General features: G+C 33.6%; 4 protein-coding genes, 3 long non-coding RNA genes and 2 other non-coding genes across 15 annotated transcripts; 4 read left to right on the forward strand and 5 right to left on the reverse strand.

Moving 5' to 3' along the window:
• Positions 1-700: 700 nt before the first annotated feature.
• Positions 701-169,714, reverse strand: ERR (estrogen-related receptor). 3 transcript variants are annotated; one of them, XM_035358146.2, is made up of 11 exons: positions 169,558-169,714; positions 116,933-116,982; positions 94,247-94,305; positions 46,419-46,640; positions 33,520-33,775; positions 32,668-32,784; positions 32,437-32,541; positions 30,066-30,227; positions 28,718-28,802; positions 22,557-22,750; positions 701-12,641 (listed from the first exon to the last, which is right to left on the reverse strand). In XM_035358146.2, exons 2-11 carry the CDS (start codon positions 116,952-116,954, stop codon positions 12,388-12,390), a joined length of 1,476 nt encoding a protein of 491 aa, XP_035214037.1. In that variant the 5' UTR covers positions 116,955-116,982; positions 169,558-169,714; the 3' UTR covers positions 701-12,387. The 3 variants fall into 3 exon arrangements, with proteins under 3 accessions (XP_035214037.1, XP_035214039.1, XP_035214038.1); XM_035358148.2 differs by lacking the exon at positions 94,247-94,305; XM_035358147.2 differs by lacking the exons at positions 94,247-94,305; positions 116,933-116,982; positions 169,558-169,714 and adding an exon at positions 54,443-54,763.
• Positions 169,715-170,948: 1,234 nt separating this feature from the next.
• Positions 170,949-239,612, forward strand: spas (spastin). Its single transcript, XM_035358151.2, has 16 exons — positions 170,949-171,350; positions 171,882-171,968; positions 190,980-191,063; positions 194,462-194,677; positions 195,276-195,430; positions 207,472-207,628; positions 215,378-215,442; positions 215,825-215,899; positions 216,005-216,076; positions 216,151-216,226; positions 218,747-218,838; positions 222,981-223,060; positions 224,682-224,804; positions 225,006-225,076; positions 232,102-232,142; positions 238,078-239,612. Exons 1-16 carry the CDS (start codon positions 170,978-170,980, stop codon positions 238,198-238,200), a joined length of 1,890 nt encoding a protein of 629 aa, XP_035214042.2. The 5' UTR covers positions 170,949-170,977; the 3' UTR covers positions 238,201-239,612.
• A 7,674-nt stretch (positions 239,613-247,286) lies between these two features.
• On the forward strand, positions 247,287-286,301 carry LOC118187863 (integrin-linked kinase-associated serine/threonine phosphatase 2C-like). 2 transcript variants are annotated; one of them, XM_085827484.1, is made up of 8 exons: positions 247,287-247,504; positions 247,635-247,805; positions 262,582-262,699; positions 262,919-263,025; positions 267,213-267,394; positions 272,679-272,800; positions 280,534-280,735; positions 283,869-286,301. In XM_085827484.1, exons 1-8 carry the CDS (start codon positions 247,474-247,476, stop codon positions 283,998-284,000), a joined length of 1,065 nt encoding a protein of 354 aa, XP_085683610.1. In that variant the 5' UTR covers positions 247,287-247,473; the 3' UTR covers positions 284,001-286,301. The 2 variants fall into 2 exon arrangements, with proteins under 2 accessions (XP_085683610.1, XP_035214036.1); XM_035358145.2 differs by having other exon boundaries at positions 247,288-247,504; positions 262,579-262,699.
• A 12,318-nt stretch (positions 286,302-298,619) lies between these two features.
• Positions 298,620-344,033, forward strand: LOC118187860 (uncharacterized). Of its 2 annotated transcripts, XR_015044361.1 has the most exons (6): positions 298,620-298,781; positions 301,647-301,742; positions 317,024-317,269; positions 324,245-324,304; positions 343,559-343,640; positions 343,764-344,033. It is a non-coding gene; the product is annotated as an uncharacterized LOC118187860 (long non-coding RNA). The 2 variants fall into 2 exon arrangements; XR_004758029.2 differs by lacking the exon at positions 343,559-343,640 and having other exon boundaries at positions 298,621-298,781.
• LOC118187859 (semaphorin-5B-like) lies at positions 329,709-647,318 on the reverse strand. 2 transcript variants are annotated; one of them, XM_085827486.1, is made up of 22 exons: positions 647,219-647,318; positions 642,533-642,624; positions 630,903-631,041; positions 522,567-522,660; positions 430,632-430,956; positions 375,548-375,647; positions 375,246-375,354; positions 372,829-372,927; positions 368,399-368,612; positions 365,726-365,814; positions 360,673-360,872; positions 357,489-357,624; positions 356,121-356,251; positions 350,897-351,098; positions 347,856-347,932; positions 347,490-347,626; positions 345,285-345,452; positions 340,527-340,700; positions 338,297-338,671; positions 337,861-338,040; positions 336,247-336,399; positions 329,709-331,691 (listed from the first exon to the last, which is right to left on the reverse strand). In XM_085827486.1, the coding sequence occupies exons 5-22, from the start codon at positions 430,759-430,761 to the stop codon at positions 331,372-331,374; spliced, it is 2,994 nt and encodes a 997-aa protein (XP_085683612.1). In that variant the 5' UTR covers positions 430,762-430,956; positions 522,567-522,660; positions 630,903-631,041; positions 642,533-642,624; positions 647,219-647,318; the 3' UTR covers positions 329,709-331,371. The 2 variants fall into 2 exon arrangements, with proteins under 2 accessions (XP_085683612.1, XP_085683611.1); XM_085827485.1 differs by lacking the exons at positions 630,903-631,041; positions 642,533-642,624; positions 647,219-647,318 and adding an exon at positions 535,503-535,699.
• On the forward strand, positions 462,883-514,524 carry LOC118190326 (uncharacterized). Of its 2 annotated transcripts, none has more exons than XR_004758416.2 (3): positions 462,883-463,590; positions 513,910-514,054; positions 514,168-514,524. It is a non-coding gene; the product is annotated as an uncharacterized LOC118190326 (long non-coding RNA). The 2 variants fall into 2 exon arrangements; XR_004758417.2 differs by lacking the exon at positions 462,883-463,590 and adding an exon at positions 466,985-467,041.
• TRNAR-CCU (transfer RNA arginine (anticodon CCU)) lies at positions 487,008-487,080 on the reverse strand. The gene has a single exon. It is a non-coding gene; the product is annotated as a tRNA-Arg (tRNA).
• On the reverse strand, positions 494,907-494,979 carry TRNAA-CGC (transfer RNA alanine (anticodon CGC)). The gene has a single exon. It is a non-coding gene; the product is annotated as a tRNA-Ala (tRNA).
• A 4,586-nt stretch (positions 647,319-651,904) lies between the features above and the next one.
• LOC118181354 (uncharacterized) lies at positions 651,905-927,441 on the reverse strand. Its single transcript, XR_015044362.1, has 6 exons — positions 927,260-927,441; positions 832,139-832,196; positions 780,790-780,904; positions 734,888-735,000; positions 709,425-709,550; positions 651,905-651,997 (listed from the first exon to the last, which is right to left on the reverse strand). It is a non-coding gene; the product is annotated as an uncharacterized LOC118181354 (long non-coding RNA).
• Positions 927,442-1,084,177: the final 156,736 nt, after the last annotated feature.

Below are 1,084,177 nucleotides of genomic sequence, written 5' to 3' on the forward strand. Positions count from 1 at the left end.
AATTTATGATTATGTCAAAAAGAGTTTCCGATTCTGAAGCTGCCAAAGGAAAAAGTGGCATTGCTGCAAAAAATGGATAAAGGCATAAAGAAAGTGACAGAGAGGTTAGGGAAAACGAAAAATTTCGATTGACAAGTTAGTTGGTATTCTCGGCACAGCAATTACAGGACTTGAACAGCGAAACTTTGTAACTGAACAAGAAATTATGACTGTTTTTAGAAGAAGAGAAAGTATTAGCACATAAAACGAAGCAACTTAAACAGCTTACATTAAAAGAAATGTTTAATAAAGTAAACAAATAAATATTACGCCTCTTTTTTTTTTTTTTTTTTTTTTGGGGTAAATTTTGATACCCTTTAGATCATAATTGCTCTTTATTTCATAAATTACAGTTTCATATTTTTATTTTTATAATTTCTGCATGCCATCTTACCAGATTTAAATTGATTATCTATAATCCGGAATCGCCAAAATCCCGACGAGTTTGGATTTAAGACCTTTGTACTGTATTGTGAAATTTAATGACTAAAAATACATGGAGGAGCTTGATACCAATAATTTGTTTTAGATGGTTCAATGAAAATAAATGAAAATATTTAATATACATGATATATATAGTTAAGGAAATTTATTGATTTTGTTATTGCTTGCATTTATGCTAAATGTGAACTTATATTTTACACACAATAATCAAGTCAGCTTCAAACCCACTGAACAGTTTATTGGCTGGCAATGAGTCAGTGGCACATGATACATTTTCCCTCACAAGGGAATGAACATGCTAAACTATATACAAATGCTAGCAACCTCTACCAGCTACAGCAAACATTGCTGCTTTTAAAGACAGCAAAATTATCATACAGCCCCTAAATAACTCGAAACATTACAGAAATGGTGTTTCTGCAATTCAGTACTAACAATAATAATAATAAAAAAACAGGTTTCTATACAATACTCTTTAAATAGGCAATAACTCTCAATCTTTAGGCTTAACATCTATAAGATAAAAGAAACTAATACTTCTTTGAAGGTCTTTGCAATAAAATTCTTGAATGTGACACATTTATGCAGACTCCCAATAAAAATTTCTATTTAAAACATTCTTGTTGAATCTGTTTTAAGTCTAAATGCAAAAAGAAAATACAGTTGCAAAAAAATTTGATACAAATAAATCTTAACCTTTTACCAAGGCAGCATTTCAAAATTCATAAACATGTAGAGTTGGTTCGATTTATTTTTGTAGTACAGTTAGCTAAGCCACCACTGAAAAAAATTAATTACTATTTCAAAAATTTATTACATAGAAAGGAATTTTTGCTTAATTACTCTCAATGTGATAAATTAAAATTATTTTATTGTTAAATTAAACTGCCATGTTTAAAAGGTTAAAACTACTTTTAAACGGCTTTACATATATCAAATATTTAATAGAGGAAGTTGTGGGGATAACTGACATATCTAGATTTATCAGTCTAGATAATTTGCATTACAAAATAAACTGTCACCTTTTTCACATCACAGAGTTTTATTGGACAAACTGATAACTGCGAAATATACAGTCTTCCAATTTGAAAGGTAAAAACTAGAATAACACAATGCTCAACATGTTTGTTTACAAAATAAATTTCTGGATGGCATGTTTGTACTCTTCAAATTCTATACACACACATACAATAAGAAAACACAAAATAAAACTGTGCTTGCTTCTTTATAGACATGAAATAGTTTTTCCCTGTATTTTTCAATTATTAATTTTTAAACAATAAAATGACAAATTTTACCAAAACAAAATTTTTTGGTTTTTCCTAGTTAAACTGAATACATCTCACATTTTGTTCAACAAGCACACTATATACTTTGTGTTTTATTTGCAATCTGAAAAACAATTTTTAAAAAAATCCATCATAACCTCACATCATACATATAGGAAGTCTTTCGTCTGTTTTATATTTCTAAGCTCTTATATTTTAAAATTTACACATAGTTTAATTTCATACATTTAACAGTTATCATAGAATTAACAAGAATAATAAAATAATATTTATTCAAATTATTTCAGAAGATTTAACATTTAGCATAGACCTTAAATTTAACTGAACATTAATTATACATTTCAAGATACAAGAGGGCCCTCCAATTTAAAGCAATGGTATTAAAAAAACAGCAGTCTTTTAACCTATAAATATAAACCAAATTATTTAAGTAAATGAAATTATTTTTAAAAAGGTTTTAAAATACATATGATGGTAATTTTCATATAAGAAAGAAATATATACATCTTTGTATCACTTATCTCTTTAAGGGAGCCCTGGAAATATTCTTTTTTTTATTTGCAAACATTTTATTTAACATGCCATCTATATGTCTTAAAATGTATACTGATTTAAGTTTTAATCTCTAATCACCAACATTAGTTGTAACAGAGTTAAACATTACTATACATCAACAAGCTAATGTCAACTAATACAATAGTCTTTTTCTACACATTTTCAGTTAAAGGATCTATTCAAACCTATACAGGCCTAGCAAAATGCATCATCTATATAACACGGAAGAAGTTTCTTTCCCTTTTAAACATGTAAGCTAGGCTGGGTTAATGCTAATTTCCTAAATAATGGTAGCACTGAATTCTTTTCTTTTATCTCATGCTAACATTTACTATTTCACACTGAAATCTATATCCAAGCTTTCTCTATGCATTTAATAAACTGGATCTTTTACACATGCATAACTTTCCTAAATTATTGCTTTATCTATGCACAACGTTTTAAATTTTGATCTCAATATTTAATGACATTTAGACAGAATTACAGTCTCATAAAACATTTAAATAAATTCTAACAATTACAACAAATGTATCTGTCAAATGACAGAAAGCTTTGGAAAATTTCACACTGCAAATTGTAACGACATTAAATACTACATATAAAATGATACATAAAAAATTTTGAAGATCCAGAAAGTGGAAGAAAGAGCAAATATTAATAGAAATAATTAAATTATTTTTTTAATACTGAACTTATCAGTACTGTAAATTTGTATGAATTCATTACAGAAATATAATTACAATCATCCAAAAAAACACAAAATTGCATAGTTATTAAGCACCATAATTATTAACTTCTAAAATTAGGTCAGTATAACAATTTGTGGCAATGTAAACCAAGAATACCTTTATTCACTAAATAATGCACAAGATATTTGAAGTAACATGACATCAAAAAAGCTTTTAAGAAAAGTAACTTTGCATGATTTCTAAATATTTATTTTTACTCAGTTACTAGTTATGCAGCTCAAGAAACAAATATTTTCTTATTCTAATTCTTTTTTTAAAAATAAAGTCACAATATTGTTAAACCTTCCACACTTGCATTTATGGATGGATTTCCAAATATGCATTTTATCTTAAGCTTTAGAACCTTAACAAACATCCTCATTATCTATTCACATTAAAAGCCAACTATAAACTACGGTATACTTAGGCCTTTTCAAATGTTGCTAGACCACCACAAAAAACAGTTGCAGGAATGCACTATTTAGAGGAAATATGTGAATCACTGGATTGTCTCAAAGTCTTATTAAAATTCACAATTTCTCTTTATATTTTAAGAAAATAACAAGTATTTCCATAAAACATAAGGAACAGTGAAATAATTTAATCATTAAAGAGCACAACATATTTCGTATTGCAAAAATACACAATTTTTCAAATTACTACATTTACCAGACAGATTCTGCAATTTGAATAGGACTTAAAATTTATTTTAAGTATAACAAAATACATTGCTAATTGCAAAAAAATTACTTAATTCAGTTAGCAGACCATTCTTATGATAATGAGATTTCAAAAGCCCATGATGCTAGAAAAATAATCGGTGGGTAAATTATCAGTTTCAATTTGCCCGTGCGTCACCTACAATAATGATTTCTATTTCAATAAAATGACACATATTACAAATGTAAAACAATACCATTAATGAGATGAAGTACTGAGAACTTTAAACCAAAATATAGCTTTAATTATATTCTCAAATGCATCAGACAAATTTAATTTTATAAAAAACTGTGCTTCAAAATATATGTGAAATGCAAAACGGAAACACATATTTTCAACCACTCCCTACAAGGATGACCTTAAGAATTCTCTTGAAAATTGAAGGGAAAAAAATTCCAATTACGACACAACGAATATAACAGCATAATATTTACATCCACCAAGAGGGGAGGGATTCACTGTTATACACCTGAGAAAACATAAATATCTTCATTCATCTACAATATTGTTTTACATTTTTCAATGACTACATTAAAAAAAAAAAAAACTTGCAGAACAAATACATCAGAATATTATTGCAGGAATCCTAGATTCTAGATATCTGACAACACAAAGTAAACATTGGTAATGAATTGATTTATCACAGCAACTATATAGACAGCATGTTTTATCTAAAGTGCCAAACGGACGGGACAACATTGTTCTAGGAATAAAATAATCATGATCTTTACTTGATGAAAGCACTGTCTATGCGAAAGACGTTCAAAAAAGATTTCAGGTACAAATCCAAAGATCTTGTAATCAAGAAGTAAAAAATTACATGAATGATTCAAGTGAAATGCAAGGTGATTTAACAATGCAGAAATTACTGTGTTCATTATTTTCCACCCATTTTAAATTTTGATTAAAAAATTCTCAGGTTATTCTTAAGACAAATAAATATACATACCAGCAATGAGTAGCAGAATTATACAAAAGCAGAAATTTATATAATCTTTGTACTATCATTGACCAAAACAGCAAAATTGAAACAAATATTTCACCTTTCTTAGTCCAGTAAATGTCTATATATCAGAATGAGTCAAAAAAATATACATACATACATACATATCAAACACAAGTGTTTATCTGTTAAGTTCTTAAAAAATTGTAATGAAGTATGAAAGAAACACATTATTGAGTATTAGTTTAAATTTCAGCTTTAAATATAGTACTCATCACATTCTATAAAATATAACTCAGTTTTGTGCTATATGCCCAATAACTGTGCTTCCTATGTTAGGCAGAGAAGTATCTGAATTCCTAGAAAATAATTTATTGAAAAGCTGTAGCATTTAAAATTAATTTTTGAAGATTAGATTATGATAGAACATTTGAACTGATAAATGATTCTTAGCTTGCAAAGTATTTAGCATTAAGTTTAAAATCCAGCACTTATGCATAAGGTAATGGCATACTAAAATGCATAAAAGCAAATTATCTTGTAGGGGGGTTAAAAGAATGAGGGACAGTTACATTTATATATTAAAAATATAACTGAATTTATTTATTAAGAAAAAACAAAATGAAATTTTGCTTTAAGTAAAAATATCTTTACGGCATTGTTTTGTCCCTTCTCCAACCAACATTTGTTATAACAATAACACTTGTTCCTGACTCACCTCTACCTAAAATGTGTAAAGCCTACTTATTACCAGTTACCTCCAGTTAGATGCATTACAGTAGTTCTTATGACAAGACAGACAATATGCTTTATTCTAACGAAATATTAAAAATTATAATTATCTTCAAAGAAATTAATAACAAAGGGCAAAGCATATAACTATTAATGTAGCAGTTATCATTTATAAACAAATAAAACTTACTTTTTAGAAGTGTAAATTCAGATACTTTTTTTAACCCTCCAAGTATTACGGGTTTGGCCCTGAAATTTCATAGTTCCCTAAAATATCACGAATAAACGGTATTTTCTTGATCATAATTCAAAAAGGATCTTTTCACTTTGTACCTTAATCCTCTCCTTCCAACTCGAAATCAAACAGATCAGAGTATAACAGAAATTTTCAAGCAAATCAAAGCCATTCTTTGATACAGAATTTTATGGCCATAACCCTTGGAGGGTTAAAAAAGCTTGAGGTTTTAAAATAGACTTGATAGATAATTCTATGCTCCTTCCACAAGAAATTATGTTACATATATATTAGAGAAAACCAGCAATATATTTAGAGGAAAAATTGGGGAATATTTTATTAACACTAATATAGACCAAAAAAATGCTAAACAATTAATGTGAATAAAATACAAATATTTTGAATTTTCAATAAATGACGGAAGGTTAAGAAAGAAAACAGGAAGTTAATCCTGAAAACAAAAATTTTAATTAGTTGACAATTCAATTCTTGTGTTCTTTTTTAAGGAGTAGCCAAGACAGTCTGCTGATAATTCTCTTATCTCCTCCTTGAGAAAGACAATTATCATCTCATATAAAATTGTGTTTTCGATATAATTTTCATTGTTTTCAGAATTAATTTTAAGTTTGTTTGCTTTGTTCATGTTTGGTTACCTTTCATTATTAGTTGATAAAAATTCAAAAAAGTTCTGCTACATATAACATGGCCCATGGAAAAGTAAGCCACCTTCAATACTATTGTGAGGTATTGAAGGATAAAGGAGGTTGTAACCCCTTGCTCTGTCTGCTGTCAGTCCGTCAGGCAACTTTGTGCTGCTAAATAAAGCAGTGTTCCAGTTTTATTTTCCTTTCCTTCATATCACCCTAGAAAGATGATGCCAACCTTGCCATATTAATACTGGAAAGAAGCTTTTCCCCCAATAAGCTACCCTGTATTTAATGATGTATTCAACTTTAACTGAATAAATGCAGAGTAGAATATGTTTTGCTTTTAAATCAATTCATTAGATATTGATATTCAAATAAACTATAATTTCATGTTAAAAATGCATTAAAAAGATTTTAAAATTAATCTGTTTATCTATCAAATGACCCAAGATAACAAAATAAGGGGAAAAATAATAAATAAACTGTAGATGAATGAACTTGATTATTTAAAATAGGCATTAAAGAAATAATCTGTATGAAGCTTGCATTACAAGTCCTTTTTAAAATCACTTTACATTTACTCCTGATTCACAATTTGCATTATTCATAATTGTTTGTACACTTCATTTCAGCAGGGCTTTATATTTTTTCAATTATAAACACTAAAAAAAAAAAACTTAAAACAATATGGCAGTCTTATCTCAAATTTGCTGCACTACATCAATGTGATTAAAAGAACCAGTGTTAATCATTCATAAGTTTCAAATGTGTTTAAATAATAATATAATAAATAAAAAACGGTTATTTTTGAAGTAATTTAGATCATTTATTTGGCAGAAAGAATGCAAAACTTAAAAAGTGCATTTTATTAGCATCATAATCACTTTTAATTTTTAATGAAATTTCCCTAGTTGCATGATGAGTATTAAAAATAAATGTAAGATATCACCATCTCCTGAAGAAGTGAGAATTAATTACTTGATAATTGTTTAAAAATAGCTTTAAGAGTAGTTTTTTTAGTCAAAGTAAAATGTTTAATAACATTAAAATATATACATGTATTAGTCTTATATTTAAATCAAACCTTGACCACAGTTGTCAAATAAGTAATTATTTGATAACCATAATCAAGGTCTTCAATTATAGACTCATAATATATTAAAACCAAAGTTAAAGATTTTTGCAAAAATGCATTCAATTTTCAGTTTTAAATGTGTGGAAAGTGAGCCTGCAGTTCTAGTTAAGATTTGGAGTAGAACACTTCCTTAACCTGAGGTATTAGTATTTTTCATAGGTGAGTGTAATGCTTTATGAAGTAGGAAGCAAAATAAGTAAAAATTGTGGTTTTAAGTAGCAGAAAATAAATTATGTATTCCTTACTTTATCTTTTATTTAAGATACTTTATACAGATTAAAGAAATGAAAAAGATTTAAATTGTTATTTTTGAATGTGGAAGAAATAAATTTTCAAACTTCATTTATTAAGTATATTTTAATAAGCATCCAAACAAAATGTAATTTTTACTCTTACTGTAAAACCGGTCCACTACCAATTTAACTAAATTGCCTGCCATTCTCCTGTTCATTACATGTTAATATTCATACTAAACTGCATTAAAAAAATGAACACTGCAGTTAAGGATAAACAGCTCAAAATTAAAAACTTGCTATAATCTCTCAATAGGAACTTTAATCAATCAACATAATGAATGTTAAATTGAATAAAATCTAATTATGTTTATTATATGATTAAGAAATTAAAAGAAAATTTATAATTAATTCACTATACATTTTCTTATTCATGGTGCACATCTAACATGAAAGAAAGCTTACTAGTCTTCATTTTTTCCATTACTGCAGCAAATGCGTTTTGCTTGCTCTACATTAATTAGTATAGAATTTGTGGCATGAGAAATAATTATTCTCATGTTGCAAATAGAGAAAGCAGTAACTAAACATTACTGATTTTCCCTAAATAAAATACTTTATATCTATACTAATATGGAAGTTCTATTTGCATATTAAATATTCTACCATTTAAAAAGCAATTTAGAGTTTATTTTAAGAATAATGTATCACATTAAGAAAATCAATTAAAATATTTAGCATTTTAAAGATATAGTTAAAATCATAGTATTTTAAAGAACTTTTAAATAATTCCAGGTTTCAGTTCATGCTTAAGAAACTTCTATAAAAATGGAAATAAATACGAAGTCCAAAGACAATATGTTCTATATTAGCGGTATGAAAAAATGGATAAATGAAAAAGAAAGGTTAGTTTCCTACTGAAACAATTCTACAGAAACATAAATGAGTTTAAAAGTTATATTACATTGCTAATCCAACAATTGTCAGGGCATAGAGCATCGACACACATCAGACCTCTCCGAAAAATAAAAATTAAAATAGGTAGTTGAAACACTTTTAGCACATTTAAAGATTACAACAAAAATATATGTCAAAGTACTACATTTATATCATTGGATTAATTAATTATAATTAATTCGATGAAATGTTTACAAGATAAGGCTTCTAAAATACAAACATGACTATATATGAAGACTTGCAATATTAAAACACAGAAGCACAGCATTTAGAATTTATGAAAGTTAAACAGCACCTGAGAAATATTACCCTTGATTGTTTCAACCAATACTTTAAAAGCAAAAATACTAAATTTGAACACTTTTTTTTTAGTCTTAAAGTATTGGAAAACTAACCCATTATAAAGCAGTAGCACAAATGAAATAATGGAACAACATTAGCTATTTTAAAAATGGACATAAATCACATATTATATATATTGCAAAGGAAAGCATTAAAAAAATTTAAGCAATTTTGTTCACTTAAAAAGTATTAACTAGATAATACAAACTGAACTATATCAATATTTTGTGGCATACTTCTGTATTGTTATGATAAAATTTTCAAAGAAAAGTAATTTAATCTATCAATAGGTGCATAAAAACTATTTTCTGAAATTTTGATGAAACAATAAGCATGATACTAAAGCATTGTAGTTTTAAACTTGAGCACATGCAATGATAAAAATTAAAATATGAAAAGTCTTTATATTTTAAGCTGCCAAACTAGCTGCCAAAATCGATAAAACTACACTGCAGGAACTTGAATAATTTTCACCCAATACTAAATTATTCCACAAAAATTAATAAATACTAACAATATATTCCAAACAGAGGTATTCAAGAATCAGCCATGAAAAAAATCTTCACATGAAATTTTAAGTGATGTAAAGCTTTCAAACTGAAAAACACTTTCCACAAATAAACCAACATTCAGTTTATTGCTTCTAGAAGGCATTAATGCATAGAATTCATTTTCAGTTAAAATGTTTTCATTAACGAATGGAATGAAATATATAATATATTCAATATGAAGTATAAACAAAATAATGAAATATTTTTACAAATTTTATACCATTTGTAATGTGTGTATTTATAGATTTCATACAATGTATCATTAAAAAAATATCTCAGAAATTTGCACAATTGTCAAATGGAGAAAAGTACAGGCATTCACAACTTTGCTCTTCTGTGAATAATAAAATTTCCACGATTTAAATTTCTCCAATGTCTTCATAGGTAAAAATTATATATACAGAAGCTGAGAAACCCAGATTTATAAAAATGAAACCTAGGTTTCCCTTTCGCTAATTATTTTTTGTTTTCATAACGGCAGCACCAAAGTTAACTTTGAAGACTGCTGTTTCTAAAATGATGGCAGTAACAATGAGACCACAATGAAACACTTTTAATGAGTAATGGCAGGACATATATGAACATGAAAAATGGTTTGCATCAAGGTTGATAAAAGTTTCATGAGGTCTGTGCATACTATACAAAGAAATGAATGCTTTATATTTTCTTAAATGGCTATGTTTAAATCTATACACTGAAATTTTAAATTACATACAGAATAAATCTAACACCACATAACTTATAAATTAACACAGTTTCTGCTCAAATTATGCATTAAAAATACAGATAACAAATTATCCACAATTAATAGCAAATCAATTAAATACTAAAAAATCAATGGAATAGATACAAGCTGTCAAGAGATGTTATAATTGGAAATATTACAATTATGAATGTGCTAATTTAATATGGGTGTAAATGAAGAGATGACTAAAATTTGTATACAAAACTGAAGTTTTGAGTTCAGTATAGCTGTCATACAATAAAAAAATCTGCAGATACATCCCCAACTATTCTTATATTCAATTGCATTTAACTAACAAAATATATGGTAACAGTTTTGAATATTGCATAAAGTATATAATTTTAAAACATAAGATTTTGAATCTTCTTAAACTCACCAAATGCTTTAGGACACAAGAGAAAAGTAAATCAGTTCTTCCCCAGCCCCCCCCCAAATGTAAATTATAATACAGTGTAGTCCTCATAACAATTAAATATATATTTTTTTTTAACAGAAAGCTATTTTACTTCCAGACATTTTGGAATGAAAAGGTATATATTTCACTACGAAAAGCATTCTGTGGATATTGAAGTTTTGTTCTTCAGAAGAAAATTTGATATAAACAAGTACATTAATGATACAAACGGCAAATTTATATCTCAAATGCACTGTAAGTAACTGACTTAAGACCTACAAACTCAGTCAGTTATAATTATTGCAATAAACTTAAAAAATTTCTGACATCATTTCAATTATAGATAAAAATTTAATTTTGATTCCTTATTATGTATGTCAATAAAATGATTTGAAAAACAACCTTAGTGATAATATTAACAGATTTAAAAACTTTCAAAATAACCTAATAACCTTTCCATCCATTTAATAAGCAAATATATGATGAATTAAAGTGTCATAAAAAATATGAAGCAAATCTGGATTTTTTTAATTGTGATCATATTTATGTCTCAGGCACGTATTATGGCATTTTATATTATGGCACTATAGCATTTCCTACAAAGTTTCCAGGCTACTCCAAATGTTAACAGTAAAATAAATATTTTACTTTCCTTTTCTTACATTGAAACATAATAAAATATAACCAGCATTATACTATGATAAGCAAGATGTTTTTGGCAATAAGGCTGAAATTTTTATTAATGGGGAAAGGCAGTTTTTTGAGTTCATTCTAGGATTTAAACAGGCATACTCTTACCTTGCCCATTAAAAAAGAGAGAGAGAGGGTGAAAAACAAGAGGATTTCATTTCCATTCAAAATGGCTACTAATGTCTATCTCATTTAGAACAATTTCACAAATATTTTGTTTAGAAATTTAACTATTTTCAAAGGGGCATTTAACTATTTTTGTGATAAGTGTTGGGGGGAAGAGCAAATCTTAGCATGAAATATCCTGTAGTTAATGAAGCAACAGCATCAACAATACCTATATAGATAGATGAAGAATAATTTCAGTTGTTGCATAGATGTGCAAATAAATTTTGCAAAATATCCTATGCCGTGTATAAACACATATATACCTTAACAATATATTAAATTTTCCTTTTTATATGATAGTCTACTAAGTAATAAATACTTCGAGGAAAAACTTATCTGTAAAAACTGGAGTACCTTATTTGTTATTTCTTTCTATGCACTTCTTTATAATTACTATTGCTTTAGAACTCTGAGTAGCACATTTGGATATTTGTTACTCTTTTTAGCTTATGAAATCTATTACTTTCCAGGTATACACAGCCAGTACAGCTGGCAAGTAACAAATTCTATATTTTTGTGATAGATTTGTACCAATTATAGTACAGTGACCAATTACAAAGAGGCAACATTTTGTGAATTTAAGGGCAACTAAGGCAAATGTACTACCTGTGAAAACAGACATAGAATGAACCCTACATATATTTTTGCCTCTAGTATTACAAAAACTATTATTTGGTTCTCTCTTATCAGCTAAAGTATTTATCCCATTGTTAAAAATGATGCAATTGTTTGATTGTTATGAGATTTGATCACATTCCAACACTTTGCAACTCAGTATCTTCATCCAGCAGACCTCCTTGTTGGTTGATCTTGGATTCCATGTGGTACATAATAAGCAAACTACCACAGAGGTACATTAGATTCTAACATTTCCACAAACAATTTGTTCATTGGAACCTTGCCCTCCTTGCGTACGTTGTTCCAAAAAAGGCGCACTTCAACATCAAGTTGCCGCAGAAGAGGCAGGCACAGAAGCAACTGGTTCAGATGTTGGACATAACTTGTAGTGCGAAAAATTGTAACACAGTCTGTAAGTCCAGTTAGTATAGTATCACGAAGTTTGTACACAGATTTTGAATCTTCAAGCTGAATATCTATAAAAAAAATTTTAAAAATTAGAACTGAATGAATAAAGTAAAAATAATATATTAAAAAAGAAGAAATAACATATAAATTCATAAACTGTGAAAATAACACAAGTGTTTGGTTAGTGCATATGAAACGTTAAGATTATACAACAAAAAATAAAATCTGTTTATCTTTTAGAAAACAAACCTGTAGTTTATAAAAAAAAAAAAAAAAAAATTTAACATTACTTCCGACGTCAGCATAAATCACAATTAAGAAAACATTCGAGTTTTCAGATTTCACAAAAGTGCTGATAATCTCTTCTTCATTACAAAAATATTTTCCCTTTGTGAAAGGACCCAGATGTTAACCGTTTGATGGTTCATTTTTTATTTATTTACATTTTTATTTATACACAAGGTCTTTATTATTTCTGTAACTGAACAGGCCTTTACTTATTTATGATAACTAAATATTGATATTTATTTTATTATGCATATGCTGAAAATATCAACAACACTTACCTGCCAGTAGGCTTCCACCAATAGGTAAAATGAAATAATGAATTAAACTACACACAACCTACTAATTCTTATTAAAGTTTTCTGTCAATTAAATGCAGAATCTGCAGAATGTCCAGAAGCTTTGTGTTTGTCTCACAATCCTGGAAATGTTTTCCTTCATATTATTGTTAAGATGCTTTTTTTTTAAGAAAAAACATGAATCGACATTTAATGCAAAATGCTGTATAATTATTTTAAATATGAAAATAAAAATATGAATTATGAAAACATGCATTTAATTGATTCAGTTTATTTATCCTCAGAAAGCTAATGCGGCACATAAATGACATATTATCACAGTATGGTCAACACTTAATTCATCGGCAAGTTTTTAAAAAAGATTTTGAAAACTTCATTGTCAATTTATACCTTATTGACACTCAATCCTGTTGTTCAGAAATAAAAATTAAGATGAGTATATAAATGAACAACATAGAATTTATACACACTCCACAAAGACCAGCTAATTAATTTATAATTTTAGTGTTTTAATAGTTCAGTGTTAATAATTACATATTCCTAATAAGTTAAACCATACAGATTTGAGATTTTCCTGAAGTAGATAAAATCCTATTAATAAAAAGGAAGGCCATCATAATAAAATTTTAAACACTTCACTGACATCTGAAACAGTTCTTAAATATGCATTACTAACCAAATGAATTATTATTCATTCTGTACAGTCAAAAGTCTTTAATCCGGACTTCGGCAATTCCGGATAATCAGTTTTTCCGGATTATAGATTATCAGTTTAAATCTGGTAAGATGGCATGCAGAAATTATACAATTCAAAATATGAAATCGTAATTTATGAAATAAAGAGCAATTGTGATCTAAAGGGTATCAAAATTTACCAAAAAAAAAAGGGGGGAGCTTAATTTTATTTGTTTACTTTTCTTTCAATGTGCGCATGCACAAAGCATACATTACGCATAGTCGAAATTAGAAAATTACAACCAGAAAACTATTTGATGTGTATTCGTGATGTTTATAATAACGAGGAAATTAATTTAAATTATATCGGAGTACATCGAGATGAAACACTACATTTAGTAAGGAATTATAAGCCGAATAAAATAAAAACATCTGCCCTGAAGATGAGGATAGTGCTGACAGTGCAACTTCCAGTTCATTGCGTGCCACGACGTCCGTCTGATGCAGTTAGTGGCACAGCTTTGTATAGAATTCTTAGGTTTGAAACCCAGTTATTTAAGGTTCCAGTAAGTCACTAAAGCATGTGAGGAGAGTTGTTTTGTATTATATTAAGTAGCACTAGCTGCAAGGAATAAGTTTTCTTTTTTATCAATTTTTACATTTGTGTGGTGTATCTTGTGACAACATTAACAATTATTGAAAGGTAGTAACTTGCTTTAAACATGTAGAGATAATTTAAGGTTAAGAAGTTAGTTTCAAATAATTAAATTAGGTAGTTAGATACCCTTAATCATTACAGATTTACACAGCCACTATTAAATTTATTTATTTTTTAAAAGTATTTGCCAAAAAAGCACTATTAAAAACATTTCATTGATTAAAAAACATGTAATAAATGGCATAAATTCTTAAACAATATTAGGATTACACATTAAAAACTACAAAACATTTATTTTGTAGCAACAACACACAACTAAATATTTTGCATCTTTTTAATCTGAAACCTTCCGAGATATTTTGGCTAATTTATATCAGTTTCCTTCTCTATAAGCATCTTTTCTAACAATTAGAAATTGGTTTCAATATGCAAAATAATGTTCCTACTAGTTCCTACTTTATCGCCTAGCCCGTCAATCTTTCGACAATGTACCTACGAGTTTTTACTTAATCAGGCAAAAGTTAAATAGTCCCAAACTCCTGACAGACGTGAAGCAAATTATCACTACGTCTGAAAGTAACTACAAAGTCAGATAAAACTTTAAATAAATATCTTTTTATTTAAACAGAACATAAAGGCACATTCTTACACTAACAAAATCAACTACAGCTCGTAGTGATGCAACTAAATTCAAACTAAAAATGTGGACTAGTAGTCAAAGACTACACAATTTAATTTTAATCTAAGCTGACTTGGTAACCCTATTGTTGTACAAATTCAAATGTCGGAAGCAATAACGCAAAGACAAATAATTACAAATAACCTCAGTTTCAATACTATCTCACTGATTTTCATTCTGGGAAGGAAATGGAAAGTAGAAATTATAGAAAAGGCTGAAATTATAAACAATTGGTTAAATTACATAATAATAACTGTACATATATTTGAAGCCTATTTTCTTTCTCTTTATGCATTTTCTTTCTTCAATGCATTAGCACTTCATTTTAAAATTTAATTAAATGATTTCTATTATTCTAAAAAAAATTCATGCATTTCAAATTTATAGGAGGAGTTGCTAATTTTGTTTTAATAAAAAATTTAGAACAGGCACTGGTAGCAGAATTTACGATGCACTGAGATTACATCAGGTGGGAAAATGCCTAGTATGATTCATGCACTGAAACATATAAGATGAATCTTATAAATTGTCAGCTTTCAATTTCTTTATTAATAGAAAAATTCCTTTCCATAGATGCCTCTTCCCGTAATAAGATTTGAAACATTTTTGATAATTTCCAGGCTTGTGTCTAATAAAATGAAAATAAGAGAAGATAAACAAGTTAAGAAAAATGTTATTTCTTAAAGATAATTTCAGTATATCACCATTACTTTTTAGAAATTTATGAATGTCCTAATGTTTTTTAAAAATATCATCAAAAAATTCCCAAGCATCTGAATAAAAATTTTCTACAGAAATTTATGTTAAAAATTTCCAAAATGTTGATAAGTCACCAAATCTGGAACCATTAGAATTCACAGCCTCAAAAGGAAAAATTGTTTAAGAGCTCTTCATTAGAAATAATGAAGTAATTCTGAAATGCTTATGTTTCATTTCTTGCCCAGAAACTGAAGTATCTCACCGTTTATGTTAGAAATAGGAACAAATTATAATCCATGAACCTATTCAATATTTGCCAAAATATTTCTCCAAAATGCTGATTCACACTCAAAATCGCAGTCACAAAAACAGGTAGAAATTTCAGATGATTAAAATTAAGGACCTTCTGCCTATTTTGGTCGAAATTAAGGACTTATAATCAAAAATAAACTAGACTTTTAAGGTACAAACTTTGCTACCAACTCCAACTTCTTGAAAGGAATTTTTCAGACAAATTTTGGACACATTTTTAAATCCCCTATGCAACAATGATGCATAATGTCAAATGCCCGTAGCTTTTCTATACTTCATCACAAGCGCAAAGACAAAACCTGGCATCTGGCTCACTCATCATACTGCAATAGAAACTTTACAATAAAAAAAGAAAGGATGTGAATATAACCTCAATTACCAATTACGACCAAATCACACATTATAATAGTAATGATAATTAAAATTGCATTAAGGACCCAAATTAATTACAGTATCAGAACCAATACCAATTCAAACATAATGATAAAAAATAATTTAAAATGCAATCTATTGGATTAAAATTTCTGCCATTAACAAATACTTTAAATTTTATACAAAAATACAAACACAGAGCTGCTGAAAAGAAAAAAAAAAAAAAAAAGAAAAGAAAAGAAAACTATGGGCAAAAATTTAGATTTTCAGATACCTTATGAAGTGCATAAATAAACAGGGATATTCAAAATGTACAGTATTTTTAAAGACCTTAATAAATTAATTTTTAAACAGTGACTTACTAGAATGAGTTAAAAAGGATGGAAAACTCAAACAGTCTCTAATGAATATGTATGGTATGGTGGCATCTCAATCGCTAAACAAAAAATGGCATCAAAGGAAGAGAAGGCTTTTTGTATCTTGCAGTATGCAAAATCGGATCTGTAATTTTGGTATAATGTACACTTCGTAGATGCTATGGAAAAGACAGTCTGACTTACAAAAGTGTTTGAAAGTGGTATCACCAATTTGAAGAAACAAGCTGTTGTTATAAAGGCAAGTGAATGGAAAATATAAGAGCAATGTTTCTAAGCATCCCAAAGAAATAAACTACTGAAGCAAGTTATGAACTGGAAATTCTGCAAGTAAAGGTGTGGCAATTTTGAGAAAATGACTGTAAATGAAACATTACAAATTGCAGATGATTCAAGCTTTACCTCCTAGAGACAAGAACCAACAAATGGAAGGCATGCAGGACAAATGTAACATGAGAATGACTCCTCCCACCTCATATTTAGTGATGAGGCAACATTCCATATCAGCAGGAAAGTTAATTGGCACAATTTGTGAATCTGGGAGACAAAAACCTTTCCAGTACCATGAAGCATGAGCCAGATTCGGCTAAAGTGAATATGTTTTGTGCAATTTTGGAGACCAAATTCTCCTAATCATTGGATTTGCCATGCCAGAAGAAACAAATAAGTGTTGCTTCTCCACACTCCTAGGTCACTAGACATTACCCCATATAACTTTTTCTTGTGTGTCTTTGTAAAAGACCAAATGTATGTGCCACCACTACCACACAACTTGGAGGACCTTCGAACATGAATAGGTAATGTTCTGAACTTAGTAAACACCAGACATGTGCAAGCAAGTGTGGGAAGAATGGGCTACCATCTGGATGCTGTCCGCGGAACTCGAGAAAATCATGTCAAACACTTATGTCATTATTTACTTTATTCTAGTATGTTAAAATATGGCACAGCATTTCAAATAACACTGAATTTTTAAGCACAAAACAAGATAGTTCTAAATTAACATTTATATTATAATATGCACAATTGGAAACTATTAAAGTGACTACTTATGCAACAATTTAGCAGTTTTTTTTTTTTTTTTTTTTTTTTTTTTTTTTTTTGTTAAAGGGAGGGGGATTTACACACAGAACAGATTAACAGAAATATTACCAGTTTTCCATGTATTATTTTATTTCCAATAATTTCAACATTTTATAGATTGATATATTTTGCATGAAAGAAATCAAATGACTGAGATGTTCATATCATAACAACCTTACAGCAAGTATCCCATCATAAGGCAAGTATTGAAAATACAGATTTACTGACCCAAGAAATAGTACTAAAAAATGTTTAACCGTAAAAGATATTTTGCTAAAAATGTAAAATTGACACAAAAACATTACAGTCCAACAGCAAAGAAAATGATCAAGTATTTATAGCAAACCAAATCATTTAAAGATTTAAGGTAATAAATATTTTGTGTACATTTTCTTTTCATTTCACAGAAATTATTCCAACTGATGACACTAAAGACTGTTGCATAAACCACAGACTATCATTAAAAAAATGAATGTCTACGTATAATATAGATTATTTTTGTTTCTGATACTTTCAAAAGCATCAGAACAATTAAGAAAATAAAACATCACCAAAAAATAATAAATAAATAAATAAATAAAACAGAGTCTGCCTAGTTACTATATACCTCCTTTCATGAAGACTTGCTCATCCTGATGTTAGCACAGTTGATAATTTTGAGGATACCATTTCAAAGACTATGCAACATTAGAATTCATTCTAACAACTTTGTCAAAACTAAAAATTTTTACATACCTTATTAAAAATAGAGATCTTAAAGAACATGAAAGCATTTTGAATTTATATAAATACTTCATATTTATAGAAAACAAATCCAAAAATTCTCTTAAAATATGATTAATGATTAGATTTGTAACAGGAACTATAAAAGAAATGCTTTTGTGTCAATTTATAATTTTGCATGAGCTCAGAACAAAATTTCTTCATTAAGCACTTTTAAAAATTTAAACATACATCTAGGTCATTAAATATTTCTGATAAGAAACTTATTTTTTCCTTACTATAAATGCACACTTATAATTTAGTTTCTGCCCAAAACTCTGAATTCATCACTATGTACACAATATGTACAAGCATGTAAAATAATAAACTTTGTAAATCTAAACTCTAATTTAATTGCAATAGTCACTTAACCCTTTCGTGACGAGTCTTTTTTAAACACTAGAATGCTAAAAACTAAGATGTTATATTTTTAGAAAATTTTTGAACACTGATTTAGAACCGGGACATATATGTCCCATCAGTCCTGACCGCTGGGACATATGTGTCCCAGTAGTCTTCAATGAGTAATTTTGTAAAGAAAACCAATGATTTTCTAGTCGTAAAAATTTAATTACGAATGGTATGGTTTGAAACAATCAATGCACAATGCGATATTACACATCGTGCACATTATTTTAGTGCACGATTCCTTCTTTTGTTATGCACATTTATGACACCGACGTTGTGTTTTTGCTGTTACTGGCAGATGGTCACCATCGAGTAAGCTTCATGATGTTTTGGATGGGTGTCCAGTTCCTCTACGGCGTTGATACTGTGCGTTGAGCTTTCCGAACACCATCAAGGCTTTTGCAAGAGGTACAATGAAATCAAGAAGTGGGATTTTTCGATGTTTGAGTTCGCAATCCATGAGTTGACCACTGCGCTCATCAATAGGCGAAAAAATACTTTTTTCCACCACTTGCAAGATTTTCGATCTAATTCATAGACATTTGCCATTTGATCTGCAAGGTCTACACCTCCCATGGTTTTGTTGTAGAATTCGATTGCCACAGGGCACTCAAATTCTTCTTTGCTTCCATCTTTCATGGTGCGGTTTACTTTTGTGTATTTAGCTCCGTGGCAATTACTTAGCATCATCACTTCCTTTGAATCAAGCCACCTTGCACACAATGTTCCATTTTTAGTTACGAGAAACTCAGCCTCACCCCTTTTGCTTAGTTTTGTTTCAAAATTAGGAACATCTTTGCGTGTCTTGATGCACGTACCAACAGCAGGAAATTTCAGGGTTTCCATCAGGTGCACGCTTGTAAAAAATCGGTCAAACGCAAGTATCACGTCTTTACCTCGGATTTGTCTCCGTTAGCTTTGATACTACCCATTCCCTGAGTGTGCCTTGAACTTCACCCGTTTCTTTTCCAGAATAAATGTTCATGTCATATACATATCCTGGTTTGAATCACATCGATGCCAAATTTTTATCACTCTTTTCACAGGTTTCATCAGCATATATTGTTTGAGGGATGAATGTCCCTTGAATTTCACCATTGATTCATCAATAGCTTGATATGAGCTTTCACTTAAGCACTGTTTGAAGGTTTGTTTCAGGCACGAAACAACCTCATCAATATAATATGTTTTACTTGCATTTTTTGGCGCACCAAAATATAGTTTTGACAGCAACGTTTTACATCTGTCTCTTGAAATAGCATTTTTTATTGCTACGTTTCCCAAAGAAGGATTAGATGACCAATAATGAGAGAATTTAATCACCCTATTGTAAGACATGACAAGCATGCATCCAAGGACAAACATAATTTCAGAGGGGTCTGTAGGGTGAATTGTTTGTCCTAACTTTTCGAGCCGTTTGTTTGTGCATTGAGAGATCCAAATCATAAGACTTTTTGGAAATATCTTAAGAAACACGTCCAATTCGGTAGCTGAACGATTTAAGTTGAATAACAAACTAGGCAATGACTCTGCTGGAATTGTCATTCGAGGTTGGAAAGTTGAATCTGCATAAAACCATAAGATTGGTTTGCAGCCTGAGGCATTAGCTGATGATATCTCATCAACTGATGAAAGTGATGCCGTATCAGTATTACTCAAAGCATCGCTGTTCTTTGTATTTTGGGAAATCGTATGATCGATATCCCTTTCACACTCGTCTGAATCGGATGAGTACTGCAAATTGTGTGTTGGATCTTGAAAATCAGGATCGTCTATTTAACCATCCAAATCAATATCTTCTAAAATTTTTTTGATTTCTTTATTAGTAAGTCCCCGGCGTCGAGTCATTTTAGATTGAATTAATATGTGCCTAAATTAAAAATAATAAGCAACTATTTCAAAAGTAACCGAAAAATATAATATCTAGAGAAATGATCACATAGGACTGTTGGGACAATGTGTTCTCACTATCCAAGATGAGAGGGACACATATGTCCCGATAATAAAAACGGAAGTAAAACTTTGCCACTTAGCAGTTTATTAGAGGTAATCCGCTTCGTGAGTAACTTATCTGGCCTTAGATTTATGGATAAATCAAAATTTAATCGAAAATAGGTGGTATTTTCCAAAACTAAACTATTTACGTTCGTAGAGTATGGAATGAGCTGCTACAACACTTCAAAAACACAGTAATTGCATCATGTACGGTAGTGCCATCTATGTTCTGTGAATGAAAATACCTTCAAAAATATTGGCAGGACTGGTGGGAAAGTCTCCCATTAGACAGAGAAGTGTTTCTATCTCAAAAGCATTTTTTGAAATTTGCTTGGGACGTATGTGTCCGTTAGGCACGAAAGGGTTAACTCTCAATTTTAATTTGGTTACTTTTCCTTTCTGACCTAAAAAAGCACCTGTTTATAATACACTTAAAATTGTTAACCCATGTCATATGATTCTTGCATTATGCTAATGAGCAGACATTTAAATGACATTTCAGCCAATATTTAAAATTAACCCAAAGCATAACTAATATAAATTATTCTGAACTGGGTTCATATGTTCTCTTTCTAGTTTCTCTCCTATCAATTTGATTACCACCTGCTACTCCTTTCTCCATAAAAATTAACTGCTTTACGATGTAGTAGAAAAGGTACTCATGTGATCATGCACATGCACATAGGCAGAATTCATTATAAGAATGTCCTGCTCAATAAAAAGTGTTAAATTGATCATGACTGTCAATACCGTTTATTTATAAATTCTGTGCTGTGTCAACAAGCTCTATATTGTTACATACATATACAGACTCTAAAATATAATAAACTTTCAATTTACACTAATCAAATTTTTGGACTTTTCTTAAGATCTTACACTTTTACTTTTTCTTTTGAAATGTAATGAAAAATTCATTACTTTATAAACCAGGATACACATAAAAATCAAAATTTTAAATTCTCAATTCTTGAATACTGGACGAGGGAAATAAAAAAAAGACAAGATGACAATCGTAAAATATAATTAAAATTTCAAATGTATGAGTAAAAATTTTAAACACACTTTGTAAAATTCCCTTATGTTACGTCACTATAAAAATAAAGAAAATTATAATATGGATTTGATTATTCTGCATGAAAATGAATAAAAGCTATATTTTATGATGACTGCATGACAATTTCTCTTCACTAAATATTAAAATTACAAAGAATTACATATTTATATATTTTATGGGGTCAAAAATGTATTTTTTACTTAATAAACTTTGTATTTTTCTAAATCTAAACAAGAGATGCATTATAACTAAAAGCAGCTAAATAAACAATGTGTTTAAAATACAAATAACATGGGGCAAAAATACACTGATGGCATTTCTTTCTTACCAGCATTAGTTAATAAAAGTGCTTTTAATGCTAGATATTCTTCTCTTGCTATATTTAATACATCCAACCTTTTGACTAGCCTAATACAACGAGAAAATATTTCCGACGCTTGACATTCTGCAGCTTGTTGTTCATCCATTGTAAAATCTGATGTAAAGATCAATTTTGGCGGTGAGCTAGCCGACTGATAAGATCTGAAAAGGAGAAAAAAAAAATTCTAACTTAGCAACCAACAGTAATGATTCCAATATTATCTTAACCAACAGTAATGATTCCAATATTTTTCATGCTATACACCCCAAGAAAATATCTGTAACCCTAATAAATTTGTAGTCTGACAACTGGCCTAAAATGTGACTGAAAGATGGTAGTCAGTCCTTTTGTACCCCAAGTAAGAATATCATGAACTATAGTACTATAATGCATAAATTCAAACCTTTTTATTCCACAAAAATAGTAAAAGTGCTGATGTATAGTTTATCAAGATGTAGTCAGTAATATCATATATTCATATTACATTGAACTGCATGATGTGAACAATGGCATTATTACCTTCCCCCAAGTTTTATCAAGCCTTTCAGTATCAAGAACCTGCATTTCGATCATTTTTCCAGTACAGTGGATCATTGACTGTGACAATACTTTACAAATTTATGTATCTTTCTAATATATAAAACAAGTAAGTCACAGAAACATAGTGACTGAGGATTCTTCATACAAAAGAATACATAAGAAATGGATTTTTTTTTAAAATCTAGTTGACATTCCACAATTTTTTTGTTCCAGAAGAGCACTTATATCGGATCATTTTCAAAATCAACAAAGTTTTATTCAAAGTCTATGCCTTAGTGTTGCCTTTTCATTTAGTTTTAACTGTTACACTAGCATGTTACTTTTCTAGTTAAATTCAACTATCAATCTGCACACAGTTACTACTTTTCTCCCCCCCAAAAAAACAATAATAATAATAATAATAATAAACTTCTCCAAAAATTATTAGTAAATAAAATTCCTCCTCCCACACCCAAGCATGGGGGGAAGGATGTTTTAAACAACATGAAATTATCACCTTTCTAATATTTTTTACATTTATTGACATAAATACCTAAAATAATACTTGGACAGGTCAGTTTTAATGACAGTAAAATATCAGTCCTATTTCACAAAGTTCTAAGAGATAGATTTATCTGATTTTTAAAAAAAATTATTAAATCTTAACACATATATTAGTAACATTGAATTTATAAACATTAACAATTTTTTTTTCAACAGTTTTAAACACTTTGCTTCTTTGCATTTTATATATGTACGTAAATCAAAATTCTAAATATGATTTGCAACAGTGCTCTTAAGTTTCCTCTTTGGTTATTTCCTTTTTCTGTTCTAAAAAAAGTAATTGCTTATAATAAACTGCTCTGAATTATGTGGTTCCAAAATTAATTCATGTTATATGATTCTTGCATAATGCTAATGATGAAGATACTTGCATAAGACTTCAGCCCATCTTTGAAATAAATTTTGGGAAGCAAAATTTAATATCAGCCAACAGGGACAAAGGTAAACTGAAATTAAATTAGATCAGTCTGAACTGGGTTTTCATCTTAGATGCATTGCATTCTCTTTCCTGCTTTGCTACTGCAATGCCTGCTGCTTCAGATATATTTCAAAAGTCTGAAAGGTACCAATGTAATTTTTCAAGAACAGTTGTGCCATTTAATCTGCCTTGTCTTAAAATATGTTTGATGACGAATATAAAGAAATATTAGACTGGCCATTATACTGCAACTGTTTTAGTCTTTGTTTTCTCTTCCAATTTATTACATATTTGGTATATATAAGTTAAAAAAATATGAAATGAGCTTCTAATTTTAATTGGCTACAATCTAACATTCTAATTTCATTTGGACATTTCTCAATTCTTCATTTCTCCTTTCCTTTCATTTCATCTTTAGTCTAATTTATTCAACAGATGGCAGTACTTGGCAAGCTAATTTTGTAATTATATCTTGTGTCACTGCACATGCAAAATCTGTGTGAACTGAAAGTGTTTTTTCGTGGAATCTAAGATGTATCATGAAACTACACGCAAAATGTGATCTGTAAAAAAAAAAAAAATTATTTTTGTAAAATGGTACTTTTTATTCCCTAATGCAATACAGAGAGTATGTACAGCATCTCAAATCTGATCTCGACTTCACTGTGGCAGCGATTACCATAGACGCTCTTCTTAAAAGGTTTTCTACTCTTCAAAGAAACATTTAAACTGCTCAAATACTGTCTTCCAAGTTACAACTGCATTTTTGTTTCTATTTTCAGCACTTTGCGGGTTTCGGATTAGTGTTACCCAATCTGAAACAGTACTTCAAATTGACTTTCAGCTCCACCTTGCACTGCATTAATAACACATACTAAACATTATTATATGAAATTGTCAAGAAATGTCAATTCATTTTGCAATGTTAGTTCAGATAGGGAAAACCTCTCACATATGACTGCAAGAATAGATCTTATCATTGAATTTTAAGGAGTGACTTATCCTACTTCCCAGTCATAGCTTGTATTTTATCTGGATCAAACAATGTTATTAAACATTTAAATTTATTTAACATCTATCAATAAACTAGGTTTTAAGCATTTTCTATAGCACTGCATATTAAGATGAAGAACACAGATTGAAGGCTTCTGATTTTGATGCTTCCTGACAGATTATAATAAGTTATTTCCTACCATTTTTACAAAAATCAATTTCTACCAACCCCTAATTTTTCTTAACAATCAATGAATACTGAATATGCTAAATTGGTTCCTCTTTATATAGATTCCATAATGGAAGCAAGTTGAATTAAATTTCTACAAATACATATTTACTAAAGAAATATTGATTATATTATATTGATTAGTAAGAATGTATCAAAAAAGAGGGAACTCATAAATAACTCAACATACAGGGTGTTTCATAGATCATACGACAAACTTGGAGGGGTGGTGCAGCGTACTAAAACATGCATTTTTTTATAGGAATGTAGAGTCTAAAGTGACGGGTTAAGGCAGTAACGCAAAAAATGACACGAGAGGAAAATGTGTTTATGTACAAAATCAACGCAAAGTGCTTCTTCGTAGCAATACAGTACTCACAATAAATGTTCAAAATTGCGACCACCAGCAGTAATACATGCCTGGTAATGTCACGGAAGGGACTGACGAACATTTTGAAAAATGGCAGGCATTTCGCGAACGCTTGCAGCCGCAATGGCTAGTCGTGCAAAGAGGTCCTCCAGTGAGTCAACGGGAGTCTCATAAATGATGCTCTTCAGATGGTCCAATAAAAAATAAATAAATAAAAAATAAAAAAATTCCAAGATGGATAAATATGGTGAAAGGAGTGGCCGTCAAACAGGTCCACCAAGGCCAATCCATCAGCCCGGAAACGTCCCATCCAAGTAATTATGAACCCACACGTGGTTATGGGCTGGTGCATCATTATGCTGGAACCACATGCGATCATGCGACAGCCGGAACATCCTGCAGCATTTCCGGTAGCACCTCTTGCAGAAACATATGATAACATAAGCCATTTGTACGTGCAGGTAAGAGGTATGGGCCTATGAGGTAGTCATCAACAATACCCATCCACACATTCATGGAGAAGTGGGTTTGGAATGCATGTGGACGTGTGCCATGCGGATAATGAGTTGCCCACAAGTGCATGTTGTGGCTATTGAAGATGCCATCCTGTGAAAAAGTTGCCTCGTCAGTGGAGCAATAGCACACCCGATGGGAAATCCGCCTGCGCTGCACACTGCTGCAAGAACCAATGACAGAAATGAACTCGAAGAGGGTAATTTGTCTCTTGTAAGGCTTGGACTCTACAAATGATATGGGTGCAAACCATTTTCATGCAATACTCTCCAAACGGTGGAATGACTCAGCTGCAGATGACGTGCAATAGCTCTTGTACTTGTCTGAGGTGATTCATGCACAATGTTCAAGATGGATTCTTCAATATGAGGTTGTCGTGTCTACTCCTAGTGTCAGAGGTGGCTTCAAATAACCCATTTTCACACAGAGACCGATTCAACCACTTGAACATTGTGTGTCTTCGGCATACGCCTGTTCAGAAACCTTCCTGGTACAACCGTAGCACTGCTCTGCCGTTCCCATTAGCAGCACCATACATGAGATGCATGTCAGCTTTTTCCCCGTGCGTAAACTCACCCATCACGCTCGACATCAGATTTGCGAATGATCCTCTGATGCAAGGGATCGTGGTTTCTCCGCCTCACTACCACCCTCTATCGCTGCATTGCCAGCCCAATCACAGCTGTAGTTCCTATTACTGTTAGTGATCCCTTTTTTGAACATTTTTTGCGAATACTGTATTGCTGCAAAGAAGCACTTTGCTTTGATTTTGTACATAAACACATTTTCCTCTCATGTCAGTTTTTTGCGTTTCTACCTTAAGCCATCACTTTAGACCCTATATTCCTATACAAAAATACATGTTTTAGTATGCTCCATAACCCAAGTTTGTCCCATGATCTATGAAACACCCTGTATATATATCTCAATATATACATATATTTTCGAACTCGGCGAATTTTAGATCATTCAATCAATATATATATATTTAACAAACATTCTCTATTTGTAAAAAGCAAATTAAAGTTAATAAATTTAAATGAAATTTAATGCAAACAAATAAATGATTAATTATTGTTGTGAACTAATCCATAATATCATTTAAATTCTGAGAGTATATGTAAATCAAGTGTAAGTATCAAAATCCATTAACCCCTTGGGTACATTTGACATCTGAGACACGTCATTCACTTTTCCCCCCTTGGAGCGGATGATGTGTCTAAGACGTCAAACCAAAAATTAAACTCTTGGGTACATTTGACGTCTGAGAGACGTCATTCACTTGTTTTCCCTAGGAACGAATGATGTGTCTAAAACGTAATTTGAGGTTAGGCACAATTCTGTTCATTTCATTGTAGCTTGTATCAGTCATAATAGAAGAGGCAATTACAGTATTTCGGTGAACATTATTTGCGATACACTACCCCATTATGTAAAAAACATGGAATATATTTTATGATAGTGATAGCGAAAGTGACTTTGAGAAATCTAAAGAAGAATTGTTTAGTGATCCTGAAATTGACAATTACAATGAAATGAAAAGCGAAGGTGATGAAGACGATATTGAACTAGAAAAATTATGACAATTGTAATATAAAACCAAGGTTTGGAAGACGCACAAGACGTCTATCAAGCAGTGACAGTGAATCTTCTTGGGAACCAGTATCAGAGGAATGGATTTGGGAAGAAGAAAATGTAGCAGATATAAAAAATTTTTCTGAAATATCTGGAATTAATCCTTTGAGCCTGCATATACTAGGTGGTAATCCTACGCCTTTAGATGTTTTGAAAGAAGTCTTGAATGAAGATTTTTGGGACACTACAGTAGAAGAGACGAATAGATATGCCAGACAAGTGATAGAAAAAGAAGGTTGTGTAACAAAACAAAACAAACAAAAAAAAAAAAAAAAAGCGATGGTTTCCTGTAAGTTCAGATGAAATGAAAGCTTATATTGCATTGTGCATCTTGATGTCGCAAATGAGGAAGCCAAAAATGCATATGTATTGGTCAGAAAGATATGCAATAAGTACTCCTATTTTTGCCAGCACTATACCACGGAATAGGTTTTTGATATTTCAAGCTTTCTACATTTTACAGACAATGAAAAGGAAAATAAAGATGACAGAATAAGAAAGATTAGAAATATAGTGGATTACCTAAATAATAAATTTTGTTACCTTTATACTCCTGATAGTGAAGTAGCTATTGACGAATCGCAACCAAAAATTATATCCGTTCCACATGCAAATATTTTCTCAAATAAATCCTACCCAAGGGGTTAATAAATAAAAAATTCATTATATATATATGATGAATGATTTAAAGTTTATTTATTCATAAAATTAATCAATTTCCTCTTTCAGAACACTAATATTTGGAACATACAGTGAATTTTTTATAGGAATATGAAGTTTTATAAAAATGAATAATAATCTGACTATCAAATACTTCTTAATTCATTTAATTTTTAACACATCCAGAAGTACATAAACCACAGAATTACCTAAAATAAAATACATACCTATATGCCAAGGACAGAGAAAGTATTTCTGCCCATGTTGTCTGTAGAAGCTTCATCTGGTCGTTTAGAGTAAGATCTGTAAACCCTATAATTAAAGCTTATTTTTAACATGCTGTTATTTTTTAGCTGTTACATGAAATTACACAACTTCAAGCAGTTCCCCTATAGGAAATTATTTATTAAACATAACTGCCAACTTTGAAATGTAAAAAACCAAGAGGTTTCTTGCGTGAAAACTGGGAATTTCAGGGAGCTTTTCAAGCTGTGTGGTGACACTATTCCAGAAGAACCTGAAATGACTTGACTTGTCAGTTCAGATTGCATGATTCAGGTTACTGAACTAATTATTATTCTGATTAGATATTCTAAAATTTATGTTCTTTGGCAAATTTCATTTTGTATTTTTTTTTTTTTAATACACTTTCACAGTAAGTAAAACCCAAGTAGGGAAGAAAAGTTTAATTTATCAAAATGCTTTTAAATATGATGAAAATAAAATTCATAATTAATGTGAGTACTATTTTGTGGATAAACAAAGTAATGCACTACTTATTGAAGTAAAACAAAATTATAAATATTTAACGATTAAATATTGGTTTAATCTTCAGAAAAGATTTTACAAATGTTTAGAGAATATTAAGACAATTCAGATCAAACAAAATTTTGATAAGAAAAATTAAGTTGCAAATAAGTAGGGCGAGTGGGGGGGGATGGAATTTGCCCAATATAACCTTTTCTCTTTTGATGGTTTTATACTGAAACCACCTACTATGGAAAATTGGGAGAGTTGGCAGCTATGTAATAATACCAAAAAAAATGTATTTGTTTCAGACATGCTGTTACAGAGACAAAAAGACCACAAAAATAGTCTTCATCACTTATCAAAATATCTACACATAGTTTAAAAAAAAAAAAAAAAAAAAAAAAACACTAATCTTTTTCAATCTATATTAAACAGCTTTTAACACTGTTTTCTACCTGTGATTTCTGTTTATTGGTGTAGTTTCTCCCATCTTCAACATTTTTATTATCTGAAGAATGACTGAATAAAACAAATTTTGAAGTCTACAAAACTTTCTAATAATGCATCCTCCAAAACTGGAAAGTGAACTCAATTGAAATTACATTTACAGAATACCTACATAGTTTTCTTTTAATATCTGTATTGCCATCAGTAAGAAAAAACCATCATAATCCTAGCAATTTTAGAAGTTCGCGTTACAGGTGATATTTAATGCAGCAATATTCTCAAAATGTATAATCAAAGCTAGATGCACTTACAGTATGCTTACCAATTCCCCCCGGGCAGATGAAAAAATAAAAGAGTTTACCAACACTTTTAACTTACCGGGTATCTGTTTTGCCCAGCCAATTGTTGCAACAAGCTCACGGTCAACTAAATCACTTAATGTGCTTATAGTTTTGAAATGGGACTCTGGAAGAGCTGGATTTGCTTGTGCTTGGAGTGGTTCTGGTTCACACATTACCAAAGCAGCAATTATTTTATTCTCTATAAATAAATAAATAAAACAAATAAACTTATGTTGAGAAAATCTTCAAATATACATAATTTTGTCACTTCTGAGAAAATTAAAAACTAAAAATTAAGTACATTTATAAATCATATAAAAATATGCGGATTAGTATTGCAATTTCAGGAAGAACTGCATTTATTTTTTAACAATATATTGGTTCAGGTCAAGCTAACTACTGCATTAATAAACTGCAATTAACAATTACTGCAAACTTATAAATGCAATTAATAAATTACTGCAGCATGATTAAAAATACATACATGTATATATTAAATTTAATTATTCAAAAATTTATGATAAACAACTCTTCATAATAATTAAAAGAATTTTTTATTCTGTAAGTGAGTAAATTGGTTATTTGTTCAAGATTCTAGTAATATTTAAAAAAAAAAAAATAAGAGATATTAATTTTCAATCACTTTATAACAGCCAGAAACATAATCACATTTAGCAAACAGCAATTTTTTCTGCAGAATACATTTCAGTGTTAGCTATCTGATGAAAAACTGAGCTGATTTACAATGTACTAGGATATACATATAAAATATGCCATATACTCTCATATATGACGGTAGCATTTACCTGAAAAAATTACCAAAATATATACAGGCAAGTTGGCATTTTAGATGGCAAGATGGCTTAGACTGCATTCATATTATCATTTGATATCAATAGAGATTTAATTAGAACACTCTATGGCACACTATTAAGGCATTTATCACAGAATGACTGATAATCACAAATAGCTAAGGACTCTTGTTATATAAACTTTTTCTCATATAAATACACCAAAATTTATTAAGTGCAAATACTTCATGTCATATAGAACAGACATAATTAATGAGACCCTACTTATACCAATATACAGCCTATTCTAATGTATTTTGTTGAAACTTGGTATATTTGTTACATGAAAAAAAGAAAACTGGAAAAAATAAATAAAATATAAAATAATAGTACAAATTTTGAATACTAGAAAAGGCTTTTCACACAACATTGAAAGTACATAAAGCAATTACGAACTCTTTAAAATACCTGTATCAATGCTATAAAATCAATTTTCTCCCTTGCCGTATGGAAGAAATGCCACACTTTACTGGTCAAATTGTTTTATCAGAAATGTAGTAATAATTTTATAAGAATATCAATGTCTGAAAAGCTTGCAAAAAGGGCTTTTGTAGAAGAATAGCTTGAAAAAGATTATTACAAAATTTGTCAAGAATGGACAGTTGGATGTTAGGACAAAGATAAAAACAAATTTCAAATGAAACTCTGCAAGAAGTTGGTCAACAAAGCATCTTGTTCATGAAATTGTTTGGCAAGTTTTGGAGAGGTGTCACATGATTGTTTCTATCCCTTAATATACAATATTTAAAAGGTTCTGTGATCCATTTTGGAGTGGTATTCATACATGAACTAGATGGTGCAAAAGCTGCAGTCTCAAGACCCGCATCAATGCACTGGTTTTGCTTACCAGTTTTCGGAAGAACTGCCATTGATGCACAGTTTTGGTTGTGGTCAGACAATGCGCATTTACCCAGCACAAAGCTATGAATATTTAGAACTGTTACATATGCAGTACTGTTAGTCTCCCTGTTGTGCATGAATAGCCTTTGCAATCCTGTTATGCGATTGTGTGATTTTACTGTCGACTTCTTGGAACCTTTATCTTTGAGGGAAGCACTTCTCAAAACCCTAAAAGAAGTAGCGTCACGAGTGCTCATTACTACAAACTTCTGCCTTATGAGAACAAAAATATATAGAAACAACTGTCTTCATGCTAAATTATACAACAACCATATTGGCTGACAAGGAACTGCTTCGTGTTCAATTTGGAGATGATTGAGTGATTTTAAGATGTTTTCTAAATGCATTCTGGAGGGAAAATTACAAAATCCAGATAAAACACATCATTTCATCAGAAGTTTCCAATTAGAGACAAAATAATCAGAAAAATAATAAAAATTTCTCTTCATAATAGCTTTTAAAGGTATTTTTGAACAGGATTGAAGAAAATTATTTCTAACTGTATATGAGGAAAATATTCGTTACACTAATTTTTAAAACTAAATAATATGTTTTGGAAGTCTACGTTGGAGAAAAAGGAAATCATCATGAAGGCATCTTTATTTTATATATAAAAGAAAACTTGATTTAAAATATGCAGTTTTATGGACTGCTTACCTTCTAATGAAGGTTTTTTACATGGTACTGGATGAACTTGGTAAGGACTTTCTTGACACCGTCTGTATTTTTGCCTACCGCCACGAACTCTGTCTAATCGGACACCTAGAAAATTAAAAGCAGCATATTTCACATTTATAAGAACAAAAATGCAATTAAAATTGATTTTGATTATTAAATTATTAGTTAATTTTCTAGCTTGACATTCAGATATCTTTAAAATAGATTTACCTTCTTTCAGCATGCCCATTTTTAAACATTTCTGAAACCTACAAGCCTGACATGCTTTCCTTCTTCGTTTATTGATTTCACAATCATTAGATGCAGGACATGTGTATTCAATGTTTCCTGAAAATTATGAAGCATCACTTACTAAGCATCATCCAATTTGTACTGTACTTAAACATAACTTATTATACCATATTTAATAATACATTTCTCCCCACTCGAACCCGCCCCAGCCTTTTTAGCATATGATTTGGAAGAAATTAATTTATGATAATGACTAAAGGTATGAACAGACAACAAAATAAACTGTCTACATAAAAAGAATAGCACTGAAAATAGTAACTGCAACTGATTAAAATATACATGCAAAAATAATTTGAATAGCTTTTTCTGACAATTCTTTCTCAAAGTAAGCAATTTTTTTAATATATTTTCATGTAAAGTAAAAAATTATTAAATGATAATTTTAACATATATGATAGCTTAAGTAATAATCTAAAATAGTACCAAAATTATGACATTAGGATGTAAATTCTTTTTGTGGTCCCCCCTACCAGTTAGGCTTTGTGGATGCCAAACCCTCTCATCCTGTGAAATTCCTTTTGACTCCTATTCGTACTGAGGGAATGCCTTAAATAAAGGTGTATCATCTCAAAAGGGTTAAAGGAAAAGAAGTGGAAGATTTTCTATAAATGAAGTTTGGAAGATAAGGCAGCTCAAATATTTTTAACAGTAATATTCCCTTCATCAACAAAATTCATATTGTAAATGCATTTCATTTACACAGTTTTATTTTTAGTATTAATGAAATACAAAATTTCACTGCATTAAGAAAAAGCAAAACAAAAACATTACCTTGAATGGTCCTTTTGAAAAATGCTTTACAGGCTTCACAAGAAGCAACACCATAGTGGTATCCAGAGGCAATATCACCACACACCAGGCACAAACGCTTTGGAGAGTCTCCAGATTTACCCTCTGAGTTTGAAACTACTACAGCACTAATACCATCTCCAGACATTGTACTAGAACAAAACATATCTTGATGATGGCTTTCTAAGCAACCAGGAGAAGATGGAGATTGATCACCCATTTTTCCAGAATACAGTTCCTATCAAATAAAATTTTTTATTGAACATTTTACACACTAAAGCATTATTTATATGTCATATTACGTAGCTAAATACATAACTAATAAAAATTTAAATTTTTGAAGATCCCCAACACAGCCATTAAATTGTATAAGGGTTGTTTTGTGCCAAATTTTACTATCATTTCAGACCAATGTGACCATTTTATCCATGGCACAAACCAGGAAGTCTGATAATTTTAAGGATCCCTTTATTAAAACTTTACAATATTTATTTATATTTTTGTCTTTGCCCCACCAACGATATACTAGTAATTTTTACAGATTTTCAGGAAAAAAGATTACTGCACGGTTAAGGGAAGCCTCTTAATGAAAATAAGCTCTCTTGAATTTAAAAAATGTATATTAAAAATCTTTGGATAAAAAAATTTGGAAGCAAGCTTAAAAAAATACTATAAAAGAAAGCGAAAACTTTTCACAGGTCTTAATTCAAAAATTTTTAAAGAAATCAGCGGAAAAAAAAAGGGGGGCCCAAATTTATTTGGATTAAATTTTACATAATAAAAGAAAAAAGCAAAGAAGTTAAATTAAAAAAGTGATGTTATTTAATATATTAATCAAATTCAATTAGCATTACTAATTAAGACACAATAACACGCCGAATAAATACTAATTCAGAAGTCAAACAACAAAAATCAGCGTATTTGCGGTTTTGCAGCTGAAGATGGTGGTTCGGTAAAACCATCGAAACTAGTCCAGTGAAAATTTTGTAAATGTAACGCTGATTTTTGTTGTTTGACTTCTGAATTAGCATTACTAAGTTTAAATTTTAAACATTGATTTTTTTTTTTAAAAAATGCTCGGATGATTGCCAGAGTAAACGAGAAAAACGTTTTACCCTGGCATAATTTGATTCATAGCATTGTTAACGGAAAACACTGTCCTGGTTTTTCAGAAAACGTCCAATTTTGTACCAAAATGTATACGTTAGAGGAATACTATACACAAATCTAACATGAACTTTGTCAATTAGCCAACAAAAACAAGAGATATAGAATTACCTCCCTTCTTTCATTTTTTAATTATTGGCTGCTTTCTAGGCCAGCATCCTAAAATAATCATTATAGGTTAGGTTTTTTTAATATGGTAAAATACATAAAGAATATCTGCCTGAGAAAGGATACCTTTGTGGAAGCTTTACTTTGGAAAACTGGCTTGTATCCATGTTATACATGTTATACATGGGGAAAACCTAAGGTGACCAGATTTTAACATTGGTAAAGTGGGACACCATTGACCGGGGGAGTGATTAAACATTTGGTCTACACAGAGCAACACAAATTTTCATAGAAAGAAAAATAGTATTGCAATATATTTTTAAAATTTCAACAAAAGTACAATTTACAAATAAATTAAAAGAAATTATGTACAGTATTATTTCATTCTTTGGCATATTTCTCGTTTGAGTGATTTTTGTTTAGTAGATTGCTGTTGTTGTTTGAAAGGTCATGACATTTTTCACAAGAATTTGTTAAATTATATTTCACACATAAAATGGCTTTCAAAGTCTCAACACTTAATTGTGAGACTTTGAAAGCCATTTTAAGCTATTGTTTGTTTAAGCCATTGTTTGAAAGCCATTGTTTTTTCTCTATTGCGATTTTCCCTGACGTCCAAGATTTAAGCTTTTAATTATCAATATATTTTTAATAATGATGTCTAATTAAAAAGATCATTTTCAGAAATATTACTATATGAGAAAATTTGAGTAATATGATCGAATAATTTTTGCACATTCCAACTAAGTTCTTGTTTTACTATATTCTGAACTTGTCATGCATTCTTCCTAAAAATAGGGATTTTTTTAAAAAGCTGTGGGACAAGTTGTTAAAAATCGGGACTGTCCCACCAAAAGCAGGATGTCTGGTCACCTTAGGAAAAACACAAAAATATACCTGCAGCCAGCTCGTTCATTTGATGTCAAGCCCAGGTCAAATGACCAGCATTCAGCAGCTTTAGAGCTTGGCTACAGATGAGCCAATATATATATAAACGATTTTATCGAGTCCAGCTAGTGTAACTTAATGGGTCCAGCTAACAAATTAATACTAACAATGAAGAACTTCGTCTGTTACTTTTGAATTGCTTAAATTGCTGATTAGTAGCAGAGAAATTAAATCTGAAAGAAAAATTAAGTACCTGATGTTTTGCTGAATGGTAACATACTGACATATGGAAGATAAAAAGATTTTATTTTGGAGAGTAGCAATATATTTCAATTAAATCAGCAAGTTTGTTAATTAAACTCGAAAAACAAATATCCTGCGCTTCACTGAGTGGCAAAATATTTCTTTTCAATCACTGAGTTTGTTAACTAAAAGTTTATTAATGTGTTCTGATGGAGGACTAAATGTGTTCAAAATTAGATATCTCTAGGTATCACTGTTTTTTCAAAATGTGAGGAACAAATATACATACAGATTCTTTATTACTTAATAGTACAGACTGCACATGAATGGAATCACACTTTGATTATGTATGACTGATGTATGCTTTGAGCAATTCAGGATGATTTATACACACTCTTTAAGGATTGAAAATAAAGGTGAGGAAACTTTGCCTCAGATGACAGTAAATTTTGTTCATGACAAAATATGAAAACAAAATAAATTTTTAAAACTTTAAAAAAACTCATTTTATACAATTAACTTACCTATATTCTGCATGCATTTACCTAAATGTCTGATATAAAAACGAAACAATTATAATTGATATTAGAGAACAAATGGGTAAAATTACACAGACTGTAATTAAATTACCATATCTCATTTATGACAAAAGAATTTTGAAAATTATAAAGTTCTGAATTAGAAACTGCATTAAGATTTTTTACATAACAGATCACTTATGTAAAGAATGCCATGTTAGAGTGAAGAGTCAAAGTAGAGAACAAAACTTTAAAGATCACGCACTGCTTTTCTGTAGTTTAGTGCAGACTTGTAATGTAGCATGCGATTTTGCCTAGCAAAGTTAAAGACAGTCTTTAGGAAACTTGCATAAACCCTTTATTAAATTTGTCTTTAATCTGCAGGCCTTTGATACTTTTATTTCTCAGTTTATTTATTCCAAGAAACACCAGTGCTGCATGTCATAATACTATTTATGTTAAATTTACTCTTCCTAAAGTCTCTTCTGGCTTCATTAAGATCAGCCAAATGAACTGCAGATAACATAAAATTTATCAAATGCTAAAAAATGTCATCCATTTTCAATAAATTAATCATTGGGTATCAAAATTGTTTAACATCAAGGTCATGGGACAAAATCCCATTGCTTAGTTAGCTATATTGAAAGATGTGAATATGTAAGATATTACTAAAATATACTCTGTCACAAAAAAATATATGCACCCCAGAAGGAAACGAACTACTATCATGAAACTTAACATGCTTGCAGTATATGAGGAGATAAACAAATGATTACAAATTCAGAACAAGAGATTGTTTTATTAAGAAGTTAAACAAATGATTATAAATTCAGAACAAAAAAAAACAAAAAATAGTTTAATTAAGAAGTTACAACATGAAAAGGTTACAAACCAGTAACTAGTATGGCCACCTCTGGTAGCTATACAAGCCGAAACATGGAGTAGCATCAAGTAGATCACCAATGACCCCCTGCTGAAGATCATGTCACAATCTTTGCAACTGGAAAGTTAATTTGCCAATATACCGGGATGACTACAGTTGCCTTCCGTACGACTGGCATTAAAATGTCATCCACGTAACTGCAAGCCATCACAAAGCCTTAAAGGACGACTAGAGGTGACTATGTGTGTGTCTCAACAAATTCCTCTCCACACTGTCACACCTTTTGTAATCGCCGTATGCCGTTCAAGAATTGCCAGCTCGAACTACTGGCCTGGCCGTTTCCACATGTGTATGGGTTGGTCATCAAGTATCGAGACTAAATTGTGATTCATCGCTAAAGATCACATGATCAAGCCTGAAATTAATACAGTGTGTTGATAGTGAATTAATAAAGTGTGATCAAACCTACTGGCAAAAGATAACTCTCTAAAGAATACCTATAAAATGAAGCATTCACTGAAGTTATTACGGAAAACAACACAAATATTATTGCAGAAAGGTCTGCTGCTCACAGCAAAATAGTCATGGCGGATTCAATCTAGATATGAAGAAATGAAAAAATGTCAAAAACTGATCCCTGGATTTGAGACCACAAAATTTACAACTCTTTTTCATGACTTGGCACAAAGCACAATAATTTTGTTAATGACTGCAAATTCAGGGCTTTAAAAGAATATGAAATCCTTCAAATAAATAAATTGGAATAAAATAAAATAAACTTCGCAAGAAAATATGCCATTATCAGGTCAAAGTGCTATGCAGAACTTCCTCAAGAATCAACCAGAATGTTCTAATGTTTTTTTTTTTTTTTTTTTCCCTTCTGAAATGGCTCACTACCAGAGTTGAGAAGCTGATACTATAAAATAACATACAAATATTTATAGTATCCATCGTGAGATTAAGCCCAAAGAACCTCCTTTAGTATATAATCGAGAGGGGGCTGCATCCCCAAAACTAATACTTTGCCTACGTAGAGTTACTAAAGAATTGTACATTACAAACTGTTATCAGCAAATCTCACATAAAATATGGAAAAACACAATCTGAAATACAAACACAAAATGACATAATATGGAACAATGGTTCTATTAGCTAAATGGCAATTTTAAGAGTCGTTGTGGTACTCTTTTCCATCATGACAATCCTCAGCCCTACATTTCAATGAATAAGACTATTTGAATATAGATTGGATGTTTTGTTCCCCCCTTCCCGGACTTTCCAGGATGTTTCGTATCCCCCCAACCTGTATTCACTAGACCCTGCTCCCTCGGTTTTTCATCTCTTCAAAATTCTCTTCAGAAATTGTGAATGGCTTGCAGTTTAGTTTTTTGGAGACTTAACGCAGCACCTTGATAACTTCTTTGTAAATAAACCTAATGACTTTTTTAAAAAAGAAATTTTCCAACTGCCAGAAAGATGGCAAAAGTCATACAACAAAATGGTGCGTATGCGATTCGATGAATTTATCTTTCATTTTGCATTTGTTATCAAAAACTCTCACAACATTTTCAATAATTCAATATTTACTTTTCCATTACAAGAACTACAAGCTGATTAAAACAATTACTAATTATATCTATTATTAACATATATTAACTTAATATATATAGCTATATATATAAAACAGTATCACAATTTTTTTTTTATTTTAAAACAAATTATCCTAATACCATTTCTGCACAAATGCTGCTGAAGATTAATGTATTATAGATAAAAAAGAGATGAAATTAATAGCTATAAAATACAAATTTTCCCTAAAATATATATAAAATTCAACCAATATTCATGAAATCAGTAGACATATAGAGAAAGGAAATACAAAAATATATATAGGCAGGGGAATACGATTGAAATCTGACTCAACACTATCAAGAGGAGATAGATCAGGTTCAATTGAACCCCTCTCCTCTTAGAAAATCACTGTGTTTCTGTTCATCCAGAATTAGCTGAAGAACTAAAATTTTAAATTATTTAATTTCAACAGTTCATCAGAAAATTTTGAATCAGTTTTTATGTGTTAAAATTATTTTAATAAATTGACATGTATTACTAAATACTACAGTATTTTAAATGCTTTAACCCCTTAACTGCCGCAGGCGTATATATACGCCTTGCTCAGCCGATGTGTTAACTGCCCCAGATGCGCCCAGATGCACAGCCGATGCGTAAACTTTGCAAATAATTTTAGGTGTAGCAGCGCAAAGCAAATGATAGCAGTTTGGAAGGACGTATATATACGCCTGGGGCAGTTAACGCATCGGCTGAGCAAGGCGTATATATACGCCCGCGGCAGTTAAGGGGTTAATTAATTTTCGCAGCTATAACCTGTTTTTGCTACCGATAGAGAGATTTCTGTCAACAGAAAGCTAGCCATGATAGCTAATGAAGTTCCAAGATTTTCTCCATGAGACACTATCAAACTTAATGAGTGAGTGAGAGATTATGGCGCAAAACCAAAGTTGATTATAGTGCGCCAAACGCGAGATAGGGTGAGTACAATTTATGAAATTAAAATACAATAAATAAAAACATGTATCAAATCCAGAGGATGAAGTCATATAAAAACAAGTTAAAACCACACATTTAAAATTCAAGACACAATCTTCAAAACAAATTACATTAGGTGATAAAAGCCAGTCTCTTTTAAATAATAAAATAAATTACAATTCACCTCCCTTTCGATTAAACGGTAGAGAGGTATGTCACAGCTATTAAAATACTTCTGACGAAGATTATTAAAATATGGACACTCAATTAAAATATGACGGACAGATAGACAAACATTACAATTTGAACAGACAGGCTCATTCTCTGCTTTTAAAAGGTAGCCATGTGTCACTCTTGTGTGACCAATTCTGAGGCGAGTCAAAAGAACTTCTTCTTTACGATTTCCAGCAAAATCCCAATGCTCAATTCTAGGCTTTACATGTCTTAACTTGTTTTGACGCTGAACATCCCAAAATTGCTGCCATTTTTTTTCATATCTTCTTTTTCACAACACAAGAGATGTCTCCAAAAGGGATGAGGCGACTGGACAGTTCAACAGCAGATTTGGCTGTGATATCTGCCAGCTCACTCCCTTTAATTCCCACATGACCGGGAACCCAGCAGTACAGGATTTCATATCCACGACTTGTTAGGTTTATATGTATCTTGAGAACATCCACTATGACTGGGTTTTGAGTGTTAGAAAAAGCTTCTAAAGATTTCAGTGCACTATAGGAGTCTGTATAAACTATAAACTTTTTGTGGCAGAGCCTAGAGATGTACAAAAGACAATAATATATTGCAGTTAATTCAGATGTTAAGACAGAGGAGGCATGGTGCAAGTGTCTGCCCTCCATGTGGTCTTCAATTACAAATGCCATCCCGACATGATCTTTTGACTTGGAACCATCTGTATAAACTGGAAGATAACTGCTATATTTGTGCCTGTGCTCAGCGAAGAGTTGTCTATAAATGATGTCATTGGTGCTTGGCTTGACGTGATGCTTGAAAACATCAAGAAGCTGAATCCGTGCATTTTCCCAAGGTGGGAATTCAAAATTCTGTACTGCTTGGGGGCGCATATCAGAGAGGGAAAGTTCCTCAATGATAGGGCGAACTCTTAAAGGAAAGTTAGGAACACAGGATGGACGTGTTTCAAATAAAGTGTTACACACATCATCAAGTAGGTACAGTTTATTGGGATGTTCAGGTTGTGATAGAATATTAAAATATTGCAATAGGGACAATTGCTCACGCCTCAGATAAAGTGATGGTTCATTAGAGTCAACATACAGGCTCTGGACAGGAGAAGTTCTGAAAGCTCCTGAACAAATCCGCAGAGCTTGATGGTGAACAGGATCGAGTTTTAACAAAACTGATGACCGAGCGGATCCGTAAACAACTGAGCCATAGTCCAGTCTAGAGCGAACAAGGGCTCTGTAAATGCGAAGCATGGAGCAACGCTCTGCACCCCAGGAGGTGTTCGCCAACACTTTTTAAATATTTAGTGTTTTTAGACACTTCTTTCTCAGGTTTAAAACATGAGGAAGGAAAGTCAATTTCTGGTCGAACATCACTCCTAAAAATTTTACCTCAGGCGCAACTGGAATAATTGTACCATTCAGATATAACTCAGGTTCAGGATGGAGACCTCGCTTCCTACAAAAGTGCACGCACACAGTTTTTTGTTTGAAAAAAGTAAATCCCTGTTTGTTTGACCATCCTTGGATCTTATTCAGAGCTATCTGCAACTGCCTCTCTACATATCTCATGTCTGCCCCTCGACAGCTAATCTGCAGATCATCAACATATAGAGATCCCAAGATGGTGGAAGGAAGTTCTTTTAATACTGAGTTTATTTTAAAACTAAACAGGGTTACACTAAGCACACAGCCTTGAGGCACACCCTCTTCCTGTTCAAAAACATCTGACAAAACAGAGCCAATTCGTACTTGAAAAGTTCTAGATTTCAGGAAATTCTGAATGAAAATTGGTAGGTTGCCGCGCAAGCCACTCTCGTGAAGATCGCGAAGTATACCGTATCTCCATGCCTTATCATAAGCTTTCTCTATATCGAAGAAAATTGAGACAAGGTGATTTTTTCTTACAAAAGCTTTTCGAATGGATGTCTCTAAGAGGAGCATGTTATCTACGGTTGTTCTCCCTTTTCGAAAACCGCTTTGATAAGGTGATATGATATTATATTTTTCCAAGAAGTAGACTAGGCGGCTGTTTACCATCTTTTCAAACAGTTTGCAGAGGCAACTCGTAAGGGCAATTGGCCGATAGTTGGAGGGATTCCTTGGATCTTTCCCTGGCTTAGCAATAGGAATGACAACAGCTCTCCTCCATGCACTGGGAAAGGTACGCTCCTTCCACACCCTATTGTAGAGTGAGAAGGGCATTCAGTGACTTATAGGACAGATGCTTTAGCATTTCGTAATTCACGCCATCAAGACCCGGAGAAGACCTATGTCTCTGCAATAAAGCTCTCTTTAATTCCACCATAGTAAATGCTCTATTGTAAAGCTCAGATTTGGAAGAGTTGAATGCGATGGGATTTATTTCAGAGTGCTGCTTCATAGAGAGAAATGCAGGTGTATAGTTTCTGCTGGAAGAAACACCAGCAAATGTCTCACCAATAGCATTCGCAATTTCTTCTATGGAGCTAATCACTCGGCAATCTTTTTCCAAAAAGGAAAGTGAGTGGTCTTTATATATTCCGCATGCTTTTCGAACTCTTTCCCAAACCCGCTTACTAGGCGTAGAGGTTGTTATTGAGGACACATATGAAATCAAGGAATCGCTCTGCCTTTTTACCTTTCGTGCATTTGCTTTGGCTCTTTTAAATGCTATGAGGTTTCGCAGAGTAGGATATCTACGAAAAATACCCCATGCTTTTTTCTGTTTTTTCAGTGCTTCATGACAGTCGCGATTCCACCATGGTTTCGAATATTTAAGTATTTTTCCTGATGTTCTAGGAATGGAAAGCATAGCTGCCTGAATAATAGTATTAGTAACAGCTTCCACAGCGTCATCGATATGCACATCTTCTACCATTTCCTCTGTGAGCTCTGCGGAGGAAGAGAAGAGTTCCCAGTCTGCCCTGTCCAGTATAAACCGAGGGACTCTCGACACGGGGTTTGCCCCTCTTCGTGCAAGAGACACAAAAATGGGATAATGATCGCTGTTGTACAGGTCATTTCCGACACTAAAGGTGCAAAAAGGCAACAGAGATGGTGAACAGATGGCAAGATCGAGAGCGTGGAATGTCCTTGAAGGCTCATGGAAGTACGTATCTTGCCCATTATTTAGGAGACAAAGGCTATGATCTTTGATCATCTGCTCAATTTGTCTTCCTCGGCAATTTGTATCTTTACTACCCCAGAGTGGACTATGGCCGTTAAAATCTCCTATTATGATGAAAGGCTCAGGCAGCTGCTCTAAAAGACCATTTAAATCTTGCTGATCAATATGCTCATTTGGAGGCAAATACAGAGAAACGGCTGTAACAACAATATCAAAATTTGTTTGAATAGCGACAACTTGGAGGGATGTTGTCAAAGAAAGCACATTTGAGGGATAATCCAGTGAGGTGAGGAGACCTACACCTCCACTGGCACGCTCACCTGCAATGTTATCTTTCCTGACGAAAGAAAACCTCCGAAGTTTTGCCTGTTGTTCTGGTTTTAGATTTGTTTCCTGTATTGCGAAGTACACAGGATGATAAGCATTAATTATGGCTTTGATGTCGAGCAAATTTCGGTGGAAACCGCGACAGTTCCATGACATGAGGGTGGCCATTATGAATGGTTTTTGTTTTTCCTGTGCTGTTCTTTTGTTTTTCGTGGAAGTAGATGCCTGGGAACTTCCAGACAATCTTCCACTTCCATAAAGTCTGAATCCGCAGATTCAGAAATCATCTCATCGAGAGAGCTATTGCTGCGACTTCTATTTTTATTTGATGTTTTTTGTGCGGCAATTTTGGGCTTACTTTGAATAACTGTTTCTTTTTTTTGTACTATATGTGTTGCATTTTCTTTTTTCTTATTGGATGTAGGCAGTTGGGTTTTATTTGGTAGGGTCTGTGTGCCTATTGATGTTTGGGTGGCAACTGTACGAGATGATTTAACAGCACTGGCGTATGATGTATTTGGTCGAAGCTGTGTGCTCTGAACTAGTCTTCTGGCTTCGGCGTAAGAGATGTTCCTTGTAACTTTTGTAGTCTGGATTTCTTTTTCCGATTTCCACTTCGGGCACAAGCGAGAAAATGCTGGGTGGTCACCCTTGCAATTTATACACAAAGGCGCAGCGGTACAATTATCGGAATCGTGGCCAATCTGTGAGCATCGGGCGCATGTGAGGCTGCCACGACAAGACGTCTTAGAATGGCCGAAACGCTGGCATTGGAAACATCGCACAGGGTTTGGAATATAAGGTCTTACAGGAATATTTAGATATCCGGCCTTAATATTCTTAGGCAGATCAGGCGTGTTGAAGGTAAGGATCACGTGTTTCGTGTCTATCAACTTACCTTCTTTACGCATCTTGATCCGCCTTGCACCGCAGACATTTTGGTCGGATAGCTCAGAAGCGATCTCTTCTTCAGAAACATACAGAAGGTCGAATTCTGAGATTACACCCCGACAATAGTTGAGTGACTTATGTGGTGTTACAGTGACATTCGCTTGCCCAAGTTTAGTTATCTGAAGTAAAGAAGCAGACTGGGTGGCTGAGGTTGTATCAATAAGCAAGTCTCCGGAGCGGAGATGCTTTATATTTCTCGGCTCACCAATACAGGACTGGATGTATTTGTTTATTATGAAAGGAGACATCTTATGCATTTCGCCAGAAGGACTAGAGATGACTAGGAAACGGGGACTATTGTTATGATTTTTTTCATTTGTATCTGTACGTAATTTTTTTGCAGTAGACTTTTCAGAACTAGGTTGAGTGAGTGGTTTAGCAGTAGACATTTCAGAAATAGGTTGAATGACTGGTTTAGCAGTAGATGTTTCAGAACTAGGTTGAGTGACTGGTTTAGCAGTAGAAGTTTCAGAACTAGGTTGAGTGACTGGTTTAGCAGTAGAAGTTTCAGAACTAGGTTGAGTTACAGGAGTGACTTGAGTGACAGGAGTTACCTCGAAATCTTTTATTAAGTAGATATGAGAAGCCATAGTGAAAGAATAAAGATTCGGGTCCGACGGCCCCGCCCACCACGGAGCCCAACAAGGGAACACAGATTCCTGTGTTAGGGCTAGCCGGACCTATACGCAAACTGAAGCCCCACAGTCGGCTTTCCCGAAAGCAGGTACTCCCGAGAGCTTGACCCCAAGCCACTGACACAAGGACTAGTGACCAGCCGATTGACACCCGTGAGGACGACTAAGGTGCCTCCCGTTTAGCTGAAGCAGAGGCCAAAGTAGTGTGTTGGGGACAGTACCTTGCCCCTCAACTACCAGGACCCTCCTTTCCAGCGACACGGGTCTCCACGCACGGCAAACATGTGGGCAGTTTTCTCGCCACTCGAGAACTAGAGACAAGGTCTGTTCCAGTCTCTCGTGACGAGCCCCAAACTCCGTAGAGAGAAACCACGAGGGAGAAGGGAAGGGAAAAAGTACCAGCCAAGAGGAGAGGAGACGGAAAAGAGAATAGATCACTGGGGCTCCAGGATCATGACACCCGTCTCACCAAGAAGATGATCCCCTGAAGGGCTAGGGTACCTCGGGATTGCCACACCCGTACTCACAAAAGTGAGCCCCTGAGGGATCAAACTTAATGAATTAATATGAATTCTATTACGCACCAATTACATTCACTGCATACTGTTACATCACACCAATATAATACCATGTGGTGAATGTATTAAAGACTATTGAATTTAGGTTAAGCTTTAAAGGGAAAAAAAAAAATTAGGCAACACAAAACACATTTAACAGAGATTTTTAGTCAAGATACTTCGAGGGCAAACAGGTACAGGTCCCTCTTCATCAGAAGCTAAGAAATCTAGGTTATTGCTTTGCCTAATTTTATGTTTTACTTCATCATGCTTCTCTTTTCCATTAATAAAGCCATATTTTATATGCTTCATCAGATTACATCTCTCATTCTCAATGTACTTTTGCTTAAGGAAAGCTTATGGAGAATGTTCATCACCATAAGAACTCCACTATAATACAGAGAAATGCATCTTTAAATTAAAAAATTCACTAACAGTATTCAGAATATTTATTCAAACCTATGCGGATGCACATAACTTTTAATGAATTAAAAAGAGACAGAAAGAACTTCTATTTCTCTTTAATTCATCATACAAAAACAGAATAAAAAGCTCAGAACATGTCACTACAGATGACAGAAATTACATAATCAAACAATATAAATAAAATTCAAGTTAAAGATTTTTATCCCCACCAGGAAGAACTTATTTTATATTTAACAAATGAGCTCACTCGTTCACTATTACTATTAATATCACTTGTCAAACTGTTTCAGTTAAAAGCTTATAAATGAGAGAAATAAATTACCAAAGTCATTTGTTCTGGAGACTGACACTGAGATTTAGAACTGTCAACAACTGGCCCCATTGTTCTATGACTGAAGTCTGTTTGGCTATTCGAGAGGCCCGAATTTGATGGTGAGTAAATATGAGGTGAAGAAGGACACAATGAACCGCTACTGACATCACTTGGATCTTCAGATTTTATTTGTGAAACTATCACACTGCTATGGCCTGCCATTAGACCGTACTGTAAAGGCAGAAAAACATTTGAATTTAATATATAGCCTTACATTATATAAGAAAAATAACAGCAAATACACAGAATTAAATATGCAATCATTTCATCCAAGAAATATGTTTAAGTACAAATACTATAACTGACAGAAAAGGCAATCAAAGATGCAATAATACACTACCCACACTAAAAATGCAAAAATGATTGGCCAGAAAGCGACGAAACTCGGCAAGCAGAGAGAGACAGCAACAATCAATAAGTGATTTCTATTTTGAAATGATATATATAATACAGAGCGAGAACAGTGTTGGCTCAGTAGGTTGTAGGACCAACTTGGACGGTGATACACGAAGTAACATGTCTAGGTACAGAGTAAATGAAACTATGGATGGTGTCCTGAGGAATGGCTCTCCATTCCCTGTCAACCATTTGTCACAGTTCGTCTGCAAATGGCATCCCAAACGTGTTCAACTGACAAGAGAACAGGACAGAATGGTGGACAGGGAAGCATCTGCACATCTTGCAGAACATGTTGGCTGGTGCAAGCAGTGTGTGGCCGTACTGCTGTTAATGGGCAATGGGCACTCCCTGAACGTAAGGGAGTGTCAACGGCTGCAGCATATCATCCATGAATCGTTGGGCAGTCATAGTGCCCTGAATACAAACTAGAGGTGACCCAGAATCTTATGCAATTGGACCCCAAACCATGATGCTGTGTCGTCACATGGTGGGGCATTCCACAATTGCTGCCGGATTGAGCCTGTCTCCTTATCGACATCACACTCATAGCGGCTACTACAGGTTCAACAGGTTCCTTCCCTTATATCTTCTTTAACATGCGTCAGAGAGCAGTGCATTTCACATCAATAGCATAACTCGGTGGTGTGCATCTACCTTGAAATTTGCATAATTTTTGGGCCACTCCTTCTTGAAGTTGCATTTTAAATGTCGGGTAACGTATTACATATATACAATTATAACAAACTACAAAAATGCACATGTTACTGTAAAATTTCATAGCATTGTCTTTTTCCATAAAATTATTTGATATTAAATGTTTTATTCTTTGCATGAAAAATGTACAAAGGTGTCCTGCTTTTTTACCAATTCACTGTTTTCATTAGCAAATCACACATTTGATACATAGCCCACTTTTCCAACATTTTGTCATATTTTGTAAATTTAAGCATTGGAGCTGCACTCTTTGGACTTACTGATGAAGAGCTGCATTTAGGCGCAACATATATGTATTAGATTTCAAAAATTACCTATTTTACTGTTTCTTTTCTTATTAATCATCTGACCTGCACTCTTTTTGGATTTATTGATGAACAGCTGTATTTAAACAACATTTATTAACTAGATTTTAACTCTTAACCTTATATTCTTTAATTAATAGTAAATGTAAGATAAAGTTATTTTCAATACAAGTTAATACACATTACATATAAAAAAATTTCATCGTCATACAAAAGCAGTCATGCTGCTCAGAGGTTAAAGGTAATGATTTTTTCGTGAACTATCTATGCATCCAAAATGTTTTATTTAATAAATATATTAACTAATATGTACAACGTGCTAGGAATGACACCTTTAATATTAAAATAAGAATGTAAAGTTCTGTCATAAAAATAACAACTGTAATTTTTAAATACCCATTTATTAACTTAAATCTTTAATCTTGTCATCACATATACATGATTTTGCAAGTAACATCAGTTGGCATCCTGCACACGGTGACTTATTTTTCAAGAATTTTACTGAACAAAATCTAACTTTTTTTTTATCAATATATTACTACATTCAGAAATGTAACCTATTTCCATTCAACTAATTTGTGTTGACAGCAGCTATATTTGGGGACAGGTTTCATTTGAAGTGAAGAGCTTTCTCTACTAAGATCTACAATCTCTACAATCTCTGTTACAATAAAAATTATAGGGGCCAATTCAACAGCTAATCTTTGCTGCATTCAGTTTTATCCATGACTACAGAAAGGAAAATAAAGAAAGTTGCATTCTTTAAAATAAATATAAATTTGTATTATAAGAATGAACTATTGAAATATTATAAAAAATATACCATTTTTAAGGAGTGGGAGTAGAAAGGTACATATTTATTACATGAATGGGTTAGTATTATCAGTATTCAATTTCACTTTTTAATATTATGTTTATGAATACAAAGTACACCCTGTAACCCCCCCCCAAGAAAAAAAAGACACTTTTGTATCTCCCATTCTACTGGGCTGATTGACAAATTTAACTTGTGTTTTTCATGTCTTAAAAGTGCAAATTAAGATACACATTAAATTTATACACAGCATTGTTTTAACACAGGTATTTGATACAAAATCAGACCTTTCCTGAAATGAAATGATGATTTTTTTTCCATATTTCGATTCTGCAATTCAAATTATGCCTAAGCGTTAAATTTTGTGCACTTATCACCAAGCATCTTTAGGTATTAAATTTATTATGCATTTAATGTCATGAAATACCTTTTGGCGAAAAATATTTTTGTTACCTGTTAGTAAATTCGACCACGGTTAAACATTTCTGAAGTTAGAAGACAGCATGTTTTATTTAAAATATTTTTGATGCACTGTTTCACATACTCAGAGGTACTGAATACATAAGTGATATAATGTAATATTTTAATGTACCAGCTATTTGTGTAACTACCTCTGCCTTAAATCTTAAGACTTTTTAATCTTTTGGTTGGAGGTTAAGCAAATTTTTAACAATTACTATTTTGTGAAGTAAATGAAAAAAGCATTCACAAAAATTTCACAACATTTTGCTATTTTTCTTGCAGTCATCTTGCAAATTTCGCCTTTAAATAAATAACTACTTATAAACTCCTTGTGCTGTAACAACACTGAGTAAAAAAAGCTCATTAATAAGCTTCTCTTCAAAAAGCACTGATGAAAAAAGCTTTTAGATTAGCTTCTATACTATAAATATTTATTGTAATGGGGGGAGAGAACATGAAAAAATAAAAGGAAGGAAAAACTAAATATATACAGAATTGACGAGAGATAACAGATATGCAGTTTTGAACCATCAGCTTCAATTTAATCTGTTAATTTTTACGCATGTTAATTTTTTAATTTAATTTTCAATTTAATCATATAAGACTTAGTTTTTTTCACATAAATATGTTCTTTAAACCAGCGGTCGCCAACCGGTGGTCCGTGAAAACTTTTTGATGGTCCACAGAAAAATTGGGACAATATTTATATTTTTTTGAAGATTCAATTTAAAAAATAACGAGTAACAAAACCTACTATGGAATATGGATTACACTTTTTTTAGCTACTACTTTTAGCAAAATTCTTTCTGAATTTTGCAACTTTTTAGCTACTTTTGCAGGTGTATGGTATATCTAGCGACATTAGAAAGTGAGAGTTGCATCCAGGGATATGCTGCTGTTATCAATAATAGCATAAAATGGAATTCTCTTTCCTTTTGAATTACAAACAAGCTACTGTAGTCTCTAATAACACAGTTTTTCTCTGTGTCAATAGGCAACTTGATGGATTTTTTTTAGAACCATCTTCATTCTTGTTTAGAACTGAATCACTGGAAGTTTGTCTAACTGTTGATCGATGGGTCCATTCCTGAGTAAGTGATGATTATTATGCTTACAATAATAAAAAATTGGTGGCATAACACTTTCAGTTTATTGCTTTGCATTTGCTGGTTTGCGGTTTGTTCTTGCTTTTCGTGAAGTTCCTTTTCAGTGATATGGAAATGCGAAGCTTTCTGTACAAGAAGGTAAGATTTTTGTACTTTTCATATAATTTTTCAATGTGAACGAAATATGTGTATCAATAGTGTTTTAACTGCTACTCATAATCAGAGGCGTAGCCTGAATTTCCATAAAGGGATGCAGCTGAAAGCCAGATGTTTCGAAAATTATATGAACAAATGAAAATTAGAATTACATTGTTTTTAAGGTCTGATTTAGGTTTTTTTTTTTTTTTTTTTTTTTTTCAAATTCATACTAGTGGTCCACCAAATATACAGTGGTGGCCAAAATCGTGGACACTTTTGGAAATTTTTTGAATTCTGTATACTTATAGAAAACGTTACGTTTCACAAAATGCAAACTTGTATATATCATTTTAAAGAGAATTTATTACTGAATTCAATACAAAATTCAATTATTTGCAATACAAAAAAAGTTTAACGATAATAGTTATCAATATACATTAGATAGTGATGATTGCAGTGAGTTATCAGTACTTAGTAGGGTACCCTTTATTTTTGATTACAGCTTCAAATCGACGCTTCACGAGCTGACAAGAGTTTCAAGCTCTTCTTTCATTATTACATGATGCCAGGAAACAATTATAGCCTCAATTAGTTCCCTTTTATTTGATGGGTGCCTCATTCGGACAAGTTTTCAAACAGTGCCACAAATTTTTGATAGGATTGACTTCTTTGTTTTTTATTGAATTTGTCTCCTGATATCGTAAACAAAACTTTCGGACTCCAGATGTAGTCACTGAACCACTCACCTGTCTTGCAATTTCAGCATAGGAAAGACCACTTTCTCGTAACACAATAATATTACATCTCTTTCTAGGTGTCCAATCTACTCTTTTATTTGATGTCATTGCTTCTTGACTAAATATTAAAAATTTTTACAAAAATTCCTACTTGCAATTGCAGTGTATAAGAAACAGGTCCTCCTTCTACAGAACAAAGCAAAATAATGAATTGTTTCAAGTGTAAACATGATGTCAGCTTCTACTGGCAGTTACTAACATTTGATTGGTTCTCAGAACAAGAACAGTGATTGGCCAGGAAAGCTAGACATTACAAAACACTTCATAACTGTGTTTTTTACTTATATTAAAGTACATATAACTTTTTGGTATTGCAAATAATTGAATTTTGTGTTTTGTATTGAATTCAGTAATAAATTCTCTTTAAAATGATATATACAAGTTTGCATTTTGCGAAATGTAACATTTTCTATAAGCATACAAAGTTCAAAAACATAAAAATTTCCAAAAGTGGCCACCACTGTAAAATTATATAAGTAGTGGTCTGTGAAGTTCTAAGGGTTGATGATAGCTGCTTTAAACAACATTTTCAGGTCTTTCTGTTCTTACTACTCAACATTTCAACCAAGCAGCCTTTCAAAGATGGATATAAAGCCATAAGGCTTTTTTTGTACATAATGCCATAAGCCTATAGTACAACAAAATTCACAAAACAAAATGGCAGAATTTTGGGAAGATAAGTAAGTCATGGAATCTTTGCAAGGAAATTAACTTCATGAACAATATTTGACAACAATTTTAAGATAAAAAGGACTTCTAACAAATACGGAGAGTTCAAATTGTCAGAAAACAATGCATAAAGTCATAAAAAATTCTAAGAATTAAATTTTTTTTATTTTTAGTAAATTTAAATTTATTAAAAATATTTTTTTTATTTTTATTTAAATATTTATCTGTATTTAATAAATTTTAATTTTTAGTTTAATATAATAAATGGCATTTGTCTACTTGAATGGTTTCTATTAAATTCTTATTAGTATTGGTGAATTTTCCCCCCTCTTAAAGTAGCAATGCATAACAAAAGTGTATTATTAAGTGGGCCATTTTCAAATTTTGCTTACATATGCCGCCCCAGAACAAAAGAAAGAAAATTCAAGATAAATTATGCTTCAAGTTTAATCTGAGCAACGCATTGCATAAAGATGACTATAAATATATTTCTGCAATTCAAAATATAAAAAAATCAATTGAAATTTTTTACATATAAATTTTAAAATGTGTGATCAAAGGCAAAAATATCTGTCCTTTTCAAGTTTCATGCTTTCAACCTCTTTGTTTTGTAACCTCATTTATTTTTTAAATAAAGAAGTTTAATTATTTTAAATATGAAGTATTAGTGTATTATATTCATTATAAAAATTAATTACAGAAGTATTTTTCTTTAACAAATCAATAGAAAATAATTTGTTTTCCACTTCATGTCCTTACCTTGAGATTATTTTACCCAAAATTAGTTCATAAATCTGTCTAAAAGGGGCAGTACACATTCAGTGACATAGATAAACTAGTCAACCTAAGTCTAACTACTTTGAATATGTAATGCCCTCCTTTAGGCAGATTTACAAACTATTTGGGGGTAATATAATCTCAAGGTAATAATGGACTTGACATGAAGCAGAAGACAAATTATTTTTATTGATTTGCTAAATTTTTATCTAAAAATTACCAATTCATTTTTTTGTTTGTTTTAAATTATAAAAATATATTTACAGTCATTTTATGCAATGCATTGCTCAAATTAAACTTTGACAGCATATGTAAGCAAAATTTGGAAACGAGCCAAATACATTGTTTACATGGAAAAATTTCAAACTGTTTGGAGGATATATGTTGGCATTTAAAATATTAAAATCTGTCCTATAAAATCATGAATCTTGTTGATCAAGGTGCTCTGTAAGAAAAATACCAGTATAGTGCTACCTCTAAAAAATTTGGAATCTTTTGCACCATTTAGTAAAAAAAGCAAGAATGAGTGAAAAAATGCATCATAGTATTCTGACTGAGTGCCATACTTTGCAACTTAAAAAATAATTTTAAAAAACATATTTTATGTACCAAAATGTTAAATCAAACCCATTCATTAACTAAGAACATATAACAATTTCTGAGTTCTGATTGCATAACATTGTTTTCTACTTTACCTAAAACTGAAAGTATTTATATTGGGGAAAGAGCAGAATCACCCACTGTTTGGCACGTTTTTAAGAATTGCACTAACTTGGTATTCATGTACACATCGACCTCTTTTCACTTAAAAAAAATTCCAGAATCCCAAAAACGGCATTGTGCACTCCTTTATCCATGTACACACCAACTTATTTTCATTTAAAAAGTCAAAGAAAATTGACAAAAATCCAACTCTTGTAAAAAGTGCTAAACAAATAGTGGCTGATTCTGCACTTTACCCTTTATATTTACAACAAAATGATAGTTACTAATTTAAAAAGAGAGATGGTATATAAATTACAGCAAATCATGCTATGAGCTAGTAGTTATGAAAAGCATGCAGTCAGCTTATTTAGTTATTAGAAAAGAGAATTTAATACAAATTACCAGTGTATTAAATCATTAGGCATCAACCATTTACCATTGATGCTTCTTGGGAAATAATAAATTTTAGTCTTTCTGAGATTTATATAATTATAAGATGTTCAACTTTTATTAACTGTCAACTGTTATACTAAAACAACATTTAAGATACTCAAGACTAACCCTCATTAAAGCTATAGGACAAATAATGCAGATTTACATAAAGAATCTGAATTTTTTATTAGTACGACAACAACTGTTTAAGGAATACCGTGAGTAAGACAAATTATTTTTATTGTCTGCCTGATATTTACGATGAAAATTTACAAACAAAAATCTTGATAAGTATATTCAACATAATATACGACAGCGTTTAGGCATTTTTAATCACCAAAAAGACATAAATTTAAAGATTAATGGCAGTATATCTTAATAAAAAGTACGAAATTTAAATACAGGCATGCAACAATATGTACAAACTTCGTTTTTAAAGAGTATAAACATAAAAATGAATAAAATGTAACGCGTTTCTGAAATAACTATAAAAATTCTTTTATCCTCCTGCACATAACACTATCGCTAATTTACTGTCTATTACTTGCAATCATGTTTCAAATCCACAAAATTTCAAAGCAATGTACATAAATACGAATTCAGAAAACATACATATCCTCATCAACATCAAAACTGTACACAAACAATAACTCACCATCGTAGAAAATGCCATAACAGGTATCGATATTTTTTAGACATCTTTAATAAGTCCAATCACTCGTATGCTGCCTATCGTATGACTGACACGGTTACGGATGAAAGTGAAATTCAGGAGGGAAAAGGCAATATCCCACGAGGCCGCAAGTAAAAGTGACAATAACAAAATCAAAAATGTAAAATTTACGAAGAACGGTGGGAAAATCAGAAGCATAAATAATGGGGGGCCCAATAAAAGGGCACGATAGCACGAGTGGCCTACATCGGCCTTCGATATCGCAGTCAGTAGAACAGGTGGCACTTTTCCAAGGCCCACAAGAACAAAAAAAAGTTCGGAAAATCTTACTCTTCATCCCAAACTTTACCGGACGGAAGAAATACAGGTTTATATTTTTGGCGGCTTTATCGCTATCCAGGCGATAAATTCTAACTCCACAGAAAGAGAAAAAGGGGTAGAAAATTTAGCGTTGAAATAAAATTACCTCGAGATCCCTAATAAATTAAAAATGGGAAAAAATACTTAATATTCCTGCCCCCTTTCCCAACGGATGAGTTCTTAAAATCATATCCTTAACGGATTAGCGAATAACTAAAACCAGGTTTTACACAGGACTTTTTAAGGTACCGAATTTAGAAGAATAGTATAATAAAGTTTAATCGAAGGCATCCGACGTGCAACTTTTAATCCATAAAGAGTATATATAAGTTTTTAAGATTTGAAAAAGTTCTAATTTTATTCAAGTTAATGTGTGACCTGATTCTAAAATGCAGGACTCTTCTAATTCTGGCATATTCTATGCAGAAAGTTCAAAATATAATGTATCCGTAAATATACACCAGGCAGCAATTATTTAAAATTCTCGTTCCAGCCGATTCTACATAATTTAATATTAAGTAAAACAAAGTACAAAAATCCGTTTCGTCTATATTTGTGACTTTTCCTGGGCTTGAATATAAAATTAACAAATATATGCGACAACTAATAAAATATTTTTTCCATATTCTTTTAAAATACCTGTAACAAAACTTCAAACCTGATTTTTATTACTCATGTACTACGAGGTGAAATAAAACGAGACTGGTACAAATGGTTTACATACTTGAATCGAAAAATACGCAGAAATTTAAGAATTAGAAAGCATTTAAAAAATTGATAGTTGAATAATTTGCAATTTATAATAATGCAAACAAAATAAAAACATATAAAATCACGACCCCCTCCCATTATATCGGTAAAGTCGGCACTTCATCTATAAAAGAACAATAAACAGCTCAAAATAAGAATCACATTTACAGTACAGACACTGCGATAGAGAGTAAGATTAATCTGATTACTAATCAATACTGCATATTAAAATCAATACTACCCATTAAACTCAATACTGCACATTAAAATCAATACTGCCCATTAAACCCAATACTGCACTTAAAATCAACACTGCACATCAAAATCAATACTGTGTAGGATCGACACGGCACCGATTCGATATATTACATTGACATCATAAAATACAAATTTTGGTATTGATGTGATAATGAGTATGAAGATTAATCCATGCTGCTTAAAGTTTACACCTGTATAGTATCAACATGGCATATACCGGCATGCAGTCGGACATTGCACAATGTAACTAAGGGATTGCATTTAACAACTCAATAATCAAAAGAAAAAGAATGCGATTAAATTATTTACTACGGTCTACACAAGGCAGACATTACATAGCACCGACATCGGCAGAGTCGAAACTGATTTTGTGCTATTTTCTCGTTCCTGTACCAGCATATAGGTTATCGGTTCTATGCACGGTCAGTCCTGCGCCGAATGTCCCAAAAAATAAATACTGAATGCAGCAGTCATCATTATTTTAAGCACTGCCGGATGACAAGGAAGGGGGGGGAAAAAAAAAAAAAAAAGAATAGTAGAAAGGCATTTTCTTTACAAATATTTGAACATAGCTTCTAAAATCGCCACTTACACTGACGGATTCTCAATATACTTGTGACTTCAGACAACCCCCATGATAAAATATCACATGGTCTGAGATACAAAGATTTGGACATTCAATCAAGCTGAAACGAAGGCTTTTATTCAAGATACTTATTAAAACTTCTTCAGAAGTTTGAGAATAAGAGATTTTTTACAAAAGAAATAATATGGAATGATGTTGTCCTGCATAAAATGGCAGACATACAACTGTAAAAACTCGGGACGGAAATCTTCCTGCCCCCCTATTAGAATTATGACCATACAAAATATCAAAACAAATATATAATTAGCATTTATTTAATTAAATTTAGATAGTTAAAATGGTTTGGAAAACAAAAGACCTTTAGATTAAAGAAAAAACAACTTACATTAGAGACAAAACATTATGATCACCTACTCAATAACACGTTGCGCGACCTCTGCCCTGCAAAACAACTGCAACTCGCCTTGGCATGGATTCCGCAAGTTCTTGGTAGATGGCTGAAGACAGGTTGTAACAAATGTCTAAGCAGTAGTCACACAAAATCGAGATATTCCAACACAATGGAGTTTCAGCCCTGAGCTGCCGCTCCATGACATCCCAAATGTGCTCTATCGGGTTAAGATTCGGCGAGTTAGGTGGTCAGAAAGTTTATTGAAATTCATCCTTATGCTCCTTAAACCACCCCAACACAGTTCGAGCCTTGTGGCATGGGGCGTTGTCCTGCTGGAAGATTCCATTTCCAGCTGGGAAGACAGACCAGATGTAATGGTACAACTGATCCGCAGTTACGTTCAGATAGTCCGCAGCTTTCATGGTCTGTTCTAACACACCTAAGGATCCCAGAGCCGCCTATGAGAACGTCCTCCAAAGCATAATACAGGCACCACCAGAGTGTGTATGACCTGCTGTATGGATAACAACTATTCGCCTAGAAGACTGCATATCATGACGAAACCATCGGCGTGATGAATGAGAAATTCGTAATTAATCAGACCAAGCAACGGCTTTCCAATTATCCATGGTCAGGTCTTCATGTTCCCGGGCCATGATCTCGCTTGGTAAACAAATGCACATGAGTGGGAGTCTGTTGCGCCGTTCCATATCCAACAATATCCGATGAACTGTGTGTTCCGAAACATTTGCAATTGGACCTGCACTGTATTGGGCTGCCAGCTGAGCCACTGCTTGCCGCCGATTTTGCTATACCAAGCAGGACAATTTCCAACGTCCTTTTTCTTTGATGACCGTGGATGTCCAACATATTGCGGTCTACTGCTGGCTTCAGCGTCATTTTTCCACTTTGCCTAAATACTAACACTAGCAGATCGTGGAAAACCTACCAGTCGTGCAGTTTTGGAGATACTCGTTCCGAGTTTTCTGGCCATTACAATCTGCCCTCAATTAGATTCGCTTAGATCAGCAGCCTTTACCCCACACTCGCAAAAGTAAATGCAAGAATGATTCCTTACCTTTTCTCACTATAGCCGTGTGTAGCTTGCAGATAGCAAGTTGTATACCGGCTGTCATGAATTAATAACTACACTGCAGGTATAGCAAATGCATAAGTATGTCCGGAGGACAGGATGCAAGGTGACAGAGGGCGTGATTACTTTGTCACGTGAGGCTGTAGCGACATCTGGTAGGCTGGAGTGATGCTCGTCCAAGTTTTAGGAACAGCGTGCATTTTTACAATTATTCAGTGCATAAACTCATCAAAGTGAATTTTTCTCACAATTGGGAAGACAATATACAAAAATAAAATAAATATTTACAAGTATGCAGGGAATCCGGCAGAAGCAGTCAAAGATATCTCTCAGTAGAAGTCTTCTGATTGGCTGTTGAGACGAGTATGCGAAAATCATGTAAAATTTAGGGGGGGGAATTGCAGAGACATAAAAAAAAAACATATTTTTCCAGTGAACCTAGAAGTTGGAATAAATAGAATGAAAGAAATGATTCTTTACCTTCTCCAGCAACAGTTAAATACTATTCCCACTTAATCAAGTGCCCTCCATATTTTTAAAATAAAAAAAAAAAAAAAAAAAATTAGTAAGTTACCATTTTTGATGACTTAAAAAATGTTTTTAACTTTCTTGTCAATATTAATAATAACAATAACTAAACTTTTGGGGGCGCGTCGAGCTGCTTGGACTTCTGTTCCCCATCGGAATTATATGCTTTTAGCTATCGCATTTTCAATGGGATTGATTGCCAACTCTTTAAGTCTTACTTGGCTCATTATTGACTCATTTAAAAAAAAAAAAACTTATACTTTGAAAAGCTTCCCTTGCAAAAAGCAACTGAAACACACACTGTTAAAAAAATTCATTCGAGCTAAATGCAAGATAGGAATTCTATGCAAGACAGGAGCTAAATGCAAGATAGTCAATGTCCAAAAAATACTTTTAACATATTCAATGCAGACAACTTTTAGCTTCATTCTTTTTTATATTCCTTATTTATATACTTAAGAATTTCGGGTTCTTCGGAGATCTCCTCTCGAACTGAGGCCATTGGTAGTCTGCACATGTATACGATAAAATCCGTTGCTTCTACGTCATGGAAAGTGCTGGGTGAAGGTCATGAAAGGTTAAGGTAATGATGATCACTCACAGCAGTACTTGAAAAGCAGAATCAAACGCGTTCTAATAGATATAATAGCAACTCTAAAATTTAAAAAGAACCGTTTAAGTATTTCTAAGCTAATAATATGCATCGTAAATTTAGGAAAAGTATTTTTAAAACGTTTAGTGAGTACTGGATCACCTTGTGTTTTGAAATGGCAAATAAATCAAATTCATGTTGTGCAGTAACAAATGCATTGGGAATTGTATTCGTTTGTAATTAGAGAATCTGAAGACTCAGATTCATGTAATTGTTAAATATTATTATAAGACTTTATTCTAAACGATAAACAAAAGACGAAATCCTTATTCTAAAAGACACGAGCGAATTTGAAATTTTACAGTAAGGGATATAAGAGAATGTCAGCAATGATGCTGTTCTTACTTAATGTGACATAATTGATGTTAATGGCAAATTAAAGATTAATGTGTTTTTCAGATTATAGCAAGAAATCTAATAATTAAATTACGATGAATATAAATTGGCGATTATGTCCATTTTTAAAACCATGAAAAAATTAATATTAATAAAAATTTAGAAAAATGTATTCCATAAAAATTCGCTCTACGAAAAGTAAGACTGGATTAATAAACTTATTCGACTTAATACTGCGACTTATATACTTATATACTGCTTTAATTTTAAATATAGCCACAATAACGTTTGTGAATATCAAAAATAACTTAATATATTACTTGATAATGGCAAGCAATATTTATAGTAGTGTGTGAGATAAATTTATTAATTTAGTATGCAAAGTTAAATATGGGTTACAAGGTATTTCTCCCGCTTTCTTAGCATGCCTTCGTGGTGCTGTGGTGGGCACGCTTGACGCGTATTCGAGAGGTCCGTGGTTCGAGTCCAGGCGAGGGCACTGTTAATTTTTCATCTCTCCTGCTTCGAAATAACCTAATGTCATGTAACACGGTCATTCCAAAGCCCCACTTTTTTAAATCGTTAACATAGAAAGGATAGAACTATAGAGTTACCAGAATCGCTCTGAAATATTTACGGTTTTCATACGAGTTGTAACTCAGTGTACCTCTTCGTTTTTGTTGGTTTGTGAAAACATTTCTCTGGCAACACTTCTAAATTGGAATCTTTCAGACTGCAAGGGATATATACAAACCATGGGTTATTACTAAATTGCCTGAGAGTGGTGTTGCAAAATACTATTTGAAGCTTAATACAAGAATTAAAAGCAAATTTTCAAATACGATAGCGATAGCTAGTTATAGATAGCAAAATAGCCTCATAAATGGTCGACTAATTATTGATAGATAAAATGGCGTTTTCAGGACTAATGACTAAAATCGTGTTTTGATTTGAAAATTTTAGGAACCATACGTAATGTGCGAGGCAAATATCAGTCTGGGTGATATGAACAAAACCGATGTTAAAGTAGCAACAGTGAGGAGACTAAGAGTACTAATTTTACATTTGCAGATAACATCATATACTATATACGTATCTATATGAACACTGCTAGCTGTTTTCCCGATAAGGAGATTTTTAATAAAGAATGTATAAAGTAATCCTTGAGGGGGGGCAATTGAAAAACGAAACTTTAAGAAATAAATAATTAAAATTACAGCTCAATTTACTGAATGCTGAAATGATTTATTAACAGCTTAAAATGAAGTTAAATATATAAACGAATGGTCTCCTTTCAAGTTATTAATAAGCAATGCTTATGCTAACGCTTTCATTGCGATGGCATAATGCCAAATTACATCATGTCAACATAACGGAAGAGTAGTACTTTCCCGGGTTTCGCTGACTTATCTTTCTCAATAACATTAATAAAAAATTTTCAGAGGGATCTCGTGATACTAAGTAAATAAATAAAAGCCTTTCTTTCTTTCTGGGAGAACCGATATTTCATTCAGAGTCTGATCGATAGTGAAGAGCAAATCATCCTTAACAGGGAAATGCCAGCAAGAGACGTTATAGTCTGGAATCTAAAAATGGCTCACATCTGAGTTCCAATAAACGTGGTATCAATAGTAATACGCCTATTGAGTTTCATTTAAAGTGCAGTAAAAAAAAAAAAAAAAAAAATTCAGGCAATAACCACAAGTGGCTGAAATATGGTATCACAAATCCCTGCAAAGGATGCTCGATTGTTAGTACAATAAGCCAAGAAATCCAGGAATCAGCAAAATTTTCCTCATTAGAAAAAAAATTCTTTACATTTGTTTCATCATTAAACATTATAATTTCCAATCATTTCATTCTTATATTGTTACGTTACTAAGCTTACTAACTTATTTAAACTAAGCAAGTCGTCTGCATCTAGTAGGTGCCATACAGTAGTTAAAGGACATCATATTACTTCAAAGATTAAAAGGGAAAACAATCACCGTATTCATCTTCAATCAAGCTTTTCCCTTTTTCTTTCTTCCTTAGGAGTTTCTGTTATTTCTTTTACAGTGTTTCATTTCTTTCAATTCAAACTAAAAATATCTTGTTGGCTATTTTACTTTAACTCTTGAATTTAGTCCTTAACTGTAACATTATCACAAGAATTCTATTCCTGATCATTTTATACACCGTATCGACCTTTTCCTTTTAAAATGCGTTTCTGAGACAGCGCCGTAACGATGAAAATTCTCATATGATATAACCCAGAAGAATTTTTAAATATTATCACTATCCCATAATATTAACTTTTTTTCAACAAAAATCCAATTTACTGAACTGCAAACTAATGCACTGGAACAGAAGCTAACACCTCTAAATTATCAGCAGAAATACTATGATAAAATATTTTCCATTTGGAAGTTCTTACCCCCCAAAATTACCCATCCTTGTTTATTCATGCGTGCCGGGTACAACATCAACATCGCCACTTTCTTCGACAAAGAATTTGGCGACTGTGGCGACGGAACACGATCCAAAACCTGAATTAAATAACAAAAATATCAAACAAAACATTTTTCAAGATACAGAGAAAGCGAGGGAACGTGACATAGCAACCCTGGAGGGGAAAGAAAGAAAGACTGAGAGAGATAGTATGAATGCCGCCACGCACTATTCAGCTTGTCCTTGAACTTGATTTGGTTGTTGGCTAGTTGATAGGCAGAGCGAAAGCACCTCGGCATCGGATCGCTTCGACTGCTTGGTTTTTAACTCCTAGGCTGATTACACGCCAGCAAAAAAAATAAAAGAAAAAAGATTTACGGACGCCTACTGTCAATGAACACTTTTGCGCAACTGATCGCGATCAAGAAATTCTAGAAAATATAGATACAAACTAGAAATGCAAGAACAGAATACTTACGTAGCGGCTGGTGGATTTTCTCCACATTACACAATATAACAGACCGCCTCCATGCATTTAGTTTATAATTTTTATAACTATGCTTTAGCTTCAGTTGTAATATCAATAACGCACAAAAATGTCATACATTAGGTTAATTATTAAATTAATTTACATACGGGGTTCAAGGAAAGTAGATTCATTACTCTGGCAGAAATTTCCACAATTAATGCAAAGAAAGGGGATTTTTTCCCTTCCCCCTTTTTTTGATTCGGTTAATTATCTTTTGAACTGCCTCCTCTGCATATCACAACCATCAGGTACGCTAATATTTAGAATTCAGAATGTCAGAATTTTGTTATTACCGTCATTAGCGACAAAACAAATACAGCTGTATATTTCATTTAGAATTTAAAACTATTAATCTCCATGCGCACATAATTTCAACAGGTCCTGATTATCACTTAATTCCGAACATTTCAGTGAGTCACAACTCATTCTATTATTCCTCATAACTTTTTAAGAAGAAAAGTGCGTGTTCCAGAAACAGAAAGGTTTTTTTAAAATAAATAATAAATCTGAAAAGTTTCAGATTTCAAATTACGTTCAAAGGGGCTTTTTTTAAAACATTTTGTGTGTTACCTTTATTTATTCATCATGTTTATTATTCATTTTGTGCATTACCTTCATCATGTTCTTCGCACTTAAACCATAAAATTCAGTTCAAGAGCAATATCGCAATTTAAATTGAGCATATCTTTAGAATTTCCGATACATAGTCTCACGCGCTGGAGATAAGAATGTTTTTTTTTCCCTCCCCAGTACAACGTTGCCATTGCTCGCTTTGAAATCCTCGAGTTTGTTAATCAAAAATTCGTTAAAGTTTTACAAAATATGAAATAGATAATATAACAAATTCCAAATTTGGGCTTCCAGATGCCCTTATTAGCAGTAGGATTACGTCATTGAAAATTTTGAATGGCTCTAGGTACCTCTGTTTTATCATAATGCGAGAAACATACATAGATTTATGCAGATTCTTCATTATTTAATTTCTTCAAATAGAGATATAAAAATTCTTCAAATAGAAATAGTCTTTACATAAGACAGGGAGATAATATTTGGTGGCAACAGTCTGAGAAGTGAAACGGACATTCAGAGTAATTCGACGCAAAATCGCAAAACGAAAACAATAAATAGTCCCTCAGGGATAAAACCCCTTTGGACTAAAAAATAAATAAATAAATGAATAAATTTAAAAAAAAAAAAAAAAAACCCAGGGTCTGCGGCGTCATTCTTTCCTTAATCGGACCCTAAATATCAATATATCAGACACACACACACTATTCATTTTACGTCCTCCCAACAGTTTTCGGGCTTCAGGAATATGTTGACCTATGCAAGATTCAAATTTGTTTTAATTTAGAAAGCTCGCAGAATCCTGTTTTTAATTGTTGCTGGCAAAAACTAAAAAGAAAACTTTCAGAATGTTGTTCCTCGTCCATTGTTTCGTTGCATTGGGGAATGGGTGTCTAAAAGTGCGGCCCAAACGCAAATTATGAAAGTATTTGAATTTACACATTTTTATTTAAAAAATATATGCTTGAATTTGATTCATATATAATCGATTCGTTGGCATTTATTTTAAAATAAAAATTTTAATAAAAACATCTTAGTATGTCCTGACGTATTAACTGCAAAGCGACATTCAACTGAAAGAAAAATTTGAAAATGTTTCTTTACTAGAGTTTTATAAAGATTACCTACCCCGCGATAAATATCCTAATTTTCACAATCATGCTTTATTAATGTCATCAGCTTTTGGCAGTACCAGTATTTGTGAACAATTATTTTTAAGAATGCAGCATATATATATATATATATATATATATATACGTAAAAAAGCAAATTTAAAGTTAATAATCTGCGTTAAATAGTATAAAAGAATTAATTTTCGAACTAATTTACAATATCACTTAAATTCAGATTGCATAAGTAAATCAAGTGCAAAACGAAAACGTGAAAATAAATTCACCAATTTAGCAAATTAAAATTAATCTAATTTTTTTTTTTTTTTTTTTTAAATGCATAAGTGAATGACTGGCCTAACTTAAATTGCCAGTTTGGCATCACCATTATATTACTTGAGTAAAAGACGAAACACCTTCGTATTTATTTATTAATTATTGTTCATTGAACGGGAGTTGGTTTGTTCCCATTGAAAAGTCAACTAATTTCCAATCAGCAATAATTGCTTGCTTTTAATTTGATTTCTTTTTCCATTGAAATTTTGTTATTCATGATTTACTTCAAGTCCCCGTAAAACATTTTTAACAATTTACATTCAAGTTACTTTAAAACAATTTTCGGAATTAACCATCCTACCTATGGGTTCACTCTTTTTAGATACTTCTACTAAAATTAATATTAGGAGATAATATAATCAATATTTTAGTAAATAAATTGTTATATATAAGATCACTGACAAATATCTTGAAAATGCATTAAGAATTGCAACCTCGTCTATTGAACCCGATAACGATTTGCTTGTTCAACAAAAGCAAATTCATCTATGTCATTAATTTGAATTTTTTTTTCCATCTTTATGAAATCTAAACTAAATTAAATGAAAATTTTACAAATTAATAATAAAAAGAAGTTCATTTATTTTAATAAAACAACATAGGCTAATTTTTATTTTAATTTGTTAAAAAATATTGTATGTGTGCCCCCCCCCACAATTTTCTTTGCGATGCGGCCCCGCAATTTCTTTCCTTTGCAACGCGGCCCTCAAACGGTCATAGTTTAGACACCCAGGCATTAGGGCATTTCGGAATTAATTGCCCGGCGGTTTTCACTATATTCAAAATTATTTCAATTCATTCTATGTCTATATTATTTTTCAAGTGGCAGTGAATAATGTAGTATCATTTGCAATATATTGCTTTTTAATATTTGAGATATTATTTCTCCAGAATTATTTTGGGTCTTTGTTAGACAAAAAAAAAAAAAAAAAAAAAAAAAAAATTGCGTTTTTACCTCTAAGTTTATTTGCAACGTTAGACAGTCATTTCCAATTCATTACTTTTTTAACACTGGGATTTTCTTTCATCAGAATTACTGGGTTATTACCATTTAGCTCAGTTTTTCAAATTATTTTTGCATGTTTAATACGGTATTTCAATACGATTTTATGTCATCGGAATTTTTCCTTAGAAGATTTTATAGCATCACGTATTTAGTTTTACTGTTTAATACAGTAATATAACTATACAAATATTAACATTACATTAAATATGCAAAATTATATTTATTTGAACATTATAAAAAAAAAGGGCACACTGCCCGTTTAAAAAAAAAAAAAAAATCTGAAATGTTTCAGATTTAAAATTACGTCCAAAGGGGCGTTTTTTAACATTTTGTGTGTTACCTTTCCTTATTAAATATCACGTTCCTCGCACTTAAACCATAAGATCCAGTGCAACAGCAATATCGAAAAATAGTTTTAAAACGAGCATATCTTTAGAATTTCCGATACAGAGACTCACGCGCTGGAGATAAAAATGTTTTTTCTGCACAACGTTGCCATTGCTCGCTTTGAAATCCTTGAGTTTGTTAATCAAAAATTCGTCAAAGTTTTAAAAAATAGGAAATCGATCATAAAACAAATTTCAAATTTCAAATTTGGTCTTCCACATGCTCATATTCGTTGGAGGATTACGTTATTCAAAATTCGATGACTCTATGTACCGTTATTTTATGACAATGTGAGAAATATACATACATTTACGCAGATTTTTCATTATTTAATTTCTTCAAATATAATGCAGGACTCTAACATTTTATGGCAACAGTTTGAAAAGTGAACCGACATTTATGAGTCCGACGCAAAATGCCAAAACGAAACTAATAGTCCTTCGGGATTCAAATCCCTTTGGACTAATAATTTCAACAATACAATTTTTTTTATCGTTTATAATATTTAAGAAGCGTGTTTCTGGACCTTAAAGATTGAGGATAGGAATACACTGCTTTTTAATATTTGAGATATTATTACCCAAAATAAAGGGAGAAGGTGATTTAAAATTTATAGATCCCCCCCCCCCCCACACACACAACACCAAAGGATACGTTTTCCTATTGGATCACAAATCATATGCAGTCTCGATTTGCTAAATTCGATTTTTTTCTGCAACACTTTTTTTTGGGGGGGGGGGGAGAGGCTGGACATGGGAACTATAATTACATATATAATAAAAAATAAATTGCAAAAATTTCATATCATAAACAATAAGCAACTAAAGAAGCATTAACATACAGCAGATTTAATGTATCCTGCATGGTTTATATACATGCATTATGAGGACCAACTTAATTTCGGAGAAGTGGAGGGAAGGGAGCCTTTTCTGTGAAGCATAATCCTTTTTTCTCAAAGCTTATTATTTTAAATAATTTATATGCTTAGCGGGTTACAAATAAGACCGCTCGGTTCGAAGCGATTTCGGTCACCTCCGAAGACGGTCCATTTACAGAAAATAATTACTGCCGATGAATGTTAAAAATCAATATTTTTTTATTCTCAAAAGTACACTGGAGTCTTAGACCACGAACGCCTCTCAGGATCTCTCTGCAGAACACGAGAATAAATTAAAGCTAGAAATTTTGCAGTTGGTATATTAGGCTAATTGACAGCTATTTTATTTACGACACTTAATAGTATAAAATAATAGTGATCATATAATGTTGTTAAAAGGACTTTTTAAAAAACTCAAAAAGCAAAATTTGAAAGGGTTCAAATTTAACCGGTCGCCTAAATGGGTTTGTTAAATTTGTTTTATGTTTCCGCCAAGTTCGCACTCAACCAGTCTGTTGCTGAACTTACTACTGCTAACCCATTTCTTTGTTTTTTAGCTTTATTATTAAGAACCATTTCCTTTGCACATATGCCATATACAATTCAAGAACGGAGCTGCAAAAATTTTAAAAGCAGCACAGCATGCTTTTAAAATTATTATTTATGTTTAGAATTCCCAATGCAGTGTCCAATGTTGGCATACAGAAGATGTTCGCATATTTTTTAGAAAATTTTGCTTTGCTATGAAAGAAATATCAGTTTATTTTAAATGCGACTATATTTTTGTAAGTATAAATTACTGGTTGCTACTTGGCATTTTTGTTTTCATGCAAATTGGCGCATTTTAAGAAGCAATGGATGGAAGGCTATGTTTGTGCTCTTTCCGAAGAATATTATTAGTATCTAGTTATCAAAAAACGCTATACAAAGCCCCGGGTTTTCGATATCTAAACTTACGATATGGAATATTGTCAACAGGAGAGGTAAAGTGGAAAATTAATTCCGAATACATATCCAAAGAAAACACGGAATGCTTCGAATGTTGCAAAGGTCAGAACTGTAATGTTAAAAGATAATCCGACAAGTCAATATCATTAAAATGTTCAGTGTCAACTGTAAACAAAGTGAGTAACGCTGATTTGAATCTTAAAAAATCTGATTTGTACACCACATGACTTTCTTGTATGGATAATTAAATTATACGCATTTTTTCTTGCATTTCGTTTAAACTTATTAGATTGAATTAAATTTACTTCGCCGACAGCGCATAAACCACAATAGAATAAATGCATTCTTTAAAATTCACTCTATTTGTTTACCATAGGCGACACTATGCCGCTAGGTTCACTTAACAGTATCATATTTCGTTCATATTATAACTCAGAATACACAAAATTTACATCATTTAAAGAATTATCTAATTGTTGCCACATGTTCTCTTCAAATACTATAATAAAGCTAGAACGATGTATAAAAGAAATTAAGGAAACAAAACGAAAAAGAAACAGTTTTTCACAGACGATTGAATACTTCTCATTCAATTCATTCAGTTCTGACTTGCCGACAAGGCAAAAATACATAAAAAGTCAAAATACCTGTATTAAAAATTACGAAGTAAATCTTAAACACTTATTTCCTCGAAAAAATTACAGAAAGGATTAAGCATGATTTAATTCGCGATAATAAATGAAGGCGTTATCTTTGTTGTTGGGAAGCTAAGTTTCTCTAGATTAGGGACAAATCCACTAGTCTGCTGTTTCAAATGTAAACAATCAATGGCCGCCATCAAAAAAATTATTAGGCTTAGAGGCACTTAAACAACTTTAAAATTGTTGATAATTCTAAAAATATTGCATACAGATTTATTAAAGGCATAAAAACCTTAACCGGAAGATAAGAACAACATAATTCAATCATTTTTAAAGCAAAAAATGTACAATTTACAAACATATAAGAGTAAAGAAACTGAGATCACTGAGCCGGGTAACAGATTGGATATATATATAAATATATTTATATACGTTTGGCGCGGCCGATTGCAACCAAAATACGAGGTGCACATCTACATGTTATAGCAGTCCTATATACAAAATTTCAACGTTCTGAGGCTACTCGTTTTTGAGGTATGCGAGATCGTACATCGAGCCGTACAGACGCCACGAAAAATTCTCTTCAGAATTCATTTTAGAGCAGTTTTATAATTTTTTTGGAGGGAAAGAGTATTTTATTCTGTCCTTACGTGCAGATATCACGCAAAAAACATCGTTAAATTATCATTCGATAGCGGTCAAAATGGATATTTTTGTTGAAATATTCTGAAACTTTTCGCGATTACAATACTTCCTTTTTACTTTGTACAAGGAAGTAAAAAGCGAAAAAATATAATGTGTGTCGTCTTTCTCCACGACAAATTGTCGAATGCAGAACACTCTGCAGATTTCTTCATGAAAAAGATGCGGATAAAAATGGAAAAATGTTGTCACAATAGATGAATCTTGGGTGTATTTAAATGACTGCAATAAAAACAGAACGATTTATTTTCATCAGAGTGGAGAAAAAAAATCTTAAAACATGGTTCAAAGAATCTAAAGAAAGATTTTCAAAGAGATTTATGATTGTTGCTGGTTTTTCATATAACTGCAAATTTAAAATAAAGAAAGTGAAAAAAAATGTTAAGATCAACTCTACATATTATTAGGAACATATTTTATACCAATTTTCAAATATGAAATACCTTCTCTTTACCCACAGTGCCTCAATAAGTAGTAGTGTGTCAAAACAGCAAGAAATTACGGTCTAGAAAGGTAGTGAAGAATATGAGTACCAAACAGAACATTTAAAATATAAAAATTTTAAGTAACATATTTCTTCAAATACAATGAAAACCGTCTAAAAAGCGTGCGAACCGCCTTTGTACATTTTAATATTTTTTCAATCTTTTCTCAATTCATCATATCAGTAAGCAGTTTTCTTAGTAAAATGGCTTTCAAAACTCTTTTTCGTCATTTTATTATTAACCCTTTGTGTGATAAATTTATTCATTAAATATCACGTTTTTCCACATACAATTCAATTCAATAGCAAAATCACAAAACTTTTAAAAACAGCATAATTTCCGAAGACAATCTCGCGTGCTGGATACAAAATTGTTCTATTCCGCACAGTGTTGCCACGGCTCGCTTTCAAATCGTCGAGTTTGTTAATCGAAAGTTCATTAAAGTTTTATAAAATATGAAATATAAAATTCGTGTTTCCAAGCTATGTTCTTGATTGTTGGCTTAGCTAAATATTAAGTTTTAGTGGACAAATATCACATGTTAATTAAAAATTAGTTCCTTTGATAAAAAAACCAAAATGGGAATAAACTTGTTGGTACGTTTTATTGGAAAACAACGTACTACCATTAATTTTACTTTCTTGTAAGAAGTAAGTGTACGAAAAATTCCGGTATCATATTTCAATAAAATATTCCTTCTGACCGCTATCGAATGCAATTTAACGATGTTTTTGCTTAACATGTGTACATAAGGACAGAATAAAGGATTCTTTTTCTTTTTAGAATATAACACGATTCTCATATAATATAACTTATAAAATCAAAAGGAAATAAAAGAAACAGACATTGTAACAAGAAAACTCATAATCCTAAAATAATACATCTAAATATACGCAGACTAAATATATTGCTTTTGAGCTAGTCTAGGCAACGAAAGTCTAATCGCGACAAGAGAGTTTGTAACAGGCAGGCAATAACAAACGCATAAAACCACCATATATAGCAGCAGGATATTTTTCATAAAATATGGATAAAAAAGAAAGCAACAGTAGTTTAATAGAAAAAAGTTATCAAACAGGTTTAAGTCATATTCTCGATTTCTGAGGATATGCTTGTCATCGACAACTATTACGACTTTACAGCTGACAATTTAACGCGCGATTTTTTTCTAATAATCAAATTTAAAAGGAAAAAAATTTCCATTGCCTTTTCTACTAACTGTAAATACAAATAGAAACATTATAGTGTAGCAATGTAATTTTTAAACGCGAGAAGACTATTTGATTTCTATTAATTGGAAAGGTGATATGCCTGATACGGTAGAAATAAGCAGCATTTTTAAGGCCTAAATGGCGCATGATTTTTTAAGCAAGATCTTTTCAATACCTTCGCACACTATATTTAATTTCAAGAACTCAAACAATTTTAAAAAAAAGTCTGAAGGTTTCAGATTTTAAATTACGTCCAAAATGGCGGGTTTTTTAAAATTATTATTATTATTATTATTAGCAATTTGTGTGTTACCTTTATTTATTAAATATCATGTTCTTCGCCCTTAAAACATAAAATTCAGTTCAAGAGCAATATCGCAAAGTAATTTTAAATTAAGCATATCTTTAGAATTTCCGATACATAGTCTCAAGCGCTGGAGATAAGATTTCCCCCCCCCTGTACAACGTTGCCATTGTTTGCTTTGAAATCCTTGAGTTTGTTAATCAAAAATTCGTTTTTACGAATTTTTGATTTAACAAACTCAAGGATATGAAATCGGTAATAAAACAAATTCCAAATTTGGGCTTCAAGATGTCTATATTCGCAGTACGATTACGTCATTCAAAATTGGACAGCTCTAGGTACCGCTGTTTTATCACAATGCGAGAAACATACATACATTTATGCAGATTCTTCATTATTTAATTTCTTCTAATAAAATGCAGGGTGATAACATTTGGTGGCAACAGTTTGAAAAGTGAAACGGAGATTCAGAGTGACTCGACGCAAAATCGCAAAACGAAAACAATAATCCCTCAAGAACAAAGCCTTTTAGGACTAATAATTGCAAATATGAGTTTAGAAGATTAATTAAACCTCTACACGGGGAGGGGAAAGATGATATGCAGAAAAGTGGATTACTACAGAGCAAGCGGTGAGAAAAATCCGCTTTAGAAGCAAAGAAAGTAATAAACGAAAATCGGCAAGCTCCCATTAAGTAAGTGCATAAAGCACCAAAAAAATTTATCCAGCATTTAACTAAAAGAAATTTTTTCCACATCTTATTCCTCTCGCAAAATTCGAAGCGTAATTTCAGCTGAAACTTTTTTTTCTCTTCGCATGACTTCAACAGCTTCGTGGCCCTGAACAGCAAGCATCTTCTTTTAGAGGCAACCTCCAATATTCCCACAGATTCTCCTTTTTCCCCCTCACCGTGAGAGAGGTGGAAAGTAGGTAAAAATAAATAAAAGGAAGCTGCAAAAAAGGGGGCGAACACGGTTATAGATGGAATGGGGTTGAATGCGGGGATGAAATCCGGTGCACCTATCCCATATGGTGGCATCTCTTCGAAAGAATAGCGTCTCAACTTTTTTTTCACGTTTAAAAAAAAACATTCAAGATGGAGGGCCTAAACTACTTTCTCAGAAGAGCTACGAAAACATTCTTAATATGGTAAACGAATAAACGGGTTAAAGTTGAATATAGCAGATAGTCATACAAATAACTAATATATACTGAATAAACATTTTATATTTTTGAAACTAGTGTTATAAACCAGATAGATTCTGGCAAAGTTAATAATACCATTACGTCAAATCAAGATTTCTATTTACGTGAAAGTCGTTTTGAAATGTTATACTGTAGATGCACAAATTTTCTTTTTAGTGTAGTACCTATCAATCTGTACTCAAGTTTTTAAGTACAGAAAATGATAGCTCAGTACCAACGCTGATTTATAGTACTGGCAAGCGACGAGTACCATTTTATGTTGCTTAGCAAAATGGCTTTTTTGGTAACGAAATACATGTGATGTAGAATCTTGGACAGTAATTCAAGGTTCAAAATTCTGGCTTTTGATTTTGGCCTGAAATTACTTTGTAGATATCTTTTGCCCAATAAATGTTAAAATTATTTAAAGAAGAAAAATAATCAAACAATAACAATAGAAATTGGAATATAATACGGAAGAATTCAGCCAGTCGTGGAAAAATTCAATACTCGCAAAATCTGTAAAAATATTCTAAGGCTCACAAAAAATAGGTAAAAACTTCCAATTCAAAAAAAAAAAAAAAAAAAAAAAAAAAAAAAAAAAAATCGCTACTCTCATAATAATAATAATAATAATAATAATAATAAATTAATTTCACTTTATAAAAATTAGAAAATATGCAGTGTCAATGCAAAACATGCATTGTAGAACTCTTATGACCAGTACGTCTAACTGCATCAGAATTGATAAGAACTAATTAATATTTAATTATTATTTCAACGAAGACGCGCACATGATAAAATGACGAAGATTACGTACACAATTAGTTACATCTAAGCTACGAAGTCTTATTCTTCTCTCGTCATTCCCACTGTATCTGTATCTTATGTATTCTCTACGCCATTGGTTTGACTCGTAGAGCTCTTTCTAGAACCAGTTTCTACGGCGAAGCCTGTTAGTTCTACTCTATGTCTCACAAGTTAATAACGTTTAAGAAAAGTATTACAGAAGAAAGGATAGACAGTAAAAGAACGTAAAATATAGAATTATATAAACAACAAAGCAATACTCATGCAATGAAACTGTATTCTCTCTAAAAAAACTCCTTTCGCTACTTTTGACATTATGCATTTGTTTGGGCAAAGACGCACATCTAATACGTCATCTGATACGTCAACACCAAATTAGGAGGACACTACCTGGCAGTGCAACGAATGCAAAGTACCACTGCATTTACCAACCTGTTTTGAAAAGTATCATACGCTTCAAAATTATTGATAATTTGCTATTTATTATAACCAGAGTTTATTTGTTTAAAAGTATTTTGTATTACTAACTGCCTTAAGTTATTTTAATACTAGCAGCTTCGCTGACAGCCTTCGTTTGGCTTTTAAATGTACCGGGAAAATGGCTGAAGGAAACACCAAACGTTAAATTTAAAAACTACGTAGAATTTTACTCTGCAGAACAACTTCATAAAAAAAAAATTTTTAAAAAAAGTTATTACGTATAACAAAATTACAATGAAATAAGCAATATCCCTTAATACAAATATTAATTATCCTAATAAATAAATTAACCAACTTCCCTCTGTAAAATCTTAAGAACTCAAATGGTATAAATGAGGTTAAGAACTTTGTTTCCTAAAAAAAGTCACTCAAAACCTTTCAGTATCTTAAAAACAGTGAAATGAGCAATAAATAACATAAAAGAATACAAAAAACAAAAAATTCTGAAAACCAAAGTATAATTGATATTTTATCTTATATTTTCTAAAGAAAAAAATTAAAATGAAATAAGCTTTATCCCTTAATACAAATCTCTTAATTCTCCTAATAAAAAAATTAACCAAATTTCGTTGAAAAAAAAAATTATGCAAATCTTTTCAATATCTTACAAACAGTGAAATAAGCAAAAAATAACATGAAAGAAACTCAAAAAATAAAAAATTCCGCGCACAATTTTACTCTGCAGAACAATTGTATAAAAAAAATCAATAAAAATGTAATATGTATATATATAAAAATGATAATGAAATATGCCAATCTCTTAAAAACAGTGACATAAGAAATACGATGGAAAATTGTTACCAAACCCATATTTCTAAAAGAATGAAACTATTCAAAACGATACGATTTCATCAAAAATCTATCAACAATAATAAGACAGGAAAATTGTTGCCAAAATCACATTTTTAAAGATGTGAGATGTGAGAAGTGTACTCGGAAGCTTCATTTAAGTAATTTTTTAAAAATACAAAATATTATCATTTTTCCAAAAATTTTTTGTACAAGCAGTCGCAAGGATGAAAGTTTAACGTGTCCAAAAATCAAAGAAAAATAAACTGTACATTCTTAAAAATAAATTTTTTTAGAAAAAAATTCCGTTGAAAAGGGGTTAAGCTTACTTTGTTAAATAAATTCGTATTGAATCGATTTAGTGAAACACAAAATTTATTTTAAGTTCGTAAAATAGCTAAGTGCCTACGTTTCATGACGAGGTGAAAATGGAGCGTGTAGAGTAAAATCTCGCTTTCCTATAACCCATTATGTCTCAAAATGACGCGATTTTGTCACAAAACATAAAAGAAAAAATATTCGAATTTCGAAAAAATCGCTTCGAGGTGCACTGGCTCTTGTCTATATGCACCTATTGTACCAAATTCGTAGCCGTGGGTCTATTAGCTTACGCGCAGCGCGAACGAAAGACACACACGTACAAACTCTTTCTTTTATTATATGTAGAAATTATGTAGAAGTATATATAATGAATAATACGAAATAAATTAATTCTTGCATAAAATCTACTGTTCTTACTTGCAGACAAAATTAAATATGCTCCAATTAAAAAAAATACAAATAAATGTGTACCCAAAGGGTTAAACAATTTGAAATTTACAATTATACCACGGTTTGCACTCAACTACCAACCAGCACCGATGGTTAAAAAGATCCAAACAAGAGACCAATCAATTCAATTATACATATTCATTATTTTTTTATGCAAAATTTTATTATGCTCACAGAAAAGAATTTCAATTTAATGTTACTATCTAGGACTCTGTAGTGCAACAGTAGGCCTGAAATAAAATATAACATAAAATAACATAATAAAAGTTTAAACCAGTTGTTGACCAGGCAGCAAAATCAACAGGCAAATCCTGGGCTAACATTCAAGGCATCTGGAAAAAGTTTTGTCGAAAATCCTGTAAAGAGGTCACGATTGCATGGCACATTATCTTAATAAAATTGGCATCTTTCCATGTAGTATATGCCTAATTTGCAATTCGGGCATCATGAATGCAGAGCATCTTATATGCCCAAAGCTAAATAAAGAGTCTCAGAAACGTGGTGAGATAAATAAACTATATTGGAATGCCACAGCTTTCACGAACTCCTTGTAAAGACTACATCTCTTATATTCTTTCCTTGTTGTTTAAATTTTAACTTTTTACTTTTGTTCCCATGTTCATTTATTCTGTTTCTTACTTTATAAATGTTTGTCCTTTTTACTTCTTTGTACGAAGTAAAAAGGAAGTACAAAAGGAAGTGAAGAATCACGAAAAATTTCGGGTATCATATTTCAACGAAAATACCGATTTTGACCGCTATCCAATGCAATTTAATGATGTTTTTGCGTGACATCCGCACGTAAGGACAGTGACAGTGATAGCGATAGTGATTTCTGGCGCAAAACCTTGAAGATTATATGCGTCGAATACAGGTGTGATATTTCAATATACAGATGAATTACAGGTACACATATTAAAAGAAATAAATTTAAAACAAGCTCACTGATAAAATCAACAGATAGAATAAAGTGATGGAGGCTGACATGTATAGTAAAATCCAAATGATTCAACTGTTAAAATAGGTAAAATTCATGAATGACAGTAGACATTAAAACTATTTCAAAATGAATGATAAAACGCAGTATCTCTTAGATAAAGGAATATATTACTATTAAAATCTTGCCCGATGAAATGTTGAAGAGTTACCTCAGAACTATTAAAATATTTCTCACGAAGTTTACTAAAATAAGAATGTGACACACGGATAATATAGAATTACATCTGCAACAAACAGGTTCTCTGTCTGTTTTTAAAAGGTAGTTATGTGTCCCTCGTAGCAAGTAAGGACAGAATAAAGGCCTCTTTTCCCCCAAAAAAAAATTATAAAACTGATTTAAAATTAACTCTGAAGAGAATTTTTCGTGGCGTCTGTGCGCACGTACGTACGTATCTCGCATAACTCAAAAACGAGTAGCCTCAAAAGTTGAAATTTTGTATGTAGGACTGCTATAACATGTCGATGTGCACATCGTATTTTGGTTGCAGTCGGCCGCACCAAAAGTATATAAATATACAGTCTGTTACTCGGTTCAATGAGCTGAATTTCTTTAGTCTTATGTCTTTGTAAGTTGTCGATTTTTTGCTTTAAAAATGATTGAATTATGTTGTTCTTATCTTCCGGTTAAGGTTTTTTATGCTTTTAAGTAAATTTGCATGCAATATTTGTGGAGTTATCCACAATTTAAAAGTTGTTTAAGTGCAGCTAAGCCTAATGAATTTTGCGATGGCGGACATGTTTGCTTACATTTGAAACTTGGCAAAATAGCGCATTTGTTGCCAATCTAGAGACACTAAGCTTCCCGACAACAAAGATAACGCCTTCTTTTATTATTGCGAATTAAATCATGTCTAATTCATTCTGGAATTTATTTGAGGAAATAAGTGCTTCAGATTTACTTCGTAATTTTTAATATGGATATTTTGAGTTTTTATGTATTTCTGCCTTGTCGGGAAGTGAGAACTGAATTAATTGGATGAGAAATACTGAAAAATTGTTTCTTTTGTGTTTTGTTTGCTTAATTTCTTTTTATACATCGTTCTAGATTTACTATAGTATTTGAATAGTACATGTGGCAACGATTGGATAATTCTTCAAAAGATATAAACTTATGTACATTTTGAGTTATAATACGGACGAAATTTAACGCTGTTAAGTGAACCTAGCGCCAGAGTGTCGCTATGGTAAACAAATAGAGTGAATTTTAAAGAGTGCATTTATTCTATTGTGGTTTATGCGCTATCGACGAAGCAGATTTAATTCAATCCAATAAGTTTAAATTAAATGCAAGGGAAAAAAAATGCGTGTGATTTAATATTCCGTGCAAGGAAGTCATGTGGTGTACACATCAGATTTTTTATTATTTATCATTGTTCTTGTGTGATACTTGCACTGTTTTATATGTTTGGATTGATCTTTCCAATACTGTAACAACAGTTTAATGAGACTCGTGTAGCTGCAATTTCTGGTACAGTTTTCTTATTTTAAATTTAACTGATGGCCAAAGTCTGGCTCTGAATTTAAGCATCTTCTGCATTTTGTTTTGGTACTTGAATAGGTGGCGTATACCGCTTCACAGTTGAGAAAATCAGCAATACTTATTTTGTTTTCAGAAACAAGAATTTAAATTTATCTTTTAAATTAGCCAAAACTCGGCAGATTTGGTTCTGAAGCGTAATTTTTAGTTCGCTGTGAGACGTAAAGTCTCAGTCCTCCGCTTCTTTCATACTAAACACATTCTGAACCAATTTTAAATCATCAGGTACACTGGCCTTTTCCATGTCTCGAAAGCGCGACTTAAGATATATATTAGATTTATATATAGCATCATTCTAACATAAGTATTTTGACACAAAATCGGACTTTTTCTGAAATGACATGCCAATTTTTTTTCCATATTTCGATTCTATGACTCATTATGCCTAAATATTAAATTTTGTAAAATTTGGTGCGAAATTTACGGAGAAACTCAAAAACTTATCTTGGCGTACTTTTTTTTTTTTTTTTTTTTTTTTTTTTTAAATTTTCGTTAAGACTTATTGACTTGGCGAACTTCTTAATTTATAGCAACCTATTTTGCTTTTCTTTTTTTCATTGTAAACGAGCGGGAAAAAAGCCATCGTTCATACTTTCAAATAATTTTAACAAAGTGCCGTATTATCGTTTGGCATTATTATATTATCACTCAAAAAAAAAAAAAAAAAAAAAAAAAAAAGCCAATTTTCAAAACGCTCCAATACGTAAATTCATGTATCTTAGAAAATTTTGAATTAAAAACATGATATTTAATAAATAAAAGTAACATACAAAACGTTAAAAAAACGCGTTTCAGCGTAATATAAAATCTGAAATATTATTCTTCCCCCCCCCTTCACATCAAGACGTTGTGACCTAGACCAGTTATTCTTGGATGGTCTGCATAAACCCATTCGGAGCATAAATTCAAACTCGGTTTTAGCTGCTTTGACTTTTTCAGCCGATAACATCTTAGCTTTAACGAAAATGGTAGGACCTCTGATTTCAATGGAATGTTCGATGTCATGATTTTTTTTTTTTTAGAAAAATACGTAAAATCGTTAATAATATTTTAAATGAATCATGAGCAGCCTTTAAAATTGGAATATTATTATTATGAAAACAAGAAGTTCCATTAATTGTTAATGTAGTGCCATTAATCAACTTGCGATTCATGGTAATCTGCCAAAAGGTTAAAATTTGCAAGAAAATCCAGACCTATTATCGGTTTGCGTATTTCCGCAATTACGAAGGGCCAATTGAACGATCGTCTGCGTCCAAGATAAGCTCGAGTAGTTCCTGGCCATATGTTTTGATTTTCGTGTCATTTGCAGCAAACGGCAAACAATCGTCTTAAAATTAAGACGATTCTTTTACCTGCAGGTAAAGAATATTTCTGCCTGGGTATCTATAAAAACTGAGTAGCCAATTCTTTGTCGCTGATGAAAATACGACTCAGCTCCACCAATTGTCCCTCTGTCGTCAATGAGAGATGGAGGCCTAGTTTCCCAAGCAATTTGTCAGTGACCCTGATGTGTACACTTAAAACACGGTTGTGTACACTTAAATGACTTGTCGCCAAGCTTTCTGTGATAGTAACAGATATCACTAGGCCTGTTACCACCGTACCTACAATCTCTTGATCTGGATCAGTCATGATAAGTGACGACTGCACCGTTGTCTGGACAAAGCAGAAACTTGTAAGCTAAGTTCACTAACCTGTTTCAATAACTCCCGTGTTTAGGGTTATGGACGAAATAGTGGCTGTTGGGGAGAGGAATAGGATTTAACACTAGAATAGCCGAATTTCAGACTAACCGAAAACCGCCATTGGGGGTCAATTTGACCCTCATAAGAAATGTAAGTAGAAACACAGTAAATGATTGAAATGATGCTGAAATGACCACATAAAAGAGTTTTTAGAGGTTTTTATTTATTTTTTATACTTTAGAATTTTTTTGTGCAATTAGTGCAAATTAGCACACAATACCCTTTCAATGTAAGATTACAAAAACAAAAACAAAATCTATGAAAAACAAACAAAAGATACAAATGCAAAAAGTGGGAAATAGAACATATGCAAAAAATTACAAAAAAACATAAATTGGGAATAAACACACAATGTTTTCCAAAGTTTGTTATACATCACCGCAGGTGATACAATATGAACGCTTGACAGTGACAGCAACACATTTACCACAAATTGGTTTCTGGCATCCCTCACAGCTGACAACAATCTTGTTTTGTCCCTTGCAACTTTGAAATACACATTTGTTTCGTTTAAGTGTCTGTTTTTGAGCAATCGGGGGGGGGCATCTGTTGCATAGTGCACCAACTCGTAGTTCTTCCACAAGTGCAAGAATAAATTCTCGACGGGAAATAGAGGTGCCCAAGGATTCTTTGAATATAATCCAAGCATTGAGTGCAGCAATGTCAAGGACATTGTAAAAACATGTACAGGCCATCTGCGACTTCCACTACTTGTACTATATTTCCTCAGCGTCTGATCTGCGACATCAACGCCACATTTTGTACTTTTGTAGTAAGTGACAGTGTTCGGTTTTTCTTTATGCTGTCGTCAACAAACACATTACTGTGCATCGTGCTCAGAATCACGACATTCTTTTTGCTCTTGCACCTATATATTGTGAGTGTTTTGTCTCCATTTTTCAGTGCAAATATGAATATCGTGCCGAAGAAGTGTCACGAGCAATAGGGGGTAATTCTCGCTTATTCAGACGCATCGTCCCGACAATTGAGGTTTTTTTTCGCAGAAAGTTCATCTTCAAGTTTCACAGAAGTAAAAAAAATTGTCAGTTGTGGCATTGAGTTCGGAGTTTAGATGTGGTTGCAGTAATTTGAGAACTACACTTTCCCCGAGTTGTAAATTAGTAGGTCGTTCTTCATCCTTGCCCAGATAAGGATAACCATTTAAAACATATTTGGATTTTACATCAATTGCTAGCCAGAATTTGATGCCAAACTTGTCCGGTTTATTCGCCATGTACTGGATAAATCTACATCTTAATTTACAAGGCAACAATTGTTCATCAACGGGACATCGAATCTGATATACCGCATTCTTTCACGGAACCGATTGCGTGACATTGTTTCTTTGAACACAGATGGTCCCCAATTCTTGTTCCACAAATCATCTGCACAAAGTTTTGAATGGCCTAGTGCTCCACGGGCATACAGAAGGGCAAAAAAGGCATCAAGTTCTTCCAGAGTAACATGCCAGTTACTATCATCTCTAAGTTGGCGTCGTACCTCAGCAACTGTACATGATTGAATCTGTTTCACCATTGATTCACTCACCATCAAACGCCACGCTGAAGCAGGATTTGTTCCTATATTACGACGAGCAAACGGAGTTGGTCCACTTGCAGAGGTTACAATATTTCGAGCTGTCGTGCGATCTAAAGTGGAAGCGGTGGTGCTAAGTTTCATAGGGGTCCAGAGAATACCGCTGGATGAGGTATACTTCTCATTACTGCTGCCAGCAACGTTGTTGCCTCGTCTTTGACCACGACCACATCCGTGTCCACGTGAGCCTCCGGCATAGGATCACTATCACTGCTTTCAGAGAGCGACGCATTCTGTAAGTTCACATCAACGTTAAAAATCTTCATCACTGCTGTCATCACCACTTATATCTGATTCTAACTGCTCAAGGAGGGCAAGGAATCTTGTGTGCTCAATCCTCTTCCTCTCGGCCTTGCAATGGAGAGAGAATATGCACCGTTCTGGATTTTATTTTTCTCCCGTGAGTCATCGCGATAAGAGCAGCGTGTTTCCCAATGCGCAGGAAACGAAAACGTGGCATCGGGAATTCGAAAACGGACATTCGCTTAAAAATATGTCGTTTTTCTTATGAGGGTCAAAATGACCCCAGTTGGCTGTTTTAGGTATATCTGCGATTTTTTATTTAAATAATTAACGTAGAAATATGAAAAATTGACATAGTATACTTGGAAACATTTTAGAAAAAGTAAAAAAATATCAGCTTCGAAGCTCGGCTGTATGTTAAAAAAAACGCGGATAATTGGAAAAAAAGGTCAAAATGACCCCAACGGCGCTTCTAGTGTTAATTCCCAAATCTTTTGGCCATCGTCGCCACTTTCGACAAATCTTAGCCACTAACAGATATAATGTGAGCATATTAACAGGTTACGTTGGAGCCACAATGTCTTTAGAAAGGTACCTGCTACTTTGTTAGCCTGTCAAATTACGCGCCTCACACAGCAGCTCACACAGCATTTTTTTTCTCCCCCCCCCACCTAATTTTAGTTATCTGAGTAATTTTCTGTTTTTCTTAGTGAATTTATATATATATATATATATATATATATATACTTATCACTTGTTTTTGATTAACTTTTGGCCTTTTCCGAACTTACCAAATAAGGTTCATAAAGACATTCATCATTCTACACATAGTTATTGCAGGTTAATTTTTTTTAAAATAAAAATAGAAACGTTCTTACACTGCGGCGGGGGGGGGGAGGGGGGGAGAGAGAGAGAGAGAGAAAGAAGACAGTTCTATATCTCTTTTACTGGGCCGATTGACGAAATTCAACTTTCGTTTCTCGCGTCTCGAAAGCGCGACTTAGGATATACAGTTAGCCACAAAAGCCTGCGTACAGACTAAATTTTAAATTTAAAAAAAACACTTAAAGCATAGAAAAATGTATTTTAATCATTGCATTTTTTCTTATATTAGCTAAAATTGTAAGCTTAAATAAATAAGTAAATAATGTCAGTGTACTTTTTACATTTTTACAAAAATATATTTTGTCAAAAAAACTCAGAAATTCCCTCCAATAAGTTTGCGTACACTTTAAAAAAAAAATATATATATATATATATAAGTTTTCTACATTACTTCAATACTTTATAGGATATCCTTTATTCTTCAAAACAGCTTGCAGACGTCTGGGCATTGACTGAACTAGTTTTCCAGTGTCATCCGATGTAAATTTCGCCCATTCTTCCTGCAATTTACTAATTAGCTCATTTCGCGACGTAATATTGTGTTTTCGAATTCGTTTCTTCCAATTTCCACAAATGTTCGATTGGATTGAGATTTGGTGACTTTGGTGGAGTACGCAACTGTCTTGGAGTGTGATAGAGGAGATATTCCTTCACAATGTTAGCTGTATGTTTCGGGTCGTTGTCTTGTCGGAAAATAAAGGTATTAGAAAGGTTTAAATTTCGGGCACTGTCTCGTAGATTTTTCTTCAGAATATCCAGATAAACATACCTATCCATGACTTTATCAATAATGTGAAAATTTCCAACTCCTTTCGACGACATACACCCCCATACCATAACACCGCCAGCTCCGTGTTTGACAGTTGGATTTAAATTTCTCAGATTCAGTTCTGTTCCTGGTTTTGTCCATACAACAGGGTGGCCATTAACTTTAAATATTGTAAATTTACTTTCATCTGACCAAATTACTTTGTTCCAGAAGTCCTGCGAAGAGTTTAAATATGTTTTGGCAAAAGCAATTCTTCTCTTTCTATTGTCTCGAAAATGTATGGCTTAGAACTAGGTTTGCGTCCATGATAATCGGCGTTTCGCAGCACTTTTCGTACAGTTTCAGGAGAAATTTCCTTGTTGCTAGTTTAAAAAAATGTCTTTTGCAATGCTTGCAGCAGAAAGTTCAGGATTTTGTTTAATTCCTAAAAGAATTTTTCTTTCTTCTCTCTGCGTTAGCTTCTTCGGTCTCCCACATCTTGGTTTTACAGCAGGACTACCAGTGTCAAGATAGTTTTGAATAACTCTTTGCACACTAGAAAATGGTTTTCCAATGGTTTTACCAATATAACGAAGAGTTTTACCTTCCTCTCAAAATTTGATAATTAGTTGTCACGTAACTAAAACTACCCTTTTCGCATCTTAAAATTGGATTTGATGTTACTTTCTTGATGTACGCAAACTTTATTGACTAACTGTACATTAGATTTATGTATAGCAGCTATTAGCGCTATTTATCTCTTACCTAATGTACCCACTTTATATATTATCTCCAACCTTTTTAAGTTTTAAAGTTCTTATACAAAAACTTTACTGTATTGAAGGTTAGCAGCCTCCTTACTTTTATATCTTGCTAGTTTAACTCATATTGAAATCACTAAATGTCATTCCACTAGATGACAAACTTGAAAATTTAACGCCATGCCTGCTACAGGTAAACCCAAAAAACAATTTCTATGAAAAACATTTAACTGTATTTACATGATTACATGCGGTACTTGACATATTAAATATATAGGACAGACTAAAAACAATCTTAACTTTCGAATCAATAACCATAGAGCTCAAATCAAAAAATTCAACGCACAAAAAAATAACATTAAAATAAGTACACCATCACAACTTAATACAGCAGAATTAGAACACTTTAAACACCATGACTTCAACTCTATTCAACTTCAGATACTAGATATAATACCCAATCACAAAACATGAATTTTTCAGGAATCTCTCTATATACTAAAACAACGTTCACTTTATCCATATGGACTTAACACTTATATACATAGTCATAGAGATACTTCTAAGAAGTCTATTTTCAGCCAATTTAAACTCTACAGCATCAAAACGCAGAGAGGAAAAAGAGGAAGCAAAATAAAAAATAATGCGAGATTTTTATCCACTTTGGATACACTTGCATTGAAAAAACAATTGAAATGTTTTTTTGACTCAGACTGTTTTCCCAAGAAACTTCTCAACTGGTTACACTCCTGTACTAATAAATTCCTTATCAAACTAAAAAAATTCATTCAAGAAAGCTACGACGACATACAAATCATTAAAGACATGATTCTTGATTTTAGTCTTTTCAGACTCTCTAATAGTCTCACTCAACGCAAAATTTATTTTAAAGTCAATTTTCTGCATCCGCAGTTTGACAATATTCATTTCTCAAGAATCATCAGAGATTGTAAAGACTACTTCCCCGCAGTTGACACTATACCAATGATAGCATTTAAATATCAAAGGACCTTAAGCAACTTGCTTACTAACCACCATGAAATAGATGAAACTGCAGAATGACATTGTAAGACACCAATTTACAGCAATTACGTAGATTCTCATCACCAGCACATAATTACTGGCAACCTGAATATCATACAAAACCATCAACTAAAAACACTAATGAGTTATGGTACAAAATTTAGACCAGTCAGAAACATGACTACAAATTACTGTTACAAGACTTTCGAAAACAACATCAACGAATTTATAGTTAAAGCAAGCTATCAACTGAATTTTCCCATAGATACCTTCTTAAAATGGAAAGCTAAAATTCTTCAACGCATATCCATTTAAAAGTACACTGAACTGGTCGCAACTTACATCTGATATTAGTAAATTAAAACAGCTTTTTACTATTACAAAAATAGATAAAGCAACTAATAACTTTAGCATTATATGAAAACAATTCTACACTGAGATTATTCATAAAGAACTTCTCAACGCAACTACTTATCAATCAGCCAACCTTACAGAAACATCTATAATAAACAGGATTAAAACTTTTCATAAGAAACTCAATATTACTTTCAATGCAAACTACAACAGATTTACTAATCTTTATGCGATTCCCAAATTCCATAAAACACCATTAAAATTTAGATTTATAGCTAATGGAACTAATAATTACAAGAAAAATATAGACTATTATTTTTCAATTCAACTTAATAAAATCTGTAAATTTATTTTCAATGATTGTAACACTAATCATAACTATTGCTGGATCATTCATAATAACACTCCTGTCATTAATACCACTCATACCATTAACATCCAAAACATTAACTGCTATGATTTTGAAAACTTATATACCTCACTTCCTCTAGAAGAAATCTATACCAGTCTACTTGATCTACCAAAACTTTTCCCTAATATACTCAATATCATGACTCTTGACAAATGGAAAACCTACCTAAAATGCACACTTTTTCATAACTACATCAAGTTTCAAAATCAACTTTTTAAACAAGTCAGAGGATTGCCAATGGGCTTACATTCCAGCACCTCGATCTGTAATATCTTTTTATTTGTCAAAGAATTTAACTTCCAAAAAAATCTACAACCACAAGAGTTAAATTACTACAAACACACCTACAGATTTATTGATGACCTTATTACAATTAATAATTTTGGTAAAATTGAAAACTCCGACATTTATCCGAATTGTCTTAAACTTAATAAAACTAATAATTCACAAAATAGCATAGACTTTCTAGATCTTCAAATCATTAACTACAAAAAAATTTTACTTTTTGACAAAACAAGAAACTTCAATTTCAATACTAACAAATTAATAAATTGGAACTCCAACATATCCAAAAAAGTAATTAACAATACTATAATTAATCAAATACAACAAATTAAAACTATATGCACAGATACAATAGATTTACAACGCGAAATTTTGATCCTTATCAAAATTCTCAAAAATAATCTAATTCCCTTTCAATTTATCAACCATTGCCTTAAAAGAGCAGGCATTAAATACTCACTCTAAATCATTTAACTGATAGGGATATGATAATTTATTCCTAAACCTGAGAAGGCGGTATAAGTTGGATGACTGTCAGTTGAAAGATTTGTATATAGTGTAATTACTCAATTGTATATATTGTAAAAAGCTAATTGTCTTCAGACATATATTGTTACTATACTGTTACTAAAAAAATGGGCCTATTTCCTGCCTTTAGACTGTCTACTAGCTCTTGGATAGCGAAAATGCCTTTTTCCTTTCTTAAATTCTTAATCATTGCGACACGACAATTAGCCAGAAATTAATTAATTTCCATTCACTAGTATTTTTAAAAAAATCTTAACAGACGGTCTCTCTCAGATAAGAACTCCACAAAATACATCCCTCAAGAATTCCAAGTCCCACCCACTACCATAAATTTCTTCACCCAAGTCTTGCCGACTGATATAATTCAAAGCCCCTACTGCCGCTAAGAATTTTCGGACACCCTACACTTCTGAGTCAGACACGAAGCGAACACACTGCCAACTCCCCCACTAGAAAGAATGTAAGTTACTTAATACCTTTCTGGCCTTTATATCTTCATGTACATTCACTGATCTTATTTATATTATTTTCTATTTTATTTTTATATTATTTTTATATTATTTTTATGTTCTCTTTGATTTGTTTTTGCAAAGTTTGCATTATTTATCTTTTTTATAATCTTCTATGTTTATTTCAACTTTACTTTGATTTCGATTTCATAATGACAATTTCCAATGTTTAATTTCTACAAATAATATAGTACTCAAATACATAAAGATGATAGTGTCGGGGACGATTACTCGAGTTTTACAAGATTTCTCTACAGTAATTGATTTTTACTCCAAATTGAATTGACTAAAATGCTTCATGAGAATCAGTTCTTTGAGTAACAACTATTCGCGGAAATATTTGGCCTGACTAGAATTGCCGGTTTGGCTTTAATTTATAACTCGAGTAAAGACGAAACACTTTCATATTTACGTATTTCTATCAATTATTGATCATTGAACGGGAGTTGGTTTGTTCCCCTTGAAAAGTCAACTAATTTCCGATCAATGACAATAATTACATGTTTTAATTTTTACTTTTACAATTGTAATATTATTCTTCGTGATGATTTAACTCCAGTCCCCGTTAAAACATTATTAACATTTTGCTTTCAAATTACTTCAAAACATCTTTCAAAATATAACTTACCAGTATGGATGCACACTTTTAAAATAATTCTACTTTAATTAAACTTAGGAGATAATATAATCAATTAATCAATACAGTTTAGGAAATAAATTATTGTTCTAATATAGGTATTTTAACACAAAAATCGGACTCTTCCTGAAATGGCATGCCATTTTTTTCCCATATTTCGATTTTACGATTCAAATTATGCCTAAATATTAAAATTTATAAAATTGGTTTTCGAAATTTACGGAGACATTTTTTCGGTTTGCGCCACGATTAATTTGCTTGGCGAACTTCTTAATCTATTTCGCTTTTCTTTTTTTCATTGTATACGAGTGGGAAAAAAAGTGATTCTTTCATATAATTTTAACAAAGTGCGTAAACCACATTTGTGTTATTATCGCTTATAACAAACGTCAAAAACGCGCCAATACATAAATTTACGTATATCTTAGGAAATTTTGAATAAAAATAATTTTTTTGCAGGTATGCTTACATTTACTTTAAGACGATGGTAAACATTTTATAGATTGTTCAAAATTTTTTCTAAAAATTTATAAAAATTATTTTAAAAATAAATCATAAAAAATGGGCGATTTTTTATATGGAATGAACCTAAATTTCGAAATATCAAAGGAAGAATCAAACAAGTTTAATAAAAAAAGAGATATTAATAAATATATACCAAATTCAATTAACACTGAGAAGCTAAACTTTTGAGAGCTAATTTTTCAAAAACTACTCGTGTGACTTTTACAAAACTTGGCACTTTGACATAATTTGAGTCGTAGAATCGAAACATGGAAAAACATTGGCATGTCATTTCAGAAAAAGTTCGGTTTTGTGTCAAAACACCTATATTAGAACAATGCTATATATAACTAATACATATCGTAAGTTGCACTTTCGAGACTTGAAAAACGCATGTTGAATTTCGCCAATCGGTCCAGTACAACGGGATGTATAGAACTGTCCCATCCCCCCCCTTTGCTTTGAGACCATGGAGGTAGGAAGTTCCTTTCTTACCTCCATGTTTGAGAGCCATGATCAGTCAATTCAGGTCTGAGAGAATGCGATTCAAAGAGTTAGTTAAATTTCCCTTTAGAGTTTACACTGAAAGTGTTATTGGTAATTTACGAAAGTTCTCATGTGATTTACTTAATATCCGCATTCTCTTTGTGGAATTTATTGCTATCTATTTTTGTTACGCACTGTATTTTTCCCCAATAAATTGTTTCTTCCGGCTCATCTGCAGTGATTATTTAAAGAAACAACGCAGTTTCTCGCATTTAACTGAATCTATTGGTATTTCCGGCTTAAGACCCTAATGACAACTGAAAAAATTAGTAAAGTATGACCCCCTTTCCCCGGAGGAAAAAATTCCTCTGGCATTTCCAAGCATATTTTTATCACTAAAATAATAATAATAATGCATTTTCGTTTGAGGGCTTTTTTCATTACATAACATCTTTCTTGTAAATGACTACATACTTGATATATACAAAATATACTTGTATTAAAAACTAACTAGAAGTTCACCTTTAAATAAGAAAACAAATAAAAGTTCATGTTTAAGTAAAACATGAAGATATAGCTTGAAAGATTGGATTCTGCATACAATGTCTAAGTTCTGATAATAAATGAAGAGGATCATTGAAAAATCTTCTCTCATACAACTAGAAGTGTTGAACCTTTCATGAAAGCTTAGGAAATAAACAGATAAGCCCCCCCCCAAAAAAAAATTGAGTACTAATAACCAAGGTTTAACTTTTGAAAGGAATTTCTTACATTAATTAACTTTGTTTTTTAGGATTATTAGTTCGATAAATTTATCAGTGATCACATACTTGAAAGAAAAATCACACACACGAAGGAAAAGGAGGACTTAACATTTAAAATTAAAAGCCTTAGAATCCTACAGAAGGCTGATAAAAAAGGTGAACAACGAAAAAAAAAAAATAATAATAAATCCAAGCTGGATTTCAGTGAGCTCCGGCCGAATTTAAGCCCTAAAAAAAAACCACCAGACACTAAGATTTTTAATAGACTTACCAGCAAAATGGTTTAAAATATTTTATATATTTTACACAGCAACAAATTTTATGCTTAAAAAAACAGAACACAAACAAAAAGTAATCACAAGAGCCGAGAAAATTCAAGGCCAAGGTCATTCCTATGTTGGCCTTCACCGTAAACACCAACAGCACCGGCGCACGGGCGATATGCAGTGTAGATAGGAGGGGGGAGGAGAGAGAACCAAGGACAAAAAGGGTTGCCATAGTAATTGATTGTAAAAATGGCCACAGGATAGTTTAATTCGTTATGTTTAATAAAGGGGTCGAATCGAAATAATAAGTTTGAATACAGGTTTTGAAGGATTTTAAAAAGGTCTAGGACCGTCAACTAGGATTCACCTCTAAAGGAAATCATCAAAAACAAATTGTACTAGTGACAAATTGTTTTTATAAACTGCATCAATTTTTTGCAGCATTTCATTCAATGAAAATCTACCACTCCTTGACACAGCAATTACCAAAAATTTCTCTCCGCAGTTTTCGCTTGTTTCAGAGTTTTATTGAAAACAAATAATATTAATGAATTTTTCCTCTCTAAAAAGAAAAAAATTCAGATTTTACTTTACGCCCAAAGGGGGCTCTTTGTTTAACATTTTGTGTGTTACCTGTATTTATTAAATATCATGTTCTTCGCACTTAAACCATAAAATTCAATTCAACCGCATCACAAAATATTTAGAAGAGCATATCTTCAGAATTTCCGATACACAGGCTCGTGAGCTGGAGATAATTTTTTTTATCGTACAGTGTTGCCATTGCTCTCTCTGAAATCGTTAAGTTTCTTAACCAAAAACTCATAAATGCTTTACAAAATATGATATAAGAGGCGTATTCGGAAACTAAGTACCGTTTTGGGAAGAAAAAAAAAAAAAAAAAAAGTAAAACAATTTTTTCGAATCCAATTTTATTTTTACATGAAAATACATGTCTTAAACTATTTTTCAACATAGTTTCCGCCAATGATCAAACACTTGTCATAGCGGGTGACCAGTTTTTGTATATCATCGTCAAAGAAACTTCCCGCCAGTTTCGATAACCACGACTCCACAGCATTTTTCGTGTCATCGTCAGATCCAAAGCGCTTGCCACCAAGCTCGCGCTTCATGTGCAGGAACAAATGACAGTCGGACGGCGCCAAGTCCGGGCTGTACGGCGGGTGATCGAACTGCTCCCAATGAAACTGTCGAATTAACGATTGAGTGACACCATCAGTATGGGGCAACATAATTCCTTTACTGAGCATTCCTCTTCGTTTGTTTTGAATGGCACGCCTTAGTTTTGTTAAAGTCTCACAAAATCGTGCCGCATTAATGGTTTCACGTCTGGGAAGAAATTCAGTAAGCAAAACGCCTTTCCTATCCCAGAAGACAGTGCACATGATTTTTTGTGATGACATTGTCACTTGAACTTTTTGTTTTTTCGGAGAATGAGTGTGTCTCTACTCCATCGATTGCTGTTTCGATTCTGGTGTGAAATGACACACCCAAGTTTCATCACCTGTCACAATTTGGTTTAAAACGTTTTCTCCTTCAACACTGTACCGCGTGAGAAATGTCAGGGCATTACCAAGTCGCTTTGTTTTGTGAACATCAGTGAGCATTTTTGGAACCCATCGGGAACACAGTTTGCGATAATTCAAGCGGTCAGACACAATTTCAAACAAAACATTACAAGAAATTTCTGGAAATGCCTCTGAAAGAGTTGTCATTGTGAATCGTCTGTTCTCATGAATTGCTTCATCAACTTTCCTTACCAAATCATCGGTGACAACAGAAGACCGACCTCTCCGAGCCTCGGCGTGGACATTAGTTCGACCTGCATTAAACATTCTTACCCACTTTCTCACCATTGCATCACTTATCGCGTATTCACCGTAAACTTCTGTCACTTGACGATAAATTTCGGCCCGTTTAACATTCCTCGCGTTCAAAAATTTAATCAGGGCACGAATCTCCCAGTCAGCGGGAAAACTAATTGTCTCAAACATTTTGAATGTGCACAGCAAACTGAAAACACAACATAGAGCAACCAAAATGGCGACAATTGAAAGTCAGTGAACAAGAAAGACTAGTGCGCATGCGCGGGACGCCTACCACAGCGCTAGAATGAAACGGTACTTAGTTTCCGAATACGCTACGTAAATAATAAAACAAATTCCAAATTCGGGCTTCCAGATGCCCATATTTGGGTGGAGACGTACGTTTTTCAAAATTTTATGGCTTTAGGTACCATTATTTTATCACAATGTGAGAAACATACATACATACATTTACGCAGATTCTTCATTATTTAATTTCTTTAAATATAATACGGGGCTCTAATATTTGGTGACAACAATTTAAAAAGTGATTGCCAAAACGAAATTAACAGCCCTTCTGGGCAAACTGCCCCTTTGGGCTAAAAATCTAGGAACTTATTGCACGTGAAAATATGAAACACGAAGTAATTTTAAATTCATTAATTATTTTCATTTGCCGACATATTGAAAATTAACTCTACATTTAAATCTATGCAAAACTTCTTTGTGAAACAAAATTATATAGTTCACGAAACAGTAAATGAGAAACAATCAAGAAAATCTGAAAAATTTCATTTTATTTAGGTATAACATTAGATATCTGTATTTTACAACTATTGACATGTTCCTAAAACGTACTCGCTGTACCTCCTGCTGTGATAGCTGCTTCGCTATTGATTAGAAGAATACAGACGTAACATGGAGCTTTCGACGTCATTTGTTTTGTCACGTGGTAAAGTTTTTCGAGCCCTTGTAATAAAAACCTTTTATGGCGTACAGCGGTTATGTTTTTAATCCTTTAAAAAAATCAGTTAAGAAGTCAGAGGCGATTTTATGTACAACTGAATTAATTCATATGTTAATATATATTTTTATTTTATGCAATACACACTTGAGAAATACCGGATCATTACAAAGGAAGGAAAATGGATTATTTGCTTGAGAGGGTTATTATATCCATATTCTATTTTGCTAATGGAATGTTGAAAAAACAATATTTAACATAGTTTATTAATGTTTTATCGCAATACAACTACATTTTTAAGAACAAGATTACAAAGCTTACAATCATCTAAATTTATCTCAGTTTTCACCCTGAAATGAAATAAAATGATGATGGACCCTGGAAAAATATTGTTAATGATGGACTAGATCAAAGGAGTGATATAGAGAAAGCACACGTGGGATTTCCTTTACTGAATAACATCTACCAGTCAATTTACAGCAAAATATATATGCCTACATTGCCTACTGTCCATTAAATTAAATATAACCTTTCAATCGATCTTAATATTATTCTTGTTTGTTGTCAGTTAATTCTATCAGTAACCTTTAGTATGCATAAGGTAGTAAAGAATATACTTTTTAGACACATAAACATTGCTTGGATTATCCTAAATTTTCATTTATAATTTAAAATACACAGTGTCATTTCCATTATCTATTTCTACTTCATTATCCTTTTTTTTTTTTTCTTTTTTTTTTTTCCCCCCCCCCTCCCTAAAGATGGGGATGATCTAGTGTGCCAAATTGCATTTTGAATATATTTTAAATTTACCATTAATATTTTGAACTACATTTGGCACCAATATTTATGCTTGCTCTCCCATTAAGAGAAACATAGAAATAAGTTTTTGTGTTTAAATATAAGTTATTAAATTAAAATTCCTATATTTAAATTAAAATTCCTGTGTTTAATTCCATCTTTAACAAGAGCCATAAAATATATGGAATTTACATTCTTACCACAGATGTGGTAAGTCATGAACTCATTGGCAACTTTGAAGAGCATTTGCAAACTAGTTGGTGAGTTAGGAGAGAGATGTTTTTTTGCATATCTTTAAATTTATTTCAACGATGCATCTACCACCACCTACTGTTTTACATTCTTCTTCTTCAATACAAGACATGCACAATTCTAGGCTTTTTTTTTCACTGTTGTTCTCCCTATAAATCTTTTTAATAAAAAAAAATCAGAAAATTGCAAAATTTTGGCACCAGAATCCTAAAATGAGAAAGGAAAGAGAGGCATGTGATGCCTTTTATGTTGTATGCATGCAGAAAGCTACGTCGCCAAAGATTTTACCAGAGACAACAGAAACTGCAGTATATGGTCCACCCCAATGCTGAAGTACTGAAATTCCCATAGAAGGGATCATAATCTGCAATCACACTGGTGAAAATATCTGGAGAAGTGATGTCTGGGAGAATGCTATGTGTATATTTGGGTTGCCACATAAATTATTTTTAGTGACATGTGTAGCCACACAAATTTTTCTTCGCAACATGGTTTAGACCATCAATACTTTTTCACAGCATTCTGGTGAGGTTCAGAAAATTAGAAAGTACCAAAATTCATCATTTTAGAATTATTTTGAGTAAGTTATACACTTTGTGAACTGTGATGAACAAAAATTAATAAGCTGTGCTTCCCTCAAAATCTGAAAAATCTCATTTTATTTAGGTATAACATTAGATATCTGTATTTTACAACTATTAACTGCCATGCTTTAAAGTATTTGATTAATTAACTAATTATTATTCCATTAATTCTTCAGCAAATATAAAATTGCTTGCACACTATGATAGAACACAGATGTTATACAATAATTTAAAATGTGAAATGTGAAATAAATTATAAATTTTATTATTTTGAAAAAATGCATCAGTTCTAATTCATTGCTGAGCTAAAACATCTAAATTATCTCACCTCAAATAGTTTGAAATGAATGTTCATAGTCCTGTAAGATTTACAAATCTGGATAATTTACGACAAATTATACAACACGTTCTATTTGGGGTTCTTACGTTTATACCTATAGAAACAGCCAGAATTAAACATTAAACAGACTACATAAACTGTACTAGAGAATAATATTAAATAAAAATAGTGTGCAAAAGATTTTTAAAAAAAAATGTAAATCAAAATTCTTACTTGAATTTGCAACGGGTCCTTAACTCTCCATTTTAATTTGGTTATTCCCTTTTTCCAACCTAAAAATAGTAACTGCTTATAATAAATTGCTCTAAATTGCGTCATTTCAAAATTAATCCATATTATATGATTTTTTCGTAATGTCAATGCCGAAGGAACTTTCATAGCGTTTCAACCAATAATAATTTCAAATCTGGGGCTCAAAGATTAAAATTAGCCAACAGGGACAAATCTGAACTGAGTTGAACTTTGAACATATCGCATACGCTTTCTTCTTCCTTGTCTAGCTAATGTTAAAGAACAAAGCACGTTTTAAGCTACAAATTAGCTATGTGTACATTAAAAATATTTTATCAAGAATAAAACTGTTGAATTTATTATGACTGCATTGAGTTCTTACAAGTGTCCATCGTTAACAACTATGGCACCAACATCTAAATTACTCTACACATATGCAGGGTGGCCATAAAAAAAATTTCCTGATATGTGAAGCACCAGTGGCCTATATGCTCAATCAATCCAAATGAAAATTTAGATATTTTTATATAACCATAAGCGCTCGAGATAGTGATCAATTAAAATAGTTTTAACACATTGACAGGAAAAAAATTTCAAAATTTTTGAATGGTAAACTTTTGTCTTTCTTATGAAAACTGATTAAAACCATAAATGGCGTTGGAACGATACATGCAGGGCTTAATTTCTAAAAGTAGAAGGGCCAGAGCCCTATGAAAGACCATCACGAATGAGGAACAAGAGTAAATAAATAAACAAAATTCTTACTTGAATTTTGTTCTTCAAAATTCTTACTTGAATTTGACTATTAAAATCATTAATAATTTAAAAATTAAATAGTTAATGAGTATCAAATTAATGAACAATTTAGTTGATATTAATAATTAATATTTGTTAATTATTATTTAATTAATTCAGAATTAATTTACTATTATTTGTTAAAATAATTAAAGATTAAAGTAATTAAAATTAAATAAAGTGTAAAGAGATTAATTAAAATTTAATAAGCAATTTTTTATATAATTTTATTGCTAAAAATAAAATTTTGTAGATCATATTTCTACTAAGATAATTGTTTCATTACATAAAAAAGCTCCGGTGCGCTCCAGTTAGAATTAGAATATGTCCCAAACACTAAGAAGTGCCGGAGACAGACTTCGGTGCAATTTAAGCTCTGGATACATGTATGAGGAAAACTGCCGAAGTATTGCAAAGGACTGATGACAACACAGACAAAAGTTGCACTGATGCACTTCACATTATTCACAAAACAAGGATTACATTTTAAGGAGTGCATATGGTTCAAAACTGTTTATCTCCACATCAACATCTAAAGAGTGAGCAGAACTAGGAAAAAACATAAGAGTAGGTAAGCATAGACTCCAACTTTCAGCAAACCTTGTCAGTAGTCAACGTGCGAACGACATTTTTACAACTTTGAAAATGTGCGCGTAGCGTATGTTGTAATTAACCATTCATTAATTTTAAATTAATAATTAATTGTAATCAATTTTATTACATTTAAAATCCATATACATATAAAACTAAATAATTAAAAATATACCTTGTAAATTATATGCACATTTAATTAGAAATTTTCTTTTAACTCCTCAAGCATTCACTAATAAAAAGTACTTCAAATCACTACTAATCATAGAAAAAATCAGAAGCTATATATCATATCTTTATTCTGGATATGATTTCTACAGGGAAATAAAATTTAAATAACCAAGAATGATACATATAAGTATTAAACAAAATACGCATAATTTATGAATGCAAAGATTTATATGTAGCATGCTTAGCAAGCTTAAGTTCTGATTTTGAGAATGTTTTTTTTATAACACAGTTCTTCATTTGCCTGCATATTTATTTTTTCAATCAAAACTGCTTCAAGAGTTTTAAGACCTAAATTTGGTCGAAATTCCGTCTGATTTTTTTTAACAATAGAAAAAATTCTTTCGCAAGCTGCATTTGAATGAGGTATTATTAAGACAGCAAGCATTACTGAAGGCAATACTTTGTATTTAATACACCCATTCATATTTTTTAATTTGGCAATTTCTCCCCATGCTATATCAATACGCAAATCTACAATTTCTTTCAAATCATCTACTTGATACATGGAAAATTCAATTTCTACTTGATTAAGACATTTTTCATCAATAATGGATGGAAAAGTATTCATCAAGTAAAGAACAGATGAAAATGAGACTTCAGTTCTCAAGTTGATGTCAGCAACTTCAGCATGTTTTAGAAATGGATCACTCAGTGGAAATTTATCAATTATATATGAACATGCAGTTACAAAAAAAGCTCGCACAGAATTGAAAAATGATTTCACTTCACTTTCATTCAACTTGGCATTTTTTAAATATAGTCTTGTTTCCGCACCAATCAGTAAATTTTCATTTTCTTTTTGTTTACTATACTTCTGAAATGGAATAGACGTTAGAGTAACATCTTCATTTTCTTTAGAAATTACTGATGGTTTTACGAATCTAACAAATAAATTCATTAAAAGTTCAAAAAGTTCTCTTCTCAATTTATGTATATAAGGAGCTTGTTGTTGCAAATTAATATTTACTGTTATAAACAAAGGCAAAGTATTTTTCAAAAACAACAAGTACAATTTGGTGGTCGGTGACTGTAAAATTTTTTTAATGTTTTGCAATCTCTTTCCTTCATTCTCACTGTTATCTGGTTTATCTCCAAAAAAATTTATCACAGCATCCCACTGTTCCAAAATCCTTGTTATAGATTCTAAAAGAGACAACCATCTCGTACTGCAATATTTCAAAATTTTATGAGATTTTGCATTCTGTCCCAAAATTTGTTGAGCAACTTTGAAGCTATGCTTCCGTTTCGAACTTTTCTCCAAGTAAAAATATATATCTATTATCAACATTTCAATTTCTGAGCCAATTAATTTTTCAGTAGCTTTTTTTGCAGCTATATGCAAGAGGTGGCACGGACAACCTCGGGTGATTATACTTGGTTGATGCATTTTGATAAATGATGCTACACCTTTAAACTTTCCAATCATATTACTAGCATTATCTGAAGAAAATGATAAGCAATTTTTCCATTCTAAACCTTTGTTTTTAAAGTTTTCATTTATACAATTAAAAATACCTTCTCCTGTATTATTCGTGCATTCTAAAATAGAAATCAATGAAGTAATTATCACTCCCTTTTCTTTACTGTAGTATGTTATAACCAATGGGTACAGTTTGTTATCATTGTTATCATTACTTCCATCAGTACTTAGAGAAAATGATGTACTGCACACTGATTTTATAATATCAGCAATATTTTCTGCAAGCGTTTTCACAATAGCAGCAGTTTTGGTATGACCGCAGCTAAATTTTTTTGCTATGGCAGAATCCGGAAACATTGCTTTGAAAAGCTCTTTGGAATGATCCGAAACAGAAAGCGGTAGATTATGTTCAAGTAAAAAATGAACAAAATAGCATTCGGCTTTTATAGGATCTGTTTCATCATCTTTTATTAAGAAATTTGTTATTTCTTTAGATTTTACGGTGCCAAGTTCTATATGCTTTTGAGAAAACACATGCCGTTTACAGTCATCTTTTCCGCCATGAGCAACTGAGAAGTCTTTGTTGCATACACTGCAGTGTGCGTGATTCACAGAAATTTCGGACGCTAATGCATGGAAATTCTGAAGAATATGAATCTTTAAACTTCTGCTTTGATAATTTTGGCTTCTTCGTTCGAGGCAGCATTATGATTAAAAATCTTTCACCTGATTCACAGTTCACAAGACACATGCTAAGCTCTCGCCGTAAACTACACAATGCAGCCGAATGCAGCCTAAACACGCATCAGCGAGGAACCTGGGAGACAGACAATTGGGTGGAACTATTGATAAGTCGTTCACGGTTGGAATTACTGATCTACGATTGGATAATTCTTCAAAACTAGGAACGCACTCAACACGTGATATATGATAACACGAGTATTCAGCCAATCATCGGATGAATTAGTTGGTTCCGTTTTGCGTACTGGTTCTCCTGCTCTTGTTTCTGTAAAATCCGTAGTTTTTTCCATACTTTTCGTAGCTCGTAGTTTTTCATGAATTTCTGTAGAAACTACGGAGAATCCGTAGTAGTTGGAGTCTATGGGTAAGTGAAACAGCTAGAGAGAGCCACATTGCTCGAGAAAGATAGGCATAGTAAAATTCACAAGTATCATAATTTCCCTCCCCTGCATTTTAAGATTTCTATAATTCTTTTGCGTTTTACATTTTTGTACACAAATCAACACTAAATCAGAAAATGAATAGGAAGCGATTAAAGATTAATAGGCTCCTTTGCAATGACGTCTAATTATAAACGTAGAAAATTACGTCTAATCATAAGTGTAGTAAAGTAATGGGAACTCGAAATATCCAAGGCAAAAATTATTTCTGTGGGTAAGATGTGATTATTAAGGCGAACAGACTGATAGCTATGCGCGGAGGCCTCTTTTCATAATAAGCAACAGTTCTGGAGAAAATATGATAGCAATCACATAGCAGAAGGAAATGAAAATGGCATCCATCATTGTGTTGCAACAGAATGACCATGCAATCCAATTTCAATCTGCATAAAATGAAAGAGTTACACTAGAAGATTTTGGAATGGCATTAATGAAGTTGTTGAACAGGCTCGGACCAAACAAACAGCCTCGTGGGACGCCACTCAGGATGAGAGGGGAGCCGAAATGATAGAATTAGCTTATACAAAGAAAGAACGATTAGTGAGATATGAGTTAATTATGTGAATAAGTTGTGCCGAAAGATCATGTCACATGAGCTTGATCATGATACCCATATGCCAAGTCTTATCAGATGCATAGGCGATGTCAATAAAAAGTGTGTTGGTAAGCATTTTGCTACAAAAGCCTTCATGAATGAACTCCATTGTCCTCAGAAGCTGGTGCACTGTCCAGTTTTTTTTTGGGGGGGGACCAAATTGCTTGTCAATAAAGACTTTTTGCCTCCAGAGAAAATTATTCAAGCGTTTAAGTAGCACAAATTCATATATCTTGGATAACAAAGATAGGAGGCTGATGGGTCTATATTTTATAGTTCACAAGGATAGACAGTAGAAGCACCATTTGGAAAGCACTGCTTGTGGAAAACCTTTATTAAGTAATGTGGGAAGACTGTTCTTTCAATCAAGGTGTTCGCACGTGCAAAGAAGATAATACTCACAGGGAAATATCGAGGTAAATTGATAAAGCTGCTTTACCTCAAAGCAGAAAATGCTGCATAAGTAGAGCGTGTTTATCGGCAAAATCATACGCTAAGGCCAGGTCCATGTTCTGTAAAAACTGCATGTGATCTAGTAAAAAGAAAAAAATTGGTTATACAAGTGTAACGCCACAATCCCGACGACCATGTATTTCTGTTGAAGTTGTTGTGGAAGAGCATAATACAATCACTGCAGGTGCACTGCATATTGCGTGAAGTGTTGCTCCGTAGTTTGGATGTACCCAAAACCAGAGTTCTCAAGCTTCTGTGCTCTATTCTGCAGATGTTTCTTTATTGACTCCAGAATGTCCATATGTTGCAACCTGGAGAAGAGCAACAGCATACCAACTTTGTGCTTTTCTCATCAGATATGATGAAGGCAACAGATGCTCGCTGCAGATATCATGGACGAATTAGGCACATTTCTCCTGGAGACTTAAATTATAAGAACTGAGTTAATTGGGCTGATGAAAATCCTCACGTTCTGGTAACAGCCCCTTTACGCAAAGCCAAAATAACTGTATAGTATTCATTTCAAGCATATTCATTCTCTGTCTGTACTTATTTGAAGAAGCCACTTCCACAGGTATGAAAACTTACTCCATCATTATTGTTCGGTATAAAACAATGCCACCGAATTACATAAATCCACTACTGCAGCAGAGAAATGTCGTTAATGACAATGGATGGATGCAAGATGGTGCTCCTCCACATGTCGCACATGTGTTCAGAAACAGCAATTTGACAGGGTTCGTACACATTTCTGCACACGGAAATTAAATACTTTTAAGGACTTTTAACGACCATTAATGAAAAAAATTAAGGACCTATGAGCAAATGGGAACTGAATAAATTCAATTGAAAATAGCTATGTCTGAATTTCACTTTTGTAATACCATCCTAAAAAGAAAGTAGATTCCTAAGTAGTATGCATTATTACTAAACATAAATTAATTAACATAATTGTTAATAAGTTTGAGAATAAAATAAACTTTATGCAATTTATCCAGTAGCACTAAATATTTTACACCTACAATACAGTACAAAGTCCGTAAACCAGACTCACCGGGACTTCGGCAATTCCAGATTATAGATCATCAATTTAAAATCTGGTAAGATGGCATGCAGAAATTATAAAATTAAAAATACGAAACCATAATTTATGAAATAAAGAGCAATTATGATCTAAAAGGTATCAAAATTTACAAAAAAAAAAAAAAGCTTTATTTATTTGTTTACTTTATTAAACATTTCTTTCAATGTAAGTTGTTTAAGTTGCTTCGTTTTTTGTGCTAATACTTTCTCTTCTATAAACAGTCTCTCTCTCTCTATATATATAAACAGTATTTTGCAGATAGAGTCGCTTTGCAGTTTCGTGGCCACCCGGCCGCCGCAATCCCACAACCTCACGCCAATGGATTGCTGCTTCTGCAGTTAGTTAGCTGAAATCTAGGGTATACACATCAAATTCACGAGATTTGTCAGAATTTAAAGATACCATAAAACGTGTAGTTATACAGATTCCTCCTGTGAAGTTATGCTTGTCATTGTTGTCAACAATCTCCTGCATGATTGTTATTTCTTTGGGAAGATGGGCACATGCAATTCCAATAAAAAAATTCCCTCACCTCTCTTGTGTTGTCACTGGTCCCTAACAATGCTCAACTCATTCCAAAGCCATTTATGGTTTTTCAGTGCGCTGATCAATTTAGGCAGGGAAAAAATGCGTGTTACCATTCAAAAATTTCAAAATTTTACCACTGTTTCCGTAATTGTGACAGCTCTGTTGCTTTACCTTCAAATAACAATATCTGGAATTTCATTTCAATTGGTAGATCGTATAGGCTGCCAAGATTTCATATATATTGAAAAAGGTTTTTCTTTTTTTCTTTTTTTTAATTACCCTTCCTATATATCCCTATATATAATATCACAAAGCTGAATACAACTTCTAAAGAGCTGCTCGTAAAACCATTCCCCTCTAATTTATTTCAAGAGAGTTTTGTTCGTTGAATCCAGCTGGTTGTGAATGGCCTGTGAACTGTGTCTCGGAAACAGATTGTGACCTGTGGGAAGTACTCATTATCTATGTTAACAACAGCTATACCAGCGGCTTTCTGCTGTTAACGTGAAAGCTAGTACTGGCTTGTACGTTGGGTCGCTATGCTGCTGACCATCCTTTCCTTATTTTATATTTTTTGTTGATAAACAATTACTTTATAATTTCACTAGCCGCTATGCAGCCAGCCTTCATCTATAGCCTTTTAAATGTACCAGAAAAATGCCTAAAGGGAGCACTAAACATTAAATTTTAAAACTGCACAGAATTTTACTCTGCTGAACAATTTTATCAAAAAAGAATCACTCACAAATTTCAATAAAAATGTATTGCATACAGTACAAAGTCCGAGATCCGAACTTGTAGGGATTTCAGCCATTCCAGATTTGGGATTTTTCCAGATATTAGATCATGAATTTAAATCTAGTATGGTGGCATGTAGAAATTATAAAACTAAAAATATGAAATCATGATTTATGAAATAATGAAGCATTTAGGATCTAAAGTGTAACAAAATTTACAAAGGAAAAAAAAAAAAAAAAAGCTTAATATTTATTTACTTTATCAGACCTTTTTTTTTTTCAATGTAAGTTACTTAAGTTGCTTTTTTGTGCTAATATTTTCTCTTTAATTCTGTAGATAGACAATTTCTCATTCAGTTACAAAGTTCCATTGTTCAAGCCCTGTAAATCCTCTGTCGAGAATTCCATACTACAGATTTCGCCGTCCGTTAATTCATTGATAATTCGGGCACTGTCATCGCAATGAAAAATTTCTGTTTATAGTATCTTCATTTATTACCACTTTTCTAGATTTCTTTAAAAAAATCCATTTATTGGAAAATTTAACCTTTAGTTTGCGATATCTGAGAAGCTTCACATTCACGGCTACCACGAATCAACATTTCATCAACCTCACCATAAAAAATACCAGCTGTCCATAAATTATATCAAGCATTTTTTTAAAGTATCTGGAGACACCTCCCATGATCTTGCGATGCTCCACATAGCAGATTTTAAACTAAAATATTTCAAAATCTCTTCATTGCTCAAGAATTTTAAGATGGATTTAAAAAATTCTACTTTATATTTGCATTTCCGCACGCGCACTATTCCGATATCCATAGGCTGAATGATTGACGTACAATTTGGAGGAAAGAATAATATGGATACATTATCTTTCACTAAAACCTTAAGAGAAGTATGAGCTGAACAGTTGTTTACAATCAGGACAATTTTTGCGTCATCAAGTAAACCAACCGAATTCTGCCGAGCCTCGGGTCTGAAATGATTTTCAAAAGAATCATTCATTAACAGTTGTGTCTTCCGTGTGCATATTTTACAAGTGCACATCAGCGTAGCCACTGAGGGAGGGGTTTTGAAAATGGACCAATGAGCTTCTATTGCTCTTGTGATGCTAAATCTTCAAGCCTGTGAGCGTATTAATCAAGCCTATGAGTGTTTACGTTTTAATTTGTATTTGTTCCGCAGTTATAAATGTATGGCGTAATAGCAGAAATTTCGTACTGCTTTCGTTTTATGAGTTTAATTAATCGCTGACATTTCACTTTTGCGATTTTTATCATGCATTACTATTTGGATTGATGTTCACAGTATATTATCGCTCGTTACATTGCGAAATTGACTCAAGCTACAATTAGCCTCAAATATTATGCATTAACTAACACCTGTGAATTAAGAGAATTCAAGTGTACAATTTTTTTTTAATTCTGCTGAGAAGGACTGGAAGTGTTACAATGAATCTAGTGTTTCTTATTTCAGTGCTTGCATTCTTTTTATTTTTAAAGTGTAAGATTCAGAGTAATATTGGCTAGGATCTGATTATATCCATTGTTAACATTAAAAGTTAACAGCATGAGTAAATTGAATATATTCATTGTGAATAAGATAAATTTGTTCAGCTTGATCAATATTTTTTAATTGTGTAGACAGTACATGTAAGAGTGAGCATTTATTAAACGTGAAATTTAACACACTAAATATATACGAATCCAAATTAGTAAAGTTCACTTTGAATAAAATTCAGCATTGGTTATTATAACATCTTTTTCATATAGACGGCAATAAAAATTACTGACTTCTATTTACATATATAATTGATATAAATATTTTCTCATATGCATAGTTTTATGTAAAGATATCATTTGGGCTCAGATGTTATCACATATTCTTTTCATCTTATTTACCACTTATTAAGTAATATTTCACATGGAAATTTTCCCGGAGTATCCAATATTTGTTTGTATTTATTTCAAATTCCTTCAACCAGGTAGTGAAATCTTTACAATTGCTTATATTTGATCCAATTTCACAATGAAAAGTTTCAGAAGAAATCAACGATGCTTTAATTAATTTTGTACAGAAAATTGCGTGGCAGAATATTTTCAACCATCTTGCTTAAATCTTAAAGCATGCGAAAGGTCATGTGACAGGACAGAAATATTACAGGATGCCCATTGGTCCATCCAAGAAACCACTCCCTCGGTGGCTACACAGATGTGCACTCGTGAAATATGCCGTCCATGTTCTTATATTTACATGATATATAATGGGAAAGTTTTTACTCCTTTAAATGCTCCAGATCGTGTGTTTTTTCGGATTACGAAAAGTGTACAATGGTACGCTCCTACCACATTTGAGCATGCTAAAATTGTTAGTCTTGCTTTGGAATGTTTGACATAAGAGTTGGAGCATTTTCTCTAGAGGTTGCCAAGGTATTTTGTGGTGCATATTATTAGCAAGGAACAGTTTCATCAGCGTTGTAAATTTGTTTGGAGATAACTTTAAATTATTAGCAGTGGGGATCTCTATCAAAGAGTATTTTGCTTCCCTTAAATAAAGCTAAGACTAAAATAAGCTAACACTGTAGCCTTTACATTTAAAACCATTTGAGGGAAAGAAAACTAGCACATAATGCTAACTCAGAACACACACATTCGTCGATACCCAGCGTACATATATACATACTAGGCTAACCCGCCAATCTTGACGTCATCGGACAATCAGCGGCAACCATGTTACCTTACTGCCGATTGACCTCCGATCAAAGTTTGCATACGGAAAACTAAAGTCAACATAAATAAGTTCAATGAATTAATCGGCAAATCGTTCAGCAGCTTCAGTATCAGTTGAAGCTTTTTTACCTGAAATTCTTATACCATGGCAATTTTTAAATTTGGCTAACCAACCTGACAAATATGCGCACTCAGTTTTTAAATTAATTTCTTAGTGAAATATTTTAGCTTGCGCCATTAGCATTTGACCTGTCAATGGCAGCCCTCACTGCGACCTGTCAGACTTTGTCATGATCTTCAATTTTAGCATAGCGAATAATTTTTTTATTATTCATTGCGAGTGGGGTGTCGGAATCGACAAAAAATTCAAAAAGTTCCTTTTTCTGTTTTCTTGTGTCATATACAGTTAACTTTCCAGTGCCATATTCTTCGTATAATTTTTTTAAGACGGATATACCTTTATCCATTCTTTGACGCAATTCCACTTTTTGTTTAATGGACACCAAAACATGCTTTCGCTTTGTAGATCCTGTTGCAGCTCCAAAATTAGAAACTCTTATCGACATGATCGAAAGTTTAATTTTCATCAAATTGTTGTAATTAAAAACAGCCTGCAAAAAATAATTAAGCTTGGTTCAAATCAAAAAGTTAAGGAACAGCACAATCAGCTATATTGGCTGAAATTCCTTGAAATCAGTTAAGTATAATTTTAGCCTAGCTTAATAGAATCTGCTATACATTATCGGCTATATATCATGAGATTGGGGACGAAACACAAGTTGTTCCGGTAAATTTTGTCTTGCTTTTATCGCATGCTGAGACAATTAAGCCTAATTGTATTACTTTAGTTATTTATTATACTTAGGTCTATTTATTGCACATGCTATTAAAGCTTTTTCGAATCCTGAATAAATAAATTCTCACATGTACTTAAGGTTTATCGAGGAGGGCATATCTTACTGCCTGATGCAATCTCGGCGGGACATAAATTCAGCTACCAAACGCCTCCCTAAGTTCTAAATTTTAATGCCCCTAAATTTTGGATACCAGTGCTTTTTTCTAAATTCTAAAAATACTTTCACCTTTTAATTTTGTTGCTCGGTGCTTCTCTAAATTCCAAAAATCTTGGCTTCCCTAAATTCTGCCGCCCGGTGCAGCCATACGAGCTCTGGCTCCGGTTCTGCGTTTATATGAAAAACAAATCAGTTATTCTTAATTCAAATAGCACTAAATGTAATCTTTTGGTCTATGACTATCATTAACAAAATCTATTTTTAACATATGAAAAGAAATTTTTATTAAATATTTCCTTGTCAGTATTTCTCAGTACATTTAACTTAAATCTGTAATCATTGCCAAGCGGAAGGTCAACATAATAGGTTATCATAATTTTTGTACTAATATAAAAAAATTTTTGGGGTATCGCTGCATGAGTCACTACTCAAAAGTTGTCATGTATTGATAAACATGCGGTGATGAAAGCAAAGTATAATAAATAATGATTCGCCAGGTTGGCTTCAGAGATATAAAATATTAGTAGGTGTAAAATCAACCATGTTTCTATCTAGAATGTTTCCATTTAAGATATATGCCAGGCAGATACACAGCTAACATAAGGCCTCCTACGTCTTCGGGTCACCATGTGTCCGCATACATTTGCATACTTTTCCTACTCCTCCGTACATCGTATGCAGCAACCCCAAACCCTCTTCTACTCTTCTAAATAAAGGCATTTAAGTATTCATGAATTCCAGACTAAAAGAAAGGATAGCAGTTGCTACAGGGCATTTTTCCACCAAGGTATTACAAGTAATCAAACTGTCACAGCCTTAGCAATTAACAACTTTCATTTGGAGAATTTAAAATACAGAAATACTGTTCCAGTGAGAAATAGCATTTATGTTTATTAATTCCCACTTAAACTGTCCACATTCATTCACCTTTCATTTCTCCCACAAAGTGTCGCAATATAATTTGTAATACTTATTATGCAGATCCACAGTAAATCTAATACCAAAACAAATTGCAAGGCAGCGCTCGAAATTTGGGGCCCCCGCAACTGTGGGTATTGCGAAGCTTCTAAATCAGCCAAGATCATTGTGACAAACACCACGAGTGAGATAAATAAAAACTTCTAAAAAACACAGATACTTTTTTCAAAGTTTTAGATAATCACTACTTAATTTTTTTATTATTCTTGCTTTAAAAGATGGTGAAGAGTTTGTTTCATAACCTAAAAAATTATTCTTTACAACCCATACATTTTTGAATGTTAAAGTCCCTTAAAAGAATATAATATTATGCACCATAATAAATTTAAGAAAATAATATTTTATAAGAAATACGGAGAAAAATGTACATAGATTTATGAAATGGAAAAATTTAAAATAACGTCACAGATTCCATTGCTAATAATTTTAAATGCTAAAGAATTCTTAAACTGTTTTGTTTTTTCTGTTTTGCGGGAAGTAAAGTATGTATTGTAACGACTAAAAATTTCGAGTATCATATTTCAATGAAAATATGTTTCTCCGTGATATCCGCATGTACGGACAAACTAAAGGACTCTTTTCCCAAAATGGATTGTAAAATGATTTCAGAAGAGACTTTTCGTGATGTCTGTTAATACTTATGTATATATCTAGCATAACTCAAAAACAAGTAGCCTCAGAAGCCTGCAATTTTGTATGTGGGCCAGCTATAGCATGTAAATGTGCACCTCTACTTTTTTGTTGCAATCGGCCGCAGCAAATATATATATATATATTCGCACTAAGTGAATTTAAGATCATACAACTATATATATACGCTCAATGAGCTCAGTTTTTTTATTTTTATATGTAGGTAAATTGTGCATTTCTTGCTTTAAAGGTGACTGAATTATGTTGCTCTTATGCTCCAGTTAAGGTTTTTATGCCTTTACTTAAACTGCATGCAGTAGCTGTAGAATTAAATCTGCATGCAGTAGTTGTACAATTATCAACAATTTAAAAGTTGTTCAAATACTACTAAGCCTAGCGAAGCTGCCATTTTGCTTGCATTTGAAACTCTTAGTAGAATAGAGAATTAAGTCAGTTTCTCCACCAACTTTAATGTCTTTCTGACAACTGGGACCAAAAGTAAACTTTCAGTTTTGTGTACCGAAAAATCTGTTTTTCTGCCTGCTGGCCGAATTGCTTGTTTTTTGCGTAGAAAATTTAATTTTAATTGTAAAAATTGTTTTAACTGTATTTTGTGCACATTTAACTGTATTTTCTGTATTTTATGTGTTTTACGTTTTTCTGTATTTTACAATTTTTATTGAAGTTGTTTTGAGTTTTATGTATTTTTGCCTTGCCAGGAAGTGAGAAGTAAAGTGATTGAATAAGAATTATATTTCTAATAAAATTCGAGGAAATAAAACTTAAACAGAATGCAGCAAAAACTGTACATAATTTAATAAGATGTACAAGGAAGTTGTGTGACACGAATCAAGATTCTTTCAGATTAATTAAATGAAATGAATGTAAATGCAAAATCAATTTATAAAAAATCTGATGTGGGCACCACATGACTTCCTTGTACGGCATATTAAATAATGTACATTTTTTGCTACATTTCATTTGAACTTATTTCACCAAATTTCTCTATGGATACATTTCTCATTCAATCAATTCAGTTCTCACTTCCTGGCAAGGAAAAAATGCATAAGCCCTCAAAATAGCTTCATTAAAAATTATAAAATACAGAAAAAACTAAAACACTAAATACAGTTTTAAAAGAAATGCTACAATTAAAATTTGAGTTTAAATTAGTTAAATTTAGGCAGAAAGAAAGATTTTTCTGTGCCCAAAACTTTTGGTCCCATTCCGCAAAAAGACACTGAAGTTGGTGCAGAAACTGATCTAATTCACTATGCTACAAAGTTTCGTATGTAAACAAGTGACGGCATCATTAGGTTTACTGCAACTTAAACAAGATTTAAATTGGTGATAATTATTATTAAGTATTGCATGCAGATTAACTAAAGACATAAAAACCTTAACCGGAGCATACGAACAATATACTGTAAAGGCCCTTATTTTCGCGAGCCCGTCGTAATCGCAAAAATTAAAGCCTCACGAAATCCCCCCCCCAACGTTCTCAACGTTACTCTACTTAGGTACTTTTGAAATTCTTCAACTTTCGGTTCTGTTCGTATAAAATTCGCGAAATTTTCATCTCGCGAAATCACCGATATATTCATTTTCGCGAAAATTACGACCCGCGAAAATAAGGGCCTTTACAGTAATTCAATCACTTTTTAAAGCAAAAAAAAAAAAAAAGGCACCATTTACCAACATAGAAGAATAAAAAAACTTTGCTCACCGATCTGAGTAACAGAGTAGATCATATATTTATATACTTATAATGCGGCCGAATGCAACCAGAAAGGAAGGTGCATATGTACATGTTATAATAGTCACATATACAAAATTTTAACGTTCTTGAGACTATTCGTTTTTTAAGTTATGCGAGATACATACGTACGTACAAATGTCAGGGTAAAAATGTATTCTGAATCCATTTTAAATCTATTTGACAAATCGTTTGAGCGAAAGAGTTCATTATTTTGTACGTACGTACAGATGTCACGCAAAAACATCGTTCAAATGGTATCGAGAGCGGTAAAAATGGATATTTTCGTTGAAATACGATGCCCGATATTTTTCGCGATTACAATTCTCCGTACAAGAAAGTAAAAAGGAGGAAAGAGAAAAAGCACTTATAAAATAGAAGAAGACTTCTATAGTACGCTTAATATCTTTGCAGCATGGAGTGAGTTTATACAAAGGCAAGAAATATAACGCGATGACTTCTTAACCTTGAAAGTATGTTTCGAAGAATTCGCCAAAAAGGAACTGATACGTTTTGCCCTTTTGCTTCATACAATATGTTTGTTTCAAAAATTACAGAAAATCGCCTAATTAATACTTTTGATCACTACTGCTTTAAAACGGCAAAATATTTGTTTTATAGTCTGTCCAAATTTAAAAACTCTGTAACTGACGCATTTGTAGGAGTTGAAACTTAAAAATAATAAACGACAGATACTCGACAAATTTGGCAAAGTTTCAGAAAATTCGAAAAAAAAAAAAAAAAATTAGAAATGACAACACAAATGTCATTCCAAAAAGAACTATTTCTGCTCAATCCCATGTTTTAAACAGTACAATTCTGAAATTTTTAGTTTGCGCTAAACGAAGATGTATACTAAAAATCGTTTTGTTGAAACGATAATAAATAAAATAAATAAATAAATAAAACTCGATCGAATTCTGAAAAATATCGCTTCACCACATTGCACTGTCATCCACAAACTCTTAAAGTGAGCAAAATTTGAGTTCGACAGCTTATGACGAATAAAAATCGATCCAAAACTTTAGGCCATAACGGCTTTTAATACCATGAGTGAGCTAAATAAAAGCTTCCCATTACGCAATGCGACGTCTGACGAATTCACTCGAGATCGAACCGCGCTGTAAAAATTGCTCTCTAAAATGAATTGGCTACTAAAATAAAAAGGCCAGGCATACCCCTTTGAGTGAGTAAAAAAGATTCGCACTGATTCCCTTCTTTTAATTCATTATTACGGCTCGAAATTAGCTTGGGCACGCAGCCAACAGCCTTCATTCATGAATTCGCGGAAGCGGTGGGAGAAAAACAGAGAAAGGAATAAGACCTCTTACTTTTTTTATTTTGATTATTCAACTCTTGCGTAAAACGCGAAAACAAAAGACATCAGCCAAACCAGTCAATTCTAGAGCAGAATCTTACATCAGCATGAAAACAAAAGACTGAAAGTCAAGGTAAATGCGAATTTTGCCATTTCCAAACTCTCTCCTTCAATTTGTAGCACATTTGATAGAAAAAACTAATTATTCTGGTCTTACATTCAAAAGATTTATTTTTTGAATATCAGCAAGACCTTATAGTTCAAAATTCACTTCATACATAAGCTTGTTGTTGTGACTTACCTCACTTGTCTCACAGTAACATAACATCAGAATAAGCCCGCGAAATTCACTGTGGGAAGGAACGCAAGATAAGCCTGTCGTTGGCAAGAGCTTTGAGTACCACACAGGTGACATTATGACTTTGCTCAGTTCCGCCCCCCCCCAGTTTTGATGCAGCACCCTGGGGGCACGCTCGCACTACCGAGACTACATTAACATTTACACCCATGACCTCTCCGGAATTCGAAACCGGGCCCTTCGGTACAGCAATCAGCGTCGCTAACCACAACAATCCCAGTTAGGCGAGACATTAAACTTTACATGCCAAAATTTGGCAAAATTCAATCTTGTACTAAAACTTGTTTTACAGAAAAATTCTTTGTTTATCGAAAGGCAAGTCTTTCCAAATGCGAGCAATATTTGTATGAAACCAATGTAAAGTCAGTAACAAGAAATTGCTCAATTAAAAATTTCATAGCGGCGCGACCAGCTTTTGTTCCCGGTATTTAAATGCTTAGAATCAAAGACAACACAAGGTAATTATCTAAAAAAGTATACATTTTGCTTACTATTTTTCATCTTAATGAAGAAGACCAGAAGCTGAATTTCTTGGCATCTTTGATGCCCATTCCTTTGCACCTTTACATATACGTATGGTGTCCGCCGATAACATCGCGGGCGAAAATGCGCTACAAAACATCGTGGGAGAAAACATCGCAAAGAGAAAACATCGCAGTTCTAAAACATCGTGGTACAAAAATCGTCGTCGAAAATAATGCGGTTCAAAAACTTCGCAGTTTAAAAACATCGTCGTCGAAAATATCGCGGTAAAAAATAAAGTATCGACAAATCATCGCAGGACGATAACATCGCAGACCTGCTTTTTTCAGGCTTTAATAATTGTAAATGGATATTCCCATAATGATTTGTGAGAGCGAGATGGAAAGAAAGATAATTTTTACTTTCATATTTTTTATTAACTAATAAATTTTTGCTGAAAAAGTAAGATGGAAACTTAAGAATAAACTGAAGCAGAACAAGAAATAATTTTCATTATAAGAGTATTAAATTGACAATAGTGAAGAAAATAATCTCATAAGTAGCAATTTTTTATAGATAAGGTCATGCAGTTACTATTTCTAAACATTTTTAGATTATACTTTTAATAAAAAGTTACCAGTAAAAACTTTATAAAAAAAAGAGTTAATAATGACCTTTGTTAGTTAACTATGTCCGTTTAAAATTCCATTAAATGCTATAAGTTTCCTATGCTTAAATTTCCTTCTTACTTTTTCAGCAAAAATTTATTAGTTAATAAAAAATATGAAAGCAAAAATTATCCTTCTTTCCATCTTGCGCTAACAAAGCATTATGGAAATATCCATTTACAATTATTAAAGCCTGAAAAAAGCATGTCTGCGATGTTATAGTCATGCGATACTTTATTTTTTACCACGATATTTTCGACGACGATGTTTTTAACGAATTTTTGAACCGCTTTATTTTGGACGACGATATTTTGTATCACGATGTTTTCTCTTTGCGATGTTTTCTCCCACGATGTTTTGTATCACGACGCTTTCGCCTTGCGTTGTTTTCTACGCGACGTTTTCGTGCGCAATGTTTTTGCCGCGATGTTTTCGGCTGTAACCTATACGTATACCGATTTTTATGTTATAAAGTCCTCAAGAGATATATGAATGCCCTTGCTTACAAAACATATTTAACCATATAAGAATTATAATAAAGCAAACATTAAATGAAATTCACATATAAAAAATACATTATGTATGCATATATGTTCAAGTAAAAAATATGAAACAATCAACTAACCTATAAGAAACGTTATTGTTTAAAATTAATTATTTTTTTAATTTACTTTAGTATGTTGAATTTCGATGCCATGTTTGCCAAAATAACACTGGTTTACTTAGGTGCTTATTATTATTGATGTTGCGTGCGTTCGTAATAAATTGAATGCACACAGGTCCGAAGATCGGTTAATAAAATTAATTTTATCTAAATAAACACTTCAAAGTTTTAGTACTTTTCACAAAGATAATCGTACAACTCTTCACAATATCACAGAGTACAATCAGTAGTTACATTTCAAACTACTATGAACGTTAAACACAACGCAATGCAGAGCGGAGTTAAAGAGAAAGCTATATCTCAGTGCTCCGAACTCACGCCAAGCTAACATCTAACAGCAACTACTACAACTGAGATCAGATGATCTCATCGGCCTTTTATAGTTTTCACCCCGCCGCGGAGATATTTCTAATACTTTCTCCTTTTCGAGATAACTGGAATGCAATAAGAGGGTTGAATTACAGTTACAGCTAATTATCAGCAAATTATTAATCAATTACATTTATTCAATTACAATACGTATTAAGGTGTTACAAGGACAGGACAGAATAAACCAAAATGTGCGCAAAATGGTCACCAAGTTTGGCGAATCTGGGCGATTTCTCGCCAAATTACCGAGATACCCATTTATTGAATGTTAAACATGTTTACCCCTGTATTCTTACTTTTCCGGCATAGCTTCTCTTTCTCGATTTCTCGTGTTACATTACACAGGAAAATACAACAACATATAATTGCACTAAAATCATCTATCTACAAAATTCGTAACATTATTATTTATTACTATGAAATCGAAATTTTTAACCAAAGAAGTACAATAAAATTTCTTTTAACTGGCAGCAACCAGACCTAGACGATTGGATACTTGAATATACATTTCTCAAACTTATTTTCTCATGTTTTGTGATCATCAACAGAAACTGCAGCATCCGAAATTTGCTAATTGTGTTTTCGATCTATCGATCACAATAAAATAAACAATGCTGAAAATCGTACAGATTATTTACGACTTACCACATGAAAGTTACAAATTTTCTAGTCTGATGGCATATAACTTCGAATGTCTTTCAGATTATAAGACTGCCGTCGTGGTTTTAAAAATTCGCTGCAAATGCAATGAAGATTCATAATGTTATGTGCTAATATTTCGCGGCAAATCTAATGAATGTCTGCAACCCTTCGCCAGCCTCCTTCAATGCACATAAGGAGACTTATCGTGTTTGTTCACTTTCACTGCATTAGGATACGTGGATGTTTGTCTCAAGCTCCAGAGAATTACCATTAAAAAATCGTCTACGTTTTGCTATAAATAAAAACTACAAATAATTTATTTTTTAAAATTTACACAGGTTAGTTAAATGCATTAAAATATACTACTGTTGCCAAATGCGGTAAGATAGCTTCCCCGCAAAGCGGGGTTAGGGTTGCCAGAAAGTGACAGAAAAAGACAGGGTTGCCACCATTTGGTGCGAAATCGCCCATTTGACGATACTCGGCGATAAAACTGGTGTATGACATAGGCGGAGAGAGAACATTCTAGAAAGACTTTTTTGCGGTTTTCTCGAGAATATTCTTGAAGGTAGGTAAAAACTACATATAGCCTATCTGTACGCGGGAGACAGAGAGTATGTTAGTTCAGAGACTAGCTCGACAGAGATCGATTAAGTCGGGAGCTGTACTTTAGTGCTTTGCCGTGAAGGTGTCTTCACCGTTATAGCGTGATAGTTATAGCGTTATACTGACGCATAAATTGTGTTTTTATTCTTCATCAAGTCTTGTCATCAATCACTCTAAATCTACGAACCCATAGAATACAACACTAATAATAATGTTCTTAGTCTTCCCATTTATAATCAGATCTAATTAAAAATAAAATTGTGAGAAGTTTACACAGAAATTTAATTTGATGTTATCATTTTATATATGTCATTTACACACTATTGTTCCATAAAATTGTGTTGAGATTTTAATGTAATGCTTTAATTTTTAATCACAAGACCAAAATATTAGTGACACCGAAAGAATAAGGCATTATAAGGCCGAAAGAATAGGGCTGTTTAAGACATTTCAAAAATTTTAGCCATATATAGTCAAACCCCGCTACAGCGAAATTATTTATAATGAACTTACGGATAGGAGCGAACTTTTTCGTCTCGACGAATTTCTTACACAATTAATGTGAATTTATATGGTTCCAGCGTATTTCCAAATGCATGAAAGTCGGATATAACGAATCACAAATACCTTCAGCCAAAAATTCTTCTTTTAGTCCAAATGGGCGGAGCTATTAGTTTCGAAACCGCATTTTGCATCGAATGACTTTAAATGTCCAAATCACTTTTCAAATTGTTGCCACCAAATATTATTGCCCTGTATTATATTCAAAGAAATTAAGTAATGAAGAATCTGCATGTATGTCTCTCGCACTGCGAAAAAACAACGGACCTGGACAAATTTTGAATAACATAGTCATTCATCGAACAAGGGCACCTGGAAACACGAATTTGGAATTTGTTTTATTGTCTACTTCATATTTTGCAAAACTTTATCTAAATTTTTATTTAAAAACTCAACAATTTCAATGTGAGCACTGGCAACTGTATGGAATAAAAACATTTTTATCTCCAGCGCGCGAAACTGTCTACCGAAAATTCTAAAAATATGCTGTTTTTAAATATTGTTGCGTTCTACGGGTTCGACGATTTGGAATAATAATTGATAACACTTGATGAAGAATCAAAACACAATTTATCGCCAGTAAGGACTATTACACATGACTGTTCCAAAGACACGTTTACACTCGTCGAATATATACGATAAACACGCTGAAACAGTCAGCAATACAGCCTTCATCAGCCATTTTGGGGTAAATAAAAACTTTCCGGAGCATTAAACCCGCGATAACATGATGCTAATGAGCGAAAATAAATTTACTGCAGAAGTGCATGAACAGGAACAAAGAGAAATATTTTCCGAGTACTAATAGTCACGATTCCCTCTTCATATATTTAAAGCACCAAATCTAAAAATGATCTCAAAGTCTAGGGCTATCTTTAACCTGAGAATATACATGAAGTTTTACGATGGGCATTTTCCTTCCCGAATTTGGTTACAACAATCCGAAACAAGCGAACAGTTTTGTAGAATGATAGAATTTACCATTTTTATTAAGCTAATGTATTCTGGTTATGTTGCGCCCCACTGTCCAGCTACAGTCTTGCATCTCAGCCGCAATATACACTGAAGTGACAAAAGTCATGGGATATCAATAATCAAATATACAGATGGCAGTAGTATCGCGTAGAAAATGTATAAATGCGAAGTGCTTTGGCACGGCTTTCATTTGTGTTCAAGTTATTCATGTGAAAAGGCTTTGACGTGATTATGGCCGCACGACGAGAATTAACAGACTTTGAACGCGGAATGGTAGTTGGAGCTAGACGCATGAGTCATTCCATTTCGGATATCGTTAGGGAATTCAACATTCCGAGATCCACAGTGTCAAGAGTGTGCCGAGAGTATCTAATTTCAGGCATAACATCCCACCATGGACAGCGCAGCGGCTGACCACCTGCACTTAACGACCGAGAGCAGCGACGTCTGCGTAGAGTTGTCAATGTTCAGAGACATGTCTTCCTTGGGCTATGCCAGCAGAAGACCGACTTGAGTGCCTTTACTGACAGCACGACATCGCCTGCAGCGACTCTCGTGGGCTCGTGAGCATATCGGTTGGTCCCTAAACGAATGGAAAACCGTGGCTTGGTCAGATGAGTCACGATTTCAGCTGGTAAGAGCTGATGGTAGGGTTCGAGTGTGGCGCAGACCCCACGAAGCCATGGACCCAAGTTGTCAACAAGGCACTGTTCAAGCTGGTGGTGGTTGAATAATGGTCTGGACTGTTTGTACATGGCATGGACTCGGTCCTCTGGTGCAACTGAACCGATCATTGACTGGAAATGGATACCTTTAGCTACTTGGAGATCACTTACAGCCATTCGTGGACTTCACGTACTCAAACAACGATGGAATTTTTATGGATGACAATGCGCCATGTCACCGGGCCACAATTGTTCGCGATTGGTTAAAAGAACATCCTGGACAATTCCAGCGAATGATCTGGCCACCTAGATCGCCCGACATGAATCCCATCGAACATTTATGGGGCATCATCGAGAGGTCAGTTCGTACCCAAAACCCTGCACCGTCAACACTTTCACAATTATGGACGTCTATAGAGGCAGCATGGCTCAATATTCCTGCAGGGGACTTCCAACGACTAGTTGAGTCCATGCCACGTCGAGTTGCTGCACTTCGCCGGGCAAAAGGAGGACCGACAAAATATTACGAGGTATCCCATGACTTTTGTCACTTCAGTGTAGATGAAACCGCGGATGCTGAATCAACAGATAATGGACGCAACAGTAAACTATTTTGAAATTTGTTACAAAATTCACTACCAAGAAATGACACTTACCAGTTTCAATTTTCCCTGTCATCAAGGCTTCAGTAAAGGCAAGGTATCAGCTACATAAAAAAAAAAGGAAAAAATTATTTATTTCTAAAATAAACTTACAGCAAGTAACAAACAATAAACTCATAAAAAAAACTTTTACGAATAAAAACTAAAATGCATTTTATGGCCTTTTAATATCGAAACTTGGCAAGAATGGATTTATTCTCTGCAGTTATCTCTTCTCGCAGCATGAAATTCAAAATATTACGACTCAAATGAAAAATTCGTTGGTTGAACTTACTGAAATATTTTACATTGATAAATTTAAACATTTTTCTTTATTTAGAAGACAAATCTACAGATGTTTTCGTCGGTATGAGAGGAAAAGAACTTTAATCTGAACACTTTATATTTAGGCAAAAGAGTTTACCATTAGTAGTAAGGCACGGTAACTGTATAACAGAAGTTACGTCACAGAAACGCGGCGTGGCCATCAACATCTTGGATCACATAAGAAACGGAAGTAACGTAGATGTATAGGAATGACGTAATATTTCCCAAAGTTTCGCTTTTATTTTGTGGCAAATTTTAAGTTTTATTTTTCTGGCAACGACCATTTTTAGCAATCAATTTTAATTAATTTTCCTTTATTGTTTTTCTTATTTAATATATATTTATTTAATCTAGCATTATTTTAATTGAGCATCTCATTATTTATATTTATTCAATTTTAATTGATTTCATTACTAATACATTATTAATAATACATTTTCCCTGAATTTCAAAAGACTAGGATTCGAACCTATGTTATCTCGCATGGGAGACACGCACTTAATTGCGAAGCCACACATATGTCTCTTTAGACTTGTCTTTTGACCCTGTCTAATAGCGAAAACAACTGTGACGCCTGGAGGATTGCGCATGCCCAAGCCGTTTCATGCCATTGGTGCATCCGCAACGGCGAACGAATCCATTCTGAAAGCGTAATCACCATCTTGCTTACAAATAGAAATACTTCACCCAATCACCGTGTTTGTTTTTGGAATTGTAATGAAATACATATTCTAAAGGCATTATCTTCAATAAAAATTGTAAAATACAGATAAACATAAAACAGCAAATATAGTTAAAAAAATTTTTTTTTACAATTAAAATTACAGTTTCTACGCAAAAATAAAAAGCAATTCGTCCAGCAGGCAGAATGACATATTTTTAGGTGCACGAAACTAAACGTTTGCTTTTTGTCCCATTCGGCACAAAGACGCTGAATTTGGGGCAGAAAGTGACTTAATTCACTATTCTACTAAGAGTTTAATACGTAAACAAATGGCGACTTCATTAGGCTTAGTTCTAGTTTTAAAAAAAACTTTTAATTCTACAATTACTGCATGGTGATTAACTAAAGGCGCAAAAACCTTCATTGGAACAACACATAATTCAATCACTTTTAATGCAAAAAATGAACTGTTTACCAACATGTAAGAATTAAAAAAATAAAAAAAACACCGAGTTTGTAGAGTCATTAGGTTGTTTTTTACGGCAGGAGTGATGAAAAGTAAGAAACGCCTTCGCTGGGAATCGAATTACGAACCTTTGGAATACACGCCAAGCGTGCTAACAACTACACGACGAAGGAATGCTAAGAAGGCGAGAGAAATACCTTACATGCTCAAGAGCCGAACAACAAAGTGGTTGTATATATGTAAATTTTTCGTGCGGCCGATTGCAACCAAAAAATGGAGGTGCATAGCTACATATTATAGCAGTCCCATACGCAAAATATCAACGTTCTACGGCTACTCGTTTTTGAGTTATGTGACATAAATACATACATACCTACGTACAGAAGTCAAGAGAAAAAAAATCTCTCGTGAATCCATTTAAAATTTATTTTACATTTCTTTTTGGCAGAAACAGTCCTTTATTCTGTCCGTACGTACAGATGTCCAGCAAAAACATTGTTCAAATGAATTCGAGAGTAGTCGAAATGGAGAAAATACGATACCCGAAATTTTTCGCGATTACAATATTTCCTTTACTTCGCACAAGGTAGTAAAAAGAACACCACTTCTGCCCAATATAAGCCGCAAATAAGACACATGTTTAATAATACTTCAGCGGTATCTCGAAAATATCATAGCACACACGTCTAACCTCGATTAAAATGTTACCAAAATTAAAACATGATGATTCGCAAACCAGAAGATAACAAAACACTAAAACTGTACATTGAAAAACTATTCATAAATTATGAACTGTAACATTACCATTTCCAGTCCTTGTTCCCCACATACCTCAAATTAGCTACAGTGGATAATGAAAACGCCTCATAATGGGGAAAATGTGAAACAAGAAGAGCAAAAGCATTTATTTTTTTATTTTCCAATAAGCTCCAAGCTGTTTCTGCCTGCCAACACTCAAGGCTGTGAATCCAGAATTAACATTTGTTTTCCTACCTGTCCAGGCGTGTTCCAAGAATCCATCTTTTTGAAGTAGCTTCTTGTAATTCAGACTTTTAACGAGATTCCTCTTTTTAGATCGCGAATGTATTATCAATGATGAAACTTTATTTTATTGATTTCACTAGAAGCAACGGAAGCACATTATATAAAATAATAATACATTGCACTTAATTAAATGCACTAAAAATAATTTTTTCACCTATGCAAAAATTTTCGATTGTATGTTATAACATTTTCGGCTATATGTTACAATAAAAATGTCGTGTGGACACCACATGACTTGCTTCTACGGCCTACACACATTTTGAGATGCATTTCATTTAAACTTATTTCCCGAATTTCATTAGAGATATATTCCTTAAGTCAATTAATTCATTAAAAATTGTAAAATACCGAAAAACATAAAACACAACGTACGGTTAGAAAAAACAATTCTTGCAATTAATATTACAGTTTCTACGCAAAAACAAGCAATTCGGCCATCAGGCAAGAAGGCAAATTTTTCGGTGCACAACTGAAAGTTTAGTTTTGGTCCCACTCGGCGAAAAGACACTGAAGGTATAGAAACTTAATTCACTATTCAGCTAACTTTCAAATATAAACAAATATGGCTGCTATGGTTTAAAATAAAATTCGGCTTAGACGCACTTAAAACAGCTTTTAAATAGTTGATATTTCTAGAAATATTGCATGCAGATTAACTAAAGGGACAAAAACCTTAACCCAAAGATAAGAACAACATAATTCAGTCACCTTTTAAAGCAAATAATCTGATGTATACACCACACGACTTCCTTGTACGGAATATTTAATTATAGGCATTTTTACCTATAGGCATTTCATTTAAATTTATTTAATCGAATTTCATTAGAGATATAGTATTTATTTCTCATTCAATTAATTCCATTCTCACTTCGCGACTAGGCAAAAATACGTGAAACCTCAAAATATCTTCAATAAAAATTGAAAGATATAGAAAAATATAAAAACCAATTACAGTTAAATCAAATTTAAGATTAAAAAAAAAAAAAACAATTAAAATTAGTTTCTACGCAAAAACAAGCAATTCGGACAGCAGGCAAGAAAGCAGATTTTATACTCGGGGAAAAAACATTGAAGACGTAGAAACTGACTGTTGTGGATGCTATACTGAGTCAATATATGGGATAATTTAATAACTTAAAATGATGATTTCAGAAAGGATTAAGCATAATTTAAGTCGCAATAATAAAAGAAGAGGCTACTTTGTTGTTGCGAAGTTTAAATTCTGTAGATTGGCAACAAATCCACTGTTCTGCTAAGTTTGAAATGTAAACAAATATGGTTGCAATGGTAAAAAAATTTAGGCTTAGCCACACTTAAACCACTTTTAAACTGTTGATAATTCTACACCTATAACATGCAGGTTTACTAAAGACACAAAAACCTTAACCGGAAGATAAGAATAACATAATTCAATCATTTTTAAAGCAAAAAAATGCACAATTTACAAACATATAAGAATAAAGAAACTGAGCTCACTAAGCCGAATAGCACAGTGGATATACTATATATACATATATTTATATACTTTTGGTCCGACAACAACTGAACTGTTTAGCACATTTACGAAGTTGTATAAGTGGCGTCAGTAGTCAAAAACGCCAGCGTCACCTACATATTTCATTAAAATCAATCTTTCTTTTCAAACATGCATTTCACAAGGTGTTTCCATATTTTTGTCCATCCACTGTATTTTCGTTGAAATACGGCAGCCGGAAATTTTCATGATTACAATACTTCATTTACTTTGTACAATGAAGTAAAACACACTCCTTTTTTTTATTTAATTATTTATAATTCACTCAATTGAAAAATGTTTTACATGATTGTATTAAAAAAAAAAATACATAATCTTCCGATTTTAGATTACTTCTACTAAAATCAAACAACATTTATAAAAGGAGGAGAATAAAGTAAATAAAAAAGAAAATGTTTGCTTTTTCTGTCTGAAAGAACGCTCAGCTTCATAATATTGTAATAAAAAATTTATATTTTATTGGGACTTAATATCTGTGAATAGAGGGCAGAGAACAAATAATAATTATTTGCATTTATATGTAACCATGTTAATCACATATAAAATGCGAAATTCTCATTAATTTACTTCAAAAGTTTCTTTCTACTGAAAACATGTCTTATTATTTTTGAAACGGTATAAATATTGATTTGCGACTCTCGAACATTCAAGAAATCTACTATGCCGTTCCTGTCGTCATGAAGTTCGGCCACCCCCTGCGTTATAGCAACTAATAAATCCTCGATACCCCTCAGCCTGAAAACGTGTAGCAACTGCCATGATGTTACGCAAATAATAAAACGGCATGAACAATATTTTTTGAATGAATCTGACAAACTGATGGTGGGAAAAAAAGAAGAAAGTATTTTTGTTTACTTCTTTGTTCATTACTTCATCTAAATTATCTCGCATTACTAATACAGATACACTATCCCCCAGTTAACATTACCCGAGTTCAGACACTCAATTATACGATCGGTATAAACACATTATGAACGGCCGGTGGCAAGGTGGCTAGCGCGTCATGCACCACAGGTCCGGTGTTCCGAACGCCGGGCGCGAAATGGCAAACCGCACATTGAGTTGATCAATGTTAACAAATTCCGCTTACTGCGCATGCTCAACGGTGTACCGTTGACATGGGAATTACTGGGAACTAAGGGAGGGGGCATAAGCAACCCTACAACAAGCCTGTTAGTCATGGATTTACTGTTTTACAATTGGAATACTAAGAAAATTTGTTTGTGCTTATTACATGTGCTTCTATTTCATTTCGGTTTATTTTTGTTCATAAACATGACATTTAATATCGGCTATTTGGAAATAGGGTCGGTTTGAATGCCTTTCATCTGTTGAGTCGGTCGATAAAATTAGTACGAAGTTCGCTTGGGGACTAAACACCGGGGGGGGGCCTGCGACAAGCTGAACACTTGCCCAGGGCATATGCTAACGCACCCCGGGGCCCACTAGGGCTATTGCGCCACTAGTTTAGTTTTTTTTTAAAACGTTTAAAAAAATTTTTAGATTTTTTTTTAAAACTAAGTTTAGTTTATATTATAGGAAAGACTTAATGTCCTAGCTACATTCAAACCAAAAAGATTTTGATCCTACATACCACGTGCATGCCAGCATCATTCTAGGATAGACCGTGACGTCCTAAATGATCTCTTAGTATTTTCAAGAAGGCAGGTTTCTTCTTCGAAGGATGAAAAAATTACTTAAAACCAAAAGAAGGTGAAAACAATACAGATTTTAACATTCAAGAAGGAGAAGTGTGATTCAGTGTCCAATATTTCTTTCATACAAGTGAACTTCTATCAGATAAATTAAGAAGTGCTGAAGCTATCAAACACAAAACAAGGGCTGAAGGAATGAATGATGACAATTACGATTAGAAAGAGCAAACTGATTTTCAAAAAGCCCCATGTTTTACAAGCAAGCTTGAAAATTTAGAAACATCAATCTTAAACCTGCTGACGTAACACTAAATTCCTTTCTATAAAGAATTAGAAAAGACTTTTTTTTTTCACTTGCTCTAAACAAGAGTATATTAATATTGAGAACTGTTTGAAGTTATACTCGGCATCTTGTAATATAAAGTACATATATTTAATTCATGAAGTGACAGCATAATATTTTTATTTAAAGCACAAGACAACAATCAAATTAATAAAAATTATGATTAGATTTTAACTAAACAAAATTTTACTATTATAATCCTCACTATGCGTGTGAGTGAAATATATTTCAGAATTGTAAGAATCTCTCAATGGTATCCCTTTACTTCCGTCTTTTCATAGTCGTATGAGTGAGAGGTCATTGTATATATCCGCACATTTATAAAAAATGTCTGACAAACACATCATTAGCACATAAATACCTGTTAATCAGAAGTGTAAATGAACTACTGGAGGTACAGAAGAAAACCAATTGTGCACATGATAAAAAATCTACAGCCACCGACCGCAAAGTGGGAATTCCGCAGAGCACGGGAAACGCACATCGAATCACAGCAAGGCACACGCCCAATAAGAACTGCGTTAGCAAACCCTTTGACGCGCGCGATATTATTTTTATAACTTTTTAAACTAAAAACTCTAGAAATTGAATATTATGATCCTAAAGACAAATAATATATGAATTAAAAAAATCTACTCTTGCCATTGTTTTGTGGGTGGTGGTCGCACTGTGAAACCACCGCGCGTCTAGGACTTTGAAACTTACCTAGGTAGTAGGAAAAAAAACTTACCTTTCTTCTTGCGCATTTCCAATAAATGACGAAATTTACGGATTTAAAACAAAATGCATGTAAGAATTGCATAATATATATATATTTTTTACATTATTTTACAAACTAAATCGTCAGAAAAAATTAAAAATAAACATTTATGTAATTTTTCTATAGCAGTGAAAGTATAAGTACCTACATAATAACGACGTTTGACAACATGGATTAAACAACTCAGTGCAATAAGGATTAAAAAAAAAACTCAGGGTTTTTTTTTTTTTTTTTTTTTTTTTTTTTTTTAAATTTCAAAGAACAAATATTTATTGTGACACTGTTCAAAGCATGTTTTGTCTTTTTGGTACATGTATAGACCCACACTGCACGTTTCGCACATGTATCTTCTATCTGCACGTTTCGCACATGTTTCTTCCTTGTGCTACAAAATGTACACTGATGGGATTTAAATTTCACTGGTATATATCCAGCGTTACTTGGTTTCTTTTCATCTGGCACATGAAATTTGTGGTTTTTTTTATGTTAATTGGAGCGGGGGCTTGGTCTTTTTGGCTTTGGTACGGATCATTCGTTTCCCATTCATATTTATTTTATTCGTATTGCGTCTCAAAATATTCAGAATATATTTTTAATTTAAATAAAACTTTAAGCGATTTCTATTTTTAATTACAGCAAAGTACATTTACATTAAATTTAAACCACAGGAAATAATTTGTAAAATCACAATACTAGCTTGGGGAGCAAGTGTGTTGAGGTCACAGAAAAGTCTCTGGAAAAGAGAGACCTTTTCACTGGGCAGGTGCATGTATTGTTTAGTAATAAAATAACTCAGTGATTTCAAAACCCCTTATCTATATCCGGCTAAAAATAAATATTCCTATTTGAGAAGCAAGCAAACGCCATTGTGAAGAGCAGTGGTTTCAAGGCGCGACCACCCAGCCTCTACAGCATTGTGACACAATGCTCTAGTGGAGCAGTGGTCGCGCCCTGAAACCACAAAGAAAATGCCATACATATAGAGTTTTTTTTATATATATGCAGTTTAATTATTGCTATTTTTTATTGTTTAGATAGAAATCATGATGTGTGATGAATAACTTTTGAAATTTAAAGTTGTTTATATTAATAAAGGAAAGTTATTTTGTCTCATTGAAAACGAATTTTAAAAGGCATCCGATTTGAAGTACTTAGACCTAAAACATGTATGATTCTGTAGTCATTTTGTGTTATTCAGAAGTAAAAGATCAGTAATCAATGGATTTTCACTCAAAAATTTCGGAAGAGGATAAAAAAATTCGAAAATTGGTGGTTTCAGGGCGCGACCACCGAGCGTCAAAGGGTTAGCAAATAAGACTGCCCGGAATATTTAGAGCGAATTCAACAGGAATTTCACATCAGCCTTAAAGGCACGATAAAGTCACAACAATAAACAACCAAACAAGGATGGAATCGATGACACAATCAATTTAGCTATCAAACCCGTTACAAGAACAGAATACATAAAAAGGATAGCTACTCGGACGAACTGAGAGATAATGGAAATTGCCAGAAAAATGGCAAATGCATTAGCATGGTGCCTGTTTCTTCTGAAATGCAATGTCACAACGGATTATTGGGGAAAAAGTCTGTATTCCAGCAGCCGTTGCAACATCAGGCAAATTCTCGGCAGCGACACTAACATTTACGCTGGTATCATATTTACGCCCTTAATTATTCTGTCAATATTACCAGTCAATGCTGTCACGTGTTTCAAGGACCATCTTTTTAGCAAGACAATGTCTGGCCGCACAAAGCAAACATCTACAAGGATTACACGTGAAATGTACAACTTTCTTCTAAACTGCTCTTTTTCTGATAGAACGGGAACGGAATACCTTCAGAATGGGTTGCAGATATTTCATGCAAAATGCATGAACTTGGGAATTAATTACAGAATATCCTGCGGGAAATTCTATAAGACAGTATTCTTTTGCCAAAAACAGGTGTACACCGCATTATTGCATAAAAGTTTTAAGCGCAGTATTGCTGAATAAAGAAAGAAAGGTTGATTGTTATTTAATTTCATTTTGTGGAGGGGCAGAAAGGCTTTCTCATTTCTTAATGTATTCCTTCAGTATAACTAGATGATTTTTTCACAAGTACGAAGTCTTTTTTTTTCTTAATTATAAAACCACAAAGAATGCGTGTATTGTTTTATTTATAATCGTTAAACTTTATTCAGCCTTGATGTTTTACCAAACTTACATTTTACAGACAATGCATTATTAAGAAGAAAAAAAAATATCAACTATAAGTTACCTATAGCAGTCGGTTTCGTATCATCTTCAGTTACTCACTTTTAGATTGGCAAACATATTTTTATTAAAGCTAACATTGCTTAGAAGTCTTAATAACACCAATTATTCAAATTCCAGTCAGTTTCTAATGTTTCATGTTCACCTTGAGCTATCGAACGCTAATACGTTCACATTACCTCAAATTACCTTTTTTATAAATCACTGATGAAAACACATTGGAATACAGTATTAAATGACAATGAATCTCTGAAAAGATTTTCGAGAGTCTATTCTTCCCCTTAATATAATAAATATGCGGGACAAATAATAAATTTTTGCAATATATTTAAAAATAGTTTAAAAAATATATTTCATTCCTGTGCCTAATTTTGTAAGAAAGGAAGTCTTTACACATTTATGCACTCATAAATTATTTGTAATCTAGCAAATTCTCATATTATAATAACTTCAAAAACGCATTCTTTTTCTTATCAGAGCTCACGACGTTAAAGACATTCTTCTTGTTTTTACTCCTAAAACCAAACTTGGGCTAGTTTTTACACCTGAGTGGAGGTAGAATTTAAGCTTAGGGAGCGCAAGCAACTTTACCCTTATCAATGGACCTAAGATTACAGAGGAGACATCATTGATATTGCCAAGAACGACAAAAGCCAATAAGTTCGCTGCCAAGACTCTGACACTAGCGAAAATAACTTGCGCTTCTTATCCATGGGTATGGAAGCTATTTTCGGACAAGTACACCTTCCGTATCTATAGCTTCTTCTTCGAAAGAACTTGCAAACCTTGGATGGAACTTTTTTTCCTCCTTTGTTCTTTTAATCCGAACTGATTTATCACTTCGAAAAATATACGGATGAAGGTTAAATATCATTGGAAGAAAAGCATCAGGTAACTTTTTGCCTGAAAATGAATGAAGATCGCGAAGTCCAATACAATTATATTTAATTAAAAATTAATTAAAAGGATAAAACTATTATAACGAAACAACACGATTATTTCCTTCTTGAACAAAACATCTACAATAAACATTTTCACTCCAGACCAAGTGGACCTCCTAGTATCTCAAAGAGCAAAGCATAATCTTTTTTTCTCCTTTGCAGAAATCAATGCTGAAACAAAGAATTAAATAAACAGCATATCTTGCATTTATTACTTACTAGCCACTACGCGGCCAGCCTTTGCCTGGCTTTTAAATGCACCGGAAAAATGCCTAAGTGGAACACCAAACATAAATTTAAAAACTGCACAGAATTATCGCCCACATTTTTCCGAATGGCAACAGTGCTCATATCAGCAACAATGGCAACAGGGATATATCAGCAGCAATGGCTGCGTGCCATCGATCTGATGCGATTTCATCAAAAAACATAAAATAAAAACTTAATCGAATTTTGAAAAAATCACTTCGAGGTGCACTGGCTCTTGTCTAGATGCACCTATGTACCAAATGTCATAGCCCTGGGTCTAGTAGCTTACGCACTAAACTTACAAACAAGAGACACAGACAGACTCTTCCTTTTAATATATGTAGAGATAACACTTGTATATCCGCTAATAAAACAACAAGGATAAAAACTAAACTGTTATCGGACACATACTTTTCACATGAAAGGCTATGAAATAAAATACTTTCTTGAATATAATATAAGAAAGCTGAAGACAGATTAACGGTAAGCATCATTCTTTTTACAAAGTTTTTTTTTTTTTTTTTTTTTTTTGTGTGTGTGTGTGTGTGTGTGTGTGTGTGTGTGTGAAATCACAAAGATTTTAGCTACGTCTTCGAGGAATTAACAGAAACACAACAGAATTCCTTTATCTGTTCAGTCTTTAAGCCAATGCCTTGAAAACAGTCCTTTCACATGCTTAAAAGTGTCAGCCGCATTGCTAAGTAAACAACTGCATTGTATCAATATTAACCTTGTAAGAAATTAAAGCCATTCTTCTCATGTGCTTCTGCACCGCAATGGTCAGTATATCAGTCCTGCATCTTGAAAAATCCAGGTTCGTTCCCGATGAGGGCATAATCCATTTCTTATGCTACTTCGAACTCCTAAACTTTTCTATACAGTTTCTACTAATGCTTAATTCCTCGTTCATTTTGTTTTCTAAAACACTACGGGAACACGTAAAAACGTGAAATAAATTAAGAACTTAATACATTATAATCAATGCAGATTAAATAATAAAACCCAGTCTCTATTAAATATTTAAATAAATTAAAATTGACCTCTTGTCTAATTAAATGGTCAACAGTCCCTCGTCAACCACAAATATACTTCCGAAGTAGTTCGTCAAAATCGGGGCAGTTTACCAAAATGCTACGCACCGATAAAACAACATTGTAATTTGAGAAAACAAATCCAATTTCAGTTTTTAAATGATAATTATGCGTAACTCGAGACAAGTGAATCAGGCACCTGGGCATCAGCCACATCCTGAGTAGAATGATGTTGGTGAAATTAGCTACAACTTTCCTTTATTGTAGTAGGTGTCCGGATGCAAAGTTACATCCGTGCAAATTAGCACGATAACCAATTAATGGTTGGTAGTGGCATTTCTTGTTTGAAAGTCGTAGCATTACATCAGAGCAAGAAAGTTGTGCGTCATCCAAGTCCGATCTGGCGACCAAACACGATGGCGACGACTAAGCTGGGTGAGAAGATTGTGTGGGCCTGACTTCTGGTCAGGATCAGCTCGGAGCCAATGGATAAGCTGGAAATAAAGTGCAACTTCTTGCAAATCAGTCAGTGGGCGGGACTCTCTCAGAACCATACACAATTTAGAAATAAAATGACAGAAACGCAAGATTGGAGGGGGAATACTGTAAAAAGAAATAATTAAAGTAGGAAAAAAATAATTAGTAACTAACTCGAAAGTGACCGTTTCTAAAGGGAGTATTAAAAAAAATTGCCTTTCATTACCACACTCTACATGTTAAATCAGTATCACATCTACAAGCTACCTTCAAAACCGCGTTGAAAAAAACATTTCCCACTACATATTCATGATTTTTCTCTAGGTGCTGTACTGAAATCTCTAAAAGGGGATGCGTCGACTGGATATCTACAACATACTTTGCTATGATGTCTGCTAACTCGTTACTTTTTATCATTACTACTGCTATTATTGCTCTTCTGCGATTTGTTGTGGGGAAAGCATACTGCTGGTCGCCAGCGCGACAGTAAAGCGTTACATTTACTGTCACCTTTATATTACACATGTACGACAGCAATTTTTAAGAGTAGTGGTAGAAAGTATAGGTAAAAATGTATTTGCAATTTCAATTTTGGAAACTAATACAGGATGGTCAGATTGCGATAGTATATTCAAATAATGGCGCATAATTTAATTTGAGTAATGGTTCATAACAATTAATACTCAGACTCAGGATAGAAGATATTCTAAACATTCCCGAACATAATCACACAGCCCGATGGTGAAAAGGTTTTACTTTCAATAATATTGTGCTCAGTTACAAATCAGTAAAATATTAGACCATTTAGAACGACAACGACATTAATGCCCTATAAACATGCACCATAGACCAAAGATCTGTGATTCATGAAGTATTAGCCAGGATTTTCAGAAGCTTCAAATTATAACAAATCTGAGAGGAATTTGAGTCTTAATCGAACATCGCTCCTATTCTTCTTCATGTATCTTACGTATCTTTCACATGAATATTCTGTTAGTCTTCTTATTCTATGTTCCTGCGTTACTACTTCTCAACTTGTTCCCACTTACCGGTGTCTCTTTAATTCGGCACATTTAGAAACTATCACTTTAAAATTTGTTATTTTTTGTCACCAAAAGATTCGCATTATTTCCCTTTACTTTTGTTATAACGTATCTTGTTTTCAGCAATTCCGGTCATCAGCTCAAACGTCTCCTTACCCGACGCACAAATCTTTTCCCACTTTAAATACCTAAATTAAAATTTTTAATGTCTCGGTTTTACATCTTAAGCAATCACATCGAAATTTTTCAGAATTTTTTTGGTATAATTAGAAGTTCAAACTTGCTCGATATGGGGTAGGGCTTTCAGCCCAGGCGTTCTACTGAGGTCGTCCTATTCTTCTGAACTTTCACTTCAGATTCAATAGGAATCGATGATTCGCAAAGATGCAGCTCATATTCAGAACGGGCTATTTTGCTTTTTAAAAAATGTATGGGAATGTCATCATCGTATCAAAAAAATACTAAAACCAACCAGTTTCTTTTTGCGAAGGCTTGACGAATTGAGATTTCCAAAACAAGAATGTTTATCTTAAGACAGAGTAAATGGCAGTAGACACGAATGTCAACTACCATCTTGTCTAGACAAAAATTGTAAAATCTCTTTATAAGCTGTGTCGTAATGCCTATTGAAGTAGTTCCGTAGATTAGAGCGGTTGTAGCTGACATTCTTGCTTTGGAAATCTCAATTCGTCAAGCCTTCGCAAAAAAAAAATGGTTGGTTTTACACGTTTTTCACACAGTTTGCAAACATAAATCGTTAAGCGTGATCGGCGGGTAATTTGACGGAATCTTTGACTTCTTTTCTGGCTTAGCAACTGGTATAAGGATAGCTTTCTGTCATGCACTGGTTAAGCGTGCTCTTTCTTCACTCTGAAGACAGGACAGTCAATGAGTGACAGGAAAATTGCCTTTTCACACGTATTTAATTATATCAGAACCTGTGCTAGACCTCTATGCCTGCAAGAGAGCTGCAAGCATGGTAAAAACGCCATTAACCCTTTGAAGGGCACCGGTATATAATATACACCGGTTGTTTGTCAATTTTTAACCTCCGAAAAAATGCTAATTTTTCTACACCAAAAGCTATAATCGTAAGTGTCTAGTATTTTCTTTCGATTCTAAATGGCAACATCACCCTATGAATGCTCAGTATTTTACAGTTATGAAATTAATATACGTCGTTCCAAGGTATCATGTTGGAAGATTGATAAATTCTATTGGAGGGAAAGAAAAAATTCAAAATCTGCAAATATATGACGTACACATGCTGAATCTTATATATTTACTTCATTTCAGTAAGAAGTGATAATTAACAGCAGATTATTTATACGATTTTAAAACCGGTCCCACACTGAGGGTACCACGCCAATAGATGGCAGCACCAGTCTTCTCCTTTTCTACTCTGTAACGTGACAGAATTTCTTTATTATTATAACAGTTTATGATGTAATAATATTTCATGATTAACTTATAAGTCGTTTAGGATTAAATATTATGTTCATGGAGGAATGGGGAGTTTTCTGACCCTGCGCTAGGACTGAATACAAGTAGATTATTTTCATTTATTCTTTGTGTACTCAGCTCAAGTTTCATTCGTCTGTGTTTAGCTAAAATTTTTATTTCAGCACTTATCTCTTTCCCAAGAGAAAGACTTAACGATTTCAAAATTGCCGTCTGGGGTCAAAACTTCACACAATTGTGGGGGTTAAACGTGGCATGCTAGCCCCCAAAAGACACCTGTTGCTTCCTGTTTTCCAAAATCCTAGAATGTAAGAAAATGAAAAGAGGTGATTGACAACCAATTTGTCTTTCGGGAGCCCAGGCCTTCTTCCCTTTGTGAAGTGTGATAAGATCACACAAAGGGAAAGCTCACTTAAAATGGAAATGTACTTAAGGTCCATCTCATAGTGTAATCACAAAAACTGCTGATTTGAAAGCATGCTTTTATTCTTTAGGGAAATTCTTTTTAATTCTTTGTTAATTTCAGATGAAAGACTAGAGAACACAAGAGAAATTTGCGCTCTGGTTGATACAAATAGGTTGTTTCGGAAATAAATTTTCACAGTTGGTGAAAGGAGGAAAAATATTTCTAAGCCCCGTTTTAGATGCAAACTAAAATTTATCCAAAAGTTGAAAAGGATCCCCTATGAAGCCAAAGGGGTTGAAAATCAGAATAAGAGCTTTGAGGTGTATCAAATAATAAAATTGTTTAACGGTGTTTGTTCCTGAACAAAAAGATATATTACAACCTATATTTACAAAAAATAAAAAAGGGACCCTTACGGTCCTCCGTGATGTAAAGTGTGTGTGCGTGGATGGGGGGGGGCAGTTCTTCGTATCATAGTATGAAGCATGGTTTTTTCCACATATTATCTAAAGCATAAAATACAACTTCAAAAATGCAACATACTTTCTTAGCTGAGTCGGTCGTAGTGCTTCATTTTTCAATTTTTTAAAATTTTCGGCTAAGTTACATCTGCTTGTAATATTATACTAGTTCAGTTACAGCATGATACGATTTACACATGCAGTTTTATATTTGCTAATTTTTTTTTATAAAATAATATTGAATTTAAATCAAGTTGAAGAGCTTTTTACCCATAAGTATGTTCAGCTGGGTTGCATCATCAAAGTGCATAAAAACATAAATTTTATTTTTAAAATTTTAAATTTCTGCCGAAATTTAAAATTTTGTCTTTAGACTTACATAACTATATTCAAGCACTCATCACTACAGACGCACATCAAAAGTACCCAAAATTAATTTAAAAAACAGATTAACAGTTGGCAACTACCTGGAAAAAAATGTCCTAGAGGGGCGCCGGTATAAAATATATACCGGCTCTCAAAATTCAGGATTTCGCTCTAGAATTTTTTTAAGTCTCAATTTTGTGTCCTTAGGGTCCATAAGTTATAGTTCATGCAAAATTTTACGACAGTTTAAATTATATTATATACCGCCCCTCAAAGGGTTAAGACATCGAGTTGAAAGAGTTGAACACAACAGCAACTTCCCCAGAACGTAGCTGACAGAAAAGAAATGGTGGCCAACTACTGCTACTAGAAACAGCAACAAAACTCTTTCTTTACTATTTTTTTTTTCGGGGGGGGGGTAATGATGTTTTCCCCGATTACATTTTCCTAAACGGGAAAGAGAGTGTTCTTTATACATGCCAGTGCTTTTCTTATGGCCCTATCACTTCTATGGACGCGCGCGCTTACCCGGGACAATTCCAAGAAACGAGATTCTAGCAGCACGGCTTTAAGGGTACTGTGCCCAAAGGTACTGTTGCCCTTATGTATATACAATGTTTTTCATCATGCATAATAATAAATCCATAAATTTCCAATGTTTCAATATGTAGCATTTACAATAAAAGTATAGTTTCTAATGTATTTATAATTAAAAAAGTATTTCATTAATAACATGAAAATAATAGAGAAATTTAATGAGTATTCTCATTATTACATAAGCTATGCTTTCCTTTTTTTATGCATCTTTTATGCTGTTTAAAATGTTTCACTGATTATGCAATTAACAATTTAAAAGATTAAAGGTAATTAGAAGAAAAGCCGCGCATATACAAACGGATTTTAAAAAATTATTCAACTTAAATTTAAGAAATAAAATTCTATTATATAACAGTGATAATACACGATCAGCAGGAAATACGTCATATTTGGCGAACTTTTGGCGATGAACAATTTGTAAACAAATCCGAACTGCAAGAACTTCGTAAAATACTGTCAACTATGAAATTTCTACGAATATATATTTAATGAATATATACACATTTAAAAAATGACTCAGGCAGTTGTATTACAACAAAACAGCAAGAATTAAATCAGCCTCTATTTCCACCGTCCATGATTTCACAATGAGAGCCATCGCCATATTGAATGTTACCCGTGATCCTTCAGAAGCAGAACTTTCGTCTGATTGGTTGAACGTTCGAGGAACACGTCTCCTCGAACGAGTTTTAAAATGTTATTTGTAGCCGGGACATGTCTCGGAAGCCTGCCGCTTAATATAAATCTTACTAGCGGGCAAGCCCGCCAGCTGAGCGGGCTGAAGCCCGCTTTTCATTGTTCAATGTTCATGAGTTCCCATTGTAATTTCGCCGGTATTCGAAAGTTGGACCGAACTACCAGTGTTTAGCGGTTTTGCGCGGGCTGCGCCCGCTTTCTTCGTATATGCATGGAGAAGATATTGCATAAACGATACACATGCGCAAAAGCAAGAAAACACCCATAGAGGCAGCCCGTTCGCCGGAATTAGAAAGTTTGACCAAACTATCAGTGTTCAGCGGTTTTGCGCGGGCTGCGCCCGCTTAATTCAGGTATGCATCCAAAAGATACTGCATACACGATACACATGCGAAGAATCACGAAAACACCCATGGAGCCAGCCCGCTCGCCGTGATTCGAAAGTTGGACCGAACTACCTGTGTTCAGCGGATTTGCGCGGGCTGCGCCTGCTTTATTCACATATGCATGGAGAAGATACTGCGTACTCGATACACATGCGTAAAATCCCGAAAACACCCATGCAGTCTGCCTATTCGACGGTTTTCGAAATTTGGATCGAACTACCAGTGTTCTGCGCTCGCCTTATTTACGTATGCTTCCACAGGATACTTCATAAACGTTAGAAATTCAGAAAATCTCGAAAGCATGCAGTCAGCCCACTTGCTCGAACGAGTTTTAAAATGTTGTTCGTAGCCGGGACATGTCTCAGAAGCCTGCCACTTAATATAAATCTTATTCATTATCTTATTAGATATTAACAACTTCTAAACCATCGCATCTCTCTATCTGTATGTATATATATGAATTATTAGATGTGTAGATATATGTATGTATAAATACAAAAATGAACATTGCCAAGGAGTTTATTTGAAATTACTTTTAATTCAGATAACGATTCTTTGCAAATTATTATGGGTATGTAATAATCAGTTGAAAAATAATTGATGAGTATTTGAGTACTAAAGAGTGTACACATATAAACTTTTGTCATAACAAGGTCTTTTTGGGGGGGGGCTCTGTTTGTTTGAATGGACAAAACAGTAATTATGAGCCATAAAGTTAGTCAAGGTCAGAAGGTGGTCACCAGGTCACAAATTTTCCAGTGAGCCAACAAATTTTCATTGCAATGCAGACAACAGAAAATACACATAAATAATGTCTGATAAATAGACTTATCCAGCACACGCTTTAAACTATTTTTAGTTTATACAGAATTTGGCTATTACTGATGTAATTGATTACTATAACCAGAAGTGTGTTTATCTGTTACTTGAAGTGCCAGAGTGGAGATCAAAGTGATTAACTTGATAGCAATCACCTTTCTATTATCTTCCATTACTAACAACGTTTAAAACGAAAAGCGTGTGAGCGATACAAAACAACACGAAGAAGCGAATGTCACTTGAAAGGAAACGTCACTTTCGCCAATCTGAGCGATAACTGATTCTTGTTTGGCTTTCAGCCTGTTTACCAAGTGAAAATGGTAACCCTATTTCACCAAAGGGCGTTTCTCAGAACTGTTGCTGCAAACGTTTTGTTCCGGCAACAAATATCGTATGTGATAAGGGTTTTATTCTTTCCTAGACACAGCTGCTTGGAGAACAAAATGTAATTGTTGACAAGCAGAATGTCCATGAATACCTCTGCCACTGTGTTAAAAAGAACTGCTCAGAAAAATTGCTCTTTGCCTGTTTAGTCAATCTATTGCTTCCTGATTACAAGCATGAATGTGTGTATTGCTTTTTCTTCAATATTCTTTTCTTCAATATACCATTTCCTTTCAATTCAAAGATCCTTAATGTATGATAAGGCGTAAGAAATTTGTATAATTCTTTGTGAACATAATGCATTTGACTCACGTGGGGAGTTTTGGAGATAGAAATCGTAAAAGACGGGATGCAGACATTGCAGTCGCGTGGGGCACAGAGTCACCCCATGCGTTGAAAATCAACAATCCTGACCGGAAATATTTCATGTTAATGAATCATCCTTCTAGTATCCACCTGTCTGACACTCCCCTTGGAATGTGTATTGTTATTTTTGCTTGTTTTTCTTTCACTTGACACTCCCCTTGGAATGTGTATTGTTATTTTTGCGTGTTTGAGAGAAGCAATCGTTTCTTGGAATCCATGAGGGAATGAGGTGACTCAGTCAACCCGTGTGACCGTTACTGCTTCGAAATTTTTCATTAGTAGCAGTTTAGCCAAAAAATGTCTATGTAAAGAAGAAAAGGCTCCATAGACGTAATGTAAACCAGTTTGTCTTCTACGCCGCTAGAAAGAGGGAAAATTTGCCAAGGGATTTGGAGACGGAACCTGTTGGCGAGAATTTCCCCCTATGTGATGTAGCGGACTTGGCCGAGATTTTTCTCCTCCGCCACATGTACAGGAAATTGAGGAACACGGGTTAAGATGAATAAGAAAATTAGGAAGTTTTACTTTCACTAGCTGTTGAATTTTTATTATCCATATCGCAGTTTGATGTCTGATTTTACATCCGTCATTAATGAGGGTAAAAAATAGAGTCACACAGCTTTAAACTCTTGACAAACGTGACAGTCGAACCTGTTCGACATCAGCTTCGAGCATTGGCGCTTTTTGGCGACAGATATCTCACGCATGCGCAGCAGTTTTCCTTAATAAATAATGGCTTACAAACGTAAATTGATCGAATATAAAAAAGAGATGGAACGTCTGAGAACTCTATTAGATGAAGTTGAGTCTTGTGAAGAAAGTCTGAGGCTATGAATTCTATTGCGGACAAAAACTCTGAAAACAATATCTCCCAAGTACAAGAATCGGATGTAGGAAAATTTAGTCAAACCGTTTTACTGCACTATATACCTGAAACATTACGCCACAATACACTGAATAGGTGAATTAGAAAAACTTTGACCGGTAAAAGTAAGAAATTCTGGCACTGAACAATCAGACGTTTGCCAATCTGATTTTAATAGCCGATGGAAAGTATGTTTTGGTTTCTGAAAATTTGGCTATGATAAGAGGCTAAGCTCATTAGCCACAGTTTAATAAGCGGTGGGTACCGTAGTATATACATTGTAAAGTTCCATTATGTTAATCTAACCAGGTATTATGATTTAGATATTTACTGTCACTTCTTTCCGTACCCTAATGCAAACTGAGTTTCAGAGTATTTAAGATGGGGTTTTCGGTTTATAAGACAGAGCGTTTTTCTGCCTCTTACCACATTATTAAGTTTTGTTACTCTGTTAAGATTATAATAATTCTTCGGCTTTGCGTTATAGCTGCTGAAATTTAAATTATTATGCCGTTGAGAAGTTTGGGCCAACTTCGCGTTAAATAGATTGTGTTGCCATTGGCTACTAGTCTTAGTTTAAATCTTGAAATTGACAGTTTCTTTCATCGCCGCTAGGTGGTGGTTGATTTGTGAGCACGAGTCGGGCATTTATGTCGACGTTCTGATGTAATAAAAGGATTTGTTTTCAAAACTTCTTAAGACTTAAAAATTCTTTTCAGACGCAGCAATAATTCTCTTTAAATTTATTAGGAGTTTGGGCTTAGTTTATGCTACCAAAGAATACCAAACTCTATAAAGAAAGAAATTCATAATGAAAAGTTTACACATTTCAAATTAAGATAATATATTAATTAAGTCGCGCAGGATGTTATAAAATTAATTAACTAAACAAGAGATACAGTCAAAAGTCATTAATCCGGACTCGTCGGGACTTCGGCGATTCCGGATTATAGATCATCAGTTTAAATCTGGTAAGATGGCATGCAGAAATTATAAAATTAAAAATATGAAACCGTAACTTATGAAATAAAGAACAATTATGATCTAAAGGGTATCAAAATAAAATTTAAAAAAAAAAAAAAAAAAAAAAAAAAAAGCTTAATATTTATTTGTTTACTTTATTAAACATTTCTTTCAACGAAAGCTGTTTAAGTTGCTTCGTTTTTTATGTGATAATACTTTCTCTTTAATTCTATAAACAGACATAATTTCTTCTTCAGTTACAAAGTTCCGCTGTTAAAGTCCTATAATTGCTGTGTCGAGAATACCGACTAATTTCTCAATCGAAATTTTTTCGTTTTCAATAACCTCTGTTGAAATACTACATTTAGTAAGGAATTATAAGCCAAAAAAAATAAAAACATCTGCCCTGAAGATAAGGATAGTGCTGACAGATTAACTTCCAATTCATTGCGTGCCGTGGGGTTTTCCCCCCCCCGGGCGACAGAGCAGCGTCAAATTGATAAACAGATTTCGGAATGGTTTGAGAAACGAAGCACATGCCTTTATCAATTTTTTGCAGCAATTCCACTTTTTGTTTAATGGACTTCTAAACATACTTTCGCTTTGTAGATCCTTTACATATATATCGGAAATTCTATTTGACATAATCGAAAGTTCAAGCTTACTTTTATAAAATTGCTCTAACAGTCTGCAAAAAATAATAAGCCGGATCCAATTCGAAGATTAAGAAACAACGCAATTTGCAACATTAACTGAATTAGATAATTTTAGCAATTTGCAACGCAATTTGCAACATTAACTGAATTAGATAATTTTAGCTTAGCTTATACCGTCCGTTATACATTAAACACGCAAGCGTAAACGTATTATGCGCGTGCGCACACGCATATTCGCAGCCGTAAAAGTCTTACGCACATGCGTCGCCATGCGTTCAACGCGACGCATGCGCAGAAAGTTTGTAACTTCGAGGTCCGGATTATAGATCATTCCGGATTATGGGTGTCCGAATTAACGACTTTTGACTGTAATAATTAAATCAAAATTATATCATGAAAGGTGAGTAACATTCAAACATGAAATGCATATATCAAAGCTGAAACAAAATGTTTAAACAAAAGGAGTTCAATAAAATTAATAGAATACAACTGATGTAAACTATTTAAAACTATTGGAAATTCGTTAGTCTTTTTCGAGGAGCACTGGAAGAATTTTCAACTAACCCAGATTTCTGAATTATCTAAATGATTATGAATTTTGAAAAAATTCAAAATAATGTTCAACAAAAGTGCCAATTAAGATTAATTTATAATTAAAATTATAATAATTAATTAATCTAAAAATAGTTATAAATAATCTAAAAATGAAACATTTTTTTAAAAATTTAAATAACCATTATATATATTATCTGCTCCGATGTTACTCAAATGAATAAACTGCTCATACTTTTTTAAAATTAATTTTTACTTTGTTCCACTTTAGAGCAATAGCTAACTATAATGTTTATTACTATAATTTTAAACAAATTCATCTTAATTGCCACTCTTTTAATTGCTTCAGAAATTCATAATCATCTAGATATAATTCAGGAACATTCTTCTGTTGAAAAATTCTTCAGTTGTCTCTTAAAAAAGGCCACAGAAATTTCAACAATATTATATATATTGTAAGGTACATTTTCATTTTAAAACAGTTATTTTTAATTTTGAAAGCCTTTCAATTCTCGTTTTCCATTTACAACTCCCAACCAGAATGAGTTTTTAAAATCACATTGAATGTAAATAAGATAGGAGTATTTAAGTACGGTTCAGCTTACTTCAGTAGGTCTTTAGTGGCGCGTGTTTGCCGTCAGGCTACTTCGCTATTAAACTATCAGCCGTATTGAACGTGCTTGTTGCTAATCACCGGTTAAGCTAAATTAAGTGCCAACCACATTAGGTAATTGTGTCTAGCTTCAGCTAAGTCAGTTTAGTTTAACATTAGATTAGCTTCTTATTTTTGAGTTGATTTGAAGCTCCAGTGGAAGCTTCCTTATGTGCCCGAAAACAGACCATCTTTGAATATTTCTTTGAGTCAATGAAGGGTATTTTAACACCACTCTAGACTTTGTTGTTATACACGTGAACCCAACGATAAGTCGCAACACAGTTCAGTAGGTTCCTCTACGTTCAGCACAGTCCGAGTAGTTAGGAACATTATATTGGCGCCCGAACTATCATCCAACCATGTCTTTGGAAAATTTACACTGGCCGCTTCTAGACTACAATTCCAAGAACAGAAACGTAAAACTCAAGAAGGTTAATTACCCTTTATTGCTCACAATAAAGATATACAGACGGTCCCTTTCTCACAATGTACAACAAAGCCTCCACTTGGGCTAAAACTCAAAAACATAAGAAATAAGAACTTAACTAATGACTAACTAAAGAGATTTAACTGAAGCTAACACAATTTCTAACTATTTGGGCCCTAATATTAAATTAGCTAGTGAAGCTATCAAGGGCACGTAATACGCCCAAGCGTAGTGACAGCTTAAACAAACTTAGCCAAAAGGCAAACGCGTAGCAATCAGGAAATCTTATTTTCTCTCTCTCTTGAAGTAAGATAAACTTCCAACTTAAATACTCTTTACTACTCACTTGCATCCAAAGCGATTTTAAAAACTCATTCTGGTAAGGAATTATAAGCTGAAATTAAAAGAGATAGGAGAGTGTGACAAACTTAAAATAACTGCTATAAATTTAGGATAAACCTTACATCATAATCGTGCCAAGTAGTAGTCCCTACGATAGTCCGGCGGTCTTATGCAGAAAGAAAAACGGCCTTCCACCTTCAGATCCGAAATTGTGACGTCTCGCCATGGACTACATAAATTAAATAGCATCACAAAATACCCAGCAGTTTGGCTTAAGGGGAGCTCGGCTAAGTTTAAAAAAGTAATGGACATAGTTTAAAGATCCGTCATAGCCAAAAGTACTTTTATCTTTCTTGATATTATTAATATTATTATAACAAGTAAAATTATTGATGAACACGTAAAATGCTTAAAAGTTTTCTCATTATTAAATGAAGCTGGCCTCAAGGTGAATGCCTCAAAATGCAAATTCGCGGCTACGGAACTTAACCATGGCAATAAAATTTCGAAAAGAGGGATAGAACGAGATAATTTTAAAATCTTAGCAATCAAGAGTTATCCGCCTCCCGACTCCTATGAAAAAATTAGCATTTGTTTTGGGCATGTGGTCCTAGTATCGTTCCTTTGTAAAAGATTTTGCTAAGATAGTTGAAGCTTTACTGGTTCTGAAAAGGAAGAACACCAGGTTCCCGTGAACTGCAGGGGCGGGCACTGCGTTTGAATAGCTGAAGCATGCATTGATCAATGCTCAAATACTCAAGTTCCAAGAAGGCGGCCAAAATTTAGAAATTGCTGTGGATACCTCTGACTACCCAGCTGGCGCCCTCTTTTCGCAAAATGGGCAGTCAGTTGCCTATTTTAGTACAACAATGAATTCAACCCAGCGAAATTACACCATGACTGAAAGGCAAACTCTCGCCTTTCTGTTATTATCAGTGCAGAAATTCGTGTCTACTTCGGAAGCACTCCAGTTATAGTTTATTCAGACCACGCTCACATTGGTCAGTCGTATTCCGGAAAAAATCTTTCACGGCGACTTATACGTTGAACTTTTAAATTACAGGAATACAATCTCATAACTGAACACACGCCAGAAAAGGAAAACGTCATGGTGGATGCCCTATCAAGAATTAAGATTGATGAAGAAGGGCATATTATTAAATGTATCACGTTAAACCTCGAAAATAATCGAGTTCCGTAACACTATAGTTAAAGAACTGAAAGCGGACTCCAAATTCAAAAATATATACTGTATATACCCACGTATAAGTCGACCCCTCCCCCCACTTCGACATAAAAAATTCGTAGAAAATAAAAAACTCGCGTATAAGTCGACCCCCCACTTCCGAAATCGATCGAGAAACTTCGAAAAATTTGTACTACATTTATTCAAAATCATCTGAGAAAAAAAATAAATATACGATAAAAAATACCTTGGTAAATAAATAAAATCAAAATCCTTTAACGTCCGATTCGTGGTCAGATTCGCCAAACATTTCATAGAACTGTTCTGTCGTCATTGGCTCGTCATCATACATATTTTCAGTCTCGAACTCTGTATTGTTACAATCACTACTACAGCCTCCGTCGTCATTTTCACTTTCAAAAACAGCATCATCTTTCATGCCGTCTAGTTCGTTGCTAATACAACATTCTTTAAATGGTTTTATAATCATTTCAGAGTGTATTTCGTTCCAAGCATCTTTAACCCACTGAGCAATTAATGTAATATCGGGTTTTTTAATTTAATTTTTTCATTAATAATTATTTCATAAATGAACAATAACTATTATAAAGACTTATACGTACGTAAAAACTATCTGCATTTATCTTTTCTTGGCGTGTTGGCTAAATTTTTTTATTGCTCGATATTGATCGGTTGTTCGGGGGCCGAAAATTCTTTGGTTTAATCGAAACTTACTCTAGTTAAAGTATGAAACTCTATGATTAGTTCATCACATAATTTAAGTCATGGAATTACTTCAAGTAAGTGACTTATTTGATAAGTCGTCCAATTTGAGGGCGGGAAGAAAACAACAGCATTATATAAAGAAATTTTTGAACTTCCGATTCTTTTAATTTTTTATTGCCCCGCATATAAGTCGACCCCCCCACTTTGAAGTCTTTTTTTTTTTTTTTTTTCCCCTCCCCCAAAAATATCTCGACTTATACGCGGGTATATACGGTATGCTTATTTGGAATATCCAGACAATTTTGAACATGTGGACATTATGGCAATAAGAAACAGGGCAGCGCGCTACAAAATCATTGATAAATTGTTATTTTACACAAAAATAACGAATGACAATTGGTGACACAGGCCAGTGATTCCAGAGAGTCTACATTTAAATACTCTACACGAGTTGCAGGATTCTCTTATTTCAGGCTACCTCGGTATCAGGAAAACAGTGCAAAGGGCCCGCAAAGAAGTTCATTTTCTGCAATATTACAGAAAGTCATGACAACACATATGACATGTCATGTCATGTTGCCAATTAATTAATGATGTTAATTATAACTCAGTCGGGTACTTAAATAGTATTAAAACTACTTTTCCGAATGAGTTAGCGGAGATCGATTTGTTGGGTCCATGTTCCCAAAGTAGACTAAATAAAAATTGACATCTTTTGACTACAGTAGATCAATTTTCAAATGGGTGGAAATAGTTCCCCTTAAAAATGCTTCCGCAAAAATCATGTCCGACTCATTTTTAAATAAATACATCTTAAAGTACGGGGCCCCATTAAAAGTAGTATCTGATAATGGTAAGCAATTCAATTATTTGAAAATCTCTGCACAAAACTTGGCATACACCATCTGAAAATGCTACCATATAGGCCGCAGTAGAATATTACAGAACGTGTAAACAAAAATACTGTTACAATTATTCGGGGATACGTAAAGAATTATCATGACCGTTGGGATAGCTGTATCAACGAATTTACTGTGGATGTGTAAGACGAATGTATGCCACAAGTTGCCCCCTGCCCTGTTGATGTGACTGCATGTGACAGGCAATTTCCACTATCAAACATTTTTCATCTCCTTTTAACTGTCCCCAAACCCGAAAGCCAGCCGAGCGATAAAGTCGCTGAACACTGGAAGTTTATCCTGGGGTTCGAATTCCGCAGAACGATCCGCAGCATGGGCATTTTCGTGGTTTTCTCTATGTGTAACGTATGTACCTGTTTCCCTTAGAATGTCCTCCACGTAGGTATCGCTCTCCTTAGGCAGATAGCCCCTGAGTGCTTTCCCATAATTCCATAAACTAAACCAAAGCCGTTTCACTTTTGCATTTTGCACCTCCCCATTTATCCTCATTTTTATCATTTCCTTCTGATGGGCTGTTTCACTGTCGACCTGCATTAGTATATTTCCAGTAATATTAAAATCTTCAGTAATCTATTCATATTCCTACGTTTAATTTTGATGTAAATTAAAGTTTTATTTCTATACTGCTGTTTATTCCATATATCGTTCCTCAATTTTTTTCATCCATTTGAATTTTATTACTCATATTTTACACGCATGTTGACTTTTCTGTGTCAGCGACACAAAATAACACTATTGGGCAGACCAGGCAAATCGAAGATCAGGGTCACAAGTTTCATATCGATTAGCTGACCTTATTTACACACTTTAATCCACCCGGCAGCCCAGACTATCCGATCTGAGACTTCGGAAAAAATTCCTTCCCAAAACAGAAAGACGATCGATTTACCTTAATTCTACCAGAATAATTCAGTGTTTTGTGCCCTAAAACACTAAATACCCCAAAGTTTATTTAAACTAAGGAAGGTTATTGGCAGACAAGCAGAGATGGTTTCAAATAATGTATTATCAGGAAGAAGCCGTTTCATACTTTTTGGTTCACCATCACATGACTTCGGTTCATCATCACTTGATATTAGCGTATTAGATATGGTAGCAATTTTTTAAAGTCATTTATTGAGATGGTTTTTACCAACAAAACAAGGTGCATATAGCATATACAGAGAGATAGAGACTGCTCACTGTCATTTGCACTTATTTTTAGTTTTCTAGATAAGTACATATCTCCAAAAATCGATTGTTGGTTTGAAAGAGCTATATCTGAAATAAAATTTCAGAATGGCACGGCGGCCGCATCCACTATTGAACAAATAAGAGACGTATATTTCTGCACCTGGACCAACCAGGTCTATAAGCTAAGTTCCACAATCAGTTTTCCCAAATGCAGGAACCTCTGAGCGTTTACTTACAAGCCACTGATACTAAGAACTACAGTAGTAATCAACACTAATGGGATGTAGTAAGGGTTTCTGTTTAAACTGAGCAGAGATCAAAGCAGTGTGTTGAGGATAGTATCTCACCCCTTAACGTATCAGATTCTTCTCTTCTAGCCTCACGGATCTCCGCGCATTGCAAACATGTGGACAGTTTTCTCTCCATGAGTAACCAGAACTAAAAAAGCTAAGAGCCACTCACAGCACACTCCAACATCCGAAAGGGAACCACAAGATGGGAGACGGAAAAACAATAGACAAGATGGCAGGAAAAGAAAAGATCATTGGAGTCCTGCGACTGTAATGCTCGTGCTTATCAATGAGCTGATAATACCATGAGGAGTTTTAAAACCAAGTATTTGCATATCGATGCTATTCCTAAAATTAGATTGGATTATTATTTGATTATGGAAAAGACATTGTCTGCCAAAGTAAAGCGGTGCCTTTGGAGTTCCTAAAGGTCAAAAATAAAAAACAAGAGAGAGACCAGATTGGTGGTTCTTGGGAATGAATTTTATGTATATTTCACATATGATTGTAGCAATATATATATATACTCCATACACAAGTCTTCAACGAGTTTAATGCCAGCACTGGCTGCATGGGTGTTTTTCGTAGTTTTCCCCATGTGTAACCAAAATCCTCCGAGGAAATGGCAATTAATGCTGCATATTTTTCACAATTGGCATGACTTTGTTTTAACGGGAATTCCAGAAAGTCAGATGCTACAACTTTGTTCTATTTCTGAATGTGGAGGAGCCCTACAGATACATGTTCAGCCATTTAGGTATATAGACATAGCCCTTAAAAATCATTCAACTAGTTCTCTTTATCAAATTGAAATTGAGCATGCTTGTTCATATCTTGAATTATATGACACAGGTTGTATTTATAGCTTTCTAGGGCAGGATTAGATATCCATACTCCAGCTCTAGAACAATGCAAATTTTGAAACTAGCTTTTTATTTGGAGAGATTTACTATCAAGCGAAATTACTGTTAGGAATTTTATACAGTGAATTTTAGAGAATTATATGTAAAATTGTAGCACCTATTATGTAATGCAACATGAGAGGCCTCAAGCGAGTGAAGCTTCGCCCGAAAAATAAAGTTACAAGGGCACGTCCATTTAACATTGAGGTAAATGGCTAAACGCCATGCTGGTGATGGTTATGACTAATTTTTGTCGCCCTCAAAAAATTTCTACAAACTTAGAGAGCATTCGGTCCAACCCTTGTATAACTGGTCCAGTCACTATGTAACCATATCCGGCAATATGTAAATGTAACTATGTTTGCTTTCCAGTGATTTCAAGAAATCAAAGGTACTGGAAACTTCTCGGCGGCCAGGGAAAAATTGTATAAGACCAAAGAAAGCATCAGTTCTCAATATTTATATTTCAGAGATTAGTTCAGAGTATTGAAAGATCTCCGATAAAGCTTCGCTCTTTAAATGTGCTTTGCACTATATTGTGTTTAACATTCTTAGTAGTTAGAAGCGATAACTACTATTTGTGCTCTATCGTAGTACGAAGAACTGTACCAGTACTTTTGTGAAGAGTTCTAGAGCTACAAAGCGTTTCTTTTGGGAAAATAAATTTTTATCAAACTATCATCGAGTCTGCATGCATTCATTTCACTGCGAACATGTACACACGTAACAATTTTTGGAGTCAAAAAGGGACTGAATGCCAGTGACAAGAGCGATCGTTCAACAATTAAGACAGCTGGAAACAGCCTTTGTTGCATTCCAAGAAAAGTTGGAAGGCTCCATCAAGTTCGTTAAAGAAGAAATGAAAATGGGATAAGAAATATACAAGGGGCTATAAAATTTGTTAGATTAAGAGATGAAAGATCTGACCACCACCAAATGAGAGCTGCTCACGTCCGGGTGCAAGCGGATCGACTGACTGCACTAGACGATTTAACTAGACTCATCAATGGCTTCAGCCAGAATATGACTGGCAACAGGAACTCCAGAACAACTCAGACCATGGAAGCCAAGGCCACTTCCCAGAAAACAGCTGGGAAAGAAATTAGTGGCCATCTCACGAAGCAGAGTTTGCCATTATTGAGAATTTACATTTTAAAGTGCTTCAGATTTCTGCAATGAGTGGCGACAATAACGGACTTTCATCATGGGATATATAAATGCAGTTACTTGCAATATGACAATCGGTATAAGAACCAATGCTACAGTCATCTGAAAAACTCAACGATTGGATGGTGAGCTCATCTGGATGGCGCATTGTGTTACCCTCCAGACTATGCCCGATGATAAAATTGACATTGGTGGAAATTTAAACAATATCATGTTTAGAAGTCTGGTCTAAAATCACATGACATATGTGGAAGATATTACAGACCCTTCAATACTCGAATTAGACTTTCTACGAAAATTTTTTTTTACATGGATTTAACTAATTACATCCAAATCTGAGGACAAAACCATGTTCGTAACGGTAGGGCATAATGGAATATCCTAAAAACTGTAACAGCCTGAAAGAAGTATTAACAGCTTCGGCAATCGTCGCCCTATCGAGGACCATCATTCTGTGCGAGTTGTCAACATAAGTGATCAGCGAAAGTCATTAGGGAATAAAAAAAAAAAAAAAAAAAAAAAAAAAAAGCCAGGAAGAAAGAAGTCCTGCAGAATGTATCATTCAAAAAGTCCCTCCCTCCACACCACTCCACTTCTGACGTGGGTCGAAACAGTTTCTTATTGCACAAAACTAATACAAAGAAGTATCCACCAACTAAGCAACATCCAAGACCTCTATTGATTGCTAAACAGGAAGAGGTTATAAGGTATTTTCTCCCTAATTTTAGCATGCCTTCATTACGTAACGGTAGCACACTCGGCACTTTTTCAACAGATCCAGGTTAGAGTTCTGAAGACGGCATTGTTCATTTTTCACACGTCCTGTTTCAAAATAGCCTAATGTCTCTACAAGTGACGCCCAAACTAAAAAGGTGGTGGACAATAATTCATCACCACTAGGATTTGGTGACTCGGGTCCCCCTAATTCCCAGTCTCCCTTTGAAAGGGGAAGTGAGGGTATTTTCTCCTTTCTTCCAGCATGTCTTCGTGGTGTAAAGGTAACACAATCGCGCATATTTAAGAGATCCAAGTTCGAGTCCCGGCGAAGGCACTGCACATTTTACATGTCTCCTGCTGCAGGAAAACCTAATGACTCTATAAGGTAAAAAAACTTCTAAAGGACATGCAAGAAAGTGATGCTATCGATCCTTCAGCAAGTCGTTTCTCCTCTTTCATTGTTGTCAGAAAGAAGGGTGGTTCAACTAGATTTCACGTTAACTAACGCCACTTAAACAATATTACGACAAAAGACGGCTACTCTCTTTCCAAAACTGACAATATTCTACATACTCTTTCTAGAATCAAGTATTTTCTATGCTTGATTTAAAGAGTGGATAATGGAATGTACACCTACACTCTGATGACCGAAGACGGCATTTATTACCAGAAAAGAACTTTGTCAGTTCCAAAGTAATGCCGTTAAGATTATTAGCCATGCTGAAAGGGCTTTCCTACGAAGCCTGTGTGATATACCTGAATGACATCATTATCATCGGAAGAGTTTTGAAGAGCATTTGGAAAATATTACGAAAGTGCTTCAGAAATTGGTTTGGTTTTGCTTATTTGATTATGTCAAAGCTCTCGACAGCAATTTGCCTAAGGCAAGGGACGTCTTGGTGGAGACGTTCTGAGAGAAACTGGCTTGTATACACGTTACACACAAGGAAAACCACGAAACAACTACGCAGTCTGCCCGCTCGCTGAAATTCGAATCCCGGAACAAACTATCAGCATTCCGTAACTTTACCACCCGACTGCTGGTGGACACTTCAAAAATTAAAGGATGCCAATTTAAAGTTAAGGCCTGCCAAATGTAAACTAGTGAGACAATGAATAACTTGCATGATACATGTCATCTCTACCGAAGGTGTGTGTAAGGATTAAAAAAATTGCAGGCATTTAAAGACTGGAGAAGCCCCGAAAATGTGAAGGCCCAGAAAACTTTCAAATGATATTTGAGAAGTTTTGAGAGGCTTCACACACACTATGAGAGATTTCTGAAGGACTTACCTGCCAGTGGAATACTCCCGCACAAACTGACAAAGAGTAAGCAAAAGTTGTTGCAGACAAAAGAATGCGAGGATGTATTTAACAAACAGAAGAAGGGTTAAACATCTGCGACAATCCTAACTTATCCTCAGCTACACAAACATTTCTTCTCACATGGATGCAAGCATTGATAGTAGTGATGTTTTGTCCCATAAAAGAAACGGTCAAGAATGTGCCGTAGCATACTAGAACATGTGTCTACACCAAACAGGGATTATTGTGTCAAAGAAAAATTTGCTCCCCATAGTTAAAGCCATAGAACATTTCCACCATTAACCTCTATGGTAAAAATTCCTGCTCGACCTGGTTGTTAAATGCCAAGAAATCATTGGCCTAGCTGTTAAGTATCACGAATCCTAAAGGCCAAATAACCAGATAGATACAAAGACCCCAGGAATATGACATCACTTATCCCTCACAGGAAAGGATTCATAACATGGAAACGCGAATGCCTTGTCTAGAAAACAGCCGATATTTTTCGAGGCTCGAAGCAAAATAACAGTTGCTTAACTCGCCCATACGACAAGTTACAAAATTCATAATAGAGTCATGAAGAACTCGGGAAAGACTATTTGGAAGCCAGAGACATTAAGATCATAACTAACTTCATTTAGTCTTCAAACAAGAAACCTGTTCGGCAGGAGACCGATATATAGTCTTAGAACAAAACAAAAGTAAGTTCTCTGGGGCTTATTGAATCAAAACTGTGTCTTGTACCGGAAATTCGAATCGGATGATGGTAAGGCATTCCGTTGCCAGTTGATACTTCAAAGATCCAGATGTTCTTAAAGAATTAGATAGCAGTCCAACAAAAGAGATTACAGAATAATGAAAACTCTGCAGAGATTTCAGAGTGCATCTACTAGAGTAATGCAAGTGCTGACGAGCAAAAGTGGCACCAATCTTCCAACTCCAGTGCAGGCCGGAAAGGACGACAAAACGCAGCTGAGGGAAGCAGCAACGTTACAATGCAAAAGCGAGTTTTGAATGCATCGTCTTTGACATCCTGGAACCTCTTCCACGAACTGTTGATGGCATCATCGTTGTCAATACATCCTCGTTTCATTAATTACTTTACAAAGCAGCCTGAACCCTATTCTATCTCTGACCAATAAGCTCTCACGGTTGCAACGGTGTTGATCAGCATTGAATTTTTAACTTGGATGGAGAGCCTCTTCAGTTACATTCTGATCAAGGAAGGTATTTTAACTCGGCTGTAATTAAAAAACTCTGTAAACTAATCGGCATAGAAAATCTCAAACCACACCTTTACATAAAGAGTCAGATGGCGTGATAATGAGGTTTTATCGAACCGTCCTTAACAAACTCTTGCTGATGGTTTTAAGTAACCAACAGAACTGGGACCAGAAGTTACCTATCGCAGTGCTTACAAGACTACAGGCTATTCCCCATACCATACGTCTTCGGTTGTGACCTTTGTCTGCCTTGTCATCTGCTGTTCGGTTGCTCTACAGATCCCCCTTCATCGGCTGTGGAGTACAATTCAGGATCTCCAAGCACGGTTTGAAGTGATGCACAATTTTGCATGAGAGTGAGTCAGCTTGGAGAAGGAAAAGATGAAGATTCGATATGACAGGACAGCCATAGGATATCGATTCAATGAAGATCACAAAGTGTGAATATGGAATTTGATTTGACAGAAAGAACTTTCGCCTAAACTATAGCCACCCTTGGATGGCACTAACACAATCTTAAACAGGCTGAACGACGTCGCAGTTTGTAAGTTATGAAATTCTAAGCCTATTCTGACGATTCTAACTTATTCATTATGACAGGCTACCCCTTACTATGGCCACACTACATAATACCCTTAGTGTAGATAATGTAAAAATATACTAAGAAAATGAACCTATGTGCATATAACATTTGTAAATGCATGTATTTAGTATTTGATTTGTTCTATGTAATTTATTGAAATTATTATTTTAGTTTTGTATTAATCTGCCTAGTTTTTATGGCTACCTGCTCAGTCATTGCACTGCTCGGGACATGCAATCCTTGGGAAGGGGACAATGTTACAAATTTTTCGTATATTAAGTAATTTAAGTGAAATTATATGTAAAACAGTAGTATCTCTTATATAACATAAATGTCCTCCAGACAATGAAGCTTCGCCAGAAAAAGAAACTTACAGAACCAAGTCCATTTAACATTGAGGCAACTGGTTATCTCGCAAATGCACCATGCTAATGAGGGTTTTGGCGACTTGTCACCAAATTTAGCCCGTTGACGACAATTTGGTGTGGCCCCTGTCTAACTATAACTGGTTCTATCATTATGTAACTGTAACAGTGTATGCCTTTCAGCAATATCCAGAAATCAAAGGTACTAGACATTTCTCGACGGCTGAGCTGAAACTATATAAAACTGAAGAGAGTATCAGTTCAGAGTTCGAAGTATTTAGAGATCGCCATATGAAATTCGCTCTTTAGATGCGCTTTGCATTGTGTTGTGTTTAACATTCTTAGTAGTTTGAATTGTTAACTATTGTTTGTGCTCTGTCATGGTAACAGCTGTATTTATGTGAAAAATTTTCAGAACTGTAAAGTGTCTCTTTTGGGAAAGTAAATCTTATCAAGCTATCATCGGTTCTGTGTGCATTCAATCTATTACGAACCCGTCCGCATGTAACACTTTTTTTATTACAATCAAGTCCTGTATTCTAATGATTCATTTAAAAAAGTGTTAACTGAAGCAGATGCAAAATGGGAAAAGTATGATCAACTGCAAACACTTTATGCAGATTATTATTCTATGTTGGAAAAATAACAAAATAAAGAAGAAAATGAAATTTAAAAAAAAAGAAAAGAAAAAGAAAGAAAACGGGGAAAAAATTATGAGATACACATTGCATTTGATTTGGGATGTGAATGTTCGCTTGGTTGTGAATCCAGCATGTACTACCAGTGTTCAATGATCTTGGTCACTCAGCCACCAATGAGCCCGCTTAAGAAGGAAAAAAAGTGTACAGATATTTATGAAGTTTAAAACAGTGCAAGAGGTAAATTTATTTGGATTTAAAAAATACACGATGATCATAAAATAACTTATCCAATGAACAGCAATCTTAGAAGCCTAGCTGGAAGGAGTTCATTGCAACTTCTGCAGAATAACTCAGGATGATATGCACTTGCAATATACACGAAAAAAAGGTATATTTTGAATCAAATTACAGATAACATAAGAATGCTTATAAAATTTCCAATACAAATACCTGGATTTCACAATGTTCTATGTGATGAAAAATGTATTAGAAATGGGAATGGTAAATATAAATTTAAAAACAAAACAGAGTTTGGCTTTAAACAGTAGGAAGTGGCAATTGCAGCAGATAAGGTGATAACATTGTAATTGGTGGTAAAACGTTTTGCTGAGCATGCATGCATTTCTTTGTTTCTTCTTCATCCAGAAATGTTTGCATCAATTATGTATTTAATGGAAAACAAGGTGAAACTTTAACAGAAGCAATATTATGAACTAGTGAAGAAAGACTGCATGCTGTAAAAGTATTCCACAAATTGTATCATATCAATAATTTGCATGGCAACTAAACAATAAGGACAGTTTCCATTGCTTTAAAAGACCAGTCCTCAATTTCTAGCAAAAGCTACTCCATAATATAGTGACTGCATGGATTGAAGACCACTGAATTCCATCTAGATCAATGATTTTCCAAAAATCACTACCCACAGGCAATATGTCGCCATTTGTAATAAAAAGTTGTAAAAGAATTTTTAAAGAGAATTATTTAACATCTTGTTCCCATCAAACTACACTCTTTTGCAAAAAAAAATCGAAGCACCAAGAAGAACTTTTGCGATTGCAACGAAATTTGGTATGCAAAAACCATCTTGATCGAACATGCAAATGATAAAAATTTCAAGGCAAATGAATAGGAACAATGACCATAGTGCGCAATTCGCAAAGTATAAAACCAGTAACAGAGGTGGAAAACTTATCTTTTTTTGTTACTGCCATTGTAATTCCGTAAAGAAGAAATTAAAGATGCCATTACGATGATATCGAAGATCTTACAGACAACTAAACAACTTCGAACGTGGTTGCATTGTAGGGTTACGTGAAGCTAGATGGTCATACCAAGCAATAGGCCGCCACCTGCAACATACAGACACTGCTGTGCAAAGATGTTGGCAGCAATGGTTGCTACAAGGAAATTGCCAACGAAATAAAGGCTCTGGAAGGCCAAGGATCACAAGTGCAACCCAAGATAGAATGACTGTTTGCCAGGCCCGAACCACCCCAACGGTATCATTGTCAACTATTCAACGAACTACAGTCACGTCTACACCTCCCGTGGTACTGTCCACCATCTCACGACGCTTGTCTGAGGTGGGGTTATGCTCGCAGAGGCCTTTAAGACATTTGCCTTCGACCCCACAACATCGGAGGAGTCGTCTGGAGTGATGTTGATGCCATCAGACTGGCATTGTATAGTGTTCAGCGATGAATCCCACCTCACTCTTGAAGCAGATGAACATCGTGTTCATGTCTGGGGAAGACGGGGCCTGCGGTCCCAATCAGCCTTTGTAAAACCCCTGGCCATAACCCCTGGTGTGATGGTGTGGGGTGCTATTTCTTATGACAGCAAGTCATCTTTAGTCATCCTCCATACATTTCAACGATATGTTGATACCATCCTGCGGCCGGTTGCATTACCATTCACAGCATGTCATCCTGGGGCCATTTTCCAACAAGATACTGCCAGGCCACATACCACTCGCGTATCTCTGGACCGTGCAGCTGATACTCTTCCTTGGCCAGCAAGGTCACCAGTCCTTTCACCAATCGAGTATGTCTGGAACATTGTAGGCCTCCAAATTCGGGCAACACAAAATATCGCAGATCTGGAACGACAACTGATTAATGTGCGGCAGAATGTGTCTCAGGATGACATTAGGAACCTCTATCATCCCTTGCCTCGACAAATTCAAGCATGGATTGCCGCCAGAGGTGGTTCGACAAACTACTAATTTGAACACTCAACGGGTGATTGTGAGCCATGAACAAGTACTATGACCTTGATTTTTTACTCATTTTATTATCGGTATAAGACCTATACACATATTCAATTTCATCAAAAACAACCACTTCCTTCATGGTGCTTCAATTTTTTTTTGCAAAAGAGTGTTTATGCTAAATTTATTTTTCCCCTTTTAGTTTATTAAAGATTTTATGAATTTTCTTTTTAAAAAAGCTTATTTTATGAAATATCTTTTGATTGTTTTAGTCTCAATGACATGTTACCAGTCAAATTATTCAATTGAAAAATCATTATTTAACAATAAATAATCATAATTTTACTTCTATTACATCAAATACTCAAAAAAACTCATCACTTGAGTTTTTTTTTTTTAGTCCAAACAAAATCCAAAGTTACATTAAAATCTCATATAAACTCATTCAAAAGCTTTTTCTGCTTTATCCAATACTGGAAACAACAAAACTCCCACAGTTTTAGTTTATTCATAAAATGAAGGTAAGTGCAAATGAAGGTATCATTTTAACATTTGATTTTAAAAGAATACGAATACAATTTGGAAAACATCGTGCACCACAATATACTGTCATCCACAAAGATTGTGTGTGCAAAATTTGAATTCAATAACTTATCAGGAAGGAGTTTAAAAATAGATGACAAACTTTTGACCACAGCGACAAACACTATGGGTCAGCTACATAAAAGTTTATAAAAATGAAATATATCGTACCCTTCTCCATTTCTGTTATAAGTTTGGGCTTGATTCATTTCTCACAAAATGCATTATGGAACAAAACATTACAGTTTTTGTCCCATTGCATCAATATTTAGTTTCTTTACTAACAGTACAGTTAATTTCACTTATGGTTAGTCCTAGAAGAGTTACAGTTTCTGCTAGATGGATTAAATAATTCAACAACTTAGTTTTTATTTTCTCTTAAGACTGAAATGTGAAGGGGTAAGGTAAGAGATGTCTACTTCTTTTCTGAATACATATAATGAAATAATAAGATGAACTGTTTACTATTAAATAAATAAAAAAGCTGTAGAATTTTGAAGTGGAAGATTTAGGGCAAACTATGTGAAGAAAAAGTGAAGAATTAGGGCTAATTCTAAAGTAACTGCCATTCGGTTACAGGAGTCAATAACATCTGGTAATAACTAAGGTTTTTAGGAAAGAATACCAATCTTAAAGACTTATTTTGTAAACCAACAGCCCAGTGAATATGAATATTAGCAGTTCAATTCAGGCTCAAACCCCGGCAACTACATGAGCACATGTTTTTTCAAGATGTGACATCAGCACGAACCATTTCCTCTTGTTTCCTCCAGTCCTCTATGCAGCCATTCTTTGCCTTAAGCAAACACCCCTATCCTCTGCCTTAATCAACCTAACCAAATCGAAATGTTATTAAATTTTTTCACGATTTAAATTTAACATTTAAAGTGAGACAAAAATGAGTAGCTTGTATTTTATATTATTTTTATTAGTTATTGTAGCTTAACATTGATATGAATGCTCAAATTATTATTATGCTAAAAATAATAGCATTTTGATACAAATTAATTAAAAATTTTTATGTATGTTATCTGCATCAAATTAATATTGCAAGAAAAAGAAATGGTAAATAATGTTTCACAATCAAAACCTGTAACTGTATCTGCACACAAAGCTGCAGTTTCAATAACGGTCTGTAGTAATTTTCCCCATGTTTAACATTAATATGGGCTCGTTAGACCCTTAAAATGTTTTCCATAATGTAATCCTATACCTTAACCAGTTAAAACCCTTGTAGGTTTGCTGTACTGAATTCACCAAAGGAGCAGTCATAATACAATAATTGTTCATTGAAGAAGTACAGAAGTGATAGGTTTTTTTATTCTCACAAACAAAATGGTGATGTGAAAAATTAAATAACTTTCAATTTCTGTTTTCTAATCAATGAAAAATTAATATAATTTAATTTAGAAAATTTAAAAGCAGCTTATAATTCAGAAACTCTTAAATATTCAAATGATATAAATGCTTCAAAAATTTAATCAGAAATGTCTCTAATTTTAATAACCAGTTGTTTTGGGGCACTAAGCTCCTTCATGTTTAATCTTTCAGAAATAATTTAAGAATACAGTTTATTTTAGTTCATTGCAATTTGGAAGTTGCATTAGTATTGCCAAGTTACTCTTTCTGGTAGTGACAGAAGCTTAACAAAACTTAGGAACATAAAAATTCATTAAAGGAAAGAAAGAGTAAACTATAAAAAAAGTCAAAATTAATGTAGCATTTTTTTTACATTAATTGCATTACCATTTATACCATTTCAGTGTTATTTGCTGATGCTCAGAAATGCATTTTGAATGCTTTTCAGCTAAAAGCTTTAAATCATTATTCGTATTATTTTTCTGAACATGCGATAAAATTATAAAAATTAGAATATCATGATTTTAAATAATTAATAAATATAATAAACCACAAATATAATTAATTTGATTCTATGTAGGGACATAGAGTTACCTCAGCTTCAGGTGTAGAAGTACTATCCAGGCATGGCTCAGCCATCGTGAAATCTTGGCGATTTGGAAATTTTTTAGGCGTGGTTACATTAACTATAACTGTGATATGTACTATATACTAAATTACTCTCTAAAAGTTGACACACATTTCTTATTTTTTATGCTGTCGAGGTTTCATTATATGGTCAGACATTTTTATGACAACTCTCTATAATCTGTTCACATTAAAAGGAAGTACGTTACTACTAAATTATTATTATTAGTAGAAGTATATTATGAGGACTTGCAAACTGAGTAAGTATATAAACTTTAGCTGGCCAACTGTCTTTCAAATCATTTTAAATTTTTGGGTTTTATGCTATGATTTTATCTCGTACTAACAACTGATTACGAAAAACTTTAATTAAACAGTGTTTGCCATATTTTTTACTTTTAGTTAATTTGTGGGTATTGCACTTTTTAAAGTAGTTAAAATATCATCCCTTGGTTTACAATTTTCTAAGAAAAAGACATGGCCTTAAATAACAACAAAACTGGGTAACATACAATTTATGCATGGATACCTAGGAAAAGTGTCAGAATTATATAATTGGATTTAATGATTGGGTTCCACAACCTGGTGTATTATATGTTACTGCTCAAAAAATAAGTAACAAACAAATTATAATGATTACAATCAAAATCTATTAAATGATATAAATCAAGTTTACAAAATAATGTTTTGTGGATAGACAAGATTATATACTGAAAAATACCAGCAAATAAATGAAAATTGCATATATTATGGCTATGATATTTTGACATCTTGTATTAAGAATGTTCCAACTGAATACTATCAGATAGCTTGCATGATATCCTCACACTAAAATGCATGCTTGACAATGGTAACTCATTCAGTTAAAATACCCTTTATCACTTGCTATGGCAGTGATGGCAATTCTTACAAAAGTATATTTTGAACTCTTAGTACCCACTGAAACTGTAGTTCTTATCTTAACTTTTCATATATAGTCTACTGCAATCAGATCTGGAACTCCTGGAAGACAAAACATATGCTATAGTTTCTACTAAAACAAGCCCTCAACACAGTAACTTTTTATGAGTATCCTATATAGAATAAATGTATAACCAACAGACTACAGAATTCTGTCAAAATATCTGAAACATATTACTGAACCACCAGCAAAAAATAAGAGTCAGTGCAGGCATCCTTTGCCATTTCCACACATACTAGCAAACTCCCTCAAATAATGCTCTTTTTATATCATTTGCCACTTACTAATTCTCTCCACATCAAAACTCTCTGTGAATCACTCTGGAGGTTAAAACTAAATTCATGTATAAAATGTACTCATCCTGGATCCATCTTAAATATTCATGGAACCAATTCAACCAGGCTCTGATATAAAATTGCAAACACACACACACACACACAAAAAGGGGGGAAGGGGGAGCATAAATAGCCAATCTTCTTACAAACAATCTATCCATGAAATCTGCACGAAATAATTTGCCAAAATATGGACCCCTTTGTATTATAGTCTGTTACTTTAAAATAGACACTTAAAGGTTGTAGTGATTTTTTACTTAGGATCATAAACATGAGCCATTATCATAACATGGAGTGCATGAGGGGATTTTAAAAAATTAGACGATTTCAGCTTTTTTTCACAATAGTCATTATTATGGTTTTGGGGAAAAACGGCCTTGAAATGCCTATTCTAAAGTAAAAAACTATAATAAAAAGTCCAAAGACATTTATGAGGTTGTTAACATTTTACGGTGTCTTAATCTTCGCCAAAGAAAGTGTTCGGTGCAGATGTGTTCCTATAGACTGTTTGATGAATAATAATGATCAGGTAAAGATGCTAAAATGAATTTAGAGCTCTCTGACAACTCTGAATGAGTTGAATGATTAGAATTGCACCAGCATGCAACATTTCTCTAACCTTCTAATGTATTTCTTTATTCAATTTTTTTTAATTAATGATTTTTAATTTTCTTATCTCACCTTTCTTTAAATCTCTTAGATTGTAATCTACAGAACAAATTAAAATTTTAAAACAGTTTTGTTTTGCCTTCTGGGTTACAGTTTTCAAGCAAATTTCATTCATACATTTGAAATAAGTGCCGAAAACACTAGATCAAACATGTATAACTTTAATTCCAAATAGCAGACCTGATACACCCTTCTTTAATTTGTTGCTTGCTACATTTACAATAATGTATTTTTTAAAAAAAAGTTATTTTTTATGGATGTCTTATTACATGCCAATTTATTAAGCTGAATGAGGGTTAATTATTGTTAGATTTTATGCAGAGTATAGGATTATTAATTTCATTGGTAATATCGAGAGCAATAATGTTCAACAAAATGTCCTGTTTATGTCAATTAAAGGTACAGAATTTTAATCCTACTTTCCGAGTTATCATTATAAAAAACTGGAAATGAATTTATTGTAAAATGAAATTAATTCAACATAGGATTTGAGTTAGGTTTCTTCCAGACTGGAAGAAGTTGAAAAAAAAAACAGAAGAAAAAGAAAGAAAATGGGAGAAATTGACAGTGAAAGAGCTGAGGGGCTGATGATTAATGTTTTCTTATTTCTCCAATAAACTCCTAAGTAATTAATTTTCTCCAAAAATCCAAGGAAAAATGAAGTACGATTCTTATTTATTTATTGATGTGCTATTTCAATAAACGTTTTCTCCTCTCAGTAATTTTGGAAAGACTAAGAAAATGAATATTACATTTCATGATTTTATATGCAAATTGATGTTTTAATGGATATTTAAATTTCTTTATTTTTTTATTTTTATTATATTAAAATTTTTTTTTTTATTTTGCTATTCAACTGAATTTTATTTGGTGTAAGTGCTAAGCACATGATACTGAATTAATGAATTTAACACACAAAATGTTTAATAGAAAGACAAAAAAAAGTTTTACAAGCCATCAAAGAAAGCTATACACTGATATGAAAAGATCACCAGCGACCGAGTGGTAAAATCGCTAACACTGGTAGTTTGGTCCGAGGTTCGAATCCCGCGAACGGGCTGGCTGCATGGGCGTTTTCGTGGTTTTCCCCATGTGTAACGTGTATACGAGCCAGTTTCCCTTAGAAAGTCCTTTCCCTTAGGCAGATAGCCTTAGAGGCTTTGCCATAATCATACACACACACATTGATATGAAAAACTGAGAAAAAACTGGAAAAAAATTGAAAAACATATGCCAACACTTAACATTTCATCGGGAATTCTATACACATGCTGCTATTAAATTTTTTATAATTTTGCTGTTAAATTACATACAGTTTAATAGCAAACAAAATTATGCTTAATAATAAAGCTAAAAAGACAAAAAAAGTGGGTTAACATGAGTGAGTGAAACAGCAGACTGGTAAACTACAAGCTCAAGAACAGCATAGGAAAACCTTAGCGAATCTTTCTGGGCGACCGTTACCATCTGAGCCCTTTCAGATTTTTCTTTTTAGTTATTCAATTTTGTTTTAATTCTTCCTTTTTTTTATACATCTCAAGAACAGCATAGGAAAACCTTAGCGAATCTTTCTGGGCGACTGTTACCATCTGAGCCCTTTCAGATTTTTCTTTTTAGTTATTCAATTTTGTTTTAATTCTTCCTTTTTTTATACATAAAATGGAAATATTTGAATTGATTAATTATATAAGAGATAGCCAGCCACATGCCAGATCCATGCCTAGGTTCCACCTGAGGCATATCTGCACAAATCCTATATTCAACAAAAGTAATTATTGTATATCATGTTACAACTTTTTTTAATCATCTTTTAATTGCAATTTTATGTTTAAAAAATGCATGGAATACTTCAAAATTTTTAAATGAAAAATTAGAAAATACCTTTCTGATAAATATAAAATAACACTCAAATAACAAAGAGTAATAGAATTAATATAAAAAATATTTCATTAATATTCAAGGCTCCTTTTGGGGGGGGATTTAACTTTCATTCCTTCTACAAAAATAAAATTAATAATTCCCCCCTCAAATTCTCTTAATTCATTTTTAGTTGAAAGGGTCAATTTGCCCGCAAGGACTATTAATTTCGTTTTGGCCTTTTGCATTGGATCACTATGGATGTCGATTCACTTTTCAAATTGTTACCACCAAATATTAGAGGCCTGTATTTTATTTAAAGAAATTAAATAATGAAGAATCTGCATAAATGTATGCATGTTTCTCGCACTGTGATAAAACAATGGTACCTTAAGTCATCAAATTTTGAATGATGTACATTTCAGTCCGAATATGGGAATCTTGAAGCCCAAATTCAGAATTTGTTTTACTATCTATTTCATATTTTGTAAAACTTTAATGAATATTTGAGTAACAAACTCAATGATTTCACAGTAAACAATGGCAACACTGTGCGGCGGAAAAATACTTTTATCTCCAGCGCGAGAGACTGTGTATCCGAAATCCTGAAGATATGCTCACTTTAAAATGATTTTGCGATATTGCTCTTGAATTGAATTTTATGGCATTATTTTTTAAAGAATATGATATTTGATAAATAAAGGCAACACACAAAATGTTAAAAAAAAAAAAAATCCCTTTGGGCATATTGTAAAATCTGAAAGTTTCAGATTTTTTTTTTTCCCCCCTCCCATTTCTTTTACCTAGGAAACATTATGAAAAATTTCAATTCTTATTTAAAGTTTTCTTCAGCTTCTTTCATCCTAACAATAGTAACTGGCAACATTTAAAATATTGTAAATGCAGTTTCCTAATTCAGATATGATTGAACTAAACTGTATTCTGAAATTAAAAGAGCTGATCTTAATTTAATTATAAGAATTATGCTAATTTTATTAATATTTAAATTTTAAGTTCCTTTCCTGTCGATTCTTAACTTCAACTTACTACTTTGATCAGAACATAGTTTTAGAATCATGTCTGAATACATAATGCGGAAGAGCGGTATTTAACCACGAAGTTCTTCGGTCTTAGTGAGAGAGCTACCAGGTATTCTGGATAGCACACGTCCGCTTTTTTAGGCTACTATCTCATAAGCTATTATTATGCTCGGCCATACTTTAGGCCCTTGATAACTTTGCAGTCTATTAACATTAAGAGGTCAACTCAGTTAGAATCTTGATAGCTTTGGCTATATCTCTTTAGTTTAATTCTTAGTCTCTTAAGTTCAAGGCCAAGTATTGACTTTTATTGTACACTTCAAAACGGAGTTCTGTTAAATCTTATTTGAATAATAAATAAAGGGTTATTCACTCTTCCATCTTGTTGTTTCCTGTCACACGAAATCAAGCGATTATTTGCTTATCAGTTCTTAAGATTCTTCATGTTCAGCAGTAACTCAGCATTACACTGCGAGGAATCCCACATTTTGGCGCCCGAAAAGTTTTCAATGGACCATGTCGTTAGTGTACGGGAAGTTTACATTGACCTCTCCGACCTTTCAGGTCCCTCAGACGTCCACGAATCCAATGGAAGGATTCGGATTTATCTTGGAAACAGTGTGTGCCTCTATGAAGCCAGCCACAATATTTGATGGCAAAGGTTCAGTGATGACCTTCCTGGACCAACTGGACCTGCATTTTACTTTATACCCAGTAAACACCATCACTGCAACAAACCTACGAGGTCAAGCTCTCTGCTGGTATAAAAGTAACTGGAAAATTTTTGTTGGGGGACACAGGTTCGGAATCATTGAGCTGGAAAAATTTCAATTCTGCGTTGCTAAAAGCATTTCCAGTTGTCAAAGACCGTGCGAAGTTAGAATCAGAATTGTATAGTAAATACTAAAGTAGTTTCGAGGAGCTGACAGAGTTCGTTCTAAGGAAAATCCAAATCTTCAACTTACTGTACAGGAAGAGGCCAGATAATGAACTTATCGAAGTGATTTTATCCCGTCTACTACTGTCAGCTCAAGATTTCTTTGAAGTCTGTAACCCGCAAACATTAGAAGATCTATTTCAGCTTGCGGTGAAGTTCCAAAGCTGAAGGAACTCGGAGAAAGCACAAACGAACCAGTTTGGCCAACACTCAAGGTTTACTCCTCAAAAGAAACCGCAAGCAGAATTATACAGCACAATGCGTATCGGCAGACAGGAAAAAGTGAGAAGTTCAAAGTGTCAGTGTAAAGAGGCGGCGGGGAACCAGAATTTAAATGCAAACCGGTGACCAAGAAGGGGCAACGGTCACCGAGTGGGAAAAAAATCCCTTCAGAAATACACTAATAGTGCAAAATATAGTCATGCCAGGGATACATATTCTTGTAAATAATGTACCAACCACTGCGTTCCTGGACACGGGTAATCAATGTTCATTTCTCTGAGAAGATTTTTTTTAAGAACCATTTTCATCATTATAGACTATTTAAAATCACAAGACAAAAAGTAATTACCGCCTAAGGAAAACAGTGCGTATGTTTGGGAAAAACCGCACTACATATACAAATCAAAAATTAAGTGTTAAAAGTTAACTTTTTAGTCGTGAAAAATTTACTCACATCCATAATATAAGGCGTCGATTTTTTACGTGCAGCCAGCACGAATCTTAATTTTGAGAATTCTACGTTTCAGGCGCACATGGACCCTGTGGAAGAAGAGGAAGGGACTCTGCCAGAAATGGGCTTAGACCACTTGAAGCCTGAAGGAAAAGAAAAGACTGAAAAGTTGATAAGAAAATTTAATTCTTTGTTTAATGAGAAACCTGGCTTCTGCCAAGTTAGTAAACCACGCTATTGATATAGGGAATGCCCCTCCAGTCCGGTCGAAACCATATTGATAGGATAGAGTCAAGGAACAGATTCTAGAACATCATATAAAAACAATGTTAAATAAAATCATTGTGCCAAGCACTAGTCCATAAGCAAGTCCAGTGGTCCTTTGCAGGAAGAAAAATGGGCTACTGCCCGAGCACCCGGACGCATATAGGTTTGCAGTTGATTATCACAAACTTAACAGTGTAACAAAATATCCCACGTATCCCCTACCAATAATTGATGAAATCAGGAAAATTCGTACAACTAGGTTTATGACAACCTTAGACTTAACGTCTGGTTATTTTCAAATCACCATAAAACCTGAAGATGTTGGAAAGACTGCGTTCGTTACAAAGTCTATGCCTTCTTAAGAATGCCGTTTGGGTTAAGCGGAGCACCAGCTACTTTTCAAAAAGGAATGGACATAGTGTTAAGGCCAATTTGGGGTAAAAGTACAATAATTTATCTTCATGACATATAACAGTCACCAGCGAAACATTGGACAAACGCGTGAAACATTTAGAAGAATTTTGCCTTACTTAAAAAGGCTGGTTTTTAAATAAATGCAAGAAAGTGCAAGTTCGAGGCTAAGGAATTGCGGTACCTTGGGTAAAAGATTTCGAATAAGGGCATAGAGACCGATAATTCAAAAATATTAGCGATTGAAAGTTATCCTCCTCCAAAAATGGCTAAGAAATTATCTTCATTTTGGGGCTTATGTTCCTATTAAAGATTTCGCTAAAATTGTGGAGCCTCTTCTAGTGCTGAAAAGAAAGAAAACTAGATTTTCTTGGACAGCCGAGGCGAAAACAGCTTTTGAACAACTAAAAAATGCCCTAATTAATGCCTCAGTCCTTAAATTCCCAGAAGGCAAACAAGATCTAGAGATCGCTGCAGATGCATCCTATTATGCAATTGGAGCTGTTCTTTCCCAAAGGGGGCAACCGATAGCTTTATTTTTTTCCCGAAAACTATGAATTCTACCCAAAGGAACTATTCAGCAACAAAATGCTCGCTGTTTTATTATCAGAAACGCTCGCTGTTTTATTAGCAGTTCAAAAATTTCATTTCTACTTCGGAAGTTCTCCAATAACAGTATACTCGGACCACACGGTAGTGGGTCACTTGTATTCAGGAAAACATTTATCGCCTCGCCTGATACGGTGGACATTAAAGTTGCAAGAATTCAATTTAATTATAAAACTCATGCCAGGAAAAGAGAATTTAGCTGCCGATGCCCTTTCAAGAATACAAATAGATGAGGAGGGAAATACAGTTAACTCGTAACTGGGGGGGTGTGGTCTCAGAAACCGCTTCAGGTGTTGTTCCTATAACCCATATTCTATATTTAGTCTGATTGAGTGGATTCTCCTGCTAGCTTCTCCTTTTGTGACCTTGATAATTCTCACATATTGGCTAACATTTTTTGCACCTGCTTCATTGTGAAATTCTATTCCATTGTCTGAGAACGGTATGTCAGACCGCACCTCCCTCTCAGTGTTACAATTTCTGTCCCAGGTGGAAACATGGCTCTGAAACTCGATCCGAGGAATATCATATAGCCTTCTAACTCGCGTTATGCAGAAGTGCTGTAAAGAATTCTTGATGAAGTGGGAAGTGAATTTAGCGATGATGATGAATGCCAAGATTTTGCAAATGAAACTTCGCATTCCACGACATTAGAATTTTCTGAATCTGACAACGAATGCAATGAACCAGAGACTGAATCCATTTTATCTATAAAATATTATTATAGGAGGAACCGCTTCAAGTGGTCATCTATTGAACCTCAACAAAATGTGAGAACTCCCGTGCATATTTTAGTTCTTCTTCCAGGATTAAGAGCATATGGAAAATTAGGTGAAAATATGGATCCTAAAGGCATTTGTGAAGTCCTTTTCACAAACGAAATATTAGAGAAAAAGAAAGAACCTAAAATGCCAGTTTGTTTGGTATGTACACAAAAATTACGTGACGAATGTGCACAAAAATATGCTGAGTAAGCTGATATCTTTTGCAAGAACACAATGGTATTACTGATAGTAAGATACTGTCATTTTTTTATGTTTCGTACAATATTTGTATTTTTCATCTGAATGTATCTATCACATGTTAAATTAATGGAAAATAATTATTACTTATAAAAAATAACAGTTATTCTGGTTTGTTTTGCATAATTTACATTTGCAAGTGGTTTCTCATAAAAAAAGTTCATGTTGCAAAAAAGATGTTCCTAGTGTTGATCGATTTCTTTGTAAAATAAAATTTTTCTTTCTTTTCAAAGATAAGTGAATGTATGGGTAAAATAAAATTTCAATATTTTGATTAGAACATTTTATTTAAACCATAACAAGATGCGGTCTCTGTGACCTCACGTCCCCGGTTATGTCCCATTATTTGACCTCCCCTGTTACGGGTTAAGTGTGCTATGCTCACTTCAAAAGTTATCAAGCCCCGTGACACAATAGTTGAGGAATTAAGAAGCGATCTGAATTCAAAGATATTTACATATATTTTGAAGACCCTGAAAAGTTTGAACATATAGCTTTAACAGCTATTCGCAATACGGCGCAGCATTGTGAAATAATCAAAAACTTTTATTCTATACCAAAGTAACAAATAATAATGAGGAATACCGACCAGTGATCCCAGCGAGTCTACATTTAAATATTTTAGAAGAATTGCACGATCTGCCGTCCGCTGGTCATTTCGGAATTCGAAAAACTGTACAGAACGCGAAGCGGTTTATTTTCCGCAGTTACAAAGAGTAGTTACGGCGTATGTTAAGTCGCGCCAGTTAATAAATGATGTTAATTACAGCCTGGCCGGATATTTAAAAAACCTAAAGACCGCTTTTCCAAATGAAATAGTTGGCATTGGACCCTACCCTAGGACAAAAATAAATAAAAACAGACGTAATCAATTGTTGACCATTTTTCAAAATGGGTAGAAATAGTTGCTCTTAAATGAGCATCAGCTAAAATTGTCGCAGATTCATTTTTAAATAGCTATATTTTAAAATACGTGGCCCCACTAAAAGTAATATCAGATAATGAAAAATAGTTTGTTAGCAGTATATTTAAAAATTTGTGCACAGGACTTGGCATATGCCATCTAAAAATGGTACCATATAGACCGCAATCGAATATTGTGGAACGCTTAAATAAGAATATTGTAAAAATCATCAGGGCATACGTTAAGAATTTTCATGACCGCTGGGACAGCTAAGTCAATGAATTAGGTTTTGCCTTGAGAACAGTAAAGCACAATACTATACAGAAGATCCCTGTTAGTTATTTTTAGAAAGAAAAATCTTAGTGCCTTTGGATAAGCTTTTCTTTGTACAGCAAAGACAAGAAGAATTCAAGTTAAAAGGCATATAGAGAGTTATCGAGGAAGCAATTAAGAACTCTGATGTAGCAAGATAAAAGCAAAAGTTGTATTACAATAGAAATAGAAGAGAAATGGAATATAAAGTGGGGCAGAAAGTACTCAAGTTGAAACACTCATTATGATCTGAACCCGAAAACGGGGTTGCGAAATTTGAGGCCAGGTTTGAAGGCCCGTATATAGTGGAGAGAATACGGGACGCAACGTTTCATTTAAAGGCCGAAAATGGCCAACAACTGGTCGCAAATACTGACCAGATAAAACTTTACATTAGCCCAAACCATTTTCAAATTTTGCAGGCTTTATTACAATATCCTGAAAGGGAGGAAAGAATTCTGCCAGCTCAAAAGTGCAGCTGGGGGTCCCCCAACACAAAAAAGAAAACAGACTGATCAATCACCGATTAAGTGGATCCAACCAGGTAAAGGTCCAGGCGCACAGAAATGGAGGAATGTAATGTCGATCGACCAACGAGCCAGAACCGAGGATTCAACAAAAACACCTGTACCGCCTGCTGAGGAGGTTTCAGCAAAATTGAATTTTCAACGATGTACAGAATCAAGAAGACGTAGACCGCGTTTTCCAGTGGCAACAACTAATAGGGAGGCCCAAGGAGGTCCAGAATTGAGGACGAGAAGAGATAAAAGACCAGCTGATACAGCCGTACCTGACCAAGAAGTTTGAAAGTCCAAGCACAAGTTCAAAGATCCTGAAGGACGAATGGCCCCACCAGAGCTTAAAAGGAAACTCCAGTTTCAATGTACTGCCATTGGTTTCCTTTAGTGCACTCTACTTTAAGCAATTAAGCAAGCAGAAAGGAAAAACCCCGTGGGGCAGTAAGCAAACGGGCGTCCTCATCGCCTGCCCTGAGTAATTAATTCAGTTTGAATTAGCAGACACCTTTGCACAAAATATTTTAATTACAATTTATATATTTAGAACAGCGGTCATTTTGTATGACCACTGGGCTTTCTAGTAGATATATATTGCATGATGCGCCGCCCAGTCAGTGTAGTGGTCAGGGAAGCTGACTGCGATGCCGAAGGGCCTGGGTTCGATTCCCGGAGAAGGCATTGTTGTAACTGTCCGTCCCCTTCATAGAAAAGGCAATGGTCGCCCACCTAATACGTGCCTCCATAATAAACAGACCGGCCTTGGACTCGGTTACATCTGTAATTGTTCACAATCTGCCATTGAAAAAAAAAATATATATTGCATGATGCATTACCGTTTTCCTTCCCATATGCACAGCAATCTGTTTTCGCTTAAAAATATCTGAGAATTGCATGAACTTGCACTGCACACTCCTAAATTACTAGATTAAAGTCACTGTTTAACAATGGAAACATCCCAATTTGACGTGCCTCATTAACTTCATTTTAGCAGAACTTCATTTTATCAGTCTAGCATTACGTTATAAACTCTAAGGGATGTCAATACACGAATTTAGCCGGTTTTGCTTTAAATAACAAATTTCATGCAAATCAATAAAATATTTTCCCTTCTGATTTTCATATGAAATCATTGGACTGTTTATAAATCAGAATTGTAAACACAGTGAGAGAATGAAGATAAAACCTCCAATTTACAAGTTTCTCAGAGATTTTGAAGACCATATAAAAATATTAATTATGAATCTGATAAATAAATTAAACCTTAACACAGAATAAATATTTTCATGTCACTGCATAAACAATCAGCCTTCTCAGATATAAAAACCTGTAAAGTTTCAACTGAATAATTACACAGTTATGCTAGTTTATGCAGCCTTTTAAAGTAGAAATAATGAACACCCATTGAATCTGAAACAAAAATTGTATTAAATGGCAATAAAAAAGGTAGGGGGAATATTAACATGCAAAATTCATTACCCTCACACTAAACATCAAACTACTGCCTTCAGCACTGTTCTTTAAAATTATTTACTGAAATTCTTACATATAAATCATAGAAAGTACACATGTACTCTACCTTGACACCAACAGGACTTAAAAATGTTAGGAAGTCCAGTACTCTTCTATTATCAAGACCAGATTAAAAAATGTATGTACATACGGATGCGTGTGTTTATGTAAGCATGCATATGTGCATGTGTATGTGTGTGTGCGTATACATACATATGTGCATTCATACATTCCAGTCCCAATAGTAGAAGAGAACTGAAAGTCCCTTCACAATCTAAGACATAACTACCACACAGTGCTGATCCTAGCCCCATGATCCCATGTGCAAATTAAAATTGGCTGTCCTTTTTTACAGAAACATAATGTACTTGATAATCATTCTGCTGCTCCTAAATTTCATCGCCCATGTGCTGTACACCATATTTCACCCTGCTATCACAATGTTGTAGAAAAATTACCAATCATAAATTAAACACCTTATATGATTTGAATGCATTTTTCTTAGATTATATGACACATTACAACTGATGTGACTTTTAAAAAAACTATTATTAAAATTTCCTTCTAAACTTATTTCAGCTGCAAATTTCTAGAAGTGGATTAATAAATACATTTTAATTATGCAAATATTGTTTGCAACCTCTTAATTTATATAAAATGGTATGAAAATTATCAGCCACAAATATGCAAAATGAATCTAACTTAATTATTAAAAAACATGCAAAAGGTATACTTGGTAAGAATTATACACCAGATTAATGTATTGTCAGATGTATTTAAAGTGGAAATACCAGATTAATATCTAATTTCCTGCATCAAATATTAGGATTAGTAAATGATGTTAAATGTTTTAAGAGAAAATTTCATATATAACATGAATTGGACAATGTACTAAATTTACACAACTTGCTGCACATCAGCGTACACAGCTTGAAATAATCAATATATAGTTATATTTCAAGTATTGTATCACAACCTATATATATTTAAATGTACAAATATACACATAAAAATGTACAGAAAAATAAACATGATAGCCATTTATACATAACACCGATAATATAAATTCCTTTCATAAATTTTTCACACCACATAAGCAGAAAAGCCTCAAAAATCACTTCTATGTATTTCCTTTTTATTTAATACTATACGTTTACTATACCAAATGTGATCGTACACGCGCTGAAAAGTACTATCATAAACATTCAGTACTTGTAAGACTATAATAACCAAATAATCTTACCATTTGGATTGTATAGTAGCAATAATATAAATATAACATTCATTTGTTGAATGCAATTATGTACTTATATAAAACTGCATAAAATTTTGCATAAGAAGAAAAAATGAACAGTTTAAAAAGAATTCATTTCTCCGGTACATTAAGAGCTCTCTTTTTACAGATAACAAACATTGCTAGTGCAAATAAAATAAGAATACATACAAAACGATTCACTTCGTTCTTGCCATGTGCAGTTCTTCAATCATAACTTCATATCCAAAATACGATAAAAGATAAATAAAGTAAATTATAATATTACCAAACAAACACACATTTGATGCTAGAACCACTGACCCACTTTCGCCCAACATTCAGCGGAGTATTGAAACACTTGTTGCCATTTTTAAGGAACAAAAGATATAGTTTCAGCAGAACGAATTTAGCTCGCCGTAAGAAATTCTAAAAACCATTGTAGTGCTACTTGTCGTAAATTTAGAGTAATGCAAACTGTACAAACTTTTCGTGACAATAATAACACAGACTGAAGATTGAAAATGTAGCCCAGATGAGATGCAATAAAAATTTATCAAAGATATAACCTATTTTACATCAGTTGGAACTAGTGAAATAGTTCAAATTGAAAATTTGCAAAATGTGAGATCACCGGCCGTGAAACGTTAGAAACTTTGATCACAAACAGTTCGAAGTAAATTCAAATGATGGTGAATGCAACAGAGCTTTCAGGATTTCATCCATGGGAAACTTGAATACGAGCTATTTGTCTTCAGAATGTTTTCCGTTCTTTTAAAAGTTTTCTGCCCCACCAGACTTTTAAATCTCTTTTTCCCACTAATAAAAATGAAATTTCTCACCTGCCTAAATTTACTCTGGGCACACCGCATTTCTTTGTTTCGTCATCTTAAGTGGTAACAGATACGAAACTCTGGACCGTTTTCCTGTCAGTAAGGAAAACTTCTTTATTTATATCACACTGATCATTATTTAAGTGATATTCCTATTTTTCATTTAAAAGTTGGTATAATTAAAGCATACAAAGGACATAAAGCTGCTGACATTCCTTCAATTTCTCCAATTTAAAAATAACCTCTCTTTGATTCCATTTTGTATGACAGCTCAGCATTATGATTCTTTACTCCCTATTGACCGAATGGATAAGGTGACTGAACGCCGGTACTCGAGAATGAAATACGACCTGTGTGTGTGTGTACTTTGATCATGGGTCAAATTTCAAAGAACGGGTTTCCGTTTTCTTATTTTTATCTTACCTGTAGAGTTCAGTATATAGCATTATATCCAAGCATGGTTGGCATGAATATGAGCAGGTGATCTTTTCCGATAAAAGCCGATTTCCAGTTTTTAACTCGTTCGTGGAGAATATATACAGACTCCTATATACACCATCTCCCCAATTCTTGCACATATTTTTCTGAAATAACTATGCCGTTTGTTTTAATCTGAAAATATCAAATACTTGAAAATTAATTTAAAAGAAAATATTCACAGGGCTTTTGAGAGACCTTTTTCACATATCCGTATCTAGCCATTAAGAAACCGAAACAAACATATTTCTTTAATATGTTATGGCAATTATATTTAAAAAGTTGAAAGTAATGGCGTACGTATGATTCCTGAAAGTGTAGGAAACAAATTAAATGTGCAAGAAAAAGCTTCACGTGAAAAGAAAACGTCGAAAAGAAATTACTATGTGAAAAGAACAATTTATTTTATTGTTTTTCCCTTTACTTTTTTGTTTGGGTCTTTTCAATTTTTGTTTTCCGAACTTTTTAAATTTTTCCATGGCCTGTGCACATCTGTGCAGCAAACTGTCACAACTACATGTAAATCGAATGTACGTAAATTGGAAGATGCTCAAGAAAATTTGAAAAACGAAAAAGAAATGAATATTGAAAATCCTTTTGCGGTGCAGCGTTATCATCATCTTCGAGCTTTCGATTTAATATCAAAGGCACTAATAATAGACGAAGAAAACAATGGTAGGTGTTTTTAAAAATTTCTGTTATTCATAGTCGTTAAAGAATTATGCACATTTCACTTTGGTATATTTTTAACATTCCTTTATCTAACCTCGACTGCAGTTATGAAGGCAAATTTATTTATTTATTTATTTATTTATTTTTTTTGTCATATTCTTTTATCTTTATTGTATAGTCGAGTAATACTGACAATGTTGTTAAAGATTACCATTATGAAAATTAACTTGCTACTTCTTTTAAGCAACAATATATGATGTTTTGGTGTCTCTTGAATTGGAAACTTCCTGAATTATTTTCAGTGTTCAAAATTTAGTCTCCACTGATGAATACTCAATCTAATTTCTAACCTAATTGGATCTAAATTTTTTTAATGGTTGTGTTGATAGATGATTTTTCCCCCCCTCTCCCCTCTTTTTTTTTTTTTTTTTTTTTTTTTTTTTTGCGTTAACGTCACTTCTTTTCACTTTGGTATATTTTTAACATTAGAAATTCCTTAAAGAATTGGCTCTTATTTTATAAATTTGTTTTCAGGTCGAAAGGAAAGGGCAATTGAATATTATCGGAAAGGCATAGATGAACTGAGGAAAGGCATTGCAGTGAATTGTAGTCGAGGAACTGGTAAATATATATCATCTGTACTCTTGAAAAATTTGCTGATTTGTTAAGCTAACAGAATATGGGTTGTTTCTTTAAATATTTTTATTTATATATTTATTTCTCTTTTCATTCTGTATTAAGAATTTCAGAAGAGTCACTATTCAGGGCTTAATTTCTAAAATTAGAAATGCTGAAGTCCAACAGCCGGTTTTCAGGAAACATGAATAAAAATAAAATACAATAATAAATTGATAATTAATGTTAACCTTTTTAATGATCATCAATGAGCTCAGCTCACATTCCTGTTACACATTGTAGCGGGCATAAATGAGCATCTCTTGAATTACAAATTTACAACTGACTCTGCTTATTTGAGGAAAAAAGAATTGCTTAATCTCGCAATCACTGGAAGGTTAAATTAAATGTAAAAGTTCAATTAATGACAAATAGTTTAATAAAATATCAGTTATTATCATAATTCAGGCTCCAGCGGGAATTAAATTTTATCCAAAAAACTAGAAAGTATTTGAGTTCGCCCCTGATGGGCTTCTGTAGAATTTTATCCCTAAATATACAATGCTATTAAACTATTCAAGCACATAAATCATACTTTGGTTGATCTTTGGATTATGGTAACTTAACGATTTTTTGGCGACCAACTCTGCTACAGCAACCCTTTATTTTTTTTTTTTTTTTTTTCCCGCCGCAATTTTATCTTCACGAAGTAAAGACATGTTTTTTTTCTTTTTATTTACTGAACACTTTTTCCAACAATCTACTAGCCAAATTATACTTATACTAGAAATTTTATCTAACAAAACTGCTTAATCATGTCAAATATTCACTGCAAAATTGGGAAAAAGTGCACAATCGCAAACTCCTTGCGCATTTTTCACAATAACACATATACATAAACCATGTACACGTCGACTTATTTTTACTTAAAAAAACATCCCAGAATTGCACAAAAACGGCATTGCGCACACTCTTCACTATAGCCATGTACACTGCTTTTTTCTCATAAATTAGAAAAATTTCATGAAAATGCATGACAATTTTCTGAATCTTTAAACCCGGTAAAAAGAACATATATGAAATTACCTTATCGCGAAAAAGTATATAACCTTTCCAAATATGAACATTTCCACATATAAAATAAATAAAATATCTAAAAACTTTTAACTCTTAATTATCTATTATATTATAAACGTCACCAACGAATTCATACCGCAAACATTACAAATACTTAGTGTAAAATATTTAAATTATTTCCATGCTCGTTTACTTCATCTAAAACGTATACCAAATTCCTACAAACATAAAATTCACAAAATAACTATCATTTAATTAAAATATCACTAAACCATGTACACGTCGACTTATTTTTACTTAAAAAAAATCATCCCAGGATTGCACAAAAATGGCATTGCGCACACTCTTCACTATATCCATGTACACTGCTTTTTTTCTCATAAATTAGAAAAATTTCACGAAAATGCATGACAATTTTCTGAATCTTTAAACCTGGTAAAAAGAACATATATGAAATTACCTTATCGCGGAAAAGTATATACCCTTTCCAAATATGAACATTTCCACGTATAAAATAAATAAAATATCCAAAAGCTTTTACCTCTAAATTATCTATTATATTATAAACATGACCAACGAATTCATACCGCAAAAATTACAAATACTTAGTGTCAAATATTTAAATTATTTCCATGCACGTTTACTTCAACTAAAACATATACCAAATTCCTACAAACATAAAATTCACAAAATAACTGTCATTTAATTAAAATATCACTAAACCATGTACACGTTGACTTATTTTTACTTAAAAAAACATCCCAGAATTGCACAAAAATGGCATTGCGCACACTCTTCACTATATCCATGTACACTGCTTTTTTCTCATAAATTAGAAAAATTTCACGAAAATGCATGAAAATACTCAATGTATACTACTCGGACATATTCCAAAATACTACAAACATATAACTCACAAAATCACGATCATTAAATTAAAATATAATTAAATTAAAAAACACTACTTAAAATATAAATAAGCACATACATTAAATTAATAAAAATTAGATTACAATCCTAGTTACTTTAAACTAAATCATTGCTAATAACAATTTTCAAATAATACCATTTTAATTTATTTACTCCTTACATTTAGAACAATCCATAAAAATAATATCCTCAAATGATTAAAAATACTAACTTACCTAATCTTCTTCAGAATCTTCATTACATCGCTGCAGTACTACTGCTAATTTCTAAATCCCAAATCCAGTAGTCAACTGGAAGTCTATTCACCAAGTAATAAGAAATTAATAAAATTTCACCTATACTCAAACTACTTTCAGCAAACCATGTACCCTTCCTTACACTCCTTTTCACAAAATGTCCATTTTCACCATATTTCTTGCACCACCATTTAAACTTGTAATATCCTTCCTTTCACACAATCTCAACTTATTATTATTATCAGATAAACACATTAAAAATTTAGAATTCACTTTACATAGCGCCATGCAATCCGAAAATTAATCAACACTATTTCACACAATACACAATGAAGCTTTTCCAAATTAACCCCCTTTTCCGATTAAAGAACTATAATTCGTCCATTAATGTCACGTTTCACACAATACAGAATATAGCTAAATATGAAATTTCCAGACTTCCCCCCTTTTCCGATTAAACAACTGTAATTCGTCCATTAATGTCACATGACATATCTCATGATCTCTCATTGCCCTTAAACAAAATAATGCGTAATCGGAACTGAGTGCTTCTCACATTATTACCAAAGTCCTAGGTAGTAACCTTTATCGCCTCCAAAATGTCGCCAAACTACCAGTTACCATATTCCAAAGATCAGCCCATACTTTTTTCAGTTCAGCAATGAAAAAAAAGTAAAATGATTAAAGCATTGTTAATGAATGATAGAAACAGTATGAGAATACACAGTATCATTTCTTTACCTTGATGAGACTATTGCAGAAAATTTTAACAGAAAGATGATGGTAGAGAATCTTCAGAAAAGTCAAACTCTCTCTGACCATGATCCTTTGCTGATATAATTATTGCAATTAAGCGGAACATGCAACAGGAAAAGTACCTGTGAATTTGAGAGTTGATCTATCAGCTGAAACACAACGCTAACCGGGTAGAGTAGACTTTCAGGTACGCCTTGTATTATGGCGAAGTTGTTGTTTTCATTTATGGTAGCCTGAGTAGTTGAATGTTATAAAAACCCTATTGTGACATAATCGGATGCATGATTCTGGGAAATTTTGATTCATGGGATGTTTTGTAAGCGTTTTTGTGTTGTGTGTAGGTTTGATTCTTTAGACGGTAAAATGGCCGAATATAGTAAGATTAATTTAAAGTTTCTGTACGATTCAGAGTGAAAGGGGAAAAGAGCTTTAATTGACTGGTGTGTAAGTAAATGAAGGTTTATTTAGTAGCCATTATAAGTGTCCTGTATGTAGGAAGGATATGCGTCTAGTCAGACATAAAAACCGTTTAGATGGATTTGAATGGGTTTGTAGGAAGAAAGGTTCAGATGGTCACTATGTGAAGCATTCAATCAGAAAGAGTACCTGGTTTGAAAAAAGTCATTTGAGTATGATTGATATTTTGATTTTTACGTGGCTCTGGGTGTACGAAGCAAACTCGAAAATCATGGTAAGTGAATATTTGCTTTTGGTAGTGCTTAAATGTATAACATGTTTTTCCTTTTTTATGTTATTTTATTGTTTGGTTTAAAATGTATTTTATTGAGATTATGTATTTTTTGTTTGCCTATATTGTAGAATTTGGTGCTCCTTTGACTGGTAAAAGTATAGTTTAGAGTATCCCTTGGCGATTTTTGGCGGTACATGGATACCGATTTTGTGCAATTCTTTGACTCGTTATTTTGGCTTTGTGTAGTGGCGATTTTCCCCGCAAAATCATTAGATCTGGTCCCGGACACTTAGCTGATGAGACACTTAACCGACAGGACATTTAGCCGACATGGACAGTTAGCAGACAGGACATTTGGTCGACAGTAAGTCTCGTTCTTCCCAATGCTTTCAGATTTCTAATACTTACATATTCCATTACTGCTTTGTTCAACTCATCATGCTGCATTCATTCCCGTATGAAGTCGTTTCACTCCTCCCACTAATGAAATTTCCTTTCCCTGTCAAGAAGTAGAGTAATTCACCCTACTCTTCGCCACACTGGATCTACCTCTTTTTTCTGAAATACTATTTACAGTTTAGATATCGTATACAGTCAAAAGTCGTTAATCCGGACTCGTCGGGACTTCGGCGATTCCGGATTATAGATCATCAGTTTAAATCTGGTAAGATGGCATGCAGAAATTATAAAATTAAAAATATGAAACCAGAATTTATGAAATAAAGAACAATTATGATCTAAAGGGTATCAAAATTTACAAAAAAAAAAAAAAAAAGCTTAATATTTATTTGTTTACTTTATTAAACATTTCTTTCAATGTAAGCTGTTTAAGTTGCTTCATTTTTTATGTGATAATACATTCTCTTTAATTCTATAAACAGGCATAATTTCTTGTTCAGTTACAAAGTTCCGCTGTTCAAATCTCATAATTGCTGTGTCGAGAATACCGACTAATTTGTGAATCGAAATTTTTTCGTTTTTAATAACCTCTGTCACTTTCTTCGCTATCGGAAGTGAATTATAATGATGAGGAATTTGATTTAAATCATATCAAAGGAGTACATCGAGACGTAATACTACATTTAGTAAGCAATTATAAGCCATGTAAAATAAAAACATCTGCGCTGAAGATAAGGATAGTGCTGACAGATCAACTTCCAATTCATTGCACACCGCGGCGTTAAAGATAAACAAACGTTAAAATTTAGATAAACAAAGGATATGCCTTTATCCATTTTTTGCAGCAATTTCACTTTTTGTTTAATAGACTTCGAAACATACTTTCGCTTTGTAGATCCTTTACATATTAGTATATATATATCAGAAATTTTATTTGACATAATCGAAAGTTCAAGCTTACTTTTATAAAATTGCTCTAACAGTCTGCAAAAAATAATAATTCGAAGATTAAGGAACAATGCAATCTGCAACATTAACTGAATTAGATAATTTTAGCTTAGCTTATACCGTTCGTTATACATTAAACGCACATTCTTACATATTTTGCGCACTCGCACACGCATATTCGCAGCCGTAAAGGTCTTACACGCACTCGTAATGCGCGACGCATGCACAGAAAGTTCGTAGCTTTGAGGTCCGGATTATCGGTGTCCGAATTAACGACTTTTGACTGTATTTATTAATCTGAGATATGGCTCCAGCCCAGGAATTTGTGCCTTATGGCTACCTAGCAAAAGTAGGTTTGGTTTATGTAATTACGGCAAAGTCGAAGGGTTATCTGCGTAAGGGGAGGTATATCTTCATGGAAAATTGGCGTGTATACACATTACACATGGGGAAAACTACAAAAACACCCATGCAGCCAGTCCATTCGCGGAATTAGAAATTTGGACCGAACTACCAGTGCTCAGCGATTTTACTACTTGGCCACTGCTGCGCCTAACAGAAATAGAGTGGCCGTTTTACTTAATATATAAACTGTCTCTTCCATTGAAAATTGCTCTTTTTCCAAATCTGAATACCTAAATAAAATTCACTATTATCATTATTACTATGTTTGTAGTGGTCCTTGTAAGTGCTTATAAGTCCTTATATTTGAAAATAAAATATAAAGGCCCTTATAGGTGCTTACTTTTTCTTTAAAGCCCTTATTTTTTTGTTTTTAGTGCTTATTTTTTGCTTTTAGTGCCTTTTTATTTATTTATTTATTTATTTTTTTGATGAGCATGCTATTTTTCCCCATATAAATCTGAAACTAAATAAACAACTTGTTTTCCTAATATGGAATGTCAGATGGTGAACCATACTCCCGGGGAAATAGCTTTTCCCCCTTTCTCTGCATTAACATAACCTTTGGTATGCATGAAGAGTGCAGACAGGTGCCCCTCGTTCTATTGGTCAAAGAATTGCGAAAGCAGTAGATTCAGCATTCTTTTCCTTCCACCCATATACTATACACATTTGAATCTCTATCAACATCTTAAAAATTTGCATTCTCGTTCTGCTTGATCAGTTCATATTCGTGTTTATTATGATTGTTATGCTTATATTATGAATGTTTATAATAACATAGTTGCAGTAACTGCTGAAGTATAGTAAACTTCCAACAATGATTGTGTTTTAACACAGTTTAGCTTTCTAAGGAATAATATTCGGAATGGCTTAAATAAAGGGAAAGTAATTGAATAGTCAAAATAATTTCTCTTTTTTCCCCCAATACATTATACAGTATGAAGATTGGGAGGAAATCTCGAATATTGAAACTGTTACAGTTCGCTGCAAAACAAGCAACGGACCTTTTTTTTTTTTTTTTTTTTGTCACTTTCCAATCTGGATTGAATAGGACTAAAAGTTCTGCAGTCTACCAACCCAAGCGAAGAATGATTCTATTCCGGAAATTTAACGCCATCTGTTGAAAATTAGAATGAAAAACACCCCAGTTATTTAGTTCTTTATTCTCCCAATACCGGCAGTTGTTGATTCCAATTGTGTAATATCACATAGTGAAGAATTACGGCGCACGTATTGTGCAATAACGTTTGCGATATTTTGCAGAGATAATTAATTTTAATGTTCAGTGCGAGATTTGTTTATGAACACTTAAAAGAGTTTTACTGTGCTTGCTAAGCAGAATATTTTTTAGTTCCGTTGGTTTATTTTTATATGATGCACATATTGAAATGTCAAAAGCATTTATTTAGCGGAAAAATCTAAAGAGTGGCTACGGTCTACCCCCGCCCTCCGCTCCTTCAAGTTAAGCTCGACTGTCCGAATATTCGCCAATTTCCAAGTATGCGGGTTAGTTAAGCTTTTACTGTTAAAGATGATTGCATGAAGCAAATTTCTGTCTTCTGATTTCAGAAATGTTCCTCTTTTTTTACTTAAATTACTTTGCTTGCAATATCTGTTAAGAAAAAACTGAAATTTAGAAAATGTTCAAAATTTAGATTTAAATTATTTAAATATCAATATGAGTGGAAAAATAAATTGTATTTATTATTAGGTTCCAAGCATATACAATAAATATGCCTTATTATTAATTATTTTCTCTAATTAATAGCCACACCTTGTATATTAATGTTTTTGAACTGAAATTTCATCATTAAATCTTGTAATATAGTTTAGTTTTTCATAGTTTTTTTTTTCCCCCTCTCACTGTAAACTAGTTCTGTAAATTGAACTATTATTTAAAATTAAAAACAAAAAAAAAGTAATTATTTTCCATGGTTGAGGTAATGCTTATTCTCTCTTAATAAGTACTTCATTTCTCATATTTTAAATTACAAGTCTAATTTTTGAGGTTATGCAGTTGTGTATGATGTAATTAGACAGGTGCTTATTTTTTTTTCTTAAAATGTGCTTGAAAAGTGCTTATAGATGCTTATTTTTTTAACTAAAATGTGGCTATGAACCCTGATTATTCTTGAATTGAAATATTGGCAATGGAATGTTTTAGCAACTCTATTTTAGTTAGTTTGTTAATATAAAATGATAAAAAAAGAGAATTTTCAAGATTATGGTGACTGAAAAGAGATGCTTAAAAATCATTGTCACCTCATCGTCAACAGGCAGTTCATTTTACCATTCTTAAGATAAAAATAAGCAACACTATTAAAATGTTAGAATTGGGCATACTCATTTGTACCTACCAACTTTGCCCCTTATGATACAACTTCAAAAGTTAATACTGAGAGAGCTGAATTATTGCATAATTTTTATTTAGGAAAGAAAAATGATTGCATATACTATATATATAAGGGAGAAAGATGGTTGTATACATATATATATATGTGTACACATAATAAAGTTTATATATTAAGTTCTGCGTACTAACACACTTCATTCTATGTTCTTCATAACCTCTTATTACAGAGGTGACGCTTCGTTCCGCCATTTTTAAGCAAAGAATAAGCAATTTGTCTTACGTTTGTGGGATTAAAAATAGTGGAATTAAATACACGATTCTGTAACATCATTTTTACTGACCATGCCTGTTGCTTAAAACGTTATTTAGAATGGTATAAGATTAGGGAAATAAATTGTAGTATAATACTATATAACGATAATTTAGAAGAAAAGTATTATTAAAAGTCTTTTTGTTTTTCAGCATTGAAGCAAAACCTAAATTTTCACTCTTCGTATTTCGAAAAAGGTGCTGACATCCAAATCCCCTGTCCAACTCTAGCTAGACTTTCTTTTACTTTAATCTCACCCGCTAAACAACCATCTTTTATTATTATTATAAACAAATACTTTATGAAATGTGTTACACATGTTAAAATGTCACATTTAGTATGAATATGCATAAATGCACATGTGGCTGGGTTAATCATTACACAATATATGCACGTGCTTGGGGAATCAAGGAAAGGAAGGGATCACCACAAAAATGCCCTTAGGTATTCAGTAAAACAGGTACCAACTTTTTTCCCACTACCATGCAGCTAAACCAAAACCGAGAAAGAGAAGGAATGAAAAAGGGAAAAAGTATTAAAAATGAAATGAAAATTTATGAATTTTAACAGATATTGAGAAAAGTTACATTTATAAGAAAAAACATTAATATACAAGGTGTGGCTATTAATTTTCAGGACTGCTTTAATAATACCAGAACAGATGATGTGAAAAACCTAACCTTTTAATATGTTTCGAAGTGATCCCCATCTTCCGTAACACACTTCTGTGCTCTGCTGTATAAGTTGTGGAAACAACATTTAAAGTCCTCTTTTGGGAGGCTCTTCAATGTCAACGTCACGTTCTTCTTGATGTCTTCAACATCCACAAAGCATGTTCCTTTGATCACAATTTTGATTTTGGGAATGTTCGATCATACTCTCCTGACTTGGTCCTCGCAGACTTCTTTTTGTTTCCTAAACTCAAAACTGTGATCAAAAGAACATGCTTTGTGGATGTTGAAGACATCAAGAAGAACGTGACGTCGACATTGAAGAGCCTTCCGAAAGAGGACTTTAAATGTTGTTTCCACAACTTATACAGCAGAGCACAGAAGTGTGTTACGGAAGATGGGGATCACTTTGAAACATATTAAAAGGTTATGTTTTTTACATCATCTGTTCTGGTTTTATTTGAGCAGTCCTGAAAATTAATAGCCACACCTTGTAACATATTGTTACGAAATGTCCAGGCGCGGTAAGGTAGCTTCCCCGCAAAGCAGTTTTAGGTTTGCCACATTTGGCAACAAAATTGGCGATATGGCATGGATGGATGGAGAACCTTCTGGAATGAATTCTTACCGGTTTAGCCCAGAAAGTTCATGAACACAAGCCGAGATTCTATATAAACTCTGCTGGTTCGCAGTCAGTTAGTGGGCCTCGTCTAGAAAGCAAGGTAGTGTATGTGCTTCGTCTAGCGAGTTGATAGTCAGTCATTGAGGGAGTGTCTCTCATCAAGTTAGTCCATGTGGAGACAATCGAGTTGACAGCCGGCCAACGAGTGCTGAGTGAGTGGTTGTCGAGTGCATCGAAGAGTCTCTTAGTGTATCGCGATTACTGCATCGTCAAGAGAGTGTGTTAAGCTTCGGGAACGACTGAACCGAAGAGTCAGGAGCTGTGCTCTGTGTGTCGTCGAGTGCATCGCGAGTTGTAGCGTGGAGAGTCTCGAGAGTATGTGGAATTCCGAGAACGACCGAGCAGAGTCAGGAGCTGTGCTTTGCAGTGAAGCTGTCTCCACCATTATAGCCTGATAGTGTGAAGGCTGTGTCGCTGATTGTTCCAGCGTTTTTATAGTAGATCTTCGACGACTGTAAAAGTTTTTTTGGAACTTCCTGATTAATATTGGTAAATAAAGTGTGTTTTGATACTTTATCAAGTGTCATCGTTATTCACTTCATATCTATGAACCCCGTACGAACATGAAGGAAGAAAATAACGCAACAACTGGTGTCAGAAAAAAACGTAACAATATTATATTGAAAATTATACATCACAACTTTCTAAACAGAGTACATAATATTATATACAAATAATGGAGAGAGGGAAGTTCTGTGTATATTTTTACAGAGTATTGAAATATGCATCATCCAATTTCGGTAAATAATACTCAAAATGCATCCGCGCAACCCAAGCATGATCCAAATTATTTAGTAGGTGTGGCTAAAACATAAGAGTAAAAGTTGTGTATCAGCAACGTTTTCTTTATAAGAAGAATGGAAAATGTAGTTTTTGAGGAAATTTATTCATTTCAGTGACGTAAATAAGGGTATGGAAGGAATGCCACCGCGTAGGGGCCCGAAGGCTCAAGGGGCCCTTGAATGTCCTGCTGAACTACATTTATATGTGGATACATATATATACATGAGGCAGATCGGGGGTCCTTGTAAGCAGATATAACAGCCGAATTCAGTGTTTCACTGAATAATAAAAAAAGGGGGGCTGTATTTTTTAGTTTTGATTAATCTCTGGAGGATAGCTTTTAAGTCATTAGCTATAACCAGGGCCAGACTGTTGTTCGGGTTTATTGTCATAACAATTTCTGGATTTGTTGAGGCAAGCATGTGACAATGGCTGCAAAAATTAAGATATAGGAAGTCAGGCCTCCTGACGTTCACTAGAAATCACAGAAATTTCAGGAAGTGACTTTATACTGCAGCCACAAGTCAAATTTTGTCGTATAAGAAAAGCGTCATTTGACCGAGGTAAAAATGACTACATCTTTGGGCATTATAGACATCATAATAGTTCTTGTTTTAAAACTTGGTTATGCAAATAATTTATTTACATATATCTCATGATAATGGTTCATTCCAGGGAAAAAATTATAAAAAAAGATAAAACTCTCAATAATTTTTTGTGTATATAAATTGAGGAAAAAATATCAAAGCTTCTTTACTTAATTATTTTTTAAACTTATAATGAGATCTTATTCGATATGACTCATAAGCTATTGATGTGTGAATATTTGAACTTTTTGCATTGCACAGAAGAAAAGATATATTATGAAGAATGGTAGTTATTGCAAAATTTACCTAAACTAGACTATCCTCAATTATAAGTCTTCCGTACTGGTCGTTGTAATAGAGCGACCATTATAACAAATGCCAACTGTGTTAACATTTTAACCTTTTCACAACGGCGCACCTTTGTTTAAGACGCTCATGCGGGACGGAAGAGAATCGAAGGCAGTCACTGTACAGGACGTAGGTTTTGCATCGCTAAGCCTAATTTTATAACAAAAATCAGAAAAACCAAAAGTTTCGCTTCTAGCATCGTAATTTTTGGTATAATTTTAGATTATTACTTGAGCTCTTATATATGTTAAAATTAGCCCTTAAAACATTTTTTTCTTTATTTTACATGAAAATTTACTTAAAAAATTGCTTATCTTTTAAAATAATTTTTCGGAAGCTCTATTCAAATTATTCCAAAATTTTAATTGATAAAATCCATCAATAAAGTTTAAAATTAATAAAAAGAATACAATAAAGACTATTTACAGTAAGAAGTAACAAATTTTAAAATGAAAATGAGTGTGGTAAATCTCGAAGCACAGAGAAGTATCACTTTGTAACTTGAAAAAATATCACTTTTTAACTCTTTAGAAAATGAATCAGTATTCTCATTTGCGTTAGTAAATGGTTCACTAACCATACAAGGATATTCTTCCTCTGATAAATAGCGCCTTCCTGCCATAATAGACTGGAGGTGAGGCTTTCATAAATGAAAAAAGAAGGAATGGAAATATATCTGAAGGCAATGCAAAACTTTAAAAAACTCCGCACAGTAACCCTAAAAGACCTATATAGTAGAATTTTTATATAGTAGAGGAAAAAATAGAATAAAAAAGGAATTGGATATAAATCAGATACGAGAATGTTTTCATTAGCACGCAGCGATTTAAAGAGCCCAACTCTGTTTACACTATCCCTCCGCCCCCCACCCTCGAACAGCTGATGAGTAAATATATCAAACTCAAGGTCAGGAACTTAAAACTGTGTTCATTTCAAAAGTAATGGACTCAGGATGCCATTTAGTGGCCTTCAGAAAAACGTTCCACCTTAAAATGCGTATATGCATCACCCGTCCTCTGAATGTGATCTTTACTGATGCGTGGATGGGACGCCCATCTGTAAGAGACGTTCTTAGGGAATGCGTATATGGGACGTCCGTCCTGAAAGGGTTAAGCATGTTTTTCTTAAAATCTAACTACTATATTCACTTTCTAAATTAGCAAAAATATAAAGGAGACAGACAACAATGAGCTATTTTACATAAAAAAAAAAAAAAAATGAATGTTTTCTTAAAAGCTGAAGAAACCCAGTGGAAGCTTTTCATATAATAATAATATAGGCCAAATAAGAATATTACCTAAAAGTTTCTTACAAAGCTTTTCTCTGATATTGTTGATAAATTTTTATCTTAAAAAGACCTTCAATTAGTTATGTTTTACGTATACGAACATCTAATCGGAGAGGAGCTGAGGTATCCCTGAATTGCTTACCTTCAGAAATCAGAAGAATCAAGTTGAATCACAACAAATTAACAATCTTCGAGGATGGTGTCCTAAATGAATACCAATCAGATGCGGTCAAGTCATAAATTACGAACGACCCTAAGTACGGATGATGCTAAAAAAGGGGAAGACTGAGCTCTTCGGAGTTGTGGGAAAATGTGGGGGTTGTTTACTCTTAACTTTTCTGCATTCCGTTTTATAGAGAGGAAAATAAGAAAACAAACTGAATTCTTTGAATGAATGCAATTTTTTCACAATGAAAGTGGATTATTGAATGATAAATTGTAAGGCAATTAACATCTTTTTTAAAAACATAGGAGCAAAAAGACACGTATTTGTTACATCAATGGATTTGTAGTGTAGTAGTGAGTTTTGCATTTCGAATGCTACGTTACATGTATAGGAAGTATCTCAGAAAGTAGTCTTCACGTCTAAGGACCGTTCACCAAATTATACGAGGGTTGGAACATTAATAGTGGCAACACAGCTGAAAAAACACTACACAACAAAACCAAAGAATATCGCGTATACCACACGTGAACTACATACCTACCTTACCTCTCAGCAAAAAGACTCGTCCTGCCTACTTCACGCGCATGCGGAGTGATGCGAAGAACGCGTCCTTGTATTAGCTCGCGATCTAAAATAAGTGTTGTCAGGATGTTTTCAAAACAAGAACGATGTTGGATAAAAATTGAATGTGCCAGAGGTCGTACAGCACGACAGTGTCATCAAGGGCTTCAAGAGGCTTGCGGGGAATCTGCATTGCCTTACAGAACCATAGCAAGATGGGTGAAAGCATTCAATGAAGGACGCCCAAACGTGGCAGACATGCTGCGGCCAGGTCGTCCGAGTGGCAGCGATGCAGACGTGCAAGCTGTTGCCGCACTAATGGACAGTGATCGCCGCCAAACGATTCGTCAGCTGGCCGAACAAACAGGATTAGCGCATACGACTGTGCTGCACATTCGGAAGGAACGCCTGTCCATGAGAAAAATTGCTTCACGATGGGTTCCACATCAATTGACGGAAATGCAGAAATGGCTACGATACGATGCTGCCCGAACCCACCTGGAGTGCTATGAGTGCAAAAGAGATGCTTTTTTACGCCATATCATTACGCTGGATGAGACTTGAAACCAATCGTACCAGCCAGAACTGAAATGCCAATCAAACGAATGACGTGATCACGGGTCACCACGACGTTCGAAATTTCATCAGAACCCCAGCAATGTGAAAATTATGGTGATTCTCATGTACGACTGTGATGGTGTCATCCTAATGCATACCGCTCCCCCACAACAGACTGTCACTGCGCAGTATTACTGCTCATTTTTGGAGCACAATCTCCGACCAGCTTTGAGAAAAAAACTGCGACACTTTCTGCAGAACAAACACTCCTCTCATTTTGCATGACAATGCTCGGCTGCATGCAGCGCAAGCTGTGACTGATTTGTTCAAGCGATGGGGCTGGGAAGTACTTTACCATCCACCATACTCCCCATATCTAAGCCTTTGTGACTATGACTTAATTCCTAAGATGAAGGAACCACTTCGTGGCACTCGCTTCCAAACTGTTCCTGAGATTCTTGCGGCAGACCGGTGCATTCAAACTATCAACAAAACAGGCGCTGCTACAGGTATTCTGCGACTTCCACATCGTTGGAAACGGGTTGTACACAATGCTGGCGACTATATTGAAGGACTGTAAAACATGGTGACATGAATCACTTTTGTATTCCTTGTAAATAAATAGTTGCCACTATTAAAGTTCCAACCCTCGTAAATACATTGCGGGTCGCTATTTTTTTATTAATTTTTTAACACAGCAAAACATTTAATTGTTTTTGATTCGGGACTTAAAAAATAATGCAAACTAGATTGCAGAAAATTCTTCAGAATGAAGTTAATCATACTGAAAAATATATTATTGATGTCATTTTTGGTTATATACGTATTAGTTAATATGGAATCCTTAAACTATCTATTTGTATATATGCATATATGGATGGAACAGAATATGTAACAAGGTATAAAACTACAAGAATTAAATTATAAAATGACTGAAAATTGATATAATAATTTTTTTATTATGCTGGTATTATTTTATATTTAGGTAATTATATTGTGTAGTATTTTGTTTCTATATATTTTGATATTATGGTCGGTTAATCAATATATTTTTGAAATATAAATCAAGAAGTAACTAGACATGATTCTGGTACTTAATTTGGAACGAACTTTGCAATTTAAAAGAGAATTCGTGCTTATTTGCAGTTCTCAATTTTCAAAACGTATCATCACAAGTTTAATTGGAGTGTTTAATTTTGTCCACATATTTAACCTCTTACTGGCATTTCCATTAACAAACTCCAAAAATCAGTCCTAGTATTAAACTTAAAAATTAAATTCATCAATATGAGTGATTTACAGTTTAATATAATACACATTGCTTTGGTTCACTATAAATGGTGTGTCCCTTATCAAATTGTTGCCGTCAAATACTATCGCCCTGTATTATTTTTAAAGAAATTAAATAATGAAAATTCTGCATGTATGAATGTATGTTTCTCATTAAAAAAAAAAAAAAAAAACGACGGTACCTAGAGCCATTAAATTTTGAAGAACCTAGTCCCTCACCCAAATATGTGCACCTGGAAGCCCAAATTTTAATTTTCAATTTGTTTTCGTATTTATTTCATATTTTGTAAAACTAATTAATTTGAAAGCGATCAGTGGCAATACTGTTCGAAACATTTTATCTCGGCGCATGAGAGTGCTGCCAGTCGATAAAAGTGTAAGATATTTATTTATCTTTCAATTTTAATTAACAAAGTTGTCTCTATGAAAGCAATGTGCTGCCGCTGCTAGAAGTAAAATTCTTTTATCTTCCTCACGTCGCTGTATTGCTATTCAGTAAAACCTAAGATATTTTCAGATTTAATCTGAAAAGTTACCGAATAATAACTAAGCAACAAGAGCTGTTCTTGAGAACATTTTTTGACTACTTTCTGATATGATTGATTTAAGTAAACATGTTAAAATAGAAGTATTCAATATTTTTATGAAATAATATTAGCTGACTCGTTAAAATCATTATGCACTTTTTCTTTTTTATGACAACTATATTATACAGCTTGCCATACAAGCGGCTAGTTTTTTAAAAAATAACATAGCAAATATAAATATGCTGTTTTTAGATATACTGTGATTTTGCTGTTGAACTGAGTTTTATATGGCGTAAGTTAGATGAATGTAATACTTAATAAATAAACTTAACACATAAAAACTTAAGTATGAAAAAAAATGTTAGCCATCTTACTAAGAAAACTGGATACTGATATAAAGAACTGGTAAAAGACTAAAAAGAATATAAAAACATATGCCAACATTTAACACTGCACCTAGAGTTCTAAATATATGCTGCTATACAGCTTTTAAAAATTTTGTGATTTTGGTGTTGAACTGTATGTGGCGTAAGTACGAAGAAAACGATGCTTAATAATAAAGCTAAAAAGAACAAAACAAAAAGAAAGAAAGAAAGGATTCGCAGGAATAAGTACAACAGCAGACTGGTAAACTGTGTGCTCAGCAAAAGCATAAACAACTTTAGCAAACCCTTTTGGTTCACTGTTAAAATCTAAAGCCTTTCAGTTTTTTTTTTGGGGGGGAATACTGTAAATTTTTTGCATAGGGGCCCAAGAGCTCTAGTTATGCCACTGCCTACTTGAAACATTGTGGTCAGTGTGACCCTACTTGGGACATTGTGGTCAGTGCAACACTACTTGGGACATTGTGATCAATATAACGCTACTTGGGACGAAGTAACACTCTGACACAAAAGTTAAAACAATTAATAATGTAATTCTAATTGCTCATACGCTAGCACCAAGTAATGTTAAAAATTAGAAAGATGTTAATTATTTATTTTTTTTATTTCATATAACATGAACATTAGTGTTGGAACAAGTACACTAAACTGAAAATCAACTCCAGTTGTCAAATATGAAGTTGAAAAATCATTTGTAAGTTAAAATTAAAACATGTAGGATCTTACAAATAGTAATATTTCAGACTCTATTTTCTTTCCTCAATTTAAGTCTTAAAAGTAACTTTACTGCTAATTTATTTCAGTATTTCCAAGTAAAGTGCAGTCAAAAATTAAAATAATTGTAATTTCTCTGTGCATTTTATCAAAAGTGTCTCTAAAATGAAAAATAGTCATAAAATATCTTTTATCATGCAATCATTTTCCTTACACTGATTAGATTTAAATTTTCAGTACTTGCATATTAATGTAGTCATCGTAGTAGGAATTGTAAAATTTTCAGAATGTGTTGAACTCTGTAAACATGTGCATAACAATTCTTCAATTTTAGCAAGCGACATTGCCACTTTTGTTTGTGTTTCTTTTGTTATATTTTAAGTTCCTATAGGTAAGTTATTGTATTTTTTGGTTTTAAACTCAATTCTAAAGGATCTACTATAGATATGTGGGGAGTGGAACATCCACATATTCACAGTGCTTGCAGTGGAAGAAATTACAGAATATAATTTGCAGGAATACATTATTTTGTAAAATTGCTACAGGAAATATGTGCTTTATTCTGCAATTACCACAAAATTTCCACCAATTTAAGAGGATTACAAAAACCATGGTTAGAGTAGAGAAAAGGGTACCTATCATATTATTGTGAATTTTTTTTTTCATTTATCATTTAGTTGGTGTCTCATTTATTGCTAAGTTGTTGTTTCATTTACGGTAGTCTGAGTAGTTGAATTTTATGGAATTGATTAGATTGTGACGCAATCAATTGCATGATTGTGGTAAATTCGCAAGGGTCTGTGGTGTATGTTGGATATTGCTTGTTTTGTGGTTTAGACGGTAAAATGGCTGAATGTGGTAAGATTAATTTGAAGTTTCTATGCGATTTGGAAAGAAATGGGAAAAGAGCATTACTTGTCTGGTGTGTAAATGAAGGTTTACTTAGTAGCCATTATTACATGTCCTGTTTGTAGGAAGGAAATGCGTATGGTCAAATGTCAGATGATAACGGCGCTACGGAGGATATTTTTGACTCTTATTTTGTCAATTTATGTGGCGATGCCAGTATACAGATTTTAATTCAGATAATTTTAGGAAGTTTTTGGATGCTGTTAAGGAATTTTGTGTGACGGACGACACATATATTTTTTGTTAGCTGCTCCTTTGACTTTTTAAAGGAATATAGTTTGATGTATACATGGACAAAGTCAAGGAAGTGTGCAATGCCTAGTTTGTTCAACTCTCTGATGTTTTTATAAGTGAAAATAGGTTGATGTGTACATGGATAAAGTCAAAGGAGTGCGCAATACCAATTCTGTGCAATTCTCTGGTGTTTTTTAAGTGAAAATAGGTCTGTGTGTACATGGATACCGAGTTTGTGCAATTCTTTGTCTTGTTATTTTGGCTTTGCGTAGCAATGATTTTTGGTGCAAAAATCGGTGCTACACAAGCCAAAATAACAAGTCAAAGAATTGCACAAACTCGGTATCCATGTGCCACCAAAAATTGCTAAGGGGTACCCGTGAATATATTTTTACCAAAAACCACCTGTAAGGCATGCTTTTGTTTTATACGAACAACTATTTCGGATAATTTTTCTGCCTGATTTACTGTTGAAAGAAAGACGCACAATTTGTTTTCCTTCCTTTTGAAAAAATGACAAGTTGTTCATTTTCAACCAATCAGCTCTCAGCTTCAAATGTTATCAACTTGCTTGTAATGAAGAACCAGTTTCCTCTTCTCATGTTAACCCAAAAGTGATGTGTGGCTGTTGTGAAAAAGCAGAAAAATTGCTTCAAACAGTTGTTCTTCCGAAACAAACAGATGTGTGATAGCAGCCTAAGTAGATTACTTGCATTCTTTATCATGTGTAAAAATATTACTAAACTACATTAAAATGGCTTTTTTAATATATCAAGTGCTGAAATTTGTATTAATCATAGATTTAATAATTTTCCAAATATTATCAAAATATCTTTAATAATGTTTTTGTTTGAACAGATTTTTATATTGAGGATAATTTTTATTTGAAGTTTAAAACTTCAGACATGCATTGATAAGTTATTGTGTTTCCACAAACAGTTATTTCATTTTCTCAGTTTCCTCTAAAGAGAAGTGCCAAAGTATTTTTAACTCCCCCCCCCCTTTTTTTTTTTTTTTTTTTTTTTAATTTTGTGATGAGAAGAACCTCTGTGTAACTTTTATTAAATTGTGTCTGCAGTTTCTATATTTTAATCTCTGTCACGTATTTTATAGGTGACACAGGAAATTTCGATACTTATTCTAAGAAATATAAGAATGGATGTTAATCTAAAAGTTTTTTTTTTTTTTTTTTTTAATATATATATATATAGGTCCAACATGGGAGAGATCTAGGCGCCTTCAAGAAAAAATGAAGACTAACTTGAACATGGCTAAAGATCGTCTTGAATATTTAGGTATTTGTATGATTTTTGGATTACGGAGTGTATTTGTACATTTTAAAAAAATTTTTGATAAAAAAATTTTAAAAAGCAAGTGTTTTGGAATAAAAATATCTGGAATAATGTTTTATTTAAAATGAGAAATATAATCTGACATTTTTATATTCATTCTTCTTTCAAAACATAAAATAAAACAAGCTTCTTTCAAAACAAGCTTGGAAATTGAAAGATGTGTTATTACACTTTCTGAAGAGAATTATTCCTATTCCAAAATTCAAAAATGTTGTGAAATGCATGGTGTTAAAATTTCTTGCTGCAAAATAAGCAACGTTATTAATCGGCAACGAAAAACCGTCGGTCATTACTTCTACATGGGAATGCTCGAAATACAATACCCAGTATACATATAAATAACAAAAAAGGTATTCATTGTTTCTGATATTCCTAAAGCTAAATGATTGGTAACAAGAAGATGCCAATACAGAAATCAGTAGTACAGTCTTTAAATACCTCTGTAGCAACAATATACAGGATATCTGTAGCCCACTAAAGTCCAATACCACTCGTTTAACTGCCATTTTATTGTGTGTATACCTTTTCATTGTATTCCTGCAAAGTTGTCTGATGTGTCACCTATAGACCAAAATGCCTTTGATCTGTTGAAAAGAACTCTTTATAAATGCAAATGCACCAGTATTGATAGACTATGGAAAGGAAAGGAAATAAGGAGTCCTGGAAAAGTTATGAAAAACCGTTCTATCATACAAATTCCAATACAGACTTATAATCCAGAAAAAAGGCTATTCGAACATTTTAAAAATTAAACAGTACTGAAATTGTTAGAAAAATATCTAAACACCCTCTGCATTTTAGTAGATAACTGAAAGTTTTATTGTAAATTTATGCAGACATATTTGCTAGAACTTGACTATTTTTAGTGGATATAAATTATATATATTTATAAATGATTAGATTATTTTATAGGGAGTGTGAAGCAAAATTTAGTTAGTAAAGATGTATTTTTGTGGAAATAAAAAAAAAAGAGGAATTTGTAATTTATAAATGCTAAACTAATTAAAAAATAAATTGAAATCATTGTTGATTTCACGGAAAGATCCCAACTTTTCAAGAGGAATTGGAATTTTTGTATACAGTTATTAACAATTCATAAGAAATAATTTCTAATATTCCTAAAACTAAATTGTTGGTAATTTTTTCTTTTTCACATTTTTGAACAAAATCCCTATTTCAGTTTTAAATTTGGTAATCAGTTTTTTAAAATATCTGAATTTAAACCTTAAATTATTTCAAAAATGGGGGAAAAAACTCCCCGACATGATGATAAACTAATTTCAAAATAAGAATAAAATGAAAAATAATAATAAGAAGAAATGAAATAAAAATTAAGAGTCAAATGAAATTAACTAAAAAAATATAACAATAAATGTCTTATTAACAATGGGTTTTTACATATAAATAGCCAGAATTAATTTTAAATTTTACCCTAACCAGAGGTCATTTTTCAAAATGGTGCACTCACAGCAATTTGCTTGATGCCACTAAGAGTTGCCATGAGTAAAGTGGAAAGATACTAAACTAAGGGAAGTAAACTTATTGCATTCTTTTAATGAAATAAGATTTAGAGTTGACACTGATGCAGATGTTAAGTTAGGTTGGAAAGGCACGCAAGGGAAATATTCATCCATGGTGAACTTTCTATGGGAAATTGGCTTATATTCATGTTACATATGAGGAAACCATGAAAACTAATCATCTGTGGCGAACTGGCCAAAGAAATCGGTTCTGGCAGGAAAAAATATGCCGGCCCTAAGACCCCATATGAAATGTTATTATACATATAAGTTATCATTATCATCATAAAAATAATTTTATAAAATAAAAAAAAAAAAAATCTGAAAGCTTTCAGATTTTATATTACGCCCAAAGGTTTTTTTTATATATAAACATTTTTGTGTGTTACCTTTATTACCCAGAAGGGCTATTAATTTCGTTTTGGTATTTTGCATTGATTCACTATAAACGGTGAATCACTTTTTAAATTGTTGCCACTATATATTAGAGCCCTGTATTATAGTTGAAGAAATTAATGAAGAATCTGCGTAAATGTATGTATGTTTCTCACATTGTAATAAAACAACGGTACCTAGAGCCATCAAACTTTGAATAATGTACTTCTCCACCCAAATATGGGCATCTGGAAAGCCAAATTTAGAATTTGTTTTATTATCTATTTCATATTTTGTGAAGCATTTATGAGTTTTTGATTAAAAAACTCAAAAATTTCAAAGCGAGCAATGGTAACACTGTACAGGAAAAAAAAGCATTTTTATCTCCTGCACATGAGACAGTATATTGGAAATTCTAAGGATTCTTGTGTTTGTGCAGTAATTGTCTTGGGAGAAAATTTTGGTTTTGAAAATCCAGTAATACATATCTGTGATTTTTAAGCAATGTTTTACAGAATCCTTCATTAGTTTTTATCTCTTTTCTCAAAGTTTCTGTGCACCTCCTTTGATTTTCCGTATATCAAATCTAAGTACCTAAAAAGTAATGTAAAAAAACTCAACTGCAATATTTTTTGTCATCAACTTACATTATTCACTGAAACAGTAAAATTCCCTAGAGGTGTTTTTTAATTACAGTTTATAATGCAATATTTTAAATTTCACATTTAAATTAGAACGTGATTGTACTGTATTTTCTTAAATCTGCATTACGACTGTCGACTATAGGCTGTACTCTACCCTGAGTCTACAGCTACTGCATCTCATGTGAGTTTGAGTGCGATAAGTAGTCCGCACATTCATGTCTCCGTCGTGCCCAGTGCTGTCTCGCCGAGTCATCTGCATCGATTCGATTGTTCGAGCTTCTTGATCAGCTCAAGATCGCTCCAGCCCACAGCCTCTAACCACCACTGCTAATCATACAGCATTCACTTGGGCTCAAAGCCAGGTCAGACTACCAGTAGTCAGTTATCTTAACCACTTGGCTGCTGGTAAACCCCTAATGCAGATATCAATATACTGTAGTAGTGTCAAGACTGATACAAATGACACTAATGTAGATATGAAACTGAAGGCTGTCATTGAGACATTATTATATTATGAGATTCTTGCTCCAAAGATAGAAATAATATAAATAATGAATATGTATTTTGATTAATTTTTTCCCACAGCTGTTCGTGGAGGAAATTGTGAATGATGAGCGTAATAAAATGATAATTCAGGGAATGATAGGTGTGGGAATAAGTATCATTTATATAGAATTTAATTAGAACCAGAAATGGCAAAATGATCATTTTAAGAATGGTAGATTCGAGGTTTCACTGTATTAATAATATAATATAGTATGTGTAATTTTCAACAAAATGCTGAAAATTTTTACATTTTTAGAGCGCATGGCAAGACTGCAAGATAATGAAACAAATGAAAATGGAGGACCAAATTTAACAGAAAATTCTGATTCTCCAAATCTTGACGTTTTGGAAGGAAACACATCTAGACGTCGAACATGGCAACGTCCTGCTCCTCTAAAATTGAATAGTTGTATTCAAGCGGATACTTTTGTTGATAAAAATCCAAGTCCAACTTCACCAGGTATAAATGAAAGTAAGTATAACTGTTCTTTTCAGTTTTGATTTCAGCAGGATATAAAAAAAATAATATCTTGCATAACTCTTTGCTGTATCGGAAATGATTCTTCATGTAAACCAAGATTTTTCTCTTTAGAATGAAAACTTATCAAAATTTCAATGAATTTTAAGTCACCAAAATAGTGAAAAATATTTTTTTTTAAATTAAAGTTTTTTTATGTGTAAGTTTATTTATAACTAGAAATTGAAACTTCTTTATTTCATATTCTTTATTTTATTTATTCATTTATTTATTTTGGGCCAATACAATGAATTTTGGAGCAAAAATTGTTTTAACTGTTTGAGATAATAATGTCTGAAAACATCTCAAATATGAAATCTGGCAAAGAAATATCTCTGCCTTTTGTTGGATGTGTGTGTATATATGTATTGATGATTATTGTGATCCTTTTGAAATAATTTTGTTTGTACATATAAGATTTTAAGTTTTATAAACCTTATAACAGCAGATTAATTGTTACTAAATAATAATATTGACTATTTTTGTTCTGTTGTTAAAATTTTTTTTTCCTCGTATTTTTATGTTGATTGTTACATAAAATTTTAAATATTAGGTGGGAAAAGAACAGTTCGTAAGATTGGTGTTCCTGTAAAAAGCCTAACTTTACATAGAAATCTGCCATCATCTCCTCGCAAGATTCCAAGTACGCCACCCAGAAAAAAGCCAACAACTCCTCCATCCGTCCGACGGCAGCTTCTTCAACCTTCCGTAAGAAATTTGTTTATTGCATGCTTTTCAGAATTCTGTATGAGAAGTATGAGTAAACCCTTTTTTATGTGGACTCTGTTAATCTGGACAATCCATCTCTCTCCTTGGACCATCATTTGTTTCATAAATTTCCAAAAACTATGGCAGTAAATTTCCATTCATGATTGTTATATTGTTAGCAGTTTCTTTGATAGTACACTGTAAAACTTTATGCTATACCTTATATTAGTCTTTCGTCATTCTCACATCAAGCAGCAAGTAAAATAAATTAGTTCAAAGTTTTACATTATGTCCCTGAATAATCCTGTCGTTAAAAGAAATGAAAATCTTAAAAAGTGCTTTCTCATCAGACAAACTTGAAAAGGGGACAATGTAAGAAATATTTCGAATATCCCAAACAAGGCATTCAAACTGAAAAAAAAAGTATTTGGCAAAAAATAAATGATCTGAAAATTTTGTTTCAAATTTGATACTAGTTTAGTGAGGGAAAAAAAAGGTGACTGCCTGCAGAATAGACTTTGGTGATATTAGACACAGATAGTTTGCTCTGAAATGGATATGCCATGAAAAAAGATTGAAATAATTCAGGCTGTGGCAGAAAGACCAGCAAGAAAAAGGGAGAGGATATTCATGATTTAAAGAGAATGTAGGTTGACTTTTTAGATTTAGGTCACACAGTACTACCAATAAAAAGATTCATGGTGAAGGTCTTGGTGGAAATTCAATACTTGTTCATCTTTTCAAGAAAGAAGTTGAATTTTAAATGAAGAATAGAAGGATATATTCAGCACAATCCTTTCTAGCATGTAGAGCTGGAGAGTATATTACATGCCACTTACTGAACTTACTGGTTTATAAACTCAGTTGCTTATTACCTTTAAATTTCCAGGAACCAAAACCTTTTTAGCACAATCCTTTCTAGCATGTAGAACTGGAGAGTATATTACATGTCACTTACTGAACTTACTGGTTTTTAAACTCAACTGCTTATTCCTTTAAATTTCCAGGAAAAAATAATTTTGGAAGAATTTTGTATCAACTGGTTGATGCCTTAGAGGATGGAAAGAGAGAAATGATATTGTTTGTCAGAAACTAGTTGGTAAAAAGAAAGTAGCAAATCATCATGTTGCTGATATCAGATAAAAATTTTTTAATCTGGATTTCTAAAGGACTATAAACCATAAGTAAAACAACATCTGATTAAGGTAAGGAATGAGGCACTGTGTTATTTAAGTGCAGTATGGAATCTAAACGTTAAGAAGACGCACATGGTTAGATTAGGTTAGTTTAATTGATTAAGGCAAAAGTCTCATACTCTAATTGCATTTGAATCACATGCACAATCAGTTCTTTTAGAACTGATTTTCTCTTAGCTCTACATACAGTACAAGGTCCGAAATCTGGACGTCCAATATCTGGAATGTTCTAAAGTCCGGACTTCAAAACCACCAGCAAAGTTTTTCTCGTAGGCTTTATGCATGTGCATTTGATTCCCCCCTCCGCATAATAAAACATCTGGAGAGTCCTGATTCTTAATTTCACTTAGACACTAAATAAAATACCTTGTTATTGAAGAAACAATCATTTTAGCATAAATTTGTACAATCAGTAATTTGGTTCCGCTGCTGCGTGTCTGCTTGACACACATCTCAAATCGAAACATTCCATGTAGATCTGATCTGACAACCTGGCGAATCATTATGATACTTTCTTTTCATCACCACACGTTTATCAAAACATGACAACTTGAGTAGTGACTCGTGTAGCGATGCCTAAACAATTTTTTATGTTAGTAATAGAATAATAAAGGAGTAAAGTAACCTTTTATGTTGACATTACTCTTGGCAATTACAGATTTAAGTTAAACGCGCTAAAAAATGTTGACGAGGAAAAATTTACCAAAAATTTCTTTCCATATGCTAAAATATTTTGTTGATGATAATTATAGACCCAAAGATTACATTTAGGGCTATTTAAATTAAGAATAACTGATTTGTTATTCACATAAACCCAGAACCAGCACCAGGGCTCGTATGGCCGCAGCGAGTTGCAGAACCCACAGAGACTCCATCAGGCGATTAGATATCTAGCGCCGGCTCTCAATAAGGCTTAAGTATATGAGGGAATTTATTCAGAACTCTGATAAGCCATAAGCATGTGCAAGAAATAGACGTATGTATAATAAATAACTAATACAATTCAGGCTTAATTGCGTCATTGCACGATAGAAGCAAGATAAAATTTGACGGAACAGCTTGTCATTAGTCTCCAAGCTCATGATGCGTAGCCAAATATGTATAGTGAAGGATAGCTAAATTTGATGATGATAGCCGCTAATTTTAAAGGTTTTTGGATATCGCAAAACAAAGGTGAAATTTTCCAATTAACGGATTTTGTAAAGAAATTGGAAGAAGCAGTAATAAATGAAGATGATATAAAAGAAGTTTTTCATTGTGATGACAATACTTCTCAGTTATGAATGGCAAAATCTGTAGTTTGGTTCTAGGTCCAGAAAATACCACTTCTGATAGTGAAGAAAGGGACAGAGAAGTTACTGAAAACGAGAAAATTTCGATTGACAAGTTAATCAGAATTCTTGAAACAGCAATTACAGGACTTCAACAATGTAACTAAACAAGAGATTATGTCTGTCTACAGAATTAAAGGGAAGATATTAGCACAAAAAAAGAAGCAATATAAAACAACTTACATTGAAAGAAATGTTTAATGAGGTAAACAAATAAATATTAAGCTTTTTTTGTAAATTTTGATGCTCTTTAAATCATAAATATTTTATAATTTCTAGATGCCATCTTACTGTATTTAAACTGATGTTCTATTACCAAATCCGGAATCGCCGAAGTCCCGACGAGACCGGATTTCAGACTTTGTACTGTATAATAAAAGAAAGAGTCTGCCTGTGTGTCTTTTGTTCATGCTGCACGTAAGCTAATAGACCCAGGGCTACGAGATTTGGTGCATATGTGCATCTAGACAAGAGCCGGTACACCTCAAAGCAATTTTTTTCAAAATTCGAATCAGATTGTTTTTTATTTTATCTTTTTTGATGAAACTGCATTATTTTGAATAGTTTTTCTTTTAGAAATGTGGTTTTGGCAACAGTTTTTCATTCAGTGTTTTGTATACTGGACTGCTGACTGTTCAAAATATGATATAAAATATTATTAATTGTACACATAACACGCACATCGCAATCTTCTTATTCTGACATGCATATCTCTTGCGAGGCGCAACAGAAAGAATTTCCTCTCCCTCCTCCTTTCTCTCCTTATTAGCTAATGGCAAAGAGGTTTGTATATTTTGAATTATGTCATCCACAAAGCAGCACAATTTTGATTTGTTATTGCTTTCTGATGATAGTTTCATTCTTTTAGAAATGTGGTTTTGGCAACAGTTTTCATTCATTGCTTTGGATACTGGATTGCTGTTTTCTCTTGAAAATATGTGATTTTATTCCTCATTTCATTGTAAATTTTTTTATATTATGTTTTAATTATATAAAAAGTTTTTAGGAAACAATGTTCTTAACATCCTTTATACCATTTGAATTCTTAAGATTTACAACGGGAAGTTGGTTTATTTATTAGGATAATTAATATTTGTGTTAAGGAATATCGGTTATTTCATTGTAATTTTTTTATGTAATACATTTTTATTTATTTTCTTATAAAGTGGTTCTGCAGAGTAAAATTCTGTGCAGTTTTTAAATTTAATGTTTGGTGTTCCCTTTAGGCATTTTTCTGGTACATTTAAAAGCCGGAGAAATGTCACATAGTGGCTAGTTACAAATAAAACATGTAATTTTATTTCGTACATGACAAAAGTATATAAATTCCCAATTATCTTTAAAATACATTCTTCTTCTGCCACTTTTCTTTTACTCTGTATTAAACACATAGCTTTAAAATCTTAATTATAATTTTATTTCCAACCTTAAATTGAACAAGATGAATTTTCAGTACTTACGTATTAACGCCACCGCAGCTGCAGATTTGGCAGATTTTAAGTGCAGTCAACCTACACCTAATTTTTTTCGACAAATCATAAATTAAAACACTTTATTTAAAATCAAAGTAGATTCAAAACAGTCTCTATTTTCTTTGACATGATGCTTTCGCCATATGAACTCTGCTAAATAAGATTCTAAATGGTGTCTCGCTGTCCCCCTATGTTTCCTGTACCTCCATTTAGCACTGCCCCACATTCTGTCAACTGTTTGCATATGAACTCCTGTATCAGGATCAATAAAATTGTATTTATGATTAATTTTGGCATGTAGAAATCCTTTTTCTATTCTACTTTTTTTGTAACCTTTCCAACTGTCAGAATAAATTGTGCTACCATCTGCAGTGTTTTCCATAATTTTATTAAGAAGGGTAGGGCCAGTTCTATTAGGAACAGTGACAACAAACGAATCTTTTGTTTCTCTACATATACCACCATACACCCACTGTTCGGGTAACCCTCAACCACAATTATTTTTACGCTTAGTAAAAAGACTTTCATCAATTTCTACAATGCAATCTGACCTTTTTGTTTGGTTTATTCTCCATATCCAAGACACATAATTCACGCATGGAATTGTTCCAATCTATAACAGTTTTATCCGATAAATCAAGTTGCTTTTCACAAAATTTAATCGACGTCAACTCCTCACATCAGCAGTATGTGAATTTCAAAGCTGAACAAAATGAAATTCTTCTTCCTTCAAACCAGATGTCTTTTCTAAGTCCCACTTGCTGATCACGCTGTCTTAAATTACATTTCCGAAACGTCTGTTTACCGAAATAAAGTTTCATATCAAGCGAACTGGTACATTTTCTGCCCCCCCCCTCTCTTCTTTTTTTTTTTTTTTTTTTTTTTTTTTTTTTGTAAAATAGTTTACTTGTGAAAAATAAAATTGTGTCTTCTTCTGTGTTTGGCAAATCCCAAAGACACATTTTCGTAGCACTAAAAAAAATGGCATCAAAAACCAGCAAACAACAAGGCAAAAAGGAATCTTAAAGATAACTGCGTGCAAACAAAAGGATTGCTCTTTATTGCCGCATCAGCGTAACGTCTGCTGCGGTGGCATTAATACGTAAGTACCGAATTTTCATATGAAATCAACCCTCAAACATTTTGCACGATTTAAAATGATCGATATTGATGCAATATAGGTCTAACGACAAGCAAAATAACTGGTTTTACAAGCCATATGTTAGCTTGTCAGCAGCAGTACGAATTATGTAGCTGTACATCCAGCAACTAATCAGAGTACCAAATCATTAAGGGGGGGGTGATTGACACACCAATGTATAAAAGTTCTGGCTGTTGGCTGGTGAATAAATTTATTGAATGTACTAATGTCTGAGCTTAGTCATGCAGCCTACCCTATAAGTGTACAAATGTTATCTATAATTTTTTCGTTTAACTGACACTGTAAATCTGTTCATTCTGTGTCTCTTTCATCTAACAACGATCATACATAAACACAATGTCTCTAAATGTTGTTTTTATTTAAATTTTGAATATTCATTTCCTGAGATGCAATATTTAATCCTTTTTTTTCCCTTAGCTTCATTTGTAGGACTGCTAGAGTAGAGCCTGTAAAAGGATGAGTTAAGTGGGGCATTTGCCTCAGGTGAACTGCTAAGAGGACTGCGAAATTAACTGTAAAATCTTAGAATACATTTAAACATAATTATGACCATTAACATTCAATTTTGAAACCTATGGAGAAGCACTGTTTTAAAATAGCACATTTAAAGGAGAAAAAAATGGCTCTAGAGTCTTCAACACTTGTGAACAGTTGCCTGCTTTTTCTTAATTGATTAAACAAACCAAATCAAAAATTTAATTAACTGTTAGCGAAATAATATATTGAAACAGAAAGTTCAGTATATTGTATTTTATGTAATTTTCAACTCATTATTACTTTATATTTGTACAAATTTCAAATTGATATGAGGCATTAAATGTTAAGTCATTACAATGTATTGAAACTAGTAACCTCTTCAAACAAATCAATTTAAAATTTCACATATGTTTTCATGGAATTTAACCCTGCAAAAGTGAAACATGTACAAATTTGCCAACTCTCCTGATTTAGGCGGGAGACTCCCGATTTTGGACCGCTCTCCCGCCAACCTGATTTACAATATATTTCTCCTGACTTTTTCTTATTCTTAAAATTTCTCATGATTTTTATGAATCTTGGCTTAATTCTTCTGTTATATGAACAACCGTCCCCCCCCCCAAAAAAAAGTGATTTTGGACATCTGAAAGCAATTGAATTTTCTGTAGATTATATCTAAACAAAACCTTGCAAATCAAATGAGAATTTCTGCTTTGTGAGTGAGAGCATACGTATCCATAAACGTCGTTCTCCAGTTCTCCAAAAGGCATCGAGCTCCACTGCGTATCATCTGGCATATATTAGCCAATGAGCACAAAGCAAGCAAAAGGCTGTTATTTGGATGTTCTCTCGTTATTTCGTTCATCTTGTCCTGACTTGTGTGAGTGCACGTGCCTTCGGGAAATAGTTTTAGAAATTATCATCTTTTGTTATGTCTGCGAGAAAGGTGAAATACTCGTGTACGTTTCAAAATTCGTACACTTGACAGTTGACTTTCCTTCCAGTATTTCCTTAAGGAAATGTAATAAATTTGCGATGTGTAGTTCAGAGTTACAGATTATGATGTGCACCTGTCACCTCTTAAATTTAGCAGCTGAAAAAGGAGCAGCTTCTTTACCAATAAATGTGGATGAACACATTGTTGATATTTATTATTATCTTGAAAGGAGTTCTAATAGGAAGGGAAAATTAAAACAGTTCTAATAGCTGCATAATACTGAAATGAGAAAATTTTTGAAATATGTGTACACGCTGGCTGTCTTTAAAGAAATGCTTATCTAGAAGCCTCGATCAATAGAACCCACTTCTTGCATTTTTTAAAGAAGTAAATGCTTCGAGAGTTAAGATAAAAGGCTCTGTTGAAAGTTATAAAATACCTAAAGTAAATGGAGATGTAGTTACTACTTCCATTGTTAAAAATAGGTTTGAGAAAATAAAGTAATTTCTGCACCATTCAGCAATTCAACTGGCAGATCTCAAAATAATACCGCAAAATATAAGCGTAAAGCTGATACAAATTTCTCTCAAAATAAAAAAAATTGCTCAACACACGAAACATTTTCCGATTGCGGTAAGTTTGTCTTGTGAAGAACAAATATTTAAGTTTTTTTCTTCGGACCTTAACAAAGCTTTTTTTTTTTTTTTTCCCCAATTCATTTTGCCATCTTTTGATGTTCTTAATACAGTTCTACAAAGCAGAATTCTATTAATTGATGTTTTTCAATCAACGATTTATGATCTGTTTAAAGACATTTTATCAAAGTTTGTAAAACCAGTCTGTGTTTTGTCTTGTAATTCTACAAATGATGTGATTTATGATGAAATAGAAAATCAGAAGAAAGATGAAGATTTGGTAATAGGAGCTGCAACTACAAAAGTACTGGAAGAACTTTCAGAAGAAGGCAAAAATAAGTTTTATCTTCATGTTAGAAGTTACTTCTGTCGAGTATGTGACTACATACTACATAAATTCAGTCAACGATGAAGTGATTTTGCATGCTAAAGTTGCTAATGTTTCTGCTTTAGCAAATGCATCTTTTTCTGATATAAGGTACTTTTTGAACAGATTTCCTGTGTTACTTCATTTAGTCATGAAAGGTGATGATATTGATGTTGCCACTGATAATATTGCAGTCGCAATTTTGCAGTTTACAATTAGAAAACTTGGATGAAGTTATACAATCAGCTAGGATTAACACCCAGTGAAGTTTAATTGGAAAACTGAAAGGTGCTTATGGAATTTCAAAATGTAGTGAACTGTCTAGAAATATATTGGCCATCTTGACAGTTCTCCATAGTAATGCGAAGTGTGAGAGGATTTTCAGTGTTGTTATGAAAACGAGGACTAAATTTAGATCTAATATTAGTGATGACACATTAGAAAAACTTTTATTAGCGAAAGCAAGCTTACGTGGCAATTTCTATGAACAAAATTATGAAGTTTCTTTCTTAACGAAAGCAAAATCTGCGAGTGTTCATAACATTTGTACGAAAACTGATTAAAGTGTCTTTTTTTTTTTTTTTCCTTAAACAATGCAAGTAATAAACATTTTTTTTTCTATGTAAGGTATTTTTGTGTTGCTTGCATTTAAGAATTGTAACTATTTAATGTTAATTCAATATTAAAAACTATATTTTTATCATTTAAAAAGTCTTTTTTAACATTAGGAAAAATCTCCTGATTTTTGAGTGTCATAGGTTGGCAAGTATGCATGTAAATAAAGCCTTGTATGAAAAATTTTAAATTATTTACATATTTAAAACTATAAAAACTGCCTGCTTGACAGAGGGATCGAATCTCGGTGAGTGGGTTGTCTCCATGGATGGTTTTTTCTTATGTGTTCATAGACATGCAATTTATGATTATTAATGCCTTGACATATTTTTTAGGTTATGTATTTAATTCAGACTTCCATTAGTTCAGACTATGATCCTCAATTATAGTCCAGGTTAATAAGTCTCTCTGCTAAAATATCCTGTGTGTATATATATATATATATTCAACTTGATTCATTTACTGATGTATAAATCTGCTTATATCGGCAAATTATGTAATTAATAAGCTTTAAACTATTAAATTTCTCTCACTTTTAACATAATGTATTTTTGCATAATCATTTATTTTTTCTGAATTTTATATTTTTGAAGGGTTTGATTTAATTAAGCCCTTCAATTAGACTTAAGCTTTAAATTCTACTTGGATGAATTAAATTGAATGCTTTACAAGAGATGGCAGGATAAAAATATATAAATATTTGTTATTCGCGTGGGTGTTTGTGCATAAAATCAAGATTACGTAAAATAAAATTCTCACTTTAATTTGAAACATCTTCTTTGTATTTTGATCTTTTCTTCTTTTTATCTTATAAATAGTAATGAGTTATAATAAGTTGCTCTAGACTGTACCATTTCAAAATTAATCCTTGTCATATGATTCACCTATAACTGCCATGGCTTATGTACCGACACATGATCGTAGTGTTTCAGCCAATAATAATATTAAAATGGGCAAATCAAACTTTTTACCAGCTATTCAAAATAAAATAAAAGTGAAAATTTGCAGACACCCATATTGCAATCCGTGTATTTCTTCTCTGCTTTTTCCATGCTGTTGAAATGTTATCCACTACTTCACTTACAACAAGATGTATAATTCTGTGAATGTGTGTTGAAAACTTGTTTCTGTACTGTGTATTTTTCTATAAATTTTGGCTTCAAAAAAAAAAAGATATCAAAATTTTGATATGGATTGATGTAGATGCATAATTAAGAAACTATTCATAAAGATGCTAGTAACAGAGATAGCTGGTTGAACACTCCTTTTATTCCTGATAAAACATATTTGATAAACAACGATAGACTGGGCCCAATGTTCAACAAATACATTTATATTTATTTTTCATTTTTGTAATATGCTTTTAAGAAAGGTAGCAGGTAATCACAAGCTAGCAGAACAGAGTACTGCAGTGGAAACATACAGATTATATTCCAGAGGTTAAGAGCAATAGCCTTTGGGTTTAACTTCATCCTGTTGGCTGATTATTAGATTTTTAATATACAAATTTTAATATTAGTATTGCTTGAAGCATTATTTAAGTACTTGCTGCATCACTAACCTTTTCATAACAGTCATGTAACATAGATAAATTTTGAAATGATTAGTAAAATTTATTATAAGCATGCTATTATATTATGGAAGGGAAAATAGGCAGATTAAATAGATAACCTCTAATCAAAGCTAGGATTTAAATTTGCAAATTCTTAATCGTACGTATTTCCATTCCTTTTATTAAAGTATGCTGAAGATATATAATTGTAGATGTGATTTTTATAATATTGAATCATTTGAAAAGTTTTAAGTTTTTTCAAATCAGAGCACATTTTCTTCTAATTATTTGTTACCGTTGATAAAGAAAAACTTCGATAGAAGTGGATGTTTAAATATGGTCTTTTCTGCTCATGTTGTATAACTCAAATGTATTAACCATGTATGGCTACATAATTTTTTGTTTCACTGCAGTACTATGACTGAAGAGCTATGACTTCATTTTTGTTATATTATTCTCTTTTATTTTAAAAAAGGGGAAAAAAAAATGTTAGTAAGACTGCTTGCAAAATTTATGGTATAAGTGGACAAAGTGCTGTTTCGAAGAGTCATTGCAGAGGTTAATTGAAAAGTTGAAGTATGGAAATTTTAGACTTGAAAATGATGCCTACTCTTGATAATCCTCCTCTGAAAACAAGGACATATTAAAAGAAGTTGTCACTGAAAGTCCATTTTATACAGTTGAAGAACTACTGGACAAATTAAATATTCCAAAAAGTATAGTGTATGATCATTTGAAGAAGATTGGGCATGTAAAATACTACAGTATGGGTATGTCATATTTTAATGAAGCAGAGTATACTTACTTAAGTCTCAGTGATTCTTTGCTGAAAAGAAATAAAATATCTTGTTCTTTGAAATGGCTCATTATGGAGATGAGAAGTGAATCCTGCGCAATTATGTTAAAGGAAAAGATGTGGTAAGCCAAAAGAACCTTCTACAACATCGAAGGGGGACTGCACCCAAAAAATGTAATATTTTATGTATAGGGGGGACTGCAAAGTAATTATACACCATGATATGTTGCCACCAGGTCAGACAATAAGTACAGAATCAACTGACAGTTTTAAAATGGGAATCAAAGCAAAACACCCAGAATTGGCCACTCATCAAGGTGTTGTCTTCCATCATGACAGTGCAGTTCCCCAAACTTTGATGAATATCAGTCAAAGATTTATTGAGTAGGATTGGATTTTTGTGTCACCCTGTATTTTTATCTCATCTTGATGGCTGGGATTTTTATCTCTTTAGGTCACTTCAAATTTTTTGAATGCCCTGAAGTTAAGTTGCTTGAAGACTGTTAAACATCACCTCAATAGCTTCTTTATAAATAAACCTGACTTTTCTAAGAGATGAATTCTTAAGAGATGGCAAAAATGTATAGAAAAATTGGTGCTTATGTATATTAGGTACTTTTCCGTTTCGCCTGCGCAAATCTCGCCAAGCAGACTTTGTTGGCGACAGTGTACACATAAAAAATTTTAACAAATGTTAGTTCTAAGATTTTTTATTTTGATATGGTTTGATTTTAATATGATTTAAAATTTTGCAAAAAGCCAATAAATTTGTAAAAAGACATTAATTTAAGAATTTAGTATGCTCTCATAATTCAACATCCTGATTCGCCGGTTCTTATCACGTTACCCCATTTGATTTCATCTCGCGTAAACTACGCTACAAAAATATAATTCTCTCAGTAATTATCTACATTAATTTCAAGTTAAATCTTAATATAGAATACAAGTTTAAATGCAAGAATTATTTCAATTCGTACGAATAGCTTACGCAGAAATTATGTAAAACCGCAGTGCTTTACTTCACTAGGGCATTCTCATTAGAATTTAATAATTTTACCCTTGACTTTGCCTTTTCTATATTTTTGCCTTCCGGTGAGCGGTGCGATTGCATCCTAATTGACTTAATTACTGCGAATGGTCTTAGGGCATAAAATGTAACTATTTTGTAAAAATTCTAGGTAATTGTATGCCAATATTGAAAGAAACAATCAATATGATAAGAAATGGCTGCGACTTGTTTTGAAAATGAAGCGTAAAAGATTACCAGTGAAGATATTCCGTTTGGCATCAGTTGTACCATTATTGGCGACTTTATCGTTTGCGCCGGCAAAACGGAAAAGTACCGTATATTATTTACTTATATTTTTTAACTGCATTATTTGTATTTATCTTAAAAAACACACACATACAACTTTCTGGATAACCCAGTATATTTATTTTAATCTGTTAGAGTATTATAATTATTTGTTCTAAATTCTTTTATCTTTGCTTTTGAATTTAGAGGAAAGATAATCAAGCAAGAAATGTGCTTCCTGTCCAATCAAGACTTCAAAAATTAAATAAAATTTTGAGCCTGAAAGGTGTGGATTCCAAACTAACTCAAGTAATCATGGATGAAATTGTGGATGGTGGGCCAGGTGTTACTTTTGATGATATTGGTATGTCCGCTTTGTGTGTGATACAAAAATATAAAATTCTGAATTTGAAGCCTGTCAAATTGTGTAAATTGGCAGCAACTATTATCATGTTTTATTATAAATCTGGAGACATTCCAAATACATCAAGGACTAGAACTTTTTTTAATCAGTTTTTTTCTTCTTGACCTCTTTTTCTTAATATGAATATCTGTTAAGTTCTCAAACTGAATAACTGTTCAGTATCCTATAAATAAAATACAGTCAAAAGTCGTTAATTCGGACACCCATAATCCGGAATGATCTATAATCCGGACCTCAAAGCTAAAAACTTTCTGCGCATGCGCCGCGTTGGCAAATGCGCACAGGCGTTTTACGCGTTCACGTAAGACCTTGACTACTGCGCATATGCGTGTGCAGACTACGTTTTCGCCTGCGCTTTTAATGTATAACGGACGGTATATTTTCAGACTGTAAGAGCAATTTTATAAAAGTAAACTTGAACTTTCGATTATGTCAAATAGAATTTCCGATGCTGGAACTTCCAAAGGATCTACAAAATGAAAGCATGTTTCGATGTCCAACAAACAAAAAGTGGAATTGCTGCAAAAAATGGATAAAGACATGAAGAATGTGACAGAGAGGTTATTGAAAACGAAAACATTTCGATTGACAAGTTAGTCGGTATTCTCGGCACAGCAATTAACGGGACTTGAACAGCGGAACTTTGTAACTGAACAAAAAATTATGTCTGTTTATAGAATTAAAGAGAAAGTATTATCACATAAAACGAAGCAACTTAAACAACTTACATTGAAAGAAATGTTTAATAAAGTAAACAAATAAATATTAAGCTTTTTTTTTTTTTTAATTTTATTTTGATACCCTTTAGATCATAATTGTTCTTTATTTCATAAATTATGGCGTCATATTTTTAATTTTAGAATTTCTGCATGCCATCTTACAAGATTTAAACTGATGATCTATAATCCGGAATCGCCGAAGTCCCGACGAGTCCGGATTAACGACTTTTGACTGTATATTAATGTGGTGTCAAAATATTAACATTCATTCCTCCTCTAGAGCAAATGTGGAGTTAAGATTATGATTAAGATATAATGTTTTGTAATGATAATAATATATCACTCCTTTTTGAAGAAAAAGTAACAAGGTAGATCAAGCAGTCAACCAATTTTATCTCTTCCCCCCCCCCAATATAAAATATTTTTTGTTCCAAACAGTTAACAGTTATATTTTACTTTTAAATAATAGATTGCATATGCAGGGATTCTTTTGGGTTAAACTTGCATTTATGATGCTATAGTGATTTCTAACAAAGCTTTTTGCTTATTTGTTCCTCTGATGTCAAAATTCAGAAAGCAATGTTTTAGTCAAATTACATGTTATAAGAACTGAGAGAAAAAATAGTTTCTTCCTGTGACTTATTTATCATTCAGTGCTTCTGATATCTTTTATATCTCTTTGCTGGTAAAGTTATTATGTGTAGGAATTAGAAATGAGGTAAACTTAATATTATTCAAATTTGTCCTTTTGTATTTTAAGAGTCCTGTTAGCATCATTGTGCTATAAATTGTAATGAATGACAAAATTTGTTATTATTTTCATTTATATTAGAGAAATGTATCACAACAAATTGCTTTAATTATAGCATTATAATTATAAATATTCAAGATTTCTAAGATGTCTTCATATAGAACTGGGAGGAATCTGAAAAACATATTCAAGTATTATCATTTACTAGTAGTTCCATCATAACATTTGGTTGCATAAATTGGTATAGAGTACAGTATCACAATATCTATAATTTTAAGCTGGCATCAAACAAAAAAATTGGTTTTGTACTACTTGCATAGGCCTAGCTATATATATATATATATAATTTATTTCCTAAACAGTATTGATTAATTGATTATATTATCTCCTAAGTTTAATTAAAGTAGAAGTATTTTAAAAGTGTGCATCCATACTGGTAAGTTATATTTTGAAAGATGTTTTGAAGTAATTTGAAAGCAAAATGTTAATAATGTTTTAACGGGGACTGGAGTTAAATCATCATGAAGAATAATATTACAATTGTAAAAGTAAAAATTAAAACATGTAATTATTGTCATTGATCGGAAATTGACTTTTCAAGGGGAACAAACCAACTCCCGTTCAATGATCAATAATTGATAGAAATACGTAAATATGAAAGTGTTTCGTCTTTACTCGAGTTATAAGTTAAAGCCAAACCGGCAATTCTAGTCAGGCCAAATATTTCCGCGAATAGTTGTTACTCAAAGAACTGATTCTCATGAAGCATTTTAGTCAATTCAATTTGGAGTGAAATATTTCCGCGAATAGTTGTTACTCAAAGAACTGATTCTCATGAAGCATTTTAGTCAATTCAATTTGGAGTGAAATATTTGGCCTGACTAGAATTGCCGGTTTGGCTTTAACTTATAACTCGAGTAAAGACGAAACACTTTCATATTTACGTATTTCTATCAATTATTGATCATTGAACGGGAGTTGGTTTGTTCCCCTTGAAAAGTCAACTAATTTCCGATCAATGACAATAATTACATGTTTTAATTTTTACTTTTACAATTGTAATATTATTCTTCGTGATGATTTAACTCCAGTCCCCGTTAAAACATTATTAACATTTTGCTTTCAAATTACTTCAAAACATCTTTCAAAATATAACTTACCAGTATGGATGCACACTTTTAAAATAATTCTACTTTAATTAAACTTAGGAGATAATATAATCAATATTGTTTAGGAAATAAATTATTATTAACTAACTTTGCAGCAATTGCGCAAGTAATAATAACTTGTATTCGCACTAAATGGATTTAAGTTCATACAACATTTGATATGCTAAATAGCAGCTATTAGCGCTATTTATCTCCTACCTAATGTACCCACTTTATATATTATCTCCAACCTTTTTAAGTTTTAAAGTTCTTATACAAAAACTTTACTGTATTGAAGGTTAGCAGCCTCCTTACTTTTATATCTTGCTAGTTTAACTCATATTGAAATCACTAAATGTCATTCCACTAGATGACAAACTTGAAAATTTAACGCCATGCCTGCTACAGGTAAACCCAAAAAACAATTTCTATGAAAAACATTTAACTGTATTTACATGATTACATGCGGTACTTGACATATTAAATATATAGGACAGACTAAAAACAATCTTAACTTTCGAATCAATAACCATAGAGCTCAAATCAAAAAATTCAACGCACAAAAAAATAACATTAAAATAAGTACACCATCACAACTTAATACAGCAGAATTAGAACACTTTAAACACCATGACTTCAACTCTATTCAACTTCAGATACTAGATATAATACCCAATCACAAAACACGAATTTTTCAGGAATCTCTCTATATACTAAAACAACGTTCACTTTATCCATATGGACTTAACACTTATATACATAGTCATAGAGATACTTCTAAGAAGTCTATTTTCAGCCAATTTAAACTCTACAGCATCAAAACGCAGAGAGGTAAAAGAGGAAGCAAAATAAAAAATAATGCGAGATTTTTATCCACTTTGGATACACTTGCATTGAAAAAACAATTGAAATGTTTTTTTGACTCAGACTGTTTTCCCAAGAAACTTCTCAACTGGTTACACTCCTGTACTAATAAATTCCTTATCAAACTAAAAAAATTCATTCAAGAAAGCTACGACGACATACAAATCATTAAAGACATGATTCTTGATTTTAGTCTTTTCAGACTCTCTAATAGTCTCACTCAACACAAAATTTATTTTAAAGTCAATTTTCTGCATCCGCAGTTTGGCAATATTCATTTCTCAAGAATCATCAGAGATTGTAAAGATTACTTCCCCGCAGTTGACACTATACCAATGATTGCATTTAAATATCAAAGGACCTTAAGCAACTTGCTTACTAACCACCATGAAATAGATGAAACTGCAGAATGACATTGTAAGACACCAATTTACAGCAATTACGTAGATTCTCATCACCAGCACATAATTACTGGCAACCTGAATATCATACAAAACCATCAACTAAAAACACTAATGAGTTATGGTACAAAATTTAGACCAATCAGAAACATGACTACAAATTACTGTTACAACAACATCAACGAATTTATAGTTAAAGCAAGCTATCAACTGAATTTTCCCATAGATACCTTCTTAAAATGGAAAGCTAAAATTCTTCAACGCATATCCACAGAAATCAGTCACCTCAAATTTAAAAGTACACTGAACTGGTCGCAACTTACATCTGATATTAGTAAATTAAAACAGCTTTTTACTATTACAAAAATAGATAAAGCAACTAATAACTTTAGCATTATATGAAAACAATTCTACACTGAGATTATTCATAAAGAACTTCTCAACGCAACTACTTATCAATCAGCCAACCTTACAGAAACATCTATAATAAACAGGATTAAAACTTTTCATAAGAAACTCAATATTACTTTCAATGCAAACTACAACAGATTTACTAATCTTTATGCGATTCCCAAATTCCATAAAACACCATTAAAATTTAGATTTATAGCTAATGGAACTAATAATTACAAGAAAAATATAGACTATTATTTTTCAATTCAACTTAATAAAATCTGTAAATTTATTTTCAATGATTGTAACACTAATCATAACTATTGCTGGATCATTCATAATAACACTCCTGTCATTAATACCATTCATACCATTAACATCCAAAACATTAACTGCTATGATTTTGAAAACTTATATACCTCACTTCCTCTAGAAGAAATCTATACCAGTCTACTTGATCTACCAAAACTTTTCCCTAATATACTCAATATCATGACTCTTGACAAATGGAAAACCTACCTAAAATGCACACTTTTTCATAACTACATCAAGTTTCAAAATCAACTTTTTAAACAAGTCAGAGGATTGCCAATGGGCTTACATTCCAGCACCTCGATCTGTAATATCTTTTTATTTGTCAAAGAATTTAACTTCCAAAAAAATCTACAACCACAAGAGTTAAATTACTACAAACACACCTACAGATTTATTGATGACCTTATTACAATTAATAATTTTGGTAAAATTGAAAACTCCGACATTTATCCGAATTGTCTTAAACTTAATAAAACTAATAATTCACAAAATAGCATAGACTTTTCTAGATCTTCAAATCATTAACTACAAAAAAATTTTACTTTTTGACAAAACAAGAAACTTCAATTTCAATACTAACAAATTAATAAATTGGAACTCCAACATATCCAAAAAAGTAATTAACAATACTATAATTAATCAAATACAACGAATTAAAACTATATGCACAGATACAATAGATTTACAACGCGAAATTTTGATCCTTATCAAAATTCTCAAAAATAATCTAATTCCCTTTCAATTTATCAACCATTGCCTTAAAAGAGCAGGCGTTAAATACTCACTCTAAATCATTTAACTGATAGGGATATGATAATTTATTCCTAAACCTGAGAAGGCGGTATAAGTTGGATGACTGTCAGTTGAAAGATTTGTATATAGTGTAATTACTCAATTGTATATATTGTAAAAAGCTAATTGTCTTCAGACATATACTGTTACTAAAAAAATGGGCCTATTTCCTGCCTTTAGACTGTCTACTAGCTCTTGGATAGCGAAAATGCCTTTTTCCTTTCTTAAATTCTTAATCATTGCGACACGACAATTAGCCAGAAATTAATTAATTTCCATTCACTAGTATTTTTAAAAAAATCTTAACAAACGGTCTCTCTCAGATAAGAACTCCACAAAATACATCCCTCAAGAATTCCAAGTCCCACCCACTACCATAAATTTCTTCACCCAAGTCTTACCGACTGATATAATTCAAAGCCCCTACTGCCACTAAGAATTTTCGGACACCCTACACTTCTGAGTCAGACACGAAGAGAACACACTGCCAACTCCCCCACTAGAAAGAATGTAAGTTACTTAATACCTTTCTGGCCTTTATATCTTCATGTACATTCACTGATCTTATTTATATTATTTTCTATTTTAATTTTATATTATTTTTATGTTCTCTTTGATTTGTTTTTGCAAAGTTTGCATTATTTTTTTATAATCTTCTATGTTTATTTCAACTTTACTTTGATTTCGATTTCATAATGACAATTTCCAATGTTTAATTTCTACAAATAATATAGTACTCAAATACATAAAGATGATAGTGTCGGGGACGATTACTCGAGTTTTACAAGATTTCTCTACAGTAATTGATTTTTACTCCAAATTGAATTGACTAAAATGCTTCATGAGAATCAGTTCTTTGAGTAACAACTATTCGCCGAAATATTTGGCCTGACTAGAATTGCCGGTTTGGCTTTAACTTATAACTCGAGTAAAGATGAAACACTTTCATATTTACGTATTTCTATCAATTATTGATCATTGAACGGGAGTTGGTTTGTTCCCCTTGAAAAGTCAACTAATTTCCGATCAATGACAATAATTACATGTTTTAATTTTTACTTTTACAATTGTAATATTATTCTTCGTGATGATTTAACTCCAGTCCCCGTTAAAACATTATTAACATTTTGCTTTCAAATTACTTCAAAACATCTTTCAAAATATAACTTACCAGTATGGATGCACACTTTTAAAATAATTCTACTTTAATTAAACTTAGGAGATAATATAATCAATATTGTTTAGGAAATAAATTATTATTAACTAACTTTGCAGCAATTGCGCAAGTAATAATAACTTGTATTCGCACTAAATGGATTTAAGTTCATACTACATTATATATATATATATTTTAAGTATTGTATTTACTCGAATATAGTTTTTGTTTTAAATTTGATAGGGTTTTACAATTAAGTATCTTGATAAATAAAATTGCAGAATGAGAGAAGGCTTTAATTATTGTACTGTATAAGTATGATTACATAAACCATGGTGTTAGGCCTAGTGCATGTGAATTGCATAACTACCACTAATTGTACTAGACTCTTCTTGCTGAGCTCTTAGACCGTTAGGTCTGTATCCACTGTATTGGTCATTAGCACACTTGAAAATTAATAGGTAACAATGTATTGCTGACTTTTTAAATTTTTCTCTTTTTAGTTTGGTAAAATTCCTTATTTAATTGGAGTGCATACCTTTCATTATAATCAAAACCATATATACAGACATTCACTTGCATTTTTACATATTAAAATTTATTCTAAAATATGAGTGAGGGTGATCTTGCTTTCAAGTAAAAATAGTACAAATCAGGAAGATCAAGAATATATACCTAAAAATGTAATTTGAGGATTCAGAATGTATTTTAGCAGTTGTTAATGTTCTACAGTGTTTTCTAATTTCTGTTTAGGATAAGCGTATTTTTGCTTCTCAGCCACTGTCATTTATTAAAATATTCTATGCTATATAGACTAACATGTGAAATATGTATATTTGCATTGTATTTGAAGTAAATTAGTATGTAAATTTGAACTTCTAAAACTAAACGTGTGAAATGTACAAGTTATGTGTGTATTATTTCATATAGCTAATGCTTAAGACACAATAACACGCCGAATAAATACTAATTCAGAAGTCAAACAACAAAAATCAGCGTTATAACGCTGGTTTTTGTTGTTTGACTTCTGAATTAGTATAGCTAATGCTGTTAATATTAGTGCATATTTAAAGGACTTATTATTATTTGGCAAAGATCTTGTAACTATAAAATTGTTGATTGCTTTTTTTTTTTTTATGTAATATTTTAGCTGGACAGGAAGTTGCGAAACAGGCTTTACATGAAATGGTTATCTTGCCTACTGTTCGTCCAGAGGTAATTTTTTTAATTAATAATTATTTTGGAGATGGATTTTTTTCTGAGTATGCAAGTTGTAAATTATATAATTATAAATAAAGAATACTATGGAAAATAATTATTTTATATTTAAAGAGTCTTACTCTGCTGTCCAGTTAAAATACTTTGTTAGACTAAAACATGCATTATTAATTAATTTTATTAAATGAATATTTTTTTAAGTGTGTTATTTATTTCTTTTAATTTCCTTTACGGCGTATATATCTTTAAGCTGGAATATCATTCTTTTTATAGCTTTTAATTTTTAGATCCTTAATTGTTTTCTTTTTATGCAATCTTAATATGACTTGTTTTCTTAATATGATTTATTGTTCAATTTGGAAATCTTTTTGTACCTTAGTTATTTACTGGTCTCAGAACACCACCTAAAGGCCTTTTGCTGTTTGGTCCTCCTGGGAATGGAAAAACCATGCTAGTAAGTAACATTTTATTTCTTCAATATGTATCAAAAATATGTTTCATTTTTCCAATATGAACAAGCTATTAATATGGAATTTTTGTGCATTAATTTTAATTGTAGGCAAAAGCTGTTGCTTGTGAATCAAATTCTACTTTTTTTAACATTAGCGCTGCCTCTTTAACTTCAAAATATGTAAGTAATTGTCTAATTTATACTGCTTTTGTTTTCATTTTGAACGTATATTTAAAATTTTGACAATTCCTTAGGTTGGAGAAGGGGAAAAACTTGTCCGTGCCTTGTTTGCTGTTGCCAGGGAGCTTCAACCAACAATTATATTCATAGGTAAATGAATTTATCTTGTTTTCTGAAAATATTCCCCTCTAATGGTTCTATTACCATCATAATGTGTGTTGAATAAGTTGAATACTTTTCAATGTTTAGATAGTATGTGAGGCTATGTGTAAGTAGTGAAACCTTGCTTAAATGAGTAAAAGATGATGCTCCAGAGGATTTTGATGGCTATAAAGATGCTTGTAGACAATATGGATATTAACAAAATTCTTTATAATTATTAGTTTAAAACTACTCAGATTGCAAAACATGACCCCTCCTGGGTTCATCATCAGTATCTTCTCATACATCACAAAAATCATTCATATCTATGTAAAGCATTAAATCATGTTAATGTTTTATCCCGTATGCTTCACATGTTTCAGTTATTTTCTTTTTACAGATAAACTGCATTGCTGTTCTTTGCTAAGCTTTCAAATCCATAAGAATAGATGTTCTAAAGGAAGTGATTTAATTGCATGGAAAACTGTCAACAATGTGATGAAATTTTAGGAAAAGCAAGTTGAAATGTTGTTGTAATAAATGCTGTCAATTATTGTTTAGCAAGTGTGCTTGAATTTATTGCAAAAAGTTATAAAACTTTGTAAGTGCAGTGTTATATAATATAGCATTGTTCTTGTGGTTTCTGACACAAAATTTGACATTTTCTGAAATGAATGCTGATTTTTCCTTCCTTCATGGGATGATTCTACACTTCAAATTGAGCCCAAACACCAAATTTTATAAAAATTGTGTGAGCACTTATTCTCATTTAAAGATCTATGCTAATATTTTAGCTGTGTGTGAAAAAGTTTGCACCTGAAGAAATTTACATCATCTGCTTCATTCTTCTTTTTGTTCTCTCTTTCTTTTCTTCCTTCCTCTTGTTTTCTTTATTATTATTAAATGAAAACCCATGTGCTAAACTCCATCAAACTTTGTTCTGCTTATTAATTACGTGTTTTAATCTTAGTATTTTTGTTGTTTTAAAAAGCACTGAATAAATCTGTACATCAAAAAATAATTTATGTATCAGAAAAAATTATTTTAAAATAAGTGAGAAGGATTATTATAATTTATCAAGCATTATCTTTAATGTAGTATTTAAAAGTTAATTGAATTAATAATGAACAGAATCTTTCTTTATGTATCATCTAAAATAGCACAGTATTATATATAACAAAAAACAGTGTAAAATGTATATTTCACAAAAGCCATTTCTTAGATGACCACCTTGTGGTCATCTAAGAAAATCTACAAGTGACCATCTTGTAGGAAATAATTAAATAGCAGTATTAAATATCATTGAGAATGATGTTTTTTAATCGTAAATACAGTTGAATGCATATACATAGCTTGATCGGTGGAAGGGTTAAATATGGTGGATGAAATTATGAAATTTATTTGATGATATGATTTGTACCAATAATTCAAAAACCACTGATGGGTATTCTGAATTGTTTTGCCCAACCAGGAGCTGAGTGGTTAAGACAGCTAAATGCTAAAAGTTGGATTTGGGTTCGATACCAGGTGAACAGGCTGGCTGCAGGGTTGGTTTTAGGTTTTTTTCCCCCATGTATAATGGAATCAAGTTAGTTTCCCTTATGCTAATAATTCTAATTCCCTTAAAAAGTCCTTATGAAGCATACTTCCCCTTAAGCAGATAATCCTTGTGTTCTTTGCCATATTCAAATAACCTAACCTAATTGTTTCATTAATTTTTGAAATTGGATCATTAAATTATATGGGTGTCACCTGCTTTACAAATGTTTCATTTACAACAGACTTACTTTAGCTATTTTGGATATGAAAAAAATCAGATTGTTATTGTTTTTTCTTAAAGGTAAAACTATATTTCGGCTTTTTCTTTATGCTGTGATTACATAAAAATAAGATGTTAGAAAATATAATTTAAAAGCAATTTTTCAGATTTTTAGCAGAAAAAGCTGAAGTGTGCAAGAGGAAAACATATATGCCAGTGTTGGTAATCAAGTATACTCTCATATTTCAAGACTTTCATATCAGTTTTGGTAGTTTTCCATGACAAATGTTGACTTGATATCAGGGCATATAGGCATAGGAACAAGAAAAGGGAGAAAGATATTTATTAGATGGCCTTAAATCTTTCTCACACTGTAACCTACACCTTGCATCTCCCACTACCAGATCTTAAACAATTTATTTTAACTTCTAGTCATTATTGTCACCAACATTGTTTTTCAGTAGAGTCAAATCTGAAGGAAATTACATTATGAGTATCATTTCTATTTAAATAGATTTTGTGTTTAGCATGTCACTTCCCCTTTTTTTTCCCTGTTATGTGTAGTATGTATGATGAAATTTATGTGCAGTTTATATGATTTGATCATGATTTTCTCCCTCTCATTTCTCCCATGTATATTTATGATAATGCTTAAGTCACTTTGGCTGATAGTTTCACAGGAAAACTGTACATTTATAAACAATAAAAACTTGTATTTAAACTGCTTGTTATTGTTTGTTTGATAACAATTTGTACCAAATTTTTTGCAGATGAAGTTGACTCCTTATTGAATGAAAGAAAAGAAAATGAACATGAAGCTAGTCGTAGATTAAAAACAGAATTTTTAGTGGAATTTGATGGAGTATGTTGGAATTCTTATAGAAATGATTTGAAGTTAATTTCAAAAAATGTTTTATGTTAAAGAGCAACATGTAAATTTTTTTTCCACCTGATGTGCTTTTCCCCCCTTATTTGTTAACTGCATCTTAAAGTTTGATTAAAAGTCTTATAAAATTGTTAATTTTTAATCTTTTGATATGTACAGGAAAACTAGTTAGCTGAAGCTGAAAGAAGCAGAAAGAAAAAATTAGATTAATTAAAAATTCAAGTTAATGAATCTTTTGACAAATTATACGTAAAAGGGGGACTTGATTCAATTTGATATGCATCTCTCTCTGTGTGTATATATATATGTTGAAGTGAATATATCACATTGCTTCATTTCATCCCCCACCAAGATTTGTTGTATTTCTTAAATGCTTCAGAAATTTTATCTAGTCTTATAAAATCACATAATTTCAATAAATACAGATGCTAAACGAATTCTAAATTTCTATCTTTTAGGGATATTCATGAAGAATTTCAGTATTATTTGGAAAAGCTTTTATTAAATATTTCCAAGTTAAAAAATTTGATATATCAAGGAAAACTAGCATACAGTTTTAACAGATTTCATCTGTGGAAAATATTAGGTTTTACTAGCATACAGAAATTCCAAATTCTTGATTTTCTACCTTATATGAGAAATTTCTGTTTTATTTCATAATACTTTTCGTGAATAAATTTATTTCGTATTTTTGCTATTACTCCAATAGTTGATAATAGCTGGTTGTAATGAATGTTTTTCCACCAAAAATGTTCTTCATAAAGGTAAGGGGGAAATATTAAAGCAGTACCTCTAGTGCAGGTAGTGATCACAACCCAAATCTATGATTTTCTACCAACATTTTGGTAGTTTTTCAAAACCTTCAGCCTTGAAACTTCTGGGCCGCAAGTCCAAAAACATATTAACCTCATTTCGAACATCCTATGCAGAATGGAAGATAGCACAGCAAGCTGCAGGTGTGAAAAAATGTAGAAGTCAAAAGGAGCGATGTCAGGGCTATATGGTGGGTGTAGCAAAAGATCCCGTTCAAGTCCGGCCGGTGAATCAGACATATGTGATCTTGCATTATCTTGATGGCACATTACTTTTTTGCCCCGTATCTCAGTTCGATGTTTTTCCTTGATAGCAGCATCATCAAGGAAACTGTCGAGGGTTTTACCTTTTCTGAATAATACCTTGGCAATCCCACCCGATACAAAGCATGATCTTTTTTATTAGTCAAATTGCACTTTGCGATAACAGGCGAGTTAAATCCAGGCACAGACCAACCATCTTTTGACCTGTGTTGTTGAACTAAATCCATTTTTCATCACAAGTGACAATCTGGTCCAGAATTTTGTCTTTGTGTTCCTATTCGAGCAGATTAGCACACACCTCGAACACATTTGTCCTTATTCGCTTGAGTCAGCACATACGGCATTCAGCGATTGAACTTGTACGTCAAGTTTATGCGATGGATAGTGCAACTGATGGACATGGCACTAACATCTAATTCTCTAGCAAGCTCTCGAGTGATTGCGTGCTGATCTTCCACAAGTTCTCATAGGTGAGCATCATCAGCATTAGTAGGCCAGCCAGAGCGCTCTGCTTCTTGAATGATATAGTCCTTGTTTTTGAATTATTGCCTAAGCCTTCACAATGTCATAGCACTTAAAGCTGTATACATAATTTGGTGACATTCTGTAGCTGACTTTTTGCAACAGAACTGGAATTAAATAATGGTTCTAATCTGGTAGCGTGGTAGTCCCCTTTCAAACACCTTATACTTAAGGATAATTTTTTACAAATTTCACACAGTGTTCTAAAGCAAGTCTCTTTCTTTCAAATGGCAAAATCGTTTGACAAACTATCATTAAGCATGCCAACACGCACTGTCTGAGCAGACAATAATAGCGGTGGCGGGAAACTTATAGATTTCTATCAGTTATTTAAGTGAAGTAACTTTTTGTAAAATCTCTGTAAGTCATATTGAAGATATTAGTTGTCTCAAGATATGAGAATTAATCACTAAATCTGAAATTATGCAATAAATATTACTAAATATGCTTTTATTGTGGGCATTTTTAAGCACACTGGCTCTTAACCCCTTCGCGCTGACTGTCACGTACACGTGCCAGCAACGAACACACTTATTTACCGGCCGACACGCAGGCGTGCCGGAGCATTGTTGCGTTCTCTACCTACTGTCACATATTTGTGCCAGTACCTTGGAACGTTTTTCAAACTATAATTTCTGCCACAAGATGGCACTGTATGTCCATATGGTTTCAGATACATGTACATTAGACCTTCTGCTCGAAATGAGAGAAGCATGACTCACATACACGTGTTTTTGATTATATAAACAAACAGGGAACTAAATGTTTCCGAATGGCGTGATTTATGACGTCTCTTTAAATCGCACTTTATTCGCACGTGGTAGTTGTTTATTGTAAGTAGAAGTTTTATATGCGCTAAAGCGTTGAGTATTTTCGTTTACAGTTCAGTTTTTAGAAAATAACTAGATCTTGTTAGACGTGAATTCTTTCTGTTTTTACCGTTTCAATGTCGAAGCGTCGAAAATGTTTAACAGAGCATGAAATAGCAGAAATGATGCAAAATATTTCAGATATTGATTCTGAAAGATTAACTGAAAGAGATTTTCCAATACTTTGTTCAGAAGAGACTGATAAGAAAATGAGACGACGATGCTTCGTTTGTTCACATTCCCGGAAAAATCCTCCAAAACGGCAAATGTGTTATTACGAGTTCAAGGAATGCAACGTAGGACTGTGTGTAGATCCCTGTTTTCAAATTTTTCATACGAAAAGAGAATTTTAAGTAATATATTTAGTTTTCAGATGTATAATGTTAAAAGTCATAAAATGTGAGTAATTAAAATAAAATGTGTAAAATATGCATTTAAACAAGAAATAAGGTAATTAAAGTATATATATAAAAATATCTATAAAGCATAACCGTTTAAATACTCTATAGAGCATTATTAAACAATGCGTTGATACTTCGGAAATTTCATGGATTTAGGCTTAGTTGCAAAAAAGCCCCCGGCTCTGGAGAGACGCTCGCGGAAGACACTGCCGGCCTCCGCGATAAGCGCACGTTTTCGCTACCCAGCTCGAAGGGGTTAATTAAATTAAGCATGAAGAAAATAATGCAAACATTCATGAAAGCAGTTATTTTTAATTAGAAATAAGCAATATATGAAATTAATTCTTCTCTTTTTTTTTTTTTTTTTTTTTTCTTAGCTGTTTATAGTATTAGCCCTCTGACTGCTCAATTTTTGGACCAAAAGCGCCTCAACCCCCCCCCCCATATTTTAAATCTATATATATTGGAGAATGGGAAAATGAAATTTTTCTTTCTAGAAAATACTTTTTATATAGATTTTTATCATGAAATATTAAAGTTGCCAGAAAAACCAATTTCAGATGTTATCACCAAAAAAAAAACTTTTTTTAATAAATTTCAGTCGAATTACAGTTAATTTATATTTATCTATTTATTGCATAATATAAAAAAGCAAATTGTATAAAATGTAAGAAAATATAAAGCACTGAGGAATTTGAAGGTGAATATAAAGCACTGAGAGTTCAAAACAGGATTCAAGGCAAAGTCCAGCTTCACAGTCTTTGTGCCAGATTCAATAAATCTAATTTAATTAAATAATCAAGATAATCGCTGAACATTTTCTAGCAGCCATTTCTGTAAGAAAAAAACGGCAAAAAGTGAAGTTTGAGCGGTAATACCCCGTGCCTTCAAATGCCGCAATTTAGTAAACAACTAATGATATCTGTTGGCCAAAACATCTAATACTGTATATAATTTATTTCAATGGTTAAACGGGGGAAAGCGGGATGCACTCCTTAATAAAAGAAGAAAAACACATGCCCGCAGGATGAGCAGCCAGAGGGTTAAAGACTTAATTATTGCTAAAATTTGGTCTCTTTCCCCTGATAATTTTTTATATGTTTAAAATTCATTAAAAAACTTTCAATTATTTATCATATTTTAAAAAATACCAGATATAATTAAATAATTAAAATTAATTATGGAATTTAAATGCATTATTTAAATAGTATTCGATCAACTCAACATTAAAAATGTTTTGCACCCTGTAGCTTCGTTCTGATGGAGATGAACGTGTTCTTGTAATGGGTGCCACAAACAGACCTCAAGAATTAGATGATGCTGCTCTTAGGTAATTATAATCTTGGAAAACAAGAATTTTCATTTGAGAATATCATATATATTTAAAATTAATATTTTTAATCCTATAATTTTAAATTTTCACATATACAGTTTTTAAAAAATGGATTTTTTAAAAATGAATTTCTTGTTTTTGCAAATTTCCTTTATGAATAAACATTAAAACAACATTCCTGTACAGAATATCAGGATTTTTTCCTCTTGTACCAAATATACATAATTTACTAAGTTTTTTCATCTGCATTCTATTTCAGCAGATGAATTTTTTAAATGAATTTTATTTGTTGCTTATTATTTAACAAATGGAAATGGCAACATGTTTTTAATCCAGAGGTTCCATAGTTCTAGGGGGGATGAGGTAAGCTAATGATTATAAGGGGTAAGTTCTGGGGGGGGGGATGATTTACCAATTAAGTAGTAGTTCAGTTTATAAATATAAAAAAATACATTTATTCAAGCTTTGGTATTTATGATTGTTTTCTACACTTTTTCTTGTTTGAGTTATGAAACACATTAAAAAAATAGTCTTAAGTCTAAATAAATGTATATGTGTTTTTGAGTTTGGGAAAGGAAGCGGGAGAATGATCATTTGGCTATGGTGAAAAGAGTGCATGGGGGAAAATAATTGAGAATCACTTTTTTTAAATGTTTACTTTAAATAACTTTTGTGCCCTGCCGACAGTATGGTGGTTAGGGGAGCTTGACTGCGATGCCAAAGGTCATCCGGGTTCGAATCCCAGAGAAGGCATGGATGTAAAACTGTCTGTCCCTTCATAGGAGGTAACGGTGGCCACGTATTAGATTCCTCCATAATAAAATGGTCACCACTTCTGGCCTTAGGAGTGGCCAATGCCGTTATAGGCAAGTGCCCAACATTTGTTAAAAAAAAACTTCTGTGCCCTTTTTCTCTTTTAGAAAGGTTATCTTTGTGTAACATATATTTTATTACTTCACTGGTATAATAAATTTAATATTTGGATTTATTCATTTATTTCAGTTTTCTATTTTTCTTGTGAGTTATGTGTATTTGTTTTAGTCTTTAGATTGTTTATTTTTGCACTGTTATTTTACTAAAATCATTTAAAAGCTCAAATAGAAAAACTTAAAGTAAAGCATCCTTCACTTTAATGATTTGGAGCACTATATTTGTTTATAGTATGAGACATGTTGAACTAATTAAAGAAAATATAAATTCATAAAAATGCAAGATCTCGGAAGAAACATTTCTTTCCTCAGCTTAATGCATGGTTTTGTACAATTTTTTGACAAGAGAATGCTCCTTGCCCTACATCCATCATTCTGAAAAATTATTTTATTACTAAAGGCTTCCACATACTAACTTGGCCTGGAAGTAATCCTGATATGAACTTCACTGAAAGTAAAATTTCAGAAATAAATTCAGTGAAGAAAAAATAAGAAAGATGAAGAAACTAATTCAACGAATTCCCATAATGTCATTGCTTTTTGTTTTTTCATGCCCAGAGTATGATCAAGAATCATTTCAATATCCCTTTCTACATTGAGTAACTTTCTTTTATTTTTAATAATTTTATATATTTTTAATTGTTTACTATTTGTAAAATATTCCTAATTTTTACGTTTTCACTTTATAGGAGATTTACAAAGCGTGTTTATGTAACTCTACCAAGTAAAGAAACTCGTATTAAATTGTTAGAAAAATTACTTGCTAAACAAGAAAATTCTTTATCTAAAAGTGATATCAAGAATCTTGCAAAGTAAGTAAAAAATTTCAAATACCGAAAATAAATTTTCTCTTAATGATTCTATTGGGGAAAGAGAATAATTCACTGTAATTTTAATGTTAATTTCTAACTAATTTTATTACTTTTAGAAGATTAAATGTTGATTAAAATTGGTATCTTGAATGTCCATTATATTATATTTTATTTCAGAATGATAATGCAGTTTCATTTCAGATTAACTGAAGGTTACTCTGGTAGTGATTTGACTGCTCTAGCAAAAGATGCAGCTCTGGGACCAATTAGAGGTTTGACTTTTTTTTTTTCTTCCTTTTGAAGTATATTTGTAATTTTTACTACTTATTTCTCTGTATTAAATTATAGAGAAATGTGCTGTTAAAAATAATTTGACTGAATTTTATTAATTGTGAAAATGAATTAATTGCATAAGTATTTTTTCCTTCTAATTCATTTTAAACAAGCCTGAAAATAATTTTTCATAAATTTAGTGATAGGGGTACATATATATATATTAATAAAAAGAGGGGCCATATTCTGAGTTCTAAAAGCATACAGCCTACAGGATGTAAATAAGTGATTAATTGTATTAAAGATTTTTCAGTAGTAATAAGGTAGATTTTTTTTTAATTATATTAAAGAGAATATCTGTCTTTCTTCCACCTTCCCTTAGCTGGAATTCTAAAAGGTCTACTTTTTTTTTTAAGTATTTTCTGTTTATTGTTTTTTAGTTAAGTGCAATACTTGTTCATATATTATTATAATTCAAATAATTTTTTTCATATCTTTTTAAATCGCAAAAATGTTTAGTTGTTCACAGTTTTCAATAATGTAAAACTGTAGGTCAATAATACAAAATTAGATATATGGGTGGACTGCAGGCTATGCATTCATAATTTTTTAAGACTGCATTTTTCCTTTTATGATCTTAAGGTTTTAGTTGCTTTGTGTATCTTTTGGTTTATTATAAGTAGCTGTTTCTCTGCTTTAAGTTGTATATTTAATGGGAGCTTTTTGTTTTTGCTCAAAATATTTAATTAAACTGTTCAACGTTTGGAGCATATTTAAATTCATCTCAAGCTCCAGATATTGATGCAGTAAAATTCTTCACTTTTTCATAATTATTTATTGCTTCTAATGGCCAAGTGGCTAAAACAAAGCGGTAAAAACACCAATCATTTGTTCTGTGTTCTATTGGTGGTTAATAGACTAAACAGGATGATTTTTCTCTTTGAAACTTAATTACAAACCAGTGCATGTGAGTGCTATCTGCGTAAGGGAAGGCATGTCTTCGTGGAGGACTTCTAAGAAAAAATGGCTTGTATTCATGTTATGTATGGGGAAAACCTACTATGCAGCCTGGGATTAAATTCCAAGTCAAGCTTCCACCATCCAGTGCCACTTGTCCACTGTCAGGACCTAATTATAATGGGAACAGTAGTGTAATCAGAAAGTGGCTGTCACAACTCTGATGACCAATGTTAAGAATGTTGCAAACAAATCTTTTATAACACCATCAGACATTCTACTCTGTATCAGATTGTGATTAATGAAAGTTTTATAAAAATAGCAATGAAACATTTAGATTTATCTTCTATTGTCTCTTCATTAGATGCTAAAATAAATAAGTTTTTCAGCCCATATGGTCATGCAGAATAACAGTTTTGAAAATGTATTTTTTAAATTAGAAAAGGGTCATTCAGGAATTAGCAGTCATTCAGGAATATTATGCAAAAATTCTGTGGAAATAACAAAACTACATATTATAGATATGCCTAGTTTAGAAATTATTGAAAGGTTTTCAGAAGCTGGTTATCATGTATCTTTAAAATTGAAATTTCTGCATTGTCATTTGATTTTATTCCGAATAGTGAGTCAGTGCATAAGTCCATTCCATTCTTCATTGGATTTCTAATTTTATCATGGTATAATTTTATTGGTATAAAATAAAATACACTGCAATACAATTCACAGTAACAAGACATTGATATCCTCCATCATAAATCAATAATCACTCGCTCATTCACTTAGTGATGTAATCACCGTGTTTGTCAGTAACAGGCTGTTAGCATTCAGGTAGGAGTTCAGTGCCTGTTCTATAAAACTGTTGTGGTTTCGAGTTGAAGAAATCTATTAGTGGTAGGAAAAGCTTCATCGTGAAGCTGTTGTCTCTGAACGTTGTTAGAGATAGACCAAAAAAGATGATAATCAGAAAGGGTGATAGATGTGTTGGAAGAGTTCATTTTTCTCTACTTGACACCCCATACTGATTAGCATTGAAAATGGCCCAAATGAGCTGTTAACGACATACAAGGTAATGTTTTCAATAATCAAACTCCAAACAGAAGAGAAACAATTGTATAATATAAAACATAGGCTTAACAATGCAGTGTTGCCAACACAAAGAACAACATGGACTTATGCATCAAGCCAGTAATATGGTAATCGTTAATGAAAAGTATGTTAGATGAAGTTAGGGGGGGGGAATATTAATTCTTTGACATCTCCTTTTTCCACATTTGAATATTTTTTGCTACAGATTGCTTTTGCAAAGAAATCCTTTAAAACTGTTGATAATTTCTAGTCATAGCTGATGCCAGTAAATATTAAATGCTGAGGAATGAACATTGAACTGTGTATGAATGAAATTCAAGTATTAAATCAAATGAAAACTATTAAATAAAACTGCACTAAATTGCAATTCCCAAATCTGCACTTGGCAAGGGTTTTCTGTAGTATTTAAACTATCATAAAAGTTAAGGGAGATAGGAGTAAAGGAAATGAAATGAGTAAATTTATTGAAATAAAACATGATACTGAGGATAGAAGGAATGTAGGTATTTTTATCATCATTCTTTGCATTCAGATCAAATAGCAGTTTATTTCTGCATCTGATCCGTTGACTTCATTTGACTCGATTTGATTGGTCTATTTCAGGGGTCGGCAACCTGCGGCTCTTTAGTTCCATACGCAAATACTATTTATTTTATCCAAAAAAAAAAAAACAGAGAACTGAAGAAGAGCATTGAGAATTCAATCGGGATTGGACGCAGTCGTTCGCTTTCATATGCAACTCAAATGGCCTTCCGACACGTCTCATTTGCCTCGAAAACTCGCACACAATAAGAAATCAAATTTTTAGAGACACTTCACTAAAAAACATACTCAGTTTGCTAGTAAATATCCAGCCGGCGAAGAACGAAAGAAAGCTGTCGACGAGCTCCCAAAAACAAAAACAGCAATCAAGTTCCATGTTAAGTAACTGGAAGCAATCTACAAGTAATGTTAATCTGGCAAGCTTCGTGGTATCATTAGAAATTGCAAAAAAAAAAGGCAAACCATTCACAGATGGTGAGTATGTCAGAGATTGCTTCATACGTGCATCTGAAGAACTGTTTTGTGATTTCAAAAACAAACCAGAAGTCTTGAAAAAAAATCAAAGATTTGCCACTATCCGCTAAAACATAGAATACCTAAAATGTCTTCAAATGTAACATATTTGCAGGTGGAAGATATTCAGCTTTCTTTTGCCTTATCACTTGCTATAGATGAGTCTTGCGACATAAAAGACACAGCACAAGTTGCCCTTTTTGTCAGGTATATGTCTTCACAAGATCCAAAAGAAGAACTTATGGGATTGCTACTGCTCTCGGAACAAAAGATATAGCGAATGCGTGCAAAAATGCCTAGAAGACAATAAGATCGATTTAAATAAAATCGTTTCAATAGCAACTGATGGAGCCAGAAGTATGACATAAAAAAAAAATAAAGGGGCAACAACAATTCTTCAGAGCAAAACAAACCATGAAAGTGTTACGTTTCACTGCATAATACACCAAGAAGTGCTTTGTGCCCAAACATTTCTGCCTGAAATAGTTGAGGTCATGAATTTGGTAATCAAGATTGTTAACAGCATCTTGTCAAAAGCACTGTACCATTGTCAGTTTAAAGAATTCTTAAACGGACTTCCTTCCGACCTCCTTCTTCACAATAAAGTGCGATGGCTTTCCAAATGAAAGTGTTGAAACATTCTGCTTTGTGTTTGAATGAAATAAATACATTCCTAAATGAAAAAGGCATTAATCACCCTGAATTAGAGAACGACAAATGGTTGCACAAATTTTACTTTATGGTGGATGTCATAGCGAAATTAAATGAGCTGAATCTAAAATTGCAAGGAAAGGGAAACCCAGCCTATGTTAAGAAGTATAGGTTTGTTTTGAAAAAAATAATTCCTTTTTGCAGAAGATATTCAGAGTGGTAAATTACTTCATTTTCAATGTCTAAAGCACTATCGCGATAAAACCAATGCACCCGTTGACACGAATTACTTCAGCACAGTTACAAAAAAAATAAAGATGAATTTTCTGACAGATTTGAGTAATTCAAAACCAACAAAACCACTCTAGCATTCATAGTAAACCCTCTCAATACAAATAGTAACGAAATCCACACTGAGTCATTTGGAATTGATACTGAATCTCTAGAAATGCAATTGATCGATTTAAAAAGTAAAGCTTTGTGGAGTGGAAAATTTACAGAGTTGAAAAGCAAGTTGGAAGAGTTGGAGGTCTAAAAATGAATGTACGTAATGCAACAAAAGTTGGCAGCTTTAAAAGAAATGCCGCCTTATATTTGACGCATGGAATAGTCTTCCAGATTGCTACAGTGAGGTGAAGAAGTTGGCATTTGGAGTGCTGACAATCTTCGGATCGACATATTCGTGCGAGCAAGTGTTCTCTTGCATGAATATAATTAAAAGTACAGTAAGAAGCCAACTAACAAATAAAAATTTAGAGCCGTGTTTGAAACTTAAAACAAGTTATGAGCCAAATTTTTCCAAAGTTTCTAAAACCATGCAAAGCCAACGCTGCCATTAAATTTGTTTGATCGATTGTTTTTTTTTTTTTTTTTTTTTTTTTTTTTTTTTTTTTTTTTTAAATTGAGAGTTAGATTTAAGTTAGAGTTGTAAGTAAATGTTTAACTGTTTTAATTTTTTACTTAAATAATAAGTAATTATCTAATAATGCCATATATATATATCAGCTAATTTGTTGTGAAAAACACTATTTATATATGAATAAATAGATATTTTTTCTTATGAATAGATATTTTTTTCTTATGAATAAATAGATTAGTTTTTGTTTATCAAAAAACTTTATTTATGGTATTATTGAGAAGAAAAAATTTGGTGACTCTTTAAAAACTTTGAAATTTTGTAAATTGTCATTTTTGACTCTTCAGACTCAAAAGGTTGCCGACCCCTGGTCTATTTGACTATATAAGTATAGCCCTTCCTGATAAGATCACATTTTGACATGGAGAAATTTCTTAATCACATGTTCAAGTTTTCCCATTTTGCTCATGCTTGGGAAATTTAAGCATTTGTTGTCTAATAGCAATAGCAGTTTTGCTAACCGTTAAATAAAATGTTGTATTAAGCATAATTTTTTGTTAATGTTGCATTTCAATTTCACTACAAAGTACCAAAGTCCATCTTATTTAAAGCTTCTATGTACTCTAACTGGAATTACGATCTCGCTCAAAAGTGAGATGTACCAGAACTATTGTCCAGCTCAATTTAAGCCCTGATTATAACAAGATTTTTTATACCTTAAAATAAGCACTAATAGTGCACTGAAATAACTGAATATATCCTTAGTCCATGCATTTATTATTGCAATAGTTAAAACTTGACCAGGACAAAAGAGACGTATGTTTCAATTTCAGTTGTTCTTCAAATTTCTTTTCAAAGATATTACATTTAATTTTAAAATTTAATACATCATATGTAATTTTGAAAACAAATAAACAGAAATAAGCTTTTGTAAACTAAATGTACAGTATGGTGTAAACCTTAAAGAAGGAAACTTACCTTTGTCTTACCTAAAAAAGCATATGAGTTGTAATAATTCAGTGCAAACACTTTTTGAGATGGTGATGTTTTAGATGACAAACACTTTTTGAGCTGCATGTAATAAAGCAAATTCATGCACTAAGCATAAGCATGAAATAATGAAGCAGCTAATAAGCATGAAATATGCTATCAGAAATATAGAAAAAGGGAGATGGAAAAGTCCTTTTTCCCTGTAATTTCATCTACCAGTGTTGTAACTTGATAACATGCAGTCTTTTAGGGGCAGAAAGAAGACATGTGCATGCAAGCCTTCTCGTTTTAAACTCCTGATTCTAAATAAAATCCATGATTCATTATAAAGCTTTATTTAAAATAATTGATAAGGATTTTTATGTATGGTTTAGTTAAAACTAATGACTCTTTTATAGGCATGAACTGCATGCCCTAAAAGCACGCTTCTCTTATTATGCATAATTTTAACTACTACTTTGTTATTATCAATAAAATCTTTCTAATTTTAAATTATTTATGAATAATATGTGTGGTTTCTCATGAACCAATCTGCCAGACTATTCTACCTTAAATTTCCAACATTTGTGGTTTCACTCTATCTGCGTATTCTTTTAAACAAAGTATTTTATCTGCTATTATTTAATAGATATCACTTGCTTCATTACAGATTAGGGTAATCATTCATAAGTTGCTGGAAACAAACAGCTTTTTTTATGAATATGCTTTCTTATTAATCCTTTTATCACAATTCTATTATTTAAGACCTTTGACTTTAATTTTTGTATTTGCTTTCTCCTCCTGCTTTTGCCGTAATGGGCTTCTCTGATTTTTGAGATTTTATGTATTTTTGCCTTGCTGCAAATTGAAGACAATTTATTGAATGAGAAATATATCTAATGAAATTCGAGGAAATAAGTTTAAATGAAATGCAGCAAAAAATGTGTATAATTTAATATTCCATACAAGGAAGTCTTGTGTCTATATCAAATTTTTTATAATAAAGTTACATAAATAAACAAAATTGAATATATTTATCTTTTTCTTTTATTAAAATTACATGCTGATTAAACCAACAATTAACTGTGTCTGTAGTTCATATATATTAATTAATAAAATATATGAAATGCTTTTATTAGTTTTACATGTTGTTGTTGCAATTTTCTTCCGTCTTTAACCAGTTATACAGTTATGTTATTAATTATTATTAGGTATCCAGTTTGATAAACAGAAACCTGTTTTCTGCTTGCAGAAAGCTTGCTATAGTCTGAAATGTATGCATTGCTAATTTATCTAGTTCTTATTTTAATGTTTTTATTCTATGTTGGATCTTTTTAATGAAACTTGACATTTTTTATAATATGATAATTTTAATTTTTAATATTTTAAATAACTATCAGATTTAATGCATATAATGAACAGTATAAATTAATTTGTATTTTTTTATAGAATTGAAACCTGAAGAAGTTAAATTAGTAGATCCCAGAGAGGTAACTTTCTTTCAATTTCTCTAGAGCATATGATCACTTAATAAGAAAACTAAAAGATAATTATAGCTTTCCTGTGGTGTGTTTATAACAAGCTGTTTTACTCAAAAAACTAACAGTTTAAATTTCTATTTATCAGAAGTTTCATATGTCTTTTTCTCTTATGTCCTTCTGTATGTATTAAGTTTACAAGAAAGTTTTGTTTAAACAAGAGGAAAATATGATTAAGTATCTGCTGTTTACAAAAATCACAGAAGTTGTTTTCTCTAAATTGAATCCTCACACTAATTCTGCTCTTACATTCTACATATGTGCATTTGGATGTATAGCTTTCCTAGCAGTACGCAAAAAGTGATGAACAGAAGAAAATTTTTCTTTTCATTAGCATGATTTCCATTTTTGATGCCAAAATATATTTACAAATGCTATTTTTAAAATCTGTTTTTAAATTGTGTGATATGTGATCAAATTGGCTATAAGGAGGATTAATAGTACATTTAAGTTTGAGCTTATCGAAGATTTGTGTAAAAAGTAATTCTTCTTATGTATTAACAACATGAACTCAAAATTAATTTTAAAAGAGAGTAGAATATACTCTGAAAAGTAAGTATTTAACTAAAACGAAAAATCTGCAGAATTCGAGGTCTGTGTATGCTATAAAAAAATAACTACACATGCACACAAAATGCCAAATCACTTTAGTAATCATATAAATTTTCTTTTTCAATCAAATTATATTATAAATATAATGTATTTTATTAAAATGTTTATTTACGTATACTTAAAAGAAAGCATTGTCATAGATTTGCCCTTCTAAATTTTCTGAAAATTGAAATTTTTTAAGTTTTTTTTAATCTGATTTGTTTACATTTTAGCACATATTACAAGCACTTGCAGATTATCAGGATTGTAGTATATTTAAGTTAGCTTCATGAAGTAACCCTGTTACAGATGTTGGACAAAAATATGGAAATACTGAAATAAAAATAGATTGATATCACTAATATGGTGTAGGAAAACCATTGGCATTCAAAACAGCTTGTAGTCTTCTTGGAATGGATAAATAGTGGTCTTGTATACTTTGCAATGGAATCTTGTACCATTCATCCTGTAAAACGTTAACAAGTTCAGTTAATGTTGATGGCAGTGGAAAGCACTCGTGCAAACTTCTCTCCAATTGAAAATTTTTACATTCTTTTAAATTTTTAGTTACATCACATGCATTTATTTTATTTATTTACATGTGAGTATATATTACAAGCAGTTACAAATTATCAGGATTGTGATATATTTAAGTTAGCTTCATAAATTAACCCTGTTACAGAGGTTGGACCAAACTATTTAAACGCTGAAAAAAAAAAAAAAAAAACAGATTGCTGTGACTATATGATGCAGGAAAATCATTGGCAACTTGTAGTTTTCCCTGACTAGATAAATAGAGATCTTGTATCCTTTGCAAGGGAATCTTGTACCATTCATACTGTAAAACGTTGACCAGTTCAGTTAACGATGATGGCGGTGGATAGCACTCATGCAGATTATTCTGTAAAATAGCCACAAAGGCTCAATAATATTGATATCTGGTGACTGTGCTGGCCATGGTAAATGTAAAAGTTTACCCTGCTGCTCGGAAAACTAGTCCTGGATGGTCTGAGCTGAGTGAAAAGGAGCTCTGTCATCATGGAATATGGATTCACCATTGGGAGCAAAATTTGTTCCATGGGATGGACGTGATCAGCCAGAATGGTCACATAATCCTTGGCTGGAATGTGACCTTGCATAATGAGGAGTCGCATGGAATACCAGTATCAGACAGCCTGGCTCAGTAAAAGTAGGCGGCCAGTGCAACTCTGATTAAAAGTCTAGTTATAACCACGTGCAGTGCTGATAAGCACCACGTGTTTCTGTGATTCCTATTTCCTTCTTTCTATGTATTTCTTTCTCCTGATGAGGAGGGACCTTTAGCTGCCCTCGAAATCGATTGAGTGTTTCATTATACCTACGCTAAATATAAGGTTGTTTTTTATGATTTTGACGAATCTTTCATGTTTCACTTTCGGCAGCAAACAGTCTCTGAGACAGCGTTCACCAGAGGTAAACTCTTCCATAAGTCGGAAACAGTGAGACGTGCAAGACTCATCCACACAAATGACAGCCTTCCATTAAAGGTTGTATTCCTCAGGCTTTATAATTTTTGGCGCCACTTTCTCCTTGTACAGGGATTTTGATCACTGATGAGTGGCTTTTGAATTGCATCTCACCCCAAAATATCCTGCTTATGAAACTCCCTTCGTATTGTTTTTGGTGCAGATAGGGTTTGTGAGTGTGGTATTCAATTCAGCAGTCACTTTTGCAGCTATAGTCTTCTTATTTTTCATCATAATCCTTTTTCAATTATCATCTGTCATGATCACTCAACACACATTTTTGTCCATTTTCAGCTATCTTTGTTATGGAAGCATATGAGTTCCAACAATCTGCCCTCATTCGAATTCATTTAGCTCTAACGTCTTGCACTCACAACTGCATCAAACATTGTCTCAATAACAAATGATGCAACATATTGAGGATCTTGTACACGTACCATTGAGTGAGCAAACACATCAGCAGCAACAGCAACTTTTACAAGAATAAACATTTCATTTCAGATAGATTTTAGATTACGAGGCATTTCCATATTTTTATCCAACTCCTGTACCTCACTTTTAAACATTTTTCTGGAAATAATAAGCAAAATAAAATCATTATGCAAGTGTAATTCCACATTTTCTGTTGTTATAATTATTTGTTTCATTTCTTCTTCAAATATATTCACTTATGTATGATATGTGATTTATGCCTTATATGTCTTTATGTTAAATATAAAGAGGAATTGTCAGTGTAATTAAATCAATTGAAACTCCACTGAAGATTTAAAAAATTTGTCACTTTCATTTTTATTGATATTTGTTTTCTAGATAAGCTCTGTAGTTTTTGTTGGCTATTGTTAGGAGTCTCAAATACTGTGGAAAATGAACTATCCCAAAAGGATGTTAGTTTAATTTTAAACCATTTATATATAAAATATCCATATGAATAATTTGCCTAAGAATTCTTCAAGCTAGAACTAATTTATGTTTTCCATGTATTGCTAGATCTTTTGTGCAATATAAATAGTTGAAATTTGATAGTTTATTAGATCTCTTAAAGGACATTATTTCATCATCATTTTTTATAACTTACATTCCATATTGGTTAATTAAAAAAAAAAAAAATTATAATTTGTTTTACCATTGAGAAGCAACAGCAGTTCAAAGTTTTTCCTTAATTAAAAAAATCTGATGTGTACACCACATGCCTTCCTTGTATTGGAATATTAAATTATACGCATTTTTTCTTGCATTTCATTTAAACTTATTGGATTGAATTAAATCTACTTCGCTGACAGCACATAAACCAGAATAGAATAAATGCATTCTTTAAAATTCACTCTAGTATTTGTTTACCATAGCGACACTCTGGCGCTAGATTCACTTAACAGTATTAATAATTATATAACAGTTAACTTATATAATAATTATATAACGGAAACTAAGTTAACTGTTATATAATCCAATAATTATATAACAGTTAACGTATATATTTCGTTCATATTATAACTCATAATGCACAAAATTTATATCATTTAAAGAATAGAATTATCTAATCGTTGCCACATGTTCTATTCAAATACTGTAATCAAGCTAGAATGATGTATAAAAGAAATTAATCAAACAAAACAAAAAAGAAACAGTTTTTCACAGACGATTGAGTATTTCTCATTTAATTAATTCAGTTCTCACTTCGCGAGAAGGCACAAATACATAAAAACTCAAAATATCTATAATAAAAATTACGAAGTAAATCTTAAACGCTTATTTCCTCGAAAAAATTCCAGAAAGGATTAAGCATGATTTAAATAATAAATGAAGGCATTATCTTTGTTGTTGCGAAGCTAAGTTTCTCTAGATTGACAACAAATCCACTAGTCTCCTGTTTCAAATGTAAACATCAATGGTCGCCATTAAAAATGGCTTAGCGACAATTAAACAATTTTAAAATTCTGATAATTCTAAAAATATTGCACACAGATTTACTAAACGCATAAAATCCTTAACCGGAAGATAAAGACAACATAATTCAATCATTTTTAAAGCAAAAAATGTACAATTTACCAACATATAAGAGTAAAGAAACTGAGATCACTGAGCCGGCTAACAGAGTGGATATATATATAAATATATTTATATATGTTTGGTGCGGCCAATTGCAACCAAAATACAAGGTGCACGTCTACATGTTATAGCAGTCCTATATACAAAATTTCAACGTTCTGAGGCTACTTGTTTTTAATTTATGCAAGGTACATACATACGTTTGTACAGAGGCCACGAAAAATTCTCTTCAGAATTCATTTTAAAGCAGTTTTATATATATATATATATATATATTTTTTTTTTTTTTTTTTTTTAAGGAAAAGAGTATTTTATTCTGTCCTTACATACAGATATCACACAAAAACATCGTTAAATTGCATTCGATAGCGGTCAAAATGGATATTTTCGTTGAAATATGCTGCCTGAAACTTTTCGTGATTACAATACTTCCTTTTTACTTCGTACAAGGAAGTAAAAAAGAAAGACTTTGCTCTTCCTTTTTTATTAAAAAAAATAGTACTTTTCTTGATATTAAATTATTTGAGTTGCCAGAATACATTGAATAGTGAATGAGAATATCCTCACATGTGCAAAATGTTTAAAATTCATTTTTGAGAAGCTGTTATTTTTTGCTAGAGTACATAGAATTAAAGATGTATTTGTTGATTATACTAATAAAGTAAATGTTTATAAAAATTAAATATACTATATGAATTCCATGTCTTTAGCATTATACGATTTTATTTTGAAAGATAAACTAACCACTTTAAAGTATATCAAAAGGCAACACATTTAAGAATTGGCTTTCTTAGACCACATGAATTATAAATTAAAAATCTTACACCTCATGGACTCGTCATATTCCATTTGATGGTTGGGCCCTCATAAGTTCTAATTATTTCCTGCCTATTCTCACATTTAATTTTCTGTCCTTCATTATTAAATGATAGTTTTGTGCATTATGATGAATCTGTCAGTAAAAATATTTTTTAATGTTAATGCTTTTATTTTATTTCTTCACATATATGAAAAGAATCTTTATACCATGTATGATTGCATAGCAGTCTGTTAACATTAATAAGACAGAGGTAAATCCTTGCTATCGAGTAGAATTGTGCAGTTTGAAAACATGTAGGTAATGGAATGTTTAAAAAAGATTAAATTAAAAAAAATTATTACATCAAATAATTTTCATAGCTACTTTAATTGAATCACTTGAATTAATATAATAATAATTCCATGACTTGAATTAATATTTATGTCATTAAATTTGTATTCTGCCACTGTTTTTTTTTAATTTATTAAAATTAGACAATCTTAATTAGATTATCTATCCTTTAATTGCTTATTATTATTTCAGAATATGTTTCATTTTATTATAGTACTGCTTGCAATATGTAATCCATCTGATAACTGACAGTTGTTTCTTCATTTATGTTGCTTGAGAAGAACATTAGTATGAAATAAAAAAATTCTCTGAATATCACTGAAGAATTTAATTCCAAAGCTAATGTTACTGTCATTTTTTTATGGTTTTGTTCATATGATGCTAGTTTGTTTATGCAGTAACAGTACAAGTTCATATATATTCTAATATTACAAACAGAAGCTTGTAATATTAGAATATATGTTTTCTAAAATATGCCTTTTTAACATGCAGTTATTATTATTATTATTATTATTTTCCATTTTGAAATGAGTTTAATTTGTGTAGCTATTTTTTATCCTAAAAGCAGATTATAATCTCATCTTTTGTTCTCTAGATGAGAAATGTGTCCATGTCAGATTTCACAGACTCACTCAAAAGAATTCGAAGAAGTGTTGCAACACAGTCACTTGTTTTCTATAACCAGTGGAATTCAGAGTTTGGAGATGTTACTATTTGATTGAAACTTTATTTAGTCATTAAATTTATGTTACAGAAAAATTTCTATGTAATAGAAAAGTCATATTTCAATTCTTCCTGATACTATATTTTGTATAAAAACTACTGCTGTCAAAATTTTAAGAAATAAGTTTGTTCTTTTATAATTATATGTATTTTGTTTTGTTTGCATTTTTAACATAATTTTTTTAGTGATTTAAATTTTTCGTTTTCTGCTGGCTCTGACCTAATACTTCTGAAACTTTAGTTTTCACTATATCTTGAAGATGTATTTTGCAAGAACTATCTGTATTTCATGCATATTAATTAACTGATATTTTGAGTATGTACAGTAGTCATTTTTCAAAATGTAATGCTCTTGAAAACAAAACAAAAAAAAAAAAAAAAAAAAAAAAAAAAAAAAAAAAAAAAAAAAAAATTGAAAATGAAACATGCTATTGTTGGATTCCCTTGCTAACGATACCTGTAACTGTAAGGATCTCATTTTACTGTATAGGATATTTTACCAAATGAGTGTTTCAAAAATAATTTCTGTAAAATTTTAACTTAAATTATATAATGTGTCTATTTAGTACTGAGGGAGTATATATTGAGAGTTAAAGCTTCCGTCCGATAAGCTCAAGTTGAACATTTCTTGTTTCCTATACTTAAACTTCAGAGTAAGACAACTGAAAGTACAATCTGACATATATGTTGTGCTTATTGTTTGCTGTCTTGAATTGTTTTTTTTAAGTGTATTGTACTGTGGTTTCTTCTTCTCCCTGTATTATTCTTTTTCTAATAAGTGCCATGATTTCTGCCAATTTTTATATCAATTTTCAAAGTGTTAATCTATTATATTGTGTTTATGTACTCCCTTAAAATATGTATATTTAGTAGAAATGTATTGCGCTAGAAAATTTTTTATACTTCATTTTGGCTACTGCAAGGAAATTAAAGGAACATAGCTTTTTTCATATATTTTTGTAAAATAAAAAAATACTTATATTATTACATATTCATGCTGATATGCTTCGAGTACTGTGCCTGTGCAATTAATATAGCATGCGATGTTGTCTATGTAGCAGTTTTTATATAGGTTATATTGTCTGAGGTTTTTACTCATTAAATTTAATGATTTGTTGCTATCCCCATGTTATGACCTGTTTGTTATTTTAGCTATAAAATAGATATAATTCATAATTTTTTCTAATTGATTTGTCTCAGTTATGTGTATGTAATTTAGTTTCCTCCTCTAGAGGTAAAAAATACTATTAAACAGTCTGCATAATATAGATTCACATTTTTTACTTCTAATTCCCTTCTAGACTACTTTTGTAATTATCACTTGTATAGCAAATAATGTGTAACGTGGATGTATCTTATCAAACGCTAAATAACTCTGTGATATTCAGAATAAAATTTTTAATTATTTGTATGCATTTGTTTCTTGAAATTAGGTTTCATAATTGGTGACAAAAAGAGAGTTAATGACAGAACTCGCAAATTTTAAGCATATTTTTATTTTAAACTAAATATATTTTGTCAGCTTAAAGCAGAGGAGCATCTGTGTTTGAAGTTGTAAGTTTACTAATTAAATGACATGCTATTTTTTTACTAGAGTTACATGACACTGAAGCGATATCAGATTTATATGGAAGATTATGTACTTAAGTATTATCCTAACCATCAAAGTAGAAGTTGCCAAGGATTCAAAATGTGGCAACAAGATTCATAATAGTCCTTCAGTGGCGCTATTTTCGTATTGCTGATTTTGTTGTATTCCAATTTCCCATAGTTTTTATAAACAAATTGTGATATTTTTTGCCTTGATTTTAATTTTAAAATTTGCACGCTTGGAATTTGCCCACAATGGAAGAAAAATTTCTGCGTAAATACAGAATTTAATGCAAAATTTCTGGTAGAAGAAATGCGTTTGGTAGATAGTCGGTATTACCGAGGTTTGTACGATGCCTAGTCTCTGCAGTTTCTCTGATTTAAGTGAAAATAGATTGCTGTCTACTTATTGCGCAGAACACCACAAAAGAAATGCAGAATGTTTTGGAGACGAATGTAAGCATTTTGTTTTTTAATGTATCACCTAATGTTTATTTAATAATATTTTTTTAATTGCTCAAGTATTTTTTCTTATGTCCATAATGTTTGCCAACTTAGAGTAAAGTTGGATAGTTTAGGAATCTTTTTAAAAAATCACAAAAACCACTGATTTGCACCCAATAAGTAACTTCTACATATTTATCTGCAAAAAATCATCAAATAGTGCCAAGATGTTAATATGTAAGTACTAAAAATTATATTTGGAAAGTTCTGTATTTTGCTGCATCATTTCTTTTCATCTACCCCTCAGATTCATTCTTGCAATAATATTTATTATTAGTAAATTCCGTTTTCTAAAATAATATTCAATACTGAATAATACATATTTTGCATTAAAATATTTGATGCATGCAGTAGCCCATTGAGGTTTGTGGCAAGGGGTTGTGTTAGTATCATGTTCAGTTCCAAATTTATGTATGATTTTTGACTTCTTTAAAACTTAACAATCATTCCCTGCTGTATTCACTCATGTGTGTTTTAATCTGTATCATATGTTGACTGCTTCACAGAAAGCTATTAAAAAACATTCTGAGAGAGAGAATTTGTAGAATTAGATTACCTGTTTACAAGATAAATTGTGTAGCATTAGTAGTGAGATACAGCTGGTTCTCAACAATGCATTAAGCATTTTACAAACTGGTGGTTAAAATTGAATTATAATATAGTACAAGTCTAAAATCCTGATAATCAATATTCAAAATGATATAATATCCAGACTACATGCATCTAAAAAAATCTACATGCATCATCATGTAGTCTGCATGTAATCCAGACTACATGATGATTACATGCATCATCTATCTATCTATTTTGATTGTTTTTCTGGGTAACACCTGTACATATGGAAAGGATAAAGGAATCTTTATTCCAATTATTATTTTTTCGTAATGTCTGTACATGCATATGTATCTTGCATAGCTCAAAAATGATTAATTATAGAATATTAAAATTTTGCATAAGCATTTGCTATAACATCTAATTGTCCACCACCCTTTTTATTGTGTGTAATAGAAGCAGAGATGTAAGAATGCTGAGATGTAGAAGCGTAGCAATGTTGTTTAGTGTAGATACTTGATCCATATTAAAGAATAACAAGTCGAACCGGATTAATTTCCTTTTTTAATTAAATTCATATTTGTGGCCACAATTCATTTGTCACTCCAATCGTGCCTATTTCTAGAAAATTTACATTTTTGATACTATGGCGATAGAAGCGAATATAGCAAAGCATCCACAGAGTACCAAAAGTTGAAGTGAAGCAGTAATTCAGATGAAGGAAGGAGGGAGTCAAAAGTTTTGGTTTACAATTTAGTGATTGGACAAAAGGGTATCTGCATTAAGTGTTACGTAGGATTGCATGATTAATTTGAATGAAGCAGTTTAGACTTAGTGCTATTTTTAAGACAAGATGAAGTCCCCAAATTAAATAAAAGATGTTATAGCCAATTAAGATTAGTTGTTTGCTTTTATATTTTTTATCTTGCACACATATATATCAGTAAAGACATAAAGTTATAAATTTAGAACCAGTTTTCACAAAAACCAAAAATTGAAACTCGTAAGTAATAAATTTCGAATAATCCTATGAATGCAAAAAAGAATTTAATAAATGTCAGAACCTAAACACTTCAAATAAGCAATATCCCAATTCAGAAAATTGATGAAATTTAAAGAAAAAAGAGCATAATAGAAGAGAAATTCAATCAACTTCAATGCCAATTAATCAGGAGGAAGAACATTGAAATCTCTCGCCCACAAAAGTCCTTACTTTTCTGAATCCAAAATTAGGTGACGGGGTACGGATACACCCAGATCCCTTACCCCGTCTTTATTTTTGCAATTGTTGGTCATAGACATATACTTCTAATTATAGAAGTGTTTTAAATGACGAAAATGTTGTTTTGGCAATTTCATATTTAAAAATAGTTTTGGACAAAAAACGAAATTTAACTTTTAATACCGTCTCCCAGCTCCTATATTTATATTTGAGAAAATTTTATTCTTATTATGAAAAAGTAAAAATATAAGAAGTTTTATTCCTTTATGACAAAAAATTGACCAAGATGTTTAATTTAAAAATTTGCTATTTTTAATGTCAACTTCAGCTTTCCTTGAGGAATCGGATTATTAAGTTAGAATAATTCGAGGAAATAAATTTTAATGAAGTGCAGCAGAAAATGTGCGTAATTTAATAGCCGTTCAAGATAGTAGTATCCATATCAGATTTTTTTCCCTCCATAATTAAGCATGTAAAGGATCCTGCTTCTTAATTTCACTTTGGCACTATATAAACACCTTCATGTTTAAGAAACAATCATATTAACTTAAATCTGTATAATCAATAATTTGGCATCTTTTGCCTTGTCATCTGAAATCGGAAACTTCTAACAAAGTTTGTCACTGATTTTGCACCTCCCGGCAAACTGGCAAATCTTTATTATTATTATTTACTTTCATCACCACATGAGTATCTAATGAAGGCAGCTTTTGAAATGATTCACGCAGCCAATGTGTATAACATATTTTATTTTCAAAAATGGTAGTAATTGAATACCAAACAGCCTGGTAACCTGTGTAGCTGATATTACACTTGACAACGACTACAGACTTCAGCTAGCTGCGCTGCAACATGATGAGCGATTTGATGAGGAGAAATTTCTTTCCATGTGCAAAAAATAGATTTTGTAAATGATATTCATTAACTTGTAGCATTTATCCTAAGTTTTTAATGATTATTTTTAAACTCCTTTTCTATTCATCCTGATTTCAGCTTACAATTTCCTACCAGAATGTGTTTTTAGAATCGTGTTAAATGGAAATGAGTAGGAGTAGCATTTAAGTTCCACTGACTTCGAGAGAGAGCATCAGAGTTTCTGACTAGTGTGTGTTTGCCTTTTGGCCACGTCTCTCTAAGCTGTTACTATGTTCGGCCGTTTTACAGGCCGTTGATAGCTTTGCTAGCTATCGATATTTAGGGGCCAACTAGTTAGATTTGTGGTAGCTTCGGCTACATCTTAGTTAAGCTTTGCGGTTTTGCAGCTGAAGATGCTGGTTCAGTAAAACCATCGAAACTAGTCCTGTGAAAATTTTGTAAATATAACGCTGATTTTTGTTGTTTGACTTCTGAATTAGGCTTTAGTCAAGTTCTTATTTCTTTCACTTTTGAGTTTAACCCCACGTGGAGGCTTTGCTGTACATCCTGAGAAAGGGGCCGACTGTTATTCTTTATTTTGAGCAAAGGATAATTAATCCTTCTTGTGCCTTACGTTTCTGTTATTGAACTTAAGCGATTATTCACTTAGCTGTTCACTAGGTTCCTCCACACTTAAGCTGTTAGATAAAAGGGTGGAACCCCACAATCTAAAAGATTACATTTAGTGTTGTCTGAACTAAGAATAACATCTGTTGTTCAGATAAGCCTTTAAGTATAAGTAGGAATATACCGGGTGACCCAAATGTCCGCTAACATTCGAAAATTCAATAATTCACTGAATAATGTGGGTAGAGATGTAAAAACTGGCACACATACTTGAAATGTTATGGTGTTTTATCGAAAGTAAAAAAAAAGGTGCTTAAAACGGCCAAGTGATGCCTCTTCGGTGAAATTTAATTAGTGAAATATGCAAGAGTTGTATTAATGTGGATATATCCAAAGTAGTTATCTTCAAGAAAATCACTGTTACTCTTAGCATGCATGAAACTACATTTCTCTGCACTAGGCGATCACTTATCTCTGGGGATCCTCGACTGTAAGCCAGTGGCGTAGGAAGCATAACTGGCGCCCGGGGCAAAATACCTTTTTGGTGCCCCCCTCCCCCCAAAAAAACCACTTACGGTAATAAAACGTATAGAATATATCCGTAATAAGAAAATAATGCAGAGAATAATAAAATGCTGAATCTGCCATAAACTGCTCTAAAATATATTAAGAATAGTCACTGCCTAACTACACTAGCATTGGATTCGGAAATGGATCTGTTTCGGCGGGAAAATCAGACATATGATGATCTAGAATTAGTTAAAAAAGTATTATTTATTTTACATATTTTTATAATTGTTTTTTTAAAAAGTAACAATTAAAAGTTTAATATATATTATAGATAAGTAGATATATTTATTAATAATAATACAATATTATAATACATTAATACAATTAATTACTATGTATACATTTTTCTTGCCTCGGATGAAGCAAATTTATCAATTACTTCATCAAAGTCGATCCTTTCACATTTTTCTATTTCCACACTTTTAAAAATGCTAGATGACTTGGGGGATCTTGTCCCATCGTTGATTATAAATATGTTAAAATTTATTCGTTCAGCAAATTTCATTTGATTCATTTCATTTCATTTGATAATGAAATAGTAAGGAGTATTTGAAGTGCGACTCTTAGGTTTGGAAAAGCATTTTATCCATACATCTGTAATGGAGTTTTAGGTCCCGTTTCTTTTCTACTGCGGAATAACATTTTGCAGTCACATTTACTACTCAAAACAATTAGGGGATATTGTGTGTTCGGTATGTAATAAGCATATAATCGACAACCTTTTTAACAAAAGGAAATAGAAGAGATTATGAAGGAAAATTATAACGGTTACAAAGTTGGGAATATGCAAATTTAGTCTGTGACATCGAAAACTATGCTTTTTAGATAAGGAGGAACCTGCAGCATTCCTTTTGTATAAGGAAATTAAAAACAGTTCACACGCGTTGAATGTTTTGTAGCAGTGAATATACGATGTCTCAACAAGATGAGTTGAATCGGTAGCCAGGAAGGCCATCAGTCTTTTGCGGAAGAGTCAAACGCAATCCATTGTAGTGGAAGCGTTAGGAGTTTCTCAAACTGTCATTTCCAGACTGTGAATTCGTTTCTGGAAACTGGATATATTTGAGAAATTCGGGACAAGGTCGTGTTATCGTTTAAAATAAAAAGCGGGAGCTATACGTTCATTTCGTTTAAAAAAATAAAAACATATCTCTTATAGAAATAAAGTGGTTAGAAAGAACGTTTTGTATGTGGAGATATTTGGTTGATGTATTGCAAAAATTTTATTACACATTTTACCAAACAAATCAGGAAAATAAATAACTATATTACAATAATTATTAATTTTAAATATATTTTCCAGAAATCGATCAAAATAAAAATTGAAATTTTCCAGAAATTCTTGTTTGGAGTCTATTTGGCGCCCCTTTACAAGCGGCGCCCGAGGCATCATATACCCCTTACCCTCCCCCTTCTCTACGCCACTGCTGTAAGCTTTCAAAGTCACCACACAAACACTTTAATAATCAGTTATTAAAGTGAAACTCAACCTCTTAATTGCCCGGTTGACAACAAATTACTCATATGCAACTCCTCCGTTCGTATCCGATGCTTTGTTACCTCAAGTTTGGGCATACATAATAATTAGTCTTCAGAGGACTAGAACCTCCGTTCATTCGAGGGATCGTTCAGGGACCGTACTGGTACTGTCTTCTTGTCTGCCTCTCAGCTGTGGGGTCGGAACACTGTTAGATTTGTGGCTGTTCTTGGGGGTTTGATTCCCTTCGATTCTCCCTGGCAGGACGACATTTTAGAGGAAACTCAGTCTTCGCTTGTTTCTGTGGTTGCCGATAGCAGTGCTGCCGTGGTCTGGTGGGGACAGCGAGGGCTGCGCCCGCTCGGTTGGTCTCAGGAGTGTATTTGCTGCTTCCTGAAAGGCCAAATTGCTAGTGCAAGAATTCATCTCTGGTACCCTGACGAACCAATCACAAACAGTTACAAACTGTGTCCTGAGAGAAATATCTCGCTTCCTATGGCATGTCAAAAATAATAATTTCACGAGGAACTAAGTATTACCCAGCTACTTGCATACTATCATTTTATGGCGCACAATTTTCATTTAAGCATCGGGAAAAATAACAGCATTATGCCAATATATAACTATAGTACTGCTGTCCAGAAAATGTAAAGAGACCTAAGGACATTCTTAATAATCTGTAGATTTCATATGTGACTTTTATAACTGTTTAACGTTTATCATTCTATAGTAATGAATTTTTCGGTCGCCTGTTCTTATCTCATTTACCTTATGTGCTCATACTTTGTGTTTCATGTTTTACCATCTTTAACAGTTCCTCATACATGTATGTTTTATACTTCCTTTGGCATAATGAAATGTCCCCCATATCCCTAAAGGAGCCAAGTTGGTGCCACCAAGGCTGTTCCGGATTAATATTCTTATAATGAATCTGCACGCATCTCTCGACCATTTGAACTCTTGCCATGCTAACGAATTATCATAGTAGTGAACTATTTTTGAAATTTAGTATTTTATACCTACATCACTAAGACTTGTGAATAATTATAAATTTTACAATAAGTTTCAATGGTTGGAGCCTTAGCTTAAATACTCTGGCGATTACACCCCTCAATCCCTGTGCGTTAGCTTTTTCTTTGCTTTAAAAAAAAAGAAAAAAAAAAAAAAGAGAAATCGTACTGAATGATGAGAAGTTAACAAGAATGATACTTGCTTGAAGATCATCAAAATATCTTCAGGATCAGTAAAGTAATCCTTACTTAGGATATTTTAGAAACCTTGCACTAGGACGTCTATTGGGATGGCACCTGGACATAATAATTTCGTTTGTATAACCATAATTAAGTGTTGACAGTGAGCTATTATTGACTATATGTTTATTTTTAAAGACTATTTTAACAGTCATTATCCTGAAAAAGGGAAAGGATTTGATACCAACTTTCGTGAATCTTATTATTCCTAATGAACCAACGAGTTCGAGTGATTTGGTTTAGCATTATATTTTGGCTTCTGTTGAGGAGATCGGTATTAAAAGGTCATGCAGGTACCCAAGCAGGTCTAAAGTAGGTAATTATTGGACATAATGACATATGTGGTATTATATATGAGTAATTAGTTTTTGTCGCTTGTGTACGAGGGAGCGAATGCAGATTGCGGGAAGAAAATAAGTCCAATGCCTTGGCGACTGTCAGCGAATGGATGCGAAATTTAGTATTTCAAAAGAAATTCTTTAATTGTTATATCTGTTGCCGGCTTTTCCGTATTATTATTTATTTATTAAGCAAGACTTAATAATTTTTTAATTGTTCGATATTTTATATCGAAAAGTACATATTTGTTACAAATTATCGAGAAGTAAATATTTGTTACAGATGGATTTATTTGAGGATCTGCCTGAGCCAGGTGCTGGTAGTACTTACATACATCTTATAATTTAAATTCGCAACATTTTAAGCTTTTGTGCTATGAAAAATAAATGAAATTATGAGTTCAGAGTTAAAAAAATCTTTTTTTTATTTTTTATTTTCTCCAGAAAGAAAGAAAGATTCAACTCTGCCTGAATCAAAAGTACAAGATTGGAATAATGTCAATATGGAATTTTTTTTGGATTTACCTTTGCCTTCCTCTACATCGAGTGAAGTTAGAGGAGTGAAAAGAAAACTGAATGAATCGGATCCTGATTCATCAGTTACTGATCACGCAGGTAAATTGAGATGAAAACTTCTTGACCAGATTTTCCAGTTTTGAATGATCTTTAAGTTAATAGATATTATGCTTTTTTTGGCAGATTTTTCAGTTTATTACACCGATTGTGTATGGAATATAACAGTTTTCATCTTCAGTATATTACACATATTTTTGCATTAGAATTTACGCTGCATCTGATGGTGAATCTTTTTTGATAAATTAGATGATCTCAGGGAATGTATGTCCTACAAAGGAACTGGTGGTCTCAGCCGCTGCTAGATTTTGTACTGCCCGATACAAACTCTACTACTTCAAAATTTTGCCACCCCAAAATTTTGCGGCCGCTGCGGCCCATTTGGTGGTGAGCTGTCAGCAATGTTTTCCAAATTTCTTAGCTTACCCACGTTTATTAAGCTGCGATTTATCGCGACTCACGTGTGTAAAACTATTAAGATTCTCAGAAAAAAACCCATCATTAAGTCATAATAAATATATATCACTGTTAACTATTAAAAAGTAATTATAAATTCGTTCATAATTGGTGGTAAATATATGTAATTATATGGTAAAAAAAAAGTACTTCAGAATTTTTCATTATGCATATTTTGGGAATCTCTGAAATATGGAAATATAAAATGTAATGATAACTGGATAAATGACTCAAAGATATGTTTTATGATATAATTTAAAAGCAGAGTTTCTGATCACAATAGTGAAAGCTTTCTGAATTAAAATCTGGAGTGTTATGTTTCTAATTTCTATGTGAGATGTTTCTTTTATATGGGGTGTGTTCAAAAATTGTACCCGTTCTTTAGCTGTAAAAGGAAGGGGTAAAAGTATAGTTTAGGGTACCCCTTGGCAAAATTTGGCAATTTTTGGCGGTACATGGATACCGATTTTGTGCAAATCTTTGATTCGTTATTTTGCCTTGCGAAGCAACAATTGCACAAACTTGGTATCCATGAACACATCGACTTATTTTCACTTTAAAAAAAATCCCCGAATTGCACAAAAATGGCATTGTGCACTCCTTTGACTTTATCAATGTACACATCGACCTATTTTCACAGGAAAAAAAAAAAAAAAAAAAAAAAATCCCCAAATTGCACAAACTTGCATTGTGCACTCCCTTTACTTTGTCCATGTACACATCGTTATATTTTCACTTAAAAAGTCAAAGGAGCACCAAATTCTACAATATAGGCAAACAAAAAAATGCATAATCTCAATAAAATACATTTTAAACCAAACAATAAAATAACGTAAAAAAGGAAAAACATGTTATATATTTAAGCACTACCAAAAGCAAATATTGGTTAATCTTTGGATTATGGTAACTTGGCTATTTTTTGGCGAAAACTTGGCGACCAACCCTGCTACAGCAACCTGCTAGTTTTTGTTTGGACGGCATTTTGTTTTCACGAAGTAAAGGCGTGGTTTTTTTTTTTACTCAACATTTTTTTCCAACAATCCTCTAGCCGAATTACACTTATGCTAGAACTTTTATGGAATAAAAGTGCTTAATCATGAAGAAGATTAGGTGCGAAATTGGGACAAAGTGCAGAATCGCCCACTGCTTGCCGCGTTTTTACGAATAGCACATACACGGTATCATCCATGTACACGTCGACCTATTTTCACTTAAAAAAACATCCCAGAATTGCACAAAAATGGCTTTGCGCACACTTTTAACTATATCCATGTACACTGCTAAAGTCCTAGCTAGTAACCTTTATCGCCTTACCAAAATGTCGCCAAACTACCTGTTACCATATTCCAAAGATTAGCCCAAATATTCACTTACCATGATTTTCGAGTTTGCTTCGTACTCCCAGAGCCACGTAAAAATCAAAATATCAATCATACTCAAATGACTTTTTTCAAACCAGGTACTCTTTCTGATCGAACACTTCACATAGTGACCATCTGAACCTTTCTTCCTACAAACCCATTCAAATCCATCTAAACGGTTTTTACGTTTGACTAAACACATATCCTTCTTACATACAGGACACTTATAATGGCTACTAAGTAAACCTTTATTTACACACCAGTTCTTTAGAAACTTCAAATTAATCTTACTACATTCGGCCATTCTACCGTCTAAAGAATCAAACCAACACACACCACAAAAACGCTTACAAAACATCCCATGATTCAAAATTTCCCAGAATCATGCACCCGATTATGTCACAATAGGGTTTCCATAACATTCAACAACTCAGGCTACCATAAATGAAACAACTTGGCGATAAATCAAACAACAATTTCGCCATAATACAAGGGGTACCTTAAAGTCTACTCTACCCTGTTTTTCATATTGCACACAAATTTTGAATTTTTGATATTAAAAAATATATTTCAGTTGGTAAAAATATATTTACCGGTTGGTTCCCTTTGGTGAAAATTGGCGATTTTTGGCGGTACATGAATACTGAGTTTGTGCAACTTTTTGACTTGTTATTTTGGCTTTGTTTTTTGCATCAAAAATTGCCACTATACAAAGCCAAAATAACAAGTCAGAGATTTGCACAAACACAGTATCCATGTACCCATCGACCCATTTTCACTTAAAAAAAAAATCAGAGAATTGCACAAACTTGCCATTGTGTACTCCATTGACTTTGTACATGTACACTTCAATCTAGTTTCACTTAAAAAGTCAAAGGAGCAGCCAGTTCTACACTAGAGCCAAACAAAAAATATATAATCTCTATAAACTACATTTTAAATTAAACAATGAAATAACATAAAAAAGGAAATTCATCTTTGCACTGCAGAAAGGAAATATCCACTTCCTTATTTACAAATTAACATGTCTTCATTCAAACAAAATTCCTTAACAGCATCCAAAAACTTCCTAAAATTATCTGAACTAGAATCTGTATACAGTCAAAAGTTTTTAATCCAGACGTCCATAATCCGGACCTCAAAGCTACAAACTTTCTGCGCATGTGTAAATGCATAATACGTTTACCCATGCGAATAATAACTTTACGCATGCACGTTTAATGTATAACGGATGGTATAAGCTAAGCTAAAATTATCTAATTATCTATTTCAGTTAATGTTACAGATTGCGTTGCACCATAATCTTCTAATTGGATCCGGCTTATTATTTTTTGCAGACTGTTAGATCAATTTTATAAAAAGTAAGCTTTGAACTTGTGATTATGCCAAAAAGAGTTTCCGATTCTGGAGCTGCCAAAGGATCTACAAAGCGAAAGCATGTTTCGATGTCCATTAAACAAAAAGTGGAATTCCTGCAAAATATGGATAAAGGCATAAAGAAAGTGACAGAGAGGTGATTTGTTTTTCTAATCATTCTGAAATCTGTTTATCAATTTCACGTTGATCTGCCAGGGGGGGATGTCACTGCACGCAATGAACTGGAAGTTGATCTGTCAGCACTATCCTCATCTTTAATACAGATGTGTTTTTTTTTTTTAATTTGGCTTATGATTCCTTACTAAATGTAGTATTTCATCTCGATGTACTCCGATATGATTTAAATCAATTTCCTCGTCATTATAAATATCACAAAAACACATCAGATAGTTTTCTGGTTGCAATTTTCTAATTTCGACTTTTTCGTAATGTATGCTTTATGCATGCGCGCATTTAAAGAAATGTTTAATGAAGTAAACAAATAAATATTAAGTTTTTTTTTTTTTTTTTTTTTTTTTAAATTTTGATACCTTTTAAATCATAATTACTCTTTATTTCATAAATTACGGTTTCATATTTTTAATTTTATAATTTCTGCATGCCATCTTACCAGATTTAAACTGATGATCTATAATCTGGAAAAACCGATAATCTGGAATCGCCGAAGTCCCGACGAGTCCGGATTAAAGACTTTTGACTGTACTGGCGTTGCCACATAAATTAACAAAAATAAGATTCAAAAGTATCCTCCACAGCATCGTTATCATTTGACATTCGACCATACGCATTTCCTTCCTATAAACAGGACACTTAATAATGGCTACTAAGTAAACCTTCATTTACACACCAGTCAATTAATGCTCTTTTCCCCTTTCTTTCCAAAACATACAGAAACTTCAAATTAATCTTACTTCATTCAGCCATTTTATCATCTAAACCTCAAAACAAGCAATGTACTTCCTAACCAACACATATCACAAGCCCTTACAAATCTTTTCCCATAATTCAAAATTTACCACAATCATGCAACCAATTATGTCATAGTAGGGTTTCCATAACATTCAGCTATTCAGGTTACCATAAATAAAAACTTGGCGATAAAGGAAACAACAACTTTGTGATAATACAAGGAGCACCCTTCAATCTACTCTAACCTTTCATTTAGTATCGTATAACCTTCTAAATTCTGCTATGGTTCCTCAAACAGAAATTGAAAAATCAACTGTTTCATTGATAGAATCAAATAGAAATTGTCCAATTGCTTGCTGGGCATTCTAACCACTTTACACCACAAGATCATGCATGACAGATGTTGTAATTCCTGTTATTCTTCTCCACATAAAGGCTGTCTGGAAGAGAGACATGAAATTCTGTGTGCAAGTCCATGTGGTGATAAGTTATTTCATTTTTAATTCAGTCATTATTGTAGAAGCTACTGGGCTTTCAGAGCAGGGAATAGAAGTTCAACTGAACTACAGTACAAAGTCTTTAATCCGTACTCGTTGGGATTCCGAATTATAAGATCATCAATTTAAGTCTGGTAAGATGGCATGCAGAAATTATAAAATTAAAAAGATGAAACTGTAATTTATGAAATAAAGAGCAATTATGATCTAAAGGGTATCAAAATTTACAAAAAAAAAAAAAAAAAAAAAGGCTTAATATTTATTTGTTTACTTTATTAAGCATTTCTTTCAACGTGCGCATGCATAAAGCATACATTATGCATAGTCGAAATTAGAAAATTGTAACCAGAAAACTATTTGATGTGTATTCGTGATATTTATAATGACGAGGAATTTGATTTAAATCATATCAAAGACAGAGTACATCGAGATGAAATACTACATTTAGTAAGGAATTATAAGCTGAATAAAATAAAGACATCTGGCCTGAAGATGAGGATAGTGCTGACAGATCAACTTGCAGTTCATTGCGTGCCATGACGTTACCCTCCCCCTGCAGAGCAGCGTGAAATTGATAAATAGATTTCAGAATGGTTAGAGAAACAAAGGATATGCCTTTATCCATTTTTTGCAGCAATTCTACTTTTTGTTTGATGGACATCGAAACATGCTTTCGCTTTGTAGATCCTTTGGCAGCTCCAGAATCGGAAACTCTTTTTGACATTATCGAAAGTTCAAGCTTACTTTTTATAAAATTGCTCTAACAGTCTGCAAAAATTAATAAGCCGGATCCAATTAGAAGATTAAGGAACAACACAATCTGTAGCATTAACTGAAATAGATAATTAGAGAATTTTAGCCTAGCTTATACCGTCCGATATACATTAAACACGCATGTGTAAACGTATTATACGAATTCATAAAGGCATATTTGCATACGTAAAGGTATTATGCACATGCGTAAACGCATAATGCGCAGAAAGTTTGTAGCTTTGAGGTCCGGATTATGGACGTCCGGATTAAAGACTTTGTACTGTATCACCATAATTTAAACTGTACATACTTAAGCCAATAATTTGAAGTGCTAATAACATATACAACAAGAACATATATAAAGAATGTGATAATTTCTTTCAACCATACATTTTTTTAAGGTAAGAGCTTGATTATCTGGAAAACTTGGGAAATGAAGCATGAAGATTCCAGATAGTTGATTGGATAAAAAATCGGGGCTGTGGAGTCGGAAAGGGTAGCTTTTTGGGTAAAAGGAGTTGGAGTTGCTAAAAGACACGTCAACTCCAACTCCAGTTTTTGTTGAACAGTTTGAAATGAAATTAAAAAGAATTGAAAAAAAATTAATGACAAACTTAGTTAATATTATTATTTATGGACTGTGTATACATTAATAAATAGTCATTTTCCATTTTATTGGCATGCTAGTAAATAAATGTAAGGGAGCAGGATGGATGTGATATTTGCCATTATTGATTTAACTGATTCATTTAGTTACTAATCTCATTGGTGAATTTAGATAAGCAGCAAGAACTCCCAAAATTGATTTCATTCTTAGGAAGCGAGCAGGAAAAGGAGCAACGCTATGGAGAAGTACATATTTGATGAAACAGTGGTTGTTAGAATTAAGAACTTTTTGAGAAGATGTAAATAACCCTAATATTTTACTAACAGAAAGAGTGTGGAATGATCTTGCAGAACTAGAAACCCTTCTTTCAACACCGTATATAGCCACAAAAAAGCTACAATCTGAAGAATTAACAGGAGACGAGAATGCTAGAAGATGTAGATAACCCTAATGTTTCCCTAACAGAAAGCCTGGAATGATCATGCAGAATTAGAAAGTCTTCTTTCTATACTGTATATAGCCACCAAAAGGCTACATTCTGAAGAATTAACAAGAGGCAAGACTGGAAGAACGGGCTGTTCTTTCTGAAATGGAGGGTTTATTGCAGAAGGAATCATTTTTTCAATAAAGAAAAGAGAAACTAGTTTGCTAGACAATAAGATCGGGCTGGGTTTAATATATGTAGATCCAAAATGCCGAATTTTGTTGCATGACAAACAAATTAAAAAGCCAAAGAAAGTCATCTATGATGAAATTATTCTCAGAACAAATGGAGTATTCAAATCAAAACAGTCAAACTGCGGATATTGCAACTGAGTCTCTGTCATCCTCCACTTGATCATCTTTCCAAATCATGAATTAGATTTTGAGAAATATTTGGATAATATTGAAAAGTCTAAGGCAAAGCGAATGAAAATAAAGAACCAAGAGCCTTTAGATATAAAAATGAAAAAATACAAATAAGAAATATACACGGCCTTTGAAGAAATAGATAAATATGATTGATCTTGCAAGACCCCCTCTTTTAGAACTTTTAAAAATCTATTCTGAAAACTTAAAGGAAGTAGCCCTAGCAGTAACATCTCTTCTTCCTACTCAAGTCAGTGTGGAAAGACTCTTCTTAGTTCTGAAGTTTATCAAACCGGATCTATGGTCCTCTAACAAAGATCTTGTCGAAGTTTTACTGTTTCTTAGAAATTACTAATGCCAGTTTTTCCATTTTGTAATAAATGCTAATTAATATAAAAAATTTGCTATGCGTCAATTTTTTCTGTGGCATCTATTACTTCTTTTACATTAAAAAAATAAGCTGTACCTATGTGTATATATTTTTACATATATATGAAGGAGTTGGAGTTGGTCATTTTTCCTACCAACTCCACAGCCCTGTAAAAAATGCAGTTTAGAAAATCCAAAGGAATGGAAGAAGAAATTTTCGGTCTGAAAACGTTACCTTATTTATTATCAGCTTGAATATCAAAAGCATACATTTAACAATGTGCAAGATTTTTTTGGGGAAAAATACATTTCAGGCATGAAGCTGATATATCTTTGTAGCCCGTTAAAATGCGAAAGTAAAGCAGCAGTACATTTCAGCATGTTATACAATGCAAGATTTGCAATAATTGCAGTGAAAGTCACCATCCTAATGTAATTTTTAATTCAAGTCAACTGATTACAATAAATTGACTATCTGTTTTAACAGTGCTTATATGATGTCTTTCTGCCCTTTTCCCTCGTAAGATTATCGTGAAAACTGCAGGATCTTCATATCCCACCTTACATAAATATAATGAGTTTAAAATATTTTTCTATCTAAGCAGCAAATGAATTGTTTAATATTAGTTGACATGTTAACATCTCTCTCTCTCTCTCTATATATATATATATGTATATAAATGTATGATCTAATACCTCTTGGACAGTGAAAATTCCTTTTTTCCTTTCTTAAATTCTTAATCATTGCGACACGACAATTAGCCAGAAATTAATTAATTTCCATTCACTAGTATTTTCAAAAAAATTTTAACAGAAAGTTTCACTCAAATAAGAACTCCACATAATACATCCCTCAAGAATTCCGAGTCCCACCCACTACCATAAATTACTTCACCCAAGTCTTACCGACTGATATTATTCAAAGCCCCCACTGCCACTAAGAATTTTCGGACACCCTACACTTATGAGTCAGACACGAAGAGAACACTTTGCCAACTCCCCACTAGAAAGAATGTAAGTTACTTAATACCTTTTCTGGCCTTTATATCTTCATGTACATTCACTGTTCTTATTATATTTTTTATATTATTTTTGATTTGTTTTTACAAAGTTTGCATTAATTATCTTATTTTGTAATCCTATATCTTTTTTGAACGGGAGTTGGTTTGTTCCCCTTGAAAAGTCAACTAATTTCAGATCAGTGACAATGATTACATGTTTTTAATTTAATTTTTCCTTTTACAATTGAAATTTTGTTCTTCATGATGATTTAATTCCAGTCCCCGTTAAAACATTATTAACATTTTACTTTCAAGTTACTTCAAAACATCTTTCAAAATATAACTTACCAATATGGATTCACTTTTTTAAAATAATTCTACTTTAATTAAACTTAGGAGATAATATAAACAATTAATCAATATTGTTTAGGAAATAAATTATTTATATATATAAATGTGTGTTTTCTTGTCTTTTATACAAATCTACAGTTTAATTCTGATCTTTATGAAACTTACTGCATTCAACCTTCAAAACAAGAGGAAGGTCACTATCTACATAAGATTTCTCAAAAACCAGCCCATGGAATCCACACTATTTATTTTTAATAAACTTTTGATTAAAAACTCGATGATTTAAAAGCTTTGCATTGCCACTCTGCAAAGCGCAAGATATATGTGTCCAAATTTAATCAGGAAACTTGGTGATATAAGAAATTGTGTTGCCACTTGGAAAATGCAATTATAATAATTTGTCTTGACTTTAATTAACAAACTTAGCTATTTAAGAGAAATGTATTGCCTCTGCCCAAGTTAAAATATTTTAGAGTATTATCTTTCAGCAAAGAGTAAAATACTTAATTTTTCACGCATTAACCTGCATGTTATTGCATCACATGCATTTTCTTTGCTTTTTGAAATTTACTTTATAATAGTTGTCACAAAGCATTACTTTTGCTGTGAAATCAATTATGCCAAAAATGAAAATCTGTTGTTCGATCTACACCTCAAGCACGAAAACAAGGTATCATGAGTTACAGAAACAAACGAGCAGCAGGAAGCAAGACTGGAAAACGTTTGAGTATACACTGCTCAAACTTGCTCATATGAAATAAACAAGCATGTATCAGTATGTACAACATACTGATACATGACACTAATTAAAGTGAGATATGCACTATAAAATTTTGAAGCTAGTACAGACAGTATTCAAATGTTCCTGGATGAAAGATAACAAATAGGAGATCTAAAAAATAATAAATTTCGTAAAAAAGGTAATGCAATTATCATTTCTTATAAAATGTTTATAGTATATATGGATGAATTCTTATTTGCATTAAATTGAACTAATTGCATTAAATTCACTTCTCAAAGTGTTAACAATTGAAAAAAAAAATTAAACATACATCAGATATATATATAGTAGGTTAAAATATCATTTATGTAGAAAACAGAAATTATCTCCAGTATGATAGAAAATTTTGTGATATTTTTATGGCATGAAGATGAAAAAATAACATGAAGCTGAGCATAAGAAGCTTGTTTATATACAAAAGCTGAGGGAGCGTTTCAAAAGTATTTTAAAGCTTTAAAATTTTATGTCATGATGGCTTTTGTTTAAGAAATTTTGTACTATGCATTTGTATTAAATCCGTATTACATGTAACTGATGGAAATACTATTCAGTTATATGTCTGGAATAATCATTTAAATACAATCGTAAAAAATTTGTTAAAAGGAAGAAAACTTTCCAGTATGGCATGCAACAAAATACCATTCTGTATTACTATTAGCAAACAGCGATACTTTTTAATAAAATACACTTTTTGTTATTAATGAGCTACGTTACAAATGTTGAATGTATAGCAGTATGCGAGAGCCATCTAGAGATGAATTTCGCAAAACCCACTGGAAATTGGGAACAGGAATCTCTTCCCGTCTGACAGGCCTTGAGTGTAAGTTGGCTTTGGTCATGTAACTAGATAATATTATGTACTCTCTTTTGAAAGTCGCGATGTGTAATTTTCAATATAATATGTTGTATTAATGCTTTTCTTATCAAATGTTACTTTTCTCAATGTCTGTTAAAAATGTATAAATTTTCATTTCATCTTTCATTAATTTTATTATTTTTTTTCTCTTTCTCGTTTTTGGTTTAGCTATATGGTAATGGGAAAATTTTTGGTGCCCATTTTCCTGAATGCATTTATAAAGTTCTAGCCTAAAAAGGGAATTTTCATTGGAAGAGACTGGTAAAACTGGTATTAAGTAAAATGGTTACTCTATTTCTGTTAGTCCCAGCAGCGGCCGAGCGGTAAAGTCACTGAACAGTTCGGTCCAAATTTCAAATCCCGCGAACGGATTGGCTGGATGGGTGTTTTCATGGTTATCCCCATATGTAACATGTGTACGAGCCAGTTTTCCTTAAAAAGTCCTAGACAAAGGTATCCCTTCCCTTAAGCAGATAGCCCTCTGGCTTTGCCATAAATACATAAACCAAACCTACTTCTGTTAGCTGGCCACGAGGTTTGAATTCCCATGCCGAAGCCCTATCCCAGATTAATAAATATGTAATAGCATTTTAGGGGAAAAAAGTAGCTCCAGTGTGGCAAGGAGTAGGGCAAATCACTCTACTTACTGACAGGGAAAGGAAATTGCACTAGTGGAGGAGTGAAACGACTTTATACAGGAATGAATGTAGTGTGATGTGTTGAGGAGAGTAGCAATGAAATGTAAAAGTATTAGAAATCTAAAAGCAATGGAAAAGCGAGACTCATTGTCGGCTTAATGTCCTGTCGGCTAAGTGTTCATGTCGGTTAAGTGTCCTGTCGGCTAAGTTACCTGTTGGCTAAGCGTCCGTTCGGTTAAGTGTCAGTTAAATGTCTTGTCGGCTAACTGGTGTCAGTTAAGTGTCCTGTCGGCTAAATGTCTGCAACCAGTGGTTCTTATCTGTTATAAAAAGCTCCTGTGTTTGTCTTAGATTAGTGAGCTGTAGTTTAACCCATTATGTCTGTTCTGTTTGTTCTGATCTGTTAGCATTAGATTTGTATTACAGAAACAACATGACAGTTCTTCCATATAAAATTTGTATCTAGCTATGTAAAATTATAGAGAATTTGTTGAAATATATTTACATACATTATAAACATTATAAAACTTTTATGTACGTTTTTAAGTGGTTAATTAATTTTTTTTTATTAAAAAAATTTTTTTTTAAAATCCACTAGACTAACAAATTGACTGACGCATTATTTTATGCTGAGACACTATTTTCACTATTTATGATTAACGAACAATTTTTAATGTTGGATATGAAATGGTACTGATTCTTTCTAGTAAATTCATGATTATTGAATTACCTTTAACTCTTGAGTTAATTTTAACCATCAGAAAAGTATCACTCATCCAGGAAATTATTATAATTTAGTTTGGTGACCTCTGATCTTCAAGAAGCTAATACCCATTACCTTTATTGCAGTCATTAGTTTATATAAAATTTTGCAAATTTTATATAAACTGCAATTGACTAAACATATTTTTTGTTTAAAAATTAAGATCATATTTCTGCTTGTATAAGATGCTTCCATGCATAAGATGCATCCTGATTGGAACCCCAAAATTGAAAAAAATCAAAGAATTATTTGATTGAAGGACTGGTTTTTATTAACTTGCTGGATTACAATTTAATAGGAAAAAAAATTACATAACTTTATTGAAAACAATATTTATTCAATATACAACTTGTCACTGTCAGAACTCCCATCTATTAGCTGGATTTCATCTGTGTACCCTCTAAAATACATAATAGCCTAAGATGCAGTTTCTCCAAATGCATTGTATCAATATTTGTCTTTATTGTAGACAGTCTTATCCTAACAGGATTCTTGTGTGATTTCTGATCTTTAGGTTAAAGGTAAGTTAGTATACATTCAGAGGAAAAGCTGTTTTTTAGGAACTAGAAACGATATTATTTGAAACTTTCACACCATTTTGTTCGTCAAGAACAGAGAAAAGTAATTAGGTACTTAAGTATTATCACAACAACCTTAGTAGAAATCACCAAAACTCCAGAATACACTAAAATCTCATAGCCATGCACCTAAAAATTATTCAAGCAACTATGCTCATGTTTAATATTGTTACCAATGTCGCCATTTTCTTATGGATTCATTTTGTTCTATTCCAAGTTCCAAGAGCTTTATTAGAAAAATTTTGATTATTTTTTCTGTTAAATACAATTTTAAAATTTGTGCTTGTATGATTTTCCTGTAATAGAAGAAGGAAAAGTAAAATTTCTGCAAGAATACATTATTTTGCCTCTGTTGAAAGAACAATGCTTCAAATTCTTTTTTAAAGCGATTGCGATGAAATTTCCTCCACAATAAGAAAAGAACACCCATTTGTAACTAGGTTTACTGGTTTTCTTTTGGAATAAATATATAGTTGAAACATAGAAAATGTATGTAAGATATTATTTTTCACAGTAAAAGTAATTGTTTTTTTTTATTCTGTAAAATTTGCCAAACTGTGTTAAGGTGGTTGCCATAATCCATAAGCACCAGGAATTGTGAATCTTAGTCGAATTCAGATGCCTCAGTGTTTTAAAGGAATGGGTGAGCGGAAGCCTTTCCATTCTAGGAGTTAACACACATGCCCCACATCCGTTATTTAACAGTCTTTTACTCTTGGTTGCATTTGGCACAAGGCCACCATTGACACTGGTAGCACAGTTGTATAAGACACACCCAGTTTCTAGACGCAAAATCTTTAAAAGAAAAAGTGCAACTTTTACACTGGGAAATACGATATATCTAAGGAGAAATGGCTAATCCATCGCCTTCTATAGCAGTGGTCTCCAAAATCGGATATGCATACTCCAGGGTATATGTCAAGTGATATTTGGTGGTACACCAAAGAAGTATACTCATGATAACTTGTGAATATATGGTCATATGTCAAGTGGGTGCAGGTTTCTCATTGGTTGCTGTGTCTGGTTTTAATAGCATCTTGAAGATCTCAGGATCATAATGGCATAAGCTTTAAAATACTTGTATGTAAAATATAATACATGAGATGCAGGCATTATATTATATGAGGGTACAATGTATGTATTTATTTTTGTCTTACGTTATCAAACAAATTTGGTAATACTACTTTGCTGTGTTCATTTATACATTAAATGCTGTGTTAGCATACAAATTGCTAGGAATTTTGTTGGCTTTGTTTTGCACTTAAAATATAGAAATAAATAATACTGTATCTTCTCCAATAGTGTGTTTATCTCTTTGGTCTCTTTGGTTGTTGCCTATGGTCATTAGTGCATTGTAATGCATTTAATTACTATTGAAATAATTTTTCTAAGTACCGTATATACCCGCGTATAAGTCGAGATATTTTGGACAAAAAAAAAAAAGTCTTCAAAGTGGGGGGTCGACTTATACGCGGGGCCATAAAATATTAAAAGAATCGGAAGTTCAAAAATTTCTTTATATAATGCAGTTGTTTTCTTCCCGCACTCAAATTGGACGACTTATCAAATAAGTCACTTACTTGAAGTAATTTCATGACTTAAATTATATGACGAACTAATCACAGAGTTTCATACTTTAACTAGAGTAAGTTTCGATAACCCCTAGATATCTGCCTCAATAAGCCCTTCAAAGTAAATGTAAGAAAATATTGGGCAGAGTGGATTAGTTCCTGTCGACAACCATTTTCAAAGGGAGGCAACATTAAAAAGCCCGATATTACATTAATTTCTCAGTGGGTTAAAGATGCTTGGAACGAAATACCCTCTGAAATGATTATAAAATCATTTTTAAAATGTTGTATTAGCAACGAACTAGACGGCACGGAAGATGATGCTGTCTTTGAAAGTGAAAATGACGACGAAGGCTCTAGTAGTGATTGTAACAATATGGAGTTCGAGACTGAAAATATGTATGATGACGAGCCAATGACGACAGAAGAGTTCTATGAAATGTTTTGCGAATCTGATCATGAATCGGACGTTGAAGGATTTTGATTTTGTTTATTTACCAAGGTATTTTTTATCGTATATTTACTTTTTTTTCTCAGATGATTTTGAATAAATGTAGTACATAAAAAAATTTTTTCGAAGTTTCTTGATCGATTTCGGAAGTGGGAAGGGGGTCGACTTATACGCGGGTTTCTTATTTTCTACGAATTTTTTATGTCGAAGTGGGGGGGGGTTGACTTATACGCGAGTATATACAGTATTTGCTTTCTACTGAGAAAGATGATGAACATTCAGAACATTTTACCAATCATTGGTGACTTTTAGGACTTAGCAGAGTGTGTTTGATACCGGTCACTGATAAACTTTGTGGCAGTTGATGTGTCGAGTGTCATTGATAAATTTTTGTAGTAGATCTGTCTGTATATAATTCTGGTATAATACATCTGTACTTAAAATATATTTTGCTATAAATGCACTAAATATTAAATCATCCAGAATTTGGTCATTATTACTAATTCTAAACCTCACCAACTTTTATTTGAATTAAAGCTGTGGCCAGTTTCCTTCAGTGATATTTTTAGAATAATTTCAGTGCATAGATTTTTTTTTTTTTTTTGGTAGTAAATGTGATTTAATTTTTTTTTATTCTTTTCTGTTAGAAGAACTGTATGATGTACAAGGGTATTATGCAGAAAAAAAAGGAGAACGTGAAGAAATGCAAGATTGTCATGTGGTGATAAATGACTTTCACAAGCATGTGCCTCAGCTTCATCCATCTGTGTAATGTATTTCATAAATAACTAGATTTTTTGTTTTGTTTTGTTTTGTTTCTTCTGAAATTTTGTATTCAGTTTTTAATGAGATTAAGGGATTTACTTTTAAGATTTGTATGCCACTTTTAATTTTAAATGGTAAACGTGTAGTAGTATTTATTTTATTTTTTTTGAAAAGCAGTATTTTATTGTGTTGAATTTATACTGGTATTAATTTTTTTTTCAGCTCTCGACTCTCATACTATGCAGTGTTTGATGGACATGGAGGAAGCAGAGCATCAAAATTTGCAGCTGATCAACTGCATGTAAATCTGGCTCTCAAATTTCCCAAGGGTATCCACAGTGTTCCAGTCTGAATTTTTTAACCATTTTGCTTCATTAAACTAAGGTCAGTTAATGCTAGTCAGTTGTGCAGAATTCTGACTTAGAGGGTGGGTCTCCCGTAGGAGAGAGATTTACGTTTCATCATCTACATTTGAATATAAATTTTGAGGTAACAAATAATTTAGGTATGCCCCTTAAAAATAGTTTTGTTTTCAGTTAACTGTACTATAGCAGTTTTTAGACTGTAATTGGATCCTCAGTTTGCTTTAAAAATTGCTTAAGAGTTTTATAAAAGCATTAGATTTCTAGACATCAAAATACAGAGCTTAATAAATTTTAAAATTCTCTAAGTTTATAATGAAAAAAGTACATATCCCATTTCAGGCCTGTCTTTTTTAATGATTTAGTCTTAAAATATTTCCAGGTAATAATTATTTAAAAAGTATTTGCAGAATTTCAGAGTAGTCTGTGTATGACTTTGTAGGATTCCTTGTCCCACAAAATTATTTAATTTGTTTTTATGTGATTATATAGGTCATCTACAGTGATACGGGGATATGTAAAAAATTAAATATCACACCATTGATAAAAATAAACCAGTTATGTTTGAATTTTTCAGTTTACAGAATTTTGAATACGTGAAAATCATGCTGTCTCAATAACTAAGGGGATCAACTAAAAACATTTCATACCCCACCTTGTACCTTATGTCCTAGTTAAAATAAACTGAAATGCCACAGCACACCACTATTTCATGAGAATGCTGGTGACCACCACTTCTTACAAATCAATACAAGTCAAGTACTTTTACAATCAAGTATTATTTCTCCATGTGAACCTTTTAAACCTGCATTTTAAAGCCTGAGGAGTACCTGTTAGCCAGTACCCACCAATACATTCTCAAAAATACCAACACTGATTCTAATTTCTGAAGCATTCAGTAAACCTAGAAGAAGGGCTGGTAAATAATTTTGGGTCTTCTTGCAAGTTGGGATTTGGTATCTTCTTGAAAATTGTATTTTTTATAGAAGGTTTCTATAGACCATCGAAGCTCTGTCTTCTCAAAATAACACAGACTTCTCCTTTAAGCTGAATGTAACTTTTTACCCATCTCTGAAAATAAATTTATCTCTTTTTTTTATGACATATAGTATTAAATTTACTATAGCATAATGGTTAGTATTCACTCAAGCAATAATGGTTTTAGAATTAATTCATTTGTGCAATAATTGTTTTTAGATTTTTATAAAAACTTTCTCCAATATATAATTTGTATGAATTTTTATTTTTAATTTTATTGCTTTCTAAAAAATATTTAAAAATTTGAAAAGTACCAGTGTGACTCAAGCAATCAAAATAAGTTAAACGTGATACATATTTAATAAATGGTGTCTTTGTCAAATTCTTTCATTTATATGCAAATTGTCTGAGAAAAAATGATGCAAAAGAATGACACACATAGGCGAAATCAGTGTGTTTATTGCATTGTGGTTTATACAGTACAAAGTCCATAATCCGGAATGATCTATAATACGGACCTCAAAGCTACAAACTTACGCATGTGCGTAAAGCATTTACAAATGCGCACTTCTGATAGAAAGTGACAGAGAAATTATTGACAACGAAAAAATTTCAATTGACAAGTTAGTCGGTATTCTCGACACAGCGATTACAGGACTTGAACAGTGGAACTTTGTAACTGAACAAGAAATTATGTCTGTTTATAGAATTAAAGAGAAAGTATTAGCACAAAAAACGAAGCAAGTTAAACAACTTACATTGAAAGAAATGTTTAATGAGGTAAACAAATAAATATTAAGCTTTTTTTTTTTTGTAAATTTTGATAGCCTTTAGATCATAATTGCTCTTTATTTCATAAATTACAGTTTCATATTTTTAATTGTATAATTTCTGCATGCCATCCTACCAAATTTAAATTGATGATCTATAATCCGGAAAAATCCCTAATCTGGAATTGCCGAAGTCCCGACGAGTCTGGATTATGGACTTTGTACTGTATAAACCACAATGCAATAAACACAGACAGAACTCAAAACATTTTAATCATTGGAAAAAATGACATGAAATGGACTTGAACCCATTTAGATTTCTTTTCATGGAATTTTAAGAGTGTATTGAACACCTGTGGCCGAAGTTGCAGATTCAGATTACGAAAGCAATAAGACTGGTCACACTAGTTGAATATCATCACAACAATAGCCGAAGTTACAAGTGGGGCTCACATAGTGGTATACTTTCTTTTCGCCATTAACAGAACAGCTGGTCTACTAGGATAAGGGCTTTTCAAGCTTATTGGATCCCATCGATGGAATTAATTAAAAGTAATAACACAATAAAATTGTGAATTATTTATTTAATGCACAATAAAACTATGAATTAAAATAAATTAATTAATAAAAATAAATAAAGAGCTTAGTGCTGTGTCCTCCGGGAACTGGCCATGCTGAACGAGAAACATTGAAAGAAGGACCAGAACGTGGAAAGAAGGTGCATGGTAGGGACTGTTGAAACTAACGGGAATACTTTTCATTATTATGGTACATATTAGGCATAGATGAAATCTGAACAAATACATCACAAATTATGAAATACATTAAATGAGTTCTGGATTAATCATAATATTAAATATAATTAAAAAAACAAAAAAAGAAAGAGCGCAAGACATTAAGTAAATTAATATATGTACAGAGCAGGCTGCTGATGCACAGTGTCCAAGGAAAGAATCCAGGCTATCAGGAATCTATCTATAAACTGCTATCCAGGCTGTCAGGAATGCTTTTAGCAATGGTAGTGCAGTCTCTTACGCAGCTGAACTCATATTTATTCTTAATTGTGTTCTTAAACCATGCTGGCATATTGATTGCAGCTGGTCTTTTTAAATGTGAATTTGCTGTGTGTGAGCAATCATACAGATAGTGATCTGAGTCACCAGTACTGCCACAAATACATTGGTTGCTGTTCCGTAGGCAAAATCTGTGTAGATAGGACATATATGGGCCATGCCCTGTCAGATATTGCATGAGGTGCGAAGAGCTGCTATTTAAATTCTGGTTTACTTTTGGATGAAAATTTTACAGTTTTCTGCATGTGGTACTCGTCGTCTCCCGGTAGTTTTGCCATCGTTTCATTAATTCACATTTAAGAGTGGTTTTTCAGATATGAGTGTGGAAGGGGCACAGTTATACTACTCACATGGAGTTCATTAACTGTGCCTTTTGCAATCACATCTGCTGCTTCATTTTCTTTAATCCCTATAAGGGCTGAAACCCACTGAAGCTTGGGCCTCAGACTTTCCGGAATTGAAATTAATAGTTTTTGTATGTCTGTGGCTATGGAATGTCTACTGCGGCCACCCTGGATGGCCTACGAGCTTGGCATTGAGACTGTGTAAATTACTTTATATCATCCATTGCTAGCAGTAAATTCCAGAACAGCTTTTGGGGCTGTAAATTTTGCCTGGCACATTGAGTTACTGGGATGAAGCTTCTTAGCCCAGGAATCGATTATGAGGTCACTATCCATTGTACACCAGGTACTGCCAGTCCCGAGCTCTCCTTTGGAGCCACCAGTATAGATGCCTGAGGATTGTATTGCACGTGGATGATTACAGCTTGCTTCTTATATCGAAGTCTGCAGGGTGGCAAGGAGAGTGGGCAACGTGATTCTCATAGTCTGAGAATACATAAGTCTTACTCCAAATAGTGGTGTCTTGTTTTAGTCTTATCACTCTCACCACAGCACTCTTGCTCTATACCATCAAGTGCAGGGGCGGAAGACTTGTCAATACATTTAATGCAGTCATAGAGGTGTGCTAAAACTTTTGGTGAATTTTTTTTTGGCTTAGTAAACTGCAATGCGTTAAACATACTTGAGTTTGGATGTATGTGTCATTCTTTTTCATCAATTCTTTCTTGGACATCCTGTGCAGTATACAGAAATGCAATATATGAATATAATATGTGAAATTTTTTACAGAGCTTATATAGTAAAGCTAGAGTAGAATATATGTACTTTTTAAAAAATTTTAAATGAAATTTATTCTATATTATTATATATGACCAAAGTATGATTTTGTATTTTAAATGCAGATGTTGAGTATTTTATATTATTGTTGCATAAGGTGAAAGCATATGGTATTGCAATGTATGTTTTTTTTTTTTATTTCTTCCATCTAGTTTCATTTCTTCAGATTGAAAAAGAGATAAAAAGAACTTTGATAGAAGTTTTTAAAAAAACAGATGAAGAATTTTTAAAGCATGCGACAAAAACAAAGCCATCCTGGAAAGATGGAACTACTGCAATTGTTGTTTTAGTTATTCAGAATATTTTATACATTGCTAATCTTGGAGACAGTAAAGTAAATAATTTAAAATTCATATTTCTATTTATGAAATTCTGTCTTTTATAAACTTAGATATTACTACATAGTAGTTGCCTTCTGAAATGGCTACAAGTGGCATCTTCTAGCAGGCTGTTAGTAATCAGCATTCATGAAGCAAATGATTCATATGATCAGCTGAAAAAAAATCACAGCAGCACTAATGTACCTTTTTTACTCTATTGCAATATTTTTTAAATTGTAGGTTGCCTCTTTAAAAATACCTGGTGATTCCCCCCTCTCCCCCCAAAAAAGGAAAAGTAAAAATTTAATAATTAAAAAGTGTGCCAGTAGCATGTCGTGATTCTAGTAGAAATCCACAGAAAAATAGATTATATATATTTGCAGAATAGTTAAATTTTTAACAGAGAGGTATTTTTCAAGTTAAGTTAGAAGTTTGTACAGAACAATACAGGGAAAAGTAGATGGGATGCCAGAATTTCATCATAGATCATACAGGTGTAGTTCCACGAGCCAATACAGTTAAAAATGCAAGATACATCCATAATAAAAAATTTACTTTTTTTTCCCTGTCAATCTCCCAGTGTATGCTGCTAGCTAACTGTTTTAGTTTAAAAAAAAATCACAGAATTGCAGAAACTTGGTATTCTGATACAACTTTGGCACTGCATACACTGTTTTTCTGTCCATGTATACAGCAGTCTGTTTTTGCATTAAAAAAACTCAGAGAATTCAGGGCTGTGGAGTCGGTAGGGAAAATGACCGACTCCAACTCCTGGAATTTTAATGACACCGACTCTGACTCCCTCATATATATATATATGTAAAAATATACGCATGGGTTACAGCTTATTTTTTTAATATAAAAGAAGTAATAGAGGCTACAGAAAAAAAAAAAAAAATGATGGCATAGCAAATTATTTATATTAATTAGCATTTATTATGAAATAGAAAAACTGGCATTAGTTATTTCTAATAAACAGTATAGCTTCGGCAAGATCTTCTATGTTGGAGGCCCTTAGATCCGATTGATAAACTTCAGAGCTAAGAAGAGTCTTTCGACACCAACTTAAGTAGAAGGAAGAGCTGTTACTGTTAGGGCTACTTCTTTTAACTTTTCAGGATAGAGTTTTATAAGTTCTAAAAGAGGTGTCTTGCAAGCACAATCATATTTCTCTATTTCTTCAAAAGCTGTGTCGAAACCTTGTTTGTGTTTTTTCATTTTTATATCTAAAGGCTCTTGGTTCTTTATTTTCATTCACTTTGTTTTAGCCTTTTCACTATTATCCAAAAATATTTCTCAAAATCCTAATTCATCACTAGAAGAGGATGATAGAGACTCAATTGTGTCTGCAATTTGACTGCCCCGATTCGAATTCTCCAATTGTTCTGAAAATAATTTCATTCTTAATTGAAAGTTCATAGATGACTTTCTTTGCCTTTTTAATGTGTTCGTCATCCAAGAAAATTCAGTGTTTCGGATCTGCGTATATTGAATATATTGAACCCAGCAAGATCTCATCGTCTAGCAAACTAGTTTCTCTTTTCTTTATTGAAGAAATTATTCTTTCTGCAATAAACCCTCCATTTCAGAAAGAACAAACATCCCATTCTTCCATTCTCGCCTCCTGTCAATTCTTCAGATTGCAGCTTTTTTGTGGCTATATACGATGTAGAAAGAGGAGTTTCCAATTCTGCAAGATCATTCCACAGTCTTTCTGTTAGGGAAACATTAGGATTATCTACTTCTGCTAAAAAAGTTCTTTAATTCTAAAAACTCTATCATCAAATATGTACTTCCTTATTGCATTGCTTGATCAATAATTGCTCCTTTTCCTGCTCACTTCCTAAGAATGGCGTCAATTTTAGGAGTTATTGCTGCTTACCTAAATTTACCTGTGAGATTTGTAACTAAATGAATCAGTTTAATTGCTAATGCAAATATCACATCCATCCTTATATTTATTTATGAATATGTTAATAAAATAGAAAATAGCTATTTATTAATGTATACAGTTTGTAAATAAAAATAATAACTTAACTTGTCATTAATTTTTTTTCAATTTATTTTAATTTAATTTCAAACTCAAACTGTCCAACAAAAACTTTAGTCGGAGTCAACCTGTTTTTAGCGACTCCAGCTCCGACTCCTTTTACCCCAAAATCTGCCCGACTCTGATTACGACTCCACAGCCCTGAGAGAATTGCACAAATTGTGCATTGCATATGCTGCTGTTTTGTCATGTACCCATCAATCTGCTTTTGCTTAAACAATCATAAAAAGAATTGCAAACATTTTTATCTGTAAAATTCGCTCATTTATGATGTACAACTTCTCAGAACACGAATTTTTGCATTCTTTACTGTTTGGCCAAAATGCCATATATCTGAAGAGATGCAAGGCTTTGTTTTTTCATGAGCTGGCAAACTCCACAGTCCTATCATGATTTCTTTATGATAGGTCTGTGATATCATGATTTGCAAAAAGTTTCAGGTATCATATTTCAATAGAAATAATGGTTTTGAAAGTTTCCCAAGCCATTTGGACATTTTTTTTTGCATTATATCTGTATGTATGGACAGAATAAAGGATTCTCTTTTTCCAAAATGGATTAAAAAATATATATGTATTTCACATAACTGAAAAACAATTAGTCGTAAAGCATTGTAATTTTGTGAATGGGATTGCTGTAGCATCTAGTTGTGTACCACCCTTTTTTATTTATATCGATAGTACCAAACATATATATATATATATATAAAATTTTACAAAAATTGCATTGTTTATTGTGTTTCTCATGTTTATTATAATTACTTCGAGTTTTATTTCATAAATATAGCAAAGATTAACTTCTGTTTATTATATTTATAAAAATAATTTGAATTAACATGCATGAAAGCGAGGGTGTTGAGAACACTTTATTTAAGTATATAATAAAATATTATTACTACTTAATTTGGCTATATTAACTCGAGATTTTTAAAAATCCATTAACTTAACAAAAATGCTACATTCAAAGTGAATTCTTTATAGTACTCTACTTAATATGGCTATAATATCTCTAAATTTCTAAAAAATCCATTACTTAACGGAAATACTTAATCTTAATTCATCTCTTTAATCTCACTAATTGAATTAAAACACTACAATTTTGGCCTAATCTAAAATTACCAGTTTGGCATCATCAATCTTACTTGAGTAAAAGATGAAAAACCTTCGCATTTATTAATTATTGTTTATTGAATGGGGGTGGTTTGTTCCTCTTGAAAAGTCAACCAATTTCCGATCAATAAGGATAATTACTTGGTTTATAAATTTTCATATTAAAAGTTTACATTTCTGTTTTTCATGTTTTAAATTCAAGTTCCTTTAAAAATATTATTTTCAGGATTAAATTTCATACTTCTGGGTTGCTTCATTTAGATACATTCTACTAAATTTATATTAGGAGATAATATAATCAATATTACTTTAGTAAATATATATATAATTAAAATTTTTTTTATTAAAATTTATTAGTTTTTTTCTCCGCGATAAGTTAGACTTCTTTAGTATTGTTTGTTGTTTTTACATGATGTAACTATTCTACTCAAGAACTAGTGTCAAATGTACTTTTTAGCAATAGCTTTTAAACATTGCTCTTTGCAAATACAGTCAAAAGTCGGTAATTCGGACCTCACAGCTACAAGCTTTCTGCGCATGCGCGTAAGACCTTTACGGCTGCAAATATGAGTGTGCGTGTGCGCAAAAAACATTTACGAATGCGCGTTTAATGTATAACGGATGGTATAAGCTAAGCTAAAATTATCTAATTCAGTTAATGTTGCAGATTGCGTTGTTCCTTAATCTTCGAATTGGATTCGGCTTATTATTTTTTGCAGACTGTTAGAACAGTTTTATAAAAGTAAACTTGAACTTTCGATTATGTCAAATAGAATTTCTGATATATATTTACTAATATGTAAAGGATCTACAAAGCGAAAGTATGTTTTGAAGTCCATTAAACAAAAAGTGGAATTGCTGCAAAAAATGGATAAAGGCATATCCTTTGTTTATCTGAACTTTAACGTTTGTTTATCTAAACTTTGTTTATCTTTAACGCCGCGGCGCGCAATGAATTGGAAGTTGATCTGTCAGCACTATCCTTATCTTCAGGGCATTTGTTTTTATTTTATTTGGCTTATAATTTCTGACTAAATGTAGTATTTCATCTCGATGCACTCCGTCTTTGATATGATTTAAATCAAATTTCTCATCATTATAATTAGCTTCCGATAACGAAGAAAGTGACAGAGGTTATTGAAAACGAAAAAATTTCGATTGACAAATTAGTCGGTATTCTCGACACAGCAATTATAGGACTTGAACAGCGGAACTTTGTAACTGAAGAAGAAATTATGTCTGTTTATAGAATTAAAGAGAATGTATTATCACATAAAACGAAGCAACTTAAACAACTTACATTGAAAGAAATGTTTAATAAAGTAAACAAATAAATATTAAGCTTTTTTTTTTTTTTTTTTTTGTAAATTTTGATACTCTCTAGATCATAATTGTTCTTTATTTCATAAATTACAGTTTCATATTTTTAATTTTATAATTTCTGCATGCCATCTTACCAGATTTAAACTGATGATCTATAATCCGGAATCGCCGAAGTCCCGATCGTCCCCGTTTAAAACTTTGAGGTCCGGATTATGGGTGTCCGAATTAACGACTTTTGACTGTAGTTAAATCTTTGAGCAGCATGACCACTTTATTATTTAAAATATTTTGTCACTTTATTTTCTTTATTGATCTAAATATCATCCTATGATTGCCAGGTTATAAAAAAATAAATAATCATAGATGTCAAGTTAATGAATGCTTAACAACCTTTAACATGTTAGTTACAACTAAGCTTAACATCTTAATTAACAGCTTTTCATGAGTAGCATAGAAAGCCATGTTGTTCAGAGGTATTAAAAGAGTCTAAAGTTTATTTAAGCAACAAGTTTTTAAACTTTTTTAAAATTTAAACAAGTTTTTTAACTCTTTTTTTGTACCTTTTTGAAAACATTATGTAATTGTGAAAAATCTTCATTTGGTAGGAATATGGGCAGTGAGGTATTGCTGATTAAAAAATATAAAAATCAAAGGAACAAAAGAGTATTGATCATTATTTACACATTTTACACCATGTAAAAATATCAAATGCATGGCTAGCAGATTACAAATATTTCAATGTAATCACACGCGTCATATTCTTGATAATGAACATACAATAATTATTTAATAAAATGTGCTCTGTTTGTTTTACAGGCTATACTGTGTAGATATAACAAAGATGCTGAGAAATATGTTGCAGTTCCATTAAGCATTGATCATTCCCCAACTGATTATAAAGAAAGAATGCGGATACAGAAGGCAGGAGGCTGTGTACGGTATGATAATAAAATTGTGTGTTTTTATAAAAAGTCGTGAAACTTCAAATTTTTCACTTAGTTTTTTTCCTGAATTTGTGTTATAATGATATGTTTTAAAGAACGGGTGCAAATTTAAAACAATTTATAAAACTCGCAAAATCAACACACAGATTTGAACCTAACAAAATTGAAATTGAATTTTTAAATAGCATGAGAAATCAACACACAGACTTGAACCTAACAAAATTGAAATTAAATTTTTAAATAGCATGAGGAATACACACAGACTTAAACTGAACAAAATTGAAATTAAATTTTTAATTAGTGTGAGGAATTTTTGACTAAAGCATTAAAATGAGCAATTTAAATTCAAAAGCAAACTATGGCTTTAACTTATCCCCTCCCCCCTTTTTTTCAAGTGATTTTATGAGAAACATTTGCTACAGTGCTGCAGTTCAATGGTCTGAAATAAAGAATAATATTAAAAATGAATGGAATTCTGATATTTTTTATTGTTCAGTATCTTTTTAATATCAACTCAAAAGGAAATTATTATTCCTGGTCTTGGTATATTGTTTAGAAATAAAATATCTGTGTAATTATATAGTTTGGGTGATAGTAGAATTTAAATTTTAAACATTTGAATTGTTTAATTATGAAAAATATAAATTTTTCTTCTCACTTATATGATCTTATAAAATTCTTAAGCAGTCAAATTATGTTATGAAAATTTCATCAAACGTAAGTTATAAATACAAAATATGAGACCTGGACTTGGGACTTTGGCTATTATGAATATCAGTATTTTCTGGAACTTAGATCACCAGTTTAAATCTAATAAGAGGACATAGATATTATAAAATTAAAAATAAGAATAGTTATGAAATAATGAAACTAAGAGATCATAAAGGAATCAAAATTTAATTTAAAAAAAAAGAACCCAATATTTATGTATTTTTTGGGCTAATACTTTCTCTTGAATTTTGTAGCTAGACTTAATTTCTTGTTCAGTTACAAAGTTTCATTGTTCAAGTCCTATAATTGCCGTGTTGAGAAATCCCATAAATTAAATCTCCCAGCAACCTCTGTCACTTTCTACACTATGGGTAGCAATATTTTTTGGATCTAAAATCATATTGCAGAGTTTGCCATCTGTTTGTTGATTGATGATTAGAACATTGTCATTGGGAAAAAAATTACTATTATAATATCTTTATTTATAACCACTTCTTCACAAATCCCATTAATTGGAAAATTTCACTTTTTGTTGTAATACACAAACACCTTCAAATTTGTGGTTATCAACATAAAGCTCAACTAGCTTCATTATACATTATTCACAATATATCATGAGATTGGCAACTAGAGATGTTTGTTCTGCTAAATTTTGTCTTGGTTCTATCATGAACTAAAGAAGTTATACCTGAATTATATTAGTTTAGTTACTATGATACTTATGTCTATTTCTTACGTATGCTACATAACTTGTCTGAGTTCTGAATAAGTAAATTCCAACATATACATAAGGTTTCTCTGAATACCAAATCAATTATTTTTAATTCAAATAGCATGAAGTTTAATCTTTTGGCCTATGAAAATCATTTACAAAATTTATTTTTTGCATGTAGACAAAATTAATGTTAAATTTCTCCTCATCAATACACTCAACACTTCACAGTCCATTTGGCTAAAGTCAAATATTTGCAGAGCATAATGTCAATATAAAAGATTACCATGCTGTCTGGTATTCAGTTACTAGTAAATAAATTTTTTTTTTTTAGGCATAGCTGCTTGAGTCATTTTTCAGGTTGGTATGAGCTGATAGTCACATGATGATGAAAGCAACAAATAATGAATTATTTGCCAGTTTGGCATCAGGGATATAAGTCATTCAGTCAGTACAAAATCAGCAATGAGTTTTGGTTTGAGTTGTATGCCAAGCAAAATAGGTGGTTATGGATCCAAATTAATGATCATACAGATTTATGCTAAAAAATGATTATGTTTCTTCAACACAGAAAAATTTTATTTAATGCCAAAGTGAAATTTAAAAAAATCCCTCAGCATGCTTTATTACGAGAAAATGCCTACTGTGCATGCATTAAGCATATGATAAAATGAGATGATACTCTTGGGATCTCTCTGTTTTTGAAAAAAAAAAGGGGGAAGAGCTAATGGTTCTAAAGTCCAGTATTAGACATCTGGGTTTCAGACTGGTATGTATTGGTTAGAATGTATGTATTGCTCAAATATCACTTTTATCATGTGCCTTCTTAATTTGAAAAGGCTTCCAAGAATGTTTTTTTTTTTTTTTTTTTTTTTTTTTTTTTTTTAGGGTTGTCTGTACAAAATTGAAATTTTAAATTAAATTATTCTCACTTCTTAGCTTTTAATATACAATTCTGTAATTATTGTAAGTCAATATAATGTATTGGACAGCTGCTTGGTTTTTTTGTAAAGTTCATTGCTTGGAATACTATTTAAGTCTCTAGTCATGGTTTATCTGAATCTTTTTAGTGCTATTAAACAAGCAATGTTTTAGGTAAAACTTCACAGTGGGAAAGGGAAAATAGTCTGGAAGTTCCAAATCTGGTGAATAAGGAGAATTACTGAGAATTATGCCGCTTTTCTTTGTCACAAACTGTTTGATGGGAATGGCATGGAGTGACAACCCATTATTGTACAGCAGAAAGTAGTTATTTGATTGAGACATTTTAAAATGTGATGTGCTGGATTCTTCTCAGAAGTCTGTCCATTACATTTCATAAAATATGGAGTTCATATCTGTTTCTCAGAAACAATTTTTTGGGGGAGTAATTATACCTTTCCAATTAAGAAAATCACCTACATGATCTAACAACTATTTTTCTTCCCGCTAGATCTAATGTAGCCTCTTTTTCGGTATCTATTCCCACACTGCTAACACACAACTTGAATCCTTGTCTAGGGCTTTGTTCAGCCACAGCAGACAAAATTTTTAATTTTTATGTTTTAATCTTAACTTTTGATATCTTGACTTAAGACTTAATTTAACTAAAATCTTATTTATTTTTCATTCAGCTGACTGAATGTTAAAGTCAACTGTACTTAAAAACTTAGCACAATACTTACCTGGCTTTACATCTTATTTTAAAATTTATTTATAATTGAAATTTTGTTCCAAATCCATTTTTTTAAAAAAAATTCTTAATCTTAAGTGTTTTAAAGTCCCGTTAATTTACTTTACCTCTTCCAGTGCTTTATCTGCAGAATAACAAACTGACAATTCTCCGCTTACTATTCTTCCTTTCTTCTTTCAATTAGGTCAATGACTCTTCTCCCTTCCCCTAGACACCAATCAAGGCTGTCAGCGAATTTGCACTGATTGTGCATCACCTTACCTTTACGGAAGACCAGCTTTGTTTGCTCTTCACTCCTGCCTGTGGCAACACGTGCATGTTGCTAACTCCACTTTTTATTTCGGCTCATGTTCCTGATCAAGAGAGATTAATTGCTCCTTTCATGACGTAAACTGCAGATTGTCACCACTCTTTCCCTAGGGACCTCTCAGCTAGCTTCTTTCTTAAGCCATAATGGTGTTCTGACCTTTAGTGAATGCTTACTCTTATTTAATTCATTTTAATTGCAATTAATTTGCAAAGGTGCTCCTTAATCAAAACACCTTGGTACAACATAGTCTTTACTTGAGATTTCTGAAACTGAAGTTTTTGATGCCATTGTGAGTATTTTTCAATCCAAGCAGACAGTTCCTGTTTTTTACACAATCATAGGCAGAACAAAAAGCAGACTAAATCATGTCCAGTCATTGTACTGTTTGTTTGAAAGAAGCTGAGATTAATTTCTGTAATCGTGATACATAGAAATTTAGTCTTTATGTTCTACAGTATAAAGGACAAAATAAGCTATAATTTTTTTTTCCCAAGATTTTCCATAATAGTGTTTTAACTGATTTTAAGTTCACCAGATATTATTTGAACACATGAGGTGATGATTTTTCTACATTCTTTCCCATTTGATACTGCAAAGACCAACCACTCCCATTTTTACATCCATCATGAAACTGTCCATACCCGTAAAAAATATTGAAATATGTTAATGCTTGAGCCCTGTATAGTTTGAAGAATATTTCAGATGTCTCTGTTATTGTTTCTTTTTCTTTATAGAAAAACTTTGTTATTCTTGCTCATCTTCCAAATACATGACAGTAGATGTTCACTGAATCAGAGCAAATGATTAACTGTATTGAAGATTCTGTCCATAAGGACATGATATGTTTAAAGGGGGGGAAGGAAAGAAGGAAAATGAAAATTGTGATGCCTTAGTAATAAATGCTTTCAGTTATCATTTGGCAGTTTAGCTGAAATTTGTTAAAAAGATTAAAATTTTGTAGTTGGTTGTCGTAAAAGTCATGATGCATTTGGTTGAAGTTTTACAACATGTATTTTATGACACAAAGAATGCATTTCTGTCAATGATATATTGCCATTTTGCTCAATAATCTTGCACCATCTTTCAGCAAACTGGAGAACATGTATTTCATGACACAAAGAATACCTTTCAATTATTATTGCCCATTTTGCTCAATAACATTGTGCCATCTTTCAGAAAGCTGTGAAATTCCTCGTTCATAGGAGGAAAAACTGAAGAAGGTCCTGATTTACAGCCTTATCGAAATTAAATATTATATCATATTAAGAGAGCAAAACAAGTGGAAGTCTAATTGTGCAAGGTCAGGCAAATATGGTGGGTGTGGCAACGCATCTCATCCAGACTCCAAACGTTTTTGATAGGGAATCAAACTTGTATGTGGTTTTGCATTGTCATGATGGAACCCAACTCTTTTATGATTAATGATTTCTGGCCATTTCTGGATGGTGGCTTCAGTTGCCGACATTACACTTTGGAATTGTTTGTTCGGTTCCTAGGTAGAAGTTTAAAAAAAACACGACACCTTTAAAATCCCACCACACTGAGAGCATAATCTTTCTCTGATGAATGTCTGTTTTCGATGTCCTCTGAAGCAGATACCCCTTTGAGAGCAGAAACGTTTGCACACCATATGGTTGTACATGATCTATTCCTCATCACCAGTTACTAGTTGCTTCAAAAAAAGGATGACTTTTCTGATGTTTAATAAGCATGTCGCATATGTGTATCGGTACCATCATATGAATTTCTGAGTTCATGAGGAATCCACACATCATTTCCTTATGTATTCCAGTTTCTTCAGATGATTGTAAACAGTTGAATGATAGATATTCAATGATACTGCAATCTCTCGTGTTGTGTAACAATAGCTCCACTCTGTTAATGCTTTTAGTTGGTCGTCATCAGCCTCACTTGGCCTTCCTGATTGAGAGATGTTGTTGAGATCAAAATCACCAGCTCAGAATTTTGTTAACCAACATTGGCACTGATGTTCACGTAGAGCATTGTTGCTGTAAACTTTAAGCAATTTTCCACAGACTTGTCGCATGTTCTTCGAAAAAATTTCGATTGACAAATTAGTCGGTATTCTCGACACAGCAATTATAGGACTTGAACAGCGGAACTTTGTAACTGAACAAGAAATTATGTCTGTTTAAAGAATTAAAGAAAATGTATTATAACATAAAAAATGAAGCAACTTAAACAACTTACATTGAAAGAAATGTTTAATAAAGTAAACAAATAAATATTAAGCTTTTTTTTTTTTTTTTTTTTTTTTTTGTAAATTTTGATACCCTTTAGATCATAATTGTTCTTTATTTCATAAATTATGGTTTCATATTTTTAATTTTATAATTTCTGCATGCCATCTTACCAGATTTAAACTGATGATCTATAATCCGGAATCGCCGAAGTCCCGACGAGTCCGGATTAACGACTTTTGACTGTATTTTATATTTATTTAGCAGCATACATAAGCAAAACATATGTGCATTAAATTTCATGATGGTATGTCATCATACTGCTAGAATTCGTTTCAGGAATATGACAAAGAAAACTGCCTGGAATTTGAAAGTACAGTAGAAGTCCAGTAATTCGCAAAGCTTGGGACCAGAGGTTGTGCAGTTTTTAGGATTTTGTGGATTTCAAGACAGAAAAGATAAATTATAATATTTGGACTAAAAGTGCAAAATAAATAAGATTTAATTATTAGATACATATAATTAAATTATTATATACATTATTACAATAATTTATTATATTATTACATATATAAATTGATTATATTATATTATTCATTGTATTATATGTACAAGACAACATCGGCGTTTGCTGATTTCGCCTCATGCAAAGATTTCGGATTTCGGTGTTAGAATCACTGTTGCTGTAAAATTTCAACAGCTTTTCTTTATTTTTCTGTATATCATACACAGTACGTGTCACAATTCCATACGATTCTGCTATAAACCGAGGAGTTAGCACCGGCCTCCATCTTTTGCAGAATTTCCACTTTTTGCATTACCGTCAATGCAACGTGTTTACGTTTTTCAACGTTGCAAGCAGTAAAATCACGAGTATGTTTCTTATCTGTCATTGTATTAAAAATCGCTGAAATTTAAAATGTTCTTAATTTATCCACAAAATATCCGCATAAAAAATGGCAACACTAAACAATCTCATGAAATAACAAAGCTCAGAAAATACATAAACGTGAATCATGAGCTTGAAAGAAGAGTTGAGTGAATCGTCTGCTTTTTTACCTTGATGCAGATATAAGGGCAAAAAAAAGTTTTATCATGATGTCAATAATTTGGTATTTCTGTTATGATGCATTATTATTTGGTAATCATGACGTCATTATTCGTTAAGCATTTTTCTTCGAAGTTTCATACTCCATGTTACGGTTTCCAGAACCTAAAAACTGAATGTTTATATTTTGAGAGGCAATGCGGATTTCAGTTTGACCGATTTTTGGTATTTGACTGTATTATTAACTAATAATAAATAAATTTAGAAGGAAGAAGCCACATTAAAATAAAGTTAATTACTTAAAGATTAAAAACTGAATTACAATAATCAATGATATTTTGATGAATATAATTATAGTAAATGTTTAGCCTGATGACTGATTACTATTTTTTATTTTACTCCAAAATGAGTAATGATGAGCGGAAGGGACGAGCATTTATTAAAAAAAAAGTTTTTAAAAGATTTTGTGGTAAAATCCTAATATATGGCACGGCCTTAGCCCGATTTTGAAAATTGTCATCAACGCCAAAATGATCCGTTTACTGCGCATCGTAATGTCACCAAATCCTATGTGTACGGTATACTAGGATTAAACCAATTTTGTTTTATACAAGAATAGGAAGATATTTTCTTTCGTTCAACATGCACTGCACATGTGCATCTCTCGATTCTCGAGGTTACTGGAAATTTGCTTTGCTTTTCTAAAGCAAATTGGAGCTGTGAAAATTTATGCCAGCTACTCAAATGATGCTCACGCAATACATAATTTGTCAAGAAAGTGACCGCTTCCAACTTTGGCATAAAAATCACTTTCTGGGGGGGGGGAGGATTGCCATATGACATTTCCTGACTCTCCCAGATTTTGACTGAAATATTTAAATTTCCTGACTTTTTTTCTCAGTTTTTAAATTTCCTGATTTTTATGTGGTTTTCAGGTTTTCCAGGTAATGTGGCAACCCCGTTTAAATGCATTCTTTTTCTGATAACAGTATTATTTTTTGCAGTTTATTTATTACTGTATGAATGGTATTATATTGAAACAAAAACTGAGAAAACTTATGGAAATATTTTAGTGATGGTAGAGTAATGGGCATTATAGAAGTTTCAAGATCTATCGGTGATGGACAATACAAAGCACTGGGAATAACATCTGTTCCTGACATCAAGAGATGTCAGCTTTCTGATAATGATGCTTTTATTCTTTTGGCTTGTGATGGATTGTGGAAAGTATTTACTTCAGAACAAGTCTTAGAAATAGTACTTAGTTCCAAAAAGGTAAATAAATTTCTTTTTTATGCTGTGGTTAACTAAGCTTTAGAAAATGTATTTTGTTAAATACTAAACTTATTTTTAAAAAAGTGTTTCATGTATAAGTAATTTATTCTAAAAATGTTCTAAAAATGTGTTTGATATGAAAATAGTTTATTCTGAAATTGTTTGCTTCAACTAAGTATTTTAAGTGTGAAATATTTTTATTATTTGGTTGTAATGAAAGTTTTCCACCAAAAAAGTTAATAAGGTTAGAAAAAAAAAATGAAAGCAGTAGCTTGCAGGGCAGGTAGTAATCACCACTCAAATCTGTGATTTTCTGCTAATGTTTTAGTAGTTTTTCAAAGTCTTTGGCCCAGAAACGAGGTGGTCGTGAATACAAAAACAGATCAACCTCAATTTTGAATGTCATGTGCAGAATGGAAAATAGCACCATCAAGATGTAGCTGCAGGTGTGAAAAAGGGTAAAAGTCCGAAGGAGCGATGTTAGGGGGATATGTTAACGATGATATGATGGGGTGTGGCAAAAGATCCCATTTGAGTCCAGCCAATGAATGCAGACACATGCGTTCGCCTTTTTGCACCGGAACTCACTTCGACGTTTTTCTTTGATAGCAGCATCAACATGGACTAGTATCTCGCTGTACCTCTTGCTGTCAAGGGTTTTACCTTTCTCCAGATGCTCCTTGGGGATAATACCTCAGCAATCCCACTAGATACAAAGCATGATCTTTTTGTTAGTCAATTTGTGCTTTGCGATGCTGCCAATAGACTGACTAGGCACAGACCAACCCCCTTTCCGGGCTATGTTGTTGAAGTAAATCTATTTTTCATCACATGTCAGGATTGGGTCCAGAATTTTGTCCTTGCGTTGATATTCAAGCAGATTAGCACAGGCCCGAACACGTCTGTAACTTATCTTCTCGAATCAGCTCCTGCGGCACCCAGCAACTGAACTTGTACATCAAATTTATGCGATGGAGAGCGTGACTAATGGACATGGCCCTAGCATCTAACTCCTTAGCAAACTCTCGAATGGTTGCATACTTTAAAAAAAATTGTATTTTAAAACAAGTGAAATATATTAAACATTTTTTTTTTTTAAATTCCGTATAATTCTAAGCTGCTTGTTTTTATGTCAGAATATTGTAAGAATGATATTATAATAATTAGTGTACTATTATAAATTTATTTTGTAAAATAGGCTGTTTTTTCTACATTTGATATTTATTTTTGAAAATAGTACTTTATTTTTAAAATGGTTTACATGCACATTTCCTACATGTATTTATTTCATTTGTTTCACAGTGAGTGAGATAAAATAAATATTATTATGTTTCTAGTTATTTCATTGTACTTTTACTAAGTGCGTAAAATTATTGTTATTCGTGTCTGGTCTGATAGCTAGTTCTTCATATTGGTCAGGAAAATTCAGTTGAATTTCAAGGTGAACCTTGATTTTATGTTTGATAATGAAGAAATTATGACAGTTCCAGGTAAATAATAAACATCTAATTGCGTGTGTGTAAGCCTTCATTTCCGCAATTTTTATTTACCAGTTCATCAAATATTGGTGGTATTTTTTGAACAAGTGAATTTATGGAATCTTTTGACATTGATTAGTCAGAACATTGTAATTATAATTGACATTGATTAGTCAAAACATTGTTATTATGATTGACATTGATTAGTCAGAACATTATAATTATGATTGACATGGATTAGTGAAAATATAGTAATTTTGGCACTGATAAGTCAAAGCACTGTAATTATGACTAGGTATGTTAATAAGTTACACAAGAAAACAGTAGAATGTTTTTTTTATCAGTTACATGTATATTTTAAGCAAGAAGACATAGGTAAAGAACAAGTGCATTGTTTATGGATTTCGTTAGTTTCTGTTATGTTATTCATTTGAATCAATAATTTATTATTATTATTAAGTTTTAAAGCTTTTGATTTTTAAGAATAAAAAATAATAAAGTATTTGGGCAGTTGCATAATCAAGCTAAAGCAGTGTTACCCAAACTGTTTCAATTGGCACATACTTACAGGTTACTTACTCTTACAGGTTTAGTATTTTGTCATGGTGCCCTAGTTGTGTTCAACAAAGTGTTGTACAATGTTTGTGCTTTACAACCTGCTTACTACATAGTGTCATAGCAAATCACGACACTTTATTAAATACGAATGTATATTGATACTAATGACTGGGCACAGAAATGAAAACAACTACAATCTGAGGCTCATACAGGTATATATTGAACTGATAAACAAGAATATTATATTATTATTATTCAAGAAAAATAGGAAAAAATCAATGGGACGGGCTAGCTTGCTGACCTCTATAAAGGTTTTCAAAGCATAGTATATGATTTAACACTGCCACTCTCATTTCTTGCTTCATGTTAATCTTTAAATGATATTTGCTGTTTATTACAGCTACAGCTAAAAATCCGGTTTCACATAAATATGATGTTGCAAAAGGAATAAGAATCTTTAAAGCTTTTAGACTTAGAGTTCGATATTCATTTTTTATGATTATTCAAAACTCCACCAAATCAGAAAAAATGAATTTTGTTTTAAGGCTATTGTCACAATAGAGTTCAATGGAGCCGGAGCATGGAAAGGATTTTGGATCCACGAATATATCTCGATATTTTGCAATGTCGCCTTTGTCGGCTTATATGCTACCGACAATGAGCGCTCGCAAAAACTCCTGTCGATGCGACGGGAAGGTCGAATGCGGGCTTCTGGACATCTCTTGGCTAGCAAAGTGATTTATACAGCGTACTCGATTTTAAATTTCTGAAAAGTGTAAACAAAGATTCTTTGAAACATTCCTAAAAAAATAAACAGTATTCCTGAAAAAGTAACATGTAAAGTATTCCCTAAAAGAGTAAACAGGTATTCGAGGCCCCCCCCCTTTTTACTCTTCACAGCACCCCAGGGCACTACGGCGCACACTTTAGGAACCCCTGAGCTAAAATATTATGGTTCTGAAGTGCGACAATTAACTGGAATCAATTGCATTTTAAAATATTCTACAACATTTTCAGATGGATTCATAGGTGTTATTCTATTTTTAATGCATCTTCTTAAGGTATTAACTTTCATATTAATTAAGCTTTCTTTTTAGGAATGTACTGATGGAGACCAAGAAGAAATTTGTTATGAAACAGCATGTAATAAACTTGTTAATGAAGCAGTACGCAAACATAGTGGAGATAATGTCACTGTAGTTATTCTTTCAATTAGAAAGCATCATTAAAATATATTTTACATTTGTTCTGCATAATTTTTACAAGATGTTTCTTCTTTCATTTTCAAAACGATAATAACTCTTATATGATTATGATGCAGTTTTGAAGACTTTAAGTTTCCTTCCTATGTAAAAAAACCAATGCTGCCATCTTCTCCTCTTTTCTTTCTTTCTTTTCTTGCCGTCTTGTCCTTCTTCCTTTCTTTCTTTCTTTCCTTTCCTCTTTTTTTTTTTTTTTTTTTAAATCTAGGCTGAGTAGTTAGTCAACAGACCATCATTTCATGTAGTGATATGTATATTACTATTCCTTTGTATGTGTATATAAAAACTCATCATTTAGAAATTGTGAAATTTCATGTATAAAATTATGATCTCAAGCAGTTTCTAGAAATTTTGACATTTTAAGACATTAATATCAAACCTTATAACTTACTACATTAAAAATGTATTTTAACAATTGTTTTCAATTTTTTATTTATCTTTAAGTTTTCTTGATAATTATGAGGCTTCTTGGTAAGATAAACTAGTATATTAAGCATTGCAACACTAGAGTAAGGGATATATATTATAAATACAGTAGCATCTGTAGTTTTATGCATGCTCATTTATGAATGATTAAGTTTTTTTAATTATTTAGTCTAGTTTATTTTTTTCTACATGTCTTTAATATGAAGTTAGAAATCATGTTATTTAAGTCAAAAGTCATCAGTATGTTTTTGAAAGAATTTTTAGAAATTGTAAATAGAAACTTTTGTTCTAACTTAATAATATTTTAAATATTTATTCAGCTTCATTAAAATTGTTTTCAGAGATAGAAGCACGTTATTTGATTTCAAAGTGTTTCTTTTTTTAATGAATTTGTTTAAAAGCTGCTAAAAACTTTTGTAATAAGTTTTTTTTTTTAATTTCATGGCTTTCAGTGTTTGCGGATGAAAATAATAAAAAAAAGGTGTTTAAAATAGTCTGATTCTAATTTTAAACATTTCGTGCTTCATATCAAACTAATTGAAATTAATTATGTACTATTAATTTCAAAGTCTCAGTATTGTAGTCTTCAGTTTCAAATCAAAAATGGCTGTTTTTAAATGTTATGTTCATTTAATGAAGAAAGTTAACTCCAAACAAACAATTAATAGCATGTATATGTAATTTTTACTAAAATCACATTATGGAAGAAAATGTTATATTTTCTTTCATAAAAGATTGCATAGTTGTTTTTTGTATTGAAAATGAAATTGGGATTAGTGTATAAGGAATACTCTTAGCAGAGTCTTCTCTAGAATTTTTTTACCACCACACTATCAAAACATTTATCATCCATATGATTTCGCAGGTATTTCCATTGCATAAAATATAAGATCTGAAATTTATCTTTCAGTGTGATCTTGTGAAGAGTCAGATTTCAGAGTGCTGCCATTTGTCCAAGTTATTTATGTTTCAGACTTCATCAGGCTATAATTGCTTAAGGAACTTAAAAAGATTAATGCCTTTTTTAAAAATAAATTTTTTTTTATATTATTTTTTGTAATTAAATGGATATAATTTTGCTCATGTACATAACTTGAATTGTCATAAATAACAGAAAACATTTAATACTTTTTACACATAAAAAAATAAGAGGAGGTTCAGTTATGGAAGGAGATGATGAATACTACTGTATTTATGCACGTATTTCCACCCTAACGTTTTTTAGCACATGGTCCTTTTGAAATGAGATGGCCATGTCATTACTGTGTAACTATAAAAAAAGAAAAGAATTTTTACTGTACTTTTCTTGCTAAACCGTTGGAGGAGGGGGGGTCACCAGAGTGTTGTTACACAAATGTGCAAAATAAAATGATGAAATATATTTAGTTTGGTGTAGTTAATTTTTGACAGTTACAGTCCATTGTTTATAGTAAATGGCTGAACCATTTTGAATAATTCTGTAGAGCCTGGAAGAAATTGGCAAATACATTAACAACTTGTAGAATGAACAATTTTGCTGTCACTTTCAGTTTGAGCAAAATATGGATTTACATTTATGATTTTTACTGCTCAATGCTGAAAGAAAGGGGTGAGTTATACTTGAAATATTATGTATTATTAACTGGTACATTGAGAAAATTCTGAACTAAATTTGTGTGATTATTTGTAATTATTGATACGTGTAGCAAAAAATGGGTACAAAAATGAAAGATGTTCTCTCTTAAAAGAAAACTCAAAGAACTATTTTATCAGAACTGCAGACCTGTGTGTCCAGACACATTTCAAATTCTTGATTTGTATATGTACACTGATTAAAATAAATAAAAGGATGACAGTTCTGTATATTCTTCTGATTGACATAATTCAGCTTTTGTTTTTCATGTGTTAAAAGTGTGACTTACAATATGTATTTGATTTAAATGTAGCATTGTTCTGAAATACATATTTTGATACAAAATCAGGTTTTTTTCTCAAATGATATGTTAATTTTTTTCATGTATTGACTTTTTCCGTATTCAATACAAACACCAAAATGCCATGAAAAATCTGAGCAGCAGTTTTTTTCCATTAGCAGTCCAATTTTAACTCCATAATGTTATTTGAATTTCACATATATTTAATAATATGGACTGCTTAACTTCTTCATTTATAATTCGAAATTTTGGTCCAATCCAAAATTAATTCATACATTTTTTATCTGATTTATATCAAAAATTTACAGTAATTATTATAAATTTTTTTAATCATGGCTTATGAAATTTTTACCCTCATCCTAAAGTATTTCTAAGCATTTGAGTAAAGAATTAGTTTGGGAATTTTTATATTAATGTGCTTTAAAATTTTATATTTTTGTTGTTAAGTGATAATAATGCCAAATCTGGTATACACACTTTGTTACAATCTTCAGTGCATTGCAATAATTTTCCTTATTCTTACTTTTATTAATAATGCCTAGTAAATATTTATTAATAATACATAAAAAGCTTTTTTTTAATATGTGAAGAATATTAATTAAAAGTTGAAAGATTATTTTCCGTTTATAGGAGTACATTTTTACTTTCGCTATCCAGTTCGTTTGCCTGGGTTGGAATCTGAAACAAGCTACTAGTATTCAGCAGTCAGCTCAGCCATTAATAGAACTGCTTAAATTCGGAGCCAGGTTACTAGTCTTTAATTTACTATTTGATTTGCAAATATTTAGACTACTATTATATTCTCAGCTCAAAAAGTAGATTTTTGTTAACATGTTGGTTTTTAAACTATCAAGCCATATTGCAAATGAGCATTCGGTTACATTTGCTATTATTCTATTCACTTGTCATTCTTTTATTCTAAAGACGGTGTAATTATCTCCATGTGTTATTCTTCTTAGGAAGATTAAACACATATTAAATTAAGTGACTTATCTTGAAAGCTGAGAAGGTTTATCTTACAAGCTTAGGCGTCAGTGTAGTTTTAAATGCTTGGCTGAGTAGCTGACTTAAACAGCTGAGAATTAAATTGACAATGTTATTCTGTCGGAAACTGTTCTATTACACGTTAATGCATCTTGCCACGGATCAATAACTCCTTTGCAGAGCCACTCTGTTCTGAAAATAACTATGTGTACTTAGTCATCCCGCATGTTCTCCAAATTTGTCTCCGTGCGATTAATTTCTCTTCCTAAAAACTAAAGTTCCCTTTTTAGGGAGAGTTTCTTTTCTGACATGGAAGAGGTGGGATGATTAGGACATTCTACTCTTAGAGCAGTGTTAAATCAGACAAGCCGAAAAAGATTCTACGGGTCGTTTTTTTTTTAATTACTTGTCACATTTGTATTAAGTTGCATCAATATAAACTCTGACACCTTTTTATTTTTTTAATACATTCTGGTTACTTAATTGCAATACTGTGAAGTATGCACTAAAATTGTGATTACTTAAACTTCAGTCAGAGGAAATTTGTGACGAAATGATTTCGTAACTAGAAATTCGAAGGTAGATCAAAGTGAATATCATAACATGTTTCTTGAAACTGATATGGATTCAAAGTCGAATTTTTATTTTTATTTTTGTATTTTTTTAGAAGTGAGTTCCTTCAGTTTTGGCCTATTAATTGCATTTGGATTGATTCTTCATTTTTTTCCTTAAAAGAGAAAATCTTATGCGTGCTATACTTATATCGCAGCCCATAGTTTCAAACTAAATATTTAAACAATATAAACTAAGTATTTAAACAATATAAACAATATAATAAGTTTAAGATTTTCACATTTTTTTTCATATCTCATCTTTTAATAAAAGTGTATGAAATATAAATATTATATTAACTTTTTTGCAAAGAATGTTTCAAATAACTAGTTTTCCCTTATATTATTACCGATAATTTAAAACAATATCCTCCTTAATATGTCATTTACTGATCTTAAAAATTGTTAGACTTATTAGAGTTATAATATTTGCACCCGATATTAATAGCAGATCACTAGGTGTGGCAGACTAAATGCTGAATTCTGTTGACCAAAAATGTTGGGAGATGCTTTATTCCTCTATCATTTGGTAAGCATGTTTAACTAAATTACATTACATTCGTTACATTTTTCCCTCAAAATATAACGAATTTTTCGTTAAATTTTCTTTAAACTTAATTTGCAGTTAAAATGTCTAGAAAATGAAAAGTAGTTTCTCTGAAATATAGAATTAAAGTTTTAAAATAATTTAATAAAAACACAAAATTATGGAAATTCAACTGTCAAAAACTCAGTGAGTCAATACTGAAAACAAATGTTTCTGAAAGAAGGAAATTAAAAGAAAATAACAGTTTGTGGAAAACCGCTTCAAAGAAGTTGCATGTTTAAGGCAAAATATATGAAGGTTCAAATCATATTTTGTTGAGTTTTCACTAATTGTAGAGTCTAAAATATTCTAGTTAAGAGGCCTATACTAGAGGGAAAAAACACAAGAAATAACATTGCAGAGGGCAACTTTTTTTCCACTGAAGGGCAGATGCATAGCTAAGGAGGACACCTGTCCCCAGGCACAGCATCCAGGAGGTGCCAAATTGATGTTAAGAAATTTTAGAATGAAATATTTTCAGTTCTTGGCAAGGAGGAGGGCACGAAATCTTCAATTATCCCCAGGTGCTGAAGGGCTGTATAAATTAAAATTACATTGTAGAATGTTATATCATATCATAAGTTTAGAATCCAAAGATGTCTTAGCCTACTTGATTGAAGATTCAGGACTTTATCCAAAGAAGTGTATGAATGATCGGCTAAAAATGTTTTCAGTTCCACCAAAGAGGAATTTCAATACATGATGGAACAGGAAATTTGCCGTCTTTCAAAAAGTTCATGGGCCAATCCTCTCCATCTAGTTCGGAAACGAAATGGTAAGTGGTGATTATCACCGGTTAAATGCAGCTACAATTCCTGATTGTTACACAGTCCTGCACATTCAAGACTGTATGCAAGTTTTAGAGTGATAAGCTATTTTTACAACCCTTGATCTTGAGCGGGCGTATCATCAAGTGCCCATTAACCCAGCTAAAACTGTGGTTATTACGCCTTTTGGACTATTTGAGTTTCCGGTCATGACTTTCGGCTTATGCAGTGCTGCTCAAACGTTCCAACCCTTCAGGTGTTAGTCAATGAATCAGGTGTTAATTGGCCTCAACTTTCATGTACCTTATTTTGATGACGTCTTAATCGCCTCCTCTTCAGAGCAAGAACACTTATCACATTTGAGAACAGTTTTTGAACGTTTTCAAAGGTACAGTGTCAGTCTTAATCCTTCCAAATGCGTTTTTTGCCAACCAAGAGTATCCTTTCTTGGTCATGAAATTTCCACCGATGGCGTTCGACCCCTTCCAGAGTCACCGCTATCCACGATATGCCCGAAACATCTACATTGAAGGACTTTAGAAGATTTCTTGCTATGCTCAATTTTTATCGACGCTTCTGACCTCATGCAGCAACCATACAAACACCTCTAAAATCGTTTTTGGTTGGAAGCAAGAAAAACGATAAACGTGTTATAACCTGGACCACAGAATCTCGTGAAGCGTTCCCAAAATGCAAAAATGATTTAATTTTGGCAACAAATTTTCAGTATCCTTCCGCATCTAAACTATTATCACTCTATGTTTATAAGGTATTTCTCCTGCTTTCCTAGCATGGCGTAGTGGTTCTGCACGCTGGGCCAGTACTCCAGAGGTCCGTGGTTCGATTCCTGACAAAGGCAGTTGCTAATTTTCAATCTCTCTTGTTTCCAAATATCCTCATGTCTCTACAGTGGTGCCCGAACTAAAAGGGGTGTTGGGTGAAGAGTCTCCACACCCAGGATTTGGCGATTGGGTCCCCTTAAAACCCCAATCGCCCTTTAAAAGGGGGAGTATATAAGGTATTTCTCCCGCTTTCGTAGCCTGTCTTCGTGGTGTAGTGGTTCTGCACGCTGGGCCGGTCCCCAGTTCGATTCCCGGTGAAGGCGTTGCATATTTTTCATATGTTCTGCTTCCAAAAATTAACCTAAAGTCTCTACACGTTGATGCATCAACAACAGGTACAGGAGCAGTTTTACAACAGGAAGATCCAAGAATTATGGAGATATATATTTCTAAAAAACCCTCACCAGCACAAACCAGATACAGCACTTACGATTGCGAATTATTAGGAATTTATGAAGCTGTCAAATACTTTTGACATATGCTAGAGGGATGCGTTTTCATGATCTTCACAGATCACAACCTATGCTTTTCAACAGGATAAAACTTCTCCTCGTCAAATGAGACACCTAGACTTCATAGGGCGCAGGATATTGTTGCAGACACCTTGTCTCGTGTTGAAGAACTAGCCATTCCTTCGCCAATAAAGTTTGCTGCCCTTGCGGAGGAACAAGCCCGGGATTCAGAACTACAAACCTTCTTGAAAAGAAAATCTTCCACCAATCTCAACTTGCAGCCTATGCAGCTGTCACCTGGAAAATCACTTTATTGTCATGTTCAGGATTCAAGATTTCGACCTTATGTTCCCTCCGGATTTCGCCATGCCATTTTTAGTCAGTTACATCGTCTGTCACATCCTGGCATCAAGGCTTCGAGGAAACTGATACAGCAACATTTCGTATGGCCTAGCATGCAAAAGGACATAGCCAACTGGACATGTTCGTGCTTGGAGTGCCAAAGATCTAAAATTGTCAGACACACCACCAGCCAACTTAAAAATTTTAATTTGCCCTCATCTCGCTTCAGTCACGTGCACCTCGACTTGGTCAGGCACTTATATTTATTATTAATAATATAATACATGAATACAATTAATTACTATGTATGCATTTTTCTTACCTTGGATGAAGCAAATTTATTATTTACTTCATCAAAGTCGACTCTTTCAAAATTTTCTCTTACCACACTTAAAAATGCTAGATGACTTGGATCTTGTCTCATCGTTGATTGTAAATATGTGAAAATTTATTTTAATTTGATGAACGAACGTTCATAGTTAGCATTTGATAATGAAATAGTAAGTAGTATTTGAAGTGCGACTCTTAGGTTTGGAAAAATATTTTCTCTATAGATCTGTAGTGGAGTTTTAGGTTCCGTTTCTTTTCTATTGCGGAGTAACGTCATGCATTCACAATTCACTGCTGAAAACAATTAGGGGATATTGTGGGTTCGGTATGAAATAACCATATAATCGACAATCTTTTTGAACAAAAGGAAATGGAAGAGATTATAACGTTTACAAAGATGGGAACATGCAAATTTTTTCTGTGACGTCGAAAAGTATGGGTTTTAGATAAGGAGTAAGTAGCGACCTGCGGTATTCCTTTTATAATAGATTAAAAACAATTGACATGTGTTGAATGCTTCGTAGCAGTGAATATACGATGTCTCAACAAGATGACTTAGTTGAATCGGTAGCCAAGAAGGCCATCAGTTGTTTACAGGAGAGTCAAACGCAATCCATTGTAACGGAAGCGTTAGGATTTTCCCAAAGTGTCATTTCCGGATTTTGGAAACTGGATATGTTTAAGAAATTCGAGACAAGGTCGTGTTATCGTTTTAAAATAAAAGTGGGAGATATATGCGCATTTCGTTTAAAAAAATAAAAATATATCTGCTTTGGAGAAATAAAGTGTTCAGGAAGAACGTTTTGGTTGATGTTCTGCAAACATTTTATTACACATTTTACCAGACAAATCAAGAAAATAAATAATTAATTATATTACAATAGTTATTAATTTTAAATATATTTTCCAGAAATCGATCAAAACTGAAATTTTCTGGAAACTTGTTTGGAGACCATTTGGCGCACCTCTATGAGCGGCGCCCGGGCATCATGCACCCCCTTGCCTCCCCCTCGCTACGCCACTGTGTATGACTCTGTAGTCATTTTGTGTTATTTAGAGGTAAAAGATCAGTAATCAATTGATTTTCACTAAAAAATTTCGGAAGGAAGAGGACAAAAAAATTCGAAAATTGGTGGTTTCAGGGTGCGACCACCACACGTCAAAGGGTTAAAGTCCATAATGTGAATGATTAAATGCAAATTTTTGAAGAACTAAACCACACAACTCGTATAGTTAAAATAAGTTCTTTGAAAAGAAAAGTCTAAAAATAGCAACTGTCATTAAAAATTATGGTACTATTCCCGTTTTGAGGACCGTAAAAACTCGCCGAACTATTGTTGATGCCAGTGCTGCCAAAAATATTTGCGGCAACCCTAACGCAAGAAAGAAGTATAATAGTAAATAACTATCTGAAGATAATTGTTTTAATTTATATGAAAGGTTAGTTTCATATAATGCTTTTTTATTATTATAATTTATATAAAAAAGGCTAAACATAACTGAATGGAAGCATAATAGTAAATAACTATTTCAGGGGCGGGCTTTCATTATTATATTATAATTTATATAAAAAAATCTAAACATAATTGAATGGATTTCTGCATCGCTATTTCGCTGCCGAGTTATCGCTAAAGCATAATTTCATCTCGTTTGTTCAAACATAATTTTCTGTAATGAATGATGCCTTTTCTTTGAAAAAAATTATATTGCAGACTTTTCGTCATGAGCCCCAAATTGTTAAATCCATAGGATATCAAAAAAGGATTTAAAAATTAAACTAGTATTTCAATGGCGTCTTAAGAAATATAGAACTATCTAAACTTACGTAATTTGAAATCAGCGCGTTTGCTAGATTTGGCGCTTTTGCGCATACATTTTCGCTGCACTTTTTTACGGTCCTCAAAACGGAATAGTACCAAAATTATAATATAAAATAAAAATATTTCCAAGAAGCACATTTCCGAAAATTCAGAATGAAAGGCAAGGAGAAAGAGAAACATAGACTGAAAAGTTTGCCAAGTGAATTACTCTTGGTGGGAGTTGAAAAAGTGCGCCAAATTATATTTAGAAATTTTTCAGTCTTCTCCCTAAATATTACAAAATTTGGTTTTTAGGCATCATTTTGAGTCTTAGAATCGAAATATGCAAACATAAATCGTCAAGCCATTTAAGAAAAAGTTCGATTTTGTTTCAAAATATATCGTATGTTAGAATAACGCTATATAAATATAGTACATATCCTTAGTTGCTCTTCCAAGACATGAAAAACTCAAGTTGAATTTCATCGATCGGTCGAGTAAGACAGGAGGTATGGAACCAACTTATTTTTTCTTGAGCAGTTGATACGATGATCATATTGTTGCCGGAGCAGATGATATGCTAGAATCCTTAAAAATTTCAAGTGAAGTAAAGGAACTTATGCGGTACTAGGCTGAATTTATGCGAAGGACTGAAAACGGAAAGTGTTCACATTTATTTATTTATTTTAAGCTCTTGTTATATTGTATCAAATGATCCAGCAGCAGATTGAAGTCTTTCATTCAAAATCATGTCGAACAGATTCAAAAGTTGACTAATCCAGATTTCTGGTTTTATTATAAAACCAAAGACAATTTTGTCACGAAGTTAGAGTCGTTCTCTGATGGAGCAGTTTCAAATGGTGGACTTGGGCAGAATTTTGGATAGAGCCACCTCTTTCCTACAAGTGTTTACAGTCTGAAAGCAAAAGTTCTATTGACATGAATGATTTTCTGAGGGAATTAGGCTTATTAACCCGAACTGTAATGTTTTAGAAGAATTCTTGAACATATAAAATCATTAATATCCTTTTATTTTTAGGTTTATTTATAATTGCAGAGATAGATCTGAGATAATAGGACCTTTTAAAATAAAAGAGGGAAGAGCAGCTGAAGAAAGGTTTAGCAAACAAGAGCAAAGGAGCCAATCTTGTACAAAGGGGCTAAACAAGTAACTTAAAAATTTGCATACCTTTGCTAATCATAAAGGAATAAATTTTGCTGGTGACCGTCTTGGACAGGCGTCTTTACCATTTTCTCTGAAATATCCTGTGATCCTGCCTGTGCTTAGTAAACTTTATTTTTATAATGTATATTAACTACGTATTGGCCTTCAAGGATTACTAAATGCACTACGTTTAAAATTTGTCCATAAAGTGGAGCGATTTTGGGTGAAAAACTGCGCACCTCTGCGTGACTTCCTTTAAGTGAAAATCAATTTTGTCTTAATATTATGGGTAATTTAGCGTATGAGAGAGTTAATAGATTGCGCCCATTCAGTCTTTAGGTTTGGATTTATGCTGTCTATTTTAGATATTATTATTAGATATTATGATTATTTTAGATAGCTTACAAGAATCAGAGAAAGGGTTGTGCTTGTTGGCTTTGGTGCTTTCGCCATTTTTACCTTTCAGAAATACTATTGTTTTCCGTAAATTAAGAATGGGCTTTCGAACAACTTGTTACAAAAATTTCCCTTCTGGTGCACAGGAGAGAAGTCTGATTTTCAAGATTTTATCTATCACATTAAAAATTTGGTTTGGAAAAATATTTTCTCTATAGATCTGTAGTGGAGTTTTAGGTTCCGTTTCTTTTCTATTGCGGAGTAACGTCATGCAGTCACAATTCACTGCTGAAAACAATTAGGGGATATTGTGGGTTCGGTATGAAATAACCATATAATCGACAATCTTTTTGAACAAAAGGAAATGGAAGAGATTATAACGTTTACAAAGATGGGAACATGCAAATTTTTTCTGTGACGTCGAAAAGTATGGGTTTTAGATAAGGAGTAAGTAGCGACCTGCGGTATTCCTTTTATAATAGATTAAAAACAATTGACATGTGTTGAATGCTTCGTAGCAGTGAATATACGATGTCTCAACAAGATGACTTAGTTGAATCGGTAGCCAAGAAGGCCATCAGTTGTTTACAGGAGAGTCAAACGCAATCCATTGTAACGGAAGCGTTAGGATTTTCCCAAAGTGTCATTTCCGGATTTTGGAAACTGGATATGTTTAAGAAATTCGAGACAAGGTCGTGTTATCGTTTTAAAATAAAAGTGGGAGATATATGCGCATTTCGTTTAAAAAAATAAAAATATATCTGCTTTGGAGAAATAAAGTGTTCAGGAAGAACGTTTTGGTTGATGTTCTGCAAACATTTTATTACACATTTTACCAGACAAATCAAGAAAATAAATAATTAATTATATTACAATAGTTATTAATTTTAAATATATTTTCCAGAAATCGATCAAAACTGAAATTTTCTGGAAACTTGTTTGGAGACCATTTGGCGCACCTCTATGAGCGGCGCCCGGGCATCATGCACCCCCTTGCCTCCCCCTCGCTACGCCACTGTGTATGACTCTGTAGTCATTTTGTGTTATTTAGAGGTAAAAGATCAGTAATCAATTGATTTTCACTAAAAAATTTCGGAAGGAAGAGGACAAAAAAATTCGAAAATTGGTGGTTTCAGGGTGCGACCACCACACGTCAAAGGGTTAAAGTCCATAATGTGAATGATTAAATGCAAATTTTTGAAGAACTAAACCACACAACTCGTATAGTTAAAATAAGTTCTTTGAAAAGAAAAGTCTAAAAATAGCAACTGTCATTAAAAATTATGGTACTATTCCCGTTTTGAGGACCGTAAAAACTCGCCGAACTATTGTTGATGCCAGTGCTGCCAAAAATATTTGCGGCAACCCTAACGCAAGAAAGAAGTATAATAGTAAATAACTATCTGAAGATAATTGTTTTAATTTATATGAAAGGTTAGTTTCATATAATGCTTTTTTATTATTATAATTTATATAAAAAAGGCTAAACATAACTGAATGGAAGCATAATAGTAAATAACTATTTCAGGGGCGGGCTTTCATTATTATATTATAATTTATATAAAAAAATCTAAACATAATTGAATGGATTTCTGCATCGCTATTTCGCTGCCGAGTTATCGCTAAAGCATAATTTCATCTCGTTTGTTCAAACATAATTTTCTGTAATGAATGATGCCTTTTCTTTGAAAAAAATTATATTGCAGACTTTTCGTCATGAGCCCCAAATTGTTAAATCCATAGGATATCAAAAAAGGATTTAAAAATTAAACTAGTATTTCAATGGCGTCTTAAGAAATATAGAACTATCTAAACTTACGTAATTTGAAATCAGCGCGTTTGCTAGATTTGGCGCTTTTGCGCATACATTTTCGCTGCACTTTTTTACGGTCCTCAAAACGGAATAGTACCAAAATTATAATATAAAATAAAAATATTTCCAAGAAGCACATTTCCGAAAATTCAGAATGAAAGGCAAGGAGAAAGAGAAACATAGACTGAAAAGTTTGCCAAGTGAATTACTCTTGGTGGGAGTTGAAAAAGTGCGCCAAATTATATTTAGAAATTTTTCAGTCTTCTCCCTAAATATTACAAAATTTGGTTTTTAGGCATCATTTTGAGTCTTAGAATCGAAATATGCAAACATAAATCGTCAAGCCATTTAAGAAAAAGTTCGATTTTGTTTCAAAATATATCGTATGTTAGAATAACGCTATATAAATATAGTACATATCCTTAGTTGCTCTTCCAAGACATGAAAAACTCAAGTTGAATTTCATCGATCGGTCGAGTAAGACAGGAGGTATGGAACCAACTTATTTTTTCTTGAGCAGTTGATACGATGATCATATTGTTGCCGGAGCAGATGATATGCTAGAATCCTTAAAAATTTCAAGTGAAGTAAAGGAACTTATGCGGTACTAGGCTGAATTTATGCGAAGGACTGAAAACGGAAAGTGTTCACATTTATTTATTTATTTTAAGCTCTTGTTATATTGTATCAAATGATCCAGCAGCAGATTGAAGTCTTTCATTCAAAATCATGTCGAACAGATTCAAAAGTTGACTAATCCAGATTTCTGGTTTTATTATAAAACCAAAGACAATTTTGTCACGAAGTTAGAGTCGTTCTCTGATGGAGCAGTTTCAAATGGTGGACTTGGGCAGAATTTTGGATAGAGCCACCTCTTTCCTACAAGTGTTTACAGTCTGAAAGCAAAAGTTCTATTGACATGAATGATTTTCTGAGGGAATTAGGCTTATTAACCCGAACCGTAATGTTTTAGAAGAATTCTTGAACATATAAAATCATTAATATCCTTTTATTTTTAGGTTTATTTATAATTGCAGAGATAGATCTGAGATAATAGGACCTTTTAAAATAAAAGAGGGAAGAGCAGCTGAAGAAAGGTTTAGCAAACAAGAGCAAAGGAGCCAATCTTGTACAAAGGGGCTAAACAAGTAACTTAAAAATTTGCATACCTTTGCTAATCATAAAGGAATAAATTTTGCTGGTGACCGTCTTGGACAGGCGTCTTTACCATTTTCTCTGAAATATCCTGTGATCCTGCCTGTGCTTAGTAAACTTTATTTTTATAATGTATATTAACTGCGTATTGGCCTTCAAGGATTACTAAATGCACTACGTTTAAAATTTGTCCATAAAGTGGAGCGATTTTGGGTGAAAAACTGCGCACCTCTGCGTGACTTCCTTTAAGTGAAAATCAATTTTGTCTTAATATTATGGGTAATTTAGCGTATGAGAGAGTTAATAGATTGCGCCCATTCAGTCTTTAGGTTTGGATTTATGCTGTCTATTTTAGATATTATTATTAGATATTATGATTATTTTAGATAGCTTACAAGAATCAGAGAAAGGGTTGTGCTTGTTGGCTTTGGTGCTTTCGCCATTTTTACCTTTCAGAAATACTATTGTTTTCCGTAAATTAAGAATGGGCTTTCGAACAACTTGTTACAAAAATTTCCCTTCTGGTGCACAGGAGAGAAGTCTGATTTTCAAGATTTTATCTATCACATTTTTCTCTTTTTCTTCTCATGATAAAACTCTTTTTCGCCCTGGCCATATCCGAATCCATAGTCCACTAATTTCTCAGTGTCTGCCATTTTTAATTTCGCAAATCCCCTTTCGAAGAACAACAACAACAAAAGTTAATCGAGAAGCATAATTAACTTTTCTGTCAATAAATAATTCAGCCGGGGTCTTCTAGTAATATCATGTTTAGCTGCCTAATAAACGAGAGTTGAAGTTATGTACTTTTGGAGGTATCAAAATTATGTAGTCTTGTAGCTCTTACTCAGAAAAATTTATAGATATCGATATATGTTTTCTATAAACGAAAACTGGAGATGAGGAATAAAGAGGTATGTCTCTAACTTCGTTTATTTGTGTATTATTTTTCGCAATATGATAGATAATATCCTGAAAGATAAATGTGACACTTCAACTATAACTACAAGACATGTTATCTTGAAAGTAAACATTGCATGTGGACATTGCTTGTAATTTCCTGTATTATTGTGGGAGAGTTTCTTTCTGACGTTTCAGTGTGATATAGTCTTTTAGATACACTTTGTGCAAAAGAAGGATTGTCTGAAATTGAAGTTGTATTTCAAGGTACTTGCTTCTTTTCTTGTTAAAGACTAGAGTCTAGTTATAAAACTGTTGAATTATTTCAACAGTCGATAACTTTCCTAGTTATAGACTGTTGAAATAATCACTGTAGAGAGTATTTTCTGATATATAGAATTTCTGTTCCTGCTTGTATATTTATTTATTTAAAGAATGTAAAGCTAGTGAATGGCGGAATTGTATCAAACTAAGTTGTGGAATATTGCGTTGATTTCAGTCATTATTCTCGTTATATGTATTTATGTATGTTGTGTGCGTACATGTAATGCACTTTGTACAGGGCGGGCGCTTGGTTTTCTGTCGCCGGATGCAGTATTTGTGTGTCCTAAATTCTGCTGCCCAGTGCCTGTTCTGAGTTCTAAAAATTCTGCCTCCCCGTGCAGCTGCACTTGTGTGGTGCCTGCCTTGGCATTAACAGGCATCATTTAGCTTATATAGGGAAGAGTATATTTTTCTTTAGATTTTTATAATTTCAAGTGATAAGCTTCTCATTCGGTGGAAAAATCAGCATATTTTAAAATATTTTACTAAGAAAATTTGGCTACTGATAATAAATTTTCTACTTTACTGCAAGTATTACTTAAATGTAATTTCTTATTAATTATCTTGTTGTTTTATGTTTTTATTGAATAAATTAATATGTATTAACTTCTTTGGAAATGCAGTTTTAAGTAGAGGTTAGGAGAAATTGCAATTTTATATATGGTGTCAGTTGTTTAATTCTATGAGATGCCTAAATTTCCATAGATCACCTTCTTTCCTTATTTAAAATGAAACAAATGAGAGATATAGCAATGGAAAATTAAGTTTTATGGGTAGGTAGGCTCAAATATTGGTAAAATTTGCATATTCAGCTACCATGTATATTAAAGATCAAAATTCCAGCTGCAGTCATGCAGTTCAAATTCGAGCTGAGCTGAGCAAAGCAGAGTAGATTGGCTGATAGTAGTACTAGAAAGGCCGAGTCCTTCCTATGAGCTTGGTCTAGTTAGCCCAGTAGCTGAGGCAGTTCTACAAAAGAGCCGAGGTCAAGTATGGAATAGCTGAGTGAATTCTGCAAGAGTGTAGCCGAAAAGTTGTTTCTAAAACTAAAACAGAAAACAAATAATAGAAACAAAAAAAAATCAAATTTTTAATTGTAATTACTAAAATAGAACTATATCTTTAGATCAACAGCATTGTGAAACGCGAGCAAGCGAGTATCATGATGATAATAGTAGTACATTTTTGCCAGAACTTATTAACTAAATTGTATATTATTATCCCCCCTTTTTTTTTCCAACATAATTTTAAAATGGCTTTATCCCAGAAAATTCAAGCAAACTTCATGAACACTCTTTTAGGACAATCAAGAATGGCCTAAGGCAGCAGTTCTCAACCTTTTGACTAATGCATACTATCTAAGCAAAAATTGAAAAATGTAGTACCACCACTACATTTTACAATGTTTAGTTTTCAGTTTCTCAATATTAATATTAAAAACAATATTTTTGCCATTTGCACAACCTATTGGCTATTTATATTAAATATGCACACATAGAAATATTAGATTAAAAACTTGTTGCCATTTTGATTATCAAAAATTGAGTTATAATACTTTAATTCTAAAATTTAGTATGAAATGTAGGCCTGTTTAAGAGAGATCAATTTCTGTATGTTTGTTCTTATTTCACTTAGTTTTAACTGTAAATTAGGATCCACTTTTAATTTTGTTCTGTATTTATTTTTCAAATATAACATGGAAGAAAATCCTTGTTCACACAAATAGGTTGTGCAAAAAAGGCAATAAAAACTTAGTAAATTTATTTGAAATGCTTTAAATTCTTTTTTTTTTTTTTTTTTCAGTTCAGGAAAAAATAAACAAGTGTGTTATTTTTGAAATTTTCAATTAGAATTTCAGTTCGATCACAGGAAATTACTGTCAATTGTTGTTTTTCTTCATGAAATTTTTGAATTTAATAGTTAAAAATACTTTGTTTCTTTGCATATCATCTACTTTTCTTTTGCATACCACCGATTGAGAATCACTGGCCTAAGTTAACATTGAGTATCTGAGGAAGCGAAGGATTGCATCAAGAGATATCTAACCTTACCTAAGATGTTACTTCGTTAAGATGCTATGTTAAGTTTCCACAATCAAGTTGGTTTTCAGCAATAAAACTGCAATATTTTTCAATAAAATTATAGATTAGAGATCAGATATTTGTGTGGTAAGGCAAGAGGAGTTGAAGCATATAGATTAAGTTATCTTTAGAGATATTTCATATAATTCTGAGGAAAAGGAATATGTGTTTATTATTTATTGGCAAAAACTAAATTTTTTAAGACTGATATCCTTATCATTTTCATATTTGTTCTATGGGTATTTTTTAGGATTAAAGCATAGACAAATGTCCAAACTGTAATTTGGTATTTGAATCTAATCTTATCCTCCCCAGATTCAACTTAATGACTTTAAAGAGATATTGAGTTAAAACTAAATATTAATTTTGTTCAACTTAATTCAGCTCATAAAATGAAATGATAATTTAACTGTTATGGTATATAAGTAGTGTACTAGAAAAATGTTTTTGGAAAAAGGGATTGGTGTTTAATACAAAGGCTCTGGAATTTTTCTTGAAAGCCTGTATATATCATTACTTGTATATACTTGAAAATATCATTTTTCTTGGGTTATATTTAGTTTGTAGTATTGTTTAAAGTATGCTCTTTTTATATTAAACTTATTTGAATTTTCCTATGTAATGTATTTGTATTTTCATGTTATTTATTTTAGAGGTTTTACATTATGAAACATTGCATGGAATTGTATTTGACAAATAAAATTTTAATTCATAATCAAATTTCCAGGATTCCGTAATCTAAGAAAATGAATGATGGAAGAGAAGTGGATATCTTACAATATTAAAGATGATTTGTCTTATCCATTGTTTAGCTGACATATATGTAAGTTTAATATTGTGTATTTTTTGAGTTACAAAAGTTGAGAATTTTCTTTTTATCAAACTTTTTTTTATCAAGTAAATAATATCTTTAAGCTTTAAATGAAAATTACATCATTTTATCAGTATGTGGCATATTGCTATGAAGTTATGAAAAGAAAATTCCTTTTAATTGGATATATTTTAAAATTTCTTAAGTTTAATTGGATATTTTTTTAAATTTCTTAATAAGTTTAATTACTTAATAAGTAATACTACAGAAGTGTAATTTAATTGCTTAATAAGTTGCATAGTTGTTTTTGCTTACCAATAAATTAAATCACCTGATAATTTTGCTTTCTAAAAGTTTACAAAACAAAATATAAAATTTCAAAGAGGTGTGAGGATACTGAAAATGTACACTGCTTGCTTTAGGTTACATTATTTGAATGTGATAAAGCTTACAAGGGCTATATGCCTAAGGGAAGAGATGCCTTCATAGAGCACTTTCTAAGGGAAACTGGCTACATTCATGTTACACAATGAAAAAATGTTACATTTTACAACACAAAAGCCAATTATACAGGCAGCTCATTTGTGTGGGCTTAAACTATCAGCAGTAAGCAGTCTTAAACACTCAGCCATTGGTGAGGCCACTAGGCTGTGAAAGGTGAAACTTTTTCAGATACCAGTACGTTAAGTGTGGAAGATATAAAGAATGTAGCTGAAAGGCAGAACATGAAGGTTTGTGTGAGGGTTTATTATTAATATGCATTATAAAATCTGGAACTACTCTGTTGGCGAGAAACTTTACGCTGCCATATTACTATCTAAATTTTTTGTCTACATTTTGAACTTTTAGCCTAAAATGTCTCAAAAAACGTGGTTTTCGCACATGCAAAAACTACGTTTTGAACACACAATTTAGCTAAAAATCCAAAACAAAAAATTTAGATAGCAAAAACGTAAAGTTTCTAACCAGAAATATTTGACAAGAATCCATGTACACGGTGACATGTTTTAACTTAAAAAAACATCTACGAATTGCACAATGTAGGCAACGAACGAATCTACAAACTACGCACACCTCGCTTTAATAAATTAACATAACAACAATAAATTTCAAAGAATACCATGTACACAGCATCCTGTTTAAACTTAAAAAAAATTCTACGAATTGCACAATTTAGGCAAGGAAGGAATCTACGATCTACGCAATCATCGCTTTAATAAAATAACATAACAACAATAAATTTCAAATAATACCATGTACACAGCGTTCTGTTTCAACTTTAAAAAGCACCTACGAATTGTACAGTCTAGACACTAAACAACAAAATAAACTAAAATGAATTTCAAACAATTTAAAAAAACAACAATAATGACAGAAATTCATAATAAAGAACCAATGAACATAACATTCTACAAAATAAGAACAAGGATAAAATAAAATGCACTTACCATGAATTAATGCGTTTTCGAATAGCAGAAATATAAATTTCATACCGCCTTTAACATGCCGCCACGTAATCACTATCGTATTTACATGACAGCCAGACACACTATCCAGAAAATTTATACTATGGTTCACAAATAAATAAAATCACAAATCCCTACTTCTATCATGCACTGCCATTAAAAATAATCTCCCAGACCCTCTTTCCACACTTCCAAATACCCACTACCCCTCAACAGGATAGCCACAATCATATTTCCTTTTGCCGAACTTCAATTCAACAATTACCATTTTATCTTTCCCTCCCATCTTCTCAGACACAGAGGCGAACCAACGAGCTCCAGCGAAAGATTTTTCAACGTCAACAGGTTTGCGATAGAACATGCAATCACGACAAAAATCAACGCAGAACACATATCGCCACATTTGGTGAAATTAGGGCGTATATTAGAGTTGTACCTAAAATCTTGTTTGGAAAAAAGAGTAAAATGTAATTCTAATATTGAAGAATTAAAAGGCACATGCAGTTAAAATGAAGTTAAAAATGAAATAAACATTCTAGGTATAAATGCTAAAACCACATTTAAAATTAGTCAAGTGTGAGCTTTTGTAGTCCTTCTATGGCCTGCCTGCCTGCTTCATCAGGTGGAGCTGGAATGAGTAGATTGATTAAGTTCCCCTTCCTTCATTGTTTTTTGCAGCATTGTTGTACGTTTGAGAATTGATATTAACTATGGTGATCTGAAAGAAATGTTTCTAGGTCAAAATATATTTCAGGGTACACCGTGGTAATTTTTTTGGCTCCGTTCCTGTTTACTTCCAACGCCCTCCCCAGTAAAATGGCATCCAAAAAATAATGCAATGAAACATAATTAAAACAAAAATATATAATCTCAATAAACTTCATTTTAAATTAAAGAGTGAAATAGCATAAAAAAGGAAATACATATTGTCTCATCTACACACTACATGAAAAGGAAATATCAATTTAAGTAGAAATTTCTCTGTCTTCGGTCTGTGGCACACAAAATTCCTTAACAGCATCCAAAAACTTTGTAAAATTATCTGAACTAGAATCTATATACTGTCGTTGCCACATAAATTCATGAAAATAAGAATAAAAAATATCCTCCATAGTGTCGGACAAACCCATTCAAAGCCATCTGAATGATCTTTATGTTTGACCGTATTTTCTTCATACAAATAGGACATTTAAGCCTCATTCACAAGAGCAGATTCGACCGGTAGTGAAAACCGGTTCTTCCAACGTGTCCCGTTCACATGGGACAAGCATTAACTGCCTCGCCGAATTGGAAGTAGAACTTGGTTGAATGTTCCTTACCTCTCGGGAGCAGGGCAAATGGGGAGATTTCCCATACTATACTGCGCGGTTCACTTAATTTTAGTTATTGCTCGCTGGACTGTCAGCGAAACAATCGCGCAGATAGATGTCTTAGATATTAGATAGAACTGTACAAGATACGGAAATTATAGACAAATGCAGACAAGGTTATCTGATGCTAGGTATTCCAGAAATATCGCTCAAATTAAATCTAAAGTTAAGACAAGTGCATATTGGCTTCAACGCGACAAGGAACTCGATACCTTTTGAATGATTTTTTTAAAAAAAATTTAAGCATTTTCATCTACTTTTTATGAATATTATTAAATGGTTTTGTGTGACAAAATAATTTTAAGCTGAAAAAAAGTTTTTGCTAGTAATTTTTTTAATTTAAATTTTTGAAGAAAAATTTTGCAATTAAAATGTTTTTCTTCTCCTACAGTTTTCAATGTCTCCCCCCAGGTTTTTTTTGTTGTATTTATTAGAGTGTTTTTAATAACTTCAAGGAATGATTTTGCAGTTAATGAATTAGTTTCTGAGAAAAAATAAAAATACACTTTTATCTAAAATCTTTAAAACAAATATGATCTCAGTCACATTTTCATTTCAAATAATTTTTCCTTTCAGTATTTTGCAAAACCCATCCTTGTTTCTATAAAGTATATAATTTTAAATAAGCAGTAAAATGAATAAAAAATTTAGTCCATACCTGTATAAGTTTTAGGACGGACTTTAAGTAAAAGGATTTGGTTGATCTTTGGATTATGGTAACTTGGCGATTTTATGGCGAAAATTTGGCGACCAACTCTGCTACAGCAACCCTCTATTTTTTTTCCCCGCCGCCATTTTGTCTTCACGAAGTCAAGACGTGTTTCTTTTCTGTTTATTTACTGAACACTTTTTCCAACAATCTACTAGCCAAATTACACTTATACTAGAAATTTTATCTAACAAAACTGCTTAATCATGACAAATATTCACTGCAAAATTGGGAAAAAGTGCACAATCGCAAACTCCTTGCGCGTTTTTCACAATAACACGTACACATAAACCATGTAAACGTCGACTTATTTTTACTTAAAAATACATCCCAGAATTGCACAAAAATGGCATTGCGCACACTCTTCACTATATCCATGTACACTGCTTTTTTCTCATAAATTAGAAAAATTTCACGAAAATGCATGACAATTTTCTGAATCTTTAAACCCGGTAAAAAGAACATATATGAAATTACCTTATCGCAAAAAAGTATATACCCTTTCCAAATATGAACATTTCCACGTATAAAATAAATAAAATATCCAAAAACCTTTACCTCTAAATTATCTATTATATTATAAACGTCACCAACGAATTCATACTGCAAACATTACAAATACTTAGTGTCAAATATTTAAATTATTTCCATGCACGTTTATTTCAACTAAAATGTATACCAAATTCCTACAAACATAAAATTCACAAAATACCTATCATTTAATTAAAATATCACTAAACCATGTACACGTCGACTTATTTTTACTTAAAAAAACATCCCAGAATTGCACAAAAATGGCATTGCGCACACTCCTCACTATATCCATGTACACTGCTTTTTTCTCATAAATTAGAAAAATTTCACGAAAATGCATGAAAATACTCAACGTATACTACTCAAACATATTCCAAAATACTACAAACATGTAACTCACAAAATCACGATCATTAAATTAAAATATAATTAAATTAAAAAACACTACTTAAAATATAAATAAGCACATACATTAAATTAATAAAAATTAGATTACAATCCTAATTACTTTAAACTAAATCATTGCTAATAACAATTTTCGGTACTTTTCCGTTTCGCCAGCACAAACGATAAAGTCGCCAATAATGGTACAACTGATGCCAAACGGCATATCTTCGCTGGTAACCTTTTACGCTTCATTTTCAAAACAAGTTACAAACACTTTTCTTATTAGATTGATTGTTTATTTCAATACTGGCATATAATCACATAGAATGTTTACAAGATAGTTAAATTTTATGCACTAAGACCATTCGCGGTTATTAAGTCAATTAGAATGCAATCACACTGCTCACTCGAAAGCGAAAATATAAAAAAGGCAAAATCAAGGGTTCAATTCACCAATTCTAATGAGAATGCACTAGCGAAGTGAAGCACTGCGGTTTTACATAATTTCTGAGTAAGCTATTCGTACGAATTGAAATACTCGCATTTCAACTTGTATTCCAAATTAAGATTTCACATGAAATTACTGAGAGAATTTGATTTTTGGAGCGTAGTTTACGTGAGATGAGATCACTTCGGGTTACGTGACACGAACCGGCGAACCAGGATGTTGAACCATGAAAGCATAGCAAATTCTTAAATTAATGTCTTTTTACAAATTTATTGTCTTCATTTATCGGCTTTTTACAAAATTTTAAACCATATTAAAATGTTTATGCCTTCAAAATAAAAAATTCTTAGAACTAACATATTTTATGTGTATACTGTATGCTGTCGCCAACAAAGTCTGCTTGGCGAGATTTGCGCCGGCGAAACGGAAAAGTACCCAATTTTCAAATAATACCATTTTAATTTATTTACTCCTTACATTTAGAACAATGCATAAAAATAATATCCTCAAATGATTAAAAATACTAACTTACCTAATCTTCTTCAGAATCTTCATTACGTCGCTGCAGTACTACTGCTAATTTCTAAATCCTAAATCCAGTAGTCAACTGGAAGTCTATTCACCAAGTAATAAGAAATTAATAAAATTTCACCTATACTCAAACTACTTTCAGCAAACCACATACCCTTCCTTACACTCCTTTTCACAAAATGTCCATTTTCACTATATTTCTTGCACCGCCATTTAAACTTGTAATATCCTTCCTTTCACACAATCTCATTATTATAATCAGATAAATGCATTAAAAATTTACAATTCACTTTACATAGCGCCATGCAATCCAAAAATTAATCAACACTATTTCACATAACACACAATGAAGCTTTTCCAAATTAACCCCTTTTTCCGATTAAAGAACTGTAATTCATCCATTAATGTCACGTTTCACACAACACAGAATATAGCTAAATATGAAATTTCCAGACTTCCCCCCTTTTCCGATTAAACAACTGTAATTCGTCCATTAATGTCACATGACATATCTCATGATCTCTCATTTCCCTTAAACAAAATAATGCATAATCGGAACTGAGTGCTTCTCACATTATTACCAAAGTCCTAGGTAGTAACCTTTATCGCCTCCAAAATGTCGCCAAACTACCAGTTACCATATTCCAAAGATCAGCCTAATAGACTGTCTAAATAGACATTTAATCATTTCAAATCTTTAAAATTTTATTACTGAATTTCAATAGACACATATGTATATAAATCAAACCTAGTGCTATTTATTCAATTGGTAAATATAAACATAAATTACAAACCTTTTTTTAAAACCTTATGTGGCCAGAAAAATTGCAAAAACTCATAAAACGCAAGCAGAATTTTTCTTTACCTGTTTTTGTTTTGTAAAACACGTTCAAAACAATTTTGATACATTAATTAATTATAATATTGTTGCGTGCGTACGGGTTTGTAATAGATTGATAATAGTTCGTGAATGATTGTCATTGCACTCATATCCGATGATAGCTTAATTAAATTTATTTTATCAACATAAACACTTCAAAGTTCTGGAATTTTTGCACAGAAATACTCGTACAAGTGTTTAGAATATCACTAAGTATAATCAGTAGTTATGCTTCAATCTAATAAGAATGTTAAACACAACGGAATGCAAAGCGCATCTTAAGAGAAAGTTAACTCAGAAATATCTCCAATCTCATGCTGAACTAACAACTTGCAACAATAACAACTTATATAGCATAAATAATGCCATAAAAATAGTGTGGTATGATGAGATTATTACTTTGAAACCGATGTTTCGAATTGATGCCAAGAAGAACCAATATTTTCCATTCTGCTTCATTGCATATCTTTAAAAAAAATCGTCCAATTAATTTCCTTTATCCTTTTTTTTTTAAATGCAAAAAATTTGTTTTATAAGCTGTGAAAATGTCGGAAGTTTGTAACCGATATATTTTTAGATATGAAATTTTAAAATTAATGGGCGTCAAAAAGTCTAAAAATATGAATGATTTTAAAAAATTCTCCCAAAATATTTTTTAAAAAAATTACGCTAAAAATTTCAGTTAATTTTTTTTCTCAACAGTACGTTATGGTGCAAACTATAATATTCTGAGATTCTCAGTTTATTTGTTAATATTTGCAAAAAGTCTTTTCAACTTTAAATTTGAAAAAAATCTAATCCTCTAAAAATCAAAAGCGTGACACCACATCCACAAGCAGTGTATGTACAAAGTTTGAGTTCTATATCTTATCGGGAAGCAGTTTAAAATTCTATGACCATCTATTAACCATAGCGACAAGCACCAAGATAACAGCTTATAAAATATAATAATAATAATTAAAAAGCATATATTATTCAGGAACCGTTACGAAAGTTCAGGTACCAGTTGCGAAAGTACAGATTACAAAATTAACAACAATAAACAACGTTAAAAATGTGTAAACAATATTAGAAATCTGCCAGTTCAGAGACGTGATTGTTCACAGAGGCTTAGGTGTAAAGGGGAAGACAGAGGGTGGTCTTCTGAATGGGTCCTAAAGACGAAACTCTTTCATGTCTCCCTTTTTCTCCTCTTGCTAACGGCAGCTGTGTGAAGGAGTGTTGCATGTGAACGGGGCAACTGCTGCTAAGTAAACCTTCTTTTAACACCAGTCAATTAATGCTTTTTTTTTTCCCGCTTTCATTCATTCCCGCATCTTATCACATACAGCCATTTTAAGGTGTAAGCAACGTACTTCCTAACCAAATTCCAACACATAAATGAGGCCTTACAAATATTTTCCCATCAGTCGAATTCACCGCAATCACATGATAATGGGTTTTATATAAAATTTAGCTACTCAGGTTACCTTAAATGAAACAACAACTTGACAATAATCCAAGGGACACCCTAAAATATAGACTAACCGGCTTCTATTGCAGCATGGTCTAGTGCTGATTTCTATGATCTTATAACTGCTTTTATGGTGGTGTTTACTGATGGTTTTTGCCTTTGTCGTAGTCAATTATTTAATTTGGTTGCTTCAAGAGTATTTAACCAAAGATATGCTATACAGTCAAAAGTCGTTAATTCGGACACCCATAATCCGGAATGATCTATAATCCGTAAATCAAAGCTACAAACTTTCTGCGCATGCATCGCGTTCACGCATGCGCACAGGTGTTTACGAGAGCGCGTAAGACCTTTACGGCTGCTAATATGTTTGTGCGCATGCACGTTTAATGTGTAACGGAGGTATAAGCTGAGCTAAAATTATCTAGTTCAGTTAATGTTGCAGATTGCGTTGTTCCTTAATCTTCGAATTGGATCCGGCTTATTATTTTTTGAAGACTGTTAGAGCAATTTCATAAAAGTAAGCTTGAACTTTCGATTATGTCAAATAGAATTTCCGATATATATTTACTAATATGTAATTTGTATCTACAAAGCGAAAGTATGTTTTGAAATCTGAAATCTGTTTATCAATTTCACGCCGCGGATTGAAAGTTGATCTGTCAGCACTATCCTTATCTTCAGGGCAGATGTTTTTATTTTATTTGGCTTATAATTCCTTACTAAGTGTAGTATTTCATCTCGATGTACTCCTTCTTTGATATGATTTAAATCAAGTTCCTCGTCATTATAATTCGCTTCCGATAGTGAAGAAAGTGACCCAGAGGTTATTGAAAACGAAAACATTTCGATTGACAAGTAAGTCGGTATTCTCGGCACAGCAATTACGGGACTTGAACAGCGGAACTTTGTAACTGAACAAGAAATTATGTCTGTTTATAGAATTAAAGAGAAAGTATTATCACAGAAAACGAAGCAACTTAAACAACTTACATTGAAAGAAATGTTTAATAATGTAAAATAAATATTAAGGTTTTTTTTTGTAAATTTTGATACCCTTTAGATCATAATTGTTCTTTATTTCATAAATTACGGTTTCATATTTTTAATTTTATAATTTCTGCATGCCATCTTACCAGATTTAAATTGATGATCTATAATCTGGAAAAATCGATAATCCGGAATCGCCGAAGTCCCGACGAGCCCGGATTAACGACTTTTGACTGTATTAATCAATGTACTGTTTGATAGAGAGTTTTTAAATATCTTTTTATGTTTGGCAGTTCTTGCTGATATGGTGATATTAAAATTTTTTGTTGAGGGGCTGGGGTTATGCAGGTTCATAACAGAATCAGAATGGAACTGATGTACGAGTTAATAGGATAATAGAGGAATGTTCCTGTGAATATTTGCAATTTCATTCTTATAATTTTACTTTTTCAGATATGAATCCAGAAGCTTGTCTGTTGATTTTCTTGTTAAGTTTTTCAAAAAATCAGGAATTTATGTAGTGTTTGTTGCAATCTGTAGAATGTATTTATATTTATTTATGCAAAGTTTGGGTGTAGAGCAAAAACCTTTAGCTCATCTTTAACTAATGTGCTGATGGCTAATTAAAACCATTAGCTTTAAATAAATAAACAAATGAAAAATCTGAAAAGCTTTCAGATTTTATATTACGTCTGAAGGGATGTTTTTTAGCGTTTTGTGTATTATCTGTACTTATTAAATATCATGTTCTTTGCAATTAATGTTTTTATGCGAGATGAGATCACTTGGAGTCACGTGATACAAACCGGCGAATCAGGATGTTGAACATGAAAGCATAGTAAATTTTTAAATTGTCTTTTTACACATTTATTGGCTTTTTACAAAATTTTAAACGATATTAAAATGTTTATGCCTTAAATAAAAAATTCTTAGAACTAACATTTGTTAACATTTTTTATGTGTATGCTGTATGTTGTCGTGAATAAAGTCTGCATGGCGATATTTGTGTCAGCGTAAAGGAAAAGTACCTTTTTTTCTTAAGATAAGAAAGCCTGGACAGGAATAAGCAAGTGGCGCCATCTGTTGATGAAACCAGAACTAAAACATAATTTCTTTAAAGGCTGAAGGCAAAGACAGATTGGAATTAGGATCCTTAACTAGAACAGAAAGACTTTTTTGAATGTGAAATGCCTCTAGAAAATCCAAAGAGTTTTAGGAGATTATAAAAATTTTGTTGTCATTCCCTTCTTTCCATCAATTAGCTATGAAGTTGCATATATTTTGCAGAAATTTAACTTTTGGGTTGTGTATTCTCCCATCAATAAAATTCCGAGTTCCATCCAAGGACCCCATTCCGGATATGAATTCCTGGGGTATTTATAGGATTCCTTGCCAGTGTGGTTTAATTTACATTGGCCAAACTAAGAGAGCCTTAAAATTTCGCGTCAATTAACATGAGGCATATGTTAGAAAAAAGGAAACACAGAAATCTTCTGTTGCTCAGCATTATTGGTCTGAAAATCACATTTTCAATTTTTCTGCTACCAAAATCATTAAAAAAAATCTTCCATTGGATAATTGAATTTTCTAGAGGCATTTCACATTCAAAAAAATCTTTCTGTTCTAGTTAACGATCCTAATTCCAATCCGTCTTTGCCTTCGGCCTTTAAAGAAATTATATTTTAGTTCTGGTTTCATCAACAGATGGCACCACTTGCTTATTCCTGTCCAGGCTTTCTTATCTTATCTAGTCATTATTTCCTATCTTGTTCATTTGCAGTTTTGCAGCTGAGGATGGTGGTTCGGTAAAAACCATCAAAACTAGTCCTGCGAAAATTTTGAAAATATAACGCTGATTTTAGTTGTTTGACTTCTGAATTAGTCTCTTGTATTCCTGAACTTTTTCGCTGAATTTGCATTTACCTATGATAGTTCAGTTACCCATTTTATCTGGCTTGCATACTCTGAGATAGTTTTCATATATGAATTTTCTCATTTTCTGGATGTTATATTTATCCATAGAAGGCTTAGTTTTCTGATTCTCCAATAATGCCTAAGCCATTTTATTTCTAATGGTGGTGTATGAAAATCTGTGATATTCTTCATTACTATTTCCATGCTGGCAGTAACTTGCTTGCCATTATTATCTATTTCTGAAAATATTTGGGCCCCTTGGAAAAAATTCTGGCTCTATTCATATATGCACCCTCAGGTTGCCAAATGCTGCGATATGTGTTGTGTGGTGGTTTTTGGTGCGATTGAGTGTTCTGCGATGGTTTTGGGGGCGATGTTGGTTTCTATGGCAACCCTTTTTACATGGAAACTTGGATTGGTTTCAGTTGCTAGTTGGTTCTTGGTTCTGCGGTGTGTGGTTTTAAATTATGTTGAAAGAGGTGATAGTCACGTTCCTGGTACAATTATTTTTTTGGATGGCTGGAAATTCTACAAGTATTTAGGAGAAGATTGTTTTGAACATTTATTTGTGAATAGTGAGTCTGGCTGTCATATAAATATGCTAGAGATTATGTGGCGGCATGTTAAAGCTACATTGCCTACTTATATTCAGAAATATATTTTTGAGTTTTATTTGGTGGTTTATATATTTTTCCATCGTTGTTCTGAAACGGGAAAAGATGCTTCTAACAAATTTATGGTGAAATTGTTTTAGTGATATTTGAAATTGGTATATCTGCTGTTCGAAGAAGCATTCATTCATGTTAAGTGCATTTTATTTTATTCTTGTTCTTATTTTGTAGGATGTTATGTTCGTTATTTTTTTAGTATGAATTTCTGTTGTTATTGTTGTTTTATTTTAATTGTTTGAAATTTATTTTAATTTATTTTGTTGATTAGTGTGTAATGCCTAGATTGTGCAATTCGTAGATTTTTTTTTAAAGTTTAAACAGAATGCTGTGTACATGATATTCTTGAAATTTATTGTTGTTATGAACTTTATTTATTGTTGAAATTTATTGTTGTTGTTAATTTATTAAAGAGAGGTGTGCTTATAGTTCATAGATTCCTTCGCTGGCTAGATTGTGCATTTTGTAGATTTTTTTAAAGTTTAAGCAGAACAACTGTGTACATAGTATTCTTTGAAATTTATTGTTGTTATGTTAATTTATTTAAATCAGGTGTGCGTAGTTCGTAGATTCCTCTGCTAAAGCATATCGCTGTGTACATGGATTCTCGTCAAATATTTTTGTTTGTGTTTCTGATTTTTAGCTTAAATTGTGTGTTCAAAACGTAGTTTTTGCAGACGTTTTAGGCTTAAAGTTCGAAATATAGACAAAAAATGTGGGTAGTTATATGGTGATGTAGAGTTTCTCATGAAAATGTGTAAGACTTTCACTATGTAAATCTCAGTTACTGTAGAAAGTGACAAATCTTAAGAATTAGACAGCGAATAATCGCTTAAGTTCGTGTGACAAGAAACAACAAGATATAAGGGTAACTAACCCTTTATTATTTCAATAAGATTTAACAAAACTCCGCCTTGGAGTGTACAACCAAAGCCAACACTTGGGCTTGAACTTAACAGACTAAGAATTAAACTAAAACTAAGATTAACTAAAGAAATATAGCCGAAGCTATCAAGTTTCTAATGCAGTTGGCCCCTAAAACACCAGATGACTGCGAAGCTATCAAGGGCCTGAGTACGGCCAAGCGTAATAACAGCTTTCAGAGAGAGTGTGGCCAAAAGGCAGACGCGCGTAAATCAGATTCTCTCTCTCTCTAAAACCAAAAAACTTCGTGATTAAATACCGCTCTTCCTCATTATGTATTCAGACGTGATTCTAAAACTACGTTTTGGCTGGAAGTAGTAAGTTGAAGTTAAGAATTTGACAAGAAAGGAATTTTAACTTAAAATTTAACTGTTAATAAAATTAACATAATCCTTACAAAAGTTTGGCGAGAAATTTGTCGCCAACCGAGGGCATATATGAGAGTAGTTTCAAAATTCTTAATTCTCATTGAAATTTCAGTCTTGGAAAGATTAACTTCTGTGTTGAAATCTAAATTTTTTCAGGAAATCTTATTATGCATTTTTCTGGCTATGATATTCGTTTTTTTTTTTTTTTTTTTTTTTTTTTAAACGTCTTTCTCTTTGTTTCTTTGTTATCATAGTAATCATTATTTTTTTTTAAGATTCTGTCAAAAACAAAAAATGGAGTAGGGGAGGTAGGAGCTAGTTTTAACAGGAAAAGTAGTAACATGCACAGTTCACAGTTGTTTTTTAAATTTTTAATGATAAGTTTCACTAAACATAATGACTGGCCATATTATTTAAGCACTGACAGTGCCCCACTGAAATGGATAATAAGAGGTTGTGTGCATGTGCTCTCTGTCTTACCTAGTTGAGGGGGGAAAATATTTCATAAATTTTGAATTAAGGTAAGTTAACTGACCTTTTTACATGTTTATTTTGTCTGTGAATAAAGTTTTAAAATGCTTTAGTTTTTTTACTAGTTGTAATATTTTTTTTTTGTAAATCAACAAAAATGTCCAAACTACCATATGCAATGCACAACACTTTGTGTGGTAGGAAGGAACCTGTCATATATGAAATTTTACATGGACTAAGTATAATTCAGTTGAGATTAAAACTCAGCAAGATTAGAGCAGATTTTTTCCATGCTCATAATATTCCTTCACAACAACCATGCTTGTATCAATCATTCAGTCAAGCACCATTGCCATTTTCATATACATTCTTTTTGTTGTATTCCAAATAGCAGCAGTTTCTTTTTTAGACAATGATATTGTTTGCCTTGAGGTTAATTTTAAAGTATGGTCTTATGGAGTTTGTCAGCAATATAAGAAACTGTAGAAAAATTTCTGCAAGAATGCAGAATTTTGCTGCAAAATATTTTAAAGGGAACTTCCAGGAACTGCATTTGGTAGGTGGCTTTCGGAGTTTTATGTGGTGATATGAGTCTCTGCTATTTTTTCTAGCAAAAACAGATCACTGTGTACTTGGAGAGAGAAATAGCACAAAATATTTGGGGGCAATTGTGATTGTTTTATTTTTAAATTTTTATCATAATTTTCATTTTAAATTGCTAAAACATGCTTTCTTTTCACATGCTAATAATGTTTGGGGAATTGTGATAAATATTGATAGTTTTTAATCTTTTTTTATTTAAAAAAAAGTTTCAAAAACCACCAACTTACACCCAATAAGTAATTTTTATCTTTTTATCTGTAAAAAATAAGATTGTGCCAAAGTGGTTGCACTAATACCTACATACTAAATTCAGTTTCAGAACTTGTCTTAATTTCACAGATATGAAAGCACATCTCATAGCACATGCACAAAAATACATACATATTACCAAAAAACGTAGAGTAAAAATATATTTACTGGTACCCCTTGGCGATACATGGACACCGAGTTTGTGAAATTCTTTGCCTTATTATTTTGACTATGTGTAGCATTGCCACTACACAAAGCTAAAATAACAAGCCAAAGAATTGCACAAACTCGGTATTCATGTACACATCAACCTATTTTCACTTAAAAAAAAAAATCGGAGAATTGCACAAACTTGGCATTGCGCACTCTCTTGACTTTGTCCATGTACACACCGATGTATATTCACTTGAAAAGTCAAAGGAGCAGCCAACAAAAATATGTAATCTCAATAAACTACATTTTAAGTCAAACAATGAAATAACATAAAAAAGGAAATTCATCTTAGCACTACATAAAGGAAATATCCACTTACCTTATTTACAAATTTCCCTGTCTTCAGTCAAACAAAATTCCTTAACAGCATCCAAAAACTTCCTAAAATTATCTGAACTAGAATCTGTATACTGGCGTCGCCACATGAATTCACAAAAACAAGAGTAAAATGTACCTGTTGTAGTGCATTTCCTTTATACAAACAGGACACTTATAATGACAACTAAGTAAACCTTTATTTACACACCAGGTCAGTTAATGCTTTTTTCCCTTTTTGCTCGAAATCGTACAGAAACTTCAAATTAATGTTACAACATCCAGCCATTTTACCATGTAAACCACAAAATAACATACCAAAATCTGTTCCATCATTCAAATTCACTGCAATCACACAACCAATTATGTCAAAATAGGGTTTCCATAGCATTCAACTACTCAGGTTACCATAAATGAAACAACAACTTGGCAATAAATGAAACAAGAACTTAGCAATAATCCAAGTGGCACCCTTTAATCTACTCTGACCAAGTATAGAAATGAGGCAAGCTATATAGAAAATGAAAATATATAAATTAGCAATATAATGTTGCTGCATATGAATAAAATGTAGATATATAATAATATAATTAAATTCAAAATCTTGTTTCTTCTGGCCATTTTTTTCCCATAGTTTTCTCCACTTTGTAAGAAACAAACCAAGCCCATTGACTGACTGTATTTGCATGTAAATTATGTTTTCCTCCTAAAAACATTTTTGTAGATCTAACAATTGTAATTTTTCAGAAATATGTATTTTTACATACATCACTATTCTTACTTAAGAGATTTCTTTTTAGAAGGCCAAAATACCCGTGATGGCACGGCTTCGATATGAAGTTTCGTCAAAGATTGGCTTGGTTGCTATTATTTTTGTACCTCTTCTTGTCTCTCCTGGTCGTTTATTATTGTTTTGAACTCAGCGATCAATATAGTGCTTTGGCCCTGGAACATTCAAAGCTGCATCATTCATCATTCGATGAACAAAGTAATGTTTCTTGGATAGTAAAAATGTGGACACACTTACCTGATGTGCCATTCTTCCTGTGGGTTTTTATTTTTGCTATTCCTTATCTGCAAATATTTTTCTGTTTGTATATATGTACAAAGCCAAATCCTAAAGATATGATTTCATTTATACCTTTCATATTTAATTCTAAAAGACCTCTAGATATGCAATATGTAACATTTGTGCAAAGTTTATAGGCTTTTGCATACAGGTCTGCTGAATTGTAGTACCATCTGGTTTCATATTTTATAAATATTATTTTTATTCTCAGGAATGTATTATTCATGCATTTTGTAAATGAAATGGGAGCTAATATATATGTATCCATATATAAATGCCGTTATTTTCATATTTTCTTTAGCTTATCGAGTATTTTAAAATCAGATTTTAATTATACGTAATCTATCAAAATGTTATAAATATTTGTTGCAAATTGTCTAGCACATCCACCATTAAAATTCCATTTTGAAAAATTCGAAATGAATATACTTATGTTCTTGTCCATCCATACCTATTGATAGTGTGAAAAAATTATGAATTCTCAAAATTTTCTGCCTTATTATATATTTTATAATAGATAAATGGCTAATTTTCTCTTCATTTAAATCTAATAATTTTTTGAAAATGAAGATTTTTAGAAAATTGAATAATCATAATTGGTATTATGACATAGGTCATAAAAATGGGAATTTAAAAAAAAATGTTTGCTATGTCAATTTGCATCTAGCGGTTTTTCATGGTTCACCAAATAAATTTGTTCTTATTTTGTTAGTTGAGGCTAGAAATATGAGAATTTTAAAAAATTATATGTATTGTGCATATGTAACTGTTGCCTAGCTTTCTTTAGATCTGTGGCTGTATTACAGAAACAGTAAGATTCACTGAATGATAAATTATGAAATAACTTTTGTCACCTATGCAAAATTAATTTTTTTGTATCTGTGATATTGATACACACATATATAGTAGTGACGTTTTTTAAAAAAGATTACATGCATATACAGTTAACTCCTTCTAATATGATGACCTACGATTTCATGTAATTTTGGTCTTTTTTAGTAAATTAAACCAAATCTAAAAATAGTGATTAAACCAAGTCTAAAAGTAGCGATAATTTTTAGAGCTGGTTGACATGAAGTTCACTGTATGTATGCAATTTTTTTTAACTTGATGCATTTATATATACATAAAAGTTATGTTTAAACATGTTATATACAAATTATGCTGCTACATTTTGTGCTTGTAGTGTGAAATACTGATTTTTATTAGTAATTTACATTTTGAATTGTATTCATTATGCCTGTACTTGAACTATTCATAAACTTTTTTATTTGTGGAGCTATTTTAGAATTAAGTTCTATGATGGAGTTCCATAGGCCCACTCTGTGTCTTAGTTCTTAATGTCTAAAAGTAGTATTATCAGAAGGAAAAGACGATAGATATTAGTAATATAAAGACATATCTAAACAATTGCATAATATCTGTCATTCAAATGATTTCAAAAACTTAGAAATTTACCATACTATTTAATTTTATTCTCAACTAGCATCAGTTCCCATAGTATTTTCAAAATTTGCCATACAAATTTTATTTTGAATTTCAACAAATGAAATGTTTGTTGGCAAGAGTAAAAAAAAATGCCTAGAGTAAACACAGTTTCTTCAATTTAATCATTAAGTCCAACTCAATTAATTACATATTCTTTCATTATTTGTTATGCAAAATTTTTGGTCATTCATAACAGAAAACAATTTTAATTTAATTTTATTACAGTACACTGTAATAGGCTTGTATTAAGACATAACATAAAATAATGTAAAAATGTTTAATGAGATATATGTGGTTGCAATTTTTGGCACAGTTTTCTTATTTCAGTCGATGATAATTGCTGGTGAATGTCTGGTTCTACATTTAAATGCTTCTGCATTTTGTTTTAGTACATAGTGGAAAATCTTGCTTACAGAGAAATGTAACTCAGAGAGGCAGCAATACTAATTTTGCATTCTCAAACAAGAATTCATCTTGTAAATGCAACCAAAACACTGGGTTGACTTTGATTCACAATTTTTAGTACTCTGAGAGATGTTAGATCTGTAATGATGCGATAGTTTGCTGAGATTAAACTGGGTAGTTTTTGGTTCATGCTGACCTCATTCAGAACCCATTTAAAAAGTCATCAAATATTTTGTCTTCAGCTGTTGGAAAATAACACTCAAACAAGTCTTTCAAAGCTTTGAGAATGTGTAAATATATTTTTAAAACCTTTTTCTTGAATTTTGATGTTATTTTCATTCAACAGACTTTCTGTAATGGGATGCAGTTGATGTCATCTTTACCATGCACTACAGTCAGCACATAAGTTTCTTCCTAAAAGAAGATACTTGGACATTTGCATTGAGATCAATTTTTTTATCATTCTGCTGAAAATATTGGCCAAATAATGCCATTTACATGCCCAGGTTTCATCATTTTAAACTGTTACCATTAGAGAGCTATGTCCATCAAAAATGCTGCTTGCTACTTCTGCATGCAGTTTTACCAAGACTTTACTTCAGTGTGTAACAGGAGGGTCTCATGGTGGCTTTTTATATCTTCACACATTGGTTTGAAAAGTCTGCTTTTAAGAAGACAAGATTTTATATAGTTTATTACTTTTATAGCATCATTTAACACAAGCATAAGCTCAGAAAGTATCTTTTTCAAGGCTAGTGCATGTCTGTGAAGAATGCAATGACTGCTGTTACATTTTTTAATTTAATTTTAGCAATGGCTCCAGTACTGTGAGCATTGTGACCCATCATCATCATCATCAATACATGTAAATGCAGAGTTTTCGTATGATATTTCATTTGTTGAGAAAAATTTATCCAAAAGATTAAATATCCCACCTCCTGATAGTAGTTGCAAAGTAATCTGCAAAGAAGCTACTGTTATAGAGTAAAGTAACAAATACCATTAAAACTACTAACTCAGCAATTCCAGTCAATTAATCCATTAGCAAGCCAAATTTTCGTACATCTGATGGGACTGATAAGTGTTTCTTTCACATCATTAGCCATATTGCTAAATTGTTGAACAAAGGTGTTATCTGACAACCATCAGTGGAATATGGTACAAATTAACTAGCCATATTATGAATGTATATTCTGAATTTATCAATGTTAATTTTGTAACTGCTTAATACAAATATTACAAATTACCTACATATTTTACATCAAATTAACATATAATTTTAGGGTAAGGGGGAAAAAGATCTTGTTATATTTCTACCAAAATCGTGCCTAGGTTTATCCATGATTGATCAAAATTTTTCTCTAAATAGCTCTTGAGTGATTTTTTTTTTAAACCATCACCTTGGGCTTGTTAATTTTTTATGAGAAATATGGCAACAAGCTTGCAGGCATTTGAAAAATGTGCTCATCTGTATAACACTAATATTCCAAATTTTGAGCTTTCAAACTTTATACCTTTGTTTATTATTCTTTGTCAGTAGAATTAAACTCTTAGTTTTGTGTCACAAATATATTGTTGTATAGATAAAGTATCAGTGATCGAGTTACATACTTGCTCAATCTCTGACTTAAATTGATGAGTCATGATTTAAAATACTGCTATGCAGATGTTTTATTTCTGTACTTACTCTGTTTTTTCTTTCCAAAGAAATTTCTTATGATTCTTTAAATGAACTTTGTTATTAACAGTCCCTTGAACCAAATTATTTTAGAATTACTGCTTTGAGAGTCGTAAACTAAATGAAGGAGCACAATAGATATGTAGATATAGCTAAGTCAATAGCTTTAGATCCATGTTTGTAAAAATTATGACTTAAAGAGACATCCGAATCCCCACTTTATCTTTGGAAATTATTTCAATTCTTTTTTGGATAAGTGAAATTACAACACTTTCCTGCACAATAATGAAACACTCATCATCATGATGAAAGATTTTAAATGCCTTTTTTCTGCTGCACTATATGAATTTTTGTTTCATTATTATTTAAGGCATGTGTTCATAAGCTAGACAAAAAGATAAAAAGTAACTTTTATCCCTCAAAAAAAACTTACTAATCTCTGTTCTATAAAAAAATAATATTTGAGAGTGAATGCCGTGTTAGTTTAAAACTGTAATATTCTACTAAGTTTTACAAAATTTTCTTTCATTTAAATAAACTGATTAGAAATAAAATTATGATCCAAAAATAATTCAAGTAAATTTTGAGTTTATTTTTTGTATAAATATATTAATGTGGGTGAAGTATATGTAGAAATATCTGAAATAGAGTTGGTAAAAATTTTTGATCTTTATACTCTTTTGTATCAAACTTTTGTTTTAAAATATGACATATAATCTAAGATGTTTAGTCAAGTCAGTTAAATTTTAATATTGTTTGTCATTTCTCTAAAGTTTAAGTCAAAATATTATGTTTGTAATGTGTATGACTATTATAACATACAGGGGTTGGACAAAAATATGGAAACACCTTTAAAAAAACATGTTTCTTTGCTTAATGTGGTGTAGGAAACCCGTTGGCATCCAAAACAGCTTGCAGTCTTCTCGGAATGGATAAATACAGTTCCTGTATGTTTGCCAAGGGAATATTATACCATTCTTCCTGCAAAACGGTGGCAAGTTCAGATAACGATGTTGGCGGTGGATAACGAGAACGCACTTTCCGTTCCAATGTAGACCACAAAGGTTCGATAATATTCAGGTCTGGTGACTGTGGTGGCCAGGGGAGATGGGGCAACTCATCCTCGTGCTCAGAAAACCAGTCCTGGACAATGTGAGCTGTGTGAACAGGGGCTTTGTCGTCTTGGAAGACACCATCACCATCGGGGAACAAAGTTTGTACCATGGGATGAACTTGATCGGCCAAAATGTTCACATAAGTCTTGGCAGTCATGTGCCCTGACACAGTTATCATGGGGCTAGCAGAGAACCACGATATGGCTGCCCAAACCATAACAGAACCCCTGCCATGTTTCACTCTTGGCAGCAAGCAGTCTGTATTATAGGCTTGAGATGGCGTTCTCCAGACGTAAACTCGGCCAGAAGTGGGAAACAATGTGAAAGAAGACTCGTCAGACCATATTACCCGCTTTCACTGCTCTATAGTCCAGGCTTTATGACTTAAACACCACCTTTTCCTGTTACGGGCATTAGCATCACTGATGAGTGGTTTCTCAATTGCAGCATGGCCAGCAATTCCCTGTTTATGAAGCTCCCTTCTAATTGTTTTGGTACAAACAGGGTTCGATAACACAACATTCATTTCAGCAGTAACTTTTGCAGCTGTGGTCTTCGTATTTTTCGTCACAATTGCCGTTAATGATCGTCTGTCATGATCACTCGGGACACACTTTCGTCCGCGCTGTGATTTAGCAGATGATGTTTTTCCGCTTTTCAAATATGCGGAGTAAATCTTCGATACAGGACCTCTTGAAACACTAAACACCTCGGCTACCTTGCTTACAGAAGCACCTACCATATGTGCTCCAACAATTTGCCCACGTTCGAAGTCTGTTAACTCCTACATAATGCAATGACAACCTCACATAACAGTACTCTGACAACAACTGAACTGTTTAGCACATTTTCGAAGTTGTATAGGTGGCGTCAGTAGTCAAAAATACCAGCGCCACCTACATATTTCATTAAAATCAATCTTTCTTTTCAAACATGCATTTCACAAGGTGTTTCCATATTTTTGTCCATCCACTGTATATCTACAATAGTAAGAATATAAATGAGATTGAATGGTGGTCAAATAATCAAAAATGTAGAATAAAATGAAACTATTAAGAATAGTTTTAAAATCTAAACAAACATAAACTGCACATCAAAATCGATAATGTAATTTTGTCATTATATGCTGCAAACAGAAAAATTACAAATAAGAGTTAAAATAGGAAATTAGCTCTTCTATGATACATAGAATACTTTAAAAAAACTGTATGATAGAATTATATTCTCAGAAATATTAGCTACTTTCAGAGGTTATTAGTTTGAAGTTTCTCTCTATCTGGAATTCTGTATAATGTGATTTAATTCAAAATATGCATTGAAATTTCATGCATGTATTTTTTTATACTGAACAATGACTAAAAAGTATATAAAGTTATTTAACTATCTACCTTAAATGATGTATATAATTTTATGCATTTTGATTTAAGTTGAAAAACCCTGCCAAAGAGTATAATGTTATAAAGCATACTGCTCTAGTCAATTTTGCAAAATGTATATAGGTTTTATGTATGGAAAGAAGTTTTGTATTCAAGATCTGGGGAAATTTCACCAAGAATAAATATACTTTTTTTTTTATCTAAAACTCATTTTTCAATGTATTATTGTGTTGTTTAGTTATGAATAATTGTCCATGCAGGCTAAGTTGATAGCAAAAAATAATGCAAATGAAATTTGACCAAAATATCATATAATGAAATTTGTTCTTAAAGTATTGCACTAATGGGAAAAAAAGTTTTTAATAATTTTATAATATTTAATAAGCAGGTTTTACATGTTTATCAACTTCAGTTCATCATACATAAATTCTTTGTATTTTCACATTGTTTTACAGATTTCATGATGGCTAAACAATATTTATACTTTTTAAGATTCCATTATTTGTAGAATTATGATTTGTCAAGGAAATGCTAAAAATTCGGTAATGTGCTTTGAATATGCAAGTCAATATTAATGTATTGCATACAAAGTTAAAAATATAGTAATGAGTTTCTTTAGCGAGATAAGTTAAATAATAATGTTATATAGTCTGTTTTATGTGTAAAGAGGGTACTTACTAACTATGTACATAAGATTTTTGTGATTATCATACACACGGATATCATATGCATATATCCATGTGTATCATAAAATGAGATATCTCCCCCCCCCAAAAAAAAAAATTCTCCATAGAGGCATTCTTCTTCCCAAGCAGATAGCTCAGCCTACTTTGCTATAATTAACTATTAAAAAATGTTAGCTAAAAATTTAATTTGTGTGTCTGTTCTAGTATCCTGAATTGCAAAAAAATTACTGCTGAGTGCTTAACCTCCAAAGTTGTAAAGTGAAGGTAACTATTATTTTGCTATTTTTTTTTGGTGTAATTATCAATAATTGTGAAAAGGACCTTAATTATTTAATTATCAAATGAAAATGATGGTTTGAATTTATATGAATATAAAATATTTTGATGAAAAGTTATAAAATTTCACTTCATATTCATTTGGTTAATAACTTATGAGGGGAAAAAAACCTAATTTCATAATTAATTATTTTCTAAGAATCCTATTGAAATTACTGAATTATTTCTTGGAAACTGAGCAGAGATAAAATTTCAAAGCTAGCAATTTTCCTGCTTATCTACTGATGGATGTAAAATTCATCTTTTGCACTGCATTGCCACAGATGTAATGCACAAATCTATTGGCATTAACTTGCACAAAATCAGCTATCTTTTGCTACAATTAAATTTCAGAATGAAATTATTATTGACCAGTGGTTTGTAACCTTGTGAGAATTTTTGGTTACAGCCAAAAACATCATGGAGGAAACGATGCAAGGCGAAAACGTTGTGCTACAAAACATCGTGGGAGAAAAGAAAAGAGAAAACATTGTGTTACAAAATATTGTCGAAACTAAAGTGGTTAAAAAACTTCACAGTTTAAAAATATCATGGTAAAAAATAAATTTAAACAAATTTAAATTCAGTACCTACAAATTATAGCATGACATCATCATCGCACACATGCATTTTTTAAATCCTATATTGGTATATTATGTAACTGACTTTCATCATAACTAACAAATCAACATCCAAAAATTTATTGCACGCTATACATGAACTGGTAACGACACTTTAAGAAAAAACCAAAACAAAACAAAATATAATTATCACTAAAACCATATCAAATTTACAAATGTGAATGAAAATAATTTGATGAATAAGCGAGCAATTTTTATAGAGGTAACTTCAGGCAGTTATTTATCTGCCTTTCTCTAAGCATTTTTAGACTGTATTTTGCATTAAAAAATTGTCGTAAAACTTTAGAAAAGATGTATTAACCGCTTGCCTGATTATGTCGGGTTCGTATATATTGCTTTTAATTATTATCCTGAGAAAACTTGGGCGAAGCAGAATTTGTTAGTACAATTTGTTTTATCACGGTTTTACTCGGCCTGGAGGAAATTAAAGGAAATATTCAGCTTTGATTAGCAGTTTGCCAAGTATTGTTGGTTGCATGTTTTTTTTTGACAGGACTGGTTATGTGTTTCTCTGTTGTAAAGTATACATCGGCTTGGGGATTAGTAATGTATAAAGAATGATACTTGCGTTGAAAAAAGTAAAATAATGGCAAGGATACAAGATAGCGAAAGCGATGATTTTTCAGATAGTGATTATAAGAAAAGGTGGGAAAAACTTTGTTTTTAAAAATCAAATTCAATGAGACAGTGTACTGTGTGCTCCCGTAAAAGAGATTCCAGCGGTAAGCCAGTAAAAAGAGACCAGATACCAGTGTACAGAATTTCAAGTATCACTTTATGTTCTCCCTTGTTTAAAAAAACTCTCATACAAAGACTAATATTGAACTTTTTTTCATTTGCCTAAGATAACTCGAGATAGTAAACTAATATTAAAACTAAATGCTTTTTACACATTCAAAAAAATTAAAAATTCAACTTAAAATTTTGATTTGTTTCATTTTGTTGTATGTAATAATAAAATTAAAAAAGTGATGATTTTTTGCATTTTTTTTTTTAAAAATTTGTAAGCGAAGCAGTTAATAACCTTTGTTAATTAACTACGGATATTTAAAATTCTATGAATTTCTATAAGTTTCATCAATTTTCTACTCATTTTCAATTCTAATTTTTTTAGCAAAAATTTATTAGTTCATTCCAAAGTATGAAATATAGAAGTAAAAGAATCGCTCTTTCCTTCTTGCATTCCCAAATCATTATGCGAACATGCATTTACAACTTTAAAATCCTGAAAACGCATGTGTGCTATGTTATTGTCATGCGATGATTTGTAGGTTCTTTAATTTTTAGGATGATATTTTCGACGATGTTTTTAAACTGCAAAGTTTTTGCAAAGTCTATTTTCGAGCATAATATTTTGTACCACGATGTTTTGTATCATGACATTTTCTTCTTGAGTTGTTTTCTCCGTGATATAATAAATTTTAAAATAAAGAATTAATAGTTGCAAGTTCTGAAGTTCTCTACTAAATAAGGGTGAAACTTGAAAAGGTTTAAAAAATTTAAGTTTTTTCCAAAAATATTAATACAGTCAAAAGTCGTTAATCCGGACTCGTCGGGACTTCGGCGATTCCGGATTATAGATCATCAGTTTAAATCTCAAAAGATGGCATGCAGAAATTACAAAATTAAAAATGTGAAACCGTAATTTATGAAATAAAGAACAAATATGATCTAAAGGGTATCAAAATTTACAAAAAGAAAAAGCTTAATATTTATTTGTTTACTTTATTAAACATTTCTTTCAATGTAAGTTGCTTCGTTTCATGTGATAATACTTTCTCTTTAATTCTATTAAACAGACATAATTTCTTGTTTAGTTACAAAGTTCCGCTGTTCAAGTCCTATAATTGCTGTGTCGAGAATACCGACTAATTTGTCAATCGAAATGTTTTTGTTTTCAATAACCTCTGGGTCATTTTCTTCACTATCGGAAGCGAATTATAATGACGAGGAATTTGATTTAAATCATATCAAAGACGAGATGAAATACTACACTTAGTAATGAATTATAAGCCAAATAAAAACATCTGCCCTGAAGATAAGGATAGTGCTGACAGATCAACTTCCAATCTGCGGTGTGAAATTGATAAAAATTTCGGATTTCAAAACATACTTTCGCTTCTTTGTAGATACAAATTACATATTAGTAAATATATATCGGAAATTCTATTTGACATAATAGAAAGTTCAAGCTTACTTTTATGAAATTGCTCCAACAGTCTGCAAAAAATAATAAGCCGGATCCAATTCGAAGATTAAGGAACAATGCTATCTGCAACATTAACTGAATTAGATAATTTTAGCTTTTAATTTACCGTCCGTTACACATTAAACACGCATGCGCACAAACATATTAGCAGCCGTAAAGGTCTTACGCGCACTCGTAAATGCCTGTGCGCATGCGTGAACGCAACGCATGCTCAGAAAGTTTGTAGCTTTGAGGTCCGGATTATGGGTGTCCGAATTAACGACTTTTGACTGTATGTATTTAATGCTTTCATTCATTTTGTTCAAAACTTATAGAAATTACTACATGCAGACATATGAAAGGGAAGGAAATTCTTAACTAAATTTCTTAAACTAACTAATAAGGTTAAAATGTACATTTCTGTACATTTTAAACGTATTTCTCCCCCTCCCTGGCAAAGATTGGTGTGATGCAATTCATGTAATATGTTAAACTGATAATATATCATTTTGTGCTTTATAGAGGTACTAATAAGAATGATGGTTACTACAGCTAAAAATAAATTAAATGTACTATTATTATTTGCATAGAAATTATACACATAGGGTATAAATAAATTCTTTGCTTTTTTTAAAAAAAGCACTGGAGATTAAAGTAAAATATCAAATTTAAGAGACTAGTAGTTTTATAAATATCTTGGGGTGATTGGGTTGCAGAATTCTAGATTTTGTTTCTGTGATTAATTGTTCTGCTTTGGAGATGGCAAACATTATTAGGAATTCTGTAAAGGTCATTAAAGAGGAGTTTAAATGTTTGTTGAAAGAGAGGCATATTGGGAATGTGTAGATTAACTCGTGGAGTTATGACAAGATGGTGGTTACTACAGCTAAAAATGAATTAAATGCAAAATTATACACATAGGGTATAATAAATTCTTTGCTTTAAAAAAAGAAAAAACTCATGTTATCTTTAAACCCATGTTCGTCTCATCTGTCTTCAGTGTTTAACAAATACACTGGTGTGCAAAAGTTAAGCAACAATGTAAATTTTTATCAGATAGCCATTAAATTGCAAAAAGGGTTCTTGCAATCAGTACAATGAGCACACAATTCAGCAGAAAGGCCAAATGTCAGAAACAAAATGTCACAGGAGATGTAAATGTATGCAAAACGCATGTGGTAGGCGCACTCAACTCAAGACTACAATAAAATGATGGAGATGCAATTAAAGACATTCGCTGCAAGTACAGCGAGTTCTTTCCTGAAATATGGCTAGAAGAAATCACTTGGATGACTTCACACGTAGAAGAATTATCAGAAAGCTGGAGGAGGGGTGCAGCGTAACTAGAGTGTAGCTGTATCGTTTCTCGCACTTGAAAAGCCTTTCAAACCATTGGTACAGCTGTTAGAAATGGTGGTGGCCACTCCAGGAAAGCAACTGCAGTGGATGACCGATATATCCTCCAGCAGGCGAAAAGAGCCCGAAACCAGTCGCAAGCGCCATAGCTCAGCAACTGTGTCCAGACGTTTGACAAAGGTGGCCTTATTCGCCCGTCGTCCTAAAAGCTGGCCATCGGCGCCAAGGTGCCAGGAGCACAAAAAAACTAGACAATCAGTAGAGTCATGTCCTTTTTATGGATGAGAGTGCCACAAGTGATTCTCAACACCAGTTGATTTGGATAAAGGTCGGGACACTGTTTCATTACGGAAAAAGACCGTTACGGTGGTCTTGGAGTTCTCGTCTGGGGAGGTAATATGCTGAACGGGTGGACAGAGCTCAATGTTTTCGACAGAGGTTCTGTAACCGGAGATCGCTATTGTTAGGAAATGGTTCTTTCCCATGTGCGTCTGTTTCGAGGTGCCTTTGGAACTTTTATGGATGTCAATGCATGGCCGCACCAGATTTCTGCTCTTCAGAAGCTACTGGAAAGTGAAGATATTGCTCGAATGGACTGGCCAGCGTACTCCCCTGATTTAAACTCCATACAACATGTGTGGGATATTTCGGGAAGACGCCTTGCGGCACAATTACATCCTCCGGGGAACACCCAACAGCTGAAACAGATGGGAAAAACTCTCTTACCTCAAGTTCTGTTGGACAATCTGGTGCTGAGTATGGAGAGATGGTGCGAAGCAACCATTGCAGTAACGGCATATATTCCATACTGAGGAACATCTGCTTGTTGTTCTTACTCTTGTACAGACAATCATGTGTAACGATACATATAAGTTCAATAACGCTTTTTTTTTTTTTGTTTGATTCTATACTTTATGCATTATATTCATTTTTGCACAACTTTTCGTCATTGTTTAAGTACAAAATGCTGTCTCATTTCTGAATTTCATATCATTCAGATGATTTCTCGTGGAGTTAATGGCAAAAATATTACTGTTAAGTTTTGCACAGCAGTGTAATTTTCAATTTTTTGTCAAGGGACACAGGGAAGAAAAATGTACAATTTATGTATACATTTCTGGTTGAATATTAAAAGAAACAGAAAAAATATAACTACTGAAAAATCCTATTACATTTCATGAAAGTTCCATTTTATTCAAAATACTGTACACAATTTACAAATAGATACTTATCCCTGAACATTCTTTCATTAGTGTTATTTACAATATCTTTCATATACACCAGTTCACTAACTTGAACAAAAAAGCACATTTGCACAAAATAGGTTCTTTTAAAATGGAATTTTACTTTCAAAAACTGACTGATTTATAATAACATTTGTTTTTCATTTACTTTTAAAATTATTTCATTTGGTATTAAGATTTTCTGAGGAAATAAAAAAAACGGAATAATCTAGAAAGTAACATGTTTGCAGAATTAACATTTTTCAGAAAAAAATTTACCTTTATACATCTGTTATGAACATAAAATTACATATAGTAACTACAAATATTCTTGCAGCCACTTAAACATGTAAATTTGTATAAATTCTCCTTTTAATGATTTTCTTGATCATTAAAAATATACAACTTAAGCAAAAACATTTAATTTTAATTTGCTTGAGATTTTAAAAATATTATCATGTTTCTTTCTAATAATTAAAACAAGCATGCACAATATTTACATGTTTCAAAAAATGTGTGCAATGAAACTACTGTAAACTAATTCTAAAATGTAGCAGTTACAAAAATAATCTTTTCTGTAAAAATAGTACATTCAAGCATTCTTAAAGTTATGAAAAAATTATCTCCAAATAAAAATATTTGATGTATAAAATATAAGTCCATAATTTCAGTGTTTTCACTGTTCTAATAAATTACATGAGGCTTTTAGAATTATGTTTGAAGGAATACAATACAAATTCTGCATACTACTTCCAAGTCTATCATTTTTTTTCACATAGCTGATTAAAATTAACTAAAGAGAAATTTTACTACAAGGGGGAAATCATTTGAATTACAGATTAACTTAAATTATAATGCAAATATTTTTCCTAGTCCTAAAATTAAACAGCTGGAATTTAACACCTTTTACTCTATTTCACTTTTAGCAACTTTAAACTTCAGAAAACTAGGAAGTGAGAAGCACTTATCTATATTGTAAGTCAATGCTACATTTTTATAATGTGAATGTTAAATTTCCACTTTTAACTTGATATTCTAGGTATGAGTTAAATACAGTAATTTTTCTGTACTTTTAATATATACATCTTTATGTGTTCTCAACCACACAACATACAAGAATAATTTAACTTCTGTAGAAAAACTATTTTTTCATGGTTAAATAGTTTCCATCATCTCATATAAAAAATAAATTTATGTATGTGACTCCTTATATTTAGTACTATTATTATATTCAACTTGCATCCCAGCAATATGAAAAAACATACATTACATATATATAATTTTACTACGTAGAATATGCGTCAGTTGGCACTTTCTTTAGCTAAAATAAACCTTGTATCCAATGTACAATTTACAGTTCAGTTAACTTGGAGGTTTAAGGAACTAAGAGTCTGACAAGCTCAATTATAAAATCTATACAATATTAAAACAACAGCATAGATGAATTTTCTATGGCACATTGAAATCCTGAACAATACTATGTAACTTTCGATCACACTTATAAAAAAGTCATTTTTACATTGTCTTTTGTTTACTTTCACAGCATTTGAAGGTAGTGAACTGAAATGTCCAGTACTGAAGTAAAATGAAATGATAATATGTGATTATTTAAAAATTATCAGACTGTAGCTGTGCCCTCAAATTACCGTTCCTTTTGATGGTCGCTTCACGGAGTGGAATTTTTTGAGGTGATACTTTGCTCGAAAAGTTGTTTTTCCACTCACTTTCATCAACATATGTATTAGGTTTGACTGGAATTAATTGTGTGGCTACAGGCGAATGCCTCTGGATATTATTCTTTTTCATGTAGTAATATGTTGCGAGTGCTGCAACAGTTGCACCTATGATAATACCAGCAATAATTGCTCCAACAACATGCACTGCACGAATACCATCTTCAACAGAATGAGTACTTTCTGAAGCTACACCTGCAAAGAAAAATAAACCGATCTTTAATTTCTTGCATGAATATACAACTTTAGATGGTTATGAGTTATATAATCCCATGGAACAAAAATTTCTGTTCAGAAACAAAGCAGTTATTTTTCAAATTACAAAATGTAACTTTTATCACAAATATCCGATTTTTATTAAAAGTATATGAAAGGAAAGTCATTTTTAAGTATTCCCTTTTTTCATGCTATTATAATGGTTTATGCTAACACTGCATTTTTGTAACAGTCATTAATTTATAAAAATTCATTGTGCATGTGATAATATCTGTGTAATTTGGTGCAGTAAAACAACTAAAATTAGCAGATTTCAAAAATTTATTCAACATAGCCCGAGATTTTTTCAACTTAACATTGAATTGTATTTTATCAATTATAAACTTCCAAGCAAATATTTGTTTTCTATTAAAAGTAGCAGAAAAACAATATCAGCAGGAAATGAGTTAATACACTACATATTATTTAAATGATTATTTAAAATAATCATTACTTTATATCATCAGATCTTCAGATGCAATTTAATTTGCTAAATAAAATTCATTCTTTTATCAAACAACACAAATATAAAGAATAGCAGTCCAGATAAATGAATTTAATTTGCTAAGTTGGTGGTGGACTCCTCGTAAAAGGTACCTTCAGTGTTGCTACTTCTCTAACTTGAATTTTCTTGGAGGGGGAGACGAGAATCAAATTTTATTGAAAATGCATTTCTCTGTTTGCAAAATGAATTTTCTTAAATATACCGGAAATCTTGAAAGGTTTGTTTATATTGCAATTTTTAGCACAAAACAATGCTTGAAATGAAGTGCATGCAGTTATGTTAGGCCAGAAAAAAATAATAAAATCAGAGTGTAATTTCTGATAAAAGCTGGTAGCTAGAAAAAATAACAGTATTTATACTGTTACATTTGAAATTAAAAAACACAATCTTGGAAACTCAAGTAGCAGTCTAAATTTCTTTCAGCAATCACAAAGTTTAAATGAAATCTACAGTAGTAAGAAGTAGATGCAAAATATATTTACACATGCTTTACTTTTTAAAAAGTTGGCAACTCTTATCACAACTCTCTACTATACAAACTTTAGATGTTATATGATCCAATGTCCAGACCATTATTATTTTTTTAATGAAATCTAGGAATGGAGAATATAATACTTCATAAAAAAGATGTGATTTTTCTTTGAACTGAAATTTCTGCATGTCACTTTCAAACACCAGTTGGTAGGGAATTGCATTGACAAAACATTGACCGATGCTGGTCGTGATCATACTTTTGGCCTTTGAATAGTTGTGGAAGACTTCAGCATTTTCCTCTCTCACTTAAACAATAAATGAAGACAACTTTGTTTGGCATGGGATGCTGCTTATATTGGTTTTCTTTTGCTGACATAGCAGCATGGAAGAGAGAAAGATTCCAAAGAACTTAGTTCAGTTAATATAGCAAATTGTGCTCTTCCTTAATTTTTTAATTTGATCCAGCATATTATTTTCTGTAAGCTATTATTATTACAGCTATCTTGTCATTATTAAATTTTGAACTATGTTGAAAACAGTTTCTAATTTTATAACTGCAGTATATAACTAATACAGTCAAAAGTCTTTAATCCGGACTCGTCGGGACATCGGCGATTCCGGATTATCGATTTTTCCTGATTATAGGTCATCAGTTTAAATCTGGTAAGATGGCATGCAGAAATTATAAAATTAAAAATATGAAACCGTAACTTATGAAATAAAGAGCAATTATGATCTAAAGGGTATCAAATTTTACAAAAAAAAAAAAAAGCTTAATATTTATTTGTTTACTTTATTAAATATTTCTTTCAACGCGCGCATGCGTAAAGCATATATTACGCATAGTCGAAATTAGAAAATTGCAACCAGAAAACTATTTGATGTGTATTCCTGATATTTATAATGACGAGGAATTTGATTTAAATCATATCAAAGACGGAGTACATCGAGATGAAATATTACATTTAGTAAGGAATTATAAGCCAAATAAAATAAAAACATCTGCCCTGAAGATAAGGATAGTGCTGACAGATCAACTTCCAATTCATTGCGTGCCGCGATGCCCCCCACCTCTCTGTCACTTTCTTCATGCCTTTATCCATTTTTTGCAGCAATTCCACTTTTTGTTTAATGGACATCGAAACGTGCTTTCACTTTGTAGATCCTTTACATATTACTAAATATATATCAGAAATTCTATTCAGAAAGTTCAAGCTTACTTTTATAAAATTGCTCTAAAAATCTGCAAAAAATAATAACCCTGATAAAAATGCAATCTGCAACATTAACTGACATAATTAGATAATTTTAGCTTACTTACACCGTCCGTTATACATTAAACGCGCATGCGTAAAGGTATTTACACGCATTCCATTGCCGCATGCACAGAAAGTTTGTAGATTAACGACTTTTGACTGTATATCTAAAATGTCAAAGCAAGTACCTATGTCAGTTACACAAAAAAGTGAAATTGTTGGGGGAAAAAATGATAAAAGCATATCCATCTCAAAGTTATGCAGAGAATATGACATTAGAGGTCATCAACATGTGACATAAGAAAGATTTTTAAAAAAATAATTTTTTGTAGTTAAGTGTTAAAATGGTAATCGTGATAAAGTGATGATTAACGTTGCAGCAAGGATGCATCATAGGTGGGTTTCGTGTTAATAGTTCAAGTCAGAATATTTCACGAGGAAATGGAATTAAAATATCTAACATATTTGACCAAATATGGTTAACCAAATTTATATAAGTTGGTTAACCAAATTTAAAAATCGCTGTGATAAAAGTTAAAAATTTCAGATGAAAAAGCGCAGCTGATACAGAAGCATCTGATCTATTTGCAAATGAAAACTCAATACTAATGTGAAGTTACCTTCAGAACAGTTTTACAATGCTGACAAAACTAGTCTTTTTTGGCAATATGTGTTCCCAAACACCTTGGTGACACTGTGCAGGAAATGCCGCAACTGATGTCAAAGCTTCCAAAGTGAGATTAATGACTTTGACATATGCAAATACCACAAATGTATGTTCAGCTTTGATCATTTAATGGAGTAAAGATTTCTAATTCAAATAAAACGGCACAGATGACCCAAACATTAATGGATGATTTATTTGGAAATCATTCTATACCCACTCCACAACATTTGAAATCAGCCAGTAGCAGATTATTCAAGCCAAAATATTCTGAAGGATGCTGAAATTGTCCTGATTATTCAAGCCAAAATATTCTGAAGGATGCTGAATGTGCATGTGTGCTGAAATGCAAGTATGAAGTACTCTTTTTAAAAGTTTATGCTAAATTTTCTAAACATTGGAAAGACTATTAACAATTTTTTGAAATATTTTAGCATACAATTTGCTGTGTGGAGCATTGCAAGTTCATGAGAGGATGCATTTGCAGGTAGTTTAAAAATACTTCGTATAATAATTGCCAACTGCCATATTTCATCGATGATGGTGCTGAAGATAGGTGCGATTTTCAATTGAAGATTTTTAGATATCAAAAGTAAAATTTTCCAATTGATAGAATTTGAAGAAATATGAGGAAGTGATATTAAATGAAAATGATACTACAGAAGTTTTCGATTGGAATGATAATGTTCCAACTATTTAATCAACTGACAGGCAGCAAAATCTGCAGTATGGTTTTGAATCCAAAAATATTAGTACCATTAGTGAAGTTTAGTGGGAATTCGCAATGTAGCAGTTACAGGATTTGAACAATGGAGCTTTAATAACTGAATAAGAAATTATGTCTATCTAAGATGTATTTAATAAAACAAATATTAAGCCTTTTTTTTTTTTTTTTAAATTGTGATTCAACTTCAGAAAATAAATGCTTCATTATTTCATAAACAACTTTCATATTTTAATACCACAATTTCTAAATGTCATCTTATTAAATTACTATATCTTATAGATACTGTTAGACCAGTAGCTTTCAACCTTCCATTCCTAGATCATTCACCCCTATCTTTTCCAAAACTCCATCTGTGGTTATTTTGATTTAGATTGTTTTTAACAGGTTTTTATAAATTAAATAACAGAAAATTATAGAAAATGTTGATAAATACCAAAACTTGAATAAAAGTAGTTTTCATATTGATAATCTAAAATTAAATGCTTAACAGTTAAATAAAAGGCTGATTGCATTCCCTCCTGAAAGTACGAAATTTGGGAATTCCCCCGGTTGAGAACCCCTGTACTAGACTAATGATCTAAAATCCAGAATCACTGAAGTTCAAATGATTCTGCATCTCTGTATGTAACTATTATTAATTACTCTAATACAGTACACATTTCCTAAGAAAAGGCCAACAAAAACATGCTTATATAACTAAAATAATTAAAATACAACTATATCTTCATATCTGCTTCAATATTTAACTATTTTTTATGATAAAAGATTTGAGATTTCCATTTTTATTCAGGATAAATGTTCAAATATGTATCTCAACAGAGTTAATTTTCATACATTTAAATAAATAAAACATAATTATTAAATCTTACTTAGCTGACTAGGTATACACATCCTAATCTCTTTTGTTGATCCAACACAATAATTGTTAGGTGTGTGTGAAAATTTGCATTTGCGTCTTCTTTGTTGTTCATGATTTTCATCACAAAGGGACCATACTGACCACTCTTCCCACCCTTGGACATCTAAAACAGTTTTTTTAAATTTGAAGTAGAAATTAAGTATTAAGAAAAGTACAAATTACATGATTCTAAACAGTTACAAATAACTTCTTTTAAATATGATTATATGTATTTTGTAACAATTATAACTTCCTCTTAATAAATTTCTATTTTAGTTTAGTAGCTGTAGTGCTTCAGTCAAAGAAATGGTTATAATGAACTTACAAACACAGATAATTTAGCTTATAGAGTAGAATTTATAGTATTAATTTCATGTGAATTTACTGCAAAATTATTCAAATGCATTGCTTGCATAATACTTTTTTCTGAACTTGCATTTTTAAATTTTAAGCACATGCATACATTTATACATGTCAAGGGTAAATATTTACTCCAAGCTATGTATCATAAAAACTACCCAATGAACAACTCAATATTTAAATAGTCACTTGAATTTTTTATGAATGTGTACACCTGTATGAATCTTATTATTGCATTTTTTCCCCCTGTGGCTTCTTTTGCAATTATTTTATTGTCTAAAAATTTATATACATGACCATCCCCACATTTTTCAATTAACTCCTCTGGATGACGTGATTAAGTTTAAATGGTGTTTAACTACTGCTGAAGAAGGTAAGGAATCATTCTTGCACTTACTTATATAAGTAATGCAAAGGATGCTAATCTAAGCGAATTTGATAAAGGGCAGATTGTAATGGCTCGAAGACTCAGAATGAGTATCTCCGAAACTGCATGACTGGGAGGTTGTTCAGAATCTGACATTGTTAGTATTTATGCAGAGTAGATAAATGATGGTGGAATCAGCAGGAAACAGCAAGGTTTGGATGCCCACACATTATCAAAGAAAAGGGACATCGGAAACTGACAGTTGTTCAGGGACAGCCCAATACAGTCCAATTGCAAATGTTTTGGAACACACAGTTCAGCAGACACTGTTGGATATGAGACTGTGCAGCAGATGTCCCACTCATGTACTTCTGTTGACCAAACCTCACTGTAAACTATGCATACAGTGGGCCTCAGGAACATCAAGACATGGATAAGTGGAAGACCATTGCCTAGCCTGATGAATCACAATTTCTCATTCATTACATTGATAATCGTGTAAGGATATTCCATCTTCTTTATGAACAGTTGCTCCTCCCTGTACAGCAGGTCATACAGAGCTGCTGGTGACAGTATTATACTTTGGGAGATGTTTTCATGAGCGGCTCTGGGACCCTAAAAACCTTCTTCAGAATCAATAAGGCCTCCAGTGCTGCCGGTATGACAGATTCTACTGTATGTGCAAGTCAGTGTGAATGGAAAATCATTTAAAAAGTGCTTATCTGCACTGATCTGTTCTTGAAGACTACTCATTAAAATTCATTAAGCCCTTTTTAATGTTTTTTTTTTTTTTTTTCCTCTTCCATTTTAAGTTACAGAACGAACACTATGTAATTTTTGTTTTCAGAGAGTTCTTACCTTCACAATTTTCAATGTTGCATGGTCTTTCTAACCGTGCAGGACCAATGCACCGTGAACCATCTGTGGGATTGGGGTCATCGCATGTTCTTTCCCGATATTGGACTCCACCACCACAAGTAGCACTACATTCAGACCAGGTTGACCAAACTGACCAGTCACCCTCAATATTCAAGAAAGCTTTTGTGATAAGAGTAAAAATTATAAAACGTAATATTTAATTTGAAATATGTAATGAAAATGTTCAGTTTTACAAAATATTTAAACATTTTGAATTTAAATACTTTCAGATTTAAAATACATCTAAAATCTTTTATGAAACTTTTACAGATGTATTTATTGAAATTATTCAGTATTTATGAAATAATTTTCACCAACACGTAAACTGCAAAATGTCAATTCCTGTGTAATAAGCTCTATCAATAACTGGACTAACCTGAATCTAAACATGCTTTGCTGCCTTCGAGACAAAATCTTTCTTCCTTCTTCACATGAGCAATTCTGAGCATCGACTCATCAGGAACATTAGCACGGCATGAAAATCTGAAACGTTGTTCAAAAAAGCCATCTTTTGTTTTATTGGCTCGGAGATACGGTGTCCAAGGAGTGGATTTCCTCACCTCTGGGCATGCATGTAAATTACAAAATTTAAAGTCTTGGTTACAACCCAAACATTCTCGGCCTCCATGTTGAGGAGGCGGGCTGTTACAACGTCGCCGTCGAATCTGTATTCCACCAGCACAAGGTGCACTGCATTCCTCCCATGTGCTCCATTCTGACCAATGTCCATCAATTGGTGAAACAGTTGCCACTTTATAAGAAACAAATGATTTACTTAATTGTTAAAATATCAATTAATGAAAAAATCTAACAACATTTTAACTAATTATAGATCACATTTTATTTTAGTTGCAATTTAAATGCTTATACAAAGGCTTTAAGATCTGCATACATTATGTAATAAATTAAATCAAACTTCTGGATTCAAGGCTAATGAAAGTGCAGCAAAATGTATTGCTGAAGTTTATTCTGAAGTTCACCATATCTGATCTCTGTAAGATGCATAAAATATTTCAACAATAAATATTCAAAGATGTATGGATTATTAATATGAAAAATAAACTTATTTAAGTTAAGTGGCTCTTTTAAAATTTAAACAGTTTACACGAATAAATATTTTGTCTGTTATTGTATATAGTACTCATAAATTTGATTTATGCATCTCTCATAGTAATTATCAATTCATTGTTTGATAGAACTCAGCATACTTGTAGTATTGAATTAATTTGCATATTTGTCATTGATGGATTATTTTGTCACCCTGAACAAACATATACAGTCAAAAGTCGTCAATCTGGACTCGTCGGGACTTCGGCGATTCCGGATTATCGATTTTTCCGGATTATAGATCATCAGTTTAAATCTGGTAAGATGGCATGCAGAAATTACAAAATTAAAAATATGAAACCGTAATTCATGAAATAAAGAACAATTATGATCTAAAGGGTATCAAAATTTACAAAAAAAAACCTTAATATTTATTTTACATTATTGAACATTTCTTTCAATGTAAGTTGCTTCGTTTCTTGTGATAATACTTTCTCTTTAATTCTATTAAACAGACATAATTTTTTGTTCAGTTACAAAGTTCCGCTGTTCAAGTCCTATAATTGCTGTGTTGAGAATACCGACTAATTTGTCAATCGAAATGTTTTCGTTTTCAATAACCTCTGGGTCACTTTCTTCACTATGGGAAGCGAATTATAATGACGAGGAACTTGATTTAAATCATATCAAAGACGGAGTGCATCGAGATGAAATACTACACTTAGTAAGGAATTATAAGCCAAATAAAATAAAAACATCTGCCCTGAAGATAAGGATAGTGCTGACAAATCAACTTCCAATCCGCAGCGTGAAATTGATAAACAGATTTCGGATTTCAAAACATACTTTCGCTTTGTAGTAAATATATATCGGAAATTCTATTTGACAAAATCGAAAGTTCAAGCTTACTTTTATAAAATTGCTCTAACAGTCTGCAAAAAATAATAAGCCGGATCCAATTCGAAGATTAAGGAACAACGCAATCTGCAACATTAACTGAATTAGATAACTTTAGCTTAGCGTATAACTCCGTTACACATTAAATGCGCATGCGCACAAACATATTTGTAGCTGTAAGGGTCTTATGCACTCTCGTAAACGCCTGTGCGCATGCGTGAACGCGACGCATGCGCAGAAAGTTTGTAGCTTTGAGGTCTGGATTATAGATCATTCCGGATTATGGGTGTCCGAATTAACGACTTTTGACTGTATTGATTTAGAAACTGATCCACCAAATAGATAAGTATGCAACATACATAAAAAAAAGTAACAATAATATTATTTATTAGAAAGCAGAACAGAATTTATTTCAGATGATAGATTTAAAAGTTTCAGTAGCAAACACATTGACACAATAATTAAGGTCAAATATTTTATGCATCAAAATATTTTTACAAATATGCAGCATTCACTTGAGTTAAATGTGCAAATCATAAAATTTTGCATGCAGAAGAAACAATGTCTGATAAAAAATACTTGGAAAAAAAAAATTTTCATTAAAAAGTTGTCCATATCAAAATGAGTTAACTAATAAGTCATATAACTTTTTTAATGCTTACCAGGACAAGGAGGATTGTAAGTACAGTAGATCTCTTCACGTTCATGACCAATACATATTTTCCCTCCATAAGCTGGCGCCGGATTTCCACAAGTCCGTCTACGAGTTTTTATGGCTAAACCACAAGACTGAGAACATGATGACCATGAAGACCATTCGGTCCACTGCCCATTTCCTTTTAAGCAAATGTAAATAAATGTAGTTTCATTGTTCAAAATATATTATGATAATAAAATATTGTTAACATGAATAAAATTACAACAATTAAAATTATCATCAAAAAATTATATTCACTATTATTTGAAACATAAATATCAACATATTCCACACCCTTTGAATTAAGGAACAAAAAAGTATTGGCATTAAACATAGATATATATACATGGATAATATAAAGATAAATAATAATTCAAAGAGTGCTTTAAAATGTAGATTATTGTCTTGGAAATAGTTCATATAAGAATGTTTTTTTTAATGTAAAATTCTTGTTTTTGAAAGCATGACTTATTGCATGAACCATTAGATTATTCACCATGGGAAAGCACTCAAGGGATATATAACCCTTGAGTGCTTTAGTTTAGTGCCTGCTTTAGTGTCATGCTAAGAAAAAGAACTTAATTTGAAAGGTAAGTTAATAATGCACTAATTTGTTTTCATTATTTTCTGTAATATAAACCTTGTGCTAGCTCTCTAACTTCTAAGTTCCTGTTTTATATTTGTACGTGCATTTTACACTGCATATATATATATAGAGTGAATCTGAACATGGTGACAAAACTTTATGGGGTCAAATAATGCATCTATACAAGCAATATTTGTCATACAAGATGTGTTCGAAAAGTTCGGTAATTAGTCTCATAATTAATAAACTGCGCCGGTTAGGATTTTGCACTCACGTAGATGCAGTGAGAGAAATGTCATCTAGAGCCATCTAACGGCCATTTTACGACAGATAAGAGGAAGCGCACACTATGAGCAGTTTAACACAGTCAGTGTGAGAAAGATTGTCAGTGTGACATGGAGCAACACATAAAGTTTGGCTTCAAGTTAGGCAAAACGGCGACGGAGACACGTGACATGTTAGTGAAAGTTTACGGTCAAGAAGCAGCGAGTAAAAAGTGTGTTTATGAGTGCTTTAAATGCTTTACAGACGGAAACCAGGTTCCAGTTTTGGATCACCGTCCATATTCTTCAGATCTGGCTCCTGTGGACTTCTTCCTGTTTCCCCGCCTCAAAAGATTTCTGAAAGGCCAACACTTTTCCGACATTACCGAGATCCACCAACGTGTGACAACGGTGCTTCGAGCCATACCGAAAGAAGCGTTTGCAGACAGTTTCCAACAATTTGTACACCCGGATGTCAAAAGTGTATTGTTGCTAATGGCGAGTACTTTGAAGGCCAGTAAAGCTATTTTGCTTGTTTCTCGTTTCCTTTTTTTTATGGTAAAATTCACCGAACTTTTCGAACACACCTTGTATAAAGTCTGGGTGGAATGCAAACGGCAAACTGCTAGGTGGCATCGTAAATGGTATAAAAATTGTTTGTCCTCGTACCCAATGGCATTTTCTACTGTAGACTGCCGAGACGATGGCTGGTTATATGAACTGCGAAATTTTCAGGCCAATGGATTAGTTGATGTGGTCCCATAGCTTGGCCACCAAGATCACTGGATCTCTCCTGTTCGGACTTTTTCCTGTGGGGCCATATGAAAAGTCTAATCTACCAAATGCCCCATTAAAATGAATATGGATCTAGTCATCAGGTTATGCCTGGTGTCTTCGCAAATATGTGCCAGTCCCTATCGTGCATGTGTGAAGCCAACATTACAGCTGGAGTAAAGTCTTTTGAGCAATTTCTCTAAACATGTATATCAATTACATTCCTGTTCACAAAATGTTTTCTGAAGTATCTCCTCTCACTCTTGTGCTATTTGTTTAAATGTTTCATGGGAAACCTACTTCTCATCGTTTGCATTCCAACCATACATTCGATGATGAATATTGCTCCTATAGCTGCATTCTATCATCCCATAAAGTTTTGTCCCCTTGTTCAGATTTACCCTGTATAAAATATGCATGCATGTATGTATGTATGTATCCTTACACACACAAAGTAAATAGGAAAATTCCATTTACTCTTAATTAACTAATAATCAAAGTCAGCTATGTTTATGAAATGTGATGGCTAGCTAGAGCAGAAGAACTGTACCCCAGAAAATGAGACAGGGTGCAGAGATTAACACTAAGTATTCAGTATTTAGCAATCCTATCTTAAAAATTGTAAGAGATATGGAGAAAAGTCAGTCCCAACGTTGTACAGTAACTAATAGTTTAGTATAAAAAGATATATTGCACATCAGGTAAATAAATTTAAACCTCTACAGCCTCAAATTGCTCAAAGGAATATGCAATTTTTATCACAACATTCGAGTAATAAAGACAGATATAAGTACAAAAGTATAATTTAATGGATAAACAAAATGTAGTTTGTCAATTCTGCCTGGAGAAAATATCTTTGCATGCACATTACAATACACTTGGCTTACATATGTAACTTTTATGTAAGCCCCAAGGAAAACAAGATTCTTTTGAGGAAAATCTGATGATTGTGAGACCATTTAACATAGATGATGATCTGTTCTCCAAATGCAGCTGTCAAAGAAGTGTTGCACTGGACCGGAATGCTATGCTGCCATGTTAGAACCATAAGGAACAGAATAATGCCATCTGAAAATGCAGGTTAAATTTTCTTACAAAAGCTGGGGGTATCTCTGCCCAGTTAATAAATCTCCTTCAAACATAGATCCATATAAGCAATTCATCCAAATGTTAACTGCATTAGCACACTTGATACTATCTGAAAATTTGACCCCATGAAAGAATGTCCAACCAATAATGATTATTGTTTCAGTTTAGGAACCTGCCATATTGGAATACCACTTAATTTGTCCACAGAATATTAAAATGTGCATCAATCTGAACTTTGTTCATGGCCAAATTCCACCATTGAAATTCTTGTTTATTGTCTTGCAGCAAAATTTCTTTCTGTGGCATGGCTTGGCAAAGATGGCACTATGCTCATATAGAACATCCATGTCATAAGCCACATGTCTGGGTAATATCTCTTTGTAAAACTGCTTATAACTAAAGCCTTTTACGAATTGTTTGTGTTCCATAGAACAAAATTTATCAATACTTTTAAAATGCTAATTATTAAAATTATATTATTTTTTTGTAGGTGAGCTGACATACATGCTAAAATATCTTCTCTTCATATACACCTGCACTCCCAAATGCGGACAACTTATAGTACTTCATGCTTTTCCCAGTCTGAAATTTTTAGTGATGCTCTTCTCTAAGACAAGAATGCAGCCTGAATGGCATTTTGCTGGTATTTACCATATAGAAACACCATCTCTCAATATTGCTTATAAATTAATTCACCATTTTTACATAAAATATATAAATCTAATTATCTGATAACAATAAATTTTTTTTTATATTTTTATTTCTTATTCAAAGCGTGATTTCCCATTTTTTACACCATATTTGAATGTAGTCTTTTTTATTTGAGATGGTTGCATCTGTGTATGTTAAAAAAAGCAAAATTCCTATTCCATTTAAAAATTTGCACTCGATGTAAACAAAATATTGCACATGAGTTTTGGATCTTTTAGGTTGTACTAGAGATTTTATTGTTCTTGAATACACGCTGTCTTTTTATCAGTAAACAATGCACTGAAAATTAGTTGACTTTTTTCTAAGCATTTCTCAAATTTTTAGGATCACTAAGTTTTGAAATTTGCTGCAACTTTTCTTATTTTACAGTTACACAGCCCTTTTACTATAGCTAAATATTACCAGTAGCTGGTTTTATACACCAGTTATTTAGAGATGAATTGAATAGCCTAATTACCCAATTCATACAAGATGTAAATTTACTAATATAAGTTAAAAAAAAAACTATTTAATATCATATATAACTAACTATATTATAAACTATTCTCACATAGGCTTTTTTAAGTTTTCTTTAAAAAAATCCAGTTATTTTGTGGGGGAATAAATTTGACTATCATAATTAATAGATTTTATTTTATTGGACATTTTCCTGTATAAAACTCTTTTTTAACTAATTACAATTTTGTTACTTTAATTTAAATATTTTTATTTCAAAAATCTTAATATTATAACTCTGAAGGGGACTATCTGTTTGAAACTTTAAAAGGTGAAATGTTTTAGATTAATAACGATCTTAAGACTCAAGAATTTTTAAAATCAGTCAGTTTATTAGTCAAAACTAGTATTTTTTTAAATCTTTGTAAAACTGCTTATAACTAAAGCCTTTTACGAATTGTTTGTGTTCCATAGAACAAAATTTATCAATACTTTTAAAATGCTAATTATTAAAATTATATTATGCTAAGTACTAAAATTATGCATTATGTACTAAATGAAGCATGCACACCATTAACTCCCCCCCCCCCCAGTTTAAGAGGCTAAAATCTTCTGAATCTGGAAACTTAACTTTTGATTAGTCATTCAGTTTTGAAAAAAGTTGCTATCAGAAATATGTACTGCATCTACACTATCAGATCCACTCTTCAATTTAATTATATATTAATAAATTTTGTTTTTTAATAAAATAACATACTCAAGAGACTTCATATCAAATATATGATCTTTTTTGCTTGCTCGAAAGAACTGTGATCTACATATTCTATAATTGTCAAATTATGAATGATATTTAATTGGTACTTACTTGAACAGTTAGCAACATTAACCATACTTCCTTCACAATCTTTACCATCATTTGCAGGAGGTGGGTTGTTGCAAGCTCTAGTCTGACACAGACATCTGTCACCTGATATTTCATTTCCAACTTGAGAACATTCAAACCAAGGACTCCATGAGCTCCATCCCCCATCAACTAAAATATTTAATAAAGACTTTTATAAAAAAATTAATACTCAAACATATCAAACAAAATCAACAAAGTCCTTGATAACACCATTTTTATTCATTCTGAAAAATGTGAATAAAACACTGCATTAAACATCCTTTTTGGCATGGTACTATTTAAAATTATTAAAACTTGCCCCCCCCCATTTATATTATTAGATTATATTCTTGTTCAGTAGCATATATATTATTCTCGAACATATGGGTAGAAAATTGTTAACAAATTAAGGTGTAATTAAAGAAGTTTGTCCAATATAATTTCAAATATGCAAGTAAATGTTCCACATCTTAGAAAAATACATCAGCAACAGTGTTATAACAAATATTTACTTCATAATTAAAAGGAATCTAAAAAAGAAGAAATGTTAAAAATTAAAAAAAAAAAAAAAAAAAACTATATGGTTTAAGCTTAAATTTTTTTCAGAATTAAGAACAAAAAAATAGCCTTTTGCTCTGTATTTTCTAGGCAGAAATGCAAGAGCATTAAAAAATGTCTTTTGCTAGAAATTAGGAAACGTTTCATGCATTTCTTTCTGTTATGTATGAAGGCAAAGAAATCTGAGAACTTTTCACACATTTTTTCCCTCGTAATGTATGAAAGTAATCTCGTCTCTTCAAAAAGAATTATAATTTTCTTCTTATTTAATTAATTTATCTATTTCAAGACTTCCTTCTAATGATACTTTTATGAAAAGGATGTTAACCCATTAAGGCAACAAAATCAATTAAGAAGCTGCATATCTAGCAAATTTTATGTGAAAAGGGCTCTGTTAGCATTTTTCAGATTTATCTCATGGTTTCACTGTATTTTTGCAATTCTTAAATTTCTATTATAAATTGCTTACTTCTAGACATTTCTAAAGAAAAGCTTAGACATTTCTGTAATAATTGTGGTATGCAATCTACTGCTTTTAGTTAGTTATTTTTCAGATTGTGGCACTAAAATTGGTTGTTGTTTTAATCATTCCTTTTTTGTATCACTTTATTGCACATTCAAATTTAAAAATAGCATTTCAGTTGTACCATCTAAAAAATAACTAAAAGCAGTAGATACATGAATACCGAAATTTCTTTTCACTAGATTATTGTAGTTTTAGTACATACGTTTTATAGCATTTATTTAAAACATATTTTATCATTTAAAATCTAAATAGCTGAGAGTGACACATCTGCATATCTAATCTCAGAAATACATATTTATCTGCAAATGGAGTTTTTGCTTTTTTTTGGTTTCATGTTATATGAATTGAAAAAAAAAATAGTATCTAGATAACTACAGCTGATACCACTAATTTGCTATTAATTAATACTATATTTGATACAGAATATATGACTTCTGATAAGCGAAGGGAGATAAACTTATGGAAGTAAATGACCATTCTGCATCCTTAACTTTAGACAAAAAATACCAAAATACCTAATACATTTAGGAATCTTGAATATTCAGAATAAATAATTACAAATGAGTGTTTTTATAGAGTAATAAAATATGCAGTAGCAAAAAGGTATGAGTATATTTTAAAAGATAATTTAAATTGATAAGATTATTTTATGTATTTGATCCAATGTCATATTTAGGATTATATTTATAATTTATTACTTTAGTTTCATTAAAAATATAGTTTTGCTGTTAAATATTTTATAGTAAGAAGATTTTGCAAAATTTGGATGGCATTTTCTGGTGAAGTGAATGAGGTTTCCTATCCAAAATATCAAAGGATTGCAAAAATTTGTATAATTACTTTTTTTATATATTTTTAGCAAAAAATTTAATTGATTTATTCTTTTTGTTCTTATATCAATAACTCATCTTCTAAATTACTAAAAGATTAGGAATTTATCTTCAAGAATTATAAATCACTCAAATAATATTTGCATAAAAAGGCAGTGGCAAACTGGAAGTTCCTTCATAACATAGTAATCATTAATAACAGCATACTATTCATCTGCAATTTTAAAACATTACGTTACGATAAATAAAAAAGAAAAGTTTTCATTTCCGTACTTGGCAATTTTGCTTTTGAGCAAGAAGTTTCCTCTTGGAGCCAAAATGTTCTGAGTGGGTTTCTGCCAGGTGCTGTTGTACAAGCCATTTGATTATCATTCCAACCACAATAAGGGTCCATTGCATTTAAACATTCACTGCAAAATGCATTTAAAAAATAATACTAAAGAAAAAAATTCACTACATCATGATAAAATATGATAATTAAGAAGAAGATACAACAGAGAGATGTAGACTAGAAAATAGCCAAGGTGTTTTTATCATTGTTTATTTGCAGTATTTGATGTGAAAAAACAATTATTCAAAACTTTTTTTATTTTATAATATAAGCATTAAAAACGAGATAAATGAGAACAAATTCTGCACCTTTTTGTGTGAAATCGGTTGCACCTGTGGACGGGGATCCTAAGAACTGATTCTTCTGTTCCAATATACAATGAATTCTGCAAGAAAGCTATATCATATTAAAAGGAAAATGAAATGCATATAAATGAATCTCAGATCAGATGTGCATATTTATAACTAGCTGCGACTTTATTCCCCTTTTTCCCCCAAAAAAGTGACTTATAATAGTGATTTTTTTCCTTTTTGTAATCGCAGTACATCTATTTTGCATTACACAATAAATAGAACTAATTCATAATTCTAATACTTGCATAGCAGTAAAGAGATAAAGAACTTGAGATGTTCACAAAAAAAGAAAAGGTTATTTTTAAAGAAAGCTTAGTTCTAAAAATATGTTAATCAATTTTAAAAATTAATAATTAACATGATTAATTATTTGGGGGGGGGGCTAAACTTAAAAAAATAAATGAGCAAGAATTACTAGTAGTAATAGTAGTAATAATATGCTAACATTCTGTATAGGTTGAAATAAGATCATAACTGTTCTTCAAAAATTGTAAAAAAAAATCCACTTTAAAATACAAGAAATGTTCAAATTGAAATAATATTCGACTTTTTGAAGCACATAAAATATAAGCACATAAATTCATGATTTATGAACTATAGTGATTGCCTAAAGGATTAATTTCATATTCCTTTTATGTAAACTCCAGCTAATTTCATAAAACAAAATTATTATTAACTTTGTAAGGTTTATCCCAAGTTTATAACAGTTATTTTTTAAAGCTCCTTTTCTATCTCTCCTAATTTCAGCTTACAAATACTTACCAGAATCAGTTTTTAGAATCGCGTTTAATGCAAATGTAGAGCAGTATTTAAGTCGAAGTTCCACTGAATTCGAGAGAGAGAATCAGAGTTTTTGACTAGCGCATGTTTGCCTTTTGGCCCCATCTCTAAGCTGTTACTACACTTGGCCGTACTACATGCCCTTGTTGATAGCTTTGCTAGATAATTCGATATTTAGGGGCAACTAGTTTAGAATTGTGTTAGCTTCAGCTAAATATCTTTAGTTAGTCATTAGTTAAGTTCTTATTTCTTATATTTTAAACCCAAGTGGAGGCTTTGTTGTATGCTCTGAGAAAGGGACCACCTGTGCACCATTAGTTTGAGCAATAAAGGGTTATTAAGCTTTCTTGAGTTTTATGTTTCTGCTTCTGGACTCAAGCGATTATTCACTTAGTAATTAGTTCACTGGGTTTCTCCACAGTTAATAGATAAAAGGTAGGAACACTACAACTTAACATATTAAACATATATGTCAAAACTATACAAAATATATGCATAATTCAAGGGTCCTTTCAATCAAAACAAGCTTTTAATACTCCAACAGAACGACTATATTAATTGATTTTATAATTTTTCCCATAGTTGTTATTCAGGAATAGCTCACAATTTACCATTTCATATCTGCCAACTTTTACGAATTTTTCGTAATTTTTACGAAAATGCGTTTGTCTTTACGATCGTAATCCATTTTTTATGATTTTTTTCCTTTTTCGAGTGTTTTTAGTGATTTTTGGTCGAAATTTTAGAATTTTTCGCCAATTGCATCGTGTTTTACCGCCAACTACCGACTACTTCGAATCCAGTAACCTGCGGTTTCTCCCAACTCGCCACTTAACCAGCCAATCCAATGCGCTGAACTTGTTTCTCCCACTCTTCTTTGTGGGCACCAGATTATTTTTTTCGCGTTCGCTTCAGCAGCAAGGGAATTACTCAGCTCGGACTGAGCGAGCGTGAATTGTCGGATTCTGTTTTTTTTTTTTTTTTTTTTTGCTTGCACGTGCTACGAATTTTCTTAATACGTCGTTGTTACGAAATGAGTTCAAAAAATCCATATTCTCAATAGTTTCGGCCTGCCTACAAAGCCAAATTTCCAACAACTAAAGAATCCTTCAAAGGAAATAACTATGCATTGTTGCAACGTGTGCGCCTTCATAACAAGTCACGGTGGAAGAATCAACATTGTGAAGCATGTTAAGTCTAAAAATCATGAAGTTAATGCTTCGGCTTCGACAACGTCAAAGAAAGTGGATGATTTTTTTTTCAAATTCGGCTACGCATTCGGATGCCGATGTCATTTTGGCAGAGTGTTTGTTTACTGCATTCCTCATCGAACACAACGTGCCGCTAAGCGCTGCCGATCATGCCGGTCAACTTTTCAGATGGATGTTTCATCTTTTGACAAATTGAAAATTCATCTTTTGAAAAGATTCGTTTTTTTGTTGATAAATTTCCATTTTTGTTAACAATTAAAGAAAATGAATGTCATAATGATGCTTTAGATGAACTACAGAACCAATTTTCTGCTGCACAGTTTGAAGACTTTGCCAGTTCTGGAGAAGATAAACTTGATGTCCTCGTTGGTGCCTTAAAAAGAATAAAAAAGAGTTCATGGAACACCAAAATATGATAGACTAGCAAGAGTTTTTATGTGCTATTCTCGTAATTCCACACAGTAATGCTGAGTGCGAGAGAGTCTTCAGTGTTGTAAAGAAAAACAAAACTATGTTTCGTTCTTCAATTTCACCAAAAACTCTAGAAAACATTTTAATTGCTAAATGTTATGAGGAAACTAATTGTTATGACAGGAATTTTCCAAAGAATTTTTGGCTAAAGCCAAAAAATGCACTCTAAATTCATTGCAATAATTTTTTTGTGTAACATTATGTTCTTGTTTTATGTTTCCTAATAAATTTTTTAGTTACTACTTAACTGAGATTTACTAATGTAAGTATAATTTTCTTTTTTCTATTTGTATAAATTGTTATTTTTTCAATATCAAAGCATGATATTAATTCTTCGTGTTCTTCTGAATTTTGGAGAAATCTTCTGAATTTTTATTTTTAGAGGTTGGCAGGTATGCCATTTTCTCCATTGCCAATATTCAGGTACAATTTATCATTTTATTTCTGAAGATGATGAAACATTAAATTGTACTAAGAGATATGATACACAAAATGCTAAACTTCAAATCTGAGTATTACTGTGTAAAGCCTTACCGTATCTTTCAGAAGTTTCAGAACTTTTAGTCTATCCTTACTGCCTTCAGTAAAAATATTTATTTTCTCAATTAGACATGTTTCTTTTGTGTCTGGAATGACAACAAGCTTCTGAATGACTCCTTCCACAGATGCAATAAACATAACATGCACATTACCCGAAGCTTTAGTCTGCACAATATCAACAATAATGTGGCTGTACCTAATGAAAACAAATATTAAGATTACTAATTATAATACTATCATCCCCCAAAATAACACATACAGCTAATAATGTGATTTCAAAACAAGAGAAATAATGAGAAAGAAAGTATTCCTTGCTAATGTTGCACATGATTAATGCTGAAAAATTAATTACACATATGTAGCAAAATGTTACTTTAAATTCATTTATCTTGAAGAATAAAAAATGAAACCCCATGGAATGTTTCAAGGTCAAGCGAAGGCAATTTGAAAATATGCTCCACAAATGTGAGAGTCAGCCAGTTATTTTACAATCAACATTAAGAGTATCTAAGAGTTTGATTGTACTCATGATGCTGCAGTACCAGCATTCATATTTTCACAATTTTGTGGTAAATATTTAATTTTTATCCAGCAATTAAATTTTTGGTACTTTGTTTCGCCGGCACAAATCTCGCCAAGCAGACTTTGTTGGTGACAACATACAGTATACACATAAAATTGTTAAAAAATGTTAGTTCTAAGAATGTTTTATTTTTAAGGCATAAACATTTTAATATGGTTTAAAATTTTGTAAAAGGCCAATAAATAAAGACAATAAATTTGTAAAAAGACATTAATTTAAGAATTTACTATGCTATCGTGGTTCAATATCCTGATTCGCCGGTTCGGATCACGCGACCCCAAGTGATCTCATCTCACGTAAACTACACTACAAAAATATATAATTTTCTCAGTAATTATCTACATTGATTTCAAGTTAAATCTTAATTTGGAATACAAGTTTAAATGCAAGAATTATTTCAATTCCTACGAATAGCTTACTCCGAAATTATGTAAAACCGTGGTGCTTTACTTTGCTAGTGTATTCTCATTAGATTTGATGAATTTAACCCTTGATTTTGCCTTTTCTATACAGGGTTATTCAAAAAGAAAGAGCAGATTTCAATCATTTACTGTATATACCCACGTATAAGTCGACCCCCCCCCACTTCGACATAAAAAATTCATAGAAAATAAGAAACCCGCGTATAAGTCGACACCCCAGTTCCGAAATCGATCGAGAAACTTCGGAAAAAATTTTTAAGTACTATATTTATTCAAAATCATCTGAGAAAAAAAGTAAATATACGATAAAAATACCTTAGTAAATAAACAAAATCAAAATCCTTCAACGTCCGATTCATGGTCAGATTCGCCAAACATTTCATAGAACTCTTCTGTCGTCATTGGCTCGTCATCATACATATTTTCAGTCTCAAACTCTGTATTGTTACAATCACTACTAGAGCCTTCGTCGTCATTTTCACTTTCAAAAACAGCATCATCTTCCGTGCCGTCTAGTTCGTTGCTAATACAACATTTTTTAAATGATTTTATAATCATTTCAGAGTTCCAAGCATCTTTAACCCACCGAGCAATTAATGTAATATCAGGCTTTTTTTTGTTCGGGGGCTGAAAATTCTTTGGTTTAATCGAAACTTTCTCTAGTTAAAGTATGAAACTCTGTGATTAGTTCGTCACATAATTTAAGTCATGAAATTACTTCAAGTGACTTATTTGATAAGTCGTCCAATTTGAGTGCCGGAAGAAAACAACTGCATTATATAAAGAAATTTTTGAACTTCCGATTCTTTTAATTTTTTATGGCCCCGCATATAAGTCGACCCCCCACTTTGAAGTCTTTTGTTTTGTCCAAAATATCTCGACTTATACGCAGGTATATACGGTATTTCTTCCAAACTACAAAAGATAGAAACACGATTCTAACGTTAATGGATAGAGAAAAGTTTATAATGATGGTATGCATTCAATATGAGCACCATGTGTTACATGACAAATGTCAAAACGGTGGCTCATTTCTTGCCACACACGAATGAGGCATAAAATTTAATTATCTTTGTAAATATTCTATGTAATTGTATGTCAGTATTGAAAGAAACTATGAATCTGGTAAGAAATGGCTGCGACTTCTTTTGAAAACGAGGCGCAAAATGTTACCAGCGAAGATATTCCGTTTGGCATCAGTTGTAACATTATTGGTGACTTTATCGTATGCGCCGCAAAACGGAAAAGTACCAATTTTTTTTTTTTTTTTAATTTTGTTATGCATTTTAATTTATACATATTTTTGCATTTAATTTTATAAATGTCAAACTGATTCTGGGTGATGAAAGCTCATATTATTAAATCATTCCTTAATGTTTAAATAAACAAAATAAAAATTGTATTAATTACACTAATGTTAAAAATATAAGCAACACATGCTAAAAGAAAAGATATAAAAATAGGAATTAAAACATACAATTTATATATGATATAGAGGATGCATTGTGAATGCAAATAGACAACCAAAATTAGCATAAAAATGCAACCCCACAATCACAGCACAACCTTATAAAAGGGTATGATGGACCTATGCATCAGTCTGCAAGCAGCGATATTTTTGTGTAATCCGAGATAGCCAAGAACGGAAGACACTATACTATGAAACACGTTGGAGGGCTGTCGGAATGTTGCAAGCTGCGGCAAGACAATACGCTGTTCTAAGAGAACTGAAAATGCACCATAATGCCACACCAATCTCTTGGATCAATTTAACGCATATCCATTAAATAGTTTTTGTTTTATTCCATGTTTTGCTTTTGTTGTTTATTTTTTGAGCTGGAGTGCACTTAACATTGCTACGTTTTCATGCACTTTTTAAAGTCAGTTATATATTTTGTTTTATAATCTGATGCTTGTTTTTATTTTGGTTACACAAGCACAACCCCCTGAAATTGCATAAATCACAGAATTTTTTTTTTTTCCCAGTGTTTAAAAAGTAAAATAAAAATTTAAAAAAAAAAAAAAAAGAGAGAGAAGAGGGGCTATAAAATAAATACATTATAACTGATTAAATACATTATAACTGATTATAAAATAAATACAAGTTTGCTTTTGCCTTACCAAAGTTTTTGTGAGAAATGATAAACTAAGGAGAATTTTTTACAGTCAAAAGTCGTTAATTCCGACACCCATAATCCGGAATGATCTATAATTTGGACCTCAAAGCTACAAACTTTCTGCGCATGCGTCGCGTCGACGCTTGCGCGCAAGACCTTTACCGCTGCGAATTTGCGTGTGCGCGTGCGCAAAATACGTTTACGAATGCGCGTTTAATGTATAACGGACGGGATAAGCTAAGCTAAAATTATCTAATTATCTATTTCAGTTAATGTTGCAGATTGCGTTGTTCCTTATCTTCGAATTGGATCCAGATTATTATTTTTTGCAGACTGTTAGAGCAATTTATAAAAGTAAGCTTGAACTTTCGATTATGTCAAATAGAATTTCCGTTATTTATTTACTAATATGTAAAGGATATACAAAGCGAAAGTATCTTTCGGAGTCCATTAAACAAAAAGTGGAATTGCTACAAAAAATGGATAAAGGCATATCCTTTGCTTATTTAAACTTTAACGTTTGTTTATCTAAACGTTAATGTTTGTTTATGTAAACTTTGTTTATTTTTAACGAGGCAGCGGCCTGCAATGAATTGGAAGTTGATCTGTCAGCACTATCCTTATCTTCAGGGCAGATGTTTTTGATAAATGAATATTTCAAAACATATAGTAATTTAGTAAGGCTTATAATTCCTTACTAAATGTAGTATTTCATCTCGATGTACTCCGTCTTTGATATGATTTAAATCAAATGCCTCGTCATTGTAATTCACTTCGGATAGGAAAGAAAGTGACAGAGGTTATTGAAAACGAAAAAATTTCGATTGACAAATAAGTCGGTATTCTCGACACAGCAATTATAGGACTTGAACAGCGGAACTTTTTAACTGAACAAGAAATTATGTCTGTTTATGGAATTAAAGAGAATGTATTATTACATAAAAAACGAAGCAACTTAAACAACTTACATTGAAAGAAATGTTTAATAAAGTAAACAAATAAATATTAAGCTTTTTTTTTGTAAATTTTGATACCCTTTAGATCATAATTGTTCTTTATTTCGTAAATTACGGTTTCATATTTTTAATTTTATAATTTCTGCATGCCATTTTACCAGATTTAAACTGATGATGTATAATCCGGAAAAATCGATAATCCGGAATTGCCGAAGTCCCGACAAGTCTGTATTAATGACTTTTGACTGTATTTGCTCAAAAATCCACCAATAATGATAAGAAATCATATTTCTGAAAGAATTTCAAAATGAGAGCAGTGTATAATGAGTAAAATTCTTTCAGTTTACTTCAGAGAATCTGAAAAATAATTTTAAATAGCAATCACTGCAGTTTCGGAATGATGCAACTTCTAATAACTAGTTTTTGAGATCAAACCTTAATTATTGCCTCTCATTAACAAAGTGCAGGGTTCAGACCTTGGTCATCAGAGTAGCCTAAAATTGTTTTACAGTTTAAACGATGGAAACTAGAAACCTAAATATTGTACATTTGAAGCTTCCTCAAACTACTCACAAAGAGAATTTAAATAATCTTTTAATATTACAATATTTTCTCCTTCAAAAATTAACAAATAAAATTTAGTTAATTACATATGCTAAAATACACAAGAGACTACCAGCTTAAAAAAGATATCTCTGTGAAAGTGGCTCATATTTATGTTACAAGATGGGAAAATATCTGGTAAGCCTTATTTGTATCCAGAATCAACTCCATGCTTAAGAAAGCTGCTTAGAATGCTGTTTTGTTTTGGGAGGGGGAAGAGTGCAACAGCTACCTTGTTCTTACAAGTGATAATTAATAAAAGTATATTTCACCATAAATTACCAATGTATTTAATTAATATGGGGTGCGAAATGCATTCATCACATTGGATGGCAAAAATGCTAGAGATGGGCTTTTTTACACCTATTGAATTTAAAACGATGTAGCGTCACAAAAGTCTAAATTAAAAATAGATATCGTTAAAAGGATACTAAAATTCTTTTAAGAATGTTAGTGTTATAAATTATATTATGCCTACCAGGCTAATTTAATTTTAAATTCAGGTTATAGGTAGAAATATTGTTACTTAGTTCTTACCTTTCATTCTCAGCTTTCAGAATTGGATATGGCGTCATAGGTTGAACAGCTTCATTCATCAACTGATATTTTTCTGAATCTAAAAAGTGTTCTGGATCTAAAAGGTGTTCTGGATTTCCAGGGCTTTCACACTAAGAAAAAAAAAAGATCAATCACAAGGAAACTATTAATGAACCAAATAATTGCCATTGCAAGAAAAACTAATGGCTAAAGCTCCAAAAGAGAAAAGGATTTTTTCCCTATATACAGAAAAACTATAAAGAGCAATTTGCTACAATTATCAACGATATATGTGACAAGACTATGCAATGAAATATGACCAAGACTGCTCAAAATTCATAATATATTATGTTTCATAAAAATAATGTGCAGAAAACAAAATCATGCGACCAAATACTTTACGATTGCCAAAAATATATACTGCCCCATATTAACTTTATATGCTAAAGCATTCTGACACCTTATCATTAACAGAAGGTTTATAATATTTTATCTAAAAAAATTTCTTTTTTTAATATTTGGAAAATGCAGTGCCCTTTAAGTGTTTTTATGATGACTATGTAACATTCAATGTAACAAATTTCAGCCTCATCTTTAAGACATTTCATACTGAGATTTAAACAATCTAACCAACAATAATTTTTTTAATGCAATTCCAGTGTACACTAGCAGTGGCAAAACTTATACGTTACAGAAAAAAAAAAAAAAAAAAAAAAAAAAAAAAAAAAAAAAAAAAACTGCAAACTGCACATATATAATTTGCAGTTCATAAAAAGAGATCAGCTTTTAGAATTTGAAGTATTTAATTGATACTTATTACACAAAATTTGTATATTCTGTTTTTCATATGTGTCATAATATACCTTATGCACGAAGAAGGATGTTTGAAAGTTCTTTTAAGCAATTTCATTATTGTGACAATCACAATTTTTAAATTGTGAATTCTGAAAACTCCTAATTTCTAAAATTTTAAATTCCGATTTCTAAAGCTAACATTTCCACGATAGTTTAATTATAAATACTACCTTGTTAATATAGTGAAAATTGCTAATCATTTCTTTATATATATATATAATAATGGAACTTCTAATTAAAGGTTTCCTTTAATTCAGGATTACTTTAAGTTGAAAAGCTGTTATACTCTGATTCATCTGTGCAATTCACTTAGTCAATAAATTTCACTAATTTATATATTCCCTTTAAATATAAGCTTGGCTGAAGATAATTCTCAAAAATTAAAAAAGGGATTATTTTGTTTGGGGGGGGGGGAGCCCAACCAAATAATTAAAATTTTTTATTGAAAATCAATATAACGATACAAAATAAGGAGAAAATCCATAATACATTAATTTTATTCTAAAACCTTACCTGAAAATATTTTCTGGGAGATGTTTGTCTTTCCCATGCAGATTTTGGATTACTTTGGAATTTGAAAGCACCAGTAAATGAATTATGAATGGATGACATATTAAAGGCACACACTGCAGTTCCATAAATACTGTTCCTATATTAAGAAAAAAAAAATATGGAAAAGCCTACTTTAAAATTGTATTAATGGAATTATAAGATTATGCTTGAAGTAATTTTGAATAAAATATTAGATACATACAAATAATAAGGTCTTTCTTTTTATTAAACCATAGTTTACATTTAACTTCTGTTTTTCTACTTACTTGATAATTTGCTGACCATTTATTGCCAGTCATTAATGAAAGATTGAAAAGAATAAAGATTTCATTTTTTTATTTATCTTTCTTATTTTCATTTCTTTATTTATCACTACACATGGGAAATCCTAAAGATCTAGAAATAAGGGAAATTCCCCATTTTTAAAAATACAGGGAAATCCCATAATGAATGGGTGTTGCGAGCAACTGGGCATAATAACTGTTGAGCAACTGTTGATGCACTTGTAAAATGTAATTTGATTGAGAGTTTATTTTTTATTTTTGAGTTTTCACTTACTGATAAACTATTGGTTCTTATAACATCACATTACACATACTCTTTATAAGATTAGAAGTAAAAAAACACATCTTGGGGTCCATAATGTAAATTATAAGATACAAAAAAGATAAACATTTATTTTTAGGGTAGTATAATTAAGGTGACCCTATTCAGACCCCTGCAGAACTTGTTCTGCCTATTGGATTTCGATGAAACTTGGTATATACTATGGGAAAAAGATTTCTGCAATAAAAAATAGTTCAAATTTTGACCACCAGATGGCAATTTTCAAAAATTCCTTATGCAAATTATTCAAACCTATAAACAGACTTACAGCCAGAGCCAGAAAATCATTCTGTGTGCCTTTGTCATTGTTAATCATGTTGTTTAATATCATGTTATAATTAATAATCATGTTAATGCCTTTGTCCTTGTTGAATTTTTAAAATTATTATTATCATAGCCCTTACAGAAGAAAGATCGAGCTTTACTGGTAAAACTGTTTTATCCGAATGGTAGCAATAGCTTACCTGCATTGTGCGAATATCATCATTTAAAGGGATTGCGAAAAGGCGAGAATAATGTAATATCCAGAGCTTTTCTGGATGCCTGGCCTGCTCATTCACCCAATTTAAATCCCTGCGATTTTTGGTTGTGAAGATTCCTAAAAGATCGTGTTTATGGCGGAGGAATTCGGACTTTGCCAGAGTTGTAAGCCAGCATTACACGCCATTTTTCTGAAATCCCTCGAGAGTTACTTCACACTACAAATGAACACGCTATAATGCATTTTGAACACATAATTGATGCCAATGGAGCACAAATTGAGCACATTATGTAATCGAATAAATTTTAATGATTCTGACAGATTTTTTATCCTCCTTTGGGTGGCACAATTCCCCCTGGTGGTCAAAATTTGAACTATTTGTATGCAGAAATCATTTCCCAATGGTCCAGATAACATATATACCACATTTCATCAAATTTCAATAAGTAGAACAAGTTCTAAAGGGGTCAATTTAATTATAACCACCCTGTACACACACACAAAAGAATGAAAACTGCAGCTACAGTCTTTTGCATACGCCTTCAAACTGAAATACTTATTCTATCACGTTATCTGCAGTTTGCTTGGTGAATATTAAAGTTTGCTTGGTGAATGTTCTGGTGTCCCATTGGGAACTTATATGCAGAACTGCTTATGTGAAGTGCCTCAGTGACATTAAATTAATGAGCCAGACACTTTGTACTATGTGCAATAATCCTGATATTTGAATAGATAGACAGATAGATATCCCCTTTATTTATTAAGTACCATGTGATCCATGATAAAAATTCCAATGAAATTTACTTTGCAGAATGTTACTCTGAGAAAGCAAAATGGTGATTCCAATGAAAATTAACTTCTCAAAACATTCCTATGGTAAAGCAAAACGGCAACTCCATCTGAGCAAGACAAGTCTTGTCCTGATACCAGAAAACTTCACAGATAACAGATTATTTTTCGCTTTTGCTTAAAAATACATATCAGTATATAGCATTCAACTAATAACTAAATTATTAGATCTTGAAAAAAGATGAAAAAGAATCAAGATCTTTTTTAACTTTTATTTCAGGAAGTTTGTTCTTGCAAACATCTTGCTACTTTGTGGCTTATTGGTAACTTATTTCAGTACTTATTTTATCATTTATCCTTGTTGAATTTTTAAAATTATTATTATTATTGTCATAGCTCCTATTCAAAGGAAAAGTTATACAACTGTTTTTAATCTTCTGGCAGTGATGAAAGTATAATGTAATTTAAAAATTCAGTTTCAGCTAGAAAATTTCCACTTGACGAGAGATGCATTTGGTGATGAAACAAGAAGAATTGGAGTAAATGTCTAATAAGAGATTTTGTTAGACTGGTATCATAGTTTGGCTTCTTTTAGAAGATAAGTTAGAGAAATGAACAATAAAGCAAAGAGAAAAGGGACTATCAGTGTCAACAGTTATAGTTCGCTTTCAAACAAAAATAATTGCTCAACAAATAGGCATTAAAAATTTTATTGAAGGATGAAACTTTGTTGATTGGTGGATCAGTTCATGTATACTTTTCCATGAGTTCAGCATGATCTTTACATGTAGTTTGCAAGGGTTTTTGTCTCTGTTAGATGAAACAATCACTATGAGCACAAATCCATTTTAAAATTTAGGGTAGCTTATCTTCTGAATGCATTGAGGAAGGGGAAAATTATGTGAGTATTTTTTTAATTTTCAGACCTTGGGGGAGGATAATATGATACTTCATCTGAACTGTTTAAAATTGTTTTAAATAACTGAAAAAGAAGGTTTCATTAGATGTTCTGTCATACATATCAAAAATAATTTAGAATACAAGTGTTCTAAACATGTTATTGCTTTGAGGTTCATTGCAACACTGCCAGTATTAAAAGCCAAGTTCAGAAAAAAACATATGCTATTGTAAACAACATGCTATATTTGTCTATATTGGCTGAAGAATAACTCAACAGTCTAAGAATAATTGATTAAGAATCAATTTCAGAAAAAATGTAATGCAGTTAAATACTGCAAATAATCTTAAAAAAAATTATTTAATACTTACACGGGTGTCGTAAAAGTTGCATAAAATATTTCCTCCCTCTCAATGTAATATGCACTTTGAATTTCATTGTAGTAAAATGGATAGTTGCCTGGAATGGAACAATTCAGCCGTGCTTTAAGGAATGTAGTAAACTTTCCTTTCAAATTAAATTTTCCACCTTCATCATTTTTGCAAATGCGGGCTATTCTAGAATAAATTACCTGAAAAGAAAGTTCAGTAAGTGTATATCACATCCACAGAAATCTTTGTTCAGCTTTTATAACAGTTGTCAAAGACACATAGTTCTGATTTAAAAAATGATAGTTATGTTTTGGCATTTTTAAGTTTTTAAAAAAGTGCTGGTGTAGTTTTTTTCATTAGAGGTTTTTAACTTTCTGCCAATCTTGGAATCTGACTGGAAGTTGGGCTTGACATAACCTGCTCCTCATAGTAAGATCAGAATTAACCCTTTGCACTCGAGAGGTGATTCTTGGTCACCACATGATTTGATGCCATAACTCGAGAGATGACTCTCAATCACTACTCGGTTTAAGACAGTAATTTGAGCAGTAACAATGTTTATTTAAGTTTGGTTTGGGCAATATCGTTCAATGAGTGTACTCAACAATACATGTGTATAAATAACTGCCAATCTTTAATCTTAAATATGTTTTTTAGATTTATTGTTAAATATATGTCTTTAACATTAGTTCAAACTCAACAGTCCAACTGGAATATTATATTCAAAGTTATAGAGCCCGGTGAGTAGTTTGTAGAAGAGACAGAAAATTCAAAAGGATAATGTACACAGAATATGAAGAAATATCGTAATGAGAACCATCTGCATCTGACAAAAGAGCAACAAGTAACTTCAAACATAAAAGAACCTTTAGATTTCCATGAACTTGCTTAAAATTAATTGTGAGAAATTCACCAAATATGTGAAAACTCGAGCTACTGGTTCGCCCGAGCAAAAAAACCCCTCGAGTACAAAGAGTTGACAATGTTTTATCAAGTAAATAATAATTTAATGGTTGAAATAAATAAATAAACTTTTGTTTACTTATTTAATTCCCCTCTAAAAACCTCTTAAAAATATCTATATCAGTAAAGAATTTCGAACTTCAATTTGGGGAAGAAAGAATATTCAAAATTGTAACTACATCTCCGTCCTGCTTAATTAGTATGTTCGATAACTATACCAAACCTATTAATAAAATAATTTATTTAATTCTTCTTACCCTTTTTATTTTATTTTATTTATAATTAACAGATCACACTGAGAATAGCTGGTAAAACTCAAGTTTTCAAAAAGGCCAAATGCTATTAATAATTTCCCTTGCATATCACACTCTTTGCCATACATATCAAAGGTGTATTTCTTTTTAAATATTACAACTTGAATCAAATTATTTAGTGCACAACTTTTCAAATATTAGCATTTGGAGCAATTAATAAAGAAGCGGATGCAGATTTATTTATTTATTTTGCAGAAAATGTTACTCAGTTAAATTTTAAAACAGACATATTACTGTGGAATGTAATTTTTTGTAAGCACTTTTAATTAACCAATGTAGTGTACATTGTTAGGATTTATAAGCAAGATTACTACTGGTATTATTAACATGATATATATAAGAAGAATGCTACTTTGAAGAATCATTTTGAACTCAGAACTACAGTGAGAATACTTAATGAAGTTTTGGTTTCTATATGAAAAGGAATACTGTAGTGTCTCTATTTTCCCTCTCATGTTTAAAAAAATGTGCTTAGCTCCCTCTGGAGGCTCAGAATTAAATTGGATGAGTTGATCTATGATTCAGTAAATTTTTGGAAAGAATCAAAGAAAACAGAAGCACATCTACCAGTCTTCAACCCAGGACTGGATTAGCCATTAAACAACATAATGCACATGCTGCACACGCATCGGAGAGGGTCACCATAAAAGTCGTTGGATATTCAGGAAAGAGGGACCAAAAAATTCTTATTATCAATTTTACCATTAAATTCCTATTACAGTCAAAAGTCGTTAATCCGGAATGATCTATAATCCGGACCTCAAAGCTACAAACTTTCTGCGCATGTGTCCCATTGACGCATGCGCGTAAGACCCTTACGGCTGTGAATATGCATGTGCGCATGTGCATAATACGTTTATGCTTGCGCGTTTAATGTATAACGGACAGTATAAGCTAAGCTAAAATTATCTAATTCAGTTAATGTTGCAGATTGCTTTGTTCCTGAATCTTCGAATTGGATCTGGCTTATTATTTTTTGCAGACTGTTAGAGCAATTTTATAAAAGTAAGCTTGAATTTTCGATTATGTCAAATAGAATTTCTGATATATGTTTACTAATATGTAAAGGATCTACAAAGCGAAAGTATGTTTAGAAGTCCATTAAACAAAAAGTGGAATTGCTGCAAAAAATGGATAAAGGCATATCCTTCGTTTTTCAAACCATTCCGAAATCTGTGTATCAATTTCATGCTGCTCTGTGGCCCGGGGGGGGGGGGGGGAACGCCGCGCAATGAATTGGAAGTTAATCTGTCAGCACTATCCTTATCTTCAGGGCAGATGTTTTTGATAAATGATTATTTCAAAACATATAGTAATTTAGTAAGGCTTATAATTCCTTACTAAATGTAGTATTTCATCTCGATGTACTCTGTCTTTGATATGATTTAAATCAAATTCCTCATGATTATAATTCGCTTCCGATAAAGAAGAAAGTGATACAGAGATTATTGAAAACAAAAGAATTTCGAATGACAAATTAGTCGGTATTCTCGACACAGCAATTATAGAACTTTAACAGCGGAACTTTGTAACTGAAGAAGAAATTATGTCTGCTTATAGAATTAAAGAAAGTATTATCACATAAAATGAAGCAACTTAAACAACTTACATTGAAAGAAATGTTTAATAAAGTAAAATAAATATTAAGCTTTTTTTTGTAAATTTTGATACTCTTTAGATCATAATTGCTCTTTATTTCATAAATTACGGTTTCATATTTTTAATTTTATAATTTCTGCATGCCATCTTACCAGATTTAAACTGATGACCTATAATCCGGAAAAATCTATAATCCGGAATTGCCGAAGTCCCGACAACTCCGGATTAACAACTTTTGACTATATTAATTTTACCATGGAATATGTGCTGTAGCTAAAACAAAATCAAAAAACAGAAGAATGAAGAAAAAATTGGTATAAACATATGTAAGGACACCAAAACCTTTTAAGTGCTTGGGGCCTCTTAATTTCTTAATATGGCCCAACTTTTACCTTTAGGAGACAGGCATATTTTGAATTTTCATGCATATAAAATTTGGTATGTCAAAATGAATTTAATAGCTGTGCAACAGGAAATACATTCTTTCTACAAAGTATTCAAACTAAGAAGAAACAGGATAAATGATTATTTCAAAACATATAGAGAAATTAATTTGTTTTATTTGATTACAGTAAATGAAAAACAACGAAAACACCCATGCAGCCAGCCTGTTCGGTTGGAACCAAACTCAAGTCAAACTACCAATGTTTGGCAATGTTACCACTCGGTCACTGGTGGGCTAATGTGCAATGGAAAAAAAAATAATAAATAATTTTAAAATATAAAGAAAAAGTTCTTTTAATTTAAGATGGAGGAAAACAGTTTTTTTCCCCTCCCCTTTGCGATTATAATTGATTTTTATCAGGGATTTACCTTTAGATTTATTTTTATAGCACAAATTTTTCAATAAATTGACTTACCTACCAGCTTCTCAAATTCTATGCAATGAATATTATATGATGAATTTATTCACAATATCATATTGTACATGCAACTGATTACGCACAGCATTCAATTGCGCCTGTGACAAACCACTAATACTGAATTATTTTATTCCTCTCCAACTGAAAATTCTGATTTAACTTTTAAAATATGTTTTATTTAATGTGATAATAATTCGTTTCCTTGACACAAGCATCTAGACATGAGGTGGAATAATTTTATATTTGATAACGAAAATATCGGAATATTTTTACAAATTTTGTATCGTGTAATATGAATAGTTTGAAGAAAAGTGAAGATTTGCCAAAAAAATAAGATTACATGGCAAGTTTATAAATATTAAGGTTCATGGTTATCTCATTAAATTGGCTAGATATCGCCAAACTGGTGATTAATTTTTGCTGCCAAATTTAGGGAGAAATTGCCTGATGACATTTTGGTCCAGTCCCTGCATTAACTGTATCAGACCCTCCCTCATATGCAACTTTAACCATATATGCCATCGAGCAATTTCGAGGTACTGGAAATTCTTAGTCGACTGGGGAGGGGGCTATAAAAGGCCGGAGACAGCATCAGTTTTCAGTTTAAGAGTTGCCTTCGGAGCACTGAGAGATCTCTGTGCGAGCTTCACTCTTTAGATGCACTTTGCATTGGATTGTGTTTAACATTCTTAATAGTTTGATGTGGTAACTACTGACTGTGCTCTGTCATAGGTAGAAGAGCTATATGAATATTTTTGTGGAAAATTCCAAAACAATAAAGTGTTTCTCTTGGGAAAATAAATTTTATTAAGCTATCATCGGTTCTGCGTAAATTCAACGCATTACGAACTCATACACACATAAGAGTATGCTTTCAGGTCAGGGAACAATTTATTTTATGACTCCCAATAGAATTTAATCTTTGATTTTTTTTTTCTTTACATGAGCAATGCATAAAATTATTAAGATATATGACAATGTTCATCAAGTTGCAACATTCGTTATGTTTTGCATTTTATTTGTAACCTTGAACAATAACATTAGACCCTTACCATTAGATGGCAAGCTTACGAAAATTCTCCAGTTAGTGATTTTACGAGACAGATCGCTTTAGCATGCTTTGCCACAATCAAATAAAACAAACTAAATTAGTAATTTTATCACCAAATAACAATAATAAATTTAAATACTACTTTTATCACAGAAAGCCTCAGTAGAAATATCATAGGCTTCCCATTTTCTTTTTCTTTCTTTTTTCCTCACATCACAAAAGTAAATAAAAATTAGTTCACTGAAATTTTTTAAATCATTTACCTTTCCACAGTTTATGTACTCTACTGCAGCTTCTCTGAAGAAAAAGTAAGTAAAGTTTCCAATTTCATAGGAAGCCACAAAATTTGCATCTAAAATTAAAAAATTCACTATGTTAAGTTCCTCTGTAAAATTTAATTAAATTTTTATGACGGTTTTAACATACAATTAAAGTTTTTAGGCTCTAAACTTAAAAAATCAAGTTACAAAACAATATATGAATCATTTATACAGATTACAAATGCAAAAATAATTATCTTATTCATTGCCATTTTTAAATTCACTGTTTCTCGTTTTAATTTTTCATATGCAAAGCATATTTTACCAAATCCAAGTAAAACATTCAAATAAATGGGTACAACAAATATAATGGTGCATCAAAGGGAAATTAAAGTCTTAATGGACTCAAAAATCACAGTGAAAGTTAAAAAGGACATATACAGGATGAATCTGAACAAGTGGGCAAAACTTTAGGGAGGCGATAGAAGGAAGCTATAAAAGTAAAATTTGCCATATAATGTATGGTCGGAATGCAAACCGCTAACTGCTATTGTAAATGGTACAAAAAGGGTCAGTCCTCGCACCCCCCCGGGGGTTTACTCAGGCGAACGCCTGGAAAGTACTGGTTAGGATCTGTACCTAGGCAGTCTCAACCACGGGGGTATATAATTTGACTTCACAGGACTAGAGCCCGAGTATTGTACTCAGGGTGATTCAGGCTTGGCAGGGACTGGTACTGTTGTGTCTGTTCCTCTGGCTGTGGTGGAGCTATATCGGAGATCGTCGACTGAGTCCCCGGGGGGGGGGTGACCCCATTCAGTTCTCATGGCGTGGATTGACAGAGTGGACAGAGCATCTTATAACAAAGTGGTTTTGACGATGGAGTGGTGCCCGGAGGCAAGGTGACAGAGTTTTAAATTTGCAACGATTAAGTTCTGCCCAACGCTTTGTAAAAGCCGGGGGGACTGCGGGAGTTGCCCCCACGAGGACGAGACCCTATGGACGACAAGGATATTCCAAACTCTGTATGGGTCCTCTAGAATATGGACCTGGGTCAGAGGTCCTTCGACTGGTGTGTCAGTCCTCGTACCTAACGACATTTTCTGCCATGGATTGCAGAGACTATGGCTGGTTATATAAACCACAAAATATCCAAGGTGATAGATTGGTTAAGGTGGTCCCATTCCTTGGCCACCAAGATCACCAGATCTCTCATGTCTGGACTTTTCCTTTTTCATGTTTCTGTCATGTTTGGACTTTTCATATGGCCCCACTTATATGAAAAACCTAATCTATGAGTTCCCCATTGAAACCGATAATGAATCTAGCCGCCAGGAACGGTGATTCTCGGGAAGTGCCTGGCGTATTCGCAAATGTGTGTCAGTGTCTGTCCCGCAGGTGTCATGCCTGCATTACAGTAGGTGGAATGCCTTTTGACCAATTTCTTTGAGAATGTATATCAATTACATTCCTATTAAAAAAAAAGTTTTCTGAAATATCTCTTGTCAATCTTGTGTTAATTCTTTAAATGTGACAGTGGAAAACTACCTTTTTCACCGCTTGCGTTCCAACCATACATTCTATGACGAATATTCCTCATATAGCTGCCTTCTATCATTCCTTTAAAGTTTTGCCCACTTGTTTAGATTCACCCTGTATAAACAGCTAGAAAAAGAATACTTTTATACATTCACTTCTAACTATATGTATATCTTGAAATGAAGATGTAACAAAACAAACTTTACTTCATTTTCATTCCTTCCTTATGAAAACCTTAGGCATCCGACTAGAAAAATATCACAAAATTTCAATTCTGTTTTCCTCTGTGTTATAAAGATGGAAGAGAAATACTACATTCAAATAGGAGATTTAAATTATCTTAAAAGTTCCTTTAATTTTATCAGAAATTGCAGAACTTGTATTTCCATCTAGAGATTAAAGAGGATTCACACAATCTTTGCTAATTAACTACAGACATTGATGAAACTAATTATGTCTGAATTTGCCAGGAATTTTATATACTTAAAAAATGATTGGAAGACTGAAAATTCGAGTTAAAAAAGATTTATCCTCCCAAAATTAATAAAATCCTAAAATAACATTAAACTTAAAAAAGAGCTTATACCAATACAGAAGTTGTGGAGATATTATATTATAAAAAAAAATAAGATAACTTTTTGAAACATAAAGTGATGTTACAATCCCCATATGTCATGTAGCAAATTAATTTGAAGATTTTACTTTCTATACGAATACAAAAAGAAACAAAGGAAAATTAGAAATTTTTTCTTTCTCTCCATCATCCTTTTTCTCATACACAGAGAAAGATTAAGCAAATATGATATGAGAATGTGGTAATCAAGTTAAATACTGAGAAAACTTATTTTTAATGAAACTTGGAGGATTTGAATGCCATTATTGTATCTTCCCCTCTGAATTCAATTTAACCAAATCCAACTGTGATATTTTTTATTGCACTTATTATTTGTGTTCAGGGACAGATTTATAAAAAATTCAAAACAGTAAGTCTGAAATTAATTAACTGTATTATTTTAATGCAAAATTGTATACTGATTAATCTCCTTCTGAACAGCTTTACTCGCAAATTGCTTTTGATTTAGCATTTCATTTTATGCCTTTTGCTTTCATTAACAAAGCTAAAAAACAAATGCTTACCACTTAACCACTTTGGATCAAACTGGACTGTTCTTAAAAATGGCTGTTTTCCCATTATTTTGTAAATTACAGGATCTCGACCAGAGAAGTCTATAGTTGAGGCAATATAATAGTCACCCTGAGATGTCATAAGAGCTGTATTATTTGCATAAGGACTATATGGGCACTTCGCAGTGCCATCAACCCAATCTTTAATAGATTTCAATGAGTTAATCTGAAATAAGAGGAGGAGGAAAAAAATTAAATTATGTTTAATTTAGAAAATATAAGTAAAAAAAATTTAGGTTAAAATAACATGCCAAATAATGATTATTGTAGAAATCAAACAAGGAAAATCAGTGTTATACAGTCAAAAGTCATTAATCCGGACTCGTCGGGACTTCGGCGATTCCGGATTATAGATCATCAGTTTAAATCTGGTAAGATGGCATGCAGAAATTACAAAATTAAAAATATCAAACCGTTATTTATGAAATAAAGAACAATTATGATCTAAAGGGTATCAAAATTTACAAAAAGAAAAAGCTTAGTATTTATTTGTTTACTTTATTAAACATTTCTTTCAATGTAAGTTGCTTCGTTTCATGTGATAATACTTTCTCTTTAATTCTATTAAACAGACATAATTTCTTGTTTAGTTACAAAGTTCCGCTGTTCAAGTCCTATAATTGCTGTGTCGAGAATACCGACTAATTTTTTCATTTTCAATAACCTCTGTCACTTTCTTCACTATCGGAAGCGAATTATAATGACGAGGAACTTGTTTTAAATCATATCAAAGACGGAGCACATCGAGATGAAATACTACATTTGGTAAGGAATTATAAGCCAAATAAAATAAAAACATCTGCCCTGAAGATAAGGATAGTGCTGACAGATCAACTTCCAATTCATTACGCGCCGCAGCGTCCCCCCCCCCCCGCCGAGCAGCGTGAAATTGATAAACAGATTTCAGATTTTGAAACATACTTTACATATTAACAAATATATATCGGAAATTCTATTTGATATAATCGAAAGTTTAAGCTTACTTTCATAAAATTGCTCTAACAGTCTGCAAAAAATAATAAGCCGGATCCAATTCGAAGATTAAGGAACAACGCAATCTGCAACATTAACTGAATTAGATAATTTTAGCTTAGCTTACATCGTCCGTTATACATTAAATGCGCATGCGTAAATGTTTTATGAGCATGCGCACAAGCATATTCACAGCCGTAAAGGTCTTACGCGTGCACGTAAACAGCTATGCGCATGCGTCAACACGACGCATGCGCAGAAAGTTTGTAGCTTTGAGGTTCGGATTACAGATCATTCCGGATTATGGGTGTCCGAATTAATGACTTTTGACTGTATAATTAATCTCCCCCCCTAAAAAATATACTCTAAAAGCTATTTTCCAACACCAACCCGAGATTCCCATAAGCCACTTTCAAACACCTGCTGATTAGGAAACCACACATGGCTAATGACAATACATTGACTGGTGTTAACCAGGACCACACATTTATAGCCGTTGCATGGTTGTGGCTTTCTATCTGATATAAACAAAATAAGTTAAGCTCCAGGACATACTCATTTTGAGTGAATAATGCTCACACTGGCTTTCTTTTGTTGACACAGCAGTGAGGAGGGATTAAGTGAACTAGATTCCACAGAACCTACTTACATTGAAAGAAATGTTTAATAAAGTAAACAAATAAATATTAAGCTTTTTCTTTTTGTAAATTTTGATACCCTTTAGATCATAATTGTTCTTTATTTCATAAATTACGGTTTCATATTTTTAATTTTGTAATTTTTGCATGCCATCTTACCAGATTTAAACTGATGATCTATAATCCGGAATCACCGAAGTCCCGACGAGGCCGCAGCCCACCAGCGGCCGAGTGGTAAAAATCGCTGAACACTGGTAGTTCGGTCCGAGGTTTGAATCCCGTGAATGGGCTGGCCGCATGGGCGTTTTCGTGGTTTTTCCCATGTGTAACGTGTATACAAGCCAGTTTCCCTTAGAAAGTCCTCCACGAAGGCATCTCTCCCCTTAGGCAGATAGCCCTAGTGTGCTTTGCCATATTCTCAATACACCACCACCCGACGAGTCCGGATTAACGACTTTTGACTGTATATATTAAAATAGCATTTGCATACTATCTAATTTAAGGGATATAGCATATATCACCATTGCTAACTCTGGTACAGTCATTTGTATTTGACCTTTCCCGCAATTCTTTACAAATTATACATTTTGCAATGGTCTCTCACAAGAAGTCACCAACTGATGAAATTTCACTATGATCATGACCATAACTGTATGAATACTTGCAGGGCTGCCGCGTGAGTATTAGGCGTCCTTGTTCAAATTGAAATTTTCCGCCTCTCCTAGGGGTTCTGTTGCACTCTTATAAAGTGCTGCAAATTATATGTGAAATAATGAACTATTATCCATTGAACAACTTGTAGACTTAATTCCCATTGAACACCTAGTAACTAGTAGATTTAATTCCCACTGAACGCCATTAAACACCTGGGATACTCAAGGAAAAGATTCTGTCATTCAACACCAGTGCCCTTAACTGATTTATGGGAAATCATAAAACTTGTTTTGTAAGTAATATTTCTACTACAGTTTTGCAGACTTGTTAAATCCTTGCCTCATCATGTGACAGCCATTATCAAGATCAAAGAAACAGCAATGGATTATTAATCAGATTCCTTAATTCAGTGACATTTCAATATGTTTACTTTGGTATAAACAGTAAGTTAATCTGATGAAATTTCCCATTTCTGTTCTGGTATTACAGTCAAAAGTTAGAGTTATAATATTAAGATTTTTGAAATAAAAATATTTAAATGTTTGAAATAAAAGTAACAAAATTGTAATTAATAATAAAGAGTTTTATACAGGAAAATGTCCAATAAAATCAAACCTATTAATTATGATAGTCAAATTTATTCCTCCACTTCCCCCCCAAATAACTGGACTTTTTAAAAAGAAAACTTAAACCTGTGTGAGGATAGTTTATAATATAGTTATATATGATATTGAATAGTTTTTTTAACTTATATTAGTAAATTTACATCTTGCATGAACTGGGTAATTAGGCTATTCAATTCATCTCTAAATGATTGGTGTATAAAACCAGCTACTGGTAATATTTAGCTATAGTAAAAGAGCTGTGTGACTGTAAAATGAGAAAAGTTGCAGCAAATTTCAAAACTTAGTCATCCTAAAATTTTGAGAAATGCTTAAAAAAGTCAAATTTCAGTGCATTATTGACTGATAAAAAGACAGTGTGTATTCAAGAACAATAAAGTCTCTAGTACAACCTAAAAGATTCAAAATTAATGTGCAATACAGTCAAAAGTCTTTAATCTGGACTCGTCGGGACTTCGGCGATTCCGGATTATAGATCATCAATTTAAATCTGGTAAGATGGCATGCAGAAATTATAAAATTAAAAATATGAAACCATAATTTATGAAATAAAGAGCAATTATGATCTAAAGGGTGTCAAAATTTACAATAGAAAAAGCTTAATATTTATTTGTTTACTTTATTAAACATTTCTTTCAACACGCGCATGCGTAAAGCGTACATTACGCATAGTCGAAATTAGAAAATTGCAAACAGAAAAAACTATTTGATTTGTATTCGTGATATTTATAATGAAGAGGAATTTGATTTAAATCATATCAAAGACGGAGTACATCGAGATGAAATACTACATTTAGTAAGGAATTATAAGCCAAATAAAATAAAAACATCTGCCCTGAAGATTAGGATAGTGCTGACAGATCAACTTCCAATTCATTGCGCATGGTTAGAGAAACAAAGGATATGCCTTTATCCATTTTTTGCAGCAATTCTACTTTCTGTTTAATGGACTTCGAAACATACTTTCACTTTGTAGATTCTTTACATATTAGTAAATATATATCAGAAATTCTATTTGACAAAATCGAAAGTTCAAGCTTACTTTTATAAAATTGCTCTAACAATTGCAAAAAATAATAAGCCGGATCCAATTAGAAGATTAAGGAACAATGCAATCTGCAACATTAACTGAATTAGATAATTTTAGCTTAGCTTAAACCGTCCATTACACATTAAACGCACATGCGTAAAGGTATTACGCGTATTGCGCAGAAAGTTTGTAGCTTTGAGGTTCAGGTTATAGATCAGTCCGGATAATATGAATGTAATTTGACTGTATCTACATTTTAAAAATTTTTTAGATTTTGCCATTCAGGTATTAAAAAAAAAAAAAAAAAAAAAAAATGGGAAGAGCAGATTCAAACGATTTTAAAAGAACTAAATTGATATAACTTTTAAATACATGCATTACATGTTCTCAACATAAAAGTGATAATATTTATTTGATAAGTGATAATATTTAATTGAAAAATGCAAATCAAACATAACGACATACCTCTCTCCAGGAACATTCTGGGAAGAAAGCATTTGTACCACAAGAAAACAGTTTTCCATCAAAGCTCAGTAACACTTTAATGTAATTCCTACAGTCTTCCTAAAAATAATGGGAATTTGATAATCATTTATATTATTATTGTATTATAAAAAATAATTTATATTTATGCCATTAATAAAACATTCAAGATGTGCTAACCAATATAAATAGTATTAACCAAAATAATTTGTGGAAATTATATAGGGAAGGTTATAAGGTTATTCTCCCACTTTCCTAGTGTGCCTTTGTGGTGTAGTGGTTCTGCACGCTGGGCCAGTATTCCAGAGATCCATGGTTCGATTCCCTGAGAAGGCGGTTGCTATTTTTCATCCTTCCTGCTTCCAAAAATATACCTAATGTCTCTACAAGGTTACATAGTGCTACAAAATACTGATAAACTGCTATTCACATATTAACAAAGATATAGCAGAAGCCATCTTTCTAAGATAATTTTTTGTTAATACTTTTTTTACTGGATATAATGCACTTTTCTCAACATGTATTGATTAAATATGTGTAATAATTTTGACGCGTAGTCACGATGGCTGAGTGGACAGACGAACAGATGACGTGGACACGAATGAATATTCAAGAAGTCCCAATCTTTATTCCACACATATTAAACCATCTTAGTAGATATTTATCCAATCATAATGAAATACAGTAAATCTTATGTACACTGATTTTACAATTAATGATGTAGGCATTTGCGCCGTGAGTTTGGCAGAATGGAATGACATAGGTTATTGTGCCAAGAGTATTTATACCAAGTCTGATGTAATTCTGATAAGCTATGATTGGTTAATTTGAGGTTGCTATATATAACATAGAACAATCTCGAATTTGGGAGAACAGATGAATTTAGGTGGAGAGCACTAAATCTAGAATCGTTAATTTTGAGGTCGCCAATTATTTTTAAAGCAGCCATCATATTTTGTTATATTTTACACACACACATTCTGACATAAATGAAGTCTCCGTAATTCAACTTTATAAAAGCGAATTATCAGGATTTCAAGGCTATAGGTAATAGTAAGTAAAATGAAAGAATTTATTGGGGAGGAGAGACAAATAAAAATAATGTATTTTCTTATCTTTTTTTCTTCAAATGTCAGTATAAATGTGTACATCATTAGAAAAGAAAGAGTTGTCTTTTCAGTTGCTTATTGGTTTTAGACATTTTAGTCACTTTTCCAAAATGCAGCATTTTTTTTCTCCAAAATGGAATGTGGATTTTTAGACAGGTAGGTAACATCGCTTTGTATACTATATCCAGTTGCTATTTCCGACTTAGATTGATCACACTGTGTTTTTATTTTTTCTTTAAACAGATAAGAGGGCTCTCTACCTGAAGATGGAAGTGTCTCTATGAAACACATATTAGTACTAAATGAACTGTATTCATGAGAGAATAATGTAAAATTTTCTTTGTAAAGATTAATTACATAAAAAATACCTAAGGTGATGTAAAAATGTGTGGATAGTTCATATTGTTACGAAATGTACAGGCGTGGTAAGATAGCTTCACTGCAAATCAAGTTTTAGGGTTGCTATAAAATGGCAAGTAAAGACAGGGTTGCCACATTTGGCGAGAAATCATTCATTTGGCGACATGCCATGGACAGATAGAAAACCTTCTGGAACGAATTCGTACCGGTTTAGCCCAGAATGTTCTTAAACACAAGCCAAAAACTATATAAACCCTGCTGCTACGCGAAGAGAGAGTCCGAGATAGTTAATCTCGAGTTAGTCACTCTGTGTGGAGTCGATCGAATTGGCAGCCGGACAGCGAGTGCCGAGTGCAACGAAGAGTCTCTTAGTGTACTGCGGTTAGTGCATCGTCGAGAGAGTGTGTTAAGCTCCGGGAACGACTGAACCGAAGAGTCGGCAGCTGTGCTCTGTGTGTCGAGTGCATCGCGAGTTGTACTGTGGAGAGTCTCGAGAGTACGTGGAGTTCCGAGAACGACTGAGCAGAGTCGGGAGCTGTACTCTGGTGCTTTCCAGTGAAGCTGTCTCCACCGTTATAACTTGATAACCTGAAGGCTGTGTCGCTGATTGTTCCAGCGAGTTTATAGTACATATTCGACGACTGTAAAACGAGGTGTCCTGATTAATACCGGCCAATAAAGTGTGTTTTGATATTCCATAAAGTAGTGTTGTCTTTATTCAATCCAAATCTACAAATCCCGTACGAACGTGAAGGAAGAAAATAATATTTTAAGTGGTTTAAAAGCATTTCCATTAAAAATTTGCTTATACAAGTTAATATTCTAATGGAATAGTATAGCAGAACTTGCAATGACTGAGAATAGAATAACTTTATCGTGGTTAATATTTTTAATACACAAATAGCTTAAAATATTTAACACTCTACATACTTCACTTTTTCCTTTCAGGTAGCAAGTTTGAACTTTTTCCTCATCAGCGGGCCAGTGAGCTTCTTCAAGTTTTTTTAAACCTTCCAGACTTAGTCGAAATAAATAATCCCTAGAATATTTCAAAACATGCAGCTCAGAATGGATATGGGTATTACAAAAAACACTACAAAGTCAAAAAAATTTCATGGATAACATTTCATGACAAAATTCAGAGGAATGTAGCCTATAAAATTGGGATCTTTCATTAAGTAAATTAATTAATTAAGTATTCACTTATAACATAAATTATACTATAATATTACCTTGAACCTACAATTAGCTGATATCTATGAATGTCAAAAAGTAATTGACCATAAGACTTTACATTCCCTTGACTAAAAACGTCTATAGATGCTCTCAGGTCTGAAAAGATAACATAAATTAAAGAAAATGAAAATGCACATATAACATCATTTATCACTAGTTTATGTTTTCAAGATTTAACAGATTAGGTTAAATCACTTTTGTATCTTTTTCTTTACTAAACTGCTATCTTTCTGTTTTCAAAAAAATAAATAAATAAAGAGAGAGAGAGAGATACGAGACAATATAGGTTTTTCATGTTCATATTTCTTTAATTAAAAACCAGAATTCTATATGCAGTACTAAGGAGAATTGACAGAACTTTGTTTGCATGTTGTAAAATGCTATCAATACAGCAGAATACCTTTTGGAATATATAATAAAGAGGAATTTCTAACTGCAGCATAAATGTATATTGCTACCTCTGAGTTTAATTGTAAGAGTAAGGAAAATCAATATCATAGTAATACTATTTGAGAAATATGCATTTGAAAGACACTTTTCAAAAGAATTGAGGGAAAAAAAAAACTGGAAAAATTATAAGAGCATTTAAACAGCCAGACTTCTCGTAATCGAACCTTGGATAAAATTAACAGTATTCCATTGCTTTTAATTTTGATTTAAGCATTTTCTTTATGCTTTTAGTACCCATCAACCTCTATCTCTTGGTTTTACCATCTTTATTAACAATTAGTAACAATAACTGCCTTTTCCCAACTCAGCCTAGATACTTTTTTAATCCCAAAATCAGGTCAAAACTGAAATGTGTCATTCCCATCTCATACTTTTCATTTCCATTTCTTTGGCAGAGAAAGATGAGTTTATGTCCCTTTACCTATAGTTTCAACCAGGGCTGTGGAGTCAGTAGGGAAAATGAATGACTCCTGGAATTTTAAAGACTCTGACTCACTCATATACAGTCAAAAGTCGTTAATTCGGACACCCATAATCCGGAATGATCTATAATCCGGACCTCAAAGCTAAAATCTTTCTGCGCATGCGCCGCGTTGACGCATGCGCATAGGCGTTTTACGCGTGCGCGCAAGACATTTACGACTGCGCATATGTGTCTGCGCAAGCGCAGAATACGTTTTAATGTAAAACGGACGGTATAAGCTAAAATTATCTAATTATCTATTTCAGTTAATGTTGATGATTGCGTTGTTCCTTAATCTTCGAACTGGATCCGGCTTATTATTTTTTGCAGACTGTAAGAGCAATTTTATAAAAGTAAGCTTGAACTTTCGATGACGTCAAACAGAATTTCCGATGCTGGAGCTCCCAAAGGATCTAGAAAACGAAAGTATGCTTCGATGTCCATCAAACAAAAAACGAATTGCTATAAAAAATGGATAAAGGCATATCCTTTGTTTATCTAACCGTTCCGACATCTGTTTATCAATTTCACGCTGCTCTGCGCGGGGGGAGAGACGTCGCGGCGCGCTATGAACTGGAAGTTGATCTGTCAGCACTATCGTTATCTTTAGGGCAGATGTTTTTATTTTATTCGGCTTATAATTCCTTATTAAATGTAGTATTTAATCTCGATGTACTCCGTCTTTGATATGATTTAAATCAAATTTCTCGTCATTATAAATATCACGAATACAAATCAAATAGTTTTCTGGTTGCAATTTTCTAATTCCGGCTATGCGTAGGGTATGCTTTACGCATGCGCGCGTTTAAAAGAAATGTTTAATAAAGTAAACAAATAAATATTAAGCTTCTTTTTTTGTACATTTTGATACCCTTTAGATCATAATTGCTCATTATTTTATAAATTACGGTTTCATATTTTTAATTTTATAATTAATATAATTTCTGCATGCCATCTTACCAGATTTAAACTTATGATCTATAATCCGGAAAAATCGATAATTCGGAATCGTTGAAGTCCCGACGAGTCCGGATTAAAGACTGTATATATATATGTGTGTGACTGTATATATATATGTGTGTGTGTGTAAACATACTGAATTATCTAAAATTCACTGAGTACAAAAATAAGTTTTTCTTATAAAACTAAATACTATATGTAAACATATACACATGGGTCACAGCTTATTTTTTTAATATAAAAGAAGTAATAGATGCTACAGGTAAAAAAAAAAAAAAAAAAAAAAAAAATTGATGGCATAGCAAATTATTTATATTAATTAACATTTATTATGAAATGGGAAAACTGGCATTAGTTATTTCTAAGAAACAGTATAGCTTCGGCAAGATCTTTGTTGGAGGACCATAGATCCGATTTGATAAACTTCAGACCTGAGAAGAGTCTTTTCACACTAACTTGAGTAGGAGGAAGAGCTGTTACTGTTAGGGCTACTTCTTTTAACTTTTCAGGATAGATTTTTATAAGTTCTAAAAGAGGTGTCTTGTAAGCACAATCATATTTCTCTATTTCTTCAAAGGCCATGTAGAAAACTTGTTTGTATTTTTTCATTTTTATATTGAAAGGCTCTTGGTTCTTTATTTTCATTCGCTTTGCCTTAGCCTTTTCAATATTATCCAAAAATATTTCTCAAAATCTAATTCATCACTGGAAGAGGATGGTTGAGACTTAACTGCAATGTCTGCAGTTTGACTGTCCTGATTTGAATTCTCCAATTGTTCTGAGAATAATTTCATCCTTAATGAAAGTTTATAGATGGCTTTCTTTGCCTTTTTAATTTGTTCATCATCCAAGAAAATTCGGTGCTTCGGATCTACATATATTGAACCCGGCAAGATCTCATTGTCTAGCATACTAGTTTCTCTTTTCTTTACTGAAGAAAAGATTCCTTCTGCAATAAACCCTCCATTTCCGAAAGAACAAACATCCCATTCTTCCATTCTCGCCTCCTGTCAATTCTTCAGATTGCAGCTTTTTTGTTGCTATGTATGGTGTAGAAAGAAGAGTTTCCAATTCTGCAAGATAATTCCACAGTCTTTCTGTTAGGGAAACATTAGGATTATCTACTTTTTCTAAAAAAGTTTTAAATTCTGAAAACTTTATCATCAAATATGTACTTCCTTATTGCATTGCTTGATCAATAATTGCTCCTTTTCCTGCTCACTTCCTAAGAATGGCATCAATTTTAGGAGTTATTGCTGCTTACCTAAATTTACCAGTGATATTTGTAACTAAATGAATCAGTTTAATCACTAATGGCAACTATCAGATCCATCCTCCTCCCTTATATTTATTAATATGTCAATAAAACAGAAAATAACTATTTATTAATGTATACAGTTCATAAATAAAAATAACTCAGGTTGTCATTAATTTTTTTTAATTCATTTTAATTTCATATCAAATTCAAACTGTCCAACAAAAACTGGAGTTGGAGTCAGAGTCGACCTATTTTTAGCAACTCCACTCCGACTCCCTTTAACCCAAAATCTGCTGATTCCAACTCCACAGCCCTGGTTTTAACAATCACAAAATTTATATATCTTCATATCTTATAGACAAACTTTAATAAAAGCTTTCGCTCCCTACCATTTTATTTGCTTATTGCAAAATATTGTACTCATTACCGCAGGAATTCTTTAAAAGTCTTCGACAAAAATGATGGAATATATTGAAACCTAAAGCCCCAATTTAAGAACTGTTTGAAACGTGTTGAGATTTATATACACGTTCAATTTTTACAATTAAGATTAGCGTTTCTGAGCAGAAACAAGCAATTCAGCCAGCAGGAAAGAAGACAAAATTTTCTCAAATGTAAACAAATATGGCTGCTATAGTAAGAAAAATTAATCTTAACCGCTTTTAAACTGTTGATAACTCTACAAATATTGCATGCAGATTAACAAATTCTACAAATATTGCATGCAGATTAACGAAAGGCATAAAACCTTAACCGGAAGATAAGAACAACATAATTCAATCATTTTTACAGGAAAAAATGCACAATTTACCACCATATAAGAATAGAAAAACAGCTCACGAAGCCGAGTAACACAGCGAGTATATGTATATATACATTTATTTACTTTAGGTGCGGCTGATTGTCACCAAAAAGGGAGGTATACAACTACATCCTATATCCGTCCTATATAATACAAAATTTGAACGTTCCGAGGCTACTCGTTTTTCAGTTATGCGAAATACATACATACACACGTGCAGACGCCACAAAAAAAATCTATTCTGAATCCATTTTAAATCAGTTTTATAATTTTTGGGGGGGGGGAAACAGTCCTTTATTCTGTCCATATATACAGATATCATGCAAAAACATCGTTAAATTGCATTCGATAGCGGTCAAAATGGATATTTTCGTTGAAATATGGTACCTTGAATTTTTCGTGATTACTATACTTCGTACAAGGAAGTAAAAATTGTATTAATATTTTTCACAATCATCTGCATAGAAATGCTCTTCGTGTAATCTCATAACACCAGGAACATTTTTCGGTACTATTCTGTTTTGAGGGCCGCAAGAAAATTGCATCGAAAATGTATGTGCAAAAGCGCCAAATCTAGCAAAAGCGCCCATTTACAGCGCGCCAAATCTAGCGTACGCGTTGATTTCAAACTGCGTAAGTTTATATAGTTCTATATTTCTTAAGACGCCATTGAAATACTAGTTTAATTTTTAAATCCTTTTTTGATTTTAAATCCTCTTTTGATATCCTATGGATTTAACAATTTGGGAATTGCCCATGACGAAAAGTCGGCAATAGAAGTTTGGGTAAAATGCAGAATCACCCACTGCTTGACGCGTATTTAAGAACTGCACATACTTGGTATCCATGTGCACATCAACCTATTTTCACTTTTAAAAAAAAATCCTAGAATTGCACAAAAATGGTACTGCGCACACCCTTGACTTTATCTATGTACACATCGACCTATTTTCACTTAAAAAGTAAAAATTGACAAAAAATCCAATTGTTTTTACCCTTGTAAAAAGCGACAAACACATAAGTGAGCGATTCTGCACTTTACCGAGAATATTTTCAAAGAAAACGCATCATTCATTATAGAAAATTACGTTTGAACAACCAAAGAGATGAAATTATGCTTTAGCGATAAGTCGGTAGCGAAATAGCGATGCTTTACTCTTATGCTTCCATTCAGTCATGTTTAGCCTTTTTCATATAAATTATAATAATAAAAAAGTATTATATGAAATTAACCTTACCTAATTGACGTCCAATTAAAACGTCAATCTTATATAGTTATTTACTATTATACTTCCTTTCTTGGCGCAATTATTAGGGTTGTCGCAATTCTTTTTGGCAGCATTGGCATCAACGATAATTTGGTGATTTTTTACGGCCCTCGAAACCGAATAGTACCCGATAAGGATTTGTAAAACTTTACCTTTGGCATATTTAGAAATAACTGCTTGAAATGATTCTTAGATTGCAACTCAATTAATTCAAGCTGCAAATCTGACTTCACTGCTTCACAATTTACGTTGAAAGGCATGGTAAAAATATCCAATTCTGTATGAATAGCACTGAAATCTTGAAATCTGCGTTCGAACTCAAAATGCAGTTTTTTCAAGCCACGTTCATAATTCTTAAGCTTCTCTTCATTTACTGAGGGTACTGAATTTAACCTCGGGAAATGAGACAAGTCATTCTTAGCTAGCTGCCCAGCAAAAAGATTTAGTTGAAAAGCTTTGAGATGGGCCCAGATATCGTCAATAAACTTATTTTTGCTTAGCATCTTGACATACAAGTTGCTCATATGACAAAGAAGATCTGTGAAAAATACGAAGTCCGAAAGCCATTGTGTATCTTCTAACATTTGGCACTCCGCAGAACACCGTTTCTCATGGAAGAACGACACAATGTCGTCTTTAGATGCCAAACTCGCTCGAAAACACATCCTGCACTAAGCCACTTACGTGTAATACAGTACATCAGAGTATTCAGATTGCACGGACTGAAGAAAATCTCGAAATTGCCTTCGAGTAAGCCCACGAGATCGAATAGTATTTACAAGCTTCTCGACTGCATCAAGCACGGGTTTCATATTCAATGCAGATTTACCCAGAGCATCTTGATGTATAACACAATGTAGAAAAACAACCTTGTTCCCGGAATAGTTTGATTAGAGTCCAAGAAATCCAGATTTGTTTTTCCTGTCATATTTGGTGCTCCATCGGTCGTAATATTAAATATATTTGTAATAGGCACTTTCAATATTAACACTTTACGGATCGCTAGCGGTTCAACAGCATACGCACGTCCGACCGGCCGCAGATTCTTCATGTTCTAGATAACTGTCAGGACAATCTGATAAATCGTCTAAATAAAACTCTCTAGTACCATTTTTTCCGCTCATCGTGAACGGTAATTTTTTTAGTCCAAAAGGATTTGAATCCCGAAGGACTATTAGTTTCGTTTTGGCATTTTGCGTCGGACTCATAAATGTCGGTTCACTTTTCAAACTGTTGCCACAAAATGTTAGAGTCCTGCATTATATTTGAAGAAATTAAATAATGAAAAATCTGCATAAATGTATGTATATTTCTCGTATTGCGATAAAACAACGGTACATAGAGTCATCGAATTTTGAATAACGTAATCCTCCAACGAATATGAGCATGTGGAAGACCAAATTTGAAATTTGAAATTTGTTTTAGGATCGATTTCCTATTTTTTAAAACTTTGACGAATTTTTGATTAACAAACTCAAGGATTTCAAAGCGAGCAATGGCAACGTTGTGCAGAAAAAACATTTTTATCTCCGGCGCGTGAGTCTCTGTATCGGAAATTCTAAAGATATGCTCGTTTTAAAACTATTTTGCGATAGTGCTGTTGCACTGGATCTTATGGTTTAAGTGCGAGGAACATGATATTTAATAAAGAAAGGTAACACACAAAATGTTAAAAAACGCCCCTTTGGACGTAATTTAAAATCTGAAACATTTAAGATTTTTTTTTTTATTTTTTTATTTTTTTTTTAAAATGGTGTGAAAATGTGGGAGGTTACGAAGCAACGCACTTAACGCAAGTGAGCAAAGTACCTCAATACTAATAATAAAATGCAGATGATATAGCAAATGGCAATTGTTTATCGCCATGGCTACCGATTGATAGGCTATTTTTAGATAGCCCTGAAAAAAAGCGATTAATAGGCTATCGGTCGATAGTCGTTGGCGAAAAAGAGCCGACTAATAGGCTATCGGTCGGCAGGCGTTGCCTAAAAAAAGCCGATTAATAGGCGATCGGTCGGCAGGCGTTGCCTAAAAAAAAGCCGATTAATAAGGCTATCGGTCGGCAGGCGTTGCCTAAAAAAAGCCGATTAATAGGCGATCGGTCGGCAGGCGTTGCCTAAAAAAAGCTGATTAATAGGCTATCGGTCGGTAGGCGTTGGCGATAAAAAGTCGATTAATAGGCTACCGGTCGGTAATGCGTTAAAAGCCCTTCTTGAAATTCATGAAACATATCACATCCCGTTGTAGTTCCCTTTAAAGAACGCATGCACACCAGTTCCTCGGTAATTTCAAAGCTATCATCAACACCTCTTATAAATAATACTAATTGAGCAGTATCATTTATATCAGTCTATGGATGAAATTTAAACTGGCCAATCTTTGACTCTAATTGTGATGTCAAATTTTTATCGCTGTTTTCGATTCTAGTAGTCCACCGTTTTTCGAGATAGGCTTACAGTCACAAAATTATTTTTCTTGTCTCGACATAAAACATCACAAACTTGGAGCACGCATTGTTTAACGAGCTCCCCATCACTGAGACCTTTATTATTTTTAGCAATATTCTATGCTACAATGTAACTTGCACGTGAAGCTGCTTCTTGGATACCGTTTACATTCTTGAAAAAATTTTGTCAGCTTGATAATTTTTTACAAAGACTTTCTGCATTTTGATTTCTTTCATTATCGGACATTGCTTCGTAAATGGAATTCTTATTCTTAGATGTGAACTGCCGGGAAATGTTATATACTTTGAAGACTACTACAGCTTCACTGCAGATGAGACACACCGGTTTATCTTTTAAAACTGTAAAAAAATATGGTACTTTTCCGTTTTGCCGGCGCAAACGATAAAGTCGCCAATAATGGTAGGCCAAACGGAATATCTTCGCTGGTAACCTTTTGCGCTTCATTTTCAAAACAAGTCGCACCCTTTTCTTATTAGATTGATTGTTTCTTTCAATACTGGCATACAATTACATAGAATGCTTACAAGATAGATAAATTAAGTCAATTGGAATACAATCACACCGCTCACCTGAAGGCGAAAATATAGAAAAGGCAAAATTAAGGGTTAAATTTATCAATTCTAACGAGAATGCACTGAAGTTTTACATAATTTGTGAGTAAGCTATTCGAAGGAATTACATAATTCTCGCATTTAAACTTGTATTACAGTTCCAAATTAATATTTAACTTGAAATTAATGTAGATAATGGTACTATTCCGTTTTGAGGACCGTAAGAAATGGCAGCGAAAATGTATGCGCAAAAGCGCCAAATCTAGCAAACGCGCCCATTCAACAGCGCGTCAAATCTAGCGTACACGCTGATTTCAGATTGCGTAAGTTTATATAGTTCTATATTTCTTAAGACGCCATTGAAATACTAGTTTAATTTTTAAATCCTTTTTTTGATTTTAAATCCCTTTTTAATATCCTATGGATTTAACAATTTTGGAATTGCCCATGACGAAAAGTCGGCAATAGAATTTTGGGTAAAGTGCAGAATCCCCCATTGTTTGACGCGTTTTTAAGAATTGCACATACTCGGTATCCTTGTGCACATCGACCTATTTTAACTTTAAAAAAAAAAATCCCAGAATTGCACAAAAATGGCACTGCGCACACCCTTGGCTTTATCTATGTAATTTTATTCACTTAAAAATCCACCTATTTTCACTTAAAAAGTAAAAATTGACAAAAAATCCAATTGTTTTTACCCTTGTAAAAAGCGGCAAACACATAAATGAGCGATTCTGCACTTTACCGAGAATATTTTCAAAGAAAACGCATCATTCATTATAGAAAATTACGTTTGAACAACCAAAGAGATGAAATTATGCTTTAGCGATAAGTCGGTAGCGAAATAGCGATGCTTTACTCTTATGCTTCCATTCAGTCATGTTTAGCCTTTTTCATATAAATTATAATAATAAAAAAGTATTATATGAAATTAACCTTACCTAATTGACGTCCAATTAAAACGTCAATCTTATATAGTTATTTACTATTATACTTCCTTTCTTGGCGCAATTATTAGGGTTGTCGCAATTCTTTTTGGCAGCATTGGCATCAACGATAATTTGGTGATTTTTTACGGCCCTCGAAACCGAATAGTACCCGATAAGGATTTGTAAAACTTTACCTTTGGCATATTTAGAAATAACTGCTTGAAATGATTCTTAGATTGCAACTCAATTAATTCAAGCTGCAAATCTGACTTCACTGCTTCACAATTTACGTTGAAAGGCATGGTAAAAATATCCAATTCTGTATGAATAGCACTGAAATCTTGAAATCTGCGTTCGAACTCAAAATGCAGTTTTTTCAAGCCACGTTCATAATTCTTAAGCTTCTCTTCATTTACTGAGGGTACTGAATTTAACCTCGGGAAATGAGACAAGTCATTCTTAGCTAGCTGCCCAGCAAAAAGATTTAGTTGAAAAGCTTTGAGATGGGCCCAGATATCGTCAATAAACTTATTTTTGCTTAGCATCTTGACATACAAGTTGCTCATATGACAAAGAAGATCTGTGAAAAATACGAAGTCCGAAAGCCATTGTGTATCTTCTAACATTTGGCACTCCGCAGAACACCGTTTCTCATGGAAGAACGACACAATGTCGTCTTTAGATGCCAAACTCGCTCGAAAACACATCCTGCACTAAGCCACTTACGTGTAATACAGTACATCAGAGTATTCAGATTGCACGGACTGAAGAAAATCTCGAAATTGCCTTCGAGTAAGCCCACGAGATCGAATAGTATTTACAAGCTTCTCGACTGCATCAAGCACGGGTTTCATATTCAATGCAGATTTACCCAGAGCATCTTGATGTATAACACAATGTAGAAAAACAACCTTGTTCCCGGAATAGTTTGATTAGAGTCCAAGAAATCCAGATTTGTTTTTCCTGTCATATTTGGTGCTCCATCGGTCGTAATATTAAATATATTTGTAATAGGCACTTTCAATGTTAACACTTTACGGATCGCTAGCGGTTCAACAGCATACGCACGTCCGACCGGCCGCAGATTCTTCATGTTCTAGATAACTGTCAGGACAATCTGATAAATCGTCTAAATAAAACTCTCTAGTACCATTTTTTCCGCTCATCGTGAACGGTAATTTTTTTAGTCCAAAGGGATTTGAATCCCGAAGGACTATTAGTTTCGTTTTGGCATTTTGCGTCGGACTCATAAATGTCGGTTCACTTTTCAAACTGTTGCCACAAAATGTTAGAGTCCTGCATTATATTTGAAGAAATTAAATAATGAAAAATCTGCATAAATGTATGTATATTTCTCGTATTGCGATAAAACAACGGTACATAGAGTCATCGAATTTTGAATAACGTAATCCTCCAACGAATATGAGCATGTGGAAGACCAAATTTGAAATTTGAAATTTGTTTTAGGATCGATTTCCTATTTTTTAAAACTTTGACGAATTTTTGATTAACAAACTCAAGGATTTCAAAGCGAGCAATGGCAACGTTGTGCAGAAAAAACATTTTTATCTCCGGCGCGTGAGTCTCTGTATCGGAAATTCTAAAGATATGCTCGTTTTAAAACTATTTTGCGATAGTGCTGTTGCACTGGATCTTATGGTTTAAGTGCGAGGAACATGATATTTAATAAAGAAAGGTAACACACAAAATGTTAAAAAACGCCCCTTTGGACGTAATTTAAAATCTGAAACATTTAAGATTTTTTTTTTTTAAATTTTTTTTTAAAATGGTGTGAAAATGTGGGAGGTTACGAAGCAACGCACTTAACGCAAGTGAGCAAAGTACCTCAATACTAATAATAAAATGCAGATGATATAGCAAATGGCAATTGTTTATCGCCATGGCTACCGATTGATAGGCTATTTTTAGATAGCCCTGAAAAAAAGCGATTAATAGGCTATCGGTCGATAGTCGTTGGCGAAAAAGAGCCGACTAATAGGCTATCGGTCGGCAGGCGTTGCCTAAAAAAAGCCGATTAATAGGCGATCGGTCGGCAGGCGTTGCCTAAAAAAAAGCCGATTAATAAGGCTATCGGTCGGCAGGCGTTGCCTAAAAAAAGCCGATTAATAGGCGATCGGTCGGCAGGCGTTGCCTAAAAAAAGCTGATTAATAGGCTATCGGTCGGTAGGCGTTGGCGATAAAAAGTCGATTAATAGGCTACCGGTCGGTAATGCGTTAAAAGCCCTTCTTGAAATTCATGAAACATATCACATCCCGTTGTAGTTCCCTTTAAAGAACGCATGCACACCAGTTCCTCGGTAATTTCAAAGCTATCATCAACACCTCTTATAAATAATACTAATTGAGCAGTATCATTTATATCAGTCTATGGATGAAATTTAAACTGGCCAATCTGACTCTAATTGTGATGTCAAATTTTTATCGCTGTTTTCGATTCTTGTAGTCCACCGTTTTTCGAGATAGGCTTACAGTCACAAAATTATTTTTCTTGTCTCGACATAAAACATCACAAACTTGGAGCACGCATTGTTGATTTTAAATCCTCTTTTCATATCCTATGGATTTAACAATTTGGGAATTGCCCATGACGAAAAGTCGGCAATAGCAGTTTGGGTAAAATGCAGAATCACCCACTGCTTGACGCGTATTTAAGAACTGCACATACTTGGTATCCATGTGCACATCAACCTATTTTCACTTTTAAAAAAAATCCTAGAATTGCAGAAAAATGGTACTGCGCACACCCTTGACTTTATCTATGTACACATCGACCTATCTTCACTTAAAAAGTAAAAATTGACAAAAAATCCAATTGTTTTTACCCTTGTAAAAAGCGACAAACACATAAGTGAGCGATTCTGCACTTTACCGAGAATATTTTCAAAGAAAACGCATCATTCATTATAGAAAATTACGTTTGAACAACCAAAGAGATGAAATTATGCTTTAGCGATAAGTCGGTAGCGAAATAGCGATGCTTTACTCTTATGCTTCCATTCAGTCATGTTTAGCCTTTTTCATATAAATTATAATAATAAAAAAGTATTATATGAAATTAACCTTACCTAATTGACGTCCAATTAAAACGTCAATCTTATATAGTTATTTACTATTATACTTCCTTTCTTGGCGCAATTATTAGGGTTGTCGCAATTCTTTTTGGCAGCATTGGCATCAACGATAATTTGGTGATTTTTTACGGCCCTCGAAACCGAATAGTACCCGATAAGGATTTGTAAAACTTTACCTTTGGCATATTTAGAAATAACTGCTTGAAATGATTCTTAGATTGCAACTCAATTAATTCAAGCTGCAAATCTGACTTCACTGCTTCACAATTTACGTTGAAAGGCATGGTAAAAATATCCAATTCTGTATGAATAGCACTGAAATCTTGAAATCTGCGTTCGAACTCAAAATGCAGTTTTTTCAAGCCACGTTCATAATTCTTAAGCTTCTCTTCATTTACTGAGGGTACTGAATTTAACCTCGGGAAATGAGACAAGTCATTCTTAGCTAGCTGCCCAGCAAAAAGATTTAGTTGAAAAGCTTTGAGATGGGCCCAGATATCGTCAATAAACTTATTTTTGCTTAGCATCTTGACATACAAGTTGCTCATATGACAAAGAAGATCTGTGAAAAATACGAAGTCCGAAAGCCATTGTGTATCTTCTAACATTTGGCACTCCGCAGAACACCGTTTCTCATGGAAGAACGACACAATGTCGTCTTTAGATGCCAAACTCGCTCGAAAACACATCCTGCACTAAGCCACTTACGTGTAATACAGTACATCAGAGTATTCAGATTGCACGGACTGAAGAAAATCTCGAAATTGCCTTCGAGTAAGCCCACGAGATCGAATAGTATTTACAAGCTTCTCGACTGCATCAAGCACGGGTTTCATATTCAATGCAGATTTACCCAGAGCATCTTGATGTATAACACAATGTAGAAAAACAACCTTGTTCCCGGAATAGTTTGATTAGAGTCCAAGAAATCCAGATTTGTTTTTCCTGTCATATTTGGTGCTCCATCGGTCGTAATATTAAATATATTTGTAATAGGCACTTTCAATGTTAACACTTTACGGATCGCTAGCGGTTCAACAGCATACGCACGTCCGACCGGCCGCAGATTCTTCATGTTCTAGATAACTGTCAGGACAATCTGATAAATCGTCTAAATAAAACTCTCTAGTACCATTTTTTCCGCTCATCGTGAACGGTAATTTTTTTAGTCCAAAGGGATTTGAATCCCGAAGGACTATTAGTTTCGTTTTGGCATTTTGCGTCGGACTCATAAATGTCGGTTCACTTTTCAAACTGTTGCCACAAAATGTTAGAGTCCTGCATTATATTTGAAGAAATTAAATAATGAAAAATCTGCATAAATGTATGTATATTTCTCGTATTGCGATAAAACAACGGTACATAGAGTCATCGAATTTTGAATAACGTAATCCTCCAACGAATATGAGCATGTGGAAGACCAAATTTGAAATTTGAAATTTGTTTTAGGATCGATTTCCTATTTTTTAAAACTTTGACGAATTTTTGATTAACAAACTCAAGGATTTCAAAGCGAGCAATGGCAACGTTGTGCAGAAAAAACATTTTTATCTCCGGCGCGTGAGTCTCTGTATCGGAAATTCTAAAGATATGCTCGTTTTAAAACTATTTTGCGATAGTGCTGTTGCACTGGATCTTATGGTTTAAGTGCGAGGAACATGATATTTAATAAAGAAAGGTAACACACAAAATGTTAAAAAACGCCCCTTTGGACGTAATTTAAAATCTGAAACATTTAAGATTTTTTTTTTTTAAATTTTTTTTTAAAATGGTGTGAAAATGTGGGAGGTTACGAAGCAACGCACTTAACGCAAGTGAGCAAAGTACCTCAATACTAATAATAAAATGCAGATGATATAGCAAATGGCAATTGTTTATCGCCATGGCTACCGATTGATAGGCTATTTTTAGATAGCCCTGAAAAAAAGCGATTAATAGGCTATCGGTCGATAGTCGTTGGCGAAAAAGAGCCGACTAATAGGCTATCGGTCGGCAGGCGTTGCCTAAAAAAAGCCGATTAATAGGCGATCGGTCGGCAGGCGTTGCCTAAAAAAAAGCCGATTAATAAGGCTATCGGTCGGCAGGCGTTGCCTAAAAAAAGCCGATTAATAGGCGATCGGTCGGCAGGCGTTGCCTAAAAAAAGCTGATTAATAGGCTATCGGTCGGTAGGCGTTGGCGATAAAAAGTCGATTAATAGGCTACCGGTCGGTAATGCGTTAAAAGCCCTTCTTGAAATTCATGAAACATATCACATCCCGTTGTAGTTCCCTTTAAAGAACGCATGCACACCAGTTCCTCGGTAATTTCAAAGCTATCATCAACACCTCTTATAAATAATACTAATTGAGCAGTATCATTTATATCAGTCTATGGATGAAATTTAAACTGGCCAATCTGACTCTAATTGTGATGTCAAATTTTTATCGCTGTTTTCGATTCTTGTAGTCCACCGTTTTTCGAGATAGGCTTACAGTCACAAAATTATTTTTCTTGTCTCGACATAAAACATCACAAACTTGGAGCACGCATTGTTGATTTTAAATCCTCTTTTCATATCCTATGGATTTAACAATTTGGGAATTGCCCATGACGAAAAGTCGGCAATAGAAGTTTGGGTAAAATGCAGAATCACCCACTGCTTGACGCGTATTTAAGAACTGCACATACTTGGTATCCATGTGCACATCAACCTATTTTCACTTTTAAAAAAAATCCTAGAATTGCAGAAAAATGGTACTGCGCACACCCTTGACTTTATCTATGTACACATCGACCTATCTTCACTTAAAAAGTAAAAATTGACAAAAAATCCAATTGTTTTTACCCTTGTAAAAAGCGACAAACACATAAGTGAGCGATTCTGCACTTTACCGAGAATATTTTCAAAGAAAACGCATCATTCATTATAGAAAATTACGTTTGAACAACCAAAGAGATGAAATTATGCTTTAGCGATAAGTCGGTAGCGAAATAGCGATGCTTTACTCTTATGCTTCCATTCAGTCATGTTTAGCCTTTTTCATATAAATTATAATAATAAAAAAGTATTATATGAAATTAACCTTACCTAATTGACGTCCAATTAAAACGTCAATCTTATATAGTTATTTACTATTATACTTCCTTTCTTGGCGCAATTATTAGGGTTGTCGCAATTCTTTTTGGCAGCATTGGCATCAACGATAATTTGGTGATTTTTTACGGCCCTCGAAACCGAATAGTACCCGATAAGGATTTGTAAAACTTTACCTTTGGCATATTTAGAAATAACTGCTTGAAATGATTCTTAGATTGCAACTCAATTAATTCAAGCTGCAAATCTGACTTCACTGCTTCACAATTTACGTTGAAAGGCATGGTAAAAATATCCAATTCTGTATGAATAGCACTGAAATCTTGAAATCTGCGTTCGAACTCAAAATGCAGTTTTTTCAAGCCACGTTCATAATTCTTAAGCTTCTCTTCATTTACTGAGGGTACTGAATTTAACCTCGGGAAATGAGACAAGTCATTCTTAGCTAGCTGCCCAGCAAAAAGATTTAGTTGAAAAGCTTTGAGATGGGCCCAGATATCGTCAATAAACTTATTTTTGCTTAGCATCTTGACATACAAGTTGCTCATATGACAAAGAAGATCTGTGAAAAATACGAAGTCCGAAAGCCATTGTGTATCTTCTAACATTTGGCACTCCGCAGAACACCGTTTCTCATGGAAGAACGACACAATGTCGTCTTTAGATGCCAAACTCGCTCGAAAACACATCCTGCACTAAGCCACTTACGTGTAATACAGTACATCAGAGTATTCAGATTGCACGGACTGAAGAAAATCTCGAAATTGCCTTCGAGTAAGCCCACGAGATCGAATAGTATTTACAAGCTTCTCGACTGCATCAAGCACGGGTTTCATATTCAATGCAGATTTACCCAGAGCATCTTGATGTATAACACAATGTAGAAAAACAACCTTGTTCCCGGAATAGTTTGATTAGAGTCCAAGAAATCCAGATTTGTTTTTCCTGTCATATTTGGTGCTCCATCGGTCGTAATATTAAATATATTTGTAATAGGCACTTTCAATGTTAACACTTTACGGATCGCTAGCGGTTCAACAGCATACGCACGTCCGACCGGCCGCAGATTCTTCATGTTCTAGATAACTGTCAGGACAATCTGATAAATCGTCTAAATAAAACTCTCTAGTACCATTTTTTTCGCTCATCGTGAACGGTAATTTTTTTAGTCCAAAGGGATTTGAATCCCGAAGGACTATTAGTTTCGTTTTGGCATTTTGCGTCGGACTCATAAATGTCGGTTCACTTTTCAAACTGTTGCCACAAAATGTTAGAGTCCTGCATTATATTTGAAGAAATTAAATAATGAAAAATCTGCATAAATGTATGTATATTTCTCGTATTGCGATAAAACAACGGTACATAGAGTCATCGAATTTTGAATAACGTAATCCTCCAACGAATATGAGCATGTGGAAGACCAAATTTGAAATTTGAAATTTGTTTTAGGATCGATTTCCTATTTTTTAAAACTTTGACGAATTTTTGATTAACAAACTCAAGGATTTCAAAGCGAGCAATGGCAACGTTGTGCAGAAAAAACATTTTTATCTCCGGCGCGTGAGTCTCTGTATCGGAAATTCTAAAGATATGCTCGTTTTAAAACTATTTTGCGATAGTGCTGTTGCACTGGATCTTATGGTTTAAGTGCGAGGAACATGATATTTAATAAAGAAAGGTAACACACAAAATGTTAAAAAACGCCCCTTTGGACGTAATTTAAAATCTGAAACATTTAAGATTTTTTTTTTTTTAATTTTTTTTTAAAATGGTGTGAAAATGTGGGAGGTTACGAAGCAACGCACTTAACGCAAGTGAGCAAAGTACCTCAATACTAATAATAAAATGCAGATGATATAGCAAATGGCAATTGTTTATCGCCATGGCTACCGATTGATAGGCTATTTTTAGATAGCCCTGAAAAAAAGCGATTAATAGGCTATCGGTCGATAGTCGTTGGCGAAAAAGAGCCGACTAATAGGCTATCGGTCGGCAGGCGTTGCTTAAAAAAAGCCGATTAATAGGCGATCGGTCGGCAGGCGTTGCCTAAAAAAAGCCGATTAATAGGCTATCGGTCGGTAGGCGTTGGCGATAAAAAGTCGATTAATAGGCTACCGGTCGGTAATGCGTTAAAAACCCTTCTTGAAATTCATGAAACATATCACATCCCGTTGTAGTTCCCTTTAAAGAACGCATGCACACCAGTTCCTCGGTAATTTCAAAGCTATCATCAACACCTCTTATAAATAATACTAATTGAGCAGTATCATTTATATCAGTCTATGGATGAAATTTAAACTGGCCAATCTTTGACTCTAATTGTGATGTCAAATTTTTATCGCTGTTTTCGATTCTAGTAGTCCACCGTTTTTCGAGATAGGCTTACAGTCACAAAATTATTTTTCTTGTCTCGACATAAAACATCACAAACTTGGAGCACGCATTGTTTAACGAGCTCCCCATCACTGAGACCTTTATTATTTTTAGCAATATTCTATGCTACAATGTAACTTGCACGTGAAGCTGCTTCTTGGATACCGTTTACATTCTTGAAAAAATTTTGTCAGCTTGATAATTTTTTACAAAGACTTTCTGCATTTTGATTTCTTTCATTATCGGACATTGCTTCGTAAATGGAATTCTTATGCTTAGATGTGAACTGCCGGGAAATGTTATATACTTTGAAGACTACTACAGCTTCACTGCAGATGAGACACACCGGTTTATCTTTTAAAACTGTAAAAAAATATGGTACTTTTCCGTTTTGCCGGCGCAAACGATAAAGTCGCCAATAATGGTAGACCAAACGGAATATCTTCGCTGGTAACCTTTTGCGCTTCATTTTCAAAACAAGTCGCACCCTTTTCTTATTAGATTGATTGTTTCTTTCAATATTGGCATACAATTACATAGAATGCTTACAAGATAGATAAATTAAGTCAATTGGAATACAATCACACCGCTCACCTGAAGGCGAAAATATAGAAAAGGCAAAATTAAGGGTTAAATTTATCAATTCTAACGAGAATGCACTGAAGTTTTACATAATTTGTGAGTAAGCTATTCGAAGGAATTACATAATTCTCGCATTTAAACTTGTATTACAGTTCCAAATTAATATTTAACTTGAAATTAATGTAGATAATGGTACTATTCCGTTTTGAGGACCGTAAGAAATGGCAGCGAAAATGTATGCGCAAAAGCGCCAAATCTAGCAAACGCGCCCATTCAACAGCGCGTCAAATCTAGCGTACACGCTGATTTCAGATTGCGTAAGTTTATATAGTTCTATATTTCTTAAGACGCCATTGAAATACTAGTTTAATTTTTAAATCCTTTTTTTGATTTTAAATCCCTTTTTAATATCCTATGGATTTAACAATTTTGGAATTGCCCATGACGAAAAGTCGGCAATAGAATTTTGGGTAAAGTGCAGAATCCCCCATTGTTTGACGCGTTTTTAAGAATTGCACATACTCGGTATCCTTGTGCACATCGACCTATTTTAACTTTAAAAAAAAAAATCCCAGAATTGCACAAAAATGGCACTGCGCACACCCTTGGCTTTATCTATGTAATTTTATTCACTTAAAAATCCACCTATTTTCACTTAAAAAGTAAAAATTGACAAAAAATCCAATTGTTTTTACCCTTGTAAAAAGCGGCAAACACATAAATGAGCGATTCTGCACTTTACCGAGAATATTTTCAAAGAAAACGCATCATTCATTATAGAAAATTACGTTTGAACAACCAAAGAGATGAAATTATGCTTTAGCGATAAGTCGGTAGCGAAATAGCGATGCTTTACTCTTATGCTTCCATTCAGTCATGTTTAGCCTTTTTCATATAAATTATAATAATAAAAAAGTATTATATGAAATTAACCTTACCTAATTGACGTCCAATTAAAACGTCAATCTTATATAGTTATTTACTATTATACTTCCTTTCTTGGCGCAATTATTAGGGTTGTCGCAATTCTTTTTGGCAGCATTGGCATCAACGATAATTTGGTGATTTTTTACGGCCCTCGAAACCGAATAGTACCCGATAAGGATTTGTAAAACTTTACCTTTGGCATATTTAGAAATAACTGCTTGAAATGATTCTTAGATTGCAACTCAATTAATTCAAGCTGCAAATCTGACTTCACTGCTTCACAATTTACGTTGAAAGGCATGGTAAAAATATCCAATTCTGTATGAATAGCACTGAAATCTTGAAATCTGCGTTCGAACTCAAAATGCAGTTTTTTCAAGCCACGTTCATAATTCTTAAGCTTCTCTTCATTTACTGAGGGTACTGAATTTAACCTCGGGAAATGAGACAAGTCATTCTTAGCTAGCTGCCCAGCAAAAAGATTTAGTTGAAAAGCTTTGAGATGGGCCCAGATATCGTCAATAAACTTATTTCTGCTTAGCATCTTGACATACAAGTTGCTCATATGACAAAGAAGATCTGTGAAAAATACGAAGTCCGAAAGCCATTGTGTATCTTCTAACATTTGGCACTCCGCAGAACACCGTTTCTCATGGAAGAACGACACAATGTCGTCTTTAGATGCCAAACTCGCTCGAAAACACATCCTGCACTAAGCCACTTACGTGTAATACAGTACATCAGAGTATTCAGATTGCACGGACTGAAGAAAATCTCGAAATTGCCTTCGAGTAAGCCCACGAGATCGAATAGTATTTACAAGCTTCTCGACTGCATCAAGCACGGGTTTCATATTCAATGCAGATTTACCCAGAGCATCTTGATGTATAACACAATGTAGAAAAACAACCTTGTTCCCGGAATAGTTTGATTAGAGTCCAAGAAATCCAGATTTGTTTTTCCTGTCATATTTGGTGCTCCATCGGTCGTAATATTAAATATATTTGTAATAGGCACTTTCAATGTTAACACTTTACGGATCGCTAGCGGTTCAACAGCATACGCACGTCCGACCGGCCGCAGATTCTTCATGTTCTAGATAACTGTCAGGACAATCTGATAAATCGTCTAAATAAAACTCTCTAGTACCATTTTTTCCGCTCATCGTGAACGGTAATTTTTTTAGTCCAAAGGGATTTGAATCCCGAAGGACTATTAGTTTCGTTTTGGCATTTTGCGTCGGACTCATAAATGTCGGTTCACTTTTCAAACTGTTGCCACAAAATGTTAGAGTCCTGCATTATATTTGAAGAAATTAAATAATGAAAAATCTGCATAAATGTATGTATATTTCTCGTATTGCGATAAAACAACGGTACATAGAGTCATCGAATTTTGAATAACGTAATCCTCCAACGAATATGAGCATGTGGAAGACCAAATTTGAAATTTGAAATTTGTTTTAGGATCGATTTCCTATTTTTTAAAACTTTGACGAATTTTTGATTAACAAACTCAAGGATTTCAAAGCGAGCAATGGCAACGTTGTGCAGAAAAAACATTTTTATCTCCGGCGCGTGAGTCTCTGTATCGGAAATTCTAAAGATATGCTCGTTTTAAAACTATTTTGCGATAGTGCTGTTGCACTGGATCTTATGGTTTAAGTGCGAGGAACATGATATTTAATAAAGAAAGGTAACACACAAAATGTTAAAAAACGCCCCTTTGGACGTAATTTAAAATCTGAAACATTTAAGATTTTTTTTTTTTTAATTTTTTTTTAAAATGGTGTGAAAATGTGGGAGGTTACGAAGCAACGCACTTAACGCAAGTGAGCAAAGTACCTCAATACTAATAATAAAATGCAGATGATATAGCAAATGGCAATTGTTTATCGCCATGGCTACCGATTGATAGGCTATTTTTAGATAGCCCTGAAAGAAAGCGATTAATAGGCTATCGGTCGATAGTCGTTGGCGAAAAAGAGCCGACTAATAGGCTATCGGTCGGCAGGCGTTGCCTAAAAAAAAGCCGATTAATAGGCGATCGGTCGGCAGGCGTTGGCGATAAAAAGTCGATTAATAGGCTACCGGTCGGTAATGCGTTAAAAGCCCTTCTTGAAATTCATGAAACATATCACATCCCGTTGTAGTTCCCTTTAAAGAACGCATGCACACCAGTTCCTCGGTAATTTCAAAGCTATCATCAACACCTCTTATAAATAATACTAATTGAGCAGTATCATTTATATCAGTCTATGGATGAAATTTAAACTGGCCAATCTTTGACTCTAATTGTGATGTCAAATTTTTATCGCTGTTTTCGATTCTAGTAGTCCACCGTTTTTCGAGATAGGCTTACAGTCACAAAATTATTTTTCTTGTCTCGACATAAAACATCACAAACTTGGAGCACGCATTGTTTAACGAGCTCCCCATCACTGAGACCTTTATTATTTTTAGCAATATTCTATGCTACAATGTAACTTGCACGTGAAGCTGCTTCTTGGATACCGTTTACATTCTTGAAAAAATTTTGTCAGCTTGATAATTTTTTACAAAGACTTTCTGCATTTTGATTTCTTTCATTATCGGACATTGCTTCGTAAATGGAATTCTTATGCTTAGATGTGAACTGCCGGGAAATGTTATATACTTTGAAGACTACTACAGCTTCACTGCAGATGAGACACACCGGTTTATCTTTTAAAACTGTAAAAAAATATGGTACTTTTCCGTTTTGCCGGCGCAAACGATAAAGTCGCCAATAATGGTAGACCAAACGGAATATCTTCGCTGGTAACCTTTTGCGCTTCATTTTCAAAACAAGTCGCACCCTTTTCTTATTAGATTGATTGTTTCTTTCAATACTGGCATACAATTACATAGAATGCTTACAAGATAGATAAATTAAGTCAATTGGAATACAATCACACCGCTCACCTGAAGGCGAAAATATAGAAAAGGCAAAATTAAGGGTTAAATTTATCAATTCTAACGAGAATGCACTGAAGTTTTACATAATTTGTGAGTAAGCTATTCGAAGGAATTACATAATTCTCGCATTTAAACTTGTATTACAGTTCCAAATTAATATTTAACTTGAAATTAATGTAGATAATGGTACTATTCCGTTTTGAGGACCGTAAGAAATGGCAGCGAAAATGTATGCGCAAAAGCGCCAAATCTAGCAAACGCGCCCATTCAACAGCGCGTCAAATCTAGCGTACACGCTGATTTCAGATTGCGTAAGTTTATATAGTTCTATATTTCTTAAGACGCCATTGAAATACTAGTTTAATTTTTAAATCCTTTTTTTGATTTTAAATCCCTTTTTAATATCCTATGGATTTAACAATTTTGGAATTGCCCATGACGAAAAGTCGGCAATAGAATTTTGGGTAAAGTGCAGAATCCCCCATTGTTTGACGCGTTTTTAAGAATTGCACATACTCGGTATCCTTGTGCACATCGACCTATTTTAACTTTAAAAAAAAAAATCCCAGAATTGCACAAAAATGGCACTGCGCACACCCTTGGCTTTATCTATGTAATTTTATTCACTTAAAAATCCACCTATTTTCACTTAAAAAGTAAAAATTGACAAAAAATCCAATTGTTTTTACCCTTGTAAAAAGCGGCAAACACATAAATGAGCGATTCTGCACTTTACCGAGAATATTTTCAAAGAAAACGCATCATTCATTATAGAAAATTACGTTTGAACAACCAAAGAGATGAAATTATGCTTTAGCGATAAGTCGGTAGCGAAATAGCGATGCTTTACTCTTATGCTTCCATTCAGTCATGTTTAGCCTTTTTCATATAAATTATAATAATAAAAAAGTATTATATGAAATTAACCTTACCTAATTGACGTCCAATTAAAACGTCAATCTTATATAGTTATTTACTATTATACTTCCTTTCTTGGCGCAATTATTAGGGTTGTCGCAATTCTTTTTGGCAGCATTGGCATCAACGATAATTTGGTGATTTTTTACGGCCCTCGAAACCGAATAGTACCCGATAAGGATTTGTAAAACTTTACCTTTGGCATATTTAGAAATAACTGCTTGAAATGATTCTTAGATTGCAACTCAATTAATTCAAGCTGCAAATCTGACTTCACTGCTTCACAATTTACGTTGAAAGGCATGGTAAAAATATCCAATTCTGTATGAATAGCACTGAAATCTTGAAATCTGCGTTCGAACTCAAAATGCAGTTTTTTCAAGCCACGTTCATAATTCTTAAGCTTCTCTTCATTTACTGAGGGTACTGAATTTAACCTCGGGAAATGAGACAAGTCGTTCTTAGCTAGCTGCCCAGCAAAAAGATTTAGTTGAAAAGCTTTGAGATGGGCCCAGATATCGTCAATAAACTTATTTTTACTTAGCATCTTGACATACAAGTTGCTCATATGACAAAGAAGATCTGTGAAAAATACGAAGTCCGAAAGCCATTGTGTATCTTCTAACATTTGGCACTCCGCAGAACACCGTTTCTCATGGAAGAACGACACAATGTCGTCTTTAGATGCCAAACTCGCTCGAAAACACATCCTGCACTAAGCCACTTACGTGTAATACAGTACATCAGAGTATTCAGATTGCACGGACTGAAGAAAATCTCGAAATTGCCTTCGAGTAAGCCCACGAGATCGAATAGTATTTACAAGCTTCTCGACTGCATCAAGCACGGGTTTCATATTCAATGCAGATTTACCCAGAGCATCTTGATGTATAACACAATGTAGAAAAACAACCTTGTTCCCGGAATAGTTTGATTAGAGTCCAAGAAATCCAGATTTGTTTTTCCTGTCATATTTGGTGCTCCATCGGTCGTAATATTAAATATATTTGTAATAGGCACTTTCAATGTTAACACTTTACGGATCGCTAGCGGTTCAACAGCATACGCACGTCCGACCGGCCGCAGATTCTTCATGTTCTAGATAACTGTCAGGACAATCTGATAAATCGTCTAAATAAAACTCTCTAGTACCATTTTTTCCGCTCATCGTGAACGGTAATTTTTTTAGTCCAAAGGGATTTGAATCCCGAAGGACTATTAGTTTCGTTTTGGCATTTTGCGTCGGACTCATAAATGTCGGTTCACTTTTCAAACTGTTGCCACAAAATGTTAGAGTCCTGCATTATATTTGAAGAAATTAAATAATGAAAAATCTGCATAAATGTATGTATATTTCTCGTATTGCGATAAAACAACGGTACATAGAGTCATCGAATTTTGAATAACGTAATCCTCCAACGAATATGAGCATGTGGAAGACCAAATTTGAAATTTGAAATTTGTTTTAGGATCGATTTCCTATTTTTTAAAACTTTGACGAATTTTTGATTAACAAACTCAAGGATTTCAAAGCGAGCAATGGCAACGTTGTGCAGAAAAAACATTTTTATCTCCGGCGCGTGAGTCTCTGTATCGGAAATTCTAAAGATATGCTCGTTTTAAAACTATTTTGCGATAGTGCTGTTGCACTGGATCTTATGGTTTAAGTGCGAGGAACATGATATTTAATAAAGAAAGGTAACACACAAAATGTTAAAAAACGCCCCTTTGGACGTAATTTAAAATCTGAAACATTTAAGATTTTTTTTTTTTTAATTTTTTTTTAAAATGGTGTGAAAATGTGGGAGGTTACGAAGCAACGCACTTAACGCAAGTGAGCAAAGTACCTCAATACTAATAATAAAATGCAGATGATATAGCAAATGGCAATTGTTTATCGCCATGGCTACCGATTGATAGGCTATTTTTAGATAGCCCTGAAAAAAAGCGATTAATAGGCTATCGGTCGATAGTCGTTGGCGAAAAAGAGCCGATTAATAGGCGATCGGTCGGCAGGCGTTGCCTAAAAAAAAGCCGATTAATAAGGCTATCGGTCGGCAGGCGTTGCCTAAAAAAAGCCGATTAATAGGCGATCGGTCGGCAGGCGTTGCCTAAAAAAAAGCCGATTAATAAGGCTATCGGTCGGCAGGCGTTGCCTAAAAAAAGCCGATTAATAGGCGATCGGTCGGCAGGCGTTGCCTAAAAAAAGCTGATTAATAGGCTATCGGTCGGTAGGCGTTGGCGATAAAAAGTCGATTAATAGGCTACCGGTCGGTAATGCGTTAAAAGCCCTTCTTGAAATTCATGAAACATATCACATCCCGTTGTAGTTCCCTTTAAAGAACGCATGCACACCAGTTCATTGGTAATTTCAAAGCTATCATCAACACCTCTTATAAATAATACTAATTGAGCAGTATCATTTATATCAGTCTATGGATGAAATTTAAACTGGCCAATCTGACTCTAATTGTGATGTCAAATTTTTATCGCTGTTTTCGATTCTTGTAGTCCACCGTTTTTCGAGATAGGCTTACAGTCACAAAATTATTTTTCTTGTCTCGACATAAAACATCACAAACTTGGAGCACGCATTGTTGATTTTAAATCCTCTTTTCATATCCTATGGATTTAACAATTTGGGAATTGCCCATGACGAAAAGTCGGCAATAGAAGTTTGGGTAAAATGCAGAATCACCCACTGCTTGACGCGTATTTAAGAACTGCACATACTTGGTATCCATGTGCACATCAACCTATTTTCACTTTTAAAAAAAATCCTAGAATTGCAGAAAAATGGTACTGCGCACACCCTTGACTTTATCTATGTACACATCGACCTATCTTCACTTAAAAAGTAAAAATTGACAAAAAATCCAATTGTTTTTACCCTTGTAAAAAGCGACAAACACATAAGTGAGCGATTCTGCACTTTACCGAGAATATTTTCAAAGAAAACGCATCATTCATTATAGAAAATTACGTTTGAACAACCAAAGAGATGAAATTATGCTTTAGCGATAAGTCGGTAGCGAAATAGCGATGCTTTACTCTTATGCTTCCATTCAGTCATGTTTAGCCTTTTTCATATAAATTATAATAATAAAAAAGTATTATATGAAATTAACCTTACCTAATTGACGTCCAATTAAAACGTCAATCTTATATAGTTATTTACTATTATACTTCCTTTCTTGGCGCAATTATTAGGGTTGTCGCAATTCTTTTTGGCAGCATTGGCATCAACGATAATTTGGTGATTTTTTACGGCCCTCGAAACCGAATAGTACCCGATAAGGATTTGTAAAACTTTACCTTTGGCATATTTAGAAATAACTGCTTGAAATGATTCTTAGATTGCAACTCAATTAATTCAAGCTGCAAATCTGACTTCACTGCTTCACAATTTACGTTGAAAGGCATGGTAAAAATATCCAATTCTGTATGAATAGCACTGAAATCTTGAAATCTGCGTTCGAACTCAAAATGCAGTTTTTTCAAGCCACGTTCATAATTCTTAAGCTTCTCTTCATTTACTGAGGGTACTGAATTTAACCTCGGGAAATGAGACAAGTCGTTCTTAGCTAGCTGCCCAGCAAAAAGATTTAGTTGAAAAGCTTTGAGATGGGCCCAGATATCGTCAATAAACTTATTTTTGCTTAGCATCTTGACATACAAGTTGCTCATATGACAAAGAAGATCTGTGAAAAATACGAAGTCCGAAAGCCATTGTGTATCTTCTAACATTTGGCACTCCGCAGAACACCGTTTCTCATGGAAGAACGACACAATGTCGTCTTTAGATGCCAAACTCGCTCGAAAACACATCCTGCACTAAGCCACTTACGTGTAATACAGTACATCAGAGTATTCAGATTGCACGGACTGAAGAAAATCTCGAAATTGCCTTCGAGTAAGCCCACGAGATCGAATAGTATTTACAAGCTTCTCGACTGCATCAAGCACGGGTTTCATATTCAATGCAGATTTACCCAGAGCATCTTGATGTATAACACAATGTAGAAAAACAACCTTGTTCCCGGAATAGTTTGATTAGAGTCCAAGAAATCCAGATTTGTTTTTCCTGTCATATTTGGTGCTCCATCGGTCGTAATATTAAATATATTTGTAATAGGCACTTTCAATGTTAACACTTTACGGATCGCTAGCGGTTCAACAGCATACGCACGTCCGACCGGCCGCAGATTCTTCATGTTCTAGATAACTGTCAGGACAATCTGATAAATCGTCTAAATAAAACTCTCTAGTACCATTTTTTTCGCTCATCGTGAACGGTAATTTTTTTAGTCCAAAGGGATTTGAATCCCGAAGGACTATTAGTTTCGTTTTGGCATTTTGCGTCGGACTCATAAATGTCGGTTCACTTTTCAAACTGTTGCCACAAAATGTTAGAGTCCTGCATTATATTTGAAGAAATTAAATAATGAAAAATCTGCATAAATGTATGTATATTTCTCGTATTGCGATAAAACAACGGTACATAGAGTCATCGAATTTTGAATAACGTAATCCTCCAACGAATATGAGCATGTGGAAGACCAAATTTGAAATTTGAAATTTGTTTTAGGATCGATTTCCTATTTTTTAAAACTTTGACGAATTTTTGATTAACAAACTCAAGGATTTCAAAGCGAGCAATGGCAACGTTGTGCAGAAAAAACATTTTTATCTCCGGCGCGTGAGTCTCTGTATCGGAAATTCTAAAGATATGCTCGTTTTAAAACTATTTTGCGATAGTGCTGTTGCACTGGATCTTATGGTTTAAGTGCGAGGAACATGATATTTAATAAAGAAAGGTAACACACAAAATGTTAAAAAACGCCCCTTTGGACGTAATTTAAAATCTGAAACATTTAAGATTTTTTTTTTTTTAATTTTTTTTTAAAATGGTGTGAAAATGTGGGAGGTTACGAAGCAACGCACTTAACGCAAGTGAGCAAAGTACCTCAATACTAATAATAAAATGCAGATGATATAGCAAATGGCAATTGTTTATCGCCATGGCTACCGATTGATAGGCTATTTTTAGATAGCCCTGAAAAAAAGCGATTAATAGGCTATCGGTCGATAGTCGTTGGCGAAAAAGAGCCGACTAATAGGCTATCGGTCGGCAGGCGTTGCCTAAAAAAAGCCGATTAATAGGCGATCGGTCGGCAGGCGTTGCCTAAAAAAAAGCCGATTAATAAGGCTATCGGTCGGCAGGCGTTGCCTAAAAAAAGCCGATTAATAGGCGATCGGTCGGCAGGCGTTGCCTAAAAAAAGCTGATTAATAGGCTATCGGTCGGTAGGCGTTGGCGATAAAAAGTCGATTAATAGGCTACCGGTCGGTAATGCGTTAAAAGCCCTTCTTGAAATTCATGAAACATATCACATCCCGTTGTAGTTCCCTTTAAAGAACGCATGCACACCAGTTCATTGGTAATTTCAAAGCTATCATCAACACCTCTTATAAATAATACTAATTGAGCAGTATCATTTATATCAGTCTATGGATGAAATTTAAACTGGCCAATCTTTGACTCTAATTGTGATGTCAAATTTTTATCGCTGTTTTCGATTCTAGTAGTCCACCGTTTTTCGAGATAGGCTTACAGTCACAAAATTATTTTTCTTGTCTCGACATAAAACATCACAAACTTGGAGCACGCATTGTTTAACGAGCTCCCCATCACTGAGACCTTTATTATTTTTAGCAATATTCTATGCTACAATGTAACTTGCACGTGAAGCTGCTTCTTGGATACCGTTTACATTCTTGAAAAAATTTTGTCAGCTTGATAATTTTTTACAAAGACTTTCTGCATTTTGATTTCTTTCATTATCGGACATTGCTTCGTAAATGGAATTCTTATGCTTAGATGTGAACTGCCGGGAAATGTTATATACTTTGAAGACTACTACAGCTTCACTGCAGATGAGACACACCGGTTTATCTTTTAAAACTGTAAAAAAATATGGTACTTTTCCGTTTTGCCGGCGCAAACGATAAAGTCGCCAATAATGGTAGGCCAAACGGAATATCTTCGCTGGTAACCTTTTGCGCTTCATTTTCAAAACAAGTCGCACCCTTTTCTTATTAGATTGATTGTTTCTTTCAATACTGGCATACAATTACATAGAATGCTTACAAGATAGATAAATTAAGTCAATTGGAATACAATCACACCGCTCACCTGAAGGCGAAAATATAGAAAAGGCAAAATTAAGGGTTAAATTTATCAATTCTAACGAGAATGCACTGAAGTTTTACATAATTTGTGAGTAAGCTATTCGAAGGAATTACATAATTCTCGCATTTAAACTTGTATTACAGTTCCAAATTAATATTTAACTTGAAATTAATGTAGATAATGGTACTATTCCGTTTTGAGGACCGTAAGAAATGGCAGCGAAAATGTATGCGCAAAAGCGCCAAATCTAGCAAACGCGCCCATTCAACAGCGCGTCAAATCTAGCGTACACGCTGATTTCAGATTGCGTAAGTTTATATAGTTCTATATTTCTTAAGACGCCATTGAAATACTAGTTTAATTTTTAAATCCTTTTTTTGATTTTAAATCCCTTTTTAATATCCTATGGATTTAACAATTTTGGAATTGCCCATGACGAAAAGTCGGCAATAGAATTTTGGGTAAAGTGCAGAATCCCCCATTGTTTGACGCGTTTTTAAGAATTGCACATACTCGGTATCCTTGTGCACATCGACCTATTTTAACTTTAAAAAAAAAAATCCCAGAATTGCACAAAAATGGCACTGCGCACACCCTTGGCTTTATCTATGTAATTTTATTCACTTAAAAATCCACCTATTTTCACTTAAAAAGTAAAAATTGACAAAAAATCCAATTGTTTTTACCCTTGTAAAAAGCGGCAAACACATAAATGAGCGATTCTGCACTTTACCGAGAATATTTTCAAAGAAAACGCATCATTCATTATAGAAAATTACGTTTGAACAACCAAAGAGATGAAATTATGCTTTAGCGATAAGTCGGTAGCGAAATAGCGATGCTTTACTCTTATGCTTCCATTCAGTCATGTTTAGCCTTTTTCATATAAATTATAATAATAAAAAAGTATTATATGAAATTAACCTTACCTAATTGACGTCCAATTAAAACGTCAATCTTATATAGTTATTTACTATTATACTTCCTTTCTTGGCGCAATTATTAGGGTTGTCGCAATTCTTTTTGGCAGCATTGGCATCAACGATAATTTGGTGATTTTTTACGGCCCTCGAAACCGAATAGTACCCGATAAGGATTTGTAAAACTTTACCTTTGGCATATTTAGAAATAACTGCTTGAAATGATTCTTAGATTGCAACTCAATTAATTCAAGCTGCAAATCTGACTTCACTGCTTCACAATTTACGTTGAAAGGCATGGTAAAAATATCCAATTCTGTATGAATAGCACTGAAATCTTGAAATCTGCGTTCGAACTCAAAATGCAGTTTTTTCAAGCCACGTTCATAATTCTTAAGCTTCTCTTCATTTACTGAGGGTACTGAATTTAACCTCGGGAAATGAGACAAGTCATTCTTAGCTAGCTGCCCAGCAAAAAGATTTAGTTGAAAAGCTTTGAGATGGGCCCAGATATCGTCAATAAACTTATTTTTGCTTAGCATCTTGACATACAAGTTGCTCATATGACAAAGAAGATCTGTGAAAAATACGAAGTCCGAAAGCCATTGTGTATCTTCTAACATTTGGCACTCCGCAGAACACCGTTTCTCATGGAAGAACGACACAATGTCGTCTTTAGATGCCAAACTCGCTCGAAAACACATCCTGCACTAAGCCACTTACGTGTAATACAGTACATCAGAGTATTCAGATTGCACGGACTGAAGAAAATCTCGAAATTGCCTTCGAGTAAGCCCACGAGATCGAATAGTATTTACAAGCTTCTCGACTGCATCAAGCACGGGTTTCATATTCAATGCAGATTTACCCAGAGCATCTTGATGTATAACACAATGTAGAAAAACAACCTTGTTCCCGGAATAGTTTGATTAGAGTCCAAGAAATCCAGATTTGTTTTTCCTGTCATATTTGGTGCTCCATCGGTCGTAATATTAAATATATTTGTAATAGGCACTTTCAATGTTAACACTTTACGGATCGCTAGCGGTTCAACAGCATACGCACGTCCGACCGGCCGCAGATTCTTCATGTTCTAGATAACTGTCAGGACAATCTGATAAATCGTCTAAATAAAACTCTCTAGTACCATTTTTTTCGCTCATCGTGAACGGTAATTTTTTTAGTCCAAAGGGATTTGAATCCCGAAGGACTATTAGTTTCGTTTTGGCATTTTGCGTCGGACTCATAAATGTCGGTTCACTTTTCAAACTGTTGCCACAAAATGTTAGAGTCCTGCATTATATTTGAAGAAATTAAATAATGAAAAATCTGCATAAATGTATGTATATTTCTCGTATTGCGATAAAACAACGGTACATAGAGTCATCGAATTTTGAATAACGTAATCCTCCAACGAATATGAGCATGTGGAAGACCAAATTTGAAATTTGAAATTTGTTTTAGGATCGATTTCCTATTTTTTAAAACTTTGACGAATTTTTGATTAACAAACTCAAGGATTTCAAAGCGAGCAATGGCAACGTTGTGCAGAAAAAACATTTTTATCTCCGGCGCGTGAGTCTCTGTATCGGAAATTCTAAAGATATGCTCGTTTTAAAACTATTTTGCGATAGTGCTGTTGCACTGGATCTTATGGTTTAAGTGCGAGGAACATGATATTTAATAAAGAAAGGTAACACACAAAATGTTAAAAAACGCCCCTTTGGACGTAATTTAAAATCTGAAACATTTAAGATTTTTTTTTTTTTAATTTTTTTTTAAAATGGTGTGAAAATGTGGGAGGTTACGAAGCAACGCACTTAACGCAAGTGAGCAAAGTACCTCAATACTAATAATAAAATGCAGATGATATAGCAAATGGCAATTGTTTATCGCCATGGCTACCGATTGATAGGCTATTTTTAGATAGCCCTGAAAAAAAGCGATTAATAGGCTATCGGTCGATAGTCGTTGGCGAAAAAGAGCCGACTAATAGGCTATCGGTCGGCAGGCGTTGCCTAAAAAAAGCCGATTAATAGGCGATCGGTCGGCAGGCGTTGCCTAAAAAAAAGCCGATTAATAAGGCTATCGGTCGGCAGGCGTTGCCTAAAAAAAGCCGATTAATAGGCGATCGGTCGGCAGGCGTTGCCTAAAAAAAGCTGATTAATAGGCTATCGGTCGGTAGGCGTTGGCGATAAAAAGTCGATTAATAGGCTACCGGTCGGTAATGCGTTAAAAGCCCTTCTTGAAATTCATGAAACATATCACATCCCGTTGTAGTTCCCTTTAAAGAACGCATGCACACCAGTTCCTCGGTAATTTCAAAGCTATCATCAACACCTCTTATAAATAATACTAATTGAGCAGTATCATTTATATCAGTCTATGGATGAAATTTAAACTGGCCAATCTGACTCTAATTGTGATGTCAAATTTTTATCGCTGTTTTCGATTCTTGTAGTCCACCGTTTTTCGAGATAGGCTTACAGTCACAAAATTATTTTTCTTGTCTCGACATAAAACATCACAAACTTGGAGCACGCATTGTTGATTTTAAATCCTCTTTTCATATCCTATGGATTTAACAATTTGGGAATTGCCCATGACGAAAAGTCGGCAATAGCAGTTTGGGTAAAATGCAGAATCACCCACTGCTTGACGCGTATTTAAGAACTGCACATACTTGGTATCCATGTGCACATCAACCTATTTTCACTTTTAAAAAAAATCCTAGAATTGCAGAAAAATGGTACTGCGCACACCCTTGACTTTATCTATGTACACATCGACCTATCTTCACTTAAAAAGTAAAAATTGACAAAAAATCCAATTGTTTTTACCCTTGTAAAAAGCGACAAACACATAAGTGAGCGATTCTGCACTTTACCGAGAATATTTTCAAAGAAAACGCATCATTCATTATAGAAAATTACGTTTGAACAACCAAAGAGATGAAATTATGCTTTAGCGATAAGTCGGTAGCGAAATAGCGATGCTTTACTCTTATGCTTCCATTCAGTCATGTTTAGCCTTTTTCATATAAATTATAATAATAAAAAAGTATTATATGAAATTAACCTTACCTAATTGACGTCCAATTAAAACGTCAATCTTATATAGTTATTTACTATTATACTTCCTTTCTTGGCGCAATTATTAGGGTTGTCGCAATTCTTTTTGGCAGCATTGGCATCAACGATAATTTGGTGATTTTTTACGGCCCTCGAAACCGAATAGTACCCGATAAGGATTTGTAAAACTTTACCTTTGGCATATTTAGAAATAACTGCTTGAAATGATTCTTAGATTGCAACTCAATTAATTCAAGCTGCAAATCTGACTTCACTGCTTCACAATTTACGTTGAAAGGCATGGTAAAAATATCCAATTCTGTATGAATAGCACTGAAATCTTGAAATCTGCGTTCGAACTCAAAATGCAGTTTTTTCAAGCCACGTTCATAATTCTTAAGCTTCTCTTCATTTACTGAGGGTACTGAATTTAACCTCGGGAAATGAGACAAGTCATTCTTAGCTAGCTGCCCAGCAAAAAGATTTAGTTGAAAAGCTTTGAGATGGGCCCAGATATCGTCAATAAACTTATTTTTGCTTAGCATCTTGACATACAAGTTGCTCATATGACAAAGAAGATCTGTGAAAAATACGAAGTCCGAAAGCCATTGTGTATCTTCTAACATTTGGCACTCCGCAGAACACCGTTTCTCATGGAAGAACGACACAATGTCGTCTTTAGATGCCAAACTCGCTCGAAAACACATCCTGCACTAAGCCACTTACGTGTAATACAGTACATCAGAGTATTCAGATTGCACGGACTGAAGAAAATCTCGAAATTGCCTTCGAGTAAGCCCACGAGATCGAATAGTATTTACAAGCTTCTCGACTGCATCAAGCACGGGTTTCATATTCAATGCAGATTTACCCAGAGCATCTTGATGTATAACACAATGTAGAAAAACAACCTTGTTCCCGGAATAGTTTGATTAGAGTCCAAGAAATCCAGATTTGTTTTTCCTGTCATATTTGGTGCTCCATCGGTCGTAATATTAAATATATTTGTAATAGGCACTTTCAATGTTAACACTTTACGGATCGCTAGCGGTTCAACAGCATACGCACGTCCGACCGGCCGCAGATTCTTCATGTTCTAGATAACTGTCAGGACAATCTGATAAATCGTCTAAATAAAACTCTCTAGTACCATTTTTTTCGCTCATCGTGAACGGTAATTTTTTTAGTCCAAAGGGATTTGAATCCCGAAGGACTATTAGTTTCGTTTTGGCATTTTGCGTCGGACTCATAAATGTCGGTTCACTTTTCAAACTGTTGCCACAAAATGTTAGAGTCCTGCATTATATTTGAAGAAATTAAATAATGAAAAATCTGCATAAATGTATGTATATTTCTCGTATTGCGATAAAACAACGGTACATAGAGTCATCGAATTTTGAATAACGTAATCCTCCAACGAATATGAGCATGTGGAAGACCAAATTTGAAATTTGAAATTTGTTTTAGGATCGATTTCCTATTTTTTAAAACTTTGACGAATTTTTGATTAACAAACTCAAGGATTTCAAAGCGAGCAATGGCAACGTTGTGCAGAAAAAACATTTTTATCTCCGGCGCGTGAGTCTCTGTATCGGAAATTCTAAAGATATGCTCGTTTTAAAACTATTTTGCGATAGTGCTGTTGCACTGGATCTTATGGTTTAAGTGCGAGGAACATGATATTTAATAAAGAAAGGTAACACACAAAATGTTAAAAAACGCCCCTTTGGACGTAATTTAAAATCTGAAACATTTAAGATTTTTTTTTTTTTAATTTTTTTTTAAAATGGTGTGAAAATGTGGGAGGTTACGAAGCAACGCACTTAACGCAAGTGAGCAAAGTACCTCAATACTAATAATAAAATGCAGATGATATAGCAAATGGCAATTGTTTATCGCCATGGCTACCGATTGATAGGCTATTTTTAGATAGCCCTGAAAAAAAGCGATTAATAGGCTATCGGTCGATAGTCGTTGGCGAAAAAGAGCCGACTAATAGGCTATCGGTCGGCAGGCGTTGCCTAAAAAAAGCCGATTAATAGGCGATCGGTCGGCAGGCGTTGCCTAAAAAAAGCCGATTAATAGGCTATCGGTCGGTAGGCGTTGGCGATAAAAAGTCGATTAATAGGCTACCGGTCGGTAATGCGTTAAAAACCCTTCTTGAAATTCATGAAACATATCACATCCCGTTGTAGTTCCCTTTAAAGAACGCATGCACACCAGTTCCTCGGTAATTTCAAAGCTATCATCAACACCTCTTATAAATAATACTAATTGAGCAGTATCATTTATATCAGTCTATGGATGAAATTTAAACTGGCCAATCTTTGACTCTAATTGTGATGTCAAATTTTTATCGCTGTTTTCGATTCTAGTAGTCCACCGTTTTTCGAGATAGGCTTACAGTCACAAAATTATTTTTCTTGTCTCGACATAAAACATCACAAACTTGGAGCACGCATTGTTTAACGAGCTCCCCATCACTGAGACCTTTATTATTTTTAGCAATATTCTATGCTACAATGTAACTTGCACGTGAAGCTGCTTCTTGGATACCGTTTACATTCTTGAAAAAATTTTGTCAGCTTGATAATTTTTTACAAAGACTTTCTGCATTTTGATTTCTTTCATTATCGGACATTGCTTCGTAAATGGAATTCTTATGCTTAGATGTGAACTGCCGGGAAATGTTATATACTTTGAAGACTACTACAGCTTCACTGCAGATGAGACACACCGGTTTATCTTTTAAAACTGTAAAAAAATATGGTACTTTTCCGTTTTGCCGGCGCAAACGATAAAGTCGCCAATAATGGTAGACCAAACGGAATATCTTCGCTGGTAACCTTTTGCGCTTCATTTTCAAAACAAGTCGCACCCTTTTCTTATTAGATTGATTGTTTCTTTCAATATTGGCATACAATTACATAGAATGCTTACAAGATAGATAAATTAAGTCAATTGGAATACAATCACACCGCTCACCTGAAGGCGAAAATATAGAAAAGGCAAAATTAAGGGTTAAATTTATCAATTCTAACGAGAATGCACTGAAGTTTTACATAATTTGTGAGTAAGCTATTCGAAGGAATTACATAATTCTCGCATTTAAACTTGTATTACAGTTCCAAATTAATATTTAACTTGAAATTAATGTAGATAATGGTACTATTCCGTTTTGAGGACCGTAAGAAATGGCAGCGAAAATGTATGCGCAAAAGCGCCAAATCTAGCAAACGCGCCCATTCAACAGCGCGTCAAATCTAGCGTACACGCTGATTTCAGATTGCGTAAGTTTATATAGTTCTATATTTCTTAAGACGCCATTGAAATACTAGTTTAATTTTTAAATCCTTTTTTTGATTTTAAATCCCTTTTTAATATCCTATGGATTTAACAATTTTGGAATTGCCCATGACGAAAAGTCGGCAATAGAATTTTGGGTAAAGTGCAGAATCCCCCATTGTTTGACGCGTTTTTAAGAATTGCACATACTCGGTATCCTTGTGCACATCGACCTATTTTAACTTTAAAAAAAAAAATCCAAGAATTGCACAAAAATGGCACTGCGCACACCCTTGGCTTTATCTATGTAATTTTATTCACTTAAAAATCCACCTATTTTCACTTAAAAAGTAAAAATTGACAAAAAATCCAATTGTTTTTACCCTTGTAAAAAGCGGCAAACACATAAATGAGCGATTCTGCACTTTACCGAGAATATTTTCAAAGAAAACGCATCATTCATTATAGAAAATTACGTTTGAACAACCAAAGAGATGAAATTATGCTTTAGCGATAAGTCGGTAGCGAAATAGCGATGCTTTACTCTTATGCTTCCATTCAGTCATGTTTAGCCTTTTTCATATAAATTATAATAATAAAAAAGTATTATATGAAATTAACCTTACCTAATTGACGTCCAATTAAAACGTCAATCTTATATAGTTATTTACTATTATACTTCCTTTCTTGGCGCAATTATTAGGGTTGTCGCAATTCTTTTTGGCAGCATTGGCATCAACGATAATTTGGTGATTTTTTACGGCCCTCGAAACCGAATAGTACCCGATAAGGATTTGTAAAACTTTACCTTTGGCATATTTAGAAATAACTGCTTGAAATGATTCTTAGATTGCAACTCAATTAATTCAAGCTGCAAATCTGACTTCACTGCTTCACAATTTACGTTGAAAGGCATGGTAAAAATATCCAATTCTGTATGAATAGCACTGAAATCTTGAAATCTGCGTTCGAACTCAAAATGCAGTTTTTTCAAGCCACGTTCATAATTCTTAAGCTTCTCTTCATTTACTGAGGGTACTGAATTTAACCTCGGGAAATGAGACAAGTCATTCTTAGCTAGCTGCCCAGCAAAAAGATTTAGTTGAAAAGCTTTGAGATGGGCCCAGATATCGTCAATAAACTTATTTCTGCTTAGCATCTTGACATACAAGTTGCTCATATGACAAAGAAGATCTGTGAAAAATACGAAGTCCGAAAGCCATTGTGTATCTTCTAACATTTGGCACTCCGCAGAACACCGTTTCTCATGGAAGAACGACACAATGTCGTCTTTAGATGCCAAACTCGCTCGAAAACACATCCTGCACTAAGCCACTTACGTGTAATACAGTACATCAGAGTATTCAGATTGCACGGACTGAAGAAAATCTCGAAATTGCCTTCGAGTAAGCCCACGAGATCGAATAGTATTTACAAGCTTCTCGACTGCATCAAGCACGGGTTTCATATTCAATGCAGATTTACCCAGAGCATCTTGATGTATAACACAATGTAGAAAAACAACCTTGTTCCCGGAATAGTTTGATTAGAGTCCAAGAAATCCAGATTTGTTTTTCCTGTCATATTTGGTGCTCCATCGGTCGTAATATTAAATATATTTGTAATAGGCACTTTCAATGTTAACACTTTACGGATCGCTAGCGGTTCAACAGCATACGCACGTCCGACCGGCCGCAGATTCTTCATGTTCTAGATAACTGTCAGGACAATCTGATAAATCGTCTAAATAAAACTCTCTAGTACCATTTTTTCCGCTCATCGTGAACGGTAATTTTTTTAGTCCAAAGGGATTTGAATCCCGAAGGACTATTAGTTTCGTTTTGGCATTTTGCGTCGGACTCATAAATGTCGGTTCACTTTTCAAACTGTTGCCACAAAATGTTAGAGTCCTGCATTATATTTGAAGAAATTAAATAATGAAAAATCTGCATAAATGTATGTATATTTCTCGTATTGCGATAAAACAACGGTACATAGAGTCATCGAATTTTGAATAACGTAATCCTCCAACGAATATGAGCATGTGGAAGACCAAATTTGAAATTTGAAATTTGTTTTAGGATCGATTTCCTATTTTTTAAAACTTTGACGAATTTTTGATTAACAAACTCAAGGATTTCAAAGCGAGCAATGGCAACGTTGTGCAGAAAAAACATTTTTATCTCCGGCGCGTGAGTCTCTGTATCGGAAATTCTAAAGATATGCTCGTTTTAAAACTATTTTGCGATAGTGCTGTTGCACTGGATCTTATGGTTTAAGTGCGAGGAACATGATATTTAATAAAGAAAGGTAACACACAAAATGTTAAAAAACGCCCCTTTGGACGTAATTTAAAATCTGAAACATTTAAGATTTTTTTTTTTTAAATTTTTTTTTAAAATGGTGTGAAAATGTGGGAGGTTACGAAGCAACGCACTTAACGCAAGTGAGCAAAGTACCTCAATACTAATAATAAAATGCAGATGATATAGCAAATGGCAATTGTTTATCGCCATGGCTACCGATTGATAGGCTATTTTTAGATAGCCCTGAAAGAAAGCGATTAATAGGCTATCGGTCGATAGTCGTTGGCGAAAAAGAGCCGACTAATAGGCTATCGGTCGGCAGGCGTTGCCTAAAAAAAAGCCGATTAATAGGCGATCGGTCGGCAGGCGTTGCCTAAAAAAAGCTGATTAATAGGCTATCGGTCGGTAGGCGTTGGCGATAAAAAGTCGATTAATAGGCTACCGGTCGGTAATGCGTTAAAAGCCCTTCTTGAAATTCATGAAACATATCACATCCCGTTGTAGTTCCCTTTAAAGAACGCATGCACACCAGTTCCTCGGTAATTTCAAAGCTATCATCAACACCTCTTATAAATAATACTAATTGAGCAGTATCATTTATATCAGTCTATGGATGAAATTTAAACTGGCCAATCTTTGACTCTAATTGTGATGTCAAATTTTTATCGCTGTTTTCGATTCTAGTAGTCCACCGTTTTTCGAGATAGGCTTACAGTCACAAAATTATTTTTCTTGTCTCGACATAAAACATCACAAACTTGGAGCACGCATTGTTTAACGAGCTCCCCATCACTGAGACCTTTATTATTTTTAGCAATATTCTATGCTACAATGTAACTTGCACGTGAAGCTGCTTCTTGGATACCGTTTACATTCTTGAAAAAATTTTGTCAGCTTGATAATTTTTTACAAAGACTTTCTGCATTTTGATTTCTTTCATTATCGGACATTGCTTCGTAAATGGAATTCTTATGCTTAGATGTGAACTGCCGGGAAATGTTATATACTTTGAAGACTACTACAGCTTCACTGCAGATGAGACACACCGGTTTATCTTTTAAAACTGTAAAAAAATATGGTACTTTTCCGTTTTGCCGGCGCAAACGATAAAGTCGCCAATAATGGTAGACCAAACGGAATATCTTCGCTGGTAACCTTTTGCGCTTCATTTTCAAAACAAGTCGCACCCTTTTCTTATTAGATTGATTGTTTCTTTCAATACTGGCATACAATTACATAGAATGCTTACAAGATAGATAAATTAAGTCAATTGGAATACAATCACACCGCTCACCTGAAGGCGAAAATATAGAAAAGGCAAAATTAAGGGTTAAATTTATCAATTCTAACGAGAATGCACTGAAGTTTTACATAATTTGTGAGTAAGCTATTCGAAGGAATTACATAATTCTCGCATTTAAACTTGTATTACAGTTCCAAATTAATATTTAACTTGAAATTAATGTAGATAATGGTACTATTCCGTTTTGAGGACCGTAAGAAATGGCAGCGAAAATGTATGCGCAAAAGCGCCAAATCTAGCAAACGCGCCCATTCAACAGCGCGTCAAATCTAGCGTACACGCTGATTTCAGATTGCGTAAGTTTATATAGTTCTATATTTCTTAAGACGCCATTGAAATACTAGTTTAATTTTTAAATCCTTTTTTTGATTTTAAATCCCTTTTTAATATCCTATGGATTTAACAATTTTGGAATTGCCCATGACGAAAAGTCGGCAATAGAATTTTGGGTAAAGTGCAGAATCCCCCATTGTTTGACGCGTTTTTAAGAATTGCACATACTCGGTATCCTTGTGCACATCGACCTATTTTAACTTTAAAAAAAAAAATCCCAGAATTGCACAAAAATGGCACTGCGCACACCCTTGGCTTTATCTATGTAATTTTATTCACTTAAAAATCCACCTATTTTCACTTAAAAAGTAAAAATTGACAAAAAATCCAATTGTTTTTACCCTTGTAAAAAGCGGCAAACACATAAATGAGCGATTCTGCACTTTACCGAGAATATTTTCAAAGAAAACGCATCATTCATTATAGAAAATTACGTTTGAACAACCAAAGAGATGAAATTATGCTTTAGCGATAAGTCGGTAGCGAAATAGCGATGCTTTACTCTTATGCTTCCATTCAGTCATGTTTAGCCTTTTTCATATAAATTATAATAATAAAAAAGTATTATATGAAATTAACCTTACCTAATTGACGTCCAATTAAAACGTCAATCTTATATAGTTATTTACTATTATACTTCCTTTCTTGGCGCAATTATTAGGGTTGTCGCAATTCTTTTTGGCAGCATTGGCATCAACGATAATTTGGTGATTTTTTACGGCCCTCGAAACCGAATAGTACCCGATAAGGATTTGTAAAACTTTACCTTTGGCATATTTAGAAATAACTGCTTGAAATGATTCTTAGATTGCAACTCAATTAATTCAAGCTGCAAATCTGACTTCACTGCTTCACAATTTACGTTGAAAGGCATGGTAAAAATATCCAATTCTGTATGAATAGCACTGAAATCTTGAAATCTGCGTTCGAACTCAAAATGCAGTTTTTTCAAGCCACGTTCATAATTCTTAAGCTTCTCTTCATTTACTGAGGGTACTGAATTTAACCTCGGGAAATGAGACAAGTCGTTCTTAGCTAGCTGCCCAGCAAAAAGATTTAGTTGAAAAGCTTTGAGATGGGCCCAGATATCGTCAATAAACTTATTTTTACTTAGCATCTTGACATACAAGTTGCTCATATGACAAAGAAGATCTGTGAAAAATACGAAGTCCGAAAGCCATTGTGTATCTTCTAACATTTGGCACTCCGCAGAACACCGTTTCTCATGGAAGAACGACACAATGTCGTCTTTAGATGCCAAACTCGCTCGAAAACACATCCTGCACTAAGCCACTTACGTGTAATACAGTACATCAGAGTATTCAGATTGCACGGACTGAAGAAAATCTCGAAATTGCCTTCGAGTAAGCCCACGAGATCGAATAGTATTTACAAGCTTCTCGACTGCATCAAGCACGGGTTTCATATTCAATGCAGATTTACCCAGAGCATCTTGATGTATAACACAATGTAGAAAAACAACCTTGTTCCCGGAATAGTTTGATTAGAGTCCAAGAAATCCAGATTTGTTTTTCCTGTCATATTTGGTGCTCCATCGGTCGTAATATTAAATATATTTGTAATAGGCACTTTCAATGTTAACACTTTACGGATCGCTAGCGGTTCAACAGCATACGCACGTCCGACCGGCCGCAGATTCTTCATGTTCTAGATAACTGTCAGGACAATCTGATAAATCGTCTAAATAAAACTCTCTAGTACCATTTTTTCCGCTCATCGTGAACGGTAATTTTTTTAGTCCAAAGGGATTTGAATCCCGAAGGACTATTAGTTTCGTTTTGGCATTTTGCGTCGGACTCATAAATGTCGGTTCACTTTTCAAACTGTTGCCACAAAATGTTAGAGTCCTGCATTATATTTGAAGAAATTAAATAATGAAAAATCTGCATAAATGTATGTATATTTCTCGTATTGCGATAAAACAACGGTACATAGAGTCATCGAATTTTGAATAACGTAATCCTCCAACGAATATGAGCATGTGGAAGACCAAATTTGAAATTTGAAATTTGTTTTAGGATCGATTTCCTATTTTTTAAAACTTTGACGAATTTTTGATTAACAAACTCAAGGATTTCAAAGCGAGCAATGGCAACGTTGTGCAGAAAAAACATTTTTATCTCCGGCGCGTGAGTCTCTGTATCGGAAATTCTAAAGATATGCTCGTTTTAAAACTATTTTGCGATAGTGCTGTTGCACTGGATCTTATGGTTTAAGTGCGAGGAACATGATATTTAATAAAGAAAGGTAACACACAAAATGTTAAAAAACGCCCCTTTGGACGTAATTTAAAATCTGAAACATTTAAGATTTTTTTTTTTTAAATTTTTTTTTAAAATGGTGTGAAAATGTGGGAGGTTACGAAGCAACGCACTTAACGCAAGTGAGCAAAGTACCTCAATACTAATAATAAAATGCAGATGATATAGCAAATGGCAATTGTTTATCGCCATGGCTACCGATTGATAGGCTATTTTTAGATAGCCCTGAAAAAAAGCGATTAATAGGCTATCGGTCGATAGTCGTTGGCGAAAAAGAGCCGATTAATAGGCGATCGGTCGGCAGGCGTTGCCTAAAAAAAAGCCGATTAATAAGGCTATCGGTCGGCAGGCGTTGCCTAAAAAAAGCCGATTAATAGGCGATCGGTCGGCAGGCGTTGCCTAAAAAAAGCTGATTAATAGGCTATCGGTCGGTAGGCGTTGGCGATAAAAAGTCGATTAATAGGCTACCGGTCGGTAATGCGTTAAAAGCCCTTCTTGAAATTCATGAAACATATCACATCCCGTTGTAGTTCCCTTTAAAGAACGCATGCACACCAGTTCATTGGTAATTTCAAAGCTATCATCAACACCTCTTATAAATAATACTAATTGAGCAGTATCATTTATATCAGTCTATGGATGAAATTTAAACTGGCCAATCTGACTCTAATTGTGATGTCAAATTTTTATCGCTGTTTTCGATTCTTGTAGTCCACCGTTTTTCGAGATAGGCTTACAGTCACAAAATTATTTTTCTTGTCTCGACATAAAACATCACAAACTTGGAGCACGCATTGTTGATTTTAAATCCTCTTTTCATATCCTATGGATTTAACAATTTGGGAATTGCCCATGACGAAAAGTCGGCAATAGAAGTTTGGGTAAAATGCAGAATCACCCACTGCTTGACGCGTATTTAAGAACTGCACATACTTGGTATCCATGTGCACATCAACCTATTTTCACTTTTAAAAAAAATCCTAGAATTGCAGAAAAATGGTACTGCGCACACCCTTGACTTTATCTATGTACACATCGACCTATCTTCACTTAAAAAGTAAAAATTGACAAAAAATCCAATTGTTTTTACCCTTGTAAAAAGCGACAAACACATAAGTGAGCGATTCTGCACTTTACCGAGAATATTTTCAAAGAAAACGCATCATTCATTATAGAAAATTACGTTTGAACAACCAAAGAGATGAAATTATGCTTTAGCGATAAGTCGGTAGCGAAATAGCGATGCTTTACTCTTATGCTTCCATTCAGTCATGTTTAGCCTTTTTCATATAAATTATAATAATAAAAAAGTATTATATGAAATTAACCTTACCTAATTGACGTCCAATTAAAACGTCAATCTTATATAGTTATTTACTATTATACTTCCTTTCTTGGCGCAATTATTAGGGTTGTCGCAATTCTTTTTGGCAGCATTGGCATCAACGATAATTTGGTGATTTTTTACGGCCCTCGAAACCGAATAGTACCCGATAAGGATTTGTAAAACTTTACCTTTGGCATATTTAGAAATAACTGCTTGAAATGATTCTTAGATTGCAACTCAATTAATTCAAGCTGCAAATCTGACTTCACTGCTTCACAATTTACGTTGAAAGGCATGGTAAAAATATCCAATTCTGTATGAATAGCACTGAAATCTTGAAATCTGCGTTCGAACTCAAAATGCAGTTTTTTCAAGCCACGTTCATAATTCTTAAGCTTCTCTTCATTTACTGAGGGTACTGAATTTAACCTCGGGAAATGAGACAAGTCGTTCTTAGCTAGCTGCCCAGCAAAAAGATTTAGTTGAAAAGCTTTGAGATGGGCCCAGATATCGTCAATAAACTTATTTTTGCTTAGCATCTTGACATACAAGTTGCTCATATGACAAAGAAGATCTGTGAAAAATACGAAGTCCGAAAGCCATTGTGTATCTTCTAACATTTGGCACTCCGCAGAACACCGTTTCTCATGGAAGAACGACACAATGTCGTCTTTAGATGCCAAACTCGCTCGAAAACACATCCTGCACTAAGCCACTTACGTGTAATACAGTACATCAGAGTATTCAGATTGCACGGACTGAAGAAAATCTCGAAATTGCCTTCGAGTAAGCCCACGAGATCGAATAGTATTTACAAGCTTCTCGACTGCATCAAGCACGGGTTTCATATTCAATGCAGATTTACCCAGAGCATCTTGATGTATAACACAATGTAGAAAAACAACCTTGTTCCCGGAATAGTTTGATTAGAGTCCAAGAAATCCAGATTTGTTTTTCCTGTCATATTTGGTGCTCCATCGGTCGTAATATTAAATATATTTGTAATAGGCACTTTCAATGTTAACACTTTACGGATCGCTAGCGGTTCAACAGCATACGCACGTCCGACCGGCCGCAGATTCTTCATGTTCTAGATAACTGTCAGGACAATCTGATAAATCGTCTAAATAAAACTCTCTAGTACCATTTTTTTCGCTCATCGTGAACGGTAATTTTTTTAGTCCAAAGGGATTTGAATCCCGAAGGACTATTAGTTTCGTTTTGGCATTTTGCGTCGGACTCATAAATGTCGGTTCACTTTTCAAACTGTTGCCACAAAATGTTAGAGTCCTGCATTATATTTGAAGAAATTAAATAATGAAAAATCTGCATAAATGTATGTATATTTCTCGTATTGCGATAAAACAACGGTACATAGAGTCATCGAATTTTGAATAACGTAATCCTCCAACGAATATGAGCATGTGGAAGACCAAATTTGAAATTTGAAATTTGTTTTAGGATCGATTTCCTATTTTTTAAAACTTTGACGAATTTTTGATTAACAAACTCAAGGATTTCAAAGCGAGCAATGGCAACGTTGTGCAGAAAAAACATTTTTATCTCCGGCGCGTGAGTCTCTGTATCGGAAATTCTAAAGATATGCTCGTTTTAAAACTATTTTGCGATAGTGCTGTTGCACTGGATCTTATGGTTTAAGTGCGAGGAACATGATATTTAATAAAGAAAGGTAACACACAAAATGTTAAAAAACGCCCCTTTGGACGTAATTTAAAATCTGAAACATTTAAGATTTTTTTTTTTTTAATTTTTTTTTAAAATGGTGTGAAAATGTGGGAGGTTACGAAGCAACGCACTTAACGCAAGTGAGCAAAGTACCTCAATACTAATAATAAAATGCAGATGATATAGCAAATGGCAATTGTTTATCGCCATGGCTACCGATTGATAGGCTATTTTTAGATAGCCCTGAAAAAAAGCGATTAATAGGCTATCGGTCGATAGTCGTTGGCGAAAAAGAGCCGACTAATAGGCTATCGGTCGGCAGGCGTTGCCTAAAAAAAGCCGATTAATAGGCGATCGGTCGGCAGGCGTTGCCTAAAAAAAAGCCGATTAATAAGGCTATCGGTCGGCAGGCGTTGCCTAAAAAAAGCCGATTAATAGGCGATCGGTCGGCAGGCGTTGCCTAAAAAAAGCTGATTAATAGGCTATCGGTCGGTAGGCGTTGGCGATAAAAAGTCGATTAATAGGCTACCGGTCGGTAATGCGTTAAAAGCCCTTCTTGAAATTCATGAAACATATCACATCCCGTTGTAGTTCCCTTTAAAGAACGCATGCACACCAGTTCATTGGTAATTTCAAAGCTATCATCAACACCTCTTATAAATAATACTAATTGAGCAGTATCATTTATATCAGTCTATGGATGAAATTTAAACTGGCCAATCTTTGACTCTAATTGTGATGTCAAATTTTTATCGCTGTTTTCGATTCTAGTAGTCCACCGTTTTTCGAGATAGGCTTACAGTCACAAAATTATTTTTCTTGTCTCGACATAAAACATCACAAACTTGGAGCACGCATTGTTTAACGAGCTCCCCATCACTGAGACCTTTATTATTTTTAGCAATATTCTATGCTACAATGTAACTTGCACGTGAAGCTGCTTCTTGGATACCGTTTACATTCTTGAAAAAATTTTGTCAGCTTGATAATTTTTTACAAAGACTTTCTGCATTTTGATTTCTTTCATTATCGGACATTGCTTCGTAAATGGAATTCTTATGCTTAGATGTGAACTGCCGGGAAATGTTATATACTTTGAAGACTACTACAGCTTCACTGCAGATGAGACACACCGGTTTATCTTTTAAAACTGTAAAAAAATATGGTACTTTTCCGTTTTGCCGGCGCAAACGATAAAGTCGCCAATAATGGTAGGCCAAACGGAATATCTTCGCTGGTAACCTTTTGCGCTTCATTTTCAAAACAAGTCGCACCCTTTTCTTATTAGATTGATTGTTTCTTTCAATACTGGCATACAATTACATAGAATGCTTACAAGATAGATAAATTAAGTCAATTGGAATACAATCACACCGCTCACCTGAAGGCGAAAATATAGAAAAGGCAAAATTAAGGGTTAAATTTATCAATTCTAACGAGAATGCACTGAAGTTTTACATAATTTGTGAGTAAGCTATTCGAAGGAATTACATAATTCTCGCATTTAAACTTGTATTACAGTTCCAAATTAATATTTAACTTGAAATTAATGTAGATAATGGTACTATTCCGTTTTGAGGACCGTAAGAAATGGCAGCGAAAATGTATGCGCAAAAGCGCCAAATCTAGCAAACGCGCCCATTCAACAGCGCGTCAAATCTAGCGTACACGCTGATTTCAGATTGCGTAAGTTTATATAGTTCTATATTTCTTAAGACGCCATTGAAATACTAGTTTAATTTTTAAATCCTTTTTTTGATTTTAAATCCCTTTTTAATATCCTATGGATTTAACAATTTTGGAATTGCCCATGACGAAAAGTCGGCAATAGAATTTTGGGTAAAGTGCAGAATCCCCCATTGTTTGACGCGTTTTTAAGAATTACACATACTCGGTATCCTTGTGCACATCGACCTATTTTAACTTTAAAAAAAAAAAAAATCCCAGAATTGCACAAAAATGGCACTGCGCACACCCTTGGCTTTATCTATGTAATTTTATTCACTTAAAAATCCACCTATTTTCACTTAAAAAGTAAAAGAAAATTGGCAAAAATTAAATTGTTTTTACCCTTGTAAAAAGCGGCAAACAAATACGTGAGCGATTCTGCACTTTACCGAGAATATTTTCAAAGAAAAGGCATCATTCATTATAGAAAATTACGTTTGAACAAACAACGAGATGAAATTATGCTTTAGCGATAAGTCGGTAGCGAAATAGCGATGCAGGCATCCATTCAGTTATGTTTAGCAATTTTTATATAAATTATAATAATGATCTGAAATAGTTATTTACTCTTATGCTTCCATTCAGTCATGTTTAGTATTTTTCATATAAATTATAATAATAAAAAAGTATTATACGAAATTAACCTTTCATCTAAATTAAAACATCAATCTTAGATAGTTATTTACTATTATACTTCCTTTCTTTCCGCAATTATGTTTGGCAGCATTGGCATCAACAATAGTTTGGCGATTTTTTACGGCCCTCGAAACCGAATAGTACCTAGATAATTACTGAGAGAATTAGATTTTTGTAGAATAGTTTACGTGTGATGAGATAACTTGGGGTCACGTGATATGAACCGGCGAATCAGGATGTTAAACCATGAAAGTATAGTAAATTCTTAAATTTATGTCTTTTTACAAATTTATTGCCTTTATTTATTGGCTTTTTATAAAATTTTAAACCAAATTAAAATATTTATACCTTTAAAATAAAAAATTCTTAGAACTAACATTTGTTAAAATTTTTTTGTGTGTATACTGTATGCTGTCGCCAACAAAGTCTGCTTGGCGAGATTTGCGCCGGCGAAACGGAAAAGTACCAAAAATATTTCCACGTCCATTCATCATTAAAAGCACGGCACTCTAAATCAACTTTACGTTTATTAGTAGCCATTTGGGGGTTGAAATATTTTACGAATAACCCAAACAAGCACTAGCTACGCTATCTTTTAATAATTTCACCACTATTCACAATGATGGTATATGTTTGCAATCTTTTCTAGGCAATCAATAACATTAGAACTCGCGCCAAAAGAAGAAGCCGCTGGCTGGAGCTAAAATGCGACATGCGAGGTCTAATTCACCTATACTGGATTCCCATATGTCTGTTCCCCGAGAAAGAGATAACAGTTGTTGGCGCCAATCTACAGCTATAACTAACAAAGAAGTTTCGCTTTTAACACTTTACCGTTTGAAAGCTGTGTGTGTTGCTATTTCCGTCGATTTATGTTTTGTAGAACAAAAATAGAGAAAGTAAAAAAATCATCAGTCCTTTGAAAAAAGAATATTTAAACAAAGTAGAAAAGGAGATGGATATATAAATACATATTTCTTTTAATTTGCCTCGGACCAGCAAATTAAAATTCTATCCGGTGGGCCGTAGTTGGCTCATCCCTGGTATATGGCGTAAGTACGAAACCTCCCCCCCCCGAAAAAAAAGAGGAGGGTTTGCAGGAGTGTAAGAGCGAGAGCCTTAAAAAACTTAAAAACCGGTACTTTTCCGTTTTGCCGGCGCAAACGATAAAGTCGCCAATAATGGTTTAACTGATGCCAGACGGAATATCTTTGCTGGTAACCTTTTACGCCTCAGTTTCAAAACAAGTTGAAGCCATTTCTTATCAGATTGTTTCTTTTAATACTGGCATACAATAATATAGAATTTTCACACGATATTTAAATTTTATCCCCTAAGACAATTCACGGTAATTAAGTCAATTAGAATACAATTAAACCGCTCATCCGAAGGCGAAATCAAGTGTTAGATTCATCAATTCTAATGAGAATGCACTAGCGAAGTAAAGCACTGCTGTTTTACATAATTTCTGAGTAAGCTATTCGTACGAATTGAAATAATTCTTGCATTTAAACTTGTATTCCAAATTAAGATTTAACTTGAAATTAATGTAGATAATTACTGAGCGAATTAGATTTTAGTAGCGTAGTTTACGTGAGATGAGATTACTTGGGGTCACGTGATACGAACCGGCGAATCAGGATTTTGAACCATGAAATCATAGTAAATTCTTAATGTCTTTTTACAAATTTATTGTCTTTATTTATTGGCTTTTTACAAAATTTTAAACCATATTAAAATGTTTATGCCTTCAAAATTAAAAAAAAAAATTCTTAGAATTAACATCTTTATGTGTATACTGTATGTTGTCGCCAACAAAGTCTGCTTGGCGAGATTTGCGCCGGTGAAACGGAAAAGTACCTAAAAACCTTTTTGCACGACGGTTAACTCTGAGGCTAATCTTTGGAATATGGTAACAGGTAGTTTGGCGACATTTTGGTAAGGCGATAAAGGTTACTAGCTAGGACTTTAGCAATAATCTGAGAAGTACACAGTTCGAATCACAGATTATTTTGTCTCAGAGAAATGAGAGAACATGAGACATGTCATGTGACATTTTTCGGAAAATTCCGATCATGATTTTAGCTAATAAGCACTTAAAAACAATTTCGCTGCTGAAGTGCAGAATCGCCCACTTATTTGTTTAGCGCTTTTTACAAGAGTAAGAAGAATTGGATTTTTGTCAATTTTCTTTGACTCTTTAAGTGAAAATAGGTCGATGTGTACATGAATAAAGTTAAGAGTGTGCACAATGCCATTTTTGTGCAATTCTGGGATTTTTTTTTAAGTGAAAATAGGTCGACGTGTACATAGATAACGTGTATGTGCAATTCTTAAAAACGCGGCAAGCAATGGACGATTTTGCACTTTCTCCCAATTTCGCACTTAATCTTCGTCATGATTAAGCACTTTTGTTCCATAAAAGTTCTAGTATAAGCGTAATTCGGCTAGCAGATTGTTGGAAAAAATGTTGAGTAAAAAAAAAAAACCGCCTTTACTTCGTGAAAACAAAATGGCGGCCAGAAAAAAAACTTGCTGGTTGTTGTAGCAGGGTTGGTCGCCAAATTTTCGCCAAGTTACCATAATCCGAAGATTCACCAAATCTGAAACCTTTCAGATTTTTTTTTTAAAGTTTATTATAATATTATTTGTTTATCCCTGAAATATGTATCGTAAAATTTTTAATATCTGAAGAAGGTTCACCAAAATTTTGATCGTGATCTACCAATAGGTGACTAGAGGGGTTTCCGTAGCTGAAGTAAAAATATTTTCTTTTTTGCCAGTATTAAAAAACCTAGCATAATAAATACATGATCACATATTATATTAAAGTTATAATTTACGACTCATAAGGTGAACAACGTTGTAGAAATAAACTGCCTTAAAACTGAAACTACATACTCCGCTGCATGCGGAATTATCTAGATCTAGAAAATGAAATGGAAAAATATTCAATTTAGCTGCGTCATAGAAAATGCATTAGAATCTGAAGTAGCTTGTCTTTACGATTACCGCTTAAACTGAGGAAGTTTGCACTTTTGCCTCAATAACAAGTCACGTTTTTCACATTTTTAAAGCATTCATCATTATCATTGAACGTGTTTAATTCTTAGCAAATGAATTAAATAAGCATCGTATAATCCGAAATTATTTCGTGAAGTCGTCAAAATGCTTCAAATTTCTGGAGATCTATCAAATAAATTCAAATTTTAGAACTTTTTTATTGAATGCAGTAATAATCATATACATACATAATAATACGATATAAAATACTGTTATTTACGCTTTTTTTAGCTCGAAAGGCTGTTAATTTCGTTTTGGCATTTTGCGTTGAAAACTATATATGTCCTTTCACTTTTCAGACTGTTGCCACCAAATATTACAGACCTGTATTATATTTAAAGTAATTAAATAATGAAGAATCTACATAAATGTATATATGTTTCTCGCACTGTGATAAAACGACGGTACCTAGAGCCGTCCAATTTTGAATAATGCACTTTTCCACCCGAATATGGGCATCTGGAAGCCAAATTTGGAATTTGTTTTATTATCTATTTCATATTTTGTAAAAGTTAACGAATTATTGATTAAAAAACTCAAGCAAGCATTGGCAACGGTGTACCAAAAAAAAAAAAAAATAAATAAATAAATAAATAAATAAATTATCTCCAGCGCGCGAGAGTGTGTATCGGAAATTCTAAAGATATGCTCATTTTAAAATTATTTTGCGATATTGCTGTTGAACTGAATTTTATGGTTTAAGTGCGAAGAACATGGTATTTAATAAAGAAAGATAACACACAAAACGGTAAACGGTGGACGTAATTTAAAATCTGAAACCTTTCACATATATATATATATATATATATATATTTTTCCTTTCTTCGACAGCGCATCAAAGCGGGAGGGGGGGGAGAAATCCATCAATGGGAGGTCCAGTTGTCACCCTTTGGTGCAGGAAAGAATTTTTAGGTGAAACGTAAGGCGAAGAAACACATACATGATGACTATGTGCCAAGATAAATGATGCCCATGCTTTTATCCGTCAAGATAAAGGCATGGGCGATGATGAAGCCCATTAGATGAAGGTTGCATTCTTCGTGATAGTAGCTGAACTTCAAAAAGGTGCCAGTACTTTTGTGTTGGCCACCTTGTGTCACCGAACAACGGCCAATTTTCAAAACGGTTCCCGCATCTTTTTGAACAGACAAGCTGTATTTGCCCTTGCGGGAATTACAGAATCCAGTTCTTTTCAAAAATCCTTCTATGGTTATTGTTATTCTGTTACAGACCAAACTTGAACAACAGTGAAAAAGACAGAATAAGTACTATTTTTAATTAAATTTGTAATGAATATGGTTTGGTTTGGTTTGGTTTATTAGATTACGGCAAAGCACTCGAGGGCTATCTGCCTTAAGGGGAGGGATGCCTTCGTGGAGGACTTTCTAATAGAAACTGGCTCGTATACACGTTACACATGGGGAAAACCACGAAAACACCCATGCAGCCAGCCCGTTCGCGGGATTCGAACCTCGGACCGAACTACCAGTGTTCAGCGACGTTACCGCTCGGCCGCTGGTGGGCCTTGTAATGAATATGAGTTTGTGAAGAGCAAAACAGAATAAACATAGCACACAACTTTTTACTTTACACTTATTTTTTACTAAATATGTTAAAAACTGGGAATTTGAATAATTGAACCATTGGTACCATTCGGTTTCGAGAGCCGGAAAAAATCGCCAAACTATTATCGATGCCAATGCTGCCAAAAATAATTGCGGTAACCCTAATAATTGCGGCAAGAAAGGAAGTATAATAGTAAATAACTATTTAAGATTGATTTTTTAATTTAGATGAAAGGTTAATTTCATATAATACTTTTTTATTATTATAATTTATATGAAAAAGGCTAAACATGACTGAATGGAAGCATAAGAGTAAATAACTATTTCAGATCATTATTGTAATTTATATAAAAATTGCTAAACATAACTAATGGATGCCTGCAACACTATTTCGCTACCGACTTATCGCTAAAGCATAATTTCATCTCGTTGTTCAAACGTAATTTTCTATAATGAATGATGCCTTTTCTTTGAAAATATTCTCAGTAAAGTGCACAATCGCTCACTTATTTGTTTGCCGCTTTTTACAACAGTAAAAACAATTGGATTTTTGTCAATTTTCTTTTACTTTTTCAGTGAAAATAGGTCGATGTGTACATAGATAAAGTCACGGTGTGCGCAGTGCCATTTTTGTGCAATTCTAGGATTTTTTTTTAAAGTGAAAATAGGTCGACGTGCACATGATACCGAGTATGTGCTGTTCTTAAAAACGTGTCAAGCAGTGGGTGATTCTGCACTTTACCCAAAATTCTATTGCCGAGTTTTCATCATGGGTAATTCCCAAACTGTTAAATCCATAGGATATCAAAAAAGGATTTAAAAATTACACTAGTATTTCAATGGCGTCTTAAGAAATATAGAACTATATAAACTTACGCAATCTGAAATCAGCGCGTTTGCTAGATTTGGCGCGCTGTTAAATGGGCGCGTTTGCTAGATTTGGCGCTTTGGCGCGTACATTTTCACTATAATTATTTTACGGCCCTCGAAACCGAATAGTATCGAACAGAGTAAATACTTATAGCAATTAAATGAATTTCTTGGTGACATTTTTAAAAATAGGGTACATAAAAACTCATTAAATAAACTATTAACAATGCTAAGTAATTAATTGGTAAAATCCTAGTATACGGTGCAGCCTTGGCGCGATTTTGAAAATTATCGCCAACACCAAACATGATTTAAAGAACGTCTGTATGTATACTATACACTATGTACTATAGTGTATATACATTGTATATACTATGTATAACTATATATATTCTTCGAATGAGCCGTTTACTACTCATCGTATATGTCCAGTTTTTACTGCTCATCACCAAAGTCGCCAAAAGTAGCCAAATCCCGTGCGCACCGGAGTGTACAGTATACTAGGATTAAACCAATTAATTTATCATCAGGTGAACAAAAATTTCAGTAATAAAAATTTTATGTCCTTCATGGATAGGGGAAGTCTTCTTTGGCAGCATGAAAGTGATTAAGGGCCCACCAAGGGCCGAGCGGTAAAGACGCTGAACACTGATAGTTCTTTCCGACGTGCTAATCCCGCCAACGGCATGGGTATTTTCATGTTTTTCCCCATCTTTAACATGCATACGAACCAGTTTCCCTTAGAAAGTCCTCTACGAAGGCATCCCTCCCCTTCGGCAGATCGCCCTCGAGGCTTTGACATAATTACATAATCCAAACCATGAAAGTGATTAATTAGTTATATTATGTGCAAGGATAGGTTGATTAATAATGGCATGGCAAGCGAAGAATACATCGAACTGTTCTAAGTGATTACCTTTAGTTTTCCATTTAGTTTCGTACAGGTAATAAATCAAGCAAATTTTTTAAATGATAATAATAATAGCTTTTAGTGAAAAATTCATTTAAAATTTACCATTCGTTGAACATTTATATTAAGACTTTCGTATATTCTAGCTTGCAAGGAAAACATTTAAATTAGATAATATGAATTTGAAGAGATATCTATGCAGTATTTCCCCCGTAACAGATTCGAAAACAAACTGTCATGGTTCCAAACATGCTGAATGTCAAAACACGTGCAGTACGCAAGAAAAGATATTTCCTTCTATTCTTCAGAAATCCAAATATGCCCGCCACTTAAATTACATAGAATGCATGAATTATATAGAACACATTTTGAGGGCATAACAACATACAAATTTATTGATGAAATTAAGTAATAAGAACAGAAACGGCGGTCATTTCAAAAAGAAATGGTGGGTTTTACTGAAATGCTTGCATGGAATTATCGTGACTGTACAACACTGACATTTTCTCCAAAGAAAAAGTACTAGGGAAAAAGAATGTGAAAAACTTACCATCTCTAGTGAATACTTTGAAATCGCCGAAACTCGAGGCCATGCACATGAAGAAAAACCAAGCGCTACAGCAAATTCTCGAGAAATATCTCATCGCCGGCGAGTGTTGCTTCATGGTGGACTGAATCATTCAGTCGGCAATTCCTGGTGAATGCAGTATCACCTGCTGAACCACTGGAGTCTGTATCCTTTCATGCACCTCCACTCCGCTGTGGGACTCGGTTGTCCGATGGCCATGCTGTTCTGGCAACCGATAGCTTGAGGGAAAATAAGACAACTCTCACTACTATGGTATTTATCTACCAGGCAACCAAGTAGAATCTTCCTGTGGAAGAAGAGAAAGCAAGCTTAGAAAAGAATACAACGGAAGTCCATTTAAGATTACTCAGCATTGTAAACCAAACAACAGCATTAAAAAGGACATGATAAGAAAGCTTCACTTCTGCATGAAACTGCTCGTACATAATATACCAAGCGCTTGCATTTCTGAATCATCTAAGACCAACTTACAAGCCACATGTAGAATACTAATAAATACAAATGAAATATGGCTACTGAGATTATTTTAAATTTATTTTTAATTCGTTGAATAAAAAACAGTTGTCATCGCACACATTTGAAATTTTTAAAGTAATATGAGAATTATTTATTAGCCCAAAAGGCGTTAAGTTCAGAAGGGCTATTAATTTCAAAATGGCATTTTGCGGCGATTCACTTTTCGAACTGTTGCCACCCATTATTATCATCATGTGTTATATTTAATGAAACTAAATAATTAGTGAATGTTTCTCGCATTGTGAAGAAACAACGGTACCTAGATCCGTCAAATTTTTAATAACGTAGTCCTGCAACCGAACATGAGCACTTGAAAGCCCGAATTTTAAATTTCGAATTTGTTTTATTAGCCATTTCAAATTATGTAAAACTTTAACGAATTTTTGGATTAACAAACTCCACGATTTCAAAGCGAGCAATGGCAACGCTAAACGAGAAAGAAATATATATATATATATATATATATATATATCCGCACCAGACTGTATTTCGGAAATTCTAAAGATATGCAATATTGCTGTTGAATTGAATTCTATGGTTTAAGTGCGAAGAACATATTTAATAAATAAAGGTAATATCCAAAACGTTAAAAAAAATACGCTCTTTTGGGCGTAATATAAAATCTGAGGGCTTTCAGAATTTTTTTTCTCTTAATCACGTAATTCTTTCTTTTCTACTTTTGAGCTAAGTGATCTGTGCTATATTCGAAGCTTTTATAACCTTATGTACTGAATAATTCTTTCCGTACAAAGCATGGACCATTTTCGAATTACTGTAGAATAAAATAAGATCAATTTCAATAGTTCCCTCGTTTCAATCGACCAATATTTTTTCGCATAATCTGCTGTCAGTTATTGATATTGTTGTAATTTAGTTTGATTTGATCACGTGATTTTCTATTCACAGCAATTCAATGTTTTCTTTGAACTAAAGAAAAATTTCATTCATGGATATCTTCTGTTATAAAACAGCATGCGGCAAACAATTTCCTCTAAAAGCCATACAAGCGTGCACTTGATACTGCCACCATAAAACAAAATTTGGCCCTCAGCTCCTTTCGATTATGGTAAAAATTTAATAAAGATAAAAAATTTACATTTTAGGGCAGTTATTTGAATAAACAGACAATGAAAATAAAACACTTATAGACTTTTTATTGACAATGCCTGCATCGAAAATAATAAGAACATTATCATAAGACATAAGAGCAACACATTTAACTGAATAATAATCAACAGTAAAAACGTTTGGGCATATATTTTTCTGTAGAAAATGGCTTGGCGCCTCTTATCTTATAACGGAAAAGATCTTATTGCATTATCAGAGAAGAAGATGGCTAAATGAATTTTTTTTTATCCTCCATGATATCCATATAGCAGAATGAGTTGAATGTAAGGTTTTACGGCAAGAATAAACTTTGCCAAAAGGCGTTATAACTGAACATTTTCGTATAACAGATTTGTGACAATAACTTTATACAGGGTGTCCCAAAAACATTGGCCTTGGCTTTCATTCCTTAATATGATAGTAGACATAGGTACTTTTCCGTTTCGCCGGCGCAAATCTCGCCAAGCAGACTTTATTGGCGACAACACACATTATACACACACACACACAAAAAAAAAAAAAAAAAAAAAAAAAAAAAAAAAAAAATCTGAAATGTTTCAGATTTTAAATTACGTCCAAAGGGGCGTTTTTTAACATTTTGTGTGTTACCTTTCTTTATTAAATATCATGTTCCTCGCACTGAAACCATAAGATCCAGTGCAACAGCAATATCGCAAAATAGTTTTAAAACGAGCATATCTTTAGAATTTCCGATACAGAGACTCACGCGCTGGAGATAAAAATGTTTTTTCTGCACAACGTTGCCATTGCTCGCTTTGAAATCCTTGAGTTTGTTAATCAAAAATTCGTCAAAGTTTTAAAAAATAGGAAATCGATCATAAAACAAATTTCAAATTTCAAATTTGGTCTTCCACATGCTCATATTCGTTGGAGGATTACGTTATTCAAAATTCGATGACTCTATGTACCGTTGTTTTATCACAATACGAGAAATATACATACATTTATGCAGATTTTTCATTATTTAATTTCTTCAAATATAATGCAGGACTCTAACATTTTGTGGCAACAGTTTGAAAAGTGAACCGACATTTATGAGTCCGACGCAAAATGCCAAAACGAAACTAATAGTCCTTCGGGATTCAAATCCCTTTGGACTAAAAATATTTTAAAAAAATGTTAGTCCTAAGAATTCTTTTTTTGAAGGCATAAGCATTTTAATATCGCTTAAAATTTTATAAAAAGCCAATAAATAAAAACAATAAATTTATAAAAAGACATTAATTTAAGAATTTACTATGCTTTCATGGTTCAACATCCTGTTTTGCGGGTTCTTATCACGTGACCGCAAGCGATCTCATCTCACGTAAACTACTCTACAAAAATATAATGCTCTCAGTAATTATCTACATTAATTTCAAGCTAAATCTTAATTTGGAACACAAGTTTAAATGCAAGAAATACTTCAATTCGTACGAATAGCTTACTCAGAAATTACGTAAAACTGCAGTGCTTTACTTCGCTAATGCATTCTCATTAGAATTGATGAATTTAACCCTTGATTTTACCTTTTCTATATTTTCGGCTTCGGGTAAGCGCTGTGATTGCATCCTAATTGATTTAATTGCCGAAAGTGGCCTTAGACATAAAACTGAACTATCTGAATGAGGCGTAAAAGGTTACCAGCGAGAATATTCCGTTTGGCATCGGTTGTACCATTATTGGCGACTTTATCGCTTTCGTCGGCAAAACGGAAAAGTACCTAGACATATAATATAGATTACAAAGTTACGTAAAAGAAGGTACAGAATTTTATGAAATCAGTTAAAATTTTCAGGAAATTAAAGTTAAAGAAATACAAAATTTACATTTTTTATGGCTCCCATACAGAAAACTTCCCAGTGGGCAAAATGGACCCCATACGTCAAAAATGTCATGTACCAAATTTCAGCATTTTATCATAAAAATTCGCAGAGATGTGTTTAAACAAAGTTGGTGAGAGACTGATCATAAATTAAAATGTAAATGCTTACAACCAGATTGTAGGTGATGGGATGCAGAAGTGCATCATAAGCTAAAGTGACCACGTTTTCATTGAGAGAGAGCGGGACAAATGGAATGAAATGAGAATTGTAATTTAGTTATGAAAGCAGATAAATAATTCAAAAAAATATATTTTATTGTATACATTCATATACTTGTCTATAAATATACAAAAATATATTTATTATTAACTTATAAGGTATTTCTCTCACTTCCCTAGCGTGCCTTCGTGGTGTAACGGTAGCACGCTGGGCCGGTATTCCAGACGTCCGTGGTTCGATTCCCGGCGAAGGCGTTTGCTATTTTTCATCTTTTCTGCCTCTAAAAAAATCCTAATTACTCTACAAGTGGCGCCCGAACTAAAAGGGTTGTGGATGATGATTCTCCGCACCCAGGATTTGGCGACTAGGTCCCCTAAAACCCTAGGTCCCCTAGTCGCCCTTTAAAAAAGGGAGTATATAAGGTATTTCTTCCACTTTCCTAGCGTGCCTTCGTGGTGTAACGGTAGCACGCTGGGCCGGTATTCCAGAGGTCCGTGGTTCGATTCCCGGCGAAGGCGGTTGCATATTTTTCATCTTTTCTGCTTCCAATTAACCTAATGACTCTACAAACTATTGGTAACTATACAAACATTTGTAAAAATCAATAATCAGAATATTATGTTTTTTAATTAATTTAAAATTTTATTTAAAAAATTAAGATTTTCTTTCACAGTCCTATTTTTATCCGAGTGAATACTTTGCAATAGATTCGTATCTTTTATCAAAATGTCGTGAAATTTCTCACATGAATTGGTCAAATTATAATTTACGCTTAATGCAGATTTTAAAGTTTTAATGTTGCACTAAAGTTTTTTCAATTGTCCATACTTTATTGATACTAGGAAAAACACGTTCTGTTGTGCATTTACTCCTGGAAGGGAAAATGCGTTCTACAATTTTCAAAATATTTTCATAGGTAATATTATTCTGTTTAAAATGAAGGAATAACTCGGTCCATTTTTTTTTTTTTTTTTTTTTTTTTTTTGTCTGTTTTCACATTTGCAGACAACCAACATTTAATTTTTTCATCAGTAACGTATTTTTTTACCAATGACATCTCATCAAAAAAATCATTTTCGCAAATATTATTTTTCGGAAAATGGTTACTAATATATTAAAAAGATTTTTCCACGTATTCCCATAAAAATCTCCTTTTTTAATGTCACCGAATGAAAATTTTTAATATCCTCGAATTGAACAGTCCGTTCTTCAAGATATTCCAAGCAATTATTATAAAAATTTCTGACTGCTTTCAGAAAATCAGGTCGTTTTATTGCACCTTGTTCTTACAACCTAGTGATGTTCTTTCGAATAACTTCGAACATATTCGTTATCAATTCTTTCTCGCAATTTTGTTTTTAAATTATTGATTTCATTTGACACTTCCGTAATTGAAATTTTGTCCCCCTTCAATAATTTTCACAACATTTTGAAATAATGTAGCTTGGCTGTGGATGAATTGAAGCCGAATTTGTGATGTGTCATTTTCAAAAAAGAGCTGCAATACTCTTGGACATTTTATCTTGTGATAAAAAGTATGATTTTAATGGTTCGTATATTTTAAAAACATTTTCTACAGCTGGTTAAAGAGTTAGCTATCGTGCTTTGCTGTAACCGATAATTTTTTTATATTCGATTTTTGCGCTTTCACAAAAATCCTTTAAACTTTCAACACGCATAATATTGTTACGAATTTGGTATTTAAAAAGCTAATGTTAGTTCAATTATAAATTAAATGTTTTTATTTCTCGCGCAGTGCAGCGCGTGACGAATATTAAAAGAAAGCTAAGCCGGAAAATTGAAAATACAAGAGCGCGTGCATTAAATAAATAAATATCTCTTTTTGATTTCGAGAAAGTACTAGAAAATTCTAGCGCGTGATTTTAAAATCTTATAAAAGGAGGAAAACATCTCAGTTCGTGGTAGTTGCTTAGTTTGTTGTTGTTTAGAAAACTGCTCTTGTTGATTGTAGCGAATTCGCGGCTTAGCTTTCTTTAGCTGTTTTGAATTAAGTTCTATTGAACGTTTGAGTAGTTAGAAGATAACTAATGTGATATATTGTGGTACTGCACGATTATTTGGGGACATTTAATCATATTTGTTGTGATAATAATAAATTTTCTTCATGTTTCATCGGACTTGTGCTTTCATTTCGTAACGAACCCGTACGCACACAACAATATATATATATAAAAATGGGAATAAATTTTTGAAATAATATTTTCAACATCGACTGGAAGTAAGTCCAGATGCTGTTTGAATTGTGTAGAATGTGCGCTGCACAACCTACTCCAATAATTTTGGTTCAAATGTTTGTTAAGTTTCGTAAAAACTACGTTTCCACAGTAGGCAATAATTTTATTGTTCAAATTATTCTTTTTTAAAATAATACTTATTGAATCAAAAATTATTTATGAAGTTTCACCCGGCAACGAAACAAAATCTAATATTCTAATTTTAATTCCTGTTTCTGGATCAAAAAGGTCTAACAATTGTGGGAAATAATTTTCAATCTTTGTGGTTGGAAGCATCATAATATGTGCATTTAATCTAATTCTTTCTACAATTGTCAAAACGAATATGGTGGAAAAACATAACAAATAATTGCTTCGGTTTTTATCTTTGCACATGCAAATTTTTTGTCGTACAATGTTTTGATCATTTGCGACGTACAATCAGTTGATTTGAAACTTTGATTGTGGTTTATGGCGTGGAAAGCAAATAGCACTTCAGCTAATGCTAGCTGTTCCTCCGTTGACAATATATATTCCTTGACGAGACGTAACGACAATGATCGAACGTTTTTTATTTCTTTATATTCACTATAATAATTAATAAATAATACGTAATATATTTATATTTTTACAACATTTAAAATAAGAAATGCAGATGTTTTCTAAAAAGCAGGACATTTTTAAAAATTGGCGGAATGCGGGACAGTCCTCCAAAAAGCGGGACGTGTGGTCACTTTACAAGCATATAAAATATGGCTTTAATTTTATTTACAAATTTACAAAACTATTCAAACTCATATCCAGGCATAGAAAAGTAGTTTAAGCCAGCATTTAGGCCTTGCACATGACCTTATTAATGTATGGGCCACATTTTGCTGATTAAGAACTTTTCTGCACGGAAGCCATAGAAAAATGTAAATTTTGTATCTCTTTAAATTAAATTCCTTAAAAATTTTAATTGGTTTCATAAAATTCTGTTCTTTTTTTTTTTTTAAGTAACTCTGTAATTTATATTACATATCTAAGATCATGCTTATAAAAGCTGAGGTCAATGATTTTTGGAACAGCGCGTATATTTCCCGATAATAGCTTGTAGTCATTATTTTATATACACTCTAACAACAGAAAGATATGCAGAATACTTAATTATAATTAACAGCGGTGGATATATTGATCATAAAGCCTTAAAAAGAATCTGAAGAAAGCTTTCATAGTATTGTAAAATTTAAAATACTTTTCACTGCCTGCAGAGCCCTTTGTCTTGATTTAAAAAGCACCAAATGAACGGGAGATATTTTACTGTTGCTTAAGATGGGCGGGCGCAGTTTTGAAAACAATGCATTTCGCGAAGGACTTTTCAAGGGATTGGATTGGATTATTTAACTATGGCAAAGCACACGAGGGCTATCTGCCTAAAGGGAGGGATGTCTTCATGGAGAACTTTCTAAGGGAAACTGGCTCGTATACACGTTACACATGCGGAAAACCACGAAAACGGACTTTTCAAGAGAAACTAGTAGCTTATATTCCTTAACAGAAGTGAGACTGTTTAAGAAAATGAGGAAACTTCCGCCAATATCTGAAAAAACTTGGAACTGCATATAAATTTTTCAGTAACGAAATTTATAAAAGCAAGATGTAAGGGTAATTCAGAAGTCAAAAATAAAATGTGAAAATTTTGTAAATATAACGCTGATTTTTGTTGCTTGACTTCTGAATTAGTATTTATTCGGCGTGTTATTGTGTCTTAAAGATGTAAGGGTGATTACCAATTAAAATTAATATGTGAATACAGCAAGTACTAATCAGAGGAATCTACGCCAATTACAACATATTATAATTAATTGATATAATTTTTTAAGCATATTTTTATATTAACTGAGTTTACTGGTGTAAGGATGCTTTCTATATCAATTGCGATTCTAACCCTACCCATAATATATGTTTAACAGAATAAAATCCGTAAAATATTTAGTTAAAACGCTTCATTTATTTCATTTTTTTATTATTATTATGAGATTATTACAAAATTTGATTATACACACGCGCCTACGTGAACATTTCTAATGGTTTGGTTTGTTTGATTATGGCAAAAACATGCACTGGCTATCTGCATAAGACGAGGGATGCGCTCGTAGACGAATTTTTAAGGGAAACGGGGTCAGAACTACGTTACCCATGACGAAACCAGCAAAAACGCTCACGCTATCAACCAGACCGCTAAGATTTGAAAGTGGAGTCAAACTACCAGTGTACAGCGACTTCACCGTTCAGTCACTGATGAGCCAATTTCTAATGCGCAAGGCTGGTCCTAGATTATCTGGAATGCGCATTTGCTGGTAGACTAAAACAACAATGTTTCTATCAAGATTACCAGATGCGGAATATATCTGCTGACTTCCTCGCAAGGTTCTAATTATCACGATTTTGAAAATGATATGCCTTTATTAAAGCTTTATATCGCAGATACAAGAATACTTAGTACTGCTAATAAATAAGTAACTTCTTTTGATACCTTAGTATAGGAAGAAAAACCGAATAGAATGCTAATTTCGGGGCGATAGGTTAGGTTCGGTCGTTTGAATATGGCAAAGCATACGGACGCTATCTGCCTAAGAGGAAGGATGCCTTCGTGGAGGACTTTCTTAGAGTAATTGGCTCATATTTACGTAACACATGTGGAAAACCATGAAAACCAACGGACCTATCCAGCGGTCGAGTAGGCCCACCAGCGGCCGAGCGGTAAAGTCTCTGAACACTGGTAGTTCGGTCCGAGGTTCGAATCCCGCGAACGGGCTGGCTGCATGGGCGTTTTCGTGGTTTTCCCAATGTGTAACGTGTATACGAGCCAATTTTCCTTAGAAAGTTCTCCACCAAGGCATCCTTCCCCTTACGCAGATAGCCCTAGTGTGCTTTGCCATAATTAAATACACCAAATACACCAGCGGCCGAGCGGTAAGATCGCGCTGAACACTGGTAGTCCGGTCCGGAATTCAAATACCGTTGAATGGGCTGTTTGCATGAGAATTTTCGTGGTTTTCTCCATGTGTTACGTGGATAGGAGCCAGTTTCCCTTAAAATGCCTGTAAAATCATTCGATTATTTTGAAGCAGAGACGGGAAAAGTGTGCAATACCCTCGCAGGGATTCTACTCTGGAACTCTCGAATATGCGCAGAGTGTGCTACCGTTACACCACAAAGGGATGCTGGAAGGAAGGTTTGGTTTGGTTTATTTAATTACGGCAAAGCATACTAGGGCTATCTGCCTAAGGGGAGGGATGCCTTCGTGGAGGACTTTCTAAGGGAAACTGGCACGTTACACATGGAGAAAAACACGAAAACGCCCATGCAGCCATCCCGTTCGCGGGATTCGAAACTCGGACCGAACTACCAGTGTTCGGCGACTTTACCGCTCGGCCGCTAGTGGGCCCAGCTGGAAGAAAGGAAAAAATACATTATATACTCCCTATTTTAAAGGCCGACTGGGGATGAGGGGACCCAATAGCCAAATCCTGGTGGTGATGAATTATCGTCCACCACCCTTTTAGTTCGGGCACTACTGTAGAGACATTAGAATGTTTTGAAAAGGAAGACGTGAAAAATGCGCAATGCCTTGGCTGGGACTCGAAACCTGGATTTCGAATACGCGTTGAGTATGCTTCCAATTACACCACGAAGGCACGAGGAAAGAGAAAACAACCTGTGTACCTCCCCTTTTAAATGACAAATGGGGATTAGGGGACCCAGTAGCCCGGTGGTGACGGTTCACCACCTTTTTATAGTTCGGGCGCCATTGTAGATTCAATATGTTATTCTGAAGCAAGACATGTGAAAAATGTGCAATGACTTTGCTAGGACTCGAGTTGGATATCTCGAATATGAACCGAGTGTGCGACCGTTACACAAGCCAAATCAAACAAATCCCATTTTAACATAACATAATTTCGTACATAATCACTCCGTAAATGAACTTTTTGTACGTATTTTTTTTATTTTAGAGAACATTATAAAGAAAAGAAATGCATACATAATATTTAACTCAAATTCTTAATTTCGATATGACAAAATTCTGAATACATTACGAAATCGATTTACTCGCAAACATTTAAGTAATATACAAAACTGGATTAATCCGTTATAAGCAATGTAGTAAGGGCTATATTCCCAAGCAGATGGCAGAAATTGCCTCGCACTTATATTACAAGCGAAACCCGATACAGCAGTGCATTCAGATGCTGTAACTACAACCCAGGACGAATTAATATTCTTTGGTTCGTCCAATGCTTCCTTGCAATGGTTCGTCACATGCTAGCTACTTATAGACCCAATTAAGATACAAAGTTTTACTCGTTAAATTCAATGTTATTTACATTTAACACCACTTCAAAGCTTTAAAGATTTCCTTCATCTTTATATCTCTTTATTTTAATACTAAAATTTACTTATAAATTATCAACAAAGCTGTTGCATAATATATTGTTACGAATTTTGTATCTAAATAGCTAATTTTAGCAGCATAATTAGAATAAAAATTGTTGTATATCCCCGTGCAACGCAGCGCGAGATAAGTTTTGCAATCTATTACGAACCCGTATGTAAGGAAAAATTATTACGAGCTCCATGAAATATGACGTCACTCTTGAAAACGAAAATTAATTCTTAAAGCTTTTAATGATTATTTTGTTTTTGTGGCAACGTTCTCTGTATTCCATGAATTTTGTTTTGAGTTGTAGCTTTCGTTCTTTTGGTTTCAATTGTAAACATTACTAAATTTGAATTTAAATGAAAGATTTGGAATATTCTTTTTCGAGTTTATCATATGCCTCAGTTCCGCAGATGCAGGAAATATTTGTAATTAAAGTCTACTATATTACTTCCTTCTTTTTGGGGGGGAGGGGGAATCCCCTACCGCAGGCAACAATATTGTTTCTAGTACTTGGGTAGTATAGTTTATGATGTCTACGTTCATAAAGCCTTAAGCCTAATTACGAAATTTGTGCTGCATTATAAAAAAGATCGTGCTTTCGCGTCTGATTTAACGTTCTTTCAGCTACAAATCAGTCGTCTGCCTCCCTCCATTCGAAACAACAGGAAGTCACGTACCCAAGAAAGCTTCCCTTGGGACAATTGCAAAACTGCTGCTTACCCGGTAAATTCGAAGTTTTTAATTAGAAGGGTGCGGTCTCTCTCCTGCAGGATGTAAACAAGAAGCTTTACAGTCTTGGCAACATTAATGTCCGTATCATTCTTTGAAAATCTCTTTCACTTCTGTACACAACGTAAATATATTCGGGGAATTAGCAATTAACCAAAATAAAATCTGTGGTACTTATTTCACTTGTTTATACTGAATTTGGGATTTAAATAGTAATGAAGCAGAGAAACGGAAAAATAATCGTATCTAATACCTAGGAAGAACTACTGAGATTTTGTTTTGCAGTCTATAAAAGTGTCTAACTTCGCTTAAGAAATCATTCTACGAAATCTTGGTTATCTTGCTTGCCAAATGAGTAAGAAAAGATTATATTTCTATTCGTTAAAAATAGAAAAGGTAACACTACGAAAAAAAAAAAAAAAAAAAAAAAAATCTGAAATGTTTCAGATTTAAAATTACGTCCAAAGGGGCGTTTCGTCAAAGTTTTAAAAAATAGGAAATCGATCATAAAACAAATTTCAAATTTCAAATTTGGTCTTCCACATGCTCATATTCGTTGGAGGATTACGTTATTCAAAATTCGATGACTCTATGTACCGTTGTTTTATCACAATACGAGAAATATACATACATTTATGCAGATTTTTCATTATTTAATTTCTTCAAATATAATGCAGGACTCTAACATTTTGTGGCAACAGTTTGAAAAGTGAACCGACATTTATGAGACGGACGCAAAATGCCAAAACGAAACTAATAGTCCTTCGGGATTCAAATCCCTTTGGACTAAAAAGATGTAAACTGCATCACTTCCTTGTACGGAATATTAAATTAGACGCATTTTTTCCTGCCTTTCATTTAAACTTATTGAACTGATTAAAATCTATTTCGTCGATAGCGCATAAACCACAATATAATAAAGGCGCTTTTTTAAAATTCACTATATTTATTTATCATAGCGACAAACTGGCGCTAGGTTCACTTAAAAGCGCTAAATCTCATTCATTTTATAATTCAGAATGCACAAAAAATTATATCATCTGAAGAATTATCTAATTGTTGCCATATGTTCTACTTAAATACTATAATAAATCTAAAACGAAGTATATAAGAAATTGAACGAACAAAAAATAAACAGATTTTCACAGACGATTCAGCGCTGCTTACCTAATGCGCATGCGCTACTCGTAAACATTCTGCTCTGTCCGAAACAGACTGGCGACAGTATTTTCTGCCCATATGAAATATTTATTACCTTGAATTTCATTAGAGATGTACTTCTAATTCAATTAATTCAGTTCTCACTTCGCGGCAAGGCAAAAATAATAAAAACACAAAATATCTTCCTTACAGATTTACAGATAAGAAAAACATAAAACACCAAATACAGTTAAAAAATTTAAAAACCAATTAATTTTTTTTTTAAATTACAATTTCTACGCAAAAACAAGCAATTCGGCCAGCGAGCAAGAAGACAGATTTTTCGGTGCACAAAACTGAACGTTTACTTTTGGTCTGAGTCGGCAAAAAGACACTGAAGGCGTAGAAACAGATTTAATTTATTGTGGACGTCTATGTTCAGTCAATATATGGGTTAATTTAATAACTTAAATGATAATTTCAGAATGGATTAAGCATAATTTTATAAAGTATTTCTCCCGCCTTCTTAGCATGCCTTCGTCAGCACGCTCGACGTGGACGCACGACGACGACTTTGGATAGTCAATATGTTTTCATGTGTAATTAATGATGACTCTAAGCATACAGTCTTAAATACACGGCTCTGGATGTTATACAACACGCCAAAGTTCATGAAATTTCTTTTTCAGGCACCCGACCTCAGTCCCATTAACAGTTTATGGGAAACTCATGATAAAAATGTTAGATCTAGGCATATTTCTAATAAAAATGACTTCACTGCTCTTAAACAAGAATGGTAGTCCATATCTAGCTAAGTAACAGCAAATTTGATTGAATCAATGCCAAAGAGACTCGAAGCCATTATTCACGCTAAAGCATATCGTACAAGGTATTAATTACTTCCTTGCACGAAGTAAAAGTATTGTAATCGCGAAAATTTTCAGGCATCATATTTCAACGAAAATATCCATTTTGACCGCTATCGAATGCAATTTAATGATGTTTTCGCGTGACATCTGTACGTAAGGACAGAATAAAGGACTCTTTTTCCCCAAAAATAATTGGAAAACTAATTTTAAATGAATTCTGAAGAGAATTTTTCGTAGCGTCTGTGCGTACGTATGTATGTATCTCGCATAACTCAAAAACGAGTAGACTCAGAACATTGCAATTTTGCATATAGGACTGCTCTAACATGTAGATGTGCACCTCGTATTTTGGTTGCAATCGGCCGCACAAAACGTATATAAATATATTTATAAATATATCCACTCTGTTACCCGGCTCAGTAATTTCAGTTTCTTTACTCTTATATGTTTGTAAATTGTACATTTTTTGCTTTAAAAACGATTGAATTATGTTGTTTTTATCTTCCGGTTTATGCCTTTAGTTAATCTGTAGTCAATATTTTTAGAATTATCGACAATTTAAAAGTTGTTTAAATGCCGCTAAGCCTAATAATTTTGCCATGGCGACCATCGCTTGTTTACATTTGAAGCAGCAGAATAGTAGATTTGTTGCCAATCTAGAGAAAGTAAGCTTCTCAATAACAAAGATAACGCCTTCTTTTATAATTGTGAATTAAAGCATGCTTAATCCATTCTGGAATTTATTCGAGGAAATAAGTATTTAAGATTTACTATGTATTTTTGCCTTGTCGCGAAGTGAGATCTGAATTAATTGAATGAGAAATACTGAATCGTCTGTGAAAACTGTTTCTTTTTTGTTTTGTTTGCTTAATTTCTTTTATACTTTATTCTAGCTTTATTATAGTATTTGAATAGAGCATGTGGCAACGATTAGATAATCCTTTAAATGATATAAATTTTGTGCATTCTGAGTAAAAAAATGGATAATGTAATGCTGTTAAGTGAACCTAGGCCAAAGTATTGCTATGGTAAACAAATATAACGAATTTTGAAGAGTACAATTCTATTGTGGTTTATGCGCTATCGACGAAGTAGATTTAATTCACTCCAATAAAGTTTAAATGAAATGCAAGGAAAAATTAATATAATTTAATTTTCCGTTCAAGGAAGTCATGTGGTGTACACATCAGATTTTTTAAAATATATTTATGAAAATATTTAACATTATGTATAATGTACGAATACTTTTTACACCACAAGTTGATGGACTGTTTTTGTTTTGTAAATGTCTTATTTATACATGTATTTATTTTCATGTAAATTTCGCATGGAAATATTAGAATATATTTCTTTATACATATTTAATTACTTACTGCGGCATTTTAGTTTATAGTTTTTATCAACGAGGACTTTTCAAATCATTACCCTTACTGCACGAATAATTTTCCATCCTCGCTGTATTTTTTACTACCGCAGTTTAGAAGCAACAATTTCAAGAACTGCTTTATTGTTTCAGGTTAGCTTTGTTGAATAAAGATGGTAAACACCACCGTCTTACATGAGACGGTGGTGTTTAGCTTACTTGTTTATTACACTGGAAGGAAGAAAATCTATTATTTTAAATATGTTTACATTATACGTATTTGTTAATACATAATGTTAAGACTTTTCCCAAAGAAAAAGTAGTTACAATGGAATATAACGAAATCCGTCACAACGGAATATATCGTATATTCCGGCACTTTCAATGCAAAAAATAAGATCGAAATTTACACGTGCGCGTTATATACGTCGGGTGTAAAAACCATAGCATAAAAGAGAAAATTAGATTTCTATATATACCTAAATGTTGTTTATTTAAAAAAATTAAATACTTTATGAACTTAAAAATGTTCGTTATCGAATAACATTAAAGTTCGTCATCTTCGTCTTCGGTTACATCTTCAGGCACATCATCGAATACTGTTTCATCTTCACTATCATTGTTACTCTAATCCCTAAAAAATCATCATCATCATCATCCGTTCCATCTTTCATTAACACCAAACAACCTCGCTGCAGAACGGTTTCCATTTTCTTTCGCAAAATGAAATGGCTTTGTATTTGAAACTAGTACCGTTTTTTTACTTCCTTGTACGAAGTAAAAAGGAAGTATTGTAATCGCGAAAAGTTTAAGGCAGCATATTTCAACGAAAATATCCATTTTGACTGCTATCGAATGCAATTTAACGATGTTTTTGCGCGATATCTGTACGTAAGGACAGAATAAAACACTCTTTTCCTTCAAAAAAATTATAAAACTGCTTTAAAATGAATTCTTAAAAGAATTTTTCGTGGCGTCTGTACGAACGTATGTACGTACGTGCGTGCGTACGTACGTATCTCGCATAACTCAAAAATGAGTAGCCTCAGAACATTGAAATTTTGTATATAGGACTACTATAACATGTAGATGTGCACCTAGTATTTTGGTTGCAATCGGCCGCACCAAACGTATATAAATATATTTACATATATATCCACTCTGTTACCCGGCTCAGTGATCTCAGTTTCTTTACTCTTATATGTTGGTAAATTGTACATTTTTTGCTTTAAAAATGATTGAATTATGTAGTTTTTATCTTCCGGTTAAGGATTTTATGCCTTTAGTAAATCTGTGTGCAATATTTTTAGAATTATCAGCAATTTTAAAGTTGTTTAATTGCCACTAAGCCTTTATTTAATGGCGGCCATTGATGTTTACATTTGAAACAGGAGACTAGTGGATTTGTTGCCAATCTAGAGAAACTTAGCTTCCCAACAACAAAGATAGCGCATTCATTTATTATTGCCAATTAAATCATGCTTAATTCTTTCTGGAATTTTTTTCGAGGAAACTAGTGTTTGAGATTTACTTCGTAATTTTTAATATAGATATTTTGAGTTTTTATGTATTTTTGCCTTGTCGCGAAGTGAGAACTGAATTAATTGAATGAGAAATACTCAATCGTCTGTGAAAAACTGTTTCCTTTTTGTTTTATTTGCTTAATTTCTTTTATACATCATTCTAGCTTTATTATAGTATTTGAATAGAACAAGTGGCAACGATTAGATAATTTTATTCTTTAAATGATATACATTTTGTGCATTATGAGTTATAATATGAACGAAATATATACGTTAACTGTTATATAATTATTGGATTATATTATTAATACTGTTAAGTGAATCTAGCGCCAGAATGTCGCTATGGTAAACAAATACTAGAGTGAATTTTAAAGAATGCATTTATTCTATTGTGGTTTATGCGTTATCGGCGAAGTAGATTTAATTCAATCCGATAAGTTTAAATGAAATGCAAGAAGAAATGCGTATAATTTAATATTCCGTACAAGGAAGTCATGTGGTGTACACATCAGATTTTTTTCTTTCCGCGGAAACCACATTTATTACTAAAAGGAACACTATATCATCTGTATTTCAACTAAAGCAAATGCAATTTACTAAAGTCTTCGATTTTCACTTCAAAATCACGACTCCAAATGACTACAGAAAGGGAAAACATCTAACTCCTAATTCCACGAATTAATTCAGATTGAAAGTGCATTCTTACTCCAAATTATAAACCCCTCCTCTTTTCTCGATACCCTACAACAGCCTTCTTTTGGACTTTGCATTGAATACAATCCACACTCTTTGCAGAAATATTTACTCCCTCAAGCATTTAGCTCACACGCATATCGTTCTCCTTATCGCTTGTCAATTCGGTATGCCATTGTACAAAAGGCTAAGACAAATCTTCGAATAAGTGACCTCAAAAGATGACAGCATCGCATATGTATCTTTTAAGTTTCTTCCTAAAGAACTGGGTGCGCGTTATGTGGCGAATATATATATATATATATTTTTTTTTTTTTTTTTTTTTTATGTAGCTCGAAATTAGAGATGCGCTTTACACGCCGGAGAATACGGTAAAGAGTTGCTAAGAAGTCGACCTTGGGAACAGCAAACCTGAACATATGCATTCCTTTATGAAATAAATGTTATTAATATATTAGAAAAAGTTTTTTTAAGCCCAAAGGGATCTTAATTTCCTTTTGGCATTTCGCGTTGATTCACTATAAACGGCGAACCACTTTTTAAATTGTTGCCACCAAATATCAGAGCCCTGTATTATAGTTAAAGAAATTAAAATAATAATAAAAATCTCAAAGGTTTCAGATTTTTAAATTACTTCCAAAGGCGCGTTTTTTTAACGTTTTATGTGTTGCCTTTATTTATTAAATATCATGTTCTGCGTACTCAGAACATAAAATTCGGTTCAACAGCAATACCGAAAAATAATTTTAAAATGAACCTATCTTTAGAATTTCAGATACTGAGTCTCAAGCGCTGGAGATAATTTTTTTTTTCGTAGTGTTGCCATGGCTCGCTTTGAAATTGTTTAGTTTTTTAATCAAAAATTCCTTCAAGTGTTACAAAATATGAAATTAATAATAAAACAAATTTCAAATTCAAATTAGGGCTTCCACATGCCCATATTCTATGGAAGATTACGTTATTCAAATTTGGATGGCTCTATGTACCGTTGTTTTATCACAACGCAGACAGGGCGATAATATTTGGTAGCCCAACAATTTGAAAAGTAATTCGCCGTTTATAGTTTTCAACGCAAAATGCTAAAACGAAATTAAGAGTCCTTCAGGGCAAATTGACCCTTTGACTAATAATGAAGAATCTGCACAAATGTATGTAGTATGTTTCTAGCATTGGGATAAATGAACGGTACATAGAGGCATTGAATTTTGAATAACGAAATCCTTCTGCGACTTAGGGCATGTGGAAGACCAAATTTGAAATTTGGAATGTATTTTATTATCGATTTTATATTTTGTAAAGCATGTATGAGTTTTTGATTAAGAAACTCAACGATTTCAAAGCGAGCAATAGCAAAACTGTACGAAGTGGGGGGGGGGAATTTCCAGCGCGCAAGACTGTGTATCAGAAATTCTACAAATATGCTCAGTTTAAAATTATTTTGCGATACTGCTCTTGAACTGAATTTTATGGTTTAAGTGCGAAAGCGAAGAACATGATATGTATTTAATAAATAAAGGTAACACACACACAAACGTTAAAAAAAAACGCCCGCCCCCCTGAACGTAATATAAAATGTGAAAGCTTTCAGACTTTTTTTACTTCTTTGTACGCAGAAAAAAGGAAGTATTGTAAACGGGAAAAGTTTCAGGCAGCATATTTCAACGAAAATATCCATTTTGACCGCAATCGAATGCAATTTAACGATGTATTTCCCTAATATCTGTACGTAAGGACAGAATAAAACACTCTTTTCCTCCAAATAAATTATAAAACTGCTTTAAAATAAATTCTGAAGAGAATTTTTCGTGGCGTCTGTACGAACGTATGTACGTACGTACGTACGTATCTCGCATAACTCAAAAACGAGTAGCCTCAGAGCGTTGAAATTTTGTATATAGGACTACTATAACATGTTAGATGTGTAACTCGTATTTTGATTGCAATCGGCCGCGCCAAACGTATATAAATATATTTATATATATATATCCCTCTGTTACCCGGCTCAGTGATCTCAGTTTTTTTACTCTTATATGCTTGTAAATTGTACATTTTTTGCTTTAAAAATGATTGAATTATGTTGTTCTTATCTTCCAGTTACGGTTTTTATGCCTTTAATAAATCTGTATGCAATATTTTTAGAATTAGCAACAATTTTAAAACTCGCAACAATAAAGATAACGCCTTCATTTATTATTGCGAATTAAATCATGCTTAATCCTTTGTGGAATTTTTTCGAGAAAATAAGTGTTTAAGATTTACTTCGTAATTTTTAATACCTTGTCGCGAAGTGACAAATGAATTAATTGAATGAGAAATACTCAATCGTCTGTGAAAAACTATTGCTTTTTTGTTTTGTTTGCTTAATTTCTTTTATACATCGTTCTAGCTTTATTATAGTATTTGAATAGAACATGTGGCAACGATTAGATAATACTTTAAAGGAAATAAAGTTTGTGCATTCTGAGTTATAATATGAACGAAATATAATACTGTTAAGTGAACTTAGCACCAGAGTGTCGCTATGGTAAACAAATAAAGTGAATTTTAAAGAATGCATTTATTCTATTGTGGTTTATGCGCCATCGGCGAAGTAGGTTTAATTCAATCTAATAAGTTTAAACGAAATGCGAGAAAAAAATGAGTATAATTTAATATTCCGTAAAAGGAAGTCATGTGGTGTACACATCAGATTTTTTTTTTTTTTTTTTTTTTAATATTTACTGAAGAGTTACTTCTTGTGTTTGACAGGACATTTTGAAATAAAATCTCTGGCATAAAATTAGGCTACCTTTATCTTAGTGCAGGAAGTGAAGTCCGATATTTGCATTTGTGAGTGTGTACATGAGAGGGCCACCCAAACCCGGCAGCAGACGAGAAGACTGAGCGAAGGGAGGAGAGAGTAACCGGTTTGATTTGATATTTCAATTCCCAGTAGAAAAGCGGGTCAAAGGATCGAACTGGGAGTGGGTATCACATATATTTTGCCCAACCCTACTCGGCTGAATTGCTCCTCGAATTATAAAATTTCCTTAAGAAAAGAGCTATTAGAAAGCTTTCTTAAATTTTTACTTATACATCTCTTTTATTAATTCTGTCATTCGCTGACGACCTTATTTAGGATACATGAGCATGGGTAAAACCTGAAAAAGACTTTCTTCCGTTAATTCCATAAAAAGACTTTCTTCCGTTAATTATTATTAGATGTTACGCACTGCATCAGTAGTATGCGCTGATTCAAAAGAGAAACTGCTTTTTTTGCACATCTAAAGCGAATGAAGATTCTAATGTAAAAAATAGTTCGCTAAAACTTTTATTCGATAACTGTTTTGCATTTACCTCTTGTTCCTGTGCGTTTTGATTAGGAATGCTTTGCAACAAAAAATTCAGTTTCGTTTTTAAGAAGATTGTAGTAAAGATACTTACTATTTATCTTCAATAAACATTAAAATCTGACAATTAACAATGATTTTTGCTTACATTTCGAATGTTCGTTATATTTCGGTTAAAACAAACGTATAAACAAAAACAAATGTAGCTATCAAATAAATTCACTAATGTTCAGTGAATGCTCGTTATATTTCGGTTAAAACAAATATATAAACAAAAACATACGCAGCTATCAAATAAATTCACTGATTTTATTGCAATTAAAATATCATTACATCTTAAACGGATGTAACTACCATTTGTAGCCCAAATGAGCAATTTGAACAGAAAGGCTATTAAATTTTGCCATTTTGCGTTGGTTCACTATAGACGGCGTTTCACTTTTCAAATTGCTGCCACCAAATATTAGAGCCCTGCTTTATATTTAAAGAAATTGAACAATCAAGAACCCGTATGAACGTATGTATGTTTCTGCACTGTAAAAAAATAGCTATAAGACATCAAATTTTGAATAACGTTTGAAAACGAATATCGGCATCTGGAAGCCCAAATTTGGAATTTGTTTTATTATCTATTTCATATTTTGTAAAACAAGACCGAATTTTTGGCTAACAAATTCAACGATTTCAAAGCGAGCAATGGCAACACTGTAAGGGGAAAAAAACTATTTTTATCGCCAGCGCGCAAGACTCTGTATCGGAAACTCTTAAAGATATGTTCATTTTAAAATTATTTTGCAATATTGCTATTGAACCGAATTTTATGTTTTGAGTACCCCAGAACACGATATTTAACCAATAAAGGTAACACACAAAACGTTAAAAAAACGCCCCTTTGGACGTAATTTAAAATCCGAAATCTTTCAGATTTTTTAATTATTATTATTATTATTATTTGCTTCCTTTCTTTATTTTTAATTAAGGAAATAAATACAAAATTCGTGTTCCACGAGGCTTACAAATGCAAGTAAATAGCTCATAATACAAAGAGATACAATTCAACAATAAAACATGCAATATCATTGGTAGCAGATATTTTCATTACGACATCAAAGAACTCTACTTCGTAGTTAAGAAATAACACAAAATGGTTTCTGGTAACTATTCCCTAGAAGTAGGCAGAAATCAATCCATTTCTTCCCATTTGTAGAAGAGTGTTTTAAACAAGGATTACATAACAGAAACATGCTGGGAAGGGAGATGAAAAATTTAAACAAAAGGTTATGTGGGAGAGGCAAAAAAAATAGGTTAAAAAAACAATGGAACTGTTAATTCCTCCGAGGATAGGCTTTTCTTTGGCAGTGACGGTAGAATGAAAGATGACCAGCCAGCATAGAAATTTATAATCATTAATTGTAAACACACAGCGAATAACAATCAGATATAAGTGTCTAAGCTTACGAAAATACAGAAATTAGACCTACTTGCGAAATTTAATGTTTTTTCGACTGATTATTAAGTGCTTGAAGCAGTAAGAGATAACCACTAAAAGTCTCAATATCTTTCAAATTATTTTAATAAAATAAATGTATAAGGGATTATCAGAAGTGTCTTTGTAGCTTCATTAACTTTATCTTCCTAAGGTGTGGTTGGTTGTTCTTATATTCCCATAAAAGGTTTTATTCCTTTAGTTAATCTACATGCAATAGTTTAAAAGTTGTTTAAGTGCTACTGAGGGTAAATTATCTGCAATTTGTTTACATTTTAAACTCTTTAGTAGAACAGTGAATTAAGTCCGTTGGTGCACCAACGTCATTGTCTTTTCCCCCAACGGGACCGAATTCAAATGTGTGCACCGAAAACTTTGCTTCTCGCCCATTGGCCGAATTGCTTGTTTTTGCGTAGAAACTTTAATTTAACTTTTTTTTAAAACTGTATTTGGCGTTTAGGTTTGCGGTCTTACAATTTTTAATGAAAAAGTTCTCCTGGTAAGCTTCCATATTGGATAACCGCGCACTTTTGCATCTCCTCTTTTTACCGCTGAGACGCTGTTTCTCTGCTCCCTTCCTATTGCAGCCGTATCAAAAATGTAAATGTTCTCAAATAGGCACGGTTAGAGTCACAAGTAAATTGTAAGCTGCAGATGTAAATTGAAAGAAATATGAATATTTAATCCGCCTCGACTGCCAAGTTTGCTGTTCATTACGAATTCTACGTTCTATGTCATTAACATTGCTACGTCTCTTACATTATGCAAGATATAATAAAATACAATGCCTATGTTAAAAAATAATTGGCAACCTCAAAATGGACTATTCTAAATTTTGGGTTCTACCCCTAAGTTCAGCTTTTCTCCCAAATTCGAGATCTTTCCAAATTACATAACGCTGCTTGCGAAGAGAACTAAAACCTAAAATTAACCAATCGCAGCTTAGCTATACATATGCACCTGCCTAGTATAAATACCGCTTCGGCAGCAATTACGTCACTTCTTCTTAACTTCTCCTGCCGTGCAAAACCTCTGCGCCGCTACGCACAATTGTTCCTTATCCTGTATACATAAAAATTATTGTTGCTAACTATATTCTAGAATTATCTTGTCTGCAAAAAAGTGATGTGATATGCATTATCGAGAAATAAAATTATGTTTCAAAACGGCGATTTCTGTAAGTTTTTGGTTTATGCATCCGTCTTTCTGACTACGCAATAAAGCCTAACCAATCCGTTGCAACCTTCTTTCTTCAAGTCAAAATATCATATATATATATATGTAATAATAAAATTCCATAGTCAAGAATACACTTAAAATTCTAACTGTATGTTCTTTTCATTTTTAATGGCGACGTTCTCTTATTTGAAAGTACGTGGAATTAAATCCACAGCCCCGTAGTCAAGTTGTTTTCCCGCCTTTTCTACACGTACAGTTATAGAATGTTATAGAAATATTTAAAGCGAACTGGATTGGCTGACGAGGTTGACATCATTTCTTGGAAGCTCCGCCTTTCCAGAGGCTATAAAAGGACTCGCAAAAGAATATCGGGGGCTTTTTCTTAAATGTCACGATGCAGTAAACTTCATACAAAAAGTTATTAGTAATTCTTTTTTATCTACTCCGGAAATATGATTTTGTAACTGCTATTTCTCCTGACCAATAATAAATGGATCCTGTTTTATAAACTTATCGTCTGATAATTTAAGCTACGATTACATTTATGATTCTTCATAAATCTATTTATTCCGGAAAAAAGCTGGTACATCACACACACACATATATGCATTCCAGAAGGGCAAATGTCAACTCAGTCATCAGATCATTGAGCTCAGAAACAAAATCATTGCTGCCCAAAGATCCTGCATCTTACAATGGATACCGGCTCATGTACATATTTTTGGTAATGAGAAGGCCGATGAGCTTGCGAAGGCATCCCGTGATTCTCCTCAGCCATCCAACTGCCTAACCCTCGTTGATGCCAATGCAGTTGCCAGCCAAAGACTAATCGGTCAAGTTAAGGGAAACTCCATTCCGGAATTGAACTGTGACAGAGCCATATCGACTATCATAACCAGACTTAAGACAAATCACTCAAAAGGGATGAGGATTTCTGCAGACGGACAGCGTAGTTACACCAACATTTGTCCTCATTGTCCAGATGACATCCCACTGTCTCGCCATCACATCTTCAGCTGCCCAACAATTCAGGCCAGACTGTTTAACATCGGCATCGAAGACCCAGTGGACCTACTTTATACTGATACAGCTGCCGAGACTGCAAAAGCTGTCTTTGACAGCTTCGAAGCTATATAATTGCACTTTGTCATAGACACGACATCATCATCATCATATATATTATACGGGAAGTTTTAAAGATACAAGAAACATTATTGTAATTTACATCCAATTGAATATATTTTATTATTACATATGCGTACCTCAAAAATTAAGCTTATTGGGCCTTCACTCATCTCAGCCCGTTCACCTCTAAAACGATTTAAAATGTCCAGTAGGTATAATATACATCAATCTCTACGAGAAATTAACTCATTCGCAACATACTTCTAAAACGGCGCTTCTTCTTTGAATTTCAGCTAACAGAGACAAAGAAACGAGTCGTTATTATTTGATGTCTAATGAGGGGTTACCTCGCGTTAAAAAAAGTGTTCAGCCATCTATTACATTAGATTACTCTGGAAGGGTGCGGCTGAATGTGGCTCTAGTGAGTGAGAAAATGGGCGTTCTTTTTATCTTCACCTTAAACTGAGACTCTTCATTATTAATGCTTTTTCATTTCGAAGGAAATATGGAAACATCTGAGATAATTCCGTTGTTTGAAAAATGACCATTTTACACGTGGATGGTAATGTATGGTTCAACTATTTTTTAGACGTGCACCATTAGTTGAAACAAAAGCTCGACACTCTTTAGAACTATGATTACGCAGAATTCTAAAATCAGGAACAGATTACTCAGTTTTACTAGGGAACTGGGAAGTCGTTATTTAACAATGTTTCTCCATTTACGCGGATAAGGAAATATGACTTAAATTGCTACAACACCACTTTGCAGTAGTGTTACAATCTAAGAGGAACCTAACATATATGATGGTGAGCAGAGTTAGTTACACCAACATTTGTCCTCATTGCCCAGATGACATCCCACTGTCTCGCCATCACATCTTCAGCTGCCCAACAATCCAGGCCAGACTGTTTAACATCGGCATTGAAACAGTGGACCTACTTTATACTGATAGAGCTGCCGAGGTTGCAAAAGCTGTCTTTGACAGTTTCGAAGCTATATAATTGCACTTTGTCATAGACACGACATCATCATCAGCATCAGCAGCAGAGTTAAAGATATTAATAGGATAAAATAATTAATTATCATAAAATAGGAATTTGTCAGAACTAATAAATTCCTTTGAGTCAATCAATCTTTGCATTAATTAATTTAAAAATAATGTTAAAAACTAAAATTCTAACCTCATATATACAAACATACAACCTACGCGAAACGCATAACCAAAAACCTCCAAAACTGAGGCTGCCAGTCTGTATGGGTATAGCAGTTCGAACGTAATGAGGCAGACATGTCTTCTAGAACCGTTTCCATTGTCCAACTGGCAAGTTAATTAAGATTTAAAGAATTTTCTGCACGATTTAATAATTGGAGCTTGTCAGAGCAAAGAAGACAAATTCAAAAAGTCAAGGGAAATTTTCACGCAAAACATTTCAAGGCTGTATCGTAACTACGAGAACTCCGGCGTGGCTTCGAACTTACAACAACAATGTAGTTCTAAAAGAACTATAGACGAACACGACCAACATCGACTGATAAAAACTGTTTTACGCAAAAAGCATCCAACAGTGGCTCAGATAAATTGGACGTAAATGCTGGAACTTCAATAAACATCAACAGGAAGGCTATTGTGATAAGGTCACATAGACGTGTCTTTAGCTATGTTCTTTGTCTGTATGTTATGGACATATAGTTTGCCCAGGATGACAGATTTCCGAATGCAATGGTACCTCTTTCACACCACAGGAGAAATATCCTGTTACAATGAGGTAGCTTTGTTAATTATTTCGGGTGCAGCCTCCAAGGTCACTCCAAGAAATAAAGAGAAAAAGAAGGCTTTTTCATCAGGGTCAGATTGTGGACACTTTTGTTATGTACGAGTGAAGGAACCCCCCTTCCCGGCCGGAGTTCAGCGCAGGTAACGACACCGTGAATTCGGAAGGTTTTGAGCAGCGAGAAAGGAAAGTGGAGCTATGGGCATATTGGCCCGCTAAAACTATAACTCCTCGTGTATAATGTTAATAGCGACAGCGCATTTTCCCGTTTAACAAATTTCTGAAATTACGGTACTGAATGTATTCAAGTCCCACATCGTCATGAACCGCAACTGTTAATGTTTTTATTCTATCAAAAGTCCTGTTAGTGTTAGAGCATTTCAACCCTGTATCACAACCGAGATTTTGTGTAGCGGTTCCGGCTGCTACACCACAATATGTTCCCACCATGTTACGATTTAGCAGCTGACACCCACTTCGAGTGCACATGATGAATACATGATACAGAGCTATGTGCCATGCATGCGATCAGAACACATCTCACTATACATTTGACAACTGCAAGAACACCCTGCTCCTATTAAATCGCATTTTCGTCTGTTTCAGACTGACAGGGTGAAGGAAAATCACGTCATGGGATCTCATATGTCAACGGAGGAATGTACGAGCTGATGGTAGTGCATTGTTGATAGAGGATCAGTTAGCCAGCCTCAGTGGGGTTGCTGGTAAATTAACGATCTTCCTGACATATAAATGATTTGTCTACATCTCTTCTGACAAGTTACATTTGTTCATAATCTGGGTTCCTTTTGATGTATTTCGCCTCTTGGCATTGCTGTATCAACTCCGCCATTTGAAGAGAAAAGTGACTGCGCATGCCCCTACAGAGGGCGCAGAGTGCTGGGAGTGCATGCGATATATATATATATATATGCATGCCAAAACAATTGACAGAGGAGCAGAAGATTCATAGCATGTCTGTTTCCAAGCAACACTTTATACGGTACCATGAAATGGGGAACCGATTCCTTTCAAGGATCATTGCCGCTGATGAAACATGGTGATCCAGTCACCAAAAGCACCAAGGGTGTCAAATGGGAAACGATTCCTTTCAAGGATCATTGCCGCTGATGAAACATGGTGATCCAGTCACCAAAAGCACCAAGGGTATCAAATGGGGAACGATTCCTTTCAAGGATCATTGCCGCTGATGAAACATGGTGATCCAGTCACCAAAAGCACCAAGGGTATCCATCGTCTCGTTGACCGCTGGGATACCTGTTTCAACCTACAGAGTGACTTTGTCTAGCCTATGCGTTACGTATACTAATTTTGCGTTACGTTTGTATACTAATTTACATTAATACTATATTAAACCATTTCTCAAATCGACTGTAGTGCCACTTTCCTTTGAACGACCCTTATATCACCACGAATCTATAGACGTTAAATTATTACGATCAGAGAAACTCGTACGAGTTGGGTCTTGCCATAATCACTTAAGTTACTAAATCTGAATATTAAAGACCACACTTATGATATGATACGGGTTGAGCAACATGGAAATACAGCAGGTATACAATACAACAGTGGATCTTCGTGGGGGTAGGATAGTATCATTGCCTCCAGAATACTTCTGCATGCTCGTGAGATTCATGTCCCCTCGTTTTTCTACTGTTCTACGTTGTCTTCTGCGTCCGATCTGCTTCTACCCTCCTGAGATCTGAAGTGCCAGAACTACTAATATATCTGTTCTAATAATGTATTAGACAAAGATGCCAGTTATTTTCAAATATTTTTAATGACGAATGGGAGAAAGGATTTGCTAGTAACACGATAAATCTGCACAATAATAGAATGTTCGAAGGGATGAACTAATTAAAAAGGAAGTTAAGGGATTTTTTAATAATTGCAGTTATGTTAAGTTAAGAAAAGGGAGTTAAGGGGTTTTTAAGAATACAGTATCGCTTCTTTATTTGGCCTCGTTGTAACATACCTTATTTTTGAACTTCCCTCCCCCCCTTTCTCGCGAATCGAATTTCTCTATGCAATTATAGTAAAACATACTACGTAGGGATCACACGTTACGTCGTCCAGAAAGTAAAGTTGAAAACTGCTTCGTGGTCTTCATAAAGTTAACTATTCATAGCCAGATTCTTCGAGTCTCCTGTTAAAGTTAAAAGATCATTCCTTGATATTTTTCAGTGGTAAAGTTAAATAATCTCTTCCTAATTCCTTTGGAAAGTTGAATAGTCGGTCCCTGATATCAGAATTCTATGTAATCACAATTTTAAAAGCTGTCAAGCTTATGTTTTAACTAACTTTTTTATCTTCGGATTTTGTCACTTCGCACATACTTCTTTAACATATTCATTTGAAAAAAAAAAAAAAAAAAAAAACTGAAAGGTTTGATTTTAAATTACGTCCAAAAAAAAATTTTTTTTACATTTTGTCTGTTACCTTCATTTATAGCAACAGGGTCAATATATTTCAAATAGGGGCGAACCAAGGGTTGCTTCATTGTTATTTTGTGACTGTGATGATGATGGAAGATGATGATGATGATGATGATGGAAAAGAGTTTATCATTCAAGGAGATAGATGATGGGAATGGATCAGGGATGAGGGGAAAAGAGTTTATCATTCAAGACACCCCTACGTAAAATGGGTCAAGTCTTGTTTCTACGTTAACAGACAGCTGCAGACTAACCGGCGAGAGCTTTTCTTATGATAGATAGACTGTACAAGACCACTCCAGGGCTCTCTAAAATCTGAGGTCCTAGGAGACCGTAGATCGCACCGATAAATTGAGAGTCTGCTATACAAATGTAAATATGATTTATTACAACATTTTTCTTAAACAAAGAACTTGATGGTATTGTACAAATCCTGTTTACGAATTAGTTCGGAATTATTAAAGTAAGAAATTCTACACTGAAACAGAAAAACTAAAAAGGACGTAGTTACGTAAAAATTCGACTCTGTCACACAATAAAATCCGAGCGTAGCTATCACGAAGAGAATTAAAGGAAAGTGATAGCTGCGTATAAAAGACATCAATATGCAAAACATGTCCTGAATACCAGAAGTAACCCACGTGCAATGTTGTGACCTTGCAGTTCAAAGAATTATTGATCAGAAGGAAGACACCGGATGCAGAAAGCCGAAGTCGTCCCACAGGCAGGCCGAGAATGAGCTTGCTTGGCGTTATCAAAAAGATACCACTCCTCACAGTGGGTAACATAATCTAATTTTACTGGGTTCGAGGTGGCAAAGTACATAATAGTCATGCTCATTTATTCCCTCCTCCCCCCGCGCGGTCTACATATATTTAGCAAGAATCTGATTAACTAACATGTCTAGGATCCAAGAAGATCGAGAACACTTATCAGATTACCTTCTCAAATTGGATTTGCATTATATACGGCTTCACTTATAACGTATTAGAGCAAGCTTTCAAATAGCCTGAGCACATTTGCTGCTGCCACTTCTTTGGAGTAAATTATGAGAGTTCTGAAATTTTATATACTCGGTGATACGTAAATGAAAGGATTACGAGAAAAATGAATCTAAAAAATCTGAAAGCTAGCTTTCAGATTTTATATTACGTCCTTAAGAGAGAAAGGCTTAAGAGGCTTTTTTTTTTTTTTTTTTTTTTTTTTTACGTTTTATGTGTTACCTTTACTTATTAAATATCATGTTCTTTGCACTTAAACCATAAAATTCAGTTCAAGAGCAATATAGCAAAATAATTTTAAAATCAGCATATCTATAGAATTTCCGATACACTGGAGATAAAAATGTTTTTTTTTTCTGTACAACGTTGCCACTATTCGCTTTGAAATCCTTGAGGTTGTTAATAAAAAATTCTTAAATGTTTGACAAAACATGAAATAGCTAATAACACAAATTCCATATTCGGTCTTCCAGATGCCCATAGTCGAATGGAGGACTACGTTATTCAAAACTCGATGTCTCTAGTTATCGTTGTTTTTTCACAACGCGAGAAACATTAAAAAAAAAAAATCATGCAGATTCTTCATTATTTAATTTCTTCAACTATAATGCAGGGCTCTAACATTTTGTGGCAACAGTTTGAAAAGTGAACCGACATTTATAGTGAACTGACGCTAAATGCCAAAGCGAAATTAATAGCCCTTCTGGGCATATTGCCCCTTTAATCTAAAAATGATGTGTTTAAGGGACACTGAGAAAAATAAACACTCTTTTATCGTACAAAACAGAATTTTTAAAAATGCAAATTAATATATTGTTTATGAAGTTATTAAAATTTAAAAAATATCCCAATCCGTAATCATTATTTAAAAATGTAGCAAGGATCATTTGCTGTTTGAAACGGGAAGTCCTTCTACGAAAGTTTTCAAAGTGGAATTCACTCGCGTTTATATAGGGAAAAATCACACATCTCAAGCTGAAACTGAAAAGCTGTTATAAATAATATATGCTTTAAAATTAATTCCTTTTTATTAAATAAGGAAGTTAAAGTAGGAACTGCTAACACTATACAACAAGTCATTTGGAGAGAAAAACGACGTGAATGAATATTTCATTTCACTTTTCATGTTCTCATCTGGACCAAACTCCGGAACATTGTGAGTAGCACAGTGAGCATTTTCCTCAGAGAATTTTAGATTCTCAGAAAACATATGAAGACCACCATAATTAATTCCATACGCTTGTTGAGTCTAGTGAATCCTCTATCTTTACGCAGGAAGGTAACTGGACACTTAGTAGTTCAGGGTGATCTAGCCGCCGCCCAATAGTGGTTAGTGATTCTGACTGTCATACCCGGAGAAGGCATGGATGTTTGTAAATGTATAGTGTCTGTGTGGCATGGGGGCATTCTAAATATGCGGCGAGCCAAAAGTTCTCTCGAGAGGTTGTGGGTAGGGGAAGACGGGTGGGAGACCCTCGGACCCATTGCCCACCCGGGTTTTTCTCCATCATAATTGGAGGCGAAACTCACCTATGACTCAGTCTTGACTGTCACCTATGGTGCTCAAGACTTTTGATAATGTCTGTGTGTGTGTGTATTTAATTACGGCAAAGCACACTAGGGCTATCTGCCTAAGAGGAGGGATGCCTTCGTGGAGGACTTTCTAAGGGAAACTGGCTCGTATACACGTTACACATGGAGAAAACCACGAAAACACCCATGCAGCCTGCCCGCTTGCGGGATTCGAACCTCGGACCGAACTACCAGTGTTCAGCGACTTTACCGCTCGGCCGCTGGTGGGCCTTTTGACAATGGTTGACGCAATCTTGCAATCCTTGCCACAATGATGGGCTTGTTCTGAGTTTGCTATCAGACAAATGAGATAAGGTCACAACATAACAACAATAGCGGCGCTCTAACGCAGCACAACAAATTTGATGTAAATACAATATTGCATCTTTATACAGAACTGAAAAAACTATTATTTACCTGTACTTCACTGAATTTTGCACATAATAATACTGAAAGTTTTTCATACAAAACACTTTTTTTTAGTCCAAAGCAGCAATTTGCCCAGAAGGACAATTAATTTCGTTTTGGCATTTTGCGTTGATTCACTACAAGCGCTGGTTCACATTTCAAATTGTTGCCAGCAAATATTATCGCCCTGTATTATATTTAAAGAAATTAAATAATGAAGAACCTGCATAAATGTGTGTATGTTTTTTGCACTGTGATAAAATAAACACTATGCTCTAAACACTGTTAAACACTAATAAAATAAACACTATGCTCTAAATACATTATGGTACCTAGAGCCATACAATTTTGAACAACGTACTCCTCCTGCAAATATGAGCATCTGGAACCCCAAATTTGAAATTTGTTTCATTATCTATATCATATTTTGTACAACTTTAACGAATTTTTGATTAACAAACTCAAGGATTTTAAAGCGAGTAGTGGTGACGTTGTTGTACAGAAAAAAAAAAAAAAAAATATCTCCAGCGCGCGAGACTGTGTATCGGAAATTCTATAAATATGCTGATTTTAAAATTATTTTGCTACATTGCTCTTGAACTGAATTTTATGGTTTAACTGCGAAGAACATGATATTTAATAAGTAAAGGTAATATAGAAAATGTGAGATAAAACGACCCTTTCAAAGTAATTTAAAACCTGAAACATTTCAGATTTTTTAAAATTTGTATATATATATATGATGTACCAGCTTTTATCCGGAATAAATAGAATGCTGAAGAATCATAAATGTAGTCGTAGCTTAAATTATCAGACGATAAGTTTATAAAACAGGATCCATTTATTATTGGCTAGAAGAAATAGCAGTTAAAAAATCATATTTCCGGAGTAGATAAAAAAGAATTACTAATAACTTTTTGTATGAAGTTTACTGCATCGTGACATTTAAGAAAAAGTTCCGATATTCTTTTGCGAGTCCTTTTATAGCCTCTGGAAAGGCGGAGCTTCGAAGAAATGACGTCAGCCAATCCAGTTCGCTTTAAATATTTCCAGAACATTCTATAACTGTACGTGTAGAAAAGGCGAGAAAAACAACTTGACTACGGGGCTGTGCATTTAATTCACGTACTTTCAAATAAGAGAACGTCGCCATTAAAAAAGAAAAGAACATACAGTTAGAATTTTAAGTGTATTCTTACTATGGAATTTTATTATTACATATATATATATATATGTAAGATAAAATTATATGAATCAGAATAACTAAAAACATTAATTCTTCCTCTTTATTCTAAAATCGTAATAACTTCTCTGCATTGCGTCATTTCTAGATCACTCTATGGCCCGCGCAACTCTGATGACGTAATAATTAAGAACTGAAACTGACCTTGTAAACCAAAACTTTTCTCTTCACGTACTTCCATCTTTCATAACTACGCACTTGAGCTTTTGCTCTGTACTCTGCTAAGATGTAATTTCGCTGGCTTGCTTTCTATCCCAACAATATCAAATATCTAAATCTGCTGTGGAAAGGCACGACTAGAGTGCCAAGTGATTGTGGTCACAAAAATAAATTGGAAATAAAAATGGAATTAAAACTGCTTCGACTGCCAAGTTCTTTAAATACTACGCAATCAAAATTCTTCTTCAATATGGATCTAATCACGCATCTACACTGCTCCGTCCTTTTCCTTTGCTCTTATTATGACATATATATGTGTGTGTGTGTGTAATAATAAAATTTAAAACACCTTTTCACTCCCAGTGCTGAAACTACTGTTGTAAAATTCTGTATCTTATTTTGAGGAACTCTGAAAATGGAAGTAAATGTTTCTGACAAATATTTAAGGAAATGAAAGCCGCTTCTACTATTTCTTTTAACAGTGTTTATGTTTGAAAAACAAGATTGCAAGATATAAACGACTCCAGATATTGAAGCAGGAAGTAAGTACCTTCTATAATACATTCCGTGGTTCAGAGAGAATACGTTTGCATTGTATAATGAAATACTTCTCTTTTACCTCACAACCCTTCAACAAAAGACGACCGCTAGTGACCTTGAGAAAAGTGAAATTCGCCCCTCTTGCAAACATGCAACCTGGGAAGTAGCAATTTATTCTTTGCTAATTCGCGTTTATGCACTGATGCATCGTTATTTGAAATAGCGCTGTGGTGGATGCGACTTCGGTGGTTAATAGTTTTCTTAAAAATACTGCGATTTTTTCAAATTTTGCGAAATTTTCGATCTAGTTATAGGAATTTCTGTAGAAGAAATACGTAACACACAACTTTGGAATTTTTTTAAAGTTAATATAATTTCAGAATTTTTGTATGTTAAAATTTATAAATTCAAAAATTTCAGAAATATTTTTTTGCTCTACGGGATTTTAAATATTTATTTTTTAATAAATTCGAAATTTAAAATTTCGAAATTTTTTTTTAATGTTTTCAGGTGGCTAAAGAATATTACATCAGTGTTCCTTTTTTTTTTTTTTTTTTGTAGTATTTACTATAAGACTTACTTAACTGAATTGTTACATAAGAATAAATAGAATTTAATTAAAAAAATAGAAATTTAATTAAATAATTCTTTGCGCCATTGCTGCAAGAAAGGAAATTTAAATTTTAACAAACACGTAAAAGTAAAAAAGCAAAATTAATGCCAAAATTAAAGCAAAAATAATTTTTAAAAAAAATATATTTAAAAAAATGTGCAAACATATAAAAGATTTAATTCTTGAACTAATCTACAATATCATTTAAATTCAGAAGTATAAGCAAATCAAGTGCAAAAACAATCCATGAAAATAAATTCAATAATTTAGCAAATTAAAATTAATTCAAACAATTTTTTTAAAAATGCATAAGTGAATGACTGTTGAGCAGGCAGGACAGACTTATCAAGGGGAAGTTGCCTCCAAACCTAATTCTCCAATCATTCAATTCGTGTTTCGTCATTCATGTAGGCAAGGGTAAAAGTCAAAACCAAAAGTAAAAAGCGAAGAATGTCCAAAAAGAAATACCAATAAAGTGGTACCCTTATAAATTAGCATTTAAGAATTAAAGTTCTAAAAAGAAAAAATTTAAAGAATTCTTTTGAAAAACAAGCAAGTAAAGTCAAGTTTTAAATTAAACTTTAAAAAAAAAAAAAAATTAAAAAAAAATTTTTTTATATAAAAAATAATTTAGAAACCATTGTATTTTAGCATCCCTTGTCTACAGAAACCTCCCCGACACGAATATTCATACCAATAAAAAGAAACTAAAAAAGAACTAGACATAATCCATATTAAACCAAAAGAAACAAAAAGAACTAATTCACAATTTTTTTTTTTTTTTTTTTTTTTTCAAATGACTACAAAACTTATTTTTTTCTTTTAGAATTCATGATTAAAATCTTTAGACATTACGTTCAAATCTTTCATCGAATAATTTCCAGTAAAACGTTTGGATTTCAACTGAATACTGAAATAAAATTTTATATAAGCTTCTCAATTTCTTTTAATAGTGAAAAGTTTCACTCAAGTGAAATATATCGCTAAAATAAAATTCTTCTAAAAATTTTAAACGGAGATTAAAGCCAACAGACCCTTTCGATGCCTAGTAGTTGAAATGCAGAGAAATCGCGCTAACAGTGTGACACTGAACAAAGAAACTGGCAAAAGAAGTTAAATAGCTATCTTTCACGTTCAAAAATAGTACTGCATTATTTAGATTATCGCAAAGTAACTGAGAGTTACCTGCTAATCTCATGAATCACGTAGGAATACATGAATACTTCTGCACTTTATCACTAACTAGCGGAAGTACCCGATGCCAGTTAAGTTAGATTGAAAGTAATGTATCTAAAGCCAGAGAGAACGATCCCGCTACAATCCTTCTCTAATAACGATGCAAAAAAATGAGATTCAAAATCATACACTCTGTTGTGATATGAAACCCACATAAAAATGTCGATAGAAAAATAAGCTAATTTCTCTCTCATTATATCAGCAACAATGGTACGCAGTTTTTAATGATTTTCGTCTTCCTAATCAAATGGTCGTAAAAGCTCAAGTTCCATCCAATATTTCATCTATATTTAATTTTTGTCGATTAAAATGTGGCAAAAAATTGATCATAACTGATCAGAAAACAATAATGCGAAAAAACAAACAGGCATTCTTCTTTATATATATCTAAATATAGATAGATTTTGCAAAACTCACAAATTCTTGATTAACAAACTCTACGGTTAGAAAGCGAGCAGTAGCAACGCTTTTTGAAATACAGCATTTTTATCTCCAACGCGCGAGACTGTTGCCACTCGGAAAAATGAGTGCAAAAATTATTGTTTTCAGAGTTTTTAATTAATACCTCGGTGGAATAAAGTCGTACCAAGATGGAATGGTAGAAATGGCTTCCCACGAATTTTTGGAATCGGGAATAATGTATTCAATATTTGGCAATGCTATTTTTATTTCATTGCAAAAGTTATAAATTTTTGATTTACAAACTCTACAATTTGAAAGTGAGCAATGGCAACACTTCTCGAAATAAAGCAGATTTTTATCTCCAGCGTGCAAGACTGATGCCACTCGGAAAAATGAGAGCGAAAATTAGCGTTTTCAGAGTTTTTAATTAATATCTCTAATTTTAACTATTTTTTTTGGAAAAAAGTAAGCAGTGGCAACACTTCTCGAAACAAAGCAGATTTTTATCTCCAGCGTGCAAGACTGTTGCCACTCGGAAAAATTAGGGTGAAAATTAGCGTTTTTAGAATTTTTAATTAATATATCTAATTTTAATATTTTTTTTTTTTTTTTTTTTTTTTTGTGGTGACGTCAAAAGATTAGGAGAAGAAAAAAGTGGACGTCGACCATTCCCAGTTTCTCAGAACACAGAAAAGAATTGTAGAAAGTTTGGTGACGATAGCTATAGTAGTGATTGAATTAATCGCGAACACACAGATATTCTTTTTATATATAGATTTTACCAAAGTCACACAGTATTCAATTATAATTATAAACGTAATTTGCGAGTACTATGCAATATGTATTTCTATCAAGTCCATATCTGTCCATTAAACAAAAGCAGTCTGGGAAGACAGAAGAAAAGAGAAGGCGAGTTCACTCGTATTATCTAGAACAGGTTGACATCCCACAAGGTTACACAGGGTGGTGGCATACCTTACGACGGTACAGTAGGAAGAAAATTCTCTAAATCATCAGCCACTTATGGTTGAAACAGCTGCGCCGAAATTGCCTTCAAAATATTACGTAGTAGCCAGGTTTTAGAATGTTTTGCTAGTAAACTGAGTTCCACTGTTCAAACATAAATATAGTGACTTCCAAATTATCGAAGTTTCCCAAATGTCATGCTGGTAAAGAACAGTGCGAACTAGTTGCATAAATAAGTTAGTATTAATTCCTGTTACATTATTATATTCTTATATTGATTAATATATGTGTTCTTTTATTAGCCCAAACGGGCGGTAAGCAGAGAAGGGCTGTTAGTTTCAAAACGGCATTTTGTGACGTTTCACTATAAACGGCGAATCATCTTTTTAAACCGTTGCCAGCAAATATTATCGCCTTGTATTATATTTAAAGAAATTAAATAATTAAGAATCTGCATGAATGTATGTATGTTTCTCGCACTGTGAGAAAACAACGGTACCTAGTTACCGTCGTTTTATCACATTTATGCAAGTTTTTCATTACTTAATTTCTTTAAATATAATGCAGGGCTCTAATATTTGGTGGCAACAAATTGAAAAGTGAACCGACATTTATAGTAAATCAACGCGAAGTAACAAAACGACATTAATAGCCCTTCTGCGCTAATGCACTTTGGGCTAATAAATACTTTCACAGAATTTAATTAGAGAAAAATGTAAAAATTTGTCTATGAACTATGAATAATGTCTGCAACACTAGAGTTCATTTGTAAACTGTTCATAACATTTCTAGAAATTATTTGACCGCCGCGGCCTCTAATCTAAACACTCGGCGGGCAATCCTCCTTCCCTGGAAAAGAACATGCAAATATAAAATTTAAAAGTAGGCAGAAAAGCAACTTAGCTTGCTGCAGATGTTCTCAGGGATTCCCTCCACCCTCCCTCTTCCTGGAACAGGGGGAAAAGAATTCTGTGAGAATTTCTTTGCTTTTGAAAAAGAGGAACCTTGATCATCCTCATAATCAGGAGTTATTCAAATTCTGCCACAAACTAAGCTTGCTTTTTTTTGCCTAATTTTAAATGGCTGAATCAAATGGAAAACAAGCTCTTTGGCGACTTAATCCCTTACTTGGCGACATTTCCCGAATTAGCAGTTTTTATAATTTGTTTAGTTTATTAGTCCAAAGGGACTTTTCCCTGAAGGACTATTGTTTTCGTTTTGCGATTTTGCGTTGAATCACTCTAAATGTCCGTTTCACTTTTCAAACTGTTGCCACCCAATGTTAGAGTCCTGCATTATACGAGGGCTATCCAGAAAGTAGATTACGTTTTGGAATAAAAAAATAAACAAAGTATAGGAAACAAATTTTATTATATACAGATGAAAGCCACACTCAAATACTACTTTTCTACATAGTCACCATACAAATTAAGGCATTTATCGTAGCGATGTACGAGCTTGGAAATTCCTTCGTCGAAAAATTCGGCCGCCTGCGCCTTCAACCACTTCGTTACCTCTTCTTGCAGCTGTGCGTCGTCATCAAAACGCTGCATAGCCAGCCACTTCTTCATTGCTGGGAATAGGTGGAAGTCGCTCGGTGCCAGGTCGGGACTGTACGGCGGATGAGGAAACAACTCCCACTTAAAAGATTCAAGAACTTTACGAGTGACATTTGCCGTGTGGGGCCGGGCGTTGTCGTGAATCAACAAGATCTTAGAGCTCAACATTCCTCTGCGCTTGTTTTGAATTGCTCTTCTGAGTTTTTGGAGAGTATGGCAATACCTTTGAGAGTTTATTGTAGTGCCTCTTTCCAGGAAGTCCACCAAAATTACACCTTTTCTGTCCCAAAAAACAGTCGCCATCATCTTCCTTGCCGACATTGTTTGCATGCATTTCTTGGGTTTTTGGGGAGAACTTGTGTGCCCCCACTGCATTGATTGCAATTTCGTTTCACAGTTCACATGTTTCACCCATGTTTCGTCACCAGTAACGATGCGATCGAGTAAAGAGTCACCATCCTTATGGTAAGCGTCCAAAAAGTTCAACGCTGCAGCCATTCGCTGATTTTTGTGGTCCTCTGTCAAGATTTTTGGAATCCATCTTGCACAAAACTTGTGGTAACCAAGCTTTTCGCTGATGATTTCGTGCAACAAACTTCGTGAAATTTGTGGAAAACTCAAAGAAAGTTCCGTTATTGTGAAATTTCGATTTTCACGGACTTTAGCATCGACTTTTTCGAGAAGTTCGGCGGTCACTATGCTGGGTCTCCCACTTCGATCTTCGTCGTGAACATTGGTTCGGCCATTTTGAAATCTTATGACCCACTGACGCACTCCACCTTCAGTGATAATGTTGTCCCCATACACTTCACGAAGCTGCCGATAGATTTCTATCGGTTTACAGTTTTTTGCAGTCAGAAACCTTATTACTGAGCGCACCTCGCAGGATTTTCAATTAACGCAGACATTTCAAACCGTCACAGTATCTGAACGGAGCACAGCACGAACCTCTCACTAGCACGGCTAGATGCAGACTGAGCTGCGCAACGCTCTGACCCCAAGATGGCCGCGCTAGCCCCGCCCCTAGCGGACACAGACGGAAACGTAATCTACTTCCTGGATGGCCCTCGTATTTGAAGAAATTAAATAATGAAGAATCTGCATAAATGTAGGTATATTTCTCGCATTGTGATAAAACAACGGTACCTAGAGCCATCGAATTTTCAATGACGTCATCCTCCTACGAATATGGGCATGTGGAAGACCAAATTTCAAATTTGGAATTTGTTTTATTATCGATTTCCTATTTTGTAAAACTTTAACTAATTTTTGATTAATAAACTCAAGGATTTCAAAGCGAGCATTGGCAACACTCTGCCGGAAGGGGGGACCTTTTTATCTCCAGCGCGCGGAACTGTGTATCGGAAATTCTAAAGATAGGCTCATTTTAAAATTATTTTGCGACATTGCTATTGAACTGAATTTTATGGTTTAAGTGCAAAGAACATGATATTTAACAAATAAAGGTAACACACAAAACGTTAAAAAAAGTCCCTTTGGACGTAATTTAAAATCTGAAATCTTTCAGTAGTGATTTTTTTTTTTTTTTTTTTTTTTGTTTCTCTTACTTGGCGATTTTACTTCAGTTAAAAATAATAACAACCGAGTTGTTGATTCCAGTTTCCATGTTTTCCTATACAAACGTGACGGACTTCAGCAGTTTCGATAACGATATCCGAATGATTACATTAACCACGATCACATCAAGCGGCGTCTACTATATAATAGTAGATTAAATAAACAAGAAACGTTGGCAAGCAATCTAAATTGGGGCAACGCAGCAAAAAACCGTCTGCCTACATAAGAAGTGCTTTGGAAGTTTGGTTTGCTTAATTACAGCAAAGCACACGAGGGCTACATGCCTAAAGAGAAGGGTGCCTTCATGGAGGACTTTCCGAAGGAAACTGGATCGTACGCATGTTAAAGACGGGGCAAACTCAAAAAGAGCTCATGCAGCTAGTTCGTCCGCCGAGATTTGAATCGGATCGAGCTACCAGTGTTCAGGTACTTCCGCTCGGCTGCTTATGAGCCTACAGTACCTTTGAGAACTTCTATGTAAAAGTGAATTCCGTTTGTGCTGCAGATGGACATTGCAGTTGAGATTTAAAAGCAGGAAGTAACAGCTCCATCCAGTGGCCGAGACTGCTGAATTTTTAGAGTTCCATCCTAAGCGAACGGGCTGACTACGTAATTGATTGGCTTTCGTGATTTCCTTCATGTGTAACATGAACACCAGCCAGTTTCCTTTAGAAATTCCTCCGCGAAGGCATGAACCAGTAAAAACTTTGGAGATAGCCCACGTATGTTTTGAATATTACAAAAACTTACTTTAACCGAACCGATGCGATTGATTATTTTACACTAAAGAAACTACCAATGGTATGGTTTGGTTTATTTGATAATGGCAAAACCTCGAGAGCGCTAAAGGGGGAATGCCTTCGTGGAGGACTTTTAAAGGGAAACTGGCTCGTATACATGTTACACATAGGGAAAAACCACGAAAGCGCCCGGCTGGACTACCAGGGTCCAGCGACTTTACCGCTCGGCCGCTAAACTATCAATGATAGACTTGTGTACCAAAAAGTAGCAAGAATTTTTTAAAGAGTTGGCTACTGATAATATGAATAAATTATCATGCTAAATTACGCGTGTATCTCTCCTTTAACGTACTATGTCGGAAATTGGCTCGCATATAATTCATTATACATGGAAAAACATTCATGCTCGTATAATTTCACCGCTGGTGAAACAGGCTACGGATAATGAAAAAAAAAAAAAAAAAAAGAAAAAAAAAGAAAAAAGAAACAGTGGGATTATACACACTGAAACACACAGGTTTGGGGTACAGTTTCACTTTACAAATACCATTTGGCTTGCACGAGACTCAAATTTCTTTAAAAAATACAGAAATCCATCGGAATTTGGGAAATACATATTTCAGATTTTCTACAGCACAATGATACGAATGTGTTATGTATTATAACGTTTTAATCTGGCGTTAATTAGTTAATGAATATGGAAATGCCGGTAGAAAGTGAATAATCATAAACGCGATGATGACCTTCACGGAAAAAGACAGCACCTTCCCCCCCCCCAAATAAAAGAAAAAGTCTAAAATGCGAATACTATTTATTGACCTTGTCTGTAATTCAAACTGCTAGCAGGCAAATGGTTAATAATGGTGTAGCTACCACAGCTTTGCGTGATTCTTTCTATAAAGAATCGGGTTCCGATGATGTTTTCCTGTACATTACGTGGTTACGAAAGAGAAGAACATATTACCCCTCCCATGGAAAGGAGAAAAAATAAAAATAACTAAATAAAAAAGTGAAATGCAACGATACCTATAATTGGATCCAGTTCTTGATGCGATAGTTTTTTCACACCGTGGTAAGACAAGCGGTTAAACAGAGAATTCTTAATCGTTGATCTCCTATTGAGAAACAGCTAATGTATATTTCAACTACCCCATCTTTTTTGAAGGGGGGTGGTGCTCACTGAGTCTCATTAATGAGAAAAATCATCGCATTACCCATCCACTCCAGCTTTAATTTAAAAAATAATCTGTGTTATCATAGAGAGTATTTGCGACATCAAAATGCAAGGATAAGCAATCATTTATTTACCTGCAAGGTAAACATACTTTCCCCGTCGTGGCAGAAAATTTTAGCTATGTCTTTTAATGCAGCAGCGCCCATATAAGTTGATTGGTTAGCTAGTGTAAAGCCTACAAAGGCCACATGTTTCAGCCAGGATGTCTTTGAAGAATGCTTTTTAATGATTTTCGTCTTTCTAATCAAATGGTCGTAAAAGCTCAAGTTTTGTCCAGTATTTTTCCTATATTCAATTTTAATCGATTAAATGTGGCAAAAAATTGATCCGAAATCAATAACGCGAACAAACAAACACACAAACAGGGATTCCTCTTTGTAAGTAGCACAAAATCTGTATATATATATATAAACTTTTCATTAACAAACGCTACGATTTGAAAAACGAGCAGTAGCAACACTTTTCGAAATAAAACATTTTTATCTCCAACGCGCGAGACCGTTGCCACTCGGAAAAATGAGTGGGAAAAATAGTGTTTTCAAAGTTTTTAATTAATATCTCGGCTGATTGAAGCCGTACGAAGATGGGAACAGTCGAAATGGTTTACCACGAATTTTTGGAATCGGGAATAATTTATTTAATGCTTGGCAATGGTATTTTTATTTCATTGTAAAAGTTATAAATTTTTCATTTACAAACTCTACAATTTGAAATCGAGCAGTGGCAACACTTCTCGAAACAAAGCAGAATTTTATCTCCAGCGTGTGAGACTGTTGCCACTCGGAAAAATGAGGGTGAAAATTAACGTTTTAAAAGTTTTTAATTAATATCTCTGATTTTAGCTATTTTTTTTTCCCAGCACGACGGAATTTAAGCTCGGGGGGGGGGGATCGATATTACATGTTCGCCTGGAATCAAACCCTGATCGAAAGACTAGCGTTCAGCGATTTTACCGCTTGGACGCTATCACTAGTCGAACCTAACATTTAAATTAGTAATGAAATGAGTTCTGAAATTTTTATTTCAGCATAGTAATAAAAAATAAATATTTTTAGTTACAGAAGCAAGTGCTTTATTCTGAAGGTAAATATTGTTTCCGCAAGTCATTGCACCAGTGTTAGTTTTTATGATAAATCTAAAAAAATTAAACCCAATTTCCAGGTAAATAATTTTAGTACTTATTTTCTTGCTAACCAGGAAAAAGTCAAAGCACTAAATGAGCCTTTGACACCAACCAAACAGAACGGGGGGGGGGAGAACCAGATTTCTGGAATTTGGCTTTGATTTGGCAACCCTGGAAGCTTTCGAATTAACCGACGAACGCTCCAATTGCTGAATTATCACATCCGCCGATTTCCCCCTGATAATATCATCTAATTTCAGCGATTAGGGTGGTCTTTCATATTTGTATGATAAATAACTCCAAATCTTCAAATTACCTGAATTTAGTATTCGTATCAGATAGCGGATAAATTATCCCATCTTCTCCCCCCACCCGCTGATTAAAAAAATAATAATTCATAATATTTCTTTTATCAAATATGTTGCGAAATTCCAGATGCATGGGACATTGTGGTCAAATCCATTAACCCGAAGTTTAGAAAAGGAATAATCTGAGACACAGTACCATAATTGTCATCATAATTGCGGGCTCATCATGCTTTGATGATGATAATACAGCCCATAATATGACCCAAAGGATTTTGTATCCGAAAAACCAGCTTATCCTTTAGACCAAATTGAGATCTTTAGATCCAGTTTCAGAATTTCAGGAGCTGTTCAAGTTTTAAAGTTTCAGGAGCTGTTCAAGTTCAAGTTTACTGCATCTGGCCATTTCACGTTTAGCTTTAAATGTAAATGAAAAATCAGAAAGTTTTATATATATATATGTAATAATAAAATTCCATATTCAAGTAATTTGTAATAATATAATTCTAATAATAATTTCATAATACACTTAAAATTCTAACTGTATGTTCTTTTCATTTTTAATGGCGACGTTCTCTTATTTGAAAGTACGTGGAATTAAATCCACAACCCCGTAGTCAAGTTGTTTTTCCCGCCTTTTCTACACGTACAGTTATAGAATGTTCTGGAAGTATTTTAAAGCGAACTGGATTGGCTGACGAAGCTGACGTCATTTCTCGGAAGCTCCGCCTTTCCAGAGGCTATAAAAGAACTCGCAAAAGGAATTTCGGGGCTTTTTCTTAAATGTCACGATGCAGTAAACTTCATACAAAAGGTTATTAGTAATTCTTTTTATTTACTCCGAATATCTGATTTTTGTAACTGCTATTTCTTCTGAATAATAACATATGGATCCTGTTTTTTAAACTTATCGTCTGATTATTTAAGCTACGACTAAAACTGATATATCACAAGGAGTCTAAAGCTGATACATCACACACACACACACACACACATATATATATATGAGACACATCGATACTGAAAGAGATGTGCTGCAGCGTATGTTGCCTACTAATACGTAATCTAGCACTCGATTTGCCAAAATACTTTTCCCTATATTTCATTTCATAAATATATATTTTTCACAGTTTAAAAGAAGACAACGTAATTTCAAATCCGTGGATTACTTAATTTTAAAGCAAACTGGCGGGCTGCGGCCAAAGCATAATTTATAAGTTCTATGTGCACTTGAAAATAAAATATATAAAAACATTCCAATATGAATGAAATCAGTTCACTCTTTCCAAGCAACAGCCAGTTCGTAAATAACGTTTTTGTTGCCAAACCAGGAAACAAAAACTTACGAACTTCTGGTATGACGTCATGATTTAAATTTAACGTAATAATATAACAACTTTTTCTGGATATCAATAAAAGAATTAACGTGGCAACACTATATCGTGTCAATTATCCTAACCTGAAACAAAAAAGTTGCCAACAGCAGCTAGTTAATTTAAAATTAAAGAAAAATTTTCGACAAAGTGACGTCACATGCAATCGCGTGCTTTCTTCAACATCAGAATATGACCTCATATAATAAAAATACGTTTAATGTTTGAGAATGCTATTTGTTTCATATTTTGTAAAACCTGCAAATTTTTTATTAACAAGGATTTGAAAGGCAGCGGTGGCAACACTTTTCGAAATAAAGCGTTTTTATCTCGCGCGAGACTGTTGCCACTCAAAAAAAAAATGAGTGCCGATGACAACTTGATAACATTTATTTCACAAAAATAAATACTTTACAATTCAAGAACTTTCCACAAAAATACTCGTACACCTCTTCATAGTATCTTAAAGTACTCTCAATAATGACACTTCAAACTACTAAGAACGTTAAACACAACACAATGCAAAGGACTTCTAAAAGGCGAAGCTCTCTCACGGATATCTCAGTACTCCAAATTTAGCTCTAAACTAACAGCTAGTGAGAAACTGATGCTCTTCTTCCCGATCTTTGAAGTTTACCCGGCTGCCGCGGAATTGTCCACATTACTGGACGGTATATGAGGCCACGGTTACAGCTACATTTAACGTCAATTACAGTTATTCAGTTACTATACCCATTACATTTAGACAGGGATCGGATTAAAATGTCACCAAATGGTTCTAAAGTTTGGTGACTTTTGTCGATAAAAATCAGTCGGCGAACTATCGCCAGCTTGGCGATATCTCGCCAATTTGGCGAGATAACCATTTACTCAATGCTCTGTATTCTTACTCTTCTGGCAAAACTTGCTTCTTTAGATTTTCATGTTACATCATAAAAAAAACCACTACAATTTTACTAAAATTATGTACGCATGTAACAAAATTCTTAACAGTATTTACTTCAAAGACAGATTATGAATATTATAATGTTGTATTTTTTAAAATTTGTTGTAAGGTATAGAAATAAGCAATATCTATGTTATTTATTTATTTTTCATTTGCAGAGCTTCGTGTGAAAGAAAAAAAAAAAAAAAAAAAAAAAAAGCCTTTCTTGAAGAATCATAATAATCATTCAGACCCTTGATAGCAGAAATTTAAGAAAAGAACTTGTTTATTTAAAAAAATATATACGACTCAATATTTATATTCCACATTATTAAATTCAAAATACCACGATTTATATTTTCGATATGTCGCATTCTTTTTTTCGTTCCTCTCGCGTAAACTTACTGCCCGCAGGCACACTTTCTTTTTTCAAATATTACAGATATGAACATGTACTAAATAACGCGCGCTTAGCGCCAATTTATCTGTGGCTGCATACGTCCACAATAAAGGTGGTGTGGTGTATTTAATTATGGCAAAGCACACGAGGGCTATCTGCCTAAGGGGAGGGATGCCTTCGTGGAGGACTTTCTAATAGAAACTGGCTCGTATACACGTTACACATGGGGAAAACCACGAAAACTCCCATTCAGCCAGCCCGTTCGCGGGATTCGAACCTCAGACCGAACTACCAGTGTTCAGCGACTTTACCGCTCGGCCGCTGGTGTTATGTGTAACAATAAAGGAATAGCTGAACTGGTTGTGATTGCAAGTAGCAAGTATCTCCGCTTTTAACATTTAAATCATTTCATATATATATAGTATATAAAAGAAAAAATAAATTTTTTTAAAAATCTCTAATAAAAGAAAGAGTCTGTGTGTCTTTCGTTCGCGCTGCGCGTAAGCTAACAGACCTAGGGCTACGGAATTTGGTATATAGGGTATATAGGTGCTTTTAGATAAGAGCCAGTGCACCTCGAAGCGAATTTTTCAAAATTCGAATAACATTTTTTTTAAAACTATAATATCTTTTCTATTTTATCGCATCATTCTGAATAGTTTCATTCCTTTAGAAATGTGGTTTTGGGCAACTGCTTTTTATTCAATTGTTGTGTACTGGACTGCTGACTGTTGAAAATCAGCACTGTTGCCACTCGGAAAAATAAGGGAGATAATTCTGTGCAGTGTTTAAATTTAATGTTTCTCTTGGATACTGGACGTTTGTTGAGAAAAGGCAGCGGGAAGTTAGTTAATTTATTTATTAGGATAATTAATACTTGTATTAAGGGATATTGCTTATTTCATTGTAATTTTGTTATATGTAATAAATTTTTTAAAAATTTTTATTCTGCGCAGTTTTTAAATTTAACGTTACGTATTCCTTTCAGGAATTTTTCCGGTACATTTAAAAGCCAGACGAAGGTTGGCAGCGTAGCTGCTAGTTTCTAATAAATTGTGGTATTTTTAATTAAAGACAAATTTGCCAAATTTATTGCAAAGTTGAAAATTTTATTTAATGAAGATTTCGTTGACAAAAATTCAGAACTACAGAAATATAATTATTGATTACTATTCCATCTAGTTTTTATTTCTATTCCCTCCCCCGATTTTTTTATTAAATTACACAGTTAATTTCTTTTTATTTTTCAATTTACAATATTTTGTTTTATGTGATTTTTAATTTAGTGTGATTAATTCTACAAATCGATTAATTCAAATTTTCATTAAAAATATCCAAGATAGGTTAATGTAATTCGAAAGAAATTCGGTGAATTTTCTTTTTATATGAAAACTTAAATTCTATTTAAAAAAAACTTAGTTATTTCAGCTCGCAGCTTTAACTCTGCGAAAGACTACACATTCCTTTTTAGGCCAAAGTGTGTTAGCCCAGAAGGGCTATCAGTTTCGCTTTGGCATTTTGTGACGTTTCAATTTTCAAATTGCTGCCACCAAATATTGTCGCCTCGTATTATATTTAAAGAAATTAAATAATGAAGAATCAGCATAAAATCTGTATGTTTATCGTATTTTGATAAAACCACGTTACTTCTAGAGCCATGCAATTTTAAATAACGAAATTCTCCACTCGAACATGGGCATCTGGAAGCCAAAATTTGGAATATGTTTTATTATCTATTTCATATTTTGTAAAGCATTTATGAGTGATTAAAAAACTCAAGATTTCAAAATGAGCAATGGCAGCACTGTACGAAAGGGGGGGACATTTTTAGCTCCAGCGCGCGAGACTGTAACGGAAATGCTAAAGATATGCTCTTTTTAAATTATTTTGTTACACCGCTGTTAAATTGAATTTTGTGGTTTAAATGCGAAGAACATGATACTTAATAAATAAAGGTAACACACAAAAAGTTTTTATTTATTTATTTTATTTTGTCTTTTTAGCTTCATTAAGCATCATTTTCTTCGCACTTACGTATAAAATTCAACAGCAGCAAAATTACAAAAATTTTATAAGCACTATAGCAGTATACGTATTAGAATAATTCATATTGCTGAAAACTTTTATAGCTCTGATGCATTAGACTCGTTTACTAAAGAAATATTATATCATCACAAAAAGAAACAGACAATGACTTTGAAAATTTCAATTGAAATTTCAAATCTTAGCTTAGCAGATTGAAAGGTTTGGTCACAGACGTCCCACGCATTTTCAAGTTTGTATTTTACTGGACTTGAAAAACCGGCAATCAAAAGCCGAAAGTATGTGGGAATCTCACGTCACCATCAGATATAAAGTGATGTTTATAAGAATTTGGATGTGGAATTTAATATTGTTTTTTTTTTTTTTTTTTTCTTTCAGAAAATGCATAACAGGAAAACAGATTTCATCATAAAGGCTGTAATTTGAATAATGTGCTAACAGCGATAAATAAAATTTCATGGCAACGCACTTCTTTCAGAGTGACCAAAAAGTGACAAACACTTATCCCAAAACATCAAACGCGATGATCGCACTTGATCGTTTTTTTCGATAAAAGCGTTGAAGTGTTGAAATGTAAATGGAAAGTGGAGGAAGAGTGTATATGCATAGATACTGTTCCATAAACATTAGACATTTTCTTAAGAAAATATCTTCATGGAGAAATCAAGAAAAATTTTTTGGCAGAGAGAATTAACAGTATTATTTATTAAACCGATGATTAAAAAATCTGATCTGTAACACCACATGACTTCCTTGTACGGAATATTAAATTACACGCATTTTTTCCTACACTTTATTTAAACATATTGAATTGAATTAAATCTACTTCGTCGATAGCGCATAAACCACAATAGAATAAATGCACTCTTTAAAATTCACAATATTTATTTACCATAGCGACACTCTGGTGCAAGGTTCACTTAACAGTGTTACAGCTCATTCATTTTATAACTCAGAATGCACAAAAATGATATCATCTGAAGAATTATTTAATCATTGCCACATGTTCTATTCAAATACTATAATAAATCTAAAACGATGTATAAAATAAATAAGACAAATAAAGAAACTTTTTTTTAACAGACGATTCAGTGCCGTTTACTTAATGCGCATGCGCTACTCGTAATCATTCTGCTCTGTCCGACAGAGACTGGAGACAATATTTGCACCTAATAGGAAACACATATTTCCTCCAATTTCATTAGAGATACATTTTTTATTCAATTAATTCACTTCACAATTCGTGGCAAGGCAAAAATACACAAAATTCAAAATATCTCCATTAAAAATTGAAAGATATAGAAAAACATAAAACACCAAATACAGTTAAAACAATTTAAAAAACAATTTTTACAATCAAGATTAGAGTTTCTGAGCAGAAACAAGCAATTCGGCCAGCAGACAAGAAGACAAATTTTTCCCAAATGTAAACAAACATGGCTGCTATAGTAAGAAAAATTAGGCTTAGCCAACTTTTAAATTGTTGATAATTCTACAACTATTGCACGAAGATTAACAAGAGGCATAAAAACCTTAACTGGAAGATAAGAACAACATAATTCGATCATTTTTAAAGCAAAAAATAAGCAAATTAACAACATATAAGAATAAAAAAAAAAAATTGAACTCGCGAAGCCGAGTGGATATTTACATATATATATGCATTTATTTACTTTTGGTGCGGCCGATTCCCACCAAAAGGGGAGATGCACAACTACATCCTATAGCTGTCCTATATACAAAATTTCAACGTTCTGAGGCTACTCGTTTTTGAGTTACGCGAGATACATACATTCATACTCACTTACGTACAATCACCTGGGGGGGGAACTCTTCTGAAGCCATTTTAAATCAGTTTTATAATTAGTTTGGGGGAAAAGAGTCCTTTATTCTGTCCTTGCGTACAGATGTCACGCAGAAACATCGTTAAATTGTACTCTATAGCCGTCGAAATGGATATTTTTGTTGAAATAGGATACCCGGAATTTTTCGTGATTACAATACCTCCTTTACTGCGTAGAAGGAAGTAAATAGAGTAGTATAATACAGTGACAGAAATAATTACCTGAGTAATTAAATAATGAAGAATCTATTTCTGTAGATGTGTTTGCTCCTCACATTCTGGAAAAAACTGGGAAATCTTAATCTACCAAATTTTGAGCACACACAGACGTCCAAGTTGAAACATGTAGACCTCGAAGCTCGAATTTTGATTTTCAAATTTGTTTTTAGTTTACATTATATTTTGCGCGAACTTAATGAAATTTTGATTAACAAACTCAGCGTCTGAAAAGCAATGTGTTGCCACTCAGCTTAACGACATTCGACATCCAATTTTTGGAAAATAGTATAAATAATTATATTATTGGTATCATGTAACAGAATACAACTAAAAATAATAGATATGATGATGAAAAACATATTATCAAAGCATAATTTTTGGTTTTTCTTACATTTTGGGCTAAAAATATGTTAAATTTCAAGATTACTAGAAATGTTCCATAAAAATACCTGTCAACCGAAACAAGCAAGCCCTATTTAGCCATGAAACGCTATTTTGTGTCGAATCAGTAAAAGCGCTGAATCACTTTTCAAATCGTTGCCACCAAATAATATCGCCCTGTATTATATTTAAAGAAATTAAATAATAAAGAATCTGCATGAATGAATGTATTTATGTTTCTCGCATTGCGATAAAACAGCGATGCTAAAGCCATCAATCTTTGAATAACGCAGTCCTCCACCCGAATATGGACCCCTGGAAGTGCGAATTTGGAATTTTTTTTATTATCTATTTTGATAAATATTAAAGAATTTTTTTATTAACAAACTCAACGATTTGAAAGGGAGCAGTGGCAACACTGCACGGGTAAGGAAAAAAAAAAAAAAAAAAAAAAAAAAACCACATACACACACATTTTTTATCTCCAGTGCGCGAGACTGTCTATTGGAAATTCTAAAGGTATGCTTTTTATAACTATTATATGATATTGCTGTGGAAATGATTTTTTTTTTTTTTTTTTTTTTTTAAACCCGAAGGGGTGTTAAGCCCAGATGCTCTCAAAACCTCAAAACGTGTACATATGTGTAAATGAAAAAAAGTTCCTTTCGGCGTAATATAAAATCTGAAAGCTTTCAGATTTCTTTTCATTGGTTTTCATTATTTTACTTTTATATTTGTCACTTACGTCTATTAAGGTGTAAGAAATTAAATGGAGTTACAATATGAGAGATAAAGATAAATGCCTATTATTAACTATACTTTGTTTGAGTACATGCATTAACAATTTTTTCATTTGACAATTTCATTGACAGATTTAGCTTTTCATTTTACAGAATTATATCTGAAAAACATTTTATATACGTACATAAAGCTAACATTTTAGTCCCTTTAATTGACATTATTTCACAGAATATTTGTGGAAAGTTTCATAAAATTAGTATTGTTAGTTAAAGTTTTTTTGTAACAAAAAAGTTAAAAAAAATAAAGTTTTTAAAAAACTAAGTTGTAATACAAACACAAATAAAAGGAAAAGAAAATATTGCCAAGTATGAAAATTAAATTGCAAAACTAATCTCGTTCTTAAACAGAAAAGTCCGGTTCATGACGTAGAATAAGAATAGCTATAATTCTGCTCAAATCGACCGGAGAGATAAAATAAAAGTAGTTCTCGGAAGCTTAATGTATAACTTTCAAAATAAAGTAATAAAAATTTTTTTCTTTTTTGCAAAATTTTATCAAAATTGAAGATTAGAAGGTAGTTGGATAACTTAAGAAAATTTATCTTTCAAATATAAATAGAAAACTAAGCGATTTAAAAGAAATGTGTTGCCACTCAGCCAAAGCGTAAAATATTTATCGTTCATGTTTAACTGACAAACTCAGCGATTTAAAAGAAATGCATTGCCATTACCCGAAATAATATATTCTTATCTATCATGGGCCAATGTGCAATCTTTCGGCAAAACGTAAAATATTTAATTTGCCTAATCGATTAACAAACTAACGATTTAAAAGCAATAATCTCAGTTCTTCATCTCTATTATTAATAGTTACTGTAAGCTGTTACTATTAATAGTTATACTAGCTGACTGGATTAAGATCCGTGAAAACATACTAGCTGCACTGGATTAATATCATTATATATATATTCTTTTTTTTTTTATATAATAGCTATTTCATGTTATATCCACCCAAGCGGCTAACAATTAAACATAAACAACAATGAAAACACAAAATCTGATGTGTACACCACGACTTCCTTGTACGGAATGTTATACGCATTTTCTTCTTGCATTTCATTTAAACTTATTGGATTGAATTAAATCTACTTCGCCGACAGCGCATAAACCACAATAGAATAAATGCATTTTTTAAAATTCACTTTAGTATTTGTTTACCATAGCGACACTCTGGCGCTAGATTCCCTTAACAGTATTATATTTTCATATATATTATAACTCATAGAGCACAAAATTTATATCATTTAAAGAATAGAATTATCTAATCGTTGCCACATGTTCTATTCAAATACTATAATAAAGCTAGAATGATGTATAAAAGAAATTAAGCAAACAAAACAGAAAAGTAGCAGTTTTTCACAGACGATTGAGTATTTCTCATTCAATTAATTCAGTTTTCACTTCGCGAGAAGGCAAAAATACATCAAAACTCAAAATATCTGTATTAAAAATTACGAAGTAAATCTTAAACGCTTTTTTCCTCGAAAAAATTCCAGAAAAGATTAAGCATGATTTAAATAATAAATGAAGGCGTTATCTTTGTTGTTGGGAAGCTAAGTTTCTCTAGATTGGCAACAAATCCACTAGTCTGTTTCAAATGTAAACATCAATGGCCGCCATTAAATAAAGGCTTACTGGCAATTAAACAACTTTAAAATTGATGATAATTCTAAAAATATTGCAGACAGATTTACTAAAGGCATAAAAACCTTAACCGGAAGATAAAAACAACATAACTCAATCATTTTTAAAGCAAAAAATGTACCATTTACAAACATATACGAGTAAAGAAACTGAGATCACTGAGCCGGGTAACAGAGTGGATATATATATAAATATATTTACATACGTTTGGTGCTGCCGATTGCAACCAAAATACGAGGTGCACATCTATTATAGCAGTCCTATGTACAAAATTTCAACGTTCTGAGGCTACTCGTTTTTGACTTATGCGAGATACGTATGTACGTACGCACATACGTTCATACGTACATACGCTCGTACAGACGCCACGAAAAATTTTCTTCAGAATTAATTTTAAAGCAGTTTTATAATTTTTTTGAAGGAAAAGAGTATTTTATTCTCTCCTTACGTACAGATATCACGCAAAAACATCGTTAAATTGCATTCGATTGCGGTCAAAATGGATATTTTCGTTGAAATATGCTGCCTGAAACTTTTCGCGATTACAATACTTCCTTTTTACTTCGTACAAGAAAGTAAAAAACTATCCAATTTGATACGTCATAAAATATTCTGAATAAAATTTCATGTCTTGAGATATTTTCGGCAAGATGCCCAGATCATTAATCATGAGCCATTCTTTTCACTTAAATGCGCCCTCATATAATGTTACATATTCCGAAGATTTTATCCCGTGCTTTAAAAGACAGTGGTATATATTCCATGAAAAGTGTAATACAAATGACGATTAATTAAAAACAAAAATTCTGAAAGTTTCAGATTTTAAATTAGGTTTAAAAGGGCTTTTTTTTAAACATTTTGTGTGCTACTTTTATTCATTAAATATCATGTTCTTCGCACTTAAACCATTAAATTCTGTTCAAGAACAAATACCGTAAAATTATTTTTAAATGAGCATATCTTTAGAATTTCTGACACGTTTCGCGCGCTGGAGATAAAAATGTTTTTCTGTACATCGTTGCCATTGTTCGCTTTGAATCCTTCAGTTTATTAATCAGAAATTCGTTGTTAAGTTGTTATAAAATATGAAATCCAACGTCGTTTTATCCCAATGCGAGAAACATACACACATACATTTATGCAGATTCTTCATTATTGAATTCCTTTAAGTATAACACAGGGCGATAATATTTGCTGGCAACAATTTGAAATGTGAAACAGCGCTTGTAGTGAATCAACGCGAAATGCCAAAAGGAAATTAATTGTCCTTCTGGGCAAATTGCTGCTTTGGACTAAAAAAAAAGTGTTTTGCATGAAAAAACTTTCAGTATTATTATGTGCAAAATTCAGTGAGGTACGGGTAAATAATAGTTTTCTCAGTTCTGTATAAAGATGCAATGTTGTATTTACATCAAATTTGTTGTGCTGCGTTAGAGCGCCGCTATTGTTGTTATGTTGTGACCTTATCTCATTTGTCTGATAGCAAACTCAGAATAAGCCCATCATTGTGGCAAGGATTGCAAGATTGCGTTAGCCATTGTCAAAAGGCCCACCAGCGGCCGAGCGGTAAAGTCGCTGAACACTGGTAGTTCGGTCCGAGGTTCGAATCCCGCAAACGGGCTGGCTGCATGGGTGTTTTCGTGGTTTTCTCCATGTCTAACGTGTATACGAGCCAGTTTCCCTTAGAAAGTCCTCCACGAAGGCATCCCTCCTCTTAGGCAGATAGCCGTAGTGTGCTTTGCCGTAATTAAATACACACACACCCACATTGTCAAAAGTCTTGAGCACCATAGATGACAGTCAAGACTGAGTCATAGGTGAGTTTCGCCCCCAATTATGATGGAGAAAAACCCGGGGGGGCGATGGGTCCGAGGGTCTCCCACCCGTCTTTCCCTACCTTCAACCTCTTGAGAGAACTTTTGGCTCGCCGCATATTTAAAATGCCCCCATGCCACACAGACACTATACATTTACTATACAATACTTGGTGGCGATAATTTCAAAAGTGAGACGGACATTTGAAGTTTTCGACGCAAAATGCCAAAGCGAAGTTAATAACCGTTCTGGGATAACGATCTTCGAGCTAAAATTCCATGGAACTTTTACATGCATTTTTCTGAAAACAACGTTTGCAGATTTTGGAGTAAAGCTATAGGGTATTTCTCCCACTTCCCTAGCGAGCCATCGTGGTGTAGTGGTTCTGCACACTGGGCCGGTATTCCAGAGGTCCGTGGTTCGATTCCCGGCGAAGGCGGTTGCTAATTTTTCATCTCTTTGGCTTCCAAAAAATCCTAATGTCTCTACAAAGCTAATAATATCGTTCTGTTTTTTCGTACATAAGTCTAAATACAATTCCAAATAAAGCTTTAACGAATTTATTGACAGATAATTCTTTTATATATATTCAGGTTCACCAGTGGTCAAGCTATAAGACCGCTATCCACTGGTAGTTCGATCCAGGTTCAAGTCTAGACGAGCTGGCTGCATGGGTTTTTTCATGGCTTTTCCGATATGTGTAACATACATATGAGCCACTTTCTTTTACTCGAGAAAAGCCCACCAGCGGCCGAGCGGTAAAGTCGCTGAACAATGGTAGTTCGGTCCGAGGTTCGAATCCCGCGAACGGGCTGGCTGCATGGGTGTTTTCGTGGTTTTCCCCATGTGTAACGTGTATACGAGCCAGTTTCCCTTAGAAAGTCCTCCACGAAAGGCATCCCTCCTCTTTGGCAGATAGCCCTAGTGTGCTTTGCCATAATTAAATACACCAACACCACCACTTTTACTCAAGAAGGCATCCTTCTCCTTAGGTAGACAACCCTAGATATATTTTTATCATATTTATAGATATATTTTTATCATATTTATAGATATATTTTATAGATATATTTTTATCATATTACCATATTTATATTTATTGTATTTTGATACAACCCAAATAATCTAAGCAATTTTAAATTTATTCTTTTTCTAAATAGCTATTAACCAATAAATTTTTATATTTCCTACAGGTTTTGCGGAGGAGGGGAATCAATTTAACACTGCACAGAGATAAGGGTAAAATTGAAAAACCAAGATATATTGGGTTTCGGGCGAAAACGAAAAAGCTCCGATTTCGCCTCGCTTTTAATTAACAAACGTTTTCATTTTAGCAGTCGCTAGAGACACATTTCTTGTGGCTCATTTCCCGCTAGAGTTCTATGATTACCCTGACCTCACGACCGAGATCTTTTTACCTCTCTACTATAAAAAACTGATATGTGAAAGAGCAAAAAAAATGGTGCAGTTCCCAGCAGCTAAGCACTGCTACAAAATTATAAATATCTACTCGTGCTTTTTTTTAGCTCAGCAGTTAATCACTTACATGTCAAGTACTGAAACATTATTCGCTTTTTTTTTTTTTTTTTTTTTTTTTTATATTTACCACTAATTCTTTAACGCTTTCTATAATTTAGACACCTTGGTTCGGCTGAGTTTGGTTTGACTTGTCCGATTGGATTGTCTTGCTCCTTTTGGTACTTCTCTTCTTCCCCTTTTCTCCGTTTTCTCATCTGAGATGTTCTCCACGTCCGGATTTTCTTTATGTCAAGTGCCCTTGGGCTTTAATTATGGAACCGGCAACATTGCTCTTCGCAATAGCTCGGTATAAAGCTCAATAGCTCGGTCAAGTCTAAGTGAGTTTGGTTTATTTTAGTACGGCAAAGCACTCGAGGGCTATTTGGCTAAGGGAAGGAATACCTCCGTGGAGGGGCTTTCTGAGAGAAACTGGCTCGTATACACGTTACACATGAGGATAACCACGAAAACGGCCAGCCCGTTCGTGGAATTCGAACTTCGGACCGAACGACCAGTGTTCAATGGCTATACCGCTCGTGGGCTAGACACCTTAGACATGAATTTTTCTTGAATGCACATATGAACTATAAAAGGAACAGGTTTGAGAAACAATTCGTGTAGTTAATCACTGGATTGAATATTTCATTACCTTGTGGAGACATTAGGTATTTTTTGAAGGCAGGAGAGATGAAAAATGAGCAATGCCTTCGCCGGGACTCGAACCACGTACCTCTCGAATAGGCGTCGAGCGTGCTGACCACTACACCACAAAGGCAGAGAAATACCTTATATACTCCCCTTTTTAAAGGGCGACTGGGGTTTAGGGAATTTTAATTGTCAAATCCTGGTGGTGGAGAATCATCATCCATCACCCTTTTTAGTTCGGGCGCCACTGTAAACACATTAGGTTATTTCGAAGCCGGAGAGATGAAAAATGAGGAAGGACCTCTCGAATACGTATCGAGCGTGCTGACCACTACACCGCGAAGGCATGCTAAGAAGGCGGGAGAAATACCTTATAACCTAAGGTTTTGCTTATTCCATTATGGTAACGCACTCGAGGGCTAATTGCCTAATGGGATGGATGCCTTTTGTGGAGGACTTTCAAAGAGAAACTGGCTGGTATACACGTTACACATGGGGAAAACCACGAAAACGCCCATGTAGCCAGCAGATTCGCGAGATTCGAACCTCGGACTGAACTACCAGTGTTCAGCGGCTTTACCACTCGGCCGCTGGTGGGCTAGACACTTTAGAGAGGAATTTTCTTGAGTGCACAAATGAACTTTAAAATGAACTGGTTTGAGCAACAATTCGTTTAGTTAGTAACTCGAGTGACTATGTCATTACCTAAGGTTTGGTTTATTCCATTGTGGTAAAGCACTCGAGGGCTATTTGCCGAAGGCGAGGGCTACTTTTGTGGAGGAATTTTTAAGAAAAACTAGATCGTATACATATCACACATGGGCAAAACCACGAAAACGCCCATGAAGTCATGTCACCCCGTTCGCGGGTATCTCCCAAGGCTGCGAGCGTTTCCTAAGACTTTCATACTCCTGGAGGCCTTTCAGAATCAGCTCCTCTGGCGACACGCTTTATATGTTACAAGTTAATGATGCTTAAGAAATATATTAAATGCGTAGGATAGGTCATCTAACAGATATTTTACATTATTCCTGAGAGTATATTAAAGTCCTTACGATAAATTCGATTTCTGCCAGTTGATCATCAATTCAAACACATATTCGCTCATGCATGTTCCTTGAAATTTTTTATTATTTTTTATGCAAGAAATTACAATTAATTTTATTATTATGCAACTAAACTGCACTGTGGACCTAAATATAGACAAAATATTAAAAAGAAAGGGGGGAATGTAAAAATATTTTCCACCAAGATAACGCACCTGAGCACACAGCTCAAAAAACCATTGCTAAAATAACTGAATTGAAGTATGAATTGTTGCAACATCCAGCCTATTCGCCAGATTTAGCTCCCTCCGACTTCTGGCTTTTCCCACACCTCAAACAATATCGCCGTAGAAAACGATTTTCTTCAAACGAAGAGGTAATAGCTGCCGTGGAGGGATATTTTGCAGAGCTGCCGTAAAACCACTACATTCAAGGGATCCATAAATTAGAAGACCGTTGGAATAAGTGTATTGAAGTTGAGGGAAACTACGTTGAAAAATAAAGTCATTTTTACAAATAATAATTGGTTTCTTCATTTCCGTTCCGCGAACTTATTAAATAACCTGGTATTCCGTAATCATAACTATTCAGCCCATTAGTAGAAACAATTAAAAAGAACCTTCAATTTCATTGAGATGTCTAACTAAAACTTCTTTAAAGAACGTGACTACAGTGTCTCACAAAAGTGATGGGACACTTGTGTTTTACAAAAGGAAACTGTAGTAAAATAAATTTAAAAAACGTGTAAAAATGATTTGTGGGTGTGTTTCATACTTAAATTTAGTAACAATTATTACATAACATACATTTTCTCAAAATATTAAAATATTAATTTAATAAAAATACAATTGTTTAGAATGGAGCAAAAAATGGCTCACATAAGTGATGGGACACTTCCTTTTCCATCAAATATTTATCCAAAAATTTTACTTTTTAAAAGGTTTTAATATTTTGTTGGATTTCCTTTTACTTTTAAAACATGATTTAATCTTCTTGGGATGGATTCGACTAATTTTTTTTTTTTTTTTTTTTTTTTGATTTCTGGAGCGATTTTATCCCATTCTTCTCGAAGCACCGATTTTAATTGTTCTTATGAAGGGTGTGTTTGCGAATTCTTGATTCCAATTCTTGCCAAATATTCTCTATGGGATTTAAGTCTGGAGATTGTGGTGATGTTTTTATTATTTCAGGACAGTTATACAGCAATCAAAGTCTAACGTTCAAAGCAGTGTTCTTGCGGTCATTGTCCTGGTAGAATTCAAAATCGTTATGAAGGTTCAATTTTTGTGCTGAAGATTTCAAATTTTGATTTAAAATGTCAATATACTTGTACTGATCCATTACACTGTCAATAAAAACAAGATTGCCAACTCCAGCGGACCACATACACCCCCATACCATAACTCCTCCTCCACCATGTTTTACTGTTGGCACCAAATTCTGTTTGCGAAATTCTTCCCTGGATTTTCTCCACACCAAGATTCTACCGTCAGAACTAAATATATTAAATTTACTCTCATCACCAAATATAACTTCATTCCAGTAATCAGAATTCTTATTTATGTTGGATTTTGCGAAAACCAGTGTGAGTTTTCTATTCTTTTGACTTAAGAAGAATTTTTCCTGGTTGCTCTACCGTGATATCCAGCAGATCGAATTACTCTTCTAGTAGTCTCAGGATTAACAATTACTCCTTATAATGCTTGTAAAGCAGCAGCAACCGTAGGAGCACTCAATCTTGGATTTTTTTTTTTTTTTTTAATATTTCGAACGATAATTCGCTTTATTCCATTGGATAGTTTTGATGGTCGGCCAGGTCTTCTTTTATCCTGAATCCTATGATTCTTTTTATATCGTTTACTGATATCGAAAACTGTTGAATGACTCAAGTTAACTGTTTCAGCAGTTTTTCTTATAGATTTTCCACGTTCAATATACAAATTAATAACTTATTTTCGAACTTCAGGCAAAGTTTCTTTTCGTTTAGCATTCATGGCTGCACAGAGCTAAAAAACGCAAAAATTCCAAAACAAGCTAGAGAGAAATACTGCAGATGATTTTATAAATTATTGCCAATTGCTTTTGAGTAAAAATAAAAACCCCCAAAAATATTTTTATTGTAGTACGTAGTAGTATCTAATGGTGTCCCATCACTTATGTGAGCCATTTTTTGCTCCATTCTAAACAATTGTATTTTTATTAAATTAATATTTTAATATTTTGAGAAAATGTATGTTATGTAATAATTGTTACTAAATTTAAGTATGAAACACACTCACAAAAAATTTTTACATGTTTTTGTAATTTATTTTACTACAGTTTCCTTTTGTAAAGCACAAGTGTCCCATCACTTTTGTGAGATACTGTACGACTAAATTCACAATACCAGAGCATGATATTCATTTTACACTATAATTTTACAATTTACTGAAAGAAAATGAAGAAAATAACTCTTCCGGTAACTCTCCTGCGTTTTAAAACAGCTTCACGCAAATTTCGTTTCGTCACCTGAAATATATCTCATCCTAAACATAAAGTTAATATTAGTAGAAAGAATTTCTTGTCGAATGTGCCCTTGCTATGCATATTTTACTTTACAGGAGAATAAGGGCATATTTAATATTGATAGAACGTAACACTAATGGTACATTATGTTTGGTGGTATAGTTTTCACACAAAAGATCTAAATGAAGGAAAATGGCGAATCTTTTTCTCCACTAAATTGGTGCATAATGGTACATATATTTTTTATTCTTATGAGATACAAAATTCTAAAAGTTTGAAAATTAGATTATTAAATTACGGCCAAACATTTGAAGACTTTCAAAATGGCGCTTCTGAATTTATCAAGAATGCATTTAAAGAATATATTTTACAGTTGTAGTGAATCGATGCCATTACAAATAAATCACATTTGCTGAATTCTGAATTCGAAAAGTCAAAGAATACTACTGTAGTTGCTTGCTAAGTTCTTTTATAATAATTTAAAAGGCAAAAAGCAAAAGCAAGAATACATTTTTTTCCATATATAATATTTTTATTATTTTTTGTAGCCCTCACTAACTCCTTACTGATTTCATGCATGACAACACTTCGAAAACTAAACTGAAACTATACGTGAAGTGAAAGTAGTAGTTATTATCTAGTAGAAGTAGTTGTAGTTATTATGACCAATAATAATTGTTGTCTACATCATTGCGTGTTCAAATCACGTCCGGGTCACCAAGAATGTACTTGCTTGCTAAGTTCTTTTATAATAATTTAAAAGGCAAAAAGCAACAGCAAGAATAAATTTTTTCCATATATAACATTTTTATTATTCTTTGTAGCCCTCACTAACTCCTTACTGATTTCATGCATGACAACACTTCGAAAACTAAACTGAAACTATAGGTGAAGTAAAAGTAGTAGTTATTATCTAGTAGAAGTAGTTGTAGTTATTATGACCAATAATAATTGTTGCCTACACTACTCAGAACGCAAGTTAATTTCATGACCGCCCTCCACTCCGCAAAAAAACTCATTTTATTTTGGAACAAGAGGGGAGGTGGCGTGAAAAAAAGAGAAACCCTACTTAATCCAATTAAAAATCTACATAAGGAATATCCCACCTTACAAAATTTCATTATCTGCTGCCAGGAATGTTTGGAAATAGCGGTAAGCATCGACGGTGTACCGTTTTCGAAGAATCTAATTTGTAAGAATCACCCAGGCAAGAACCAGAGGAAACAAGACGAAGAGAAACATAAAAAGGCGGTAGACAAGCGCGTATTTTAATTAGAGAGTTGCCTACATCGAGAAGTAGGAATTACGCTGCATTTTTAAACACACGTCGCCAGAGGTCGCTTGGAGGTCAATAACTTCTCAAAACGTGCTTCGCTGCGTTCATGGGCGTTTTACAGTTACGCATAATCGCACCACAAAAAATTCATGACCAAATTTAAGAGAGATATTAATTTATAAGACAAACGGCAAAAATCAGCGGCATATTTGCCAATTCACAGCAGAAAATTAACGCTGATTTTTGTTGTTTATTGACTTCTAAATTAATATTTGTTCGGCGTGTTATTTTTATCTAAATTCAGCGAGATATTTTCGAAGTATGAAATATTCGATTCAGATTGGTGGTTTAAACAAAATTCGATCTCTAAATAGGAAAACGGAAATATGAAAACATGAGGGTAGCCGAAACTTGCGATGTACGTAAATCAGAAGCATGATTATGTTAATAATTATCCCAGGAAGAATTCGTTTTGAAAATTGTTTACATTTTTCCTTTTTCGTTTTCGGAGAGTTCAACCCCTACTCTGAATGAAAAGAAAAATAATAATAATAATAATAATAATTTTTTGAAATCGTCCTTATATTTCGGAAATGCGTATCTAAGGGGGAGACGGATTCAATGGAATATGGCAAAATGTGCAAGGTTAAGGGGAGAAAAGCTTTTTTTTGTACAAGGCTCAAGAAAATTGGCTCACATTCACGTCGACAGGTTATCACATATCGCGACGAACCCCGCTAGACGAGACTTTTCAGAAAAACGAGATTCTGGTAGCTCTGGTTTAAACGGGAGGATTCATGGAAAAAACAGCTCCGCTGAAGCGAAGTCCCGCCTGACTACCGAAACGATGTCCCGGCTACGCGGGATATTTTGAAACTTTGCCGAAAATGTTTCGGCTGCAGCTCTATCCTGGGTAGAGATCAACCAATCAGACGAAAGTTCTGCTTATGAAGGATCACGTGACCCCAATCTGAGCGATAATCGATTTCTGTTTAGCGTTCAAGTCTGTTTAGTAAGTAAAAATGGTAGTAGCTACGTAGGTTTCGTGGAAATGTCCCTTTCGATGTCCCGTCCCGCGTAGAGGAAACATATGTATAGGGCCGTGTGAGCGGGTGCTTTGTTCTGATGCAACAGTCTTTTTCCCTAATTTTTTCATAAAGTCTTTTCAGTACTTCAGTGTAGTAGTATTATAAACGGAGTTCTTCAGCTGATAACAGCTAAATTCTCACGGGTTACCTGCCATTCTTTAATATATCTTAATATATTTTTAAAAATTCTTCATAACACCTTTTCGTACAAATATTAGTAGAATTATATAATCAAAGGAAAACACTAGTAACAAAGTATTTCTTAAAAAATTTTTATGTAGTATTCAAGTATTTTCTAGATATGAAATTATATTTTTAAGTATATATTTGTTTTTTAAAAAATTGTGAATTAGTTCTTTTTGTTTCTTATTGGTTTATATGGATTATGTCTAGTTCTTTTTTAGTTTCTTTTTATTGATATGCATATTCGTGTCGGGGAGGTTTCTGTAGACAAGGGTTTCTAAAATACTTGGTTTCTAGATTATTTTTTATAAAAAAAATTAAAAATTTAATTTTTTAAAAAAATGTAATTTAATCCTTGACTTTACTTGCTTGTTTCTCAAAAGACTTCATTAGTATTTTCCTTTTAGAACTTTAATTCTTAAATGCTAATTTCTAAGGGTACCACTTTATTGGTATTTCTTTCTAGACATTCTTCATTTTTTACTTTTGGTTTTGATTTTACCCTTGCCTGCATGAATGACGAAACACGAATTGAATGATTGGAGAGTTAGGTTTGGAGGCAACTTCCCCTTGATAAATCTGTCTCTTGCCTGCTCAACAGTCATTCACTTATGCATTTTTAAAAAAATTGTTTGAATTAATTTTAATTTGCTAAATTAGTGAATTTATTTTCATGGATTGGTTTTGCACTTGATTTGCTTATGCTTCTGAATTTAAATGATATTGTAGATTAGTTCGAGAATTAAATCTTTTATATGTTTGCACATTTTAAAAATTTTTTTAAAATTTATTTTGGCTTTAAAATTCCCTTTATATATATATATAATTTTGGCTTTAAATTTACTTTTTTACTTTTATACGTATTTGTTTAAATTTAAATTTAGTGGCGGTATCTTTTCAGTTAAAACAACTGAAATTTATATGAATAATTTTGAATAATTTATTGCCTGTAAACGGTATTTTTATCAAATAATAAGAATAAAAACTGAGCAATTTATACCAAAAGGAGATGAATTAGCGTCTTTAACAAATAGCGACGATTTCTGCTAATGTGTCCTGCACAAAAATATCTCTACATAAAAATGTGGAGATTTTCGAGATACCATTCTTCTCTTCCCAGTAGATAATTTTGAAAGAGATTTCCGTGAAGAGATTATTTTCACGCTTATTTCAGTTTGCCTTTGCAGTTCAATTAGACTCACGCTGCAGTGACTTAAAAGCTTTTTCCAGATGTCTTAAAGAACTTTAACCTTTCACTTAGCATAAAAATGAGGGACAATCGAAGTGGGACAAAGTTAATGAGCTGTATCCTTTCGTTCTGATACTCAGAAAGAACTCTGCCCTGATATTAAAAGTGCTCCCAGATGTGTTAGTTAGTCAGCGGATTTTGATTTCCAACTGTGATATCGCCAGAACATGACTGCCGAATATCCTTGTATAGATTTAATAACTTTTTTCCGCTATTTTAATGAAAATTGAAAAGGAAGAGGAAAATACCTTATTTAAGAAATATTTGGATTTTATAAATTGTCTCAAGTTTCCAAAATTTTCCATTTTTTAACATTTAAGGAATTTTTTCTGGGTGTGATTCATATTAGTAATTAGACGAGTTTTTTAGCAAATTCGTCAAAAACTGAGGCAAGAAATCATTATAAACTGTGGTAAAAAAAAGCACAACTTTTAATAAAAAGCGCAATCAAATGCGATCAGACACAAACCTATAGCTGAAACTATAATATTGAAAGGCAGGATAAAATTCCACAGATCTATTACATTTCAGGCTGTTATATTGTACAGACATTAGGAATTATTTTTATTTTTTTTGGGGGGGGGAGGTGGAGACGTGAAAAACGAGCAAGGCCCTCGCCAGGACTCGAACCTCGGACCTCTCGAATGCGAGCCAAGTGTGCTGACCATTACACCACGAAGGCAGGTCTAAAGGAGGGAGAAAATACCTTATATACTTCCCTTTTAAAAAGCGAGTGAAGATTAGGGGACCCAGTCGCCAAATCCTGGTGGTGGAGAATCACCATCCACCACTTCTGTTTAGTTCGGACGCCACTGCAGTCATTAGGATTTTCGATGCTAAGAGACATGAAAAAGGAGCAATGCCCTGGCCGGAACTCTCGAATACGCGCCGAGCGTGCTGACCATTACACCAAGAAGTCATGCTAAGAAAGCGGGAGAAATATCTTATAATGTAGTTGTCGACTTCAAATTTCTTAACCGCCGGTACATAGTGCGATGACAGTGAAGCAAATTTGCGGTCAAAGGATACGCACAAAGGGGCTTTTTTTTTTTTTTTTTTTTTTCATTTACACATACATACAGGGTTTAAATGCATTTGGGGTAATGTCCCTTTGGGCTAAAAATATTTGAAAACTGCACATCTATAGAAATTCCTATAGGAGTCTCATGCGCTGGAGATAAAAATGTTCGATTCCGTACAGTGTTGCTTCTTGCTTTCAACTCGTCGAGTTTTTAAATCAAAAATTCGTTTTGAAATACACAATAATATTATCAAAATTCAAAATTCGGGCTTCCAGATGCCCATATGAGGGTGGAGAAATACGTTATTCAAAGCTGGATGGCTGTAGAGTCCTGTTCTTTTATCACAATGCGAGAAACATACATAGATTCCTGCAGATTCTTTTTCGTTTAATTTCTTTAAATATAATAAAGGGCGATAATATCTGGCGGCAACACTCTGGAAAGTGCTTCAACTCATTTAAGTGATTCAACACAAAATGCCATTTCGAGATCCCTTCTGGGATAACGCTCCTTTGGGCTACAAAAAATTATTCTTACACTCCTTCCCCCTCCCAGATATAATAACCATTAATGCGATGTTTTCTTGCAATACAAATTTTTCGTAGAATTACAATTTAGAAGTACAGTCAAAAGTCTTTATTCCGGACGTCCATAATCCGGAATGATCTATAATCCGGACCTCAAAGCTACAAACTTTCGGTGCATGCGTAAACGCAATTGCGCAAAGGTATTATGCGCATATACGTTTACGCATGGGCGTTTAATGTATAACGGAAGGTATAAGCTAAGCTAAAATTATCTAATTATCTATTTCAGTTAATGTTGCAGATTGCGTTGTTCCTTAATCTTCTAATTGGATCCGGCTTATTATTTTTTGCAGACTGTTAGAGCAATTTTATAAAACTAAGCTTGAACTTTCGATTATGTCAAAAAGAATTTCCGATTCTGGAGCTGCCAAAGGATCTACAAAGCGAAAGCATGTTTCGATGTCCATCAAAAAAGTGGAATTGCTGCAAAAAATGGATAAAGGCATATCCTTTGTTTCTCTAACCATTCCGAATCTGTTTATCAATTTCATGCTGCTCTCGGGGGGGGGGGGAACGTCGCGGCGACGCAATGAACTGGAAGTTGATCTGTCAGCACTATCCTTATCTTCAAGGCAGATGTTTTTATTTTATTCGGCTTATAATTCCTTACTAAATGTAGTATTTCATCTCGATGTACTCCGTCTTTGATATGATTTAAATCAAATTCCTCGTCATTATAAATATCACGAATACACATAAAATATAGCTTTCTGTTTGCAATTTTTTAATTTCGACTATGCGTAATGTATGCTTTAGGCATGTGCGCGTTGAAAGAAATGGTTAATAAAGTAAACAAATAAAAATTAAACTTTTTTTTGTAAATTTTGATACCCTTTAGATCATAATTGCTCTTTATTTCATAAATTACGGTTTCATATTTTTAATTTTAGAATTTCTGCATGCCATCTTACCAGATTTAACCTGATGATCTATAATCCGGAAAAACCGATAATCCGGAATCGCCGAAGTCCCGACGAGTCCGGATTAAGGACTTTTGACTGTATTACATTTCTTACATTTTCAGAAGCAACAACAAGAAAAACCGCATTAAGTGTATATACTGCAATTATTCTGTCTACGTGGACATTTATTGATTTTCATTGCTTACAATGCAGCAGGAAAAAGCTACCCATAATAAAATAAGCTTTCGTTTCATCTAATTACCCTCCATGACAGTCTCATTCTTTTAGAAAATTTCCTTTTAATGGATGAAATTTTAGAAAATAAAAGTCGTCTGCCAATCTGACAAACTAAGCATTCGAGCATACACTTTTTTAAATTCCTACTATTAGCTAACGCTCTCTCTATAGCTTGTTCAAATTTTCAATCGTTAATGAAATACTTTTTATTCATGCACTCAAGTTCAAGTACATTTTTTTAAACTTGTATAAATATATCCACTAAACAAGTAGGTTTAATTCAATATGTTAATATGTTAAAACAATGTTTTTTCACATATTAAAATCAATTCCTACTTATTTATTCTCGTTTATCGGAACTAAAGATATGCTGTTTTTTACTTCCTTGTACGAAGTAAAAAGGAAGTATTGTAATCGCGAAAAGCTTCAAGCAGCATATTTCAACGAAAATATCCACTTTCACTGCTTTCGAATGCAATTTAGCGATGTTTTTGCGTGATATCTGTACGTCAGGACAGAATAAAAGACTCCAACTGCTTTAAAATGAATTCTGAAGAGAATTTTTCGTGGCGTCTGTACGAACGTACGTACGCATCTCGCATAACTCAAAAACGAGTAGCCTCAGAACGTTGAAATTTTGTATATAAGACTGCTATAACATGTAGATGTGCACCTCGTATTTTGGATTCAATCGGCCGCGCCAAACGTATATAAATATATTTATAAATATATCCACTCTGTTACCCGGCTCAGTGATCTCAGTTTCTTTACTCTTATATGTTTGTAAATTGTACATTTTTTGCTTTAAAAATGATTGAATCATGTTGTTCTTACCCTCCGGTTAAGGTTTTTATGCCTTTAGGAAATCTACAAGCAATATTTGTGGAATTATCAACAATTTAAAAGCTGTTTAAGTGCGGTTAAGCCTAATGTTTAAAAAACATGGCGGAAATATTTGCTTACATTTGAAACAGCAGAATAGTAGATTTGTTGCCAATCTAGAGAAACTAAGCTTCGCAACAACAAAGATAACGCCTTCATTTATTATTTAAATCATGTTTAATACTTTCTGGAATTTTTTCGAGGAAATAAGCGTTTAAGATTTACTTCGTAATTTTTAATACAGATATTTTGAGTTTTTATGTATTTTTGCCTTGTCGCGAAGTGAAAACTGAATTAATTGAGTGAGAAATACTCAATCGTCTGTGAAAAACTGCTACTTTTTTGTTTTGTTTGCTTAATTTCTTTTATACATAGTTCTAGCTTTATTATAGTATTTGAATAGAACATGTTGCAACGATTACATAATTCTTTAAATGATATAAATTTTGTGCATTCTGAGTTATAATATGAACGAAATAAATTACTGTTAAGTAAACCTAGCGCCAGTGTCGCTATGGTAAACAAAGTGAATTTTAAAGAATGCATTTATTCTACTGTGGTTTATGCACTGCCGGTGAAGTAGGTTCAATTCAATCTCATAAGTTTAAATGAAATGCAAGAAAAAATGCGTATAATTTAATATTCCGTACAAGGAAGTCATGTGGTGTAAACATCAGATTTTTTTAAAATATAAATACAAATACAAATAACAATCATTTATTAGGAATGCTCACGTGCTGATAAAATTAATTTTATAACAACTTATAAATAATAGTACATGACTGTGATCAATGGGATTGCAATATTTAACAAAAATAAGTGGCAACAGTAACACAGAGTTCTAAAGTTTTTTAAAGTGTATGGAATTAAAGAATTGTAGTTTTATAGCGTTGGATGAAGCGGATGTAATGTCCCATTATGTAGCAATTTAAGAATTGGACTGCTCAAAACTCACTGGAAAGTGCAATAACGAAAAAAGAGTAATAATAATAACGCAATAATGAAGCATTATAAGAGATGGATAGAATGAGAAATTATAGGCAACCATCAGCTTCATAAATCAGAAACGAAAAAGTGTTAATGAAAAGTAACTAAAATAAAATTTTTCTTTATTAACCTTAGCAGGAATTGACTTTAAAAAATTTCTTTTTATATTACTTGTTTTTTAAGAAGATCGTATAGCGCACATAAAAGATTGAAAACTCGGTAATACATAGCGTGGCTATTTGAAAACAAGTTTGGTTGATCTTTGGATTATGGTAACTTGGCGATTATTTGGCGAAAATTTGGCGACCAACTCTGCTACAGCAACCCTCTATTTTTTTTTTTTTTCGCCGCCATTTTGTCTTCACGAAGTAAAGACATGTTTCTTTTCTTTTTATTTACTCAACACTTTTTCCAACAATCTACTAGCCAAATTACACTTATGCTAGAAATGTTATGTAACAAAACTGCTTAATCATGACAAATATTAACTGCAAAATTGGGAAAAAGTGCAGAATCGCAAACACCTTGCGCGTTTTTCAGAATAGCACATACACATAAACCATTTACACGTCGACTTATTTTTACTTAAAAAAACATCCCAGAATTGCACAAAAATGGCATTGCACACACTCTAAACTTTATCCATCTACACTGCTATTTTCTCATAAATTACAAAAATTTGCACGAAAATGCAGGAAAATGTTGTGAATCTTTAAAGCCGGTAAAAAGCACATATATGAAATTACCTGATCTATTATATTATAAACGTCACCAACCAATTTATACCGCAAACATTAAAAATGGTTACAAATACTTAGTGTCAAATATTTAAATTATTTCCATGCACGTTTACTTCAACTGAAACGTATAGCAAATTGCTACAAACATAAAATTCACAAAATAACTATCATTTAATTAAAATATAATTAAATTAAAAAACACAACTTAAAATATAAATAAGCACATACATTAAATTAATAAAAATTAGCTTACAATCCTAATTACATTAAACTAAATCATTAATAACAATTTTCCAATAATACCATATTACTTTATTTACTCCTTACATTTAGAACAATGCATAAAAATAATATCCTCAAATAATTAAAAATACTAACTTACCTAATCTTCTACAGAATCTTGAGTGCATGGCGGATCACAAAATGTCCATTTTCACCAGATTTCTTGCACCGCTATTCAAACTTATCTGTAATATACTTCCTTTCACACAATCTCATTTCATTCCCACATGTTGGACATTCATACTTATCCGCAATTAAACCTACACTCATACACCATTCAACCAATTCTTTTGAATTATCAGATAAACGCATTAAAAATTTAGAATTGACTTCAGATAGCGCCATGCAATCCAAAAATTAATCAACACTATTTCACACAACACACAATGAAACTTAATACAAAATAATATAGTACTACAGATATTTTTCCAAATTTTTTTACCCCCTTTTCCGATTAAAGAACTGTAATTCGTCCATTAATGTCACATGACATACCTCATGATCTCTCATTTCCCTCACACAAAATAATGCGTAATCGGAACTGAGTACTTCTCACATTATTACCAAAGTCCTAGGTAGTAACCTTTATCGCCTCCAAAATGTCGCCAAAATACCTGTTACCATATTCCAAAGATCAGACACAAGTTTTTATATGACAAGAAAAATGCTATTACCTACCAATTAAGGAAACTGAAAAACGAAAGTTATCAGAAACGCCAACTTAAAAGATCATTTCCTCGTGTAACAATTAGAGAGTGAAATAAAACTTGGATACCTTGCCATGTCACTTCGACTAATATCCATTTCACATTAACATTCCGATATGATTCTGAAATGAAACAGCGAAGTGCTGAATAGAAATTAGCCAATTCTCCGAAAGCCAGATATCTGTTGTCTGGGAGATGATTCATTGTCCTCTGTAAGAGCGAAAGAACTGTATGTGAACAACGTATTTATGCCCAATGAACAAGGCACTTGTCATGCATTTTAATTGATATTCTGAAATTCCTACGTCACAGAATAACATCGTGTAGGGCCAAAGTACTGATAATCATGCAGATGATTTCATCTTCACAATAATGCCTCGTCATAAGGCTCGTTATAACAAATTTGCATTTTATTACATTAGGTTTATTCACCGGAGTTCCTTCTGGCTGTTTCACAGAATCCTCATCACCGCATTTTAATGGGTTAAATCTGATGATTTACACACTATTCAGTAAAGCTCTGACGGAAGTTTAAAGCAGTTTTTCTTTTAATTACTTGCCAGCAATTATTCTTCGCCCTTCCTGGTACTGCAAAGAAGAACTGATTTTATATATTTGTAATAATAAAATTCCATAGTCAAGAACACACTTAAAATTCTAACTGTATGTTCTTTTCATTTTTAATGGCGACGGTCTCTTATTTGAAAGTACGTGGAATTAAATTCACAGCCCCGTAGTCAAGTTGTTTTTCCCGCCTTTTCTACACGAACAGTTTTAGAATGTTCTGGAGATATTTTAAGCGAACTGGAATGGCTGACGAGGCTGACGTCATTTCTTGGAAGCTCCGCCTTTCCAGAGGCTATAAAAGGACTCGCAAAAGGAATATCGGGGCTTTTTCTTAAATGTCATGATGCAGTAAACTTCATACAAAAAGTTATTAGTAATTCTTTTAATTTACTCCGGATATCTGATTTTTGTAACTGCTATTTCTTCTGAATAATAATAAATGGATCCTGTTTTTTAAACTTATCGTCTGATTATTTAAGCTACGACTACATTTATGATTCTTCACCATTCTATTTATGCCGGACAAAAACTGGTACATCACATATATGTAAATAGTTTTGGTGAAATCGCATGCGAAATTGTAGTATTTTTCTGTAAAATGTAACACGGGAAATCTAAAGAAGCAAAGCTTTGCCGGAAAACTAAGAATGTAAGGGCGAATCTATCTGAGTAAATGGTTATCTCGCCAAATTTCCGAGATATCGCCAAGATGGCGATGATTTTGGCGACAAATTTGGCAAGAAGTCGCTAAAAGTCACCAAACTTTAAAGCCCTTTTCCCTCACCGGGGTAACAGGTACGGGTACGCCGGGGTAACTGTACGATACCCATTACAGTTATACAGGAACCAGTACAACTGTAATGGGTATTGTAATTAAATAAAAGTAATCGATCACTATATGCAACTGTAACCATACCCAGCGTTTGATGTAACTTTCCCCGTCTATATCTTCCAGTAATTTCGAGAAATGGAATTTACCAGAGATTTTTCAGCGGCCGACTGAAAAATTATATAAGAACTATATAAGAACGATATAAGAACCATATAAGAATTATATAAAAACTGTATAAAAACTATATAAAAACTGTATAAAAACTATATAACTGTATAAAAACTATACAAGAACTGTATAAAAACTATATAAGAACTGTATAAGAACCATATAAGAGCCATATAAAAACTATATAAAAACTGTATAAGAGCTATATAAAAACTGTATAAGAACTATATAAAACTGTATAAAAACTGTACAAGAACCATATAAGAACTACATAAAAACTGTATAAAACTGTATAATCACCATATAAGAATTGTATAAACTATAAAAGACGGGAGAGAGTATTTGCTCTTAGTTCAGAGCTGAATTCGGAGTATTGAGATATTCGAGAGAGCTTCGCCTTTTAGATCCGCTTTGCACTGCGTTGTGTTTAACGTTCTTAGCAGTTTGAAGCGTAACTCTTGCTGTACTGTGCGATACTGTGAAGAGCTGCACGGAAATTTTTGGTGGAAAGTTCAGGAACCGTGAAGTATTTCATTTGGTGAAATAAATTTTATCAAGCTCTCATCGTTTCTGTGTGCATTCAATCTGTTACGAACCCGTACGAAAGTAACAATGTTATTATTAAAAAGATTTTGAAAGGAAGTTATTTTGAAATAATAAAGGCTGGTAATTACGACAATAATTTATATTTAGCGTAAAACTCGTTTTCAATTTGCACTTTCAATTGTAAAATTAAACTCAGCATGTTTAGATAGCACGAATTAGAATTGCAGTTGGAACTATAATTGTACTCTTGTGAAGATTATCTTCACTTGAAAAAAATAAATATATATTAAAAAAAGATCTGAAGGGTTTCAGATTTTAAATTACGTCCAAAGAGCCTTTTAGCCTTTTTTTTTTTTTTTTTTTTTTTTTTTTAAACATTCTGTGTGTTACCTTTATTTATTAAACATCACGTTCTTCGCACTTAAACCATAAAATTCAGTTCAAGAGCAATATCGCAAAATAGTTTTAAATTGAGCCTATCTTTAGAATTTCCGATACGGAGTCTCGCGCACTGGCGTTAAAAATGTTTTTTCTGTACAACGTTGCCACGGTTCGCTTTGAAATCCTTGAGTTTTTTAACCAAAAATTCATTAAAGCTTTACAAAATATGAAATCCTTAATAAAGCAAATTCCAAATATCAAATTTGGGCTTCCACGTGCTCATATTCGCAGTAGGATTACGTCATTCAAAGTTGGATAGCTCTAGGTACCGTTGCTTTATATCACAATGCGAGAAACATACATACATTTATGCAGATTCTTCATTATTTAATTTCTTTAAATATAATACAGGGCGATAATATTTGGTGGCCAACAGATTAAAAAGTGATTTGCCGTTTATAATGAATCAACGCAAAATGTCAAGACGAAATTAATAGCCCTTCTGGGCAAATTGCTTCTTGGGGCTAATAAATAAATAAACTTTTCTGGTGACGGAGGTTCTAAAGCGTATATGACAATTTCAGAGGTCACTCGTTTGGGGTCACTGGTTCAACTCGCCCCCCCCCCAGTTAGTTACCTTCCTACCTCCATGAGTTAATGTCGCCTCGTCCCCCAATGTATCGAGCACGGCGCCACTAATTCCCTGCGTTAAACTGTTCATTCACAGACAGTCACTGATAAGTGGTTCTATGGAAAACAATGCAGTTTTATTGAATTGCATTTTCGGAACACTTTACCAGATGAGAACTGGGAAGAGAGGGCCTCGGGATAACAACGTTTTATTCTGCTATTCTTCGTACCCTCAGTTCAAGCCTTTGACGCTTCTCAAGTAGAGAGAGTTCTCTCGTACGAGTCGCTTTTGCTTTCATAAGAATAACGCGACAAACTTTGTGCCAGGTGCTATCCAAGAGGACTTTTCACTAGACGTACTTGAGTACTTTCCCGATTCTAAAGTCCTCTTTGTTCGGTATTTTTTTTTTTTTTCCTTTCGAGAAGAAAATCTGTAGAATAAACGCAGTGGTGAGCAGACAATAAGCATCACTGGAAAAAGCTTCTGTTGAACAACGGTTGAAATGCCACTCCGGTTTCTAGTTCTTTGTCCCATTAGTCACAGACGAAAAAAATACTAATATAACGCTGTTAACCGGAAATTTTAAGAGAATGTAACGAAAATCGGAAATGAAATGCACTCATCCCCATTACGGACGTAAGTAACGTAAAAAAAAAAAAAAAAAAAAAAAAAAAAATATTTCTTAACCTTAATTGAGATATATATACTTCTTGATTTTATAACAAAAGCGATGGTAAGCTGACGATCCGTTTTGGGCTGAAACAAAGCATTCCAGTGAAAAAGTAAATTTATATATTATATATATATATTGTTTACTTCTTTCAATGAAATTAAGTTTTTAGTCCAAAGGGATTTGAATCCCGAAGGACTATTAGTTTCGTTTTGGCATTTTGCGTCGGACTCATAAATGTCGGTTCACTTTTCAAACTGTTGCCACAAAATGTTAGAGTCCTGCATTATATTTGAAGAAATTAAATAATGAAAAATCTGCATAAATGTATGTATATTTCTCGTATTGTGATAAAACAACGGTACATAGAGTCATCGAATTTTGAATAACGTAATCCTCCAACGAATATGAGCATGTGGAAGACCAAATTTGAAATTTGAAATTTGTTTTACGATCGATTTCCTATTTTTTAAAACTTTGACGAATTTTTGATTAACAAACTCAAGGATTTCAAAGCGAGTACGTTGTGCAGAAAAAACATTTTATCTCCAGCGCGTGAGTCTCTGTATCGGAAATTCTAAAGATATGCTCGTTTTAAAACTATTTTGTATTTTGCGATATTGCTGTTGCACTGGATCTTATGGTTTAAGTGCGAGGAACATGATATTTAATAAAGAAAGGTAACACACAAAATGTTAAAAAACGCCCCTTTGGACGTAATTTAAAATATGAAACATTTCAGATTTTTTTTTTTTTTTTTTTTTTAGCTCAAAGGTCGTTAGCACAGAAGTGCTATTAATTTCGTTTTGCCATTTTGCGTCGAAAACTTTAAATGCCTGTTCAAAGTGTTGCCACCAAATATTATCGTCCTATGTTATATTTAAAGAAATTAAATAATGAAGAATCTTCATGAATGTATGCATGTTTCTCGCACTGTGATAAAACAACGGTACCTAGAGCCATCCAATTTTGAATAACCTAATTCTCCTCTGAACAGAGGCACCGGGAAACCATACTTTGGAATTTGAAATTTGTTTAATTATTGATTTCATATTTTGTAACACTTCAAAGAATTGTTGGTTAACAAACTCGACGATTTTAAAGCGAGCAATGGTAAAACTGTACGAGAGGAGAAAAAAAAAAAAAAAAAAAACATTTTTATCTCCAGCGCGCGAGACTGTATCGGGAATTCTAATGATATACTCTTTTTTTAAATTATTTTGCGATATTGTTGCTGAATTGAATTTTTATGTTTTAAGTGCAAAGAACATTTAGCAAATAAAACTAACACACATAAGATTAAAAAATGTCCCTTTGGGCGTACAGTAAAATGTGAAAGCTTTAAGATTTTTTTTTCTTTTTTTTTCAAGAATATTGAAATAAAATCAAACAGTAAAACAATAATGACATGACATAGCCTGTCGCGAAAATTTTCTGAAATGCGATAAATAAATACCAACACAATTACTATGTTCAAGTTCTGTCAGTGCTTTAAAGTTTTGCTAAGTTCGGGAAAAACTCATCCTAGAGAAATATGAAAGCAACTCAAGTACACTCATGGTCCATAAATTTAGACAATTCGGAGTCACGCGGAAATCGAACTCTAAAATAAAAATATCACCTGTAAAATCACTACACATATCTTCAAAAATCATATACAAATTTCAGGAAGTAACCAGATGACACCGATGGTACGTCACAATGACGAGAGTGTAAGAGAGTGATATATAAGGAATACAGGCAAAGAAGTAAAATTGTTCGCAGGCGCTTTATAAGCATTTTAGTGCAATAACCAAATAGTCATGACACAAAGTACGCATTTGGATGATTTTTTACGTGGTAGAATTTATCGGCCGTCTGGAATGTGGGCGTACCCAACTGGAAGTATCCGATGAACTTGGAATTGCCCAGAGTGTCAGGCTTTGGCAACGATTCCAAGATGATGGTAATGTGAGTAGACGTTACAGCGCAGGTCGCCCCAGAGTTGCAACGCCAAATGAGGACCAGTAGTTGGAAAGTTACTGCCAAAAGAAACAGGCGGAGCACAGCCTCAGACCTATCTCGTCAGCTCACTTCAGCCACTGGTACGTAAATTTCAAGGCAGACAGTGTACAGACGCTTAGGGCAGATTGGTCTGTATGCTCGTAGACCTGTCAGATGCGTTCCACTTACTGCAACTCACTGTCGCCTGCGGTTAGCCTGGAGTAGAGAACATGCATTGTGGACACCGCAACAGTGGGCTTGTGTGATGCTTTCCGACGAGTCCAGGTTTAGCTTGCAGTCTGATTCTCGCCGGACTTTCATATAGAGAGCTCCAGGTACCCGTTACCACCAAGAAAACACCATTGAACGACAATGTTACGGTGGTGCAGGAGTGCTCGTTTGGTGTGGAATTATTCTGGGTTCCAGAACTGACCTGCATGTTCAAATTGGAACCATGACAAGCCAAATCTATCGGGACGTCATTCTGGAACAACATGTACGTTTGTTTCGGGGCGCCATGGGCGCACTATTTGTGTTTATGGATGACAACGCCCGTCCTCACCGTGCAAACATCGTAAGCGAATGCCTTCAATCGGAGGATATCACCCGTATGGACTCGCCAGCATTCTCACCGGACTTGAATCCAGTAGAGCACGTGTGGGACATGCTTGGCCGACGAGTTGCAGTTCGTCAACCTCCTCCTACATGTCTACCGGAACTTCGGAGAGCATTGCTTTTTGAGTGGTGTAATATCCCCCAAGATCAGATCGATAATTTTATACTCAGCATGCCTAGGCTTTGTACGGACTGTATTGCATCGTCTGGGAGACATACAATGTATTAACAATTATACCAACCATGTAATATTGTTTTTTTTGTAAATGTTTTTTTTTTTTTTTTAAATTTGCTCCAGGGAGAAATAATCGCTATTTTTTTTAATAATATCAAACATATAGCATCTTTTTTTGCTATTTACCTTTTGTTTAATAAATAAGCTTTACAAATAAGTCAAATTTGTTTTGCTTCTAACACTTCCTTTGCCTGATTTTGCATTATCCTTAATTTATGGACATGAGTGTAGATTCGTCAAAATTACTCGTATTAACGAACAACTAGCAACGCTTGTTTTGTCAACGCTTGTTTGTTTTTTAAGACATTTTAATCTTACTTTTGACAGTTTTTTTATGCTTCTCGCGCGACCGACAGAGATTCTCTTAGCAGTATCCTTATGAAAAATGGCAAACTAAAATAAACTAAACTAAAATAACTAAATGAATAACTAAAATAAATAACCAAATAATAATACTATAAAATAAATAACTAAAATAAAACAATTAAAATAAAAATTAAAAAATCTGAACGCTTTCACATTTTATATTAACTCTTTCGCATCGAAGTCGCCTGTAACGCCCGTTCATTCAGGCAACGGCAAACCGCCCCAACGCCTCTTTTATTTCCTACCTAGTTCTTTCCCCTCCACGTTAGTGTATGGCTCATTGGTTTCGCGAGTTGTTAAAAGACATGTCAATCATTCTTTTGAAGCAAATAAAGGAGAAATACGGAAAGCTATTGACTTAATAGGTGTAATCCGGCCCTAAGGTGAGACTGCACACAATGGATGAAACCGCAGGGGGAAAGGAAAACTATTCCAAGACAAATTCGTAAATACAGGCGTTTTCGATGTTTGTTGAAAACAGATTTGGTCGTCTCTCGATGCGAAAGAGTTAAATAATAAAATAAATAGATAATAAAACAGATTCCAAATTCCGGCTTCCAGATGGCCATGTTCAGTTGAAGGACTACGCCGCTCAAAATTTGATAGCTCTAGGTACGTTGTTTTATCACAATGCGAGAAACATTCATCCATTCATGCAGATTCTTCATTATTTAGTTTCTTTAAATATAATACATGACGATAATATTTGGTGGCAACAGTTTGAAAAACAAACCAACGCAAAATGCACTTTCGAGACTACCACTTTGTGCTAAAAAAATTGAAAGCTTTCAGATTATATATTACGCCCAAAGGGGCTTTTTTTAATGTTTTGCGTGTTACCTTTATGTATTAAATTTCATGCTCTTGGCACTTAAGCCTCATAAAATTTAATTCAACAGCAATATTACAAAATATTTAAAAACAGCCTACCTTTAGTATTTCCGATACACAGTCTCGCGCTCTGCAGATTTTTTTTTTTTTTTTTTCGTTTAATGTTGCCAATTACTCGCTTTGAAATCGTTGAGTTTGATTTCCGTTAAAGTTTTTACAAAATTTGAAAGAGATGATAAAACAAATTCGAAATTCAATATTCGGGCTTCTAAGTGATCTTGTTCGGGTGGAGGACTACGTTATTCAAAATTTATTGGCTCTAGGTACCCCTTTTGTTTCCCCACGATGTGAGGAACATTCATGCATATTCTTCATTATTTAGTTTCTTTAAATTATTAGAAGGCGAAAATATTTGGTGGCAACAGTTTGAAAAATGAAACGACGCAAAATGCCGTTTTGAGACTAATAGCCCGTAGGGTTAAACGCCCTTTTGGGCTAAAAGTAAAACACAGCAAAAGAAAATAATTATTTGAAAAGAATTATGAAAGCAGCCGGATATCTAATTGGCAAGGATAAATCTTCACGGGTCGTCGTTGCGTACAGAAACTAATTTTGCAAAGACGCTTTCGTTTTGTGAAAAGCAATTGCAATTATTTATTAACAGTTTTCGCCGCTAGAAACATTCAAAAGAAAAATTATGATTTTTTTTTAAAAAAAAAACTAATTTCCCAGATCGTAGCGGATTGACAACAGTTCATAGAATGCAAACCTCCTCTCAAAGTATCCAATCGCATGACAACTCTTTCACAATGCGTAACAAGGATGACGACAATGCTGATAACAATGACTTGCTAAGGGCCGGATTGGCTATTTAATCATGACAAGTAACAGAAGGGCAATTTGTCCAAGCTTTCATCCTACTTTTGGTTGACAGCTCTCCAGGCCGATTTACTAGAAACAATGAAAGACATGAGTTATGCAGCTATTACCAATCAAGAGATACCAATTGCCGCAGCTGCTGAGAGTGCGTAAAGCTGCGAAAAGTTTAGAAATCATCGCGGTTCTGCTCTCGACGACTGAATGTACTGACCTCAAAGGGGTTTCGTTGCTTTTCCTGTTACCTATAGTAACTTCGGGTAAATTTTCTTTCAAAAAGTCCTCCATCAAGACTTCTCCTCATGCAAATAGCTCTAATGTGCATTGACATGATAAATCAATCCAATCAGAGACCCTCAAAACTTATTCGAAATAAAAAAACAATCCACATATTGCACAGACTTAACATATCAAATGGATTTCACCTTTTAAGTAGGAAGGCGGATTAAATGTGATCGATAAAATAGGTATTTTAGTTCAGTGAACTTCTTAAGTAAACTTCAGAAGAATTGGTAATGCAGTTCAGAATGACATTCTACGCTAGCAGCATGTAATAACTTGAACAAAATACAACTGAAAAATACTTATTAATTTCAAATGCTACGAATTCGTTGCTTTATAGCGTACTACAATTATTACTTCCTTGTACGAAGTAAAAGAAGTATTTTAATCGAAAAAAAAAAATCAAATCTGAAAGCTTTCAGATTTTATATTACGCCCAAAGGGCCGATTTTTTAACTTTTTGTGTGCTATCTTTATTTATTAAATATCATGTTCTTCGCTCTTAAACCATAAAATTCAATTTAACAGCAATATCGCAAAATAATTTTAAAATGAGCATATCTTTACAATTTCCGATACACAAGTTTCGCCCGTTGGAGTTTTTTTTTTTTTTTTTTTTTTTTCCCGTACAGTATTGCCATTGCTCGCTTTGAAATCCTTGAGTTTGTTAATCAAAAATTCGTTAAAGTGTTACAAAATATGAAACCGATAATAAAACAGATTTCAAATTCCAAATTTGGGCTTCCCGGATGCCAATATTCGGTGGAAGATTACGTTACTCAAAATTTGACGACTCAAGATACCATTGTTTTACCACAATGAGAGAAACGTATATACATTTTTGCAGATTCTTCATTATTTAATTTCTTTAAATATAACACAGGGCTCTAATATTTGGTGGCAACAATTTGAAAAGTGAACCAACATTTATAGTGAACCAACGCAAAATGCCCAAACGAAATGAATAGCCTTTCTGGGTTAACGCCGTTTGGGCTAAAAATTTCAGGTATCGTGATTCAACCGCTCTCGATTCCATTTGAACTATGTTTTTGAGTTACATCTATACGTGTGGACAGAATAAAGGACTCTTTTTCGCAAAACTTGTGAAATGGATTCAGAAGAGATTTTTTCGTGACATCTGTACGTACGTATGTATGTACCTCGCATAACTCAAAAACGAGTAATCTCAGGATGTTGACATTTTGTATATCGGACTGCTACACCATGTGGATGTGCACCACCATTTTTGGTTGCAATCAAAGTAGAGTACCAAAGAACTCATTCTGAATTAAGCATTTTCGCTAACACAAATTTTGAGTGAAAAGCAATTTATGTAGTAAAATTGATAAAACACTTGAGTAATTGCCCCCTGACACCCTCGTTTTTATGCATGTTAATTCAAAACCGTTTGTATTAAAAATTCAACATTGATAATCTTAAGTGGAATAATGAAATAGAACTCAAAGTAATTGAAATAAACATTAGAAAATTAAGAAACATAATGATATCTTTTCAAAAACAAATCAAATAATAAAAATGGAAATATTAATATATATATATAATAAGAAAAAAGTGAATGTATATTAAGATATAAAAGGCCAGAAAAAGTATTAATTAACTTCGTTCTTTCTAGTGGGATGTGGGCAAAGTGTTTTAATATCATCAACATTTCTTTAGTAAATAAATTATTATTACCTTACTTTGCAGCTATTGCACAAGTATTAGAATAAATTGTTTTCGAAGTAAGTGAATTTTAAGATTTTATATATATGTGATGTACCAGCTTTTGTCAGGAATAAATAGATTGTTGAAGAATCATAAATGTAGTAGTAGCTTAAATTATCAGACGATAAGTTTAAAAAACATGATCCATTTATTATTGGTCAGGAGAAAGAGCAGTTACAAAATCAGATATCCGGAGTAAATAAAAAAGAACTACTAATAACATTTTGTATGAAGTTTACTGCAGCGTGACATTTAAGAAGAAACCGCCGATATTCCTTTGCGAGTCCTTTTATAGCCTCTGGAAAGGCGGAGCTTCCAAGAAATGACGTCAGCCTCGTCAGGCATTTCAGTTTGCTTTAAATATTTCCAGAACATTCTATAACTGTACGTGTAGAAAAGGCGGGAAAAACAACTTGACGACGGGGCTGTGGATTTAATTCCACGTACTTTCAAATAAGAGAACGTCGCCATTAAAAAATGAAAAGAACATACAGTTAGAATTTTAAGTGTATTATGAAATTATTATTAGAATTATATTATTACAAATTACTTGATTATGGAATTTATTATTACAAATATATATATATATATGTTACCCGGCTCGGTGAACTAAGTTTTTTATTCATATATGTTGATAAATTGTGCATTTTTTGCTTTAAAAGTGATAAGTTATATTGTTCCTATGTTACGGTTAAGTTTTTTATGCCTTTAACTTATCTGCATGCAATAGTTGTAGAATTGTCAGCAATTTAACAGTTGTTTAAGTTCCACTAAGCCCAACGACGTCGCCATTTGTTTACATTTGAAACTTAGTAGCATAATTAATTAAGTCTTCTGTACAAACACCAGTGTCTTTTCGCCGAGTGGAGCCAAAAGTGTTGTGCACCGAAAAATCTGTCTTTCTGCCTAATAATAAATTAGCCAACAATATTTTTCATTATTGACAGGGCAAACACTAGATTTGCTACTAATATTAAAAGCACTTTTCAAAAGAACACAGCCATATCGCTCACGCTGCATATGTTATGCTGATTTATAATAAATAACTTGGTTTTCTTTAGCTACTTCTGCTTACTGAAAATCTTATAGCGTGATAAAAGGAGGGGGGAGATTATTTATTGTTCTTTATCTTGGATTTTAGGCTGAACTGGGTGATAAGCATCAATAAAATTATTCGGATTTCAGTATCGCTAAGAAATACGGTGTCTTATGGAGGAGGAGGCGTCCAAATGTCGGAAAAGGAAAACTATAAAACTAGGAATTTTATCATTACATGGGGTTGCAATTTTTCGCTTCTTTTTACTACTATGTAAGACCAATCTTCACACGTGCCAAAATATGGTTTATCCTTGAATCCAACCCGGGATTCGAAGAAAACAGTTATAATTTCTAATATAAATTTAACCTAATATAAATTTCTAATGGTCTACCTAATATAAATTTCAGCTTATTTTTGATCATGGTTGGTGACTTTTAGTTATGAGCAAATATATGGGATAGTAATCCTAAAACTAATAAAGTCTCATTCTAATTATTTCCGATAAAAAATAAAACATAAAATAAAAATTTGCAATCTAAAGACATCAGCTAACAGTCCACCCCTTACCATGAACCATGAACCCCTTACCATGAATTTTTGAATGGCTAATGCCATTCAAAAATTAAAGAAAAAAAAATTCAAAACACAAAATTAGCAAAGCAATAATTTTGTGTTTGTCGCAGATTTAGTGAAGATCTTCATCGATTTCGAGGGCAAACAAGTAAGGTTTCTCTTCATCAGGAACAAGTCTGCAGTCTTACAGATTATATTACTTTATAATTTATTTTGTCGTGTTTCTCTTCTGTTTTCAATTAAAAAACCACATTAGAAGCACAAAAAAATATAAAACATACAAAAATTTTATACGTTTTATTAATTATTTACAATAAAGCTGGAAATGTTCCTAAACTAAATTATAAAATAAATACATTTTAATCAACATCGTTTAGATATACAGTACAAAGTCCGTAATCCGGACTCGTCGGGACTTCGGCGATTCCGGATTAGGGTTTTTTCCGCATTATAGATCATCAGTTTAAATCTGGTAAGATGGTATGCAGAAATGATACAATTAAAAATATGAAACCGTAATTTATGAAATAAAGAGCAATTATGATCTAAAGGGTATGAAAATTTACAAAAAGAGGCTTAATAGTTATTTGTTTACTTTATTAAACATTTCTTTCAATGTCAATTGTTTAAGTTGCTTCATTTCTTGTGCTAATACTTTCTCTCTAATTCTCTCTTCTATAAGCAGTCTCTCTCTATAAACAGTATCTCTTTTCTTTACGCGAATGCGTATCGAACGCGGGCATTAAACGCGCATGCGTAAACGTACTGTGTGCATGCGTAATCGTAAAATGCGTTTACGCATGCGCATAAAGTTTGTAGCTTTGAGGTCCGGATTATAGATCATTCCGGATTATGGACGTCCGGATTAAAGACTTTGTACTGTACTATATTTATTCGCGTATTCTCCCGTTGCTTATTTTTAACTTATTACGTGCTCCGCCCTTAGGCACTACACGGAAAAGGAGGAATGCCCCATGGAGGTATTTTAAAGGGAAACTGGCTAGCATTCACGTGGGCCGAACTACCAGTGTTTAGCGGGTTCGACCGCTGGTGGTGCCCCTTCCTTTTTGGCACAATTTTCTGAAAAATATGTAAGTAATTATCCTAATTTCTACTTCCTCATTCAAAGTATGCTCTCCTAAACTGTAAAATGAATTTGTTCATGCAATCGCTGTTTTCGTCTAATTAATTAATTGTCTCGCAGAATTCTGATGCCTGAGCTCTGATTGAAAACACAATAACAGTGGAGAAGCTCATCAAGGAAACATATCTGATGTTCTTGATAGATCTGGGTATCATTCACTGCATGTAGGAAAACAGACTGAAGGTGACGAAGACGATGACAGCAGTCGCGATGACGACAACTTTCAAGTAGTAGCAGTCAACACAGAAAACATTTCCAGCATAATCAGGTTAGCAGTGGATTAGCAGTACACAACAATATGATTGGTCGAGATACAGGGAAAGAAATGAAGATATCGTATTAGATAGTGTAATATTAACATTACTATATATTCTTATTCGAATATAGGTCTGTAGTAAATAAATAATTATTGTGAAAGTTAGCGGTAGTTTATTCAGGAATACTTTTCGTTTGATTTGTTTTTACTGTAACCGCCTACTTCGGAAATTATTCTCATAATTTACCCCTCCCGATTTTCGTACGATAAAATGAACAAATAAATAAATTGAAAGGTTTCAGATTTTAATGGTCGCCGAAAAGGGTTTGTTTAGGTTTTTTATGCTCTCACTCAACTCGTAGTCTACCCATTCTGCTCTTATACCCAACTACTGCTAGCCTATTTCTTTTTGCCTTTTTGACTTCATTATTAAGCATAATCACAAAAATTTTTAAAATAGCATAGCACTATACGTTTAGATTTCAAAGCTAGCAATGGCAACGCTGTACACTAAAAATATTTTATCTCCAGCGCGCAAGACTGCGTATCGGAAATTCTAAAGATATGCTTATTTAAAAATTATTTTGCGATATTGCTCTTGAACTAATTTTATGGTTTGAGTGCGAAGAACATGATATTTAATAAATAAATGTAACACACAAAATATTAAAAAAAAAAAAAAAAAAAAAAAAAAAAAAAAAAAAAAACGCCCCTTTAGACTTAATTTAAAATCCGAAACCTTTCAGATTTTTTTTTTTTTTTAATTCCTCTTCAGTCTTTCCTGTGTTCAACATTTTCTTACTAAGATGGCTTTACAACCCCCCCCCTTTATTTTTTTCCCTTTCATTATCATCGTTTTGCGTGTTTACTATTACTGTTTAAATATCACTTTGTTGGCTCTTACACCATATAAAACTCGATTCAACAACAGAGTCACAAAATATTTAAAAACACTTCAAGAATTTCCGACAGAAACTCTCGTGCGCTGGAGATAAAAATGTTTTATTCCGTAGAGTGTTGCCACTGCTCGCTTTGAAATCTGAGTTTCTTAATCAAAAATTCGTTAAAGTTTTTTCAAAATATTAAATACATAATAAAACAAATTCGAAATTCAAATTCGGGGTTCTAGGCGGCCATGTTCAAATACAAGACTACATTATTGAAAATTCGATGGCTCTAGGTTCCGTTGTTTTTCACAGTGCGAGAAACATACATACATCTCCGCAGATTCTTCATTATTTAATTTCTTTAAATATAATACAGGGCGATAATATTTGGTGGCAACAATTTCAAAAGTGATACGCCGTTTATAGAGATTCAACACAAAATGCTGTTTCGAGACTGGATCTCTGCATATGTGGCGAAAGGGGTGACCCTTATCATTACATTTTTGACTGTAATCTAACAGACGGCAAACATCTGATTAAGCCTAACAACAAACTTATACCATTTAAGAAATACGCAATAAAGAACAGACGCCTTAGGACAAAAATCAGAGACATTCTTATACATATCCAAAGACTCGGACTGGATATTTGTTATAGCTAATGCTTATTCATCTCCATATGTTACTAAAATATATTTGTCTATTTTTTTTTATTATTATTATTATTTTAATGTTCCAACAATTGCATTTTCCTACTCAATGCTGATGGACGGGATCTCCAAAGACTTGTTTATTACACCTTCCGCCTTAGAACAAGACATTTGTTCATACATTTAGACTTTTGGAAGCATCAGTTGTTGAACTTTTCAAGGAGAGTCTTTTCTCAGTATGATTTGTGTACACTATTAATACCAGAAGTCAATTATCTCAGAAAGTCCTCTCAAATGGTTGATGGTAAAAAAAGGAGGGGCGGGAGAACCTCGGACCCCCCTCCCCGGGTGTTCTGCCTCAAAATTGGGGTGGAAAGTTTAACAGTTAGCTGGGTTCAGCAATACCTCAATTACCTGTGGTACTACGGAGGTGCTGGCCTAGCTTCTACCTGTACCTGTTCCGGACTAACGTCCCTTTTGGGCTAATAAAAGAACTTGGATTGGGGGGGAGGAGAATTCAACATCAGATACAGAAAAGTATCTAAATTTACGCATTCTCATTCATATCTAGACAATGCTTGACTGAATTTACACAACCATAAATGAACTGCGAGTTGTATTATGAAAATAAAATTTACAGATCACTGAATGCAATATTTTCGAAGCGGTGAGGCCCGGGGGGGGGAATCGAAAAATTCTCTAGAGTTAGAATCTAAGTCTTTTGCTATGACAGACATTTGTATTTGTGACAAATATCACGGAGGTTATGAAACATCAATCACCAATCACGACGATGAAGCTGATTTGTAGTTACCGTTTGATAATACCATTCCATCCAAACGGAGCAGAAAAGTGGAGGCCTGGAATGCCCCCGAAGGGAGAGGGAACGTTTTCTACAGGGGCAACTTTGATAAATAGTTCGGGTGTGTCTGGCAATTCGCTAGTTATCTCCATTTCAGAAGCACGTAGCACAGACAGGGAAAGAGCCCCTTTTCGAACGGATGAAAATGGATGGAGAGAGGCCCCCGTCGTAGTAAACAAACTGGAGGTGGACTGCCAGTTTTCATCTAGATTTTTTCGCAAATGACAGGGTGAAAAATTAAGTATCCAACAGCAAATATAAATTTCACTGTCACTTAAACCTTTGTTTACATCACTATATTCTGACGGGTAACACAAAAACTGGAATTCATATCTATTTCTTTGAAGATACAGCATCTCTTATTCTTTGGCAACACAAACTAACGAGCTCTAGACAGACTGTAGACAGGAATTATCCTCGGGTCTTAGAATACAGACAATGTCAGAAGAAGGGTGTAAAATGACCTTTATTCAATCACAACGAGATTCACAGACGACCCCCCTTTGCTTTACATAATCCAACACTTCTGGCTTAACTTAAAATAGTAATGTTTAAAATTATTTATTTAAAATAAAACGTAATTAAAATAGGCTAATGGCTCATAGGATAATGGCAGGAAGGCTCTGGCTCGTAGAAGTCGGCGGCACAAGCCAAATGGCTAGAAGCACTCAACGCCACAGAATCAAATCGTTCGTACACCAAAGTAACAACGTGGCCTTAAGGGGGCTCATAAACCTTAAACCCCTCATGATCTTCGAATATGTGACTGTTGCCAGAATTGGGATATATTATTTATTTTAAAAGCAATTACTTCCAATCTTTTACAGCTGACTACATAATATAGCTGCTTTGGGAACTAGTAACCATAAATTTTCTGTTGCCACAAATATTTTTGTAATTTAGTCCGCTTTGTGACGAAATATTTCGCCATGTTTCCACCTTGCGCGTATGATATTTTAAAAATGGCTGATGGTACATACTTGAAATGGGATGGAATTCTTTATATGGGCACTATTTTCTAACTGAACCAAAGATCTGATAAATATTTTAATATTGACAAATTTTATGGACGAAAACATTACAAATTTTTTTTAATAAAATATATTTTATAAACTCAACTCCAAATAAAATAAAAATTTAACATGAAATTTTTAGAATTTTAGATTCACAGTAGTTTCCAAATGTTATAAAAGCTATATATTAAATATGGAATTAAATTATGCAGCAGAATATTTTAAACTGTGCGCGCAAGATGGAAACATGACGAAAAATGTTGTCACAAAGCGGATTAAATTATAAAAATATTTGCGGCAACACAAACTTTCTGATGACTATTTCAGAAAGCAGCTATATTATGTAGTCAGCTGTAAAAAGTTGGAAGTAATTGCTTTTAAAATAAATAAGTTATCCCAATTCTTGCAACAGTCACCTATTCGAAGATCTTATGGGTTTTAAAGTGTATGAGTCCCCTTAAAGAAGACTTAATACTCTATAAAATCAACTTCGGAAACCTTCGTTTAAATAGGACTTCCTTTTCCCCTTAATTGGAATATAAGCGCGCTAGCTGATCTACATTCTGGTAGGAAAGCGTATATGAAAAGAAGAGCGGCAGAAAAGTTGCTTTAACTAAAAATTAACAGTTAGTCAAAAGAAACAAATAAATCCTCACAAAGATATTGCGCAAAAATCCGAATTTTTGTTAAAATTTATTTTGAAAGACCACCGAATTCTTTTCTGCTGGACAACATAGATTTTCTTACGTTCGGTTTATGTCACTTTTAGTTATAGTTTTGAAATCTGATGACAGTTCCTTAGCCACAGTTTTGAAATCTCAGTATCACTTAATTATGTCGAATACTATCGTAAGTATGTTGCAGCTATAGAAATTGGATATTAATTACTACTGTTCTTCGGGACATAGATAGTTTTTCGGTAGATAAATTTTATTTATTAGTTATACTTGTGTAATCTTTTTTAAACCACATCAGTTAACGCAATTCTATAAAATTAAAATAAATAAATGTAAGTTTAATAAGTTGAAGATAAATTAATGGGTTGAAGAAAAATCATACTTTTTAATTTCTCACAAAAATCACTTATTTCACATACGCTTAAATCTCGACATAAATTCGAATACAATAAAAAAAAAAATTCAGTATGCTCATGAGTACTGCGCAAGATTACTTCTTCACTTCACTTTAAACTAGTTAGTAACTAGTATTCATTTTTTGGAAGAGCCACGTAAATTTATAAAATAGTCAGTTTTAATTAATAAAAAAAAAAAAAAAAATCTGATGTGTACACCACATGACTTCCTTGTACGGAATATTAAATTATACGCATTTTTTCTTGCATTTCATTTAAACTTATTGAACTGAATTAAATCTACTTCGCCGACAGCGCATAAACCAAAAAACCACAAAAGAATAAATGCATTCTTTAAAATTCACTCTATTTGTTTACCATAGGGCCACTCCGCTAGGTCCACTTAACAGTATTATATTTCGTTCATATTATAATTCAGAATGCACAAAATTTATATCATTTAAAGAATTACCTAATCGTTGCCACATGTTCTATTCAAATACTATAATAAAGCTCGAACGATGTATAAAAGAAATTAAGCAAACAAAACGAAAAAGAAACAGTTTTCACAGACGACTGAGTACTTCTCATTCAATTAATTCAGTTCTCACTTCGCGACAAGACAAAAATACATAAAAACTCAAAATATCTGTATTAAAAATTACGAAGTAAATCTTAAACACTTATTTCCTCGAAAAAATTCCAGAAAGGATTAAGCATGATTTAATTCGCAATAATAAATGAAGGCGTTACCTTTGTTGTTGTGAAGCTAAGTTTTTCTAGATTGGCAACAAATCCACTATTCTGCTGTTTCAAATGTAAACAAGCAATGGCCGCTCTCAAAAACATTATTAGGCTTAGCGGCACTTAAACAACTTTAAAATTGTTGATAATTCTAAAAATATTGCAGACAGATTTACTAAAGGCATAAAAACCTTAACCGGAAGATAAGAACAACATAATTCAATCATTTTTAAAGCAAAAATTGTACAATTTACAAACATATAAGAGTAAAGAAACTGAGATCACTGAGCCGGGTAACAGAGTGGATATATATATAAATATATTTATATACGTTTGGTGCGGCCGATTGCAACCTAAATACGAGGTGCACATCTACATGTTATACCAGTCCTATATACAAAATTTCAACGTTCTGAGGCTACTCGTTTTTGAGTTATGCGAGATACGTACGTACATACATTCGTACAGACGCCACGAAAAATTCTCTTTAGAATTCATTTTAAAGCAGTTTTATAATTTTTTTTGGAAGAAAAAGAGTCTTTTATTCTGTTCTTACGTACAGATATCACGCAAAAACATCGTTAAATTTCATTCGATAGCGTTCAAAATGGATATTTTCGTTGAAATACGCTGCCTGAAACTTTTCGCGATTACAATACTTCCTTTTCACTTTGTACAAGGAAGTAAAAACACTGAAACTTTCAGATTTTATATTACGCCCAAAGAGGCATTTTTTTAAACGTTTTGTGTGTTACCTTTTTTTATTCAATATCATGTTCTTTGCACTTCAGATAAAATTCAGTTCAACAGCAATATCGCAAAATAAGTTTAAAATGAGCATATCTTTAGAATTTCCGATACACAGCTCGCGCGCTGAAGATAATATTTTCTTTTTCCCCGTTCAGTGTTGCCATTGCTAGCTTTGAAAACTCATAAATGCTTTAGAAAATATGAAATAGATAATAAAAGAAATTCCAAATTGGGGCTTCCAGATGCCCATATTCGCTGGAGAATTACATCATTCAAAATTGTATGGCTGTAGGTACAGTTGTTTAATCATAATGCGAGACACATACATACATTTATGCAGATTCTTCATTGTTGAATTTCTTTAAATATTATACAGGGCGATAATCTTTGATGGCAACAATTTCAAAAGCGATTCGCCGTTTATAGCGAATCAACGCAAAATGCGAAAACAAAATTACTGAGCTAACAACTTCTTTGAGCTAAAAAAACGTACAGGTACTTATTTTTAACTACGTCTTCCGCTATTAAAGTCCTCTGTAGAATTTGGCGGTACGGGAAAAGTGGAGCTAATCTCAAAATGTCGTTCGAAACTCGGATGGAACTTTACACTTCTCGGTTTTGTACACGGTAGGCTTCCGCGCTTTACATTGGACAACATTCTCACTGACGAGATGGCTTAGTGTCCCGCAGATTTGATTAAACGGCGAGAAAACCCTTCCGCTGCTGATGGACTGCGTAAACCAACTTGCATCTCTTCGCAAACCGTCGCCAAATGGACGGCAATCCAAAGAAATAGACACCTCTGGTATTACCTTAAATTACCACAGGTAATTTAAGTAATGCCGAATATAGCTAACCGTTAAGCTCCCCCTCCCCCCAATTTTTAGAAGGCAAGGGGGGCGGTTCGGCAAACTTCCACCCCTCTTTCCCTACCACCAGCTTCTCGAAATGTCTTTCAATTCGCCGCGTGTTATGACTGTTCCCTTGCCGCACAGACAATATACGCTTACGAACATCGCTACATTTTCCGAGATTCGAACCCGAGCAGTCAGCGTCACCACTATACCTGCTGGAGGCAATCATAAATTCAGTATATAATTTGCCATAAGAAGTAATGGTTTATTGTATTTTCAATTACCTGTATGTTAATAGTTACATGAAATAGATTCACGTCAGTGGCACCGTTGACACTGTTACAATTGAACTGTACTTTTTATTTATTTATTTATTTATTTAATGATAGCTTGTCTTGCAAAGAAAGTTGCCAATGAAATTTTTTCAACTTCTAATTTTGTAAGGATCGTAAGTTTTACTAACGTTTATTTTATTTTAAATCTTTGCTATCACTTCTTATTTTCTACTTCCGGCCAGAATTAAAAGCTTTAACTTATTTATGCAAATTTGTCTTGCTAACGCCAAGTACTTAAGTTGTGGCTTTTTGCCAAGCAAGAGAGAGGAAGGAGTTATTAGAAGCAGGCCGCTGGCCATAGTAGTTTTACTCGGTTGCTGGTTGCCTTCGAGGCCAGAGGTTTAATCTTCTTGTTAATTTTAAAGGTATCGTAGTTTTAGCAGCTCTCTGTACTACATACGGATTTTTGTTAAATAACGTCCAATCTTGATGTTAGGCACTTGTATATTAATCCAAAGTTAGTTTTAGTTAGAGTTTTTAGTTAGTATTTTTATATTCTTACGTTCAGACCACAAATGGTTGGTCTCTGTATTCCGAAGTTCCGGAAATCGCTGTAAAGATAGAAAAATAAAGGGTTTCGTACACCCTTCCTGTGTGTATTGTCTACTTCACAATTTATTGAACATAGCTTTAGTAAGCTCCCTGTTCCGAGTCAGGACAGTTCATGTTTCCAAAGCAAGTAAAGAGGAACACAAGTCCTGATAATTTTAGACAACTTTACAGCACACATACAAATTAGAAGTAGTAGTTTGATGTCTTAATAAATAATATAATATAGTAATAGTATAATGTTTTAATAATTAGAAGAAATGGTATAATGTCTTAATTGTAGAAACAATATAATGCCTTAAGCGTTTATTGATAAGGATTTTATTTATGTATTTTTATTCTGAAATTAAAGATGATGTTTAAGCCTAATTACGTCATCTTCTGCGGTTAAAATTAAAAGATGTTGACGATCTGCTGAATAAGAAAACAAAAAAATTAGAATATCACCCCTTCTTTTTCGAGTATTATATAGAAAGCAAATCTCTTACCTTCACCACTTTCTTTCTGTTGCGTCTTCCTTTCGTTAGTTTCGTTAATTGACTTAGTTAGTTCATTCTGGTAATCCTTCTCTTATTGAACATCCTGAAAAGAAATACTTAATTTTAAAAACACTTACTACTCAATTAAAGGTATTATAAAATATGTTCCAAGATATTTGCCTACAAAAGAGTCCGTAAATATTATTGCAAGAGAAAGCTGAGCAAAGGCCAATCAAGTAATTAAACACAGAGCCAACCAAGACATTCAGTGGTATATCTTCTTTCCTTTACGGCCAAAAGGCCCGAGACAACTTTTCATTCAAAGGACCACAACCGCACGAAACGGGCGAGATTGTTGTTTTTTTCTCCTCCTACTAAGGTATGCAGTAGCATGTGCAGTTTCCCCAGATGCGTTGTATCAGTTTATTCCAGTCAACTTGTCCTGAAAAGCTAATGGAAGCTTCTTTGTTAGGAAGTAGAAAGGATGTCATTTGAAATATTCACACCTCTTTGGACATTAATGGGCGGGGAGGGGAGGAAACGAACAGGATGGGTAATGGACGGGGACGAGCGTTTCGGTATTTTAAGCGTACAGGTTAGCGAAGGCTTCGGGTTTATAAGGATTAAAATGGTATTGAAAATGGAAACCTTCCTCTTCACAAGGAATAAAAAATTTTCTCATATTTTCTGAAATTCATCAAATTTTCTTTTTTTTTTTTTTTTTTTTTCTTCTGATATTACTATTGCGAGAAAAGTTGAGGAGGCCAATCAAGTAATTACAAACAGAATACATCTTCTTTCCATTAAAATACTATTGAAATTCGAGAAAATTTTTCTGATATTTTCTGAAATAGTTCTGTTTTTTTCTGAAATTTCTATGGCAAGTGAAAGCCAATAAGGCTAATCAAGTAATTAAACCAATCGTCAACCAAAAGTATCTTCTTCCCATTAAAATATTACTGAAACTGGAAGCCTACTCTTTCAAAAGAAAATAAAATGTTTCTCGTATTTTATTTCCAGTTCCCGAGGCCATAAAACAATACATAACCAACAGAACTAATTAGCTTACAAAATAATACATTTTAAAGGCAACAAAAGCTATATTCAATAATAGCCGCTAGGAGGCCAACCTTCGTCTGGCTTTTAAATGTACCGTAAAAATGCCTAAAGGAAATAACAAATATTAAATTTAAAACCTGCACAGAATTTGACTCTGTAGAAGAACTTTATAAAAAAAAATTTCAATAAAAATATATCACATATAAAAAAAAATTACAATCAAATAAGCAATATCCCTTAAATACAAATAGTAATTATCCTAAGAAATAAATTAACCAACTTCCCGTTGCAAAAAAAAAAAAAAAAAAAAAAAAAAATCATGCTAAACTGTTGAGTATCTTAAAAACAGTTGAAATAAGCAATACATATTTTATCTCATATTCTCTGATCGTGCACGGTTCATAAACAGATGAACAATTTAACCGTTTTGCATCGTCTGCTGGGAAAGCAGTTGCCAGTTCATTACATTAAAATGATATAATGCTGTAGAGTGTAGAACTATTATTTACGCGTTATAATTAGATTTAAAATGATAATTCTCGTATTATGTATACCATACACACAGTCACAAATGCCTACATACACCCAATAAATAGTGGTTTACAATACACTAAGTTTAAACGGTTACGTAGATTATTGTAACCGTCATGTTATTCGTATGAAAAAAATTTCCCAAAAAATAACGGCTTAAAGAAGGAAATTACGAAAGTTATGTGCAAATTTTATAATATGCTTGTAGGCCCAGTATTTTTTACATCATTGCACGAAGTAAAAGAAATACTGTAACCGCGAACAATTTCGGATCGAATTCATTTGAATAATGTTTTTGCTTGACAACTTTACATATGGATAGCATAAAGGATTCTTTTTTTCGAAACAGATTGTAAAATGGATTTCAAATGGGTTTAGATGAAACAAAAAAAAAAAAAAAAATTTTTTTTTTTCGTGACGTCTGTACGTACGTTCGTATGTAGATATCTCGTGTAACTCAAATAGTAGTTTCAGAACGTTGAGACTGCTGTAGCATGTAGTTATGAGCCTCATTTTTTGGTTGCAAGCAGTCGCACCAAACATATATATTTGTAATAATAAAATTCCATAGTCAACAATACACTTAAAATTCTAACTGTATGTTCTTTTCAATTTTAATGGCGACGTTCTCTGATTTGAAAGTACGTGGAATTAAATCCACAGCCCCGTAGTCAAGTTGTTTTTCCCGCCTTTTGTACATGTACAGTTATAGAATGTTCTGGAGATATTTAAAGCGAACTGGATTGGCTGACGAAGCTGACGTCATTTCTTTGAAGCTCCGCCTTTCCAGAGGCTATAAAAGGACTCGCAAAAGGAATATCGGAGCTTTTTCTTAAATGTCACGATGCAGTAAACTTCATACAAAAAGTTATTAGTAATTCTTTTTATTTACTCCGTATATCTGATTTTTGTAACTGCTATTTTCTACTGAATAATAATAAATGGATCCTGTTTTTTTTTTTTTTTTTTTTTTTTTTTTTTTTAAACTTATCGTCTGATGATTTAAGCTACGACTAAAGCTGGTACATCACATATCTATATATATACTCTGTTAACTGGCTTGGCGAGCTCAGTTATTTTTATTCTTATATGCTGGTAAATTGTGCATTTATTGCTTTAAAAGTGACTGAATTATACTTTTCTTATATTCTGGTTAAGATTTTTATGCCTTTAGTTAATCTGTTTGTAATAGTTGTCGAATTATCAACTATTCAAGTGTAACAGTCAAAGTTCAAGTGGTGTTAGGCCTAACGAGGGTGCCATTTGTTTGTATTTGAATTTCTCAGTAGAATAGTGAATGAAATCAGTTGGTGCATCAAATTAAGCGTCTTTTTGCCCACTGGGACCGAAAGTTAATTCTCAATTTTGTGCTCCGTTAATTTTATCTTTCTCTCTGCTGGCTGAATTGTTTGTTTCTGCGTAGAAACTTTAATTATTTAAAAAAAAAAAAAAAATTTAGATGTTTTTAACTGCATTTGGCGTTGTAGGATTTTCTATATTTTACAAATTTTAATGAAGATGTTTTGAGTTTTTTTTATGTATTTTTGCTACGCCGCGAAGAATGAAATTCGAGGAAATAAGTTTAAATGAAGTGCAGCAAAAAAATGTGGATAATTTAATAGGCTGTACAAGGAAGTCATGTGATGCCCATATCAGATATTTTACCTTTAATTTCTCATTTTGTACACGATTAGTATAAAATTTAATATTTACTTAACTATTATTTTTAATTAATTTTAAGGTTTTTGCTATTTCGTTCAGCTCTAAGATAGAAATGTAATAAAAGTACTTGGTTTAAATTAACTATTTAATTATTCTTTCAAAATGTCTGAAAACTTGTTCTGCTCTAATACATTTTTTGAGTCACTGTGTATATAGCTTTGTTGGAAATGTGCATGTAATATGTGTTTTACTTATAGAGCTGTCAGTAATTCTGTAATGTAACATTTGTTAGCTGAAGCAAAATGAATGCTTAATATCTCAGAAAATAAAATTTTAATTAGATGAATAGGAATAGCATTTATTACGCGTTTGCATTACAGACTGCAAAAAAGTAAGTCATTGAAGTCAATGGGTCAATTATAACCCGCCGAAAAAAATAATTATAACCATTTCTAATATAACCATTTTTAGGTATAAGGAAATAATTATAATCATTCATATAACAAATAATTATAACCATTTTATAACCATTTCTAGGTGTAGTGAAATAATTATAACCATTAATATAACAAATAATTCTAACCATTTTATAATCATTTCCAGGTGTAATGAAATAATTATAACCATTAATATAACAAATAATTCTAACCATTTTATAACCATTTCTAGGTGTAATGAAATAATTATAACCCTTAATATAACAAATAATTATAACCATTTCTAGGTGTAATGAAAACCCATTAATTCTAGTGTTAATCACCGTTACCATGTAGGGCTTTCGTTTCAAGAACTCCATCCAGGGACTAATTAAGACAGTCTGGGGCCCTAGGCAAAATGTTTTGCAGACGCCCCTAACGTCTAATTTTCTTGTTTTTATGAAAGCAAAATTGGTCTGAGAAATAACAGGATAGTGCTGCGGTCTAGGTCCAGGCCTAACTTCTGAAATTCTCACTGTAAATGACTGCTTCCACCTTGATAACCTGGTCCGCATACATTCTTGGTCTTTCCATTTTAACTGACAATATCCCTACATGGGACCCATCACTAGCAAGTTAAATCATTATAACGTAACAATGCAGTTAATTAGATGTAATTACACATCTAACCAGAATAGACAACATAAAATCCCTTATTTAACGGAAATTTAATAGTTAGATGAAATTTTAGAATCTGCTGTCTGCCATTTTTGCTAGGCAGAGGTAATTTTAAAACTTATATTAGTCAAAAAGCAATCAACATATAAAAATATGCCCACAATGCACATAATTTAGACTTAGCTAAATGATTACAAACAAAATTAAGATCATCAAACTTCGCATGAGGTGAAGAACAATATTACCACTTCAGAGCTGTGTAGGCAGACGCAAACAAACCCAGCGATGGTTCTACGGGGTGGCGTCCATTTCGCCTGGAGGTAAAAAGCCAAGGACGTGCAATAACCTTGGACTTTCGACAAGCAGGAGTTGGTAAACAGTAAAATGGAATTATGCCTAGATGGAATTAGCGAGCCAGTGAATAAATAGCTGCATTCCATTTAATTCTCCTTTTTCTTCTCCCACACGGGTGATAAATTATGATGATTTCGAAATACTGCGCCAGAATGAAATAACCATGATAGAAATTTTATTTCAATTAGAAAGGCATATCGAAATCTGTAATAAAACAGTTCTTTTTGCTCCGGGTAAGTTGACATTAATCAAAATGAAAAATGGTTTTAAAAAACCAAAAAAAATTCAGATGTTAGTTAATTTATTTCAGCAGAGAAATCTTGAATTATCCGACGGGGATTCATTTTTCTAAAGCCAAGGGCGTGCAATGAAGACGTGCAATTAGTTCATTTAGTGCAAATTGGAACACAGACGATTACTCGGCAGTATATTCTAAGTTCGTAAGAAATTAATAGCATCACCTTCATTGTTTGGCAGATCCTACATATCCATGTCCGCGCCCTTTAAACTGCGGTTTATAGACTGTTGCAATGCCCATCAACGGCCGAGCGGTAATTCGGTGCGAGATTCGAATGCCGCTGCTGGTTGCATAGGCGTTTTCCTGGTTTTCTCCCATGTGTAACGTGTAGGTTTTCCTTGCCGGTTTTCCTTAGAAAGTCCTCCACGAAGGCATCCCTTCCCTTAGATAGATATCCCTCGAGGCTTTGCCGTAATCACGTAAACAAAAACCATACGGGTTGCAATAGTAATTAGTTTGTGTCATTGTGCCAAAGTTGGCAAGTATTCGCTCTTTTTGTTTATTTTTTTATAAATTTTGGCTGTTCCTCCGTTAACATGCAAGTACTTTTTAAATTATAATTAAATTATAACAAAACTTTAAACTATACTTGTATTGTAATAAAAACTGGATCTCTTTTATGCTAGAATAATACGCGCCTAACTGTTTTCTACAGTTGGAAAACTGCCCCAGCGTTTACCTAGTGACCAACATGAAATTAAATATGTTTCCCCTTCACTTACAACAGTATATTTTTGCTTTCTAAATAAGTATTGTCCACAAAAAGTTTTTTAAAGTCTGTCACTATTTTTTCCCCCCTGTTTTCCTTCCCTTATCATTTAATACAAGTTCACATAGTAATTCAAAAGATAAATCATGATGAAGTAGTTCGTTACGTTTATTGGTAACACTTGGACACTCTGTTAGCATAGCATATGAACAGCATCTGCTGTTGTGAGTCCACATTGACATTTACAAGTTGCCTCTTTCAGTTTGAACCTATTAATATTGATAGGATTAGGTGGATAGGATTACTCTATGATTAGTTGGAATTTGATTGAGAAAGAAATCGCAAAAATGTTTCTTTTCTGAGACTTTGGGAAGAATTTTGAAGGCATGTCTTCCTGTTTCTTCTTCTTGCCATCTCTTTTGCCATAAGGCGATAGCTTTCATTTTAGCTGTTCTTGAGAGGAAGGTTAGAACACTCTATTTTATTCGACGAGTAGATAGATTCCTTTCTTGGCCTTTTCATCAGCTTTTTCTCTTCCTTGGGATCCTTGATGGCCTCCTATCCAGTGGAATTTGGCTTTGGTAATTGATAGCATTTTTTAATTTCAATAATATATCTATTATAGATGTCATATTTTTCAATCGACTTGAGAACAGCTTGACTGTCAGAGAAGATATTAGCTGATTGTTTACATGTCTTGAGCCACGTCAAAGCTGATTTCAGAGCTTGTGTTTCGACTTGATAAACCGAACAGTTTTTGTAAAGCTGAAACATAAATTGTTCTTTAAATTCTCCGTTCCAATAGGTGCAGAATCCGGCTCCTGTGCCATCGTTATTCTTAGAACCATCAGCATAAACCTCCAAACCATGAAATGTTGGTGGTTTATCATCGCAGTGAAATATTCTGATTTGTGCCACGTGAGTATGCCACTTATGAACTTGAAAGTCAATTTCGTCCCGTGAAATATAGATATCATCAAATATAAAGTCTGACCAACCTCTTTTGGTACGTTGAATGGCACATTCGAGGTCTAGTTTGATGTTCAAAGGTAGTAATCCCGCTATGGCTTGGAAGGTCGAAGTCGGAGATGTTTTGTAACTTTTAGTCATAGCCAAAAGAGCCGTTCGTTGAATGGTATTTGCTTTATTCGGCGTCTCGACCGTTGGAGAATGCCACCAAGCATAAACTGCTGTCCAATAACTAACTTAACAGATAGGTTTCTTAGGTTTAAAAATAATTTACAGCAGATATAGGTATAAGTGAACGGGGCATCAGAATTTCGCCACTGGTCGTACAAGTACGGTTCCACGGCCTGCCCATGTTCAACCCAACTTTAACCCCTTCGAGCCGGGTAGCGAAAACGCGCGCTTATCGCTGAGGCTGGCAGTGTCTTACGCGAGCGTCTCTCCAGAGGCTTTTTTGCTACTAAGACTAAATCCATGAAATTTCCGAAGTATCAACGCATTGTTTAATAATGCTCTATAGAGTATTTAAACGGCTTATGCTTTATAAATATTTTTATATATATACTTTAATTACCTTATTTCTTGTTTAAATGCATATTTTACACATTTTATTTTAATTACTCACCATTTTATGAATTTTAACATTATACATCTGAAAACTAAATATATTACTTAAAATTCTCTTTTCGTGTGAAAAATTTGAAAACGGGGATCTACACACAGTCCTACGTTACATTCCTTGCACTCGTAATAACTCATTTGCCGTTTTGGAGGATTTTTCCGGGAATGTGAACAAACGAAGCATCGTCGTCTCATTTTCTTATCAGTCTCTTCTGAACAAAGTTTTGGAAAATGTCTTTCAGTTAATCTTTCAGAATCAATATCAGAATATCAGAATCAATATCTGAAATATTTTGCATCATTTCTGCTATTTCATGCTCTGTTAAACATTTTCGACGCTTCGACATTGCAACGGTAAAAACAAAGAATTCACGTCTAACAAGATCTAATTATTTTCTAAAAACTGAACTGCAAACCGAAATACCCAACGCTTTAAAGCAAATAAAACTTCTCTACTTACAGTAAACAACTACCACGTGCGAATAAAGTGCTATTTAAAGAGACGTCATAAATCACGCCATTCGGAAACATTTATTTCCCCGTTTGTTTATATAATCAAAAACACGTGTATGTGAGTCATGCTTCTCTCATTTCGAGTAGAAGGTCTAATGTACATGTATCTGAAACCATATGGACATACAGTGTCATCTTGTGGCAGAAATTATAGTTTGAAAAACGTTCCAAAGTACTGGCACAAATACGTGACAGTCGGTAGAGAATGGAACAATCCTTTGGCACGCCTGCGTGTCGGCCGGTAGGTAAGTGCGTTCGTTGCTGGCACGTATACGTGACAGTCGGCGCGAAGGGGTTAATGCACAGCACCTGGGGGAACAGTCCAAGAGTCTTACACCTCTCTTCCCCTACCACCAACCACTCGAAAGTACTTTTGGTTCGCCAATATTTAAGTGCACTCATGCCTCGCTGATATTATACACTAAAAAAAAAATAAACCTGTGCCATCTCCGGGATTCGAAACCGTACCCATGGCAGCTATCGTTGCTAACTGTACCGATCAGAGCAGGGGGGGGAAACAGTCGAAATGATGTGATGAAGGAAGCACGTTTTTTCGTTGGAAGAATTTAGTTAGTGCATGTATCTTTTTACACTAAACTGTTTCGCATGTGTTGTCCTACAACGGAAAAGATCTCGCAAAAGATCTGAGACCTTAATTCCGAGAATGCTAGGTTCATATATACGTAATTAATTTGGTTTATTCATGGATTACGATTAAGCCGTCAGGCTATCTGCCTATAGGGAAGACTGGCTTCGTGGGGAGTTTTTTAGAGGAAATTAACTCGTATTTTATGTTTAATCTTTGGATTATGGTAACTTAGCGATTTTTTGGCGAAAATTTGGCAACCGACCCTGCTACAGCAACCTGCTAGTTTATGATTAGGTGCGAATCATGACGAAGATTAGGTGCGAAATTGGGAGAAAGTGCAGAATCGCCCACTGCTTGCCGCATTTTTAAGAATTGCACATACACGGTATCCATGTACACGTCGACCTATTTTCACTTAAAAAAACGGTTGATCTTTGAATTATGGTAACTTGGCGATTTTTTGGCGAAAATTTGGCGACCAACTCTGCTACAGCAACCCTCTATTTTTTTCCCACCGCAGTTTTGTCTTTACGAAGTAAAGACATGTTTCTTTTCTTTTTATTTACTCAACACTTTTTCCAACAATCTACTAGCCGAATTACACTTATGCTAGAAATTTTATGTAACAAAACTGCTTAATCTTTTCCCAATTTTGCAGAACATAGAATGAAACTAATGCTGTACAGCAGATATTTTTACAAATTTACCCCCTTTTCCGATTAAAGAACAGTGATTCGTCCATTAATGTCACATTACATATCTCATGATCTCTCATTTCCCTCACACAAAATAATGCGTAATCGGAACTGAGTACTTCTCACATTATTCCCAAAGTCCTAGGTAGAACCTTTATCGCCTCCAAAATGTCGCCATACTACCTGTTACCATATTCCAAAGATCAGCCCAAAAAAACATCCCATAATTGCACAAAAATGGCATTGCGCACACTCTTGACTTTATCCATGTACACTACTAAAGTCCTACCTAGTAACCTTTATCGCCTTACCAAAATGTCGCCAAACTACCTGTTACCATATTCCAAAGATTAGCCTATTTTATATTAGACATGAAGAAAAACGCCACAACTGATCTGAAAAGTTTTCGAATAGAATAATGGAAAAGAAGGAGAGAAATTATATATTGAATTCTAATTATATCTGCTATTTGTGATATAATTTTGAAATATCACACAGAACTGAAAGCAAACGAAAGTTGTCCAAAATAGTACATTGAAGACAAAGACCTATGCAAGACAAGAAATTTTGTAACATTAAAAAAAGAAATTGCACCTAAAAATTGGCAACGTTTTAGTGCTTTATCTAAATTCTAAATCATTACATTAATTTTGTTTATTATCTAAATTCTAAATCATTACATTAATTTTGTTTATTATCTAAATTCTAAATCATTACATTAATTTTGTTTATTATCTAAATTCTAAATCATTACATTAATTTTGTTTATGTCCTGATACTTTATTATTTTTTAACATCAAGACGTGTTATTATTATAACGAGCAATTATTTTTGTAATGAGCTGTTTTGATGTTAAAACGTTTGATTATTTCTTAGTTCAGTTTAAATATAATTTTTGTATTACTTTTAAACGTGTAGTTCACGACATATTTAGTTTTCAATAAATGACAGAAAGGAAAAAATGACAGAAAGTTTCTCGTACCTTAATACTTCTCCGACTATCTATATAAGAACTGTAAAAATAAATATCGCATTGGTTCGAAGAAAGTACGATCTATCGAATTCGGCAACCGGAGATTTCAAATTCCGCAACACCACTCTTCGCCTCTATAATCCTGTAAGTAAACTCGCACCACGGGGTCCAAGCCTCGAGTAAATTCTGCACCCAAAGTTTTCGAGTGGTTTTTATATTATTCTCGTTCAATTTCTTTTTTCTTTTATTTATTTATTTTTCCACATGTAGTATACGTTACCTTTCTCACGGTCAACGATCTTTTTCTAAGAAACTTTTTAACTAAGACTTGTGTTAGACCTCCAAATGCTATTGGTGTGGTATATTTAATTATGGTAAAGCACTCGAGGACTATTTGGTGACTTTTTAAGGCAAACTGGCTCGTATACACGTTATACATGGGTCAAAGCGCATGCAGCCAGCCCATTCACCGGAATTCGACCCTCGAACCGAACTACCAGTGTTTATAGCGATTTTACAGCTTGGCCGCTGGTCGGCCTCCAGTTGCTGAAAAGTGGTTATTTAATTCGTAATTTACCACCTTAATTTTATGCAAGAGGAAATTATTATCCATGCTTTGATTTATACGCGAAAGCAAAAGCACCAGCCTTATGAACTTTTTGTTGGAAGTATTCGAACTTATGGATTGAATGTGTAACGATCTTTTACGTCCACAGATTTATGAAAGTTGTAACGTTATTCAATAAAAATTTATTATTTATACGAAACACATGCAAGTCAGCCACAAAAATACGATCAGTCAAAAATCAACAATAGATCTGCGTTAATTTTTATGGAAAAAAAAAAAAAAAAAAACATCCATTTCGAAGAATCATAGCAAATCCAAGGTTGATTTTCCCTTAATTTTACGAATTCATTGTTTTTAAACTTCTTAGAATTCCGCGAGGAAAGTGAAAAACATATTCTATAATGTTCTGTCAATATGTAACAGACGTTGTGTTAAAAATTGCAGAGTAAAATGGTAAAGGGTGTTCGACATACCACATTCTGTGCATTTTCAAAACAAATTTTCATAATAACAAAGGCTAATGCACAGTACTAAATGCTAAACTTTCACTTAAAATAACAAAATACGGATAAGTTTATCCTTCAAAAGGTATGAGCGATCGCCCCCCCCGTCCCCCGGTTCGAAAGCGAATTTCCTATTAATCACGAATGTCGCCAAACGTTAGAAACTTCCCTCTAGGCTGTTACTCTGGTGGAATGTTTTCCCCCTTCGGGAGGGACAAAGTATCTTCGAAGTGCAACATATTTTCCGATACACAGCGAGGCGGTTTTTGTGAGCACCTGTTGATGCTTTCGCAGTTTTTTGCCAGTTTCCAATTAACATTTTAGGGAACAGTACCAACTTTTCAAAAATATGCACAGAAGCACACAATTTTCTTGTAAATACTTTCAAATATTCGTACATGCCCGAAATAAAATGCCAAAAATACAATATAAAAATCTTTAAAGCGATTTGGGTACCTCGACCGAAATACGCTGACAATAATGAAATCAGTCTAAAATCAACTCTGGAACTGTGTTAAGATTTTTGTGGAAAACTATTTCGGAAGCATTTTCGCTTCAAATACTCCAAATCCAACGTTGATTTCTGTTGTCTCGATACCAAAATAAAAATCCATGTTAATTGAATAACAAACTTTATTTCAATATTTTGAATTTTCCTTAAAAAGTTCCATGAATTCAGTTCAATTAATTGCTTCGTATACTTTGAATTATTTCAAATGTTTATTCCAGTTTAGTCTGCCCCACTAGCGGGTGAGCGGTAAAATCGCTGAACACTGGTAATTCGGTCGAAACTGCATGGGCGTTTTCACCATATGTAACATGTATACGAGCCAGTTTCCCTTAGAAAGTCATCCACGAAAGTATCCCTTCCCTTAGATAACTTTGAGTGCTCTCCCGTAAACAAATAAACCAATTTAGAGTGTCTTCAGCAATTCAAAAACGATGGCGATATTTAAATGACGCACAGCTTAATGTTATTAATATTATGTGCATAGATATTCACAAAAGGGATTAATATTTCTTTTAGAAATTAAAGTATACTCAATATTTTCACTGAAAATGGTGAAGTTGCCACGATATGCATACCCTCCAGGTTACCTCCCATTTTTTGAGATTTTAATATCTGTGAAGGCAGTTAATCTGCACACTATTTAATATTTATACTTTAACAACGTATTTATATGCAAAATACAGAAATTTAAACAAGCATTTAAATGTTAGGAAAACATTTAATGCAAGAGGGAAAGAACTTGTTTTCTCTCGAGGTTTTTTACATTATTTATCGCGGCAAAATTTTCAAAAATAGGATTACAATCAGCAGGTTGTATTCTATACACAACTAATAATTCGATTGGCTGTCACAAAATAAAACTGAAGCGATAAATAAAATGCTTACGAATACAGCTTTTTCGGATGGACATGATATTTAATAAATAAAGGTAACATATAAAACGTTAAAAAAAAAAAAAAAAAAAAAAAAAAAAAAAAAAAAAAAAAAAGCCGCTTTGGGCGTAATATAAAATCTGAAAGCTTCCCGATTTTTATTTATTTTAAATATTTTTTCTAATTTTATTTCTTCTTATTTATAGAAATTGGAATTTATTCTTCCTTTAATATCGTTCCTTCATCTTTCTCAAAAATGAATCATCAGTTCAAAAACGACATAATAAAATGGATTTAAAATAACAACAACACACGTTCTCTTTTCCAACAAGCGCTAACTTCGCAGACGAAGTTGGAAAAGAAGGCGCTGAACGAGATCGTCGCTTCCGAAGACGTGATAGCAGGAGAAAATAATAGAATTTCTCACCTGTTACTTTGAGCTTGAGTTTATTCCAGTACTCGTCACATAACTATTCCACGGGAATGAAGATAATAACCCCACGATAAAAGACACATGTTCCGATCATTGACATTAAATAACGAAGAAATGCACACCGTTTCAACTAGTGTAAACACACGCACTAAATATCCGCTCAGGTCAATCTTCGCAACGATTACAACGGCCTTCGAAAAGTTGTCCGGGGCCGAAATCTCGGAATATCGCCAAGAACGCCAAACGGAATTTTTCCGCGTCTTCCCCAAACTCTCTCTTGTTTTTCTCGCTTACATTTAACGCGTTGAAGTAGCCGCGCATGGTAAAAAAAACTTTCGACTGTATGTGTTCTTACTTACGAATAATGTTTTTAAGTTTTGCCAACTAACTGAGCTGAGTGAGAATTTTTATACTGTGTATTAATAAGAACGTGAGCTGCCTAACAAATGCAAGTTAATTTTAAAATATCTGATGGGTACACCACATGACTTCTTTGTACGGAATATTAAATTATACGCACTTTTTTCCTGCATTTCGCTTAAACTTATTTCCTCGAATTTCATTAGAGATATATTTCTCATTCAATTAATTGAGTTCTCACTTCGCAACAAGGCAAAAATACATGAAACCTCAAAATATTTTTATTAAAAATTGAATAATATAGAAAAATATAAATCATAAATGCAGTTAAAACAATTTAAAGAACAATTTCTACAATTAAAATTAGAGTTTCTACGCAAAAACAAGCCATTCGGCCAGCGGGCTAGAAGGCAGATATTTCGGTGCACAAAACTGAAAGTTTGCTTTTGTTCTCACTCAGCAAAATGACACTGAAGGCGAAGAAAACGACTTAATTTGTTGTGAACGCCATGCTGATGCAATATATGGGATAATTTAATAACTTAAATGATATTTCCAGAATGGATAAGCATGATTTAATTCCCAATAATATAACAAGGACGTTAATTTGTTGTTGCAAAGCTTAGTTTCTCTAGATTGGCAACAAATCCATTATTCTGCTAAGTTTCAAATGTAAACAAATACGACTGCTATTGCAAAAACATTAGGCTTAGCCGCACTTAAAGAACTTTTAAATTGTTGTAATTTCACAACTATTGCGTAGAAGTTAACTAAAGGCATAAAAACTTTAACCGGAAGATAAGAACAACATAATTCAATCATTTTTTAAAGCAAAAAATGCACAATTTACTAACACATAGGTGCACAGGTACATGCTATAGCAGTCCTATATACAAAATTTCAAAGTTCTGAGGCTACTCGTTTAAAATCTCTTCTGAATCCATTTTAAATTAGGTTTTATAGTTCGTTTTGGGAAAAAGAGGCCTTTATTCTGTCCTTACGTACAGATGTCTCGCAAAAACATCGGTATATTGTATTCGATAGCGGTCAAAATGGATATTTTCGTTAAAATATTGTATTCGGAATTTTTCATGACTATAATATTTCCTTTATTTCGTATAGGGAAGTAAAAACAGCTGTAATTAAAAAGAAGGGGGGCTATGAAAGGTTTTTTATTTTAACGGTTGCCCCAAAAGGGTTCACTTCTGCTAACCTGCACTCAACCTTTTTTTTTCCTTTTTAGCTTTATTATTAAACATCATTTTCTTCGCACTTACGTCAGATACAACTCAACAACAAAACTACAAAACTTTTAAAATAGAATAGCAGCATATGTTTAGAATTCTTTATGTGTTGGCATAGATTTTAATAAATTTTTCCAGTCTTTTCTCAGTTCATGTTATCAATAGTTAGTTTCTTAGTAAAATGGCTAAAATTTTTTTTTGTCTTTTTATTATTAACTTCCTATGTGACTACTTTATTTATTAAATATCACGTTCTTCGCAATTATGTCACATAAAATTCGGTTCAATAGCGAAATCACAAAATTTCAATAACAGAATATTTTCAGAATTCCCGATAGACAGTCTCGCGCGCTGGAGATAAAAATATTTTATTCTGTACAAATTCTTTGTGCATCTGGCTTTACGTGGTTTTCGTTGTTTTGTCCAGTCGTTGCTTAAGAAAAATCCGCAAAATGAGATAAACTCCGGCTCTTCGTCATGAAGTTAAATCGCAGTACCTGTAAAAAATTCTACCAGTCATGTAACATTTAGTAATTAATAAGACTGTTAGAATTGCACCACTTTTGCAGGGAAGAACAAAATGTGATCAAGATGTTTTATCTTCCCAAACATGGCTTGCCATTAATAATTTACTCACCTTCCTGTTATTAATTCCCTGTACGAAGTAAAAAGGAAGTATTGTAATCGCGAAAAGTTACAGACAGCATATTTCAACGAAAATATCCATTTTGACCGCTATCGAATGCAATTTAACGATGTTTTTGCGTGATATCTGTACGTAAGGACAGAATAAAAGACTCGTTTCCTCCAAAAAAATTATAAAACTGCTTTAAAATGAATTCTAAAGAGAATTTTTCGTGGCGTCTGTACGAAAGTATGTACGTACGTACGTACGTATCTCGCATAAATCAAAAACGAGTAGCCTCAGAAAGTTGAAATTTTGTATATAGGACTGCTATAACATGTAGATGTGCACCTCGTATTTTGGTTGCAATCCGCCTCACCAAACGTATATAAATACATTTATATATATATCAATTATATATATATACAGAGTGAATATATATATATATATATATCCACTCTGTTACCCGACTCAGTGATCTCAGTGATTTTTACTCTTATATGTTTGTAAATTGTATATTTTTTGCTTTAAAAATGATTGAATTATGTTGTTTTTATCTTCCGGTTAAGGTTTTTATGCCTTTAGTAAATCTCTATGCAATATTTTTAGAATTATCAACAATTTTAAAGTTCTTTAAGTGGCGCTAAGCGTTTTTTTTTTTATGGCGGCCATTGATTGTTTACATTTGAAACAGCAGACTAGTGGATTTGTTGCCAATCTAGAGAAACTTACCTTCGCAACAACAAAGATAACGCCTTCATTTATTATTGCCAGTTAAATCATCTTCAGTAAGATATTCGATAGTCCTGGTGTACTTTGCCACAATCAACAAAATAAACAAACAAAAATAACCAAGGCGTTCTCATCTCAGGAAGATAGTCTTTGAGTGTTTTGCCACAATATCGACAATCCACTCGACAAAGATAAGCTTAGGACACCATCACGGAATGGAAATTAAAAGCAAAATAATTTTTGGAATATAAACTTTTCATTCTGAGCTGAGAATCTAGTTAAGTTCAATCCCATATTTGTAACGAACTTCAAAGTTTTACGAACTTTTTCCTGACTATCGATTAGTACTCGAAATTAATTTTTATAAATTTTAATGTAAAGGGAAAAAAAAAAAAAAAAACAGTTTTTAACCTGCTTAAAGATGCTGATGAAATTTCAACAGCACACACGCATTCCTTACCTAATTTGTGTAATAATAGTTTAATGGTTTATTAAAGCACGCGAGAGCGTTCTGGTCCGGGAAACATGGCTCTTGATTTGTGCCGCCCAGATGGTATAGTGGTTAGGGAAGCCTACTGCAGTACCGAAAGGCCCAGGTTCGAATCCCGAAAAAGGCATGGATGTTTGTAAATGTATAGTGTCTGTGCGGCATGGAGGTACTGTAAATACGTGGCGAGCCGTAAGTCCTCTCGAGAGGTTGGTGGTAGAAGAAGAGGGGGGGTTGGAGTTCACCGGACCCGACCCCCAGAGCGCTATCCATCAGAATCGTGGGAAGTGAGGTTAGATTAGGTTATTTAATACGGGAAAGCCTCGACGTCTATCTGCCTAAGGGGAGGGATGCCTTCATGGAGGACTTTCTAAGAGAAACTGGCTCGTATACACGTTATTGAGACCAGAGGTGCTCTCCATCAAAATTTGGGGGGGGGGAATAACTGAGCAAAGTCGAACTGTCATCTGTATGGTGGTCAAGGCTGTTGTCAACGACAGGCACAATCTTCCTGTCCTTTGCCACGATGAAGTTGGTGGGCTTGTTCTGATGTTATTATCAGATAAGTGAGTTCAGTCGAAAAAACAACAACAAAAACACTCACATAAATTAAGAAAGAAAAGTAATTCAGAAGTCAAACAACAAAAATCAGCGTTATATTTACAAAATTTTCACAGGACTAGTTTCGATCGTTTTACCGAACCACCATCTTCAGCTGCAAAACCGCAAATGAACAAGATAGGAAATAATGATTAGATAAGATAAGAAAGGCCTGGACAAGAATAAGCAAGTGGCGCCATCTGTTGGTGTAACCAGAACTAAAACATAATTTCTTTAAAGGCCAAAGGCAAATTTGGATTGGAATTAGGATCGTTAACTAGAACAGAAAGATTTTTATGAATGTGAAATGCCTCTAGAAAATCCAGTTCTCCAATGGAAGATGTTTTTTGAATAATTTTGGCAGCAGAAAAATTGAAAGTGTGGTTTTCGGTCCAACAATGTTGAGCAATAGAAGACTTCTGTGTTTCCTTTTTTCTAACATATGCCTCATGTTCCTTGACGCGAAATTTTAAGGCTCTCTTAGTTTGGCCAATGTAAATTAAACCACACTGGCAAGGAATCCTATAAATACCCCAGGAATTCATATCCGGAATGGGGTCCTTGAGTATGGAACTCGGAATTTTATTGATGGGAAAATAAACAACGCGAGAGTTAAATTTCTGCAAAATATGTGCAACTTTATAGCTAATTGATGGAAAGAAGGGAATGACAACAGAATTTTTATAATCTCCTAAAACAAGAGTGTGTCTTTTAGTGTGTTGAGATGAGAATTTTTTAACTGCTTGATTAATAATGTTGGGTGGAAAGCCCCTGTAAGAAAAGTAAATTGTGCATTCAGAAAGCAGGCAAAGATTTTTTTTAAATATTCTGAAACTTTTTGTATAAGCGCAATCTTTGCAATTTTCTTTTCTTTAACGCAATCTTTTCGAGCATTAAACGTCATAATACTTTTCTCGCTGATTTTAAATCTGAATGTAGTTACTAAATTTTATTATCTAGTATTGTTTCTGAGAAACCGAATTTTTATTCTTTGCAAGGAATATCGTCATACTGCAAGTGTGATGCATTGTAAACTTAATAAATATAATTCTTTGGAATAAAGTTCTAGCGCATTTTTTCAGTACTCTTCGATGTATATATTTTTTTACACTTCAGAAATATTTTTTGGGGGTTTAAACATTAGATATAAGATTAAGATTTTGGGGTTCTGCTTTTCTTTATTACTCATAAAAAAAAAAAAAAAAAAAAAGTCGAGATTAGAATCTGGAAAATGAATTTTAAGCGACTTGTTGCCTGCGAATGATGTATGTTTTAACAAATCTCCACTAATTAGTTCTCTAATTTTCTGCTTTTAATTATCACTAGGCTTTTAAAAGACCTTTGTGGTTTCCTTTCCAAGTAGTTCAAAACTGAATATCGGTCATTACTTTAGAGGATCAACATTTTAGTTCCCTTAGAAAGTCCTCCACGAAGCCATCTCTCACTTTAGGCAACTAGCCCTCGAAGCTTTGCAGTAACCACATAAAGCAAACCATACACAACTATACTTCTTGAAAACATGCTAGATTCAAGAACTATGTTTTTAATTTCTGGAGTCAACCTTTAAAAAAATAGATAAAAAAAGGTCTGAAAGCTTTCAGATTTTACATTATGCCCAAAGGAGAGCTTTTTTTTTTTTTTGTGGGTTACCTTTGTTTATTAAATATCATGCTCTTCGCACTAACCAATAAAATTTACTTCAACAGCAATGTCGTAAAATAATTTTAAAAAGAGTATATCTTTAGAATTTTCGATACACAGTCTCGCGCGCTGGAGATTAATTTTTTTTTTTCCCGATATAGCGTTGCCATTGCTCGCTTTGAAACCGTTGAGTCTGTTAATCGAAAATTCGTTAAAAATATGAAATAGATAATGAAAATATGAAATAGATAATGAAAGAAATTCCAAATTTGGGTTTCCAGATGCCCATATTCGGCAGGAAACGTATGTTATTCAAAATTGGATGGCTCTAGATACCGTCGTTTTATCACAATGCAAGAAACATACATACATTTATGCAGATTGTTCATTATTTAATTCCTTTAAATATAATACAGGTCTGTAATATTTGGTGGCAACAGTTTGGAAAGAGAACCGACATTTATAGTTTTCAACAGAAAATGCCAAAACGAAATTAATAGCCCATTGGCCTAATATTTTCTTTCTAATATGATTTTTCTTTTTAAATTTTTACCACACCGATCTGTCCAATGAGTAGAGCTCTTACTTTCAGATCTCCAAAGACATGCCATAAATGCTTCTAGCAATTTAGGCAGCATAAGAAAATAATACTCACAGCCAATCGCTTCCATTATAAATCAATAATCTCCTTACAAACTTCTTTTGGGAAAAGATGTTAAGCTTTCGTTCTTCAAGAAATACACTCATGTCCATAAATTAAGGATAATGTAAAATCAGGCAAAGGAAGAGTTAGAAGCAAAACAAATTTGACTTATTTGTAAAGCTTATTTATTAAACAAAAGGTAAAGAGCAAAACAAGATGCTATATGTTTGATATTATAAAAAAAAAAAAAAAAAAAAATAGCGATTTTTTCTCCCTGGAGCAAATTACAAAAAAAACCTATTTACAAAAAAACAGTATTACATGGTTGGTATGATTGTTAATACATTGTATGTCTCCCAGACTATGCAATACAGTCCGTGGTGAGAAAGCTGGCCAGTCCATACCTCCGATTGAAGGCATTCGCTTACGATGTTTGTACGGTGAGGACGGGCGTTGTCATCCATAAACACAAATTGTGCCCCCACGGCGCCCCGAAACAAACGTACATGTGGTTCCAGAATGACGTCCCGATAGATTTGGCTTGTCGTGGTTCCAATTTGAACATGCAGGTCAGTTCTGGAACCCAGAATAATTCCACCCCAAAAGAGCACTCCTGCACCACCGTAACGGTGTCGTTCAATGATGTTTTCTTGGTGGTAACGGGTACCTGGACTCTCCATATGAATGTCCGGCGAGAATCAGACTGCAAGCTAAACCTGGACTCGTCGGAAAACATCACTGTTGCGGTGTCCACAATGCATGCTTTCTACTCCAGGCTAACCGCAGGCGACAGTGAGCTGCAGTAAGTGGAACGCATCTGACAGGTCTACGAGCATATAGACCAATCTGCCCCAAGCGTCTGTACGCGGTCTGCCTTGAAATTGTCGTACCAGTGGCTGAAGAGAGCTGACGAGACAGGTCTGAGGCTGTGCTCCGCCTGTTTCTTTTGGCAGTAACTGCCAAATACCGGTCCTCATTCGGCGTTGTAACTCTGGGGCGACCTGTGCTGTAACGTCTACTCACATTACCATCATCTTGGAATCCTTGCCAAAGCCTGGAGATGACACTCTGGGCAGTTCCAAGTTCGTCTGATACTTCCGGTTGGGTACGCCCACATTTGAGAAGGCCGATAATTCTACCACGTAAAAAATCATCCAAATGCGTCCTTTGTGTCATAACTATTCGGTTATTGCACTGAAATGCTTATAAAGCGCCTGCGAACAATTTTACTTGTTTGCCTGTATTCCTTATATATCACTCTCTTACACTCTCGTCATTGTGACGTACCATCGGTGTCATCTGGTTACTTCCTGAAATTTGCATATGATTCTTGAAGATGTGTGTAGTGATTTTACAGGTGACATATTTATTTTAGAGTTCGATTTCTGCGTGACTCCGAATTAGCCTTAATTTATGGACATGAGTGTATTATGGTTCCACGTCCATGCAGCATACAGTCATTTCTGAATAAATAAGCACTTCTGAATAAATTTTGTTATCTCTGAAGAAAAATGCACAGTTATGCCTTCTCCACTAGAAAATTCCAACTCTTTAATCTTTACAACTATTCCAGCTTCTAATGAATTAATGTCGCTAGCAATATCGTTAAAGACTTGAAACAGAGCTCACAGTCTACCACTCTGCTCTTGCACTCACTCCTGCTAACCCCCCACCCCTTTTTTTTTTGTTTTTTGTTTTTTAATTTTTATTATGCATCGTTTTTTTCGCACTAACGTCTCCATACATACAGATCAACAACAAAATCATAAAATTAAAAAATTTTTCCCTCTTCTCCTGTTATAAGGTATTTCTTCCGCCTTCTTAAAATGCCTTGGTGGTGTAATGGTCAGCACACTCGGCGCGTATTAGAGAGGTCCGTGGTTCGCGTTCCTGCGAGGGCACTGTTCATTTCTTCCCAAGGTAGAGGTGGAACGGCTCATCTCAGCGATAAACCTCACGCGATATATACCTACCTCATGCGATATATAACAGGCCACGGCCCCTTTCCGACGTACTTTGCAGAAAGAGGTCTAACAACAACTAATATGTGTGTGTGTGACAACTTGGGCTCACCAGACCACTCATCAAATTCCCAACCACCAATGTTCTGCCTTTCAAACGCCTGCTCGTAAAACATCGAGGCACGCGGCAAAAGCTTAAAAGCATAATGGACAAGCTAGAAAAAATGGGCATAGGCCTCTGCAGGCCGGAATAGGGCACATGCAATAAACATAATTGGCATAACGATTCTCAAAGCTTACTAAAGTAGCTAGGACAGCAATGGTATGTGTATCCGTAGTATGGAAATGTAACTGTTTTTAGTTATCCACGAGCCGACGTGCCGTTAAAGGCTATTAGCACAGTAATGGACAGTGCACATATAATACTGTAGATGCAACGTGGCATGTATTGAGCACACATCTGTTAAGCGTCTTACAACTGTGAAGTCTCTTCTAGATGGTTGCAGGGCCAGGGTAATTACCCGAGTAGTCATAGAAAGCCGTCCGGGTGCCTTGTCCTGCTGTCACCTGTCACCTGTTCATTTCTTCAGTTTTCTCCTTCAAAAATAACCTAATGTCTTTACACAATAAGAAATGAGCAAAACTCAAATTTGATGAAAGAAATGCTATACAATATCATCTGTTAAAAGAGGTAAAAAATTGAAAAGGCAAGGCAATAGTTAAACGAAAAGTAAAAAAATTGCAGCTGTATATAAGTCTGGGGCTAGGCATTTAGCCGTCTAGTGCAGTCTCTGCGGGGCCAAAATTTCAATAATTTTGCAGCTTGTAAATTCTGTTGCCCGTTGCCTCTTTATGTTCTAAATATTTTGCCACCCCTAAATTTAGCAACTAGACGCTTCTCTAATTTCTAAAGTTTTGCTACCTCTGATGTCTGCCGGTCCGCTACGGCCGCTCTAGTTGCACAGGATATGACGCCGACTCTCTGTTAACTTTTAATAAGAAAATCACTAAAAGTCAAATTGCATTTTGTTGCATAGCTACAAAACAAGTAAGACAGCTTTGTCTGACTCAATTAAAGAGGAAGGTAGTCAGCAATTCAGGAGAACGCTTTCAGAAAATAAGGCATGCATAATTATAGAGTCATAAGGTTATTTTAAAGCAGGATCACGTGAAAAATGTGCAACGCCCTCGAACCTGGGTTTCTCAAAATGGGTGTCGAGTGTGCTACCCTTTCACCCCGAAAGCATGCAGAAAGAAGGGAGAAAATACCTTATATACTTCCCCATTTTAAGGAGCGACTGGGGATTAGGGGACACATTCGCCAAATCCTGGTGGTAAAGAATCAGCATTCACCACCTTACCCTGTAATATTTGGAGTCATTAGGTTATTTGGAGGCAGAAGTAGATGAAAAATGCGCAGTGCCCTCATCGAACTCCAACCTGGCCCTCTCGAACTGCGCGCTGAATGTGCTACCGTTACACCACGAAGGCATGCAGAAAGGAGGGAGAAAATGCATTATTTAATTAAGAACAATTGTTATAAATGCATCAGAATTATTGAGATTTTCTCAAAATTTCTTGCAACCGAAATAATTGCCATATCATATGTACGAAGACGCGCAAGGTGAGCTGCGCAAATCTTTCTTTAACAATAATAACCTAAAAAAAAAAAAAAAAAAAAAAAAAAAATCTGAAATTTTTCAGATTTTAAATTACGTCTAAAGGGGCGTTTTTTTTAACGTTTTGAGTGTTACCTTTATTTATTAAATATCATGTTCCTCGCACTTAAACCATAAGATCCAGTGCAACAGCAATATCGCAAAATAGTTTTAAAACGAGCCTATCTTTAGAATTTCCGATACAGAGACTTACGCGCTGGAGATAAAAATGTTTTTTCTGCACAACGTTGCCATTGCTCGCTTTGAAATCCTTGAGTTTGTTAATCAAAAATTCGTCAAAGTTTTAAAAAATAGGAAATCGATCATAAAACAAATTTCAAATTTCAAATTGGGTCTTCCACATGCTCATATTCGTTGGAGGATTACGTTATTCAAAATTCGATGACTCTATGTACCGTTGTTTTATCACAATACGAGAAATATACATACATTTATGCAGATTTTTCATTATTTAATTTCTTCAAATATAATGCAGGACTCTAACATTTTGTGGCAACAGTTTGAAAAGTGAACCGACATTTATGAGTCCGACGCAAAATGCCAAAACGAAACTAATAGTCCTTCGGGATTCAAATCCCTTTGGACTAAAAAAAAAAAAAAAAAAAAAAAAAAAAAAAAAAAAAAATAAAATTAGCCTTAAAGACAACGTAACCTTTGGTATTTAAGGTAACAGTATATTCAGTAACATACTGTTACTGAAGCAGTTTAAAGTTTTATTTGTCTTTATACAGGAACATCCTAGTGTAGCAAAAATGTATTTGACTAATATGCGCCGCTTTAAGTTAAGGATTTTAAGTATCTTAATTCTAAAAATGTTCAAATGTTTGAAATATTACATTCCCCCCCTTTTTTTTCCTAGGATTTGTCCACTTTTAAAAATTAGAATAGCAACATGCTTGATAAAATACAATAATAAGCAAAAAATACTTTTTACTTCCTTCTAACGAAGTAAAGGGAGTACTGTATTCACGAAAAATTATTGCCTTTCACATTTGAACGAAAATATCCATTTTGACCGCTATCGAATACAATTTAACGATGTTTTTGCGTCACATCTGTACGTAAGGACAGAATAAAGGACTCTTTTTCCCAGAACGAACGCGGCTTATTGAGCTCAGTTTTTTTTTTCCCCCTTAAATGCTAGTAAACTGTGCATTTTTTTGCTTTAAAAATGATTGAATTATGTTGGTCTTATCAGAATAGGGGACTCTTTTTCCCTCAAGAAATTATAAAACTGATTTAAAATGAATTCTGAAGAGAGTTTTTTTACTGACGTCTGTACGTACGTAGTTACGTATGCATGTATTTATGTATATAACTCAAAAACGAGTAACCTCAGAACGTTGAAATATTGTATATAGGACTGCTATAACATGTTGATGTGCACCTCCCATTTTGGTTGCCATCGGCCTCACCAAAGGTGATTTTTTAATTATTCTAATTAGAAATTATTTTGTTTTCTCCTTGCTTTGGGGAAGGGCCAGAATTTTCGGGTGAACTATTATAATTAAAATACATCGAAATGGTTCATCAACTGATTCTGGATACAGAAATGCAAGGATTTTTGTAGAAGAGAGAATTCAATTCATTTCAGTGTCCCCCCTCCTCGATGAAGTAAGATAGAAGTTGATTGAATTCCTGTTCTGTTTTTGTTTATTTTTCTTGAAATTTCATTATTTTTTTCAAATGGGATTTTAAAGTGTTTAAAGTGTTTTGGTTTTAACATTTTAAAATTCTTTGTTGCATTTATTTGAAATTTATTAATTATGAATTTCAATTTTTGGTCTTTGTGAAATATTAGTTCTAAATTTCTTACTTTAATATATAATAATAATTAATTTAATATATATATATCCACTCTGTTACTCGGCTCAGTGAGCTCAGTTTCTTTACTCTTATATGTTGGTAAATTGTGCCCTTTTTTGCTTTAAAATTGATTGAATTATGTTGTTTTTATCTTCCGATTAAGGTTTTTATGCCTTTAGTTCACCTGCATGCAACAATTGTGGAATTATCAACGATTTAAAAGTTTTTTAAGTGCGGCTAGGCCTACTTTTTTTTAGCATAGGAGCCATATTTGTTTACATTTGAAACTTAGCAGAATAGTGAATGAAGTCTTTCTGCACTTTCAGTGTTTTTTTGTCCAGAGGGACCAGAAGGAAGCTTTCAATTTCGTGCACTGAAAAATGTGCCTTCTTGCCTGCTGGCTGAATTGCTTGTTTTTGCGTAGGAACTGTAATTTTAATCGTAAAATAATTTTTTTAATTGTTTTAACTGTATTTTATGTTTTACTATATTTTTCAATTTTTGATAAGGATATTTTGAAGCTCTGTGTATTTTTGCCTTGCGGCTAAGTAAGAATTGAATTAATTGAACGATAAATATATTTCTAATGAAATTCGAGAAAATAAGTTTAAATGAAATGGTAAAAAAAAAATAATAATAATAATAATAAGCGCGTATAATTTAATATTCCGTACAAGAAAATCATGTGGTGTGCACATCACTTTTTTTTTTTTTTTTTTTTGATAAAAACCAATTCTAATACACTGGCTTAGTTCTGCAAACATTTGTTGTTTCTGCTTACCTGTTTACCTGCAGACATTTTCTTTTTGGCGAAATCCAGTTAATGCATTGGCGACCGTGTCTTGGCGTCATGCAACCCTCAAACCGGATCGCCTCGGGCACCTCACAAACAAGGGGTGGAGAAAACGATAAGAAAAACACAGCTTCTCTTCAACCTCCCCCCCCCTTTGATACCTGTAGCTCCTCTGCACAAAGCGGGAGATTTTCTTTTTGTCCATTTTCTTTCTATTTTTTCCCCTCTTCTTCTATTTTATTTTTCTTTTCTTTTTAATGTATTTTAGCCACACACGATTCCGTTTCAAAAAAGAGACAGTTTAATATACAAAGCCATCCAGAAGGAATGATCCTATTTCTGGGGATTGACATATAAATACGTTCCAGAAAGTAAAAGGTTTCAGACAGGTCATTTAGATTAATCTTCAAAACTAGATTCTATTTATATCCATTTCGGAGGATAGCAGCAAGTTCTAGTGCCCTATTTTTCCCTAGCTGTAATTTTGTGAACATGAATGTTAATAAGATGTACTATTTATTATGAACAGTCCATTCAAAATTCATTAGATTCCATGGAAGGAAATCTTCATTAGAATACCTCCCCCCTTTTTACTTCCTTGTACGAAGTAAAAAGGAAGTATTGTAATCGCGAAACGTTTCAGGCAGCATATTTCAACGAAAATATCCATTTTGACCGCTATCGAATGCAATTTAACGATGTTTTTGCGTGATATCTGTACGTAAGGACAAAACAAAAGACTCGTTTCCTCCAAAAAAATTATAAAACTGCTTTAAAATGAATTCTGAAGAGAATGTTTCGTGGCGTCTGTACGAACGTATGTACGTTACATTAAAATTTACTTCGTAATTTTTAATATAGATATTTTGAGTTTTTATATATTTTTGCCTTCTCGCGAAGTGAGAACTGAATTAATTGAATGAGAAATACTCAATCGTCTGTGAAAAACTGTTTCTTTTTTTTTGTTTTGTTTGCTTAATTTCTTTTATACATCGTTCTAGCTTTATTATAGTATTTGAATAGAACATGTGGGAACGGTTAGAAAATTCTATTCTTTAAATGATATAAATTTTGTGCATTATGAATTATAATATGAACGAAATATAATACTGTTAAGTGAATCTAGCACCAGAGTGTCGCTATGGTAAACAAATACTAGAGTGAATTTTAAAGAATGCATTTATTCTATTGTGGTTTATGCGCTGTCGGCGAAGTAGATTTAATTCAATCCAATAAGTTTAAATGAAATGCAAGAAAAAATGCGTATAATTTAATATTCCGCACAAGGAAGTCGTGTGGTGTACACATCAGATTTTTTTAAAGATTAAAGCAGTGAAATATTGATGGTGATATAACGATGATGGTGTGATATATATATTGATGGTGCAGTGGTTAATATAAGTATATTACTTAGTACAATGTCAGATGGCTTCAAAAATAAAAGAAAATGAATACACGAATGCCTAAAAATCCATAATAAATTGCATATATGCAAATAACTCTAAATTATATATATAACTTAATTAATTAAATCGTAGATTATTAATGACTAGGCATATAATTTTAGAGGCACACTTCTGTATTTTTAGCCCAGGGGGCGTTAGCCCAAAAGAGCTATTAATTTCGTTTTGCATTTTCACTGCAACTGAATCACTTTTGAAATTGTTGCCACCATATATCGGAGCCCTGCATTATATTTAAAGAAATTAAATAATGAAGAATATGCATCAATGTATGTCTGTATATTTCTCGCATTGTGAAAAAACAACGGGGGCCTAGAGACATCCAGTTTTGAATAACATTGTCTTCCACTCGAATATGGACATATGGAAGCCCAAATTTAGAATCTTGAATTTGTTTTATTATCTAGTTCATATTTTGTAAAATTTTAACGAATTTTTGATTAACAAACTCTGCGATTTCAAAGCGTTCCATTGAGAGGTCTTTACTTTTCTTACTGGTATTATGTTGGTAGCGTAGGAACGCAACCACTTTACAATGTCTAACGGTATTTTCTAGGTCCACCAGCGGCTGAGCGGTAAAGAACCTGAACACTGGTAGTTCGGTCCGAGGTTCGAATTCCGCGAAAGGGCTGGCTGCATGGGCGTTTTCGTGGTTTTCCCCATGTGTGACGTGTATACGAGTCAGTTTCCCTTAGAAAGTCCTCCACGAAAGCATCCCTCCCTTTAGGCAGATAGCCCTCGTGTGCTTTGTCGAATGACGTTGAATGTCGGTATCACTTTTCAAATACCGTTTTGAATCCTCCGTGAAAAAAACTCCTCTTTGGGCGTAAGAAAAAATGTTCGGTATTCAGTTTTTTTTTTTTTTTTTTAGCTACAAATGTAGTTTACTTTCTCAATGCTTGAGGAACATTGCTTTTTAGCTTTCAGTCTATATTTTAGCAATTTGCAAAGAATAACACCTTCCGGCGTTTATGTAAATACAAATTCTGTATCACTTAAGATTGCGAAGAAAAACCTTTTTGCGCGTTTATATAAAATATCAGTTTCGTTAGCATCTGATTCTTAAATCAACCAATTTACTTGTACTTAGAGGTTAATCCTAATATCCATTTTGTGGATGATAATACCCATTTTTATCCAGCCAAAATCGCTAAATGCCGGCAATTCTTGTATGGAGGGGCCGCCATATTCCTCTGATTCATTCCATCAAAAAATCTTTGGAATGCCCTCGGGCGTGGTGTTTCTGCACATTTACCTCTTCCAGCCATCCTCAGATACGTTCGAAAACTGCTCTCATAGAGAAATGGCCATTCCTGTCATCTGTGATGGTTGATCACCTTGTTGAAAGCATGGGCAATCGCTATAAAAGTTTGCGTGAAGCTCCGAGGTAATCATTTACTTTATTAATGTAAATTTTGTTTCTTTGTTTTTTTTGCTAATAATCCAATAATTTAGTAATAATCCAAATGTGATGTCATCAAATAATTTACGAAAATTAAATATTACTAGCGGGCAAACCCACCAGATAAGCGAGCTGCAGCCAAAGCAAAATTTCTAAGTTCTGTGTAGTAACTCTGAAAAGCAAATGTATAAAAATATTTCAGTATGGATGAAATCAATTCCTTCTTTTCAAACAACAACCAATTCGTAAATAGTTTTTTTATTGCCAAACCAGGAAACAAAAACTTTTGACACTTCAGCCTAATACGTATGGCGTCATGATTTAAATTTAATGCAATATAACAACATTTTCTGCATATCAATAAAAGAATTCAACGTGCCATCAATATGTCGTGTCAATTATACTAACCTGAAACAAAAAAGCCGCCCTTTTGGGTGAAATACAATATCTGAAAAGCCTTCAGACTTTTTTTTTCTTTCTTTCTTTCTTTTTCTTTTTTTTTTTAAATTTTATTGTCATGTGCTTAATTTTTGGAAGCTAGAGTACTATGCAATATTAACAAAAAAAAAAAAAAAAAAAAAAAAATTGAATGTTTCAGATTTTAAATTACGTCCAAAGCCGTTGCTTTTTCACAGTGCGAGAAACATACAGACATTTATTCAGATTCTTCATTACACACAGCGATAATGCGTGGCGGCAACAATTTGAAAAGTGATTCAGACTTTAAAAGTTTTCGATGCAAAATGCCAAAACGAAATTAATAGCTCTTCTGGGCTAACGCCCTTTGGCCAAATTAAATGAATAAATTTATCTATATGTATATTTACTAAACCTTCAATAAAAAAAAACTTACTGTGCATTCATGTTAAACTAACTTACTGAGAAACCGGTAGACGGTAAGGAAATTTTACTACCTACAAAATGGGCATAAGTTATAAAAAGGTTGACTAGGCCTGGTTTTAGACGAATCACGAAGAAACAGGCACGAGCTGCAGCACGATACGAAGAAATCTGAGAAAAAACACAGAATGAAAAATAAATAAATAAATAAATAAAATAAAATAAAAAATAAAAAATCTGAAAGTTTTCAGATTTTAAATAACGTCCAAAGGGGCGTTTTTTTAACGTTTTGCGTGTTACCTTTATTTATTAAATATCATGTTCTTGGCACTTAAACCATAAAATTTAGTTCAATAGCAATGTCGCAAAGTAATTTTAAAATGAGCACATCTTTAGAATTTCCGATGCACAGTCCGACGCGCTGGAGATAAAAAGGTTCCCCCCTTCTGTAGAGTGTTGCCATTGCTCGCTTTTAAATCCTTGAGTTTGTTACTCAAAAATTCGTTAATGTTTTACAAAATATGAAATCGATACTAAAACAAATTCCAAATTTCAAATTTGGGATTTCAGGTGCTCATATTCGCAGTAGGATTACGTGATTCAAATTATGGCTCGCTATCTAGAGCCATAATATTAAATATGGCTCTAGATAGCGTTGTTTTATCACAATGCGAGAAATATACATACATTTATGCAGATTTTTCATTATTTAATTTCTTCAAATATAATGCGGGACTCTAACATTTTGTGGCAACAGTTTGAAAAATGAACCGACATTTATAGGAGTCCGAAGCAGAATGCCAAAACGAAAGTAATAGTCCTTCGGACTCAGATCCCTTTGGACTAAAAAACTGGTCTACTCAATTGTATCATTCTTAAAAGACACACGTCCAAAAATCGAGATTTAAAAATAAATCGGCTTCGCATTACCGAAAGAAGTTTTGCTAGTTGTACATCACCAGTTATGATGCGTTCTAGAATATTTTAGATACATGGTTCTTATTCCTGAAGAAACATTGTGCTGTTTGTTTGGATCGGTCATAAGTAAATCTTCAAGATTTCAAAATTTTTCGAATAGCTAGGTATTTTATTATAGCAAAGCAATGGAAAGCTGTCCTGGGAAGGGTACTTTCATGGAGAAAGTTCTAAGGGGGGGGGAACCGTATTTTCTCAGAATAACTTGATGCGGAGTAATAAATCGGATTTTAAAGTATGTAAAGTAGCAGCACATGTCTCTGGAAACTTTTTAATGTATTTGACAGCCAGGGAGACGTTGTTATTAGATACTACGTAGTAAATTAATAGCTAAACTTGCATTTTCTAAATATTATTGCTTTCATTTAGGTAGGCAGAAACTGTTCGCACATTTTTTAGACGATTTATTGCTTCGTTATAAAAAAAATCTGATGTGAACACCACATGACTTCCTTGTACGGAATATTAAATTATACGCATTTTTTCTTGCATTTCGTTTAACTTATTAGATTGAATTAAACCTACTTCGCCTTGAGCGCATAAACCACAATAGAATCAATGCATTCTTTAAAATTCACTTTGTTTACCATAGCGACACTCTGGTGCTAGGTTTACTTAACAGTATTATATTTCGTTCATATTATAACTCAGAATGCGCAAAATTTATATCATTTAAAGAATTATCTAATCGTTGCCACATGTTCTATTCAAATACTATAACAAAACTAGAACGATGTATAAAAGAAATTAAGCAAACAAAACGAAAAAGAAACAGCTTTTCACAGACGACTGAGATTTCTCATTCAATTAATTCAGTTTTCATCTCGCGACAAGGCAAAAATACATAAAAACTCAAAATATATGTATTAAAAATTACGAAGTAAATCTTAAATACTTATTTCCTCGAAAAAATTCCAGAAAGGATTAAGCATGATTTAATTCGCAATAATAAAGGAAGGCGTTATTTTTGTGTTGCGAAGCTTAGTCTCTCTAGATTGGCAACAAATCTACAATTCTGCTGTTTCAAATGTAAACAAATATGTCCGCCATGTTATTTAAAATTAACCGCACTTAAACAGCTTTTAAATTGTTGATAATTGTACAAATATTGCTTCCAGAATTACGAAAGGCATAAAAACTTTAACCGGAAGATAAAAACAACATAATTCAATCATTTTTAAAGCAAAAAATGTACAATTTACAAACATATAAGAGTAAAGAAACTGAGATCACTGAGCCGGGTAACAAAGTTGATATATTTATAAATATATTTATATACGTTTGGCGCGGCCGATTGAAACCAAAATACGAGGTGCACATCTACATGTTATAGCAGTCTTATATACAAAATTTCAACGCTCTGAGGCTACTCGTTTTTGAGTTATGCGAGATGCGTACGTACGTTCGTACAGACGCCACGAAAAATTCTCTTCAGAATTCATTTTAAAGCAGTTTTTTAGTTTTTTTGGAGGAAACGAGTCTTTTATTCTGTCCTTACGTACAGATATCACGCAAAAACATCGTTAAATTGCATTCGAAAGCGGTCAAAGTGGATATTTTCGTTGAAATATGCTGAGCAGTGGATGAAAGGCTGCGTTTGTGCTGTTTCCGAAGAAAGTTAATCGCATCTATTTATTAAAAAACAATGTGAAGGCTTTGGTTTTCCAGTATCTGAAGCTACGATAGGTAATAAATACTATCTACAAGAAATGAAAAAAAGCTTCACAGTTTGGCTTCAAGTGGAAACTTTATTCCAAATACATATCCTTTTAAAAAATGGTATGTTTCGAATATTGAAATCGTAAGATCTTTAACGCTAAAAGAAAATCCGCCAAATCAAAGGACAGTTGCAAAATGATTAAAATGCTCAGTGTCAATTGCAAACAAAGTGAATAATGCTGATTTGAATCTTAAAAAAGCGGGAAAACATAATATGCGTCGTTTTTCTCCACGATATATCGCCGGACGCAGAACGAGCTGCAGAATTCTTTATGGGAAACATTGATCCGGACGAAAATGGAAAAATGTTGTCACAATAAACGAATCTCGGGTGTGCTTAAATTACTGCAATAAAAAGAATTGCATTTATTATCCTCAAAGAGGAGAAAAAAATCGTAAAATATGGTTCAAAGAACCTAAAAGTGTTTTTCAAAGGGATTTGTGATTGTTGCTTGTTTTTCATACAACGCAAATTTTAAATAAAGAGAGTGGAAGAAAATGTTCAGATCAACTCCACATACTATCAAGAACATACTTTATACCCATCTTTCAAATACGAAATACCTTGTCTTTAACCACAGTGACTGATGAATCAGTAGAAATGCATGAAGACAAAGCAAGCAGACGTAAGTCAAAATCCACTGTTAATTTTCTGGAAAAAATGGAACAAGAAACAGGTATCAAGGCCATACCTTTCATTCATATCCATACTAAATCTTCTGATATATCGCCCGCGGATTTTTGCGCTTTTATACTTTTAGAAAGCGGATTTTCCGAATGTTGACTTTACAACCGTCCTTGGACTTTGGAAAGTTGTTCAAGAGGAATTGTATAAGTACCCTCTTTCGATACAATAAAAGGCTTTGTTGTCTTGGGAAAATTACAGTGTGAAAAGATAGCGAAGAATAAGGGTTATCAAACAGAACATTTAAAACACAAAAATTTTAGGTAAAATTGTAGAGACATTAGGATTTTTTGGAAGCAGGAGATATGAAAAATAAGCAACGCCTTTCCCGGAATTCAAACCACGGACCTTTCCAATTCGGGTCGAGCGTGCTGACCACTACACCCCGAAGGCATGCCAAGAAGGCGGGAGAAATACCTTATATACTCCCCATTTTAAAGGCCGCCTCGAGTTTTAAGGAACTCAGTCGTCAAATTCTGGGGGTGGAGAATCATCATCCACCACCCTTTTAGTTCGGGCGCCACTATAGAGATATTAGGTTATTTTTTGAAAGCAAGAGAGATGAAAAATGAGCAACGATTTCGCCGGGCCTCTGGGAACTCTTTCGACCCACTGGCCTCTGGGATACGCGCCGAGCGTGCTGACCACTACACTACGAAGGCATGCTGAGAACGCGAGAGAAATACCTTATATACTCTCCCTTTTAAAAAGCGACTGGAGATTAGAGGACACGGTCGCTAAATCCTGGTGATGTAGAATCATCATCCACCACCTTTTTTCATTTCGGGCGCCACTGTAAAGTCATTAGGTTTCGAAGCAGGAGACATGAAAAATGAGCATCACTCTCGCTGGGACTCGAACCACTGACCTCTCGAATTCGCGTCGAGCGTGCTGACCACGAAGGCGAGAGAAATACTTTATAAAATATTTCTTTCAACTAAAATGAAAATCGTCTAAAAATGTGCGAACATACCCGTGATTGTTTTAACTGTTTTTATTTAAAAGGTTATTTCAATACAAGTATACGTGAATTTCTTTTCGAAATGTGTTCTTTTCAATCCGAGGAGACTTTCACGAACGCGTCATTTATTACAGGTTTATTAGAATCATTCCTATTGGAATAGCATAATTACATCCTTTATTTTTCGAAAAATAAAAATTGCTAGAAAAGCAAGGAACGAACATTTTAACTTTGCATAAATTAATATCTTCTACGCAATTTAAAATTTGAAAATAGTTATATTTTAAAACATAAAGCTACAAAAATGGGTAAACATCCAGCGAGTAAATTTTAAAACCCTAAAATTCTTTCAAAAATATCACTACTTATTTATGAAACAAGCGACAACGTTAAAATATGTCTGAGGTGAACACAAAGATAGAATAGCGTTTCGAATCAGATACTCACGAATGTAAGCAATTTAACCTCACTTTCTGTTTGGTAGTGCTCAGAGTTACTTGGCTGGATCATTCTTAAAATAAATACATGCAAATATCGAAATTCAAGGAGGAACTGTTTATGACGAAATTCTATTTACGATGAAACACATTACAAAGATTTCAAAATCCTTTCTGCACAAGTTTTTCGTTTCATAAATATTTGCTTAAGAACAGAAAAACTAAATTCGTGTTTAAAGCTAAATTTCAAAACCAAGCTATTAATTTTTCTCTTCTATGAGAAAACATTCTTGCAAAATGAATTCATTTGCCATTTTGATTTGTTGGGGAGAGGAAGAATGTACGAGAATGTTTAAAATAATGTTTAAAAGACCAAAAAGTAAATTCTTTGGCAGCATAAATTTGAATTGAAGGGAAATATTTTTGGGGCATTGGAAGTGTTCATATTCTTGAGTTTTACTATTTTAAAACAAATATATCAGGTTTTTCTTTTCAGTTAAATAAAACATCGGTAAAGTATTAAAATCTATAATTTCGCACAGTCTTTTTTTTTTTTTTAGTCCAAAGGGATTTCAGTCCCGAAGAACTATTGCTTTCGTTTTGGCATTTTGCGTCGGACTCATAAACGTCGGTTCACTTTTCAAACTGTTGTCACAAAATGTTAGAGTCCTGCATTATATTTGAAGAAATTAAATAATGAAAAATCTGCATAAATGATTGTCTATTTCTCGCATTGTGATAAAACAATGGTACATAGAGCCATCGAATTTTGAATGACGAAATCCTACTGCGAATATGGGCATCTGAAATCCCAAATTTGGAATTTGTTTTATTATAGATTTTATATTTTGTAAAACTTTAACGAATTTTTGATTTACAAACTCAATGCTTTAAAAGCGAGAAATGGCAACGTTATATAGAAAAAAAAAATACTTTTATCTCCAGCTCGCGAGACTGTGTATATCGGAAATTCTAAAGATATGCTTAATTTAACATTATTTTGCGATATTGCTCTTGAACTGAATTTTATGGTTTAAGTGCAAAGAACATGATATTTAATAAATAAAGGTAACACTCAAAACGTTAAAAAAACGCCCCTTTGGACGTAATTTAAAATCTGAAAAATTTCAGATTTTTTTTTTTTTTTTTACGCCAGAATGTTTAAACTAAAGCGTTCATAGGCACGTCATCCAATCCAGTTTTACAACACACAATTTATAGTTTGATAGTTCGTTTATTATTAATTTATAAATTATTAATCGTACTGATAATTTACAAAACTGAATTATTTACAAAATACCACCAAAATTTTCAAACACTTTTTTGTTAAGTAATATAAAATTCTCTATTTGCGTAGATGAATTTACTTTTAAAGCTATTTCCAAGCCAAAGAAAACTCGTCATATTTTTAAACTATGTGGTTGCCAGAAAACTTTACGAAAAAGATATTTATTTGTATTGAATTAGCAATTAAAGTTATGAACAGAAACATCAAATAACAATCAGAATTATTCTCTGCATGTAATTCCAATTTTCCTGTTTTTTGTTTTCAGTCTTTTCTCAGTTCATCATACCAATGTTCAGTTATCTTACTATGATGGCGTCAAGAAACATTTTTAATGCCTTTTTATTTAATGTTTTGGGTGCATACTTTAAATATCTGGTTCATGGCACTTATGCCACATAAACTTTGATTCAAAATCACAAAATATTTGAAAACAACATATCTTTAGAATTTCCGATTGAGAGATAATTTTTTTTTTCGTACAGTGTTGCCACTGCTCGTTTTGAAAACGTAGAGTGTATTAATCAAAATTACGTTCAAATTTTCCAAAATTTGAAATATATAATAAAACAAATTCGAATCTGAAAATGTGGGCTTCCAGATCCCCATATTCGGGTGGAGGACTACCTTATTCAAAATTTGATGGCTCTAGGTACCGTTGTTTTTTTCACAATGCGAGAAACATGCATACATTGATGCAGATTCTTCATTATTTAATTTCTTTACATATACAACAGGCGATAACATTTGGTGTCAACAATCTGAAAAGTGATACGTCGTTTATAGTGATTCAACGCAAAATGCCGTTTCGTGAGTAATATCCCATTGGGGACTCACGCCAATTTTGGGTTAATAATTCTGAATACTTCTGGTTAGAGATCGTTGGGTGACAATTTAATTTCCAAGTTCGCTTATGTCTTGGTTAAGTTTTATGCCTTTCCTAATTCCGAATAACGAAGTCTAGCAGTCAACCTCTAGAATTATCCAGCAGAAATCTGGCAATCGTATGGTGTATATAGCGTAGACTCCCCCCCCCACACACACACACACTTTTGTCACGGATCGCCAGAGATCCATGACAGTCTTCGGCTCTTGACACACACTACGGGGCGGCGGCCTCTTGACACACGACTCAGTCTTGACGTCCCTCCCAAATTGCAGTTATTTACTCAATGTCATGATTTCGAGTGAATGAAAAAGACTGTCTCAACGACCTTTCGCCTTCTGAAAAGTTCGGGAGAAGGACTTTCTGACAACCTCTTCACGGAAGGCGTGATTCATGTTAAGTTTCAGGGCAAATAAGTAAATAAAAGCAGCTTCGAGGATAAAATTTTATTTGATTTTCTATCTTAGTTTTAAAAAGTTTTTAGCCCAGAAGGCATATTAAATTCGTTTTGGCATTTTGCGTCGGTTCACTATAAATGTCGGTACACTTTTCAAATTGTTGCCACCAAATATTAGAGCCCTGTATCATATTTAAAGAAATTCAATAATGAAGAAGCTGCATGAATTTATCTATGTTTCTTGCACTGTGATAAAACAACGGTAACTAGAGACATCCAATTTTGAATAACGTAGTCCTCCATTCGAATGGGCATCTGGATACCCAAATTTAGAATTTGTTTTATTATTTATTTAATATTTTGTTAAACAAAAAATAATTTTTGATTAACAAACTCAACGATTTCAAAGCGAGCAATGACAACACTGTAATGCATAAAAACATGTCTGTTTCTCGCATTGTGATAAAACAACACCTAGAGACATCAAATTTTGAATAACGTAGTTCTCTATTCGAATACAGGCATCTGGAAACCCAAATTTGAAATTTGGAATTTGTTTTATTATCTATTTCATGTCAGACGCTAAAGAATTTTTCATTAACAAACTCAACTATTTCAAAGCGGGAAATGGCAACGCTCTACGGGGGAGGGGGAATTAAAAAAAAAAAAGGATTTGCATCTCCAGCAAGCGAGACTGTGTATCGGAAATTCTAAAGATATGCTCTTTTAAATATTTTGTGATATTGCTGTTAAATTGAACTTTATGGCTTAAGTGCGAAGAACATGATATTTAATAAATAAAGGTAACACAGTGAATGTTAAAAAACTTACTTTTGGGCGTAATATAAAATCTGAAACCTTTCAGACTTTTTTTTTTTTTTTAAATAATAGTTTTTATTCCTTTTTATTTTTATTAAAAAGTATATATATGATTTCGAGTGGAAACAATGCTCATTTACTTTTAACGTTTTGTAAAATAACTGATTTGGCGGATGGCGATTGTTAAGTGTTGTGCCTGATATTCATTAAAAATGACATAGAAAAACCGAAATCGTTACTGGAAGAAGGAAATAGAGGGTTAGATTACAAGATAAAAAACAATGACTTTTCATATTAATTTTTTTCTTTCATTAAAGAAAATCTCATTATTGCTCAAGGTTAGCTATTCTAACTAACACATGCCATTCAAACACCTGCTAAACTCATAGCAGAAAGACGCAATTAGACAAAATTGCATTGTTTGTGTTTCAGAAGGTATAAAACTGGTACTTCTATAAATGCGAAACTCTAATTTACTGTCATTACGTCTAAATTTGTAAGGCATTTCTCCCGCCTTCCTAGCGTGCCTTCGCGGTGTAGTAGTTCTGCACGGTGGGCCGGTATTCCAGAGGTCCGTGGTTCGATCCCCGGCGAAGGCGTTTGCTCCTTTTTCATCCCTTCTGCTTCCAAAAATATATAATTTCTCTACAAATTACTAGATGGGAATTACTCACTGCAATTCAATATTCACTGTATAGTAGAAATTAATTTCCAAATACATTTAAGAAGTTGACTTGTTATGTAAAAATCAAATAAAAGCAGTAAATCAAATCTACGAGACAAGTTTCCAAATTGTGGAGGGGGAGAAATCTGAAAGGTTTCAGATTTTAAATTACGTCCAAAGGGGTGTTTTTTTAACACTTTGTGTGTTACCTTTATTTATTAAATATCATGTTATTCGCCATAAAATTCAGTTCGCCTAAACTATAAAATTCAGTTCAAGTGCAATATCACAAAATACTTTTAAACTGAGCATATTTTTAGAGTTTCTGATATAAATAGTCTCAAGCTCTGGAGATAAAACTGTTTTTTTTTCTGTAGAACGTTGCCACTGCGCGCTTTGAAATCCGTGAGTTTGTTAATAAACAATTCCTTAAAGTTTTACAAAACATGAAATCGATAGTAAAACATATTCCAAATTTCAAATTTGGGCTTCCGATGCCTATATTCGCAGTAGGATTACGTCATTCAAAATTGAATAGCTCCAGGTACCGTTGTTTTATCACAATGCGAGAAACATACATACATTGATGCAGATTCTTCATTATTTAATTTCTTCAAATATAATACAGGGCGATAGTATTCGGTGGCAGCAGTTTGAAAAGAAAAACGGATATTCAGAGTGATTCGACGCAAAATCGCAAAACGAAAACAATAGTTCCTCACGAACAAAGCCCCTTTAGACTAAAAAATAAAAAATAAATAACTAAAAGTATTGAGATTTTATATTACGCCCAAAGGGGTGTTTTATTTATTTATTTACACATACATGCAGGTTTCGAGAGCATCTGGGCTAACGCTCGTTTAGGATAAAAATTAAAAAAAAAAAAAAAAAAAAAAAAAAAAGTTGAGTTTCTTAATTAAAATTTCATTAAAGTTTAATAAATATGAAATAGGTAATAAAAAAAATTCGAAATTCAAGATTCGGAATTACAGTTGCCCATATTCGGAAGCAGGGCTACGTCATTCAAAATTTGATGGCTCTAGGTACCGTTGTTTTTTCACAATGTGAAAATCATGCACAAATTCATGCAGATTCTTCATTATTTAATTTCTTTAAATATAAATATGAAAGTTCGTAATTTTGGTGACAACCTAAAAGTGATAATTTTTGTGATGCCAACATATCTCATACTTTTCTTTTAGATATGTTTTTAATAGCCAATGAGTTGAAAATTTTTCTATCCCCACATTTCCATTCAAGTAAAGCAACAACATTACCCATCATTAGTTACTTTATAGCCTTTCCGGTAACTTTACTGCATCCTGAATTAGTCCCAGTGTAACTTCACATCCTTTCTTCGGGAGTGTATGCAAGTCTTCTATTTTATACGCTTAATAAATTATTAAATCACATTTCGTACTACAGATGAAATAGATTCTACATTGCTCATAACTCTTTAAGTAAATCAACTTCAGTAGCTTGCAATAGCTTCAGCCTGGAACATGGTTATGTTCGTTCTTACTTGAAATGGTGATGACATAAGTGCATGCTAAGTACATACATTCTTTGTCAGAAAAGTTCCAGGATAATAGTCGTAAAAAGTAGAAAATTTCATTTACCAAGTGATAATCCTAGCTGCTATCAAAGTAGTCCCATTGGCTATCTATACGCAACTGCCAACGTTTCTGGAGGTCTTGGAAGCAAGCGGGAAAATCTTCAACTGCGATGCTTGCAAGCTCATTTTTCACAGCCCGTTAGATGTCTGCAGTAATCTTGATGAAGCTAACCCTTCAGTCATCATTTCACTCACGGAAACAAGAAAAAATCACAATAATCTTTGACACAAATGTGAGATCACCCCTGGCTCTATCCGATAGTTTAGCAGAAAAGTTTCGTCTTTCCTCTTTCTGTTCATCTGTAAGTTAGTGAGAGACGATTCTTGCATCAAGTTTCCGTTTCCCTAAATCTTCGTAAAATCTTATGACACACATCGCGATTCAAATTCAGTTCTTCTGCTATCATACGCAAAGTTAACGACGGTCTTCTTGCAGTAACTGCCTCAACGCGCTCCACGTTTGAATCGGTAGGTGCTTTATAGACGGGCGACTAGCTCCTGGGATCGTCTTGCACTGAATCTCTGCCTTCGCGAAACCTTTTATGCCACTCGAAAACACGACTTCTTGAAGTGCATCATGTCCCCCTTTTCACGAGGCGTTTTCTCGAGCTTAAGGCAGAACTTAATGTTCACTCTTTGCTCACAATCAGCATCCGTTGTGTCACCTTAACGAATTCGACAACCATCCGAACAGTGTGTTGCCAAGCCCAGCGATGCCACTTAGTAAGTTTGCGTGAAAACGCGACTAAGGTCATGTCAAGCAAGAATACATACCAGGTAACAATAAAAACAACATTTGCTCCTTTTTAGTACTTGCAAACTCAGAAATAAGAAAAAAATTGTCCTGGAACTTTTCTGACAAGGAATGTATTTCAAATAATCTAAAATTTTTTCCCTGTCCTACATGTCAGACATATGCAGGAGAACCTTTCTTGAAGAATCCCCATCAATATGACAGTTCCTAACACCTCGCACCTTCGAAACAGCAGTGGACTTCCATTTCCCGTGGATGTCGCTATGAAACAGTGGAATGCATGCAATGATAAGAGTTGGTCTGGTCTGTTTGATTATGGCAAAGCCCATTATTTAATATAAATTATTACTAAATAAGCTAATGATATATTATTATTAATATATATATTATTATTATTATTAATATATATATATATATATATAATGTTACGAGATGTATAGGCGCGGTGAGATAGCTTCCCCGCAAAGCAGTTTTAGGGTTGCCATAAAATACCGATAAGGGTAGGGTTTCCATATTTGGCGATAAATCGCCCATTTGGCTACAAAATTGGCGATACGCCATGGACAGATGGAGAACCTTCAGGAACGAATTCTTACCGGTTTAGAACAGAATGTTCTCGAACACAAGCCGAAAGCTATATAAACCCTGCTGGTCCGCAGTCAGTCAGTGTGAGTCAGTATCGAGTTGATGTCTCGTCTAGCGAGTCAATCCCTGCGGAGTCGATCCCGAGTTGACAGCCGGGTGTGTCGTCAAGTTCACCGAAGGAGTCTCTTAGTGTATCGCGGTTAGTGCATCGTCGAGGGAGAGTGTTGAGCTCCGGGAACGACTGAACCGATGAGTCGGGAACCGTGCTCTGTGTGTCGTTGAGTGCATCGCGAGTTGTAGCGTGGAGAGTCTCGAGAGTACGTACAGTTCGGAGAACGACCAAGCAGAGTCGGGAGCTGTACTCTGGTGTTTTTCAGTGAAGCTGTTTTCACCGTGATAGCCTGATAAGCTGAAGACTGTCGCTGATCGTGTCAGCGTGTTTATAGTAGTTCATCGACGACTGTAAAACGTGTTTTGGAGCTGTCCTGACAATACTGGCTAATAAAGTGTGTTTTGAAACTTCATCAAGTAGTGGCGTCATTATTCACTTCAAATCCATACCAGCGTGAAGGAAGAAAATAACGTAACAACTGGTATCAGAAAAGGAAAAACGTAACAATAGTATTATTAATATTAATATATTATTATAATAATTAATATATCATTATTATTCAAAACGTAGTTATGCAGTTACTTCACTCGATTACCTTTGTACGATGTTTGCTATAGATAAGTGCCTCAAGCTTCAATACTTTTATTTTTCTAAGGCACTACATCCACTTACTAAGAACAATAAACATCTCAGAAGAGATTTTCATTGCCGTGTTAAATAAATGAAGCGTAATTATTTATTTTATATAGAGGAAAGTGATTTTCTCTTCTTTCTCCACTTCCCCCCTCCCGATAAGAAAGAAAGCGCGTCTTAATGTGCTTAATGATTGATGAGGAAAAATTCTTTCTGACTTATCTCACTTGCCTGATAATAACATTAGATTCCCACCACGACATTTATCGCGGCTTAGAGGTAAGGGTTAAGCCTATCGTTGGCTTAGGCCTTGAGTAACGTAGAGATGCTAAGATTACGAATTGGCTGACACCGTCATAATTTTGAAGAAGAATCTCCCAGGGATGGTTTCAAGGTCTCCCACCTAAATTCCCCTTCCACTAACTTCTCGAAAAAAGTATAGCGATTCGTGGGCCCTCATGCTTCAAAGAAATTATGCATTTACAAACATCCATTCCTTTTTTGAGAATTGAACCTGAGATTAAGGTTATGGGGGTCGATTGTGCTATCATCATGCTGACAAGCAGCGAGAAAAAATATAGAATTCTTCAATAGAAACTAAGCTACAATATTTAAATTAGTTATAAAATTTAGTTTTTACTTCCTTGTACGAAGTAAAAAGGAAGTATTGTAATCGCGAAAAGCTTCAGGCAACATATTTCAACGAAAATATCCATTTTGACCGCTATCGAATGCAATTTAACGATGTTTTTGCGTGATATCTGTACGTAAGGACAGAATAAAAGATTCTTTTCCTCAAAAAATTATAAAATTGCTTTAAGATGAATTCTGAAGAGAATTTTTCGTGGCGTCTGTACGAACGTATGTACGTACATGCCTACGTACGTATCTCGCATAACTCAAAAACGAGTACCCTCAGAACGTTGAAATTTTGTATATAGGACTGCTATAACATGTAGATGTGCACCTCGTATTTTGGTTGCAATCGGCCGCACCAAACCTATATAAATATATTTATATATATATCCACTTTGTTACCCGGCTCAGTGATCTCAGTTTCTTTACATTTATTCTATTGTGGTTATCTTTACTCTTACATGTTTGTAAATTGTACATTTTTTGCTTTAAAAATGATTCAATTATGTTGTTTTTATCTCCCGGTTAAGGCTTTTATGCCTTTCGTAATTCTGGAAGCAATATTTGTACAATTATCAACAATTTAAAAGCTGTTTAAGTGCGGTTAAGTTTTAAATAACATGGCGGACATATTTGTTTACATTTGAAACAGCAGAATTGTAGATTTGTTGCCAATCTAGAGAGACTAAGCTTCGCAACACAAAAATAACGCCTTCATTTATTATTGCGAAAAATCATGCTTAATCCTTTCTGGAATTTTTTCGAGGAAATAAATGTTTAAGATTTACTTCGTAATTTTTAATGCAGATATTTTGAGTTTTTATGTATTTTTGCCTTGTCGCGAAGTGAGAACTGAATTAATTGAATGATCGTCTGTGAAAAAGTGTTTCTTTTCTGTATTGTGTGCTTAATTTCTTTCATACGTCCTTTTAGCTTTAGTATAGTATTTGAATAGAACATTTGGCAACGATAATTCTTCAAATGATATAAATTTTGTGCATTCAGAGTGTCCTTATAGTAAACAAATATAGTGAAATTTAAAGAGTGCATTTATTCTATTGTGGTTTATGCGCTGTCGACGAAGTAGATTTAATTCAATCCAATCAATTTAAATGAAATTTAAGAAAAAAATGCGTATAATTTAATATTCCGTACAAGGAAGTCATGTGGTGTACACATCAGATTTTTTTTTTACAGAAATCGGGTGAAATTTTGAGAGCTAATTTTTTAAAAACTACTCTTGCGATATTAACAACACTTCCCCTGTTTGGCATAATGTAAGTCGTAGAATCGAAATATGGAAAAAAATTGGCATGCCATTTAAAAAAAATGTCCGATATTGTGTCAAAATATATTCTAAGTTGCGCTTTCGAGACATGAAAAAAGAAAGTTGAATTTCGTCAATCAGCCCAGTAGAACGGGAGATAGAGAACTGTCTTTTTTTTTCGCAGTGTACATATGTTTATATACTTATTTATGCCGTGCATAAAATTTATCTTTTGTCACAGTACTTGTCTACTCTGGCCACAATAACACGCATCTTCGATTCATTGAACTGCAGTTTTCCTACGATCTTGTGTTTACAATATTTTTGCTGCCACTAGCTTCCAACTAATCTGACCATACTGTGGTCTCGATCCTCACTTTTCTGCCTGAATCACTTTTCGATAAAATGATGTTTTCGCTAACTATTATTGCTATGCATTATTTTTTTAAAAAATAATATAGTGAATATAAAGAAATATATAGCAACATTCTTGGAATTCTGAAGATATGCTGTTTTTAAATATTTTGGGATTTTGCTGTTGAATTTCATGTGGTATTAGTGCAAAAAAAAAGTTATTTTTAATAAATAAAGTTAAAAAGATAAAAATTTAATAATAAAAAGACAAAAAAATTCGTGTAAGTCATCTTACTAGGAAAACATTTACATTATAAACTGAGAAAAGACAAAAATTTTTTTTTAAAAAAGTCAGCAATTAACACTGTATCGGGAATTATAAAAATAAGCTACGCTTAAACATTTTATGATTTTACTTTAGAATTTTATTTGGCGTAAGTGTGAAAAAGCGATATTTAATAATAAATCACAAAAAACTTGTGTTAGCAGAAGTGAATCGACGAACAGATTGATAAACTGCTAGCCCAACAAGAGCACTAAGAAACCCTTTGGTGTGATGTTAAAATCTTAAATCCTTTCAGACTTTTTCCCCCCCTCCCTTTCTTCTTTCCTTTCTTTATTTCATTTCATTTTATTTTACTTTTAATTTGTAATATGTTCGTTTTCAGCGTTAACTGTATATGAGGTATGTTTTCTTTAAAAAATTCGCCTAGCTCACTTTGACGAACACAAACGGCTCAAATTAAGCATTAATTAAGCAAAATTAAAACAAATTTTCGGGCGAATTATCACAATAAGTTTAACAGAATTTGTAGAGACATTAGGTATATTTTGGAGGCAGGAAAGATGAAAAATGAGCAACCACTTTAGCCGGGAATCGAACCACGGACTTCTGGAATACCGGCCCAGCGTACAGAACCACTACACCACGAAGGCACTCTAGAAAGCGGGAAAAATACCTTATATACTCCCTTTCTTAAAGATCGACTGGTGATTTTAGGGAACCCAATCGCGAAATCCTGGGTGTGGACAGTCATCATCCACAACTCTTTTTGTTCAGGCGCCACTGTAGAGACATTAGGAATTAATTATAAGCATTTTTTCTTGCATTTCATTTAAACTTATTGGATTGAATGAAATCTACTTCGCCGACAGCGCATAAACCACAATAGAATAAACGCATTCTTTAAAATTCACTCTAGTATTTGTTTACCATACGACGCTCTGGCGCTAGATTCACTTAACAGTATTAATAATTATATAACAGTTAACTTATATAATAATTATATAACGGAAAATAAGTTAACTGTTATATAATCCAATAATTATATAACAGTTAACGTATATATTTCGTTCATATTATAACTCATAATGCACAAAATTTATATCATTTAAAGAATAGAATTCTCTAATCGTTGTCACATGTTCTATTCAAATATTATAATAAAGCTAGAATGCTGTATATAAGAAATTAAGCAAACAAAACAAAAAAGAATCAGTTTTTCACAGACGACTGAGTACTTCTCATTCAATTAATTCAGTTCTCACTTCGCGAGAAGGCAAAAATACATAAAAACTCAAAATATCTATATTAAAAATTACGAAGTAAATCTGAAACACTTATTTCCTCGAAAAAATTCCAGAAAGACTTAAGCATGATTTAATTGGCAATAATAAATGAATGCGTTATCTTTGTTGTTGCGAAGCTAAGTTTCTCTAGATTGGCAACAAATCTAGTAGTCTCCTGTTTCAAATGTAAACATCAATGGCCGCCATTAAAAACAGGCTTAGCGGCAATTAAACAACTTTAAAATTGCTGATAATTCTAAAAATATTGCACACAGATTTACTAAAGGCATAAAATCCTTAACCGGAAGATAAAAACAACATAATTCAATTATTTTTAAAGCAAAAAATGTACAATTTACAAACATATAAGAGTAAAGATACTGAGATCACTGAGCCGGGTAACAGAGTGGATATATATATAAATATATTTATATACGTTTGGTGCGGCCGATCGCAACCAAAATACGAGGTGCACCTCTACATGTTATAGCAGTCCTATATACAAATTTCAACGTTCTGAGGCTACTCGTTTTTGAGTTATGCGAGATACGTACGTACGTACATACGTTCGTACAGACGCCACGAAAAATTCTCTTCAGAATTAATTTTAAAGCAGTTTTATAATTTTTTTGAGGAAAAGAGTATTTTATTCTGTTCTTACGTACAGATACCACGCAAAAACATCGTTAAATTGCATTCGATAGCTGTCAAAATGGATATTTTCGTTGAAATATGCTGCCTGAAACTTTTCGCGATTACAATACTTCCTTTTTACTTCGTACAAGGAAGTAATTAGGAACGCCTTCGCCGGGAATCGAACCACGGAGCTCTGGAATACCGGCGCAACGTGCAGACCATTACACCACGAAGGCACACTAAGAAAGCGGGGGAAATACCTTATAAATTAATCAGAGAAAACAAAATTCCCAGTGGGGAAAAAATTCACAGCAAGAAATTTTCTTTTCCTTAGATGATAGCAGTGATTTACGTTAAAACAAGAGATTCGGTATCAGATAAGTAACATACAGCGTTAGATACATGCTTTATTAATTAGAATAATTACATTTCAACATATTTTAATTTATATTAGATAGATATATTACTAAAAATAAATAATTGTTATAATAATAAATAATAATAAAATTTTAAAATAAAATCTTCTTTTTAGTCCAAAGGGGCTTTATCCCTGAAGGACTATTGTTTTCGTTTTGCGATATTGCGTTGCTTCACTATAAATGTCCGTTTAACTTTTCAAACTGTTGCCACCTAATGTTAGAGTCCTGCATTAAGTTTGAAGAAATTAAATAATAAAAAATCTCCATAAATGTATGTATATTTCTCGCATTATGATGAAACAACGGTATCTAGAGCCATCGAATTTTGAATGACGTAATCCTACTGTGAACATGGGCATGTGGAAGCCCAAATTTGGAATTTGGAATTTGTTTTATGATCGATTTCATATTTTGTATAACTTTAAGGAATTTTTGATTAATAAGCTCAAGGATTTCAAAGCGAGCCATGGCAACGTTGTACAGAAAAAACAATTTTATCTCCAACGCGCGAGATTGTGTATCAGAAATTCTAAAGATATGCTTAAATTTGAAACTATTTTGCGATATTGCTGTTGAACTGAATTTTATGGTTTAAGTGCGAAGAACGTGATATTTAATAAATAAAGGTAAGAGACAAAAATGTTCAAAAAAACACCCCTATAGTTTTTATATAACTTTTTATTTTAGATAATTATTTTATTATCTTTATTTAACTGTTCCTTAAATAGTTGATTATTAAGAATTGACCAATTAATTCGATTCAAAATATAAATTTAAAATGTTACGTTTTGCGAAATGGCAACATTCTGAGAAGAAGAGATTGTTTACGAGGCATGTGGAAGATAAACAGCTTATGTTTCACTAACAGCAAACACTCGCTAAGGGAAGTGGATGATGTATCTGTGATAGTGTAATGTTGTCGTTGCTGCTGATGCCCACTTCTCTCACGTCGAAGCCCACGAAATTCTTCGTGACAAAGAGCGCAAGATTTACGCTTGACGTTGGCAACAGCGTTGAGCACCTTCGAAGGGACAGTTCGATTTAGCTCAGTTTCGCCCCCCCCCCACTTTTGATGGACGGATGCGAGAGTCTCCCACTTCTCTTCATTTTAATTTCATTTTAATTGGTTGATTTTTAAGATTTTTTAAAAAATGTGTCAGTCAATGAAGTCTGAAAATATCAAACATCTTCCGATGATTGGCAGAAGCAGGCATAACGTCCTCAAATATTCGTGAAAGTATGGTTGCCAATCTATGTGATGTTGTGTCACCAGGTTTAGGTAAAAGGGGGGTTGCCGTATGTAAACAGGGAAAAATGGCAAGCAAATTTTAAAAAAAAATTTTACATTTTATTGTTAACGCTTTGTGTGTTAAATTTATTAATTAAATAGCATGTTCTTGGCACTTACGCTAGATAAAATTTAGTTGAATAGCAAACCCACAAAATATTTAAAAACAGCATACCTTTAGAACTTCTGATATACAGTCTCGCACGCTGGAGATAGCAATGTTTTAATCCGCCCAATGTTGCCGCTGTATAGTAATATAAATTTACACTGGATCAAGGCCCATATTAGATAAACTGGTAATGAAAGTCCGGGGACACTGGTAAAGAAAGCTGCTCAAGGCTTAGGTAAGAAAGATACTGAAAAATTTGAAAAGATTTGTAAAAAAATTGTATTCGAAAAGAAAGTTGTTAAATATTACGAAAAAGGAGACATTATATGGAATGGAAAGAAAATTGGGAATCGTCTGGGAAAAAAATCTGATGTGTACACCACATGACTTCCTTGTACGGAATATTAAATTATACGCATTTTTTTCTTGCATTTTATTTAAACTTATTAGACTGAATTAAACCTACTTCGCCGACAGTGCATAAACCACAATAGAATCAATGCATTCTTTAAAATTCACTTTGTTTACCATAGCGACACTCTGGCGCTAGGTTTACTTAACAGTATTATATTTCGTTCATATTATAACTCAGAATGCACAAAATGTATATCATTTAAAGAATTATCTAATCTTTGCCACATGTTCTATTCAAATACTATAATAAAGCTAGAACTATGTATAAAAGAAATTAAGCAAACAAAATAAAAAAGAAACAGTTTTTCACAGACGATTCAGTATTTCTCATTCAATTAATTCAGTTCTCACTTCGCGAGAAGGCAAAAATACATTAAAACTCAAAATAACTATATTAAAAATTACGAAGTAAATTTCAAACGCTTATTTCCTCGAAAAATTCCAGAAAGAATTAAGCATGATTTAATCGGCAATAATAAATGAATGCGTTATCTTTGTTTTTGCGAAGCTAAGTTTCTCTAGATTGGCAACAAATTCACTAGTCTCCTGTTTCAAGTGTAAACATCAATGGCTGCCATTAAAACAGGCTTAGCGGCAATTAAACAACTTTAAAATTGCTGATAATTCTAAAAATATTGCACACAGATTTACTAAAGGCATATAATCTTTAACCGGAAGATAAAAACAATATAATTCAATCATTTTTAAAGAAAAAAATGTACAATTTACAAACATATAAGAGTAAAGAAACTGAGATCACTGAGCCGGGTAATAGAGTGGATATATATATATATATATATATATATATATTTATATACGTTTGGTGCGGCCGATTGCAACCAAAATACAAGGTGCACATCTACATGTTATAGCAGTCCTACATACAAAATTTCAACGCTCTGAGGCTACTCGTCTTTGAGTTATGCGAGATACGTACGTACGCACGAATGTACGTACATACGTACGTACATATGTTCGTACAGACGCCACGAAAACTTCTCTTCAGAATTAATTTTAAAGCAGTTTTATAATTTTTTTTTAAGGAAAAGAGTATTTTATTCTGTCCTTACGTACAGATATCACGCAAAAACATCGTTAAATTGCATTCGATAGCGGTCAAAATGGATATTTTCGTTGAAATATGTTGCCTGAAACTTTTCTCGATTACAATACTTCCTTTTTACTTCGTACAAGGAAGTAAAATAATTGTTATATCAGATTTTTGAAAAATCGATAAAAGGAAAAATATATTTAGTAGTAGAGATATGAACCAAATTATTACTGGTGGCGGACTATTCCCAAAATATTTTAAGACATTTGGTCTTCAAGAAAATGAAAACTGTCAATTTTGTAAAGTAAAAGGTAATAATTGCCACTCCCTTGAATCTTGTGGTTTGACTAGAGGCATAGTTCAGAGACACCAGTTTGATATAAATGCGGATTTTGAAAATTACGAGAAATTTAAACAAGTAGCTGAAGAAAATATGATGAGAATTAATCAGATTAGAGAAGCGATAAGGATTTTGATTTGATGAAACATGGATGGCTGGCTGTTCTCCGTTATTGTTCGATGGGTTGGCTCCTGTTACGGCCTGATGGTTTAACTTGTTTCGGCCCGGAGGGGGGCGGGGATTTCACCCCTTGCAACAGCAACAACAACCTTATATACTCGCCCTTTTAAAGCGAGACTAGGGATTAGGGGACCCAGTCACTAAGCCAAGATGGTAGAGAATTATCATCCACAACTTTTTAGTTTGGGTGCTACTGTAGACACATTAGGTTATTTTTGAAGCAGTAGACATGGAGAATGAGCAATGCCCTAGCCGGGACTCGAACCTGGACCTCTTAACTCTTTCGCATCGAAGTCGCCCGTAACGCCCGTTTATTCAGGCAACGGCAAACCGCCCCAATGCCTCGTTTATTTTCCACCTAGTGCTTTCCCTCTCCACGTTAGTGTATGGCTCATTGGTTTCGCGAGTTGTTAAGAGACATATCAATCATTCTTTTGAAGCAACTAAAGGAGAAATACGAAAAGCTGTTGACGTTCGCAGGTGCAATCCGGCCCTAAGATGAAACTGCACACAATGGATGAAACCGCTGAAAAACCCCCAAGAGAGAAGCAGTCATTTCACTTAAGTAGGTTGTTGTTAATGCTGTAGCTATGTACTAGGCAGGGGAAAGGAAAACCATTCCAAGACAAATTCGTAAACACGTAAACAATTTCGATGTTTGATGAAAACAGATCTGGTCGTGTCTCGATGCGAAAGAGTTAAATACGCGCCGTGTGTGCTGACCATTACACCACAAAGACATGCAGAAAAGATGGAGAAAATACTTTATAAATTGAATAAATAATTTTAGACATTTATCTTGTACAACCCGTATCTTATGCAAGCATGTTAGGCCTAACATATAATAAGGGTATTAATTTAGAAGTTAAACAACAAAAATTAGCGTTATATTTTCACATTCAACCATCATCCTCAGCTGCAAAAGCTGAGGATGATGGTTCGGTAAAACCATCGAAACTGGTCCTGTAAAAATTTGAAAATATAACGCTGATTTTTGTTGCTTGACTTCTAAATTAGTAGTTGTTAGGCGTGTTATTGTGTCTTAATTACATACTAAGGGCTCTAAGGTCTGTCCTTAACGTCGCTAAGCGCTTTAACTTTTGGATGTGTCTTTGGAAAAATTACTATTTTACCCACTTGTTGGACATGATGGATACATTTCTAGTCACACGCTTTGAAGAAACGTAGGCCATAGTTTCGAAATACGAAGTTTTAGAAGATTGATAAATTAAAAAAATTTTCATTGAGTGTCAACTTTCATTCTAACTTTTGTTCTAATTCGTTGTGACTGTTGAGATTAACTGCCTTGTCTTTCTTGCGAAGCAAACATTAGATCCATTAACAAATAAAGATTAAATTTCGAGAAAGCGTTGAGAAATCCGTAGAGGTCGCCCTTTGTTTCGGTATATTTGAATCCGAATCTCTCACATATGTTTGCCTTTTGATAAGATAGACGGTTCGCGTTTATTTGGAAAGCAATCATTCCGAAGACCTTCGAACTCGAATCTTATCTTCTTATAATAACATGAAGTTTATGATGTTTGATAATATGACTGTCAAACTTTCGAATTATCCAATGGTAAAACAGCATGAAAGTGAAAATAAATACTAGAATTTAACATTCATTAGGATAGAACACATCAGTAGAAAAAGTTTGAATACATTTCGCAAACGGATAGTGTTAACGTGACGTGAAAATACCCACAAAATATAAATTTTTCTACACTATGCACAAGCTTCGCATAAGACAGCGGGAGGGCAGTACGTTAAGTTTTATTTAGTTATTTTAAAGTAATAATTCAAGTGATTATCAATAACATTAATATCTTCAAGACACCTTCGACTCATAAGATTCAATTATTAGCGAATTCATTCTAATGTATATTTCAGTTTTATGACAGTTACAGGAGTTGGACAAAAATATGGAAACACCTTTAAAAAACATGTTTATTTGCTTAATATGGTGTAGGAAACCCGTTGGCATCCAAAACAGCTTGCAGTCTTCTCGGAATGGATAAATACAGTTCCTGTATGTTTGCCAAGGGAATATTATACCATTCTTCCTGCAAAACGGTGGCAAGTTCAGATAACGATGTTGGCGGTGGATAACGAGAACGCACTTTCCGTTCCAACGTAGACCACAAAGGTTCGATAATATTCAGGTCTGGTGACTGTGGTGGCCAGGGGAGATGGGACAACTCATCCTCGTGCTCAGAAAACCAGTCCTGGACAATGTGAGCTGTGCGAACAGGGGCTTTGCCGTCTTGGAAGACACCATCACCATCGGGGAACAAAGTTTATACCATGGGATGAACTTGATCGGCCAAAATGTTCACATAAGTCTTGACAGTCATGTGCCCTGACACAGTTATCATCGGGCTAGCAGAGAACCACGATATGGCTGCCAAAACCATAACAGAACCTCCGCCATGTTTCACTCTTGGCAACAAGCAGTCTGTATTATAGGCTTGAGATGGCGTTCTCCAGACGTAAACTCGGCCAGAAGTGGGAAACAATGTGAAAGAAGACTCGTCAGACCATATTACTCGCTTCCACTGCTCTATAGTCCAGGCTTTATGACTTAAACACCACCTTTTCCTGTTACGGGCATTAGCATCACTGATGAGTGGCTTCTCAATTGCAGCACGGCCAGCAATTCTCTGTTTATGAAGCTCCCTTCTAATTGTTTTGGTACTCACAGGGTTCGGTAACACAACATTCATTTCAGCAGTAACTTTTGCAGCTGTGGTCTTCTTATTTTTCGTCACAATTGACCTTAATGATCGTCTGTCACGATCACTCAGGACACACTTTCGTCCGCGCTGTGATTTAGCAGATGATGTTTAAATATGCGGAATAAATCTTCGATACAGTACCTCTTGAAAGACTAAACACCTCGGCTACCTTGCTTACGGAAGCACCTACCATACGTGCTCCAACAATTTGCCCACGTTCGAAATCTGTTAACTCTGACATAATGCAATGACAACCTCACATAACAGTACTCCGACAACAACTGAACTGTTTAGCACATTTACGAAGTTGTATAGGTGGCGTCAGTAGTCAAAAACGCCAGCGCCACCTACATATTTCATTAAAATCAATCTTTCTTTTCAAACATGCATTTCACAAGGTGTTTCCATATTTTTGTCCATCCACTGTATTTTAATTTCAAAGTCCCTTTCCTATCAATTTTTGTTTTCAATTATAACTCCCTACCAGAATGAGTTTTTAGAATCGCGTTGAATGTAAATGAGTTAGAAGTATTTAAGGAAGGTTCAACTACAGTAGAGAGTGCTAGCAATCCTTAGTAGCGTGTGCTTGCCTTCAGGCTAAGTCTTTCTTGAATCTCGGCCGTATTATGATATTCGCCGGCTAGTTTAATTTAAGGGCCAACTACGTTAGACACTTGTGTTTAGCTTCGGTTAAGTCTCCTTTAGTTAGCTATAGTTTAGTTTCTTATTTCTTATAAGGTGCTCAAGGCTGTTGCCAACGGCAGGCGTATTCTAGCGCTCCTTGCCGCAAGGTATTTCCTGAGCTTGGGCTGACTACGTCAGACGCAACAACAACAACAGTTCGGTCCGGGGTTTGAATCCTACGAACGGGCTGGCTGCATGGCCGTTTTCGTGGTTTTCCCCATGTGTAACGGGTACACGAGCCAGTTTTCCTTAGAAAGCCCTCCACGAAGGCATCCATCTCTTTTGGAAGTAGGACCAGTACCCAGACAGACTCGACTTTTGCGGTCAAATTAACAGTTTTCACAGTGACTAGAACCATCGTTTATTTGATGGCAGGTTCCACCTCGGCGGGGACCATATGGTACTGTCTTGTCTGCCCCTTGGTTCTTAGGACGTGACATGGTCTGATATCGAAGATTGTCCTTGGAGGTTTGTATTCCCTTAATTAGCACTGGGGGAAGGTCGGTCCATAACTACCTTCTCTTTAATTTTAGCTACCGTCCATCGCAGACTTTTGTGTACTTTAACTCAAACTGTGCAAAGATTGGACAAAAACTGTCCACCCGAGCTGACCGGAGAGGCTATGCCTCCTTGGATGACCTGTAGGGGCTGGGGCGTAAGACTGTGCACAAGGCATGTGGAAGATAAACAGCTTATGTTTCGCTAATAGCAATACTCACTAAGGCGAATGGATGCCGTATCTGTCGTAGCATAATGTAAAGTAGTGGATGATGTTAATTTAGAAGACAAACAGCACAAATCAGCGTTAGATTTGGAAATTTTCACAGGACTAGTTTCGATGGTTTTACCGAACCATCAACACCAGCTCTCAAAATGCAAATGAAAGAGGTAAGATAAGATAAGAGTAGCTTGACAGGAGTTAAACTACTGGCGCCATCTATTGATGAAACAAGAAAACTAAATTTCCTTAAAGGCTAAAGGTAAAGATGGATTGGAAGTAGGGTCGTTAACTAGAACAGAAAGATTTTTTTGAATGTGAAATGCCTCTAGGAAATCCAGTTCTCCAAAAGAAGATGTTTTTTCAATAATTTTGGCAGCAGAAAAATTGAAACTGTGATTTTCGGACCAACAATGTTCGGCAACAGAAGACTTCTGTGTTTCCTTTTTTCTAATATATGCCTCATGTTCCTTGACGGGAAATTTTAAGGCTCCCTTAGTTTGGCCAATGTAAATTAAGCCACACTGGCAAGGAATTCTATAAATACCCCAGGAATTCATATCCGGAATGGGGTCCTTCAATATGGAACTCGGAATTTTATTCATATGAGAATAAACGACCCAAAAGTTAAATTTCTGTAAAATACGTGCAATTTTATAGCTAATTGATGGAAAGAAAGGAATGGCAAAAGAATTCATATAATCTCCTAAACCAAGAGGGTATCTTTTGGTGTATTGAGATGATAATTTTTTAACTGCTTGGTTAATAATGTTGGGTAAAAAGCCCCTGTCAATAGCTACTGCTTTTAAATAATTTAGTTCCTGATCAAGAGCCAGTTTGGAGGATCAAACTTAAAGTGCACGGAAAACAAGGGAATAAAATGAAACTAGCCTTTTTTTAGTCGAATCACGTGATTTGAAGTGTGGTGGAAGGCAAGCCGATGGAGATTTAATCGATGGTTCGGTTGATGATGATTGAAACCTAGACAGGATGATGGTTCGAGTTAAACCATCGAAACTAGACCTGCGAAAATTTGCAAAAATAACGCTGATTTTTGTTGTTTGACTTCTAAACTAATATTTGTTCGGCGTATTATTTTACTTTACTAAATGGATACGTGATCTTCAAATAGCCTCAAGTTGTTCATTAATCTGAACATACCTACAATTAAACACTTTATAAATTTACTTTTATAAATTACTTGACATTTGGATGGGCCCTTCCTTACTCGCGGGAAGATTGCTCTCATTTTTCAGCCTCTCTATTGCCTGCTTGGAAAATAAATAAATAAATAAATAAATAAATAAAAATTAAAATCTGAAAGGTTTCAGATTTTAAATTACGTCCAAAAAGGTGTTTTTTTAACATATTGTGTGTTACCTTTATTTATTAAATATCATGTTCTTCGCACTTAAATCACAAAATTCAGTTCAATAGCAATATCGCAAAATAATTTTAAAATGAGCAGATCTTTAGAATTTCCGATACAGAGTCTCGCGCACTACTGAAGATAAAAAATGCTCTCTTTTCCGTAGTTGCCATTGCTCGCTTTGAAATCGTTTAGTTTGTTAATCAAAAATTCGTTGAAGTGTTACAAAACATGAAACCGATAATAAAACAAATTTCAAATTCAAATTAGGGCTTCCACATGCCCATATTCTATGGGAGATTACGTTATTTACACTCATGTCTATAAATTAAGGATAATGCAAAATCAAGCAAAGGAAGAGTTAGAAGCAAAACAAATTTGACTTATTTGTAAAGCTTATTTATTAAGCAAAAGGTAAAGAGCAAAAAACGATGCTATATGTTTGATATTATTTAAAAAATTAGCGATTTTTTCTCCCTACAAAAAAAAAAAAAAAAAAAAAAAAAAAAAAAAAAAATTACAAAAAACCAATATTACATGGTTGGTATAATTGTTAATACATAGTATGTCTCCCAGACGATGCAATACAGTCCTTACAACGCCTAGGCATGCTAAATATCAAATTATCGATCTGATCTTGGGGGATATTACACCACTCAAAAAGCAATGCTCTCCGAAGTTCCGGTAGACATGTAGAGGAGGTTGACGAGCTGCAACTCGTCGGCCAAGCATGTCCCACACGTGCTCTACTGGATTCAAGTCCGGTGAGAATGCTCGCGAGCCCATACGGGTGATATCCTCCGATTGAAGGCATTCGCTTACGATGTTTGCACGGTGAGGACGGGCGTTGTCATCGATAGCCGCAAATTGTGCGCCCATGGCACCCCGAAACAAACGTACATGTTGTTCCAGACTGACGTCCCGATAGATTTGGCTTGTCATGGTTCCAATTTGAACATGCAGGTCACTTCTAGAACCCAGAATAATTTCACCCCAAACCAGCACTCCTGCACCACCGTAACGGTGTCGTTCAGTGATGTTTTCTTGGTGGTAACGGGTACCGGGAGCTCTCCATATGAAAGTCCGGCGAGAATCAGACTGCAAGCTAAACCTGGGCTCGTCGGAAAACATCACACAAGCCCACTGTTGTGGTGTCTACAATGCATGCTCTCTACCCCAGGCTAACCGCAGGCGACAGTGAGTTGCAGTAAGTGGAACGCATCCGACAGGTCTACGAGCATATAGACCAATCTGCCCTAAGCGTCTGTACACGGTCTGCCTTGAAATTGCCGTACCAGTGGCTGAAGAGAGCTGACGAGACAGGTCTGAGGCTGTGCTCCGCCTGTTTCTTTTGCAGTAACTGCCAAATACCGGTCCTCATTCGGCGTTATAACTCTGGGGAGACCTGTGCTGTAACGTCTACTGACATTAGCATTATATTGGAATCGTTGCCAAAGCCTGGAGATGACACTCTGGGCAATTCCAAGTTCGTCTGATACTTCCAGTTTGGGTACGCCCACATTCCAGACGGCCGATAATTCTACCACGTAAAAAATCATCCAAATGCGTCCTTTGTGTCATAACTGTTCGGTTATTGCACTGAAATGCTCATAAAGCGTCTGTGAACAATTTTCCTTCTTTGCCTGTATTCCTTATATTACGCTCTCGTCATTGTGACGTACCATCGGTGTCACCTGGTTACTTCCTGAAACTTGCATATGATTCTTGGAGATGTGTGTAGTGATTTTACAGGAGATATATTTATTTTAGAGTTCGATTTCCGCGTGACTCCCAATTATCCTTAATTTATGGACATGAGTGTAAATTTGGATGGCGCTAGGTACCGTTGTTTTATCACACTGCGAGAAACATACATACATTCATGCAAATTCTTCATTATTTATTTTCTTTAAATATAATATAGGGCTCTAATATTTGATGGCAACAATTTGAAAAGTGAAACAACACTTATCGTGAATCGACGCAAAATGCCAAAAAGAAATCAGTAGTCCTTCTGGGCAAATTGTCCCTTTGGACTAAAAAAAAAAAAAAAAAAAAAAAAACCCTCAAAATAGGTAATACTTGATAAATCTTGATAATGTAATCTATTAATTCAAGCACTTTATTTCATAAAATGAGTGAATTAATGGTTTGCATTTTTATTTTTTCAACCATATTAATCATCAGAATTAGAGAAAATGTGTTTCTCTTTTCTAAACTACTACTATGAAATTTTATGTTTTAAAAAATGCCTGAAACCCTTCGTATCAATTACATGGTAAAATGTTCTAAGGAATGATGACCAGGATTTTCAAATTCAAATCAATGTAATCCACTTTAAAATCAAAAATTCTTTTTATTAAATGAAAGTCTTTTATTAAATTGAAAGTCTTTTATTAAATGGGCTTGATATTTGTCTTGAGATTTAGTAAATCTAAACTGCATTTTCTTTACAATTTTAGTACACAAATCAGGTATTTTGAAATATGATATAAAGATGGATTACTGGAAGAATTCGGGTTCATGGTGGGATTAAAATGAAAGGGTTGTTGTTTCGTTGCTTTCAAACTCATTCAGATCTTTTGGCAGCCAATATTATGTTCAAACAGTTGGAGGAAATTCAATTTGAAGACTTACTAACGAAACAGGAGCATCCACTTGTAATTGTTCAAGGTTAGTTTGGATTATTTTTCAAATTTTAATTAACATCTAGGAAGAGAAATTTGTGGATTTTGCAACAAAAATAATAAGATTTTTGAAGTAAAATTTTTCAATTTAACAAAAAGAAAACCAATTTTAGTAAGAATGTACATATATGGTAAAGAATATCACGCCTGCTGGAGAAGCTGAACCGTAGTGTTACGAATTTAGTATTTAGAAAGGTAATTTTAGTAAAATTATAATTAAAACTGTTACATTTTTCTGTGTAATGCAGTGCGAGACAAATTTAAAAAAAAAAAAAGTTATGCGGGAAAAGTTAGAATACAGGTGCACGTGCATTTAACTTTGAGTAAATGGGTATCTCGGTAATTTGCATCGAAATTAAATGAATGTAATTGACCACTATGTTAGCTGTAACTGTAATTACATCCTATTATTGCTTTCTAGTAATTTCGAGAAGCAGAAAGTACTAGAAATATCTCGGCGATCGGTTGAAAACTATTTAAGGACGAAGAGATTGCTCTCTGTTGTTTAGTTAGCTGCTGCTGTGATTGTTGCGAGTTCAGCGGGAGATGGGATTAGCTTTCTCTTTAGATGCGTTTTGCATTGCTTTGTGTTTAACGTTCTTAGTAGTTTTTAGTGTAACTAACGATTATACTGTGAATACTTGTACGAATATTTCTGTGAAAAATTCCAGAGTTCTGAAATATTTCTTTTGATAAATATAACTTTTTATTAACCTATTATCTACTATTTTTGTGCATTCAATCTATTACGAACCCATACGCAAGCAACAATTTTCTTCCCAAGCTGTCGAAGAAACGTTAAAAAATTAGGCAGAAAAAAACTTACTTTGGCCAAGATATTACATAAAACTCTACCGATTTCAAGGGCGATTAGACATAGGTGCCCCTTCATGTGTAGAAAAATTTTTTTGCAAAACTTTTGGAAATACATTGGTTGCAATCACTTCTTGGATTGTCAGCAGTATGCTCCAACACTTTTTTTTTTATTGAGTTTATCTTTCAGCGTAGTATATACTCACAGGAAAAATCGTTTTTATCAGTGTCTAGCCAGGCAAACTGGGAATTCAACAAAGAGAGAAAACAGTCTTTAGTGGAAAATTAATTTTCGCCTTGATAAACAAAAGCAGGTAGGAATACAACGCTATCTTAGCGAAAAAAACACATTTTGAAATGTGAGGCAGAAAATGCACTGGGTCGTCGTTGTGTCTAACGACTTCAGCGACTTATAAATTTCGACGAAAATTGGAACTCTGGGTGGATTTGTACTGATATGTTTGAAGAGTTTGACACCCAATGGCCTTAACAGTTATTCAACAACAATTAGTACTATTCTATTAGAATATCCTCATATATATTATACAGACCCAAAATACTCACATATATATCCAATGCCGATGCCTGGGCAGTCTTCACGTATTACAGCAGCCAACCCAATTACCCGATCTTCCATTCAATAAAAGCATTTCGTATGGCCATGCGATGACAAATGTAACACCAACAAAATGCATTACAGAATTTAAAACAATCGGAAATATTTCCTTGTAAAATATGGCATAGCATAACAAAACACAGAACTCTGTCGTTGGCTCTGAAGTCAAAACCATCTTGCATGGTGCACGAAGGTAATTAAAATATAACAATTGTGTTATTAAAAACATCTGAAAGCTTTTAGATTTTATATTACACCCAAGGGGCGTTTTTTTTTTGCATCTACACACTCATAAACGTTTCGAGGGCACTTGGGCTAACGCCCCTTTGGGCACAAAAATTTTGAAAACTGCATGTCTTTAGTATTCCTTATAGAAAGTCTCCCTCTCTGGGGATGAAAATGTTTTATGCTGTACACTGCTCGCTTTGAAATCTTTGAGTTACAACACGTTACAACAACGTTACAACAACGTTACAACACAATAATTTCATCCCAACAATGCGAAAAATCTCACAGCAATAGTAACAACAATTTCTAAGAATAAAATTCAAACTATAGAAGAACTTCCATCAAGATCAGATGAGTTGGAAGTGTAAACAGCTACCAGTTGAGGAGCTTTAAGTGATAAAGTTGTCCTCTCCTCCCATGATGGTGTCTGCTGCCAGTGGTCTGAGGCTTCTATCTTCGAAGAGAATTTCGTAATTAAAGCGGACCGAATTACTAGCGCTCAGCGAATTTATTACTCGGCCGCTAGTGGGCTCGCACGAAGGAAAGGAACACTACCAAAAATTTTAGATGTTTTTTCTTAGCATTCATTCATTAAAATGCAACTCATTCAACTTTTCTTTTAAAAATTATTCATCACTAATATATTAATCGTTTTGAAACAAAAAAAAAAGTTATATCAGACGAATACATGTTTTTTTTTTAAATAATTTTATGAATTTGTTAAATATATTTTAACTAAAAATTAGAAATTTTTAGCCCATACGGCGGTAGCCCAGAAGGGCTATTAATTTCGTTTTGGCATTTTGTGGCGTTTCACTTTTCAAATTGTTGCCACCGAATATTATTGTCCTGAATTATATTTAAAGAAATTAAATAATGAAGAATCTGTATAAATGCATGTATATGTTTCTCGCAATGTGACGAAACAACGGTACGTAGAGACATCAAATTTTCAATAACATAGTTCTCTACTCGATTATTTGCAACAATTTGGAATTTGTTTTATTATCTATTTCATATTTTGTAAAACTTTAACAATTTTCGATGAATAAATTCAACGATTTCGAAGCGAACAATGACAATACAATACGGGAGGGGGATATCTCCAGTGCGCAAGACTGGGTATTGGAAATTCCAAAAATATGCTTTTTACTTCCTTGTACGAAATAAAAAGGAAGTACTGTAATCACGAAAAGTTTCAGGCAGCATATTTCAACGAAAATATCCATTTTGACCGCTATCGAATGCAATTTAACGATGTTTTTCCGTTACATCTGTATGTAAAGACAGAATAAAAGACTTGTTTCCTCCAAAAAAATTATAAAAGTGCTTTTAAATTAATTCTGAAGAGAATTTTTCGTGGCGTCTGTACGAACGTATGTACGTACGCGCGTACGTATCTCGCATTACTCAAAAACGAGTAGCCTCAAGAACGTTGAAATTTTGTATATAGGACTGCTATAACATGTAGATGTGCACCTCGTATTTTGTTTGCGATCGGTCGCACCCAAACGTATATAAATATATTTATATATATATCCACTCTGTTACCCGGCTCAGTGATCTCAGTTTCTTTACTCATATATGTTTGTAAATTGTACTTATTTTCCTTAATTGAAATAATTGAATTATGTTGTTTTCATCTTCCGGTTAAGGTTTTTATGCCTTTAGTAAATCTGTATGCATTATTTTTAGAATTATCAACATTTTTAAAGTTGTTTAAGTGCCGCTAAACCTTTTTTTTTGATGGCGGCCATTGATTGTTTACATTTGAAATAGCAGACTAGTGAATTTGTTGCCAATCTAGAGAAACTTAGCTTTGCAACAACAAAGATAACGCCTTCATTTATTATTGCCAATTAAATCATGCTTAATCCTTTCTGGAATTTTTTCGAGGAAATAAGTGTTTAAGATTTACTTCGTAATTTTTAATATAGATATTTTGAGTTTTTATGTATTTTTGCCTTCTCGCGAAGTGAAAACTGAATTAATTGAATGAGAAATACTCAATCGTCTGTGAAAAACTGTTTCTTTTCTGTTTTGCTTGCTTAATTTCTTTTATACATCATTCTAGCTTCATTATAGTATTTGAATAGAACATGTGGCAACGATTAGATAATGCTATTCATTAAATGATATAAATTTTGTACATTCTGAGTTATAATATGAACGAAATATAATACTACTAATTGAATCTAGCGCCCCAGAGTGTCGTAAACAAATACTAGAGTGAATTTTAAAGAATGCATTTATTCTATTGTGGTTTATGAGCTGCCGGCAAAGTACATTTAATTCAAACCAATAAGTTTAAATGAAATGCAAGAAAAAATGAGTATAATTTAATATTCCGTACAAGGAAGTCATGTGGTGTACACATCAGATTTTTTAAAATTATTCTGTGATATTGCTCTTGGATTGAGTTTTATGGTTTGAGTGCTAAGAACATGAAATTTAATAAAGAAAGGTAACACACAAAACGTTAAAGAAACAGCATTTGGGGCGTAATGTAAAATCTGAAAGCTTTGAGATTTTTTTTTCTTCTTAAATTAGTAATTATGCGAATGACTTAATTTTAAATTTCTGGAGTAAGCTCTATTACCACTGTTAACACAAGCACACGAATGCCTAAATGAAGTAATTTCCTTCATCTCCTTTTGCAGGATGTGGACTTACCACTCATCTGAGTGTTAGGTGTTCTCTAGTGAATCAGAGGTATTAAGCTGCATGAATGTTTTCTAATCTTATCGAAATCTGACAGTCCTTGATGGGCCTCTTAAGCTGCCTGTGAACAAAACGGAGGTGCGCAGAAGTGTCAAGAGCAGTGATGCATGACGTTGCCACGCGTGTGGAGAGGAAGCGACCAAACGATCTGTTGTTTAAGTGATTATTTACGCTGTATTCTTTTTCTTGCCGACACAAATTACGTTATCGTAAACAATGTGGTTTGAGTGCTCTAATTCTTTCTTTTTTCATTGTATTAATGTAAATACTTTTATTGGCTTTTTAATCACACTTCTCTCCATTCTACTATGTGGTTATTTGCTTCGCAGGGTGGGCAATAGGGTTAAATTTCTGTATTCAGAATTTACGTTTTAATTTGCATTTGTTTCGCAGTTATAAATATATGGCGTAATAGTAGAAATCTTGTAGTGCTTTCGTTTTCTGACTTTAATTAATCGCTGAAATTTCACTTTCGCGATTTTTATGGCGCATTAATATCTGGATTGATGTGCACGGCATATTATGCGGATTAAGAGACTTGTGTATATTCGTGTGTAAGAGACTTGTGTGGATTAAGAGACTTGTGTATGTGGAGAGAGACTAAGTGTATATTTTTTATAATTGGCCTGAGAATGACTGAAAGTGTTACAATGAATCTAGTGTTTTCTTATTTCATTGCTTGCATTCTTTTGATTTTTAAAGTGTAAGATTCAGAACACGTATGATCTGATTATATCCATTGTTAACATTAAAATTTATTAAGACACAATAACACGCCGAATAAATACTAATTCAGAAGTCAAACAACAAAAATCAGCGTTATACCTACAAAATTTTCACAGGACTAGTTTCGATGGTTTTACCGAACCATCATCTTCAGCTGCAAAACCGCAAATGAACAAGATAGGAAATAATGATTAGATAAGATAAGAAAGCCTGAACAAGAATAAGCAAGTGGCGCCATCTGTTGGCGAAACCAGAACTAAAACATAAATTCTCTAAAAGCCGAAGGCAAATTTGGATTGGAATTAGGATCGTTAACTAGAACAGAAAGATTTTTATGAATGTGAAATGCCTCTAGAAAATCCAGTTCTCCAATGGAAGATGTTTTTTGAATAATTTTGGCAGCAGAAAAATTGAAAGTGTGATTTTCGGACCAGCAATGTTGAGCAACAGAAGACTTCTGTGTTTCCTTTTTTCTAACATATGCCTCATGTTCTTTGACGCGAAATTTTAAGGCTCTCTTAGTTTGGCCAATGTAAATTAAACCACACTGGCAAGGAATCCTATAAATACCCCAGGAATTCATATCCGGAATGGGGTCCTTGAGTATAGAAGTTGGAATTTTATTGATGGGAGAATAAACAACCCGAAAGTTAAATTTCTGCAAAATATGTGCAACTTTATAGCTAATTGATGGAAAGAAGGGAATGACAACAGAATTTTTATAATCTCCTAAAATAAGAGTGTGGCTTTTAGTGTGTTCAGATGAGAATTTTTTAACTGCTTGATTAATAATGTTGGGTGAAAAGCCCCTTTCAATAGCTATTGCTTTTAAATAATTTAGTTCTTCATCAAGGGCTAGTTTGGAGGAGCAAACTTGAAGAGCACGGAAAACATAGGAATAAAATGATGCTAACTTTTGTTTAGTCGGATGACATGATTTAAAGTGTGGTGGAAGGCAAACCGATGAAGGTTTACGGTAAACTGTAGTACTGAAGTTGGATGTGTTACGTGTGACCAGAATGTCGAGAAACGGAAGAGAATTGCAAGTCTCAAGTTCAAAAGTGAACTGAATAGCAGGATCAATAGAATTCATTGTTGAAAGAACTTTATTTAAATCATCTTTATTACCTTCAAACAGGGTAAAAGTATCGTCTACGTAGCGGAACCATGCCGGGAAGTTTAAAGTTTCAAACAATTTTGATTCATAATAATGCATGTAGATATCAGCCAGGATGGGACTGAGGGGGCTTCCCATGGCTAATCCCTCAGTTTGCTTGTAATATTTATTTTGGAAAACAAAATGTGTTTGTTTCAAACAGAGTTGAGTGAGAGAAATTAGCTCCTCAATTTCGATGCAAGAGAAATGAAATTCGCGAAGTCTGGTTTCTAGACATCTTAATGCACCCTCCACTGGGACATTGGTGAATAATGATTTTACATCAAAAGAAACCATGAGTAAATTACTAGGAGAAATGTTTTTAACCTTTTTTACAAACTCTATTGAATTTTTTATGGTGTAAATGTTACTGTCTAATAGAGTGGAAAATCTAGAAACGAAATATTTAGCTAAAGGATACGAGGCAGTACCTAAATTTGATACAATAGGGCGGAAAGGAATACCACTTTTATGAATTTTGGGAAGAGCATATAATCTGGCACAATTCGCAACAGATGGGATAAGCGAATGTTTTAAGTTGCTTGAAATGATTTGCGAAGATTTGATCGTAGTTTTTATTTTGGATAAGTCCGAAGGTGAAGGATCTTTAGGGTTCGGATTATATGGTCCTTCGTTTAAGAGTTTATATCCTTCACTTTCGGACTTATCCAAAATAAAAACTGCGATCAAATCTTCGCAAATCATTTCAAGCAACTTAAAACATTCGCTTATCCCATCTGTTGCGAATTGTGCCAGATTATATGCTCTTCCCAAAATTCATAAAAGTGGTATTCCTTTCCGCCCTATTGTATCAAATTTAGGTACTGCCTCGTATCCTTTAGCTAAATATTTCGTTTCTAGATTTTCCACTCTATTAGACAGTAACATTTACACCATAAAAAATTCAATAGAGTTTGTAAAAAAGGTTAAAAACATTTCTCCTAGTAATTTACTCATGGTTTCTTTTGATGTAAAATCATTATTCACCAATGTCCCAGTGGAGGGTGCATTAAGATGTCTAGAAACCAGACTTCGCGAATTTCATTTCTCTTGCATCGAAATTGAGGAGCTAATTTCTCTCACTCAACTCTGTTTGAAACAAACACATTTTGTTTTCCAAAATAAATATTACAAGCAAACTGAGGGATTAGCCATGGGAAGCCCCCTCAGTCCCATCCTGGCTGATATCTACATGCATTATTATGAATCAAAATTGTTTGAAACTTTAAACTTCCCGGCATGGTTCCGCTACGTAGACGATACTTTTACCCTGTTTGAAGGTAATAAAGATGATTTAAATAAAGTTCTTTCAACAATGAATTCTATTGATCCTGCTATTCAGTTCACTTTTGAACTTGAGACTTGCAATTCTCTTCCGTTTCTCGACATTCTGGTCACACTTCAGTACTACAGTTTACCGTAAACCTTCATCGGTTTGCCTTCCACCACACTTTAAATCATGTCATCCGACTAAACAAAAGTTAGCTTCATTTTATTCCTATGTTTTCCGTGCTCTTCAAGTTTGCTCCTCCAAACTAGCCCTTGATGAAGAACTAAATTATTTAAAAGCAATAGCTATTGACAGGGGCTTTTCACCCAACATTATTAATCAAGCAGTTAAAAAATTCTCATCTGAACACACTAAAAGCCACACTCTTATTTTAGGAGATTATAAAAATTCTGTTGTCATTCCCTTCTTTCCATCAATTAGCTATAAAGTTGCACATATTTTGCAGAAATTTAACTTTCGGGTTGTTTATTCTCCCATCAATAAAATTCCAACTTCTATACTCAAGGACCCCATTCCGGATATGAATTCCTGGGGTATTTATAGGATCCCTTGCCAGTGTGGTTTAATTTACATTGGCCAAACTAAGAGAGCCTTAAAATTTCGCGTCAAAGAACATGAGGCATATGTTAGAAAAAAGGAAACACAGAAGTCTTCTGTTGCTCAACATTGCTGGTCCGAAAATCACACTTTCAATTTTTCTGCTGCCAAAATTATTCAAAAAACATCTTCCATTGGAGAACTGGATTTTCTAGAGGCATTTCACATTCATAAAAATCTTTCTGTTCTAGTTAAAGATCCTAATTCCAATCCAAATTTGCCTTCGGCTTTTAGAGAAATTATGTTTTAGTTCTGGTTTCGCCAACAGATGGCGCCACTTGCTTATTCTTGTTCAGGCTTTCTTATCTTATCTAATCATTATTTCCTATCTTGTTCATTTGCGGTTTTGCAGCTGAAGATGATGGTTCGGTAAAACCATCGAAACTAGTCCTGTGAAAATTTTGTAGGTATAACGCTGATTTTTGTTGTTTGACTTCTGAATTAGTATTAAAATTTATATATGAATAAATTGAATATACTCGTTGTGTATACGATAAATTTACTCTGTTTGATGAGTATTTCTTGTGTAGACAGTACATTTAAGAGTGAGCACTTATTAAATGTGATATTTAACGCACTAAATATGTACGAATGCAAATAAGTAAAGTTCACTTTGAATAAAATTCTGTATTGATTATTATTATAGAACATCTTTTTAATATAGACTGCAATAAAAAGTGCTGAGTTGTATTTACATATATAATTCGTGTCAATATTTTTCTCATATGGACAGTTTTATGTAAAGATTGGATTTGGGCTCAGATGTTTATCACATATTTTTTTTCTTCATCTTATTAAGTAATATTTCACATCGATATTTTTTTGCCAAGTATCCAACATGTGTTTGTATTTATTTCAACCAGGTAGTGAAAGCTTCCTAATTTCCTATATTTGATGTAACATTGATGAAAAATAAAGTCCTAATTTTGCAAAGTTTATCTTTCTTGAATAGTAACTGCAAAGGAATAGTAATTTTTTTTTTTTTTTTTTTTTTTTTTTTTTTTTTTTTTAGTCCAAAGGGATTTGAATCCCGAAGGACTATTAGTTTCGTTTTGGCATTTTGCGTCGGACTCATAAATGTCGGTTCACTTTTCAAACTGTTGCCACAAAATGTTAGAGTCCTGCATTATATTTGAAGAAATTAAATAATGAAAAATCTGCATAAATGTATGTATATTTCTCGTATTGTATCAGAAGCAATCGACGATGCTTTAATTATTTTGTACAGAAAATTACTTGGCGGCATGTTTTTAACCATCTTGCTTAAATTTTAAAGCACGCGAAAGGTCATGTGACGTGACAGACATATTACTCGATGCTCATTGGTCCATCCTAGAAGCCACTCCCTCGGTGGCTACACAGATGCGCACTTGTGAAATATGCCCTCGGGCGACGTACCCAAGTGCCCCTCAGCCCTCTTGCCCCATCAGCAGATTACTCTAGAGGACTTTTGGCTCGCTGTGTATCTCTATCATACTGCAAAGAGAGTATATACTTACACGCATCTAAATTTCCTCATATTAGGCAACCGATAACGGGATTCGAACCCGACCGACAATTAGGCAACCGATAACGGGCTTAACATTTGTTCAAGGGAGCTAAATAGACTAGAATCTATGTCTCAAAGTAGTAATCAAGTCACAATAAACATATTCCCTTGCACAAGCCTCAGTTACCATCTAAAAGAACAATGGGAGCTGTGACTAGGTTTCCCACTTCTCCCGGAATTGAGCCCTGAAAATTAAAATTTCCCGGCTCCCGGAAGGAATTTAAAATAATTATTACTCTTCCGGAATATCACGTTTCTCGAAAATAACGACAGAATGTGCACGGACGAAATGGTTGAGAGCATCGAAAATCACACGACCGCGCACAGCACCCAAAGAAAGACTTTGATTCTATAATTGACCGAGCTATTGCGAAGAGCAATGTTGCCGGTTCCAGAATTAAAGCCCAAGGGCACTTGACATAAAGAAATCCGGACGTGAAGAAAATCTCAGATGAGAAAACGGAGAAAAGGGGAAGAAGAGAAGTACCAAAAGTAGCAAGACAATCCAATCAGACAAGTTCGCAAAACGTGACAAGCGATCATAGCTTTCAAGGAGGACCCAAGACAATGCAAATCAATGACAACAATACGAGAAGATACACTACAGCAATAGTTCCAATGACAAATTCAAATACAATTAAACAACCTCAATCAGCAGTGCTAAATACAACACAATACAAAACAACTATACAACACAATTTAAATACTACTATTCAACGCAATACACTACAGAAACTCAACAACAACCTAAGCAACCTATTTACAACACCACTATATCATCACAATGCGAAAAATCTCACAGCATTAGTTTTATCAATCTCCAAGAATAAGCTTTGTTGAAGAATTTTTCATTAGATCTTCTGATGCAATCTGGAATCGTCTCAAGTTTTAAGTCTCTGTGTAAAAGTTTATTGCTTGGATCTTGGATCATATCTTTACTGCTGGCTTTAGCTACTAGGAGCTCTTACCAGCATATTATCATTTTACCATAGGCCATAAAGTTAAAAATTTAAGAGGTGTATTTAAAATACACCGCGCCCGAAGGCGAGATCAATAAATGAGAGAACTCATAAAATAAGTTTTGCTAAATTGCATATCATGGCATAGCATGGGTGATTATATACGTAAATGGTGGCGAGAAGAGAAATGAAAGTCTAAGCTTCTGCGTGAGTCAAGAAGAGCAGGAACACGTGATCAGCGTCCGGCATTTAGATTGGTCGAGGAGTCAGAGTTCAAAAAATGAAGTTTTTGTAGTTTTTGGCAATAAATAAAGTTCGAACATAGTAAAAGCAACATCTAGTTGTGAATTTAAGGGTCCTATGTCTTTTGAAACACTTGAAAATCTACTAAACTTGCGATATAATCATTAAATGAATAGGAAACTGTAAAAGGCGAAAATGAGGTCATGTAGCTCACTAGGGCTAATGAGTGAGAGTAAGCACTTGGTGTTACCACGAACTTTGATTTTAAAACATACGATACGAAATAGTAAAAATAAAAAGTAAAAATCTTGGTTAAATAAGTAGTAAAACGAAGAATACATCGATGAAAAATAAAGTCCTAATTTTGCAAAGTTCATCTTTCTTGAATAGTAACTGCAAAGGAATAGTATTTTTTTTTTTTTTTTTTTAGTCCAAAGGGATTTGAATCCCGAAGGACTATTAGTTTCGTTTTGGCATTTTGCGTCGGACTCATAAATGTCGGTTCACTTTTCAAACTGTTGCCACAATATGTTAGAGTCCTGCATTATATTTGAAGAAATTAAATAATGAAAAATCTGCATAAATGTATGTATATTTCTCGTATTGTGATAAAACAACGGTACATAGAGTCATCGAATTTTGAATAACGTAATCCTCCAACGAATATGAGCATGTGGAAGACCAAATTTGAAATTTGAAATTTGTTTTATGATCGATTTCCTATTTTTTAAAACTTTGACGAATTTTTGATTAACAAACTCAAGGATTTCAAAGCGAGCAATGGCAACGTTGTGCAGAAAAAACATTTTTATCTCCAGCGCGTGAGTCTCTGTATCCGAAATTCTAAAGATATGCTCGTTTTAAAACTATTTTGCGATATTGCTGTTGCACTGGATCTTATGGTTTAAGTGCGAGGAACATGATATTTAATAAAGAAAGGTAACACACAAAATGTTAAAAAACGCCCCTTTGGACGTAATTTAAAATCTGAAACATTTCAGTTTTTTTTTTTTTCGTTTATGCCAATACATATTCTTTACAGAAGCGATGTTCGGTGAGCGGTGAGTAAGCCCTTACTTAAGTCGCGGTTTCATGCCGGCGTGTCGCGCGCACGTGCCGCCCTCATCTCCCCTCATCCTCTCATTTTCAATCCATTCTTTCAGTTATTCTGCAATGAGCAAGCCATCTACTAACAAGTGCGTATTTTGAAATTATTTAAATGCTTTCATAATAATGTCCAGTGAAAAAAAAAAAATGTTCGACGTTGTTTCAAGACAAGTGGTTAACTGAATTTGATTAGCTTATGAAGAGAGACTACTTTAACGAAGAATGTAAAGCATGTTGGAAAACGGTCAATATTAAGTACGAGGTCAATATTAAGTAACTTTTTCACAATAAAATTCTATTAAAAAATCGCTTATTAAATTTTAGTTTTATCTCTCTACTTTTTATTTTAATTGTTTAATTACCTTAATCTTAAATTATTTAATTAAATAAAAATGAAATAATTTTGATTTAATTAATTAATAATTATTAATTAAATAATAATTGATACATGTTAAATAAGTAATCATAAATTAGCTTGATAATTTTTAATTATTAATTATTTTAATAGTCATTTCATTTATTTATTTACTTTTGTTCCTCTTTACTGACGGTCTTCCGTAAGGCTCCGGCACTTGTTAATTTTAGAAATTAAGCCCTGCTTGGAATAGTACATTACACGTATAATCAAGTTTTAAACTCAGACGGAGATCGTCTGAGCTGCTTCTTAGCATCTAAGTGGAATTGTACTTCCAGCCGATACCCCAGATAAGACGAGGTTCGATACTTTTATTTACCTATTTGAAATTAATTTAATAATTTATAAGATTTCTCTTTATATTTTTCTTAATTTAAATTAATTAATTGTAATCTTATTATAAATTTATTATTTATTTATATTAATTTTTAGCTATTTTATTTATTTATTTTTTTTCCTTTCCTTCCTCAGAATTTAACATAGGGCTCCAGCACTTCTAATTTTAGAAATTAAGCCCTGACACCAGTCGTTAAATATTGAATAGGGATTCTTCGCAATCGGTTTCGAACTTTTTCGTGAAGAAATCTTCTGAAGAACGAGGCAATATTTCAGCAACTGAAATTACTTCAGTCTATCATAGGATTAAGCACCATCCCCATTTTAATAGCGAGAATTACACAAATTGTTATAGCACCCTACTTCCAGATTCTTCTTTGTCAAAAACGATTTCTTGTGGTAGAGCAAAATGTACAAGTATTTTCGAGAGCGTGCTTGCTCCTGCAGCTCAAAAAATACTTTTAAACGAGATTAAGAAGGCAGAGATTTTTTTTTCAAATTCGACTGAAAAGAAACTTTTTTTTTCTTCCCCCGGAAACTTTTTTTCTCTCTCGGATTTTGACAGCAATGCTAGCTTGTGACTTCTACTACCAGTTATTTGACTTTGCTAGCTTTCGTACAGTACATTTCAATTATGTAGACCCCAGATACTCGAAACTTCCCAACTTCTTTTATTTCTTGTCTTACAATTTATTCTGTTCAACTTCTTGCCTTGCAACCTCTTCTTTTACTATCCCAATTTCTTGTTTTATTAGCCCAAAATGGGACGTTAGTCCCGAATGGGTTATTAGTTTCGAAACGGCATTTTGCGTCAAATCACCAAAAGGTTTTAAGTACTTCCCTGCATGATATTTAATAAAAATTGAGTAATGAAAAGCTTCACGAATATATGCGTCTGTGAGAAAAAAAAAATCTGATGTGTACATCACATGACTTCCTTGTACGGAATATTAAATTATACGCATCTGTTTCTTGCATTTCTTTTAAACTTATTGGATTTAATTAAATCTACTTCGCCGACAGCGCATAAACAACAATAGAATAAATGCCTTCTTTAAAATTCACTTTGTTTACCATAGCGACACTCTGGCGCTAGGTTTACTTAACAGTATTATATTTCGTTGATATTATAACTCTGAATGTACAAAATTTATATCATTTAAAGAATTATCTAATCGTTGCCACACGTTCAAATCAAATACTATAATAAAGCTAGAACTATGTATAAAAGAAATTAAGCAAACAAAACAAAAAAGAAACAGTTTTTCACAGACGATTGAGTATTTCTCATTCAATCAAAAATTCAAGAAAGGATTAAGCATGATTTAATTGGCAATAATAAATGAATGCGTTATCTTTGCTGTTGCGAAGCTAAGTTTCTCTAGATTGGCAACAAATCCACTAGTCTCCTGTTTCAAATGAAAACATCAATGGCCGCCATCAAAATAGGCTTAGCGGCACTTAAACAACTTTTAAATTGTTGATAATTCTAAAAATATTGCATACAGATTTTCTAAAGGCATAAAACCCTTAACCGGAAGTTAAAAACAACATAATTCAATCATTTTTAAAGATAAAATGTACAATTTACAAACATATAAGAGTAAAGAAACTAAGTTCACTGGGCCGGGTAACAGAGTGGATATATTTATAAATATATTTATATACGTTTGGCGCTGCCGACTGAAACCAAAATACGAGTTGCACATCTACATGTTATAGTAGTCCTATATACAAAATTTCAACGTTCTGAGGCTACTCGTTTTTGAGTTATGCGAGAGATACGTACGTACGCACGTACGTACGCACGTTCGTACAGACGCCACGAAAAATTCTCTTCAGAATTCATTTTAAAGCAGTTTTATAATTTTTTTGGAGAAAAAGAGTCTTTTACTCTGTTCTTACGTACAGCTATCACGCAAAAACATCGTTAAAATGCATTCGAAAGTGGTCAAAGTGGATAATTTCGTTGAAATATGCTGCCTGAAGCTTTTCGCAATTACAATACTTCCTTTTTACTTCCTTGTCAATACGAATGGAAGTTCTTTTCTTGATGACAAGGCAAAATTTCACATGAAAAGATAAAAATATAGAATAGCAGCATGAATAAGTTATGAATATTTTGCAGGGGTTTTCTTTTTGCGGTCCCTAACAAAACTAATAACGCCTGTAAACTGTGATTCTTTTTTTTTTTTCCTTTCTTCTCCACATTGAAAATCTCAGTATCTTCAGAATCATGATTCAAAGAAAAGCTCATTCTAAACGTGCAACAGATTCCCTTTCCATATTTTTTAATTTTAGAAGCGTTGAAAGCATAGAAATATTAATGATAATATAGGCATCGAAGAGAAGACTGCGTTTAAAAGCGCTCAGAGTGAATCATCATGATATCGTTTTTCACTTGCACGTTAACTGTCCGTTTTTAAAACAGGGAGCAGTTATCTTGCCCTTATCGGTTGACAGCTCAGTGTTAAAGTCACTGAGGATGAATTGCCCTGTGACCATTCGGGTCAGCAGGGCAAATTGCAGTGACACATTCGAAAAAAATGAATTACTTTCATGTGCCCAAGATTCGTCATGAAAAAGATAACGTTACGTGATAGCGATAGTTTTTGAGCCTGGAATTTAAATAGGAGTTGCGTGCGGAAATGTTGTCGTCTCCCTTCACACTAAAATGAGTCATTTCATTTATTTTGGTATAATTTATTTCATATTAATTAAATTAGGCATTTATTTATTGACAGCGCATGACTTCCATGTATGGACTATTAAATTATACGCATTTTTTCCTGCAATTCATTTAAATTTAGTTCTTCGAATTTCATTAGAGATATACATCTCGTTCAATTAATTTAGTCCTCACTTCGCGGAAAGTCAAAAATACATAAAAACGCAAAATATTTTCAATAAAAATTGAAAGACATTGAAAAACATAAAACACCAGATATAGTTAAAACGATTAAAAAAAATTACAATTAAAATTAGAGTTTCTAAGCAAAAACCAGTAATTCGGCCAGCGGGCAATAAGGCAGTTTTTCCGCACACAAAACTGGAAGCTTACATTTGGTTCCACTAGGCAAAAATGCATTGAAGGTGCAGAAACTGACTAATTCACTATTTCGCTGTTTCAAATGCAAACAAATATGGCTTCTGTAGAAAAAAATTAGGCTTAACCGCACTTACACAGTCTTTAAACTGTTGATCATTTTACATTTATTGCATGCAGATTAACTAAAACCTTAACCGGAGCAGCATAATTCAATCATTTATAAAGCACAAAATGCACAATTTACCAACCAACATATAAGAATAAAAAAACTGAGCTCACGGAGCCAAGTAACAGAGTGGGTATATATGTATATACATATAAAATGCTGTATGATCTTAAATTCATTTAGTGCGAAAACAAGTTCAGCAGGAAAGGCGAAAGCAGATTAAATCTTCAGTTTTATTTTCAGCAACATGTTGCGGCTACACACAAGTCGGCACATTAAATGTGCCTGTTCCAAAAGGCTTACATTTTTGATAATTTTCTAGCAAGAAAGAAGAGCAGACAGACAGCATTGCAGCTAGGCCAAAGCATGGAAAGCAAGTGCGTAATGTTCAGGATGAAATCCTAAGTCAGACTGAGTTAGTTTTGGTTCTCAAAGCATTCTGATTGGATGGTTAATATTGCTGTAAAATTATTATTGGCTGTTCAGAGTTTTAGATCCGTTTACATCATTAGAATTACGTAAGAGTCATATGACATAGAATAGTCTCGAAATGACGAAGCGCAGAGAGGGGTCACTATTTTTAGAATAGAGAAGGGAAATTAATTTACGCTGCTAATTTAATCTTTTATATATTCTTTATTTTTCTTATATATATATATATATATATATACGGGTATAAAAAATTCTAGGGTATAAAAAAAGCCTATGAAAAATTTACTTTGAATTTTAGTCTCTTATTATGTTTATTTATGTATATATATATATATATATATATATACTTGTTTTGAGGCCGAAGGGAGGTGCACAAATACATGTTATAGCAGTCCAATATACAAAATTTCAACGTTCTGAGGATACTCGTTTTCGAGTTATGCCAGATACATACATACATACGTACTTACGTTCAGAAGTCACGAAAAAAATCGTTTCCGAAATTCATTTTAAACCCTTTTTGGGAAAAAGAGTTGTTTATTTATTCTGTCCTTACATAGAGAAGGCAGCCGAAAATATCGTTAAATCGCATTCGATAGCGGCCAAGATGAATATTTTCGTTGAAATATGATACCGAAAGTTTTCGCAATTACGATACTTTCTTTACTTCGTACAAGGAAGAAAAAATACCAAATTTCGAATCAAGTGTAAGAAATGGAATCGCAATAATTTGCATCTGAAATTTATTAGACTTCGAAAAATAACTCAGAAACAGACGCGTAAATATAATGTCTTCCCAGTGCACAAATATTTTAAATGTGTTTGAAGAACTGATTAGACATAAATGATTTAAATAATTTCTTCTCAAAGCTTCGTCATTTGCGATAAGGGAAAAATATATAACAGCATGTGAGCATGAAATTTAACGGAACAACTGCAGGTTGAAAAGTGAGGAGATTTGTGTCTGAATATTTCTGCAGCTGACTTTAATTCTTCAGCTTTCCTTTGGTTCCGTATCAACTTCAACCGGGATGGTGAAAACATGTCGTCGCTTATAAAATTCTTTTAGCGAAATAAAAATTAAAACTGTTTCAAAATAGCAATAATTAGTTAATTATTTATCGGCAAGAAAGTGTTGGTGTGTGTATTTAATTAAGGCAAAGCACGCTAGGGCTATCTGCCCTAGCCTATATATTAATATTAATAATAATATATCATTAGCTTATTTAGTAATAATTTATATTAAATAATGGGCTTTCCCATAATCAAACAGACCACACCAACCCTTATCATTGCATGCATTCCACTGTTTCATAGCGACATCCACGGGAAATGGAAGTCCACTGCTGTTTCGAAGGTGCGAGGTGTTAGGTGTGGTGTTGGTGTGGTGGTGTATTTAATTATGGCAAAGCACACTAAGGCTATCTGCCTAAGGGGAGGGATGCCTTCGTGGAGGACTTTCTAAGGGAAACTGGCTCGTATACACGTTACACATGGGGAAAACTATGAAAACGTCCATGCAGCCAGCCCGTTCGCGGGATTCGAACCTCGGACCGAACTACCAGTGTTCAGCGTCTTTACCGCTCGGCCGCTGGTGGGCTATCGGCAAGAAAGAGTATAACATTTACGTGCGTTTTAATACTAGAATCTGCTTAATATTTGAGTCTCAGAACTCAGTGGCGTAACAGCCCTAATGGCCTGCAGTGCTCGAAATCTGCTTTCTTGACCGTAGGCCTTGGGATACGTAAGCATATGCCCTGAACAAGCGTTTAGTCCCCAAGCGAATTTGGTACTCATTTTATGGACACAAATGATGGAAATCAAGGGATGAAAGGCTGAGTCGACTTTGCTCAGCCCGGGAATCGAACCGCGGACCTGTGGTGCTGCTGCGCGATGCGCTAGCCACTGCGCCACAGGGCCTAATATTTGAGTCTAACATAGAGAAAATTGTGACACTCAAAATGTATGCAACTTCTATGTTACAGTTAAAAGACGTCCAAATGTATATGCATCTTCTATACACAATCAAAAGACGTCCAAATGCATGGAACTTTTATATACAGTTAAAAGGCGTCCGAAGTGTATGCAACTTCCATATACAATTAAAAGACGTCCAAAATGTATTTAACTGCTGTATAGAAATAAAAGACATCCACTTCCATGCAACTTCTATATACAGTTGAAAAACATCTAAATATATGCAACTTCAACACAAGTAAAAGGCATCTAAATATTTGCAACTTCTATACGCACTTAAAAGACGTCCATATTTACGCAACTTCTGTATACACAATACGTACAATTAAAAGACGTCCAAATGTATGCAATTTCTATATACAATTAAAAGACGTCCAAATGTATGCAATTTCTATATACAATTAAAAGACGTCCGAATGCATACAACTTCTATATACAATTAAAAAGAGTCCAAAATGCATGCAACTTTTGTATGCAGTTAAAAGACGTCCAAAATGTATGCAACTTCTATATGCAATTAAAAGACGTTCGACATGTGTGCAACTTCCATATACAATTAAGAAGCATTCAAATGTATGCAACTTCTATATACATTTAAAAGACGTCGATAGCATGCTACTTTTATACAGAATTAAAAAGGGTCCAAAATCCATGCAACTTCTATACACAATTGAAAGACATCTAAATATATGCAACTTCCGTGTGCAATTAAAAGACGTCCAAATATGTACAACTACTACATACAATTAAAAGAAGTCCAAATGTGCGTAAATTCCACATTCAACTAAAAGACGTCCAAAATAGGTTCAACTTTTATATACAATTAAAAGACGTCGAAAATGTATGCAACTTCCGTATACAATTAAAAGACGTCCAAATGTGTACAACTACTACATACAATTAAAAGAAGTCCAAATGTGCGCAAATTCCATATACAACTAAAAGACGTCCAAAATAGATACAACTTCTATATACAATTAAAAGACGTCGAAAATGTATGCAACTTCCGTATACAATTAAAAGACGTCCAAATGTGTACAACTACTACATACAATTAAAAGAAGTCCAAATGTGCGCAAATTCCATATACAACTAAAAGACGTCCAAAATAGATACAACTTCTATATACAATTAAAAGACGTCGAAAATGTATGCAACTTCCGTATACAATTAAAAGACGTCCAAATGTGTACAACTACTACATACAATTAAAAGAAGTCCAAATGTGCGCAAATTCCATATACAACTAAAAGACGTCCAAAATAGATACAACTTCTATATACAATTAAAAGACGTCGAAAATGTATGCAACTTCCGTATACAATTAAAAGACGTCCAAATGTGTACAACTACTACATACAATTAAAAGAAGTCCAAATGTGCGCAAATTCCATATACAACTAAAAGACGTCCAAAATAGATACAACTTCTATATACAATTAAAAGACGTCGAAAATGTATGCAACTTCCGTATACAATTAAAAGACGTCCAAATGTGTACAACTACTACATACAATTAAAAGAAGTCCAAATGTGCGCAAATTCCATATACAACTAAAAGACGTCCAAAATAGATACAACTTCTATATACAATTAAAAGACGTCGAAAATGTATGCAACTTCCGTATACAATTAAAAGACGTCCAAATGTGTACAACTACTACATACAATTAAAAGAAGTCCAAATGTGCGCAAATTCCATATACAACTAAAAGACGTCCAAAATAGATACAACTTCTATATACAATTAAAAGACGTCGAAAATGTATGCAACTTCCGTATACAATTAAAAGACGTCCAAATGTGTACAACTACTACATACAATTAAAAGAAGTCCAAATGTGCGCAAATTCCATATACAACTAAAAGACGTCCAAAATAGATACAACTTCTATATACAATTAAAAGACGTCGAAAATGTATGCAACTTCCGTATACAATTAAAAGACGTCCAAATGTGTACAACTACTACATACAATTAAAAGAAGTCCAAATGTGCGCAAATTCCATATACAACTAAAAGACGTCCAAAATAGATACAACTTCTATATACAATTAAAAGACGTCGAAAATGTATGCAACTTCCGTATACAATTAAAAGACGTCCAAATGTGTACAACTACTACATACAATTAAAAGAAGTCCAAATGTGCGCAAATTCCATATACAACTAAAAGACGTCCAAAATAGATACAACTTCTATATACAATTAAAAGACGTCGAAAATGTATGCAACTTCCGTATACAATTAAAAGACGTCCAAATGTGTACAACTACTACATACAATTAAAAGAAGTCCAAATGTGCGCAAATTCCATATACAACTAAAAGACGTCCAAAATAGATACAACTTCTATATACAATTAAAAGACGTCGAAAATGTATGCAACTTCCGTATACAATTAAAAGACGTCCAAATGTGTACAACTACTACATACAATTAAAAGAAGTCCAAATGTGCGCAAATTCCATATACAACTAAAAGACGTCCAAAATAGATACAACTTCTATATACAATTAAAAGACGTCGAAAATGTATGCAACTTCCGTATACAATTAAAAGACGTCCAAATGTGTACAACTACTACATACAATTAAAAGAAGTCCAAATGTGCGCAAATTCCATATACAACTAAAAGACGTCCAAAATAGATACAACTTCTATATACAATTAAAAGACGTCGAAAATGTATGCAACTTCCGTATACAATTAAAAGACGTCCAAATGTGTACAACTACTACATACAATTAAAAGAAGTCCAAATGTGCGCAAATTCCATATACAACTAAAAGACGTCCAAAATAGATACAACTTCTATATACAATTAAAAGACGTCGAAAATGTATGCAACTTCCGTATACAATTAAAAGACGTCCAAATGTGTACAACTACTACATACAATTAAAAGAAGTCCAAATGTGCGCAAATTCCATATACAACTAAAAGACGTCCAAAATAGATACAACTTCTATATACAATTAAAAGACGTCGAAAATGTATGCAACTTCCGTATACAATTAAAAGACGTCCAAATGTGTACAACTACTACATACAATTAAAAGAAGTCCAAATGTGCGCAAATTCCATATACAACTAAAAGACGTCCAAAATAGATACAACTTCTATATACAATTAAAAGACGTCGAAAATGTATGCAACTTCCGTATACAATTAAAAGACGTCCAAATGTGTACAACTACTACATACAATTAAAAGAAGTCCAAATGTGCGCAAATTCCATATACAACTAAAAGACGTCCAAAATAGATACAACTTCTATATACAATTAAAAGACGTCGAAAATGTATGCAACTTCCGTATACAATTAAAAGACGTCCAAATGTGTACAACTACTACATACAATTAAAAGAAGTCCAAATGTGCGCAAATTCCATATACAACTAAAAGACGTCCAAAATAGATACAACTTCTATATACAATTAAAAGACGTCGAAAATGTATGCAACTTCCGTATACAATTAAAAGACGTCCAAATGTGTACAACTACTACATACAATTAAAAGAAGTCCAAATGTGCGCAAATTCCATATACAACTAAAAGACGTCCAAAATAGATACAACTTCTATATACAATTAAAAGACGTCCAAATGTGCTCAACTTCCATATACAGCTAAAAGACGTCCAAAATATATACAACTAAAAGATGTCGAAAATGTATGCAACTTCCGTATACAATTAAAAGACGTCCAGATGTGTACAGCTACTACATACAATTAAAAGAAGTCCAAATTGCATGCAACTTTTGTATACAATTAAAAGTTGTCCAAATGTATACAACTTCTAGATACAATTAACTTCGAAACTCGCGTCTCCTACAGACCAAGCTGCACTCATATTTCATTGTACAGCTGCGGCATTGTACAGCTGTATTTAACGGGCAACTGACTCCAAATCTTAACTGATTCGTAAAGCGAATTCCTCCCTTGCAGTCCTAAGCCTCCAGAGGGAGTTAGAGATAATTTTCTAACATGATGATTTCTTTGAACATGATGGCGATGATGACCATACAATACAACTATGCTTGCATTTCTGGCAGAATAAATTTGGGCATAAAACTGTAGCAGTTTCATATTATTAACGACATTTAAAAATTCCAAGATCTGTTAGAACGTAATTAATGCCTATGATACAGCTGACTAAAGTATGATATGAAGTACAGAAACGGTGTGAAGCAACATTCTATATTTATATCTTATCTTAACTGTCTCTTATAAGATTAAGTAGCTCTGTTGGGTATATAAAATGGGCATACGAACTTCGCAAAACATATGTCAAATTTTTCACGCTTCTTACAGGAGCTGTTTATCTGAATTTAAGTCGCAAAGATACGGAGCCGGAGAGCGTAAAGTAGTAACACATCCGTTTGTACAGTCGGCTGAGGGCAGTCAAATAGGTCACGCCATGTGAAACTGATTAACGACCATTCTATTACAACCCATTGTTTTCGAGCAGCTATGTTACGCAGATATCACGGAACTTTCCGTCTTCTTGTTCGAAGAAAGACTTTACCTTAAAGGTATTGTAGCATTCGGGTTCCAGTATGCAATGCAGATCGGAAAATATTACGTCTGATATTCTTCAGATTAAATCTGATGGGAGGGGGGGGGAAGAAGCTGGAGCTATTTTTTTGCGCTTAATTTATCTGCTTTACAAATTACAGGAAAAAAAAAACCAATTATTTCTCTACTGTGTAGCAACAGAAATACTAAAATCTCTAAAATGCTTCGAAAATTCATATGTTTCTGTAGCTGTATGAAATCAAAAACACGTAAATTTTACACCTATTTTTACAAAGGAAATATTGTAATCATGAAAAATTCCGGGTACCGTATTTCAACAAAAATATCTATTTTGACCGCTATCGAATGCAATTTAACGATGTTTTTGCCTGGCATCTGTACAAAGGACATAATAAAGGACTCCTTTTTCCCCAAACGAATTATAAAACGGATTTAAAATGAATTCAGAAGAGATTTTTTGGTGGCGTTTGTACTTACGTACGTACGTACGTATGAATATATCTTGCATAAATCGAAAACGAGTAGCTTCAGAACGTTGAAATTTTGCATATAGGACTACTATAACATGTAATTGTGCATCTCCCTTTTTGGTTGCAATCGGCAGTACTGACGGCATATTAATATATATATATATATATGATGTACCAGCTTTTGTCCGGAATAAATAAATTGGTGAAGAATCATAGATGTAGTCGTAGCTTAAATTATCAGACGATAAATTTAAAAAACAGGATCCATTTATTATTGGTTAGGAGGAATAGCAGTTACAAAAATTAAGATCTCCGGAGTAAATAAAAAGGAATTACTTGTATGAAGTTTACTGCATAGTGACATTTAAGAAAAGACCCCGATATTCCTTTGCAAGTCCTTTTATAGCCTCTGGAAAGGCGGAGCTTCCAAAAAATGACGTCAGCCTCGTCAGCCATTCCAGTTCGCTTTAAAATCTCCAGAACATTCTATAACTGTACGCGAATTGAAAGTACGTGGATTTGAAAGTACGTGGATTGAAATTGAAAGTACGTGGATTTAATTATCCACGTACTTTCAAATAAGAGACCGTCGCCATTAAAAATGAAAAGAACATACAGTTAGAATTTTAAGTGTATTTTTGACTATGGAATTTTATTATTACATATATATATATATATATGTAAAATATAAAAAAATATGATGGCTTTGCTTTTCGCGAACACGCAACCTTTAATTAACTTTCTGCAATTTAGAATCTTTCCCCTAGACCAGTACCTTCTAGAATTTGCTAGCCTATTACGTAACCGCTACTATAAACAACGAATGAGCGCCATTTTGCGTCAGAAGAAGCCCGTCTCTCCTCCTGTGCTATATATCTCGCTGCTGATTGATCTATTTTTTCTTTGTTAGAAATAGTAATGACGCATAAAGTTTAACTTTAGTCGTACTTGGTTTAAACTACTATTGAATATGTGATTTAGAGAATTTCCTATGAAGTAAAGCATGATCTGCGGTGAAAAATTGAATTAAAGCGATGGAATAAAGATGTACCATTAAAAGCTAAATCAACTTGCCTCGTCATTTAGATTAGCCTTACCACTCTGCAAAAACCATGCTTGAACTTTGATGCCGAAATATCACACACACATACACACACATATATATATGTGGGTTCTTTAGTTTCAAAATCAAAATTCATATTCAAACAAAACACATTTAATAAAACATTAATACATCTATAATATAGTTCATCTATTAATACAATATCTATAACATCGTTTATCTATTACCACGATATCTAAAACATCTTATATCTATTAACATGACAACTATAACGTCTTACATTTCCTCTCATAAAACAAAATGGCGAGAGTTCTATCAATTTCACTCGTGCAGTCAACAGCTAAAATTTAGACAGCGTGCGAGGAAAAATATTAAGCTATGGATTTAAAATCCCACATATATATAAATACCTTCTAGAAAAGATATCTAAGAAACTACCTGACAGGACAGCACCTTTAATTACATTTAAAGTATTTACATTTTTAACAAATAATTTAGTATAAACTGAATTAACTTCTTCAATACATTTTTATTTACGTCTTTATCGTCGTCGTTCTTTTACTTCATCTTGAGTCCAACTCATCTGATTGCCAACTCACAAAACGAAAAATAAAACATTAAAAGAATATAACGATGAGCAATCTGTACGCCATCTGGTATTCGACACTGGCACTATATATATATATATATATATGTACACGCTCTGTTACTCGACTCGGTGACCTCAGTTTTTTATCCTTATATGTTGGTAAATGGTGCATTTTTTGCTTTAAAAATGATTGAATTATGTTGTTCCTATCTTCCTGCTAAGGTTTTTTATGTCTTTATTTAATCTACATGCAATAATTATAGAATTATCAAACAATTTAAAAGTTGATTAAGTGCGGCTAAGCCTAATTTTTTTTTTGTACCATAGCAGCCATATTTGTTTACATTCTGCACCTTCAGTGTCCTTTTGCCGAGTGGGACCAAAAGGAAACTTTCAGTTTTGTGCACCGAAATATCTGCCTTCTTGCCAGTTGGCCGAATTGCTTGTTTTTGCGCAGAAACTGAAATTTTAATTGCAAAAAATCGTTTATTTAATTGTTTTAATCTTATTTGGTATTTTATGTTTTTCTATATCTTTCAATTTTTATTGAAAATATTTTCAGTTTTCATGTATCTTTGCATTGCCGCGAAGCGAGGATTGAATTAATTGAATGAGAAATATATCTCTAATGAAATTCGAGGAAATGAGTTTAAATTAAATGCAGGAAAAAATGCGTATCATTTAATATTCCGTGCAAGGAAGTCATGTGGTGTACACATCAGATTTTTTTTCAGTTAATAAAAAGTGATAAGTTACAATTGTGTGAAACATTCGACAAATCCGTTCCTTTGAAAGTTCGACTGTTAACTTTCTGGAGTAAGATTATGCCATATTATGGCATAACAGTCGCCATGTGGCATGAGCACCATCGCTAGTGGTGCCAAGTGGCATGAGTTCATCGATAAGCAAGGAGATCAGATATGCTATATTAGACAAAACTGTTACAAAGTCAACTTTATGCTAATAGTAATATTAACCCTTTGAGTAGCACGGGTTTTTGCATCTGTCATGAAAACTTGTATTTATGCAGCATTTATTATCTAAATTTATCTAATTACTTATTTTAGTCTCCGTTTCCATAAACTTACATTAATTAACATTACATTTACTTTATTAAAGAAAGTAAGAAAGCGAAATATTGTTACGGATTTGGTATTTAAATAGCCAATTTTAGTAGAATTATAAATTAAATTGTTTTACTCCCGTTCAGTGCAGCGCGTGAGGAATATTAAGAGAAAGCTAAGCCGGAAAATTAAAAATACAGGAGCACACGCGCATTTAATAAATAGATATCTCGTTATTGTGCCCTTTTGCTTTTCGGGAAAAATCAAGAAAATACCAGAGTATGCTCGTGCTGATTAAAAAGCTTATAAAAGCCAGAGAAAGAACATCTCAGCTCAGTTGTTTTATAAGTTTGTTTAGAAAACTGTTGTTGTTTACTGTAGCGAATTCGCCGTGAAATCGGATTAGCTTTCTTTATTTTGAATTAGTTCTGATGAACGTTTTTGGTAGTTTAAAAGATAACTACTATGAGATATTGCAATATTGTACGAATAGCTGAGGAAATTTAAAAAAATTAATCATTTATTGTGATAATAATGAATTTTATTCACTTTTCATCGGACTTGTGCATTCATTTTATTACGAACCCGTAGGCACGCAACAATATCTTAAGTTATAAGCTAATATGTAGCAGATAGCAAAAAATCTCATGATCGGATAAAGACGGTTATGCCACTCTCAGAGGGTTTTAAGAGAAAAGCAAATCGACGAATCATGACGCAAAACTTGATATTGCTACGAAATGTACATGCGCGGTGAGATAGCTTCCCCGCAAAGCAGTTTAGGGTTGCCATAAAATGGGCAAGAGAAAGCAGGGTTGCCACATTTGGCGAGAAATCGCCCATTTAACGACAAAATTGGCGATATGCCATGGACGGATGGAGAACCTTCTGGAACGAATTCTTACCGGTTTAGCCCAGAATGTTCTCAAACACAAGCCGAAAGCTATATAAACCCTGCTGGTCCGCAGTTAGTTAGTGTGTCTCAGAGAGTGTGCCTCGTCTAGCGAGCCGTGCGGAGCCGGATCGAGTTGACAGCCGGGCAGCGAGTGCCGAGTGGGTCGACGAGTGCACCGAAGGAGTCTGTTAGTGTATCGCGGTTAGTGTATCGTCGAGAGAGCACGTTGAGCTCCGGGAACGACTGAACCGAAGAGTCGGGAGCTGTGCTCGTGTGTCGTCGCGTGCATCGCGAGTGGTAGCGTGGAGAGTCTCGAGAGTACGTGAAGTTCCGAGAATGACCGAGCAGAGTCGGGAGCTGTTCTCCGGAAAGCAGAGTCGGGTACTTTGCAGGAAGCTGTCTCCACCATGATAGCCTGATAACCTGAAGGCTATGCCGCTGATTGTTCCAGCGTGTTTATAGTAGATCTTCGACGACTGTAAACGTGTTTTCGAGCTGTCCTGATTAATATTGATAAATAAAGTGTGTTTCGATACTTCATCCAGTGTCGTCGTTCTTCACTCCAAATCCATGCAAACCCCGTACGAACGTGAAGGAAGAAAATAACGTAACAGCTGGTGTCAGAAGAATTTTAAAAAACGCAACAATATGATTTCCAACTTCCGTAAAGTATATTAAATAAGGGTAATGCGTTACGTTTGACACAAAAGCTAGAAGACTTTTTACATTTTAATTTTATTATGTTAAAAACTTGGATTTGTGCAAAGTTTTGATGAGATAGTAACGCATTTCTTCCCCTCTAATAACAAGTGTAAATAATACTGTTGCGTGCGTACGGGTTTGTAGCAGATCGAATGCACAAGTTTAATAAAAATTTAATAAAATTTATTCTAATCAAAAGAAATACATCAGAACACTGGAATTTTTCTCAGAGAAATTCGTGCAAGTGTTCACAATATCACGCAGTATAATCAGTAATTAAACATCAAACTACTAAAAACTTTAAAATACAACGTAATGCAAGGCGTATCTAATAAGAAAGCTAATTCAGATGCCTCAGTTCACGAGGAACTAAACAGCTCTCAGCAACAGTAGCTAAGCAACTCAAACTGGACGCTTTTTCTTCGGCCTTAAATACAGAGGCTGTTCGCATATTTTTTAGACGATTTTGGTAAGCGGCAATAAAAAATCGTTTGCTACAAAAGAAGTAATTGGAATTGTACTATGCTTTTAAAAGTCAAAATTATCGACTGTGCCTTGAAAGTTTTGTTTTTATTGAAAATGGCGAATTTAACAAAGCAGTGGTTCGAAGGCTACATTTACTCTCTTTCCGAAGAGAAATATGCATATTCCGTTATCCAAAAACGATGTGAGAGTCATGGTTTTATGATATCTAAAGCGTCGATAGGTAATATCATCAACAAGAAAGGAAACAAACGTCAAATTGGACCCTCAAGTGGGACAAAAATTCCAAACAAGTATCCAACGAAAAAACGGACATCTTCGACTCTTGCAAAGGTACGTTGTTTAATGATAAAAGAAAATCCCTTTAGTCAAAGGACAGTTGCAAAATCATTAAAATGCTCGGTGTCCATTGTAAACAAAATGATTAAGCGTTGATTTAAATCTTAAGAAAGCGAAAAAACGCAATGTGCATCGTCTTCTTCCAAAGCATTTCGCTCGACGCAGGACATGCTGCAGAATTCTATATGAGAAACACTTAGCCAAAGAAAAATGGAAAACAATTGTCACAATAGATGAAGCGTGGGTGTATTTAAAGGATTGTAACAAAAACAAAAAAAAAAAAAAAAAAAAAAAAAAAAAAAAAAAAGAGCCATTTATTATCATAAAAGGGGAGAAAAAAATTTAAGTACATGGTTCAAAGAATCGAAAGAAAGTTTTTCTAAGGGATTCATGATTGTTGCTGGTTTTTCTTATAATGGCGAATTAAAAATAAAGAGAGTCCAAAAAAAATGTCAAGATTAACTCCAAATACTATGAGGAACATATTTTATCGCCAATTTGTCTGAATGAAATACCATCGCTTTACACACAGTGCCATCCATCTGTGAGACTCCATCAGGACAAAGCTGGCAGTCACACATCAAAATCCACTGTAAATTTCCTAAAAGAAATGGAACAAAAAACTGGTATCAAGGCCGTACCCTTCACTGATATCCCTACTGAATCTCCCGATGTGTCACCTATGGATTTTTGTGCTTTCGGACTTTTAAAAACTGCATTATCCATACGTTGTCCCAAAACCCTAACAGAACTCTGGAAAGCTGTTCGGGAGGAATGGAATAGAATACCTCTTCTACAACTTCAAAGGGCATTATTATCCTGGAAATTGCGGCGTCGAAAGCTAGTTCAAAATAAGGGATGTCAAATAGAACATTTAAAACACAAGAATTTTATGTTATTTAGTTTTGTGAATACAATATACATCATCTAAAAAATGTGCGAACAGCCTCTGTAGTTTTCAACCGGCCGCCGAGATATTTTTAGTACTTTCTGCTTCTCGAAATTACTGGAAACCAATAAGAAGATGGAATTACAGTTACAGCTAACATAGCGGTCATTTCTATTGATTCAATTTCAATACAAATTACCAATTACTGAATGTTAAATGCACGTGCCCCCTGTATTCTTACCTTTTCGGCATAACTTTCTCTTAAAATTTGTCTCGCGCTGCATTGCACGGGGAAATGCAACAATTTTAACTATAATTGTACTAAAATTACCTTTCTAAATACAAAATTCGTTAGCAATATAAAGTAATTTAAAATTGTTCATTGAATTAGGTCGATGATGGTCGACTAAGTCAACAAAACTCGAAATTCCTGAAAATTTAGGAGAAATCAAGTATGCATAAAAGGTAAATAAATCTTTTTCCATGATCGTAGCTTCGGCCGGTTTCGCCGAAGTTTTACCAATGTGAATGTTGCTGGGGCACTTAAGATAATGACGAATGTGGTATTTATTCTATTGCGTAAATGCTCTTTTGGAAAACGAAAGCCAGCTATCAGGGACAAAAGGAAACATTTTTCTGAAAAATATCAGCTCGTATTCATGTTAAACATGAGAAAAAGTTACGACAATTTCAGTGTGAAGAAATTCAGTCGTAAGAAGAAAATCTGTGATGAACTATTTATGTTCGTTGCCTTAGTTACTCGCCCAGCTGTGGACCGTAACAATCACTCAAACCTCGTTTGTTGAAAAAATTTGTTATTAGCAGTAAGCCAATGTCAAAGCAGCCTTGTGTATTAGTCGATGACATCAATTTCGTATTAAACTTTGAAGCAAAAATTTAACAAAACTTCTAATCTTCTACAGGTCATCATATTTTGTTGAAATTTTCACTAAAGTAACTCAGGAATATAAAATAATGTGCTTCAAAAGAAAAGCTTATGATGAAAAATGGCCGTGTTAGCGAGTCATTAAGCAAAAACAAATTCAACAGTCCCTATAGAAAAAATGCTATAAAATGCTGACTACGTTTATGACTAGATTGCCCATCAATCTTGAACAAAAAGATCAGTGCACAACCACTTCGTTCCAAATGATCTCCATCCATCATAACGGCAATCAGAGCTGCCGCTGGGTTTTCAGCGGCCGGGGAGCATATTTCACAACTGCACATCAGCGTAGCCACTGAGGGAGGGGTTTCGAAAAAGGACCAATGAGCTGCTATTGCTCTTGTGACGCTAAATCTTCGTGCATGTGAGCGTATGTTGTTTACGTTTTAATTTACATTTGTTTCCCAGTTATAAATATATGGCGTAATAGTAGTAGAAATTCGGTACTTTTCCGTTTTGCCGGCGCAAGCGATAAAGTCGCCAATAATGGTACAACTGATGCCAAACGGAATATTCTCGCTGGTAACCTTTTACGCATCATTTTCAAAACAAGTCGCAGCTTTTTCTTATCAGACTGGTTGTTTCTTACAATACTGGCATATAGAATACATAGAATTTTTATCAGTTAGTTCAGTTTATGTCTAAGGCCATTTTCGGTAATTAAGTCAATTGGGATGCAATCACAGCGCTTATCCGAAGCCGAAAATATAGAAAAGGTAAAGTCAAGGGTTAAATGAGAAGGTTCTAATGAGAATGCATTAGCGAAGTAAAGCATTGCAGTTTTACATAATTTCTGAGTAAGCTATTCGTACGAATTGAAATATTTCTTGCATTTAAACTTGTGTTCCAAATTAAGATTTAACTTGAAATGGATGTAGATAATTATTGAGAGCATTAGATTTTTGTAGAGTAGTTTACGTGAGATGAGATCGCTTGGGGTCACGTGATATGAACCGGCGAATCAGGATGTTGAACCATGAAAGTATAGTAAATTCTTAAATTAATGTCTTTTTACAAATTTATTGTCTTTATTTATTGGCTTTTTATAAAATTTTAAGCGATATTAAAATGTTTATGTCTTCTTTTTTTTAAAAGAATTCTTAGAACTAATATTTTTTAAATATTTTTTATGTGTATTACTGTATGTTGTCGCCAATAAAGTCTGCTTGGCGAGATTTGCGCCGGCGAAACGGAAAAGTACCAGAAAATCTCGTAGTGCTTTCGTTTTCTGAGTTTGATTAATCGCTGACATTTCACTTTTGCGATTTTTTCAAGCATTAATATTAGGATTGATGTTCCCGGAATATTATGCGGATTAAGAGAATTCAAGTGCATATATTTTTTTTAATTGAGCTGAGAATGACTGAAAGGGTTACAATGAATCTAGTGTTTTCTTATTTCAGTGCTTGCATTCTTTTGATTTTTTAAGTGTAAGATTCAGAACACATATGATCTGATTATATCCATTGCTAACATTAAAAATTATATGTAAATAAATTGAATATATTCGTTGTGAATAAGATAAATTCACGCTACACTCAAGAGTGAGCATTTATTAAATGTGAAATTCAACGCACTAAATGTATACGAATGCAAATTAGTAAAGTTCACGTTGAATAAAATTCTGCATTGGTTATTATTATAGAACATCTTTCTTATATAGACTGCAATAAAAAGTGCTGACTTCTATTTACATATATAATTGGTGTCAATATTTTTCTGATACGCATAGTTTTATGTAAAGATTGCATTTGGGCTCGGATGTTTATCACATATTTTTTTCTTCATCTTATTCACCAGTTATTAAGTAATATTTCCCATCGACATTTTTGCGAAGTATCCAACATGTGTTTGTATTTATTTTAACCCGGTTGTGAAATCTTCATAATTGCCTATATTTGATCTAACTTCGCAATGAAAAGTTTCCGAAGCAATTGACGATGCTTTAATTATCTTGTACAGAAAATTGCGTGGCAGAATATTTTCAACCATCTTGCTTAAATCTTTAAAGTGCGCGAAAGGTCATGTGACCTGACAAGAAATATTACTGGATGCTCACTGGTCCAGCCTAGAAGCCACTTCCTCGATGGCTACACAGATGTTCACTTGTGATATATGCGGCCGAGGACAACTGCAGATCTCACGCTTCTTTTGTTTGCCAAGCATGGAAAACATTTGATTCTAAAAATTCGTAACATCAGTTCAGCGCCCTCTGGAGGCTTTACCTGACGCCCCTGACGGCAATGGTAGCCACCATACCAGACTTATTCATGCACTATACCGACAGTTTACAAACAAAAAGAGGACCAGATTAGGTGAATCACAGAGGAATTTTAAATAAAGAAAAGACTTTGACTCTAATCCCACCAGCAGGAGACCAAGAGACCACTGTGTGAACAGCTGTGCCGCCAAGACTTTTAGCTTTATTGCTCACCCAGTGGGACCGCGTTTATTAAAATTTATACCTATGAAATTTGGATGTATACATTAAATCATTATACATAAAAATATACATCAAATAAAGTTATAAGAAATATTTTGATAAATATACATAAAAATTAATTAATTCTGATTTGAAAGTTCTGTAACAGCTAATGAGATGAAATATCTTGAAATACGAAATATACTGAAACATGAAATAACTTGAATCTTGCATTGACTTTATGCTCCTTTTAAATGTTCACAGTTTTCTATTAGATGCTTGATTAAGTTATGCAGTTTATTACGAAGGAAATTACTTTTAAGAAGTTGTTTCAACCAGATTTTGTGCTTTGACAGCTGTGAAGGGGCGAAAGTGGAGATCTTTGGAAATTGAGCATTCGAACATATAATTATTTATTGTTCCTGTTGAGCTACAGATGCAGTTTGCAGTATGATGGAAGTCAAAACGATGAAGATACGAAATAAAAGGTCCATGTGAGGTAAGGAAATAAGTTATTGCAGCATCATATCTTTATATATATAAGCGGCTAAAGTGTGTGTCGCCGATAGTTTATTGTTGCCACTCGGAAAACTGAACGCGGAAATTAACATTTCCGCAGTTTTTAATTGATATCTCGGCCGATTAAAGTCGTACGAAGATGAGAACGGTATCGATGGATTCGGAGAATTTTTTGGAAACCGAGGATACGCGTCTCGAATTTCAACTCGGCGCCGTTCCGTAGATATTCAAAAAAAATTTTGACACGTAGCCAAATCCCTCCAATAGGGAAAACCCAAGAAAGAAAGTGGAAAATGTAGGGAAAACGTAGGGGGAAATTAGTTTTTAATTAATATCTCGGTTAATTAATGTCCCAAGAAGAGGCGAATGGTCAAAACGGCGTGCCACGGACCTGCAGAATCCAACGGTGTGCTTCTTTAATCCCGGAAGCCAGCCGTTTCGGAGGAGATGATGTTACTTCACTCCATATATATATGCGGCTTAAGTGTCTGTTCGTTGCCGATAGTTTATTGGTTGCTTGCGTAACTGTACTAACCAATGGGGTGAAGCTGCTACTGCACAGGGTTGCCGTTTCAATTGAGATGTAAACAATTTCCTGTAAAACATGCCTTTGCTATGACCATCCATAAGTCTCAGGGCCAAACGCTTAAGCGTGTTGGCATTTTTTTTTACCTGAGCCTGCATTTGGACACGGTAAACTTTCTGTTGCCTGTTCAAGAGTTCGGGAAAAAACGGACATAAAATTAAAAATATTGGATGGTCCTCTGCAAGGCGAGCTTCAAAATGATGGAAAGATCTACACAAGAAATGTTGTGTACTAAGAGATCTTTGACATGTGAATTAAGATTTCATTATTTAAATCACCTTTATTTATTGAGCTAGCGGTGGCTCTTAAGAAATGTACCGCCAGTGGTTTCCTTCATTGCACTCTACTTAAAGCAATTAAGCAAGTAGAAGGGGGAAACCCCGCGGGGCAGTAAGCAAAGGGACGTCCTCGCCGCCTGCCCTGGGTAATTCAGTTTAAATTAACAGGCACCTTTGCACAATTGCCCAATTTTAATTATAATTTATAATATCTACCTTTGCACAATTTTAATTATAATTTATAAAATCTAGAACAGCGGTCATTTCGTATGACCGCCGGGCTTTCTAGTGTATACATATTGTAAACACTATGCTGCCTGTGACGGCGAGGTTTTAATTAAACAAAGGATAAGTGCATGTACTCCGCAAGCCCATCTGCATCGAAATGATAGCTAAACTCCGTTAACCAGCGTGGTGATAATTTCTTCATCAACGAGAGAGCCATAGCTTAGCCATTAGAGTCCAATTACCACCACACCAGCGATGTCTCCAAAAAAGAAAAGAGCAACGCGTCCCTCTTAAATCCACTTGTACCCGCTCGATAGACAGATTCCTTTAACCGGCTGGGCACGAGCTCTTACACAAAGAAAGAGCTGACGCATTCTTTTGAATGCCACTTACATGTAACCAAATTCCTTAAACCCAGTATATTTATTTGATGACAATTTTTCAAAGAAAGAAAGGACCAGTTCATTTCCTCTATGCTCTTTTGTCTTCTGCATGATAGCGAAACTCCATTAACCACTCATAGCAGTGATTTCTTAAACAAATAAAGAAAAAAAAAAAAATTCTGAAAGCCTTAAGATTTTATATTACGCCCAAAGGGGCGTTTTTGTACGTTTCGTGTGTTACCTTTATTTATGAAATATCATGTTTTTCGCACTTAAACCATAAAATCCAACTGAACTGCAATATCGCAAGATAATTTTAAAGGGAGCATATCTTTAGAATTGCCGATACACAGTCTCGCGCGCTGGAGATAAAAAAATGTTCTTTTTTTTTGCACAGTGTTGTCATTCCTCGCTTTGAAATCGTTGAGTTTGTTAATATAAAATTCTTTAATGTCTGACAAAATATAAAATAGACAATAAAACAAATCCAAAATTCCAAATTAGGGTTTCCAAATACCCATATTCAGTGGAGGATTTCGTTATTCAAAACTGGATGGCTCTAGGTACCGTCGTTTAATCACAATGCAAGAAACATACTGTTACGAATTTGGTATTTAAAAAGCTAATGTTAGTTGAATTATAAATTAAGTGGTTTTATTTCCCGCGCAGTGCAGCGCGTGAGGAATATTAAAGGAAAGCTAAGCCGGAAAATTGAAAATACAAGAGCGCGTGCATTTTTAACATTTAATAAATATCACTTTTTAATTTCGAGAAAGTTCCAGAAAGTTCTCGCGTGAGATTTAAAAATCTTATGAAAAGGAGGAAAACCTCTCAATTCAGTTAGTTACTTAGTTTGTTGTTGTTTTAAGAGTTTGTTTAGAAAACTGCTCTTGTTCATTGTAGCGAATTAGCTTTCTTTAGCTGTTTTGAATTAACTTCTGTTGAACGCTTGAGTAGTTAAAAGATAACTGCTGTGAGATATTGTAATACTGAAAGAATATCTGAGGGAATTTAAGCATTTTTATTGTGATAATAATATTTTGTCCATTTTTCATCGTACTTGTGCATTCATTTCGTAACGAACCCGTACGCACGCAACAATACATACATTTATGCAGATTCTTCATTACTTAATTTCTTTAACTATAATACAGGGCAATAATATTTGGTGGCAACAAAAGTGAAACGGCAGAAAATGCCAAAACGAACTGAATAGCCCTTCTTAGCTAACGCCCTATGGGCTAAAAAAAGGGGGGTGAAAGTACCAACATTCCCTCTAAACTAGGGATCACGCGGGAAAGGCCGTCGCAAAGGGCGATAATGCTTGCGTGACGAACTTTTTGCGGTGCCGCTATTGTTCTCAAAAGAAGCGATGAGGGGAGGGAAATTTTTCTCCGTCGTAGGTCTTTTTAAAAAATTTACAATTACAATTTAAAAAAAAAATTATAATTACGCTAAAAACGGAATTTCTTCCTAACGATCATTAACTGATTGGCATGTGTGCTATTTCTAAAAATTTAGAGGTGAAATTTACTTTCTGTAAGTATAGTATTTTTATCTCAACGATATTCATATTCAATTGTTTAATTTCTAATTTAAAGCTTCTAGAAATGATAGAACTATATTCTATATGCAAGTTGGATGCAGACGCTTTCTTTCTAGCATATCCAGAGTTCCCAACTTAGGTGGATCGCTGGTACAGTCATGCTATCGACTACATGCGCATAAACACTAAACAATACCTACGCACTCGTATTGATGATTTGGGTATGTTGCGTACAAAACCGAACAGAAAGAATGAAAAGATGCAAAAGGGATGAAAAGAACGTTACAGATAGACACAGAGCAGGGGTGAGCTGCTGATTTCGGTATTTTTTTTACTAAATTGGGGAGAAACATTAAAAAAGGGCCGAAAGAATAATAAAAAAAAAAAAATATCTGATGTGTACACCACATGACTTCCTTGTACGGAATATTAAATTATACGCATTTTTTCTTGCATTTTATTTAAACTTATTAGATTGAATTAAACCTACTTCGCCGACAGCGCATAAACCACAATAGAATAAATGGCATTCTTTAAAATTCGCTTTGTTTACCATAGCGACACTCTGGCGCTAGGTTTGTAAGGATCTTAAGTTTTACTAACGTTTATTTTATTTTAAATCTTTACTATCACTTCTTATTTTCTACTTCCGGCCAGAATTATAAGAATTATAAGCGTTAGGGTTTTTATGCAAAGTTTGTCTGGCGAACGCCAAGTATTTAAGTTGTGGCTTTTTTGCCAAGCGGGAGAGAGGAAGCAGTGAGTCGAAGCAGGCCGCTTACCTTAGAAGTTACGCAGTTGCTTGTTTGCCTTCCAGGCCAGAGGTTTTAATCCTCTTGATAAATTTTAAACGTATTGTAGTGTTCACAGTTCTCTGTACTACATACGCTTCCTGTTAATATAAGGCCAATCTTCCACGTTTATTATTCTAAAGTTAAATTAGAGTTTAGTTTTATTTTTATACTTTTACGTTTTGACCCCAAGTAGCGGGTCGGTGTATTCCGAAGTACGGAAGTCATTGTAAATAGAGAAAAATAAAGGGTTTTGTATACCCTTCTTGTGTATCCTGTTTACTTCCCACAGTTTTGAACATAGCTTTAGTAAGCTCTCTGTTCCGAGTCAGGTCCTTGCATGTTCCCGAAGAAGGTTAGAAGGAACATTGAACCTGATAGGTTTACTTAACACTATTATATTTCGTTCATATTATAACTCATAATGCACAAAACGTATATCATTTAATGAATAGAATTATCTAATCGTTGCCACATGTTCTATTTAAATACTATAATAAAGCTAGAACTATGTATAAAAGAAATTAAGCAAACAAAACAAACAGAAACAGTTTTTCACAGACGATTGAGTATTTCTCATTTAATTAATTCAGTTCTCACTTCGCGACGAGGCAAAAATACAATAAAACTCAAAATATCTGTATTAAAAATTATGAAGTAAATCTAAAACGCTTATTTCCTCGAAAAAGTTCAAGAAAGGATTAAGCATGATTTAATTGGCAATAATAAATGAATACGTTATCTTTGTTGTTGCGAAGCTAAGTTTCTCTAGATTGGCAACAAATCCAATAGTCTCCTGTTTCAAATGTAAACATCAATGGCCGCCATTAAAAACAGGCTTAGCCTCAATTAAACAACTTTAAAATTATTGATAATTCTAAAAATATTGCATACAGATTTACTAAAGGCATAAAACCCTTAACCGGAAGATAAAAACAACATAATTCAATCATTTTTAAAGCAAAAAATGTACAATTTACAAACACACTCAGTAAAGAAACTGAGATCACTGAGCCGGGTAACATAGTGGATATATTTATAAATATATTTATATACGTTTGGCGCTGTCGATTGAAACCAAAATACGAGGTGCACATCTACATGTTATATTAGTCTTATATACAAAATTTCAACGTTCTGAGGCTACTCGTTTTTGAGTTATGCGAGATACGTACGTACGTTCGTACAGAAGCCACGAAAAATTCTCTTCAGAATTCATTTTAAAGCAGTTTGTAGTTTTTCTGGAGGAAAAGAGTCTTTTATTCTGTCCTTACGTACAGATATCACGCAAAAACATCGTTAAATTGCATTCGAAAGCGGTCAAAGTGGATATTTTCGTTGAAATATGCTGCCTGAAGCTTTTAGCGATTACAATACTTCCTTTTTACTTCGTACAAGGAAGTAAAAAAAAAGGCTTAGAGTAGAGGTGAGCAAAAGTCTTTTAAAACCTCAAGATCAAACATTCGTTTTAAGCTGAACAGAGAAATTTATGACAATACACAAGTGTTTTTATTTTCAGAGTTCACAGCTGATGCTAGAACATTAACATGAAAATCGGGTCCTACAAAAAATTCTACTCGTAGCGATACGTGAAAATTAGATGCAATACACTGGAAGAATCATTCACATTGTAGAGACATTGGGTTAATTGGAAAAGCCGGAGAGATGAAAAGTTAGCAACCACCTTCGCCAGGAATCGAACCACAAACCTCTGGAATACCGGTACAGCGTGCAGAACTACTACATCACGAAGGCACGCTAGGAAGGCGGGAGAAATACCTTACATAATACCCCTTTTAAAGGGCGACTGGGGCTCTTAGGGGACAACATTGCTAAATCCTGGGTGGGGTGAAATCACCATCCACCACCCTTTTAGTTCGGGCGCCACTGTAGAGATATTAGGATGTTTTTGGAAGCAGGCAAGATGTAAAATTAGCAACGCCTTCGCCGGCAATCAAACCACGGACCTTTGAAATCCCGGCTCAGTGTGCTGATCACTACACCACGAAGGCACGCTAGGAAGGCTTGAGAAATACCTTATAATATATATATGCTTAAAAAGAAGGAAATGGATATAAACTAGCCAAAATGTCTGGGAAGGCTTCAAATTAAAATGACGGATAAATATTTTGTTGAGTGTTGTTGTTACAAAACATAAATGTTTTGTAGCTTTTAATGTGTAATTATCCTAATGTCGTTTAAGAATCAATGTCATAAATTACATGTATTTTAAACTGTGAAATTTTATTAGATTTTGATTTTGATAGGGCTTTTTTTAACAAATATTGTTAAAAAATTTAATTTAATAGTGGCCATGTAAATCCATAATGACTAAGGTTATTAACCTACCTAATTTAATTATTGATAACTAACTGTTTACCTTATAATATATAGACATTTATTCACTCGGCAAACCTTTTTTTCTTCAATTTTTTCCTCAGTTCATCATATTAATGTTCAGTTTTCTTTCTAATATGATTTTACAAAACTAAGTGTTTACCTTATTATCGTTAACGTTAATTAACGATAATAAGGTAAACAGTTTATCGTTAACGTTTTGTGTGTTTATTTTATTTATTAAATATCACGTTATTAGCGTTTACACCACATAAAACTCGATTCAACGGCAAAATCACCAAATATTTGAAAGCAACACATCTTCAGAATTTCCGATAGGCAGTTTCGCTTGCTGGAGATAAAAATATTTTAATCCACACAGTGTTGCCACTACTCGCTTTCAAATCGTTGAGTTTGTTAAAAATTCGTTAAAGATTTACAAAATAGGAATGCATACCGAACTCAAATTTAACAGCGTTTAAACATCATTGACCACTCTGATTAGTTGAGCAGGAACATTCAACACAAATGACTTCATGATTTCAACGAAAAAATCCGTTTTGGCCGCTATCGAATGCAATTTAACGATGTTTTTGCGTGATATCTGTACGTAAGAACAGAATAAAAGACTCGTTTCCTCCAAAAAAATTATAAAACTGCTTTAAAATTAATTCTGAAGAGAATTCTTCGTGGCATCTGTACGAAAGTATATACGTACGTGCGTACGTACGTATCTCGCATAACTCAAAAACGAGTAGCCTCAGAACGTTGAAATTTTGTATATAGGACTGCTATAACATGTAGATATGCACCTCGTATTTTGGTTGCGATCGGCCGCACCAAACGTATATAAATATATTTATAAATATATCCACTCTGTTACCCGGCTCAGTGATCTCAGTTTCTTTACTCTTATATGTTTGTAAATTGTACATTTTTTGCTTTAAAAATTATTGAATTATGTTGTTTTTATCTTCTGGGTAAGGTTTTTATACCTTTCGTAAATCTGTATGCAATATTTTTAGAATTATCAACAATTTTAAAGTTGTTTAAGTGCCGCTAAGTCTTTTTTTTTATGGCGGCTATTCATTGTTTACATTTGAAACAGCAGACTAGTGGATTTGTTGCCAATCTAGAGAAACTTAGCTTCGCAACAACAAAGATAACGCCTTCATTTATTATTGCCAATTAAATCATGCTTAATTCTTTCTGGAATTTTTTCCAGGAAATAAGTGTTTGAGATTTACTTCGTAATTTTTAATACAGATATTTTGAGTTTTTATGTATTTTTGCCTTTCGCGAAGTGAGGACTGAATTAATTGAATGAGAAGTTCTCAATCGTCTGTGAAAAACTGTTTCTTTTTTGTTTTGTTTGCTTAATTTCTTTTATACATCATTTTAGCTTTATTATAGTATTAGAATAGAACATGTGACAACGATTAGATAATCCTATTCTTTAAATGATATAAATTTTCCTCACGGACTGGAGGAAACGGCGTTCGCCTCCTTTCTTCTTGCTCAAAGCAAGATTGCTACAGAATATAAATTTTGTGCATTATGAGTTATAATATGAACGAAATATAATACTGTTAAGTGAATCTAGCGCCAGAGTGTCGCTATGGTAAACAAATACTAGAGTGAATTTTAAACAATGCATTTATTCTATTGTGGTTTATGCGCTGTCGGCGAAGTAGATTTAATTGAATCCAATAAGTTTAAATGAAATGCAAGAAAAAATGCGCATAATTTAATATTCCGTACAAGGATGTCATGTGGTGTACACATCAGATTTTTTGTTATAGTGGTGAGCACATCTAGGTAGCACCTGAAAGATCCCTTGCATGATACTCGTTAAACATATTCGATTTTACACCTTTTCTGCTCCGAACTCTTATTATATTCTACAAACCAAAACTTCCAACTCGGCAATAAAACAGCTCACGCAAGTACCACAACATTAACAATTTCTTTAGCTTTCATGTGTACTTTTCTTTTTATTTACAGTTGATTTACCTACTCTTAGAAGAAATAAATAAATAGCTTGGAAATAATGAAACGATAGCGAAAGACTTCCTTAAATGAATTTTAGCAAAATAATAATAATAAAAAAAAAAATCTGATGTGGACACGACGTGACTTCTTTGTATGGCCTATTAAATTATACACATTTTTTTCCTGCACTTCATTTAAACTTATTTCCTCAAATTTCATTAGACTTATATTTCTCATTCAATCAATTGAGTTCTCCCTTCGCGATATTACAAAAATATATAGAAACTGAAAACATCTTCAATAAAAATTGTAAAATACAGAAAAACATAAAACGCGAACTGCAGTCAAAAGCAGGTTAAAAAAAAAAAATTACAATTAAAATTAATTTTTCCAAGGGGGGGGAATTCGGCTAGCGGACAGGAAGACAATATTTTCAGTGCACAAAACTGAAAGTTAAATTTAGATTCTACTGTGCAAAAACACACTGAAGTTGGTGCACAAACTGACTTATTTCACTCTTCTACTAAGAGCGGCAAATGTAAAAATAAAAGGCGGCCTCGTTAGGCTTAGCGCCACTTTTAAATTGTTGGTAATTCCACAGCTGTTGAATGCAGATTAACTAAAGGCATAAAAACCTTAACTGGAACATAAGAACAATATAATTGAATCACTTTTAAATAAAAAATTGCACAATTTACCAATATATAAAAATAAAAATCTGAGCTCAAAAGAGTAGGAATGGCAAGGAGCACAGTCTCGTCGTCTTAAGAATTCAGAAAGTTCGCGTTTTTTTCAATTTTTGTTTCAAACAGGTTTTCAGTTTTTAGCTGTTTAAGGCTCAGATTAGATTTTATTATTTATAGAAATCTCTATGAAAAGTATTTCCTTTTCTTGATATTAAAAATTTAGTTTAGCATAATCGGGAACCACCTAATTTTTGAGTGTTGTTTAAATGACAGTTTGGTTTAAAGTATATTTGTTTTCCTCTTTATTTGTTTTGCTTTTGTATTCCGGATTTGCATAATATAGTTTTAGACCAATTTTGTTTTGAATGGTCAATTTGCATATGTAGTTTTATGGTTTTTTAATTAGTAGTCAGTTTGGTACATGTTATGTTTTATCCTTTACCCGAGTTTTTCGAAGGCATGCAGGGAAATTTCTGGTACATTTCAGATTCAATTTTTTGTTTTATATGAATTTTAGTGTCTGAAATGAAACTTTAATTGAATTTTTTTTTTACATTTTTTGACCTCAAACGAACCAGGAGAACAAAACACGTTTTCGAAACATATTAATCGACAATTATGAAGCTTTAATTCATGTTCCCCTGACGAGTTTTGAATTGGAGTTTCAGTAAAAGGAGATTAATTCTCATACTTTTATAATTTGTATATTTTCCCTTTCGCATTTTTATTTTTCGAGTTTTTTCTACTACGAATTCCTATTTTAATTTTGATTTGTTTAGATATTGTGTTTAACTTCTTACACAAGGTTGCAATTATTAATATTGTCGAGGAATTGTCTTGCTTTGATTCCAATTTAATATTGACTTTAGATGCTTAAAGCTTATTTTACTTCAATTCTGCAGCTATAACGCAGAACGCGTTAAAAAAATTATGTTTTTAATCTTTTGTATTGTTTCTTTTTGTAATTATATATGTTTGGTGCTATCGATCGCAACGAAAATGAGAGGGGAACAACTACATGCGATAGCAGTCCTATATAAAAAATTTCAACGTTCTACGGCTACTCCTTTAGTTATGGAAGATACATACGTATAGACATACATATAGACATACGTACAGACGTCACGGAAAAACTCTCTTTTGAATCCATTTTGCAATCCGTTTTCGAAAAAGAAACGTCCTTTATTCTGTCTGTACGTACAGATGTCACGCAAAAATATCGTTCAAATGGATTCGAGAGCGGACAAAATGGATATTTTCGTGGAAATATGATACGAGAAATTCTTCGCGATTGCAATACTTCCTCTACTTCGTACAAGGTATAATTTTAAACAGTTATAATTTTTTAATTGGAGAACGAACCAGTTGTTGACCGCATGTGCTAGACATTATTTTACTGTGATTTTAATATGTTTTGTAATGTTCAGAGAAGTTTAATTTGTTAGTCAAATTAACCTCTTAAAAAAAACTTTAAAAAATATTTTGGAATATAATTTAAGGTGTTAAAGTGATAAACTATGCATGTAGTTTATTTTAAACAAATTTTAGAGTTTTTATTGTATCGAAGAAAGTGAAAAACTACTGCAACCCAAACAAAATATATCTTAAAAAAATCAAGGAAGTGCAGAATTTAGATTACAACCCTGACATACATGTTCGGGCTTTTTGACTCAGATATTGGTCATGACCTGTCTGACTGTCGGTCCACGAGGTATTGTCCAAGCCAAAAAAGGTCAGTTTTAATTCTAGTGATAGAAAATTTGTCAAAGGTCATTTCTCTCTTCTGGAATATCCAGATTAATTCGTTTTCATAGCGGAAAATTACCCTCTGGCTTTTGGTAGAAACAAGTTTAATCAATCATGCTGTGAGAATGAAAGTAGAAGGGAACAAGATCATCATGCAGACAATTAGAAAATGTGTTCTTTACAGTATTTACTTTTTATAATAAGTTTTATAATAATATTTATGTATAATATGATATATATATATATATATATATAAACAAATTTAAATTTAAATTTTAACAAACACGTATAAAAGTGCATTTTTAAAAAAATTGTTTGGATTAATTTTAATTTGCTAAATCCGTGAATTTATTTTCATGGATTGGTTTTGCACTTGATTTGCTTATGCTTCTGAATTTAAATGATATTGTAGATTAGCTCGAGAATTAAATCCTTTATATGTTTGCACATTTTTTAAAAATTTTTTAAAAATTATTTTGGCATTAAATTTGCTTTTTTTAAATTTTGGCTTTAAATTTGCTTTTTTACTTTTTTATACGTGTTTGTTAAAATTTAAATTTGAATTTGTTTAAATTTAAATTTCATTCCTTGCAGCAATGGCGCAAAGAATTATTTAATTTTAATTAAATTTGTATTTAAATTAAATTTATTTAATTAAATTCAATTTATTCTTATGAAACAATATATATACTTTGTGCAAATATTGTAATTAAAATAAGTTTCACAAATAACACTTTCAGCATTTTTTCTGTAAAATAATGTAACACAATTTTATAATGGATTTATATTTTTGTTTTGCTGATATCAGTTGAGATTTGCTATATTGAATTCCCATTATCGAAGCATATTGTCTTTCGTTGCTGACAAAACAAGATGTGGAGAGTAATTTAAAAAAAAATAATTACAGTTTTGTTATATCTCTTGTTACTGGCTTTTATTTCTACTGATACGCTATCTTTTGATAAAGACACGTAGAAAAACGTCTGATGTGGATACCACATAACTTCCCTGTACGGTGTATTAAATTATGCACATTTTTTGCCGCATTTCATTTAAACTTACTTCTTCTAATTTTATTAGAGATATATTTCTCATTCAATTAATTCAGTTCTCATTTCGTGTCAAGCCCAAAATGCATAAAACTGAAAACATATTCATTAACAACATACACCAAATACAGTTAAACATACACCAAATACAGTTAAAATAATAATAACTATAATAAAACACCAAATACAGTTAAAACAGTTAAAAAACCATTTTTTATAATTAGCATTATTGTTTCTACGCAAAAACAAGCAATTCGGCCAGCGGGCAAGAAGGCAGATTTTTTAGTGCACGAAACTGAAGTTTACTGAAGTTTACCAAACTGAAGTTTTGGTCCCACTTGGCAAAAAGACACTGAAGTTGGCGCAGAAACTGACTCGATTCACTATTCTAGTAAGAGTTTCAAATGTAAACAAATGCCGGCTGCGTTAGGCTTAGCAGAAATTAAACAACTTTAAATTATTGATAATTCTACAATTTTTGCATGCAGATAACTGAAGGCATAAAATCATTAACCGGAACATAAGAACAATACATTTCAATCACTTTTAAAGCAAGAAATGGACAATAAAAGGGAAAAAAATTGAGCTCATCTAGCCGGATAACAGAATGGGTATGTGTGTAAATATGTAAGATAAAAAATATGTGAATCAAAATTATAATTTAAACTAACGGTAAAACATTAATTCTCCCTCTCTATTCTAAAAATCGCAATAACTTCTCTGGATTGCGTCATTTCTAGATCATTCTAGGGCCTGCGCAGCTCATGGACCTTATATGATCAAGGTCCATGGCGCAGCTCTGATGACGTAATAATTGGGAACTAAAACTAAAATTGTAAACCAAAATTTTTCTCTTGGCGTGCTTCCATCTTTCATAACTACGCACTTCAGCTTCTGTCTGTGCTGTGCTTGGACGCAATTTCGCTACGCTGCTTCCTATTGCAGTAATATCAATAATGTAAGTGTTCTTGAACAGGCACAACTAGGGTGCCAAGTGATCTGTGGCCACATAATGTCAGTTGGAAATAAAAATGAAATTAAAATAGCCTCGACTACCAAGTTTTATTTACGAAGTCAACACATTAGCTTACGACGCAATCAGAATACTTCGTCTTCAATATAGGATAACTACGCATCAACACTGCTGCGGCGTTTCCTTTCCTTGCTTTTATTATGTTATATATATTTATATATGTTTGGTGCGGACGATCGCAATCTAAAAGAGAGGTGCACAACTATATGTTATAGCAGTCCCATATACAAAATTTGAACGCTCTTAGGCTATTCGTTTTTGAGTTATGCGAAATACACACCTACGTACATACAGACATCACGAAAAAAAATCTCATTTGAATCCATTTTAAATCCATTTTTCGATCCGTTTTGGGAAAAAGAGTTATTCTGTCTGTCCGTACGTACAAATGCCACGCGAAAACATCGTTCAAATGCATTCGAGAGTGGTTAAAATGGATATTTTTCGTTGAAATATGGTACCAAAATGCTTCACGTTTCTAATACTTCCTTTACTTCGTACAAAGATTAACGTGTATATGAGTCAGTTTCCTTTAGAAAGTCCTCCACGAAGGCATCCCTCCCCTTAGGCAGATAGCCCTACTGTGCTTTGCCATAATTAAATAGACCAATCGTACAAAGAAGTTAAAGTCTTCTAATCATGCATTAAAAGTCATTTATAAAGGAGTGGTACTGTTATCTTTAAAAATCTTGTACATGGTGTACAAAAGTAAAATATATCGAAGGCAATGCATTATCATACGTACAAAAACAGACTCCATTTCAACAGGCGACTAAATCCGCGCCTCATTTTAGAGTACTTTTTGCTTGTGGACAATGCAGCATTATTTGTTAACATCAGAGTCCGAGCAGGTAAATTAATACGGTTTTAGATCAGAGTTTCTTAAACTGTGGGTCGCTGTTCCGAATGGGGTCGCAAACTGAAGTGTTGGGGCATTGAAAAACCATTTCACATACGTCAATTTAAATTAAATGAATGAGAAATTAACAAAATTACTTTAATAAAGAATTAAATTACTTTAATAAAGAGTATTAAAGAAATTAAATAGTGAAGAATCTGCATGAATGTATGTATGTTTCTTATACTGTGAGAAAACGATACCTAAAGCCGTCAAACTTTGAATAACTTAGTCCTCCACCCGAATATGGGCAACTGGAAGTATAAATTTTGAACTTCGAATTATATATTTCATATTTTACAAAATTTTAATGAATTTTTTAATAATGAGCTCAACAATTTCAAAGGAAGCAGTGGCAACATTGTATTATATTTAAAGAAATTAAGTAATGAGGAATCTAAATAAATGTGTGTATGTTTCTCGCGCTGTGAGCAAACAACGGTATTCTAGAGCCATCCAATTTTGAATAAAATAGTCCTCCATTCCAGTATGGCGATCTGGAAGCCCAAAATTTGGAATTTGTTTTCGATTTCATATTTTGATGAAGAAACTCCACGATTCCAAAGCAAGAAGTGGCAACAGTGTACGGAATAAAACATTTTTATATCCAAAGCGCAAGACTGTCTATAGGAAATTCTAAAGATATACTGTTTTTAAATACACTCATGTCCATAAATTAAGGCTAATTCGGAGTCACGCGGAAATCGAACTCTAAAATAAATATATCACCTGTAAAATCACTACACACATCTTCAAGAATCATATGCAAATTTCAGGAAGTAACCAGATGACACCGATGGTACGTCACAATGACGAGAGTGTAAGAGAGTGATATATAAGGAATACAGGCAAACAAGTCAAATTTTTCGCAGGCGCTTTATAAGCATTTCAGTGCAATAATGCAATAACCGAATAGTTATGACACAAAGGACGCATTTGGATGATTTTTTTACGTGGTAGAATTATCGGCCGTCTGGAATGTGGCCGTACCGAACTTGGAATTGCCCAGAGTGTCATCTCCAGGCTTTGGCAACGATTCCAAGATGATGTTAATGTGAGTAGACGTTACAGCACAGGTGGCCCCAGAGTTACAATGCCGAATGAGGACCGGTATTTGGCAGTTACTGCCAAAAGAAACAGGCGGAGCACACCCTCAGACCTGTCTCGTCAGCTCCCTTCAGCCACTGGTACGACAATTTCAAGGCAGACCGTGTACAGACGCTTAGGGCAGATTGGTCTATATGCTCGTAGACCTGTCAGATGCGTTCCACTTACTGCAACTCACTGTCGCCTGCGGTTAGCCTGTAGTAGAGGGCATGCATTGTGGACACCGCAACAGTGGGCTTGTGTGATGTTTTCCGACGACTCCAGGTTTAGCTTGCAGTCTGATTCTCGCCGGACTTTCATATGGAGAGCTCCAGGTACCCGTTAACACCAAGAAAACATCACTGAACGACACCGTTACGGTGGTGCAGGGGTGGAATTATTCTGAGTTCCACAACTGACCTACATGTTCAAATTGGAACCATGACAAGCCAAATCTATCGGGACGTCATTCTGTAACAACATGTACGTTTGTTTCGGGGCGCCATGGGCGCACAATTTGTGTTTATGGATGAGAACGCCCGTCCTCACCGTGCAAGCATCGTAAGCGAATGCCTTCAGTCGGAGGATATCACCCGTATGGACTGGCGAGCATTCTCACCGGACTTGAATCCAGTAGAGCACGTGGGGGATATGCTTGGCCGACGATTTGCAGCCCGTCAACCTCCTCCCACATGTCTACCGGAACTTCGGAGAGCATTGCTTTTTGAGTGGTGTAATATCCCCCAAGATCAGATCGATAATTTGATACTCGGCATGCCTAGGCGTTGTACGGACTGTATTGCATCGTCTGGGAGACATATCATATATTAGTATTAACAATCATACCAACCATGCAATATTCGTTTTTTGTAAATAGGTTTTTTTTTGTAATTTGCTCCGGAGAGAAAAAATCGCTAATTTTTTTTTAATAATATCAAACATAAAGCATCTTTTTTTGCTCTTTACCTTTTGTTTAATAAATAAGCTTTACAAATAAGTCAAATTTGTTTTGCTTCTAACTCTTCGTTTACCTGATTTTGCATTATCCTTAATTTATGGACATGAGTGTACTTTGGGCTCAAAGGTGAATTTGCCCAAATGCTCCCCAGAAACGTATATTCATATGCAAATGGGGGGGGGGAAACCGCCCTTTTAGGCGTGATATAAATTAGCGCAGAATGGCTATTAATTTCGTTTCGGCATTTTGCGGTGAAAATTTTAAATGCCGTTTCACTTTTCAAACTGTTGCCACCAAATATTACAGCCCTGTGTTATATTTCAAGAAATTAAATAATGAAGGATCTGCATAAATGTATGCATGCATTCTGGCATTGTGATAAAATGACGGAACCTAGAGCCATCAAATTTTGACGTACGATTTGTACGATTCGTACGTTTCCACCCGAATATGGGCATCTGGTAATCCAAATTTGGAATTTGTTTTATTGTTTTATTGTCTATTTCAAATTTTGTAAAACTTTAACGAATTTTTTATTAGCAGACTCGACGATTTGAAATACTATGCAATGGCAAACCTGTGCGGGGGAAAAAAAAAAAATTATCTCCAGCGCGCGAGACTGTGTATTGGAAATTCTGTTCATTTTAAAATTATTTTGCGATACTGATGTTGAACTGAATGTTATGGTTTAAGTGTGAAGAACAGGATATTTAATAAATAAAGGTTATCCACAAAACGTTGAGAAACTCCCCTTTGAGTGTAATGTAAAATCTGAAAGCTTTCAGACTTTTTTCTTTCTTTCTTATTATTATATTCTCACTTATTTATTTATTTTGCAAGGGCAAGAGATAAATTCATAATATGAACAGTTAACGACTTTTTAGTTTATGCCCATTTACTCGTTTTAAACTTGATATCCATAGTCTATCTTATCATAGGAATTAAAATGTTACAAAATAAAACAGAGTAACTTGCAAGATCGCCCCCCCCAATTAATGAAATGATTTCTCTCTACTCAATGATTTTATCTTACGAAACTGGGAGAAAGAAATGAAATCATTAATTTTTGATATAGAATAAACATCGACATGGAGAATAATAAATATGCTGATCGTGTATTGTGAATTATGGATGGAATTCTTGTGTACGCATAAAAAAAAAGTTCTTCAAGTTATGAAAGCTATAAAAAATTTACAAATTTACAGAATCATATAAAAACAGAAAGAAACTTACCTTTTCTACAATTCAATGAACGTCAAAAGGATCTGAGAATGTGACGAATGTAAAACGTAAAAAATTCTGTACGCCTAGAAATATATTTGTTGTAGAAGTTTTGAGTTTGAAAGGTCCCACACATGCTTATGAAGCATTCCTATAAAAAATGGGATTTAAGTAAAAAAAGTTTCAAGAAGACTTTAATGAAAAAAAATTAAATTCAGCAACAAAAATAAATATATATCGAAGATGCACTTTTCTGTGTCAACTTCATAATATTTTCCCTTTTCTACGAGTTGCAAAACCAGCTAAATTCTTAAAAAAACAAAACAAAACAAAAACAAAAACAAAAACAAAAAAAAAAAAAAAAAAAAAAAAAAAAAAAAAAAAAAAAACTGACAACATTCAAATTGTATATTAGCCCCAAAGGGGCGTTTTTCTTAACGTTTGCTATGTTATCTTCATTTATTAAATATCATATTCTTCGCATTTAAAACACATAAAATTCAATTCAACAGCAATACTCCAAAATAATTTAAAAACAGCATATTATCAGAATTTTTGATACACAGTCTCGCGCACTGGAGATGAAAATGGTTTTTCTTTCCGTACAGTGTTGCCATTGCTCACTTTCAAAATCGTTGAGTTTGTTATCCAAAATTTCGTTAAAGTTTTACAAAATTTCAAATAGATAGTAATACAAATTCAAAATTCGGGTTTGCAGGTGCACATGTTCGGGTGGAGGAATACGTTATTCAAACTTTGATGGGTCACAATGCAGGAAACCTACATACGTTCATGCAGATTCTTTATTATTTAATTTTTTTTAAATATAATACAGGACGATCATATTTGGTGGCAACAATTTAATTATACGCCATTTATAATGAACCGACGCAAAATGCCGTTTCGAGAGTAATAGACCTTCTGAGTTAACTCTAATTGGGCTAAAAATCACGAAACGGCAAAACTCATACAAGTTCTGTGAGGATCTTAAGTTTTACTAACGTTTATTTTATTTTAAAACTGTACTATCTTTTGTTATTTTCCCACTTCCGTACAGAATTAAATGCGAATTGTACTTGCTAACGCTCAAGTATTTAAGTTGTGGCTTTTTGCCAAGAGTTAGAGAGAGAGGGAAAATGAGCCTCCTTGCCACTGCATTCTGTACGAGTTTTCAATCAGTTGCTGCTTGCCTTAAAGGCCAGGGGTTTAATCCTCTTGATATTTAAAAACGTAAGGTAGTTTCGGCAGTCTGCGTACTACATACGTAACCTTTTAAAAAGGCCAGTCTTAGTGTTAGGCATTTGTAAACTACACTCATGTCCATAAATTAAGGATAATGCAAAATCTGGCAAAGGAAGAGTTAGAAGCAAAACAAATTTGACTTATTTGTAAAGCTTATTTATTAAACAAAAGGTAAAGAGCAGAAAAAGAAGCTATATGTTTGATATTATTAAAAAAATTAGCGATTTTTTTCTCCCTGGAGCAAATTACAAAAAAAAAAAAAAAAAAAAAAAAAAAAAAACCACTATTTACAAAAAACCAATATTACATGGTTGGTCTGATTGTTAATACATTGTATGTCTCCCAGACGATGCAATACAGTCCGTACAAAGCCTAGACATGCTGAGTATCAAATTATCGATCTGATCTTGGGGGATATTACACCACTCAAAACGCAATGCTCTCCGAAGTTCCGGTAGACATGTAGGAGGATGTTGACGGGCTGCAACTCGTCGGCCAAGCATGTCCCACACGTGCTCTACTGAATTCAAGTCCGGTGAGAATGCCGTCCAGTCCATACGGGTGATATCCTGCGATTGAAGGCATTCGCTTACGATGTTTGCACGGTGAGGACGGGCGTTGTCATCCATAAACACAAATTGTGCGCCCACGGCGCCCCGAAACAAACGTACATGTTGTTCCAGAATGACGTCCCGATAGATTTGGCTTGTCATGGTTCCAATTTGAACATGCAGGTCAGTTCTGGAACCCAGAATAATTCCATCCCAAACGAGCACTCCTGCACCGCCATAACGGTGTCGTTCAATGATGTTTTCTTGGTAGTAACGGGTACCTGGAGCTCTCCATATGAAAGTTCTGCGAGAATCAGACTGCAAGCTAAACCTGGAGTCGTCGGAAAACATCACACAAGCCCAGTGTTGCGGTGTCCACAATGGCTCTCAAGTCCAGGCTAACCGCAGGCAACAGTGAGTTGCAGTAAGTGGAACGCATCTGACAAGCATATAGACCAATCTTCCCTAAGCGTCTGTACAGGGTCTGCCTTGAAATTGTCGTACCAGTGGCTGAAGAGAGCTGACGAGACAGGTCTGAGGCTGGGCTCCGCCTGTTTCTTTTGGCAGTAACTGCAAAATACCGGTCTTTATTCGGCGTTGGAAGTCAGGGGCGATCTGTGCTGTAACGTCTACTCACATAACCATCATCTTGGAATCGTTGCCAAAGCCTGGAGATGACACTCTGGGCAATTCCGAGTGCGTCTGATACTTCCAGTTGGGTACGCCCACATTCCAGACGGCCGATAATTCTACCACGTAAAAAACCATCCAAATGCGTCCTTTGTGTCATAACTATTCGGTTATTGCACTGAAATCCTTATAAAGCGCCTGCGAACAATTTTACTTCTTTGCCTGTATTCCTTATGTATCACTCTCTTACACTCTCGTCATTGTGACGTACCAGTGTCAGGTTACTTCCTGAAATTTGCATATGATTCTTGAAGATGTGTGTAGTGATTTTACAGGTGATATATTTATTTTAGAGTTCGATTTCTGCGTGACTCCTAATTATCCTTAATTTATGGATATGAGTGTAATTCAAAGTTAGCTCCCTTATTTAGAATTTTAGTTAGCGGTTTTATATTCTTATGTTCAGACCACAAGTGTTTGGTCTCTGTATCTCGAAGTTCGGGAATACCTGTAATCTTATATAGAATAAAGTAAACCCTTCCTGCTTGTGTCGTCCATTCCACATATACTTGAACATAGCTTTAGTAAGCTCCTTGCTCCTATTCAGGACACATCATTTTCCCTAAACAAGTCAAAAGACATACTAGTCCTGACAAGTGGCGACCGAACTCAAAGGATGTTGGATGATGATTCTCCTCACCCAGGATTTGGTGAATGAGTCCCCTAAAAATCCCAGTCGCCTTTTATAAGGGGGATATAAGTATATAAGGTATTTCTCCCGCCTTCCTAGCGTGCCTTCGTGGTGTAGTGGTCAGCACACAGAGCCGGTATTTCAGAGGTCCGTGGTTCGATTCCCGGCGAAGGCGTTGCTAATTTTTCATTTTGTCTACTTCCAAAAAAATTACCTAATGTCTTTACAGTTCTACGTAGAGACTAAAACAATGTTTCATCAAATGCTGAAATGAATGTTTTGAGAAAATAACAGCAAACAAAGTTGTCGTGAAACAATCTGAAGACACAGAAATGTGCTATTAATATTATTATTATTATTTTCAAATTGTTATATTAGACCAATAATGAGAAATTTTTATATAAGTGCATCTTCGAAGAAGAACTGTTTATTTTGGGGACATTATGCATATAAAAAAATATTAACCAATAAAGGTACCAATAAAGGTAGTTACAGTGTAGAGACATTAGGCATTTTTGGGAAGCAGGACAGATGAAAAATGAGCAACGCCTTCTCTGGGACTCGAACCACGGGCCTCCCGACACGCGCCGAGTATGCTGACCACTACACTACGAAGGTGGGAGAAATACTTTATAGCCTTGAGATTTTATATTACGCCCAAAGGGACATTTCTTTAACGTTTTGTGTGCTACCTTATTGATTAAATACCGTGTTCTTCGCACTTAAACCATAAAACTCAATTCAGCAATATTGCAAAATCTTTAAAAGAGCATATTCTTTAGAATTTCCGATACACAGTCTCTCGCGCTGCAGATAAAATGTTTCCCCCCCCCGTACAGTGTAGCCATTGCTCGCTTTGAAATCCTTGAGTTTGTTACTCAAAAAATTCGTTAAAGTTTTACAAAATATGAAATCGATAATGAAACAAATTCCAAATTTGGGCGTCCACATGCCCATATTCACAGTAGGATTACGTCATTCAAAATTCGATGGCTCTGTGTACCGTTGTTTTATCAAAATGCGAGAAATAGACGTGCATTTTTGCAGATTTTTCATTATTTAATTTCTTCAAATATAATGCAGGACTGTAACATTTGGTGGCAACAGTTTGAAAAGTGAAACGGACATTTATAGTGATTCAACGCGAAATCACAAAACGAAAACAGTAGTCCTTCAGGGACGGGACAAAGCCCCTTAGGACTAAAAAAAAAAACCTACTCAATGGCGCAACAGTCCTAGTGGGCCACAACCTGAAGTGGCCCGAAATCTGCTTTATTGACCTTGGGCCCCGGAGTGTGTCAGCATAAGCCCTAAGCAAATGGTCAGCTTGTCCAGGACTCCCGGTGTTTAGTCCCCGAGCGAATTTGGTACTCATTTTATCGACCCACTCAAGGGATGTAAGGCTGAGTCAACCTTGCCCAGCCACAGGATCGAACCTCGGACCTGTGTTGTAGCTGCGCGACGCGCTAGCCGCTGCGCCACCAGGCCTGAACTTAGCCGAAGATGTACAAAATCTTCTAACATAGCCGTTAATTAAATTAACCGGCGAATATTAGCAGGCACTTACAATACAACCCAGCATAGTTAGCTTAAACAACGAAGTAACCCGAAGTCAAACACGAGTCACTAAGAACTCCTAAGCTCTTGTCCTGATACTTTGATACTTGGTCAGTATACTGGCCTGCAGCAGGGGATAGTCTTTCCTACTCTTGCGAGTCATTGAAAGAGTCCCATTAGGGCCTGACTTGTGATGCAACCGTAAGGAATATTCGCCAAAAGAGATAAAGTACCTGACCGGGAGAGAACAGGTTGAAGCGCTTTGCTTCAAAAATTGAAAACGAGACTACCAGCATCAACAACGACCAGTCTCCAGGTTGTCGATGCTGGTAGTCTCTCAGAATTCCCACATTTGCAAAGACACAATATCAAACTATATAGTAAAAGGACTCGGGAAGTCTGCTTTCTCATTGGTCATCCTGATTGTTCAGTGTATTACTCAGCAAATGAGCAGTGTAGAGCCTAAAAACTCTTATCTTCCACAAGAATTTCGTACTCCAGGATTTCTGCGAAATTTGCTGGGTTATTTCTTAAAGTTCGCTCATAAAATCTTCCATTAATCCGAGCGGTGAAATCTTTGATTGATTCTATTTTTAAATCCGAGTGCAGGCTTCTGTTCCCTTATGGCACCTATGATAATTCTAAGAACTTTATTTTGCAAAAACCTGAAGTTTTTGTAGTCTTTCTCGCTGGCAGTAGTCTAAGCGGGACATGCACACGTAATAATAGATGTGATATAAATTCTTCTTTTCAAATCACTTTTCCTCAGTGGGAAAAGTTTGCTTTTCTTTGGCTATGTGAGTGGACCAGGTGAATGACCTATTGAAAGTAATCATTAGATAACTGGGGCTGTCTTTTTCCTAAAGTAAGCGAAACTTCCTTTAAATACTTTTATGCCTCTTTTACATGTAACGCGATACTAAAACCTTATTCTGGTAGGGAGTTGTAGGTGGAAAACAAGAATTTAAAGGAAAGGGTTTCAAAATTAAAAATAACTATTAGAAAATTAAAATACATAGGTAAGTTGAAAAATAAGTTTCCCCTGTCGACTGTGGTCAGAGTTGCGTATGAAAGTAAAAAAAACAGAATGAGACATTAAAGATATGACATACCTTTATTTTATTATTCTCGTGCGAGTACGTTGAGACATTTGTCATATCGCTTGATAAGCTTCAAAAAGTTCTCCAAGAAAAATTTACGCTTTGCATATGGAAGAAGCGTTGAACGGCTATGGGCGAAAGGCGACACAGCAGGAAACCGCGCAAGTCACCGATTGGGTAGAGGTCGCTGCAAATCAAGCAGATGGCGCTGTTGCAGTGCCTGCGCAAAGCGGAGACCAGCCTCTCATTTGAGTCCCGGTAGGTATGGAGAGAAGGTGCGTTTTGAATTCGTGGTCAAAGGAGGAAGTGAGAGCGGTTATCCGCTATGAATGGGCACGTGGAGTATCAGGAACAGAAATTCATAACCGCCTCGTGGAAGTCTATGGGCTAGGCGTGATGTCGAAGCAAATGGTGCGGAGATGGTGTCGCACATTCAGTGATGGACGTCAGCAAGTGGAGAACATACCGAGAGCTGGACGGACACGCACGGCCATTACAGACGCAAATGTCAGGAAGGTGGATGACATGATTAGAGCGAACCGGCGTATCACCATCGATGAAGTAGCGGAAGAACTTGGAATCTCACATGAGCGAGCTCAAAACATCATCCACGACATTCTTCGGTACAGAAAAGTGTCAGCACGATGGGTGCCCCGACAACTGACCTCGACACACAAGGAACAACGCATGGGGGTCAGCCTGGAACATCTCGTGCGTTACCATGAAGATGGCAATGACTTTCTGTTTCGGATTGTGACGGCGGATGAAACGTGGGTCGACCATTTCACGCCAGAATCGAAGGCCACATCTATGGAGTGGAAACATCCGTCATCACCTGTCCGAAAGAAGTTCAAGACAACTCCCTCTGCAGGTAAAGTGCTCCTCACAGTTTTCTGGGACGCCCAAGGAGTTTTGTTGCTGGACTTTTTGGAGGTTGGAACCATCAATGCTACGCGCTACTGTGACACCCTGTCGAAATTGAAAGAGGCGATTCGGGAAAAGCGGCCTGGCCTTCTCACATCTGGCGTTCTGCTGTTGGATGACAATGCCAGACCACATTCGGCGACGGCAACGCAAAACCATATTGCAACTCTTGGTTGGGAGCGCCTACACCATCCGCCATACAGTCCTGATCTCGCACCAAGCGACTTCCATCTGTTTCCGGCTTTGAAGAAAAATCTCGGGGGGAAGGCGCTTTGGAAGCAATACTGAAGTGAAACAAGCCGTTCAACGCTTCTTCCATATGCAAAGCCCTGATTTTTTCCTGGAGGGCTTTTTGAAGCTTATCAAGCGATATGACAAATGTCTCAATGTACTTGGTACCTATGTGGAAAAATAAAGGTATGTCATATCTTTAATGTCTCATTCTATTTTTTGACTTTCATACACAACTCTGACCACAGTCGACAGGGGAAACTTATTTTTCAACTTACCCTCGTAATTGTTACAAAACCTTTAACATGTCTCAAAAGAAATCAAAAGATTTGGTATTATTTACAATCAAGAAAATGCGAAAAAAGGTCTATACTTGTAAATGTTTCATAGATTATGGATAAAACAACAAAATGATTTTAAAATAATGAACGCGGAAACTAAAAGAAGACACTAACCTATAAAGGAAAGCCATAAGTGCAAATACATACAATGAAAGATTAGCTGATATTACTAAATGTGTTAAGTGGCAAAAACAATTTTCTCGTTCTGCGGATTCATAGACTTATCACAATTGTGGTTTCTCTTCCTATTTGATCTGGGCAAGCAAAAGACGTTACCAGGGTTACAAAAGCAGATCTTGAAGCATACAGAAATACATATCAGTATATCATCTATAAAAAAAAAATAAAAAAATTCGAAAAAAAAAAAAAAAAAAAAAAAAAAAAAAAAGCCATTATTCTTTCAATTGTTCTTAAAGAGCAAAACAAACCGGTAAAAAAAAATCTGATGTGTACATCCCATGACTTCCTTGTACAAAATATTAAATTATACCCATTTTTTCTTGCATTTTAAGTTATTAGATTGAATTAATCCTACTTCGCCGACAGCGCATAAACCACAATAGAATAAATGCATTCTTTAAAATTCACTTTATTTACCATAGCGACACTCTGGCGCTAGGTTCACTTAACAGTATTATATTTCATTCATATTATAACTCAGAATGCACAAAACGTATATCACTTAAAGAATTATCTAATCGTTGCCAGATGTTCTATTCAAATACTATAATAAAGCTAGAACTATGTATAAAAGAAATTAAGCAAACAAAACAAAAAAGAAACAGTTTTTCACAGACGATTGAGTATTTCTCATTCAATTAATTCAGTTCTCACTTCGCGAGAAGGCAAAAATACATAAAAACTCAAAATATCTATATTAAAAATTACGAAGTAACTCTCAAACGCTTATTTCCTCGAAAAAATTCCAGAAAGAATTAAGCATGATTTAATCGGCAATAATAAATGAATGCGTTATCTTTGTTATTGCGAAGCTAAGTTTCTCTAGATTGGCAACAAATCCACTAGTCTCCTGTTTCAAATGTAAACACCATTAAAAACAGGCTTAGTGGCAATTAAACAACTTTAACATTGTTGATAATTCTAAAAATATTGCACACAGATTTACTGAAGGCATAAAATCCTTAACCGCAAGATAAAAACAACATAATTCAATCATTTTTAAAGCAAAAAATGTACAATTTACAAACATGTAAGAGTAAAGAAACGGAGATCACTGAGCCGGGTAATAGAGTGGATATATATATAAATATATACGTTTGGTGAGGCCGATTGTAACCAAAATACAACTTACATTAAGGTGCACATCTACATGTTATAGCAGTCCTATATACAAAATTTCAACGTTCTGAGGCTACTCGTTTTTGAGTTATGCGAGATACGTACGTACGCACGCACGTACATACGTTCGTACAGACGCCACGAAAAATTCTCTTCAGAATTCATTTTAAAGCAGTTTTATAATTTTTTTGAAGGAAAAGAGTCTTTTATTCTGTCCTTACGTACAGATATCACGCAAAAAGATCATTAAATTGCATTCGATAGCGGTCAAAATGGATATTTTCGTTTAAATATGCTGCCTGTAAGTTTTCGCGATTACAATACTTCCTTTTTACTTCGTACAATGAAGTAAAAAGGAATCTGAAAGCTCTTTCAGACTTTACATTACGTCCCAAGGGACGTTTTTTTAAAAAAATTTGTGCGTTACCTTTATGTATTAGATATCATTTTTAAATATTTATTAAATATCACGTTCTTTGTACTTAAACCATAAAATTCAGTTCAACAGCAATATCACAAAATAATTTTAAAATGAGCATATCCTTTAGAATTTAGAATACACAGTCTCACGCGCTAGAGATAAAAATGTTTTTTTTCTGCAGAACGTTGCCATTCCTCGCTTTGAAATGGTTGAGTTTCTTAGTAAAAAATTCTTTGATGTCTGACAAAATACGAAATAGATAATAAAACAAATCCCAAATTATAAATTAGGGCTTCCAGATGCCCATATTCGCTGGAGGATTACCTTATTTAAAATTTCAGGGCTCTAGGTACCGTTGTTTTATCATAACGCGAGAAACATTCATACATTTATGTAGATTCTCCATTAATTAATTTCTTTAAATATAATACAGGGCTGTAATATTTAGTGGCAACAGTTTGGAAAGTGAATAGACGCAAAATGCCAAAATGAAATTAATAGCTCTTGTGTGCTAACTAAAAATGTTGTCGACTTATATAAAAAAAAGGTACGAAGGCCTGCATTCATTATGTTCGCACATACTGTGTTTATTTATTTAACACGAAAAGTTTCGCCATTTATTCCTAGAAGAATGAAAACTTTGAGCAAGTTTCATGACTATGCAGTTCTTTCTGTTTTACGCTTCGTTTGACCTTTTTTGCGCGTATTTTCCAACTGGCTGGAATGAAATCGGACCTTCCTGTGGCGTGACAATATCAGGTGATGTGGTTCTGGATTCCTCGCGTCAGCCCTTTCCGCTGTAACTGATGTTTTTCGTTTGCCATTGCTAGTTTTAGTTTTCTGTGTTACGTCGCCTTCTCAAAAATGAACTTACGAGTCAGTTCAGTCGATATGTTCTGCATATTGGTGAATGATTTTTAATATCTACTAAAAAAACTTTATTTGCAAACTAGCGGAAGTACCCGATGCCAGTTAACTTAGATCGAAAGTAATGCACTTAACAACAGAAAGAACGCTACCGCTGTAATCCTTCTCTAATAACGATACAAAAAATACTATTTATAGTCATATATTTTTCAGTGTTATGCGATATGGAATCGACATAAAGAAATTTCGATCGAAAAATAAGCTAATTCTCTTTCATTATATCACCAACAATGGCACGCAGTTCCATGTTACAGAGGGCAATTCCCATCCGCATTTGGAGAGAGGAAGTCGTAGGTCATTTCGGCGGTTGCGATTTTATATGCATAAAAGTTAAAAAATCTGATATGTACACCATACGAATTCCTTGTATGGAATATTAAATTATACCCACTTTTGGCTGTATTTCGTTTAAACTAATTTCTTCGAATTTTATTAGAGATAGATTTATCATTCAATTAATTTAATTCTCACTCCGCGACAAGGAAACTCAAAATATGTCCATTAAAAACTGAAAGATATAGAAAGACTTAAAGCACCCAATACAATTAAAAGAACAATTTTTACAATTAAAATTCAGTTTCTAAGCAGCAACAAACATTTAGGTCAGCAGGCAACAAGGCAGATTTTTTGGTGCACAAAACTAAAAGTTTCCTTTTGGTCCCAAAAAGGCACTGAAGGTGCAGAAATACTTAATTCACTATTCTGCCAAGTTTCAAATGTAAACAAATATAGATGCTATACTAAAAAAAAATTAGGCTTAGTCGCACTTAAACAACTTTTAAATTGTTGATGATTCTACAACTATTGCATGCAGATTAACTAAAGGCATAAAAGCCTTAACCGGAATGTAAGAACAGCATAATTCAATCATTTTGAAAGCAGAAAATGCACAATTTACCTATATATAAGAATAAAAAAGAACTGAGTCCGTCGAGCCGAGTAACAGAGTGGGTATATAAATTAAATCAATGGCAATGATTACTTGCATTTAATTTAATTACTTGCTTTTAATTATTTCTTTTTACAATTGAAATTTTATTATTCATGACTTAATTCAAGTCCCCGTCAAACATTTTGAACAATTTACATTCAAATTACTTTAAAACATTTTTCGAAATTGAACTTACTAAGTATGGATTCACTCTTTTAATATAATTCTACTAAAATTAATCTTAGGAGATAATATAACCAATATTCTTTAGTAAATAAATTATTATTAACTTACTTTGCAGCAATTGCGCAAGTAGTAGAATAACTCGATTTCGCACTAAGTGAATTTAATATCATACAACATTATATATATATATATATAATTTTAGTTCGGCTGATTTTAGCCGAAGAGGGAGTTGCACAACTACATGTTATAGCAGTTCTACGTACAAAATTTCAACGTTCTGATGCTACTCGTTTTTGAGTTATGCGAGATACAAACATCAGTAAGTAAGTACGTACAGACGCCACGAAAAAAATCCATTTTGAATCCATTTTAAATCAGCTTTATAAATCGTTTGAGGAAAAGGAGTCCTTTATTCTATCCTTATGTACAGATGTCACGCAAAAACATCGTGAAATTCATTCGGATAGTCAAAATGGATATTTTCGTTGAATACCCGGAATTTTTCGTCATTACAGTACTGCCCTTACTTCGTACAAGGAAGTAAAAAGAATGCCAGTGATGATTAAATGCTTAAAATGCTTGTCTGTCATATAGAACATCTTGTTACTTGCCTGATTCACTGGAATATTTCACGGATTCAGAGTACTGGCATCAATTCCGGTTTTTTTGATGTGCTTAGTGAGGCAGCAAAATAAAAGCAAATCTAGAGGGGAAGAAAGAAGAAGAAAAACATTATCATAATACATTTGTACAATACGTTTAAATAAACCTTTTTCGTTTTGTATATGACAAAAGAAAATGGCTTTTTTTTATCACGTACTTTCCTGGCACGTAACAATTTACACCGAAGAAAAATCCTTTAAAAAACGAGCACCGCATTTCTTTTGAAGACAAAGATGACAAAACTTGGCGCCGAGAAACGTCGATGAATAAATGCACGTTTGATTGAGTAAAACAATGAGGACGACAGACAGGTTAAAATTAACTGAAGCTTTGCTTTCTGTTGTATTTCGCAACACCAATCTTTTGTTTTTCTTTTTACTCTTGTATTTTTTGTTTCGTCGTGAGCTGCGTAATCTGGAAATGGAGCTTCACGATTTTTTTACATAGGTGCATAATGAATAAGAAAGAATATATCAGAACTGTTAAAAATATAAGCTGAAAGCGTTTAAAAAAAAGCAATTATTAATTTAGAATACATTGTTAAAATATCTGATGTGTACACCACATGACTTGCTTGTACGAAATATTAAATTATACGCATTTGTTTCTCGCATCTCTTTTAAACTTATTGGATTTAATTAAATCTACTTCGCCGACAGCGCATAAACCACAATAGAACAAAGGCATTCTTTAAAATTCACTCTATTTGTTTAACATAGCGACACTCTGGCACTAGATTCACTTAACAGTATTATATTTCACTCATATTATAACTCAGAATGCACAAAATGTATATCATTTAAAGAATTATCTAATCGTTGCCACATGTTCTCTTCAAATACTATAATAAAGCTAGAACGATGTAAAAAAGAAATTAAGCAAACAAACAAACAAACAAACAAACAAACAAACAAACAAAAAAACAAAAAAAAAAGAAGAAGAAGAAGAAGAAAAAACAGTTTTTCACAGACGATTGAGTATTTCTCATTCAATTAATTCAGTTTTCACTTCGCGACAAGACAAAAATATATAAAAGCTCAAAATATCTGCATTAAAAAAAATTACTAATTATTAAAAATTAAATTACTAATTATTAAAAATTAAGTAAATCTTAAACACTTATTTCCTCGAAAAAATTCCAGAAAGGATTAAGCATGATTTAATTCGCAATAATAAATGAAGGCGTTATCTTTGTTGTTGCGAAGCTTAGTCTCTCCAGATTGGCAACAAATCTACAATTCTGCTGTTTCAAGATGTAAACAAATATGTCCGCCATGTTATTTAAAACTTAACCGCACTTAAACAGCTTTTAAATTGTTGATAATTGTACAAATATTGCTTCCAGAATTACGAAAGGCATAAAAACCTTAACCGGAAGATATGAACAACATAATTCAATCATTTTTAAAGCAAAAAATGTACAATTTACAAACATATAAGAGTAAAGAAACTGAGATCACTGTGCCGAGTAACAGAGTGAATATATATAAATATAAATATATTTATATACGTTTGGTGCGGCCGATTGCAACCAAAATACATGTTATAGCATCTACATGTTATAGCAGTCCTATATACAAAATTTCAACGTTCTGAGGCTACTCGTTTTTATGCGAGATATGTACGTACGTACGCACGTACGCACATAAGTTCGTACAGACGCCACGAAAAATTCTCTTCAGAATTCATTTTAAAGCAGTTTTATATTTTTTTTTGGAGGAAATTATAATTATAATAATAATTTTATAATTTTTTTGGAGTCTTTTATTCTGTCTTTACGTACAGATATCACGCAAAAAGATCATTAAATTGCATTCGATAGCGGTCAAAATGGATATTTTCGTTTAAATATGCTGCCTGTAAGTTTTCGCGATTACAATACTTCCTTTTTACTTCGTACAATGAAGTAAAAAGGAATCTGAAAGCTCTTTCAGACTTTACATTACGTCCCAAGGGACGTTTTTTTAAAAAAATTTGTGCGTTACCTTTATGTATTAGATATCATTTTTAAATATTTATTAAATATCACGTTCTTTGTACTTAAACCATAAAATTCAGTTCAACAGCAATATCACAAAATAATTTTAAAATGAGCATATCCTTTAGAATTTAGAATACACAGTCTCACGCGCTAGAGATAAAAATGTTTTTTTTCTGCAGAACGTTGCCATTCCTCGCTTTGAAATGGTTGAGTTTCTTAGTAAAAAATTCTTTGATGTCTGACAAAATACGAAATAGATAATAAAACAAATCCCAAATTATAAATTAGGGCTTCCAGATGCCCATATTCGCTGGAGGATTACCTTATTTAAAATTTCAGGGCTCTAGGTACCGTTGTTTTATCATAACGCGAGAAACATTCATACATTTATGTAGATTCTCCATTAATTAATTTCTTTAAATATAATACAGGGCTGTAATATTTAGTGGCAACAGTTTGGAAAGTGAATAGACGCAAAATGCCAAAATGAAATTAATAGCTCTTGTGTGCTAACTAAAAATGTTGTCGACTTATATAAAAAAAAGGTACGAAGGCCTGCATTCATTATGTTCGCACATACTGTGTTTATTTATTTAACACGAAAAGTTTCGCCATTTATTCCTAGAAGAATGAAAACTTTGAGCAAGTTTCATGACTATGCAGTTCTTTCTGTTTTACGCTTCGTTTGACCTTTTTTGCGCGTATTTTCCAACTGGCTGGAATGAAATCGGACCTTCCTGTGGCGTGACAATATCAGGTGATGTGGTTCTGGATTCCTCGCGTCAGCCCTTTCCGCTGTAACTGATGTTTTTCGTTTGCCATTGCTAGTTTTAGTTTTCTGTGTTACGTCGCCTTCTCAAAAATGAACTTACGAGTCAGTTCAGTCGATATGTTCTGCATATTGGTGAATGATTTTTAATATCTACTAAAAAAACTTTATTTGCAAACTAGCGGAAGTACCCGATGCCAGTTAACTTAGATCGAAAGTAATGCACTTAACAACAGAAAGAACGCTACCGCTGTAATCCTTCTCTAATAACGATACAAAAAATACTATTTATAGTCATATATTTTTCAGTGTTATGCGATATGGAATCGACATAAAGAAATTTCGATCGAAAAATAAGCTAATTCTCTTTCATTATATCACCAACAATGGCACGCAGTTCCATGTTACAGAGGGCAATTCCCATCCGCATTTGGAGAGAGGAAGTCGTAGGTCATTTCGGCGGTTGCGATTTTATATGCATAAAAGTTAAAAAATCTGATATGTACACCATACGAATTCCTTGTATGGAATATTAAATTATACCCACTTTTGGCTGTATTTCGTTTAAACTAATTTCTTCGAATTTTATTAGAGATAGATTTATCATTCAATTAATTTAATTCTCACTCCGCGACAAGGAAACTCAAAATATGTCCATTAAAAACTGAAAGATATAGAAAGACTTAAAGCACCCAATACAATTAAAAGAACAATTTTTACAATTAAAATTCAGTTTCTAAGCAGCAACAAACATTTAGGTCAGCAGGCAACAAGGCAGATTTTTTGGTGCACAAAACTAAAAGTTTCCTTTTGGTCCCAAAAAGGCACTGAAGGTGCAGAAATACTTAATTCACTATTCTGCCAAGTTTCAAATGTAAACAAATATAGATGCTATACTAAAAAAAAATTAGGCTTAGTCGCACTTAAACAACTTTTAAATTGTTGATGATTCTACAACTATTGCATGCAGATTAACTAAAGGCATAAAAGCCTTAACCGGAATGTAAGAACAGCATAATTCAATCATTTTGAAAGCAGAAAATGCACAATTTACCTATATATAAGAATAAAAAAGAACTGAGTCCGTCGAGCCGAGTAACAGAGTGGGTATATAAATTAAATCAATGGCAATGATTACTTGCATTTAATTTAATTACTTGCTTTTAATTATTTCTTTTTACAATTGAAATTTTATTATTCATGACTTAATTCAAGTCCCCGTCAAACATTTTGAACAATTTACATTCAAATTACTTTAAAACATTTTTCGAAATTGAACTTACTAAGTATGGATTCACTCTTTTAATATAATTCTACTAAAATTAATCTTAGGAGATAATATAACCAATATTCTTTAGTAAATAAATTATTATTAACTTACTTTGCAGCAATTGCGCAAGTAGTAGAATAACTCGATTTCGCACTAAGTGAATTTAATATCATACAACATTATATATATATATATATAATTTTAGTTCGGCTGATTTTAGCCGAAGAGGGAGTTGCACAACTACATGTTATAGCAGTTCTACGTACAAAATTTCAACGTTCTGATGCTACTCGTTTTTGAGTTATGCGAGATACAAACATCAGTAAGTAAGTACGTACAGACGCCACGAAAAAAATCCATTTTGAATCCATTTTAAATCAGCTTTATAAATCGTTTGAGGAAAAGGAGTCCTTTATTCTATCCTTATGTACAGATGTCACGCAAAAACATCGTGAAATTCATTCGGATAGTCAAAATGGATATTTTCGTTGAATACCCGGAATTTTTCGTCATTACAGTACTGCCCTTACTTCGTACAAGGAAGTAAAAAGAATGCCAGTGATGATTAAATGCTTAAAATGCTTGTCTGTCATATAGAACATCTTGTTACTTGCCTGATTCACTGGAATATTTCACGGATTCAGAGTACTGGCATCAATTCCGGTTTTTTTGATGTGCTTAGTGAGGCAGCAAAATAAAAGCAAATCTAGAGGGGAAGAAAGAAGAAGAAAAACATTATCATAATACATTTGTACAATACGTTTAAATAAACCTTTTTCGTTTTGTATATGACAAAAGAAAATGGCTTTTTTTTATCACGTACTTTCCTGGCACGTAACAATTTACACCGAAGAAAAATCCTTTAAAAAACGAGCACCGCATTTCTTTTGAAGACAAAGATGACAAAACTTGGCGCCGAGAAACGTCGATGAATAAATGCACGTTTGATTGAGTAAAACAATGAGGACGACAGACAGGTTAAAATTAACTGAAGCTTTGCTTTCTGTTGTATTTCGCAACACCAATCTTTTGTTTTTCTTTTTACTCTTGTATTTTTTGTTTCGTCGTGAGCTGCGTAATCTGGAAATGGAGCTTCACGATTTTTTTACATAGGTGCATAATGAATAAGAAAGAATATATCAGAACTGTTAAAAATATAAGCTGAAAGCGTTTAAAAAAAAGCAATTATTAATTTAGAATACATTGTTAAAATATCTGATGTGTACACCACATGACTTGCTTGTACGAAATATTAAATTATACGCATTTGTTTCTCGCATCTCTTTTAAACTTATTGGATTTAATTAAATCTACTTCGCCGACAGCGCATAAACCACAATAGAACAAAGGCATTCTTTAAAATTCACTCTATTTGTTTAACATAGCGACACTCTGGCACTAGATTCACTTAACAGTATTATATTTCACTCATATTATAACTCAGAATGCACAAAATGTATATCATTTAAAGAATTATCTAATCGTTGCCACATGTTCTCTTCAAATACTATAATAAAGCTAGAACGATGTAAAAAAGAAATTAAGCAAACAAACAAACAAACAAACAAACAAACAAACAAACAAAAAAACAAAAAAAAAAGAAGAAGAAGAAGAAGAAAAAACAGTTTTTCACAGACGATTGAGTATTTCTCATTCAATTAATTCAGTTTTCACTTCGCGACAAGACAAAAATATATAAAAGCTCAAAATATCTGCATTAAAAAAAATTACTAATTATTAAAAATTAAATTACTAATTATTAAAAATTAAGTAAATCTTAAACACTTATTTCCTCGAAAAAATTCCAGAAAGGATTAAGCATGATTTAATTCGCAATAATAAATGAAGGCGTTATCTTTGTTGTTGCGAAGCTTAGTCTCTCCAGATTGGCAACAAATCTACAATTCTGCTGTTTCAAGATGTAAACAAATATGTCCGCCATGTTATTTAAAACTTAACCGCACTTAAACAGCTTTTAAATTGTTGATAATTGTACAAATATTGCTTCCAGAATTACGAAAGGCATAAAAACCTTAACCGGAAGATATGAACAACATAATTCAATCATTTTTAAAGCAAAAAATGTACAATTTACAAACATATAAGAGTAAAGAAACTGAGATCACTGTGCCGAGTAACAGAGTGAATATATATAAATATAAATATATTTATATACGTTTGGTGCGGCCGATTGCAACCAAAATACATGTTATAGCATCTACATGTTATAGCAGTCCTATATACAAAATTTCAACGTTCTGAGGCTACTCGTTTTTATGCGAGATATGTACGTACGTACGCACGTACGCACATAAGTTCGTACAGACGCCACGAAAAATTCTCTTCAGAATTCATTTTAAAGCAGTTTTATATTTTTTTTTGGAGGAAATTATAATTATAATAATAATTTTATAATTTTTTTGGAGTCTTTTATTCTGTCTTTACGTACAGATATCACGCAAAAAGATCATTAAATTGCATTCGATAGCGGTCAAAATGGATATTTTCGTTTAAATATGCTGCCTGTAAGTTTTCGCGATTACAATACTTCCTTTTTACTTCGTACAATGAAGTAAAAAGGAATCTGAAAGCTCTTTCAGACTTTACATTACGTCCCAAGGGACGTTTTTTTAAAAAAATTTGTGCGTTACCTTTATGTATTAGATATCATTTTTAAATATTTATTAAATATCACGTTCTTTGTACTTAAACCATAAAATTCAGTTCAACAGCAATATCACAAAATAATTTTAAAATGAGCATATCCTTTAGAATTTAGAATACACAGTCTCACGCGCTAGAGATAAAAATGTTTTTTTTTCTGCAGAACGTTGCCATTCCTCGCTTTGAAATGGTTGAGTTTCTTAGTAAAAAATTCTTTGATGTCTGACAAAATACGAAATAGATAATAAAACAAATCCCAAATTATAAATTAGGGCTTCCAGATGCCCATATTCGCTGGAGGATTACCTTATTTAAAATTTCAGGGCTCTAGGTACCGTTGTTTTATCATAACGCGAGAAACATTCATACATTTATGTAGATTCTCCATTAATTAATTTCTTTAAATATAATACAGGGCTGTAATATTTAGTGGCAACAGTTTGGAAAGTGAATAGACGCAAAATGCCAAAATGAAATTAATAGCTCTTGTGTGCTAACTAAAAATGTTGTCGACTTATATAAAAAAAAGGTACGAAGGCCTGCATTCATTATGTTCGCACATACTGTGTTTATTTATTTAACACGAAAAGTTTCGCCATTTATTCCTAGAAGAATGAAAACTTTGAGCAAGTTTCATGACTATGCAGTTCTTTCTGTTTTACGCTTCGTTTGACCTTTTTTGCGCGTATTTTCCAACTGGCTGGAATGAAATCGGACCTTCCTGTGGCGTGACAATATCAGGTGATGTGGTTCTGGATTCCTCGCGTCAGCCCTTTCCGCTGTAACTGATGTTTTTCGTTTGCCATTGCTAGTTTTAGTTTTCTGTGTTACGTCGCCTTCTCAAAAATGAACTTACGAGTCAGTTCAGTCGATATGTTCTGCATATTGGTGAATGATTTTTAATATCTACTAAAAAAACTTTATTTGCAAACTAGCGGAAGTACCCGATGCCAGTTAACTTAGATCGAAAGTAATGCACTTAACAACAGAAAGAACGCTACCGCTGTAATCCTTCTCTAATAACGATACAAAAAATACTATTTATAGTCATATATTTTTCAGTGTTATGCGATATGGAATCGACATAAAGAAATTTCGATCGAAAAATAAGCTAATTCTCTTTCATTATATCACCAACAATGGCACGCAGTTCCATGTTACAGAGGGCAATTCCCATCCGCATTTGGAGAGAGGAAGTCGTAGGTCATTTCGGCGGTTGCGATTTTATATGCATAAAAGTTAAAAAATCTGATATGTACACCATACGAATTCCTTGTATGGAATATTAAATTATACCCACTTTTGGCTGTATTTCGTTTAAACTAATTTCTTCGAATTTTATTAGAGATAGATTTATCATTCAATTAATTTAATTCTCACTCCGCGACAAGGAAACTCAAAATATGTCCATTAAAAACTGAAAGATATAGAAAGACTTAAAGCACCCAATACAATTAAAAGAACAATTTTTACAATTAAAATTCAGTTTCTAAGCAGCAACAAACATTTAGGTCAGCAGGCAACAAGGCAGATTTTTTGGTGCACAAAACTAAAAGTTTCCTTTTGGTCCCAAAAAGGCACTGAAGGTGCAGAAATACTTAATTCACTATTCTGCCAAGTTTCAAATGTAAACAAATATAGATGCTATACTAAAAAAAAATTAGGCTTAGTCGCACTTAAACAACTTTTAAATTGTTGATGATTCTACAACTATTGCATGCAGATTAACTAAAGGCATAAAAGCCTTAACCGGAATGTAAGAACAGCATAATTCAATCATTTTGAAAGCAGAAAATGCACAATTTACCTATATATAAGAATAAAAAAGAACTGAGTCCGTCGAGCCGAGTAACAGAGTGGGTATATAAATTAAATCAATGGCAATGATTACTTGCATTTAATTTAATTACTTGCTTTTAATTATTTCTTTTTACAATTGAAATTTTATTATTCATGACTTAATTCAAGTCCCCGTCAAACATTTTGAACAATTTACATTCAAATTACTTTAAAACATTTTTCGAAATTGAACTTACTAAGTATGGATTCACTCTTTTAATATAATTCTACTAAAATTAATCTTAGGAGATAATATAACCAATATTCTTTAGTAAATAAATTATTATTAACTTACTTTGCAGCAATTGCGCAAGTAGTAGAATAACTCGATTTCGCACTAAGTGAATTTAATATCATACAACATTATATATATATATATATAATTTTAGTTCGGCTGATTTTAGCCGAAGAGGGAGTTGCACAACTACATGTTATAGCAGTTCTACGTACAAAATTTCAACGTTCTGATGCTACTCGTTTTTGAGTTATGCGAGATACAAACATCAGTAAGTAAGTACGTACAGACGCCACGAAAAAAATCCATTTTGAATCCATTTTAAATCAGCTTTATAAATCGTTTGAGGAAAAGGAGTCCTTTATTCTATCCTTATGTACAGATGTCACGCAAAAACATCGTGAAATTCATTCGGATAGTCAAAATGGATATTTTCGTTGAATACCCGGAATTTTTCGTCATTACAGTACTGCCCTTACTTCGTACAAGGAAGTAAAAAGAATGCCAGTGATGATTAAATGCTTAAAATGCTTGTCTGTCATATAGAACATCTTGTTACTTGCCTGATTCACTGGAATATTTCACGGATTCAGAGTACTGGCATCAATTCCGGTTTTTTTGATGTGCTTAGTGAGGCAGCAAAATAAAAGCAAATCTAGAGGGGAAGAAAGAAGAAGAAAAACATTATCATAATACATTTGTACAATACGTTTAAATAAACCTTTTTCGTTTTGTATATGACAAAAGAAAATGGCTTTTTTTTATCACGTACTTTCCTGGCACGTAACAATTTACACCGAAGAAAAATCCTTTAAAAAACGAGCACCGCATTTCTTTTGAAGACAAAGATGACAAAACTTGGCGCCGAGAAACGTCGATGAATAAATGCACGTTTGATTGAGTAAAACAATGAGGACGACAGACAGGTTAAAATTAACTGAAGCTTTGCTTTCTGTTGTATTTCGCAACACCAATCTTTTGTTTTTCTTTTTACTCTTGTATTTTTTGTTTCGTCGTGAGCTGCGTAATCTGGAAATGGAGCTTCACGATTTTTTTACATAGGTGCATAATGAATAAGAAAGAATATATCAGAACTGTTAAAAATATAAGCTGAAAGCGTTTAAAAAAAAGCAATTATTAATTTAGAATACATTGTTAAAATATCTGATGTGTACACCACATGACTTGCTTGTACGAAATATTAAATTATACGCATTTGTTTCTCGCATCTCTTTTAAACTTATTGGATTTAATTAAATCTACTTCGCCGACAGCGCATAAACCACAATAGAACAAAGGCATTCTTTAAAATTCACTCTATTTGTTTAACATAGCGACACTCTGGCACTAGATTCACTTAACAGTATTATATTTCACTCATATTATAACTCAGAATGCACAAAATGTATATCATTTAAAGAATTATCTAATCGTTGCCACATGTTCTCTTCAAATACTATAATAAAGCTAGAACGATGTAAAAAAGAAATTAAGCAAACAAACAAACAAACAAACAAACAAACAAAAAAAAAAAAAAAAAAAAAAAAAAAGAAGAAGAAGAAGAAGAAAAAACAGTTTTTCACAGACGATTGAGTATTTCTCATTCAATTAATTCAGTTTTCACTTCGCGACAAGACAAAAATATATAAAAGCTCAAAATATCTGCATTAAAAAAAATTACTAATTATTAAAAATTAAATTACTAATTATTAAAAATTAAATTACTAATTATTAAAAATTAAGTAAATCTTAAACACTTATTTCCTCGAAAAAATTCCAGAAAGGATTAAGCATGATTTAATTCGCAATAATAAATGAAGGCGTTATCTTTGTTGTTGCGAAGCTTAGTCTCTCCAGATTGGCAACAAATCTACAATTCTGCTGTTTCAAGATGTAAACAAATATGTCCGCCATGTTATTTAAAACTTAACCGCACTTAAACAGCTTTTAAATTGTTGATAATTGTACAAATATTGCTTCCAGAATTACGAAAGGCATAAAAACCTTAACCGGAAGATATGAACAACATAATTCAATCATTTTTAAAGCAAAAAATGTACAATTTACAAACATATAAGAGTAAAGAAACTGAGATCACTGTGCCGAGTAACAGAGTGAATATATATATAAATATAGTTCGGTGCGGCCGATTGCAACCAAAATACGAGGTTCACATCTACATGTTATAGCAGTCCTATATACAAAATTTCAACGTTCTGAGCTACTCGTTTTTGAGTTATGCGAGATACATACGTTCGTACAGACGCCACGAAAAATTCTCTTCAGAATTAATTTTAAAGCAGTTTTATATTTTTTTTGAAGGAAAAGAGTCTTTTATTCTGTCCTTACGTACAGATATCACGCAAAAACATCGTTAAATTGCATTCGATAGCGGTCAAAATGGATATTTTCGTTGAAATATGCTGCCTGAACCTTTTCGCGATTACAATACTTCCTTTTTACTTCGTACAAGGAAGTAAAAATCTGAAAGGTTTCAGATTTTAAATTACGTCCAAAAGCGCGTTGTTTTAACATTTTGTGCGTTGCGTTTATTAATTAAGTATGTTCTTCGCACTTAAACCACAAAATTCAGTTCAAGAGCAATATCGCAAAATAATTTTACACTGAGCCTATCTTTGTAATGAAATTTGGGCCTATATTTGAATATTTGTATCTTTGTAAATTGGAAAAGCCGGAGAGATTAAAACTGAGCAATTGCATCCGCCGGGAATCGAACCACGGACCTCTGGAATACCGGCCTAGCGTGCAGAACCGCTACACCACGAAGGCACGCTAGGAAAGCGGGAGAGATACCTTATATTTTTAGAATTTCCGATACACAGTATGGCGCGCTGGAGAGAGAAATATGACCGTGTTCTGAATCAGTATATCACAGGGCACGGTCCTTTCCCTACCTACTTCCATGACAGAGGCAATGTGCCCCACGGATCTTTGTATATGTGGCGAAAGGGGTGACTTTGATCATTACATTTTTGACTGTAATCTAACAGACGGCAAACATCTGATCAAGCCTAACAACAACCTAATACCATTTAAGAAATATGCAATAAAGAACAGACACCTTAGGGCCAAAATCAGAGATGTTCTTATACATATCCAAAGACTCGGACTGGATATTTGTGATATCTAATGCTTATTCATCTCCACATGTTAGTATACCCTATTTGTCTTTTTTATTATTATTTTTTATTTTATTTATATGTTTTTATTTCTTTATTTTTCATTTTTTATTTTAATTTTTTTATTTATTATTTATTATTTTTTTTATTTCATTTTAATGTTCCAACAGTTTCATTTATCTACGCAATGCTGAAGGACGGGAGCTCCAAAGACTTGTTTATTACACCTTCCGCCTTAGAAAAGACATTTATTCTTACATTTCTGCTTTTGGAAGCATGAGTTGTTGAACTTTCAAGGACAGCCTTTTCTCAATATGATTTGTGTACACTATTAATACCAGAACTCATTTATCTCAGAAAGTCCTCTCAAGTGGTTGATGGTAAAAAAAAGAGAGGCGGGAGAAGCTCGGACCCCCCCCCGGGGTGTTCTTCCTCAAAATTGGGGTGGAAAGTTTAACAGTTAGCTAGGTTCAGCAATACCTCAATTACCTGTGGTACTACGGAGGTGCTGGCCTAGCTTCTACCTGTACCTGTACCTGGAGAGAGAAATATTTATTTTCCCGTGCAATGTTGCCATTGCTCGCTTTGAAATCGTTGAGTTTGTTAATCAAAAATTCGTTAAAGTTTTACAAAATATGAAATCTATAATAAAACAAATTCCAAATTTCAAATTTTCCGACATGGTGGCATTAGACATGGTGGCTCCAAAGACTTGTTTATTACACCTTCCGCCTTAGAAAAGACATTTATTCTTACATTTCTGCTTTTGGAAGCATCAGTTGTTGAACTTTCAAGGACAGCCTTTTCTCAATATGATTTGTGTACACTATTAATACCAGAACTCATTTATCTCAGAAAGTCCTCTCAAGTGGTTGATGGTAAAAAAAAGAGAGGCGGGAGAAGCTCGGACCCCCCCCCCCCCCCCGGGGTGTTCTTCCTCAAAATTGGGGTGGAAAGTTTAACAGTTAGCTAGGTTCAGCAATACCTCAATTACCTGTGGTACTACGGAGGTGCTGGCCTAGCTTCTACCTGTACCTGTACCTGGAGAGAGAAATATTTATTTTCCCGTGCAATGTTGCCATTGCTCGCTTTGAAATCGTTGAGTTTGTTAATCAAAAATTCGTTAAAGTTTTACAAAATATGAAATCTATAATAAAACAAATTCCAAATTTCAAATTTTCCGACATGGTGGCATTAGACATGGTGGCTCCAAAGACTTGTTTATTACACCTTCCGTCTTAGAAAAGACATTTATTCTTACATTTCTGCTTTTGGAAGCATCAGTTGTTGAACTTTCAAGGACAGCCTTTTCTCAATATGATTTGTGTACACTATTAATACCAGAACTCATTTATCTCAGAAAGTCCTCTCAAGTGGTTGATGGTAAAAAAAAGAGAGGCGGGAGAAGCTCGGACCCCCCCCCGGGGTGTTCTTCCTCAAAATTGGGGTGGAAAGTTTAACAGTTAGCTAGGTTCAGCAATACCTCAATTACCTGTGGTACTACGGAGGTGCTGGCCTAGCTTCTACCTGTACCTGTACCTGGAGAGAGAAATATTTATTTTCCCGTGCAATGTTGCCATTGCTCGCTTTGAAATCGTTGAGTTTGTTAATCAAAAATTCGTTAAAGTTTTACAAAATATGAAATCTATAATAAAACAAATTCCAAATTTCAAATTTTCTGACATGGTGGCATTAGAACTTAAGTGGTTTTTGAGGTGTTATTCCGTGACATCCCAAATGTGCTGTATCGCGTTAAGATCTCGCTTGTCAGGTGGCTACGACATTAACTGAAATTCATCTTTATGCTCCTCGAACCACTCCAATATAATTCGAGCCTTGTGACATGGGGCTTTGTGCTGCTGCAATATTCCACGCAACTGTTCGCCTGGATGTCGGTGTACCCTGACACGTCCATCGACGTGATGGATGAGAAATCGTGATTTCGCCGACCAGGCAACTAACTGTTTTCCACTTATCCATAGTCCAGTCTGGTTGTTGCTGAGTCCAATGCTTTTCATTTTCTAAACTAACACCTTTCCCAAATTTTTCTTTGATAATTATCTCATGTATTGGGTTGAAACATAAGTAATGGCCGTTTATGTTGGGTTTAAAATTACGCGGTAAAAATAAAATGCATTGGCATCATGTTTTGTGTTATTCGAAAGAGAATCTTTCCCTCTACTAGATGACGTATGTGATTTATTCGTCTGAGCTAATTTTTGTTATTTTTCAGGTCATTAAAATGGAGTGACGACAAAAATAATCCTTTTCGACACCTTCTTTTTTTTGCGTTTAATCGAGGCGCCAATGCTGCAGAAGTGTATGGAGAAGGTGAAATGCCTGAACGAACTGCAAGAAATTGGTTTGTCAAATTCAAAAATGGAAAACGCCGCTCGTTCCTGAAGACCAAATGAATTTGATGAGGAGCATTTGAATCAACTTCTGCACGAAGACGCCCGGAAAACCAGTCGAGAATTAGCCGAACGAATGGGTTGTAGCCAAATGACTATAGCTCAACATCTTGAGTCTATGAGGAAAATCCAAAAACTCGGATATTATTGACTAATTTATTGTTTTTTGTTTTGTTAAAATAAAAATTTTTAAATTAAAAAAACGGCCATTACTTAATGTTTCAACCCAATAGCATTCCAAGAGCATTTTTCTGCTCACCTGCATCATAAGCTTAATATTAAATTAAGAAAATCACTCACTTCTATTTAAGTGAGTTTTCGGATGTAGATTTGATACTCAGCTATTTATTTTACCTTAACGTTTGTTTTTGGATGCTGTGACGTTTATGCAACCCTCGGACTTCCAGGTGTTTAATGAGAAATATCTGTTTGTCAGAGACAGAATGGACAAAGACCTTAGGAAGAAAGATGTAGCGGAACCCCCCCCCCCCCCCCGGTGTGATTTCCGGACATAAGAGAAAAATTATTTTCTTTCCAGGTTTTAACAAAAACGTGGAGAGAGCTTTGTGTAAAAAGCTTTTGATGCTGTAAACGAGTGAAAGCAGACGCATTTTAGCGTCGTCGCCGCGTCAGCGGCCTTTGTATGAATTATGGCTGTAATGATTCAATTATTTTAATATTTAATCAAGAATTTCTTATTAAGTTTGCAAAATAAATATTTTAAAAGACAACCTGTCTTTTCTTTCACCCAACACGGGTGTTTTGACGTTACAATGCTAACCCCGACCCACCAAAGGCCAAACGGATAAGATAGATGAACATCGGCAAATCAACCTGGATTCAAATATCGGCAAAAAGGCTGATTGCAAAGATCTTCTGCGGCTTTCTTAATGTTCAAATATAAATACTAAGCTTATTTCCTACAAAAGTCCTCTATAAAGTGATAGGATTCCTTCCTTGGTAGATAGCTAATGTGCTGTTTGGTTTAATTTGACCAATAAATCAATCAAAGTGCTAGCTATATTATTTTGTATAAACGTAAATTTTACGCATTGATTTTACATGTAGCTAATTCTAGGATCTTCGTAAAACAGTCAAACTTTTCTTTGAAATCCGCTGAAGTAATTTGGAGAGGGTTTCATTGCGGAAGAGAACTGTGGACTTCCGAAAAGGCGTCAGTAAAGCCATCCTGTCTGTCACTACAGATTTCAAAGATAATGCCGAGACTGGAATGTGTTTCAAGATTCCTTCCTTATAGAATTATGTCACGTCCGCTCAACAATGGTGTCATCAGTAATGTAAGCATTGATTGGTATCCAAATGATGAATTTAGAGATAATATATGCGTATGGTAACATTGTTTCTTGAAGGATAATGGGTTATCAAAATGACTTCGCTTTGGTCTGCGGTCAAGTAAATGATTTCACTGGAAAAAAAAAAAAAAAAAAATTGGTTTTAGTTGTTAAGAAACTTGATAAGCTCGACGTAGGAAATTCAGTCCAGCAAGCAATTTTAAGATTTTGGAAGCTGTTCAGTTCATAGAACAATTGCAATCTGGGCTTGATACCAGCAAGGCAGTTTAAGAACTATATTGTATGAAAAAATGGCAGATGCAATATAAACTCGCTACCAGATCTTTGTAGATCTCGAAATAACTATGACACCATGTTGTGAAGCAAATGCTCAGATCTAAATCAATGAATAAACCTGGAAGGGATACTTTTCAATTATTCAGCAAGGGATTTGTGACATATAATAGCAGCCACAGTAAACTATTTCTTTGCACCACGTTAAAGCTTCAGTGGGAATTACTGTTACACCCCACCACTATACCGCGCAACCGGTATAGTGGTTAGCGTCCCTGACTACCGTGTCGAAGTGTCCGGGTTCGAATCTCGGAGAAGGCACGGATGTTTGTAAACGTACAGTGCCGGTGCGGCACTCCAAATATGCGGCGAGCCGAAAGCCCTCTCGTGCGGTTTGGTGGAAAAGGTGAGGTGTGGGAGACCCTCAGACCCGTCCCCCCCCTGGGTTGCTCTCAATCAAAATTGGCGGCGGAACTGAGCTAAATTGCAATGTCGCCTGTATGGTGCTCAAGGCTGTTGCTAACGACAGGCGTATCTAGTGCTCTGTTGCAACTTTTGATCACTTTTCTTATTCTTATTATTTACATTTAACAACATCGATTTAGTGAATTTTTGCTTACCTTTCTTGATAAATATCCACAGGAACGCTTGGAATTCCTTTTCAATTTTATCACACAGAAGCTTTATTTACAGCTATGTACAACAATTGCCTGCTTACATTAGAACATTCATCATGTTTTTTTTTTTTGGTTGCCACTACATCTATCTCAAAAATCCGCAATGCGGTAAGAAAAATATTATAAGCTAAAAGTAAAAAACGCTGCGCCCTCTCGTGGCCAGCTACATAAACTGTAACATTCTCCCCCTCGATGAACTCAAAGGATTCACCGAGGTTCATCACCCCCTCGATGGTTCATCAAAGGATTGGATTCTGAAGTTATCTTAAACACTAAATGTTTTTAATGTTCTACAAGTTTAAATGTTCATAGATGCAGTGTTCGCAATTTAAGTTCACTGTATTCAGTTCAAAGAGGTCAAGTCATTTCTAATGAGTACAGTAAGTGCACAGGACGACGAAGATGAGTTCCATTGGCTAAACGGACAGTGCAAGCCCTTATTTTCCCATCTCATCCCTGGATGACACTCCTGTACAGCTCCCATCTTCCGTAATAATCTTGGTAATTTTTTTTCATGTACTAGAACTACACAGCCTTTCAAAAGATCTGTTACGGCACTACCTCTCTGAATTTGTTTTACGTTTCTAATTTCAAGTAAGAACATTCTCTTCCATCTTTTCCAAAACTCTTCTAATAACCTTAGCCGGTATTTATATCGCCTTGTTAAATTTTCTTTAGTTGAATCAAGTTCAAGAATTTTGCCAGATGGTAAGGATGTCAGTCTTCGTCCAGCTAGAAAATGAGCTGGCGTCAGCGGTTCTGGTTCTCCAACTTCACTATAAACATACGTCAGTGGACGTGAATTCAATATCGCCTCAATTTCAATTAAAACTGTTTCCAGCTCTTCAAATTTAAGTGAGGCCTTCATGAGTATTTCCTTCAAACATGACTTGATAGATCTAACAAACCTTTCTTTCAGAATATTTATTGCCTTAACATAATTTTCGGCAACTAACGGCAATCCCTTTATTGACATTAAAGCTGTGTCCGTTAGTAAAGATGTGAGGTAATTAAATTTGTCTACATCCTTTAAAGAAGAATTATTATGTATATCAGATTGGTATTGAGCTCAAAAACTTTGAAATTCACATATTTCGCCTTTAAATTTATTTATGGTTAGTTTCGGAAGTTTAGCGCCATTTGTTTTTGTGTTCTCTACCGTATCTATAGTAGCAGAATTAGATGGCATCTCATTTAATTTAACACATTTTCTGTTTCTAAATATTCTACTGATCTTCGATTTACACAAGGTAATTTTATTTTTATATTCCAAGCTATCCTGTATTTCAGTTTGGTACTCTTTTTCATCTGTTAAGATAGATTCGATTTCAGTGTTCAATATTAGTATATCGTTTTCATTTTCATTTAAGATGGATAAATCATCTTCTAATAAATCAAATTTAATATTATCCGATTCTATTTCCCTTTCCATTTTATCTATCAGTCTTGTTACTGATGCTCTTAACATTCCTCGCTTCTCTTTTAGTGCTTTTAACTTATCCATCTTATTAATCAACATTCAATCACTAATCGAACAATAATAAATACTTAAATCATAATATATCTAAAGATCACTGTTATTTCGGAATTTCGGCACTATGTTGCAAGTTTTGATCTCTTTTCTTATTCTTATTATTTACATTTAACAACATCGATTTAGTGAATTTTTGCTTACCTTTCTTGATGAATATCCACAGGAACGATTGGAATTCCTTTTCAATTTTATCACACAGAAGCTTTATTTACAGCTATGTACAACAATTCTCTGCTTACATTAGAACATTCATCACGTTTTTTTTTTTTTTTTTTTTTTTTGGTTGCCACTACATGTATCTCAAAAACCCGCAATGCGGTAAGAAAAAGATTACAAGCTAAAAGTAAAAAATCTGATGTGTACACCACATGACTTCCTTGCACGGAATATTAAATTATACGCATTTTTTCTTGCATTTTATTTAAACTTATTATATTGAATTAAACCTACTTCGCCGACAGCGCATAAACCACAATAGAATAAATGCATTCTTTAAAATTCACTTTGTTTACCATAGCGACACTCTGGCGCTAGGTTTACTTAACAATATTATATTTCGTTCATATTATAACTTAGAATGCACAAAATGTATATCATTTAAAGAATTATCTAATCGTTGCCACATGTTCTATTCAAATACTATAATAAAGCTAGAACTATGTATAAAAGAAATTAAGCAAAGAAAACAAAAAAGAAACAGTTTTTCACAGACGATTGAGAATTTCTCATTTAATTAATTCAGTTCTTACTTCGCGAGAAGGCAAAAATACATAAAAACTCAAAATATCTATATTAAAAATTACGATGTAAATCTCAAACGCTTATTTCCTCGAAAAAATTCCAGAAAGAATTAAGCATGATTTAATTGGCAGTAATAAATGAATGCGTTATCTTTGTTCTTGCGAAGCTAAGTTTGTTTAGATTGGCAACAAATCCACTAGTCTCGTGTTTCAAATGTAAACATCAATGGCCGCCATTAAAAACAGGCTTAGCGGCAATTTAACAACTTTAAAATTGCTGATAATTCTAAAAATATTGCACACAGATGTACTAAAGGCATAAAATCCTTAACCAGAAGATAAAAACAATATAATTCAATCATTTTTAAAGAAAAAAAATGTACAATTTACAAACATATAAGAGTAAAGAAACTGAGATCACTGAGCCGGGTAACAGAGTGGATATATATATAAATATATTTACATACGTTTGGTGCGGCCGATTGCAACCAAAATACGAGGTGCACATCTACATGTTATAGCAGTCTTATATACAAAATTTCAACGTTCTGAGGCTACTCGTTTTTGAGTTATGCGAGATACGTACGTACGCACGAACGTACGTACAGACGCCACGAAAAATTCTCTTCAGAATTAATTTTAATGCAGTTTTATAATTTTTTTGAAGGAAAAGAGTATTTTATTCTGTGCTTACGTACAGATATCAAGCAAAAACATCGTTAAATTGCATTCGATAGCGGTCAAAATGGATATTTTCGTTGAAATATGCTGTCTGAAACTTTTCGCGATTACAATACTTCCTTTTTACTTCGTACAAGGAAGTAAAAACGCTGCGCCGTCTCGTGGCCAGCTACATAAACTGTAACATGCTCCTTGCCATGAGGAATTTCGTGGATTTGGGCTGATGTTACTGTCAGACAAGTGAGCACAAGAAACAACAGTTCACATTGCTCTTCTCAGATTCTCCTTTTTACGCTTCCTTTTCAACACTTTTTTTTTTTGTTCTCGATTAACACTGTTGGGATCGTTCCTTTTTTAAGCCCCATATAAGGTACACTGCTCGACATTGAAAACGCAACACCAAGAAGGAGTGCTCAGAAAGTGATGAAATTTGGAAAAAAGACAGAGACAGCAAGCAGCAATAAGTGATTTTTATTTCAAAATGATAGTCAAAATACAGAGCGAGAACGGCGTCGGCTCAGTAGGATGTAGGACCACCGCGGGCAGGAAGCACCAAGAAACACGTCTAGGCATAGAGTCAATAAGAGTGCGGATGGTGTCCTGAGGGATGGCTCTCCATTCCCTTTCAACCATTTGCCACAGTTCATCTTCTGAACGATGCAGGGGTAGAGTCTGAAAAAGGCGTTCAAACACATCCCACACATGTTCGATTGGTGACAGGTCAGGAGAGTACGGTGGCCAGGGAAGCATCTGTATACCTTGCAGAGCATGTTCGCAGATGCGAGCACTGTGTGGTCGGGTATTATCCTGCTGAAAAATCGCATTAGGCAGTCCCTGAATGTAGGGGATTGCCACCGGCCGCAGTACATTATCCAAGTATCGTTGGGCCGTCATAGTGCCCTGAATACGAACTAGAGGGGACCTGCAATCGTAGGCAAGAGCGCCCCAAACCATTATGCCACGTTGTCGCGCGGTGGGACGTTCCACAGTTACTGCCGGATTACATCTGTCTCCACGTCGACGCCACACACGTATGCGGCGACTGTCACTGGATAAACAGAAGCGTGACTCATCTGAGAACACGACGTTTCGTCATTCTGTAATTCACATCGCTCCAGTCCGGCACCATTCTAGACGTTGGCGTCTGTGCTGTGGGGTCAATGGCAGTCTTCTTAACGGATGTCGTGTGGGCAGGCCACGTTCAAGCAATCGACGGGAAATGGTTCTGGTCGACACGGGAACATCCAGGGTAACTTGCACATGCTGCAGAATCGCGGTACAAGTGACTTGCGGGACCACCACAGCTTGTCGGCGGATGAGTCGATTCACGCGTGCTATCGTCACTCTGGCTGCACCTGCACCCCTCCTTCTTCCCACATTTCCTTGTTCCAACCGTGTTCGCCATAGACGATGCACTGTGCTCGCGTCCATGTGGGTATCAGCTGCGATTTGACGTAAGGACATCCCCGCTCTTCTCAGTCCGATCACCACTTCCCTCGTAAAATCATAAATATGCTGGAAGTGCCTTCGTTGACGGCGGCGTGGGATTCTCTCCTATTACACGTATCCTCCGGGACAAAAACCAACTTTCTTCGATAATTCGTCTGACAGAAATAACGACACGAATATTGCCCATTCTGCACGTACGTTCCCTTATATCTTACTTCACGTGCGTCGGAGAGCTGCGCATTTTACCCCATTCGCATAACTCAGTGACGTGCGTCTACTCTAAAATTTGCATAAATTTCTGACCACTCCTTCTTTGTGTTGCATTTTTGATGTCGAGCAGTGAATTTCTCCCGTCTTCTTAGCATGCCTTTGTGTTGTAGACTTCTTAGCACACTCAGCGCGTACTCGAGGGGTGTGGATCGAGTCCCGGTTATCTTTCCTGCTTCCAAAACAGTCCTAATGTCTCTATACAGTGGCGCCCGAACTAAAAAAAGTGGTGGATGATGGTTCTCCACCACCAGGATTTGGCGATTGGGTCCCCTAATCTCCTTTAAAAGAGGGAGTATATAGGGAATTTCTCTCGTCTTCTTAGCATGTCTTCGTGGTGTAGTGGTCAGCACACTCGGTGCGTATTCGAGAGATCCGTGGTTCGCGTTCCGACGAGGGCATTGCTCATTTTTTCATCTCTCCTGCTTCGAAATAACCTAATGTTTCTACACTCAAAAGAACTATTAATCTCGAAACGCGATTTTGCATGGTCCACCGTAATGCTTTATTTCATTTTTCATTCGAGTCTGTTACATTCGGCAAAATGTAAGCTATTTATTAGTCAAATTTAATCTGTCTGGTGTTGATTAACAAATTAAGCTATTTAAAAGTAACAGAGGCAGTTCTGAAGAATGTCATTATTTTTTTCCTTGCTTTTTAATATGACCTGATTAAAAATTCATTTAATTCATGGCATGGTATTTCATTAAAACATTAAATCTTTTTTTTTTTTTAAAACAACGTAATGTTTTCCCTCGCTTTTGAAATATACAGAAGATATATTATGTTCCCACATTAGCCTAAATGCCTACTCATCTAGTATTCTAAAAAATATATTCCATTCCACTTAGTCCACCTGTATTGATAATCTCTAGTGATAAACCATATTAAACTCTTAGAGAGCCCTTTTAGGTGACCGTCAAAATCTGACCTTTTCAAGTCAGACTTAACACTGTGAAGATTGTTTGGATAAAGAGATGGAATTTTTTCTTTAAAATTAGGTGTTAAAATATATCTCTGATAGTAATCCGAATTAATTTTGACATTTTTTGTCTAGTCTCCTTATTCTAAGTTTTTCGTTATAGGAAAACCCAGTAATAACCATAAAACCTTTAGAAAAACTTTCCTCGTTTTCTCTGAACCAACATATTAAGTCTTTTTCTCCTCTTTTTCGGTAGTAAATCGTTTTTTATTTCCTTGTACGAAGTAAAAAAGAAGTATTGGAATCACGAAAAGTTTCAGGCAGCATATTTCAACAAAATATCCATTTTGACCGCTATCGAATGCAATTTAACGATGTGTTTGCGTGATATCTGTACGTAAGGACAGAATAAAAGACTCGTTTCCTCCAAAAAAATTATAAAACTGCTTTAAAATTAATTCTGAAGAGAATTTTTCGTGGCGTTTGTACGAACGTATGTACGTACGTATCTCGCATAACTCAAAAACGAGTAGCCTCAAAACGTTGAAATTTTGTATATAGGACTGCTATAACATGTAGATGTGCACCTCGTATTTTGGTTGCAATCGGCAGCACCAAATGTATATAAATATATTTATATATATATATCCACTCTGTTACCCGGCTCAGTGATCTCAGTATCTTTACTCTTATATGTTTGTAAATTGTACATTTTTTGCTTTAAAAATTATTGAATTATGTTGTTTTTATCTTCCGGTTAAGGTTTTTATGCCTTTAGTAAATCTGTGTGCAATATTTTTAGAATTATCAACAATTTTAAAGTTGTTTAAGTGCCGCTAAGCTAAGCCTTTTTTTTTGACGGCGGTCATTGGTTGTTTACATTTGAAACAGCAGACTAGTGGATTTGTTGACAATCTAGAGAAACTTTGCTTCGCAACAACAAAGATAACGCCTTCATTTATTATTGCCAATTAAATCATGCTTAATCCTTTCTGGAAATTTTTCGAGGAAATAAGTGTTTAAGATTTACTTCGGAATTTTTAATATAGATATTTTGAGTTTTTATGTATTTTTGCCTTCTCGCGAAGTGAGAACTGAATTAATTGAATGAGAAATACTCAATCGTCTGTGAAAAACAGTTTCTTTTTTGTTTTGCTTGCTTAATTTCTTTTATACGTCCTTCTAGCTTTATTATAGTATTTGAATAGAACATGTGGCAACGATTAGATAATTCTATTCTTTAAATGATATAAATTTTGTGCATTCTGAATTGTAATATGAACGAAATATAATACTGTTAAGTGAATCTAGCACCAGTGTGTCGCTATGGTAAACAAATACTAGAGTTAATTTTAAAGAATGCATTTACTCTATTGTGGTGTATGCGCTGCCGGCGAAGTAGATTTAATTCAACCCAATAAGTTTAAACGAAATGCAAGAAAAAATGCGTATAATTTAATATTCCGTACAAGGAAGTCATATGGTGTACAGCATCAGATTTTTTTAATAATGGAATAAGATTATTGCTCTTCGAACAGCGCAGAAATATAGCCTTCGATCCATTGTTTATTTTTCTGCGACATTTTAATGAAAGGAATATTTTTTAATGCTGCAGACGATAATTAAACCTTATTCCAATTGGATGCCAGTCACGTTTGTATCGTAAAATTAATATTTAAATTCATGGAAAATAAGTTGTTACAAAAAACGTGTGTAAATTTTTATTATCCATTACATACAGCCATGTAATAATTCTGGCGTGTATAGTAAAGAGCTTATTAGCGAAAACACTTTTACGAAATGCATACTGGATGCTTTCAAGAGACCTTAAATTACACTTTTGAAGCAGAAAAGAAAGATTTCAATTTTGTTTCAGATCGAAGCAGTCCCATATCCTCTCAACTTGGCTTTAAACGCACTCAAATAACAAACCAATTTTCATTGTTTCAATTCATTGTTACCCTTGAAACCTAACTATTTTTGTTTCATTATTCCATATCGGAAGCTGACAGAGAGTGGAAATCCCCGTTTCCCCCATAACCCACAACACATGACTGGATTTGTTTCGCGTTTTACCTTCGCTCCTTTTTTTTTTTTCCCTCCAAGGAAAACTCGACAAAACAAGAATCATGCAAATTAGGGGAAGTGCATGCCAGTTTGTGATTACTGTTCGTGCTGAAATATTTCCAAGCCTTTCATTTTCCCTCGTTTTCCCCAACAACATGAAAATCACATCTAACTGATGTGAAAACAACTAAGTTGCACGGTTTCTTCCTAATGAGGAATTAAAATAACTGGCTCCGTTCCTTTTACGGTGTGCTTTAATGACCTTGACCCATACTTCTAAACAATAGTTACCGGTTCCGCTTCAACAGGCAATGCTCAAAGCAGTTCATATCAATTAAATAAGCATAAGCAAATTAAATATGAATGACCTAATGTAACTGAGCATCTTTCTCATTCTGCCGGCTCCTTTGCAACAAAAGGCATTTAGAGCGATGACCTAACCCCCGAAGTGAGGAAAAAAAAATGTCGAAGAAATTCTTAAGTTGGAATTCTTAAGGTACAATAGAGGTGAAATAATAAACAGTAAGATGACGTTTCAAAAAATGTCTAATAACAGAGAAATATTTTGTAATTCAAAGCGCTCGGCTGATGTTCTATGGAAGGTTAAAATCTATATAAAGAACACAAAAATTTGTAAAACTTATGAAGATGAATATGAATATATAAGTTATTTTCTCCATTCTTTCTGCATGCCTTCGGGGTGTAATCGTATGGGACCATTCGTCGTGGCCGTTTCGTCATCAAAACATATTTTTCTTTACACGACTGTAATATATCTTCCCGTATTTATATTATGTTGATTTAAATTAATAATTCTGTTTAGTTTAATAATTTAATTTAATCTAATAAACATTTTATATAAAATAATATATAAAATGTTTTTGTGTACATTTTTATACAAATACACCGTTACACATGACATATTAATGATGAGTGTGTAAGGTGCTGACAAGATTCCAAAGTAATTCCGTTTTCCGTTCAGATTTCATAAAAATTTAAATATCCTACTTGTATGAGGGATTTTTCTGAACTAGCTTGTAGAGTCATTAGATACTTTTTTTGGAAGCAGAAAAGGTGAAAAATATGCAACCGCTTCGCCGGGAATCGAACCACGGACCTCTGGAATACTGTCCCAGCGGGCTACCGTTACACCACGAAGGCACGCTAGGGAAGTGGAAGAAATACCTTATAAGCTGATTAAAATTTCAAGAAATTTTGACGAATCATGTAAATATTGTACCTGCATAATTTTAAAATCGATAATATAACTTCTGTTATATCAAAAGTTTAGCCCCGGTTCTCTTTGATATTGGCATAATTTTCCAACTAACTGTGTGTAAGTTTCTTTATATCTCACACTTGTAAATAACTACACATATTAAAAGTAAACTTTATTAAGCATATAAAAGCTAAACAGAATTAGTAAACTAGATATATTTAATACGAGTATACTACGGCAAGATAAAATACAGTTATGTAAAGAAAAATATGTCTTGACGGCGAAACATCGCGACGGCGAAACGGTAACGGTGAAATGACGAGGGCGAAAAGTCCTAGACCCCACTCGGCACATTTCGAGAGGTCCATTCGAGAGTCCTGGCGTGGGCACTGCTAATTTTGCACGTCTCCAGCATAAAAAAAACCATAAGCCTCTACAATGGCGCCCGAACTAAAAGGTGGTGGATGATGATTATTCTGTACGAGGACTCGGCGACTGGGTCCCCTAATCTATCTCCAGTCGTCCTTTAACTCTTTCACATCGAGAGAGGGCAAAATCTCTATTCCCCAAACATCAAAAACGCCCGTATCTAAGAATTTCTCATGGAATGCTTTTCCTTCCCCCATGACAAGTTGAATACTACAGCGCTAACAATAGCCTTACTTAAGTAAAGCGAGAACTTCTTTCTTGGACGCTTTGACACTGTGTGAAGTTCCCCCTTTGGACGGGATTGCAACTTCGGGCAACAAAAGCTAAACACTGACAGTAAACAAAGGAAAGAGAAGGTGTATTAAAATAATATAACTACTTTTTACTAGCTTCAAAAGAATGATTGACATGTGATTTAACAACACCTGAAAGCAATCAGTAATGCAGTAACGTGATGGGGGAAAGCATTGAGTAGGAAATTATTCAGGCGTTTCGAGCGTCCAGCCGATGTCTGAATGCTCGGGCGTTTGGGGCGACTTCGATGCGAAAGAGTTAAAAGGGGGAGTATATAAGGTATTTTCTCCCTCCTTTCTGCATGCCTTCTTGGTGTAACGGTAGCACAATCGTCGCGCATTAGAGAGATTATGGTTCGAGGTCCGGCGAGGACAATGTTCATTTTTTATGTCTCCTGCTTTAAAAAAAAAAAAAATCTAACGACTACGAATAAATCTAACTTCTTAGAAAAATAACTATCCTTCTTCAAGATTTATACTCTGTTTCTTTTATTAGGTTTTAAGAGATTTTTGAATTCATAAAAGAGAAATTACAAAAGAATATTCAGTATATATTTCTATGCAGCAGAGGTTTCACGAGAAAATTTGCCAGATTTCATTAAGCTCCTAAAGGTTTGGTGTGTTTGATTATGGTAATGCACACCAGAGCTATTTACCTAAAGGAAGGGATGCTTCGTGGAGGATTTTCTAAGGTACAATGGCTAGTATCCACGTTATAAATGGATAAACCCACGAAAGCTCCTAAGCAGCACGCCCATTTGCCGGGAAATGAACTCGGAGAGAATATCACTCGTCAGCGAATTACAAAGGAACAAAAACAGCCCAGTTTTTGTTCCTTTGCAATTAGAAAAGCGGACGCATTAATTTTTCAAATTAATTCATTACGATTCCTTTTCCTTAATTTTGCTGTTTTTTGAAAAAAAATTTCTTAAATCAGATTTGTAATTATGTTTTTTACTTCCTTGTACGAAGTAAAAAGGAAGTATTGTAATCGCGAAAAGTTTCAGGCAGCATATTTCAACGAAAATATCCATTTTGACCGCTATCGAATGCAATTTAACGATGTTTTTGCGTGATATCTGTACGTAAGGACAGAAAAAAATGCAATTTTCCTTCAAATTGCTTTAAAATTAATTCTGAAACTGCTTTAAAATTAATTCTGAACTGCTAATTATAAAACTGCTTTAAAATTAATTCTGAAGAGAATTTTTCGTGACGTCTGTACGAACGTATGTACGTATGTGCGTACGTACGTATCTCGCATAACTCAAAAACGAGTAGCCTCAGAACGTTGAAATTTTGTATATAGGACTGCTATAACATGTAGATGTGCACCTCGTATTTTGGTTGCAATCGGCCGCCACAAACGTATATAAATATATTTATATATATATATATCCACTCTGTTACCCGGCTCAGCGGTCTCAGTTTCTTTACTCTTGTATGTTTGTAAATTGTACATTTGTTTCTTTAAAAATGATTGAATTATATTGTTTTTATCTTCCGGTTAAGGATTTTATGCCTTTAGTAAATCTGTGTGCAATATTTTTAGAATTACCAGCAATTTTAAAGTTGTGTAATTGCCGCTAAGCCTGTGTTTAATGGCGGTCATTGATGTTTACATTTGAAACAGGAGACTAGTGCATTTGTTGCCAATCTAGAGAAACTTAGCTTCGCAACAACAAAGATAACGCATTCATTTATTGTTGCCAATTAAATCATGCTTAATTCTTTCTGGAATTTTTTCGAGGAAATAAGCGTTTGAGATTTACTTCGTAATTTTTAATATAGATATTTTGATATAGATTTTTTATGTATTTTTGCCTTCTCGCGAAGTGAGAACTGAATTAATTGAATGAGAAATACTCAATCGTTTGTGAAAAACTGTTTCTTTTTCGTTTTACTTGCTTAACTCCTTTTATACATAGTTCTAGCTTTATTATAGTATTTGAATAGAACATGTGGCAACGATTAGATAATTCTTTAAATGATATACATTTTGTGCTGCATTCTGAGTTATAATATGAATGAAATATAATACTGTTAAGTGAACCTAGCGCCAGAGTGTCGCTATGGTAAACAAAGTGAATTTTAAAGAATGCGTTTATTCTATTGTGGTTTATGCGCTGTCGGCGAAGTAGGTTTAATCCAATCTAATAAATTTAAATAAAATGCAAGAAAAAGTGCGTATAATTTAATATTCCGTACAAGAAAGTCATGTGGTGTACACATCAAATTTTTTTAGTTTATTTTTTTAGTAGTATGTAGTGTTATTTTACCTTTGTATTTACTACGATGCATGATTGATTTGTATTTTTGTTTTCTTCGAGTTTGAATTGTATTTTATTTTCTATTCTTTGATTGCATGTAGGGAAAAGATCTCAACTCATTTAAAACATTAAATTTTATTATATAAAAGTTGAATAGCTGTTTTAAATCTCAGATTGTCCAGAAGAACGAAACATGTATTCGGAACTAATTAAACGACTGAGTTTAATGCTTCAAAACACTTTACTCCGTTTACTTCCATGTACAAAGTAATTGAATTATTAAAATTTGGATCATTAGACTTCAACGGAAATATCCATTCTGACCGTTCCCGAAACCATTTTGACATTTTTTGTCCGTGATGTTCATATGTACGGACAGAATAAAGGACTCTTTATTCCTAAAGGGATTAACTTAAAGATCTCATCATTCCTAAAGGGATTTTGAAATGGATTTTTTCGTGACATCTGTGCTTACGTACATATTACGTATATATCTCGCATAACTGAAAAAGATTAGTCGTAGAACGTTGAAATTTTGCATATGGGACTGGTATAACATCTAGTTGTGCACCCCCTTTTGTGTTGCAATTAGCAGTACCAAAAATATATATACAGAAAGTTTAATTCATTTTTCCCTGATGAGTTCTGAATTAGGTTTTCAGAAAAAGGAGATTAATTTTTATATATTTATATTTTTATAAATTTTATATATTTTTTTCCCTTTCCGCATTTTTATTTTTCGGGTTTATTCTACTGGTGAATTCTTGTTTTAATTTTGATTTGTTACATTTTGATTTGATACATTGTTAAACCTTTTATCCACGGTTGTGATTATTAATATTGTTTGGGAACTGTCTTGCTTTGACTCCGTTTTAACTTTAGATGCTACTTTAATCCTGACGCTATAGCGTAGGACTAGTTAAAAAATTTTTGTTCTTAATTTTTGTTCTTTTTGAAGCGTTAAACAAAGATTAACTTCCTTTTATAGTACCTTTTTATTGCATTTTTTAGCCATTTTTGTCAAAACATACGAGTATGTTTACACTGTAGTTTTAGTAATTTTGATTTGGATTATTTATTTTTAATTTTTAACATCTTCCACGTTCAATAGAATTAATTCTGTAATTTCACTAACTTCACATTAGATACGATAATTAGGATTATTGTTTTTGGCATTATATATAATTTTCCTTTACCCCTTTTTTTATTCACTTTCAAATTGATTACATACACACACACATATATATATAGTTCATTTACTATTGAATTACTGAGTATATTATCTCCTTAGATAAAGTTAGTAGAATTGTAGTCGAATGAAGTAACTCGGAAGCATTTAAAATTGAATCTTGAAAAAAATTTTTTAAAAAGAAGTTTCAATTTGAGTCATGAAATAATTGAAATGGAAACTTTTAAAATGAAAAATTATGAAAAAAAGGAAATGGAAATTTTTGAAAGGAAAAATTAATCAACAAACCAAGTAATTATTGTTATTGATCGGAAATTGGTTGACTTTTCAAGTGCAATAACCCAATCCCCGATCAATCAACAATACTTAATAAATGCAAAGGTATTTCGTCTTTTACTCAAGTAAGAATTATGATGCCAAACTGTCAAGTTGAGTTTAAGCCAATTAGTTAGATTTAAAGTGAGATGAATTAAAGTGAAGAACTATATAGAATTCATTATGAATGTAGAAGTTAGGACAAAAATTAAGAACAAAAATATTTTAACTAGTCCTACGCTATAGCGTCAGAATTAAAGTAGCATCTAAAGTTAAAATTAAAATGGAAATCAAAGCAGGTCAGTTCCCGAACAATATTAATAATCACAACCGTGGATAAAAAGTTTAACAATGTATCAAATCAAAACGTAACAAATCAAAATTAAAATAAGAATTCACCAGTAGAATAAACCCGAAAAATAAAAATGCGGAAAGGGGAAAAAATATGTAAAATTTATAAAATTAGAAATATATAAAAATTAATCTCCTTTTTCTGAAACCCTAATTCAGAACTCATCAGGGAAAAATGAATTAAACTTTCTGTATATATACTTTTGGTACTGCTAATTGCAACAAAAAAGGGGGTGCACAACTAGATGTTATACCAGTCCCATATGCAAAATTTCAACGTTCTACGACTAATCTTTTTCAGTTATGCGAGATATATACGTAATATGTACGTAAGCACAGATGTCACGAAAAAATCCATTTCACAATCCCTTTAGGAATGAAGAGACCTTTAAGATAATCCCTTTATGAATAAAGAGTCCTTTATTTTGTCCGTACATATGAACATCATGGACAAAAAATATCAAAATGGTTTCGGGAACGGTCAGAATGAATATATCCGTTGAAGTCAAATGATTAAAATTTTAATACTTCATTTACTTTGTACATGGAAGTAAACAGAGTAAAATAAATATATTGATATTTTTGAAAACTAATTTCATGCTTTGGGGTAAATTCTAAGCGGAATTATAAGCTAGATAAAGCCCCCACAAAAGCTTAACATTTGTTTGACAGAGTCAAGCTTCCCCAAGAAATGAGGAATGAAACTAAATTACTGGGATGTACAAAACACTTTTGTTAAATATCAGAAAATTAAAGTTTCCATTATTGCAAGTTTTTCTAATCGTAACACGTGTAACGCAAGTCAGGAGAGAAGGGTGAAATGCGTAAAATTTCTTTAACTGAAAACATCAGATTGGAGATATCATTCTGATGAAATCCAGAGAGCTGTTTCCTGGACTGCTTCCAGGCTGGGCATGCGCCATTAAGGCATTTCCTACCTGAGTTATGAGGACAGACCAAGTATCTTTTTCCTTCTCTTTTTTAATTCTTTTTTGGTTCATATTGGATAATAATTGCAACGATGTCTCTAAGTTAGCACTGATATCTGGCAGCGTTCTTGTCAGTCGCAGGCGCGCATGTAAAGGCATGTTTGCTTCAAGACACTATTTATGTGCATATTCAGTTTAAGCGTTGGAAACCAGATAAAATGAAAGGAAACTTAAAATTTACAAATAACCTGAATCTGGTTCAATGAAATTTGCGCCAGAAAAGAAAGGGAAAAAATTATAAAAAAATCTGAAAGGTTTTAGATTTTAAATTACGTGCAAAGGGACGTTTTTTAACATTTTGTGCGTTATCTTTATTTATTAAACATCATGTTCTTCGCACTAAAACCATAAAATTCAGTTCAACAGAAATATCTCAAAATAATTTTGAATTGAGCATATCTTTAGAATTTCCGATACACAGTCTTACGCGCTGGAGATAAAAATGTTTTTTCTGTACAACGTTGCCAGTGCTCGCTTTGAAATCCTCGAGTTTGTTAATCAAAAATTCGTTAAAGTTTTACAAAATATGAAATCCATAACAAAACAAATTCCAAATTTCAAATTTGAGCTTCAAGATGCCCATATTCGCAGTGGGATTACATCATTCAAAATTCGATGGCTCTACGTACGTTGTTTTATCACAATGCGGGAAACATACATGCATTTATGCATATTTTTCATTATTTAATTTCTTCAAATATAATACAGGGCGATAATATTCGGTGGCAGCAGTTTGAAAAGAAAAACTGACATTCAGAATGATTCGACGCAAAATCGTAAAACGAAAACAATAGTCCCTCAGGGACAAAGTCCTTTTGGACTAAAACAATAAAAAAATACATAAAAATCTGAAAGCTTTCAGATTTTACATTGCGCCCAAAGGAGCGCGTTTTTTGCGTGTTGCCTTTATTTATTAAATATAATCAGGTTCTTCGCACTTAAACCATAAAATTCAATTCAACAGCAATATTGCAAAATAATTTTTAAATGAGCATATCATTAGAATTTCCGAAACACAGTCTCGCGCGTTGGATATGTATATATATATATATTTGCACTTTTTACTTCCTTCTACGAAGTAGAAAGGAAGTATTGTAATTGCGAAAAGCTTCAGGCAGCATATTTCAACGAAAATATCCACTTTGACCGCTTTCGAATGCAATTTAATGATGTTTTTGCGTGATATCTGTACGTAAGGGCAGAATAAAAGACTCTTTTCCTCCAAAAAAAGTGAAAAACTGCTTTAAAATGAATTCTGAGGAGAATTTTTCGTGGCGTCTGTACGAACGTACAGGGGTTGGACAAAAATATGGAAACACCTTTAAAAAAACATGTTTCTTTGCTTAATATGGTGTAGGAAACCCGTTGGCATCCAAAACAGCTTGCAGTGTTCTCGGAATGGATAAATACAGTTCTTGTATGTTTTCCAAGGGAATATTATACCATTCTTCCTGCAAAACGGTGGCAAGTTCAGATAACGATGTTGGCGGTGGATAACGAGAACGCACTTTCCGTTCCAATGTAGACAACAAAGGTTCTATAATATTCAAGTCTGGTGACTGTGGTGGCCAGGGGAGATGGGACAACTCATCCTCGTGCTCAGAAAACCAGTCCTGGACAATGTGAGCTGTGTGAACAGGGGCTTTGTCGTCTTGGAAGACACCATCACCATCGGGGAACAAAGTTTGTACCATGGGATGAACTTGATCGGCCAAAATTTTCACATAAGTCTTGGCAGTCATGTGCCCTGACACAGTTATCATGGGGCTAGCAGAGAACCACGATATGGCTGCCCAAACCATAACAGAACCCCCGCCATGTTTCACTCTTGGCAACAAGCAGTCTGTATTATAGGCTTGAGATGGCGTTCTCCAGACGTAAACTCGGCCAGAAGTGGGAAACAATGTGAAAGAAGACTCGTCAGACCATATTACTCGCTTCGATTGCTCCATAGTCCAGGCTTTATGACTTAAACACCACCTTTCCCTGTTACGGGCATTAGCATCACTGATGAGTGGCTTCTCAATTGCAGCACGGCCAGCAATTCCCTGTTTATGAATCCCCCTTCTAATATTTTTGGTACTCACAGGGTTCGGTAACACAACATTCATTTCAGCAGTAACTTTTGCAGCTGTGGTCTTCTTATTTTTCGTCACAATTGCCCTTAATGATCGTCTGTCACGATCACTCAGGACACACTTTCGTCCGCGCTGTGATTTAGCAGATGATGTTTTTCCGCTTTTCAAATATGCGGAATAAATCTTCGATACAGTACCTCTTGAAACACTAAACACCTCGGCTACCTTGCTTACGGAAGCACCTACCATACGTGCTCCAACAATTTGCCCACGTTCGAAGTCTGTTAACTCTGACATAATGCAATGACAACCTCACATAACAGTACTCCGACAACAACTGAACTGTTTAGCACATTTACGAAGTTGTATAGGTGGAGTGAGTAGTCAAAAACGCACCTACATATTTCATTAAAATCAATCTTTCTTTTCAAACATGCATTTCACAAGGTGTTTCCATATTTTTGTCCATCCACTGTATGTACGTACGTGCGTACGTATGTATCTCGCATAACTCAAAAACAAGCAGCCTCAGAACGTTGAAATTTTGTATATAAGACTACTATAACATGTAGATGTGCACCTCGTATTTCGGTTTCAATCGGCCGCGCGAAACATATATAAATATATTTATAAATATATCCACTCAGTTACCCGGCTCAATGATCTCATTTTCTTTACTCTTATATGTTTGTAAATTGTACATTTTTTGCTTTAAAAATGATTGAATTATGTTGTTTTTATCTTCTGGTTAAAGTTTTTATGCCTTTCGTAATTCTGGAAGCAATATTTGTACAATTGTCAACAATTTAAAAGCTGTTTAAGTGCGGTTAAGTTTTAAATAACATGGCGGACATATTTGTTTACATTTGAAACAGCAGAATTGTAGATTTGTTGCCAATCTAGAGAGACTAAGCTTCGCAACAGAAAAATAACGCCTTCATTTATTATTGCGAATTAAATGATGCTTAATCCTTTCTGGAATTTTTTAGAGGAAATAAGCGTTTAAGATTTACTTCGTAATTTTTAATACAGATATTTTGAGTTTTTGTGTATTTTTGCGTTGTCGCGAAGTGAGAACTGAATTAATTGAATGAGAAATACTCAATCGTCTGTGAAAAACTGTTTCTTTTTTGTTTGCTTAATTTCTTTTATATATAGTTCTAGCTTTATTATAGTATTTGAATAAAACACGTGGCAACGATTAGATAATTCTTTAAATGATATAAATTTTGCGCATTCAGAGTTATAATATGAACGAAATATAGTACTGTTAAGTCAACCTAGCGCCAGAGTGTCGCTATGGTAAACAAAGTGAATTTTAAAGAATGCATTTATTCTATTGTGGTTTATGTGCTGTCGGCGAAGTAGGTTTAATTCAACCTAATAAGTTTAAATAAAATGCAAGAAAAAATGCGTATAATTTAATATTCCGTACAAGGAAGGCATGTGGTGTACACATAAGATTTTTTTAAAATTATTTTAACTTTAAATTTGGTTTTTACTTATTTACATGTTTGTTTAAATTTATATATATATACATATATTTTCCCTCCCGTACAGTGTTGTTATTGCTCACTTTGAAGTCGTTCAGTTTCTTAATCGAAAACTCTTTAATGTCTGGCAAAGTATGGAAGAAGTAAAAAAAAATTCCAAATTCCAAATTAGGGCTTCCAGACGCCCATTTTCGTTGGAGGATTACGTTATTCAAAACTGGATGGCTCTAGGTACCGTTGTCTAGGTATATCACTATGGGAGAAACATAGATACATTTATGTAGATTTTTCATTATTTAATTTCTTTAAATATAATACAAGCCATACCAGTTGGTGGCAACAGTTTGAAAAATGAATCAACGCAGAAACAGAATCGACGCAAAATGCCAAAACGAAATTAATAGCCCTTCAGGGTTGACGCCCTTTGGGCTAATAAAACTGATCTTTACTTACAATTAAAGATATAATCTTTGTTTTTATTTTTACTCCCCATAAATTAAAAGGAAAATTATTTTTTTTTACTTAAATTTAATTGAATTATTTTAATACCTTCGCAAAAATATCAACTGAATTTTATGAATTTTTTAATAAAGTTTTAAGTTACTAATATATTAAAAGCATAGCTACTTATTATATTAAGGCCAAGCTTAATTTTGTTCGACAAACAAAGAATAATCGGAGTTTTAAATAGCTTGAATATACTAGATGACTTAAGTTCTACTGCACTTTTGTATGCATTATTTATATTGTATTTAGGTGAATCACCGACTCTGTAAATTAATTATTAATTTTGGATTGATTCTTTTTAGTTTTTGGATTGGATTGGATTGGATTGGATTATTTAATTATGGCAAAGCACACGAGGGCTATCTGCCTAAAGCCTTTTAGTTTTTATTGCACACACATGCACACACACACACACACACACAGATATATATGTATGCATTTTAAATTTTTTATGAAAAATTCTGCAAGATAAGTTTTTTCTAAGAGTTGTTTCTTCAGTAAGATATGTATATCACTCTTGAAAGTTTCTTTTGCAACAGTGAAGAAACTTTTAGTATCAGAATAAAAATTGTTCTCCCATATACATTTTTAATGTGATGGACAGTCCCTCCTTACACATGAAATTCTTGCAATTATTATCACATATTTTGTTGGAATGTTCTACTTCTCATTTTCCTCCTTTTCTTTATGAATCTTTTCTTTTAGACTGAATATAGTAGTTTAAAGAAGTCTAAGAGTTTAAAGAAATATGCGCAGGCTTGTTTAAAAGCCCAGCTTTATTGCAGAACAACTATAAACTTGAAATTTGATAAATTATAGTAAGCAGAGTTGGAAGAGCAAACATGTGGGTTCCGTTTCGTATCCGGGTAGGAATAGAACAAGTGTGACAAGCTTCTACTTCAGTGAGACGGGATTTGATGGGCGCCGCTTTCGTATGCGCGGAGCTGTTATGGCGGTTTTTATTTCCCAAAATTTGACAGTTCAAACACTCCACACGTTTTATTTCTCTACAGCTTATGTATATAGAGTGTACAAATTCGACGCATCATTTTAAGAGAAAAGTCTGATGTGGGCAGCACATGACATGCTTGCACGGATTATTAAATTATGCAAATTTTTTTACTGCATTTCATTTCAACTTATTTCCCCGAATTTCATTAGAGATACACTTCTGATTCAATCAGTATAATTCTCAATTCACGGCAAGGTAAAAATTCATAAAAACTCAAAATATCTTCATTAATAAAATTGTAAAATACAGAAAAACCTTAAAACATCAAACACAGCTAAAAAGAATTTTTAAAAAATAATTCTTACAATTAACGTTAGAGTTTCTATGCAAAAACAAGCCATTCGGCCAGAGGGCAAGAAATCAGATCTTTCGGTGCACAAAACTGAACGCTTACTTTTGGTCCCACTCGGCAAAAAGACACTGAAGTAAGTGCACAAACTGACTGAATTAATTAAGTATCCTACTAAGAATTTCAAATGCAATCATATGCCAGCGTAGTTAGGCTTAGTATCACTTTAATTGCTTTTAATTGCTTTAAACAGCTTTTAATTGTTGATAATTTTGGAACTATCGTCTGCAGATTAATTAAAAGCATAAAAACTTTTAGCGGGACATAAGAACAGCATAGTTCAATCACTTTTAAAGCAAAAATTGCATAATTTACCAGTATGTAAGAATAAAAAACTGAACTCACCGAGCCGGATAACAGAGTAGGAATATATATATATATATATTTGTAAAAATAAAATTCCATAGTCAAGAATACACTTAAATTTCTAACTGTATGTTCTTTTCATTTTTTAATGGCGACGGTCTCTTATTTGAAAGTACGTGAAATTAAATCCACAGCCCCGTAGTCAAGTTGTTTTTCCCGCCTTTTTCTACACGTACAGTTTTAGAATGTTCGAGAGATATTTAAAGCGAACTGGATTGGCTGACGAGGCTGACGTCATTTCTTGGAAGCTCCGCCTTTCCAGAGGCTATAAAAAGACTCGCAAAAGGAATATCGGGGCCTTTTCTTAAATGTCACGATGCAGTAAACTTCATACAAAAAGTTATTAGTAATTCTTTTTATTTACTCCGGATATCTGATTTTTGTAACTGTTAATACTTTTAGTCCAAAGGGCTCTGAAGGGCTATTAGTCTCAACACAGCCTTTTGCGGCATTTCACTATGAACATTGAATCACTTTTTAAATTGTTGCCACCAAATATTATCGCCCTGTGTTATATTTAAAGAAATTAAATAATGAAGAGGCTGCATGCATGTATGCGTATTTCTGGCAATGTGAAAAAACGTCAGTACCTAGAGCCATCAAATTTTAAATAACGTAATCCTCCACCCGAACTTGGTCACCCAGACGACCGAATTTTAAATTTCTAATTTGCTTTATTACCTATTTCATATTTTGTAAAACTTTAACGAATTTTTTATTAACAAACTCAAGGATTTCAAAGAGAGAAAAGACAACACTGTACGAAAAAAAAAAAAAAAAAAAAAAAGAAATCTCCGCGCGAGACTGTGTATCGCACATTCTAAAGATACGCTGTTTTTAAATATTTTGTGATAATGCTATCGAATTTTTTTTTGGTTTTTTTTGTTTGTTTGTTTAAGTGCGAAAAACATGATATTTAACGCACAAAATGTTAAAAAAAAAACGTCCCCGTCGGGGGTAGAATTTTCTAGTTTTTACTTCAATTTTTTTTTTTTTTTTTTTTTTTTTTTTTACGAATCTAAAAAAAATTTTGCTTTTTTTTTTTTACTCTGAATGCTAGTACGTGTATTTGTAATAATAATAATAATAAAATGAAATAATGTAGAAGGTTAATGTATATATTTACATTTTTTTGGTATAGCAAGAAATAAATACAATAATAGCAAGAAATAAATTTTATATAGTTAATATAAAACAATAAATAAATAAAAAGTAACACTGCAATGACGTACGTTTGTTTCCGGTTTTATTTGAACTTATAGCATTTTCAGTTATTAACTCATATATACATCGATTAAGTTAAAATTAAACCTAAACAGGTAAAAGAAAAAACATGTTAAGTAAACAATATATTATTAATTGAACCAATTAATAATATTGAAAATTATAAATGGAGTTAATTTAAATTTTATAAATGAATTTTTTTTATTTAAACTAAAAATTGACTGAAAATAATATCTACAAAATCATATACGAGGATTGCTATTTATATTTCTGACCTAATAATGAAAAATAAATGTTTTATGATCGAAAGTCCATTTATTGTTTTTCAAAATATTCTCCATGAAGATGAATACACTTTTGCATTCGTTTGAACCAATTTTCGAAGCACGTTTTCCACTTCGTTTGAGGTAACTCCAAAACATGCGTTTTGAATTCCATGAACCGCTTATTCGGGTGTTCCAATTCGATGTTTTGGCTCGTCAAAAATTCCTTTGAGCCGATGCGCGACAGCTCGCATTGTTATGAGTGTAATTAAAATTTGAAATAAAATTCATATGAAAACATGCAAGGGCTAATTTTGAATTTTGATGAAAGTTTCTGATTCTTTGTCCTGAAAGTCCAGCTTTACAGCGTGTTAATTACTCCTGCATCAAAATTTACAACAACTGAGTAGCAAAAATATTTTCATCACCAATAATTGTCAATTTCCAAAACATTTTTTTTTCCTTTAGCCCAAAGAGGGTTGGCCCAGAAGAGCTATTAATTTCCTTTTGGTATTTTGTATTGATAACTTTAAATGTCGGTTCACTTTTCAAACTGTTGCCACCAAATATTACAGCCCTGTGTTATATTTAAAGAAATTAAATAATGAAGAATCTGCATAAATGTATGTATGTTTCTCGCATTGGGATAATACGACGGTACCTAGAGCCATCCAATTTTTAGTAACTTACGTTTGTTTGCACCCGAATACGGGCATCTGAAAGCCCGAATTTGGAATTTGTTTTATTAGCTATCATATTGTGTAAAACTTTAACGAATTTTTTATTAAGAAACTGAACGATTTCAAAGCGAGCCATGGCAGAACAGTATGAAAGAAAAAAGAGTATATATCCAGCGCGCGAGAGTGTGTATCGGAAATTCTAAAGATATACTCGTTTTAAAATTATTTTTCGATATTGCTGTTCAACTGAATTTTATAGTTTAAGTGGATAAAGTGTTTTATGGTTAAGAACATGATATTTAATATATAAAGGTAACACACAAAATGTTAAAAAAAAAAAAAAAAACGCCGCTTTGGACGTAATTTGAAATCTGAAAGCTTTTAGATTTTTTGTATTCCCCACCCCCAAGTCAGATTAATTTAGTATATTTTCGTAATAAATGAACGATTTTATACAAATTCCAGTACCTTATTCATCCGATCTGCTTATACTTTAATTAAAAGTGGACTAATCTGCTAAGTTATTAAGATAATTTTTTAAGAAATCAATGCTTTCATATATTCTGAAGTGCAATAAAACGAAATGATAAACAGAGAGAACCTTCCTCCCCTGTCCCCACATTTTAATTTTTTTAGTCCAAAGGGATTTGAATCCCGAAGGACTATTAGTTTCGTTTTGGCATTTTGCGTCGGACTCATAAATGTCGGTTCACTTTTCAAACTGTTGCCACAAAATGTTAGAGTCCTGCATTATATTTGAAGAAATCAAATAAGGAAAAATCTGCATAAATGTATGTATATTTCTCGTATTGTGATAAAACAACGGTACATAGAGTCATCGAATTTTGAATAACGTAATCCTCCAACGAATATGAGCATGTGGAAGACCCAATTTGAAATTTGAAATTTGTTTTATGATCGATTTCCTATTTTTTAAAACTTTGACGAATTTTTGATTAACAAACTCAAGGATTTCAAAGCGAGCAATGGCAACGTTGTGCAGAAAAAACATTTTTATCTCCAGCGCGTGAGTCTCTGTATCGGAAATTCTAAAGATAGGCTCGTTTTAAAACTATTTTGCGATATTGCTGTTGCACTGGATCTTATGGTTTAAGTGCGAGGAACATGATATTTAATAAAGAAAGGTAACACACAAAATGTTAAAAAACGCCCCTTTGGACGTAATTTAAAATCTGAAACATTTCAGATTTTTTTTTTTTTTTTTTATTTTTATTTATTTATTTTTTTTTTTTTTAGGTAAGAGAGGGAGTAGTTTTGGTGCAGCCCAGTCCAGCTTCAAGGGGCCAGTTGGGGAATTCTATGGAGCAAGTTGAAGAAAACAGTTGTCCTCCTCCTTCAAAGCATGTACTTGGATTCGAATGAGATGCTTCATCTAACATCCACTCATGAAAACTACGATGATAGGCTATCAGTCTAGTTTTCAGGAAGCTTCTTCAACTGCGGTTACCATAGCAACTTCTATTAAATATTATGATTTCAAAAGAAGCACCTGAATCTATAAAACTCCGGCGCACAGTCTTATCAAAGGAGATTCGACAGGTGATGGACGTGCTGAAGCACTCTCCACTTCAATAATTATCGGTTTCTCGACTTATCACCAGAACGAACGGATCTTGAAGACACATTGTATTCGAACGACCTTACATCCAAGCCGAGTATCTAACTGGATTAAATGAAAGATAAAAATCTCTGCAGAAATGAATACAACGCGCTAGGGAAAGCGAGTTTGGTGTGACCGGCGTAAGATATAGTTTAGTAGCATTTGAGAGTTAACAAAATTGACATTAAATGACATAAATTTAGAATTTGCGTTTTGACAAAGAGTTTAAGTCGTTTACCATTAATATCCTCTTATTAATTACCTTTTTTAATGGTATTAGATCTTTTTGCATTTTTTGGGGTTTTATGTTTTGTGTTACCACGAATTATACAATTATTGTTATAATGCCATCGATTTTTTTTAATCATCGTTATCAAGCCCAACGGCGGTGCTATAACCACAGGGGTCTAAGAAAATTTCTGGATTACCCAACAGCCCCATCCTCTCCTGACAACAAGTTACAAAATCAATCTGATGCGTACACCACATGACTTCCTTGCATGGAATATTAAATTATACACATTTTTTACTGCCTTTCATTTAAACTTATTGAACTGAATTAAATCTACCTCGTCGATAGCGCATAAACCACAATAGAATAACTGCACTCTTTAAAATCCACTATATTTATTTACCATAGCGACACTCTGGCGCTAGGTTCACTTAACAACGATACATTTCATTCATTTTATAACTCAGAATGCGCAAAAATTATATCATCTGAAGAATTATCCAATCGTTGCCACATGTTCTATTCAAATACTATAATAAATCTAAAACTATGTATAAAAGAAATTAGATGAATAAAAAATAAACAGATGTTGTTGCGAAGCTTAGTTTCTTTAGAGTGGGAACAAATCAACTATTCTGCTAAGTTTCAAATGTAAACAAATATGGCTGCTATGGTAAAAAAACTAGGCTTAGCCGCACTTAAACAACTTTTAAATTGTTGATAATTCTACAAATATTGCATGCAGGTTAACTAAAGGCATAAAAACCTTAACCAGAAGATAAGAACAACACAATTCAACCATTTTTAAAGCAAAAAAATGCCCAATTTACCAAATTATAAGAATAAAAAAACTCAGTTCACGGAAGCGAGTAACAGAATGGGTATATGTATATGTATATATATACATATTTATTTACTTTTGGTGCGGCTGATTGCCACCAAAAAGGGAGGTGCACAACTACATCCTATATCTGTCCTATATACAAAATTTCAATGTTCTGAGGCTACCCGTTTTTGAGTTATGCGACATGCATACATTCATGTGCACGAACATACAAACGCCATGAAAAAAATCTCTTCTGAATTCAATTAAATCAGTTTTATAATTTTTTGGGGGAAAATGAGTCCTTTATTCTGTCTATACGTATAGATGTCATGAAAAAACATCGTTAAATTGCACTGGATTGCCGTCAAAATGGATATTTTCGTTGAAATATGATACCTGGAATCTTTCGTTATTACAATACTTCCGTTATTTCGTACAAGGAAGTAAAAAGTATTTTCTTTTACTCGTTTTAAATCTGCAGTTTTATGTTGGAAGCTACATTTCCGTATATTTGAAACAGTAATTAACCAAAAATATATTCTAGAAATTGCAGGTGAACATGCATATATTATTCGTGTGTGTGTCTGTGTAAAATAAAAATATGTAAATCAGAATTCTAACTTTAATTTGGAACTAGCTGGCTGCAGCCAAAGCAAAGCTTGTTAAATCTATGTACTCCTGAAAAGCAAACGTATGAATCAGTGTGAAAGAAATTAGTTCATTATTTCCAGGCAACAACTAGTTCGTAAATATATTTTTTATTGCCGAACCAGGAAACAAAAATTTTTGACACTTCAGGCTAATACGTATGATGTCATGATTTAGATTTACTGTAATATACCAGCAGTTACTTAATATCAATAAACGAATGAACGTGACCATAACATACCATATCAATTATCTTAATCTGAAACAAAAAAGTTGCCAACAACAGCTATTTATTAAAAATGCTGACATTAAAGAACACTTTTCGACACATGGACCTTATAAGAAATAGACTAACTCAAATGGGTTTTCTCCTTCGTCTGAGGCGTTCCCGTCTGTCACCTTGATCACATCCGAAGGAGTAGGGACGACTTGCAGAAATTTAACAGTGGTTGCCTATTGCAGCGTGTATAATCGTCAAGAAAAAGCTGGTTGTAGCACCTCATTTCACAAATTAGAATTTATCCCTATTTTTATTTTTGAAAGAGATTGATTTTTAAAAATTTAGCATATTTATCAAGCATAATTAACGTTCCAAATAATTATAAAGCTATTGCATGCTTTCAGGGCTGGATATTTTTTTAGCTTTTCCTATGCTGTAAGGAAATTTGTAACTACTTTTAGAAAATAATATTTTAAATCTGAACTAATAAAAAATTTCAAACAAGCAATTTTCTCTTGCAATTTTTATGCTTTTTATTGGTGTAAATCAGTAAAAAATACTAAAATATTTAAAAACGAATCTTTGAAAGTTTTGTTTAAAATTCTAAATTGTGCTGCTTTTTTAAAATTACAGATGAGTATTATAGCACAATTTCTATAAAGGAGTTTTATTTCACTTATATTTCATAAAATACATCATAGTGATAAACACTTTTGACTCCTTAAAAATTTTATGCATTTAATTCTAATATTAAAATTTTATTTAACCGTAATAATTCATTTTGCTTGTATTTTATGGTGATTATTTTTTTAAATTTATTTTTAGTTCTGCATAAGATTTTTTTTTTTTACTGTTAATTTAATTTATTAGCCCAGAGTGGCAGTAGAATAGAAAGGCTGTTAGTTTCGAAGCGGCATTTTACGCTGTTTTACTATAAATGTCCCTGTCTCCTTGCAAATTGTTGTTACCAAATATTATCGCCCTGTATTATATATAAAGAAATTAAATAATGAAGAATCTGCATGAATACATGTATGTTTCTCTCACTGTGACATAAATGACAGTATCTACAGCCATCAAATTTTGAATAATGTAATCCTCCACCCGAACATGGGCATCTGGACGGCCGAATTTCGAATTTGTTTTAATCTATTTCATATTTTGTAAAACTTTAACGAATTGTTGATTAACAAACTCAAAGAGTTCAGAGCGAGCACTGTACGGAAAATAACAGTTTTATCTCCAGTGCGGAAATTCTAAAGATATGCTGTTTTCAAATATATGCGGTTTACGGGCGAAGAACATGATATTCAATAAATATAGGAAACACACAAAACGTTAAAAAAGGTTCCTTTTGAGCGTAATATAAAATCTGATTGCTTTTGGATTTTATTTTATTTCCCCCCCCCCTTCATTACATTCAGAAAATTTTATGCTCCGAATTTTATAAATTGCTAAAAAAAATATGCCCCTTTAATGTTAATAATTTAATGATGATATAATTAAATAAATGATTGTTTTGTAATGTTATTATAGTTTTGGAAGTCACTACCTGAAAATGGTCATTAAATTTAAAAAAAAAAAAAAAAAAGTTACCAGTTCTTGTTTAATTTTACCTTATTTATTTCAGAGCATCACGTACTATCAATCTTACTTAATTTTACGTTATTTGTACGCAAAATTAAGTTCATAATTTTGTGCCTAGAGTTTTTACCGTTTTACCAAAGTAAAGATGTTTGTACAAGAATTATGCGTGGAATAAATGCGCGAAAATGCAGTAAAAAGTACTTTAATGAGATTTATTAAATTCTATTTGGAAAAAACTGTGGCTTTCACAATCTCATCACAGTACAACGTATCACATTTAATGATTAAAAACAGTTATGAGATACAAACGCCATAGGTTTCAGTGTTACAGTAAACCAGATCGTCCCTACTCTTTCTTGCGGACATGTCGGTGACATGCGCTCCGCCCACTGGGTTAGTTTATCTCTTATAAGGTCCATGTTTCGACATAAGTGACGTCACAGGCAATCGCTCATGGACCTTATAAAAAATAGACTAACCCAGTGGGAGGGGCGCGCGTCACCGACATGTCCGCATGAAATAGTAGGGACGATCTGGTTTACTTTAACACTGAAACCTATGGCGTTTGTACCACATAACTGTTTTTAATTATTAAATGTGATACGTTGTATAGTGATGAGATTATGAAAACCACAGTTTTTATAGGATTTAATAAATCTCATTAAAGCACTTTTTACTGCATTTCGCGCATTTTTTCCACGCGTAATTCTTGTACAAATATCTTTAATTTGCTAAAACGGTAAAAACTCTAAGCACAAAATTTATGAACTTAATTTTGCGTACAAATAACGTAAAATTAAATAAGATTGATAGTACGTGATGCTTTGAAATAAATAAGGTAAAATTAAACAAGATCTGGTAACTTTTTTTTTTTTTTTTTAAATTTAATGACCATTTTCAGGTAGTGACTTCCAAAACTATAATAACATTACAAAACAATCATTTATTTAATTATATCATCATTAAATTATTAACATTAAAGGGGCATATTTTTTTTAGCAATTTATAAAATTCCGAGCATAAAATTTTCTGAATGTAATGAAGGGGGGGGGGGAAAGATAAAATAAAATCCAAAAGCATTCAGATTTTATATTACGCTCAAAAGGAACCTTTTTTAACGTTGTGTGTGTTTCCTATATTTATTGAATATCATGTTCTTCGCCCGTAAACCGCATATATTTGAAAACAGCATATCTTTAGAATTTCCGCACTGGAGATAAAACTGTTATTTTCCGTACAGTGCTCGCTCTGAACTCTTTGAGTTTGTTAATCAACAATTCGTTAAAGTTTTACAAAATATGAAATAGATTAAAACAAATTCGAAATTCGGCCGTCCAGATGCCCATGTTCGGGTGGAGGATTACATTATTCAAAATTTGATGGCTGTAGATACTGTCATTTATGTCACAGTGAGAGAAACATACATGTATTCATGCAGATTCTTCATTATTTAATTTCTTTACATATAATACAGGGCGATAATATTTGGTAACAACAATTCGCAAGGAGACATGGACATTTATAGTAAAACAGCGTAAAATGCCGCTTCGAAACTAACAGCCTTTCTATTCTACTGCCACTCTGGGCTAATAAATTAAATTAACAGTAAAAAAAAAATCTTATGCAGAACTAAAAATAAATTAAAAAAAATAATCACCATAAAATACAAGAAAAATGAATTATTACGGTTAAATAAAATTTTAATATTAGAATTAAATGCATAAAATTTTTAAGGAGTCAAAAGTGTTTATCACTATGATGTATTTTATGAAATATAAGTGAAATAAAACTCCTTTATAGAAATTGTGCTATAATACTCATCTGTAATTTTAAAAAAGCAGCACAATTTAGAATTTTAAACAAAATTTCAAAAATTCGTTTTTAAATATTTTAGTATTTTTTACTTATTTACACCAATAAAAAGCATAAAAATTGCAAGAGAAAATTGCTTGTTTGAAATTTTCTATTAGTTCAGATTTAAAATATTATTTTTTAAAAGAAGTAGTTACAAATTTCCTTACAGTATAGGAAAAGCTAAAACATATCCAGTCCTGAAAGCATGCAATAGCTTTATAATTATTTGGAACGTTAATTATGCTTGATAAATATGCTAAATTTTTAAAAATCAATCTCACTTTCAAAAATAAAAATATGGAGAAATTCTAATTTGTGAAATGAGGCGCTACAACCAGCTTTTTCTTGACAATTATACACGCTGCAATAGGCAACCCCTATTAAATTCCTGCAAGTCGTCCCTACTCCTCCGAATGTGATCAAGGTGACAGCCGGAAACGCGTCAGACGAGGGAGAAAACCCATTTCGGTTAATCTATTTCTTATAAGGTCCATGCAATAGCGTGCTTTCTTCAACGTCAGAATATTACCTTATGTAATAATAATATGTCTAATGTTTGGAAATATTATTTTTATTTCATATTTTGTAAAACTTACAATTTTTTTATTAACAAAGTCTTCAATTTGAAAGCGAGCACTGGTAACACTTTTCGAAACAAAGCATTTTTATCTCCAACGCGCTACACTGTTGCCACTCGGAAAAGTGAGTGCGAAAAACTATTGTTTTCAGAGCTTTTAATGAATATCTCGTCTGATTAAAGTCGTACGAAGATTGGAACAGTCGAAATAGCTTCTTACGAATTTTTGGAATCGGGAATCATATACTATTTAATGTTTGGCAGTGCTATTTTTATATCATATTTTGTAAAACTTAGAAATTTTTTATTAGCAAACTCTGCGATTTGAAAGCGAGCAGTGGCAACACTTCTCGAAATAAAGCAGACTTTTATCTCCAGCGCGAGAGACTGTTGCCACTCGGAAAAATGAGGGCGAAACTTTGCGTTTTCAGAGTTTTTAATTAATATATCCGCTAATTAAAGTCGTACGAAGATGAGAATGGTCAAAATGGTTTTCCACGAATTTTTGGAATCCGAGGGGGCACTTCTCTAGAAATTCAACTTCCCGACGTTCTGGAGATGATAATACCACAAACAAACAAACAGAAAAAAGCGCACATATTTTAATAGTAGTATAGCTAGTCCTTGGCTATCCAATTTATTCTGATTATTTTCCCTTTTCCTCCTAAAAAGGAATTGCTTATAACAAATCTCTTTAAACTGCATTACAGTAAGACCCCGCTTAACGCTGTTTCGTTTAGCGCTGTTTCGGTTTAGCGCTCTTTTATTTCAACCCGGGGATTCCACGAAATCGCTCGCAGCATACGGGGATTCCCCGAAATATTATGCAGCGATAGGTTTCAAATACATATCCGAAAGAGTGTACTTGTATTTCTTGTTTGGTGCGGGATTGTACAGACATATTTTGAAGGGTTAAATGTGAAAGATGTCGAAGAAATAATTCAAGAAGTAGCGGCTAGTCTTTCTAATGATGAGCTCAAGGAATTAACTAAACAAGAAGAAAACAAAAATGTTGACAGCAGTGATTCAGAAGAAGAGCAAAAAGAACTTTCGATGGCGTTTGTAAAAAAGAGTTTGTCTACCATAACTGAAATAATGGATCAGTTCATTGAAAATGATCCGAATTTTGACAGGAGCTCAAAAGTAAGGCATGGTGTTAGAGATGCTCTATCTGTTTATGAAGAACTTTTAAGAGAACAACGCAAAAGAAAAAGGCAAACAACATTAGATGCTTTTGTCACAAAAAGGCAGAACACTGAAAACGCGGAAGGCTAACTAAATATGACTGACTTAGAATTTTATTTGTTTTTTTTTTTTTAAGAATATTCGTTTTGTTATTTATATTTTGTTTTTATTTTTGCAAGATATAATAATGTGGTATTAATTTGGGCTTTAAGAAATAAATGTTTGGTTTTATTTTTATTAAAAAAACATACTTTCTAAATTTAATACCTAACCAATTTCCTAGCCATCTTCCCCTAACCCCAATATTTACATGTAAAGATAGCCTCGTTTAGCGCTGTTTCGCATTACGCTCTACTTTGATGGAACGTATCCCCCGCGTTAAGCGGGGTCTTACTGTATTTCAAAATTAATTTTTTCAGTGTAATATATATAATTCTTTCAAAACTAAATAAAACATTTAACGATTCGCAGACAACAATGAATATCGATTAAATGAATTTCCCTTTTTTAGAATATTACAGCTGAGAAGTGAAATTAATTTTAACGGCCCAACAGTAAAGTCCAGTTCTTAAAGTAATTTTACTCAGAATTTTTCAGCAGTTATTATTAAGAAACACTTAGAATTTACGAATGAGATCAGATACAAGTCTTGTGACCTCTGAAATTCAAAATAAAAGTTTTCATTCAAAAAGTTAAATAGATTTACTATAGTGTTGTTCATAAAATCCAGATGTTTCAGCTATAATTCAGCTTTAAAAAAATACGCAATGTCTTTACAGTGTCGTCTGAACTAAAGAAGGTGGTTGATGATGATTCTCCACCATCATGATTTGGCGATTGGGTCCTCTAATGCCCAGTCCGTCTTTGAAAGGGGCAGTATTTAAGTCATTTCTCCCGACTACTTTTCATGCCTTCGTGGTGTAATGGTCAGCACGCTCGGCGCGTATTCGAGAGGTCCATAGTTCGAGTCCCAGCGAGGGGATTACTCATTTTTCACACGTCCTGCTTGAAAAAAAAAATAATGTCTCTACAAGCCTAATGGGGAGAATAAGGCAACGCCGCAGAATACTGCTCTCAAGAGAATCAAATTAGCAAGGTAGCGTTCAATAGACGGAAAACGCTCTAATTCTACCTTCTAAAACATTCCTGTAAATGCTATCTCTATCTACCTCATTTGAATACACGCGAAGTAGAAATTTGCCTTCTGGCAGGAAAATGGAAAGCAATGCAATTTAACATAAAATAACTGGTTAATAAAAATAAATGAATACTCCACAAGTATAATTTTTCTTTTATCTTCTCTGCTATCTGTAGAAAATAAATAGATTTTAGGTTATCACAACGCCTTCACTGGAATGTAAGGTCTATTACTGGGGATGTACTACGGAATGTGTCATTAAGCAGTCGGGAGTATGTGTTTAGGAGGTTAAGATATATTCCGGGATACAGTAACTAGTATTCCAAATCCTGATAACATCCCGTATGCTGTCGATGGGACCTAGATAGGATGTCCTAAGGATATACTGAGATGTGACATTAAGCAGTCGGGAGGATGAATTTAGGAGGAAACTGGGATATTGCGGGATGTCCTGAGGATGTCATAAAGTGGGACTTTAAATCCTAATAACATCCCGTACGCTGTCGATAGGACCTAGATAGGTTATTCTGAGGATATAATAGGTTGTGTTTAGGACGTTAATGGGATATTCCGGGATGCGTAATGGCAGACCGCACATTGAGTTGAACAGTGTTAAGCGAATTTCGCTTACTGCGCATGCTTGATGGTGTACCTTTGGCGCGGGGAGAAATATTGGCGACTAAGCAACCCTGCGCTAGCTTATTCGTGATCTCCATGGCTGTCAAGTGTGTTCGAGTGATGTTTACAACTTCAATGTTGTGGAACTTTGCTAATTAGTTATTTTAACGTCCACACCGATTGCACTTGCTTATTTTTCTAATATATGTTTCATTTTAATTTGTTAATAACAGTGCATTTAAAATTTGTTAACATATGTTCGTAATAATTCGTTACTTAGATGTAATTTGTTCACATGTTATAACTCAGTAATTGTAAACTGGAGATTCTAGCTTAGTTTGTTAGCGTATATCCCCGCTTTTATTTTCTCATTTTAAAGAATTTAATAACTAGCATTAAGGAATTGTAAAATTCAGTGTTATTTGCAAGCACTTGTTATATTCTTCAGCATTTCTTTATGTATGTACGAATGGAACGTATGGTAAATCCTGAATTGTTTTTATTGCTTAAAAGTATAATGAATAAATTTTCAACTAATATATCCTAAATTTCAGTCTTTTTCTGAAAGAAAATTTGTACAGTTCCAGAGGAATGTGCAGAATTTCATAAGTATTATATCTTACATTTTGAATGCAAACACTGCTTCACATTACTTCGCAATAATTTCAGCTTTCTAGTTGTTACAGCAGAACAGCAAAAAATAGTACTTTAACACAGTAATTAATTTACATTTACATTATACTCTACGAAGTTTTAAACGCCAGATTTGTTTACAATCAGATGGCGGTACATCTACCATATGCCGTATTTATCTTCTTTTCAAATCGCGCCAACATAGTTATTACGCCAAATTCTTTTCTGAGCATGCGCAGTATGCGACATTCGTTTAACACTGTTTAACTCAATGTGCGGTCTGCCATTACGCTTCCGGGATGAGGATGTCATAAGTAGGACTTCAGATCCCGATAACATTTCGCACGCTGTCGGTGGGACTTCGTTAGGATGTCTTGAAGATGTACTAGGATGTGACATTAAGCACTCGGGAGGATGTGTTTAGGAGGTTCGGGGATATTCCGGGATGTCCCGAGGGTGTGTGCCTATCCCGCGAGTAACATCCCCAGGATATCCCGAGGATGTCTTTGTGCTATGTGTGTATCTTGTACCCTTCTTATCAAGAATTTAAATTCGCAATTATATTAAAATTCTATTAGAGATTATTTGTTTATTTATGGAATTTTAGGTCTCTCAAGACAGCTGATTGGACTTATATTATTAATATTATTTGACAGGGCTTCTTATTTTGAAATATGTTTATAGAATTTGAAATGTGCAAATAAAAATCATTCAGGATTGCTTGCTGATTGATCTTCTGATTTTCTAATTGATAAAAATCTTCGATAATCGGGGAATTCAGTTAATTACAGTTTGAGTATTTCATCCTCATGACTGAAATAACACAGTTTAAGAAACATAGTAACCCTACCTCGACTATGCAAAAACGTGGGCGCGAAGCTGTATGCGAAAGTTTGGGGTGCAGGCGACCCGACGATAATAATAACTGGTAATGAAATTATAAATGACCGAGGATAAAATATGAAGTGACAACGAAATTTGAGAAGCTTGTAATTAACGATGAGGAAGTTGCGTTTGAAGTGAAAGAACATCCAGATGAAGAGCATTTGTTCCAATTAAGTAAATCAATTTCACCCCAGCTCTCGTTGTATGACTAATAGGTTGGATAAAGCGGTGCAGACACATCTCCGCCCAGGTAAAATATTGTGTGCTTCATTAGGTTGAAAAGATAAGTTCGTTATAATAAATGCACAAGAAAAAACAACAAAAGAGCTATTTTCGAATGTTCAAGATTTTTTTTTTTTTTTTTCATTTTAGCGAAGTTTCAGTTTCATCGAAAACGATGCTTTTAACAAGCTTGTAAGGTACATTTTTACTTCCTTGTACGAAGTAAAAAGGAAGTATTGTAATCGCAAAAAGTTTCAGGCACCATATTTCAACGAAAATATCCATTTTGACCGCTATCGAATGCAATTTAATGATCTTTTTGCGTGATATCTGTACGTAAAGACAGAATAAAAGACTCCAAAAAAATTATAAAATTATTATTATAATTATAATTTCCTACAAAAAAAAATATAAAACTGCTTTAAAATGAATTCTGAAGAGAATTTTTCGTGGCGTCTGTACGAACTTATGTGCGTACGTGCGTACGTACGTACATATCTCGCATAAAAACGAGTAGCCTCAGAACGTTGAAATTTTGTATATAGGACTGCTATAACATGTAGATGCTATAACATGTATTTTGGTTGCAATCGGCCGCACCAAACGTATATAAATATATTTATATTTATATATATCCACTCTGTTACCCGGCTCAGTGATCTCAGTTTCTTTACTCTTATATGTTTGTAAATTGTACATTTTTTGCTTTAAAAATGATTGAATTATGTTGTTTTTATCTTCCGGTTAAGGTTTTTATGCCTTTAGTAAATCTCTATGCAATATTTTTAGAATTATCAACAATTTTAAAGTTGTTTAAGTGCCGCTGAGCCTAATCCTTTTCGTGATGGCGGCCATTGTTTGTTTACATTTGAAACTAGTGGATCTATTATCTATTGCATTTGACTAGTGGATCTATTGCCAATCTAGAGAAACGTAGCTTCGCAACAACAAAGATAACGCCTTCATTTATTATTGCCAATTAAAGCATGCTTAATTCTTTCTGGAATTTTTTCGAGGAAATAAGTTTTTGAGATTTACTTCGTAATTTTTAATATAGATATTTTCAGTTTTTATGTATTTTTGCCTTCTCGAGAAGTGAGAACTGAATTAATTGAATGAGAAATACTCAATCGTCTGTGAAAAACTCTTTCTTTTTTTGTTTTCTTTGCTTAATTTCTTTTATACATCCTTCTAGCTTTATTATAGTGTTTGAATAGAACATGTGGCAACGATTAAATAATTCTATTCTTTAAATGATATAAATTTTGTGCATTATGAGTTATAATATGAACGAAATATAATACTGTTAAGTGAATCTAGCGCCAGAGTGTCGCTATGCTAAACAAATACTAGAGTGAATTTTAAAGAATGCATTTATTCTATTGTGGTTTATGCACTGTCGGCGAAGTAGATTTAATTCAATCCAATTAGTTTAAATGAAATGCAAGAAAAAATGTGTATAATTTAATATTCCGTACAAGGAAGTCATGTGGTGTACACATCAGAATTTTATTTTATAACAGTTATTTTAATTTTAGTGTGCTTTCCTATCGAGTCTTGTTTCCACTTACAACTCCCTACCAGAATGAGTTTTTAGAATCGCATTGAATGTGAATGAGTAAGAAGTAGTATTTAAGGAAGGTTCAACTTATTTCGTGAGAGAGAGAGAGAGAGCTAAAAATCCGCATGTTTGCCTTCGGGCTAAATCTCTCTTGAAGTGGTTACGCTCGGCCGTATATTATGTGACTTTTGATATTCGCCGGCTAGTTTCATTTAAGGGCTAACTATGTTAGATAGCTGTGTTATCTTCAGCTAAGTCTCTTAGTTAGTTATAATTTAGTTCTTATTTCTTATTCTGAGTTTAAGCTCGAGTAGAGGCTTTGTTGTAAGCCCGAGAAAGGGGCCATCTGTTCATCTTAATTTGAATGAAATAAAGAGTAGTTAACCCTTCTTGAGTATATGACTTTAGTTATTTGAACTCAGCGATAAGTCGGTTAATAGTTCACTGGGTTCCTCGACGTTTCCTTTTCGTGCAAAAAGAGTGAGGGAAAAAAAAATCAAGTGATTTTATACATCGCTGCTGGTGAATTTAAGAATAGTTTTACATTCAGAGTTATTTCGACTTAGAAAAGCAATTTGTCCCAGCCCTAGTGATTTTCCAAGCCACACATTCCTTCTCTCTTTTTAATCCATCCATTCTGGATATGAATCTGAGCTTACGAGAAGGGTGTGCCGCCCAAGGGGACAGTGGTTAGTGATTCTGACTGCAGTACCGAAGGGCCTGGATTCGAATTCCGGAGAAGGCATGGATGTTTGTAAATATATAGTGTCTGTGCAGCATGGGGGCACCGAAAATGCTAAACATGCGGCGAGCCGCAAGTTTTCTGGAGTGGTTGGTGGGAGGAGAAGACCTTCGGGCCCATTCTTCCCCTCGAGAGTGCTCTTCTTCAAAATTGGGAGGGGTTGGAACTGAGCAAAGTCGTACTGTCACCGACTTTGTCACTGACGTACGGTCAAAGAATCTCTAAGGAGAAGAATTAAAGCTTTCTTAGACGCAATGTAAACCTGTTTCGCCTCTGCGCCGCTGTATCGAAGAGCCACGGCTATGCAGTGAAACACCAGCGCAGGGTGAAATTTAAACAGCGCAGTTCGAGGAGATAGTAAATTTTTTTACTTTGAAATAAATCAAAATGTTTTATTTTCATACATTTCTGGAGTTTTATGAGCAAAAGGATGTTAGTTGGAATTTTGGGGCGAATTATAGAAATCCTGTCCAATTTTTACTTTCAATTTAAACAGCAAGCCGTACGAAGACAAAATTTAAATGAAATAAATTTCTTAATTCTTTTCTTCTGTAAACTTAAAAAGGGGCAAAACACATGCCATACAAAACGTAATAAATTTTTATGGATCCGTAGTTAAAATTTTGCAGTGAAATTTTAAAAGCAAAATTTGCAATAACTAACTGAAACAGAAAAAAATATTTAAAGACAATTAAAGGCACCCCTAAATAAATTGAAAACACTGAAATACATTATAATTATCCGACAACAACTTTAAAAACAAATTACCATGAAAACGTTTAGACAATTATTTGGAATGACCATTGACCAAAGCAAAGTTTTCACTCAATAGCCAAAACCATTTCACTTACAGCATTACATTTAAAAAGTCTTTAAAAGAATTTCACATAGCTAAAACCAAGTACCTCTGACTACAACAACAAAGAACGTTTTCGAACAACGTGGTAAAAGATTGCTAACATGGCCGACGGCATGCTGCATTCTTTGGTGCTGCTTTGTTGCCTCCTGATGTTATTTCGCACATGCGCAGTGAGGTACGGAGGGTGGATAGCTTTGGAATGGTTTGCCCCTTTAAAGTAAGCTTCAGGGATATACATAATGTGTCTCTTCGGTCTGACGGAGCCACATTTGCCCCGGGGAACCTTTACTTTTTCTCTTTAGAGATTCTTTGGTACGGTGTCCAAGGCTCTTACTCGACAGTCGTATTGTAGCCTCCTTGCGACAAAGAATTTCATAAGCTTGTTCTGATTTCATACAAGATACTTAAGTCGAAATATTCAGAAGAAAGGTGTCATTAGAAGGATGTCTGTTTGCAAAAATCGTTGGTTTGAATAATTCTAAAGTCAGAAATGGTAAAAAGGCCCGTTAGATTCGTACTCAACAGTGGTCATAAAATTTATAATTGTACAGTTAAGAATATTTTCCTAATCGAATAGGATTTGAAGCAAATCTAGGTTAATATAGGTTAAAAACGTTCTGAAATAAGCTCTGCTCATTAAAAGTCGTTAATAATGGCAAAATGTTCCCCTGTTTCTTTGGTTACTTGAAATATAGACCAGCGTGTTCAGGAAAATAATACTAAATATAACTTATATATAGTTTATTTACTAACGAATATTGATTATATTATCTCCTAAGATTAATTTTAGTAGAATTATAAAGGAGTATAGAGTATAGAGTAAAGGACGAGAGTATAGAGTAAAGGACGAGAAGGACGAAACACCTTCGTATTTATTTCTTAATTATTGTTCGTTGAACGGGAGTTGGTTTGTTTCCCTTGAAAAATCAACTAATTTCCGATCAATGGCAATGATTACTTGCATTTAATTTAATTACTTGCTTTTAATTTATTTCTTTTTACAATTGAAATTTTGTTATTCATGATTTAATTCAAGTCCCCGTTAAACATTTTTAACAATTTACATTCAAGTTACTTTAAAACGTTTTTCGAAATTGAACTTACTAAGTATGGATTCACTCTTTTAAGATGATTCTACTAAAATTAATCTTAGGAAATAATATAATCAATATTCTTTAGTAAATAAATTATTATTAACGTACTTTGCAGCAGTTGCGCAAGTAGTAGAATAACTCAGTTTCGCACTAAGTGAATTTAAGATTTTGTAACTTATATATAGCATATAAATTTATACATAAATTTTAAATCATATAAATATCTAAATTATATATACATTAATATATAAATTTTAAATCATAAGTATATTTTGTGTTATACACAAAGAATTAAGTTAAGATGTGAACTGATATTATTTGAACACATGTGGGCAATTTATTTCAAATACTATGACGCTTATTATGAATTATCTATTAACTGATCAAGACGTGCAGATCAGCATGACTAGAAAAAGAACATTTCTGATCTAGAACACCGATGTGCAGGTGTCTGCTGTATCAGGATTAAAGCAATAAACTTTAATCCTCAGATGAGAGTTACGGATCTCGAATCAACTCAAATAGGTTATAAAATTACGCTTCACCATTATACCATTACTATTTGATGTTACCATTATTAAATTGGTACACACATTTTTTGCTGCATTTCATTTAAACTTATATCCTCGAATTTCATTAAAGATGTATATCTGATTCAATTAATTCAGTTTTCACGTCGCGGCAAGGCAAAAATACATAAAAACTCAAAACATTTGCATTAAAAACCGTAAAATGCAGGAAAACATAAAACACCAAATACAGTTAAAACAGTTAAAAAAACAGTGTTTAAGGCTAAAATAAGAGTTTCTACGCAAAGCAGTTCAGAGCAGGGAAAAGGAAGACGAAAATTTCGATATAGAAAAACTGGAAGTTAATTTTTAGTCCCACTGGGCAAAAAGACACTGAAGTTGGTGTACCGAATTCCGCAAAGAGTTTCAAATGTAAACAAATGGCAGCCTCGTTAGGCGTACCGCCACTTAAACTTTTAATTGTTGATAATTCTACAACTATTGAATGCAGATTAACTAAACGTGTAAAAACCTTAACCGCAACATAAGAACAGTATAAGTCAATCACTGTTAAAGCAAAAATGCACAATTTACTAAAATTTAAGAATAAAAAACTTAGTTCACTGAGCTGGGTAATAGAGTGGGAATATTTGCAACCAAAAAGGGAGGTGCACAACTACAGGTTATATCTATCCCACACAAAATTTCAATATTCTGAGACTATTCGTTTTTGAGTTATGCGAAATACTTATATACATACGTATAGAACACAAGAAAAAGATCTCTTCTAAACCCATTTTAAATTCATTTTACAATCTATTTTGGAAAAAAAGGTAACCTACTCTGTGCGTACGTACAACTCGTCTGGTGGAGTGGCATCCGAACTTAGGAACTGATTGCCAAACGGATTTCACACAAAACCATCGTTCAAGTGGATTTGATAGCGGTCAAAATGGATATTTTCGTTGGAATACGATACTCGAAATTTTTCGCGATTACAATACTTCCTCTACTTCGCACAAGGGAGTAAAAACTGGTAGTGATAACTAAAGTTACCGTTAACGTTTGAAGTTATTACGGTAAATTATCATTATTGCCTGAAGTCGAAATTATCTATACAGTGTCTGTGCAATGTGCATAAAAAGTATTAAAACTGACACTGCAATTAAACAAGTCAGCTGCTTACCACTTAATGTTTCCCACCAGGATTTTAAGTAGTCAAGGGCATTAAGAAAATATTACTTTAGAGGGAAGCAAGTAAAGAATATTTAATTCGGTGAATCTTCGGATTATAGTAACTTGGCGAATTTTTGGCGACCAACCCTGCTACAGCAACCTGCTAGTTTTTTTTTGGACGCCATTTTGTTTTCACGAAGTAAAGGCTTTTTTTTTTTTTTTTTACTCAACATTTTTTCCAACAATCTGCTAGCCGAATTACGCTTATGCTAGAACTTTTATGGAACAAAAGTGCGTAATCATGACGAAGATTAGGTGCGAAATCGGGAGAAAGTGCAGAATCGCTCACTGCTTCGCGCGATTTTAAGAATTGCATCTATTTAAAATCCATGTACACGTCGACCTATTTTCACTTAAAAAAAAATCCCAGAATTGCACAAAAATGGCATTCCGCACACTCTTGACTTTATCCATGTACACTGCTAAAGTCCTAGCTAGTAACCTTTATCGACGTACCAAAATGTCGCCAAACTACCTGTTACCATATTCCAAAGATTAGCCGAAAAAGCTTTTTGGATAATTTTTGCAGACCCAAAATCGAAATTGTGATTAAATTTCCAACTATGATTAGCAATCCAAGACTTATAAAGTTTTTGATGGAATAGTTTTTAATTTATATTCGCCTGTTCGAAAATTCATTATTTCTGGTTGATATTAATTCTATACACACAAACCTGCTTTTGTGCGATTTGTTTTATGCGGTATATGAAAATTTCAATCAAGTTGGAACATAATTGACGAAGTTATCAATAAAAATGTCGGTGAATCTTTACACTACGGTAACTTGGCGATTATTTGGCGAAAACTTGCCGACCAACCCTGCTACAGCAACCTACTAGTTTTGTTTTGGACGCCATTTTGTTTTCACGAAGTAAAGGCATTTTTTTTTTTCCCCCCTCAACATTTTTTCCAACAATCTGCTAGCCGAATTACTCTAGAACTTCTATGGAACAAAAATGCTTAATCATGACGAAGATTAGGTGGAAAATTGGGAGAAAGTGCAGAATCGCAAACTGCTTCGCGCGTTTTTAAGAATTGCACATACACGGTATCCATGTACACATAGGTTAAAAAAAACATCCCAGAATTGCACAAAAATGGCATTGCGCACACGCTTGACTTTATCAATGTACACATCGACCTATTTTCGCTTAAAAAGTCAAAGAAAATTGAAAAAAAATCCAATTCTTCTTACTCTTGTAAAAAGCGCCAAACAAATAAGTAGACGATTCTGCACTTTAGGAGCGAAATTGTTTCTAAGTGCTTATTAGCTAAAATCACGATCGAAATTTTCCGGAAAATGTCACATGACATGTCTCATGATCTCTCATTTCTCTGAGACAAAATAATCTGTGATTCGAACTGTCTACTTCTCAGATTATAGCTAGTAACCCTTATCGCCTTACCCAAATGTCGCCAAACTACCTGTTACCATATTCCAAAGATTAGCCTTTAATTCGTCAAATTCCAGGTATTTAGCTAGTTACTGAAGCTTGCTGTCACTTAAAGATGTAGAAATAATTGCAAAAAAGTTAATTTAAAATGAAAAGTCTCGGCAGGAGATTTCAGTTAACGTATCCTAAAACAAGTAATTCGGACAGGATTATTTGTAAAATAATGTTCGTTCCTTCTGATGATGATTAAGCGTCGAGGTAGACTGGTTTTTGTGTACGTTCGTGCCGAACATCATCGACCTCGGATAGTGATCACTTTGTTATCATCACGCCTGTGTTTCATACTTAGGAGTTCCTTTATTCTTGTCCTAACCCCTAATTATGCATCCGGTGCATGTTACTGATGTGTCGAGATCCAAGCTTTTTAGCATGAATATTTACGATTACGTTTAATCACAAAATTCGACGAAGTTCTGACGATAGAATTGTTTCACTAATTTCGTTTATTAGTAAAATCAGCACTATAATTGAAATTACATCAGAGTTGAATGTCATACTCCAACTAATTGTTTAGAAAAAAAAAAAAAAAATTTAACTGTTACAATAGTATCCAGAGGCGACGCACGAACTGCAGCGACCGGTGCGACCGAACCGGACCGCAGACACCAGGTGGGCCAAAATAGTTATAATTTAGAGAAGCAGCGAATAGAAAAATTTAGCGAAGAAAATTTTGAGAATTTACGGGAGGCACAGCGCAGCGTATTTTTGGGCGGTAAATTTATAGAATTTTAGGGAGGCGCATGGTATTTGTACGCATCGTATATGGCAATAGAATTAATTTTTAATTATTTTGTACACAGCAAATATCAAAATTTCCTTTTAAACGTTTTCTTTTCATTACAACAACAAAAAACGGGAAAAAAAAATTCTGATGCAGACATCCCATGTCTTCCTTATATGGCCTATTTATTAAATTATACACATTTTGGGCTGCATTTAATAAAAGCTTACTTCCTCGAATTGCATTACAGATAGATTTCTCATTTAATTCAGTCAGTTCTCAATTCCCAAAACAAAAATGCATAAAAACGCAAAACATCTTCAATAAAAAATATATAATATAGAAAACATAAAACACGAAATACAGTTAAAACAGTTCAAAAAACAATTTTTACAGTTACAATTAGAGTTTCTAAGCAAAAACAAGCAATTCGGTGAGGGGGGAAGGGAAACAAATTTTTCGGTACACAAAACTGAATGTTTAGTTTTGGTTCCACTCGGTACATAGGCACTGAAGTTGGTGCACAAACTGACTTAATTCACTATTCTACTAAGAGCTTCATATGCGGACAAATGGCGGCTTTACTAGGATTGGTGCCACTTAAACAACTTTTAAATTAATTTAGAAGTCAAACAACAAAAATCAACATTATATTTTCAGATTTTCACAGGACTAGTTTCGATGGTTTTACCGAACCATCATCCTCAGCTGCAAAAGCGCAAATGAACGAGATAAGATATAATGATTAGAGAAGATAAGATAAGAAAGCCTGGACAGGACATAAGCTACTGGCGCCATCTGTTGATGAAACCTGAACTAAAACATCTTCCATTGTCGAACTGTATTTTCTAGAGGCATTTCCCATTCAAAAAAATATTTCGGTTCCAGTTAACGGCCCTAATTCCAATTCATCTTTGCCTTTAGCCTTTAACCCCTTCGAGCCGGGTAGCGAAAACGCGCGCTTATCGCTGAGGCCGGCAGTGTCTTACGCGAGCGTCTCTCCAGGGCCGGGGGCTTTTTTGCTACTAAGCCTAAAGCCATGAAATTTCCGAAGTATCAACGCATTGTTTAATAATGCTCTATAGAGTATTTAAACGGCTTATGCTTTATAAATATTTATATATATATATATATACTTTAATTACCTTATTTCTTGTTCAAATGCATATTTTACACATTTTATTTTAATTACTCACCATTTTATGAATTTTAACATTATACATCTGAAAACTAAATATATTACTTAAAATTCTCTTTTCGTATGAAAAATTTGAAAACAGGGATCTACACACAGTCCTACGTTACATTCCTTGCACTCGCAATAACTCATTTGCCGTTTTGGAGGATTTTTCCGGGAGTGTGAACAAACGAAGCATCCTCGTCGCATTTTCTTATCAGTCTCTTCTGAACAAAGTTTTGGAAAATGTCTTTCAGTTAATCTTTCAGAATCAATATCAGAATATCAGAATTTCAGAATTAATATCTGAAATATTTTGCATCATTTCTGCTATTTCATGTTCCGTTAAACATTTTCGACAATTCGACATTGCAACGGTAAAAACAAAGAATTCACTTCTAACAAGATCTAATTATTTTCTAAAAACTGAACTGCAAACCGAAATACCCAATGCTTTAGAGCAAATAAAACTTCTCTACTTACAGTAAACAACTACCACGTGCGAATAAAGTGCGATTTAAAGAGACGTCATAAATCACGCCATTCGGAAACATTTATTTCCCCGTTTGTTTATATAATCAAAAACACGTGTATGTGAGTCATGCTTCTCTCATTTCGAGTAGAAGGTCTAATGTACATGTATCTGAAACCATATGGACATACAGTGTCATCTTGTGGCAGAAATTATAGTTTGAAAAACTTTCCAAAGTACTGGCACAAATACGTGACAGTCGGTAGAGAATGGAACAATCCTCTGGCACGCCTGCGTGTCGGCCGGTAGGTAAGTGCGTTCGTTGCTGGCACGTATACGTGACAGTTGGCGCGAAGGGGTTAAAGAAATTATGTTTTAGTTCTGGTTTCATCAACAGATGGCGCCAGTATTATCTCCTGTCCAGGCTTTCTTATCTTATCTTATCTAATCATTATATCTTATCTCGTTCATTTGCGCTTTTGCAGCTGAGGATGATGGTTCGGTAAAACCATCGAAACCTGTGAAAATTTGAAAATATAACGCTGATTTTTGTTGTTTGAATTCTAATTTAATAGTTGTTCGGCGTGTTATTGTATCTTAACTTTTAAATTGTTGATAATTCTACAACGATGGCGTGCAGATTAAATAAAGGCATAAAATACTTAACCGGAACATGACAACAACGTAATTCAATTACTTTTAAAGCAAAAAATGCACAATTTATCAACATCTAAGAATAGGTGAGCCCGTTAGCAACCAAAAAGGAAGGTGCTCAGCAACATGCTATAACAGTCCCGTACATAAAATTTCAGCAAAAGCTGTTATTTCCAGGCATGCATCCATCCATTTGACATTCAAGGGAAAAGACACCAACCAAATGTTTCACAGCGGCAAAACTTGCTAGAATATAAGATTTTTATCTTATTTTCTGCGCGCAGCAAAGACAACAAATAAAAATGATTTTAAAGATGTTTTATGTCCAAAGATGCAGGGTGTCCCCTTCGAAAGAGGCCCCAGGAAAAATGTGATAAAGATCTCATATAACAGAATGAAATGAAAAAGACTCTTAACATAGCTTGTCTTTACGTTTGAGAAATGAAAATGCGTTAGAAGAGGTGTTGGAAGTGGCCTCCTTCCACTTGTATACGCAGTTCATCAGTAGCCGAGATCTCTCCAACAAAATATAGAGATGAAACTGATTTTGTATTGTTTTATTTTGTATTTTATTTCGTTAATTTTTGTTCATATTCCTGCCGCACACGAGACTTTGAGATTGAAATTTGAGTCTAACAAACCAACTAACAGAGGATCCAAGCTGAATAAAACCTGTAAACATAATATTGTTACTTTTTTTTTTCTGACACCAGTTGTACGTTATTTTCTTCCTTCACGTTCGTACGGGGTTCGTATGGATTTGGAGTGAATAATGACGCCACTACTGGATGAAGTTTCGAAACACACTTTATTGGCCAGTATTGTCAGGACAGCTCCAAAACACGTTTTACATTCGTCGATGAACTACTATAAACATGCTGACACGACCAGCGACACAGCCTTCAGGTTATCAGGCTATCACGGTGAAAATAGCTTCACTGAAAAACACCAGAGTACAGCTGCCGACTCTGCTTGGTCGTTCTCGGAACTCTACGTACTCTCGAGACTCTCCACGCTACAACTCGCGATGCACTCGACGACACACAGAGCACAGCTCCCGACTCTTCGATTCAGTCGTTCCCGGAGCTTAACACATTCTCCCGACGATGCACTAACCGCGATACACTAAGAGACTCTTCGATGCACTCGACGACCCGCTCGGCACTCGCTGCGCGGCTGTCAACTCGATCGACTCCGCACGGACTGACTATCAGCTCACTAGATGAGGCACACACTGACTGACTGCGGACCAGCAGGGTTTATATAGTTTTCGGCTTGTGTTCGAGAACATTCTGGGCTAAACCGGTAAGAATTCGTTCCAGAAGGTTCTCCATCCGTCCATGGCATATCACCAATTTAGTCGCCAAACATCGCCAAACGGGCGGTTTCTCGCCAAATGTGGCGACTCTGCCTTCAGTTGCTTCTTTATGGCAACCCTAAACCTGCTTTGCGGGGAAGCTATCGCACCGCGCTTGGACATTTCGCAACAATATAAAAGAGAGCAACGAACCAAAATGTTAAGGTGTCCGTCAATCTTCAGCCCCTTCTTCTAGCTCTCTGACCGGTCCAGGTTTTCGCTAAGAAAGCGCAAATTTCCCATAACTACCATGAGAGAGTATTATTTTAATGTCAAAATGTCCCTAGGAATACTTGGATTTACCCCTTTACACTTGGATTTATTTACTTTTAATATATTACCTTGATTTCTTGGACATATTTTAGGTTAGGTTATTAATTACGGCAATGCCTCGAGGGCTATCTGCCTAAAGGGAGGGGTGCCTTCGTGGAGGACTTTCTAAGGGAAACTGGCTCGTATACACGTTACACATGGGGAAAACCACGAAAACACCCATGCAGCCAGCCCGTTCGCGGGATTCGAACCTTGGACCGAACTACCAGTGTTCAGCGACTTTACCGCTCGGCCGCTGGTGGACCTGGACATATTTTAAGATGAACGTATATATACGTTCTTACAGATATCGCAAAAAATATTCCAAGCCGCATATATACGGCCTTGTCGGCCAGAGGGCTAGGAGGTAAACTGTAGCGCTGCTACTTTAGCCATTCAGCCACTAGTGTATCTTAATTTTTTCATGTGGCCTCGTGTGCACAGGTCAGGAAAGATTTGATACTAGTTTAATTTTAAACCAACTTCTAGATGCAAAAAGTAATACACCAATGTAATACTTATCAACAGCTGGGCTATACTGTGTTTTAACTTTAGGACAACTGTTAAGAATTAGTATCATATTAATCTCGAATATCCCTTCTTCTTTCTTAATTGCGCGAAGTAACGAAAGTATTGCAATCGCGAAAAATTTCGGGTACAATATTTCAACAAAAATAGGCCATTTTGACCGATCTCGAATCCATTTGAACAATGTTTTGAGGGGACATCTGTACGTACGGACAGAATAAAGTTCTCTTTTTCCAAAACGGATTGTAAAATAGATTTAAAATAGATTCAGAAGAGATTTTATTTTCGTGACGTCTGTACGTACTATTCGTATAACTCAAACACGAGAAGCCGTAGAACGTTAAAATTTTATATATGGGACTGCTATAACATGTAGTTGTGCACCTCCCTTTTATGTAGCTATCAGACGCACCAAAAGTGTTTATATATATATATATATGTACTCACTCTGTTACCCGACTTGTGAGCTCAGTTTCTAATTCTTATATATTGGTAAACTACATTTTTTGCTTTAAAATTGATTGAATTATGCTGTTTTTATGTTCCAGTCAAGGTTTTTATACCTTTAGTTAATCTGCATGCGATAATTGTAGAATTATAAACATTTTAGAAGTTGTTAGAGTAGTATTAAGCCTAAGAGGTCGCCATCTATTTACATTTGGAATTCTTAGTGGAATAGTGAATTAAGTCAGTTGGATTGGATTGGATTATTGTAATTTGGCACAAAACCTGTCAAGGTTATCTGCGCCAGACAAATGGTAACAATGCAATTAGTCATTTGTAAAAACTTCCAGCTTAGGTAAGAAGAGACAGATTAGAGTCTATGATAAGAGCTGATATCTTTTAAAAAAACAGGTTAAAGTCTATTATAAAAGCCAATATCTTTTAAAAACAAAAACAAATTACGATGATGTGTTTTTCCAATTAAATTTCCTAAGTCCAGTTCTGAACAATTAAAATGTTTTTGGCGAAAATAATTAAAACTCTGGCATTCCACCAAGATATGATGGACTGTCAGATCTGCATTGCAGTTTGGACAGCTGGGATTCTCTTCTCCCTTCAGAAGATACTCATGGGTCAGGCGACAATGGCCAATTCTCAGTCGAGTCAAGAGGACATCTTCCTTTCTATTAGCCATACATGGCCAGTATCCAATGGTGGGTTTTACATTTCTCAGCTTGTTATATACTTTGTCATCCCATTGCTTCTGTCATTTGCTGAGGATTTTGCTTTTGACAAACCCTTTGATGTCTGCTAGTGGAATCTGAAGATTGTACATTGTGGTTTCGGTTTTAGCTGCAATATCCGCCAATTCATTCCCCTTAATGACAACGTGTCCAGGGATCCACGAATATAGAATCTGGTATCCTCGAATTTTTAAAAAATGATTCAACTTCAGAATTCTGATTGCAACTGGATAAGTCAGTTGGAGCACTAACTTTAGTGTCTTTTAAAAATAAACTTTCAATTTTATGCACCGTAAAATCTGTCTTCTTGCTCGCTGGCTGTATTGCTTGCTTTTGCATAGGAATTCTAATTTTAATTGCAATTTTTTTTTAAACTGCCTGTAACTTTATTTGGTGTTTTATGTTTTTCTGAATTTTACAGTTTTTAATGAAGATGATTTGAGATTTTATGCATTTTTGCCTTGTCGCAAAGTGAGATTTTTGCCTTGGCGAAAAATACTGATTAACTAACAAATATAGCTCTAATGAAATTTGAAGAAATAAGTTTAAATGAAGTACAAAAAAAAAAAAAAAAAAAAAAAAAAAAAACTGTATAATTTAATAGGCCATACAAGGAAGTCATGTGGTGTCCACGTCAGATATTTTCAAATAATATTACACAAGCATATAGTTCTTTGATGTGGTGCAAGGCAGGAAAATAGTCTGCACCCGTAGAAATAATGTTGTTTACTCAACACTATAACCTATATATTTCATTCCCCATACTAAACAGCTTTCATTTTTAGTAATATTAATTATTAGATGTAATTTTAAAGCCATGTCGGAAAATTAAGCAGAATAATGCATAGCATACAATGCTCCTTATCTCTGAAATTTTTCACAACTCTAGGATTTTGTCATATTTGTGAAATCTTTCACACCTCTAAGATATGCTGGCATTTAAACTGGTGGAAACTTTGTTCCTAGGAATTATGATGTTTACAAAATCCCATTGATGCTTATCAGTAATATCATGAGTAACAGTGATCTGCAGAGACTAAAGTATGTTGATTTGAATATAAAAAAATGCTTCTATGAATCTATGTTGGTACTGGTAAAAAAGTTCTTCCTGCCGTTTATCTAAGCTTGGATAACAAAGAATGAATATTATTTGGACACATTTGCGCAGTAAACTTTAAGTCTCACAAATTCGACAGATTCCTGAGCAGGGTGGTCGTCTGTTTCTGCAAAGAAGGGGGGCGGGCTCAACTTATCTGTGGTAGGGGAAAGCTAAACGAATTTCGAAGCAAGAGTCGGATTCGGCGCCACGAAGATGCCTGCCGTCTTGATTAATAGTCTCGCAGATTGTCCGAATTTTCGCCGGCCCACGCGTTCCCGCCATTTTGGATTAAAAAAAAAGCTATTTAAGGAATGTGAGTTTTGCAGTCTGCAAATCAGTCTCAGTTTATCATCAATTCAAGAAATAAACTTACCAAGAGGATCTTCTTTTTCACACAGAGATTGCTTTGACATTAATCGCTTTTTGAACATTCCATAGTCTTCATCAGCACATGTAGCGTACTAGGTTGTAGTAGTAGGGACTTGGCTTCAGACCATTGCTAAATAAACAAAAACTTACAATCAAATGCTTCAAAAAAGAGTTTTCGAGTAAAATTTATTGTAATTTTACAAATTAGAATTCAATTTAAAATATAAAAATTATATAAATAGGTGGGTTGTTTTCTTAACTGAAAAAAAATATATACTGCTGCCAGCTCATCAAATTAAATTTTACCGCTGTATGAAATTGAAACTCAACTCAGCTTTTAAAAAAATTAAAGCTTCACTTCTCTGATAAATATAAATTTATAAAAACAGCAAAATGTCAAAATATTAAAAAAAAATATGCAGTTATTACCATAAAATTAAAAAAAATCTGATGTGTACACCACATGATTTCCTTGCACGGAGTATTAAATTACACGCATTTTTTCTTGCATTTCATTTAAACTTCTTGGATTGAATTAAATCTACTTCGTCGACAGCGCATAAACCACAAAAGAATAAAAGCACTCTTTAAAATTCTTTATATTTGCTTACCATAGCGACACTCTGGTTAGGTTCACTTAACAGTATTATATTTCGTTCGTCGTTCATATTATAACTCAGAATGCACAAAATTTATATCATTTAAAGAATTATCTAATCGTTGCCACATGCTCTATTCAAATACTATAATAAAGCTAGAAGGATGTATAAAAGAAATTAAGCAAATAAAACAAAAAAGAAACAGTTTTTCACAGACGATTGAGTATTTCTCATTTAATTAATTCAGTTCTCACTTCGCGAGAAAGCAAAAATACATAAAAACTCAAAATATCTGCATTAAAAATTACGAAGTAAATCTTAAACACTTATTTCCTCGAAAAATTTCCAGAAAGGAATAAGCATGATTTAATTGGCAATAATAAATGAAGGCGTTATCTTTGTTGTTGCGAAGCTAAGTTTCTCCAGATTGGCAACAAATCCACTAGTCTGCTGTTTCAAATGTAAACAATCAATGGCCGCCATAAAAAAAGGCTTAGCGGCACTTAAACAACTTTAAAATTGTTGATAATTCTAAAAATAGTGCATACAGATTTACTAAAGGTTTAAAAATCTTAACCGGAAGATAAAAACAACATAATTCAATCATTTTTAAAGCAAAAAATGTACAATTTACAAACATATAAGAGTAAAGAAACTGAGATCACTGAGCCGGGTAACAGAGTGGATATATATATAAATATTGTTGCGTGCGTACGGGTTCGTTACGAAATGAATGCACAAGTTCGATGAAAAATGAACAAAAATTTATTATTATCACAAGAAATATGCTTAAATTTCCTCAAATTATCGTGCAGTATTACAATATCTCACAGTAGTTATCTTTTAACTACTCAAATGTTCAATAGAACTTAATTCCAAAACAGCTAAAGAATGCTAATCCGCGAATTCGCTACAATCAACAACAGCAGTTTCCTAAACAGCAACAAACTAAGTAATTACCACGAACTGAGAGGTTTTTCTCTTTTTATAAGATTTTAAAATCACGTGCGAGAATTTTCTAGTACTTTCTGGAAATCAAAAAGACATATTTATTTATTTAATGTTAAATGCACGTGCTCTAGTATTTTTAATTTTCCGGCTTAGCTTTGTTCTTTTAATATTCGTCACGCACTGCGTTGAAATCATTTAATTTATAATTGAACTAACATTAGCTTTTTAAATACCAAATTCGTAACAATATATTTATATACGTTTGGTGCGGCCGATTGCAACCGAAATACGAGATGCATATCTACATGTTATAGCAGTCCTATACAAAATTTCAGCGTTCTGAGGCTACTCGTTTTTGAGTTATGCAAGATACGAACGTACGTACTTACGTACGTACGTACATACGTTCGTACAGATGCCACGAAAAATTCTCTTCAGAATTCATGTTAAAGCAGTTTTATAATTTTTTTGGCGGAAACGAGTCTTTTTTTTTCTGTCTTTACGTACAGATATCATGCAAAAACATCGTTAAATTGCATTCGATAGCGGTCAAGATGGATATTTTCGTTGAAATATGCTGCCTGAAACTTTTCGCGATTACAATACTTCCTTTTTACTTCGGACAAGGAAGCAAAAAAGAAAGAAAGAAATTTCAATAAAAATGTATTACATATAAAAAAATTACAATGAAATAAAGCAATATCCCTTAACACAAATATTATTTATCCTAATGAATAAATTAAAACTTCCCGTTGCAAAATCTTAAGAATTCGAATGGTATAAAGGAAGTTAAGAACTTTGTTTCCTAAAAAAAAATGCCAAACCTTTTATATAATTAAAACATAATATAAAACAATTACAATGAAATAAACAATAAATCTCGTATTTTGAAGAGAAAACAGTCAGCAGTCCAGTATCCAAAGCAATGAATAAAAAACTATTGCCAAAACAACATTTCTTAAAGAATGCATCCACAATTTTGAATAAGAATGCATTCACAATTTTGATTGGTTATTGCATTCATCAGAAAGCAATAACCAATCAAAATTGTGGATGACATAATTCAAAATATACAAACCTCTTTGCCATAAGCTAATAGAGAGGAAAAATAAAAGGAAATTCTTTCTGTTGTGCCTCGCGAGACGCATGCGCGTCAGAATGAGATGATTGAGATGTGCGTGTTGCCTGTATAATTAATAATATTTTATATCGTATTTGCAACAGTCAGCAGTCCAGTATACAAAGCATTGAATGAAAAACTGTGTCTAAAACCACATTTCTAAAAGAATGAAACTATTCAAAAGGATGCGATTTCATCAAAAAAGATAAAATAAAAAACAATCTGATTCGAATTTTGAAAATATCGCTTCGAGGTGCACTGGCTCTTGTGTAGATGCACCTATGTACGAAATTGCGTAGCCCTGGGTCAATTAACGTATGCCCAGCACGAACGAAAGACAAACAGACAGACTCCTTATTTTATTATAGAGACTAGCAGCTTCGCTGCCAGCCTTCGTCTTGCTTTTAAATGTACCGGAAAAATGACTGAAGGGAAAAACCAAACGTTAAATTTAAAAACTGCGTAGAATTTTACTCTGCAGAACAACTTCATAAAAAAAAAGTTATTACGTATAACAAAATTACAATGAAATAAGCAATATCCCATAATACAAATATTAATTATCCTAATAAATAAATTAACAAACTTCCCTTTGCAAAATCTTAAGAACTCAAATGGCATAAAGGAGATTAAGAATTTTGTTTCCTAAAAACATTACTCAAAACTTTTCAATATCTTAAATACAGTGAAATGAGCAATAAATAACATAAAAGAATACAAAAACAAAAAATTCTGAAAAGCAAAGTATAATTAACGATATTTTATCTATATTATTAACCAAGTTTCCGTTGAAGGAAAAAAAAGTCATGCAAAACTTTTCAATATCTTACAAACAGTGAAATAAATATAAAATAATATGAAAGAAACTCAAAAAACAATAAATTCCGCGCAGAATTTTACTCTGCAGAACAACTTTATCAAAATAAATAAATAAATAAAATAAAAATGTATTATATATATAAAAAAATGACAATGAAATATGCCAATTTCTTAAAAACAGTGACATAAGAAATACGATGAAAAATTGTTGCCAAACCCATATTTCTAAAAGAATGAAACTATTCAAAATAATGCGATTTCATCAAAAATCTATCAACAACAATAAGAAAAGGAAAATGGTTACCAAAATCACATTTTTAAAGATGTGAGATGTGAGAAGTGTACTCGAAAGCTTCATTTAAAATTTTTTTTAAAAATACAAAATATTATCATTTTTCCAAAATTCTTTTTGTAAAAGCAGTCGCAAGTATGAAAGTTTAACGTGTCCAAAAATCAAAGAAAAATAAACTGTACATTTATATCGAATTTAATATTCCAATACAAGGAAGTCAGGTGGTGTACACGTCAGATTTTTTTATTTTATGTTTTGTGACGAAATTGCGTCATTTTGAGACATAATGGGTTAGAGAAAAGCGAGATTTTACTCTACACACTCCATTTTTCACATCATCGTGAAACGTAGGCACTTAGCTATTTTACGAACTTAAAATAAATTTCGTGTTTCAATAAATCGATTTAATACGAGTTTATTGAACAAAGGGAGGTTAACACCTTTTCAATGGGATTTTTTCTAAAAAACTTTATTTTTAAAGTTTTTTAGAAAAAATCCCATTGAAAAGGTGTTAACCTCCCTTTGTTCAATAAACTCGTATTAAATCGATTTATTGAAACACGAAATTTATTTTAAGTTCGTAAAATAGCTAAGTGCCTACGTTTCACGATGATGTGAAAAATGGAGTGTGTAGAGTAAAATCTCGCTTTTCTCTAACCCATTATGTCTCAAAATGACGCAATTTCGTCACAAAACATAAAATAAAAAAATCTGACGTGTACACCACCTGACTTCCTTGTATTGGAATATTAAATTCGATATAAAATTATACGCATTTCTTCTTGCATTTCATTTAAACATATTGGATTGAATTAAATCTACTTCGCCGACAGCGCATAAACCACGATACAATAAATGCATTCTTTAAAATTCACTCTAGTATTTGTTTACCATAGCGACACTCTGGCGCAAGATTCATTTAAAAGTATTAATAATTATATAACAGTTAACTTATATAATAATTTTATAACGGAAACTAAGTTAACTGTTATATCATCCAATAAGTGTATAACAGTTAACTTATATATTTCGTTCATATTATAACTCATAATGCACAAAATTTATATAATTTAAAGAATAGAATTATCCGATCGTTGCCACATGTTCTATTCAAATATTATAATAAAGCTAGAACGATGTATAAAAGAAATTAAGCAAACAAAGAAAAAAAGAAACAGTTTTTCACAGCGATTGAGTATTTCTCATTTAATTAATTCAGTTCTCACTTCGGGAGAAGGCAAAAATACATAAAAACTCAAAATATCTATATTAAAAATTACGAAATAAATCTGAAACGCTTATTTCCTCGAAAAAATTCCAGAAAGGATTAAGCATGATTTAAATAATCAATGAAGGCGTTATCTTTGTTGTTGCGAAGATAAGTTTCTCTAGATTGGCAACAAATGCACTAGTCTCCTGTTTCAAATGTAAACATCAATGGCCGCCATTAAAAAAGGCTTAGCGGCAATTAAACAACTTTAAAATTGCTGATAATTCTAAAAATATTGCACACAGATTTACTAAAGGCTTAAAATCCTTAACCGGAAAATAAAAACAACATAATTCAATCATTTTTAAAGCAAAAAATGTACAATTTATCAACATATAAGTGTAAAGAAACTGAGATCACTGAGCCGGGTAACAGAGTGGATATATATATAAATATATTTATATATGTTTGGTTCGGCCGATTGCAACCAAAATACGAGGTGCACATCTACATGTTATAGCAGTCCTATATACAAATTTTCAGCGTTCTGAGGCTACTCGTTTTTGAGTTATGCAAGATACGTACTTACGCACGTACGTACATACGTTCGCACAGACGCCACGAAAAATTCTCTTTAGAATTAATTTTAAAGAAGTTTTGTATTTTTTTGAAGGAAAAGAGTATTTTATTCTGTCCTTATGTACAGATATCACGCAAAAACATCGTTAAATTGCATTCGATAGCGGTCAAAATGGATATATTCGTTGAAATATGCTGCCTGAAACTTTTCGCGATTACAATACATCCTTTTTACTTCGTACAAGGAAGTAAAAAATTCTAATTCGAATTTCGAAAAAATCGCTTCGAGGTGCAATGTCTCTTGTCTAGATGCACTTATGTACCAAATTTAGTAGCCGTGGGTCTATTAACTTACGCGCAGCGCGAACGACCGACACACACACAGACTCTTTCTTTTTTTGTATGTGGAGATTGAAACGATGGTTTGAGCCATAGAGGAGGTGGGGTTCCTATTTTGGTCAATAACTCCACGGCCCTAGAATCGAGAATTCAGAACACAGTTGCTGTTTGAGACTGCCTCCTAAACTTCAAAGAAACTTTACTGTAAGCGGTTCAGTCTAGCATATATAAAGTAATCTCGTGAGCTCAAACTCATTTTTTATCAAGGTGTTTGAAAAACTATCATTTTGGTTCTTAACTCGCTATGGGTTCTTAACTCGCTATGATGATGACATTTTCAGGCTTTTCGAAGGCAATAAAGAAGTTTTAACAAAATTTCGATCTGTTATGAGATAGGAAATCTCTCGGAATTTTCCACTGAGAATTTTCTTAATTCTGGTCTCCAGCTATGGGCAGTTGTTTTTTATCCTCTTCTTTTCCTTCATCTTATAAAGTATGAATTCATTCAGAACAAAGAAATCGAGTCTTTAATTACGTGAAGTTATAATGAAATATATTAGCACAAAGAACGATTGTTAACTTTTTATTGAATGGCATAGTGTTATACAATATTCTTTCAAAGTTTCTCATAATTCTTAGTGATAGTTAATTTATGTAGAAGCAATAATTTCTTAGTGATTGGATTCAATAAAAAAAGGCATTTAATTTTTTACATATTTATTCATCATGATAAATAACACGAAGGGTATCTGCTTAGAGAAAGCGATGTCTTTATGGAGATATTTTTTAAGAGAAACTAGCCCGTATTATGTTACATACGAGGAAAGCTACGAAAATGCTTATGCAGCTAGCTCGTCCAGCAGAATTTTAAATGGGATCGACCTACTAAATATTCAGCAATTTTATTCACCCGGCCACTATAAATTCATGAATACTTACCGTATATCAAAATTTTCTATTTATTCATAAATAAAATTCAATCGAACACGACTGTTTATTAATAATGGCTGCCAGTGAAATGTTGTCTATTTAGTTGTAAATATCGTTGATTTAATAATCGAAATAAATTCCTCATGGGCATCAAACGAAAGCCCATTAAAGAGACAAAGGTATGTATACGAGCTGAGAGTTAAACCAAACGATTTTTCTTAAATTAGCATTTAGATGCTTAACTAGTATAAGTGTAGAGACATTATGTATTTTTTGGAGGAAGGCAAGATGAAAAATTGGCAATCGCTTTCACCAGGAATCGAACCACGAACCTCTGAAATACCGGCCCAGCGTGCAGAACCACTACACCACGAAAGAACGCTAGGAAAGAGGGATAAATACCTTATATATTCCCCTTTTTAAAGACCGACAGGGGTTTTTAGGGGACCCAATTCGCTAAATCCTGGGTGCGGAGAATCCTCAACCAACACCCTTTTTTAGTTCGGGCGCCACTGTAGAGACATTAGGATTTTTTGGAAGCAGGCAAGATGAAAAATTAGCAACCGCCTTCGCCGGGAATCGAACCACGGACCTCTGGAATACCGGCCCAGCGTGCAGAACCACTACACCACGAAGGCAGGCTAGGAAGACTGGAGAAATACTTTATATAAGTAATATTAAAAATTTGCAAATAATGATTCATTATCTAAGAGGATACTTCAAAAGGTTTAATACAATTTCTGCTTAATAATAGAAAAAAATTAAATTATTATATATTCAGTTTTTTTTTTAAAAAAAACAAATATAGTGCAAACATTTTGTACTTAGATGCTTTCTGAAAATTCCGAATTTTTAATTATGCAAATTTGTTTCATAGACCATAATAATTTTTAAGGGAAAGAAATTACAAAATTATTAGAAATCCAAATTCCAGAAATTTAGCAGAAAATTTCCTACATTTTCCTTACCTTATAGAGTCATTAGTTTATTTTGAAGCAGAAAACGTGAAAAATATGCAGTGCCTTGGCCGGACTCGAAACCTGGACCTCTCAAATACGCGTCGAGTTATGCTTCTAATTACACAACTAGGCCCCCAGCGGTAAAAACCGTTGAACACTGGTAGTTCGGTCTGGGGTTCGAGTCCCTGCGAACGGGCTCGCTGCATGGCCGTTTTCGTGGTTTTCCTCAATGGTAACGTGGATACAGGCCAGTTTTCCTTAAAAGGACCTCCACGAGGCACTCCTCCCTTTCCGTGCAGCGCCTAAGGGCAGAGCACGTGATAAGTTTAAAAATTATTACACCACAAAGGCATTCAAAGAGGAGGAAGAAAATACCTTATATACTCGTACATTTAAAGATACAGATGTCTTGTTCAGACACAATTTCGAAATCCTGGTTGGGATGAATTATCGTCCACGGCCCATTTTTTAGTTCGGGCGCCACTTGTAAACTCATTAGCTTATTTTGAAGCAAGAGACCTGAAAACTGGACCTGTACTCTGGACCTCTCGAATACGCGTCGAGTATGCTTTCAAATTACACCATGAAGGCATGCGGAAATGATAGAGAAAATACCTTTAACGTACGTACTAATAAATGAAATTCCTATTATTTAATGAATTTAAAAAACACTTTATTTAATTAGCAACTTTAATTAGTTTAGTTATAAATAAACAATTTTAAAATAGGGTGGAAAGAACGTTAGTTTTACATATAGACAGAAAAAAAAAATGCATAAATTAAAGTTGTTTTAAATATTTTTTGTTCTATAGATGGCGCTATTGAAGAAATAGTGACTGATTTTCCCCTGTGTCAAACTACGACCTCAATTTCAATTGCATTCGAGGTTTTTGAACTATCACCTTCCTGATTTTACAGCAGAAGGAAATCTTCGGAGGAGGTCGAGAGAGTTTTAAAAACAGAAAATAATTGAAGTGAAGGACACCATGGAATCTTTACAAGTCGAAATGCAAATGAAATTCGCTTCGGAACAGATTCAGCATACTGAACTACATTTTAATTTATGTACTTATTGCTTTAACTCACATTAACCATTAATAAGCTGTTTAAAATTTATGCCTTATATCTTTATTTCAAACGCATTTGTATTTTTGAATTTTATTTTCAAAAATATCTACTAAGCATTTAAGAACTGACTTCATTTTTTTTTTCCCCTAAAATACTGTTATTTATCTCACTTTCGTACCCAGGCATCAGCGTTGTTAACAACTGAAGTTAAAAGCTATGATAGACTGTGCCAGAAATAAATCTCCTGTACGAAAATACTCGAAGCTAAGTTCCTTTTTCTGCATTTGTATTCAGTATTTTTATATGTACGAGGGTAAGTTGAAAAATTAGTTTCCCCTGTCGACTGTGGTCAGAGTTGTGTATGAAAGTCAAAAAATAGAATGAGACATTAAAGATATGACATACCTTTATTTTTCCACGTAGGTACCAAGTACATTGAGACATTTGTCATATCGCTTGATAAGCTTCAAAAAGCCCTCCAGGAAAAAATCAGGGCTTTGCATATGGAAGAAGCGTTGAACGGCTTGTTTCACTTCAGTATTGCTTCCAAAGCGCCTTCCCCCGAGATTTTTCTTCAAAGCCGGAAACAGATGGAAGTCGCTTGGTGCGAGATTAGGACTGTATGGCGGATGGTGTAGGCGCTCCCAACCAAGAGTTGCAATATGGTTTTGCGTTGCCGTCGCCGAATGTGGTCTGGCATTGTCATCCAACAGCAGAACGCCAGATGTGAGAAGGCCAGGCCGCTTTTTCCGAATCGCCTCTTTCAATTTCGACAGGGTGTCACAGTAGCGCGTAGCATTGATGGTTCCAACCTCCAAAAAGTCCAGCAACAAAACTCCTTGAGCGTCCCAGAAAACTGTGAGGAGCACTTTACCTGCAGAGGGAGTTGTCTTGAACTTCTTTCGGACAGGTGATGACGGATGTTTCCACTCCAAAGATGCGGCCTTCGATTCTGGAGTGAAATGGTGGACCCACGTTTCATCCCCCGTCACAATCCCCGTCACACCATGAAGTCATTGCCATCTTCATGGTAACGCACGAGATGTTCCAGGCTGACCCCCATGCGTTGTTCCTTGTGTGTCGAGGTCAATTGCACCCATCGTGCTGACACTTTTCTGTATCGAAGAATGTCGTGGATGATGTTTTGAGCTCGCTCATGTGAGATTCCAAGTTCTTCCTCTACTTCATCGATGGTGATACGCCGGTTCGCTCTAATCATGTCATCCACCTTCCTGACATTTGCATCTGTAGTGGCCGTGCGTGTCCGTCCAGCTCTCGGTATGTCCTCCACTTGCTGACGTCCATCACTGAATGTGCGACACCATCTTCGCACCATTTGCTTCGACATCACGCCTAGCCCATAGACTTCCACGAGGCGGTTATCCGCACCATTTGCTTCGACATCACGCCTAGCCCATAGACTTCCACGAGGCGGTTATCCGCACCATTTGCTTCGACATCACGCCTAACCCATAGACTTCCACGAGGCGGTTATGAATTTCTGTTCCTGATACTCCACGTGCCCATTCATAGCGGATAACCGCTCTCACTTCCTCCTTTGACCACGAATTCAAAACGCACCTTCTCTCCATACCTACCGGGGCTCAAATGAGAGGCTGGTCTCCGCTTTGCGCAGGCACTGCAATAGCGCCATCTGCTTGATTTGCAGCGACCTCTACCCAATGGTATATCGGTGACTTGCGCGTTTTCCTGCTGTGTCGCCTTTCGCTCATAGCCGTTCAACGCTTCTTCCATATGCAAAGCGTGAATTTTTCTTGGAGGACTTTTTGAAGCTTATCAAGCGATATGACAAATGTCTCAACGTATTCGTACGAGAATAATAAAATAAAGGTATGTCATATCTTTAATGTCTCATTCTATTTTTTGACTTTCATACACAATTCTGACCACAGTCGACAGGGGAAACTTATTTTTCAACTTACCCTCGTAATTAGTTGCAACAATGTTTACATTTTTATATACTATCTTGAATATTATTTCCAGTGGCGGTCACTTACCTATAACGGCATTAGCCACTCCTAAGGCCAGAAGTGATGGCCATTTTGTTGTGGAGGCACCTAGCAGGCGGCCACCGTTAAATCCCTATGCAGGGACAGACGATTTACATACATGCCTTCTCTGGGATTAGAACCCGGGTCCTTCGGTATCGCAGTCAGGCTTTCCTAACCACTATACCATCTGGGCTGCTCTTGTACGATATGAGGAAAAAAAAGAGCAACGAACGTGGAATAATTAAATTTTGTTGACGATATTGTTGATAAACAAACAAAAAATATGATTTCTTCTTTTACCCTAACCGAAAACAGCGTCGCATACCTACGAGGCATGGAATTAGTGAGGTCATCAGTGAAGGACTGGGTATCCTGTACCACCCCTGCACAAGACAGCTTCCAAATTGCTGAATTGTTTCTGAGAGTGATGAGCGACTAGCAATCCTTCTCCAATGTCTCAAATATATTCTATATTGGATTCATACCTGGGGAACATGCTGGCCAATACATTCCAAGGATCGAAAAGGAAAGTGTCCACTAGCTGAGCACGATGTGGCCTGGCGTCATCATTCATGAGAATGAATATTTTCCCCATTGCTGCAACGTAAATGACCACAATAGGTCTGAGTATCTATTTCCTATATTGCTGAGCCGTTAGTGCTCCAATCCCGACAATGTGCAGTTCGGTGCGGCCATTGACAAAATTACCGGCTTAGACCATCACTCCGCCTCTGCCAAATCGGACACTTTTCATGCACAAATGCGGGAGTATTCCGCGTACCATATACTCTCCAGACGAGAATCATCATCTCGTCCTCATTTGTGATGCTTCTGTGTCCAATTTCTGCAGGTGGAACGGTGGTCCTGTGTGAACAAAATGTCTACCGATCCTCATTTTGTGCTGTTGCAGGCGGACGACTTTGTCCTGATCCTCAGCGAAACAGTTTCCAAAAACCGATTCCATAGTGCGGAAATAACGCTTTGAGAAACTCCTAACGCTTTCGCTACAAGGGATTACGTTTGACCCGCCTCTAACCGACCGATGGCCCTCCACGCTACGTATTCAGCCAAGTCACTCTGCATCGTATTCATTATTACAAAACATTCAACGCCTGTCAGTTGTTTTTAATCTCATCCTGCTTTTCACTCCTTATCTGTTGTTGTTGTCACTTGGTAGCTTGCGTTGCTTATGCGTAGTCAGCCCAAGCCCACGAAATACCTCGTAGCAAGGAGAACTAGAATACGGCTGCCGTTGGCAACAGCCTTGAGCATATTTAGAATGCCACCATGCCGCACAGACACTATACATTTACAAACATAGTAGTATACATAGTAGTCAGCGACGCTAACCTCTATACAGGTTGGGCGGAATTCTTGTAAATAAAATAAAACAATTTTATATTGATATGTGGAAAAAGGATTGGAATGAGCCTGATAGAAAAAAGGATTACAGTTATAATTTGATCCCTACATATAATAAATGTATTTCATGCTGCCTGGATCTTAATCAAATTATCACAGGACATGGACGCTTCCCGGAGCACCTAAAGAGATTCGGTCTACAAGAAAATGAGTTATGTTACAATTGTGGAGTTACGGGTTCAGTTAAACATTTTGTAAATGAATGTGATTTAAAAGAAAAAGTTTGGACATATTAATACATTTACTGGAAAAAATACTGAATTTGAATTTTCTAGGGAATTAATGAATTTTATTAATAATAAACGTGTTAATGTCGGAATTTTGATTTAACATGTGTTTTTATGATAGAGCGTGGTCTGTGTCTTGTGTTTTGTCCTTTCCTTTTGTTTACTTAGTTACTAATCATTGATTCTATTTATTTTAATTACAGTAAGACCCCGCTTAACGCGGGGGATACGTTCTATAGAAGTAGAGCGTAATGCGAAACAGCGCTAAGCGAGGCTATCTTAACATGTAAATAATGGGGTTAGGGGAAGACGGATAAAAAATGGTAAGGCATTAAATTTAATAATGTTTTTTTTAATAAAAATAAAATCAAACATTTATTTCTTACAAAAATAAAAACAATATAAACGCATATATTTTTAAAAACAAATAAAATTCTCAGTCAGATCATTCATTCTATTCTGGGTTTCCAATTTTCTGCCTTTTTGTCAAGAAGGCATTATGATAGATTGGCTTAATGGCATATTGCGTTCAATTTCGTCGTCAATCCATATAGACAGTCGTTTTTCCATTTCCTCTATAATGTTATTTCTAGAACGGGTAATTCTAGTTGCAGAGCTTGACGTAGTTGCAGTTGCCGATGACAGTATTTTTTCTTTATATTCTTAAAAATTGTCCTTATTGTTGAAGTTGCCAAAATCAATGCAGCACTCATTTGAGATTGACGTTCACCAGAATCTAATCTTCTAATCACTAGCATTTGAGTTTCCAGTGAAATGCTTTTTTCTGGTTGCTTTCTTTTCTTGTGTTTTACTCGTATTATCACCCACGATAAAAACTAAAGATCATACATACTATTTGTCACTGTATTATTAATCGTTATAGTATTATATATCAAATTTAAACTTACAATAATGTCAACAAATGTTGTTTCAAATGATAAAAATGCGTCAAGAAACACAACTACACTGTTTCGGATATGTTATTTGGAAACCTAGCGCTGCGCACAATTTCGGAGAATCCCCGGGTTGAAATAAAAAAGCGCTAAACCGAAACAGCGCTAAACGAAACAGCGTTAAACGGGGTCTTACTGTATTATTATTTCTTCTCACTTTCCTTTTGTGCCGTTAAGGTCCATTAGATTATATCCTAATGGTAGTATCTTATTATGTGGTTTTTAACTTGGCGCCCCCCTGGAAAAGTCATAAAATTAAATCGATTAGGTGGATGGGGGGCTGCGCCTCTTTCTGTACCGGTTGGGCGGCAGCCCTTATCTAAAATGCGTAACTTTCGAAGCGACAGACAAAATTTGCATATTCCCTACTTTGTAAAACGTTATGATTTTCCTTTTCATCCTCTATTTCATAAAAAAATAATAAATAAATAAATAATAATAAAAAAAAACGTTGTCGATTATATGGTTATTTCCCACCGAATTCACAATATCTCTTAACTATTTCGAGAAGTGTATATGCTTCTTTAGCATTCGTATTACATTATAAGGTGTTTCTTTCACTTTCCTAGCGTGCCCTCGTGGTGTAGTGGTTCTGCACGCTGGGTCGGTATTCCAAGGGTCCCTGGTTCGATTCCTGGCGAAGACGGTTGCATATTTTTCATCTTTCCTGCTTCCAATTAACCGAATGACTCTACAACATGATAACCCATGCATGTTCTGCGTAATATCTACATCCTGCATTTATATCTAGCATTCGCACATTTCCTGGTATCATTAATGTCTTTTTCAGGTTTTAATTTGTGTATATGATTTAATATGTGTTTACTTGATTTAATAAATGCCTTCTGACCTTAGCCTCGGGGCTGTGGTCTGGCAGATAGTGGTTGACATCTACTGAGATGGACCCAATTTCGTACGGACATAGGAAATCTACCTGAGCCAACTGAGAGTTTTATGTCACTAACCAACTATGCAGTCTGGCGGTTGCTCTTTAGCACCAGAAAACATTCTGAGCGATTTTTGCCGTACTTCTTGTACTTTTACCACCTTTAGAATGTTATAAAATTAAATTTCGAATAAAACTTGTAATTACTGTATACTTGTGTTCATTTCAAGTCTGAAATTATGAAAATATTTTGCTGAAGATTTAACACTTTCAAACCTCAAGCGAAAAATTTGCGTCATGTATTTTCATTTAAAATTAAATGTAGCTAAAACCATGAGCTACACAAAATTTCAATTGCCAATTCAAAAATATTTAAGAGAATGCATACGTTCTTTCGAGTTTCTCAGAAAGAATTGAACAAAAAGTGGAAAACTTGAGGTCAAAGAATAATGCAATAGCATTACTGTCGATTTGGTTTTGAGTTAGTTTATTACGACAAAGCACTCGAGGGCTACCTGCCTAAGAGAAGGGTTGCGTCTGTGTTGAATTTTCTAAGGGAAACTGGCTCGTATGCAAGTTACAAATGAGGAAAACCACGAAAAGGCCCATGGAAGCAGCCCGATCGCCCGAATTCGAACCCAGGTCGGAACTACCGGATTCAGCGATTTTACCTGTCGGCCGCTGGTGGGCGCATTGCTGTCAAATATGCAATGGTATACGTAGGCGGCTTTTCTACAGCAGCAGGTATACAAGTAAAAAGCCGTCACTCGTTGTTGCGCTTTAATTCGTTCGTATGTATGGCCATGATATATGAGTTTGTTGCAAAGTGTTGTTAGGTTTCATGAAGAATGCCTTCAAATGAATAATTTTCAATGTTTGTATGATATAACGTTCTGTAGTACTGTTTGTGGATTATCGGCAAGGTAATTCTGACTTTGCAAGGAGTACTATCCAACGTTTACTTTCGTTTGTAATGTTTTGAAACAGTTTCAGGAGATCAATTCTTTTATCGATGCCTCCTATCGCATCCTTTTATCGATAGAAAGCATCGATAAGGATAAGGATAAGGAACGTGGGACGTGGGCACTATGCCTCTACCAAACGGTTAATTAGTATAGCCCCACGTCCACCATGATCTAGAGAACCCTTTTCGCAAAGGAAGCACAGATTTCCCAAAACTACTAGGATAACAAATTGTTTTTTTGATTTTAATGCAAAAACTTTCCTGGTATTTCATAACTGGATTTATTTTTTTTTTATATATTGTCTTAATTCCGTTGGCATATTTTAATATGCACGTATATATACGTTCTTACAGATATCACAATAAATATTCTAGACCGTATATATACGGCTTTGCCGCTTAGAGGGTTAAGACAACACTAATTCAAATACGTGAGTACATTATTGAAAATGAATGATTGATTACAAACAATTGTGGTATACCTTGGCAGTAAAATTGTTGCATTTGTGTAAATAACAAGTTACGATAACGACTAAAAGGATGCAAGAGCCACGATTCCACATGAGGACCGATGTCTATCAATTTTCAGCCAGGAGTTACCGCGATATCAATAAACTGACCGCCATTGAGGTTCACTCGTGAAATTTTTGCGACCACTGGAAAAGTGGTTAGTATTTTTTATCATCGTCCATCACCAGCGGAGCGGTAAGTCGCTGAACATTGATAGTGGTTCACCCTGGCTTCAATTTTAAGGAAACGGGATGGTTGCATGAGCTTTTTCGTGTTTTTCCCCATGTAGTTTCCCTTAGAAAGGAGATATCTCTTTCCCTTACGCAAATAACTCTAGCGTGCTTTGCCATAATCAACTAAAGCAAATCAGCTTTTTGATTATGCCCGTCTTCAAGAAAAGTCGCCAACAAGTATTGCTGACTCTGGACTTCGTGAAGTGGGGAAAAACGTTTAGCCGAAGCTTATTTTCTATATTTATGGCCTCGTAGGTGCAGTTCTGTTCATAAATAATAAAAAGAATCATTTTATAAGAAATAAGAAAATTTATGAGAAACAGCAGAGAAAGAAAAGTTCGAAAATCCCCATGTAGGATAATCTGATGAATCTCAGCGAAACGAGCCTATATACACTCATGTCCATAAATTAAGGATAATGCAAAATCAGGCAAAGGAAGAGTTAGAAGCAAACAAATTTGACTAATTTGTAAAGCTTCTTTATTAAACAAAAGGTAAAGAGCAAAGAAAAGGTCATATATGTTTGATATTATTAAAAAATTAGCGATTTTTTCTCCCTGGAGCAAATTACAAAAAACCAATATTACACGGTTGGTATGATTGTTAATACATTGTATGTCTCCCAGACGATGCAATACAGTCCGTACAACGCCTAGGCATGCTGAGTATCAAATTATCGATCTGATCTTGGGGGACATTACACCACTCAAAAAGCAATGCTCTCCGAAGTTCCGGTAGACATGTAGGAGGAGGTTGACGGGCTGCAACACGTCGGCCAAGCCTGTCCCACACGTGCTCTACTGGATTCATGTCCGGTGAGAATGCTGGCCAGTCCATACGGGTGATATCCTCCGATTGAAGGCATTATCTTACGATGTTTGCACGGTGAGGACGGGCGTTGTCATCTATAAACACAAATTGTGCGCTCATGGCGCCCCGAAACAAACGTACATGTTGTTCCAGAATGACGTCCCCATAGATTTGGCTTGTCATGGTTCGAATTTGAACATGCAGGTCAGTTCTGGAACCCAATATAATTCCACCTCAAACGAGAACTCTTGCACCACCGTAACGGTGTCGTTCAATGATGTTTTCTTGGTGGTAACGGGTACCTGGAGCTCTCCATATGAAAGTCCGGCGAGAATCAGACTGCAAGCTAAACCTGGACTCGTCGGAAAACACCACACAAGTCCACTGTTGCGGTGTCCACAATGCATGCTCTCTACTCCAGGCTAACCGCAGGCGACAGTGAGTTGCAGTAAGTGGAACGCATCTGACAGGTCTAACAGCATATAGACCAATCTGGCTTAAGCGTTTGTACACGGTCTGCCTTGAAATTGTCGTACCAGTGGCTGAAGAGAGCTGACGTCTGAGGCTGTGCTCCGCCTGTATCTTTTGGCAGTAACTGCCAAATACTGGCCCTCATTCGCCGTTGTAACTCTGGGGCGACCTGTGCTGTAACGTCTACTCACATTACCATCATCTCGGAATTGTTGCCAAAGGCTGGAGATGACACTCTGGGCAATTCCAAGTTCGTCTGATACTTCCAGTTGGGTACGACCACATTCCAGACGGCCGATAATTCTACCACGTAAAAAATCATCCAAATACGTCCTTTGTGTCATAACTATTCGGTTATTGCACTGAAATGGTTATAAAGCGCCTGCGAACAATTTTACTTCTTTGCCTGTATTCCTTATATATCACTCTCTTACACTCTCGTCATTGTGACGTACCATCGGTGTCATCTGGTTACTTCCTGAAATTTGTATATGATTTTTGAAGATATGTGTAGTGATTTTACAGGTGATATTTTTATTTTAGAGTTCGATTTCCGCGTGACTCCGAATTGTCTAAATTTATGGACCATGAGTGTAAATTACCTCAAAGGGCATTAGCCCAGAAGGGCTATTAATTTCGTTTTGGCATTTTGCGTTTATTCACTATAAATGTCGGTTCACTTTTTAAATTGTTGCCACCAAATATTATCTCCCTGTATTATATTTAAAGAAATTGAATAATGAAGAATCTGAATAAATGTATGTATCTTTCTCGCATTGTGATAAAACAGTTTTGAATAACGTAATCTTCCACAGAATATGGGCATCTGGAAGTTCTATGTGGAATTTGAAATTTGTTTTATTATCTATTTCATATTTTGTAACACCTTTAACGAATTTTCGATTAACAAACTCAACGATTTCAAAGCGACCAATGGCAACACTGTGCGGGGGGGGGGACACATTTTTATCTCCAGCGCCCGCGAGATTGTGTATCGGAAATTCTAAAGATATGCTCATTTTAAAATTATTTTGCGATATTGCTGTTGAATTGAATTTTATAGTTCAAGTGCAAGGAACATGATATTTAATAAATAATGATAACACACGAAACGTTAAAAATAGATTCCTTTGGGGGGGGTAATATGAAATCTTTTTGTTGTTGGTGGTGGTGTTGCTAATCTCGCTCGTCTGATATCAGAGCCACACCACGAAATTTACCACTAATCTTGCCTGCTTGCAAAAGCAGGCAAGATTTCGCTTGCCGTTGGCAACAGCCTTGAGAGCTATATACAGGTGACAGTACACAACATTGCTCAGTTCCGCCCCCAATTTTGAAGGACAGACTCCAAGGGAATGGGTCCGAGGTTTTCTCACCGCTCTTCTCCTGCCATCAGCCTCTCGAGATGACTTTCGGTTTGCCGCATATTTAGTGCACCCCCATGCTGCACAAACACTATATATTTACAAACATACATTCCATCTCCGGGATTCGAACCCTGGCCCTTAGGTATGGCAGTTCATTGTCACTAATCACTATCGCGGCTGGGAGGAAAACTACTTTTATTCAGCAAATATTAGGTTTTTGGTGATTTTCCCGACATGAATAATATATAGGCGGAAACGCTTATAACGAAGAACATTCCCTAAAGTGATTATTTGAAAAACTGTCCAACTGGTGAAAAGGTCATCAGACTCTAAACTATCAGAAAACAAAACGTTACCGTTTTGAGAATTTCACGTTTTCAGGTTTAACAACTCTTACGTAGTTCACATTGCATATTTAATTGTAGTCATTGCTTAATTATGGAAATTCTATTGTAAGGATCCTAAGTTTTACTAACGTTTATTAGTCCAAAGGGATTTGAATCCCGAAGGACTATTAGTTTCGTTTTGGCATTTTGCGTCGGACTCATAAATGTCGGTTCACTTTTCAAACTGTTGCCACAAAATGTTAGAGTCCTGCATTATATTTGAAGAAATTAAATAATGAAAAATCTGCATAAATGTATGTATATTTCTCGTATTGTGATAAAACAACGGTACATAGAGTCATCGAATTTTGAATAACGTAATCCTCCAACGAATATGAGCATGTGGAAGACCAAATTTGAAATTTGAAATTTGTTTTATGATCGATTTCCTATTTTTTAAAACTTTGACGAATTTTTGATTAACAAACTCAAGGATTTCAAAGCGAGCAATGGAAACGTTGTGCAGAAAAAACATTTTTATCTCCAGCGCGTGAGTCTCTGTATCGGAAATTCTAAAGATATGCTCGTTTTAAAACTATTTTGCGATATTGCTGTTGCACTGGATCTTATGGTTTAAGTGCGAGGAATATGATATTTAATAAAGAAAGGTAACACACAAAATGTTAAAAAACGCCCCTTTGGACGTAATTTAAAATCTGAAACATTTCAGATTTTTTTTTTTTTTTTTTAAATTTTAAATCTTTACTATCATTTCTTATTTTCTACTTCCGGCCAGAATTAAAAGCTTTAACTTATTTATGCAAATTTGTCTTGCTAACGCCAAGTACTTAAGTTGTGGTTTTTTGCCAAGCAAGAGAGAGGAAGGAGTTATTGGGAGCAAGCCGCTTGCCATAGTAGTTTTACTCGGTTGCTGGTTGCCTTCAAGGCCAGAGGTTTAATCCTCTTAATAATTTCAAACGTATCGTAGATTTAGCAGCTCTCCGTACTACATACGGACCTTGTTAAATAACGGCCAATCTTATTGCTAGGCACTTGTATACTAATTCAAAGTTAGTTTTAGTTAGTAGTTTTATATTCTTACGTTCAGACGACAAGTGGTTGGTCTCTGTATTCCGAAGTTCCGGAAATACCTGTAAAGATAGAAAAATAAAGGGTTTCGTATACCCTTCCTGTGTGTATTGTCTACTTCACAATTTATTGAACGTAGCTTGAGTAAGCTCCCTGTTCCGAGTCAGGACAGTTCATGTTTCCCAAGCAAGTCAAGAGAAACACAAGTCCCGATACTATTATTCATGATGCTACAGAATATTTATAGTTTAGCGTATTCTTTTTAATTTCGTGCTGGAAACTGTCAAGAAGCTATTTGGCGAACTCTGAGATTCACAAAATTATAGGATTTTGGAGTCTTTTAGAAAAATTAAAAGTTCGGAATTTTAGCTTTCTTATATATTGCATTTTATTATTATTCCTTACGTTTGCTTCCTACTCTAGTAAGGAAATAGCACGTAAACGGTTAACAGGTCAAAATCCTCATACTGCACGTCGAGTTTCTGGTCTCGATTTTCCTCTTTAGTTTCTGCAAAGTAAACCTCACTGTCCGCCAGCGGCATCTGCATGTGCCGAGGTCTCGAAGGTCAGACAAAACTTAAACCACCTTGGGGACACACCTCAGAAATGGCAACATTCTGGGCGGAGGACGGCATTTCTCTATCTTTGCCATTAAAAACCTTTGCCCTTCTCTTTTGCCGCTGCTCGTGAAGAAACAAAACAACAACGACGACTACGATAAAGATGAAAAAAAAAAAAAAAAAAGTTAAAGAACTATGTTATAGAACTCGAAATGTTCACAAACGCTCAACGGGAAATCTCATCACGTGCTTCATTTCAGAGTCGGCGGGTTGTCACAGGTCCAATTAGGGCTCGGGTTAGGGTGTTGTCGTCGCCGACAATAGAACGTCGTGGTTCGAAGGGTTTATCATCGGCATCAAAGGGTCTGGGAGGGCCCGAAAGGAGGGCCACGCCCTTGATAGAAGGCCCCTGGCGACGGGCACAGAGGCGCCGATTCATTCTCCGCCGAATGCTTTCAGTCGAACAGCGGCATCTTATCGATAATAAAATTCATAAGCTCTTCGTGAACCCTAATCTATCACTCAAATAATGCAGTTTAAACAGGAAAAAATTAAGAGGCAATTGTTTCCGGGTAAATGTAAACTAATAAATAAAATGGCAAAGGAATTAATTTCAGAATTTCTTTCTATAGCTTTCAAAAGAATCCGAGACATTTTAGATTCTGATATGGTAGCGATGACTTTTTGAATATAAACAAATCAATTCCAAATATTTAGGCAATGGAGCAATTGCTTTTGTTTCATTATTCTAATTAATGGCAAAAAAGGTGTATATCGTATAAGGTATTTCTCCCACCTTCTTAGCATGCCTTCGTGGTGTAATGGTCAGCACACTTGGCGTGTATTCGAGAGGTCCGTGGTTCGAGTCCCGGCGAGGGCACTGCTCATTTTTTCATGTCTCCTGCTTCGAAATAACCTTATGTCTTTACAGTGGCGCCCGAACTAAAAAAGAAGGTGGATGCTGATTCTCCACCACCAAGATTTGGCGACTGGGTCCCCTTATCTCCAATCGCCCTTTAAAATGGGGATTATATAAGGTATTTCTCCCGCCTGCTTGGTGTGGTGGTCAGCACGCTCGGCGCGTATTCGAGAAGTGGTGGTTCGAGTCCCGTTGACGGCATTGCACATATTTCACATCACCTACTTCCAAAAAATACCTAATACCTAATGTCTCCACAATCGTAAATTTTATCTGGGAGATTGAGGTAACTTCACACAGTGAAAACACGCATCAGATAAATATGCTGTTTTATTTTTACTAACTAAAAAGCTGTTTTTGAAAAGGGAGAGAAAATTTATTCTTCTTTATTTACGTTCAGCTATTAAAAAAACTATTACCAATGCTTTACCTGCTTCCGAATAACAGTTTTATTATCACGATTATGCAGAAGAATTAGGTATATATTGTAGAAAAGTCTCCGGACTTACACTCACACAGTTGAATATTGTAGAATTAGGTATATATTGCTACATGAAAATGCCAATACTCACTGGAGTTGAGTAGCTGATGCTTGAAAAAGTGCGTAGCAGAAAATTTTAGTTATTAAATATCCATATTTGCGGCTGGTTCGAAGCAATAGTTCGATATTCGATGAATGAAGGAACTCAGGAGGCAAGAAAGACCCTTTACATTTCATAAAAGAAAGGAAATTAGTCTCAAATTTCGAAGGGGGAGGAGAACTTAGTAATTAATCGGATACCTACCAAAATGTTGGCATTATTTTGCTGTTGTTGTTGTGATTATCTCGCTTGTCTGAAATCAGAACAAGCCACGAAATTCGTCATGACAAGGAGGCAAGATTGCGGGCCTATCGTTGGTAAGCGCCATGGGCACCATATAGGTGACAATATGACTTCCGCCCTTCCCGGGCCCACCAGGGGCCGAGCGGTAAAGTCGCTGAACACTGATAGTTCGGTCGGAGGTTCGAATCCCGCGAACGGGCTGGCTGCATGGATGTTTTCGTGGTTTTCCCCATTAGTAAACGTGTATACGAGCCAGTTTCTCTTAGAAAGTCCTCCACGAAGGCTTCCTTTCCCTTAGGCAGATAGCCCTCGAAGCTTTGCCGTAATTAAATAACCTAATCTAACCTCACTTCCGCCCCCGATTCTGATGGATAGCGCCCTGGGTGTCGGGTCCGGGGAACTCCCACCCCTCTTCTCCTACCACCAACCTCTCGAGAGGGCTTTCGGCTTTCCTGCATATTTGACCCTATGCCGCACAGATACTGCACATTTACAAACATCCATGCCTTCTTCGGGATTCGAACCCGGGCTCTTCAATATGGCAGTTAAAGTCAGTAATGGTTCTCAGATCTCGGTTGAGCGACATGTATTATTTTAAAAAAAGCTCATTATGTAGGAAGTGCACAACTAAACGCTCAAACCAGTGTAATAGCGTACGGCTCCATCACCCTCATTCTGTTATATAATCATTACATCACGTTTCCTTTCCCTTCTTTCTTCATTTATTGGGTTCTTTACAAGTAAATGAGCAGTCTATACAGGTGGAAATGACATAAAGATCCATTTATCATGTCTTATTACTCTCATTTATCTGTGAATGTTTGCTGTAGTGAATGGAATGTGTACCTGATAAGATAAGGCAATAGCAGCTCATACGTTGAAATGCATTTGCTCTATTTTAGACACATTTAGCACACCAGACGAATTATCTGGGATTGAAATTTTATTTTGTGAATTATCCGAGAGCAGTTCGCAAACTAGCCTCTTGTGGTGTGGCGCTAGTAGTAGTGGGCGGAGCGCAACCATTTTTACACCAAAGCAATCTGTGATTCAGTAAACTTCCTACTTCACTAATGAGAGCGTCGTACTGCAGGGCGTGTGCTGGTAATAACGTCAGAAAATGTGCGTTGCTATTGAAAATCCCGCTAAATGCGAGGTAAGGAGTAATATGATTTATTTGGGCAAAAGCAAAACTGTCAACGGCAGATATTCATCATGAGTTGTGTGTCGTATACGGCCCAAAACATTACGAGTGAAGGTGTAGTGCGTCAGTGAGTGAGTGAGATTTTCAAAGAAGAACAAACATTCATGATGAATCAACGAGTGGAAACTAACATGGGTTTCGCTGTTATCTCGACCATCTATCGAGAGTGACGATCTCATCAAATAAATTGACGACAAAATTTGTCAGTTCCATCGATTCACGATTTGGGAACTTTCACAATTTCCGAACATTTCCCGGACTGTTTCCTACGAGATAGTCACCGGAAAATTAGGCTACAGAAAGTTCTGTGCTCGATGGTTATCGAAAATTCTTACGGATACCCGCAAAACCAATCTAATGGACGCTCATTTACCACATGGAATTAGAGGAGGTTTTGAAGAAAATAGTGACTGGCGAAGAGACTTGGTTAGCGCATGAGAATGACTGAGACAAAACAGTGAATGGCAGGTCTTCTCCGACCCGGCTGAGGAAAGCTCATCGAACATTGCCAGTGAGGTCAGTTTCAGGATGCTAATGGAATCCTGCTTGTCGAATTCACGGAACGACGTGGTACAACAATCAATTCTGAAGTTTTCCGTAACACTTTGAGGAAAGTGAAAAGAGCCATCCACAAGAAACGTCACCGGTGTGCTGACATCTGGGCTTCTGTTCCTTCACGATAACGCTCGTCCGCACAGTGATCAGCAGAAGATCTATTGCGTTAGTTCAAATGGGACGTGTTTCAGCATCCCCCTACAGACTGGAATTGGCTCCTTCTGATTACTTCCTTGCAATCAGGGGCGTAGCTTGAGGGGAGCAAGAGGGGCATCTGTCCCCGGGCGCAAAATCCAAGGGGCGCCAAACTGATGTTACGACATTTTAGAATTAAATGTTTTCCATCCTTGGCAAGCAGTAGGGGGCGTGAAATCTTCAGTTGTTCCTGGGCGCTGAAAACCCTAGCTACGAATCTGCTTGAAATGAAGAAGTGGCTTGGTTAACAAGTTAAAGTTAGTTGAATTTGCTGTAACAAGTTAGTTGAATTTGCAAGCGGCTGACTCTTATGCAAAAGGGATTGGCAAGTTGGTGCTATGATGAATGCTTGAGTAAACAAGGTGAATGTGTTGAGAAATAGAGAACAGCTGTAAAAAAATAAAAAGATCGTTGAATCTATGCCGGTTTTTTACGTACAGCGAAACCCATGTTAGTTTCCAAACTGTCCTGGTATTACATTCATTCTTAGGCATACTTAGTTGTAAGTACGGACGACTACAACTTAGGCAGGGAATAACCATTAATAATGTTTAATCGTTACAGATAATCATTTTTACAGCCTCATATGACGTTGATCGTACAATTTTATCAATGAAGACAGATTTGACTAATGCCAATCATTAAACACCTATCACTGCGATCCAGAATTTTTTCTGTTTCTAATATACTATCCAAGATTTCGTAGAACAATGTCATAAACATACTTTCTAATTGATATTTTTTCTTACTTTGAGATTTCCGTTACACCTGAGTGCGGACGCGAAAAACGTCACGTAGCAACTATTTCCACTGGTTAGAAATCCAAGCTCCCAAGTTTCAGCTGTCGATGAAGAATGATTTCCTACGTGAGATTCTTTGCGGTTTTCTCAGACGTGAACTGAAATCAGATTCCCTGCATAAACCTCCAAGAAAGTCACCTATTTCAAAGGAAGTAATTCGCACCCTCCTTTATCATAATTAACTAAAGTTCCCAATATTTCTTGAAAACGGCAGAAGGAAAACCACAAAGCAGAAGGTTTTTACGGGGTAAAGTTAGAAAATGTCATAACTTACGTAATTGATCTCTAAGTTCTTTCGCTTGCTCTAGGGATTTCTCTTCTGATGATCAATTTTCTTACAGAAAATTGCGGTATAATGTAATTATATCTAGTTCAGCTTTCAGGATCCTGCAAATAAATGAGTTTTTGATTAAAAAATCTGATGTGCACACCACATGACTTCTTTGTACGGAATTTTAAATTATACGAATTTTTTCTTGCATTTCATTTAAACTTATTGGATTGAATTAAACCTACTTCGCCGACAGCGAATAAACCACAATAGAATAAATACATTCTTTAAAATTCACTATAGTATTTGTTTACCATAGCGACACTCTGACGCTAGATTCACTTAACAGTATTATATCTCGTTCATATTATAACTCATAATGCACAAAATTTATATCATTTAAAGAACAGAATTATCTAATCGTTGCCACATGTTCTATTCAAATACTATAATAAAGCTAGAACTATGTATAAAAGAAATTAAGCAAAGAAAACAAAACAGCAACAGTTTTTCACAGACGATTGAGTATTTCTCATTTAATTAATTCAGTTCTCACTTTGCGAAAAAGCAAAAATACATAAAAACTCAAAATATCTATATTAAAAATTACGAAGTAAATCTCAAACGCTTATTTCCTCGAAAAAATTCCAGAAAGAATTAAGCATGATTTAATTGGCAATAATAAATGTACACGTTATCGTTGTTGTTGCGAAGCTAAGTTTCTCTAGATTGGCAACAAATGCACTAGTCTCCTGTTTCAAATGTAAACGTAATGGCCGCCATTAAAAAAGGCTTAGCGGCACTTAAACAACTTTAAAATTGTTGATAATTCTAAAAGTATTGCACACAGATTTACTAAAGGCATAAAAACCTTAACCGGATGATAAAAACAACATAATTCAATCATTTTTAAAGCAAAAAATGTACAATGTACAAACATATAAGAGTAAAGAAACTGAGATTACTGAGCCGGGTAACAGAGTGGATATACTTATAAATATATTTATATACGTTTGATGCGGCCGATTGCAACCAAAATACGAGGTGCACATCTACATGTTATAGCAGTGCTATATACAAAATTTCAAAGTTCTGAGGCTACTCGTTTTTGAGTTATGTGAGATACGTACGTACGCACATACGTACATACGTTCGTACGGACGCCACGAAAAATTCTCTTCAGAATTCATTTTAAAGCAGTTTTATAATTTTTTTGAAGGAAAAGAGTATTTTATTCTGTCCTTACGTACAGATATCACGCAAAACCATCGTTAAATTGCATTCGATAGCGGTCAAAATGGATATTTTCGTTGAAATATGCTGCCTGAAACTTTTCGCGATTACAATACTTCCTTTTTACTTCGTACAAGGAAGTAAAAATGAAGAGGAGTATACCATCTTAACTTTTATTTAGATACAACCAGCGGAAGTATGCCAGTTATGTTAGATTTAGAGTAATGTATCTATCATTATACAGAACGATACCGCCGTAATCCTTCTGCAATAACTATGCAAAAAAAAAAAAAAAAAAAAAAAAAAAAAAGATTCATAGTCATACATTTTTTAGTCTGATGCGATATGAAGCCCACATAAAAAGATTCGAAAGAAAAATAAACTAATTCTCTCTCATCATATCCACCAACAATGGCACGCAGTTTTAGATGATTTTCATCTTTCTAATCAAATGGTCGTAAAAGCTCAAATTCTAGCCAATATTTCCCCTATATTCAATTTTAGTCGATTTAATGTGGCAAAAAATTGATTAAAATTGATCATAATTGATCAGAAATCAGTAACGTGAACAAGCAAACCAACACACATTCTTCTTTATATATATATATATAGATTTTCTAAAACTTAAAAATTTTTGAATAACAAACTCTACGATTTGAAAGCGAGCAGTGGCAACACTTTTTGAAATAAAGCATTTTTAGCTCCAACGCGCGAGACTGTTGCCACTCGGAAAAATGAGTGCGAAAATGAGTGTTTTCAGAGTTTTTAATTAATATCTCGGCTGATTAAAGTCGTACGAAGATGCGAACAGTCGAAATGGCTTCACACGAATTTTTGGAATCGGGAATTATGTATTTAATGTTTGGCAATGCTATTTTTATCTCATCGTAAAACTTCGTAAAACGAAATTTTTCGTTAACAAACTCTACGATTTGAGAACGAGCAGTGGCAACACTTGTCGAAATAAAGCAGATTTTTATCCCCAGCGTACAAGACTGTTGCCACTTGGAAAAATGAGGGCGAAAAATTAGCGTTTTCAGAGTTTTTATCAATATGTCTGATTTTAGCTATTCCCCCCCCCCTTGAAAAAAGTAGACGTTGACCTTGCCCAGGACCCGGAAAGAACTGTAGAAAGTTTGGTGACGATAGCTACAGTAGCGATTTAGTTAATAGCGAAAAAACAAACACATAGCACATAGACATTCATCTTTATATAGAGTGATAATATCATTTAATTGGTGTTAAAATCTCCATGCTTTTTTTTAAATGCTTAACATAGCAGATAACATGACTCCTGAGTTTTCATGATCTTCCGCATGGGTAATGTTGCATCAGGTTCTTCTATTTACAATAAAATTTATGTAAAATTCCTTACCTGCTGCATCTTCAGTGTTCTCGACGCGAGGCTTCTAATAATCACGTTTTCCAGTAGGAGTTTCTATTAGAATTGACAGGCCATCTTGTCTTTTACTTATTTATTGAAATAAGACACTAATATACACTGTTTACAAGGTAGGTGATAATTATTTTAAGAGAGTACATTTTAATTGTTTTCTGAGTCTGAAGTTTCGTCTTTACGCTCCTCAGAGTGGTTCCAATCTAGCCTCGTTCTCAGAACTCAATTACAGCAAAAGTAAAGGAAGAGATGCCCGCCATCTAGTGGCAAGAATGTGACAGGTAACATGAATATGACCCCCCTTTATCAAGGAAGTTATGAAGTTCTAGTTATTCCAATTCTAATGAAATTTTGCATGCTTGACCTTCAAAACAAGAGGAAAGTCGTTCTCTATATACCATTTCGAAGAATGGACCCCACGGAGTCCATGTTCAAGGAGTTTAAATCAGAACATTGTTATTACCTCACCCATCTTAGGCTCACGTCGTCGTAGGTGCGTTTCCGCTGTCAGTGGAGTGTCCCATATTTAACAAAATTTCAGCGTTTTACGACTATTCGTTTTTGAGTTATGCGAGATACGTACGAGATACGTACGCAAGATAAATTAAAAAAGGACAGTCTGTACCTCTTTAAGTCTCAGACTAAGCAGAAACTCGAAAGCATCTAAGCAGCCAACTTGTTCTCGCTAAAAATGAGCTTCAAGACTTTTTTTAAAAAAATTTCTTGGGGGGGGGGCGAGTCACTCTAATTTCAACTCCACGTGTTCAAAAAAACTACACAAGTAAGGTTTACACGAGTAAGTTTTAGCACTAAAATAAATAAATAAATGTACAATAGCACTGCAATTTGGGGAAAATAGCACTGCAATTTGGCACAATAGAATTCTTTAAATATATTTATTAAAGAAATATTGATTATGTTATCTCCTAATATAAATTTAGTAGAATATATCAAAGTCAGGGAACCCATAAGTAGGAAATTTAATTCCGAAAATTGTTTTTTAAAGGAACTTCAATGTAAATCATGAAAAAACTTTTTAAGGGGTATTTGAATTTAAGTCATGAATAACAAAATTTGAAAATTTGAAAAAGAAATTAAAAAATTAAAAACAAGTAATTATTGCTATTGATCGGAAATTAGTCGACTTTTCAAGGGGAACAAACCAACTCCCGTCCAATGAACAATAATTAATAAATGCGAAGGTGTTTCGTCTTTTACTCAAGTAAATATGATGATGCCAAACTGGCATATTAAGTTAGGCTAAAATTGTAGTTCCCTGAAGTGATATATATGTGATATACCAGCTTTTGCCCGGAATAAATAGATTGGTGAAGAATCATAGATGTAGTCGTAGCTTAAATTATCAGACGATAAGTTTAAAAAACAGGATCCATTTATTATTATTCAGGAGAAATAGCAGTTACAAAATCAGATATCCGGAGTAAATAAAAAGAATTACTAATAACTTTTTGTATGAAGTTTACTGCATCGTGACATTAAAGAAAAGCCCCCGATATTCTTTTGCGAGTCCTTTTATAACCTCTGGAAAGGCGGAGCTTCCAAGAAATGACGTCAGCCATTCCAGTTCGCTTTAAATATTTCCAGAACATTCTAAAACTGTACGTGTAGAAAAGACGGGTAAAACAACTTGACTACGGGGCTGTGATTCCACGTACTTTCAAATAAGAGACCGTCGCCATTAAAAATAAAAAGAACATAGTACAGTTAGAATTTTAAGTGTATTCTAGACTATGGAATTTTATTATTATATACAGGGTTTGGACAAAAATATGGAAACACCTTTAAAAAAACATGTTTCTTTGCTTAATATGGTGTAGGAAACCCGTTGGCATCCAAAACAGCTTGCAGTCTTCTCGGAATGGATAAATACAGTTCCTGTATATTTGTCAAGGGAATATTATACCATTCTTCCTGCAAAACGGTGGCAAGTTCAGATAACGATGTTGGCGGTGGATAACGAGAACGCACTTTCCGTTCCAATGTAGACCACAAAAGTTCGATAATATTCAGGTCTGGTGACTGTGGTGCTTAGGGGAGATGGGACAACTCATCCTCGTGCTCAGAAAACCAGTCCTGGACAATGTGAGCTGTGCGAACAGGGGCTTTGTCGTCTTGGAAGACACCATCACCATCGGGGAACAAAGTTTATACCATGGGATGAACTTGATCGGCCAAAATGCTCACATAAGTCTTGGCAGTCATGTGCCCTGACACAGTTATCATGGGGCTAGCAGAGAACCACGATATGGCTGCCCAAACCATAACAGAACCCCCTCCATGTTTCACTCTTGGCAACAAGCACTCTGTATTATAGGCTTGAGATGGCGTTCTTCAGACGTAAACTCGGCCAGAAGTGGGAAACAATGTGAAAGAAGGCTCGTCAGACCATATTACTCGCTTCCACTGCTCTATAGTCCAGGCTTTATGACTTAAACACCACCTTTTCCTGTTACGGGCATTAGCATCACTGATGAGTGGCTTCTCAATTGCAGCACGGCCAGCAATTCCCTGTTTATGGAGCTCCCTTCTAATTGTTTTGGTACTCACAGGGTTCGGTAACACAACATTCATTTCAGCAGTAACTTTTGCAGCTGTGGTCTTCTTATTTTTCGTCACAATTGCCCTTAATAATCGTCTGTCACGATCACTCAGGACACACTTTTGTCCGCGCTGTGATTTAGCAGATGATGTTTTTCCGCTTTTCAAATATGCGGAATAAATCTTCGATACAGTACCTCTTGAAACACTAAACACCTCGGCTACCTTGCTTACGGAAGCACCTACCATACGTGCTCCAACAATTCGCTCACGTTCGAAGTCTGTTAACTCTGACATAATGCAATGACAACCTCACATACCAGTACTCCGACAACAACTGAACTGTTTAGCACATTTAGGAAGTTGTATAGGTGGCGTCAATAGTCAAAAACGCCAGCGCTACCTACATATTTCATTAAAATCAATTTTTCTTTTCAAACATGCATTTCACAAGGTGTTTCCATATTTTTGTCCATCCACTGTATATACTATATATATATATATATAATGCATGAGTAAATAAAAATAAGTAAAAGAAAAAATCTGAAAGCTTTCAGATTTCATATTATACCCAAACGGGCGTATTTTTCTTTCATTTGCACATACTCGTTTCGAAAGCATTTGGCTTGACGCACATTGAGCAAAAATTTTTAAAAACAGAATATCTTTAGAATTTCTGATAAACAGTCTCACGCGCTGAAGATAAACATATTTTATTCTGTACAGTGTGTAACCATTGCTCGCTTTGAAATCAAAGTGTTCTTTAATAAAAAATTTGTTAAATTAAAAAAATATGAAATAAATAATAAAGCAAGAAATTTTAGACTCGGGCTTCCAGTTGCCCACATTCGGGTGAAGGACTACGTTATTCAAAATTCGATGGTTCTAGTTAGCATTGTTTTTTCACAGTACAAGAAATATACATATTTTTATAAAAATTCTTCATTATTTAATTTCTTTAAGTATAATACGGGGCTCTAAAATTTGGTGGCAATAATTTGAAAAGTTATTCAACTCTTTTAGTGATTAGACGCAAGACGCCATTTTGGGACTAAAAGCCCTTTTAGGTTAATATCCCTTTGGGCTAGCAAATGTTGAAAAACGTTGCAAATGGGGAAAATGTTATGTATATAAAAAATAAAAAAAATTGAAGATAAATGAGAAAGGAGGTTTCAAACCTAAGTAGTAAAAAAAAGTCGTAAAACATTTTGTGTATCCTATCATATTCCCTAAACTCCATGTAAAATAAGTGACAAAGCAAATTAAAATAAATGTGATAAAACGTATCTAATCTACAGAATAATTGAAAAATGTGCACAACAAATATTTTTTTTTAAATAAAAATAATATATAAATAAATAAAAATAAATAAAAAAAATAAATAAAATACATTGAAAGTAATAAAATAAAGGGTACTCAATAATGTAAATTGACAATGAAATTCCGAAAAGCAGAAATTGTGTCTTTAGTCCGAAAACATTTAGTCAGAAAAGTAATTGGTGTCCAAGAAGCAGACCGCATTGAAAGTTGCCTGAAATATCTTCCGCTGCTGGACATGAATGAGGGCATGACTCTCAAAAAGAGCATCCTTAACCTCTTCACTGCCTTCAATCGCTTTAAATAGCTTTAAAAATTGCAATCGCCAAAAGGCCAGATATCCTCTTTTCCAAATACAGATAGCATCATTTTTATTAAAGAGCTTCCAGCGAGAAACAGGAACACGGCTATCTAAATAAAAGTGAAGTTTCGCGGCTAGCTTTCCTAAAATATCAACCCTCTCATTTTCAAAATTTCCGGAGTGTCCACGAAGTAAACAAAATGAACGTCAACATTAAAATATTGAAAGCTCATAAGAATAACCTGAATATTTCAAGCTATAACTAGCAATATTCTTTAGCTATAAGACACACAGCCACAGGTGGGTCTGGAAAATTCAGATCTCCATAACATAGCGATGTAAAAGAAACCGATACCACTTACACGCTATGAATCTGAAATGCAATAAGTATAACCATTAAACTGAAATTAATTTGCTTTGTATTTTGATTAATAAAAATGCATTTTAGTCAGACTTCCAAACTCTCGACTTTCGGTCGCTTTATTTTCTTTCATTTTCATTCCTCATCTAAAAAAGGAAAACTAAAAAACACAGTGCAATTGCCGGAAGTAAAAATCATTCTACGAAACGAGAAAAGGGGGAACAATGATCTACAGCAGCTTGTAAAAACTATAATAATTATGGCTGCATACGCACTTCGAAAGTAGCACTAATGACAGCTTAGTTCCAGAATGTCAGAGACAAAGAGATATACATCCGAGCTTGCAACAGTAGTCGTAGAGAAGCATTCGTAATTGCAAATTATTTTCATTTCCCTCATAACTCACGAGCAAGGAGTGAATTACGTGACCACCAACAAACGAAGCAATATTTTTTACACACTTAGAATGACCCACTTTGCTTTCACTTTTTGCCCCAATCTCGACCAAAAGAACAATGAATTACTGCATTTCCAGGGAGGTGGAAATCACGCCATGATGATCATTAAACTTATTTTCACGTTTCGTACTCGCTCATTTTCACGGGAAATATTCAGCTTTTTTTTCAATCAAAAAGTTATCGAATTTAGAGACGTAATTCCTGAATTGTTCTAACCGCTGAAAATCAGCCACGTTTCCAGGCCCTAGTGTACTTCGGTTTGGTATTATCATAACCTCTTTGACTTGAGAAGCTAAAAAGCTAAAACAAAAAGACAACAGCAAATTTTGTTAAGAGACTGATGAATTTTAATAATATTGTTTACGATCCGAAATTCAAATGGCGCCGAAATCGAAGGAGTAGTTTCGCTTGAAATAGCTTTAATAAATTCAGCTGCTGTCAGTTTATACAAACCAAATTGTAAACACATAATAATAAAGTATCCATACGTAAACATCTAATAATAATCCAATAACATAGTTAAGTTTTAAAATAAGTATTAGAACAGTTATAGGTCATTTACATTCTAATGACCGAATTCTATCGACAACAAATCTCTAGGCAACAATTATTTATTGGTCATAACTGCTGTTAATAACTACTACTACTTTCACTTTACCCATCGCTTAGCATGAAGTGCTGTCATAACTAAAATCAACAAAGAATTACTGAGCACTAGAAAGAAAAATAAAGATATTATAATACGAAAAATCGATTCTTGCTTTTGTTTTGCCGTTTAAATTATTATAAAAAAGAACACTGCAAGCGACAACATTCTTGGTGACCTCGGGGAACGTAACTTCGTTACTGGTAGGGGAGTGATGTAGACAACAATTATTATTGGTCATAATAACTACCACTACTACTACTAGCTAATAACTACTACTACTTTCACTTTACCCATCGCTTAGCATGAAGTGTTGTCATGACTAAAATCAACAAGGAATTACCGAGCGCTAGAAAGAAAAATAAAGATATTATAATACGAAAAACTGATTCTTGCTTTTGTTTTGCCGTTTGAATTATTATAAAAATAAAACATTGCAAGCGACAACAAATCAAAGCTTGTTACCAACGCAGGCAACAAAGAGTTGTAAATTAATTACGAGAGGCGTGAACGTAGACAAATAGCATGAAAAAATAATTCTGGAAACATTTAAATAAGAATTCATCTGTGCTTAAAATATGAAAATATTGCTTTCACTGAAGAAGTTTTAAAATGTGTTACTGCATTCATATTTAATTATATCATTTAGTTAGTTGTCTAGTTAACTAAGAAAAAGCATTCGAGAATTATCTGCAGAAAAGGAAGGGGTGTCTTCGTGAAGGATTTTCTAAGACGAACTAACTCGGTTTCACATATCCTAAGCAGACCGATGACACGGTTACAGCCGAAAACATCGGTTACAGCCGAAAACATCGGTTACAGCCGAAAACATCGGTTACAGCCGAAAACATCGGTTACAGCCGAAAACATCGCAGATGAAAACGTCGCGGAAAAAACAACACAAGGCGAAAACGTCGTGCTACAAAACATCTTGGGAGAAAACATCGCAGTTCTAAAACATCGTGGTACAAAACATCGTCGAAAATAAAGCGGTTCAAAAAATTCGCAGTTTAAAAACATCGTCGTCGAAAATATCGTGGTAAAAAACAAAGTATCTACAAATTATCGCATGACGATAACATCGCAAACATGCTTTTTTCAGGCTTTAATAACTATACATGGATATTCCCGTAATGATTTGTGAGCACAAAATGGAAAGAAGGGTAATTTTTACTTTCATATTTTTTATTAATCAATAAATTTTTGCTGAGAAAATAAAAAGGAAACTTAAGCATAGAAAATTAATGCAACTTATAGCACTTAATAGAATTTTAAACCGACATAGTTAACTAACAAAGGCCATTAATAAATCATTTTTTGTAAAGTTTTCACTGGTAATTTTTCATGAAAAGTATAATCTATAAGTTGCATTTAGTTTTCTATGCTTAAGTTTCCTTCTTACTTTTTCAGCAAAAATTTATTAGTTAATAAAAAAATGTGAAAGTAAAAATTATCCTTCTTTACATCTTGCGCTCACAAATCATTATGGGAATATCCATTTACAATTATTAAAACCTGAGAAAAGCATATCTGCGATGTTATCGTCATGCGATGATTTGTAGATACTTTATTTTTTACCACGATGTTTTCGACGACGATGTTTTTAAACTGCGAAGTTTTTGAACTGCTTTATTTTTGACGACTATATTTTGTACCGAGATGTTTTAGAACTGCGATGTTTTCTCTTTGCGATGTTTTCTCCCGCGATGTTTTGTAGCACGACGTTTTTGCCTTGCGTTGTTTTCTCCGCGACGTTTTCGTCCGCGATGTTTTTGCCGCGATATTATCGGTGGACACCTAACAAACCGCTTAGTCTTATGTGTTAGAATGTTTAAGTAAATATTTATTAAACAGAGAGAGACCTTTCATGGCGACCGCCTCTGCGAGACGACCATCTGGGAAAATGATCGGTATTTCTGAGAACACAAATGGGCACCGGTGTTCAGTATCATCTCTCTAAGACAAATACTGCTTCAGAAAATCAAGATTTGTGGTTGGTCAAGAAAGACTGAGTAGAAAGACCAAAACTGCATGTTCCCATTTCCGCAAATACCGAAGAAGATTTAAATCATCTTAGCAGGCACTTGTTACTTAATTGAAATTAGTCTGTCATGATACATTGTTATGATTTTTATGTTATGACACGTTATAATTTTTTTGATACATTATAACAATGTTCAAAAGCATTTTTCTTCTATCACTCTTTAACAAAAGTACAAATCAAACGTCCTGTACTTTAAAAACAAGCACACTTAAAACACATTTTTTGTTTTATTACAAAAGAAAAACCTTTTAATTTTTTTAAAGGTAATTATTGCTTTTAATAAAACTACGACTAATTATTCAATAAAGGATGTCTATTAAATGCATAAGTTTTAATAAAGGAGGGTCTCATCCGTATACCAACTGCATGATATTAAGGAACAATAATCGACATTTTTCTATCCCCTTCTTAACAGACGTAAGAAACAGCTCCAGAACAGATCTGCATGTTCATATCAGAGCTATGACAGGCGAAATTTATAGAGACTTCATTCTGGAACAACATTTAGGGGTGCCATGGGCGCAGAATTTGTGTTTATGGATGATAAAGCCAGTCCTTACCGTGCAAACATTTTACAGCAATGACTTCAATCTGAGGATTCAGCCGTATGCAATGGCCAGTATTCTCATCTGACTCGAATCCAATAGAACATGTCTGAGACATGCTTGACGAATGAACTGCAGGCTGTCAAGCACCTCCTACAAATGTACCGGAACTTCGGAGGGCATTGTTTGCTGAGTAGAGTAATCTTCCTCAAGATCAGCTCCATAATTTGATACTCTGCATACCTAGGCATTGTACAGACTGTATCTTATCGTCTGGGAGATATAAAATGTATTAACCACCATACTAACCGTGAAATGTTAAGTTTTTGTAAAGGACATATTTTTTGTAATTACTCACGGGAGCAAAAATCATAGTTTTTACGAATGGTATCATACATACACCATCTTCTTTTTGTTCTTTACCTTTTGTTTAATAAATGGGTTTTATGAATAAGTCACATTTGTTTTGTTCCTGAACCTTTATTTGCCCGAGCTGGCTTTATTTGCCCGAGTTTTATTTGCCCGATCCTTTATCCTTTATTTATACCCAGAGGTGTATAGACTATAAGATCTATTCAAAAGGACGAAAATATAACATATATATAAGTTCCTTTAGATAGAATATTTGTTCTTTAGAATTACTATTTTAATTTTATTCATTTGTAATATTAAGTTTGTGATTTTATAGCATTATTAGAATTTTTATGAGAGCAGGAAACATGAAAACTGTGACATAAATATATTTATTTACTTCTCACATAAATATTTTTACGTGAGCTACTAAAAACATTTGAGTGTTCACGATCGAAATTCTGGTCACCCTTATTCTAGGTACTATTTAACTTAGCTTTAAGAGACAACATTTTATTCTACATATTTCAGGGATAAAGAATTAATGCCTTAATAATTGAGAAAACAAATGTGGATTTTATTCGACATTTAATTTAAAACTGAATTTTAATTAGAGTAAAATATTTTTGGTTAGGTCATCTGCCGTTGAAGAAGACTGAATTTTGATTAACAGCCGAGACCCGAAAACTATCATCCCATCAGGAGGGTTTTCTTTATAGAATGTTTTTTGCCGGAAGTTGAATCCTCCTCACGTTATATAATGGAAAATTTTGAGTAGCGACATTTTTCGTTAAGAAGTTACTTTGCATGAATATATGTAAAATTTTCAAGGATTCTTAAGATATTATTGCTCTAAACTCAGGGAGATAAAAAGAAATTATTAAGATCCTAATTCATTATTGGGCGTTTTTTCTGCGTTACCTTTGTTCATTAAATATAATGGTCTCCGCACTTAAACCATAAAAATCAGTTCAACAGCAATATCGCAAAATAATTTTAAAATGAGCATATCTTTAGAATTTCCGATACACAGTCTTGCGCGTTGGAGATAATTCACCCTCCCCGTACAGTGTTGCCATTGCTCGCTTTTAAATCGTTGAGTTTCTTAATCAAAAATTCGTTAAAATGTTACAAAATATGAAATCGATAATAAAACAAATTCCAAATTTGGGCTTCCAGATGCCCAAACGATCGTTATTCATAATTTGATAGCTCTAGGTGCCGTTGTTTTATCACAATGCGAGAAACATATTGTTACGAAATGCACAGGCCCGGTAAGATAGCTTCCCCGCAAAGCAGGTTTAGGGTTGCCAGAAAATGACAAAGGAAGGCAGGATTGCCACATTTGGCGAGAAATCGCCCATTTGACGACAAAATCGGCGATGCGCCATGCACGGATGGAGAACCTTCTGGAATGAATTCTTACCGGTTTGGCCCAGAATGTTCTCGAACACAAGCCAAAAGCTATATAAACCCTGCTGGTACGCGCAGAGTGAGTCGAGGGAGTTGATTGTCAGTCAGTGCGGAGTTAGAGAGAGTTCATCGGGTTGATAGTCAGTCAGTAAGTGCCGAGTTGGTCGTCGACTGAACCGAAAGAGTCTCTTAGTATATCGCGGTTAATGCATCGTCAAAAGAGTGTGTTGAGCTCCGGGAACGACTGAACCGAGGAGTCATTAGCTGTATTCTAGTGCTTTGCAGTGAAGCTGTCTCCACCATTGTAGCCTGATAACCCGAAGGCTGTGTCGCTGATTGTGTCAGCGTGTTTATAGTAGTTCTTCGACGACTGTAAAAGCGTGTTTTGGAGCTGTCCTGAGAATACTGCCCAATAAAGTGAGTTTTGATACTTTGTCAAGTACTGTCGTCGTTATTCACTCCAAATCCGTGCGAACCCTGTAACGTACGTAACGTAAAGAAAGAAAATAAACTAACAACTGGTATCAGAAGTGGAATTTGCGAGTGAATGGCTCGGCGGTTAGACGAGATAAAAGCTGGATATGAAGAAGTGAGGGCTGAGATCAAAGCCGGTTTAAAATAGATGAACTGAAGTGGAAAAGTATTTGACCCGGGTATAACTTAAAGAAAAGACTGAGACTGAAATTAATTCTGAGCTTTAATTTATATAATTTAAAATTGTTATGTGTTTAATTTGTGTATATAACTTGTACATAGTGTAAATGTTTGTTTCTTTAGTTATGTTATTTGTTTGTTTTATTACGTTTTGTTTGTACCGAATTAGGCTTCTAACCAAGGATTGTACTGCCCGGGATGTGCAGTTCTTGGGAGGGGGCAGTGTTACGAAATGTACAGGCGCGGTAAGATAGCTTCCCTACAAAGCAGGTTTAGGTTTGCCAGAAAATGCAAAGGAAGGCAAGGTTGCCACATTTTTCGAGAAATCGCCCATTTGGCGACAAACTTCGCGATATGCCATGGACGGATGGAGAACCTTCTGGAACGAATTCTTACCGGTTTGGCCCAGAATGTTCTCTAACACAAGCCGAAAACTATATATAAACCCTGCTGGTACGCGGAGAGTTAGTTAGTATCAAGTCGATCAGTTAGTCTGTGCGGAGTCGATCGAGTTGACAGTCGGTCAGCGGGTGCCGAGTGGGTCGTCGAGTGCACCGAAAGAGTCTCTTAATGTATCGCTGCTAGTGCATCGTCGAGAGAGTGTGTTGAGTTCTTGGAATGACTGAACCGAGGAGTCGGGAGCTGTGCTTCGTCGAATCCAAAGCGAGTTGTAGTGTGGAGAGTCTCGAGAGTACGTGGAGTTCCGAGAACGACCGAGCAGTGTCAGGAGCTTTGGTGCTTTGCCGTGAAGCTGCCTTCACGGCAAATGGGGGTATATATAATGAATATACTTAAAATGGGGTATAGCCTGATTGCCTGAAGGCTGTGTCGCTGATTGTTACAGCGTGTCTATAGTAGTACTTCGACGACTGTGTAAACGTGCTATTGGAGCTGTCCTGATTGATATTGGCTAAATAAAGTGCGTTTAGATACTTCATCAAGTGTTGTCGTCGTTATTCACTCCAAATCCACATGAATCCCGTACGAAGTGAAGGGAGAAAATAACGTAACAACTGATGTCATAAATTAACGCAACAGTACATACATTTACGCAGATTCTTCACTATTTAATTTCTTTAAATATAAAAAGCGAAATTAATAGCCCTTCTTAGCTAATGCTCCTTTGGGCTAATAATAATAATAATAATAATAATAATTAATCTTTTTTAAATATTTTAGTACCTAAGCGTCTAAATGAATGTTATAGCTCTCAAGATCGATCTAATTTTCTAGTAAAAATCCTCTGCTTAACAATTTTTCTTTTAATTTTTTTAAATTTTCAATTTAATTCTCTATATTTTAAATGGGATCTCCGCGATTTATTGCCGCAACTTAGCATCAGCGTGACTGACTGATTTTCTAGTTGCCCTAACTTTAGAATTTGAATTAATGAATACACTTTAAAATGGTGTATATTCTTTAATTCAAAAGTCCCAGTTACATCACTTTCTGTCTAATTCAGCTTTTATTTAATTTGGAGCAGCTTTTTGATTGGATTTGGACAGCCACCCTTCAATGCTTCGAAGCGATAGTCCTGGTTCTATCATTCGAGAAATGATTCCAGATATTCCCGCAAAAAAATGTTTAAAACTTAGAAATAAAATTTCACTTTATTTATAGTACTTTTTCATCAAAATACTTGTTCATTTTTTCGCTCATGTAAATAATTTTAGTTAATAAAGCATATTTCGAAAGTCATATATTACGTACCATGGTACAAAATAATCGTTCACGCAATGCCTGGGAATAAATGTACAGTCTTTCTGGAACACTCTGTATACAAAGAGAGAATAAATGTAATAAAAAAAAGTGTGAAAGTTTTCAGAGTTTATATTACTCTCAAAGAAGCGCTTTTTTTAACGTTTTGTGTGTTGCCTTTATTTATTAAATATTATGCTCTTCGCACTTAAACCGCAAAAAATTGAATTCAACAGCAATATCACAAAATATTTTTTTTAAAAGAGGCATATCTATAAACAGTCTCACTCAAATAATTTTTTTTTCCGTACGGTGTTGCCATTACTCATTTGGAAATCGTTAAGTTTGTCAATAAAAAATTCTTTTAAGTTCTACAAAATATGAAATAGATAATAAAACAAATTTAAAATTCAAAACTCGGGCTTTCATGTGCCCGTGTTCGGGTGGAGGACTGCGTTATTCAGAACTAGATGGCTCTAGTTCTTTTACAGCGATTTAACGCACAATCTCGTTTCGAGTATAGTAGCCCTTCTCAGGTAACACTCGGCTAAAAAGAGAGCTATCTTAGTTCACTAAATAACTTTTAATAACAACTGAATGAAAATTAGGTGATATATGTGTATTTTACCCATCTGGAACTCGGACTTGGAATTAGGCGAAGAGTGATGTAACTGGGTAAAAAACACTCCTGCACATTTGATGAAAGGGGAAGGAAAACCGGACGAAGCCATCATTTGGGCGAAAAGACAAATAAACCCAAAAATTAACACCAACAGTCCTACTTAACGGCCACTTTTGTCCATATATCCACGGAAGCTTCAAGAATGAGCGCTGGTTCGGGGGGGACGAAACTATTCCCCGCTATAAAGAGTACGAACCGCGTCAGCCTTGCGAAAGAAAGTGCGGACGCATCCCGGTGGCGCCTTTTTCCACACCACACCCTCAGTGCAAGGTCTGACACCTGTTCGGTTTTTGCTCTATTCGTACGCATTGGGGGTCCACTGGCCCTGTGGATTTGTGCCAGGCCACTGCGTAATTTCGAAAATTTTGCGATACCACTTACGCCGAGTGGTATCGGCAGGGGAAAGGAGGAGAAATCTTCGCGGAATGCCAGATTGAAGGGCATAGCGCGCCTGGAGGTGAACGTTTGGGTTGTTTTGGATAAATGCCAGGCATTCAAAACTCACGTGGTTTCTGGGTTAAGCACTGCTGTAGACATGAAGTGTTTTTATTCTTTCTGGCATTATCAGAGAACTTTTTTTTATTATTTATTTACTAACGCGTATCAATTAAAAAAAATGAGAGGGGGAGGGAGGGAGAAATTAATTTCCTCAAGCAAAATGATTATACTTGTGGATTTCTAACTGGAATTAAATTGTACGTATAGTGGCACAAACAATTGAGGATACATACGCCTTACTTTTACTTGATAGATCCAACTTTCAATCGAAATAACACATTAACTAGAAGTTCAAACGTACTTTTATTCTTAGACATAACAAAAGGTTTAATTAACAGTAAAAATAAAGAAAACTCAACGAGCAAATTCTAAAATAAAAATTTTCAGAGGCATTTCAAATAAACATAAACAGATTTTTACCTCAAAAAAATTGAGGATACACCAATGAAATTTTTGTTTAACTACCACTAGATTTCTTTTCTACTAGCTACTATCATAATCTAAGTTTGGGCAATTTTATTTTAAACTTTTTCGACTGTTATTTTTGTCTTTTGAAGTTGGTTTTGTGAATTTAAAGTCGCAATTTTAAATGGAAAATGGCTCCTCGGAGAGAGACCAGTATTGACGTAAGAAAATTTATATTAAGGTTATTTAAGAAAGGAAAATCTTATCGTGAAATAGCTGAAATGGTCGGTAGAAGCCACTCGTGTGTACAGAAAATCACTGGAAGATTTAAAAGCGATGGATTAATTGAAAATAAAAGTGGAAGAGGAAGGAAAAGCATTCTGAGTGATGTAGCCAAAAGGAAAATTTGGAAAGATATCAAGATTGATCCTAAACTAAGTGCAGTCAAACTAGCTGCAGAAACTTCTCGAATAATGTGCAGAAATGCTGACACTGTGAGAAATGTGATTAGACATGCTGGATATAGCAGTCGAGTAGCTAAAAAGAAACTATTTATAAGCTTAACAAAATCAGAAAAAGCGTTTGGAGTTTGCAAAAACTCATCAATTGAGGACAGATAACTTTTGGAAGAAAGTTAATATTTAGTGATGACAGTAAATTCAACATTTTTGAAAGTGATGGTCGTCGCACCGTTTGGAGAAAGCCGAACACCGCTTTGGATCCAAAACATTTACGTCCTACAGTTAAACATGGTGGTGGCTCCGTCATGGCTTGGAGTTGTATGGCTTCAAATGGGGTAGGAAATTTAGTTTTTATAGATGGCATAATGGATCATGAGCTATATATAGATATACTCCACAACAATCTTAAAGAAAATGCAAAACAATTGGGTTTAGATGGAAATTTTATATTCCAGCACGACAACGACCCAAACACACGGCACATATTGTCAAAATGTGGTGTCTTTTTCATTGTAAACAGCAATTGAAAACACCACTACAGTCCTCTGACATCAGTGTCATAGAAAATTTGTTGGCCACATTTGAAACAGCGGTACAAAAACACCAAATTAGGAACAAAGCCCATTTAAAGCACGTGTTACAAGAAGAATGGGATAAAACATCTCCAGATACCACCAAAAAATTGGTCGAATCGGTACCAAGATGTTTGGAGGACGTTATAAAAGCCAAAGGACATGAAACCAAATATCGACACTGTCTTTGTATGTGATATATCACAAAAATTTCATTGATGTATCCTTAATTTTTTGAGGTAAAGATCTGCCTATGTTTATTTCAAATACTAGTGAAATTTTTAATTTTAGATATTTTTTTGTTGATTTTCGTTACTTTTACTGCAAATTAACCCTTTGTTACGTGTAAAAATAAATACACGTTTTCTCTTCTAGTTAATGTGTTATTTCCATTGAAAGTTGGATTTATCAAGTGAAAGTAAGGTGTATCCTCAATTGTGTGAGCGACTGTATTTTATGGTACTGAAATTGCTGCTTATTAACGTATCTTATGATCAAAGAAATTTATTGAAGCTTTTAGTGAATTTTCATTTTTCACTTTCCGAAAATACAGCATTCTTGGTAAAAATTTCTCCAGTACGTTAAGCAGAAGTTGTGTTTCTGCCGTTGGCAACAGCATTGAGCATCATACAAGTGATAGTGTGATTTAGCGCACTCCCAATTTTGATGGAGAGCACCCCGGGGGGGGGGGAACAGGTCCGAGAGTCTCCCATCCCTCTTCTCCTACCATCAACCTCTCGAGAGGACTTTCGGCTCGCCGCATGTTCAGAATGCCCCGAGCGCTCAGACTCTATACATTTACAAACATCCATGCCTTTTCCAGGATCCGGCATAGCAGTCAGCAACGCTAACCACGATACCGGTTGGGCAGCAAGCTCATAGTTTATTTATTGTTTATACGATTATAGCAAAGCACACAGAGCTATGTGGCCAAAAAGAGGGATGCGTTAAGGAAGGACTTTCTGAGGAAAACTGGCTTGTTCTACATACACATGGCGAAAAACACGAAAATGCCTATTCGCATGGAATCGAACACAGGTCCAAGTGTAGAGACATTAGGTATTTTGGAAGCAGGAAAGGTGAAAAATAGCAACCGCCTTCGTCGGGAATCGAACCACGGACCTCTGGAATACCGGCCCAGCGTGCAGAACCACTACACCACGAAAGAACGCCAGGAAAGCGTGAGAAACACCTTATACAACTATCAGCTGAAACTCATAAAATAGCTTAGCGGTAGTATATATATCATCACTTCTAACTGAAATCGCTTTTAGTGTTTATTTAGGGATTTTTTCATGGTATTTTCCCCTTCTACAAATATTAATTTTTAAAAGGGAAGTTAAACTTAAATTCTAAGAAATTTGGAAAAATGTAAAATTTAATAAAAGGTATATTTTGAATGAATTTGATTGGTTAGGTTAGGTTAGTTGAATACGAAAAATCACATGGCTATCTGTCTAAGAGGAGGGATGCTTTCTGGAGGACTTTCTAACGGAAAATGGTCTTTACTTATGTTACACACGGGAAAAACCATGAAAACCGACAACGCAGCAAGCCCGTTCGCCTGGATTCGACTTAAATTCTAAGAAATTTGGAAAAATGTAAAATTTAATAAAAGGTATACTTTGAATGAATTTGATTGGTTAGGTTAGGTTAGTTGAATACGAAAAATCACATGGCTATCTGTCTAAGAGGAGGGATGCTTTCTGGAGGACTTTCTAACGGAAAATGGTCTTTACTTATGTTACACACGGGAAAAACCATGAAACCCGACAACGTAGCAAGCCCGTTCGCCTGGATTCGACTTAAATTCTAAGAAATTTGGAAAAATGTAAAATTTAATAAAAGGTATATTTTTAATGAATTTGATTGGTTAGGTTAGGTTAGTTGAATACGAAAAAATAACATGGCTATCTGTCTTAGAGGAGGGATGCTTTCTGGAGGACTTTCTAACGGAAAATGGTCTTTACTTATGTTACACACGGGAAAAACCATGAAAACCGACAACGCAGCAAGCCCGTTCGCCTGGATTCGACTTAAATTCTAAGAAATTTGGAAAAATGTAAAATTTAATAAAAGGTATACTTTGAATGAATTTGATTGGTTAGGTTAGGTTAGTTGAATACGAAAAATCACATGGCTATCTGTCTAAGAGGAGGGATGCTTTCTGGAGGACTTTCAAACGGAAAATGGTCTTTACTTATGTTACACACGGGAAAAACCATGAAAACCGACAACGCAGCAAGCCCGTTCGCCTGGATTCGACTTAAATTCTAAGAAATTTGGGAAAATGTAAAATTTAATAAAAGGTATACTTTGAATGAATTTGATTGGTTAGGTTAGGTTAGTTGAATACGAAAAATCACATGGCTATCTGTCTAAGAGGAAGGATGCTTTCTGGAGGACTTTCTAACGGAAAATGGTCTTTACTTATGTTACACACGGGAAAAACCATGAAAACCGACAACGCAGCAAGCCCGTTCGCCTGGATTCGACTTAAATTCTAAGAAATTTGGAAAAATGTAAAATTTAATAAAAGGTATACTTTGAATGAATTTGATTGGTTAGGTTAGGTTAGTTGAATACGAAAAATCACATGGCTATCTGTCTAAGAGGAGGGATGCTTTCTGGAGGACTTTCTAACGGAAAATGGTCTTTACTTATGTTACACACGGGAAAAACCATGAAAACCGACAACGCAGCAAGCCGGTTCGCCTGGATTCGACTTAAATTCTAAGAAATTTGGAAAAATGTAAAATTTAATAAAAGGTATACTTTGAATGAATTTGATTGGTTAGGTTAGGTTAGTTGAATACGAAAAATCACATGGCTATCTGTCTAAGAGGAGGGATGCTTTCTGGAGGACTTTCTAACGGAAAATGGTCTTTACTTATGTTACACACGGGAAAAACCATGAAAACCGACAACGCAGCAAGCCCGTTCGCCTGGATTCGACTTAAATTCTAAGAAATTTGGAAAAATGTAAAATTTAATAAAAGGTATACTTTGAATGAATTTGATTGGTTAGGTTAGGTTAGTTGAATACGAAAAATCACATGGCTATCTGTCTAAGAGGAAGGATGCTTTCTGGAGGACTTTCTAACGGAAAATGGTCTTTACTTATGTTACACACGGGAAAAACCATGAAAACCGACAACGCAGCAAGCCCGTTCGCCTGGATTCGACTTAAATTCTAAGAAATTTGGAAAAATGTAAAATTTAATAAAAGGTATACTTTGAATGAATTTGATTGGTTAGGTTAGGTTAGTTGAATACGAAAAATCACATGGCTATCTGTCTAAGAGGAGGGATGCTTTCTGGAGGACTTTCTAACGGAAAATGGTCTTTACTTATGTTACACACGGGAAAAACCATGAAACCCGACAACGCAGCAAGCCCGTTCGCCTGGATTCGACTTAAATTCTAAGAAATTTGGAAAAATGTAAAATTTAATAAAAGGTATATTTTGAATGAATTTGATTGGTTAGGTTAGGTTAGTTGAATACGAAAAATCACATGGCTATCTGTCTAAGAGGAAGGATGCTTTCTGGAGGACTTTCTAACGGAAAATGGTCTTTACTTATGTTACACACGGGAAAAACCATGAAAACCGACAACGCAGCAAGCCCGTTCGCCTGGATTCGACTTAAATTCTAAGAAATTTGGAAAAATGTAAAATTTAATAAAAGGTATACTTTGAATGAATTTGATTGGTTAGGTTAGGTTAGTTGAATACGAAAAATCACATGGCTATCTGTCTAAGAGGAAGGATGCTTTCTGGAGGACTTTCTAACGGAAAATGGTCTTTACTTATGTTACACACGGGAAAAACCATGAAAACCGACAACGCAGCAAGCCCGTTCGCCTGGATTCGACTTAAATTCTAAGAAATTTGGAAAAATGTAAAATTTAATAAAAGGTATACTTTGAATGAATTTGATTGGTTAGGTTAGGTTAGTTGAATACGAAAAATCACATGGCTATCTGTCTAAGAGGAGGGATGCTTTCTGGAGGACTTTCTAACGGAAAATGGTCTTTACTTATGTTACACACGGGAAAAACCATGAAACCCGACAACGCAGCAAGCCCGTTCGCCTGGATTCGACTTAAATTCTAAGAAATTTGGAAAAATGTAAAATTTAATAAAAGGTATATTTTGAATGAATTTGATTGGTTAGGTTAGGTTAGTTGAATACGAAAAATCACATGGCTATCTGTCTAAGAGGAGGGATGCTTTCTGGAGGACTTTCTAACGGAAAATGGTCTTTACTTATGTTACACACGGGAAAAACCATGAAAACCGACAACGCAGCAAGCCCGTTCGCCTGGATTCGACTTAAATTCTAAGAAATTTGGAAAAATGTAAAATTTAATAAAAGGTATACTTTGAATGAATTTGATTGGTTAGGTTAGGTTAGTTGAATACGAAAAATCACATGGCTATCTGTCTAAGAGGAGGGATGCTTTCTAAAGGACTTTCTAACGGAAAATGGTCTTTACTTATGTTACACACGGGAAAAACCATGAAAACCGACAACGCAGCAAGCCCGTTCGCCTGGATTCGACTTAAATTCTAAGAAATTTGGAAAAATGTAAAATTTAATAAAAGGTATATTTTGAATGAATTTGATTGGTTAGGTTAGGTTAGTTGAATACGAAAAATCACATGGCTATCTGTCTAAGAGGAGGGATGCTTTCTGGAGGACTTTCTAACGGAAAATGGTCTTTACTTATGTTACACACGGGAAAAACCATGAAAACCGACAACGCAGCAAGCCCGTTCGCCTGGATTCGACTTAAATTCTAAGAAATTTGGAAAAATGTAAAATTTAATAAAAGGTATACTTTGAATGAATTTGATTGGTTAGGTTAGGTTAGTTGAATACGAAAAATCACATGGCTATCTGTCTAAGAGGAGGGATGCTTTCTGGAGGACTTTCTAACGGAAAATGGTCTTTACTTATGTTACACACGGGAAAAACCATGAAAACCGACAACGCAGCAAGCCCGTTCGCCTGGATTCGACTTAAATTCTAAGAAATTTGGAAAAATGTAAAATTTAATAAAAGGTATACTTTGAATGAATTTGATTGGTTAGGTTAGGTTAGTTGAATACGAAAAATCACATGGCTATCTGTCTAAGAGGAGGGATGCTTTCTGGAGGACTTTCTAACGGAAAATGGTCTTTACTTATGTTACACACGGGAAAAACCATGAAAACCGACAACGCAGCAAGCCCGTTCGCCTGGATTCGACTTAAATTCTAAGAAATTTGGAAAAATGTAAAATTTAATAAAAGGTATACTTTGAATGAATTTGATTGGTTAGGTTAGGTTAGTTGAATACGAAAAATCACATGGCTATCTGTCTAAGAGGAGGGATGCTTTCTAAAGGACTTTCTAACGGAAAATGGTCTTTACTTATGTTACACACGGGAAAAACCATGAAAAACCGATAACGCAGGAAGCCCGTTCGCCTGGATTCGACTTAAATTCTAAGAAATTTGGAAAAATGTAAAATTTAATAAAAGGTATACTTTGAATGAATTTGATTGGTTAGGTTAGGTTAGTTGAATACGAAAAATCACATGGCTATCTGTCTAAGAGGAGGGATGCTTTCTGGAAGACTTTCTAACGGAAAATGGTCTTTACTGATGTTACACACGGGAAAAACCATGAAAACCGACAACGCAGCAAGCCCGTTCGCCTGGATTCGACTTAAATTCTAAGAAATTTGGAAAAATGTAAAATTTAATAAAAGGTATACTTTGAATGAATTTGATTAGTTAGGTTAGGTTAGTTGAATACGAAAAATCACATGGCTATCTGTCTAAGAAAAGGGATGCTTTCTGGAGGACTTTCTAACGGAAAATGGTCTTTACTTATGTTACACACGGGAAAAACCATGAAAACCGACAACGCAGCAAGCCCGTTCGCCTGGATTCAAACTACCAGTATTCAACGGTCTTAACCATTCGACCATTGATGAGGCAAATGAATTTGATACGAATAAAGTGGATTAGAATATACCTTATATATAGAATATCTCGCATATATCTTCTCACAGTTATGATGCTGTAAATCGTAACATGGAAGTTGTTGTTTTAAAAAGCAAGAGGATTAATTTCCTGTTCTGTAATTACAATCCCATTGCGTCGCCAATTAATATATTTTTAATTCATTATTTCGCATGCACTCTATAGTAGCACACTTACAATAACTATAATGTGCGACAAGAAATATGAAGAATATGTGCATTATACTTGCTTCCTTCAACGAAAAAGAAAGATATTTTTGTAATATTCTCTAAAACTGAAGCTGATAATTTTCGAAGGTCACCAAAGAATTTTGTTTCTGACTTTTCTTTAAATGTTTTCTTCCCCCCTCCCCCCATCTCCTCTCTTTCTTTCATACTATACTCGAAAAACAAATCTGCGCAGTTTATGTCGCTGTATATTTGAGTTTTCTCAGAATTTAAACAAATGACGTGTATTTTTGGCTATTACCTCTTGCATCTTATTTTGTATTTCTATCTTTGATGAAAAAGAAGTTTGTAAGATAAACAGAATGACGTTTTTAATAAAAGTCTTTTTAATTTAAAATAAAAGCCATTGTGAAGGTAATTACAATGGGTTCTAGGAAACTATTAATCGTTTATTTATTTATTTATTTTTATTCACTAACATTTAAACATAAATAGAAGCTGTATGACTGATTTGTAAACAATCATTGTCATCATAGGACATAGTAGACAACCTGGAGAACTAACTACAAACATTTTGTGGGAAATTGTCAATTTTGTATGCGAGGAACGATTATAATAAACTGTTTATACAATTCAATCCGAAAAAAAAAAAAAAAAAAAAAAAGTTCGGAGGGAGAAAGAAGTTATTCTAGAAAGGTAACTTTTCTGTCATTTTAATAGTTCAGTCAGAATAAATAAGGAATATAAAAAAAAGTTTTTTAAAATAAACTTTCATTTAAAACTAAAATTTAAACATTTAAACATAAAATAATTAATCATTTAAACATAAAATAATTAATGAACTAAAAGTAGAAAAATAATTTATCATATAGTTTAATGAAAATTCAGTCATCTTTAACGAAATAACAATCATCTTTAACGAGATTCATCTACAAATTTTTATCACGAAAAATAGAAGTGTGTTGCGTTATTTACAAATTTGTAGAGATTGGCTTATGCTTTTGACAATTCAATTCGATATTTTGGCATCCAAGCTTTTATTATTCGAAGCATAAAACTGCACATGAATATAATCCCTTGTTCTCAAAAAACTATGGTAATCTATTTTTCTTCTTTTAGTAAATTGTTATTTTAAAAGTTTCAAATAAAAAATAATTTTAAAGACTTTTTCCCCCTCGCATTTTTAGTGTCAACTATATACAATAGTTGCGGTTTTTCAGCTGAGGTTGGTGGTTCGGTAAAACCATCGAAACTAGTCCTGTGAAAATTTTGTAAATATAACGCTGATTTTTGTTGTTTGACTTCCGAATTAGTATTTATTCGGCGTGTTATTGTGTCTTAATTATATACAATCAGTCAAATTATTCAACGGAAAAATCATTTTTCACCGTTGAATAATCGCTCTTTTACTTCCAAGAGTTCTGCCACGTCAAATGTTTTTCGACATAAAATAATTGGAAAATAATTCCAGCGATTTTACCACAAAAAAAAAAAAAAAAAAAAAAAAAAAAAACGAAAATAACGTTAAAATTGCATATAAACTTCATTCAAGAGATTCCGCCCACCCGTTCTGATGGATGGGGCAAACAGCAAAATTGTGAGATTTTTAGTTTATTTGTTAAACGAAGATATGTGAAAAAAATTGTTCCGACATTCAATCAAAATATCTATCTATTAGATAGATTATATAGCTACATAAACCTAATTTTTAAATTAAAAAAAATTGTTTTTCCTCAAATTTTTTAAAAATTTAAAAAAATTTTTGAAAAAAAAAGTCGTATTATATTGTCGTCATAAAAAATGTAGAAAGTAGACTAAATATTTTTTATCTATCTGTAGAAAATTTGCTTATAAATAATAGGGATATAGAGTTCATTAGGTTATTTTGAAGTACATGAAAAATGGGCAATGCTTTCGCCGGGACTCGAACCTGGACCTCTCGAATACGCGCCGAGTGTGTTAACAGTTACACCATGAAGGCATGCAGAAAGCATGGAGAAAATACGTAACATTTATAAAAGGCAGATGGCTTCTATAGTCAGCTTAAGTTCTTTGCAAAAATTCCTTGGGTAAATCTATCTGGAAGCTAGAAAAGCAGTTAGACATGTAATGACATCTAATTTCGAAACTCCAAACGAATCATGTGACTCCATCCTCTTTTGCTTAAAAATCTATATATATGTCATGATATGAGCGATCTGGAACTTGGTGGTAGAGTTACCACCTAGCGAGGAAGACGTTGAAAAACTATATTCTGCGAATCACCATCTTTATTTTCAGGCCCATCAAAATCATTTCTTTATAGGCAACATAAGCAATTACAGTAATTTTTATGGTACTTTTCCGTTTCGCCGGCGCAAATCTCGCCAAGCAGACTTTATTGGCGACAATATACAGTATACACATAAAAAATGTTAACAAATATTGGTTCTACGATTTTTTTTTTATTTTGAAGGCAAACATTTTAATATCACTTAAAATTTTGTAAAAAGCCAATAAATAAAGACAATAAATTTGTAAAAAGATATTAATATTAGAATTTATTATGCTTTCACGGTTCAACATCCTGATTCGCCGGTTCATATCATGTGATCCCATCTCACGTAAACTACGCTACAAAAATCCAATTCTCTCAGTAATTATCTACATAATTTCAAATTAAATCTTGATTTGGAATGCAAGTTTAAATGCAAGAATTATTTCAATTCGTAAGAATAGCTTACTCAGAAATTATGTAAAACCGCAGTGCTTTACTTCGCTAGCGCATTCTCATTAGAATGGATGAATTTAACCCTTGACTTTGCCTTTTCTATATTTTCGCCTTCGGGGGAGCGGTGTGATTGCATTCTAATTGACTTAATTATCGCGAATGACCATAGGGCATAAAGTTGAACTATCTGGTAAAAATTCTATCTAATTGTATGCCAGTATTGAAAGAAACAATCAATCTGATAAGAAATGGCTACGACTTGTTTTGAAAATGAGGCGTAAAAGACTACCAGCGAGGATATTCCGTTTGGCATCAGTTGTACTATTCTTGGCGACTTTATCGCCTGCATCGGCAAAACGGAAAAGTACCATTTTTATATACACAGGTTAAAAATCAAGACGTCATCTTAGACAGGAAAGCATAGCAGTGCATAGATGTTTGCAAGGGCGTCTTGCCAGGAGGAAAGAGTAAGCAAAAGTGTCACAGCAATTCAGAGGAAGAAGGGAGGGAGTCAAAAAGTTTCAGTTCGAGTTAACAAAGTTTTGGTTTACAAGTTACTGATTGGGCAAAAGGTATCTGCATTAAGTGTTACGTAGGATTGCATGATTAATTTGAATGACGCAGTTTAAACTTAAACTTATAGCGCTATTTTTAAGACAAAGAGAGGAAGTCCCCATAATAAATAAAAAATTCTGATGTGTACACCACATGACTTCCTTGTACGGAATATTAAATTATACGCATTTTTTCTTGCATTTCATTTAAACTTATTGGATTGAATTAAATCTACTTCGCCGACAGCGCATAAACCACAATAGAATAAATGCATTCTTTAAAATTCACTCTAGTATTTGTTTACCATAGCGACACTCTGGGGGTAGATTCACTTAACAGTATTAATAATTATATAACAGTTAACTTATATAATAATTATATAACGGAAACTAAGTTAACTGTTATATAATCCAATAATTATATAACAGTTAACGTATATATTTCGTTTATATTATAACTCACAATGCACAAAATTTATATCATTTAAAGAATAGAATTATCTAATCGTTGACACATGTTCTATTTAAATACTATAATAAAGCTAGAATGATGTATAAACGAAATTAAGCAACCAAAACAAAAAAGAAACAGTTTTTCACGGACGATTGAGTATTTCTCATTCAATTAATTTTAATTCAGTTCTCACTTCGCGAGAAGGCAAAAATACATAAAAACTAAAAATATCTATATTAAAAATTAGGAAGTAAATCTTAAACACTTATTTCCTCGAAAAAATTCCAGAAAGAATTAAGCATGATTTAATTGGCAATAATAAATGAAGGCGTTATCTTTGTTATTGCGAATATTACTTTCTCTAGATTGGCAACAAATCTACTAGTCACCTGTTTCAAATGTAAACGTCAATGGCCGCCATAAAAAAAAAAAAAAAAAAAAGGCTTAGCGGCACTTAGACAACTTTAAAATTGTTGATAATTCTAAAAATATTGCATAAAGATTTACTAAAGGTATAAAAACCTTAACTGGAAGATAAAAACAACATAATACAATCATTTTTAAAGGAAAAAATGTACAATTTACAAACATATAAGAGTAAAGAAACTGACATCACTGAGCCGGGTAACAGAGTGGATATATATATATATATAAATATATTTATATATGTTTGGTGCCGCCGATCGCAACTAAAATACGAGGTGCACATCTACATGTTATAGCAGTCCTATATACAAAATTTCAATGTTCTGAGGCTACTCGTTTTTGAGTTATGCGAGATACGTACATACGTTCGTACAGACGGCACGAAAAATTCTCTTCAGAATTAATTTTAAAGCAGTTTTATAATTTTTTTGAAGGAAAAGAGTATTTTATTCTGTTCTTACGTAAAGATATCACGCAAAAACATCGTTAAATTGCATTCGATAGCGGTCAAAATGGATATTTTCGTTGAAATATGCTGCCTGAAACTTTTCGCGATTACAATACTTCCTTTTTACTTCGTAGAAGGAAGTAAAAATAAGAGACTATATAGCCAATTAAAGTTAGAAGTTTGGTTTCATATTTTCTGTCTTACATATATATGTAAGATATAACAAAATACGATGGCTGCTTTAAGAAATGATTGGCTACCTCTAAATTAACTATTCTAGCTTTCATGTTCTTCCCCGCCCCCAAAATTTATCTGTTCTCCCAAATTCGAAATCTTTCCCTGTTACATAACAACCTGAAATTAACCAATAGAAGCTTAGATACACTTATGCATGTACTTGGTATAAATACTGCTTTGAAAAAACTACGTCCGTCCTTTTCCTAGTTTCCGCCATGCCCATTCTATGCTGCTATGCCCTCCTTTGTTCTTATTCTAAAATGACATAACATGTATATACAAATTATTGTACTTGCTTATGATCTAGGAGCATCTTGTGTCCCAAGAAATGATTTGACCTTATAAGGTATTTCTCACACTTCCCTGACGTGCCTTCGTGGTGTAACGGTAGCACGCTGTGCCGGTATTCTTGAGGTCATTGGTTCGATTCCCGGTGAAGGCGGTTGCATATTTTTCATCTTTTCTGCCTCTAAAAAAATCCTAATGACTCTACAAGTGGCGCCCGAACTAAAAGGGTTGTGGATAATGATTCACCGCACCCAGGATTTGGCCTAGGTCTCCTTAACCCTAGTCGCCCTTTAAAAAGGGGAGTATATAAGGTATTTTTCCCACTTCCCTAGCCTGCCTTCGTGGTGTAACGGTAGCACGCTGGGCCGGTATTCCAGAGGTCATTGGTTCGATTCCCGGCGAAGGCGGTTGCATATTTTTCATCTTTTCTGCTTCCAATAAACCTAATGACTCTACAACCTGTGCGAAAATAAAGATTGGTGATTCCTCAAAATCCCGTTTTTGTTAGTTTCGTCTGCCACATCTACAGCCAAAAGTTAAAAGTACCGGATTCCTCCTACGCAATTAAAATACGACATACATGTGTGTTTGAATTAAAGAAAATTGATCAATTAATTTGTTTTTATCACTCTTGTCTTAAAAGAACGCAAAGTATTTGCTTCTACTCTGCGGAAATTTCAAACTTTATTACAGATACATTAAAAAATGTTGAAATCATAAAATCATAAATTTTTCGAAATTCGCCCAAAATTCAGAAATTGCGTTACAAGTTCATGTAAATTTCATTTAAAACTTTTTTTTCCCGCTCTATCCGATGCTGCAAACACGAAAATTAGAAGATTTTTTAGTTTGTTTATTAAAAGGAGATATGTGCGAAAAATCGTTTCAATATTAAATTAAAAAGATTCTAAATCGAATTAAAAAAAAAATTGCTTCCTTACATCGTAGTGTCATCCACAAACAGTCTGCATACGGAATTTGAAATCGATAGCTTATCAGAAAGTAGTAAAAAAATCGATGAGAAATTTTAAATTATAGCGACAAATACAATGAGCTTATGAAAGCTCCCTGCATACTTTTAACAAGGAAATTAACTAAATAGAACATGTATTATCTGAAATTATCTAGCACTCTTTTCAAAGTTATTTAAAATCAAGCTTTTAAGATTTATTTTACTCAACGTCCTATTTCATATGTTGAATCTTTCCTGTATCTTACCAAAAATGGAAATTAAGTGAGTTTAAATACTGAGTGAGAAAGTATGTTAGGGAAAGATTATTTTGCAACTTCAGCCAGGAGCACTGTAATTTCATACTGAAGAAGCCATGAAGTGTAGGAGTTACTAAATGACCATTAAAAGAAATGAGTTCAAACAAGAAAGAACTGGAACGGCTTCAAAAGCCGAAAGAAAAGGCAGTTGTGGAAGAAATGTCTTCGAGAAAAAGAAGGAGGAAGAAAACATGATCCTAGTTCTTTGATCAGAGAAATTTGTGCAAAATTGGAAGAAAACGTAGTGTCATGCAAATATGTCACTTTGATAAAAAAGGAGAATGCAATAGTATAAGCATCTTCAATGAAATTGTAATGTCTAGCTTCAGAAACATCTTAAAACGCAGAGAACAAAACACATTAAACATATTTTGAGCGAAATCGGAAAACAGAGGAGAAAAAACAAAAACACTAAAAAAGTGTGAAAGCTTTCAGATTTTACATTACCTTGATTTTATTAACGTTTTCCTTGTTACCTTTGTTTATTAAAATAATATCATGTTTTTCGCACTTAAATCATAAAATTCAGTTCAACAGCAATATCGTAAAATAATTTTAAAATGAGCCTATCTTTAGAATTTCCGATACACAGTCTCGCGCGCTGGAAATAAAAATGCTTTCAGTGTTGCCACTGCTCACTTTCAAATCGTTGAGTTTTTTAATGAAAAATTCGTCAAAGTTTTACAAAATATGAAATAGATAATAAAACAAATTACAAATTTGGGCTTCCAGATGCCCATATTCGGGTGGAAACGTACGTTATTAAAAACTGGATGGCTCTAGGTACCGTAGTTTTGTCCCAATGCGAGAAATATGCATACATTTATGCAGATTCTTCATTATTTAACTTCTTTAATTATAATACAGGGCTGTAATAGTTGGTGGCAACAGTTTGAAAAGTGAACCGACATTTAAAGTTTTCAAAGCAAAATAGCAAAACGAAATTAATAGCCTTTTGAGTTAAAAATATTTAAAAGAGCATATCTTTAGAATTTCCGATACACAGTCCCGCGAGCTGGAGATAAAAATGTCTTTTTCTTTTTTTTTTCCTCGTACAGTGTTGCCACTGCTCGCTTTGAAATCGTCGAGATTCTTAATGAAAAACTCATAAATGCTTTACGAAATATGAAATAGAAAACAAATTCCAAATTTGGGCTTCCAGAACCTCATATTCGAATAGAGTTATTCAAAACTGGATGTCTCTAGGTACTATTGTTTTATCACAATGTGAGAAACAAACATACATTTATGCAGATTCTTCATTATTTAATTTCAATATATTCAATATATTCAATAGTACCCGGAAAGGTTTTTACCTGATGTTTATACAGTCAAAAGTCGTTAATCCGGACTCGTCGGGACTTCGGCGATTCCGGGTTATCGATTTTTCCGGATTATAGATCATCAGTTTAAATCTGGTAGGATGGCATGCAGAAATTATAAAATTAAAAATATGAAACCGTAATTTATGAAATAAAGAACAATTATGATTGCGACGCATGCGCAGAAAGTTTGTAGCTTTGAGGTCCGAATTATAGATCATTCCGGATTATGGGTGTCCGAATTAACGACTTTTGACTGTATAAAGATGGTGTCTGGAAGAGGACACCTCATCCAAGCAATAATGTATATTTTCCCTCTGTGTTCCTCACCACTCTCCCCTGATGCCGATATTTTTTTTTTTTTCGTGTAGAGGAGGTAAATTTAAATTAAATTTTCGTCTATTTTATCTTAATAATAATTTAACATCGTTTTTACCATTTGTGTCTTAGATTTAACAATTAGTCCAAAAGGGTCCCGGAATGGGATTGTGCGTTTACTAAAACGGAATACCATTTTTTTAAATTGATGCCGCTAAATATTATCATTTTTTTTAAAACTAAATATTGAACAATCTTCGTGTATGTATATGTTGAAACACCGAAATCTGGAGAATGTCGACTTTCACCGGTGAATGTCAACATTCACATAACCGCTTGGTATATGTCCGAAATATTTTCCAAATACTCTTATTTCTGACTTACACCGGTAAATGTCGACATTCACATGTACTTATGATGAATGTTGAACATATAAGAATATTATATTTTCTTCTCTGTAATTCAGTTGCGAAAAAACGCACAACCTTAAAATAAGAACTTAAGAAAATAAGAACTTAAAACACACAGTACATTCAAAATGAGAAAGGAAAATAATAGAAGTTAAAAACTTACTAAATTATGTGATTCAAATCTTATTTATTTATTGCAACAACTTAAACTATTATGACACTTTGAATTGCACAAGAGGTCCTTGCTTTTACAACTGCATTTATTTGCGGAACACTTCCTTTTGCAGTGACAAGCGTGTACATATACTCCACTCTTTTCGACCTGCACCAGAGCATATCTGTGATTGTCGAATACACCGGTGAGGATCCGAATATACAAGAATGTAATGCAATACTCGATCTTTCACCGACGTATTTGGTGAATGTTGACATTCTCCGGTGAAAGTCGACATTCTCCAATTTTGGTCTTTCACGGTAACATATATACAGGGGGGGGGGTCATTAAAAAAAAACTCCGTACAGCTAGCGGCCTATTCCCTCAAACAATCAAAATGAAATTTCAGATATTGTTATTTGAAGGAATGCGCTCGATTGCGATGATTTAAAACAATACAATTAAAAATTTCGAAATTTTCGAATGGCAACACCCATTTTTTTCCTGCACAAATCGATCTGAAAAATTTTTACCCTCTGCTCTCTTGTGCTGTCATTGTCCCTTTACAGTGTTCTCCTTTGCAAATAGTTTAAGCCGGCAATTTTTGTTGTACGTAAAATTGTTCCAACACCATTTATGGTTTTCCAGTGCGCTGATGAACTTGCGCGGGAAGAAGTGGGCTTTGCCTTTCGAAATGTTTTCACTGTAACGGTAACCTTGAGAGCTCTATTGTTTTAATTCATCACACTTTCAAGCGCATACTTTCAAATAATAACATCAGAAATTTCATTTCAATTGGTTGAACGGATAGTGCGCTAGGGGTTCATACACTTAGGAATTTTGTTAATGACTCCCCCGTATGTTTCTCGCATTGTGAAAAAACGACGGTACCTAGAGCCATCAAATTTTGAATAACGTAGTCTTCCACCCAAACATGGGCACCAGGAAGCCCGAATTTATTTTATTATTTATTTCATATTTTGTAAAGCTTTAATGATTTTTTTTTAACAAATTAACGTTTACACAACACTGCTTAAAATCAAATATTTTTTATCTCCAGCGCGCTATACAGTTACCACTCGGAAAAATGTAAGATATTTATCTTTCAGTTTTAATTAAGAAACTCAGTTCTGTGAAAGCAGTGTGTTGCCGCGACTGGAAATAAAATATTTTTACCTTCCACGCGCCATTCAGTATAATCTAACATACTTTCGAATTCAATCTGGAAGGCTATTGAGCAATAAAAAAAGTGATTTAAAAGATTTAAAAGGAATAAACACAGTTCTTAAGAACACCTTTTTTTCTAGTTTTTAATGTAATTGATTTAAATAAAGATGTATTAAAATCACGATATCTAATTAGAAATTGTCAACATTTTTATTATATTACACTAGCTGCACTTACTAAAAATTTCCCATATTTTTTTCGTTTTATGATAACTGTTTTAAACGACTGGCAACGTGAGCGGCTAGATTTTAGAGGAATAATGTAGCGAATATAACAATACGTATGGCAAGCTCTAATACTGTAGGGAATTCTAATATATGTCATTTTAAAATGTTTTACAATTTTACTGTTGAATTAAGTGGGGTTGGAGCAAAGAACATGATATTTAATAAATGTATAATGTATTTTCTCTCGCCTTTCTGCATGCTTTCGTGGTGTATCGGTAGCACACTCGGCGCGTATTCGAGAGGTCCAGGGCTCGAGACCCGGGGAGGGCATTGCACATCTTTTATATCTCCTGTTTCAAAAGAACACAATGTCTCTACAACTGAAGTTAACACACAAAAATTAATAATGTTACGAAATGTACAGGCGCGGTAAGATGGCTTCCCCGCAAAGCAAGTTTAGGGTTGCCATAAAAGAGCAATGAAGACAGGGTTGCCAAATTTGGGGAGAAATCGCCCATTTGGCGACAAAATTGGCGATGTGCCATGGACGGATAGAGAACCTTCTGGAGCGAATTCTTATCGGTTTAGCCCAGAATGTTCTAGGGTGCAGGCCGAGGACTATATGGACCCTGCTGGTCCGCAGTTGTGAGTGTGCCTCGTCGAGAGGGCGAGTCAGAATGCCTCGTCTGGAGTGCGAGATAGTTAAAGTGTCTCGTCCGTGCGGAGTCGATCGAGTAGACAGCCGGGCAGCGAGTGCCGAGTGGGTCGTCGAGAGTGCATCGAAGAGTCTCTTAGTGTATCGCGGTTAGAGCATCGTCGAGAGAATGTGTTAAGCTCCGGGAACGACTGAACCGAAGAGTCGGGAGCTGTGCTCTGTGTGTCGTCGAGTGCATCGCGAGTTGTAGCGTGGAGAATCTCGAGAATACGAGGAGTTCCGAGAACGCTCGAGCGGAGTCGGGAGCTGTACTCTGGTGCTTTGCAGTGAAGCTGTCTTCACCGTTATTGCCTGACAGTGTGAAGGCTGTGTCGCTGATTGTTCCAGCGTGTTTATAGTAGATCTTCGGCGACTGTAAAAGTGTTTTATAGCTGTCCTGATTGATATTGGTAAATAAAGTGTGTTTCGATATTTCATCATCAAATGTCGTCGTTATTCCCACCAAATCCATACAAACCCCGTACGAACGTGAAAGAGAGAAATAACGTAACAACTGGTGTCAAAAAAGAAAAACGCAACAATAATAAAAAGGCCAAAAAATGTTTTTTATTAATCATTTTACCAAGAAGCCTGAATATTGATGTAATGAATGGATAAAAGATTGAAAGATATAAAATTATGTGTTAATAATTCGCTATAAATCATTTAACTTAAAAAATGCGTATACTATTTCAATTCCCACAATTTTTTTGGGCACAACTGTACAGCACAGGAAGTGTATTAGTGTCACAATAATTGCTTCAAATGTTCATAAAAATTATAAGTTGTATAAATTACAAGTATTTTAATTTACGTCAGTTTAGATATGGCATTAAAAATAAGTTAAAGATTTGAATTATTAAGAAATACATTTGTTACCTTTAAATATCTGAAATTTTTAAGCAATACAACCACCAAAAGATAAATTTCAATTTAATTTAATTTAATTTTCACCAAAAGATAAAAAAGTAAACCAAAAGATAAATTTTTTACGTCATGTCGACAGATAACACCGGTTATTTTCCAAGCTGTGTATATGATAAGTTAAATGTCACGAGCAATAGCAATATCATCCAGGCCGTTGGTGACATACAATAGGGCATTGGCTTACACAATTTGGAAAGACTTTTTGAATTTTTAACACCATTAACAAACTTAATTCGTAATAACTTTCAGCTATTTGCAAGCCAAAAGAACGTTTTCAAGCAATACGTAAAGGAGCAATATTATCTTCTCAAAACAGCTCTGACGAACTTTTTAATATTTTAATATTATTATTACTTTTATAATAAATTCTAAATTTACGTAATCGTGTTAAATACCGCGAATTGTAATTATTATAATTTTTATGTAAGATTTCTCCGAGAAATCATATTTATTTTAAGGTGTCTGCCATCGTAAAGAAATTTTTGTCCTTCTTAGGCAATTTAAGTTTACCTACAGAAAGTTTAACAAATCCTTCTTATTACTCTGGCATCTTACCTGCTTGGCCACCGACTGATAACAAAAATTCATTTCTGAGAAAAGAATTTTTGCTGTTTAATGTGTAGGTGTATTAGCGTCTAGTAAATAGTTTAGGTCACCTTGCTTTAATATTGTTTCCTCCCCTTTCCCCATCACATCAGCGGGATTTTTTTTAAAGGCGATAGGTATGGAAAGCTGGAAATGAAATATTAATCTTCCTTTCCTCTATCTTATGGAGTTCGTACCCGGCGGACTTTTACCTTTTTTGTGTCATCCACGGATGAACGAACACGGAGACTTCAATCGTAGGAACTAATAACTTCCAAAACAATAATTACTGATGGCCGTATGAAGACATGAATGACAGTTTCGTTTGCTGAAAAGATGGACACTTGCGTCATTTAAGTGAATTTAGAAATTCGCAGGTCGAAATTCTGCGAATACGTAGGTTGTTGTTGTGGCTAATGCTCACTTGTTTGACCTAGAGTCAGTCCAAGTCCACGAAAGTCCTCTTGGCAAGGAGTGCAAGTGTACGCCTGCCGTTAGCAACAGCCTTGGGCCGAAAACATCGCGGCAAAAACATCGCAGACGAAAACGTCGCGGAGAAACCAACGCAGGGCGAAAACGTCGTGCTACAAAACATCGTGAGAGAAAACATCGCAAAGAGAAAACATCGCAGTTCTAAAACATCGTGGTACAAAACATCGTCGTCGAAAATAAAGCGGTTCAAAAACATCGCGGTTTAAAAACATCGTCGTCGAAAACATCGCGGTAAAAAATAGTGTATCTACAAATCATCGCATGACGATAACATCGCAAACATGCTTTTTTCAGGCTTTAATAACTGTAAATGGATATTCCCATAATGATTTGTGAGCGCGAGATGGAAAGAAGGATAATTTTTACTTTCATATTTTTTATTAATTAATAATTTTTTGTTGAGAAAATAAAAAGGAAACTTAAGCATAGAAAATTAATGCAACTTATAGCACTTAATAGAATTTTAAACCGACATAGTTAACTAACAAAGGCCATTAATAAATAATTTTTCATAAAGTTTTTACTGGTAATTTTTCATGAAAAGTATAATCTATAAGTTGCATTTAATTTTCTATGCTTAAGTTTCATTCTTACTTTTTCAGCAAAACTTTATTAGTTAATAAATAATGTGAAAGTAAAAATTATCCTTCTTTACATCTTGCGCTCACAAATCATTATGGGAATATCCATTAACATTTATTAAAACCTGAGAAAAGCAGGTCTGAGATGTTATCGTCATGCGATGATTTGTATATACTTTATTTTTTACCGCGATATTTTCGACGACGATGTTTTGTACCACGATGTTTTAGAACTGCAATGTTTTCTCTTTGCGATGTTTTCTCCGACGATGTTTTGTAGTACGTCGTTTTCGCCTTGCGTTGTTTTCTCCGCGACGTTTCGTCCGCGATGTTTTTGCCGCGATGTTATCGACGGACATGCGATGTAGCTCATTCCCCCTTCCCCATTTTGATGGAGAGCATCCCGGGAAGGAACGGATCTGAGGGTCTCCCACCTCTCTTTCCCTACCAACAACCTCTCGAGAAGACTTTCGTCTCGACGCATATGTAGAGTGTCCCCATCAAAGAACGTCTATGTAAAGAAGGAAAGGCTCCAGAGACGCAACCAGTTTACTATTACGCCGCTGGAAAGAGCAGGGAAAATTCGCCAAGGGATTTGGCGGCGAGAATTTCCCCCTCCGCGACGTGTACAAGAATCTGAGGGATCATGTGTTAAAAAAAAAAAACGTTCTTTGACTTCTCGCGATAATTTAAACTCGGATTCTTGTAATTTTTTTTTTTTTTTTTTTTTTTTTGCTCAAAATATCTAATCCATTAATTACTTTACTTGCGCGAAAAAATATTTTCTTCTCCTTTAAAGTTTAAAGAAATTTAAAACGATATTCCTTTTATGAACTCTTGATAAACGTGACCTTCGAACTTCGACGCTGACTTGGTGCTTTGGCAACAGATATTTCGCCGTACGAGCAGCTGTTTCCGTCTACGTTGGGATGGAGCCATTCCTGCTGGGAAAGTTTTCCTTCTTAACAATACATATTCTTTGTCAAGCGGCCGAGCGGTAAAAATACTAAAAAACCAATGGAAAAAACACCAAAAAACGCATGGAAAAAATACTAAAAATTCAATGGAAAAAAACAGCAAAAAACGCATGGAAAAAATACTTAAAAACCAATGGAAAAAACAGCAAAAAACGCTTGCAAAAAATACTAAAACACGCATGGAAAAAACACCAAAAAACGCATGCAAAATATATTAAAAAATTAATGGAAAAAACCACCAAAAACGCATGAAAAATATACTAAAAAACCAATGGAAAATACAGCAAAAAACACTAGCAGTTCACTAGTAGCTGAACACTAAAAAAAAACACTAGTAGTTCGGTTCGAGGTTCGAATCCCGCGAACGGGCTGGCTACATGGGCGTTTTCGTGGTTTTCCCCATGTGTAACGTGTATACGAACCAGTTTCCCTTAGAACGTCCTCCACGAAGGCACACCTCCCTTTAGGCAGATAGCCCTCGTGTGCTTTGCCATAACTGAATAATCCATAATCCCATATTCTTTGTCCCCATGCCGCATGGACACTATACATTTACAAGCATTCGAACCGGGGACCTTCGGCACGGGTGTCAATGACGCTAACCGCTATACCGGTTGGGCAGAGCGAATACGTAGGGAATATGTTAAAAACACGATTTCGGCGAAAAAATTCGATTTTTTTTAATTGCCCAATTTGAAAGGTCAGTTTTGTAGGAGTCCGAAAATGGTTCATTTTTACGTTTGTGATAATTAGAAGAGGAGATATAGCCAATTAACTGCACTGGAAGTGAAAGCAGAAAGACCGGAAGTGCCATTTAAAATTCTCATTTTAAAGGTAAACAATGTTGTTATCAGAGTTTTTTTTTTTTTACCTGTTTGTGTGTAAAATTGTGCTAAAACATTTCATTTTAATTGTGAGTACTTTTTCTTTGTTTCTGGCAATAATTATTTGGCTTAATGTTTTCAACTGGGACTGGCAACATTGCGGTTTTTTGAACTGGGTCAGGAACATGCGTCAGGCAACATTGCGATTAGGTGTTGCTGGGTGCATATATAGCAGTTTTAATTTTTAATTCAGGGTATCTTGGATTACTTCCTGTGTTTGAACATTTAGGCATATCAATTGAACAAGAAATGATTAAAAATTACTTTGGAATTGATAACGAAAGAATAAAGAACTCGAAACGTCATTCGTCGCTCATTTCGAAAATAGCCAGGAAAAAATTAAAATCAAATAGGAAATCAAAATTACTTAAGTATAAAGATATGGAGGGTGTGATGTGCAAATGTGGAGAATTTTAAATGTGTAAATACAACAGAACAGTTTTTCTGTTAATGTGAAATCTTTAAATGCGTTTTCTGGAAAACTAATTTTTCTAGTGCTTTTACATACAAGAAATGTAATTACTCAAAATGTTCTAAAGGTATCTCTATTAAATTTCACTATAGTGTTTTCTATATTATTTACTAGGTTTTAAGCTACAATCTAAGTTATATTTATTAATTTGATTGTTTTATAAGTATTTCTATATAAAACGATAAGAAATATTTTACAAAAACTGTGTTTTTCCATGTAATTACACATATTTTAGCAAAATTTAGAAATATCATAAACATTTTAGTTCATAACACAGATGAGTGTTGTAGTAGTATACAGTATAAATAAAATTGAAATATATGATGTGGAAAAAAATATACGACATTTAACGTAAGTGTTAAATTCTCCTAAAAATGTGCATAAAATTGCATATATTTCAAAAATTTCTGAAAATATTCCTAAAAATTTACCTATTTTCATGATTTGATATCATATTTTGACTAAATAAATATATATTTCATCAGAATTCTATGTTTTTTAAAAAAAGTGCTCCGAACGTAGGCAGATACCTTAACAAGTTGACTGCAAGTGAGTTTGTTAGAAAAATCTATCTCCTCTAGCTTTGGGCCCCGAAACAATTTGGGACATGCATTCAGTTTAAAATCTTCCTCAAGAACAAAGTATCTAAGAAAGGGTGCGAGATTCGGAAATTATTTTTTCTTTTCCAAATATTTTGCCCTGTAGTGACAATTAATTGAAATTTTTTGTGTTAAAATTATTGCTCCAGCTTTATGCAATGTCTAAAAGAAAAAATGAAAGAATAAATTTCAAGTGAATCATATGGCAGTGAAGAAGAAACCTGTTGCGAGGCTTAGAAAAATTTGAATAGTAGGAATGAGGAACAGTCAAGAATTTTTAGAAAGATAATTAAAAAACCAAAATGACCTCTTCAGATTCTGATTCGCATATTGATAAATGTAGTCCGGGTTAGGGTTAGGGTTATTCAATTACGGCAAAGCCTCGAGGGCTATCTGCCTAAGGGGAGGGATGCCTTTCGTGGAGGACTTTCTAAGGGAAGCTGGCTCGTATACACGTTACACATGGGGAAAACCACGAAAACACCCATGCAGTCAGCCCGTTCGTGGGATTCGAACCTCGGACCGAACTACCAGTGTTCAGCAACTTTACCGCTCGGCCGCTGGTGGGCCAAATGTAGTCCGAATAAATGCGGTGTAGCTACTACTGACCGCATTTACAGGGATTGGTTATTTAAGAAGAAATAAAGTTGATACCGAAGGAAGCACAATTCAATTTAGTAAACGGAATAAATTTGGCTGTCGGCAACAATCATTTCCGTTTCTTTCTTTCAACAATCAATTTTTTCAAATATGTGCTTTACTTCGTGAAATATCATCCGGAAACGGATGACGCCCTCTGATCAGAATGTTCGCCGTCACCCGGGATCAAAGTGTTAAGGAGTTATTATATTTTTTCATTCAGAAACTAAAAATGATTTGGCCGGAAATAAATAAATGTAACTACTTTTACTTATTTCTTAAACTACTCTTTTCTTTAATTTCGCACAAATTCCAAAAATCTGCTAGGAGGATCTGATCAATTTAATTTATATTTGTAAGTCATTAGGTTTTTTTAAAGGCATGAAAAATGAGCAATGCCCTTTGCCGGGGTTCGAACCTGGATCTCTTGAATACGCGCCAAGTGTGCTACCGTTGCACCTCGAAGGCATGCAGAAAGGATAGAGAAAATGCCTTATATACTGCCTGTTTTAAAGTGCGACTAGGGATAATCCTAGTGGTGAAGAATCATCATGCACCAAATTTTAGACTGGGCTCCACTGTAAAGTCATTAGGTTATTCTGAAGCAAAAGACATGAAAAATGAGCAATGCCCTCACCGGAACTCGAACCTGGACATCTCGAATACGCGCCGAGTGTGCTACCGTTACACCACGAAGGCATGTACAAAGGAGGTAGAAAATACCTTATATACTCAATTATTTTCCTTTTTTGCATTGGGCGTGGCCTATTTAGTACTGATTTAGCACCTGTACAATACGACCACAGTTATGCACATCAAAAATGGCATAACTGGAACTGGTGAAATCGTGTATTTAAATTACAAGTTTGTGATAAGTAGGTTCAAGAAGGGCAAGGCCAACTTATGTCATCACCTCAAGTTTGTGAATGATATTATTATTGGTATGGCATTTTTTCCTTTTTAATTTTAATAAATATTTACCTTTTTATGTAAATTTTAGGGAAGAGGTACCTGTATTTATGTGATCAATTGTATGTTTGAATCTCTCCCTAGTGATCAACACTGGTAGTTCGGTCCGAGGTTCGAATCCCGCGAACGGGCTGGCTGCATGGGTGTTTTCGTCGTTTTCCCCATGTGTAACGTGTATACGAGCCAGTTTCCCTTAGAATGTCCTCCACGAAGGCATCCCTCCCCTTAGGCAGATAGCCCTAGTGTGCTTTGCCATAATTAAATACACCACACCTAGTGATCAGTATTAAGTGCTTAATTATTTTTTTTATAAATTATGTGCATGTTCTCCAAAGGTCATAAAAGTAACTATGGAATTAATGTAGGTAATGTTTTCTTTGTAATTATGTATCTGCATTATGTATTCAAGCATTTGGAATCAGATATCAGTTTTACTGAGTATGGTTCTGCACTTTTCTGTTTATGTTCACTTTAAAGTACTCAAGTCTGTATTTATTACCTCTCTGCATGTACTATGAAGGCCAGTTCGTACTTGGCTAGGATTTAGTCTACATAGCATTAATTAATGATCAGTTTTATGTATTATGTTTATCAGTTTTAGTTTTCATGTATTACGTATCCATTTTTAAGTGTTATGTATGCAGGTATTAGAGATCATCTTTCTGTATTTCAGTACTCAGTATCATGTTAGTTTTTCACTTTTAATATTCAGTTTTGCACATATGTATGTATTATTCTGTCTGTAAGTACTACGAAAGAAAATGTAGCTGCAGGGTTCAATTTGCGAAACAACTCCAGTTTAAGTTTGCGCAAAGAACTAATTATGCAGGAATTTGTTATCTTAGTGATAACAGGTACACAATCTTTTAAATGTTCTTACATAAGAGTCAGGCACATGGAAGGTAATCTGCGTTAAATTACGTTTGGGCGCTAGGAATTTTTTTAATCATTTTTTTATCTTTTTAAGTTTACTGTGTGCAATAATTTAATAGGTTACATCTTTCCTTCATGTAGGACCAACAACAAAAGCCCCATAAATATATGACAGTTGTGTCAGGATTAGCATCCGCATGCAGACATTTAGCAAGTCCAGAAAATGCACGGCAGTTAATTTTTCAAGCAGAGTCCTCCTTTCTTTACTTTATCTAACACAAATTTCTGTCTATTCTAACGCGATTCTTAACAGTCTTTTGGTTGCTTCTTTGCTTAATTTTAAGTAGTTCCTAACAGGATACTCTTTCCCCGAACAAAAACTTCCAAGCTTACATGTAGACTTTATGAGGCTCTTAGCCGTCTATTCGGCTGCGTTCCCAGAGGTGTAATGGCAAACCGGACATTGAGTTGACCAACGTTAAACGAATTTCGCTTACTGCGCATGCCCAAAAGACAATTTGGTTCATTTACGACTTCGGCGCAATTTTAAAAAGAAGATAAATACGGTATATGGTTGATATTGTGTTATCTTGGGCGTAAACAGTTCGAGGTTTTAAAACGTGTCAGGTTGTAAGCTGCTTCCTTACTTCGAGTGTAAATGTTGATTGTAAACTACCCAAATTTTCTTTTAAAAAGGATTACAAAACAAGAAACATTACAAGATATATTAGCTGATTATATTTCTGAGGAATAAAAATAATTGAGTATTTACCATACGTTCCATTCATGTATACTTTAACAAATTAAGCACTAAATCTAGTTTAAATTACTGAATTAAGGGGACTCATACACCTTAAAACCCATAAGATGTTCGAAGAGGTGACTATTGCAAGAATTGGGATAACTTATTTATTTTAAAAGCAATTACTACCAACATTTTACAGCTGACTACATAATATAGCTGCTTTCTGAAATAGTCAACAGAAAGTTTGTGTTGCCACAAATATTTTTATAATTTAATCCGCTTTGTGACAACCTTTTTCGTCATGTTTCCAACTTACGCGCACAGTTTAAAACATTCTGTTGCATAATTTAATTCTATATTTAATATATAGCTTATATACCATTTGGAAACTACTGTGAACCAAAAATTCTAAGGATTTCATGTTAAATTTTTATTTTATTTGGAGTTGAATTTATAAATAGTATTTTATTAAAAAAATCTATAATTTTTTCGTGCATAAAATTTTTAAATTTTAAAATATTCATCAGATTTTTGGTTTAGTTAGATAATAGTGCCCACATAATAGAATTCCATCCAATTTCAAGTATGTACCATTAGCCATTTTTAAAATATCATGCGCGCAATGTGGAAAAATGACGAAAACATTTTTCACAAAGCTGATTAAATTACAAAAATATTTGTGGCAACACAAACTTTCTGGCTACTAGTTTCCAAAGCAGCTATATTATGGAGTCAGTTGTTAAAAGGTGGAAGTAATTGCTTTTAAAATAAATAAAATGTCCCAATTCTTGCAACAGTCACATATTCGAAGATCATGAGAGGTTTAAGGTGTATGAGTCCCCTTAAAGGTCAAATAAATTACTGTAAGTAAAGTGAAATAGACTGTTGCTATTGTAAACAATCGATAAGACCTACATGACGAACAGGCTTGTGTAGGGTTGCTTATGCTTAGTCGCCAGTATTTTCTCCCACGCCAGAGGTACACCATTGAGCATGCGCAGTAAGCGAAATTCGTTAACATTGATCAACTCAATGTGCGGTTTGCCATTAAGCGCTCAGGAGCAGGGTAGAGCAGAGAGTAGATGGTTTCTGCCAGGAAGATAACACACTGTGAGGCTAAGGATAATGCGCTCACTGACTCTACTGTATGTATGAGCTCTGACTCAATCCGTGAACTTTTCATGAACTGTCAATGAACTGTGAACCATCTATGAACTGCCACACTGTCCCAAAAACATTATTACATTAATATCATTATAACTTAACCAAGATAATAATGTTTAATGTTTTTTCATTCAATTCTGTTTGTTTATTTGTGTACATATTATATTTATATTTCACCATCAACTGTAATGTATTCTAATGTCATTGTCATCAGCAACCGTGTCTCCCAGCCATGCTCTGTACCACAAGTTCTCTATGTCCTAATATTAACTTTTCAATTAACACCGATGCGTGGAAGTACGCCCTGTGAACGTGTTCTTAGTGTGAAGGAGCGACACCAGTTCTGATAATGACGATGTGTTGGTGCTTCCCACAATTAGTCCTGTCCTGTCCTGGGCGTGGCCTACTATGCCAATGAGACAAGCTTGTTTGGTTAGTTGGGTCGGGCTGCGCAAACTACTGTTACTACTCCCACTTTTAAGAGGACTCATACACCTTAAATCCCTCATAATTTTCGAATATGTGACTGTTGCAAGAATTGGGATATTTTATTTATTTTAAAAGAAATTACTTCCAACTTTTTATAGCTGACTACATAATATAGCTGCTTTGGAAACCAGTAACCATAAAGTTTGTGTTGTCACAAATATTTTTGTAATTTAATTCTCTTTGTGACAAAATATTTCGCCATGTTTCCACCTTGCGCGCATGATATTTTAAAAATGGCTAATGGTACGTACTTGAAATTTCATGGAATTCTTTAGATAGGCACTATTTTGTAAGTAAACCAAAAATTTGATGAATATTTTAGTATTAAAAAAATGTATGCACAAAAACATTACAGATTTTTTTAATAAAATACATTTTATAAACTCAACTCCAAATAAAATAAAAATTTAACACGACATTCTTAGAATTTTAGGTTCGCAGTAGTTTCCAAATGTTATAAAAGCTATATATTAAATATGGAATTAAATTATGAAACAGAATGTTTTAAACTGTGCGCGCAAGTTGGAAACATGACGAAAAATGTTGTCACAAAGCGGATTAAATTATAAAAATATCTGTGCCAACACAAACTTTCTGATTACTATTTCAGAAAGCAGCTATATTATGTAGTCAGCTGTAAAACGTTGGTAGTAATTGCTTTTAAAATAAGTAAGTTATCCCAATTCTTGCAACAGTCACCTATTCGAAATCTTATGGATTTTAAGGTGTATGAGTCCCCTTAAAGGGGAATTAGGGGATCCAATCACCCAATCCTGGTGGTGAAGAATCATCATCCACCACCTATTAGTTCGGGCGCCACTGTTAGGTTATTTTGAAGCAAAAGACATGAAAAATGAGCAATGCTCTCTCTCCGGGACGAAACTGGACCTCTCGAATACGCGTCGAGTGTGCTAATCGTCACACCACGAAGGCATGCAGAAAGGAGAGAGGAAATATCTTATCACTTGATTAAAATGAAAGAAGGGTTTTATTTTATTTCATAATAGTGTTTGCTTAAATGAAATAATGTTACCTCTGTTGGCAGGCTTGGTTCCCATCAAATTCTTAATTGAGTAAAGGAGGTAGACTCCAGGTGTGCAATTCAGGACGCAAACTTCGACAGCTCAAAGTCGAACTATTCTTTGATGCTGAAATAAATAAATAAATTAAATAAATAAATAAATTAAATAAATAAATAAATAAATAAATAAAGCACACGAATTTACTTTTAAGTCCTCCAAACTTTAATTGCGTTCTATTTCTTTACTTACAAATTGATCGTTCCAACATTCCCGAGACAATAATGATTTTCAGGACGAACATTTGCAGACATTGCGCCGCAAACCTTATTTATGTGGAACTCTGTGAACGACACGAAGCAGTCCATAATAAGGGGTTTCGCTTGTCTTCTTCACTTTGGTTTTTCCATCTCCAATATCAAAATGACCGAAAATGTCAAAAATATTCTAATTATGGAAATACCAAGATAAAAACGTGAAAACGAGTTTAAAAAATTCGTTAGTGACCTCTTAGAAAGGTTTAGTGGCACTTCCGCATTCCGGGTACATTGAAATCCCATTTCCGCGCAAAGAAATACTCATTAACGACTCGGTAATTATCAGTTTGTATAATTTAGTGGAACTTACCGCTAACCTTTCCTCATTGATTGCTCAATCAATATACTTCGATAATTAATTTGACTTTGACAATTAATATTTCTTTTGCAAAATTTCAAGCTGTCGGAATGTATATATATAATTACTTATAATAAAATAAATTTTTTCTTCATTGTACGAAGTAAAAGAAAACTTGTAATCGCCTAATATGTCGGCTACCATATTTCAAGGAAAATATCTATTTTGACCGTTTTCGAATGAAATTTAACTATGAGTGACATCCGTCCTTACGGAATAATAAAGGTCTCTTTTACCAAAACGTATTGAAAAATGCGTTTAAAATGGATTCAAAAGAGATTTTTCGTGACGTTCTATATAAGTACGTACATAATGTATGTATCTGGCATACGAGTAGCCTCACAACGTTGAAATTTTGTATGTTGGTCTGCTATATCATGTTTGGTTATAATCAGCCGCATCAAAGATGTGTGTGTGTATATATATACATGTGATGTATCAGCTTTTGTCCAGAATAAATAGATCGTTGAAGAAATACAGATGTAGTCATAGCTTAAATATAGATGTAGTCATAGCTTGATTTTTAAACTTATCAGACGATAAGTTTAAAAACAGGGTCTATTTATTATTATTCAGGAGAAATAGCAGTTACAAAATCAGATATCCGGAGTAAATAAAAAGAATTACTAATAACTTTTTGTATGAAGTTTACTACATCGCTGCATTAAAGAAAAAGCCCCGATATTCCTTTGCGAGTCCTTTTATAGCCTCTGGAAAGGCGGAGCTTCCAAGAAATGACGTCAGCCTCGTCAGCCAATTCAGTTCGCTTTAAATATTTCCAGAACATTCTATAACTGTACGTATAGAAAAAGCGGGAAAAACAACGTGACTACGGGGCTGTGGATTTAATTCCACGTACTTTCAAATAAGAGAACGTCGCCATTAAAAATGAAAAGAACATACAGTTAGAAATGTAAGTGTATTCTTGACTATGGAATTTTATTATTACAGATATATATATATATACACACACACAAATCTTATCACATATATACATATAATTTATATATATATGTGATGTACCAGCTTTTGTCCGGAATAAATGGAATGCTGAAGAATCATAAATGTAGTCGTAGCTTAAATAATCAGACGATAAGTTTAAAAAACAGGATAAATTATTTATTATTCAGGAGAAAATAGCAGTTACAAAAATCAGATATCCGGAGTAAATAAAAGAATTACTAATAACTTTTTGTATCAAGTTTACTGCATCGTGACATTTAAGAAAAAGCCCCGATATTCCTTTTGCGAGTCATTTTATAGCCTCTGGAAAGGCGGAGCTTCCAAGAAATGACGTCAGCCTCGTCAGCCAATCCAGTTCGCTTGAAATATTTCCAGAACATTCTAAAACTGTACTTGTAGAAAAAGGCAGGAAAAACAACTTGACTACGGGGCTGTGAATTTAATTCCACGTACTTTCAAATAAGAGAACGTCGCCATTAAAAAGGAAAAGAACATACAGTTAGAATTTTAAGATTATTCTTGACTATGGAATTTTATTATTACATATATATATATACGTATATAATTAACATTAAAGACATATAGTAAGAAATTTAGAACTATGTTTCACAAAGACCGATGGTTTACAAAATATTGAAATTCATAATTAATAAATTTCAACTAGTCGTATAAATGCAACAAAGAATTTAAAAAATGTTAAAACCAATACTTTTTAAACAAGGAAAACCCCATTTAAAAAAATTAATGAAATTTAAAGAAAAATAAACAAAAACAGACGAGGAATTTAATCAACTTCAATGCTATGCGCCAGGGGGGGGGAGGAACATTGAAATCAATTGAAATCTCTCTTCTACAAAAATCCTTATCGAGAATTAGCTGATGAACGATTTCAATGTATTTTAATTATAATAGTTCACCCGAAAATTCTGGCCGTTCCCCAAAGCAAGAAAAAAACAAATTAAATTCTAATTATAATAATTAGAATAACCTTAACTAAAGAGAATTCTATTTTATTAAAAGAATTGAAAACGAACGTAAAAAAAAACAAAATACTTCAGTAAAACATTTTTAAATAAAAATGTTTATTATTAGAAAATAGTATTTATATGTCATCTCCAAGGCTAAATTGTGCATTTTTTGCTTTAAAAATGATTGAATTATGTTGTTCTTATGCTCCGGTTAAGGTTTTTATGTCTTTACTTAATCTGCATGCAATAGCTGTAGAATTATCAACAATTTAAATGTTGCTTAAATGTGGCTAAGCCTAACGGAACAACCATATTTGTTTACATTTGAAAGTCTTAGTAGACTAGTGAATTAAGTCAGTTTGTACACCACCTTCAGTGTCTTTCTGCAGAAGCAAACTTTTGGTTTTGTGCACCGAAAAATCTGTCTTCTTACCCGCTGTTTGAATGGCTTGTTTTTGCATAGAAACTCCAATTTTAATTGCAAAAAATTTTTAACTGTTTTAACTGTATTTGGTGTTATATGGTTTTCTGTGTTTTATAATTTTTAATGATGTTTTGAGCTTTTGTGTATTTTTGCCTTGCCGCCATGCGACAACTGAATCAGTTGAACGCGAAATATATCACCAATGAAATTCGAGGATGGTGTGGTGTATTTAATTGTGGTAAAGCACACTAGGGCTATCTGCCTAAGGGGAAGGATGCCTTCGTGGAGGACTTTCTAAGGGAAACTGGCTCGTATACACGTTACACATGGGGAAAACCACGAAAACACCCATGCAGCCAGCCTGTTCGCGGGATTCGAACCTCGGACCGAACTACCAGTGTTCAGCGACTTTACCGCTCGGCCGCTGGTGGGCAAAATAAGTTTAAATGTAATGCAGCCACAAATGTGTATAATTTAATAGGCCGTAAAAAGGAAGTCACCTGGTATCCACATCAGATTTTTAATAACATATTTACGTCATGAATGTGTGAACGTGTATTTGTGTTAAAAATGATAAATACCTCAAGTAAGTCCGGCAACCACTTAAAATTTCTATTCACACTTTATCTAGTCTTCGAGCAGGCAGTAAAATGTTGTCGTGTTTAAAAATTATTAAAGGATTTACCTCTAATTTAATGGATTCCTTTCTTCATTGGAAAAAAAAAATACTTGTTTACTTTTGAAATCATGAGATTATTAGTTCCATGTGATCAAAGCAAATAATGATCACTACATAGTATAAAACAAAGTCGCTTTCTCTATCCCCCCCCTATATCCCTATGTATGCTTAAATCTCTAAAACTACGCAACGGATTTTGATGCGGTTTTTTTTTAATAGATAGAGTGATTGAAGAGGAAGGTTTATATGTATAATAGCATCCATTAAATAGTGGAGAAATAGTGTTATTTTTGAGGTTACTAATGTGATGTTGTAAATAATTACATTTTTTCCGCTTGCATTACAAACGCAGGCTGAACCCTACGAGATTTATCAAAATAATGTACTAAGTATTGTACACATTGGAAAGGTCTACAGATTTAAAAATTGCGGGACGTAGAGTTTGCGGCGGTACCATAGAGGTAGGAAAGGGAGGAGGGGCCATTCCGCGCTAGAAGTGAAGCACTGCTTTGAAGGTTGGGTCACCAGACGGGGTGTTCTTTGTTTACATTCAGAAGCTCGCTTGACAAGATTCTGATAGTATTTCGACACACGACAGTTCCATAGAAATCGAAAAAGGGACACTCTCGCATGAAAGAAACATTCATAGTGTGATGGATAATAGCAATTTGTATAGTTTACTGACATTTACGCAAAAATCACATCTTGGTTATTTTTTGGTAACTAACAACCGCGATTTTGATTACGAATTTGTTTTATAAAATTCTAAGCTATTGCACAACAAAAATATAGATTTTAAGAAAATTGGTAAAAGAGATCTGCCAAAATTTATTTTCTAGAAGATTTGAAAAGTTTGAAACTTGATGGCTAAATGTAAATATAAAATTATGTATGATAAAATATTTGTAATTAGGCACATAGGTCAGATTAAGTTTTTATTAAATAGAGTAACGCATGCAAGGGCTATCTGCCTAAAGAGAGAGATGCCATCGTGGAGGAATTTTGAAGAAAAACTGACCTTTGAGTGGGTATTAAAAATAATACTTATAATTTTCCTTCAAATTATACTCATATATATTTTTTATGTAAAACTTTCAGGTGTATGCTAAATTAGTGTAAATTACTTTACACGAAAAATATAGTGAATGCACAGAAATTAAAGATTTGCACATGCCGGAAATGATAAATAGGAAATATGTATGGGTATTTATGCATGTGCTTGCAAAAAGCATGTATCTGCCTTTGACAAAATACTTAAATATTCATTAAATTATTTATAAATGTATTTGAAATGAAGAATTTATTCACTTATAAACAACTGTGAAAGAACTGTGAAGCAATCTAATGATTAAATGTATCTAATTTATAATGATTATAAATGTTATCTAAATATATAATAACCTTAATATTGAATTGTAAACATAAATTGAAATCCTGTTGACAAATACGTTATAAAACTATTTAAGCAAGAATTGTTCGTATTGGAAAGCAATCTGTTAAAAGGTATTGTAAAGCAAATACTATGAGATGCGCATTTAAGAACGTAATAAAGAGTTTTGGAATATGTATTGTTGAAATGAAGGGTAAAAAAAAAAAAAAAAAAAAAAAAATCTGATAAGTATAATTAAAAGAATTATTCTCTTTACATTTTATAATAACTCAGTTACAAGTTTTAAATAATACTTAAAAAAAAAAAAAAAAAAAAAAAAAAAAAAAAAAAAAACTTATTTTATTCCCTTTCAGAAATGTTCAGAGAAAGTCAAATACTATTTAATACCTATTTAATTATTAGGAATTAGCGAAGTACTTATTTAAAGTATTTCGCTAATTCCTAATAATTCTCTAATTTAAAATGAACCGAATAGAGCATTAATTATAAATTGACTTACATTTTTCGATTTAAAAGAAGCCAAAAAATCATGTCATATTTAAGAAAGTATTTTAGGAAAAAGCTCTATAAATAGAAAAGAAATAATGCATAATTTTAATATTAAAAATACAATAAACTTTGATCTTAATTTTTGCACCTTAACCGAATAAAATCGAATTACCTTAATTTTTTTTTTCTAATGTAATTAACGAAAACTTGTGAAAATATTTCATTCAAATTAAACCATTCTGAGAAAACTGTCCTGTGAAAAATATAGCATTTAATTCCGTTCAGAATGAAATGTTGTTTAAAAATATGTTGTTTTCACATACTTAGGACTCTGAAGTGTTGTAGAAAAAGAAAATATGTACATTTATATGTATATTTGCGACGTAATTACAAAATATTTACACCCGAACGCGTCAAATCCCATAGAACTCAATGGTAAAAGACCCAATGTTTTGGTCAATGTTTTGGTAGGGATCGCCGGTGCTTCAGAGCAGGATACGGAGAAACTTGTTTAGGGCGACTCCATCTTACTTCCTACCTCCATGGGCGGTACCGGCCGGCCGGGGCGGCGGGAGCGTGCCTATAAATAGTTCGTCGGAGGCCGCGGTTCTCCCTATAGCACTTTGAATTTAGCAGCAATCGGACGCGTTTATTATCGGAGCTCTCTAGCGAGGAAAATAACAATATACTTAATAAAAACGTGCTTTTCAGGGCGACAACATATCAGTTAGGCAATCACTATACTACGCATTCACTAATGACAAGAAAGCTGTGAACGTTGTATATAAAGACATTCTGTAATATATTAATTGTTGTAAAAATAAAAGAAATAGGTAAAAATGTAAAAAGTAAATAAGTAAAAATGTAGTGTATGAATTTAGATATTCCAAAGATAGCAGGAAATCTTCATGGTATAGGGAAAGGGGAATTGTCTTACTCCAAATTTAACGCGTGCGGGCCACGGGCAGTAATGAATAAATCAAAACTACTGCATCGATTTTAATCATTTTTTCAGTGAGTGACATAGGCTATATATTTTATACCCGTGCGAAGCCGGAGCGGGTCGCTAGTCAATTATAATCTTCGACTAATTCAGAAGTCCAAGAACAAAAATCAGCGTTATATTTACAAAATTTTCACAGGACTAATTTCGATAGTTTTACCGAACCACCATCTTCAGCTGCAAAACCGCAAATGAACAAGATAGGAAATAATGATTAGATAAGATAAAAAAGCCTGGACAAGAATAAGCAAGTGGCGCCATCTGTTGGCGAAACCAGAACTAAAACATAATTTCTCTAAAAGACGAAGGCAAATTTGGATTGGAATTAGGATCGTTAACTAGAACAGAAAGATTTTTATGAATGTGAAATGCCTCTAGAAAATCCAGTTCTCCAATGGAAGATGTTTTCTGAATAATTTTGGCAGCAGAAAAATTGAAAGTGTGATTTTCGGACCAACAATGTTGAGCAACAGAAGACTTCTGTGTTTCCTTTTTTCTAACATATGCCTCATGTTCTTTGACGCGAAATTTTAAGGCTCTCTTAGTTTGGCCAATGTAAATTCAAGGACCCCATTCCGGATATGAATACTTACTATACCCATTCCGGATACTCAAGGACCCCATTCCGGATATGAATTCCTGGGGTGTTTATAGGATTCCTTGGCCAAACTAAGAGAGCCTTAAAATTTCGCGTCAAAGAACATGAGGCATATGTTAGAAAAAAGGAAACACAGAAGTCTTCTGTTGCTCAACATTGTTGGTCCGAAAATCACACTTTCAATTTTTCTGCTGCCAAAATTATTCAAAAAACATCTTCCATTGGAGAACTGGATTTTCTAGAGGCATTTCACATTCATAAAAATCTTTCTGTTCTAGTTAACGATCCTAATTCCAATCCAAATTTGCCTTCGTCTTTTAGAGAAATTATGTTTTAGTTCTGGTTTCGCCAACAGATGGCGCCACTTGCTTATTCTTGTCCAGGCTTTTTTATCTTATCTAATCATTATTTCCTATCTTGTTCATTTGCGGTTTTGCAGCTGAAGATGGTGGTTCGGTAAAACCATCGAAACTAGTCCTGTGAAAATTTTGTAAATATAACGCTGATTTTTGTTGTTTGACTTCTGAATTAGTATTTATTCGGCGTGTTATTGTGTCTTAATTATAATCTTCAATTTTTGATTGCATATTATTAATTATATTCCAGTTTCGAGAAAAATTGCATAATTTTAGGCACATCTTAACATTGTCCGTTACCTGTAAGTTAACTATGATACCTTTGATCTTCTTATCCGCCTTATAACTTTTTTTTTTCCGCTAGTAAAACGCAGTCAGTTTGGCAGTCGTTGTTATTCTGAACCTTCTTTAAAAGTTTTCTGTATTTTAGACGAGGTCTTTGCATACATTTGCTTGAGTTCGGTGATTCTGCTCTTTCTACAACAGTGGCCCCCGAGCGGTAACGTCGCTGAACACTGGTAGTTCGGTCCGAGGTTCGAATCCCGCGAACGGGTTGGCTGCATGGGTGTTTTCGTGGTTTTCTCCATGTGTAACGTGTATACGAGACAGTTTCCCTTAAAAAGACCTCCACGAAGGCATCCCTCCCTTAAGGGGACTCATACACCTTAAAACTAGCAAGACCTGCGAACATGTGACTGTTGCAAGAATAGGGATAACTTATTTATTTTAAAAGCAATTACTTCCAACTTTTTACAGCTGGCTACATAATATAGCTGCTTTCTGAAATAGTAATCAGAAAGTTTGTGTTGCCAAAAATATTTTAATAATTTAATCCGCTTTGTGACAAAATTTTTCGTCATGTTTCCACCTTGCGCGCACAGTTTAAAACATTCTGTTGCATAATTTACTTCTATATTTAATATATAACATTTATAACATTTGGAAACTACCGTGAACCTAAAATTCTAAAAAATTTATGTTAAATTTTTATTTTATTTTGAGTTGAGATTATAAAATGTATTTTGTTAAAAAAAAAAAATCTGTAATGTTTTCGTCCATAAATTTTTTTAATATTAAAATATTCATCAGATTTTTTGTTTAGTTAGAAAATAGTGCCCATATAAAGAATTCCATCTAATTTCAAGGATGTACCATTAGCCATTTTTAAAATATCATGCGCCCAAGGTGGAAACATGGCGAAATATTTTGTCACAAAGAAGATTAAATTACAAAAATATTTGTGGCAACACAAACTTTCTCGTTACTAGTTTCAAAAGCAGCTATATTACGTAGTCAGCTGTAAAAAGTTGGAAGTAATTGCTTTTAAAATAAATAAAATATCCCAATTCTTGCAACAGTTGCATATTCGAAGATCATAAGGGGTTTAAGGTGTATGAGCCCCCTTAAGGCACATAGCCCTCGAGTGCTTTGCCGTAGTCTAATAAACCAAACCAAACCAAACCAAACTTTCTACAACAGTTTCTGCTCTATGCTTCTTCTGCTACAGTTTTACGTTTTCATGGGACCATTTCCGAAATATTCGAAATTATTCTTAGAATCATGCAGTCAGATGGCGAGGCTTCTTCCAAACGCAAGACAGAAACTTAAAAGTATCCAAAACAAACATCCAATCCTAAAGGAATGGTTTTCTTAAACCCGGATCACTCACTCGTCGGAGATATAATTTCAGGGTAAACTGAGCGAAGACCAACAATTGCTTTGTAGAAACATTAGGTTAATTGGAAAAGTCGGAGAGATGAAAAAATAGCAACCGCCTTCGCCTGGAATCGAACCACGGACCTCTGGAATACTGGCTCAGCGTGCAGAACCACTACACCACGAAAGCACTCACACGGGAGAAATACTTTATATACTCCCCTTTCAAAGGACGACTGGGGTTTTTAGGGGACCCAATCGCCAAATTCTGGGTGTGGAGAGTCATCATCTACAACTCTTTTAGTTCGAGCGCCACTTGTAGAGTCATTAGATTAATTGGAAGCAGGCAAAATGAAAAATATGCAACCGCCTTCGCCCGGTATCGAACCACTGACCTCTGAAATACCGGCTCAGTGTGCTGACCACTACACCACGAAGGCACGCTAGGGAAGCGGGAGAAATACTTTATAGCTTAACGCTTTTAGTGTTCTTGTCTTCTTTGTGAAAGACGTAGACATTGAAAAATTGACTGGATTCGGAAGTTCCATTTAAAAAAATTTTTGAAAATACAAAATATTATCATTTTTCCAAAATTCTTTTTGTAAAAGCAGTCGCAAGGACGAAAGTTTAACGTGTCCAAAAATGAAACAAAAATAAACGGTACATTTTTAAAAATAAACTTTTTTCGAAAAAATCCCTTTGAAAAGGTGTTAATCTCACTTTGTTCAATAAATTCGTATTGAATCGATTTATTGAAACACGAAATTTATTTTAAGTTCGTAAAATAGCGAAGTGCCTACGTTTCATGACGATGTGAAAATGGAGTGTGTAGAGTAAAATCTCGCTTTTCCTATAGCCCATTCTGTCTCAAAATGACGCGATTTCGTCACAAAACATAAAATAAAAAAAATTCGAATTCGAATTTCGAAAAAATCGCTTCGAGATGCACTGGCTCTTGTCTAGATGCACCTATGTACCGAATTTCGTAACCGCGGATCTATTAGCTTACGCGCAGCGCGAACAAAAGACACACACACATACAGACAGAGACTCTTTGTTTTATTATATGTAGAGATATGGACAATCCTTTTACTCCAGTATCAGGTGCTGATGTCAATGCGAAGAATCAAGACATGGAACGCAATAACACACATAATAACGGTGATACGGTCCATTAATATATTATCAATATTCCAGACTATTTGTATGTGCCCAACGTTGTTATGCATTGTCCACAACTGAGGTCGGCGGGATATCCTAGATTTCTTCATATTCTCGGCAGATTTGCATATGACATTTGTTATAGAGCAGGCATCTTCAACTCATTGTCTCTAGTGAGCCGAATAGTCATCAGTGTACAGACAGCAAAGGAAAAGAAAAGCTATTTGCATACTTAATGATATATTTAAAAAGTGAGGATCTGCATAAAATATTACCTGATATTATTGTTCTTTAAAAGATAGCAGGGACACAGAGATGAATATGTATTGTTTCTTTTCCTATATGTGGTATCTTTTTTCTGCAAACAGCTTTTGGCACCGACTTGCTGGCCGAAGGAGCAGTTTTGCTTGTTTGAGTTTTTCGTTTACAATTTGGTGATTGGTCAAGAGGCATCTGCATTAAGCGTTACGTAAGATCGCATGATTACTTTGAATGACGCAGTTTAGACTCATGGAGCTATTTTTAGGGCAGAGAGATGAAGTTCCCAAACGAAATAAATAAATAAATAAATAAAAGAGGTTATAGTGAATTAAATTGAGAAGTTTGCTTTTATATTTTTTATCTTACACACACACACACACACACACATATATATATATAATTTAAGAAAGGAGAGCAAACAAAAAAAGACCTTTGTGGTCAAGAATTTTGCGCATTGAGCTGCAAAAATTAGAAAACAAGGTAAAAAGCATATTCTTCATGCTTTGCTTTAAAGCAAATGTGATACTGTGGTTCCGGTGACTAATTTAAACACTAAGTTAAAATCAATTGCAATTAAAAGTGTAAATATAAATTAAATTAACATAAGAATACTTACAAATAAAGTGCGAATTTAAAACTCAAATCAAATTGGAAGTAAAATGTTGACTAAAGTTAAAACTATCCTAAAACATTTGAATAGAAATACAAAGGTAATTTAAGACATAAGCAAAAATACAAAGCGGTAAATGGTAAATTAGCCTAATTCGAATCTCATTATGGACTCTTCAGGGGAAATGCACAATGGTCTTCGAATCCAGCTAATTCCACATCGCGTTTCGTCAAAACAGAAGAATCGAGACTGTACACGAAACATTTTGATTATTTAACCGATAAAATAACCTAGATAAAAACTTAAGTCTCAATTTCTCTGTTATATGTATATGCGCGTGTATATATATATATATATATGTATATATTTCGCTCCTGCTCTCCAGAAACACAGGACATATAGCGTTGCATATAGGAGAGCGCATTTACCTCTTTGCCTCAGGTGAAAAGATATGTAGGCATGGCTCTAAAGGCAAACACCCATTTTATGTTAGCAGTTATTTAATCCTTAAACCTAAACATGAAATGTAAACTTATTATTTGATTCCTAAATCAATAAGCCGATTAGATCAGCGATTCTCAATAGGCGGTGCGCGTACCACTGGTGGTACGCCAAAATAGGTGGTACAAAAAGAAACAAAGTATTTTTAACTAATAAATTCAAAAATCTCGTGAAAGAAAAGAACAATTGATATAAATTTCCTATGATCGAACTCTTAACTGATGGTTTCAAAAAATACACACTTGTTAACATTTGGCTGAACCCCCAAAAAAGAATTTAAAGGCGTTTCAAATAAAGCTTTTAAATTGTTATTGCCTTTTTTGCTCAACCTATTTGTATTAGTAAACAAGGATTTTCTTCCACATTTTATTTGAAAAATAAGCATAGAACGAAACTAAAAATGGATTCTAATTTACGGTTAAAACTTAGTTAAACTGTAGAGATATTAGGTACTTTTTTTTTGGAAACAGGAAAGATGAAAAACGAGCTACGTCATCGCCGGGAATCGAACCATGGACCTCTGGAATACGCGCCCAGCGTGCAGACCACCACACTGCGAAGGCATGCCGAGAAGGCGGGAGAAATACCTTATGAAACAGGACCAGACATAAAGAAATTGATCTCTCTTAAATAGACCCAAATTTCAGTTTAAATTTCAGAATTAAAATGTTATAACTTAAATTTTAATAATTAAAATGGTAACCAATTTTTAATTTAATATTTTTATGTGTGCATATTTAAAACAAATAGCCAATAGATTGTGTAAATGGCAATATATATGTAAGATATAACAAAATATGATAGCTACTTTAAAAAATAACAGGCGAACTCAGAATTAACGATTCTAGATTTGGTGCTCTGCCCCTAAATTAATCTGTTCTCCCAAATTTGAGAGCATTCCAAATTACATAATGCTACTTGAAAAAGGTAACTAAAACTAATATTGACCAATCACAGCTTAAAATACTGCACCTGCGTAGTATAATTACTGCACCTACGTAGTATAAATACGGCTTTGCGAGGAACTAGTACGTCCCTTTTTCTTCCCGATTTCTGCTATGCAAACAACTCTGCGCCGCTTATGCTTTCCTGCCTGAAATGACGTAGCATCCCTCTATCTGTGTATATAAGAAGTTATTGTATTCAAATAGGATTGAAAAGTAAATTTGTTTGCCAAAGAGATGATTTGAGATGTGTACAAATAACGATGGTGGTTCTTCAATTCAGTTTTGTTATCTGCTTCTTCAAGCCTTCACCCTCAGACATTACCGTCTTCTCACTCATGTCTACAGCCAGAAGTAAGCCAGAAGTGTCGGATTCCTCATTCTACGCATTTAAATTACGACACACACACATATATATACCTATATATGTGATGTACCAGCTTTTGACCGGAATAAATAGATTGGTGAAGAAATATAGATGTAGTCGTAGCTTAAATTATCAGACGATAAGTTTAAAAAACAAGGATCCATTTATTATTGGTCAGGAGAAATAGCAGTTACAAAAATCATATTTCCGGAATAAATAAAAAAGAATTACTAATAACTTTTTTGTATGAAGTTTACTGCATTGTTACATTAAAGAAAAGACCCCGATATTCCTTTGCGAGTCTTTTTATAGCCTCTGGAAAAGCGGAGCTTCCAAGAAATGATGTCAGCCTCGTCAGCCATTCCAGTTCACTTTAAATATCTCCAGAACATTCTATAACTGTACGTGCAGAAAAGGCAGGAAAAACAAGTTGACTACGGGGCTGTGGATTTAATTTCACGTAAATAATAGACCGCCGCCATTAAAAATGAAAAGAACATACAGTTAGAATTTTAAGTGTATTTTTAAATATGGAATTTTATTATTAGATATATATATATATATGTATATAATTTTTGTATTGAGAAATTAAAGAATAATCATTGCAAAATGCAGTGGTGGTACTAAAGTTTTTTAATTTTTGTTTAGATGGTACACGTTAGTCAAAAGTTTCAAAACCGCTGAATTAGATGATGAATTATGAAGACTTATATTTTTACAATAACTTTATTTTTAGTCCAAAAGGATTTTGCCCTGAGGGACTAAAAATAAACTGTTTTCGTTTTGCGATTTCGCGTCGAATCACTCTGAATGTCCGTTTCACTTTTCAAACTGTTGCCACCGAATTTTATCGCCTGTATTATATTTGAAGAAATTAAATAATGAAGAATCTGCTTAAATGTATGTATGTTTCTCGCATTGTGATAAAACAAGGGTATCCATCGAATTGTGAATGACGTACTCCTACTGCGAATATAGGCATGTGGAAGCTCAAATTTGAAATTTGGAATTTGTTTTATTATCGATTTCATATTTTGTAAAACTTAACGAATTTTTGATTAACAAATTCAAGGATTTCAAAGCGAGCAATGACAACGTTGTACAGAAAAAAAGAAAAAAAAAAAATTATCTGCAGCGCGCGAGACTGTGTATCGGAAATTCTAAACATATGCTCATTTAAAAATTATTTTACGATATTGCTCCTGAACTGAATTTTATGGTTTAAGCGCGAAGAACATGATATTTAATAAATAAAGGTAACACACAAAATGTTAAAAAAACGCCCTTTTGGACGTAATTTAAAATCTGAAACCTTTCAGAATTTTTTTTTTTTTCCCTAAATAAGTGAGAAGAAATTGTCAAACACCAAGCGCGAAAAAAAAAAAAAAAATCGTTTTTTCACCAGTGGGTGCTAGTGCTCCTATTTTACTTCCCTCATGCCTTCCCATAGCGTTTCAGAGTTAAGCTGAACTCCAATTAAAGCTCAGTTGAGGAGGGCTTCAGGCGTGTCTCTTTTCTCACGCTCCTTCGCGATGCCCCTCCGCCAAGTACGACGTAATATGTGTAAGAGAAATAAAGGAAGACGGATTTCTAGCTCATTTATAACGTGTGCACATTGCATTAAGAGGTGCGGGTGTGTATGAGTTCGCAGTTCGAGGTTCAAGAGAAATAATTAATATTAGCTTCTTTCTTAGTTGCAGAGATAGTTCATGGGATCTTGTGCCGCAGCCCGCCCTTCTTTAAACAAATAGCGATAGAAAAAAGTACGTGGAGAAGCTCTATCTAAAAAGAAAAAAAGTAAGTTCCATGTGTGATGAACCATTTTAAATCATTGCAGTTCATCCCAAAATCCTGAGAGCCTCCTCGAAATAGCAGCGCTCCGCCTCATAATATATGGAAAAAAATCTGAAATGTTTCAGATTTTAAATTACGTCCAAAGGGGCGTTTTTTAACATTTTGTGTGTTACCTTTCTTTATTAAATATCATGTTCCTCGCACTTAAACCATAAGATCCAGTGCAACAGCAATATCGCAAAATAGTTTTAAAACGAGCCTATCTTTAGAATTTCCGATACAGAGACTCACGCGCTGGAGATAAAAATGTTTTTTCTGCACAACGTTTCCATTGCTCGCTTTGAAATCCTTGAGTTTGTTAATCAAAAATTCGTCAAAGTTTTAAAAAATAGGAAATCGATCATAAAACAAATTTCAAATTTCAAATTTGGTCTTCCACATGCTCATATTCGTTGGAGGATTACGTTATTCAAAATTCGATGACTCTATGTACCGTTGTTTTATCACAATACGAGAAATATACATACATTTATGCAGATTTTTCATTTTTTAATTTCTTCAAATATAATGCAGGACTCTAACATTTTGTGGCAACAGTTTGAAAAGTGAACCGACATTTATCCGTCCGACGCAAAATGCCAAAACGAAACTAATAGTCCTTCGGGATTCAAATCCCTTTGGACTAAAAAAAAAATTAAAGAAAATTTTTTTAGCCTAATGAAGCATAAAGTAACCTATATATTTACAATATATTATTGAATAAATTATTGAATATGGAAGAATCGAAGATCCACTAGAACTAGAGAATTCAAGTAATATTTAAACAAAGAACGAGGAAAAGAATTGTTAGAATTTACTGATTGCAGAACAAAAGAAACTAATAATACAAAGTGGGAAAAAGACGCTTACAACTGTTGCTTGTTTGGCACAACTGACCGAAAAAAATGGCGATCGAATTGACTTATTCTATTTCCCGTCGATAGCTATATATCACAATAAAATAACACACACAAACTTTTAATACATTTATTTTCCATAGCGACACTCTGGCGCTAGGTTTCTTCCTTACAGCTGTAATACTTCTTTGGCGAAATGAAGCAACTCCAATGATAGAGCACAGCAATAACTTTTATTTAACACTAAAAAAAATGGCGACATACAAATAAGAAGAGAAAACATATTCTAACATTTAAAAATAAATTACATTCTTCGTTCGAGAGTCGCACGAGGCACTCGAGTCTGGTTTCAAATATTGCCATTCACAAATACCTTAATGTTCATCTATTTAAATTATTTAAACTACAAGATTTTAATATTATTTAAATCTGTTACAACCTCTCCCCCAACGAAGAAACTTTTACCGAAGGGAAAAGTTCTGTAAATTTCGAAAGTTTATAAGCTCGGCTTTGCTCAATTGCTTAAAGAGAAAAGATAACTTCTCTCATAAGTTTCCAAATTTTCAGGCCGAAAATTTTAAGTTTTAAACAAATATTTTTACACCACATTTAAATAGGAAGAAAATGGATAGTGTTCAAAATTAGTCTTCTTTTTTTTTTTTTTTTTTTTTTTTTTTTTTTTTTTTCTTGACGGCGCCTAGATCTCTTCCATGGTGGACCAGTTCCTCCTGCTATAATTCACAGCAAAGCGTTTCCTCAGTTCATCTGTGCCTTTCGAATAATATTCATTTGTCATTTGCTTTCGACAATTGTTTTCTTCGTCTATTAGTAGCGGCTTTGATATTAAATCAAAAGCCGAAAGATGATGATAACGCTGCATTGCAAAATGATTCTCAATATTAATTTCTTTATCGTTTTCAAATTTTCGTGAACATCTTCCACGTTTAATTCTGGTATTTTAACTTCTTCATCAAATACATCTCTGGATGCTTTATTTTCTTCCTTCATCGGTTCCAAGATCTGCTCTTCAGCTATTTTTTTTTTCCTTTGAGCTCTAGTAGAAATGGCATTAAAATGGTATCACTAAGTTTACGTTCAAGTGATAAACTAATAAAATAAGGCAGTTCAGTGTTAACAGGAAGTAATAACCTGATATAACTAATATTACGTTCAGTGATGAACTAATAAAATAAGGCAATTCAATATCAACAGGAAGTAATAACCTGGTATCACTAATATTATGTTCAGTGATGAACTAATAAAATAAGACAATTCAATATCAACAGGAAGTTAAGTTCAGTGATGAACTAATAAAATAAAGCAATTCAATATTAATAGTATCGCTAATATTATGTTCTGTAATAATCTGGTAATAATGTATATAAGTAATAATCTGGTATCGCTAATATTATGTTCAGTGATGAACTAATGAAATAAAAATACGCACGATTATTCAATCTTGGTCGGTGCCTCCAAAATAATTAAGACTGTAATACTTCTTTGGCGAAATGAAGCAACTCCAATGATGGAGCAGAGGGATAACTTTTATTTAACACTCAAAAAATGGCGACATACAAACAAGAAGAGAAAACATATTCTAACATTTAAAAAATAAATTACATTCTTCGTGCGAGAGTCGCACGTGGCACTCGAGTCTGGTTTCAAATATTGCCATTCACAAATACCTTAATGTTCATCTATTTAAATTATTTAAACTACAAGATTTTAATATTATTTAAATCTGTTACACAGCGTAACATATAAATCGCAACTTCGAATATACAACAAAATTCAAGTTTCTCACAGCATATATTTCAGCGCCAATTCTGGTGGCGCATGCGCTATTAGGCAAGATTCTCCACTGTCGCCAAAGTACGTATTTCTCAGCTAATACAAAACATCGATGGTAAATTTTAAATCTCCGAAAGTTGAATTTGCAGTAAGAATTTTTTTATTTTAATTTTAAATTGGGAAGCATTAAAGTAATGAAAGGGAAAAAAATTGTTAGAAAAGAATAAAATTTTCACGACATGGACTTATTATGACCACTTAGAGAATAAAGTACGCTCTCAGTTAATAAAAGTATAGCCAAGAGAAAAGTGTATACATATTTACAAAATAAAAATACAAATCTTTTTAAGTCATCCTTCTTTATCCTTCTCTTATTTGAACTTTCATATAAAAAAATTCATAAACTTGAAAAACTTTATAGACAGTAAGCCACGGCAGCTTTTTTAAATTGACTGTTTAGTTAATTGGAATTTCATCTTCTAGTAAAATTTTTGTAAGAAGAAGAATTTCTTACTGTGCTGTTGTTCAATTTCGGTGCATCCTTTTTTTAATACGGGCAATTTGATTAAAAACCATATTTGCAATAACTTTTTTAGAGATGCTGGTATTTTAATTTACAGTGTCTCACAAAAGTTATGGGACACTTGTGCTTTACAAAAGGAAACTGTAATAAAATAAATTAAAAAACATTAAAAAATTTTTTGTGGGTGTGTTTCATACTTAAATTTAGTAACAATTATTACATAACATACATTTTCTCAAAATATTTAAATAGTAATTTAATAAAAATACAATTGTTTAAAACGGAGCAAAAAATAGCTCACGTAAGTGATGGGACAAAATTATATACTACTACGTACTACAATAAAAATATTTTTTGGAGTTTTTATTTTTACTCAAAAGCAACTGGCAATAATTTATAAAATCGTCTGCAGTATTTCTCTCCAGTTTGTTTTGGAATTTTTGTGTTTTTTAGCTCTGTGCAGCCATGAATGCTAAACGAAAAGAAACTTTGCCTGAAATTCGAAAATTAGTTATTAATTTGCATATTGAACGTGGAAAATCTATTAGAGAAACTTCTGAAACAGTTAATTTGAGTCTTTGAACAGTTTTCAATATCATTAAACGATATAAAAAGAATCATATGATTCAGGATAAAAGAAGACCTGACCGACCATCAAAGCTATCCAATGGAATAAAGCAAGTTATCGTTCGAAATATTAAAAAAAATCCAAGAATGAGTGCTCCTAAAGTTGCTGCTGATTTACAAGCATTATATGGAGTAATTGTTAATTTTGAGACTATTAGAAGAGTAATTCGATCTGCTGGATATCACGGTAGAGCAGCCGGGAAAAAATTCTTCGTTTGTGAAAAGAATAGAAAATTCAGACTGGATATCACAAATTACAACATAAATAAGAATTCTGATTACTGGAATGAAGTTATATTTGCTGATGAGAGTAAATTTAATATATTTGGTTCTGACGGTAGGATCTTGGTGTGGAGAAAACCCAGGGAAGAATTTCGCAAACAGAACTTGGTGCCAACAGTAAAACAAGGTGGAGGAGGAGTTATGGTATGGGGGTGTATGTCGTCCGCTGGAGTTGGTAATCTTGTTTTTATTGACAGTATAATGGATCAGTACAAGTATATTGACATTTTAAATCAAAATTTGAAATCTTTAGCACGAAAATTGATCCTTCATAACGATTTTAAATTCTACCAGGACAATAACTCCAAGCACACTCCTTTGAACGTTAGACTCTGGCTGCTGTATAACTGTCTTGAAATAATAAAAACACCACCACAATCCCCAGACTTAAATACCATAGGAATATTTGGCAAGAATTGGAATCAAGAATTCGCAAACACACCATTTCTTCAAAATAACAATTAAAATCGTGCTTCTAGAAGAATGGAGTAAAATCACTCCAGAAATCACAAAAAAAATTAGTCGAATCCATCCCAAGAAGATTAAATCATGTTTTAAAAGTAAAAGGAAATCCAACAAAATATTAAAACCTTTTAAAAAGTAAAATTTTTGGATAAATATTTGATGGAAAAGTAAGTGTCCCATCACTTATGTGAGCCATTTTTTGCTCCGTTCTAAAAAAATTTTTTTATTAAATTAATATTTTAATATTTTGAGAAAATGTATATTATGTAATAATTGTTACTAAATTAAAGTATGAAACACACCTACAAAAATTTTACATGTTCTTTTAATTTATTTTATTACAGTTTCCCTTTGTAAAGCACAAGTGTCCCATCACTTTTGTGAGACACTGTATATCATCTGCAATGTCTCACAAAAATGATCGGCCACCAATTTTTTATTTTTTAAGCAACAGGAGAAAAGCTTTGAAATAAAATAATAAAGAATATTTTACCTTTGAATACACATTTTCTTAGCTTCCTCTTTGCGTTAAATAAATATTAAAAAAAAAAAAAAATCTGAAATGTTTCAGATTTTAAATTACGTCCAAAGGGGCGTTTTTTAACGTTTCGTGTGTTACCTTTATTTATTAAAGATCATGTTCTTCGCACTTAAACCATAAAATTCAATTCAACAGCAATATCGCAAAATAATTTTAAATTCAGCATATCTTTAGAATTTCCAGTACACAGTCTCGCGCGCTGGAGATAAAAATGTTTTTTTCTGTACAACGTTGTCATGGCTCTGAAATCTTTCAGTTTGTTACTCAAAAATTCGTTAAGTTTTACAAAATATGAAATCGATAATAAAACAAATTTCAAATTTCAAATTTGGGCTTCCACATGCCGATATGGAGGAGGATTACATTATTCAAAATTCGATGGCTCTATATATCGTTGTTTTATCACAATGCGAGAAATAGACATACATTTATGCAGATTTTTCATTATTTAATTTCTTTAAATATATTACAGGGTTCTAATATTTAGTGGCAACAATTTGAAAAGTAAACTAACATTTCAACACAAAATGCCAAATCGAAATTACTAGTCCTTCTGGGCAAATTGCCCCTTTGGACTAAAAAATTAAATATGAAATTTAAAAAACAAAATTTTACGCTGAAATGGGGAAAAAAGAATTAATCGGACATTTTCATAATTTCTAATTAAAATCGTCTGTAATAAATAAAAGACGAAATTTTATGGAATTAGTTTGAATAATGAAGCTAGGCGCAAAAATCTAAAAATTGTTCGCTTTTATGATTAGAATTTCGATTTTAGAAAATATTCGTTCTATAAATGTTTTCTTGCAATGGCTCGGTGAAGAAAGGAAACATCGTTAGAATCCCGCAGATTAGTTATTGATTTGCAACAAAAGAAATGGAAATCTATTAGAAATTGCCTATTTACTTAATTTAAGTAATTCTAGATGTTTTGATATTATCAAGCGTTATAAGAAACAGAGTCGTATTCAAAACGACCGGAAACCTGGAAGACCTTCTAAGTTGTTTGAAGGAATGAAGCGCTTAGTCTACTCTAAGGAATATTAAAAGGAATCCGGAATTGAGTGCTCAGAAACTGTAAGAAGAGTAGTGCGATTTGCAGGATATCATGGGCGAGTAGCAAGAAAAAAACTTTAAGTCAAAAAAAAAAAAAAAAAAAAAAAAATCTGAAAGGTTTCAGATTTTAAATTACCTCCAAAGGAGCGGTTTTTTTACCGTTTTTTGTGTTACCTTTATTTATTAAATTCTATGTTCTTTGAACATAAAATTCAGTTCAATAGCTATGTCGCAAAACAATTTTAAAATGAGCATATCTTTAGAATTTCCAATACACAGTTCCGCGCGCTGGAGATAAAAAGGTTTTTTTTCCCTCGTAGAGTGTTGCCATTGCTCGCTTTGAAATCCTTCAGTTTGCTAATCAAAAATTCGTTAAAGTTTTACAGAATATGAAATAGACAATAAAACAAATTCCAAATTTCAAATTTGGTCTTCCACATGCCCATATTCGTAGGAGGATTACGTCATTCAAAATTCGATGGCTCTATGGACCGTTGTTTTATCACAATGCGATAAATAGACATACATTGATGGAGATTTTTTTATTATTTAATTTCTTCAGATATAATGCAGGACTCTAACATTTGGTGGCAACAGTTTGAAAAGTGGAACGGACATTTATTGTGATTCAACGCAAAATCGCAAAACGAAAAGAATAGTCCTTCATTCAACAAAAACAGAAAACTTCGACTCGCTTTCGCGAAATCGATGATACAAAAGACACCCGACTACTGAACAAAAGTGTTGTTAGCTGATGAAAGCAAATTTAACATCGTCTGCTCAGATGGACGGGTGCTGGTGTGGAGAAAACCCAAGGAAGAATTTCGGAAGCAAAACGTAGCAAACTAGCAAACATGCCGGAGCAGGAGTTATGCTATTGGGAATCTATGGCAGATTCCGGTATTGGTAATGTACAGTTCATAGATGGTATTATGGATCAGTATAAGTATACCTAGACATCTTGGAGCGAAATTTGGCATCGTCAGCACAAAAAATTAATATAAAAAATAGTTCTGAATTCTATCCGGACAATGATCCAAAGCCTTCTGCTCCCAATGTTAGAATCTGGCTGTTGTATAAGTGTCCAGAAGAAATTAAGATACCACCCCAATCCCCAGATCTTAATCCTATTGAACATATTTAGCAGGAACTAGAGTCGAAAATTCGAAAAGAGAGCATAACTTCGCGACAGCAATTAAAAAGAATGAATCAAGATAAGAGAGATAAAATAAGTCCAAAAGTAACAACAAAACAAAACAAAACAAAAACTTGTGAAGTCAATACTCAAAAGATTAGACGAAGTGATCAGGTATAAAGGGAATCCACAAGATATGAATAAGCAAAAAAAAAAATTTTTTTTTTTTTTTTTGTCATTTTTGGGTGACACTAAAAGTGTCTGAGTGTTTTTGTGAGAATATTTTTCCTCATTAAAAAAACGATATTGAATTTTGAATTTAATGTTCAACTTTTCGTAAGTGTATTTACTATAAAAAATTGAATTTATAGACAATCAAAATAAAAGCCTTTCTTTTCCTTTTAATTTATTAGTCCAAAGGAGCAATTTTTCCAAAAGGACTATTAATTTCGTTTTGGTATTTTGCGTTGACTCACTATAAATGTCGGTTCAAATTGTTGCCACCGAATATTAGAGCCCTGTATTATATTTAAAGAAATTAAATAATAAAGAATCTGCATAAATATATGCATATTTCTCGCATTGTGATAAAACAACGGCACCTAGACCCATCCAATTCTGAATAATATACGTCTCCACCCGAATATGGGCATCTGAAAGCCCAAATTTGGAACTTGTTTTATTATCTATTTCATATTTTGTAAAGCATTTATGAGTTTTTGATTAAGAAACTCAACGATTTCAAAGCTAGCAATGGCAACACTGTGCGAGATAAAAAAAAAAATTATCTCCAGCACGCGAGACTGTGCATCGGAAACTTTAAAGATATGCTCATTTTTAAAATAATATTTCGATATTGCTGTTGAACTGAATTTTATGATTTAAGATCGAAGAACCTGATATTTAATAAATAAAGGTAACATACAAAACGTTAAAAAAAAAAAAAAAAAAAAAACCCTTTAGGCGTAATGTAAAATCTGAAAACTTTCAGATTTTTTTTTATATATTTAATTTTATGTTCATTAAATAATGCAAAAATTCAAAATGTCCGATCATTTTTGAGCCACTGTATATATCTGAATGTTTATACACTTTTAAGGGCCCATTTGAGGGTTTGTAAAATGTAAGCGAACACATCTGATGATCATTGTTAAAAGCGTTATAGCCTCGAACACATTTTATTGGAAAGTGTGGTAAAGTCATTATGTTCAATACATGAATGGAAGTGCAAGATTATAATGATCTTTTACGACATTCGGAAAATAACTAAAAGCTAATGTGAGGCAGAAACAAAGCCAACGATCTCGTTGAATAAAAGATCCAAATAGTCAATTCCGAATCTCTCCAAAAGTAAATACATTCTAAACGCGAAGGGGGGAAAGGATGCATGCAAAATCCGAACAAACAATTATTACCGCTACGTTAGATAACTTATTCATCTGGAAATCATTATTTTTGTTATCATTTGCAACAAACACAATTCTTTCCAAAATCTGTGTTTCTCGAAACCTACCATTAAAGACAATTAAATTTTTATTGCGTGTTTTGTTATGGATTTGATGGCTTCAAAACCAGCAGTCTCCACATATTGATTTGACAGGTAAAGTACGGACGTTTAGTATGTACTTTTACCCTTTTTAAGAAAACTCTGATCTTCTAGGAACGAAGACATTATGACTTTTTCAGATAGATGCTCTATCCGAAACAAAAAACTTGTAATGCTTTATACACTTTGATTTTTTTTCCGGTCATTTCACGAGTCATCTCTTGAGAAAATAATAATGTTCTGAACAGATTGAGGCTAGTTTTTTCTCCGCTGTTAATGTATCTACCAGAATTTATATAAAAAAAAGTATTGTCATTCTGTCTGAGGATTAGACCATGAAAAGTTTAAGAAGATGATAGGGGAAAGTTTAAGTTTTTAGATACTAAATCATTGGAATATTATTAGAAGAACAGTGAAAAAATATTAGTAAAAAATCGTAATTTTATGGGAAATGCCTATTTTACATACAATATAGAATTAAAAAATTAGTTTCTAATTAATAAAATGTTTAATAATTATTAATAAATTCTCCTTAACGTAGGAAATAATGTTAAATTGTTATCAGTACTTACACCTTGCACACACACACACACACAAAAAAAAAAAAAAAAAAAAAAAAAAGGGGGGGGGCAGTTCTATATCTCTCGTTCTATCGGATCGATTGTCAAAATTTGAATTGTGTTTTCCATGTCTAGGAAGCGCGACTTATGACATATTAGATTTCTATATAGCAATCATTCTAACGTAGGTATTTTGACACAAAATTGGACTTTTTCAGAAATAACATACCAGTTTTTTTTTTTTTTTTTTTTCAATATTTCGATTCTACGACTCCAATTATGCCACGTTTTTGAAAAATTGCACTGTAGTTTTCCAAAAAATTAGCTCTCAAAATTTTAGCTCCTCCAAGTTAATTGAATTTGGCGTATATTTATTAACATCTCTTTTTACTTCCTTGTACGAAGTAAAAAGGAAGTATTGTAATCGCGAAACGTTTCAGGCAGCATATTTCAACGAAAACATCCATTTTGACCGCTATCGAATGCAATTTAACTATGTTTTTGCGTGATATCTGTAGGTATAAGATAAATATAATACTCTTTTCCTTCCAAAAAATTATAAAACTGCTTTAAAATTAATTCTGAAGAGAATTTTTCGTGGCGTCTGTACGAACGTATGCACGTATGGTACGTATCTCGCATAACTCAAAAACGAGTAGCCTCAGAACGTTGAAATTTTGTATATAGGACTGCTATAACATGTAGATGTGCACCTCGTATTTTGGTTGCAATCAGCAGCACCAAATGTACATAAATATATTTATATATATATCCACTGTGTTACCTGGCTCAATGATCTCAGTTTCTTTACTCTTATATGTTTGTAAATTGTACATTTTTTGCTTTAAAAATGATTGTATTATGTTGTTTTTATCTTCCGGTTAAGGTTTTTATGCCTTTAGTAAATCTGTATGCAATATTTTTTGAATTATCAACAATTTTAAAGTTGTCTAAGTGCCGCTAAGCCCTTTTTATATGGCGGCCATTGATGTTTACATTTGAAACAGAGACTAGTGGATTTGTTGCCGATCTAGAGAAACTTAGCTTCGCAACAACAAAGATAACGCATTCATTTATTATTGCCAATTAAATCATGCTTAATTCTTTCTGGAATTTTTTCGAAGAAATAAGCGTTTGAAATTTACTTCGTAATTTTTAATACAGATATTTTGAGTTTTTATGCATTTTTGCCTTGTCGCGAAGTGAGAATTGAATTAATTGAATGAGAAATACTCAATTGTCTCTGAAAAACTGTTTCTCTTTTGTTTTGTTTGTTTAATTTCTTTTATACATCGTTCTAGCTTTATTATAGTATTTGAATAGAACATGTGGGAACGATTAGATAATTCTTTAAATGATATAAATTTTGTGCATTCTTAGTTATAATATGAACGAAATATAATACTGTTAAGTGAGCCTAGCGCCAGAGTTTCGCTATGTTAAAGAAATAGAGTGAATTTTAAAGAATGCATTTATTCTATTGTAGTTTATGCGCTGTCGGCGAAGGAGATTTAGTTCAATCCAATAAGTTTAATGAAATGCAAGAAAAAATGCGTATAATTTAATATTCCGTACAATATAGTAGTCATGTGGTGTACACATCAAATTTTTTTTTTATTAAACTTCAATAAATCAGACAAGTATTTGGTTCTTCATTTCACTTTCGAAATTTAGGTTCATTCCAAGTAAAATTCGCCCATTTTTTATGATTTATTTTTAAATAATTTTTGTAAATTTTTCGAAAAAAAATTTTGATTTATAATCTATAAAATTTTTGCAGCCATCTTAAAGTAGACGTACTTCTAAGCACACCTGCAAAATATTACAGTTTTTTATTCAAAATTTCCTAAGATATACATGAATTCACATTTTGGCGCGTTTAATTTGGCATATTCGTCATAAGCGATAATAACGCCAAATGGATTTACGCACTTTGTTAACATTATTTGAAAGAATGAAAGATGCAACCTTTTTTTTTTTTTCGCTCGTGCACAGAAAAAAAGGAAAGGAAAACAGTTTGCTGTAAATTAAAAGTGGCGCAAACTGAAAAAGTGCGCCAAGATAAATTTTTTAATTTCTCCATAAATTTCTCACTAAAAATTACAAAAACTTAATATCTATGTATAATTTGAATCGTAGAACCGAAATATTGAAAAATATTGGTATGTTATTTCATAAAAAATCCGATTTTGTGTCAAAATGCCTATGTTAGAATAATGCTATATATAAATATAATATATATCCTAAGTCGCGCTTTCGATACATGAAAAACTCAAGTTCAATTTCGACAATCGGTCCAGTAGAACGGGAGATATAGAACCTTCCCAATTTTTTGTGTGCAAGGTGTAACAGAGAAGATTAGTTAGCGTACTAATATTAGCTGATAATTTTGTTTAACGTCACGTTCTGTGTAAGAATTATGTCTCATTCGACACTTTGGCTGGATTTGCCTTGTTCGTCAAACCGGCGACATACGGATGCGTATCTGTTCGTCGTCAGATCTCAGATGAAAGGAGACTGCTCGTTGAAGATGCAATTATGCATTCCAGTAATTCCAGCAAGACACCAAACCAGAAGCAAGTGACGAAGGTTCGTGGAAGAAGTGGGCTATTCATAACATTACTTCCGCAAAGGATTGGGGAATCGTTTGCCGGGTGATGGTAGGTGTAACTCTATTACACTACACACAATGTTTTTACTCCCAGTACGACGCATATTCCGTAAAATTATTGGCTCTGCTAGCTGCTAAACGATTCACAATTAAACTAAAAGTCATAATTGCTCCAACATCCGTTTATATATCTTTAGAACCATCGTTACAGATTATAACTGAAATGTAAGAAAAAGGAAAAAAAAATAATATAGAATAGCAATTAGTTAGACAATTAACCCCCTTCCGACTTCCTATCCTAGTCATGCAAACAACCGACAGTCGGCTAAGATCGAAACAGTCTCGTCTACCTTTTCTCTGAAGAATACAGATTTGTACATTGGTTGCACCAAGAGCTAAGCTTCAGTATATCAACTACTCTATACAACCTCATTTCTTTGTCTTCGAAATATTTTTTATGCTAATCAGCTTAATGGAGGAGCAACATTTCTTCCCTACCTTCCCTAAAGGGAAGTTTCTTTTCGAGAAACTAGCGCTGATGGTATGTGAAAGTCTTAGATCGCTTTGTTGGATTAATGGAAAAGAGAGCAGCCTAATCAAGATAATGGTTAGCGACGCTAATTGCCGTACCTAATGGCTCGGGTTCGAATCCCGAAGAAGGGATGGATGTTTGTAAATTTATAGTGTCTGTGTCCGGCATGGGGGCACTCTAAATACGCGGCGAAGTCCGTTCAAGAGGCTGATAGTAGGGGAAGGGGGTGGGAGACCCACGGACCCGTCCCCCTGGGTGCTTTCCATGGAGGTAAGAAAGGGAGGAGGGGCCATTCCGCGCTAGAAGTGAAGCACTGCTTTGAAGCTTGGGTCACCAGACGGGGTATTCTTTGTTTACATTCAGAAGCTCGCTTGACAAGATTCTGATAGTATTTCGACACACGACAGTTCCATAGAAAACGAAAAAGGGACACTCTCGCATGAAAGAAACATTCATAGTGTGATGGATAATAGCAATTTGTATAGTTTACTGACATTTACGCAAAAATCACATCTTGGTTATTTTTCGATAACTAACAACAGCGATTTTGATTATGAATTTGTTTTATAAAATTCTAAGCTGTTGCAATACAAAAATATAGATTTTAAGAAAATTGCTAAAAGAGATCTGCCAAAATTTATTTCCTAGAAGATTTGAAAAGTTTGAAACTTGATGGCTAAATGTAAATATAAAATTATGTATGTTAAAATATTTGTAATTAGGCACATAGGTCAGATTAAGTTTTTATTAAATAGAGTAACGCATGCAAGGGCTATCTGTCTAAAGAGAGAGATGCCATCGTGGAGGAATTTTGAAGAAAAACTGACCTTTGAGTGGGTATTAAAAATAATACTTATAATTTTCATTCAAATTATATTCATATATATTTTTTATGTAAAACTTTCGGGTGTATGCTAAATTAGTGTAAATTACTTTACACGAAAAATATAGTGAATGCACAGAAATTAAAGATTTGCACATGTCGGAAATGATAAATAGGAAATATGTATGGGTATTTATGCATGTGCTGGCAAAAAACATGTATCTGCCTTTGACAAAATACTTAAATATTCATTAAATTATTTATAAATGTATTTGAAATGAAGAATTTATTCGCTTATAAACAACTGTGAAAGTACTGTGAAGAAATCTAATGATTAAATGTATCTAATTTATAATGATTATAAATGTTATCTAAATATATAATAACCTTAATATTGAATCGTAAACATAAATTGAAATCCCGTTGACAAATACGTTATAAAACTATTTAAGCAAGAATTGTTCGTATTGGAAAGCAATCTGTTAAAAGGTATTTTAAAGCAAATGCTATGAGATGCGCACTTAAGAACGTAATAAAGAGTTTTGGAATATGTATTGTTGAAATGAAAGGTAAAAAAAAAAAAAAAAATCTGATAAGTATAATTAAAAGAATTATTCCCTTTACATTTTATAATAACTCAGTTACAAGTTTTAAATAATACTTGAAAAAAAAAAAAAAAAAAAAAAAAAAAAAAACTTATTTTATTCCCTTTCAGAAATGTTCAGAGAAAGTCAAATACTATTTAATACCTATTTAATTATTAGGAATTAGCGAAATACTTTAAATAAGTATTTCGCTAATTCCTAATAATTCTCTAATTTAAAATGAACCGAATGGAGCATTAATTATAAATTGACTTACATTTTTCGATTTAAAAGAAGCCAAAAAATCATGTCATATTTAAGAAAGTATTTTAGGAAGAAGCTCTATAAATAGAAAAGAAATAATGCATAATTTTAATATTAATAATACAATAAACTTTGATCTTAATTTTTGTACCTTAACCGAATAAAATCGAATTACCTTAATTTTTTTTTCTAATGTAATTAACGAAAACTTGTGAAAATATTTCATTCAAATTAAACCATTCTGAGAAAACTGTCCTGTGAAAAGTATAGCATTTAATTCCGTTCAGAATGAAATGTTGTTTAAAAATATGTTGTTTTCACATACTTAGGACTCTGAAGTGTTGTAGAAAAAGAAAATATATACATTTATATGTATATTTGCGACGTAATTACAAAGTATTTGCACCCGAACGCGTCAAATCCCATAGAACTCAATGGTAAATGACCCAATGTTTTGGTCACCACGTAGGGATCGCCGGTGCTTCAGAGCAGGGTACGGAGAAACTTGTTTAGGGCGACTCCATCTTACTTCGTACCTCCATTGTGGTTTCCTTCAAAATCGAGGGGGAGGCGGAACTCAGCAAAGTCGTTCTGTCATCAGTATGGTGGTTAGGGCTCTTGCCAAGGACAGAAGCAATCTTCCACTCCTTGCCATGAGGAATTTCGTGGGCTTCTTCTGAGGTTACTAACAGTTAAGTCATATAAGTCACAACAGTAACAGGGACGTGGAGAAGAGGAAGGAAATGGCTGTGAAAATTTTTCTATATTATAGTGTTTTCACTGAAGAACTTGGTATTTAAAGAGTTAATTAAGGTAAAGATATCAGTGCTTCAAGAGTAACGTTTCATGAATGATTTTCTAAGGTAAAATGGGTCACGTTTATATTATGTAAAAGAAAACCCACGAAGACTTCCAAGCAGTCAGCTCGTTTCATCTTCGACAATCTAAGTTAGGATAAAACAACTAATAGTATGCGTGTCACGGTTTCTATCAACAAGTACTCCAGAAGGGGGAAAAAAAATCTGAAGGGTTTCAGATTTTAAATTACGTCCAAAGGGGTGTTTTTTTAACGTTTTGCGTGTTACCTTTATTTATTAAATATCATGTTCTTCGCACTTAAGCCATAAATTTCAGTTCAATAGCAATGTCGCAAGATAATTTTAAAATGAGCCTATCTTTAGAATTTCCGATACACAGTTCCACGCGCTGGAGATAAAAAGGTTCGCCCCCCCCCCCAGATTGTTGCCATTGCTCGCTTTCAAATCGCTAACTTTTTTACTCAAAAATTCGTTAAAGTTTTACAAATATGAAATTGATAATAAAACAAATTCCAAATTTCAAATTTGGGCTTCCACATGCCCATATTCGTAGGAGGATTACGTCATTCAAAATTCGATGGCTCTATGGACCGTTGTTTTATCACAATGCGAGAAATAGACATACATTGATGGAGATTTTTTTATTATTTAATTTCTTCAACTATAATGCAGGACTCTAACATTGCGTGGCAACAGTTTGAAAAGTGAAAAAGACATTTATAGTGATTCAACTCAAAATCGCAAAACGGAAACAATACTCCTTCAGGGACAAAGCTTCTTTGGACTAATAAAAAAAATAACTTGCATAAAATACAAAGGCCTCACATTTTGTTATATTTCGTTATAGTTAACTAGAAAACTGGTTGTCGTTGCTCTTATTATTGTAAATTTTAAATACTTTTCTTTAGTTATTTCTACCATTATTCGCCCTAAAGAAATCCAGTCACTAACAGATTAGCTTGTTGCAGTTGAAATGCCAATTTCCTCGACATCTCCATTAATAACTGCATTAGAAGTGGAATCATTATTGAAAGCATGACTCGCAGAAAAGGATTCAAATGGTGAACAGGAAGTATTATGTTGGTGAAAGATCAAGATACGGAAAAATCTCACCCTGATAGGTTAGTTTTCCCCTATGTTGTTATCTACGTTGCACTATGAAGCAACAAGGAGATGACGTTCATTTACCAGTGATGGTTGAATTTGTATTGTAGTGCTTGTACGTTTATTGTAGATCATTACGATATAATTCACATGTTAGGTCTCACTATATATATAGGGAAAGCAAGATAAATGATCGAAGCAGGTATTCTCCCCCACACTAATATTTACTTTTCTTAGATATAAGAGTTACTTTCTCGTACATTCTATAGCTTGAGCTGTATTCATCTGTTGGGTAACAACTAATTAACTATTAACAAATAAAGTAATTAGTAACACTAATAATTACAATATGATCGGTAGGATTCCTTCCTATATATATCTGATTCGAAAAGGCGCAGTTTTTTATGGTCTGTCCTTTTTCTACGGAGTAAAAAGGAAGTACTGTAATCGCGAAAAGTTTCAGGCAGCATATTTCAACGAAAATATCCATTTTGACCGTTTTCGAATGCAATTTAACGATGTTTTTGCGTGATATCTGTACGTAAGGACAGAAGACTCTTTTCCTTCAAAAAAATTATAAAACTGCTTTGAAGTGAATTCTGAAGAGAATATTTCGTGGCGTCTGTACGAACGTACGTACGTATCTCGCATAACTCAAAAACGAGTAGCTTCAGAACGTTGAAATTTTATATATAGGACTACTATAACATGTAGATGTGCACCTCGTATTTTGGTTGCAATCGGCCGCACCAAACGTATATAAATATATTTATATATATATCTACTCTGTTACCCGGCTCACTGATCTCAGTTTCTTTACTCTTATATGTTTGTAAATTGTACATTTTTTGCTTTAAAAATGATTGAATTATGTTCTTATCTTCCGGTTGAGGTTTTTATGCCTTTAGTAAATCTGTATACAATATTTTTAGAATTATCAAAAATTTTAAAGTTGTTTAAGTGCCACTAAGCCTAATAATTTTTTTGATGGCGGCCATTGCTTGTTTACATTTGAAACTACAGAGTAGTGGATTTGTTGCCAATCTAGAGAAACGTAGCTTCGCAACAACAGAGATAACGCTTTCATTTATTATTGGGAATTAAATCATGCTTAATTCTTTCTGGAATTTTTTCGAGGAAATAAGTGTTTAAGATTTACTTCGTAATTTTTAATACAGATGTTTTGAGTTTTTATGTATTTTTGCCTTCCCTCGAAGTGAGAACTGAATTAATTGAATGAGAAATACCAAATCGTCTGTGAAAAACTGTTTCTGTTTTGTTTTGTTTGCTTAATTTCTTTTATACATCGTTCTAGATTTATTATAGTATTTTAATAGAACATGTGGCAACGCTTAGATAATTCTTCAAATGACATAAATTTTGTGCATTCTGAGTTATAATATGAACGAAATATAATATTGTTAAGTGAGCCTAGCGCTAGCCTTTACAAGTCGCTATAGTAAACAAATATAGGGAATTTTAAAGGGTGCATTTATTCTATTGTGGTTTATGCGCTATCGACGATGCAGATTTAATTCAATTCAATAAGTTTAAATGAAATGCAGGAAAAAACGCGTATAATTTAATATTCCGTGCGAGGAAGTCATGAGATGTACACATCAGATTTTTCTTTAACAACGTCATGCAGCATCCATTGTTTTAACATCCATGCTTTAACACTTTACGATCGGGTATATATCCTCTGCCGGTTTTCAAATTACAGGAGTTACATCATGTCTGCTATAGAAGACTAACACACAGTACAAATTGTCGGGAATGAAAAGTAAATACTTATAAACTAACAAACTGCACAATTTTGTAATTTCTTGAGTCTAGCACTCCAGATTCGAATTAACTATAATTGCCAGTAGAAAAGTTTTGCATTCCCTTCTACAAAATTTAATGAGTTAAGCATTTGAGGTAATAAAATTGTCAAATATTTAGAAACGGTCGTAATTAAGAAATTGTTCATTCTTTACAGCGGTATTGAAATAATATTTAAATATTTGAAAATAGATAAATAAATAATTTGGCGCCTTGAAAACAAAATCCATTTCATGATTCTCCTGAACTTGCCCCTCATGCAGTTTGAGTTTGTACGGTAGAGGTACTAGGCATATGAAAAAATGAGCAGTGCCCTCGCCGATACTCGAACCTAGGACCTCTGGAATACGTGTCGAGTATGCTTCCAATTACACCATGAAGGCATGCTAAGAAGGCGGGAGAAGTACCTTATATACTCTCCCTTTTAAAGACGACAGGGGATTAGGGGACCCAATCGCCAAATCCTGGTGGTTTAGAGTGGTCATCCACCACCTTTTTAGTTCGGGCGCCATTGTACATTTATTAGGTTAAGCAGGAGACATGAAAAAATGAGCTATGCCCTTGCCGGGACTCAAACCACGGACATCTCGAATACGCGTCGAGTTTGCTTCCAATTACACCACGAAGGCACGAAGGAGAGAGAAGTGCCTTATAGTAAGTACTACCGTATCTTTGCTATTCTGATTAAAAGAATTACTGATATGTAAAAGTTGATGCAAAGATTATATCGATTAAAAACACTTTTGATCTTTCATTTTGTCATCCCCAAGTAGATTTTAATAAGAAACTTTTGTTTATTTATTGAAGACAAGATTATGGGTAGATAACCCTCTTCTGATGAAGATAGAAATCCGTTAACTCTGAGAGGAAATCGTTTCCCATGCAGCTGAATTTATGAAAGAAGAGGTTATCCCTGCACTTGTATAAAGTGGTTAGGATTTCGGAAACGTGAATTAATTTGTGACTTCTCGTACGCTTTTGAATGGATATGTGTGTGTGTGATTATGGCAAAGCCTCGAGGACTATCTGCCTAAGGGGAGGAATGCCTTCGTGGAAGACTTTCTAAGGGAAACTGGGTCGTATATACGTTACACATGGGGAAAACCATGCAGCCGCCAGCCCGTTCGCTGGATTCGAACCTCGGATCGAACTACCAGTGTTCAACGACTTTACCGCTCGGCCGCTGGTGGGCCTTTGATTGGATATGACTCCAGAAGATCCCTCAGTTCAGAAAGATTAGCAAGAATTGGTTTGTTTGCCTAAATGAATTTGGTAAATCCTGTGAGGGCTGTATCGTAATTAAACACCACTAGTAGGAATATCTTCACAGAAAATCATCTTGAACAAAATGGCCCGTAAATGTGGCGAAAACTATAAAAAAAAATCTCATAAATTACCAATAACAATCAAATCCATTAAGTCTCTGAGAAGACTCAGAATACCTACATGGAATTTTCCAAAGCAATGGAGAACAATCAATAAACTATTTTCTCCCTCCTTTCTGCATGTCTTCGTGGTGTAGCTGTTAGCACACTCGGCGTGTATCAACAGGTCCAGGTTCGAGTCCTGGCAAAGGCATTGCTCATTTTCAAGTGTCCTGCTTCGAAGTAACCTAATGACTCTACAATGAAGCCCGAACTAAAAAGGTGGTGGATGATGATTCTTCACCACCAGGATTCTGCGATTGGGTCCCCTCATCCCCAGTCACTCTTTAAAAAGATGGCTGGGGATCAGGGGAGGTATTTTCTCCCTCATTTCTGCATGCCTTCGTGGTACTACGGGTAGCACATTCGACGTGTATCGAGAGATCCAGGGTTCGAGTCCCGGAGAGGGAGTTGCACATTTTTCACTTCTGCTGCTTCAAAAATTCCTGATGACCTACTATTTTTTCCAATACCGTATGATGAGTCGTATTCTTGGCTACGTTGAACAGCCAAGAATAGGACTCCAAAAGAATGACTTTTAGAACAGCCAAGAATGTTTAAGCTGATGAAAATGGCAAGTTCGTTGACATTTTCCCGAATTCTTCCATGCTTTTAGTTGCCAGTAAACCACACATAGAGACACCAAGAGTAGTCTTAGTCTTAATGTGACGCAGGCAACTTGCATATACTGATTCAGAAGTCAAACAACAAAAATCAGCGTTAATTTACAAAATTTTCACAGGACTTGTTTCGATGGTTTTACCGAACCATCATCTTCAGCTGCAAAACCGCAAAATTTTGCAAAAAAAAAAAAAAAAAAAAAAAAAAAAAAAGGCCGCAAACCGCATTTTGCGGTTTTGCAGCTGAAGATGATGGTTCGGTAAAACCATCGAAACTAGTCCTGTGAAAATTTTGTAAATTAACGCTGATTTTTGTTGTTTTGACTTCTGAATTAGTATTTATTCGGCGTGTTATTGTGTCTTAATTGCATATACTGTTTTACTGTTTTTGCAGTTCAAACAGGACTACGCCAAAGAAACTGTCGAAAAATGGCCATTTCAACGGCAAATATTTGGTGGCAACAATTTGAAAAGTGATTCCGACTTTTAAAGGTTTCGACGCAAAGTATTAAAACGAAATTGGCTTCTGGGCTAACGCCTTTTGAGCTAAAAAAAGATAGGGGTGAGGGGAAGAATAACAAAAATATTTATTTATGAATACTGATAACAAAATAATTTATCTAAAAAAAAAAAAAAGGATAAAAGGTAAAGAGTGTGAATAAATAAATAAGTCCAGGATAAAAATGGCATTCAGGAGGAGACATCATAGATTATTTTTTTTTCTTATTGTTCTAAAAAATTAGAATCCTGGCACAAAGTACATTCTCTAAAGCCTCTTTCCCTCCCCTCCTTACGTTCCCTTGTGTTTCCTCGTTTACAGTCACAGACAGCTCTAGGGCCCCCGTTAGGGTAGTGGGTCCTTGAAACTTCATTGCAAATATCACGTGGTATTAGGAATTCGCAATTCACTCTCCTTATCGAACAGCGATACTGATTAGTTCAGGAAACAATACAGTCGAAATACTCAGGTGGGCAGGTTTACAAAGAATATATATATACTTTTTTTTTTGTTGGCAACTCATACTTCAGCCAATAAAAGACAGAAAAAAAAAAAAAAACCCTGAAGCAGCTCCTCGAATTTGAGTTGAAGTGAGAGAAAGAATGCCGAAGCAGGAAGTTAAGAGGTGAGGAAAGGAGGGAGGGAGAATGTTTTTTTTGCGAGTTTCCAAGAGTAATGCTTCAGTTGATCAAGCAGCACTTCTTGAAAACCGTTTCTCCTTTTCATGTCCAGTGAGTCAAGTGGACGGTGCGGTCGACCTTCTCAAGGACAAAACGCAGCACGTCCGCATGTTATTTTTTTTACTTGTTTAGGTAGGTAGGTGCTGCCATCTAACAACAATAATAATAATTAAAGGAGCAAGTGGATGCATTTTCGTTGTTTCCAAAACTTTCATCGATTGGATCAGTAGTAACTCTTTTTCTATAACACATAAAAGTCATAAAAATGATGATAAAATAAACCATACAAAAATTTTTTAAATACAAAATTTGAAGTCTACACCACGACTTCTTTGTGCGAAATATTAAATTATAAGCATTTTTTCTTGCATTTCATTTTAACTTATTTCTTCGAATTTGTATATTTCTCATTCAATTAATTCAGTTCTCACTTCGCGAAAAGGCAAAAATACATAAAACCTCAAAACACCTTTTTTAAAATTTAGAAAAATATAAAACACCAAATACAGTTAAAACAATCAAAAAATAATTTTTACTTTTAAAATTAGAGTTTCTACGCTAAAAAACAAGCCATTCGGCCAGCCCGCAAGAAGGCAGATTTTTCGGTGCACAAAACTGAAAGTTTACTTTTGGTTCCACTCAGCAAAAAGACACTGAAGGTGCAGATACCGACTTAACTCACTATTCTGCTAAGTTTCAAATGTAAACCGTTCGAATGTATTTCATATTTGTTTAAAATATGACTGCAAAGGTAAAAAAAAATTATGATAATTCTACAACTATATCATGCAGATTAACTAAAGGCATAAAAGCCTTAACTGGAAGATAAGAACAACATGATTAAAAAATTTTTAAAGAAAAAATGCCCAATTTACCAACATATAATAATAATAATAAAAACTAAGCTCATGAATCAAAATCGTAAAAAACAACCTTATATTTAGCGTAGGTATAAGGTTGTTTTTTACGATTTTGATTGTCACATTAGCGTGTTTCTCTTCTAGTCTAAGCTCATGAAGTCAAGTTTGGCCCACCAGCGGCCGAGCGGTGTTTCCGAATCCTGCGAAATGGCTCATAGTTCGCTGAACACTGGTAGTTCGGTCCGAAAATCGAATCCCGAGAACGAGCTGGGCGTTTTCGTGGTTTTTCCCATGTGTAACGTGTATACGAGCCAGTTTTCCTTAGAAAGTCCTCCAGGAAGGCACTCCTTTCCTTAGGCAGATAGCCCTCGAGGCTTTGCCATAATTACACACACATGGAACCAAGTAACAGAGTGGGTGTGTATATATATGTGTGATGTACCAGCTTTTGTCCAGAATAAATAGATTGGTGAACAATCATAGATGTAGTCGTAGCTTAAATTATCAGACGATAAGTTTAAAAAACAGGATCCATTTATTATTATTCAGGAGAAATAGCAGTTACAAAATCAGATATCCGGAGTAAATAAAAAGAATTACTAATAACTTTTTGTATGAAGTTTACTGCATCGTGACATTAAAGAAAAGCCCCCGATATTCTTTTGCGAGTCCTTTTATAACCTCTGGAAAGGCGGAGCTTCCAAGAAATGACGTCAGCCATTCCAGTTCGCTTTAAATATTTCCAGAACATTCTAAAACTGTACGTGTAGAAAAGACGGGTAAAACAACTTGACTACGGGGCTGTGATTCCACGTACTTTCAAATAAGAGACCGTCGCCATTAAAAAATGAAAAGAACATACAGTTAGAATTTTAAGTGTATTCTTGACTATGGAATTTTATTATTACATATATATACACTTTTGGTGTGGCTGATTGCAACCAAAAAGGGAGGTGCATGAACTACATGTTATCGAATCCTAGCAAAATTTCAACGTTCTGAGGCTATGCGAGATACATACATACATACGAACGTACATACGTACATACAGACGTCACGAAAAAATCTCTTGTGAATCCGTTTTAAATCTTTTTTGCAACCCGTTTTGGGAAAAAGAGGTCTTTATTCTGTTCTAACGTACAGTTGTCAGGTAAAACATCGATTAAATTGCATTCTTGGATAGCGGCCAAAATGGATATTTTCTTTGAAATATGACACCCAAAAATTTTCGTGATTACAATACTTCTTTTACTTCGTGCAAGAAACTGGAAAGGAAGATTTATTTATCCCAGTTGAAAAATCTGAAGAACCAGATGCATTTCGAACTGTTATTTGTTCAAAATATGAAATTAACGCAAGATTTCGAAATTAAGAAATAAGTCAAATAAAGCCAGGAGTCATCGTTTATCATGTGAAAGATTCTATACAGAAATATTAAATAAACACGATTATAATATCTCAGAACGACAGAGGCATTCTGCATTCATTTCTATCCATTGGTCCTAGTGCATTCGCTATTATAATGACGGTGAAAAAAATTGTAAATGCGATGGACTAGAAATTCAGTGAAAGAATAAAGAAGAATGGAAAGGTTATTTTATTTTACGACTTCGGATTAAAAATCCTTGAAATTCTAAGTATCGGTGCAGTAAAAAAAAAGTTATTATCCAGGCAAAGGTGTGAAAATCCAAAGTTAAAATGACTTAACTCTATGAAGGCACACATAAAATACGACTAAAATTAAGTAGAAATTACTGCAATAAAAGACGTAAACGTCATCCAATTTTCATGAGACAATTAGAAATTTTATATAAGAAATTAAGTTATGGATATAGATTTTTTTTCCAACTAATATTTATCAAATTATTAATTTAAAAAAAAATTTTGATGCTTAAATTTAATTTACATAATTCTTTAGAATACACAAACCAATTTGACGTCAAAATTCGTCTATTGATTAACATTCGTTTTGCCTGTAAACATGAACATTCTGTTGCAGAAAATAGAATATATGGTTTCCCTATCCTCGGGCGAATTTTACTTCCTCGTACGAAGTAAAAAGGAAGTATTGTAATCGCGAAAAGTTTCAGGCAGCATATTTCAACGAAAATATCCATTTTGACCGCTATCGAATGCAATTTAACAATGTTTTTGCGTGATATCTGTACGTAAAGACTCGTTTCCTCCACAAAAATTATAAAACTGCTTTAAAATTAATTCTGAAGAGAATTTTTCGTGGCGTCTGTACGTGCGTACGTACGTACGTATCTCGCATAACTCAAAAACAAGTAGCCTCAGAACGTTGAGATTTTGTATATAGGACTGCTATAACATGTAACTCGTATTTTGGTTGCAATCGGCCGCACCAAACGTATATAAATATAAGCTACGGTCTCCCTTTCGAAATTTACGGAACTACTTGTGAATATTGAAAGCTTTTACAGCATACACTTCCTCCACACTTTTTACAACATTTGCTGCATTACTGCATTTTTAATACGCGTAAAAACATGACGTGTCTTATACGACCATTTCATAACAGAGCCCTAGCATAACCGATATGAAAGCTGATAGCCGTTCAAGAAGACAAACGATACCGCGGCATGAGGGAGCGTGTACAAAGTGAAGACCAATTTCTCGCTTGAATTGTCAGCATTCTTATGCCAATCCAGTGTTTGTCATAAAGGTGCGCATGTGCGTTCCTTTGCAGAAATAGCCGGCCTTACTTTCTGGAAACGCATATTTCAAACACGGGATAAACTTTAACAGGTGGTTCTCGAAACATGAGTTACTTCGTGAAACAATTTCGTTGAAGAGTGAAAAGATATTTGAAATTTTTTTTGTATCATTTTACAGTTATGTGTATTTATTTACGTTATAAATTAATGAATTAATGTTAATCATTTAACTGATTGTTGATAGTTACTCATATTTATTTATTATTAAATCATTATAGCTTCATTTAGTTTTGGATTGCTTCGTTCTGTTTCATGGAGGGTAACCTTTTTTAGAGAAATTTTAGAAAGAAATTTTTATCTATAGTGATCTTAGGTCTTGATGTTAGAAATTCGAGAAATACTAGAAAAATTGAAATATTACATGGGAGGGGGGGATTCGAACCATTCCATTACTAACTTAAAAAGACTTTTTTTTTTTTTTTTTAGCCTAAAAGGTTGTAGTGTCCAGATGGTTTAATCTCTATCTGGTTACAGGAGCAGCAGGAAACTACACAGAAGAAGGGTTAAAATTTACACTGCATCAACTCGACGCTAACAACTTCCCCTCTACTTGGGAGGTAACTGAAAGAGCAGTTAATTGAAAACTCCAAAGTTGAAATGTTTAACAAGTGCTAAGCTAATCTACAGGGCTCAGCGAGATACCGACTTTCGTCCCCCTCTATAACTAGTGGCAGCAGATAGATGCATTTAAGCCACTTGGACCAGCAAACATTAATTGTACTAACGGCAGAGGCAGCTGTTCGAGCACAACTCTCTCACTTCCCTTCTAAAACCTCGGTATTTAAACTTTCCTCCTCAAAGTAGAAGTTGCATTCTTCCACGCGCGCTACCAAATTTAACTATTGCGGCACTGACAATTACGGGAATGAAGGCTTATAGGAAAGTCTCAACTGAAATTTATATTAATAGTTAAAATAAATATAAATCCCTACAAGGTGTTAGCCCAGAAGGGCTATTAATTTCGTTTTGGCATTTTGTGGCGTTCCACTATAAACGGTGTTTCACTTTTCAAACTGTTGCCACCAACAATTTGAAAAGGGAATAATGCCCTGTGTTAAATTTAAAGAAATTAAATAATGAAGAATCTGCGCAAATGTATGTATGTTTCTCGCACTGTGATAAAACAGCGGTACATAGAGACATCCAGTTTTGAATAAAGTAGTCCTCCAGTGGAATATGGGGGATCTGGAAGCTCAAATTTGTTTTCTATTTCATATTTTGTAAAGCCTTTATGAGTTTTTGATTAAGAAACTCAATGATTTCAAAGCGAGCAACGGCAACACTGTACGGGGAGGGGAAAAAAATTATCTTCAGCGCTCGAAACTTTGTATCTGAAATTCTATCCTCTTTTAAAATTATTTTGTGATATCGCTGTAGAATTTAATTTTATGGTTTAAGTGTGAAGAACATGATGTTCAATAAGCAAAGGTAACGCACAAAACGTTATAAAAATGCCCCTTTGGGCGTAATATCAAATCTGAAAACTTTCAGACTTTTTTTTAATAAGTTCAGCTATTGCATAGAACGTATGAAAAATTGAATATCTGCTAGAATACCTAAAATTTAGTATAAGACATTTTTACTAAATTTCCAGTATATATTCATTTCGGATAAAAAAAATACGTACGTATATACATGTATAATATTTTGGTAGTCGAGCACATGATTGAAGCTTGCCATGAAATGATGACACAGAAGAAGTTAGCTGTTTTGTGTGTGTGTGTATTTAATTATGGCAAAGCACACTAGGGCTATCTGCCTAAGGGGGATGCCTTCGTGGAGGACTTTCTAAGGGAAACTGGCTCGTATACACGTTACACATGGGGAAAACCACGAAAACACCCATGCAGCCAGCCCGTTCGCGGGATTCGAACCTCGGACCGAACTACCAGTGTTCAGCGACTTTACCGCTCGGCCGCTGGTGGGCTAGCTGTTTTGATTCCACATCTTTATTCAGTTCAAAAGGCAAATCATTATTCTTCTAGATTCTCCAAGATTACATATGTGATAGTAATTTAGATCAAATAGGATTAACTTTAAATTTACAGCGCCAAACTATTCAGAGAAAGAAAGACAGACGGGAAGAGCGGCAGCAAGGGTCTTATAGCGGCAGGCGGAAAATAGCAATCTGACGAAAAATGGTGCGAAATCTTCATTTATAGCAGGGGTTTATATAACATGCCAGAATGTTCTCGAAAGTACTGGTCTGGGGGGGGAGATCCTTAAATTGCGGAAAGTTAATTAGAGGTTGCCTGTTCTCGTAGATCAAAGGCATTGCATTTTTCATATTTTACATACATATAGCCTTTTTTTCTCTTGTATATACAGAAGTTTATCGTCTCGGTGAAATCAAAATTTAGTTTTTTGAAATACCAGAATCCTCTAAGGAGAACCACAACCTGGAAACACTTGTCTTGACTGACGAAAACTTCGGCACACTTATGCCAGCCAGGGATTTTTCATAAAAGTGTCGAAGTTTTATATTTCATTCCCAAATTAATTTATTCATCAATAATTGAAGCGAAATTAGACTTGCGTAAGAAGGCTCGCAATTTTACGTAAGACGCGGGACGGCATAAAAGGTGCTGATGATCAGTTTCAAGCAAGAAACTTATCTTCAGTTTGTACACGCCCTTATACAGTACAAATTTTGTAATCCGGACGTCCATTATCCGGAATGATCTATAATCCGGACCTCAAGGCCACAAACTTTACGCATGCACGTAGAGAATGTGCATACATTACGCATGCGCTTAAAGAATGCGCATACATTACGCGCGTATGCTTTACTCATGCGCGCGTTGAAAGAAATGTTTAATGAAGTAAACAAATAAATATTAAGCTTTTTTTTTTTGTAAAATTTGATACCCTTTAGATCATAATTGCTTTTTATTTCATAAATTACGGTTTCATATTTTTAATAGTATAATTTCTGCATGCCATCTTACCAGATTTAAATTGATGACCTATAATCCGGAAAAAACCCTAATCCGGAATCCCCGAAGTCCGGATTATGGACTTTGTACTGCACTGCATTACCATTATGAAGATTTCTGTGTTTTCGAACAACGGTTGACTTGCACAAAAGAACCGCCCTGTCATGCCAGCGCACAGTTATGAAGTTTTCTGTCTTTTAGAATAACGGTCGACTCGCATATAAAAGAACCACATTGTCATGCCAAGGCAACGTTATGATCATTAATTAGTTAATTGTTTTCTGTTTATATGCAAAAACGTAAAATCCAATGTCTTTCCCTTTCCTTCTTATAACAGTGATATTTAAATTTATTTTCTAGTCGCCCATAATTTAAATATGGCGCCTTTCATGAGGCAATGAAACTTAAGCGGATGGAAGATTTCAACATTTCAATAACTGTTCATTCATTTTGTTTTCATAACTCGTTTTGAATGTGTAATCGTAGCTGGTAGAAATTTAGAGATGAATTAAAGGGGTTACGTAAGTTACAACCGTGACTTGCCTCATGATTCAAAAAATCCCATAATCATTAATTAGTTTTTAAAAAGCAGAAAATATAAACCTTTAGCTTAAGATGTAGAGACATTAAGTATTTTTGCAAGCAGGCAAGATGAAAAATTAGCAACACCTTCGCCGGGAATCGAACCACGGACCTCTGGAATACCGGCCCAGCGTGCAGAACCACTACACCACGAAGGCACGCTAGGAAGGCGGGAGAAATACCTTATATACTCCCTCTTGTAAAGGGCGAATGGGGTTTTTAGGGGACCCAATCGCCAAATCATGGGTGGTGAGAAATCATCATCCACCACCCTTTTAGTTCGGGCGCCACTGTAGAGACATTAGGTATTTTTGGAAGCAGGCAAGATTAAAAATGAGCAATCGCCTTCGCCGGGAACCACGGACCTCTGGAATACCGGCCCAGCGTGTAGAACCACTACACCACGAAGGCACGCTAGGAAGGCGCGAGAAATACCTTATAAAGATAAGGAGACCTCCGAAATTCATAAATTTTTCCACTGTTGAAATTGCCTCTTACCTTCTCTCCTTTGATACTAGTTTCCCAGAAACCCATAAAATTTCTGAAATCTTATGTCACAAATAGAAAAACTGTGAAGTCTTAGGGGCAGAGGAACAAGCGTTTAAGAGCTATAGGACCCATAAAGTATTATTAAAGTGTGTATAGTGGATATATCCCCGTAATGACGTGACTCTTTCTTGTATGTTCATGCATTGTCTGCTTCCGAAGTACCTGATGGTAAAGTCCTACAGAAGGAACTGGTACCTAAAGGATGTACGGAAAAGATCCAGCCTCTGGATATTCATTTCTTCAGACACTACAAATCTTTTGTTTGTTACATAACGGGTACAATCATTATTGAGATACAGGAGCACATTTGGCATCGCGATAGTTTTCTGGCCGTGCAGACTTTTCACTGTATTAGCGCCAGAGTCGTAGCTAGGGTTTTCAGCGCCCAGGGGCAACTGAAGATTTCGCTCCCCCTACTGCTCGCCAAGGATGGAAAACATTTAATTCTAAAATGCCGTGACATCAGTTTAGCGCCCCTTGGATTCTGCGCCCGGGGTCAGATGCCCCCTCTAGCTACGCCCCTGATTAGCGCTCATGTTTTCAAGAACTTGATTAAGTATGCGGATACTTGGACGACGAACCTGGAATGTGGATTGTGCCAATGGATTACTGCTTCGATTCATTGACAAATGATGAGTGTGCAAAGTATGAGGCTTGTTCCAACTAAAATTCCCTAAAGAGATAAACTGATGCTTGCTTTCCTCGCGGCGGGGGGGGGGAATACAGTTAGAACACATAGGAACGATGATATGGTAAGATGTATAGATCCGGCACTGTGCCGCGTATGAACCAACTAAAATTCCCTAAAGGGATAAACGGATGCTTGCTTTTCCCGCGGAGGGGGGAAAATACAGTTAGAACACCACACAGGAACGATGATATGGTAAGAGGTATAGATCCGGCAGTGGACCGCGTATGAACCAACTAAAATTCCCTAAAGGGATATACTGATGCTTGCTTTTCCCGCGGCGGGGGAAAATACAGTTAGAACACACAGGAACGATGATATGGTAAGATGTATAGATCCGGCACTGTGCCGCGTAAGATGTTTCTTATTTGTTTCAATCATGTTGTTATTATTTTCAATAAATAATCAAAAGACAACTAGTGTGAATTAAATGACTCAACACTTCAGAACGAAGATATCACAAAAAGGCTATCGCTTTTTAATAATGTGCCCAATGATAACTATCTATCTGCCCGTCGCAATGCTTATTTGATGAATCGCACATTGATTGTCTCTTGTAAATTGATTTTGTTTGAAGTCAACAACAAGTCCCATTTTCAACATCCCAACGTATATTGTCTCTTTTCAACAGGTTGATTTTTTCCTTTATATTGAGATATCCATCTTTTTACAAAATTATTAGTTCATATAAATACGTGAAACGAACATTTTAGCGACGTTTGGTGTCATGTTTCCAAAATTTTACTGATAGATTGTGGGCTCTGTAGCTCCTAAACGCTTGTCCCTCTGCCGCTAAGATTTCACAGTTTTCCTACTTGTGACATAAGCTTTCAGAAAATATATGGGTTAATGGGTTTCAGGAAAATTGGTACTCTCCTTTGGCGATTGGTCAGCATCGCATTCAAAAAATATTCAATTCAGAATGTTCAGTTATAGTTCTTAACAGATTAATTAATTTTGGAAGTTTTATAAGTAACAGGAAAGCTGAGAGCTCATGGAAGTCAGCAGAGTGTTGCAGATGCTGGATTTCCGAAAGACTTTGGGCGATATCTATGATATGAATATCTTGATGATATTCCAAAACATACAGGAATAATATTCACAATACCCGAATGAAGATGGTTCCTAAGAAAGACTATTGCTTATCATTATTGGCTTCACCAAATCATTGAAAGAATGTCTACCTGCAGTGGGCTTTTCCTGTTGGAACACGACTGATTGTATTGACAAAAATCACTTTTATTCGTCTTTAGGAATAAGCCTGTTCTACTTCTGTTATAACTTGTGTACCCAGTGTTAACGAATAATCAATACAGAACTATAGGACATGTACTACAGGACAGGAACTACAGGTCCATATAAAGATCTGAGTGTGATAAATGCCTGTTCTGATTACAGACGAGACGAAATTCAGCATACAGCCTGAAAAGGTTTTAATCTCGGAGTGATATAAAAGTCATCAATAGCCTTGTCTGCGCAAAACCGGACTTGAGTTAATGAAAAGAAAATCTGATTGGAGCAGGCCGCCTGATATCTACCGATCAGAGGCAACAAAATGCAAAGAAGAAAATCTTGGGACCTTTTATCATATCTTATGTGGCAACAACTGAATGATCTTTCATTGTTATGAGAAGTTATATGCATTTCCACAGAGGGTAAGTGGCTGCAGTTATTCTGGGAAAAGATGTGAAATGCGTAGGCCAACTCTCGTATTCAATGGCATTAAATCAAAATCGGCGCTCTAAATACATGACGAAAAGAGGAATTTGTGGTTGTGTCCCATCTTCAGTCTACCGAGTTAGAACATGCCCTTTTAGGGCAAGGAAAAAGAGACAAGACTGGAAAACAGGACTAGAAAAAGGTAATACAAGAGTTCCTAAGTAATATAATATTTGTAAGGTTTACTTTTAATAGTTAATTTTTAGTTAAAGCCCCTCTCCTCTCTCTCTTAATTTCAACTTACAATTTCCTGCCAGAACGTGTTTTCAGAATCGCGGTTAAATGCAAATGAAGAAGAGCAAGTATTTAAAGTTGAAGTTCTACTGACTTCGTTAGAGAGCCAGAGATTCTGACCAGCGAGCGTTGGCCTTTTAGGCGACACTCTATCTAAGCTACACTCATGTCCATAAATTAAGGATAATTCGGAGTCACGTGGAAATCGAACTCTAAAATAAATATATCACCTCTAAAATCACTACACACATCTTCAAGAATCATATGCAAATTTCAGGAAGTAACCAGATGACACCGATGGTACGTCACAATGACGAGAGTGATATATAAGGAATACAGACAAAGAAGTAAAATTGTTCGCAGGCGCTTTATAAGCATTTCAGTGCAATAACCGAATAGTTATGACACAAAGGACGCATTTGGATGAATTTGACGTGGTAGAATTATCGGCCGTCTGGAATGTGGGCGTACCCAACTGGAAGTATCAGACGAACTTGGAATTGCCCAGAGTGTCATCTCCACGCTTTGGCAACGATTCCAAGATAATGGTAATGTGAGTAGACGTTACAGCACAGGTCGCACCAGAGTTACAACGTCGAATGAGGACCGATATTTGGCAGTTACTGCCAAAAGAAACAGGCGGAGCACAGCCTCAAACCTGTCTCGTCAATTCTCTTCAGCCACTGGTACGACAATTTAAAGGCAGACCGTGTACAGACGCTTAGGGCAGATTGGTCTATATGCTCGTAGACCTGTCAGATGCGTTCCACTTACTGCAACTCACTGTCGCCTGCGGTTAGCCTGTAGTAGAGGGCATGCATTGTGGACACCGCAACAGTGGGCTTGTGTGATGTTTTCCGACGACTCCAGGTTTAGCTTGCAGTCTGATTCTCGCCGGACTTTCATATGGAGAGCTCCAGGTACCCGTTAACACCAAGAAAACATCACTGAACGACACCGTTACGGTGGTGCAGGGGTGCTCGTTTGGGGTGGAATTATTCTGAGTTCCACAACTGACCTACATGTTCAAATTGGAACCATGACAAGCCAAATCTATCGGGACGTCATTCTGGAACAACATGTACGTTTGTTTCGGGGCGCCATGGGCTCACAATTTGTGTTTAAGGATGACAACTCCCGTCCTCACCGTGGAAACATCGTAAGCAAATGCCTTCGATCGGAGGATATCACCCGTATGGACTGGCCAGCATTCTCACCGGACTTGAATCCAGTAGAGCACGTGTGGGACATACTTGGCCAACAAGTTGCAGCCCGTGAACCTCCTCCTACATGTCTACCGGAACTTCGGAGAGCATTGCTTTTTGACTGGTGTAATATCCCCCAAGATCAGATTGATAATTTGATACTCAGCATGCCTAGGCGTTGTACGGGCTGTATTGCATCGTCTGGGAGATATTCAATTTATTAACAATCATATCAACCATGTAATATTGATTTTTTGTAAATAGGTTTTTTTTTTTTTTTTTTTTTTTTTTTTTTTTTTGTAATTTGCTCCAGGGAGAAAAAATCGCTAATTCTTTTTTTGCTCTTTACCTTTTGTTTAATAAATAAGCTTTACAAATAAGTCAAATTTGTTTTGCTTCTAACTCTTCCTTTGCCTGATTTTGCATTATCCTTAATTTATGGACATGAGTGTATTTGTACGCTCAACCGTATTTCAGGTCCTTGATAGCTTCGCCGTTTAGTTAGAGTTAAGGAACTAACTCCTGTACAATTTTGATAGTTTAAACTATATCTTTTTAGTTAAATTTAATTAAGTTTTATTTCTTAGTATTCTTGAGTTCAAGCCCAAGTAGAGGCTTTTCTGTACGTCCTGAGAGAGGACCATCTGTTAAGTTTATTTTGAGCAATAACGGGTAATTAACCCTTCTTGAGTACCTGTTCTCTGTCTACTGAACTAAAGCGATTATTCACTTACCAGTTCTCAAAGTTCCACACATTTAGCTGTAAATTCTAGGTTGGAACATTACATACTTAAGCAATGAAAACTTACTTTGATTATAATAAGAGTTCATAGGGATCTTAAGTCCAACTAAAGATGTTTAATAATTTTGAATTCGTATTCTCTCAATTTGATTGTTACTATAAATAAGTATTCAATTTAATATAAAGTCAATTTATATGCACAATAATTTTACGCTTTTCTTTTTAATTTCACCATATTGTATTTATTATTTCAGCATCTCTACATTTGTTTTATCTTTCAACCCTCCTTAGAGTGATCCAACCTACCCGGAAAGAAGGTGTCGTTAATTTTGATATACTCAGAACCATATTTAGACTTGATAGCTATTTGAGATATCTGTTATAATCTGTAATAAGATATCCTTTATAAATCTGTTATAATATATTTTAATTCTATTTATACTATATTTTAATTTTTTTGGTGGTCCCCCAAGAAAGTGGGGGCCTTAAGCTATAGCTTGTGTATTCTATTTAACATATATGTCATGTATATTTTATTTAACGTAAATCCGGCCCTGGATATACTGATTATCAAAACAAAGTTATTTGCAAACTTGCAAAACAAAGTTATTCCTGGCAGCATATTATAAGACGAAAAAAATATAATGTAGCCATCTCAAAGTTGACTTACAATGCCATGCAACTGTTTGGTTTAATAGATATATGACTATGTCCAAAGCATAAAGACGGATTAAATACTTAGACTGAATGCTTTTAATGCAGCTAAAATATTAGTATTGCATTTTGCCGAGAGATGGCAGCACTAAAGATGTTTTCGTCGATTAAATTAGAAAATCCTGAATAGAAGATTATCGGGTAACCGTATTTCGCATGGATAATTCGCGTTTTCAATTCGCCTCTGTGAATAAAATTAATCACACATCATATTTTTTTTTGGGGGGGGGGGGGTTGGGTAATGAGTACAAACTGCGTCAGTTGCAATGAAAAAAGATTTTCGAATAGGATATCAGAAACTGCAGATTTTGAAATTAAATATCCCGCTCAATTTTTCTCGCACAGGAATTAAGCTCCTTAAAATTTTATTTTTTCATAATGAGGTTCAAAATTTCTCAAATATAAGTAAAACTACTGGGAGATCATATTAAAAGCTGCATTTTACTATTTGTCGAAAATAAATTATTATTATTATTATTTTAAATTTCACATGGTCAAAATATTTTAGCCCTTCCAAACACTCCTATAACTATATAATTAATTAATTGAAATAGAAATTGAAAAGCTAATAAGTAATGTGTTAAAGACCTATTTGGTCCGAATTATATATATAATTAATTATTTGTTTTTTTTTTAAATATCAATTATTTTCTGTAATCATAAATTCAGTTACCATAATCATAAATTTTCTGAAACATCAAAAATTATATTTTTCATACTTTACAAAAAGAACTGCTTTAAGCCCGTAACGCAGTTCAAGGTCACTCGTAAAAAAAAAAAAAATATGATGTGTACAACGACATGACGTCCTTGTACGGAATATTAAAATATACGCATTTCTTCCTGCATTTCATTTAAACTTATTTCCTCGAATTTCATTAGAGATAAATTTCTCATTCAATTAATTCCGTTCTCAGTTCGCGGCAAGGCAAAAATACATAAAACCTCAAAACATCTTCATTAACAAGTGAAAAATACAGAAAAAATAAAACACCAAATACTGTTAAAAACGATTAAAAAAATTACAATTAATATTAGAGTTTCTATGCAAAAACAAGCACTTCGGCCAGCAGGCATCAAAGATGTTTCGGGTGCACAAAAGTGAAAGTTTAATTTTAGTCCCACTCGGCAAAAAGACACTGAAGATGCAGAAAATGAATTCACTATTCAGCTGTTCCAAATGTAAACAAATATGGCTGCTATGTTAAACAAAAATTAGCTTAGCCGCACTTAAACAACTTTCAAATTGTTGATAATTCCACAACTATTGCATGCAGATTAAGTAAAGGCATACAAACCTTAACGGGAAGATAAGAACATAATTCAATAATTTTTTAAGCAAAAAAATTGTGCAATTTACCAACATATACGAATAAAAAAATGAGCTCACTGAGCCGAGAAACAGAGTGGATGTATATATATATATATATGTAAAGAAAAATAAAGAATATGTAAAAGATTAAATTAGCAGCGTAAATTAATTTCCCTTCTCTATTCTAAAAATAGCAACATCTATTTGCACTGCGTCACTTCGAGAAAAATCTATGTCATATGATTCTTACGTAATTATGATGATATAAATGGAACTAAAACTCAACCAGCCAATAATAATTTTACAGCAATATTAACTATCCAATCAAAATGCTCTGAGAACCAAAACTAACTCAGTCTGACTTGAGATTTCATTCTGAAAATTACGCATTTGCTTTCCAAGCTTTGGCTTAGCTACACTACTGTCTGTCTGCTGCTGCTTCTTTCTACAAATTGATCAAAAATGTAAGCCTTTTGGAACAGGCACATTTAATGTGGCGACTTGTGTGTAACCGCAAAATGTTGCTGAAAATATAATGGAAGATTTAATCTGCCTTCCCTCCAATTTTTAGTTATTATTCTGCTCGTCATTACTTCTACGTTTGTCCTTGCTCCTGAATTTATCACATACATATAGTTTTGGTGCAGCCGATTGCGACCAAAAAGGGAGGTGCACAACTACATGTTAAAGTATTCCTATATACAAAATTTCAACGTTCTGAGGCTACTCGTTATGCGAGATACATAACGTACGTACGTACGTACGTACAGACGCCACGAAAAAAAAGTCTTTTCTGAATCCATTTTAAATCAGTTTTATAATTAGTTTGGGGAAAAAGAGTCCTTTACTCTGTCCTTGCGTTCAGATGTCACGCAAAGACATCGTTAAATTGCATTTGATAGCGGTCAAAACGGATATTTTCGTTGAAATATGGTACCCGGAATTTTTCGTGATTACAATACTTATTTTACTACAAGGAAGTAAAAACTTATGGTAAAAATGTGCAACCTTACAACAATTAATATCATATACATACTTACATCACCAAACAGGCTTCCTTTCTTTCAGGGCTTGAAGTAGGAATCCGACAGTGAAGTTCTGAAAAATGATGAAAGACGTATTAAAAGGCATTCTTGCTACCAAGTAATTTCAGGCACTATTTCAAATGCAAGCATCATTTAAATTAATCGATGATAATTGATATCAAAGAAGACGTATGTCTATTTTAACTTTTTTCTGTTCGCTTACCTGAATTTCAACTCATTTAACCCCTTAACTGCCGCGGGCGTATATATACGCCTTGCTCAGCCGATGCGTTAACTGCCCCAGGCGTATATATACGTCCTTCCAAACTGCTATCATTTGCTTTGCACTGCTACACCTAAAATTATTCGCAAAGTTAACGCATCGGCTGCGCATCTGGGCGCATCTGGGGCAGTTAACGTATCGGCTGAGCAAGGCGTATATATACGCCCGCGGCAGTTAAGGGGTTAATCACTGTCAAATATTTCCATTTGCCCATTGCTGATGAATAAACCATTCGAGGTAAATAGTTTCAAAGAAGAAAAAAAAAAAAAAAAAAAAAACTAGGCAGCCAACTGGAAATTAAAATAAATTTTGAACCAAAAACAAAACTCGTGCGGTAAATAGTGATTGCATATATTATGTAACACAGGGTTCAAGGTCAAAATCTTTACCAAAGTTGGAGATTAAATCAGCTGCGGGTGGTCCTTTCAGTTTATTTAATTTGTTCTGAATTTTGTTTTAACCAGGAGGAAAAAAGAAAAAAAGAAAGGTCACTTCCTATTAAATATAAATTAAATTCTAAGACATCTACAGACTTCTAAATGGATCTGCTTTGCGAAAATTACAAAAAAAACATTTCCACAATGATTGACGTAAATCTATGCAGTTCTTTCAGCTGTCGAAATCACAACGGATTATCGGTGTGATATACAGTGGATGGACAAAAATATGGAAACACCTCGTGAAATACATGTTTGAAAAGAAAGATTGATTTTAATGAAATATGTAGGTGGCGCTGGCGTTTTTGACTACTGACGCCACCTATACAACTTCGTAAATGTGCTAAACAGTTCAGTTGTTGTCGGAGTACTGTTATGTGAGGTTGTCATTGCATTATGTCAGAGTTAACAGACTTCGAACGTGGGCAAATTGTTGGAGCACGTATGGTAGGTGCTTCCGTAAGCAAGGTAGCCGAGGTGTTTAGTGTTTCAAGAGGTACTGTATCGAAGATTTATTCCGCATATTTGGAAAGCGGAAAAACATCATCTGCTAAATCACAGCGCGGACGAAAGTGCGTCCTGAGTGATCGTGACAGACGATCATTAAGGGCAATTGTGACGAAAAATAAGAAGGCCACAGCTGCAAAAGTTACTGCTGAAATGAATGTTGTGTTACCGAACCCTGCGAGTACCAAAACAATTAGAAGGGAGCTTCATAAACAGGGAATTGCTGGCCGTTCTGCAATTGAGAAGCCACTCATCAGTGATGCTAATGCCCGTAACAGGAAAAGGTGGTGTTTAAGTCATAAAGCCTGGACTATAGAGCAGTGGAAGCGAGTAATATGGTCTGACGAGTCTTCTTTCACATTGTTTCCCGCTTCTGGCCGAGTTTACGTCTGGAGAACGCCATCTCAAGCCTATAATACAGACTGCTTGTTCCCAAAAGTGAAACATGGCGGGGGTTCTGTTATGGTTTGGGCAGCCATATCGTCGTTCTCTGCTAGCCCCATGATAACTGTGTCAGGGCACATGACTACCAAGACTTATGTGAACATTTTGGCCGATCAAGTTCATCCCATGGTACAAACTTTGTTCCCCGATGGTGATGGTGTCTTCCAAGACGACAAAGCCCCTGTTCACACAGCTCACATGGTCCAGGACCGGTTTTCTGAGCACGAGGATGAGTTGTCTCATCTCCCCTGGCCACCACAGTCACCAGACCTGAATATTATCGAACATTTGTGGTCTACATTGGAACGGAAAGTGCGTTCTCGTTATCCCCGCCAACATCGTTATCTGAACTTGCCACCGTTTTGCAGGAAGAATGGTATAATATTCCGTTGGCAAACATACAGGAACTGTATTAATCCATTCCGAGAAGACTGCAAGTTGTTTTGGATGCCAACGGGTTTCCTACACCATATTAAGCAAAGAAACATGTTTTTTTAAAGGTGTTTCCATATTTTTGTCCAACCCCTGTATAATTGCGTTGGTATGGGTTTGTACTATAATCAATGCAAACAGAATCGTCCACGGCTACTTGTTCTTGAGTTATGCGAGATACATACATACGTACGTACGTACACATGGTCAAGCAAAAACGTCTTCTGAATCCATTTTAAATCCAATTTACAATCTTTTTGACAAAAGGAGTCGTTTATTCTGTCCGTACGTACAGAAGTCATGCAAAAATAACCTTCAAATGGTTTCGAAAAAAGTTGAAATGGATATTTTCCCTGAAATACGATACCCTAAATTTTTCGCAGATGCAATACTTCTTTTACTTCGTACAAGGAGGTAAAAATGAGATGAGGAAGGATGACATGTTGAAACAGTATATTAGATACCAAAAATATAGCCACCATAATTGTAAGTGGATAAATTTACACACTCTTTTGCTTAATTTGATATTTCAAAAAATTACGTAGTAATATGAAATATACTACTGACTGTAAATAATTTTAGCAGCATTTCAGGTGCTAACAATTTCCTTTTGTTAGATCTACGTATAATAACAGTTTGAAATGCGTATGAGCTACAACAGCAGATATTCCCGTAGTTTTAAAAATTTATATAAGATACATAAAATATTACCGTAGTGACAGAGAAATTTTAGTGAAAGTGAAGCTATTTGAGCTGTTACATTTACATCGTAACCGGAAATAATGGAGTATTTAAACTTTGAACTTTACTACCTCATAAAGGTCAAATTTGTTATGAAGCCGAAAGTCATAAGAAAATGAAGACCTCACACTTAGAGCCAATTTGCTCTCGAGGAATCACGATTTGCCAGAAGAGCTAACATAATTTTTAGCTATTTGTATGCACACCATGTTACAGTTAATTGCAGAAGCAAATTTCATGCTCTGATCTTAAAGCTCAGTTTATTCTGCTTCATTCTGTGAGGCATTTTTTAACCGAAAGGGCGTTAGCCCAGAAGAATTACTAATTTCGTTTTGGCATTTTACGTTGGTTCACTGTAAAAGGCTGAACGTCTCTAATATAACCATGAATCCTTCCAGAATTGTATAACTGTAACTGCACAAGATCGAAATGCATAAATTCGTACAATGTACTAAATGTAGTGTATGCATCGTAATATACAGGGTGATCAAAAAGTCAGTATAAATTTGAAAACTTAATAAATCACGGAATATTGTAGATACAGAGGTAAAAATTGACACACATACTTAGAATGACATGGGGTTTTATTAGAAAAGCAATAATTAGCATAACAAATTAAGACAAAGCAAAGATGATGTTCTTTACAGGAAATGCTCAATATATTCACCACCATTCCTCAACAATAGCTGTAGTCGAGGAATAATGTTGTGAACAGCACTGTAAAGCATGTCCGGAGTTATGGTAAAGCATTGGCGTCGGATGTTGTCTTTCAGAATCCCTAGAGATGTCGGTCGATCACGATACACTTGCGACTTCAGGTAACCCCAAAGCCAATAATCGCACAGACTGAGGTCTGGGGACCTGGGAGGCCAAGCATGGCGAAAGTGGCGGCTGAGCACACGATCATCACCAAACGACGCGCGCAAGAGTTCATTCACGCGTCTAGCAATATGGGGTGGAGCGCCATCCTGCATAAAATCATACATTTTTTAAACTTTTTTTTTGGTTCTAATAAAACCCATTGTCATTCTAAGTATGTGTGTCAATTTTTACCTCTCTATCTACATTATTCCGTGATTTATTAAGTTTTCAAATTTATACTGACTTTTTGATCACCCGGTATGTAAATAATGTAATGCAAGTCTCTAATGAAGTAATGTATGTTCCTAATGTATTTATCCAATGTATTGTATGTCTCTAATGTAACCATGAATCCTTCCAGAATTGTATAACTGTAATTATCCCAAATCGAAATATATAATATCCGTACAATGCACCAATGTAGTGTATGCAACGAAATATGTAAATCATGCAACAGAAGCCCCTAATGAAAGTATGTACATTATGTATTATGGGTACTGAGCATATTTCCGCATAGCGCTTCTGCTTTACGCACACCTTACTATGTCTCATATGTTTCTTCTGTGTGCAATATTTACATTTATGTGCTCTACGTGTTTCCATATGTATTTTATGTGTCATGTTATGTATTCTCGTGTGTGTTTTTATGTCTTTATCTTACGTAATAACGAGTGTGTTTTTATTCTTTTACGTTTAATTTTGTATATCTATGTGTTTCAGCTTATATGTGTGTTTTAATGTTTTAATGCTATCCTTTATATTCTTTTTAAGTTACTTTGTGTTATTAACAACGTCCTATGTAAAATCTACTTGACATCTATCCCCTATATGGCCATGTACACTCCCGGTGCAGTCTCACGGGGCTCCACCGAGTTGCTTCTTCGAGATAGTGGAGGACGTGGGACATATGCCTGCTTACCTATGTTATACGCCAGGCGTCCCCGTCCTCCGTCACCTGTCACCTGTAAAAGTCTGAATCACTTTTCAAATTGTTTCCACCAAATATTAGAGCCTTGCATTATATTTGAAGAAATTAATATCTCGAATTAATATCCCCCACCCGAATATGGGGATCTTGGAGCCCAAATTCGAAATCTGGAATTTTTTTTATTAGCTATTTCATATTTTGTAAAACTTTAACGAATTTTTGATTAACAAACTCAACGATTTCAAAGCATTCCATCGCGGGCAGCTTCAAGCACAGATATTTTATGCACGAAGTTTCTTTACATTCCTTACTAGCATTATGTTGGTAGAGTAGCAACGAGAAGACATTACAGTGTCCAACGGTATTTTGCTTTGAATTACTTTGAATGTCTGTATCAATCACTTTTCAAATCGCGTTTTGAATAACCCGTGAAAAAATCGCCTCTTTGGGTATAGTATAAAATCTGAAAGCTTTCAGATTTCGTATTAGATTAAATTTATACCTGATTTTTCACAGATTTATTAGTTTTATCCTGTTAAGATTCACCTTTTTTAAAAGCGATTTTTGAGTATCTTTTTATATTTCTCAATTTCACCCATCTTCTTTAAAAAATCTTAAAATTTTGACAGTTCTTTCTAGAAATTTCTCTTTTATAATTTAAAACCTTATATTTGAGAGGACTGAGCTATTTTGCGTTGAATCACTATAAATGTTTCGTTTCACTTTTCAAACTGTTGCCACCCAATGTTAAGAGTCCTGTACTATGTTTGAAGAAATTAAATAATGAAAAATCTGCATAAATGTAGGTATATTTTTCGCATTGGGATAAAACAACGGTACCTAGAGCATCGAATTTTGAATGACGTAATCGTCCTACGAATATGGGCACGTGGAAAACCAAATTTGAAATTTGGAATTTGTTTTATTATCGACTTCATATTTTCTAAAACTTTAACGAATTTTTGAGTAAAAAAGTCAACGATTTAAAAGCGAGCAATGGCAACACTCTACGGGGGAAAAAAACCTTTTTATCTCCAGCGCGCAGAATTGTGTATCGGAAATTCTAAAGATACGCTCATTTTAAAATTATTTTGCGACATTGCTATTGAACTGAATTTTATGGTTTAAGTGCGAAGAACATGATATTTAATAAATAAAGGTAACACACAAAACGTTAAAAAACGCCCCTTTGGACATAATTTAAAATCTGAAACCTTTGAGATTTTTTTTTTTTTTTTTTTTTTTTTTTTTTTTTAAATATTATTGAAACCGGAAATGTCAGCAGCAAAGTGATTAAACAAAGCGACAAAATTTAGTTATGAATGAGGTGACAAAATTTGAATTTTACTGATAAGCCATCTCATTGTTTATCACTCTCTATTTCAATGTTTGCTTTATTGGTATGCATAGAAAGTGCGTTTCCATATGACTGATAGAGTACTTAACAATAACTACACTCATGTCCATAAATTAAGGATAATGCAAAATCAGGCAAAGGAAGAGTTAGAAGCAAAGCAAATTTGACTTATTTGTAAAGCTTATTTATTAAACAAAAGGTAAAGAGCAAAAAAAGATGCTATATGTTTGATATTATTAAAAAAATTAGCAATTTTGTCTCCCTGGAGCAAATTACAAAAAAAGAAAAAAAAAAAAAAAAAAAAAAAACCTATTTACAAAAAACCAATATTACATGGTAGGTATGATTGTTAATACATTGTATGTCTCCCAGACGATGCAATACAGTCCGTACAACGCCTAGGCATGCTGAGTATCAAATTATCGATCTGATCTTGGGGGATATTACACCACTCAAAAAGCAATGCTCTCCGAAGTTCCGGTAGACATGTAGGAGGAGGTTGACGGGCTGCAACTCGTCGGCCAAGCATGTCCCACACGTGCTTTACTGGATTCAAATCCGGTGAGAATGCTGGCCAATCCATAAGGGTGATATCCTCCGACTGAAGGCATTCGCTTACGATGTTTGCAAGGTGAGGTCGGGCGTTGCTATCCATAAACACAAATTGTGCGCCCATGGCGCCCCGAAACAAACGTACATGTTGTTCCAGAATGACGTCCCGATAGATTTAGCTTGTCATGGTTCCAATTTGAACATGCAGGTCACTTCTGGAACCCAGAATAATTCCACCCCAAACGAGCTCTCCTACACCACCATAACGGTGTCGTTCAATGATGTTTTCTTGGTGTTAACGGGTACCTGGAGCTCTCCATATGAAAGTCCGGCGAGAATCAGACTGCAAGCTAAACCTGGACTCGTCGGAAAACATCACATAAGCCCACTGTTGCGGTATCCACAATGCATGCTCTCTACTCCAGGCTAACCGCAGGCGACAGTGAGTTGCAGTAAGTGGAACGCATGTGACAGGTCTACGAGCATATAGACCAATCTGCCCTAAGCGTCTGTACACGGTCTGCCTTGAAATTGTCGTACCAGTGGCTGAAGAGAGCTGACGAGACGGGTCTGAGGCTGTGCTCCGCCTGTTTCCTTTGGCAGTAACTGCCAAATACCTGTCCTCATTCGGCGTTGTAACTCTATGGCGACCTGTGCTCTAACGTCTACTCACATTACCATCATGTTGTAATCGTTACCAAAGCCTGGATGACACTCTGGGCAATTCCAAGTTCGTCTGATACTTCCAGGTGGGTACGCCCACATTCCAGACGGCCGATAATTCTACCACGTAAAAAATCATCCAATTGCATCCTTTGTGTCATAACTATTCGGATATTGCACTGAAATGCTTATAAAGCACACGCGAACAATTTTACTTCTTTGCCTGTATTCCTTATATATCACTCTCTTACACTCTCGTCATTGTGACGTACCATCGGTGTCATCTGGTTACTTCCTGAAATTTGCATATGATTCTTGAAGATGTGTGCAGTGATTTTACAGGTGATATATTTATTTTAGAGATCGATTTCCGCGTGACTCCGAATTATCCTTAATTTATGGACATGAGTGTAAATAGAGTACTTAACAAAGGCAAATTGCCATTGTTAAATAATTTAGATCTGGCTTTATTAACTGAAATATTGCGTATGGAAATGAAATCTTTAAATCTTAAAAATACATTACACATTTTAGCACTAATGAACTAATAAATATCTGCAAATGGTTCTTAAATACACATTATGAAGAAAATATATAAAATTTGACCTGTTTTGGTAGCATAAACAACTATCCAACTCAAGCGAATTACAGCTAAGTCTGGACAGAGAACTACAGAATCTCGAGAAAGTTTAACAGTACTTTTTACTGATCGGAACTGGGAACAGAAATATACGTCTCGTGCTTAACAGGATCAGCCGACTACTTGTGACAATGTAATTTAAAGTAACAGTAACTTAAATTTTCAAATTAAAACGAAAAGGCAAAATGTCTACACAATTGCGTTAACGCCAAGTTGGCTCAAACTTCACACTGGAGTAACAATTTAAATGTCTGCAACTATAATGTAAAGCCGAATAATACAATCTTAATCTTATAACACTTGAGGGGCAGAAGTAAGCTTTGTCTTGCAATCCGAACCAACCCCCCGGCTTAAATACTCTTGAACTTGATTTGCACTAGGATAAGGAAGTGGGAGATAGAGGTAATAGTAAAGGAACCTTATAAATTTAAGAAAGAATTATAAGAAATCGCAATATTAATTTTATTAGAAAAAGAGACTTCTACCTCCAGGAGAAGCTATATCTTTTAACTTTAAGATATTTCATTGCTTGATTATATGAAAATATATATTGTTACGGTTTTTTTCTTTCTTCTGACACCAGTTGTTACGTTATTTTCTTCCTTCACGTTGGTACGGGGTTTTTAGATTTGGAATGAATAACGACGACACTTGATGAAGTATCGAAACACACTTTATTAGCCAGTATTGTCAGGACAGCTCCAAAACACGCTTTACAGTCGTCGATGAACTACTATAAACACGCTGACACGATTAGCGACACAGCCTTCAGGTTATCACGGTGGAGACAGCTTCCTGCAAAGCACTCGACTCTGCTCGGTCGTTCTCGGAACTTCATGTACTCTCGAGACTCTCCACGTTACAAGTCGCGATGCACTCGACGACACACGAGAACAGCTCCCGACTCTTCGGTTCAGTCGTTCCCGGAGCTCAACACGCTCTCTCGACGATGCACTAACCGCGATACACTAACAGACTCCTTCGGTGCACTCGACGACCCACTCGGCACTCGCTGCCCGACTGTCAACTCGATCGACTCCGCAGGGATTGACTCGCTAGATGAGACACCAACTCGATACTGACTCACTCGCACTCTATGCGAGGCACACACACTCGCCCTCTCGACGAGGTAAACTAAACTGACTGCAGACCAGCAGGGTTTATATAGCTTTCGGCTTGTGTTCGGGAACATTCTGGGCTAAACCGGTAAGAAACCGTTCCAGAAGGTTCTCCATCCGTCCGTGGCATATCGCCTATTTTGTCGCCAAATGGACGATTTCTCGCCAAATGTGGCGACACTGCCTTCCTTTGCCATTTTATGGCAACCCCAAAACTGCTTTGCGGGGAAGCTATCTCACCGCGCCTGGACATTTCGTAACAGTATTTTGCGTTATCGAGTAACTTAATGTATAAATACTAATACAATCAGACTCTACCTTTATTAAAATTATATTAATTTGGTGAAAATGAAATTTTACTGCCAGAAACTTTTCATACAATATTTAAATATTAAAGAGTGCTAATATGAAATGAAGCTGACTGTTAAGAATTAAAAGCAATAGATTACATGTTTTAAATAACACTAGTTAGTTACTCATCTTTTACTGAAAGTCTTAATTAAATCGCACCTTCATTTCATTGAATTTCTTACAGTAGCATTCCCCGAGTTCTAGAAATTCAAGGTCAACGCGTAATATTTAAACTGCTATTAAGATTCAAAGTTAGGAAACATCAGATTTATGCTGACGATGGTTTTACTGAAAATCTTAATGAATTTCAAAGGAAAAGGCACGGATTACATTGTTGGAAAAGATAATTTAAAATACAATAGCTAAAAATAAATATGTAAGAAAAGAAAAGCAATAATTGTACTGTCTATGGACGAAAAATAAATATACTGGGAAAAAAATGTGAAATTATCAGTCTTTGAACAGAAATGTCATTAGTCCTTATGTACCCAAGATTAAAGACAAAAATTACGAAGTACTTGAATGCAAAGTTTTGCAAAGCTGCATCACAATTCCCATCTTTATTTTTTGTTATTTATTTCTTTACTAGCGCCACACCTTTCTTCAATACAAAAGTTTATTCATTTATTTATTTATATCTTACACTCTGCTTATAACAAGCTTTAATCCCCTTCTTACCATTTGCAGAAAACAAATGTAACACTATTATTCGTAGTTCCGCTTAACGTTTTGTTTAAGACAAGCTGATTTGGTTGCATGACAGCAAAAGAGTTCTCTAAACTAATTTATACAAATATAAATGAATGATAAATTCCTTTTTTTATTAGAACACTATCGTGACAACATGCCTTCTGCCCAACAATTTAGATTTAAGTACACTGGAGGACGGTATCTGAGATCCTCGTAAACCTCTTTCGATGCAATTATCTTTTCAAGTAACTTAAGATAAACGAAATTTAAGGACTGTATCCAAAATTAGAAATTCGTCATGTAGCTGCCGAAAATTCTTCAATTAAACCTGAGTGAAAAACTAGAAACAAGAAATGAGAAATAGAGTAGTATAAAGGATAATCTTGTAATTGAAATTCAAGGTTACTTCTTCTATTCTTATATTCTTAATTATAATATTCTTAATTATGTATATTTATTTCCTTGTACGAAGTAAAAAGGAAGTATTGTAATCGCGAAAAGTTTCAGGCAACATATTTCAACGAAAATATCCATTTTGACCTCTATCGAATGCAATTTAACGATGTTTTTGCGTGATATCTGTACGTAAGGACAGAATAAAAGACTCTTTTCCTCCAAAAAAATTATAAAACTGCTTTAAAATTAATTCTGAAGAGAATTTTTCGTGGCGTCTGTACGAACGTATGCACGTACGTACGTATCTCGCATAACTCAAAAACGAGTAGTCTCAGAACGTTGAAATTTTGTATATAAGACTGCTATAACATGTAGATGTACACCTCGTATTTTGGTTGCATTCGGCCGCACCAAACGTATATAAATATATTTATATATATATATCCACTATATATAAATATAAACCCGGTTCAGCGATCTCAGTTTCTTTACTCTTATATGTTTGTAAATTGTACATTTTTTGCTTTAAAAATGATTGAATTATGTTGTTTTTATCTTCCGGTTAAGATTTTTATGCCTTTCGTGATTCTGGAAGCAATATTTGTACAATTATCAACAATTTAAAAGCTGTTTAAGTGCTGGTTAAGTTTTAAATAACATGGCGGACATATTTGTTTACATTTGAAACAGCAGAATTGTAGATTTGTTGCCAATCTAGAGAGACTAAGCTTCACAACACAAAAATAACGCCTTCATTTATTATTGCGAATTAAATCATGCTTAATCCTTTCTGGAATTTTTTCGAGGAAATAAGTGTTTAAAATTTACTTCGTAATTTTCAATGCAGGTATTTTGAGTTTTTATGTATTTTTGCCTTGTCGCGAAGTGAGAACTGAATGAGAAATACTCAATCGTCTGTGAAAAACTGTTACTTTTCTGTTTTGTTTGCTTAATTTCTTTCATATATCGTTTTAGCTTCATTATAGTATTTGAATAGAACATGTGGCAATGATAATTCTTCAAATCATATAAATTTTGTGCATTCAGAGTGTCGTTATAATAAACAAGTACAGTGAATTTTAAAGAGTGCATTTATTCTATTGTGGTTTATGCGCTGTCGACGAAGTAGATTTAATTCAATCCGATCAATTTAAATGAAATTCAAGAAAAAAATGCGTATAATTTAATATTCCGTACAAGGAAGTCATGTGGTGTACACATCAGATTTTTTTATTTTCTTAAACTAATTCTCTGTAATTCTACATATAGTCCGAAAATTTCATTCAAGGCCCGATCTCTGCTTAGGCATAATAAGTCAAGGCTTAAGGTCGTAAAATGATGTAATCGTTCTGAATAATGGTATTTTTGAAGACATTATTGTTGTAAAATCATGATAAAACTCATTCACCGTTATGTAAAAAGGAGGAAAGTAGGCGCCTAAGGCGCAAAACTAGCTTTATCTGGTTATATTATTCAAGATCTGTTTTTGATATTTCAAACATTCTTTAAAACTTCGTTTTTAGAGAATTTAGAAACAGGATATCCCAACAGCAAAACTGTACGCTACTGTATTAATACAGAGTTACTAACAGATCAATTAATTGAAATAAGTATTTGAAGTTAAATTCAAATTTCATTCCCTACAGAAATGGCACAAGAGAATTATTTAATTTTAATTTTACTATCACTCTCTTATGAAAGAAATGAAATAAGTAGGTATTCTCAAACATAAATAAATAAATAAACAAATCGGATCATAGCATCAGTCAAGATCTGTTTTTGCTATTTCGAATATTAATTAAAACTTCGATCTTAGAGAAATTTAGAAACAGGGGCATCGCAACTGAAAATCATATACGTTACTGAATTAATATTGAGTTACTAACAGATAAATTAATTGAAATAAGTATGTATTCTTAAATATAAATAAATAAATCGGTTCATAGAACCATTCTAAATAGATTTTGATATTTCATTCATTTTTTAAACTCAAGTCTTAGTGAATTTAGAAACAGAGGCATGGCAACTTCAAACCATACGTTACTGAATTATTATTGAGTTACTGACAAACCAATTAATTGAAATAAATATGTATTCTCAAATAAAAAAATAAATAAATGAATGAATTTCGAATGATATATCGAAACTGATCAATGTAAGTGAGCGATTTATCGAACTACCGATCGGATTGTTTGAATTTCCTTCGCTATACGAATTGTAAAAGAAATATGAAGACATATTGCACTCTGGGGTGGTCCCCAAAGAGGAAGGTGTGGTTTTCACCTCGGATTAAGGATTCCTGTCACACCAATCCTGCGCCCTCAATGCAGCCAGCTTTCAGAAAGGAGAAAGACAAATTGGATCGGTCGCCACATCGGCCTCCTGGAGGGAGAAAAATGCGGAACTCTTCCCGACTCGCGACGACGACCCTTTCAGAGCTCTTTCTGCTGATCGAAGTCACGCACGGCACACATTTCTGCAGGAACGATCGTTTGTTGCTTGTCCCCTATTCGAATGGAGATTTGAAAAAAGGTATTTTCAATCGCGACCTTTTGTTGTATGTGTGTGTTGGTTGTAATTAAAGTCAGAGAAGCCACAAAAGGTATCGCATTCGAGTTTCAGTTTTGTTTTTATGGCAAAGAAAGCCAAATAAAATTTGCGTATTTAATTACTGTCTTGTTCACTTTGCATGTCAAGTAATGCGAAGTGTTGCCATTTTGTTTTAATTTTGAACATTGTTTTTATTATTGTTCCTCCGATTATGTCTAAAAGCTGAAAATTTAATAAGGCTGAGTTTTACTTATAAGGTATTTCTCCCGCCTTGCTAGCACGCCTTCGTGGTGTAGTGGTCAGCACGCTCGTCGCGTATTCGAGAGGTCCGTGGTTCGAGTTCCAGCGAAAACATTGCTTAATTTTCATGACTCTTGCTTTATGACTTATGACTTATGACTTACTTTTTTCTGGTCATTAACTACTAAAGAGTTTTTGCCAGTAGATCGCATTAAAGTGCACTAGGCAAAGATATTTTCAAATAAATGGTACTAGGGAAGTACCAACACCCGTGGGCGAAGAAAATTCAGCTGCGTGAGCAGGCATATCTTAATACTTACGAAAGTAGGCGTTTATCATAAAAATTGTGCAGTGGTAAGCAATGGCATTAAATTGAAGCATGTAGGCAGGTTCAGTGAGTTGTATGGCAAATGCAGGTGATGAGCTCTATATAGCTAGTAAGAGTGCAGGATAAGCAATAGTGAGACATAATGAAAATGGCGCGAAGACAGTTTGAAGCTGTGAATGGCAAAAGAGTTCAAAGTCCTTCAGAAGTATGCAGTATTTAGATAGGCCGTAAAAAGTTCAAAAGTTCGTAGAATCATACGATAAAGTAAAAATTCATACAAAATAATTTTAAAAAATGAAATAGTAACATAAAAATCTTGAATAAAAATTTTTCTTGATTAACATTAGTATAAGATGCAACACAAATAAAAGGATAGAGTCCAATTAGAGTTCAAGTAAATTTTAAAATTAAATTTTACAAGTTACCACCATAACGAATTGTGATGAATTGTCCTTGGGCGTTTGACAGTATATTCAATTGTTGGATCATAATCCAACATTTGTTTAATTGCGTTATACTGACTATGCTTCATCTTCTCGAAGAAGTTGTGAGCTGTCATGAGTATAAAGTTATGCACAGATGGAATATCCAGGTCGTTATGAATTATAGAGTTTCTCACGTACCAAGGTGCATTCACAATGCTACGTAGAATTTTATTTTGAAGTATATCCAATTTTTTGCGCTCAGTTTTATTGGCGATTGCCCATGCCGGCACTGCATATAGCATGATCGGTCGAATTAGAGATATGTAAAGCATTTTCTTTATTTTTAGACTGAGCTTCGATTTTTTGCCGATAATAGGATAAATTGCCATGTAGGCTGCATTTGCTTTGTTTAAGATATAAGAAATATGATCTTTGAAGTTGAGAGATTTATCTATGTAAACACCTAAATATTTATAGGAATTAGCTACAGGGATTAGAGTTCTATCTAAGTAGATATCAGTATTAACTCTTAATCTTGTTTTGTATCTCCGATAGAGCACAATACAACATTTAGAGGCGTTGAGCTTAATTTTCCAAGTCTTGCACCAGTGATTGATCATATTGAGATGCATTTGTAAATTACTTAGAGCGAGCTGGGGACTTCTGGATTCAGTCAGTACTACAGTGTCGTCAGCATATTTGAGTATTTTCGTGTTGAATGGGTGCGGGAAATCATTGATATAAACATTATAGAGCCGGGGGGAAAGAACGGATCCTTGCGGCACCCCGCTATGAATTCTTTTTCTGACAGATAAGGCGTCACCGCAGCGAACTTGAAAAGTCCTGTTTTTCAGATAGGAACTAATGAGTTTTACGAAACTGTTTGGAAGCATAAAATTATTCAATTTATGCAGGAGGCCTGCATGCCACACTCTATCAAAGGCCTTTTCGAAATCGAGATAGCATGCAGCCACCCCGTTTTTCTTAGTAAAGGCTTGCGAAACAAATTCCACCAAATTGAGAATTTGATGAGTCGTGCAGTGTCCACTGCGGAAGCCGAATTGCAGATCATCTATTAAATTGAGTCTTTCGAGATGGTTAGTGAGCCTTGAGCAGAGGATTTTCTCAAATACTTTTCCTAATGAAGGTAAAAGACTGATAGGTCTGTAGGAAGTGACGAGTTTAGGATCTTTCTTTGGTTTTAAGATATTGACTATTATGGAGTATTTCCATTGCTGAGGGAAATAATTATTTCGGATGCAGGCATTAAAAATATTGACTATGTTAGTAATACAACGTCTAGGAAGAGCTTTAAGTGCTTCATTGCTAATCTGATCATAGCCTTTGGCTTTCCTTGGCTTGAGTTTGTGAATAATTTCTCTTACTTCTTTTGGTGAAGTAAAGGGAATGAAATTTGTTATAGGATAATTGTTAATACTGTCAATAGTAAAATTAACTTCCTCTTCTTGGGAGTTATTCTCAGGCGGGTGAGGTTGAAATATTTTCTCTAATTCATTAGCCATTATATTAGCAATCTCGTCCTCAGATTGATAGGAGATTCCCATGTGATGAATTGCATGAGTTTGATTTGGTCTGCTATTTCTTAGAGATTTAGCAATTTTCCATACTGCTTGATCTTGAGGATCCAGGTTTGATAGGAGAAAGTCCCATTTTTTGTTTCTGAATTCCATAATTTCCTGCTTGATTTTCCTGTTTAAAAAGTTGATGTGCCTTTTGGCACGAGGGTCTGCGGACCGCTGCCATTCCTTATGTTTTCTATTCTTCTCTGTAATAATATCTTTTATATATTTAGGAAGGGAGAGAAAATTAGTGCTTTTGCAGGGATAAGTCGCATTATTGATTGAATCTTTCATTTTAGTGGTGAATTTATAAATTTCATCTTCGATATCACCGCAATGATTATAATTATTTCTGCAATTATAGTCTTTCATAGTATCAGAGAATTGGGTCCAATTTATCTTAGTTCTGTGTTTCTTTAACGGGGGATAAAAGCCATAAAAGTCGAAGTTCACTGGAAGATGATCAGAATTTAAGTCCGTTATTACTTCTAAGAGAGGGGTATGAGGAATATTTTTAAGAAGTACAATGTCCAAAACTTCGCCGTTTCCGTTAGCACCAAATCTTGTTGGAGAAGTGGGAGCAGCAAAATTGAGGTCGTTGCTAATTAAATAGTTATGTAAAATGTTTCCATTGCTATTAGATCCTCTAGAATTCCAAGCATTATGCTTTGCATTCAAGTCCCCTGCGATGATAGTCGGGAAGTTGGTGGAGGTTAAGATATCCAGGTCATTATTAGTCATCAGATTATTAGGAGGATTGTAAATAGAAATAAATAGGTAGGCTTCATTTAAAGCAGTATAAATGATAGCTGAAGTAAATTCGAGCAGACTATTGTGAGGAAGATCATATTCAGTATGCTTCAAGTGATTTTTAATGATAATTGCAGTACCACCCCATCTACTTCGGGTTCTGTCTTTCCTTATAATATTGTAGCCGTTTATTTTAAATTTATCGCAAGCTTTAAGGTGAGTTTCACCTATCATCATGACATCAATGTTGTACTTATCCAAGTAATCTTTAATTTCTTGATATTGTTTTATGACACCGTTCGCATTGAAATAGGAAATTTTTAAGAAGCTATTGGTAGCTGAAATCATCGCGTTTATATTGCTATGAGGTCTAAAAGTCATAGTCTAAAGAAGTGAAATATTCAATTGCGGCCATTCCGACCTCGAGTTTACCCATGATGTTTTTTGCTTTTTTAAATTCTGTAAAGAATTCTTTCGCTTTTAGGAGTTGTGTTTTTATCCACTCAAAAAATGAAACTTCTTTAGCTTCGCTTTCTTGTTTATTTTTGTTTTCCTTTTGAGTTGTCCAGCTTGGTTGATTTTTAGTATTTTCGTTTTCCGTAGCTCCAGGGAGAGAAGGAAAATCTTCTTTATTTAATTGAAATTGTTTCTGTTCATGCTTTCTCTCGTTTTGATTGCTCTTATTGAAGACTCTTTTGGGTAGGTTATCCGGATGGTATTTACATTCCTTCGAGTTGCTCGGGTGGCAATCGCCGCACAGAACGCAGAGCGCTGATAGTTTGTCCTTGTTCTTCTTACAGGTGTAAGTTTCGTGCGGTTCGGCGCATTTAAGACACCTAGGTTTGTAATGACATAGATCTCGAGTGTGTCCGTATCTCTGGCACCTGTGGCATTGCACAGGGCCAGGTCTGGATTTGTAAGCACGGACTATGACGTCTAATCCACGAAGTTGCTTTATTTGGTAGATTTGTTTACCCTTTTCGTTTCTTTTGACCTCGACTAAGAATATAGGTAGTTTAACAATTTTTCCTTCTCGGAATCTTTCGAGCTGACGTATCTTTTCTACAGGAATTCCGTGTTCAGTGAGTTCTTTGTGAATTATATCCACGTTTGAGTTTCTAGGCAGTTTCTTAATTACTACTTTGATTGGTTTTTCGGAATTAATTTTGTATGTGTGGAATTGCACACCTCGTTTGGCCAGAAACTCCGTGATTGCGCGATAGTCATCTTTATCCCAGACTTTCATGTTGAGTGTATCTCCTGTGAGATTGCCTTTGACTTTTTTTACTCCTAAATTTTCGATTTCCTCTTTTAACGTATCCCAGTTGGCTGTAAAATCTGAGAGAACAATTGGGGGAATATGTCCAGTGCTTTTTTTGGCGAGAGTAAATCCTGCGGACTCTGAGTTCGATTCCTGCTCCATGCGGTCATCGTCCTGTAGGTCATTGAACTTATTTTTCTGTACGGGTAGTTCAGCTTCCGATGAATTTAAATGCGTTCGTTTATGCGTGATGCGGGGGGTTTTAAACCCGTCGCTGTCAGTAGTAATTTTCTTTTTCTTATTCTTAGATATAGTCGAACGCTCTATATTTTTTGCATCGCTTTTTTGTGTTTTATTAGATGCTTTTGCCTTTAACATAGCATCGCTTTCGTTGTTATTTTCCATAATGGAATTGTTTGTTTGATTTTTATGCATGATGGCCAGATTTAAGAATGCGTCGTAATCTTGAATGATGCGTTCAAGTTCCGCTATACGTTTGAGATCATCGCTAGTTTTGTTTTCAACTGAGTTGAATTTAAGGAGGTCAGCAATAGCTTGCTTTTTTAGGGTTGTGTAAGAGCTAACATTGGGTGGGAGATTAGCTCTCTCTAAGTGTATATTAATTCTACCGAAGGCTTGTTCGGCGGCTGAGATTTCATTATCTAAATTTGCGGATGGCTGACACTCACTCATATTTCACCGAGGTAAAGCATAGCGAGGGAATCAAAAAGCAAAAATATCTTACCTAAATCCAGAGCAGCAGGTTCGGTGAAATACCGGAAGGCTTACTCCAAAGAAAAGCAAAAATATCCAAATGGATGCGCAGACGATGCGTTGAAAAACCCGATCTGGACGCGATTAAAAAGGCAACCAGCTCAAAGCAAATTCCAACTCAGAAAAAAGACTCTTGCTTCAAAAGAATCTAATGTCTCTACAGTGGCGCCCGAACTAAAAAAGTGGTGAATGGTGATTCTTCACCACCAGGATTTGGCGATTGGGTCTCCTAAAACCCAGTCATTCTTTAAAAAAATCTGATGTGTACACCACATGACTTCCTTGTACGAAATATTAAATTATACGCATTTTTTCTTGCATTTCATTTATACTTATTGTATTGAATTAAATCTATTTCGCCGACAGCACATAAACCACAATAGAATAAATGCATTCTTTAAAATTCACTCTATTTGATTACCATAGCGACACTCTGGCGCTAGGTTCACGTAACAGTATTATATTTCGTTCATAACTCAGAATGCACAAAATTTATATCATTTAAAGAATTATCTAATCTTTGCCACATGTTCTATTCAAATAATTATAATAAAGCTAGAACGATGTATAAAACAAATTAAGCAAACAAAACAAAAAAGAAATTTTCACAGACGATTGAGAATTTCTCATCCAATTGATTCAGTTCTCACTTCGCGACGAGGCAAAAATTCAAAATATCTGTATTAAAAATTACGAAGTAAATCTTAAACACTTATTTCCTCGAAAAAAGTCCAGAAAGGATTAAGCATAATTTAAATCGCAATAATAAATGAAGGCGTTATCGTTGTTGTTGCGAAGCTAAGTTTCTCTAGATTGGCAACAAATCCACTACTCTGCTGTTTCAAATGTAAACAAGGAATGGCCGTCATAAAAAAAAAAAAAAATATTAGGCTTAGCGGCACTTAAACAACTTTAAAATTGTTGATAACTCTAAAAATATTGCATACAGATTTACTAAAGGCATAAAAACCCTAACCGAAAGATATGAAAAACATAATTCAATCATTTTTAAAGCAAAAAATGTACAATTTACAAACGTATTAGAGTAAAGAAACTGAGATCACTGAGCCGGGTAACAGAGTGGATATATATGTAAATATATTTATATAAGTTTGGTGAGGCCGATTGTAGCCAAAATACGAGGTGCACATCTACATGTTATAGCAGTCGTATACACAAAATTTCAACGTTCTGAGGCTACTCGTTTTTGAGTTATGCGAGACGCCACGGAAAATTCTCTTAAGAATTCATTTTAAAGCAGTTTTATAATTTTTTTGGAGGAAAAGAGTGTTTTATTATGTCTTTACGTACAAATATCACGCAAAATCATCGTTAAATTGCATTCGATAGCGGTGAAAATGAATATTTTCGTTGAAATATGCTGCCTGAATCTTTTCGCGATTACAATACTTCCTTTTTACTTCGTACAAAGAAGTAAAAAGGGGGAGTATATAAGGTATTTCTCCCGACTTCTTAGCAAGCCTTCGTGGTGTAGTGGTCAGCAGGCTAGACGCGTATTCGAGAGGTCCGTGGTTCGAGTCCCGGCGAGGTCACTACTTAATTTTCACCTCTCTTGCTTCGAAATAACCTAATATCTCTACATACTTATTAAACACCTGAGATACAATATAAAATTTTAAGGGAAAGATAAGTTTAGCAGATTAAACAGTTCAGTGTAGATTCAGATATATCAGTAAATAGCATTTGCATTAATACTTTCTCATAATAGAATGTGTTCCATTTAAATATACGTCATACAAATATACCGTGGTTTTATTCAAAGTGCATAGTTTCGACGAAATATTCTATCAACACTGTGTTACTGTTTTTAAGTTTAAATTTTTAAAATCTAGACTTGATGCTGTATAGTCTCCTTGATCTTTTTGGGATCATCCAGTGTTAGACCCTACTGAAAAGATTGGGTAGCTATATCTTGGAAGAACGGATACTGTAGAAGAAGGTTTTATTTGAACTAAATAAATTCAACAGAAAGCACTCTCATCTGGAAGTTCATCTACAGTGTTCTTTTGCTGCTATGTTACTGTCAGATTTACAGCTGGGGTTAAACTATGGTTTTTAATTTTTTTGAGTAAATTCTTAAAATTAATAATGGAATGAATTTTTCTCTACTCTCGCTCGAAGACTTTTCTCAAATGCATTTAACTTCTATAACTATAAAAAGATGCATTTTATATCCTCGATACAATACACTGCATGCCGCAAACAGTTCCTCTTACAATATACTAGCTTAAAGGAGATTTTACTTCTGTCTTGCTTCCCATCAGCGTTTCATTCTCATGCAACATACAGTGGATGGACAAAAATATGTAAACACCTTGTGAAATGCATGTTTGAAAAGAAAGATTGATTTTAATGAAATATGTAGGTGGCGCTGGCGTTTTTGATTACTGACGCTATCTATACAACTTCGTAAATGTGCTAAACAGTTCAGTTGTTGTCGGAGTACTGTTACGTGAGGTTGTCATTGCATTATGGCAGAGTTAACAGACTTCGAACGTGGGCAAATTGTTGGAGCACGTATGATAGGTGCTTCCGTAAGCAAGGTAGCCGAGGTGTTTAGTGTTTCAAGAGGTACTGTATCGAAGATTTATTCCGCATATTTGAAAAGCGGAAAAACATCATCTGCTAAATCACAGCGCGGACGAAAGTGTGTCCTGAGTGATCGTGACAGACGATCATTAAGGGCAATTGTGACGAAAAATAAGAAGACCACAGCTGCAAAAGTTACTGCTGAAATGAATGTTGTGTTACCGAACCCTGTGAGTACCAAAAATATTAGAAGGGGGATTCATAAACAGGGAATTGCTGGCCGTGCTGCAATTGAGAAGCCACTCATCAGTGATGCTAATGCCCGTAACAGGGAAAGGTGGTGTTTAAGTCATAAAGCCTGGACTATGGAGCAATCGAAGCGAGTAATATGGTCTGACGAGTCTTCTTTCACATTGTTTCCCACTTCTGGCCGAGTTTACGTCTGGAGAACGCCATCTCAAGCCTATAATACAGACTGCTTGTTGCCAAGAGTGAAACATGGCGGGGGTTCTGTTATGGTTTGGGCAGCCATATCGTGGTTCTCTGCTAGCCCCATGATAACTGTGTCAGGGCACATGACTGCCAAGACTTATGTGAAAATTTTGGCCGATCAAGTTCATCCCATGGTACAAACTTTGTTCCCCGATGGTGATGGTGTCTTCCAAGACGACAAACACAGCTCACATTGTCAAGGACTGGTTTTCTGAGCACGAGGATGAGTTGTCCCATCTCCCCTGGCCACCACAGTCACCAGACCTGAATATTATCGAACCTTTGTGGTCTACATTGGAACGGAAAGTGCGTTCTCGTTATCCACCGCCAACATCGTTATCTGAACTTGCCACCGTTTTGCAGGAAGAATTGTATAATATTCCCTTGGCAAACATACAGGAACTGTATTTATCCATTCCGAGAAGACAGCAAGCTGTTTTGGATGCCAACGGGTTTCCTACACCATATTAAGCAAAGAAACATGTTTTTTTAAAGGTGTTCCCATATTTTTGTCCAACCCCTGTATAACCTTTGTGATTCAATTTATCTGAAATTTTAAATGGGTATTTACTACTATATGATGCACTTCTACATTTACGAGCTAAACCCTGCTCCCAAATTACTACTGGTGAGTGTTAAAACAAACCTGACCTATAACTATGGAATAAATCTATGCAATGCTCAGGGACGTTATAGCAAGAAGATGAGAAGATCGTAGAGAAGACAATAATTCCTTACATGGTAATATCAGTGTTGTGAACCTAGCAATGAAAAAAAAAAAAAAAAAAAAAAAGTCATAAATCTCGTTTTGAACTCGTTGTTTTTTAAAATCCATACTTAAAATCAACAAGCGTATTATTATAGTTTAATACTGTTGAGGAATTTTACCTATTTACCTACTAAATCTTCGTTGAAAAAAAGAACTCAAATGATTTGTTTAAAGTAGGTTTTCATCACATGTTTAGTTTCTGGTTGAAACGTGAGTTCTCGGTGAAGTACAATTATTATTATGCATTCTTTCAAATGCCAAATTGGTTTCTTTAGCTTCGGAATGAAGCAATAATTATAGTTTTTATCCGCATGGCTAGTATAAGTATTCAAAATTCTACGTGTGTTTCTGCAAGAGTTTTTTTTTTTTCTGTGCGTTTTTGAAATTGGTTAAATGTTTTCATGATAAAATTATTTTTATTCCGATTTTCCCCATTCGAATTTCCATTTAGGATTAAATAAATTATGCTAATCGAATTTATGACAGTTAAATAAAAGAATTCTTTTTTTACTTCCTTGTACGCGGTTAAGGAAGTATTGTAATCGCAAAAAGTTTCTGGTGTCATATTTCCCCGAAAACGTCCATTTCGACGGCTCTCGAAATCATTTGAAAAATGTTTTTGCGTTACATATGTATGTATTGACAGAATAACGGGCTGTTTTTGCCAAAACGGATTGTAAAATGGATATAAATGGAATTCAGAAGAGACATTTTATGTATGTATCTCACATAACTCAAGAATGAATAGCCGGATATATTTCTTTAGTAAATATATATATACAGTAAGACCCCGCTTAACGCGGGGGATACGTTCCATCAAAGTAGAGCGTAATGCGAAACAGCGCTAAACGAGGTTATCTTTACATGTAAGTATTGGGGTTAGGGGAAGATGGCTAGGAAATTGTTTAGGTATTAAATTTAAAAAGTATGTTTTTTTAATAAAAATAAAATCAAACATTTATTTCTTAAAGCCCAAATTAATACCACATTATTATTTCTTGCAAAAATAAAAGCAAAATATAAATAACAAAACGAATATTCTTAAAAAAAAAACAAATAAAATTTTAAGTCAGTCATATTTAGTTAGCCTTCCGCGTTTTCAGTGTTGTGCCTTTTTGTGACAAAAGCATCTAATGTTGTTTGCCTTTTTCTTTTGCGTTGTTCTCTTAAAAGTTCTTCATAAACGGATAGAGCATCTCTAACACCATGCCTTACTTTTGAGCTCCTGTCAAAATTCGGATCATTTTCAATGAATTGATCCATTATTTCAGTTATGGTAGACAAACTCCTTTTCACAAACGCCATCGAAAGTTCTTTTTGCTCTTCTTCTGAATCACTGCTGTCAACATTTTTGTTTTCTTCTTGTTCAGTTAATTCCTTGAGCTCATCATTAGAAAGACTAGCCGCTGCTTCTTGAATTATTTCTTCGACATCTTCCACATTTACCCCTTCAACATATGTCTGTACAATACCGCACCAAACAAGAAATACAAGTACACTCTTTCGGATATGTATTTGAAACCTATCGCTATATAATATTTCGTGGAATCCCCGTATGCTGCGAGGGATTTCGTGGAATCTCCGGGTTGAAATAAAAGAGCGCTAAACCGAAACAGCGCTAAACGAAACAGCGTTAAGCGGGGTCTTACTGTATATGTGTGTAATAATAAAATTCCATACTCAAGAATACACTTAAATTTCTAACTGTATGTTCTTTTCATTTTTAATGGCGACGGTCTCTTATTTGAAAGTACGTGGAAGTAAATCCACAGCCCCGTAGTCAAGTTGTTTTTCCCGCTTTTTCTACACGTGCAGTTATAGAATGTTCTGTAGACATTTAAAGCGAACTGGAATGGCTGACGGGGCTGACGTCATTTCTTGGAAGCTCCGCCTTTCCAGAAGCTATAAAAGGACTCGCAAAGGAATATCGGGGTCTTTTTTTTAACGTAACGATGCAGTAAACTTTTTCATACGAAAAAGTTATTAGTAGTTCTTTTTTATTTACTCCGGAGATTTGATTTTTGTAACTGCTATTTTCTCCTGAATAATAATAAATGGATCCTGTTTTTTAAACTTATCGTCTGATAATTTAAGCTACGGTTACATCTATGATTCTTCACCAATTTATTTATTCCGGATAAAAGCTGGTTCATCATATATATATATATATATATATATATATTCCTACTGGCTTGGTGAGCTAAATTTTTTTTAATTCTTATACGTTGGTAAATTGTGCATATTTGTTTTAAAAGCGATCGAATTATGTGCTTTTTATATTCCGATTAAGGTTTTTATGACTTTAGTTTATCTGCATGCAATAGTTGTAGAATTACCAACAATTTAAAAGTTTAAGCGGCGAGTCAAGCCTAACCAACCGCTATTTGTTTACATTTGAAACTCAGTAGAATAGTGAATTAAGTCAGTTTCCGAACCTTCAGCGTTTTTTTTTTGGAGCCAAAAGTAAACTTTCAGATTTGTGCACCGAAAAATCTGCCTTCTTGCCCGCTGGCTAAATTACTTGTTTTTGCGTTGAAGTAGATGGAAGATGGAGGTGCGACTATCACGCGAGTAAATACGGTATGCATGTAGGAACGTATGTGTGTATACACATGTACATACACGAATATAGAAACATACATGCATAAATACATACATTTCTGAATCTGATAACAGAACAGTACTACTTTTTCTATTATCAATTGCTCAATGGCCTTTCCTAGCGGGGTACGGCCGTTCCTAGCGGGGGTGCAGCACATAAAAGTACTCCGGCGGCTCAAAACAAGGGAGGCCGGACTCTCGGCGGAACCACTCTTAAATATTTTAAATTCATTAAATTCATTGTAATTAATAGGGGGACCTGAAAGTAATGTCGCTTTCTTACATTAAATTCAAACGAATACATTTGTAACAAGTTTTTATTTTTAATCAGTAATATAATCACCCTCATTATCAGCAACCTTTTGCCATCTAGTATGCCGATTTCAATCCCAGACCGATGAAAATCAATTGGTTTTTGAGTAAAATATCTCGAGATGGCATTTTGGACATCATCCAAATTTTTTGCCACTAAGAAAATGTTGTAGGGATCGGAATAAATGGAAATCCGAGGGTGCGATATCGGGCGAATATGGTGGGTGAGGCAGTACCTCCCACCCCAATTCATTATACTTTTCCAGTGTTCGTCTTGCACAATGCGGTCTTGCATGGTCGTGTTGCAGAATGACGCCTTTTCTGTTGACAATTGATATGTTTCGATTAAAGATTGATTCACTAGATCCAATTGTTCACAATAAAGGTCTACATTAACAGTTTGTCCAGGTTTCAGCAATTCAAAATGAACAATTCCGCGAATACTCCACCAAACACCCAGAAGCGCCTTTTCGGGATGTAAACCCTTTGTAACCCTTATTAAAACTGCCTTTTGCGTTTCGGATTATCATATAGGACTTATTTTTTTGTCTCCACTCATCAAACGATCAAAAAACGGTTCTGTAGGGTGCCGTTGACGCAATACGTTGCATGTGATGGATAGGTTGGCTTTGTTCTTTTTGGACAGATTACGGAGGACTCAAACACCTGCTTTGCTTATTTTTCCATTCTGCTTTAAATGTTCTTGGAGGGTCGACCAAGGTTGGTTAAGAGTTTTTGACATGAATTTGCTTCCACTTCTGCCCTTAGATGGTTGTTGTCGACATGCGCAGAAACGACATTACTTTACGGCCCCCCTATTACTTGTCATATGCAAGTACTTTTTATACAATTTGTCATATGTAAGTACTTAGTGAGTATGAAATAAAAATTTTGTTAATCATTGAGCTTTTTAAAAAAAAAAAAATTGAGGGCGGCAATGTTAGGAAATTACGCGGGCCTAAGAAATGACCCTGCTCAACGGATCACTTGTAAGGATTATGTTAATTTTATTAATAGTTAAATTTTAAGTTCCTTTCCTATCAAACTCTTAACTTCAACTTACTACTTCCGGCCAGAACATAGTTTTGGAATCATTCTGAACACTTAATGGAGAGGAGCGGTATTTAAACCGCGAAGTCTACTTACAGAGTTAAAGAAAATCAGAGTTTCTGATTTGCGCGCGTCAGCCTTTTGGCTACTCTCTCTCAAAGCTTGATAGCCGTCGAGTGCTTTGCCGTAATCTAATAAACCAAACCAACTAAACCAACCAACTCTCAAAGCTGTTATTACGCTCGGCCGTACTCAGGCCCTTGATAAGCTTCGTAGTCAAATAGCGTTAAGGGGCCAACTCGATTAGAATCTTGATAGCTTCGGTTATATCTCTTTAGTTAATCTCAGTTTTAGTTTAATTTTCTGTCTCTTAAGTTCAAGCCCAAGTGTCGGCTGTGATTGTACACTCCAAAACGGAGTTTTGTTAAATCTTATTGGAATAATAAAGGGTTAGTTACCCTTCCATCTTGTTGTTTCACGAACTATTGCATCATGTACTATTACCATTATATTGCATGATGTATATCATTGTATCATATATCTTAGTACATTGCATCTTGTATATCTGCGCGTTTTCATGTGCGTACTATTATTATCATTGCTTCATGAACTATTGTCATCACATTGCTTCACGTATATATGCGTGCCCTATTGAATGTCCTCTCACATTGAATGCCCTACTGAATGTCCAGTATCACGCGCGCTGTTTAAATAATTACGTCCTATTATGCGTCTCATAACATCATCAAGTGTTTCGTTTTTATGTGTCCGCATTATATAATTGCCTGCATCGTGTTTATCTATGTGTGTTCTGAGTTTATTGTGTTTAGTTCCGTGTATTTTAGCGTATCTTAGTGTACCTTTTTTTGTTTTTAGTGCTTTATGTGTTTCTTTATGTTTCTTTTTATATGTTTCCATTTATGTTTTATGTTTATATCTTATTTTGTTCTATCTCTGTAACCATAACCTTCAGTTTGTCAAGACTTGTGTTTCTCTTTATTTGCTTTGGAAACATGAATGATCTTGAATAGGAACAGGGAGCTTACTCAAGCTATGTTCAACAAGGTGTGAAGTAGACAACACAAGCAAGAAGGGTATACGAAACCCCTTTATTTTCAATATTTTACAGGTATTTCCGAACTTCGGAATAGAGACCAACCACTTGTGGTCTGAACGTAAGAATATAAACACTACTAACTAAAAGCTAACGTTGAATGAGTATACAAATGCCTAGCACTAAGACTGGCCTTTATTTAAAAAATAGGTACGTATGTAGTACGCCGAGCTGCTAAAACTACGATACGTCTGCAAATATCAAGAGGGCTAAACCTCTGGCCTTAAAGGCAACCAGCAACCGAGTGAAAAACTCGTAAAACTACAGTGGCAAGCGGCTTGCTTCCTAAAACTCCTTCTCTCGCTTGGCAAAAAGCCACAACTTAAGTACTTGGGCGTTAGCAAGACAATTTGCATAAACAAGTTAAAGCATTTAATTCTGGCCGGAAGTAGAAAATAAGAAGTAATAGTACAGTTTTAAAATAAAATAAACGTTAGTAAAACTTAGGATCCTTACAAGTTGTCTCACGTTCTTACAATGTACTACATGCAGTCTAGCCCTTGTGTGGCCACGTTAACTTTTTTTTTTTTTTTTTTGAGATCCTGAGCTCCCGGGGCGGCCTCATGGGGTTCCAGGGAGTTGTTGCCTCTAGATAGTGGAAGACGCGTGGCATACCTATGTTAGACACTAGGCGCCCCCGTCCTCCGTCACCTGGCACCTGTTGTACGAACTTAAGCGATTATTCGCTTACTAGTTCTTAAGATTCGTCACTTTCTACAGTAACTGAGAAATACACCAGTGAGAATCTTACACACTATTTCACTGCAGATGACTTCATGTATTATTTATGGTAAACTGATTCTTCAGTTAACCCTCTCTTTGATCATCTGAATTTAATTTTTCATTGCACTGTCAGGTACTCAGCTGGAGTATTTTTGATAAATGCATAAAAAGCATTGGAGTGTTGTAATACAACTACACCTCACGAGCCGAGTATAGCACTCACAGCAGCGGAAATGACCGAGTAGTAGAAACAACGGACGTGAGTAAATCACTCCAAAGAAAGAATGGAGAAGTGGAGGTTAAGTAAGCAATAAAATCACAAAAACAAAACTATGAATCAGAACACAGGAGAAAAACTTCGCGAACCGAAAACACAGACGGAAAACCAGTTTGACCCTCTCTATTATTTAGATAGCCATCGACATGAGCAAATCAGTTTCGAGAGGCGTTTATGAAGTAGGCTGCCGTTGCTGTAGGCATCCAACGGGTGCCAGTTGAGCGTGCTATTTTCCAAAGAAAATATCCTATGCTACTTTTTTATATTAACAATTCTTTTTATCTTAAAAGGAACATAGAGTTGCGTTTTTCTCGCATATCTCCCGGATGATCTGAAAATCAGCAGTCCTTCATGTACTCATCGGAATAAAATTACAGGTGGCAATTTGCGATGCTATGAATTACAGTGGAAGGTGTTCTTAATAACCTTCAGAAACCAGGAAGGGCATCAACTGTATCCACTGGTACTTTTAGCAGATGAAATGAGAGCCGAAATACAAAGGACAGAAAAATATTCCTGTATCATGTGAATGGTATCAAGTACTGTGAAAATAAATAGATTGACGTTTTTGTTCCGGGAAACGAATGGGATTGTACTTTCTAAAAACAAATTTGTTAAAGATTTTCTGCGAAGTTCTTGAACTTGTCACCTGTTGTTACGCCACAGCATTACGGGAAAACTGGTTTTTATTGCTAAATTCTAAATCTGGAAATTATTTATTCAAACTTTTCCAGTACATTTCAAAATCTTCAAATATTTTTTTTTTTTAATTTAATTAAAAGTTTTGCTTTGCTTTTGTTTTTGCAGCCCATTTTCATTTACGGCCAGTTTGGGTTGGGCTCATGGATGCGCAGTTTGTTTTTACTTTCTGGGATCTGGCTCTGTTTGCTATCATAAAAAGATCTCACTAAGACATCTCCCATCATTTTAAATAATACCAGCACAACCGTTTATTATTCGTCAAAACCGTTTATTATTAAAATAACTGTTTATTATTCGTCAACTCTTAACACAAATGCACATACTTCGTGCTTACAATAACACCGATGACTTGCGGTGGAACTTAAGATTAATTTCGCAATCATTTCAGAGATAAAGAAATGTGCTGGACTAACATTTCAATTTAAGGCAAACTAGAATGGCTCAACAACCTACCCGGCTATACAGGGTGTATCAGTACAGGTGACAGAAGGTCCGGACGCATATTTCACAAGTGCACATCTGTGTAGCCACCGAAGGAGTGGCTTCTAGGATGGACCAATGAGCATCCAGTAATATTTCTGTCATGTCACATGACCTTTCGCGTGCTTTAAGATTTAAGCAAGATGGTTGAAAATATTCTGCCACGCAATTTTCTGTACAAAACAATTAAAGCATCGTCGACTGCTTCTGAAACTTTTCATTGCGAAGTTAGATCAAATATAGGCAATTATGAAGATTTCACTACCTAGTTGAAATAAATACAAAAACGTGTTGGATACTTCGCAAAAATATCGATGTGAAATATTACTTAATAAGATGAAGAAAGAAATATGTGATAAACATCTGAGCCTAAATGCTATCTTTACATAAAACTATGCGTATGAGAAAAATATTGACACCAGTTACATATGTAACTAGAAGTAAGCACTATTTAATGCAGTCTATATGAAAAAGATGTTCTATAATGATAACCAATGAAGAATTTTATTCAAAGAGAACTTTACTAATTTGCATTCGTATACATTTAGTGTGTTACATTTCACATTTAATAACCTCTCACTCTTAAGTGTACTGTCTACAGAAGAAATATTCATCAAACAGAGTGAATTTATCTTATTCACAACGAATATATTCAATTTATTTACATATAATTTTTAACGGCAGCAATGGATATAATCACATCATATGTATTCTGAATCTTACACTTTAAAAATCAAAAGAATGCAAGCACTGAAATAAAAAAAAAAAAAAAAAACTAGATTCATTGTAACTCTTTCAGTCATTCTCAGCTCAATTAAAAAAATACACACTTTAATTCTCTTAATCCACATATTATACCGTGAACATCAATCCAAATATTAATGCGTGATAAAAATCGCGAAAGTGAAATGTCAGCGGTTAATTAAATTCATAAAATGAAAGCACTACAGGATTTTCTACTATTACGCTATATATTTATAACTGCGAAACAAATGCAAATTAAAACGTAAACAACATACGCTCGCATGCACGAAGATTTAGAGTCACAAGAGCAATAGCAGCTGACTGGTCCATTTTCGAAACCCCTGCCTCAGTGGCTACACTGATGTGCACTTGTGAAATATGCCACCCGGACGGCTTGCATAGACTACTCGAGTATCGTCTGGATCCCGCAAATATCTGAAGCTACACTCCGAAATCAGTACAAGGGCCGTACAAGGGCAAAGTATAGATTTTTCTGCCATGCAGAATTAAACAGTTTCCTGGCTACATCGCATGTTAACACATTACTACACATACTCGCTACACTACACATTTTATAATATGCATTGCATTGATCATTGCACTGTACTTAAGGCATATTTAGAACTCAATGTTATATTTAATACACTACATATTCTTTGCAACATATTACGCTGAGGTGTATCAGTACAGCGGTAACAAACTTTCAGGAGAGCTAGAGTACACATAAACGATGGGAAATCACGTAGCAATACACTGTCGGAAACGCTTTCCTGGTGCGGTAGCGACGACACAAAAGTCAAGAAAAAAAGGACACGAACGGGGTGAGAAAACATGTTTATTATTCGAAGTACAATAAAAACAAAGAAGAAACAACATAAAGAGACAGCGATCATCGTCAAAGGTGTTCGAAATTACAACACTGACCGTGATGCGGGAACTGTGCGTCCTGCATCCTCCATGCGATCTCCCATTCGTGATGTAGATCTTCCATGCGCCGGAGAAGCGAGGTCTGCATTACATTCCGGGGGCGTAATTTCGAACATCTTCTGTAATAACGATCTTTCTTTGTTTTTGTTCTTAGATGTAGGTTTCTGCTGCACTAAACATAATAAAACGTGTTTTGTATCATTGATTCTGTCCTTCCTTTTTTGAGCTTTGTGTCCTGACTAATGCGCCAGGAAAGCGTTTCCGATCACGCATTGAGCCCACCTGCGGCCGAGCGGTAAAGTCGCTGAACACTGGTAGTTCGGTCCGAGGTTCGAATCCCGCGAAAGGGCTGGCTAATTCGTGGATTTCCGCATGTTTAACGTGTACACGAGCCAGTTTCCCTTAGAAAGCTCTCCACGAAGGCATCCCTTCCCTTAGCCAGATAGCCCTCGAAGCTTTGTCATAATCACACACACACATACATCCGACCATGCAGTGATTTTCCGTCGTCTAGGTGTACTCTATCTCTCCTGAAAGTTGGTTACCGCTGTCCTGATACACCCTGTATATTTTGCAGTGAATCCTGAGAGAAAGTTTACTAACGGTGGCTAATTACAAGTGTACAGTTAACATTTTTGCTCCCTTGTACGAAGTAAAAAGGAAGTAATGTAATCTCGAAAAGTTTCAGGCAGCATATTTCAACGAAAACATCCCATTTTGACCTCTTTCAAATGCAATTTAACGATGTATTTCCGTGATATCTGTATGTAAGGACAGAATAAAAGACTCTTTTCCTTCCAATATATATATATATATAAAACTGCTTTAAAATGTATTCTGAAGAGAATTTTTCGTGGCGTCTGTACGAAAGTATGTACGTATCTCGCATAAATCAAAAACGAGTAGCCTCAGAACGTTGAAATTATGTATATAGGACTGCTATAATATGTACATGTGCACCTAGTATTTTGGTTGCAATCGGCCGCACCAAACGTATATAAATATATTTATATATATATCCACTCTGTTACCCGGCTCAGTGATCTCAGTTTATTTACTCTTATATGTTTGTAAATTGTACATTTTTTGCTTTAAAAATGATTGAATTATGTTGTTCTTATCTTCCGGTTAAGTTTTTTATGCCTTTAGTAAATCTGTATGCAATATTTTTAGAATTATCAACAATTTTAAAATTGCTTAGTGCCGCTAAGCCTAATAATGTTTTTGATGGCGGCCATTGCTTGTTTACATTTGAAACAGCAGGATAGCGGATTTGTTGCCAGTCTAGAGAAACTTAGCTTCGCAAAAACAAAGATAACGCCTTCATTTATTATTTAAATCATGCTTAATCCTTTCTGGAATTTTTTCGAGGAAATAAGTGTTTAAGATTTACTTCGTAATTTTTAATGCAGATATTTTGAGTTTTTATGTATTTTTGCCTTGTCGCGGAAGGAGAACTGAATTAATTAAATGAGAAATACTAAATCGTATGTGAAAAACTGTTTCTTTTCTGTTTTGTTTGCTTAATTTTTTTCATACATCGTTTTAGCTTTAATATAGTATTTGAATAGAACATGTGGCAACGATAATTCTTCAAATGATGTAAATTTTGTGCATTCAGAGTGTCGTTATTGCATGTCACTTTTACTTATTAAATATCACTTTCCTCGCACTTAAATCACAATATTCAATGCCAAAACGACTCAAAATTCAATTTGATGCGACTCAAAATTCGATGCGACTCAAATTCAATGCCACTCAAAATGCCAAAACGAAATTATCGCCGTTTGGGCGAAAAAGAATACTAAATAAAATTAAAAAACTATCAATAATAAAATATAAAAATCTGAAAGTTTTCAGATTTTACATTACGCCCAAAGGGTATTTTTTTTAACGATTTGTGTATTACTTTTATTTATTAAATAATAATGTTCTTCACACTTCAACCATAAAATAGAGTTCAACAGCAATATCGCAAAATATTTTTAAAATGAGCACATATTTAGAATTTCCGATACTCAGTTCCGTGCGCTGGAAATAATTTTTTTTTCCTGTAGAGTGTTGCTATTGTTCGCTTTAAAATCCTTGGATGAGTTAATCCAAAATTCGTTAAAATTTTAGAAAATATGAAATCGATAATAAACCAAATTCCAAGTCCCAAATTTAAGCTTCCGCATTCGGTTGGAAACGTACGTTATTCAAAACTGGATGGCTCTAGGTACCGTTGTTTAGCACAGTACGAGAAACATACGTACATTTATGCAAATTCTTCATTATTTTATTTCTTTAAATATAATACAGGGCTATAATATTTGGTGGCAACACTTTGAAAAGTGAATCAGACATTCATCGTGAACCAACGCAAAATGCCAAAACGAAAATAACAGTCCTTCAGGGCAAATTGTCCCTTTGGACTAAAAAGTTCCTTTGAGGGTAATATAAGGTCTGAAAGCTTTAATTTATATATTTATCTATTTATTTAGTGCTATTGAAACATTTTCTTCCCTAGCATTTATTTATTTTTGTTGCATGAATTCGACAATTGTGATTAAGTTGTCATCCGTTTTTAAATTAACAATATCAGGTCACAAGGCAGGCTTACAGCCAACGGCGCCTTCGGAAATTTTCTGAATTCCTAATAGCCCCATTCACTCAGTGCTTGCAGTTTATATTTCTAGAAAACGCCTAGAATTGAAGAAAAGTAAATTCTTCTGATATTCAAGATGGTTGTTGACTTCTACAATGTTCTTACAATATACGTTCAAAAAAGCAAAAACTGCTCAAGCTGATACCGTGCCTCAATTTTTAGACATAAGCCTAGAAGGTCTTATTAGTCTCGATACGACATATTACGTTGAATCACTATAGACGGCTGTAAACTTTTCAAATTGTTGCCACCAAATATTATTGCCCTGTATTTATATTTAAAGAAATTAAATAATGAATAATTTGCATGAATGTATGTATGTTTCTCGCACTGTGAAAAACGACGGCCATCAAATTTTGAATAACCTAGTCCTCCACCCGAAAGCTCGAATTTTGAATTTGACATTTATTTTATTATCTATTTATATTTTGCAAAGTTTTTAACGAATTTTTAATTAACAAACTCAAGGATTTCAAAGCGAGCAATGGCAACTTTGTACAGAAAAACATTTTTATCTCCAGCGTGCGAGACTGTGTATCAGAAATTCTAAAGATATACTCATTTTAAAATTATTTTGCGATATTGCTCTTAAGCTGAATTTTTTGGTTTAATTGCGGAAAACATGATATTTAATAAATAACGGTAACACACAAAATGCTAAAAGAAAAAAGGTCCCCTTGGTAATTTAAAATCTGAAACTTTTCAGATTTACTTATGTTGCCAATTGTTTATTTTCAAGTTCACGCTGCGATTTGCTAAAATCGCAGCGCGAACTTGAAAATAAGCCAGGATGACCTGGTCCCATCCTGGCTGATATCTACATGCATTATTATGAATCAAAATTGTTTGAAACTTTAAACTTCCTGGCATGGTTCCGCTATACGTAGACGATACTTTTACCCTGTTTCAAGGTAATAAAGATTATTTAAATAAAGTTTTTTCAACAATGAATTCTACTGATCCCGCTATTCAGTTCACTTTTGAACTTGAGACTTGCAATTCTCTTCCGTTTCTCAACATTCTGGTCACACGTAACACATCCAACTTCAGTACTACGGTTTACCGTAAACCTTCATCGGTTTGCCTTCCACCACACTTTAAATCATGTCATCCGACTAAACAAAATTTAGCTTCATTTTATTCCTATGTTTTTCGTGCTCTTCAAGTTTGCTCCTCCAAACTAGCCCTTGATGAAGAACTAAATTATTTAAAAGCAATAGCTATTGCCAGGGGCTTTTCACCCAACATTATTAATCAAGCAGTTAAAAAATTCTCATCTCAACACACTAAAAGGCACACTCTTGTTTTAGGATATTATAAAAATTGTGTTGTCATTCCCTTCTTTCCATCAATTAGCTATAAAGTTACACATATTTTGAAGAAATTTAACTTTCGGGTTGTGTATTCTCCCATCAATAAAATTCCGAGTTCCATACTCAAGGACCCCATTTCGGATATGAATTCCTGGGGTATTTATAGGATTCCTTGCCAGTGTGGTTTACTTTACATTGGCCAAACTAAGAGAGCCTTAAAATTTCGCGTCAAGGAACATGAGACGTATCTTAGAAAAAAGGAAACACAGAAGTCTTCTGTTGCCCAACATTGTTGGTCCGAAAATCACACTTTCAATTTTTCTGCTTCCAAAATTATTCAAAAAACATCTTCCATTGGAGAATTGGATTTTCTAGAGGCATTTCACATTAAAAAATGTTTTCTGGTTTCGTCAACAGATGGCGCCACTTGCTTATTCCTGTCCAGGCTTTCTTATCTTATATAGTCATTATTTCCTATCTTATTCATTTGCGGTTTTGCAGCTGAGGATGGTGGTTCGGTAAAAACCATCGAAACTAGTCCTGCGAAAATTTTGAAAATATAACGCTGATTTTTGTTGTTTGACTTCTGAATTAGTAAGCTGGTACAGCTGTTTATAGGTTACGACAATATGCATACCCGTTACACGTTCTTTACCGAAATTTTCTATTAACTAAAAAGAGAATAATTCACACCATAATGCAATAACTTCATAATGTAATAATCTAATAGGCTTTTGCGTGTAAATAAAATCAGAAATTTTATCAGCAAGATTTCTGTTGCTTCTGTTTCAAGTTAAACAAGTTAATTCTGTTTAGAAGTTAAGCACATGACATACAAATAACTTGAAAATCTCAATCGTTTTCACAAAATCCGAACAATCCGTAAGGATTCTGAAAAATCCACCTTCCGGATATCTGTACTACTATCCTATTGACTTTATTTCCGAAGTTAATTATCAAGAAATATCCAGACGTGATACCACCCACTTCACTTCATTTCTCTTCCCCTCCCTTCCATTTTGTGACACGCGTAAACTGCCTTGCAAAAAGAGAGTGATTTGGAAGGCAGATTAAGGCCAAGCACACAGCACGCGACGAATAGCAGCTCCTAATCACAGGGCCTAAAGCTGATCGGACGTGTTTCACTGAAGTTCGGAAAAGAAGACTAATTTGACAACCCGTAATCATGCAGATTTATAACAAGGCTATAGAAATGTCACGATCTGGCAGGAGAGTAAAGGCATTGTTTAAATTTCGCTTCGATTTGTTGGTTAAAAACAGCATGGCATGATAAAGGGTGATATCTTTTTCTTTCTTTCTGTGCAAGGCGTGACCAGAACTGCTTTGCCGCGTCAATATAGCTGTTCCTTCTTCGAGGTTTAACAAGAATTTTAAAACAAAAATTCTTATTTAAATGTGCATTACGAGCTCTTACAGTTCTCATTTGATAATCTGGATTTTTAGTCCAAAGGGATTTGAATCCCGAAGGACTATTAGTTTCGTTTTGGCATTTTGCGTCGGACTCATAAATGTCGGTTCACTTTTCAAACTGTTGCCACAAAATGTTAGAGTCCTGCATTATATTTGAAGAAATTAAATAATGAAAAATCTGCATAAATGTATGTATATTTCTCGTATTGTGATAAAACAACGGTACATAGAGTCATCGAATTTTGAATAACGTAATCCTCCAACGAATATGAGCATTTGGAAGACCCAATTTGAAATTTGAAATTTGTTTTAGGATCGATTTCCTATTTTTTAAAACTTTGACGAATTTTTGATTAACAAACTCAAGGATTTCAAAGCGAGCAATGGCAACGTTGTGCAGAAAAAACATTTTTATCTCCAGCGCGTAAGTCTCTGTATCGGAAATTCTAAAGATATGCTCGTTTTAAAACTATTTTGCGATATTGCTGTTGCACTGGATCTTATGGTTTAAGTGCGAGGAACATGATATTTAATAAAGAAAGGTAACACACAAAATGTTAAAAAACGCCCCCTTGGACGTAATTTAAAATCTGAAACATTTCAGATTTTTTTTTTTTTTTTTAAAGAAAAAGAAATCCTCGTGCACCACAAAGTATCACACGAAACTTACAAATCGTAAGTAAAAAAGGCAAAATAGTAATAATATCATCAGTTTTCAACAATACAATGAAATCATAACAAGGATAAAAAAAAAACACAAGTAAACACAAAAGTATAAAAATGTATAAAGAAATCATTAACAGTGTTTAAATAAAAGTCAACAAAATCATTGAAAGCTCGGCAGGCCGAAGTCGAAGATACAAAATCATAACATTTCGGCGGCCAATGAATTCCAATGGATTTCAATCTACATTTCAAAAATAGTTGGGAAGAATGTTTTTTGTAACAGATTCCTTATCAGAAGAGATATAATCACAGTTCCACCGCTCAATCATTTTAGCTTTGAATGTTTTTTTTAAATAAGATTTTGGAATATTTACATCAACATTAATATCATTTTTAGTTGCATTCTTAGCAAGCCAATCAGCTCTCTCGTCTCCATAATTACCCGAATGACCACGGATAAATGTAAAAAACACTTAAATATCCTTCTTCACCAGATCTCCGAGAGACTGCTGTATATTAACAATAATACTTTCTGAGGGAAACTACCTCGTACTTGCGCTGCACATGGCAAAAATCCTGAGGAATGAAAAATTGCAGAGATATTAAGTGGGCTGATACACCTTAAACCCCTCATGATCTTCGAATATGTGACTGTTGCAAGAATTCGGATATTTTATTTAATTTCAAAGCCATTACTTCCAACCTCTTACAGCTGACTACATAATATAGCTGCTTTGGAAACTAGTAACCAGAAAGTTTGTGTTGCCACAAATATTTTTGTAATTTAATCCGATTTGTGACAAAATGTTTCGTCATGTTTCCACCTCGCGCGCATGATATTTTAAAAATGGCTAATGGTACACACTTGAAATTCGATGGAATTCTTTATATGGACACTATTTTTTAACTGAACCAAAAATCTGATAAATATTTTAATAATGAAAAATTTTATGGACGAAAACATTACAAATTTTTTTAATAAAATACATTTTATAAACTCAATTCCAAATAAAATAAAAATTGAACATGAAATTTTTAGAATTTTAGGTTCACAGTAGTTTCCAAATGTTATAAGAGCTACGTATTAAATAGGGAATTAAATTATGCAACAGAATATTTTAAACTGTGCGCGCAAGGTGGAAACATGACGAAAGATGTTCTCACAAAGCGGATTAAATTATAAAAATATTTGTGGCAACACAAACTTTCTGATGACTATTTCAGAAAGCAGCTATATTATGTAGTCATCTGTAAAAAGTTAGAAGTAATGGCTTTTAAAATAAATAAGTTATCCCAATTCTTGCAACAGTCAAATATTCGAAGATCTTATGGGTTTTAAGGTGTATATGTCCCCTTAAGTATTTTTGATAAGGGAAACACGAAAAATGAGCAATACCCTCCCCGGGCCTTAGTTAATTATAAATTTTAAGTGTTCAATTCATACACAAAAATTGGATGATGAAAAATAAACTAATGTATTTGCATACAGTTATGAATTTCAAAAGAACCAAATCATGAACCTAAACCTGCATAGAAATGCGCGTATCACTAAATCTAATTTTGAATGTGGAAAGATTATACGGGGTAGTTAATACAATTTCTGTCTTCATAAAAAATGATTCTGCGTAATTTTTTATCAATTTTTTTTATCATGCTGTTTGATAATTTGTTGGTTTGTTTAAAGAATTTGTTTAGTTTTTTAATTTGACTGTGATCAGTTTTCTTACTTATTCAGCCCAGTTTTACTACCGAAATTTCATATTTTGCCATTTCTTATAGTACCTGCAAAAGCTTATGTGGTATTTTTTTACGTTTTTTTTTTTTTTTTTTCTTAATCTGTAACATTATTTTATTCTCTTTGTACCAACATAAAACCAAAGCATACAAGTTTTTGAAGCACACAGAAACTATACATAAATTTCAGTTGTATAGAAAAAAAATGATATTTACAAATAAATGATATAACAAATATTTTAGGAATTTACTCCTTTTTTACTTCCTTAGTAAAAAGGAAGTATTGTAATCGCGAAAAGTTTCAGGCAGCATATTTCAACGAAAATATTCATTTTGACTGCAATCGAATGCAATTTAACGATGTTTTTGCGTGATATCTGTACGTAAAGACAGAATAAAATACTCTTTTCCTTCAAAAAAATTATAAAACTGCTTCAAAATGAATTCTGAAGAGAATTTTTCGTGGCGTACGTATCTCGCATAGCTCAAAAACGAGTAGCATCAGAACGTTGAAATTTTGGTTGCAATCGGCCGCACCAAACGTATATAAATATATTTATATAAATATCCACTCTGTTACCCGGCTCAGTAATCTCAGTTTCTTTACACTTATACGTTTGTAAATTGTACATTTTTTGCTTTAAAAATGATTGAATTATGTTGTTCTTATCTTCCGGTTAAGGTTTTTATGCCTTTAGTAAATCTCTCTGCAATATTTTTAGAATTATCAACAATTTTAAAGTTGTTTAAGTGCCGCTAAGCCTAATACTTCTCTTGATGGCGGCCATTGTTTGTTTACATTTGAAACAGCAGGATAGTGGATTTGTTACCAATCAAGAGAAACTTAGCTTCGCAACAACAAAGATAACCCCTTCATTTATTATTGCCAATTAAATCATGCTTAATCCTTTCTGGAATTTTTTCGAGAAATAAGTGTTTAAAATTTACTTCGTAATTTTTAATATAGGTATTTTGAATTTTTATGTATTTTTGCCTTCTCGCGAAGTGAGAACTGAATTAATTGAATGAGAAATAGTCAATCGTTTGTGAAAAACTGTTTCTTTTTTGTTTTGTTTGCTTAATTTCTTTTATACATCGTTCTAGCCTTATTATAGCATTTGAATAGAACATGTGGGAACGATTAGATAATTCTATTATTTAAATAATATAAAGTTTGTGAATTCTGAGTTATAATATGAACGAAATATAATACTGTTAAGTGAACCTAGCGCCAGAGTGTCGCTATGGTAAACAAATAGAGTGAATTTTAAAGAATGTATTTATTCTATTGTGGTTTATGCGCTGTCGGGGCGAAGTAGATTTAATTCAATACAATAATTTTAAATGAAATGCAAGAAAAAATGCGTATAATTTAATATTCCGTACAAGGAAGTCATGTGGTGTACACATCAGATTTTTTTATTAAATGATACAAAAATATTGTCCTCATTACATGTTTAATCCTACGTAAAACGCAGGTTTAATTTCAAGTTACCATTTTGAAACTTAGCGCTGAGATATATGAATAAATACACAATTTTAAAACTGGATAACCATATCTAAATAAATTACATAACATTTCCCTATAATAAAAGCCGATGTCTCGGTAAAATCTGTTGCGAAACTATATTAAATTAAATTTTTTCAACGTTGTGTTCATAACATTTATTATCTTATTATGTCTATGTTTATTATAATCAAATAAATCTAAATTTATAAATGTTTGATGATTATACTTCTTTACGAAAAAGTACCCTCTGTACGGAAATGGTACTAGGAACAAAAATAATAAGTACAGAAAGTGTAACTAAAATTTAGAAATAGTTTCCTTACTTTTAATTAAAATTAGTATTAAAATAATTAATTCTTATAAACATATTAAATTCGCATTATAAAACAGTGAACCGTGTGTTATTTTCCCACATTCTTTCCAAGTAAAAAAATAAGATGTATTTGAATCTAATTTGAAAACAGTATCAAGATAATGATTATATTGAGAACACACGCAATAAAAACTGCGCGATTAAGATTTCTCCGCTCTCCATTGCAACGAAGTTATCGCATTCCTTTCAGGATGCAGTTTAATATACTCAAGCTCTGAGTGAGATGCATCAGATTATGCTGGTATGTGTGAAACGCAACGGGGAAGAAAATTTATTACTCTAACCGAAGTCGCTGTTTATGACATCAAATAATTAAAAATTTTAATTGATTCGAGCTATTTAGTAGAAGTTTTACAAAAATAACTCTGGAATTTATGGAAGCCACCACCAGGAAATTAATTACAGAGAAGCGCGGAATTCAAGATAATTTTTTTTTTTTTTTTTTTTTTTTGTTGCAGTGGAAGCTATTCAAGGTAATTCAAGATATTAAAACTTTAAAAAATAATTTTGTTTGTTACAGTGGAAACTACTCAAGATAATTTCAGGATAATTCAAGATATTCAAGCTATTCAAAATAATTCAAGATAATTTTGCTTGTTACAGAGGATACTATTCAAGATAATTCAAGGTATTGTAACTTTTAAAAATAATTTTGTTTGTTACAGTGGAAGCTATTCAAGATAATTTCAGGATAATTCAAGATATTCAAGCTATTCAAAATAATTCAAGATAATTTTGCTTGTTACAGAGGAAGCTATTCAAGATAATTCAAGGCATTGTAACTTTTAAAAATAATTTTGTTTGTTACAGGGGAAGCTATTCAAGATTATTTCAGGATAATTCAAGATATTCAAGCTATTCAAAATAATTCAAGATAATTTTGCTTGTTACAGAGGAAGCTATTCAAGGTAATTCAAGGCATTGTAACTTTTAAAAATAATTTTGTTTGTTACAGTGGAAGCTATTCAAGATAATTTCAGGATAATTCAAGATATTCAAGCTATTCAAAATAATTCAAGATAATTTTGTTTGTTACAGTTGGAAGCTAAATAATGAAAGTTTTCCAGATCACGTGCTGAATCTAGTAAGTTACTTTAATGTCTTCGTTTTGCAGAGAAGGAAAATTTGATGTAAACCTACTTATTGAACTAAACTACGTTATATTTCTTTCGCTTACTGTTGAAAATATTTCTTTTTTCAGGTATTACTTAGAGAAATTAATTATGTTACATAGCCACTTCGTAAAGCACATGATAAAAATGACGAAGAAGAGAATACAAAAATGCGTTAACAACTACACTCATGTCCATAAATTAAGGATAAATCGGAGTCACGCGGAAATCGAACTCTAAAATAAATGTATCAGCTGTAAAATCACTACACACATCTTCAAGAATCATATGCAAATTTCCGGAACTAACCAGATGACACCGATGGTACGTCACAATGACGAGAGTGTAGGAGAGTGATATATAAGGAATACAGGCAAAGAAGTAAAATTGTTCGCGGGCGCTTTATAAGCATTTCAGTGCAATAAACCGAATAGTTATGATACAAGGACGCATTTGGATGATTTTTTACGTAGTAGAATTATCGGCCGTCTGGAATGTGGGCGTACCCAACTGGAAGTATCAGTAACTTGGAATTGCCCGAAGTGTCATCTCCACGCTTTGGCAACGATTCCAAGATAATGGTAATGTGAGTAGACGTTACAGCACAGGTCGCACCAGAGTTACAACGTCGAATGAGGACCGATATTTGGCAGTTACTGCCAAAAGAAACAGGCGGAGCACAGCCTCAAACCTGTCTCGTCAATTCTCTTCAGCCACTGGTACGACAATTTAAAGGCAGACCGTGTACAGACGCTTAGGGCAGATTGGTTTATATGCTCGTAGACCTCTCAGATGCGTTCCACTTACTGCAACTCACTGTCGCCTGCGGTTAGCCTGGAGTACAGAACATGCATTGTGGACACCGCAACAGTGGGCTTGTGTGATGTTTTCCGACGAGTCCAGGTTTAGCTTGCAGTCTGATTCTCGCCGGACTTTCATATAAAGAGCTGCAGGTACCCGTTACTACCAAGAAAACATCATTGAACGACACCGTTACGGTGGTGCAGGAATGCTCGTTTGGGGTGGAATTATTCTGGGTTCCAGAACTGACCTACATGTTCAAATTGGAACCATGACAAGCCAAATCTATCGGGACGTCATTCTGGAACAACATGTACGTTTGTTTCGGGGCGCCATGGGCGCACAATTTGTGTTTATGGATAGCAACGCCCGACCTCACCGTGCAAACATCGTAAGCGAATGCCTTCAATCGGAGGATATCACACGTATGGACTGGCCAGCATTCTCACCGGACTTGAATCCAGTAGAGCACGTGTGGGACATGCTTGGCCGATGAGTTGCAGCCCGTCAACCTCCTCCTCCTACATGTCTACCGGAAATTCGGAGAGCATTGCTTTTTGAGTCGTGTAATATCTCCCAAGATCAGATCGATGATTTGATACTCAGCATGCCTAGGCGTTGTACGGACTGTATTGCATCGTCTGGGAGACATACAATGTATTAACAATCATACCAACCATGTAATATTGGTTCTTTTGTAAATAGGGGTTTTTTTTTTTTTTTTTTGTAATTTGCTCCAGGGTGAAAAAATCGCTGATTTTTTTAATAATATCAAACATATAGCATCTTTTTTTGCTCTTTACCTTTTGTTTAATAAATAAGCTTTACAAATAAGTCAAATTTGTTTTGCTTCTAACTCTTCCTTTGCCTGATTTTGCATTATCCTTAATTTATGGACATGAGTGTATTTAAGAAGACATGTTGTAAGGTATATCTTAATTTTATAACAGTTATTTTAAGTTTATACCACATTCCTATCTCTTCTAGCTTAAGCTTACAATTCCTTACCAGAATGAGTTTTTAGAATCGCATTAAATGCAAATGAGAAGTAGAAAGTATTTAAGTCAAAGTTCCACTGCTTTCGAGAGAGAGAGAGTGTGTTAGGATTCCTGAACAGCGTGCGTTTACCTTTTGGCTACGCCTTTCTAACTGTTATTACGCTCGGCCGTATTACGTGCCTTTTGATAGCTTCGCTGGCTAGTTTAATATTATAGGCCAACTAGGTTAGAATTTGTGTTAGCTTCGGCTAAATCTCTTTAGTTAGCCATTAGATAGTTCATATTTCTTATATTTTAAGTTAAGTCCAAGTGGAGGCTTTTTGTACGCCCTGAGAAAGGGGCCGTCAGTATCTTTATTTGGAGTAAATAAAGGGTAATTAACCCTTTTTGAGTTTACGTTTCTGTTCTTGGACTTAGACGTTCACTAAGTTCCTCCATACTTAGTTTAGTATTATAGAAGAAAAGGAAGGATCACTACGATGTCATGGAGATTTTATTAGAGAGTAGAAAACTGCTATTTTTTGCACGCCCTTCTCTCTTCGAAAAAAGCACGTAGCCAATAAAACAACTGTCTGGTCAAAATTCGAGAATTTCTTAACTGGAAAGAAAAATTCTAACTCTCTCCATCATTATTTTATGTTTATTCTAATTTGTTAGCATTTAGTAGTGTTTTAATGATAAAATTTTATTATTAAAATCAATGAAATCTCTTTGAAACTCCAACTAACCCTTCACATTTTACTTCAAATAAGAACTTCTAAAATTGCACTCAATACTATTAAATCTGTAACATCAAGCGCAAATATCTGGATCTTAGAAGACGGTCGTAGTGTTATCCAGGTCAAATGTAACTGGAATAAGGCTGGCGACAAAACAACTATTTCAATACTTAATACTCTTAAATAGCTTTTTCAACAGCGCGAAATCTATAAGGGAAATACAAATGAAAAGGTACGAAACGTCGTAACAAATAAACCGGTTGAAATTTGAATATGTTGCTTTGGCATAACGTAGTGAGGGTTACAGCCGAAAACATCGCGGACGATAACGTCGCGGAGAAAACAACGCAAGGAGGAAACGTCGTGCTACAAAACATCGTGGGAGAAAACATCGCAAAGAGAAAACATCGCAGTTCTAAAACATCGTGGTACAAAACATAGTCGTCGAAAATAAAGCGGTTCAAAAACTTCGCAATTCAAAAACATCGTCGTCGAAAACATCGTGGTAAAAAATAAAGTATCTACAAATCATCGCTTGACGATAACATCGCAGACAAGCTTTTTTCATGCATGCTTTTCGCAAGCATGCGTTAATAACCGTAAATGGATATTCCCATAATGATTTGTGAGCGCAAGATGGAAAGAAGGATAATTTTTACTTTCACATTTTTTTTATTAACTAATAAATTTTTTCTGAAAAAGTAAGAAGGAAACTTAAGCATAGCAAATTAATGCAACTTATAGCAATTAATAGAATTTTAAACCGACATAGTTAACTAACAAAGACCATTAATAAATAATATTTTATAAAGTTTTTACTGGTAATTTTTCGTGAAAAGTATAATCTATAAGTTGCATTTAATTTTCTATGCTTCTTAGTTTTTCAGAAAAAATTTATTAGTTAATAAAAAATGTGAAAGTAAAAATTATCCTTCTTTACATTTTGCGCTCACAAATCTTTATGGGAATATTCATTTACAGTTATTAAAGCATGTATGGAAAAAGCATGTCTGCGATGTTATCGTCATGCGATGATTTGTAGATACTTTATTTTTTACCGCGATATTTTCGACGACGATGTTTTTAAACTGCGAAGTTTTTGAACCGCTTTATTTTCGACGACGATGTTTTGTACCCACGATGTTTTAGGACTGCGATGTTTTCTCTTTGCGATGTTTTCTCCCACGATGTTTTGTAGCACGATGTTTTCGCCTTGCGTTGTTTTCTCCGCGACGTTTTCGTCCGCGATGTTTTTGCCGCGATGTTATCGGCGGACACCCGTAGTGAGACATCTAATGACGCGAATATGGTGTCTGGCGTGGTTGTGTGCAGGCGCGGACGCTCATACATAACACAGGAGAGAAGCAGGCAGTTGTGTATTCCGTCCAATTGATGCGCCAGTGCGTGTGACTATATCATGGCGTTCACATTGCAGGGAATTCCAAGATTGAAGAGAAGCAAGGAGTTATCAGATTTCTGACTGTGGAAGGGGTTAAACCTGCCGATATTGATCGCCGCATGTTGGCCGTGTAGTGAGGGAAACTGTGTGTCCGACAAGTCAGTGAGTAAGTGAAGTACTAGTTTTCGGGAAGGCCTGGAGTGTTTGAGTGATGATCAGTCCAGGCAAACACGGTAATAAACACCTATTCTTTTTACTTAAATTATGAGTAAGTATTATAAGGTATTTCTCCCACTTCCCAAGCGTGCCTTCGTGGTGTAATGGTAGCACGCTGGGCCGGTATTCCCGAGGTCCGTGGTTCGATTCCCGGCGAAGGCGGTGGCATATTTTTCATCTTTTCTGCTTCCAATTAACCTAATGACTCTAAAGTATAACTAAAATTATATTTTATTTTATTATGTTTGAGTGATGATCAGTCCAGGCAAACACGGTAATAAACACCTATTCTTTTTACTTCAATTATGAGTAAGTATTATAAGGTATTTCTCCCACTTCCCAAGCGTGCCTTCGTGGTGTAAAGGTAGCACGCTGGGCCGGTATTCCCGAGGTCCGTGGTTCGATTCCCGGCGAAGGCGGTGGCATATTTTTCATCTTTTCTGCTTCCAATTAACCTAATGACTCTAAAGTATAACTAAAATTATATTTTATTTTATTATGCGTTGTTTCTATAATAACACTTTTCAGTACTCCATGCACATAAACAAATAAGAGAGACGATGAAGCAAAAGTCGCCAAGCACAAAATTCTGCAACCCTATGTTTCCTGTTTTAACCAATCGAAACAACCGTAGAAGAAACGGCCTGTAGGCTTTGTGAATATGTAGGTGAGAGTGCGATTTTGCTCAGTACCGCCCCAACTTTTGATGGAGTTCACTCGGGGGTGTAGAGCCTCGATTGTCTCCTACCCCTCTCCCCTTCCACCAAACCACACGAGAGGACTTTCAGCTCGCGGCAAATTTAGAGTGCCACCATGCCGCACCGACACTATACGCGTACGAAAATCCATGCCTTTCTCCGGAATTCGAGCCCGGGCCCTTCGGCACAGCAATTAGCGACGCCAACCACTATACAGAGTTGGTCGCAGAAAACGTTTAAAGGAATTCGGGACGGTTATGACGAATCTTTCAACTAATTTACTTCACAGGCTGATTTTGTTTAGTGTATGGGAAGTTTATTATTCTAGTAACTGGATTTTAGGAAAGGATATAGTTTCCACAACAGACGCATAATTTTGTATGCATTTTTATAAATCATTTCCACTAATGCAACATGTGTATGCGTGTGGTCATTGATTCAAAATGAATATGTATGACTCGAAGACTTCAGCTGGCATGGTGATTGAGTTTATTGTCTGGATTCTTTTATTTCATGTTGCACAGTGCTTCGTCCAAACGAAGGAGTGGTAATACAAATAAAATATAAGTAAATAAATAAATAAATGCAAAGCTATCATTCAGATTTTTTGCTACCAAACTTAATGAAATGAATGTCGGTCGTATATAAAAAAGAAGAGATTAAAAAAAAAAAAAAAAAAATAGTTTCACCCAGACACACGAAAAGAGGTTGCCCTTTCAACAGAGGGCAAGTGGAGCATTCATTACAACACCTTTCCTTCACCCATTCTGAAACGAATGTACATAATAAACACATCGCTCGAAGGGTTGTAGACAAGATACTCAGATCAGTTATCAAAATATGTAAGAAAGACTTTCATTTTCATTCGCACATGATATATTAATATGGCTAAGCAATGTATTTTCGAAAAAAAAAAAAAAAAAAAAAAACTGAAATGTTTCAGATTTTAAATTACTTCCAAAGGGGCGTTTTTTTAACGTTTTGTGTGTTACCTTTATTTATTAAATGTCACGTTCTTTGCACTTAAACCATAAAACTTACTTCAATACCAATGTCGCAAAATAATTTTAAAATGAGCTTACCTTTAGAATTTCCGATACATATTTCCGCCCGCTGGAGACAAAGAGGTTTCTCTCCCCCCCCCCCGTAGATTGTTGCCATTACTAGCTTTTAAATCGTTGAGTTTGTTACTCAAAAATTCGTTAAAGTTTTACAAAATAGGAAATAGATAATAAAACAAATTCCAAATTTCAAATTTGGTCTTTCACCTGCCTATATTCGCAGTAGGATTACGTCATTCAAAATTGGATGACTCTAGATACCGTTTTTTTTATCACAATGCGAGAAATAGACATACATTTATGCAGATTTTTCATTATTTAAGTTCTTCAAATATAATGTAGGACTCTAACATTTTGTGGCAACAGTTTGAAAAGTGAAACGAGATTTATAGGAGTCCGACGCAAAATGCTAAAACGAAAGTAATAGTCCTTCGGGACTCAAATCCCTTTAAATTAAAAATTAAACCTTTTTGTCATGACACACTTGCATCTTGCATGCATCAAAATTTGCATTAGCAAGATTCTCGTTTCATGTACAATGTGGGGCAGGGGGGAAGGACAGTTTTATATCTCCCATTCTACTTGGCCGATTGACGAAATTCAACTTGTGTTTTTCATGCTTCAAAAGCGCGATTTAGGATATATGTTAGGTTTATGTATAGCATTATTCTAACATAGGTAATTTGACACAAAATTGGACTTTTCTGAAATAACATACCAATTTTTTTTCCATATTTCGATTCTACGACTCCAATCATGCCAAACTGCCAGGTTTTGCAAAAACCGCACAGGTAGTTTTTAAAAAATTGGCTTTCAAAATTTTAGCTTCTAAATGTTAATTGAATTTGATATCTATTTATTAATATCTTTTTTCTTATTAAACTTACTTGATTCCTTCTCCCAGAAATCGAAATTTAGGCTTAATCCAAACATAATTCATCCATTTTTTATGATTTAATTTTTAAATTTGTATTTTTAAATAATTTTTATAAATTTTTCGAAAAAAAGTTTGAATTATAATCTACATAATTTTTACCATCTTAAAGTAGATGTATTTCTAAGCATACCTGCAAAAATTTAGTATTTTTTATCCAAAAGTTTCTAAGACATACCTAAATTTACATATTGGTACGTTTTGAAATTTAGCATTTTTTTTTTTTTTTTTTTTTTTTTTTTTTGAGCAACAATTACGCCAAATGTGGTTTACGCAGTTCGCTAAAACTATTTGAAAGTATGAAAGATGACTTTTTTCCGCTCGTCTAAAATGAAAAAAATCTGATGTGTGCAGAACATGACTTCCTTGTACGGAATATTAAATTATACGCATTTTTTTTTTGCATTTCATTTAAACTTATTGGATTGAATTAAATTTATTTCGTCATTAGCGCATAAACCCCAATAGAATAAATGCACTCTTTAAAATTCACCATATTTGTTTGCTAAAGTTACACATTGGCCCTAGGCTCGCTTAACAGCGTTAAATTTAATTCATTTTTTAACTCAGAATGCACATGTCTATGTCTATGTCTAGGTCATAACACAATTAAGAGGCAATCGGCTTAGTGCGGCCTTTACCAATATATTGTAAGTAGGCTGTCTTTAGTAGGGTGTGTGATGAGTTGAATCCAGTAAGATGGAACGTACTTTTTGCACCTAGTGCAGAGTCTCTAGAAGAGAAGCAAACGTGGCTCCACGATGTGAGGATCTGCAACTTGAGAATTTCTGCCACTCGGCTATGCTTGTCTTGAGAGAAGCTGCGAATTAATCTTTATCTGCAAAGTTCAGAATCACCTCAATGGTTTGAAAAGCTAGGCAAAGTTTCTGCATATTTGATTTAGCTGATTTTATTCTCTGAACTATTGTGGTTATTGATTTCATGAGAAAAAGGGTTTTCTGATCTTTGAAAATGTTAATGATTTCTGCTAAATTTTCCTGCGGGTTTTTCTGCTTAACTTTGTCACTGTAAAGGTTTTAGGCATTTCTTGATTATTTTGGCCTGGAGCTTGAATAAATTTGGGGAAGTCATCTTTAGTGGGAATTTCTTGTGGTTTCTCTATCTTCTCTAAATGATTGAATCGTTTTCGTTTTTCATCTGGTTTTAATTTACAGGTATTGGACCTGTGATTTTGTCCGCACTTACAGCACCTGACCTTTTTAAAGCATTTATTTTGGGAGTGCCCGACCTCCTGGCAATTGAAACATTGAATTGGGCGTTTTCTGGGCTAATATTTTTCTATTGTGATATTTAATCCGAACATATTGTTTAATAGATGAATTTTCTGTCCTGCAGAATTTCTTTTTACTTCAAGGAAAAATATAGGTAAATGGATAATTTGGTCTTCTGCTTTCTTCGTGAATTGCTTGACTTTAATTATAGGGAAGCTTCCGCGTTCTAAGTCTGCGTAAATTGCTTGCTGTGTGTAGGATCTTGGGATATTCTTAAGTATAACTTTAATTGAAGATGCTGAGGAAATTTGGTACGTATGAAAGCTGATCTGTGTGTTCTTGAATTTATCAACTGTAGCTTTATAATCGGCTTCGGTGGTAGTGTAAATGAAAATCTGTCTGGCTTTGATTGTAACTTCAAATTCGTTTTTACATATCTCTCTGAGCATTTTGTCAATTTCAGACCAATCAACATCGTTTTCTGGAATGACTAATGGGAAATTTTTCCTTTTATTTTCTGCTTTATTCTGTGTTGTAGTCATCTGCGTTTCATCTGTAACTTCCATATCTTCGTTATTTTCGTTAAGAGTTTCAAATCTGTTATTTTGCGGAATAGCTGCTGGTGGGATAAACTCGTAATTTTTCGCGGTTTTCTTTGGAGTTTGCCAATCCTTCTGATTTATTGTTTTATCATCTGTTTTAGAATTTGCGAGCTTCGGGATGTAATGAATGCTTGCTGATTTTGTTGAATTTCTTCTTGTAACTTTGAAAGCATTTCTATCGCTGGTGGGGAGGTTAATGTCTTCATAGACTCAATACAGTTTAATTTATCGGCGATTTCGTTTTCTAATTTTAGTGAGGGATCTTTCGGGTTAGTCGCAAGCTGAGTATTAAAATATTCTTGCGAGATAGCTTCTGTTAAATTAGGAAATACTTATCTGTGTTTGTTAACTACTGCTTCAAAATTTGAAGGGAGGGTTTGAATTTCTTAGTATTATCGGCTATTTTCTTAGGACTTCCTGCGGTTTTCTTTTCTTTTCTCTATGATTTACTTTTCTTAGTAGAAATTAGTGTATTTTGAAGCGCCGGGTCATCTGAAGCAATTACAGGCATCTCTTTGGATGTAGTCGATTTTCTTGAATAATTCGAATAAGTAGAATCATTATCGCTATCATAATCGCTGAAAGTAGCATGCCAAGGAATTTTGCCTCTATCTGGTGGTTCGCTATTACTGGCCATATCGAGAAGAACAAGCAAAAATAATATTTACCAAAAATCAAGAACAGTCGTTTATTTATAACTCCGAATGCACAAAATTTATATCATCTGCCATATTATAACTCAGAATGCACAAAATTTGCATCTTATAACTCGGAAGGAACTTTTTGTATGAAGTTTACTGCATCGTGACATTAAAGAAAAAGCCTGAATGCACAAAATTTCCATCATCTTAAGAATTATCTAATCGTTGCCACATATTCTATTCAAATACTATAATAAATCTAGTATGTATAAAAAAATTAAGCAAACAACAACAACAACAACAAAAAAAATCTGTTGAGTACACGACATGATTTCCTTGTACGGAATATTAAATTATACGCATTTTTTTCTTGAATTTCATTTAAATTGATTGGATTGAATTAAATCTACTTCGTCGACAGCGCATAAACCACAATAGAATAAATGCACTTTTTAAAATTCACTACATTTGTTTAGTATAACGACACTCTGAATGCACAAAATTTATATCATTTTAAGAATTATCGTTGCCACATGTTCTATTCAAATACTATAATAAAGCTAAAACGATGTATGAAAGAAATTAAGCAAACAAAACAGAAAAGAAACAGTTTTTCACAGACGATTTAGTATTTCTCATTCAATTAATTCATTTCTCACTTCGCGACAAAGTAAAAATAAACAAAAACTCAAAATATATGCATTAAAAATTACGAAATAAATCTTAAACACTTATTACCTCAAAAAAATTCCAGAAAGGATTAAGCATGATTTAATTAATAATATATGAAGGCGTTATTTTTGTGTTGCGAACCTTAGTCTCTCTAGATTGGCAACAAATCTACAATTCTGCTGCATCAAATGTAAACAAATACGTCCGCCATGTTATTTAAAACTTAACCGCACTTAAACAGCTTTTAAATTGTTGATAATTGTACAAATATTCCTTCCAGAATAACGAAAGGCATAAAAACCTTAACCGGAAGATAAAAAGAACATAATTCAATCATTTTTAAAGGAAAAAATGTACAATTTACAAACATACAAGAGTAAAGAAACTGAGATCACTGAGCCGGGTAACAGAGTGGATATATATATAAATATATTTATATATTTTGGTGCGGCCGATTGCAACCAAAATACGAGGTGCACATCTACATGTTATAGCAGTCCTATATACAAAATTTCAACGTTCTGAGGCTACTCGTTTTTGAGTTATGCGAGATACGTACATATGCACAGACGCCACGAAAATTTCTCTTCAGAATTCATTTTAAATCAATTTTATAATTTTTTTTTTTTTTTTTTTGAAGAAAAGAGTTTTTTATTCTGTCCTTACGTAGGGATGTCACGCAAAAATATTGTTAAATTGCATTCGATAGCGGTTAAAATAGATATTTTCGTTGAAATATGTCTGAAGTTTTTCTCGATTACAATGCTTCCTTTTTACTTCGTACAAGGAAGTAAAAAGGAAATGAAAGTAGGTTGCTATAAATTAAGAAGTTTACCAAGTAAATTACTCTTGGCGCAAACGGAAAAATATGCGCCAAGATAAATTTTTGAACTTCTCTGCAAATTTCGCACCAAAATCAACAAAATTTAATATTTATATATACAAAATTTGCAAAAAAAATGGTGATGTCATTTCAGAAAAAGTCCGAGATTGTGTCAAAATACCTATGTTAGAATAATGCTATATATAAACCTAATATATATCCTAAGTCGCACTTTCGGAACATGAAAAACGTAATTTGAATTGCGTTAATCGGACCAGTAGAACGGAAGGTATAAAACTTTTTTTTTTTTTTTTTTTTCCGCAGGGTACAGTGTACATAAATTCTAGAAAGCAGGTATCTGATTTGGACAATGAGATCAAAATGACTGAACGCAACTTCACTTCTAATGGCACTTAAATACGTCCGGAAACTACGTTGCGTAACAACATACACTTTAGTTGGCGAAATTTTATTTGATATTTATGGATTAAATACTTCTTTATAATTAGTTCAAATCATGATTTACTTGACTGACGAATTAGTGTAACAACAATAATACGTAGTTTGATAACATGCTAGCTGTTAGGCTGTTTTCCTAAAAAAGAGAACTTTGTTAAATATTCTCAGAGGAAAGTAAGTGTTATTCTCGTTGTATGTAGGAAAACTAAGAGCAAAATCAACTCTTTTAGCTATGGCGAAAGGAACTGATGGAAACTTACACCCAACCAATCAGTGATTTTATTCATGGTGGACATAAACAATAATAGAATATTTATTGCAAAAATGAATAATAAAGCAAAATTTTATATCTCGAAGAAATTTTATTCGATGAAAATTTGGGAATTGATGCATTTTATATTTACGCCTGGTAACAGAAATAAAAAATTTTGAAAGATGATGAATGAATTCTGAACGCTTATTCAAAATGATGAAAGTGTTCTAGTAATGATTGCATTAACTAAACACACATTACACAGCTATATATATATGGAAGTTTCAGATTTTATATTACGATATTATTTATATCTCTTTGAAATTATTTGTTATCTACTCTTATAAATTGCCTGAAATGTAACTAATTATTCTATCAAAATGGAAAATGGGACTAAGTGAAGTCTGGTATTTAAAACAGTCAAAAAAATACAGGGTGTTTATAAAGTCCCGGACCCATTTTGATGTTTAATAACTCATAAAATAGTAAAGATAGATTAAAATTAATAACATAAATGGTTAGATAGACTCAAAAAGTTTCATGACCCTTGTCAATGAACTTCCACGTACGTTCCCTTCGTCGCACGAAGAACGTCAAGTCGATATTCAATTTCACGCCAGGTACCGGCAAGCATGTCGGCATCCACAGAGGCTATTGCGGTTGTAATTCTGGCTTTTAGGTCATCCATGTTCAACACTCTCCTCCTGTAAACGTTGTGCTTTACAAATCCCCAAAGGAAAAAGTTCAGCGGCGTTATATCAGGTGATCTGGGTGGCTAAGGAATTGCACCTCCTCGCCCAATCCATCTTCCCGTAAAATGGTCGTTCAAAGAACTACGAACGATGGTACCCCAATGAAGGCGGTGCACCATCTTGTTGCAAAAAGACATGTGGCTGAAGCTCTTCTAGTTGTGGAAATACGAAGTTTTCCAACATGTCTATGTATACGACTGATGAGACCGTCTTTTCAGTAAAAAAGAAAGGCCCAGTGACTCGGCCGTGCAATTAGTCCACACCACACATTAACCCTTGGGGAATCCTTTTGTGCCTCACGGTATTCATAAGGATTTTCAGATCCCCATATGTGCACGTTATGGCGATTAACAATGCCCAAAACAAAAGAGAGAAAAATGCAATTAATAAGCAGACGATATTTAGAAAAGTACAGATATTTAGACTGGAAAATGAAATTATCTGAAATTAACCACATGCTCAGACGATATTTACAAAAGTAAAGATATTCAAACCTGAAAAGGAAAATATATAAATTATGCCATCAATAAATGCCATAAATTTATTTATATCTTCATTATTATGTGAGTTATTTAACATCAAAATGGGTCCGAAACTTTATAAACACCCTGTATTATTTTCTTTTTTAAATCCCTACCAAGTTTCACCTTCTAGGATCCTGCTTATTTGCTTCTTGGAGAACACTCTTCGAGAATATTTCTTAAAAGTTCATGTAAACGCAATAATTTATTGTACATACGTCAGTGTGGTTACTTTCGACAGATCTGTTTAAAAGATGTCATTTTACTTCCTTGTACGAAGTAAAAAGGAAGTATCGTAATCGCGAAAAGTTTCAGGCAGCATATTTCAACAAAAATATCCATTTTGACCGCTATCGAATGCAATTTAACGATGTTTTTGCGTGACATCTGTACGTAAGGACAGAATAAAATACTCTTTTCCTTCAAAAAAATTATTAAACTGCTTTAAAATGAATTCTGAAGAGAATTTTTCGTGTCGTCTGTACGAACGTATATACGTACGTATCTCGCATAACTCAAAAACGAGTAGCCTCAGAACGTTAAAATTTTGTATATAGGACTGCTATAACATGTAGATGTGAACCTCGTATTTTGGTTGCAATCGGCCGCACCGAACTATATTTATATATATATTCACTCTGTTACTCGGCACAGTGATCTCAGTTTCTTTACTCTTATATGTTTGTAAATTGTACATTTTTTGCTTTAAAAATGATTGAATTATGTTGTTTTTATCTTCCGGTTAAGGATTTTATGCCTTTAGTAAATCTGTGTGCAATATTTTTAGAATTATCAGCAATTTTAAACTTGTTTAATTGCCACTAAGCCTTTTTTAACGGCGGCCATTGATGTTTACATTTGAAACAGGAGACTAGTGGATTTGTTGCCGATCTAGAGAAACTTAGCTTCGCAACACTAACGCCTTCCTTTATTATTGCCAATTAAATCATGCTTAATTCTTTCTGGAATTTTTTCGAGGAAATAAGTGTTTGAGATTTACTTCGTAATTTTTAATATAGATATTTTGAGTTTTTATGTATTTTTGCCTTCTCGCGAAGTGAGAACTGAATTAATTAAATGAGAAATGCTCAATAGTCTGTGAAAAACTGTTTCTTTTTTGTTTTGTTCGCTTAATTTCTTTCATACATCATTCTAGCTTTATTATAGTATTTGAATACAACATGTGGCAACGAGTAGATAATTCTATTCTTTAAATGATATAAATTTTGTGCATTATGAGTTATAATATGAACGAAATATATACGTTAACTGTTATATAATTATTGGATTATATAACAGTTAACTTAGTTTCCGTTATATAATTATTATATAAGTTAACTGTTATATAATTATTAATACTGTTAAGTGAATCTAGCACCAGAGTGTCGCTATGGTAAACAAATACTAGAGTGAATTTTAAAGAATGCATTTATTCTATTGTGGCTTATGCGCTGTCGGCGAAGTAGATTTAATTTAATCCAATAAGTTTAAATGAAATGCAAGAAAAAATGCGTATAATTTAATATTCCAATACAAGGAAGTCATGTGGTGTACACATCAGATTTTTTTATTAAGTAAATAGTTACAAAAAGTAAAACTGAACTTAAAGAATTATTCTATCACGCAATAAAAAGATATTTTGAAAAATGGCTTTGATAGAAACGTTGGAATCGCAGCTGGATATAAATAAACATAATGTGCCTTTGAAAATAAAATTCACATTCATCATTGGAAGAATAGCAGAAATAAACTCGTCAGAAATTTAACGTCAAATCGTCATTGTTTTTGCTTGGAAAACACATTTTTTTGCTTAGTTTCTTTACTTGATTGAAAATAAATCCTATCAGATAATAATCGTCCTCAGTACAACTTCATCCATCATTTCAAGAGATAACCAGATTGCTATCTGTGATCTTTGACTTTTATGATTCAGTTGTCAACCCCAGTCAGTGGACCGTTCCTTCTCCAGCGTTCGAAATTTTGAGGAAGATGCTGAAGCGGAATGAACCGAGGTGTGCACAATATTATCTGTACTGGGCACCAGGGCCGAAATTTTTTGTGTTCCGATTCCTTTATGGAATTTAGTGCAGTTCGTTGACCTACAAGAAAAAAATAACATGTTGTGTATGAATAGTTTTTGACATTTGAAGTTACATTATTTTTTGTCCATTCGCATACGGGTCTTGCAATTTCCAACAGCTGACAGATACGCTTTCTACCAGGCTTTACACTGAATTATCACTCCATACGTCATTGGTGTACTCCAACGTCTCAGTCCATAGTCACTAATTTATATAATTTTAAATGGCAGGACCCTTTATTTAATAGCCATTAGCCTTGCACTACTGCAAGGGCCGGAACTAGTGGCCATTTCATTATGGAAGTACCTAATAGCTAGCCACAGTTACTTCCTATGCAGGAACGGACAATTACAACAATGACTTTTCCGAGATTCGAGCCCGAGTCCATCACTACGGCAGTTAGGGTAACTAACCACTATACCGACTGGTATACTTATTTTTTTAATATAAATACCATTATACCGGTTGATATACTTATGTTCTAATATAAATGAAGGAAATTCATTTCATTTTCTGTTGGTATTAAGTGCAGTATGACTCCAATTATCCGAACTCCGACTATCCGAATCGCTGATTATCCGAATCCCTTTCAGAATCAGCTGAAGAAGAAAAGGAAAGAGAAGCTCAAGAAAAGAAAAGGGGAGAGATAGGAGAAGATGAGGATATGCCGGTATAGTGATGATGGTATAGTGGTAAGTATACCAGCCGGTATACCAGGTAAGTATACCAGCCGGTATAGTGGTAAGTATACAACTATACCGGCTGGTGTACTTATGTTTTAATATAAATGAAGGAAATTCATGTAATTTTCTATTGGTATTAAGTACAGTATAAATCCAGTTATCCGAACTCCGACTATCCGAATCCCTTTCAGAATCAACTGAAGAAGAGAAGGAAACAGAAGCTTAAGGGGACTCATACACCTTAAACCCCTCATGATCTTCGAATATTGCAAGAATTGGGTATTGCAAGAATTGGGATATTTTATTTATTTTAAAAGCTATTACTTCCAACTTTTTACAGCTGACTATATAATATAGCTGCTTTGGAAACTAGTAAACAGAAAGTTTATGTTGCCACAAATATTTTTGTAATTTAATCCTCTTTGTGACAAAATATTTCGCCATGTTTCCACCTTGCGCGCACGATATTTTAAAAATGGCTAATGGTAAATACTTGAAATTGGATGGAATTCTTTATATGGGCACTATTTTCTAACTGAACCAACAATCATTTAAACAACAATCATTCTTTATATGGTATTTTATTTATTTATATTCTTTTTATCATTTATTTATCATCAACAATCATTCTTTATATGGGCATTATTTTCCAACTGAACCAACAATCTGATGAATATTTTAATATTGAAAAATTTTATTAAAGAAAATATTACAAATTTTGTTAATAAAATACATTTTATATACTCAACTCAAAATAAAATAAAAATTTAGCATGACATTTTTAGAATTTTAGGTTCACAGTAGTTTCCAAATGTTATAAAAGCTATATATTAAATATGGAATTAAATTATGAAACAGAATGTTTTAAACTGTGCGCGCAAGTTGTAAACATGACGAAAAATGTTGTCACAACGCGGATTAAATTATAAAAATATTTGTGGCAACACAAACCTTCTGATGACTATTTCAGAAAGCAAACTATATTATGTAGTCAGCTGTAAAAAGTTGGTAGTAATTGCTTTTAAAATAAATAAGCGATCCCAATCCTTGCAACAGTCACCTATTCGAACATCTTATGGGTTTTAAGGTGTATGAGTCCCCTTAAGAAAAGGAAAGGGGAGAAACAGGAGACAAAGAGGATATGCCGGTATAGTGATGATGGTATACTTATTTTTTTAATATAAATGAAGGGAATTCAATTAATTTTCTATTGGTATTAAGTACAGTAGAACTCCAGTTATCCGAACTCCGACTATCCGAATCGCTGATTATCCGAATCCCTTTCAGAATTAACTGAAGAGAAGGAAAAAGAAGCTCAAGAAAAGGAAAGGGGAGAGACAGGAGAAGATGAGGATGACGCGTCACTTGAGGAATTAAGGAACATTCTTTTGAAAATTCCTGGATGTTCAGAAATTAGCTTTGAGGATACAGCAGAATAGATGGTGTGTGATTCGTCAGACCCTGGATTGCCGAGGAAGAAGATGCCCTTAATGTCGAAGTTGAAGCAGACACGGGACCATCAGCTAGTGAAGCGCTGAAATGGATGAAGCGTCAGCTCGAGTACGACCACATGCAACATCTCATAGTCAAGCGGACGCGCGACTTGGCTGCCCGGAAATGGATGAAGACAATCCAACAGCCTAATCTGACCGAGATGTTCAGCAACTAAAGTTATCCGAACTCCGATTACTTTACGAGAATATCCGAATGAAAATCCGAGAGTATCCGAATGACTTTCAACACTTGTAAGTACTGTACAATAAGCTTTATAACATGCACGTAAAAATGTTGCCTCTTCATTTTAATTAATTAAAAACTCTTTTTTTTAAATAGTTTTCTTCTTCCATTTTGTACATACAATAATTAATTAAAGTGTACGTAAACCCTTTCTTCAGAAAAAATAAAATTATCCGAATGGGGTCCGGTCCCAGTTGATTCGGATAATGAGTTCTACTGTAATTAATAGAAGAAAATATATGTATGTTTTTAATAGTTATAGACTATTAAAGTTTGCATAATTATTATTATTATTTTAATCCAATAGCGGGCACTTGCTTATGCAACACTGGCCGCTCCTAAAGCCAAAAATAGTAGCCATTTTACAATGGAGGCAACTAAAGGGCGGCCACTTTGCTTCCTAGGAAGGGACGGGCAATTAAAACCATGCCTTCTCCGGGATTCGAGCCCGGGCCCTTCACTAGGCTTCCATAACCACTATGCCGTCTAGGCGACATGCGACGGAGGACGTGGGCACCATCCCTCTGCCAATTGGTTAATTGGTATAGCGCCACGTCCACCTTTATCTAGAGTTTGGGCAGAATAATTAGTTGCAATACAGGGCCAAACAAGGGCATAATTATACATTTGGATGCACATTTTACAGAGTTTGTGAACACAGGTTACATTGAAAATTTAAGTACATTTGGTTACATTTTACATACATTATATACAAATTTAAGATATTTATATCATATACACTGCTTTCGTATGCATTTACTTATTAAGTTCATTAAATGGTGCTATTTACATTTATATTGCATTTGCCTTATGATACATTTACATTGCATTACCTTCCCGTCTTTTTTTTAAAAAAAAAAAAAAATCACTTATAGAGGGCACATGCTATGCACATTGTTTACTGATTGTCTATGTGCACATGTGCACCCCCTTTACAGAATCATTACATGGTGTTGTTTATGGCCGAATGATTAAGACCGTTGAATACTGGTAGTTCAAACCAGGTTTGAGTGCAGGCGAATGGGCTGGCTGTGTTGTCTGTTTTCCGTAAATAAAGGTCATTTTCCCTTAAAAAGTCCTCCACAAAACATCCCTGCTCTTAGCCAGATAGCCCTGGGCTCTGTCGTATTCAAATAACCGAACCAGTCAAATTCATTCAACATGCAGTTTTTATTAAATTTCGCATAAAGTCTGAAATTTCAAAATTTCTTGGAATTAAAGTTTAACTTCTGGTTTGAAAATTAATGTTTGTAGATGGAGAAAATGCGATCAAAAAAATTCTGAATAAACACTCAAAGCGATTTCAGTTAGAATTGATGATATACTGTCGCTAAGCTATTTTATGAACTTCAGCTGATCGTTCGACCGATTCCAGGCGAACTGCCGCTTTCGTGGTTTTCGCCATGTGTAAGTAGAACAAGTCAGTTTTCGTCGGAAAGTCCTCCATAAAAGCATCCCTCTCCTTGGTCACACTGCTCTGTGTACTTTGGTGTACTAAACTTTTAAACTTAAGAGATGAAAAGTTAGGAGTGCGTCCTCAATTGTTTGTAAGGAAGGCAAATATAGACAACATTCCACGGTTTAAGATCGAACATCATCTAGGTGTAACTAACTGTGAATGGCAGATAAGTTGTAGAGGCATTAGTTTAATTGGAGAAGCCGGAGAGATGAAAAATTAGCAACGCCTTCGCCGGGAATCGAACCACGGACCTCTGGAATACCGGCCTAGCGTGCAGAACCACTACACCACAAAGGTCACGCTAGTAAAGTGGGAGAAATACCTTATAAAGTAATGTAACGTATTTATTTGTACATATGCAAAGGTGTACTAAAAATGAAGACATATATTAAGTGAATGCTATGCCCTATGAAGCTAGATAAAAGTGTAGTTTATGATGGCTTTGATTTATTTGATTATGGCAAAGCAAGGGAGGGCTGTCTGCTTAAGGTATCCGACCTCGTTCGGGGACCATTTTTTTTAAATGGTTTTTATTTTAACTATAAACACATTAATTTGAAGATAAGCATATTAATGAATGAAAACAGCTTAAAACGTAATGCTAAGTAATTTTAATTTTGAAACATAATGAAAACAAGGATAATTTTTGCTTAAATTTTGCCTTTACGGCAACAACCATGGTGAACAATGTATATATTAAATATGCAGTTTTTTTAATATGTATTTATGATTACATTAATGAAGCAAAATAATTAAGAAATATTCATATATTCTTGAGATATGTCAAAATGTATAGTATTTACTGTATATTTTCCTATTACTGCATCCAAAATCTAAAAATAAAAGTAACAATTCAACTTCTAATTAATATTTTTGAAATCTTCCTCTTCAGAGCATGCATCAGATTATATGAAACATGTATAGAAAGTATCATTTAATTTTATCGATAAAATTTTGAGTTATAGCTGTTACCATTGGCAATATTTACAGAAAACACATTTTTCAGAAAACAAGTTTAAAGTTTTCATAAAACAATTTCTTGTTGAAAGAAGCATCCCTTATAATTAAAATTTCCCTGATTTGTAACTGAAACATTGTTTTTTCTTCACACACTTTGCACTTTTTCTTTCGAATGAAGTGTAATTTTTTCTTTGGGTTTTTGTAAAACTTGTGGATTGCCGCCAAGAGTCATGATTTTGCACTTTATCCAAGTTTTCGAATTCCCTGCTCAGTGTAAAATTCAGGATACATACCTAACCTTGAAATATTTCAAGCAAACCTATAAATCCATCATTAAATAACATTAAATAACACAGCACTTACATTTGCTGCAAACATATGTTCGAAAGTTTATGAATGTTTCTTTCAGAACAATTTGCAATAAAATGTCATTAAAACATTCCTTGATATTTTGAGTTTTGCCCTGTATGCACTTTTTAATAACTCTTGTTTATGTAGTCAATTCCATATATGTAGGTTTAATCAAAATATATGTTGATATACCAGAGGGTTTTGCCTGATTTTTCCTGATTTCTGCAATCGCACATTCATAGTTGCACCAACTCATTGATTGAGGAGGGCATTGGCTTCGAAGAAGAGCTACAATGGAACAAGCAGCTAGTACAACCTGCCGCATCTCAATTAAGTTTCCACATTACTTCTAATTGCAATTCCTAACTCTGCAGTTTATCAATAAAAGAATCAGTCAGTTTACCTTTTCCTTTCAATTCAGGAGCGGAGTTTTTTACTTTTCGTAGTCCCTTTCACCAACCCTTTTCTGTATATGTCCAATGCATTCCAGCTTCTTGACCGAATCTTTACCATTTATATCTTTCACATTAAAACCCCCTTATAATCCCCATCCTCATAATACTCCGTGTACTTCAGCTTTCGTAATGTAATAGATCATTCAAAAAGCGGATAAGCACCAACTGCATCCATACCCGAAGCTGCTTCTTTATAATTTGCAGAACAATTATGTTACGTTTTAAATATGTCGTGCTGAAGATTGCATTCCGTTCTGTTTATTTTGTTGCAAATGATGCAAAAATGTGACATAGCTTTCAAATCAAGCACTTTGTCAACGCTAATCGACAAAGCAGCAACACATCCATTCAACGTCGAATACCCTCTGCGCCGAACTAAATACGAAATTAAAGGAAAAAACTATCGCCAGATTCTTAAAATGTATAACAAAATATCTAAACTTAGTACGAAGGTTTATAATTTACAAAATCTCGATGATAGTTAAGGTTTCTAAATAGGTATATATATTTAAACTCTCACTTCCGGCCCAGAATATTGGAACTTCCGGTTTATTCCGTTACAAAAAAATGCTTATAACTGCAGTTCTAATTAACCTATCAACAAGCAAAAACTTGTATTTGATAGCTAACGATGTATTTTTTAAGATAATGTAATAAAGTAAAATTCGAAATTTTGACCGAAAATCGTCTTTTGTACGAAGTCGGATACCTTAAAGAGAGGTACATCTTTGTGGAGGACATTCTAAGAGAAACTAACTGGTATCCACTTACACTTTGTAGTGTTCCTTCCTTTTATTCTATTAAACTAAGTATTGAGGAAACTAGTGAGCTAATAAGCGAATAATCGCTAAAAATCCAAGGACAGAAACGCAAACCTAAGAAGGGTTAGTTACCAATCCTAACACCAATCCTAACCTAGTTGCCCCGTAATATTAAACTAGCCAGCGAAGCTATCAAAAGGCACGTAATACGGCGAAACGTAGTAACAAGTAGTAACAAAAGGCAAATGCGCGCTATTCAGAAATCCTAACTCTCTCTCCTGAAGTCAGTGGAACTTAAATACTTCTCATTTGAAAATACTCTAAATACATCTCATATTTCTACTTCTCATTTGCATTTAACGCGATTTTAAAAACTCATTCTGGTAAGGAATTGTAAGCTGAAGCTAGAAGAGAAAGGAAAATGCATAAACTTCAAATAACTGTTGTAAAATTAGGATATACCTTACAACTTAATGAAAAACCACGAAAACGCTTGTGCAGCCAGTCCGCACCATGCTGCCTGGAATTGAACGCAAGACGAATTACCAGTGTTCAGCTACTTTACCGCTCGGCCGCTAGTTTATGACATTGTTATAAAATGTACAGGTGCGTTGAGATAGCTTTCCCGCAAAGCAGTTTTAGGTTTGCTATTAATTGGAAAGGGAAGGCAGGGTTGCCACATTTGCCGGAAAATCGCAGCATTTGGCTACATTTGGCGTCAAAACTGGAAATATGCCATGGACGCATGGAGAACCTTCTGGAACGAATTCTTGCCGGTTTAGCCCAGAATGTTCTCGAACACAAGCCGAAAGTTATATAAACCCTTCTGGTCCGCAGTCAGTGTGTGTGTGCCTCGTCTAGCGAGCTGACAGTCAGTCATTGAGCGAGTGTCTCGAAGTCTAGCGCTGAGTTGGTCATCGAGTGCATCGAAGAGTCTCTCAGTGTATCGCGGTTAGTGCATCGTCGAGAGAGTGTGTTAAGCTCCGGGAACGACTGAACTGAAGAGTCGGGAGCTGTGCTCTGTGTGTCGAGTGCATCGCGAGTTGTAGCGTGAAGAATCTCGAGAGTACGTGGAGTTCCGAGAACGACCAAGCAGAGTCGGGAGCTGTACTGTGATGCTTTGCAGTGAAGCTGCCTCTTTGATAACCTGAAAGCTGTCGCTGAACGTGTCAGGGTGTTTATAACAGTTCGGCGACTGTAAACGATATTTTGGAGCTGTTCTGATTAATACTGGTCAATAAAGTGTGTTTCGATACTTCATCAAATGTCGTCGTTATTCAATCCAAATTCACACGAACCCCATACGAACGTGAAGGAAAAAAATAGCGTAACAACTGGTGTCAGAAAAAAAAAAAAAAAAAAAAAAAAAAACGTAACAATATCAATCATCAAACTAAAATAACTTTCGGATAAATTCGGACTCAAAGTCTTACATTAAAAGGCAAAATTAGTTTCTGTAGCTTGCCACTATGGAATTCTAGACAATAAATTAAAAATTGTTATGCTAAAATTATGCAAGTAATTTATAGTTCCTTTAAAGTTTCCGCATTTATCAAAGCCTATCAAATTGTCATTTATCAAAATCAATCAAATAAAACTCATGGTTTTATTTCCAACTTTTACCATCTATTTGTTTATAAGCACTAGTTTCAAAATTTTTCTATCTTCCTTCTTTCCTTCCCCTTAATAGGTAATGGCAACTTTAATTTGTACAATCTTAGAGCGTTAGTGACATTTGCTGAAATGATACTGTCTGGCCTTATAAGATGACGCAGATTATATCTGATACTGTCTATTAAAAAAGAAAAAGAAAATGGAAAAGAAGTATTTTGACTTAGCTGTCAACGTACGCTTGTCATTTATAACTGAAAACAGGCTTTACGAGCAAATGGACTGCAAAGCCTTTTCTATGCTCAAATCAACAAAAATTATGCATTAAATTTCATCATTTGTCAAAACATATACTAGCCGACTTCATTTGCATTCATTAAAAATATAAATATTAAATTCATTCACTATATTAGTATAATGTTTTGAAAGAGTTTTAAATTTTGTATCCCTTCATAATATTTAATGCATTAAAGTCAACTTCCTAAAAACACCTCAGTTAATACAAAATCACGATTTCTTTTATAGCGATAAAAAGTTACATAATCCGTCTCAAAATGTATTTAAATTTTTCTTTCTAATGTTAAGAAGTTTAATTTTGCTATGTATAGAGGCTGGCCGCATATTTTTTAGACTGCTTTGCTATAACAAAATCACCTGCTTGGAAATTTTTTTTAACTGCAGATATATGTTTGAAAGTGTCAATTATCATCTGCTATTTGATAATTACTTCCTTGTAAAGTATTGTAATCGCGAAAACTTTCAGGCAGTATATTTCAACGAAACTATCCATTTTGACGGCTATCGAATGCAATTTAACGATGTTTTTGCCTGACATCTGTCCAAGAACTAATAAGAGGACAGAATAAAAGACTCTTTTCCAAAAAAAAAAAAAAAAAAAAAAAAAAAAATTATAAAACTGATTTAAAATGAATTCTGAAGAGAATTTTTTTTCGTGGTTCTGTACGTATGTACGTATGCATCTCTCATAACTCAGAACGTTGAGTAGCCTCAGAACGTTGAAATTTTGTATATAGGACTGCTATAACATGCAGATGTGCACCTCGTATTTTGGTTGCAATCGGCCGCACCAAAAATATTTATATATATATATATCTACTCTTTTACCCGGAACAGTGATCTCAGTTTCATTACTCTTATATGTTTGTAAATTGCGCATTTTTTGCTATAAAAATGATTGAATTATGCTGTTATTATCTTTCGGTTAATGTCTTTAGTAAATCTGCAAGCAATATTTGTACAATTATCAACAATTTAAAAGCTGTTTAAGTGCGGTTAAGCCTAATTTTTAAATAACATGGCAGACATGCTTGTTTACATTTGAAAAAGCAGAATAGTATATTTGTTGCCAGTCTAGAGAGACTAAGCTTCGCAACAACAAAGATAACGCCTTCATTTATTACTGAATCAAATCATGCTTAATCTTTTCTGAATTTTTTCGAGGAAATAAGTGTTTAAGATTTACTTCGCAATTTTTAATATAGATATTTTGAGTTTTTATGTATTTTTGCCTTGTGGCGAAGTGAGAACCTAATTAATTGAATGAGAAATACTGAATCGTCTGTGAAACACTGTTTCTTTTTTGTTTCGTTTGCTTAATTTGTTTTATACATAGTTGTAGATTTATTATAGTATTTGAATAGAACACATGGCAAAGATTAGATAATTCTTCAAATGATATACATTTTGTGCATTCTGAGTTATAATATGAACGAAATATAACGCTGTTAAGTGAACCTAGAGCCAGAGTGTCGCTATGGTAAACAAATACAGTGAATTTTAAAAGTGCATTTATTTTATTGCATCTTATGCGCTATCGACGAAGTAGATTTAGTTCAATCCAACAAGTTTAAATGAAATACAAGAAAAAATGCGTATAATTTAATATTCCGTACAACGAAGTCATGTGGCGTACACATTTTTTTGTTTTAATACAAAATGGTGCTTTTAAACAAGCGATAGACGGAAGGCTTTGTTTGTGTTGCTTCCAAAGAACATTATTCGTATTTAGTTTTTAAAAAAGCCTGCGAAAGCCATGATTTTTCGGTATCTAAAGCAACGATAAATGGTATTGTCAATAAGAAAAAAAAAAAAAAAAAATTATGGTTTGACGTCAAGGAGAAAAATTGCTCAAAATACATATCCAAGGAAAAACGGAATTTTTCGAATATTGCAAAGATAAGAACTTTAATGTTAAAAGAAAATGTTCGAAGTCAAAGGATAGCGGCATAATCACTAAAATGCTCAGTGTTAAATGTAAACAAAGTGATTAATGCTGATTTGAATCTCGAAAAGGCGAAAAAACGTAATGTGCTTAGTCTATCTCCGCAAGCAGAACGCCCCGCAAAATTCTCTATGAGAAACAATTATTCGGACGAAAATGGAAAAACGTTGTCACAATAGACGAATTTTGGGTATATTTAAATGATCGCAATAAAAAGTGTCCTATTTATTACCATCGAAAAGAAGAAAAAAATCTTAGAACATGGTTCAAAGAATCTTAAGAAAGTTTTTCAAAGGGGTTTATGATAGTTGCTATATTTTGATATAACGACAAATAAAATTAAAGAGAATCCAGAAATCTGTTAAGATCAACTCTACATATAAAGAACATACTTTATACCCAGCTTTCAAGCATGAAATACCTTCTCTTTACTCACAGTGCCATCAATTAGTAGAAATGCATCAAGACAAAGCAAGCAGACATACGTCAAAATCCACTGTTAATTTTCTGGAAAAAATGGAACAAGAAACAGGTATCAAGGCCATACCTTTCATTCATATCCATACTAAATCTTCTGATATATCGCCTGGGGACTTTTTGCGCTTTTATGCTTTTAAAAAGCGGATTTTCCAAATGTTGACTTTACAACCCTCCTTGGATTTTGGAAAGTTGTTCAAGAGAAATTGTATAAGTACCCACTTCCGATACAATAAAAGGCTTTGTTGTCTTGAAAATTACAGTGTATAAAGGTAGTGAAGAATAAGGGTTATCAAACAGAACATTTAAAACACAAAAATTTTAGGTAAAATTGTAGAAACATTAGGATTTTTTGAAAGCAGGAGATGTGAAAAATGAGCAGCGCTTTCGCCGGGACTCGAACCACGGGCCTCTCGAATACGCGCCGAGCGTGCTGACCACTACACTACGAAGGCACGCTAAGAAGGCGAAAGAAATACCTTATATACTCCTCCTTTTAAAATGCGACTGGGGTTTTAGGGGACCCAATTGCCAAATCCTGGTGGTGAAAAATCATCATTCACCACCTTTTAGTTCGGGTGCCACTGTAGAGAGATTCGGTTATTTGGAAGCACCCGCACGTTAACATCCACTGCGGATTGTTCAGGCGTCGCCCTACAACCCTCCTTGGACTCAGTGTTGTCAGAAAACTTTCAACTACAGTAGCAAAAGCAGACTAAAAAGAGTCCCAAATGACGTCAGAGATCACGTGATTTTTTGTGACGTCATAGTTCCACATACTCGCATGACCTCTGACGTCAACAAAAAAATACCATGGGCCTTATAAGAGACAGACTAACCCAGTAGGCGGGGCGCGCGTCACCGACATGTCGGCAAGAAAGAGTAGGGACGATCTGATTTACTTTAACACTGAAACCTATGGCGTTTGTATCACATAACTCTTTTTAATTATTAAATGTGATACGTTGTATAGTGATGAGATTATGAAAGCCACAGTTTTTTCCAAATATAATTTAATATATCTCATTAAAGCACTTTTTACTGCATTTCGCGCATTTTTTCCACGCGTAATTCTTGTGCAAACATCTTTACTTTGGTAAAACAGTAAAACTCTAAGCATAAAATTTATGAACTCAACTTTGCATACAGATAACGTAAAATTAAATAAGATTGATAGTACGTGATGCTTTGAAATAAATAAGGTAAAATTAAACAAGATCTGATAAATTTTTTAAAAAATTTAATGACGATTTTCAGGCAATGATTTTCAAAACTATAAGAGCATTACAAAACAATCATTTATTTGATTATATCATCATTAAGTTAATAACATTAAAGTGGAATATTTATTTTAGTAATTTATCAAATTCGGAGTATAAAATTTTCTAATTGTAATGAAGGGGGAAAAAAAGTAAAATAAAATCTAGAAGCACTCAGATTTTATATTACGTCCCAAAGAAACCTTTTTTTAACGTTTTGTGTGTTACCTATATTTATTGAATACCATGTTCTTTGCACGTAAACCACATACATTTGAAAACAGCATATCTTTAGAATTTCCTCACTGGAGATAAAACTGTTATTTTCCGTACAATACTCGCTTTGAACTCGTTGAGTTTGTTAATCATATTGAATTTCGTTAAATATAATACAGGGCGATAATATTTGGTAACAACAATTTGGAAGGAGACACGGACATTTATAGTAAAACAGCGCAAAATGCCGCTTCGAAACAGACAGCCTATCTAGGCTACCGCTCCTTTGGGCTAATAAATTAAATTAACAGTAAATTTAAAAAAAATCTTATGCAGAACTAAAAATAAATTAAAAAAAATAATCACTATAAAATGCAAGCAAAATTAATTATTACGGTTAAATGCAATTTTAATATTAGAATTAAATGTATAAAAATTTTTAAGGAGTCAAAAGTGTTTATCACTATGATGTATTATGAAATGTAATTGAAATAAAATTCCTTTATAGAAATTATGCTTTAATACTCATCTATAATTTTTAAAAAAGCAACACAATTTAGAATTTTAAACAAAACTTTCAAAAATTCGTTTTTAAATATTTTAGTATTTTTTACTTATATACACCAATAAAAAGCATAAAAATTGCAAGAGAAAATTGCTTCTTTGAAATTTTCTATTAGTTCAGATTTAAAATATTGTTTTCTAAAAGAAGTAGCTAGAAATTTCCTTACAGCATAGGAAAAGCTAAAAAAATATCCAGCCGTGAAAGCATGCAATAGGTTTATAATTATTTGGAACGTTAATTATGCTCGATAAATATGCTAAATTTTTAAAAATCAATCTCAATTTCAAAAATAAAAATATGTAGAAATTCTAATTTGTGAAATGAGGCGCTACAACCAGCTTTTTCTTGACAATTATACACGCTGCAATAGGCAACCACTGTTAAATTTCTGCAAGTCGTCCCTACTCCTCCGAATGTGATCAAGGTGACAGCCGGGAACTCCTCAGACGAGGGAGAAAACCCATTTGGATTAGTCTATTTCTTATAAGGTCCATGAAAATTACCGTCTGTTGGTTCTGTAAGTTACAGGCTGTATTCGATTGTTAGTCTTTTTAATTAAGTAGGGCAAAAATTTTAAAACTGTATTGCTCATTTTGAAATGTTTAAATACCATTTCTTTTTTAATTAATTCTCATTTAATTTAGGTTTCTATTTTAAAATTAATTATCGGATATCCATTCTTAAGAGATTCCTCACGTTTAGACTGTTAATGCTTTTGTACTAAATTTTTTGAGTTGGCGGTTAATTCTTTTAATTCCTTTTTTTTTGGGGGGGGGGCTTAATTGTGAACTTTTTAATTGAGGAATGCTTTTCAGTGAGTTTTCCATTCTGTTTGGTGGATCTGTTTCAGATTCTGATTACTTAAGAAAGCCTTGTTCATTCACTGATAAACTTATTTGCGCTGTTATTTAGAAAATTTTCTTTGATTGTTTAGCCAGTTCTCAGCAATATTATAATCAGGAGTATGAATTTCATTTTTTTCTCTGTTTGGGTACCCAATATATGGCGTGCAAGCTGCAACTTCTTCGGTTCGATTCATTATCACGATAGAACTGGCGGGGGGGGGGTAACTGACTGAAAAACAAAATCACACGGGGGACGAGAGAGGGTGGTGAGAGGTTCCCAAAGCATTTTATTTTTTCTTTCTATCAACTTTTTTCTCTTCCCTTTCCTCGTTATAAAGGCGTGAGACTGTGCAGCCTTGTAAATCAGATTGCCAGATGCCAACTTCTACTTAAACCTAAATCAACTATTTTTTTTAAATATAACTTATTTTTAATTGATACATAATTTTAACATGAAAGCATTTTACGATATATTAAAAAAATCTTTGAGGTCGCAAAAGTAGCATAGGGGAATGATGGAGGTCTCAAAAATTTCGCAAAATCACACGTACAGTAAGACCCCGCTTAACGCGGGGGATACGTTCCATCGAAGTAGAGCGTAATGCGAAACAGCGCTAAGCGAGGCTATATTAACATGTAAATAATGGGGTTAGGGGTGGTGTGGTGTATTTAATTATGGCAAAGCACACTAGGGCTATCTGCCTAAGGGGAGGGATGCCTTTCGTGGAGGACTTTCTAAGGGAAACTGGCTCGTATACACGTTACACATGGGGAAAACCACGAAAACGCCCATGCAGCCAGCCCGTTCGCGGGATTCGAACCACGGACCGAACTACCAGTGTTCAGCGACTTTACCGCTCGGCCGCTGGTGGGCCCTTGGGGTTAGGGGAAGACGGATAAAAAATTGTTAGGCATTAAATTTAATAATGTTTGTTTTAATAAAAATAAAATCAAACATTTATTTCTTACAAAAATAAAAACAATATAAACGCATATACTTTTAAAAACAAAATAAAATTCTCAGTCAGATCATTCATTCTATTCTGGGTTTCCAATTTTCTGCCTTTTTGTCAAGAAGGCATTATGATAGATTGGCTTAATGGCATATTGCGTTCAATTTCGTCGTCAATCCATATAGACAGCGTTTTTCCATTTCCTCTATAATGGTATTTCTAGAACGGGTAATTCTAGTTGCAGAGCTTGTTAACGTAGTTGCAGTTGCCGATGACAGTATTTTTATTTTATATTCTTAAGAATTGTCCTTATTGTTGAAGTTGCCAAAATCAATGCAGCGCTAATTTGAGATTGACGTCCACCGGAATCTAAATCTTCTAATCGCTTGCATTTGAGTTTCCAGTGAAATGCTTTTTTCTGGTTGCTTTCTTTTCTTGTGTTTTACTCGTATTATCACCCACGATAAAAACTAAAGATCATACATACTATTTGTCACTGTATTATTAATCGTTATAGTATTATATATCAAATTTAAACTTACAATAATGTCAACAAATGTTGTTTCAAATGATAAAATGCAAGAAACACAACTACACTGTTTCGGATATGTTATTTGGAAACCTAGCGCTGCGCACAATTTCGAGGAATCCCCGGGTTGAAATAAAAGAGCGCTAAACCGAAACAGCGCTAAACGAAACAGCGTTAAGCGGGGTCTTACTGTACTAAAGTTTGTCAAACTTGCGAAAAATCGCACGATCTGGCAACACTACTTGGAATTAATATTTAATTCCTTTGTGAAGGCAAAAATATTTCTATACAGCATATTTAATTCCTTTGCGAGAATTGAAATTCTATACAGCATATTTAATTCCTTTGCGAGGATTGAAACATTCAGAAAAATAATTGCTTCGTAAAATGAAAATTCCCTCCTCCTCCACTTCCAGCCCTAAATGATGCAATCGTTTGCTTGATAATTGCTGTCGCCTTTGCGTGCAGGAGAAACGAGAACTCTGAAGATGGACTTCGAAGTAAATCTCGAAGTGCATATATTTGTATTCCTTTCGCCCTTTACCTTCATTCTTGTACTTCGAATCAAACGAGAGGTTTCGCAACATTTTGGTGACCTGCCAGCTTTCGCAATTTTAAAAACTTCTCTATTTGACTTTCCAGTCGATTCAAAATGATATTGTTTATTTTTTATTACTTTTCGGCCTTTGTAATTTTGTTTGTTATATTAACTGATTGCTTCCATTCTGTAATTTGTACGCTTACATGGACTGCAGTCTGATTAGGAAAACTGGTACAGAACGGAATAGATGTTTTAACAGGTAAACATAGCGTGTAATAGGATCTTTAGAAAGTTAAACCAAATTATCATGCATGCATTGCATTGTTTGAAATAAGCAAAACGCAAAATGAAATTCAATAATAAATTCTGAAACATAACAAAATCTTTCAATAAGGGGAACACACTTCATTAAAACAATACATGTTCTCTTGTTCTGACCTCAATTCTAATCTTACAGATGTTCTACACCTGTTTGAATGCCCAACTGTAGTATGCTTTAGAGCTTAACAAATGATACTGTTTTGTAATCCTCCTTATGAAATTGATCGAGATTCTGTATAATTCTTCTAGTAGCAGCGATGGTTTATCCGATATTGACTTAAAAATATTCTATCCACCATAGTTGTTGAGAAATAAGTTAAAAAATCTGATGTGTACACTACACGACTTCCTTGTAAGGAATATTAAATTATACTCAATTTTTCCTGCATTCATTTAAACTCATTTCCTCGAATTTCATTAGAGATATATTTCACGTTCAATTTTTTCAGGTCTCACTTCAAGGCAAAAATACATAAAATCTCAAAATATCTTTATGAAAAATTGAAGAATATAAAACACCAAATACAGTCAAAACAATTTAAAAAACAAATTTTTACCGTTCAAATTAGAGTTTCTACACACACACACACACACACACAAAAAAAAAAAAAAAAAAAAAAAAAAAAAAAAAAAAAAAAAACAAGCAATTCGACCAGCGGGCGAGAAGGCAGATTTTTCGGTGCACAAAACTGAAAGTTTAATTTTGGTCCCGCTCGACAAAAAGACACTGAAGGTGCAGAAAGACTCAATTCACTATTTTGTTCAAATGTAAACAAATATGGCTGCTATGCTAAAAAAATTAGGCTTAGCCACACTTAAACAACTTTTAAATTGTTGAAAATTCTACATTTCTTGCGTGCAGACTAACTAAAAGCGTAAAAACCTTACGCGGAAGATAAGAATAACACAATTCAATCATTTTTAAAGCAAAAAATACACAATTTACCAACATCTAAGAATAAAATATTGAGCTCACTGGGCCGAGTAACAGAGTGAGTATATATCTGTGATATTACATATATATATATATATGTGATATTTTAGCAGTCGTGGACATGAAATGACGAAGCTTGGCATCAAAGTCCGGGTATTGCTGGGGCTGAGTGTTAAGGCAGCAGAATGATGACGCAGAAGGATTTTGCTTTTAATGGCACATCTTTATTCAATTCCAATGGCAGATAAACTTTCTTTTAGATGAAATTCTCCTAATTACGTATCAAATAGTGTTCCAAACTAACTATGATGAAATCTAGGCTTTTGATATAATAACTATGACATCAAAAAAGGGAAAAAAGATTAGAAGGCAGCAGTATAAATCCTACTAGCAGAGGGAAAGAGGAGCCATTCCATTCCATTTACCGCTGTTATACTGGACTTAGCCTGCGTGGATTGCAGGCTTTTTGCCAGTTATCGTTTAATATGGATTCCTGGAAGTACAAAAAACAGAACAAAGGTGTCGCAGAGACAAGATGTGAAAATAAGGGAAAGTGTGGCACTTTGTCACTAAAGAGTGTAACATCGTGGGGTGGTGTAAAATACAAATCAGATACAAATATGCAAAAAAGTTGAAATGATGAAAGTCAAAAATAAAATATAGTTATTCAGCTAGAAGTTCCATAATTGAAGCTTGGTTAAATATGAGTATTTACAAATATACAATATTAGCGTAGAAAGTCAAAAGTCGAGCCATGTCATGTGATGGCTAGGGGTTCACGCCATTGGCTGGTGCGGAAAACTTTTTTTTTTTTTTTTAAATATTTGTCATTCAAATAATCAAAACATATTTTTCTCTAAAGGGCAAGAGTTCCAGTCAATGGATTTCACAAGGAAAGAGGAGCTGGCGCGCATTCGGTATTTATAGTAGCGGTTACGTAATAGGCGCGAATATTCTGACAAGTACTGGTCTAGGGGGAAGATCCTGAATTGCAGAAAGTTAATTAAAGGTTGCTGGTTCGCAAAGAGTAAAGCCGTCCTATTTTTTATATTTTACATATATATTTGTATACTTTTGGTGCGGCCGATCGCACCCAAAAAGAAAAGTGCACAACTACATGTTATAACAGCCCTATATACAAAATTTCAACGTTCTGAGGCTATTCGTTTTTGTCTTATGCGAGATGCATGCATACATACGAGTACATACGTTTGTGCGTACACACTTCACGAAAGAAGCTTTTCTGAATCCATGTTAAATCCTTTTTGCAACCCGTTTTGGGAAAAAAGGAGTCCTTTTTCCTGTCCTTACGCACAGATGTGACGCAAAAACATTGTGAAATTGCATTCGATAGCGGTCAAAATGGATATTTTCGTTGAAATATGACACCCGAAAAATGCTTCCAATTGAAATTGTCGCGTTTGCTTCCACGGACGCCCTCTGGCGAAAGAGACTAAAAGTAGTCAGTTGAACGGCTGACGCGTCTAACAGACCGTCTCCGTATAAATTATGCTTGTAATCATTATAACTTGTAAATATTTTGTAGATATCTTTCATATGAATTAAAATTTCTTAAAAAAGTTTATAGCTGTGTTTCGCAGTGAATCGAAGTTCATTATAGAGACGGATACCGACAAGAAGGAAAGTCAGGCAGTTCAGGGCAGCCCTATTTAGAAGGTAAGTGAACTTTCACTTATCTATTTAATGATCTAAAAATTTTAATAGTACAAAGTTGATAAAATTTTTAACACGAATACTTCCTTTACTTCGTACAAGAAAGTAAAAAACACCGAAAAAGCACTGTTATTAAAGCACATTTTTCTCACATGTTAATTACAAATTTATTTATTATATATAACTATACAAACATCATATAATACGGTATTCCTATCAATTAAAAACGAGGTCTTATAGGAAAATATTACGAACATAATAGCCAAAGATTGATGACTAGAACAAACATTTAAATAAACTAGTTGTTTTCCATAAATTGATTCTGAAAAAGTTTTAAAGATGTTTTACTAACTAACGTCATTGAATTTCTTTCTATTTTTATACCTTATGATGTAATCATGAGATATACATGAAAACGTAATTCAAGTATTACATCTACATATATATAAATACGACGACTTAATATCGGATCTTTGGTACTCATATATAAAACTATATTGATAGGATGTATGAAGGTTTTAACGAATATTTATTACCAAATTTGCTTTTTTATAGGGGACAGCCGAGTTAGGGCATCATAAAATACAACTTCTGCATAAAAAGAACCTGCATCTGATGATAAAAATGTTCAACTGCAAACCTTAATGGATGGAAAAAAGAATTATTTACCTCATCTTCATGTAAAAATTAGATCTCATTAAATTGTTTGGGTAAAAAAATAGATGGATTCGTTTATTGAAAGACAAATCTCTTGCACAAATGAATTCTATGCTGAAAAAAATCTGATGTGGACGACAGCACATGACTTCCTTGTACGGCCCATTAAACTATACACATTTTTTGCTGCATTTCATTTAAACTTATTTCCTCGAATTTCATTAGAGATATATTTCTCATTCAATCAATTTCAGTTCTCCCATCGTGGCAAGGCAAAAATACACAAAAACTGAAAACATCATTAAAAATTTTAAAACACAGAAAAACATATAACACCAAATACAGTTAGCGAAAAAATTTTACAATTATAATTAGAGTCCTACTCAAAAACAATTAATTCCGCCAGTGGGCAACAAGACAAATTTTTTCGGTGCACAAAACTGAAAGTATACTTTTGGTGCCACACGGCAAAAAAACACTGAAGTTGGTGCAGAAAGACTTAATTCCCTGTTCTGCTAAGTTTCAAATGTAAACAAATATGGCTGCTATGGTAAAAAAAAAAAAAAAAAAAAAAAAATTAGGCTTAGCAGCACTCGAACAACTTTTAAATTGTTGATAATTCTACAACTATTGTTTGCAGATTAACTAAAGGCATAAAAACCTTAACCGGAAGATAAGAACAACATAATTCATTCATTCTACTGAGAGCTTCAAATATAAACAAATGGCGGTTTCGTTAGGCTTAGCAGAGCCACTTAAACATTTAAATTGTTCATAATTCTACGAGTATTGCATGCAGATTAGTTAGAGGCATAAAAAAATTAACCGGAACATAAGACCAGGACAATTCAATCACTTTTAAAGCAAAAAATGCGCGAATTACTGACATATAAGAATAAGAAAACTAAGCTTACCGAGCCTTGTAACAGAATGGCTATATATATGTATACTCCTGGTGCAGCCGATTGCAGCCAAAAAGGGAGATGCACAACTACATGTTATAGCAGTCCCGTATACCAAATTTCAGCATTCTGAGGCTATTCGTGTATGAGTTATGCGAGATACATACATACCTATATACATAAAATATCTTCTGAATCCATTTTACAATCCGTGTGGGGTAAAAGAGACCTTTATTTTGTCCGTATGTAGAGATTTCATGCAAAGACATTATTAAAATGGATTCGCGTGCGGTCAAAATGAATATTTTTGTTGAAGTATGATACCCGAAATTTTTCGCCATTACAATACTTCTTTTACAAGGAAGTAAAAAGGAGTTTAAATCTGACCATAATTTCCTCAAACTTTAACAAGAGCGATATTTGAAATGAAACAGAAAAGCGTCTGGGATACATTTCGAAGAGTTGTAGCAATTTTGGGAAAAGCAAGACAGATGAAAAAGACAAGAATTTATATATAGCAATTTAACACTGCATTCTCTTCTCATCTATTTCAAATTTTAAAGATTTTCCCCGTCAAAAGTTGAAAACTGTTTTAAATGAGCACAGGGTAAACTTTCACCAGAAAATGTTTCACATAGAAAGAAAGTAAAATGGAAAATTTAACCGAAATATAATGGCTAATTACTGTTGGACTTTAAAAGACCTAAATTGGTGACTACAGAGAAGACACGGTAATGAAAAAAAGTCTATTTTTATTAATTAATTTATGCAAATTGATAATAGTTATGGAGAGTTAAATTTCTAAACATGAAACACTTTTAACGAGCAAAAATGAACCAGCACTAATATTTAAGTAGTGTTAAATTACACATAATTTTCTTGCTTCGTTAAAATTGGTGGAAATCAGAGGAAAATAAATGTGATGCTGAGATTCAAAAACATGAAATCTGACGGAAATACATAAAAAAGTTGTAAGGAAGGAAAATGTTCTTAAATGCAGAACAGTGTTTTTTGTCCTCTAGTTTGTAAATCAATTTACAAACGTTGTAAAAGATTATATTCTTTAACTGAAATTGAGATACAATAATCATTTTGAAAACAAATTGCCCGAAAACAACTTTAACAGAACACTTTAGTTTTTTTAATAATTTTGAAAGTTTTTTTTTAACCTTTAATTGAAATTGCCAAACAAAAAACATATTGAAAACAAACTGTACGAAAACGATTTGAACAGAACATTTTAATTCTTTTAATCATTTTCCCCTAACTGTAGAGGATTAATCTGCAAGTGTGAGTAAGTGTTACTTAAAGTGTTAGTAAAACTGCAAGCTCAACATTAAATGATTTGTTGAAGAGAGATTTGACTTGGAAAACGAAACTCTGTCATAGACTGACCATCAGCTTGTAAAACTGTTAAGTTATATTTTAAAGTATTTTTTATTAAACCAACCGAGTTCCGTTAAATTGTTTATACATAAGTCATATATTTTATTCTGTGTTTAAAAAAATCGTTTCAGGTGTTCATAATTTAATTACCGTAATCTCCGCAAGAAACGCCGCGGCGTTTACATGTTTAAAACTTAAATTTTCAGCGGGTGCGGCGTTTCTACCCATGCGGCGTTTAGGTGCACTAAAAATAAAATATTTCCTATGATGGTCATTGTACATAGTTTGGATGGCCTTGTCATTGTGCATAGACTGGTGCTGTTTCCACACAAAACACCACTCAGTTGCTTTTTGCGAACGTTATTTTGTTTACATTCTTTCCCTTGAACGGACCTACATGACTTATTCACCCTAATCGAGATCTCAGAACAATAACATTCTTCCCCCTTTCAAATCAACATTCTCATCAGTTTGAATAGTCTCTCTCCTCTGCCATTCGATGAATCTTCCAGGACCCATCCTCTCCCCACCCCTGCCTTTTCTGCAATTTTTTTCAAAGGCGGACACGACTCCACCTGCCTCGAAATAACGAACTCTACCGTATTTCCTCTTCAGCATGAATGGATTTTTCTTGGCATTCTGCCAAATGCAGATCCCATCAGTTTGGGTATAAGCACTTGTTGGATAGTTTTTAATTAGGGAGCGGAAAATTTTTGAAAATGTCTCTAAACGGCACAAAAGCTATACATTTCTTACCTTTAATTTATTTTTTAGTTTTGGTTTCATTTCATGCATTTTTCTTTACTGGTATGTCATATATCAGGACTTAGGTTGAGTTTTTGCATCTATACGGCCCACGACGATGTCACGCGCAATTTAATCTATTGCGGCGTTTACGCTGATGCGGCGTTTCTGCGTAATTTTAATTTTTTTCCCGCCATTTTTCTCGAGTGCGGCGTTTACGCTGATGCGGCCTTTCTTCCGGAAATTACGGTAGGTGGGTTTTCTTTTTTAAAACCTTACGAACTACTTCTCTAGTCGTAATATAATTATAGTAAAATGTAACCACTTTATGAACTGATTAGTTTTGTTCAGTTCATTGTGCTTGAAAAAAGTAATATACGTACTTTTCAATAATAAATAAACAAAATTAATTTGAAAGCTTTCATATTTTATATTACCCCCAAAGGGGATTTTATTTAACTTTTATTATTAAATATCATGTTCTTCGCACTTAAACTATAAAATTCGATTCAACAGCAATATCACAGAATATTTAAAAAGGGCACATCTTTAGAATTTTCGATGCACAATCTCGCTAGAATGGAGATTAAAATGTTTCTTTTTTTTTTTTTTTTTTTATTTCGTACAGCGTTGCCATTGCTCTCTTTCAAATAGTTGAGTTAGTTAACCAAATTTCATTAACGTTTTACAAAATATGAAATAGATAATAAATCAAATTCCAAATTAGAGCTTCCCGATGCCCATATTCGAGTGGAGGACTACGTTATTCAGAATCTGATGCCTCTAATTACCGTTTTTACACTGCAAGAAACATACATACATTTATGCAGATTTTTCATTATTTAATTTCTTTAAAAATAATGCAGAGCTCTAATATTTGGTGGCAACAATTTGAAAAGTGAAGCGCCGTTTCATAGTGGACGACGGAAAATGCCAAAAAGAAATTAATAGCCCTTCAGGGCAAATTGCTTCTTTGGTATAATAATATTCATACAAATATATTAGAAACAGTTCTGCTTTTCCATATACTGGAACTTCAAGTAATACTGAATTTGGAATTCTTTTGTATTGCAGTTTTTGTTTTTTCAATAAAAACATTGATTTAAATGCTAGGTTGCAATAAGATAAGAAGAATTTAAAAGAATACAGAGCAAGAAATTCCCATCTAAAATTCTTTTCTTCTTTAAAATTAAGCACTTTACTACACTAAGAGATAAATGATCGCAATAACGTGAAGCGATTTACTCAAAGAGCACTTATTTCTGTAAGCCTTGTAGGGTTTATATTTATTTTAACTAACATTTATTTTAAGCTATCTTTCCTGTCAAGCCTTTACTTTCCCCTGGAATTGCCAATGCCAGAGTATGTAAATTTTAGTAGAACGCGCAGAGTATTCAAATTTTTTAGCAGAAGTAATTTGAGTTAAATAGAAAGGAAACGAGATTAAAAGGTGTGCTTCTTGATTCACGAGCGTGAAGGTTGCTAGGTAGAAGTTTAAGAACCGCACGTTTCGGCCTGTGTGCCTACTTTGGAAGTCAGTTGAATTCTTTCAACGTCTTAATCAGAAAGTTTGCTGAATCTCAGCTGTATCTTAGAACGCGGTTAAGATAGTTACAATTATAGAGCCTCGTAGATAGTGACTTCGTTAGTTATGCATCCTGTTATTTATTTTTAGTTGTACTTTTCTATTTTTGGTTACACCGCCGGGTCGGCGTAGTTTGTGAGCGTCAAGTGAACGCAACTGTAAGTTCTAAAGTGAAATAAAAAGGGATTAAACCCTCCTTACAAGTTTGTATAACTTTCAGTTCATAGTAGTCACTACTACTGTTGGAAAAGTTGGGGCCACGCAACATCACAGCCTTAAGCATTAAAGTGAAAGCTGAAATAGATTTGAAGGTAGGAATGTACTGAGGTGGCAACCAATTTAGAATTCTAAAAGTATGTTCTGTAACCGTTTAATAACAGGTTGATAAAATCTTGTCTATAAATTAGAATATTACTGATTACTACTCCTGAATTACATGTACTTGTGAAAAGTTAGGTTCCTTATGTAAGAAAAGAAGAAAAAATATATGTCTAGAATATTATAAATATGATGTATTATAACTGCGCTCGGAGTGGTCAAAGAAAAATTGAAATTATTTATAAGTATATATTATGAAAAGTTCGACATTTCTTGTAGACATTTGATTTTCTAATTGCTCGGGAAAAAAAGCAGAAAATGTAAATAGGCGGTCCTTGTTTCAGGAAGAATAAATTGCAATCCAAGTACAGAATGGGGTTCCCATGAAAAAATGAAAATACTGAATTTACAAATTTTGCATTAACTTGTTCAAACTTCCTGCTTTAAATTTTCTTCAGCTTTTGTTCCTCATTTCCCGTAAGCTTGAAGTAAACTGTTATTAAAATAATCTTGATTTTCCTTTTAAATTTACACAAGTTGTCTAACCATCATGCTGAAGTCTACATGAAAGGTTTATTATAAATCTCCTTCTGTGTTGGTGTTATTTTATTTAGGTGTTAAAACGAGATGATAAGCCATTTGATTGTCTTAATGGTTTCAGGAGTTAACATTTAGAATAATTCGTATCCGTATAATGTGCTAATTCTTTCTTGAAAAAATAATGAAAAAAATTTCGATTATCTTTTACCCTAACCTAATCAAAATCTAATAAACTTCTGATTAGGCTTAGGTAGGTATATCTTCCACTGAGACAATTACACTGGCTTCCAAAAATTAAGCACGCAGTACAAATTAGCAATTTTCGAAAGAGTAGTTGAATATGGGCATTGAAAATTTCTGTGGATGCAGATAACAGTATTTAAATATCGAATATTATAGGCAATCACGGCTGACTGTCCAAACAGATGGTGACTCGATAGTCGTTGAAGACACCAGCATTCTGAAAGGTTTGAGGGAGTTCATTTAAATGCTGATACGAAGCGTTTATATCTTCCGTAGGAAACGTTTTAGAATATTCGCGTTTCTGTGACTGAAAGAACAGTTGTAAGGATCCTAAGTTTTACTAACGTTTATTTTATTTTAAATCTTTACTATCACTTCTTATTTTCTACTTCCGGCCAGAATTAAAAGCTTTAACTTATTTATGCAAATTTGTCTTGCTAACGCCAAGTGCTTAAGTTGTGGCTTTTTGCCAAGTAAGAGAGAGGAAGGAGTTATTAGAAGCAGGCCGCTTGCCATAGGAGTTTTTACTCGGTTGCTGGTTACCTTCGAGGCCAGAGGTTTAGTCCTCTTGATAAATTCAAACGTATCGTAGTTTTAGCAGCTCTCTGTACTACATACGGATTTTGTTAAATAACGGCCAATCTTAAAGTTAGGCACTTGTATATTAATTCAAAGTTAGTTTTTATTAGAGTTTTAGTTAGTAGTTTTATATTCTTACGTTCAGACCACAAGTGGTTGGTCTCTGTATTCCGAAGTTCCGGAAATCTCTGTAACGATAGAAAAATAAAGGGTTTCGTATACCCTTCCTGTGTGTATTGTCTACTTCACAATTTATTTAACATAGCTTTAGTAAGCTCCCTGTTCCGAGTCAGGACAGTTCATGTTTCCAAGGCAAGTAAAGAGGAACACAAGTCCTGATACAGTAATGGCAAATATCGAGCATTAACGTGTTGTTGGATGCATTAAAGCCGGAATGTCAATCAAAGATGTCTCTATTTTCTTTGGCCTTGATTATTCGGTAATTTTCCAAATGTGAAGATAGTTCCAAACAAGTCAAAAAGCTGTCCGAAAACCTTTGCCTGGTCGATCAAGGGTTACCACCCCTTTTAATGACTGGTATATTGCTACAGTACCTAAACGAAATCGATGAGCAATCTACGCAACTGTTACAAACATGACTGTATTAGGTACAATTAGTACTTGGTAATAAAACCACAATTACCACTAAGACAATATCTGCCAGGACTGTGCGGAGAAGACTTCACATGAATGGACTGCACACCCGAGTACTAAGTATTTGTATCGTACTAACCAGCGGATAACGTAAGGCAAGATTAGAAGTAGTATCGCCAATGTCTCAATTGGACTGTCTCAAATTGGTGCAAAGCCCTGTTAACAGTCAAGCCTGGATTTGTCCTGGAATCAGAAGACAAGCTCGCAAAGATTCGAAGAGAACGAAGCACACGGAATGAGGCCCAAAACATCATTGAACATCATGCATTCAGAGGTGGCAACTTCATAAAGTGGGCTGGAATTTCAATGAGGTATCGCATCCAGCTGCATATTTCTAAATACGATTCTTTGACGTCTGCATGATATCGGGATGACGCCTTACACCCTATTGTCAGATTCTATGCTTCAACAGTTGGTCCTGATATCTTTCCTGTAGATGGTTATGGAGAGTCCATCGAGTTAGCGTAATTAAGGAGTATCTGGAGAGTGAGGCCAATGTTAATACGGAGTGGCTGCCGTATTTTCCCGTATTGAAAATCTCTCGAATGCCCTCAGTGTGTTGTCTGTGCAAGTTTACCTCCTTCAGCTAGTCTCAGACAATTGAAAACTACTAATGGTGAAACGGCCATTGCTAAAGTTTGTGATGGTTTATCACCTAACTGACAGCATGACAGTGGCTGTAAAGTTTGTGTAAAGGTCCTAGGAGGTCATGTATTTTATTAATGTAAATGTTATTTGCTTGTTTTAAGGTTTAAAGATGAATCTGTTAATTATCTAAATCTGACCTAATCATATAAGTCGCGAAAATTAAGTATTGTTTCCATCTTTGTACATAATGCTTCTTTTCTTTCAGGCGTAAAAACAGTTGCTGCCTTCATGCGTTATTTGGTGTTCATAAAAATTTTACGTTTTCCTGTTTGTTGGTTTCATGATTGCGTGCTTAACTTTTGGGTGATAGAACATAATCATTCAGATAAGTAAAAAAGTTCTTTACTTCTGATATATTTTAAACTTCTTATTAAACTAATCTTAACCTGAAACCATTTTCTGAAATGAGAATTTATATATAGAGAGAACAAATTTTAGCACTTAGCCTTCCATCAAATTCATAGTATAGTACTTTAAAAACTAAAAATATTGAAGGAGAAGAACTAGCTATTTATACAAATGAATTAAATTGAATATTTAAATACATTTAAAACAAACACACAACTTAAATGAGTTGACGTGAAATAATATCAGCTCTAATTTGAATAAACTTGCCTGAGAAAATAAAAGATATTTCCTGCTTCATCTTCTCATGCGCTTTTAAAAGGTTCATTCGATCTTCGCATTCATTATCGAAAGAATAAAACAAGAAAGCTTCAAAAGGAGGAAACGTCAATTTCATAACGGAGAAAAATTAATATAATCATCTGAGAATACTGGTAGAAGTAATTCCATTGTTGTAGGCCATTCATCTGAATATCCGTTACAGAAAAATAACTTAAAATTGATATAATTAAGCAGCAAATTTAATAAAATTTGAGATAAAGGATGCGGTAAATTAGCTTATACATAACTCTGCAGCATTCGCTTTTTTTCTCATGAAAATAATTGGTCGTGATAATCTATGAAGCTTGGAAGATCACTGGGTCAAAGAAAGTTATTTCCCTTTGCAATTTGGATGAAAGCTCAGATTTAAGAAAAATATTTGAACATAAAAATGCACTTAAGCGAATCAGGATAAAAGTGAAATATAGAAAATTATGATAATGATTTTATGTTTCAGTTCTCTTCTTTTCTCTCAACTATTTAGTTATTAAGGCCTTTTGTTTAGCCTAACAGGAATGTGTAATATAGAAATATAATTTTACCACTAAACTCGCTTAAGATACCAAACGATTTCTTTATAATTCTTTCGTTTCAGCTTGCTTTACATTCCGAATTCCAGTTTTTCGCATACAATGCTTCAAAAATGCATAATGATAGATTTTAAATAATTCTCATTACTTTATATATCAAAATTTGCATTCTGATGACGACGAAGCTGATACAGAAAGCAAAGACGGAACAAAGGAAGCTAAAGAATGTGAGAAAAAAAGAAGCGGAAAAGCAGATTCAGAAGATCCAGGAAGAAAATCAAAAATCTTTGATAATGCAATACCAATTTTGATGATTCCCGATATAAACTTTTTCCGACTTGACAAATTTCTTCCGATTTTGCTAATGAACTATTGTTTTAAAGACATGAACTAATTTAAGAAGACTGAAGATGAAGGATGAAATGTATGAGGGAAAATGGCTGAAAGAAGACGATTTTGAGAAGACGCATTCGAATGACGGATCTTGAAGATATCTAAGACGCATTCAGACGGTATCTAAGAAGACTCATTCAGAAGACGTATTCAGACGACGTTTAAGAAGACGTATGTATGAAGATGAATCCAGACGGATTGTTGCAGACATCATCGAAGAAGACGTGTTTGTGAAATATATGTATTCAGATAGACTGTTAAAGATGAACGAAGACTGAAAGAGCATTGAATAAGAGATAAAGCTGTTATTTCTGAAGATGTTAAGATGATGAGGGAAGATGGCTGAAATAAACCATTTAAGACGACTTTTTCCTCAATGCAAACTAAAATTCTTTTCTATTTTTTAAATTTTTATTTTTCAGATCCCCAGATGTTGATGGTTTTACTACCAGTATGCGAGGCCGCATTCCATTAGGATGGACGAGCAGTTGTACGATGGAATCGTCGATTATAATCGGATGACGCGACAAGCTGTGAAAATAAATCTTCCGATGATAGAATTCAGACGATTCCGCCATATTAAGACGATGATACGACTGAAAGATGTTTGCATGTAAAAGACGGTTGATTCTCTTCATCTGTAAATAATCTCATCTGTATCCTTCTACACATGTAATCATTTTGTAGTTTGTAGCAACTATTAATGTTTCATTAAATATTCGAGTTATTCATAAATCGGATTAGTTATTTCAAGCCCCTAGACAGTCACATCGGAAATTAGTTCACAAACATCATATTCCCAGACAATAAAAACCGATCCTACAAATATGAGCTGAATTATTTTTCCTTTGAGCCATTATTATTGTTTGTGCATGTTTTGAAAATAAATTAACAAAATTTAGTTTAAAATTTTGTTTTGTTAAAAAACTCTTTTCATTTGGATTAAAAACAAAATTCAACCTGTTGTGGTGTAGTGGCCGAAACCGCTACGCAAACCCTGGGTTGTGACACAGGGTTGAAATGAACTTCTAACTCAAGTTTTGACAATAACATGAGTTTGAATAAGATGAAAACCTTAAGAGTTGCATATCTTGACAGTATGGGTCTTTGATATCTTTAGTCCCGTAATTTCAGAATTTTGTTACAGGAAAAATGCTCTAACGCATTTATACACGAGGAAAGATCGTTCTTAGCAGGCAAACATCCCATAGCTCTAGACAGGAAAAATTGTCCTCTCTTCTTAGGAAACCACCTTATATATCTCCTTGTGCTTACTTGCGCTGAACTCTCGGGGGGGGGGGACATTCTTCCACTCTTACTTAAAAAAGTGTCCAAAGTGTCCATCTCCTGACTCTGATGAAAAACTTCTTTTACTTCTTTGTCCACTTCGAGGCTGCAACCGGAATCGTTAACAAAGGCACAGGATTTCACCACGGATATGAATACTATTGCACTCTGAAAACTCATCCTAGGCAAAGAACTTTTGCCACCTTATCACGCTCTCATCTCCTTTAGATCGTGCATTATGAATCTGAAATATGGGATATGAGTTTGAAACCACTGGAAAGCCTATTCTCCCTTTATCGTATAAGTTTGGCAAATAGTATACGTTTGGAATTGGTTAGACATGGAGCTTGTTCAATATCAGAAGTGTTTAATTAATAAGCATTAGAATTTTATACTTTCAGCTTTTTTTTTAACTATTTCAATATCACGAATTTCTCTTCTTTTTTGAAAAACTTTTCATGAAATTTACAAATATATTTATTCATAACTATGTAAGTTTAATTTATTTTTAAACATATATTTGAACTTGGATTTAATCTCCAACTTATACTTGAACAAATATATATACTTAGAGACATAGAATACAGACAACTTGGAGACGTACATGAAATTGTATTCAAAAACTTTGCTCCCATTATTATACCGCTTATATAGCTATCATCACCTTCGATTTGCATGTGCATTGGTTAGTATTCTTAATAAGAATTTTCAATATCTAAATACTTGAAACTGTTATTTATGTTAAACAATTAATTCAAATATTTAAATAAGTAATTGTTATTTACATCAATTTTAATATATCTGTTTAATTTGTAATTAAAGGCCATTCGTTCATATTTAATCGTGTTCGTGTTTGATTTCGTACATAAATAACTTCACAAAATTTCACAGAACGAGCTTAATGCTTGTTTCTGACACTCAAAATAATTAATCATTAAATTAATCACATATTTATAGAGGCAAATATTCAAATTGCCTAAAGTGACGTACAAGATGAAGAAATGTATTAATTTCTTGTTACTTGCACCTACGCGTAACACCTACTTAAAGGTTCTCCCATCCTGTTTCTTCATCCAGTTGACAAAATATTTCAAGTGCATGACGTCACCGTCATAATAGCTGTCTACTTCAGCGTCTACTCGACAAAACAGTTCAATACAGCTAAACTAGCACCTGAATGTATTACGATAATCTATTCAAAATGGTATTATTTCTGGCTTCATTTAACTTTTTTTGCACTTTAATATTTATATATAATAAAATTCAGTCTTTGTTTGACATTGTTCAGATGGTTCGTCGATTGACTGACTATGCCAAAGAAAGAGTGGATTATTTACCTATGTTTTCTTGTGCGTAGGATTTTCTAACAGATTCGTATTCACGTTGAACACGAGTAGGGGTATAATATAGTGCCCAAAAGGAGTGGGACAAGCACATCTTTTTCAATTAAAATACAATGACCTCTCCATTTTTTTGAAAATGTTCGTGCAGTATAAATATACTGTTTCACTTTACCCATATTTATACTGTTTCACGTACGTTTTGAATAGATGATACTTAAAGAATACATTAAGTGCAAAATTGAAGATTTAATTCCTTGCACTGATTTCTTGCGAGAGGTGTTATCATGGATGACGCGAAACTATACGATCAATTTCGCAACCTGCTGTCGTTCCACGAGTACGAAGACCAGAGCTTAAATTGCTCCGGAGCCCATCGGAGCCTGGCTCTAATTCTGAATTTTTGAGATAAATCATCATTTTAGCCGGAGCCTGGCTCTGGTACTTCTGAATTTTTGAGATAAATCATCATTTTAGCCGGAGCCTGGCTCTGGTACTTCTGAATTTTTGAGATAAATCATCATTTTAGCCGGAGCCTTGCTCTGGTACTTCTGAATTTTTGAGATAAATCATCATTTTAGCCGGAGCCTGGCTCTGGTACTTCTGAATTTTTGAGATAAATCATCATTTTAACCGGAGCCTGGCTCTGGTACTTCTGAATTTTTTAGATAAATCATCATTTTAGCCGGAGCCTGGCTCTGGTACTTCTGAATTTTTGAGATAAATCATCATTTTAGCCGGAGCCTGGCTCTGGTACTTTTGAATTTTTGAAATAAATTAGAATTTTAGCCTAATTCAGTGACATTATCCTCAAAACCACTAATAAGCTGTGATTTCAACTGGAAGCATTCTGTATTTTTCAGCAGGCAAGTGGCAACACCTCTTTCTTTGGAAGTATATCATTCTACAATAATTCTGTTATTAACTAAGAAAATAGTTCTAGAAGTCATTAAATTGAAAATTTTACTTCTAAAGGTGTGATATCGTTTTCCTTATCCTTCGAAATACGCTAAGTAGATTACAATTAATGCCAAACCAACCCCCCTTTTTTGTATGCATGTGTGTGATCATTAATATGCATTTAGTTGAAATTATATTAATATACGTTAACACATTAGTTGAAATTAAATAAAGTTTACATAGCTGTTTTAATTTAATTTACATATTAGCCCCACAACATAAAAAAGAAATCTACGTTTCAGGAAACAGCAGAATTAACGATACGAGTTAAGAAACTCGTGAACTTGCTGTTCTCTCAGGCGTTTATAGCCGCGTAAATAAAATAGATGGTTTTTTTAAACTCGTATACCTTTGTTCCGACTCTTTAATTATAAGGAAAATCACAAAAAACCTTTATCAAAGGCATTTTTAAAAACATTCTTTATCATTTTAGCCCAAAGGGGCAATTTGCCCTGAAGAGCTATTAGTTTCTTTTTTGGCATTTTGCGTAGGTTCACTATAAATGTCAGTTCCCTTTTCAAATTGTTGCCACCAAATATTAGAGCCCTGGGTTACATTTAAAGAAATTAAACAATGAAGAATCTGCATGAATGTATGTATGTTTCTCGTATTGTGATCAAATAACGGTAGCCAGAGACATCAAATTTGCAATAACGTAGTACTCCATCCGAATATGGGCATCTGGAAGAGAAATTTGGAATTTGTTTTATTATCTATTTCATATTTTGTTAAATATTAAAGAATTTGTGATGAACAAACTCAACGATTTCCAAGCAAGCAATAGCAACACTATACGGGGAAAAAAAACATTTTTATCTCCAGCGTGCGAGACTGCGTATCGGAAATTCTAAAGATATGCTGTTTTTAAATTATTTTGCGATATTGCTGTTCAATTGAATTTTATGGTTTAAGTGCGAAGAACATGATATTTAATAAATACAGGTAACACACAAAACGTTGAAAAAAAAAGGCCCTTTGAGCAAATAATAAAATAAGAAAAATTTCCGGATTTTTTTTTATCTTATTAATTTTATTTTTATTAAATTAGACCCGTGCAAAGAAATGTGCATTTAAACTTCAAGTATTGATATAGAAATTTAAAGAAATTGCGAAAGAAAGTAAACAGTTTCAATAAACGAGAAAAACTTAATTAATTACTGTAAAATGGACATCTATCTTAAAGAAACAGTACATTTTCTAATGCTTTTTCTAAGTTGAATTAGGAATTTTAAGTTACAGATGGGGAAAAGTAAGAAACTTTTCACGCAAGGAACAGAGTCGGAATTAAAGTTTTCAGAATTAAAAAGGATTTAATGCACACTATGCTTTTTAGGAACATATGAAGACTGTATTTAGCTTCTCAATGGAATTTATGTGAAATTGAAATTCATCGGATAACTCAAAAATGTTGAAAATTCCAGTTTTATGCATGTATGTTAATTAATGGTCAAAACATTTGTAATCAACTTATTTGCGGGAAAATGTAATAGTAAGACTGCTGTTAGTTAAGATAGAAGAGTACGCTGAATTAAAATGAAGTCTTAGACTTCCTTGTAAAAACTTTACCAGATATAACTATAGGAACTGGAAAATCGCTTAAAAGATAGATTTCGTTATTTATTGAAAATTATTTTTTTTGTTTTTGTTTTTGTTTAATTCAACACTGCAATAATATGAGTATTTTCGTCATTCAAAACATTTCTATAATTGGAATACTACGGCCATACGGCTATGACCAATGATTGCAAAAATAGAAACTGGGTAAGAGCTTTTAAACCGGGTGAAAGGGTGTGTGTGTATGTGTGTGTATTTAATTACGGCAAAGAACACGAGGGCTATCTGCCTAAGGGGAGGAGTGCCTTCGTGGAGGACTTTATAAGGGAAACTGGCTCGTATACACGTTACACATGGGTAAAACCACGAAAACACCCATGCAGCCAGCCCGTTCGCGGGATTCGAACCTCGGACCGAAATACCAGTGTTCAGCGACTTAACCGCTCGGCCGCTGGTGGGCCCGAAGGGGTATATATATATATGTGATGTACCAGCTTTTGTCCGGAATAAATAGATTGCTGAAGAATCATAAATGTAGTCGTAGCTTAAATTATCAGACAATAAGTTTAAAAAACAGGATCCATTTATTATTATTGAGGAGAAATAGCAGTTACAAAATCAGATATCCGGAGTAAATAAAAAGAATTACTAATAACATTTTGTATGAAGTTTACTGCATTGTTACATTAAAGAAGCCCCCGATATTCTTTTGCGAGTCCTTTTATAGCCTCTGGAAAGGCGGAGCTTCCAAGAAATGACGTCAGCCAATCCAGTTCGCTTTAAATATTTCCAGAGCATTCTATAACTGTATGTGTAGAAAAGGCGGGAAAAACAACTTGACTACGGGGCTGTGGATTTCATTCCACGTACTTTCAAATAAGAGAACGTCGCCATTATAAATGAAAAGAACATACAGTTAGAATTTTAAGTGTATTCTTGACTATGGAATTTTATTATTACAAAATATATACGCTTGGTTCTACAGACTGTAGTAAGAAAAGGTGTAGAACTAGATCTTATAGCAGTCCCATATACAAAATTTCAGCATTCTACAGATAATCGTTTTTTGAGTTATGTGAGATACATATGTAACTACGTACGTAAGAACAGACGTCATAAAAAATTCCCTTTGAAACCTATTTCACAATCCGTTTAGGAAAAAAGGGTTTTTTATTCTGTCCGTGCATATACACATCTCGAAAAGAAATCGTCCAAATGGATTTGGGAACTTTCTATATAAATATCCATTCTGAGAAAATTCCGAAATTTTTAAAAAAAATTTTCCGAATTTTTTTGAAATTACAATACTTCCGTTACTGCATGCAAGGAATTAAAAAGAAAAACAGAAAATATCTATAATGATTTTATCCAGCTAATATAATTTCACGGGTCCAGCTAATAATTAAAAAACAGAAATAAATCTACATCTAATGGTTTCCAAATCGCTCAACTTGCTAATTAATAAAAGAACAAAAAAAATTATTTGTTGAATGATAATATACTGCCGCACAGAAGATAAAAATATTTGAATTCGGGCAGCGGCAATATATTTCTTTTAACTTGCTAAGATTGTTGTCTAAATTCGAGTATATACTTCATTTTGCTGAACGGCAACCTTTTATAGCGCTGAAAATACCTTATGCTTTGCCCAGTGACCACACAAAGCTTTTATATCACAGAGTTTTTAATCAAAAATTCATTAAATTCGCACAAAATGTGAAATAAATGAAAAACAAATTCTAAAATAAAAATTCAGGATTTCGAGAGCACATATTCTTGTGAAAGGCTTTATGTATTCAGAATTTAGTGCGCTTAGGTCCCGCCGTTTTTCCACAATGTGACTAAATTCGAAATACAGAAATATTGGCTTTTTGACGAGCGGCAACAAACTTTGTTTATACTCCTGAAATTTTTTATTAAAGTTGGAACATAAATAGCTTACTCCTTTGCAGATTATCAACCCAAAGCTTTTAAATTGCTGAGTTTTTAATTAAAAGTTCTTTAAATTCGTACAAAATAATAAATAAGTTAAAAAATAAATTCGGACTTCGAGGTGCCTATGTTGAGGAGAAGGTCTGTCTAATAAAAATTCGATAGCTGCAGATGCCGCCATTTTTACACAATGCGATGAAAATACATACACAGATATCTACACGCAAATTCTTCATTATTTTAATAATAGAGATCAATGATGAAAATTCTGACACATAAAAATATTCCGTTGAATAAAGAGTTAACACTTCAGTGGGTCGCTTTACAAATCTTCTCTAAGAAGTTAAGAAAAATATTTGAAATGAACTTTAATTTCAGCTTATCATTGATCACCACAAATCAGAAGCATATTTAACCCCTTACTACTAACGGGACAAATATGTCCCACTAAAAGTTTAAAAATTACTGCCGAGTTAAAAAGTATTTAGAATCTCCTAAATGTTAGGGATCATCGTCCAGTAGTTGGAAAATCAAGACGCCGCTGTACTCGTTGTACACAAATGAACACAGACGAAACAAAAAATATGAGTTGCCCAATGTGTAATGTTGCGTTATGCAAAGAATGCTTTACCCTGTATCATATGGTATAAAATCTATTTCATGTAATAATATTTTTCAGAATAATAGGTGTGTTTATACTAAATCGATCGCTACGTGTGGGACATACGTATCCCACCATTAATTACGGCTGGGACATATGTGTCCCAGCCCTTGCCTTGAAAACCGTTTGTCAAAAAATACTAAGTGCTAAATTTACCTTATTTATGATATATTATGTTCACTTGGATAGAAAACGGGGTAATTTTTTTTAATTCGTAATCAAAGGGTTAAACTGCTTTTCATTGAACGGGAGTTGGTTTGCTCCCCTTGAAAAGTCAACTAATTTCCGATCAATGGCAATGATTACTTGCTTTTAATTTCTTTTTACAATTGAAATTTTGTTATTCATGATTTAATTCAAGTCCCCGTTAAACATTTTTAACAATTTACATTCAAGTTACTTTAAAACAATTTTCGGAGTTAAACTTACTAACTATGGATTCACTCTTTTTAGATAATTCTACTAAAATTAATCTTAGGAGATAATATAATCAATATTTCTTTAGTAAATAAATTATATATATATATATATATATTTACAATTTATAATTAGAGCTAAGTGAATAAAAATTTTCTTCATTATTTATCTTTACAGTTACTTATACATATATATAAAATTTATAATTTTTTTCCCTCTCCCCTCGTCACGAACCGATTAAAATGAATCAATTATCCATGGACTAGAGGTCGGCAAACCTGAGATTAAAATCCCTAATTAAACGCTTTTAATCACTAAATCATTAAAGTCTTACTTATATTTATCTTTTCAAAAATATAACTTAATTTAAATACATATTTCATGTGGAAAATTTTTTAAATTATGGAACAGGTCTTTTAGATTTTTAACTTGATTATAGATGAAATTTTGCCCATAATTTAATATTATTGAGTATAATATATATATGATGTATAATGAGTGCAATGAGTAGGAATATATATATATACACGATTTTGAAATTACAAATTTGTACGTTTAATATAAAATAAAAAGTTCCTGAGCTTGAGCTGCAAAATATTGACTTTTAAAGGATGAAATTGTTCGGAATTATCTGTCTACTATCTTTGTGTTTCATTTATTACTTATGAATTTCAGTTTTGGTCTTTTTAAATTGATTATAGATGAAATTTAGCCTATAATTTCATATTATTGACTGTAATAATGTATATATGATGTACAATGAGTGGAATGAGTGGAATAAATATAACATATGTTACGGTGAAACACCGAAATCTAGAGAATGTCGGCTTTCACCGGTGAATGTCAACATTCACATAGTCGCTTGGTGTATGTCCGAAATATTTTCCAAATACCCTTATTTCTGACTTACACCGATGAATGTCGACATTCACCATGTACTAATGGTGAATGTTGAACATATAAGAATATTATATTTCTTTCTCCGTAATTCATTCGCGAAAAAATGCACTTGAGACTCAGAATAAGAAAAGAATATAAGAACTTAAAAGCCACAGTACATTCAAAATGAGAAAGGAAAATAATAAAAGTTATAAACTTACCAAATTATGTGATTCAAATCTTATTTTATTGCAACAACTTAAACTATTATGACACTTTGAATTGCACAAGAGGCCCTTGCTTTTACAACTGCATTTATTTGTGGAACACTTCCTTTTGGAATGGCAGCGTGTACATATACTCCTCTCTTTTCGACCTACACCAGAGCATGTCTGTGATTGTCGACATACACCGGTGAGGGTCCGAATGTACAAGAATGTAAAGAAATATTCGATCTTTCGCCGACGTATTTGGTGAATGTTGACATTCTCCAATTTCGATTTTTCACGGTAACATATATATACTGAAATTACAAATTTGTAAGTTTAATATAAAATAAAAATTTCACGAGCTTGAGTTGCAAAATATTGAATTTTATAGGATGAAATTGTTCATAATTATCTATCTATCTATATTTGTGTTTCATTTATTACTTATGAATTTAAATTTTAGTTTTTGTGAAAATTTAAGTTTTAAATTTCTTACTTTATATCTATATATACATATATACATACAGGCATACAAAAAATATGCACTCATTTCTTGATTTGCGTAGTTCCAGTTCACAGATTTCTTTGTTTCTAAGTTTTGTATCACCAGAAATCATGAGAGCAAAAGTCATTATTTAATTACTGCAACTAATTAATGAAATTTTGTCTCACAAATCTCAAGTTTTAGCATAATCGAAATATTCGTCAGAACACGTTTTTCTCTTATTTCCCTATTTAACAGTACTAACATTTATCGTGTAATAGCGAGAGCTAAAACTTACCGTGTTTGAAGTCGATTCAATTCAAAGAAACGTCCACAATACAGAGAAACACCTGACTTGGAAAATCAGAGGCAGGTTAGGAAAGCCAGGAAAGGGAAGAGGCCGTTCGCGTACGCGGTCGAAGTAACCTGGATTTTACGCGAATAAAAGCACTTCAAGGCGAGACTTCACTTTCGGTGCGTGGCCTCGGGCGAGTAGCACCCAGGTCTGTTCTCATTCGTTTTATTTCTCAGTTCGTTTTCTTAGCCTATATTTTACAGAGCTTCATACGTTAAAGCTTTATTGAATGTTCACACGTTAAATCTCTATCCTTACGAACAGAATGCTCGAATTTTCCTTTACGTATTATAATTCCAATTCCAACGAGCCTTCAACAAGTGAAATATAATTACAAAGATAGTAATGTAATGTAATATACGCGAGTGGTGCACCCCTCTTGGACGATAATAATCGGCCTCATGGTTAACGCAGCACACCCAAAACCGACAAACAAAAATACAGTTAAAAGATTAAAACAGAAATACAGTCAGAAACATCAAATCAAAATTCCCAAAATTCCCTGTTGAAATGTATAAAGTTCATCAAATCCTTTGCAAATCTAAACACTTTATTGGGACAGTAGAATTAATTTATGTTACCATGCTTTTCCCTAACATGTCTCAATAATGCGCAGTCTTCGACGAAATGTCGTGCTTTGCTTTCAACTCTACAAAAGCTACTAAGACTATTATTTTGTAAATTAAGGGGAATTAATTAAAATTAATTCATACACCTTAAACCCCTTATGATCTTCGAATATGTGACTGTTGCAAGAATTGGGATAACTTATTTATTTTAAAAGCAATTACTTCCAAATTTTTATGGCTGACTACATAATATAGCTGCTCTCTGAAATCGTAATCAGAAAGTTTGTGTTGCCACAAATATTTTTATAATTTAATCCGCTTTGTGACAAAAATTTGAGTCATGTTTTCACCTTGCGCACACAGTTTAAAATTACCTGTTGCATTATTTAATTCTATAGTTTATATATAGCTTTTAAAACATTTGGAAACTACTTTAAACCAAAAAAAAAAAAAAAAAGAATTTCAGGTTAAATGTTTATTTTATTTGGAGTTGAGTTTATAAAATGTATTTTATTAAAAAAATCTGTAATGTTTTCGTGCATACAATTTTTTAATATTAAAATATTCATCAGAATTTTAGTTCAGTTAGAAAATAGTGCCCATACAAAGAATTCTATCCAATTTCAAGTATGTACCATTAGCCATTCTTAAAATATCATGCGCGCAAGGTGGAAAAATAATGAAACATTTTGTCACAATGTTGATTAAATTACAGAAATATTTGTGGCAACACAAACTTTCTGGTTACTAGTTTCCAAAGCAGCTATATTATGTAGTCAGCTGTAAAAGGTTGGAGGTAATTACTTTTAAAATAAATAAAGTATCTCAATTCTTGCAACAGTCACATAATTCGAAGCTCATAAGGGCTTTAAGGTATATGAGCCCCCTTAAGGGGACTCATACACCTTAAAACCCATAAGATCTTCGAATAGGTGACTGTTGCAAGAATTGGGATAACTTACTTATTTCAAAAGCAATTACTTACAACTTTTTACAGCTGACTACATAATATAGCTGCTTTCTGAAATAGTCATCATAAAGTTTGTGTTGCCACAAATATTTTTATAATTTAATCCGCTTCGTGACAACATTTTTCGTCATGGTTCCAGCTTGCGCGCACTGTTTAAAATATTCTGTTGCATAATTTAATTCCATATTTAATATATAGCTTTTATACCATTTGGAAGCTACTGTGAACCTAAAATTCTAAAAATTTCATGTTACATTTTTATTTTATTTGGAGTTGAGTTTATAAAATATATTTTATTAAAAAAATTTTTAATGTTTTCCTCCATAAAATTTTTCAATATTAAAATATTTATCAGATTTTTTGGTTCAGTTAGAAAATAGTGCCCATATAAAGAATTCCATCGAATTTCAAGTATGTACCATTAGCCATTTTTAAAATATCGTGCGCGCAATGTGGAAACATGGCAAAATATTTTGTCACAAAGAGGATTAAATTACAAAAATATTTAACCAGAAAGTTTGTGTGGCAACACAAACTTTCTGGTTACTAGTTTCCAAAGCAGCTATATTATGTAGTCAGCTGTAAAAGGTTGGAGGTAATTACTTTTAAAATAAATAAAATATCTCAATTCTTGCAACAGTCACATAATTCGAAGCTCATAAGGGCTTTAAGGTATATGAGCCCGCTTAAATCTTTTCAGGTACGTCGGCAAGCGTCCATACCTAGTAATTATTTAATTGCAATCAAAATCACATACCATTCTTATATTTTTAGAAACATTAAAGTTCAATAAATAAGCTTTCCTTTTCCCCGAAATGTTTTATTTCTCTTTCCAGCAATCATAATAGAAATCCTTGATTTTACCAATAGCAATTCTTTTTATGCTTGAATATCCAACGCATATCCGGCATTACCCATAGCAGCCTCTTTGGCCAACATGTCGTCCCTCTCATTGCCTATAACACCAATACGGGTTTTCATCCAGTTCATTTTCACGTCATGTATTTTCTCAACTTTTACAAGGAGATCTTTTACGTATGAGACCAATATATTGGTGTTTTCATCATCTGCTGGTGCTTCCAAACCAGATAACGGGTCTGTGTATATATATTTTATCCTCAGGTTTTCATCTGTAGAGACATTAGTTTATTTCGAAGCAGGAGATGAGTAAAAATGAGCAATGCCGTCGCCGGGACTCGAACCACGGACTTCTCGAATACGCGTCGAGTGTGCTGACCACTATACCACGAAGGCATGCTAAGAAGGCGAAAGAAATACCTTACACATCTATCCAATTAAGAGCAAATGTGACAGCAACCAATTCGGCTTGTAAAACCGAATAGTAAGGTTCAAGTCTAATTTTTCCATAGTCTGTTTCTGTACCAGATAGTCTCGGTATATGAAAATGCGGAAAATTACTTGATTTCAGAACTAGATTCAGAACTTTTTTTTTTCCCAGTGGCAGATTGTGAACAATTACACATGTAACCCAGTTCATTAATTTATACAAGGCCAGATATGGTGGTCTCTTTATTATGGAGGCACCTAACAGGTGGGCCACCATCGCCTTTCCTATGAAGGGACGGACAGTTACAACCTTGCTTTCTCCAGGATTCGAACTCAGGCCCTGGCAGCGCTGCCTTTTCTTGCCATTTTCCGGCAACGCTAAACTACCTTTGCGGGGAAGCTATCTTACCGCAGCTGGGCATTTCGTAACAATAGTTATAAGCGACTCTCTTTCACAAGGTTAGGCTTCGAAGTTACTACTGGAAAACAACAGTTATCGAAATTCCGATCTAGTTCGTTAAAAAAAATTTTTATAGTTTGTAAGCATTCTTTAATGGTCGGAAACGCATATGAAAGTTAAATAATATAATCTATGCAATGGCTTCACTTTTTTGTTTACCTCTTATACACGACATAAATTTATAAGAACTAAAGAATTTGATTCCAAAATATTTACGCGTTTTTTTTTGTTTTTTTCCTCTTTAATTTTTTTTTTCTTTTTTTCTTTACTTATTTATTTGTTTATTTCCAAATCATCCACTTAGGTCTAAACCGATTACGTAAAACCCAGAGAGTGTTGCTCTGTTGTATTTATGAAAGTGCTGCAAATAAAACAGAAAATCGTCGAAACGTGGATCAGGGCGAATGCGTAGAGTTAATTTCTCATATACAGTGGGTACAAAAAGTATTTGCACACATACATTTTTGTTCACAATTTATAAGAAAATGCATTAAGAAATACAAAAATTGGCATTTAAAAAACAGAATAAGCTTATTCATTTAAATTTATTACAAAAAATACAATAATATTAATAAAAAAACATTTTTTTTGCAACAATATTAAAATATCTTATGCCAAAAAAGTATTTGCACACTCAGCTTAACTTCAGCAAATTTGCATTTTTATGCTATTATTTGACAGTCATCCCGCAGTAAATAACATACGTAAGACGACTATAAAAGGAGGTGTTTTCGAAACGTTATCAGTTGATTGTCGATTTCAAATTGTAATGGCACCTAAGAAATCTGAATTGCCGATTTAGTTGCGAGAAAAAAATTGTTTCTCTACGTGAAAATGGCCTAAGTTATCGAGAAATAGATAAAAAAAAGTAAATGTTTGCTTCTCTACTGTTCGGTATGTTATAAAACGTCATAAAGAAAGAGGATCTACATCAAATAACTTGCGCTCTGAACGCCCAAAGAAACTTTCACTGTAAATTAAGCGAAAAATCATAAGAGAAGCATCGAAAAATCCATTTGTTAGTGCAATTACTTTAGCCAATGATGTCGCTTCAACATCTGGAGTTCAAATCTGTGCCCAAAGTGTTCGAAATGTCCTGCACGATGCACACATTTATGGGAGATCTCCAAGGTAAAAATTCTCATAATTGAACGAAATAGACTGAAGAGACCTTGAATTCGCTAAGAAATATATCAATAAGCCAATTGATTTCTGGAAAAATATCATATTCTCCGACGAGAGTAAGTTCAATATCTTTAAATCGGATGGCAGGAAATTAGTTTGGAGAAAACCTTTTCATACCAAAAATTTCATACCATTGCTTTTCATACCAAAAATACTATGTTACCTACAGTTAAACATGGAGGAGGTTCTGTTATGATTTCGGGGTGCATGGCTAGCAAAGGAGTTGGTAATTTGTGTTTCATTGATGGGAATATGACAGCTCGAACCTATATTGATGTGTTGCGAGATAACTTGCCACAAAGTGCAATAAAATTGGGTATCAGTAATTCGTACAATTTTCAGCAAGACAATGATCCCAAGCACACCGCCGGTATAACACGTATGTGGTTGCTTTATAATGTACCCAGAAAACTTGCCACTCCACCCCAATCACCATACTTAAATCCTTTTGTGGAAAATTTGTGGAATTCTTTGGATTTAAAAATAAGAAAAAGGAAGATTTCAAGCAAATCTGCCCTTAAAAAAGCCCTTATTAAAGAGTGATCGAATACTGACCCTACTATTACAGAAAATTTAATTAAATCAATGCCAGCAAGATTACAAGCAGTAATAGATGTTAAAGGAATGCATACTAAATATTAGTTATTTGAAATTTGCTTATATATTTTATTTCTTTTGTAGTCATGCAGGTGTGCAAATACTTTTTTGACACGAGGTATTTTATTTTTATTACAAAAAAGCATTGTTGTTTATATTATTGTAATTTTTCTGTTTGTTTTGGATGATTAAACTTATTCTGATTTGGCAATACCAGTTCTTTTATTTGTGAATGCTTCTTTTTATGAAATGAAACAAAAATGTAGGTGTGCAAATACTTTTTTTACCCACAGTATGTAATTTAAAACCAATAAAATGTTATAATTTCTTTTCTAGACACTCAATAAAGTTTAACTTTTCTATCAAACTTTAAAACAAGTTTCAGTACTTAACAGAATTGATTTTTAAAGTAATTAATCTGTGTCAAGTAAAGTTCTGAATTGAGGAATATCCTTTAATCACAGAAGATGGATCTTAAGCTCCTGTTATATCTCCTATACAGTGACTAATTTGTCTTTCTGGTTCTTACCCTAGAATCTTCGAATAGAGGACATTGTTCTTGACCCCGAAAAAAACGAATGCTTGGAATTCTTCCCAGGGCAGTTTCAGCCCTCCGACGTGAGAGTGTTAAATACTTGCTAGTAATGATGGGTACAGATAATGAAAGAGTATTGCAAACATTTTATCACACTTCTTTCATTATTTTTCTTATCAACAAACATAAAATTCTATACAAAAAATATGACCAATTCTTGTGAATAGTGCACATGTTTCCTGCATGAAATTTGTTTTAAATTATCAAAATTATTAAGAATTCAAATAGCTTTAATTCACCTTTCAGTACTTCTATTTTTAGCAAACCGATTCTCGACCCTTTCTGAACTCGTCTAAGGTTCCAATTCTAGTATATGTATTGGCGAAGGTTTTATAGGAACTTGAATATATCACTTTTATAGCTGTTTTATGAAAAACGTTTCTCTTTAATTTCTTTATTAATTAAGTTTCGTTTCTAATGAAAAATTTATTACAAAACATTATTACAACGGCATTAGTAAGTATATCTGCATTTTTCAATAACATAAATTAAGATGTGTGATAATAAAAGATTTATTCTAAAAATCTTAGTTTTCACGCGAGAGAAAAATGCATTAAATACTCACTTGGGCAGATCTTTTGGTCTCTAAACAAATTTCAGAAACAGGTGTCAAACCATCCCCAGTTTCAACTTAAAATTTTTCATCAACTAAGGAAACCTAAATTTTGAAATTTTAATAATAATTCTCCCTCTTTTCTGCATGCCTTCGTGGTGTAATGGTTAGCACATTCGGCGCGTATTCAAGAGATCCAAGTTCGAGTTCCGGCGAGGACAATGCCTATTTTTCATCTCCTTCTTAAAAAAAATCCTAATGTCTCTACAGTGGCGCCCGAACTAAAAAGGTGGTGGACGATGATTCTTCGCTACCAGGATTTTGCAACTGGGTTACCTAATCCTCAGTCTTCCTTTAAAAGGGGGTGTATATAAGGTATTTTCTCCCTACTTTCCGTATACCTTCGCGGTGTAACAGTTAGCACAATCGATGCGTATTCGAGAGGTCCAGGTTCGAGTTCCGGTGAGGGCATTGCTCATTTTTTATGTTTCCTACTTCAAAAATACCTAATGACTCTACACTCGAAAGTTCAAGAATTGTTTTGTTAATATTGTAAAACAATTATAGCAGAAAAACTTTCTATGTTTACTGGTGCAAAATTTACTTTTGTAATACAGTAAATTATGGTTTGACTTTACTCTTTAGTAAACTTTGATCAATTCTGGTATAGATCTACACTGTCTTCTTTTTTCTATGGTTCTAAATTTCGAAACTATGCCACTTTAAGAGCCTTCCCCACAGAGGTGTCTAATCATGATAAAGAGCAAGAGCAGTCTTTCAGAAATACAGTTTTAGAAAAGTGCGTTGTGCTACTGTAAATCGTTATTCTAGGTTCCTTCTATTGCAGGCGAAATAAGGTATTTCTCCCACCTTTATGGCGTGCCTTCGTGGTGTGGTGGTCTGCACGCTGGGCCGGTATTCCAGAGGTCCGTGGTTCGAATCCCGGCGAAGGCGTTTGCTAATTTTTCATCTTGCCAGCTTCAAAAAAATACCTAATATCTCTACAGTGACGCCCGAACTAAAAAGGATGTTGGATGATGATTCTCCTGACCCAGGATTTGGCGATTGGGTCTCCTAAAAACCCCAGTCGCCCTTTAAAAGGGGGAGAGTATATAAGGTATTTCTCTCGCCTTCCTAGCGTGCCTTCGTGGTGTAGTGGTTCTGCATGCTGGACCGGTATTCCAGAGGTCCGTGGTTCGATTCCCGGCGAAGGCGATGGCTAATTTTTCATCTCTCCGGCTTTTCCAATTAACCTAATGTATCTACAAGATACGAGAAGCTCTGAATATTCTAGTCTAAGAAGGGGGGTGATCAGATATGTATGAAGAAGACATAAAGACACAAACCAACCATCTAATTAAAAATAACATCATGATTATCATGAAAATTAGTCAAAAAGAAATAATTGAACATGAAAGCTCGATCTAGACAATTGAAGAAGTCTCACTTCAATGCTTTAACAATATTGTACGAAAACAATTAGTCTAAGAATTCTCATTTCTGTATTTAGGTCGATTTAGTCCACATCGGCCTCACTGAGCTCAGTGCTATCCTTTCAGTTAATTTCATGCCCTACCTAGTTTCATAACTAATTCATTCTTTCAAATATGGATCTTATGGGTGTTGCAGATTATTGAATCATTCATTTCAGCTGAATATTTAAGACTGCCTTCTAAATATTATTTCAAAATCATTCTGTCAACTCAAAGATTACCAAAGAACATTTCTCTCATGTCATTTCTTACGCACAGTCTGCTCCAATACCCAAAAAATAAAAATTAAAGGAAAAAAAAAAAAAAAAAAAAAAAAAAAAATCTGAAAGGTTTCAGATTTTAAAATACGTCCAAAGGGACGTTTTCTGTGTTACCTCTATTTATTAAATATCATGTTCTTTGCACTAAAACCATAAAATTCAGTTCAATAGCAATTTCGCAAAATAATTTTAAAATGAGCCTATCTTTAGAATTTCCGATACACAGATCCGCGCGCTGGAGATAAAAAGTTTTTTCTCCCCCCCCCCGTAGCGTGTTGTCATTGCTCGCTTTGAAATCCTTGAGTTTGTTAATCAAAAATTCGTAAAGTTTTACAAAATATGAAATCGATCATAAAACAAATTCCAAATTTCAAATTTGGTCTTCCATATGCCCATATTCGTAGGAGGTTTACGTCATTCAGAATTGGATGGCTCTATGTACCGTTGTTTTATTAGAAGAAAGTTGCATTGTTCGTTCTTTCAAATTATTTTAATAAAGTTTTTATACCACGTTTGGCGTTATTATCGCTTATAATAAATATGCCAAATTTCAAAACGCGTCATTATATAAATTCACGTATATCTTGAGAAACTTTGAATAAAAAACTGTAATTTTTTGCAAGTATGCTTAAAAATACATCTACTATAACGTGATTGTAAAATTTTTACAAGGTTTCATTCAAAAAGATTTTCGAAAAACTTATAAAATTACTGAAAAGCACAAATTTTAAAAACAAATCAGAAAATATCTGAGAATTTTATTTGGATCGATCCTAAATTTCGATTTATGAAAGAAGGGATCAAGTAAGTCTAATAAAAAAGAGATATTAATAAATACACTGGTGTGCAAAAATTAAGAACGAGACGGTTTTTTCAATATAACTTTGTACAAAAGTTTTCCAAATCAACACATTTAATACCGTAAGATCCCCAATACGTAAGGACATGAGTAATGTAAGCAACACTTAATAAAAGAGAAATCAGCGGGATAAAAAGAAGCTTTATTGAAAAAGTAGCATGGAGCGCAATGCGACTGAAGGCAGAAACATCTCTGTGATGGGTGTCCAGCAAGAAACATCCGGTCTTTAATAGGGGATATGATCTCCCCTGACTGCTAGGCAGGTTTCACAGCGTCTGCCCATGCTGAGAATGCGGGTGTCAATGAGTTGTTGAGGCATTGCTGCCCATTCGTCTTGCAGCGCCAATCGAAGCTCCGGAATCGTTACTGGTGGTAAGGTACGAGCTGCCAAGCGTCTGCCTAGAAAATCCCATACATGTTCGATGGGATTGAGATCCGGAGATCGTGCCGGCCAATCCATACGTTCAATATCCTCACTCTCTAAGAGCTGTTCGGCAGCTACTGTGCGATGACATGGTGCATTGTCGTCCATGAAAAGGAACTGCGGACCCATAGCGCCTCTAAAAAGACGCACATATGGAAGAAGAATCTCGTTACAATAACGGGTCCCGTTGACTGAACCTGCGTCGAAGATGTGAAGGTCTGTACGACTACCAAGCATGATGCCTCCCCAAACGAGAACACCGCCACCTCCATACCTGTCCCTTTCAATGATGTTCGAGGTATGACTGCGGCTTCCCCGCTCTCTTCAGATGAGTATGCGATGAGAATCGCTACTCAGACTGAATCTGCTCTCATCTGTAAAGAGTTCTCGTCCCCATTCATTTTCTCTCCAATTCCGGTGTTCCCGGCACCACAGAGAACGCCTTCTCCGATGGGCAGGCGTTAGAGGTACACACCGTACAGGGCGTCGTGCAAACTGACCACCACTGTGCAGTCTTCTGGCCACGGTAAAACGCGATATCGGTCGTCCAGTCGCCTGCGTCGTGTGTCTAGCGATTTCTCCCGCTGTCTGCCGCCTGTTTCTTCTGGCCTGTAAGGCAATATACCGGTCATCTGCGGGTGTGGTTCCTCGTGGACGACCACTACTAAACCCCCGGATAGCTGTTCCTGTAGTTTGAAATTGTCTCCAAAGTCGTGAAACGATGCTGTGAGCAATTCCGAACTTTGCAGCCACACTTGTCACACTGCGGCCTTCCTCCAACTTCCCAATGATTCAACCTCGGGTAAAAGCATCCAGATGTCGTCTAACAGATTGATTATTCGCCATTTCTCGCTGAGGCAGCAACTCGGTGTGATTTTAACTGCTATACGGCGTGCAATCTCTTTGCCAGAAATACTGATCTTACACCGACAACATGCTTTATACTACTCAGACACTCCCCCATTACGTCTACCTGCATATCTGCGCATGTGCTACCGTACATCACCTTACTTAATCTCCTGATTGGTCTTTCTGTCCGCTCTGCCTCTTCGTTCAGCTGATACGCTAATTTTTCGACTTCGTCCTTAATTTTTGCACACCACTGTATGTAGCAAATTCAATTAACACTGACGAGCTAAAATATTCTGAGAGCTAATGTTTTAAAAATCACTCACGCGATTTTTTATAAAACTTGGCACTTTGGCATAATTTGATTCGTAGAATCAAAATATGGAAAAAAAATCGGTATGTCATGTCCGAAAAAGTCCGACTTTGTGGTCAAAATAGTTATGTTTGAACAATGCTTTGTATAAATCTAATATCTGTCCTAAGTCGTGCTTTTGATACATGAAAAACGCAAGTTAAATTTCGTCAATAAACCCAGTAGAATAGGAGATATAGAACTGCCCCCCTTCTTTTTGTGCAGAGTGCACGTATTATATAATTTTTAAAGCTATATTTCGTCATTTTTATGCTAAAGATTTTGTGTACAAGTTAAAAATATGATTCATGAGTATCCAATAGGTATAAAACCCATTGATTGCTATTTGCTCGTTAACAGGAAATGTCATTTTTCTACTTTTGGCTTCGTAGCTGATCAAATAGAAAGGAACTTAAACCCTCGAGGAAGCAACATGGGAGTGTATTTGTGATGTCCTACATTTTCTTCCAGCTGCAAATCACATGACATATCTGAATAATCGTATGCCTTCTGTTCTCATACACTTGTCATCTTCAGTCGAATTACCTTTCGTATTTCGGCAATCTGTTGAACGAATGAGGGCTATTACATGTGTTCCCGCAGTTTTCCCTCTAGAAAACTGTAATGAAAGAATCGAAAGGGAATGCTTCTTTTTTAATTCTGCCCAAATTACAATGCCAATTTCAAATCAAGATGTTAATAAAAAGATAACTTAAGTATATGAGGCAAAATTTTAAAGCTTTATTTATAAAACGAATTGAGTAAATTTTATTGTAAGAATTCTATTGAAATTTCTTTCTGTACTCGTGAGGAACACATATGCTGCAATATTACAACTCTATGAATTTCTTTTATCTTGATCTGTAAATTGGAATGCGAGAAACGATGTTGATTTTTTACAATGGAAATAGAATTTAATAATTTTAATCCAGTACCTCATAGTGTGAACTAAGAAAGATGAGCAAATCTAAGAAAAACTGAGACATTTTAGAAATTTAATTAACGTGTAGAGGTATTAGGTTTTTTGGAAGCAGGAAAGATAAAAAATTAGCAGTCGCCTTCGCCAGGAATCGAACCACGGACCTCTGAAATACCGGCTCATTGTGCAGACCACCACACCACGAAGGCATGCTAGGAAGGTGGGAGAAATACCTTATAAACGTAATAGTATATATAAAAGATTTTAGGAAAATTTTCAATTGGTAACAAACTTAAGAAAACCCTCTATGTATTTCTAAAATTATTAAATGAATGAAACCTAGTTTTAAAAATATTTATGGAAACTTTCAGGAATTTGCATAAAAATTCGAAATCCTCTGACAACGCTTCGAAAGTAAACCGACAAAAATAATTATAATTATAATTATTACCAAGATGATTACGAAGAACGATAAAACTCTTTCCACAAATGTCTAGCATGCAAAATATTAAGCAATTGTGGAAAGAAATTCGTATTCGTATTTCGATAAGTGATTGTTTTAAAATATTTATCGATATATATTTATAGAAAGTCGTGTGACACTGCGCAGGTAAAAATGATGCGAATGCTTAGAAAAATTTTAAAGCAGTACATGTATTATGCATAGAATATAAAAACAAAATTATTTAACTACTTTTTAAAAATTCCACAACTGTATTTTTAAAAACATTTAAGCCTGTAATTTTATTAGAAATTTTTAAATCCTGCTAGAAGACGTTTTATTATTGCTATATTTTATAAAATTTAGGGACAGAAGATTCTTTTAACAGAGTGACTGATGCAATAATTCTTAAATCTTCTCAGAGAAATCTGTCATTATCAATTCCATTTGCCTTTTGAAAATTTTTAAAGCATTGTTATAATTTATTTGCTGAAGTCATATTAGTAAAAAATTTTTTCCTATCGTTACTAATATAATCTAGCACTTACTTCGGCAGTACCTATATTAAAATTGGAACGGTACATATATTAATAAAAGAATACCTGAGAGGTTTCAGATTTTAAATTACGTCTAAAAGGGCGTTTTCTTTAACATTTTGTGTGTTACTTTTGCTTATTAAATATCATATTCTTCTCGCTTAAACCATAAAATTCATTTCAAGAGCAATAGCGCAAAACAATTTTAAATTGAGCATATCTTTAAGATTCCGATACACAGTCTCACGCGCTGGAGATAAAAATGTTTTTTTTCTGTACAACGTTTCCAATGCTAGCTTTGAAATCCTTGAGTTTGTTAATCGAAAATTCGCTAATTTTTTACAAAATAGGAAATTGATAGTAAAACAAATTTCAAATTTGGGCTTCCAGATGCCCATATTTGCAGTAAGATTATGTCATTCAAAAAGGGATGGCTCTAGGTACCGACGTTTTTTCACAATGCGAGAAACATACATACATTTATGCAGTTCGTCATTATTTAATTTCTTCAAATATAATATAGTACGATAATATTTCGTGGCAACAGTTTGAAAAGTAAAATGGACATTGAGAGTGATTCGACGCAAAATCGCAAAACGAAAACAATAGTCCCTCAGAGACAAAGCCCCTTTGGACTAATAATGAAAAAAATCTGATGTGTACACCATATGACTTCCTTGTACGGAATATTAAATTATACGCATTTTTTCTTGCATTTCATTTGAACTTATTGTATTAAATTAAATCTACTTCTCCGACAGCGCATAAACCACAATAGAATAAATGCATTCTTTAAAATTCACTCTATTATTTGTTTATCATAGCGACACTCTGGCGCTAGATTCACTTAACAGTATTATATTTCGTTCATATTATAACTCATAATGCCCAAAATTTATATCATTTAAAGAATAGAATTATCTAACGTTGCCACATGTTATATTCAAATACCATAATAAAGCTAGAATGATGTATAAAAGAAATTAAGCAAACAAAACAAAAAAGAAAGTTTTTCACAGACGATTGAGTATTTCTCATTCAATTAATTCAGTTCTCACTTCGCGACAAGGCAATAATACGTAAAAACTTAAAATATCTGTATTAAAAATTACGAAGTAAATCTTAAACACTTATTTCCTCGAAAAAATTGCAGAAAGGATTAAGCATGATTTAATTGGCAATAATAAATGAAGGCGTTATCCTTATTGTTGCGAAGCTGAGTTTCTCTAGATTGGCAACAAATCCACTATTCTGCTGTTTCAAATGTAAACAATCAATGGCCGCCATCATAAAAAAAGGCTTAGCGCACTTAAACAACTTTAAAATTGTTGATAATTCTAAAAATATTGCATACATATTTACTAAAGGCATATAAACCTTAAACGGAAGATAAAAACAACATAATTCAATCATTTTTAAAAGCAAAAAATGTACAATTTACGAACATATAAGAGTAAAGAAACTGAGATCACTGAGCCGGGTAACACAGTGGATATCTATATAAATATATTTATATACGTTTGGTGCGGCCGATTGCAACCAAAATACGGGGTGGACATCTACATGTTATAGCAGTCTTATATACAAAATTTCAACGTTCTGAGGCTACTCGTTTATGAGTTATGCGAGATAAGTACGTACGCAAGTACGTACATACGTTCGTACAGACGCCACGAAAAATTCTCTTCGGAATTAATTTTAAAGCAGTTTTATAATTTTTTTGGAGGAAATGAGTCTTTTATTCTGTCCTTACGTACAGATATTACGCAAAAACATCATTAAATTGCATTCGATAGCAGTCAAAATGGATATTTTCGTTGAAATATGCTGCCTGAAACTTTTCGCGATTATAATACTTCCTTTTACTTCGTACAAGGAAGTAAAAAATGTCAGAATCTGTTTATAAACGCATAGGAATAGCTTTAAAGTAAAAATAATTTGTTCTTCATATTTAAAGAAGTTCTTAGGGAAAAAACCTTTCGCTTTGTAAGGTTTATACAGTTCTACAGATACATTTCGATAATTTGTAGCGAATTGTAAAAACTTTTTGAACAAAATTTGTTAAAAGTAGCTGAACTTTTTAACAGGAAAAAAAAAACTAATTAAGTAAATAACTAAAACTATTATTTTTCCCATAAAGGATCTTACTATTATGATTATGATTTTATTTATTTCGAAGGAATTTTTTTTTGTCCTTTTTTTGTTTTCATAATTAATTATTTCTAAAATTTCACGATCTCATAATTAATTACCTCTAAAATTATTTTCCTAACGTCTTTTTTTAAATTTTATTTTAAATTTGTCTGCGCTTCTAATGTACCTTTTATAATGCAGATTGCGATTTCCTGTTTTATAGAAATGAAAGAAAACTTAACCGGAATCGAATTTGATCTATCGTGTTTTATGCTTTGAAATTCATATTTGGTGTTTTCAATATATAGAAGTTATTCTTTTTTTTCAATGTTTTCCATTTACTTTAAAATACAACTATTACAAGTATACAAGTAATTTAGTATTTACAAACGAATATCAAGTAAAGATATAATGTATTATATAAGAAATTTCATCTGCTTTTGATGTTACTTACTAAATAATTACTATGCACTTTTAATGCATCGTAAAGTAGATTTATAAAGTTCGAAAATTATAATTTTAGTTCAACTTAAAAGTTCTAATAGCTAAATAACTTTGATCATGGAGGATTTTGTAATTTAGTTTTTGTATAGAAAATAATAACTTTTATATGAATAACTTGTTTGAAATCGAGAAAGCGAATAACATTTGTGAGGCTGTTTAAAGAAAGTTCTATTTTTTTTTTCTATTGAACTGCTTTAAACTTTTTAAAATCTCAAAAAAAAAATTGCCAGAAGTGTACTATGATTTCTTAGTTCAAAATTCGTATTCATATGGCACGTGAAATTCGATTTGTATTTAAAAATATTCCCAAATTACCAAAAAGTTATACTTTGATGATTATTTTCATGTTTTTTAAAAATATTTTATATTTTGAATTATATTACAAATACATATTAATATTTCATACGATATCTGTTTTGTATCTATAGGTATTTCCAATATTTCGATTGATAAAACATTTACCAGAAAGTAATACTTTGAAATTTTCATATTTTAAAAATATTTTATATTTTAAATGTGAATATATTAAACTTACTACCTTTTATCATTTTCAGCAGATTATAATTCTTGATCGACAGATTAGAACTGATCAAGCGCAATAAATATGGCCTCAGTACCATGCTAAAACCTTCTATAAATGTTTTTTTTTTTTAATTAAAAAGTGTTCGAAAGATTGCCACGCGTTTGTATGCGAGAAAAATCGAGGATTACATCTGTATGAAGATTCTTTAATATGCGTAAATTCTTTAATGCTCTCCATAGCGTAAAATATTGGAAAAGAGTTTATAAAATGCATGCGAGTATAAAATGGAAAAATGCAGATTTATGATTTTGATATGGGGCCTACGATATTCAAAAACATCCACATCAGTCTTCGTTGAGACTGAAAATTCAGAATTGATTAAAGCTCACATTACTGAAAATATCAGGTTCGAGAGCACACTGGCACAAGTGGAAAAAGTACTGAAATACTTACTCTAACAAATATATAAAAAATAATGTACTACAACAAACATCTAAAATACCACCAGAGAAATGCTTAAAGTATTCATAATGCAGTTTATTTGAATAATAAAGCAAGTTTATGGGATTTATACTACCCTACATTGAAACTGCAACACCAAAGTGATGAATCTAGGCAAACAGAGAGAGATAACAACGAACAATAAGCGGTCTTTATTTCGAAATGATATGCATAACACAGAGCGAGAACAGAGTTGGACCACCTTGAACGGCGATACACGAAGCAACAAGTCTATGTATTTGTTGCTTCGTGTATCCCAGTCAATAAGACTACGGATGGTGTCCTGAGGAATAAGTCTATGTACTTGTTGCTTCGTGTATCGCCGTCAATAAGACTACGAATGGTGTCCTGAGGAACAAGTCTATGTACTTGTTGCTTCGTTATCGCCGTCAATAAGACTACGGATGGTGTCCTGAGGAACAAGTCTATGTACTTGTTGCTTCGTGTATCGCCGTCAATAAGACTACGGATGGTGTCCTGAGGAACAAGTCTATGTACTTGTTGCTTCGTATATCGCCGTCAATAAGACTACGAATGGTTTCTGAGGAACAAGTCTATGTACTTGTTGCTTCGTGTATCGCCGTCAATAAGACTACGGATGGTGTCCTGAGGAACAAGTCTATGTACTTGTTGCTTCGTGTATCGCCGTCAATAAATCTACGGATGGTGTCCTGAGGAACAAGTCTATGTACTTCGTGTATCGCCGTCATTAAGACTACGGTTGGTGTCCTGAGGAACAGCTCCCTATTTCATATCAACCATTTGCCACAGTTCGTCTTCTGAATGCGGCAATGGTAGGGTCTGCAAATGGCTTTCAATCACGTCCCATATGTGTTCGATTGGTGAGAGATCAGGAGAGAAAGTTGGCCATGGTACATCTATACATTTTGCAGAGTACGTTGGCTGATGCGAGAAGTGTGTGGTCGGGCGTTATCCTGCTGATAAAGGGCACTGGGCACTCCCTGAAGATAGGGAATTGTTACGGTCCGCAGCACATTACTCACGTATCGTTGGGCCCTCATAGCGCCTTGAATACGAAATAGAAGTCACCTGGAATCGTATGCAACTGCGTCCCAAATCATGGTGCTGTGTTGACGGGCGGTGGAGCGTTCCGCAATTGCTGCCGGATTAGACCTGTCTCCACATCGATGTCACACTCGTACGTGGCGACAATCATTGGAGAAACAGAAGCATTATCTGAGACATGCGACGGAGGACGTGGGCACCATCCCTCTACCAATACGGTTAATCGGTATAGCGCCACGTCCACCTTTATCTATTGCCTAGATACATGATACATAAGAACATACGGTGGCTACATATAGACTGTGCAGAAGATACGTATATATTCAGATGCCCAAATACATCTCACGTAGGAACATGAGGTGCATGAGATGTATAAGGGCACATTCATAAGAACATATCTAAGGTGACACACATTGGGTGACATACACATACTTATGAATATAAGATATATAGGAGGAGAATCAGTTACATGTTACAGGATGTTGCGAGATATATGATACAAAGATGCTGTGGATACAGATATATGCAGATGCCAAGATACATAATACGAGGTGCAGACTGATATAAGTGGCAGGATACATTGTAGAAGGTGCGAAATAAGATGCATGATACGCCATGGTCAATGGCGTGCTTTTAACGGACGCCATGAGTGCAGACCACTAGCCACCAGTCGACGGCAAATGGTTCTGGTCGATATGATGACCAGAACCCCGTGGTCTTGAACATGCTGCAGAATGGAGGCAGAAGTCGCTTGCGGGTGTGCCACCGCTTGTCAGCAGATGCGTCGATCCACGCGTGCTGACTTCACTGTGACTGCACCGGCACTACTCGAACTTGTCACATTTCCTTGTTCCAGCCATCGTCGACCCGTCCAAGTGTGTATTAGCTGAGATCTGCCGTATGGACCAACCTGCCCTTCTCAGTCTGATCACCATGTCCCTCATAAAATCGTCTGTCTGCTGGAACTTCCTCAGTTGACGATGGCCTGGCATTCTTTACTATTACACGCGCCCTGCAAGACAAGAACAAATTTTCTACGATGATTTCCCTAGATAATTTACGGCACAAAAATTGAACATTCTGCAGGTTTCTTCCCACATATCTTCTTCAACATGCGCTGGAGAACTGCGCATTGCACATCATTCGCATAGCTCGGTGACGTGCGTCTACACTGAAATTTGCATATATTTCGGGCCACTCCTTTTTGGTGTTACATTTTGGGTTCTGTATCAAAAACATTTTAGTCATCTTTCCAAAAATGCAGTTAAAGCTTCTTCGGAATTGTTCGAAGTAGAATTTTCGAAAAGTCCATTATATTTGGGAAGTGGACAAAATTTTTATAATAGAAATATTTCATCTACTTAAAAAAAAATATTTCATCTGCCTACTTTAGCAGATAAAGCTGCAAAAATATTAAATGTTGCTATTCTAAGCTTTTTTTTATTTTAAAAAATGAACAAAAGAATTTCTTCGCGAGCTGATTTTATTAGCAGCAATTTTCTTATCAAATTACTAGAACGAACAGTAACTAAACAGATGCTTTGAAACCGTTGAAAAAAAATTAAGTTGTGTATTTAATTATGGCAATCCAAAATTATGAAGTGACTCCATGGAAAGCCCGACAGAAGCATACGCTGTCAATTGCGAATTACTATGCAAGAAAATTATTTGGTTAACAAAATTTTCTAAAATCTCTTTTCTCCTAGGGGCGAGAATGTTTCATGATTGAAGTTTAATGCCAGTTTCCTTTCAGCATAGCAAACTGGTTTTTTTAACGTTTTAGCTTGAGGGTTCTAAATTCCTGAGTGGAAGTTCCATTTCAAGAAGACGCTTTGTTAGCAATTTTATTTTATTTATTTATGGAAAACTTATTTTCTAAATTAGCTATCCACTTCCCCATTGTAATTCAGGCTTCCCATAGATCAGACTTCTGCTTTTTTGTGGGTGGCTAACATAAAAGTCATTAAACACAAATTATTTTATGACGTTAAATTAATTTCTTAGGAATATATTTTAAATGCATGGAATAATTACATAAGCAGAAATTTAATAAAATAAAATGCCCTAAAAATACAATACTTAAACTGTGGTCTGAAGACGCTTGGACGATAAGAATTAACTTATGGATCTATATGAAGTAGACTAAAACTTAATTTGGTGTTTAATTTGATACCGAACAATTTATTTCTCATGAAATTCTTCATAAATAAATTGTTCAGTTCAGTTAAAGATTTCTGTGAAGAAGCATAATTTGCAGAATAATAATGTGTGTGTGTGTGTATTTAATTATGGCAAAGAACACGAGGGCTGTCAGAATAATAATGTGATGGTTCCAGGATATTTACTTTCAAATGGAATAAACTTCCGGATTACGCGTGAGAAATATACAAATAAGAACTGGCAGAAAAATCAAGCAGTAACTTTTCTTCAGTACAATATATTTGCATAAAAAATACTTTTTTAGCGTCGCAAAAATAAGAAATAAATATCAAAATCCTCTGGATATCCAATCAGATTACGCATGCAGGTTTCAATCAGGTATTGTACTCTTATTGTCAAACAAACAGAACCATCCTTCTTATAGGGAAAATAGCTGAATACTGGGAATCCGATAACAGCCGAACAGGCTGCCTTTATAATGGGTTTTCATAGTTTTCCCCTTGTGTAACATGAACACGAGTCACTTTTCCTTAGAAAGGTCTCCTTGAAATAATGGAAATCCTATAGAAATAAATATATTATTAGCCCACAAGCAGCCATGATGTAAACGCCGCTGAACACTGGTAGTTCGGTCCGAGGTTCGAGTGCCGGCGAACGGGCTCGAACCCCGGAGGTTTTCGTGGTTTTCCTCATGTATAACGTGGATACGAGCCAGTTTCCTTTAAGGGGACTCATACACCTTAAAACCCGTAAGATGTTCGAATAGGTGACTGTTGCAAGAATTGGGATGACTTGTTTATTTTAAAAGCAATTATTACCAACTTTTTGCAGCTGACTACATAATATAGCTGCTTTCTGAAATAGTGATCAGAAAGTTTGTGTTGCCACAAATATTTTTATTATTTAATCCGCTTTGTGACAACATTTTTCGTCATGTTTCCAACTTGCGCGCACAGTTTAAAATATTCTACTTCATAATTTAATTCCATATTTAATATATAGCTTTTATAACATCTGGAAACTACTGTGAACCTAAAATTCTAAAAAGTTCATGTTAAATTTTTATTTTATTTTGAGTTGAGTTTGTAAAATGTATTTTATTAAAAAAAATTGTATTGTTTTCGTCCATAAAATTTTTCAGTATTAAAATATTCATCAGATTGTTGGTTCAGTTAGAAAATAGTGCCCATATAAAGAATTCCATCCAATTTCAAGTATGTACCATTAGCCATTTTTAAAATATCATGCGCGCAAGGTGGAAACATGGCGAAATATTTTGTCACAAAGACGGTTAAATTACAAAAATATTTGTGGCAACACAAACTTTCTGATTACTAGTTTCCAAAGCAGCTATATCATGTAGTCAGCTGTAAAAAGTTGGAAGTAATTGCTTTTAAAATAAATAAAATATTCCAATTCTTGCAATAGTCACATATTCAAAGATCATGAGGGGTTTAAGGTGTATGAGTCCCCTTAAAAAGGTTTCCACGGGGCATCCTTCCCTTTCAGTGCAGTGCCTAAGGGCGGAGCACGTAATAAATTTAAAAAAAAATATTGTTGCAATTTTTATTTTTGATTAAATTAATAGTCGCATTTTTTGTCATTTGCAATTTTAACAACTTGTAGAGCTTGTATTCATGAAAGTATTTTCTTTCTTTGTACTAGGAAACCATTTTGCAGTTAATAATTAAGAACCCAGCAAAATGTGCATCACCTGAAAGGGCTCTTTGAATCTACAACAATTAAGAACCATTGCTCTAAAACATAAAATAAAAGAGAAAAATGATAGAAAAGTGATTTAAAGTAAAATGGAGATTAAAAAAAGGTGCAATTAAAAGCGACAAATGGCGACAAAAATTATAAATGAAGATCAAAAACGGCATCAAAAACAAAACCGAATAAATGCTCAAAATTCAAATAAGAAACTGACGTCTTACACTATTTAATTTTGAAAGTAGAAATTAAACACAGTCCATTTTAATTTCGTGAAAATTAATAGCCATGCTCTTAATTTATAAAATGTGCATTAAAAATAGTAAATCAAGCCTTGAAAGTCAAAAAAGTTTAGTAAGATGATTTTCCGATCTGCTTTAAACATGGAAAATGCAAAAAATTTAGGTTGTATTCATATTGAACAAAAGTGAAATATGAAAGTAATTTAAAAATTACATATAAAACATATAGAATCATTATCTGCCACATTTTCATCTGATTCGAAGCTTTACCATAATGAACAAAGTTCTACCTCTAGAATGGCTCTGCGGCCCCCCAGCGGCCCGAGCGGTAAAATCGCTGAACACTGGTAGTTCGGTCCGAGGTTCGAATCCCGCGAACGGGCTGGCTGCATGAGTGTTTTCGTGGTTTTCTCCATGTGTAACGCGTATACGAGTCAGTTTCCCTTAGAAAGTCCTCCACGAAGGCATCCCTCCCCTTAGGCAGATAGCCCTAGTGTGCTTTGCCGTAATTAAATACACCACAACACCACACCTAGAATGGCTCTGAATAGAGAAGAGAATTTTCTTTCTTGCAGATACATGAATTAAACTATTATTTTGAAAATAAAGAAGAATTAATCCTCCCCCTTAGTTTCAGTTCGCTGCTACAGAAAAGCAACAGCAACCAATTAGGAAACTCTCTTAGATTTTTGTATTAAGTTTTTAAGTTTTTGCATCCGTTTGCAATGAATACAATGACTACTTTTTATCTTATTACCATTTGAATAATCTGTTATTGATCAATAGTTACAAAGCATTCTGTTCGCGAAGAATATTTTCATCGAATGTTCATTTGTTCCCCGCCTCACTCCCCGTCAAAGTAAAAGCAATGTCTGTCGAATTTTTTTGGAATGGTTAATGGGTTGCGTTACGTAACGTCAAAAAGGAATTTATCTTCCACGCGGCCCGAAAAATGTGAAAGATCTTTACCTTCTATGGGGTTTGATAAATAACACATACTCGAGGTGTTGTTGTCATTCGATGCTGCAAAGCTTTGATTTATCTTCCAAATTATAACCATGTATGTTTAGAAAACTTGAACTTTCTTAATAATTTATCTATTTATTTTTTACATGACACTTAATTTATACATTTATTTTACCCAGTTTACAACAAATTGAATTCGTAATTATGAGCATTTGCATCGTTACTGTAATTAATAAAATTGTTTCTAACGGTCTATATTATATGTCTCGGTGTAGAATGTTTGTTTGGTTTCATTTTATTTCACTTCTAAAGAAGCAAAATCATAATTTTTAATCTAAAAATTCTACTTTGCGAATATTTCGATAACTTTTGATCTTTTAAGAAATCCCACACCTATCAGTCACTGAAAGAGAGAACTTGAAAAAAGATTTTTTTTTCTTTCATTTACTCGATTAGTCAATAATGTTTATATTGTTATCAACTCAAATAATTAGACATGAATGTCTTTTCCATTAGATCTGTTTTTCAGATTTTTATCCATATTTTATTTAATTCATTTATTATTTTATTTAACTAACAATTTTCTCCTCCCTTTCCGCAAGCTTTCGTTGTGTAGTTGGAAGCATACTCGACACCCATTCGAAAGGAGCAGGGTTCGAGTCTCGGCGAGGGCATTGTTAATTTTTTACGTCTACGTCATCAAAAAACTTAATGAATCTACAAACTTAATTTGAGTCCCTTCCTAAGATTCCTAAGAATACAGTAAAAGTCAAAAAAGGACAGCAGAATTTCTCTTTTTACAATGAATAAAACCTGATGTGACCACAAGACTTCCTTATATGGAATATTAAATTACACGCATTTTTTGCTGAATTTCGCTTAAACTTATTTCCCGAATTTCACTACAGAAATATTTCTCATTCAATTAATTCAGTTCTCACTTCGTAGCAAAGCAAAAATACGTAAAACATCAAATCACCTTTATCAAAAATTGAAAAATGTAGAAAAACATGAAACACAAAATATAGTTAAAACAATTAAAAAAACAATTTTTACAATCAAAATTAAGAGTTTTTATGCAAAAACAATCAGTTTGGCCGACGAGAATAAGGCAGATTTTTTGGTGCACAGAACTGAAAGTTTACTTTTTGTCCCACTCGGCAAAAAGACACTGAAGTTGCAGAAACGAATTCATTATTCCGCTAAGTTTCAAATGTAAAAAAAATATGGATGCTGTGGTAAACAAAAATTAGGCTTAGCCGTACTTAAACAACTTTTAATTTGTTGATAATTCTACAACTATCGCATGCAGTAACTGAAGGCATAAAAACCTTCACAGGAAGATAAGAAAAACGTAATTCGAAACTTTTTAAAGCAAAAATGCGCAACTTACCAACATGTATATACACTGAAGTGACAAAAATCATGGGATAGCAATATGCAAATATACAGATGGCACTAGTATCGCGTAGAAAATGTATAAATGCGAAGTGCTTTGGCAGGGCTTTCATTTGTGTTCAAGTTATTCATTTGAAAAGGCTTTGACGTGATTATGGCCGCACGACGAGAATTAACAGACTTTGAACGCGGAATGGTAGTTGGAGCTAGACGCATGGGTCATTCCATTTCGGATATCGTTAGGGAATTCAACATTCCGAGATACACATTCCGAGATCATTGGGATCATTCCGAGATACAAGAGTATGCCGAGGGTGTCTAATTTCAGGCATAACATCCCACTATGGACAGTGCAGCGGCCGACCACCTGCACTTAACGACCGAGACCAGCGACGTCTGCGTAGAGTTGTCAATGTTCACAGACAAGCAACACTGCTTCAAATAACCGCAGAAATCAATGTGAGACGTACGAGGGACGTGTCCGATAGGACAGTGCGGCGAAATTTGTCTTCCTTGGGCTATGCCAGCAGAAGACCGACTCGAGTGCCTTTACTGACAGCACGACATCGCCTGCAACGACTCTCGTGGGCTCGTGAGCATATCGGTTGGTCCCTAAACGAATGGAAAACCGTGGCTTGGTCAGATGAGTCACGATTTCAGTTGGTAAGAGCTGATGGCAGGGTTCGAGTGTGGCGCAGACCCCACGAAGCCATGGACCCAAGTTGTCAACAAGGCACTGTTCAAGCTGGTGGTGGTTCCGTAATGGTCTGGGCTGTTTCTACATGACATGGACTCGGTCCTCTGGTGCAACTGAACCGATCATTGACTGGAAATGGATACCTTCACCTACTTGGAGATCACTTACAGCCATTCATGGACTTCACGTTCTCAAACAACGATGGGATTTTTATGGATGACAATGCGCCATGTCACCGGGGCACAATTGTTCGCGATTGGTTAGAAGAACATTCTGGACAATTCCAGCGAATGATCTGGCCACCTAGATCGCCCGACATGAATCCCATCGAACATCTATGGGACATCATCGAGAGGTCAGTTCGTGCCCAAAATCCAGCACCGTCAATACTTTCACAATTATGGACGTCTATAGAGGCAGCATGGCTTAATATTCCTGCAGGGGACTTCCAACGACTTGTTGAGTCCATGCCACGTCGAGTTGCTGCACTCCGCCTGGCAAAAGGAGGACCGACAAAATATTAGGAGGTATCCCATGACTTTTGTCACTTCAGTGTATATATATATATATATATATATATATATATATATTGATTTATTATTTTATTTGATATATATCAAATATTATTATTATTTGATTAATTGATTATTAAATATTATTATTTATTTGATTTATTATTTTATTTGATATATATTATATATATATATATATATAATGCGCAAAAAATTTTTCAGACCAAATAGGTCTTACGTCTAATTACTTTTTAGCTTTACAATTTCGTTTTCGATATATATATATATAATTACAATACGAATTTTTAAAATAAAATATAAGCATGCCTAGTAGTTTCGATCTTTAAGATACTGAAAAATATCAGTAAAGACACAAAGTAAAAAATTTGAAATAAATTTTTTTGCAAAGACAAAAAATTGAAATTGATAAGTAATAAATTTCAAGTATTTTAATAAATGCAAGAAAGAGTTTAATAAAAGTTAAAACCAAAACTCTCCTAACAAGCAATACCTAAATTTATAAAAAATCAATGAAACTTAAAGAAAAAGAACACAATAGAAGAGGAATTCAATCAACTCCAATGCTACTTCGTCAGGGGGAGGAACATTGAAATCAATTGAAATCTCTCTTCTGCAAAAATCCTTGCTTTTCTGTACCCAGAATTAGCCGATGAAAGTATAAAAAGTATACATTTCAATGTATTTTAATTATAATAGTTCACGCGAGAATTCTAGTTTCTCCCCAAAGCAAGGAAAAAATAAATTCTAATGAAGATTTTATACTTTAAATAAAAAGATTTCAATTCAGAGATGTGAAAACGGAAGTGAAATAATAAAATACTTTAGTGGAAAATTTAAGTCAAATTTTACCTTTAAACGAAGAGCATATAATCCAATGTAATTAAAACGTAAGTGAAATTATAAAACTTTAATGACTCGAACTTTAGACTTGAATAAAAACTTACAAGTAGTACCGTATTTGCCGGGGTATAAGACGCAGCCCCTTTTTACTTCCTTTTACGAAGTAAAAAGGAAGTACTGTAATCGCGAAAAGTTTCAGGCAGCATATTTCAACGAAAATATCCATTTTGACCGCTATCGAATGAACGATGTTTTTGTGTGATATCCGTACATAAGAACAGAATAAAATATTCTTTTCCTTCAAAAAAACTATAAAACTGCTTTAAAATTAATTCTGAAGAGAATTTTTCGTGGCGTCTGTACGAACGTATGTACGTACCTGCGTACGTACGTATCTCGCATAACTCGAAAACGAATAGCCTCAGAACGTTGAAATTTTGTATATAGGACTGCTATAACATGTAGATGAGCAACTCGTATTTTGGTTGTAATCGGCCGCACCAAACGTATATAAATATATTTATATATATATCCACTCTGTTACCCGGCTATGTGATCTCAGTTTCTTTACTCTCATATCTTTGTAAATTGTACATTTTTTGCTTTAAAAATGATTGAATTATGTTGTTCTTATCTTCCGGTTAAGGTTTTATGGCTTTCGTAATTCTGGAAGCAATATTTGTATAATTATCAACAATTTAAAAGCTGTTTAAGTGTGGTTAAGTTTTAAATAACGTGGCGGGCATATTTGTTTACATTTGAAACAGCAGAATTGTAGATTTGTTGCCAATCTAGAGAGACTAAGCTTCGCAAAAACAAAAATAACGCCTTCATTTATTATTGCGAAATAAATTATGCTTAATTTTTTCGAGAAAATAAGTGTTTAAGATTTACTTCGTAATTTTTAATACAGGTAGTTTAAGTTTTTATGTATTTTTGCCTTGTCGTAAAGTGAGAACTGAATTAATTGAATGAGAATTACTCAATCGTCTGTGAAAAACTGTTTCTTTTCTGTTTTGTTTGCTTAATTTCTTTTATACATCGTTCTAGCTTTATTATAGTATTTGAATAGAACATGTGGCAACGATAAGATAATTCTTCAAATGATATAAATTTTGTGCATTCAGAGTGTCGTTATAGTAAACAAATATAGTGAATTTATTCTATTGTGGTTTATGCGATGTCGACGAAGTAGATTTAATTCAATCCAATGAATTTAAATGAAATTCAAGAAAAAAATGCGTATAATTTAATATTCCGTACAAGGAAGTCATGTGTTGTACACATCAGATTTTTTATACACATTTTCGAAGATAAAACTTTATTACTGATCATTATAATTCCGCCAAGTTCTTATCATTTTCTCAGTTGGGGATGGCCCGAAATGCCTCTTTGCAACCCTATTTCCATATTCTTTAACATACTCAATCATACATAGCTTGTATGCTATGTTGTAGCAATGGCGACGTTGTTTTTGAGCCAAAACTTGTCAACACATTTAAGAAAACTAAACAGTAGACATTTCACAAACTTAAAAGTTGTTCACAGAAAATGGGAAGTTTAAACGAACTTAGCTGTGATCGTCGATGACAGCGCAAGCGCATTCATTGAGCTCTACGTAACTGTAATATCCCCATACGCTGCAAGGAAACAAGAAAAAACTCTAACTCCGAAAAGAGGAAATTTCCAGAAATGAATGTAATCAAAAACTAAGTATAAGACGCACGACGACGTATAACACAACGACGTATAAGACGCACCCAGTTTTTCAAACCCATTTTCAAAGAAAAAAAGTGCGTCTTATACGCTGGCCAATACGGTAATTAAAAACTTCGAGCACTTTCATTTAGTATTCTGTCCTTACGTGCAGATGTCAAGCAAAAACATTGTTAAATTGCATTCGATGGCAGTTAAAATGGATATTTTCGTTGAAATGTGATTTACCTGGGAATTTTCGCGATTACAATATTTTCAAGGAAGTAAAGATGTGTAAGTACCGGTATTGCTGGGGCAAGTTAATTAGCGTTGATCTTTTTTTTCTTTTTTCTTTTTTCTTTTTTTCTTTTTTTTTTTTTTTTCCAAGTACTGTCAAGTCTCTGATCTCACTGTAGAAATGCTTGCATTTAGAAATAAAAAAAAACAGCAATTCGTGGTTATTTTTTATTTAGTTTTGAAGTGACTGATAATTTGAACACTGAAGCTTTATTTACTCAATATATAACTGATTTATGGAATTTGTGGTTTTATTTACTCAATATATAACTCATTTATGGATTTATGGAAGAAGGAATATAGTTTTAAAATATCTGATGTGTACACCACATGACTTCCTTGTACGGAATATTAAATTATACGCATTTTTTCTTGCATTTTATTTAAACTTATTAGATTGAATTAAACCTACTTCGCCGACAGCGCATAAACCACAATAGAATAAATGCCTTCTTTAAAATTCACTTTGTTTACCATAGCTACACTTTGGCGCTAGGTTTACTTAACAGTATTATATTTCGTTCATATTATAACTCAGAATGCAAAAAATTTATAACATTTAAAGAATTATCTAATCGTTGCCACATGTTCTATTCAAGTATTATAATAAATCTAGAACGATGTATAAAAGAAATTAAGCAAACAAAACAAAACAAACAGTTTTTCACAGACTATTGAGTATTTCTCATTGAATTAGTTCAGTTCTGACTTCGCCAGAAGGCAAAAATACATAAAAACTCAAAATATCTATATTAAAAATTACGAAGTAAATCTCAAACGCTTATTTCCTCAAAAAAATTCAAGAAAGGATCAAGCATGATTTAAATAATAAATGAAGGCGTTACCTTTGTTGTTGCGAAGCTAAGTTTCTCTAGATTGGCAACAAATCCGCTACTCCGCTGTTTCAAGTGTAAACAAGAGCAATGGCCGCCATCAAATTAGGCTTAGCGGCACTTAAACAATTTTAAAATTGTTGATAATTCTAAAAATATTGCATACAGATTTACTAAAGGCAGTTTTTTAGTTTTTGTGGAGGAAAAGAGTCTTTTATTCTGTCCTTACGTATAGATATTACGCAAAAACATCGTTAGATTGCATTCGAAAGCGGTCAAAGTGGATATTTTCGTTGAAATATGCTGCCTGAAGCTTTTCGCGATTACAGTACTTCCTTTTTACTTCGTGCAAGGAAGTAGTAACATTTTTGGCATAAATTAATAAGTTTAACACCTGGGAGCGATTGCAGGTAACATCCGTTAATTTCTGAAATAAATTTTAACTAACTTTATTTAATTATTAATGATAGTTTTTCGAAATGTGTTACTTTATTTAATATTACTTAGTACTGTATATTACGGCGTACAAAGCGCACCGGTGTATAACGCACACAAATAATTTCAGACTACATTTATTAATTTTTGAGTATATTCGCTGTATAACGCGCCCCCTTTTCTTTACAATGAAACTAAAAGACACGTATGTGATGCTCTTATCTTTCGAAGTCATTCATTTGAAGATTATTTTCCCAGGTGTTGGAACAAAAACGGTAAGGGCAAAGATGCATATGCATGGCGGGGAAATACGAGAAAGAATAAATAATTCTGCAAGGAGGGTGGGTTGTATTCCATGTAGGTGTGCGCACGAATGTTATTCTAGGGTTTCGAGAAATGGACAAAATTTGGCGTCAGAATGCCGTTCTGACCCGAATGAATTCGCGAAATTAGGAGTCGGATGTTTTTTCTCTTTCTGTAGTGATTTCAAACCGTGATTTCGGAATGAATATCGAAGACTTTAGGGAATCGCATTTGCTTTAGTTGAAATAGAGTTGATCTAGTGTTCTTTTTAGTAGTAAATATGGCTCCTGCCAAACGAAAGTTGTTTCGTTTGGCATAACTGCGAATAGAAAACGTCTCTGGTTTCAAATGCAAAGTCATTCAGTTTGTTAAAGAAAATGAAAACTGTACTGCACCAAGGATGTTTGGTGTTGGTCAAGATGGAAATGATGTTATCTATTTATTGACTGATTAACAATCACGGCGAAGATGAAACAGAATTCGATGCTTTAAAGATGATTTAAAGGAAGACGAGGCTAATCTTTAGAATATGGTAACAGGTAGTTTGGCGACATTTTGGTAAGGCGATAAAGGTTACTAGCTAGGACTTTAGCAATAATCTGAGAAGTACACAGTTCGAATCCCAGATTATTTTATCTCAGAGAAATGAGAGATCATGACACATGTAATGTGACATTTTCCGGAAAATACCAATGGGGATTTTAGCTAATAAGCACTTAGAAACAATTTCGCTGCTAAAGTTCAGAATCGCCCACTTATTCGTTTGGCGCTTTTTACAAGAGTAAGAAGAATTGGATTTTTGTCAATTTTCTTTGACTTTTTAAGTGAAAATAGATCATGTGTACATGGATAAAGTCAAGAGTGTGCGCAATGCCATTTTTGTGCAATTCTGGGTTTTTTTTTAAGTGAAAATAGGTCGACGTGTACATGGATACCGTGTATGTGCAATTCTTAAAAACGCGGCAAGCAGTGGGCGATTCTACACTTTCTCCCTATTTCGCACCTAATCTTCGTCATGATTTAGCACTCCAAAAAGGTTCTAGCATAAGCGTAATTCGGCTAGCAGATTGTTGGAAAAAATGTTGAGAAAAAAAAAAAAAAAAAAAAAAAAAAAAAAAAAAAAAAAAAAATCCTTTACTTTGTGAAAACAAAATGGCGTCAAAAAAAAAAAAAAAAAAAAAAAAAAAAACTAGCAGGTTGCAGTAGCAGGGTTGGTCGCCAAAGTTTCGCCACAAAATCGCCAAGTTACCATAATCTAAAGATTCACCGAAGACGAATATAACGCACTTTTCATGTTAGCCGATAATGAAAATTTTTAAGTTCATAAGGTATATCATTTCTTTTCAATTAACAGCGTTTAGGTACATGTCAAAAATTTAATTTTTGTATGATGAATTTTTTTTCCTTGTTTTTAATCTATACTTTTTATATTCGGCTTATAACGCCCATCCGTAAATTCTGATCTTACTTTTTGTATTGGAAGTACGCGTTATAGGCCGGAATATACGATAGTTATCAAATGAATTAAATTAATAATGTAACGTTCTTGGAGAATTAATAAAGTACTATTACTTCTGAAAACTGTTTCTCGTTAATGGTTCATTATTCTTTTTAATGCATAAACATCAATGGGATAATGCACAGCTTGCGTTTAAGCACTCAGCTTTCTGGAATAAAAATTTAAAATTAGAATTTCTTTAAGGCTATAATATATCCTTCACCGAATTGGGATTCTAAGTACCCGATGCCAAATAAGTTACATTGAGAGTAATGTACTTTTTTACTAATGACAGCATTTGAAATTTCGTATAATAGCCTATTACACATCTAAGCAATATGATGCATCATTGTAATGCATAAAAAAAGCTAAAGAAACAAAGTATATGTACCACAAATGACTACGTAATCACAGAATCATATGGTATATGTACCCATATCACATATGGAGTTGCCCATTTGGGTCAGCAAAAATAAAAACAAATACATCATTATTTTGAGCAAAAAATGCGATTCATAGTTATACATTTTTCAGTCTGATGCGATATGAAACCGACATAAAAAATTTCGATAGAAAAATGAACTAATTTCTCTCTCATTATATTAGTAACAATGGCACGCAACCATTGTTGCTGATATCAGCACTGTTGCCACTCAGAAAAATGAGGGCTAAAATTAGCGTTTTAAGTGTTTTTAATTAATATCCCTGATTTTAGCTTTTTAGTCCAAAGGGCCTATCTGCTCTGAAGGACTATTAATTTTGTTTTGACATTTTTGCGTTGAAGACTTTAAAAGGCTGTATCACTTTTCAGTCGTTGCCACCATATATTATTGCCCTGTCTTATATTTAAAGAAATTAAATAACGAAGAATCGGCGTAAATATACGCATGTTTCTAGCACTGTGGTAAAACAACGGTACCCAGAGCCATCAAAATTTGAATAGCGTAATCTTCCATAAAATATGGGCATGTGGAAGCCTTAATTTGAATTTAAAATTTGTTTTATTATCGATTTTACATTTTGCAACACTTCAACGAATTTTTGATTAAAAAACTAAACGATTTCAAAGCGAGTAATGGCAACACTGTACGAAAAGAAAAACTCTTATCTCCAGCGCGCGACTCTTTGCATCGGAAATAATAAAAATAGGTTCGTTTTAAAATTAATTTGCGATATTTCTGTTGAACTGAATTTTATAGTTTAGTACGTAGAACATGATATTTAATAAATAAAAGTAACACACAAAACGTTAAAAAAAAACACCCCTTTGGACGTAATTTAAAATTTGAAACCTTTCAGATATTTTTCTCTTTTATGAATTTTTAGTCCAAAGGGGCTTTGTCCCTGGGGGACTATTGCTTTAGTTTTAGCATTTTTACGTTGAAATCTTTAAATGGCTGTATCACTTTTCAAACTGTTGCCACCAAATATTATCATCCTGTATTTTTTTAAAGAAATTAAATAATGAAGAATCTACATAAATGTACGTATGTTTCTTTGTTGCCCTGTGATAAAACAATGGTATCTAAAGGCATCTAATTTTGAATGACGTAATCCTTCTGCGAATATGGGCATCTGGAAGCCCAAATCTGAAATTTGGAATTTATTTTATTATCGATTCCATATTTTAAAAACCTTTAACGAATTTTTGGATTAGCAAATCCAAGGATTTCAAAGAGAGCTATGGCAACACTATACGGAAAAAAAAGAAGAAAAAAAAATCATCTCCAGCGCGCGAGACTGTGTATCGGAAATTCTAAAGATATGCTCATTTTAAGGGGACTCATACACCTTAAAACCCATCAGATGTTCGAATAGGTGACTGTTGCAAGAATTGGGATAACTTATTTATTTTAAAAGCAATTACTACCAACCTTTTACAGCTGACTACATAATATAGCTGCTTTCTGAAATAGTAATCGGAACGTTTGTGTTGCCACAAATATTTTTATAATTTAATCCCCTTTGTGACAACATTTTTCGTCATGTTTCCAACTTGCGCGCACAGTTTAAAACATTCTGTTTCATAATTTAATTCCATATTTAATATATAGCTTTTATAACATTTGAAAACTACTGTGAACCTAAAATTCTAAAAATTTCATGTTAAATTTTTGTTTTATTTTGAGTTAAGTTTATAAAATGTATTTTGTTAAAAAATGTTTTAATGTTTTCGTCCATAAAATTTTTCAATATTAAAATATTCATTAGATTGTTGGTTCAGTTAGAAAGTAGTGCCCATATAAAGAATTCCATCCAATTTCAAGTATGTACCACTAGCCATTTTTAAAATATCATGCGCGCAAGGTGGAAACATGGCGAAATATTTTGTCACAAAGAGGATTAAATTACAAAAATATTTGTGGCAACACAAACGTTCTTGTTACTATTTTCCAAAGCAGCTATATTATGCAATCAGATGTAAAAAGTTGAAAGTAATTGCTTTTAAAATAAATAAAATATCCCAATTCTTGCAACAGTCACATATTCGAAGATCATAAGGAGTTTAAGGTGTATGAGTCCCCTTAAAATTAATTTGCGATATCGCTGTTGAACTTAATTTTATAGTTTGAGTACGTAGAGCACGATATTTTATAAATAAAGGTAACACACGAAAGATTGGGGGGAAAAAAAAAAAAAATACCTCTTTGGACGTAAATTAAAATCTGAAGTCTTACAGATTTTTAATTTTTTGTTGTTGTTGTTGGAACTGAATTTTATAGTTTGAGTATGTAGAACATGATATTTTATAAATAAAGGTAACACACGAAAGGTTAAAAAAAAAAAAAAACACCTCTCTTTTTTTTCCTTGTTTTGTTGTTGTTGTTCATGGCTTTTTTTTAAAATTTATTTACTTATTTCTTTTTTTAAGTGGACTTCGACTTTTTCCAGGACCCAGAAAAGAATTGCAGAAAGTTTGGTGACTATAGTTGTAGTAGTGGCTGAGTTATTAGTGAACTTTCTTCTTTATATATATATATATAGAAGACATTATGTAATGGGAAGATTTGTAATATTTTCATGCATCGATCAAGGTTCAGTTGAGGATGTCTAAGCGAGCAAAGTTTTCTTTCGGAGATTCTAAACCCCCTTGTTTTTATGAAAGGAAAACAGGATTATGAGGAATGCTAGGATGATTTGAGTCTTTGATAATATTTTCTCTCTAATTCCGAGATTTGTGAATCTAAGCGTTAATCAAGGCCTGCCCATGATATTTTAAAGCTGAATTCCTATATGTTATTTTATTACAGTAACATTTTTGTATTCTTTGATTCATTAACTTCATGCTTTTTAAACTATTTACTTTTACCAACAAAATTATTGTTACGAATTTGGGTATTTAAAAAGCTAATGTTAGTTCAATTATAAATTAAAATGTTTTATTTCTCGCGCAGTGCAGCGCGTGACGAATATTAAAAGAAAGCTAAGGAAAATTGAAAATACAAGAGCGCGTGCATTAAATAAATAAATATCTCTTTTTGATTTCGAGAAAGTACTAGAAAATTCTAGCGCGTGATTTTAAAATCTTATAAAAGGAGGAAAACATCTCAGTTCGTAGTAGTTGCTTAGTTTGTTGTTGTTTAGAAAACTGCTCTTGTTGATTGTAGCGAATTCGCGGATTAGCTTTCTTTAGCTGTTTTGGCTAAAGAAAACTATTGGACATTCTATTGGACATTTGAGTAGTTAAAAGATAACTACTGTGAGATATTGTAATACTGCATGATAATTTGAGAAAATTTTGTTGTGATATTTGTTGTGATAATAATAAATTTTTGTCCATTTTTCATTGGACTTGTGCATTCATTTCATAACGAACCCGTACGCAAGCAACATTACTTTATTTTTAAATTGTCTTTAGTTCTTTGAGCAGTTAAGAATTTCAAATCAGGGGCTTTAAAGCGGCAGACTTCCAGAGCTTACAAACAATTCACTCTCTTCTTGAGAGTTACGTAAGTAAATTGCAGTAGACTTTTCAAATTTAATGACAGGTTCTGTTAAGTGAAAATTTTTATATTGGAGACGCACTGTTGGTGCTTAATGAGGAGAAGGACCCTAATAACTGCAATTCCTTTCACCTTTTGGCCTCAATATCCCGCGGGCATGCAGGTCAAGAAAATACACACTGACACAATTCCCACCAATAGGCATTTGCCTCTCTCCCACATCCAGCGCACCTTTACGAAGTTGCAGCTCCAGGAGTGGGAAATCGAACACTGTGGGTTCCAAATGAGATATCTGCGTCACACCCCGTCCCAGCTTTCGAACAGTGTGAAATCCGCACAGTGATAATATAATTGTTATTTAAGTTTTTTCTAACGATGCATTTTGCGTTCCTTTTCGCTAGCTATAACTTGATAACGAGTGTTTTCGAAATGGCATACCTACTACATGATTGATTGGGAAACTAATTTCATTATTTTTATCATTACAAAACTTTTGCATACGAACTAATTAAATACCGTTTCAAAACCGTAATTTATTTACCTAAGTATGCTTGTATTTAAATCGTTAAGATAGAAAGACTTTTAATTTAAATGTTTATATGTTTATACATACTCTCATATGTTTAAGTTAATGGCATCAGTCTATCACAACTATAGAAGAGAATAATACTGAAGTTGCTACTTAATCTGTACGGATTCACTCTCTTCCCTGGAATCCCTTAAAAATGCCTCTTTATGTAATGATATTATTGTTAATATACAGCAGTCTCTCAGATATCTGAAGAAGAGGGGTATTTCAGTGTTTTTACATTTGTCCGTGGTCATTCGGGTAATTATGGAAACGAGAGAGCTGATTGGTTTGCTAAGAATGCAACTAAAAATGATATTAATGTTGATGTAAGTATTCCAAAATCTTTGTAAGGATTATGTTAATTTTATTAACAGTTAAATTTTAAGTTAAAGTTCCTTTCCTGTCAAATTCTTAACTTCAACTTACTACTTCCGGCCAGAACGTAGTTTTGGAATTTGCTGAATATTTAATGCGAAGGAGCGGTATTTAAACCACGAAGTTACTTACCGAGACAGAGAGAGAAACAGAGTTTCTGAACTACGTGCGTCTGCCTTTTTGGCCGCTCTCTCTCTCCCACTCAAAGCTGTTATACACTCGGCCGTACTCAGGCCCTTGCTAAGCTTCGTAGTAAAATAGGTTAAGGGGCCAACTCTCATTGTACCTTGATAGCCTTGGCTATACTTAGTTAGTTTAATCTTAGTTTTAGTTTAATTCTTAGTCTTTTAAGTTCAAGTCCAAAGTGCGGACTTTATTTGTTCACTCCCAGGCGGAGTTTTGTTAAATCTTATAGAAATAATAAAGGGTTATTTACCCTTCTCTCTTGTTGTTTCTTGTCTTCGAACTCTAGCGATTATTCGCTTATCAGTTCCTAGGTTCCTCACTTCCAACATTAACTTAGAATTTCAAGTGAGGGACCTTACATCTTATTTTAAAAAAAACATTCAAAACTAAAATGATTGAGCAGTGGAACTGTGATTATATCTCTTCAGATAAGGGATCTGTTAAAAAAAAACATTCTTCCCGACTATTTTTGAAAGACTGAAAAGTAAGGACTTGTTACTCAATTTTAAAGTTATGCAATTTTTGTCTGGACATGGTAAGTTTAATGTTTATCTTGAACGATTTAAGCTGACATCTTCCAATTTGTGTTATTACAGTCTTAGCGTTCAGCAAAGTGTTTTCCACCTGCTTTTTGACTGCTCATTGCTTGATAAAGCAAGAAATTTATTGAAATGCAGATTAAAATTAATTGGAATTCATTGCCCGCCGAAATGTTATGATTTTGTATCTTCGACTTCGGCCTACCGAGCTTTCAACGATTTTGTTGACTTTTATTTTAAACATTGTAAATGATTTCTTTATACATTTTTATACTTTTGTATTTACATTTTTGTGTTTTTTTTTTCTTTTTGTGTATGATTTCATTGTATTATTGAAAACTGATGTTATTTATTACTTACAATTTTACCTTTTTTATTTACGATTTGTAAGTCTCGTGTGATACTTTGTACGAGTATTTATTTTTCTTTAAATAATAATAATAATAATAAAAAAAGGGTAAATAGACAGCAGTTTTCTCAGATTATTAAGTATTATTAGTTAATTATTGTACGAAAAAAGATCAGAAAATACCTTTTTTCCTTTAAAGGTCTTTACCTATAGCATTCATTTTTCACATAGCATCAAGAGATTATTTGCACGAACATTCGTTAAAAGTATTCATTACGTGAAGCGTTTGTTTGTAGAGTTGGATAAAATACAGAACATGAACCCAATCACTGATACAGAAACGTGTTTAAAAATTTTAATCAAATTACGGCTTCGACGAAATAATGTTTTTTTATTCATCTATCGCTTTAATATATGGTGAAAATAGCTTAAGAAGCATAAAAAATACAAATAACGGAAAGCTGCAAAAAATTCAAATTTGATGTCTTGGAGAACTGATGATGATAATTAGACTTTCTTTAACCCGCGGGAAGGCGCGTGGGGTGTACATACCCCAACCCTACATAAAAGTGGAATATTCCTAACTTGTGAAACTGAAATTCTGTGCTGCTTTCAGTAACTGAGTTTCTAGTTGTGGTTGACTTTCAGAACCGCTTTTTCTTTGCTTGTGTGTTTCAGAAAAAGAAATATCGGTATTTTGTTGGAACTGGGGAATGTCACACCCCACGCGCCTGTCCGCGTAAGTGTTTTTCTGACTGAATATTTAGTTCAGAAATTTATTTCTAGAGTGTAACAGTAAATATTTCTACTCGCAAGTGATTTTAAAGTACTTGACATTAAATTCTTAAAAATTTCTAACTGCATTATGGTAAAAAGAATGAGTCCCTATGAACTGGAGATGCAACACATGCGAGATTTATTAGAAATATTTGAAAGCGATGAAGATTGCATTTCGGAAACTGAAGATGAAACTAAGAATATTTTCTACAATGTTTTGGTTTCAAAAAAGATAAAACATTAATTCCTGACGTTCCTAAAAAAGGAAAAACTGTCCTTATGCTTTGTATAACGATCATTATAACATTATAACATTATATAACGATCATAGTATAGATGATACTATTGGAGAAAATAAAACGTTAGGAATTATATGTTTTAATAATATGACTAAAGGAGTAGTGGATATAGGGGATGAAATGTCAGCCAATTATTCAATTGCCAGAATAACGAGAAAGTGGCCAATGGTAATTTTCTTTCCTGCACTGAATGTTGCTGTAATAAATGCTTGAATTATATCACATTCAACTGCTAATCCACCGACAAGAAACAGAAGTCTGTTTTCGAAGGACTTAGCATTACAATTAATGAAAAAAAAGTATTGAACAAAGATCAGAGATTAATACTTTTCCAAGAAATTGACGTACTGCATGCAAAACAAAAGCAGTAGTTTCGATAAAGAATTAAAACGAATACATGAAATTAGAACAACTAAGTATGAAAGATGTGTTAAATTTTTTGCCCTCGCGCCAAGGACAGAAGAACGTGAATACAATGTTAAAAATGTGAAAACATTCTGTGCCAAGAACACATGAAAGAATTTCGTTCAAAGTGTGAAGAAATAAAATAAGCATGGTGTATTAGAGATGCAATGAAATGCAATGAAATGATGTTTATTATTTTCATTTATCTTAATTTTAACTCTAAGATTATTTCGGAAATTAATTTTTTTTAAACCCAATTATTATTCACTTCTTTTTAATAATACACGACAACAAAAAAAAAAAGTTTTAAAACTAAATACTACTATTTTTATTGTATTTTAAATATTGGGGTATGTGATACCCCACGCGCCCGTTCTAGTAACTTTTGGTGCGCCTTCCGCCGGGTTAAGAAAAGGGGTCTTTCGTAAAAAGAGTTGCGAAGGGCCGAACGAGATAAATTTACGATTATCACTGTTTCAAATCATTCTGCCGTTGACGGCTCACTTATATCCTCAGATTCAAAGTAGCCATTACACAGTCGCTTTAGACAGTCGGGATTCCAGGCCCGCGGGTCTGCAAAGAATCAGAAATAAATTGGATATAATACAACGACCTTGGCTGCAATATTAGCGGCATACATCCTGCATTAAGAAAAGCAGTGAAATACCGCAGAACAAAGTTTTGCGTAGGAGAACTGGACATACAGAGGTTGGACAAAAATATGGAAACACCTTTAAAAAAACATGTTTCTTTGCTTAATATGGTGTAGGAAACCCGTTGGCATCCAAAACAGCTTGCAGTCTTCTCGGAATGGATAAATACAGTTCCTGTATGTTTGCCAAGGGAATATTATACCATTCTTCCTGCAAAACTTTGGCAAGTTCAGATAACGATGTTGGCGGTGGATAACGAGAACGCACTTTCCGTTCCAATGTACACCACAAAGGTTCGATAATATTCAGGTCTGGTGACTGTGGTGGTCAGGGGAGATGGGACAACTCATCCTCGTGCTCAGAAAACCAGTCCTGACAATGTGAGCTGTGTGAACAGGGGCTTTGTCGTCTTGGAAGACACCATCACCATCGGGGAACAAAGTTTGTACCATGGGATGAACTAGATCGGCCAAAATGTTCACATAAGTCTTGGCAGTCATGTGCCCTGACACAGTTATCATGGGGCTAGCAGAGAACCACGATATGGCTGCCCAAACCATAACAGAACCCCCGCCATGTTTCACTCTTGGCAACAAGCAGTCTGTATTATAGGCTTGAGATGGCGTTCTCCAGACGTAAACTCGGCCAGAAGTGGGAAACAATGTGAAAGAAGACTCGTCAGACCATATTACTCGCTTCGATTGCTCCATAGTCCAGGCTTTATGACTTAAACACCACCTTTTCCTGTTACGGGCATTAGCATCACTGATGAGTGGCTTCTCAATTGCAGCACGGCCAGCAATTCCCTGTTTATGAAGCTCCCTTCTAATTGTTTTGGTACTCACAGGGTTCGGTAACACAACATTCATTTCAGCAGTAACTTTTGCAGCTGTGGTCTTCTTATTTTTCGTCACAATTGCCCTTAATGATCGTCTGTCACGATCACTCAGGACACACTTTCGTCCGCGCTGTGATTTAGCAGATGATGTTTTTCCGCTTTTCAAATATGCGGAATAAATCTTCGATACAGTACCTCTTGAAACACTAAACACCTCGGCTACCTTGCTTACGGAAGCACCTACCATACGTGCTCCAACAATTTGCCCACGTTCGAAGTCCGTTAACTCTGACATAATGCAATGACAACCTCACATAACAGTACTCCGACAACAACTGAACTGTTTAGCACATTTACGAAGTTGTATAGGTGGCGTCAGTAGTCAAAAACGCCAGCGCCACCTACATATTTCATTAAAATCAATCTTTCTTTTCAAACATGCATTTCACAAGGTGTTTCCATATTTTTGTCCATCCACTGTATTTATCCACAGGTTATGACAATGGAATTGCTGCAGTATATGTGGTTTACTTCTTTGGTACAGAAATAGATTATGATAAACTTAGACCTTGAACCTTATAAGGTATTTCTCCCGTCTTCTTTGCATGCCTTCGTGGACAGCACACTCGGCGCGTATTCGAAGGTCCGAGGTTCGAGTCCCGGGGAGGGCATTGTTCATTTTTCATGTCTTCTGCTTCGAAATAACCTAATGTCTTTCAGCCTTACAAAACACCGAATTGCCTGCTATTATATTTGCTCTTAAATGGATTGATGAAAACCTGACTGTAAAGGCGTATATTAACCGACCTATCGCCTATTAATCGACTTTTTATCGTCAGAGCGAGCCTACCGACCGATAGTCTATTAATCGACTTTTTATCGTCAGAGCCTACCGACCGATAGTCTATTAATCGGCTTTTTATCGCCAACGCCTACTGACCGATCGCCTATTAATCAGCTTTTTTTCGCCAACGCCTAACGACCGATCGCCTATTAATCAGCTTTTTTTCGCCAACGCCTAACGACCGATAGCTTAATAATCGCTTTTTTTCTCGGGGTTACCTAAAAATAGCCTATCAATCGGAAGCCATGGCGATAAGCAATTGCCATTTGCTCTATCATGTACATTTTATTATTAGTATTGAGGTACATTGGTCACTTGCGTTAAGTGCGTTGCTTCGTAAACTCCCACATTTTCACACCGTTTTTAAAAAAATTTACCGTTCGCGATGAGCGAAAAAAATGGTACTGGAGAGTTTTATTTAAACGATTTGTGAGATTGTCCTGACAGTTATTTAGAACAGGAAGAATCTGCGGCCGGTCGGACGTGCGTACGCTGTTGAACCGCAACCGTTCGGTAAAGTGTTAATAATATAGACTCATTATCTGGTTTGGAAGCACTAGCAGATGTTGACAGCACCAAAATTTTGGTCTCATAAGTAAAAGATCTCCTTGTAAAAGTTGAGAAAATACATGAAGTGAAAATGAACTGGGTGAAAGCTTATATTGGTATGCTATAGACAATGAGAGGGTCGACATGCTGGCCAAAGAGGCTGCTATGGGTAATGCCGGGGACGCGTTCAATATTCAAGCATAAAAAAGAATTGGTATTGGTAAAATGAAGGATTTTTATATTATGATTGCTGAATTGAGAAATGAAACATTTCGGGAAAAAGGAAAGATTATTTGTTGAACTTTGATATTTCTAAAAATATGAGAATTTCTAAACATATCAAAAGATGTGATTTTGATTACAATCAAATAATTACTGGACATCGGAGTTTTCCGGCGCATATGAAACTATTTAATTTACAAAATAATAGTCTTTGTAATTTTTGTAATGCTGAAGGCAGTTCACGACATTTCGTCTAAGACTGCGTATTATTGAGACATATTGGGGAAGAACATTATAAAATAAAGAAATTCTTCTACCGCAATAAATAGTTTATATTTGCAAGGGATTTGATGATTTTTATAAATGGTAATAGTAGAACAATATTGGGAATTTTCGTTTTATGTTTTTAACTGGCTTTCAGTTTTTAATCTTTTGTCTTAATCATTTAACTGCATTTTTATTTGTCTGTGTTGAGAGGGCTGCGTTAACCATGAGGCCGATTATTATCGGCGAGGAGAGTTGCAGCACACTCATATATTACATTACAACGTCGCATTTGGAGATAAATTTAAATATTTTTGAGAATATTTCAAACGTTGACATACACAAATTTTTAAACACACTGTATACTCAATATTCTGTTTACAAAGGTGGTATCTTGCTTATAGGAGGATCGGCATAAAGATTTAATTGGGAAGAATAGTGAGCAACAGGAGGGCAAAGTACGTAAAAACGATGACATAGCTTAAAGTATATATTTAAATGTTACCAGAATTTGAGACATAACACTCAGCATTTTTGAAAAATGCATTGTAAATTTTAAATCCTAATAAAGAAAATCTGACGTGTACACACCACATGACTTCCTTGAACTGCATTCTGTAGGATGCTTCACTGGATTAATAGCATCACGGAACAGTACCTGTATCACCATATGGTAAAGACCTTGTGTCTTGTATGCTTATTGCTATCCTGTTCTGTCTATTGAAAACGATGCGAGTCTCGAAAAAGTGCACTAGATATTCAATGTATGTAAAACTATTACGAATATGTAATTCAATATAATCATGAAAACATTATTTGCTTATCATCATTATAAATAAATAAAAAAGTATATGAAAGGTTTCATATTTTAATGGTCACGCCAGAGAGTTTGTTAAGGTTTTTTACGCTTTCGCTGAGCTCGCAATTACCAAGTCTTCTGTTGCGCGTATTTCTAACTCCCCGCTTTTGTTCTTTTAGCTTTATTATTAAGCATCGTTTTCTTTGTACCACCTGCATATACAATTCAACAGCAAATTCACAAAATATTTAAAAGCAGCGTATGTTTAGAGTTCCGGATGCAATGTTAAGCATACATAATTTCTCTCTCTCTCTCTCTCTCTTTTTTTTTTTTTTTTTTTTTTTTCCGATCTTTTCTCAGTTCATCATATTCTAGTTCATTTTCTCCAGTAAAATGGCTTACAAACTCTTTTTAGCCCAAATTGGCGTTAGAACAAAAGAGCTATTAGTCTCAAATGGCATTTTGCGTCGAATCACTATAAATGGCTGTATCACTTTGCAGATTACTGCCACCAAATATTATCGCCCTGTGTTATATTTAAAGAAATTATATAATGAAGAATCTGCATCATTGTATTCATGCTTCTCGCACTGTGAAAAAACAATGACACCTAGATCCATCAAATTCTGAATAACGTAGTCCTCCACCCGAATACCTGAAAGCCCGAATCTTGAATTTCGAATCTGTTTTATTATCTATTTCATATTTTTAAAAAACTTTAACGAATTTTAAATTAAGAAACTAAACGATTTCAAAGCAAGCCGTGGCAACACACTGTGCGGAATAAAATATTTTTACTCGAATTCCTGTGCGGAATAAAATATTTTTCCGAAATTCAAGATCCAGGCATCTGGAAGCCCGAATCTTGAATTTCAAACTTGTTTTATTATCTATTTCATATTTTTTTAACTTTAACGAATTTTAAATTAAGAAACTAAACGATTTCAAAGCAAGCCGTGGCAACATGCTGTGCGGAATAAAATATTTTTACTCGAATTCCTGTGCGGAATAAAATATTTTTCCGCAATTCAAGATCCAGGCATCTGGAAGCCCGAATCTTGAATTTCGAATTTGTTTTATTATCTATTTCATATTTTTTTTAAACTTTAACAAATTTTAAATTAAGAAACTAAACGATTTCAAAGCAAGCAATGGCAACACACTCTGCGGAATAAAATATTTTTATCTCCAGCGTGCAAGACTGTCTATTGGAAATTCTAAAGATATGCTGTTTTTAAATATATTTATCCCAAAGGGTCGTTAGCCCATATGCTCTCGAAAGGTTTATGTGTAAATAAAAAAGACCCCATTTGGGCGTAATATAAAATATGAAAGCTTTCAGATATTTTTTCTTTCTTTTTTTTTATTATCCTTAATGTTTTGTGTGTTAAAAAATTACATTATTAAATACTCCGTTATTCGCACTTACGGCATATGAAATTTAATTCAACAGCAAAATCTCAAAATATTTAAAAACGGCATACCTTTACGATTTCCGATAGGCGGTCTCGCACAGTGGAGATAAAAATGCTTTATTCCTTACAAAGTGGCCACAGCTCGCTTTCATATCGCTGAGTTTGTTAATAAAAAATTCATTAATGCTTTACAAAATATGAAATAAAAACTAAAAAATATATATAACGTCATTCTCTGAAAATATTGAACATTTTTAATTAGCTAGGTCATAAATTAAATGCATTTTTATCATTTAAATCAATTCGATTCAAAAGTAAAGAATGAATACTCATAATAACTGCATCTATTGCTTAGCTTGTTAATGCACAACAGAAAAATTCAACTTAAAAAAACGGAAAAACATCGTTAAATTGCATTCGATAGCGGTCAAAATGGATATTTTTGTTGAAATATGCTGCCTGAAACTTTTCGCGATTACAATACTTCCTTTTTACTTCGTACAAGGAAGTAAAAAGATAAACAAGGATGACAATATGTAATTCAAAAAATAAATTTTTGAGTAGAAATAATTTCTTTAATAACAGTGACGTATTTCCTAAATTTTATAAATACTTTCCTTGTAACAGATATGTGCTTTTGATGTACATAGTTCTGATACCTGACACAATAAAACATTCCCAAATCTTAAGGAGTGCACTAGCGTTATTCCATCACCAAAGTTTTCTTTTGTAACAATATGATAATTTGCCCTGTTGAGTGACTAAGTGTTTGATGAAATGACGTTTGCAAAGTCTTCAATGAAATCGTTTGACATAATAATAACAGTGTGTTCTCTCATCTCCATTGCTATTTCGTAATCGTTTCTTTTAAAAATAAAATTTCCAAATAAATTTTCCAGAAACTTTTGCATAGCCATGGAAAGACTTCATTTTTTACGCTTCACTTCAATATTGCTGGTCGAATTAGCTTATCTATCTGAAATATAGTTTGTAATTTTCTAGTAATAGGTTTTTTTTAACAGTATCATTTATTAAAATAGCTGTTAAATGTTTATAAAGAACTAGGATAAGAGTGAGGCAAGTGAGAGGTAAACAACAGGAAGAAGAGCCAAATTAGATATGAAAAGCTAAAAAATTGGAAAAAAGAATATGATTATTAATTTTCCATTTCAAAATACAAGCATGTTTCAAAAAATCGTATTTAAATTAAAAAAACTATATAAATACTATTTACGACAAATTAAAAGTAATGCATTCTTGATAGTTCTGTCATTCACTTTGTTGCTTGGTCGATTGTTCGGTTTCAATTATATTTTGCACTCTTCTTTTAGAAGAGAATATTTTCTTTACTTTTTTTTTTTTAAATTTACGTTTCATATGACATAGTATCAACATAAAAAGTAGCAAAATTATTTAAATATGAATTGAATATATAAATATGAATTTAAATATGAATCTTTCTATTTTATTGCAATCACATTTCTTCAATACATAAATTTTATAGCATGGTTTCCATTAATTCCGAGAAAGGAATAAATAATAATTTTGCATAGTGAACAATTCATCTGAATTCTGGTAAGGATTAACGACATTAATTTGTTCTTAAAAGCATTGCGGTTTCATACACTGTTTTTTAGTGTTAAAACCTAACGTATTAACCTTTTACACTCTAAGCTGCTAACGTATAATCTTTTACACTTTAAGCCGCAAAGCCTCATGAATTCAAAGCCCTCTGCTTAACGAAGCCTAAAGTTGCATTTATTCCTCTGATTCTGTCTGTGCAAAACCCAGAAGTAATCCGCCATCACATTAACAGCATTCCAAGAGATTCTTGTACCTTCTCTTCCCAATTCATTCACCTAGTAATACCTGCGTGAATTTAGTACGTAAAGTTTTATTTTCATTAAGCACCCTTAAGATCTGAATTTTTTTCCACATAGTTGTGGGCACAAGTAAATATTCCTCTCTATTAAAACCCGCGCGTCAATTTGTTTGTGACATCATCTCCTCCTGAAGGACGACGAGTTTCAAGGTAGGTACCCCTGGTATTCCAAAAATTCGTGGGAAGCCATTTCGACTATTCTCATCTTCGTACGACTTTAATCACTCGAGATATTAATAAAAAACTCAGAAAACGCTAATTTTCGCGCTCATTTTTCCGAGTGACAAGAGTCTCAAGCGCTGGAGATAAAAATCTGTCCCATTTCGAAAAGTGTTGCCATTGCTCGCTTTCAAATCGTAGAGTTTGTTAATAAAAAATTTTTAAGTTTCACAAAATATGACATAAAAGTAGTATTGCCGAACATTAAACATATTATTATTATATATTCTGACGTTGAAGAAAGCACGTGATCGCACGTGACGTCATTGTATGTCGAAATTTTTTCGTTAATGTCAGCATTTTAAATAAATAGCTGCTGTTGGCAACTTTTATGTTTCAGGTTAGGATAATTGACACGATATGTTATTGTCACGTTAATTCTTTTATTGATACCGAGAAAAAGTTGTTATATTACATTAAATTAAGATCATGACGTCATACGTATACGTATTGACCTGAAGTGTTAAAAGTTGTTGTTTCCTGGTCTGGCAACAAAAAAAAAATATTTATGAATTGGTTGTTGCTTGGAAAGAATGAACTGATTTTATTCATACTTTTTTTTTTTTTTTTTTTTTTTTTTTTACATTTTCATTTCAGGTGTACATAGAAATTATAAATTCTGCTTTGTCCGCTAGTTACTAAATAAATGCATAGTAATGACATTATTTAGAGCAATCCAGCTTTTCGTTTCAACTTCATTCGGGACAAATTTTCATCAAGCATTAATTGTCTAAAGTAGTGTTCGACGAAAATATTTTCATCAAATTTGATTTCTGGTTAGATAGTAAGCCTTACATAGTCATATTTAAAGCAATTATCACGATTGTCAATGCTTTTACAGATCGGCTAAGACCCAATATTAAGCGTTGATAAAAGAATTTTATTTTTGTTACCATCTTCTTGATGTATTTTTTTTTTTTTTTTGGTTATCAGACTGATGATAAAAATTGATGATATTAGTGTTTTTGCTCCTTAAGCTTCACTATCCCACTGACACCTAAAGCATGGACATTTAGCATAATAACTTTGCTGATAAAATATTTTAAGGGCTCTATAAATTATCCATTCGCTCATTATATTTTATGAAGAGCGATTTCAGATTGTTATGATTTTCTTTAAGATTGGCCAATAAAAACTGAGGCATGCGTGTTCTCATTATAAAAAAAAAAAAAAAAAAAAAAAAAAACAGCTTTAACACCTTTGTCATAAGAGTCAATAAAAATTAGGAAGTGTTTAAAAATTCATTAATGTGTAATAAACATAATAATAAATTCATGATCTGTAATCTATTCATTCAATTTTTTTCATCGACTTTTTTTTATAATTAATTGAACTAAAGCATGTATTTACAAAAAACAAAAGAAATTTAACACTGATTGATAAAAACTCAAATCTATGAATAAAGAGTGCGTGATACTTAGTTTTGAATTCTCAGTTTGAACTGACATTAATAACTCATAAAATTGTCATAACAGTTTTTATTAATCGTATGCTTATTTTTTAACTGTTTTCTGAATGATCACTGAGCCGGGTAACAGAGTGGATATATATATATAAATATATTTATATACGTTTGGTGCGGCCGATTGCAACCAAAATACGAGGTCCACATCTACATGTTATAGCAGTCCTATATACAAAATTTCAACGTTCTGAGGCTACTCGTTTTTGAGTTATGCGAGATACGTACGTACGCACGAACTCACGCACGTACGTACATACGTTCGTACAGACGCCAAGAAAAATTCTCTTCAAAATTAATTTTAAAGCAGTTTTATAGTTTTTTTGAAGGAAAAGAGTATTTTATTCTGTCCTTACGTACAGATATCACGCAAAAACATCGTTAAATTGTATTCGATAGCGGTCAAAATGGATATTTTCGTTGAAATATGTTGCCTGAAACTTTTACAGTACTTCCTTTTTACTTCGTACAAGGAAGTAAAAATCAGTGGGTATAATCTATATAGTATATAAAGAAGAAAGTTTGTGTGTTTGTTCACTAAATAACTCATTCACTACTATAGCTATCGTCACCGAAATTTCTACAGTTCTTTCCTGGGTCCTGAAAGAGCTTGACGTCCACTTCCCCCCCCCCAAAAAAGCTAAAAATGAGAGATATTAATTAAAATTTCGGAAAAACCCTAATCTTCGCCTACATTTTCCGAGTGACCCTCGCAAGGTGGAGATTAAAATCTGCTTTATTTCGAGATATGCTGCCACTGCTCTCTTTCAAATAGTAGAGTTTGTTAATAAAAAATTCCTAAGTTTTACGATGAAATAAAAATAACATTGTCAAACATTAAATACATTATTCCCGATTCCAGAAATTCGTGGGAAGCCATTTCGACTGTTTCCATCTTCGTACGACTTTAATCAACCGAGATGTTAATTAAAAAAGTCTGAAAACACTAATTTTCGCGCTCATTTTTTTCGAGTGGCAACAGTCTTGAACGTTGGAGATAAAAATGCTTCATTTCGAAAAGTGTTGCTATTGCTTTCTTTCAAATCGTAGATTAAATTTGTTAATTAAAAATTTGTAAGTTTTACAAAATCTATTGATATAAAGAAGAGTGCCTGTTTGTGTGTTTGTTTGTTCGCGTTATTGATTTGTGATCTATTATGATCCATTTTTTTGCCACATTTAATCTACTAAAATTGAATATAGGTGAAATATTGGATGGAACTTGAGCTTTTACGACTATTTTCATTAAAAACTGAATGCCATTGTTGCTGATATAATGAGAAAGAATTAGTTTATTTTTCTATCGAATTTTTTATGCGGGTTCCTTATGCATCAGACTGAAAAATGTATGACTATGAATCGTATTTTTTGCATCGTTATTAGAGAAGGGTTACAGTGGTATCGTTCTCTCTGTTGTTAGATACATTTCTTTCAATCTAACTTAACTGGCATCGGGTACTTCCGCTAGTTAAGAATTCTGAATCGTGTATTTTACATCGTTATTAGAGAAAGATTACACTGGTATCGTTCTCTATGATGTTAGATACATTTCTCTCAATCTAATTTAACTGCCATCGGGTACTTCCGCTAGTTAAGAATTCTGAATCGTGTATTTTACATCGTTATTAGAGAAAGATTACAGTGGTATCGTTCTCTCTGTTGTTAGATACATTACTCTCAATCTAACTTAACTGGCATCGGGTACTTCCGCTAGTTAAGAATTCTGAATCGTGTATTTTACATCGTTATTAGAGAAAGATTACACTGGTATCGTTCTCTATGTTGTTAGATACATTTCTCTCAATCTAACTTAACTGGCATCGGGTACTTCAGCTAGTTAAGAATTCTGAATCGTGCATTTTACATCGTTATTAGAGAAAGATTACAGTGGTATCGTTCTCTCTGTTGTTAGATACATTTCTCTCAATCTAACTTAACTGGCATCGGCTACTTCTGCTAGTTAAGAATTCTGAATCGTGTATTTTACTTCGTTATTAGAGAAAGATTACACTGGTATCGTTCTCTGTGTTGTTAGATACATTTCTCTCAATCTAACTTAACTGGCATCGGGTACTTCCGCTAGTTAAGAATTCTGAATCGCGTATTTTACATCGTTATTAGATAAAGATTACATTGGTATCGTTCTCCAGAATATTTTGAATTGGATCTTAATCATAATAGTTTCTTCCCATTGTCGACCAATCCAACGATGGATCGCCTCATTTAGGTACTGACGTGCAATTTGTGAAACCTCATCTCGCTGAATTTAAATTTTCTGAATTATCTTTTATTTGAGAAAATTGCAGCATGTCAAGAAGTGGTGTGATGGTGTGATATATCTGTATCTCTCGAGAAGGAAGGGGAAAAAAAGACATATATGTTTACCTATGGAAATGGCGCTGAAGATATTTAGTTTCGGCGCATTCGCTTCTGTTCAATTAAAGCACGATAATTTTAACGTAAATGAAACACTGCTTCTTTATTGAATATTAGACGGGTGCCAAAATCATAATCGTGAATTGGTTTAGTATATTTCATTAAAGCCAAGCACTCCAAAGCTGTCTGCCTGAAGGGAAGGATGTCTTCGTGGAGAAATATGCTTCGGTCATAAATATGCCATTTTGAAACAGGAATTCCTATCTGAAGCGCACGAATTTAAAAATATTTCATAATTTAAAAGATTTAATTTTTTTAAAAAATTAGGTAAACATTAAGAACTTGTAAGATTAAAAACTTAGAAATCAGGATACTTCAAGATCTCCTGAATCATTTATAATAAACCTGTACCTCTTGCGTATATGGCAGTAATAGCAAATTTGGATAAAATTAGAGTACTACTTGCAAGTTGCCAGAAAATCCGTTGCATAACAGTTCTGCAAGTGTTTCAGAAATAAGAAATATCTGTGTTACAAAGTTCCACTTTAAAACTTGTGGGCTGCTTCCTCATAATAAAATGTTAAAGGCAATTGGATTTGGAGCAGAAGATTTGAATAAGTACGCACTCTGAACTTTAATTACATACGATAAAATGCAATTATAAAAGCAAAAATGTTCGAAAAGAAAATTTTCTGATCACTTGCAAATTCCGTATTAATAAATATAAAATTTCAAAGTAAAATCCCCTTCCTGATTCGAAGAAAAGTGAGCTAAATGGAATGAATGATGAAAGTAGCTTTCGGCTTAGTTTCCTAATACAGATGTTCCCCACCCTTCGTGATTCGCATACTTTATAAGAAGAGCATAATTCTTTCCAAGTCAAAGTTAACGAAACAAAGGTTGCCATCCTATAATAACAGGTTCCGAAGGAGGTTCACTTCGTTTCAATCAACAGAGGGATCGATTATCCATGGATTCATAAATGTTGACCTATCTGCGCCCCAGCGCGTTACTCAAAGAAGAGTAAACTTGTTCTTTTGGCAGTCAGAAACGCGGGAGGAATATGAGCGATGGCGGATATTAAGTTCACTTTGCATCATTTAGGTAACTGAAGCTGAATTTCATTTCTGTGCATTTCAATAGAATTTATTATTATAAAAATTTTGTATAAAAAATGCTATAGCATTTTATTTAGCCCAAAGGGCGTTAGCCAAGAAGGGCTATTAATTTCGTTTTGGCATTTTGAGTTGAATCACTAGAAACGGCGTATCACTTTTCAGACTGTTGCCACCAAATATTATTGTCCTATATTATATTTAAAGAAATTAAATAATGAAGAATCTGCATAAATGTAATGCATGTTTCTCCCATTGTGATAAGATCACGGTACCTAGAGCCATCAAATTTTGGTCGCTGAACACTGGTAGTTCGGTCCGAGGTCCGAATCCCGCGAAAGGGCTTCACGGGTGTTTTCGTGGTTTTCCCCATGTGTAACGTGTATACGAGCCAGTTTTCCTTAAAAAGTCCTCCACGAAGGCATCCCTCTTTTAAGGCAGATAGCCCTCGAGTGCTTTACCGTAATCTAATAAACCAAACCATCAAATTTTGAATAACGTAATCCTCCACCGAATATGGGCATCTGAAACCCCTAATTTGGAATTTGTTTTATTATCGATTTCATATTTTGTAACAATTTAACGAATTTTGATTAACTGGATTTCTTTAGTGCGAAATATGGTAGAAATAACTCAAGAAAAGTATTTAAAACTTACAATAATAAGAGCAACGACAACCAGTTTTCCAGTTAACTATAACGAAATATAACAAAATGTGTGGCCTTTCTATTTTATGCAAGTCATTTTTTTTTTTATTAGTCCAAAGAAGCTTTGTCTCTGAAGGACTATTGTTTCCGTTTTACCATTTTGCGTTGAATCATTATAAATGTCCGTTTCACTTTTCCAACTGTTGCCACCCAATGTTAGAGTCCTGCATTATAGTTAAATTAAATAATGAAAAATCTGCATAAATGTATGTATATTTCTCGCATTGTGATAAAACAACGGTACCTAGAGCCATCGAATTTTGAATGACGTAATCTTCCTGCGAATATGGGCATGCGGAAGCCCAAATTTAAAATTTAGAATTTGTTTTATTATCGATTTCATCTTTGTAAAACTTTAACGAATTTTTGAGTATCAAACTCAACGATTTCAAAGCGAACAATGGCAACACTGTACGGAAAAAAAATATCTTCAGCGCGCGGGACTCTCTATCGAAAATTCTGAAGATATGCTCATTTAAATATTATTTTGCAGTACTGCCGTTGAATTGAATTTTATAGTTTAAGTGCGAAGAACATGATATTTAATAAATAAAGCTAACACACAAAACGTTAAAAAAACTCCCCTTTAGGCGTAATGTAAAATCTGAAAGCTTTCAGATTTTTTTTAAATTTAAAGATCTTCTTGGTATTATCTCTTTATTCTAGAAGTACAAATTAAACTGGCATTATATTTTACTTTTAAATAATTTTATATTATTGTAATTCTTGTAAGACAATACACTTTTGATGCCATGAAAGCCCCAAATCCAATCACACACATTTCAATATAATTTCTGACTAAAATAATCAAACCCAGATTTCGATTTTTTAAAAAATTTTCTTAATTAAACATTATTTTCATTATTTTTACTGTTTCCGAATGAGTGAAATGCATCTATTTTTAATTTCGGAAATTTCAATAAGTAGTAAGTCTAGTTTCATTTCTTTTGACATTTATAAAATTTCAATCAATTACGATCTGTAATAACTCTTTTAAAATAATAATAAAGGAGTTACAATATAAATATAAATAAATAATATAATATATTATATATTATTTTATAATATAATATATTATTTTATAATATATAATATAATATATTTATATTTATATAAATAAATAATATATTATTGAAGTTCTAGCCATCCAAAATATTTTTAAATTTTCTCCTGACTTTCATCTACAACTCCGCTTTACGTCTTGAAAAAATATCACTTTGAATGTTTTGTTATTAATCCATCTATTTCATAACAAACATTTCAAAATATTTCAGCACAGATTGAAGCAACAGAAAAAATAAATAAATATTTTAAATCTCATATTCAAATCGAGTTAAATAGATGTTTGTTTTGATAAATAACCGTTTATTTAACCAAAAGCTTGTTTAACTCGATCTGATTTTTTTTTTTTTTTTTTTTTTTTTTTAGCCCAAAGGGGCGTTTGCCCAGAAGGGCTATTAGTCTCGAAATCGAAACGGCATTTTGCAGTGAGTTGCTATAAATGGCTATATCACTCCTCAAATTGTTGCCACCAATTTGTATGTATTATATTTACGTATATAAATTATTGATTATTATTTATAAATAATAATGTTGCCACCAATTTGTATGTATTATATTTACGTATATAAATTATTGATTATTATTTATAAATAATAATGTTGCCACCAATTTGTATGTATTATATTTACGTACATAAATTATTGATTATTATTTATAAATAATAATGTTGCCACCAATTTGTATGTATTATATTTACGTACATAAATTATTGATTATTATTTATAAATAATAATGTTGCCACCAATTTGTATGTATTATATTTACGTATATAAGTTATTGATTATTATTTATAAATAATAATGTATTAAAATATTATATTTAAAGAAATTAAGTTATTAAATTATGTGTTACATTAAAAAATCAAGTTATTAAATTACTGATTATATTTAAACAAGTTAAATAATTACGACATTAATAAGATATTGTATTATATTAAAAAAAATTCATTACATTTAAGGCCTTGTATTATATTTAAAGAAATAAAATAACGAAAAATTTGCGTGAATGTATGTATATTTCCTGCACTGTGATAAAACAAATATACCTAGAGCCATCAAATTTTGAATAACGTAATCCTCCCCCCGAATATGGTCACCTGAAAGCTCGAATTTTTAATTTCGAATTTGTTTTACTGCCTATTTCATATTTTTTAAACTTTAACGAATTTCTGATTAAGAAACTCAAAGATTTCAAGCGAGACGTGGCAACACACTGTACAGAATAAAACATTTTTATCTCCAGAACGCATGACTGTCTATCGGAAATTTCTAAAGATATGCTTTGAAATATTTTTAGCCCGAAGGGGCGTTAGCCCAAATGCTCTAGAGTCACTTGTGTAAATGAAAAAAATGCTCCTCTTGGAATAAGATACAATCTGAAAGATTTTTATTTTTAATTTAAATTTTAATCTAAGTTTCGAATCGTAATGACAATTAGCATCAGTACCAGATAATTTTGAGCAAAGTATTATTTAATTTTCCAAAGATAATGTGTGTGTGATTATGGCAAAGCCTCGAGGGCTATCTGCCTAAGGGAAGAGATGCCTTCGTGGAGGACTTTCTAAGGGAAACTGGCTCGTATACACGTTACACATGGGAAAAACCACGAAAGCGCCCATGCAGCCAGCCCGTTCGCGGGATTCGAACCTCCGACCGAACTACCAGTGTTCAGCGACTTTACCGCTCGGCCGCTGGTGGGCCCTTTTCCAAAGATAAATGAGGCATTATAGTTCTATTTCAAAATACATTAAAAGTGTGAATAATTCTCTGCTTTAATCTAGCAAACAAATTATCATGCTGAGTAGTAAAAATAAATTGAAACACTGGAAAAACTAAAGGTAAAATGTAGTAGTACTTGCTTTTAGAAACTGATAAAACCAAAAGTAAAATAAAATTAAAATTCCGCAGAGGAAAAGCGTCAGTTTTAAAATCATCTGCTTTTGGCCTTAATTTGTTTTAATAATCATTTTGAATTTTTAAAAAATATCAAAACATTAAAAGATGTATTATTGCCTTAGCAAAATTAAGAAAGAAAAATCTGATATGTACACCAGATGACTTCCTTGTACGGAATATTAAATTATACGCATTTTTTCTTGCATTTCGTTTAAACTTATTGGATTGAATTAAATATACTTCGCCGACAGCGCATAAACCACAATAGAATAAATGCATTCTTTAACATTCACTCTAGTATTTGTTTACCATAGCGACATTCTGGCGCTAGATTCACTTAAAAATTATTACTGTAACTAAATTTGTATTACTGTCAGTTTGCGCGCAGTGCTTCAGTACAAATTTTAAATTTTCGGAAAATACAGTTAGTTTTTTCTTTATAAAACAAATTCTTATACACTATTAAGTAAAATAAATCAAGAAAGATAATCATCTATGCATAGAGATGACACACTAAAAATTTCATATATGTATGAACAAAACAATATGACTTATTAAAACTCGAAAATCAGCTAAAATTCTCACTTTTTGTGTTGCTCAAAAGTGATGACTCCCCTTCAGTATTATATTTCGTTCATATTATAATTTATAATGCACAACATTTATATCATTTAAAGAATAGAATTATCTAATCGTTGCCACATGTTCCATTCAAATACCATAATAAAGCTAGAATGATGTATAAAAGAAATTAAGCAAATAAAATAAAAAAGAAACAGTTTTTCAGAGACGATCGAGTATTTCTCATTCAATTAATTCAGTTCTCACTTCGCGAGAAGGCAAAAATACATAAAAACTCATTAATCTATATTAAAATCTATATTAAAAATTATTATCTATAATTTTTAATATATCTATTTTTAATATTTATATTAAAATTTACGAAGTAAATCTTAAACACTTATTTCCTCGAAAAAATTCCAGAAAGGATTAAGCATAATTTAATTGGCAATAATAAATGAAGGCGTTATCTTTGTTGTTGCGAAGCTAAGTTTCTCCAGATTGGCAACAAATCCACTAGTCTCCTGTTTCGAATGTAAACATCAATGGCCGCCATAAAAAAAAGTCTTAGCGGCACTTAAACAACTTTAAAATTGTTGATAATTCTAAAAATATTGCATACAGATTTACTAAAGGCATAAATAACTTAACCGGAAGATAAAAAAAAAAACATAATTCAATCATTTTTAAAGCAAAAAATGTACGATTTACAAACATATACGGGTAAAGAAACTGAGATCACTGAGCCGGATAACAGAGTGGTTATATATATAAATATATTTATATACGTTTGGTGCGGCCGATTGCAACCAAAATGCACATCTACATGCTATAGCAGTCTTATATACAAAATTTCAACGTTCTGAGGCTACTCGTTTCTGAGTTATGCGAGATACGTACGCACGTACGTACATACGTTCGTACAGACGCCACGAAAAATTCTCTTCAAAATTAATTTTAAAGCAGTTTTATAATTTTTTTGCAGGAAACGAATCTTTTATTCTGTCCTTACGTACAGATATTACGCAAAAACATCGTTAAATTGCATTCCATAGCGGTCAAAATCGATATTTTCGTTGAAATATGCTGCCTGAAACTTTTCGCGATTACAATACTTCCTTTTTACTTCGTACAAGGAAGTAAAAAGTAAAAAACTAAATGCAGACTTCTGAAAATATACATGCTACTGAAACATTTCTTCATAATCGTTAGGTTTTATGTTGGATTCATATGATAATGTGTATGGGAAGAAGAGTTAGAAATGTTTTAATCGATCTATCAGAAATCATTTACGATGCCTATGGTATAAAATAATACTTGTTTCAAAAGGTTGTTAAAAAACCAAGGCAAAATGGCTTTTTCGCTGATTAATACTGCGATGAAGAACATTAATCCTTTCATAACATGAAAAATAAATGTAAAATCTTATGAATCAACAATGTCATTGGAAAAGAACATTTTATGAAGAATAAAATTTTATCCCCAAATGAAAACAATATTTTTTCGAGACGTTAAAAAAAGCAATTGTTATTGCTTTATTACATTCAGAATTGCAACTACATTACGCAGAAAAAGTTAATGAGTTTATTTCCACAGAACAAAGAGTGAATGAGCGAAGATTCTTCATCTTCCATCTTTTGCTTTGGCTGCAGTTCCTTTTTACTTCCTCGTACAAAGTAAAAACGAAGTATTGTAATAGCGAAAAGTTTCAGGCAGCATATTTCAACGAAAATATCCATTTTGATCGCTATCGAATGCAACTTAACGATGTTTTTGCGTGATATCTGTACGTAAGGACAGAATAAAATACTCTTTTCCTTCAAAAAAAATTATAAAACTGCTTAAAAATAAATTCTGAAGAGAATTTTTCGTGGCGTCTGTACGAACGTATGTACGTACGTTCGTGTGTACGTACGTATCTCGCATAACTCAAAAACTAGTAGCCTCAGAACGTTGAAATTTTGTATATAGGACTGGTATAACATGTAGATGGGCACCTCGTATTTTGGTAGCAATTGGCCGCACCAAACGTATATAAATATATTTATATATATATCCACTCTGTTACCCGGCTCAGTGATCTCAGTTTCTTTACTCTTATATGTTTGTAAATTTTACATTTTTTTGGTTTAAAAATGTTTGAATTATGTTGTTTTTATCTTCGGTTAAGGATTTTATGTCTTTAGTAAATCTGTGTGCAATATTTTTAGAATTATCAGCAATTTTAAAGTTGTTTAATTGCCGCCAAGCCTGTTTTTAATCGCGGCCATTGATGTTTACATTTGAAACAGGAGACTAGTGGATTTGTTGCCCATCTAGAGAGCTTCGCAACAACAAAGATAACACATTCATTTATTATTGCCAATTAAATCATGCTTGATTCTTTCTGGAATTTTTTCGAGGAAATAAGTGTTTGAGATTTACTTCGTAATTTTTAATATAGATATTTTGAGTTTTTATGCATTTTTGCCTTCTCGCGAAGTGAGAACTGAATTAATTAAAAGAGAAATACTCAATCGTCTGTGAAAAACTGTTACTTTTTTGTTTTGTTTGCTTAATTTCTTTTCTTTATCATTCTAGCTTTATTATAGTATTTGAATAGAACATGTAGCAACGATTAGATAATTCTGTTCTTTAAATTATATAAATTGTGTGCATTATGAGTTATAATATGAACGAAATATATACGTTAACTGTTCTATAATTATTGGATTATATAACAGTTTACTTAGTTTCCGTTATATAATTATTATATAAGTTAACTGTTATATAATCATTAATTCTGTTAAGTAAATCTAGCGCCAGAGTGTCGCTATGGTAAACAAATACTAGAGTGAATTTTAAAGGATGCATTTATTCTATTGTAGTTTATGCACTGTCGGCGAAGTAGAATTAATTCAATCCAATAAGTTTAAATGAAATGCAAGAAAAACATGCGTATAATTTAATATTCCAACACAAGGAAGTCATGTGGTGTACACATCAGATTTTTTATTTACATTTTGTTTCCTAAGCAGAACTGAAAAAGATCAACTAGTATTTATTTTAATTTAGTTCATTACCAAATAGTACCTTTATCTGAGGGTCAAAGAATTTAAAAAGGACTTTCCTTGAGGTACGAGCCACCAGCGGCCGAGCGGTAACGTCGCTGAACACTAACAGTTCGGTCCGAGGTTAGAATCCCGCGAACGGGCTGGCTGCATGGGTGTTTTCGTGGTTTTCCCCATGTGTAACATGTATACGAGCCAGTTTCTTTTAAAAAGTCCTCCACGAAGGCATCCCTTCCTTAAGGCAGATAGCCCTCAAGTGCTTTGGCGTAATTTAATAAACCAAACCTTGAGGTACGCTACGTTATATGAAGTAAATATTCCCTTTCAAATTTTAATTGATAAAATTTTCTTCCATTGGATTTCTAATATAATTCTTCAAAGAATACAACAGTTGCAAATTTTAAATCACATTCTACGAAGTACTTCCGTCTATTTATTCAAAATAAATAAATAAATGAATAAAAACCAATTGTGTTTTACTATTTTCTTCGTGTGCAAAATGTCTCTGAATGAACCTGAAATGGAAATATATAATGGAATGGTTTTATTTGCTTAATATACATAAGTTACGACGCCTCGCGGGAAATTACCTTTAAATCAAAATCGAGGCCCTAAAATGTGTATAGCCAATTATTATTTCTCTGAAGAGGTTTTAGTTTGATTTACTTGGTTATGGCAAACGAGTCGAGAGCTATCAGCCTAAGAGCCGAAATGCCTGCTGAAGGAATTTCTAAAGGAAACTAGATCGTAAATGTGTTACATATGGGGGAAAACTACGAAAACGCCCATGCAGTCAGCCCCTACCAGTGTTCAGAGACTAAAATGTGTGAAATAAAATAATTAAATGCCGTTCGCTGGGAGCCTATTTCGAAGACAAGGCTTGCTCAGACATTTCTCCCACTTCCCTAGCGTGCCTTCGTGGTGTAACGGTAGGACGCTGGACCGGTATGCCAGAGGTCCGTGGTTCGATTCCTTCGAAGGCGGTTGCATAATTTTCATCCCTCTGGCTTCCATAAAAAACCTAATGACTCTACAAGTGGCGCCCGAACTAAAAGGGTTGTGGATGATGATTCTCCGCAACCAAGATTTGGCGACCACATGACTTCCTTGTGCGGAATATTAAATTATACGCATTTGTTTCTTGCATTTCTTTTCAACTTATTGGATTTAATTAAATCTACTTCGCCGACAGCGCATAAACCACAATAGAAAAAAGGCATTCTTTAACATTCACTCTATTTGTTTAACATAGCGTCACTCTGGCACTAGGTTCACTTAACAGTATTATATTCATTCATATTATAACTCAGAATGCACAAAATGTATATCATTTAAAGAATTATCTAATCGTTGCCACATGTTCTTTTCAAATACTATAATAAAGCTAGAACGATGTAAAAAAGAAATTAAGCAAACAAAACAAAACAGAAACAGTTTTTAACAGACGATTGAGTATTTCTCTTTTAATTAATTCAGTTAAAAATTACTAATTATTAAAAATTAAATTACTAATTATTAAAAATTAAGTAAATCTTAAACACTTATTTCCTCGAAAAAATTCCAGAAAGGATTAAGCATGATTTAATTCGCAATAATAAATGAAGGCGTTATTTTTCTTTTGGGGAAGCTTAGTCTCTCTAGATTGGGAACAAATCTACAATTCTGCTGTTTCAAATGTAAACAAATATGTCCGCCATGTTATTTAAAATTTAACCGCACTTAAACAGCTTTTAAATTGTTCATAATTGTACAAATATTGCATCCAGAATTAAAAAAGGCATAAAATCCTTAACCGGAAGATAAGAACAACATAATTCAATCATTTTTAAAGCAAAAAATGTACAATTTACAAACATATAAGAGTAAAGAAACTGAGATCACTGTGCAGAGTAACAGAGTGGATATATATATATAAATATAGCAACCAAAGTACCGATTGCAACCAAAGTACGAGGTGCACCTCTACATGTTATAGCAGTCCTATATACAAAATTTCAACGTTTTGAGGCTACTCGTTTTTGAGTTATGCGAGATACGTACGTACGTACATACGTTCGTACAGACGCCACGAAAAATTCGCTTCAGAATTCATTTAAAGCAGTTTTATAATTTTTTGGAGGAAACGAGTCTTTTATTCTGTCCTTACGTACAGATATCACGCAAAAACATCGTTAAATTGCATTCGATAGCGGTCAAAATGGATATTTTCGTTGAAATATGCTGCCTGAAACTTTTCGCGATTACAATAATTCCTTTTTACTTCGTACAAGGAAGTAAAAATCTATCGCGATTGTATTTAAAAAAATTGAATAAACACTAGAAATATACTATACACACATGGAATATGTTAAGAAACATGTACTTTCACATTCATAATTCGTAGTGTAGGGTTTTCCTTATTTTGCATAACAAATTTATTTTTATTTTAAGTTTAAACTTCTCAACTTCCCCTCACATTCTCTCGACGTGTCTTAGGCTTAAACTTAATTGCGCTCTTGCACTATTTATTTCAGTTTGATTTGTATTATACACTGGTTATCTTAAATTAAGGAAAAATCACAAAAATAGCTATAACTCCTTCAAAAATAAGCCAAACCGTGTAAAATTTGAATATATTGCCAAGTAAAAATAGCTGAGTAAAACTGCGATATGCAAATTAGTGGCACTGCTTTCGGAATACGTCATCTTCGAGGAGCATAAAAGTCCATGTTTGAGAGCAAGCCCACATATTTCACTGTGACACTGACATCAGAAATCTGAGATAGCCAATTCGTAACAATGACCCTTGCTGCAGCTACCGGAAGGTTCATGTCAACGTCAGCTGTGCGTAGAAAGGCTTCACGACGGTTGTTTGTATGCGAGGCGACCAGCCATTTGTGTGCCGCTCACGTCACGCCATAGGAGGGACCGTTTTCAGTGGGCACAACAACATGTCCACTGGACGCCTGATCAATGGAGGGCGGTTCTCTTTACTGATAAGTCCAGGTTTAGTCTAGAAAGCGATAGTAGGTGTTATTTGATATGGAGAGAACCTAGAACTCGTTATTATCCGTCAAACATCCGTGAAAGAGATGCATACGGAAGGTGCAGTGTCTGTGTTTGCGGTGGCATCTCTTTGGGTGGACGCACAGACCTCCATGTCTTTCTAAGGGGAACCGTGAATGCTCAGATTTATAGAGATGATATCCTTGATGTTTATGTGCGCCCATATGCCGGGGCAATAGGTGATGCTTTCCTGTTACAGGACGACAATACAAGACCACACAGGGCTCGCATCGTAGATGATTATCTTCAACAGGAAACAATTATGCGCATGGAGTGGCCAGCTCGATCCCCGGACTTAAATCCTATCGAGCACGTTTGGGATGCTTTAATCAGACGTCTAGCTGCTGTCAATCCGCCCCCTCAAACCCTTGTCGCGTTTGCAACTGCTTTGCAAGAGCAATGGCTCTCGCTTCCCATGGAACTGATAGACCCCATAATTGAAAGCATCACACATCGCTGTATATGTGCTGTATTGCTTCTAGAGGCGATCATATTCCATATTGAAGGTACTTTTTCTGTAGCAAACTGACACCTTCGATTTGTTCATTTTATACATGTGTTAATTTCTATACTACCATATTTGTCTGGTAATTTCTTTTTATGTTATTTGATACCTTACTATGCTGTCAATCCGCCCCTTCAAACCCTATGTATTGCATATTGTGGGTAAGTTTCATTAAATTCTATATGTAACTTTTTCAGTAATCGTGATTTTTGTGATTTTTCCTTAATTTATGATAACAAGTGTATTATACGTTTTAGTTTCCATCGCAAGTGGTCGGTGTCTTTGTAACGAAGAAGTCCGTGTCTTTCTGTTAATTAGTTTGAATTAATAAAGGATTATTTCCACCCTTCTGTGCTGGTATTTAATTCACGCCTGTGCGAGAATTCGCCAGGTTCATTGTAGGATCTAATTTAGTTTATGTGGAATGAGACAGATGTTACAGTAGTATTGGCTTTCAAAAATAAAATCCTTTTTCCTTAATAATCAATTACAAATCTCTGCTTTGCCCACCCCGATGAACTGATCTTGAAATTCGCTTTGACATTACAATCTGCTGTTGTACGTTATCCAATAAAAACAATCAATTAATGTATATTTTGCATGTTAAAGTATGATATACTGTAGTATATTTCGGCAGAGTAGGTTAGAAAAAAACAAATTTCTCAAAGGAAATTACAAATAAAAAAATACATTCAATAATACTCCATTTGTTTTTTGTCGTTACTGAAGTTTGTGTCCTCTGTTCGCAAAATAAGTATCTGACTTTTAGTACGGGTGCGGTGTTATGGGCAGTGCCCACTTTCCTTAGCGGAATATTTCGATTTTATTCTTATACATTCATGTCCATAAATTCAGGATAATTCGGAGTCACGCGGAAATCGAACACTAAAATAAATATATCACCTGTAAAATCACTACACACATCTTCAAGAATCATATGCAAATTTCAGGAAGTAACCAGATGACACCGATGGTACGTCACAATGACGAGAGTGTAAGAGAGTGATATATAGGGAATACAGGCAAAGAAGTAAAATTGTTCGCGGGCGCTTTATAAGCATTTCAGTGCAATAACCGAACAGTTATGACACAAAGGACGCATTTGGATGATTTTTTACGTGGTAGAATTATCGGCCGTCTGGAATGTGAGCGTACCCAACTGGAAGTATCAGACGAACTTGGAATTGCCCAGAGTGTCATCTCCACGCTTTGGCAACGATTCCAAGATGATGGTAGTGTGAGCAGACGTTACAGCACAGGTCGCCCCAGAGTTACAACGCCGAATGAGGACCGGTATTTGGCAGTTACTGCCAAAAGAATCAGGCGGAGCACAGCCTCACACCTGTCTCGTCAGCTCTCTTCAGCCACTGGTACGACAATTTCAAGGCAGACCGTGTACAGACGCTTAGGGCAGATTAGTCTATATGCTCGTAGACCTGTCACATGCGTTCCACTTACTGCGACTCACTGTCGCCTGCGATTAGCCTGGAGTAGAGAGCGTGCATTGTGGACACCGCAACAGTGGGCTTGTGTGATGTTTTCCGACGAGTCCAAGTTTAGCTTGCAGTCTGATTCTCGCCGGACTTTCATATGGAGAGCTCCAGGTACCCGTTACTACCAAGAAAACATCATTGAACGACACCGTTACAATGGTGCAGGAGTGCTCGTTTGGGGTGGAATTATTCTGGGTCCTAGAACTGACCTGCATGTTCAAATTGGAACCATGACAAGCAAAATCTATCGGGACGTCATTCTGGAACAACATGTATGTTTGTTTCGGGGCGCCATGGGCGCACAACTTGTGTTTATGGATGACAACGCCCGTCCTCACCATGCAAACATCGTAAGCGAATGCGTTCAATCGGATGATATCACCCGTATGGACTGGCCAGCATTCTCACCGGACTTGAATCCAGTAGAGCACGTGTGGAACATGCTTGGCCGACGAGTTGCAGCCCGTCAACCTCCTCCTACATGTCTACCTGAACTTCGGAGAGCATTGCTTTTTGAGTGGTGTAATATCCCCCAAGATGAGATCGATAATTTGATACTCAGCATGCCTAGGCGTTGTACGGACTTTATTGCATCGTCTGGGAGACATAAAATGTATTAACAATCATAGCAACCATGTAATATTGGTTTTTTGTAAATAGGTTTTTTTTGTAATTTGCTCCAGAAAGAAAAATTCGCTAATTTTTTTAATAATATCAAACATATAGCATCTGTTTTTGCTCTTCACCTTTTGTTTAATAAATAAGCTTTACAAATAAGTCAAATATGGTTTGCTTCTAACTCTTCCTTTGCCTGATTTTGCATTATTCTTAATTTATGGACATGAGTGTATAACAATGCTGTGATCAGTTACTGTGAAGTATTCCCAAGTAAAAATTAATTCAAAATTATCTGAGATATCTACATATACCTTGCATTAATTAGTAAATTTTTAACATGTCATGATCAGAAAAGTAAGTAGAAACGCCTTCATAACGGTGTCCCATCATAAAGAAATCGGCCCCTTTTTACTGGTTGTCCAGCTGCTCATTAGGACGAATCAAGTGATTTTTTTACAAATGAGGAATGATTTCATGTAATTAAACCTAGAATTTACAGCTATCTTTGCGGAACCTAATGAACAGTTAAGCGAATAATCGCTTTAGCTCAGGAAACAGAAGCAAACTCAAGAAGGGTTCATTACTCTTTGTTGCTTAAAATAAGGATTAACAGATCGTCCTTTTCTCAGGACGTACAAAAAAGCCTACACTTGGGCTTGAACTCAAAAGTACTAAGAAAATCAAACTTAACCTAACGCTTAACTAAAAAGGTATATGAATATGGAAAAGTGTGGTGGGCATCCATTGTTTAACCATTGGCAATATGGGTGTTGTCCAGCAACACTAGATATCCAGGTAATTACACCCTACAGGACTTACAGGAGACCTTGCGAGGCGTTGCTTGCAATGCTTTGTATTTTACCACACCGCAAGCAGTTCCTTTCTTTTTCCCTTAAATATACATTGATGTTTTCACAGTTGGTGCCTTTCGCACTTACATGCTATGGAGGACAGTTCCAGGTCTGCTTACACGTAATGTTTTAAGTAATAGCTTTGTTATATTATTCTAGACTGGGCTGCATAGCTCAGTGCCTCTTTTGGACATGAAAGTTCATTATAATTATGATTTTTTTCCGGAGATGGTTGTTCTTGGTAGTGTACCTAATAAAGGGTGTCACTTCACTCTCTGAATTCGGGTCTTTTAGATGATGTTCAGCTGTGAGGGGGCATTTGAATAGATAATGTTCGGGACTGCCTCTTTCTCCACATGCACACTGATCTGATGTTGCTAAGTTCCTTGCATAAAAGTACGTGGGAAAGGGCCATGACCTGATAAGAACCACGTTATTTCTCTTGATATTAAACTGGGTGCTGTGCCTACTTTTAGGAACAACTGATAAGTCCTTCTTCCTTGTTCGGCGTTGTCCGACCAGTTCTGCCATTCAGCTTTAGATTTGTTGCTTATGATTTTTTTTTTTAAGGTGCGAGCCAGGTCATGGTATTGATAAATTTTGTGCATTTTGACCCCTAGCGGCTTCTTTGGCTACGATGTCAACATCCTCGTTGCCTTTTGTCCCTGCACGTGCCTTCAGCCAAGTGGCAAAGAAGTGTTGATTTTGTGATGCTGAAGTTCTTTCTGTAATCTTTTGGATTAATTTTGATCGGTAGTGCGGGTTTGCGATGGCATGATGGCATGAATCGCTGAAAGACTGTCTGTAAAGATATGTGCTGCTTTTAAAGGGAGTTTGTGATGCTGTGTATTTTATTGCTTGACGGTGCGCTACTGATTCCGCTTGGAATATACTATTTTGTTGATCTAGCTGGAACTTCTGTTCTGTTGTTGAAATGGCACCTAGTTAGATTTTGATTGCGCTGCCTTTACCTTCTTCTAGGCCGGAACCGTCTGTATAGAGTTGGGGGAATTTTTTTTTCGCTTACTTCTTTTTTCATGCTTAATGCGATATTATTTTTCTTTCCTGGGTGGTGCTCATATGGGTGTCTCGTAATTCTCAGCTAAAAGTTCTAATGATTTGTAATGGCCTAAAGATATAGCCGAAGTCTAAAAGACTAAAAAAAAGATATAGCCGAAGCTATCAAAATTCTACAGGAGTTGGCCCCTAAATGTTAACTAAATGGCGAAGCTATCAAGGGCCCGAAATACGGCCGAGCGAAGTAATAGCTATGAGAGAATGTAAGCAAAAGGCAAACGCGTGCTAGTCAGAATTTCTGGCTCTCTAGCGAAGTCAGTGGAGCTTCGACTTAAGTACTGCTCTTCCTTCATTTGCATTAACCGCGATTCTAAAAACACACTCTGGCAGGAAATTTCTAAGCTGAATTTAGAAGGGACAAGAAAGTAGCTTTAACTAAAAATAACTGTTATAAACTTAGGATGAAGCTCACAATGTTTATGATCAAAATTATCAAATAAGGATTTCTAAAAGTCCTCCATCTCTTTATTGAGTCTAATCTACCGTCTTGCTAAACTTATTGCTTGATGTATCTCTCAAGGAAACATGCAATGGGGTCGGTGGATGATCAGACTTGGTCTGGCAGTTTATTGGCTGACTGGTGGGGAATGTTCGTCACATTTGGACGTAGCAAAATAGTGCGATATGTCATGCAGAAGATTTTACCGTGAAAATATTACTGAATATTTCGGTGACAGAAACATGCCTAAAGAATGACCATCGAAATATCAAGCTCTTACCAAGTTAGAAAATTTTTGTAACACACTTTAAAACAAGTTGCGTTCCATAACAATACACATGCCTCAGAATATTTTAGAATGAACTTCAGTGATGCCATTCTCAGAGTGTATAAATGAGAAAAAGCTCCCTGATGCGATTCGGTACATGATGAAAAGTGTAAACAAACGAATTTAACTTAAAACACATTATTTCAACATGTGCTGGAGCTAAGAACGTCTCGTACATACGTAAACGTACCATTCCTTCGGAGTGTCGATTTTAAAAACTAAGCGCTGCAAATTAACTAAAAATTACTTACTTTGAAGCTAGATGGATTCACTGTTCAGTTTGCCTGCGTAACACTTCGACCCTTTTCACCTCCGATGCTGCTTGTTCCTCATTTCGTTAAACACTTAACGTCCGTCAACATCCAGTGACTGGCCTACGAAAGAAACGCAATGTTACATAATTAATTTTATAATTTTAAATAAATAACATCCTATATAATCCGCGTGTGGTCTTTAAATTTAACACTACGTACAGCTGTGAGAATGAATATCACCTCTTCACATTTTAACCTCTTCATATTATATTCTCCTTTTAAGGGGACTCATACACCTTAAACCCCTCGTGATCTTCGAATATGTGACTGTTGCAAGAATTGGGATATTTTATTTATTTTAAAAGCAATTACTTCCAACTTTCTTACAGCTGACTACATAATATAGTTGCTTTGGAAACTAGTAAACAGAAAGTTTATGTTGCCACAAATATTTTTATAATTTAATCCTCTTTGTGACAAAATATTTCGCCGTGTTTCCACCTTGCGCGCACGATATTTTAAAAATGGCTAATGGAACCTACTTGAAGTTTGATGGAATTCTTTATATGAGCCCTATTTTTTAACTGAACCAAAAATCTGATGAATATTTTAATATTAAAAAATTTTATGGACGAAAATATTACAGATTTTTTTAATAAAATACATTTTATAAATTCGACCCCAAATAAAATAAAAATTTAACATGAAATTCTTAGAAATTTTGGTTCACAGTAGTTTCTAAATGTTATAAAAGCTATACATTAAATATGGAAATAAATTATGCAACAGAATGTTTTAAACTGTGCGCGCAAGGTGGAAACACGACGAAAAATGTTGTCACAAAGCGGATTAAATTATAAAAATATTTGTGGCAACACAAACTTTCTGATCACTATTTCAGAAAGCAGCTATACTATGTAGTCAGCTGTGAAAAGGTGGAAGTAATTGCTTTTAAAATAAATAAGCAATCCCAATTCTTGCAACAGTCACCTATTCGAACATCTTATGGGTTTTAAGGTGTATGAGTCACCTTAACAAAATTTCAGAAAATCGTATTGTATCGAACGGAAATTTATCTAACAGAAGTCCTTCGAAATGTAAATTTGCCTTTTTTTTCTGAAGCTAGCTTTTTACAGGGTTAAGGAGACCCAAAATGTAAAATGTTAGGAAAACATGCTTTATAGCACATCCTGCACACAGTTATCAAATATTTCTTTGAATTCCTTCAACATTTTGAACAATCTTACATTTTTTACTTCATTGGATGACCATGTTGGTTGTTTTATGAGAATTATTCAATGTTAGTAAACTGTTTAGCTTCGTAAGAACTATGCATGTCAAATTTCATGCATGTCATTTTAAGTGAAAGGATTTTACATTTTAAACATTTAAAACACGATTAAAGCGTACATCAAAAGTGTTTTTTAGCTCAAAAGAGCAATTTTCCCAGAAGGGCTATTAATTTCGTTTTGGCATTCTGCGTTGGTTCACTGTAAACAGCGTTTCATTTTTTAAATTGTTGCCACCAAATATTATAGCCCTGCACGATATTTAAAGAATTAAATAATGAAGAATCTGGATGAATGTATGTACGTGTCTCTCACTGCGAAAAAACAACGGTACCTAGAGACATCATATTTTGAAAAACGTAGAACTCCACTCGAATATGGACATCTGGAAGCTCAAATTTGGAATTTGTTTCAGTACCTATTTCATACTTTATAAAACTGTAACGAATTTTTGATTAACAAACTCAACGATTTCAAAGCGAGCAATGGCAATACTGTGAGGAGAAAGGGGAAAAAAAAAATTATCTCCAGCGCGAGAGACTGTATCCGAAATTCTAAGGATATGCTCTTTTAAAATTATTTTGTACTATTGCTGTCGAATTCAATTTTATGGTTTAAGTACGAAGAACATGATATTTAGTAAATAAAGGTAACACACAAAACGTTAAAAAGACTCTTTGGGCGTAAATATGAGATCTGAAAGCTTTCAGACTTATTTTTTTTTCCGGCCCAGAATGCAATTTACAAGTTTCTTAATCTATCATCGTGGAAGTCCATCTTAACATTCTGAAAGATTATGCTGCAGAATTTTGAGAACAAAATAATTGATTATTATGTTTGCACATATTGAACTCACAGTACGATAAGGAGATATTAATTGAATCAAACTGAATAACTAACTATATCTAACATTTACTCTAGACGTGTAAGCAAATCCAGTTGCTGCAAACTAGTTGCATATTTCCAAACACATTTAACTAAACATACAAATGAGCTAGAAGACAGGTGAAACTTCACCAGAGGTTTTTATTACTCATAATCTTTAAGGGGACGTTTCTTACTAATCTTATATCGGTTGCAAGCTACTCATACTGCGCTGCTTATCACTTCGAAGAGTTATTCGAAAACTGAAGAGTTCACATGTCCAAAAATAACTTAGTGCTGTGTAAATATCTGGAAAAATGCGGCTGAATATCTCTGTAACTTTTATTTATCGTCGACTAAGAATATCCATGCATTTTAAATAATACATTGAAAGAATATTAGCCAAACATTTCATTATATTAGGTGCTGGCAACCCTAAAATTAATATGGAATAAATTAACATTTTTAGTCCAAAGGGGCTTTGTCCCTGAAGGACTATTGTTTTCGTTTTGCGATTTTGCGTTCGTTCACTATAAATGTCCGTTTGCCTTTTCAAACTGTTGCCACCCAATGTTAGAGTCCTGCATTATATTTGAAGAAATTAAATAATGAAAAATATGCATTAAATGTATGTATATTTCTCGCATTGTGATAAAACAACGGTACATAGAGCCATCGAATTTTGAATGACGTAATCCTACTGCGAATATGGGAATGTGAAAGCCCAAATTTAAAATTTGGAATTTGTTTTATTATCGATTTCACATTTTGTAAAACTTTAACGAATTTTTGATTAACAAACTCGAGGATTTCAAAGCGAGCAATGGCAACGTTGTACAGAAAAATCCTTTTTATCTCCAGCGTGCGAGACTCTGTATCGAAAATTCTAAAGATATGCTCAATTTAAAACTATTTTTCGATATTGCTGTTGAAATGAATTTCATAGTTTACGTGCGAGGAACGTGATATTTAATAAATAAAGGTAACAGACAAAAAGTTAAAAAAACGCCCCTTTGGACGTTATTTAAAATCTGGAACCTTTCAGATTTTTTTTTATATTGATTTTTATAATTGTTGAAAACTTTGGAACACATGAAAGGTAGGAACATGAAAGTTCTCAAAGTTTTCAACAAAGATTTGTTTTTACAAAGTTTGCATTATTTATCTTATATTTTGTAATCTTCTAATGTTTATTTCAACTTTATACTTTGAATTCTATTTCATAATGACCATTTTCAATGTTTAATTTTTACAAATAATATTGAACTCAAATGCATAAACACGAGGGTGTCGGGGGACGGTTGCTCGAGTTTTTTCGAAATTCACTGCAGAAATTGCTTTTCACTTAAAATTGAATTGACTAAAATACTTCATAGGAATAAGTTCTTTGAATATCAGCATTGGTTCATAATCCCTTCTATTCACGGAAATATTTGGCCTGAATTGAATTGCCGGTTTGGCTTTGCCTTAATGCTCGAGTAAAGACGAAACACCTTTGTATTTATTTATTAATTATTGTTCATTGAACGGGAGTTGGATTGTTCCCCTAGAAAAGTCAACTAATTTCCGATCAATGACAGTCATTACATGCATTTAATTTAATTCTTGCCTTTAATTTATTCCTTTTACAATTGAAATGTTGTTCTTCATAATGATTTAATTCCAGTCCCCGTTAAAACATTATTAACATTTTACTTTCACGTTACTTCAAAACATCTTTCAAAATATAACTTATCGCTGAACACTGGTAGTTCGGTCCGAGGTTCGAATCCCGCGAACGGGCTGGCTGCATGGGTGTTTTCGCGGTTTTCCCCATGTGTAACGTGTATACGATCCAGTTTCCCTTAGAAAGTCCTCCACGAAGGCATCCCTCTCCTTAGGCAGATAGCCCTAATGTGCTTTGCCATAATTAAATACACCACACCACACCAAGACCAAAATGTAACTTACTAGTATGGATTCACTCTTTTAAGATAATTCTACTTTTATTAAACTTAGGAGATAATATAAGCAATTAATAATATATAGATATAGATATAGATATTATTATAAGAAAGGTTGTAAGAACAAAACTAAAAAGACCAATTTTGGTCAAAATTTTTTGCGCATTGTGCTGCAAAATTAAGGAAATGAGAAGATAAATTTTAGTAAGCTCGCCAAAAAGTTACCAAGAGCTGTGGCTCCAAGAAAACTCCAATATAAGCATATTCAGTTGCTATGAAAAGTGTGAAATGGGAAAAAAAAAATATTTGTATATTTACAAGTTAGATTAATAAAAGCTATATGCTAAACATTTTCGGAAATTTTAACACAGTAAAAAAACAAATCAATTGAATGAGGTAAAATAATAGGCTATATGCGAAATAATCTATAGATATAGATACATATATTTGTTAAAAACTTTAAGAACACATGAAAGGAAATTCTAGCAGTAAGCCAAAAGCAAAATGCATTCAAGTTTTAGTGAATATAATATTTATCCATTTGGGATTCATATGCCTTATAGGGGAGTAGATCTTGGGTAATTGAGTATAGCTTTGCACCAAGTCCCCATTTAATGGTTGACCTGCCCGAGGGCTACGACTGTTAAGCTGCACCCAAGTGTTTGTAACTGGGTGCAGTTCCAAAGAATTGAAAACCGGATTTTTGTTTTTGTTTGTAAGTAGACACGGCTTACCCCAAGGGATTGACAGCAACTATATCTCACAGTTGAAATCATTCTAAGACAAGAAACGATGTCGCCTTCTTGATAAATAAAATTATCCACTTCTTTATGAAGTCATCTGATTCTGACAGTTGCGTTGTTTACAATCGTTCTCGGAGGTGGAGCACCGAAAATCTTACATTTTATATATTGTTATTAAACTCAATGGCATGATACTCAAGAATGATATTGCTGTTATAGAAACATCAGCGAACTCACAGAATCGCAAGTAGAATTTTATAAATTATACATTACTTATTTCGTATAAAGTATTCGCATTGCACGTATATTTTTAGCCCAAAGGGCGTTAACCCAAAAGGGCTATTAATTTCGTTTCGGCATTTTGCGTTGAAACTTTAAATGTCGGTACACTTTCCAAGCTGTTGCCACCAAATATTACAGCCCTGTATTATATTTAGAGAAATTAAATAATAAAGAATCTGCGTAAATGTATGTATGTATGGCTCTCGCATTGTGATAAAACGACGGTACCTAGAGCCTCCAATTTTGAATAACGTACGTTTCCACCCAAATATGGACATCTGGAAACCCAAGTTTCGAATTGGTTTTATTATTTATTTTATATTATTTTATATTTATTATATTATTTTATATTTATTGTTTGATTATTTATTGTAACACTTTAAAGAATTTTTCATTAACAAACTCAACGATTTCAAAGCGAACAATGGCAACACTGTACGGGGAAAAAAAAATTATCTCCAGCTCGGCGAGACTGTGTATCGGAAATTCTAAAGTTATGCTCATTTTAAAATTATTTTGCGATATTGCCGTTGAACTGAATTTTATGGTTTGAGTACGTAGAACATGATATTTAATAAATAAAGGTAACACACAAAACGTTAAAAAAAAAAAAAAAACTTTCTGTGTAAGGTAAAATCTGAAAGCCTTCAAATTTTTTTCTTATTTTTCTTTTTGTTAGCCTAAAAGAAACGTTAGACCCGAATGGGATATGCAGTGCTCCGCAACCTTTTCTCACCTGCGACCAACAAAAAATCTTTCTGGAATTTCGTGGCACACCAAAAGCTAATGTATATATGTATTGATTTATACACAAAATTTACAATAAATTTTTGTTTTTAATTTGAAAAATATACAATTATAAAACCATAACATATTCTATAGTATATTTAAAAATAATTGTTGATAAAAACTTGTTTTTATATAAATTTATTAGAATTCAAGTAATTTTTGTATACCATTTTTTGTTATTACTGACTGCGAAATTTTTTTAAAAAAATTAAAAAACAAAAATTCTTCAATTCGATTGGTTTATTTCAAATTTTTAAAAAAACAGTTTTAGAGCTATTATTTTGAATTAAAATGGTCTGAAACCAATATATTTCGTTTAAATTTATGTTTAAAAAAAGTTATATATTTTTGAGTTCCGAGTTATCAAGGAAGTGCCGAAAAAATTCAAATGCTGATACAATTACAACCACACACACAACCACACAATATATAGTGAAATATATAAAAACATTTAAAATAGACATTATTAAGGAAAAAAAATTGTCATTGTGTATTAAATACATGATAAAAAATTGCAAAATGTCAAATACATGTATTTGATTGCGGCACACCTATATCCTACTCAAGGCACACCGATTGCGGAACACTGGGATATAGTCTCAAAACGGCATTTTGCATTGAATCACTAAAAAAGGAGGATAATTTTTCAAATTGTTGCCACGAAATATTATCACCCTATATTATATTTAAAAACATTAAATAATGAAACATCTACGTGAATATATGCATGTTTCTCGCACTTTGGGGGGCGAAGTATCTAGAGCCATTAAATTTCGAATAATGTAGTCCTCCACCTGAACATAGGCACCTGGAAGACCAAATTTTGAATTTCGAATTGGTTTTATTGTCTATTTCATATTGTTGTAAACTTTAACGAATGTTTGATTAACAAACTCAACGATTTCAAAGCGAGTAGTACACTGTACAGAAAAAAAAAAAACCATTTTTATCTACAACGCACGAGACTGTCTATCGAAAATCCTAAAGATATGCTGTGTTTAAATATTTTGTCATTTTGCGGTTGAATCGAATTGTATGCGGTCTAAATGCCACGAACCTCATATTTTATAAATAAAGTAAACACACAAAACGGTAATAATAAAAGACAAAAGAAAAAAATTGTAAAGCCACCTTAGAATGAAAACTGAACATTAATATGACAAAGTGAGAAAAGACTTAGAAAAAAAAATAAAAAAAGAAAAAAGAAAAAGAAAATGTATGCCAACACTTAACGCTGCATCTGGAATTCTAAATGTACAGTGTCTCAGAAAAGTGATCGGACACTTGTGCTTTACGAAAGGAATAAATTAAGTAAACATGTAGAAATATTTTGTGGGTGTGTTCCATACTTAAATTTAGTAACAATTATTACATAACATACATTTTCTCAAAATATTAAAACATTAATTTAATAAAAATACAATTGTTTAGAACGGAGCAAAAAATGGCTCACATAAGGGATGGGACACTTACTTTTCCATCAAATATTTATCCAAAAATTTTACTTTTTAAAAGGTTTTAATATTTTGTTGGATTTCCTTTTACTTTTAAAACATGATTTAATCTTCTTGGGATGGATTCGACTAATTTTTTTGTGATTTCTGGAGTGATTTTACCCCATTTTTCTTGAAGCAATGATTTTGATTGTTGTTTTGAAGAAATGGTGTATTTGCGAATTCTTGATTCCAATTCTTGCCAAATATTCTCTATGGGATTTAAGTCTGGAGATTATGGTGGTGTTTTTATTATTTCAGGACAGTTATACAGCAGCCAGTGTCTAACGTTCAAAGCAGTGTGCTTGGGGTCGTTGTCCTGGTAGAATTTAAAACCGTTATGAAGGATCAATTTTCGTGCTGAAGATTTCAAATTTTGATTTAAAATGTCAATATACTTATACTGATCCATTATACTGTCAATAAAAACAAGATTACCAACTCCAGCGGACGACATACACCCCCATACCATAACTCCTCCTCCACCATGTTTTACTGTTGGCAGCACCAAGTTCTGTTTGCAAAATTCTTTCCTGGGTTTTCTCTACACCAATATTCTACCGTCAGAACCAAATATATTAAATTTACTCTCATCAGCAAATATAACTTCATTCCAGTAATCAGAGTTCTTATTTATGCTAGATTTTGCGAAAGCCAGTCTTAGTTTTCTATTCTTTTCACTTACGAAGAATTTTTTTCCTGGCTGCTCTACCGTGATATCCTCTAATTGTCTCAGGATTAACAATTACTCTATATTATGCTTGTAAATCAGCAGCAACTTTTAGGAGCACTCATTCTTGGATTTTTTTTAATATTTCGAACGATAATTCGCTTTATTCCATTGGATAGATTTGATGGTCGGCCAGGTCTTCTTTTATCCTGAATTATATGATTCTTTTTATATCGTTTAATGATACTGAAAACTGTTGAATGACTGATGTTAACTGTTTCAACAGTTTCTCTAATAGATTTTCCACGTTTAATATGCAAATTAATAACTAATTTTCGAATTTCAGGCAAAGTTTCTTTTCGTTTAGCATTCATGGCTGCACAGAGCTAAAAAACACAAAAATTCCAAAACAAACTGGAGAGAAAGACTGCAGACGATTTTATAAATTATACATCTTTTAAATAATAATTGTTATTTAATGCCTAATGATAAGTATTATATACATATTATGCATTTACATTTTGCGTTAAGTATTGTACAACGTTAAATAAGAACTTTTACTATAAAATGTTCGAAGGCTGGAAATGTAAATATAATCTAATATTTTTCTTACACAACAACAGCCCATGCATCTTAAACGAAACATAGTCATCTGAACATTTCAATTAAAACATTACAACGAATAACATAATTTATAAATTTCTATAAAGTTAAATAAAAGGGAGTTAAATTAAATGAAATTTTATAATACAATCTCAAACAGTTAAATCCATTGATTCAGAAAAGTAAGCTCTATTTGGGTAAGAAATTTAATTATATTGAATATTAATTCGTCGTTCCAAAGCAAAGTCCAAAGCCGCAGTTTTGAAAATTTAAAGTTGCAGTGACACTAAACGTTTTTGGTACAACCCAGCATTGCAGGAGCTTACATGATTATTCTTTGTAAGATTGTTTCGAAATCAATAAGTGATAGGATAAATTAGATATTTTTACTTAGGTCATGTTTTATTCTTTAATAATGTGTATAATATATACTACTTATGTGTATTGATAGTATCTGAATGCAGCGAAAATTTTCTGCCAAAAAAAGGTTTTAATAAAATTAGAAAGAAAACATGAAAGCAATACCTTTATAGTTCGGGTAGTAATTACTACCCAAATCTATGATTCTCTGCCAACGTTTTGGTAGTTTTTCAAAGCCTTCGGTCCAGAAACTTGGTGGTCGAGAGTCCTAAAACAAATCAACCTCATTTTGGGCATTCTGTGCAGAATCGAAGAATTTTGAACTTTCGGTAATAAACCTTCAGTGTCACATGAAACAACATTAGTACCAAAGCTGTACACATGATTTGGTGACATTCGGTAGCTGACGTTTTGCAACAGAACTGGAAGTAAATGGTGGTTCTAATCTGATAGCATGATAGTTCCATATTAGACACCTTGTACTTGATGATAACGATAATTTTTTACAAATTTCACAACAAAGTGTTCTAAAGCAAGTCTCTCTTCCAAATGCCAAATATCGTTTGAAAAGTATGATTAAACACGCCGATTCGAAATGTTTGCGCAGACGATATTTTGCGGTGGCGTGAAGCTTTTGTTAAAAATCCAACATATTCTTTGATAATGTTTGCAGAAAACATTAATAGTAGAAAATTCCTGATTCAAATCCAGAATTATACAACAATATTTTCTATCGCATATTAATATCAATATAATGCGAGTACAGCATTTTTGGAAGACCTCATCTTATAGAGTTAAATAATAAAGCAGTTCACATAAAAAACTTAGATTAAGCACTAAATAATTATATACATTAAATGACATAACTTAAACACGCTTGAACTGAATTTCGGGAATTATTCCAAAATTTTATTTTTGTATTTCCAGTTTTTTCGGCTACGCGAAATCATTTTTTAAGTGCGAGAAGATAATAGAAAGCTTAATTCTTAGAACATTTCATATTTTTCCATAACGAAACCTGCTTAAAAAATATTTATTATACTTACAGTGTCTCACAAAAGTGATGGGACACTTGTGCTTTACAAAAGGAAACTGTAATAAAATAAATTAAAAAAAAACATATAAAGATTTTTTGTGGGTGTGTTTCATACTTAAATTTAATAACAATTATTACATTACACTTTCTTAAAATATTAAAATATTAATTTAATAAAAATACAATTGTTTAGAACGGAGCAAAAAATGGCTCACATAAGTGATGGGACACCATTAGATACTACTACGTAGTACAATAAAAATATTTTTCGGGGTTTTTATTTTTACTCAAAAGCAATTGCCAATAATTTATAAAATCGTCTGCAGTCTTTCTCTCCAGTTTGTTTTGGAATTTTTGTGTTTTTTAGCTCTGTGCAGCCATGAATGCTAAACGAAAAGAAACTTTGCCTGAAGTTTTGAAAATTAGTTATTAATTTGCATATTGAACGTGGAAAATCTATAAGAAAAACTGCTGAAACAGTTAACTTGAGTCATTCAACAGTTTTCAAGATCATTAAACGATATAAAAAGAATCATATGATTCAGGATAAAAGAAGACCTGGCCGACCATCAAAGCTATCCAATGGAATAAAGCGAATTATCGTTCGAAATATTAAAAAGAAATCCAAGAATGAGTGCTCCTAGAGTTGCTGCCTGATTTACAAGCATTATATGGAGTATTTGTTAATCCTGAGACTATTAGAAGAGTAATTCGATCTGCTGGATATCACGGTGGAGCAGCCAGAAAAAAATTCTTCGTAAGTGAAAAGAATAGAAAACTCAGACTGGCTTTCGCAAAATCCAACATAAATAAAAATTCTGATTACTGGAATGAAGTTATATTTGCTGATGAGAGTAAATTTAATATATTTGGTTCTGACGGTAGAATCTTGGTGTGGAGAAAACCCAGAGAAGAATTTCGTAAACAGAACTTTGTGCCAACAGTAAAATATGGTGTAGGAGGTGTTATGGTATGGGGGTGTATGTTGTTCGCTGGAGTTGGTAATCTTGTTTTTATTGACAGTATAATGGATCGCTATCCTGAAATAATAAAAACACCACCACAATCTCCAGACTTAAATCCCATAGAGAATATTTGGCAAGAATTGGAATTAAAAATTCGCATACGCACTATTTCTTCAAAACAACAATTAAAATCGGTGCTTCAAGAAGAATGGGGTAAAATCCTTCCAGAAATCACAAAAAAAAAATTAGTCTAATCCATTCCAAGAAGATTAAATCATGTTTTAAAAGTAAAAGGAAATCCAACAAAATATTAAAACCTTTTAAAAAGTAAAATTTTTGGATAAATATTTGATGGGAAAGTAAGTGTCCCATCACTTATGTGAGCCATTTTTTGCTCCGTTCTAAACAATTATATTTTTATTAAATTAATATTTTAATATTTTGATAAAATGTATGTTATGTAATAATTGTTACTAAATTTAAGTATGGAACACACCGACAAAAAATTTCTACATGTTTACTTAATTTATTTTACTACAGTTTCCTTTTGTAAGGCACAAGTGTCCCATCACTTTTGTGAGACACTGCATTTCTTGCTGCAGGGAGTTATTTTATTATTCTTGATATCGTAAAACATAACTGTGTTTTAAAACATTTACAGTCTTAACTGAATAAAACAAGTTTTTAACATATTCTGCTACGACATAAAAATACTAAGATTATCATTTTGAATAAAAATGTATTTATGTGATAATATTTTCAAAATAATCATAATTAAAATGAAAGTTATGAAAAATGTTTTATTTGTCTCCCCATGTTTTGTGCGTGTTTGCGAAACAGTACAGAGGTAGGAGAATTATACGGCAAGGGGTGAAAGAGGTGGAGACTTAACAACCGAATTCTTTCTGTTAGACTAACTATTACCTAGAGGAATCTGACGCAATTTTCTCGTCCAGTTGACACTACTAGATAATTGCCAACCCGCCCATGTGCAAATAACGAACTGCTAATGACTATGCGTACTTAATGATGCTTAATTAGGACTCCTCTGACAGAGATTTATTATAAAAACATGGGTTTTGCAACGCACTTTTCACCACACTCCCAGCTCCGTCGTAAAACTAAATCGTGGCCTTCCTATCCTCCAAGATGAACGATATGGTGAAATATTGAAAGAACAGTAATCGCATACATACATTTTATCCAATTAAGTAGGGTATTCTCAAAAGACTCTTTTTTGTTAGGAAATTTACACGATATTTATCATCACATTAATACATGCAGCGATAAGTACTATATAATTTGTTACAAATTTGAAATGCAGTTTTTAGGCTTTCAGTGGTTTTTATCTTTAGCATTTTCTTCAAATGTATGCAAATATGGAAATCATTTCTTGCCTTTTATACTTCTTTTATACTGAAGTGGGATTTCACTGTATAATACCCCCTCTGTCCTATAATAATAATAGCCGCAGTTGATGAATTTCATTGGTATCGCCATAACAGCAGAAAAAGAAAATGAAGACAGAATGCAATTTTTATTACCAACAACTTAGATTAAATTTTAAAAAAATCTGATGTGTACACCACATGACTTCCTTGTACGGAATATTAAATTATACGCATTTTTTCTTGCATTTTATTTAAACTTATTAGATTGAATTAAACCTATTTCACCGACAGCGCATAAACCACAATAGAATAAATGCATTCTTTAAAATTCACTTTGCTTACCATAACTTTTCTGGCGCTAGGTTTACTTAACAGTATTATATTTCGTTCATATTATAACTCAGAATGCACAAAATGTATATCATTTAAAGAATTATCTAATCGTTGCCACATGTTCTATTCAAATACTATAATAAAGCTAGAACTATGTATAAAAGAAATTAAGCAAGCAAAACAAAAAAGAAACAATTTTCCACAGACGATTGAGTATTTCTCATTCAATTAATTCAGTTTTCACTTCGCGACAAGGCAAAAATACATAAAAACTCAAAATATCTGTATTAAAAATTACGAAGTAAATCTTAAACGCTTATTTCCTCAAAAAAATTCCAGAAATAATTAAGCATGATTTAAATAATAAATGAAGGCGTTATCTTTGTTGTTGCCAAGCTAAGTTTCTCTAGATTGGCAACAAATCCGCTACTCAGCTGTTTCAAATGTAAACATGAGCAATCAATGGCCGCCATCAAATTAGGCTTAGCGGCACTTAAACAATTTTAAAATTGTTGATAATTCTAAAAATATTGCATATAGATTTACTAAAGGCATAAAACTCTTAACCGGAAGATAAAAACAACATAATTCAATCATTTTTAAAGCAAAAATGTACAATTTACAAACATATAAGAGTAAAGAAACAGATCACTGAGCCGGGTAACAGAGTGGATATATTTATAAATAGTTTTATATACGTTTGGCGCGGCCGAGATGAAACCAAAATACGAGGTGCACATCTACATGTTACAGCAGTTCTATATACAAAATTTCAACGTTCCGAGGCTACTCGTTCTTGAGTTATGCGAGATACGCACGTACGTACATACGTTCGTACAGACGCCACGAAAAATTCTCTTCAGAATTCATTTTAAAGCAGTTTTTTAGTTTTATTGGAGGAAAGGAGTATTTTATTCTGTCCTTACGTACAGATATCACGCAAAAACATCGTTAAATTGCATTCGAAAGTGGTCAAAGTGGATATTTTCATTGAAATATGCTACCTGAAGCTTTTCGCGATTACAATACTTCATTTTTACTTCGTACAAGGAAGTAAAAAGAAATCTCAAAGCTTTCAGATTTTTATATTACGCTCAAGGGGGCGTTTTTTTAACGTTCTGTACGTTATCTTTATTTATTAAATATCATGTTCTTGCCACTTAAACAATAAAATTCAATTCAACAGCAATATCACAAAATAGTTTAAAAACAGCATATCTTTGCAATTTCCGGTACACTGTCTCACGGGCTGGAGTAAAGCAGTTTTTTCTTTTCGCACAGTGTTACCATTCTTCGCTTTGTAATCGTTGAGTTTGTTAATCAAAAATTCATTTAAATTTTACAAAACAAGAAATAGGTAATAAACAACTCCAAATTTCGGCTTTCAGATGCCCATATTCGGGTGGAGACGTACGTTATTCAAAATTTGATGGCTCTAGGTACGGTCTTTTTATCACAGTGCGAGAAACATACATACATGCATGCAGATTCTTAATGTATTTAATAATTATTATTTAGTGTCTTTAAATATAATGCAGGGCAATAATATTTGGTGACAACAATTTGAAAAGTGAAATGCCGTTTATAGCGTACCATTGCAAAATGCCAAAACGAATTTAATAGCCATTCTGGATAAATTGTCCCTCTGGGCTAAATTAAAAATAACACTAAGTTTTATGAGTGCTCGAATAGTTTCTGGATTTTTGAATAATTTCGTAACTGCATTTTAAACTTGTAGGTAGGATCCCTTTTGCCAGAAAATTTTGAAGCCATCGTTCTTCACTGATCGCAGCATAAATTGTTTAAGTGACAGAAACGCATTATCCATTACTTCGGAAGAAATGTACTCTTAGACAAAAAAAAAAAAAAAAAAAAAAAAAAAAAAAAAAAAAAAAAAAAAAGACGCGCACCACGACGTACCGAGAAGATATAAAGGCAACTAGACACAAATTGATATGCATACAGGTTTCGACGGAAAATGCAAAAGCGACAACCGTTCATTCATTGCGCGAACGATATGCGCAGATGCCAGAATTTGAGAGAGGTCGTGTAGTTGGGTAAAAGAAGCCGGTGGGCCTTATCGGCGAATAGCTCGCCATTTGAGCAGGAGCGATGCCATTATTAGACGATGTTGGCAGGAATGGGTGAACCATGGCCCCACACAGCGTCAAGAAGGAAGCGGTAGGCTTAGAGAAACGACAGAACGGGAAGACCGAGCGGCACTCAGAGCTCCAAATGCATCATTATCATGGATTGTATGTGCAACTAGTGCTTCAATGATCGCAAGGACCATTCATAGACGGCTCACAGAAAGGGGGCTGAGGTCACGGCACCCCTTGCGCCGACTACCATTGACCGCTGTACAACGTCAAGCCCGTTTGCAGTGGTGTCGGGGTCATTCGCACTGGAATGTCACAGATTGGAGTAGAATAGTCTGTCTTCAGTGGTGAGTCCCGCTTTGAACTGAGCCCCGATGACCAGCGAAGGCGAGTCTGGAGACGCCACTGACAGCGGTGTGATACCATCCTGACCAGTGCCGACTCGTAATAAGCACTGTGGAACTGCAGCACCCCCAATTTCCACTTATTATTATTTTTAATATTTAATATAGTGTGCCCTTTAGTCTTTAATTCTTTCTTTATACTTTTACAATACATAATCCTTAAGCTTTATGTCAGTAGCCATCCCCCACTTTGTCAAAAAGGTACGAAAGTCTTTGAAACTGCGCGCTTCACAATTTCAGCGATGTGGTATTTGGCTGTTCTGCGCATGCGCACACAGAAGCAGCACGCGAGCCAGGCAAAGCGAAGAGCAAATGTCGCTCTTGCAGTGCCAAAATTCTGGCATGTTGTTCGAAAAGTGATTTCTTTTTACTCCGCGCGTGTGGTATTCCTCCACAAGGTGGAACTTCATCATACGAACCATAAACAGAGTTCACGAAAATTTGCAACCTTTTAAAAAATTGCCTTAGTGAAATTCAATCAACATCAAATGCAGAACAACAACAAATGAAACAACTGTTCATATTGCAAAAGCAATAGGAATTTTAAAATATCTAAATGATGATAATTTCAAGTTTTGGTTAGAGCTTTTTTATCAGATGCCTCATGTTGAAATAATATACAATCAAATGCAATTCAGAGAAATAAGTGTGTTTAAAGTTAACGAATATATAACAAATTCCAAAACTGCTATCTTAGAATTAAGAAACTCAAAGTACTGTGAGAATTTTCCAAAGACACCGATGGCAAAAGAATAGAAGAAGGAAATATGTGATTTTATACTATGTATTGATATAATGCAGAGATATTCTTCCACTAAACACTTAGCAGCTTCTAAATTATTAAACAAGAAATGCTTCGCTAGTTTTAGGAATGAATATTCTACAGAAGAAATAGTACCAACCGCTGAAGCATATCCAATGATTGACAAAGGAAAGCTTGAAATTGAACTAAAAGTATTCTATTGTTGGTCTGATATACATGAATACTACAAATTGAATGAGCTACTGAAATTTATTTTCGAAAATAATCTAGATGATGTTTTTAGTGGAATTATGAAACTGATAAAAGTTCTCTTGAAAGTTCCCATGACTACATCAGAGGCAGAACGCTGCTTTTCAACATTGAAAAGAATGAAAACTGTTCTAAGAAGCACAAGAATTCGGAAAGACTAAATGCGCTTGCTTTGCTTTCAATAAAGAAAAATTTCCTCAGTTGTCATCCAAAGATCAAGGAGAAAATTATTGATTGTTTCGCGCAAAGTAAAACAAGAAGAATGGATTTCATTTTTAAATGAATAGACAAAGAGTGAACTGTAAAAATTTTGGTTAAAGTAATTAAGAAATGCTTAATTTTTTTATTGTCAGATTTCCTGATGTTTCAAAATAAATTTGCTTTTTATACATGTTTGTTTTCTTTCAGACAATTTTAAAACAAAGGTTAAATTTTTTTGGAACAGCACCCCCACTAATTTTAGTCACGAGCCACCACTGAACCTGACTGTCTTCCGGCAGACAGGCCGACAACCAGGAGTGATGGTCTGGGGTGCCATTTCATTTCATAGTAGGACACCTTTGGTTGTCCTCCGTCGCAACCTTACAGCACAGCGGTACGTCGACGAAGTTCTAAGGCTCGTTGTGTTGTCCTTCATGTCACGCCATCCTGGCTTACATTTCAGACAAGATAATGCCCGTCCCCACACTGCACATGTTTCTACTGCTTGCCTTAGTGCTTGCCGAACATTACCTTGGCCAGCAAGGTCGCCGGATCTCTTTCCTATTGAGCACGTTTGGAGCATTATGGGCAGGGCCCTTCAACCAGCTCGGGATGTTGACGATCTAACGCGCCAGTTGCACAGAATTTGCCACGATATCTCTCAGAAGGACATCCGCCACCTCTATCAATCGATGCCAAGCCGAATAACTGCTTGCATAAGGACCAGAGGTGGACAAACGCGTTACTAACTTTTTCCCTTTGTGAAGTTCTATCATTTCGATTAAATCATCCAATTTTTCTCAAACTGTAATCATTTGTTTTTCTGTATATGTACATCACTTCTACCGATTTTCGTCCCATTCGGATAAATCCTTCTTGGTGCGTCGTTTTTTTTTTGTCTAAGAGTGTATTATTCAAAGGCTATATTTATTGCTTCTATGGTGTCTCTATTGCTAAGATAAATACGTCTAAGTTTTCCAAAGTTTTTCTCCGTAATTTTTGCATTCAAGTCCACAATCTTGTTTTTTCAAAGAATCAGATAAGATAACCTTGATAAAATTAACCTTCATAATTATGTTCTGAAGCCCTTTTCCGAATTCTTGATATGGTCATTCTGTTGCACTTAAATTGTTTTGCAGCTAACATAACTGCATCTTTCTACATATTTTCGTTTTTCTTTTGATGCATCAAGAACTCGACAGTCGCAAATCTGTCTTTTCTTAAAAACTCTTTTTTTTTTTAGCCCAAAGGGGCAATTTCCACAGAAGAGCTATTAATTTCGTTTTGGCATTTTGCACTGATTCACTACAAACGGCGAATCACTTTTTAAATTGTTGCCACCAAATATTATCGCCCAGTATTATACTTAAATAAATTAAATAATGAATAATTTGCATAAATGTATGTATGTTTCTCGCATTGTGATAAAACGACGGTACCTAGAGCCATCAAATTTTGAATAACGTACGTCTTCACCCGAATATGGGCATCAGGAAGCCCAGATTTCGAATTTGTTTTATTATGTATTCATACTTTGCAAAGCATTTATGAGTTCTTGATTAAGAAACTCAACGATTTCCAAGCGAGCATTGGCAGCACTGTACGGAAAAAAAAAAATAAAATTATCCTCAGCTCGCGAGTTTGTGTATTGGAAATTCTAAAGAAATGCTCTCTTAAATATTTTATAAAAGCTTTCAGATTTTTTTTACAGTATCTTCTAAGAATTTGTGAACAAAATTTGCTAATTTGTTGCACCGGTTATATTTTATTTTATTTTATTTTTTATTTTGTTAGCCCAAACGAGCTACTTTTGTTGATTTTGTGTTTTTCCACTTTAATGCGTTGTTTCGTTTTTCATTCCATTCTGTTGCCATTCGGAAAAAAGTAAGCTGTTATTTATTAATTCGCCTGTTCAAAATTAAAAAACTGAACTATTTAAAAACAATAGACGCAATACTGTAGACAAAATTTACTTCTTTTATAGAATCAATATTTCTTCCGTTGACTTTTTAAAAATATATATATGATCCGTCACTTGATAGATAAATGTACCTGACTTAACTATATTTTTACACTTTTCACCAACCAAGAAAATCTGCAGTTGATTTTTCTATCAAGCTCGTGATTTTCATGCAAGCTATGCGCTACAACTTGAACGCAGTTTTTCATTCATGACCTTGATGAATTATTTTAATTATAGTAAGCTGAAAAATTTTATTCATTTTCCAGAGTCATTCACCGATGAATCATGAAATAATCTATTTCCATGAACTTCTAGTGTCTTAACCTGATTCTGCATTTTTATTTTATGAAAGTTTTAGTCGCCTATTCCTGTACAGAAAGGAAGTCTCATTCTTTTCTTCGAAATTCGATTACAGAATGTTTTCTCCGAACTTATGTATAATAAAATTTATGAATTGCTTGATTATTTTAGAATAAGATAATCGTTTCTCAGAATTAGGCTTGATATTTATTTTTTGTGGCTCTCTTCTTTTAAATATAAAATCTACGTGTTACGTAAATTAAATTTGTTCTTAATGGAATAGAAGGGCTAAAATATTGCAGGGCAGTTATATTCGTTATTATAAATTATTATCAATCTTTTTTATATTTATTTATCTTGCACAGTATTGAATGAGATTTAGCGAGTATTTCATAACATGCTTTATCTAAATTTTGTAGTTTTCCCATGGATCGCTTTAATTTCGTTTTAGCTGCTGAAGGATCTCTGACAAAAAGTGAATTATCCTAAATCGACGACTATAGGTAATCTTGCATTTTTTTTTTATTATTTTATTAGACCTTGATAGAATAAATCCACTTGCTAATGAATAACAATGCTAATATATGCAGCTAAATATGCAGCTCTTTAATTAACAAATTAGTGAGGATTATCTGCGGAAAAAGACTCGTATTCGTAAATAAGTTTCTAAAGGAAATTGCCAGGAATGTTATACACGGCAAAGAGCGTGAAAATTTTCACGCATTCAGTCTACACCTGCGCTGGAAATCGAATCTAATAAACAACTTTGGTTATTTAGCGGCTTTTAATATTCGGTCAAATGTAGATCAGGAGATGTAAAAAGAAAGGCAACAATGCCAATTTTCAGCGTTTTAGTGATCAGCCGCTGGTCGAATGCTAAAACACAATAAAGGTTATATTAGGGTATTTGATCATGACAAAGCAAGCGAAGGTTCTCTGCCTAAAGGGAGGGGTGCCTTTGTGGAAGACTTCGTAAAGAAAACTGGATCCTGTTTAAGTTACACTGAGCTTAGAGAATCATTAAGTTATTTTGAAGCAGAAAACATGAAAAGTGGACAATGCCCTCCGGGACTTGAACTCTGGACCTCTCGGATACGAGTCAAGCATACTTCCAATTACACCACGAAGGCATGCGAAAAGGAAGGAGAAAATACCGTATAACACAAAGACAAAAACCTCGAAAATCAACCGTGTTATCAGCCCGTTCGTCTGAATTCGAATCTATCGGTATTCAGCACTCTTAACCGCTCTACCACTGGTAGGTTCTTAAGAGATAAGAAAGGATACAGATTCGTCTTATTCTTTTTACTTCCTTGTACGAAGTAAAAAGGAAGTATTGTAAATCGCAAAAAGTTTCAGGCAGGATATTTCAACGAAAATATCCATTTTGACCGCTATCGAATGCAATTTAACGATGTTTTTGCGTGACATCTGTACGTAAGGCCAGAATAAAAGACCCTTTTCCTCCAAAAAAATTGTAAAACTGCTGTAAAATTAAATTCGGAAGAGAATTTTTCGTGGTGTCTGTACATACGTATGTTTCTCGCCTAACTCAAAAACGAGCAGCCTCAGAACGTTGACATTTTGTATATAGGACTGCTATAACATGTAGATGTGCACCTCGTATTTTGGTTGCAATCGGCGGCACCAAACGTATATAAATATATTTATATATATATATCCACTCTGTTACCCGGCTCAGTGATCTCAGTTTCTTTACTCTTATATGTTTGTAAATTGCGCATTTTATGCTTTAAAAATGATTGAATTATTTGTTCTTATCTTCCAGTTAAGGTTTTTATGCCTTTAGGAAATCTGCAAGCAAAATTTGTAGAATTATCAACAATTTAAAGGCTGTTTAAGTGCGGTTAAGCCTAATTTTTAAATAGCGTGGAGGACATCTTTGTTTACATTTGAAACAGCAGAATTGCCAATCTAGAGACTAAGCTTCGCAACAACAAAGATAACGCCTTCATTTATTATTGCGAATTAAATTATGCTTAATTCTTTTTGAAATTATTTCGAGGAAATAAGCGTTTAAGATTTACTTCGTAATTTTTAATACAGATATTTTGAGTTTTTATGTATTTTTGCCTTGTCGCGAAGTGAAAACTGAATTAATTGAATGAGAAATACTCAATCGTCTGTGAAAAACTGTTTCTTTTTTGTTTTGTTTTGCTTAATTGTTTTTATACATCGTTCTAGATGTATTAGAGTATTTGAATAGAACATGTGGCAACGATTAGATAATTCTTCAAATGATAGAAATTTTGTGCATTCTGAGTTATAATATGAACGAAATATAACGTATTGAGTGATCTTAGCGCCAGAGTGTCGCTATGGTAAACAAATATAGTGAATTTTAAAGAGTGCATTTATTCTATTGTGGTTTATGCTCTCTCGGCGAAGTAGATTTAATTCAATCCAATAATTTTAAATGAAATGCAAGAAAAAATGCGTATAATTTAATATTCCGTACAAGGAAGTCATGTGGTGTACACGTCAGATTTATGAGATTTCATAATTTTCTAAGTACGCCATGCGAGTTAATTCTTATCAGCAAGATCGTAAGTTCGTATCCCCACTAATAAATAGCTTTTTCAGGCCATAATATGTTTTGTAATAGTTCAAAAAATTTAAATCTTAAATAACATTCGAAGACACTTAAATACTGTCAGTGAATTCTTAACAGTTAAGAGTAAAGAACATATATGCATATATCTTAAAAACAAATTTCGCTTAATTGTACGAGTACATTCCTTAAGTTCCATTAAAAAATACAACACTTCAAAACAATTTCTTGATTGATCAAACTTTTGTAATATTTTTATACATCTTGTATTAAAAATTGTTAGTTTATAACTTTCAATTAAGCTTTGAAATAGTGTTATATTGTTTCATTTATAATATTTAAAAAGGTACGTTATTCACAAAGTGGTCTGTATAACTTCAAACATTCTCCTTCGGGGAAACTTTCTTCTTTTGTTTAAGTTGGAAGACTTCACAAAAGCTTGTTTTACTCAACTATTAACACCAGAATGAGTTTTAGATGCAAATGATTGTTTTTCTAACAATCAGAAGAAATTAGGCCTTCTCTCATCTGTAGGCGTTTATTTACATTTCGCTAACGACCGCCTTGAGAAATAGCACTTTAGAAAAAAAGTAAATGAAACCGTCCTCATAACCTTACTTAATCCGTCACCGTTGCTGTTATTTACTTTCCCAGAGGTGTGTCCTCGCAGCAAAAGTTTTTCGTTTCGGGAATCGACTGAATTTTGTTTCTCGACCTGATTTAAATCGAAACAGATGAGCGGCTTGGTGCATTTTCTGAACTCGCACCTCTTTCCCTGTTGGTTCAAGCTATTATTTACACTATCGCATTTGTTACATGTTTGACATTATTCGAAAGGCATTTAGTGTCTTACGCAGGATTTTATCTATAATCTTATCTAATCTAATTTGAATTGCGTTTTAATTTTAAATGTGTGGAGAAAATTTGAAAACTAGAATACTAAGAGGCAAATCAATTTTGTAAATTTTATTTTTAACTTTAAATTAATTTATGATTGTCAGTAAATTCCTGTCGGTGAAGTTCCTAAACGCTGGTAGTTCGGTTTCTGCGAACGGACTTTCAGCTTGGGCGCTTTCGTATTTTTCCCCATGTGTAACTTAACTAAGTTAATATCCGAACCAGTTTTCCTCAGAAAACGACGCTCAGACGACGTAGTGGTTAGGAGAGTTCGACTGCGATACCGAAGGGCTCAGAGGCCTACCAGCGGCCGAGCGTAAAGACGCTGAACACTGGTAGTTCGGTCCGAGGTTCGAATCCCGCGAACGGGCTGGCTGCATAGGCGTTTTCGTGGTTTTCCCCATGTGTAACGTGCATACGAGCCAATTTCCCTTAGAAAGTCCTACACGAAGGCATCCCTACCTTCAGGCAGAAAGCCCTCATGTGCTTTGCCATAAATGAATAATCCAATCTAATCCAATCCGAAGGGCTCAGGCTCGAATCCCGGAGAAGGCATGGAGGTAAAACTATCTGGTCCCTTCATAGGTGATAACAGTGGCCGCCTATTAAAGTGCCTCTATACTAAAATGGCCATCACTTCTGGTCTTAGTAGTGGTCGATGCCGTTATAGGCAAGATGCTGTTATAGGCAAGTTCCAGCCATAGGAGAAAAAAAAAAAAAAATTCCCTGAGAAAGTCCTCCATGAAGACATCCCTTTTTTTTGGCAGACAGCCCTCGAGTACTTTGCCATAATCAAATCAGTCAAGCGATTAAAACCGAAGCCCTTCACGGTAAGCACGTAAAACGCTGATTTTCGATTTTCTTAATTTCTGAATATTTTCGTAATAAAGTTAATTTCTGCAGATTAAGAAATTATTATTTCTAGCTTTGCCTTCCGGTTATTCATACAGTGCTAAAATTTCATATCAACACTAGCTCTGTCTCTTGAAGAGGTGTTTTTTACTTCCTTGTACGAAGTAAAAAGGAAGTATTGTAATCGCGAAAAGTTTCAGGCAGCATATTTCAACGAAAATATCCATTTTGACCGCTATCGAATGCAATTTAACGATGTTTTTGCATGATATCTGTACGTAAGGACAGAATAAAAGACTCGTTTCCTCCAAAAAATTATAAAACTGCTTTAAAATTAATTCTGAAAAGAATTTTTCGTGGCGTCTGTACGAACGTATGTACGTACGTACGTATCTCGCAAAACTCAACGTTGAAATTTTTGTATATAGGACTGCTATAACATGTAGATGTGCACATCGTATTTTGGTTGCGATCGACCGCACCAAATGTATATAAATATATTGATATATATATCCACTCTATTACCCGGCTCAGTGATCTCAGTTTCTTTACTCTTATATGTTTGTAAATTGTACATTTTTGCTTTAAAAATGAATTATGTTGTTTTTATCTTCCGGTTAAGGTTTTTATGCCTTTAGTAAATCTGTATGCAATATTTTTAGAATTATCAACAATTTTAAAGTTATTTAAGTGCCGCTAAGCCTCTTTTTTTTTTTTTTTTTTTTTTTTTTTTTTTTTTTTGATGGCGGTTATTGATTGTTTACATTTGAAACAGCAGACTAGTGGATTTGTTTCCAATCTAGAGAAAGTTAGCTTCACAACAACAAAGATAACGCCTTCATTTATTATTGCCAACTAAATCATGTTTAATCCTTTCTGGAATTTTTTCCAGGAAATAAGTGTTTAAGATTTACTTCGTAATTTTTAATATAGATATTTTGAGTTTTTATGTATTTTTGCCTTCTCGCGAAGTGAGAACTGAATTAATTTTTAATGAGAAATACTCAATCGTCTGTGAAAAACTGTTTCTTTTTTGTTTTGGTTGCTTAATTTCTTTTATACATCATTCTAGCCTTATTATAATATTTGAATAGAACATGTGGCAACGATTAGATAATTCTATTCTTTAAACTATATAAATTTTGTGCATTATGAGTTATAATATGAACGAAATATAATACTGTTAAGTGAATCTAGCGCCAGAGTGTCGCTATGGTAAACAAATATTAGAGTGGGATGTAGCCGTTCCTCAATAGACATTAATGCCGACTAGCTTTAAAAGGATTTATTAACAGAGCACACAAGAACGGTTACAAACAAAAGAAATATACATAAAAATGAAACATATACCAAATGGAACATCAAACATTAGAATAACATAGACATTGTACACTATCATCATGGCGGCTGGAGGTCGACTGACGTTTTTTCATATCGCCACGAGATGGCATTTAAATAAAATAGTTCGGTTACAGTTCATGAGTTCATGGTGTTGAATAAAATAGTTCAATTACACTTAAATAGTTTTGTTACAAGAGTGAATTTTAAAGAATGCATTTATTCTATTGTGGTTTATGCGCTGTTGGCGAAGTAGATTTAATTCAATCCAATGAGTTTAAACGAAATGCAAGAAAAAATGCGTATAATTTAATATTCCGTACAAGGAAGTCATGTGGTGTACACATCAGATTCCCCCCCCTCTCTGCTGCTGAAAATTTACAGTCAAACAAAAATTTTAAAAAAAAAAAAAAAAAAAAAAAAAAAAAAAAGCTGACCATTGATGAACATTCATAATTCATGATGAAGCTAGCTTCTTGCAATTTTCTCCGAGGTTTAGGAACTTTATAAAAATCGGAGTGCCATCAGGTGCTGTAGCTAAAAGCTGTAGTAAGAAAATAAAACAGTTTATAATTATTTACTTAAAAAAATGCGCATATTTTTTCTGAATGCTTCAAAGAAAAATTTAATGAAAAAGGACAGAGTAGGTTGTCATTATTTATTCTCAAGTTTTGTCCCACTTGATAAAGATTTCGTATTTGGTTTAATTCCGTAATCGGTTTCGTAATTATTTAATAGCCCTTCTGGGCGTTGTCACGAAATGGCATTTTGTGTCGAATCACTATAAACGGCTGTATCAGTTTTCAGATTGCTGTCACCAAATAATATCGCCCTGTATTATACTTAAAGAAATTAAATAATGAAGAATCTGCGTAAATGTATGTATGTTTCTCGCACTGTGAAAAAACCACGATACCTAGAGCCATCAAATTCTGAATAACGTAATCCTCCGCTCGAATATGGGCATCTGGAAGGCAAATTTTGAATTTCGAATTTATTTTATTATCTTATAAAGTATTTTTCCCACCATCCTAGCGTGCCTTCGTGGTGTAGTGGTTCTGCACACTGGGCCGGTATTCCAGAGGTCCGTGGTTCGGTTCCCGGCGAAAGCGGTTGCTAATTTTTCATCGTGTCTGCTTTCCAAAACATACCTAATGTCTCTACAACCTATTTCATATTTTTAAAATTTTAACGAAATTTTTTATTAAAAATCTTAACGATTTCAAAGCCGGCAGTGGCAACCCGCTATACGGAATAAAATATTTTCATCCCCAGCGCGAGACTGTCTAGCGGAAATACTAAAGATATGCTATTTTTAAATATTTTAACCCAAATGCTCTCGAAACTTATATGTATGTGTAAATAAAAAAAATGCCCCTTTGGAGGCAATACGAAATTTGAAAGCTTTAAGATTTTTATAAATTTTTTCATTTTTAGTTTTAGTAAGTTACATATTGTGTTAGTTCATCGTATTAGCATTATTTGAAGTAAACGCCAGTCTAAAAATTAAATATTTTGCAGTCAATACGTTTGAGCTAAAAATTGTAATTAAGAAAAAGTCCTTTCAGATTTCCTTTAAATTTCAGATAGCAAATAAAAGTAAATTTGTATTTTTGCCTTTGCGTCTTTATTGTTACTGTTTATGTGTGTTTTGATAACTATTTAATGAAAAAATTTCAAAGTTAGTTTTAAAATGTTTATTTTGCATTAAAAAAACTTTTTATTGCGTTAAAAAAAATTTCGTTTCGTCAGCTGCTTTTAAACTGTGCATTTGGCCAGTATGAAATTTGGATTTCAAGCTACTACTCTAAATTATCTCATAAATGTATTTCTCACACCGCGTATTTCTTTTTCATTCGAAAGATATTTTCCTTTCATCTCGCTAAAAGTAACTACAAGAACTGGTAACATCAAAGATTTGTTTAATGTACGGCCAATTAATCAAAGAGTTATCTAAGAATGGTAATGGATAAAATTTTCTTATTCAATATTATCTGCAGTTGTAACTGGAAGGCGAAAGTTGCATCGACATTTTTATACATACACTGTTTGAAGGACTGCAAAGAAGGATTCATAGAGTTGCAAATATAGATAACTAGCTGCTACGCGACCAGCCTTCGTATGGCTCTTAAATGTACCAGAAAAATGCCTAAAATGCCAAACATTAAATTTAAAAACTAAAGTTTCACTGCAACAACATTATATATATAATATATATATATAAAACAGAAATTTCAATAAAATTATATTATATATATAAAAATCTGAAGTGTACACACATGACTTTCCTTGCCCGGAATATTAAATTATACGCATTTTTTCTTCCATTTCATTTAAACTCATCAGATTGAATTAAATCTACTTCGCCGACAGCGCATAAACCACAATAGAATAAATGCATTCTCTAAAATTCACTCTAGTACTTGTTTACCATAGCGACATTCGGGCGCTAGATTCACTTAACAGTATTATATTTCGTTCATATTATAACTCAGAACACACAAAATTTATATCATTTAAAGAATAGAATTATCTAATCGTTGCCACATGTTCTATTCAAATACTATAATAAAGCTAGAATGATGTATAAAAGAAATTAAGCAAACAAAAACAAAAAAAAGAAACAGTTTTTCACAGACGATTGAGTATTTCTCATTCAATTAATTCAGTTCTCACTTCGCGAGAAGGCAAAAATACATAAAAACTCAAAACATCTATATTAAAAATTACGAATAAAATCTTAAACACTTATTTCCTCGAAAAAATTCAAGAAAGGATTAAGCATGATTTAATTCGCAATAATAAATGAAGGCGTTATCTTTGTTGTTGCGAAGCTAAGTTTCTCTAGATTGACAACAAATCCACTAGTCTGCTGTTTCAAATATAAACAATCAATGGCCGCCATCAAGAGAAGTATTAGGCTTAGCGGCACTTAAACAACTTTAAAATTGCTCATTCAGAAAGTTTGCTTTTAATTAAGGGATAGAGACCTATTTCAATAAAATTCATAAGTGTACGAGAACTTTTGGGAACCACTGTATTTAAAAGTACGTCCTGAAATAATAAACATTCGTTATTTAAAGAGTCTAATGATACTAATTTTAAGCATTAGATGTACAAAGTTAAACCTAAATCGCTAAACGATATGTAAAAATTCAGAAGGTTCTAGATTATCTGTTTAAAATGTTGTACAAATTAAAAAGGTTGTAGATTATCTGTTATTGATTCAGAAGTCAAACAACAAAAATCAGCGTTATATTTTCAAAATTTTCGCAGGAGTAGTTTCAATGGTTTTACCGAACCACCATCCTCAGCTGCAAAACTGCAAATGAACAAGATAGGAAATAATGATTAGATAAGATAAGAAAGCCTGGACAAGAATAAGCAAGTGGCTCCATCTTTTGGTGAAACCAGAACTAAAACATAATTTTCTTTAAAGGCCGAAAGCAAAGATGGATTGGAATTAGGATCGTTAACTAGAACAGAAAGATTTTTATTAATGTGAAATGCCTCTAGAAAATCCAGTTCTCCAATGGAAGATGTTTTTTGAATAATTTTGGCAGCTGAAAAATTGAAAGTGTGATTTTCGGACCAACAATGTTGAGCAACAGAAGACTTCTGTGTTTCCTTTTTTCTAACATATGCCTTGACGCGAAATTTTAAGGCTCTCTTAGTTTGGCCAATGTAAATTGAACCACACTGGCAAGGAATCCTATAAATACCCCAGGAATTCATATCCGGAACGGAGTCCTTGAGTATGGAACTCGGAATTTTATCGATGGGCAAATAAACGACCCGAAAGTTAAACTTCTGCAAAATATGTGCAACTTTATAGCTAATTGATGGAAAGAAGGGAATGACAACAGAATTTTTATAATCTCCTAAAACAAGAGTGTGCCTTTTAGTGTGTTGAGAGGCTTTCTTATATTATCTAATCATTATTTCCTATCTTGTTCATTTGCGGTTTTGCAGCTGAGAATGGTGGTTCGGTAAAACCATCGAAACTAGTCCTGTGGAAAATTTTGAAAATATAACGCTGATTTTTGTTGTTTGACTTCTGAATTAGTATTTATTCGGCGTGTTATTGTGTCTTAATTAAGGGATACCTTATCAGGAATTCAAGGGGATACCTTACTTGTTCATGTACAACAATTGACGTTTATTCATATATTCCAGAAACTACATTTATTGAAGTACATTCATACCATCTTGTTCTAGAATATTGTCATAAAGCTTCAAATATCGAATTCCGATCTGATATACTTGCGGCTGCATTTTCTGCAGAATCATTTGCCCTAATCTATCATGTCATAGCAGTACAGCTCTGCTTAAACGAACATTTCTTGTCCCTGTAGCCAAGCTGTAATATACTGACGATATAACCGTGTCAGTGATTTTATCCTATACATTCTTCACCCAAATAGCGATCTATTGCAGGTTACCGCATCTAATCGCCATTTTCGGAGATCTCAGTTCTGTTTGCAGAAAGCTGTAAGATTCTCATTCCGGGAGTCCTCCTCAACAACTCCTTTCTCGTACTTTATGGAATAGTTATTTTTTACACTCGTCTTATTTAGGGATGCAAATATTAATGCTAACTGAAAGTTTGCAAGACAGAGGTGGACACAAAAACCGTTAAGAACTATGGTCTATAAAAAAGCAATGAAACATTCAAGGCAATTCAGAAAAAGATTCCTCTATTTCACACGATCACGACATAATGAATTACGAAGTTCCTAATAGCCACAACCACCTTCTGTTCTGTATCAAGTGCGTACATGCACTGAATTTCTCCAGTTGGTAATTCGGCAATAAGTCTGTCTGACTTGGTAATAAATCTAATCTGCCTGAACATTAATTATGGCTTATTTTTGGGACAGAGCTTATGGTACCAGCATCCTGAAAGTTGTGCTAGGGCTTATATTCCGATTAGGTCTTATTTTCGGGAAATACGATATGTACGTAATAATCAATGTAATGGGACATCGTATACCTGGGTCTACTTCAGTGGCAGCGATTGCATGGTCATGGATTTAGATTGTAAATCTCTAGATAGATATGTGGGAGGGCAGATATGCTAAATTGTCATTTTTTTTTAAATGCGTTGTATTATATTTTACTTTTCTTCAGATACGAAGCATGCATTCCAGAATCATTTATGTTTAATGGCATATTTCTTCCTTCTCTTTTTAATAAGTTTCAACTTTCAGCAGAATAATACTAATAAATATATAGTAACATATTCTCTGAATTTTCGGTACCACTGCTTGTGACGCAAGTTTTATCCTACGCTGACAATTTATCTCCAACGTGGTTTGAATTCTGCTATCATGTGAGCCACAGTAAGGTGAAATATTTCGAACATCTGTATCTTATGTTTAAAGTTAAGATATATTTATACCATTAACTGTCATTTTAAATTGGACAGCTAATCGCGTCTTTTTCATGCAAAGAGCAATGGGAACAAGAAGTGCTACGGGGATAAGAAGCGATTTTTTATTCACTTCTTCATCTTCCATTAGAGAAATTTGTTTACCAAAATCTTTTGAATAAATTATCCATTAAGAAATTCGATTCAACACTAAATATATCCTATGTTTTGATTACAATATTTAAAATTTGCTTATCAACCCTGACACTTCCTCTGTCTTCAGGAGCGAGTTTATTGCGATTAATGTAGGGCTTGATGCTATCATATCCTATGATTGTGATTTTGGGGAACTGTGGATTTTATCGGGTAGCCGCAGCGCACTACAACATCTTAGTGGCTGGTCCTCCACAAACGATGAAACCATTATATCTATTCTGCTCAAAGTGAGGAAGATGTCTCAGACACACGACGTCCACCTGCAATGGATCCCATCACAAGTTAACATTGGTGGTAATGAGGTCACTGACAGACTGACACACCAGGCGAGGGACCTCCGTCCCAGGTCCTCATTATACGGGACCCATTCAGAGTTTGAGATATCCAACGCCCGTGGGACCTCGTTTTCGCGGGCGCGACCCCCGTAGTCCCCGTCCGGCTTTCACTAAGCATTGGGCAGAACGAAAACGTTGCTAGTTTGATACTCTGTCACCTTACCTCCGGGCACCACTCCATCGGCAAAATCACATTGTAGAAGGTGCTCTGTCCGCTTTGTCAGTCCTCGTCACGAGAACTGAATGGGGTCAAACCCGCGGGAACTCAGTCGACAAATGTACTATATAGCTCTACCACAGCCGGAGGAACAGACACGACAGTACCAGTACGGTCCCTGCCAAGCCTGAACCAACCTGAGTACAATACTCGGGCTCTAGTCCGGTGAAGTCAAATTATATACCCCCGTGATTGAGACTGCGTAGGTACAGATCCTAACCAGTACTTCCCAGGCGTTCGCCTGAGTCAACCCCTGGGGGGGGATTCACTGACAGACTGGCCGAAGACGCTCCTATTCAACAATTACAATTTGGTACACAAGAGCATCCCCTGGCTCTCTGCTGGACATTAAATGTGACCGTAGCTTCCAGACTGCTCTGGCTAGACTAACAAGTGGCCATCTTAAATGTTTTTCCTTTGGTTGAGGCAGACAAATACACTCCACTCGTAAAAAATGCTGTGACCATCCAGCACACATTCCGGATCACATTCGGAGCTGCATTGGACTTTCTAAGGGGGACTTAACATCCAAACCCTTATTATTATAAATTTTGTGGCGGTCAACAACCTCCTGGAGTTGATCTGACATATGTCAGATCTTTCAAAGATAAGCAACAACAAAACAATTTGCTTATGAAAAACAATGAACTGGATTCAATATTCCTGAGTTTCGATTTACTGTTGCCATTTTAAAATGTCAGCAAACTGTTATAAAATAATTTTTAAAATCCTATCATTTTAATAATTAGCAAAACAAAAGATATAGATGTAAAACCAAATACCCAACAGCAGCTTCTTCGCTTATTAAAAGGGATTTTGCATTTCGAAAAGATTCTCTTTTTTAATATTTTAAAATGTTTTCGCCCTTTTAAAAAATCTTGTAAAATTTACAATCAAATTAATTGTCTTTACCATTTTATGATTTTAAATGATTTCAAAGTTAAAGAGACACTACTAAACTGATTCAACAATTACAATTTGAGCAGAAGGACTTACAATCAAGAAAACAGATGATTTACTTATTTTTAATATTTCAGTTGCTTATATCCAAGTTTTTCTAAAAATGACACATATAAAATCGTATACTGCCAGCTCCATTTCGTGCTAAACAGTCATATTTCCTTCTTTAAGTATCCCTTTTCATCATTTGAAAACTTTTGGCCTAGGTCGCTTAATAAAAGACCTTTTGGCACAACTTTTAGACGGCGCTCGGGAACGAGAAAACAAAAATTAAATAAAACAATTTCACACCAGATCTCAACGAGGTGCAAATAAAATTGCACACCTTGAATGATGGTTATCGCTGCCATTCATGTTATTTATTTTTCGGCGCGTTACAACCACCTTAATAGCAGTTATTAAACGGCAAAGACCTGTCTCCGAAATGCGTCGAGATATTGTACGTACTGTTTAAAACTACATTAACCAGTCTTTGGCAATAGCGAAAGAAGGTATCTGTATGTTGTAAGAATAGAAGGGGGAAGTCAGCTTAAAAAACTTTATCCAATGAAGTGGCTTTTTGCTATCATATCACCGACAGAATTCGAAGAAGTCCTCTCGTGAATAAAAATAAAATGAAAATATTAATTAAGGGAAATGAAGTGATAAATGGGCAAAACAAGTAAATTTTTGGCGTATTTGCTTAGATATAATGATTAAACTTTCCCCCTCCCTGGAAAATGTTAATGACAGTTGCCGACAGGTGTATACTTATAAGCTTATCATCAACAAGATCTTTCTCAGTTTTTCAGTAGAATCTGTAGTCTATTAAATGCGATACTCGAAATAAAGGGTTTATTTTTACGATGCTACTATAATACAAAAATAATATATAAAAATATGATACTTATTTACAAAAAAAGACAAGAATAAATAAATACATAAAATTACTAATAAAATCATTAATTTTATTAATCATTAATTAAAAATTGAATAATTAATCTTTAAACTAATTAAAGAAATGAAATAATTAAAATTTAATAAATGTAAAAAAAATTAATTTAAATTAAATCCGCGATTTTTAATATAATTTTATTATTAATAAAATCTGAAAATTTTTACATTTTATATTAAGCCCAATGAGACCTTTTTTTTTAACAATTTCTGCGTTACCTTTATTTATTTGTGCTACCCTTATCATGTTCTTCGCATTTAAACCATAAACTTCAACATCAATATCGCAAATTCAACAGCAATATCGCAAAATAATTTAAAAATGAGCATATCTTAAGAATTTCCAATACAGTCTCGCGCGCTGGAGATAAAAATGCCATTTTTAGTCCAAAGGGATTTAAATCCCGAAGGACTATTAGTTTCGTTTTGGCATTTTGCGTCGGACGGATAAATGTCGGTTCACTTTTCAAACTGTTGCCATAAAATGTTAGAGTCCTGCATTATATTTGAAGAAATTAAATAATGAAAATCTGCGTAAATGTATGTATATTTCTCACATTGTCATAAAATAACGGTACATAGAGTCACCGAATTTTGAATAACGTAATCCTCCAACGAATATGAGCATGCGGAAGACCAAATTTGAAATTTGAAATTTGTTTTATGATCGACTTCCTATTTTTTAAAACTTTGACGAATTTTTGATTAACAAACTCAAGGATTTCAAAGCGAGCAATGGCAACGTTGTACAGAAAAAACATTTTTATCTCCAGCGCGTGAGTCTCTGTATCGGAAATTCTAAAGATATGCTCGTTTTAAAACTATTTTGCGATATTGCTGTTGCACTGGATCTTATGGTTTAAGTGCGAGGAACATGATATTTAATAAAGAAAGGTAACACACAAAATGTTAAAAAAACGCCCCTTTGGACATAATTTAAAATCTGAAACATTTCAGATTTTTTTTTTTTTTTCCCGTACAGTGTTGCCATTGCGCGATTTGAAATCGTTGAATTTGCTAAGCATTTTAAATTTGAACCATAAAAATTTATGAAAGGATCTTGCATTCAAATTTTCGTTTAAAATTCAAATTTAAGTCAGACAGGAAAAATATTTTTAAACGCAGCAATACAGTGATTCAAAAATATCTAACGATGTATTACACATCGTTAGATATTTTCGAATATCGGAGAATGTAAATAATCATTCTCCGTGGGAATCTCGAGTGTTATGCATCACTACACGAAAGTGGAGCTCGCCAACATGCATTCTATGTTCTGGGCATTACATAGGAGCAGCTGCTTAAAGTGGGACAAGGCAATCGTCCTGTGTACCTCTAATGAGTAACTGCTCCTTTCTATCCAACTCGTTAAATAAAATTCTAGTCGGTAAACTCCGCTTTCGAAATACTCGAAAATTGAACGGAGAACGGGGACTTACGCCAGCAAAAAACTTTTACCTATTGCTCAAACATTGCTCTATGCTACCTCAATGTCCTATTTCTGCACACGCTTCCGATTACAGAACTGGCTTATTTCAGTCTCCTCTGCTTGCTTTGATATTTTTGGCAGATAATTTTGATTCTCCCTGCATGGCAAATGCTCACAAACTCAGCGCTTGGTTTGCTTCAGAGCCGAGCTCTGGTAATTTTTCAGTTTTTGAGATAAATTGTACTTCTGCACCTGAACAACTCTTATTTAGGATTATTAAGTTTCAGTTTCATTAATCCAGTTGCAGTTTCAGTTTCATAAAATAAGAACAGCAATAGATAAGAGCGATTCTGGTTTTCTTTTTTTTTTTTTTTTTTTTTTTTTTTTTAGGTTCATAAAAACCGTTTTAGCACGTAATTTAGAACGTTTTTCCCAGTACATGTTGAGAACGTTTCGAAATATACCAGGATTGTACGTTGAAATGTGCGTTTTAAGAACACGGTTATAATACGCACCGCTTTAGCACGTCGTTTAGAACGTATTTTCTAGCACATGTTGAGAACGTTTCGAAAAGTACCAGTGTTGTACATTGAAATATACGTCCTAAGAACACGGTTATAATACGCACCGCTTTAGCACGTCGTTTAGAACGTATTTTCTAGTACATGTTGAGAACGTTTCGGAAAGTACCAGTATTTTACGTTGAAATGTACGTCCTAAGAACACGGTTCTAACATAAACAACTTTAGCACGTTATGTCGAACGTATTTTATAACTCAATCTGGGAACGTTTCAAAAAACACGATTGTTGTACGTCGAAATGTACGTATTAAATACACGGTTGTTACACGCACCACTTTAGCACGTTATGTAGAACGTTTTAAATACACCTAACACCGTTATAGAACGGTATGACACGGACTCTGAACGTGTTCGGAACGTTCCGGTGCTGCTTGGGATTTAAATATAGCAGAATCTTCAACTACATAGAATCTTCAGCTATATGCATCTTCAGCAGATATTTCTTTTGATCACGAAAAATTTTGCTTTATTGATAAACTTTATTCTCCAGGATGATCAATAAATTTGTGAGATTTCTTCGGAAACTGGTAAAATGCTTCTTCCCGAAAGTACTAGAAGTGGCTTCTCTGGTTGTTCCGTCTTATCCGCTGTTTCAGAAACAGAAGTTACTCAGGATTTAAAAAGTGCGGAAAACTGGAGTCATTGTTTATGCAATGAGCTTAATACAGTGAAAGACTAATATAAACAGCTCAAATATATCAAATGCTATTGACAACCCGCGGAAAACAGTACTTGCAAACTTTTACGGACGATGTAACCAAGCATGGGTGATCAAAATGCTCACTTGCAGAAAACCTTAGTTTTGTTTTTAGCTTACCGCAGTTTACCTACCAGCAATGTAGTAATATAAACAGTAAATTTGCTTACGTTAAATTGCGTATATCATACCCAGTTATTTACTCTCACTTTCAGGGGCTTGGCAGAAGATCGTGGTCAGAAAGTGTTGGATTCTTCTCATACTCTAATACTCTAATACTGTTTCTAGCATTTTCTTTAGTCTCATTAATGACGCTTTAAAGGTTTTACTTTTTTAATGGAGGAAATGGAAAAATAATTATTTTTGTTTCTATCATTCCGTGAAATAGTTCATTCATTATATATCCAGGGCTTGAATTCAGCCTCAGTCCCAAATAAAATTAGGTACGGCATTTTATTTTATTATTTGACTATTTATTATTAACCCTTTGCACTCGAGCAGTGCCTGTCAGGCATCACTGCATGTGATGCGATAACTCGAGCGGTGCCCGAGAGGCACCATTCGAATCAAAGTATTCATTTGTATTTGACCTAAGGAATATCGCTTGAGAGATCTACTTGGCCTTTTGTAGATCATATTACAAGGTGCCTGAATAGCTATAAGGATGTCTTATCTCAAATAAAGGTTGTCTTTGCTATGCTTATGCGATTAAATGTCTTATCTCAAAAATACGTGCGACCGCGGGTAGGACTCTGTCTTCGACATCAGTTCGAACTCAACCTTCTTGCCGATCGCAGTATTTCTTTCAAAGTTACTCAACCAGATAAGTATAGAACACGACGAAGAAGTTACTTCTAGAGACGACGAGTTTAAATTTTTGGCAGTAACGAACGAAATTACATCACTTGCCCATGAGAACGAAGACTTGATAAAGATAATGACGACGTTAGAGGAGCAAGAAGACGAAAAATCCGAATAATCGATAGTGAATCTGGAAGCCAAAGTGATTGTACAGAAGGGACTGAACCTTCAGAATGGACAGTGTGCACAGAAAAACTCCTCGAGCGCAAAGGGTTAATTTAACTTGATTTATTAAATTTTAGTTTTTCTCTTTCCGTTTTATTTTATTTACATTAATTAATTAATCATTTTATTTATTTATATTCAACAGGGCTCCAGCACTTCTAATTTTAGAAATTAAGCCCTGCGCACATTCCAGTTGAAGTCCTAAGAAAAATGCGCTAGTTGTTGCAACATCTTATATTCAAGGAGCATTTAAACAACTTCTTTGATAAATTCAGTGATTAGAGTTTCTATTTTACAAACCCGTCTTCGTTATGGTAATGCTTGTGCTGCCATCTATCATTAGTACACAGAAATAAAAATGCATGGCAAAAATCATTCCTAATCATAAAAATAAAAAAATCTAAATACAGTAATTTTTCAATTATTATTATTTTTTTTTGAAAGGAAACGGTACTGAAGACTATTTAAATATCTAAAATAAGTATCATTCAACAGAATTTCATTTAGTAAATGTACATGCCCCTCTTCAATATTCTCGCAAATATTTTCAGAGAGTTTAAGTCGGTTAACTGTGACTACTCACTAATAAGACGGGAGATAATATGATTTTTGAAAGCCCACATTCATACATTAACACACTCACACAGATATCTATACAGATATTGCATAAACTCTGTTACGGTATTTCTTCGAACGAATGCTTAAAAATTATCCAAGGAACCATTACCACTACCAACCATATTATTTTTTTTAAAATGTATGATTACAATTTTATGATAGCCGATGCAAGAAAAATTAATTTTTTAGACATTAATTCTATTTTATATAGCAGTTATTTCTACAACTATATATGCACTGAAAAATAGCAAATTTCGGGTACGCAACTTATAATTCAAAGAGAAGGAATATTCTAATGAAAAAAGTAACTTTAACATTGCATCTATGTGACAATAATTGAAAATGATTTTTTATTCCCGTTTACTTGTTTTTTAGGACATGTGTAATCGTCTGATCTTGCAACTGAAAACGACTTGTTCTGTCATTTTATTTGCTTTCCAGGACATATGCACTCATTAAACAAAACAAAATAAAAAAAATTAAAAAATCTGATGTGGACACCACATGACTTCCTTGTACGGCCTATTAAATTATGTATATTTTTTGCAGTATTTCATTTAAACTTATTTCCTCGAATTTCACTAGAAATATTTTTCTCATTTAGTCAATTCAGTTCTCACTTCGCGGCAAGGAAAATATACATAAAAACTCAAAACGTCTTCATTAAAAATTGTAAAATACAGAAAAAACATAAAATACCAAAGTGAGTTAAAAACTGTTAAAAAACTATTTTTACAATTAAAATCAGAGTTTAAATTAATTAAATTTAGACAGAAAGACAGATTTTTCGGTGCACAAAACCTTTGGCCCCACTCGGCAAAAAGACACTGAAGTTGATGCAGAAAATGACTTAATTCACTAAGTTTCAAACGTAAACGTCATTAGGCTTAGTGGAACTTAAACAACTTTTAAATTGTTTATAATTCTACAACTATGACATGCAGATTAACTAAAGACATACAAAATTTAACCGGAACATAACAACAATAAAATCCAATCACATTTAAAGCAAAAAATGCATACCTTTAGTACGGCAGTTTACAACCAAGAAGGTAGGTGCACATCTACACGTTAGAGCAGTCCCATATACAAAATTTCAACATTCTGACACTACTTGTTTCTGAGTTATGCAATACACATACATAGGTACGAACGCAAGTACAGACGTCACGAAAAAATGACTTCTGAGTCCATTTCACAATCCGTTTTGGGAAAAAGAGTCCTTTATTCTGTCTGTAAGTAAAACGCAAAAACATCGTTCAAATAGAAAGGAAATTACAAGAAAGTAAATATTAAATTTTAAAAACTGAAGCAACTTTGCATTTGAAAATAATTTTCTTCTCCATTTGTTTCTTTATTAGGACATCTGTATTTATAAAACGGGGGAAAAAATAGTAACATTTGGAAAGTTTTAAACAGCATTTGGAATCTGCATCTGAAAATGATTAGAAATGATTTTTTGTTCTGTTTTGTTTGCTTTTTAGGACATGTATAATCATAAAACGAGAGAACGCAAGAGTTAAAAATTTGAGACATTATTGCAATTTTTAACAAAAAATGATTTGATCTCCGATTTTATGAGATTTGAAGGATATGTATAATTACACTCAAACACAAACACTCGGCAAATAATTTCTTCAATTTTATTTGTTTCCAGGATATGACTGATCATCAGACTAGAAGAAGAAACTAGTAAATGTAAAAGCTGCAATGCACGTGGAACGTGTGTCCTAAAATCTACTTTCCTAATTCATTATATTTCTAGAATAAGTTTCTAGAATGTCTAGTAATAGCAAAAAGCGAAGAATATATTAAAATTCGAAAGCTGAAAGAATACTGGAACTTATATCCAAAAATGATATATTCTTCCATTTTATTTCTTAACCATTTTACATTTTTTATTTCTTATCCATTTTACATATTTTATTTCATTTCCATTTTATTTGTTGTATAGAATATGTGTAATTATTAAATGGGGGGATAAAAGTAACACAGTTGAAGCCATATTGACAAGTGCAAACGAAATGGCTTTGTTCTCCAGTTTTATCAATCTTCTCAGATATCTGTAATTATAAAAAGGAAAGAAGAAAAATAAATAAATAAAAAAACACTCAAAAAAAAATCAGAAGACCTTTCAGATTTTACATCACGCCTAAAAGAACGTCTTTTCAACGTTTTGTGCGTTACTTTTATTTATTAAATATCATGTTCTTTGCACTTAAACCATAAATTCAATTCAACAGCAATATCGCAGAATAATTTTAAAATGAGCATATCTTTAGAATTTCCGATACACAATCTCGCCAGTGTTGCCACTACTCGCTTTGAAATCGTATCGACGATAAAACAAATTCCAAATTAGGGCTTCCAGATGCCCATATTCGGTGGAAGATTACGTTATTCAAAATTTAATGGTTCTAGGTACCATTGTTTTATCACAATAAGAGAAACATACATACATTTATGCAGATTCTTCATCATTTAATTTCTTTAAATATAACACAGGACGATAATATTTGGTTGCAACAAGTTTGAAAAGTGGTACGGGCCAATAAGAGAAACAATAAGAGAGACATACATACATTTATGCAGATTCTTCATCATTTAATTTCTTTAAATATAACACAGGACGATAATATTTGGTGGCAACAAGTTTGAAAAGTGGTATTTACAGCCAATCCACGCAAAATGCCAAAACGAAATCAATAGCCCTTCTGGGCTAACGCCCGTTGGGCTAATAAAAGCTGAAAAGCTACAACATACGTGGAACCTGTGTCCGAAAACGATTTGCTTGCCAATTTAATCAGATTTTTATGACATGTATAATCATAAAAGACGAAGAAGAAAAAAGCAAAATTAGGAAAGCTGAAGCAAATCATGGACCTTATAAGAGATAGACTAACCCACTGGGCGGGGCGCGCGTCACCGACATGTCGGCGAGAAAGAGTAGGGACGATCTGGTTTACTTTAACACTGAAACCTATGGCGTTTATATCACATAACTCTTTTTAATTATTAAATGTGATACGTTGTATAGTGATGAGATTATGAAAGCCACAGTTTTTTCCAAATAGGATTTAATATATCATTAAAGCACTTTTTACTGCATTTCGCGCATTTTTTTCACGCGTAATTCTTGTACAAACATCTTTACTTTGGTAAAACGGTAAAAACTCTAGGCACAAAATTTATGAGCTTAATTTTGCGCACAAATAACGTAAAATTAAATAAGATTGATAGTACGTGATGCTTTGAAATAAATTAGGTATAATTAAACAAGATCTGATAACTTTTTTAAAAAAAATTAATGACCATTTTCAGGCAGTGATTTTCAAAACTATAATAACATTAGAAAACAATCATTTATTTGATTATCTCATTATTAACTTATTAACATTAAATTGGAATATTTATTTTAGTAATTTATAAAATTCGGAGCATAAAATTTTCTGAGTGTAATGAAGGGAAAAAAAAAGATAAAATAAAATCTAGAAGCACTCAGATTTTATATTACGCCCAAAAGGAACCTTTTTTTAACGTTTTGTGTATTACCTATATTTACTGAATATTATGTTCTTCACCCGTAAACCACATACATTTGAAAACAGCATATCTTTAGAATTTCCGCACTGGAGATAAAACTGTTATTTTCCGTACAATACTCGCTTTGAACTCGTTGAGTTTGTTAATCAAAAATTCGTTAAAATTTTACAAAATATAAAATAGATTAAAACAAATTCGGCCGTCCAGATGCCTATGTTCTGGTGAAGGATTTACATTATTCAAATTTGATGGCTCTAGATACTGTCGTTTTTGTCACAGTGCGAGAAACATACATATATTCAGGCAGATTCTTCATTATTGAATTTCTTTAAATATAATACAGGGTGATAATATTTGGTAACAACAGTTTGCAAGGAGACACGGACATTTATAGTAAAACAGCGCAAAATGCCGCTTCGAAACTAACAGCCTTTCTAGGCTACCGCCCCTTTGGGCTAATAAATTAAATTAACAGTAAAAAAAAAAGAATCTTATGCAGAACTAAAAATAAATTTAAAAAATAATCACTATAAAATATAAGCAAAATTAATTATTACGGTTAAATACGATTTTAATATTAGAATTAAATGTATAAAAAAATTATTAAGGAGTCAAAAGTGTTTATCACTATGATGTATTATGAAATATAATTGAAATAAAATTCCTTTATAGAAATTGTGCTATAATATTCATCTATAATTTTAAAAAAGCAGCACAATTTAGAATTTCAAACAAAACTTTCAAAAATTCGTTTTTAAATATCTTAGTATTTTTTACTTATTTACACCAATAAAAAGCATAAAATTGCAAGAGAAAATAGCCTTGTTTGAAATTTTCTATTAGTTCAGATTTAAAATATTATTTTCTAAAAGAAGTAGTTACAAATTTCCTTACAGCATAGGAAAAGCTAAAAAAATATCCAGCCCTGAAAGCATGCAATAGCTTTATAATTATTTGGAACGTTAATTATGCTTGATAAATATGCTAATTTTTAAAAATTAATCTCAATTTCAAAAATAAAAATATACAGAAATTCTAATTTGTGAAATGAGTCGCTACAGCCAGCTCTTTCTTGACAATTATACACGCTGCAATAGGCAACCACTGTTAAATATCTGCAAGTCGTCTGTACTCCTTCGGATGTGATCAAGGTGACAGCCGGGAACGCCTCAGACGAGATTTCCTATAAGGTCCATGAAGCAAATTTGGAATCTACAACCTACAATGATTTGTTCTCCGATTTTGCTTGTTTCCTTAGACTTGTAAGGGCTGGGAACGTAAATATCCTAACATGAAAATGTTCATTTACATTGCAACATAAATAATGTAAATAAACAGCCCAACATTTATCAGTTAACTGTATTTTAAATTCATTTTATTTTTAAACGTTTTAAATATGTGTGCCAAATGTATCAAAATATTAATTTTAATAATCTATTTATCTAATGCTTCTTTGTCGTTTGCCGATTTTGTACCACATACCTGCATTCTGATTCGACGTAATTAATAAAAAATACAAATTTATACAAAGCAAATCCGCTGTCGAGTTTACCTCTCATCTTTTGTGGCTTATTGTTTAAATAATGTCATCTGCACAGCAGTTTTATTGGATCTTTTCCTTACAAGACAACATGCACCAAGGTATTTACTACAGAAATATACAAACACCAGCCTGCGAATCAGGCTTTCGTCATCAATTAACTACTATTCTAATGAGAGTTTTCAAAGCGTTAAAGTGCTCTTAGTCGCTTATTTAAATAAACAAAAATCGAAATAGAATGACACAACTTTAAAAACTTTATTGGCAATAATTACTTAGAAAATAAATGCTTTTAATTTAATGGTATCCAAGAAGCAACCCTGCGTATATATCTTTCTACATTAAATTTTGAACGAACGTTGCCTTAGAATAAAAATATCCTTTATATTTTTAGGAATAAAAGCATTGCATAAAAATGTGATGATATTTATCCCATCACCGAAATAAAGGATGATATACATCGGTGCTGGGTGAAGATATTTTTGTGTCAAGAGCATAAGATTTCTCTAGTGTCCTTTAATTTGGTCTAAGGGCCAAAGAAAGTGGCCTATTTAAATTAATGGTGAACACATTTGCTCCCTGTTAATATCATTAAACTCGGTAAGCCTAGCGCCCAGAGCAGTTGTTCGTACATTCTGCCGCTTGAACCGGAGCGCTGAATCTATACGCGAGTCCATCAAGGACACTTACACAGAGCTAGATTAACCATTAAGAAAAATAAGCACGACAAAAAAAAAAAAAAAAAAAAAAAATTGCCTGTTTTCCCCCGGAATGATGCAATTACACGAAGACCGAGAAAAATAAGAAACTGGGGGAAAAACAGGCGTAAATGTATGTAAGGCCATCGAAAACCTCTTTTGGCTAATCTTTGGAATATGGCAACAGGTAGTTTGGCGACATTTTGGTAAGGCGATAAAGGTTACTAGCTAGGACTTTAGCAGTGTACATGGATAAAGTCAAGAGCGTGCGCAATGCCATTTTTGTGCAATTCTGAGATTTTTTTTAAAGTGAAAATAGGTCGACGTGTACATGGATACCGTGTATGTGCAGCTCTTAAAAACGCGGCAAGCAGTGGACGATTCTGCACTTTCTCCCAATTTCGCACCTAATCTTCGTCATGATTAAGCACTTTTGTTCCATAAAAGTTCTAGCATAAGCGTAATTCGGCTAGCAGATTGTTGGAAAAAAAATGTTGAGTAAAAAAAAAAAAAATGCCTTTACTTCGTAAAAAAAACGTTTGGCGTCCAAAAAAAAACTAGCAGGTTGCTGTAGCAGGGTTAGTCGCCAAATTTTCGCCAAAAAATCGCCAAGTTACCATAATCCGAAGATTAACCAATCTTTTAAGTTCTTAGAACTATTTTAGTGCTCAATCCGGCCCTGACTAGGAATAATAGGGCACCAAATGTGTCTAAATATCAATTTAAATACATACTTTTCTTATGTTAATATTACACCAACAGGCTTTGCAAAGGCGCTAAGATATCTTTGGCAGCGATTTACTACCCTGAAATGGCGTCAATCAAGCAACTTGTGCGAGGACCCTGCATACACACACAGGATAGATTTGATGATATGTTTTAATAAGAGATTTGGTTTATTTGAATACGGCAAAGCACTCGAGGGCTAACTGCCTAAAGGGATGCTTTCATGGAGGACCTTTCTAGAGGAATTTGACACGTTACATATGGAGAAAGCCACAAAAAGGGCCCATGCAGCCAAGCCCATTCACCGGGATTCAAACTCCGGACCGAACTACCAGTGTTCAGCGACTTTACCACTCGACCGCTGGTGCGCCTTTTATAAGAGAGTATCTGCGGATACGTAATATGAAATGCAGTGACTTTTAGTTAGCACAGATGATTCTGTATGAAAAAATAAGTTGAAAAGTCGGATTCCCAATTAAAATCTAGGAGTAGAATTTTAACATAGGATTCTACATGAGTGATTTAATCCATACATTACTAGATGAAGGAAACAATACTAAAATGACTAGAAATAGACATTTGGATAGTCATTTTTCTCCAGGCTTATGGTTTAATTTTGTCCTAAGTGCATATTGAATTTTTTTGCATTAATTAAACAAAATTTAAATACCTATGTAGTCGATTCTAGGCGAATGGGTTGGCTGCATTTTGTTTTGCCCTTGACTTTTCTGATCAGTAATATGAATAAGAATCCGTTTCTCTCTGAAAGCCTTCCCCAAAGGCATTCCTTCCCTTAGATTTCCTGGCATGCTTTGCCGTAATCAAATAAACCATCCATCGCAGGCGGAATAATCAAACTTTTGGTTACAGCTGTTCATTGTAAAGGAGAATAATGTTGCCAATTGTACCTTTGAAACTTTTCCTTATTTCTGAAGATTTCATTTCCCTTTCTCTCTCCATACACACAAACACACCGTCTGTGTGTGTGTTGGTCGGTCGCATTGTGTCCCGCGGGCTCATCAAAGCATACTTTTCCTATCCCTATGCGTGGTAAGCCTTGTTTGTTTCAGAAGCTCAATAAAATGCAGGCAGGCAAATCTTGAAAATAATAATAATAATACTATCAACTAACGTATTTGTAAATGAGAATAACAGTTGAGATTAAATAATGAATATTTATGTTTTTGGTAACCTGATCACTTATTGAAAAATGCTGTAATCGCTTTGACAAAATTCCTCTCGTGTGGTTTGGTGGAAGAGGAGAGAGGTGGCATACCCTGGGACCACCAGCGGCGTGCTCTCCCTCAAAATTAGAGTGGAAGTAAAAGTCCTTGAGGCTCTGGCAACCATTCTTCTATGAAATTCTTGGACAAGACGACAACCACAGCAACATCACTGTGACTAGCCGCCATTATGCAATAAGTTTCTGTACGTCTATACTGAAGAGTCAATAGCATCCTGCCTAAAAAAATGGCTGCCTAAAAAAATGCGCCATTTCAACAGAGAAAGTCTCGTTTGTCATTAATTTTGTATAACAGTTCCTAATCGTTGAATAAGGTACATTGTAAGGTCACTCATATTCAAAGATGAGTGACCCAGTGTACCGGATAGCTGTCTTATCGTTTGTGAATTGGAACCGTGGTGTCGGTAGGCTCTTTTCTCTTGTCTCAAACAACCTATTAGTACTCTCTCAAACATAAGTATAGTCGTCACATCTGTACAACCACCATCTTCTCATAATCCACAATTTCTTTTCGATCATAGCTTAAAACCTGATCAAACTGTTGCCACTTTCTTCGAAGAAACATACTGAACTTTTTGTAAGCAGGAATTGTTAAGCAACACAATTCCAATGCTTTATACAGACACAGAGCCATATCTTCTTATATCATTTCCAAGGCGATCTATTACAACACATGATTCACAGATATGCTGCGCTTTTAATAGTTTACATGTTGTAAGGATCCTAAGTTTTACTAACGTTTATTTTATTTTAAATCTTTACTATCACTTCTTATTTTCTACTTCCGGCCAGAATTAAAAGCTTTAACTTATTTATGCAAATTTGTCTTGCTAACGCCATGTACTTAAGTTGTGGCTTTTTGCCAAGCAAGAGAGAGGAAGGAGTTATTAGAAGCAGGCCGCTTGCCATAGGAGTTTTTACTCGGTTGCTGGTTGCCTTCGAGGCCAGAGGTTTAGTCCTCTTGATAAATTCAAACGTATCGTAGTTTTAGCAGCTCTCTGTACTACATACGGATTTTGTTAAATAACGGCCAATCTTAAAGTTAGGCACTTGTATATTAATTCAAAGTTAGTTTTAGTTAGAGTTTTAGTTAGTAGTTTTATATTCTCACGTTCAGACCACAAGTGGTTGGTCTCTGTATTCCGAAGTTCCGGAAATCTCTGTAAAGATAGAAAAATAAAGGGTTTCGTATACCCTTCCTGTGTGTATTGTCTACTTCACAGTTTATTGAACATAGCTTGAGTAAGCTCCCTGTTCCGAGTCAGGACAGTTCATGTTTCCAAAGCAAATAAAGAGGAATACAAGTCCTGATAATGTTATCTTATGACTAAACGTTGTTTTTAAAGAAAATCTATCATTTCAGGGCATAGTTAGATGCATTCTTGATGATACTGCAATTTCAGTAGCCAGTAGTGGATTTAGAAGCATGCAAGCGACCTAACCTAGCGATTGCAAAAATTAGCACTCTTTTCAACTTCCACTTCTGAATAAGGAATCTTTAGTCTCTTTCCAACTTTTGCTATATTTAAGACACAATAATACGCCGAATAAATACTAATTCAGAAGTCAAACAACAAAAATCAGCGTTATATTTACGAAATTTTCACAGGAGTAGTTTCGATGGTTTTACCGAACCACCATCCTCAGCTGCAAAACCGTTAGTTATGGTGGTTCGGTAAAACCATCGAAACTAGTCCTGTGAAAATTTTGTAAATATAACGCTGATTTTTGTTGTTTGACTTCTGAATTTTGCTATATTGTTAATGTGTATTCACTGTCGGTATTATTTTCAAAGCTCATAAAAATTAACTTGATTTGACTGGATGTTTCTGAAAACCGCATCGTCGCGCCAGGTTTTCCAATGTCGGTGTTACTTTAGGAGTACATTTTCGCCATAATTTTTTCTTCAGAAATAAAACTGAGTTGATCAGTTTCCTTATTAATGTAAAAAATTCCGAAATGCGAACAAAAGTTAATGAAACAAATTTTATGAATTCGAATTTACGGTTAGGAATGATTGTGAAGGAGTAATTAAGTGCAAGGCGTTGTATCTGTAAATGTTGTAAACTTATTTTCTCTTTTATATCTTTTTTAAAAACCCATTCCAAAGATGAAACTAAGTAAATAAAAGCGCTCTAATATTGAATTTTACGCGTAATCGATAGTTAAAACATTTTGAATTCCAAGAATTTCTGTTGCAACTTTGTCGATAAAGAAATATGTGATGAGGGATACTGCTTTCATAATCTCATCAGGAGATCTGCAGATATGATTCAGATGTTTAAGCAGAATAGAACCACATTTTAGAATAACCATCTTACTTAAATCCCTCTTTTGAGCTAATCTTTTTTTACGAATCCCTTTTTTCTCACAATATGAGAACACATTCGGATATTTTAGATTTGAGAAGAATTAAGGATTATTGAATTAGCGTCAATTTTGTGCTTTTGTTTACTGCAGGCATTGAATGTCAATTATTAACTAACTGCATTACAGCTTTACAAGTTAAAATATGAACTGAACATGTATTATCTTCAGACAATTTCCTGTTTTGAAAATACGAAAATAATTTTGAAATGAAATAATTTTATTATCACATTCTCATATTAATTACCAAACATAGGACATGTAGCAGGATTTTTGCCTGTATTTTCCAAATAGTATTTCTGTGTTCTCATTCAATAGAAACTGATTGTTGATAAGACAGTTTTTAACGAAATACGCCAAAATATTGAAAATTTTCGCATCTTAAGACATTTAATTAATTCAAAGTCTGCTTTTAGCGAATGGGGAAGCATAAAATTTGCCCGTTCTCTAAATGGGATGAGGTAGTAAATTAACAGTCGAATAAAAGATCCAAAATTTATAACTCCCAGAAGTTACCTGAAACTACTTTAGGAAATTCCCGCTACCGGTGACCGATTGGTAAAATCGCCAAACACTGGTAGTTCGTCCAGGGCTCAAATCCCGGCGAACGGGTTGGCTGCAGAGGAGTTTTCATAGTTTTCCTCATGTGCAACAAGGGCTAATAAGAGCTTCTTTTGGTTAATCTTTGGATTATGGTAACTTGGCGATTTTTTGGCGAAATTTTGGCGACCAACCCTGCTACAGCAACCTGCTAGTTTTTGTTTGGACGCCATTTTGTTTTCACGAAGTAAAGGCATATTTTTTATTTATTTATTTATTTATTTTTTACTCAACATTTTTTTCCAACAATCTGCTAGCCAAATTACTCTTATGCTAGAACTTTTATGGAACAAAAGTGCTTAATCATGACGAAGATTAGGTGCGAAATTGGGAGAAAGTGCAGAATCACCCACTGCTTGCCGCGTTTTTAAGAATTGCACATACACGGTATCCATGTACACGTCGACCTATTTTCACTTAAAAAAAAAACATCCTAGAAGTGCACAAAAATGGCATTGCGCACACTCTTGACTTTATCCATGTACACTGCTAAAGTTTAGCTAGTAACCTTTATCGCCTTACCAAAATGTCGCCAAACTACCTGTTACCATATTCCAAAGATTAGCCCTTATTTTTCTTAAAAGGTGCTTTATTAAGTCATCCCTTCCCTTAGGCAGATAAAGGTGCTTTGTCTTAGGTGCTTTGCGATAATCCAAGTAACCCGATTTTTAGGACATTTATGATAAACTACGCCTCATTGAGATCAATTTTGTTGCTATGATTCATCATAACAATGAAAGTGAAATAAAGGATAATTTTTGTCCTAAGACAACTCCCGCCAAACAGTTTTCTACAGAAAGATATATGCACCAACGTTGCCTATTAGCTAAATTAAATATGTTCTTTATCTCTCATAAAATCGTATTTTTAATAAAAATTTTTGAAGCGTATGTTTCTATTTCGGTTATTGTCTGTTAAGATAACTAATCTGAGAGAAATCAGTGTTTAGAAAAGCTGTTGATCTTTACCATAGTCAAAATGATCTGATGTCTCCAGAAGTATCAAGGAGTACAAAAAATTTTCCGTACATGCCGCAATGACCGTAAATAAATCACACAGAATCCTTTGTGAAAAAAATAGAATTTATCAGATAAGTTCAATAAATTGCATCTATTATTAGAAATATTTTAATGAAAATATATTGAGATAATTATACAATACAAAGTTTCTTAATCCGGACTCGTCGATACTTCGGCGATTCCGAATTAGGGGTTTTTCCGGATTATAGATCATCAATTTAAATCTGATAAGATGGCATGCAAAAATTATACAATTAAAAATATGAAACCGTAATTTATGAAATAAAGAGCAATTATGATCTAAAGGGTATCAAAATTTACAAAAAAAAAAGAAAAAAAAAAACTTACTGTTTACTTTATCAAACATTTCTTTCAATGTAAGTTGCTTAAGTTGCTTCGATTTTTCTGCTAATACTTTCTCTTTAATTCTATAAACATACATAATTTCTTGTTCAGTTACAAACAAAGTTCCACTGTTCAAGTCCTGTAATTGTTGTGTCGAGAATACAGACTAACTTGTCAATCGAAATGTTTTCGTTTCCGTTTCATCTCTGCCACTTTTTTCACTATCGGAAGCGCGCATGGGTAAACGCTTTACGCGCATGCGTAGCGGATGCGCGTATTAAACGCGCACGAGTAAGTTTGTGGCTTTGAGGTCCGAATTATAGATCATTCCGGATAATGGATGTCCGGATTACAGACTTTGTACTATATAATAAATTTTAAGGAAAAAATGCCAATAATGAAGAGCAAAAAAAAGCAAACGTACAAGTACTTACATAGTTTATGAAGATCTTTTTCACGTTTACCAAGTTATATTTAATGATTCCTTTGTCCTCCTTTGGCTTTTATTATTCCTCTGAAACATTGTGACATGACTCCCACAAAATTTTTGTTTGTTTGTTTCAAACGAAATGTTGCTCTAAATATCCTGAACGGCACTCTCTATTTTAACTTAGTTCTTAATGTCATATTTTTTGAGTTTATGACCAATTTCTTCCCAGAAATGTTCGATGGGTGGATTAAATCAGGAGACTGGGGTGTGCTATGAAGCTGCTATTTAATATGATAGAAGTATCATTTTTGCCAAATCTTGTTTAGGGTCGCTGTTCTGCTGATAATTATAGTTCCAAGGAACATTTTTCTTTGCTAGGTTAAGAGAGTTTGTTTTAGAATGCTAAGATACGTGTATCTCTCATTATTTATTTCAATCCATAAAACATAAATTGCCAGTGCCAGCAGCCTCATACATCCCCAAACACTGACGCCTTCGTCACTGGGTTTCACAGGTCCATATGCCATTCTTGGTACCATTCCGTTTTGAGGACCGTAAAAAATCGCCAAACTATTGTTGATGGCAGTGCTGCCAAAAATAATTGCGGCAATCCTAACGCAAGAAAGGAAGTGTAATAGTAAATAACTATTTAAGATTGATGTTTTAATTTAGATGAAAGGTTAATTTCATATAATCCTTTTTTATTATTATAATTTATATAAAAAAGGCTAAACATAACTGAATGGAAGCATAAGAGTAAGTAACTATTTCAGATCATTATTATAATTTATATAAAAAAAAGGCTAAACATAACTGAATGGATTCCATCATCGCTATTTCGCTACCGAGTTATCGCTAAAGCGTAATTTCATCTCGTTGGTTGTTCAAACATAATTTTCTATAATGAATGATGCCTTTTCTTTGAAAAAATTCTATTGCAGACTTTTCGTCAAGGGCAATTCCCAAATTGTTAAATCCATAGGATATCAAAAAATCAAAAAAAGATTTTAAAATTAAACTAGTACTTCAATGGCGTCTTAAGAAATATAGAACTATCTAATACGCAATTTGAAATCAGCGCGTACTCGAGATTTGGCGCGCTGTTAAATGGGCACATTTGCTAGATTTGGCGCTTTTGCGCATACATTTTCGCTGCAATTTTTTACAGTCCTCAAAACGGAATAGTACCAAATTCTTAGTTAGTGTAGTGTCGCTTCAGTTCCGTTAAGTTTCTAATTAAATTTAGTTAAAGCGGAATGGCAACACCTTCTAGTCTCCGCGAAGAACGAAGTAAACAAACTTCGAGTTTTTGTCACGCGATGCTACGTGCATGTAAAATGTAAATAAATCTTATGAATAAGTATCTATAACATCGTAAGGAATAAAATATTGGTTCCATAGGAGTCAGAGAAGTGTTATTTTTCTATATTTGCACACCAGACACATCACTGGTGTATCCCGGCGTGATCGAATTCTACAATGGCTGACGAAGACGAAACCGAAATTAAAGCAACAACCGCATCTGTCGCCAAGGTAAGCGTTAAAGTTCCTTCTTTTTGGAAGCCAGATCCTAAAATATGGTTTATTCAACTAGAAGCACAATTTAGAAATGCAAAAATTAGTGCGGATCAAACAAAATATGATTATGTTATAAGTTCCATTGAACCCGATATTATGTCACAGGTATCTGATATTTTGCTAAGTCCACCACAAGATAATAAATATGAGGCAATTAAAAATAGACTAATTTCATTATATGCTGATTCAGAGACTCAAAAAACCCAAAAATTACTGAGTGAATTAGAACTGGGTGACAAAAAGCCATCTCAATTGCTATGTGAGATGCGTAATTTGGCTGGCGATAAAGTAACAGATACTTTCCTAAAAACATTGTGGCTACAACGTTTACCCGTTAATATGCGTAGCATTATATCTGTTAGTAGTGAAGATTTGTCAAAAGTGGCTACAATGGCCGATAAGATTTGGGAATTAAACCCTGTTACTCCCCAAATAGCTGCTGCATCATCCATAACGGTAAAAGCGGAAGTGATTGAAAGTTTACAAAAACAGGTTAGTGAACTTAGCTTACAAGTTTCTGCTTTAAACAAGCAACGCCACAATCGTCCCTATTATCGTAACCGATCCAAATCACGAGATAGGAGTTACAGTGGTAAAAGATCTAGTGATATTTGTTACTATCATAAAAAATTCGGTGATAAGTCATTTAAGTGTAAACAACCCTGCAACTACTCATCAACATCACAGACAAATAGTCCGGAAAACCAGCTCCCCGTCTCTCATTGACGACGGAGGGACAAGGGGTGCAGCTGAGTCGTCTTTTCATCAGCGACAAAGAATCGGCTACCCAATTTTTAATAGATACTGGGGCAGAAATTTCTGTCATTCCTCCCTTGCTGCAGATAAGAAAAACATCTCAAAATTAGAACTCTTTGCTGCAAATGGTACGAAAATTAAAACATATGGCCAAAAATTACACAAGCTTGATCTTGGACTCAGACGATCATTCACATGGCCTTTTGTAATTGCGGACGTAAACAAACCGATAATAGGCATGGATTTTCTTGCAAATTTTAACCTTTTGGTAGATTCTAAAAATCGCAAGTTGATTGATGGTACTACATTCTTAACAACCAATGGAACTCCTTGTTTTCAAAATAACAATAATAATATTCCGATTTTAAATGCCGTAAATGATCCATATAAACGTATCATTAACGATTTTCCGGATTTGTTAAAACTCAATGTAGTTAATAATAAAGTTAAAAATCATAACATCGAACATTATATCGAAACCAGAGGTTTACCAGTTTTCGCTAAAGCCAGGAGACTATCAGCTGAGAAACTTAAAGCGGCTAAAAAGGAGTTTGAATTTATGCTCCAAATGGGTTTATGCAGACCATCCAAAAGTAACTGGTCGAACCCACTACATCTCGCTATGAAGAAATCAGGTGATTGGAGACCTTGTGGAGACTATCGAGCGTTAAACAACGTCACGATTCCTGATAGATACCCTCTACCATTTTTAACAGATTGCAGTTCCATTCTAGCTGGAAAAAGAGTTTTCTCATCCATAGACCTCATTAGAGCGTACCAACAAATTCCAGTTCGCGAAGAAGATATACAGAAAACGGCCATTCTCACTCCCTTTGGCTTATTCGAGTTCCCATTCATGACGTTCGGCCTACGAAATGCGGCCCAAACGTTCCAACGTTTCATGAACAGTGTGTTGAATGGACTAGAATTCGTGTTTTGCTATTTGGATGACATTCTAATAGCCTCCCCAGATGAAGAAACTCACCAAAAACATCTACGAGCAGTCCTTGAGAGACTAAACGAATATGGCCTGTGTATTAATGCAGCAAAGTGTAAATTTGGTCAAGCAAAACTTGCATTCCTGGGATACGAAGTGTCAGCTGAAGGACTTAAACCTCTCTCAACGAAAGTTGATGCCATCAAAAATTTCCCAGAACCAAAGTCATTTACTAGTTTAAGACGATTTTTAGGTATGGTGAATTTTTATCACAGATTCATACCAAATTGTGCGAAATTGCAACAACCTTTAACAACATTGCTCAGTGGTATTAAAAAGAACTGCAGAAAAGAAATAACCTGGACGGCAGAAACAAGAAACGCCTTCCAGATCTTAAAAGATGCACTTATTCATGCCACAAACTTAACTCACCCATCCGAAAAGGCTGAAATATCGCTAACAACTGATGCTTCCGATACTGCCATTGGAGCCGTTTTACATCAGATTGTGAATAATGAAAAACAACCTTTAAGTTTCTTTTCCCGAAATTTGACATCAGCACAACAAAAATATAGTGCCTACGATAGAGAACTCTTAGCCATCTATACAGCAGTAAAACATTTCAAATACATCTTAGAAGGGCGAACTTTTGCAATATACACGGATCACAAACCACTAACATTTGCCTTCCAACAAAATTTGGAAAAAGCTTCCCCACGACAAGCTCGACAACTGTCATATATTGGCCAGTTCTCAACCGATATCCGATTCATACAAGGGCATGAAAATACCGTCGCTGACGCTCTCTCTCGCATAGACACCATTTCTGTACCATCTGCAATAGACTTACAAACTATAGTAGACTGTCAAGAAGATGACGACTTGGAGATACTTAAAAACAACCCAAACTTAAAAATCCTACAGATCCCTATACCGGACAGCGACAAGAAAATTTACTGTGATACTTCTACAAATTATAATCGACCATACATCCCTGCAAAGTTTCGGCAGAAAATATTTTCTTCAATCCATAATTTATCTCATCCTGGAATAAGATCCACGATAAAATTGATAACACGACGTTTCATGTGGCCCAATATGAATAAAGACTGCCAACTATGGACTAGAGCATGTTTATCTTGCCAAAGATCTAAAGTTCACAGACATACACATTCATCTTTGGGAGAATTCAAAGTACCTCCACACAGATTCCAGCATTTAAACATAGATCTGGTGGGTCCGCTACCTCCTTGCAAAGGATTCAAATACCTTCTAACCATCATCGATCGTTATACACGATGGATCGAAGCGGTACCGTTAGAAGATCAATCAGCAGAATCTATTGCTAAAGCTTTGATTTATACTTGGTTTTCACGCTTTGGAATTCCGAATCGCATAACATCTGACCAAGGTCGGCAATTTGATAGCCAACTTTTTCAAGCTTTAGGAAAATATCTTGGTTTTCATACAAACACTACAACTGCGTACCATCCACAGGCAAATGGCCTGATCGAAAGACAACACCGAACTTTAAAAGCAAGTCTCAAATGTCATCTACTCGAATCAAAATCATGGCTGGAAGCATTGCCTTTCGTTCTATTAGGCATAAGATCTGCCATCAAGCAAGACTTAGGTTGCTCATCCGCAGAACTTGTATACGGAACTCCTTTAGCATTACCTGGTGAATTCTTTTCAACAGTACCTCATATGAAACAGTCTGAATTTTCTCAAAACCTTCAGAAAATAATAAGAGCTATGAAACCAAGTTCTACCACCACCCATGGAAATAGAACAGTCTTTGTTTCTAAACATCTTTCCAACTGTTCTCACGTATTCCTATACAACAACATTAATAATTCGTCGCTACAGCCTGTCTATCTTGGACCGTATCCTGTAAGAGCAAGAAAGGATAAGTACTTCGATATTGAAATCCAAGGAAAAGTTAGAAGAGTTTCAATAGACAGACTAAAGCCATGTTTCCTAGCGCAAGATTCTGATATTCCTTTTCAAAACTCCCATTCCAAGAAAGCGGAACTTGGGGAAACACCTTCACTCAAGAACACTGAAGGAAATTCAGAAAATCATCATGAAACTAAGACTACTAGAACCGGCAGACATGTGAAGTTCCCCAGTCACTTTAAAGACTATCTTCCATAATCGCTGTCACTAGGAAGGGGGTGTGTAGTGTCGCTTCAGTTCCGTTAAGTTTCTAATTAAATTTAGTTAAAGCGGAATGGCAACACCTTCTAGTCTCCGCGAAGAACGAAGTAAACAAACTTCGAGTTTTTGTCACGCGATGCTACGTGCATGTAAAATGTAAATAAATCTTATGAATAAGTATCTATAACATCGTAAGGAATAAAATATTGGTTCCATAGGAGTCAGAGAAGTGTTATTTTTCTATATTTGCACACCAGACACTTCAGTTAGCATCTGTTGATTTCGTATTCTTCAAACCATAAATCGACTATTTGACTCATGGAAATTAAATTTTGATTTATCATTAAACTGATTCTCAGAGAGATAAAAGATCTTTTTGGACTCTCCCTCCACAATAACCGGCTCTAGACGTTGGCCATTACTAAGACCGGAAGTGGTGGTCACTTTATTATAGACACCTAATAGGGGGCCATTATTGCCTTCTAACACAAGGGAGTTACATCCATGCCTTCTCAGGGAATCGAACCCGGCGGCCCTTTGGTACGGCAGTCAGAATCACTAACCACTTTTTCATCTGGGCGGCTTTTTTGCAAACTCGGTACGCATTTTTCTGTTACAGAGACTTATAAAGGGCTTCTTACGGGCCACGCGTTCATTGCAACCTGTTTTTGAATAATATTTCTCACCGTTTCAGGTGTCGTTTAAATTTGCCAGCAGTCTCTGCGTTCATGAATTATCGTTAACCTTTAACTCATGACATTTCTTTTATGCAAGCAGTTTAACCGTGGAGACTTTCTAGATCGATCTCTATCCTCAAACGCTTGAAGCTCACGGTATCTTTAAATAATATATTGTACGCTTTGATTTACTAACGATTTCACCGGTTTGTTTCTTAGATAGTCCATCTTTTTATTTATTAGCACCAATTCGCAAACTGCTTTCGGAACATTTTAAGACGACCTACTACAAATTGGATTTAAACAATTATTAGGAGGATACTTTATGTAATACTCAAATTAACTTTATCTGTGTATTTTTGTATTCAACAAAGACAACTACGCTAAATCAAATCAAATTTTTTACAATACTTTTAATCATAAATTTACGTATTCAGAAAATCAATACATGAAATACTTAATTATTCTAAAATGAAAACATCAAATATTACTTTTCTAATTACTGTTATGATAAAACAGTGACATTTAAAAGTGTTTGTTGATGCATAAGAAAATTCTGCATACACGGTTTTTTTATATTTAAGTTTTCTGAAGCTTCTTTCACCTTAACATTAATAAATGACCGCATTAAAATTATTCTTAGCTCAGTTTCTGAATTCAAATATGATTGAATTAAAACACAGTTTTCCTGAATTATATTTAAAAAAATCTGAGTTTGTTCTAGTGAACAGAAATATTGAAAGAGCAGGGTTTTTAAAACCAGATATTTTTTGATAGAATACTTGAGTCATTTATATCACTTGGATGTTCGAGTGTTAAACTTGTTCTTGTTTAAATACTTATCGAGATTAAAGTATCTCTCATTTCTTTCATTTCTGCTGTGAAAAAATATTTTTCTGAAAAATTGATTCTTTTGTCAAGTGATTCTCGACAACTTAATTTATTAGCATTTCGTTTTCCTTTTGCTCTATATTCTGTTGATATAGTATCCATCTTTAATGGTAAATTTTCGCGTTTTTCACGATTACGTTCTTTCTTTTTTGTAAAGAAATACACGTTTTGTCTATTTCGTTTGTTTGATTTAGTATGGCAAAGGATACAAGGGCTATATATCTAAAGGGTGAGATGACTTCGTGGAGGATTTTCTAATAGAAATTGGCTCGTATTTAGGTTACACATGATGAAAAACCACGAAAACTCCTACGAGCCAACCCATTCACTGAGATCCGAAACTAGATTAATTATTCTGCTGATTTGGTTTTCATTACCAGCATTTACTTAACCTTATTTTTTTTGGGGGGGGGAGGCAGTACAAAATTCCTCAAAGACCTATATAAAATATTAAATTAATTTGTCGAAAGAGATTATTAGTTTCACCCGTTACAATGATTTATCATTTGATGTCTTATACAAATTCCAACTTTATTTAAATTCAAAATAGTAATGATGAGGTGTAAATTATATAAAATGCCTGACAATGACTTTTCTGTCTCGCTTTAATTTATTCAATCGTTAACAATTAGTTAAATTTTTAATTTCGTTTGGTTAATAAATTAAGGCAAAGCACGCGAGTTCGAAGGTCATCAGGAATATAACGTTCTTTTCATTGACTTCAATGATCTATTTTGAAACGATGCTTTTCGATCCCTTACAGAAATGGAAATTAACAATTATAATTTATCGTTTAAGGCATTTATAAGTTTTCGCGACTAATTTGGCGCGAACGGGCTGGCTGCATGGGCGTTTTCGTGGTTTTCCCCATGTGTAACGTGTATACGAGCCAGTTTCCCTTAGAAAGTCCTCCACGAAGGCATCCCTACTCTTAGCCCTTGAGGCTTTGCCATACTCACACACACACACACGCGACTAATTTGGGGTCTCTCCCGACCTCTCACCTTGCAAACGGTTAGGCATAGTGTTGTCCCGGCTCTGAAAACAACAATTTTGTTTAAGGGAAAACATCACAGAACTTTCCGAATTCGAGATAACGCATTAAATCGGCACAGCACACAGCTTCGGCTTTGCGAACATTATATGTATACGATATATGCTACATTACTGTCAGAAGTTCATTTTTTTATTCCTTGTACGAAGTACTGTAATCGCGAAAAATGCCTAATATTTTAAGGGAAATATGCCACCCAGTCGGTATAGCGGTCAGAGAAGCTGACTGCGATGCCGAAGGGCCTGGGTTCGAATCCTGTAGAAGGAATGGTTGTAACTATTCGTCCTTTCATAGAAAAGGCGATAGTCGCCCCTGTTAGGCGCCTCCATACTAAAAAGACCACCACATCCGGCCTTGTACAGATTAATGGACTGGGTTGCAATTTGTAATTGTTCACAATCTGTCATTGGAAAAAAAAAATTAAGGGAAATATATATTTTGCCCGTTCCCGAATCTATCTGGAAGTTTTTTTTTTTTTTTTTTTTAGTCCAAAGGGATTTGAATCCCGAAGGACTATTAGTTTCGTTTTGGCATTTTGCGTCGGACTCATAAATGTCGGTTCACTTTTCAAACTGTTGCCACAAAATGTTAGAGTCCTGCATTATATTTGCAGAAATTAAATAATCAAAAATCTGCATAAATGTATGTATATTTCTCGTATTGTGATAAAACAACGGTACATAGAGTCATCGAATTTTGAATAACGTAATCCTCCAACGAATATGAGCATGTGGAAGACCAAATTTCAAATTTGAAATTTGTTTTATGATCGATTTCCTATTTTTTAAAACTTTGACGAATTTTTGATTAACAAACTCAAGGATTTCAAAGCGAGCAATGGCAACGTTGTGCAGAAAAACATTTTTATCTCCAGCGCGTGAGTCTCTGTATCGGAAATTCTAAAGATATGCTCGTTTTAAAACTATTTTGCGATATTGCTGTTGCACTAGATTTTATGGTTTAAGTGCGAGGAACATGATATTTAATAAAGAAAGGTAACACACAAAATGTTAAAAAACGCCCCTTTGGACGTAATTTAAAATCTGAAACATTTCAGATTTTTTTTTTTTGTGACATCTGTACGTACTCATGTATGTATATCGCATAACTCAAAGACGATTGAAGTTTTGTGTACGGGACTATTATAATAACTAGCTGTGCACCTTCCTCTTTTACTGCAATTACTGCAATCGGCAGTACCAAATGGGTATACAGTCAAAAGTCGTTAATTCGGACACCCATAATCCGGAATGATCTATAATCCGGATCTCAAAGCTACAAACTTTCTGCGCATGCGTCGCGTTGACGCATGCGTGTAAGACCTTTACGGCTGCGAATATGCGTGTGCGCATGTGCAAAATACGTTTACGAATGCGCGTTTAATGTATAACGGACGGAATAAGCTAAGCTAAAATTATCTAATTCAGTTAATGTTGCAGATTGCGTTGTTCCTTAATCTCCGAATTGGATCCAGCATATTATTTTTTGCAGACTGTTAGAGCAATTTTATAAAAGTAAGCTTGAACTTTCGATTATGTCAAATAGAATTTTGATATATATTTACTAATATGTAAAGGATCTACAAAACGAAAGTATGTTTCGAAGTCCATTAAACAAAAAGTGGAATTCCTGCAAAAAATGGATAAAGGCATATCCTTTGTTTATCTAACCATTCCGAAATCTGTTTATCAATTTCACGCTGCTCTGCGGCGGGGTGGAACGCAGCGGCGCGCAATGAATTGAAAGTTGATCTGTCAGCACTATCCTTATCTTCAGGGCAGATGTTTTTATTTTACTTGGCTTATAATTCCTTACTAAATGTAGTATTTCATCTCGATGCACTCCGTCTTTGATATGATTTAAATCAAATTCCTCGTAATTATAATTCGCTTCCGATAGCGAAGAAAGTGACACAGAGGTTATTGAAAACGAAAATATTTCGATTGACAAATTAGTCGGTGTTCTCGACACAGCAATTATGGGACTTGGAAGCGGAACTTTGTAACTGAACAAGAAATTATGTCTGTTTATAGAATTAAAGAGAAAGTGTTATCACATAAAAAACGAAGCAGCCTAAACAACTTACATTGAAAGAAATGTTTAATAAAGTAAACAAATAAATATTAAGCCTTTTTTTTTTTTTTTTTTTTACTAAACTGCATTTCTAAGGTATTTTTTCCTCAGTGCGTTATATTTTCTTAAATTTTATATATTTTACTTTTTTATATTATGCAATAAATAGAAATGGACTGTAATTCGTAAAAAAAAATAATTTTTTTTTGGTGATAACATCTGAAATTGGTTTTTCTAGCAACTTAGTTTCTCATGATAAAAATCTATATAAAAAAATATTTTCTAGAAAGGAAAAATGCATTTCTTAAGTTTCTAATATATATCGATTTAAAATATTCAAAAAAAATTGCACAATTTTTAAAGCGATTTTGGTCCACAAATTCAGCAGTCAGAGATTTAAGAACCTAAGTGACCTATGAATGGAAAATCAGATGTGAAGCAGTGTAATATTTGCTGCAGCGGTAATACTTGCCAGAGTGAGTGGATGATACGTAAATGGCAATACAGTCAAAATTCGTTAATTCGGACACCTAATAATCCGGAATGATCTATAATCCGGACCTCAAAGCTAAAAACGTTCTGCGCATGCGCCGCATTGGCACATGCACACAGGCGTTTTACGCATGCGCGTAAGACCTTGACTACTGTGCATATGCGTGTGCGCAAGTGCAGAATACGTTTTCACCTGCACGTTTAATGTATAACGGACGGTGTAAGCTAAAATTATCCAATTATCTATTTCAGTTAATGTTGATGATTGCGTTGTTCCTTAATCTTCGAATTGGATCCCGCTTATTATTTTTTGCAGACTGTAAGAGCAATTTTATAAAAGTAAACTTGAACTTTCGATTATGTCAAATAGAATTTCCAATTCTGGAACAAAGGATCTACAAAACGAAAGTATGTTTCGATGTCCAACAAACAAAAAGTGGAATTGCTGCAAAAAATGGATAAAGACATGAAGAATGTGACAGAGAGGTTAGTGAAGACGAAAAAATTTCGATCGACAAGTTAGTCGGTATTCTCGGCACAGCAATTAACGGGACTTGAACAGCGGAACTTTGTAACTGAACAAGAAATTATGTCTGTTTATAGAATTAAAGAGAAAGTATTATCACATAAAACGAAGCAACTTAAACAACTTACATTGAAAGAAATGTTTAATAAAGTAAACAAATAAATATTAAGCTTTTTTTTTTTTTTTTTTTTTTGTAAATTTTGATACCCTTTAGATCATAATTGTTCTTTATTTCATAAATTACGGTTTCATATTTTTAATTTTATAATTTCTGCATGCCATCTTACCAGATTTAAACTGATAATCTATATTCCGGAAAAATCGATAATCCGGAATCGCCGAAGTTTCGACGAGTCCGGATCAACGACTTTTGACTGTATATATACATTTGGTACTCCCGGATACATACATATATGAGAGAGACCGTCCGTCCATCCATCCATCCATCCATCCATAATTATGTATGTATAATCGTATATAATGTATTTATTTATGTATGTATGTATGTGATTATAATTAACTTCAAAAAACGGACAGCAGTGTCTTCCAAGATTAACATTGTGGGAATATTCTCTACATCTATAAAGCTTAGAGAAAGAAAAGAAAACTCTGTCACGCGCAGTAGAAAAAGTTATGATTTCGAGAGCAATGCGTCTACTAGAGTCGTATATGACGTTTATTTATTTAAATTGAAAATAAGCCATAAGCGTGCATTTTACTTATTCAGAATAAGATTTCACTCATAGCATAATATTTTTGTTACAAATACTTACTATAAAATTTAATAAAACATAAAAATCCTAAAACTGAAACAAGTTGTCGCTAAACAGGCGCGATGAACGTATAAAATTTAATGTAAAATTAATATGTTATAATTAATAAGTTTCAATATTCAGTTTGATACTTACGTGTGAACCCACCGAACGTGAAAATTAGCTATCATCGAGCCATGAAAGATGGCAGAAATTCCGCCAAAGTTACCCCAATCGTTCTTGCGGAATTTCGAAGAAACTGGCGCTTCTTTCTTTAATTAATCAGTATTCGAACCCACTTTCCTTTTGCACTTTGTACGTATAAAAATGCTTTGTCAATTTTTCCTGTTTTGTTATACACACCACTTTCATCGAAAGCTCTGCTTAGAACGCTGTGGATACAAACTACCATTAGATAACTAGTCCAGTCTATTACTGTTTGGTCGGCCATGTTCAGCTGATAATATCGTGTCTATTAAATACACGCTTTTGTTGATAGTAGAATCCTATAACTTTAAAAATAACCAACTGCTTGCTATTCTCCAGAAAGCGCATCCCAAATTTCAATCATTTTTTTCAAAACGCAGGGAAAAAATACAGCAGTAACAGTTAATTTATAGCCTTGCTCACAGAAACAAAACACGGCTAATTAAGGATATAACGAAAGTGCAGATTTTGTGAGTGTTTTGTGATTCCTGCTTATCCATAGCTAACGCTAAATACTGCTGCTTGGCGACAATTTCACGGTCGACGAAATAACTCTTAAGTACCATAAAATCATACTCACAGTACATTTCTGGAATATCTGAAAAGATTAATTAAATAGAAAAATACTGGGTATACACGTATCGTATTTTTCGAAGCTAATCCTGACAGAAAGCTTGCTTTTGGTGATGAAAAATTTTATTTCTTTTTAATTTCTTTATTTTTGTTACATTCACAGGAATTTAGCATTTCATTTTATAGCTTTCGTTTTGAAAATATAGAAATAACTTCATTTTTCTCGGAAATACAGATAGAGTAAGTGAAAGCTACAGTTTCATAGGAAACTGATTCAACCTTTAAGCTAAGACATTGAAAATACAGCAGTGCAGACACACACCAGAAGAAACTGAAAATACTTTTGCTCATTTAGAAGTATATGATATTATAAAAAATTAATTGATAAATCAATGCGAATAGGAAATTAAAAGCATACAAAATATTTGGCAAATGCAGCGCTGTTTTACAGATTTCCCAAAATTTGAAAACTTCATTATGAAGTTCGAAAGTTCCCTTTCTTAAATTCCCCCCCCCCGATTATCTATAAAATTTCTCGTCGATCATTTTTAACAAATAAATACTGTAGTCAAACTGTATGATTTAGCACCAGCAACGGATGACGTCAAAATCCATTCATAAGATCTTCGTCTTGATTTTATATAATCCCTGCAATTTCCTGCTGTGGCTAATCTCGCTTGTTTGACTAAATCAGAAAACGCTAAAAATTTTATTGGGACAAGGAATGCAAGATTGCGTCTGTGATTGGCATGAGCCTTGAGTACCATATAGATAATAGGGTACTTTTCCGTTTCTCCGGCGCAAATCTCGCCAAGCTGACTTTATTGGCGACAACATACAGTATACACATAAAAAATTTTAGTTCTACGAATTTTTTATTTTCAAGGCATAAACATCTTAATATCGTTTAAAATTTTGTAAAAAGCCAATAAATATAAAGACAATAAATTTGTAAAAAGACATTAATTTAAGAATTTACTATGCTTTCATGGCTCGACAGCCTGATTCGCCTGTTCATATCAGGTGACCCAAATAATCTCATCTCACGTAAACTATGCTACAAAAATCTAATTCTCTCAGTAATTATCTACGTTAGTTTCAAGTTAAATCTTAATTTGGAATACAAGTTTAAATGCAAGAATTATTTCAATTCGTACGAATAGCTTACTCAGAAATTATGTAAAATCGCAGTGCTTTATACTTCGCTAGTGCATTCTCATTCGAATTGATGAATTCAACCCTTTTCTATATTTTTGCCTTCGGGTGAGCGGTGTGATTGCATCCTAATTGACTTAATTACCTCGAATAGCCTTAGGGCATAAAATTGAAATATCTGGTAAAAATTTTATATAATTGTATGCCAGTATTGAAAGAAACAATCAATCTGATAAGAAATGTCTGCGACTTGTTTTGAAAATGAGCCTTAAAAGGTTACCAGCGAGGAGATTCCGTTTGGCTTCGGTTGTACCATTACTGGCGACTTTATCGCCTGCGCCGGCGAAACGGAAAGGTACCTGGAATAGTATACGAATTTTCCTTCCAGTTTTGGAGAACAGCACCCCGAGGAACGAGACCGAAGGTCTCCCACCCCCTCTTCCCTCCCGCCACCGAGAGGAGTTTAGGCTCGTTGTCGTATATTATGAATGCCTCTATGCTGCACACACAGTGTGCATTTACAAGCATCGTTGCCTTCTCAGGGATTCGAGAACGGGCCCATTGGTAAGGCAGGTCAACGCCACTAATCACTTTTTTCCAGCCAACAGTATACACTGACGTGTTGTTCCATTTTCGAGCAGCGTAGTTCATGCTGATAGCATCCATTATATCTGTAGTTGAGGGGTAGCACAAAAATTGTTTCTGAGGTTCGTAGTCCAATTCTCTCTCCCCGAAGTTCCACGGCAATTTGTGTTTTAGGGCTAGTGCTACATTTGGTGCGATAGACTCCAGGACTTGAAGGGCCAAAGTAGGTGCATACGCGCATGTAAAATCAATAATTTTATGTCTGAATGCAATTATGATAATAAAAGAACTATGTAACTTTATATGTAACTATATATTTTAAATGGGGCTTGTTTGCCAATGTATTGTTGCGTTTTCTTTTCTTCCGACACCAGTTGTTGCGTTATTTTCTTTCTGACACCAGTTGTTACGTTATTTTCTTCCTTCCCGTTCTTACGGGGTTCGTAGATTTGGAGTGAATAACGACGATACTTGATGAAGTATCGAAACACACTTTATTTAGCCAATGTTAATCAGGACAGCTCTAATAACACTTTTTACAGTCGTCGCAGATCTACCATAAACACATTGGAACAATCAGTGACACAGCCTTCACACTGTCAGGCAATAACGGTGGAGACAGCTTCGCTGCAAAGCTTCCAACTCTGCTTGATTGTTCTGGGAACTCCACGTACTCTCGAGACTCTCCACACGATGCACTCGACTATACACAAGAGTATAGCTCTCGGCTCAGCACTGTCTAAGACAAAACTCGACGATGCATTAATTCGCGATGCACTAAAGGACTCTTTCGATGCACTCGACGACCCACTCGGCACTCGCTGCCCGGCTGTCAACTCGATCGACTCCGCAGGGATTGACCAACGACTTCATATAACAGGTAGACGGCTCACCCACAGAGAATTCGTCTGCTAGGATGTCTCCAACATATACCACGTGACTTAAGCTCTTGGCGCTCTTGGGGAGTGATAGCTTAGGCTGTTTATCGTCAGTTTTGCGCGCTTCTGATATGGCTAGTAGTGCTTTTTATTTCCGTTTGCTGGCAGTCGGCAGACAACGGCCTCGAATTAGGTTATTCGATTTTTTACAATTATTTTTAGATATAACTTAACCCCTTTTTTCCTGAATATTTTATCTATATTTTTAATAATCGCTTTAAATTATTTGCGCCATTATTTAAGATGTTTAGGTTAAATAATTTTAGGAAGAAAATCTAAAATAAATAATAAAAAATTGAGAGGAAACTTTAATTTTGAATAATGTTTAAAAATTAATTGAACTACTGTTATAATATTTGAGAAGGTAAAAAAATCTCGTTTATTTTTAATGCATTGCATCCTAAAGAGAAAAGAAAATCACATTGTATGTATTTATGCTATTCATGAAATATATACTTACAGACTGTTAACTTTCAGCTGGAACTATAAACTATTACTATCCAAAGTTATAATATAGTTTATGATACAAAAAGATAAATTATACTGAAATCTTATTACAGAAAAATATTTTACTTTCTTATATTTAAGTAAACATAATTTTACTTAATTTAAAGTCAGAAATAGTTTTCGGAACAATTTCATTTACCTTTGACCTTTCAGTGTTACCAATAGTACTTGCATTTTGGAAATTTACGATAGTAAATAAAATGTTTAGTTTTAAAAAAATCTTTCACTGATTGTAAATGCCCATTTTTTTTTTTTTTTTTTCTTCCAGTTACTTGCATATTGAAGTGCTTATAAACTTAGCAATGTCTAGAAAATAATTTCATGCAAACTTGGAAGCTACTGCCTTAACTGTATGCTGCTATACATTAAATTTAGTAAGATTTCATATTTTGCACATCAGCTGTAAAATGTACATTTCCAAAATAAAATTTTATTACAGAATTATAAATTCAAACATGACAATACATATTATATTTTATTCCTCTATCCCAATTAAATAAACAGATTACGAAAATGTGCATTTAAATATAGTATTTACTATAAATATATCGGGAACAAATACCAAAAATCATCTACTCAAACTGGTGATCAAGTATATTCCAAATTTCCTATTTTTGATACATGAATAAGTAATGAGCTTTTTAAAACAAAAACACACAATTTGGCTGAAATATAGAAACTACACATTATTATATACTACATGAAGAACTTTATGAAATACAATACCCTATATAAGGCTCTGATATGAGAAATTTGACTTTTTTTTTTTTTTTTTTTTTTTTTTGAGATAATATAAATTTTTTTAAAAAAAGTTAGCTTGTAAAACCATGGAAATCTTTATAGATATATAAAGAATGTGATATTTACTTTTAAAAAATCAATACATAAAACAATGTAAATAAAATACAAACTACAAATTAAAAATACATGCTTTTATTTTAACAAATACAGGGCTTTAATAAAACTGACTGTTTCACAAAAAAGGAAAAAAAAAAAAAAAGCTTTTATGAATAGAAAGTAAAAACTAGTAAAGATATAATGATGAAAGCCTCATTCAAACCTGCAAAAGTTCACTCAGATATAGTTTTTTTTTTTTTTTTTTTTTTTGACAAACTATATATATATATACTGTTTGTATGCAACAAAAAGTTAAGGCCTGTTTTCAAGAATTTTTTTTTTTTTTTAAATTTAACTCCTACTAAATATCTTAATACACACGTAATCCTCATCATAAATTAAAGAAAATTCTATAGTTATGATATATTTATGTTGCTAAAAAATAGTTTTAAAGGAAAAGGTTTTTAAAAAATCTTAAATTAAACAAATATTACTATGAAAGCAAAAACTCTGCAATCAAATATTGAAGTAATTAATTTATAAATAGGTGGTACTTTTAAGTATACGCAATCTGTTGACATTAACGAGTTAATACCATTTTATTCCTTATAATGTTTGGTAAGTTCGAATTCACTGCCACTTTATTCCTGCTTTACCAGATCATTCTTATGCATTAGCTAAATTAAAAAAATTTAGGATTTATTCATGCATTATTAGCTAAGATATACTAGTATACAAATTTTCAGCTCATTTATAGATTTTGAATTAGCTTTTCTTTTTTTTTTTAACAAAGTAAACATATCGCACAATCTTATCTCAATAATTTAATAATAATAGCATTTTTCTTTCTTTCTTTTTTTTTAATTGCAGGCAGTACTTGTTTATGAAACCAAAACGCGTACGATTTGGCGAAAAAAGGTTAGCGCCAATTGGCGCAGCTTTTTATTTCAACGGAGTACACGGAAAAAGAACATAAAATGCAATTATTTGTAAAAGGTGATTCCAGTAAATAATGTCACAGTATTTATTACATTTTGATGCTATTAATACATGCTGAAAATGTCATATACAGCGGCAATTTTCTTATACAATATGGCTGAAACTTTCCAACCAATTCAACAGAGATAGTAAAATGACAAAAATACTGGAAATAAAATAATAAATCATGCAGTTTTAACTTAGCTATGAAAGGTTACAGGTCCCCCTTTTACAAAACTTTCTTTACATCCATAGGCGCTGCAGCGGGTAACCATTTTTTATTAAATTTTATGTGACCAAGCAGAGCAGGCGTCTCTCGTCCCATAGAAATGAATGTAAAGTATTTCCGGACTTTCGGAATTCGACCAGCAGTCACGTGACATTAATGTTGGAACCAGTCGGAGGTTGCTATAAGCTCTCTACCAGTATATATCTCGTTGGGATTGACTCGCTAGACGAGACACACTCACTCTCGATGACAGACACACTAACTCGCACTCTAGACGAGGCACACACACACACTCGTAACTAACTCTCCGCGTACCAGCAGAGTTTATATAGCTTTTGACTGGTGTTCGAGAATATTCTGGGCTAAACCGGTAAGAATTCGTTCCAGAAGGTTCTCCATCCGTCCATGGCATATCGCCAATTTTGTCGCCAAATGGGTGATTTCTCGATAAATGTGGCAACCCTGCCTTCCTTTGCCATTTTATGGCAACCCTTAAGCTGTTTTGCGGGGAAGCTATCTTACCATTTCGTAACAGTATTTTTTTTCTTTTTCTACCTTGAATTCCAATAAATGCCGTTTGGACAGCTGGCACTGCCCGAGGGGGCTTGGCTGTTATATTGGATAACATCTGCCAGGGTGATATTACACTATTCGATTTTTCTTGAAAAAGGTAAGGTCTGTGGTAACGCCTGGTGGCCCTTACATCACTGAGCACTACACCTCGTCAGTGGCCGATCAATTGTTTATATGCTATTTGCGCAACTACTATTTTCTGTTTGCATAATTTGCGTCTTTTGACTATCTAGCTAAATAAACAGCTATCTGTTGTATCAAGACGTCCTTCAGAATGACTAACACAGGTTTCAGCTCTTTTTTTTTTTTTTTTTTTTTTTTTTTTTTTTAAGTTTTTTTATAATGCTGTATCCAAAACTTGTACTTGCTGACTATCTAAGATTGGTGGGATTGGCGCAAGTTTGGGGGTATCTCTGCACACTTTCATAGTCGACGTAAAAATACGTTAATTATCTTTTTTTTTATATATTATGTAGTTCTAGATGAATAGATTCATACTTATTTTTTGAGAAAAACTGAGAGTTCAGGGTTATAAAAAAATCTTCCTTATAATTTTAATATAAAACTGGAATACTCTCAGGAATGCATGCATGCAGTTGCTATAGATAGATTTCAACAAACTCCTCTTCGAAAAATCTTTTAATCGAAGTAGATGACTTCTTTTGACAATTTCAAAACTAGAAATTCGTGTAATTTTTTTTTAATTGAAAAATCCGCCAAAGGGACGGATGTCCGTGGACGCGTTTTTGAGAGAAATTAGCTCATATCCACCTTGCACATGGTGAAAAAACCGGAACACGCCATTTCAACCAGCCCATTTGCCGAGATTCTAACCTGGGACCGCCCTATCAGCGTTCAGCGATTTTTACTGTTCGCCATCTGATAAACCGCAAACACAGGTACTGATATCCAATTATTAAGGAATAAAAAAAACATTTTATCTTACTGTGAGAGAGGACTGCCTGCATTCAATATCTACAAAATGAGAATAATGTTTCGGTATCTCACTAAAAACACAGTTAGTAGTGAAATACTAAGACTTTTTTTTTTTTAAATACCACTCAAAATCAGCTTTTAGTTTAAAATATGAGTTCAGCTGAACTATTTTTCCATAAATTTTAATTTCTTGCTAAGTTGAATACGGTAAAATTCATAAAGGGTATATGCCGGAGGAGAAGGAATTTTTGTGGAGGACTTTTCGAGGGAAACCAGACTGTATTTTTGTTATATGTGAGAAAATCCACATGCATTCACCCAGCCCGTTTTCTGATATTACTATTTTCAGCTGTTTCATTTGCCTGGCCACTGGTAGGTAAATGGAAGTCTCGAGAGCTACCTGCCTAAGGGGAGAGATGTCTTCGTGGAGGACTTTCTAAGAGAAACTGGCTCGTATACATGGTACGCATGGGGAAAGCCTAGAGAGCGCCCATGCAGTCAGATTGTTTGCGAGATTCGAACCTCGGACCGAACTACCAGTGTTCAGCGACTTTACCACTCCACCGCTAGTGGGCCCGTTACGCATAAGGAAACCCACGCAAACCTATGCAGTCGCCGGGAGATCCTAGAAGTCGAGTGCATGTAATGAAAGAGGAAATGTTAGCGACTTTATTCGCTTACTCCTTAGAAGTCAATAAATAGTGGAGCATATTTAAAATGATGCGGTTTGGTGCAAAGACTATATCAATAAAAAGTATGAAAAAATAATCTCAAAAAGGCCAGTATTCTAATAAAGTGCATTGTAATAGTATTCTAATAAGTGCTATTGCAAAAGAAAACAATATACATGATTTTTTTTTATTTATTTAAAGTCCAAAGGGGCAATTTGCCCTGAAGGACTATTAATTTCGTTTTGGCATTTGGCGTTGAAAACTGTAAACGGCGAATCACTTTTCAAATTGTTGCCACCAAATAGTATCGCCCTGTATTATATTTAAAGAAATTAAATAATGAAAAATCTGCATCAATGTATGTATGTTTCTCGCATTGTGATAAAACAACGGTACCTAGAGCCATCGAATTTTGAATGACGTAATTTTCCGTAGAATGTGGGCATGTGGAAGCCCTAATTTAAATTTGAAATTCGTTTTATTAGCGATTTCATATTTTGTAAAACTTCAACGAATTTTTGATTGAAAAAAACTAAACGTTTTCAAAGCGAGAAGTAGAAACACTGTACACACACACACACACACACACAAAAAAAAAAAAAAAAAAAAAAAAAAAAACTCCAGCGCACGAGACCGTGTATCGAAAATTCTAAACATATGCTCATCTTAAAATTATTTTCGATATTGTTGTTGTTCTGAATTTTATGGTTTGTTTATGAAGAACTTGACATTTAATAAGTAAAAGTCACGCACAAAACGTTAAGAAAACGCCCCTTTGGACATAATTTTATATCCGAAACATTTCAGATTTTTTTTTTTTTTTTTTTTTTTTTTTTAGGATATTTTTAAAAATAATCAATTCACTAAACGGCACCTTTAACAGTAGATAACTTTCATTTTAAGGAATTAAAGCTCTTGCAGAACGTCTACATAAATCAAGATAGCAATAGCCGTTGAAGAAATTTTTTCAAACGATTCGGTAGAAAATGATTATAGCCATCTACTAAAGATATTCAATGTGAATAAAAGGCTCTTTTGAAAGACAGTATCAGATAAAAGTATATTTCAGAATCAAAAGACGTAAAAATAAACCTGCTAAAAGAAAATCTTTAGAGAAAAATTTACTTCAAGAAAATGAATTTGTAATTACAAACGTAAAGTCCACTTTGTTTAATAACACGTTGGCGGTAAATCACGCTGACTTTGATTTTCCAAACGAGCAAATTATTAGTTTCATTTAATTTGTAACGGTAGACTTCATTTAATTTGTAACGGTAGACTTCTTAAGTGAGAAAAGAAAAAGAATTCTTTCTCAAACTCTTTTATTAAAAAAAAAAAAAAAAAAAAAAAAAAAAGAAGAAGAAGAAGAAGAAGGAAAAAAAAAATGACGTTGGGTCTTTTCTACGCATATTCACCAAAATAGGGAAAATTTTGGTTCTTTCTTGTGTATCTATGTAGTTTATATATGAAATGCGGCGAGCGTAATCTTTCTAACGAAAGAGTATTTTCTCACGAGATGGCCAAGGAGTCTGAAACATTGAAGGTGAGCAAAGTATTCTATACACTATGTTTAATGAAAGCTTTCTAAATTTTGTTCGGATCAGAAGTTATGAATCGAATTTCATCCAAATCTGAATTTTGATTCTTTAGAATTATGCATTTAATTTTATTACTTGATCTAGTACATGAAAGTAACGAAAATATTGTATTAACAATAATGAAAATTATGTTATTTTTGACTGTAACTGTTCTCAGAGTGATTTTTGGTTGCATTATTAAGTATACTTGTATGCGTGTATGACTGGGTGTATGAAATGTTCATAGGCATTGTGTTTGTTGTAAAAATCGTCATCAAAATCGTGATATTAATTTATGGTAAATTTTTTAAGCTTTCCTAATTCCTTAACTTTCTAGTTTTGTCTCTGATAATCAGAACTTGTTGATTCTACATATGTGTCAAATATTCATTCGCAAATTTTAAGCTAATCAAAAAGCTTTTATCTAGATTTTTGCGACTGCTGTTTCATCATCGAACACACCAGCCATTATTTACAAATTAAAGATTCTGACAAAATTATATAAGCAGGAAATACAGCCAGCTGAATTGTTATTGATTCCCACGTACCTTTTACTTCGAAGCACAAATAACAGAAAATTATATTCGAGATGTTTAGAAAAACTGGGAACAGAGGTTATTTTTCTTGCAACTCAAATTCTGTGTTAGTGGCAAAAAAATATTTAAACTTACGACTACGAATGAAGACCACAAACAATATTCCCCTACCCCGTAAAAAAAATATTGCAAACGCGCGAAAATTACAGCAATCGAATACAATACGCCATATTTCTGTTCTGTAGAAGCCTTTTCTTAAATCCTGTCAAGAACAATATAGTATAATGTCAAAAACAACATAAGAATAGCTTTTCTTTCATGAGTTTGAGATATTGTAGTTCTCTTTCTGCACCTAATCTTACACAGATTAGATTAAACCGGCCTTTTTGTTGTACACTTTAAAGCGATTTTTAATTTTTCAAAATTCTAAATAATTTTGAAATGCAAAACTTTTTGCATAATAATCGCTTCAAAATCTAAACGCACTTCAATCGAAAAATATATATTTATTAAGAAATATTTTTGTGAAAGAACAGGAAATCTGTTTATAAGAGCAAAATCAAAGGATGTATTTTTACTTTTATGCGAAAATACTTCAAAATGCTTTTAAATAATTACAGTTGTATTATCAAGGATTGTCAAAGTTTTTCCGAAGAATTTTTTTAAAGCCTACAGAAGTTTCTGCCTTTTAGAAAAGTAATAAATTTATAAAATTGTGAATATTTCTAATATTGTGCTAATTAAATCAAATTAACGTAATAACTTTTTTAGGCTGATCTTAAGAATAAGATACTGTGAAAATAAATTTATCAATAAGTCTTATTAATATAGAATTTATTTCTATTCTTTTTATACCATTTGGTCATGTAAATGTTATAAGACTGACAAAGAAACTGAAATCGTTGAACATAATTTATAATAAAGAATTATTTTAATTCTTTTCAAAACAATGTAAAAGGAAATTCACCCATGTGCCAAACTGCGTAAAATTCGATCATGTTTTGTGGTGAAGAAATTAATATATCTCTGGCACAGCACCAAAATCCCGAATCTACAAAAGTATTATTTCGAGAACAAGATGTTTTGAAGAAAATTTGGCACGTGTTTCATGTTTCAGAAAAATTGAGGCATGTTTTCAAAATGATAATTCTTGCTTATTCTCTCTTCTCTACTTCTCTCTTTTAGTGCAGTGTGAAACATCAAAACATAATCCACGAAATATTTAAATACTAATAAAAGTGCAGATTCGTGATTTTGCCGTGGTGTCAAAGAATATATTTCTAAAGTAAATCTAGCATTTTAACTAATAAAAAATGTCAGAAATCTTTAAAATTATAGAAACACAAAATCTTAACTTAAAAAATGTGTACTTTAAACGTAGAAATTACTTTATAAATTTCTTAATTTTTCATAATTCTTTTGTCAACGCGCTTTCAAAGAACTGTTTTTTTTTTTTTTTTTTTTTTTTTTTTTTTTTTTTTTTTTTTTTTTTCGCAACAGCGGTTAAGTGGTTAATGACCGTTGAATACTGGTAGTTCGACCTGAATGCGTACACAGGCAAACGCGTTGACTGCATGGGCGTTTTCCATCATTTCCCCCATCATAGCATGAATATGAATTACATTTCCTCAGAAAGTCGTCCATGGAAGCATCCCTGCATGTTAGGCACATAATCTTCGTGTGCTTTGCTAACTACAAATAATCTAACCTAATCGTTTTCTTTTTCAAAGAACTTCTTTTTTTACTTTTGTTATAAAGAGTAATTAAATTAGTTAGAAATGTGTTTATTTTTCAGTAAGAAATTAAGAATAATGCGAGCACTAATGTATTATCGTTCCGATAACAGTCTACATATTTTTGTATATATATTTCTGTTTTTAAAACTTGGGAAATATGGGATTTCAGAAAGACTGTAATAAATTGTAATATATTTATAAAAATCATTTAATTTAAAACTCGCATAATCGTTGCATAATCCTAACGAAACTTTTCTAAGATGTCGTTTCCTAACGTTTTATAAGATGATTGTGATTCACAAAAAATAAATTTAGAAAATCAGAAAGAAAATGATTTTATTAATCCGCTTCCAGTTTTACTAATCCACTTCCACTAATTTTACACTTCCACCACCTATGGATCTCTCGGTAGTCGAGGTCGTTTAAGCCCTTAAAACATTTTGGTGCCTCCACATAACAAATTTACAGTATAATATCTGTTTTTTCCCAATTTCTTCTCTCTCGGTCTCGGTTTAGATGCACAATACATTCCATGACAAGACCGACAATGAGAATTTTTTGTAGTTCCCCTTTCCCATGAGTTCCGAGGACTTTTATGTGGATTTTATTCAAGCATCCTTAAGCGCGTGCTTATTTTGCTTAATGGTTAACCCAGCTCTGCAAGAAGGCGCATGTTCTGATTATACACGAATGAAGTCCATTACTGCACGACAGTGCCTGCGGCTTTTATTTCAAAATATATCTATTTTGCCATCTCTCATTAGATAATCTGGCTAAGTTTCTCAGTGGTTGGGTGTTAAGATCGATGAACACTGGTAGTTTGACGGGAGCCGTTCAACCAGTATAATGATTAGCGTCGCTGACTGCCATGTTGAAGGACCCGGGTTCGAATCCCGGAAAAAACATGGATGCCTGTTCTGCATGGGGGCACTCTAAATATGCGACGAGCCGAAAGTCCTCTCGAGAGGTTGGTGGTACTGGAAGAAGAGTGGGAGACCTTAGGGCCCGTCCCCCCAGGGTGCTCTCCATCAAAATTGGGTGGGGAACTTAGCATAAATCTCACTGTCACCTGTAAGATGCTCAAGGCTGTTGCCAACGACAGACGTCAACTTGTGCTCCTTGCCACGAGGAATTTCGTTAGCGACAACAATAACAACAACAGTTCGATCGGATATAAATCCTAGTGAACTGGTAGTTTTCCTTAGAAAGTCCTCCACGAAAGGCATCCCTCCCCTTAGGCAGATAGCCCTCGTGTGCTTTGCCATAATTAAATTAAATACACACCTAGTGAACTGGCCAGTTGCATGAGACTTTTTGTGGTTTTTCCACGATGTGTAATTAGTTTGGTTAATCCTTGGATTATGGTAACTTGACGATTTTTTGGCGAAAATTTGGCGACCAACCCTGCTACAGCAACCTGCTAGTTTTTGTTTGGACGCCATTTTGTTTTCACGAAGTAAACGCTTTTTATTATTATTATTATTATTATTATTATTATTATTATTCAACATTTTTTTTTCCAACAATCTGCTAGCCGAATTACGCTTATGCTAGAATTTTTATGGAACAAAAGTGCTTAATCATGACGAAAATTAGGTGCGAAATTGGGAGTAAGTGCAGAATCGCCCATTGCTTGCCGTGCTTTTAAGAACTGCACATACACGGTATCCATGTACACGTCGACCTATTTTCACTTAAAAAAACATCCCAGAATCGCACAAAAATGGCTTTGCGCACACTCTTGACTTTATCCATGTACACTGCTAAAGTCCTAGATAGTAACCTTTATCGCCTTACCTAAATGTCGCCAAACTACCTGTTACTATCTTCCAAAGATTAGCCATTAGTTTCTCTTGGAAAGTCCTCGTCGAAGACATAACTTCCCTTAAGCAGATAGCCTCCACATGCTTGGCCACTGTCTAGCTCAGTTCCAAGTAAAGAAACTCAAAATACAATTTTTTCCTTTAACTTAGGATTGTTCACCCACTTTTTCCTCCTCCTGGCTTGCTACTTTAAGATATCAGATTATAGTGTAGCTAATGCACTTAAACAAAAATTACAGTTAAACTTACGAATGCAATGATTTTACTCCCTCCACCCAAGGATCTCTCGGTAGTCGAGATCGTTGATCCCCAGTGGCGTAGCTAGGGTGGGGCAAGGGGGGACATCTGACCCCGGGCGCAGCATCCAGGGGGCGCAAAATTGATGTTAAGAAACTTTAAAATGAAATGTTTTCCATTCTTGGCACACAGAAAGGGGCGGAAATTCTTCAGTTGTCCCCGGGTGCTGAAAACCCTAGCTACGCCTTTGTTGATCCCACTTAATTTTTGTTTTCATTTTAGAGGGAAAACTATTTTTATGCCAGAAGGCATAACGCACAAGTGATTCACATAAGTTACATAATAGATTTAACTAAGACTGCTTCTATTGATGAGAAACTATGTGTACATCGTAATTACACCTTTGAAGGCAAGGACAAAACTCTGATCTCGTTCTGGAGCATCCAAACTAATTCTCCTTTCTTCCGCATAAATCATCCAAAGATAGTAAATTAACTCTCAGATGGAGTAATGACGAAGTATACGAAAATTATTCTGTAAAACTAACGTTTTCATGTACTTACGTACTATGACGACTACCTTGGCAACATTTGCCGATAAAAATGTTCATTGGCGTTTTTTTGGTTTATGTTTATAAATTCTTTTAAAAATAAAAGCCCTAATTATAAAGGAACAAAAACAATTTTTGACATTGCATCTCCAATAAAATCCTGATTTATATCATGGCCGTTTTATCTTCATATCATAACCGTTTTTACAAATGCGTTTTTTTAGTAAAATTCTAGCCTCTGAAAAATTCTATTGCTTCTTCTTCATTTGAAGTTGGAAAATGTTGATGTCCATTGGAAAAATAATAATCACAAAACGTTTCACGTGTTTAACCTAAACGTAATAATCCGCGTAAATGTAGCAAAAAAAGGTGTGGTAATAGCAAGGGCGGGATAATATTCTTTATTTTAGCGCATTCTATAACCTACGTTAGGGTTAACCTGTATAACTCGCAAGGGTCGCCAGTTTTGGCGAGACATCTAGGTAGTCGTCATAATACGTAAGTACCCGCTTTCATTATCACTTGGCGAAGTTTGAGTACTGCTTTCTCTATATTTACTACACGAGTTATAGCTTTACAAACACGGAAATATTATAAGTGAGCTAGGCTGTGAGTTGATTGGGTTGTCACTAGCTCCATAAAAATTTTCCTAAAAAACCATGAATTTGAAGTTCGATCAGGTAAATGTTCCAAAGAAAAGGAGGTACTTTTCCGTTTCGCCGGCGCAAATCTCGCCAAGCAGACTTTGTTGGCGACAACATACAATATACACATAAAAAATTTTAACAAATGTTAGTTCTAAGAATTTTTTATTTTGAAGGCATAAACATTTTAATATGGTATAAAATTTTGAAAAAAGCCAATAAATAAAGACAATAAATTTGTAAAAAGACATTAATTTAAGAATTTACTATGCTATCATGGTTCAACATCCTGATTCTCCGGTTTGTATCACGTAACCCCAAGTGATCCCATCTCACGTAAACTACTTTACAAAAATATAATTCTCTCAGTAATTACCTACATTAATTCCAAGTTAAATCTTAATTTGGGATACAAGTTTAAATGCAAGAATTATTTCAATTCGTACGAATAGCTTATTCAGATATAATGTAAAACCACAGTGCTTTACTTCGCTAGTGCATTCTCATTAGAACTGATGAATTTAACCGTTAATTTTGCCTTATTTTGCCTTATTATCTATATTTTCGCCTTCGTGTCAGCGGTGTGATTGCATCCTAATTGACTTAATGACCGCGAATGGTCTTAGGACATAAAATTTAATTTTCTTTGTAAATATTCTATGTAATTGTATGCCATTATTGAAAGAAATAATCAATCTGGTAAGAAATGGCTGCGACTTGTTTTGAAAATGAGGCGTAAAAGGTTACCAGCGAAGATATTCCGTTTGGCATCAGTTGTACCAGTATTGGCGACTTTATCGTTTGCGCCGGCAAAACGGAAAAGTACCGTAAAGGAGATGAAAGAAGAGTAGTGGCCTTTGTCCTGATGCAGTGAGAATTTTGAAACATAGTTTCCAGGGTAAGTATTTCAAACAAGCAACCATGAAAGGAACAGGTTGACAGATGTCAAAAACACCACACTACTGACAGGCGGAGCAAAGAAGTGAAATCAAACTTTATATAACATGGCTTTAAAATTCAAAATACCCAATCCTGTAGAGTTCTTAATCCTCAAACACTTAAGAACAGAATACAGATAATAGCACAAATGTAAGGTAAAATAAAGGTAAAGCCACTAATGTACAAATCAAACATGTACTAATGACTACAAATATAAATTAAAATATGGTGAAGAATAGAAAAATTTATATGTACAATAAACTACCGATTAAGAAACAAATTTATGTCACCTAACAGATGCGCAGCGAATGCTGCAATAAACCTCTCATTTCGTAATAGTGCATAATTGATTATCGATGAGTAATTAACAGTACAGCTATTAATTGTCAGTGATGCCAATTGGAATCATAACATTTGCGTCATTTTTTTTTCTCCCCGCTTAAAATTCCCACTAATTCCGAATGAATGTTATTATAATCTACATACCGAAATGTATTTCGTTTTCCTTTTAGAAGATGGCTGCACTATCCGTGTTAATAAATGGAATGATGATAACCGATAAACTTCAATCAAAATAAATTTCCTTTTTGGAACAATATCTTTTATTTTATTTCTTAATGTTTATAATAGTATTTTAAACATTTTTAATGAATATTTCTTTCAAAATGTTGCCATATTTAATTTTTGAAAAGTTATGACAAAAAATAGCACCAGTGGGAGTTGAGTACAACTGGACACCTCTTGGCTATTATGTTGTTTACTTTCCATTCGTACTATTTTATTAGTGTTTCAGATTTTTAGAACGAAAAATAAATTTCTGAGACTGAAAGGATCAAGCCTCTAAGTATCATCGAATTTCTGATGAAAATACAAGCGTTAGTGATAATGAGAAGCACCTTATTTCGGATAATTTGCAGTTCAATAATATCTGATGGGGTAACCACTGACAAAGCTGGGGAGGTACAGCAAAAAAAAAAAAAAAAAAAAAAAAGCCTAATTCATTTCTTTTGCTTCTAAGGTCCAAATCTGATATATAACCAAGATTTGTTTGTTTTTGATTATGACAAAGCACTCGAGGGCTATCTGCCTAAACAGAGAAATGCCTTCGTGAAGGATTTTCTAAGGGAAAATGGCTCGTATACACATCACGCGTTGCGAAAACCACGAAAACATCCATGCAGACAGCGCGTCTGCTGGGATTTGAGGCCCCTGCCGAACTACCAGTGTTGAGCGAATTGACCGCTCCTGTATCCAAGAAAGGATAGAAGTTGATGTATGACCATGTTGGTTTTACTGATCCTTATTCTTGATGTGCTGCTCCCATTTAAGATTGTAACCAAGACAATTAGCTGTATATTTCCTCATTAAAAAAATTACTTTTTCTTGTGTTTCACGCTTGGTTTTGTGACGTCTTACTACAAGCAGTTGAAATTTCCGTTCCCTAAGATGCTCCATTTTCGGCACCAGTGGTCAATTTCGTAAATGTTAGCGTGTAAATTTTTAATTGCTTGGTTCGGCCGAAAAATGATCGTACTGCAAATGTGGTGTGTTACAATATTATACGGCTAAGATATTTATATAATTAGTCGGTTACATTTTTCTTTAATTTAAGCTAGTTATTTGGCATTATTAATTATCACATATTTATCTCGATTTAGGCTGCAATAAAAAAAATCTGATGTGTACACCACATGACTTCCTTGTACGGAATATTAAATTATACGCATTTTTTCTTCCATTTTATTTACACTTATTAGATTGAATTGAACCTACTTCGCCGACAGTGCATAAACCACAATAGAATAAATACATTCTTTAAAATTCACTTTGTTTACCATAGCGACACTCTGGCGCTAGGTTTACTTAACAGTATTATATTTCGTTCATATTATAACTCAGAATGCACAAAATGTATATCATTTAAAGAATTATCTAATCGTTGCCACATGTTCTATTCAAATACTATAATAAAGCTAGAACTATGTATAAAAGAAATTAAGCAAGCAAAACAAAACAGAAACAGTTTTTCACAGACGATTGAATATTTCTCATTCAATTAATTCAGTTCTCACTTCGCGAGAAGGCAAAAATACATAAAAACTCAAAATATCTATATTAAAAATTACGAAGTAAATTTCAAACGCTTATTTCCACCAAAAAATTCCAGAAAGAATTAAGCATGATTTAATTGGCAATAATAAATGAATGCGTTATCTTTGTTGTTGCGAAGATAAGTTTCTCTAGATTGGCAACAAATCCACTATTCTGCTGTTTCAAATGTAAACAATCAATGGCCGCCATCATAAAAAAAGGCTTAGCGCACTTAAACAACTTTAAAATTGCTGATAATTCTAAAAATATTGCACACAGATTTACTAAAGGCATAAAATCCTTAACCGGAAGATGAAAACAACATAATTCAATCATTTTTAAAGCAAAAAATGTACAATTTACAAACATATAAGAGTAAAGAAACTGAGATCACTGAGCCGGGTAATAGAGTGGATATATATATAAATAAATTTATATACGTTTGGTGCGGCCGATTGCAACCAAAATACGAGGTGCACATGTACACGTTATAACAGTCCTATATACAAAATTTAAACGTTCTGAGGCTACTCGTTTTTGAGTTATGCGAGATACGCACGTACATTCGTTCGTACAGACGCCACGAAAAATTCTCTTCAGAATTCATTTTAAAGCAGTTTTATAATTTTTTTGAAGGAAAAGAGTATTTTATTCTGTCCTTACGTACAGATATCACGCAAAAACATCGTTAAATTGCATTCGATAGCGGTCAAAATGGATATTTTCGTTGAAATATGCTGCCTGAAACTTTTCGCGATTACAATACTTCCTTTTTACTTCGTACAAGGAAGTAAAAAGAAAAAAGCACCTTAAAATTGGAAAAATAAAATTAGAAAAAAGTGAGCCCGGTTTATAGTATAGAATTCTTTACGGAAATCTTTTCATATTTTTAATTTTTCATGCAAACTTGTCATATTTTTTTCCTTCCGTTGGTTACCGAACGAATAAAAATAAGTCGCATATAGGATTTTTCAGAGCAATGTCACGAGGTATTGAACAGTTCTTTTAACCTTTAAGGCTAAAACAGAACAGTTACAAAGAATAGAGAGTCTTACACAGAATAGAGAACGGACAGAATATACTCCCAACTTGTTTAACTAAAATTGAGAATAAGGATACCTCTTTTTGCGAGTCAAGAATATTTAGAAATATGAGACTATTACTTAGCAACGTCTTACTGACAGATTTACCGTGTAAAAATCCTACGACCATTTCGCAAGTTCGTAAGGAGATAACTGTGTTTATATCATAACCCAATACTGACCTCGTGATAATCAGGGATAAAATACTATTGAGAAAACCACAGATAAGATCGATGACTGAACAGCGAATATTTTTTTTTTTTTTTTAGTTTTACCCTACGTTAACTGAATTACCCTATCATGTATCTTAGATCACTGCTGGCCGATGGACAATATGATAACGTTAAATTCATAGATGTATATTATTGAGTATAGTATTGATGTATAGTACTGTACACATGCAAATGACTAAACAGCATGTTCATAAAAAATTTATTCGGTTGGACCAATAGCTTTGCGTGAGCACCCATTTTATACTCATTTCCTTGTATTATGTTTCAAAGGGCATAAATATTTCATATAAAAATGTATTCAAAATAGCATTTTAAAATTTTTACGCCATTTGTGTGCATGTAATATTATACGTGGTCTATTAAAACCACCTCATAATTATCATAATAAAGGAATGTTGATTTGTTTCTTGTATACAGTAAAAAACAAAAGGAATCGTTTGTTTCAATTAAAAATAACAATGTTAATTAAACAAGTAATTTGAAAAAAATTTTTAAAGTCAATTCCTACTTAGATCAACAAAGAAAAGTTTTTAAAATAGAAAAAAAAATTTAATTTTTAATATGTGAAAAAAACTGTATTATTATCAAGTGTCCTCCACTACAAGTTTTAAAAATGTATTCGAACTTGAGTGGATGAATAAAAAGTATTTTATTAATGATTTAAAATTAATTAATTAATAATTAATTAAATAAAAAATAAGCCAGTTCCTACTTAGGTCAATAAAGAATTTTAAAAGTACAAAAAAATTTAATTAAAAATTTTAAATATGTGAAAAAAACTATATAAACATCAAGTGTCATCCACTACAAGTTTAAGAAATATATTTGAACTTGAGTAGATGAATATAAAGTATTTTATTAACGATTGAAAATTTGAATAAGATATAGGAAGAGTGTGAGCTAATAGTAGAAATTTAAAAATACAAAATTTTTGTTAAAATCTTCTTTATTGTTTTTAAAATGACATAAATATTTAGCTGAAGATCTTAAAATTTCTCAATTGTAACCTATTTTATCTTTTTGAAAAGGAATTAGAGTCACAACAGTTTTAAACCACATAGTGGATTAAAATGAACAGCTCTGAAATTATGAAACGTTTTTCTTGCTATCCTAAATCAGCTTATAATTAACTCTTCACTTATTCTGCATTATCTTATGTAGTGAAGTAAGAAAAAAATATACGAAATAAAATTTCTTTATTCTTGAATTTTTTGAAAAATATATAAAAATGAAATTTTCAAAAGATCTGTCATCCAGATAAGCCCATCTAAATGATAATTATGTTTTAGGATTACAGACTTTTACAAAAAAATAAGTTTCAATCGTCTATAGTGCATAATACAAAGACGACGATATTTCTATATATTGAGCGCTACGAGTTTATTATCATTAAGTAAAACCTGAAACTAGACCTGAAATTTCTTGCCGAGAGTTTGAAAATTATTGAACTTGTATAAAAAAAAAACTGTATTTTTAGCAATTTGGGGATGAAAAAACCGTAATTTTTTAAGATATTCTAGGAAATTTTCCAGGGAAAAGCAAGAAACTATTATGACAAATGGTAATATTTTAGTTTCATGTGAATTGTATGCTACCAAAAGTGCTAAAAATTACATATTTTCAGGACTTTCCATTGCAAATCTCAAACTCAGTAATTCAGTTTTTTTAACCTAAAATGGCGATTAGTCTAGTTAACAATGTTAATACGATTTTGCGTTGTTTCTCTTTTTATTCGAGTCCGTTGCCATTCGGCAGAATGTAAGATACTTATTTTAAAATTCAGTGCCTTTTATTAATTACTAAACTATTTAAAACCCGTAAATGCAAGTTCTTAAGAATATTATTTTTAATCTAATTGATTTTTTTACAAAAAATTCATTCATTTGATTCATCCTACATCCAGTTAAAAATCAGTTTTATAGAGTTACGCTACATATTTTTTCAGTTTTCAAATATACACAAGATATAGACTTAAATCCCTCGTAAATCGCACTCAGTTAATCGACGATGTAAAAATAACGTTATTTTTGAATGCTGCATTGTATATGCAATAGACTGAAAGACTAAAATGGACAAATCCAAAAACTTAAATACGAGAAACATTCGTGCTATATTTATGCCGCCCAACATAACAAGCCTTATTCAGCCAATAAATTATCCAGAATATAAAACATGAGTTTTCGATCCCTTCTTGTTAGTCGATCTGCGAATTTCGACGGCATGGACAGAACATTAAATACCCCAGATTTACTTTGGATCTTGTCTGAAAAGTTGTAAAGGACATTGCTTTACATGGTTACTGGTATAAGTTACGACTTAGGATCGTGTTCGTAGAGGATGAGTTGACTGGCGAAGATTAGTAAAAATATATTAACGGTTGCCCCTTGGCGAAAATTGGCGATTTGTAGCAGTACATGGCGAGTTTGTGCAATTTTTTGAGTTGTTATTTCGGCTTTGTGTATATATTTACGCGATATTTGAGCCAAAAATTGCCACTACACAAAGACAAAATAACAACTCAAAGAATTGCACCAACTCGGTATCCATGTACACATCGACCTATTTTCACTTAAAAACATCATAGAATTGCACAAACTTGGCACTGCACACTCCCTTGACTTTGTCCATGTACACATCGATCCATATTCATTTAAAAAGTAAAAGGAGCAGGCAACAAAAAACATATAATCTCAATAAACTTTATTTTAAATTAAGCAATCAAATAACATAAAAAAGGAAATTCATCTTAGCGCTACACAAAGGAAATATCCACTTGCCTCATTTAGAAATTGCCTTTTCTTCAGTAAAACAAAATTCCTCAGCAGCAACCAGAAACGTCCTAAAATTATCTGAACTAGAATCTGTTTATTGGCGGCGCCACATAAATTCACAAAAATAAGAGTCAAAAATATGCTTCGTAGTGCCGGTAACCTCCGACGTTTGACCATGCGCATTTCCTTCCTAAAAACAGAATACTTATAATTGCTTATAAGTAAACCTTCATTTACACATCTCTCAATTAATGCTCTTTTTCTCTTTCGCTCCAAATCGTACAGAAACTTCAAATTAATCTTACCACATTCAGCCATTTACCGTCTAAACCACAAAGCAAGCAACTTCCTAACCAACACACACCAGAAGCCCTTACAAATCTTTTCTCATAATTCAAAATTTTCCGCAATCATGCAACCGATTACGTCATAATAAGGTTTCCATAACATTCAACTACACAGGTTACCATAAATGAAACAACAAGTGGCACCCGTCAATCATACAAGTCAATCATACAAAACATACAAGTGGCACCCGTCAATCTACTCTAACCCGAAGATTCTCTTGGCTCTAAAACAAATCTTTCTCCCATGACCAACGCATTGGATTTAGTTACATGCTTGGACAAAATTAGTGTTTGTGAAAGGAAAGTCTAAGTTTAGACAGATGTAGGCAATTACCTTTTCTCAAGATGAATACGAAATAGTTAGACATGCACTGGGAAAGGAGAGAGATAACGATGAAGAAGGGGAGCATGAAGGTGAAAACGACACGCTGAATAAAGAGTTAAGTGGAAGGAAGCTCATACGAAGAATTGTAGACTTTCATAAGATTTGCTGATCAGTGTTCATCTTTGTCAATGCATGATGGTATTCAGATTCATTATGCCCACAAAGAATTTTTTAAAACTCTGACGTCAGTCTAGTAAGCAGGCAGACATTCAAAATTATATGCCATCACACTACGAAACTAAATTTAATGGTAACTTTTAAGTGTTTGTCGATTTTATTTTTCTACAATGTAAAATCTTGTATATATGTTTCAGTTTTAAATAATCTGTGCGGTTTTCGGTACTATTTCATAACGGTCAATATATCGAAAAATACGACCAACCGACTTCAGATCCTGCAATTTCTGCAGATAGGATCACAAAACAACAGCATGAAAGTTCTAGAAATATATATTCAGTTATCCGGAAAAATCCGCAATTGATGAATCACTATCGGAAAATCACTATCCTTCAGGGCCGTTTTCTAAATATCCGCAAAATACCGATAGAAAACCCGCTTAAATTCAACTTTAAGGTTCTACACTGTTCTAAAGAGTAAACAAACATGGCGCCATCTAAGGACAATAGTAAGAACTGATAGTGCAACAACGGTAACTTCATCGCCACATTCTAAAATAAACGAATTGCATGTGAACCCCATGAGGTAATTTTTCAATATGTTTTGTAGATACTAATGTTCTTCTTTAGAAGACCAAATGTGGAAAATTTCAGCAAGATCAGGAAAAAACTACATATTTGTAGGAATTATATACATACAAATAAAAAATGGACTAAATAACATATTTCCAGAAATTGGAGAATATATTGCAATTTCTGAAAATATACTTTCCAGAAACAGTGAATAAAAAATTTTCCATTATTTTCAAGAGTCTGGTTTTTGAGAAAGTCTCCCTCTGCTCCTTCCCAAAGTCTGCTAAAAACTGGTACTAATTTCTTGTACTTACAACTAAATTCTATTCTCTTCACTCATGGAGGTTAGAATGGCCATCACGGGACATTTCTAACCAGTCTCTATGGTATTATATCATAAGACAGAATGAGTTATTATCGAAAACATACAATAAGCACTGATTCGAATTTTATTTATAGAGCGTTTGGGATATGCCCAGGTACCAATTTCTACGGCCAAACCCATTTCTATGGCCTGCGGCCACTAGATAAAACTGCTTCGAATAATAGTCTGTTTAATACAGTTTTGAACTCCATTGCCAAATAGTGTCTGCCAAAAATAATAAATAAATAAATTGAGAAAAAATAAAGGGAAAAGATAAACTATTTAACCCATTTGCTAATATTGAAAATATATTCCATCATCAAAAGGCACCAACAGATTGTTGATGGTGTATCCTTAGGTGTAGAACATTAGGCATTTCATAATGTAGCATGGTTTGTTAACATTTTACAAGGAAAAAAATTCTAATAGTTTTACTGAAGTCTTTCAACATATACTCTTCGTTTAGTCATATTCAATATCCCATATTGCTGCAATTAGGTAATTATTACAACGAGAAACAATAAAAGCAGAATTAAATTATATCGAACCGTTCAATGAATATTAGAATTCTGCACATTGTTGCATTAAGTGTGCGAATGAACACAGACTACCTATTAAAATAATAAACAGTGCTATAACTCCCAGAGTTCCTTAGAGCTATACGCCACACGAAATATACATTTATGGCGAAATTAATTTGATAATACAATCGTATTAGTGTGTAAATTTGGGTAAAATCCTAGTATACGGTGCAGCCTTGGCGTGACTTTGAAAATTATTGCCAACACCAAAAATGATCCAAAGAACGTCTATATATATACTATACATACATAATATATGTATATACACATATAGTATATATATTATATACATAGTATATACTATGTTTAACTGTATATTTTCTTTGAATGAGCGGTTAACTACTCATCGTATATGTCCGCTTTTACTGCTCATCATATAGTCGCCAAAAGTACCCAAATCCTGTGTGCACCGGATACTAGGATTAAACCTAAATTTGTTATCTCAAATTTTATTATTAATTTCGGTAAAAGCCCAGAATACACTGCATAAACAAAATTGCGAAGGCAGAGCTAAGTGATATCAATAAATGGGTGGAACGAAGCTTGTGACGTCACAATGTATTCTTGCATGTACGTTGCTTATATTTACTATTTTCTATTAAAATAACAATAATTAGTTATTTATTATTGTAAATTAATATTATTAAATTATTTATATATAATTTACATTAACAATTAAACTTTATTTTAAATAAGTATAATAAACTTTTTATTTTAAATTAACACGATAGAATAATCCAGTCCTACCATTTAATAAAACGGTAAACAAGCTTCGTACACTTATATTGGATAAAGTGCAGAATTGCCCACTTATATGGCGCGTATCGATGTGTACATGGACAAAGTCAAAGGAGTACGCAATGCCAAGTTTGTGCAATGCTCTTATTTTTTTTTCTTTTTCTTTTTTTTATTATTTTTTTTTAAGTGAAGATAAGTCGATGTGTACATGGATACCGAGCTAGTGCAATTCTTTGACTTGTCACTTTCAAGTTGGCAATTTTGAAAAAGGCGCGGAGCAGTGGGTGATTCTGCACTTTCCCCCTTGCATTTCATACAACTACAATATTTTCAAAGATTTTTAAACTTTGCAATTAATATAAGAGCATTTTTTTTTTTAAATTTACACCCCAGAGCCCTTGAATTATACTGTTTTCACGAATGATTTTATTGCTAAATAAAATTCCTTACATACTATTAAGTAGGCAATATTCATTATAATATCAAAAGAAATGAATGTATCAATGGGAAAAGAAAAATAAATTTTTGCTGCAAATGAACATTATACATAGCTTTCATATCACTATTTCTGAGATTCCTAAAAAACGTAACATTTAGGAATTATACACAATGTTACGTTATTTAGGAATCTCAGAAATTTTATTATGTCTTTATGAACATTAGTATTCCATACATTAATAACTGGCAAATATAAATCATAATCATAATCCTAGCCGAAACGCACCGGAGCCCTGAATAAGAAGGCTGCGGCACTTCTTTTATGCAACTGAATAACAATTTCAGTAAAAATTTTATCTCAAAAATTTTATTTTAACAATAAAATTATATTAAAAATCGCTTATTAAATTTCAATTTATCTCTTTACATTTTATTTAATTACTTCAGTCTTTAAGTATTTTAACTAATAATAATTAATTATTTAATAATTATCAATTAAATTATAATTAATTAATTATATAATAACTAATTAATTATAATTTAATTCAATAACAATTTATAAACATTAATTAAATTGCTATTGATTAATTTGATAATAATTAACTATTTAATTTTTAAATTATTGATGAGTTTAATAGTCATTTTATTTATTTACTCTTGTTCTTCTTTTCTGATGGTCTTCCATAGAGCTCCGGTACTTCTAATCTTAGAAATTAAGCCCTGCGTCAAACTATTGATATTTATCATAAGTCGAAAAACATTATAAACATATCAAAAAGAAAACAATGAAAAATCCAATATAAAACACAAAAATAATGATTAAAATTACAATTTACAGTCAATAAAATAGTATAAATTTTAAAAAAATACAAAAATGGTACATGGCACATAATATACGATATAATACTGTTATTCTTCTCATGTACACAGCGATCTGTTTTTTGCTTAAAAATTTAGAGAATTACATGAACTTAGCATCGCGCGCAACCTCGCCACTTAGTATCAGCCATGATCACGATTCACCTAGAATAGTTGCAATTTCACCATACATTCCAATGTAATGAAAATAAAACATAGTTAATGTTTTTAACCTTTAAAAATAGGCCATTTTAAGTATAAGAGAAAGACAGAACAAATGAAAAGAAAAGAAAGAGAAATATCACAATTCAAGTTCTAAGAAAAGTAACGCTTCCAGAAAAATAACTGAACGGCGAAAATAAAGGTACTGTAATAATGTCATTACCTAATAATGAAATCACCGAATATGGGGTACATACTTCACTTTAGCCAGTCATAATAAATAAAACTTACCTTCAGGCGTTGTCTTCGGCCGAGTGTACGAATTTTTTAATTGCAATCTGTTTTTTACTTTCAAATGATAATGCTTGTATCCTTCGGCCCCAAGGCAGGTGAACACTTTTGAGCCGGCGAAAATTTCAGATGATCGGGTCAAAACATTTGCTTTAATTATTTCTATGACTCGGCACCCGTAGCTTCAATCAATATGCCACAGTCTTTTTAGTTGTTCTTAACTCAGATTGTGTAAAATCATGCCTGCACTTACCTAACTACATTGATTTGCAAAAACCGCACATGCTAAATTTACTCTTCACAAATCACGAGTCCTTTGGAACAGACCTTGTAATTCGATGCTTATATTCGTCTGGCGTAACTCTGCATGCCAACTCAAAACCATGTGTTAAGTTCATCCGCTCTACCAGTTTCTTATTCCTTTCACAGATCGGACAGTTAGAAAATAGTAATCAATATTTTCTTCACTCACTCACGCTTTAGCTTCAAGCAGTAAAAAATCAAAATTTCTCATCTATATTTGCTTTGCTTCGACCAGTTACAGTTATAAATTTTAAATAATTTATTCAATATTTTCAGTCGTTTGGCATATCTTAATAATGCATTTTTGAGAGCTAACATGTTGTGTTAAATGTTAACAATAGCGCATAACACACAGTAAAGTAGATTTATAATAACAAAATCTCGAGCATTAGCATTATAAACCTAGCATTTAAACTCAGATAAATATAATTTAAATTTTTTTCAAATATGAATCTATAACATAAACTGTAACTTATCCCTAGAAAGAAGCGAAGCCTAAACAATGCCTTGATTTGTCCACGTCATCTAGGATTCAGCGATTAACTTCTTATGCTTTTAATTTTAATACATGTGTAAAACAAGATGTTATACGAAAGTGGTAAATTTGTAGCACCTAGTTTTACAATGCTCGAGTCCTTTGGTCCGTGAATTCCACGCAATATTTTGAAATCCTGAAAAATGTGAATAAATGATCCTACATTCATATTCATCCTGTGTCATATGCTAATATTTTTATGATATACAGCAAAACTATATTTTCGCAAAATATCAAATAACAATATCAATAAATAAAATAAACTCTGTTTTATGTTCACTTTTAGTATCTTTAGCTATAAAACTTCCATTTTTTTAAATATGCTGTGTTTATATTCACAAAATAATAATTTTTTTGAAAATATAGTAAAACCGTTTCATTAATAACTTTTAGCATTTATATGAATAAACAAAAAGGATTGAATTTCGTAAACTGAAATACGGGAAATTAAAATAGGGAAAATGTAAAATGAGAAAAACAATGAAAGAAATTTGTATTCCGAAAGGTAAGAAGTTAGTAGATGGGATTTGAACATTTTTTAATTCTAAACACTTTTTTATAGCTTTTGGGGTCTTATTAACTTTTACACTCCCATTTAGGAAAATAAACTCTTTTAATAAATCAAAATATATACATAGCGTTAGGATAACATAAATCTCAGCGAATACACGGACTTCTAAAAACAGAAGGCAGGCAAAAGTTCTCTTTTTGCAGTCACGCAAAGACGGTTCTTATCGCGCATGCGCGAAGAGGAGAACTCGAGCACTGAAGAAATGTGGGGGGGGGAGGTTAGTAGATAGCCCCTCACAAGCTGTGGAAATCGGTTGCTATCGAGATATGATACATAATACTAGATTAGAGAAGCTAAATTCATTTTACTTACCTATATGTTTGCAGAGGTAAAATATGTTCACAAATTATTACGATAACTATTAATTATATTATGGTAATCTGAAA

The sequence above is a fragment of the Stegodyphus dumicola genome, chromosome 12, assembly GCF_044657685.1.
Source record: "Stegodyphus dumicola isolate Sdum_Otavi_A_Nest chromosome 12, ASM4465768v1".
NCBI lineage: Eukaryota > Metazoa > Arthropoda > Arachnida > Araneae > Eresidae > Stegodyphus > Stegodyphus dumicola.

Bases quoted from the DNA above. Each gene is read 5' to 3' on its own strand.
- ERR (XM_035358146.2), bottom strand. From the start codon at position 116,954: ATGACAGGGAAAATTGAAACTG. The intron at 46,641-94,246 runs GTAAGAATTTTG...CTGCCTTTACAG, and splicing joins AGGACCCGTTGCAAATTCAA to TACGGTCTAATGGCAGGCCA. The intron at 30,228-32,436 runs GTAAGCAGTCCA...ATTTATTTATAG, and splicing joins TAAAAAACCTTCATTAGAAG to AGAATAAAATAATTGCTGCT.
- spas (XM_035358151.2), top strand. From the start codon at position 170,978: ATGATTCCTGAAAGTGTAGGAAACAAATTAAATGTGCAAGAAAAAGCT. The intron at 191,064-194,461 runs GTATTTGTATGA...TTACATTTTTAG, and splicing joins AGATCGTCTTGAATATTTAG to AGCGCATGGCAAGACTGCAA. The intron at 215,443-215,824 runs GTAATTTTTTTA...TTTGTACCTTAG, and splicing joins TGCCTACTGTTCGTCCAGAG to TTATTTACTGGTCTCAGAAC.
- LOC118187863 (XM_035358145.2), top strand. From the start codon at position 247,474: ATGGATTTATTTGAGGATCTGCCTGAGCCAG. The intron at 263,026-267,212 runs GTATCCACAGTG...TCTTCCATCTAG, and splicing joins GGCTCTCAAATTTCCCAAGG to TTTCATTTCTTCAGATTGAA. The intron at 272,801-280,533 runs GTATGATAATAA...GAAATATTTTAG, and splicing joins AAGGCAGGAGGCTGTGTACG to TGATGGTAGAGTAATGGGCA.
- LOC118187859 (XM_085827486.1), bottom strand. From the start codon at position 430,761: ATGATTCAGTCCACCATGAAGCAACACTCGCCGGCGATGAGATATTTC. The intron at 356,252-357,488 runs GTAAGGTTTTAG...TTTTTTTCTTAG, and splicing joins CTCCCAGAAAATATTTTCAG to TGTGAAAGCCCTGGAAATCC. The intron at 340,701-345,284 runs GTAAGTACCAAT...TTTGCTTAAAAG, and splicing joins TAATGTTGCTAACTGTTCAA to GAAATGGGCAGTGGACCGAA.